Below are 1,150,662 nucleotides of genomic sequence, written 5' to 3' on the forward strand. Positions count from 1 at the left end.
AATTTTCTTTTGTTTAAAGTGTAGGGAGCAGTGATCATACCAAAAATAAATGGAGCTAGCAACTGTCATGTACTTCTATGCTGAAATGGTTATGGCAACATTCACTGAAACCCTATAATTTCTTATTGTACTGAGAAGGCATAAAATGATAGTGCAGACCTGGCATAATTACAACAATTGTGTTTCTTTAGTCAAGTATTAATTCTGAGGCTTTTCCTAAGTCTTTTCTTTTGTCTTTCTTTTTTTTTTTTTTTTATTATTTTTATTTGAACAGTGAGTAATGTCCCAGACCATACAAATCCTCTGTCTCCATCACCTCTTAAGATCAAGATTTCTGTTAGGACACAGTTTTTATTTAGCAATAATGATGTGTATAGTCCATGAATGAACATGGGCAGACAAAGTTTTCCCCTACAATCATGCTTGCCTGGGCAAAGAAACCTGAATGCAATAGACCTACATAAAAATCTTGTGCTACGTGTTGCTTGAAAGCAGTTTTTCTTTTTCAGCATAGAGAAGATGACATGCGTAGATAGATATTTTCAAACATACTCTCATTAAGACATTAAAAGTTAATTGGAAATGGTTTCCCTTCCCTTACCATCTGTTATCACAGCATTTCCAGAACCTAAACCCCAGCAGACTGAGTACGGCTGGAAAATTCCTCTGTCCTTGAAGGTGTAGATTTTACTCCCTGCCAAACAAAATAAATAAAAACCAAAACAATAAAAGCAGCTTTGGACCTCACCCTGTACATCTGGATTGAGGATATTGGCAGATACTTCATAGGGATGAAGAGCACCAGTAGCCTGCTATTATTTTCACAGCTGGAATTGCAGACCCTAATTTGGAGTAATAGTGTAACACCATAAAGGCAAATGCTCATTTGGGTTTGGTTTTCACAACATGTGACCCCACCCACACAGAGACAGTTTCATCTTACAAAAATGGGGATAAGCCCTATTACCTGCATAATTGTGTCTGTAGACATCTTCATGGCTTACATTTCCAGATTATGTTCTGGCAACAGTCCTTCTAGATGAAGCCCTGTTCCCTTCAAGGCTTAACTGTAACTTCAGCAATTTGCTCATCAGTTCTCTCCTTAGACAGTTCACCTTCTAAGACCAGCTTGTTTCCTTGGTATCACTCCTCTGTGGCCTGAAGTCCTTTAAAATATTTTGCTTCAGTATCCTCCCCAACAGCCTCCAACCCTCCAGTGCTTATTCATTCTACGCTAATGGCCAACAGCACGGTTCTTCAGCATGAGGACCATGTTTAATATGGCGAAGCAAACCCTTCTGATCTCACCATTACTTTCTTAAAAAGGGGCCCTTTAGCAGTTGAAAAACACCCTAACACTAAAAGCAAACAAACAAGCATCTTCCTTGAAATTTTACTAGTTCACTTAGTGGTGGTGACAAATGGCAGCTTGACACCACTGGAGGAGAGTTTTCAGCGATGAATGAGCAGATTCTGGTTAGGCACTAACCCTTCTGCCTCCTGTGCCGCCAGCCCCCTCCCCCCCCCCCCGACCTCCCCTCATGAATACAACATGGTGCTCCATCACCTGGAGAGACCACCCTGAAGGACAGTGTAATCCCCATGACATATTAATGCTTAGGTTCCGAGCTGACACTGCCAAGAGAGGTGCCAGTCCTGATGGTCTTTCTAATGTAGATACCTGCCACCCACTGAGACCCAGACTGAGAGACATCAATTCATAAATTTATTCTATTTATTTTATGACATCACATCAATTAAACTTCCATTCCGAAACCTCAGGTTGTAGCTGAAAATACCTCCAGGCAATACCTTCACATTTAAATTAAAAAAATATCGCACTTCATCTGGCTTCTTCTGTTCCTCCTTTGCCCTTATTGTAGCTCAGAAATGACATATAACAGTTGAAGGAATATGGAAACAAACTTAAAATCACTATTTCAGACATTATCCCAGCAGGTGTGCAAGTTTTATTTGGAATTTATGTGAAGTAGTAAATATTGCCAACTCAGCTCTGACTATCTTGCTCCAAACACCTTCAGGCCAACTTGTATGCAGCATCCTACTGCCACTGGTGGTAGTGGACATGGCAATCAGAACCCACTATGGTAGACCTGAAACAGCTAATACATTCTAGCATTGCCTACCTGTAATACTTTAATGTTGTTATAAAAACTTTTATATTTTATCTGTTTGACTGTATACTAGCAATCAGCAGAACAAATCTTTTGGTAAAGTATTAGTTTGGGTCCCTTTCTGTTCAGATGCAAATCACTTGGCCTAAGTAAGCAGTCTGTCACTGCTGAATTTCATTACTCATTTCCTGTCATAAAATTATATGAGATCAATACATAGAAACTGAAAGACAGTCAGCCAGATTCAGCACTCTGGTGAAACTCATCCCCAGATGAAAGACTGAAGAGAGCCTGGTCATTCACTATATGTACTATGAGCTCTTTTTTGTTTGTTGTGGAACAAGTATGGTAGAATTGCTTTTCTTAATCTCATTTCTTAACCTTATTCCTCCCAGAAAGGCATTCCGTCATATGCATGACAGGAAGTACACCTAGGTATTTAAATACATCCAGGTATTTAAATAAATGAGAAAGAATCCAGTCACACACAAACACACAAAAAAGGCAAATATACGACATTTCAATGAAACATAATAGCCACTCCATCCTAATAAAGCCAGAGAGGAGAAAACATCCACAAAGAGAAGAATCAAGCAGCCTATACAGACTTTGAAGCTATTTTGTCTGCAAGGGTATTCTATTCCACACACCCCACTAGTGCCCATTCTTTGGAGGTGTGGTCCCCCATGTCCCTGTCTCTCTTTCCTCCCCAAGATTAGACAATTTGGTTAAGCAAAGTGACTATGTGAGAAAAGCTGAAATACAAATCAGATGGCAACTAACACCTTGCCCTGAACCCTATCCTATAGTGCCTGGGTATGGTGAGACAGAAGAGATTATTATTGTAGTGGGAGCTGGCACCAGCCCCTGTATGTAAGTTGCCTAATGCTTTCCATTATAAGATTACTGCAAACAATTTTTGAATAATGTTAACACTTCTATTTTTTGTCTTTGAAATCTGGCAGAAGCAGGGATTGCCTTAGGGCCAGTGTCATGCCTTTCGTTGGTACTGTTAATAAATTCAGATTTGGACAAGTAATAGAGGTGTTGAAAATAATTTTTTTACTGCATTTTCCACAACCCAGAGTTATTTTGGCAACTGGCTAAAACCCCCAGGAATTTGATGCAACTGCCTTCATGCTGCACTTACAACATCTCCATGAATGGCTAAGTCTTGGGCTGCTCCAGACAAAACTGCTCTGCCAGTCCACCAAGTGTAATAGGCACAAGATTACAATGGCCAGCGTGGGAGCATGGTATGGTGGCAGCTACACCAGGAAATGAGAAAGGAAGAACAAGTCACTGCAATGAGAGATCCGGAGTGTGGGAGCAGTTGACGAAGAAAAGAGAAATGAAAGGAAGAGGGAGTGTTATGGGAGATGTGATGAACACATCACTTCAAAGGAAAATAACTCAAAGAAATAAGACAGACTACACATCTCCCTCAAATGCTCACCCAGTTCACACAGGGAATTACTTTTTAAAAGAACTGAATAACCTGTTTCTGTTCGATGACACTCAAACGGAAATTGTTCATGGTTTTATGCCTGGAGGTCAAATGTTATCGATGGAGAACAAAAAATGACTGAGTAGACTTTTTTTTTTTTTGTTACATTTAATAATTAAAAGCCCACAAGTAATGTGAAGTTACTTATATTACGGTAGAAAGCTGTTATTTTAGTTGCCATCTGAAGGTTTCCAAAGGTAGAGAAACAACAAATTTACATTTGCCTTCTCTAAACCTATTTGTATTGTAGATTTTATGATAGGAAAGCATTTATATTTTTTTGCAAGAACCCTGTATCATTCTGGAAAACAAGTTAGCTCCTAATCACCCTGATGATGTGGCAACTTGAACTGATACACCAAATTTGAACCTAATTAAAAAACAAAAAGGAAATAGAGATATCTCCTTAGGTCACATATGTGATTATAGCTCCCTTCATAGAGATACATTTAAGTGCTTAAAGGTAGACCCCAAAGTAGCAACAAGGAGTGATGGGGAGGAAGAGAGGAGCTCAAGGTTACTAGAAAGCAGTGAATTGTGACGCAGTTACATTGCTGATGGAAAGTGGAAGTAATGGCAAACACTCAAGGCATCATGAACTAGTGGAAGTAATGGCAAACACTCAAGGCATCATGAACTAAGTACAACTCGACACTTAAGAAAATGAGAAATAGGGTTGAAATCTGGCCTGCTCTGAACTAGGCAGAGCTGCTGCTTTTAGCTCAATTATCCATATAGCTGAGCATTTGAGCACAGCCCTAGGGACTCACATCCACCTTCAGCCTACATGTGACTTTCTAGCTTTTGTCTTCCCAACATCCGAACAAGCACTGCAGTTTGCTTAGGGTGCTCCCAGGCCCAGCACTCTGGCACGCACTGCTTGTCTGCAACTGTCTTCAAAATTCAGGAGCTCCAGGACTTCAACTGTGTGTTTCCCCCTGCAGAGTCACTTATGTAGTTGTTATAACAGAAGTTATAGTAATTGAGTGCTACATCTGGCTTAGCTAAAATTTCTAGATATGATAATAGCCTGCAGTAAGACTTTGCAGTTGTTCAGCATAGATTGAACACAAAGCATTCCTACAAGGCAGAAGTAACAGTGGTCTGCTCTGGCACAGGAGAGTAAAATTATATCCCTATGGTTTCCATGTCATCTCTAGACCCATTTTTATAAAATTCTCAGACTCAGGATGCTGCATAAGCACAGATTCAAAAAAACCTTGTGAGGCCTTCTGAACTTCCTTGGTTTAACAAAAGGGAAGAATTCTGCAAATAAAAGTGTGGAAATTAATAATCCCCATTATGGGTGAAACTATTAGGATTACCTCTGGGATTACTGTTTACTCATTTGCCAACAGTGTTTATATATTAGTTATTTCAAGGCAATGCTCCAAACTTTTTTTTCCAAAAGGCCATGTTAATATAACCTTCCTGAGCTACCCTTTTAGTCAGTATACGCCAAAGGTTGCACAAAAAATTGACAATGTACAGGTAAATTCTTTTCACAGAATAATAGAATGACTTGGGTGGATAATCCCAGCCCCCCTGCCACAGGCAGAGACACTAGACACCTGTCACTAGACCAGATTGCTCAAAGCCCCGTCCAACCTGGCCTTGAACACTTCCAGGGATGAGTCAGCCACAGCTTCTCAGGGCAAACTGTGCCAGTTCCTCACCACCCTCATAGTGAAGAATTTCTCCCCAGTATCTGACCTAAGTCTCCCCACCTTCAATTTAAACCCATTCCCCCTTGTCCTATCACTACATACCCCTGTGTGTTTCCCCTTTTCCAGTAGGAACTTCCCCAGACTCCTATAGCTTCTTAAATATGTTTGGTAGTGTCAGACACTTCATCTACCAGTTGCATCAGGACTGGCAGATGCACCTCACTAGGTCGTATGGACTTGGGGACTTTTAGGTTCCTTAGATGTTCTCAAAGCTGACCTTCTATAGTGGGTGCTTTTTTATTCATGTGTTTGCATAGAGGCCATTTAATTTGGGCCCCCAGTGAAGACAACTTAAGGGCTGGAGAGGCAGGAATTTCTTTGTGTTGCTCTTCAGGTGCTTTCTTGATGACTTGCAATCCCTCTCCAGATTGTATCACTGGTGCCACATGAAACCACATCAGAAAATAATAGTGGACTGTACAAGGCTAGTTAGTCTCTCAGTGACATCCCTAATATGAGCCCCTGGTAAGCAGTACACCTCTGTAGAGAGGGAGTCAGTTCAGAAAATCTGTACCTCTGTGCTATATAAAATTCCACCGTAGAATCATAAAATAGAATCACAGAATAGTTAGGGTTGGAAAGGAACTTAAGATCATCTAGCTCCAACCCCCTGAAATGGGCAGGGACACCTCACACTAAACCATGTCACCCAGGGCTCTGTCCAATCGGGCCTTGAACAACACCAGGGATGGAGCATTCCCAAATTCCCTGGGCAACCCATTCCAGTACATCACCATCCTTACAGTAAAGAATTTCTTCCTTATATCCAATCTAAACTTCCCCTGTTTAAGTCTGAACCAGTTACCCCTTGTCCTGTCACTACAGTCCCTAACGAACAGTCCCTCCCTAGCATCCTTGTAGGCCTCCTTCAGATAATGGAAGGCTGCTATGAGGTCTCCATGCAGACTTTTCTTCAGGCTGAACAGTCCCAACTTTCTCAGCCTGTCTTCATACGGGAGGTGATCCAGCCTCCTGATCATCCTTGTGGCCCTCCTCTGGACTTGTGTCAACAGTTCCATGTCCTTTTTATGTTGAGGACACCAGAACTGTACACAATACTCCAAGTGAGGTCTCATGAGAGCAGAGTAGAGGGGCAGGATCACCTCCTTCGACCTGCTGGTCACACTCCTTTTGATGCAGCCGAGGAGACAGTTGGCTTTCTGGGCTGTGAGCACACACTGCCGACTCATGTTCATTTTCTCACCGGCAAACACCCCCAAGTCCTTCTCCACAGGGTTGCTCTGAATCTCTTCTCTGCCCAACCTGTAGCTGTGTCTGGGATTGCTCCAACCCAGGACCTTGCACTTGGCATGGTTAAACTTCATGAGGTTGGCATCAGCCCACCTCACAAGCGTGTCAAGGTCCCTCTGGATGGCATTCCTTCCCTCCAGCGTATCAACCGAACCACACAGCTTGATGTCATCGGCAAACTTACTGAGGGCGCACTCAATTCCACTGTCCATGTCACTGACAAAGATGTTAAACAAGACCGGTCCCAGCACAGATCCCTGAGGGACACCACTTGTTACTGGTCTCCAGCTGGACATTGAGCCATTGACCACAACTCCTTCTGTGCGGCCATCCACACAGTTCTTTATCCACCGAGTGGTTCACCTATCAAATTGATGTCTATCCAATTTAGAGACAGGGATGTCATGTGGGACAGTGTCAAATGCTTTGCAGAAGTTCAGGTAGTTGACATCAACTGCTCTACTGCTGTCCATCAGTTCTGTAGCCCCATCATAGAAGGCCACCAAATTGGTCAGGCAGGATTTCCCCTTAGTGAAGCCATGCTGGCTGTCACCAAGCACCTTGTTGTTTTTCATGTGCCTTAGCATGCCTTCCAAGAGAACCTGCTCCAAGATTTTGCCAGGCGCAGAGGTGAGACTGACTGGTCTGTAATTCCCCGGGTCATCCATTTTCCCCTTCTTGAAAATGGGGGTTATATTTTCCTTTTTCCAGTTGTTGGGAACTTCACCTGACTGCCATATTTTTCAAATATGATGGCCAGTGGCTGAGCAACTTCATTTGCCAGCTCCGTCAGGATCTGTGGATGAATTTCATCAGGTCCCATGGATTTGTGTATGTTCAGGTTCTTAAGATGATCTCGAACCAGATCTTCTCCTAGAGTGGACCCAAGGTCTTCATTCTCACAGTCCCTTCATCTGCCTCCCAAGACTTGGGTGGTGTGGTCAGAGCCTTCGCCAGTGAAGACTGAGGCAAAGAAGTCATTCAGAACCTCAGACTTCTCCAAATCCAGGGTAGCCAGTTCTCCTGATAGCTTCCAGAGGGGACCCATGTTGTCCCTGTCTTTTATTCACTACATACCTGTAGAATACCTTCCTGTTATCCTTGACATTCTTAGCCAGTGTTTGTAAGTAGACCAGGAGAAGATAATGTTTATGTCCTACTCAAAGTTGTCTTAAGTTATTGCATTTTAATTACACTGGAGCTTTGATGAGTGTTTTCTTCTTTGTGTTTTTCTGTGTATTCTCTTGAAATATTACCAAGCACTATTTTCAACACCATGCCATTCAGTGTTGAAAAATTTTCCTATTACGTCCCATTTTAAGAAAGAGTAAAGTGATACTATCTGGGACAGAGCCTTCAAAGCCAATGGAAGTCATTCCTTGGGCTTTAAATTATACTCACGTCAAGATTTGTGATTTTTATTTTAAGCCTGTACAATATTTTGAAAGGGTGTTCCCAAAGAGGAAAAATCATTGCAGGGTGTAGCTGTTCCTACAGGACAAATTATTATTCAATAATAGAATATATAATGCAATTCTTATAAGAGTGTGTACAACAAAATAAAAGAAACCCCAAACCCACCAAATCCAAAACCATAAGAAACAATTTGTTAAAATACACATTAATCACAGCTTCACAACTTAACAAACCAGGAATTTTTACAATTTTAAATTAATTATTTCCATTTAGTAGTCAAAGCCTAGTGGGAGAACTGAATCACTTATGACATGGAAATAATGTTCATATAAACATATTTAGCTTTAGGGAAAAGGCTTGCTCATCTCCGCGTTAAAGGTAGAATGATTAATACTTTCGCTATTGTTTTAATACCTAAAGGGCAAAGACTACTGTTTTCCCAGTAAATGTTAGTACTGACTCAGCGTGTGGTTATATGAGGTGTTCCCCTTTGGATGTGTCAACTGAAAAGGGATCCTCCTGCAATTGCAATGCAACTCTGAAGTAAGAGTAGATGGAAAGAGGCACGTAGTCAGAACCTGATAATGTCTGAAAAAAATCTTCCTGATTTTTTTTCCTATCAGTCTATCTTCCCATTCAATGTCAGTTTTGTTTTAAGATTTTATTATTTAATCATACATTATAGTCACAACTGTTAATCTTCTCTCTCACCAGTACTATATACTGCTAGGTGTGTGGTATACTGGGAGAAACTAGGAAAATATCACTGTGGATGCTTTCTAGGTGCAGATGTGCAGTTTACAGAAGTACAGTTTAGCATTTTGGACAGTGAAAGCTAAAGTTCATTTAAAGTGGATTTATTGAGAGAAAGGAGGCAAAGGGAAAGGACTTTCAGCTCCCTCCAGTACATGTTGGTTGGTGTGGTAAATGTTTCCCTACCACAAGATGCAGTCCCAGACATGAGGTTTCATAACCCCTTGCCAACCCTTCCTCACTAACCAGATCAGTCCCAAATCCTTCTATACACATTTTTAATCTTGGATTTTCAGTTACTTAAAATTTTCCCAAAGCAATTCAGTTTGGGATGGAACACTCTGTGCCCACTTTCTACCAGAAGGTGATTTCTTCTTTAGCTTGATTGCAGTCTGAGCAAGTCTCATTTATGTGTGTTGCACTCTCAGCTCACATGCTTTCATCATGTTCCAAGTAAGGTCTTGCACTTGTGCAGCTAGAAATCACAACCAAAGCAGTAACTTTTGCATGTGGATATATGTAAATGTTCCCGCACCTCCTATCAACATGAAGAATAGTACCAAATAACACTACAATTACAATAACAGATATGCACTATAACAGTGCTAGGAATAAACGAATACCCCAAAATAGAAGGGAAAAAACTAAAAAGAGATGGGAGAGAGAATGAATGTAGTCCAGGACTGTAAGGCACTCAGCACCAAGCAACAACTCTCTTGAGCAATATGTGAATTTATGTCAGGTTCTCAAAAGTGGAGTGAACATAAAAACTGTACTTCATTTGTTTACCTCAAAGAGGATCTCCCTACCCAGAAGAGGCTCCTGTTACTGTCCAGACTTACTGCTGTTTGCAAATAGATAGCTCTACATATGCATACATATATATATCGATATAGGCATAAGTATACATGCATATGTATACTATATATGTGCAAAATACATATCAAACATATCTTTCTACCACCTATAGAGCACAACCTGTTTAAACATATGTGTATGTACATACGAATAACCACATTTTCTTTTTTTATATGTTGATCCCATAAATTCAGGGAATTAGGACTGAGCAACCTGAAATACAACACTGCAATCCATGCCCAGATCAATCTGTGATAAGTAGGCTCTTTGAAAAAGTTGAGCTTTTCCCCAGGAAGAGACAGCTTAAAATGCTGAACATTGCTTTTTTTTTTTTTTCTCTAGCCAGACCACAAAACCCTTTCTCAAGAAAGAATGACCTCATATCTTACTAACCAGAGCAAAAAGCGAATGAGCGTACACACACACATAGTAGCACACGTATATACAAGCAACCAAACAGCCAAGCAAAACGTAAAAGACAGACTTTTAGGAACAGGACTTCCAAGTACAGGCAACTAAATATGGATTTTGGAATCTTAAGTTCTGTTCTAAAGTTAATGTCTGATGATAGTTCTTCAAGAGGTCTCAAAATTACATAATTTGCAGACTTGTTTTATACTATTTTTTCCCTTCCCTTCTTTGAATCTAAGAGACAAAATCTGTTAAAAAATATGGATCTAAAAATCCATATTTATCATCTCTATATATAGCTTAGAGGGGAAAAGTATTCAATATTTTCTTTGAAAATACTCCAGTAGAACAGAATGCACAGAAGCCATCCAGGACAAGAAGCATTAAAGTTGCATATAAAAGCTGCAGAACAGCAATGAGTAACTGGGCATTACTGTGGAAATGAAATACTATAAGTGCGTGAGGGAAAACCGATCTGAGTTCTGCGTATTCTTACTTGGTGTGCTTGCCCTCTTTTGAGTAATTCCCTAATTCTTATTGTCCTTTGCTGTTAATGATACAGTAGAAGTGGAAAAGATACAGACCATGACTGTTCTAAGGAAAACAAATTAAGTAAAGGCTTGCACAGAAAGAGAAGCAAAATGGACTGCAACTTCCCTGCCAGGAAAAGAGATGACAGAGGAGAAATATAATAGGGTATAAAAAATTATGAATGGCAAAGAAAAGATCAGCAGAAAATAACTATTCCTTATTTCTCATAACATTAAAAATCAGGGAGAATTCAGTTCCCTCCACATTAAAAACAAACAAAAGGAAATACTTTTTCACACAACATAATAATTAAATTGTGGAAGTCTGTCACAGGATGTTGTGGAGGCCAGCACTGTAACCGAGGTCAGAAAAGGTTCTAGTAAAACTCAGGAGCAAGTCTATTGGTGGCTATTCAAAATGATGGCACAAGGCATCTGTCAGTCACTCTCTAAATCAGCAACTACTGAGAGATGAGTTTAGCTGCTGCATCTTCTGGCCCCTGCCACAGGCAATCTAGTGGGCTAGCTGCACATTCATTCTGATCTAATATGGTTATTAGCCTCTCAGAAACATTGAGATATCAAAGAGTGTATAAGTGTAGGTACTATGAAATAATACACGTAAACAGAGAACTGTGACATTTTCTATTCATTTTCATTGCAAAGTGATATCATAAAACTGATGAAGAGATAAAGTTAAGATACGTGTCAACATGAATCAGCAAAAGACTTGCCAACATATGATACAGGGTAATTTTTTGCCTTAATCTCCACGTAGACCCAGCTTCCTACTTTTGATATCTGTGCATGTTTTCATGTGTGAAAACTGATTTTAAAAGGACCACTTGCAGACTTGATGCTACATGTATGCTTAGGCTCGATTATGCCGTTGATTTTATAACTGTAATATCATCAGAGAGCTATCTTTCTTATAAAATTAACAAATCTATGATATAGACTGATGCAAGGCATTGTGTGGCCTTAACGTTTGTTGAAGAAGCTAATACTGTCTAAGGCCAGGCATGCACTAGAAGCTTTTCATGTAGTCCTGCAATGTCTCTTAATCCTGACATAGACTCCAACCCTCTTAGTACTTTAGCCCCTGTCATGCTTGATTTTGAATCAGAAAAGCTCATCAGCCTTTCCTTAACTTAAGCACTTGGATAGTCTCCGTGAAGTCAGTTTGGCTATTTGTACTTCCTATGTGCTTTGTTTTCTCATGGGTCTAGTGCACAAATCTGGCTTTCAGCACACTTTCTGTTCCACTTCTCTGGATTACTTCAAAGTATGGATTTTGTAGCATCTGCATCTTTATTATTCATTAGGTATCAAGATGCAGAAACCAAACTCATGTCAACTTATTCAGGATGTTAGCCCAGGTCTCATAAGATGAAAAGTCAGTCAGGGCATAACTAAAAGGGCACTGTCCTAAATTCATAATTTATTCTTAACAAATCCTACCAAAGTCTCCTTAGGATTGCCATAAATTTTCAAGGGTCAACATTACTTCTGTAGTGCAGACTACCTAAGCAAGGTTCTTATATGAAAACTGGGAGTTAATTTTTAAATTGCTTTCCTTTGAACCTCTGGAAGTACATTATTCTGTTTATGTTCTTCCCATTTGCATTGTTCTGTGAAATGTTTTATGTTCTTTGCCAGCCTGAAATCCATAGTAACTGCTCATATTTAAAACATGTTGCACTCCTGACATGTTGGGAAGTATCACAGCCCAGTACAATATTTGGGTTTCAAATTTTTATTTTGCAACAAGAGGACTAACAGTCTAGATCTGCGAAAGCAACTTTGGTTATTAGAGTTCTTACATGAACTTGGCTTGCTAATGCCAGAGAAATACAGGAGTCTCCTTTCATGCTGTTAATGAAATCATTAATTATGTCAGCAGCTCAAACGATACATCCCCAAACACTTTATATTACTTTGCAAATGCGTAGTCACATAGAAATCTCAGAAAAAAATATTCTTATATTCTAAATTCATAATTTCTAATCTTAACTAGATTTCTGGTTGCAGGGATTTAAACAGTTACATTGTTTCATCCTCTTATTCTGCCATACTTTGACTGAAGATTCTGTTACTGCTTGTGGGAAAAAAGCAAAATGAACAATATATGTGTATGCTGTTGCCTTGTTGTAACCTAAATGAACTTCCTGAGCCTGATTAGCAAGGAAACCATCTCAATAGACTTCTTTCTTTTTAGCTAAGCATATACTGTACTTTACTGTGACCCTTGCTGCATTTTCTATAATTACTAAATAGTTTATTTTGATTAATCAACCTGTTGATAATCTTATAAATAATAATTAAATTCTTTATCTTTCTTCATCTTCCAAAACAGCCTCCATTACTGAAATGAACTTTCATATAGGATAAATAAAAACAGATTTCAACTGTTAACATCGAAAGTAGCTTTGGGGAAAACTGTTTCAAATCACAGAGCTACAAAAATGCTGTCTGTTCTTTACTCTGTAGTACACTTAGGGAGACAGAGAACTTGGGAAATGAAACAAGGACTGATATTCAGATTGTGTCTGTTACTCTTTCACATAAAATGTATGATCAAATTCTTTATTCCAACTCCACTGTTACTGTTTGTTTCAATAAGCAGTCATTCATTGCCTTTCCCACATCACTGAAAGATGGAGCTTATCTGTTCTGTGATGGCATAAGAAGAAGAAAAAACATAGTGGCATGATGAATAAAGCAAATTAAACATGATGCTATAAATAATTCAATATTAATACATTTTGTCTGTCATTATGTTTACGGCCAAACACTGTATTCACATGCCTTGTCACAACACAATGAAACTTATAATGAAACGTCTTCAGAAGAAACTGGAGAAAACCCCCAGTATTTCTTCACAGCTGTATTTTCATGGAACTTTACATTGAATTTTTGGATTTAAAGGTGTGATTGCATAAATTATGAAGTGCATCCAGCAAGACTCTGGAAATAATGACAGAAATGCAGAAAAATGACAGGTATGTCCCTTGGCCAATATACTTAGGGGACCTTCCAGTACAGGGATTAAGAGAATGGTTTCAGGTCAGTGAATTAGCTGTCTTCACTTGGTTAGTAAAGCAACTTGAAAGACCCAGTACCTTGAATGTGAATTACTTAAGGAGGTATTGTAAAATTTCAGATGTTTTTTAAATAGCTATGATAACAGAGGGGTATAATCAAGCTGCACAAAAAAAAATTAAATAAACCAGATTGGAAAAGGTTGGGGATTGGGGATATAAACCAACTATAGGAGGCAAATTTATAATAAATGTGAGATATTCACTAAGGACAACGAAGAACCTGAAGGATTAAAAGAAAAAAATATAAAAGAGAGAAAAGACATGTTTTTCACACTCAGGTAAAAGTTCATGACAGGAACAGGAAGACTGAAGTACACTATGTTGTAACCCAACTGAAGCTGATTGAACTTCATTATAAGAATTACAGTGTGGAAGCAAAATTACATACCTGTGATCTTTGCATTTTGCAAAATAATAATCCTATCCTATAGTAATGGGACAAAGTGAAACAGAGAAAGCTACGGCATTGTTTCAAATATGCTGTAGTTCTTCCTGTCTTTAAACAACCCATTGCTTACAACATTCCCATTTTCTTTCTCCTCTCAAATGAGAATGCATGTCTGTTGCAACACCAAAGAAACCCCCGAATCCTTCTCACTAATATGATTCACAGCTGTCTCCAGTTTGACTTCTAGCTTCTTTTGACTACTACAGCTCTCTGATAAATTTCCAACCTCTTTCACCTGGCTAAGTCCCAAATCTCCTCCTCTACCCACATCCTCATTAATTGTTCGGTTTTCTGCTCAGCAACATTGTGTTCAAATTCCACATTGCACTGAGCATTGTGTTTCATTGCATTTCTTTACCTGGCCATTTAAAACCTTATCCAGATGATCTTTCCTGTTTTCCTTTCTTCCCTTTCTTTGGGCTTTATACTACGCTGCCATTGAACCCTTCCTTTATGATTGTTATGTGTTTGCATTACCATAACAGCCAAGATCTTAACTATGGACCAAGACCCACAGTATGAGGCCTCCCTAAATACAGATGCTTTATTCACTCTCAAACTATCTTTAGCATGATGATACATGAAATTGCCTCCATCCAATTCCACCCTTTATTCCATCTCACTTGTATGGGCTTGAGCTCAAGAGATCTAAACACAGTTAAGACCTCAGCTGACCTCCGATCCCACACTTTTTTTATATTTCTCCCTGTTGATAAAAGTCATATTCCTGCCTTCACTCTGCTAGCACTGCCAAATTTCCCCGCCTGTTCTAAGGCATCTAAGTCATATCCCCTGTACTTTCCCTCTTTGTATCCCTTATGCCATTAAGCCATTTCCTACAAAACTCTGAATTCCATTTGAAGCTTTACTTCTGCACTGATGTCTACAATTTACTGTTTTATACACAGTGGGCTGCTCTGATACAAAGCTAACTGAAACAGATTTGGGCTTATCGTTATCCCATTTATTTTCTCCTATTTGCTTGGTTTGTTTCCCTGTTGCAGCTTATGCTTAAACTGTATTATGAAGCAGAAGCTATTTTTGTACCCCAGGTTGGTGTAGCACCCAACACAGCTGAGCCCTTATGCTCATTTTCAGTGTTTAGATGCTATCTGTTGTGCAAAAGCTTTGCAGAACACACATGGGCTCTTGGAGGCCCCGGTTCTTGGCAAAATTTAACATGACTTAAGACTTAGTTCAGTTTTTGTGTGTTGATGGAAAAAGGCCCTAAAAATTAAAAAAATATGTTGTTCTGTGCATTCTTACAAGCATGTTTTTTTTCTTTCTTTTTTTTTCCAGTAAATGCATTTTGAGACATAACAAGTAAACAGCTTGCACAAGCCTGAGCCTGAAGCTGAGCACCTGCAACTTAAATAAGATCATCATTGTTTGAGCAGGGTTTAAATAATTTAGTACAAATTGGCTTTCCTATAGGTGTTGACAAGCACATCATCACTAGTCACTAATGAGCACAGGATTCCAGAGGGCTGCACAGATATCACACTCTTCCTCACACTGCGCATGTGTCCCTCAAAACTAAGTATTTCATAAACAAGCACCTGGAGACCTTGATTAAAAACCACCTGCTCTGAAGCTGCTGGGAGGACAGATTGCACAGCGTGCAGGTGGCCTTCACAGCATGGTTTGCTGATATGTCTGATATCTGTAGTCAGTGAAACAAAGTTTGTTTCCCTTCTCCCACACACAGACTCAACCCTTCATGCTGGCTCACAAAAGGAGCTTCGAGAGGGCTCGAAGAGGTGGGTGAAAGAGTCTGACATGGTCTGACAGTGACTGCAACCACAGAAATTATAAGCCTAACAATCCCTGCCTTTGTGACAGGACAGGTTATTATTATCACTGATTACCTTTTGGCCTGACATTGCAGAAATAGTGGTATTTGGTGAAAAAAGGATAAAGGCATCCCAGGAGCAAGAAGTGATAAGCAACCATCTGATAAGCCTCACCATCTGTTGCACAATTTTCCTATTCATGCCTGTGACTCCATGGATTGTTAATAAAAAACAATACAGATTTAATCAGGTCTGACATTCCCCCTTGATTCCTGCAAGCTTTTTCTTCATACAGGTGGAATCCCTCAATTTTAATGTAATTTTTTTCTGGTCTACTTGTCCGGCTGCAGGGTTCTGGTAGGAGTTTCAGTGCTGTGCTCTCAAAGATGGAAAACAATAACATGAGGAAGAGCTCTGTCAGGTCTGGGCACATGTGGGGACATTCTGCAATGACCAGGGTCTGAAAGGGTCTCTGAAAAGGACTGGAATAGTCACATGCCCTGGAAGGCTTAACTCCTTGTGGAAGTCCAGGAGCCTTCTCCATCTGTGTGTATGCATAATTTCCAAACTGGTACATCTGAAAGTGAAAAACTTCTCACATTCCCATGCTCAGCTGCTGGCCCCTTCTAGAAAACAACATCAAGCAGGCATCTTTTGGTTGCTTTAAGTATGCTTGCCATACTGCAGGTGGAAGGGCACAGTTAGCTGGACAGCAAGTGCAGTACTCCAACAGGACAAAGATGGAAAATCCACTTAGAGATTTTTTCTTATGTGGTAGTCTACAAAGTAATTAAAGAATTAAAATATTTCCAATCAAATAGAAGCCAACTCCTTGCTGCTATTCTGATCTACAGGTTGAAATGATGACTACAGCCTCCTTTTGTCAAGGCTGTGTATTACAACCTTGGATCTTGATTCTGCCAGCATAGCAACCTACAGATCCTTCCTACAGCTGTCCTCAGCCTGCACTAAGTATAGCTTGCTTTGTTTTTACATGCGTTATGACTACAGAGGCCACCCCTGAGTCATACGGGCTGCTCTCAGAAAACTCTCCCATGTGTCATTCCCTCATTTGCCAGCTCAAGAACCTGTATAAGACAATTCATCTCTAGGGCTTGGGAGACGGAGTGATTTTTAGTAAGGGCAGCAGGACCCAGAAACTCTGTCAATGTCCAATCCTGATCAGAGCCAAAACTCTAACCACTTTTTGATTTTTAGCAGAAAATCAGACCTTGACACCTTAGCCTGCTAAAGCTAAATATTGCTTTACCAACTTTTTTGGCACCTTCACACTTCCATCTCCCATAGCCACTGAAATTGCTTCAAGCATTTGGCAGAAATATAGTCAATACTCCCAAGAAATAAAAACCAGCCTTTAGAGAACACCACTGATAGGTCAGACCAAACTCATAGCGTATTACTGATGCTTTTAAGAGAGATGAAATCTGGAGATGAAGGAGTAATTAATTAATCTTGGTGTAAGACAAGGTGTTAGAATGATATAAGAAACATTAGCCATCTTAGGATAAACAAATAACAGTTACTGTAGCTTTTACAGTTGATCTTTTTGATTCAGGTTAATTGAATTTCACATTTGATAAGCTAGCAAATTGAGAACCCTACCCTGCAAGGTTTAATTGAAGCTCCTCTAAAAATGTCCTTGCTCACATCTCCTGCTGTCCAAGCTGGTTGTGCAGCATGTCATGGGCAACTCTGTGGGCTGCATTTCACTATGCTTGGCCTGCTTAAAGCAAGTCAGGTGCTCATTCTACTTTGCTCATTACAGCTTAGGCTTCACCCTATGGGACATTATGTCTGAAAAGACTGTGAGATCAAAGAACATTCAAAATTTGGAGACGGGATGACCATGTAAAATGCTGACTCCCACTCAAACAAAGCAAATATAGGTAATCAGTATGGTTTCAGTGAGAGCTGAATCAGATCCCATTACTTCTGGAAAAAGTTTAAAGATGCAGTTTGTTCCACCGGGAATTTGGGATATGAAAATGGATAATTAATTCTATATGAAAGGAGACAATGCAGGACCACTGTACTTGTACAGGAGCAGAGGAAGGAGCAAAGTACATCTGAGTCAAAGCAGAGGTTGCACGTAACATTTTCAGTCATTTCTATGTTTTAAAACAAAGAGCAAAAAGCAGAAAAGTTCTTGGAAGATAGACTGGAGATTACCAAAAAGAATTACTAAAGACGAAATGCATTAAAAAAAGACATGTATTTAAGAAATGTTACCAAATAAACGTTATGCTTACGGTGGAGTATGTTATAGTATCTTGCTGTCCAGATTCACAGGCATGATTTCAAACCTCACGCAAGCAAGTTATTTCCTTCAGCTCAGGTACGGAAAGGCAGCCTGCCTTCTGGGCTTGAAAGCCCTGTGAGGCTAGACGTGATCCTAAATGCAACTATCTCTAGTGTTCCATCTGCTAAACAAACAGAAAAAAAAAAATCAAACAAATTATATCTAAGGAAAGCATACCTTAACCATACTATTCGCATGTGCCTATGGGGAAGGACAGAAGCACTAAAGCTAAAGAAAGTATGTCTTAACTACACTAGCCCTGTGTGCCACCAGAGAAGGAGAGACCTTCCTTTTTCCTAGCACATCATTTCTTTTCACAACTTGCAATTCTTTTCCATTGTTGTATGATGGAAGCCTGGAATTCTCTTTTTTTTAACCAAGAAACCCAAGCTGCTCACCATAACAGTTAGATGGGAATTTTTCCTTAACTAAATATTCATTTTTCACCCATTGGAAAATACCAATTCATTACAAATGTAATCAGAAAGGTTTTTCTGTCTGGGATGGAACTGAGAGAAGCCAACTGTTCAGGGATTAGCACTCTGAATCAGAGAAGGAAAGGACTTGAACTCTGGTGTCCCACATCCCAGATGAGTACACTAACCACTAAGCTATTCCAAGGCAGGAGGTGAGTCTGCCTTCTCTCAGAAAAATGTCTAAAAGGCTGGATTTTGTTTCAACATAGTGCAAAAACAAACTGTAAAGCTTTCCCCGCCCTTCCCCCTCCTCTCTCTCTCCTCCCCCCCCCACCCCCCCCCTTTAAATGAATTCTTGTTTTCAAGCCAGCCCAGTTTGGTAATAGTTTTGTTTAAGTTGAATAGACCAGACACATTTGTTCCTGTTTGTATTTAGTAGATATTCAATAAAAAAAATGAAACAAAACAGCCCAACCTATGTTAAGAGAAATTTAAAACTGAAGTGAAGACCAGAACTAGAGAGAGAAAGCTTAACACCTAAAGGTTTCAGAGCACTTAGTGAAAATACATGAATCATGGAAAACATGGTTACTACTAGCACTTGAAATGCCATGATCCTTGGGGAGGTCATGCATTTGGAAGTCTCCCTCCATCAGGGGTCTGAAACAGCTGCCTGTTTCTTGCAGGTTACCTCCCTGCAGGTGAAGATTCAAGTAGGGGCTTTACAAGTAGAAATTACATAGATACCTTAGCGAGAAAGCAGGGACAGCGAGACAGTAACACGGGACGTGTCATCCGGGGCCCCCACTCCTCACCCAGCCGGGGCCGCCTGTCCGCGTGTGGGTCGGTTGGCCGGAGCGGAAGGCCGAGCCCGCACCACCATGGACAGCTCACAGGCCCCGCCTCAGCCCGCTGAACGGGGTCCAGGCTGGCCTGCTGCTCCGCCGCGGGGTGCCAGCCGCCGGCACCGCTGGGCTATAGATAGTAAGGACAGGCTTTATGAATTAATAACTGACTCTCCGCCCTCAAATTCGAAAATTACTCCTTTCGGTGTCTACTGGATTCTAGGAACCAGACAAAAGATTTGGCACAGCTCTCTGCTGCTCTACACAGCCTCTTCGGTATTCCCCCCCCCCCCTTTATGCTTTATCGAGTGCATAAATTAAATTCATATTGTCTAAGTAAACTTCGCAGTGTGTCAATAGCTGGGTGGGAGGGGCAGCTCTGTGCAGCTACTCTATCATTGTTTAATAAAGGAGATTAGTGTGTGCAGATAGAGTGCTTCGAAACGTCTGGGTCTTGCTGATGGGGAGGGGGAAAAAAACGGGTTTCTCTTTCAAACAATCTTTTCACCCAATTGGAAGGTTACACCATGTCAGATGTGGACTGGATAGTTTCTCACCCCTGACAGCCCTGGGAGAGCAGAGGGGAGGAAGGCAACCTTGTGAGAACTGGGTACAGCAAAGTGCAAGGTTGTGGGCAAGAATGAGTACTTGCTGGAAAGCCTGCCTAAATCTGTAAGCAATCGCATTTCTACTAGCTGCATAACAGCCTTGCTCTCAAGACCACCCTGGGAGCTTCGGGAAAAAAAAAAAAAAGGGGGGGAAAAATAATAACCTAAAATTCCCCAAAAAAAAACAGCTGGGACTTCGCACCTCGCCTGCAGAGAGCCGCTGTCACTGGCATTGAACCCCACGGGATCACACGGTTTGTGCGAGTCTCCGGGAATCTGGGGTCCTCGCAGGACAAAACCGGCAATCTCTGTGTTGCCGCTCCCTTCCCTTCCCCGCCAGCCTCACTCCAAAGCAATCAGCACGCCTGTGTGTTTTTTTTTTTTTTTTTTTTTTTGCTGAACACCATTTTTTCCACCCTGGGAAGACTGGGGAGGTTGAACTCCCCGTCTGAACCGGAGCCCTGGACGAGTGCAACTGAGGTTATAGAAATCCGGGAGGGGAAATGACGAAAATGCTTTATTGTGAATAGAACAAGAGGGAGGAGGGAGAGGCGGAACTTCACAGAGGTGAAGGATGGGAAGTTTGGAGAGAGGAGGATTTAGCCTGTCTCTGGGCACCGGGCAGGAGGGTTAGTCATTAATTCCTTCTGAATCTCTGAGGCTGCACTGGCACCTCCTCCCCAGTTAGCTAAACCTGACCCACTTGTCTTCTCTTGTTTCAGGGGAAGGTTTCGCTCCCGGGGGGAGTCTGGTCACACACCCGCCCGCAGCCCCTGGCCCTATTCCTTGCTCAGGAATTACGTGCCAGACCTGGAACAGGGACTTATCTTCCTAGCCAAACTCCCAGGTCAGCTTCCTCGTAGGAAAGCTGATTTATGCCTGTTTATACGTATGGAAAAAAGAAGCAGAAGCCAATTGCGGCATCTTTCCAAAATCTTATTGTCTTTGAGGCGGGAAGACGGGAGAAAAGGAAAGCAGAAAACCTAAAATGATAAGGTTTGCCTTGTCGCGGCAGGCAGGGCTTGACCAGAAAGGCAAACACAGGGGTTTGCCCTTACCTCACGGCTCCCTCCGTGCTTCCCGGCTGGAAAAATAAGCAGCCGCCGCAAGAGCATCGCCTTGGCGAGGAGCCCTGCAGTAACCGAGACCCCGGCAGGTGAAACCAGAACAAAACTACGGCTTTCCCTCGCTCCTAAACACGGGGACAGCCGTGCCTGGGGTGATCCATGCGCAGGGAGATGCTTTGGTGTAGGTGCGATTCCTGTCCCAAAACCTGCGCCAAAGCATCTCTCCTGGGTTCTTCCTCTCGTTCAGCATCATCCTCTCTCCGCTCTCCCCGGGGTCAGGAGACACCCGGAGGTAGCAGGAAAGAGCAGCTGGGGCCGGCGGGGTGATACGCTGCAGGTAGAGGGGGTCAGTCCCCGGTAGCCGCTTCCCTGGGTGCACATCCCCCTCCCCAGCTTCCATCCTGCGAGGGAAACACAGATTTAAACCCCGGCAGAGGGTACTTTTCACCCTGTCCTGCCACGGAGGAGGACTCGGGCTTGCGGTGAAGCTAGGTACCAGGAGGAGTTTGCTCACGGGTTAAGCATTTGTGTAGGTGGCAGGAGAAAAAGCGCTGTGCCGGTTGTTGTAGATGAGAAAGAGCTTTTGGGGGGGGGGGAGGAAGGGGGAAGGAGAAGGGGAGGGGGAGGTGTGCTCACGGTATCATGGTGTGATAGTAAGTGTCCTAAACAAGTTTGGCACTGCTCAGTTTCTGCCATACTAGCAAAGCCATGGTTGGAATGTAGGTTTTTTTTTTTTTCTCTCTCTCTTTTTTTTCCAAGCCCACTGAGGCAGAGATGAGGCAAACTCAGCCATAGGAAGGTGGTTAGTGATGTCACAAGTTTGGTCTTTTCAATAAAAGCAATAAAGAAGGGTCTCCCTCACTATATATATTAGGAGAAGCTTCTGTTCTTCATAATAAAAAGAGCAGCAAGGGAGAAAAGCACCTGCTTTTAGCACCCTTTACTTAGCACTAATCTGTTGCAGGCAGAATAAAAGCTCTGTAGGGCTGGATTCCTTTTGAAAAGTATTTTTCTTTTTTTTTTCTTTCTTTTTTTTTATTTATTTAAACTTCCCCCCCTTTTTTTTTTTTTTTCTTTTTCTTAAGCATAAAACATAGTTTTGGAAGCGATTGCTGAGAAGATCAACCACTGTTGGCCAGGGTGATCTCTGGGAGGCACAGAGGGCTGTAACTCAAGGAAAAGGTGAAGTAATAAATTATGAAGAAACTTCAGTATTCCAAGTTTTAAAAGGCTATTTATTTTTCCTGAGGCTTTAACGGTTGGGGTGGTTGGTTGTTTCTTTTTATTATTTTTTACTATTATTATTATTTATAGGGGAAAGGATATTCTAAAAATATTTGACGGACGTTTTACTTTGATCATGAGCAATAGACTTATGAATGTGTGGGGGCTCTTTTCAGGGGATCTTACAATTATCTTTAATTAGTCGAAAGGGCAGTGTAAATCAAAGAAGCCTATTAGCCATACATTTCAATTTATAGCCTACCAGGTGTTCATGGAATTTATTTACAGCATAAACGATTTAATATCTTCAGCATGATTTCTATTCCAGCTCTCATGTAGTCGTTTTTATTTGAGGGTGCGGTATGAAATTTGGCTAAGGAGCTGGACTTAGAAATCGTGGCAGCAAGTGCCTTTTAACGTGAAATAACCTGCAGGGAGAACAATGGTTTGCTCTGCACCTGAACTTTTGCCAGAAAGCGTTCCTTAGTACGGGGAGAGGATGAGAAAGAGCAACCGGCCGGCAGACCTCAGAGATTTGATGCGGTTTGCGAGGGTGTTGGACAGGCATTTTGCTGTAAATCAGGCTGCCGGTGGCATAAGCCAGCTACCCTCCGTTCCTGGGGGCAGCACCGGTGTCGGCGGACAGGTCTCTCCGGGCAGGTTTCAGTGGGGCGCGGAGCCCCGCGGAGGGTGCACGGCCGGGAATGGCTGAGTGGTGCCTGGATGCTGCCGGGACGGAGTCGGCGGCCCCAGGCGTTCGCTGTTGCCCGCCTGCGCACAGCCTGCGGGGAGACCTCCTGCAGCCGAACAGGTTGGCTTCCAAAGTGGCTCCTTTTGGAACAAAGTGGTTCCCTTTGGACCACCCCTCTAAACCCCCTACCATGTTTTCCCCCTGTACCTTACTTCGTAATAGCCGAGGGCACTTTCTGTCGCAAGCGAGTTGTATAAAGGGGCGGATTGTGTTACCTTTGGTTTTTACATAAGTGTTTTCCCGTGATGAAAGAATTCAGTCCCGCCGCGGGCGGGCGGGGGGGGTGGGGGGGGGGGTGGTGGTCAGGGTCTTCAGGCGGAGCAGTTTGTCCCCGGCGGGTCCCCTGTAGCTGTTCGCCTCACACGGTAGCGCAACCAGACACAGGTACCTGCAACGCCCTGGCCGGATTGGCGAAGGGCAAAGGGGAAGGCGAAAGAGGGAGAGGAGGAGAAAACTTTCCACTAATTTGCTTTTTTGGCCAGAACCGCTTGTGTTCATAGACTACGAGTCCTTCCCCCAGCCCTCCCCCTCAGCCCCCCCTTTACTAGCGTACAATTAACATCATTAGGAATCAGCCCTCCAGCTAATAGGGGAACCGCGACCAACAACGGTAAGTGCGTGAAAGGAGAGGCGGCAACGACCCCAGGCTGGGCATTTGGGCTTGATCTAGAAAGTGTCCCCACTGATGGGATGGCCCTCTGCACTGTGCTGCGGCAGGGGAGGTGGTGACCTAGAGCTAAACACGAAAACAGAGGTGTAGAGGGAGGGGGGAGACACACAGAAAGAGATAGGAGCTCGGTTGCAGAAGATGCGAAGAACTTGGCTGGAGTCCTCAGAGTCTACTGACTGCGTGCGCTGTTGGATGTCCCCCCTTCTTAGCTCCTTTTTGATTCCGGTCCTGGGAAGCGCTGATCTCTCTTCTCCTCTTTGGCTGTGGGTATCCCGGCCGGGCTCTCTCTCTCTCCGCACATGTTCCTAGGGCGCCATCTCTTTGCAAAACCCTCCGTCCTCCCGCAGGTCTCCCAGAGGCTGCTTCGGAGCGTGTGAACATTGCAGGCTCCAGCACAGTCCAACCTGCAGAGCCAAGCATGCTTCCCAGCCCCCGAGCCTGCCCGGGCTGCCGCTCCGCCTAGACCTCTCTGGCTCTCCAGCTAGGCAGCGCTCTTTCCTTGAATTCCCTGTCCCCGCCACACTCGTGGACCAAACTTTCCGGAAGCTGACTGAGGACGTGAACCTGACTTTTTCTTTTTTTTTTTAAGCAAAGGTATACTTAAAGACAGATGTATAGATGCATCCCCCCGCCCCTCTGCCCTCGAATCTGCGTTCGTCTGTGTGTGTGTGTGTCCGTGCGTGTGTTTGCAGAGCAGAGGGGAGCTGAGCTGACTTTGAAGAATCTCTCCTTATCTGCAAAGAGGGCTTCTCCTGTAACATAAATCCCTGAGACAGCGGCTTAGAGGACTAGAACTGATCAGGGCTCAAGGAGATAAATAGACGCGCTCTCTAAACCCGAGTCAAAAAGGAGCTAGATGATTCTTTAACTAATATTGAGAAAGTCTTGCCTCCGGGCAGCGAGACACAGAGAAGGAGGGAGGGAGGGAAGGAGGGAGGGAGAGACAGACAGCAGGGAAGGGAGAGCGACGGAGAGAAGTTTGGAAGAAGTGAGCCGCAGCCGAGAGCTCCGCAAGTTTGTTTTTCCTTCACAGCCTCAGAGCTGGTGGAGCCGAAAGCGGGGAGCGCTTGAGGACGGCGGTGGCGCCCAGATCCCTCGGGACTGACCTCCCTTTCCTTGCAGGTTTTAAGACCCGGAGGATACAATGTTCACTAAACTCTTCCAGCAGTGGAGTTTCGCGGTGTTTCTGCTGAGTTATTCCGTGCCCTCTCACGGGAGATCAGTTGAGGGGATCAGCCGCAGACTGTGAGTTTCTCTTGTGTTTTTTTCCCTTTTTGGGTGGCGGTGCGGGTGGGGAGGGGACGCAGCCCCGCAGGCTTTGCAACACCAGCAGCGCTCTGCAGCGGAGCGGCTGCGGGTTACCTGCCCCAGGTAACCCAGGTGCTGCCTAGTGGCCTCTAGCGGATAGGCAGAGAGCATTTGGGGCAGGGAAAGGGCGCTTTTCAGCTGGCCGGCCTTATAAAGCGTTTGGGAAGAAGACGATAGAGCTTTTGGGAAGGAGGTATGAGAGCTGAGGGTCTCTTCTTCCGAGGGGAGCAGCAAGGCAGCTATGTGTTTGTCCAGCATGTGCTGTTGCCCGTGCATCTTTCTGCACCCCGGGAGGGTCCTGGTAGGGTGAATCCTGTTTCATCAAAGTGCTGCATGTTACACTAAATAACATATACTTCTTTGACACTGGCATGGAGCCAATATCGATAAGGGTAGAAGAGACACACGGTAGTGAGGGCTGTCATGAAAGTGAAGTACTGAGCAACTTCTTTGGATTTCTGCCACTGAATTCAGGGAAGAAAAAAATAAAAATAAAAAAATAATCCAAAGGGAGTCCAGTATCTTGGAGGCAGAAGCATATTTTTTGATAAATGATAATGTAACCTAAGAAAGACTGTTCAGGAAATGACCTCGTTGCTCCTTCCAAAATAATCAGCATGGTTTATACTAATACCCCTACGCAAAGTGCAGAGGAGAAGCCACTGGGCTGATGTAGGAGCAGCTGTCTCACACATCTAACTCACTGGCTTTCACTGGACTTGCATCAGATTTTCTAAGGAAGAAACACCTCAGTCATACTGCGTGGAGGGCTGTACTGTCACTAAGTTCAAAAGGAAGTCAGGATGGGAAAAGAAGGCTGGAAAATCCAATCACAACTTATAGGGAAACATGACACAGCAAACGATTTCAGATTGGTTTCCTTGTAAATGTTTTATTACATACATAAGGACAAGATCTCCAAATAGCACTTCCTCTGCCATTTAAGCAACAAAGAAAATCCCCCAGGTGAAGTGACTACAGACACACCTAAGCTTTGGCACCAGGCAGACAGCTATTACAAATCTCCTACAGCAAATTGTGTAGAACATGTTATTGCTGATAGTGCTACAGTGTATTCTTCCCAGTCCATTAATGCTGAGCTGTTTTGTACTTTTTCAAACTATTGTTCAGCTATTTCTTTCATTTGCAACCATTTTCCTCTCTCTGAATACAGAGAAAACAAATCTCAGTTTCAGAAATAAAAAATCTGCAGTACAGTTATCTGAAAATAACTGAAGTACAGTCAAATGCTGTTATTTTCTTGGCTAGGGAACTCTGAGCTGGATCTGAGCCAAATTTGTATTTTAAAGAAGTTATATTTGCTAAGAAATACTCTCCCCTGTTTAAGCTGGTGTTTTCTTAACACTTGTTTTTAAAGGTCAGGATCAGAGGTCTTTCCAACATCCCCATTCCGTTCTGACAGGGGGAAGAAAAGTGGAAGCTAAGTAGTCAAAATGCATTTCTCAGCTCCCTCTTTGCTATGGCATGTAAAACACACACAAGAAACCAGTTAGCTGTCAGTTAGTGGCATTCACGTAGTTTTGTTTGTGGGTACAGCACAAACACAGACACCACACTCAAACATGTGTCCTGTTTTAATATCACCACAAACCATTCCTAGAGTTAATGGTTAATAACTCACTTAAGCCTAGAGATATTTTTTTCAGTAAAAGGTTTAAACCAGTAATGGATGAAAATACTGAAGCACATCATTAGACCCATGCAAAAATAATCAAAATGACATAGGCCTGGTTCTACGGACTTTACTGAGGCAAATCTCCCATGGAAAACAGCAGCAAATTGTCCCGAGAACAGATTGCCAGACATATTATTTGTAATAGAAATGATTTAGTTGCTAAAAAACTTCTGAGAAACCCAGTAATGCCTCAAAGTGAAATTAGATATTTTTATCAGCATGTCCAGACACTGCAGCATCATGTCCCCAGATCTGTTCAAAATATTTTTCCTAACCCTGAGACAGATTGAGCAGTTTTCACTCCCTCTGGAGCCAGTGGCAAGAGCACTCAGTCTTGCAAAATCCAGAGCTGACTGAATCCTCTCTAGTTATTTTGTTAAACTTATGATGAGCAGCAATGTGAATGCTCAAGGATAACAACAGCTAAATAAGAGCAACTCTCTGAAACATAAAGTTGTTGCTTGAAGAATGTTGCTTCTCAGTGACGCTAGATATCTAGGGTAAAAAATGAAGAAGGAATGTGCCTGAAAAGAACAGCTTATCTGGAAGTACATGAAGTCAGGACAGCCACAAGTCATGGATTTCTACTGTTTTCCACATAATGAGACATCAAGTCTTGTATGTGCATAGTACTTGCATACAGCAACTTGTTTGGATGCTCTGGTCAAATACAAACCAACATCTTTCTCTCAAAAGTGCCTACTGCATGTTAGCTTAGCATTTACTGCATGTGGTTTGGGTACAGACTTTTTCCCTGAATGAGAGGTACCTTTTGCAGCAGGGTGGAAGGGACCTCTAGTGGGTCATCTTAACCCTGACAGCCTAAGACTTTCTTACGTATCATACCCAAGATGTGAATGCAATCTTTCCAGTTTTCATTGCTTTCCTACTCTGAGTGTGTGGGTGAGATACCGTTGATATCTCTACCATGAAGCAATTCTTACATCAGCCTTCTCCTTGATTTGCAAACACAGGATTTGTTTGAATAATTGAGGCAGAAGGAGGCAGAAGGTTAAAGAGGTATATATCTACCACATCTTCTTTGTTTTAAAGAGATTTCTGATCTAGAGCATACAAAGAAAATTGATAGGCAAAATGTAATCCTTAAGTCCAGCTGAGTAATAAAAGTCATGTGAAATGTAACACTATGTAATGTTATACAATCATCTGGAATGGCAGAATGTTATTTGGGGCCAGACTTGATGCTAAATATCATGCAGACATTTAAACAGAAACCCACCCTTTTTGGCACACTAACTCCTCACGTATCAATCCCTGCATTATTTTGGAAAGGCATACTCCATCAAGATGTAGATCTTGTAATGCTCTTTGACTGTCTTGTGTGTACTGGAACCAAATCTTTAGGTTTCAGCTCTGTAAAATGGAATAGCTTTTCAATCAGGAGTACTTTAATAATGGGCTTTAGAGATTCAAGATTTTGTCACAGTGGGTAAATTGACCAAATACACATTACAGGATTAAGGCAGCTTTAGGTTGTCTGTGATAAAAGGAATTATCCTTGGTACTTTACAAGAGGCAGTAGGAAAGCTTTGCTCATCACATAAGACATGCATACTGTTTTAGAGTCAGTAAAGCACTGAGATTTTGTGTGCTTTTTATAAACTAGAAGAGTAAAAGGAGAACTGCATTTCCCACACAAATATCCTGGAAAAACAGATTACTGAAGCTAAGAATGTAACGTGAGCCACAAAGGACAGCCACAGAAGTATGCCACTCAGAGGAGTCCAAGGTGCTAGTTTTATTAGCGCACTTGCAAATCAGACTGACCTTAATGAGAAGACTGTTAGAGATGGCTATTAGAGAGCTTCTGGGAATGCACTGCACAAAAGTTTTTCCTGGGGGAGATTTTTAGCTTGTGTTAATGGTCACAGCTGCACTAAAGAGAAAGAAACAATATGGGTTCAGCTCAGTATTATCACATTGCATTTTTGCTTTGGGACATTGAGTTGAAGGGCACAAAATATTTGCCCTAAAGCCTGAAGTCATCCAAAACTGATTTTGGGATGTTTAAAACAGAGACAATGTTTGCTCACAAGCTCAAGTATATCTAGGCCTGCTTTTGAGCAGATATCCCTGCTGTATGACTTCATGCAAAACTAGCAGCCATCTTTCAGTCTCGTGGAATGGGGGAAAGCTGCTGTTTGAATTTTACTGAGTAAGAGTGATGTAGTGTCACTTGAACCCACCACTTGAACCCAATAGTCAAAAAGTGAAGCTCTGCAAAGACAAAAAGTGGCAGGTGTGCTCGTAAACTAATGCAACTTGAAGTTGCCAGTTTCAGGTAGTTTGTTGATCAAATCACAGTCTAAAGAATTTGGCTGAAGGGACTGAGAAACGTAAGTTGCAGAACACTACCAATTGTTTAGCATGCCCTCTTTGTTCACCACATTTTGCAACCTGGTAACATAGCAAGGTAATTAGGGATGGGACGCAAGGAAGAAATATTCACTCACAGTTATGCATCTTCTCCGATTTCACCCACATGTAGAAACAAATTTTTATCCAGCTAACTGACCAAATCATTATATGACAGGCAAGGCTGTGAATTCATTTTCTTTGGCCAGTAATAATCCAGTCACATGGAGTACCCTGATGCAATATGAGAGGATACATAGCCAATCTCTGCACACTGAACTACGGCAATTGGAAGGAGAAACTGTATTACAGCATTCATGGGAACAGAGCTGAAATCCCAGCCTGTGCTCTTTCTGTAGTTCACAGTGCAGCTGTGTGTCTATTCCACATCAAGGCAACAGCATGTATTTTATCATGGTTATTTATTATCCAGGTGCCACTTGTATCTTATTTCCTCAGATGTTTCATACATTCTTTGCCAGTAGACAAGCGCTGAAATCTCTGAAAGACAGATAGCTAAACCATCACCCAAAGACAAAGGTTAGTGAACCAAAAGGTCACAAACTCCGGAAAAGCACCAGAGACCCACTCAAACAAACTAGGATGCTCTTGAAGAAGATCCAGTGAAGAGAGCTAGAGTAAAATTCAGAGAGCACAGCAGGCAAGAAAACTGGCCCCAAAAGTTGACACTTAAAAGAATACTAGAAAGGCATCAAACCCATAATTAGACAGAAGTGGCCAAGCAGTAAATTCAACAGGAGTGGCTGAGGCTCTTCCCTGCTGATGCTCAGGCTGCCTCTCTGGTTAGCTCATTATGGACTGAAGTGCCTATGTTTCAGGCACCCAAATTCAAACATTTTTCCATTACACTCCTGCAATTGCGCTTATTTAAATTTAGAAATGAATTACACTTTTATGCACTTATTTATGTTTTTGAAGTACATGACTGAACAGAGGAAAATTATTAGAATGATGCTGTATAAACACTGCTTCCGGTTTCAGTACAAGTACTTGTTATACCCCGTCTTGCTTGACTGCAGTGCTCCATTATCTGACCCTTTGGTTTTCCTATCTCTGACAACTGCCTTCCTGCTTTTACTGCCTGAAGTGTGATATATTAAGAGTTGTAATGCTTTCCTAGAACAGAACAGTGACTAATCCAACTCCAGGTCCATTGCTGTATGATCAGTCAGCTGAGAATTATTACCCGATTAGGTCTTTCCCTTCTCTGCAGGGAGTAGCTACTCTGAGAAGCAGGACTTGCTCCAGCAGTCTGACTTAACTTGATGTCTCCAAGCCTGAGAGCTGGTATACAGTCACTCACAGTGTGCCCACCACTGCCAGAAGAGAGAGAAGCTCTGCCAAATACTAGGCAACAACCAAATCCTAAAGTTTTTTTTCCCCCTCCTCTCTTCTCTTTCTTTAGCAAACGAGCTGTATCAGAGCACCAGCTATTGCATGACAAGGGCAAGTCAATCCAAGATTTACGGAGAAGAATATTCCTTCAAAATTTAATTGAAGGTGTCAACACTGCAGAGATCCGTGCAACTTCAGAGGTTTCACCTAACCCTAAGCCTGCTACCAACACGAAGAACTACCCTGTGCGATTTGGTAGTGAAGATGAGGGCAGATACCTAACTCAGGAGACAAACAAATCACAGACCTACAAAGAGCAGCCCATGAAGGTATCAGGGAAGAAAAAGAAAGCAAAACCTGGAAAACGCAAGGAACAAGAGAAGAAAAAGAGGCGAGCCCGCTCGGCTTGGCTAAATTCTGGCATGTATGGAAGCATCGTGACTGAGAGCCCACTCTTGGACACCTCTGTTACTACACATAATCACAATTTAAGGTAATTCTGCTATATCTTTGTGGGGGCATACCATATATTTACTGAAATTGTTATCCTTTGGTGTGAGAGGCCAAGGCCTCACTCGTAACTGGAGTAATAGCACCCTGTTTTGCTCATAAGTGAGCAATGGCTTTTCAAGCAATGCACAGTCTCAAGGTGCTTTCTGAAGGTAACTACCCTTCCCACTTAACATTTGTGACAAAGTCTTCCTTTCCTATGACAAACAATTCAAGTAAAACACTTATTGTCAAAATGAACCTCCTGAAGCTGAGTTAGTAGTAGGTAATTTCTGCAAAACCAAAGCACATCATAGCCATTAAAATTCCCTTTCCTGTTTTAATTTTAGTGTCTCTCACATCAGATCTTGGTCCCACACTTGGGCCTCAGCAGATTGAAAGCTTTGAGTATTATTTAAGGCTCTGCATCTATAAAATGGCGAAGTTTTCTTTCCTCCCTCTCAGCGCCTCCCCTTTTTGGCAAATTTCCTACCCTTACTTTACAGTTTTTCATTTTACTGCTTAACCTTAGGGGAGAACATGGAAAATTTCCCTCTTAGCAATATCTACAAACAACGCAGACCAGCCTTTAGCCATAAAATTTTCCCTGCCATTAGGATTTTTTAATTCAGCACCATCTTTTTGCCAGCTTGTGAAATGATTACATTACTGCTGAAAAATGTTGAGCATTGCTTTTGGAGAGAGATGTGTTTCCCTCATGTATGACAATGAAGGGTTTTTAGGGCAGTGGTGAGCCGAAGACTTCAGTCTAGGTGCCTCAAGTGACTCATCTGCTTGCAGTCATCTCTGCTTGAGTGGAAGTCTGCACACTTGCAGTCAAATCCAAGGAGTCTGTCCCTCAGTTCTCCCCAAATGTTTTCATTTTCCCACTCTTTTCTCTGTTCCTCCCCTTTGGCAGAATAGAGATGTAAGAGGAGTGCCACTCACTCGCAGTTAATCCCTTAGAAAGAGACACCAGCTGTGGAATTTACTAAAAAAACCCTACACTCCTGGGTTAAGCTTTACAGGCCACAGTTAGTAACATGCTCCATCACCTCAACTTCTGCTGGGATATACAGAAGTCACCAGCCTTTGGGGTTAGTCATTCAGTGTCTTGGACCATAAATGTGTTAGCATGGCTGTAGCAGTTAGTGGTGTAGTAAGAAGGGCTGGTTTGTCTCAGTGCCTTAAGAGGCACGCTCCAGGTCTCTGGTCAGGAGACACCTGACTTTTCAATGATGTTAAAAAACTGTGGTTGCCAATAAATAACATCTGTCTTCAGCACATAGAAATCTTGACTGTAGGAAAAAAATGTTATTTTTTTCTGACTACTCTGTCTTTGGTTTGGACACCATAGGTACAACCCTGTTGATTTTCCTTGCTCAGCCTTTCTATTTCAAAAGTATATTTGGATGGTTGAAGGTAGTCAGTTTTACCTTACTGAAATTATTTCTCAAGATGCAATATTTCTCCAGGGCAAGAAACAGCTTCCTAAAGAGGACCTATACTTTAGATACTTAATTGAAGATGATTAAACAAAGAGAAGTCATAAAACAGGAAAACTGAATTTCTCCTTCACAATGACAGAGCATACATAATATCTGGTTCAGCTCTTAAGAAACTGGCGAAAGATATAATTTCTACATTTAAATGAAAACAAGTCTCAACTCCCTGACATGTACTTTAGATAGAGGTAGAGAGGTTGAATGCAGCTGTCTCTGTGGCTGCTGGCAGAAGGTGGGCAAACACGTTTTCATGGAGACATGACCACATCTGAATGAGGTTGGTTCCTCAGCTGTACTGAGCTGAACCAGGAACTTCTACTCTATCTGCTGGTGGGGGGCGAGGAAGGTGTGCCCAGACAGGGTTTCCATTTGCTACACCAGTAGCAACTGCTTTTGAAGCACCTCTAAGTCTAGCTGCCGCTTAGGAGAAGCATCATTACTTTATGGTGAAGAAGTGGATATGCCTAATGCAGCAGGATAAATAAGGAAGTGCTAAGATAAACCTTAAGCACTTAAGCATGCTTTTCACTGTGTCTTTGTACTGCTTTTCTACTCAACACACTGAATTAAAATCCTCATGCCAGTTCCCTACGCACAATATTGATCTCAAAATTTTGGGTTTAGGCCAGAAAAAAGACCAAAAATACTTTCTAGATCTTTTGACTTACTACGGGAAATATCTCATAAAAGAAGCCAATCTTGCAAATCGCAGAAGGCATCTTACACGTAGGGGTTAGTATGGAGCTCATTGTCAAGATGTGGCTTAGCTTAAACTCTAAAACAAAGCCTAAACTCCAAGCCGAATTAAAAATGTCACCTTCTTACAGACAGATCTGTGTAGTGAAGACACACATATACAGTCATGCTGTATGAATTGTGTGCTATTATTATACACATTCTAATATAGACTGAATACACCCTAATATTACCAATTAATTACTAAGGAGCTTCATGATGATAGTATTTCCATTCCAGGCACTTAAAAATTCTTTCTCAGGGACATTCCAGCTATATTCCCGTTCCAATACAATTAAGCTGTTCTTACCCAATTTCCTAAGAAACCTTTCAAACAAGTAGACTCCCTAACATTAAATGTAGTCTCACTTTCAATGCACACATAAAACCCCACAAACTCTCAAGGATTTGCATTTTTTGTGTGTCTCACGCCCACACACGCCTGCCCACAGCTTTGGTGATCTGTCCAGCCACAGGGCAAATCCATTTCCATCCTATACAGCTTTGTATTCTACCCTATAGCTGTTTCCCTGGGAACAAACATGCATTACAGAAATGTGCTGTTCACAGGGAAAGAAGGGAAAAAAGCCCAACCCTTCAGCATCCCCTGTGGCACCACTAAGAAGTAACTTAAAATAATATTGTAGTATAAGTATCACACTAACAGGGTAGGAGCTGGCTCTGCTTTTGTTCCCATGCCTTCACAAGGAAGGGAAGAGTAGAAATCTCATACCAGGCTGCCAGTATCCCTTAGAAAACTCCCAAAGCTTTGGACTGTATACAGCTGACTCTTTCAACTTGGACTGAATGCAATGGCAGTCAGAGCTTAACACTAGGAGATGCTTCTTTTCTTTCAGGTCCAAGCTCTTTGGCTTACAGAGGGAAACTTTGAGGATTCATAATCTTTTCACTCATGCAAGAGTTTAAAGAGATGATGTCAAGGGTCTGGTCACTTTAAGACCTGAGCTGCCTTTATTGCATGAGTACTGCATGCACTCATGTACATGACACCACAGAAATATATACCTCTAAGATGAACAGACCCTTGTCTAATAGGTGTTCTACATGGTAAAGATAGACCAAACAAGCCCCATGACATTGTTTTAATCATAAACTTAACATCACCCAAGCGGTTAACAACAGGGGCATGGTTGCCAAAGTGTTCAGTAGGGACTGTCTCCTTCTTATCTTCCAAACAAATTTCTCATTTCTTTCTTTTGTTTTATTTTGGGTATTTTTCCATTATTTTTCTTTCCATTTAGCACGTGGCATATTTATTATAGGTTGATGCGATTTTTCTACCTGTAGCACTCAGGAATCTTCTTGCATAAGGCTCTAATGAAAACTGAGACCTTTTCCTATTTCTCTGGGTGTACAATATAGTGTAGCAGATGGCCTCATTGTTGTGACAAACTGCAGGTCTCCATACCGCTACCTGAGTTGTATTAAAGCAAATCTACTAGAGGTCTTCAAAAGATGTCTAAAACTGGCCTGGTTATTTCAAATGTGTACCAGCAGGGCTTACCCATGGTAGTCTGTGGCACTCTTGATATTAATTTTTATGTGCATGTATCTGAAGTGAAAATTAAATTTTCTGTTTCTTTGTCCTTTTTTTTTTTTTTTGCAGGAGGCGCTGACATTTTCAGCAAGAGATTTTTGGAAGACATATTGCAGTATTCTGTAATAGTGAACATATGGGAAGTATTAAAATATTTATTACCTGTAAATATTGTAAATGCTCAGAATAAAACCTTTCCCCCCCGTTGCTCTCTGAAACTGCACATTTGGTTATTGTGAATTTTCCCCCCTTTTTTTTTTTTCTTTTTTTTTTCTTTTTTTTTTTTCTTTTTGGCTAAGGCTAAGACAATTATTATTGTCACATTTACCATAATTTATTTTGTTGACCGGTGTATTTATTTTATGAACATATCTTGGTGCTGCTGACTTTCTATATTTTTTGTAACATAATGCACTTTAGATATACATATCGAGTACATTGATAACTGACATAAAATGTTCCTGTTTTGTGGTTGACTTCAATGAATGCCTACATACAATTGTTCAAATTGATTTTCCTTTGTGCATGTATAATAGCAATATTTTAAAATTTGTAAAGAATGTCTAATAAAATATAATCTAATTAAATCGTGACTCAGAGGGAAAAATGTGTCCTTTAGGAATTTCAAGAGCAGGAACACTATTTTTTTCTTTAGTACATTTGAAAATCATTTTAAATTTAACGTGTTTTCATTGGTTCAAACTTCCACATTCTCACATTAGCTTTTACTTAAAAATCACTCAGAGCATATTTTGTTCCAGTGCTCTATTTCAAGTCAGCTAAGCTGCTGAACAACCTGGAGGTACAGTCATATAGCTCAGACACTGTTGCAGGGAAGGTATGATTCCCAACGTTTCCAGCCCCCGCCCTGCAAAGGCTGAAGTATTATGATCTCCAAATGAGAGTATGTGAAAGGCAGCCCCAGGGGATGCATCACTTACTACAGTCTTGGAAGGTGCTCACATGTCACACCCCGTAGTCTTGTTCAAAAATAGACAGATGCTCAGTGTCCTCGGCTCCCATTAACTTTATTCAAATATGTAAATGTCTACCACATGAGTAGAGTTTCAACTCTTTGTACTTTGGGATCACCTGACATTGGGGGGGGGGGGGATAAAAAAGAGTAGTTGATGGGTGAATATATTAAAAAAAGAACAAATGTAAACCACAGTATGTGATACATCAGTAGGTATTGTTGCATTGCTTGAATAACTTTTCCCCTGTCCCACCACAAAGATGCCGCACATAGCTCTGTCTCCGAATAACACTCCATTAATTTTGCTTCTGTCTTATACCCATAGAAAAATTACAGTTAAGGGGGAGAACACCTTCATTACTTTCTGGCTACTGGGTGAAGAAAACAACAAAAAAAAAATGGTGATCAACCGTTTCTTTTAAAGTCAACATACGCGTCCTGCTTCCTATCCCTTTTGCTACCACCCACATGTTGAATCACAGCAGCTGCTGTGGGGGCAACCTGAATAAAGGAGATTGTTTCATGGAGATAACTATACTTTCTAAAATCCTACTGAATTTCCTCTGTCTCATTCTTTTAACACCAGCAATATCAGAAAAATGCATGCGTGGAAAAAGAAATTACAAATCCTGGGAACTTTAAGATGGTTCTTGTAATTGTTCCTCCATTCTGTAGTTGCCAAGCTTTCCTCTTTTTATTCTTCTTCACTTTTTTTAAGTGCCATCTTTTCCCATTGCCAAAGTACAGCCATCATATAATATAAACCAGATGTATTTCTGCTCTCTACCCAATCTTGCAAAAAACTACCTCCAAGAAAGCACTTAAATGCAAGGAAACTTGAGAAAAACTTACCCATTCTCCCCCATACATGTCTACAAAGTGTGACATTCAACATTTTATTATGTCCAGTTAATTACTACGGCCACAAAGCACATCCATATTGTTTCCTTTTCAGACAAAAAATATTACACATGATGAAACGTAGCACAACTTCAGGGATACATTAAAGAAAAAAGGCGCAGTTCCTGCACATTTTCAACTTGGCCTCCTTGCACATCCTGCCTATTTATAGTATCCAGCTAATGTTTGGATTTATACAACTGAAGTTAACTACAATATAATCAGAAGATGATTTGGTGTCTCAGGATTACTAGCATACACCAGCTGGAACTAAAACTTAAAGCTATGGTGGGTAGAGTCAACTTACCTTCTTCAGAAAGTATGATCCTCAGCAGACAGGGGGCCTAAAGAGCAGCCCAGTGGAGAAGGACTTGGGGGTGTTTGTCGGTGAGAAAATGAAGATGAGCTGGCTTCAGAAAGCCAACCGTATCCTGGGCTGCATCAAAAGGAGTGTGACCATCAGGTCAAAGGAGGTGATCCTGCCCCCCTGCTCTTGTGAGACCTCACTTGGAGTATTGTGTGCAGTTCTGGTGTCCTCAACATAGAAAGGACATGGAACTGTTGACACAAGTCCAGAGGAGGGCCACGAGGATGATCACGAGGCTGGATCACATCCCGTATGAAGACAGGCTGAGAAAGTTGGGACTGTTCAGCCTGGAGAAGGGAAGGCTGTGTGGACACCTCATAGCAGCCTTCCAGTATCTGAAGGGGGCTTATAAAGATGCTGGGGAGGGACTCTTCATTAGGGACTGTAGTGACAGGACAAGGGGTTAATGGGTTCAGACTTAAACAGGGGAAGTTTAGATTGGATATAAGGAGGAAATTCTTTCCTGTTAGGGTGGTGAGGGACTGGAATGGGCTGCCTAGGGAGGTTGTGAGTGCTCCATCCCTGGCAGTGTAGAAGTCCAGGTTGGACGAAGCCTTAGGTGACATGGTCTTGTGTGAGGTGTCCCTGCCCATGGCAGGGGGGTTGGAACTAAATGATCTTAATGTCCTTTCCAACCCTAACTATTCTATGATTCTATGATTCTATAAAACAAAGTCATATACATAAATGTAAACCTTCGCTCTGTAAAACTGGACACTTCATAAGAGGAGGCCTGATTCTGAAGTGCCTCCATTCTCCTCTGTATCTTTACACTGCCCATTAAGGACTTGCATTTTTTTGCTAGCTTATATATGTAATGTCTGTGATTATTTTTAAATTTAAGTAAAATCCTGTTAATTTCAAAAATTTTTACACAGTCCTTCCTTATAAAAGCTTTCTACAGATCCTGTGGTTCACAGACTATGGTTTAAAAGTCACTGCTGCAAACTGTCTGATTTACTGCTGCAAACTGTTTGATTTAACTCTGCAAAGCTGAATACAATTTTTTAGGGGACCTCAGCTTTGCAGGAAAATAAATCCTGAAGAACCCTATTTCTAAGAGAAACTACAGCAGCTTTACCTTCCTAACTGTGGGAAGGTAAAATCTTCTAGGGATTTCCATTTCTCAGACAGCTCAACCTAGATAATTGAACTTGCCTTACAGACCCTACAGTAATCAGGATTTACCCTGATATTTTCTGATGTACATGATATCAAATGTAAAAGGAGAAAAAAAATTGGTGCTAGAGATTCAACCTTTGTATTGTATGACCTCTTAGAAGACTTTCATATTCATGTATGTCTGCCTACTTGATATTCTACATGATACACATGCACACCTAAACATGCCTAAAATGGATAGCATTATAGTTAAGACACTCCAAGAGTTTGGAAGTACCAGAAGGCAGGTTTCACCCTTTGCTCCCACGTTAAAGTCAGAGCTAAGATTACGCAATCATATGTCAGAGTTCTTGCTTCTGATGCCTATTTTCTCTTCCCTCTATCTACTTTCACCTCTGTTTCCCCATGCAAGCCTCATTCTTTTTCATCTGCTGAAACCAACATCCAGCTCTTGCTTTCCATCCAACATCAAATGCCCTGTGCTCTCCTTGGCTGTTTCTGCTCTCACTGTTTCTGTCACCATCCATCTATTCACTCCTCCTTCACTTTCCATACCCCAAGTTCTTTCAGTTTTCTTTGTCCTGGTCCCCACAGTCTCCAGCAATACTTCATCTTCCCTCCTCTTTGTCCAGATAATTCCAGACCTCACCTCACCCATGTGAGCTTCCATAGACAGTCTCCTGGTATGGCAAGTCCTTCCTCCATCCACATCCTGGTTCAGTCTCTGCTCTTGTGGCTTTCTCCAGTCTCTTCTTCCCAGCTTTTCTCCTGGCTGGTTATGCTCTCCCTCAGCAGCCACACCATCTTTCTCTGGCTCTCTGCCCACCTCTTGTCAGGAAAACCAACCAGAGCAGAGAAGTGAGGCTTCCTTCTCACTCTGCCTTTATACCACCTTATCCCAGTGTCTTTTCCCAACCTCCAATCTCCTGGCTAAGCAGGTATTGTGGGAAAAGTCTGCCTTTGCCCTCATGGCCTCTGATCATGAGCCTGCTCAGACAGCAGGATATGTGCTCCCAGTGGAACATGGGAGCTGGAGGGTGGTGGGATACCTTTGGTTATTTGGTAAGGGATGCGCACTGAAAGTCCAGACATGCACAGGAGGAATTGGACCATAATCAGGTTTCTGCTAATAAAAGAGACTTCATTACATTAGTGTGATCTTTAGGAGGGTTACAACATGGTCATGTGTTCTTTCAGGTCATAAAAGAGCATTCCCAACGCAGAAAATGCATTTCCAAATTCCAATTTTTTCCCCTTAGCCATAAACATGCTAGGGCTTCTCAGAAGAAATTCCAGAATATTTTTAACAGGGATAATACAGTGGGCTTTCCTTGTTTTGCATTCTAAAATTATATGACTACTTTGGCTGGATTTTTCTAAAAGACAGTTTACAAGGTTCTGGCTGAAGAGGTCAAAGATGAGTCAGAATTACAAAGGAATGAAGACAGGGTGGCATACTAGGAGATGGTGGACTACCTCGGAAGCACACTGAACAGCTGTCCTACCTCTCAGATCCAGCTAACACAGTCAGAAACGTTGTTACTGCCCAAGAGGAGCCTACATTTGACGCCTCACCACTGCCCTAGTTTTAAAGTAGTCACCATGTTTACTACAGAGCTTAAAACCTGTTAAGAGACATCAAATGACGATAGCTCTTCACAGCAGCTATCCTGTGCTGGACCTCAATAACAGACCTTTTGAGGCTCTGTGCACTTGGCAATGGTAGTTTGCTAACAGTAGAGTTCCACTCACAGAGTTTGTTTCGTGGTCCTTTGTAAATACAGACATTCATTTGGCATTCAAGGCACACAAAAAAAAGCCAGTGTAGTTTACGCCTATACTGTGAAATGACTCTGCTCTCAAAGAAGGGATTTCAGGCACAGGAACTATTTGGCTTAGGTTCAGGTGTTCACCATCTTAACATGTGGACAACACTATTCCCAATACAATGCACCTACAGTGTAGTAAGCATGCATGTTCACTTATGAGTACGTGCCCTTGATCTCCTGAGCCACCACAGAGAATCTGGCTCTCCTGCAGTAATTCAGAAAGTAGGCGAATGCTGGCTGTATTTAGTTACAGTTTTTTGAGAGTTTGAAACATTTTGTTATTTGGTCATAATTTACTGCAGAGAAAAGGTGGTGGAATAGTTTCTCTGGAGTCTGAAGATCTTTATTTAATTACAAAATAGATACAAAGTAGAGAAAAAACAAACTACCTTTTAAGCACCCGCACCAGGATACCTCCCATAATAAAACGGAAACCATCAGTATGAGGAGTCAGGCCACACGAGCAACGAATTCATTTGAAAGTATACATTTTGTGCTCTACAGAAACCACCACCAGTTTCTTCTAAGCAGGGAAAGAAGCATGTGCATTTGCCTCTGATTTTAACAACAGGAGCACTGGGACCCCTTGGAGAAGTAATTTTATTTCTTTACCCCAGTTATTATTCAAAATGGGATGAGACTAGCCCATATTATTCAAAATGGGATTAGACTAGCTCATTTTTTCTAAAATGTTCTGAGCTCTACTGAAATCTTCGTGCAGAAAGGCAAAACTTGATTGTATTACCTACCTTCTCTCCTCTCCCCTTTCCTTTTGTTAGTCTGTGGTTGTTTTTTCTTTCTCGTTGGTTGTCCCAGTTCTTTCATTGAGGTTATGAATACAGTCATCAGATAGTAAGTCATAGGTTTCAGTATTCACTCATGTAAACGTGACCACGCTTAAAGACAGTTTCTCATCACCCTTCCACCATGATGCTCCTTTAGACATGGACTTCAGTGGCAGTTATGCACACAGCTTCCCATACAATTCGTTGAATATATATCCCCTAGAGTCCTCTTTTTTGATTTGTTTCCTGGACTCTTCTCACAAATAATTCTTTCCTATAGTTAATGTCAACTGATTTACTGTGGAAAATTTCTATGATCTAACCCTCTCCACGCATCGCCTTCTGAATGAGATAGTGATCCAACAGAATGACTTGCAATGCATATGCCATATGATACCCTTTTCCAGCAGGTAGATCTTGTTCTCTGATAATGCTGCTGAGCATCCTCTGCACCTTACTGGATGCACTGCTACACTAGAGTACATTTTTGGACTTCAGAAAGCATGTTTAAGACTGTTCTATGTATTGTGGACAAACTTCCCTTAAGGAAAACTTCAGAAAAATCGAAGACACTTTTTTCTCCAGTGGAACTACAAAGTAAGTTCTATGCATGCAGTAATGAAAATCCTTAATTATCAACAAGATATTGGAATGGCCTGTCTTGTGATGACTATGCATGCATAAGCATGTTAGAGGCAGGAAGGATTTGTGTGGATTAATGCCATTAGACCTACACTTTATGAGATCTGGATCACTCAAACAGAAAACTAGGGCATAACAAAAGGAAAAAGTATCGCAACTTGTAACTTAAGTTTTCCAGTACTTATACAAATTTTCAATCTCGTCACTGCAGGAGTGAAGAAGACCTACTCTGACACTCTTCACCTGTGCTCAGGAACTTATTCTTGCCCTCTTTCATCCTCATAGCTGAAAGGATATGGGAACACACAAGCACATTAGAGTAAATCACTGAATCCTCTTTCTTGCTCAGCAGCCAGGGAGGAAGGATGGGGAAGTGCCAAGGTGTCTGCACCATCTGGAAGCTCCACAGTCACCACCAAGACCAGAAGTGGCATGACAAGCAGTACAAGAAGGCGCACTTGGGCATGGCGCAGAAGGTCAACCCCTTTGGCGGCACCTCACACGCCAAGGGCATCAACCTGGAGAAACTTGGTGTAGAAGCTAAACAGCCCAACTCTGCCATCAGGAAGTGTGTTAGAGCCCAGCTGATCAAGAACAGCAGAAATATAACTGCTTTTGTTCCGAATGATGGGTGCCTAAACTTCATTGAGGAGAATGATGAAGTTCTGGTTGCTGGATTCAGCCGGAAGAGTCATGCTGTTGGTGACATTCCTGGAGTTCGCTTCAAGGTTGTCACAGTAGCCTATGTTTCTCTCTTGGCCTTGTACAAGGGCAAGAAGGAGAGACCAAGATAGTAAATTTCAATTAATTTGCCAAGAAGGTCAATAACGCTTTTGATTGGGGGAAAAAAAAAAAAAAGAAAAAAGAAGATATTCAGAGCAGCCCTGTGGAGAAGGACTTAGGGGTGTTGGTTGATGAGAAAATGAACATGAGCTGGCTTCATTGTGCGCTCGCTGGATGCATCAAAAGGAGCATGACCAGCAGGTTGAAGGAGGTGATCCTGCCCCTTTATTCTGCTCTCCTGAGACCTCACTTGGAGTATTGCGTGCAGTTCTGGTGTCCTCAACACAAAAAAGTCATGGAAGTGTTGGAACAAGTCAAAAGGAGGGCCACAAGGATGATCAGGGGACTGGAACACCTCCTGTATGAAGACAGGCTGAGAAAGTTGGGGCTGTTGAGCCTGGAGAAGAGAAGGCTGCGTGGAGACCACATAGCAGCCTTCCAGTATCTGAAGGGGGCCTATAGGGATGCTGGGGAGGGACTGTTCATTAGGGACTGTAGTGACAGGACAAGGGGTTAACGAGTTCAAACTTTAACAGGGGAAGTTTAGATTGGATATAAGGAGGAAGTTCTTTACTGTAAGGCTAGTGAGGCACTGGAATAGGTTGCCCAGGGAAGTTGTGAGCGCTCCATCCCTGGAGGTGTTCAAGTCCAGGTTGGATTGAGCCTTGTGTGGCATGGTTTAGTGTGAGGTGTCCCTGTCCATGTTAGGGGGTTTGGAACTAGATGAACTTGAGGTCCTTTCCAACCCTAACTATTCTATGATTCTGTGATGCTATGAATACAGCTAAACTCTGGTCCAAGTAAGACCAATTCTTTTCCCAATAAAAGAAATAATGACTGTATACCAATTTGTCAGTGGTTCAGTTCTACAACCTGATCAACTCTCAGTGTGAAATGCAAACTGCCAGAAGGCTCCTCTCATCCAGTCTGGGGCTCATAGGAGTGGTGACCGATCAACATGAGAACTGGGTAACCAGTTTCTCAGTCAGGCTTTTAGGCATGCCTGATTTTGCAATTCTGAGATAAATCAAGGAAGATGCAGTGCTTTGATGGACCCATTTAAAGTGTCTGCAGTTTTCCATGGGAGCAGGCAAGACAGTGCCTGTAAACTGATTTTTTCCTTTCTACCTTTTGCATCACCCCAGTTCCTGTTCCGGTAATAACCAAAAGAGATTTACCAGGAAAACACACAGATTTAATAATTTTTCTAAAGAGAAAATTGGTTTATCATGGTTTTGTGTGTAAGTCTTCTCATTGTGTAGTGATGATATTCCACTCACACATATGAAATCACAAGAGGTGAAGGAAAAATCTCTTTGTAACTCGCTAACCATAATGAGAAGCAAGCTTAAATATATCTTGGGTTGACAGGCTTCCTGTATAGTCTCAAGCAGTTTGAGTCTAATACAGCAGTTTGAGTCTCATGTGACTGCTTACAAGCAACAAATAAGCAAGGTTTGCATGGTCTTCTTCACCATGGAGGGTTTTTTTTTGCATACATGAGTGCTTGGTATAGCAAGCACTAATCATGGATAGGTCTTATGTGTTTGTTGGATATAGAATCTATTAGTCACACACAGAAACAGTGTGATGGTGCACAGACTCTGCAAAGCAGATATACTCCTGGGAAGAACAGGATAAGAGCCACCACCAGCAGCTGGGAAGATCTTAAAGGTCACCTCTCTGTACAACTGGGCAGCACAGGACAACATCACTGGCAGTCGCTTGGATGACACTCACTTCCAAGTGATATGCTGTGGGGAACTGGTACCAGTGTAAAAACTTAAAAAAACCTTGGTCTTTTTAAGTGTGAAAGATCCAGAGAAGCGGTTTTATAAAAAGCCTTTTCTTAAGTAGCCTAGCTGTTTGTGCAACGGCTGCAGGAAGCTCCTTACAGGACAGAGTACATTTGTTTATATTTGAGACACCAAATCATGAAATAAGATACAGAAAATGCTATCTATGCTAATGAAATGCAGCTGACAGCCACTGATTCTTCTCAGTTTTTTCTTTTCCTTTTTGACATTGCAGTTACTCTCACATGAGGACTCTGCAGGGCTAAGCAGATCCAGAGCTCTCAGCCTTGCTCAGTTTCAGAGGCTCACTATTGGCAGGAGAACGAAACTTTAAATAAATATATCACAATCACTATGACTGTATTCAAGTTATTCAGATAATGATAAGATGACATGGGGTAAATACTTGGAGTTGAGAGCAGCTCTAAAGACAGATGATCCGTCATTTATATTTAATCCATTTAAGAGACATTTTTATCAAAGATCAACCCACTGGGATCATTAATAGTTACATTTATAAAAAAAGCCAGCAGCCAGAGACCCACAGAGACAGACATAACAAGAGTTAGTCTCACAGTCCAAAATCACCAGTAAATTTAGAACACACTTACACGAACATTTTGCTGTGCATGTTATTATTTAAACAGCATTGTAGTAAGAACATATGCTTGTGTAATGAAAAACAACTACAAGGATCTAACTAAAATTCCCTGGAAAAAGGACCTCAGGAAAATGTGCAGCTCATCCTAGGCAGTTTTAGCCCAGTAAGAGGAAAGGGAACTCAATGGCAAGTCTCCTGAAGCTGGAAAAGAACAGTCTGTGATCTTGTCTTACTTGTCAGAGCCTAGGTAGGATTATGTGGAACAATCTACAGTAGTATATACAAAGTATGTTAGATATCGTGAAAGGAATGCTTGTCTGGGCGCACTATAAACACCCTGCAGAGCTTTTGTTGATGTTAGCATCAACATTATAAGCTACCCCTGGGACCCCTGCAAACGCATCAGACGTGCTGGGGCTGCTCTCGCCCGCTCAACCTCTGTCTCATGTGCACAGGCAAACTCAGCTTCTCTGAGGCTGGCTCTTCATCCAGCTGGCAAAAAAGTATCAGTAGCTAGCACATAAACCAGGGGTTGATCTCACACTGGATTCTTGGGAGTCATCCTGCACTGCACCAGTGTTTTCCCCTCTGCCTTTAGATAGGGCCAGCAAGAATGAGGAAGATATCACAGTAGATGGGCCACAGAGTTAGAACAAAAGTGAACACCTCAGGTACTTCCAAATAGCAAAACTGAAATGTAATTTTCTCTGATGCTGTTTTCAACATCAGATTAATTCATTCACGGTAATTTTCTTTAACACCCAGACTTCTGCTTTTTTGTTTTGTTGGGCTTAGGCAGGCAGGGGAAGGGATGCTCTAAGGCTATATTCAACTGCCCTTAATCAGGCAAACTTTCCATTAAGGTCACTTGTAGTTTTGCCTGCATAAAATACATTCTCAAGGGCCTCTTGGGGTTAGACTGTATTTGACTTGTTCTCAACACAATTCCTCTTCCAATCTATAATGACCTGTCTCTTCTTTGTGTACAGAGGTGTCTCAGTCCTACCATCTGATGCTCTTCCCTTTCATTCCCGTTCTCCAAAACTGTCCCAGCAGCTTTCAGATTTATAAGCTGTACATATAAGGTGAGCAGGCTTATGGCTTCAGAGCTTCTGGCATGAGGTACAAAGTAATAGCAACAAAAACACTGACATATGCAGCTGTTTCTTTAAATAAGGGAAGGCCAAGCAAGGTGACCGCTGCCAGGCAAGTCTGAATGTATAAAGAGAACCACTTCCAGAAAGAGGGCTCACAAAGTTCTTGAAAGTGAGACCACCTCAGAGATGAAGTTAGTCCCTTCCCCTCCCCCAGTCTTCCCTGACCTGCTTCAAACTTGAGTAAATCAGTTTTTCCAAGCCCTTCACCCCCTCCCTTCCCTTGAGCAGCCTGATTTTTCTATGTGAGCATTTTGGCAGGTCTCAGAACAGTTTTACTTATTCATTTAATAGACACAAATAATGGTTCTGTTTCACCAGCTAATTATTTCACCAGTCTCACAGATCCATGCCTTTCCTGCACGCTCATCGAAGAGGAATCCAGTGCCCACACAAGCAACAATAATAATCTGATTAAAAATCTGATGCATTTTGACTCCTTCCCTTCAACAGGTTTTGCTCTATGGATTTTTAAAAGAAAATTTAAAAACCCCCAAAGGTAAAAAGTAGCCCAATTTCTGCAGGACTCAGCACGCAGGACATAAATGAAGAGAACCACTGGAGGTCACTGTGACAGAAAAGGAGAATGAGTCAGATGAAAGTAAGACTTCCAATGCACCAGTCACCCATCTGAGGTGGTGGTGGTGGTGGTGGTGTTGGGGGCCTCAAAGGATGAGAGAAGAGACTGCATCTCCAGTCTGACTTTACTGGAATTTGGAGGCACTGGCTGCAGAAGCAAGGCAGGAGACGAGGCTTGTGTCCACATCAAAAGCTTGACTTCTGACCAGGTTTCCCTCCAAAGAATCTCAAACTTTTATCTCCTGTATGTGTTTACTGTCTTCAATCTGACTGTGAAGCGTCCTGCCCTCCTCAGTCTCCCAGCTCTGCCCCACACTGAATAGGAGCTTTTGTAAAACACAAAGTTGCATTCTACCTTACATATATATAATGGCATTTTGCTTTCAGAAATGCTGTTTTTCCCAGCACCAAGGGAACATCAACCAAAAGCTGCAGATGCTTCGCCTCTACCCCAGCTGGCAGTGGGCTTTTGTGCCCCAGCCCTGTACACAGCACATGGGACTCATTCCTGAAAGGAGAATCACACACTGGTTACAGCACCACTGGCTCTCCAACCTATTTCCAAGAACTGCATAGCTTGAAATCCTTATTCGCTTTATTAATGCATGTGTAGGAGGGAGGGAAGGAAGCGTGGTGGGGGCGAGGGCGACAAGGCAAGAAACATCACGCCTTTCAAATGTAGGGGGTCATTTTCTGCTTTTTCCATCCTCCCCTTGCCAGCTGCTAAATCCCACGCTTCTCCAGAGATGCCTGCTGCCTGTGCGACAGAGGTATGTGCAGCAATCGTCACTTGCAGTGGCTGAAATCACTTGGCTGGACCCACAGAAGAAGAGGTTTGTAAGTTCATTTGGAATAGGAATCAAAGAAGCTATACAAATTGGAGGGGTTGCTCTTTAGAGCCCCCCTCTTTAGCCTGCAGTTTTCTTTCCACCCCCTAGTCTCTCTCTCAGACCAATTTCTGCTGTGCCCTTAATCCACCCTATTGCCTTCCACAAGTTTCTGGTAACTTCATACTCAGCACAGAATACCTTATAAAAGCAGAAGAAAAGTTAAATATCTGCTATCAAATAAAAGAATAAAACTGAAGCTGCAAATGCTACGTCTTGCAAATGATATCCCTTCAAGAGCAGCTTTCCTTTCTGCCTTGTTTTTTGTGTATGTCTGCATGTATTTTTGACTAATAACTATGTATACATGCACATGCACGTACGAGTGTGTGTGGGAGTGAGAGCCAGAGAGCATATAAAGGGTATTTGGGGATTCTTTGGTTTTGGACTCTCACACACAGTTAGGGGAGGCAAGTTATAAACATATAGGTAGGTCCAAGAATGAATACTTTAATATTTGCAGATCTTGATGGCTGCCAAATGCTAGCATTTCAGGGATGCATATTCACATGCAGCTGGCGACACACGTTGGAATATACCCAACATTTTGCCAGTTAGGTTCCAGACTTGAAATATCTCAGCAGACCCATATGTGGATCTTAACACTGAGTAGGGAATGTTTCCCCTTATTCTCCATACTCATTAACTAATAAGCAAGCAAAATGGTTTGCTGGGAATAGCAGAGTGGAAATAAATACATTACTGGAAATTCTGGCCTTTCAGAAAGAGCGAGTTATCCTTCCCAGGGCCTCCAAGTCAACCTGTCAGCTCTCTAACCTGGAGAAAGACACCAAAGCTTATTAGGCTCAATAAAAATCAACCCACAGCCATCCCCCTTTGGGACGCCTCACCTTCGTGATACTTTCTAGGCATTTGTGCTAACCGGTTCATTGCAGCTGGACTTTTTATTTAATTCCTTTTGTAAAGGCTATCACACAGCCCCAGCATTCCCCAGCCTGTTTACTGCTAGTCTCACCAGTGAGCCGGGTGCCAGTTTTAATTAATTTGTTTTTCCAGTGGCAGCAACAATCTGTGTGGAAAGCAAAAGCAGAGGGAAAGAATCTGGAATCAGCAAATGGTGTGCACAGCTGCACACCATAACTTCTGCTAGTGAAAGTTTTAATTCAGTTGATCAGAAGAAGAGAGAAGAGTTGGAGGCAAAGAAGAGGTGGAGTAGTGGAAGAAATATTGCAAGAGGAAATAGTAAAATCCAAGGCAGCTGGAGAATCTTGGAGTCATTATAATTAAGGCCCAACAGGTTACAATTTCGCCAAAAAAGAAGTCAAGACTAGAAACCAGCCAGCAGGTCTTCAGGAGGGATTGCTCAAAGATGTGTTTCTGAAATATATTGTAATGGAAACACGAAGATTGCATTCTGCCTTCATTTCTCTTGCAGATAAGAGCATTTCAACAGGACACAAAATGAGGGGGAAAAAGTCATAAAGGGGAAGAAGACAACAGCAATCCAAAAAAAGAAAAAAAAGAAAGTAAATAAGTTTTAAATCCAGAAGTTAAGAAACATTACTATTGGAGGTGTAATACCCAAAATGACATTTCAAAGACCTCTTCAATTAGAACATGACAGGTAAATGATAAATTGGAAACCATGGCAAAAAAGTAAGTGTAAATATAGAGGTGACAAGTAAACATACACATCACCTGTTCCTCAGGTGCTACACACTAGCCATTATTGGTTTTAGAAACAAGTTTGGTAGTGAACAGACTGAATTGCTAAATATCTATAATTTGAAGTAATTAGGAAAGGTAATGGAAAAAATATAAAATCAATAGCGTGATTTAAACAGAGGAAGGGAGGAAGAACATTGCAAATTAACAGCAGGAAAGAGTTTCAGCCTGTAATTAGAACAAACCTTCAAATGCTCAGAAAAACATCCTCAACATTTAGAGGTTGGTAGGTGAGTCACGAGTAAGAAGTATGGCTCCAGGAGGTTTGTTTCTGGCTAAGCATCTTCTGATGTTAAGTCTTTCCCTCTAAAGGGAAAGAACTTTTTGTACTTTCTAGACCATCACATTTTAACCAACGCATTCATCCAGACGGATTCTGTCACTTGCCTTGCTGAAAGCTTGTTGTAGACCATGTTCATACCTCCACGGTCATAACTGCCTTTTATGCCTCTACTCATGAGATACCATTAACTGGCCCATGTTCAGAGGCAGGGGATGATAATGACTGTTGCTATTATTGTTAAGACTGAGCTCAACAGGGTAATTTAATCCTCAGTGAGCTTGGATGATTCCTTCCCCCTACAGCAAATCTATTTCACAGGAGCATGTAGGCTTTCATTTGACTGTCCATCTTGTAATTATTTTAATGTATGTGTTTGTGTGAGCTTAGGGAGTCTTCTACAATACTTTGGGCTGTATCTGAGTGCCCAGTACATCTAGCTATTGTTTCTGGGTCAGATCTAGACCTACCATCACTTCCAGATAACAGGTTCAAAGCAAAGCTGGTAGACCAAGCTGGAGATGACACAGGTGGAAAGTTTCAGAGTTACCACCAGAGGCCATGTTTCATCCTTCCTTTACAAGAGGGATGAGCAGACAGTGGCAGCAGTCCTGCTCTTCTGGTGGGTCCTGAATTAGCGCTGGTATCTGGATGAGCCTCCTATCCCTTGCAGTCTTTGCTTTCCTGTTGCTGAAAAACCTGCCAAGAGGCTGCCATTCCTTTCTCTTTCCTAGTGAGCATTTATTAACAGCAGAAGTAAGGGAGAAGAGCAGAGAAGAGGAGAGCAGAGCAAAGAGAAAGAGAAAAAAGAGGAAGAGGAGAGGAGAGGAGAGGAGAGGAGAGGAGAGGAGAGGAGAGGAGAGGAGAGGAGAGGAGAGGAGAGGAGAGGAGAGGGGAGAGGAGAGGAGAGAGGAGAGGAGAGAGGAGAGGAGAGGAGAGGAGAGTGCCCCCCCATACCCCCCATAACCTCCCAGTACAGCATGTATTGGGAGGCCTTCACTTTCTACCCTCATCCTCTTTCCAAATAACTGCTGCAGCTAGCCTTGTCAGGGTCAGATTATTGCCCAAATAATTCTCCTTATAAGCCATTTAAGTGTTTAACTGACTATAGATACCAGCAATTTGTTTGTTTTGGTGATGTCATTAGCACAGAAGCACAACATTCTTGTGCTGTATGTACTCCACCGCTATCTGTTGTCAGTGGGGGCAACTGGAGACTTCAGCTTAACCTTGCCTTAGGGCAAGTACTATGAGGATGGTTCCCATTCATATTTTAAAGTCTGCCTCCTCCCATGTATAAGCTTCCTCAGCTTGTTCACTGCTAGACTTTATGTAGCCATGTGGCAGAAAGATCAGACTGAAGAATAGTGGTAAGTGCCAGCAAAGAAGAGAAAAAAGCATAGCCAAGGGTGCAATGGTGGGGAGGATGACAGGGATATCCCTTTTGGATGAATAGGTTTATACCAAATTAAAGTGACCAGTCACTGGGTGAGATCTCGAAATCTGTGAGATTCAACCTCAGTGTTGAATTTGTTCAGGAACTGACATATTCTCAAGCTTTTCACATATGCTGTCAATCCATGAAATTTTCTTTTAATTGACCATCACAGAATTGACTGAAGACTTCTCCCTTTTAGCAGTGGCTGACATTCCTGTTGATGCATTTAAGAGTGTAAAATATATATGTATAAATGCCTGAGTATCAGACATGTAAAAAGTAATCTTAAAAATACAAATAAATAGAATAAAAATAAAAATAAAGTATTTTTATGCAGGCAATATATTATTATTATTATGTAGTTTAAAAGAACTACAAATGAAGCAAACTCAGTGAAAATTATCACAATTTAGCAAATATTTCAAGGTATTGCTATTGAACTTTACCCATTTATTTGAAAATTGACTTGATTTTCTATACTGTCAGACTGGAAATTGGCTGAAAGGCCATAAACAAAAAAGCAATATGAAAGATTGCATTCTTGTTACAGCTGTCATGTGAGTCACGGATTTTCATATGCTTTCAATGTATCCATGACTTTTGATATTTAGGGATTTTGCATGCGGGCTGGTAAACGTGATGGTTAAAGAGCTGAAACAATTTCTCTGAAAACCTTGAGTTCTGCCAAGTTAAAGCCTAGACTGCATGGGAGGCTAATAGAGAGCAGGAGCTCAGCAACAACACTGTGGTTACACAAAGGATCAGACCAGTGAATTCTCACTGAGAGCTTTAATTCCTCCAGGGATAGAGAGATTTCTGTTTCCCCACAACATTTGCAGTTAGGTTGAATTTGCAAAGGCCAGCTCTGGCAAAACAATGACTGAAGCTAAATGGTTCTCATAGCAAAACATAGTATATTAATAACCCGAGAGAGAAAAAAAAAAAAAAAAGTAAGAGAAAAGAAAGTTTAAGAAAAGGTTGTGTTACCTATAACAGAAAAAGAAAAAAAAGCATTTCTTCACCTGCATCCGTCACGTTTCTCTCATGTCACTTCTGTAAAATTTTAAGAGTACTGAGTCAGACCAAAGATCTGTCTGGCTCAGGACCTCGTCTCCAACTCTGGCCAAAAGCAGATGCCCAGGGAAAATTACAAGCAAAAGATACACTGATACTTCCTTGGAACACTCTTCCAACTTCCAGCAATTTGCAGTTTAGGGACTTTCTGGTTTTCTATTTAATAGCCTTAGTAGATTTTTCTGCCATGAATTTGCCCACACACTTTCTGAAGCGGTGTAATTTTTTCTTGAAGTTACTGTCACTGAAGAAGAATCAGAGAATTCAGTTCTAAATAATACTAAATAAATATTTAAAAAGCTTAAGCAAACTTGCCAAAGGAGTTGCCCTTGGTCCTATGGTGAATATTCCTTAAAGAAAAGAAAAAGGAATGGGGAGAAGTAAATCTTTCTGTTGCTCCACCAATTGCCTGGTCACATAACTAGCACAAAAAAGTGGTTGATATCTCAGGGTACACTAGAGCTAATTATACACAGGATCTTCTATATATATAAAATATATGAACAACAAATAAAGATGGGAAAATAGTGTTTACAGTAAGAGATGCTGTTAATAGCTATTACAGCATGGAGAGAGATTTCAGACAGATGATGGTTTCCTTAAAAAGCAATGATCAGTCTATTCATCCTTTTCCAACTGCACTTGTTCAAGTAGAAGATGACTTTTGCAAAGGGACACTGAGTTTTCTTCCCTGTATTTTTTCATTTTTCATTATTCAGCCAGGGCAACAAAGTCTTAATTGATCTAGGAAAAGTCTTAGCACCTGTTGTTCCTCCTTCACCTTCTGTGTTATAAACAAAATAGCAGGAACTGGAGTATGCTTGGTCAACAGCACACTTTTGGAAACTCCAACTCAAAAAGGCCTTGCCATAATAATTCATTAGGGTATCATAAGACTGATAAAAAAGTTCCTGCGTCTTCCTCATAAAGATCTCCCATTTTGTCAGAAGTAGAATCACCTGCATATGCACCTGTACATAAAAGTGTCATGTTTTCTGACCTGACATGCCAAATTCCTTGCAGCAGAGATTATGTTCTGTACTAGCAAACATATCAGCCACCATGTTAAGCTAGTTAGAAACAAAATAAAATTACTTCTCTTTAAGAAGATGTTTTATTTTCATAAACACAGGTAAGGACAACATCATGGCATCGAAAACTCAAGCTGCAGAAAAGATTCTTATGGACGTCATAGGAAATCTATTGTACAAGACTTTAAAACCTGATAGATTACACTGAGCAAATTAAAATTCTGCATTGAAACTTAATTTTTTGAAAATGGCAAAGCACCTACATGTCCTTTATTTAAATGCACAAATATAGAATTAATGCTACAGTGGAATACTTGTAATGGGTATTATTGCAATGACATACCAAAATAAGGAACTCAGTAGCGCACTGGATATGATGAAGAAGGGAGCCCCACAGAGCTTCCTTATTCCCTTCATCTGCTAGTCACTGTGGATACAGTGAAACTCAGAAATAATCATGTACATTGAGCCAGACCTGTGGTGTGGAGGATGTCAACTGAAATTATTACAATTCAATAAATCCAAAGTCTCCTAAAAAACAGAGCCTTACACCAAGAGGCAGTGCTGTCAGCTCTGTCATAGCTATCTAAATTGTACTTTTCATACTAGGCTTTGGAAAGTCCTACTGTCTTTCAGACAATGTCTCCCTGGGCTCAGAATCCCATAGGCTCAAGACTGCAACACTCTGGTCCAGTTGGAAACCCATCATAGAATAATTTTGCTCAGCTTTGCCTGTCTCTGCCATTCAAAACCCATTAGTCAGAATGCAGAAAGGATCTGCTTTCTGGATTTATTATTTATCTTTTGATCTGAATTACATTTTTTTATGTTGCATGTAAAGATTTTTCAATTATTCATGCTTCAGTCTCATAAACCATAGTGGCCCATGGGAATTCCACAGTGCCATCTACTGCAAGATACTAGAATAACTGATAATGCAGCACATACTTTTCTAGTTGATCTTAACTTCCTGACTCCTTCCAAAGTCTCTTTTCCTTCCACACAAATCCCAACACATTTCGTTACCATACCAGTTTCTCTGGCTCTCTTTTGTGCTGGACTTGTGGTCATAGTATTGCACTACTTATTTCCATCCCTAATTTTACCATTCATATTATTATTTTTTTTTGTGGGTAGGTGTGGTATAGCCATGATGGTTCCTGAGGCATGACTATCCCCCCTTGCCAGATCGCTGGCATCATCTTTCCTTCAAGAAGACCTCGAGAAAATTCCCTTCAGAGTCTGCCCATGATGACTGTTCATTGGCTAGAGGGTGAGGTGAGAGATTCAAACCAAACAAAGCATTAACATCCTTCCGGAGGGAGTCAAATGTGCTGTCTCTGCAGCTTCTGCTGGCCTTGGAAGCAAAAGAGCAGGAGAGAGAAATATACCACTGCTCAGCGAGAGAGCAATAGAGCAAAGCCTGTCTTAACTGACAGTTTGAGCATGGCCTGACAAATTGAGCATGGTCTGGCACAGCTAATTGCTTAGCAAAGATCAAAGCAATTAAGGTTCAGAAGAGTGATTCTTTCTCCTCTGCCACTGTGAGTTGTTTCATTGAAGTAAAATTTGGAAGCCCAGTGCTTAAGTGGGATATAAGTGGCCTGTAGAGGCCTTGGCTTAACACTCTGTGATGGTCTGATTTTTCATGCTTTGTTTTTATTTTTAGTGAAACTTTCATAGAATCACAGAATCAACTTGGTTTAAAAAAATCTTTAAGACCATCAAATCTAACTGTTATCCCAGGACTGGCAAGTCCACCATGTTATTAAGGGCCTTATCTACAAAGTTTGTGAACACTTCCAAGGATGGTGATTCCACCACTTCCCTGGACAGCTTGTTCCAATGCATTAAGGCACAGTGAGACACAATAAGAAATGTTTGTCAGTTGAGATGAGCACCAGTTGACAATGTAAACCTCTATTTGGAATAAAAGTTTATTCAGTATCACAACAGTTTATTAGCTTTAATATGAGTTAAAATAAAACCAATATTTTAAAAATGAATATTTGATACCATCCAAATCCTCTACACTCAGGCAATTATTCTATTCTGCATAGTCCTGCTGATGGGTAGATTGAGGGAACCTCATCTTTGACCATGGAGTATGCAGCCAAAGAGGCACTTACCTAGCACTTCCCTAGAATCTGGCTAGACTGTATTAGAGCTGAATGCTCTTCACTGCAGCTGCCAGTAAGTATAGTCTGAAAATCCCAGTAGAATAACAGAAAGGAAAAGGATTGAAACAGAATGGGGAAAATATTAGGCTGCAAATCACAGCATCCCCCAAGACCAAGTAACGCATGTTTATTCCCCAGACCAGTTCTCACCTCAGATTTGATTGATTACTGTCACATTCTGACTGGATTTGAGAGACCATGATGAATTATTATTATGTGTATTATGTGAACAGAGAAAAGAAAATGAAGTATGGTAATCTGTTTCTACGTTCCTTTAAATTATAGGCTTTTGTGTACACTGATCATATACAAATGTTTGAACATTAGCATATGTTCAACAATTCCAGGCAGGAAGACTTCCTTCATTACTATAAAAAGATCTGTAGCCTGTTAAGCACTAGTACAGTCATTAACAAGTTATGTTTATTCTCTGATCAGAAATTAGATCTACCTAGCCATGCCAAAAAGACATCGATATTTCTAAAATTAGGCAGGGGAGGTCAGTAATCTTTAAATAGCACTGTTAAAAATTGACATCCTAATTAAGTTATGAATTACAAAAGGCTTTTCAAGCTGGAGCTACTTGCTCAAGGACGAAATAGATATATAAGGAGAAGTTCCTCATCGGGTCTCAATTCCTTTCTATATAAGTAATGCCCAGGAATCTTGAGTAAGGATTGATCCCAGATATGTAAGTCTGTTGAGAGCTGCTTAGCTGGTTAATAGGTGATCTAAGGAGAGGGTAATTGTGGCTTTATTTTATTTCTGTGTGTCTGTTTTGTTAATCTTGGAGTAAGAAGAAATTCATTTTTTACTTTTGCTTGGGGTTTTTTTGTTTGTTCCATGGAAAGGGCAGCTGGCAAACCACTAAGGAATTTCAGCTGAATTAGAGTATTCCTCAACAGTGGGGACAGGACCACAGCTGTAATGACCAACATTTCCAGGAATATTCGAGTTATTGAGGAGGTAGCGAGGCCATTCCTTGCTAAGCAGTATGGAGGCAAGTCTGGAAGTGCTGCTACTAGGAATTGTGGAAGTGGGGGCCTTACCAGGCTGTCAACAGAGAGGGTCAGTGGCTTCAGCACCTGTGTCTTGATGGTCATGCCAAGGTTTCTAGCCCACATAGAGGAAACTGGACAGCGTGATCGTGTTTTCCACAGTCTTAAAATGTTTTTTAATGCATTTTTTTTTAAATATTAAATTACAGGTTCCTAACCTAAAACAAAGGATCCCCTTGGGGTGCTGATGGCCCACCCCTGCAATTCACTCTGCATGACCAGAAAGGTCACTCAGACTCCTCCCTCTGTAGAGGAGTGCAGCTTTTCATTGGGTTGGTGGCTATTTTCCCATGCAGAAATGACCCCCTGGGCATTATAACATATTCTTGGTTCATATTTACCTGATCTATTAGAAGCAAAAGCAGTTCTGACAAGAACTGTAATTACAAGAATGTAATGTTCATTTCTACAGAAGGCACGGTGTCTGCATGCCTGGGAAGGGCCCAAGATGCTTACAGCATTTCTATTTTCCATGCTGTGGTGAATTTGGAACCTTTACACAGCTTAAGACAGAATAAATTTCACTCCAGCACAAATCTCTTGATCATTTCTCCTTCAAATGTGGGAAAATAACACTGAGAATGTGGAAAGTGTAGAGCACATCATAAATCCATGGACACAGGAACTCAGAAAGCTGCATAAGGCACATAAGGTCTGCTATAAAGGAAGCACTGTGCTTTCATATTATTTTCTGTTTAAAATCTACATGTGTGGTTTGGGACAAAGGTCTTTTAGTGTGGAAGAAAGAAGGTTCAGTGTTTTTCTTCTTTTTTTTAATTTTTTTTTATTTTGTTTTTTCTTCCCTAAAGAGAGGTATGTCTCTGGAGAGACAGCAGAGGGATCTGCTCCAGTCTCTTGCACACACAGCTGCAGGAAAGGTGAAAGCTTTGAAACCACAGAAATAATATTGAGGAGAACTCAGCACCCAGGATATAGTTCATGTCTGGGAAACCAACAGGTGCTTAAGCAAATATAAAGGCTTGCATGCTGGCTGTCACTTGGTCCGGTTTCTTTATGAATTTCTGATCTGAAAATTGGGGTGACTTGAGGAACTCTTCCTCTACTACCTGATCCTGTCAGAAAGCATACATGTTCTTTCCCTCTCTTGAGAAGGCAGAGTGATCCCAACAGATACACTCTGTAGCTGCTGCTAACTCAGTTTATATATGTGTTACCTAGTTTCATAGGGCATCTGACTGTTTCATAGAGCCTGGGAAACCTTCAGGTCTCCTTTTTGCATCTTCATATGCTCAACATGCCTGCCATTTTCCCTGTCACAGATGAAATGCAGAATTAAAATCCCCAAGGGACTTTAAGTACACATAATCTAGACAATCTAAAAACAAATAGTAGGTTACTAGTCTACTAGTTGGAAGAAGTCAAATCATTAACATCAGCTATCAGAATAAATGCTATCAACTTTAATTTTGCTAGCATATGCTCTATAATAGGGAGAGAATTAGTAGTAGAATTTTGCAATTTGCATTCACTGTGCCTATCAATGCAGAGTTTAGGTGGGGCCCATCTCCCCTCACTTTCAGTCTTTGCATAGTAGATTTTATTCTATTGGCAAATAAGTCACTCCATACTCCCTTCAGTAACAGTGAAGAGAAAGTCATGCTTCTAGAGATCCATTTTATTTGTCTAGCTTCAGATGGGAGAAGTTATGCTTTAGAAGTCATTAATTAAACTGATTTGATCCCGACTGAATAGAGCCCAGTGTGACCAGTTCAGATATGGTCTTCAATACTACTGCCAGTTACATCTGGATGAGCTTGCTCTTTTGAATTTGATTCAAGAAAGATGTAGTTCTCAAAGCACTGATGGCTGCAGACTCACACAACTTATACTTTGGTGTAAACTTAAATGAGAGGTAACTGGAGTTTCACACATCATGAAGCCCAAGTTTTGCCCTCATTCACACTGATCAAATCTCAGAGATCATTCCCAACACAACATGGAACAACTACCAGTGGAAAAAAGTGGTCATATAGTAGAAACGCAGTAGGGCAATGTTATGTTAATAGCTTTCTAGCCCCTTTCCTGAAAAGATATGTCAAGATATAGTCTTACCTACCCTATGAAATGGTCAAAGTAGGACAGTTAGAACCATAGCGTGGGGTGGCTGAGCTGGGACATCTGAGACCCTACAGACCTCCAGAAGGACCAAAAGGACAAAACACCCTGAAGCTCAGGTTGTTTTAAGAGCAATCTACCCACACTTTGAAAGGAATCATGAGCTTCATATTATCTGTGGCATCTTAAAACTTGTTTTCTCTATTCATCTTAACTTTCATTGTATTACATTTTCCTTCTGTCTTTATGTAAATCTACTTTTTTCTAATTCAAGTATTTTAAAAACTACACTCACAACAAGCAAGATTTCTAACCCAAATAAACCTGTATAGTATACATGCCTTTTTGCAAATTGTTGTTAAACTGTGTCTTGGAAAGGAAAAGTTAAGATATTTTCCTCAAGGGAAGCTTGTTTAGGTGCAATGGATTTCAAAAGTTATTATTACTGTTTTAGGGAAAAAATTATGTTTGCTTGCAGCATAAGAAATGCCAGAGTGCAACTAGAACTAAAACTACGTGAAAGATTAATCAAATTCATCACAAAGACTGTTTCACTGTTCTTTATGCAGATATCGTACAGCACTGCAAATTGCAGAGCAGTGAGGTAGCTTGTGAGCGGCTACTGCTGTTCCTGTGGGCTCCCGTGGGAGAACAATTGTGCTTCTCTGCTCCATAAACGTGGGCTTTGATAAATTGGGGTATTGTAGAAAATCCAGGTTTTTCTGTGCTCTTTTGTACCTGACTATTTATGATTCAGAGTTACAGACACTCCAGCAGCAACTCCCATTGCAAGAAGTGAAGTCCTCAGTAGGCTCCATAGAGGATCAATGATAAGCTATCACATACATGGGATTTTGATACCAGTAGCTCCTATTGTGCTATCTGATTCCAGGCACCCAGCTCCCCTGGGGTCTTTCTACAGGTGCTGCTGGAGGTAATTATGTTTCCTGAGCCATCAGCCTCAGGGGAATCCTGTCAGGGACACAGTTAACTTAGCCAGCTTGGCTTAGTTCCTAAAACTGGACTCTCCTAAACAATTCCATTTGATTTCTCAGCAAGGAAAGGAACAAAAGCTGTTACACAGCTGTGAGGCAGAAAATTTCTGTTGATCTACAAGGATTTTACTGCTCACCATAGTGCCATTTCATCTCTGGCTCAAGGGATTTGTAGCAGAGAGATCCAGGAAGACCAGATCCCACCCAAAAATTCCACGTCCCTGGATTCTCAAAAAAGACACAGTGGTGGTGAAGATAGCAGGATTAATGTGTTTGTTTATTCATCCTTGCTGATATTGAATTGGAAAGCACTTGTAGAAACCTTAAGATTCACTGTGAAGATTATGATGGTGTTCAATTACAGACCAAAAGCTATAGTCACAGAGCAGGTAATGAAAGTAGTAAGAGTCCTTGGGCTATCAACCTGTTTATAATAGCTGTGCCTACACACAGACATTCGCCTACACATGTCCAGTACCTTCTGTACATGTACAGAGTATCTTTAATTCTGCAGTAAGTCAGCACAGGAATTTTTGTCAAACAAATGTCATGGTCTCTCAGACATGAAAAAATTTCTCAATGCTAGTGCAAGCTTTTACTGCATTGTGTATAAAGGTGGAAACAAACTGATAGTGTATTTAAAATTCTGCCTTGAAATCCAGGCAGATTCCAGCAGGCACCACAGACCTGTGTTAGCACTGCAAGCTGCAGGAGACAGGGGGTTGTATTGAAAAATTTTGTTCTACCATGCCATGTAATAAACAGCTCTTTAAAAAAACCCTCTTCTGGTTACTGGCAGTGTAGGTAGGAGAGCTAACCTCCCACCTACTGGAACTGTCTCAAATCCATGGAAAGAATATCAGTGATTTTACTTTGGAACAGGCTTTAAAAGTGTGCATATCTTGCGTAAAATCAAAGATGTCGTCTTTCTGTGAAAGAAGAGTATATATATTGTCAAGCTTTTTTGAACAGAGCTGGTTTGTCACTGAAATCATGCCCATCAAATATCTGAAGATATTTGTTCCTGCAATGAACTTCATTATCCCTTGAGTCCACAGTTAACCCCTACTGCAAATTGCTATATTTCCTATAAATTCTTAGAGTAAATATATTTTTTCCTAAAACTGCTACCAGGTTATCATAGTTGACTGTCCCCTGTGGTTTTCCAAGGAGTCTTTGGGATTCTGTATGGAAAAGTACGGTGTGTTACATATGGAAACATGTTTGCAGTACGTACTGGGCTTGGAAACTTCCATGGCTTGGAAACTCTGCGACACTGAAGGATTTATTCTATCATCAATAGAAACATTACATCCTTCTGAGAATCTTTCAAGGATGTAGGCTCCTTGGATCTATAAAGAGAGTGAATTTTCAGCTCAAACAAGTGCCCAGCATTAAAATCTCCATCTTGAAAGGACAGGGTAAGTTTTAATAGGTATTTCAGTGCCAAGACATGTCAGTCAAATTATTATTGGCTCTAGCTGCACTCTCACAAGCTGTTACATTCTTTACCTGCTGCAGAGTGGCACTCAAAAAGGTGCAAAATTCTTCTTTGCTTTTGAAAACATCAATGAAAGTTTGAAAGAAATAAAACAAAACACACAACAACAACAACAAAAAAACACCAAAACCAACAACCCAAACCCTCCAATCTAATTCACACAACTGAAAACCTCTGGTCTTCATACAAGAAGGGTAGACCCACCAGCTTCAGTAGGAATGGTCCTTTAAGAGATAGAAGTAAGTCCATGAAGTCAAAATATTTAATAATTAACGTGAACCCCATAAAAAGATCTGATTCCTGACATAAACTGAAATGAGCATGAATTCTAGCCTTATTACTCCTGTTACCACACATGCATGTGAACATACATACAGTATTAAAGGGAGTTGCACAAGTCATAATAGTCTCAATGTTTGCTCTTATTCCATTTCACAATTTTTAAAATCATAACTGCATCTTGAAAATAAAATCAATATCACTGAAGTGCTACGTATTTCATATATTCCCAGCACGGGGATTTTTCTTTAGAGAAATGAATTACATTGAGAAGAAGGGGAAGGGGGAGATAAAGAGAAGGATGGAGAAATCAGAGTTGTTATTTTTAGATCACAATGTTTTGAAATGTGATCTGCCTTTTAGTCCAAGATTTCCCAGCTGCCTTGTTTTTCTTTTTTTCTTTTTTTTTTTTTTTTTCCACACATTTTCTTTTTTGTGAGGGAAGGTTTGATACAGAAGGGAAAATCATATGTAGACAAAACAGCTTTGTTAGAAAGTCTAACAGTTGCTTGGCCCTGCAGAAAAGAAGTGCTATATGAATTTGGGGAGAGGAGGCTAGGGGATGTTTTGTGGGGAATCACACTGCCATGTAATTATAGATCTTGTATACATATAAACAAGCTCCACCTTAAGATCAGCAGACTTGCTTACTTGTCTGATGGCCAAGAAAAATTTAACTAGAGCAAGCTATAAATAGAATGAAGAAAACTGAGAAAAAAAAAAAAGCAAAAAAGCTCTGATGGCAGAGAGAAAATATTCTGCTTTGCAACAGGGTTAAAGCTCTGCTTGCAAACTTTGCTAGACCTGGTATAAGCCTCTTTTTCTTTGGACTTCATAAAAGCTATCATGACACAGATCCTTCCTGTAGAGCTTTTAGACCATCCTTTGGGCGTGCCTCCAAATGAGTGTCAAAATGTTTGATTTCAAGACAAGGCTCAAAGTACATTTCAGATAACATGAGACAAAAACAGCAAGAAATTCTGCAAACAATAACCTGCAACCATTCCTTGCATGTGTCCTTTTGCCAGGTCAGGAAAGCACAGCCTGTTATTTTTCCCAGCCTCCCACAGCTCCGGCCTCAGCACACCGTGCTGATCCACACTCACTGTGACAGTCTCTAAGGGGTGATCTGCCACCTGAGAACTTCCAGACGCAACTACATCATCTGCTCACAGCTCTCTCGCCTCCCGATGTGGAGCTGGAGCTGGAGCCAGGCAGCAGGAAGCACCTGTAAGTATTTTACATCCACCAGGGACAACACCTCCCAGCTTGCAGACTTCTCATCTGGCCGAATACAGCCAGGGACCTACCCCCTCCTCCTCAGGTAGGTAGAACATTGGCCAGGGCCACAGCTCATGGGATGAAGGCATTTCCTCTCTGCCATAAAATGCATCATTTACTATCACAGCCTTTTTCTCCATTGGGAACGGCTGGCAACGGATATTTGCTCCTCTCACCCTTCCTCCTCCTCTCCCTCCCTTTTTCCCCCACCCCCGCACATGCTAGGCCCCAGGAGGTTTCACAGGAAGGAAGAAGGAGATATTGTACATTGTCTGAGAAGGGTTTATAAGCTGCCCTTCTGGCACACAACTAGGATCAGGACGTTTAGTTACATGTCTCAACTGGAAGAATAGTCACAATGCAGCTGGATGCCATAGGGTAGCTCACAGTGAGTAAATTAGTCTACAGTACGTTAACCAGCACATCACCACAGTTGCAATTCTCTCTCTCTTCCTCTCTGACTTTGACTATGCCAGGTAATATAGTCTCAGCTACAGCACAATGCCAAGTGTACTTTGGATTATTCCATGTTTACTGCATAACACAACAGTCTCTGGAGGCTGAGCTGGAAACAAGGCTACTACATGGTATGAGGTCCATCCAGCAAGTCAAGCCATCTAGTCCTGGTAGAGGACAGAACCAGAGACAAAACTCCCAACACTCTAGCTCAAACCAAAGACAGGATCAGAAACAGAGCTAGAAGACAGGCCTGGTGTCCACCCTGGAAATCCCGTCAACAACTCAGGACAGCAAAAGACAGGCAATGCCTGCAACATCTCTCATCTTGGGGGCCCAAGACTTAGCTTAATGGAGTTCATGGACTAATTGGCATGGGCTGCATGGATGAAGGCCTTGGGTAAGGCTGATCAAGGAAACCAAAGGCTTTTGTTGTGCTCAAGGCCTTGACTGCTGTAACACAATAGAGCTTGTAACACAAGACAGTTACTGTCCTTTAGTAATCTAGTAGTGCTCTGTTCCACAGAGTCTTAAAGGGATGGTCCATCAAGGGATTGGTAAGGACAGTAGATCCATATATTTAATTTCCAGGTAGTAGTTGTGTCCTGGGTTCAGCTGCTGACTGCTACTGCTGAACCCAGGACAAGTTGTCATGCAGATAGTGCTTGTCCATCTACCTCCACCCAAGAAACCAGTAGTGCACATGACAGAACCTAGCATCCCTGCATAGACATCCAGATCAGTAGGGAGATACAGCTTATCTCATGGCATCTGCAACACCTTGCCCTCTTTAAGAATAAAGCTGTGAATGTAGTACAGAAATATTCAGTAGTCTGGACACAAAAGAAGCATCTAAATTGGGTTCCTCAACCCTTTATCCTGGTCTTCAAGAACAGCATATCTAACACGTTGGGTGGCTCCTGGAAGTCAACTGGAGGAAAAGCATTGCTCGCTTTTGTTAGGGTTCAGTTAGACCTCATAGTATCACTCGTGATTACATTAATCATTCAAATCAGTCAGAATGTTCTCCTTCTTCTGTGTGATAAGAAAGACCATCATATGCTCGTGCAAGCCTATCTGAAGACACATATTTCTGCCTGAAGAGAGCCACTCTTAACCCTGTTTTCTAACGTAACGTCTCTACCAACAGTAGTCTCTGCTCTCCTGCAGCCTAAACATCATTTTGCAGTCTAAACCCAAAATTCCATTTCGGTACAACCAGACATTCAAAGTTTTAATCTTAATCTTCAAGTCTGAGAACAAAACCCCTCATCTATCTCATGACATTCCAGTCAGAACCTCCCTTGCTGTGAATTTTCCATTTTATAAACCCCAGTCCTTGAGGGCAAACAGCTAATTGTTTAAATGATGTTGTGCAAATATTCTAGAGGTGAACAATCCCCCAAACACCTGCTGCTGTAGATAATGCCTGTGCATTTACTTCTAGCCATAACATGCATATGTATAATCTCTGTCTGTGAAGAGACATTACGGAAAGTTTTAAAAAGGGAGGAATGTTCAAGCCACCTACTTCTAGCTTTCCTTTATGAAAAAGACAGGAGAAGAATGTGCCTGATAAGTGTGATCCCAGACCAAATGGTGGGGGTATTTAATTCCTTTTAATATATTCATGTGTCAGAAGATACACATGCATAATGGAGAGCTTCTGTTTTGTATGGAAAAGTGGCCATGCAGTGACTGGATGATAAATCACTTCCCAGACTTAAAAATTCTTTGTGAACAAGATTTAATATAAGGCAGTCCACTGGCTGCACTGCTTGCCTCCCACATGGGCTGTGGAATCCCTCAGAAGCTGGGGGATCAAAACCAGAGCAGCAGCCCCTGCTCCACACTAGGGCTATTGACTGTTCCAGTTTGTTGTCCTCCTCTCCGGCACCAACATACTCCGGTGCCCCACACCCTGTGAAAGCATCCCACAAACAGCTCGGAGCAACAAGTGAGAGCAAAAATGAGTTCTTTCACAAGCTGATGTGGCAGTTTATGCCCAGAAGCAAAGGAACTGATAAACCTCATAATACTTTAACCTCAGAAGTTAACTGCAGGTATTATTTCTATTCAAATGCTTAATCCTACCTTAGCTCTCAAATTGTTTGCCTCCATGTCCCACAGCAACAAATTCCACTGGCTGATTAGATGACACTTTAAAGTTTACTGCCTTTCAAGTGCTTTAAACACATACTCTTCATTTTACCATGTTGATCCAGCATGAGGACATAAATGGAAGTGTCCAGTTAACTACACCCTACATCCTAGTGGAATGAGAGCTGGCCAGGTAACCAAGAGCTCCTAATGTTAAGGATGTTCTTAAACTAAGGAGATAGGGTTGAGGCTCCAACAATCTTAGATTGATGTGAGAAATTAAATGGAATGCGAGGCCAGGTTTTTTGAAGTAGCCTACCTGTGTTCCCAGAGAAATTTTATAATTATTTTGGTGGGAGCACAGTGGTGTATTGGAAGAATCCTCACTTTAACACCTGAAATCCATTTTTTCCCTTTATCAAAAACAAGTAAGGATGTTATCATAAATGTATTTTTATTTCAGAGGCAAATCAGCTCTCACAATAATTGTTATAGCTGGATCTATTTGGCTAAGAATGAGCATTGCAATTCAAAACTTAGAATCCATACCTCAAGTTCTTCAACACAACAACGCCTGCTCCTTCTTTGCTCAGATCAAGATGTTTACCTTGCATGAGTTTGCAGAAAAACACAAACAAGCATTAGTATGTTTTTTACCCTACATTTTACTGTAAAACATACCAGTTCCATAAAAACAGAATTCTTAATGGGAACATGTTAATTCAGAATAACCTTGTGTCATGAAAGCACTTCAAAATTTTGAATGGAATGTTCTGCAGTTTAATTTCAGTAATTTGACACTCTCCTGGAATATAGGTTAAAACCTTGTTTCATTGGCAAAATACTTATTTATTTGAATAAATGGGATTGCTCGGAGATGACAGAAGGACTAAGCTACAGATCTTCCAATTGCCTCACAGCTAGCAATCATCCAAAATAAACTATAAGTATTTAAGTCTCAATAAAGCAGATCATTAGGCCTAGCCAGCCAGTGTATAGTCAGGACCTGGGGAGATCCTGAAAGAGGTTAATATTACTTCATTTTAAAGCTTAGTGGAACTTGGAAATTTTCTTGCTGTGTGTCAGGGATTAGATTGCCTAGGAAGGAGAAAAACTAAGGACCACATTGACTTGAGACAGGAGACACATAAGAGGCTGACCAAGTAACTCCAGTGTAGATGATAGTTTACCGATTGGGGCTGTCAGCTGGGGTATAAAAAAATGGATTTAAACCTCTACCAAGTCATTCTCTGCCAACCCACACAAGCGCCCTAAGTAGACAGCTCTTAGCTGTCCCAAGGTGTCTTTGCACATGTGTGTGAAAGTATTTTACAAGGTCTTTTAGTTTTCTTTGGCCTCACTACTACACAAGTAAGGAACCTTTCTTGAACCTCAAATGCTTTCACGAGATGAAGCACTCATCTTTCTGCTGTTGAAAGCTGTGGACTTTTCAAGCTCAGCCTTCGAAAATTTTGACACAAGGAACTGGCTGTGTTAGATCTGTAGAGGATTCTGCTATGCAGATGGGCACTGAAATAATAAAATCATCAAAGTAATGCTAGAATTCTACAACGAGCTGCCATTCGTTGCCAAAGAAACACTGCGTTGAATGAAATGTATTTAGAAAAACATTACTACAAAAGGAAAATATGAGTAATCAACCTAAAGCAATGAGCCATGGAAGCTTGTTTTATGAAATGTTTTCCGGACTGTCTCAAAACATTAGACATGATGACAGAGATATCAGAAAGGTTTTTGGTTATTTTTTATAGAGATGGTTTCAATTTTAGATTCATCATCCCAAAACTATATCATCTTAGTCTACCTGTCATGTTAAGTTTTTGAATGGAGGAGACTGAAAGTCTGAATGTTATGAGAGAACCTGAAAGAACTTAATTCCAACCAATGTGTCCTTCTCTAGTTCTTCTGTCCCTTCCTTGAAGACGGAAAATCAAATCATAGTCCTTGCACCATATACACTCAAAGAAAACCTCATATGAGAAGGAAAATTACATTTCAGGAACTTAAGCTGAGCTCTCCAGAATGATCTCCAACGCTGAAGTCTCACATTTTATTAAATCCATAGACTTGAAATGTGACATACCCCAACTGACTTACAATGAAGCAAAAATTCAGCTTGCACATAAGCAACTTTCTTTACACATATTCTGCACGGAGGCTTTCCAATGCAATTTGCTGATAGTGTGGACTAGTACAAAAGCAATACTTTATCCATCAGGAGCAAGAAGACAGCACAAAGGAACTGTGTCTCTTTAAAGTGTGCATTTCTTTCCCTCAGGTGCTTCTGGAGTTACACAACTTTGGTTTTGCTTAGGTTGAGAAAATATACTGGGAATCACATAGAAACACACTGTAGGCCTCAATATCCTGCTGGGTGATTTTAATAACCTGCAAATATTTGATTAGGAAAAAAAAGCATCTCCTTACAAATGAAATTAATGAGATATACAAGCGAGTTGGGTCACATAGGTCTTCCATATATCAGGATAGAGATGTGATTTTGGTAATCTGCGTGGAATAAACAAGTGTATTGGCACATTCCGTATCCTGTACAGGTAAGTAACCCCTACAATATCAACACCAAGATGCCAAGAGACATGGAAGTTTGAATCCATTACAGTTGCCTTTTTTTGTTTCAAGTGTATAGGATCAGTTGTGAGTTTAACAAAGCACATTTTCAAGTAAAACATAGAGGCAAAGAGAAATCACAAGTGAGTATGAACTCCCACCTGGGTCTGGTGCTTTCATGATTAGCCAGACAGAAGACCAGGAAGGTAGAACACACCAACCAAAACCTAATCCTCTTATCCTTTGTATCTATATTGGCTGTGAAAACACAGACTGCAAAACACTCATCAAATAATAAAAACACTGACTTATAGAAAATTTTTTTCTTTCCTTTTCATTTTAACTTTTCCCCCCTCTTGTTTCAAGGCTTCTTAGCTAATTTAGGTGTCAACCTAACTTGTAGAAATGCTGTCAACTTTATTTCATTGTTTCCATTAGAGTGTGAACTTTTCCATTTTGGCAACTGTTCTTAATAAGAAATGCCATCAGAATTAAAACACTTGAGGGTAGGATTATGTTTAAGTATATCCATTACTTTTGCTTGAAGAAAATAAACTGCTGTTGTCACTTGATAGGTACTTAATCTGTTACAAAAGGATTTTTTTTCTCTTTTTTTTGTATTTCTGATTTTACTGACTGTTGCATGTTCTTCTATGACACTTCCCTGGATAATTTTTCCTCTGCCCATATGTCCTGGTCATCAGCAAAGAAAATAACATTCAAGGCATGCACCTGATTCTAACACATTGCAGCAAAACATCTGTGCCTTTACCAATGCATTGTGTCTTTTCTGTAGGACCATCATACCTCAAGGACCTGTTCTACCCCCTCCAAATTAATTTATTTGCTAATCCAGATAGCTCTGAGGGTGAATAAGTAGCCTAAATAAAAAGACACATTCATCTGACCAAATCTTATTGCTTAAATACCCTTGTTAACATGCAAAAAGTCAAGCAACTCTAGATGTGAACTTTACACTTGGGGTGCATCTGAATAAAATGTTTTAGCATTACCTTGGTGTTACTACCCACCTAGTTGAATGCCACAGACCAGGCAAAGGTTATTGAGAATACAGACACATTTGACAATGCCCAGAAAGGGATGATAGAATCACTGACCAAAGGACAGCAGATGGGCTAGATGAAGAGCCACTATTCAGATCTTTCATTGCTTTTACCTCACTCTCTAAACCCCTTCGCAAGACTCACTTCATGCTTATCAGTGACGGTGCAAGTTTGCTGGTATCCTGACAGACCACTGAAAGGACTCCATCTCTTGCTCCTGTACTGAGTGGAGCCCAGCCCAAAATTCAGGTATGCCAGATTAAGTATTGCCTCCCAAGCATCTCTGAATGGATTTAGGCAATTGAGGGAGAGGGATTATTCCAATATTCTCTATTTAGTTCTGCATGGTCAGCCTCAGGCATCCAAGAGCTATGAGTAAGCACTCTGCTGCCCCACAGAATGGCGAGATTTAGTTTCTTTGAACACAGAAACAAGAACAGTGGGTTTTGTCCATGTTCAGTTTTTAACTCCCACTAGCTTGCTTGTGACATTTAGTTTTGCCAACTCCTGCAAATCTATATAAAGTGATCTTTCACCCCAGGATCCCCATATGAATTAGTTATGCACTCCTTCAGACCTGTGACAATTCTTCAGTGCCCAAAGAAATCCACCCTTTGTGTCCACTACCCATCTGCTGCTTCTGCATCCGTAACAGATCTTCACCTTCTGACCAAACCCGGGAATGGTAGTTTCCAGAAGATTTCTCTATATCTCAGTCAATGCCAAGACAGAAGTAATTACTTGAGAGGTATTTTGTCCCATTTATTTCCTGGAATGGAAATTAAAGGAGGATGGTGAGGAGGGAAGAGAGAACCAGAGTGTAAACTGAATCATTTTTTTTTTTTTTTTTTGTATAGTGATGGAGCCAGCTCAGCTGTCCTAATACAGCTAGTAGTTTCTGTTCCACTCCCATCCCAGGAAAATAACATCAGATACTGTCTCTCCTTCAGATTCTCTTGAATTTAGCTTGAGCAAAATGAATAGAGGAAGGGATGGCTTAGCCTCCTGCAGAAACCCTCACTGATTGCTTTTCCCCACAAGGCAGCCAGTCAGAAGTGTCTAAGAGCAGTAGACTGCAGCTTGGCACAGCTACCTGACTGCTAGCAGCAGGGGTCAAAGATGTATGATTAAGGTGAGAGGTTCACCAGCTGGCACTTCTGCCAGAATGAGCTCAGAGACCAGGGTGGCTCCAGATGGAAGCAGTTGCTGATGCTATTAATAATCCTGTGCTTTCTGTCCAACCTTCCAGCTCCGTTATACGCCCCAAATACCCATCTAGACTAAAAAGAAGATTTCAGCTTCTTTACAAAACTCCAGCACTAGAAAGAGAGTGAAGCCAACCCTGCAGAGTGTTCTTGGAACTCTCCTGAACGACCAAGGGAGGGCCTCATGACCCAGGGCTCTCCCAGCCTTGGCATAACAGGCATGGCTGAAGAAGGGGCAAAGGCCTTGGGCTAAGGCAAATTAATTTAGACTTGTGGCTGCTTCAGTTCACCATGAGCCAAGTGGGGATCTCGCCTTGCTGGGAAGGTCAGTGTGTGGCTTAAAGCCAGCTGTGCCATCCCCTTCCATAGGGCTCTAGAGTTGGAATTCAGATTTTATTTGGCTGGGTTGCTGTGCTCCACCATCGCCAGGCTGGGCATCTTTTTTAGATATTACATTTTACATGTATGTTTTAAATAAATAGCCTGTACTTTAGGAGCACTTAGCCATAAGTATATAAACTGATCTGAGGTTTACCCCATTGGAATTAGAATGAACCTAATTCATAATTCAGACATCAGGCTAGAAACAGCTCAGCTTCACTCCATGGACCTATAGCTTGATGTCTGAACTGCCCACGAGACGCCCTCTAATCCCAATAGCTGTAACCTAACCTCAGAGTGGTTTCTAAACTTACTAAATAAATATACTTTTTAAAGAGGAATGCACCATATTTATTAGGGGGTTTGCTCCGTTCAGGCAGACTATCATTTTAGAGTTGTTCCGATGAGAGAGGCTGTGCAGAAACACAACTATATTCAAGAAAAAGTTCAGAGCATGTTATTTTATTTTTTTTTAATTTTTAAAAAGGAAATATCCAACCTACTCTATTTAACTCAATACAGAAAGTACATGAAGATACAAGCTCTTAAGCTATAGAGGGCTAACTACCATGAGCATTCACCCACACAAAAGCAGCTCCTGCATGAGTAGCCATGCTGAATTCACTGTGACTGCTCACTTTGAAAGTTACCAAAGAATGGGTCCAAGTTGTCTACTCTTGTGTTCATTCTTCAATAAACATTTTTTTTTGTATGCTCACATGCAGTAGTCTGACAAATGAAAAATTATCTTCCTGGTCAAGCTGGAGGGATGGCATTCAGTTTTTCATTAAAGTGCACGTTCAACATTCACTCCCACTTTGTATCAAAATCTTTTTCATTACCAAGACTTATTTTCTAGGTGTCAATGTAAGAAGACAGAAAAGCTGAATTTTCAAAACAGTGTTTTTGCAAGAAGAAGGAATACATTAATAGCATGAAAGTCTGTCTGATCAGATCATGGCTTTCAGATTTGTTCTTCATTGATAATTTTTCAACTTCACTCAACACATAGTATACTGAAAAGGGCTGTGCGGCAGGGACTTTTCTGAATGCCTTAATACCACAAACTGTATCTGGTCAGCCTGTCTGCTCTCCATGTGTGCCTGGCTTCACAGCAAATAAATGCCAGAAATAGCATTCCTACAGGATTTCCAGTTCAAAAGCCACAAGAATGCTCTTTCTCATGGTATGGCATCGTGCAATAAAATGGTGTCATCTGGAAAATTACAGTCTTGGAAACAAATGTTTTTCCCTCTTCACTGATTTAAATCATCTAAAAATAGATGGGTTGTCACATAATTTTTACATTTGTCAGGGGAGCCCCTCATTTCATCTTGTGACAGTACAAGAAATATATCCCATAACATGATAGACAGATCTTCCCAGGGAATCCCCTAGGAATATCTTTTTTCTTTAATTGTGCAAAGTCCTAGAAATAAAACCCAAAAGCAATTCATCAAAGGTTGAGAACCCATTCAAGGTCACGCCAAGCAATGATTTCAAGGAGTATTTATATAGTACAAATTTAGGGGAAGAAGGAAGGAAATGTCACGGACTAAACTTCTCTTCAGTTCTTTCTATTTTCTTAAGTAAGACTTCTTAAAATTGACTCCATGTAAAAACAGACTGTCACATTTGCTGGCTGAGAGAAACATCATCTTAATCTGTCTTCCCGATCAGCACATCTGAGCCACTCTTCAATGATGTTTATCTCTTGACTTCAAAAAACAGGTGAGAAGTCATGGAAGAATTTAACATAAGAAAACAAGGCTTGTCAATGATCAAGGAAGAATCCTTATGGTTCAACCATAATCAACCAGTCATGGATCAGCAATAGTTCCAATTTCTGTGTGCTTGCTGACTTTTGCAGAAGCACGATCCCCATTTTGAGTGTGTCTTATTCCCATCTATTTTTTAACCATTTTTGCATGATCAGCAAACCAGGTCTGATCTATAAACTATCTCATTACAAGTCTAGCTCTTTTTTTTCCATCTGACAGGATTCATGCTTTCACTATTAAGAGTTCAAGGGTTCAGCCCACACTGATGATCTGAAGCTGCACAGAAACTCTGGCAGTCTCTTGAATACTACATTTGCAATTCTATATATAATCTGTATCATATCAAGGATCAGAGATTCCTTATAAGCAAAGTAATCAATAAATTGCAGTGTTTGAATGTGTCTTTGCAGTTTTCAGTGACTCACTTCTGAGAAATGTTGATGACAGAAAAGAACAAGTTTACACATAGAGTGAGTGTAGAATATCAATTATCCTGACTGGCATGCTAAATTTCAGGTAATGAAAGTGCATTGCCACAATTAAAAACTGTACGTCTATTAAAGACTGAATTGTTTTTTCTTCTGGTGGAAGTCCTGTTATTACGTCTTTTTACCTTACCAAACTGTTACATGCAATGAAAACACCAATACAGCTTCCAAAACACTTAGCCTCTCTTTCTGTTTGAAAAGGATGCTGTTTTCTTCATTGGCACCTAGCTTTCTGATAGCAGCTGTGCACTAGTTAGTAATAATATACCCTACAAACTGCCCTATAAAATCTAGAACCAAAAGACATGCTAAAATGTTTTTTTTTCTAAGCGAAAAAACTGCTATTCCTCAGAGTAAAAGTCCTTTGCTGAAAGTGCTTCCTTGCCCAGCCCAAATAATTAGCATCTCCTGGACTGAAAACACCTCTATTTGGCATACATAACTGAGAGATGTGCATGCAAGCTTTCTTCCACATACTTTTGTTCAACAGCTGTATACAAGATCGGCCAGGACAGGCACATGACATGCTTTCACATGAAATACACATGTGAGCCATAAGCCTGCTAGAAATTCCCAGAACCACAACATTTCACTTGTCATATTACTTGGCTTTATTCTTATACCGATGGAGTATCAGCTTCAGAGCCTCACAAGAAAAAACAGGCATCTTACATTATGGTTTCAGGCATTTGGTAACCCCATTAACAGCAATGTTGTAGCCATGTTTTAGCCATATATTGTTATTTTTCTTCATCTTTACTTCTGCTTTCTGAAAAGTTATCTGGCAGTTTAGAGCAGCGGATGTATCTTTCTCTTGCAGGTGACAGCAAAACAATGGCTAGTAACAGTTCCAACACAGGAAAATATGGCCCAAAATCTGTATGGAAAGAAAGCTCTGACAGCTATATTTTAAATAGGATTTAAGTACCTGAATAAGCAGGGAGACATCTACCAGGATTTTTACATTACTAGATTTTTAATAACTAAAGGGCTTTTAAAAATCTAGCCCCCTTTAAGAAATCAAAGATATTATTAAATAAACTGAAGAGCTTGGCTACATTTTGTGAATATTCTTTCTGTTTGACTGTGTTCCTTCTCTGCAGACCATGTGTAATTGTGCCTTGGGGCGTGTCTAGTCATCTGGGAAAGTTTGAGGGCAAAGAATGAATGAGCAAGAACTGTGCTGCTGAAAGCTTGTGAAGGTCAAAGCACTTTCACCACAGCTTCCTAGCCTCCCAAGCCACAACTCGACAGTATTCATGTGGCAGGGCAACACTATTTGCAAAAGGCAGCCGACTCAAATTCTTGGCCCTTCAGAGTAGAACAGCTTTGGAGTAGAGGGATGAGAATAACCGGGAGAAAAAGAAGAGACCCTAAGCAGTTCCCTGCTCCTTGACCTACAAACTGGAAACTATCCATAGAATTTCGTTGCCAAAGCATTGCCACCTCATTCTTGAGTAAGGTCAACTCTTTCCTTTCTGTGTTTAAGTCATTGTAACACAAGGGCTGATCATCCACACAAGCTGGACTCGTAAATAACTGACGGGAGGATGAAGCTCAAGCTGACCACATCAGCATCTCCTAGAGGGCAAAAAGGAATAAACTGTGAGAAAGAAAATAAGCTCTCTGCCACTCTGAGCTATTTTCATCACCAAAAGGAGATATCCACAGCATACTAAATATATTGGGTTGCATATATCAGCACCCAAGAAGTTGTGAGTCCAGGTGGACCTCAAAGTGGACAGAGTATCTTTGTGAAGGGTCTTTCCATGAAGATCAAGAGTTGGATTCAGTTGGGATTTTTCTGGTCAGAACATGGAAATATCTCACATGTAGATGTTGCATAGTGCCAGCCACAAAATGATATTGTGCTAGCTGGAGTTTGTGAGAGTTTCTGAGAGTAGCCACACACAGAGTATTTCTCCCAGTTGCAAACAGCTCTCTGCTAACAAAGCCTGAAGGTTATCTGCAGGGAAAAATCAAGAAACATAAGGTTTGTATTGGCATCAAGAAGGGAGCTGCTGCTGTCCATGTAAGTGTCTAAGCATTAAATGGTCAGACCGAGCTTGTATCTTTCTTTTTATTCCAGGTCCACCATAATCATCACAAGCCTTGAAGAACTGAATTGCCACTTCATTTCCTAATACAGGTTACTTTAACCATCTTGACATGCTGTGACAGCACTAAGCATGCTCAAGCAGTTACTCTGACTTGGAAAAAAAAAATTACATCACAAATGTATTTTAATTGTGGGCTTTTTGCATTGGATTCACAAGAAAGGACGTAATCTGAGTTGGAGATTCTGTGCAAGTTAAGTGCTTGTATCACAAGTATTGCTACTTCAGAAAATGCTGGATCATATCTATTGGAAAGAAGGCCCTACTCTATGCAAGAAAGTCAGTAACTACCTTATCATAAGTCTCTACTGGTCTGAAATAATTTTGTTTTCATGCAAGCATTGTTGTTCAATAATTACTGCTTGCTACTGAATTTAAGATTAAATATATATTCAGCTCTTGTCCACACACATCCTGCCAATGTGAAAAAAGTGTACTCTAGAAAAACGCAGGAGGAAAGAGCATTAAGCAGCAGGAAGAGTCCTGTACCAAAATAAATGTTTTGCTCATTAGATTGTATTTTTGTCCATGTTACTGAAAAATGGAAACAGCAAAATGCAGCCTGCTACTTACAAGTTTTCTGCGTAATTAGATCTCCTTGAAGAGGTGGATGCAGTGAAGAAACGGCTGAAGTTTGTAAAACATTGTCAGAAATCTAGAAATACGTTTAATCAGTGGTAGAGGTGTCTTGCTAAAGCATCACATTTATCAGAAATGTCAATCAATAGCTTATGGTTTTGTAAATTTTAACTAATAATAACTTGCTATGGACAGACAAGAGTCCACTTAATTTTCAGTGATGACAGTGAAGTATTTGATATTGTTTAGTGAGGACATAACTAGGCCATGAAGACCACATTCAGATGGTCTATAACCCACTGAAGTCCCTATGCTTAGTCAGTGGAGAAACCCAAGCAGCCCTGAAGGCCTCTGAAGTGTGGTTCAGTGGACTGAGGTAAGCAAAAAATGTAGACGTTCAAAACCATCTAATAGGAAAAACTAGGCATAGGCACTCATGGGATTTAGGCTGCCTGATTATGCCCTTATTGTGTAGGCACCTTGCCATTTAGTTTGCATGCATATTTGTGCAGGCTGTTTGTGCTTGATAGAAATCTTTTAATAATCTTTAAGTGTCCGGGACCTCTCTTTTGGAGCTGCAGTACCAGAGTTATAGCCCTGCTTTTCAAGGTGCCTCAGTTGTCAGTTGCTTCTTTACAGTTATAGAAAATGCAATCATTTCCATAACTTACAAATAAGAGAAGTGTGCACTCCCACACTCAGTGCAATATCAGACCACTTGAATTTTGCTTTTTAAATTAAGAGTTCTTATAATTGCTTTTAATACATACTTGCATCCCTTATTCTGTATATATCTAATAAAGATCTTTTGGACTAAAAAACTGTGAACAAAGACAGACCAGGGAGGTTGTTAAAAGTAGAAGGCATAAAATGTAAACAAAATTTACATCACTGGAAAAAGAGAAAATTCTCCTAAGAACTGCAATGGAGACATTTGTTGTTAGTCTCAGAACTGAATTGGCTACCCTTCAAGAAGCAAAAGAGACTCCAAATCTGGTAAAGTGACTCCTCATCCTGCATTCCCCCAACAAAATGCCCCCCTGAATTCAGAGGAATTTTCCAAAGGAAGGAGCAAAGGAAGCGAGAGTTTGCCAGAGGTTACATAGGGAATTTGCAGCAGAGCCAGGAACAGTTAGCTGCCTGCTAAGGAGCTAGATGCAGGTCCTATCCATTAGACCACAGCAATCTCCATATTTAGTTAGACCAAGAGTAAAATCAGTCAAATAACAGCCATCTCCACACTTTCCTAAAGGCGCTGAGATTTCCAGATGAAAAGTATGACGTGCTCAAAACATCACTTGCCATCGTTTTCAGAGATGAAGCTGTGCAGGTTTCTGCCCCAGCTAAGGATTAAAAACACAGTATGCCATTGTTTTGGCTGCCTTGTATTTCACTATTATGCATACCTTTTCACTATGTTAGGTAGGCCTCCTGTCTTCTTACACTGCCACAGAACTGTAATGGAAACCAGAAGCCATAATCCGACAATCTAAGGTCCGCCTTAGCCTAATGATCCCCATTGGCTTGTGCCACTAAATATTTAGAGCCAGCCAATAGTAAATACTAGGGAGAGAGATTTATGTGGAATTTAAGGCTGTGTGAACACGGTCTCAAGTGATGATCTGAAAGAAAAAGTTAAAAAGTATGTCTCCTGCTGTGGTGAAGATAGCTATTGAGCCCTGAACCCATGCCATCACTTTGAAACAAAACTAAGTCAGTGACAGCAAAAAAAAAAAGGGGGGGTTAAAAAGAGCTAAGCTCTTCCAAACCTGCATGTAACTTTAAACCAAATATTAACAGAAAAAAAACCCCTGGCATTTAAGTTGGCACTTAACTCTAGTTAATGAGGAGTTCAGATTTCCATTCTAACCCTCTTTTTCTGTCGCTTGTAATTTTCTCAAATAAACTCCATTTTGGGCTGAAATTTTCCATGCTTGAGATTTTTTTTGGAAAGTTTATACAAAATCAGTTAAACAGTTTATTTATGTTAGCATTGAAAACAAAAAAAGCCACACAAAATAATTTTCCATGCAAGTTCTGATCAGATATTTTCTGCTCAATGAACTCAAAATCAGCCACAGTAAGGAATTTCCAAACTTTTCTTGTATGCTTCATGGATTTCAGTAAATTTAGGAAAAAAAAGCAACAATAAAACAAACACAAAAACCTCAAGCCAAATCTGGACATTAACAAATTTAGTGTTATATGTCTTTCAAATCTCATTTTGAGGTTGTAACTTGAGTACCTTCTCTCTTACAAGTAGCGGGAAAACTTAGAGTGACCTCATCACCATTAGCCTAACAATGCCAATTAGATACGTTTACACAGCTCTGAAGTGAAGCTTTTAAAGTGTCTGTTAGTATAATATGCCTTACATCTTGCCCCTATGGGTATATCATGGACTGCAATTTTTTTCATTCAGTTGAGTTAAACTTAATCTGAGAGTGTGCCAACCAGCCTTGTGTCTCTAGGCAACCTGAATTCCACTTGTGGGGGCTGTTTTGGCTGTACCAGCTTGCAAGCTGTCCTGTAAGTCCATAAATCTAGTTTTCATTATCCCAAAGCCATTGATTTCAATAGGAAAAGATAGGGTCCAGTGGCGTAAGTTCTCTGAAATCCTACTCTTGGAAGCAGCAAGTCTTCCCATGTGCCAATAAGTCATCCTTGAAGACTGTATACAAAATCAGTGTATATACACTTCAGTGTGGTCCTTTTTGGAGAAGCAAGTGAGGTTTTTTTGACTAGTTCATCAAAATATTTAAACAGATGCATAACTATATATATATTTTTATATCTATGCATATGCATATATAAAAGTATATACATTAATTGGCTAAACATACTTCACTGAAAGTAGTTGTTTCCTTGCTGACATGAACTCAAGAAACAGATGCCAAATTATAGTTAGCAGAGATTTTGTTATGGCAAAACACAAGACACTAGCTATGCAAAACACTTTGAATATGTGTGACATTTTCTTAACGCAGACAACCAACCAAAGCAAGATAAATCAATTTCCATGCTGGCAATGCGTAACATCCTTTGTTTTATTCACCACTAAAAATTTTGTTATTAATGGCTGGGTATGTTCAGCATGCTTGTGAAGAATGTATTTCAATCCCTCTGATGAACGATCTATACATGGACTAAATAGCTTATTTCCACTGAGAAATCTTGCTAGTTGGTAACAACTAAAAAAAGGCAGGGGGTGGTAAGAGTATTACTTGCAACCTCCAGCAACCAGGAAGAGCTCACTTCCTTTGTATTTTAAAAATACTCTTTTACTGCAGGCATTTCATTGCTGGGGAAAAAAAAAAAATCACAAACATTATTCTCATGAATGAAAATTCTGTACTTCATTGTAGACTAGTCTGTATAAAGCTTTTCCTTTCCTCTCATATGCACAGTGATTAAAGCCTCATTTTACCAGTGGGAATACTGAACAGAAATATCATGCTGGACACAATTCACAAATGAAGTTACTGGGTCACAGCTACACAGAGCACATCAGTGGCAGTATTTCTGCTGTATAAACTCACAGCCTTGGCACAAGTTCAGCTAAATACTTAAGCACACATGCAGCATAAGCACAGGCATTTTTGCTCAACTTTCCTGCTCATGCTGATATTCTGTTGTTTTTAACTAGGAGTCTTATTACAGTATGCCTCTGAGTAGTCTGGAAGAAGAGAAAACAACAAGGAATGGTGCTGCCTTTGGGTAACCTGCTTTCACAGCACTAGTAAGTAAATGATGTTTGGCAAGATCTGATGTTAGGGAAATGTGTTAACTCAAAACACAAAAAGCTCCTGTAAAAAAATCCATATCAACATATTTTGCTGCCTTCAGAGAAAAAAAGAAAAAAAAAACACAGGCAGACTGTCTGAACCACAGACTCCCCTCAGTCTCTGAAGCCCACAGACACACACTTTGTACAAATATATGATCTTATATACAGACACACAGATATTCCCCCCCTTCCCCTACTACATTGCTGCCATACTTACTCACAAAGGCAGTACGTAGGCTGTACATAGTAAATACAGACACTAAAACGTATCTTGGCACACACAATATTGAGTGTTGGCACAGACACGCATGAGGATGTGCACATTATTTCTGAAGCCAAGAAGTGAATAACATTAAAAGGAAGCAAAACCTCACCATATTCTCTTTACATTAATACTATTTGACACTTCCAATGGGACCTCGAATGAAAGAAACTAAAGCTTTCTCCAAACACAACGAACACTTCAAGTTGCTCATGTTTTCTTGATAAGCACCACTAGCTCCATTGCACAAACAGGAAAGCTAAGGAGCATGGGAGTCAGACTAGCTGGTTTCCCAGTGCAAGCTAGTCAATAACAGGGCTGGTAATAGAAGATTAGACTCCTAGTTCATCATTCAACCTCATCCCTACAAGACAGTCTCATATGACTAGCTGAATGCAGATCTGAAGCAGTGTAATGCACAATGGCTACCTTCTGTGACACAGGCCATACCCAAACAGGTGGTAAACACTGCAGCCAGTGGCAGAGGAGTGAGTAGGAGGGTGTAGGAATCTTGCCAATGAATTGCCCAGTCCTGGATCCACAAGGCTTCCTTTATGCTGCAATTCCTCCCATGCCATATCAGCTTCTATCATGGGCTGAACTGGAAGAGGAAACACCTCCTAAAGAGCTGGGAGAAACTCAAAGGATCAGGGAGGGAATGAACCCTACATGCAGGGACCACCTTGCTCAACTCTGCATAGCTTCCTGACAGCTCACAACAACTGTACCCTGCTCTCCCCTTGCACAGCAGTGGAAGCATCAGCTTCTGTTCAGCCACTTTCCTCCTTACATGTATTTACATAACTCTTACGTGGTAGAAGATGTGGCACTTTTGGTACAGAGGTGAAATACATATGACTATGGAAAAAATGGAAAAAAATCAGGTATTAGCTACAGCACCAAGACTTTCGATACATAGCATTTTCCACCAAAAAATATGAATGATTTTCTTCCTCTCTTGATCAGTTTTATTCTGTATTTTGAGGCTGTAAAATACAATAATAAATCTAAAGGAGTGTTTGCAATTTTTTTATTGGCCCGCTCCAGTTGGTGTCAGCAACTCCTTTACTTCATCTCCTTTCCAAATATTCTCCACATTGCAGCCTGAATTGGGGGTGGGAGAGGTAAAACTGCTAGCTCAGCATATATTGCAATGGCAGAAACAGTATGCTGGTAGCAAAGATGATACAGAATTCAGATGGAAGAGGGTTAGTATTTTTCATGATGGACAAGAGCCTTGTGTTTCTCTGCATGATACTGAAAAATATTGCCATGTTAAAAAGTAATTGATTCTAGTAGATAGTACTTATTTAGAAGTCATTCTGCTTACAGAAGAGGAAAGCTTTTTTCCCCTCTCACCCAGTGAGATGACTGTACATCTAGTGGTGGCAGTGCTGGGGGATTACCAAAATGTGGTGCTTTTACACCTAGTCATATATAAATTACTTTATTCTGGGGATGAGGACCCTAACTCTGACCATGTAAGTGGTCCCCCATGGAGCAGGTGCTACCGCTGAGCCTCCACGCTATAACACAACTCCCTTTGTACTGTGGTGATTCCACAGAGATTAAGATTGGTCCCCACTCCTGGTATAACATTTAGTCTACTTGAAATGATTACATGCCTGAGTGTGAGATAAACCATAAATTGGGTACTGAGGTACCAGTTCTGTAAAGCAAGAAGAAATTTGCTGCTGAAGTCACTTTATGTTGGTGGGTTTCTACAGTACTGAGTAAGTCAGCTGTCATTTGAAGCTCCAAACATGATAAAAAAAAAAAGTACACAGTTGCCAAACTTTATGAGTGGTTAGTTTACTAAAATTAACATGCTTGTTCACAAGCTGTAAAGTTAAGCACATGCCTAGGTCTCTGCAGGACCAGGACTACACTGCTGTATTGTGATTAAAGTTGAGGGGTCGGCATGGGCCACAGCAGAGTTACTGGGATCCAAGAACAATAAAGAATCTCCTACTTGGGGATCCTCGCTGAAGTCACTGCTCTGATGCCATCAAATGCAGATTTAGCCCAGAAGAACCCTGACACTGGGATGAGACTCACACACAAGAATGTCCATTAAGTTGATGTTTTTAATTTGATGGAAAGCTATAGTGCCACAGAGAACCCTGATGTCCCTTGGTGGAACAGGCGGTTAATTCCACATTACAAGAGATCTGCTTGGAGAATTGAGGTCAAAAGGGCTCCTAAAAGGATTTTGAAATTTTCTCGTAAATGCTGAATGTTTAAGTTATGATTAAGTTATGTTTACCCATTAATTGTGCAGTAAATAAAGCTGTGGCTTTAACCTTCCAGTCACAGCATGGCAGCGTGTTAATTAGGACTGTGAGACTGAAAGCCTGCCAAAATTATGCTGTATGGGAGGTTGAGAGGTACAATTTGGTTATCAGTTATGTTGACATGTGCTGAGCGTTATGTGGTCGTACTGCATACCCAACAGATCTAGCACTAGCTCTCCCGGTTATGAAAGGGCTGCTGTTTGAAATAGCTGGCTCTCAGTCAAAGTCTCCAAGTCTGAAGATCAAGAGTTAGTTGGGGCTTTTTTTCTCTCTCATTTCTATTAGTTTTTATAGATCCACTTTCCCACTTAGAAGGTGGTTGTACAGGGAGAAACAGACTGACTCATATAACAGCGCATGAGGCAAGGGTGTGGAGAGAGGGAAAAGAAGGGGTGTAAAGATTTTACTTGCAGCCCTGCATCTATTTACTCTTTTCCCACTATTTCTAACCTCAGCCATATAACAATACTTGGAGTGAAGTCCTAAAATGGGACTTGAAACTTTCCCATGGGTTGAACCTCCTTGGATTCAGAAATCTGCACATGAGCCATTGCTAAATATTTTCCAAAGCTGTCTACTTTCAAGCTCCAAAGATGTTCCTTAGGAATTAAAAGGAGATGCAGGACAAAGAGGTGGAAGGGACGGATAATGAGGAAATGTGAGGAGGAGGAGATATGTGTGAAAAAAAATCTAAAGATTATCATGTGAACTCTGTCATTTGCATCTGCATCTCAAATTTGTACTACTCATGCAAATACCTTTTCTTTGTACCTCTATTCTTCCCCACAGCAGATTTCTTAGGAACTTGGCAGGATACTAATATAAAAAAATCCTATGCTCTGTTACAATAGTAAGTCAGTTCTTTCATCCCGATTCACCAACCCAACTCAAACTGCACAATCAAAATCCAAGGAAATTCTGAAAGAAAAAGGAATTAATATTAACGGCTTGAGAAATTATTACCTGGTAGGGAGAAGCAGATGGATCTAGAAACAAATGAATACTTTGTGCTTTGGGGGGGGGGGGGGGTGTTAAATAAATAAATGATAGAACTATCAGGAAGTGCAGCAAGAGGGCCAGGAGACCTCCTTGGATGGATAAGGAGCTGCTGAGGAAAATCCGAAGGAAAAAAGAGGCTTACAAAAGGCGGAAGCAAGGACAGGTGGCCTGGGAAGAATACAGGGATGTTGTCTGGGAAGCTAGGGACCAGGTTAGGAAAGCTAAGGCCCAGTTAGAATTAAACTTGGCTAGGGATGTTAAGGATAACAGGAAGGGATTCTATAGGCACGTAGCGAATAAAAGACAGACTAGGGACAACGTAGGCCCCCTCTGGAAGCTATTGGGAGAACTGGCTACCCTGGATTTGGGGAAGGCTGAGGTTCTGAATGACTTCTTTGCCCCAGTCTTCCCTGGAAAGGGCTCTGACCACACCACCCAAGTCTTGGAAGGCAGATGCAGGGACTGTGAGAATGAAGACCTCGGGCCCACTGTAGGAGAGGATATGGTTCAAGACCATCCTAAGAACCTCATTGTATACATGATGAAATCCCTCTGCAGGTCCTGAAGGAGCTGGCAAATGAAGTTGCTCAGCCACTGGCCATCATATTTGAAAAATCAGGGCAGTCAGGTGAAGTTCCCAACGACTGGAAAAAGGAAATATAACCCCCATTTTCAAGAAGGGGAAAATGGATGACCCTGGGAATTACAGACCAGTTAGTCTCACCTCTGTGCCTGGAAAAATCTTGGAGCAGATTCTCCTGGAAGGCATGCTAAGGCACATGAAAAACAACAAGGTGCTTGGTGACAGCCAGCATGGCTTCACTGAGGGGAAATCCTGCCTGACCAATTTGGTGGCCTTCTATGATGGGGCTACAGAACTGATGGACAGCGGTAGAGCAGTTGATGTCATCTACCTGGATTTGTGCAAAGTTCGACACTGTCCCACATGACATCCTTGTCTCTAAATTGGAGACTTCAATCTGAGAGGTGGACCACCCCGTGGATAAAGAACTGGCTGGATGGCTGCATACTGGGAGTTGTGGTCAATGGCTCAATGTCCAGCTGGAGACCAGTAACGAGTGGTGTCCCTCAGGGATCGGTGTTGGGAACGGTCTTGTTTAACATCTTCGTCGCTGACATGGACGGTGGGATTGAGTGCGCCCACAGCAAGTTGGCTGTCGACACCAAGCTGTGTGGTTCGGTTGATACGCTGGAGGGAAGGAATGCCATCCAGAGGGACCTTGACACACTTGTGAGGTGGGCTGATGCCAACCTTATGAAGTTTAACCATGCCAAGTGCCAGGTCCTACACCTGGGTTGGAGCAATCCCAGGTACAGCTACAGGCTGGGCAAAGAGATTCAGAGCAGCCCTGCAGAGAAGGACTTGGGGGTTCTGGTCGATAAGAAAATAAACATGATCCGGCTTCAGTGTGCGCTTGCAGCCCAGAAAGCCAACCGTATCCTGGGCTGCATCAAAAGGAGTGTGACCAGCAGGTCGAAGGAGGTGATCCTGCCCCTCTACTCTGCTGTTGTGAGACCTCACTTGGAGTATTGTGTGCACTTCTGGTGTCCTCAACATAAAAAGGACGTGGAACTGTTGGAACAAGTCCAGAGGAGGGTCACAAGGCTGAGCACCTCCTGTAGGAAGACTGGCTGAGAAAGTTGGAGCTGTTCAGCCTGGAGAAGAGAAGGTTGCGTGGAGACCTCACAGCAGCCTTCCATTATCTGAAGGGGCCTATAGGGATGCTGGGGAGGGACTATTCATTAGGGACTGTAGTGACAGGAGAAGGGGTAATGGGTTCGAACTTAAACAGGAGATGTTTAGATCGGACATAAGGAAGAAATTCTTTACTCCAAGGGTGGTGAGGCACTGGAATGGGTTGCCCAGGGAAGTTGTGAATGCTCCATCCTTTGAGGTGTTCAAGACCAGGTTGGACAGAGACTTGGGTGAGATGGTTTAGTGTGAGGTTTCCCTGCCCATGGCAGGGGGGTTGGAACTAGATGATTTTAAGGTCCTTTCCAATCCTAACTATTCTATGATTCTGTGATTCTGTAGTGCTTGAGCTATTACAGTCCTTCAAACACAGCTCTAGACTAGAACCCAGGAAATCTATTATCTTCTTACTCATTATGTCAATTTCTGCCTGTTGTCACCCTATTTTTGTCTGTCACCCTATTTTTGCTATAGTATCAGTCAATATTTTCTTATAAACTTGTTGAAGCACAGATTATCTCTTGGCATTTTGATGGCAGAAGAAGCACAATGAAAACTTTAAATCCAGTGATAGCAGAGAATGATTTTTCCATAAGCACATAGAAACATGTCAGAAGACACAGGCATCTAATGTTTATTCTCTGCTTTCATGAAAATAATAGATTTGATTTTTCATTTCTCCAACATTAAATTATCATTATATGCCCACTGTCTGCAGAGTAATAAATGGGATTCTATCTGGATGATCCTCAAGCAGCAAAAATATGTGCATGTAAATTGTTGCAGCATAAAAGTCATCATGTCACTTATAAAGACTTTTGACCCAAGCTGATTCTTCAGAAACCTATGAAATTCACGCAAAAAATGCTCACTGTGCCATTCAGATGAGAACATTGACATTAGGTATGTGGTAGTATCAGCAACACCAGAACCACACAGACGTATTTCCAATTCATTCAAAGTGGAAATCAACCAACAGCAGGTTAAGTACCTTGCCTGGTCATCCAGCAGGTTGTTGCCCCAGATTAAATTAGAACAGAAAATTCTCCAATTCTCATATCTGTCCTTAATCTATGCAGTTCTGTTGGCCCAGAAATTGCAAACTGAATGCAAGGCAGTTACTTTTATGTTTCTTGTTTTTTAACCAGTCATAATAGGGACATTTTGGTTTCTTTCATGGAAAAGCTTGAAATCAAGGACAGTCTCTCTTGCAAGACATTGTTTATCTGTCAAGGCTATCTGGAAGACAAATTCCATGAACTATTTTGACAGTGCAAATTACTGTAGGATCCATGCAAAAATGAAAATCAATTTCTCATTCTGTGAGGGTGCCTCCACACGTGGGCTTATTAAATTAAAGGGCTTGAAGCAAAAGGTCCTTTTACTTCATCTTGGTACAACTCGTTTTACTTGAAAGAGATATTTTGAAATACCTCATGCTTACAAGTAGTTATGCATGAGGGTAGTTATGCAGACACAACTTTAATTGGTCCCCAGGACGTTGCTTTGAAGTGATGATTCACAAAGAGCATTTTGTCAAGCCAACTGTGCCATAAAAATATTAAGTGTGGCTTACAACAGTAAAGGTTTTATTATCCTGTTCACTTCCTGTCATGAAGCATTGCATTAAATTGTACTTTTAAGGGATTAATTACCTATTTGTCTCATTCTGTGCTGCATTTGTGGTTACAAAAGCTATTAAAAGCCATGTTATCAACACCACTGTTAATGAAGATATTGGAAAATCAGTCAAGCACAAATACATTCTAATCCATAGTATTAATGCAATTGCCTTTCCCTAGGAGATTTTTTAGTGTTCACAGGGAAGCTTGCAGCATTGTCACCATTTTTGGGCACAGTCAGGAAAGTTAAATGCTTGAGAAAGAGAAAACAGGGAAGCAAAACCTGAAACTAAGTTATATAATTCTAAAGCCCTCTCACTTCCAAAGGACCGTACGAAAGCGTAGAAAATGCCCACATCAACACAGAAAACAAATAACTTGATGTGTCATTACCACAGCTGAAAACAAATTCAAAACTATGAGAAACATTCAGGATTTTTGGTTTTGGTATTTTGAACAGACATGCTACAAGACTGAAAATTAATCCAATTTATTCAGTAAGAGGCAGGTCTGCAAAATAAGCTTTGTAAAACAATGATGAATTCTTCAAGTTTTTGTTTATAAATAGAACCGAGTAGGATGATTTATTTGCTTTTTGGCAAATAGCTTATTCACAGAACTATGTAGTTCTGGGAAACTGAAACCATTCATGAAGTTGTGCTGAATTTCACAAATAGTTTTGTCTAAAAAAGATGAAAATGCAGGGAAGCTGAAATGTTTTGCACTGATGCTAATTGAAACTTCTCACAGTTTTATTTCAAAACAGTCTTCTTCACTTTTTAAAAAGCAGAATTTCATAAAAAGAGGCTAAAACATTTCAGGCACACCTAAAACTGGATGCCATTTCCAGTATCACAACAAACCAAAACCCCCAAGATTTGTACAGCTTAACACATGCCTTTTTTTTTTTTTTTGGCTATCAAACTGTCAACTATAACAAAACAGCAACAGACTTTCACACTGATGCACTGATTGCCATCTTAGTGGATCGCACACCAAGTGCAACCACTCACAGTAATAAGGACACTATGAAATTGGTACAGTACACTTGTAGAGCAACGCAATGATGAGACATTACTGAAAAACACTCAATGCCAGCAGACACTGCACAGCAGAGGAAAGAAGGTTCAGGAAAGAAACCCCAACAAAACAAGTAGAAACACACACAAAAAAAAGACCAAAGTCCTGTCTTGTTTTCTTGTGCAGTGATATAGCTGGACAGGTCACTCTGACACTGACACCCTCCATATGCGGTGACTTTTACCTCTATAACCCTAGCATAAGTACTTTATTGGGAGAGGGGCTGTCACAAATAGGGGTTCCAAGACTCAGCAATTTTCTTAACCCCACACAGCCACTCAGAGAGAGAACCTACACAAGAACCCAGCTCAGCCAGTTCCCAGTCTGGTCCCTCATCAATGGACCTATTATCTACGCAATGCAGTTTTTAACATCTTATATGAAAGACCCATACATATTAAGACACATGACACTCAATTTATTTACCTCAGAAAGGTGAAGAGATTCAAAAAATCTGACTAGTGAGCAATTTGTGCCAAAATAAGGAAATAAATGTGAGCTTTTCTTCCTTCTAGGTTATCTTGCTATTTTTACTGACAGCATGCACAGTTACTGATGGAAGAAAACTTGGATGTGACTCTGCAAAGTACTGAAAAACATTTGAAGACACTGCTCTCATGAGCTGAATTGTAAAAGGGTCTTAACACAAAGTTTATATTTATTAAATCATTGTTCAGGTACTGCAAATTGGTAAGTTCTTTCTTCACCACTTCATTGTAAAGGCATTAGACTTGCAGAGAAACTTAGGTTTTCCTTTGTTCCTAGTGAGAAAGCAAAGTGGGGCCAGTGCCACTGGTCTCTTTCTTGTGAATAAGGCAGGCAGGAGTATGTGAGTACCCATGGGGGGGAACCCTCTCCCCTCTAGGGCAGCAAGAACTGGGAGAAACAGAGGTTTCTCTGTCTCCACTTAGGCTGTGATTGTCCTTGCACACAACCCCGTTATCCCAACAGGGGAAAAAGCTGACCTAGAAGACACAGTGGGCAATCTGTGGGTCTTTGCTCCTCTGCTGTGATTGCTTCTATTTTTCGCTCTTTCCTTTGGGAGGTTTTCATAAGACCTATTATCTTTCAACAAAGAGAAACTCCTCTCTCAAAAGAGAAAAACGTGAACATAGGTACGCCCCCGACAATCCTGTTATTTTAACAGAATGGCCCCATCAGATATAAGATCACCAAATTCATTGCAGTGAACCAGGAAATGTTTGTGAACTCTTGGTTTTATGTAGGTGTTTGATTTTAATCTACAAGTAATGGGCATAGGATGCTTAAGAATGCCTGCATAGTCTCAAATTTTTGTTTAACTAGCACACACCAAAAAAGAGTAAGGAGCATTTTCAAAGCTATTTCCAAGGTTAACATTTCCAAGGTGCTGCAATCTACTATCAGCTGCGGGTGGCTTTAAGTACAGGCCGATACCCTAATGTTATTAGAAGCATAGGTACGTCAACTGAACCAGTTACTTGCTTTTTGTACTTCCCTTTTATTTCTCTGATTTTTCCACTCTTTTAATATCTTTTTTTATTCCGTTCTCTATTTTTCTCTTTCTTTCTTTCCTCTGATTACCTTGGTAATCTAAGACCATTGCTCATCTACTTCTCTCTCTTTTCTGGGCATTTGCTGTGACTTCTTACTGCATATTTCAGAACACAAAAGAAATCTACAGTATACCCAGACCAGGAAGTTTGGGATATTCAGGTTGTTCATCATGCGATTGTATCCTTAGGAATCACTGACTGTCAAAGAAGAGAAGCCTTCAGCAGACAGCACAGTTAACAGCGCATTGAACACACAGACGCCATACCCATTTCCAAAGCTTGGATGTAGACCATTCATCAAATGTTATTGATGCAAATGTTGATACAGGTTGACAGTAATTTGCCAGTACTTCTGGCACTGTATAATTTGAGTCGACTGTACACAACTCTGAAAACTATTGGAAACAGAAATCTATATATACATTACAGGTTTAAAACAGAGCCAACAGTTTGTGAGGGAATGCTCTGCATTAAGAAGCTTTCAGAGATATTAAGGAGAGGCTTTTGTCTCAAGTTTCTAGGGAGAAGCTAGGGATTTTTTTTTTTTATAGAAGTTGTTTTCTATAAATCTTGTATGGCATATCCCAAAAAATCCCAAATGACCATGAACTTCTAAAGCTTTCGATCAAGCCAGAGGTGGAGAGACAGACAAAAAATACGTACCCACAGCCACACACGCACTTTGGGAAATGCATATAGAGCGTAAGCCACAGCACTAAAAATCCATACCAGATCAGCTCATCTAATGTCAATGAATCTAAAGCACGTCAAGCTTTATTATTTGATTAAAAGCACTCAGGAAGCAAATGTTTGTATCTAATATTACATTTCTCAATTACTGTGATATATTTGATATTTATAAAAATGAAATAATTCTACATACAGGGCGAACAGAGGTAAATATAGGCTGATATAATACCAGCTGCCAATTCTGATTGACAGCTGTGAAGTAAGGCTGCATATGGTGGTTGAAGTTTGAAAGGATCTTAAAATTAGAAGTAGCGTTTCTGAGTCTAGCACTGAAAAATCCTGACATTTGCAGTGCTGGGAGCAGGCTGTGAGAGGGATTTCTATCCTGGTTTCCCACCCAGAAGAATATATTTACTGTTCAAACATTTTGAGGCAGGCACCCGTGGAAATCAACGGGAACTCTGCCATTGGTTTTAATGGGAGCAGAATCTGTCCCTATGTGTGAATACGCAGCAATATTTTTTTTCCTCTGACTGTTAAAAACCTCCATCACAACTGGATGGAACCTGGTTTTAAACACTCAGACATGGGGCCTCTTTACCGCAGGAGTCTCCGATGATGTCCATCCTTAACACCACACCAGCTGCCAGCTGAAGGCTCTGAAATGCTGATTTTAATCAAAATCTTTCCTTTCAAATCTAGCTTACAGTTTACTCATAGCGCAAAAGTGCTTCTCAGCACTGGAATTTTCAGGATGCGATGCTGAGCCAAATACTGCAGGCACAGCTTGCTCATAAGACAGCAATCTTGTGGCCCACCTTGGAGGCTGTAATAGGGCTACTGTACTCAGCCTCCCACCCTTCATGAAGCCCACTAATAACATCTGTTTTATAGCATTCACTGCTGCAACCTGCTAGCTCCTTGGCTCTCCTGCTGTCATAGAGAGGATGTGCTTTACTATGCTGCAGGTCTGGTGGAAAGTTGTCAGACTTCAAGCCAAATGTAAAAGCAGCCAGTGCTGAATAAATGACTTGAAGAGCTTTCTCCAGGGACCCCTTCCAGGTCCCAGATAGGCAGATTTGGCCAGTGTTTGTAGACAGTCTTGCTCAGAGGCAAATTAAAAATCAAAATACAGACACCGTTTGAAAAACATCGAAAGCTAGACTCAAACATCCACCATGTATTAAGACATTCTTATATAAAAATAACCACAAGGTTGCAAATTCATACTTTCCTACTTGGTGAGACCAACTGCAACCAGGAATAAACCTGGAAATGTGTGGGGCAGACTGCGGCACTGCCTTCAGAGAAAGCATAAAACTCTAGGCGGAAAGCTGAAGCGAGAAAAACAAGACACTGTGAACCGGGCAATTAAACTGAGCAGTGGGTGGCATACGGCGTAGGACCCTCTCCTGTACCAGTGCTGCCCATAGGACCTGCCCCACTCGAACCGATGGAAACAGAGCAGGATGCTCACCAACTAAACACCTAAGCTTTAACTGGGTATGGTGTACTCAATATCTGACTCACAAACTCAAACTAAGCACATTCTTCACTTACTGCACTGGCCTTGATGTGACTGAAGCCCCTGCTGTGGTTTAGGAACCTGGATACCAGCCCTCAGCACCATGACAGCAGCAAGCCATTCTGTTTCTGCTGTGTGGGGCTGAGAAACGGGAAAGGAAGGTTTGCCAGCACACTGGCAGGATCCTGAGACTCAGGTCAGGAGTAGATGCAGGGGAGGGCTTTTAAGCACAGTCTGAACCGATAGGACAAAGATCTCCAATTGCCATGTGGTTTGACAGAGGAGACCAATGCCTTTTGTTCCAGAAAGAAGCCACTAGCAAATACCAACACTATTACTTTGTTACTGTTTGTTTGGGGTTTTTTTTGTACATCCAGAGCACTGTAAAAGCACGCACTTCAACTGGAAGGCTTGCTTGCATGAACAGCTATGAAGTCACATCAGAGGTGACAGGTCACCACAGATAGGTACCAAAGAGTTGTGAGAAAAGTGGAGAGTTAAAATACCTCAAGCCAGTTTTGCTGCCAGACTTATCTCAGAGACATATCATCAGACAAATCTAGCTGTTCATCTTTCTAATCAACCCCTTTACTTGCCCCTTGGCAATCTCTTTTTAAGATTCTCTGACCAGGTTTATAGCATGGCAATGTACGTGATTTATCAGCACAACCAAGCGGGTAGTGTGTGGTGGTACAGAGGTAGGAACGTGCAGTGAGGGCTGTAAGCCAGGACTGACACCAAAATTTTGATAGTCAGACCACAGGCTGTGGTTGCACACACACAGTTTTGGCACCAACCCTGCCTTCTGCATACCAAACTCTTGAGAACCCAGTCATACCCCAGCATCACACCCTGTCCTGTGCTGGCAGCCCAGCACTTTCTGAATCTGAACTGACTCATGACACTGTGAAAATGGTGGCAGTCAGGAATAACTTCAAAGCAACCATGCAATCCTTACTGCAGAAGCATGTTTATAGGTATCACTTTCCACAACACAGGAAGAGTAAGCTCAGAATGTATACCCATGAACCTCCTTCTGCTCTCCTTCACCAGTCATCCTGTCCTATAGGAGGATCATATACCACACGTTATCTCTCTTCTCACAAACCCTGTTATTATTGCAAATCTTTAGAGATCCCGGAATTGGTAATTCTGCTTGCTCACGTTACTCCTCGTGCTACACAGGACAGCCAGAATTATTGTGAAGCCTTTCAGGGCTCCTGTAAGTGCTACTTCTGACAGTGCCCTGCCTTAATGCTGACTGTGGTTTGGGTATAGCTTGGCCATCCGCTTATCATTGCGAATCCATGCCACAGTCACAATGGATACTGAACATTGTGCCAGTCAGCACTCTATCAGCAACATCATCTTACTCTTCTTGCACAGCTTATTTGCTATTTGATCCCAGTCATGGTGATCACTTTCAGCTACATATGGGTACTTCTCTTCCTGCATAAAAGTCCCATGATTTACTTGCTGAGTTACAGAAAGAGCCTCTCTGATGAAGTTGCTGCTATCTTCTCAATGTGCTGGCTTCCACTGTACTTGCTACAGCTGTGTATCACCTGATAGTCTACTACCATGATGACACTTGGGACACTTCATTTTGTCTGCACTGTTCTTCAACATTTTGATCTGTTCATCAATCTTTTTTTCTTTTTTTTTTTTTTATATATATGCTACTGTCCCAGTGATACAGAAGCAGTAAAATAGACAAGTTTATGTTTCCATTAAAATAAAGCCCGTCCTTACATCTGTATCTTAACAGAGTCTCTCTAAAACAGTTAACACCTCAAGGCAGGAAACTTCAATAGGTTATTGCAGGATGCACTATTTGTACAGTTATCATAAATGCTATTGTATTATCTGGATTTGGGAAGAATTTGAAATGTGTTAAAAATGGTAATGAGCTAAAAACAATAATTGCCTAAGCAGTAAAGAGATGAGAATTTGGGACATATTTCCAAATTGACATCTAACACAATCTTCAGCCAACTCAATTTCCCCTGTGAGATGTTACTTGCCTGCTATAAAATGTTTGCTTATGCACCAGAAGTTGAATTCTGCCAAACAACACCACAGCTTCACTACAAGGTAGTGGTGGCAGGAGATGTTGTTTGCAGCAACTTACTTTAATTATCATCGTCATGAGACAACTGTGAAAACATGAGTTAGAAGACAAAAGGAAGAAATAGCCTGGAATTAGCCACATTCTCCAGCTGTTTAAGCACCATAGAGTTTTCTAGGGTAGGCAAGCAATTTGAGCTCTTTAAAAGCTCAAATTTCTACTTTAAAAAATGACATCAATCTTATATCTTGTTTATATTTATTAGGCATTGACAATGCTCTTCATACTGTATCTGAGTGTTTTGTCAGTGGGTAAGTTAGGAGAAAATTTCTGTAACCATGAAGGAAAAACCTGGAAAGAAATATTCTCTTTCAAAATTGAAACAAGAAAGTGAATATATTTTTCCTGCGCTGCCTCAGTTCACCACACACTGTTACCAGACATCAAATAGTAGTCAAAGTGGTGTCATTTTTCTCTTTCTTGAAAGAAATTTTCTAAATTTGAAAAAAAAAAGCAAAGCTCCTCAGGCCCTTTAATGCAGAAGAGAGACAGAAGATGCAAGGAGAATTTAATGTGCTCAGTCATGAACAAATTGCTTTAAAAGGTTATATATGAAAGTCCCTTCTTCAAGAAACTGAAAGAACCTCATGTCAGTTCTGGGACACTGTTATTATTGAAAAGAGCTGCCAATGTTTATTATTTCACATCCAATTTGTTGTCATAAACAGTTCAAAAGAATATGATTAGTTTCACATTAAAGAGACTCCACCAACAAGCCAGTAAGGGAACAGTGTGCTGGGGATGCCAGAGCCTGAGGCTTTGCTCTTAGCCTCTTGGGAACGTTTTCAAATCATACAGCATCAGAGAGAAGTGCTGGAGGCAAAGGCAGAATAAACTTAAAAGTTAAACACTGTGACCATGCATATGTGTGTTATTATTGTGTCTTACTGGAGTGCTGTTATCACAAGCCTATAATGACATCATGATAAAACGCAGGCAAATGCATCATGTTTTTGTATGTGATCTCTAGTCTATGGAATATTTTGACTAGAGGGGAAAGCTAAGTTGATCTTCCACAATTAGTAAGAACTGACCTTCTCTGAATTTCCTTTGAAGACTATGCAGTCCAGCAATAAACACATTTCATGCAATGTGTGCGTCTTTAGTAGAGGAAAATCAGAGTCCTACATTTAAATCTAAGAGGTGAAATGGAAATGTAGGACAGGGAGAACAGACATACAGTTAAACCCAGGATACAGTCACAACATTGCTAACACAAATGCCAAAAATGACAATAATATATTGCCCTGAGAACATGGGATCTGAGGCCAGGTCATACCCTGTTTAGCAAATCTGCGCCTTCTAACCCTTCTGGTGTGTTTTAGTGCAGTTTGGCTCTCTCCTTAAACAGGAAATTATTACTGTTACAGAAAAGCCTAAGAAAAGAGATTTCCATCATGATTAAGAGCTGCATAAACACACAATTAAGCTTCCTCTCATAGAAGCTTTTTATTTCATAGAAATAATCTTTTAACAGAGTCAAAACTATGTATTTATTCTAGATAACAGATGCACCACTATTGCAAAAGCAGGCTGTGCACTTGGTATAACACTTAGTATCGCAACACCTAGCAACATCTCCCCCCAGCCATGGGGAAATCTACATCTGTGCTGGAATAGGTTAGATAGCTACTTAAATATTTACTAAAGGAAATGTATTATATGATAAATGTTTATAAATGCATGGCATGGTTCTCAAAAGCAGTACACTAAAACTGTGGAATAAGTGCACCGGGTTTATCCTAGGTGTGTAAGTGTTACTTTTTGAAATGTTCCTAAGCAATGCAAAGCATGACATTTTTATAACATTTGACGAATGGGAGTTTGTGTCAAAACCACATCTGGAATTGTAAGTTTGGGTGGGGGATATTATATGCATCTTTAAGAAATCATTAAATTCATCTTACCTAGGGCATAGACCCACATGAAATTTGAGATTTTAGAAGTTTTCATATTTCAATTGATAAGATTACTTTAGCTTCCCTATTTTTATGTTGGAAGTGTTATGTTTGTACTTACGCATTTAAAATCAGCTCTAGTGAGAGGGACTACATAAAAATAAGATTAAACTCATAAAGTTGAAAGAAAAGTTTTGCAAAGATAACAGTGTAAGAAAGATTTTTGGATCAAGGGCCTGGAAAAATGTGTACACAGACTCATTTACAGCCATACACAGAGAACAAATGCAATGAAACCACAGCCTTCCTACAGAATCTCACTAGCTGGACAGATGAAGACACTGCAGCCTTGGCACAAAAGGTGCCCTGGTGACATAGCAAAGCAGAGCTGGTTGAAGGAGATGCAGAAAAGGGAGCATTCATACCTAGCTATACTGGGCTGCTTCCACCAAGGCAGATAGATTCCTATCTGAGACACCTGAGTAACTTTTCTTCATACCAACAAACACAGGACACTATACAGCCCATTTGATCCAGTACAAATTACACTCTTCACTACCTGGAACAAGTCCACTGTGTAACACCTACAGGGTTACAGGAATGGAAATATATCTTTGCTTTCCCCCATCCAGCTACCTCTTACTGCCCTAAAAAACACACTGTGGTGCAAATTGATAAGATTCAGCCAAAGATTTCTGCTATGGAAACTCTGTACTGGCTACTTATTCATATAGATCATCTGCAAACCATGGAGACCTGTGATGGCAAAGCCTTGTAAATGGCTTTTTTGCAGTCACCAAAAAAGTACTCTTCAATATTCTACAACTCTGACAGGTTTTCATAGTAAACTATCATGTTCACATCTGTTGGAAGTTCTGGGATTCTATCAGCATCATTACACCAAAACTGGTATTTGTTCTGCAGATTTGAGTCAGACATTAATAATTATTCCATCCAGCAGAATGGCAGCTTTCAGTGCATAATGCAGTAAGGAAAGTGTAGTAAAGAACTCTGGGTGCTGAATACTCCCTAATTGCTGCTGCTGTCAGAAAATAATGGAAAGACAGAAGTGCAAGGCTGCCCCCTCTTCCTAAAATAATCTATTACATGCAAGGAGTTTCCCTGCCACAGAAAATACAACAGATGGGAGAGAAATTAAAAGGATGGACATCTCTCAGCATCTGATGAAACAAACTCTGGTCTACAGGAATTACAAAAAGGGGTGAATGCGTAGATGGACACCTGCACAAAAGCAGTGTGCATGCAAACCCCAAAGTCCATTTATCACTTGGTTGTACAGATACAGACCCTTTATTTCTTTTGGTCTGTCTCTTCCTTTGAGTACACACTCCCTCTCCTGCTTAATGCTTAACTAAATCAACACTGAGTGGTTTTCCTACGTCATGCTATTCTCATTGACTGATCACTGTTCAATAGCTCTTAATGGACAGTACAAATAGAGTATATTCTGCAATCTCTTATCTAGAATAAATTGCACAAAAACCATGGAGATTTGAACTGGAAGAACTGCATTTCCACACTGGAAGCGAGGCAAATGCCTCACTATTTCTGTCCAGATAACATGGCTTAAGGGAAGTCTACCCAATTTAATTTGTTTCATTGAGCAAACAGTGCTTTCAAAGTTGCAAAGCATTCAAAAGAGAAAGATACAGAAAGCTGTTTAGTAAAATATACAGAAACAGCTCAGGGCAATTTACTATAATCTCCAGATGCCTCATTAGAAGTACTTTCAGAAAGCACTTAGGTGCTGAATTTATGAAATATCAAGAGTCCATTCTCAAGTGCCTGAAATTTAATGCCCCAATGCTTAAGGCACTGTAGGCCATGCTGAAAAAACTCTGCCCTTTTTATTAAGTCTATGTCTGTGACTGCTGAGTTGCCATTGCTTGTACATACCTGTGAATGCTGAAATTACCGGTGTACCCTGTACCTCAACTCACATTTTCATTGCACCAGAGTGTTTTCTTGACCACTGTCTTCATTTGTTTTTAACGCACAAGTGCATTTTAATTCTGATAAAAAGACAGGTAGATTTTAGTATTACTACACATGGACCATGCTTGCTATGGTGGGTAAAACTCAAATTCCAGACTTACTGCCTGTGAAGAAAATCTTGCACTTCTGCTAAGACCTCCCACAGAAATCAGGAAAGAATTAACGGGCTGTTGAGTTTTTAATATGTCCCACCCTATGACACCTGAAGGAAGTAGGTGTTAGACTGGCAGGGAAGAACTTGACAGGTTGAGGATCCAGCTATTAATTGTGACTGAGAGGGAAGCCAAGGGAGACCGTTCTGAATTAAAAGCCTCCCTTTGGTGAAGAAGACCTGGCAGAAAATGAGTGATTTTTTTGGCTGCCAGTGACTTAGCGGTCCCTAATCCCAGGTGGGATGGAAGTATTTGCTTTTTTTATTTATCTGTTACTCCTATTGACCATTGAAGGGATGAGGAGTCCACTGAGTGGTGGGCCCAGAAGGGGTGAAAGAGTTTATGTTTCTGTACGTTTATTTTGGACTTCAGGGGCCACAGAGACTGGAACTTCTTATGCAATGCAGCTGGCAGAAGACCTCTCTGATCTGAACATGCTGGAGGGTAGATGGATCAAACAAAAATACGGAAGGAAACAATGTCAGAGTTACATTATATGCCTTGGAAAGGGGATAGTCTAAGGGGTATAATGGGCACAATGATCAACAACAATCACTCCTCAAAACCACAAACAGTCTTTACAACTAGTCTTGAACAGCTGGTTCAGCCCATTACGACTAACTGCCCTAATGAAACCATGGTGCCAGTAAAGCCCATGCCCCGTGAACAGGTAAAATTATACCAGGATGGACAGAGAGACATTGTTTCATGAGCTGTTTTGCAAATACTCAGAGGACACAGTATTAACAAGATTCATTTGAATACTCTAGTAGCTGAAACAGATTTAGAGAAAAAAACCAAAGGAATTAATACATAGGAAATGCAGGCTGAACACCCTTATTTGGGGTGGTATATGTAGACACCTTGGGGTAAATATTTTATTGGAAAAAAAACCCAGTCTGATTATCCCAAATAAAGCCTAACAATTTTTTTTTCTTTTGGCTTAAGTAATAAAAACTAGTTACACATACAAACTGAAGAGAGAAGAGACTATGTTTACTGGGAAATTTCTCAAGACATAAGAGATTTTGGTTCAAGTCCATTCTCTTCCTCATGGATTTCAACTCACAAGTTGAAACACACCCTTATCTTTCCTATAAAGGTGTAGCCCTGAGGTGGTTTGCTCTTAAACAGTTCCTGGAGCTGCTTCACTTTGCATGGAGTATCAGCCAAAGTTCCAATCCTTGTGCAAATAAATCTTTTTTATTTGTATATCTTGACAATATAAAACAGGAATGAGGCCTGTCTGTTCCACATGACCACATTCTGCGTTTTGTTGGGTATGGCATTATTAAAGCATGTGAGAGAAGAATCCAAATATATGCAAAGTCTTCTGTTTGTTGTTTTTTTTTTTTTGAGGGGATACTGTGGAAACAAAGAAATGAAAATCTCATAGCACCATGATCTAAAAGTAAAATATTTCAACCTCCCGTACCACATTACTTGGTATGAGAAGATGTAGATTAAAACACACAACTGTGCTTTGCTGCTCAGTCATGAAGTATCAGCAATGTTTTCTCAGTGACTCCACAACAGCGTAATTGCAGAGATATTCACCTCCCCAGATATTCTTAGGAAAACATTATTCTCCTGACTAGTTTAGAGCTAGTATATTTGAAAGACTTGTGTTAACAGACAACTTCACATTGAAATGCAACACGAAAAATCACAGATGGGGCGTATCAGAGATCGTACTATAACAATTCTCCGTCTTTAGTCTGTGCCTCTGCTTTCATCAGTCAGTTGTACAGTTAATGTGTCTTCAGATTCTTTCAGAATTATCTAATTCACTGAAATATGTGCCTAATTCAAAGCTGGTTCTTTTTATTAACATCAAAAAGCTTCGGATCAGGCCCTATAAAAAAATCCAAGTCTTTCTACAAGCCTATTGTGTATTTGCTATTAGGTACACAATAGAGCTTCTGTGATTCCTCTCCCTGCCTCACCTATCATTATACATATGTTAGCAGATAACATGTCATTAAAGAGTCATAAATGTCAATCAGAGAGTCATCCAGAAAAGCTGAAGGAAGGTTTCTTGGTCTGCCAAGTAGTAGTTCTGATAAGGGATCACCTGCCCAAGCAGTGCATTCCTCCCTCACCACTAATATCTTCTTCCAAATGCACAGATGTCTTGCCACAAATTATTGTGGTTGAAAGGGTCTGAGTTGCAGGGGGAGAGATGGGAAGAGGGGAAAAGGAGTTGTTATTTTAAAACCATTTCAAACTTCTTCTGCCTGCTTCTGCATTTAAAAATTGCTTATGCCTCGAGGTTAGAAAATGACTGTTCCCAAGCATCTGTTTTCTGACTTTATCCCCACCCCTACCACCCAAAATCATGTTTTTACGGGCTTCAGAGTAGTTATCAATTGATAATTTACAACTGCAAAATACACATTCTCAAATTACACAGCTCTGGTCTTCATAGTAAATCAATGTCCTACCTGTAAAAGAGCAAAATTTCCCTTACAACCAACTAAAAAAGGCAATACAATGTGATGCCAGACAGATACAGATATAAGATCTCTAGCAGAAAAAGAAAATTCAATTAGCAATATCCAAATATGAAAACAGAGCCCTTCTAACATCAATTCCCAAAACCACTGCTCAGTTACATGCTTTATAACATCAGTGAATAGCATAAATCTCAGTTCCAAAGGAGACTAAGTAACGCCACTTCTTATATTTCAAACATAGCATAGCTGAAGTTGCATCCTTGAAGAGTTACAGATAAGATTTCCCTACCCTTACACTGCGTAAATCCCTTGTATTGTGAATACTAAGTACAGGAAAGTACACAAAATTTAACGGAATCATTTTTCAAAGCATGACCAACAAAAGCAAACCAGAAATTTTATAAGTCATTTTGAAGATGCAAGAACTTAAAATCAGGAAGATTCTTGGGAAGAGGATTTTAGGGATTTCTAGCTATAGAAGATGAAATGAGAAAAAAGGTATCTTTCCTTTGAAAACATTCTCTCAGGGAAAAGACAGCATACAAAAGATATGGATGGATCTGTGTATCCTTGGACAAGTTGATGGGGTATCACAAAAATTAAAACCTACATAGCAGTTAATTTTAATTTTAAACTGCAATATTCCAAGGAATTTAGGAATTAGTAGGGGTCCTTCTTTATCACTTGACTTGCACGTGTTTACAGGAATCTTGAGCAAGGAGGGTTGGGTACAACTCCAAAAGAGACATGCAGCTTCCAGCATAGGGGAGGTTGACAATTACATCAGAAATCTGATTTCTGCAGTGATCTGTGGACTCACAGTGTCTCATAAATTAAAGCTGAGGTACTGTACAGTGGAAGCAGTGCGTTAAAGGTTTATCCTGGGAAAGGAATTTGGGACTTGCAGTACAACATAATCTATTAGTTTAGCCTCATCCAAGAGTGGGGTACACATAGAGGATAATATTGTCATGAGGGAAAACACGAGGCAACATTAGAGCAGCGTGTTGGCAGAAAAAATGACAGAGCTGTGGCTGGGTAAAATCTTTACAAGCAAAAGATGAGTCAGAGTAAACTAATTTCTTAAAATTATTTATAAAGGGTGTCTTATCACAAGGCACACCCTTAAACACATCTGGAAAGTATCAGAGAGCGGAAAATCAACAACAGATCAAATAATCATAAATTTCAACTGAAAAATGGAGTGAGGGAAGGAGGATTCAGAAAGTCTGTGTTCACTGCTGAATCTTAAATAATGGTATAAAGAACCAGCAAACAGGAAATAGCTTTGCTCAGGTGCTGAACATCTTTCTCTCCGACTGAAGCATATATGGGTTGAAAATGCGCAGCACATCATATAAATAGATACTATAAAACTGCACATGGTCTAATCTGCCTCCCATTAGAAAAATACAGTAATTGCAGTTATTCCTTTTCCCTAAAAGAGAATTAGTATTTCAGAAACAAACCATGTTTCACTCTTTCAATTACAGTAAAAAAAACCCACCCTGAAACTTACTTTAGAAAAAGACTGGTATTCATAGGACATAATACATTTTTACTGGTAATATCAATACTTTAAGAAAAAAAATCTACATACCATATGTAACTGGGATAGCAATTTTAAAGCTGTGAATGCATAGCCCCTGTCAGTTCACAAAATTCAGGCTCCTTTTCCAAAGTCCACTCTTGTTTTGGGGAAAAAACAAGAAAGATTAGACTAAAATGGGCTCTAAGATGATTAGACAGAAAACATACTGCTAGAATGTTTAGTAATATTGTAGAGGAAGACATTTAAATCTTCTGTACCTTACAGCATTTGCTCTGCTTACTTATTATGGGGATTGGGAGCCACCCTTTGGTCATTACTGTAAGTGCAAAATCAATACGATGTAACACAGACTCTGATGGTTTCTGCCCTCTGAGGAGGGCTCTTGGTAACCACCTATGAATTCATTGTTCACACTGACAGATACTCCAAGATTGTCTCTAGCTTAACATTTACAATATGTATGTTACCTTACAGGCACAATAGGGATAAGCAATCTCTGCTTGTGTGTAATCTCTTGGGTTTTGAGCATTTTACGTCCTAAATGTTGTCATTACACTCTGTACCTTCCTTTATCACATTACTCATGTAGACTAATTTCCACAGAGTGTCTGTAGCATCACTGCGTACTAAAATGACAATTAAAGGAAACAAAACATTTGTAGCTTCATAGAATTCTCTTCCAAGACCCCCATATCAAATAAATTAAAAGGTTCAACCTGAATTACAAAATAACTTTCTCATCATGGTGATTGATGATCACAGATCAGCATGAAAAGCAGACTAACAAACAGAAAATACCAAGAAATTGCTACCATATAATTCCAGAAAAACAGGGTAGACACTGATACAGAAAGGCAGAATCGTCAAAGAATGGAAAACACAGATATTAAACCCAAGGAAGGTCAACCAACAGGGCAGAAAGGGAAACCTATGGAAACCAGCCAGAGAGATTAATGTTAAGCCCCACACAACTCTTATTTCACATTGAAAACCACAAACCATTCCCAGAAAGGAAGAAACTATTATGCTCTTAGCCTTGATGGGAGTAACCTTCTTAAATGCTTCTCTATTTTATGAGAAAGGACTAAGTTCCCAGAGTTTTCCATTTACTTCTCTCTCTGGACTTTGAAGGCTGTTGTTCTTTCTTTTGACTTGGGATCATCCTCTACCATAGCCAGCTTTTGATGGTCAGTATCAAGTGGAATCAGTCCATGAGACAGAAGATGAATAGTGCATATGTAAGCACTGAATAACCCAGACAAAGCAGGAAAGCAGAAGTTTTGAATCTGGATTCAAATGAGTTTGGATACAAACATGAGAACATGAAGACTAAGAAACTTAGATGAAGTAGAAATCCCAGAGAACACAATGAGATACTAGCTGCCTTCTATCCTGCCACTTGTCCTGAAGAAGCTGGAATAACCAAGTAAACTATTATGGGAATACATGTACTTCACACACTCAAGATATCTTGCAAACACTGCACTAAAACACCAGACAAACCACACAAGACAAACATTTCTACTTACGTGTTACGTTTGGGGATGAAGAGGTCAGAAGTGGAGTGATCTCTCCAAGCTTACATGGTTAAGTTAGAAGCAACCCCAGGATAGCACAGGAATTTCCAGCTGATCAGACTACAAGGCCCCTTGGTCTATGCTTATACCATTGCCATTCAAAAGAAGCTCATTTGTCCTTAAGTTAAGGACCTTCCTCCCATCACCAAAGGAAAGAGATCAGACTGAATCACTGAACAACAGTTCCATTAGCAAAAAAACAGCTTTTTAATTGTTCTCTGTTAGTGACTCTCAAAGAGTTTTCCTTTTCCCAAAGGCCAGAAACTGTCCAACAGCACCTTATGTGAAATATTAAAGTCATAGAAAGAAAATAAAAGAGCTCAAGACATTCATTATGGTGTCCGAGTACTTCCCTGAGATATCGGGGCCACCCACATGGCACACTTTTCTGGGATGAATTTTGTTTAAAAACATATGTATTTATTTCCGACTACAGTCCATTTAGGTTATTAAAGTCTAGTGCTACCACTAAGTTCAACACTAGTTTTGATTCATGATTATAGTACCATTAGATGTCAGTATACGAGGAATTTGCACTGTGGATTGACAAAAGGGTCTGACTATATTTATGGTCTGAGCCATCTTTCTCTTACACATTTGAGTAGGTTGTCCACATTTTCAATAACTGGAAGCTGAAACCAACACGTACATAAACCCAGTGAGGAAAGGTTTCGTATGAAAAAGAGTAATCACACCTAAAAGATGATGTCATAGCTTTAGGAATTATGACTGCACTAAGAAATGAATGGATTTGAAAGGACTTGGGTTAGATACATCACACTGCACATCTTGTGATGTGATGGGTTTTCACAGTTAATTTGCTAGGCAAGAGTGCCACAACTCAGATGTAGCTCCCTCCACCACTATCAATCTAAGTTGACTTACAGGTGACTGTAAGGTACTAAATCTGGAACTCAAATGAACTGAAGGAAAACAAGTAACATAATGTGACTGAAATAATTTATCACTTGGCAATGACACACTGCTTCTATTTATTCTAATATACTTTTGAAAGAAATCAAAAAGATTCTTCTTTCAGAAGTGTTCCTATTTCTTCACTGCAGAAGAGCCATCGTTTGATGTGATACTGCTATCAAAATACAGGAGCTGCTCAATGCTTTGTGGTTTTGAAGGAATAAACACTAACACATTGATACTGACTTAACTAATTAAATTCATGCAAACAGTGGAATTGCAGACTAGCTTGGGCTGAACATAACATACTCCACCAGGCTTCAAAAATTCCACACAGAGAGTGAACTCTGGATATCCAAAATACCTTGCTTCATATGTCCACTTGTATCCTGAAAGTGTTCAAACTCAGATGCCCTCGTTCTGGATGAGCTTCCTGGAATTTTCTGTTAGGATTGATATACATAATCGGAAACACTGAATGTGTGAGCAGCAATCTGCAAGGCAATTTAAGTGTGATAGCTTTTTTAGTCAGCACTGACTTAATTCAAACCCATAGAAAAGCAGCGAGTTAAAGGGATCTTGAGGGAACCACTGCTGCCTCCTCCTCCTCTGTGTACAGCAGGCACCTATTTTCAAAAGAAGATTCAGATTCCTGAATTCCAACAAAGAAAGAAAAAAGACATCTCTATATATTAGGAAACTGTTCAGGTGCACTAAATCTCTTGCCTTCTCATGTGGAGAAACGGTGCATAACCAGCTTCCCTGCAATGTGCTCAGCACATGTCTAACCCAGTTATATCCTCCCTAAAGACAGCCGCAGTAAAACCTTCCCATGGTGACCAAGACCATCTCCTTTTCTTGTCATGAGGACACAAATTCTGTACTTGGGCATGCACCTTCAGAAGGTACTTATGAACTTGTCAGCTACAAGAAGAAAAAGGGCTAATCTATGACTATAATTCTCTCAGGCAACAGGCAGGAACTGGGAAAAGCTCACAGAGTTTCTATTTCTGAATCTCCACAAAGGAATATCAAAGTCACCATGTTAGTACCGTTCTTTGTAGAGACTAACAACTTTGTATGGCAAATCTGGGGTAATCTCTATCCAGTTCCTGGTAACACAAGAAAGAGCCAAGTCATGTTCACCTGCTTTGGGTGGTGTTTGCATAAAGCCATTTTACAAGAATCAGCCTTTCCACACCATGTGATAGTTGTCCTGGATGACAATTATCAAACAGGATGTGCCTCGTGCAAAATCACTATTGCATGTGTTCATTCACATTTTCCTAGCATACAGCTTGTTGCAAACTATAATTTGATCTACAACACACGGTACTACAGAGTATGATGTAACTAAAACTTAAAACCTTTCTGGAGATGAGCAAACTTCTCCATTTGAATTTTGCCACTATTGTAATGGCAGCAATAAATGCTGCCAGCTTCCAGTATCCAACCAGCAATTGTAAGCTTCAAGACAATTCCTCATAGTCCCTAGCATTTCATTGCAAATTGTTCAGATGAAGTTCCTTTTCTTGATGACACCCCAATTGCCAGCAACTTTGAGAATCTCACTTGCTAGCAGAGAAAAACGCCACAGAATAAACAATTTTAAACATTTTGTATTTGACAGAGCATAGTTTCAGTAAAAACTGTATTTTTAAAATAAATCATTCCTTTGTGATTTTTATTATACTTATTTATTATTTCCACTTTTATCATGTATATTTCTTGCTCATCTTCTACACTGCTTATTAAGATGGAGAATATACCTAGACTGATCAATTTTGCTTTTGGAATTCCTTCATCAGTTGCCCATACAGAAATTTTATGTTTAAATTGCAAACAATACCTGGTGAAATTTCATTCCAAGACAATAAATGTTTTAAACGAAATCTTAAAACCTTTTCTGGAAGCAGTTCTCTTAATATTGGATTTTGCAACTTTTTTAAACATAACCTATTTTATGTCTATGTTATGCAAGCATACTACATTCTGAAAACTGAATTATCTACAGGGAGCAGTATTTCTTCCAAGAATGATTAATGAGCTGAAAAGAAAAACCCGATGATGTTACACTTCTCGAACATCAGGCAAATACATAGAACAGATCAGCATGTTTTGTCCAAAGGCTGGAAAGCGTCTTAGTGTCTCCCAACTGTCCGTAAATATATTATACTTTAGAAAAACACGGTGCTCCAAGCTTGTAGACAGAGTAATATCCCTACTCAGTATATAGACTCCATCGTTGTGGAGAGTGCAAGTCAAGTTAAGACCTGATTTTGATGTGTTCTCTTTGAGGTAGAGCCATTCTTTGGTAGCAATATTGTAAGACTGCACAGTTAATACATCCTCACTTTGGCTGGATTTTTGGTTTGGTCCAAGTTCATGAATACAACCCCCTACCAGATATATAGTTTCTTCAACAGAGAGCATCTGTTGTTTGCGAACATGGACGTCACAAAGTTCAAAGGTGGTCCAGGAATCAGAAGTGGGACAGTACTGCAAAATGTTCATATTTCTATCTGAAACAGAGGAAAGATATTTACAAATAAATAAATATTACAGAAGGTTCTCAAGGAGGAAGATTCTTCCTCCCTACAAACTGTATGAGCCATTATTACAGACTGATAATATATTACAGTGCAAAAGCACAGCAGACCAGGGAAAAATATTGATTATTGATAACTGCAACTCTTTGCCCTTGACAAAAAAGTTTGAATGTTCTGCTCCTTTGCAAAGGGAAAAATTAAGCTATTTCTGGCACACTACATGATGTGAATCATCTGGGGATGCAGATTTTAGAAGAATAATCCCTACCTTTTAACTTACGCTTTTAATTTTATCTCCAATTCATGTTAGCATTTTTTATGAAAAGAAAAATGGAGCAATAGTCGACTATTCAACAGTGATCACACATGAATCAAATTATCACAAAGACAGTATGCTTCATTAATGGCTGTCAAGTACTCATTTATCATTCAAGCTTAACTTTGATACTTTGCATTTCAATTCATAAATCAAAGTTTCATAGAATAAATTCATAAAGCTAGTTACATTTCAGCAAGTAGCATGGATGAGCTAAGGGCACATGTTCAGTACCTTACAGTGAGAGGAACCACATGTCAAAATAATTTAAGAACCAGGAACTCTGTGCTCCAGCATCAGACAGAGGCACAGAAAAAAGTTGAAGCCGTACTTATACTTCAGTTACGACCTGGTGGATCCATGTGTTTGCAAAGCTGTTACTCTATGAAGCTCTTACAATACCACCCTGATTTATAGTGCAGTGGAGACCCTAGATGGGTCCAAGGCTTCACTAAATTAACACAGAATGTGCAGGACTTGTTAGCTAGTAAATTCGGTTTCAATCTCTGGAGACCAGAGCTTAAATTCAAACTCAAGTGACAAGCGGCAACAGGTTTGCAGACTCCAGCCTGGTCTTTTAATAAAATCTTCCCCGTATCACAAGTCTATCCGGCATGACGATCTCCAGATAAGCTCCCAAGTGGAACAGCAGACAGTGACATACTGGCAAGTTATGTAAGGGCATCAATATAAATAGCCATAAATATAACTGGATTGTCATGAATGAAGTGCATTAGCAGCATGATTAGGGAGGTGCTGATATAGCATTTGCTTGCACTCTGACCATATTCAGTAATTGTTTATTGCTTTACTTTGCCTTCCTGAAAACCTAATTCACTTTACACAGGGGAAAGAAGAGGGAAAAATAATCATGGCAATGCTCTATGAAACTGCTGCTCAAAATCGTACATACAGATGATCTTTGTATACAAACAATGTATCATTCTCTGACTCATTCCAGGGGGTGCAATCCCAATTAACTTTCTGTCGACAGCAGTAACACTCCCAGGTAAAAAGTGCTATCATTTCAAAGGACCCATAGGAAACAGAAGCCTATTATGACACAGCCCTCATCTGCTCAGTCCAGAGCCTCAGTCTTTTATATCCACTGAAACAAACAAACAATACAAAACATGAACATTGTAATGCCTGACATGGAGTTTCTATTAGGATTTAGGTTCACAAATGACAGCTGAAAACTGGAAGAAGTGTCTTTATTCAAGAAGTGCCATTTTAATTTACAGTACAAAATTCCAGATCCTACCATCTTTTTGGAAAGTGCAGTGTCAGAAGAAAACTCTACAATTATAAAAAAAAAAAAAAGCCTACAAAACCTACCAAAACTGAGGTGTATGCAGAAATACTAAAAATAAAATTAAAATTTATGTCTTAAAATTGTTGCATGTGTTTTATGTACCGCATGTAGTGAAACAGCACATGAACCTCAGTGCCTCTCAGATAGTTAGGCCTTAACACTCTGACATCTGCATAACTTGGAAGCTGAATCACCAGTGTAATTGCAGCAATTCTGGTTTCTAAGTCTGATAGCTGTCGTAAGCCATGGTGTCACACAAAAAATGACTCTAGACCCTCCTTCAGGAAAGCATCTTTATTTATAATAAGCACAGGCATTTGTTGTCCTGTCTGGTCTTGGATTTAAACATAAGTCTAAATCTGCTAGTCATCCATGCTCACAACTTTATACTGTTTTATTATCCTATTTGCATTAAAGCAGCTTTTAGGAAAAGACCTAGGAAAATATCTAGGAAAAAGACAGAGGCTTGAGAGTCAGTGGCAATCCCATGAGGTGTGGAAGAAGGAAGAGGTTATTCACTATCGTCCTTCAGTTGAAACCCTATGTACGAAGTACTGAATAAGGAATTTGACACAGGCCAGCAATCCTGACTACAAATGCTGTTAATGAAATTTAATGGAATAGGATCTGCACCAGCAACATGCTGATCTTCCTATCAATGACACCATCAGTAGACTGCCTGAAAAAAAAAACCAGCACAAGCACCAGAAAAGAAACTTGCAAAGTGCAAGCAATGTAGGAGAAAAGCTGGTACTCCCTTTAATCTTGTAGTACTATTAAACAAATCATAGCTTTTACTTCCTACATCTTCTTTCTCTAAATAAAAATGAGACAACCTAACTCCAGTCTCTAAAGACAAGTTTTGCCATTACCCCATTTCAGTCCCTTCTCTTTGTTCTCTATTGTCTCAATTGATGTTTCCCCTGATCTGACTTACCAGCACAGCAAGTGTTGCATGCCAGACATCTTTCAGTCCTAGTGCCAGACATCAGGGAGCACAATGAACCACAACAGGTCCTTTAGTGGGGATAGTGGAGGACTGGGACTGCAGAGCACACCACAACATGGCCTTCCAGATCAACACAGGCATGCCAATATTTTTTGTTTTCCTCAGTGAAGCTATAACATTATGGGTCAGAATGGATCAAACAAAATGCTTTTGAAGGTTATCATTACCACAAGGACCATGACGGGTGGAAGCGTGTCTTCTATAAACCTTTTAACAGAACTAAAATCTGCTCAGGCACTAGAAGGGACAGCTTGTTCTAATGTCAGTTTAGCTTTGCTTGCAGTACTTTGTAAAAGCGGATCTTTCTTCTAATTTTATTCTCCACTTTGAAAAAAAAATAGAACTAGTGTGGTTAAATGAAGTGGGCAAAGGCCTAGAGATAGCAATTTTAAAATTTAGAAAATCCTGTTAAATACTGAACATTTGACATGAAAAAAAAAAAAATCCTCCTAAAATTCTGAGAAAATTGTATTCCTCCTAAAGAAAAAAAACACCCTATGTGCTTAAAGAATCAAATGGAAGCTCTTTTTAAGATGCTTGTTTTTCCACTGGATAAAGTAATTGTCAGGAGAGAATGTAATTTCAAATCCTTTCCTCTGTACAGTATTCTCAGAAAATGGGGTAAAGGAAGGAAGTTAAAAATGTTGGTTCATGCTTAAGCGTTTGATTAATTATTCAGCAAAGTTATTTCAGCACTGCAAATCTTACCTATAGCTTGAATTTGCCTGTTAAACACTGAAATCCTACACTGAAGGGACCATAATATCTATTAATACATGAGAAATACTATTCCAGGCAAATATTTTCTTTATATTTTTCCTTCTGACAGTTTAAAACAAGTATGTAAAAAGCAAACAGAGTGTACCTGTGGAGACCTCTTTTCCTATTATGTGATCAAAATCTAAAAAAAAGGCTAAGCTGGGTGCTAAAGTACCCATCAATCTGTTCCCTCAAAATAACAGAGCCTCAGGTGCATGTAAGCCCTGAAAAAACACACACCATAAAACCTGCTTCCTCTACGACAGAATTGATTTGTTTGTTTGTTTCACCTTGTCAATTATTTTCTACCAGTGATTTATTTAAACATGTTTTAATGAGTATTATACAGCTTTCTACACCAGTTCAAAAGACTTCCTGAGAAAGGGAAGAAAATTATCTGGGCCTGAGAAGCAATAAGGTTGAAAAAAACAAAACAAAGCAAACTTTCTACCTCGTGTAGTGTATCCTCCGATAACATAAATCTTGCCCTTGCATTCGCAGGCTGAGAATTCTGCAAGAGGGTTTGGCATGGATGCTACAAAATTCCACCAGTCGTTTTCTGGGTTATAGCACTCCACATTGGAAAGGGATTGACCACCAATGGCATAGAGTTTTCCATTTACAGCCAAAAGCTTAAAATTGGACCTGAAAGAAAAGATTGCAGCATAGATATAGAGAAGAATGTAAGAAATAAGGTTCTTCCTATTCAGGCTCCAACATACTCATCATTACTTACAACTTGCACCATCATTTTTAGCTGAATATATCTGAACTCTTCTGTGCAAAGCCAAAGTTCTGTAATTACACTATAATAACTCAGGACAGTAACCAGTGACATTCCGGATGTTAATAACATTGATCCTGAGACTGATAAATATTTTATTTTGGATTTCAAACTGTCAACAGTTTGAGATCTAAATGTTTAATTAACTAATATGTTCAGTAGATGTCTCATTTTTACTAGGCTTTTAGTATTTTTAGTATAGAAAAATGTATTATATATACACACAGTCAACACATATTTAGTTAAAACTTGTTTCAAACAACAGCTGATGAATACCTATGCACTCACCTTGGTCTGTAATATAGAATCACTTTAATAACCTTAATAAACAAAAATTTTGAACACATTGAATGTGTAATGAAACAGAAACACATTGAATCGTGTTCTACAAAAGAAGGAAGACAGAATCTTCTGCACCTTATTCAGCATTAAAGTACTCAATACATCCTCCATCCCACTGAAGTAAATTATGTCCCACTTGTAAGTGAGCAAAATACATTGCACTCAACGGGCAGTTCCCTGTTCTTTTATTTCTTTTCTGTTCCATAATGCTATAGTATTTCATGCATGGCAAAGGGCAGCTTTCAAAACACTGAAGAAGTTTTGTATCTTAAACTTTTAAGATATTACAGGCAGAAAAAAATGGTCTATGGATATTACAGAAGCAGGTCTCTACGAAGAAACTGGAGGACTTGAAGATAGAGGGCTTACATGCTCATCTATTCCTTCCAGCTGTGCTCTAATAAAAGATGAGCTATTCCTCTTCTCAGAAACAGTCTCACTGCCTAGAAAGGCTGTTCCTTCCCTGCTCCTAAGCCAAAATAACATTTTACCATGAGGTATCCCAATTAACTAGATGTGTGAAAGCCACTGGAGTGCACCAGCTCAGCATAAAGCCAAATGGGGAACTGTGTTATGTCTGCAAAACTGAAGTGGTGCTTTAGACTTGCACTGGCCTGCTGAGCAGTAAAGTGAGTTTCAGTCTGCATGAGTTCACGATTCAGAACTTACCACTAAGTACTTTTGCAGGGCTTTGTCTGGACAAAACGAACCCTGCCTAGCAGCAGACTGCCCTGCAATTTCTTTTTATTAAATATATTTGGAAAAAGGATTTGTTTCCAGATGGAATCATTTTGTTCTTGTCAGCCTGGTGTAACTTTGGAAACTAAAATGCTCCTTTGAAGGAATTAATTGCTTTTTTATTCTTTTTTTTTCTCTGACATTTAGGTCACTGTGTTCATCTCCTTTCTACAGCAATTATGTTTTCCATCTTAGAGGATCCAGGATAACTTCACAATGAACAGTGGGTATGACACAAGGATAATTACTTGCAAAACATGCAGATTTTCAAAGCAATGTACCCGTTTTAAAAGTTATGGTGGGGAAAAAGGATCCATAAATTAACAAAGAGACAAAGCCACAAAATGTAAAAGCATTCTCCGAGAAATCATTTAAAAATCTTAAGTGTGTTCTGTGCCTACAATGAAGATGGTGCAGAATTTCTGGCTTATCAAATGAGTTTACATGCACACCGATAGCGTTTCCTAGTCTAAGATCTTGTAGCCACTTTTCAAACATGCTTAAAGTTCTACTGCAGAGGACATGAACTAACTAAACACATGTGTAGTATCAGAACATTAGAGAATTCAGACTTCCAACTCACACGGGTTTCTGTAGTTACCCTCTATTTGAAGCCCCTTACTATTTTCTTTTAATAGGGATGACATATCCAGTTTTTGCTTGACGGCCTTAGTATCACTGGATTGTTTCTTGCAGTATACAGAAACTATCTGGTCAAAGATGTACAGCACAACTTTCAATTATCCTAGAAGGAGGCCATGCACATTTGTGTCAGTTATTTAACCACTTGCAACACTGGAAGGATGACATTCAGTGGAAATATCTCAGATTCATGGAGCACGCTAACTATAAGGTTCATTTTACTCAGAAGTAGCTGTAAGTATCCACCAGCACACTTCATGTGAAAGTTTGGACAATGGCTTTATCTATTATGAAAAACTTCCGTCATTCACCTTTCCATGCCAGTAACAGCAGGTGTTTTTATGGAGAGTGAACATTAGGAAATATTTAGTGCATTTTTACGCTCTTTTAATGTGTTGGAGTAGCTGGAAACAAGGAAACCAAACGCTGAGGAGCCAGCCAGCTCTCCACAACCAAAAACTGTTCCATGGACCACAGCTTGGAAACAATGCAGCTGAACAGTCTGTCAGTTTCAACTGTGATATAACTCCACTCTCACCAGTGAGTTATCTAAACTTGAGGGATCTAGTGCATACCCTTCTTGTTGAGACATGACATGTCCTCCGTTTTCTCTGAGCGGAACCCCAGGAACAGAAGCGAGAGTGAGCTGTGATGTTTTACTGTAGTTCAAAATACCCTTTTCAGTCAATAAGGACAAATGCAAAACACTATATGCACAAAGGAAGAAAAATGTAATGCACAACTGCAGAGTATGTCAGATCAGAGTGCATAGCTTTTTAAATACAAGACAACATTCAATAATTTGCAAAAAAGCCTACATTGCTCTAGACTGCATTAATAGCCATAGATGAATCTGCAGGAAGCTACAACAAAAGTGGCTATAAAGAGAAGTGCAAGCATTGTTCTTGTTTACTGACAGATATTATTTATTTAGTATACAACAACAAAAAAGTCAGCATAGATGTTAGAGAGGGCTTCCTGATCACAGGGGTGGCTAAACAAGGAACAAGTTACCTAGGAGGAATAAGGCTGGAATCTACACTGATGTAGAGTTTCAAGAACAAAGTATACATGCATTTGCAAGGTAAGCTTGGTCCTGCTGTAGAACAGAAGGCTTGGACTATGTAACCTGTGACTCCTTCGTGCCAAATGATCAACTTTAAAATTTTTCACTGATCAGATTACTTCTTTATTCTAGAGTTAAAACATTTAGAACAATGAATTATGAAAGCACAGCTACAAAGGTTATTTCCCATACACAGAGAATTGTGAGTGAAAAAAAAAAGTAGATAGAAAATGAGGAAAGAGTTGGTCTTATAAATCGCTACCATCCCCCAGGAATATAGAATCATAGAACAGTTAGGGTTGGAAAGGACCTTAAGATCATCTAGTTCCAAACCCCTTTCCATGGGCAGGGACACCTCACACTATGCTATGTCACCCAGGGCTCTGTCCAACATGGCCTTGAATACCATCAGGGATAGAGCATTCACAACTTCCTTGGGCAACCCATTCCAGTGCCTCACCACCCTCACAGTAAAGAATTTCTTATATCTAACCTGAACTTCCCCTATTTAAGGTTGAACCCATTACCCTTTGTCCTATCACTAAATTCCCTAATGAAGAGTCCCTTCACATCCTTATAGGCATCCTTATAGGCCCCCTTCAGATACTGGAAGGCTGCTATGAGATCTCGAAGCAGCAGGCTGAACAGCCCCAACTTTCTCAGCCTGTCTTCATACGGGAGGTGCTCCAGCCCCCTGATTATCCTTGTGGCCCTCCTCTGGCCTTGTTCCAACAGTTCCATGTCCTTTTTATGTTGAGAAAACCAGAACTGTACACAACACTCCAAGTAGGTCTCCTCTCCTATATTCCTGTAAGAGTCCTCAGAATGGCAGCAGTTCAGGCACAGATTGCTCATAAAAACCATGTTCCACATGCATGTGTATAATCCCAGCCAGGGGTTTACAAGGGTCTTGTAAGCCTAGAAGATTTACCTGCCATGAGTAGGAAGGTTCTGAAGTAAAATAAAAGTGGAATAGACTGCTGTAACCTGCACATGCAGTAGAAATCCTATATTATTTTTTAAATAGCAAATTTCAACTGACAGCATCAATTTAAAGAAAAGCATGGAAAGGTGGGACCATGACAGTTCTTTTTGGCGCCCAACGTGGGGCACAAAGGGGTTGAGATAACGACAGATCTGACAGGATTAATAGTCACTCGTCACAATGCTGATTTATTGGCTCTCAAAGTTGTTCCTCTTGATCTCACCGTTTCAGTATATTGTACCTTACTTCCATCTGGTATTTGCTGTATTAGTGTTTTTCAAGTGTGGGGCTTGGGCTAAAGTTTTTGTCTCATTGTACTTTATGTTAATGACTTGTAATACAATAGAATCATTGATCATGAAACTTGTCTGGCTTATGTTCCCAGTATGGTGACCACCTTTATACTTTGGGAGGTATATAATAGAAGTGCTTAGCAATTGCACATCTTTTTTCTCCTTCTCGGGTGGTCAACCTGTGAAGGAGGCATTCTTTTACCCTCCCAGTCCTCCCCCCAGAGCATTTACAGCATCATTTGAGAGTTCTGAATGGCCTCTTAATGCTGTTGAGACTTGTTTGCTGATTGTGATGGGGATCACCATGTTGGCACGTATACAGAGTGTATTTTGCCCACAACTATTTCGTCTGTTTTCAAAAGTTAATCAGAGTCCGGTTTGGGTCTTGTCTGGGGTTAAATGACAGAGTAGGAGGACCAAGAGATTTTCTCTGAGGCTGGACAGTCATGATTGGCAGGGTGTGTGGGACAGTATGGGCAAGTATCTAGTCCACTGGGCCCCTCCAGTGCTTTGGAAACATTGGAGATGGAAGGCAGCTGTACGGAGTCTGCAGCAACAAGCCGCAGAAACTGCTGAAGGGGACAGTGAATTATTTTGAGCCTGGTGGGCCCATGACCCTTAAGGCCATCAGAGCAGAGATGCAATAGAGATGGACTCATGATCGAGGGGTGGACTTAGCAACGGACACTATTGCCCAGGTTATTCATGTGTGTGAACACTGCACACAGCCTCTCCTGCTCTGAAAGACTGTTACAAGAGATGGAGCCTGACATCATGGACCAGATGGACTCAGCAGCTTTATAGGGACTGGCCCATGCACTACGATAAGAGTGCACTTAGGTAAGAGTGATGGTATATTGAAAATGTGGGATCTGAGCACGACGTGAATGGTATGGAATAAGGGGTGGATAATGTCCTGGGTTTAGCAGCAGCAGTCGTTTTGCTCTTTCTTGGTAGCTGGTGCAGTGCTGTGTTTTGACTTTCGGGCTGGGAACAGCGCTGATAACAATGATGTTTTGGTTTGGCCAAGGACTTTGTGGGCCTCATGCTCTGCCAGGGAGGAGGGAAGCCGGGAGGAAGCAGAGACAGGACACCTGACCCAAACTGACCAAAGAGGTGTTCCATACCACAGCACGTCATGCCCAGGAGGTAACTGGGAGTGACCCGGAGGGGCTAGGAGTGGACTGCAGGGTTGGAGGAGGTATCGGTCAGTGCTTGGTCGAGCTGGGGGGGTGAGTTATCGGTCGGCTGGTGATGAGGTGTTGTATTCTCTTCCCTTGTTATTTCCTTTATCATTACTATTATTGGTGGCAGCAGTAGTGATTTGTGTTATACCTTAGTTACTAAACTGTTCTTATCTCAACCCGTGGGAGTTGCATTCTTTTTGATTCTCCTCTCCATCCCTCCAAAAATAGGGGAGGGCAAGAAGGGGGGGGAGTGAGTGGACAAGCTGTCTGTCTGGGGTTAAACCACGACAAAAGGTATTCAAGGACATTACTTGAACAGTCCCCAATGTGCTTTGCTACCTTCTGTCCCCAAAGATCACAAAAGGTCTTTGGCAGCTCTTAAAGGAAGTTTCTTCCATTAAAAAGTTCAGGCTGTTGTTTTAAGACACTATGCAAAGTACAGCAATACTTCTAGAATGAAAAGATCTACAAACTGTGATCTGTTACAGTCTATCTGTAACCAGCACTAGATTTAGCCCCCAGACGATGATGAATTACAGGCTTAGTCACAAGCTTCTTATATGAGCCTGAGCAAATTATTTTATCTCCCTTGTGCATGCATAAATAGGGAATAACATTTTCTCAAGCTCATGTGGGCAACACAAGAATAATAAACAGGGGTTACCTATTGTGAACAAATTTGAAACTACTACTACTACAGTAAATAAGACCTTTATACCTAGAAAGAAAGCTAACAGCTATCACCTACACAAGAATGACTGCTAAGTACGAGGCATACAGCTGACGGATTTTGTTGTCTACTTAGAAGTTGGGACCATTTAATCTATGCAGCATGTGTAGAGAATCCAATGTCCTGGGATTCTATACTACAATAATGGAAATAATTGAACATCAACATTACACAGAATTTACACAGTTTGCTGAGGGCAGAGAGCTTCTTATAGTAATGGCAAATCAGCACAATTATTTCCATAACTCCTCAGCCTTTCCTCGAGGCCAACATATACATTCATTCATATAGGCCAAATACAGATACAACCCGAAGTCAAACCACCTTCAACAGGAACTAGAACCCTTCCTCAAGTTATGTAAAAAAATCACCCATGAGTGAATTGTATCAACTGACATAAATTCATTTGGTAGACAGTCACATGACTCTAATTCCTAAGCAGCGCACCAGGCAACTGCTCTGCTTATTTTACTGCAGCATAACAAACTAAAAATACAATGCCTAGCAAACTGTGGATCTAATTGCAGCACATCTGTGTGGCAGACACGCATCAGTGCTGTTTCTGCTAAATGCAAAAATCCCTGATCCTAAAAAACTCCCTGCTCTCGGCTCCTACACCATAGGCCATCGCTGCATTCTGGCCGCAAAACATTAAGAGGGTCATCAGAGACCTGAAATGTTATGTCAGATAGAAAAAATAATAATTGTAACTTCACAGTTGAGACTTCATGAAGATGTCAAAAGTCAAGAACATGTTTTGTGAAGGGGTCAGCATAATTTCCATGGAAAGAACTTACCCTGATTATTGTACAGGGAGCAACATACTCATTTGCTGCTACCTTGCAGGCTAGGGACAGATGTAATTGTGGATTCTTGGCCTGCAACAACTACCATGAAATATAAGAATAGAGACTATTCAAAAATACACATTTGCATACTACTTTTCTGCAGTAAATGGCCAATGTGAAAGTCTATGCTAAGGAATACCTTTCTGTCACCTGTGATGGGCTTCAAGATTAAGATGGCATGGCAGTGCAGCTGAAAACAGTAATGTGAGGAGAAAACTGCCATGTGTTTATATCAGATATAAGGATTATATATCCTAGAAAAAAAGGAAAGGGGGGGGGGGAGCAGGCTGATCTACAGTTTGAAGAGTCAGGTTGCAAGGTGAAAAAAGGGCCTCGAGAAAGCACTTTTCTTTAGAAAGCCCTCATTCACCACACTGCAGAATCACTGCACATAACATCTCTCTTGCTATACACACATCCCACAAACCAATGCCAAAACCTCGTAACTTGATCAACGTGGGACTTCTATGTTTAAGTTAATTTCCATAGGAGATGTTGTGTGGGCTGACCCCATAATGCTTTTCTACCGAGGCCAATGTACTCTCAATCATGATCATAGGCAAGATTGCCAAAGGGAGGCCAGCTGAAACATCTCAGTTCCCACAGGCGCCTAGGAGAAGACTGCTTATAGGCTCAGTCTCTAAGAAATGTGCCTGCAGGAAAAGGTGTCTGCAGTGTTTAAAAGCTAAACACTTATTTTACAGATTAAATTTTTTATAACACTATTCCAAGAAGCAAGAAACACTGAAAAACACTGTTTCTGATCCATTCAGATGACTAATTATGGAGGTAATCATTTCAGTGAAATTCTCACAACAATATAGGAAGTGGAAAAAAAAAGGTGAAATAGGAAAGAACTAGTTTTAGGTCAAACCCCTGTTTTGAGGGGATTTAGCTGGCAAGAGCTAAGTAGAGACTAGAATAGAGACTGGAATAGAGACTGCAGTTTTACTACCCAGATACAAAGCATTTATGCCAATGCTTTGGGCCTCTGCATGCTCTTTGAGTTTACTGGATAGAGAATTTTCATTCTACAGTGAATTTTCGGCCTCCTTATTTGCTCCTTTTGCAGACAAAGATTTAAAATTTTTTTCTAAAATTGAAATAATGGGGAAGTTCCAAGTATATAACTGAAAACTTTTTGTTTCAGTGAAGTAAAAGGCTTTGTTTTGACAACTCTTCAGTATGATTAAGGTAGTGCAACCACAACCTTGGTCAGGGAGATGGGCTCTCTTCTTGGGTCCCCCTCACAGATAGCTCTCTATTATTCTTCAAACTGTAAATTATACAAGTGTTTCTGAACACTAACTTTAACATAAATGTCAAACAAACAATTCAAAAGGATAAAAGAAAAAAGCAAAATGGTCAAAATGGCAAATGGTTCTCAGATCTAAATACACTCACAAAGTGAGAAATTTCTCACGATCTTCCTGACATTTTTCTGGCGACTACTTCGCTGAAATGGAGGCCTATGAAACATTCAGGTTTTTACGAGACTACAAACCAATGAAAAACTGCTCCAGCTGTTTTTTTTTTAAAGCCATCTCCAGCTCTGATTGTATATCCCCATTAGAAAACTTGTCACATTACTGAAATTCATATATATCACAAAAAAAGTATAAGAATTTTATCTCCTTTTAAAAATCCTTGTTATTTCAAGAAGAACTTAATACTACCAGCGAGAGAGCTGCTTGAAGAGGCTGGCTCTATGTATACTACAACTTAAAGGAAAACAGGGAGCCCACCACCATTTCAGATCAAGGTAACTGATCACATGGTGAAGGGCCATAGCACAATCCTTCTCTGCCTAGCTCATGTTCTCCCATGGCTGAGGCCTTTACCACCAGCACTGATGCAACCAAGTCCCATCCCCCTCACAGCAGGGTATGAGATTGACTGTTCATGGTAAAGACCAGGTTTGCCAGGCCCATCCAACAGCATGCTGCCAAGGCACTGCCAAGCGTTGTGGTCCTTCCCACCACACGATACCAGAGATTCAAGTGATTCATTGCACACACAGAGGTCTGAATCACTTCTCATAACGCTGAGTCCAGTCAACACCACGTGACTCAACAGGGTCTGTTTTGACAACATACATGGACACACGTGTATTTCAGGGAGAAAGGATTACCTCTTCTGGTTCATGGAAGCCAGCTGGGTCCATTCATTTAGGCAAGGGTTGTAACAATGGGCAGCCGAAATCTCCTGGCTGGTGATCCTGTAGCCCCCGACAATGAACAGGTAGTTGTCCAGCATCGCCGACCCGTAGCCTCGGACATTCACCAGATCAGGGGGCAGGTTGTTAGCCAGAGGCAGCCACCTCTCTGCTTCCTCATCATACCTCAGCATAGACCAGGGGGCTTCCACCTGAGGGTGACGGCACAGAGGCAGGCCCAGGGAGGAGGCGCCCATGAAATCCCCGATGGCCACGAGGGTAGCAGTACCCTTCATCCGCCTCTCCTTCAGGTGCTGCTGGAGAGCATGGGGCAGGAGGAGGTGTGGCTGGGCATCGGGCCTCCGCAGTACCTGATGGTAGTGGGTGGCCATGAAGTCTAGACAGGCATCATGCAAGTCCTGGAGACCGTAGACCTGAGCCAGGCGGTGCAGTTCAAAGCAGTTGCCCAGCCTCACCTGGGAGAGGAGCAGGCGGAGCAAGGGGGTGACCTGCAGGTAGGAAGCGGCCTCCACCAGCTCCTCCAGCAAAGGGGGCTCCTCATCGCCCCCCTCCTCCTGCTCCAGCCTGGCCAAGCAGGAGGTGTTGATGAAGTCCAGGACCAGCTCCAACCCCAAGGCGCTTAGCCCCCCGCGCAGCAGCTGCTCCCCATGGCCCTGCCCAGCCTCCCGCATGCCCGAGCGATAGAGGGCTCGGAAATAGTCACTCTGCTCGATCAGCTTCCTCTTGCACACCGGATAGCACTTATCCCCCAGGCGGATCTGCACTACCTCCTCCCCTTCGTCCCCTTCCCCCTCCTCCTCCTCTCCCTCCTGCCGCCGCCGCCGCCCCGCCAGGGACATCGCTCACCCCCTCCCCGGCCTGCGCTTCACCCCGGCCGCCGCCAGCTCCGGTCAGGCCCCTCCTCCGGCCCAGCCGGGATGGGAGGAGCCGAGGGCGTCGTGCCGAGCTAGGCCGGGTCGGGGCTCGCCGGGGAGGCGGACGACGGAGGGCTGGGGGAAGGCGTTGCTTAGCCGTTCTGCCCTTGCAAGGGAAGGAAAAAAACACAAACCCCCAGAGAGGAAAGGAGAAAAAAGCCTTAAAAAGGCAATGTTGAGCGCTGCCCCTGCGCTGGGCACGGGGGTTCCACGCAGCCAGGCGGGCGGAGTGCTCGGCCCCGGGGGCAGAACAGCGTGTGCCCCCGACCTTTGCCCCTCCCCCGGCTCTGCCTAATTGTGCTCTAACCTCTCGCCATAAATGTACTCGGCGTCCTTCCGAAGGGGCATACGCTCGAGCCGCACACGCAGGAAGGAAAAAATGGTGTGTGTACATGTATATTTGTGCATCGCCAGGGAGGCGGAGGGAGTGCAGCAGTCAGCCTGGTGCCTTGGCCCAGGCCTGGGGCCCTGTAGGCATTCCCTAGCAAAAGCAACAAATGTCACCTGCCTAGTAGGATTAGGTAGTGGGATTTAGGAACCCCAAGTACCACACATAATTCTGCCATGACCTTTCCGATCCCTCCTGCATAAGTCCCTTTGTGTCTCAGCTCCTGGTTTGATGTATAAATATACTACATAACCTGTTCTGCTGCTCTGTCTTTTCTGTTCCTGGAATAGTGTAGTTATGCTATTCATGAACTTGATCTACATACCAGGGCTCCAAGTTTGTTTGACACGAACAAGGAAAGAGCAAACTAGCAACTGAGCATCTTGGGGAGGGATGAAGTGACAGCTTTGCTGTTTGCTTTGTTGCATTCTTGAAGCGTAATGACAGTCCTTTTAAAAACAAAACAACTGCTGAAACAGATGAGGAAGTCTGCCGTGCTGTGTATCTTTTATGTTTATAAAGATATCTCACCTCACCTCATGTATTGCAGACCATAGAAACTCCCTTTAGCAGTAATGTGACTCATCTCCCATTACTGCAGATTGTTTTCAGACAACTCCCTTTTTCCACTACACAGAAGGAATCATTTCCCGCAACTCTTCAGAGTGGTAGTAGACTGTTTCTTTTCTAAGGGAGACAGGGTTTGCTTTTTGACATTTCCTGTGTGAAATGATCCTCTCACTGTTTCATCTTCAGCTTCTAAACTCCGGCCCACAGAGATTACATGAATGTCAATTTCAGAGTTACAGGTTGTCGTGGCTTTTCTTCTGCTGACTTTTATAAAAGCTTTTGTTGAGGTGAGGTGGATTTCTGTGCATTTTTGTTTTCTACCTTACTCCAAAGCATTTTCATGGTCTTGCTTTTGGAAGGCTCACTTCATGTTCTGAAATCCTTGTGTACAGGATTTTAACCAGCTCCAAAAAGCTCTTCTCAGCAACCTCAGTCCCAAGTCACTATCACCTCTTGTTTCCTCTTTCCTACTACTGAATTTCACTCTGCTTGCTTTCTGTTACTCTTTCATTCTCCCTCAATATTTAATTAAGAGTCTTAACACTTCAGTAAGAGTCCAATCCATATTTCTTTCTTGTACTTTAATTCCCACAGGCAGACATTTCAAGCAATTGTCATGATTTGGAGATAAACAAAGAGCACGTGTCATGGCCATTAAGCTCCTCTGCTGGAATACAGTATGATTGCCAACACGCTGGTATGATTGCCATCTTTAGACATCTGTTTTGGAGTCTTGTATGTTTGATGTATTGGTAACTTAGCTCCTAATTGGTGTGAGAGTTTTTCCATGTGGTCAGTTGTGACAAATTCCATTCCTTCAAAGTGTAGACAGCACAGCCCAGAGAGATAGAATATTTCTTCTGTTGTCTTATGTGCCTTCCTGTTTTCTCTATGCCTGCACCTGTCTACTTGCCAAGGATTTCAAGTCCATCTTCCTCACCAAACCCCAAGGCCATGAGTTTTTTTTAATAGACTGGATCAGTTCTGTCATGCACTAATGCATATTTTCTTCCTGCCAACGTTTTGAGAGCACTGTTTTCATCAGAAGCTGTCACATGCACAAGGGATCAGCAGTACTCTGTTGAGTGTTCATTGTTTCCTTAACCAATTATTTTTACTAGGCTGATTGTCAGCTATCTGTGCTTTATGCAGGCTTAGGACTGGGCAATTATGTTAAGTCTAAGCGTGCTGACAGAGTAGTTTCCTTGAGGGTTTTACTATGCTAATCAGTCAGTTTGTATGGTCTGCTTATATAGTACTCATAGTGCAAATGCACAAAGGGAAGGACTACCTTTTTGTTCTATTTTTGTAGAGATAGTTCCATCTGTTTCCCAATCCAAAGATACACTGTTTTATGATAAGATCAATAGTACATATTATTATACTGGAATTGAAGAAAAGGTCTTACTCTTGGTTGATCTTAAGAGAGTAAGAAATGTATTTTCCTGAGTTAAAAATGGAACTCTAGTCCTTCAGCTACGAAGTTGCAATCTCTAGTGAAAAGCCACAAAAGACTTGCATGATCTTTGAAACAAATACGAAAGGCCATCTATCGCTCTTTAAGGACATGCTGAAGCATGAAAACAAGTTTGCATTGGTAGATATTAAATGAGTGTGTGATAAATGAGTAAGACATCTATAGAGAGAGGAAGACAAAGGTAACTGTGCTCAGCTTTTCAATGCCTAGCTTTTAGGGTTTGCCTTCTGGGGCAAAATCTTCAAGCTGTTTTAGATAGCTCATGTCTCTTTTTACAATGCCTGACAGACTAATTTATCTCAAGGAAAGGATTCTCAAGTGCCAGTAAATGGAGTGGGAGGGCACCAGAGGGTGTCAATAAGCCCTCTCTTGCTCTAGAGCAAAGACGGACATTTCTGCTTGGGATTCACAGTCTAGACGTTTTTTCCTGTGCTCAGTGAAAAACTGTTTTCTTGTAGTTAATGCCTGAATTATTTCCAAGCCTGAAGAGAGATCACTCTTTTCTTTTAGAAAGACTTGGAAATGGAAGAAGCTCTTTTATACAGCAGCTACATTGTAAGTGACCATTCAACCATGAGATGGATAACCTAAGCTTCTGACCCTTTTTCTGCCTGGGCATACCATTCTATAGCCCTCTGATTTTCCAGCATAGCAAAAGCAAGGAAACACAGAGAGTCAGGAGGAGCTACTGCTGTAAGTTAGGAAAAGCAAAGCCAGAGATAACTAGAAAGAAGTAGCACTCTTTCTGTTTTGCATGGATCTCAGCTCATGCTTCATGACTGCCAGGGAATATGTATTGGGCTGGTGCAAGTCTGCTCTGTGTGCTAAGACCAAAACATGCTAAAACTTTAGGTTCACTTCAAGTAGAAAACCATGGCCAGTTTTTTTTCCTCCTTGAACGACTCAGTGGCTTTGTGTGGTAAGATGGACTGGTCTCCAGACTCGTTAAGGTCAGAAGACACAGCAAAGCAGGGTAAAAGAAGTATCAGTGGCTGCGAATGAGAATGACAAATGTTTTTCTTGGCAGGAAACCTGGTTTACATATACGTGAAATGTAGCCTGGATTTCTTCGTGGGTCAAACCCAAGATCATGCAAAAAAATTATGCAGCAGAGAACCATACCCTTAAGCACCATTACAGTGCCTAAAGGAAGACTCCAGGGGTTTTGTGTTTGGTTTAGGCAAATCTCTTGATTCAACACAGAGACATTGAATAATACATAAGAACCAGAAAGTAACATCAACCTGAACACTCTAAGGAAAGGACCACATAGAGGGGAAAAAGCCCAAAGGACAAATTGAATTCCCTTTAGACTTGCTAGTCTAAAATGTTAACTGGAACCAAATCAGGATGTTTAAAATATACATGCTATCTAATATAAAATACAAAGTGCCACATTCTTCCCTTTGAGATGCCAGGGATTTGTACTGTACTGCCAGGGAACTTTGCTTTGTGTAATAGTGGAATTACTCAAGAGAGGAATTAGTCTTTTGGAAAGGATTCACCAACTGCTGCCATTGTTTAGTATTTTCCTTGTCACAGGATACAAAGTAAGCATCTGTGGAACATAGGAAATATCCTGCAGTATTTCAGCATTAAAAATATCAGTATTCTAAAGGCTCTTGGCATTTCTGAGAGGAACTGAATGAAGCATAATTTTATTTCAACTGAAATCTCTTATTTGTGAAGGATGAGCTCCTAAATAAAGCTAATATTTTTTTTTTCAGATAAGCAGCCAAACAATGCACTTTTTACCCAATTAGCAGTACTATTAAAAAAAAACCCTCACCCAACCACTCATATTTCTAATCACACTTGTATAGGCTTTATTCCTTATTATTTTGTTTAATTTTTTCCTGCCTTTGAGGTACTATTTAAGATTTATTCCTTGCAACAAACATATGTTGTAACACTACTGAAAAAAGTATTTGGAGTCATATTTTTTTTTAATACTGATTATTTATTATCTACTACTTTCAACTTATCCTTGCTTCAGTCAGATTTTATTTATGAGTGATTAATACTAAAGTGTATGCTATTGAGCTCTCTCTGGACAGCAAAAGGCTGTTCCAGTGGTCTGTGTGTTCGTGGGCATTCTCTGTGGATCATAGAATCATACAATAGTTAGGGTTGGAAAGGACGTTAAGATCATAAAGTTCCAACCCCCCTGCAGTGGGCAGGGACACCTCACACTAAACCATATCACCCAAGGTTCTGTCCAACCTGGCCTTGAACACTGCCAGGGATGGAGGATTCACAACTTCCTTGGGCAGCCCCTTCCAGTGCCTCACCATCCTCAACAGTAAAGAACTTCTTCCTTATATCTAACCTAATGAGAGAGTCTTTTCACCAGATAGGAGAACGGAGGCATAAGTGTGTAAATCACGGCAATCTCCCAAGGGGGGATTGTTACAATGGCGTTCAATCTGTTCTGGTTTTCATGCCAAAGACACAGCAAAGAATTTCTTTGAAACTCTCTCAGCGAAAAAAAATGTTCCTTCACAAAACCTGAACGGGGGTCAGGCTGCTGGACGGCTCTGCCTGCTGCTGAACCTTCTGTTAGGGAAGTTTATTCTGTGCAATTGCATTGTGCATCCCCAGCCAGGATTTTCTTATGTAGTGCTGTCTAGATGAGAGTAAACTGGGTGCTTTTAAAACAGCATGTATGTAAATACTGGTGTAGACAGCAGAGCTGAATTTTAGTACGTAATAACTAGGTAAGATGAATAGTAATCCACATGGAAGAGTTTTCTAAGTATCCAGCCATATAAAATTCATCACAATATTGAAACTCCATCCCCTTTGCCTTGTTTCAAATTCTGTCATAAATCAGAATTCATTCATTAGCGTTTGCTAAACATTGTGCCTTTTGTCGTAAACCTTGGCTCAAGTTTATATATATGCCAGTAGATTTATATTTGTATAAATCTAATCTGGCTCAGACTTCTGTTGCTCTTTGTTTGAACACACAGATTCCATCATTCTTGCAGAGGTTTTACCAGAATTAGTCTGAAGCTAGGCTCCAAGAGGATCTCAGGGCCTGGCAGCCACTTTGAAACAAGGGTTTAAAAAATGGTTTGCACAAAGTCCCAGGAACACAAAGTGTAATATTTCACCTTTTTTTGTTGCTGGTATGGGTCTGAAACCAGGGTCTTGGACCAGATCGTCCCAAGCATGGAAGAAGGTCAGATTCATTAAAAATTTGATAGATAGCTCCAAACCAAAATCTGACCACTAATAGCTGTTTTTGAAAAAACAGTTCTCTCAAAAAATGCTGTTTTATTGGACTTAGGAAGTTTTGCAAGAATGTTTTGATTTCAAGGAAATTTTAAAGAAGAAACAAAGTGAGCACGTTATTCCAATAATTTAAAAACAACTTGCTTTGATTTTTTCCAAAATACTTAAATTTCATTATTTCATGATTCATTCATATCATAATACTTGGTTTAGGTAAAATTTTGACTTCAACACTGCTGTAATAAAGGGAAAATACATGTACATGTCTAAGAGAAACAAGATAATTTCAACACAGGCATGCAATTAAATTTACTCACATGGAGCACAATACAGGCAAAGAGGTCCACTGACTTAGGTTATTAGGGTTGATGTTGCATGGGATTATTTGATTTAATAAGTTTACCAATGTTCAAAGGAGGACATAGGTTCACACCTCATCTGGGAAACTGCTCTTATTTCACAGCTGGTAGTTGTCATCTTTCAACTGCTGTGTCAGAGACAACCTAAACTGCAGATGATTTAAGCTAACATGTTTGATTATAATTGTAGCAGAGAAATGCTTTACACAGCCAGTGCTGGTCTCTTCCTACACCAAGACAGGCTGGGTCTGTGCTAGCAGCAATCATTCACTATGTACTTCTGCATCATCATGGCAGCACAAGGATGTTTGCATTGACACTTCTGGGACTCGGAGTATTTCTCACTTCTCTCCTATAGTCTACTTGGGAAAGGGAACATGCAGACAAAAGGCTGAACTGTCCTCTCTTACCAGTCTGCATTTACATGAGGGATGTGTCCCTCTTTGATCATACTGGCTTAACCACCACTGAAAGAGCAGAACAAAGGAGAAACTATCAAAGACAGGCACTAGTCTGAGACATAGCAACTTACACCACTGTCTCCCACCACTGCTGGACCAGCTTGAGTTTGACCCAGGACATGGAGTTTCCTCCCCCATTAGGGCTGAGAGGACTTCAGTACAGTCAGCAGAGAAGCATGGGACAAAACCAGCATGGACAACAGATAATGTGTGAACAACGTAAGTGCGCAATGTAGTTTCAGATGTGTGGATCTGACAATAGAATCAAAGCTTTGGCATTTTCCATCCTTTTTGAGAATGGTTTCCTGTATGTAGGCTGTCTTTCTGGTCTTTATATATGCTGAATACCAGAACAATATATTTCATATAAGCTAAATATAGTTCCAAATATCAATACATATCTGTTACTTTATAGCGAAAAAATGCCTGCTTTGATTATATTTGGCAAAAAAAGAGTTAATGCACATGATGAGTCCTTTGTGCTGGGAAGATCTTGGATTGTGCTATTATCACTGCCAGCCCAGGCGGAAAACTTCAGGTACTGTTTCTAAAAATCATTAAAAAGATCATTCTCTTCTTTTGTGACAGTACATTTATATCTCTTTTACTGAGAGGTCTGCAAAGACACCCATGTTATCACAGAAAACAGGCAACTGCCTTTTTGTTTTCCAGGAAGAAATTTGAGAAGACAGATGAAAAGAACTACTAAATAACATGAAGTGCTCATCTGATACTGGCCATAGACTCCTCACTAACAGTAACAGTCTCTTGATCCTTCCTTACAGAGCACATGGAACAGTCGGTCACTGGCTTTCAGGTAAGACTTGGGTATTTCCTTCTTGCAAAATGATTGTGATTTAGAACTTCAGTATTAAACAGTATGTATGCATTTCCCATAGGAAAGTTGAAGTGAAAGTGTGTGGAAGCTGGCAGAAGACTGAAATTTGACAGAACTTTTCAATTTTAAAAGGAAATTGTCTAAAGCAAGCATTTATTTAGTTATTTCAATCTATTTCATTATATGAAAAGTTACCCTGCAGCTATTTCTGCTCTTATAATTTATTCAGAAGTGGAGAAGGGAGAAAGAATGACAAGTAATGAAACGGAAAAAGGCTGCTTGGTTGAGGCACACAGCAGAACAGAATAAAAACATGAAGTTACTAAGACTAGCAGCGTGTCTGTTGGCAAACGGTGGCAATCAAAGAGATTTTAAATATACGTTGAAAACAGATAGATCTGTACACAACAGGAGTGTTTACCCAAGCCTAGTTTTGAAAAGACATAATTAAATATAATGTAGAGTGAGTACTCTCACTTACTATGCCTGAGTGTAAGTAACAGGTACTTGAGAATTTGTAACTTTATTCAAAACATGCCAAAGAAAAATTTACTGTATGTTCTGAAAGATGCTTAGATGCTCAGGCATGTTAACATCCAGTGTCACACTTTATCGTAATGTCTGGGAAGAGCCTCACTGAAATCAAAGAAATTGGATGGTATTTCAGGTCCAGGTAACTGAAGTAGGTCACAGGGCTAGTCCTTTATTATTACTTTTTGTCCTGAAAATGAGTAAGTGAACACGTTTGTTATCTACACACTTTGCAAGGCATTAAATACACAAAACCAGAGGAACTGAGACAGCATAATCTTCATGGAACTACAAATACGTATACCATTAAAGATCACGCACCCAATATAAATACTGTTTTGTATCAGTTTAAACTCCTTGTTAACTGCTTCCCCCAGTTATTCACAATCTTCTACAGTTCTCTTCTTGGGGATACGGGAACAGTAGGAGTGACAAAATCATTCAGGAATCAACATTTTTGCATGCAAGTCATGCAGAATAAAATAGATCCAAAATTCCTACTAAATGCTGGTGGAAATGCCAAAATAAAGACCTGTGTTTCAAAATTCTGAGTGTGCCCCATATCAAGTGAAGCCTCAGAATATTTGGAAAACTGAAATAAAAGTTTTAGAAAAATACACTGTCAATAGTGCTTGTGGCAATGGCAGCTAAATGTCTGAAAACATCCCTGCGCGGTCCACTGAATGCAAACTAACAGGAGTATTGACACATATTGAAGGTTTTAAGTTGTGATTTTCACAGAGATGAAAATAAAAACAGAGTACATCAAATTACCAAAACTAAATAAAACAACACAAGTACCAAGGGCTGGTTTTCAAGACAGAGGCTTAAAGAATTGCCCACTTACGCTGTTCCTTATAATTTAATTCATGTATTCCCCACAACAGATGTGCAATCTGCATAAAAAGTTATTTAGAATCTTCCTAATTATAGCCAGTACTTCCACTGAATAGATTGGTCTTGCTGTTGGATCAACAGGATTTAACCTGCTATGAGCTTTATTACCTTCTAAGGAGCATTGTATGGAACAAAAATTGTATAAGTGTAAGCTCATTTCCAAACTGGGGGCCTTGTTTAGCAAAACAGACACCTACAATGACTGAAGAATTAAAATGAGTTTGAGGCTCCCCTCTCCATGTAACTGATCTATACTTCATGTAGAATGAGAAAATTCCTTGATTTTAGTCTTGAAGGAAAATAATGCAATGTAAATATTTTTTTCTATAGCCAACACACAATTTTTATTTCAGACAACCATATTTCTACCTAATTCTCTCGACCTCACTATGTAGCCCATTGAATTTAAATCAACTCCTGCACTGCAAAAACTTTCTGTATAAGAGGTATACAAAAGTGGGAATCAGGGATCAGTCTGGATCCTTTTAAGAAATAAAACACTGTGGAGTTTCAGGTTGCAGACCAGGTGCTTCAAAAATTGCCTCCCTGTATGTCAACTATATTATCGTTCTTTCGCGGGCCTTTTCTAAGCTTAAACATAAGTAGAAACATCCATACAGACTGCTCAATATTCTTATTTTTCAATATTCAAACTTATTAGGGGCAGGACTTCTATTACCCATCTGGTCTAGAGATGAATGTATGTTACAGCCTTCTGCAGTCATCTGTTCACAGATCTTTGTAAATAAAATTGTATTATTCTTGCAGCCAAAACAGAATAAAGAAAGGGAACAGATTTCCCCCTCTAACTGGCAGACAGAATTAGATAGTTCAGTTTGTTGGTAAAGAAGAAAACTGTATTTGCAGCTACCAGGTAATTCAGAAAGTGTTAAGACAATAAACTGATCTGTTTTCTTCTGTGTTGAGTGTAATAGTGTACCTGAATAAAGTGGCAGACCTTCCTGCTCTCAAGTGACTGTACTGCATACTTTCAGAGATGAGGTGAAACAATATGCTGAGCGTACCATTATTTACCCCATGGTAAGGCTGTCTGCCTAGTTTGCTTTTTAGAAGGAAGAGAGACACAAACTGGGGACCAAAGAATCTCTGAATGACTAAAACCAAGTTGTGCCATTTGACTCTCAAAAACTGTCTCCAAATAATGAACACAAAGAACAATAAAAGTTAACTGTTTTAATTGTGTGTAGCTCATGAAATGGCTGCTTCGTTCCAGCTGCTGCCCAAACAGCATCATGGGAATTGTTTGGAAAACACATCCCCTGGCTCATATCCCTGGGAGAATTTGCAGTATCGTCACCACTCAGGAGATTGTCTCTTAAGATGCTTGTCCAAACTTCAGTGCATCCGTGGAGGAGAAAGTACACTGAGTAAGCCCCATTACCTTGAAGAAATGGTTCTGCTGGTGGCAATAGCAGAAGTGCTGTTGGTTCTGGGTTTAGCTGTGGAATCAGCCTCTCTCTGCTCACCCACAACCTTTTATAAGAACTGCTGGATTCGGCGCTTCCCAGGTCTTCTGATTGACCTGCAAGAATCACAGAAGAGGGGAGCCCAGGTGCTGAAGATTTATGAAGAGGTCTCACCCCAGCAGTGCAGCAGAACCTGTTGCCTTCTGAGGAATGGTGAGTGTTCATTATCAGGATCATGGCATACATTAAGGTTTACATCATATCATATGAGGAAAAACATTTTTGGTAATTTTTATATAAACATTATATGAAGAAGAAATAATGGAAGAAAAAAAATTTTTTTTGATGCAGAAAAGCAGAGGCACATTGTAAGTGTTGCCCCATCTTCAGTCCCTTAGAGAGGAATTTGTAATCTGATCTTTTTTTAGAAGACTACATAGAAACACAAGAAAATTTCAGGATCTACTTTGAAATTTTAGATATCTGTTACAAAGCTTATGTTTTAATGCCAACATTAAAACAAGAACTCCTCAGTATCCAACACCACCTACTCCTTAAAGAAAAATCAATGCCAGTGATTCCAACAGGACTCCTCTTCATAGAGTATGGTACTAGACTAGGACATGGCTGGGGGAAAAGAAAACACACAATTTGTCCTTTGAAATACAAGAATATTTATTTTCTTGGAATGAGAAGTTTTTTATCCTGTGTTTACAGCATGTTTCTGGTGCAACCTGGGTATAATGTTAGTATGAACAATAAAGTTGCAGCAATAAATAATAGTAGCTATTCAGCTGGCAATCCCTTTAGCCTAGCCTTGTAAACTCAAGGCTCAGAATAAAAATAAGAAAAATCATTGCATGTCTTAAGTGCAAGACTTGACTTTATCACACTGCATTAGTACATTATAGGAATATGTTTTAGATTGTCTTCTTTGATAACTTTTAGAAATGCTCCACTCACTGCATCTGAGATGTGAAGAACTGGTAGGAGGAATACAAGCTAAAGCTTATTTAATCAGAGACACATTTAGAATTTGCATGGCTATTCTACTCCTTTTCTCCAGGTGTAAAATAACCATATAATTATAAGCAGTTCTGCTTTTCTAACTGGATGCTTAATTACTTTGCATGATAATGAGAGAACCACAGATTTAAAGTAGTATGGAGCTGCCCAGTATTAATGATTTTCTGATGCTAGACAACATAATAACATGCAAAATGTAATGGTAATTATGCTGATAAACTCATTTATTTTTTTGTATGATAGTTTCCTGCAATCTGGCAGTCTTCTACCATGGAGCCCTTCATAAGAATATGAATTGCCTGCACATATCTTGCCCAGCATTGGAAAGTTGCATACTAAAGGCTAAAATCAATGTCATTTTGTACAACATCACAACAGGTAATTAAGCATTTCATTTAAAAAATAGCAGCTATAGGAAATCTTAAAATTACACTAGGTCAGTTGCTGTGCTAGAAGATCTTCTGAAGTAACATCCAATGCTAAAATAGCATAAAACTTTTTTCCTTTTTCATTAACGTTCCTACTTCTGAGAATACTTGCCTCCTTTATTCCACTCCATATATGAGAAAGGACGTTGAAGATACATCCTGCTCTCAAGATTCATGCTCTGAGTACCTAATCCGTACTATGCTTGGCCCAAAGACTGTACCAGATCTGAGAGACTGAGAGGTGAGGTTACCATACTCCATGTCCCCAGATCGAACCAGTAGCAAGGCTGAGAATTTATTCTTAATAGGCTCATACCAAAGGACACACATACCAAAGTAACACAAACACATAAAGCAGACACATGAACACAGGGAGCACCAAGAGCCTCATCCTGCTTTTTCTGGCTGCACAGTGAAAAAATACATACACACATATACATACAATGCAGTTTCCTCCAGCAGCTTGACTCAGGTGCTCAATCTGCCCAGTTTGGACCCCAGTCTCCCAGGTATGAGTCCCCAGGGGTCCAGCCACCCTCCAGTTGCTGGTGCAAACTGTCACACACACATGCACACACATACACAGCTTGCTGAGACTCCCCTACTCCCTGTTAGCTTAGATCTCTTTCCTCACTTTTGGTTCCTTCCCTAAGCATCCCAAAGCAAGTCCTGCGCAATTCCAAAATGCATTTCCCTTGCACCCCATAAGATGTCCCACAGCCTTAGGCTGTGAAAGCCCCAGTTCAGAAGGTGTTGATGGGTATTATGTGCTCCATTTTTGTGTATACATATGAGCTTTTATCACATAAACTAACGTTGTTTATGATTTAATAGGGATTGATCCAGATCTTCTGATTTTTGAGAAACTGACATCGAAAGAGCTAAATACTCACTCTTCACCAAGTAAATATGAAAGGCAAAACAGCACAAAGACCACTGAGTGGGAAAGATGCCAGCATCATAATGCCACATCAAGTTCTCTTCTGCTCCAAGCTCCATCTTCTACCACTAGCCATGGATTCATAGCAAACACTTACACCTTCAGCACAAGCCTGACAGTTCAAAACACTGAAGTTACTACTTATTCCACTGCAGAAACTTTTCCATCAGATGATCATTTTGCTAAGAGGACAAGCACTTCAGTAAGCACTAGGTCAATCACCACCTCTGACAAGCCTGTGCACTCAACTTTGATATCCAGATCTGCTGAGGTATTATCCCACATGCCCACTTCTCGTCTGAACAGCAGTAAGCAGCACTTAAATGAAACCAAAGGCTACAGTGGTAGAAATTATACTTCAGATAATGAGGCACCTGCCTGGGAAGCTGCAGCTTTGGGTGTCTGGTTGATTCCTATTATTCTTTGCTCTTCTCTCATCTTCCTTTGCTGTTGTACTGTTGCTTTCACAGCAGGGCGTTGCAGCAATAGGAGAGGTCAGTATAAGCCCATAAGGAAAAGAACAATGTCAAGACAATTTATAAAATATACTACTGGCAATTTGTAAGCTATTGTCACTATCCTTATTTTGGAACAAATACCTTTTGAAAAATGGATCGTGTATACCAACTTATCTCTTTTAAAGAACCAAAGGTAATTTTCACTGATGGTTTCAGAATCTTTCAGTTGTAATTTATTTCTTAACAGATAAAACGCAATTCCCCTAAGTACACATTCATAGCTCCCACTTCACACTCAGAGGCATTTGAGCACATTCACAATCTGACCCAGACTAATGCCTAACAGTATACACTTTCCCTGACTTAAGAGAGCAGATTCACTGTAGCTGTATGTGTCCTTTCCCCTGACTTTGAATTAACCTGAGAAAACTGTCATAAGTAAAAAAGATCTCATTATTTCTATAAAAACAATGGAATGTCAATTTTTATCCAAGTTCTAGATTTACTTTTTATCCCCATTATCCCTTGTATTGAGACAATTTACCCATCACTCTCTACATCTTCAAAGATAAACACCAAAAAGAACTCCAGTCCCCAAAACTACTAAATTGCATTCACTCATTCACTCATACCCAATCATCTGATCATTCAATCTGTATGCTTTACTTTTACCCCACTTCTTATTTCACTCTTCTGATAACAATCACTTCAAAAGTTTTCCAAGCCCTTTCAGAAAAACCTTCAGACTTCAACTGCTTTTTAAAAATTACTTGCTGTGCAGTGCATTGACAAATCCATTCTAAGGTTAAGGAAAACAAATGCAGCTAACATTCCTTCATGCCTTGCAATTAGCATCAGTCTGTCTTGTTCACCTTGACTTGCCTTTTCTTGCCTACTCATAATTTATATCATTAGCTTTTTAAAGTAGGGACAGTAATTTAATGTATGTTGCACAAGAATACAGAGTGTTTTGGAAGCTTTATAAGTTAGCTCCACCCCCTTTTGTTTCCTCATCCTGTATACTCTATTCATAAAACTGCTCCTCCTGAATATAAATCAAGTGACTAGATCAACAAGTAGCAAGGTAGTTCCTTGCCATACCTTACTCAGAAAGTTTGCTTAGCAAAGCAAACATTTTCACCAGTAACCAGAATTGTTCTTCCTCTTTTAAACTTGTTGATGTCTCAGTTTCTCACTTTTGTCACTTGCTTTTAGAAGTTTTCATTTCTTAGGCAAGTGTAAATGTTATAAAAGGGAAACAATAAAAACTAAAACTGATTGTCACATCTATTTGGCAGAAAATGATTTTAAAACTAGTTCATGCAGTGTTTAAAGACTACACTACAGTGATGAGGTTGTAAGGCCACATGAATTCCTAATTAGTTGAGAAGGTTGGTTTCAGAGGAAAAGACCTCTCTAAAATTACATTTTAGCCCACATTGATTAGCAGTGTAGCTGAGAAAAATGAAGTTTAAAAAATCCCCTTGTTCGTAGTATTTGATTTACCTTGTATGCTAATTTATATGTAACAGAAGAGAAGCTGACACAGGGAGCGGGGTTATTTAATCAACTGAAATAACACAAAAGAAATGCCTTCTGTTTTAGCTAGAAAAATTAGTATTAGGTATGATTTGTTTTTATGGGCAGTTCTGTGCTTATATGTAGTGATGGAAAATCTAGAATTGCACCCACTGCATGATGTACTTGAAATTTGAACAAGCTTTTATCATCAGATTGTACTTTCCTTATCATGTACTTTCATCATGTAGCTGAATCCAGCACAGTTTAACTATGACTAAAAATTTCAACTAAGAATGATGAGACCCCAAGGGCACTTCTTAGTGAGTTAGTTGACAGGTATTCTTTTCCAGGATTTTAACACCAAAAGGAAAGGAACTAGAAGAAAGGAACCAAGATACTCTATATTGCATCAAAGGATTAACATGGTAATACGTAAATAAAGAATGTATGTCTCATGTGATGTGTTCACCATCTTAGAGTAACCTTTATGGATCTGACCCTGAAATGGTTAGTAAAGCAATCCTTTCACTAGATGAAATATGCTCCAACATGACAAAACCAAATCTCTGCAGGAAGGTATTAGTTTTAATAGGAAGAATTCATAGGCAATATACTATTTGCTTTCAAACAAGTGGTTTTTTTCACCTTTTACTCTCAAAAGTAACTTCTATCTGATCATTCATCAGCTGCGTGATCTACAGCAACTCAGAGACATCTCTGGTGTCCATGGTTCCATCTCAATTAGTGACTGCATAGTGTACTTAATAGCACCTTGATGCTCTTTGATACTTGCCCTCAGTATTATGTTGTGAATTATATAATGGAACTAGAGCCTCAATACTCACCAGAAAAAGGAAATTAGACAAGTGAAAATTTGCATGCACAAATGATTCTGGGACGAGATGGAATGACTAAGATCGTGTTGTGGACAGTTCTTGGTTTGTTGATTTATAGAGAAAAAAAATAGGTAGGAAAGGGTTATGTAAAGCACAGTAGCAAGACTATTTTATTACAGACCATGAGAGTCACAAAAAAAACAAATACATACCTTTTGAGTATGAGGGAAAACAAGAAATGGGTAGAAATGGGTTTGTCCAGACAACACATTATTCCTAGGCAACTGTCCTTTATCCCTTGTGTTCGCAGCAATGCTGCAACACCCTGAAAACAGGGCAAAAAGTGTCAACTCCAGTTAGGACAATCATGAGATTATCTGTAGGGTTTTACCAGCTCTTCACACCCAAGTCTGTCACATTCATATCCTAGGGCTTGGTAAAGTTACAAGTAGTTGTAACACCTGCTCTCCTTGCCGAAGACTGAATTATGTTGCTGTACAGGTCTTCTCTAGTCTGAGCAAGAGATTATGCTTAGTGTCCAAAAGCCCTTCTTTAAGGGGCAAAAGTGTGAGAGAACATGGAAAAACAACCTCAAAGAACTATTTAGTGATACTTTTTACATTTCACAACTCCTAGGACAGTTTACTTAAGACATGTCATGACAGTGATTACAATAGCTTCTAGATGCAAAAAATTAGCCAGAATGCTGACAAAACAAGCTCTTTTCCAGTTTGACCAAGCAAAAGATCTCAGGCTTTCCTTGGAATGTTTATAAGAGAAGCAAGCCTGATTGCTTGATCTGTCACCTGTCTACATTTCTACTTAATAGTAATGTGATCACTTTCTCGTGCCAAGCATGTACATACACACAGGAATGTGTAGAGGGATACATACCTTAGAATCATACATTTACATTATAATGTACATTAAATACATCCTTAGAGACCATTACTAAGGATGTACTTCTTACTGTGCTGTACATCTGCTTAAACTGTATTACTCTTTAATTCTTCACAGTTTTTAAACTTCAGTGCACATTTTCAGTAAGATGGTCTGCGAGATTACACAGGAAAATAGATGTGTAGTATAGTTCATAAAAACACATATTATGCATCATTAAGCTTGGGAAGACTCCAACTGGAGTTAAGATCCCGGTGTCCTAGGTATTCTACATAGTTAGAGAGAAATACTGTCACCCTCAAACACAGTTTAAAGGCAGAAACAGAAAAACAGAAAAAGAAAACATCCAATGTAAGAGCTCAAAATACAAAATGCTGTTGATCTTGTCCAGTGCATTACACAAGTTCTGTACCGTAGCAGTAGGATCTTGTGTGGTAGGACCAGTAGAATAGCAAGTAGAATTGCAACCCTGGACTTCAGCAGGGCAAACTTTAGCCTTTTCAAGCAATTGCTAGGGGAAGTCCCATGGGCAAGGCTGCTTGAAGGTAAAGGGGCCCAAGATAGTTGGTTGGCATTCAAGGATTGCTTTTTCCGAGCTCAAGATCAGAGCATCCCGACACGTAGGAAGTCAAGGAAGAGGGCCAGGAGCCCTGCCTGGCTAAATAGGGAATTCCTGGGTATGCTCACGTGGAAGAGGAGAGTTTACAGGTCATGGAAGGAGGGGCTGGCCACCTGGGAAGGATATAAGGCTGCTGCTAGAGGATGTAGGAAGGCAGTTAGGATGACTAAAGCCTCCTTAGAATTAAATCTGGTGAGAGGGGTCAAAGACAGCAGGAAGAGCTTTTTCAAATACATGGCAGATAAAACTAACACCAGAGGCAATGTAAGCCCGCTGATGAATGGGATGGGTGCCCTGGTGACAGAAAATACAGAGATGGCAGAGTTACTTAATGCCTTCTTTGTCTCTGTCTACTCTGCCGGAGGCAGTCCTGAAGAGCCCTGTACCGCTGAGACCTCAGATGAAGTCAGGTCAACGGAGCGGTCTGCCTTAGTCGATGAGGAATGGGTTAGAGACCAGTTGAGCAATCTGGACATCCATAAATCCATGGGTCCAGATGGGATGCACCCGTGGGTGCTGAGGGAACTGGCGGAGGTCATTGCTAGACCACTCTCTATCATCTTTACCGAGTCTTGGGAAACGGGAGAGGTGCCTGAGGACTGGAGGAAAGCAAATGTCACTCCCGTCTTCAAAAGGCAAGGAGGACCCGGGTAACTATAGACCGGTCAGCCTCACCTCCATTCCTGGGAAAGTGATGGAACACCTTATCCTTGGTGCCATCTTAAGGCATATCAAGGATAAGAGGGTTATGAGGGGCAGTCAACATGGCTTCACCAAGGGGAAGTCATGCTTGACCAATCTTGTAGCCTTTTATGAGGAAATAACACGGTGGATGGATGATGGCAGAGCGGTGGATGTGGTCTACCTTGACTTCAGCAAAGCATTTGACAGTCTCCCACAGCATCCTCACAGCTACATTGAGGAAGTGTGGTCTGGATGATCAGGTAGTGAGGTGGACTGTGAACTGGCTGAAGGAGAGAAGCCAGAGAGTTGTAGTCTATGGGGCGGAGTCTAGTTGGAGGCCTGTATCTAGTGGAGTGCCTCAAGGGTCAGTTCTGGGACCAGTATTATTTAATATATTCATCAACGATTTAGATGAGGGAATTGAGTGTACTATCAGCAAGTTTGCTGATGACACTAAGCTGGGAGGAATGGCTGACACGTCAGAAGGCTGTGCTGCCATCCAGCGAGACCTGGACAGGCTGGAGAGTTGGGCAGGGAGTAACTTGATGAAATATAACAAGGGAAAGTGTAGAGTCCTGCATCTGGGCAGGAACAACCCCAGGTTCCAGTATAGGCTGGGGAACGACCTGTTAGAGAGCAGTGTAGGGGAGAGGGACCTGGGGGTCCTAGTGGACGGCAGGATGACCATGAACCGACACTGTGCCCTTGTGGCGAAGAAGGCCAATGGCATCCTGGGGTGTATTAGAAGGGGGGTGGTTAGTAGGTCGAGAGAGGTCCTCCTTCCCCTCTACTCTGCCCTGGTGAGACCGCATCTGGAATATTGTGTCCAGTTCTGGGCCCCTCAGTTCAAGAAGGACAGGGACCTGCTGGAGAGAGTCCAGCGCAGGGCAACTAAGATGATTAAGGGAGTGGAGCATCTCCCTTATGAGGAAAGACTGAGGGAGCTGGGTCTCTATAGTTTGGAGGAGACTGAGGGGGTGACCTTATTAGTGTATATAAATATATAAAGGGAGAGTGTCACGAGGATGGAGCCAGGCTCTTCTCAGTGGAAAACAATGGTAGGACAAGGGGCAATGGGTACAAACTGGAACACAAGAGGTTCCACTTAATCTTGAGAAGAAACTTCATCTCAGTGAGGGTGACAGAACACTGGAACAGGCTGCCCAGGGAGGTTGTGGAGTCTCCTTCTCTGGAGATATTCAGAACCTGCCTGGACACATTCCTGTGTAACCTTATCTAGGTGTTCCTGCTCCGGCAAGGGGATTGGACTAGATGATCTTTTGAGGTCCCTTCCAATCTCTAGCATACTGTGATACTGTGTGATACTGTGATTACTAAAAATCACAAGTGTAACTGTAAATTTTATACTGGTTTTGATTCTAGCAGCTTGATTGGGCACTTGTAGAATTACAAAGGTTTATGATTTTGCTCACGTATTTCTTAACAAGGAGAGGAAGTGAAGATAACATTGAAAACCCAGCTTGGCAGTCACTCTTGCATATTCCTTGGGCAAGTTGGCCAAGTGTTCTACAGCCATAGTGTCATGAATCATAGAATAGTTAGGGTTGGAAAGGACCTTAAGATCACCAGTTCCAACCCCCCTGCCATGGGCAGGGACACCTCACACTAAACCATATCACACAAGGCCTTGTCCAACCTGGTCTTGAACACTGCCAGGGATGAAGCTAGACACTATGGAAAACTGGTATCTTTGACAATTAATTTCTGATGGTAACTGTTGGACATGGTTAGGGAACACAGTGAATTAGTCACAACATTGTTTTTAGCCAGTAGGTGTCATCTGTTGTTGGGGATAGTAGGGATAGTAGAGTGTCCTGGCACTCAGCAGACACCTTTTATCTTGTCTCTATTTCCTGAAACATTCATAGCACATCTATATGGTAGACTTGAACACTTCAGAGGGAACTCTTGCTTGTGCATTTTAGGTTTTCCACAAATTAGCTGTGAAGCTAATGAATTGATAATACAATCAAACGAAAAATTACTTTTCTTTGCTGTGCTATTCATGCTACCAGCCACTATTATTAGTAAAGTCAAATTGTCACTTTAGCTACAACTTTCCTATGGAATTCTCCTTATATCCTCTTAAAATATATGAAAAGCAAAGGAAAACAGAATTGTGCTCTGTTGCAGAGAGGAATTTTATCAGGTGCTTGTATGTGCCGAGTACATTAAAGACAACTCTATGGAGAAAAAGCAAGCTTATGGGGTTTGAGTTACTTAAAACATGACAGTCTGGTACAAGACATGCCACTGCAAAATAGAAGTTACATATGCTTACTAATATGCCAGTCCTTAGGCTAGCACCAACAAAGCTAAGTAAGGAAACAAATTTCTCATGGGTACAATACTAGAACCAAACTGCCTTTGGAATAAAGTCAGGCACAACTCCACTATCCATACCATTCCCTGAGTCACACTGCAGTTACTTCCTCAGTAATTTTGGTTTCATGGCTGTAAAAAAAATGAGGAATTATATATGTACTATTTCAAGCAAGAATTTTAAGTATTACCCTCATAATCCCTTAATAAAGGAACAAGCTGATAACAGCTAAAACTCTCCTCATATTAAGCTTCTGCTTAACTTCACACTAATACAGCTCTAGAAGGAAGGACTACTAAGTAACCCAGTCGGTGATATTGGGGTTACGTGACAATCATTTTCAGTCTTAGCTAGAGCTCATGCAAGTCCTCATAAGGAGTAAAAAGTTGCATTAGCTCAGTCTCCTGCCATATGAAAACAATCTCTACCTACGAATATTTCCAAAAGAGACAATGCTTTGGAAATAGGAATAAATACGCTCTTGCTGCATGTAAACACAAAACACTGAGAAACCCTAGCAGTGAGTTGAGCCACACAGAACACTGCAGAAATCAGTTCCCTTCAGTTTTCAGTATTCTTAACACTTTTTCCTCTCAGTTGCTGGCAAGGCCACACACGCTTTCTTTTATAGGTATGCGGAATCTTCAAGTCTGATGAATAAAACCTCCCTCTGCCCCTTCCAGAAAACGAGGAATTTCTCTCTTAAGCTGAAATCCTAATAAACCAGGAAGGTACAATAAAAGCAAGAGTAGAGTTACTTATGTCTGCTTCACAGCAGTAAGCTGGATGCTACAAATGTGTTTTCTCTTGAAGAGCCTGGAAACACTGAAAAGACAACTCATCAGGCCTCAGGGTACCACGACTCAGTCCATTCCATGTTTAAGATATATATACTTGCCTCACTAATCACCAGCTCTCAGTTCCAGCAACACTCATCAGTCTTCCTTTCCTATGTACTCTGGCATCCTGACTGTAACTGCTAGTTCACCTTCTCACTACCATCCCATTTACTACCTTATTTTTTTCCATCATTTTAGAGACAGGTATTTTTACTTAGGGTATTTCTTGGCCTTTACAATGGCAACTGAGAGAACCTCACACTGTTCAGCATGCTTCAACACCTCTCCAAGAGTTAAGATACTTAGGCAGTATTATCTTCATTTTACAGGCAGGGAAAACAGAAGAATTACTGACATTTGAAAAGCATTTAGAAAATTTAGAGTTCTTAAGTTTCAGACTCTAAATTAATGAACTAGGAACCTAAGTAATTTCACTGTTTTTGACATGTTGCTCTAAGTTATATGCTAAAAGTAGCTGTGTGAGAAGTCAGTAGTATGTGATTAAGCTGAGGTCTGAACCAGGATCTAAGAAAGCACAGAACAGAATGTTCAAGTCACCAATAAGACTCAAAACATACTTTATTCAAAGAACAGAATTCATGGACAAGACAATTATGTTTACAAGAAAGTCCAGTGGTAAAGAAAAACCTGATTACTATTGAAATTAACTTTTCATAAAGTTTCGTATTTTTGGTTAAGGTTCTGGATAAATATATAACCATATCACACTGAAATATTAACCTAGTAGTTTAATATTTCCGTAACAATCAGGTGTACCTGCAGAGTCTACTGTCATGGTAATGCTTGTATATTCAATAGTTTCTTCACAGATTCCTTATACTGAGACATGTTATTTTCTGTTTCACCTTCATTTTTAAGTGCAATTACGGAGTTTCTGTAATTTTTAACCACTTCTGATGCAAGAAGCTCTTCCTTAGTTACATTACTGACATTCTCTGAGGCTTTTATTTGAAGTAGGGTATCCAAGGCATTTTTCTGAGAGCGGCTATTTTCCCAAATATACTCTTCCATGTCTTCCTCAGCCTTCTCACTCTCCCATGTCTCGGTTTTCTGAAAGAAAATATACATTGTCTTAAAAACTACTCAAGACTGAAAGCTACAATTGGAGGAAACTTATCTCTATACCAATTCACTTTAAAAATTACGTTCGTCATGGAAGATATTTCCCCTCCTCTGAAGTATAGGGCTTGTAACTCAAGCCTCAAAATTCAAAAGGTGCCTGTATGCCATACATTTTCTGTGCAGAATGAGTTTTTTTCCTCCCACTTAGCAAGTTCTTTATGTATTTGGCAAATGTAACTAGATGAGTCAGAATAGGAAAAAAAACCTTCTAGACTAGACATGATGAATAACAACAAATCATCTAAAAGTAATAATCTGAAATGACCCTAAATGCTCAAGCTTTGGAAGTAGCCACCTAGCTATTACGTTCCTAGGATATTATTTTGATACATTTACACTGGCTATAAAATGCACCTCAAGATAGCTCATATCGAGTAACTGATGATGAGCGACAGCAATCCTTCATTGTTTGGGAAATGTTTTAATTGTGACTCATATGAAAAATCACCACCAATCAATCTATTTCCTCTTCCTGAAAAACAAATTGCTCCTCAAAAGAATCTCTATCTGCATGGTGCTAATTTTTACCTGATCAGTAATAGTAGAGAGGATACTGGGGTTATTTAATCTGGATAAGAGAAGACTCAAGGGGGGACCTTATTGCTCTCTACAAATACTTGAAAGGCGGATGGAGCAAGTTGGAGATTGGTCTCTTCTCTCAAGTAACAAGTGATAGGACAAGAGGTGACAGCCTCAAACTGCACCAGGGGAGGTTTAGACTGGATATTAGAAACAGTTTCTTCACCAAAAAGATGCTCAGGCATTGGAACACACTGCCCAGGGGAGTGGTGGAATCACCATTTCTGAAAGTGTTCAAAAACCATGTATGTGAAGCCCTCAGTGACATAGTTTAGTGGTGGACTTGGCACTGCTGGAGGAAAGGTTGGACTTGATGATCTTAAAGCTCTTTTCCAACTGAGCTGATTCTATGATTCTTTGAGAAGCTACAGACAGAAAACTTCAACCCAGTGCCTGTAAATACTTGTCTTCTGCAGCTGCTCTTCATAAATTTTGTGTATTTAATTTTTATTGCACTTTAGTAAATAGATATGCTTTGTAGATATATCTGTATTTTTATATAATGTAGATTGTGTATTTATGTGCATATTTATAACTACTGAGTACAGTACTGGTGTAAACAGACTATCCTTATTTCAACTATATAAGAATCACAATCTGAAATACTTTTGGTGCTTATGTTTTTCTTACAGTTGTAGAAATCATATCTAAATAAAAATTATGTGTCCTGGAGTAAGTTCAAGGAAATATAGTAAATCATTTACATCATATGGATAGATGGATTTTATTTTTTAAAATCCCCTGCCAGAAAGGGCTCTGAAGTAAGTTTTCAGCTAGACTATGCAGAGTCGAAAGAGACCTGGCAATCCTGAGAGGGTTGGGGTTTTTTTTGCTTCGGTTTTATGGGAGTGGGTTTGGGGTTGTTTTTCATTTAAAATACTCTGTCCACTAGTAACAAGGATGCTGCAGTCAAACCACAATATTTAATAACCTTTAATTAAGACCCAGGGTTATTTTTTTTCCTACATACCTGTGTGCTTGGGTGTCTCTATGTGAATTTAAAAATACTTTAACAAATGCTGCATGCTGCACTGGGTAAACGGAATCGGTTGTCTTTTAAATCTCCAAGTCCAAATGTTTAGTCAGAAAGAGTGATTAACACTGCTAAAAGGCTCATATGACTGACATTAAAGCCTGGATATAATACAAAACAGAAGTGAAAGAACCTCATTCAATATTTAGAGGGGGAAAAAATAAAGGACAGCCTGTATTGCTGAAACAGTAGTGAAATAAGTGGGTATAGCAGAGTATCCCTTGTACTTTTGAAAAATACTGCAATTCAATGTGGAGATGTAGATAGTTTTTAATTAACTTCATCAATCTGGTTTACATATCCCTTGTTTATCTACATAATGGCTATTATAATTCTTTTCCTAAACTCCAAAAGGATTTTAAAGCAAAAACTTCTCTCACAGGGATAGGGTTTCTCAAAAGTAAGGGAATATGGGTGGTGCTCCTGGTCACTCCCTGGACCAAACTCATGTTTGAAGTTCAAACAAAAGATCACTGTGAGGCTTTTAAACACTAAGTTATAGTAGAGATAAAAACAAATTACAGTTATGACACTACATTTATCTCTTCAGGAAAATCCTTCTCTGCACACATTAACTTACAGGATTTTGGAGAGGCGTGCTGATAAACAGGTTAAGATTTCCTTCTCTCTTTTGAGTGATACAGAGTAAGGTTTTAAAGGAGGTCAAAGAATCTCTTCAGTATTTCTTTCTTGGAATCCTTCCCAGTAGAATGGCGTTTCAAAATTGACCTTAAAAGAAAAGCTGACTTCTGGGGAAAAGGGAGGCAGGAAGGGATTTGACAGTAGGGAGAAATTTCAAAATCCATTCCTCTGCCCTGCTACAAAAAGCTAGTATCCATTGCTGCAATGTTGGTGGCCATGCCTCAAAATGAAAAGTTACCCTACTGTACACAAGTCCAGACATACATCACAAACAGGAAACTGAACAGAAACCAGATATTTGCAAACTGACTGTATTGAGCAAAACTTAAATACCTTTCCAACCAGATTTACTGCAAGAACAAAAGTGAATCTGGAATTATATATTCATTTGAGAAAGCACTGTAGGTAGACAAGCACCTATGAACTGAATAGTGGAAATGTTACAAGTGTTGTAGACTTTATTTAAAGTATTATGAAGAAAAATAATGAGACAATGTAAGAACTTCAAAAATGAGGTCTTCATCACTCAAAGTTTTGTTACTTGTCCCCTGCAAATTTAAAATTCTAGCGAACACTGCACCAAGTGTCTTACAAATGAGAATGTATATGTGAAAAAGGGAATACAAGTGTGCCATTGTGTGACATTTTTTTAGAAACCCCACTTAGTGAATGAGGTTAGAAATCAAGAAAGTATTTTCTTTCAATGAATTCACTTAAAATGATTGTTTCATTCTATCACATGTAAGACACAGTCTCAGAAAGTATTAACCAACCTGGCTGAAGATACACTAAGCTGATAATTTCAACTGTTTCTCGTAGCAAAACTTTCAATAAGAATTGAGGAGGTGGGAAAAAAAAACCCCAAACCAAAAATCACCAGAAAACTTTTCATATATAGTCAAAGGAACTAAACCTATTACTAAAGGGGCACGGAAGATTTTTTTATTTTTTATTTTACACTTCCAAATGCAAATAGAATATTTTTTTAATGTCATAAAGCACATAAGGATTTGTTTCAAATAAAACCTTTTATGCTACAGTTTAAGCCAGTTACTTTTTTAAGGTTTACAAGCCTTTATAGTGTTTAATCTGAAGTGGTGACACAGTATAAATCAGTCCTCTGCAGTTTCTTTGGGGGAAAAGGTATTTTAACTAGAATTTGTAAGTGGCACACAAAAATCTCCAAGGCAATTAAAAACATGACTCGTAAGTCAATTTCCTTGTCAATGGTTTGACCACTTAAAAATGTAATGCTGTTTATGTTTAGCAAGACCAAGTATTTCAGTGATTGTTTTGCTGGGTTGTTTTGTTTTTTTTGTTTTTTTTGTTTTTTTTCAGGAGAAGGAAAGTCCTTTAAGTTGCAAGTCAGATTTCAAACTCTATAGAGCCTGGAATAAATACAGCAACAGCACAGGGTAGACAGATCCTCTAGAGCATCAGGGTGTCACAAGAAATACTGTGAGGAGTAAACATTCCGGTAAGGTACAAATGCAAAACAGGAAGGAGAACAGGCAGAGAAGAAAGAGCTTTGCCTCAGAAAATATTACTGAAGTAAGAGATGCTATCATACTTAATCGTGTTCACAGGCTTAATCCCTGGTTCTGTCACTGACTTAAGTGTCCTCAGATGTCAACAACATCTAGATTGCCTTTTTATAAATTAAGGAAAACACCCCACTTCTCTGGCCAAAGTGGCTGCATGTATTTTCTAGAAAAGCCAGGCTTCTGACAGAGTCATTCGTAAGGTATTTATCTAACTCTGTCTGTAAGATTCTGATCTTACGGAGTGTTTTGTTATGCCCAGTAAGACTTTGTTTCAGTCTGACATTTAGACTGAAAATTAAACACCTGTAAAAACTGTATTTATGCTTCAAAAAGGTATACTGTTTCTCAAGCAACTAGAAATATGGTCTTGAACACAAGTTACTGCACAAAGCGTACTATAGTCTGAAATGCTACACTGACAATTTTGAAATCAACCTTTTCCTTCACTGTTTTATCCTTTGTGGCAAACCATATAAAAATAAAGTTTAACCTTTTTTTCACAATGCAGATTCCCTGTCAGCAAAACTTTTTCACTGATTTTATATGTTTGAATATTTATTAAATGTAACATCTACTGTGCCACTTAGCTTTATCTTTTCTGACTTGCATTAATGATGAAGCCTTGTGTTGTCAGTTTTTGAGCACTGGTGAGTGAAAATGAAATTTAATACATACTTCAAAACAAAGTATATATTACAACATTTCCAGACCACCCTTACTTCAGCCTGTTTGTGTTATTTAAACCATATATAATGACATGCTGAGAAAGAACACTATTGTAAGAAGGGTGTACTTACATCACACACTTCATTATTCTAAGATCTCAAAGTCAGGAGATTTACACTAAGCAGTCTTCAGTTATACTAAAAGGTGCCCAGAGCTCTACATCTTTCTCTCCCAGGTACATGCTCTAATCACTTGGCTACAGCCCTCTTTTTCATTCAATGAACCTTGAATTTTCTGCTGCCTAGGGAGAATTGCTTTGGCAAGACTTCATATTTTCTCCTTCCACCCCCATCCTAACCGATGTGTCACAACATCATGAGTGTTCAGAACATGAAGTTAAAGTATACTTTTGAAACCTAAGTAGCCAGAGACCAGGATCTGTACCCTTTCGCTATTTTAGGCTGAATTAGAAGGTAAACTGCTGCAGTGAAAACTGCAAAATTCTACTGTTACAAAGTTCTACTGGCACAACCTGAAGCGAAAAAAGAAATGTGCTTATTCGTAATGGTTTAAAATGACTGTAGATGAAAAAAAAGACAACACAATTTAAGTGCTGACTGCTCTAGAGAAAAGCTACCTAATGTATTTTAGGATTATCACCAATGGATATACAAAAGTATTCACTGAGGTGCATGCATACACAGACTCCCCACCCCAGCAGTGCCTTGCAGTTGAATGTTCTACTTAGAAAGGAATGCAAAAGAAATGTGGTACAGTTCCCTCAAATTCATTCTAACTACACAGTTTTGTGGTTCACAGATAAATTTTACTCAAGTCTCTAGTGCCACTGTCCATTCTTCAGGTTTTTTTCTTCCCTCCCCTTTCTACTTCAACTTCCCTGTCATTTCATTACAAGTACTATTAACGTCTACAATGCAAACACAATGCAAAGAGATGTACCCAGAACACCCTTTTGCTATTACTGTACACATTCAGCAGCCACTTTCCACATATCCCTACTTCTATATTCCTTCTTTTTTACTGTTTTTTAAGTCTTGATTCTTTTTTACCAGACTCCTATAACCATATTACTAGAAAAAGCAAGAGTTCAGAAGTGTGTACAGCATTATTCCACGGTTATTCTTGGTATGCTAGATTAAACCTTTTACTTTAAGAAACACACTGGAGAACAGCTTGCAACTTTAATCCCTTTCATAAGCAGTGTAAATGATTTTCCTTCCTGGGAAATTAACTTCCTGCTCCACTTGTTTCTCCTTTCTGCTTTCAACTTGTAACAGAACTTTTACTTTTTAGTGATAAGCTATTAATTTGAGGAGTCTGAAGAAATCAGTTTATGATCTTTTTAACCACTTGAGGGCAGCAAACTCTTACTTTTTAAAGACCACTTACTACATAAAAATACATTCAGGTTTAGAAGATATTACAGCATTCAAGAAGCACCATGGTTTAAAGACTGCAGAAATACAAGAGATTGAGTTGCTGTTTAACAATCCACCTAGCATATCTCACCCGTTCATTGATTAAATAAATCCAGGCATAATCCTAAAAGATAATTTGAAAGGAATCACAGAAAAAGTCTAAAGAAGGTAAATTCAATCCTTACCATATTGCACAAGTCAGATATCTACTGAACACATGCTAAACCCAAATAGAACACAAATATTTGATTAATAATCTGAAAACAGGATGAAAAAGGCAAAAGATCCCCTAGTATTTTAAAATAAGAAAATAAATGTACATTCTTTGGTTGGATATTTTAATGATAATTAAACTCATGGGCCTGGTATCTGTCTGCATTTATCAAAACTAAGGTGCCAAATGCATCACTCTGGTACACTTCTCACATCTCATGCATCTCTGTAAGTAATAAAAACTTCAACTAAATTGAGATCTCCATTAGATTTAGGCAGCCTATTAGCCAACCTCTAATTCAAACATGTTGAACCAAGACCACAATATGTAGACCTCTAATTAATACTGCTCCTACTGTTCAGATTCATCTCAAGAAACAGCATGCTGTCTTACAAAGTCGATACTATCACTTGGCCAATATGCTGCCAGTTTTCCATACAGCCTCATTGTTCACTACATACCCAACAAAACCACAATGAACTGTCATTCTTTTAAAAAGGATTCAGATTCCTAAACTACTTGGATGCTCCAATTTGTAACTAATAAAATTATGCATCACTAGCAATTAAAATATAATTACACTTGAAACTACATTTCCTGATTTATATTTGCATACAATTTTTTCTTTCATATATTCACATCTTCACTGGTTCACAAAATTTAGTAACCCATTATTAAGATAGATCATAGAGTTATGCCACATGTAAGAGAAACAGTAGACAAACTTTTCAGGACTGAGGACAAAATTTACATGCAGTCAGATTTTCTTTCACTTAGCAAGAATGGAACACCACCCTCATCTTTTTCTTGAATTCCATCATGCACATTCATTAAAACAATGTGGCATTACTCTGCTGGGAAAGTTATCAAATCTTGCAATCAGTTGAGTAAAAAGGATTGATGTTACTGAGTACATGGAAGGCCACTTCCCATTCATCCCCCTCCAGCATTAAAGTTTGCACAAATTAAAATAAACCATAGATTGCTTGCTTATGGCTTACAACTATCAGACTATCTTTCAGCAAGTTATTAAAAGGCATTACCACTGATCATGGGAAAAACAGACCAAACAAGCAAACAAAAACCACACAACACAAAACATGTCAGACAAAATTAAAAAAAATCATGTCTCAGGAGACCATTAAGTTTTCATTGAAATCAAAGACAACTACAAGAGATTGATGAACTCATCAAATATTAACATGGAAGTTGAAAGGTGACAAAAGGGCAAGAGACTTGTGCATACTCAATACACATTGAACACGCACAAAGCAATATCACACAGCCGTATCTTCCATCACTAAGTAATGCTAGAGCAAAGAACAGTAATGCTAGAGCAAAGAACAGATGTGGTGTTCATCTGGAATTAATAAAGCAAGCAATGTCTAGCTCTCTTGTCATTGCTTAATACTGGAAACTGATCTGGCATTAATTTAAAATTTGTAATGCAACGTAATGCTGTTTGGGAGAAAAATATCCATGTGAACAAAGCACTTGAAATCTGAAGTAAATATAGCTTTTAAGATGTTAGAACAACCTGAATTTGATGCATTCTACAATTACAAAATGTATCCTTCAAGGCAACTTCCAGTGAAACAGAAATATAGCTTATTCTGCTTATGTTTTTTATGTCATCACTGCAAAAATCAAAATCAAGAACACTAAAATTCACAAAAATGTTAAATACAGAGATTTAATTAAAATACTATAGAACAACTGGAAACAGGAAGAATTAATTTTAGTAGCTAGTCATCTAGAACTTAAAAGAATACTTCTATGGAAATACACTGATGATGAAGGCTTTCACTGTCTGTCTCTGTGTGTGACTAATAAAATATTATTTTATTATATAAATATTATACATAAATATCTAAATGTGACTAATAAAGTATTACATTTAAACAAAGTCAGTTTATCCAAAATATAACTATGGGGTTTCAACAGTAATCTCATTTTGGACTGCTATCCTGTCTTCTGTTAAAAATGGCTGTTAAATTGTGGAAGGCAATACTTATAACCACCACAATTAACCACAAAAATACAGGAGACAAATCTGAAGAGCTCACTGTAAGAGAAAGATCTGTGGTCTATAGATATCTTATTATATTTAGAGGACCAAAGAACTGTAGTAAACTGTCAATGAACTGGAGTAATAGCTAACATTTACAATGAATATTTCACATGCATAACCATTTAACAAAAACTACTGGAAAAAATTCCAAACACGTCATATCTGGAATGATTATAGAAAAGTTTACATTACACTTGCCTTGATAGAAATATTTACCTAAAGAGTTACAAGAATTTTATGTATTTTTCGGGACACTAACTTAGATATAATGAAATCCTAAAAATAACAGAAGTGTGGGAGGATGTCCCATTTCTGAGCAAAAGAGAGCTCACAAAAGCAGCCCTTCCTTACTTCTTCCAGCTTGAGGGAAGAGCATTTAAGAAGCAGAATACTTCCAAGTTACAGCCACGATTACTGCAGCTTAGGAAAAGCCCAAGACAGATTCTAATTAACAGATAAGAGTTTGGAATCAGGCAAAATGTAGATACTGTGCTGTTAGCTTTCATAGCTTTAAAGCTGGTAACACACCCCTCTGCTTCTTTGGAATAGACTTGTTTTCATCCTCAAACACTGTCACTGCTGAAAGTGCACATATCACATGATAATCACAGAGTACACCATTTCTCTGGATACACTTAATTTATATTTGAATATTGTGCATAGGCAGCCGAACATGCTGGGTATATTTAGGAATCCTGAGAATTAAGGCATTTGATGTTAGGCTCAGGGTCAGTTTTAGACGCGTTGTGAGAACAAAGCATTGGGAAAGAATCTCATATTAAGGTCAAAAAATAGAGAACTTCTGAAAATAGGCAAACTATGTACACAAACAGGATAGCATTTGTGAAGTTAAAAAATAATGTACCCTAAGCTGACTGGGGAATTGAGATTCAAACATAAGCAACTTAGTTTGGTTAAATCTGAAGAAAAGTGAGGTGGAAGAGGAAAAAAAAAATTAAGATAACTTACTTGAAGCTGCACACAGTCATGGAACTTTTTATAACTGATGAGAGAGCATGCATGCGCATTAGAGAGCAAGAGTTATTCACAACTGCTTACCCAGGATTCATGGTACAAAACTGTGAGGAGGTGTATGCCATAATCATAGTTCTGTCTTCTTAGTGGACACCTGAAAGTTCAAAAACAAAGCTAGTCTTTCTGAAATAAAGACACTGTAGCATACTTTTGAATGAAATGTTAACATTAAAATTTCGAAGTTTTAATGTAGGAAGCTTAGGAAGTTTGTGTTTGATTCACATGCATTTCTGAATTATACATAAACAAGAATAACATCATGAAGGCATGAGTATTAACAAGAAAGAAGAACAGGCATCTGCAACTCAGCAGGAAAGTGTACAAAATGCAAGAGTTTACAATCTTCAGGGAACATTAAAAACTTGTTTGCCCTCTGTGCCAAAGTGGAATCCAACATAAGGGAATCTGAACTCCCTTAAAAAAAGATTTAATTTTTTCCCCAAGATCTGAATGAAGGAGCATGACTGGTGAAAACAGCTATGAAATACAGTTCAGAACAGACCCAGCCAATGTTTTAAGAAGAAAAGATTCCGTCAATGTAGCTGTAAGTCAAAACGTGATCACCAGTAAATTTTGTTGGGATAAGACAGTCCTGTAAAACCAGTGTTTTTCTTAAAATTTGTCATCAAAACCTTCTGCTGAGAAAACACTCAGCCCCTTCTATACTGTGACTACAGGCATGTTCTTTCCTTCTTGTAATCATACCTGTCTGTTGTAATTGTGAGGATATCTGTGTCTTTACAGTACCGCTCTCCTACAAGTTTAACAAGCTTCTTCTTTGCATGGTCATCCAAATTCAAGTTCGAAAGTTTAACCTTCAAGTACAAGAGAAAACACCTTTAATTACTGAATAAATCCAATCTCTGCACCTGGAAAATATTTTGAGATAGTTAGATACATCTTTGATCAAGAGCTATTAAATACACATTTGCAGAATTTCTTTTGATTGCATCACATCAGAAGTATTAGCACAAGACAAGTATAATATGAATATTCAAACAACAAATTTCTTTTCATCCAAATATCAGAGTGGCTGGGGGAGAATATTTCTACTCAAACTTTATTTTCAGAGCAAAAAAAAAGAGCTGTCAGCTTAGTCTGTAGCTGTATTGCATACTTACATGTACTTCATATGGAAAAAATAAATCCTTAATTGTTTTTTTTCTCCCAAATACAGATCAGTAAAGTTAATACTAAGATATACCAAAGATCTTTATTGCAACCATGCAAAAGAGAAAGAAAGACACCAATTCAATAGACACCAAATCAGAATCCTCAAAACAATTATTGGGAGTTAATTAGAAGTATGCAAAGATGCACACAGATGACAATATAATGTTGATCAAACAATAATGTGAATGGCTTGTCTTCAGTTCCAATAGCAGGAAACCCACAAACACAAGATACAGAACAAAGAACTGTTATTATTTAAAAAACATCCTCCCCCCTTCAAAAAAAAACCCAAAAAAACCCCCACAAAAACACAACAGACCCACTAAGTTAGTCTGACCCTGGTTTCTGTGTGCAATAATGACTGACAAGTAAAACAAGCTGGTTTTAACTGTTTACATAATAGTAAATAAGAAGGATGAGAACTTTAACAGTCTAAATATACATGGTATTGGAAATGTGAGTTTCTATTAACTGAGAGTTGCTAAGGAATATTAAAAACATGAAGACCTAATAGAAGTCTCTTACTAATTTGCACACAAATTTGTGAAACCTTGCTCTTGGACCATGTATCTGAATTAGGAGACAAACCCAGAAAGGCTAATCTCTGGTATGCAATGACTACAAGGGGATGGTGAAGTTATTCCTAACAGTGGCATGAAATGTCTATTTAAGTCAATGACAGACTATACTAAATGTCAGCCCCAAAGGTTTCACAACATAAAGGGAAAGAAGAGACTCCTACAGACAAAATGAACTACTACAGCTCAAAGTCACCATGATTAGATGTATTATGAGTGTTATGAGCATTATGGTATCATGCAGTATTTGAACTTATATACTGACAGAGCAAGAACACAACTATCACTGACCACACTGCTGCTGCTCTTAAGATAGGCTCAAATCTCATCTTGAAAACATGTTTAACTATGCAGCACAATCCTATCTTTACTATCATGAGGGCAGGCAAGCACTGGAACAGGTTGTCCAGAGAGGCTGTGCCACCTCCAACCTTGGAGGTTTTCAAGATGCAACTGGATAAAGTCCCAAGTAACCTGGTTTGATCTCACACCTACCTTTGAGCAGAAGGTCAGACTGGAAAACTCCTGAGTTCCCTTCCAGCCTCAAGTATCCCATGATCCTATGATTGGAAGGCTGCCTCTCCTACTGTATACACGCCGATGCCCGGAGGCTTGCCAACTCAATACATACTAATAGAACCACATTCACATGACCCATCTTTCAATACCTGTGCACTTCTGAGGTCTATACATTAGGAATGAGAGAGTCTAAGCAAGACACTGAGTACAAAGGCACTAACACACCCTTCTATAAATAGATTCTTCAGAAGCTACAATATTTTATCAGAGCTTAGTCTTCACTTATAAACACACATCCATAATCTTACAACCTCAGTTCTAAAATTCTTAAGGAAATCCACTGCTTTTTATTCAGACATTCAGTAAACCGTTTCCCTCATTTCCTTACAACATATCATACTTGTACTAAGGTTTGGGGGAAAAAAAAAGGCTGCTAGGCTGTTTATCAAAATACTACTTACTCTTAAAGTCACCACTCTTGCTTTGGGATTACGAATAGATGTCCCTGAAGAAACATAATCTGTTGTTTCAATTTCAATAGGAAAATGCTGTTCACATTTCTCATCAGTGTCCAAAGCACTTGGCCATTCAGTGCAGAAATCTACATAATAAAGAGTAAACACTCTAGTATCTGTTGGTTTGTTTGAGGATTTTTCAAATTTATTGCAATGCATCTTATAAAAAGTTCGATTTATATAAACTGTATTCATTTAGATAATGGCAGTCTCTGCTAAACTTGCTCCAGTGTTTCAATGTCTTTGTACTGGATTCCCCAAAATAGGACAAAATACTCCAGATGCAGTCTCACAATTGCCAAATAGAATCACAGAATGGTTCAGGCTGGAAGGGACCTTCAAGATCACCAAGACCAACCCCTGCCATAGCCAAGGACATCTTTCACTGTATCAGCCTGCTCAAGGCCATCCAATATGGCCTTGAATAGGTCCAATGATGAGGCACCCACAGCTTCTCTAGGTAAGCTCTTCCAATGTCAACACCATCATTGTAAAAAATGCCTTCCTTATGTCCAATCTAAGTATCTACTCTCTCCCAGCTTAAAATCATTGCCCTTTGACGTGTCACCACAGGCCTGGGCAAAAAGTCTCTCCTCATCTTTCTTATAAACCCCCTTTATATACTTAAAGGCACTATTAAGGTTCCCCCAGAGCCTTCTCTTCTCCATGCTGAACAATCCCAACTTTCTCAGCCTTTCTTCACAGGAGAGGTGTTCCATCCCTCTGGTCATCTGTGTGGCCCTCCTCTAGCAGGTCCACATCCTTCTTGTACTGGTGATCTCAGAACTGGATGCAATGCTCAACAGAGGGAAAAGAACTACTTTTCTGAATATGGTGACTACACTCTTGTTAATAAAATCCAGTATGTAGTTAGCTTCCCTTGCCACAAGGGTACACAACTGACTCATGTTCAATATTCAAATGCCCAGAAGGCTCTTCCACAATGCTTCTTTCTAGCCGTTTGCCCCCATCCCATGCTTGTACTGTTATTCCATTCCAGATGTAGGACTCTATACAGCAACAAGCAAGCATACAAAACGACCCAAAACCTGACAAATAACCAGCTTCAGAGGTGGACCATGTCTCACCTTCTATTTCATTGCACATAGTTACCTTTTGCATTGTCTTAAAATTCTGAGAGATGGTTTTAAAAAACAGTAAAAACAAAAACAAACAAACAAAACCAAACCCAAGAGCAAACCAAAACCTCACCTTTAAGAGCTGCACAGTGTTTCTTAATTGCAGGAGGAGTAAGATGCAAAAAATTGGGAATCTGAAACAGACATGTTAAGAGTTACCAAAATAATAGCTCTTTGTCTGTTTATAAATAAAGGGGCGTTACTGAAATCTGATTATACTTTCAACTTAAGGCAGTAGGATACCCTTAATAAAATATTCAGGTAAGAAGACTATTCTCCAGCCCAATTTAACAAAGGACTTAAGTTAGCCCCATTACAAAGGTACAGGCATGATAGTCGTAAATAAGTCTTCTGATGTGGTTCATTAATTACACTTGTATTTGTTACAGTATAGCAGCCTTCCAGTATCTGAAGGGGGCCTACAGGGATGCTGGGGAGGGACTCTTCATTAGGGACTGTAGTGATAGGACAAGGGGTAATGGGTTAAAACTTAAACAGGGGAAGTTTAGATTGGATATAAGGAGGAAATTCTTTCCTGTTAGGGTGATGAGGCACTGGAATAGGTTGCCCAGGGAGGTTGTGAATGCTCCATCCCTGGCAGTGTTCAAGGCCAGGTTGGACGAGTCCTTGGGTGATAGGGTTTAGTGCAAGGTTTCCCTGCCCATGGCAGGGGGGTTGGAACTTGATGATCTTAAGGTCCTTTCCAACCCTAAGTATTCTATGATTCTATTTAATAATAGAAAACAGTATCCAATACAAATATTCCAATCCAGGCAGCACAGTCTTAGTGAATAATAATAAATTTTGAAGTTAGCACATACCAGTGACATATGTCTTACCTTCAAAAGTTCTAAGTTGCCTTCTTTTGGTGGAGGTACTCCTCTCTTCACCGGGTAACCCATTCGAATTGGGAGAGGCACAGAGGCAGGTTTAAACACAGCTGCTGTTGGATAAACACTGGTCCAGTCCTGATCAACAGCCATCTTCTCAGTTCTGGGAGGTATATGCTAATAAATTCAAAATTATAGAAGTCTGATGGGAGACACTTTTTTTTTTGTTTTGAGTCAAAGCAGAAGCAACACATGCCCCAGTTATTTCAGAATAAATTTCCACAGCTAGAAATTTCAGGACACCTTTACATCAAAAGGTAGTGTCCATCTGTAAAGGAATTTTTAAGACAGCCTAGGCAGAAGGTCTTTCCAATCTTCAATTGCATTTTATTTCAGAAATGCTTAGAAAGAAGTACATACATTTAGTACGTCCCAGGCCCACTTTCACTATTTGCCTTTAAAAATCATACCTAATACACGACTTTTGAAATTTATATGTGGAATAAATAAGAAAGTTCACAGTGATTAAATATTCAGGTATGAATTTTAATTCTACTTTAAAAAAACAATTTCACTTATGCACAAAACTAAATGTTTTAGTTATGCCAGAAAGCAAGCACTACAAATCCTGTAAACTCAAACTAAAAACTACATTAAAATGTCTGATTTTAAATGCAACTGTAACTTACTTTTAAGACTTTCAGTAAAAGTGTCAATACAGACTGTTAGTGTGTTACTGTTAATGGTTTTGCCTTTATAAGGCCATGGACTGAAAACAGCTGGGACATTCAAGAATCTAAGTGCTGGCTCTGGGATAATCACAGTGGATTGTTTCACCAGGCTTTGAAGGCAGAAAGGGTTCCTATACAAACTGTTAAAAGACATACAGCTTAGAAAACTTTTTCAAACACTTCAATTAACTGCAAACAGTTTCGGTGCTTACTGATCTTATGAACTGTTGTGTCCTGCCTCTTCTCCTTGCTAAAGCTGAAAAAAAGAAAAACATTTTCAATACCAACTATTATACCCTAATTTAAACACTTTCAGACCTCCCCCTTCCAAAAAAAAAAAAATAAATCCAACAAACAAAACCACCAAAACAATGTGGCCTTTATAATACTCAGACTAACAAAGGTGGATCTGATTATAATTATTTTCAAGTATCCTGTCTGAACTTGGGATTTGTTTGGTTTTTAATTATTGCTACATTACAATACAGTACGTATTCACCAAAAAACACTTAACGGGATTTAGCAGTGAATGTTTGGTTTCTTTCTGCCCCATTAATTTGATTTCCACCCCTACCCCACCTAAGCCTTGGAAAGACTTTGAATTTCAGTTATTTTGTTTTCCTTGTCTAAGTATTTTATAGATACAGTTCTGTTTCTCCTCTTTTTCCTATATACAAATCTAAACTGAAGAATATATATGGGGCTCTGCAACAATACACAGCATTCTTTTACCCCTTTATCTGTTGTTTTTTTGCAGTGCTTTCAGAAACAGACACCCTTCATTCATATCAATCTCATTATTTCTGTTACAAACACCTACAATTTCAGGGCAGGAGACATTTTACTTCTGCGGTGCCACATCCTCCAACATCAAACATCACTTACAGATCGCTTACAGATCCTTTCTGCCCACCCACCCTTGGGAAGAATGTTGCTACAACCCTGGCAAACAAGTTTCCATTTGAGCTCAGAACCTCCTGAAGCTCCAGTTCGAGGCCAGGCATGACATCAAATGTTTAACATGAGTGCACATCCCATAACAATTCGAGGCCAGGCATGACATCAAATGTTTAACATGAGTGCACATCCCATAACAATTCGAGGCCAGGCATGACATCAAATGTTTAACATGAGTGCACAACCCATAACAAACTGTGAAATTCTTATTTGCAATACCTAAAACTGGGCAATGTGCTGCAGGTCCACTGTAATCCTGAGTGTCCACCTCTGAAGCCCCCAACATAAGACCTGTTGGAGTTAGTCCAGAGAAGGCCACAAAGATGCTCCAAGGGCTGCAGCACTTCCCCTATGGAGACAGGCTGAAAGAGCTGGGGTTTTCCAGCCTGGAAAACAGAAGGCTCTGGGGAAATATCATAGCAGCTTCCACTGCCTAAAGGCAGGTTGCAAAAAATTTGGAGAGGCACTTTTTTACAAGAGTGTGTGAGCCAGGACAAGGGCAAACAGCTTTAACCTGAGAGAGGGGAGATTTAGATTAGATATTAGGAAAAAGTCTTTATTATGAGGGTGGTGAGGCCCTGGCAGAGGTTTCCCAGAGAAGCTGTGGCTGCCCCATCCCTGGCAGTGTTCAAGGCCAGGCTGGACGGGGCTTTGAGCAACCTGGTCTAGTGGAAGGTGTCCCTGCCTGTGGCAGGGGTTTGGAACTGGATGATCTTCGAAGTCCATTCCAGCCCAAAACAGTCTGTGATTCTATGAGCCTCTGAATCTAGCAGTGTCGAGCAAACACCAAGTTGCTTACTTCTGTCTTCAGTCTATTCACAACATTTGCACTGCCAAAATTTATAACCTTTATCACAAAAGACTTCAAAGACAAAATAAACCCCCGCCTGCAAATATTTGCAAACAAAACGCCTTAATCAGAGCGGCCTACACCCAGGAAGGAAGGAGAGACACGGGCCTGAGCTCGCCGCCCGCTCCCAGAACCCCCCAGCCCGGAGCCCGGAGCCCCCAGCCCCATACGGGGGCACCCCTGCCGCCACCGCAACGTATGTCTGCTGGTCTCACCTTCCCCCTGCTGTCCTTCCGTGCCGCTCACCGTAGGCGCGGAGGAATAAGCCGCGGCCGCGAAGCGAGATGCGACCACAACCGTCCCGCGGCAACGGGACAGCACAACCCAGCAACCAACCAAACCCGCCCCACTGACGAGCGCCATCTTGGGACTTGCCGCACACAGGCTACCCCCACAGCCAACCTCTCGTGAGGATGGTAGCCGGCTCGGGCCACACCAGCTGGAAAAGCGAACGGAAGCAGTTCCCCGCCCTCAAGGAGGATGGGAGCGGAGCTTGCTGCGGTCGGGGAGGGAAGGGGAGGTCCGGACACCAGAGAGGCTCCAGGAGCGGGACGAAACCATGGGAGTGAGTTTACGAGCCTATAGAGCGGGCTGGGGAGCGAAGGAGAGTGCTCCAGAGTCGTGCTTCGCCCTTGTGTGGTGCCTCCGCCATCTTAGTGCGTGTAGTTCCCGCCCGGGCTGAAGGTGCCCGGCGGATTGCAGGCTGTGGTCGGAGGGGAGTGATCGGGGTTTAGTGGGAGTGGCTCTTTTTACGAAGTCATTTTTTTTCTCTTGCAAATAAAAATTCAAGTTCTCAGTCCCTGAATGCACTTTATATCATTAAAACAGGGACTAGCTTCTTCAGCTTACTCCTGAAGCAACTCTCCGTGCATTTCTTTAGGAAAACGCAGACAGGTTCAGCCCTGTGTGAACCTGGTCTAGACTGCTGGTTTTCTTCAATGACAGCATTTTTCTACTTTTTAGAGCCTGTTGCATGCAAGAGTTAGTGTTCTTTATAGCACTACACTTGTATCGCTGGACATTCTCAAGGAGTTCTTGTCTTTTCATCTATTTGCTTCAGGTTACAACATAGCTGTAATGTATTTTACCCTTGCATTATTAATATAGCATAGAATTGTAGCATGGTTTGGGTTGGAAAAGACCTCAAGACCATCTAGTCCCAGCGCCCCTTGCCATGGGCAGGTACACTTCACACTAGACTGTTGCCCAAGGCTCTTTCTAGACACAGTGCTGTTTGTGTTAACTTTTACTAAAGAAAGTGAACATCAAATTGTCTACTTCAGAAGGGTGTTTTTTTTTAAAGAAACATGTATAGGATATTCAAGTTGATAGAATAAAGAGCTCTTGGGAATCACAACTTCTTCCAGAACTCTTATTGTCAAACCAGCCTCTTTTCTACACCTGCTTTTAAGCAGACCGAGTTGCGTCTCATCACAGATTTCTTTGACTTAGCCAAGCTAAACACAGCCCCACATTTCTAAAAGGTGGACAAAACTGAAGTGCCCCAGATCCAGAGTGTCTTTCTTGAACTCATCGTATTCAGCTGATTCATTTCCATGTGTTACCACTTGTAAATTGCTGATGCTACAGAAATACAGACTTAGATGAATAGGCTAGGGAATGCAAATGCACTAGGATGAGAAAGATCTCCACAGCCACTAAGTTTTGATCAAAATCTTCCATTGGACTCTTCCCATTCCATCTTGTCTGGCTTCTCTGACAGATGTGTACCTAAAATAATCCAGTCCACACACAGCAAGCTGATTTCTTAGAAAAGCGGGGAAAAACCTGCCACACATTATTTTTGCAGATGTTACTCTTCAATTAATTAATTAATGTTTGTGGCCATTTTTTTTAATTTAATGTTTTGTCACCCTAGCAAGCTTTACCAGAAGTGTCAAAAAAATAATAACCAGCATAGTCTGTATCTTTATAGTTAAATGCTTCATCTGAATGTTTGTGGTTTTTTTTTTTCATGAGCAATAGCCTAATTTTATCACAGAGAAACTAGTTAAGGTTAAACAGGTATTCGTAACTACTGCTATAGTGATTCACTTACAAGCTCATTAACTAGAGACTATCATTAAGTAGAGACTAGAGCTCGTTAACTAGAGACTCATTAACTAGAGCTATAGAGCTGTCTGGGAAGCATTATTTCCTCAGATGCCACGATCGACAAAGAGATAGACAACAGAATAGCAAAGGCACATAGAGCCTTCGGAAAACTCCATAAAAGAGTCTGGTTCAATAAACACCTGAAGAATAATGTAAAGATCAGTGTCTATAGGGCCACTGTATTGTCTACTCTTTTATATGGGTCTGGATCCTGGGTCATCTACTGTCATCACCTGCGACTCCTCGAACGCTTTCATCAGCGCTGCCTCCGTGCAATTCTAAACATCCATTGGACTGACTGTGTCAAAAGTCACTGTCCTTGAACAGGCAGGGGTCACCAGTATCGAGACCATATTGCTGAAATTGCAGCTGCGCTGGGCAGGGCACATCTCTAGAATGAAGGATCACCACCTCCCTAAGATCGTGTTTTACGGTGAACTTGCCACCGGTAGCCACAAGAGAAGTGTCCCAAAGAAGAGATAAAAGGACTCCCTGAAACAGTATCTCAGCCTTGGATATATTGACTGCCATCACTGGTCCACCTTGGCCTCCAATTGGGAGATTTGGAGACACACCATACACAATGCCGTTGTCTCCTTTGAGAGCTCACGGAGAACTAGTCTTGAGGAGAAAAGACAACGTAGAAAGAATCGCGCCCCGCCTATACCACCTAAGGAGACCTTTCGCTGTGCTTTTTGCAGCAGATTTGCCTGTCTTACATTGGCCTTTTTAGTCATCAGCGTGCTTGTAGTAAGCGTGGGTAAAGCCCTTCCCAAATCTTCGTTCGCAAAGTCAGGCCATGATTAATTAGAGACCAACAGACCTATAGACTGGCCTTATGACTTTACTTCAGGGTACATTCTTTGCATACTTTGTTAGCATATAAGTGTTCCTTCTTTTGAGATGCACATACATTTTGAAAAGCCCTTCCAGTTACAGTACAACCGAAGCCACTTAATTTTTATTTGAAACTATGATTTTGCAAAAATGATATTTGGGGAAGAAGAACAGATATGTTTAGAAACTTAGATAAGCAGAAACATATTGGAGATGTTAGATAAGTGTGTGTTTATGTAGCTAAATCATAGATTACGTTACTACTATTTTTCAAATTTTGTGATTTCTTTCCCATCTTCTTAGTGAAAAAGCCAGCATTTACAAGGGCTCTGTCATCTCTTTCAGTAAGAGATTATGATTCATCTTTAATTTTCCAGTCAGATTTAATTTCACATGACCATTCAATAAGTAAAAATTTACTGGTGAAAGAGGGAATTTCCTACTATGATTGAATCCCACCCCTGGTTAACATTCTGAGTTCACAGAGCAATAGCATTGTAATTACCAGGTAGCTATATACCCTTCTGCCTGTACTAAGCTAAGTCAGCCTGGGTTAATTTGATCGCCTGGAACACAGTGGGAAGACACTTGGTCAGCCTCTCTGTGCTTGAGGTCTTAAAGTCTATGCAGAATAGGTTATGAATACTGAAGCCTGACTTTCTGATCATGTTGCACGTACTGTAGAATAAGTAAAGAATTTAGAGCTACCAGAGAAAGTAAGAGGTAGTTGTCTTAAATTACAGGACATAGATGAAATAGGAGATTTCTTGCTAAGGATATTCTCCATTTGGGAATGAGGTGTATAATTTCAGAAGAATTACTGCCTTGGGCTGCAGATCAGTACAGGAGGAGAAGGTAATGCAGACCTCTGACATTAAGAATTTCAAGTTTAGTTTACTTTTCTTTAGTTTCAGCTTGGTAGTCAATTAAAGGTAGTATAAAAAAGCCTACAGGAAGAAATTTTGTGGGAATCTTATTAACAGAATATCTGACTTTTTAAACTCATACATGTAAATGTAGAATGTGCAGCTGCACTTATCCTGCACTTATGATCTTTGTCAACTCTCCCTACTTCCTCTTCAGTTATAACACACAACTCCTATGTAAAAAGTCTCTCTTGAAGAAATAATTACATTTTTATCAATCTTTTCAAATATACCCATTACAAGGATCCACTTTTAATCATGCTCTGTTGCAACCTCAGTACCAATAAAAACATCTTTCTCCTCCAGTGCATTGCTAATGATTTAAACAAACCCAATAGAACAATGCTAGGACACTTAATATAATTGAACATAGGAATCAAGTAACAGCTGAGGTTCACTGAACAAGAATTTGTATCGTCTCTTATTGTTTGAAGGCTCTCCATGACTGCTATCTGATACCTCTTCATTAGTTAGAATAGGTACAATATTTCAATCAGTAATTTTGTCTTTGATGCAATATAAGCATTTCAAGAGATACTTTGCTGTATGTGGTAGCACTTTTAGTTTGTACAATTTTTTTAGTGTTATTATTTTTATGGAGGTATTAAAAATACTATGGCTTTTTATGAAGATGTATTATAATTACCTTAAAAATTCTGCTCACCTAAGTAAACAGCACTAAACTTAAAAGACCAAACACACCTTAAACTTTAGATCAAGCTGTTCTCTACTGTCTAGGTAGAATAACATGAGATCAGCAGAATTTTGCTTCACACTGTAAAAAATAACTCCCATGGAATGCATTATAATTGTTGCTTAATTTACCAGGGTGCCTAAAATGGCAAACATGTTCAGGAGCTTATGATGCTGGTTTCAATAAACAAAATATTCTTAATTGGTATATAATGCCGTGTTAGAAAATGCACCCACATGATATAAACTTCTCCTTATTTTCAATATTTCGATGTAATAATTCTCATCTTTCCAAAAGCCTACTGAAATGACAGTGAAATTAGCAAGGTTTTGTCCTTTATCACAATTATTTCATCACAGTGTGTTATTATTGTCTAAAAAGTGAGATTAAGAGCAATGGTGCCTGAATCCATGACATCCCAGAGTTATTTCCTTTCTGCTATGGATCACTCAAACTCTTTAATATCAGATCTAATTTTGTTGGGCCCAACATTTTCTTTACCGTAAAACTATTAACCAAACAGATCACTGCCCTGTGCAAATGAGAGCAACATACACTTCCACAGCACACACAGCACACAGTGTCATTGGCAAACCGTGGGTCTAATAGAAATTTGTGCATTTTAAACTTAGATGAATCATATTTCACAAGTCATGGAATTGAATACTTTTCACAGTTCCCAAGTAGCCTAATCTGAAGAACCATTTTGAAAACAGGAATTCTTTTCTCTTGCCAGGACTAACTGGGGAAAAACTTATACATGCACCTTGCTCACTTACGGAGGGGGTGATCTGAGAGCTTTTCTGCCCATCAGACGCTTTGCATATTTCTGCAGGAGTTGAGGAGTGTGAAGGTTCCCTCTCAGGTGACTGCTGGTGGTCATATGCCATGTCCGGAGCGAAGAGGGCTGGGAGGGGATGGGGGGCTTGCCTTGCAGGATCTTTGGACACTCTCCAGGGTGCTGAATCCCTTGAACAGGCTCTGGAAGGAAATTAAAGTGCACTTTCAATATACACGCGCTTGTGCTTTCCCCCTCTTGTCATTCGTATATGCAGAGGACAGCCACAAGGCCTGTGTCTATGGGCAATACCACCGGGTGTATACACTGCTCTTACTGTTTCCAGACTGAAAACCGCACTCTTCAAAGAAAGGAGATCTTTTTGTCAATGGATATTTAACATTGGTAGCCTTCTCACTCTTCTGCTTGGGCTGCATTTTCACCGTGTTGCCCAGTGCTTTAATATGGGACATGTAATAGCATTATTGTACCTGTCACTGCAACCAGCGCTTCTCCCATTTCCATTGCATAAAATGGCAGAGTTTGCCTGGATAGAGTGAATGGCTGGGTAACACAAAAAGATTAATGAAACCAAATAGGCAATTGGAGGAATAACATGTAGTTGGCTTTACTTGGGGATTGCTATGTCAGTTGTCAGTGGGTTTTACTTTAACAGAGTTAACTGTTTTTCTCTGTTTTTATAGTCAACGTTTGTTGAGTAGCTTTTTAACCAACTAGTCAAAATCAGAATTAGAGACTTCCAAAAGAAACTTTCAGCCCATATACTTGCACTGTTGATGAAATTTCAGAAAATGAAATGGACGAGTATGGTAGGAACAGACAGGCAGACTGATCTGGAAGTTGCTACTAGTTCCCCCTATACTGATCATATGAATGAATTAATTAATATTTCCACCAGGCATAGATTTTGTTTAATTGCAGTCAGTGTAACAGCCATATTTCATAGTATAAGATCTACTAGATCTTAGTATAAGATCTATAAATATATGATATATATCATACTGAGACTGACATTCACATCACAGTTGTTGCTGATTACCTGAAGAACTTGCGTATTCTTTGGTTTCCTAATAAAACATTTTCAGTTTGAACAGAGAGAAAAAAAAAAGCATAACTGAAAGAGTCATCTTCATTTCTTATAGCAATTCCATGCTGGAAATTAGATATTTATATAATGGCTAGATACTACTCTGGGTCAAGCAGTCAGCCTTGAAGACTCTCTGTATTAATACTAAAATTATGAAGCAGTGCCAACATGTATAAAAGGCAGTTTAGCATTTCAGATCTTTCCCCATTTAGTAAAATGCTACAATAAATTTTACTTGACAAGCCTTAGGTAGTGAATGGAAGCCCAGTGTCACAATCAGCTGATTTTTTATGTACCATCCTTCCAAAATGATATGCATGTCATGATAATTTATCTTCAGCATGTCCTTGCAAAGAAGAATATTTGAATTCATAGTGCACATTGCATGGACTGCAAAGTTCTCTACAGACAACTGCACTATCTAACATATTTGCAAGACAGGTAGCACCCCATTTTCAAATTGCAGTTAAAAAATGAGCAGTACATGAAGTACTGTTATATAAATTTGGAGCTCAAGTCTATACCCCTTTCAGGATCCCTAATTCCCCACAGTAACCTTTGATGTACAGTCATTCATGAGACCGTTGGCTCACGAAGCTGGGAAGCACAACCATAAAGCAAGGGTTGGCATTTTGCCCCTTAACTAGCAGCTGGGGCCCAACCCGTTCAAGTCACACAACATGTTGAATTTGTGCCCTAACATGATCATTGCTAAGAAAAGATTCTGTAGCTAAGCCAGAATGGTACATGGCTCTCAAGAGTGTCTAAAATTCAGGTACCCAGTTCTGGCAGTAGAATTCACTTCCCAAACCCAAAAAATGTATGTTCAAGAACACTGCATGCAGAAAGCTGAGGTCCTGAGAATGGAATTTGAAATGAACAGAGGAGTGTGGGAATGTTTCAGAAGCCTTGTCTGTTATTTACCTTTCAAAGTATTTCCTAGTGTTTGGGTTCCATATTATTTTTTTTATATTTCTTGTATGACTGATTAATGCTTTTCTTCTAAAATATTGCCCCCTGAGGACACAGTGATGGTGATATCAATAGAAAATGGAGTTGGTCCTGTATTTAGGGTAGTTTCCTGAGAAGTATCTCCTTGTCAAGAAGTGACTCAAATCTGCATCTCAAAACCAGGCATTTCCTTATGCCTTCCCATGCTGGCCTTTTAGTTACGAGTTATCACACTTTCTGTGCCGAGTGCTAAATACAGTGCTGTCAGTGTGGGGTAGATATGCTCTGTAAGCATGTGGACTGCATCAGGCACATCAACGTTAAATATGAGATGACAGGGGAGCCCAGCCATAAAAGCCACACTTTTGTTTGGCCGCATTTTTTTCAGGCCATTATATGCATGTATATAATCTTATTAGTGAAAGTTAAGCAGCTAATATTCCTGAAATCATGCACTTGCATTTCACAGAAGTCATAAATTAGTCAACTAACTACTTGAATTTGAAAGTTTGACCCAAAGATGCACTACATTTGGGGGGGGGGGTAATGAAAGAATGAGTTCATGTCTTCCACAGTTCAGCCTATAAAATCTTAATCATCTTTCTTTGGATCAAGAAACAGGAGTCAGATGATTTGGGTTCTATTTCTGCAGTGATTTGAGATTTATTAGGTTGAGTCTCTGTATGTGCAGTAAAGCTAGGTACTACTTTTCCCTCAAAGGAAACCTTAAAATATCCAAAATAATTATTTTTGTTTGTTTTTTTTTTTTTCCTTGACATATTTCGGATAGTTATTTACAGCTTGAACGATTATATTAAGGGGAAGTCAGAGATGAGAACAGACAGAAATTTTTGCATTTAGGAAATTACTTTTTGAGAAGGTTAATACAGCAGAGAGTGTAAAAGTATTACTTAATTAAGAAAACATTTCAAGGAAGAAGCTTGAGCAAAACCCCAGAGAAGGGTTTCTGAGTCTCCAGTCTTAGTGCTTCGCCATGGACCACCTACTGGAATACTGTATTCAGTTCTGTACACAGTGTAAACTGGGTCACACAGCTTCCAAGGACAGTGTTCTGGAGGGGTTGATTTTTAAAGAAGAATAAACATAAGACTAATCAAACTACCTTTATCAGAAAAATAAAGGAACTAGCAACAAATTTATTTTTTTTTCAGTATTACGGAAACATGACTTGGGAAACCAAGAAAATAACTTTCTGGGATAATCTTTCCAAGGAATGAGAGGTCTTAGCCCCATGAGCAATTATGATAAAAGTTGAAGACCATGTACATTCCCTCACTGCCAGAACAAAAGATGAAATGGTTGCCTCTGTTTCACTCTTGACCACATGACTGTGGAAAACCAAGTCATATTCAGAATACTGGTGTTCTGAACAGCAGTCTGGTATCGATTACAGAAGGGAGAAAAAGGGAGAAATAGCAGTATTCGCTTTCTTCTTCCTGATTACAAAGTTCAGCAATAAAATGAGTTTGATGCTGGAATGCTTGTGTTTGGGATTCTTTTCCTTCCAAATTAATTAATTAAAAAAAAAAAAAAAAGAAAAAAAGGAAGACCTGTGGTTTAGAAAGGCAACAGCAGTAGAGAACTCCATTACTTAATCTATCATAATGAAGTGCTGCTTTTAGCTTTGCCAAAACTTTGATGGAAAAAAACAAACTGAAGCTGCCTGTTTAGACTTCCTCAGTATGAAAGCCTGCTGCAGAGCATCCAGCTAGCTACAAGTAGCACCTAATTCAGTTTCTTTAAAGATGTGCAGTAAGGAAATGCCACTTCCAACCCATTGCAGTTAAGTGTATGCAGATAAGAAAAGGGCTGGGAGGAAAAGGAGAATGATCCAGCGAAATTAAGCTGTTGCTTGTGATTGCTGGTTTGACGACAGGAAGAAGCAGAAGCAATTCCTCTCTGAAGCTGTCAAAACTGTTCCTAGTTCTTTTTCTGCCTTTGCAAGGGCAGCCATATAAGGCAGATAGAAGGGAGGGTTCCTGCCTTGCTCAGGGTGGGACTTGATAAGCTGAGGCAGAGTCAGGCAGCAGCTTCTCTCCCTGCACCTATCCAGGGAGTATACTACGTGGAGCTGAGGGAACATTAAGGAGAAGGAATAGAAGGACATGCAACAAGAGCAAGTAGGTTCAGGGTTTTCTGTGTTTTGTATCTGACTGTGTGGGATGCCCTGTTTTGATCAAGCAGGCTAGCAAATGTGTTTCAAGTGGCTTTGCAACTGCTGGATAGCTGGCCTTTGCTTCAAGCACTCGGCTAGATAGCCTCAGCACCCTAAAATGAATCATATGGAAGGATTGTACTTCTCGTAGGTATTTCTTATGTTCTTGTTATAGTCAGACTTTGATGAAGGCCTGTGTGTTTTAGCTTTAATATTTGGTCCCTCCAGCTTTTCATTGCTCAGAGAAAGGATGAGGGAAAACAAGTATTTCTCTATTTGCCATGGCACTAATGTAGAAATGCATCAGTTTACCTTACCATGGCCAGTGTTCAGAAATGAGCATGATGTAACTGACATTCTCTCTCTAAATTACTTGATTCTGCTGAGAATAAAGTAACTGAAAATGTGGGTGTGAGTCTCTCCTCCTCTTCAGAAGAGCAGTAAGCTGCAACTCCTAAGCACATGGGATTTATATTGCAGGTAACTACATTACAATATGACATTGCAGACATAATTTTAACATTGACATCAGCAGTGCTTTGAAGTTCAAGTACATCTCATGGTGCTTTTAATATTCTTACATTTTCACAATTTTCATATTTTTGTTTTAGCTAAGCATGTTAGGTAAGGAACCTTTTCATGGTGGTGTGAAAGAAATGAGGCAGTAGAAAACAATTACACTTCAGGAAGACAGCTGCTCTCAGTCTCACAAAATTATTAATATTGCTGCTAAGTATTTGTATTCACAGCAGTTTAAATCTGCCCCATGAAATACATATTGATCTATAAGACCCTTATTTTCTATTTTGTGTTCTCTAGGTACTTGCTTGAGAGTAGCAGAGTTAGCAGCAAACACTAAATTGCTTGAAGAAAATCAAGAATTAGGCCAGGAATCTTTCATCTTTTGCCTTTTAACAATATTAACCTCTCAGTGACAGTTATTATTAATGGCATTGTAATTTCTGCACTTGATTAGAGTTGTTCCTGAGTACCATGGACTGCAAGATCAGATCTCATAAGGTGACTGAAAGAATTTATTTAAAACCTTTTTGTAACATTGATGCTCTAGGTAAGACCTCTTGAGGTGTAGGTGTTAAGTTCAAAACTCCGATCAGGTGTATTTCAGTTAACAGCAAGTTTATAAATTCTAGGAAATTTTCACAGGTCCACTTCTAATCAGGACACTTCAAGAACTGCTCAGCTTAAAATAATGTCAATTGGGTCAAGTCCCAAGGCAATGCTGCTACTGTACTTGTGTTGCACTGTTTAAATAGTTGTAAGCTTCTTCCCTCAGAAACGTTAACTGTGAATCTTAGTTTTCTTTCTTCCTCTAGAACTCAGCCCCTTTCCTTTTCCAGGCTCATGTTGCTTCTGGAGTCTAGCATGCGCCATTGTCTAATACATTTCTCTGATTTAATTTCAGAGGCTGTGAGTGACAGCAGGTGACAGGCTGACAGCTCACACTTGTGTCACAGAGAAGCTCCATGATAACAGCAGAAAGTCATCCTATCAGCTGCTGGAGAACACCCTCAGCAGTGAGGACATACAATACCTTCTTTGTGATTTTAAATATTGATCAGCGTTAGTAATACCTGTGTGTTGTTACAGCATGTCCTGTGATAGTGGAGAAACTGTTGGGCACCCCATGTATAACCGCTGTGGACAGGTTCAAGGCTCCACTTCCCAGCTGAGTAGTCTAAATGGAAATAGGGAATCTGCAGCATTGCTTGGAGTCAGAGGGAGCTTAATCAATATGCAGTATTCTTCTGTGGCACTGGATCCAGAAACCCCAGGGAGTAATGGATCCGGGATTCCCCACAACCCTGAGGAAGGCACAAGAGCTGCAACCTTGGCAGAAGGTGAAGCCCGCAGGGCCTGTACAACAAAGTGTTTCTATAGCCTTTACTTAACTAAAACTAGTACGCAGGGAGATGTCTACAACTTCCTGGAGAGGCCCAGTGGATGGAAGTGTTTTATCTATCATTTCACTGTGTAAGTATCTACATTTTCACATCATATGTGGTGTAAGGAAGATCAAACCATGCCCTTAATCAGGCAGAAATCATACTTGAGTACCATTGTCAGTACTTGATCTCCTGAGCTGAACACCTGTTACATGGGTAATCCTACTGAAAGCAATAGAAAAGCCAGTTTCTTGAAGGATCAGATGCTATATCCATTAACATTTCCAGAGGAGGGCTTTTTATTTGTCACATGATATTTGTCAGGTTTACACAGCGTATTTGGTATTTCTGAGGGGAAGTCATATATGCTTGTGGCAATTTGTATTGTTGCCTTAGCTGCTTTACATTGTTCTACCTTCAGACACTGCAGTTTTTATCATGAGATGTGGAAGGTTCAGCTGTGATGACAGTCAGTAAGTATAAGTCAGTTTTGCTCATGCTGAAGTGCCAGGACAGGTGATCTGTTGGATATTCATAACATTACTAATTTGAATTAATTTACAGCCATGAACACATAATGAGTACAAATTTAGCAAAAATTTTGCATTATACCTTATATTTAGTACACACAATGATGAAATTAAGGCTTCCATTTACCCTTGCAAAACAGTGGTTAATGTATTAGTACAGCTGTTACTGTTTTATTTGAGCTGCTTATAGTACCTGTCAAGCTTTGCAAGACCTCAGTTACTGTTTTGAATGCTGATTAGCAGAATGATAATTTGTCATTTTAGCTGTAGAAAGGGTCCAGTTGTGCTCTTGCTGAGGCAAGAGGAAGTTTTACTGGCTATAGTGTATGTAAACTGAGCCAAGAGTCCTTGCTTTTATTATAAAATTAGCATATATCTTAAAGAAATGCAGAGTGTTGAAATGACTCTGTTTGTCTTAGATGAACTTTTCTGTGACATGACTGCATTATGGAAAACCATTATCACTTACTGTAGTCAGTAGCTGCCTAGAGAAATATATGGTAATTCTAAGAATGAATCATAATGCTTCTATTTTGTCATGGAATAGATGGTTTTATTAATATTTACTGCCTTTCATCACTTGAAATCATATATGGATTTTTTTAAAGGTTTTTTTGATTCATGAAATTTTGCTAAGTAAAAGGATAGGGCCGCTTTAAAGTATGCTTATAGTATATGACAATCCCTAAGGCTTAAACGAGTGTAATTTTGTGAAGATTTAAATATGTGAATGGTAATGATTTAAGCCTATTTGCGGTTGGGACCTCTTGCTAAAATACAGTTGTTTCATCCTCTGCTTTCATCTCATACCTGTAGTATGGACTTATATTCTGCAATGGCCATTAAATAAATAAATAATTAAATAAATCTGCACGCACACCCCCAAACAAGAAAATTGGAGAAAATAGGAATTTTTTTAACTGTTCAAGGATTCCTGACTTTAACAAAAGAATATATAAACTGACCTCCTTTAAATGCTTTTTCTTTGAGATCACTTGAAACTTTTTACACATAATTTCTGGACAGTATTTTTTCTTAAGAATATTTGTCCTTCTAATGATTGCAATAACTACATGGTGTGTTTATTTACATAACAAGTTTCTGTTTTGGAAAGAACATCCTTTACAACATTAATTATCACTAAATTTAAACGTTGTTAAAGCAATAAAATGCTAATCTAGAATACAATTAATTCTATAATGAGAACAAGCTGTAATTTCTTTTAAATTTTTCCCATGTTGTATCTGCGGGTTTGGGGTAATTTATGCAGAGTTGGTATGATGATGGCTATTTTCATAGCAAATCCATTCTTCCAAGTATGTAGATGATGTTTGTATAGCCTAGAGGAACTGGATGTGCAGTGTCTCTTCATTGTCCTTTTGTCCTTCATGTGCCACAAAGACCTCATAATTTATATATAAACCTGTGGGACTTTTCTATCCAAGAGGGACTGGAGTCTCTTCTGATCTGGAGCCAGTTCAGCTACAAACCCGCTAACTTTCCAGAAACAGGCAAGGCGAGGGAACAGCAAGTGCTCCAGGAGGTGACCTTCCTCTTGTATTCTGAAATTACCAAGATAATATCATCTCCTATAGCATTTGTAGTGTGTCTGATGCTTCAAGTTCCTTTTAAGGGAGTAAACTCGTGCTTCTTAAGGAACTTTATGTATTAGAAAAGAGAATGATTTTGCCTAATTAAATCTGGAATTTGTGTTATTTTAGTGGAGTTATTCTACGCTAAAATTACGGTTTCAAAACAAAACACTTGAAGGAGTGAGTGGATTTGCTTGAGAATTACCCCTCCCAGTCCTGGAAACTTCACTTAGGTAATTTTCAGCTTCACTGTAGGTACTGTGAAAAACTTGACTCCTGAAATCCCCAAGAACAGAGTAGAGGATCTCACTGACAAGTTAGAGGTGTGGGCTTGAGAAACAGCTGTGATGTGCAGTAGTAATATATTGACCCTAACCAACCAATTCTTGTGGCTATGTAAATCTTTAAGACATTAGATACCAATATATGTTCGAGTCCAGCTTTTTGCTATGGTCCTCAGTCCAGAAAATGAAGTGTGTGCCTGGCTTGAATTTGATGTTTAAACTCAGCTATGCACTTGATTTAATCATGTCCAAATGTGAAGATATTAGGGTATAAGCCTCATATTTCATCTTTTAAATGAAAAAATAAGTCTGTCTTGGTGATGAGTTATGAATGGTAATGAAGTTACTTGGCAAATCCCTACATTTAAATCATTTAATTGCAAGTGGAGCCTTATTTATGTGATGTTCCTGAAACATATATATACATTTAATTACAACTGGAATGGCTTGAGTATAGTTTAGAATATTGTGTTCATTTGGCTAAAATATTGTGTTCACATACATTTGAACTGAGTGGTGAGGGGTGAAGTCGGACAATTTTTCTGATAGTAAGATTATTGACCCCTATTTAAAAAACAGGTAGAAATTATCATAAACTAAACTGAGAATTATGTAGATGCTCAGAGTGCTAGTGTGCAGTTGTGGTGGGCAATGTTATACTGCCAAGCCTTTGCAGGCCACCTTGGCCATTGGCAAAGGGTGAAGATGGTCCAGTTTTTCTGCCATGTTTGTAGAGGCAAAGAACCAGAAGTAGGAAGGTATGATTTAAGCGTGTTGAAAGAAGAGGATCACTGTATGTGCACCCACATGCGCACTGGTAATGAACCAGTATGGTTTAACTTGTGCTCAGGGAGAAGAGGTAACTTGACTGCTGTCTTTATTCTGTTCTGTGAGTGATGTAGGCCACCTTGTGTCAGTTTAAGGCTATGTCTACATCACAGTACAGCCCTGTGCTGCACAGCTGCACCAGCCCAGGTTCCAAGAAGAAAGCAACTAAGTTTGCGCAGATTTGCACCAAGGCTAACCAGCCTTATGTCTGAGCAAGCAAGGTACTTTTCCCCTCAGATAAACCCTGTTGTTTTTACTCACAGCAGTCCAATTGCCTTGTTCTATCTTTTCCATTTCTCTCAAACATCTTAATTGTGACTTAATTTTGGTCTTTTCAGCTGCTGTTGGCTGAGTAGCTAAGTTTTTTTTCAGTTACAAGCCAGAAGCTTAGAGGGAACCTGGGTGGGTAGCACTTGGACTAAGAAGTGAGGAAGCAGAACAAATGGCTACACTGAGTGTGGTGAATCAGGGAGAGAGGAGAACCTGGGATTGGTAGACAGAAGGCTAGATTGTGTTGTCATAAAAACCGACTGGTGCCAGTGATGTTGAAACTGGAGGAAAAGCAGTACAAAAGCAGGCTAGCTCAAGAACAAAGGGAATCAGACTTAAGCAGGAAGGACAAATTAAAAAAGGACTAGCAACTTTTGGAGATCAGAAGTGTAGATATAGGCACAAAGAACTGGATCTGTGGGACAGCTGTATATGGTCAAGAAGCTTAGAGAGCCACTGGGAGGAAGAAGGGGTAGGAGATGACATCTGGAAGCTAGGGGAAAGAGGGAGCGTGGAATTCATGACAGGAGAAGGCACCTTTCACCCATAGGCAACTGGTTTGAATCTTGTCCAACATAATAGTGAAGAAGTAATGACTATGGGGAGATACAAAAGGAGCTGTTGGTCTCAGTCCAGTTCTTAGCGAACGGATGTCAGCATCACTGCTGGAGTTAGCACAGCTGGAAGACTTGCTGGCAGTCAGTAGAGAAACCACAGGCTGGTTGAAAAGGGAGGCAAGTCTAAGGCAAGAGGGAGGCCCATGAGAGGGACTCTGAGATTGTGTTCTCAGGCTTGCCATTTTCTTGTCGTCTAACACTGTGAAAGTTTTAAGTGAGAACTTGCAGCTGTTCCAGGTTACTTTGTGCTGGTTTGGCCACTTGTTAAATGAGTGTTAGACCTTGCTCTCATTTAAAAGTGAGACCAGTCTTTATATCCTGTAACTTCCCATGGGATGGGGTGAGATGATCTGACAACCCATTTCTAACAAATTACCTCTCCTTATCCACCTTAGCCATTCAGCTTCCTCCTGCCAGCTCTAGTTGTCCTCGGATATCCTTGGATAACCTGTTCAACTTACAATGTTAGCAGAAACCTAGCCCAGCAGGAAAAAGTGGATGATCTTCTGTCATGTTAATAGTATACATCCAGCATCTTGAAGTACTGTCCACTATTGTTCTCTTAGTGCTCCTAGTGGATCATAGTCACCTGTTAAATTTAATATGAAATTATACAGAATAATTGCAAAATAACACTGCAAATCATCTGGCAATTACTGCAGACCACCTGGTTTGACTGCAAAACATTTCACAAATGCAGAGTTTGCCTAGCAACAAAGTCTGCTCTCCAGGTTCATTCATGATTTATGGGGAAACAACTCCTCCAAATGGTGACTCAGAAAGAATAATGGCTATTGCTCTGAATCATTCCTAGGGGATGCTGCCTGTCTCTCTGTTGACTGCATGGGAAAGATGAGGAGAGATTATGGTTTCACAAGAGCTGGCATAATAGTTTACTGATACAAAGAGTATAATGTTTCTTCTCTCACCTTCCCTTCTTCCGTCCTGGCCCCATATTTCTGTGTAACATATGCTGCTTCTGGGAGTCAGTGTAGCACACTTAACCTAAGTCAACAAGTAATGGCAGAAATCTAGCACAGCAAGGTGAATAGCTTCTTGTTACCTTAAGGAGTTACAGGATGTCAGCAAATGGCCTGATGGTGCTGGAACCTGTACTAACCAGTTGGCCAGGACTGGGATGGGATGAGGGAGAGCCCTCTTTTTTGCCACTAGAACTGCAGTGTTAGCTCAGTTTCATATGAAAACCTTCTCTAAGTTTACTTTGTTACCTCTCTCATCCTTCATACTGCTTCCCACAGCTTCTTCATAGAGAGACACACATGTACACACATGTACATGTTCCTGGTAGCTTGTTGAAAAGAACTCATCTAAGGAATTACTGTTGAGGAATTTAAAAGTGTGTGATTCTTACAAAAATATGAAAAATATCAATAATGTCACTAACTTAAAACTTTGGGAGGAAAGTGCAGATGATCTTGAACATGCTTGTAAAATGGGGGCTGGAGAGCTAAGGGTTTTTCTCTTTAGAAAAGATTCTGTGTACTGACATTTTTGTCACCATGAGTAATACAAAAAAAGCCCCACCAGAGTTCAGAGTATTGGGACAAATTTAAAATGGAAATTTTCTGTAATGATTTTTTCTTTTCAAACTTTGCCTTCTTGTTTTTTTTCAGTTCTTCCACCGTCATGTAAGAAATGCTGTAGTTGTATTCTGTTAATGTAATTGAAGAGCTACCATTCTGGCTACTCTTTTTTTTTTTTTTTTTTTTAATACAGCTGCCAATTATGTAAAGAACATTAAAAGGCAAAAATATAAGGATCTGGTGATTCCTTTTAATGACTGTGGGGTGTTTGCCTGAATGTCATGTGGTTGGTTTGGGTGTAGCAGCTCTCAGCTAGTAAAGCTTAATATATACATAGCAAGTAAGTTAGCATAGTGTTCTCCTGCTTCAGTTTTTATCTGTAAATGGAGCCTATACTCACATTATTTGTAACCGTTTATCTCAAAGGGTCTTTCAGATTCCAATTTTTGTTCTTTCCACAATTATCTCTAGAATGCAAGCAGATATTTTGCCTTTTCCAAGGCAAAAAATATTTCCAAGGCAAAATATTACAATCACATCCATGATGTGACTGTAATATGATCAACGTGAGCAGCAACTAAAGTTCAGAGTAATTATAGCATGTGACTGCTATTGAGATTCTGGTTTTGACCTCGATCTCACACCTTAGGTCTGGACATGGTGTGCTTTCATAAGGGTAAATTAGGGATTATTATTATTATCATCATCATGAGGCTTAGGGTGTTTCTTGACAGCATAACAGTTACTTATTTAGATATTTTATACAGAATTGAACTGGAATTTTCCAATTTGGAACTACAGTATCCACTTTTCATCTACAGTCTAGCTACAGAGAGGAAGTAACCTGATGTCTATGATGATGAGCTTCAGGTAACAAAAGATGAGCAATATTAAAGGGAAGAAGCTCAAGAACTAGGGATGCATGTTCATTTGGATGATATGGTGGAGTAGCTTAAGTTGCTAATGGAGGTGAAGTAATATTAAACAGAATTGTCTTTAGGATTCTGGAAGTTCTAAGATTCAGCTGTTCTAAAAATACATGGGGACAGCTACTAATTTTTAGCCTCTTTTCCTAAGGAAATGAGGTTTATTCAACCACACTGTCTGAGTGCATCTGTCTGAAAGTGCCTTACCAAAAACTTTTGAGCCAGTTGGCAGGTTTCAACCAATATTGACAGAGGATGAGACATGTCAGAGATACTAAGTTACTTCATGTTTTGTTAAAATCAGCATTTGGATAGAGGAGAAATAAATTAATAACCCTAAAGATGAAAATATTTCATTTTGAGCTCAATTAGATTGGCACCAGAGAGTCGTTTCACAAGAGAGATGTTACAAAAGTTCCTAAGGAAGAACTTTGATCTGAGCATACTTCACTTTAGGCACAGAATAACGTAACCACAGGGCACAAAACCACAGAGTACGTAAGTTTTATTTTCATTTTTTTAAATTATTGATGACTTTTTCCATCTTTTATTTAAGAAATTCAATCCATCTTATTCTAGAAGCTAAATTTTATAGTAGACTGGAATGAATATGCACTAATGCCTCCACAGGATAATGTTGTTGCTATAGTGAAACCATTTGTTTCTATAATGGAAATAAATACTGTAGTGTGGTATTGATATGGTAATAGTAATGGAATTTGTTTATGCTTTTGTGGAAAAAATCCTTTGCTCTTTCATAAACCAGCAAAATAAAAAGATACTCCTTGATGTTAACATTACAATTGCTCATTAACTTGTGGACTTCACATGGTATAAAATTCAAGAAGAAAAGTGTTTATGATACCTTCATGATAATAAAGCTGGCATTAACTTGGGGTTAGGAATGTATTTGCACAGCATCATGATATGCATTTATTCTTTCCCTTTTTTTTTATACTGAACCTAAGAAGCACCAATTAATGTGAGTACTACAAAGAGGCTGGTGTTACTTTGTAAATGGTGGTGCTAATTTCCTGTCCCTGTGGATATGTGTCATAGATCGTATGCCAAAACCTACTGATTTTTTGGTCTCACAGTCAAGGTCAGTGATACATGTATCACAATCATGGACACTGATCATGAAGTCAATGCTGAACTTTTTCTATCAATGTTTAAAGAGCTGATAGGTCTCTTCCAGAAAGTCTTAGTCATATAGCAACAAAGTGGAAGCTTGACTCCTGTGCCCAGGGAAGGAGAGGACATCCAGAAACTCAAGACATGGAGGTAAGAACAAAAAAAAAAGGAGAGGACATCCAGAAACTCAAGACATGGAGGTAAGAACAAAAAAGAAATAAAACCAAACATAGCAGCACAGACGTTAGTGGAAGATACAGACACTCAATTAAATCAGGAAGCTTAAATCCTAGGAATGTCAGGGCACTGAAAAAAAAGGTTTCTGTAAGATCAGTGGATTCATGAATGTGATTTGTCAGTTCTAGACTACTGGATAAAGGAAGAGAAAAGGCAAAACCCAAATCTTACTGCTCTGTAAAAAGCAGCAAATAGGTTGCTCAGTGCTTTGAAAAGGTGAAATACTTTACTAATAGGAGCTGTGGATGTTTTAAAAATATATCTTTGGGCAGTTGATTCAGAAAGTTGCTTTGAAGTGGGAGATCTTTTTGTACGATGTGTGGCTCATGCTGCAGTTTGAACATTGGTATTATCTTTTGATTCAGACTAGTTTGTGGCAATTTATACATCTGCAGGTGAAAATACAGAATAGTAGTGTGTATTTGTAAATTACCTTTTAGATTTTATAGGTGTTGTAGAAATATTACCTAGTTACTTCTGACTGGAGCCAACTGAACAACCTCATTTTACATGCAGTGAGGCTATCTGGCATTTCTGGGTGCACCCTAGAATGATCTGAAGGAAAAACTGAAAGCAGATGTCGTCAATATACCCATGTTATAGATGGAATTTTCCTTTGGTTGAGGGCTTCAAATACCTGAAAATATTATATTCTGAGACAAAACAGAAAGTCAGATATGCCCAAACTGCCTCCAGGCAGTCTGCCTGTTAGTGAGTCCAAAGCTAGGCAAGAGTCCATTAAAAGCTGTCTGGTCTCCTTCTCCAGTTCTGCTGAAACCAGCACATTCCCAGACTACTTTCTAATTTTAACATATTGGTATTTTCAGCAGAAAAATTGTTCCTTTACCAAAATTTCCAACCAACTCTAATTTGTGTATGATCATATATGTATAAGCACAAGACCTTTCAACAAAACATCAAGCCTCAGGAGCCTGGAAATAGATCTGTGAGAGAACTGAGGAACATCAAAACTTGCCTGCAAAGGCACATGGACGACCTTCTCTTTATGACTTAGCCAGAAACTCCTTTGGATAACAAAAATATGTAAGCACTAGGAATAAGGTTTTATTCAGAGTGGAAGGAATGTTTTCTAGAAGCACATGGCTAGTCAATATAAGAGTATAATCCCATTTAGAAGAAAGTGAAGTACTTCATGTGCTCAGGAATGGGAATATCTTGCACTTTTATAACATAAAAGAAAATAAATTCTCTCCTTAATTTTCCTGCCACAAAATTATCACTTAAAATAAAAAGCAGTCTATGCTTCTGGAGCTCCTCAAAGAACTTTCTGTTGGGTACACTCATTTATTCTCCACAACAGGCTGTCTTAAAACTGTTGGTCTCTGATGGACAACTCTGTAGTCTATCCTGAAGAAAAAAGCTGAAGCTGCAATGAGAGTAGTTGAACAGAGGTTTACTTGGGCATACTAACATCAATCCAATCTCTTTTTCTTGTAATTTAGCTGAAGCAACAGGGTTTCTTCTGTCCAAGTGTGTTAGTAGAACAGAACATTTTGCCTTCACCTCTTGCTGCAGCAAATGGTAGATAGGATAATAAAATTATCAAAGAAATAATAATAAGGAGGAAATTCTTTCCTGTTAGGGTGGTGAGGCACTGGAATGGGTTGCCCAGGGAAGTTGTGAATGCTCCATCCCTGGCAGTGTTCAAGGCCAGGTTGGATGAAGCCTTGGGTGAGATAGTTTAGTGTGAGGTGTCCCTGCCCATGGCAGGGGGGTTGGAACTTGATGATCTTAAGGTCCTTTCCAACCCTAACTATTCTATGATTCTATAAAAAAGTAAGTTTTGGACCTAATTTAAACTGGAGACACATATAAGCCATTTGTGATTATTTAGCTGAAGGGCTTTCATATAGTGAAGTAAGTCACAGTTTTGAGGAAGGAGCACAGCAGGGGAATGGCATGTCTGGTTGTGTTTAAAACATCAGTGGTCCATGATCAAGGCATCTAAATACTACACAGCATAGGTTTCAGTAGCTTTCCTATAATATTTTTTGTTGATTTTCTTTCTCTACAGAGCTCACATTTTTCTAAAAATGTTTTCTTCTCTGAACACATCCTTGCAGAGTCAGTTGAGTTTGGCAAGCCCAAAAGGCTACAAAGCTACTATTTTGTATTTGGTTGCCAAGGAGTGTATCTCTGTTTATTAGTTCGTAAGTTTGTCCTTTCCTCACTCGTCCCTTTTTTGTTGTTCAAGAGATAACATTCCCACAAGCATCTCGTATATCAACGCTTCAAGTGCACTTATCTGCAGTAGATAAACACAGGCAAAGAAATGGCATTATTTGATGCAAGACTTAAAAGGAGGAATGATTAATATTTCTCCTTTAAGAGCTTTCATTAGGTTTGTCTTCCTTGGAAAATGAGATTGCTATAACACGACCTTGAAAGAGTTCACCCTTGATAAAGTACTTGACATCATTTTGCTCTCAGTGTTGTAGTTAACTTACTAGCTCCAAGTGTTCGTAGGCCTCAGTAGAGCATACTTGTGGCCAATTAATCTACTAAATAGAATTTGTTCCTGACTACAAAACCAAGAGAAACATGTTTACAGTTGCACTAGGTACTTTCCAAAATGAAACAATGTTTAGGAAGATCAGGGCACAAAGAGGCACCCATTTGTAACCTTTAACCCTGGTTGATTAGCTGTCCAATGTATTACTGCCTATTTAAATTTGTTAAATGCATGAAACAAAGTTAAGGATGATGGCTTCAACACATTGCTGAAAAAAGCAGTAGGGTTTTTTTGTTTTGTTTTTTTTTTTTTTTAGTTTAGGTTTTTTTTTTGTTTGTTTGTTTGTTTCATGCGTGAGGCTTAAGGAATTTGGGAGAAATCAAGAAATACTAAGTTTTCCTGTACATTAGTACTACCTCTTTTGGGAAAGCATGGCACTTCCGTCTTGTGTTGGTGTGAACTTCTTTAAGTGAGAATCCAAAACCATATGAGAAACTGTCAGGTAATTCTGTTCCATCTGACAAGTAAAACTTTTTTTTTTTTTTTTTTGAGACAGCAAGGAACAGTCTGCAAATAAGTTATTTGAGGTAAATTTCTGTCTTCATGAAAGTAAAAAAAGAAAAGGAAGGAAAAGAAAGCCAGGTGTTTTGAGAGGAAATACTTCTCTATTTTTAACAGCTATATCGTGGAAAAGGAAAACAGTATCTGCTGAAGTGATAGCTCAAACTATGACTTGGCATCCTCAGGAGTCACAGAAAGATTCAGAGATACACAAAATACCAGAAAGCAGCACCTCAGTTCTCAGTTCAGGGTATGAAAGAGTGGACCCACTCTACTAGTTGCTAATTATTTATATCTCCTCCTTATCAGCTCTTTTTCTTTAGGAACTGAACAGCTGCCAACAAACGAGACTGTTCTCTGCTGATGTAAATAACTGCTTGAAGCAAGTAAACAGTCACAAATTGCTTTCACCCCCTTCCATCATAGAGAACTGCCCTTTGCAGGAGAAAGTATGGACAGCAGGGAACGTGAGAAGGCCAAATTGGCAGCTGGTGGGGAAAGGGAAATTGCCACATGACAGGCTTTAAATACTTTCACCTCAAGCCAACAATATCAAACACACCCATCCATTTATCCTACCTGTAAGTATCCCAGAAATCTAATCAGAAATATTTAGGTAGACCCAGGATCTGGTTGTTACTTGTTGACAAGTTAACACTGGTAGACTTTGCCACTGCAGTTAGAGGAAAAGCTTTTTTTTCCAACAAAAACATGAAATGAGGCCTAAAGGCAAACCAGTGGTATTTAGTGGTGAGTCTTGCTAAAGGTTTGTATGTGTTACCATATATTGAACTATTGTTCTGTTCTTTATAAGGAATTTGGCTCTTGCCCAAGGTTCTTTTCCTCCACTATGTTTAAAAAGGTCATTGGTTAGAGCTATGTTTAGCATCCCAGAAGCTGTTAGGAGCAATCCACAAGGAGGTTTCCTGATTGCCTAAGAGGCAACAGAGCTGCAGCTTGTTTGATTCTGCAGATCAGTTGGCAATTAGTTAAGCCATTTATCTTTAAGATTAGACTTGGCAAAACTAGTCTGCACTCTATTGCATGGCTCAATGATAGAGATAGTAACCTTAAAAAAAATGAAGGCAGTATGTGCTGACTTGTGGTTTAAAGATATTGGAGGGAGAAGGAAATGCTGTTCCACTGTATTAGAGAAAATGGTGCAGAAGGATTGTTTGTTTCTATGGGAGTGGATTTACTTAGGGTGCAAGGGAGACTTGACCTTTATTGCGGCTACTTGTCTCTAGCACTTTTGTCATAACACGTTCACAGCTTACTCTCTCAGCTCAGCCCCCTGGCTTCTTTCTAACAGCCTTCGGTGTGCCCTGAGAATATAAAGAGCTCAACTGCTATGGCAGGGACATTGACAGCCATGGCTAAAACCTGTCTCTGGTGCTGCCATATAAACCATGGGTCCTGAGTGGTATCACAAGGGGCTCAGCTCCAGGACATGCATCCAGTGGGAGGAGAGGGTGGTCTCAGCTTCTTCACACTCAGCTTGTGTCCACCCATGAACTGGTACCTGTGTTAAGTGAAAGGGATCATATATATACCATATATCACTGCCTGGAACAGTACCACTTCAGGTTTTGTATGCTTTTATATCTTTCTTAAAATGCTTCTGTTACTTTTGCCATCTTCAGTCTGTGTAACTCTGGTTGACAATACCAGAAATTATCCCTTATATGTTTCAAGTTTGGTTTCTAAACACTTCAAGTGAAGAATGGGAAGGTCTCTTTTTAATATTGGTTGTGAGGAGTAGTAATTAGGTACCTGCCATTCCCACTCACTTCATCATGGAGTCCTCATGGAGATATCAGACTGCAGTTGCCCACAGACTTGCCTACAGCAAGATTATTAGAGCATCTCAGATCTAACTCCTCTGGGATTAATTGGGAAAAGGAAGAATGGATGTGTTAGAATTTTAAAGCATCACTAGTGGGGGAGGTTTAGAGCATTTTGGGGAGTTGTGATCACAGAGAAGCTCTTGGTATTGGGAAAGCCTTGATTTAAGGCATCTCTTACACTCAGAAGAACTTGTCTTCTGGGACTCTGCTAGGGAAAATTCGAGGGGAAAAAAGAGGCTTATAAAAGGCGGAAGCAAGGACGGGCGGCCGGGGAAGAATACAGGGATGTTGTCCATGAAGCTAGGGACCAGGTTAGGAAAGCTAAGGCCCAGTTAGAATTAAACTTGGCTAGGGATGTGAAAGATAACAGGAAGGGATTCTACAGGTACATAGCAAATAAAAAACAGATTAGGGAGAACGTAGGCCCTCTCTGGAAGCTCTCAGGAGAACTGTCTATCCTGGATTTGGGGAAGGCTGAGGTTCTTAATGACTTCTTTGCCTTGTTCTTCACTGGCAAATGCTCTGACCACACCACCCAAGTCTTGGAAGGCAAATGCAGGGACTGTGAGAATGAAGACCTCGGGTCCACTGTAGGAGAGGATATGGTTCGAGACCATCCTAAGAACCTCAATGTGCACAAGTCCATGGGACCTAACGAAATCCATCCATAGGTCCTGAAGGAGCTAGCAAATGAAGTTGCTCAGCCACTGTCCACCATATTTGAAAAATCATGGCACTCAGGTGAAGTTCCCGATGACTGGAAAAAGGGAAATATAACCCCCATTTTCAAGAAGGGGAAAATGGATGACCCAGGGAATTACAAACCAGTCAGTCTCACCTGTGTGCCTCGCAAAATCTTGGAGCACATTCTCCTGGAAGGCATGCTAAGGCACATGAAAAAAACCAAGGTGCTTGCTGACAGCCAGCATGGCTTCACTAAAGGGAATTCCTGCTTGACCAATTTGGTGGCCTTCTATGATGGGGCTACAGAACTGATGGACAGGGGTAGAGCAGTTGATGTCATCTACCTGGACCTGTGCAAAGCATTTGACACTGTCCCGCACAACATCCTTGTCTCTAAATTGGAGAGGCATCAATTTGATGAATGGACCACTCGGTGGATAAAGAACTGGCAGGATGGCCACACACAGAGTTGTGGTCAATGGCTCAATGTCCAGCTGGAGACCAGTAACGAGTGGTGTCCCTCAGGGATCGGTGTTGGGACCGGTCTTGTTCAACATCTTTGTCGCTGACATGGACAGTGGAATTGAGTGCGCCCTCAGTAAGTTTGCTGATGACACCAAGCTGTGTGGTTTGGTTGAGGGTTCGGAGGGAAGGAATGCCATCTAGAGGGACCTTGACACGCTTGTGAGGTGGGCTGATGCCAACTTCATGAAGTTTAACCATGCCAATTGCAAGGTCCTAAACCTGGGTTGGAGCAATCCCAGGCACAGCTACAGGTTGGGCAGAGAAGAGATTCAGAGCAGCCCTGTGGAGAAGGACTTGGGGGTGTTGGTTGATGAGAAAATGAGCATGAGCCGGCTTCAGTGTGCGCTTGCAGCCCAGAAAGCCAAACTTATGCTGGGCTGCATCAAAAGGAATGTGACCAGCAGGTCAAAGGAGGTGATCCTGCCCCTCTACTCTGCTCTCATGAGACCTCACTTGGAGTATTGTGTACAGTTCTGGTGTCCTCAACATAAAAATGGCATGGAACTGTTGGCACAAGTCCAGAGGAGCGCCACGAGGATGATCAGGGAACTGGATCACCTCCTGTATGAAGATAGGCTGAGAAAGTTGGGGTTAGTGTTGGGGTTGGGGTTAGGGTTAGGAGAGAAGGCTGCTTCGAGATCTTATGGCAGCCTTCCAGTATCTGAAGGGGGCCTAAGAGGATGCTGGGGAGGGGCTCTTCATTAAGGGCTGTAGTGACAGGACAAGGAGTAATGGGTTAAAACCTAAACAGGGGAAGTTTAGATTGGACATAGGGAAGAAGTTCCTTACTGTGGGGGTGGTGAGGCACTGGAATGAGTTGCCCAAGGAAGCTGTGAATGCCCCATCCCTGGTGGTGATCAAGGCCAGGTTGGACAGAGCCTTGGGTGAGATGGTTTAGTGTGAGATTTCCTTGCCCATGGCAGGGGGTTGTAACTTGATGATCTTAAGGTCCTTTCCAAGCCTAACTATTCTATGATTCAAAACTAGATGTTATAAGGCTGTCACAGAGGAGGATGCCAACATAAAGTTGTCACGGGTGCATGCCTGAGCAGTAGAACTAAGAGTCTTGGTTTGTTTAGATTTTCAGGTGATAGTACTGGAAAGACAGAGCTTTTTACTGAGATTATACACACTAGAAAAAAAAATATAAATGCTGTGTTCTATGTAGTAACTAGTGCTGTCTACACCTGCTGAACAGGGTGTATTTTTTTCTTTGTATTATTTATAGAAAGATGAAATTTAGGTAATCCTGTACAATATTTCCCAGTGATACCTGTAATGTACAGTAAAACATCGTTTTTGTCAACGCAGAGTGTTTTGTTCCATATATGAAGGACTGTGGAACACAGCTGTGAAAATGACATTGTTGCTGAAGTTTCATTCTCACGCAGTTAGGGATTATTTTTCAGGCTTTCATCCCACATTTTTTCCTTTTCTAAAGCTAGTATCGCTGAGCTCATCTAAGTCATCTTCTTCTTGTCTGAGTGCTGGCTCAGAATCTCACTTTTCTCTGCACAGAACAAGGAGGAAGCTTGTACTCCATATCAATGCATAGTTTTGTGGCCTCCCTTAGCCTTCACTTGCTCTGTTCTGCCAGCTTTCTCTTCAGCCTGCTGTTCAGCTCTGGCTCCTCCATATGGTTCTGTGGGACAGCACAGGGAACATAGAGTGCAAGAAATGTGCTGGTCAGTAGGTGGTTGTAGGGAAGGTACAGAGCAGGCTGAAGCTGCAGGCAGGTAGCAGATGGAGATGTGGAGGGGGGTGCTAGATATAAAGAGAAACTTGAGAGTAGAAATGTTACTTTGTTTAACGTCTGACAAGACTTGCTGTTTTTAATCTAAAACCTCAGAAATAAGATAGATAAACCTCCAAGTGTTGTAAATGTTTATTTTTTTTGTCTCAATAAAAATATTGGGATATCAAGATGTTATTATTGGCAATATTAAATTTAATGATTATCATATAATCTTCATTTTTAGGAATGATGACTGTTTATCATAGTATCACAGTATGCTAGAGATTGGAAGGGACCTCAAAAGATCACTTAGTCCAATCCCCCTGCCGGAGTAGGAACACCTAGATAAGTTTACACAGGAATGTGTCCAGGCAGGTTTTGAATGTCTCCAGAGAAGGAGACTCCACAACCTCCCTGGGCAGCCTGTTCCAGTGTTCTGTCACCCTCACTGAGAAGAAGTTTCTTCTCAAGATTAAGTGGAACCTCTTGTGTTCCAGTCTGTACCCATTACCCCTTGTCCTATCATTGTTTGCACTGAGTAGAGCCTGGCTCCATCCTTGTGACACTCCCCCTTTATATATTTATATACACTAATAAGGTCACCCCTCAGTCTCCTCTTCTCCAAACTATAGAGACCCAGCTCCCTCAGTCTTTCCTCATAAGGGAGGTGCTCCACTCCCTTAATCATCTTAGTTGCCCTGCGCTGGACTCTCTCCAGCAGGTCCCTGTCCTTCTTGAACTGAGGGGCCCAGAACTGGACACAATATTCCAGATGCGGTCCCACCAGGGCATAGTAGAGGGGAAGGAGGACCTCTCTCGACCTACTAACTACCCCCCTTCTAATACAACCCAGGATGCCATTGGCCTTCTTGGCCACAAGGGCACAGTGTTGGTTCATGGTCATCTTGTCGTCCACTAGGACCCCCAGGTCCCTCTCCCCTACACTGCTCTCTAACAGGTCATTCCCCAACCTATACTGGAACCTGGGGTTGTTCCTGCCCAGATGCAGGACTCTACATTTTCCCTTGTTATATTTCATCAAGTTACTCCCTGCCGAACTCTCCAGCCTGTCCAGGTCTCACTGGATGGCAGCACAGCCTTCTGGCGTGTCAGCCACCCCTCCCAGCTTAGTGTCATCAGCAAACTTGCTGATAGTACACTCAATTCCCTCATCTAAATCATTGATGAATATATTAAATAATACTGGTCCCAGAACTGACCCTTGAGGCACTCCACTAGATACAGGCCTCCAACTAGACTCCGCCCCATAGACTACAACTCTCTGGCTTCTCTCCTTCAGCCAGTTCACAGTCCACCTCACTACCCGATCATCCAGACCACACTTCCTCAATGTAGCTGTGAGGATGCTGTGGGAGACTGTGTCAAATGCTTTGCTGAAGTCAAGGTAGACCACATCCACCGCTCTGCCATCATCCATCCACCGTGTTATTTCCTCATAAAAGGCTATGAGATTGGTCAAGCATGACTTCCCCTTGGTGAAGCCATGTTGACTGCCCCTCATAACCCTCTTATCCTTGATATGCCTTAAGATGGCACCAAGGATAAGGTGTTCCATCACTTTCCCAGGAATGGAGGTGAGGCTGACCGGTCTATAGTTACCCGGGTCCTCCTTCTTGCCCTTTCTGAAGACAGGAGTGACATTTGCTTTCCTCCAGTCCTCAGGCACCTCTCCCGTTTCCCAAGACCTGGTAAAGATGATGCAGAGCGGTCTAGCAATGACCTCCGCCAGTTCCCTCAGCACCCACGGGTGCATCCCATCTGGACCCATGGATTTATGGATGTCCAGATTGCTCAACTGGTCTCTAACCCATTCCTCATCGACTAAGGCAGACCGCTCCGTTGACCTATCTTCATCTGAGGTCTCAGCGGTACAGGGCTCTTCAGGACTGCCTCCGGCAGAGTAGACAGAGACAAAGAAGGCATTAAGTAACTCTGCCATCTCTGTATCTTCTGTCACCAGGGCACCCGTCCCGTTCATCAGCGGGCCTACATTGCCTCTGGTGTTAGTTTTATCTGCCATGTATTTGAAAAAGCTCTTTCTGCTGTCCTTGACCCCTCTCACCAGCTTTAATTCCAAGGAGGCCTTAGTCATCCTAGCTGCCTTCCTACATCCTCTAGCAGCAGCCTTATATTCCTCCCAAGTGGCCAGCCCCTCCTTCCATGACCTGTAAACTCTCCTCTTCCACTTGAGCATACCCAGCAATTCCCTATTTAGCCACGCAGGTCTCCTGGCCCTCTTCCTTGACTTCCTACGTGTCGGGATGCTCTGATCTTGAGCTCGGACAAAGCAATCCTTGAATGCCAACCAACTATCTTGGGCCCCTTTACCTTCAAGCAGCCTTGCCCATGGGATTTCCCCTAGCAATTGCTTGAAGAGGCCAAAGTTTGCCCTGCTGAAGTCCAGGGTTGCAATTCTACTTGCTATTCTACTGGTCCTACCACACAAGATCCTGAATTCCACCATCTCGTGGTCGCTGCAACCAAGGCAGCCCTCAACCTTCACTGCTTCGACCAGACCCTCCTTGTTAGTGAGGATGAGATCCAGCAGCGCACCTCTCCTGGTTGGCTCATCCACCATTTGCATGAGGAAGTTATCATCCATACACTGGAGGAACCTCCTGGACTGCAGCTGGGTTGCCGAGTAGTCCTTCCAGCAAACATCAGGGAAGTTAAAATCCCCCACGACGACCACGGCCTGTGACTGTGAGGCCGCTCTCAGCTGCCTGTAGAAGGCCTCGTCAACTTCCTCACCCTGATCCAGTGGCCTGTAACAGACCCCCACAACAGTATCGCCCCTGCCAGCCTGCCCCTTAATTCTCACCCACAGACTCTCAACTCGCTCATCATCTGTCCCCGGACAGAACTCAACGCATTGTAGCTGCTCTCGCACATAAAGAGCAACCCCACCACCCTGCCTGGCTGGCCTGTCTTTCCTGAAAAGGACATAGCCCTCCATGACTATATTCCAGTCATGTGAGCTGTCCCACCACGTCTCTGTAATTGCCACCAGGTCATAATCTCCTGACTTAACACAGGTTTCTAGCTCCTGCTGCTTATTTCCCATACTGCGCGCATTGGTGTACAGACATTTCAGGGAGCGAGCTGAGCACACCGATTTCACCCTAGGATTATAGGAGGCCTCCCAGTCTTCATCAATTCTGGAGTGCTGCCCCACTGGGGCAAGCCCAGCTACAACCCCACCCCCTTCAAATCTAGTTTAAAGCTCTCCAAATGAGCCCTTCTAATTCATGCCCCAGCATCCTTTTGCCTCTGTGAGATAAACCTTTCCCACATGCCATTGTCCAGACTGGTGCCCTATAAAACCAGCCGTTATCAAAGAATCCAAAGCCCTGCATGCAGCACCAGTCTCGAAGCGAGTCGTTTATGGACTGAATTTTACCATTCCGTCCCACATCATCAATGGAAGATGGAAGTTTATGGTTATAACAGAAATTAAAGAGAGCTGCAGCTGTTACCTGCAGAGCAGGTTCGTGTAGTCTCCTGCTTGGCATATAAAATGGTGTCCAGAATTCACTGTCTCTGTAGAGAATACCTATTTTACCTACAAAAACTCTGTAAGGGAAAGAGATGAAAAAACACACCATCAATAGAAAAGAATCTATAATCAAAACAAGACAACAGAAGCACACAAAATTATCAAGTGAGCAAAACCACAATTGCCAGCTTGAGTCAGAGATTTTATTTTGCCATGGCCATTTTACATTTTAGCTTCCTTCATAATCCTCCATCATAGCCTTTGCCCTCCCTCTATATAGAGGAAAAATAGGACTTCAGTCCTTTAACCAATTGTATATTACGTACTTAGAAAGCTGTAAAAAGTATAAAATAATAGTTCTGACTGGAAGTTCATCATGGTGGGAACGCTTTTCTTGTATATGACCAGACCATCTTAAATACATTATAAAAAATAGAACTGGCATGTCTCTTCTCTTTCTTTTTGTCCTTTTTCATGATGTATTAAACTCACTGATATCTGAACAGTCCACAGGTGTTTCCTTCAATCTGAGTCCCACTTTTAATTTCTGGAATCTTCTTAGGTCAGGCTTGATTTATGATATATTTGTCTTTCTCATACTCCTCAAAATATTCTGATTTTGAATGAATAATCACATTGGAAGTCATGCAGTATTAACAGAACTGGGTCAGGTCATGGGATTTGTACCTTCACTTACTAGGAAGCAAAATGATCTTTAGCAGTCTGGGTGATCTGCTGGTAATATATTCCCTAATTCAGTTCAAGAGGTAGATGTGCTGCAGTCATTCATTTAGGTTTTGCATGTGGAAGAAAATGTAACCCACATTCTTGCTGTGGGTTACAACCTATTTTAGGAATGCCTTAATCCAGCTGTAGCTAAAGAAGCAGTCTTTTCACAAAGGCTTCCATAACATTTTATGTTAACTTTTTCTCTCCTGTGTGTGCATGGTGGTTTCAATTTTTATTTATTAGGAAAGGTTGCATATAATGTTCAGGTTTTTTTTTTGTTTTGTTTTGTTTTTTTTTTAAACTTTGCTCTGAATGTCTGTCTCAAATGTATCTTCACCAAAACCTTTAACTTTCATGTGCTTTGTAGGTATTGTTCTGTTGTGTCACGCAGTTGACAGAAGTGACAAACATGGTCACCAGATGTGGACACTTCAGTACTTGGAATTGTTAATAGTGTAGTCTACAAAGAGAAGAAACGTTTCTGCTTGACATTAGCAGGAGGGTTTTATATTATTATTTGGATTTGGGAAAGGAGATTATTAAAACTGGGATATATCCAGGTGCTCTGAAGCTAACCCTTCTTGCAAAAAGCAAAACATGCTCTTTTATGACTGAAGGTGATCAGCAATGATTCTGCATTTCAAATAAATGCATTTTATATGAGAACATGATACTTTATTCATAGAAAGACCAGCCTTGTGTGCTTGCAAAGTGTTGCCTTTGTTATTCACTGGGAAGAAGTGACACTCACTGGCCAGAATATATAGTGCCATAAATTAAGTGAATTTAAAGGGTCATTTGAATGGTTTTAATGTGTGTTTTGGAAATGGGAAAAAAAAGAGAGAGTCTTAACACATAAATACAGGAGGAAAGCAGAAATTAGCTGGAAGTTACGAAACTTGTAGGCTATAGTAGTAGCCTTTGGACAGTTCTACGTCCCCTAGTAAATAAATGGCACCAATTGTCTTCCTTTATACATCCTTATGCACGTACATCTTGGCACTTTGCATCACCTCTTCTTGAATTTTTCTTTTACAAATTTGGTTACTTTCACTAAAGCCTAATAGGGAATGTGGTTGAACATGTAACGATAATACCTGCAGAGTATGTAGAAATCCTTCTTTGATTTACTGAAATTGGAAAAGGCGAAAAGGTGTAAAGTGCACTGTCATTGTCAGTATCTTAGAAAATATTTAGTATATGAATTACCCCTGGCTTTTTATTTGTTACTGGTGAGAACTGTAAAAGAAAGTGTGAAAGGAGGCAGCTGAAATGGCAGGGATCTGGAAGAAGTTAAGGGGCTGTACTCACGAGGAAGCCTTCTATACCTTTATACATGTATTTTGCATAGAGATGAGAACTGTGACAGTGGTAGGAATGGAATATCAGTCTCATAAAAAAAAAATGAAACCAAGAGACTGATGAGTTGCAATAAGTTCTTGATACATTTATGCTTTAGTTGTTTGATGTGGTTATTTCAGGGACCAGCAAAGTTCCTGCTTTCCAGTGAGTATTGACTGGAGGATGGTCTGAGCTTCAAGAGATCCAAGTTCTGCATGCTTTTTACACTGTCCTGGTGTATGAAAAAGTCTGTACACCTCTTTGTGTCTCTGTATTTACCCATCACTGGGATTGCTAATTGGAAGTAAAAGTTGTCTGGGTAAAGAAACTGCCCGATGAGGCACAGCATCCAACTGAGTGGGGTACTCAGTGCCTGCGAGGGCTTCTGAGAACTCACGTTCTCCACTCATACTAGATATATGAAGAAAAGGCAAATCTTACAGCTGGTTACCTCACTATTACATCTGCAATTTCTTTACAGGGAAAGCAGTGCTATTGTGTTAAAGAAAGGCTAAAGATTTGCATATTCCTATGGCTAGACTTTTCTAATGTTGGACCCTAGCAATACACTTATGCTGTAAACTCCTTATCAACTTGTTATTCTCCATTTGGAAACGACTCTCTTGTGTTCAGTGTGTCTTCTCGCCACTTTGCTCTGGTTTTCTTTTTTCTTGGAGTATTACTCTTAAGGAATATTGCCTATTGCAAGAAAGTGGGACTTCTGCCCCCTCTGCTGGCTGGCTCATCCTTTGTCAATGTAGCGGCTCAGTTAAGCAGCATACCAGTTTTATTATGGCTTGGACAGATCTCTGTACCCCTGTAATGTACCACCATTTCCAAAGAGGTAGACCTGTGGGGCTGGAAGTATAGCTGCTGGATAATGTACCTGGAAACCTGTGTATTGTTGAAGTGAAAGAAGTAGAAGGACTGGGTAACGGACTGTAACTAGTAAGTCATGAGAAGGTGGCTATGATCTGTCTCATGCTAAAAACGATGCTAGCCTTGACTAAGATGTGTTATCTGGATCTCTTTTCTCTTGCAGCCTTATTTTTCCTAAAGACATTTCAGCTCAGAGTATTTGCCATTAATGAAGAGCTAGAAATCATTAAGATGCCCACCACAAAAACATTTCTTGTTGTTAATGGTATCAAAAGTGGTGAAACAGCTTCCTGAATTAGAGAGACTGAGAGAAACCAGATTTTAATTTTCAGTAACCATGATAGACTCTGCATAACAATCTTCCTGCTGTTCTTTCCTATGGGTTTGTCAGGGAGTAGCAAGGCTGGGGCTACTCTAGAAAAGTAAGTGAACCGGGAGAAGAGTCTGACCCTAACATAAGGAGGGACACTGTCCTTACCAACAGGGTGCTGGTTGTAATGCACAGCACCCAAGTAGAGTGGGCAGAGCAGGGTGCTGATAACAGGGTCGATTGGCAACTCCAGATTAGCTGGACAGGGAGTTGATCACATATTTACTGTGATTTGTATCAGCAGCAGAGCACTAAAAAAAAAAAGCTACCTGCAAGAAGAGCTCACAAACACACTTTATGAGACTGGTTTTCTTAATCATTCTGTCATTAAATGGCATGGTAGCATGGACTTTAATCAATTAGTTCCTTTTCTATTATATCCCTGTTATTATTATTTTTTTTCTTTAAGAAGGAAGGCTATATTCTGTTTTGTGTTAAATAGAAGTAATATTTTAAATCCTAAATTTTGCTTTGTACTGAAATAAATCAGCAAGGTAAAGCTACGAAAACAAAATGTTTATTAAGGTGATGAAAACAAAAATGTACCACTCTCTCACCAAGGTAGCTACTGTTTCAGTGTATTAGAGATGTACCATTTCCTACCCATCACTTAAGGTTTGAAGGAAGACTAAGAGTTCAAATAAATAACTTTCACTCCTGTAGCTGACAGAAGTAATTACAAAAACCCCTAAGAATAGAACCTAATCACACAAATTACTGAGATGAGTATTACACAGAATTTTGTGCAATCTTGTTTTCTGCTTTATAGAAAACTGTAACTATAAACTATGTGTACTTTGACTAACTCTTCAGTAACTACACAATCATTATAACTTGATGAAATATAACAAGGGAAAGTGTAGAGTCCTGCATCTGGGCAGGAACAACCCCAAGTTCCAGTATAGGTTGGGGAACGACCTGTTAGAGAGCAGTGTAGGGGAGAGGGACCTGGGGGTCCTGGTGGACAACAGGGTGTCCATAAGCCGACACTGTGCCCTTGTGGCCAAGAAGGCCAATGGCATCCTGGGTTGTATTAGAAGGGGGGTAGTTAGTAGGTCGAGAGAGGTCCTCCTTCCCCTCTACTATGCCCTGGTGGGACCGCATCTGGAATATTGTGTCCAGTTCTGGGCCCCTCAGTTCAAGAAGGACAGGGACCTGCTGGAGAGAGTCCAGCGCAGGGCAACTAAGATGATTAAGGGAGTGGAGCATCTCCCTTATGAGGAAAGACTGAGGGAGCTGGGTCTCTATAGTTTGGAGAAGAGGAGACTGAGGGGTGACCTTATTAGTGTATATAAATATATAAAGGGGGAGTGTCACGAGGATGGAGCCAGGCTCTTCTCAGTGGCAAACAATGATAGGACAAGGGGAAATGGGTACAAACTGGAACACAAGAGGTTCCACTTAAACTTGAGAAGAAACTTCTTCTCAGTGAGGGTGACAGAACACTGGAACAGGCTGCCCAGGGAGGTTGTGGAGTCTCCTTCTCTGGAGACATTCAAAACCCGCCTGGACACGTTCCTGTGTAACCTTATCTAGGTGTTCCTGCTCCGGCAGGGGGATTGGACTAGATGATCTTTTGAGGTCCCTTCCAATCTCTAACATACTGTGATACTGTGATAATGTTACAGTAAATAATTGGTAGAGAACTTCTGAAAGTACAAATAGGTGTCAGAAGCCTATGCAGGGGGAGGATGCTAAAGAAATTGTCAGGAAGTGAATGAGAGAAATGAGTGAGATGATTATGGTTTTTAGTGAATGTCCAAGACCTGTGTGAGGTGCATTTTCCTTCCTGAATAACCCTTAAAGAGATGCAAGAAGGTTAGGAGCAATGTCACCTGTCATCCAGTGACACCCCTGTCCCAATTCTGGCAGTGGCCAAGAGCCATCAGAGGACCTTTGCCACTGCTGCACTGTATGCTCAGCCTTGCATGTTGTTATTGACTGAGCTATGGTGTGCAAATCTGAATCCTGGTGTGCTAGGGGATGGCCTTGCCTATGCTGTTCTGATCCTTGGTGCCTGGCTAATGGAATGGCTCACTCTTGCTCTTCCCTGATATCTGTGTATAGATACACATATAGGATCATAGAATGATAGAATCAACTTGGGTGGAAAAGACCTTGAAGATCATCAAGTCTGACCTTTATCCAAGGTGTACTGCCAAGTCCACCACTAAACCACACCAATGAGGGCCTCATCTACATGTGTTTTGAACATTTCCAGGGATGGTGATTCCACCACTTCCCTGGGCAGCCTGTTCCTATGCCTGAGCACCATCTCTGTGAAGAAAATTTTCATAGTATCAAGTCTAAACCTCCCCTGGTGCAGCTTTGAGTGTTACCACTTGTCACTTGTTACTTGAGAGATCAAGTATATACTGTAGAGTGTATATATATCAATACCTATACTCTATAGTGTGTATATATTGCTGTATGAAGTGCATCTGTAAGTAAATAACATGCCTATTCATATACTCATATCTGTATACATGTATATAGATATCTATACACAGTTATTTGTATTTATTTTCTATTTTCTTGTATTGGGTGGGGGTGTGAAAGTGCTGGCAGTGGAAGGGGTGCAGGGGCCACCTGTGTGAGGAGCACCCAGGGCTGCCCGGTGCTGGACACAGCCAGTTCCAGCTAGCTCTGACTGACCCACCACATGGCATGGCTGAGCCCTGCAGCCGTGGGTAGGGGGGCTCAGGGAGAAAACCTTTAGGAAAGGACAAACCCACACCATAGGCTGTGAGGGGAGAGGGGCAATACCACTGTGAGAAACTGCACTGCAAGCACCAAAGGGAGAGGAGCAGGATGAAGGCATGGGGGAGCTCCAGGCTCACAAGCAGGTTCCCCTGCAGCCCCTGGAGAGACTGTGCTGGAGCAAGTTTATTCTGAAGGACTGCAGGCAGTAGAAAGACCAATGATGGAGCAGGGGAACAGTATGAGGAGGGGCAGAGATATAGTGTAAGGACAGACTGCAACCCCATGACCCTATGTTGCTTGGGGGGTGTGTGAGAGGGGAGGTAGAGGAGAAGTTTTCATTTTCTTTGCTTCTATCTGAATCTATTCCAACTGGCAATGATTTAACTTAATTTTTCTCAAGTTGAATCTCTTGAGGGCAGAAAGAGGTGAAGGGAACAGGCGAGGTGACTGGAAGATGTACTGGACTTTGGGACAAGTGAGACACATGGTGTGCAGTAGGGGCAGGGCAGAGCTTCCCCCACCATTAGGGTGATGGCACATATCCCTGCTCATGCTGGGTCAAGGTTGTCTTCATTCTGCCTTTGTCCTCTGCCGAGCTCCCTCCAGTGCCCTTCACATGCTGTCAGGGTTACAGGGGATGCAGCCAAAATCTTCATCCGATGTGGCTTTCGGCCTGCCCTGTGCTATGTGCAAGACCTGACATTTGAGTTCATGCTGAGTATTCTGAGATTCTTGTAGGCTTGTTCCTGAGCCTGCCCAGGCACCTCTAACCAGTGGCTCTGCCCTCAGGTTTACTGACTGAACTCTTGGTTTGGGGTCATGTGTAGACGTGATGAGGTGAATTCCATCTCTTCTGGTACACTGATTAAAACGTTGACAAGGGGCAAGTCTCTGGATGGACTCCTGAGGAATTTGTGTTGTCACTGGACTTCATGTTGAACATCAATTTCCTATATTTTTCATGTAAAAGCTATGAAAATCACACTAAGTGTAGATAGTGTGTTTATTTCTGTTGAAATCTCACAACATTAATAAAATAGCTATCAAGGCTCTGTCTTTTGCTTTGAAGTTCTTCAACAAACCCTGTCAATAGTGTTTATCTTCTTCAGAAGGGTTTCACACTGGAAATAGTCTCATCACATGCAGGACTATTAAGGTTTTAATTGCTGGTTTGGGAGTTTGGGAGTTTAGGAGTTTAGATACAGCCTTTTGGCATGGAATCAGAGGAAATGACAGCTGGAAGAGCTGGTACATGAGAAGGAATGTTTCTGGCTGTTAATAGGAGTAATTTCTGTTTCCTTACTTTTCTCTTGCTTTCTGCATGACCTTAAAAGATGGTGAAAGCTGTGGTGCGAATACATCAGAAGTCTGTCTTTTCTGTCTGTTCGTCATAGTTCTTAATTCAGCAGTTGTTTAAATGATTAGCATGTTACCAAAGGTGGAAAGATGGCCAAGACACTATATACAACAAAGTAATGGGTATTCTACCAGCATTAAAGAATTGAATCAAATAGGATTCAATGACACATTTTGTTTTCCAATTCTCATGACTTTCAATTTTTTTTTGTTTGTTTTTTGTTTTTTAACTGTTCTGGGGGCAGGAGTATATATTTTGAGACTTCTCTTTATTTTTTCTTTATCTGAATGTGAGCTTTGCCTATTGATTCAGCTGTGTTCAGCCTTCCTGACATTTTTATTCCATGTTTCTTAAAAATTATCAATTGCAAAATGATTATATTCACTTAACTAGGAAGAACTAACTTCTTAAACACAAAGTACTTGCGATGAAAAAAGTTATGTGAATGAGAGCTAAAACTAGGTCTACATCCAGATTTAGTTCAAGTTGATGAGTCACTAAACACTGTTTTCTTTTTACAGATTTCTCTCTGTGCTGATTTGTTTAATATTCAGCGTCCTATCTACTATAGAGCATTATTCTGAATTTGCCACTGGAACCCTTTTTTGGATGGTAAGTGAACTTTGGGGGGAAGACTTTAATGTTTTACTAAATTGCTTCAGGTGAACAAGGGAGATAATCTCATGCAAAACATGCTACCAGGACATTTAAAATAGTACCTACTTTCCTTAAAGGAAGCTCATAGTATAATGGAGATGACTATGTTTTAGGTCTGTAAACTGTGAGAGTATTTGACAGCTTTTATAATACTTGTTTTTCTTAAGGTATGAAACTGTACCCTGTAGCTCTTATACTGGACAACTGGTGTTCATCAGTCTTATGCAGTGTGGAACAGGATATTCTATAGTACAGGAATGTATATTTTTAAACATATCTCTTCTAAGTCTATGGTAAAAAAATTATGAAGAATCATGCTCTTCAGAAGTGTCAGGATCTTGGGGGTAAGTGATGTCTGTCAGTGTAATTTGCCAGTATATAGAACAGGGAAGAAGAGCTTCCATCACAATTCTATGCATCAGTGATTTGGCCTTGAAGCTAGCTAGCCTTCTTAACTGTTGCGGCTGTTAGTTTTTTGCCTGTAATTGACTAAGCCATCATTAGGATCACAGAGTTATTTTGGGATTTTGATTAATGTTAATCCTAACAAATGTTGCTTCCCTTTAAGCCATATTCAGTGTCAAACAAAGTACAGTATTCTGCCAATAATGTGTAATTTTCTCAGATACATTGAAAGATGTAGAGTGATTACAGGTCAGTATAACTACCACACACCCAATACAGTAATACTGGCAATGACTTGGTGCTTAGCTGTTTGCTTTTGTGTAGATGGTATATGCATGTATATTTTGTCCACATATTGTTGGACAAAAATAACTAGATGAAGACAGATATGTGGTTCACATAGTGCCCACGTAGCATTTTTAAGTGATTAACAAATGAATCATGCATAGTCAGTGACGGAGCTGGAACAATTTCTTGGTCACCTGTGTTACAACCTTACCTTAAAGATACCTCTCTTGAGTTTATTTTCCTCTCTTCTCTTTCCTTAGTTTCATTCATAGAAATGGCCAGCAGAGAGGTTAGATGTTGTGCTGGCTGCTGTAGATTCCCTTGCCTAGAAAGCATTTGTCTTATGACTGAGTTTTAGAGTTTGCTCTGAAAGAAGTTCAATTGCAATGCTTCAAAGATTGCTCTTATGGCTAATTAAATTATTTCTATTTCATAAAGTTGTGAAGTTTCTTGTTTCTAGTAGCTGAATGGTTAGACTCCTGCTTGTAGCACTTCTCCCTACCTTTACCTGAAGGAATTTCAAAGTGCATCTCCCATTTTACTCATGAGAGTGCCAAGACCACAAAAGCTTAGAGATCATTGTTCCCTCTACTCTTTGTAGTAGGTCACTACTCTGATCTACTTCATACGATAGTTGACCATGTAATCAAGAGAGTTTCATCAAAGGCATGAAGACACCTAGAGAGAAAAAGTATTCTTTCCATGCCACTGTGATCTCTTGAAAGTGTTTGAGAACAGTGGGGACTGCCAGTGTGATGAGAAACAAAATTGGACTAAAACATCTATTAGATCAAGTTCAAAATGAAATTTATTTGTTTGTCTCCCGGTTGAAAGAACCTGCAGTTCTTTGTATAGCCCTGTTAGTGTGTCAGTAGCAGATAAATACTAGTATATGTGGTATTTTCCCACCTGTGAAAAAAATGCTTTTCATTACATTAAAGTAGATTAACAGTTGGGAAAAATCAACTTCAAAATCATAATGTTGAAAGTTGGCAAGGCCTGACAAGAAGGATATCATTTATTACTTGTAGACACTTAAATGTTTTTGCATTTTCTTATAAATGGTGAGATGATGTGCCAAATACAATTTTAGATAATACATGTCACTGGAGCAGATATGGCACATTAGTAACAAATGTAACTGCAGATGTGTCCTAAGCCACTAAAGTCCTGTATTTTAAAGACTTAGTTTTTTTTATGTTCTTAGTACATCTGTGTGGTGTAAGATAATTTCTTTTCAGGTGTGAAGCCTGTCATCATTCAGATAAGCTATGTGAATATACCAAGGAGAAAATTTCATATCAGTGTGTCCTTCCAAAGCAGTGTTTGTAGTCAGAATGGAAAAAGGGGGCCAAAAAAGCCCCAAGCCCTTACTCTCCTCCTTCCCTCTCTCCCCAAGCATATGTTTTCAAGTCTCTGAAAATTCAAATGAATTCTGAAGGAAAACAGTATGGCTCTCAGGCCCTGCATTTTAATGTTAAGGCCAGTCTGTCATCTTCGAGACTATTGAAGATGTCTTGTAGCCATGGCTTCTGATACATGCTGATGCTGTGCCTCCACAAATGCTGAAAATTGCTCTATTTGATAACCTTGCTTGAGCTTGAAGAAAACTTCTGTTCTTTACATTCGTGAAGAAAACATAACATGTAAATCTCCATTGGATCATCATTGTGGTAAAATCAGTGTACTTTCATGGTAATAGGACTCGTGAAATCGCATGTCTTGGACTTGCTGTCATTTGAAGGAGGTTTTTGTACTTGCACTACCCATTTTTTTGTGTATTCACTGCTGCTATTGGGAGGGTTTTTGTCAGCTCTGTCTGAGATACTCTGATTTAATTTTTCCATATACATACATGGTATGATCTTTGTTAGTTCCTGGTTGGTTTTGTTTTCTCCTCTGAGTATTTAACAAGACAGCAAATGAGGGAAAAGACAGGGACGTTTGTGCAGTGAATCATGCTGATGAACACCAACAGAATAGATAGTGAAAAACATAGTTTCTCTTGATTATTTTATACTTGCAGAAAGAAGCTTAGAGTTTAGATTAGTGTTTAAAATGGATCACAAGACTTCTAGGTAGAACAACAATGTGCATTTCATTTCACAATCCACAAGTCTTAAATGCATTTGCAGTAGTTTTTTATTCATATTGCTACATAGTTTCCCCTGCTTGCCTTGGTCCTCCTCCATCTGTGCGGTTGGGACATTTTTTCACTTCTGCATTCATCATTATTTAGGATCTGCTGTATGAGAAAGTTCTTGTACAATGTCTGGGGAAACAAGCACAATGGAACAGGCCACAGTGGTAGATAATACATTTGCAACACTTAAGGCAGTATTCCCTTATCATCTTCCTTCTAAACTTGCACTGCCTGCTCCTCTCTTCAGCTCATGCAGATGTTGAACTTTCTGAAGCAGGAAGGGCAAATAGGGCTTTCCAAAATAATAGTGGCCACTTTAGTTAAAGATTGCATCTCCACTTGTCGTAGTATGCAAATACTGGCTCTCACAGAACTCTGCAACCATTTGCCTTAGTGTTTTTTTCTTTTCATATACGCAGAGAATAATACAGGTTGGAAGTGACCTAAGGAGGTTTATAATCCAACCTCCTGATCAAAGCAGGTCAGTGCTGAGGTCAGACCAGGTTGCTCAGGGCATTATCCCATCAGGTCTTGAAAACCTCCCAGGATGGAAACTGTGCAGCCTTTCAGGACAGCCTGTTCCAATGCCTGACCATCCCCCATGGTGAAGAAGGTTTTCCTTATATCCAGTATGAATCTCCCTTTTTCGAGTTTTGTTTTGTTTTCTTTCATCCTTTTCCCATGGTCTATATTCTTTCAACTTCTTGCCATGCACTGCTGTTAAGAACCTGGCTCCACCCTCTCAATAACCTCCTTGTATGTATTGGGAAACAGCTGAGAAGTCCCCCATGCATCTATTTCTCCAGACTAAACAAGTCAAATCCTCTCAGCCTTTCCTTGTAGGAGAGGAGCTTGTGGTCCAACACCCTGAGCACCTTGATGGCCTTATGTGGAATGCCCTCCACTTTAACAAAGTGTTTCTTGTAGTGGTTTAAAAAACAGGAGCAGTATTCTAGGTGCAGTCTAATGAGTGCTTAGTAAAGGGGATAATCACTTCTCTTGTTTACCTGTTGTTAGCTTTCATCACTTTGTTGCGTTTGGAGTAGATTGTCTTTAAAAACCTGCTAGCTATCCTGAACTTGCTGACCTTTCAAAGCTGTCTCCCATAGGATTCCAGCTATTAGTTCCCTGAAACATTGGAATTTTGCTCTCCTGAAGCATAGGATCTTGAATTACATTATTTTTTGGGTGCTACATCCAAAGTATTGCCATTGATTATCAAACCCCAACTATTTTTTCCATGTATAGCTGAACAGCAGATCCAGCTGTTTTCATTCCCAGTTGCCCACTCCATACCTATATCTAAAAGTTACTCTTGAAACACTCCAGAAATCTCCCACATTGCTTGCATTTCTCTGTATTACTTTTTGAATAAATATTACCTGAACTAAAGCCCTCCATAAGAACCAGGGAATGATCTAGAAATTTCTAGCTGTTTAAAGAAGTATTTGTGTGCCTTCTTACCCTGATCACACAGTCTGTGACAAACTTCCACCATGATGGCACCTTTAGTGGCCTGTTACCAGATCACAATTTGGTGCACTATATGCTTAATACTTGGCTTCTGGAAGAAGTCTGTCATGCCTGTCTTTAAGTCCTCTGTCTGATGTCCCTGTGCATTTCTTCCAGTATCTCATGCCCTAAACAGGGATTAAGATCCTCCATTTTGATCACCAGAACAACTTAGCAAAGCTGAGCAGTGTACTGAGCCAAAAGGTCAGTGTGAGGGATGATGATGGGCAATTCTGTAACTGGGACTGCTGAAAAGAGAGAACTTACACTATTGCATACTAAAAACAAGTAACTCTGCCCAGGATGGTGTTTATGTGCTTGAAATACAGCCTCACAAATCATCATGCCATGCCTAAGTACCAGAAAGTAGATAATCAGGATGTATGATGCGTTCTAAGAGTAACAGTTTGAGGGTAGAGGAAGGAATGTGGCTTACTTGCTTTTTTTGTAGACCGCATGGTAAATCCTGTCACCAACAGCTGTGTGAGCATCAGAATTTTGGAAGTGGTTTAAAATTCCTTTTAAAAATAGATTAATACTTTTGTTAAAAACAGGGAAGGAAAAAACCTGTTTAAGAGTTGTCTTTTTTTTTTTTTTTTTCTTTCCTACTTAATTACTCTCTGGACACTTTTGGCACTCATGGAAATATTTTTAAGCGTTCATTTGCCTTTTTAATAGCTTCTTCCAAATACAAGTCAAGTACAGTGATTATGTGATTTCCTACAATCAGTACTTAATCTTGAGTCAACACAGTTCATTTTCTGTCTTTGGCAGAATTGACTCCTAATTATTACTTGTTTTTATCTGCTACCTTCTGAATGGTTTTCATAAGTGCTCCTTAAACACTGTGTGACTAAGTGCAGAATGAGTTTCTGATTCCTGCCTGATCTCACAGTTGCATCTGCACGAACTTTTCTGACAGAAACCTGGCTCTTGAAGAGCATTCATCCTGAAGAAGGCAAAACCTAACAGCTATCTTTTTGTTCCATCATCCTTACCTGAAAAATTTCTTCCTAATATCTAATCCAAATCTCCCCTCTATCAGTTTAAAACCATTTCCCCTTGTTCTGTCACTACATGCCTTTATAAAATGTCCCTCTCCAGGTTTCTTGTAGGCCCCCTGTAAGTACTAGAAGGCTGCCATAAGGTCTTACCAGAGCCTTCTCTTCCCAGGCTGAACAAGCCCAACTATCTCAGCCTGTTTCCCTAGGAGAAGTGCTCCAGCCCTCTGAGCTCTGAGAATCTTTGTGGCCTCCTCTGGAGTCCCTCCAACAGGTCCACATCCCTCTTGCGTCGGGGTCCCAAGAGCAGGATGCAGGACTGCAGGGGGGGTCTCAAGAGAGCAGAGGGGGACAATCCCCTGCCGCACAGTAGCTAAGGAACTGAAATTAAAAATTAAAACAAAAAAAGTTTAGAAGTATTTTACTTGAAGTTACAATGGAAATTTTTATTTTTATTTTAAAAAATTATGCCAGAAAAGGAAAATATACCATGTTTTCAGGAAACTATGCATATATTTAGGTCCATCTATTTTTTTCAGGCTTCCTTCATTGTGTTACTTTTAGGTAACATTTTACTGTTCCACTTTGTTCCAAATTTTAATTCCTTAATATATACAGTTATCTTTTAATCTTACTCTAAGATGATACTATTGAAAAATTACTTCTAAAAAATTGCCAAAGCCTCTTGTATAGAATTTAGCCTATACAGCAGGAGGCTGTAATATTTTCTTAAAGACCTGTGTGTCAGTTTTGATTGGTAAGTGGCATCTAGATCTTTAAGGATATGGCATCAAAAATAAGCTATAAAGTGGGCCAGGTGTAATTCCTCCTTGGAGTGTTGATCTGATTGCATGTTTTCATGGTTAGAGGTCATATATTTTTCTACCAGGAGAGGTCACCATAGTAGTTTACAAAAGACTGGGTTTTATTTTTATTGCAAGACCTTGCAAAAAAAGTTTCTTAACTGGGAGTTATTTCACTAATTGTGCTGTTCTAAAAACAAGAATATATATATATATTTTTAATCATACTCATGATGCTTTTACATACTAAAAGTAACAGCATAATAAACCATGACTTTGTATAATGACAGTGTTGTAGGTGAAAAGGAAACTTTTTACTTTATTTTGATCCTAGAATCACAGACTGGTTTGGGTTGGAAGGGACCTTAAAGCTCATCCAGTTCCAACCCCCTGCCACAGCAGGGACACCTCCCACTAGACCAGGTTGTTCAAGGCCTTGTCCAACCTGGCCTTGAACACTGCCAGGGATGGGGAAGCCACAGCTTCTCTGAGTGACCTGTGCCAGTGGCTCACCACCCTCACAGGGAAGAACTTACTCCTAATGTCTAATCTAAATCTACCCTCTCAGTTTAAAGCCATTGTCCCTTGTCCTGTCACTACTTGCCCTTGTAAAAAGTCCCTTTTCAGATTTTTTGTAGGCCCTCTTTAGGTATTGGAAGGCTGCTGTAAGGTCTCCCCTGAGCCTTCTCTTCTCCAGGTGAAACAAGAATACCGAGAGTGTTCTTGATTTTGAGGAAATAAACTGGTTTTACTATAGATCATACTGTTAATTAAATTTCTACTTCTATGCCATGATGTATTTAATGTTGTGATTATTGTACTTGGAATGAAGGAGGAATAGGAAGTACTGTTTATCTTAATGTTTGTCTGTGTGCAGAGGAGTTCTCACAATGCATTTTGTGATATTTGTGTAGTGTATATTGCCTGTGTAACAGTAGGTGTTAATGAGGTGTCCAGGGCACTGACAGGTAAACTGCCTTAGTAGAAAAATACCATTTATACTATGGAAGATTTAGACTATGTTAGTGTAGAATACATCTGAATGAAAATAACCACATGACTCAAAAGCTTTCATGATGTTATTTTATTCATTGTAATCTAAGAGAGAAGAGGGAGAATCCCTGTTGCTTTCTGATGTTCATGTTGGTCTGTGGGAAGATGAATAAATAGATCAGGAAAATTATGTTAATACAATGTAAAGCCTTGTTAAAACAGATATGGAGTATTGCAGATTAAAAATATTAGGAAAAAAATTGAGTCCACGAGTCTCTCAACACATTCCATAAGCTCAAATTGTCTGCTAAGTGATCTTGCTAAGTTGCCACAGTGTTTCTGGAATCAAATATAACAGTCAAGCTTCTCAATGTGAATTATAATACAGTGATTCTTGTAGATTATATTAACTTTTTGCATTTCTGCAATGCAGTACAAAACGTGTTGGATGATAGTTGTGTGCTTTTCAACTAAAAATAGAAATTGTTGTGCACTAAGTATGACAGAGACAAATTAACAACTCGTAATGCTGTTAGTCAAATTTTACTCACTTCTTACTCTAGCTCTATAGAGTTTTCTGTGCAAAGTGGTTTCAGAATGTGGCCCAAGACACCAGAGAAACATATCTTTCTTGGGAAGGAGAGGAAGGTGGAGAGATATATGCAGGATTTTTCCAATTCCTGTCCTCGAAATTTTGGGACCTTCCCAAATCAAAAGGTTAAAAACCATGGATATGATTATTTACAGTTCTGAAGTGGATATTCACATTGGATAGATTCCAGTCCAGGAGCAAAGCTAAACCCTTCTCCTTCTACCAGAGGTGGTCTTTTCATGTCAGGCTTCAAGATGTGCTTTTGGGGAGCTAGAAGGCTCCTGTGGAATACTGGTGGATATATAGAGAAATTAAGAACTGAGAAATAAACCACTAAGTTCTTGAATCTTCTTGATTCACTGTTTGATTGTGTTTGCCTTAGCGAGATCTTTCTGAATTAGTCAATTCTAGAAAAAAATGTCCTGCTCAAAAATCATTGAGACTGTAATTAATTTCCTTTGTAGAAAAATTGGCTCCTGCCTAAACAGAATTAAAACTCCAACTCGCCCAACTCACTCGGATGGTAGTTGTCATAGGTAATGTGACTAAAGCACCATGTGCTTTCATCATTAGTGTACAACTTCATTCTTTACAGGAAAGACTAATGTCAATAAAGATACTCCTCATATGAAGTCAGCAAATTCAGCGTATTTTTCACATGTGCATGGATTTTATTTATTTTTTTTAAAATGTTAAATAAATTACAGACTTCCAAACATTAAGTGCATTGGCTTCATTCAGACATGTAAGTCTGAATAAGCAAATGATACTATAGGACAGTTAGTGTCTGACATCTGTTCTTCCATATACTGGATGTTATATTTTCACATATGATGTCTATCATCTTTATGAGAGCAAGCACAATGCTAGGAAGTACTTTCAGTATCAGTAGGTTTTCATAGCATTTGAGTAAACTATTAAATTAAACAGGTGACTAAATTGATATTTTCAAGTCTAAGGACTGGAAAACCTTGAAGACAGGTTATCAGATTAAATTCTGGACGTAAGTACACGTGTGCAAACATTTGGACTATTAAAGCATTATGCCTACTTCTGAGGCTTCATTGTTTAGAGCTGCCATTCCTTGATTGAATCTTCATGAGCACACACTATTCATTTAGCTATCCCACTTCCTCCTTTTACCGGAGCACCTAAATATTCCAATAAAAAAAGTGAAGAGAGCCTTGTGTGTGCTCTCTACCTAAAACACAGCTGCAGCTGAGAAAATACTTGTCTTTTTCATGTGTGCACTTTAATCACTTCAACCAAACCCTTTCCCTTCTCCTGCTTCCCCGGTTCAGTTATCCGTAACCATACTGGAACATATTGTAAATTCCAGATTATATATTTCACTTACACTCCTGTGTAAAATGTTGATTTTCTGTGTTAATGTGAGCATTTTTTTTCATTTGGTCATTGACGACATTCTTGGTAAAAAGTTGATGGCTTTTCAACAAGAGTTTCTTTTTTGACTGACTGAATTAGATATGCATGGAGCTTATTTTCATGCATATTTCCCTTTAAGCTTATTTATTTTATATTTTAATAAAATTAATAAAATGGAGTTAGACTGAGAATAGCATTAATGTGATTATGTAGTATTTTATGATTATGGGGTGGGGAAGACTTCTGCAGTGGCTAGATTTAAGAAAAAAGAAAAAAAAGAATTCAAAGCTAAAATGAATTTAAGGGCTTCCACCTGACTGGTCAAAATTATAGGTGTGTGTTTTGGGTTTTTTTGCCCAGACAGCAGGGACAAGCACAGAAAAACGGAATGCTGCTACTGACTTTAGCAAAGTTATTAGACAGTACGAGCCCAGTTTAAAATCATAGAATCATAGAATGGTTAGGGTTGGAAAGGACCTTAAGATCATCAGGTTCCAACCCCCCTGCCATGGGCAGGGACACTTCGCTCTAAATCATATCACCCAAGGCCTCGTCTGTAATTATATGTCAGTTCTTTATGTGGCTAGGCAGTTACTGCGTATAAAATACTTTACTGAATATTACCGTGGCAATGTAAATTGCCAAAAGTATCCTTTACCACTAACAAAACAGGGAGAGACTAACATGTAAGTATGAAGAATCTGGTCAGTTCTGTTGTTCCCTTACTCTATGCTCCACTTCCTGGCAGATAATTCGAGTTGCAGTGCTGCCTAAAAACCTTCTCTGCTGGTACATTTCTCAATACAGTGTGCCTTTAGCTGTGCTTCTGGAACATGTTCAGTGCCCCAGACAAAAGACGATGCTCTGTGCTTTTCCCCACCTGTTTCATGTTCCTCCAGTGGGTCATGGCAAATGTCCTGACAGTTTATGGCAGCTGTTGTGTTCAAAGGATACGCAGCATTGCTTTCCTTTTCTTCCCTCATAGGAGTTTAGAGAAGTGTTGCTGAGAAAAATGGAAAGCTCAAAAGCTTATTGCTAGATAGAATAGCCAAGGGTATTTATTGACTCTGTTTTCATCAAGCCTAATATGGCTTCTTTCCTTTTTTTTTTTTTTTTTTTTTCTTAATGTAATGGCTTGTTCTTACTTGTTGCTTTGTGGTTTGATTTCATGAAAGGAGTTCATCCCTGGCTTTCTGTTGATGCCAAATGGCTTTCCAGGTTTATGAAATCTGCTGAGAATCCTCCATCACGTATTTCTGCCTTAACCACTTGCAGGAGAAAGGGGAAAATGCTTCTGGGACCTCAAATAAAACAGTTTTGCAGGATACTTATTATTAAAATCCTATTTTGAAATCAAGTGTTCTGTAAAATTTCAGAAAACTGGAGAACAATCTCAAAATGACATAAAGATGGATATAAATTGTTGGGAGCATATTTGCCATACTATTTAATTTTCAGATTTGTTTGAAGACCTTTTCTGGTTCATGTTTTATCCACAACAACTCCTCACCAGCTTTTGTTTCCATTTCAATGAAAACAAGTATTTTTTTCTGACTTTCCAGAAAATTGCTGGGTTTTTTTCCCTTTACCAGAAGGTAAATGTGGAGCAATAAATTTAAGGTTGTGAAAAGTGTTTATGTGTGTAGGAGGAAAAGGAGGCAGGTTAGGGCTTTTTTAAAGGCAAGTTTAGTGAGGTGCAGCTTGATCAGCCTTGACAGCCCTGGAAATAGATGTCTTCTATCTTTCATTAGCAGTGCACATAACACAGTAAGTTTCATAATCTTCCCCCTCCCCCACTTTTTTTATTGGAGGGGCCACCTATAAAGCTGTGATGTTTGTCCAGTTTTCGTGCTTCTTTGACTTCGGCCTGCCTGAGGCTGCCAGCAAAAGTGTTAATTGCTGTGGTTTTGGTAACGTGGACACCTATCCAGGACAAAATGAACTGAGATCAGTGATTAATTTCAAATGTATTGAAGATGTAGGCTCATCCTTCTGTCAAAAATTTTCCCTTTCATAGACTATGCAACCTTATTGACTTCAGCAGGGTTTCCCGGATGTAACCAAGATGGGTTCTTGTCAGTAGCTGAAATAAAATTGTAGATTCTGGAATTTGCATTGAGAATAAAATACCCTCAGGACAGATATAATTTTAATTTCAGCTTCTAAAAGTAACCTCAGAGGATCATCAAGGAATAATCAAAGTCTCAAAAAGTTTTGCTTCTTCAGTAGTTATCTATGTGCTTGTCTGCTTTCTACACAATTTTTTACCTGCCCCAGTGATTCTAATAGACTGTTGCTGTAGAAATGATCTTCCACTGCCATCAGTGTTGTCTGTTAGAACCAACATTGAATGAATTGCCACTGAGTGATAGAACCATGCTTTTGATTCAATTGGATGGCACATATGTTTTCATTTAAATTGTTATGGATATCTTCCCTTGTCAAAGGGCAGGTTACCAATATTGTCAACAAAATCACATAAGCTATGCTTTCTGGGTGTGTTTCTTCCTCTAAGACTGTGAACACATGTATTTCTAAGATGGACCTTAGCCATTTTAGTCTGCAGAAAAGGATGTGAAACTGTTTGCTTCGAAATGCTCTGTCAGTTCAAGCTTTGGTACTAGCTTTCTTCCTAATTACAGAAAGAAGTGTTCATGACTTCACAGCCTACTCCAAAGCTCCAGTGCTGTTTCTCCAGCATGTCTATTAGGTCTATCTAGTTCTGCTTCCTTTGGTGGAAATTAGAGATTCTTAATGAGAAATCAAAATGAGAAATGAGAAATTGAAAACAAATGCCACTGAGTGATGTTACCAGGAATCTGCTAAAAATGTAGACAATTTAATAAGTGAGAGAGCATTTTGCAAGATTCATGAAATGCAAGAATTGTTTTCCTTTGAAGATTGCTTTTGAATTGTGCTTTGACTATTAGGCTTGAACAGTTTAGATTTCAGAGCACAGACTTGAAAGTGTTACTTGTGGAGGCTGTAGGTAATACATTTATTTGAAAAGTCGAACTTGTGGAGCTGATTTGTGGTGTATTTTCTTGTGCTTCTGCTTTGTGCTGTAAACTTTCTAGCTTTCTACTAATTCTTTGGTTATGGTCAGGCTGAAACTGCTGTGAAAGCAGAGGAAGACTGTGCGTATTATCTTGGTTCTCAGGCAAAACAAGGAGGTAGAAGTGAATACAGAAATGTTAACCTCACTTTGTTAAAAGTAAAAATTGATATGAAGTTTTACATATTAGTGTAGAGTTTTTCTTATCTGTTTTTAGCTTTGCAATATTTTGGTCTCTTTTTCAACCATTCAGAATATCAGTTTTAAAGGCATGTTGGTATTGCTATTGAGGGAAAATTGTGATTTAAATGTGTTCACTCCTTGGGTGCTTTAGAATTCCCCCAGGTGGAGATTGCAAGCATTTTAAGTTAAAATACAAATATTTTCCAAAGCTGTAATTTATGTACTAGGTGTTTGGTGACTGAGTTACTGGATACAGTTTAGGTTGGAACAAAGCCTAGAAGCTGTGTTTTGGGTGTGCTATCATGCTGCAATGGTAGAGGTAAACAAGGAAGGAAGGAATAAAGATCTCAACAAATCTGTCCATGTTGTGATCTTAATTGATCTGCTTTCTTTAGAAGTATCTCAAAGTATACTGATCCTTGGTTATGCACAAGTGCTGTACAATATAGTGCTATAGAGGGAAGCATTATTAAAATAGAGGTGATTTATTTTATATGCTGTATATATACTGCTCCCCTTAGTTGGCATGATCCGCAGTGGAGCAGTCTAGCGCAATGAATAGTAGGGGGCCTGAACTGGAGAAACCTGAGGAGGAGCCCAGAGAGCCACCTGCTGCTTGTACAGTAGTGGCTGGTGGGACTTGGTGTGGATGAGAGCCCCCCTCAAGAAACCCCCAGGGAGCCCTAGCTCCCAAAGCAGGAAAACGGCATATTTGTGTGCAGGAAGGTTGCTGTAGCCCTGCCAGATTGACAGGGGAGCAATGGTATCCACCTGGTAGAAGGCTGTGGCCTCTCTAAACTCTACACAGACCATGACCGATGTAGCTTCCGAAAAAGAGCTCTAGTGGGAACATACTGTTGCCCAGGTGTCAGGCTGCAGGGTGTGCCCAATATGCAGACCAGACCCACTTAGGGAAGTCTGCTGCCTCCCTTGGGGCCTGGGCTCATGGCGTGAAGAGAAAGCTTTCTACCCTGGTACATCCTTACGATTATTATCTGTTAATTGGTTTTCCATGTAGGCACTAGTGAAGCAATAAGAAGTCCAACTGCAATCAGAGAGACTTCAGGGCTTTGGGATGATTGATTAAGGGATCAGGAGCACAAGCAATATTCTCCTCTATCCCTCCATTTGCAGGAAATGGTGAGGCAAGAAGTGGGAAGACCCAGCAGGTCAATATAGAGAGGGACTTCTGGATGAAGTGGAGATTGGTGCCTGTCTTGGTCACAGTGACCACAAAGTAGTTCAATTTGAAAAGTTGGTGATAGGAGGAAAACTGCCATCAAAACTTCAGTCCTGGATATGGAGAAAGCAGAATTTGGGCATCTGAAGGAGATAGTAAAGTCCCTATGGGATCTGTTTTTGAAGGTATTGGGGTCTGTGAATGCTGGTCACTTCTTAAGAGCCATGTCTTAAGAGCATGAGAGCAGGCAATTCCAAAGTATTGCGAGTCAAGCAAATGGGACAGTCAAACAAATTGGCTGAACAGGCATCTTCTTCTAGAACTTAGGCAGAAAAGGAAAGTGGTATGGATGTTGGAACCAAGGACAAGTGACATAGGAGGACTACAGAGATGCTGTTTGCTGCGGTAGGGTAAAAATTCATGCAGCCAAAGCTTGATCAGAGTTCAGGCAGGCCAGTGCTGTGAAGGACAGCAAAGAGGGCTTTTAAAAACATGTTAATAGCAAAAGCAGAATCAGAGAGCATTGAGCTATTACTTGACGAGATTGGTCACCTCACAAATAGGGACATAGACAAAGCAGAGATATTTATGACTTCTTCACCACTGTCTTCAACACCAGTGCTGGGCCCTGGGAACCCCAGAGTCCTATGCTAAAAGATCATGACTGGGGGGATGATAAACTTCCAGGCAACCCTGAATGTGTTTGACACTTGCTGCTTCAGCTGGATGAACATAAATCGATAGGCTCTGTTGGGATTCCCTCCAGGGTACTGAAAGTGCTGGTCAATGTCATTGTGGGACCTCTCTCCATTATTTTTCAATGGTCTTGGGAGTCTGGAGAGGTCCTAGTTGTTAAAAATCACAAACGTTATCCCAGTTTTCAAGGTTATAAAGGAACACCCTCGAAATTACAGACCTGCCAGTTATAGGAGTAAACTAGATGTGCAAACTGAAGTCTGTCTTTTAATGAAAAAAAAAAATAAATTGATGTTTTGTTCTTTTAATTCTCATAGGAAATAGTTCTGGTTGTGTTTTTTGGTGCTGAATATGTGGTCCGATTGTGGTCTGCAGGCTGCAGGAGTAAGTATGTTGGCTTCCAGGGAAGAATACGCTTTGCCAGAAAGCCAATATCAATTATCGGTAAGATTTAAACTTTTTTTTTAACTTTTTTGTTGCAATAAATTTTAAAGATGTCAACTACTGCAGAAACAACATAGCAGTTCTGAGCCATGTCTCAGAGATTGATCTGCTTTGTGAATCTATGCAATTATTTCTTCTTTTGGGTTGCTAGAACTAGCATTTAAAATACGGCTATGACATAAGCAGCCATCAGCTTAAGAAAGGCAAAATTCTCAGGGAAGAAATATTTACTAAATCTACTGTTGTGATTGGAGAAAATTGACCAGACTTTGAATGCAATATCCTTCCTTCAGTCTCCTGAAGAAACCAAACACAAAGGTGAGTATAAATTGGGAAAAAAGATGGAAATGTGCAAAGTATGACTCGGGAGAAATTCCTCTGGGTAGTACTAAAGTTATTTTAAGTGGTTTAAGGGACTATTGTGGGTAGCATCACTGGAGTTCAGGGGGAGGGGTGACTAATAGAGCCTGTGGAACAGTGAGGGATTAATAAAATGCGATGTTCCAACAAAATTGTAGCAGTCCATAAAATCATTGTTTCTGTTTTAAGTCTGTGATTTTATATAGACTCCAGTAGAGCCGTGAATTTTACGTTACTCAAACGTCAACGCATTGAGTTTTAAATAGAGCAAAATGGGAGAGGTGAAAAGGGGAGAGAAAGAACTGATGTTTTCTTAATCATCAGTGACTTTATGCAGTTTGGTGCAAAAACTCATGAAACATGTTCTGTTATACATCTAGATGGGGGCAGTGAATAATGTGATGAGATACTGTACTGAGTTTTGGGTTATTGAGGAAGAAGTGTTTCATCACAAACAAATTCTTCAGCTTCTTCTTGATCTGATTACATGATTAGTTTCATGATCTAACCATGAGGCCTATAACTAACTTTTATTTTCTTCTGAACATCTTCTTGACTTCTCTTTCAGTAAGAAATGCCTCTTAGGAAGGTATATTAGAGTATACAAGTGCAGGAGGAAATGTGGCAGTCTCATTAAAGTGTGTTTTCAACTTGATACTGATTCTGTATACTGGCATTGTGCATCTACTACAGTAAACATTAATGTTTGTATAGCCCTTGGAGAAGACTCTTTTTTCTTGAGAAAAACTAAGAATGGCTACAGCTGGTTGTTCATTCAAAAGTATCAGCTCTGTTTTAAAATTTAAAATTCCCCTAATAATACAATGAATTTAAAGTCAAGATTTGTTTTGACATATCAAGTGCAGCTGGAGCTGTGTCTACACTCATCCAAATAACTAAACTTGGCAAATACATTTGTTGTGAATGACAGAATCATACTGACTAATCCTATCATTTTCAAATAAACAAGAATAAAATACAAACATCAGAAAAAGAAGTTAAAGGACCAGAACAGAATTTAAAAAATAAGGTATTCATTTTACTTTGCAAAAATCTCCATTATAAAATCAGAAAACATCACTGAAATGTCTTTGATACCAGAAAGACTTTTTAATTGTGTTTTGTCCACACTAAAATTTCTATTAATTCTTAGAAAGTTCAACTTGGGTAGCAGTTTTGAACTTCTTTAATTTCTCTCCGGCTTTCCATTTTCCTCCTCTCTAATAGTAAATAAAAATATTTTGGTTCTTATTACCAGAAAGAGATTTAGTTGTCAAGCCTAGTTATTACTTCCTTTTATGTACTTGTTTAATATTATTGCATTACATGCTGCATAAAATAGTATGTTAACTTTTAAAATTTATTCTATAAATGGGGAAGAAAATGGTTAAGATAGGATACAGTATTTCTTGAATGTTCTTTAAAAAAATTACCTAAAATGGAACACGATGCAACTTCTCTACCTTGTGAATAAAATTTTTTTATTTCTTAGGTAGATTTTCTAAAGTTAGCCTAATTTCTCTCCTCTTTGCAGACAAGTTACAGGTAATTACCTGTGAGAAAAGACAATTCTATAATAAAAGAACATGTCAGGAGACATAGATTGAATTCATTCCCAGCATACCAAGAAACCTTAGAAAAATCGCTTTGTCTCTCCATGCTTCTTCATTCCCTAGTTCACAGGATGAACATGTTTAAAGAGTGTGTGGTAGTCATGTACTATGGCATCAGCAGTAATAGTGATACTTTTCCTGATTATTGATTTGATACTTCCATTACTTACTATTTCAGTAGGGTTAGATTAGGAGCTAAATGCTTCTGAAAATCCTAGTCTAAGTAGAATTTCATGAATGGCAGGTACCAAGCACAGGTAAAATTAAGAGAATATATTTTCACAACCTCTTTTATCCTTTTGCTGTTGTTGCAGAAAATGTCACAAAGTAAAAACCAATTTATGAATTAACTTCTGTTTCTCCTGGTTTTGACAGCATGCAGTTTGAAAGACATAAGGGGGATCTCAACGGTGGTAGTTGTGACATACCCAGAGACCTTCAAGGCCAGGCTGATGTGGTTCCGGCCAACCTGATCTAGTTGAAGATGCCCCTGCTTGTGGCAGTGGCTTGGACTAGATGACCTTTGAAGGTCCCTTCCAACCCAGACCATTTTATGATTCTATGATTTGAAGTTATGAAGTGCCAGTAGGACAAAAAAAATCAGCAAAAAAGAATGTGCTATAAATCAAATTTAAATATGTCCATGTGATATATTTAAGTCTTTGCGGACATCATAGTATCTCCAGACTACTACGAGCGTACCTGCAAGCTGAAGACTACTTAGATTCCATAAAATACTATGGCAACTAAAAATTAAAATACAAATGCAAATGTTTTCACTGGTTTAAATTTAAAAAAGGCTTAATTGCTTTTAATCCAAAATCTGAGAATTGCATATTAGAAAGTGAACTTGAGAGAACACTGCAAACAAGTCAGCAATTTGCAGAAATAAGGCAGTACTCAAGTAGGCTGTACAATAGGTGTTGCCATGTGCTGTGCAGAAGTCTATGTGTAACTAAGTAAGTTTTCACTGCCAAGCTGACTTTAAAGAAAAAAATGGCAGCTGTTTGGAATATCCCAAGGTTTCATAATTTAAGAGTAAGCCATGGGGACAGTGGACAAGCAGTGAACAAGGTTTTTAAATCTGTTTACCGCACATACTAAGTTGCAGGAAATGTGATTTTCCTGTGAATGTGAATTCTGGAGGTATGTCATCTACATATGTAATTCACCTATTATATAGAAGACACTACGTAATTTTTTTCTCTCTACATCTAAAGTGTGTGTGCAGACATGTTTGCAAACATGTAAGTAGGTAGAATGTTTGAGAAGGATATCCACATATTGCTGTTTATAAATTACTGGAATTGGATTTTTAAAATTACCAAAGCCTCCTGACACTTTCTTTTTTGAAAACTAACATAAATACTAATGTAATGCTAATCTAAATACTAATGCTTGTTAAAATTGAAAAGTTGTTTAAACAAATGTTGGCTCTTTATCTTGATATTTTCCATGCCAAGTGTCTCCTTCAGTTTGAGTCTAGTGGAGACATTCCATGCAAAAAATTTAAGCTGTTCCTGAAAAAGGCAATTCTGACGATTTCTTATGGAGAAGCGCTAGCAATTCCACACTTTGAAGAAGATACTTGAAACTTAGAAAACACCTTTTTGATTGTCACTGAAAATCAATTCTAAGCTGACTGACTAACAAGCCTCTGAAAAATTGGTAGCTTGTTTGTGCTTAAAATGCCCTGCTAAAGATTGCTCTTATATTCTTTTATCTGCAGTGAGCCTGCACACTTCAAATTTCAGGTTTATCTGAGCAGCAGTGCTTGGGTTGGAAGTGGAAAATCTGTTGGGTTTGGTTTTATAGTGCTCTCCCTGAAACTGCCCAAGGCACATGGAAAGAGAAAATAGCAGGCTCAACTGCTGAGGTGAACTGGTGGGGTAGGAGGAAATGACTAGGACAGTGAAATGACATGAGGTAAGGGTCTGGAAGAAGGACATATAAAAAGACTGACAGGCAAGCAGGAGGCTGAAGGAAAAAAGTAGAGGCTGAAAATGCCTAGGATTGAAAGGTGGCAGTGTAAAGGCAGAAAGATATGCTGAAGACCTGGCTCGTAAAATAGTACTGTTTGAACCAGTAAACTGGGATTAGTATGAGAAGCCTAAAGATTGGAAACTGGCATGAAAACTAGGTACAGAGAAGGAGCAAATAGAAGAACAGGTTGTGGAGGGGGGAAGTGAAATATCTCTGCCATGTAGAACACACTTTCAGAAAAGCAGAAAGTACAAATGAAAATTCTATGTTACTGTCACTACCTGATTTACACTATTTTCCTAAGTGTCAGTCTTTGCCTCCTCCACTGCTGGACATCAGGTGGATATGTATATGTCTGATAAGTTAGTAAGGATATCAGCTGCATCTTTTGCTTAAGGGCAAAGATCTGTATTATGATGTGCTGGGAAGAAAACCCTCCCTAGATTCTGAGTGTTTACAAATGTATGTTCACGTACATACATGATAAAGAAAGAGCATGAAATTTGGAAAGTCACGTACTAAAAAGTTAAGAGTATCCCAGAATGGAAGCTCTTTCTGTAGCCTTAACTTTTTCCTCTCTCTACTTATTTACATTTTCATATAGCTACAGTTATTGGAGTACAGTCTTTACAATGATTGAGTGCCATCCCAGGGGGAGGAATACTGCTTTTACAGGAAAAATCAGACTGATATTGGAAATTAATCCAAGTTAGAGAGTGAAGGATACTGTTGTTGTAGAACTGCTGTAATATTTCTTGCAACAACAACATGGTTTGAATAGGACAGGAGAATGTTTAAAGGAGAGGAAAAAGTTAACCCTTGTTGGAGGCAACTGTTGCCTCTGAAGTTGAATTCTACTCTGCATCTTGACTAGGCATCACAGGCAATCTCTGTGGCAGTAATTTAAATCAGTTTCCACAAGTGTGCCTCATTTTCTGGATGTCCAAATGCAGACTTTGAAGTCAGGTTACAGAAGTTCTGAGCTCTCACAGCTGCAAAAGTGAAGTCAACAGGCACTGTTTTTTTTGAAGTGCAATATAATGTTAAGTGCTGGGAAGAATAAAGTACTGCCTGTTTAAAACTGGCAAGGAAAATTTACCAAAACTTGCCCTCATTCTGTCTACGTTCACTACTTGTTTATAATACTATATTTTCTGGTTAGATTTTGAAAGTGAAGCATTCAGATGCCCTAAAGAGGATTACCACAGAAATGCTCATGAGGAAATTAGAAAAACGTCTTCTCAGAATAATGTGAAGAGTAGGGTTCAGTAATTAACAGCAATAGACCTGTTTGCTGAAATAGGATAAGAGAAAATATGGCATGCTGGCATTGTGAGCACAATACATCCTTTGCATTGTATAATGCTGGAACTCTGCAAACTGTGGAGTTGTGGAAAAAAGAAAATTGAACTCTGGAAACAATTATTTCTTCATACAATTAAACTGTATCACAAAGTAAACCAAAACCTGATTCTTTTAAGCAGCCTTTGTTCTGACAGTTCCCTAAACTTTGAAAGCTTGTCTTTACAGCTTTGATACAATTTTTAAACTCTGTGTATGTGTATATGCCTATGATACTTGTCTTTATGCATGTCATTATTGATTGAAGCAAACCCTTACTTTCCCTCTCAAAAAGCCTTGAGCCAAAATGTGGATTCATTTCTAGGGTGTACATATGCCTTTGCCTTTATTGTTTTTATGGCAAGCTGCCTGATCTGTCAGGATCTTTAAATTTTCCATTATTAGATTCATCATGGAAGAAACTGTATTTGTTTTTTTTTTTTTTTTTTGATGTGAAGCTAGTACATTCACTTACTGGCCACCAAATTTCAGCTAACAATTTAGGTTTTTTAAAGTGCTTTACTCTGTATGTTTTGTGTGTTCTGGTGCTGAGAGCTGAATTTAATACATTCTTCCTTTTTTCTTTTTTTTTTTTTTTAACAGATCTCATTGTGGTAGTAGCCTCAATTATTGTTCTGAGCATTGGATCTAATGGACAGGTGTTTGCCACATCTGCAATACGGTATGGTCTTGTAGCGACTGTAGTTCTTTACAACTACAGATGTTGTTAGATGTATATCTAATTTCCCAACTTCTGAATTGGATGTATAAATAATTTTCCCAATGTAGGAAAAGTTACTATATTGAAACATTAGACAGTGAAAGACTGTGTGTTACTGGGCTTGGACACTCGTTGGGAAAGAGCGGGGCAGAAACAAGGCATATTAAGAATAGTGGAAATACTGAAGCCAAGAGGAAAAACCTAAACTTTATGTCCTATATAAAACATCAAACATCTCTTTTTCTGAGACAAAAGAGTATTACAGAACATTGGTTTATTTAAGAGGCAATCCAGACAGCACTTAACTCTGTACTTTTTGAGTATGAGTAATGGGTTTGTTTAAAGAGTAATTATGCTTCAGTGGATTTGTTTGGCACAAGTAACTCATACCATACATGAACCAGAAACATTTTATGTCTATAGTGTTTGTTCAGCTTGCATCAAGTACTGCAGGCTTGTTTTGGGAAGTAAAGTGGATAAATAGAAATAAGGAATGATAAGCATAGTAGGTGTACTTCCCACTTCTAACTTGCTAGAGGTGCTACATGTTCTATTACAAGCCTCTGATTCCCAATGCAGTCTGGGAAGTGAGAATACAGTACTGTCTAAACTGTTTAGCTGTGTAGACAAACACGGGACAGAACTAAATGTATAAAGTAATTTTAAGGTAACTGTTACCATAGAACATTAATCCTTACATAATGATAAAGACACATAGGCAGCATGAATGTGATTTGTCTGCTCATATAAGAGTAAAGGAGGGTAAATGGGAAAATTCGAAAGACTAACTAAAATTACAGGAATGACTTTAATGAAAAGAGGCACTGTGGTTTATATGCAGGGGACCTACCTACAGATCTCCCACCTCCTGGCATAAGCAACCAGTAAGCTATTGCATCACCTAACTGTATTGTGCTCACTTATACTGGTTAAATTACATTACAAGACACCCTGTATTTGGCTGTCTTGTAATTCTTCTTGGACTCTTCTTTTAATTAGTAGGTTTTAAGTGGATATTTTAAAGTTTGCAGCTAGATAAAACTATTATTCCAATGGCATATCAAAGAAATAACAAAACATGGTGTTGCTATACACAGTCACTGATACATGATTTGATAGCCAGAATTATTGTGTGCTTTCCAAAAAAATGACAAGCATTTGATTATTTGACTGTCAGCTGTGAAAGCTCAGAAAACCTGCTTTCTCAATAAAGGAAAAGTTGGGTCTTCCAGAAGACAGTATGCATTCCAGTCTGAGTAAGACCAGTGACTGAAGGATGGCTGGCACGATGCTGGGTTTCTGGTGTGACCCAGAAAAATGCAGCCACAGTGGAACTGAAACTCTTAGATTGAATTAAAAAACAATGCTACCAACAATAACAACAAAATTTCAAGGACAGCTAAAAAGAGCTAAAAATACTTCTAGTGAAAAATTTTCAGTTAGATGAATTTAACATTCATCCTTTCCTGCTCTTTATTGTTTCGTGTCAGTGATAATAAGTGTAAGCAAACAAAGTTCATTATTGAACAGATGACTAGAATGAAATATTTCCATTGAATAAAATTCTGCTGAAGAACAATATATATAATTCATTTTCTTTAGTTGAAAATATTTGGAGTTTATGATTCAATTATTGTCCTAAAAGTCACAATTTACTATTTTCAACTAGATGTTTTCTATAAATTGCATAAAAAGGACTTCAATAATACCATGTTTGATTCACATTTTTTTGGCAAATAGAGAAAAAAGTTTGCTTATATTTATGTTAGCAAAGCTTGAAGCACCACTTTTGTTAAGAAAAGGAGGCAAATGAGAATCACCTCTCCTATGCAAAAAGTCTAAGAAAGTTCATGTTGTTCAGCCTGGAGAACAGAAAGTTCAGGGGAGACCTTACAGCAGCCTTCCAATACCTAAAGGGGGCCTACAAAAAGTCTGGAGAGGGACTTTTTAAAAGGGCATGTAGGGATAAGACATAAAACTTTAAAATGAAAGAAGGGAGATTTAGATTATATAAGGAAAAAATGCTTCACTATGAGGTGAGGCCCTGGCGCAGGCTGCCTAGAGAAGCTGTGGCTGCCGCACCCCTGGCAGGTTGGATGATGGTTTGGGCAACCTGGTCTTGTGGAAAGTGTCTGTGCCTGTGTTAGGGGTTTGGAACTACGATGCTATCCTAATTAAGTAAAATATGCAATTTTCCTTTGAGTTAGAAAGCACATAGTTTATACTTTTTTTTTTTTAACTTGCTGTTGTTCCAGTAAATATATCTATGAAATGTAATTAAATGAATTAATAATTCATTCATTAATAATAATGAAATGTAATTAAACATGCTATATACTGAGATAGATACTTCAAGATGCAACCGTAGCCAGGGACAGTGCTATCACATTTCTGTAATATGACAGTATGTTAGTGTACATAGTCATATATGTATTATTCTTAATCAGTATTATTCTTAATCACTGTTTTCATTTCATGTCTTATTTTTCTCACAGAGGGATCCGGTTTCTTCAGATACTTCGAATGCTTCATGTAGATCGACAGGGTGGCACGTGGCGATTATTAGGATCAGTTGTTTTCATACATCGTCAGGTACTACATCTTTAAAGAGCCCTAGGATTTTGTTTATTTTAGTATATTCTTTTCATGGACTTCAAATCATAGTCTGTTTGGTTGACACGCTTGAGGGAAGGAATGGCATCCAGAGGGACCTCAACACGCTTGTGAGGTGGGCTGATGAAGTTTAACCATGGCAAGTGCAAGGTCCTACACCTGGGTTGGAGCAATCCCAGGCACAGCTACAAGTTGGGCAGAGAAGAGATTCAGAGCAGCCCTGTGGAGAAGGACTTGGGGGTGTTGGTCGATGAGAAAATGAACATGAGGTGGCTTCAGTGTGTGCTCACAGCCTAGAAAGCCAACCGTATCCTGGGCTGCATCAAAAGGAGCGTGACCAGCAAGTTGAAGGAGATGATTCTGCCCCACTACTCTGCTCTCATGAGACCTCACATGGAGTATCGTGTGCAGTTCTGGTGTCCTCAACATAAAAATGGCATGGAACTGTTGGAACAAGTCCAGAGGAGCGCCACAAGGATGGCCAGGGGACTGGAGCACCTCCCGTATGAAGACAGGCTGAGAAAGTTGGGGCTGTTCAGCCTGGAGACGAGAAGGCTGCATTGAGACCTCATAGCAGCCTTCCAGTATCTGAAGGAGGCCTATAGGGATGCTGGGGATGGACTCTTCTTTAGGAACTGTAGTGACAGGACAAGGAGTAATGGGTTAAAACTTAAACAGGGGAAGTTCAGACTGAATATAAGGAAGAAATTCTTTCCTGTTAGGGTGTTGAGGCATTGGATTGGGTTGCCCAGGGAGGCTGTGAGTGCTCCATCCCTGGCAGTGTTCAAGGCCAGGTTGGACGAGGCCTTGGGTGATATGGTTTAGAGTGAGGTGTCCCTGCCCATGGCAGGGAGGTTGGAACTTGGTGATCTTAAGGTCCTTTCCAACCCTAACTATTCTATGATTCTAAAGGAACAGGTACTGTTGCAAGAGAAAAAGTACTTCATAGGTCCATCATGTGTTCCTACTGTTAAAATGGGAACACTATACTTCAGGTCTGTAGCTAACAGAGTACCGGTATCAGGTATTATTTTTCTTTTTTTAAATTAACTTTTTTGTTGTTATCCTTCAATATAATTTCTTAAATGCAGTTATGTGGACTGCCTTTCATACTGCAAATACTGTTCACTGCCTTCACAGATTTGTTCCTAGCTTGGTTGTTCTGTGGAAAAACAAATACTAGTGAAAAAGTCTTGATAGAACAACTCAATTATTTAAATAGTTCTATTTTCACTGCCTGAATAAAGAGATTTCCAATTCATTCTATAAATAAAAATACTAACTATGCTACGATAAATGCTAGAAAAGTTGCTTATTCAAGGGTGCATTCACAGAGTTAAACTTGGCTGTAAATTGTTATATATCCATTGAAGCTTTGAAACAGTTATTCTGCATAAAAGTTCATTAAGCAGGAGAAGCTAAAATGTTTTAGTGTAGACTTCTAAAAATTTCTAGTTGAAGGCTTCTTTTGGGGACTTAATGGAATCTCTCAATATAAAGCTGCCTTAGCTTTATTAATATAATAATGAACTTTTATCATTAGCCTCTAAATATCATACTATACTATGGAGGGCTAATACTGCGCTATGAATCTTTACATCAGACTTGTAACGGGGTTTTTTAACCTGCGCTTTATGAGTGTGGTTATGAGTGAGAATGGGAGGTACTTAATCCAAAAGATAAATTTTATGTTAAAATTTGCTTTTCTTCCCTTTATTTCTCTCCTCCCCCTTACTGTAGAAAATTTTACATCATGATGGCTGTGAAGCATTGATGCACACCAAAGTGCTCTAGTAAAAAAGCCTGCTTTTATCCTGTACAACAGAATGACTTCTAACACCCCAAGTTTTTGTGGTCTTCATTTATTAAGGTTGCATTGCCTGTATATCTAGCTAGGGCAGAGCTGATATCCAAACACACTTTCGCAACATTTGCTAACCTTAATGACAGAGGTGTATGAGAGAATTTTTTACTGCGGGTTTCAAATTTTTAGTCAAGAATCTGGAAATGCTATCTCCAAAATATAATGCTCAAGTCTTAAATGTCACAAACTGAAATAGTTTCAGTGATTTAAAAGGAAAAGAAATACCCATGGAGAAGTGAATTTATGAATAAACGCACCTGAAGTTCTGCTAATCCAAAGAAGTGATTATGATAATATATAAAAGTCTACAGATCTGTAGTACTTGTCAGAGCAGATCACCCACTAACACATTAATAAAAAAAAAGTCAAAAACACAGTTCTGTATTGACATTGGACAAGTGTAGCTGAAACCGTAGCATGGTATCAAAGGGAAAAGAAAATAGAACCTTTATTCCTGTCCAGTTTCTTAAAGAAATTTTTGTTTAAAAAGAAAAACAAAACAGGAACACCTCAGCTGCTTTTTCTTTACAGGCAGAGTACAAGGTCCTCATTTATTTGTTGAGTTTGGTACTCGTTCAGAAAAAAATGAGACTCTAGACCCTTAAACAATGTGAGAAAATACATTCACATCTTGTGACCTGTGAAAATAACAAGCACTTGGACCTCTGTGGGCCCAGAAAAGCTTACTAAAGTTGTCACCAACGATTTCTATGTGTTTTGAAATTTCACATATAGCTGTATTAGCTCACTCAGGCCTGATTTGGCTAGGAAGTTCTTTTATTTTCAGCAGGTTGAGCTTATACAAGCATTTCTTGCCAAAAGCAACAAAACATGAGTCAATATCACATGTGGGAATAGAAAGACATGGAAAAATAATGGAGCTTACTGAAAAACTGAGTTAGCCAATCCAGCTCCAGCTTGTAATCATCTCAGTTTTAATTATTCCTCACCTTGCTTTGTGAGGTCTTCTACTGCTTTGAGGAGGGTGTTACTGATGAGTTGTGGAGTTAGGCTTTTCTGGTATTTTTCCTCAGTGTTGAATTTTATATTGTGTGGTCCTTATGGCAACTGAAAATATAATAAGTCTAAGTTAAAAAATGTCTCAAGTCAAGTCAAATTTACCTTTATGCATATTTCTTTTTTATTCTTGCCTTTTCCTTTGCATTTATGTAACTGAAAGTCCTTGCTGAAAACAGTATTAGGCAGCACTCTCTTAAGCTCTTATCTATTAAAAAAAAATCATATAAATGTGAAGTTTTAAGGCCTGATTTCTGCAAACTGCATTTTACTTTGAGATCATGCATCAGCTCATACTATTTGACATTGGTAGAAACCAATCTATCTATATCTCTTGAAGTATGTATTATTTCAAAATCTTCTGCACTCTCTCTTAGACATTATTTATTAGATTACTAACACTGTTCTTAAATATAGGCATGTAGTATTTTCTGTATATATGCATATGCAATATTGAGTGACATTTAGAATAAGTCTAAGAAAATTACATTTTTATGTGGGCTTTATTTTAAAAGAGTTCAGTATTTATATGAATATAGGAGTGGAGCTGAGAGGTGCCAACGGTGAAATAAGCCAATTAGTTCTGTTGATATTCCAACCACTTTGAAAAGATCTCATAAGACTATGCACAGCACTGCTGAAAAGCATATTTTTCTGCCCACTTCTGACAAAGTCAGCACTTAAACCAGAAGTATTCCAATTGTCACCCACTCTCTAATTCTGTCCTCTGAGACCGAATCAAAAGAAAGCAGTGATGGCCATCCCTCAATAACATGTAAAATCTGTTAATATCTGAGATGTAAGCAACATGCCAAGTGTAACTAAAATATTTCTGTTGATGTGGAAAAAAGTCACAAATCTACTAGAGAAAAGCAGAATGTTTTCTTTGCCAGCAGGCAACAAGACTTAGTCTCCATTTCTGTTGTAGTTTTCTATGGATCACTAAACTTACAGTTTCAGGTGTTAAACACCTGAAAACTTGTGTTTGAAAAAAACTTGTGTAGGCAAACCAAAAGGTTGTGAAAAATTAGAGACATGCAAATTATAAGTGTAAACATAAGGAACTTTTTAGAACAAGGAAGTCATATCTACAAGTACACAGTAGTACACATGTAACATCATTAGAGAAAAAGATGAGAAAAGGGTGACCGGCATAGAAATCTGAACTACTGGGAACTTATTTTATTTCCTCTTTAATCTGCCTTGTTTAGCAAACAGGTCTGAAAAAATTAAGGCTCAGTTAGAAAGACTTGCCCATGGACAAAACTAAATATTATAAAAATTCTTTATTTACAATTACAATGTTTTACAATGACAGAACATATATGATGATGCAAAACTTAGGCGCTTGTTTGCTTCCTTTTTTTAATAGGAACTCATAACCACATTGTACATTGGATTTTTGGGATTGATTTTTTCATCCTATTTTGTTTATCTTGCTGAGAAGGATGCAGTTGATGAGGATGGGAAGACAGGTTTCTCCAGCTATGCTGACGCCCTCTGGTGGGGTGTGGTAAGTCTGTACCAACAAAACGTCTGCACAAACTTAGAACACAAGATTTCCTGTTCAAGTCGTGAATTTTTAAAAAATCTGTCATTTCTTTCTTTGCAAAATGTATTTCTGTAGGGAAGCTCAACAACCTTTTAAAAAGGATACAAGAAAAAGATAAATACAATTAAATCATTTTGGGATTAAACTATATTGTGAAAGCTTGATAGCAAGTCCTTAGCAAGGACATTGAATGTTTACAGATACAAAAAGCCCACATTGAAATCCACATTTCAAAAGAGTATAAATACTCTCGAAAACCTATACCACTTATTTTAAACTCCACTTAATTTTCTGCAAAAGGTGCATACCTTGGAAAGTATATTCTATTTGTGGAAGATGGATTAATAATGCTATTTTGTTGGGTCTTCTTGTGTAAAGCTCACCTTGCACGTTACAGGTTCTGTGGGTTTTTTTTTAATAATTCCATGATTCACTGTAAAGGTAAATAACTCAAGTATTTTGGATATCGAGTATCAGTTAGGGTCAGTTCAAATCTGTGGTGAAATAAAGAAATATATCATTAAGGGGTGAGTAGGATTTTGAGAGCATTGTGGTAATTATTGTCTGCATGCCCAGAATCAGTTGAAAAAGGAATAGATAGCTATGAACAGAATAAGAGACCAGATTGTTTCTACACTCCCTTCATATGGCTCTTCTCATCATGTTTCTGACTGTGACTCATGCTTTCCTTCCTTATTAGCTGTTGCACGAACCATCTCTTCTCTTGTGGTTACTTTTGCCCACTGGAGAACCCCATATATTTTATGAATTGGCTGTCTCATTATAACAAACCCAAGGAGATCCATCATGTCAGTGTTAGTAACAGAGAAAAATGAGAGCACTGGAACAGATACAGAGACACCAACTTCCAAAGAGAAAAGGTTATATTTCAAGAGTGATTTGAAATAGAATAAACTGGATTTGTTCCTAGATGATAGACTTGAAAAATGCCAACATAATTATTGGGCCATAAACCAATTGTTTATCTCCAATCAAATAAACTGTTGAATAAGTCTGGGAAGGCAGACAAAAAGTTCCTAATAGATATGTTTCTCATTCTTAACTTAGATGCTGCGTAAAACTCAACTTCAGTGAAGTATACAGAAATACAGATTATACTACATGTAGCCTAAGTTACCACTTTTTAAGTGATTCAGTTTAAAAAAAATTTAACTATTAAATTCATATAATTAAGTTGTCAGGCAATCATTTAATTTACAAAGTATCACCTATGGCCATGCAAAACAATACAAACTAAGGAGAATCTAGTAAAAAAGAAAAATCCACTAAATGGCCAGATGGACCTGATTATCTAATATGTTGGGAAGAAATAAACCCATGAACTAGCCTACACAACAATCACTTGTGAAAGTCCTCAGTAAAATGTGATAAAGTTTTCAAAATATAAAACCTCATAGTTAGACATGAGATAAGCTCTAGCTAGCAGAGAAAAGGATAAATGTCCCAAAAGCATAGATTGTGCTGTATTTAAAAAAGAAAAGTAAAAGAATTAGGGTGTAATTGACATCATGAAAGATACCCCGTGTCTACTTTAAGAAAACAAACCAGTACACAGGCTTACTTATTCTGCTATTACTTGAGTTCTTCAGCTCAAATATCAGCGTTCAAATGACTGAACACAGTGGAATGCAGCTACTGTTTCTGCTTTTATTAACGGTCTAGCTGAATAATCTGTGAAGTACATCTAATTAAAAGTGGGGCTGCTTGTGACAAGTTCAGTAACATTAGGGGCTCCCATAGAAGTCTGTGCTAGTTCAGCTAAATCTATGAGAAATCTCTCATAATTTTTTCGAATATAATGAAGTTCCAAAGAGGGTTGTAGTACCATGTGATTTAGAAAGACACAAGTGAAAGAAATTAAAAGCATGTACTTTTATTAGTAAGGATGTCTTAATTTAATATGTAAACATTAAAGGATAGTCATTCATGTTTGCTCTGCACAATGTCTTTGGTGTTTCATTAAGTAATTCCTAGGCCTGTAACTGCAAAAGGCCAGAAATACCCAGTTTCAGACCTGAATGGGAAGGTCCCCTTATCAAACAGATGGGAGCAAGGTAGAGTGGAAAACAAAAAAAGATTTCCAGCAATCAGTTTGGGAACTAGCTATGGTTTTTAGCATCCAATTCTGCCCATGTATGTTCCTGCAGGGGGTATTCATGCATGTAATAAAACTTTCATGCGAAGTCAGTATGCTTTTTCTACCCTTCCCTTTTACTTTTTCTAGCTCTAGTAATCCACAACTTGCTTTATGAGTTGCATTGAATGTTCAGATATGGATTACAACGAATTTTTAAATGCTGGAAGACACAGCCTTGATTTGACTAAAGAGTAAAATATTAAGGTAAAAAAAAATTAGAGTGTGTTTATACAAGCATATTTTGTTAATAATTTGGGCATAAGGAATTTAAAAGGAGTGCAGTTATGACGACCAACATATAAGTTTAAAACATGTATTACTTTACCCTGCTGAGATAGGTAACACAATCTGTAATTCACAGCATATGTATATGCCTTGCAAAATGTTCAATAGGGTTTTTTTTGTTTTTCAGAACTTGACGTGTTTTGTATAATAGCAAGATAAAATCAGCTTTCTCTTTCTCTAGCTGTGTGAGGCACATGAAGAACACTGTTTAAATTGTTGTTTGAGCTTTTCAGATATCTAGGCCTCCTCAGCATTAGTGAGTCACGGTGCAGGTGCAGTTCACAGCTGGGAACAGTGACAAAGGACAAAGTGAATCAGTTTCTTTTTCTTTTCAAATCTTCTGTAACATAGAAACACAGATGTGGAGTTACTAGGGATTGAAATTTGATTTCACTTTTGCCTTTCAAAACTGAACCATAGGAAAATAATCTTGGTAGCAAGTATTTGAAAGTCTTATGTGTCTGACAAAAACCACAGTGTGTATTATGGGTAACATTTTGCTTTGAGTAGAAAGTGCAAGCTTGCTGAACTTGATACAAATGACTTGAAAGGCTTAAATATGAAAAAAGGGAAAATAAAGAATGAATGAGACTTGGAATTAAGTGCTAACTACATTCACCCTCTTCAGTTAAATGCAAGGTTGTTCCACCTAGATTTGACAGGTACACAGATTAAACTGCAAAGAGATATCAAAGGCTTGTGGTATTTTACATGAAGCCACTTTCAGAAGTTATGGCATGTTAGAACACATGCAAAAGCACTTCCAACAGCACTGTCAGTCTCCCAGTATTGCAACCCATGTCACAGCAGTTTTTGTCCTTCCTGGGTATTTCTTTAGGAAAGAAGGGCATGCAGGAGGGCTTCTCTTCTGTTGGCCCTTCCATGCTCCTGTCTTGTTGATAGTAATGCTTGTTGGTTTTGCTGCAAACAGGACTATTCTGTACCACTGAACTTGAGTTAAATAGTTGCTCTAGTAGGTGTTAACTGACAGAGATACTTGGGATCAATTGCTCATAATTTCCGGTAATATATTTCAATTTCAGAGGCAGCAGTTTGAACCCCTTTATATTTACTATGTTTTTTGAGGTATGCAATTCTCTCTCTTCAAACTTCAGGACATCTGCCTATCTTAAAGCATGTGAGAAGCTCTGTTGACTTCTACCAAATTAGAGTTCTTCCTTTTTTGAAGTGTACATGTATGATTTCAGAGCCTGTGTTAGAACATGTGCATACCAGCTGGAATGTGTCATATTAAATCTGTGTTGCAAAGGAGGTGTCATTTTTCAAAGTTTAGTTATTAAACATTCTCTGAGCAGATAACTAATAACTTTTGGATATACAAGGAGAAAGACATTCTGGTTGTGATTAAGAAAGCCAGAGAATTATATTATTTATAATCCTTTCCACATACTTCAATCCATTAATTAAGTTACCAAGAAGTCACCCTCTTAAGGTAGCCAGGGATAAACTTTCTGAGACATTTTCAGGCACCTGCAGGAATCTGCCAGCCAAATGCCTGCTGTAGAGATGGAAAAATCATCTTTTCTGTGGTTACAGCTTTCATGCTGTCTTCCATAGTAACACTAAGGCAGCTCAACATTACTGCAGTTTGTTTTTAAGTCCTGAGTGCTGGAGAACTAAAAAAAAACAACCACCCCACCAAAAACCAACAAAACCCCCCAAAATAACAAGAAGCCTTTCATAAGAAAAAAGAGAGGAAAAGGAAGGAAAAATCCCAGACTTTAAGGGGTCATCTGGGTGCACTGAGGAGTTGAAGTGTCGTTTAAGAAACACTGCTTTAACTTCCTTCACTCCCCACTAACACATACTGCATTTCAAAGCTGAATTTTGGGGGCTGGCAAACTCATCTGTTTGTACTGCTGGTAGTACACAGCACCTGAGTCATTTCATGGGCAAGCCATATTAAATCTGGACAAACACCTGGCAAGACAGAGCTCCTGCTGAGAGCAGTTTGCAGTTCAAAGTAGTAATATTCATTACAGGATGTAGGTACCACAAAGTTGACTTCATCAAGGGAGAGATTCATGAGGAATAAACACTAGCCTATTTTTTCTTTTTTTCCTTTTTTTTTTTTTTTTAACTTTTAAAAGCTTACTTTGATAGTAGTTGGTCAACCTGTGGGCTGGCTTTCATATTTAACCTCTATCTTACCTCATTACCTTGGAATAACCATACCCAGTTCTGGTTCCTCAGTACAAGAAACACAAGGAGCTCCCGGAGAGGGTCCAGCAGAGGCCACAAGGATGATCAGGGCTTTGGAGAATCTTTTGTACGAGGAGGGACTGCAGGAGCTGGCCTGTTTAGTCTAGAGAAAAACAGACCAAGCAATCTCATATCAGCATCTCAAAGGTGAGTGCCAGGAGGATGATGACAGACTGTTATCAGTGGACCCCAGCAACAGAATATGAAGCAGTGACCATAAAATAAAACACTGTAAGTTTCATCTCAACATGGGGAAGAACTTTATGCTGAGGGTGGCAGAGCACTGGAACAGGCTAGTCAGGGAAGCTGTGGGGTCTCCCTCTCTGGAGCCATTCCAAATCTGCCTGGATGTGTTCCTGTGTAACCTGCTTTAGGTGACCCTCATTTGGCATGGGGTTGCGCTAGATAATCTCTGGAGGTGCCTTCCAACCCTGACAATTCCATGATTCTGTGATATAAACTCTTTGTTGGACATGGCCACTGACTGTGAGTCTATACCACTGTGGGGCTGGGCCCAGGGGGTGAGACCCCTGATTCACCAGCTGTGGGATTCCCTTAGCTTATCTTGGGCTCCTTCCTTGGGATCACCTTCTGTTGGGGACCAGGTGGTCCTTGTTATACTACAAACCCTTCTTATGCGCCAGCCTTCACCTGGACTCTGACTGCATCACAGAACCAATCGTTCACTGACCACTGGGCTTCTAATGATTTCTTTTCCAGCCTGCTGGGGGTCTTCAGAAACAGCCCCAAACCTCTGTCCCACGCACCTTGTCCTTGCTGCTGTGGCTTTTCAGGGTGGCCTGACACCTCCACAGTGATTTAGTCCCTGAGCTAATAGTTTGAATTTGCCTCATTGTGTGGATCCATATGCTGATTACTGGACCTGATTCTAGCTATCACCTGTGGCTTGATATTGGACCTGTTTCACAGCTGTCTGTGATACTGCTTTATAATCTGGATTCCTGATTGAACCTAGCTGTTCTTTCTGCATCTCTTTTGCGTGAGTGTTGTGGGACTGGATCCTGACTGTGGGGATACTATCCTGCTTGTTATGTTACCTGCCTTGACTCTGGCCTCTCTGTCTTTTAGGTAGTACCTGGATCTTGCTACACCATGATAAGTAGGTCTTGTAGTTTAGACACTATTTTGAGCAGCAAAGAGCTATATTGTGTGAGGAGTGAAAAAAAGCTGAACATGGTGCGCAGCTGTACTTAGCTCCTCATCTCCTGGGACATTTATGTTGGGAGATAACATGTCTTGGAATGGTTGTGTGTTTCTTTTGCTCTGAAGATTCAGATTGGACGGTGTTAGTTCTGTACCATTTCCTTTCTGCCAACCCAGGGCATAGGTTTTACCCTGCTGCAACTAATGTCAGTGCTTTCAGGGCTTTCTTCTCAACTCTGTGGCACTACATTTTAAAAGCAAAAGTGGAATTACTGTAAGCCTATGGTATCAAGCCTACAGGGCAAATCCTTGCAGTTTTGGAAGGGTGAAAGCAGACAGCTACAAACTGTGAGAACAGCCATTCTGAGTCCAGACTACTGTTGCATCCAAACCAGTTGTGAATCCCTGTTGAAGAATGTAAAAACAGGGTAAAGTTCCAGTGATGTTCACCATACTCCTGTGGTTTCCTTATGCATAAACATTGTTGATCCATGTATGTCTTATGATATTTCTCTACTTTTTTTCTTTCTTTTTTTCCCCCCTTCGTTTTTTGGGAGGGAGAAAAAAGGTACTGCATTGTAATGAATCAGATGTTTGTTTCTGACGTAGGTAACAGTCACAACGATCGGTTATGGAGACAAAGTTCCCCAGACATGGATTGGGAAGACAATAGCTTCCTGTTTTTCAGTATTTGCTATATCTTTCTTTGCTCTGCCAGCTGTAAGTAGAACTTGGATCTCTTTACTAAAATATGCCTGACTTGGGCTCACAATTAGGTAGTTTTAAATTGGTGCCTTTGATAGGAAATTATGGAGGTGGGTGTTGCTTCAGAATGTGGACACACACATGCTCAGGTGTATGTTTATGGCTGTGCACATACACGTGCAAATAAAACTGCTGTATCTTTACTGCAGTTACTTTGGAGATGTGGCTTAGAAAGGAGGTAAGACTAATTTTCACTATTTTGAGAACTGAAGCTATTCTTGGAGGAAAAGCAAGAGAAAGGTTTTTTTTATCAGCATGTTGGTGCCAGAGGGGAAACTTCATTTCTGCTCTTTTGTGATTATGTAAGAACAGCCTGGAGTCTTGCAAGGAGAGGAACAGTTCCACAGATCAGAGGTCGAGGAAACTGCATCTGGTTTCTTGCAGGCTCCTGTAAAGCATCTTTGGGCTTTTGGGGTCTTCAGATAAACAAATGGGGAGGGAAATAAAGACAGCAACATCAAAATAATTAGAAAAGACAAAGTGTATCTTAAGTGGCTATCAATTTTAACAGATATGATGAAATCATAAAGCATATCTTTGTCTTCTGTGCTCAGTTTGCCTGGAAAACCACACTGGGCTCTGGCTTCAGTTGTGGTTTGGATGTTGTTGTTGGTTTTGTTTGTTTGTTTTCTCTTAAGGAATTAAAAATAAGTGCAAAGAATAGCTGTAGATCTGTCATGTGACCTTGACATTTGCTTCTGACACCATTGGGTATAGCTGCTTTGGAACATGACAATCTTTGACTAAAGTTACCTGTAGATCACAGCAATAAACTTATGCTGTTCATTGAAGTTACATGATGCCAACATCAACATGTTCAATTTCAGATTTATCTGTTGAAATAAATAAATTTTGTCACTGTGGACATTTGAAAATTCAGAAATTTTCTATTTCTAGGAAAGTCTTCTTTGAAAATATATTTTTTTCCTAGCTAAGTGTTTGTTTTAGGCATGTAAAGCTTGACTAGTAATTTTTGGTTACATTTAGGGTATTCTGGGGTCTGGTTTTGCCCTGAAAGTGCAGCAGAAGCAACGCCAGAAGCATTTCAACAGACAAATCCCAGCTGCAGCTTCTCTAATTCAGGTAAGGCTCCTAACAGTAAAATGTTTAGGTGAGTATTGGAGAGGGAGTGCAACCTAGTAAAGTACTGAGAATCACAGTTACTAGACTTTACTATAAATCTATGACTTGTATTTAATCACTTTGTCTTTTTGACCCACTTCAGTCACCAGATAGAATTAGATAATTGCTTCTCCAGCCTGTTTGAGTGAGCATAGAAGGCTTTACAAACCTGCTATTCACAGGCATAACGACACAAACTGTATGCAACAGGTCTATTTGGCAAAATAGTAAAGAAAAAATATTTTATAAGAATTAATTCATAACTACCTTTTAATATTCCCTTAGGTCTTGTGCAACTGCCAGATCCTGAGGTGCTGAGTGTGTGTATATGTTTATATACAGCTTAATTTAGAAAAGTGTTCCAACATAACTGTCTGTATGATAACACAAAGAATGCAATAGCATGGTGCACAAATACTCAGATGTGACCCATTGCAGGAAAAAGAAAACAACCGTATTCTATGATGCTTGTGGGGATTTTATGAGGGGGTTTTGGGTTAGTTTGTTTGTTTTACTGTGGGCATGTTAGACTCTAGTTCCTAGCGAGAATGCTATAAAGAGCGTACTTAAGACCAGTGTGTGCTGAGTGTGTTTCCTGGTGCAAATTATATTTACCACAATTGTATACAGAAAGGTGTGTATATTATTAGGCATGGTGTGATGTGGTACATCACAGTCATTGCAGTCAGAACCCTTTTGCAGCATGTTTACGTTAATTGAAGACTTTGCTGTCAGTTTGATTTGCAGCAACGTTTGACTTACGTGTCCTGCAGGACAGCAGTGACTGCTTTTTCACTGAGATTATTGGGTTTGGATTTTGTTATAGACTCTGTGGCGGTGCTATGCAGCAGAGAAATCCTGCAGTTCTACAGCAACATGGAAGATCTATGTTACATCACCGGCGCAAAATCCCAAAAAGCCACCAGCGCCATCTAGCCCCAGCCTGAGAAAACAGGTAGTGAAGCGTTGGCAGAGATCTCTTCTGTTCTTGCTTTTAATTTGATTAGGATAACCTCCCAAAATCCTTATGAAATGTACAAAGAATTTGAAGAGCTGAAAGGCGTTTGTAATGGGACATTTGATTGCTTTCCCCATGTCACAGTGCGAGTAGTTTAGTTTTCCTTAAAATATTCCTGAGGGACAAGTGTCTTCTCATTTTAAATTTGCCCTGATGCTCAGCAGGTGCCAATTCCCTGTTGGTTTATCCCCTTTGAAGTCTCCACTAACTTCCAAAAGGTAGTGTAAGTCAATGATGACACTTCCCCATTTTGCATACAGGAAGAAAGGAGAAAGCTAGCATACAAATTTGCATTAATGTTCAACACATGGCTGACCATATCTTTGCAAGCACTTCTTGCTGTGGTACTTTTATTTGGGGCGGTGTGTAGAAACTTGGGCAAATTCATGAGCTGCAGTAAAGTGGAACAGTGTTTGTCTATGCAGGTGGGATTGCCTAAATGTAGTTATGTAGTTTTATTGGCAAGTTTGCTTAACCTTCAGCACCACCTGTAGAAAAGCCCAGGTTAGCTGCAGGTCTTGCTCACTCAGGGTTTCTAAAGTGATGTTATAGGCCTGGATTCAGGCAGTGAAATCCCACTGATCCCTATTGCCCAGAGGAGAATTGCAGTGCAATTTCCCCACAGCACATGTAGAAATCTGCACTGACATGATCTGTACACATATATATATATAGTTTAGTGTCGCTGTATTGCAGCCAGTGTTGACCAGAGTGTAACTTTGCCATGAGAGTAACACTTTCATGACTAGAGGCAGAATGGCCATGAGGAAAGAGGTAAAGCTGAAGTAAGGTTGCTTAGTATATGTTACTGAACTGCACATACTAAGCAGGATTAGAGAATGGTAAAAATAGACAGTTTTTAGTACCCTTAGTATTTTCCTTCTGTTTTCTCTAAAGAGAGGGATTTCCCTAATATATTACTAAACCTGAACTTCCCTGTGAACTGCTAACCCTAATTCATTAACGTAGTAATGTTTTTTTCATCTCTTACAATGGATTATCTTTGCTTGTGAAAGGAGGCTAATGCTTTCTTTCTCTACCTAGCCTCTTACTCTAAAGACTTGAATGTATATTGATCATGTTGTGCATTTTATTCTCCATAGAATTCCTAGTTTCTTTTCCTCCTATGACAGCCTATAATCTTTGCATTTAGAAGCATTTCCATGCATGATAGTGCATCCACTGACTATAATTAATGCTCATTTAATGCCATTTTTGTCCTCTATTTGATTAATTTTGAACATGTTTAGTTTAATTGCTGAAGAGCTGAACAGAAAAATGAATTAAAAAAGATTGGATGCAGATAGTAATAAAATAGGAATTGGTTGTGTTAACCAGGTGGCATTGCCCCATTTGTGAATGTATTGAGCCTCAAGCTATTTGTGTTGATATGTGCAAATACATGCTCTTGATGATGATGTTCATCTCTAACCACTTAGTGGTCAAATCAGAGGCTGTAACATTTTGTAGAATGGAATGCAGTAGCCTTTGACCTCAGCTCCTTGTCAGAAGATTACTGGAGCACCAGGTGAATTGAAATATGGCTCTTACCTCTATTTTAAGGTGTGTGGGATAGTAGATCCAGGTGGGATTAGACCAAAGAGTAGGTAATCATTAAGACTGGAAATAAATATTGTGAGAAGTAATATTAATATAACTAGGTGGTGGCAGCAACCAGGAGGCAGACAGCACCTGCCATGTAGTCAGTATCTGATTGGCTGGTATGTTGATCACTAGCAGTCACAAAGACAGAAAGACAAATGGAGACCAGCCTTGCTTAGAACCAATCAACAGCAAACTTCTCTTCCTTCCCCCCCCCCCCACTTCTTTCTTGCCAATTGTAGAGTGTTTATTAGGTTGCCTCTCAGGCTTCTGAAATCAGAACTTCAACTTTTAAGGCAGAAGAAAGGTTTTATTTTCTCCTGATATTCCTAATTCAGCCTTTTTAGTAAAAGGTGAAATTTGCTTTAGTTGAAAAGACTTCACAGGGCCTAGCTCCTAATTCAAAGTCTATGGGTATGTTTAATTAGAGCTTTAGAAAGATGCTACAGCCAAGCTGGTGTACTCAAGTGGTTAGTATTTTGAGTGCCTTGACTTTTATACCCAGTTTGTGAAATTTTACGAGAGACCTGATTTTCAGAATGTGCTAGGCAACTTCTGTGAATCAAATTCTTACCAGATTTAAGTTGATAATTTAGAATCAGCCACTTTGAGAACATCAACCAAGGTTGTAACATTTTTGTTGAATTACAATTGCATTCTTTACAAAACAAACCCAAACAACCAACTTTAAATGAATTTACTGTGTAGTGAAGTTCATATGTTTACTTTACTTTTATTCTGGTAGTATCTTCTGATTTCATCTCATTTCTACTACCACAGGCTAGAAGATACAAAAGAAAAGGGAAACTAGGCTGTGGTAATGGTTCTGCGCCTGTAATAAACCCAGGAGAAAGTGCCTTATCTGTTCCACAGATCACTTATGGTCACATTGATGGACAAGAAGACAAAAAAGATGTGTCTTTCTACATTGAGGAACCCAGAGGTAATTTAATTTTACTTATATTCGGTTAGCATTTTTTAAGAGACAATGTTGAAGGGAATTAAGCTGGTGAAGGGAAAATTTCGGGGGGGGGGGGGGGGGGGATTAATAAATAAAGGAAGGTGCCTCAAACCAAAGACAGTTATATGCCAAAACCAGGGGGAATACAAATTAAAGGAAACCTTCAGATTCATGGGGTGTGAATATCAAAAGAACTTTCTTGGTATACCAAAGTCAAGATGGTGGATATACTGTTAATTCCGCTTTTTTCAATTATCTCAGAGGTGGATGGAAAGCTTCTTCCTACCTAACCCATCTTTAAATTTTACCTCACATAAAGCCTGAAGGAGGGAAAAATAAAACATGAAATATTTCTTTACTTTTTTATAACACTCTCTTAAACACTGTGCAAGTAAATTATAATAGGAAAAGCTGAATATTTTTATGCTTATGCCAACAATGATATTTTGATAAGTAGGGCTTTTTCTTGCTTCATTTAAAATATCGTGTGTTGGTATAGGAGGCTGTTGCATTTCAACCCGGAAACTGGTTAAATTTCACAGCTGAGCACAGGTATTGCTTTGTTTGTAGGATTCATTTTAATTATGTTTGCAGTGGAAATGTGGGTATGAAACAGTGTTTACTATAAAGTCAGGGTGTTTCTTGAAAGCTAACTTTTCCACCTTTGTGTTTATTTCCTTTGTCTGATGGGATTGGGGGAAACTATGCTAGTTCTGGATCTGCTAAGACTTTAGCTCAATGGGAGATTGTTTCCTCATAGTCCTATAGGAGGACTTATATTCCATATCCACAGGCATGCAAAGTCTTGCCAAGTTAACTGACATATTCAAAGATGCTAGCTGTAGTCTAAGCTATGTTATCAGGTAGTGCTTTGTCTTGAGGTTTATCAAAGACAGAGGAAAATCTAACATCAACTCTGTATAAAATTTCTGCTCTTATGTGATATTGAAGCTGACACAGAATTTCAGCCTGGAGAGAATATGGCTGAAGTCTTGATATGATGGCTTCTTTAACAAAAACTACTTTATATATTTTTGCCTCAGAAGGAATATATAGTGTCTTCTATATTGAGCATAGGCAAAGGTAGGAGTTTTATTGGGTTGCTCTGACTTTATATGGTTCCTAGATTGTATTGTCTATGCAACTGTCACATATGACACGATAGTCAGATGTGGAATAGCAGGGATCTGAGAGCTGGGGCATGCTGAAGCATATCTATAGGGATTATGAACATCTGACCCCCACAGGGATTTAGAGGGACCTTCAAGCCTGTGCTTCATGCAACTGATAGACATGGACCGCCATTGTGGAAGAGTTTCTTTCTTCCACTGACTGAGGTTTTCATTACTCCTCATGTACTTTTTTGTTTTATAAACTCATATAAATCTTGTATCTGTCACTTTGAGGTCAGAACGCTTTTCAGCAGTGGTGGTATTTTAGTTGCTGTTTGGTATTTCCAGTGCTTTTTATAGGGTTCTGGGAAAGGGGGTGGATGTGTGATTTATAAATTTGCTGCTTTAATTGCATGTCTTTTAACAGAATACTGCGTTCATTCTCAGCATGTTTATTAGATACATGCAGCTTTCCTTGCTGATCATGTAATAGCACACTTTGCTTAGTGTATTTTGATATTCTGGTGTCACTTGGTAATGGAGAGAAGCAGCAACGTGTTGTGTAACTTGCAACAGTAGAGTTAAGATGTTGAAGGCTATGTTGTCTGTAGTCATGACTCTGAAAATGCACATTTATCCACTTAATCTATGTTCTGTAAGCATTCATAGTTAGTCTGAGCAAAGAGATTGAAATCCAAGCCTGTATCTCTTCCTGTCTGACAGCTAGGTTACTGAAGAAAATGAAAGATATTTTTTTTTCCACTTTTTTTGAAAATGTTTTCTTGTTCTTTATTAGAGCTGGTCTAATTTATTCTTGTTCTGAGAAACAGTCATGCATATTATTCCCTTACCAGTTAAGTTTTATCTATTTTTCATTTTCTTTCACATTTTGCCTTAGGCAGTGTCAGACTAAGTCACACTTCATTTGATTTTCTGATTTATTCCTTCTGTTGCAAAGCTTCCAAGAATGTAGCTGGCTAACTTGATTGCTCAATTGACTGAACATTCTTGACACCTTTCAAAAGTTTAAACCTGATTTCTCTCGGTAAAGTTCTTGCCAGAATTAATAGGTTTCTATTCTTGGGAAGTGGAAGTACTAGGCTTCAAGCCCGTAAATGGGAGTATTTTTTCCCTCTCAAAAAGCTGAGAGTAGAAAAGACAGAGAAAATAATAGTAAAGACAATTGAAAAGGGCCATGCCAGCTTCTATTTCAGTGTTGCTGTAGGGGAATATTTTATTCATTGATTGAGGGGACTGGATGTTTTACAGATGATGGCAGACTTTGGGGTTGAGTTAGACCTCTTTTATAGACTTGACCTAGGAAGAGCAGAGCTGTTGCTTTAAAATAGCTCTTCTAGTCTGTTGTGCTAGTCAGATCTAAGAGAGACTGTAAGGAGACCTGAAACAAATGCCTGGCAAGTGCAGACAACAGAATAAACAGTCCCATTAAGGCAATTTTACATTCTGAGCAGAAATAGACTGAAATTAAGTTAAAATTTCCTTGATAAAAGGGAGCTTTGCCTTAATCCAGGAACCACATTGTATGAATGTGCCTTTTCATGAAGTTAAGGTTTTTCTTAGGATATCCTGTTCATATATCCATGTCCAAGCAGCATCCTCTTGGCTTGCTCAAAACTTGCTTAGGAAGCATGTTTTTCAAAGCTAAGCAAAAATGCTTACTTCTTCTATATGAAGGTTTGAGAAAAGGGAAGCTTTATAAAGCCTGTAGATATGATCAACATTAAGGTTTCTGAGATACTTGAGTATGTAATAAACATAGTGAATAGTGCATGATGTAGAAACTAAATCTTTACATACCATAGATGATGGAATCTTGAAACAAACACAATAACCTAAAAGGAAGACAGTTCCTGACTTAGTTCCGCACCATGCATGGAGTTTTGGGTGTAACTAACGGTGCTCTAACATTGAGAACTTGACTGTCTTCGCACGAATGAAAAGGCCAAAGAGTATTCTGCAGTAATAGTTTCCTTGCTTGAAGTCAAACCTCTCAAAGTGATTAAGATATTTAGAAAGAAATTAAAAAGGAACAACTAAAGCAAACATAGATTTAAGAAGAACAATTCTGGAAAGTAACTGATGTTGAAGATACTCTAGTGCGGTATATTCTTTTCATGAATATCTATTGTTTCTACTGACGAACTCCTTTATACCGGGGTGTAAAGTTTAATTTTTTCCATGTTGTGATTCAAAACCCACAATGAATTAATCCTCACCTGAGATTATAATTGTTCTCTATAGTCTTGAAATTGATCTTTACTTGTACTTTTGCCAACTATTTTGTACATGCTTCCTTGCAACAGGGTCTGTTATCAGTATGACAAGATATGTATGAACTTTTCTATCTTTAATGTTCCTGTAAGACTAAAAGAAGGCACTTAAGTATCAAGATGGTAGCTACTTATGATAGCAAGAGTGAATGGCAAATCATAAAGACTGATCCAAGTAGAAGAAAAACAACATTTGAGTGTAACTCAAATCTTTTGCATACACTTGAACTTTGTCTTGGAATAACAGCTAGTCACTGCAATGTATGCTTCTCAAAATGAACTGAATAGCTGTTTCATAATGTTTTTATTAGGGAGGAAAGAAATTATAAAAACGTGAAAGTTTTTGGACCTTGAAGGGCAGCCTCCTGGGACATCTCCAGCAGATGGAATATATTATTTTCTGTCAGTTATTGTAGGTTGTATACACAACTCATTACTGTAAAATTTGTCAAAGTCAAAAGACTCTTGCAGTGATAAATCTCTGCTAGGATAAAAACAGAATTCCCTATTTATCACTGTGCTTTTCTCGTTACTTTTTGGAATTTCTTGCATGTGACATATTCTCCTCCTCCTTGATTTTAAAGCAAAACTGCACAAGAGTAACTTTTCACCAGGAGCTGGGGGGGGAACTAATTTTCAGTGACGCCCCAGAATACCTTTATAAGCACTTTTGTATAAAAGTGTGTAATAGTGTTAATGTTGATTTATTCTGTCTATAATGCTGGTTTTGATGCTGACACTCAAGAATTCACCTGTCTAGGAATGGATTGGTTGTTCCTAGAGACTGGTTGCATTTCCACTGGGAAAAAGGGCTGCTTTCTCTCAGTGGTGTAGATGGATTACAATTTGCAGTACATATAAGGAAGCAAACATGTTAAATGAAGTGGATTCATAGGTTCCAGTGCTGACAAGCTGAGTGAAAGGTGAGAAAAAACATGTAGCTAAAATTAACAGAATAAAACAAACAGCAAAGCTTTTGAGGGGCTGCATAACTGTCAGTAAGTCAGAAAAGCGTAAATATAAAGATACGCTCCAAAGTAGCAAGAGAAAGTATCCAGATACCATGCTTCGGAACAACGTCATGCTCTTAAGGAGGTAAGTTGAGCAGATGCTGGTGGTTTTGCAGTAAAAATCTGTATTCAGCATAGGGCTGTTTAATTTGTCAGTCAGTTCAGGGCTTGTAGGAGCTAATGGTACTTGTCTGTGCATAAGAATTATGGAAACATACCTATATACCTCTACCAGAAAGTTTTTGGTCTTTGCTGTTTCAGCCCTGGCTGTCCTGAGTGAGAACTTTCAGTGAATGCTGTAATTTATCTTGCATGACCAAAGTGGATGGTAGAACTGTGAGGGATAGGGGAGTTGAAGGGGAGTTGGAGGCTGAGAGGATGAGAACAGCTGCCTCTGCCAAACTTACTTTTGATTAAATCTGGCAGCTTTTGAGGTTTAAAAATTTATTTTTACTCTATATATATTCAATTTCCTGTTCTGCCTGATTTAGGATCAGGGTTTAGATCACTGGTCACACCAGACTTGAGCAGGCATTTCGTACCAGATGCTCCCAGAGACCATGAGAGTGCAAAGTGAGAGAAGGTATTTGCAGCTCTCAAACTTTTTCTGATTAGTAATATCAGCAAAGCCAAATTTAGACCTTTTAAATTAAATTAATTTTAATTAATTGTAATTAATCCAGAAAACATTTTTGCTTCATCAAAGACAGTACATTTGATGAAACTTTATTTAGTTGAAAATGTTCCAACTAACTTCAGTTATGATGTAAAATTGAATATAACTGTTCACTAGAAGCAAAAATAAATTTCCCTGTATGGTAGGGAGACTTTGATGACACTGGGTTAGTATAAGCACATGGTGAATGGCAAGTTTGTGTTACAGAGTTGGAAACTCAAATGAGCAACAGAAGTCCTGTCCACCATGGATTGGTTGTAGTGGTGTTTCTGGTAAAGCTGACTATTAAAATTGGGAGAAAAAAGACAGTATCAGCATGGCAGTGAGGAAAAAATAATAAGCTGCAAAGGAGGGCATATCCTAGAATCAGCTGTTTTGTTTTCAAAAATTAATATTTCAAGAAACTGTTACACATTGATGTAGAAAATATGTGATGTGAATAAATTATATTTGAGCAAACTTTGCCTAGTGACAAAGGCAGCTTTTAAAAGTGAGATTAAATTGACCTAATAAATTGTGTAGTTTTTGCTAAGGTGTTTCATGGTACTGATTCAGATTAGATATAAGGAAGTTCTTTACTGTGAGGGTGGTGAGGCACTGGATCAGGTTGCCTAAAGAAGTGGTAAATGCTCCATCCCTGGCAGTGTTCAAGGCCAGGTTGGACAGCATGTTGGGCAACATCGTCTAGTGTGAGGCATACCTGTCTATGGCAGGGGGTTAGAACTGGATGATCTTAAGGTCCTTTCCAACCCAAACCATTCTGTGAATCTATGTGGCCCTGAAAATTTTTGCTTTTGGATCCAGAACATACGTCATGGTAGTCTTTCTGTGTAGGTCTCAGCAAGAGAAGGAAGAAAGAAGACACAAGACCCTGTCATAAGGATGTCAAGGGAGAAGTCAACTGTTGACCTTAAAGACAGGAAATAATTTTTTCCTTTTGTTATGTTTGAGCAACCAACAGGCTCTTTTCACAATACAGGACTTTGTGGGCTTTTCCTGATACCTGTGTCTGAAAGAATGCATTGAGAAAACCTACTATTCAGCTAGGTCTTCAGCAGCCTCGGTACAGAAAGTGGAGAGTGGAAGGAGATTTTTGCCTTTGAGTTGTACCTCTAAAGGTTTGATTAAAAATATGAAAGGTGTGTTGGAGTGTAACTGTAAAATGATAGACTTAGCCAACCTTGGCAAGGAGAGAGAAGTGAAACAGAATTATTGGAATTCAAGACTGAAAGTTAAAGTTAATAAATAGAAGCAGGACTACAAAGTGTGAGGTTCAAAGTCTTATTTTTTATAAATGAAAGGAAGCATGTTATAAAAGTAGAATTAAAATTTAATGTTAGTATAACTGAAATTTTGTGATTTAATTGCTATTAGTCTGATCTAATTCTTACAAAAGAATTAAATGCAATGTTTTTTGCGTATTTTAAAAGTTGCAATAATAGTAAAAAAATACAATCAAAACTGTAACACATACTTAATTTCTACCTATTTTCCTGTCATTTATGCTCCCCTGGGTCTTAAGGTTTCATTTGCTGCAGTGGGAGAAGAGGAAGTGGTACAATGAGTTGTTGAAATCTGTTGTCCTTCACAGGGAGGAATATGATGTTTGTCATGACAGTTTCTTCTTCCTCTCCTGAGATTCATATGGGGTCACATAAACATTTCCTAACACACATTTACGTATTTGTTCATTGGTGTGCAGCTCTAGGTTTCATCCAAATTTACGTGTATGTTCCCTTTTATGTATGTGAGATAGGATTTCTTTGTTCTCTGTTATTCTTAAAACCTGTTTTGTCCTGCTCCAGGAGTTCATTTTTTATTTTAACTGACCATTAGTGAACTGTTTAGCTGTGGGGTCTCCAATGCTAAGATTGTGCCCCATCTCCTATCTTATGCCTCTGTTCCTGTACACTGCATCCTGTGTTTCCACTTCTCAGGGACTCTGGTATTCTACCCAGTCTGTATTTCTATAAAATATGTCATTATTTAGTTGTAAATATCTCATGCTAGTAGTATAACTACTGTTACTACCATAGATATGAAACTATGGTTGTACAGCACAAAGATAAACAAAAGTAAACCACGTTAGATATAGACACCTGGTCAATTAGAGAAATTGCTGTTATAGCTAAATAACTCAAAGTGAAACCAGGAAGAGTTTGGACAGAGCATCATTCCTTAGGTCTTGCAAATTCAGTGCAAAACTTAGGCCCTGTTGCTAGCAGTGCTAATGCGGGATAATGCAGAAGAATTCAGGAGACACAGGACTCCACAGTGGACATCCCAAGCTGTCATTTTTAAAAAATGTAGGAAAGATAAGAAAAAATGGGGTAAATTTTTTCTTTTTGTGACCTGAACTTGAGATGAAAATCTATGCAGAGTGGAAGCTTGGCCCAATTATTAAACATAAAGTGTAAGGACAGCAATGATGTGAGGAAATAATGCTTTTTTTTTCTTTTCACTGAAAATAAACACTATAAATTGTGTCACTTGCTATTATTTGGCTAATGATTCAGTGAAAAGCAAATTGAGTCAACAGAATGGAAAGGATTACTCTCCCTGGAAACACTGAAGTCAGGTTGCTTTTAGTTATCTGGGCTTGCAGAGTAAGTAGCTAAGGAGTAAGAAAGTGGTCAGAAACAACCTAAGAGCCTAACAGGACTGATAGGAGGCTGGTGAGATGCATGTGTGGCCTATAAAAGGGCACGCAATGCATGCTTTGAAAGGAAGGGAAGGAGGAATTTCCATTTCTAGGAAAGTCAGTTTCCTAGAATAATCCTGAGTGGGCAAACTATTTGTAAAAAACCCAGATAGTGGGAAGGACGTAAGTAACCATGAATGTGAATTGGCCGAGAGCAATCATATCTGGGGTATACATAGGGGTATTTTGCAGTGTGGCAATATGCATTGGTAGATGGGACAGAGGCAGAAGGCAGTTTACATATAGAGTTTAGTCAGTCTTTCCTGTTTCATCCTCATATGCGCATAAACACAGAATCTGGATTATGGCCCGGTAAATTATCTTAGGCCACTGCAAGAGGGATGAAAACTTGTTGGATGATACTTAACAAAATATTTACCAGTGGTTTGCTGTTTAACTGAGAAATGTGTTCAGAGAGGTTTCTGGGCCTGGTGTTGCCGAATAAGTCCATCAGTGGGTCAGATCATGGACTAGAGTGCAAGTTTTCTTCAATATGCAGTTGATATCAACTTGGAAGTGGCTGAGAGTGCTTTGGAAGATAACCTGTGAGCCTCCTACAGAGGAAGCAATGCTCATGCAGTTGACTCCTGGTTCATATTTCCCTACTAATCCTGTATTTCAGTAATTTACTGCAGTGATCTGTTTCTACACTTTTTTGATACCAAGTGTGGAGGCACCTGCTTGACCTGATCTCTAATCTATTAACAAGCTGTTGATGGTACACAATACCAGTGTGGAACAGATAACCCCTTTGCTGCTTAGCACTGGGGGATGTGTTGCAGTCAATGAGCCCATGTAGGCAGAGTCTGTTCTAGTACAGCATAGCTCTGTAACACCTACCCATTTTTGAGGTCATATGATCCAAATTATTTTGGGGGGAGGGGAGAACTAATTCGGGATTTAAGGCTTTCCTTTTTATAGAGGGCTTGACCTGTGGTAAAGACTGATTTTCTGATTCTGTTCTAAGTAGTCAATTAATATTAAAAATTATAATGCAGATTGTGCATCAGAGAATAAGAAACTAATATGTAAATGGAGCTTGCCTGAAGAAACAGTCTATGAAACTTACCTTTAAACGCACAGATGTGCTATGCAATTTGGATTTGTCTCATTACTGCTACGTTAAAATCTCGTCTGTGTTATATGCTTCAGTGAGGTAGCCTCACTCCAGTGCAACCCAGAATACAGAATATGTGATGTAATATGCCCCAGACCAAACTTCTAACAACAGTAATCTAATTTCAAAATGCAAGGTACATCTCTGTGTGATGCAGTGGATTAGGAAAGGGAAAGGGGTGGGGGAACCACCCAACTAGCACTTAGGCCAGAGGCGTCATAGAGAGCAATTGTAGTACTGTAGGCTGTGAAGTTTTCCATTACAGTTCTGTAGTGACTGTATGGAAGTCAGTGCATCTTCTGAAGGTAATAAGAAGGTACTTAGTCTTATTAATGGTAATAAGGGCAAGGTTTGGCACTTTCTCCCTTTTTTTTCCTCTGTGTGTGTACACTTTTTTCATAAAAAGCCAAGAATTGTCAGCTTTACCTCAAACTCTTTTCCACAAAAAAAATCAACAGAGGTAGCTAGAGACTATTAAAATTAAAACAGAAAATAACAATAAAGCTCCGGCATGTAGTACTGGGCTCTTAGACAGCAACAGAAACCCTGTTTTGGTATTGAGGCTGTATGTAGAAGGCTCACCTTCTGTTGAGGAGGGAGCGCTGCATGACTCAGTGTTCCTGGATTCTGTCCCTAGCTCTGTTACTGATTTGCTATGTGACCTTGGGCAGACAATTAACTCACTGTGCTTCAGTTGCGTCATCTGTTAAATGAATACAAGTTTTGTCTCTGTCAGAGAGAGATTGCAAGTCTTAATTGTTTATGAAGTGTTTTTAGACTGACACAGCATTACAGAAGTGAAGGATGCTATTAGTCAATGCAGTATTAAACATAGGCCTACACGTTTGTTTATTGTTAGCATAAACAAGGAGGAGTGGTAATCAAGAATGTCAGCTTTTGCAAGAAGAGAAGCTGTGTTTTTTTGCAGAAAATGCAGTGAATGCTCTGTGGGGAAAACAAGATGTGATTTAATCCAGAATTGTAAAGCTACTTTTTTAGCCACAAAAATGTGTTCTTTATGATGGGAATGACAAAACATTATTGTGGGAGATCAGGCCATCGTGTTAAAAAAACTATGATGCTTTTAGCTGGTTCTGCTTAAGTGGTGTAGTAGCAAATATACTTTTACTACTCTTTTAAATATGGTTTGCATCTTGAATGTGAGTTAATGTGCCTTGTGAAGCATGTATTTTATGTATTTTACCTTGTATTTGTGCTGGGAAGCCTGTAAAGATTCCAGAATTAGAAATAAAATAAACTGGTTCTTTGAGGGGTTGGGTGTGGGTGTGTGTATATACATACACACATATGTGTGTTCTCCTTTTTTTAGTTTTGCTCCCTGTTTAGATGCCCAGCTGTTAGCCACTCTTTAAACAGTTTTAGTTTGCTTGATATGTCTATGTCTCTTTACATAGCATGCTGTTTGCAGTCTCATAAATGATGCTTGGAAAATAGTTGTGATATACAGGTATGTGTGGTGCTCTTTCCAGATGTTTCCAGCTACAAATCCATGGGAATCTTTGCTTTTGTGCTTTGGAAATTTTTCCATGCACCACCTGGAATAAGTGCTGTGTTGGAAAATATGGCCTGACAATTTGCCTAAAGATAAATGCGCAAAGGACTCTAACACCTTTTTATCAGTTTAATCCTATTAGGTGCTAAACCCCCCCCTGTATGTTCAAGTATAAATAGGAGAAGTCTAAGAAATAAACCTTTGCTTCAACCTCTGTGCCTGGTAAAAATGGACACATTCCAGTTGATGATCTTTGGGTTTTGCAAGTAAAGGTTCAAGAAAACTTCAGAGGGGTAACTAGTCAGAGGTAGATAATTCCCACATTTAAAGGTGTCTTTGCTGTTACATTGTTAATCATCATACTTGAATAATTTCCTATTTATGCCTGCTGCATTTATTGCTGGCTAAGATTTTCCTTTCTACTGTTCACATGAGTACTATGTCTAAGAACATGAAATCAATGCACTTTTCTGTCCTGTCTGAAGTGGAGCAATGAGGCAGTACACTGATGCCAGTATTACATTGAGCCATTATCTGGTCTAGTGACACTAACATTTTTGGTTTTTTATTTCTACTTATTCCAGTAGAAAGTAGCATATATAATGAGAATGGCTGTGTTTTAGGGATGTATGTAATGTTTTGTTGTCGTCATTGAACTTCTTCCATTAATTGTGATATGCATGAGATCTGACAGACTGAAAAGAATTAGTTTCTCTGAAGAGTGTCAGCAGTCTCTGTTAATCATGAAAACTTAGTAAAATAGGTGCTGCATTATGTGTCTGCCAGTTAGAGGAAAGCAGAACTCTAAGAGTATTTTTCATGACTTTTGGAAAAAAAAGAAAAGCAGCTGCTTGTCATTTACTTAACCTTGCTTGGGCTGAATTTAATCAGTAGAAAACATCTGGAACTGATTCCCCTTCAATTTGGAGTGTCCAGTAATCTGCTGTGTACATACAACTGGTGCACCTTTAGCTTTAGAATACTTGGCTAAACACTCTTTTGCAATGTTATTATCTTTTTGGAAAGAAAATAGGAAGCAACAGTGATTTCCTAATGAGCAGACATTTGCAATGTTCTGTATAGGTTGCATTCTTCATTGATTTTGTGCAGCTGTTGTATGACTTATTGATCAGAGTTAATAAATTTCTAAGTGAGTAAGAATGCTTATTTGTATTGATTAAAATTGGGCCAAATTCTGAACTCTTTAGCATTGAACTACAACTGATGAAACAATTTGACCTTGTTACTTTTTTGGTAGGATGTGATGTTGAATTCTGAGCAAACTTTGAGGATGTAAAAAAAAAACTTCTGCCTCTAATATATGAGTTGTTGTGCTTAAAATTCTTAGTCTTTCTTGCAAAATTAGGGTGTTGAATTTTTATAGCATGCTAATGATACTTGCTTTTCAGCTGATGGTTCTGTTAAAACTAAAGCGATCACTGAACTGAATAGTAATACTGGATAAACTGCTAAACAGTGTTAGAAACCCACTCGGTGGGGGATATATGGAAAAAAAAAAACCCTGATGCATTTAAGCAGGGTTTTGTGTGGACAATGAGTTCCTTCCTTATGAGAGAAGCTGGAAAAACTGGAACATATACTCTTTTTCAATATTAATCCTGTTCGCTTGCAGGAGAACATTTATATTTAAATGAACCTCTTTGGAAACCATAAGTGAATAATATATCCCTGGGAAAAGCTCTACCTTCTTAGTTCTCTTCTGCAGAGAAATTTGCAGTGATTATACCAGCTGATGTGGCAATGATTTCTATGTGAATTCCTCTGGGATAGGGCCCAGAGAGTTATAGGGAAGGGTGATGAATCACTTTGGACAACCCTTCCTCTCTGCTTTGCCTCCTCTGTTAAGGCATTCTCTTGGTTTGCGTTCTATGCTAATGAGGGTAACACTTGTATATAGCATCCTCCTGTAATCTGTTATGACAAGTTTGGTCGGTGTTACCCAACTCAGCAATGTGCCCAGCTTAGAAATATAAAGTGATGCTGATGTCTTAAAATTGTATATTAATCATATATTATTTCTGCATTAAGCATCTTTCATCATTGTCAATCAAGGAAAAAAACTCCTTATGGTCTGTCGCATGTGGTCTCACCAACACAAGAATTGTGTGTAAACGGCATGGACTTAAACTCCTCTGTAAAAGGAGAATAATGTGGATTTTTTTTTTTTTTTTTCATCTTTGAATAAGGTGAATTATAAGCAGAGCATCTGTAAAACAGTTCTGATAACTAATTCCAGGAATTCTGGCTTTCACACAACCTGGTACTGAGTGTGCCTCATAGGTATGTAAACTGTGACCATGTTCTGACCCTTTGGATCCATGTATGTTCTTTTAAGTATTATATTATGCTTAGTTCTCAGAACTTGATTCCAGTTGTTGGGAAAAAAAAAAAAAAGAGCACAGCTTAGTGCCAGTATTTGTTACTAGTTTGCTAGTGGCTTTTTTCATTTTGTTTTTAATGGGGTGAATCAGACCATGGCAATGGGATACTCTAGACCTGGTTGTACTAACACAATTAAGATCCATTTCAGGTCAGGTTGACCTGAATCTATCCTAGATTAGTTTGTGCTGAGTGAGCCATCATTAAGCAAGTGTGTGCTGGCAACCCGAGATAGAAGTTTACAAGTTCCTCTTGCTCTTTGTTTGAAGGGCCCAGATTGGCTGCTGTTTCAGTAAAAGAGAGAGAGCATGCACCTACTTTTTGGTGTATGTGGGGGCCCAGAAAACTTAAGGTTCACACAGATTAATTCAGACAGCCTGATGAGCAGAAAATATATGCAATAGTGCATGAAAACTTGTATTAGCATAATAGAATATTAGTGTTATGTAGGATTTTTCCTTTTATTGCTGCAGAAATGGTGTCTCCAATTTCTGTGTTGCACTGTTTTTAATAAGGCAAAATCACAGTTATAAAACAGTAGGCCTATTCATATGTCATACAAATGACATCAATTTTAGCTGATAGAGATCTAGTTGGATAAGATAGTGATAGCTTTTACAGGGAATTACTATGCTTGGTAAAGATCCTGCATTTACATTACTTGCTATCTTCTGCTGAAGTCTTCTTAAAGGGGTAAAGATGTTTGCTAGATAAAGAAATGCGTTAGTATATGCCAAACTCAGACTAGCTGGAGTGGAAACAGCCTGGGGAGGAATACTTCTTGAATTTCTCTTACAAATGGAGAGCAAGTTGAGGTCTATGAAGTCTGTGTCAGTAGTAATTTTAAAAAAGAAAATGTTAATCTGAACAAGTTTGCTGTTTATTATTTTAAAACTTTTAATTCAGTATAAGGCTTATTAAGGAGAGCTCTGTTGCTCTCTTCCTCTACCTCCTTCATTTCCGTATCTCCCTTCTCCAGCACTGAATGGATCTTAATGAGTTCCCAATTCTCCCTCCCTCCTTTTGCTTAGATTCTGCTGTGACTGGGTCATGCATTTCTTCTCTGTTTGGGATGGAATTATCCAAGAGACTTTTCCAGTGTTTATCTTGTTATCTTCTCTGCCAAACATTTGAAGAAACCATGCTGCAGTGAGATAGGGCATCCTGAATTTGTGCACCTTCCCTTGTGTAGTGTGAATTTGTCTCAACTCAGATGCTGAAATAAGGTGGATTTTTCCATGAAACTCTCTCCAAAGGAATCAGTCTTAGCCATGAAAAAAAGACTGTTTTGTTGTATAAAGGCTCTCTTCAATTTCAGTGATGTATCTAGTTGCTTTCGCAACTGACTGACTACTCCAGGATAAATGCTGCTGAATTTTGTCTCCATGGTGCCAGCTTTCATTTAACCTGTTGAACTGCAAGAAACTGAATTTGTGCTGACTGCCACTCTATAAGGATCTCAGAGCACAACAGGAGAACATTAATGTTTGAATTTTGAATTGCAGTTTTAGATGAGTGATGGTTAGACCTGGCCATAAAAGAAGCAGGTACTTGTCAAGGAGGTGTTTCTGTGCCATGCTAACAAAGATCATCATTATAATGACCTTTGCAAAGCCAGAAGTGGTCAGTACTTTGAACCAAGCAGAATGATCTTCCCTTAATTTGTGACTTCAATATAATTTAAATCTGTTCTTCAGATGGAAAAAGGACCATGTTCAAATCTGGATGAGAGAATCCTATTGCAACTGTAGCTTGAAAGCCAAGTCATAAGAAAAACATAGTCAATGCTCAGAACAAGGAAGTAACTGCACAAAAGCATCAATGAAAAAGGGGGCTGCAGGAAGAGGAGATTGGGAACAAGATATTAATTTTTCTCTCCTGGTCTGAAAGCCCTGTGTACAACAACCAGTAGCCTTTAGGATGCCAAGAGTCCAAATGGCAGTAAAAATCATGGGTCTAATGCTTAAGGATTGTAAAAAGGGTTATCACATTATCCTCTCAAAAAGAAGTAATTTGCCTCTTGGGTTATGCCTCTGTTATTTCCAGGGTCTGTAATACCTTCCTCTAAAGGTTTATTGGAATAAAATTTATTTTACTTATATCCTAATTTTCTAGGGTTGTGACACTCACTAGTGTTGCATATTTTCCCGACAGTAAAATTAAGAGTGTTTTGAGACCACCACATGAACTTTCCATTCACTGGGGAAGTGCACATTCAGATCTGTGCTAAAATCAGTGTAAACAAATTTTGATGTATTCTCAACTCTGTGTGAGCAAATTTACTGAATGAGACCCATCAAGAGTTCTTGGATACCACCTCAGACTTGGAAAGTCCCACAGCTGCAAACCCCAGGAAGTTTTCTGTGAAGCTAGCGCTGTATATTTGTCCTGTCCTTGTGCATCTGTTCTTCACCTCTGTTGGAGACAAGGCAGTGCATAATACAGTTCTTTGTCCTGACCTGTTATCTGATATTAGGAAAATCCAGCTGTTTCTTCCGTTTCAGCAGTTATTCAGAAGTGCACACCATTCCAGGATGGTACATATATGATTGCATTTGAATGACTGTGGAATCTTGCTTCCCTTCCAGTTAATTACCATAAATATATGTAGCGAGTCATCCATTTTGTCCAGATTTGGTGGATGAAAAAAAATGGCTATCACTTGAAACCATTGCTGAATGAACCCTTGAAGTCTTAGACATTTTTTATGTAACCTGTGTATCTGTTTTTTGCCAAAGGCAAAGGGAAAGGCAGGGTTACCTGTTCTCTTCTAACCTAGTTTTTGAATGCAGTAGGAATTGTTTTGGAACAAAGTGCCTTTGCTTGTTTTCAAAACCCAACCTCCTTATGGCAGGGAGCTAGCAGTCAGGTTGAGAGTACAAACTCAAGTCAGGGAGTATTCTGCAAGGATAGTCTGTGGTTTGTGTGTCAACAGCAGAACTTCTTTAGCTTGCCAGTGACAGGAAGGAGATTGTCCTGATCATATTTGTAGTTTGTGTCCTTTTGACACTATGTCTGAAACAATAATACATGATCAATTTACATTTCTCATTAGAAAACAAATTATGCTTGCATTTTTAGTTTAAAATAATTCACTGATTGGAAATCAAGATGATATCATGGAAGTTGTTTTTCCTCTGCTGTCTCTGCTAGGGTTCAATATCTGTAGTTATGTGTATATATAAAAATGTCAACTCTGATAAATCATGAGATTAATGTCATTAAGATTGAGAATTAAGACATGTCACTTTCACAAATAGCAGAGATTACCTCAATAATGTGGCTTAAAGAACCACAGATGGAACCAAAGCCTTGTAATGGGATTGATAGGGTAAGAAAATACATACCTGTTATGGTTTGTATATCTACAAGTACCTTCTCTAAAGATGCTGATCCCAGCCAAGTCACTCCTCAAACTGAACATTCATCCACATTTCTCTTTGGAATTGGCAGCATCTACAGTACTAACTGTTGTATTCAGCAGTCTCGGGACTAGCAGTATCACTCAGTTCTCTGCTTTTCAGGGCTTCTTTGCACATCTCTTCAAGAGGAATGCTATTTTCTCCATGTAGATGCATTTTATGGGGAGAGGGGGCCAGTGAAACTGAGAAGTGCAAGGTGTGCTTTAAGAATAAGCTTTTTTTCACTCTCTTGCATGAAGGTCCTTTGGTGGAAGGAAAGGCAAGACATGCAGCAGACCTGTGTGTCTCATTACACCTGTCAGCATAGTTCTTGCTGTTGCTGTGATTTTTCAACCAAAATCATGGCCTGTTGCCAGAGGAGAATCAAGGTCACCCTAAAAGCTGCAGAACAGTTTCACATGTGTTTCCACAATGTCATCAGTAAGGAAAGACTTTAGGACTCGGTGCGTATGTCAGCTTAGAATGTATCTCAGTTATAAACATCATTGTCCCCTTGTCATGTAAGCTTTTTGGTTGCTATTGGGAGTGTTGAATACTAGTTATGCTGGGTCTTCTAAAGCTAATAACTTCAGAGCACAGCCATAAGAGTATATTCCTGAAATACATAGAATTTAATTTTAAATAAAACATGTTCAGTTAGTTTGCAGCATTTTTAGGAAGATAACTTATGAGGAGGGTTGAGTTTATAAGATGTTACAGTTCAAATTCTACAATCTGAAAATCTGTCAGTCAGAATTTTTCATAGTATTGAGTATGCATAACAATGGCTATTTTGAATCCCTTTTTAAATAGTTGTAACTTAGACATTTACTCAAATTACTGCCCTGTCTAAAATATTTTATCATTCAACATTTAGCAAATAAGTATTCAGAGCAAATTTATTTGAAATAGGAAGGAACACTCCCATAAAATATAATATCTTTTCACCTGGAATATACAAGATAACAAAGGGAGCTTTAGGTGGAAATAGTTTTGACTTAGTGCAGTCAGAAGCTACAAATTATTTCGCTGAACTTCCTTTGAGTTTTAGGACAAATACGGCAATTATTTCCTCTAGTGTTAAGATTTACTGTAGTTTACAGCATTTCATTCTGGTCACTGTGGAATAAGCAGATTGGTAACAATGTTGTATATCTTGAATTTGTGATTAGCTGCTAGTCAATGGGGAATTGTTCTACAAGGATTCATTTGTGTGATGCAAAGAACTGCATTAGATGAGCAAATAATTGTGTCATATTTCACTGTAATTACAATAATTGGGTTTTGTGTTCTTGTAAGTCAAAACATTGACAACAATTTGGAAGATGTTTCTAATTTTATTGTCACTGCAGTTTGCATGCTTTGAGCATTAAGAGGCATGAAAAATAAAAATGTTTTCAGACTGGTTTATTTTCTTTAATAGCCACACTAAAACTGTACTTCCTTTTTAAAATAAACATTTTTACTATAATGGCAGTTCTGAATCCCATAATGGAAAGTAACTTTATATATTTATATTACATGATACATTCCCTATGTGTAATTCTAAGAGTTTGTATGTGTTGACCTCTCCTTGCAGAGCTAACACACTGCCAAATTACATTTCACTGACTACTAATTTTTTAATTTTAAAGTTAAGTTCTTGTTCTGTGAAAAAAAGGGGGGTGGGAGAAAATCAGTGAAGAAAGATCACTTTTGAAGCTATTTTTATCTTCTTTTTCTTCATGTGTGTCTGCTGTGCAACTCTGTGGGCTTCTGTGAATGCTGCTTTTCCACAGCAAACCAGGAAAATCTGTTTACCAACCTCTTTCCCAGACTTTACCATCCATATCAACCGCATACATCTGACTGAGTTTGGAAGCCTGCTTTTTTTGTGTGTGTGATTAGTAGAAAGCTTAGTGCTTTCATACCAAAACGGGCATTACTTTTTTTCAGGAGCAGAGCCCAAGAGAGAAGAAAAGTTAAACCAAAGATGTCAATGTTCACTTTTCTATTCACATAGAAACCTCAGGAAGGTTTCTACCTGACATGCACACGGATAAACCCTGTATCTTAAGAGATGGGAGATTTTTATGGACGATTATGCTTGAGAATAAGAAACCTCTCTAGGGTTCAGTTACAGGCTGCCTGTTTCTCTGGCTTTCTTATTTTTTGTGTCTTCTAGTCTGTTTGGCTCAGTAAGATGCAGGACAAAAGTCCATAGAGGTAAATTTTGTTGTAACAAGTAGAGGCTCTAAGGGCATGTTAGGCATGCACATGGAAAAAAGGCTAGCAGAGTTGTATGTACTCCTGAAATCCTGTATCGTTTCTCCTGGGAAAGGCAGGTCAGAAGGAAGCATCCAGACAGGACACTACATACCTAACTTTGTAGCATAAATATTCAACTTACTGTCCAGTGCGCAGTGTGACTAACTCATGATGGCAGAATGACCAAAGCTCGCTCACAGCTAGCTGTGTTTAGCACTGTTTAAAAAAAAGAAAACAACAAACCCCATATTTACTTTGGAACAAATTTTAATTTGTTATTTTGACAAGGAACTGGAAAGACTTTCCTCTAGCTTTCTCTTCTGGGCATTCCCATGAGGAAAGCTGAAAACCAGTCATGAGCATGATAATATAATAATTGCTATCTGAACAGATAGTGAGTGGCACCAGTACTGCATGCTTCTCTACTATACTCTATTAATCTCCAATTCTCTTCTGACACGTCATATCTGTGTATGAGGAGGTACTTACAACTCCTTGTGCAGCTGGTCCCTGACCACTTTTCTTAACACAAACCTGCTTGTCAGTTAATGCCAAGCATTATACAGGTTCAGTGGTATGCACATTTCCTTACTCTATGAGTTTCTTCCCACAAAATATTCAGCTAAATATTCTAAGCCAATATGTTTCATTTAAAGAAGTTGATTTTGTGCTGAATGTACTTTTTTTCAGTAGACCAATACTCATGATGCTGGAGAATTTCGTTTTTTGTTTTTTGGTGGCTTTTTTTTTGTGTGAATCTGTTGCATCTATTTCTGCTAGGGCTTACAAAGCTATTCAGGCAGTTGGATAGGTAGCAGCATCTTCACATGCATTCAGAAGTATGTTTCATTGTTCTCTTTCTGCATGTTTTGCAGTACTTATGTGCCTTTGTGATTTTGAATTATGTGTTGGTATTCATTTACATCTCCATGCTGTCCCATTAGACATGTTATGAGTGATTGTGGTTCCATGGGGTGTAAGCCAGTATGTAATTTGGCCTGCAGGCTTATCTAAACAAAAGAATGTACAACAAATAGTGTCAGCATTAGTGCATTTTGAGTGCTGATTGTTTCAAATCAGATACACAGGAAACCAGATGTTGAAGTTTATCTAAAACACTTGCAGCCAAACATGTAACTACATACAGCAGCAGTACTGCATGTCACTTTTTGCATATACTTAGCAGTATGTTTGCAGCAAATTCAATCTTGTTCTAATTTCTCAATTCACTTTTTTAGATGCTCTTTTATTTCTGTTCTGCCAGCAAACTACTCTTTAATTAATTTTGGTGTGATTCTGCAGGTCCTCTGGGAACAAAATCAAATTCAGGGGGAATGTACAAGAAATTAAGTATCAGCCATGTTTCTCATGACAATAAATTTAGATGCCTAAAATTAGGTACATAAAGTGGCTTGTCTTTTTAAACTGTACTGGGCACTTATAACTCCTAGAGTCGTGTGTATTTGGCATTTGCAGATGACCTGCAGATGACCTACATTTGAGTACCTAGTCAGGATTTAAGATCCCAACTTCAGATGCTCAAGTTTTTAACACAGAAACCTAAAATAAAAATAGCTCTTTCTTGTTTAGTCCTGTGTGCACTCCTGAATCTTCAGTTCTAGAACTATAATGAAGAAAAGCTCTTATAATATAATTTTCATAAAGAAGTTATTCAGTCTGTGGTAATGACACATTTTGCCATATTCTTCCAGCATTACTGCTCAGATAGGGTTGAATACCATTTGTCTGCTGACATGAATAATAATAACAAGATAAAGACATTTTTAAAGGCAGGCTGGTGATCAGGTGTCAGACATTTATAGGTGCTTTGAATTTTGTAAGCCATTTTCTTTTTCTGAGGAAATGAAGGATTTGGAAATGTCTCAGTCTAGGCCCCAAACCACTTGCCTCTCTATACAGCTTTAAAAATACTGCAGTTTGAGCAGTGAGGTGATATGAGTTCCTGCCACAAGAGAGAAGACAAGAAATAAGTAATGCTCTGATATGACAAGTAGTTCCTCCCTGTGGTAAAGGAAGCATAGTCATCCCATGGCTTTTCTGTCAAGGTATAGCCTTATGTATAATGTTAAATCTTATGTTTACTTAATAGATGTTTGTTACATTGAGTTATGAGTGTTATGAGAGAGTGTGTTTTAACGTCTTCTGATCTGAAGGTGATAAAAAGACAGTGGCACTGAAGGAATTTAATTTTGGTCCCTTAACTTTTTTTTTTTTTTTTTAATAAAGTTCTGTTTTAAACAAATGACTTTCATCTTTTCACTGTGTTGAACACTGGTATAGCTTCTCTTTTGTGTCCCATCTGGCCTTTATCCAGCCCTGTATTTTTACATGAGTTCTATATTTTTTCTGGTCATCTTTATCCATCTTCCCTTATGAGCTCTCCCCTGCCACCAGCTATTTGGCACTGTCTTACACAATCCATTACTTAGCAATCTGAGGAATAAATAGTGTGCATAACATAAAAAGGACATGGAACTGTTGGAACAAGTCCAGAGGAGGGCCACGAGGATGATCAGGGGACTGGAGCACCTCCCGTATGAAGACAGGCTGAGAAAGTTCAGCCTGGAGAAGAGAAGGCTCCATGGAGACCTCATAGCAGCCTTCTAGTATCTGAAGGGGGCCTAGAGGGATGCTGGGCAGTGACTCTACATTAGGGACTGTAGTGACAGGACAAGGGGTAATGGGTTAAAACTTAAACAGGGGAAGTTTAGATTGTATATAAGGAGGAAGTTCTTTACTGTAAGGGTGATGAGGCACTGGAATGGGTTTCCCAGGTAGGTTGTGAATGCTCCATCCCTGGCAGTGTTCAAGGCCAGGTTGGACAGAGCCTTGGGTGGCATGGCTTAGTGTGAGGTGTCCCTGCACATGGCAGGGGGTTTGGAACTAGATGATCTTAAGGTCTTTTCCAACCCTAACTATTCTATGATTCATGTGACAGAAACTGTTTTATATTAAACTGCCTCAAATATACTATCCATTTCTATCCATGTACCAGTTTAATTTGCCAAATATCTTCTTGCCTTCCAGTTCGTCGGTGTTTGTATTCCTAAGAGTAGCAACTTCAGGTACCTTTTATATAACATAAGCAGACACTGAAATTCTCTGCACACTTGTAAAGTAGGCTGTGTATGATTGGTATGAATAATCTTTAAATTTGTGTTTGGAGTATTTTGGTGCATATTAACAAACCTCCTAATAAAAACCATAAGTTTGAATTATTTGCAATAGGAGAGGCCTGCTTTTTCTTTTTACCTCTTTTATCTGAGAGTAGTGCAAAAGTTTCCTGGTTATTTTGTCCTGTTATTGGACATTGCCTGTTTGAGGATGACCATAGTAACGGGAACCATGTGCAATCGTATTTTCTGCTGCAATTGTAATTGGGTGTTCATTTTTTCCCCATACTACAAAGACAGAAGTTACTGTGATACAAATAAGGAATCTACGGTTAGATAAAGTGAAACAGCATTAAAAATATCTTTGTGTTGCATTTTGATGTAACATTTGATACTACATTTTGATGTAATCCAGATGTGTTTATTACATGTTCTCACCATTTTAGAAACTGGCACTGAAGGAAAAAATAGAGATACATGAAATTCAGCTTACCTTTGGATGTTTCTTCTAATGATTTGGCCCGTTTCATGGCATTCACTGGTATTTGTTGTACTGTGGTAGATACTGGTCTGTATTTTTAACTTGCTGCTTCCAACTGTTCTTGTTTATAAAACATTTTATATTTATAACCAAATAGGCACAGCTTCTAAATATTGTGAGTAGCAGCACATGTAAAGGAAGGACAGCTTCTCTTTCACCTTCATATTTCTTTGCCTTCCCTCCTTGCTAATCCACAACAACAAAAATTAAGCATTTCTTCCCATAAATTCAGTTTGGAAGAGGAAAACTTATTAAAATAAATATAGAGAGGGAAGATATAGTTGTTTTGGCTTAAACTGCAGCTGTTACACTCTTACCATATGTAGTAGCTGGACCTTACAACTTTGAGTTTTATTTCTGGAAAGTATCACTGCCATGTGTATTTCAAATGTATTTTAATGCTTCACGTTTCCTTAAAATGAAAGCATTATAATGAGTGATTATAGCGAATTACTTTATTTCTCAGAAGCTCTTGGCTTCTTGACATTCAAAAAAATCTTATTTTTCTGTGGTTTTTAGGATATTTGATTTATGACTGAACATTGCTGTCTAAATGAATTTTGGAAGTTCACTCAGGGAAAGTGACAGTTACTTACAGAAAGTGAGTTGGTTTCAGAAAGAATGTTTCAAATAAGATAACTGCTTGCCACTCTAACAGTCACCTTAAGGACAGAAAAGGTTTAGAACATTGGACGTTTTACCTGCATTTGCCATTCACATTAATGTTTGGATGTGTGAACCAGAAAACATTAATAATGCGTTAATATTTTAAAGCAGTACCACACAGAATTAATGGGTGGTAAAAGCATAAAGTCATTTAGTATTAAGTAGCTTCTTTATTGCAAGGATAAAACAGGTATTCCCTTGTGATGGCTTAATACTTCACAGGAGTCTGAACTAACTCTGAATTGAAGGAAGCGGCTCTGAGAGTAGTAGGGAATCTTACCACCCAAATATGAGCCTCAGAGCTAGGAGAAGCTGTTCTTTCTTTTAATGTAAATAGTGTAAGCTAGAGACAGGTTTTTGAGATAAACCTAGTCTGTAACCAAACTGGCAAAAACTGTTTTGTCCACAGATAGTACCATGGAAAGTGTAGGAGGGGAGAGGAGAAGTATGGGGGCAGTCTTTGAGACATGACCCATAAACTTGGTTTTATGGAGTTGAAGAGTGCACATCTTCAACTAATAAAATTAACTATGGAGTGTATGTTACAGAACTCCTGTTTGTATGAAGTGCATAACTACATCATGGCCTTTTTCATAACGTTTGTAGTAATTAAATGTGTGTTTACTACTTGTGGGATGAGACTGCCACAGCTAATCATGTGACTGTCACAGCTAATCATAGCAGTCTTCATGAAACAGAAGATTTATATGCTTTTACCCTACTTAAAGAGGGAAGAGAAGCTTTCCCTGCTGGTGTAGGTAACCAAGCACAGCTTGAGGTTATTAAGCCCAGGATTATATTCTACATATGTCTGCAGCAGGTCCATGCTCAGAGAAGCAGGGGTTCGAGGTGCATCCTGCTGGAACAGCAGAGCTGCTCTTCAATGCTCAGCACAGCACACACAAACAGCAATAATGAGAAAGTGAAGGTTTCTGAACCAGCATGCTGCTGCTGTTCCTGTTTTCTCATAACTGTCATGTTATGGAGCAAAGACTCATTGTAGTAGTGAACACTTCTCAGAAAAGGAATTAGCAAGACAAATGCAAATTATGTTTTCATTTTTTTTAAGAGACTGTGGATGCAGATTACAAACAGCAGTGTGATGAGAGAGATAAGCTTGATAAGGCAATATGGACCAAACTTTTAAAATGACAGAAAATACAATCCTACTTCCTATCATGACAAACGCATTACAGCAATTTTAATATCTATCCTGTGCTATAAAGGATGCAGCTCCCCATGAATTAGCTAGATCTTTCTCTTAGCATTTTGCATTGTGTATTTGTTCATTGTGTATTGGGAATTTACAGCAATGCTATGTTTTCCTTTTCATTTGATTATGCCTTACATGGGCACAGTGATTTAATTCTGACTTTGGCCAACCCAGAGTTTCTATGAGGAAAACCTTACTGAAGTTGAAACAAAAATTCTCCCAATTTAATATTTTAGTTGCAATCGTGTGCAATGTTACTTCTTTAGACACTGAAGGAGCCTATTCCTGAATCTGTGAATGCTTCCCAAAGCAGGGCTTCAAATATTGTATCTATGTACCTCAAAACTTTGTCCAGAAATAAGGTTACATACTTCTCTTACAGAAAAGAAATGCCTTTTCAGAACAAGTGCAGAACTGGCAGGTCTCACAAAATAAAGCTCCTATAGAGCAACCATAGTATTTCAGTAGAGCTGGAAATGCACTTGAAACAAAAGTATGATTTATATGTCGTTTATATGTTTGTAGCATTAATTGGGGAAAGTTAGATTTTTTCTGTCATCATACCAATATTGTAATTATGGGTATGATGATGAATTTCTCCTTACAGGAAGACAATCCAGAAGAAGAAAAGCCTTTCTCGTAAGAGGTCCCTGTATATTTTAATTATGTACCTGCACGTATGTATTTTTGTATGTCATATAAACATCAACTTCACTGATTCTGACAAAAAAATAAAGCTGTGTCTCATATTAGCACCATTTCTTCAATCTACCTTAAGTAAGTGAAAGAGCTTGTATATGTTGTTTGCCTAATTTGTTATGATTTATTTGAATTATTTGTGCAGCAAAAAGACGTTTAGAAGGGAATACCCAAGAAATGTCACGGGCCAACAGTTTCACGGATGACATTGACCTTGTATCAGAAGAGTCTCCATTGCCAGCTGTATCTGACGTGGCACAGTAAGTGGAACAACAGTTTTTTAATTCATAATATAAATGCTTATTAAAAATGAGACAAACTTGTCACTGATTAAAAATGGAAATGATTATGAGTTTGCTTTTATTTAATTCTATGTGAATATTTTGACAAAATACAAGTTTAGCTTTAAGTTTATTTGGAAGTAGTAAGATACTTGGAAAGAGAATTGCTGTGCAACAGGTGGCTTGCAGTCTTGGTGACTTAGTTCTACTTTTTAAGCAGCTGACACATTTCCTGAAATTGAGTTTTACAGGTAGGCTTATACTTTGTAGAATTCTGAATCAGTTTTGAGCTCTAAAGCACCCCTAACAGGAATATTGTATGTGTTGATTGGAAACATAAATGAAGTTGTCATTTTAGGTACAGCCTGAAAATAGAAAGGCTACACTATGTGTAATATTTTGATAAAGTAGGCACACTTGCAAGGAAATGATGTTACAGAAATATGAAAGTAGAATTATTAAGGAGACGATGAAGGTGTCTGGATTGACCAGGACAGAAAAAACCCAGCATCAGTACCCTGCAACTGTCTGCATTATTTCTAATGTTGCTTGTATTTGCTTTAGCAAATGTTTTTTTCTTGAAATAAGCATAGTAGTATCTTTGTGTAGGAGATCTCCATATTATATTTTGACGGGATCTTGAGTAACCTTCATGCTTTTGCCGTGTAATGTACAATTCCAGTTAGGGACAGTTATTCTAGAGTAAATTTCAAACATGAAGCAGAGAATAAAGCAAGGCCTGGATGGACCAAAGCATCCTGGTATTGTACTAATGCTTTGTCTTACATGCAGAAACTGATACAAATATTGCTGGTGAGTAGAATTCGAGTTAGCAGTGATATAAGGCATAGAAGTGGCACAGCTGGCACAAGCTCATGAAGGTCTAACTAGTCATTTGGATGATAATGTTGGTGAAAATCTCACGCTTGAAGACAAAATGTGAAATCATCATTGGAAAAACTCTGGTAAATGCCTGAAATTGAAAAGAAGAAGAGAAATTATTGCTTGCCTTCGGATAGGAAAAATATAGACAACGGTGTTCAGGATGAATTTAAAAGTGATATGATTCAAGTCTGTAGTTTGATTGTTTTTTAAGATGTGGGGTTTACTTTGTGTCCAACAGAGGAACTCATACAGATGATGTGCCTACTAAATCTATAAATTCTAATATTCTTTTATGCAAGATATGCTTGTGCTTGCGTTTTCCCAACATGCTATATTTTGGACTTTCAAATCAGAGAATTGTAAATAGTTTCATTTAAATTGGTCCTTTTTTTTCTAGCTCATATTAAAGTGCATTTCTTTCTTGTTTGGAAAGTAAGAAAAAGGAATAGTGGAAAGCTAACCAAATATACAAGTGAAGAAAAATAAAAAATATGGAGAATATTTGAAGTAATATGCTTTTTATATATACAGTTTAAAGTAATATACCATCCAAGCCATTAATTTATCTTGATGTTGATGTCAGGTACATATAAACAGAATGATCTTGTAGCTAAATATTGCCAAATTAATGATTATTACATTCTAAGACCCACTGCATATCATGTATGCATGAAGTTTAGCTTCTGAATATCTGTAATTAACTTCAAAAGTACATAAAACATGAGGTCAAAAGTTATATAAGGTACTATGTAAAAACAAAGACAAAACACTCTTTAATGTAATTTCATGCTTCTGAAGTCAGGCATGCCAGTTTTCACCTTTGTCACTGATAATCTCATTGTGTAATTCTACTTAGTAGGATGCATTCATTTTAGAATTGTCTTTATTTTTGTGTGGAAATGTTGTATTTCATTATGCAAGTTGTGAATTTCTTTGGACAAGCAGGGAATAGGATGTATTTCTGGTTCTTGACTTTAAACTGCTTTATGAACAATAAGATATTAACACTGTATTTTCCTGATTTGCATGTGTTTTTTACATGAATATTAGACATACTTAGCATGATTATTTGTCTTGTCTTTTAGCAGAAGTTTAAGCAGGTAAGTCTTAATGTGTGCTATGCTTGCTTCGGTGCGTCAACTTTCCAAAACAGCACGGCTTTTGCTCTGCACTTAATAACATATTCCCTACACTTGTATGTCTTGGAATTTGTGATAGGAAAATATATATATATTTCCCCTTCTCCCCCCACCTTACAAGTTCAACTTTTATTTTGCTTGCTTACCTGGTTAGAATAAGCAGCTACTGTGTTAATTCACACAGATGTTGCTTCATGCTCTGGAGTTATGTGTCCATTAGGTTACCCATCTCCTCACCCCTCCTTTGGAGTGAACTACATAATGGAAAGTGGTTAACTCATTTGGGAATAACACGCATTTGATAACTGGTGCAACGAATCTTCATCCTTGAGTCACTAGGTCAATAAATAAGACAAAAAAATATTTCAAAGAAAGAGTAGTATTCAGTCAAAGGTGTGTGTATATATGCAATGAACTTTCTCAGTTTGCAAAGTGAGAGAAGACATGGCTTTCACATAACAGTTAATGATAGTATACTATGATGACGACAGTTTCACATGGAACACTTGTTTGTGAACTCAAGCATGGCTTTGTCAAGCTGCCAAAAGGCAAAGTTTTCCTTGCCTTCAACAAGCATTATGAGTGTTACAAAATCAATCATACAGTATACCTTTACTCCAAAGTCAGTAACTGGCAATTTTTTAAACTTTGTAAGGTGCTATGTTGATAATTCCACATGACAGGTCAGGTCTACAGCGAATGTTCTGAGGGTTTTTTTTCTGTGATGTGAACAGTAGATTCTTCTGAAATCCTCTCTGCCGTACAGATGATAGGAGGGTTGTGCTCTGATGCAGTAACCTTTACTTTTGGGCAGACTGTCTTGAAAACTCCCTTTGGTGTGTAGTAGGCAGATATTGTCTGAAGAGAGCAGAGTTCTTACCCTTTACCCTTACTACTTCTTACATCAATGTGCACATTAGTCTTGTAGTGACTAAAGTGGTTGCTTGGCAAAAGCTATCAGGCTGTTGGAAACTGGTGATACTACCATTTAAGAAATGTATTAAAATGTATTGTCTTAAGTGAAAACAAACCTGTTCAGTTGGATGCAACACTACCCAGATTTCAGTGCTAAATCCATCCAGTACTGGATTTCTGATGGTAGTGATTCATGCAAGCTTAGAGAAGGTATGCTGTTCTGGTAGAAGGTGGTGGAAGGTGTCAATAAAACCAAAACCAATATCCAGCTTTCAAATTGAGCTTAAGATACCTTTCTGTAGAAATACAGCTGTCAAGGATTCTTTAAATATCTGTAATGATCTTTGTTTCCAGTGACCTGAGCAAAATATGTGAACAAATGCAGCCTCCTGAAGTAGAGAACAAAATCATCACATTCAGTATATAATTATGTGGTTGTCTGAAGCTCTTGCTGACTGTATCTGGCTCAGGTTCTTGGGTGTAAAAGTCTCGCATGGCTGCTGAACTGAGTGGAGCTATGTTGTTTCATACTGACTGCTCCTGAGATGTCCAAATTTGAATAAGAATGATGTTGCTAGAGACTAATTAAATCTGACAGATGAAATAAATATGTTAATATCAGTCACTTGATGAGTAGTTGTTTTGAACAATAAATGCTTAAACTGCCTTATTGCCTAATGTATTTACCCACCCAATTTTTTGACTTCTCTGCTAAGCAGTTAGAAGGCGACTCCATCAGTGCATGAAGAAACTGTGCTTTTTCTCCCATCCATTGTTGGCAGGACAGTTTTATCTGTGTGATGCAACCTAATGTGTCTCACAAGGTCTTAGAGGAAAAAAACTGATGCTATTTGGGGTCTGTAAGCTGCAAGCTTAATAATTCTTTAACTGTGTCTGTAAGCAACAAAAGTGCAAATAAAACCTCTCAAAGTGCATAGAAATTTGGTTAAAGCAACAAAAGTGCAAATAAAACCTCTTGAAGTGCATAGAAATTTGGTTAAGTAGCAAAAGGAAAAAAGGAGGATAAATATGCACCAGAATTAGAACAGGGACAAAGCACAGTGGATTTTTAATCTTTCTTCTTAGTCTAAACATTTAAGGCCAGCCACTCCCAACAGCTAATTTAAACCAAACATTATAACTGTGCTTTACCTGTGTTAAGTGATACAGACTTTGAGGATGGGTGTGTGGCTTGGTTGACAAGCAAGGATGTGAAGGTCCTTGATTGTGTCCAGAAGGAGGCAACAAAACTGGTGAAAGGGTTGGAGAGCTTGTCCTGTGAGGAGCAGCTAAGGACTTTGGGCTCATCTGGTTTGGAGATAGGGAGGTTGAGGGGCAACCTGAGGAGGGGAAGTGGAGAGGGAGGTGCTGGTCTTTTCTCCCTGGGATCCAGTAACAGGACTCATGGGAACAGTTCAAAGCTGTGCCAGGGGAGGTTTAGATGTGACATTAGCAATAATTTCTTTATGAAGAAGGTGGTCAAACACTGAACAGGCTTCTTAGAGACGTGATCAATGCCCCAAGCCTGTCAAGAGTTCAAGAGGCATTTGGACAATGCCCTTAATACCATGCTTTGATATGGTCAGCCCTGAAGTGGTCAGGCAGTTGGACCAGATGGTCACTGTAAATCCCTTCAGCTGGAGCTGTTCTCTTCAACTACAAGTCCTGTTGGCCACCACTAACATACTCTTGCAGTATCAAAACCCACTCTTGAGGAAAAATTAAAAAGAATAGCATTGTTCCTATGCTAAATTGTGCAGATGGTGTTTGTCTTTTTCTGGATTATTTCTGCCTTTGCTGGATCTTTGCAAGAGTAAAGGTGATCATAACTTTAAGCCTTAATTTATTTTATCTCCAGCTGGTCCTATTGTTATGCAGATTGTGATGACAACAACCCTTGGCCGAGAAAATATTTTTTGTCACGCACACAGGTTTAACCTTCCAGCAGGAAAGAGGGTCTGGCCAGTAGACTGTATTGAAAGATTACACCAACCTGGTCCCAGACAGCACAGTCTCAGGAAAAATATACACAGCACCAGCTTTAGAGGCAGACATCCTGTTTTTGTTTTTCAGAGTTCTGTGGTTTAAAGCTGCGGTGTTCAAACCTCTGTAGACTGTAAGGAAAAGCAAAAGTTAGAAATTCAGTATGTCAGCATGCTTAAGCAACTGCGGTTGAGTATTCATTTTGTAGCTCACTAAGGTCACATAAAGGTAAATGTCAGTTGGTCTCTTAGCAGAAACCAGTGTAATTCTGCAGTTCAGCAGTCATCACATCAGCTCTCTTGGGAGGAAACCTTTAGAAGGTGAGATCCACATACAATGACCATCGTTAGTGGTAATTGCCGTCAGCTGAACAGCTGTAGTAATAACTCTTCAGCTGGAACAGGCTGCCAGGGAAGTGATAGCTACACCTGCTCCCCACGGGAAAGTGGGCTCTGAATTACTTTCATGGATTGAGAACCAGACCAACAGTTGCTCCTCTATCTGAGGCCCTGTCCACAGCTCATGTTAATGAACTGTGGGTATAATACAATTCTATGCAAAAGTTTAGAAAACATTTAACATGCTTCTGCTACATTCCTATGTATTAATCTATGTGAAAATGGCTCACTATATCAGTTTGAGGTCTTAAAACAGTGTAATAGAAGTATAGAGATCTCAATGTGGAAGCAACCAGATATCCACCATTCCCACCTCCAATTTTTTCTTTCAAGTTCAGAGTAGAAGAAAGAGCTTTTAGATTGTATAAGGGAGATCTTACCTGCAAAATGATCATCAAAACAACCCAGCATTACTATGTGGTTATTGCACAATCAAAGGAAGTGGGAATATCTGCTTGAAAAAAAGGGGGGGGGGGGGGGGAAATGACTGTTGCCATAAGCTATATAAGAACCCGGGGGGGGGGGGGTGTGTGAAAAGGTAGATCTGAGATAAGGCAATGTCTGCAAAACCTCAAGGCCTGCAATGTAGCACTTTGTTCTAACAGGGAAACTGGGACTCTGAGGGCAAGGATGACTGAATGCCATCCTGATACAAAAGGAGTATCAAAATTTAATCTTCAGTGAAACCAGAACCTCCTGTGAGCATTAAGGTTTATTCTTAAAGAATAAAGAAGTTATTCTTATCTGTTGAAGTTTGTGCTCACCCCAGGCTGCCTGGAAGAACAGAGCACCAAAGCTGCTCTCCGCTCCACCAGAACTGTGGTGTACAGAGATTGGGGTGGGACACTTAAAAATGCTGTTCACTAAAGTGGAAAATCCCACTTGCTAAATTGTTGGCAATCCAAGCAACTATAGTCAAAGGAAGATGATATGTCAGTATAAGTCTTGGGCTCTAGCTTTTTTCCTCAAAAACAAGTTCAGAAACAATGTTGGGGTTTCTTTCAGCACTTGAAAAAGGGATGTTAAATGCATGTTTCAGCATTATTTAAGCCTTACAGTTGTTCTCTCCATCTGTAGGTGTCAGTGAACGTTTTATCAGGGATTTAGAAATATTTTTGTGTCCTCCTTTGCATTGCTTGAAAGTCTGATAGCGCACAGCTTTTAACACAGACCATAATTTCTGTCTTTCTATGCTTTTGGTCTATCTGTGCAAACTATTTGGATTTTTATCATAACTTCTTTCTATAGCTTGTTGCTTTTAGTTTTCTTAATAAACAATTTACCTTATTGCCAGCAAATCTATCACATTGAGTATCATTAGATCTAATAAATAGACAGTGATCTTGTGTAGGGTAATTGAATCTACTGAAAGCTCATTAAAAACACTTTTATTCATAAGACAGTGTCACTAGGGTCCTTAACCAGCAGTTAGATCTCTTTTACCACCTCTTGTGCTTTCACATGTATTCATGGATTATTTTCAAATACTGTTTTTCTTAATTTTTGAAACTATGATCAGGCACTTGATGTGTCATTAAATATTGTCACAGAGCTAATATAGGTATTGGAGAAAGTTGTAAAGCAATACTGGCCACCAAGCAGTTAGTGCAGGGAAAGGTATTATAAGAGGTAACATCACTCATGAGGAGCACGTTGGCCAAATGACAGCAGTTTCAGTTTGCCTACCACTGGCACATTTACATTGCTTCCATATTTTTTAAACAAATATAAAAGGGAGAAGGAGGTATCAAAAAGTAATAAATAGGCAAACCACAGTGACATGAAGGGAGAGAATTTGTTTATGTCTTGTTTCTAGGTCTCTCATTGTGTTGTTGGCTCTTGACACTTCTTAATCCTTACTTTCAGGTACCACTAATAGTAATGATGCAACTAGTTCTGTCCACTGCACTCAAAAACATTATTAATTGCTTCAAAGAGAAATTTATACGAGGTTCTGTCATATCTGAACTGCAAAAAGGTGAAATAGTGAAAATTCAACAGACAGTAGTAATTGCTAATCTGGTTGTATACTTATTACCATTATAAGGCCTTGTGTCAGTAACACATTTAAGTACCACCTGTTTTTGTACTGTCATCTCCAATTTTTAATTTTTGTAAAGGCTCCTTCAGGATTTATTTCAGCACCCAATGTATTTTTATTACCATGGAATATGAAAGCAAGGCTAGCATTGGTATAAATTGATGCCATTATGTAGTAACTGTTTCTGAGAATTTGACACTGCTGCTGAGTTTTTTTGGAGGCTTTTTTGTTTGCTTGTTTGGTTTCAGTCTGAAAAGTAATTTTTCAGAGAATTTGTGCTCTTTTAAGTGAGGAGATTTGGCCAGTGGAGGGCACTGCGCTATAACGCAATGAGAGACAGAAACTCCCGTTTCAGTTTTCAAAATCCGATTTGTCATTTCAACAAACTTACTTATATACTTAATTTATAAGCATCCGAATTTCCCCCATGTTAAATTGGCAAGCTGCCACACTAAGGAAAATGGTACATGTACTCGAAAATCAGTTTAATGAGAAACTTAACCAACCCGTAAAGGCTCAACTTGGTATTGTGATTCTACTTTCTTTTCTGGAAAACACACTATTGTAACAGCCCACTGAAGGTTGTCAGAATACAAGTAAGTACATATATCGTGTAGGCCTGTATGCATGAAATCGTTCAAACTTGATGGAAAAGTCTGAAATAAAAGGTTGTTTTGGAAACAGAAGCTTCTACAAAATTATTTTTTTTTTTCTTAATGAGTTTTCTAGTCCTTTCACAGAATTTTAGAGTGGGGATAGACATTTCCATGAAGGGGGTGGGATGACTCTGGGATCTAAGGCTGCAAATACCTGCCTTGTATGAGAAATAGTTTACAAAGAATATCTGTGTTTTCAGATCAATGTAAAAGACTCCTATTTGTGGCTGGTTTGCTCAGAAATTATTATTTATTTCAATAGCAAGTTAGAGAATGGACATAAGGCAACTTTTTTATTTGTTATTGAAAAGGGTGCAAAGAGCTAGACTTTATTCCTAGTCTTCAGCATTAGCACTTTCTGTCTGTATGTGTGAGGGTGAAACTAGTAAAGGGAGGAACCATTTTATAAGGGCTTAGTTTGGACTTCCATTAAAAAATCATATTACAATGCACATAATTGTTTCCACCGAGCACCATGACACTTGACAATATTGATAACGGCATTTATATGCATCTGTGATGAAACTTTGAAAGACATAACATTAAAGTATGTTCTTCACTGAAGATGACAGTACAACTCTTCTTATCAGACTACTTCAATCTCTCATTGTTACACAAAATAGAGTGCCAAGCATGGTCCTTGTTTTTCAGTGGTGGGGAGAAGAGGTGGAAAAACATGCTGATTGCACAAAGTATGAACAGAGAAGTGTGACTTTGTCTATTACTATGGCATAGCTAAAAATAAATGAGCATATATTTTCTTCTAACCTTGATCTCTTGGTTTGGCAATACTTTAACACTTTTTTTTAATGTGAGACTAAATTTGAGGTATATGTATCATACATATTTCAATTTTAGTAACCGGCATTACATGGCATCCATTTATGTAAAGTATTTTAAGGGAAAGGAAAAGCACAGTGATAGGATTTCATGGTGTCTGCAGCTAAAATTCATAGGTGATTCCTGGTTTGCTCTAGTTCCATCCACAAGCCACATCACAGCATGTTTTGTATTGGCAGCATTCAACAGAAAAAATACTTTAGAAGTTGCATACACCAGCTTGATTTCCTCTTTCCTTCTGTAGTTGCTTCCCTGGGCTGCTCCTGTGACAGAAACTAAGGCAGCCCACCTATCAAATCAGACCAAAAGCCCACTGATGCTTCTAGGGAGTATAAGCATTAGCTGTGAGAAAGAGTGGAGGCAAGCTTGAAGGCATGAAGACACTATTTGTTTTCCTAGGAGTTCAAGTTGTGGCAGTGGTGGGGAGGGCTGGGATAGAAAACTAACATTCTCTCCAAGGAGGGGAGTATAAATTCTACCTTAATAGTGTTTTATTGCTATCCTTCTGAGCATTGTGTTGACACCACATCCTTGGAAACCAAAAGTCTGCCTTCTAGTTGAAAGACTGTTCATCTCCATAGCCTACTTTCTTAAGCATTGTTAAGACATTATCTCTGTGTTGTTAATTGATAGGTTGTGGTGAATGGATTACAGGAAGAAAAGAAAATTTGTTTACAGATGTGGAGAACAGTTGTGTAGTTAGGGAATGCTAGTTGTGGGTGATTTTTTTTGTTATTTCATAATTAACAATATTATGAAAAGTAAAGCTTTCAAAATAACCTGTAAAATAGTATATATATATATATAAAATCAATAAAAATGTCATAATTTCGTTGACAAATTATGTGAAATTTGAACCAAAAAAAAACCTAAAAAAAAAAGTTTAAAATTTATTTCTACCCAGAAATCAAGCAGGGTTTTTCCTCTGTTTTTCAGTCTTAATTTGATATTTATCAAGAGGTGTTACAGTCTTGCCTTATTTGCTAATTTCTGTGCAATTTTATTCTGGAATTACTTGTAGAGTGGTTTTTCTTATTGAAATATAAATAATTATTCCTTGCATTTAGGTAGCTTCGACAGACTTTTATAAACTACAGCATAGTCCCCAGTGGAGCAAGACATGCCTTCTTTCAATGCGTTAAATTACACTGGAGTTCAGGTTACGTGACTGAGTTATTGAACCTGCTTCTATTATATGGGATGGAGTTAAGACCATGGATCATTTATAACAGTCAAAACTACTTGTAAATGTTTGAATTATGTGCTTTTCAAGATTTTGTATTGATTTTTTAAATATATTTCAAAGAAAAATATCACAAGAAAAAAATAAGTTATTTGGTAAAAATTTGCTGTATGCATCTTCATTTTATGCATTTAAAGCCAACACCAGTTTCATTCCTTTGGTGGACACTATGAGACAGCTGGTCATTCAGTTGCAGCAAAAGTACAGAGCATATTTATCTCCTCCACATTGCAATTTTTTCCACTAAAATAAAATTTAGGTATTTTTCAATAAGCAAACATCTCCATCTAATAAAACTATCTTTTTGTGTATATGGGTGTTCACAACAAAAATTAGTACTAATTTAAGAGATTATTTTATATGCTTTTATGGCTATTTTCTTGGGTAACCCTGCCCAATTGAAGGACTGTATTCTAGGCCTGATATTTCAGTCATTTCTAATTGTATATAATGCTTTGTGTTTATGTAGATAACATTTTGTGTGATTTTTTTAAAGCAATAACAAAATGCTTGTTGATAAATTAACAAGAAATTTAGGTTAAATACTAGTTATCTCTATTTCTTTGCTTGGGAGGTAACAGACGTTGTTGCATCCAATGTTTTGTGCTGCAACTGATGTAGTTCTGTGTTTGGCCCTCTGAAGAGTGCTGATATGTAAAAGCTGATAGGTAAAATTGTTGCTTTGTTCATTTGACTACTGTGTTAACCTTGGTGCTTGGAAACTTTATTTTAATATGTTACTTTAAGTAAATTTTAAGTTACAGAAATTCTTTAAGACTTGGTGGTTCCTCATGGATTTCTCATCTCTGACACTTTCACAGCTGTACATGTAAAATATTTTTATAGGCAAAACTTGATTAACTCCAAATGGGACAATGTAAGTTACTTTTCAGGTTGGATACACTGAAATAGATGCCAGACAAATACCAGTGCCAGTTGCTTGTCTGCTTTTTTTTAGTGCACTGTAATTTGGCAAAGCAATTATATTCTCTCTTTTACTTCAGATTAACCCCCCTATCTCCAGGGCTGTTTTTCGCCATCACCCAACAATGCTTTTAGATGTTATCACTATGTCCTCCAAAAACTTTGCCCTAATTGCTTAGCTGTTTGTTTGTATTGCTAAGACAATTTATCTCTGGTCTCTGGGTCAAAATGAATGTATCAGACCATTACAGTACAGAAAGCTTAGTATGTGGGCACTGAAGCTTACAGTCATTGCACGCTATATTGAGTTCTGTTCCTCTCATTTCACATGACTGTTTTGCTTCAAGCATGCTGTAATGGCATTTTTCATAAGTTACTGATACTTATCTCCTCTGGTTTACGTTAGTTAGACTGCCTACACCCAAGGACTAGCAAGAATAGATAATCTTGATGGCCTTTTTTATTTAGTCAGCTGTCTACATTATATGTGGTACTCATTACTATTAAAATATGTTTGAAAACAAAGCTCAAAGAACTAATAAAGCTGTTCTTATGCTGATTCTCTTACTTAAGCAGTTGCTACTGAAGAATGTCCTCCAATAGGTTCTGTGACTTGCAAATCCAATAATACAGTGTAATTGGTATTTGTTTTCTTGGACACTACTTTGCTAGAGGTTTCCACATGTTCTTGTGTTTGCTTAGCTATTTTGTTGCTAAAAAAAAACCCCAACACTCTTAAACTGAAATGTATTGAATTTGCAGCATTCACCAGATATTTCAGATAAACAAAGCATGTACTCTTCCTGTAGTCAGTCCTTTTCTTACTCTTTTTAGTCGGTGGCTGCAGTAAATTTTTTACACCATCTCAGAATGTCATTAGTTCTGAAAGTTCATGTGCATTCTCATCTTGTGAAAGAATTATTTATTTTTTTCTTTTAATGTAGGAAAAGTTTCAGTTTGATTTGTATGCATAATATTTTATGTCTAGCTTTGAGGGAAGGGTTTGTATTAATCTCATGTTATCAGTGTGCCAAGATCTGCCTAACTTTTAATGCAGAAAATGAGCCTGTTAGTGTGTAAGTTAAACAGGCACCTGGCAAGGGGAACTTGCCAGCCAAGGAACTGCTGTGGTATCTTGAGGGTTTTAACTGCAAGCCCTTTCTTTGGCCCCTCTTGCAGGGAAACCTTAGCGTCAGCCCTAAATGAAATAAGGTACAATTTATTAAGCTAGTATCTCTGCTGCTTCTGTACAGCACTGCTGATGTCAGTGAGGGAGAATTGCTTTGTGACATGAACTCTGATGTTTCAGCAGCTGGAATGGGCTGAGCCTGTGCCCTTTTCCCCCAGTAATACTGAAGGCACAGAAATAATAGCTATTCCTGAGGATGGGGGATTGATTAGGTGCAGTGTTAGCTGGTGAGTGCAGGTTCTGTCAATTGTGGTACAGGAGATGGGAAGCTTGTGCCTGAAAAGAGAAGAGAATAGATGCAGGGAAAACAGCAGCAGTCTGGATGGAGTTTAAAGGGACCCTCACTCTTACTCAGAGCTTTCTCCCACATCTTGCTGACCACTTCAGAGGTTGCTCTGGCTCCTTTCAGCTCCCTTCATCATCCATAACCACCTCAACATCTCATTAATCCCTCTGGTTTGTCCTCCTCCTCTTCTTTGTAGGGTGGGAGTAGTGTGTGTGTGTGTGTGTGTGTGTGCCTATCTGGGGAAAGCCCTGGACAACAAAATTTGATTTTGCTTGCTCTGCTGAGAAGTCGTTGAGCTCTGACTTCTGTTTAATTGGTCAAGTGTCTGGGTTTTGTCTCTGTAGCTGGTTGAGAATCTGAGTTTATGCATCCTCAGAGGGCCTTAAACTTTTCCAGGAAGAATGCCTTGCATCTGGAAAACTAGGAGAAAAGTCTTTATCTTTTCATATCAACACATCTCTTCAGCAACATTGCAGCAGGTCTCTGCTGTGCAGATGTAATCAATAAGCTGGGTTGCAGGGTGTACCCCCGTTCCCTTCAAATTTACTGAAAACTGCTATAATAAGCAGTCAGCCCTATATGAGGTAGATTAAACATAGGTGTAGATGCATAATTGTGTAGGTAGTAGCTATTAGACATCTGTGAAACAGAGCCTATGACTCTGTCTTACAGAGTCCTATCTTTTGTATGTTGTTACACCTTTTTTAGATTTCTTTTTTTGTTTGTTTGCCCAGTTGTGAAATCTCTTAACCAACCTGTGTGCTTGAACCCCTGCATATTTACTTGGAGTCTGAATTTTATTTTATCACTCATGAATAGTATTAAACCCTGAAAATTAAGTTAGAATTATCCTCCTGCTTACTTTACAGCAAGTCTGTGTGTGTGATGAGTAAACACACTGTGGGTGGCCTAGGGTAAAATAAAATTTAAGTGCTTTTCACAAGGGCAGCTTTCTTCACCTTCAATCGATAAACACCTAGCCATGGTTTAGCAGATTTTACTAGTTGGTTTATTTGATATGAGAAACAAATATCTAACATAAGAATTTAAAACTTTTTTTTTCTAATTATTTTGGTATTTTCATAGCCATTTTGTAGTTTTCTGGGTCCTCCAGTGCTCAAAACATAACCTTATTTTTGATGTTTGGATTAAAGGCTTTACCCCAGCCTATGTCTCAGACCTCTGTATCCAACTTAACTGGAAATAATGAAGTCAAAATATATGGCCTTACCTGTTCAGTCTTTGTTTCAGATAAGTATTACACAATAAAATTATAGCAATTGAGAAAAAAAGAAAAATCCTCATAGTATCATAAACTTGTCATCTTTTTGAATTGTCTCATTTGAGCATCAGTAATGAACATTTCTAATATCTCTGATTTCTGCAGAGGAATTTTGATTCTTTAATGCATGAGCTAATGAAGAACTGGATCTGTGACCAAGGTTATTTAATCTTATCTTTGCCTGTTCCTTGTTCAGCAAGTGCTTATCTCTTTCACAAATACAAGAGGCATGAGCTCATTATAGAATTTGCTTTTCAAGTCATCACCATTCCCTTCACTACTTTTTGTCTGAGATGGCTTTTCTTTTTCTAGTGCTGTCTGAGCAAGGTTAATGTAAGTTAAACACTTCTCCCTGGATAAAGGTTTTCTGCTTGTTGATTGCTTTCAATATCCTTGTTTTGTAACAAAGAAATAACATAGAATTGTTTGACAATTCAGGTAGGTGACTTCACCTTTATTTCAGAAATATCTTTCACTGTAGTGGCCACAGCCTCCTTATCTACCTGTTTTAAAATGACTCAGTTTATTGGGAGGTAAGAAAATGAAGGAAGCAATTTAAGTTCAAGGTCTTTTGGTTTGCACTGTTAGTTCTCACTTGAGTTCTTTAATTTAAACACAGATGGCCTCTCTTGGACTAGCAACCAGCTGTGCTCTGGCAGGTGAAACCTAAAGTAATGCTGCAGAAGCCAGCACTGAAAATCTATGGAGTCAGGGAGGAATCTGAGGAACATCTTGACATGGGATGTTAGATTGGCTCATTCTTAAGAGTGCAGTGGAGTAACTTCTTGCAGGCTCTGGACCCAAAATATTAAATAGGTTGTAAACCGTGGTGTTTACACATGAGCTTGTGCTGAGTGGTTGTGATCTGCAGATGAACTATCTGGTTGCAGTTACCATGTAGGCAGTCTCTGAGGGTCATGTGTTTGCCTATATCTGCCACAAAGGTAGAACATCAGAAAGGATGCATTGTGCAGAGGGGCTGGGACTAGTGCATAGCAACCTGTGGAAAGACACCTTTTGTGCAAATACAATCCACAAAGTTCAAATCACAAATGGGAAGCAGGTTTTGGGTTGTGTAGTTTCTCCTTTGATGCTATTAGAGTATATAAATTTTGCAATAATCGGTGATACAAAGTATGAGATCTGCAAACATACATCATTCGATCAATAAGATATTCTTAGAGTCAAGTTTAATTGTTCCTGTCTTAAAATCCATCTGTCAGTTTAGAATAACAAGCTAACAGACCTTATCTTCATTTCCTTTAAGTGATTATGGGCATATAAACACAGTGTTTGATCACTACTTAACCGCATAATGCTTCTGTTGTAATGTTGTCAATTTGCATTTTCTGCAGATTCCATCTTTTTTCCTCTTTTGCATGTGCCATTTTGCATAATATATGTGGAGCTAGGTGAAAGAGAATTTGTTTTAACAGCAAAAAAAAAAAATTGTTCTAGCATTAATCATAGCTATAGAATCATTAGCCTTTTATTTTTTAACTTTAATCATCTGACTTTTCTTGTGTTCTTTATCATCTACAAAAATGTTTGACATAAAAGCAAGGTTAAATTATGGCTAAAGGAATTATTAGTCTAAGACAACAAGAAAAGAAGAAATCTGGCATGAGAAAGCGTTATAAAAATAATTTTTCTACTTTTCTGTTTGTAAGTCAAAGTCAAGAGAACTTTAAAGCACTGATGTATCAAATAGATTTTTGGGTGCTGGGAGTTAAAAGGCTAGATGACTGGTTTTACCCAGACTTTTACCTATGTACAGCAAAATCTTTTGTAATATAGCCAAGAAATTAACATTATCTTAAGGAAGGTTCTTGCTTAGGCCTGTCTGTCCTTAGTCAGTAGCACATTTAAAACAGTATCTCACTGGCATGAAAAACCTTTTATTTTCTACTGGCTACAGAGAATGATGTTTTCCAAAAGCACAATTGTCACAAGTATGCATGTGATGTTCTGTAAGTATTTTTCGGGGGAATAGCAAAAGATGTGGGTGGTGTGTTTTCTTTTGGGGAAAAAAATGCTTTAACACATTGGCAAAAAGTCAAGTGAATGACAGTAGAAGAGCAGAGGCTCGTTGCTGATTTGCCAAAAAAAAAAAAAAGATGTGAACTTTGTGAACTGAAGGAACACATGGCCACCTGTCTGAAAATTTGAGTCTGGTTTTGTTTGTGCTTTTCTCCTTTTCCTATACAAAGAAATGCCCTATAGGCATTCTGTATTTTTGCTTAGTTCTTTAAGTTGTTCAAGGGGAAAAAAAAGAGAAAAAAGAGTTAATTAGTGAGATTCTCAGCTACATTAAGTACTTAGCTTGGCTACACTAACAGAAGAATGTCAGTTCTTGCAGTCTGTCACAGTACTTAATGTTTCTACTCATGTTCAAACTTACTATGCTCATTTACACAAGCCCTATCATAGGATCATGTCAAATACTTGTCAGGTACAACGATTGTTGTAGGGCTTGTAAAGGAGTAGTTTATTTTCTGATCTTCATTTCATGTACTACTGAGCTTGATTGTTAATTGGTTGGGAAGTTCAGTCTCTGTTTCATTTTACCCATTCAAAAAAGTATAGAGTACCTGTCTCAGAATTGCAGTGACATTGCTGCAGCATGCCCTGAGGTTTTCAGGTGAAAAATGACACCTTAAAAAATTTACTAGGTAATGCTCCTGAGACAGTGCAAACAAGTACTTTTATACCAACCATATACAAACAGCCATTTATCCAGGCGAAGATTAATTCTTTCCACTGCAGAGGAAGATTGATAATGCAAACTGCTATATCCTTTGCAGCAGAAGCTTATTCTTCCTCTGGAACTTTTAATTAACACCAATAACTGTTGAAATAAATCACAGGCCAGCGTAACTTCCAAATACTTTTTAACTTCCTGCCTGTTTTTCACTTGCATGGTTCTGGCTTCACAATCATTTTAGAGTAATCCAAGACTGTGCTGCCTCCAGAAAGGTTTGTCTGGCTGTTCCCTCTGCACTCTCTGCTTCCACTTTTTTTCTTTTTCTCAGCACTAGATATTATCAGGTCATTTATCTGGTTAAACACCTGCAAAAGAACCAGTAGAAGAGGCTGAGTATAAAAGGAGAAAGAAATCCTTCATTAGCTTGGAGCAATTCCTTACTTTGAGAGTATAATGAAGACAGATCCTTTTCGAAGTGGGCTTTCAAGTTTTATGCAGTTAGTCTTCTTAACTAACTTTTCAAACTCTTGGCCCACTTTCAATTTACATATAGGCTCATTAATGGTATGGTTAGCCTTCTATTTGCCTATCTCTGTAGCTGAACCAGGTCACAATACACTGATTAATGGATGCTATTGATCTGTGAACTTCAGGCTGATACATTTTCCTGTTCTTTATTTACAAAGTTGTGTTTAAGGACAGTAACATGAAAATAAGCAGCTGCATTTGAAGTGTGTATCCCAAATCATCTTGATGTATTTTCACTTAAACATCAGCAGATGTTTAAGTACAGTGCATGATTTAAGGGAAATAGCTTTATATCCACTGAGGGAGTGGGAGACAGAGAAGCAACAAAATAATACATTCAGCTACAGTATCCTGAATCAGATTTATCTGTATTAAAAAATGATAAGACCATTCTATAAATTCACCAACTAAGGTATTTTAAAGAGAAAAAAATCCACAAAAAAATGTTCCATTTCAGAGTGTTAAATCAGATATTTGGCCAAAATGGAAGCACTGCTCAAAATTGAGAGTGAACAAATTCAGATGTGGCAGGATTGATTGGACAAGAAGCCTAGGCTAATGAAAAGTATGTGTGCAGAAGGAGGGCCAGGGGTTAGGAAGATGACCCATTCAACAATGCACTGAATGACAAGGAGTAATCTGCATATTTATTAGACTTAAAATATCCCTCTTTCCCCACACCCTTCTAAACACAGTGGGAGAGAAGCTGTTTTCCAAGGCAATTTCAGGGTACTTCAGTTCTGCCTCAGAGAGTATGAACTTTCTTCTCGAATTCCTGTTTATTTTCTACACAGGTTTAAGATGGAGTTTTGTTCTGCCATGGTTTTTTTGGCTCTTAAAAGGTCTGGGCAGTTCCACACATCTTCACGGCCCACTTGGACTTGCTACCTGGCCCTGTTAATTCTTTCTTTGTGCCAGTTGCTTCCCGCTACGATAGAGGCTGAAGTGTATTAAGTGTTCTTTTTTTAGGATGCTGGTGATTTCAGGACTGGAAGAAGGATCCATTACTCTTGGAGTAAACAGGTTTTTCTAAAGGTCTGGTTGAATTAAAAACACTTATTTTCCTCCTGTACCAGCAGTAGCAAATTCTCTAATCCCACCTATTGGTCATGAACAATGCAACTGAGGGTATTCCTGTTTCCTCTGGCAACAGAGGAAAATCATGCATATTTACCGACTGTATTATGCATTTGCGTATCTGCAGATAGTTGTTGACACGGAGGCATGTTACTGAGTAGTGTCAGGCTTTAGTTTTGCTTCTAATTTTTTGCTTCTGCTTATATGTATGTGCATAGACTCACTGTTAATTTTGAAAACTGAATACAATGCTGGTGTTTGAGAGTTGTGTTTCCTGTGTTATGACTTGTGGTAGAATTTGCTGCATTTGTTCCAGATCCTACACTGTGGATGGATACCTCCACAAAGCTTCTATAAAAGTTCTCCAGCTAAAGTATAGGTGCCTTCTGAAAAAGGACACAAAAATAGTGTCACATTAATTTCAAAGAGCTTGCAGATCAGGTGTGACTGTTTTGAAAGAAAACTTCTGAGTATCAGCCTGTAACTTAACTATGCTTTTGGAAGTAAAAATGAGCAATTCTTGGTTTCAGTAGGTGTTACAAATTTTGAAGACTAGGTTTGTAGATCATTCTTGTAAATGATTCTTAAGGGAGAAGTCAATAAATCATATTTTACCTTATTATATTCAGTGATGCAACAGCAAATTCTTTCTTTACCTAAAGTAGGTATGTCTGAAAAAATGGAATGGGAAATTCTGTATAATGTTTTGGTGTTGTTAAACAAGTACACTTTAAATGTACTTGTCTTGTAAATGCAATTAACTTGGATATGGCAATAAAATTACATATTTAATCAATATTTTGCTACTGCTGTCTCTACAAGGTAACACTTTGCCCTTCCTTTTCTTCTGCTATCCATTTTGATCTTGAAATAAAAGATGGGTTGCAGCTGAACAGCCCCAGTAGCCACAACTCAGTGAAGCTGTAGTCAATGCATCCCCACTAAATTCATGTTCAATGAAACATCTGAAAAAGCTGCTACTTCATATATTGTGATATGTAATACAGAACAGAGCAATTGTGTTACTGGGAGATGGCAGGAAGAACAAGCTATTCCTTCTCAAGAAGAAGCTCATATTCATTTCAAGGTTAGGTGTGGAACATTCTGAAAAGCACATTGTGGCCCCAGTTAGAATAACTGCACTAGGAGTGGCTATAAGAGGCTGGAGTTCATGAACTTAAATGCTTCCAGCTCAGTCAGTGTAAGAAGCCTGGAATGTGGTGATATCATGGGCAGTTTTGCCAAGTGACTTGCAGAAGTAACTTTCTGCTGCTTGATGAATACTGTTTTCAGAAATCCTTTCATACTTTGTGACATTGCCTTTAGATGTATCCAGCACAGAGAGCTCTCAAGATTTCCTTTTTACACATGTGCAAATGCTGCCACCCTGGTACTTAAGGATTAAGCTGGTATGCTTGATTTGTTGTTGTCCATTGCCTCTGACTTTCAGCCTGATTTTTTTTTTTTCCAAAGATCTGGAAACAGAGGAAAAACAAATCTGACAAAAAATCATAATTGAAGTATAATCTTCAAAACAACCTTCTTTTTTTAAATACCACCTTTTAATATCCTAAAGTCATACCTCTTGCGTATTAACCTTTTTGGTGCTCAGCAGTCTGTTTCTTGCTGGATTTCTTAGAGATCATCTACTTTCTTTTGGCAAGTGACTGTGTATGTCACAGTCACTGGTCTTGTTAAGCTTTGGAAAAGAACATTAGACTGTCATTTTAAATGTAGTACCATTTTTTCCCCCTGGTGCATCATTCTACTGCATTCCCCAAATATGTGTAAAAATCACCAGGTTGGTTTTTTTTAATATATATATATATATATATATTCAGTCATACTGATGCTTCATTTCTCTTCTACAGCAAGCTAGCCAACAACCGTGATTTGGATCACATTGTGAAGTAACTTGAAACCAGAAGTCTGTGTACTGCCAGCAGTGCTTCAGTAGTGTCATAAAGGTCAATGCAGCTACCTGCCCAAGTATCTTCATCTTCCTGAGCTGAGTTTGCTGGCCCTAAAAAGGTTTATTCTGTATGTGCCCCTACCTCCACTCTAAGCAAATGCAAAGGGTGCTTGGGATGAGCAGTCAATATGGAACAGACAAAACCTGGATAGAAGGTCAGATGCCTGACACACTGGGGTTAAGCTGTTGGTACTGTTACTTGTATTGTCTCTCTATACATCTCAGTCACTCTTCAATGACTTATACTAGCATACATAAACCATCTGAAGATACTGTAACAGTTCTTTGTACTTTAGCCACCACATCTTCTATAAGATGCAGTAGAAGACCACAACCTTTCCTAGTGCATGCTATGTGTATTTCATTTTTGAACGTATGCTTTTCAGGCTAAGAACTGAGCTTGTTTTTTTCAAGAACGTAACCTTTCAGGGCCCTTGCATTCAGGGAAAACAGCCTGAAGTGCTCATCTCTCATCATGCTATGTGTTGTGAGATTTCTGAAACTCAGTTATAACTAGTGTGAGCTCTTCTGAAAATCTGTCTTGAACCCACTTGCTTTATAAGCAGGAAACCCAGCAATTAGTGTTTTATTTATATGGTTAGAATTATATGAATGAAATTAATGAAATGCATTACTGACCTGAACTTTCCCCCTGCACACGTACTAGACTTAGCCCAAAAGATTTGTACTGTCCAATAGATACACCCACTTCAATTCATGGAATAATCCACAGACATCAAAATGCTTCCCATAGGACTGTGCTCACAGTGAACTAGTCAGGTATGTGTCACACAAATGGGAGAAAGAAACGCTGGATGTCATAGGAATAAATGTTCCTGTAACTTTTCCAGCCTAGGCCAGACAAAATGTCTTCCACTGTTAGAGACTGATTATTGGTTGCAATGATATTTTAAACAGTGACTATTTTTACAAAGTTAGAATCTTTCAAAATAGGGAAAAAAAAAAAGCCTTTTAAGCACAAATATTCCAGCCTGATAGAACCTGTGTATTTTATTATTGCTCATTACAAGAGCTGGGAAAGTGCTTTTAGGAAAAAAAGCTCTCACTTGCAAAGAAAATACTCTGGTTCTAACTTAGATGTCAAGAACGTTTTCTTTTTCATTTGCCACAGATGTTGTTAAATTTCAGCCAACTTGGAATTTTATGGACAGCAAAAAGCTTTCCTTTTTTTTTTTTTTTTTTTTCATTTTTCTAACATGGTACTAGTTAAATCAGTCCTGACAAAGATAAAGCAAAACATTGACACACGAGCTTGGAATGAACATATTCAGTCCCTTCTCATGCAAAACCCAGCAGAAACCCCCAAAAAGTTATTTTTAGCTTTTGTTTTCTCCTAGGATAGATAAATGGAATCAGCTGTGACAGAGACACGATTCACCAGCATGAAAAGAGAGAGATATAATCCAGAACAAACAAACAAAAGCAGAAAGGAGTTTCAGGGAAAAAGGAGAAAGGGGTTTATTTTTACTTTGAGTCCATAGGCTTTGCAGTGGGAGGATTCTTCTTTCCCCCACATCTGCCCTAAAAGTTGAACAAATTTTAGACTAATAAGCAATAGGCAGGAGCAAACTCTCTTTATTCTCATAGGAGTCTGAAATGTACCAGAACCCTTATTATTTCTTTCTCTTAGTCCCTGCAAATACAAATTAAAGCACAGCAGTTTTTCAAAGGTATCTGTCAATGTGTTAGTATTTTCTAATATGACTGCAGAAAATGTCTTCCTTTGCATCAGCAATCAAAATGTTACAGTTTGGCTATCCTTACAGTAGTGGAAACTTGTGTTTCTCATAAGGCAGAAAGGCCATTGGGCTGGTGACCAGTATTTACATAATTCATTATTTTCTGTATCTTAAAGATATGCAGCTCTGATACATTTCAAGTTTAGTACAGATGGTTGGTATCAAAAAGAGAGATATTGCATAAGTCTCGACAGAAGCTATTGGAAAAATAGTGTACAGTGTTAACTTCTCTTTAAAGTACAAATCCCTCCAGCTCCCATGTTTCACCAGACATTCAGCTACCATCACTACTGGTTTCTTTTTACTGTAGTTCAGTGTGCTTGTGTGTAAGCCCAAATTGTTGCTTTGTTTTGAAATTTAAGTGTGTGTATATTCCTTACTTATTTGGGGCTTTTTTTTTTTTTTGCACAGGTAGGATTTTTCCGTGTTAGGGTACGATGAATTTCATGTAAACTCAAGACATGAAGGTGTTTGCATGCAACTTTGCGGAATATATTGGTATCTGAAGATTTTTAAAGCTTTCATGGCAAAACTCCGTTTAAGTTGGTTCTGAGTCTGCTGCCTGTGTATGAAAGCAGAGTGTTCCCAGCCAAATATCCCATATTAGCTTTTGCAGAAGTCTGTTTTGCAGGTTTGTGTGGCTGTGAGACAAATACCTTTTCCTTTTTCCTTTCTGTTTCACCCCCTCTCTATTTTCATCCGTTTTCCTCTCTTTTTCTTACTTGAAAGTAACAATGTGGAATTGGTGCTGGTGAATGGTTTGATAAAGCCTGGTCCCCTGTGGGTAGGAGTCTCACAGGAAAGCCATTTTGAGTACCTCTTTGAGGGAGAGGCTACAATGCTTTATGAGCTGGGGGAACAGGAGAGATTTCTGCAGACAATGCAGAGGTACTGAGCTTGTGTGCAGAGAAGTCAATTTGACTCTGTATACCCACAATGGTAACAAATGATTCTAGGCATGACTTCCTTGCATTTTCTCCAGAAAGAGTAGAGTGAACTTCCCAGCAAAAATAGTAACTGGCTACCGGTCTATTAAAAAAGCAGGGAGCCAGACAATAAATGAATTATACTCTGTATTTAGTGCCGATGGGCATTTGAAGGCTTTAGAATAAGGAGTGTTCATATCAAAGGAGAATATTGCTCCCTAAAGGCTATATTGTTAGAATTTGGACATATTTTCCTGACAGTATTTGTATAGTGACTGTGGGCCTTGTTATGTACTGTAAAACTGTCAGCACTGTTGTGCTTCCTAAACATTAGGCACTGCTTTAATGAGAGCTTACCTGTATGCATGTTTCAGGAGTCTGTGGGTGGTAAGTGCAGCATCTGCAGATTTATGTTGATTGATCCTTGTAATAAATGAACAGTTTGTTTTCCCTCGAGTAGGTGACACACAAGTTAACTGTAACCTGATGAAAAAAAAGGTAACAAACTGTGGAGTTTCTTGTGGGAATCGCAATACTACAGGAATACTACATGCGTAGAATCTCTACTTGTGGTTTCTTGCTATGCAAATAAGCATATGGAAATTTCTTTTAAGAATTAATTTTGCCTCTTCGAATTATCTGGTTGTGAAACTTTTCTCTTCAAGCTCATGTGAATTTTGGAAAAAGAAAAAAAATACACCGGTTCAGAAACTTGAGAATTTTCACAGTGCAGATCTGTCTCAGAGGGGAGAGAGATGTGACCAGGGTCTGTCTTAGCCAGGGTGCAAGCATACTCTTGCTTATGTCATAAAACTGTGTGTACTAAATACAACTAACCTGATGAACTTTTATTCTCTCTGTGTAGGGTTTACATACCATAGAGTAGGAAAAGGTGGAATAAGTAGGTTGTAGATACAGATCAATAAAAGGTCAGAACTCTGTTACTGCAGCAAATTGACTGTCATTATGATTTCAAATGTATTAATTATGTGAATCTTGATTACTTATAAACTGTCTTTTCCGTATTAGTGGCTTCATGTCTTAACTGTGATTTGACAGGTCTGTCTTTGGATATATGGAGATGTAGTGTTAATATCTGATACTTAAGAGACCTGAGTTCATACTTACTGCTATAGCTGAAGGATGTTGTCTTCTTAGGCGTACTCTTATAGGAATATAATTTTATACTGAGGCCATTCGAGAGATCTCTTCTCTTCGTCCATGCGAGAGATCTGTAAGGATCCCTTGAAATTACTTTCTCAAGCATGACATTGGTAATCTGGTCTATAAAGGCTTTGAAAAATGAGTCATGTGTACCACCATTGGGATTATGTGAATAGATTATTCAGAGCATTTCTTTTTATTTACATAGCATTTTTTAGTAAGCACATACTGACATATTTAAGTACTCTATTAAAAATAGACTGTGAAAAGAGTTCTGTGATACTCTGATGCCACTCTGTACAGTCAGCCTATGTAATAACCTTCATATGAAGTTTGTTAGGTAAAGAAAATTTCTATTGAAGCCTTGTAACAAATACTCTCTAGCCCTTGCTGAGGACAGGGAGAAGTATATTATAGTATAATGTGTGCTTCATAAGAAGGCTGTGTCAGAAGATTTTGAGATCCTCTGTAATACATATGTGACTGAATCTTTGATCTCTATCAGATATCTTTTACACTGATATGTACTCATTTCTGACATAGTGTGACAGCGTCTTTCCTTACATGAAATTCTGACACTTTCAATTTTGGTTTTGTGAGTTGAATTCTAGAAAGTTTTCCTCCTCCCTTTTATTCTTCTTGCTTCTGAAAAGAAATTGTTTTTCAGAATTTCATGCTTATAGGATTAATCATTATATTTCATCACAAAATCATGCGTTTAGGAAACTCATGCAACTTGACAGGGTTTTTTAGGATATGTACATTCCCCTACTTTTCCTCCTAATTTCTTGTAACTTGATTCTTTCAGTTTATTTAAAATATGTCCCCAAAATGTCTTTTTATGAGTAGATGGCTGTACCCTCTGGCCAAGAGCCCACTGAAAGAATAGCTGTTTCATTTATAAATATGCATATTCTGACTTAAAGTCAAAACAGTAAAAAAGCACACTGAAATCTGCTTTTAGTCTAGTCCATTTGGCTTCTATGCTGTCCATTAAAACCCTTTTCAATAAGATGAGCACGTAAAAATTCTACTCTCACTGCTATTGTAATTTAAAAACATAAAAAGTCGTACCATAGATCGTCACAGCTCTTGCAAGATAACAAATACCATATGAGTTTCCATTCTGCTCAGCAAAATAAAATGGATCTAGTTGAAGGCAGAACTTTAAGGCATAAAGTAGTTCATAAGTTGTTATATAACAGTCCGAGTAATTAAGATTTGAGATTATTCTGTTTTAAAACCACGATGACAATAATTTGAAAGGCCCATGATAATATTTGTTTAAAATTCTGCAACGGCAATAATACTCAAAAGGTTTTATTTCTCCAGTGATCATACCAACTAAAGTCCCTGGTTGGTAAAAATCTTTCTATCGTGGAGATCACAGCTGCTGCCACAAATCAGAGAGACTTTTCAGAAATAAGAAGACAAAATAAACACAGGAAATTGCTGTTTTTTCAAGAAAGCTTTAGAAAGAAGCTGTGTTATGTCATTTCAGAAACCGTGAGTAAAATTAGCAGGCTGAATATGTTTGTTTTGGTGACTTTTTATTTCCTTCAATAATTAGAACAGTTATAATATTACTCAATAAGTCGACTCATTTTGTGGGATACAATTCAGTACAAATGGATAAAAAGCCTCTAGCAGAAAAAAATAGTGGGTGAAGGAAGGGAAGACCTTTATCCTAGAATTTACATTTTCTGTATTTTTCTTGATCGCTGTACTGAAGTGAGAGTGGCAGAGAAGTATGCAAGAGAAAAAAGAGCCCAGTTTTTCTCTCTCTTGTTTCTGAATAGCATATAAATCAGAATGCATGCCTTTGGAGTGAATGATACAGTAAGTCTTCTGTACCTGATGGGTTCACCTGGAAGCACATATAAAATCTATATACTCATCTATACCATAGATCACTCAATCTATACAGACCACAGCATTTCATCCTTAGGGAATGTCCTCAGTAGAAGGTTAACTTGTGTTTTTACCTTAGGTTTATTATTATTGTGCCCCAGTCTATATAGGTAGTAGGTAATAATTCTCTGCACTCATCTAAATTTCTATTTAGGTGTTTTTCTGCTTTCTTCTCCATTGTACTCTTGTGGGTACAGATATTGCATTTGAAAGTCAACAAACAATAAAAGCAATATAGGCCATGGTGTTGAGTATTATCTTTTTATAGACCTGTTGCAGCTAGCAAATACTGCCATAAAACTGAGTTGGAGCAGTAAAAAGTTCCCATGGCTAAACACAAGCCTGTTTTACTGCTTTGATTACTGAAGGGGAGTAGGGGAAAAGTCATGCTAATTTTCAGTTTGAGAAATATTTCCTCTTCTGGTTAGAGCACATAAAAATGCTGCTCAGTTCCTGGGTTCTGTTCCTGACCTGGGCACCAATTTGTTGCTTAGGCTGGGCTTTTTATTTATGCGAAGATGAAGACAGAATTAAAAGAGCCTGTAATGGAAATAGCATCTACTGTCCCTTCTTACAGTGTTTTGAGATCTGTCGGTGGAAAAATCAGTAAAGTTATGCAAAAACTAGTTGTTATTTTAGTTCACCTTAACCAGGTAGAATAATATTGTAATCAACTATAAAGAGAATTCAGTATGATGCTGCCACAAAGAGTTCTGATCATTGGGATTAACTGGAAAAAGGTTTGTCCTGTCTTCAACTTTTTGAAAGTCCTGTGTACTCCTGTTCCAAAAGTGCAAGGTCTATGGTACTTGATGATATTGTAGTGAATTGTGAAAAATTTCATATCCCTCAACATAGCTTCTTCAGAAATTTACAATCAGAATTCAGGATAGGTAGCATTATCCGCTCAAACCATCAGTGTTGATGAATGTGTAACACTGCCAGCTTTCCAACACACAGTGCTGTGTACATATGGTGGAAGAACAGACACCGATAGCATCAGGAATATGTCCTGTTGCAGTCACGCAACAGGAGAGAAGTCTTTGTACAGCCTGCAGATTTTCTCTTAAGAAGGGATCTATCAGATGGAGGTCTGAGAGAGATGCATGCTGGTTGCAGTGCACATTTAAACAATGACACAGGTAGCTTGGTGCAGGTATTTGTGCTGTGGGTGTGCATTATATTGATTTTGTGGAATTGGAGCCATGAGGAGTTTTATTTATAATATGTGAGATGCACTCAGGCTGAACACAGGCCAGAGTGTTTATTATTGCAGAGGAGTCACTTGCTGTTGTGTATTTGGTGGTCCAAAACTCTGTCACAAATTCTCAACTGGTATAAATTAATACATCCCTATAATTTTGGGGAGTGCTGTATTAATTTACACCAGCTGGTCCAATGTGTGAATGGGTGACAGCTTACACCCACAGCACTCTGTTAGCAGTAGCAGTAGTTGCTCCTGCCTTATACCTCAGCCTTTGCAATCAAGTTGCTTCTGCATCTTTTATTCCTTGCTTTGCTCAAGGGAACAGTATTTTAGACATGTATGCCCTAAATGCAATTAATATGAAGATGGTAAACATAGAAAAAAACATTACAGTAAAAAAGCTAATTGAATTTGATCAGAGAATAGCTGAGTTTCTTCTAATTTCGAGAGGCATAGTCTCTGGTGTAAAATTTGGAAGGGAGATTAACCTTCTTCTATGTTTTCCATTTCCTTCTAGGTTTGAGCATATAATTGCCGGTACAGCTATAATGTCTGAATTATTTGTAAGTTTTCAGAATAATGTTTGACACGAGTACAAATAATTTTGGAAACACTGTAATTTTACATTTTTACAGAAATGGAAAATATTCCCAGTATATATTTACATTTGACTACCAGAATAATTTATGCGAGGTTGTATAATTTTTGTAAGGGTGAATACTGAGACAGGCAGGTGAAGATCATAATGTTTATATAATAAGTCAACTAAAGAAAAAAACGAAACACAAAAGAAGGAGGCATTTAAGCAAAGACCACCATGCTGAACAACAAATATCCACACTGGCTGTTCTTTGAAGTCAGACACTTAATGCCTTTTATGTCAACAGAAATCAAAGGGAAAACTGAAGAACCAAACTAGAAAGGTTAAGTTGCACATTGGTCATGGCATAGTCCAGTATATGCGGCAAATGTACAAAAAATGTAGAAAGTTTTCAAGCTTTTTCGGTTGTTTTGTTTGTTTTTTTAATGACAGACTTTTTCTGAGTGACTGTGTGAGCAGATATTCTTAGTAAGAGCAGGCTACAACTTCATGCTTCCTTTTTAATTTCCGATTTAATGTCAGAGAAACTGATCCCCAGTGCTAAAGGGTCAGGAACTATTCACAGGCTAATGTATAACTCTCTGAGTAAGGGAGGCACACATTTTCTTAAATCTGTTAAATGAAAAGCAGTGGAAGACATGGAGGTAGAGTCATCTACTGAAATGAAACCATTTTCATTCTCCTACGCTTTAGAGTCATCAGTACTGTTTGCATTCAAAATACATGCCGATGCAGCCAGTATTCACCGGTATTCTTTGCTTACAATTAAAGCTTTGTTTTCTTGACAAGAGTAACACAGGATGTTAGTGATCTTACCAGATGCCATATAACAAATGACAGAACTCTAAATAAGAAAAGAAAACCAGAACATTGGATAGTTGAGGTTTTAAATTTGCTATCTGGTAGCCTGTCTGCATGTCTTCTAGATAGAATTTTGAAAGCATATATATTTTAGAGAGGGAAGGGGAAAGTACCTTAGTTAGTTCTGCTGTAAATTAAACTGAGTTGATGAAATTATGAAACAGGTTAAAAAAGCAGTTTTTTAAATGATTTAAAATGGATATAAAAAGACATAGCATTTCACATTCTTAAAGTTTGAATTTTTTTAATAATTACTCAGAGTAATAACTCTGTAAACTCAGAGACATTGTGTTTTCATACACTTCATTCTTGCATAAACCTGAGTTGGAAATAAAAATTCATTTCTTTCAGGAATGTATTTATATAGTTAATTTGACTGCCTATTTTTTTCCAGTTAAATTTTGTGCTTCAGCATTCTGTTGTTAAAAAAGAGACATAGCATGCAGCCAGCATAAGGTGTGTAGTTAAAGCTTGCTTTAGGTTTTCTCAAGCTATTATGAAAGTAATCGATGAGGAGAAATAGAGTATACCTGATAACTGAGCAAGGTTTGGTAAATGCATGTACTTATTGATGAGCACATGTGTGAATGCGAGCATTTAGAATTTGATAGTGCTTAAAAACCTTCACCAGGTTGTCTCTGGCTTTTGAAAAGAAGGTAAACAATACATTTATGCCAGAATTAAGATATCAGTTTCAACATTTGTGTTGAATCATATCCATTTGTTAAATGTCAGCTCAGCAGTCATTGATAAGAGAATCATCACAGGATCTGCTTTCCTGGACACAAAGCATCAGCCTGAAAGTATTAAATAACATCTGGGAGTGACCTGCCCTTTGTAAATCATATTTTTGAAATCAGCTTAGCATATTTTGTCTAAACAAACCTGGAAATTAAGAATGCAGAGGAAAAAAAAACATTCCAGCTGCAGATAAAAATAATTGCTGAAGGACTATCAGGAGACACAAGTAATTTCAGAAGTGTGATTGAGTGGAGGCAGCAAGCATTTTGTATCTTAAGTGTATAACAGGACATCAGAAAAGAAAACAGAAGGTCTTTAATATGGTCCTATCATTAAAAAAAGGTTCAGTTAAGCAATTATATTGCACACAGAGAAGTGCTATGTTTGTTAGAATGTGTATGGAAGGAACTGAGTATAATTAGACTTATAATAGGAGTTTTTGGCTCTGGTTCTGCTGTGTTTCAAAGCTTCAACTGTTCTTGAATCCTTAATAAGCTAAGGAATGAGTACAGCAGAGGAGAGAGCAGGCAGAATCTGTTGTAGCAGCTTGCCCACATCAGTTTGCCAAAATCTAAATAGCCCTTTAAAAAAGGCTTATTTTTTGCTGATGACATCATTCCTGCCACTGTCAAAGTGTGACAAGTCTTGGCTTGCCCAAAGTGGAAGAAAAAACCTTTCTAAAGTTGACACTGCACAGATTTAAAACATATACAAGGGCTACTATAAATGTAAGATATTTATACCCTCTTTCCATGCTATGCGTTTTCATTCAAGGATAGTTTTTTCTAAAGCATTTTGACTTTGTAAATCTTTGAATAATGCATTTTAAACATCCAGTTGGTTCTTTGTGGTTTTGTTATGGCTGCCTTAGCTCAGACATTGGACTGTTTTGATGCCAGTGGCCACAACCTGCCTTTTTTTCTATTGTAGATTATTTTGAGATAACTGAAAGTGTCTGTACAAAGAAAGTAAAGCCACAGGTGTTTCTGGAGGTGATCTTAATGCATGCTTTCCATAGTACCATACCAGTCTTATCCCTTTTCTCTTCCAACTTTTTATTCCTTCTGATCTGAAGCTTTATGGAGAAGATGCTTTATGAGTGTATTTTTGAGCATGCATATTATTTGCCATTTTAAGCATCATCTCCAGCTGTGAATTGTACAATGAATAATTAATGTTGAATGGAGACCTTGAACCTCATAAAGCTGATTAGTAAGACAATGCATCTGGGAGAACAACTTTAAGACTGTGCTTGTAAAAGAATATCAAAACAGCTTAACACAGTAGGGAAAAGCCCCCTGGAGCCCTTTTAAAACCAATTGCCTACAAACACTTCTAAAAAGAACAACTCTATAGTGGAAAAAAAAGGCATGTATAAAAATCCTATGAAGTTCAGAAAATAAAACAGCCTTTATACTTAATTGTAACAGAGATATTTGCAGTTAAACACTGCATAACATTATATAGAGGGCATGGTCACCCAGAATAGAGCATATTTGTCTTCTTTCTAGTTCAGATTGTTACGGCACAGTTGTTTTCTAGTTCACTGGATTCTAAACTCATTCATAAACAGGGACAGTGCACAACTTCACTGGTACTTCAAAACAGAAAATATTTGCCCTGGTTCCCTGTTGCAGAGGCTGTTGACAAACTGCTTGTAAACCCGGGCAAATCTCTGTGTTATTCTTGTACACTGGCAAAACTGAGTATGATGGAAATGTCAGAAATAAATATTTTTTGGGGGGGAAATATTAATGTGCAATTTTGAGAAATATATATTTTATTATTTTTGTGCATTCACTAAATGGCATTCTCTTCCCTTAGTTCTAGTACTGTGGCTGGGAGAGAGGAGTGAGTCCTTTCCTCAAAGTTCAGATTATCTGAAAGGACTAGGTAGTTATAAAAGGAAAAATGAAGCACTATCTCTTTCAAAAACCAAAAAGATATAGTTCAAAGAATGAGATGCAAAGATACTAAGGAGCTTGTCTGAGATTATGAAGGAGCTGTGTGAAAACAAGTGTGAATTTACCCAGATCTGAAGGCTTTAAGCTTCTGAATTAGACCAGTTGGCATGGAATGAACCCCTGTGTTACATGACAGAGGAGGGATTGGGTGCAACTCCTTTGGTTGACCAGGAATACATCTGTCTGTGTGTGGCAAAACTATAACATTCTCAGGCAAAATGTTTTTAATCACAAGACCAGTACTTCATCTGATTATCTGTACCAAGTGAGTGAAAGGAGAGAGAACATTGGTTTTATGGTTGAATTTCATCTGTAATGGTATTTATGAAAACATGGCATGGTGCATTTGTGACTTACAGCAGCTTAAAAACAAGCATTTTGCTTTTCTAAGCCATGTTATAAGCCCTATAATATAGGCTATATAATTCATACATGAGCTTTGTTTTTCTTCACAGATTTTTAAATCCCTTAATATTTGATAGAATTAAGGAGTATCCTTTTATTAAATGGTTTGACTTAGTTCAACAACTAAATTCCAGGTTTTATTTAATGATTTTTGATTTAAACATTTAAAAACAATATAAACAAATTTAAATTAAAAAACCATTCAACATATAAACAAATACTTTGGGTTTTTCTGAGTTCTGGCTCATGACACTTTGGGAGATTTTATTCCAGTTTTGGATGATTTCAAAATCAGAATCTTTAAAGTTTTCACAGTTTGGAAAAAGCTCTGCTGCTCAACCTATTTTCTTAGAAAACTGATTAAAAAAAAAAAAAGCCCTTACAGCTTCAGTGCAATCAAAAGCATACCCAAATTTGGTCTGGATTTGGCAAGTAGTTTGTCAGCGGTAAGGATTCATTGCATGACATCATTTAAAATTTGTAATATCCATTTCTTCATTTAAAAAAATCTCTACAAAAGTAGTTAATCTGAAATTCATAGACAATGAACATTAGGATCAATCAAATTAAAATTATTTTTATACTATAGCATTTAACATAGTATTGCATTGAATTACATTCAGGTAGACTTCCTTATTTTTACTGAATTGGCCTCCTTATGGAGGTAAAAACAGGTCATGTTCACAAAAACTGTGAGTTCTCTGCTGCAAATAGATCTAATGAGTTTTAAAAAACTTTGTATCACTTTAAAACATGCAGGGTAATTTTGCCAGTATAGAGAAACTTTCAGTGGTTCAATTTAATATGTTCACTAATCATATACAGCTATACTATCTAAAATAACAATTTGCTGAAGTTATTATGGATTATCCACAAATGGATTGAATGTTTTTTTTTTGTGTGAGCTTATTTTCTATAAATAGGTTATGATAAAATACTTTTAATCCTAATTTAAATACAAAGCAGAAATAATTATGAAGCTGTCATCAAATCTAAATTGAATTTTTAAAGGTATTTAACTTTTGGATTATTCTAGCTTTATAATCCCTAGGCAAAGCCATTGAAATTGTTTTTAACTTATCTCTGAAACACATGAAGATTCAGCTTACCAAATACTTGAATATAAAGTAAATTAAATAACATTAAAGCTATTCATTTTTATTATGAACAGAAGAATCTATAGAAGGATCCACAAGGAATTCTGGCCTCTTGAATGATTTTTCTGTCCTTTTAGTGTGGAACTAGAAATGACTTTCTTATTTGTGCAAGTTGTACTTTTGTGCCTCACATCTCTGGACAAAATCTGAGCAGTTTTCTAGGACTTAAATCCTGTTGACTTTCTGTGACACAACACAGAGAGTACAGAATGTTGAAGACTTGCACTTGTATGTTTGGCATATGCCAAGCCCCCCAAATCTTAATATATTGTATCCTGAATATGAGAGAAATAAATTGGTAATAGGATAAAATCCATATGTGCTGCTCCAGTTTGGTTTTGTGAAGGCTTGAGTGAGGCTTAGAGGAAATTGATGGCACTGTTACTCCACATGGGTAAGTTTCATCCTGCTTGAATGTTAGCTAGCTTAACTGCACACCTCTTTTTATTGTGCTGTTTCTTGGTTTGTGTTGTGTTTGTGTTATCCGTCCCCCCCCAAAAACCTGTACTATCAGCCAAAAATAACTTGAGGCTGAATTCAGGACTGCTTTTTAATGCTTTCAAAACATTACAGGAATGTAACTGATGCTTTTTTACACTAGATTCAATTATTTTGTTTAAAGGCACTTAGTAAAACCAACAACTCCCTGAAAGCAGCAGCATGATTATGCTGAAGCTGCACAGAACAAAGGTTCTGAACCTAGAATCAGAATGCTGGGCTACAGGAGAGGCTGCCTGGCAACTTAAGGCCTGTTACCATCCAGAAAGTTCATTGTGTTAATGCAAGCAAGTTTTGTTCCACTTGTGTTGCCAAAAATCTTATAAATACCAGAGCATTTTGGCTTTTCCAGCCCTGAGCTTTCTGTGTGTTTATCAGAGCTCTTAATTCCATTTTCTTATTATTTGACTCCTTTTTTGACACATGGACTTTGTTATGAATAACTAAATCTTCTTTGCATGTGTAAGAATGGGTAACAGTTTTCTCTTGTAATTTAACGGGTAAAAAGGTACTTATTTCTACAATTTTACTATTGCTTTTTCTTATGCATTAAGCAATATTTTATGTGTAGGTTTCAGATGAATTGAGAGAGAAAAGGGATAGCCACAAGACTAATATCTCAGTTTCATCCTGGTTCTTAGGCTTACACTGTTCCCACAGAAGGACACAGCCTAGTCTGAAAGAGAAGATTCCTGTTTGGGCACTAATTGGGTTACAGTGACGTGAAAGGATATTAATGGCCTTATAGATCTTATGACACAAAGGACTCCCCACATGAACTTTATGAAACTCAGTACCTCTCCTTAGTAAATTTAGCATGGAATATAGGGAAACTTTTACAAGGAAACTTTCAGTCTACAGACAAATAGATTTTTTCATGATTTCAAACCCTTTTCCTACATGGTGCAATTTGATCATTTTGCTTTGCCACCAACCATTTGTCTAGCTGGTATAAGATATTGCCCTGAAGGCTTTCAGCATCTTGGGTACCTGGATGCAGCTGAAGTGTAGAAGAAATGTGTTACACTTTGCAGCCTGTTCTGAGCCCTCTGCATTGCCTCATCTCGTACTACTAGTTCCTTTTCCTTGTGGGGTCTTATACTGAACCAGAAGTCATTCTGCTAATGTAAGGCTAGTGAAAACAGATAGCTGTGCTCTGGGGAAAGGTTGTAGGAAATCTGACAGTAAAATTGTTGAGCAGGGAACTAATCTAGGTATGTCAGACTTCATGAAATTTTAGAACCTGTATTGTTTGACAGCATGATACAAGCATGGCCCCTTATAACGGTGTTTTATTGTGAATCATCTAGTGAGAACTGACACATGATCATGCTGCTTGTTTTACACAGATCATTAAGCAACTATGAGATCAACAGTAGCCTTATTACAGCTGTATGTTTACTCTGAATTATTCAGATTCTAAAAAATGTACATGTCAGCTCTACCACTTACCACCTTAGTGAAAGTAAGGAATTCTGTGGGTTTAGGCTTTGTTTTGTGACTTGTGTTTTACTTTTTATATTAGTTGCTTGCCATCACAACTCATATGAGTGATTTATAATAGCTGCCTGTGTGATGTAACTAGCAGTTTTTCTTTGTTGTCTTGAAAAAGTCATCAGAGTTTGGTTTGGGATGAGTCACATGTCAAAGTCAACAGTATCTATTTATATTCTTGCATTATTTCCAAAGAGAAACAAATGGAAATCAAGATTTAAAAGCTATTAGACAATAGATGTACTATTTAATATTAGAATGACTGCAATCTTTCATTCTAAATTGTTTAATTTACTAAGATAAAAATTACTTTAATTTCATAGAGGAATTTCTTAAAAAGACTATGTATCACACACTTCAGTAGTTAAATTACTGAATTTATGTAACTCTCATAGCTGAAAGGTTATAAACTAATCTTGTAAAGTGATATGCTACAAACTTGGGAAGAACTATGGAGTATAAAATGAGTAGGAAAATTGTTTAAATGTAACATGAACCCATTGCAAGACTTGTGTAACTTAAAAACTGAAAAGATGGCATGCTGGGCTTTTTTTTTTCTCTCCCCAGAATATAACTTTCCTTATAAATTATGACTCCAACAGTACTGGGGAAAAAAGCCCCACATTTGTATTCATTCTTTCTGTATGAAGATTTCTTGCCTTTTTTATTCTCTTACCTTTTGTGTGTTTAGTTTTCATCTCCAGTTAACTGAGCTACCCTTTTAAATATAAGGGAATTACATAATTTAAATTTATTTTATGGACAAGCATTCACTTGGTTATAGTTTTATCAAATAATTGCAGAGCATTTTCTCAGAAGACTATCATGGAGTTACAGGGAGGAGTTAGGACAAAGCAGTGATGATTTGCAGAGTAGATATGTTATATACTGTTGAATGCAGAGATAAAAACATTCATCTTTGCTAAGAGGTAATGAAATGGACTTTCAGATGAATATTATTCTGACAAGGCAAATATTGATTGTATTTCTCTTCTGCAAATCCCAGTCTTTCTCCTGAGCAATGCAAAGTGCAGAGGTGACAGAGAAGTATCCAGGCAATGGGAGGTACTGAAACTACAGAACAGCTTTTGTACTCCAAATAAAAATAAAAGTGGGATTTTTTCACAGTCCAGTCTGCTGTATATGCTGGCAAAATAAATCAAGTGCTAGCCAGCTACAGATAGCTGGAATACTTTCCAGAGAGCTCCGTTTACCAGGAGTTCTGTAACTATCAATACTACCAGAGGGGTCTCCTTATGAAACTGTGTGTGACATGAGAAGCGAATTAACATATGGTTTTATTAACAAAGATTATCTGATACTATATATTATCATGTTATTGTTAGTCTAAAAATTACTACCCACTAAGGGAAAAATGTCAGAACAGATTGGCAAGGAATGTCTTGTGAGTATGAATGAACTTAGCATATGCCAGCCGTGGGTGGGTGGAATGTGCCACTTAACAAATTATTCTATTTTTAGTACCCTAACCTTCTTCATATGCTTTCAATCAGGAGACGAGCCTTATATCCATGAGGCAGCCAAAACAAGCTGCCAGTTGTGGCCTTTCCATTAGCTTTCCATGGTTTTAGTTTGCAGACCGAGCGCTGACAAATCCTGCAGCAGCTGGCTGCGGAGTGCTGGCTGGTTTGCCGTAGCCATGGTGTGGAATTTCTCTGTGTTGAGTATATTTAGACAGCAGCACACTTACAAATGTGTTGTAAAATTGGACGCCTGCCGGGGGAGGCTTGGGCCTCCTTGGTTTACTTACTAAGCCTATGTTTCAATGGAGAAGCAAATTTGATTTTTCTCCCCCCTCCCTCTCTTTTTCTTTCTCTTTTCCCTCCTCCCCCACCCCTCCTTTGCTAAAGAGGCATCAGTGACTGGTGAGAAGAACTGACCAACTTGACCTCCTCTCCCACTGGTGGTCATGAGAATAATACGGAAGGAGGTCAAAGGTTAGCTTTTGAATACTCTTAGGAGCTAATTTATTACAAGGAGGGAGTTTCACATTGGCTGAATTATTTTCTTGAAGAGAAGACCACACTTGAGTTTGTTTATGCCTTGTGTTCATTGGGAGTTCTCTTTAGGAGCATTCTATGCACCTGTGCAGAGCACAATAACAGTCCTTTTCTGCAGGGTGGAATAGCCGACAGCCGGAGAAAAAAATGGGCTAGCCTGGAGCAGAACCTGGAGGTTATTTGATTACAGAATGTAGTCCAGAGGGTTTTTTTCATTGTAACTCCTTTTTTTTCCTCCCCCTTCTTTTGCCCTTATCCTCCTGCTGGATATTTTTTGGCTGATGGAACATGAGGAAGCCTTGATGGGGGAGGAGGGAAGGAGGGAGAGCACATTTGCACACTCATCTTGCTGTGAGAAATAAAGGCATGGATCCTTCAGGAAATAAGGATCTGGCTTACTTGGAAGTCAGTGATAGCAGAAACTGCCATTCTCTCAGTTATTGCTTCCATTTGCTTTTGGGATGCAAGAAAATGATGTGTTCTGCCTGCATTTCTAGTTGCCTTAGCTACCTACCCACTGATACCTTATGAGTTTGGAAATTATTTGCCTAGATTTAAGTGTCCTGGCTACACTTAGTCTTTCTGCTGCTCAGCTACAGCCCAGCAACCTATTCTCTCAGCCATTCCTCCTGGTTTTGTACAGTGTCTAGTGATATCTCAAACATCACTTACAGGCAGAAAGGGCAGCTGTGGCTGCTTATTCTACTGAGACTCCCATTACCCAGAAAATCTTGACCTATTGCAGTGATTTCTCTTTTTACAAAACAACCTCTTGCTTTTGCAGTTTAAAGATCTGTTGGGCATTAACGGGTGCTGTAAGTTAGGCTCTCTGTGCACTGAAATCTGTAACTTTGCCTCAATGTTCTACTGATTTGAATTTCTTCAGATTGTTGGTGAAAAACTCTGAAAGCCAAATTTATGTAAACAAATCAACTTTCTTTTGAATGCAGTGGGGTTAGGAGGCTCAGCCTGCTCAGCACTGGCACCTGGGTTTGTTGGGGGAGGTTTACATATTCCACATTTCCAAGCGCCAGGACTAAGTAGGGCTCAAGCTTTAAATGTGCTCATTAGCTTTGTCTGTGCAGGCAAGGGGGCTGAAGCCACTCTGGGGGACTTGAGAAGGAATTATGTAGTTCTTGAAGCTGTAGTCATGTTTAAGGAAAGCAGACTTTCTGCCTACAAAATTTCTTCCTCCCTCTGAAGTTTACATTTTATCTTAAATGTTAAGATGTTTGCCTGTTACAGTTTTGGAGAGAGATTTACAGCCATTCAGATATTGCTGGTAAGCATTTATACCTGTTAGGTTGTGCTCATATCCACACAAACACAACAGCAGGCAGGGGCATCCCTGTAACCCAGACAGAGGAAGAAGCCCTACCCAGGGCCTTTGCAGGGCTGTTAAAGGGTGGCATCACCCCAAAGGTCCAGTGTGACCCATCAAGATGAGAACATCTCTCCAGGTAACAGAGGGTCTCACTCCCTGGAGGTATGGGATTTATTTCCGATGAGCATCTTGGGATTGTACAAAATTTACTTTTTGGAGGAAACAAAGGTGGAGAAAGGGGGAGACATTATGATGGTTTGAGGAGAAAGTGTGGGAAGTAGAGAAAGTGTGAAGAAGAGAAAAAACGGGTTGGTCACATATGTACACAGTTGCTTCTCAATACATCTGTCTGCCCATGCCTTCTGCCTGACCAGCACAGCCTGTCATGTCTTCTTATTAAACTCCACTCTTTCTTGAGAGACTCTTGATTCCTTGTGCAAGTGTGCATGCAGGGGTAAGCAACTGGAGTCAGACCACAAGTAACAGGGGCTGAACATCTGTGGAGGATCACATAACTGGAGTACGAGTAAGGGTTTGCAGGTCAGTGTGTGACTGTTAGCCAGTATGAAGCCAGACTAACCAGTGAGTAGGCTCAGGAAGCCAGGTAGAGCCCATAGGGTCTGTGAATTGGCAACTGTAAGGATCAAGCCATTTGTACAGAGACTACAGGGCTTGAGGGTCAACTGAGCGTATACATATGTGCCTCTGTGAGTGAAACAACTGGAGGCGAGAAAGTCCAAGGACTGATTCCTGAGTAGACTGAGTGTCTCACTAGTTACTGGAGGAACCTACAGTGTATTTGTTTGTGCATCTGGTGCCGTGTGCAAGGGTGACCCCTACCAGCAGCTCAACTGGGCTGTGGGCCTCAAGAGCTTGTATGTCCAGGGCAGCTACTGGAGAGATTCATATTGTATACATATGCACATGTTTTCCTGTAATGGACATCCATCCTGCTCAGCTAGTAAGAGGAGCAAGATTAAGGCCATTGGTGCTTTTTGCATGAGTGCTGAGTGTTTCTGTCTGTCGATCTGTGTGGCTGGCCATGTGTCTGTGTGTATATTTGTTGTATATATGTGTGTGCCTGCCTACTGGGAGTATACCCCTGCTATTTGAACCCACTGGTGTGGAGCTGCAGCAGCCTTGCCTGTCTCAGCGTTCTGGATTCAGCATTTGAGGAGTTTAATATCACCTGAAGGGGGAGTGAATTGCACTGCTGGGTGCCTGGTACTGACAACAGTAAAAGGTTTTATTTTAGACAGAACATTATCACAGTCTGAAGTGCGATGATAAAACCACAGATCGTAGTGATGAAACTGAAAGGAAATAAGTACATTTTTCTGTAGATATGGAGGGAAGAAAAAGGGAAAATACATTTCTCCATGTTCTTTGAACATGCGAAGTCAGTGATGAGTCCCACATACTTCAGATGACAAGCGTCATCCTGGTAAAGGGGTGGACCCAGTAGTGGGTTAGGAACGGGAGATGTTAGCTATTCTCATTTCCACTAGTGCATCTGACCAGCATCCTAACCCAACTGCTGTTCATTCCAGCTACATTGCCACGTGAAATAGGAAGATATTTGAGAAACGATGCTATCTGTGCTCATGAAAGGTTGCAACTGAGCATGTGCTAGCCATTGACCCGGCGGTGCTCATTCCACATTGTAACACTTAGGTCTGCCCTTGGTTTCCCCTCTTTTGTCCTTCAAGTTATAAGATCTGCAGGCCAGAAACTGTTGTCTCTTCCGCTTGGATTCTGTCCACATTTCTCATAGCAGTATGAATGATAGTATCTATCTGCCAGATGAGGTTACCATTCTCTGAGACCAGGGCAATAACTGAGTGTAAAAGAAAGAACTAGAATCATCACTGTCATGGGAGGTGATAGAAGCATCACTGTCATGGGAGGCAGCCTGTTACTGACACCCAAGTCTCTTAAAAGTGTGGCTCTGCTTTGTTTTATATTTTCTCTGCTGTTTCACATGCTGTTGGTGTTGCTATGCAAAGTGCTGCCTTTCATCACTGGTTTGCTGGGGTTCAGAAACACATTGATAAACATAACCATTTGTAAACAGAGCTGAGCAAATGGAAGTGTTAAGCAACCAGGTTCTATGTATCACCCACACCACTGCTGTTAGGGACCTGGGGCTTGTCCTAGCTTAAGTTTTTTCCTTCAGGATAATTTCTCTCTGTTGGATTGGGTGAAGTTTACTACATGCCAAACTTGCTTCCGTTTCTTCACAGGGGAAGGAGCTTTTACACCAATCCAATTAAACAGCCAAAAAAATGCCATGTTAATAGAGTATGTTGATATATAAATTTAAAGACTGAAGCAGCACTTTCATTACTGCTTACACTAAGTGGAGCCTGGCCTGTTTCAAAGAGATCATGTGTTGGAGGTAAAATGATATCTGAAGTTTCAGCTGCTTCCTTAGAGAGTTGTCAAAAGAGGATCCTATGGTATTCTCCAATATTTCCTTTCTGATCAGCAAGGACATATGTACGGATGTCCTTGTAGTTGATTTCCTTAGAAATACAGCACAGACTCAGTAAATGCAAAAGTTTAAAATTAAATTTGTTACAATTTATATGTGTTTAATATATAAATATAGAAAAGCTTTAGTTGCATACAGAATTAAGTACATTTTCTAATTTAATTAACTATCCAGCAAATAATTACATACATTGTCTCATGAGCATACTTAACATTTTCTTGTTCATGTGAAACTGCAGTCTGCTTGATTCACTCCTGGGAAAAATTTTTTCCTTCTCTTTCAAAATGCAGACCCTTCAATTTAGCTGAATTAAGTGCTAATGAATATCAAGTAAAGATGATAATCTGTGGGTTTTTTCCTCTTATATGTTAGTGACATTGAAAGTCTGTATAGACTGCACACATCACTTTTCTCCTTCTATTTCCTTTGTGTTCCACTTGAGGAAATCTTGATTTCTGGGAATGAATTTTCAGCTTATGATTTTTTTTTAGTGCTTCACTGTTACGATGCTTTACTGAAACGCTGTGAAGTCTGGTAGACACTAAGATTCGTTGTGTCTGTTCCACTTTGAAAAGTCACATTCTTCATTTTGATTTATAATCTCTTACGTATTTTTAAAATAAGCTATCTGCCAGACTGAAAATTGTGAGCAATGAAGGTCAAGATAGATTTAGTGATGGCTAAAAACTGTGTAAAAAGAGTGAACTCAGTCAATTTATAGTCAGTGATCTACCCTATATAATCAAAAAGCTTAAACTTGTGTAGTTATAATTGTAATCCAGAAGATGATAATTAAGTTATTCTTCCTGGAATTTTATTCCTTCACAAATAAGCGATATCACACTACCTCATTCTCAGCCTGAGTGTTCATAACATTTGCTCACCTATGGAAAAGTAACTATTGCTACGTTTATTTATGTTTTGGGTTTTTTTCTTAATTCTTGTAAAGACAAAATCCTAAAGGCCTTTTTTAAAATTTGTAAAGAAAAAGAGGCAGATTTTTGACCAGGATTTTAGTTATTTTTCTCCTACTTCTAAAGCTTTCAGAAGAGAGGGCTCTACATAAGTACTATGTAAACACATACATTCAACAACCCTGTAAAAAATTTTCTTTTCCCCTCTTCTGAGGTGAAAAAAGTGCAATAAAGAATCAGTAAAGTGGAAGAGATTCAAAATTGTATCTGCTCTACAGAGCTACTAGTTGCTTAGGTGATGTGTTCCTAGATTGTATGCTGAAAATATCACAGTTGTAGCAGCCCCCTTTGGTCTGGCAGGGATAGCTGAAATTAAGGCTTTGAGTGGGTGAAGGCTATTTGCAAGGTCTCCTGCTGAGCCTGCTAAAACATATATTGTGGGGTAATTTCTGGAGTTTTGCCAATTGCAAACAGGGGGCCCCCAACAAGCCTATTAAGGTAGGAATGAGGTTGGAATGCCACACTTTGCTGCGCTCTGTTTTCCACTGTCCCTGCTCTGCTGACCACCAGAGTAAAAATAAATTAGGGATTTTTTTTTTTTCCCCACTCTAATGTCTGCCATCCCTTATTACATGTTGTAATTTATAAATAGTTCATCTGATTAACTGTGATTTTTTGTTGTTTTGTTTTTAATTCTTTAGAATAAGAAATATTTTCCCATTGACCTCCCTCCTAGTCTCTGCAAGTAGCAGGACAAGGTGACATACATCTACTTTATTTTGCTATGAAGCCGTAAATCTTTATTGGCCTTTTGTTGATTTAGTTTAGGAGGATAAGAAGTAAAATACAGCTTTTACATACCATTTTAATGTTTTTAAGAATGTTGTCATTGGAAAATCCTGTCAGTCTAACTCATTTGTGGCTCAGAGAACTGTTGTGTCTTGGCTCCCAGGCTTCAGCTACGCATTGTGAGACTGATTTTCATCTGCTACTGTATGGTGAAAAGTATGGCTTATGACATAAACAGAGTTGTTTCTTAAAACTGGGAAAGGCTATTGACTTGCCCTAATATTTAGTGACAGTATGGGATTTTGGAAGTTGGATGTGGGTGTCCAGTAAGGAGGTTTTCTGAAGAGAAATGTTCTTGCATTTATTAAAATAATAACTTTATAGGTCTGCAGCAGGATCCTTGCAGTGTGGTATAAAGCACACAGGAGTTTGGAAAGGGGTATTTTCTCTTTCTTTTTTACCTTTTTTCTTTTAAAGGTTGTTCATCTTGGAATTGTTTAGCATTAAAGTACTCTACTGTATGTAGCACACAGATGTGGTTTAACACACAAACCGAATAGCCTTTGCTCTTTTCTTCAAGGTTTCAGAACTGCATTTTATAGTTTTTGGCAGTCTGTACCTAGGAGTTTCAAAATTGTTCTATAAGCAATATCTTGTGGTCATAAATTATCACAACCATTTTAGGTTTGTAAAAACCCTACATAAATCTCCATGTAAGCACAACAATAAAAAGTGCAAATGTGTTTAGTAATGTTTCTTGGGTCACCATTGCTCTGAGTTGTGTGTAACAGTACCCTAAAAACTACAACTGGAAACCTATCTTATTACCTATTTGTTAACTCCCACCATAACCTACTGCAGTAGTAAAATCACTAGGCTTTGCTGTTTATTGCCCTTTTGATATATGGCAACATAAGTGGACCACAGGCACTCCAAGATAAAACAGGAGGAGAGTTTTTTCAATATTAATAGAGCAGATGTCAGATCTTTGCCTCCTCAGAGCCAACAAACCAAATTTGATTGTTGTGGGCTTTCTGGGAAGTTGACTTCATGCAACCTCTGGATTCCTTATTTACTGGTAGAGAGAGCATTGCTCAACACATGGCTGGCATCACAGTCATTTTGGAAGAATATTATCTAAATGACTGAACTGTTATTGGAAACATCCCTGCAAGTTCAGCTGTACTATGTGCTTTATGAACTCATAGGAAAACATGGCTCTTGCTTCAAAGACCTTCTAATGAGGTTCAAAATGAGGCCCACCACATCAAAGAGAGATATACTATAGGAGGAAAGGAAGACAGAAGGAACTGAGGTGCTTTGTCCAGTAGAACATAGCAAAATCATGCTTTTAACTGGTTTAAGTAGCTCAGTTTCAATGGTGGTTGTTCCAGCTGGTCCCCCTTTCCATGTGTGTGCCCCAGTTCGCAACAGAATTTGATCTGAATCCAAAACCTGCTCAGTTTTACTTAGGAGAGCCGTGACCCAGATACATTAGCAGCTGAACAGCTGCAGAGCACCAGACTCTGCTGATGAAGGAGGGCTCGAAAGCAACCAATCTGGAAGTGCAAACAGCTGGGAAGGATTTCTGTTGTGCTCCTGATCTACTACTGCAATTACATTTCATATTGTAGCTGCAAATAAGTGAAGTTACCCAATAAATATCTCCCTTCATGTCACACAGTTCTCTAGTCACGTTTCAACTTTACATAAATCTTATATTGTGAGGAGTAGGGCAAGGTATACCCAAAGGATTCTCATTTTCGAAGTAGTGAAACAAAATGGAACCTTGTGTTCTTCAGTTGATGATGGTGCTAGGATCTCCTTTCAATAGGTGGATTATGGTCTGCAGAGTAGGTAGGCCAGATGATTGACAGCATATGCTGCAGGAAAGAGTGAATCTTTAGGATATCTTGGCTTATAAGATCGATAAGAAATGCAGAAATCAGATTGATTCAAAGGGAAAGAGAGCTTTGGGTGACTGCAAAAGGGGCAGTGGGACTGTTGGTTAGAAAAATGCCAATATGTCATTCTTTTTTTCTGAGCAAACACTATTCTATACAACTCTGAGTAACTGAGTTTCCCTCCCATACTCAGCAGGGCACGCAGCTGGACCTGGGTCTTCCACTACAGACTCAGCAAATGATGTAGCAGGTAAGGTATTGGAATGGACACATTCTCATTTTTTATCAGGGATTTCCTCCTGAAGCTGAGAAGCTCCCCATATATCAGCTGCTGTGACATATCTTTTAGAGATTTTCAGATTCATCTTATGATGGTTTCTCACAAAACCACTACAGAACATATTTTTTGAAGCTCTGTGTCCAGAGATGATGTTTGTGGAGGATAGGTCAGTATATATATCTACTATGGATAGACATCAGAATAGAAAGAATTGGTTCATCACCCTAAGCAGCTCAGTAACCATTTCCTTTCCTCAGTCTCTAGAACTGGAGACTGCGCATCCTGGAATAAATGATGTAGTTATAAATTGGTGTAAAGTAAAATTGCCTGAGGCATAGATCAATATCATCTCAGCTGTCCATTTTGTTGTACTGTTGACAGTAAGCAACCCTGTTTATCTGTGATCACACACCCTCATATTTCTTCTTCCTTGAACTTTGGTGAAATCCTGCATGCTCAAAGCCTCACACTATCAGTGGCTCTTTAAGGCTAGCTAAAACCAGGTTAAGAACAACCAAACCTGTTCCTGTTGGATTTAGCGTGTCCTTTCATTCCTGGCTGTGTGTCAGGGCTTCTAAAACTGCAGTTGCTGCAGTATTGTTTAGTAAAAGTAGGCCTGAGTAGAGCTATTCAAATAGCACAAAACCCCCCAACTCTGGTGTTAACAGTTTGCTGACTGCTGAAATATTTTGCCATCAATGCATATTGCATGTACTTTTCTGCTTCTCTAGCCATTTATAATATAGAGAGTTATCCAATGTAGATAATTTTCTTACAAAAAATAAAATTGCCAAGCTGTTCAGATCACACTAGCTAGCAGTGTTTTGCACAATTTGATTTGAAACAGGACCCAGCAGATAAAAACAGCCAACAACTTGACTGAAGATACCTTCTGCTCGTGTGTTCAGGTGAAAGCTCAGGCTCTCCTGTACCTCTGTCCTGCTCAGTTCTAGGCTTGGCTGTTCAATGTGAGAGTTTGTGCGTTAAGTTCAGCCACTGTCATATAATAGCATCACAAACCCCCACCAGGTCATTTACAGACATCGCTCTTATGGAAGGGCTAAGGAGAGAAGAAAAACTCACCCTTCCATTCACTTGCCCTATGCAGTGACTTCTCTCATTCCCAGGTAAAGCAAGCAGATGCATTCTCTGCTTTCCATTACTCCTCAGAAGTCAGAAAGAAGAATTGTGTCTGGGAGTGGCTGGCAAGAAGTAAAAAAGCAGTTTGGAGTATGTTTAAAGCAGAAATTTAAACCAATATGCACCTCAGAAGATGCAGAGGGCGCTCAGACACCAAAAGATCGTATGCTGCATTGAACTCGAATTTGTGTCCATAGCATTCTCTAAACTGTCCTGTGTTTTGCAATTAAAATTGCTAAACAAGTGATTACACCTTCAAGTGAAGGTGTATATCTGATCAAGTGAAAAGCATTTTTTCTTCTGTTGCATAAACTCCAGACAGGCTGCAAATGGTATTTCTGGGGTTTGTTTCCATCTGGGGGGTGGGTTGGGGGGTGGGGGTTTGCTGTTTTTTCAAGAATGAAAGCTACTTGAAGAAATATCTAAGGTAATGTGCTTTCTTGAACTCTAGAAATGGCCATAATAGTTGAATGGTTAAGGATGAAAGCCAACACACATTAAATATAAAATATTCCACTTTTTCTTAGGTATACAGTGTCTAAAATTACGACAGTGTTATATTTGGAGATGTACATTGTCCCTTTGATAAAATAGTTAAAAGTAGATAAGTTTGTGCATTTGGGTACATAAAGCCAAAACACAGCTCTAGTATTAATACATGGCATGAGATTTCCTAGTAACTGCAGTACTTCAACATCCCTCTGTAATAATCAAGATTGTCTTTTTCCTTTCTTCTTTTAAATTTGGGCTTCAAAACTTGGCTTGATCAAAACAGAAGTATCTTGGCCGCCTTCTTTCTCTCAAATATTTATTTAAGCCAGATTCTCAGATATGATCAGCATCCAGCACTCAGAAATATGTTTTCTGTTCACTAGGCATTGAAGCGTAAATTTGTCTGTTTCCAACTCCAGTTATCTGTGCTGAGTTTCTTCTTGTCTATTGGCTTTTTTGAAAATCTGCCTTTGAATATGTGTGCTTAGTTAGAGATGGTGTGTGGAGCAATACTTAGAGTGAAGGGGGATTCAATTCTCATTCTCATTTCTATAAACGTTTATAGCTTCAAAAAATGTTTTAATTTAGGGAGAAGCTATCCACTTCTATTACTATGTGAAAGAAGCATTTTCCCCAAACTTAGGCCTGCTTAAATTTGGTTTACTGACTGAGAGAAGTACTTTGCCATATTATGCATACATAGAAATACAAATTCATAATATATTTTAAGTTGCTAGCATTTGGGGATTATTTTTCTTGTTGTTGTTGATTTTGGTTTTGGAGGGGGTTTTATGGTTGTGGTTTATTTGGGGTTCTTTTAATTTATTTGGAATCTCTTTGACCCTGCAGGATATTACTGCTTTGGAAGGGTCATAATCCCAAATCATACATCTTAAGAAAATCTGTTTTGATATGACTACATTATAGGGGTTTGATGAAAATAGTTTGTGCGTGCACACCAGCCTTTCTTATACTCTTCTCCTCTTTGATCTTCGTCTTTGCAAAGATCACTCACCATTCCACTGATCCTGTACATATAAGTAAGCTGAGTTGATTTTCATTCAGTTGTGGAGCTGACAGATACGGTCTGCAAGGTGAGAGTGGACTACTTTCGTGCTCTGCGACCCATGTGTATACGTTCTAGTTACTAATGTTTATTTCATAGTTTTTCCAGAAGCTATAACAAGGGTTTAGTTTAAATGAATATTCCATATTTGTGGCATATGAAGGAATGAGAAAAAGGCATTACCCTAATCCAGCTCTTACGTATCAGGGTTGGACTGTACTGATCATACTTTCACGGTTTCCCAAAGAGACGAAGTTTATGAGATCATCCTGTCTGTATCACTATTTTTGTCAGTCTCCTCTTTCTCCCCCAGTCCTCACCAACAACTTTTGAACCCGCATGCCAAGTTTAGTCACATTTGCCAGAGGAAAAGTTTGAAACATATTAAATTCCTAGAGGTATCGTGAGCACTGGCAGTTGGGTAGTTGAGAGAAACTCAGAAAAGTTGCCCTCCAAGGGGGAAAAGGCTTACAGTGTAAACGTAATCCTTGTCAGAGTGCAGATATTCCATACAGGCGCAGCTCTAAACAAAGGCATTGTTTCAGGAGTTCTACTGTTTACAGATATGCTTGGGTTTAGAGTACTAAATGTTGTACTTAGCATCAGGGTTAATCACAGAACTGCTGTTGTATGGGAAATTTATAGGAACATTTTGCAGTCAGACTTTAATGTACTTTCTTTACTCATTTGCACACTTCCTGTGTATGTGGCACCCAGCAAACTGGTGGATGCACACACACACACACACACACACACACACACACACACACACGCACACACTGTTCATCAGCCATTCAGGCTGAGCTTTGAGAATTCAGCTCTTAACTGTCTTTGCTTCCTTCTGTTTCTACTTATAAACAAACACTAAGGTGTATTAATATGAAAAATAGATACATTTTACAAAGCTGTATAGTAGAATGTGTTCAAAAGCTGAAACAGTTTCACTATCAATGCCTCTTACTCCTTGGAATAGAACTGGGGTACTGAATGCTCCTGCAATCCAACCCATCTTCTGCAGATACATGTTACTAGCATGCTAAATATTCCTCTTTCTCTCAGGAGGAATTTGCCTCTTCTTCTGTGTAAATCATTGATAATACTCCATGTGATGGCTAGCACAGCCCCTGGCTGAGGGTGAACTGTTTTCCCACTCACTAATGTCATCAGCTCTAGGAATCGGTGGATACATTCAAGTTGGCTCCACAGACACCACTGAAGCGTGGTCTTTCAGGCTTTAAGCAGTAGATGTTTGCCCAGAGTTTTTGAATATCCTGCAATGTAGGCAGCTACACATCCAGAACTAGTAAGGATGGTGATAGCATGTAAAGCAATGCAGGAGAAATGATAGACTTGAAATAGGAAATGAATGCATTTATATGGTTTTCAAAGGCCCGTATTTAGAGTTATCTTCCCAGACAGGATTAAACAATATGTATATATGCATGTATATATGCATATATATTACATTTTTTATTTTCATGAACAAGTTACATATAGAGTACTGGTATTGTCATTTTCCACTGTTTAAGTTTTGTCTGTTATCATGTTGTCTGTACATTACCAAACTGTAATAAAAAGGTCTGACTATGTGGTCATGACTCACTAGCAGCTGATTTCAGCAACTATGCAGTCTGTTTTTTATCTCAGAGTTAAAGGAGGATTTTTATGCACAGAGCTGTACTTTTTGATATTTAATATTTCAGGTCTCATTCCCACTGACAGTCTGGAGCAGACAGGGGTCATGACTTAACTTGTCCATGAAGTAAATAGAACATTATCGATGCTATAAAGATAAGTAATATTCATTACAAAGACCACATTAGAGTCACATACTTGAAGAAGCATTTGGAAATCAGGGCATGCCAGATTTTTAATTGTCTTTGTGCTATTAATTCTGTCACTATGCACGTAACCAGCTCCAAGCATTACGCTTGATTCTTCAATATCAGATGTTTTGTTTCTGCTTCAGAACGTATCAAATATTTTAGAATTCATTAATTACATACTTAATGAAATATAAAATATCTTAGCAAAAATAAAAAAAAGACCACATCTGTTTTCTTGTCAAAGTGATACCTTGGCAAGATGGAAACAACACTATTTGTTTCAGTAAGCTGCTTGTTTCAGATTGGTAGCAACTAGGAATGCATTCTTTAATTGTCTGGTTACAGTTACATTAATGTGTATGGAGTAGATGCACAAGAAAACTGTTTATATGTTGAACCTCTGTAGTTCTCTTATTCAGGGTGGGATTCGGTTACCTAAATGTAAGCATCTGTTGTCATTTGAGACACTAAGGTATCCCACCTGGCTCCTGGCTGCTGTTTCTGAAGGGTGCAAGTCCCTATTCAATCTTTCCTCCTGTCTGTAAGCCCTGTGCAAACATTTCAGGTGCCTTATAGTGTCTCAAATGGCACTACAGCTTACACGTAAACAGATAACACCACACTTAACTGATTTTGCAAGCTGGAAAATATTTTTCAAGTGGAGTTGTTGTATGTATAAAAATGCTAATATGCAGGTTTTCCCACATTAAGGTTAATTCAAATAAGAATAGGTCACTTGCATATCAGATGTCGACGTCTTTAAGTAGTCTAGCACTGCAAAATTTTGTTAAATTGAACAAGACGTGCAGCAGGAAGAGGAAAACACAGTACATGAATGTATGTAACTCGGCCCTGTGCTCTCAGGGAGCTCATACCTACAGAAATAATGTAGGGCAGCACGCTTATGAACAGAACAGTGGTAATACTGATATAAACCAAAGGCCTATCCAGCTTCTGTCTCCCTCTGTGGTCAGCAGCAGATGCTTAAAGAAGATTGTAATCAAAACAGGATAAGCGTACAGTGCTTTGTACTTAAAAGCCCTCACTAGGATTCTGAATCCTTCAGGAATATGTCTAGTTACTTTGAATTCATGCAGTCACCTTTTAAATCACTATCCCATTTCCTTACCCAAGACACTATCTACTTTGCAATCAAATATACAGGCATTCCTGATTTACTAATGAACTTCTTGGGAGAGCAATGGAATATTGTTCCCATTTCTGGCTTCAGCTTTTGGTTTTGGGCATACAAAGAATTCATAATCATTTGCCCAAAACCTTTTGGCACCATATCTCTCAAATTACTGTCAAACATAGAGCTAATTTAGTTTTTAACACTTAAAACCAGTATCTTTTTGGCAAAATAAGTATTTTTAAAAAGCTGTGAAATGGTTTCAAAGCTTTTTTTGTCAGTGTGTCTTTTTTTTTTTTAATGTCCAAGTAAAGGCAGAAAATGCTGTCTTAAAATGTCTTAGGTATGTCAAAATGCATTCCTTGGAGCGTTACTACATGAGATATATTTGTTGCAGAGCGGTATCCAAACACAGATTTTCTTGAAATCTATGAATCATAATTAGGAACCTGTTGGATAAAAAATTAGTTGAGTTTGCACGTCTGTATTCTTCTCCAAGCTACCCTCTTAATTTGAAGGCAAGGTGGCAATAGCATCTCTTAACTTGCTTATCTGGTATTTGGAAGATGGAAGTTTTACACCAGTTCAATGCCTTTATCCTTCTGGGCAAGGTTTCTGCGAGTTGACAGGAATCAGCAGATAGTAGAAGGTGAGTATAGCCAGCCACAGACCTCTGGGAGGTCTTCAGCTCACAAGCATTATGTTGTATTTGCTTTCAAATCTCAAGGCCTTTTTCAAGTCATTAATGCAGGTTCATTACTGTCTGCAGACGTCTGTCTTCCCTGCAGGGAGAAGTTGCTCAGAGCTAGTTACATGACATTATTTTTGGCCTTCTGGTACAGATGTCTGTGTGTGCTGGTCTGAAGCTGAGCTGCTAAACTGGTTAGTTCAGCTAATTAGTTGCCAATACTTGAAATAGGTTCAATAGCAGAGGGAATGTACAGAAGGGGTGAGAGCTCATTAGATATGAGAGCCTGTTATTATTCAATAAATTTGTTATTTTGCAACCATACCTGCCTCAGGTCACTGAGTGAAAGATAGAATTAATTTGCAAAAGTAAGTGGCTTTAAAGAGGGACACAGATAGTTCTAGGAAGTATTTAATGATTTTTTTTATATGGACTCAGAGAGGGAAGAAAACCAACACAAAACCAGGGAACACAAACTATGTACACGTTTATGAAAGGATGTAAGATGGGGATTCTGTGCTGGTAACTCAGCTGCTGTTATGTTTCCTTTCAGTAAATGGAATTTTGACTACTTCAGATGTTCTCACTTTAAAACCTTCCACCTAACGTATCTCTTTTCCCCATCCTTGCTGACGTAAGGGGAAGAGGAAGGGTAGGGGAGCTCTTCACCCGTATTAAACTAAGATCTCTCCCTAATGCAGCATACTTATTTCTGTAGCCATAATTGCGGACAGGGAAAGAGATCCTTTATATGGAGTACACACACTACTGTAGTTGTCACTAACTACTCGAGGTGAGCTTTATAAGGTAAGGGTAGTTTCTTTGCTTAGGCTAACTCATACAATTAAAACATATGGCGAAATTCCCCAGAACTCTCTAGTACAGCAGCAGCATCTGTCTCCAGTATTTCTGCTGTTCAAATCAAAAGGTGAAATCTGTAAATCCTTGTCTTGTTTGTTATAAGGAAGCAAATTGTGCATATTATTTTCATCCAATAGCTTGCACTACTTAATAGGTGAACAATAACAAAAAAAAATGTTTCTTTTTTTTCTATTCAGCTGTCTCTTGTCTTCTTTCAAGTTTTGAATTTATTTGACCAGAAACAACTCAGGAGCATGCAATTTTTAGAAAGTAGAGCACAGTTTCTCTGTATTGAGCAGTTAATCAAAACTTGTCTGAATACATTGACTTTTTTGAGGCATTTTGCTCTTATTACTGGGAGGTGCATATCATTGTATTTAACCTCATTTAACAGTAAGATGAAACAAAAAGACTGAATTGAATGCAGTTATTGGGCATTATTAAATAATTTTATAGTCTCAAAGTTTAATGAGTTAAACCCACTATATAAGATGTGGGGGTTTTAATCTTATTTGTAGATTTATCTCTTCAGACTTCCCTCCAGACTCTCCTCCACTCTCTCATACAGTCTTTGCCCAACCACAGCTTGACCAATTTTTGGCAAATGACTCAAACCCAAACTCATATCTAAACTCTGAAAACCCTCTCAATATTGGTTGTTTGAATCTTAAATGTTTCCATTTGAAAATTTTCAACTATGTTCAGCTGGTTCACAAAATGTCCAGAGGAGACTCTCAAAATGTAAAATTCTTTTAGAAACACAAAAAATACAGTAACATACCTTCTACAAAATTAAGTCCCAGTACAGCATTGCTGTTACCTTCATATTGGTGCCCACTAGACTCTTCAATGTGTTTATTAGTAATGTTTTTAAAGGAAAAGCATTACTAATTGCAAAAGAGTAATGAAGTTGCAAGAATTAAACAAATTGTGTAGTTTGCCTTCTGAAGGTGCAAAAGTAACTTATAAATTGCAAGAACAGAGGAGCAACACTGGTATGTGTTTGCACAAGCTCTATAGAGGATCACAGCATGTGTTAAGATGAGGAAGGGATAGGGTAGTGGTTGGATCTGTCACTGCACTTCTCAGCTCTGCTACACACTTCCTAATATCAAGTCAGTTGGAACTGTGCTGACACTACACATTTTCTTACTTGAAGACCATGGCCCACAGGTGCTGTAGGTTTGAATCTTTTATATGGTCTTAAAAGAGTAATTGAGGCCTTAGACCACTCCTTTTCATCAGACATGTAAGTGCTTTTGAGTCTGGATAGTATGCTGGGTGGATTATTGCTTTTCTCTGTTTAAGCACACTGGAAGAGTCTATAAATATTGGAATTAATATGTATAGCATATTTGAATTCATGTTATGATTTCATTGTTCAGTGTGAACAGAGTTGCTGTAGGGCTTATTTTTGTCCTTTTAAGCCATGCATATGTAGCAGAATTGGACAAAGCGTGCTTTCATCTAGCTTGCATGCACATCAAACCACAGGTTTGGACCAGAGGGCTTTTGTTTGTTTGTTTGATGAGGGAGGCTTATTCTTTCAGATTTTTGTGTACATTTTTTTAAACACTGGGATCTTTATTTTTCCCTTAATGCAGCAAAAAGGGCTACATTAAATCCCAGCCTATGTATAAATTGGCATGGGTGTAAACCATCAAGACACTGGGCTTAGACCTGTGTGGAGAATTATTTTGTAAACAATCTTGCAAAATACAAAGATCAAATTCCACTTAGAAAGTGAAAAATAAAATAGAATAATGTTATTTTGCTTCAGTTTTCCTGAAAAAGACTATGAGTCTGTGTGGTATCACTTTCTAAGCCTAGTTTAAAGTGTAATGCCATAGAGAATGTTCATAGACATTGTTCTGAAGTGATTTATCCTTTAAATCACGGCTGTCTTACTGCCCGCCTTCATCTGATCCTAAAAGTATAAATGAACTCCAAGCCTTTGATCTGGAAGGTTCAACACTCAAAGGAGATTTTCCAGGGCTTTGAAGTTGAGCTCTAGAAGGGACAATGCACTGTGCGCTTATTCACTGGGGGAGTGCTGTCATCGTACAACCAAGCCTTTGCCAGGGTAAATTCATCACTGTTTGATGTAGCATTATTACATTAGTATTCATTTTGGTTTAGAGTTAGAATACTGAAAAAAAGTGTTTCTTTTGCTGTTTAACTCCATTTGTTAATTGAGATAAGTATACATCAATTCTTCTCTGACAGAATTCTTCAATCTCCTAGTATCACCCTTTTCACCATTAAATAAAGTTCTGAGAAACTGTGCAGAGAGATTCTTACTTTTATCAGCAGTTCTCTCTAAATGACAGCAGGCAAGAAAAAATGATGTAGACTTTAAAAAAAGTGAAGGCCTCTTCCAAATTCAGAAAATGCTCTTTGCTCTTCACTTGTGATCACATGGGCAAAATCCTGTGCCTATAAAAGTTGTGATTAAACTTACAGAATCGGTATGATTACATGGTCTTTCAGGGTGGCATTTGCAAAGTCCAATGAACAATTGATGGCTAAGATAGAAATGAGAATTCTGTGACTTTTTTCTGATTTGAACTTCCGAAGTAGAAATATGGGTTACATGTCGTAGAGATACAAAGTGTGGCTGAGCACACCTTCACTGTTAAATCGGCAGGCACTGAAGGTATCTCTGGATCTGAAACTACTATCAGAAGCACAGAGTAGGATAGAAAACCACTGTATGAGTTTCCCCAGATAACTTAATAAACACGTTTTGGCTGTTCTGTCAAAAAAATTGATGTTTTAGTTTTTGGTCTGTGCCTTTTAGGTTGAGCTGTATGGTACCTCATTGCTAAGAACTTTTGATTGAAACCACTATGCTTGTATCTTTCCTGACCTGCACCAGATTAAAATAAAAGCTTTTGCAGATAAAAGGCTTGTAGGTTTATCTTTTCTACTACCTACCCCAAAAGAGCTGAAAACCTCTTTCTGTAATTTCATGGTCCTTTTGTTGGAAATGAGTATCATGAGACTGGGGATAATGGCATGCTGTGGCTGGCTGTTACAATAAAGACAGGATTATGATGATAAGGCTCCCCCCTCCATCCTTGTCAATTGGTATGATAAATAAACAAAAGTCAGCTGGCATGTTCACCTTGCTATTTCCAGCTGACACTGCCTTTTTCTCACTCCTTGTTCATAAGTAAGCTGCTCTCCAGCATTTTTGGGCTAGGAAGTTCTCATTTTATTAAAACCATAGATTTTGTTCTGGGTTCATAAAATAATTAAAAACTGTGCCATAGACTTAGTCAATAATCATTATTCCTTATTCAGGAACAAGTTTCTGGTCTTTGCATGCAATTGTTTCCTCAGTGTTTGCAGTGTTTTTTTTTCTTCAGAATTTCTGCTTTTCCTATGAGCCCCTCTTTCCTCCAGGGCTTTATCCCAATATTTATCTGCTCCATGAAGCAGATCTCTGAAGAGGCCAGTCTAATCTCCTGAAGTCCAGAGTTGTGAGCTTGCTGCACACCTTCATCCTGCTCTAAGATTCTCAATCTCCGCCATTTCATGGTCGCTTCAGCCAAGGTTGCCCTTGAGCTTCACGTCCCCCTCCAGCTCCTTCTTGTTGGTGAGAAGAAAGAACAGCAAAGCATGTCCCTTTGTTGGCTCCTCTATCATTTGCAGAGCATTTCCATATTGGAAAGAAAGACATGGAGGAAGAAAAGCCATAAATGTACTGAAGATTGTTGTGGTTTTTTTTTTTTCTTTAAATCTATTGCCATCTCTGTTATACTCCTACATTTTCCCTTTACATATGTTTATTTTTTTATTCTAAATTTTTCTATATCATTTCATCCTTTAATTAATATTAATATTTTTGTTACTCTGACCTGAATACATTCTTCATAAAGATTTTGTTATCTGTATTCTATAAGTGTGTTGGCCAAGAAATAGGGGTGCTCATAATGTTAGATTTTACTCTCCCCAGGGTGTAGTGGCTGTAAGTACAAGGAGTTAGAGTTGTCTTTAAACCATAAATAGATCACTACAGGATATCACTGCAGTTTGCAGTAGATATACTGTAATCCTACACCAGATTATTGTTTTGTCCTTCATGAGGAAAAGAAAGACAATTTGATAAAAAAGCAGTTTTATATTGTGTATAAGGAAGCTGACTGGTGATTTGGGAATTAATGTAGTGAAGGAAATTAGTTAAAAGGTTAACTGTGCAGTTGTCCAATCCATATGAATATAGATAGAAAGTGGTCGTGGGCATGGGTTGGTGTGCAGTGTTTGCCTAAAATGTGTGTCTGTTGTACTATTGGTGTGTATCAGGCTGTCATATTTGTGATTATGCAAGCCTAAAAGGTGTATTAGAACATACAGTGAAACCTCGCAGCATGTTTCCTAAAGGTGATTGAAGTTTGTGTGGTTGCTCTGTTCAGAGACTGGTGTGTGTGTAACCTGTATAGAAAAAGAAGATAAGGGTTTATAGAAATCAGTGTTCTTGTTAAAGTGGGATTTTTCTTTCAAACTGAAAATGTTCTGTGTTTGAGTATTAGCTTGCCAAAGGCTGAGTTCTAAAGGCTGGAAAGACTGCTATAACATTTAGTTTAGTGCTAAAGATAACATTTAAAGCCACTGCTCGTATTCTCTGAAGTAAATTGCATAGAATTTTCTGCATAGTAGTGATTAATGTAGTTTAATTTGCAATAACGCTCAGCTGTCTCAGCCAAAGACTGGGTGCAGTTGCATTGGAATATTTCTCCTGCCTCCCAAACTCCACAGAGATCTCTCCTGGATAGTGCCTGCATGTGGAGTTCATTATACTGATATTAAGTAATGATAGTATTGACATTCTCCTTGAAATACAGAGAATTATTTCTAAACTTTCCCATTTTTTTCATACTTTGAGACACAAATTATATCCACACAGTTGTACTCATGATTTCCATGAATTTTCAATATCTGCTAATCACTGCCTCAGGATAGAGTTTAATTTTCAATATCTTCCAAAAGAAATTTCAGTCAGATTCATAACTCTTTAGGTTTCATATAATAGCAAGACAATCTGCGTCAGTAACCAGATGCTTTGGAGACACCTTTTACGGAATTATTCGTAGTAAACTATTCCTGAACAAGCTCTTTTTGCAGGCACTCTAATTTTCAGTTTACTACTACTTTTCTTCAGGGAGGAAAGTCAGGAAATCTTGACCATTTTACTGTAAAATTAGAAATAAATTGAAGTGCAAACCCGATTCCTCTATGCTAAACTTAGCATTCCTTAATAAATGTATGTAATGATTTGATATTTTACTCCTCACTCAGGCCATACACTATGGTTCCTGAATGTGAAAGACTAGTTTAACTTTCTAACATGAAGTGTGGAAGTGTTTCCATATGTAACACCAGCTTTTAGAGATTAGTGATACATTTTTCACTAACTTACATGAAAAAATCCATAAAAAAGCAAATAAAATGTTGGTATAATAAAGGATTTATTTTTCTAATCCATTTCAGTAATAGTTGTACAACAATGTGTCATATGAGATTGTTGAAGTTAATTCCTTAGGCAAAAGCGAATAAACTAAAGTCATAGAATCATAGAATCATAGAATAGTTAGGGTTGGAAAGGACCTTAAGATCATCAAGTTCCAAACCCCCTGCCATGGGCAGGGACACCTCGCTCTAAACCATATCACCCAAGGCCTCATCCAACCTGGCCTTGAACACTGCCAGGGATGGAGCATTCACAACCTCCCTGGACAACCTATTCCAGTGCCTCACCACCCTAACAGGAAAGAATTTCTTCCTTATATCCAATCTAAACTTCCCCTGTTTAAGTTTTAACCCACTACCCCTTGTCCTATCACTACAGTTCCTAAAGAAGAGTCCATCCCCAGCATCCCTCTAGGCCTCCTTCAGATACTGGAAGGCTGCTATGAGGTCTCCACGCAGCCTTCTCTTCTTCAGGCTGAACAGCCCCAACTTTCTCAGCCAATCTTCATATGGGAGGTGCTCCAGTCCCCTGATCATTCTTGTGGCCCTCCTCTGGACTTGTTCCAACAGTTCCATGTCCTTTTTATGTTGAGGACACCAGCACTGCACACAATACTCCAAGTGAGGTGTCATGAGAGCAGAATAAAGGGGCAGGATCACCTCCTTCAACCTGCTGGTCGCACTCCTTTTGATGCAGCCCAGGATACAGTTGGCTTTCTGGGCTGTAAGCGCACACTGCTGGCTCATGTTCATTTTCTCATCGACCAACACCCCCAAGTCCTTCTCTGCAGGGCTGCTCTGAATATCTTCTCTGACCAACCTGTAGCTGTGCCTGGGATTGCTCCGACCCAGGTGTAGGACCTTGCACTTGACATGGTTAAACTTCATGAGGTTGGCATCAGCCCACCTCACAAGCGTGTCAAGGTCCCTCTGGATGGCATTCCTTCTCTCCAGCGTATCAACTGAACCACACAGCTTGGTGTCATTGGCAAACTTGCTGAGGGCGCACTCAATCCCACTGTCAACAGAAACAGATAAGTTTGGTGTAGTTCACTAAAGAAGTGCTTATGCAAAACCTCTTTTTTAAAAAAATAGAATCTGCTCTCCATTAAAACAGTAACTCATTCTTATTTGAGTTTTGAAATGTTACTCAAAACTCATTTTGAGAGTATGATTTAGGTCTCTATACTGATTAGACCTTCTTCTGAAGTGGTAACATGGACTAGATGATCTTTTGAGGTCCCTTCCAATCTCTAACATACTGTGATACTGTGAAATGGGATTTATGCAGTTAAATGTTAGCCTTTGAGTTACAGTAAGAAAAGCTGTTTTCCTGAGTTGAGCTTTCTCAAATAGTCAAATTATTTTCACAAATGGCCCAGTAATGTGTATATGATTTAACATTTCTTCTCACTAAAGGTTACACACTTCGGCTCTTGCATATTAGAAACTTCTTTACAGCTACTTGAGAAGGAAGTTGGAAAGCACAAGGAAACTCTGGAAGTTTTCCTTCTGAGATGATCTGTTTCCTCCCTCGGGGGGGGTCTGCTTCAGAGTAATAGATTTTCTGGAGTAACAACAGATGCGTTGTTACAGAAAATATTTTAGAAACCAAGTCAAGCTTGAAATGCCTTATTGAGAGTTTACAACAGTACTTGTAAGTGGCTAATAGAAATGTCCTGTAGTAACTAATTTTCTTACATTGTTTCTGATGCACTGTGTGTGGTTGAAAGGTTGAACTTATGCTATTTCATGATAAACAAATCGACTAAAATTTAGAGTAAGTAAAACAAAACTGTTGTCTAAGCCAAGACAGACACAAATGTTTAAATGTTTTGGTTGCTTTAATTATAGGATTTTTAAGTTGAAGTGCGTATTAGGAGTCTTGTTTCCAGAAAGCTGTGGATGTCCATGCTTTGGAAACTGTAAGCTTTTTTTAAAATTAGTTGCCAAAAATTGCACACAAGTCCAGAATGGCCATGCTATTGTGGGTGTTGTCATTAGGATGCTGAAATGTATAAAGGTTTGACAGAATCTCTTGCAAACCATTCAACACATTACCTGTGTTTATAAAGCACCTCATGCTTCCTATTTAAACTGAGATTAAAGTGGGCTCTTTTTTAGGTAGGGATTGTTAGTGGCTGGCAGGGAGCTAGAGATTGGATCATTTTTGTCTATGCCAAACTAGGTCTGCTTTAGAATTTTTTGTTTTCTTGGAAATTTTCAGATTTCTACTTAGACATATTAGAATCTGACTGTTTTTCTGCTAGGCTAATTGAGTTTGTTCATTTTCAGATCTCTTGGCTAAAGTGAAATTATTTGACGCAGTAGTTTTGTTTTTACACAAGCTGCAATTTTCAAGTACACTTGAGTAAGTGTGAACACATACAAATGCAAAAGGCTTGAGTTGTAAAACACTATTGGAGAATGTTCCAGCTATGCTTCCAGGACTTTTACTATACTGCTTTGTCAAATCACAGCTTTGGTGCTTTTGTGTGCTGAGATTTCTCAGTCTTGCTAAGTTATGTTAGCGATTATGCCCACAGCTTTTATAGCAAATTTCCTAGAGTTAGGCATTCCATGTGTTACACATTTCAAAAGGCAGCCCTACAGCCCAGTTTCTTTGGTTCTTTGGGATTAACGTAAAATCTTAAGATAATGCACAACTTTTCAGAGAAGTTTCTGCATGGGATAATAGCCTTCCAGCTTGCCATTTGTTTAGCCAGAAAACAGGTGCTGGAAAGCAGCAGACTGCATACTTTCTCCCACAAATGTGTACTTTCCCTAGCTTCAGGCTCAACATTGTTCTTGAGTCAACGGAAACGTCTAAATCTAGACCAAGGGTAGCAAATCTCATATGTTCTTCCCTTTACTGCTTTTGTCACCATTGTAGAGCTTTTTTTAGGTCGATTCAGGTTTTTGAGGTTTTCCAGCATCATTGTTCTGAAGGCTATAGCTTGTCTTCATTGTTGAATCTTCCCAGCTTAACTTCTGGCAGAGTGGCTCTGCAGTCACAGCAGTAACTGATACACCAAAACGTGTTTGTTTCTTACCCTTTCCTCTGCCTTTCATCCTTCACCCTCTGTGAAAAAGCTTGGCCTTCAATTGACAGCTATATCTAATTCCAGGTCCCTGTTGCAACAGGCCAAAATGTGCTATGCTGTTAATGAGAGAAGTGATCTTGTCCTGGCCCTATCTCTTACTTCCTATTATTTTCCTTAAGTTGACCACAATATTCATATGCCCCTCTGGTGAACCCAGACCACAGAATTGATGCTACTTAAATCTCACCAAACAAAAAATAAGCTGATCAGTATTCAGTCTTATTTAAATAATAACTTTTAATATTAACCAATATGTATAAATATTACAGAGGCAGATTCCAGAGCTTATCAGAAATGGACACAAAATGGACACTTTTATAGTAAAAATAGGATTCATATTTCTCCCATTTCAACAGGAATTGAAGGTACTAAGGGGACCCAAACACTATTTTCCTTTCTGGTTTGCAGTTAGATAAACACTTTGATGTATTTGTATTTTAGTTATTTGGCTAATAGGGAAATTTCATTGAATCGTATAATAGTTTGGGTTTAAGGGACCTTCAAGGTCATCTATTCCAAACCCCCTACAATGAGCAGGGACATCTTCAACTAGATCAAGAAGCCCAGAACCACGTCCAGCTTGCCTTGAATGTCTCCAGGGATGGCACATCCACCACCTCCCTGGGCAGCCTGTGCCAGTGTTTTACCAGCCTTAATGTAAGAATTTTTTCCTCACATTCAGCCTGAATCTCTCTTATTTTAGTTTAAAGCCAACACCTCTCATCCTATCACGACAAGCCCTCACTGTTAAGGCTAATAGGAATACATAAGAAACTTAAATTTCATTTTGTTTTCATGTTATTTTACTCTCACATGAATGATGCATGCATGGTGCATTCATTGTTAGCATTTGTATTGAGCTAACAGAGCTATTGCTATACACACTATTGAAGAGACATGGAAAATGACATATCAGTGACTTGATCGAAAGGTGGGTTATTTTTATGACTGACTTATGCTAGCAAAATGGAGAGCAAAATATGTATCTCAGACTTCTTTGGTATTCAGCTCTTCCTTAATTTCTTCTTTTCTGTTCACTATTTGTGTAACCCAGACTTCTTAAATTCACAGCGGGTTTGTAGTTTTGCCTTTTCATATAAGTACAGTCATTTAAATAACAATGCAATAATTGTAAACAGCATCATTTCAATTCTTTGAAAGTGAAGTACACATTAAGTATGTGCCATCTTTAAATACTACATATTTCACTATGATAATAGATATGTCTTTTAAAATAGAAATATTAGGGTTGTGAATTTTCTTGTGAAAGAATACATTTCCATGGAAGACCTGCTTACAATTGTTGTTTGATAGGATACCTGTCACAGTGCATAATAGAGCAACAAATTCTCTATTCCTGTCACTACCAAATTTGCCAAAATTTCATCTAACAATCTGCAAAATTAAAAATGCATTAGCATCAACTTAAAATACCTTGGTTTTCTCTCACTTTTAGTTTTATGACAGTATTTAAAAAACTTTATTTCAGGTTTCGGTTTCTCTCAGTAAAGTAGTTCAGTACTTCTTATGTAACCAAAGTTTAGCATCTATAAATTAGTTGTTAAATAACTATTATAATATTTTATATTATAGTAATAGGAAAATGCTGCCTGATACAAAGATATATTATTACTTGAGAAGACATTATCTATGGCAGCCTTAATAAAAAGTTAAAACATTGACTGATAAGTTGTCAAACAACTCAAGCATTGTCCTCTTTGGAGTACTTTTAGTCCATTGCATTTCATGTATAGTTAATTTATCCCATTCAGCCTGTATTAAAATGTCAGTTTTACACTGAATTTTTAGGTCACGGTTATGTGTGACCTTCTCAGAAAACAACAATGGAAGTGATTCAGGATAAACAAGTGTGGAAAATGCTGTTCAGTGGATTTTCAGTTCTCTGTATTTTCAGTAGATTTTATGACTTTATGAATATTTAGTGCTGGCTTTCTAAGAGAACTTTTATTAAGTCTGTGAGACCACAGACTTGATGCAGTATTCCTGCCATTACATTGTTTGGCAGTTCCTTGACATTTCTGGTGAGTTTTTCAAAGGATTAAGTTGTAAAGTGTTTTTGAAAAGTGTGTAAAGTTCCTCACACATTGTCATTCCATTTGGATATGAATCACAAGCCATGCCATGCTATTCTTCTCCCACTTGGAAGCTGAATGCAGAACGTGTAAGAAATAAAAATTATACACGTTTTGGTAAATACCTTCTCCTGTAACTCAAAAAGAGGGCATTAAATTCTGTTATCAGATGTGTTGTAGAGGAAAAACAGCTCCTACAGTATTTGAAAACTAGGCTACATCAAGTGATGTGGTGTGCAGGGGAGGGAAGGAGAGTGTGGGGCAAGAAGCTAAAACCAAAAGCCATTAATCATACACTGGACTTCAGAGAAATTTTTTTGCCAGTAAAGCTAGCTTTACAGTAAACCAGCTGTAGAAATGAGTTTAAAGTCCATGAAGACTGAGACCTACAAATCTGCCTCTGTCCCATAGGGTCAAAGGGCACTTCTCCTGCAGGCAGAGCTGCAGACAGTCCTATAAATGAAGGACTGTTGCCATGACACAGAAAGATTGTCATACAGAGCAGGATGGCAAATGAGGGAAACTTTCATCAAGCCTACACAAGGGAGTTAGGAAGAAAAGCTTGAAGTGGATAAGTGTTCTCTCTGAGAGCATATGGATCTAAGACACTTCTCACAGCAATTTTTCAGAGCAATATCTCAGAATGTTTTATATGGCCACTAAATGACGTGACTTGAAGAATTTAACAAATTGGATTGGGATTCTGCTCATGGCCTGTTGGGACAGGCACAGAAGTTTGGTTACATGAATCCAATTTTCCTTTTAAAAACAGAGAACAAATTAGTTGTCAATAGGACTAGCAGGTAAATAATTGATAATACTTTAATTTCTAGTTTTCATCATTGAATTTTCATTAGTAATTGTACTAAACTATATTCTACTGGTCCTATCTAAATGAGTAGTGATACTGTCTGTAGGGAAGGATTTGAATGTACCTGATTATCTTTCAAGCAGAATGTAATAAACACTTGTTTCATATTATGATTTTTGGTGGTAATAATAGATTGTAGAGTTGATTCTCAATTTTTTTTGAGTCATCACTTAGTAACTCATAAATTAAATGTAGATGTATAGGCTCTTTTCCCCACTGCTCCCAGTATCAGGCATATTTCAGATAAGATGGAGAACAACTAAAGATATTTAGGCAACAAGTAAAGTAGGTATGCTCACAGTGGGAACCATCAACACATGAAACTTAGGGAAGAATGGTTTATGGACAGTCATATGAGTCTTGCCTGATTCTGTGATTTTTGGTGTTATGTAGAGATAGATAAATAGCCCATTAGAGGGTGAAACCTTCCAAATATGTTTAATGAAATATGAACGTGTTTTAGTGGGTTGTTATTTGATTGAATATAATTCCAAAGAAACACCTGCATGGAAAGCAAAGATCAGACAGTGTTTGAGCTAAATGCTCTTTCTGCTACTGGCACATGTGAATGAGTGTTATTCAGAAAGGCCAGACAGCGAAGGCTCAGCTACCTAGCATGTTGCGTCATTGCATTCCTGTGTCATCCTCAGCATGTTGTTCTTCCTATCAAGAGTACCCACTTGATTTGCCAATAGATAACAGAGGAAGTGGAAAGGATATTCCTCCTCTTTGAATTCCAGAATAGCCCCACAAAATAGCTGTGGGCTCAAACTTACTAAAAGCCTTATTATTTAAGGGCCTAAGAATGACTGTAATGGATCAAACTAAAGGCCCCACTAAACCAGTAAGCTGTCTCAGATAATACCAGGAACTAGCCTCTAGGAAGAATATGAAATTAAGGAAGGTATAAAGTTGTCCTCAGAAATTCTTTCATTAAAAAAGTATAGTGCTGTTGCCTTCATCATTTATGCTTTGTAGCAGATGGAATTCAAATCAGATTTCTGTGAATGAAATGAAGAAGTGTCAGGCGGATTCAGGAAAAGGAGAATATTCAGCTTTGTTTGTATTGTGTATGATACACACTCCTCAGTATATCAGTGTTAGGAGATTTAAAGAGTAATTCATGATCTTAGAATGAGCAAGGGTTTAAGGTTAACAGAAGGTTATATTTTTCTGGAAACTGAGCAGAAGATTGCTTCATATTTGATTTTTTTTTATTTATTCACTTGGAAAAAAATCTAAGAGGGTGAGAGCCCTTCTAAACTCTATGAGTTTTAAGGGATAGATGATTAACAGAGATGAGTGTTCTCAGTATTGAGCAGTGATTAATTTGCAGTATTGTGGTCAAAATTTCACAGTAACACTTTCTGGTTTCTAACACTTGTGAGTTTCTGATATAGAGATTCTGTCAGATTTCTGCTAGGTCGCTTCAAGCAATTAGTGAAATACTACTTTCTCACTTCACAGTAGAGAGAAAACAATCCTAACAATCCCACTTTGGGAAAGCCGACTGTACTGGATCAATAGTCTTTAAAATTAACATCTGCTAAATTCTTTGACTCTAGAGGGGTAAGTAAGTTGCACACAGCTTTGTTTCTTAGCTTACTGTAAATGGTGTTTAGGACTAAAAGGCTGGTATAAACATGACAAATGCATTAGATGAAAGAGGAGTATTCTCAGACAAATTAATTTGCTTTCCCTTCAAGAATTACCGACCGATAATTCCTTCTGTGTTTTAGGAGGCTTTCTGTGCGCAACAGTTCTCAAGTACCAAATATATTTTAAATCACTATCCCTGAATACAAGCAAATGGAAAAAAAACACAGTAAAGAAGAAACCTCAAGAAAAAAAATGTTTTTTGATTAATTTAGTGGCAGTTCAGTGTACGTTCTAGTGGGAAAGCAGAAAACAAACAAATCTTTTATTTAGTCTGAGCAGGTTTCGGAATAAAATGGAGGCATTTATTGGAAACAAACCCATGATATAGTGGAATGTAATGTTTTAGCTGTGTTTTCCAAAGTCTAGCTTTCCTTAACCACATGGTTGTCATGTATGTATTTCTGAAAAATAGGAAGGAAAAAACATGTAACATGTTCAGTTTTGAAGTGCTTAAGCGTTAAGATTTAATTCCCATGTCACTTGATGATCTCCGTTAATTGAAAATGTTACTGCATGAGAGTTATACCAGCTGTTGCGAATAGTTAAAGGAGAAGCCTCTGGGCTCTGTCATTGTAGCAGGGCTCACAAAGCTGGACTTCTTTTGAGGGGGAGGGTTGTTCTGGTTTTGGTGGAAATTCTCATCTTTCTTACCAGTCTTTTTGAATAAATGCACCTTGAGATTATAGGGGCTTTTATCCCTTTCCTTTTGTGTTTTTAAAGAAGCTGGGGCATGTGGTTCTTTGTCCTGCTTAACACTTGTGTTTGAGAGCCAAATAGACTAGGTCAGGAGGGGACGAATGCAGAGGACTACTGCAGGTTGAAGAACTTAAAAATGGCTCAAAATGCTATAACTTTGGGTGGTCTTCTCTGGATGACACATGGGAATAAGCATTTGAAATGTGACTCATTTTCAAATCAATAAAAGGGGAGAGAAGGTGGCTCTACTTTATAAGTATTCTCAAGGTTTTGATTTTCCAAAGCAGCAGACGAGATTTTAATTTGCAGCAGACTCTTCTTCATAAGAGCACCAGTCCAACAGAGTGTTCTGAGCTAGGGTTAAGCAGCTTGAAATAGTTAATTTTACAAACAGTGCAGTTATAATGCTTTTTCCCTATCGTTTTCCAGGTTCTTTTTCCTTCTCTTTCATCTACTAAATAATGAAAGAAGGATCTCAGAGATTTTCACATATATGGAATAGAATTTTTTCTATCAATTTATATGCTTTTTTTTTTTTGAGAGAGAGATGAGTCTTTTTAAACTGCATTTATATGCAGGAAAGTCAAATATAAATTTTATCTAAATTATTTTATTTTATTGTTAATTATTAGAGCATTAAAAATATGGTGGTAATGAACTTACGCAGAAAAATCAGTTTCCAGTGAACTAAGTAGATGTTGCATAAGTAACACTGGAGAACAGAATGTATTACAAATAGAGTGTTTCCCCTGAAGGACAGTGTCATTGCATTACTGATTTCCTTATAGAGAAAACTCGCACTTTGAAAAGTAGTGTTTAGTTTCGAAAGATACAAAGGAGATATTTCAAGCTGTGGCTAAATAAATGACTTTTGTTGAACTCTCCTTTGAAATGGCTGGGGAGGAAAAGAGTGGCAGTATTGAGGATAGTAACTTCTGCCACAGAAGCTCTAGGGCTGATGACCAGCTCTAACACCATAGGAGAGCTATGTATTAGGTGCCGGGTTCCCTTCCTAAAGCATAGGAGAAGTTTAGTGGCTTAAGATTCATAACATCCAGCCACTTTGAGTGAAGATCTGATTGAGCAAGGCAGCACATAAACTTGCATCCTAAGGCTCTTTGGGCATTTTGACATAGAAGAATACACTTATTTTCAACCAGACACAATCTGGAATCATCTTTTACAAGCAAAGGCTAAAAGACGAGGTTTTAGAAGTACAGACTGCTCACTCATTTTTCTGCTGCACGACAAAAAAACCCAGTACCCACTTTTTACATGACAGATTAATGGTTAAAACATTCATGAAGTAGGACCTAACTTCAGTTATTTTATCAAACAGAAGAGGTTGAAAGCCAAACTTACATCTTATATGAGAACATGCTAAAAAAAATTAATAAATACTTAAATCTGTCATGAGAAAACAGAACAGAGAATTGGGATGGGAGTGTTGTATTCTTTTTGAAAATATTCTGAAGCTGTTTATGCAGCACACAAACTATTTAAAGGCTTTGAACACAAGTGATACACGTATTTTTAAAACAAATGGGCAGTAAAGCTAACAGAAATATTCGGAAGTGAATCATTATACTAGAAATTTCATGAATGCTGAAGCATGTCAGGTCACTCAGAGAGCACTAATCAGGGCTGTGAGCATATTACAAAACAGTAGGAGTGAAATTAAATTGCATTCAGTTCATACTGGTCATACCAAAAATAACTCTTGACACTTTCTGCAATTACTCATTTGTGTCACTTCTTACAAATGCTTGTGATCTGATGCAAATAATGTGTATTTGTGTGTACAGTGAGGATTTTCCCAAAGGAGACCTTTCATGATGTTATTGCAGTAATTTTCTAGAGTATGCGTACCTTGAGTACATAACTTTAAATTCAATGCAAAGGTGATGGAAGCTGTTTTCCAGCAGAGCATTCTGGTTTGACTTTCTTTCCAGCTGGTAATCATATGGTACAGGTCATCCCCCTCCTCCCCCATTCTTTCTTCATTTTATTACAAAAAAGATTGCACATTCTTACAATAGTTACAGAGTTGCTATTCTCTTGGCTTCCTCTACAAGCATTTTTTTATCGTTTAGCCTTACCATATCCCCATATCCAGCTCATATAAAGAAGAAACATTTGTCTGAACTGCAGGAGTAAATGATGGCCCTGGAGGCAGAAAAATAGATTATTTGTGCACAAGTATGTCTTCTTGAATTGTTGAATGGGATGTTTACTGTGCTTAATCCTTAGAAAATTATTTTGCTTTGTTCATTGTTAGGTGTAGGAAGTCATGGTGGGGAGCAGCAGCTAGGAGGCAGTGAACAAAGCAAATTCAGGATTGAAAATTCAGAACATCAAGAGAAGACCTGAAGGACAAGAGTTTTCCAGAACTGCCTTTTCCAATTGTATGTGCACTGGTGTCTCATGAGGATTTATCTTGAACAGAGCAGGGCTAGGCCAATTGCACATGCAATTGGCTGAAGTCAGAAATTTCGGGGATTTCTCAGGTGTCGTCTCCCATTCAAGAGCTCTACAGTAGGGAAAAAACACCTCTCGGTGCTAAGTCCTTCCCCTTCTCCACCTCAGCCTTACTATAACCCATTAGTGAGAGGAAAGAGAGCTGAATGGAGTTAAGAATGCTCTTTAGATGCTCTTTCCAAATCCTTAATAAAACTTTTGCTTCTTCTGCTGTAACCTTTTCCATTATCTGCTACCCTAGTAGATCACTGAAGTTCCACACACACACTCACCCCCAGCTATAGCTGTTAAATTTTTATTTTTAATGATTATTTTTTCTGAAAAAGAGAAATTTAATTTTCATTTTAAACTGATTCAAATAGGCATCTAAGCTTTTACCAACTTGCACATTAAGTTGATGCACTTTAAAAACATAACTGGATTTGAGCTTGCAAACAATAACTTAAGTGGTTTGATTTTTACTTTTCATTTTAAATATGTTAAAGGGTTTTTAAATGTCATTTAATTTACTTTTCTTAAAACAATGCACTATGCAATACAAAGTTTCCTGATTGTGATCATGATTTGAAGTTTAAACCAATTTTCAATAACAATGCCTTCAGTTTTGAGCTCCATTTTTTACCTTGCATTTATGACACACAAAATACTTACTACTACAAATGATTTTAGGGGAAAATGTTTGGAATAATTAAACCCTTTTTTTCCTTAGATTGGTTAGTTTTTTTCCATTACTTCTGTCTTTTGTCTAGCTCCCGGGCAAGCATTATCAATGCTTAATGTTAAATTTGGCTGTGGTACACTATGGTTTGCTGCCTTGCAAAAGTATTAGATCTCACAAAACAAAAGTGTGCCTTTGTACATATTGGTTCAAAAATATGTTGTGATTTCATTATCGCTTTCACCAAAATGAAAGGTTTTGTGGCCAGTTGTACGCAAGTGACAGCTTTGTCTTTAAAATTGAATAACCCTGGAGGGAGCAAAGGGGAAGATGTTTGAAAACTGAAGCTTTATGGTCAAATACTATTTAAGAATGCTCTGTCTAGGGATTTTTTCATGCTACATATGGAGATGAAGATTTCTGTCTTTAGAAATGAAGCTGTCTGATCAAATTCAGTTTTTATCATCAAAGGTGACTGTGTTTACTGCAGCTTTCATCCTACAGTATAGTTCTTATCCCAAGCACAATTACATGGCACTAATGCATGGTGGGTTTACCTTTCATACCCATACTTCTTTATTTAATAAGAGAAATGATAATGTTTCCTGGTTAGTATCTAAGTATGGAATATAGAAACATATTTGCATAGTTGAAGTTACTTTACAATAGCACATTTGTCTTCTATTAAAAAATTACTGACTTTCATAAACTTTTAATTCTAAAAGATTTTGACTCTGTTGAAAATGGGGAAAGGAATGCTGAATGCTTATGCTATGTCAGAATGTGACTACTCAAATGTTTATCATTCTTCTTCAAAGTTCTTGGTTTTATTGAGAATACTGTAAAAAAGGCTTCCACCACATATGTATACATTCATTTGTGTGACCATATATATGAAGAGTGACCTCTTTAAAATCTTAGCATTAGCAGTGGAATAATAAATTATCCATTTATTTTACCTCCTGAAAAATAAATCCATTTTTTTTCTTACGTATGCCTGAAGACTCTGCTGAGTAAAAGCAATGAGATGTGAATCCCATCCACTTTTCTACCAGTAATTATGTACTCTTCTGTTACATTCCCATCAGGTCTGAAATAAGCCTATCAGGTCTTTACATTGTTTCTTTGAAATTCAGGCCACTTTCATTTAGCGTGTGTGACATCAGGAGTTTAATTGAGGCAATGAAGTTAGAAATGTGCCAGTGCTAACAAAAACATTGTTCATCGCTGTCAGTACTAATTAGTTTTAGTGGTGAAAAACTACAGTCCAAAGCTGAATTTCAGTTTTTCAAAAGCAACAGTGACAAATAGCGTCCAGCAAAGTGAGTTAGGATTTGTCAAAATGGCAATTCTCCTGGTGCTCAATGCAAATGTGCAAAGGAGAGAAGTGGTGCATGGCTTTTCCATCAACAAGGGCAAAAAGCTGTCTGAGATTCAGTCTACTTGAGTTATCAGAAGGAGAACACACCTTTTCAGAAACAGACCTGGTGGTCTGCTTTTGGCAGAAAAAAAAAATGTCACCTTCTCCTGATCTTAGGCACACTTTCACATGACGTTGTCTGTTGTGACACAGATAAGGAAATGTGATCCACAGGAGGGTACTGTTGCGTAGATCTGCAAAACTGCTTGTGCAATCATGCTCTGAGATGATTGTACATTGCTACGGGTAGGGCTGAGTATGAGTTAAGATTGAATTATCTTGTAAAGTGGGGAAAATTATTAAGGAAAAAAATGTATTAGGGACAAGTCTACAGCAGTACACTTAGACTCAAATTCAAGAATGATAAATCATGCAAGTAAAGGATGGGGAACAGGAACAGCTTTACAGAAAAGGGTACAGATGTTATTTCAGCACATAAGCAGAGCATCAGTCAGCAATGTCATGTTGCTGCAAGAAAGCAAATACCATCTTGGGATGTACAAACAAAACGTAACTTTCAAGACACATAAAGTAATCCCATAAAGCCGCAGTGGGAGTATTGTGTCCAGTTTTAGGCAGCATGTTTCAAAAGAAAAAAACAGGCTGAGGAAGCAATGAAAATGATCATAAAGCTAGACAATATGACCTGTGACAAACCTATTCTTCTGCCTAGAGAAGGGAAACTTGACAATGACTATGAGGTTTTTAGGATATGCACTAAACTTGTATAAGGAGAACACGACTGAGATAATGCTGTTTTCTTGGCAGACAGGATTTAAAATATGGCATTTACTATAGCAAGATAGATTCTGCAGAAATCTCATGAGAAACTCACTGATGACAGGAGGTGCACTAAATCAGCCCGTATTGATGGTCTTTGAGAGGAGGCTGAGAGAGGCTATATATAGGAAATGCCATTTGTATAAAGTCTTATGCCTAATGAAAAGGAATTGGTTAGAGATGCCCTAACCACATCCAGGGTGGGATGACATTAATGCAAAAATATCATTAATTGGGATTGTGGCTGGCTTTTGCATAGAGTTTTGCAATGTGAAGGTGTTTATTTTCTCAGATACCCTATGTTCTGTTTAGAAATTATCAATCATCTAACCATGAATGTTTTGAAATTTAATTCTATGCATTTATTCATATTATATGATAAAGTTTGTTAAACATGGTATTTGAACTGCCCTTGCCAACTGTGCTTAAGTCCTCCTTACTTTTACTGCTCTGAGCACAAGAGTGAAGGGTAACTTGAGGATTTTAAAGAGTTAATTTTCCTCGTATGATTACTGAAACTTACTCTTTCCTGGGGAAACAGACGTAAAAGTAGCTGTAGAAGTTCAAGGCTTTATTGAAGATATAGTTGTCACATCTAGTGAGGAAGTGATTCACAAATGCATTATTTCCAGTGCTAGACTAGATTGTGTTATATCCCAGCAACTGGGAGCCCTGTGGTGAGGCACCCACCCATAGGAGCACATCAGTGTTACCCTAACACAGCAGAGGCATTTCAGGGCAAGGCCACTATTAGGCTGATTCCTTCCTTTCAGTGCTCATTTTTAAAATACTTCCAAGTAGCATGTTGGAAAAATCTCATCATGATGACCCAGAAAAGGTAATTTGTCCAGTTTGAAACCAGATGGGAGTTTGTCAATCAAAATGGTGGAAATAAATCAGTATGAACTGGGGGTGGTTGCCCTGTTTTAAAGGGAAGAAGTTAACCGTGTGTTTTCTTCAGTTTCCTGTTCTGGACTCTAATCCATTCCTGAACAACAACTCCTTTTTATGTTAACTGTCAACTAACATTTTAGCCCTGAGCTTTTTTCATTGCATCCTAGGATACCTGGTAAATTCTTGCTGGTCAAAGACTTAGCAATGCTAGTGTCAGGTTTCCAGAAACCTGTAGCATTACACTCTAGAGACCTGGTCCAAAAAGTAATATAAATATAATGCCTACAATGTATTGTATAGTTTCAGGACTGCCTTTTATTCCCTTCCACTGTGTGCGCTGTATTTTCTGCAGTGGCAGTGATGGCTATATTGGTTTCAGACCATTGCAATGCAAAGCATTTGCCACTTGCTATTTTTCTACTACATTCATTCTTCTAAGTGCTTCTTCATTTGAAGAAATCCCATTTCTAGCTTTTGTCTTCTGTGTGACGTATTACTTTATTCCAGTGGTAGCCAATCTTCATGGGACTATAAACGCATATTCTTTGTATAGCTGAGAATCATGAGATGCAGTTTGTGTACCTTGGTAGCACTGAAGAGCATTTAAATCATGGAATTGTCAGGGTTGGAGGGGACCTTTGGAGATCATCTAGCCCAACCCCCTGCCAAGGCAGGGTCATCTAAAGCAGGTTACACAGGAACATATCCAGGCAGATTTGGAATGGCTCAAGAGAAGAAGACCCCACAGCTTCCCTGAGTAGCCTCATCCAGTGCTCTGCATTTAATGGATGAAAATTATATTTTCCACCTCAGGATTTCACTGCTCCACTGTAAGCCTTGGCTGGCTGTGTGTGCACCTAGGAGGTCACTCTTAGCTTAAAGAGGTGGCTCATCTCTGAACTCACAACCTAGAAGGCAGCACAGCTCCAGTACAGAAAGTACGGTTCAACTGCTCAACACCCCATGAGGCTCAAGGGTCAGAGGCTGGTGCTACTGCAGTGCATCAAGTTGCCAGACTGTAGGTTTAGACAAGGAGTTAACAGGCTAAATCAAAGGAAAACATAACCATTCTCTGCTGAGGAGGTGTCTACTGCCCGTTTGGACAACAGGTTATTAGGGACAGAGATCTGGTGTATTTGATATTTATATAGATGAAGTAGTTGAGATTTTGGAGGTTTCATAGCAATTAAAGCCACACAAAAAGAAACCAATTTAAGTAATATTAAAACAAGCTCACACTGCAGCTGAAAAAACTTTGGTAGAAGCCAACAGCAGCTTGTTTTTTTCACCAACATGTGTGTACTGATTTAAATCTCTAGCTAACTGCTAGTCTTTTATGTTGGCTGTGTCATCAGGCTTTATTACACCACTTAATGTAATACATACTGCATGAAAAATTGTTGGCTATCTGTAGAATAGATGGAAAACTTTCAACAAGTTTTCTACTATGATGAATCTGTTTTTTCAGTATTGTTTCTTCCTGAAATATGCACAAAAATATCCACAAAGAAAATACTAATGCCAGAAGATTTCCTGCCTCTTATGGCTAAGCATGGGCAAACTAGAGCAGTTCAAGGTCACACAAATAAGTACCTTGAAGTACGTGGGAATACACAGTTAATTACCTATATTGTTTCCATACCTATATATACATATATGTGTATTATTTTCCTTTGTTTTAGGAAGTCATTTTTTTCTTCCTCTCTTGGACACCAAAACATATATTCTATCCGGTCTCATTTTCTTGTGGGTGAGGATGTTGTTTTCAGCTCTTTTAGCCTTCCTTTTCTCCACTTACTTCAGTAGATGGGTGTCAGATGTTTCACTGGTGCCCACCCTCCCCACTGTGCTGTAAGTTAAGAACATGCGTCCTGGTAGAGAAATCATTAGATTCCCTAGTTTTTAATGTGGAAGTCCATGCCATATGTTAATAATAAGGTTTGGTTTTTGGTGTTGTTTTTTTTTTTTTTTAAAGGGAACAGAATTAATAGCAAAACTAATGGTTTAGAGCGAGGTGTCCCTGCCCATGCCAGAGGGGTTGGAACTTGATGATCTTAAAGTCTTTTCCAACCCTAACTATTTTATGATTCTATGATTCTATGACTTTTTTAAAAGAAATTGATGGCTTTACTTGACCAATAGTCTTTACGTTATTGATGCTCTGTGGGTCATTGTTGGTTCATTTCAGCTTGGAAGGGGAAATTAGCCAAGTCAGCTTCATATTTCTTCGATGTATTTTACTTCTGAAAATCATGACTTAGCAAGGAAGTACTGTTTCAGCTGCCAGGACATGAAGTAGAATTCAGAAATAAAATTTCTCAATCTAGAATTTTGGGGGCTTTTTTCGATTTCCACTGGAACACTTCTGTCTGTATTTCAGTTTACAATCCTTTTTTGTTTTACAGAACTAGGTACCGTTTGAGTGTTTTATATGTAATAGTTTACTTCACTTAATCAGTAACCAGCATAGTCTTTTGTGTCTTTTGCAACAACTAAGTTTTTATGTCACTGCAGTTATTTGAATTTCTGTGCAGACTCAGTAACCTTAGCTTTGCCTCCTTTGGGGAGACAGATGATAAATCCCTTTTGTCTTCTGAAGAGATAGTTAACTTGCTGCAAATCTCCCTTTTCTAGCAATCAGTCAATCATTCTCCAGAGCTCCAGATAATGAGTTACTCCAAATAACAGCATCCAGTCACAGTTCTCCAGGATGAAAGGTAAACTATTTTTTCTCATATGAGAAAAACACAGAATAAGCAGGACCACATCCTTCCCTTACTCTGTGTTGCTGCATACCAATATGTAGGTAACTGGGGAGTCCTTTCATCAGCCATCAACTGTGATGCCACATGTAGTCCTGGAACACAGGAGAGATGACACGTCCATGATTGAGATATTGAGTTCTTCTCCAGCTCAAAGAAGTTGCAGTTTTCTGCTGAAAGTTTAAAGCTGGAACAAACTGACTTGCATGTAGCTTTCAATATGAAAAATATATCTTTCACACCTTGGAATTTGTCCTGTAATTCTTAGGGTTGCCAGCACATAGTATAACCACATGGCCAGCCAGATCCACATATTTGTGTGTAATGTCTCATGACATGTCTGTTATTCTGCTCATTAATATTAATTCAAGTGGTTATTATTAATAATTTGGAAAAGTAAAGAATAGGTGCTTAAAGATCCAAAAGCAAGAGAGTAGAAACTTAAGTTTGAAACCTTATTTTCAGTCCATTGCAAAGTGCTCAAGATTGTAACACATACAGTCATATGTTGTACTGGGAGAGTATTCTTCTCTCTGTACATATATACATAACTGTACTATTGTACGTTCTCTTTCCTGACAGAAAATTAATGTATTACCTTCTCTCAATCAGAACCTGTATCCAAATTCTTAAGGTTGGAAAAAAAACCACACCAAATAACCCTTGCTGAAACCCAGCCTTCTTTCTTTGATAGCATGCTTTGCCATCTTCCATCTCATCCTTCCCCAATGTGTCTCTGCTCTGACATGTAGAAAGTGTAGTCCAGCATTTCATAAAAGAACCTTTTAATGAGACATCTTTAAACTATGAATGTGTGGACATATCATAGAATCATAGAATCAGAATAGTTAGGGTTGGAAAGGACCAAGAAGGCTCACAGGTTAATACAGTTGTGGTTTTGGTTTTTTTTTGAAACAGCCTCACAATTTTCTACTGCCATAATATCAGCCTATGGGTTGATACTTTATCTTTGGAAATAAAAAGTTCCAAGGTAAATCCAATGAAGGTCTGCAAATGTATGATATATAGTTACTGAATAAAATGAAATCTGGTTTTACGCAGTGTAAGGAAAGCTTACTTAATGAAAGTTAATATATTTGTTAATATTTCTACATTAATTTCCTTGCATTGAGATGAAATGAAGGCTTCAATTATTTATGCTAAGAGCTAACTACCAATCTTGTAGCAAATGAGCTTATCATCCAGTCACGGATAGTTTTTTACTTGCCACTTTATGATTTACATTACAATGTGATGATTTTTTTCTCTAAAACATTTTATTGAGGTTGCTCCCTAAGCCTTATCTTTCATTTCAGACTTTTTAATGTTGGGACTAGTTCTCTTTTAATCCTGAGTTGCTTCTAGCACATTGGACTGACAACCTGGAAGACTTCAAAGTTATCACTGAATCCAAGTTTGTCTTGCAATGACTAGGTCTCTCTTTGCTTTCTAGGCAGCATCCTTCCACTCCAAACAGCAAGACTCTAGATTTATCTATTAATTTTATGTATTTTCATTTTCCTCAATACCTCCACATCTCAGCTGATACCTACAGTGATATCTGAGTGTTACTTTCTTGCCACTTCCACCTCCTAAGGCCACCAAATAATATGCTAAGATGTCCTGGGGTAAGCAAGATACTGTTCTTCTTTTACAGCTGTGTGTTTCTCCCCCCCATACACTTGATTAAAGAGTGGGTATTTTAAAGCATTGATTTAACTGTGAACAATGTGCAACATAATCCTAAACTACAACTCATTGTGAAATGACCTGAATTCCATTTAGTCAGTCAAAAAGGCCTCACCTTCAGTATAAATACTGGATAGAGATATATTGTGAAGATCCACCTCTGATCTCAACCTTCAGAAGTATAGACACCTTATTTAAGTTTGGCTGGTTTGGGGTTCTAACTAGAGAACAGGAAGGCATATTTGGCATGATGATTGTGGATATCTCATTCCCACAGAGTAGCAGAAAGTTTAGTTTTGTTTTAAAGTCCATTAAGATAATACCATGAGAAAACATCAAGCTGAAAAAGTGGAGTTGTTTAGTAGAAGGTAGCTGGAACTCTTGGACTTCTTGTGATAAAAGTGTATCATTAGGAACGTAATCAGAAATCTATTTTCCCTCATATCTCAGGTCTCAGGGTGGAATGTCTAACTTGATGATGTTATGTTGAATCTGATGGCCCTCGTATATGAACCTGTGCAGACTTATGACATCTCAGTTTGGACTTTCATATAGCCAACTGATAGCTTTGGTCAAGGTTACCATTGCCTTGAAACTGCTGTATCTAATAGAGAGATGAATAAACAGCAAGGAAGGGTAGAAGGAAAACATTTGCAGTTTCTGGATTATGAACTGTAAAAACAAAAAAATTAAGCAAAGTTTTAGAGATTTTCTTTTTTTCAGACTGGGCTGGTCAGATTGCGCAGTTGGCAGAATAAGGCAGGAAAAAGAATCACCTCCCACTTTTTATTTTGGAATTAAACCTAAGAAACAGAGGTTTGTGGAATAGCTGTCCCTGAAGTGACTTTAAAACACAGTCTCACCAAGCTTCAGAAATCTTTCATTCTAGTTAGAAATAATGGAGCCTAGATCACTTTAGAAGAACCATGTTTGTTAAAAAATGAGGAGGGTTATGTATTTTGTGATGAGTATGCAATATCAAGCTGTCTGTATTTCTGTGTCTTGTAGAATAAACAGAGTCCTGCCAAGCATCTGGTAAAGAAATCTCTGCTTATCTTTCAAAAAAATGTAATGTAGATCTATTAACTTGCATGCCTTGCACTATACGTTAGAGAAGCACCTGTATCTTGAAATTCAATACCACCTTTAGGAAGTAGCTTAGACCTAATCAAAGGGTGTTAAAATCAGCACTTTGTAAAACTTAACTGAACATTCCCAGTTGATTTAGTGCACAGTGTTACATGTAAGTCCATCTGGAGGGAAGAGGAGTTGTATAGGGGTTGTTTAGCTTGGGGTTGTTTTTTCTGTAAAGCAGAAAAAGAGGATGGCAAAGCCTGCAGCAAATCACAGTAATTTTCCTTACATGAGTGCAAGAACTCCTTTCTCCAGAGCTCTGCTTTTAACTAGCCACTAGAGTTTGCTGCAGCAGTGGGACAAACCTTGCAAAACTGTTATGAATAGGGAATGCTGTATGTTGTCTCTGCCTTTGAATGAGAAACAGAGTTTAGGGCAAATGTGGATCAGTCAAATGGCATCACTTCATGCCAAGTTTCAGTCCAGTGTGAATGTTTATGGCCTCTGAAAATTCTGTTGTAACATAAAGACTGCCAGATTCTGAAGTTCAGCAGTGTCACTGAGCTCCTAGTATAATACAAATGTTTTATTTCTTCATATGATTTATGGACCTGTCTCTATATCTTTTATTTTTCTGGGATCTAGGGTAGTGAGGCAGTGTCTTAAGCATGCCAAAGCTGTAACTGACAGCTATCTCACTGGTACTGGAAGAATGGAGATTTGTTGGTCAGAGTACCCAGCTGACCAAAGAAAATAACTTGCAGTTGGTGTTGTCAAAGAGAAGTGCAGTAAAAATGTCACAAGTCCAAATATGCAAACCACAGTCAGTTGAAGCCAAACCTATGACATGCAAATGGTGCAACAGTTTGGACCTGCACTTTTCCCATGCAGATAAAGGGATTTATATACGGTGGAGTGGTTAATTTAATTTTCGTGCTCTATAAAAATAAACAGGTCTTGGAAAACTAAGATTTTAATTTTTTTTAAGTGAAGTCATTGACAAAATGAAGGGCTTCTTACTAAAGAAATGTGTGCCAGGATTCCTTGAGCAGTGCCATAAGTAAGCCAGGGATGATTATGCTACTGATACAACCAAGACATAAGTATATTGAAGACATTAGGTACGTTAGGAACTGGTAATACTAGAACTTAATGTGTATGCCAGGATACTGGAACAAGTCTGCTGTTTGTGTTCATTACTTATAAACTGCTAAATGCAATTTTGCCCTAGCACCTGCAATCCTGAGGAAGAGCTATTTTTTTTAAAAACACATGCTATATATCAAAGACACTTTTAATTGCTTGTTAATACAGAGTAGTTTCACACTCTGGTCAATGGATACGTTAGGTGTTTGTCCGACTGATCATTTTCAGCTTTTATTCTTGAAGAAAGGACTGTTAGACAATGTACAACTTATCTCTCATATTTTAATGCCAGTTTAAACCTAGCTTGACCTGGCACTGTGTCAGGACACGCATTTTTATTCTCTGAGTTCTCACTGCTGGAGCTGTTCAGGACTGAGGTTGCCAATTTGGTGTTTGTTCACTAATCACTTTGAGACAAGTCTAACCCAGATGGTAGTTCTCTTTGCTTTCAGAAATAAAACTAAATTTGTTGAGGAATAAGAGCTGTGTCAGGTTTATAATGATTTATGATGTTGTCATCAGGGTCTTTGGAAGCTTGTAAAAAGGTATTGACTGTTCATAGATCTTCTGAACACAGAACAGTTTGCAAAACCATGTGTCATGCTTTTACGTGTCACAATACGAAAAGTATGGACCCACTGTGCTTTGAGTATCAGGTGTGAACAGAGCGGATTATAGTTGGCATGTTAAACAACACAAGGCAGAAGTGCAGCTTACATTCTTCACCAAGTATGGAACAGAACAGAAAATACCTATTTTCATGCCAAATATTGTAATATTTGGATAAAATGAATCATTTGGGAAAGTTATTTTACATTTAAAACTTGAATTTCAGGGAAATGCAGTATTACCATCCAAAATTACAAGTTTTTTCTAAATTTGATTATGTGCCTCTTAGCTTCTGGTATATTTAGGTATATTTAAGACATTATAACAGCATCTTTAATTTAATTTCAGAGCTTGAATGCTATTTAAAAAGGAGTAGATTGGAACAACCTACTGACAAAAAAACTTAGTTTGAGACTTTTAGTTGTGAATATTTCACAGATGGTCTTGATTACCTACTTGGGTGAGTGGAAGGCAGCAATTTGCAGCACACCTGAGTGGAATGGAGAAATATGACTGTGTAACGATACATTATTCTTGAGCAGTTTGCCAGGCCTTTCCTGTTGTTCTGAGAGGACTTCTCCAGGGAAGAATGAGTGCTTTCTAGTGTTTTTTGAGCCTGTGTTTCCACTGCATCTTGTCCATGTTTCCACTGTTTGTGCAGAGGTTGTTGTGGGAAAGAAAAGCGATTTCAAGTCCAAAATTCTGTGAGAAAACAGTGCAAGCCAAACTGAGTGCAGGTGCATGGGTCTAGTTTTCAGAAGATCATCTCTGAGATCAGTCAGCAAAATTCTTGTCCCTCTAAACCACTGATTCCCAAACCAAGTTCTTAGAGATGGACTTCTACAGCCAAAGTCAGTGACTGCTAGTGGATTTTTCTGATGTCTTGTGAGAAATTTCCTTTCAAAGTGTCAGTGTTCAAGGCCAGGTTGGATGGGGCTTTGAGCAACCTGGTCTAGTGGAAAGTGTCCCTGCCTGTGGCAGGGGGATTGGAACCAGATGAGCTTTAAGGTTCCTTCCAGTCCGAACCATTCTATGTTTCCGTGTTGTTGCCATAGCTATTGAGAAAACCCAAGTTCCCTGTCAGTGCTGAAACTGACACCAGTGCCAGCAGCTTTCTCAACTTTTAAGGTCTTGGCCACTACTAAGAGTTCAGACTGAACTTGTGGCTGGTTCAGTATACCTCACCAACTTTAAATGTAGTTTCTTTGAGGTGTGTTTGCTGATCATTACTTGTGTTTTGTCCAATGTGCATTAAGTGGTATTTCCTTTTTACATGGACAGATAAATAGGGAATGCTGCTTTTTTTCTTGACTGAGCTCCTTCCCCTGTCTGAAAACAACAGTCAAATCAGAATGCTAATAGTCCTCTATGGAGGAAAATATTCATTAAACAACAGATCGTTTTAAATTAATCTCATTTAAAACATGAGGAAACAATACAGCATCCTGCATACCACTAGCAATTACTGTACATCTAAATCACTTCTAAATCACTATTTGATTCATATCTGTACTGTCAAATATTTTACTTATATAATGTAAAAACAAGTTTAAATGTGTATGTATTTTGATTTAAATACGTATTGTTATGTTTAAATGTATGTTTGTGTGCATTTTTTAATTTAAATGTGTATTTTAATGTAAATTTTCATCTAAATTATGGGATAAATCACCATTTGTTTTGAAACTTTATACTGTGGTTTACTATCATGCTTATCAGGCTGTTCTGTTTTTAAGGTAGAGTAGACCTATACCACTGCAACATTAATATGAATTTTACATATCATAGTTTTATGAAATTCTGTTGCTAAGGGTTAGCGTAAACAAATAGTTGGAATTTAGATTCCCATCCCTCTGTCTTTAACCATGAAATCCATATACTTTCAAAAATGGAAGAATAGTGAGAGAGAGGCTGAAAACTAGGATGTGCTGATGGATTTCCTGTGACTTTGGTTCAAAGTTAGGTGTTTATTTTTGTAAATTCCATTTAAGCAATAAGTACAGAGATAAAATAATTGAGATCTGATTTATAGAACTTTCAAAAGAGCCTGTGAATTCACAAATGCTGTTTTCTCCTACTTCTTTCACAAAATTAAATTGCCTCTTTTGAGCTTGGCAACTTTGCATTTAATTTGTATTGCTAAGAAGTTTTGCAAAAACTGGTTCGCATTCCTCTCTGTTCAGTATTTCCTAGGCATGTGGAGGAGTAGGTCTGCAGCAGAAGTACTGTGGAAGAAGGCTAGTTGTGGAAGTTTTGAATATTTAGGAGAAGGATAAGCAGCTGGGAAGGTGTGGGAGATCGAAGCCTGGATAGCAGTCATTTTATTTAGTGTGGTGTGGAAAAGTGTGAAAAGGAAGAAAAGAAAAACCAAGACTACATATTCTGCAATGCACTTTGTAGAAATTTTCAAAATAAAGCCAAGGTTTTCCACTCTGAACCCCATAACATAGATATGGACAAACTTCTGAGAGAGGAAATGTCTGGGACCAAAGAGTAGTACAGCTGCTACTCCCACTATAGTGAGAAATGTCTGAGTCTTTGTCACTGTAGTGCAACTTCTGTTAGCCTTCCCAAGTCTGGCAAAGAGGAAACTAGGGATGTCCTCAAAGTCTGGGTGAGAGAATCATGGATCCATTATAATTTCAATGGCAAATTTCTAAGGTGCAGTGTGCCAGGGTAAGTCTTACTTTCTTCTGCATGACTGGATTTTACCACATTTCTGGAAGTGGAAAAAAAGAGATTGGAAAGAAGATCGCTCATTTTCAGATTATACAGGATGGAGGAAAAGGAAGGAAATGTTAAACTGTGTGGAGTTCCTCTTTTCCTAAGAAATGCCTAAAGAATGGGAAGACTATCTCATGCTGTGCACTACCTCAAACCATTATAGTGTGATTTTGATGCATCAGCAACATGCATATGAATGCCACAAACAGCAATACTATTACTGTGCATGTATATTAAGCCATATTTGTGCTTTCCAGCGAATTCTTTGAGGCAGTGCCTCTTGTGTTTTCTTTTGTCCATAATATCTACATTAAAGCTAGACAAAATGAAAACTAAAATTCTTTCTTGCTGAAAGCAAGATAGAAAGTTGCCTTTGAGTTTAGTCATGCAACAAGCCTGCTACATTAAGGAATGTGGAGGAGATTTTCTGAACATACCATGGTAGCATGGAAAAAGCCCACAAGAAATGCAACAACCTGTTCATTTGTTTCTACTGTGTATGAAACTATCTTTTTTGCCAAGTCATTTTCCACTTAATTGTATTAACAAAGCACAGAATATTGAAGGAACCAGAATACATGTCCTTGGTGCAGTCTGCACCATCCCTGACATTTTTCATCGTTTTATTCTGTGTATGAGCTTTGCCATAAAGGGCAGCACTGGCAAATTGAGCAGTCGAGTTTTGTGATGCCAGCAGAGGATGAGGAAAGCAACTGATATCTGTGAATGCTCATATAGCACTTTTTACTGCCCCTTTTACTCATGTGAAAAGAGGAATCAATACAGTGTCTGTGGTGCATCATTCATCCTACATGGATCATGTAGCTATTACCCTGAATATACAATATACTCAGTTCCTGTTTGCTTGGAATAGCAAAACCAGCAGGCAGCTTCCCAGGGACAATTCTGCTGCCGGTGCTCCAGCTAAAACAGCAGTGGTTCAGCAATTTTTTTCCCCTCATCAGCAGCCTCTCTGTTTCTCATGCATGCGCACTCTTCATTTCTAGTGTGAGACTTCATCTGCATCTACATGGCAGAATTTAAGTGGCAAAAACTCCCATTGTCGCTTCTGCTGCTTCAGCAAAAGGCATCATTTCTTAGGTAGTTTCCAGCATTTCTGCTGGGTTTTGTTGTATTAATTTGACCACTTCAAATGTCAGCACTTCTCAATCCTTTTATTCTGGGCAGAGAGAGATCACAACTGCAAGTCAGCTTCATTGTCTTCCTCTGGATGCTGTGTATTTTATTCTCTCATCTATGCCCCTAAGTGGTTACGTTGTACAGACAGTAGGAATAATTCTTTGGTTTTGCTTCCTGATTGTGTTTTCCTTTATAAGATGCAAAGCAATAGTCAAACAAGCTGCTTGTGCTTACTTCTTTATGTGCTCTCTTGCCTCATGGAATTCAGTGGCAATTGACTGAATTTAGTAGGCAGCCTTTCTGTTGGATCTGGTAACTCCTTGTGGCATTTATTTTTCTAGCAAGAAGTTTCCAACTTAAAATATTATATCTGTAAGAAAAAAAAAAAGGTCTTACTTGCTACTGGTTGTTTTTAATACAGTGTAAAAATATGGAAGTCTGCATATTAGGCAAGAGCTCATTGTATTAAACCTGAACATGTATGAAAAATTATCTTTTGCTCTGAATCTAAACCCCACAAAAATGATATATTAATGACACATATGTTGAATACTCATTTAATTTTTCACAAGAAGGTTGAACATACCAGAATAACTTTCCACTAATACATACTAATTGGTTTTGCTAATTGTTATGTTTAGTGACTGATAATGCATATTGCACAAAGAAGTTCGACTATCTCAGCCCCAAAATGATTATCCATGCAAACAAGACAGAGACCAGAGAATGGGTTCTGACATATAAGCAAGGTAACTGGTGTGATGGTTCTAAAAGACTTACATTTATACTTTGGTTAACTAAAATTTCCTGGTAATCTAGACACTGGTTCCCACTATCTTTTAATATATATTCAGATTAACATCTTGCAGTGGCCAGAAGTATGCTAGTGGCAGAGCAGTCCAAATAAATAGCACAAAGTTGCTGCTATAAAATTATCATTATCGAAGCCCTGATCTTGCAGGCACCCAACCACATACATAGATTTGCTCCTGTGAATGGCTTCACTGATTTCATTGGAGCCTCTTGCTAGGTAAAATTATACACTACTCAAATGTTTGAAAGTTCAGGGCCTAAGACTGAACATGGTAGAACTTAGCAGGTAGAGGGAAAAAAATAAACTGGGAACAGCAATGATAAGGCTGTTGATATATCACGTTGTTAATTTTATTACTAGAATAAGATATGGAATTGAGATACTGGGATACTTGAATAACACATTATGGTTTAAGCTTTTTCTCATAACTTAGAAAATGCTTTAGTCTGATAGGTTTTCTTTCGTCTTCTAAAAGTTTTTTGTTAAAACTATTTGTAAGCTCACTATCAGAGGATTTTACTTGTGTACTTATTAAGATTAAACATTTTCTGTAACTTTCTTTATGAAAGCTAATAGGAAAAAGTAGAGACGAAAGAATGTACACACCTGGGTAACATATTATGGGCCACTATTAATATATTTCTCTTTTAGCCTGCCTTCTTAAGGCAGTAATATCTCTTAGGGCAAGAGATTAGTCTTCTGTCTTTTAGTATTTTCTCCTCAAAACTTTGAAATGGCAAATTTCAGTCAAAACTGACAGACATACAACTATGGTCCTGCATGTTTTGTGCAGATCTACCAGTGGTGGAAAAGGGATGTAGAAGTTAAGGCCTCTACTAAATGAAAAGCAAAATGTGGCAATTAAACAGTCTGTTTGATGGGAGCCAGCCAGTCAAGTCAATACAGGCATATGGTCCCCAAGAAACATATGCAGATCCAGACCACAATGGTAGTGTCTCTTGGCTGACAGAAAGCCGCTAAGAGTAAGAAGTTTTCACAATGGAAAGGAGAGCATGGGGGACAGAAGATGGGAACTGAGCCTTTATTAGAGACACTGTCCATGAAACAGGTGGCTTTCATGTAGTTGTATGTAAGCTCCAATTTAAGGGGAGTAAGTTACGAGCTTTTCAGACAGATCATATACATAGAGGTCATTTGTTTGTTCCTCTGTTCACTTCCAGTGATCTCAGGCCAGATGCAGCACCTTATTGTGCCTCTTCAGTGAAATCAGATGCTCTGCATGCACAAAAGGAAATGGAGAAATGCAGTGGTGATTGAATTCTAATTATCCACTCTGACCTAGCAATCTTTAATCGAGTAAAATTTTGTAGCTGCCTTATGGTAGTGGCAGGTGAGAGAAGGGCAAAGTCCATCAGATTAATCCATTAAATACTAACCCGTGTATTTTGTTCCTTTCTCAGCTCACACTCTACAAACTAAATGCAAGCAGAATGATGTAACAGAGTTTGTTAAATCCGGGTGATACAGGCAGCTGGAGAACATGGTAGCTGCAGTGTAAGATAGACGGGTGAATCAACTTTACTCCTAGTACAAGTGAATGGGGGAAGAGGAAGGAAAGTAATTTAACACTACTGCAGCAGAATAAGTCATTCAGGTTCAACAGATTACTTTTATCAGGGACACATTCATAGGGATGCCATATGGTGAGTTGCTGTAAAGAATGGCCCACCCAGCTCTGCATATGTTACCCACCATTTATAATAGATGTTGCTAAATGTTTATTAAGCATTATTAAAAATCTAACATTACAGCATCCCTTCAGAGACACCAATAGCCAGGGTAAGATTACAAGCAATATCAAGCTTTCATCCGACTAATTTTTTTTTAGGCATTTATATAGTGTTATTTCTATAATAAAAAGATTGAACTTGTGTCATTATATATAAATGAAGATTTTTGCTCTGACTTAGAAATTCTGGCAGCAGTACAGATATTAACAGGTGACACTTGTCATTTTGAATGCCCTTATCAAAAAAGTACTTTTTTTTTCTTTCTTTGTTCTTGCCTTTGTGAATGAAGATTTTCTGATTTCAGCATGTGCATGCTGAGATAATAATTAGCTTACAATGTGAAGAGGGGGACGTGAGTGATAGTCTTTTGTTATTTTAAATAAGAACATGGCTCACTGAAACTTTTGAGCCATATTTTCGTTTGTTTGGTTTTGGGGTATTTTTTATTATTATTATTTTATTTTTATTTTTTTTTTCAAGTGTGCAGTGGAAGTCAGCCTTGAAAAGAAATGAGAACTGGCTGTTTTGATTACAAATGCTGAGTACCACAAAGTGTTCATCGTCAGGTTGGCATCCTGATATCAGATTGCAGTGTTTACATTAAGGTGTTGTCTTGAGTAGATACCATATGCTGACACTGCTATTTAAAACACATCATGATGAGTCTGAATGACTGGCTCTCCAAGAGAAGGAGTATCAGCCTAGGCTCTGAGCTACATCTGAATTTTGGTCTCTAAACTTCAAGTTTGCTTCATCTTGCTTTCTCATTGTTTCACCCTTTCTTCATTTCTCGCTCCTAAGAACAGGAGGAGGAATTCTGTGCTTGAAAAGAGAAAGCAAGTTTTTTTATCTCTTCTCATGCCTTGTTCCTTATGCTCCTTCCATGCCTTTCCAGGAAAATAAATGCCGTTCTGAAACTGTTCTCACTTTTCAAGTGCTGGTTACAACCAGATTTCCAGCAAATTATGACATGAACAGTGGTTTTTCAACATTTAATTTACAGATCCTAAACATTTTTCAGTGTATTCAAACCTCTTTAGAAATCTCACAAATACATGCAGCATAAATGAATTTGTTTTCCTTTATGACATTTTCTAGCCTCTTATAAATATTCTATAGATTCCAGGTTTCTGCAGGCAAGAGCTGGAAAACCAAGGAGCTGCTATAACACCTCCATGTTTCAACTTGGGCAAAAATGGCTATGAATTTGAGTGCTCTGCTTGATTGAATTAAATCTCGTTTATCTGAAAACAGTGGCTTAGAAATGGTTGTTTGAATTGTATTATAACTGGAAATCATTAGTTAAATTCTGGCTGTATGTAAATAATTGCAAATTTTTATTGGTATCTGAAAGCACACTTTTGTCATCATGTTAAAGACAGAGGATGAAACCAGATGGTGTTAGGGTACAACAGTGGAAGTAACTGTCAAGAAAATAAGGCATTTTAAGATAATCAGGATACTGCTTAGTCACTGCAATAGCATTATTTGTGTATCTTGAAGTGAAAAAAAGACCAGTTTTATAACTTGGTAGAGAAAAGTACCTGTGTTCTTGAAGGATACAGTTGGTGCTGGAATGAACATTTTGGAATGAGATGTAGTTTTGAATGGTAAGGTATAAGCAAATATAAGTAATCTCTTAGACTTTTAATTAAGATAAAAAACCAAATAGCTCACTCATTGCCTACCCTTTGAAGTGCTTTATCATGTTAACTGTATTTTTATGACCTTTTTGGCATAAATGAAATAGTGTTTATATAAACATTTAAACAAATGATCTTTTGTTATTTTCTACTAATTAATGCAGGTGGTTTGTTTTACTTAGATGAGTATGGTTTGTTATTTTAGGGAGAGTACCGTGTTTCTTGTGTATGGGAAAGGCTGTCTCATTTCATGAGCAAGCCCACATTCATGCATTTTCAACAGCAAAAAAGAGGAAAAACCGAATACCCAGAAGACTGCTCTGTAATGTGCTTCTATAGGATATTTGTGCCTATAGCCCTGTGTGAAACCTGAGACTTAGTAAACCTCTGAAACAAACCTGCTCTGAAATAATCCAACAAATATTAGAACCCGTTTCAAGTCTTATCTGCCTAGTTAAAATGTTGCTGCATAAAGATTTCCTTTAATTTTTTATAGTTCTGACTACAACACATCTGCTGACATAGGTCTTCTTGACATGGTCTTACCTTACTATGTTATTGAATGTTCTGGTTTTCTGTGCTGTGGGACTCTGAAGGACTAGAAATGAAAGAGATTATTTTTTTTTATATTATAATCTGAAGTAAAATTCAATTGCAGGTTTCAAATTTTGCTTCCCAAAAGGTTGTTTGGAAACCAAGCTTTACTAATTGTCTATAGCTACAGTTAAAATAAATCATTACCAGTTCTACTTCAAGGCTGTCATTTTGTGGCAGCAGCCTAGGGGGTAGATTTTGACACTTCTTGCATTTTAACCAGTGTTTTCACTTGCTCAGTTTACAGAACAAATGCTTCTTATAATACCCACAGAAATAAAAATGCATTCTCTCATTATTCACTTTACTCGTGACATCCTGAGACAGATGAGTTCTAAACTCTACTAAAGGAGTTGTGCTGTATTTAAATAGGAGATAACTGTTAAAGTCTTGCTCTGCTGTATTTTTCCAGAGTTCCTGTTGTGAAAGTGACAGAAATACTTGATGGTCTGACTTGGGATTTGAATATTTCAGCCCATGACATTAGAAGCAAAGGTGAAGGTATTAGTGAACACAGCTAGTGTTTTAGGGCAAGGGGCAACCTATCAAGACATTACCTAACAAATAAAAATGGAATCTTTCACCTTATTTTTAAAAGAAAATGGTGAAGATTTACTTTTCAGAATGATTGTAACACACATGTAGTGCTGTTTTATGTCTCCAGCAAAGTATAACAGATGGACTGTGGGTTTATTAGGAAAAAAAATGTGCTGAAAGATTTTTATTATGTGAGAAAGAGAGAACAAAACCCAAGGAAACATCTGGACAATTAATCTCTCAAATCTATATATAACATGAAGAAAATTACTCAAATATTTCAGAAGTCTTGCTCAGAAACAAGTTAACTATTGTTAGCAAAGCACAATAATTTACCATCCTACATGGAGAAACATCTTTGCAATTAATAATTAATTGTTGCCACTTTGTTCTTCACTCATGGAAAAATAATGAACAGGGAGAGAGGATCATGTTCCTCATGAGGTTTCTACTTTGTCATTATAAAGTGATGAATCACTTTCACCAAAGCTGAACTGATCCATCATCTTTCAGGGAAGCATATGTCATTACGGGGAAAACAGCTCTTCACCTATTATTCAGATTTGCGTGGTGTCTGATTACTAAGATGGAACTAAACATCTGGTAATCATGCCACCTCTTCCTGACATGTGTACACGATATGCAGTTCTGCTTTGTGGGTTTTCATGTGTGGAGGGTTTTGTTTTTATTTTAAAGCTACACAATGACAGGTGAGTAAAGAAATAGGTGCTTTTTTTTGTCTGGGCTGGTGAAACACTATCTTTTTTTAGAGAATACATTACAGTTCAAACTAGTGTTTCTCAAAGTTGTTGTGCCATTAAGCTGTTCTAAATGAAAAAGTTGAGGCCTACCATCGCCTGCTGGCTGCTTCTCCACATGTTCTCATGTGGTGCCTTTCCTGTGACAGCAGCAGTGGCACACTGCAAAACCAGTCATAGATTAAACAATTTATATGCTCAATTTTGTGCTCTTAGTACGTTGATTTCCTCTTGCACAGCTTTACATGTTTTAGGAAATGGAAAAGAGTTCCTTTCATTGGTTTACCTACCTATACCCTTTGAATTTTTGTTTTAATTTCCACTCCTAGCAAACCTACTGTGTCTTTTCTAGTAGATTTTAACTCAAGTGCTATTAAAAATGTATACTTTGGCCTTTCTCCTCTTCTTCCAGCCAATAAAGAATACAGACATTTGCCAAACAAGTTCAAAACAGTAGTCTCTCTGGCCTAGTGTCCCATTTCTGTCAGTCACCATGCGACTTCCAAAGCAGTCTGAGCGTTAATCAAACCCCAAATCACTCAACATTGTGCAGTCTGACTCATGGGCAAGGCTGGAAAATCAATATCCTTTTTGAAACTCAAGCTCATTTTTTGTGTCTAACCCATGTTACTGTATGAGTGGACGTATGGATGTTATAGCTGTATATATTGTTTGTCTTTAAATATCCTTTGAAACTCTTTAAACTGAATTTGCTCTTATCACATTTTTCGTGATGAATGAAAACTGTCTACTTATGGATTGAAGGAAGAATGTGCGATTTTTTTATTACTTTTTTTTTTTTCCTATTTAGTCAGTTTAGCAGATAAGAAAACCTCTAAATACACAGGCTTTTAAAATAACATGGATCAATCCAGGCTCTTAAAAAATATAAGTATTTCTGGTACTGAGAGTTTAAGTGCCCAGTATTTACATGGATCTTCCCCATCTCTGTTCCACTTTCAAAAGATATTGAAACTTGAGTGCCTTGTTGGCAAAGTATTTTTAGTCAGACAATTTAAAATCTAGTTTTGGTATAACACCTATTTCAGGCCAACTCCAGTACCACTAGGCATGGCAGTGTTGACTGGGGCTTCTTGAAATAAAATGACAGTTGAATATTACTGTAACATCCAGAGTCTGGTGCCAGCAAAAAGGTTAAAAATTAAAGGGTAACAGTTTTCAAAACATCTTGGAAAAAGTTCTGTTATCATATTTAACAATATATTTTGCTTGGTTTTGTCTTATATGAAGACACAAAACAGATCTCGATTTAAGAAGTGTCAGACCTCAGAGACAGGATTATTTTTTTTTCCCCTTGAATGATACTTGATTTGCTAGCTGAATCATGGTTGTGCTTGTTTGAATTTACCGGAACTGTGGCAAATAGAATTTTGATGCCCTGGAAGCACCAGAACAAAAGACCTTGTTTTGGAAGAAGATAAGTTACTACATTCTGGGGTTTGTGTGTTTGTTTGGGTTTAAATTATTAGGGAGTGGTAATGATGTCAGTACTTAAAAGAAGCAACTCATTCAGAGAACAACCAGCCTTCTCTCAAAATGTAATAAGAAATGTAATAGAAGTCCAGTTCAGTCCAGTTATTATATGTGAACCTACTATGTTTGTATGCCATACTCATGGCCAACCATAATCAACTTGGAAAACTACAGGACCAAATTTCTTCACATAGATCATCCTTAACCCAAATAAAATGACATGTATTTGATGCAAAATAGAGTTCACAAGTTAAGCAGTAAATTCATTTTTAGCTTATATCTACCTAATCCACATATGCTCAGTGAAAACAAGGATATAAATACAAGCAAAACCAAAATGACATGGCAAGTTGAGGGTCTCCTGGAATCAGGCATGGCAATTGCTTTCAGCAGTGCTGTCTCAAAACCCATTTTCTCCTTTAAAGTGTAAGGATGTTGGAGTCTCATTTGTAGTGGCTGGTCATGTAGCTCAGCAGTATAGTTACTGCAAAGGGATGTTCATGGCAGCTCCAGCCTTTCAGACTGTTTCTTGAGCAGCTAGTACTCACAGTGCTGGGTCACTTCAGGGTGGCCAGATACCAAAACCCTTTCAGTGCCTCAGTTTGTCCTGTGGCGGTCCCTTTAGTCACTCTCCTAGGCAGGCCCAGTAGTGAAGACTTGCAGAAGCTCTCACACTTCCCTGTGTCAGCCACATCACAAAGGGGTTTGGACAATTCACACTCCTGCCCCTAACATGAATCATCCTGTCCCAAGTAGATGCCCTCAACACAATCTTTCCAAAGGCATTGGAAAGGTTGAATTGTCATAGGAGAGTTTTTCTTTCATTTGAATGTTCGGTTTTGGCTAAATATGAGAATAAAAGAAAATGATGGGCTCATTTAATGTTTGTGTTTTGTAATAACTTGGACTTTTACATTTGGATGTACACATCCCTCCTGTATGACTGTTCTGTTACAAGGTGAAGCTGATAGAGGCAAAGGCCTTGGAAAGATCACGTCAAGTCACTAATAGAGACTGTTGTCACTGAGGAACAGTGGCTTCCTCCCTCCCTTCCCCTTCTCCCCAGAAATTTAGATGATGCCTTCGTTCTGAATTGAATTCCCTTTTATGCAACATATTTTTTTCTTGACTTCTTAGGGACATATATGAAACCTGGTGATACATTTTCTGCACCATGAGCACTTAATCAGGCACTTTATTACTCACTGGTAGTAAATTCAGTCTCTTAACCTGACAGTACTTCTAAGTTAAAATTGCTTATTTCACTGCCACATGCTCTAGTCTTCAAATTCATGTTGTGTAGTCTAGGCTACAAGCATCTAGATGTAACAACTAGTTCTTTTGAAAACAAGGTAGACTTTTCCTTGTTACACACATTTTGTATAATTAGGAGAGGGTGTCCAGTTCCCTGTGTTAAGTAATGGCAGGACTAAAGCTGCAATCATTGAACAAAAGTGTCTTTTGATGCTTGGCAAAACAATAGAGTCCTGTCACAAGGGCCTGACATCTGCAGCCTGCGTCACTCATTTTGTCCAGGACTCTGAGAATTGCACTTGCAGACTTGGAGCAAAAACAAAGAATTTCAAAAGAATTTCTATATATTCCACTTTAGTACTTCTAAGTGATTCTTCCAGTATGCTATCTACTCATTTTCTCAGTTTCACCAAGTATTTTTGATGTTGTCCTTATTATGATTTCTTTTTCATGCAAGTTACTTGTATGAGAAGTATTTCCTGAATCCATTTTTAGTTCTCTTTTCAGATAAGCTTTCACACTGTAGAAGCTCTGCAGAGACTCAAATGAGATAAATCAATTGCCTGTACTTGGTTCTTTTCTGTAGTGACAATGTGTCTTCTCAGGATTCTCAGCCTCTTCTCACAATTGCCATGGGATCTGATAGCATTTTTTATGTTGTGCTGTGCATTTCTCTTCAGCATATTGCTCAGAAATGCTATACTTGAAGTGAAAACATATCTCAAGTACATGGTGTAATTCAAAATGTATTCCAGTCAAATAGGATTTATTGTTTCTGTTATGTTGTTTCTGTAATTCCTATCTGCTCCAGCACTGGTGCACTGTGCTCCAGTATCCATTGCAGTCAAAACTGTACAAATATATAAAAATGCTACCTTTCTTAAAGAGCCTTTTTCTGTACACCTCCTTTTGCAGAAACCCATTGAATAAATTCTTTTAGTCTGAAATTCTTCCAGTTATCTTTTTACTCTTTTAACATTTTGCTGGTGTGGTAAACCTGGGCAGCTGCATCTAACTAATGGTATTTACGTGCACTCTACAAATGTTTTCATACACCTGTAGATTCAAAATGCATAATTATATCAAAGCCAGCACTAAAAGGACATGAGTGGTTCAAATGTAGTAATTCGGAAGTTGTATTCACATTATGTCCAACCTCATGTATAAAACCCAGTCTCTAACTGAAGAATCACCTAATATTTTTCAATAGAATCTCTGCCTCAGGTTGCATTAAAACACATATTCTTAAAGGATGTTTACTCATTGTTGAAGGGCTTGGCTTTGACACCACAGTATTCCTTTGACAGAGGTTCTTTTATGTATGTGTGTGTTTTAAAATACAGTTCCTAGTAACTATGATGTCCCTGTCATTCTTTGAAGCTCATGATCAAATGCTTGTTTATTTCAATGCTACAGCTTCAGTTTCCTAACATGTGTTGGTAACTGGACAGTTTAAAAAAAACACAAAGCAAACCAGCACAACCCCCTGCAAAAAGAAATCCATTGGAGAAGTTGTCTACTCATAACATATTCAACCTGAATGCCTTGGGATACTGAGTATAAAGTGCCTGCCTGTCTGTTTGTCGGTGTTGCCCAGAGAGCACACAGGGAGGTCACCAGCCTCACAAAGCAGGTGCATGTGTGGAAACACTCTTGAAACAGGATATATTCATAACTCCAGCCAGTTCAGTCCTGGCATCTTTGCATTTAACTTGACCTCAAAAACTGATTTATATGCATGATTGAGTATTTCAACTGTTGTTGAAGCTCTTCTTGCATTAAATGAGAAGTAGAAGGATAAGAGAAAGAGAATAGGTGGTAAAGAACTTCCCTCCATGTTGTAAGGTACTGTAGCTGAATAGGAACATGTGGTTTGAATTACCAGAGGGGAGGTGTCTTCCTGTTTTACACAGCTGAGGTCCAGAGTCTTTTGAGTCCTCTCTTGTGTTGCAGAAAGATACAGACTGACTGGTAGGTTCAAACTGTAGTTTATTTCTCTAGTGGCAAATAGCAACTGTTTGTTTTTTGTTGTTTCTTCAAGCTAATGAGTATTAGCTCTGTATTGGAGTCTTAGAACTCATGGGATGTGACAGGGGGGAGTGTGGCAACACAGACTGGTGTCTGCTTGGAGGCCAATTGTGATGAGGATCAAGGAGCAGACACTCGCTGTAGTAATCAGAGGGAACTAGGTAAGGTTTTCTGCCACTCAGTCACCTATTTCAAGCCTGGGAACAGAGCAAGAATACAGCAGACGTTCTCTCTCCATCTGGCTTAGCTATTTTGTGTTCCTGTTTCATAGGTATCCGGGTATTTTTCCAATGGATGTCATTTTTATTTTTATTTTATTTATTTTTATTTTAAAGTCCGTCAGTCTTCTAAGGGGAAGTCACTATGAGGGGATAGTTTTGGCGCAACAATCTCAACGCTCTGCAACACTCTGCTGTCTATCCTTTGTGTGTGGCAAAGTTTTGTTGTTGGTGTTGGTTTGTGCTTTTTTTAGCATAGCTACCCTGTGGCCAAAAAAGAGCAAACTACAGAGAACTTTTTCTTTATGGCACGTTACAGTGTATTAATTACTAGGCAGGGCTGTGCTTTACGGGAAGTAACTTTGGAAGCATACACCAGCGTTGTAATGTGCCCTTGCTGTGAAGCTCCACAACCTTTAATATGCAGATTTCAGATGCTATGCCACGTTTTGGGAGTACCCAAAATACCCCAGATTGTTGACGTTTTTAGAACCTTTGAGCATAATTTTCTCTATTGCTCTGTCCATAGGCACTAATATGCTATAACTGCTTGTTTTAATGTACTGCGGCCTCAGTGGAACAGTGTGAGATGTACTCCACTCGAGGATTATCTGAAAGCCTTTGAAATAACCAAAGCTGTTTACTTTGTGCTGTAGTGTCTTGAGGCAGAAAATAATATTTCATTATCCCTTTTTAATGTGAAACACCTTACTTGTATAGAAATTATTCTGTAAATGGCTTGCTTGCAAGCTCTACTGGTATAATGTGCCATTTCTACTTGTATGTCCAGCGCTTCCTCAGATAACTAAATATGTTTTATAATTCCAGGCATAAGGTTTCTTTGGCACAATAAAACTTTATTTCTTATTAAAATTTCCAAAAATCACAACTGGTACTGCCAATTTATATCATTAGGAAACTGGGCAACTCAACCAAAATATTTTCATATAGATGCATTGTCTTAGGACATTTCTCCTTTGGGTTAGGCAAGCTGGATGTGAAGTCTAGTAAGGGTACTGAAGAAAAGAAGTGCAAAAGGATGTTTAAAGTTAATTTGAAATTAATCTTGAACCTCAATTCAGAAGTGGTAAAAACTACTTGATGAATTTTATGTTTCATTTCTGCCTGAAACATTGACGTAATAATTAAAGCTTAGATAGCTTTTGTTGTGCTGTCTTTACCACCAAGCTGAAACTTTGGCTTCCAACCTCTTCTGAGTTATTGTGTTGGAAAGAGTCAACTGCCATGTAATGGACAGATGGGTAAAGTTCAAGGATTTTACTGGTAAGGAAACACCAGTTGGTCCTTGAACAGTCTACATGACAGGTGATGCTCTTTTGATATCGTTACTTTTAAATTTTAACTATTGATGGGTTTTTTTGTTAATTTGAATGAGGAGGAATCAAAATTTCTTTTTCGTTGCTGTTCTGGAGCAAAATTTGCTTTAAAACTTTGTGTGGGAGTGGAAAAAGTGGAGGCATGGGGAAAGATAAGTATGATTTTATTTTTTCTTTACCTTGGGTTCTGTGTGCCAGATTACTCCTGTCCTTTCAGAGTTATTTGTGGACAGTGAAACAGTTAATTTCACTGCCTCAAATCGTGGATTAGAGCCAGTGTGGGTATTTACCTACACACATTTCATGTAGTCAGTGGATGCAAGAACTAAACCATGCAATGACATTTGCATTTGCTTCATAATTTGAAGGCTGCCTTACTGATTGGGAAGCTGAGCTTCCATGCCATATTACACTGCAAATTAAAAGAATTGACAGACTAGTGGTATGTAGCCTTGTGCATACTGTCATATTCATGTTTTCTGTGGGGTCCAGTAAGCTGGACTCAGTTTAGTTACCATTTTATGAGCTGGTCAAGGGCAGACACTCTGACCTCCCATCAAGCTAAATTTAATAGTAAACTGACCCTTGTTAGCTCATCAGTCGTGTTTCTTCATGACTAGCAATATCTTCAGGCTAACCTGTAATATAGGGCTGTCCTTTGCGAGATGTTCAGAAAAAGGAAAACGTTTCTAGAAGAGTAGAATCTATATGGGTGCCTATCGACTTTCCTTTTAGCCACAGCCTGGTGTCATGAATGATTGTTTAGGACCAGTCATTGTCTGTGTCTACTAGGTACCTGAAAGAAGAAATTATGGGAGACCTTGAAAATACAAATAAGAAATCAAGGGAACCATCTGATATCTTATGTAATTTACATGCCTCTTACCATTTGTCAGTATTGTTTTTTTTTGAGGGAGAAGGAGCTATGTGGGAGAGAGAAGTGTATCGTATACACTGAAATACCAAATACATTTTAGTTACTGACAGGACCTATTGGAGAATCATTGTCTGGTGGAAAATCCAGTGTCTACAAAACCTATTTTTTCCATGTGAATGTCTGATATACTGCCAAAATATAGCAGGAAACCAAAATTGCAGTATATTGTTTCAGGTCAATTTAGTGCACATCAGAATTTAGTTGAATGGATTGCAAACATTTAATTTTAAAACTTACTATACCTGCATTTTCCAACCAACGCATTTCCCTCTGAGCCCCGAAATTCAAGCTCCCTGTGTCTCCTCAAGTCTGAGCTGACCAGAGGACTATTTCAACCATAAAGTAAGAGTTTGTCCTTCAATGAACAACCTACCTCTTATAGCCTACTAGTGCACTCCTCCGGTCCTGTACTGTACACATGCTTAGAAGTTATGTTACTGCCACCAAAACAGCAGTGCTTAGATGACAATGCCTGGGAGAATACATGTAGTGAATCCAGATAATGAAGTAACCTGAATTAGCTCATTAAGTCACATCAGATAAAAATAAGTTACATGTGGTCAAGTCAAAAGCAACAACTTTTGTGAAGAAAAACATAGCTGGGTAAGATGGAAGTGAAATATTAATTCATAAGCACTTCTGCACTACATTTATTTCCACACGGATCATTTTATATCGACACAGAAATCTGGAGACCTTCCTGAAATAAAGGGCAAAACAGTATATCTCTCTAATCATGTTGTGAAATTTAGCACTTGTCTTGTTCTTCTCATCTTTCATCTTTTAGCATGATTCCCTCAGTTCACTCATTTTATATTAAAGTTCAATTGCTTTAGTAATATAATATTGGTGTCCAGCTGCCAAAGCAAATGTAGGGTACAGATTTTCATTAGCTAGAGCTCTGGAAATTTTTATTCAATTAATTATTCTAAGGCAACAGAAGAGTTGTGTGAAAAAAGGCTTTGCATGCTCCTTTTACTGCATGTGCTTACCAGAGGAACTTGGGGGGTGGAGGGGATTTATACATTGTGGTAAAAAATTACATTAGCACTTGCTGCCCCAGCAGACTTCTGGGCTTTTGCTAGAATTCTCCTCTGATTATCTGTTGGCCTTGTGCAGTAAAATATAATGAAGGGCTTTGGGAACATTTCAACACATCAATTATCAGTTTTATACAAAGAGCTATCAGTGGGCAGGGTGCTTACCCATTACATTGAAAAGACTGTGGCTTTTGTTCACACGGTAATGATAGGCAATTCATGAATAGCCAACAATACAAAATCATAACATTAGCCTGGAGTTGGGCAGATATATTACCACTGCCAGAAAGAATAATTTTGATGAACTGTTAAAGTCATTATTCAGTTCCATTACTCTGTCATAACATCCATTCAGCCCTTGTCTAGGTTATGTTTGGTTTGTTGTTATAACTTCTGTAGTGGAAGTCAGCTGCAGTGTAACCTTTGTCAATAAAAGACCAACACAAACAGTTGGGTTTTGTATGTTATTAGCTGTTGTGTCATGGACTTTCTGTTTTCTTCTCTGGTGGCTGCTGGTCAGTCTCAGGACAAACAGAAAAGTGCTATGATGGTGTAGAGATTACCTCATTAAGCGACTATGTGCTGTGTTAATAGTGGCTTTGCCAATGTTTCTTTAGGTAAACCCTTGCTTTTTCTGTCATAGTCATAACACTGAAACACTTCCTGTTAATTACGAGCTTCCATCAGTGGTGCCTGTAGAGCAGCAGACAAAGTGGACGTGCTACTAAGCCTATTTCCTGGCTTCTAGTTTGGTGTAAATTATAAATTGGTATTATGATGATAGTGGAATGGCACAGATCCACGAAAGAGAGAGGTGGGGTCTGGAAATGCAGAGGAAGGGAAATAGAAGTGACTTGGCTGTTTTTTCTCTTCCTGACTCTTCACACTTTTTGAAAGGGTTATGCTGAGAAGCAGTGAGCTAACTTAAGAAACATGGTGTTATCCTTGACCATGCCCTTCCCGTGCAAAAATGTACATCAGTGCTGCCGAAATCCCTCTTTCAGCTGTGCAGTTTGCACAGACTTCACTCAAGTGTATCCTGAGATGACCTCTCAAAGGCGGTACATGTGCCCTGTTGACCACAAGGCTCCCTTATTGTAATTCTTTCTTAGTTGGGCTTGCAGCTTGGCTTGGAGAAAGCCGAGAATGCACTCCTACCTCAGTGGGTTGAATAGCTGTGATCAAATTACGGCCCTGCCTTCTTACATTGGCTCCATTAAAATAAGCTAGTGATTTGATTTTAAAATCGACTTTTAAGAAAAGAGTCTTTAGCACAAAGAGATATTTTAAGATATCCAAGACCTGTTTTTTTTAGAGTTTTGAGATGGCATTCATTTTAAAAGGTTTTGAGTATCACAGCTTTGATTGGCAGTGTAAAACCTTTGCTTTAGTGATTCTCGAGATGTAGAATTTATTCCTTTTGGACAGCTGCCTCGGCAGATCCTTTAAGAAAATAATTTTGAAAATAATTTCTCTTTTTTTTTTTTTTTTTTTAACAGAGTTATTTTCATCTGGCTCTAGTGTAATTTTCTGCCCTTATAGTAAAAGTTGTCTATGTGGCCTTTAATATATTGTTACACTTTTATAGGCTGTTAAACTGCATTGCATTTTAATTGGGCCAGTCTCCTTACTGGGGCTGGAAAGATTGGTAGAGAAAGGATTTCCAGACACAAAATGATCTAGCTTTGTATAATTCCTGTTGTCACGTTATGACTTTTGAAAGGTTCATTTGCCAAAAACTTAAATATACACCCTGCTGTAGTTCCTTTGCCTTACCTGGAGATACTCCAGAGAATAATTTTGACTACAGCTTTAACCAAAGAACAAGAGAAAAAAAAAATAAAAGAAGCTGCAAGAACAAAGGTTTGTCTAGTAACTTAACTTTTTGCCAGTCTGTTTAAAAATGATACTGTCATAATATTGTTAATTTAATGGCTTTTGATAATTGCTCTTCTGTTTGAGAACAATATTTATTGAACTCTTTTCCTTCTAATCTTTGACCTGGATGATTTGTTCTTGTGTTGGTCATACAAGTTGCAAGGTGCAAGCATTTTAAAATGATTTCCTTCTGTAATAGTAAGTCTTCATTCTGTAAAATTCTGAAGCATTACATGTGTTAAGAAGTGCAACAAAAGGCACAATTTTAAATGTTCATTTTGCAGGTACCTCACAGCAAAAACCTCCCCCAAATTCTTATTTCTGCTGTCAAGCATTACCTAAACATTAAAATTCACTATTTTTTTTAAAGTGAACACAGAATCATTCCTTTCACTCCAAAGTCCATCGTTATTTGACTTTTAAGAAAATCTCTTCTTGTCATTGAAGCAACATGAACCATGCTGTCTAAAGGCATGAGCCAGTGAAGGGCAGTCCCTCGTTTGAAAGAGGGGTGTTGGTAAGAGCCTCACAACACAGTGGGCAGACACTGGATCTGACAGATGTGGATAGCTATATCCCATGTGGAGTCAATCTACATTCATGGAACATTAATGTCTCTGGGTTTGTGCCCATGCTCTGGTTGTATTCGCGTTGTCCCCAAGTTTTTCAGGATAGAAGAAAAGAAAAAGGAAAATTAAATTTGTTACTAACTAAAAATGACTGTGACCCTCTTATTTCTGTTTTTACCCATCTGTATGGTGGTTCTAAGACCCAAAAACTGAAATCAAGTCCATATGTTATTTCAAACTCCAAAGCCTATCTTTCTTACAGTGAGCTCTTCCCAATAACTACTGCGATGAAAAAAAAGGACATTTGGATAAATTGCCCTCACCAAGGACAGTCTGGAAGGTGTTTTTTTTCAGTTGTATTGACTTCATTTTTTGAACTAAACGTTGCTTGCATTGCAATTACTCATTTGATCAAATTAAACTAAGATAGGCCATGGAAGACTTGAATTATAGAAATCCTGTTAAGAATCTAGGGATAATCTCTTTTTAAAAGAAAACTCTATAAACCCTTGACAAAGGAGTTAAGCTTTTATTTTAGATCCAGGATGCATTTTGTGAGGAGGTTATAAATTCCATGTAGCAGATTCAGTTTGAAAATAAAATGATGTATTTGCTTTTCTAATTTTCTTATTTTCCTTTAATCATCTAGTTTCAGCGCACTAACATTTACATTCTTTCTTTTGTTTTAAAGGATTTTTTGTAAGGTATAAATGTCTCAAATGGGAACAAGGATAGTGGCACCAGTATGATTCAGTTTAGCTGCTGTGGTTTGGAAGGCATTGTTGAAAAGAAATCGCTGGTTTCAGTCAAAACACTGAAACCAATATTTGCTTTCTTTTGCAACCTGACCCATGTGTCATTTAAAATATAATTTTACTGACTAGGTAACATAGAGGCCACATGATAGATCCTTCAAATAATAATACTCTTCTGGTGTATTCACTGTGACCTTTGACTTTTAGCGTAGGTAATAGATTTTCTTCCAAAAACCTTTCTAGCTGGGCATAGCATGGTTAACTGAAAATATGCCAAATAAAATGAGTCTTTTATCAGCTGGAAACCAAAATGGGAAGCCCCACAGTTTGATAAATCAATTCTTTCATATGCCTTGAGGGTGAAAAAAAGGACCAGAGGCTTCTGACACATGCATCTGCAACCTATAGGTTTTTTTGGGGATGTGTGAGAAATAATTTCATGTGCATCCTTTTCTACTTTCATAAAGGAGAGCATTACAGGGTCTGGAAAGTTGGTACTTTCCATATATTTCAGCTTTTGCTGGAGAGAAGTGTTCCAGAAGTACAAATTTTAGGCCTGGTGTGGCTTTGAGCCCACTAGGTATCTCTTAAAATTTCTAACCAGTGTTTTTGGCCATGGAAGCAAAGGCAGTAGTCCTAGTTAAACAAGATGCCGGTATCTAAGCAGTTTAAATACTGCTATTTTCTTATAATATGCCAATTCAAAAGCTACCTTTTCATTCAGAAGGGGGGCCTCTGGCTGCCCACCAGTCCATATGCACAAATCTTCAGCTTCTGTTTTCTGGCCAACTACCCTGGTGACTGTCAGGAATTAAATGCCTCCCCAGATGCAGAAATTATGCGAGCGGCTACTGTGAGGCTGCTGCATGCCCCTATAGAGATGTTGTGGCTGTTGAGGATGAAAATTGTGACCAGAGAAGCTTCATCCTACCCTATCTAGTAATAGTGCCTCTTCTGGTGTTCTGGACTGGCTTCTGAAATAGCAAGGTCAGCTGAGACAGGAGGAGGAAAAAGGAGGGGGAGGAAAGAAACTGGGTGGTAATGAGGGAAATACAAAGGCTCCTCAGGCTGGGAGAGGTCAAACAGAGTCAAGAAGTGCAAGGCTTGGGTAGACCAGGGCCTTGAGGCACTGGGAAGGGCTGTGGGATAGAGGGATTCAGGGCTTGAAGGATGTGAACTAGTGGAGGTTAGTGTACCTGCCATTAGCGGCCATAAAGTAGTGGTGGACAAAGCTGGATAGGAAGGATCTTGGGGTTCAAATATTCTGGCATAGAGGTCAACCAAGAGGGAAATCTGAGAAGACTTGAGTAGGAAAAAGTTTTTACTGTTGTTTTGGATTTTTTGTTGTTGTTTATTTGATAGAGGGCTTCTGTAGCTGAAGAAGTGAAGTTACTGTAGAAATAACAGTGAATGTTGTCATACAGACATCTGAGAGTCAGGTGTTTGGTAAAAAAAATTAGTATTGTCATATTAGCAGAACTCCAAAACTTCCTCTCTTTCACAGAGCACCTTTTAGCTGGGAATCATAAAGCACTGTATAAGCATAAACATGTATGGATAAAGGAAGCCTGACCCATGGGAATGTTTGATTGAAGCCTGGTGAAAAAATCAGGAAGAGTGCCAAAGCTTCCTAATTTGTAATGCTTTGTTCTTGCAAACAGACAGTATCTCCTGCAGGCTGTGTGCGTGCTGATTGTATTTATTGACATTTGCATGTACACATGAGTGGAAATAAAATATAATTAAATCTGTTATAAATCTCAATTTACTAACATATTTTCTGTGAGCAGTGAAACTAATGAAGCCTGGTTTCCTATGGGCTTGAAATACATGGTTGGACTCTCTGATGTCCTGTAAAATCTAAGTTCCAATTGAAGCTTTTCCCACAGCTGGGACATTCACAGAGCCTCTTGTGTGCCTGGATTCTCTAGTGTCTCATAAAAAGGGAGCTTATATTGCAGTTTTTCCTGTTCACGGGGCACCATGAATGGGGGCTTTTTTTTTTTCTTCTTTTTAATCTTCTTTGTCTCTTACTTTTATTAAATTTATTAAAATTGTGATTACTCCTCTGTCAAACTGTTTTTAAAAGTCCATCTCAGACATACTAAGATGGAAAGCCAACAAAGATGTGAAATTATGCAGGGTGTATGATCACTACAATTTCCTTAGGACCCATTGATAAAAATTGGGTTAGCTTTTCAAGCATTGTTTTCTTTCTATGTAAAACATGAATAAACACTGGTATTTACATGACTGTGTACAAAATAAAGATAATACTATAATATAGGTTACTGTAAAAGCCATGAAAAATGATTAGGCTGACTAACGATAATGGATGCAAGTGCCTCAGGACTTCTAAGAAGAACAAATCCAGTACCAGCAGGGTCTGTGAAGACAGACAGAAATACTGGAAATGAGAGAGTTGATATTGTCCAGAAGTAAAAGCGATTGAACAGTCAATTACTTCTAAAAGTTGTTTGTTTAAACATTTAACCACTGCTCACATTTAGAGTAAGTGCTCTAGCTATCCATCTGTGAACAAATAACAATGCTGCTGTAAGTCCCTCAGCCATTAACTACAAACCCTTAGGACCAATTCCATTTCTACTTTCCTGAATTCATGTATTTTTTACAAAATAACAGTAATAATGTGGGTTGTAAATTGCACTTGGTTAAAAAAAAAAAAAAAAAAGAACTGCAATTTAGCACAGCCAATGAAAACATTTGTTTCACAAGTTTAAACTTTCCCATGGGAATGCTGGAGCAGCCCTTCTGATCTCTGTGTGTGTGTATTCAAAGGAAACATCTTTACAATACAGATGCTTGGGAAAACATACTGGAACATCGACACTGCTCAGGATAAGCACAAAAACACAACAAACTTGCTGGTATTTGTTTGTAGTTAAAGGTTTAAAAAAAATAGAACAGCAGATTTTTTTTTTTGTCTGTGGTTTTCATGCTAAGAGTCTCATTTATTTTTGTAAACATGAGTAGGCATAAACAAATCTTTGTACATCAGAAGTAAAATAAAGAGGTGAGCTTGATGTTTGCAATGACTGTGGATGTGGCTGCTGCTAAGTCACTGCTGGATCTGGGCCAGTTCGATCAGTATTCCATCCCACAGGTCTTACATGAGGAGCTCCAAAGAGACAATGGAGGTAACTTCCATCCACTTGGTGCTTACATAATACGTCAGTGCTTAAGACATGGTGAATCCATGAGAATTCAGCATCTGTGCTGGACCTGGTTTTGTGTCTTTCTGTGATAAAACCTTTGCTTCTAAGATGAACGGATAATACTTGACAAAAAACAGGTCTTTCCCTTCAGGGCTTGGTCACTAGTGGATCATATCTCTAATGAATGAGCTACAGTGGCTCCACTGAGTAGACTGCAGTCCATTTCACATACATCTAAGCACTAATCTGTCCTGCATATTGGGGGGAACTGGCAGGGAGAGAACGATTTCATGAGTGGTAGAACTAGCTGGTCAAGTAGCAATAATGATCACCTTCAGAACTTGCTCAAACTCTGGCATCAGCTCTCCTACAAGAATAAAGTGGCTTTATGTCATTTTAACAACTTGTGAGAATTGAGCAGATGTTTGAAGGTGTTTGTCATTCTAAAACACATAGTAATCAGTTCAAGAATATCCCATTCAGTATAGAGTGAGCTGCTAGACTGAGTCGCTGTGGCAAATGACTGCTTACTCTGTCAAAGGTGATGAAATGTCTCCAGACTCTTTTGAACATATCTTTGAAATATCTTGCTGGCGCTGAGCGCCTAAATCCTGGTTGCCATGCTACTTAATCTCCTACACAAGTTTATATGAAGGTAGTCTAGCATTTACTTTTTGTGATTCAGTCTTGAACTATGATTTCTGTATCACTGTATTTTAGCTGGTCTTCTAACTTGTTATGGTGTTGAGAGGCCTCAAGGGCCATTAGTTCAGACCTGTCTTTTATAAGGGCTCTCAGGATTGTTCTGTGTTCTAAACACTTCCAGTAAACTACATTTTGCATTGCTGAATAAAGCAAGTGGACTTTGATGCTGTTTCCTTCTGCTCTGACCTCACTGTGGATTCTCAGTGAGTTCAGAGTCATGACCTCCTTGGGAAAGGTCATGTTGAAATTACAGTGTGTGTCCATCCTAATTGCAGTCTCAGAGCATAACCTGATTAAACTGCTAGCCTTTTCCTACATATCGTCTATGTTGTTTTGATATTTGATCTGTGACTGTGATAGGACAAAAATTTTTACTGTTTTGAGTCCTTAAGTGGATCATAAAATAGTTTTCTACGTAACAATGGGATATTTCTCAAAATGACAAAGCAAATTTCAGCTACGGTGCAAAGCAGTAGTTTAGTGTAGTGCCTTGACCACTTGTTATCTTGACATCTGAGTAGAATGACTTTAGAAAGATGCTTACTTGAGTCTTGAATTATGATAGCCATATAATTGTATTTTAGCTGGTCTTCTGAGTTGTTATGGTGCCGAGAGTCCTCAGCTAACTTTAGAAATGTGTTCAGTCATGAATAATGAGGTTGACTAGCCTGATTTCCACTGCCAAATTCATCCTAGGGAGAGTCACATAATCACATCTTTGAAGAAGAATCCACTTGCATTAATGGATTTCTTTTTGAGAGTATCTAGTCAAAATGGTTCTTCAACACAGCTTTTGACAGGATTTAGGAGTAAGACTTATAAATGTGAGAATGATAATGGAAATGTGCAAAATGGCTTTTGGACCTTTATACAGTAACAAGAATGTATATTCATGATCCCTGTTAGCACTGCAGATCAGGAGACTACAGTCTTGCCTGCTTGCTGTGCTCTTAGATTAGGATATGCTGTGGCTGCAGTGTTTCAAAGAAGGCAATTACATATAAATGGTGTATTTATTTTTGTTACTCTTGATTGGGTGCCTGATTTATAATTCTCTGGAAAACAGCTGGTGTCCAAAATTACATATTAATCTGAAATAAAAAAAAAAATTGCATCTGCTGCAGGAGGCAGCAAGATAGCTTGATTCCCCAGAAACCTTATTTGGATAGAATCAGAAAGAATACAATGTTCTTTTTTGCTTCTAGGGTAACTAAGCATTCCTGAAGATGAACTGTATTTTAACCGTTTATCTTACCCAACTTTTGCTTAATCAAATTAACTGTCACAGTTTATTATCATTTTGACTTTTTTAACATTGACAGAAAACACTGTTTATTAAAACAAAAAAAAAAAAAGCAAGCAAATCTGGTATAGACTAACTAAAGAGACTGAAATGTCGGACTCTAACAGCTGTTCACAGTCATGTGTCTTTTCCAAATACTGTATTAGCTGCTTCCACTAATCTTGCCAGCACACCTACACTGCAACAGCGTAATCATGGCTTGTAAGAGTAGCTATTCATGTGAATTGATAAAAACATTACTATATGACTCTCTTCCAGTAATAGTTCAGCTGAAAAGTTCCAGCTGTTGGAGACAAAAATATTCTGATTAGGACAGTGTGGTGTTTTTCTAGTTCCCCTCACTTAGCAGTTAAGGGTATGTTGCCTTTAGCAATATTTGCCTTTGTTCAAGGCCTCCTGACCTGAGGGTTCTGTTTTATAGTGCACTCATGACCCCTCATTACTACATATACAAAACAAGACATGGATGGAACGATAGAAATATATCTTAAGTGAAAAAGCTGAAGGACATCTTACTGAAGACTTGTATATCCTAAAGAAAAACTAGAAACATTAATGGAAGGGACTGAAGATCAGCTAGAATGAAGCTGACAGTGGGTCTGGCATCCCTTACTCTGAATAAGGTTTTAGTTTTTATATTCAGACTGGTACTCTGGCAGTTTCTTTTCAGAGGCATGCAAAAGCCACATTGCTCTCTCTGTCTACACAGTTGATGTTTATAATAAAGTGTTATGTCATTCTTCAATTAGTATGGAAACTCCTATACCTTACTCTTCACAGCCCTTGAGCAAACATACGTTTAGAAAGAGAGATCTCTAAGTGACCTCCACATACTCCTGTGTCAAAGGAAGTTATATTTAAGCAGGGTTAGTTTTTTACTGAGCTAATTTCACAGAATTGTTTTATTTAAAAAAGCCTTTTGAGAAACTTGATTTAAAGGGAGTGAACTTTCAGTCCACTGGTCACTACTAATGTCTGTACCCAGTGATAGTAGAGTAACGTCATGGGTTGCAGCATCTATGTTTCATGACTATAGTGAAAATAGCACTGAATTTCACGTTTTATAGCATACATGTGTTGACTGTCTTGGTAGCAACTTAAACAGAATTAGATACAAAATGGCCATTTTTACTGCTGACCAGCAGTTGCTCTAGACACTAAGGGAAATCACCGTGTATGTACAACTAACCACTTCTTGGAGGTGCACAACAGTTAAACCAAGACAGCAGATGCAACATGCAGTCAAGAGAATTTCCAAATATTCATAAAAGCTCTTCACAGTGAAGGTCATTAAGCACTGGGGCAGATATCCAAAGATGGGTAATTTCCATCCCTAGAGATATTCATATCTCAAGTAAGCAAGACCCTGAGCAACTTGATGTAATTTGAATGAGAGGCAGGACTGGGAAACCACCAGAGATTTCCTCTCGGAATTAAGGGTGATTCTGAGTATTGCAGATCTGTGGGGCTGCTTGCCCACGTGTTTTGGCTGCATGGCAGGTGTATGTTGCTTGATCTAGAGGATTTGCTCTCCTACAGTGCTGGAACCACAGCTTTGACAGAGGGGGTTGGAACTAGATGATCGATAAGGCCCCTTTAACCCAAAACCATTCAGTGATTCTATGATTAACAGAAGGCACGTCCTTGTATATAATAGTGGAACAGACTCCTAGGACTAACACACTGTTTATATCATACTTTCTTTCTGAAAATTTGCTGCTTTCCAGCAGGGAAACTGGAGATTCTTATCATTCTTGCAGGGGCAAGAAACCCCCAAATACTTCACATTCCACTCCCTAGGAAATCTATGAAAACTAGATGCATTAGGAGTTGTATGGCTGGACATTCTCTGATAAAAAGAAACAAAAATACAAAAAAGGTACTGATTTGGGACCCCCATCAGGAAGAAAATGAATTTGCAGTTCAACAGGCTTAAACGACTTCTCATTTATAGCATGGTATCACTAAATGCATTATGACTGCATGAAATAATTGGGAAAATACTGAATTGTGAAAGACTGAGCTATTGAGCATTTAAGATCCTTAAATGCATAAGATTTCTCTATCACTCTGAAGTAACAGTAATATGAGGTAGCTCCTATGGCCTCAATAAATTCATTTGAACTGTATGGCCACAACTATTTGTATAAAGGTAACTGTTGGAAGAATTTTGTGCCCATGTTGTGTACCTAGAAAAGAAAAAATCTGTTTGAATTTCTATGGGAAGCAATACAGACTTTTTTGACATGAACGTTTAAAAGCTGCAATTCTGAATCATTGGTAATGAATAAATAAATGGCTCTGATGTTTTCATTAAATTATGTATTTAAGTGAGAATTCTAAAATCAAATATTGATGCCATTGAGTCTATTGTAGTATTGGCCTGATTGTCACATATGTCGTGCTGCAGCTGACAAATTACACCAGGTTGGAGGTGCTCTTAAAAGGTTCAGCATGCTATTAAAATGCATAAATACTGACTGAGCTCTTTTTGTAAAATCTGAGACTAATTAAGCAACTGTGAGCATTTTGTTAGAATCTTAAGATTAATTACCTAGGAGGAAAAGAAGAATATAATAATGATCATTTTAGATATCTAAAAGGCTCCAGGCTTTATTGAAGTACAGAAACATTTGGAAATGATCCAAGCCTCTCTGAGTGTCCTAGTCTTAATTATTCATGTCCTGGGGATATGCTGGTAACATCAAAACAAGTGACCAAACTGCTAATAAGCACCATTCTGTCTCCGTTCCACATAGTAAAATCTGGTTTAAATTTCAGAACTGTATTCGTGTTTCAGAATAAAATATAGTTAATTTCTCCAGTGGGGATTTTTGTTGGTTTTTGGTGTTTGGGGAGGAGTTTATTTGAGAGCTCAAAGTGTGGAACTCCTAAGATCTTCAGCAACACAGCTGCTAAATATGAATAATTTAAGGGAAGTTTCTTGTTTATGAGATTTTATAGGAAAGTTCAAATACATATTTCTATCTACAAAACAAATTAGATAATTATTAATGGTACTGTAATAGATGCGTTGTTGTGTTTGTATTGAGTGCACTACATGGGCCATTAGTAGATAGCTCATATTAGGGTTATTTTCTGCGATATGTTGCAGGGAAAAGTTGCATATTTAGAAAACTTTGATGTGCTTGAGCTGTGTGATTGTGTCTGTGGCTAAGATGCGTTAGTGAAAGTTAGGTTTATGAGAGAAAGAGTACAAGCAATAGCAAATAACTGGGGCTTTATAGACTCTCAGCATATTTCTATAATGATTTTTGTATCACTGTGTGTGTTGCTGTATCTATATACATCCTTGTTCTGTATCGAATAAACCCAAAACAGCATTGTGTACCATAAAAGATAAGTTTTGGGGGGGTTAGGATATTCTTCTTAAGTTACTTATGCATTCTCCATTTGCAACTAATGCTTTTTTTCTGATCCCACGCTGGATGAAGATTCTTTTGCATGACCTGTATGCCTCAGTTGCCTGCTCAAATACAGCAAGTGGGTGTTGTTTGTGAGCTCGTTGTTCTAGGTATTAAGGTTTATAATTTGTACTGCATAACACTGAATAATGGTGCCTTTTGAAAGGCGTTTTTAAGATCCAGATATGACACTAAGACAGTCACAGAAGCACTTGCATTACTTAAGTAATTTTGTAAAATGTAAAAGCATTTGGGTATGGAATATCAATTAACACGTATTTCTGTCTTATACTGGAACATGTTCAAGTAATTGTGTTACTGCATCTGTGTTCTTCCAGGTTAGCTATTGTATAGTTAGCTGTGAGTAAAGGCTGGATCTTCTAACAGCATCTTCACATCATTCTGTGCTCTTTTTGCTGATTCCCAATATTGTAGCCCTTGCAATTAACTGTAAGAAGCAGTTACAAAGAAACTTCCATTTCCATCTGCAGTGTTCATCCTGAGCATGTCCTATGTCTGTATGGGCATCATGTAAAGGCTTTTTAGAAATAATGTTTGCTTGGTAAAAACAGAATCAGAACTTTAAGAAATCTCTGCTGAGCAACTGTAAACTTGGGCTTTTCAGAGACTTAATGTTGGGTCTGATTTGGGTGATTCCTTGGGAACAGCAAATAGCACATTGCTGACAGAAGTGTGAAGCTTCTGTTAAGCATTAGCTTTTTGCTTTAAAGCAGAGTACTATTAGATCATTTGACTGACACTGTTACTGAGGGGATGGGGATTTTAGTACTTTTGTTTGTTATGTAGACATAAATGCTTATTTTCTCCTGAAATTCTCAGAAACTATTGTATAATTTTTGCAAAGTTGCCAGGAAACAAAATAACTATATTATAATGGTAAATACCAGGCAGTCTCATAATGAATATTCTAGCTGTATGCCAATTTTTATTACAATCATTTTGTGTTCATGATGAGGTGAATTATAGGTAATTCTCTTTTTAATTAAAATATATTTCAGCAAGAAGTAATCTGCTTGCTTATAATTGCAAAGAGGTTTCCTAAATTTGAACAAGTGTTTATATATTACAGTTAAACCAAATATATGCTTTGAAAGGAGAGATTAAAATAACAATCATCATATCATAACTCAAAAAATTAGAACAGTCGTAAGGAAATATCATAATCACAGGATTAGCTTGAAGATTTTTTGTTGATTGTCCTCAACATAAAAAGGACATGAAACTGTTGGAACAAGTCCAGAGGAGGGCCACGAGGATGATCAGGGGACTGGAGCACCTCCCATAGGAAGACAGGCTGAGAAAGTTGGGGCTGTTCAGCCTGGAGAAGAGAAGGCTGCGTGGAGACCTCATAGCAGCCTTCCAGTATCTGAAGGGGGCCTACAAGGGATGCTGTGGAGGGACTGTTCGTTAGGGACTGTAGTGACAGGACAAAGTGTAACATGTTCAAACTTAAACAGGGGAAATTTAGATTGGATATAAGGAAGAAACTCTTTACTGTGAGGGTAGTGAGGCACTGGAATGGGTTGCCCAAGGAAGTTGTGAATGCTCCATCCCTGGTAGTATTCAAGGCCAGGTTGGACAGAGCCTTGGTTGACATGGTTTACCTGCCCATGGCAGGAGGGTTGGAACTGGATGATCTTAAGGTCCTTTCCAACCCTAACTGTTCTATGATTCTATGATTTAAGTGAGATCAGAGATTTGACTCACCAGGTGTAGTCTGACTATTTCTGAATTAAATGAGAGAACTGTGTACAGTAGCACAGATGCAAATAAGCTCTGTAAATTCATACGTTATGTTTACTCCATTCTCGTTTTCATGTGTGCTACTTTTTGGCATTTCTGGTTTACCATAAGAGTAGTTACTATCTGTTACTATTAGTGCTACTCTGTGTTTATTACAAATCTGGTTGTTGTCGGTACAGAACAGTGTGCTAGAGGTTAAGTTTCCGTTCTCACTCAGCTTAAAATTTTTTGTTGCTTTTCCTTGCTCTTTTCTTAGGGAGCCATTGATAGATTGAAGGAAAGTAAGTCATTGCACCAAAAAGTCCATATGAAGAAAGGAAAAGAATTTCCTTATCTAACATCACTACTGTGACATTGACTGTGGCTTACCAGATATCATAAGCCAAGTAAAGCTAAGCCTGGCCATTACTTGACTACAAAGTCATGAGGGAAATGTTAATTGCTTCAGGAAGCAGAACAGATTTTTTGGGGTTGAAACATCCTTCTTTTGAGTTTGGCTTTTTTCATTCCTGCAGTTGAGTGTTAGAAGTGCATACTGGCACTGGAAGTATTCAGATGTGTTTTGAAATACAGATCCAGTAAAAAGTATCAACTTGTTATATACTTGTGGTAAGCATGGTTGTCATGGGCCCACCAGGCTCAAAATAATTCACTGTCCCCTTCAGCAGTTTCTGCAGCTTTTCTCTGGGGTCTTCATACAGCTGCCTTCCATCTCCGATGCTTCCAAAGCACTGGAGGGGCCCAGTGGACTAGATACTTGCCCATACTGTCCCACATGCCCTGCCACTCATGACTGTCCAGCCTTGGGGAAAATCTCCTGGTCCTCCCATATTGTCGTCTAACCCCAGACAAGACCCAAACCCAACTCTGCTTAACTTTTGAGATCAGACAAAGTGGTGGTGGATAAAACACAGTCTGTATGTGTGCCAACATGCTGATCTGCATCACAATCCACAGGCAGGTCCCAAGGGTACCCAAAGGCCATTCAAAACCTTCAGAACTCTCAAGCAATGCTGCTGTACTTGTCACTGGGGCTGGTGTAGCTGCTGTGCTTGCCGGCTCTCCCACCACCAGCTTCTCTTTTCCTGAGTCCAGCTCTTCCTCCTCTGCCTTGCTGGGAAATGCTGCGGGGTCTCCTGCGTCCTCCTGGGGCTCGCCGGGTGGCTTCCGGGGAACGCTCTTGGCCATCGCGGGGCTCGGCTCCTCCGCCGCCTTCTCCCGCTGCTCAGCAGCCGCCTCCTTCCGCTCCTCGACCACCTCCGGCCCTGCTCCCGCTCCCATTTGGTGCCTGGGGCCGCTCCCCCGCGGCTCCCCGTGGCCTCACACAGACGGAGGCAAGGGCCAGGGCCAGGATGGTGAGTAGCAGCCGTGCAGCCAGGTACAAGTCCACAGCCACGTCCATCCCGCCCTGCTGCTGGAGCCCGCTTGTATTACAAGTCATTGCCATAAAGTACAGTGAGACAGGAACCTTAGCCCAAGCCCCACACTTGATAAACACTAACACAGGAAATACTGTGTCTAAGTAAGGTACTACATTCTGAAACCATGAGATCAAGAGGAACAACTCTGAGAGCCCATAAAGCAGCATTGTGGCGAGTGACTATTAATCTACACAGATCTGTCGTTATCTCAACCCCTCATGCTCCACATTGGGCACCAAAAAGAGCTGTCGTGGTTTAAGCCCAGCCAGACAGCTTTTTCACTCACTCCTCCCCCCTTCTTTCCCTCCCCCTACTCCCAGAGGGATGGAGAGGAGAATCGAAAAGAATGCAACTCCCACGGGTTGAGGTAAGAACAGTTTGGAACTAAGGTATAACACAAATCACTACTGCTACCACCAGTAATAGTAATGATAAAGGAAATAACAAGGGAAGAGAATAAAACACCTCAGCACCAGCCAACCGATAACTCACCTCCCCCCAGCCCGACCAAGCACCAACTGATACCTCCTCCAACCCTCCGTCCCAGCCCTTCCAGGTCACTCCCAGTTACATCCTGGGCATGACGTTCTGTGGTATGGTCAGTTTGGGTCAGGTGTCCTGTCTCTGCTTCCTCCCAGCTTCCCTCCTCCCTGGCAGAGCATGAGGCCCACAGAGTCCTTGGCCAAACCAAAACATCATTGCTATCAGCACTGCTCCCAGGCCGAAAGTCAAAACACAGCACTGCACCAGCTACCAAGCAGAAAAATGACTGCTACTGCTAAACCCAGGACAATGGTAAAAATCAGGTGCTGGTTCCTGGCACTGAAAAATCCAGACATCTTTGCAAATGTATTAAGTGCCTTTGTAGTCCAGCTCACGCCTCTTTCATCCAAAAAAAAAAAAAAGAAGTGTCACAGTCCAATATGCAACAGAATGCACCCACAATTTGGCATTGATTTTTCTGAATCAGAGGTTGCAGCAGATATTTCTGTTATTCATTCTTACCGTATCTTTCACAAAAAAACATGATGGGTCTTAAATTGACTGTTTTAAATGTTATCAATAATGAGAAATACAAGGTTTATAAAATGATTTGACAAACCTTGGTATAATTTCTTAGTGACAGATTAAATCAACATTTAATATGAGTCTCAGATGAGGACTTTATGTAGGCCTAGATATTTCCTGAAATGAATTTTTCCTCATTATAAAAATAGCTAGCCACAGGAAAATGAAAACTTAAGCTTATAGGTTACAAAAAATACTCTTTCACAGTATCACAGTATGTTGGAGATTGGAAGGGACCTCAAAAGATCATCTAGTCCAATCTCCCTGCCGGAGCAGGAACACCTAGATAAGGTTACACAGGAACGTGTCCAGGCGGGTTTTGAATGTCTCCAGAGAAGGAGACTCCACAACCTCCCTGGGCAGCCTGTTCCAGTGTTCCGTCACCCTCACTGAGAAGAAGTTTCTTCTCAAGTTTAAGTGGAACCTCTTGTGTTCCAGTTTGTACCCATTTCCCCTTGTCCTATCATTGTTTGCCACTGAGAAGAGCCTGGCTCCATCCTCGTGACACTCCCCCAATTCATGTTTAGAATTCATGTTTAGAATGGTGTCTTTAGTAAGCATCCTCATTTAGCTTAATGACCTTAATATGAATAGTTGATTTCAAGTGTCTAGCGGTATTGGAACCAAAAGTATTTTGTCTCATATTCAGCACACATGTTTCTTATGGACGCACATATTCTTACAGTCTCACTGCTCTGAAACTTCTGATCCACAAAACCAGCCTCTTCAGTTATTTCTACTCACCTGCTATTTAAAGATGTATTTTATCCCATTCATAACTCAAAGAGAAATTATGGCCTTTGCTAAAAGGGAAAGAGAGGAGCACCCCTTTTCCCTTTGGAAAAGAAAACTGTAAAGAACAGTTAGCAGGAATCTACGAAGGAAAATTTTATATTCTGTTCCTCTGTGCTTTCTAACCAAACCAGTTCTTCCAGTTGGCGTTAACTAAAGTCCTTGTGGACAGATGCAAAACAGGCCAAAAAGATCAAATGAGTCACACTGATTACACTGAAGTTTTCCCTGTAGTGGTGGACATGCAGGCGAGGTTCATGACAGGAGGGTACTTATCCTCAAGGTAAACAGCCCAAAGCTCAGCATGGCACAGAGGCCTGTGTCATCGAGTTTTTTCTTGTTTAGGCAAGAGTAAGAATTTGGTCCTAGTATTTCATGGGTGTTCAGAGGTCACCTAAGCCTTGTCAGTTCAGAATTCTGCATTATCCTTATTCTACCAAAATCACAATATGGTCTTGAGCACTCGTCTCTGTAAATAGTGATAGCATGAAATACACTCGGTTACAAGAACAGAGTTGAGCCCAGCTTGTGAGCCCTACCACACTGCCAGGATTGTGCAGTCCTGTTCAGGATTACACTGGTCAAAGAGTGTTTGGATCAGAGCTGACTCGCACCCTAATAGCTGAGCGGCTACACAGAATTAACTAGTATCTGTGGGCATCCGCTCTGTGTGACGTGCACTTCGCTAGCTCATATATTATTTATCTTCAGCCTTTTCCAGTATTTCATGAAATCAGTTATGTGGTATCAAGGCCTGGAATTTTAAGAAGAGACCAGACATGCAATAAAGTAGCGAGATCTGGAAACTGAAATAATACTGTATATAAAAAACAGAATTTAATACAATTCAGGATTTTTACTTCTGTACCATTGAAGATATTTTCTGCACACCTTATGCTGGACAACAGTATAGCGTTGTTGTCCAAACTCACAAATCAGGTAAACCAACCCAGAAATTTTGTTACTCTTTTTGTTTTGCTTCCTCCCTTGATAACTACCCATCACTTCTCTGTTTAAAGTTCATGGACAAAAGTTCTCATCCATGTAGGCTTCATTAAGTGCAGTTTCTACCAAAGGAAGTAACTATACAGTCACACGTGGTTTGCACATCACTGTGTCTCAGAAAACCTCTTGGTGCTCTCAGGCAAGCCTGAGGCCCAAGCTTCAGTTCCTGTGGTTGGATTTGTATGCAACAAGGGTGGTGTGCCTCCAAATCAGTACCTGCATATTATCAACCTTCGCATGAAATCTGTGAGTGCTTCTTGAATCTAGAAACTCTCAGTGTCTAAGTGTGCATATACTTCAGAATGTGCAGAGTATCAAACATTTGGAGCCAGGAAGGTTGAATATTTTTTTCCTCTTTTAGAACAGGCGCTTAAATACATTATTTTTCATGAAGGCTTGTCAGGGGCAGTGTGTATATAGTGTAGGCCTCTGGTGAAATCAAAGTCAGCTGATCAAACTACATCTTTGAAAATGCAGTAAAGTAACATTTTGGAAAGGCAAGATTTTAAAATTCAATTTAACATATGTATAGCAACTTAAGCTAGGGAGCCCAAGGGCAAATAATTTGTTCATTCATAGATATCTTGTGTTTATAACAACATAGAAAACTGGCATTCAGTCCTTCACCTGCAGAGCTTTCCTAGCACAGCTGGATTTCTCTTTAACAGCAACCTCCTTCCTCTGGCAGGGCAGCAGGAGCTCAGCCAGGTAGCATACTGACTGCTTACATGAGTGAGAAGAGTTCCTTTTGGCCTTCAAGCAGCCTTTTTTCTCTGTATGAGGAAGACCCTCTCTGTCTTCAGAACAAGGTGATATCCTGGAAAAGTCCTGTGTTCCAGGAAAAACCAGTTATGTTTTCAGCTGACTATTTGTAACTTTGTGCCATGGTAATGGAGTACTTTTAATGGAAAAGGTGAAGTAAATTTAGCAGACACTATGAAAAGGGAAAGACTTGATTTTTGCATATAATTAGGATGTGAGGATGATGAAGGCAGTATTACTTCATTTTGGGAAGGAGGGATGAGTGGATTTGGACTTTCTTCCCCCTCTTTCCCCATTTTCTTGGATTCGCTACAAGTTCTTTGTGGCAGACTAATAACCTTTCTGACCTGAGATTGTGCCTCTGATTTAGGCTTATTACAGATAACTATCAAGCCTTTTTTCCACATCTATAAATCCATAATTAACTCTGGTTGCAGCACAGACTGTTAAAGGACTTCTGCTTTACAGGCCTGTCAAAGAATTTGAAATCCCGTAGAAGACATTGTCCATTTAGTCCTTAACTTCTTATCAGTGGCATTTCCTGTTAGACTAAATACATCCCCAATTAAATCACATGCTTCTGCTTTGAGGCTGTTTTACTTAGGTAGTTTCTACTTCTCAGTGAGCTTTCTTTCTCCCTCTTTTTTTTTTTTCTCCCATTCTTTTTAAAGATGGATTTTCATACCCAAGGAAGCTTTCAGACATGCCAGACATAAATCCTGGCTGCTGTGGGGTGATGCAGATCTGAGTGTAATTGCCTTGATTCCACAGAGAAGGGGTTGGAGCAATCCAGAGGAGGGACTCTGTCTTTTTCGTTCTGTCTTTTGAGCCCGTTACAAAAATACTTGGCCACCTAAAAGAATAGTGGGTGAAGGGTGTCTCAGGTGCAAAGGGTAGGAGGTCTGTGAAGTGGGTGTTCCTGTGGAAATAAACTTATACAAAAGTGAAGGAGTGTAGTGATTACTTCTAGGCAGTGACTCCCCAGTTCTTGACTAGAAAGAAAATAATCTCTCTTCCCCCTTGCACTTGATTAGTTTGTTGTGTAAGAAGAAAGCGGCAGCAAGCCGCTTTCTGTTAACAAGGCAGCAGCATTATTCTTCAGAGAGAAATTATTTTGTTTGTTGTTCAAGATTTAGCTTTCTGTTCATCTAATTATTGAAAGCATCAATGGAAAGTTGGTTTTCTCTTGCTTTTTGTGCTTGTGCTTTCCCACCTGATCCACTTATGGCACCTGAATTGGATCAATACCATTAGTACAGTTTTTTATGGGTAACACATTCCAGTGTTTCAAGTCTGGAACTGTTCTTCAGTGGCAGGATCAGGCAGAAAGAAGAGTTTGTAAATTGTAGAACTCAGCTGTCAACTTAAGAAAAAGAAGTAAGTTAAAGCATGATTCCCTTTTATATGAATTTTTTTCTTTTCTCTCTCTCTTTTTTTTTTTTTTTTTTTTTTTTTAATTTGCTCAGCTTCCAAAATATTTAAAAAGACCTGGGAAATGTCATGGCAGACCATGTGCTATGCATATATTTAGCTATATTTCCTATTTACATATAGCATTAGCATTCAAAATATTTTAGATGAAATTATATGCCTGGAACATCACTTAAATTTAATGGGTGATGATAATATTTTGTTTAGAATGGCATAGTTCTGAAAGTATATTTCACTTAGTATGAGAAAAAAATACTAACATTTCAAAAGGTACGCTTAAAAAGACACAATTTTGTCTCAGAGAATGCTTGAGTTGTCTGTGGCAGTGGATAGACATCTCAACCACCGCCCTCTGCATGTACTATTGCTTCTAGGACGTTTGTCTTCTCTCTTGTCTTCTCTCTGTAAGTACAGGAAGAATACTTGTATTTACAAGAAACCTCTTAACTGCCTACTCATGACACCAGAACACAGGGGTATGTGTGACGTGATGTCTATTTTTCAGATCTACAGTGCCCACTTCGACATTGTCCTTTTAAATTTTTTTGAAACCTTACAGACAGAAATCAAATGAACATTTTGTCAGGTTTTGTTAGGACAGGATTGTCCATCTGGCTCTTTCTGTATGACCACTATTAAAACCCTGGGGTCAAGATACCCTGTTGTTCTTATCTTTCTTCTCTTGTGTTTTAGTGAATGATCTCTTTTATACCAGGATTGTTTGTGCTGGTCTATAATTCTCAGGAGCTTTTTTATCTTGCTTTTCCTGAATTAAGCACACTCCGTATGTTTTATAGTCAAGAACAGAAACCATTCACACAACCATATCCTCCCATGAAAGGAAAGCTAATTTTCCAGCCATACAGCAGTTATATACAATTTATTACAGATCTGTTTGCAAAGATCTTTTCTTGTTCAGTGTTTTATTATTACTTTTATCATGGAACTGTAGCAAATTAGAATTCTGGGATGCTGGTCCACACCACTGGGAGTATGGCTGACCTTATAATATCTTGGCCTGTGATCTATTGTTTGTATGTTTTTCCCAATACAATTGGAATACAGCGATGATAACAAGACTTACTACAATTAATGAAACATACCTCTGCAGCTCATATCATTATAAAGCAATGTTTTTTAATTTCAGATGCATCATTGGAATTTCTGTTACAGTTATAATTTTCTTACTCATCTCTTATTCTTACTCTTGGAACTATTTCGTTATTGTAAACTTATTAGTTTATAAATCTGAAACTAGAAGGTCTTTGCATTTGATCCTAGAATATACTGTTTGAGCTAAAGTTTCCCACAGTCACTGATTTTCTTCAGTGCCTTTCTCTGCATCATGTACACAAATATGGAGGAAGAAACAGGGTTGTTTCCTGGGTTTTATTTTAAGATACCTGGCAGGTCTACTTCTTCTTGTCTTAAACCACTATATTTACTATCCTAGCATTTCATCCTCAAGGGATGTTTTTATTTGGGGGAGAACCCAATGTTACCCTCAGCAAGGATACATTAAGCTGAGAGCAGTTTCTTATGCTGTTTTTCTTACTGGATTTCAAATTGTAACATTGTTGGCTTTTTTCACTGGGGAGAGGGAATGCTGGAGATTTAGTTAGAGAGTTATGTTTGGTTTTTGCCCCTTAGGAAAATTCTGGTTTGAAACAGTCATTACTTTCATATAGCAAGCCTAATAGGTGTTGCTTAAAAAAAAAAAAATCCTCTTATGTCAGTGTGTCTAAGATGAATGGGTAAATTTTCATAAGAACCTCCATTACCACAATATATTTCCTAGTTGACTAATGTAGTATGTGTAGATGGACAACTCAACACTTACAGGAGGCAGACGCTTTAATGTTGAAAGCATTACCATTCACAGTTTGGAAAAAAACAGAATAAGCCTCAATTTTTGCAAGCTTTGGTTTTCAATAGCAAACATATACTCTTCATAAACACTCTATTTGCACTGCAGGGTGGCTGAGACGGCAGTAGTTGCAGGGATCAGAGCCTCACACAGCTTAGACTAGTGGCATGTAATTTATGCAGACTGCTCTGCTGGGTCACTTTGCTTTCTTTATCTCTCATCTTTATTCTGCCTACAAAGATGTACAGTAGGTGGAATCTGTCAGGCATGAAGCCAGCAGGCAATGTGAAAGTGGAGACTGCTGGCGTCAGATTGATTAAGCCTGTGCACGTGTCTGTGGAAAGGAGACATCAGGTTTAATCACTCTGCCTGAGTTTCTGTTCCTTTCTCTTGTAGATAAATGTCTTGTGAAATGTCTTGTGCAGATCACAGTGGGAGCACTCCACTAAAGCAGAAAAGTAATAAAGGATAAAAACTTATTATCTTACTCCTATTGTTTTCTTATCAACAGAGGTGTATGAAGTCTGTATTTCTTAAAATAAGAATTTCTAACATGTTTGCAGAACTTTTCCTTATACAGAATTCATCGGGAATAATAAGTGTTACATACAACCTTAAGAACTATTCAATAGTAAGTTTTTTGAAACATGTGTCTCAGCATTTCTCAGTTTGTAACTTTGATCTTTGTTTTGTTTACTGGAGAGTATAAAACAGGAAAGTATTTTGGTTATAAGCTTTTCTGAGAGCAACTGGATCCTTTTAAAAATACATGTATATTTATTTTTATTGGTTTACAAATGCAGAGTGATTCCCAAGTCCGCTAAGCCTTGAGGTCGCAGTAGAAAACAGTGTATATTAACCCTGCAAACTGACAAGGAACTGCCAGATACTGCATTTGCTACACATTTTATTGTTTAAAACATTTGGCCTACTTGTTTGAATAGAAATGTGAGGGAAAAAGAAGATGAAGGAAAGAAAAAGCCTGAAAGAAAAAAAGGGAATGTAAAAAAAAAAGTGAAGGAAAAGAATCAGAGTTGATTTGTGACTGAAATTATTACCACTAGTGTTTTTCAGAGTTCTCCTCAGCAGTTAACAGTGCATACAAGTTGGTGGGGTTTTTAAGTGCTGGCTTCTCCTAGGTAGCAGAAATTGTTTCCTTTCTGTGTAGTAAAAATAACATCCAAACACAGCAGTTGTTCATTATTTCTAATCCCTTGGTTGAACAGGTATCAGAATCCCCTGTATTTGTTATCAGAAGTAAGGGAATGAAGTATCTTAAACCCTCCAAAATTCTAAATTGTGCCTTCAGCCCTATGTTTTAAGGTGTTTTTTACTGTATTCAGTCAAGCAGTATATAATGTCATCCCCAAGGCTCTATCTCTATGTCTGCTGAGCATTTTCTCCTTTTTGCTTCTAAGGTCCTGAAACAAAATTTTTTGGAGACTTAAAGGAATATACAGCTATTCCCAAATAGTTATACTACAGCATGTTTGGGTCTTCGTTAAGTAGAGGTTGCCACAACTTAAAGGAGACCAGAGACAAAATACAGGCTCTGGATACAGCAATAATAATGGAGTGTTTTACCCAAAGAGGAAGTGTGGGATAAGAACTGAAACAGACAGGCATGCAGGATTTTAATTTTAACTTGCAGATCCTATTAAGTCACAACTATTTGGCTCAATGCCAAAAGTTGCAAATTAAAAGGATTGAACTGAACTGAAACTCCTTTGATAACATCTAGGATTAACTATTGCAGCTCTTGTTTATTGGTCTTCTAGAAGACAGTATAGGTAAACTTGATTTATTCAAAACTGCTGTTGACTCACAAAGTAGGATGTTTGCCCAAGAGATGAAAACAAAGCACTGAATACTTGTGGTTCTTAAAGTTGCCATGATGTATTTGCAGAAGCTGAAGGTGTTAATCCTGGTGGCCTGGCCAAACTGCTGCTTGAATGATTGCATTGTGGATTTTCCTTCACCTCTGGTGCAATTGCATTTGGCTCTGAAATTCATTCCTAGCATTAATAACTGTGTAATGTTGCTGAGCTTTGTAAAATACTGTGTTGCATTGCTCATTGTTCTCCATGTATTCAAGGCTCAGATACTCCAGCTTAGGCCTGTAGAAGTGGCACAGTAACCATTCTTCTGTACTTTCCTGTAGCAGTGGAACTAAAGTGTGACTTTCTATGGGTTTGCCTTCCACTCTTTGAGCTGATCTTCATGTGCAAAGTCTAAATCACTCACTCCAGCACTGCAAATATTAGAAAAAGCTATTATCAGTCATAATTTCAGTTATGTGTGGATAGACCCTCCACCCACAGAGGATTTCTTCTCTCCCCAGATAGTTCCTTACTGTGTAGGACTTGATGCTGCAGAAGTGTTTTCCTCCCATAGGCTGCGAATTCCAGCTTAGCTAGGAAAATCAGCATCCTTTGCTTAAAATGTAGTCACTGAACTTGATTACATTTTTTCAACTCTGTTTCTAAGAAACATAGCAGCGAGCTACATCAGTACATAACTGGAACAACAGGGAACAAATAGTTTTGGCCATATGAAAGCTGCAGTTGTGATGTATTTTATTCATCGGAACATCTTTTGCAACTAGATGTGTTACCTTGTTACTACAGGTACAAGGTCAGATACTTTTATGAAATGATTTGTGAAAGTAGCTTTTCTCCTCTGCCTACCTCTGCCTAAAAAACATACTTTCTTTGTGAAATGTTTCCATGCATTAGCAAATATTTTGGAAAAACATAAAGCTCTTTAATGCTTTAATGATTGCTGCTCGTGGTAAAACTCTTCCTTTCCCTGTTTTTGAAAGAGACCAATTCCACTTACATTTCATTTGATTGATTTTTTTGACCTGAACTGCTTGCATTTGACATCTTACCATGCTGGAATTTAAATAACGTGTGCTGTCCTATGAAATTAAATAAAGACTTGCACTGGCAGGCACTCTCACTGAAGTAAACCTTTTACCCCGATTGTCTTCTGTTGCATTGCTGCATAGCCTAGGAGACAGCCTGAAATAATGAGAGCTAATCATCAGTTACAGGAAGAATCTGACCAATTGTTTGCTCTCCCTTGTGCTAATTAAGCTCTAATTTTAAGGCAAGACATTATTCTGTTTCAGCTTGGTATTTATAAGCCTCCATTTATTTTGTGGTATCATGCAATGGAAGATGCTGTAGGTTAATCATGACTGGTTTCATTAGGTAAAATAATCTGGGGTTTTGGGGGTTTTTTGTTGTTTTTTTTAGCGCTGACCTAATGAAATACATTTATTTGCAGTTTTCTTTCTTTATTTATTTTATTTTTTTATGCTTTAGTGTTTTAACTACAAAGAGTAAGATTTGATTAATTAAGACACCACACAATTTTTATTAGAGAGTTGGGCCGCTATGGTTAATGGTGGTAGTTTACAGATATAACTGAAGGTTCGAGTAGCAGCAGCCAAATGACCATCCACCACAGGAATAATTTCAAGTTGGAATGATTCATAGAGGACTATATCATTGAAACCAACTGGAAACTGTTTACACTGCAATGTTAAGCACTTTGGGAATTATACCCATGTGTGTACGGTTACTCAGGAATATAAAACAAGTACTTTCTTTCTATGTAATTGTTAGAACCATTTGCACTCCATGCCAACTGTGTTTTGTTTGCCTGTTAGGCACAGTTCAGCGAGAGAAAGTTAAGAATTTCTTCCTATTATCTAATCTAAATCTCCCCTCTTTCAGTTTAAAGCCATTCATCCTTGTCCTGTCAAGTCCCTTTCCAGATGTCTTGTAGGTCCCCTTTAGGTACTGGAAGCTGCTCTAAGGTCTCCCTGCAGGCTTTTCTTCTCCAGGCTGAGCAAGCCCAGCTGTCTTAGCCTGTCTTCATAGGAGAGATGCTCCAGCCCTTGGAGCATCTCCGTGGCCTCCTCTGGACTTGCTCCAACAGGTCAATGACTTTCTTATGTTGGGAGCCCCCGAGGGGCCATGCATTATTTACTAGGTAACTATCTAATTATATTAACAAGGTTAGGTCCTGGAAACACAGGCTTTGGAGAAAAGAGTGATGCTGTGGGGGCCCCAGATTCCTATTGCCCCAGAAGGAGTCAGGACAAAGGAGGAGTTTGCTTTGGTAGATGAGGATTGGGTTAGGGATCAGCTATCCAATCTGGACATCTATAAATCGATGGGTCCGGATGGAATGTACCCACGGGTGCTGAGGGAGCTGGCAGAGGTCATTGCTAGGCCACTCTCCATCATCTTTGGTAAGTCATGGGAAACGGGAGAGGTGCCTGAGGATTGGAGGATGGCAAATGTCACACCAGTCTATAAGAAGGGCAAGAAGGAGGACCTGGGTAATTATAGACCGGTCAGCCTTACCTCCATCCCTGGAAAGGTGATGGAACAACTTATTCTTGACTCCATTTCTAGGCATATCAAGGATGAGGGGGTTATTAAGAACAGCCAACATGGTTTTATGAGGGGGAGGTCATGTTTGACCAACCTTATAGCCTTCTATGAGGAAGTGACTAGGTGGAGGGATGATGGTAGAGCAGTAGATGTGGTTTTTCTTGATTTCAGTAAGGCATTTGATACTGTCTCCCACATCATTCTCATAGATAAGCTAAGGAAGTGTGGGCTTGACGATCAGGTAGTGAGGTGGATCAAGAACTGGTTGGAAGGAAGAAGGCAGAAAGTTGTGGTCAATGGGGTAGAATCTGGCTGGAGGTCTGTGACTAGTGGAGTCCCTCAGGGGTCGGTGCTGGGACCAGTGCTGTTTAATATTTTCATCAACGACCTGGATGAGGGAACCGAGTGTACTCTCAGCAAGTTCGCTGATGACACTAAACTGGGAGGAGTGGCTGACACACCAGAAGGCTGTGCTGCCATTCAGCGAGACCTGGACAGGCTGGAGAGTTGGGCGGGGAGAAATTTGATGAAATTCAACAAGGGCAAGTGTAGAGTCTTGCATCTGGGGAAGAACAATCCCATGTACCAGTACAGGTTGGGGACTAACCTGCTGGAAAAGTAGCGAAGGGGAAAGGGACCTGGGTGTCCTGGTGGATAGGAGGATGAACATGAGCCAGCAATGTGCCCTTGTGGCCAAGAAGGCAAATGGCATCCTGGGGTGCATTAGAAAGGGTGTGGTTAGTAGGTCAAGAGAGGTTTTCCTCCCCCTCTATTCTGCCTTGGTGAGGCCGCATCTGGAATATTGCGTCCAGTTCTGGGCCCCTTAGTTCAAGAAGGACAGGGAACTGCTTGAAAGAATCCAGCGCAGAGCCATGAAGATGATTAAGGGAGTGGAACACCTCCCTTATGAGGAGAGACTGAAGGAGCTGGGTCTCTTCAGCTTGGAGGAGACTGAGGGGTGACCTCATCAATGTTTACAAATATGTAACGGGTGGGTGTCAGGATGATGGAGCTAGGCTTTTTTCAGTGATATCCAGTGATAGGAGAAGGGGCAATGGGTGTAAACTGGAGCATAGGAGGTTCCATGTTAACATCAGGAAGAACTTCTTTACTGTGAGAGTGACAGAGCACTGGAACAGGTTGCCCAGGGGGGTTGTGGAGTCTCCCACATTGGAGATATTCAAGGCCCGCCTGGACAAGTTCCTGTGTGATGTACTCTAGGTTACCCTGCTCTTGCAGGGGGGTTGGACTAGATGATCTCTTGAGGTCCCTTCCAACCCTTGGGATTCTGTGATTCTGTGATTCTGTGGAAACTGGGAGTTGAATGAGGTAGAATGCTTCCTTTTGAAAAAAAGGGTAATCTCTCTATCTCACATTTGTAGCAATATCTCTTCCAGCATAGTTCATCAGACTCTTATGAAACTGTATTTTTTTTATAATTCTTCCAGCTTTTTTCATGTGCTTTCTATGCAAGAGCTTATGTGTGGCATATGTCCTTCTAATCATATATGTTCCTTAGACCTTCTAAGTATAATACATACAGTTTCTCTTCCTGCTTGCTGGTTTTGGTTTTTACAATTAGCTCCATCGCTTTATTAAATGAAAAAAAAAAAAACCAACAAAAAAACCCCACAACTAAATATTTAAAATATATATTTTTTTTCAGCAGTTTGTCTAATGTGTTGTTTGAGGAAAATTAAAATATTTCTCATTTGGATAGAATCTCAGAAAATAGTTCCTGTAAAATATAATTAGTTTCAGTATTTTAACCACTTCACATATTCCAGCTTGTCACAGGGCAGCTCTATAAGTAGAGATACTAATGGCACCATCAGTCATCTTTGCCTTCGTAGGCATTCCTTGGTGGGAAAGTTTAAAAAGAAAACACTTCTCATAGATCAGGGAGTCGTGGCTCCTCCTGTGATGAGTTTTTTCAGATGTGAGTTTGCTGTTGTACTTAATACTGTTCTGAGTTTTATATATCTTCAGAAAATAGCATTGTGTGGTCAAGAGGTTATATCACATGTAGAGAGCTTAATTCTACATTTGACCTTATTCTATCCATGTTATGGGAAAAAAGTTGCAACTTCTTTTTATTGAGATAATAACACCAATTTTGTAAAGTTCCATCATATCTGCAGATAAACCTGATTATCATTAGCTAGAACTAGAACTGAAAGCTGAGTACTTTTTAAAGGAAACTGGATGATAGTGGGTTCATTTTGGCAGATTAAAGTAAAACTGTAACTGAAAGGATAAATAAAAAGAAAATTATCTTGAAGGATGTTGGCTACAATATGAAGTATGAAGTGCAGTAACTCTACTTGTGATTTTTGCATATTCGTGAACAGTGCTATATGTAATCACTATGAGCTGTGTAACACCTTACAGATAATGTGACTGATAACACCCAGGCCATACTGGGTTATGATGATGGAGGTGCTTCCTGCTTATCCCAGTCCACCCTACAGTAACTCCAGACTTGTTTTCAGCCATACAAGCTTACCTTCTGCTCTCTGTTGTTGAACTTTAATGAGATTCTCACTGCATTTTATACACAGGCACTCAGCTTTAGCAAATAGCCAGACCATAGGTGAAACAAATTACTGACAACACAAAAACTGACTGAAATTCCACAACTAAAGGATGATGTGGGAAACTGAAATACAAATTACGTTTGCTTTATTGCTTGTATTACCATCACACTCCAGCCTCATTTTAGCAAGTTTGTTAGATGGCCTGCTAGAAATTATAATATGAAGAAACACAAAGAATGCAAAATAAGATCATAAAATCATGAGCAGCATTGAACTAGCTATTCAGTATTTCTAGAAACTTTGTATTGCAGACAAATGCACTACTCTTAATCACTGTATCACAAACTGAAACTGAGGAATGATACTCTGATGTTGTAGTCTGGTAAGAGAGCATGCACTAGCTAATGGGACCCCTGACTCAGCAATGTATGGGACCCCTAGGCCAGCCAAATGGTCATTTTCTAGAGGAAGAGGAGTTTTCATTTTGGACCTGTACTGCTTCAGCTCCCAGTACGAGCGATATGTGCTTTTTATTTGTCTCTTCTGGAATTGTTCCTCCCTTTGTCCAAAGGTAAAAGACTGCCACTGAAGGCATACAGATAGGCACAATTTGATACAGCAGTGGTATTTCTGAGATTAAAACAAGAGAAAGCATTTGGCTGGCTAGTGGTAGTGGGTTATTATGTTTTCACTGATATCATCCTGATCTAAGTCTATCTCATGTTACCAATTTACAATATACCTCCAGTTTGCTTGAATAGATTATTATGATTCCAGTCCCAGTCTTCATTTTTGGATCTTATTCTCAGGCCATGCTACTATGACAGTCAGCTGGGAGCACACTTAAGGGGAGATCAAGAACCGAAGTCGACCACATGGAGAAAAAACTATCCTATCACCACCTGCCTTAGGTGCAGTTTCTTCCAGTCTAAGCAGAAATTTTATGGGGAGAACTCCAGTCTCCAAAGCTATCAACACAGCATATTTTAATATCAGGAAAACCCCACTCTTTCTGACACATGCAGTTTTATCCATGTCTGTATCACCACACATTCCTGAATCTTCTGTATGTTCGCTTAGGATCATGCGGAGTGGGTTGTGATGGCATTTGCTAAGGCTTATTTGAATCCTGTGAAACCCATGCCCTTTAGTCAGGGATTTAATTAGGTCAGAGGTGGGGTTTGGTTTTTAACAATTATGCCACATTCAAGACATGAAACAATTGCTATAAGTTTTATCATGCTCATTAGGAGGCCTCGTGTTTCAAAGATGTTATCAGGTTGTACGACATCTGTAATTACCCCCTAATATCAGCCTCTGCAGCCCTGATGAAGTATTCTGCTTTCTTTTTTTCTCTCTTGCTCAGTCAGCTTCCTGGCTGTGCCACACTGTGTCACAAACAGCCTGTTGTTGTAAACACTGCAGAAGCAGCGCTGCACACAGACAGCCTATTGACAACTGAGAGGCGACCCAGGAGATAATTACTAACACTGCTTGGAAAAAAAAAAAAAAGGGCAGCCAGACAAGGCAGGATATGTTTTTATGAAAGCAGACAGTCTTAATTCCAAAATTAATTGTGTCTCCAGCCACTGATAATTAAAGGGGGAGGGAAGGCTGAAACAGTGCATTTCCCTTTGTTCCGTAATTTACCTTATCAGAAAAATGTGCTCACGCATAACAAGACAGGTTTGAAGGATGGATCATCTGGCTTTGCTTATGAGATGGAAGCTACAGTGAAGGAATGGTTTAGAACTAAGGGAGATTTGTATCTGCCAAGCTTTAAATGATCCTGGGTGACAAGGAAGTATCTTTATTCATTCCGAGTAACACTAAATGTGGTTATATCTCCAGAATAGCACAAAACCAGCTCCCTGCTGAATCAGCGTACTGGACAAACCATAACTTGTTAAGCCTGTCAGCACCTAACCTCCAGACTGTGAAACAGATTACGGACACAAAGAGAGACCTTGCTCTTTAAAGTTCAAAGCAAACTGTTAAAAGGTTTCTTGTTTTGCTGAACTAAATCAAAAGAAGATGGTACTCAGGTGTAGAGCTGATAGCCCAAGAGTACATGGTTTTGAGTTTGCTCTTTGGCACATTGGGAAAATACATTCTTTCAGATAAGGAACAGAACTGGAAGTATTGTGTAGTCAGTTTTGGAGCATAGTTATACACCCACTGTATCCCATGCTTCACTACTGCATCCATCCTTATCTCACACCAAAATGGGATGGTATATGTTGCTGTGGAACAACATTTAGTGCTACGGGAGGAGTTTATGCTATTCCTGCACATTTCTAAAGCCATATGTCTAAAAAGCTCTTGCTATTCCTCAGCTTAGAGACACAGCATGATTTCCTGCTGCATTTTGAACCACGCACACACATAAAATAGAGCTGGCAAAAGAGTAAATCTGCACATATGTAATTGCTGTATTTAAAAATAGAAAATCACTGCCAAAAAAAAAAAATCTCAAACTTTTTGCTGCATTTAAAATAGTAGTTCACTGATACTGTATGAGGACAGCATTAAAAGAGTGCAACATGCTAATCATCATGACTGATAAATATAGCTCTAAAAATTATTATTGGACAGTTAGCTAAGGTTTAGAAGTGTTGGGGGGGGGATGGAGGGAAGGAAGAGGGAAAAAAAAAAAGCCTATCATTCCATATCTTTCTGTTCCTTATAACTGTTTCCTCAGCTGGGCTTTCCTGTAGCTGCATAATCCAAAATTCAGTTTTCCATTCTGTACAGGTTCCTATAGCACATTCACTGCCATATCTACACTGTGCAATAACTAACTCCTGTCACATTGTTTGGTCACTTGGCCCATGAGCCCTGGCAATATTCATGTCCATAGCTCTGTAAATTTAATTTAGCGCAATAGCAGTAGCGCTTAAAGTCTGAAATGAAAAGCAGGCTAGTATAGGAATGCTGTATGAAGACAGACTGAGAAAGTTGGGGCTGTTCAGCCTGGAGAAGAGAAGGCTGCGTGGAGACCTCATAGCAGCCTTCCAGTATCTGAAGGGGGCTTATAAGGATGCTGGGGAGGGACTGTTCATCAGGGACTGTAGTGACAGGACAAGGGGTAAAGGGTTCAAACTTCAACAGGGGAAGTTTAGATTGGATATAAGGAAGTAAGTTCTCTGCTGTAAGGGTGGTGAGGCACTGGAATGGGTTGCCCAAGGAAGCTGTGAATGCTCCATCCCTGGCGGTGTTCAAGGTCAGATTGGACAGAGCCTTGGGTGACATGGTTTAGTGTGAGGTGTCCCTGCCCATGGCAGAGGGTTTGGAACTAAATGATCTTAAGGTCCTTTCTCACCCTAACTATTCTGTGATTCTATGATTCTGGGAAGGTGTATTCAGTGCAGTATCACACATGCAAAAATAATCTGGAGGGATGGAGGGGTAATGCTCAGAACAGTCACTAAGAAGTGACATATGAATTAATTCTCTCACTCCTATGACTGTTGAGTTTGATACCATGAAATTGGAGGAAACAATGACTCCAATTCATAGGGTCGAGCAGCTTAACTTGGCTGATATAGTAATTTAGTATAAGCAATCCTCGCATAGATTTAGAGAGATGAGCATGTTCATAGACATATAAGGGAATTACCACTTTAACTGCACAAGGAACCTTTACACTGGTACAGTTATGGTTGTGTAAAGGCTTATATGCATATAAGTATTTCAGTAAAAATATTAGATCCTTAGCCAGATTAGTTACATTGTGAAAAATAGTAAGAATCCCTCTGATACTCATCTTTCAACAGAACTAAAAGTCAGAATTAAACAAGTGTTTCTTGCATTTCAGAAAAAATAGAATACAATCAGAGTCAGGAATAAATCAGAAGCAATAAAATTAAAATGATATTTTATAGCTGTACCCTTTCTTTTCCTATTTTCAATGCATTTATTTTTTTATGAATTTCTGTATTGAATTATTTTAAATGGTAGCTTACACCTGCCATAATGCAATAGTACAGGATTTTTCCTTGAAGTAGTACTTGAACAGCCTCCTTTCCAAAAAAACCCAAACCCAAACCCAACTAACAAAACATTGCAAAGTTGCAATGGTTTTAAACATCAAAAAGAGAAAGTAGCACCAGTGGTTACAGCATTTGAGTCAGGTTTGTTAATTATTTCATTGGAAGGAGCGCAATCCTCATGATGTATGAATGCTATCCTTGGCAAAGCAAAAAATCTTGTCTCATCATGAAATCTGCTTTTCTGTTGTTGTAAGTAATGCTGTCATGCAATCCAGTTTGTAATGTTACTTCTATAAACTCTGTGAAGTAGGAAGTGTGTGTTTTCAGCATGCATGGCATTCTTTCTTTTCTAAAAGAATCATATCAACTTTGCAATCATATCAAAGTTGCAACAGTTTTCCTCAAAACTTTTTCTTTAAATGCTGTACGACAGAAATGTCTCTCGGTTGGCTATTAAGAAATTATGATTCCGGTGAAAGAAGGTCAAAGCATTCCATTTTACTAAATGGATAAGCATTTGTTACATTTAGAAAGGTCAATCCAGTATTCAATGTCATTACTTCAGAAACAGGGAATTGGATTTCTTTCTGGGTGACTCATCTGCACCCAGTGGAAAGGACTAACATTTTTTAAATGACTAATGATGTTGGGTACCTAAGCTGACATCTAAAAGAAACTTGACATCTGGAAGCTGTGGGTTATCTGTCCTTAGAGAAAAAATCCTACTTCAGGTTTTCAAGGGATGGAAAGAAGAAACACATGACACTGGGTTTTGGGAGAACTGCTGTTTCAGCTGTGCATAGGTACTCACATGTTCACGTCTAAACAAACTCTACTGTGTGACCAGGAGAAAATAATAATATAATCAATACATGCCCTTCAGTAAGGATCATATTAGATTGTTTAATATTTGGGTCACTGGACACCAAGGTGTCATTGTGCTAGGCAGAATGGAAAACCAAAAAGTGTACATCTGATAAATGACATAGGAGAGTAAATATTAGCTCTGTTTCACAGCAAAGGAATTGGCTCATGAGTATATTGTTGCAACCCCAGAGCTGCCCACTCTTATGACGTCAAATTCCTATCAAACTTATGCTGACCCAGACCAGACTTTGATTAAGATGTTCATGGCATTGCAGAACTGAGCTTTTTCCTACTGAAACCTTGTTGACATTGCAGTATTTGAGCAAGATAAACTAATGCTGTCTCTGGTGCAGAACTCTCAGCTCTGCTGTAGAGCATGCAGGACACACATTATCATGTTGTCATGGCAAATTGCACACGTGTGGTTATGCTCTTTTACTGTGGCTGTGTCATTATTTTCATTCCTTTTCCTCAGGAGTGGGATAGAGAATTTACACATCCTTTGGATCATTGTCAAGCTCTAAATCCCTTGTAACAGCAGTGGAAAGTTAATATTTTACATCTTTTGAAAGAAGACAGCAGCTGCTTAGTAACAAATACCCCCCTAATACCCACTTTTAAAGTATACTCTGCTTTTGTTCTGTGTTCAATGTTCTTTTCAAAAGCCTGTCCTGGTTTACTTCCTAAAACTAAAGACACTTTTCCGAATCAGCATTTTAATCTCATGTCACCTTGCAGTAGATTTTAGTTTGTAATGAATTTGCTTTGACTGCATAGACAGGTGGTTTGAGTTTGCAGAACTGAAACGCAAGTTTTTTATCAAATATTTTGAACAAGTACTGCAACTAATCCTTGGAGACTGGTGGTTCAGAGGAGTATGAATGTTACATTTTCTAAGCAGAACTAATTGAAACATTTGCAATCATTCTTGAATTGTTTGCACCCTGTTTTATTATGGTTTCATCATTTAAAAAAAGAAGTATTTGATACTGAGCTTCACTGAGCTCAATGGTTGTATATGGATTACTTATCCCAAGATAATACTGAAAAATCTTGCAACACGCTCCTTAAGAACAGCAGAATCTTTTCTTACAGAGAACTGGCCAAATCCTGCAAATATTCCTTACATGCTCTGTGCTAGTAAAATAATGTGATCTGCTTCCATGACTGAGGTTGACTTAGGGTGACTGAAGATACTACTCTTCTAGAATAAGAAATCTACTTAGAAGACCTCCAATTATTTTGTTTCAAAGATATTTGTCTTAATGAATTAGATTTACAGTCTCCAGGGGAAGGTGAAGAGTGCAAAGCCATGCATTAGTTTTCATTTCAGATCCAAATCTAATCTGGCACAGTAGTTTTCATTCCCTGTGGTTTTGCAGACACTAGAGAGTATGGAGTTTTATTGCTTGAGAGTTTGTTCTAGTGGAGAGGCAGAGCACTGGAGAGTGAATTTAACGATAATATGTTTTTTTTCCTTTGCAGATTCTTTAGAAGTAGTTCAGGGACAGTGAAACATTTGAGTATCACAGGCTGGATATTACTGATTTACAAGACTCCACAGGTTAGGCTGTGTTGTGCTGTGATGCATGATTGTTTTGTAATTTTATTATGAACTGGGCAATATTTGATATTATTCTAAGGGAATATGGGGGTAGAGATTGGGAATATAAGGATAAATAGGTTAGATTGTAGTTTCAGCTTTTCTGGTCTTTTCAAATATACTTCAGGTAAAATGACAGTAGGGAAAAAAGTCCTGAAAAATGTGACATCAGCACAAAAAAAGATCTAAAATAAGGCACAAAAATGAGTTCTAAATAAGTTAATTTAAAAACCTCCAACAATGTCTATCTTCTGATCTTATGAAGGTGTTTGTAAGACTTTGGATTGCTGCAGATGTGTGTGTCTCAGTAGGAGGAACAAAGTTTTATGGACTGCTATCCCAAGCTATCTTTTAAATAAAATAGCTACCAAAGTATTATAATGTAATGAAAGACAAAGAATCAGTGCACTAAAACATAGTTCCAGGTATAATAATATAAAAGGCAATGAGTGGGAAGACTGTGACCAAAGAGATTTTCAGTGCAGTTGGCTAGCATACATACAGTTCATTCTTGATGAAGTTCTCTATGTAATATTACCTTACTCCTCAAAACGCATTTCACAGCATTCTTACATTATTTTGTAGGTGATGTAATATGTCTGTGTCATTGATGATTGCTACTCCTAACAACTGCATTGAAATACATTTCAGATGTGACCTCTCAGTCTGCTATTAAGCACAAACCACTGACAGCACATATGGGGCTAAAGTGAATAATTTTTAGGGCTATTTTTAAACAGAATTTTGATGTATTTGATTTTCTGCTCATTAATTGGTTTCAGTCACTGGTCAAAATGGGTCAATATAAAACAGTATGACATTTGAGCATTTCTCAGAACATTAAACACAGCCTAATAATAATTTTCCACCTGTTGAAATAGATTAAAAACCTGAAGACTAAAAATCTAATCTCATAGTATGACTTTTAAATTCACATTTTAGCTATACTCTTTAAAGAAATATGACATGATGGAGCTGTTTTTCAGCTTGGATGCTGAATATAATTTGTAGTTGATGTACAAAACCAGTAGATAAGTAAATAATTGCAGCTCTTCTGTCTCATAATTTACTTGTAGACCCCTTATTGTATCTAATGAGTAACACAGCCAAAAGTTTAGCCAGTATTGCCATTCCAAGACATTCCAAAACTGCAAGCCAGGAACCTCAAAAATCACCAAATGGTACGTTATTACGATTAATTTTAAATTCTTCCACACTTCATTCCAAGTTTTGAATCTCAGACATTGTACCCACAAGCTTTTCTAGAGCCCTGGGAACTGGATGTTTCCCTAATGAAAACATTAATTCTTACATGTTCCTTTGCTGCCAGTGGCATGGGCTCCTGAGATGAAAGTCATAACTTTCATAAGATTCTTAATGAAGTCACAGAGTAAATGGTCATTATTCACTTTAGAGTTCTAATCTCATGCCTGTAAACAAGAATTAGTGCCTGAATTTTCTTTTCATCTGCAATATTTAATATACTTCCCTATATCATGGGTAGCGTACAAACTACTTCAAAATTTGGCACATTCACCTACAAGGAGTTCTCTGAGGCATAATTGCCATTTGAAAAAGGGTTTCACTTCTCAGTGAAATATTTTCTGAGCAGACAGTATGATTCTGACACTCAGTGCTGTGATCCAAAGTAATTTGCCCCGTCTTTTGAATTAGTCTTTGTTGCCAGATAGCATGAATATATTTTTTATGACCTTATTTTTATTGTTCGTTGCTGGGTAACCTATTGTTATGGAGCCTCGGAAGAATCCAGTGAAATCCAAGTCTTAAACTGCTGCTAATGACCATTTTGTTAGACTATTGACCCCCCTCTGTTTCGTCTCTGCCTGTACTAATGACCAATTTTCGAGAGATTGTTTTCTAATTAATTCTGCCACATGATGATTTGCATTGTCAAATATTTAACATCTGGTTTCAAATTGTGAGAAGAGCTAAACTTACAGATTTTTCTTGTTGCTGCCATAAGTCCAGTGAGTTCCTGACTTGCCAGTAATTCAGTTCTTTCTGTGGAGACCATGAGAATATAATCCCTTTCTGCAGGTGCTGCTTAACGATAGGTACATGCACGAAATTTACTCTGTTCTTCAGAGCGCCGTTTAACATGTTTTCCCATTCCTTGAAGTAGAAAGGGAAATTATTTAGGCATCTACTGCAGTTGGTGCTCTGTTCTGGAAGCAGAAGTAGTTAAACATTGAGAACCCCTCAGTCTGATAAATGAGCTTGTCACAAAGATTTTAGATTCCTATTTTCCATTAGCCATTTTGGTTCTTTTTGTTGTTTGGTGGTTTTTTGGGGGTTGGTTATTTTTTTTTTTCTGCTACAAGTAGTGTTCATCTGCAAGGAAGAGCAAAAAGCAGATTTTAATTTTCTGCATATTTATAGTTCAGTGTTCAACAGAAAGTCGTCACAATTTAGGATCCTAGTTTTCCATTTTTTTCAGTAATAACGGGATTGCCAGAATTAAAATGATCATTCTGTTGCTCACAACAGAGCTTCAGGGTTTTGAGAGCAAGGTGATCATGCCACTGGGGCTTATTTTCTGAGTTAAAATTACCTAGAGCTGTGCATTATGCAACCTCTGCTGATTTCCAGAGGAATTCTTTAAATTAATTGGCAGTATAGTTTGGCTCTCTGAGTTTCTGGAAAGAAAGGATTTAATTTTTTAAACCGCCTTGGATATTTTAAATTCAGAAAGAAAATGGCCACAATTAACAACTGTTGTGGAAAAGACTGTAATGCTGGTTTAATTAAGCTGCATTTCAGATTCCTGGGGAATAATCTGGCTTTCAGCTTCTCTTCCCTGACCTGACCACTTTCCTGACATGAGCTGCCATTTCATGCATGAGCTTTAGAATGAACACTGCTGGGAAAAGCCCCACTTTCTCTGCACATGCCTTTTGCTCTGAAACCTTAGCTTGGATGTGCTGATAGACTTGTTTCCACTTTTGCTGACAGAAGTAAACAACTGCATGAAAACCATCAAATATTAGGAAAGCAAAACGTAAGAAAGCTGTACAGGAAGGAACAAAATAATAATGTCTGTTACAGGAAATCCCATCCTAAGTGTTAGTGAAAAACAGCTTCTTCCTCCCCCCAACCACTTTGCAACAGAATTTTCAGTCCCTTGCCATGTCAATGGCAGACATCATTGGAGAAAGCACAGTCAGCACATCAGCATAAAACCCCTGAAACAGACCATTAAGTCACAGAGCATGCTGTCCCAAAGACTTGGAGGGCTCAGGTCACCGAGGGCATGGGCCTAATAAGGGAGTGTTTTAATTGGTTTCTACTTTTTCTCCCTTGACATCCCCCCTTTCCCTCCCTCCTCCCCTCCACCAGCCTTCACACCTTTGATCCCTCAACTGCTGTGATTCTGAAACTGTAAGGAGAAAACTGCGGTTATACAAATATCACCATTACTGTGACACATTAGAGATAGGGGGAGCACAGGGCCTCTACTACTAAGTAATCCTGTAAATTGCTTAAAATAACAACGAAGAGTACTATACACTTTTCTCATCCATTGTCAGACTGAAATAAATAGGTCTTTCTTTAACATGCCTAATCCTGCTAAACAGTACAAAATCCTATTACTCAATGAATTATAAATCCTGCTTCAGCACCTCATTTGTCCTGGAGTGTTTCATTGTGAAACCCAGAAATTCAATACCTTATTTTAGTCACACAATCCCTAGCACGACTGATTTTCCCTTTCCCTTCCCCCATCCTCTCCTCCCGTGTTGATTGAGCTCAATAAGGTTTATGTCACGGCCACTACAAACCTTGGTGTGGAAAGGAGAGACGGCATTAGCCTGTTTAAAAGCCAGCCTGAACATTTCTGTACTTATATTTTCACTGTGCACTTCTGAAAGGTAATGCAAGACAGATTTAAGACTTCACTAAGTTAATGTTGTGATGAATATCTGTCAAGTTACATTTCTTCTTTGGGTGCACCTATAATAATAGAGTATCTTGTTTTCCCCTTACTTGTATTGTGAAAAATAGGTCTCAATAGATGCTTGCAATTTTCATCACTGAAGCCAAATATTCACCAAATTTCTAGGACCTTTAAAATGCAACAATTTTACATAAAGCAGATTAAGTTACTTAGGGTCTTGTCTTCGGTGATGTGGTACAACCTGCAGAAACTGCAGATCCCAGTGATCAATGCCCCTCTCCAATCCCCACTGCGATCCATGAATGTGTTACTATTCCCACAGCAGAAATGAGGTAGAACTGTTTCAGATGGTGGTGTGCAAAATCAACAGCCAGTTTGAAGCTCATGAGACCACCATGAGAAGATTGTTATAGTGCTGAAGGAGAATTGGGGCACAGAGCAAGCAAATAAAACCCTCATGAAAACCAGCTGAGTAAGAGCAGAGTTAAATTTTATTTGCTTTCTCTGGTTTGCAAACTGCGGCCAGGCAGTACCTGAGGATACAGAAGAAGGGAAGGAAGGAACACGAGAAACCATACTGCTTTGCCTTAAACTGCAAGGCTTTGATATAACCCAGGGTCCAGCTCCCTGAAACTGTCTCAGAAAGTTGATTAAATGTGCATGGAGTTGCAGGGTGTGTTGTGGCAAGGGACAGCATACAAAACATCAGAAGCTAGGTCACTGGGGCTATTAATCATCCATTCTTCCATATGTTAGCTGTCTTTGACAGAATTCATTCTGGGCTCTCCTGCTGTAGCTTAGATCCTTGTTACCCTGTCCTGGTTGGGCCTCTGGTTGGAAAATGAAAATCTAAACCTGAGAATTTGAGGTCTTGTGTTTCAGAATATAAGCCATAAATATCTCCTATCTAGTCTGAGATCTGTTTTGTTTTCTTGCCATTTTGCCATTTCTAAATGCTATTTAAGATGTGGTAAGTACACTTAATTTAACTAGGCCTTTTTAATGGAATTCATTTGTAACGCATGACCACATTTGTGTCATGCCTATCTCTGCATTTATTTTTTTTAAGGCTTTATGCAGTAAAGAATTCGATTTCTTTTAACAAGTGTGTTTTCCCCTACCTGCAATACATTTAAAAATAACCTTTCTCTGTCAGTTCTGTTTTCCTTATAAAAGCCAATATGAGCCACTCAGGGATATATTTTGCTTAAAAAAACAACAAACCAACCTCTTTGTCATATATGGTAGTCAAAAATGAAACATGGATGTTAGAATTGATCAAACAACAGTCAGAAAGTCTCAGAAACTTTGCAGGCAGAAAATGCTGTTTTCCTATCATGTTTTATTTTTATGGTGTTGCTGTTCCCCACTGATGTCCAGGGCTCAAAACAGTTGCAGCACTATGAAGTTATTAAGTTCCCTCTTCTGAATATAGCTGATCATACACCTTTATAAGAGCTGCCTGTCGGGATTGGCTGTCCTATAGACATCTTTCTTCTAATTCTTCCTTGCTACAGGCTGGAGGCTTCTCAGGTGCCACTGGATCATCATGGGTCTGATCACACTAGGGAAGATAATTTGAGATGTGGAGCAGATGGGGAAAATGAATGCCTGCTTTCCCTAAGCAACTGCTTCAGAGCAGGATTTGAGGGTGGAATAAATTAGTGTTAAGTAATGACTGGCAGGGGCCATTTTTTTTGGTAGTGATTTATGTGGGACCTTGAGGTTTTGGTGTGGATAACCTGTGAACTCAAAGTGAACCTAAGCCAAAGCTAGAATTATGGTCTAAGGACTGAGAAGATCACCTGTAGCTATGTTTGATTAAATATTTCAGATAGCATGTCTTTGTGTCTTTTTGGTTGGACTTCAATTATTCTTGAAATCAGGTTCAACTTAAATTTTGATCAGTTTCCTATTTAGAAATATATCTAAATTTTATTTTAAAAAGTAAGTTCACTGAGACTTGAAACTTCTTTTTTTTTTGCTTAGCCCAGCAATATTCATACATGGCTAAAATGACTTTCCACCCAATGCATCATGTTGTAGACTCTAGAGTAAAAATCCTTGAAATTCCTGAATAAATATTTTTGTCTCTTATGATTTGTAACTGTTATCTAAACTGAGATGATGCTTCCAGTGAGTCATCAAATAGAACAGTCAGCAAATGTATCGTAGTAATCTCAACCTACAGTCTTGACATAAATCTGGGAAGTAGAAACATTTAATGAATTCTGAAATAATAAATGAGTATGAATTCTGAAATAATGAATTCTGAAAAACAAGTTATAACTTTAATCTCTCTTCCTAAATGCAACATTTTTAAAACAATAACAAAACTGACAAACCCCAACAACAGCAGCTATCAGTAAACAAATTTTCCTGCCAAAAGCATTGCATATGTTGAAGAGAGTGGGTAAGCAAAACCTATGTTGTTTCAGAAAAAGAAAAGATGCTACAGCTATAAGAAATTAACACAAAATAAGTATTCTACATGTTGATACTGATCAGAGAGGGAAAAATCCAGATTGAGAGCATTAGGATTTTAAGATTGTAAGTAAAGTATTTATAAAAGACTTGAGGGGGGGGGAAGCCACATGTGAAGTAACAAGAGTTATCTCACTGCCAAAAATATATTTACGCATTTAAAGTTCAACATCTTGTACATTAATACGATTCAAGACAGTCTTATTGTTGATGTGTCTTTTTGCATAAGGCTCTACAGGGAAAACTTAAAAACCTCTATCTCAAATACTTCTTGGTTTGAGTTGAAATTTGCAAACTCATGAGGTAATGTTAGGTATGTGAACCAATCCCCTTGAACTCTGACTAATCCTCTCCTATGTGTTCTTTCCTTCTATTTCAGTCCACACTGTTCCCACAAGTAGAAAGCGTTATTTCATGTGCTCTTGCTGCAGTGAACCAGAGCAAAGCCTTTGTTTTCATAACATGTTAAACTGTATTCTTTAAATTCTTCATTGATTCTATTAAGCTTTAAAAACAGCCCTCTCCCTCCCTCTCTCCTCCTGACCCCCCCCACCAGAAATAGGAAGAAAAGTCCCCCCCAGTCCCCTTAGGCAGTGGTCTTGAATGATTGGCAGGCTCTACTCAGAAGAGAACCCTGGATTCTAATAGCAAGGGTTGCTGCAGGTCAGGATGGAGGCTTATTTACAGAGTTACAAAGGGGCCCAGGACGGCAAAGATAGCAGGAGGTACTGCAGAGCACCGGGGCGGCCTTCACACAAAGCTGCACAACAGCTTGGGGAGAGAAGTAACAGGGAGCCCAGTGCAGGTCAGAAAGGAGGTCCTGGCAGAACCTTTTGGGAGTCCCCAGATTGGAATAGCAGAGGGCGTCACAGGTCAGGACTGAGGTGTTTTGGCAGAGCTACTCAGAGGCCCAGGACTGCAATAACAGGAGGTGAAACAGGTCATTGGCACTGGCAGGGATGCGTGGGAGAAAGTTGTGCAGAAGAGCCTGCCTTGCTTTAGCTGAGATGGGTTACTCCTGCTCTCTAACAATACTCCTGCTCTATTTACCCCTAAATACAGGAAATAATTATTTCTACAGCCTGCTCCTCTACAGTCTTAAAATGGCATTTTATGTATGGAACAGGGGTGATATGAACTACAACAGTACCCAGATTTGGTGTTGTTACATAATTACTGATTTAAAAACAGAGCAAAACTGAGTTTTCTAAGGATCTTGGGAGGTTTGGATTTTCCAGACTCCCCAGGCCAAAGAGACTCCACAAAGTCTGGAGATGACAGGAGAAGAAGTTGCTGTATAGGTTCCCTCAGGGCTCAGAGCAATAGCTAATAAACAGACTGAGGTCTTGCGTATCAGGCTGTAATCTACTAATTCTTACAATAATGCATTTGCACTATTTATGAGGTTACCCACGTGTACTTAAATGAGATAATTGTACTTTCCAGTAGTATATGTTAAAGAGAGCCTAAAGTTTGCCTCTTGTTGGAAGATTTTCTTTCAGCCTTACCAGGAGTTTTGAATATTTGTCTGAGCTGCTCATCAAAATCAAATAAGAAATTTGCTTTAGGGAAGAACGTAATTAAAAAGAAAAATAAAGTTAAGAAAAATAAGTTCAAGTTAAAAATGAAGTCGGGCTATGTCAGGAGCTGGTTAAATTGTTTCCACCTCTTGTCTTTCCTCCTTTCCCCTCCTTCCCCTGAGATAAAGAGTTTGGGAAATATTCAGCTTTTATATTAAACTCTCCTAGACTGTATTGATTATAGTGCTTGTTCAGTATTTACATCCAGGGACATTTAATTTTATGTGAATAATAAGGAACAAAAAGAAAAAAGACCTGCAACTTCACAGTCAATATATAAATCTACTGAAAACCGTATTTTACTACAGTTATTTACTTATTCATTAAGGGGTTAAAGCATGCTGTTGTATGCCATCATACTTAAAATACTGAAATCCAAGTTTCATGAGCAATAGGCACATTAAATATTTATCTTTTTTTTGTGAACAGTCTGCTATAAGAATAATGGCGGAAATGTAAAATAGCAACGGCCTCTGAACAGTGAGAGTGCATATCTGAGATTACTACCTTGTTGGAATAGAAATACTCTGCCTATCTGTGTGCAAATGTAAATACAGTATTTTATCTAAAGTTTCTAAGTTGATGTCCCAAGCACAAGGAACAAATTATTTTCCCAAATTTAGATTAAAAGAAAAAAGGTTACAGAGTAATGATTATCTGATCTTCTGTCCTGTTTTGGGATATATCTGAGTTTTCATTCCATAAATTTTCTGGTTTGCATTGTGTACGTGGTGGAATTGTTTCCCTCCCTCAGTCTCTCCCTCTTCCTGTCATCAACAACAAACCCTTGCACTGCAAGTATTACTGTGTGTGTGTAAATGCATTGCTAGGGACCACATATTTCTCCAGTCTACTGTCTGAAATGTGTTGCTGGACCCTAGAACAGAACAGGGGCCTCTGTTTTGTGCCTGAGGGCTCCAGGTCCTATAACAGTATTCAGTATAACAATATACAGGGTCTCACCAAAATGATTTATTGGCAACTGAAGTAATGTGGTAATCTGGTAGATACTCCTTGATGCACTCCAAACTGTCATTTCCATCTAGAAATGTGAGTGGTGTTTAGGAGTAGGCTCTTTTTAGGCCTAGCTTTTTAGAATGTCAAAAGTAGACATTCTACTTGTTCTAGAAGTACTCCTGTTGCAGTTCTCTAACATGGTGACATATTCTTTGTAATACACTTTGCTTATCAAAATGCTTATAGCCCCCACATCTCTCATGGCTTGAGCCATGTGATAAATCCTTGAAGTTCTTCTGCTTTCCTGCCCACTTCAGTACAAATTCCTTCACCTTCGAGAGAAAAACACCTAAATAACATCTTTTCTGTCTTTTCTTGCCTTTCAGATCCTTGTTTATTTCCCTTTATGAAAACAACTCCTTTTTGCATTATCTGCTTCTTTCCAGGGTGGATACCTCCTCTCTGTACCATCATGCTCCCATCCTCCCTTTACTTACACGTATTCAGATCCCTTTGCTTCTCAGAATCCCTCTGGTGATGACTCACAGCAATAAAAACGTCACATCCCTTTTGGTCATTGCCGAATCTACTGCTAAGAGGCATGAGCTATATAGTTTTATCCTGGGGGGTATTTGGTACTTCAGCCCTGTCTTTACATGGGGCTCTTTATCTTTTGATTATGCACAGTCCTGACTGGCAGTAGGAATACTTAGGCCTAGCTTGACTGATCTCTCTTAAATAGGCACGGCTTTAAGAGACTGTGCAGCACATGAGATTGGATCCCAATAACTGCTACAGAATCTCTCACAGAGTGCAAAGGTTGGTGAACTGTGGTATTAGAGACTTCTCCCACACCTGGGAGCCTGAGCGCTTGCATTGACACATAGGATGTCAAAACCTATGATGTGACAGAAGTAACAGTGAAAATGGAAAGTCGCTTGACTGCTCACATTTCTTTCAAAGACAGACCTGTGTTCATATGACAGCAAGAGCAAAAAGACGGGCAATCTTTGATGGAAATAAATTTTAACAATGCTGAAAGAGAAACATTGGCATAGCTCTAAAGCAGTCACATTTTTTTTATAGGCTATGCAATTAAATACAAGGATTCTGGTTTTGAATATGCGTTGTTAATGAGGGACTGGTTTAAATAAGCTAAATGTGCATTTCTTATCACCAGGTTCACTGCAAATGCTGTTAAATGCCAGTTTATAAACACAGCTGAAACATTAAGTGTGTCTCTGCATTCGAACACACAAAATGGTACGCTGCACAGTTTATTGTGCTCACCACTCAGAAGAAAATAGGGCTGAGAAAACTACTCTCTTTTCCTTGTAATTTTTCACCAATAGTTTTAACTATAGCTAAAGCTATAGGGTCTTCCTTTAATTCCCTGGTCGCTTAAGCAAAGAATGCAATTAAATAGAGTTTTAGCACCAAGTAATAATCATTCCATTTGTTTTCAGCATAATGCTCAACTGCATACTTTAAATAAATTGCTTTGCTAGTAACAAAGAGGTTGTTGTCCTTAAGTGCTTTGCTGAACTACAGACTATATCCCTGAGCTCTAGGTAGTCCCTGTACACAGATACCAACAGATTCTGCACATTTTTAGGAAATCTGAGGTGAAACAGTAGAATACAAGCATACATACAACAGGAAAGAATACAGAGTGTAGATAACTCATGCAAAATAAAACAGACATGGCAGCTGTGTGTTACTGCATGGTAAATTATAAACATTTTTTATGTGGTTTCACTGTTAAACAAAATACAGTGTTACTGAACAGTTATCAGATTGCTATAGAACCACAAGTCTGACAAATTTTGATCTTAAATGATAATAGAAAACAAGAGTAGATATGCAGTAAAGTAAGGCCACATATTGTACATGGCTTGTTACATGTAACAAGCATGTTTTGTAACAGAACTCATTATGCTCATTGAAATGGCGCTTCTCACTACAGTATTAACCATCAGAGCCATTCCACAGTTGATATTCATAGCAAAGAAAAGATGTCTTAACAAAGAGGAAAATATTTATGAACATACAAAATCCTTTTGATTTTACTTGATTATGTATTTTAGTTCAGAAGACTTTTGTTCATATGAGTAGGGAATTATGAGCTATGAGACGTAGGCCTCTATCAATCAAACATCCGTCTAGGTTTGCAAAAAGTGCCACTGAAAGCAATAATGTTACTCATATGCATAAGACTGGGAGTGAGCAGGTCTGGGCCTGAATAAGTGACTCCACATGATAGATTTGTCTCTAGGAGCTGTCTCTTTCCTTTCTTCCTTTGTAGGTACATTTTACGTTGTGTTTGAACACTGAAGTAGTTCAAACATGGGATGGGAAAGAAAATTCTCTGCAAACATAAATCAAAATTTAATTGCTACTAAGAAGTATGCAAGTGATTAAAATTGGCAAAATATTAAGCATCTGTGCTATATTTCAGTAGCCAGAACTTGTCATGACTTGCATGGACTAGCTCTGAAAAGCATAAACTTAAGGCCAGCTTCACTGCGGGTTAAATGGCTCTTCTTTCTTTTGTCCAGCAATACTGTATATGAAATTGGTCATGTACTGTGGAAGATATCCACCTGTGCAGGCTGCACCGATATCATGCTTAATTTGAACTGTGACATGTATGCTGCCAGCAGGTTCTGTTAGAAATGGACTCCTGGGCAACCTGAATTAATAAATGCCTCTGCTACCTTCAGCTTTAAGATTTCATAATAATGAAGTCCTAAGTTGGTGCTTAAATTTGACTGCAAGAAGTTTGATGTATTTAAAAAATCTCAAGTACCAGTATTCTTTTTTGTTAGTATTCAAGAATTGACAACCCAAATTATCCAGTTCTCTTTTCCTTTATCCTCTCTAAATTTTCATTTCTATTCTCAATTGTAATATATATGACATCCTTCTAACTAATACCATTTCTTGTCTCGCATGTTTGACCCTGCTTCAGTAAAGCGTGGTGATAAGGACTGACAATCACTAGGAACCAAAACGTCTTAACTTCTACTGGAAAAATACCCCTCTTCTCTCTCTTCACTAATAGCAGATGGAAACTATTCAACCATTACCACGTATTCACTTACTGCTTCTCTGATATGATATAAACCCTGAGAAAGACAATGTCTGTTTCATTCCAAAGGTCAGAAATCTGGTGTGAACAAAAAGGTAGTTAATATTGACCAATACAACTGTGATAGCAGGTAGGCCTACTCAGAATACTAGCAGTCTTTTATCAGTTGATCTGATGATGCAAAAATTATGTCCTAAGTATCACCTTAATTCTAAAATTCCATATGGAATATTTGACAGTTCTTACTTGAGGAGATAGAGAATTTCAGAAATCTCTGAATTGTGCTCTATTCTTCTTTTTTTCTCCCCCTTTCTACCCCAGTCCAAGTATATTGTCTCAAGAGATCCTCTAGCATCTACTCCTTTTCCTGCATCTTCTCCAATGCCACAGACATCCTGATTATCATTATACCTCAAAGTGTACTATTTCTTATTTTTACACAGCTTGCATAAATGGTATATGACTATCCTTTGTAGAATACTCTATTCTATATCAGATGGAAATGAATTTCATCATCTCCCTGGGTTGGGAATGTCTTAAAATCTAATTTATGCTTTTTTGAATTTTTGGTGTAGGTCTGCGAAGAACAACATTTGGGCAGGCTATTCTTGTAATTAATTGTTTGCTTTCTCTGGCTGCTCTGAGAATCTGTTCTTTGTCCTGCATATCTGATAATGTCATGACTCTAAGGTCCTTTATAGCCATAGTAGCTAATGTACCTTAATGCATTTATATTTCAGAGACTTCAGATGGGTTCCAAGCTGTGGTCTTATTAACAGAAACCAGAGCAGGGTGGAAGCAGCCTTCCTGATAACCACACATTTGAGGCTTCTCATTCTGACTCTTCTCCCCTGCTTTTTCCATGACCTCTCCCACTGCACTCACAACCCAGTCACATTCTAACCGTCCTTATTACACTAACAAACATCTTGCATTCTCTAATCTGTTGTTTCTAATCTCACAATTTGTGCTTGTCTAGAATGTCACATTTATAAACACAGAGTCCAACGCCTTCTGTTCCCAAAGCACAGGCATTCACCATGCAAGTGAATGAGGAATCCCCTTATGCTCTAGGAGATTTCAGTCTACATGTGTCACTTTAGATACCTGGTCATCAACAATTACCAGAGTGGTACCACAAACTGGGGCTGTCTTGAGCCATGGCAATGTGTGTACCTGAGATCAAAGAGATCAAACAACTATGACCACACTTATCTTGCCCCATTTTTTATAACCTAACCAAAAGTAATAAGATATAATATGAATAATTTCAAGGATTGTGCTCGCTGAAAAGTCCTCATTGTTGGCTTCTTCCAGTTTATAGATGAGAAGGACAGCGATAAAGGGAAAGATACATTGTAAACATGCCAAAGGGACAAGGTGAGGGTGTAGGAACAGTGATTTTAATTGAAAAGTCACAGTTCAATTAATGAGAAATAGTGAAATAAAACTAGCAGGCTATAAACTGTAGTCTGGAAAAACGTAAGACAAATAAGAGAATTATGCAGGACAGGCAAAAGTGCACAGATGATGAGTTGGAAGAGGAGGGTGTTTAAGCAAGGGATCTTTTGTCAGTAAAAACAGAGAACATAAAAATAGAGAGTATCATGGGATCATCAGAATGGCAGCTGGGTGTCCTTATCACTCATAACAGTTCTTAAAAGGGTGAAAAAATCCTAACTGAATAACCATTCCTCTTTTCAATAAAGCATCTGACTTTCACATTTAGAGGTTTCATAATAACCTCTGGCAAGTAAGTGCTAATTGGTTCAGTTTTCATGTCTGCACTTCAGAGTGATAAAAGGGTCAGAAATGGGTTGCATTTTTCATCTTCTCGTTTAAAAGAAGTGATATTTTGATTTGTAAGGAGCCAAGTGCAGTTCACGTGCTTAGTTTCCTCTGTGCTCCACATAAAAACAGGAAAAGCCAGTCTTTTGGCTGTGCTTCTTTTTATTGTTGGTTGTTTGACATGTTTTTCTATTACAATTCACAGCAGGGAGCGTTTATCTCCTTTATGAAAACCAGTTGGCCCATTGTTAGGAAAGAAAGCTGCACTTCCCCAATAGGAAGTCAAGTGTCTCTACAGTGTCGTAGAAAGTCATTCTGCAGTTGAAGTCAACATATGTTGATGCTAGGAGACCATGTGCACGCAGCACTAGTGCTCCTGTCTTTGATTAGAACAAGCGAATTTCCCCTTGCACACATCAGGGAAACGGTGGCGTGCACAGCAGGCAACGGCAAATCCAGTAGTACTCCCACTTCCCGCCCATTAGAGATGGGGGGAGGTTTTGGTAACGGGGCTTCTTGTGCAACATTAGCTAGCAAAAGCTGTGAGGTTTCTTTCTTTCTTTCTTTTCCTGCTTCTGGTTATTTTGAAGGAGATGCTCAGCCACTCTCTAAAAAATGTTGCTCTATTCACTTAGAAAATGCAGATATTTCATCTTAAGTTTTTTCTGCTTCCTCTTCCATAACAGTAAGAAGTATAATGTTGTTTTCTGGTTTATTCAAGTTCCTTTTTTTTATTTTTTTACAGTCCTAACATTGAGAGGGTTTTTTGACATATTTTTACCTCAAACACAAAATCCTTAAACATTCTTGTCTGATAGTACCCAATTATTTGAGTGGGCATTTCTTAGAATTTACCTTCCAGTTCAGCAAACATGGTGAATAAGTTGTGTGACAATTAAAAATTAAGGAATGGGTTGATTTGCTTCTACCAATCAGTCTTCTGGCCAGTGCCATTACAAGTTTGAGAAGAGCTACTAGTTATATTCAGTCCAGGTTGAATAACTGTGACTTACCTGTCTAGTTTGAATAATAAAATGTATTTTAAGTGTCATCCAAATCATTCACTGGGAATAGAAGCCTTGGTCTGTGTGATATTTCAAAATGGACTTCAGCCAGAACTCAGTATCTACTTTTTTCAGATCTGAAGACAAACTTCGTATGTGCATAATGCTATTGTCAAAATTCAAATCAAGAACAAGGGAAGTCATACCTTCATTTTGATGTGTATTGTATGACTTGGTCATATATCTAGTAATGTTTAAAATACATAATTTAATTACTTGCTTTTTCAGTCATTATACACAGTGTATTAGATAGTTATAGCTTGTTTGTTTATTGGATTAATCAGATTATTGTGTAATTCTCTATTTATTATTATTAATTTTTCTCTTGGATGAGTATTTGTTATTATACATGGGTTATAAGCTAATAACAATAGCTTTAAGACTAGAAAGCAAACCAAAGATAAACTATAACTAAATTCTCACCTTTTAAACTGCTAGTACAATGCTTTGTTTTGTACACTTGCCTTTTGAGGTCAGTTTGACCTTGGTAAACTATACAAAAGTATGAGACTGGACTAAAGAATTTGTATTGTAGCATCTGCCTTGTGGGCTGTAATTCTTTTATGCAGTCTGATTTTCATTGTCTCTTCAATGGATATAAAGCAATTATTTTAGTGCAAGGTATTTGATGTGCTTTCAACTGCCTTTGAAGTTTGCATTGTACCTTATTCCTTTTGTTCTTTTATTAAGTGCTTAAAAATTCAGTGTAGTAGATTAAATCTGTGGGAAAATATTTATACCAAGAGATTTTACAGAGATAAAACTCACTGAATATAGCTCTTAAGTTCTGGCTTACGTAAAGACAGGCAAAACAGCAGTACAAGACAAATAATGGATTCTAATGAAAAAATACAAAGCAAACAAATTGAAAATGGTGGGATATTTTTGAGTTTGTTTCCCTAACATTTTAAAATTCCATATATCAAGGCATATAAACTTCCTCATTAAACTGTATTAAATGTCCAAAATATATTAGACTTGAATTCCTCAGTGTTCTGGTTGGTTTTATCTGAAATTATGCACGACTTTGTCCATGGGTAAATCCTGTAATAGTATTATAAGCTACAGATATTCAGCATTTCAAATATCCACTCACATACAGTCCATTGAACAAAAATGAAAAAATAAATAGATAAAATTGGTAACTTTTGACACGATGTACAATATCTTTTTGAAATTTTATGCCCTCTTAAACTGCAGTTTCTTGTTCATAAAACTTACAGTGAGATAGAAGTGACTAATCTTAGGGACTGAAGTACTCCTGTCTAACTTCCTGAATTAAAATAGACAAGTATCTAGAAATCTGTGGAATATTTAGATGGTGAAGGCATATTTGCAGACTATGTCAATACAAATCATATTGTAAGTCTAAAATGTTAAGATTTAGCTTTGTTGATCAAGGGGTATAATCAATACAAGGGTTCAGCACTTTCCAGGAGAAGAAACTCATTCCCTGGCAATGGATAAATTCTGAAAATGTTTTGAGAGGGAGATCAAAGTGATTTTGTTGCTTTGCTAAGTTTGCATCCATTAGCAGAGGTTACTTCTAAAGAAATACTTGCCTTTGAAATGGAGTAGACTGTCGCAGGTATATGGTGTCTCCAAAAACATTCCCCATAGAGAAATAACGAAATATATAATTTTTTGCCTATCATTTCAAGTTATATCAGTTTGTATACTACATCATATAATCATAAAATGTAGTTTTGGAAGAAAGTATAAATATTTCCAGTAAGGGCACTTAATCTGTTTGCTTACTATCTGCTACCTCCTTCTGAGACTGCTTTTTTCTTTGACATGAAAAAATAAATGAATGGTTCTCCAGGCATCAGTAGATTCCTCCTTCCTCCTAGAAGCATCCCTTGGAAGAAGTGAAAAATTCAGCTAGAATCAATGATAAAATTATCATGGACTTCAGCAGATGACTAGTTCATACACAGTTGAAATGAGAACCCCTTTTGAAAATAAATCCAGGATAATGGTGAAAAGTCATTGCATATATTCATCTAGAGCTTAAGAAAGAAAGAGGACCCTCTTGAAGGTAAGGGTTAATAAAAACGAAGTTATTGGTGTCATTATGAGGGACAACTGAATGAAATTTCACTAACAGACACAGTTACTGATAGCTGTTTTCTGCCTCTCAAATCTGTTAAACGTCTTTCCACTTTGAAAATAATGTAAAACTCTGCTATATCACATATAACGAAACCCAGCTATAACAGGGTGACTCTAAGTCTTTTTAACAGACCCAGAGTTGATCTTTAGCCTTCAGTTTGTGTAATTATTCATCTACATATATTTTCATTGCTGGTTTTGCCTGTTGTATTAACCGTGCATTAAAATTGACTGTCATAATAGACTTTTTAATAAAAGATCCAGTAAAGCTTCTCACGAGTACATCTAATCCCTCTCATATTTGTCTAATTTGGTTACATCTTCCTTGTTACTATTGTTAGTTTTTGTAATGCAATAGCATCTATAGATCTCATGCAAGATCAGGGGCTTGCTGTGCTAGACACTGTGTAAATAGAAAGTGAGAGACAGTCCCTACCCCTAAAGCACTCCTAGTCTAAATAGACCCAGTAGGAAAGGAAACAGAAGCATGGAGCACTTAAGTGATTTCTCCTGAGGTTACACAACAGTTCATTAGTAGTTCTGGGGAGAGAAGCTGGTCCTTCTACTGCCCTTCCAAAATCTCTTACATACACTTCTCATATGGTGATTGAAATTTTCTTAAACATTTACAGTTGTAAAACTGACCTTACTTGGGTTTGTGTGTAGTGTGTTAGTGATTTATTTGCCACAAAGCTGATCCCTGCTTTTGTACATTAATGTTAACAAACTGTAAAAGTGACATTTGTTTTGTCATAAAAATCCACCTTCATCAAAAGGGAAGTCATTCTTTTGTATTTTGCTGGTTTTTAGGGGTAATAATATTTTGCCACTGCTGGTGCCTGTTGCACAATTTCCAGATAGTGCTGCTGACTTAGCTCTTCCTCCTTCTATCCTTGCTGTAAGCAATTTCTATACAGCTGTGGCCAGTGGTACTATTTTAGTCAAGCAGAAGAACTGTTTTAAGATGTCCCAAACTGTGATAGACCGGAATATATCTAACTTGCAATACTAATTGAAGTCACTTATATAATATGATTTTGAATAATTTTCAGTATCCCTTATCATCCCCTGTAGGATTATGTTGTTCATAGGTACAATTTCATTTGCTATTTTGTTGGTTCTCTGAAAGACTTCTAGTCAGGAGTTAAGGAGAGTTGTTTTTCAGTTTTTTGTTTTTGTTATTTTTTTACTGGGATCATGTAGTGTATTGTTATGATACTGCACAGACCATAGGTAATTTTGCATGTATCTATTTAATGATGAATTTCAGCTCTTTTATGTGATATTGGAATACAGCTTGCCTGTGATAAGTGGAGAATTTATACCAAAGATTTTCAAAACTTGAGCAATCTGACCTAACATTAGCCCTGTGCTAGCATGGGATTGAACTGTACTTCCAACAGTTTATTGGAAGCACAGTTCTGTGTGCAGTTATGTATAATTCTGGTTTTAGTAGAGACTAGGCCACTTCATTCTCACACTTTTTTAATAGCTTTGGCTGAAAATCATCTAACTCTGAGGGAGTTTAATGTTACCGATTCTTTCAATACAGCATTTACAAGCAGCTTAGCCCATCTTTTTTGCTTTGATCTTTCTTCTTTAAAGAATGTCTGAGAGCTGCAAACTCAAGGCAAGTCTTTCAGATTTACTTGGTGGGTAGACCCACAACTTTTCTTCTTCAGCAATTGAAGAGAAAGCACTGAGACTGCTCTCATTTCTGGGTTCTAGTAGGCTTGCCCATGTTTCTCACCATGTCTTTAGTGACTTGAAAACATGGTGCAGAAGAGGTGCCATACCTGTGTGGCAGATTTGTAAGCCTGATATAGAAGGAGAAGGGTATGCTACCTATAAATTGCAGTCTTCCCCATTTGCTCACTTAAGAGATGTTGCTGGCATTGCAGCTTCCCAAGCAAGGATTTTTCTGATTAAAAACTTCAGAAGAATATTAGAACATTTTCTTTAGAAATGCTTCTGTCCTTGTCATGTATTCTGTTCTCTTTTTTCCCCTCTATCATGCTTTACTATCAAGAAAGTTTAAATGAAAAAGAGACTTTTTTTATCTGAAGAGTATTTTATTCTGGTGACTGTTCCCCACCTGAAGCCCTCGATTGCATCCACAATACCCATTTGTGAAATCTCACACAGAGGATTATGGTTTCAGGTGAGCAGCAAACAGTGGGAGCATTTGGAATCCCAGAAAACAAAGGTACCATTCTCATGCAAATCTGTCTCCAAAAAGAAGGGAAAGAAAATATATTCAACACAAACAGTCCTTTAGTGAAACCTTATGATCCAGAAGTCAAAGACACAGAAGTCAGAAGTTTCAGCAATAGGGTTTCCTCAGTAACTCTAAACTTGGCTGTCTTCTTGCATTTTTCATTACACTTTCAGCTTTTGTGCCTATCCTATCTTGATTTGCTACTGTGGATGACCTGTAACATTTGAGGAAAGTGAAAAGTTTATATTCTCAGTTTCTGACACAAACCCATCCTCTGTTCAGCAGCATGGCTTAACTTTGCAAACTATGAGCACATGTATATAAAAAAAAACAACCCTAAAGTTAAGTTTCTCTGGGAACTCTGATTTGAACTATCTGACTTCTGCAGATCTAAAAAATGTCTACAGTTATGTTGCATGGGTAGAAAGCTTTTGTATTAAGTTTCTTCTTCAATGCCTTTGGGGTTTTATATACTGGGAAAGTATATACTCTGTTCATTGCAACTTCATTTAGTTTGCATTCAGTGTCTTGGACAAAAGTAAGGCCTCTGAGGGCAGTGGAACCCTAAAGCGGCCAAGGTCACTGGAAAAGTTGCACAAACGTTTATCTAAATTGCTAGCCTAAACGTCAATTTAGCACAAAGGCTACTCTTACATGGAATTTCCATGTGCACACTAGTTCAGAATTTTAAACCCCAAATTTTTTAGTTTTCTTGGAGCTGACTTTGCAGTGTATTTCCATGTGTGAAGAAAGGCACACCCTTGGTTACTTCAAGTTTTCCTTCAGAGCTGAAGCTAGTTAGTACTTGAACTGTGGGTCTAGTCCACCTTTAAGTGTTTCGATCTCCCCTTTGTTAGTTCAGCCCAGGCAGTTTGTTTTCCCACCACTTCAGCCATAAGAGTGGTCAGTCTGTTTGGTTTAGGATTATTTTAATGCCTGTGCAGTGACCCAGATTTTAAATTAATAAAATAACTACAGCTTCCCTACTGTGACATTATTTTACTTCACTGCTTTTTCCTTACATAAAAAAAATCTTACAACATTAAAATTGCAGCCACGTGAAATGAATTTCAAAAGGCAAGCTAAATCAGGTAAGAAAGTCTGTATAATGAATACATTGTAATGTGTGAATTTCTCCATTCTCTGCCGAATATAGAGCAGTAGGTAATACCTGAATATATTTTCACTCATTCTGAAAACTCAAGCAATCCTATTATAATGCATATGCATAGATGCTTAAATTGAGTTTGTGAACATGTCTAATATATGTCATTTCCTAATCTTTCTTGACTGATGCTGCCACACTAATATTATTTTTTAAAAAACTTTATCAATACTTTTTATTTCTGGAATGTGTTTTCTGTTGTTCAATAAACAAACAAAAAATACCCTAAAAGTAATGACACAGTGGTATCTTATCCCAGATTTAAGACTTTACTTATAAAGGTGTTACGTGGCCCAACACCAGAAGAGGTGCAGACACATACTATCTAACAATCTTTTCTACCAGCTATTTTCACTCTCCTTCCCCAGTTTGTGGCCCTGGATTTTCTCCAAATGTTTTCTGAGTCTTCCCCATTGCTGGTTCCTCATCCCAGCCTATCCTCTCTACCTCAGACTTGGTCTAGTTTACTTTGTCAGAGGCTTTAGCTCCCCCTTCCTATCCCTGCATCTCTCTGTCTGCCTCCACAGTCTCCTGCCAGAGACATGTTCCCCACTCTATATTTCCCAGCGGCATAAATACAAAAACCCCAGTAAACAAACAAAATGCCCTAATATCTATTAGGGGGGTGTGTGCAGGAAATAGGAGGCTTACTGTAACCCAAATGAGAAGTGGATAAACATTTATTGCTGAATTCATCATGGTCTTTCTTGGCTTACCACGTTCCATTGTATTTGAAACCAGGCAACATTTAGTAGAGATCTGTTATTTAGGCATCTGCCTAAAAACCAGGCAATATAAGTGGATTGCTGGTGTTCCTGATACTTTTGTTTTGAGGAATTGTTGAGATGGCCCTTAGATTGTTGTGTTGAGAGTTGATATATGAATTGTAAGAAAATAGTGTCAAATCTGAAAACAACAACAAAAATATGCATCCTCCCCAAAAAGAAACCCAAAACTATGCATCCTCCCCTCCAAAAAGAAAAAAAGTTGTAAAATTGACATAAGCCCAATGTGCATGGAGTTCTTTCTTCCTGCTGACATGTGAATGAGAGGAAGAAAAACTAATTTCCATCTGCTGGGCAGTATGCTAAAACTGTGAGGGAAAAAAATATTTGAGCACATCTAAATGATTCATGGGGATTTGTAAATTGCTGGTGTAAATTCCTAAACTTGAGTCTATGCCCACAGATCATGAATTTGTCTGTACTGTTTCCCTGGCACCCTTTATCTGAAACATCCACCCACTACTGGGCAGCTACTTAGCGTCTGCACCACTGACACCTTTGAAAAGCGATTTAGCAACCAGATGTGAGGGATTTCTGCAGGGCAGAGCTGCAGAAAAAACTAGGGAACAAGCTTTGGCAACTGGTGTTTAGGGGTGGTCGAGGCCAGCCAACATGAACAGGATAGGGAGCAGGGACTGCAGATGTACGGTGAGAAGCCTACTCTTGTGGGAGCTGGGATCTGGCGAAGTGGAACAAAATGCTGCGAGTGAGGTGTGAGGTTTGCTAAAGAGGTGTCTGCAGGTATGCTGAGCATGTGGTAAAAGTAATTCTGAGCTGGTAGCGATTCAAACTCACCTGACCATAGGTCTTTTGGTGGGGATTTAAAGAAGGAAGAGGGAGAGGAAACAGAAGACGTACAGGCCCTCCCCCTGGGCACTGCCTAGAAAAACTGTTAATAATGTGCATGTGAATTGGGGGCTGTTTGGAATCTTCCTGAGGCAAATTTACTGACATTAAAGGGACTTTTGTGCGGGCAGAAATGGTGGTGCAGAACAGGGCTCTTACTCAGCTACCCAGGAGGCTTCCACTGTGGGTGGTAAGCCATTGGGAGCCGCCAGATGGCTGCCGAACTTGTGATTAAGGTGTTGGGACACCCGAAGGAGTATGTTCGGAAATACATCTTGGACCACACATCATTCTGAGTCCGGCATTACTTTTCTGTTTTGTGGGGAGTCAGATTTATTAACAATTTGTGTGCTTGAGGCTTTGTGTGCTGGGCAACACACTCTGTTCTCGTTACTGTTAATGGCAATAGGAAATATGCTCATAACCCCTTGTGTACTGCCTAGGCAATTTGCCTCTAACAGTATGAGTTTCTAGAAAACAAACTGTATATGTAAGAAAAAAAAAGCTTACATCTTGACTTTATTTCACCTTAAACCTCAGTGTTTAAAAAAAAGGTTAAACTACTTGGTATTAATCAAATCAAGCTGGTTAAATTTGCCTTTTAGATATCTGAAATAGAACTCTGTTTTATAGCTTGAAATATTGTTTTGTAGGAAGATAAAGTTTTGAGAACCTTTGACTGATCTGTACTAAAATATTTTACTGCAATTTCATTTGCCTGAACAAATATTTGTAGAGCATTAACAGAAATGTATGGCATAAATTTCAAAGTCTATCATATAATTTCATGTACAAATATTTATATACATGGTCCCAGGGATGTTAAAAATGTAATGTTTTTATAGAAAATATACAATACAGCATATACTCTCTATACAATACATAGTATCTAAAATGGTAGAAGAGAGACGTTTCAGTATGTCTATAGGAAAATAGAATCATAGAATAATTTGGCCTGGAAGGGACATTAAAGATCATGTAATTCCAACCCCCTGCCACAGGCAGGGACACCTTCCACTACACCTGGTTGCTCCAAACCCGATCCAACCTGACCTTGAACACCGCCAGGAATGCAGCAGCCACAGCTTCTCTGGGCAACCTGTGCCCGTGCCTAGCCACCCTCATTCTAAATAATGTCTTGCTAATGTCTAATCTAAATCTCCCTTCTTTCAGTTTAAAGACATTCCCCTTGTCCTGTCATGCCCTTGTAAAAAGTCTCTTTCTAGATTTCTTGTCGGCCCCCTTTAGGCACTGGAAGGCTGCTCTGAGGTCTCCCTGGAGGCTTCTCTTCTCCAGGCTGAACAAGCCCAGCTCTCCCAGCCTGTATTCATAGGAAAGGTACTCCAGCCCAATGCTAATCTTCTCTGTTATTATTCCAAGTTTTGTATATGTGCTGCTGAAGTGAGCTTAGCTTTCATTTAAAATGCTATTAATACATATTAGCAAACAGAATTTTTATTTTGTAGTACTGATAAACCTAGAAAGCCAGATATAGGACTAAGGAGATAATTTTGATGGAGATTAGGTAACATCACAGTGACTGCAACTGTAGGAACTGTGAGTTACAGGAGGCAACCTTTGTCTTTAGTCATTAAATCTTCTGTCCCACACATCATCCATTCAAATATATTGCTTTTCACAGTAAACAGTCATAGGCTGCTATTCACTGGGTCTTTGAGGGGAGGTTTGCAATGCAAGTTAAACCCAGCTCTGACTTCATGATTCAGGCCTTCACCCATCTCCAGCCAATGTTGTTATAACCTAAACCTGAGTTTAAGTCCATCTGACCCTCAGGTAGAAACTTGCCAGCAGCCCTAAGTTCACTGCGAGGAGATGAGTCCTGCCTTACATTTATAAGTACTATAAATAACATTTAAGTAAGTGAGCTTACAGACAGCCAGTTCAAGTACCCTCATTCTCAAATCAGTGCAGGCTGTTTTTACTGCTAATTTTCCCTCCTTCCTTGCCAGATGCAGTTGCAAGACAACACTTGGTTCTAAAACCTGCCAAGCTTCCCCTGCTTTTTCACAAGCTGTCAAGTGCCTGTTGTGGCGTGCAGAGTCACTGAGTTGAAATAGTAAGTCTGTCTGAGGCTGACAGCCCCTGCTACTGACAGGGGCAGGTCCTGCTTCAGCTGCACACCCCTTTCCTCCCACCGCAAGACCAAAGGCAAATGCACCTACAGCATAGCTTTGGCAGGAGCTGGGCTGAAATAGGGCTTCAGGAGACCATGGTCTGGGGTGAGGAGAGGCCTTGGTGAGGCTGGTCAGGGCCACAAAATGTTTCTTAATGTCCTCAAGGCCCTGAAACAGTGGTGGCCTTCCTAAAGTGATGCTGATTAGGACTAACCAGTCAGTTAAGAGGTTTTCTTTATGTGGTAACATTCTTTTTATTTAATTACCCAGTCTGGAAATAGATATTTGGGCACAAAAAAATCTTTGTCACCAAACTTGGTAGGTGGACCCTGAGCACTAGGACAGTGGGTACACGTCCTGACAACTTGAACCAGTCTAAACTTGAACTACTGCAGATCACCTCTTCCTCCTTCCTCTTGTTGTCCCTCACCAATCACTGCTGCCACCTGCCCTTCAAAGGTGATTTTGCTCAAGGAACTTACCCAATAGAAAAGGCTTTTTCCCTCCCCTTCAGGGTTATTTTTTTGACAAAGACAGTCTACTTTTATGTATTCTGTGACATTCAGTGGTCTTTGGGTGTGCCCCTGCATTGTGGTGTTTTCCAAACAGCTATGATTCTTTTTTGCAAATTGGCTCCTACTGTGTGACCAGGTCAAATGCTGTCATCTATTGTGGTAAGAGCTGTTGCAATTTTTAACCTTGATGTGTGTTTATTGATCATTAATCTAACCAACTGTTGGGTTTTTATAAAGGAATTGCTGTATATGTAGAAGCATACAAGGAAGTTAGAGCTCTTGCTAGAAATTTGAAAGCAATTGAAGGAGATAGCCAAGGACTCTCCAGAACAAACATGTCCCAGTACTCCATAGATATTTAGAATATACTTGGGAGATATTCATTTTCACATGAAATCTACAGCCTTGGAGGAGTGGGGAACTTCTAACTTGCTCAAGGGTAACACTAGGTTATTCCTAATGATTTCAAGATTTCGGATTGTGATTACTGTTGAGTTTCTTTTAAATCAGAACTAAATAGCCTAATCTGAATATACCTCTTACTAATGAGTTCAGGACTGTGACGTCGGGCAAAAGAAATAACCCTAAACACTTTGAGGACCATTAACTTTAACGTTTGCCTGGTGACAAAAGAATAGTCCAAGCTGTGTGTCTGGGATTTACAGTGTAAATTTTTTTTTCATAGTGTGATGACTTTCATTTGGAAACATTAAAAGCTTCAAAATTAGTAAGTGCTGCTATAATGCACGCTTAAATATTCCATGCAAAATGTCTCAGTTTACTTCCCATTTCAGTTTTTTCAGTGGCAAATGTTAGGGGACAGAGCAAAGCCTACATTAAATGAGCAGTCACTCATTGTTTTTTTTAATGTATTTATGCTTCTGACAGTCTATCATAGTAATTGCTGGTTTCTTTACTTTTCTCCCATGTAAGATATCAAGATAATGGGTTTTGTTTCACAAACACAGGATTCTTTCAAATAGTGTTCAAGATGCAGTCTGATTCTGTTCCTGAAGTCTGATTCCTACCCCTTTTTCATTCGTGCTATTTTTTAACACTCTGTAGAAACTTGGCTTCTCACAGATATATCTGATTTTTCTGTCCCTCATTTAAAAATCCTGCATTTGAGCATACTGTTATTGGAAAGGGTTAATTTCACCTCTGCTAACATTATATGACTCCATTAGTTATTAATGCAGTCAACTCATAAATGCAGTTTAGGGGGTACTGGCCTTGGAAGAACTTTCCAGGAGACCAATACATCAAATCAATTCTGAAGTCCTTTGACCTCAGGATAGAATTACAGGTTTATAATTTACTCAACACTTACGTGACCCAGAGAACAAAGGATTACCAAGTCAGTCAAAACTAAATTACTCTTGACCTTAAATTAGTCATTTTCATGCTATTAAAACTATAGCTAACTCGCTGTTGATATTTGAGATTATAAATCAGGTTTGTATTTTTCCATATTTATGCTCACAACCTAGAGCTATACATATACTTTAATGTATATTTAATTATTTTCTAAAAGTTAGCAAACAGCTTTTTCTAAAAACATTAGCAAACATGGAAGGGTATTAAGTGTTTTTATTTATACACATGTATTTGTGTCTCTAAAATGCCCAATACTATTGTGAATAAACTGAATATAGGTAATATAGATCAGCATGTTATAGCTGATAAGGTCGAGCAGTAAGAATCCTGTAGGATGTTGCCAGCTGCCTATTACTGCTTGATTCTTCAGTCCTTACTCAGGACAGGATCAGCTCTATCTATGTTTGGCAGCTGAGGTATGACGGAGTAGTTTGTGCTGAGACAACATACATTGTTGACAATATTCAACCCTTTTGTCAAGCATGCAAAAACAGTGAGGATGAAGAATTGAAGTACAATCCCCAACACCACTTTTAATTACATAATTAGAGTGCCATTTTGCAAACCTTAATTTTGAACACGCCTTGGTACCTCTCTATTTCATGATGCATTGAAAATATGTATTTAAATTCTAATCAGTGTCCTGACTGGACTGTTGTTCATTTGGTGATGATTGGTTTTGGAGTAAGGATGCACAGGAGCTGATAACAGATGTAGCATAGACATATCCTAATGTACAAATATGTACGGATGCTGGTTTTTAAAAGCAATTTTCATATTTTATTTTCAATTGCTCTCTGAGGATACTAAAAATTCTTTCTTTATTCTGTCCTTAGCTCTCTGCATAATCTGTACAAGTTGAGAGGCCTGAGGAGTGTTTGGTGCTAACGCGTACATGGCCAGTTTTGGCAGCCAGGAACAGAGTGGACTGTACTATGTGCTATGCATCAAACAAAACATTTCGTGCAATGTGCTGGGGAGACACGCACTCTCTCTGTAACAGAGAAAGAGGTGATTTAAAGACTCTGTGCTTGAAACTGTTTATCTCTGACCTAAGATTTCCACATTAAAAAAAAAAAAAAGACCAAAAGAACCCCCCCGGTATTTATGAAAAATTTGCTTGTATCTCTTCCCTTGAAGAAAGGTATTTTGCTTCAGATAAGTGATAGTATCAGGTTGATTATCACTTGTGAAACTATAATTCGTGGAAATTACCAGCTATCACTTAGACTCAACTGATTCACCAGGTTGTTAGATGCATGTGGTTACTGTACTGAGAACGAATCTAAAGATGGTTTTGTGTAGTATAAAATGGCTTTATTTCCCCTGTAGTTCTTACAGCATGATGCTTGAAATTTGAGAAAAATTGAAATAATTATAATATGAATTTTAAGATACGGAATGGTGTTTAAAACTTGAGATTAGTGAGACTCCATGGTTGAGAAAGTCGGTAATAGGAGAGATGAACTCGTTTTTGTTAAATGCAAATGAAGTAGATTGTGCTCAGAATTGTTCCTGTCTGATTCCTAGTTTGTTAGCCTCTGCTTCATGTCATGGAAGTTAAGCATCTTTGATTCATGGAGTTTTGTGCAAACGTTTGCTGATTTCTATCTGTTCTGGTTTGCGCTTCTGCCCTGAGGTTTGCTTTGAGTTTCAGGTTTGGGCGAACTGAAATTGTCAAAGTAAATTCACTTTAAATGGCAGTGTTTCAAGTGGTTTTGCTTTGAATCCACGCCAAACCTCAGATTTTGCATAATTTCTTTTTGCATAATTTCCAAGCAAAAAGATAAATTGTGTCAGGTTCTTTTGGAATGGGATTGAAGTTTATAGGTTTATGAACTTTTAGAAAACTAAGCCTGGAATTCATTATTAGATCTGTTCAGTACTGTGAGGACTTGTTGGTGAATAGGGGGATACTGGGAAAATTGTACAAAACTGCAAAAGAAGTATATTGGCATAGAAAAAATCATGCCAATATTTCAGCTTCAAATGGAGACATGGTCATGGCCTATTTCATGTTTTTGAGCACTGAAATTTTGGGCTTGAGTACCTGAATACTTGAGCTGCTGTCTCATCCTTGCAGAAAGTTCCTTCAGATCCAAAATAAAACACAATTCTGAAGTACAAGATAAAGCTAATTTCAGGCAACATTTATATGTCTGTGTAAAAGCCACTTCAGTGGGACTCTTGATAGCATCGTTCCCATTTTTTATTTCATTCTTATACAGAACTTCCAAGAGAAGCCTTCAGATTGTTGTCAAAGAACAACCATTGGAAATGTGTCAAATGAAGTAACTATCACTTAGGGCTCTGTTTTTGGCTTGAACATATTTCTGTACCTAGATCTTAAAACCAGCCTTCAGCATTGCTGACATAATTAATTGCTTGTATTAAGTGTTCTAATTACACTAATTCAGGTGGTTGGGCACCTAAATGAGTGCATAATTATTTAGAAACATTTTTGATTGAAGTTCTGGCATTCTCAAGGCCCAATTAAAGAAACCCAAATAAAACACACAAAAATCTTCTGAGACTTTGAATCCCTAACAGCTATTATCCCTCTAATTAGATCACTTCATATGTGCTCAATACTATATGGATAGATACCACTTTTCTTCTATCAGACCTTTATCTGCTAGTAATTTTCAGTGAACACAGAGCTGATGATCTTTCAACTGGAAGAAATTTCTTCAAAATAGAGTTTTTCTGTGAGAAAACTTTGAAGGGGAGAGGAAGTTTTATTAATTTCATTTTATAACAGAAGGAGTTAAGATAAAATTCATTTGATGCAGGCGCAGTTCAGAACAGTGTGATTTGTGGAAAATTGTCAAAGTCTATACCAATATTTGAACTCGATCTGCCCAGGGTGGTCTGTTGTTTCATAGGATTCATATCATGGTTGTGCCATTCTTTAACAGTATCCTGTAAGCCAATTTACATCTTTTCTAAAGCATGTGGTCTTCATTTTGCACAGATGATGCAGTGTAGAGTACATGTATTCAGGATAGAGTTCCAATTACTGGGAGGAAAAATTGCATAAACCACATAAAATGCATTAATTTTATAAGAAGATAAAATATTTCCTTTTTGGCCACAAATACGTATTAAAATGGGACAAAATGATACATATTATCATTTCAGGCTCAAATGTGTTCAGAATCTTTTGTTTCATAATGACTTTTAAAATATTTTTCCTGTGAGTTAGGATGAAACAAAGGCAGGAAAATCAGAATTCCCCAGAGCATGAAGACACAGATTTCCTCACTTTGGAAAAGAAATGTTCCTGTTCTTTAATAGTAAACCACAAGCGACTAGTATATGAACACTTTCCTTCTGTTCATCCACTGGCTGAGCTAAAGTTCAGGAAAAAAAATACCAAGAGATAGCATCTTCTCCTGCACAATCTTTGAACAAAAAATAGTTTCTCAATGAGCAAGTGAAAACTCTTGAAATAAGTAGCTCAGCAAAACTTCTGGTTTCAGCAACAATTTTGCACAAGTGATGCTTGCATCTTTAGAAAGATATTTATTTCTGTAGTAAACTATTGATAAGCACTGCATATTTTCAGTATTGGCAAGTGAGGCCTGTAAGATTTTAATGTGTGTTCTTACACGGAATAGAGTGGTAAAATATTAAGTGTTTGTGACCACAAAAAGCTCCCTGTTGGGTTCTGTGGGTAAAATCACTATTGTATGCAATATAGCTTATGGACACCAAAATTTGTCAAAAAGATCATTATTTTTGTCTGATTTTGAAATGCCAGTTCCTCTAATGGCAATGAGATATTTTCTCTCAGAAGCTTTCATAGCTTCTCAGAAAGCTCTTATAGCTTTGGGCTTGCAGAAACTGGTATTGGAGCTCAAAAGTGGACTGTGACTCAGTGATCAGAGTTTGAAAGTATTGTGAGAATATACATGTGTTTTTGACAAGACCTTTGAAAGGCAAATTTGAAGGTGATCCCATAGTAAGTCAATTTTCGATACAAGAAATTTAGGGGAGGGGAAGGTGATTTTATTATAAAATAGCTAGATTCAGTGATTCTCACTATCACAATCGTGTATATCACAATCACAAAGATGTGTGTACCTGAGCAATCCATCCACCATGTCTGTATCCCAGCTGCACGTATCCATGCGGGCTGCTAACAATTTCTTGCAGTTGCATGGAGGCCCAAGTAATGATCTGTGGAGTCTTCACTGTGTCTTCTGGGATCCCTTCAGGATGACAACCAGGTGCCACTGAACCATTTTTGCCTTTGGGAGCTGAGAGTTACCAGTATCTTTTACCTCTCCGTGCTCTCCCACCTCTGGGAGTTGTCAGGATTTATTGTCTGTACTCTTGTCTCCTTACTAGGGTGTCTTAAGACTCCAGCCCTGTTCTATATTTTCTCAACATCATCTCTTTATGGCTGGAGTCCTTTTCCAGTCTAGGCAGAGGCAACTCCTGACCGTACCTGTTCCCTTGTGTTCCTGAATTGGATATCTTCAAAAGCTGCTCATAGATGTGCTGTTACATTGATGGTCTAGGTCCCACAATCCCCTGCCATCCTCTCAGGGATTTTTGTGCTGCTTTTCCCTTTCTAAAACTTCCACACACAGGCCTACCTATTCATTCTCCATTCCCGTAATCTAGGCATTTCCACCATTAATCTCTATAATTGCTGATAGCATGACTTAAACCACAAGCAGAAAAATAATGATAAAAATTTTAGGGTTTCAGTGTCTCCTTACAGTTATCCAGAGAGCAGTACTATCTTTTCCCTGCACCAGAGCCTGGTCTCCCTGCTAGGCCAGAGTCAATGCCTCTGGCACTGCTGAAGGTCCCTGGGAGAAAGACAAGGGTTGGAAAAGGCTAAAATTGCTGATACTCCAGTTGGAGAGAGGAGCCTAGAAGCTGAATAATGACAAATTTTAATAAAAAATAAAGCACTTTTAAACAGTATATAAAGGTCTTTATATCAAGGCCAGATGCCTTTCTGGAAAGTTACTTTAGTCCTACACAAGGTTTTTGGCTCAGGGCAAGGGCAGCTGTGTGAAATGCAATCCTTGTACTGTTGAGCAGGTCACGTTCATGATCTAATGGTCCTGCTTGCCTTCAGATGCTGTGGATGTCTTGCATTGCTGAGTATCTGGTGAACAGGAATCTAATTCCTAACCAGATTGCTCAGGTACTCAGGAGAGGAAGAGCACAGATTGTAAAGGTGGAGAGGGGAGAATGCTTTGGAGAATAGCTTAGAGGGCAATGAGATGGCAGTTGCCCCAGGTCTGCAGACTAGTCTCCCTTGTTCCTGATCATTACTGAGGGGAAAGCATATTGTCAGTATTCTTTTTTTTTCCTGCTGAGACATCTTAGAAATAACATGTGCGTTCATTTGAGACCTCTAGTTGCCTTAAAATCCTCAGTGAAAGAAGTCTCATGATAGCTCCATGACTAAGGTTTTACACTTACTTTATAGACATGAACGAGAGCATAGCCAGGTAAAAGGACTTGCACAAGATCACCCAGAGAGACAGAGTCCAGTTAAATCAATCAACTCAAAGACCCGGGAGTTGTGTTTCCATAGCCCCTGCTGTAACTACTAAATCACAAGAGCTACTAAGAAAAGATCCTGCCAAAAGCTACTGGGTTTTTGGTTTTTAAAACCACAAGAAGCATTTTGCTCAGTTCCACAGGGTCCCTCCCAAGCACTTGGTGCAGATTAATTAATTACTTATTTTTTAAAAGAAATGTAAAACCTCGGGCAGCGCAAAAGCCATTGAAATTTTAATTCTCAGAACTATACTCTGATTTGACTGTTACCCAGTTCCTATTCAGGCAAGATAGGAATTAAGATTAATGACCCCAAACAAACTGGTATTTCAGAGAATCAGTCTTTGCCAGGCATTATATTCTCATGACAGAAAATCATTGAGGCATAAATACAGCGCTCAGTCATTGGTGTATATTAACAACACCACGTTGTTCCCATAAATGCTGAATACAGTGAAAAGGAAAATGAAATCTTAAAGTTCATTAATTTGGGTTGTGGTTTTTTTTAAAGTGAACAAACCAGAGCCCGTCAAATAAGTCTGTACCATTCTAGTTCCCACTGCACTGCTGTGAAGGCTATTCAGATTCCAGAAAGGCACCTCTTCTGCTGGGACGTTGTTTGGGCTTGGGGATGACTGTCTCTGCGGTGCCTTTTACTAACTAGACATTCACTTCTGTTAGCATTTTTTAAAAGGCGAATTGATGAAGACAGAGTCTTAAAGAAAGAGAGTGAAAAAGTTATCTGCTTTATCTGCTTGGATCAGTGACTGTTGTAATATGTGGGGTAAAAACGTGTTACTTGTCAGTGTTTGCCCACCTCCCAGGAAGGTGGCTGTGGCTAGAGCCTGTTTTCTAAGCAAATAAGAATTGGCGTGAAGACAAGAGCATTTCACCTATTCTGGCACCAGAACTAGTAATGGTACAGCGCTAATACAGGAAGTTATTGTGGCAATTTCTAGAAGCTGTTTGCTCAGGAAAGAAAGAAAAAATCTTTCTGTGTTTGTATTTCCACACTGAAAAGGCTTCCCTATGACATCATCTTGTTTGTTCGGACACTGCAGGAAGAATGGAAGAAATAAAATGGCAGAAAAGAGACCAGGCACTTTTATTTTGCTGCCAACAAACCATAGAGGAAAGATGTAACCAAAATATCCAATGGTTACTTTAGTTCTCAGAGACAGTTCAGCAGATGAATTGTTGTTCAAGGGCAGTTGGGCTCCCACACACAAGAGCATTCTGTAGTAAGCTTAATTACTCATTTTAATTATGCATTTTAATTAGCAAGGGACTAACACAGAGCTTTTCTCCCAGTTTCTCAATAAACCCACTTTGTGATACTGCAGAACAAACTTGTAACTGAAAACTCCAACTGTCTACAGTTGAGGAAAACAACTCAAAGTTCAGTAGGTTTTCTTTCTCATTAAATCACATTCAGGTTACAACTACCTCTGATTATTTTCAGAAGCTTTCTACTTTTTTTATGCTGTCCATGGACAACATCAAGAGCACACCCTGCACTACTACTTCTCCCACTTGTGTTTCCTCTGCCAATATACTGTCTTGCCAGTTGCTCCCTATAAATGATGTCCTAGTTCTTCCTTTTCTAGCAATTTCTCTTCAGAGCTGTTCTTCCGTCCCTGCACTATCTGTCTTCCCTGCCCCAATCCCTAAGAGCATTGCTGTAGGAAATCTGCTTTCTTTCTCATTCACTTTGGGGAAAGCCAGGTTAGAGAGGCAAGTAGAAGCAGAAGCAATTGCATTCTGGGATTAGTTCAGAAAGCCAGCAGTGTATATGGTGATGGATGGATGGAGATAGCCACAAGATCTTCAGCAAAATAACCAGATGCCAGAATGCAGCCCCCCATGAACGTGTTACTTTTGTATTCTTTCCTGCTTTGCCTGGGACTGTACCTGCTAAGGAGGGATTTGCAGAATCTGCAGCACTCCTTTATAAATTGAGGCTGTCAGCAAAGCTTGGTGAAGCCAAATAGGCCTCCAGGCTGCTCTGAGAGAAGCCAACACTAATTTATTTATAGTTTTGAGCCAAACAAAAAGAAAAGGTTCAGATAAGGATATAGGTAGAATAGAGATGAGGAAGATTTAAGGTGGGATTGTGTTTAGGAATAAAGGGAAAAATAAACTTAAGCCAACATTTTCTGAAATGTTCTCTCAGGTTTCAGTGCAAATTGCATCTTATAAAATTTCCATCATGTAAGTGGTGGAAATTCTCCAGAAGAATTTGTTCTTCACAAGGCTTTGATGAAATGTAACAAGACTGAAACCTCCTGTTATATTTATGTTGTACTTTGCTGCTCCTGGCTTGGGTTGAGCTCTGGAATCAGAATCATCGCCTGACACTTCCAGGTGTTTGCATGTCAGATTCAAGATACAACCTTCTCTTAACTCAAGTGGTTTAAAAGGCTCCAGACATTTTGTCTGGCTTTGCTTAGCTGCAGGCAGTACTAATTTTAAGTTTCTTTTCTTTATGGTTCTTGTGATGAGAACCATCTCTCTCCACCACTTCTGTTGTCTCTGTCAGTAGAAGGTCCACATAGTGTGTGTGACTGCATATGGACTAACTGCTATGCCTGTGTGTAATAAACTCTCTCATCTCCTGTATGATTTCTGTTGTCCCCCTCTTTTTCTCCCCCAACAACTTACCAGTGTATGCAACCCATATGACGGGATAACTGCAAAGTTTAGCTAGAATTGAATATAGGTGCCACTATATTCAAATAGTGGCTAAATATTGCCCTTCAGTGACAGTGGGAATCTGCATGAAAAATCTCACCTCTGAAAGTGGGCAGCCTGTGCTACATGCACCTGGAGACAAAAAGTACCCTGTGATGCCACCATTTCATGTTTTGTATTAATTCTGTTAATGCTTTCAGTGCAGATAAGGCTTGCTTTATACTCTACCTCATAAAATATCTGTCCCTTTGAGATAATTGTACATGGGAAAAAATAAATTTGTGGCTGAGAATCAAAGTTCTTTCCCAGAAACAGAGCCCAAAAGTGAATACTTTAAATCAAATGTGATGGGAAAACAAAAAGGCAGATGTGGGGCTGAGCTCTTAAATAACTTTTTTACATTTCAGTTGCCATCACTGACCTAGTCACTGTTTGTGCTGGCTTAGAAACTAATGTCAAGTGAACAACTCGAGAATAGATGATGCTCCATGTTACTCTGGGCAGGACTTACATTATCCGATGATCAGTATTAAAACAGAGTTAGTGTGACTTTATATGTGTTTTCCTGCTAAGCAATCAAAATGTAACAAACGAATGAAGCTTAGCAGTAATTCAAGTACTGTTAAGCATGTATCTTCGAACCAGTTTTGCAAATTGGGAGAGAGCTATAATTGACCTTGCTGAAGTGGACTTTATTTTCCACAGTTCGTGATCAAAGTAGTTAAGTTACACTGAATAACTCTTCTAATTCACGACACCTGAATAAACGGCAGGAAAACCAGCCTGGAACGCACATTCCACTGTCTACAGCCATCCTGCAGCACAGCCTCAATAAAGTCCTTCCCCTTGTGGTTACACAGAAACGAACTGTAATGATTAAAAAATGCCTCTGGACTGAAAGGTGCATCACACTGATAACAGGCTTGTTTGGAGATTTGAGCTGTGCCTCAGCATGGCCTGGAATAGTTGTAACTTTGCCTTTCTTTAGGATCTATTTGTCTATCTGTTTTTCACTTAAAATATTCCCTGGCTGTTCCAAAGCATATTAAGATTAAAGTTATCGGACTCCATACAGAAGAAGATTAAAAAATAGGTCTGAACTGGCCAACACGAGCTTTTAACAAACAGAGCAGTATATAGAAATAAAAGTGAAAAAATAAAAAAACAACCCCAAACTAAAATAAACAAACCCCCTGTTGATAGTTCCCAGAGTTGCTTTGGATTTGATCACCTCTCTTTTCCTCCTCTGGTTCAACTATTTTCAATGAAAATGTTTGCCTTCTTTGGCTTAGGCTATTGCTTTTTGCAGTTTACAAAAGTAAAAACAAATTCTTCAGTGCATCCAAGTGTTTTAAGCTAAAAGCAGTGACTTTTCACAGCACTGAGCCATGAGCTGAGGAACAAACCTGGGGCTGCAGTGCCTCTTGGCACACATCTGTCCCACTAGGGTCTGCAGCCACATAGGCACACTCAAAACCTGCAGAGGGGAAGGAAGGTCGAGTGAGCCAGCAAAGAGGGGCCCCATTCCCCCTCGCCCTCTAGAATAGCTGCCAGAGAGTTGCTCAACATTGGATCAGGATGGAGACTGCTGTTAACATATATGTTCCAGGCCCTCCACCCGCTTCTCTTTTTCCCACCCGCTCCTCTTTTTCCCTGCCCTGCCACAGTGATATGAGAGCCCAGCAGTTCATAAGCCAAGCTAGGGAAGACTCATTGTAATTAAGGATAGGTTTGACCGCTTTTAAAATGGAGCATCCTGCTAAGCAGTCAGTTAACAGAGAGGGAAGGAAACAGGTCCAAAACTTGGGTCCTCCTTGAAGACATAATTATAAGTGATGTCAATATTATTTATGTATCCATGACTATGTTCTTTCAATAGACATTTCACGGTATCCATTATGGATACATATGTTGCAAGCTTCCATTATTAATTTTTTATGTGCTCATAACTTTCCAAAACCCTGATCCCTTGTGTTCAAATGTAATTTTGTTCTCCTTTACAGTTGTTTTGGGGGGAATGTTTTAATAAAACCTTCTTACCTGTTGTTTAGGTTAAAAGGTAGGAAAGTACGCCTTTGTCTGTCAAAGAAACTGGTTAAATTCTTCTGAGCAAAACATGCACAGAAAACAACCCATCCAATAGTAGCACCCCACCTCAGCATGGACCCCATCCTTACGAGGTCTAGTGTTTATGCTTGGTTTTGTGGGTAAAGCTTTTAAACAGTTTAAATAATTTTGTAATTTACTGGAAAGCATCTTCTAGTGTGTGTGTACCACTGCCCTCTGCTGCACAGAGGTGACGCAGAGGCAGGAGAGTTTGGCTGCTTTCATAAGGGTGCATGTGTGGTCACTCACCAGCTCATATTCCTACTTCGAGCAAGTGTTCAGGTCCTACTGACTTCGTATAGGAGCTAGAGCTGTGAAAGGAGTTAAATCTTCACCTCCATGGGAGTTAGGCACTGTACTACCTGTGAAGATCTGTCCTTTCGTGTCTTCTGTCAGTAGAAAATCCAGTGTGTAAAGAGTATGCAAGTACGGTGTCCACCACACCCCCCTGAGTTGTTGCTTCATGAGCTGCAGATCTCAAAATGTCTAAGAGATTCACTACAAGCAGGGTTGTGTTTCTATTGAGCATTGATGTACAGCATTTCTGGCCTTATATTCTTTTCTGTTGTATATTTCTGGCAGGTAACAGGCTGACACCCTGAAGGCTGAAAGCATTTTGCCTAATCCAAAGTTTTGGGCTAAAATATAAGGTTTAGCAGGATAAATGTACTGGGCTGAATACAGAAATGAAGGTAACCTTTCCAGTAATAGCTGTAATTATCCATTCTGGACGTCAGTGCTAGGAAACCAAGAAAATCAGGCAAAATCTCAAAAAAATATTTAGGATCATAGTCAGTCACACTGTCAGGAGGATAGCTCTGCTCACTATACAGAGCGCAGAGTTAACTCATCCAGAGCTGCTGTCTGTCATCTAGAGCTGCTACACTCCTTATAGATTTATTGAGGCAATTAAGATAAGACATCCACATATCTCACTCTATGGATTTGCGCCTTTTCAAGCTGTCTTTTTTCCATTAAAGATTTCATGTACTTCTGTCTCTCAGTTTAATACTGTTGACCATCAGATTTGATCAATTTACTCCTTTTTCAAAATTTGCTTCCAGTGAGATTGGTGTGGTTTTTGCCAGTTGGAACAGCCCAATATCCAGTGCTTTTGAATTATAATTGGGTGTTTGTCTTTGCTGCATTTCACAAATAAATAACTTTTCTCCCTAAAAATGAGGCCTGTTCAACTGCACATCAGATTCCAAGAGTCAGCATCATAATTTTGGATACTTAAAATTGATAACATATTTGAAACAGCTCTGTAGCCCAGATTTCTGCTGAAGGAGGGGAATTAGGAGGGAATTACTGCTTTGGTTTGTTTCCATCTCAGAGTTCTCTAAGCTTATCTGTTTGAGGTTGTTTAAGCATCCCATATGGATTACACAAAAAAAACCCAAACCTTTCAAGCATATATGAAGTCTCACGTCATTTAGAGGCAGGGGGGTAATTTCAAGTTTTATCTATCTTAACTCGTACACAGAGGAGGTAGATTAAACCCCAAACTTTAAATTGTGATTTTTTTTTCTGGTTATATATATATATATATATATATATTATTTGTATGGGCTGATAGACAAAGATTTCTTTATCAAGTATATGCCATTTGCAAGCAGAATGTTGTCTCCATTCTAGTCACCAGCCACAGGAGCTCAGCTGGGGCCCTGAGTGTCAAGCTGAGAGCTTTTATTTTACCATAATAGAGGTCCTGTAGGCTAAACTACTGGTAGTCCTTCAGTGACACTTCTGAAATCCTTTTGATAGGCTTACTCAAATGCAAAGATTCGTGCTTAGCAATGCTGTTGATAGTATGCAACAATGATGGTTCTTGAATCATGCTCACCCTGCATTGTCTTCCGTGTGTTTGTATGTGTGAGTATACGTATACATGGATATGTGCATGAATATACGTAGATATGTGAAGTGTGAGGGTATAGGCAGTATATACATCTGAGTTTCACACATATCTGTGCATGTATTTATTATTAATCTGAGACTTGAAATAATACTGAAAACTTATTTTTAAACCCCTGCTCCTGTGGCATCTCACTCAATCATAAGTGCTAATTTTATCAAAGAGAAATTATAGAAACAAACTGATGCTAGTTCTCAAATACAGTCACTGTTTGTTTAGCTTTTATTTACTTCACTTTGAAATAATACACTAATATTTCCACTTTTTAAAGACTTCATCTCTAGACTGTAGCATCAAGTAGATGGCCTAGCCAACGCTTCACTTTCCCCAGTTAGATATACTGGGGAGAGGTGGCAGATTGTGTTTTCAGGAAATGAGAAACTTGCTGGCAAGCTTTCCTAGGTTTATCATCAAATGTCAAAGAGATGTGGTATAGAACATTGATTTCCTAACAATGCAGCTTCCTTGGAAGGAAAACTTTGTTTTCTTTAGTTCACTCGTTTTGAATGAATGGAGAAGTCCATGGGGACGGAGTCAGTCCTTAAATAAAATACTTGTTCTTATAATTACTGTATTCCTGCTTCCTCTCTACCCCTCCAAAAGTCACCATAAGTAAGAAGGTCTGGTAATTAATTGCAAGCCAAGTGGCACAATTAATGTTGTGCAAATACAGTATCCTCTGGGTAAAGTGATACTACTAAGGTATAGTGTGGCCAGTTCTGTGTTTAATATGAATGCAGACATCCACATGAACACACTCACATGTGTGCCGAGAGGGTGTGCTCTGTTAAATAATTTTTTTTTTTAGATGTGATACTTCAAGTTTTCTTTCCTTTCTAGAGAATTCAAAGTACTTTTAAAAGGTCTTAATTTCTGTGCAATAGAGCTCATGGTCAAACACTCAATAAATGAAAAATAAGGGATGCAGTCATGGTTCTGAAAGCATTTCACATTCTTCAAACTGATGCCAGTTGTATGCATTGACAGTAATCCTGTCTAATCCCCTCCACATGTATTATCTTTGTACACCTGCTTTCATTGTCTCACTTATCAGTTTTTTATACTTAGAACCACAATATACAAGAGGGTAAAGCAACAGAACAAAATATACATGCACACACAGTGTTTTATGCTACAATTCTGCATTGTAGATAGAAAACATGTTTTTAGATTTTGGGGTTTGGAGTCAACATTTCTATTAAGATGGTTTTCCTACCTTTTCTTTCCCCCCCACTAGTGTATGTCTGTGTTTGTCTTTCTTGGCAGATTAACTGAAGCACATCGAACAGCTGTAAAAGTCATCAGGAGAATGCAGTATTTTGTAGCCAGAAGAAAATTTCAGGTAAAGCAGCACCGTTAACCATAAGTAGTGTATGACATTGAAAGTGCTCTGAGAGTGACCTTGTCTTTGTGCAGCGATTGTAAGTCAAAGGTGCTTTTTAGGCTCTCAGCCTCATACTTACCTTTTGAGAATTTTTTAATACTGTGGGCAAAACTATCAACTACCCATGGGTAAAGTATGATATGAAAGCCTTCTGAAGTTGTAGAGTCAGCATAGTTATTTTTCACTTCTCTTTTTTTGCTGCATTTCATTTGTTGTCTTTCTGTTTGTTTTTTTTTTTTTTTTTTTACTGTCCTGACTAATATATAAACTATGCAGTCATCTACTAGAAGAAATGAAGAAGACTGTTGGAGAGTCTGCTAAAATACTTTTTGTACTGGTAATCTAATGATTGGTTAGAGAGTGTTCAACTAATTGGATGCTATGTATGGCTGACAGTTCAATAGACCTTACTGATAAGTCCTATGCTGTGTAAAGTTGCTTTCACATTTGTGGCCCACATTTCCACATTTGTTTCTCTGAATGGGTCATCATAGAGAGGCCGTATTTTATAAAATTGTGGGGCATCTGTCCTCTGGAAATCTGCTGTCTTTATGAAGTCTGAAGTTAACTTTCTCAATCAGGTTTCAAAGTGCTTAAACCAACTGTGTCACATTGGAATAATTGCCTTATTTTGCCTGTTTACTAAGACACATTATGATAAAACTTGTTTGAAATATGATTCTGGTATCATCATTCTCATCACCCATGTGCTGGTGATGCCTTGGAAATGAATAATTAACTTCTGTCCTGATTTCCAAAGCCCCTGTTATTTCCATCTGAATGTTTGTGCTTTTTTATGCAAGAGGGTCCACTGCAAGTTAATCAACTTTCATAATCCTTTTAAAAAGGTTTTAAAAAGATAAAGCAAGAACCTAAGTTTCAAGCATATTTGATTAGAGCTAAGCACTTAATTGCAAGGGATAAAAGTCTGAGATAAGGTCACAACACTCAGAAGACTCTGAATTAGGGTTGATGCATTTCCCAAGCTCAGGCAGAAATGTATCTTCAGGTGACTTTACCTTGTGAAAGAAAATTAGAAGTCATGTTGCATAATTCAGCAAACAGCAGGAAAGCAGGATTATATTGTAAATACACCAGAGAGATAAACACTAGCAGAAAATAAAATTAAAGTTAAATTAAATTAAATTAAAAAAATAAAATAGAAAGAAAAAAAAAAGAAAAGAAAGGGAGGGAAAATAAAAAAAAAAAAAGGAGAAAAAGGAAAAGAAGCAAAATCTTCCCTGGAAAATAAAATCAGTATATAAATGAGTTAAGATACAAAGATATTTTAAACCACCATAGACCTGATGTTCTGGAGTTGTCAGCCAGTAGCAGTCATGCCAAACCTTAAAAACTGGACTTGATCAGTCTATGGATAGGATTTTGGGTCTTTTCTAAATTTCTTGGGGCTGTGAAATATAGCTTATAGGACTCCCTATGCTAATTAGATTGTTCAAAGCCAAGTAATTCTATTTTGAGTTTTGCATTAGGAGCTCTAAGCATGCTGGTTGTAGAAAACTGAGTCCAAGTGGCCAGGATTTGCGATTATGGACAAAATGGACAGAATGAAAGTTAACAAAGTTCTTCAAATTCTGCATTTAGCAAACTTCCCTGGAAGCCCTTTCTCTCCCATCTTAAGTTGTATTGTATTAGCATTTCCTTATAAAAACATGACAAGAGATTGTGGTAAAGTTTGGCAGGGCATAAGATGCTCAGATCTAAAGCTTTATGAGAAAAGAGGATAGAAAAGTTGGAAGGATATTTTTACTTTGCAGAGGGCTCAGGGAGACGGCAGTGCAGAGTAGTTTGCGAGTGCAGGGTTCAGAGCTGATAGTTTGATAAAAGGGATAACAGATAGAGGACTTCTTTTGAGGGAGAAAATAAATTTCATTGAGAATGAGTAGAATTAATTATGCACATAGTAGCCCATGGGGGAGCGGGGAAGGAGGTGGGGGAAAATTCCCAGCACATCTAGGCTCTGCGCCATGCATCGTGTTAAATAGAGTGTCCAAAGGAAAGGACAGAGGATTTAGCCAAAATACTCTCAAAGCACCCCCGCTAGTCAATCTAAAGAGTGATACTGGCACTGTTTCTCCGGGTGAAGACAATAGGCTGCTTTTCTGGCCAGAAATAGTGATGTGTCAGCGTCTGCAAAATGGGAAGCTGGGGAAGGCAAAAAAAAAAAAAAAAAAAAAAGGACAAAAGAAAAAAAAGTGATAAACTGAAAGCTGAAACCTCCCTCCCCCCAAAGTATCTCTTCTCACAAATGCACATGAATGTACGTGCACACTATCAAAGCCGTGAACCCTTCTGAAAGTAATAACGCAGGTAAGTGCTGACGGCTGAGCACAAGGAAGGCATTTTATCACGAAAAGCTTTTGCTTCTTCATTCATTTCACAGGATTTATTTCCATCCCAGTTCCATGCTTTCATTTGAAATTTCTAGGATCCTGTGGCTGCCTTCCAAGCATGACTCCAGCACATACTGTAGGTGTTCAATGCGTGTGTGCAGTGGTGCATGTTAATGGCTCTGGCTGAAGCTGTGACAGAGTGGAAACAGACAACAAAATGACTAATGAGCTGTTTTCAGTAATTTCCAATTACTAGATTTGCAGTTTACCTTTCTTTTTTTTCTTCTTTTCTTGAGTCAGAGCCAAAAAGGAGACATCTTGCCCCACATTTCCCATAGAAGTTGTTATGGCTCTCAAAATGCTGGTATTTTAGTTAGGACATCATTTGCATTTATTCCACCACACCCACAACATTCATTTTACTTGGTAAAATTTTACCATGCTGTATTTTTTATAATCACATCACTTTATGCAAGTTCTCTAGGTTTGTTTCAGAATTCTGCTGTAGTAGTTATAGCAAGAAAGTAAAGCTTGGCTGGAGCATCTGTATTCTCATTAGAATGGGAATAAAGCTGGGCAGATGGCAGTTTTTTTAGCTCTCTTGCATTTCTTATCTGTCCTTTTAAATTTATTTGAATTGTACCTTTTTTTCTGACCTCATAGGTATCATTAAAAACAAAGAAGCACAAAGACTACATGCAGACTTATGCAAAGCATCTGTCCTCCCAGCAATAACATTTCTGTCACCAGACATCTTTAGTCTTCAAGGCATTTGATTCTGGGTCCAAGTTTTATGAAGTGGGCCTATCTCCATGGTTCAGTCTTCTGACATTATGATTAACATATGGGTTTGGAATGAGCCAAGAGATATCACACATGATAGTTTTAGATCCATTATATATCTTGGGTCTGTGCTTTTTAAATACACTATGAAGGTCTAATATTTTGCTCAGTATGAAGTAACATGAAGACATGACTCTAACTGACACTAATGGGAATCATTTGGCTCCATCTCCACAGTAAATATGCACTCCTACAATGCCTACATATTTTTTGTTCATTGCAACAACCATTGCAAAATGGCAAGCACGTAACCTCTGGAAGATAAAAGATAGAATGAAGGCCCGCCTAAAATAAAAATCAAGTTTAAACTATACTTACCCTTCAGTCTCATGTATGACTTCTTTCACAGCAAGCTCGGAAACCGTATGACGTACGTGATGTGATTGAACAATATTCACAAGGACACCTCAATATGATGGTTCGGATAAAAGAACTTCAAAGAAGGTAGGCCCTGTCTACGTTATGAAGTATTTGATTTCTCTAGTGCCAGCTGGCTTTAGGAGAGATGTGTACTTAATGAACAGTAATTGTCCAAAATTGCAAGCACAACAGGGAGCACAGTATCTAGAGGATTTAACTTGGAGTCATTTTTAACTCTTTTTATAACCAAGTTTAGAGTTATCCTTTATCTCCCTCTCTTTCTCCAAGTGAAATTTAAAGAAATCTAGGTGCGTCCTGTGGAGTTTATAGTAAGAAGAGAGCTTTTCTGCCTTCTTATTAGAAAAGGAAAACTTCAAATAGGATTTACCCTTCTGTCTCCTGTTTGTGATTCTCCACAGTTGACAGAAACCTGGTTTGTTTCTGCTCCCCTCTCTATCTGGAATGATTCCCTCCCACGTTCCTCCACATACATGCTTTCTCCTGAGTTTGGGGATCAGGAGATATTTTGCCACAAAACTATTCTCTTCTTGTTTCAGCACAAAGTGCTTTTCTCTTTACAGATTAACACTGTGGACTGGGATGCTAGGCTGAACTCCTCTGGCCCTTAAATGAAACTATAAAAGGAAAAAAAAAAGAAATCCTATTGAATGGAATTTACTGTGTCAACATATATAGATATTAAATCTGCCTGCATGAGATTCAAGGAATAGTTGTAAATGTTATTAAGAAGCCATACTGTTTGTATAGTCTTTCTTATTAGATTACATATGACACAGGAGAACTATGTTTTAGTTACACATGAAAGTCTAAGAAATATTAGTACTCATGAAATAACAATAATAATATGGTTTGATGTTGGGGAAAAATCTCTCAAGAACTAAACTACTGACTGCATGTGCGGAAAATCATGGTAATCTTTTTTTTTACTTGCTTTATTTTAGGTTTAAAGCTACTGTAAATTCTCATGTAAATTATGCTGCTATGCCTTCAGTAGCAACAAATTTTATGTTGCTTGGTAATTGCACTACTGTTTGCTTTTCAGATTGGACCATTCCTTGGGAAAGCCAGGCCTTTTCTTCTCAGGTATGGTGACTACATTTTATGAATACTTACTAGTTTCATGGCTTTGTGAAAACACCCATAGCTACAGCAATATGGATTTATAATCCAGCCAATTATGCATGAATATATAATTCTGTTAATAAGCCCTGGAACGACTGTGGAAAGATAAATACTTTGCATTCAGTTGGTAGTAGTGGAGTAAATGGAAGTTAAGAATAAATGTTAAAAATGTGTATCTGTGCATGATGAGTTGAAAGCATATTGCTGGAAATTTTTCAACAAAATTTTTTTTTTTTTGTGCTGGGGTTGCATTTTCTTTTGTGAGCAACCTATGGATTTCAGCTTTGGAAAGCTCAAATGAAGAGCAAGGGTATCATTCAGGAAGACCTGGGGTAGCTTTGAAAGCTAGATTGTTAGAAGTGTTATGAAATTAAATAATAAAAAATGGAAGGTCAGGCACAAATAAACTAATAACAAAAATCCCCTACATGCTAATAGTGGTAAACAGTCTGGCATGTTTGGTGAACAGTCTGTCAGAAAGGCCTGTTCTGCTAATTAATCATAAGCAAGTGCCAGCTGTATGTAAGAAAATGCTATGATATATCCATGAAAAATTACTCTGATCCTAGAATCAGGAGGGAGATTTTCAAAACACATCCTATCTTGTACACGCCTATGCCCATGACTCAGGTAAAGCCTTATGTGGCATGTTGTGCAAAAAAATTCGATCCTGTATCTTCAGGAAAGACTAGCTACAACAAAAATAGGGAAAAGATACTAGGATAGCTAGGGGAAAGGAGAATCTGTTCTATTAGTGAGAAACAGAAATACAGCCTCAGATGGTTAAGTGAAAAGAAAGAAGTTCAAGTCAAAATCTGCCACATGAGTGTTGTCATTAATTATCATTTTATTATCAGAAAAATATTGCTTTGATTTAATTACCACTGGCTTCCAGAGGTAAGGTAAGTTGGTTTATCTTCATAATTCATGGTGGATAATCTTACTGTGGAGAGCATCATAGGACTTCAGAGGTATTTGGGGAAGCCTATACTCTGGACGACATTATGGCATCCATGTTCGTGCAACTATCTTCTCTTGCTGGTCTTTTCTTGCAAAATTACTGCAGAATAGCAGCTTCGAGGCAGCTGTCTTAGATGAAAAAGCATGGTCACCCAACTAAGAATGGCGTCTGCCTTCAGAGCATGCCAACTCTACAAAGTTGTACCTCTTGAAAAGACATATGGCTCTGCCCTCAGATGGACTGAATAAATACTGACTCTGAAAGGTAAAATGGTTTTAGGGATGAAAATCCTGGTAAGCCCAGTTATGGGTTTGCAAGACCAAAACCAAAAGTTACTTGATCCAGTAGGTATTTTATCTAAACCCTCCACAAACCCCAAAATAAGTGATTCCAGATAAGTGGTCTGCAGAAATAAAGCAAGGGCTACTTTATGATTAGTCCCAGTATAATCCAATGCACCAATAATCGAGTGATGAACAGCAATGAATGGTTATAGTATTGGTCTGGTTTGGGTGAAAACAGACTCTTGCATTGTTCTCTGGAAAGAGCTCTTCCTGAGTTTTCCTCAGAATGGATGGCTTAATCTACATTGAAAATGTATCTTTAATATAGTATTTTTTCAGTTCAAAGGCACTGCTAAAAACCTCATTTGTAAACAATCTGGGTGTCTCCTCCATATTGTGTTATTTTTGTGTTGATGGCAAGCAAAAGAGCAATGACAGTGCAATAAATATTAAACTGCCAAGGAGAAAAACATGAAAAGAATTTTCTTTTCCAGCTCCTTCTTTTTCCTGTTTTATTATACTCCCATTCAAAGCATCTTAAGGTCTGATTCCAAGCCCATTGAAATGAATGGGAGTCTTTCCAGTGACCTCAGTGGGTTTTGGATCAGGCTGTTACTGAAACCCTGTTGTCAACTTTGATAATTTTATATGAAGTAATTGCAGTGTGTCTGTAGTATTATTACCTTCAAAAGTGAATGATGTCATAAAAGATCCCAAATCTGAACTCACTGGAAGCAATTACTGTTATTTTTCAAGTTAGTTTCTCAAAGATAAAAAGCAGTAAAAGCTGTGTTAAAACAAGATAAGGATGCAAGAACAGAATAAAAGCCATGCTGGGTCAGACCAGTCCTGACTCCGACGGAGCCAAGAGCAAGGTGCTTTGGGAAATGTATAAAAAAACCGGCATGCATAAGCCTCTAACCTTCCTGTAAGCTTTCAGCCATTTGCAGATCAGAGACTTCCTGACATGATTTCTGTGTATTTAGTAGTCCTAATGGCTTGTCCTCAACAAACTTGCCTAGTTTCCCCTGTAAACTTTTCACATCTGCAATATTTTGTGACAGGCATTTGAGTGTTTTAAGTTCCATGTACACATGTTGTGAGGATTCCTCCCTTTTTTGCTTGTTTTAGTCTTCACATCTACTAGCTTTCTTTGAAACTCCTAGTGTCAGGAGTGTGCAAAAACGTGAAGGTAATGAATAAATTTTCCAAACATTTAAATCCCATTTTTATGAGTATACGCAGAAGACTGTGTCTTAGTTTCATGAAAAACCTGTCTCTGTGTTCCAAGTAACACAATTCTGTAAGATGAAACAACCATTCCTTTAATAGTAAACAAACCCCTTAATAATTGAAAGTGTTTATATAGACTCAAAGCACATGTTAATAAAATTTATTGAACTAACAAAGCAGATACTTAGGTAATGATACAAATATGAAGAGTGTAATATTTGACCTTCACTACACATGATAGAGTTAATTTCTTTTGAATGCAATTTTTGCGACTTACTATAGCTTTTCAAGGGCAAAGGTGAAGAATAATGCCAAGGTAAAACAAAAGATCCAGTGTTTGGGTTCAGAAAAGTATGCAAAGGCTGATGTTTATCTGCAGTTCATCTGAACCTCTTGGGTCTGCATAACACGGGTGAGAATCCTTGGAGAAAAAGGCTTTCTTGAAAAATTTTGACAGTTCTATTGTTTGCTTTTTTATCCATTAAATGCCACCTAAGCTTTCTGATCCTATTTCCTTCCCAGCTGTTAAGAAGAAATTGGGCCACAATAGCTCTTAAAGCATAATAAATGTCTTTAGTCTAATTTTTAATCTTTTAAAGTCAGTTTGAAGTGAGAGATACCCAGATTTCTGCAGGAACAGATATATTCCACCCCTCCTGGAGACAAAATCCATGGGGACTTGGTAAAAAATAAACCCACTTAGGGTACTTTTTGTAGCTGTCAGGTGTTCACAATCTTGTCTCTGAAAGTTCTTTGCATTACTGTGGTTGATCTACCTCAGGGCAAAGAGACAGCAGGAATACCACATATATCCTACTTCAAGGGCTTGGAAACTGCAGCTAATTTACTCTTCATCTAGGTCCTCTGAACAGATTGAATTACATTCTTAATAAAAAGCTAATAAAGAAGCTTGTATTTCATTTTGTATTTGGTATATTAATTGTTTTATACATAGTATAAGGATAGTGTATCTAAATCCTGCCATCAGCACCTTCTGGGGAAAGGCAGAAGTGGATAGTGTATGTAAATCCTGCCATCAGCACCTTCTGGGGAAAGGCAGAAGTGGGATGTAGTTCATACCAGATTCAGTGTATATGAATATACACTGAATATATATATATTCTGTATATATATATATATTGTTCCTCATGAGCCACATGAGCAAATCATGTCACGTCAGAGGCTAGATAAGTGAAGGAGATAGGCAGTTGGACCTTTTATTTAGGGCTGGTTTATTTGTTACGTGTCTTTAACCTGCCAAGTCAGTCACTGCAGGTAGATTTTTGCAACTTGAAAGAGCTAGAACTTTTTACTTTCAGCATATACTGTTTAACCATCATGGAACAGCTGGCTTTATCACAGAGCTTTCTGTATTGCAGTATAGCCTTATAAACTAAAAGACTTTGACAGTTTGCTTTTTAAATTTTCTTCAGGCTGTCCAAGGGAAATCACAAGGGCCTGACCTATGCCCTACCTCTTTTTAATTTCTTCTACCTATCAGTTGTAAATGGCTCTGGCTGATAAGAAAAGAGACTCAAGTCAAAAGTCATGATGCCTAAGGCAAATTTGTTATTTGCTCGTTTATGGATCCAAGGTTTAAAAAGGCAATCCTGACTTGTGTTTCCAGAAGTACACCCGGTTTATAAACCTACAAATCTCGATCTTGCCATAAGCTCATCACAATTTTCCCTACAGAGAACATTCATAGAACTGGAACAAGTACAAATCTAGAAGACTGTGGTTGCACTGAGTTAGATAAATGAAGGTAATGGTATCTCTTGCACTGTCCTGCTTTCTGTATTCACAGGACTGGATTTGCTATCATTTTCCGAGGTTTCAGTATTTAGCAGTCTGGAATATGCTAGGTGTCACAATGCTCAAATTAATTTTCTTCTTTGAAAAAAAAAATGTAATGGCTTTCAGATAAATCTTACATTTTTTGAGTTAGCTCCCCTCTAGCTGTATACACCAGAAAAATAAAAATCAAGGAAGGCCTCTTACTTTGGAAAGGCAGAATAGATTATTTCCAGCTTTTATCATTTTCAGACCACCTGTCTGTAATTCATTCACTGTCCTAATACTCCACGTAAGTATGTTTTCTAACCAAATAAATCTATTTTTTTGAAAAGTTTGCTATATTCTGATGAGATGGAGCACATTAACTGCGTGAAAAAAATCAAGATTATGGCCTAGTCACTCATTTGACTTGCTCTCTTATTCATTTCGTATAGCAATGGTTGTTTTTTGTAAAAGAAAACAAACCTGAATAATGAGTAATGTGTCATTTATATCATGAGCTTTCATTTGGGGAAAAAGTTAGGCATGGCTTTTCTTGTTTTCTCAACTGGTGTGGGGAATACTTAGAAATTTTTATTTTTTTTTTATTATTTTTTTTTTTTCAAGAGGCATCTCTTGTTCACTAGAGGTTGGCCATCTTTGTGGAAATATTAGGAAATAAATGCAGGATCATGTTGTTTTGAAAGTAGTGTGGTATGTATACTCAGGAAGGCAAAGACTTTCAGGGAAGATATTTGTGCATTGATAAGAAAGAGAAATGGACTAGATGACCCAAGAACTGTTCTGTCTCCTGAAGTGTAATTCCTATTGCGTGTATACTGGTGTTTTGTCTGATTCAAGTCCAAATATATAAAATTTTAGTTTTGTATTATACCAGCCATTTGATACAAGCTTCTTTCAGGATGTTTTTTTCTTCTGCACTAAAATTTCTCTTTATGTATCTTCATCCAGTTATAAATAATTGTGCCTCCTTTCAGGATGATCATGTGTGTTTCCTTTGTATCTGTATCTTTCACATAGATGTACGTATTTACTGGATTGCGTACCTGGTCTATCTGTTTTATTGCAGACCAAACAACAGACAAAACTCAATACTGAAAGAAAATTATTTTGGATTACAAAGCAAAAAATGTCAGACATATCAGATTTATACTTAACTGTGTAATCTTTTCAAATATGTAAAAGCAAATAATCTAGTGTAGGAAGTCTACAATCATATCTCTTGAAAAGACTCAACAGAGAAAGAATAAACATGAGATAGAAATCAAATGTACTAGAGCAATGTTATTTGAACTTCTGCCCACGCTTCTTACCACAATGCTCTGCACCTTGTATACACACCTCATTTACTTTTAAAGGTGGTCTTTATTAGAGGAAAAATGCTTGTAAATTAGAGCTGAATGATGATTTAAATGGAGGCTAATAAGAAATGGGAAAGACCACAGCCTTTTGTGACTTATATACAGCCTGCACACCAGTAAAGGAGTGGATATGACACAGCTACATGCATATATATCATTCTTTTCACTTCATCTGATAGGAGTGTGACGTGCCACAAAACAGCTTCTTGCTGCTTATCTGCTTCCTATTTTCTTATTTTCTGTTCCACACCACATTCAAGAATAAGTAAAATAGGAAAACTAATTTAGAAATCCTTAAAGGCATGTTTCTTCTGGTGTATACATTGAAGATGATAAGTGTCTACAGATTTACTAACTAGAAAGTAGACTCTAAAGTCAATTATTTCATTTTAGGCAGAGATGAATACATAGATAAACTTGAGCCTCAGCCACTTATACTTTAAGAGGTTTCTGTGGTTGGGAACTACTGAATGATGAACAGCACACATGTCTGAGCCAAACAGTGTCTTTTTTTTTTTCTGTCCCTACACAGTGTCCTTGAACAATCTTTGAATTTTCTCTCCTTATAGTGTTTACTCCTGCAGGTTCTCTGATGAAACACTTCTACTTTCTAATACCTGTGCAGGGCTGCCACGGGTCTCTGGCCTGTTTAATGTTGTAGGTGGTCTATAGAGAAGGAAAGCAAAAAGAGTACTCTTGCCAGCGTTGGTTTTCACTGAAGTCTTCCTCTAAGGTTCTGGTGCATATGGTGCAAGTTACCTTGAGATGAACTTGGGTGTAAATATATATATATTGTCCCAGTATCATATATAATGTCCCATTAGCAAACATATACACTGCTAATGGTTATGGTAAAGCAAGTACCATTCACTGAGAAACGCAAGAACATGAGTTTCCTGCAGAATGAGCATGCATACAGGCAGTTATGATGGATCCAGCTGCACTATAAATTCACATCTCAGCCTGCCTTCCAGTAAGCTCTTCACATTGTGCTCATGCGCTAAGCAAAATGGACATAAATTTTTAGTAAGCAAAGCTGAACCACTCATAAGGGTGAAATGATTTATGGAACAATCAAGGAGTAATGACTCCAGTCCTCTATTGGAAATGCAGTTCAGTATAGAAGAATGTGTCCAACTTCCATTGACACAGGCTTCTAAGTTACTTCAGTGCTGGGCAGTTGACTTATCTTTGTGAATATTTTCTCCCTGCTCAGAATGTATGTGGTTTTGTGCTTCATTCTCTGTGAAGTAAGTCCCCTAAACTATGGCATTCCTTTGTGATGGGGCACGTAAACATAAACAACAGATTCCACTTTAGACAGGAGGTTTTTTTTTAGTCTTGGCTCCCAGTCTCACCATTTGCAGTGTGTGAGTGAAACAAATTGTATAACTGGCCTGTAATAACCAAGTCTTATGAATGTTAAGAAGGAAAATGAGGATGGAGATGTGAGGTCTTTTCCCAGTGTCACTCATTTACAGTGAGGAGATAGATCTCTTCCACTCTAACCCCTGGATAGTCCTGACTCCTACATCTGCAACCTGTTGAAAACTGTTATTTTTTTCTGTATGGAAAGTATATAAATGTGGGGTATGCCTAGGGACCATGCCTATTTTATCTAACTACATTCAGTTAATTGAGATTGTTAAACAGATAATCGAGTTACACCAAACACTATCTATAGTCCTTCATGTCTACAGGCTACCTCTACCAAGGTCCAGGCTGGCCTTTAGACTAACTTAATCTTGTCAGTTAGGCAAACTAATTCCCTTCTCTCCAACTACCCTCTTTAATTTCCATACACCATGAAGAAATTCTTTCTTGTTATACTCATTTATACTACCCTACTCTTACCGGCTTCCTTTTTGCTTTAAATACCATAGATATAATTCTTCGTTTGAATTTATTCTCCATCTAATGAATGTCCCGTTTTTATTCTTCTTTATTTAGAAAAAGGGGTAGACAAAGGATACTATACTGTAGGAGCCAGACTGATCCGGCTAGAGGATAAGGTAAGTGCATGAAAGCTTTTTTTTTCTTCTGAGTAATGATATCTGATCTACAGAAATGCAAGATAGTATCTTAGCATGATTTACTTTAGAATTACAGGGCACCATAATAAAGAATAATATCCTAATTTTTGTAAGGGAGTTGATGAAGTATCATGTGAATGTTGTTCAGTGTTAACCATTTACCTGCCATACAGATTTTGTTCTTGATTTTAAAAGGGACTGCTTTCAAGTTGAAGCCAATCACACATCTTGTATAAGTACTTTGAACTGACAAGGTGTTTGTCACACAAGAATTAGCAAGTTAAACAGAAAGACATATCAGTAGTCTTTGTAAATAGCAACAGGTGATATTTCAGTTAATAATCTTGAGCTTCTTTAACATTTAACATACTGCTTTTTTTCCCCTGTACAGTTATCTTCGCATCAGTTCTGCCCCTCTCTCACTGTCTTCTCTTGAAAAATATGTGCATCTTTGTTATTCGTAAGAGTTACTTAGAAGTATGCCCAAAGGCCAAAGCTCAGTGAGGCTCTATTGTTTTAGACCTATTCCAAACATCCTCAAGAGCTTTTCCCACTTAAGCAATAACAAAAATACAGGTTTGCTTAAAACTAGGAATCTATTTCTCTAATAGATTTTTAGTCAGCATTCTTACCTACCCCAAAATACTGGTGTCCCGAGAACAGCGTGGTTTTGGTGGACAGTAGCAGTGCAGTAGTTTTGATATGTAGTATGTATGATGTAACAGCTGGGACATAAGTTCATCTGTATTTAACATATTCATTGCCCATTTTTGTCTTTGTCTTACACAAATTTGTCATGCAAATTTTCTTTTCACTTTTTTCTGGGGAAGTGAGGCAAGAAAGAAAGAGGAAGGAAACTTCATTATTCCTTAGAACTGTGAATCTTGGCAAAAAAACAGAAATTGAAATTAAACAAATAGAATTCCTCCCTCTCTTGCCTAATATTCAGTGATCATTGCTTGGACAACTTTGGAAGTATGTAACACTGCGATATCAAAGGGCAGATTTTCTTTGACTTTTCACTATCTTGGACAGGGTCAGAGAATCTGCTTCACAGATAAAGACAAGTTACCAGAGTTAACTTCTAAAGTGCATTGGTCCCTTGTGCAGACACCCTCATTCAAAGTGCAAATGGCTTTCATTCAGATTACCTTAATTCACTTCAAAAGAGATATATTTCTGTCTAGCTTCTGTATGTTCTGTAAATTCACACCACTAGTTCATTCTGTTTTCTTGAATATACATATGTAGAGAAACTCACAATCCAGATTTGAAAATTTAGGAATGAAAGTACCTGTGATAACAGTTAGATTACTTTGTGTAAGAAATACTGCTATATTGTAAATACTTCTGGAGGCAGTTCATGGTCCCCTGATTGCTCCATATTTATGAAGAAGAGAGGTCAGAAAGTTATTAATGTCTCTGGCATTGGTCCAGCTTCAGCAATGTGCTGTGAAGTTGATAACTTTATTTCAAAGCCTTAATTAGAATACTGCAGACATATCTTCGTGTAAAAGGAACATTACAGGAGACGCCGATGTGTGCAGTAAATGCTGCAGTGAATGAACTCTGTTGCAAATATCTGCTTATGCTCCGCTTCTCCATCTTAAACCTGCTAGGAAACTGAGGTTAATAATTTTCATCAATACTGCCTCAATGTAGATGCTTAGAGATGATGAAGCCACATAGTTTCACCTTCTCATGTTAAATATGTGTTATAAGTATATGGAAACCAGTCTGTACCAGGTATTCGCAACAATGTTCTTGGAACAAGAATCATACGAGTTTAAAAAAAAACACAATGGTACAGTCATCTTAACTTCATTTAAATGTGATCTAAATATAGTTTGGCTCATGCTCGAACTGCTCGTGCTGTCAAGACCTAGCTGCCATTTTGTTTGAAGAATTAAACGCAGTGCTTTAACTGACCACATGTTGTATGGGAACTGGTGATTTCTATCTCTTTATTTACTGTTCTGGAGGAAACAAATAGGAGGGAATAAAATGTCAAGATATTTTCATAAGACGACTTTATGCAAGACATTCAATCATTGCAGCTTCCTTTTTGTTCTCATACCAAGCTACAAATATAACATAAAATGCTGAAGCCTGATGAAACCCAGGGCATTTGTTCTTTCAGCACAAATTAACCTTCTTTTTTGTGTACAGGGGTTCATTCTTATATTACTGCTAAGAAAGCTGACACTGCCCAAAAAGGGCAAACATTTGTTGTTGGTTTTTCCAGGGTTTTGATGGTGTGGGTTTGGGACTTTTTTTTTTTTTTTTTTTTTTTTTTTGTATTTGCATCTTTTTGGCACATTAGGCTAAAACACATATGTTTACATAGTGAAAACAAAGTTAAGCTTCCCAGATATCTCTATTTTAATAGGACAATAGAAACGACCACATCCTGCTGTCAGACAGCTTCCCCTAAACTATTTTCCCATGTCTCATGGGCTGTCCTGCTTTAATAGTTCACTGTGTAGTAGCTGCTATGTGCCCAAATGTGAAACAATATTGGAGTCAGGAAGGACAAGCTGGGTTTCAACCTCTGAGAAGAATAAATGAAGCAAGGGCATGTCTGACATCAGGCTCCAGCTGGTGGTGAAAAATGATCTCCCCCTTGGAACTAGAAAACCTTTGGGATCAGCCTCTTCCCCCTGGAGAAATTATTTTAACATTCAGTTACCCAGTATAGTCATGGCAGCCTCCCAGCCAAGTGACACATCTGATAAAATGACATGTTTTTGGACAAAAGCCAGTTGGTGTAGACTGATGGAAATGCAGTGCGGATCTGAATGTTTCATCTGCTTAAAAATCTATCAATAAGCTATTAGTACACCTCTATCCCAGACTGATATTTCCCACCAGCATTTTCCAGTTCATTTGTTTTAGTTGTTTCTCCAAAAGGGAATAAAAATGTAATTCACCCATTCAGAGCTGTGCATTGCTCAGCATAAAGCCATAATTACTCTTTTTATAAACTGAGAGAGAGAGAAGAGTATATTTCTGATGGTTAAGATGAATCTGATTCCCTTGAGAGGTTTGTTACTATCTGAGTTAAAATGTGGGTTTTGCTGTGTAGAAGGGCATAGATGCAGATCTCTGAAGTGGTTGCTTAGTGATAGATAAAAGCTTTGAGGCAAAAATGTTTTAAAGATTCAAAGATAACAGCCATTCATCTGGCATGACCACGTTTGCTTGCAGCCTCTCTTTTGTGACCATCCAGGACCTGTATGTAAGTTTAAGGTAATAGGAAGAGGTAAGAACAAGTTTGTGTAGGATAAAGCATCATGTGAGTCCAGCATAAAGCAGAGTTGTAATACACTTTTATCTCTTTGTTTTTAAGCATTGCAAAGCTGAATAAAAAGGGATAAAATATATGGTGGCAGTTTCCAGACTATATGTAAAGCCCTTTCTGGAAACATCAGTGCTGTGTAAAGCTTTATTCCTTTCATTAACATAGCGTGCTGCATAGTGTAAGTTTATCCATAACAATTTTCAACCTGTTTTTCCCTGATTAGGGCATAAAAATCTTGTTTTGTTGTGGTCAGCGTAAAAACCTAGTGTGGTTCTTTTCATAAAAACACTGAGATGTGTAGAGAAAGAATGGGGCTTCTTTCCCAACACGTGATGTGTGCCATTTGGCCGACCCTTTCTGTAGTTCAATGGCAGGGTTTAATTTTAAATTGCGGTATGTAGCCATTGACAGATTCTTTTGAAATGCATTAAGAGAGAGCTTGGTTCCAAGATGATGTTCTAGAGCTGGCGTTAGTTTCTTTTCAAAATTATAAGCTAATGCTTCTTTATGATGAAATGAGTATTCTTTCTTCTTCTTTTCAAAATTAGAAACAAAAATCATGGTGTGCGATGTCAAACTGCACGGCAACCAATAAATAAAAACAGGAGAGAAAAGAATCTACAAATGAAAGGTTAGAAGGGACAGCTGTGTTGTCTTTGAAAAAGAAATCTATTAGGTATTTTTATAATTATATGGCAGTCTTCTTTATGTGGTATTTACAGTTATGATTTACGTCCATATTACCATAACTATTTCCATACTTATAGACAACATGTGATAATGCTGAGAGCCAAAAGCAGCCATTTGGTAGCATTTAAAAAATGCAGAAACACTAAGAGAAAACAGGGCAGTAAAGCAGAACCCTTCTGAGCTTTATCCATCTGAGTAATACGAACCAGAACAAAAGTGTTGTCCAACATAAACAAAAGTAGAGGTTAGACTGTGGTGGTAAACTCCCTCTTTATCAACTGAAACACCCATTTTAAAGTTGGGAGCTAAGAAGATGGGCTCAGAGAAGAGCAGTATTGCCCTGCCATCTTACTCCTCCTGAGAAACAATGGAGAGATGGATGTTAGTGAATTTGACTTGTGCAATGATTACATCAGGAGGAATTAAATAGTAAACTATTTATCATGACACTGCCTCTGCAAGCAGCATCATAGTGAAGGCCCTGTCAGAATTTCCATCATAAGCCCCTAATTTGTGGGTGGGGTGATGGTCATAACTGAACTGCATTAAAAAAAAGAAGGGAAAAGCTGAAAATTGCTGCACAATGAGTCAGTTGCAAGATGAGCATGCTACATTTTTGAGGTTTCAAGAATATGTCTGAAATTAACCCATTTTGTTAACAAAATACATTTTGGCACTAAGGTGTCTGTGGGTTCTTTGCTCCCAGTTCCTTACATATTGAGTCATTCCATAATACAAAGCTTTTCAGAAGGCTTTCAAAAATGGGCATTATGTGGATTTTCTTAGCTACTAATACAGGCTGATAGTTCTTAAAAGTAGATATCTGAGTTGCACGGCCATTCTTTCTTGTAAAGATAAAGTGCATTTCATCCTGGCCCTACATGTTTTGCAAACATGCATGAACACTGATGATTTTTGGACTACCTCTTGTCAATACAAATGTGTGTAAGTTAATAATTAATACAGCTAATGTGACTTGAAGTTATCTCTTATGAAAAAGGTGTGTTTCTTGTTGTACGTGTTCTTGGAGCGGACAATGTTCGGTTCAAGGAGACGGGCAGGAGGTTCATCAGGAAAGATGCTAAGAATGTGTATTTGGAATGGGATGCCATTGAGTGCAGTAGAAGACTGATCTCATTTACTTCAGAGTAGTCCAGCACAAATCCATACCCATGACGTCATTAGAATTTTATTTTTAATCAGTTGCTTAATTAAAAAATAAAGTACCTGATGCTTCAAGGCAAATTGTGTTTCCATTTATGCCAGTGGAGTTACTCAAGATTTACCCGGGTCTAAATTACAGCAAATTTCTTACATGGCTTTATACAAGATTTCAGCTCTTGTCTTCACATTCTGCTCATAGAGGAGGTGAAAGCAAAAATTGGAACTCAGAAAATTCAGAATTAGTCTGAGTAAAATCATGGTTTTCATCTATTATGTCTAAGTGAATCTTTGTGGTATGCTGGGAATTCAAGGTGCTATAAAACTGAAGTTGTGCATGCATTCTTGTACTGAAACATCAAGACTTTTTTTTTAATCTGAAAACCAATTAATACTGATTTAACAGCTTGGGTTTTAGCTACATGACTTTTCTACGTTGCTAGCTGACCTGTCAGTGAAGAGAGGAACTTTCATAGCGTGGACTTCTTTTGACTGCCTGGGATGTTTTTTTTTGCTTCTCAGATAAACCTTGTTTAATACAGTTGAGAGGGAAACTGTAAGAGCTAACTCTAATAGCCTTTCAAGCAAAAGGAAAGAAGAGGTAGATCACATATTCTAAAGCATATCTGAAAGAATCCTGCCTGAATTCTGCTATTATGGTTCTTGTCATGGAGCCTTATCATATATGGTACTTGGTAGCACCCTCCTATTATTAAGGTTGTACACCACCTTCCATTATGGAGCTCTATTTTCAGTTGCTTACATCTGTGTCAAACTTTGGCCACCTGGGCTAAAATTCTCCAAGGCAGATGTCTGCCTCAGGCTGAGATTTTTTGGAAAATTTATATGTCAGTGTGGGTCATCCTTTCTATATCACAGTAACCTGACCCACTGTGAAGTTTCTCCCAAAAGTAAGCATAAATATGTTGATGGAAAACACTTGAGCTTCTTCTAAATTAGAGCAAGAAAATTGGACAGAAATGGAATATTATCTGCCAGTCTTGAGACCTAGAGGCCTAATGCAAAACATAGTGAACTCAGCAGGAGGCTTTAACATGGATCAGGCCCTGATTTTTAATGGGTGAGGGAGCAAAGAGTTTTGCATAGTGAATGTTTGCCAGGATGCAATTCACCACCATAAATCAAACGTTAAATAATTCCAAAGCCCAATAAATGAGTGTGCAGACGGCAGTGTCTGCTCCCCAGTGATGCACTGACTGTTGATTAAGATCCAGCTTGAATAGTTTGAACTCATTTATAGCAGTCTCAAGGATTGCTCTGATGAGGCAATTGGTGCAGTCTGGTTGCTTTTCTGCTCTCTTGGCTGAAACCCTTCTGGTGGAACCAAAGCAACCCAGAAAATGCTGCCCATGACACCTTAGAGCATGGTGGAGCAGCAGGAGGCAGGCGCTTATGGCCATATGCTGCACAGAAGCCCGAAATCAGTTTCCAGATTACATTTAATAAGAAACAAGGAGAGTTTCTTGCAGAATATGTACTTCTCTACACTAACTGTCCTTGAAGAGAGCACATAGATGAACTGTGAACACCAAGGAGAATAGAAAAATCAAAATGATTTAGGGCTGCTGGTAAATAACAGAGCCTTTGGGGAAGGGAAACACAGGCTGTTATGACATTGGATATCTAGACCATATTGATGCACCTTGGCTGTTTAATGTGCAGGGAAAAGGTCCTGGAAATAGCAGTGTTTACCACAAAGTCTGTGGTTGGGGGAGCCTGTCTCTTCCTGTTCTAAACCTTCCCAGCATCACAACTGGTTTTAACAAATTAAGAAAGGGGTCATGAGTTTAGACATGATCTCCTGTCAATTCTAGAGCAAATATGTGCTGGGTAGAGGATGGACACTCTGCTAATTCCCCTCTTCCCAGAAGAAAAGTCTGCAGTGTGACTGTGGAGTGTGGCTCTTCTCAGGTGCCAGTCCAGCCACAAATGTATAGGGAACAAAGCTCTGTTAGTTCTGTTGCTTATGAAGCAAAGAGGCAATTTATTTACTATTGCTGGGTGAAGAAATCTAAAAAAAAAACCCAAAAAACAAAAAACATTTTTTAAAGAGTATTTTGGCTATCTTGAATTATTTTTTTTTGATAAAAATTCAAATCTTCCCAAAAGAGCTTTGACCTGAACTTCCAAAGAATAACAGAAATCAGATCAGCTATAACTATTTTGATTTTACTTTTTGTGATTTTTAATATGTGATTCTAAATTAACATACAGTTCTAAATGATTGGTCATCCTGGTTCCCAAAACAAAATGCCTTAATTTAGAGATGTGAAAATAGAGTATTTTGACAATTCTTATGCCTTGTTCAAATAATAATAAAAAAAGATAAAATTATAAATTCATTAAACATATATTTTCTTATGAACAGCTTTTTTAAAAAAAATTCTAATGCAAATAAATTTTATTTGAACAGTTTTTACGACCTCCAATTTTTGCCAATGTTAAGCAGTTTAACTTGGGAAGCTATTTTCAAAAATAGATTTTATAGGTGTTCTTAGCTGATTATAGCTGGATGCTGCAAGTGCTGCCCTCCTTACAAACAAGTTGAAGATTTTCCTTTGGAATGTTTCTCCCTCTGAAAATGGCAGTTTGTTTCCAATGGAACATTTTTTGAACAGGTGTCACATTCTATGGAACTGTGTTTTAAATCATATACCGGAAGTGTTTCTAGTTTTCCATTTCAGAGTGACTTTCTGAAAACCAGAATTAGGGTGAAATACTGTAATTTTTCCAAGCATTTCAGTTGAACCAATTTATTTCTAATGAATTTGTTTAAAATTGTTACTCTTTCATTTTGATTCTGATTGAAAGACATTCCAGCATCATGAATAGCCATGGTTATTTCACCTCCTATATTTTTCTGATCAGTAATTTAAAAGGAGGTTTTAATATTATTTGAATGCTGTATAATATTGACCTCTTCATTCAAATAAGTACTGTACTAGCAGTTGGATTTACCTTGTTTCATGCAAGAACTGAGTTAGAGCAAACATCTGTTTAGTCATGGAGCTGTTCTATTGCTGCTGGTGGCCAGTATCAGATGCTAAGGGGTGGACTAGAAGAAAAAATTGAGTCTAAATTGATATAACTAGTCTCTGGCTGTTTGCAATGGATTATATATAATAAGCAGTACGAAGTATACTGCTGTACAAGGCACATTAAAGGTTGATACACTCTCTAAAAGAAAAAGCAAAAAAAAACAAAACCCCTACCAGGATACACTGGAGTACTGTGGTGACCTGACCTGAAATGTTGGCTGTATACAGGGAAGAAAATTTTCACTCAACAGTAAATTCAAATAAAGGGCTTCATATAAAGCCTTATGAGGTAAGGGAGCGAGAGATGAAATGTAAATAAACAGAGAAACTCTTTTCTCCCTGTATTTACCACCAGGTGGTCCTTTGCAACATGTAGCCTTAAATTTTATGCAGCACAAAAACAGTGAGCAGATCAGAAGTACATACTTCTACAACGTAATTAGTTTTTCTGCTAAAGTTGATAAATCGTATTTTCCTTTCTTAGAAGTTTAGATTTGATTTCAGTGCTTTGTTCTGAGGTGTTTTACTAAAACACATTAGTCAATGTGTCTGTTACACATTGCAGTCTGAGACCAGGAGGAGGCAAGGTGATGTGGAATACCCCAGATCTTTTCTGGTCATGTAGGTACAGTGCTTAGTTTATTACAAGGTTGATCTTCAAATGCATTTTTATGCAATGTCAGAATAAAATTAAATACTAAAGCACTAAGCAGTTTATATAGGGAATTATTCATGGCCTTGTAATTGAAGAACTAGGGGGTTTTCCATTATCAGCAAGTATTTTTCTGCAGGTTAAAATGGCTTTGTGTGGAATGGTTATGACTGGGAATAGACTGAAAGAAAGGAAGCACATGGAAGTGTTGGCTCAAGCACTGAGCACTGGCTTCAGAAACCCAGAGTGCTCTGCCAGAGAACCTCAGCTCAGATGCAAACAAAACAGTCTCTCCCTCTATAAAACAATACTTTGCTACTTCAGTTACTATAAGGTACTGAGATATCATCATACAGGGAGGTGTGTAAATACCTTATCTAGATGTATGTCACAAAGCATCTAGAGGTATTCCTCAAAACCTCAAATGCTGCTTTCTCTAGAGTCCAGTGCCTTTCTGTGGACTGAGCAATCCTAAACATCTCTCCTTTAATCTTTCTTTAGACTTAAAATGCCTGTCTCTGCCCATGAAGCAGACTGTCTGTTATCACATTAGGCCATAGCCAGCATTTTTCATTCTGTGGTGATTGTACCATAAAAATGTCCTAGGATCATAGAGTAATTCAACTTGGAGGGACCTCAGGATGTTGTAGCACCCCACTGTCTCTACTGTGGGTCTAGCACACTTCCCTAGTAACATTGTGTAGGATGTAGATGAAGAAATAACAACTAAAAGCAGGTTAATAATAAATAAAAGCAGGCTTTTCTGCTGTTAGAGGGGCATCATTAATTGATGTTTGGCAGGTCTTTGTTTCTGCAACCTGCACTGCCGTTAAAGTGTGCATATGTGACATGGCAGTGTCTTGGGCCTCAGTGTTTTCAAAATCCGACAACTAGAAGTACGGAAAATTGTGTTTTATTTTCTCTTCTGAAAAATGCTAATAAAAATAGGAGTATGGAACAGACATAAAAAGGACTTTTCCGTTTCAAGAGGTGAAGCATACAGCAATGGCATGTAAAGCAGATTCAACAGAATCAACACTTACAGAACATGGCCAAAATAGTGTCATTTAAAATGTGCACTTAGTATAGGGCCATGCTATAGCTGCCAGGCCAGGTTAAATGTGTGATCAGACATCCATCTGGATTTGGGATCTGGTTCACACAGCTTCCCTGCTTCTCTGGAGTAGAGATTGCAGGCTATCAGCTCTGCAACAATATCACAAGTCTCCTACTACTCTGCATGTTTCTTAAGGCTTTGGTATCTGGGGATATGCAATTATGTGAGAATTCTTAAAATTGCTTGTTTCTAGCCCTCACTGTGGAGATACACTTGAAAAGCAGGAACCCTGAAGCCTCAAAACTCCAAAAAGAAATAGGATTAACATAAAATGTAGTCTGTATTTAAAATGTTAAGCTTTCAAATACAGTCTAGTTGTACTGATCAAAAATAGCCCTAGCAGATTTATGTTGCTGCACACTTTCCAGGGGAAGCAGAAAAGCCAAGTAAATGCTCAAAACTAGAGCACCCTGGCCTCTCTGCTATGTAAGTACATTGCCAGCTGCACCGCAGCTAAAAGTTTAACGTGAGTTCAGGTATCTCCCAAGCAGTAGGCACTGCCACGAGGACATACCCTAGGAGGCAGCAGAAGCTCATGTTCATTCATAGCAACTCAAACCCCGTCAACTGTCTAAATTTCCTGCCTTGCCATGAGCTGCCTGCTAATGTTTTGTTGCTGACTTTCAAGGTGCTTAGCAGCTTCAGCCTTTCCATGCTTTGCACAACTTGTCGCCATATGTATCTGGAGAGTTTCTAAAGCCACAAGCAGTGAGTCATCTTGCCTGTGAAAGGCTAAACCTGTAACATGACTGAGGGTGCCATGCAAAAAGCATTAACATCTTTGTGCAGTGTTCAGTCAGCATCAGTTATTTGCAGTCAAACAGAATAAATAGCTGTTTTCTGCGCTCTTATCTCAGAAATCTGTAGTACTGTGGAAGGAGGATGGTTCTTGATGAGTACCCAGAAACTGAAGCACAGCAGTCTGTTCCCAGCACAGCCACACATACATGACATTAATCTAGGCAAGCCAGTTAGACACCATTTTTTTTGAAGGGCAGAAGAGCATGCTCACCAGAAAGCCAAATTTATGATTACTGTATAAGTGGGATATCCATCATCAGAAAGGAACGGCTAGGAAGGTAAGACCCCAGTAATGCCCTGAAGATTTGTGTTTCTGGCCCCACCTTGACTCTGACCTGTCCATTCACCCTCATCACTAAATTAGTGGGCAACTGCCCTAGGGTAGCAGTGTGTGAAGTGTGGGAGGAAGGCAATGGAAAGCTGGGGGTGATGGCTGGAAGATGGGGTCTGGGCAGGAACATGAGGTTGGGGAAATGGTAGCTTGACAGAGAAGGATGCAGGTGAAACACAGAGTCACTCTTGCTGGATGCAGAAACTGCAAGCAAATTAGAGTTTCTTAGAGAATTTTGGAGCCTGACCTCCAAACCATGCTTCAGGCCAAATTTAGCTTGAGCCTGGTCCTGCAGCTTTGCATGACTCTGCCTTAGTCATCATTTTTTTTGTGTGTTGTATATGTTAAATGGGTGTGCAGTTGTCTGGATGTGTATATATATATATATAGCTCTGATTTATATTTTGTATTTTTGCAACTACTTTTTTTTTTTTTTTTGCCTAGCTTTTACATTTTATGCATTTCACCCTCTATTTTTTAAAGTCTGAAAAGCACTTTCAGCACTCTGTGAATACTGGATATTATTATTTCTGACTGGAGCTTTTGGTAGGTACTCTCAGCTCTCCTTTTATAGCACATTCCAAACTCGCTATCCAGAGAAAACAAAACAAAACAGTGTTTCTGATGTAGGTAGCAACATTTATTTTCAGCCCCAGCTACAGGGATCACCACAAGTGGGTCAGATCCTAGGGTCCCAGTGAAGTTTTACCCTGAGTTGCGATTGCAAAAATAGGCTTCTGACCCTGTGGTAAAACATATCTGCTTGGGGGGTAAGATGGTGACAGGAACTATTATAAAGCTAATGCAACTTTAATACGTAGGGAATAGAGTACTCCATATGCGACTGTGTAATTTCCTCTTTGGCTTGGAAGGCAAAAATGAACAGCTTGTATTTGGAAGGTTATTTTCAAACTCTGAAATATCTTTTCTGCATTTACTTAGTTTTGCTAGATGGCCAGGCATGCTTACCATAGCTGGGACTGGCAGGAGTACCAGTTATGTCATTCAGCAGAAAACTCCCTTGTGTGAGCAGAATTTTGTTTCATTTTTCTCTTCATCTCCAAGGCTATACATACAGAGGGAGGTCACAAAATAAAAGTAAGCCTTAGCCAGCAAAGTTCAGATTTTGAAATAAAAAAACCCTATGTATACTTATTAGAATTTCTTGTTAATGAGGTCATTTATGTCAGGGCAGGAAATGTACAGAATAGCACAGGATAGAAAAATCTAGACACTGTAAAACACGCCAACAAATTTGGCACACGCTCTACTCCCTTAATATGCCCCCAATGTAATCTATAGATCCCACGAGTGACCACATTCTGTTTATGTATGTTAAAACTCCTATATATGTAACACTCATAAGAGTAGCGATTTTACTAGTGGGAAAAGATTATTGTGGTCTTTTTATACAGCATATAGGTTTACTTAGAATGAGTCCTTGTAGAAGAATGCAGAACCATGAAAACTGCTTAAAATGTCATGATTATATTAATTTCATATTTAAAGGAATACTTCACTTTAAGTTATGGCTCCAAAATTACACTGCTCATTCATGATTTTTTTAATGTATAATTGGCTGCCTCCAAAAATGTCACAGTAGGAGGAAAAAAAAGTTCATTTTCCTTGGCGTGTGTACTGTTGCTATTCCTGTGTTCATTTGGCTTGGCTTGGGTAATGAAATGCTGCAGTCTGAAATAACTTTTTATATGTTGACATGTGCATTTAACTGGAATAAGCAGGCAGCGTGGACCAAGCTGGATTCAGCAAGGAACAAAATATATCTTGTATTGCACCTTTTAATACATCAGCCTACATTTATGATTCTTGTTTCATTTCTTCTTTGTAACCTTCATGCACCTCCTAGCTGCACACAGCCCCAGCATGAAGGTGCGATGGATATTAGGGAGCAAGTTAAGATTAATTGGGGGGAGGAGGGGAGAATAAGAAGAAAGGAAGGAAACTGAGGGGCACAATTTTATCTCTTGATGATGAAGTTTGAAGGGGATTACTACTGATCTGTTGGAATTTATTTAGCTCCTTTGTTGACTGTCCCTTGGTCTAGACAAGGAGGGACCTCTCAAGTTTTCCATAAGGTGAGCTGGATTCTTGATACCTCACCTCATGTTCCTTTCTAGACTGGCCTGGGTGGTGTTTGTTTCTGTGACTGTGCTGAGGCTTTCACTGAGCTGCCGGTACCAGATTAGAATTGCCAGTCTGATCTCTAGATCACTGACCACTTACTCCTGCATTTGACATCAAGCAGCAGGAGAAGGGCCATATTCCTGCACTGCAGGTGCAGGTACACTGCTGCAGGGAGTCATATTGGGCAGCACTTTCCGCCCCTGTCATATCTGCTCCCCATTTTGTCCCCAGCACATAGTTTGGCATGCAGGTCTTGCCTGCCAGAAGGCACCTGCAGATAGCCAGAATTCACCAGAGGCAGTTCTGAAATATGGATGATGCTGATGTTCACAAACATGAGGCTGATGTCTTTCCATAGCCAGTGTCCAGGAGTCCTGGGTGTGCTGTGCTGCAAAGCCTTTCACTCTGGGGCTGCAGGTACATGGTGCAAAATAGTTTACTGGTTCACTGCACGTGTCGTCCACGGCTGAGGCTTTCTTCCAAGCCCAGCTCAGAGGATTATCTCATAGTCTGATTTGTGGTTATGTGCCAGAATCTAGACCTTACACAGAGAAGATCCTGAATGCCTCACAGGGGTTTAGCACAAGTACTTAAAGGCAGGGGGAGAAATAGGAAGAATCCCAATGAAATTTTGCAGGCAGCCCCATGTTTCTGAATGTCTATGGTGTCATATTTTGCTTTGCTTTCTGCATTTTCACTGGTCATTACTTCTGCAGAGAAAAACGATTCTTCTGTACCCACCTCCTCACACTCATGTGGGACTGACAAATAACTGCAGAGGAGCAGATAGATGTGCAGTGCAAAAAAATGTGTCTGAGAAGCACACATTAAAGCAGTGGGTAGTTCCATGCTTGTTTTGCAAACTAGGCAAATGACACCTTATTCGGTTATAAACAGGAAACCTGGGCCAAGTTTGTAGATGTTCATGGCCAGGGCCACTCCCAAGAGGAGCTAAGGCTTGATGTACTTGTCAAGATGAAAGTCGTGACACACCCCATGACTTGCATGTTGTTGGGACCTGCTCCTATTTACATCTCAGCATGGGCTTTCTATAGTTCAGGTATAGATTCTATAGTTCAATAGAACTATAAGGGTCAGGTTTGTGGTTTTTTGTTTTTGTTTTTTTTTAAAGGTCAAAAATTAAACTTAAAGGAAACTTAAAAACATATTGTTTAAAGCCTGCAGCAACGAAGACCTCTGCATCGGTCTAACAGCCTCCTAGGAGTAATGAAGAGTCTGGGTTTTGTGGGCTTTTTGTATCATTTGTTCAGTCTTATGCCTCTGCAGTATTTTCACAATGGGGTTGGAATAAAGCAAATATGGTATGAGAGGGAATGAACAGAATCCAGCATCCACTCTACAGGTAGTTTCTCATCCAACTTTCTTTAGACATAATCTTTGAGATAGATATGAGCAAGGACTGCACACATACTAAATGTGGCATTTTAAAAATAAGGTTTTTACACCTCATGCAAGTGCCATTGAAATTATTTTTTTTTCCTTATTCAGCCATTTTGCTCTCATAAATAATGCTAAGTAGAATTTTACTGAATGTGTCTTTGAAAGTTACTGTTCATCTGAAAACTAAGAATCTCAGTCTGCGTGGCTTACATGTGTGAGATACCTACACCGGCAGCTTGGAGTGAACGCATAAGCATTCACAATAATGGCTAGGCTAGTACTGTGCAATAGCACACATTTATACAAAGTAATGCAGATTTTATGAGGAGATACTGTAACGCAGAATAGTGCAGTACAGGAAGTGAACTTACAAACTAAATCAAATAAAGAGTATATGAGTAGTTTCAGTGAGTTGATGTTTGGATATACATGTTCCACATGACACATGTTGATTTTACAAATGATAGTTTCTGTGTTTAAATCCCAAGGAGATATTTTGTTTTGTGCCACAGTTAGTTCTTTTAACTTATTTTTCAGTGGGAATGAAGATGAAGATACAAGCTGCTTTCTGATATTTGCATATTCTTTCGATTTGTCCCTGAGATGCCCCTGATACCGTGTGTGTGAGTGGGGAAATGATCTTTTGTTGTGCGTATGTTGACTCAGTTATAAAAAAAAGAAAGTAATAAAATTAAGTTAGACTTCAATGCAAAAAATACTCAAGGAACCTAATTCTGAAATTTTTCATTCTTATTTCCCTCCATGCTCAAAGCTGCCAAGAGGACCTGAGGAAGCCATGTCCAGTTTTAGAATCAATCAGATTTTTTGTTTCTCTTTTTTTTTGTTTGTGCTGAGTTTTATTTGACTTGTGGTGAAGGACAAGTATCACCAACATAAGCTATTTTTTAAAAGAGCTTTATATAGTTTACAGCAAACTAGATTCTGACTTCTGTGTCAATTGGGAGAAGTGGTCAAGGTAATATTTATTAGCATTTAAATAGTCCGAATTTTACACCTTTGTCTGCACACACATTTTACTTTTAAGCCCTGCCCATCCTCCACCCCCAAACCATTAATGAAGTTTGTTGTTCTTAAAATAGCAGTTCTGTTTGGAATACCTAATTGCTGGGTTTCCGTTGTCATTCCTGCCTCGGTACACTGGTCAAAAAAAGTAATGTAAAGAGCAGCCCATGTGTCCCTGTGTTCAATAGGTACCTGTGTTCCCCCTCTGGTAGTCTCACAGCCTTCACAGTCCTGTGGCTGAGCAACTCAGCTCCCTCTTTTATCGACACTGTATTTAGACCTCTCTGTCACGAGCAGCAGACTCAATTGATGTGGACTGTAAAATGGCTGCATTTCTTTTTAAGCTGCATGATTTATTTATTTATTGCTTCTAAACTTACTTCTTGCCAGCGTCAAAGAAAAGACTGTACTTACGGCCTTTTCATCTTCTCCCAAGTGTTGCCTGCACACTTTGCTGGCCCTGTACAGAAATATTTCCCCCTTCTAAGTGCACTTGCTGATTGGAACTAAACCCTCACAGGCAAACTGCAATGCTACTGGTACAATGTCATAATATTTCATAGGTCGTTTTTAAATATTATTGCCAGGGCAAATAAATTTCTCCAGAGTACTTAGTCTACCGCTAATAAATAGTTTATTTAAGCTTGTAAGAATGGTGACATTTCACTTTGAATATCTTTGACCTCTTAAAAATTGTTAGTGCAGAGAGGAAAAAAGGGAAAAATAAACTGGAAAAATAAGCAGCAGATCTTTGATGCCCCCTCCCCCCCCCGTTGGCTTGCTTAAATGGGTTCTCTTGTCAGACTACATGTCTCTGTGTGAAGCTGGTTAAAGTGTTTGCTTAATGTATATTAACATCTAATTTAGTATGTCATTCCCTCTTATTTTCTCTTTCATTGCTGCATACAGCTGAAATATGAAATAGTATTTGAGGAGGTTGCCTCTCATATCAGTAGAGGTAATTAAATCTCTTTTGTTACTTTTGTGGGGTAAGAACTATGGATATGATGGTGTTGGGATTTTTTTTGTTTGTTCTTTTTGGTGCATTGGGGTTGGCTTAGATTTATCATTATTATTTGTCTTGTTCTTCAGTTAAAAAGGTTGGGGTTCAGATGGGTAGTTTAATAGTGATATGGAGACAGAGACCAAAAAGGGTACAGGGGCTTTTAACATCCTTGTAACCACATTAAACTTTTGTGACAAATGCTAAAGAAAAGAGGTACTGTACATACCTCTGGGAAAAAAATGCAACCCGCTAGCAGTGACTGGCATGGGCACGTGGCTGCCAGCTCTGCATTTTGGACAATAGACAAAGATTTCTTGGTTGAGTTTTTGCACTGGGGGTTGTAGATTTTTTTGACAGCCCAGGAAAGGTGCTAACTCTCAGCTCTCTTCAAACAACAAGAATTCATGTCAAGAATAAATGCCAAAATATTCTTTAATGTGCTTCCCATAAAATTAGGAGGAGATATAAAGCAGATCATTTTATTTGGGCATGTGTGGGAGCAGTGTATTTCTGCTGCCATCATCCAGCATAAAAAAAAAATTTTTTTAAAAAAAGCTCCATCTTAAATCTCCAGTGATTTTTGAAAACAATCCTGTTTAAAAATGGCAGCCCCTGCACCTCTAAAGATGGTTAATACCTCTTCTGGCAGATGACTCCATACCAGGCTCTGCCAGATGAGAAGCCATGACTGGGCACTCTCCAGAAACTCTGGGAACAGGCAGGGGAAAACCTCAGCAAACTCCAAACAGATACAGGAGGGGAAGCATTTTAAACGAAGGGAGTCGTCTGGATCTTGGTCAAAGACTTCTGGTGTAAAGAGCCTGGAAAATTTTGTACATACCTCAACCAAAGTAAGACTAGAGGGAAGGGAAACAAGCCTCCCATGTGCTCTTTAGATGACAAATGACAAGTTTTCCAAGAGCAAAGCAGGAAATTCTCTGCACTTACAATTTTATGACAGCACCGGTGTACTCTCCTGCAGAATTTGACTTGCACATGATATTGACATTTATAGAGACTGGGAGGAGAGGGTAGCTCTTCTTACTTGAATTTGTTGGTTATGATGCTTGTGCTAAATGGACTTCCCCTACTTTCATGCTTTTTTACCTCAGAATAGCATAGCTTCTCTTTTTTAGTTTCCTGTGTATGAGGTTTTTGGGTTTTGTTTTTGGTTGGTTTCTTTTTCTTATTTTTTTTTTTCTTTGTCTGTTGGAAAGTATCAATTGATTTTCTGAGTGGTGGTTTCATTCGTGTCCTTCGCAGAGGCATTTGTTCTGAGAGCATTGGCTGGTTTAGGTCGTGGCATCTGCCAGGTCCCTCTAAAATATTCATGTTGATCCCTAATGAACAACATGGATGACATTGAAAGGCAGAATAGGAAGTTTCACTGGTCTATTAGAGTAAGTGTCTGAATTAAAAGACAGTAAAAAGACGATTCATTTTCAGCCATATTTGTACGTATGGCTTAAGAAAATGATGGTCTTCAGGTTCAGTAGTAAGTAGGGTTGTGGCAGTATAATCTGTCTGAATCACTTTCTGAGAACTTGCAAACTTCCTGGATGGATGGCTATAATTTTTGGTCCTTCACCTCTAGGAAAGTGTACAGGAAAGGGAGAAATGTCTCTACAGCATCAACATTGAACTTCAATGATAAAGCTTTAGGATGGTTTTGCTGTGAAAATACATGGACTAGTCTTCATCCCTGGGCTCCAAGTGCAGATCTCAGGATAAGTGAGTATCCAACCTGAGAAGCCTCTGTGCTGATTCTTGGACACCCTGCTAACATTTTCCTCTGAAAATTTAAAACTTTGGTCCTCATTCTTAAATGACCACACAGATTCTAGAGGGGCCATGGTTCAGTCAGCACTTCTGATGCATCTGTGTTCTTTATTCTCCAAGTAGGGTGAAGACAGGGAGAATAACTACTGTGAACATCAGAATTACTTTCTAACAGTATTTTCTGTATTTCATACCACATCACCTTAGTCCCTTTCCTGACCATACTGATGTAGGATGGAGAGCCTTGCAGGAAGGCAGGATGCCTTCCAGTTGTTGGTTTTTATCTTCTCTATGGTCTTCAGGGCATGTAGCAAGCAGTATAAGGTTTTATGTGTGTTTAATATCAATGGAGTATTTTAGTTTGGACTCTTTCCTTTATGGGCTGCATAAAGGCACATTTCTGAGATTCCAGTTTCACTCATAAAACCCATCACTAGTTGCAAGCTGTATTCTACTCAGTAAAGCCATCAAAATTGCCAGTTTCAGCTTTGATCATAGTAACAAATCTGTTTGACCCCAAATTTTCAGAAGTGTATCTTACACATAGGGGAAAAATCATTGCCCTTTCCAAAAGCAGACCAAAGCTTAGGGAAAATTACGGTGTTGCATGAGAACATTTTGACTATTACTGAACTTTGGCCAAAAAGAAGTAGCTTGAAATTTAAGTGACTAATGAATATGACAGCCCCTGGAAAATAGCTTTTGTGTTTGCTAAGGCAAAATGACTGTTTAGCCTTTTTGTATGCATAGAGCTAACTCTTTGGATGTCAGCGGTGTAGCTGATAAAAGCTAGATTTTGGGATAAGTAGGCGTTATCTTGTATTTATGATAGATGTTATCAGTCTGAAAAATTACAGATCTTTAAAACTGCTGAATACCACTTCCAGATATTTAAATATGCTTCAGAGAAATAAATGATATAGAGCAGCTTACATTTGTGTGAGCCCTTATGGCTCTCACCTGGGTTTGATCAGAGCTAAGAAGGCTGGCTGGTCTGTGAAGGCTCCTGTCCACAGCTGACAGACCTGCGAGTGGCTGTCAAAGGTTGCACTGCAAACTGTCAGAAGACTCAGTTAATTCAGCTGATAGGACAAGAGAGTTTCCTTGGAAATACTGTTCAGCCTATCCAGAAATGGTAAAGGTGGCTTTCCCTTTAAGCTACCTCCATTAACTATGGAAAAAAATCCCAGACAACATTCAGCTTTCACATACCGGCATCCTAGCCACCTTGTCTGTAACTGAGCTCCAAACAGAATTTGATACCTTATATCTTCTTGTGTTCTAGCATGATGTTGTTTTCTGGCAGAGGCGAGTCCTGGGGAAAGTATGGTTGCATGTTCCACCCCAGTGCACGTCTGGTATCATGCATGTTGTGCAGTGTTGTGTAACACAATTCTTCACCTTCTTGGGTTTCAGATTCCAGTACTGCTACAGCCAGTGGAGCTGCACCAGTGCTGAAAAGTATTAGGAGTTTTTCCTACTGAGGAAAAGAAATAGAACTGAGGCAGGACAGGGTCATGGACAGGAACTGCAAAGAACTTACATTTGTCTCTCCTTAAGAGTCTGCAGGAAAAAACAAAACCGGGATGTTAAGATTTGATGAGAATGGGGTGGAGGTGAAGTTCCCAAACTCTTATTTTTTATACTTTTTTTTTTTTTCCTAATTGTCTGTACATGTAGCCAGTAAAACTGAAAAATACTCTGGTTCACCCAGAGAAGAGTAACATTTTTCATAATAGTAAGCCAACACTGTATAAATACCTGCAATCCCAAGATCTTAACCTCAGGGACAGCATGGCAAAAGCAGTTTAGAAATCTTATGCTCAGTACTTCATCAGAACAGTGCTTTCTTTCTTTCTCTCTGAGTTTTTAATAAACATCTCAAGTTGGGATGACTGTCAGCACTTTCTCCTGGTAGGACACAATTTTGCTAAATATATATTCTTTGCATGTAGCTATAAATATATACAGACACAGAGGATACACTTTCTGTAGTAAGTCAAGTTCCATTTCTATTACATTTTCTGATTTATTCAGTGTGCATGTTGCTGTAAATGTTGCTTGATTTTTTTATTTGCATATGCCCAGTTGTGAGAAATTTTGTGACACGTTTTTACACATGAGCACTTTTTCAGTTCCTCTGCCTCTATAACTGAATAGTTCATTTCTGTAACTTGGGTCTCTAGTTTGGTTAGGGCACAGTAGCAAGACTGAATTCTGTGTTTTTAAGAAACTGGCTCTTGTGCCTGGAAACATAATTAAATTATTTTAAAAACAAAATGAAAAAGTCAAACAAATGATAGCCCATTTAGATAATTAATTGTATACTTTTATAGATGTAAGGGTTATGCAATAAAATTAAAGGAGAAATAAAGTTAAAAGCAGTTCAAGGGTATTCTTCATTTCCTCAAGTAAACATATCTAAGGAAGTCAGTGCCACATACATTATCAAGTAGAAGAGTTTTGCAGGATTAGATACTTCATGGGTAGCTAGAAGACATTATTTAGCATTTCCTCAAACCAGACATACGCCTTTTCATGCCTCAGACCCTCAGCCTAACAAATCTAGAGTGGATTTAGAAAGAAATTTCTGATATGGGCAGGTCATCTTTTATAAATGCCCACTAAAAATGTCATCACCTCTCGGAGACATCTTTTTTGTCTGACCCAGATGCTAGACCTTGTTTTCCTTTGAAATGAGGCTAAAACTTGTACTGAAAGTGTCCTGGCTTTACACTCTGTAGCTGAAAGCTCTCTCTGAACAACAGAGCAATGAGTGTAAAAACATGGCGAAGAGTGAAGGAGCTCCAGCTGAGTTAGCATGTAGCTCAGCAGCTAAAGAAACTCCCTAAAGTAGAACCAGACCAGCATAATCAAAACAGCCCTGTGTGATTTTTGTATTCCAGAAGCCTCTCTGAAGTAAAAAAAAAAAAAAAAAAAGCAAAATAAAAGATATTGCTGTCTTGGCCTTTTTGTATTAGAGGACAATACCCTAATCAAAGAGACAACTCACTTTAAGCCATTTTAACAAAGTCATTAACCAGGTTTTAGATATGTGTTTAACCAATGATTTTCATTCTTCTCTTACGTTGATCTGGGGGATATAATAGCTGTAAGTATCCTGCACAGAAAATACGCAGCTATTCTAAGTCCACAGTGAGTATCTGGGATTTCTATGTATAAAACTGAGGTCTACACAGTACTGAGATCCTCTCTACCCATGGATTTCTCCTTTTCCAGAAAAAGGAAAGGAAGAACAGGTGGACAGCTACAGAGACCTGCAGCTGCAATCACTGACCCTGAACTCTTCTGTATATTAACTTTATCATACAGGTCAATCTTTAGGGGTCTGCAGAGTCCTTCAGCCTGAGCTTCCCTCAGAAATGTGGTTTCCCCTCTGCAACTCCTATAAGCAAATCCAGTGACCAAAAAAACCTTTGTTAACACAAGAGTTAAAATTGTCCAGTGGTTTCTCATGTCTTTCCTGAATGCCTTGATCAGCAGAACTCAAACCTCTGAAAAAACAGAAAATGAGGAGTCCTGGCATATACCAGCAGAACCTTAACTGTGACCCCCTGGAAGTCACTGCCTGGGATTTACTGGCATGCTCACCAAATAAGTTCACTGCAGTAGGTTTTGCTGAGCCTGACGTTCCAGAGCTGCATGTGCTATCAGCAGGCGAGCTTCAATCTGCATTTGTTTTTATTTTGCTTTGGTTTTTTGACAGTAAATTTCCTGTATTTTAAACAGGGTCATAGGAGTATTTTGATAGAATTTAGAAAAAAAAAAAATGCTTTAGCTTTCCCTTTACTTCCATTGCAGTCATCTCTCTGCTCGATGCAATTGCAATGTATGACTTACCCTGGCATCTTACCCCGTTCAGACAGTTTCCCCTTTCCCTGTAATCTCTCTTAGATCTTATCAGACTTTAAAGGGAAGAATACAACTCCTTGCATCTGCTGACTTTGCCAGCCACTTCATCTTCCTCCAGTTTCTCTCTGACTGCCTCTTTATGCACTCCTGCTTTCCAATACCAACAGTCCCTTCTCAGGGCTGCACTCCTCTGTGTTTTTACACCATTCTGTGCCCTCCCTCCTTTCAATTTCCCCACCCCAACAGTTTTCCAGTGAGCATTCACCTATCATAGAATCACAGAATAGTTTGGGTCGGAAAGGAGCTTAAGATCATCCATTTCCAGTGCCACTGCCATGGGCAGAGACATCTCACACTAGACCATGTTGCCCAAACTCTAGGCCATTTTGTCCAATGTACTTTACTTTCCTCTTGCAAATGTATTATATCTCCCCAGCAAACTCCTAGCTTTCTGAGCAGGAGCTAGTTGTAGCTCTCTGCCCGTGGTTCATCACTTCTGTCTTTTGTTGAACTTTCTTGGGACTGGCTACAGCTCACATTCCAAGGCCGTAGTATCTTCATTTGAACCACACAGGATTTGTCACAAAAAGTTTACCACAGTGTTGTGTTTATACATATCTCAATTTGATTCAGACCAAGAGTATTCACACATGAAGTGCCTCCCATAACAGATTTATCATCACTTCTCCAACAGCTGGAATCAATGAAGTTAGGTAAGGAACCATGATTTGAACCCCAGGAACACTCAGAATAACCCCAACACAAATCAGACCTACTACTTGCAGGACAGGACAAAGAGGAATTGATTTGGAGTGAAGGCAGGATTTTGGGAGCACCCTGCTCAGATTGTTTCAAACTTGTCCATGATGTCAGCAAATTGCAGTTTAAGCTAAGTAAGTCTGGAGGGGTTTTAGACACTTGAAAATCAGCCCAATTTCAGCCAAAGTTTTAGGGCTTTCCCACTTTAATTGTAGGAAAACCAGAGCTCTGCTGCAATCAGCATTTCTCCTGTAGTCTGTGTTAAAACATGAAGGAAGAAAGTGATATTTTTCTTGTTATCTTTTCTGCAAAATAGTTAGTTGTTCATATACTATGGTGAAGGAGGGCTTTAAAGCAACCTCAGTAGAAACCTCAGTGGGAACAGAGGTGTGAAATACTTCACAAAATCAGGCCTTGTGTTTAAGAATACTCAATTTCTCACAAACCCAGAACAATTTAATGGATAAAAAAGTACAAAGCTTTAGGAAAACTCTATTTAATCTCAACTTCCTATATGTAGAGTTATACAAGGAGCAGTATTCTTAGGCATGTTTCTTAAAGTAAGCGTACAGTATCAGCTCTTCAGTTCCAAGATGGAGCATTGCCAGAGCCTTCAGTTTTAATGCTGATGTTGGTAAATAATGTACAGTTTTTGGCTAACCATACAGGTACAAATTTGTGGGTTAGACAAAAAAAGCAAAGCCAGCACACTGACAGAAACTGATTCAAAGGTAGATTCTCTAATAGTTGTGCTCTTGTTCCACTCTGTCAGTCTGAAATGAAAGCTCAGTGCCCTTTTGATTTGAAGCAGAGATTTATGGTTAATTATAGCATTTCCCGTGATTACATGTTTGTGCTTCAGCAACTGCTAGATGAGGAGAAAAGTTGAAACAACTTTAGGACTAGCTCTACCAGAAGATATACATTCAGATATCTCAGCATGGGCCTTTCCTTATTTCCTTATAAAGGAGAATACATGACAAAAGTTACACACCACTAGTCATTCAGAAAGCTGGCAGCAGGAGACTGTGATTTACTCCAGTGCTTCTGTCCTTCACCTTCTGTCAGAAAGTTGTTCAACATCCCCATCTGAAAAATTACAACAATGTTCAAGGGTTAGCAGTGCAACTTATCCAGACTATGAGTTCTGCAGAGATAACACAAAATATTTCACCATTAAGAGCACATAGATTTGATTATGGAAATGTTAAATGCCAAAAATTCTGCTACTGTATATTGTTGACAGCAGTGCTGCCTTAGCTAGGTTGAACATCTAGGCATCTCTCTAGTGCCTAAAATCACTTGGAATTCATGGAGGAAAAGGCTTCCCCATTCTCCGTGCCAGCAGAGTCCTTGGAGAATACCTCCCACACAGCAACAACTCTGAGCTCAACACAAAACAAAAGCTAGGGCCCTCTTCTCTCAAGGCAGAACTGGGGGAGTCAGTGCCCATGTTTTGCAGATAACTTCAGGGCTTAGCATACTCAGGGAGAATGTGGGAGACCCTGGACCCTGGCCTAGGGAGAGGAAACCTGAATCTGATTGATACCCTAATAAGTGAGCCACTGTGGAGGGTTGCAGGAGTACTGGACTCGAAAGAGAGGCTCTTCTGCTCACTGGTTATGATACTCAGATAGAAAGATGAGAGATCTGAGCTGAATGCCCAGCTCTCTGTGCTATTTCTCCTATTCAGACTAATGAAAGTGCATTTAATAATCAAATTGCCAACAGATATACTATTGGAGAGATTTTGTTTATCAATGCAATTCTAATTAGTAAAATACTGGAGAGCTTCCAGCTGAGTATATCTAAAATCCACTGAAATTATTTTAGTGTTTTATTCCCTTCAGTTCTTATCTGTCAGTGCTACATTTAGTATCTTGGATAGCAAAAGTTTGTATCTGTTCATACCAAATATAAAGGAGATTTGAATGAAGTTCAGGAAGGTAAATGTGTCACACAGAACTGAGTAGTCTTTGCTAAAAAAAAAAAAAAAAAAAAAAGAAAAAGAGTAATGGTTTGTTTCTGAACAGATTTCTTCAGATTTTCTGTTTGGGGGTGAAAATCCATATAAAATGGCTGCTTGAGGTTTTATATTTTACATCCACAGCATGTAGTAGTTGAAACCAGTCTTATTTTCAAAGTATTTCCTGCATTTGGGAAAAGTCTGACTGACAGACCATGACACCAGACATCCCATAAAAGTGCTTTTACAGTAATTCTGCTGTTTATTCAAAATGTATGATTGCACATTGCACAGTAAGTATAACATTAGTGAGTTCCCATCCTTGTTTCATAATCTGCATTATAGTTGTCTGAGGAGCTATATCTAAAAGAAGCTTTGTTTACTTTCTTAGCTGAAGGCTCCTATAAACTGTATAAAAAGGCTCCTATAGGAGCTGAAGGCTCCTATATTTTTCTTTTAAATTTGTATAGAAGGAGAATATGAAAAACCAAACTACTGTGCCAAATGTTCAAAGGCTTTTTCTCCCCCCAGCTACTACTTTTATTATCATGGAAACACTGCTTTTGTTTCAGTAGGAAAGCTAAAGTGAACCTTGAACTGAAAACTAAAGAACACATCAGATTTTAGATAGTGGGTAGCTAAGTATAGCTACAGCTGTACTGGAGATACAGCAATGAAATGCAAGTATACTTTGGAGATACTCAGTAACTAAATTAGGAGATTAGGATCACAGAATTCCTTGTTGTGGGGGAATGCCTGATAAATCAAAATGAAAAGAAAACTCATCAAAATTACAGAATTTATTTAAAAAGAGGAAAAATGAAAAAAAAAAAGCAACAACTTCAAAGTGAAAAGGAAACAAGAACAACTTATGCCAAACCTTTGAAATAGATAGGATGTTTTATTAAATGTACATACTAATTTATGTTCCAAAGTCCAGAATTTTTCAAAAGCATACATTAACCTACACCTAGATAGTAATTCTCCTAATCTTGAAGATGGCTGAAAATTGCTCAGCCTGATGAGGAAAAAAGGCCATTCATTCTTCTGGGATCCTCTGGTGATTGTCATTTGGAACTGAAAGCAGGGGGTAGCAGGGTACAAAGAAAGGAGTACTTTAAAGAGCATACAAGTATACATACACCCACCCATTGAAGCACTGACACCAGAAGGAAGATGCAGACACCAAGTTATCTGTTGTAACTAACCAGAAGCTAGATTTCAGGGGCTATTGCAGGTGTGTGCTCAGCTGCCTCAGGAGACAGTTTTTCCTCACAAACGAATCTGAAGGAGCAAGGTGAGGTGTGTTTCAGGTCTGCAGCCAAAGGAGCTAATGCAGTGGCAGGGCTAGGCTTCTACAATGAATACTGGAGAGGTGTTGATTACGTACATGCTCTGACCACCTGGTAAGCATAGGTCATCAAATAAATTATTGTAGTTTGGAAGGTGGCATCCTCTATTGGAGCAAGGCAGGGAATTAGCCAACCTAGGATGCAAATTTACATCTGAGCTAGCTCCCTGTATTGTCAGTGTAGGAAAAATAAAAGCAACCCTGAAACACATTTGATGTATAATTCATCCTAAAGCATGTGTCTGACACAGGGTGAGAGCAAGTCTTTCTCCTGAACTATTTGTTTCTCTCCAGTGACTTCTAAGGGAATCTAGATGTCTAGTTCAAGTGTAAAGGAGATGAGATCAGTCCCATTCTTCATGCCTGGTGTAGAAAGAGGTATATTTTCTCTTTCTTAGTAGTAGAGGGTGATGTTTTCCCTGTGATAGCTGAGATGTGGAGGGAAAGGGTGGCTGTCTTTAAGCTGATGGAAATGATTCAGAATATGGCCACAGCCTGTCCTGGACAATTTATCACTGAGATGAATTAAATCCTTATCCATTCTGTCTTGGTTGTTCAGGACATTAAAGGCAGTATTTTTCTGTTCCCAGATACATTTGATGCATCAAGATCTCACTATGAGATTTAGGCATTTCTCACAGGCAGGAATTTTGCTTTAGGAATGTGGTCCTCACTTGATAGTCCTATGATCTTCTCTGTTTTCATTAGGCTCCGCAACAGGCTGGAGAGTAAGACCTTAGTTATTTTGGTAAAAGATTGCTAGGCACCTTCATATGAAGCTATAAAACAGGATACAAAAAAGCAAATAGAATAATTTTAAGCTGACTTTAAAAAGAACCAAGAACTATTTTTAGTGTGTTTACTACTTGTCAAAGGGATTATCTGTTGTCTCAAACCCAGACCACTGAGGTTTACCACTGCTTGTATAACATTTTTCAGTAATGCCATTCCTTTTTAAATAATTGGTATGGCTTCATATGGCTTCAGAAGGCCTCCTCTGTGCAGCCTGGAAGGGAGGATTTGGTCCATGGTCGGGGTAAAAGAGGGTGCAGTTTCTGGGTCTGGCTTTGAGCTCAGCGTGGCGAGTGGAGCTCCTATTGACTTCATCTGTCTTGCTGATGACAAAGTTAGGCCCAGGACTGTTCTGGTTTCACCGAAGCCTACTTAGTTTCCTGGTAAGGATACATTTCTAAATATAGCTCCTTACATTGGATGCAGGAATGTTTACCCATGCAAAGTCAGGCAAGGTAAACACTTTTTTTAGTCACTATCTTTTTAATGGAAATAAGTCTTGAAGTATATTTGGCATCACCTTGACATGCTGGAGCGAAATACAGGGACTGTCTTCCTTTTTTGGTATCTGTTATTTCTAATTTCCTTTTCACTTGGAAAGAGGTGATTTAGTGATCCTTCGTTATAGGTGTGTCAGAGTGGACATTGCAAGATCTGTGAATTTTGCATTCACCTTTTGGATAACACAGGCCTGAACGAATCTGTTGACAGAAGCTGAGTAATTTAAAAATATATTTGAAAGTATGCAATAGGATTATGACAGAGGGCTGTGCCAGAAAATATACAAGCTTTTACTATGCTGTTGCAATTGCTTAAGCACAAATTAAATGCATAGTTTGCACTCTCTGTTGACCTCTCTTTCTATTTCAAAGAAGAATCTGTTGTGAAGTATATACATTCAGGACTGTGCCAACACGTTGTTTCAACTTTGATTCTGTTAATGGATTCTTTTTTAATTCTTTCTGTTTATTTGTGATGTGCTATGACTTGAGATGTGGTGTAAACTTGTCATTTTGTTAACATACACGTGACTTAAAAGCTATTTATGAGAGTCATTTGTTTGAAATCTTTAAACAGGAGGATAAATTTCTGATCAGGCTGTTACTTTTGTGCAGATTGCAATCACCTCACCAGTTGGGACTACTATACCTTTGAAGAGCAGTAAAGACCATTTTTTGCCATACTGAAAAGGTTGTTACGCATTACAGCCTTTGTGGTATTTTCTACTTATTTTTGTGGAACTAAACAATCTATTTTTGGTACAAAGATGGAGGGAAAAAAAACTTTAAAATAAATTGTTGGTTTTTAAAAACAGCATCCCTTCAGGAAGCTCCCTATACAGGACACACAAGTAAAACAAAAACATTTGAACATTACCCAGAGGAATAATGCATCATCTTGGGGACACTGTGCCTCACATCTTCTGCCTGTGCTGAGACATGGGCTTCAGCTGAGTCTCCAAGAAATGTGAATTGACAATACTTTTTCTTTGCTCATGACAATCTAATGACTGCTTTTCTGCTGTAGAATCAGGGAGATTCAGTAAATTTCAGCCCAGAGGACCTCTGGCCCAAAAACTTTAAAAGTCTTTTTTTCCAGGGCTTGAGTTTCTCCACTGTTGCAGAGTTATTGAGTCTTGCCCTAAATTATGAGATTCAAGAGCAAGACTAGTGAGAAAGGGAGGACCAAAGCACCGCTCGCTAAAGCAACACGTTATGCTTTGCGAAGAGCAAGGTAAAAGTATTGCAGAGAAGATGGAGCTCTCCCTACCTGGAAGAGCAGCAAGTGTCTCACTGTGAGCTGGAGTTGCTGGTGGGGTTTCACTAGCAAGACCATGAGCACTGTGAGCACCAGAGCAGAAGCTACTGGCACCTTGAATGGAGTAGGAAGGCAACTCCCTGCCTGCAGCTGATTCAAACCAGTTTTGCTGCTCCTCCCCAGCAGGAAACACACAGCCTTGGGCTTCCTCTCAGAGTCTCACCTCGCAGGTGTCCTGCCCCATCACAAAGGGCCTCAGTCCCAGGGATGGGTGTGCCAGAAAACACCATCAGTTACCCAGGTCTGTGGTGTGAGCACATACCCACCCTTTATTTTAGCTCTAAGCACCTTCATGAGAGATGGGGAGGTACCAAATTACCATGATACCCATTTTGTAGCAACCCCAAGTGACTGGTCCATAGGCAAATAGTGGGTCAGCATTGGAGCAGAGATTTTGACCTGCACTATCCTAGTCCTTGACAGCAGTGCCCCATCCTATGGGGTGGCTTCTTTCTCATCCTCTGAACAATGCATAATCATTCCTTTGAATTAGTATAATCAGAAAAAAATTGTGTATTTTGGTAAAAGACTAGAGAGATCTAGGCATAAAGAAGGATATAGTAAGAAGCTCTTTTTATTTCTCCATAGCCCGATGCCAAATCTATGAAATGAGGGCCCCTTCCTTTAACTGCTGCAGGCATGGCACAGGTGAAGTTCTCAGTGCTTGTGAAGCACATGTGCTTTGCAGTGATCATAACCCTGTACTACAAACTCCATGTAATTTGGAGTGACAGTTGTGTTTGCTCTTTTCTCTAGTTTTGTTCTTTTCATAATAAATGTTTCCATTCATAACTGGTTTCCAGTTGCTGAAACAGTGAACATAACTGGTATTCAGCTCCTGAGAAAACAACTGAAAGGTAACAAGGGAGTTAAAAAATCAAGTGAGACACGATTTTGTAGTTCAAGTTTTCCAAATAGAGTAAGAGATTAAAAATACTTGTACATATGATCCGTATATATCCCTGGCTAATAATGTATATCTCCAGGTGAGTTATATGGAAGCAGGATGCTCCTTCAGGAGCAGACTTTAGCCTTAAATTATATAGTAGCATTTGTGGTCTGATGCTATGCACAAAATTTGACTGTTGCAGCAGGTCTTGATCTGCTTTTTTGTCTGTAATGCTAATATCTCCCTTATATAGAGGTCAGAAGTAACTTAGTATTTACTTTAGTGTATTCCTTCATTGTACTGCAGTAGTACATCAGATCTGCAGTTATGCAGCAAGACACTCTAATACATAGCAGAATGCAAAAAGCAGTAGGGTCATCTTGTGCCATCCTCACTTGTGCTGAAGATCCATATCCTCTCTGAAGAGTCCCACAAGGGGACCCTCTGTTCCCATAAAGAGTTGAGGAGCTGAGTATCACCAACAGCAGCTGGGTGGACAATGTGTATCCAAAACTTCGGTGCTCTCAAAAGTCTTGCTAATGGGAGATCCTGGAAAGAAATTTGGCATTTGAGTCACTCTGCTCATGCACAGTGAGTCATGGGGCTGGGAAGTCGCAGTTGGATGAATCTTGCCAAGTGTGGGCAGAGTTGGGGGAGCTCTGGAAGAACTGGACTCCCTGGGAAGCACAGGCCAGCTCTAGTTTGCATGTATGGTAGGCTCCCTCCTTCCCTAAGCCACAAATTCTCCTGGGCTCATTTCTGTCACATTCCAGATGGTTAGCTGCACAGACATGGCTCCTGTTTGGTGGATATCTGGTCTCACAAATAAATGCTGTACACCAGCAGATCTGATGGTGAGAAGGGAGAGGGCTAACACTGCTTGAATTCCTGTTACTGTCTCCAGTAATCCTGCTTTCCTGCCCGGTGAGGGTGTTCTCAGGGAACTCGGCAAGAGTTGGTGGCAAAATGCACGGCATCGTCCTGCAAGCACTCTGGAAGGAAGTGTAATATTGGAAATAAAAATAGAACAATTGATTTGTGAGCTGAGCTCTGAGTTGACACAAAAAGGGTCATTGAGAGGACTTTGCATAAAGTAAAGGAGGATATTTGAGAAAGTTCCCAAGTTGCAGAAATCCTTAACAATGGGGTTTTTACTGTAAAATGCTTAAGTGAGCCTCTTGAGCCATACATAGCACTGTGACAATGCATGTCATCTGTTCACATACAGGGAAAAATTGAAACACATTCAGACTGGAGCTATTTTAGGCTATTTGTTATAGGCCCTCTGCTTGGCTCAGGCTATGTGTTTGAATCACTGTAGACTGCCTTCTTCCCCAGTCAAGTAGCCGTGGGTTTGGCAATGACCTCCCTCCCACAGGGAGATAAGGCAGTTTGTACCATGTCAATGACCAGAGGCAGCCACAAAACATTAGGCAGGCTCCTGACTGTCGAGAAGTTGAAACTGCTTGAAAACAGCAGGGTCAGTCTGCTCTCAAACACACTGATATTATCTCATTAGTGGTGGCATTTACTGCACAGCACAAGGAGCAGAAAAGGGAGTTGTTAAAAAAAAAAAGGCAAACAAATAGTTACAGTATATGGAATCGTTAGGCAGAGGGAATGCTACTCACATGTGAGCTTCTCCTTTGTTAAAGAAAGTAGTTGTTGCAGTGGATCCTACACAAGCAGCAGATTATCACTTCCTTATCTTACCTTAGAATAACATTCTCCTTCCAGCTGGAAAGGAACGAAGGCATTTCACCTGAAGTTTAGTCCTTGTCTATAAAACTTCCTTTCTTGTTTTTTTTCTGTTTTATTTTTCTGACAAGCCAAGAAATACAGTGGTGCTTATAAGGTTCAGGTTTTTGAACGAGAGGCAAGCCCTACTGTGGTGCTCTTGTCCCCTCTGTATTCACTTTTTGCCGTCAGACAGTTTTTTTGTCCCATCAAACAGTTTTGCTGTCAGATCCTCCTCTGCTGATTGTAATGTCATAAATTTAGCTTTGACATTACTGTGCCATTACAGTATAAAGACTTAAGAGGAGACCCGCCAGAAGATAAGAATACTAGACAATAAACTCTTGAGATTAGAAATAGCCTTTCTGTTCTTTATATGTACAGCACCTAGCCCAGTGGGTGCAGGACTAGTGTCCCCCCACCCCAGCCACAAGCACAGCACATGAGTAATAATCGGGCAATCCCCAGGAGCCAGCAAGAGTGGCAAAAGATGTGGGGAGTGCACAGGAAGCTGCTTTCTTCAGCAGCACTCTGACATGTCCGGCAGATATATTTCCACCAGCCTGTAAACACGGTCACAAACATACAAATATTTGAGATGTTTTCACGACAGGACCTCGAAATAGAGCTGCTTAACACCATCCCAGCTAAGTACTTCAGGATGGACTTTGGCTTGCAGCAACCCCAAGCCGGGTGCATCCAAATGCGTGCCCAGCCCTGTGAGCTGTTGGCACATGTGTTTCTCACAGACTTTGGGGAGCACTTGTCACATGAAGGCTTTGCAGAGTCAGAAAAGTGTGTATTGGGATGTCTTCCTCAGAAATTGAACTTTCTTTTAGTCAGTGACATATACTCTCTGCTGTCACGGCACCATTCTCAGTTGTGAAAAGCAAATCGATGAGACACACAAATAACCTAGGAAGGTTATCAAAGGTATTCTCCTGTAATACATAAGTCCATGTGATATCAGAGACAGAGGAAGAGGAACTTTCAAGAGAGAACAGACCGGCTTATAGGAAATCAGAGACCAGGAGGGTATAGTGGAAGTTGGGGAAGGGGCTCTAAATGTCCCTGTGTATGCATGCATTGCAGGTGTATCATGGGGGATTTCCTTTTAACAAATAAGTGACACACATGAAGATCTGTTTTTTAAAAACCACAAGAAACTCCTCAGGTTTGCAGAATACAAAACAGTTCTTAACTGGGGTTTCCTAAAATGTGTGTGTTATTTTGCAGATAACATAACATTTTAGCATTCACTCTGAAAGATTTTCTGTCTGAGCTGTGTTGGTGAATTACAATTTTGGGGCAGGCTAAATGATATGATTTAGTTTCTTGCATGTGTACAGGTGCAGTTCTGGTTCACATAAGTTCATTTATACAAGTGCTAAAATTATGGTCTCCAAAAAATGTAAGGGGAAAAAGACCCCTATGCTCTTAATTTCTTGAGTGTTTTGCTGAGGTAGGTTTTAGAAGACAAATCCAGACAGGAGTATGCAGAGGACCAAAAAGAATGTGTTGAAAGTGCAAATGCACACAGATACAGAAATATTCTGGGGTTGTTCACCGGTATGGGAATCTATAAAAAGACACTGAGTTAATGATTTTCACCTGATTTAAAGCAGCTAAATTGCCTTTTTCTTTTTTTTTTTCTCCTCCCAAATTACCAATTTCATATGTTTTTTAGATCAACTTTTCATGAAATGCATAGCAGTGACTTTAGGCTGCATCCAATCCTGTGAGCTACTGGAGGATGTTGTATTTCAGATAGTAGGGCCCCTACTGTGTTTGTTGTCGTATATAGGAACACTGCTTTATAGCACAAGAGGATTTAGTTTCAGATAAACTAAAAGTGCTTCTAATTTAACAGACACAGTACAGGCCAAGTTGCAAGCAAAGATATGTATACTGAGAAAAGAAGAGAACAGGAACTACACTAAAAGACACAGTTGCGATTCAGTGTCAACAGAAAAGGTTTTTGCAGTATTTTTTAACTAGAGTGTACTTGATCATAACCTGGTAGGGAAAAAAGTTATTTTTCCAGGTTTTGTCCTGAAAACCAGGAGATAGATCAATGTATAAATAGATGGAGATAAAATAATTAAAGTTACAATAATACAACTATTAGCCACTTTGCCTCATACTGGTAAAATATAAGCTGTTTATGTTTTGCTTCTGTTTCTTACAATGGGCTGTATTTGAATAGATGTCTATAGTATAGGTAAGGTCTTTTTCTTTTGTACAAGGTCACAAATATAAGTGTATGGAAAGTTGAGTACAAATTTACTGGGAAAACAATTTCTTAAATGCTTTCAGAATAGGAATATAATCATCTGTGTATCAGATCTTGGTAATTAGGAATGTCTGCTGTTAGTCTGCAAGAAGGCTGCATGTTTGTTGCTCTCGGGTATTGTGATGCATATCTGGTGATGTACCACCTGTAAAAAACATTAAGACTTGCATGTGAAGGCATACAAAAGGGTATGAGGAATGTGGGGTTCTTCTATTCTTGGGTAGTCATTTCTTCTTTTTAGAGGTTGGTTTTGTTTGCTATTGTATGCCATATTTATCTTACTGATAAATTCATTCACTCTACCCCAGTTTTCCTGTATGATTTTTTTGTGAACGAAAGTGCAGCCTGGTACAAATAACAGTACATCTCACTACACATTTCTGCTCCAAACAGACCTGTAAAGACAGTTAAAATACCTAGTTTATAGGTGAAACTAGGAGGGATTTGATTGGTCTTTCTTCACAATACTGCAAGGGGATGCTTTGAGTGGTGAAAGTCTCAGCCTGTCTGGCAAATATCCTGCAGTTTTAATTGTACTCAGACAGGAAAAAATACAAAACATTTGCTGCTGCTAAGTGAACAATCCAAAGTGGACAATGTACTTAACACATTAAGTTTAGGAGTCTGGGCTGCGTCATGCCTTAAGAGCTTTACTCAGGACAGCTCCAAGAACAGAGACAAAAGTAGTATTAAGCAACCCTCACCAGTCCTTCCCTCAGCACTTACACAGTCTTTGGCAAAGCCTTTTTCCATGCTGAACGTCGGTGTGGGTGTGCTTTTTACACAAGTAACACAATGGAGGTACAGAGACAGGCATGTGGCATTCAGGCTACCTGAGAACTCCCCCGAAAGCCTATATGGACTGAATCTTGCAGTCTCTACTGCCCTTGTAGCTTTTGCAGTGTGAGCTGCTCTGATCTTCTTTTTCTTGTGCAATATCTTTGAGTAAACAATGATTTCTTTGTATGTATTTCTATATCTCCAGTCTTGTGATTTACCCTACAGCTAGCTTTTAGAAATTTTTACTGTGTGGGTTGATCCCAAATGGCCCCTTTTTAATTGGCATTTATTAGCTAACCCATCTGGCACTGCTTCCATTTCTTAGTTTACAGCAAGAGTAGCAGCACTCACAGAACAAATTCTCAAATGCATTTCAAAGTTAGTTTTCTGTCATTCGTGGTGTTATTGCAACATTGGAAATAGAGAAAACAGAAGCACAAGTGGTTTTTTGTACAAATGTAGTTACATTTATGTTATTCTTTCTCACTGACACAAATCCAGCCGTGGAAGAGGTGTAAGGGAATAGATGAGCCTAAAAGGGAGGCAGTAGTCAGCTGGTCCTTGTGAAGAGCAAGGGGCAGCTTGTGATATGCTGCCTTTGTTTGACTTCCACTGTTACTAATCCACTCCAAGGGCAGAATTAAAAAGAGAAAAAAGATATGTCAATGACCATGTACAGCATTGGTTTTCTTTCCCATTCACCTGCACTTCAAGAAGACAAAGGAGCCATGAAGACTGAAATTACTCAAAAACAACTATTTGATTTTTGCTACTTTATATTTTGACATTTCTATGTTGGAACTCCTTGACAGAAAAAAATATGTTCTAAAAATCAGACGTCAGACAGATAGCACAGAAAGAGAGGCACCAAAAATGCCACTTGCTTTTAAAACTGAACTTTTGAGCATCTCTGAAAGAGCTGCTAGTTCAGAACTAGTGCTTAATGAGATATTGGAATCAGGCTGTTTTCTATGATGTTCCCTGACATGTAGATAATTGTTGATACTCAGTAGGAAAATATAGTTGATAAATAATAACGTGATACAGTTTGATCGTATTTCCCACTATAATAATAATACCCATATTAGTTCTTTTTTTTTTTAATCAGAACAGATTTTTTACTTGAAGCTTATTATTTTATTTTGTTATAAATCACAAGGAATTTGGGAAGATTCTGGTTATCTGAAATGCATATTTATCTGCTTATGCATAATAAGCAATGAAGGGCAAATTAATTGCCATATATTACAAAGGAGGTGAGGGAAGGTAGTGCTCTTCTGCAATATATATTATTTAAACTTTGTTCATAGGGTTTATATGCAGAATATAAATAACAGTAAAATCTTCTCAGACATCAGGCATGAGGAGATGTGTGTGCCATTAATTATACTAATGTTTCAGAGTTAGGAAAGGTACAAAACAGAATGGCCAGAACAGCCAGCAACAGGGAGATGGGAAATGACTTCTCAAGAAAGATTAGCCAAAATTAGGTAGCATTGATAATAGGAGACTTTCGAGAGATATGCCAAAGACAATACTGGAAGAGACAAAGACAATGAATCACATTAATCTTTTTAAGATAGTCACTAATTTGAAGAGTCTGGGATCAAGAATAGCAAGGGGGTGACTCAGAAATGATAAGTATTTCCGGCACATTTATTTAGTGTTGTTGAAATACTGAACAAATAGCTGAAGTCAAGAGCAGCAAGTCAGGGGTTTAAAAGGAGCTGGTTTGTTTTCTTTTTGTGAAGGATTTTTGAGATTACATTAGCTACATATTTGAACTTACAACGATAAGTTCTAGGGTGATTTGTATTTATTGGGGTTATAAGGGCAGGCCTCAGTGGACCATATGGTATTTTTACAGGGCTGTTTCCATAACAAAAATGGCAGAAAACTGTATTAACTTTTCACAGATCGATAGAGAAATAAACTATCTAAATAGACATGTTTGTTTACAGGAGGGTTTAAAAAGGACTTGGGGTGAGGGGAATCCCTGCATGTTTTCTAAACAAACATGTATCCACAGGTTTTAAGTTTTCATTTGCGTTTCTGTTTCTATTCTCATAAGAAGTAGCTGAAAAAAGAGGCAGTGGGAATAAAAGGTACAATTAATAACAAGGAGCAAGAAGGAAGGAGAATAAGAAAAGAATGTGAAATGACCAAGAGAGACCCATGGAGGAGAAGGAGGGGGAGATAGAGAAAGAAACAAATGAGAGAGAAAAAATTCTAACATTCAGATAGTTTCTACAGGGGAAGATGGGAGCAAATTCCCATCTCCCTCTACCTTGACAGACTTGGTCATGTCTTTAACTAAAGTTTCTTTTCCAGAATAACCCTCTTTGTATTGGGAGTTAAAATGATGTTCTGCCTGTATTACAGAAAAGAATTGCTTGATTTTCATGACCTGAGGTTTGTTAACTAATAGGAGCTAAATTCATAATTCAAAGCAAACCCTGCTTTTTCAGTAGCTCATCAAAGTGAGCATGAGGAGATGGAGAGAAACTCCCCTAAGTCAAATGTATTTTACTACTTTTAAACATATCTCTTAATCAATGAATTTGTCCAAGCCAAGGAAGGCATAAAGTAGTAATTAACACAGTGTTAATTGACATTATATTGACATCATTAGTCTTAAAATTTTGGGACTTGTATTCTTAGACATATGTAAGAAAAAAGAAAAAAAAGAAATAAAAATATCTAAGCACACATCTGTGGTTGCACAATACCTTAAAAATGACCCTCTAGATAAAACCTGCTCTGTCTCCAGGGGCCCCAGGTGTCCTAGCCAAGGCCTAGCCATCTCCAGTGGGATGTACACAATGTGGTGGCAAGCATTTCTCACCAAATAAGATTCAGAATGCCCACAGACCTTATCCATCCTTGTGACTCTGTGGTCTCCCTCCATGACCTATGACCCCTCAACGTCCAGTAGCTCATTCCCTTTCTGTTTTCAGTACTGCATCAATCTCAGCCTATGTCTGTGCTCCACCACCAGATCATGTCTACAGGTGAAGCTGGACTCAAACATGGCTGTGGGTCTTGCCTTGATAAAGAATATGGATGTCAGTCTATACAGGCAGTGTAATAGGAGACACTTAAGCTTGAATGAGAGTAGATTAGTTTTCTGGTCCATCTGTCATTAAATATTAAGACAGGTGCCTCTGCATTATCAGGAGGGAGTTCAAACTGCTTGAAACCCGTTCTCTAGTGTGCAAGCTGCTCTTGGTTGTGTTAACTGAGTTTGTTATCTAGAATTTTGGTCACAGTTATTAAAGGCAAAGGCATAGATAAGTGTTTCTATGGAACAGCTCTACTGCAGGCCACGGGCAGGATACTAAAGCAACAGGCTGAAAGTCCTGTGACTAATCATGCCACAGAAATACGGTGCTGAGAGAAGAAAGATATCATAAAAATGCAGGCCATGATCTGAGTTCTTCCCAATTATTAGGAATAGATTGTAGTATCAAGTAGTGACCAATGAGAACGTTCTATTTGTGACTCAGGATCTGAGATCATCATAGTCATGACATAGTCATCGCTGCCCACCAAAGCTCAGCCTTATGCAAGGTTTATGCAGCTGCTGTCTCTACCTTTTTGCTCAGATTTTGCAATGTGTTCAAAGTGCTTTGGAGTCCAGGTTTCTCAAAGGGGTTTTCTTTGGCACCAACTTTGAACAAAATAAATGAGCTCCCATTGATATTCCTACATAGGCATATAAAAAGTATCTTCCTGTTGTAGACCTTCATCCATGTTCTGAAGTGCCTATGAAAACAGGACAGATGAAATTCAGCCCAGTCTGAGGGAGTAGGTTACTTACTGCAGATCAGCTTTATACGTTAGATGTACAGCAAAATGCAGAGCGTTTATCTTCACTAACCCAAGCAGTAAGTAGCCCTTTACCTCCAGGTCAGTCTGACCAGATGCACATTAGTTTCCAGGGGTTCTAACACTTAAACAGCCTTGCCAATCTTAGACTAAATCAGTGTGAGCGTTAGAAGCACTTTGCTTTAAGGAAAAGCAGTCATCCAATTAAGGCACCAAACTGGTGCTGACTAGAAATGAGTTCAGTTTCCAGATGAGAAACACCACTCTAACAAACTGTTTATTCTCTCTGCACATCAAATCAACATTATTAATTTTGGGAATAATACATCATTTCTCCTTTCCATAGTCTCTGATTTTTAAATCGACTGTAAGCTCTTAAATCAGGGTCTAGCCCTTATTAGATTCTTTCATGTAATCTACTGAGACTGAGCCATAGAAATTGTTCCAAAACACCTTCATAGACAGAGACAGAAGCTGAACCCTTATACACACACTCCAGCACATCCATCTCCTGCTGCAGCCCCTGCGTGTTGCTTTGCCTTAGCTCTCAATACAGGGAAGGATGACCTGAGTAAGTACCAGGTGGCATTAACCCATTCACCATCCCTATCCAGTCAGCAGTGTGATTTTTAACACCTGACCCATTCAGTAGTTGTTCCACTTCATATCAAGAAAGGTTTGAACTCTTCCTGTGGGCAAAGCCCACTTCATCTGGGGATCTTTACTCTGAGCCTGAAGGGGAATCAGGGCTGCCCTGAGGCAGTGCAGCCTGTAGCAGGAGGCATGCCGGTTTGGATGGAGCCCATGCATTCGCAAGAGGAGACCTCTCCAAGCTTTCCTTTTCAGCAGAAACCACATCACTGTTACGTCAAGAAGGTGGCTGTTTCTTCCTATGCTTGTGCATCTGTAACCAAGGATCAGGCTGGGTGACCACAAGGCAAAGCAAATTCTTGTGCCCAAGTATAACCAGAAGGCAAACTGCAGAGAGGGAGGGGGGCTGAGGGAAGAGCAGGATTTCTGGGCAGCAGCAACTTATCAGATTTCCCTTCACAGATGTGAAAGAATTGCCCCTGCCCATATTCCATCTCCTAGTAATTCGATGTCTGTGTTTATTGGCAGCTATGAGGCTATTTTTTTAACTTCACAAGAAAAGGAAGGTAGGATTTTAGCAGAATCCTATTGCAAAGAGTGTATTTCTTCTTTTTCTTCCCTTCTCCCTACCACCCCCCACAACAAATCCCTGAGGTCAACATTGTCATAAACAGCAGGAAATGCCCAATTTTCTGCACCTGTGGCCTTGTTTGTCTGTATATTTCTATAGGTGAATGGTCACTGGGGACCCAGAAAGGAAGTGAATTCAATGGATTGGTTTAAAAAACTCAGCATGCTAATCAGCAGGCACTCAGGTGAAATAGCTTTAAAACCCTGTTAAAATAGACCCAGAGCGAAACAGGTTGTGTAGATACAGTGCATGCAGCTTGAGGGTTTTTTGGAATATAAGAACATGGCATTGTTAAAAAACAGCTTCTAGTCAAGTAGCTTGTTATTCAGGATATAGACCCCTGCACCTGAAATCTCTTACATGGAGCAGAAGAATGATTTTGATTTTAATCTCTTTTTTCATCCCATGAAAATTTAGTGCTGACAAAAAGTACTAGACTGGCAGCCACAGAAAATGAGCACTTTTCTATCAGAAATAGGACTGGCTTGGATGCTGTGAGCTTTCCCACCTGCTCTTCCCCCTGGGAAGGCTACATGGGAAGTGTCCAGTGCCTGGCCTCAGTGGTGAGACAGCCAGCAAGGGTACCGTGTTATTACCAGTGGTACTAACAGTGTTAATGTTACCCACAGGGTGGGAAAGTCAATAGAGCTGAACTTCTTCCCACTGCAGGCTGTTATCTTGCAGCATGGGAAACACCCTCTGTCCCTGGCCAGCTGCTTACTGTAGTCCAAAGCCATAATAAGCAGTAGGAGCAGTAGGAGGTACATTTTGGTGCTAACTCCCAAGTCACACCAATCAAACCTGAAGGACAAGAGCTTTCCAAGTAAACTATGTAAAAACCCGTGTAGGCTGTGTAAATATCTACCAGAAGAAGGTGAATATTGTTTGCTAACAACATAGATTGGACCTCAGATAGTGTCAGAATACTATGTGAGAGCTGCAAGCATAGAATTCCCCAAGGGCTGTTTGCTCACTGCCTGGCAGAAAGCAGGTGGGCATTTCCTCTTCACACTACATCTGTCTTTACCACAAAGTCATTGGAGTTTGGGAACCTTGATTAGCCTAGCAGAGCATCTGTCCAGCTAACCCCCACTTGAGCTGAGTCATCTATTTCTCCAAAGGCAGATGAATGTTGCTCCAGGTTCCCTAATTATATAATACACCCTTTTTTTTTTTTTCCTGAACAAGATACTACTTTATGTGTAAAAGCTTCCTATGCCAAGATGTGCACAAATTCTCTCGCGTTCTAACTGATTTATTTTGAGAGTCTTCTTTAAAATGTCTAAGGGGAGTGATTTGTAAAGCTCAAATACTGCAAGAATTGATCTACTGGTATTTCAGTTCCTGGATGGTGGATGTAGTGTGAGAAGACCAGATCTCGGGTTGTTATGGCTCTCCAAATATTTTAAAATGTCCAGTTAAAAGAAGGTAAACACAAATGCAAAGGTGAAACTGTTTGCCTTTTTTGGTTTTACCACTGGGTTATTTCTGGCTCTGTTGTTTATTCAGGTCCCTTCTGAAGAGTTGTAGTATCAGCCCAACTGAATACATGCTCACTTGCACTCTGCACTGCTGCAGAGGAGGAAATTCAGCCCCTGAATCACTTTTGGTCTTTAATTTATTTGCAATATGAAAAATTAAACCTGAAATGGAAAAGGGTCACACTGGTTTCTTTTTTCCATGGTGTTACTGTCCTTAGGTCAAGTAGCTCTCCAGCAAGGATGTATACTGTCTATTTCCTTGTTTTCTCAGGGGCATGCCAATGTGGGGAAGGAACCTTTGTTATTGGACTGCTCCTTTCAAAGGATACTAAGGCCTTAGACAAGACACCATTGGTAGAGGGGAAAGAAAAACACCTTTGGAGAAACCAAAAGCAACTTATTAAAAAATTATCAGGTCAAAGCTCATTGTAAAATATTGACAAGAGTCCCAAGTAAGTGTTTGGATTTAAGGAGATGAGGACAAGTACAAGTTACTTTCATGACTTGTTTGTCTGCTTTTTGACCAAAATGCCATATATTGCACAGTCCAGTGTCTCTTCCTAATCAGCCTCAATAGTTTGGCTGAACATATGTGTTCACAGTCGTATATGTGTACTTAATCTCAAATACAAATACTCAACCACGGATATGTTTGTTCAACCCTTTGTTGACTCTGGTGATCAATTTTGAAGCCTAAATACTGGTTAACAGCACTGTAAATAACTCAGAGGCAGCTGTTTATTTACTCATGATATTTGTCAAGTATTTTTATAACAACAGAGGCATAGGATTAGCTTTGCATTGCTTCCTTGATACCTAAGATACCACTCACACGAGTTTGTGTTTAGCGGGAACTATCCTGTCTGCTCTAACTGGTTATTCAAACATTCTTCTCAGATTGAGAAGCACCTGTGTCCTGACTAAGGCTCTTTCTCAGACTTAACATGTAGCTTTAGAGAAATTGCTTCACCTGAAGATGAAGCAATGGTCAGTTGGTCAACATGTTGGTCTGCCCATCTGTAGATTGAGGGTGACTGTTAGTGATGAGCTAGACACAGCTTCTAGCTTTAAAGTTGCGAAACATATGGTTACATATATACTAATAGTTATGGCATGTGTGATCAGACCAAGTAGGAGTCATTCAACTGATCAGCAAAAGTATGGTAAAAATCAGCTAACAGAGGTCTCTATTTATAGATCATCCTCTCTGTACAGCATGGGGAAGCCTGATAAAATAACCCTCCATTAATTTTTAAGCAGACCAAAGAAACAGCCTATTTGACTTTTTTCTCCATACCATCTGACTGCTTGCTCTTACCAAAGCAGACGTATCCTCATGCCGTGCTTATTCCTGATTTCTCTCTAGCACGGACAGCTCTAACAGCACAGAACACCTGTGTTATCTCCAGTACTTCAGCAAGAGCCAACAATAACAGTAAGCAGCTGGATGTCAGAAAAGCCCAAATCTATCATGGTATGACATGTTGCATTGCCTTTGCAGCAATAAAATTACTGGTGGGTCAGCAGAAACACATCCAGAATTGGTTAGATCTTTGTGGAAGACGCTTGAGATGACTTTCGAATTGCAGCATTTTATTGTTATTTATGACTTTGGTTGTTAATCAATAATTCTACTGGTGAATTCAGTTTACAGCACACGGTATGACTGTTATGTCACTGTGTTCCTAGAGCATTCTTAACAAGCCTCTCACCATGCTTTGCAGGCATTAACTATTTAGGTCTATGCAGTAGTGAAGGGAAACTGTAGGGACCACTTAACTCATTGCTGATAAGTAGCTGCCAGTGAAGTGACTCTACATAGATGTTTGGCAGTGCATGGCAACACTAATCAATATCTGAAGGAGGACATTGGTGTATTTCCTCTACCTGCTGAAAAGAGAAAGTGCTGTTCTTTAGCTTGGTGCTATTATACACATTCACTGATATTGGGGAAAGGGGGTATTTTTTATCACCATGCTTTAGTAAGAGTTCTGTTTACCCTAACCCCAAGTTAGGGTGTTTAAAGTCATCTTATAGAAACTAATTTCAGATTTGTAGTTCAAGGTTATCGGTCCAACACTAACTTAGTTTGGAAAAAAATCACAGAGTGGAATTGCTTCCACTAAAATAACTTTACAATCCTTCATTCACGTAAATACTATCAGAGTAGATCTAGCTTAAAAGTTTCCTCAGGCTTAAAGACACCCTTATGCTAAGGTTTGATTTCTCTCATAGCTTTATAATAATGTAGCTTGATAGTAGTCTATTGCTTGTTTGGGGGGGAGGGGGGCTCTGGAGATTGGGTTTTTGTTTTTATCGCAATGCCATTTTTGGTCACTGAAATAAAAAAAAAGGAGAGAGAGGACCTATTGAATGTGATTAATTCCATATTGATGCTGCAGTAACTTTAGACCTTAGCAGAAAAGAGCCTAGGTCAAGAAATTAGAGTGCTAAAAATAATTACTTCAGTAGGTGGCACTATTCCCTCTGTGTCGCTCCTAAATCAACACCCTCACATGGTGCCCTGGGTCTAGAGATGTAAAACGAAGAACCCTGTCGGTTGTGATTATTGAAGACCGCTCGTTACTCCTCCCAGCAATGGTAGTTGCGGCTCTTACACAAGAAAAAAACGCTGCCCACCTTCCCTCTGTCTTTAAATGATGAGGTGGTTTTGCTTGGTAGGTTGGGTTTGTTTCAGGGTGGAGTCCTGAGATTCTGCCTTCAAAGTATCACATATTTATGTGGTGGTATTTAATAGCTGCTCTGTTCCAGCCCAGAAAGGCTGCAAAATGATAGCCAAGTATCCCGCTCATAAGCCAAGTCATTCTTCATCTCTATCTTGCAAAAGGCATTAACTAGTGCAGAGGTAATTACAATGATTTAAAAGAAAGCTCAGGAAAGACTCATTCTTACCATGAAACAAATAATATTCTGGTAGAAATATACAGTCTGGTAGTCACAAAGCTCTATAAAAGTGCATAAATACCTGCCAGCCATTCCCAGAATATATTCATATGCAATTGCAGTTTAGTCACTTCTTGTAGTTATTAAGCAATATAAATTAATACAGGGTTGTAGTAATTATTTTCATGTGGTTTCGCTTTACACTGTAATGTAACTTTGGATTTGGTTTTTAGGATAGCTGTAGAAGTTTTGTTGTTTTTTTTTTTCTTTTTCTCTTTTTTTTTTTTCCTCAAATAGTGTATTTATTTTGCTTGGCTAAACTTCTCTCTTGCTTTGATGATAGCAAGCCAGCACAACTGTAGGGCAGGATTTGTAGAGGATGCCTGTGTTCACTGAGCATATTTGAAAGGAGAAGCCTACAAGTCATGTCTATATAATATGTCTGCAGTTCTAAAGCATCCTTGTGGCATCCAGTGGTAACTGTGCCAGCCACAAATAGCATTTGGACCAGGTACGTTGTGTTTCCTATGAGGCAATTAAAGAGGAAGGTTATTATTTAGGAAGTGGCTAAAGAGTTTCTCAGTCAGAGAATTCCCAGCCTAAGAGATCCAGACTGGTTTTAAACCTGGCCAGATCCTGGGCTTGAATCTAGTTCCACAGGCTTTAACTCAAACCCCTTTTGCTTCTCATTCCTCATCATTCATCTGGAATGCAAGTTTAATGCTAATTTTGTATGTTGAGGCAGCATCAGAAGGCAGGAGTTAGGAGTCAACAGCATCAAAGCAAATTTTCCGTAAATCCCATCTCCTTTTGCCAAGCAGTGTTAGGACCATCTTCTGTCCTTAATATTCTGCCCATGAAACATTCCTGGGTATTCACCACATAAGGCTAAGAATAGTTCACCCATTTAAGGGCCTAAGCTTGCACACAGAGCTTATAAGAGTGAAGGATTGCTGGGCTGGATCACTGTTAAAACATTCTAGCAGTCCATGTTTATCAATAGTAAGGTAATAAACCAACAATGATTTCAGCTTTCTTACCTTACCAAATTTTAGTTCTTTGTCAAGTTGAAGCTTGGTTCCTATGCACGAGGAAATAGAGGTTTGTGTAATTACCAGCTCTTTGTTAGGCTTGGTGATGCTACTTAACCATAAGTCAAATATTTGTGTACTTTCTTAATCTATTTTATCTGTGTTCAGATGATGAATAAACATACAGTACAATAAAACATAAACAGCAACAAAAAAGATCAATAAAGCAAGAAATTAATTCAGAAAAAAAACCCAAATCTCTAAAGGAAATTTATAAATCTATTTGTAAGTCCAAGCCTCTAGTAACTCATGAATGTATCCTTTAAGATACTAAATCAGTCTTTAGTGTTCTTCTGCCAGATGTCTGGATTCGTGACAGGAAGCACTTGATGTCTGCCTGCACTGTCACCAGTGCTTTGTCTTTTCATTGCCACCGCGTAGCTTCAGTCTCATTTTCCAGTAGATGACAAACCATTTGCAATATGCTGATGGTGATGGTGACACTGAAACTTTTTTCTCCTTTCTGCTTTGCTGCTGTGAAGCCTAACCCACTCCAAAAGCCTGAGATTTAAAAATGAGCACACGTAAAGGAGGCTGGGTGAAGGGAGGGGGCAGAGGAATTACTCTGCTTTCTACAAAGACTTCTGGTATTGAAATGTGCAGAGTTCATGTTGGAATCATTCCTCAGCACTCATAAGATCTTTCTCTTATGTTTATTTTGAGGAAAAGAGATTCTCATACCAACACCATGGTTCTGGAGTAGAGATGTTGAAAATCATGAATATTTTTAACATTGCAGCCTGATTATCTATGTTTTCCTAGATAAGTACCATTTTCATAACTAAGTATAGACGTAAGTGTCTAAATACCACAGAACAGTGGTTTTTAGCTTGTGATCTGTGGCTCCATAGATGACTTGTAAGTTGGCCACAGAAGCTAGTGGTGAATACTAAGTATGTAGTCAGGAGACTTATATTCTTTACCCAGAAGTCCACACCCATACCCCCCAAAAATAATGGTCCATACACTGGCAAAGTTTAAAAACCTCTGTCCAAAGAAAGACATGGAAATAGAAAAGAAGGAAGGCACATTCAAGCAGGTTGTAAGAGACTCAGTGGTGAAGAGACCGTACGTCTCTTGGCGGACTGGAATACAACGCAAGTGGCTTTAAATGAGCAAGACTAAATGCTGGATGCTTTCTAAGGAACAGCCACACAGAGATTTGCGTGGGCTTATTGGTGTTGCTAAAAAAGACGGTGCCTTGGACAGGGTTTTGCCGTGGCTAAACTGCTGTGGTACGAATGGAAAAAAACTTCAGGCTTGCTGTGTAGAGTTCCCTCTACAAAGGGAAGCTGGAATAAACTGCAAATCAGCACAGAGTCCAGATGAGGTAAATGCAAGGAAAGGAAGGGCATACCAGGGTGAAAGGACTTTTCAAGAGTTCCATCACAGGTGAGAAGCAGAGTGGGAGGCAGGGAGTTGGACAAAATAAAACTGTGTATTAAAATGTACCAGTGGACATCTTCTAACTGGTTCACCCCACCCCTAAACTGTACTTTGATCTACATCTCAAGTCTATGTGTTACATCAAATGGGTCAAGAAAAGGGGACAAGATGTTTTCCTCAGCATTACGTACTAGAGCCTACTTCAGAAAAAAGCCTTAAAATAAACTTGTGAACTATTTTAATGATGTGCTATTAGTAAATTATTCCTACTATGTCATGAAAGAATAAAAAATAAGAAAAGTCAAAACCAAGCTGGTAAAAAATTACTTCCTGAAAAAAAAGAAAAATCATACCCTTTCTTTTGAAGTCAGCATATTTTAAAGTTTTCATTTGGGTGAGAACAGAGGTTTTCATATGACAAGTAGTCCAGCTAATTTTTTCCAGCAGACTGTGTTGTTAGTTGTACAGTATTTCCACAGTGAAGAAGCTCCCAGTTCCTTTCCCAGTGCATAGAGGAAAGCAAGCACTCTCTGTGTCTTGTTTTCAACAGAGCTCAGGCTGAGTTAGCGTGGAGCACCTGCTGCAGACAGTCCAGGCTGTAGATGACAGGAGTGACTCTCCTGCTTTTTCTCCTCACTGAAAGCAAAGCAAAGGAAATTCTTTCCTGTTAGGGTGGTGAGGCACTGGAATAGATTGTCCAGGGAGGTTGTGAATGCTTCATCCCTGGCGGTGTTCAAGGCCAGGTTGGACGAGGCCTTGGGTAATATGGTTTAGAGCGAGGTGTCCCTGCCCATGGCAGGGGGGTTGGAACTTGACGATCTTAAGGTCCTTTCCAACCCTAACTATTCTATGATTCTATGATTATATGAAATTAGGCACCTAAGTGCTCCAGGCTATGCAGTATTATTCATGAGTACATGTGGGACCACCATAGTGATATGAAATAGCCCTACAGTACTCCCATGGCCCTACATTTGGACCAGTAAACATGCTATGTATTCCTCTGAAAGGAATGACCTGAAATACTTTTAGAGGACTCTGCTGGCTCCCTACCCTAAGGACAGCCATACCACCAGTATCAAAAGATCAAACACAAGGGGTAACTTCTGCCCCATTTTATTGTCCCTCTATGCATCAAAACTCACTATTTCCATGAAATCTGAGTGGCAGAGTAGAGTGGGACCCAGGAATTTCAGCAGAATTTATGTGCTGTCACAGGCACCCTGGCCAAGTGTTGTGTGTATGTATGTCCTAGTTTTGGCAACATACGTTCGATGGTGTTTGTGTGTGTGTGTATACACAGACTCGTATATATAAAAAAGTGAAGGAAAGACTTTCAAGATGAGCACTAGTGCTCAGTATTGGTTTTCCTGAGAAAAGGCTGTGGTCTTACGGGTTAAAGGAAGAGTTCCCTAAGAGCAGGGAGCTTTTTTCCAGCTTTCTGACCATCCAGATTTTCGATGTAGAGGAAATACTGTATGTTTTGCTCTTTAGCATGATAAGAATAAGACATAAAGAGAGATTTCACAAGGTATCGTGGTAGTCTCTAAAGGAAGCTGGGAGCTCATAATACCTGAAGGCTGAGAGACTTATGCTGCTCAGATGGTCCCTCACTAGGGAGTAGCTGGCCAGGCTCTTGGGTATGAGACCTTCCTGCAAGTGGATTCAGGCTACACATCTGGGAGACCAGGCCGTGGAGGAGTACCAAGAAATGTGTACTGACTGCTTGGTGGCACCAGTATCCTTCCCGTCCTCTGGCATGAGAGACCTTGTGCCTGTCTTCCCATTTCTGTGCTCATCTTAGATTGCCCAGTGCACAGAAGAGTTTCTTCCAGTCTCACCATTAAGCGTCTCGCAGTCCCTCTCCTTCACCTGCCTTTCATCCCATGGCATCCCTGCCTGAGGAAGACATGGATGAGGTGGGTTTGTGGCAGGACAGGGAAGCATTTGCAGGAGATGACAGTCTGTGTGATAGCTGCTGTGAGGGTTGTGCCCTAACAGGGGGGCTGTTTACTATGTGATACCTCAGCAGCTGCTTCAGTCACGGCCATGAGCTGTCAGTGCTTATGGTTTTATGGCACTTTCATCACCATCTGTCACTCCTTTAATGGCATGGTGTGTGCGTCTTGTCACCTTCCTCTGGCCACCCCTGAGCCCCCGCTACAACATGCATGCACTTGCACGTTGAGGAGCTTAGCCATATGGCACTGAGTAAGCCATGCTGCACGTCCTCTTGTGGGTCCATCTGCAGGGACAGCAGCTACATGGGGTGGCCCAGGTAGCCCAGGATTATGGCGCAGGAGTAGAGAGCAAACTATCCTACTAAAATGGGAACTGTGTTCTGTCTCCAATTCCATCTTTATGGATGTGGCTGCCACCCTAATGTGGGCTGTTTGGCAGTGATGGATATTTAGCCTAGTCTTCAACAAGGAAAAGTAGCCAAAAAGTTACTTTACGTTTGTACTTATGCTAAACTGAGAATAAAACACACATACACATTTTAAAATAAAAGTATTTGTTTATGTATACATAGACACACCTCAAGGCATAATATCACACCCTTGCCAAGGAACATATGTTATTTCAGCTTGACACATTTTAATTGCAAAATCCATTCCTTCAAAACAGGAGAAAACTCCAAGTGAGCTGTAGCAATTGCAATCCCCATGGCTGTCTTCCATCACTAATCTGTGTCTGGGCTGCGAGCACACGTGGTTTGAAATCAAAGCCTTCTCGTGCCTTGGAGAAGCACCCCCAGAAAGTAACGAGATCTGGTTTGCCATGCCTTAACTTTCAACTCATAGAGGTTTTAATGCCTGTAAGCTTAATGCTGTGCATTATACTGTTATCTGCATTACCTGGGAGGGGTTGAGGGAGAGTTTGTGGCTGAGAGTAAACTTCACTGTAGCAATCTTTTTTTCCTCTTATGTGTTCCTCTGATTGGTCATTTGATTATTGTGAATCCCCAAAGGCTCATGGATTAAAAACAAAGGCTGGTTTGTAAGTGAACTTGCTGTTGATGGATTAAGGCAGTGTGCCGGCTGTAACCAGATCCACAATACAAGTTCATTCATTTGGAGAGCAGCTCTCGACTCGCATTACACTCTCTCTGACTCGCTCTTTACCATCCAGCCAGTGAAACTTTACACCTCTACGATTTTATCACAGCCTCAGTTCACCAACAATGTCTGTCATGCTGTGAAAAATATAACTATAAATCAAAGTCCTACATATGGTTGAGTGGTAACGTTTCCAAAGACCCTGTTTTGGAGGCCGTCGCTAAACAGATTTGTTTGTGTGTGTGTGTGTGTGTGTGATGCATACACACATATGACAATCAAAAGCTACCACAACAAAGTTCTCTTATTTTCTAAGCTGACATTTCACAGTATGAGCCAAAAAAGCTCATTGTGGAACACAGTGTAATGTTTGTGATATTAATATCAATTAGATTTTCACTCTAAAGCCAAACACATTCAAGGATGAAACATTTTTATACCATTAGTTGGGAGGCAAACCAAAGCATGCCCACATTTCTGTGATATGCAGAAGGGAACTTTCACCCCTGATTTTTTTTTATCTCCCTCACTCTCTTTGGCTCACGTGCCACTCTGAGCATTCCCAATCCTTGGAGAGTGCGATCTTTAAGAGCTGTCATTACACTTCTCAAGTTTGACAGAAGATAAGAAAGAGAACAACTGGTTTTAATCATGACAGATTCCAAGTCCTGGAAATCTTTCCAGAAGTTACTCCCAAGAGCTGACATTTTCTGAAGCCCCTTCTCCTTTCAGTGCATGTGTGCATATTCACACAATCCAGAGATCCTCACCTCCACATCTTTTTGCTTGCCAAACACTGTCCTTAGTAGACAGGAAGACTAAACCACAATGTACTTTTGCAAGTTATGCATGATCAACGATTTCTATTATGGAAGAGAGCCAGGACTAGGGATGCAATAGCCCAGCAATGCGAAGCCCCAAAGAAAAGTGGTTAAGCCAACACTGTGCTGTGCAAATGGTAGTTCTGCCTGAAGAAGAAAGCTCCCTCCAAGGCTCATTGCTACTTAGTCACCCTGATGATTTATGCAAGCTCGTCTGCTTCTCTTGCCTAAAATTAGGCAGGGTCCAAAAATGTACAGAGATTTTTTTCCTGTTTTTACTTCTAGGAGCTAATATGTGATAATATATGTAATATCCTTAGCATATGTCAAAGGGGAAATTAAGGTGCAGGAAGATTAGTTGACTTAATGAATTGGAAATCTGTGGCAGAATGAGCTGTGAAACAAGCTTTATATAAACTTGACTTTTTTCTGCTGCAAGAACTTGACTCTGCCATGAGGCTATAGTACACTGTGATACTTGCTTTTTCCCTGAAGAGGTGATTTACACCAGCTATGGGTTTAACCACGCAAGAAAAAACAGCAAAATTCGGGAAGCTCTTAAGTTTTGTATGACTGTTGCTTCTAGGCTTTCTCCAGTGCTGCCCTGGTTTCCTCTGCTGTAATGCGTTGGTTCTGTCTTGGAAAAAACAAGACAGAGCATGTATCACCTGCACAATTATCACACAGCTTTAGCTGTCACTAATGCTTTTTTTCCTTTAATTCTCTGAACCTTTACAGCATTTTCTTCCTCATTCCTTTTTAAGATTCTAACAGACATGAAAACGAGACACAAGCAAGGTCTGAAGAACAGCTGATGAGATATTTTTAATGAACAATCAGCTCCTGTGTGTTTTATTGCCTTTTTTGTTTTTTACAAGAATAGGTATTTTTGTATTAACTGTTGTTGATATTTCTCAAAATTCTATGTGAAAACCTTCTGGTTTTGTTTTCCACAAGCTTGACAGCTGTCAGGATGACTGCTGGGAAAAGAATTTGCTTTTTTAATTGATTTTTTTTTCCCTTTTTATCATTAGCTTTTCACAGAAAAACAATTTCTTGCTCTGCTGCAAGCTCTACTGAAAATTTTTAAACAGATAAAGTTATGCTGAGACAGCAATATGAACCAGAGTTTCTTCTGCTGCCTCACAGCCAGATTTGGCTGGTATTAAAGGTTCACTTGTGTTTTTTCCATAAGAGAAAAAAGACCTACTGAGTAAAGACATAGGGAGTGAAATATGTTCTCCTTATCTGCCTTGATAGTACAACTATGAAACAGTTTTATGGAGGAGAGGAATTTCCATTCTCTGTGTTCTGAGCTTAGTCTTAAATTACTGAAATTAAGTAACATTTTATTACTTGGCTTAGAATTTTTTATTAGTAACTTCGAGTATTCACAATGGAGCTAGTTGTAATATTACAGCAATCTGCAATATTTGGGCATGTCTCCACTAAGAAATTAATTGTAACCATGGCTATTATAGAAATAAGAAAACAAGGGGAGAAAGAGAAAGCATAGTGTATGTTTGGAGTATTTGAAAATGATGGACAAGCCTTCAAGGATCAATGCCTTTTAGCTGTCAGGTTAAGCCTGTGGAAAATCAGTGGTCTAGAAGCCTATCTGAAATGAATTAAGTAGTCACAGCCTCACTTGAATTCCTGTTGGACCCAGATCTGCAGGATGGTATGAAAACCACCATCACACCTGGTGCTATATCGTTTCCAGCAATAGGGTTCAATAACTGGGTGACCTCAGACCAAAGCAAGAGTCACTGAAATCAGGGGTAGACTTCCCTGAGACTTAGGTGACCACTGGATATTGTCATTTCTTGGGATGGTACAGATTAGACTGCAAACAAATATTACATATATCTCTTCACTCCCTGTTCTGTGGATGAATAGAGAAGCGTCAATCAAATGTCTCTCACCAGGGCCACATGCAGTGCTGAGAGACACCAACTGTTGATGAATACTAACTGACTTGATCAATGCCTTTTAATAACTGTGCTATTGCAACGATGCCTACTAGTATGCTTTATAATACAAGACATAGGATCAGCACTTGCTCAGACCAATCCGAGGACATAGCTGAGAAGACAGAGATAATTTCATGTTTAAAATAGTTGTATTTTTTGTAATGCAAGTCTTGTATTTGAAAAGGATTAGAGTTGTTGATAGATGTGGTGGTGTGAGTAAGTGCACAGCTGCCAGCTGCTTCAGATAAAACATTGCATGAAATTGTGCCATTTATGTAACCCTTCTTTACAGACTTGGAGGATAATCATTGTTTTATATGAAATCACACAGTCAACATATTGAGCATGCCTGTGTTTATGAGAATTCTGCTAGCATGAGAAAACTGAGTGATTCTAAATCACCACACCTGGCATTGAGATCTTTGGAATTAGGTGTCAGGAGTGTTTGTGCAATGTGTAGTTCAGATGCCCTTCAAAACACTTGTGATTCCTAGGAAAATTGATTTGGGTTTGTCACTGTTTTCAACTCTGCCTAGGGAATACACCACAGTTTAGCTCCTCATAGGACTTGAAGATGATCTCATTCCGTTTATCTTTCTCTTATTTGTTGTTTTTTGAATATTAATTAGCTCCAGACATAATTTTTCTCTTCCTTCCATGAGTTCTATCACAGATTTGTAATTAAAGTCATTGTTATTTATGTATTGTCTAGATACAAATAATCACTGGTTGAGTCTAACACCCCTTGTAATGCATTTTAAACGTGTGGCTTTGGCTAGAACAGCTTGAGAGGCCTTTTTTCTGTGTTTATAATTACATTACCTCTGCTCTTCACAGAAATGAGGCTGTCAGACCTTTAAAAAAAAACCCATCTTCCATCGAGTGGGTGTATCTGCTCTTTATTTCTTCCATTCACACCTGCATGAAGTCAGACTTCACAACATACATGAGTTTGGAGACCCTTTCATTGTTCAGACAATTTGAGATTACCTTTGATATCTCTACCTTATAAAAATTTTGCCTTGATTTCGCTGAGGCCAGGATTCCATCAGGATCCCATTTCTTGGCCCAGTTCCTGTAAGTGTATCAAGTAGGTGGGGAACATAGAAAACTACTACTCCATCTGTAAAATTGACCATTCATCTCTTTAGGTCATGTTTAGAATCCCACAGAGGTAGCTGAGCTGCCCTTTCCTTGCAGATGAAGGAAAATAAAGAAGTGCTGAGCCAAGATCTCTCTCCAAATATGATTTTACTTTAAAAAAAATAAGAGAACCTGAAGTAGTTCCATTCAAGACTCCATCTAGAAATCCTGAAATGCTCATGGTTTTTATCCACTCCATAGCTCCTTCAACCACATGGCTCTTACCATGCGGTATATCATGTGAGCTAGGAGTTGTCTTCAGGTTTGTTCTGTATCTCAGAAGGTAATGATCTGCACCTCTGGAGTCCCCTTTTGCTCTGGCTGCAAATTTCTGAAGCCCAGTGGTGTGCAGCTGCATAACGACAAAGATATCATACTTCGTCACAGAGGAGAGAGTGCCATGGTGTAAGCTGAAAGCGTAACTGCTTTTAGTCCCTGCTGTCCCTGTATTTCTGTACTATACTTTTCTCTGTCTTGACTGCCTAGGTATGATATTTCATAGAAACTTTGAGCTTGTGCTTACCCATACTCCCCCTTTTAGAAAAGCTGATTCTGTGGATGAGCTGCCACAATTAAATATATATAATGTATGTATGTATAAATATATATCAAATTGTATAGTTATATACATATATATCTGTTACTAGTACTTTCCAGAACAAACAACTAGCTACAACTCAACATTAAGTCTTTTTCAAACACCTAGCTCTTGATATTGCACATTCTAAACAAACTTTCACATTTAAAAAAATCCAGATCTTGGAAAACAGGCCGTTAAGAGGTGCAGTGAGTTTCTGTATTGCCAGGCAAGCCTGTGTTACTTGCCATCATTTTTCTTCAAGCTGCTGCTGCTGTGTAATGCCCTAATGTTGTTTATAAATGTACACACACACAAGTACTTAGGACAATAAAATAGAGAGCCATAATATTTTTCATTCTGAAATTAAAAAAAAAGAAGAAAAAAAAAGCAAGGAAATGTAGGTGGGATTTGGTTAGCAGAGAAACAAGTTTCTAGTGCCATTTACGATGCCCCCAGACACCTCAGCTGGTCTCTAGCCTCTTTTCCAGAAGTGCACAGGTCTTTAATGCAACCTGTGTAAGAGGACTTATGTACCAAAGGAGTCTGGAGTGTTCTCTAGGCAGAGAACCTTTATCACTGTATTTTTAAGCATCTTTATCACTGTATTTGTCTAGGCAAAGAGAAGTTATTTTGCTTCTAGCAGGTGAAAATTTCACAGGTATTTTGCTGGGACTTAATAATTGCCTTACACAAAGAAACCTTGCAAAATAGCCCAGTAATGTGTAACAGATCTACGAGATGAAGCTTTCATCATCCTATTAACAGTTTTCTAAGAGCTCCGGAATCACAATGTTCCCAGTCTGTAACCATTCCTACTCCACCCCACTCAGCACATGCAGAAATACTTCTTTGCAAGTCACAAGTTTCCCAGCCTTCCCCTGCAGAAACAGAGGTGATAACTGTAAACAGATAAGCTTCCCAAACACATAAGCAAAAAAGTGGGAGAATCTGTTTGTTTGTAACAGGCTTATTCTTACATACAAAGATACTTGGAAGATTCATTTCATCGCTTGGAAGATTCATGGGGGAAATTACTACAAGTTTTCACTTTAAAAAAATATTTTGAAGTAAATAAGGAAACATTTAAAGTAGGAAAGTACATAGAATGCAAGATCGCAAAAAAATAACAAAAGCAGAAAACTGTCAACTATTAAATTGCATAGCCAGTTTATCCAAGGATAGGTAAAGAAATGATGTGAAAGCAATAAATTATCTTTTCCCAGCTAACAAATAAGTCTGTAATGGGTGAGGCTAAGTTCTTATCTATGCAAGAAAACAGGATTGTGCCAGCAGCTGGGTTGATGAACCAGTGCCAAATATCAGCTTACTGAAAGCATCTTGATTTGTAAAATGTAATCAATGCAGGCTTCTTCTGGTGCTGGTTAGTCCCTACTCTGAGGAGTTGTAGTCATGATAAGCTGATCCCCTATGGATGTCTTGCTGTGACTGCAGTTTACTCAAGTTCAGAATCCTGTTGAAGGGGCTTTGTCTTCTTGTAGACAAGGTCTATGCTGCACATATTGCCCTGGGTAGCACACACAAGGAAGGCCGTGCTGCAGCTGCTCACAAGCCCTATTTGGCTTCCTTGCAGTAAGATAGGTATGGCCTGTTGTCCTGCATAACATCACTTCCTATGTTTTAAACTATCTCAGGTTATCAAAATCTGTAGTGCAGGGTGGCCCAGGTAGAGAAGACCTTCACCAATTTCACTATTGTTGCTATTAGTATTAATCACTTTTACTGTTGCTGTTGTTGCATAATGTCTGTAATGACATTGTTTGCTTGACTGCCATCCTGCTCCTGAAGAACAAAAAGCAGCCATTGAATTTGATCTTTATAATCAAGTGTGGGCAAGATCTTACAGGTATTCCCTTTAGGGATGTATTGGCAAATCACTGTGTATGGCTGTATCTGTATTACTTTTGTAAGATCAAAAACAATTCAGTCATTGGATTAATCCACCTCACACCTTTCATGACCCCAAGGTCTGTTGCAATGCTCCTGTAATTGCACAATTCTAATTACATAGGTGCTGGTGATACCCATATGATTGAAAATGTTTTTCAGGACCTGAGCAAGAATAGTCCCACGGTGAGGACATTAACTTAAGGATTCTCTTTTGGCCACAGACCTTTTGCATGACATTGAACAAGTCATGCAGCCAGGTTCTCCTGTGTAAAATGTGGATAATGAAAATCTCCTTTTACTCTACTGGAAGTATAAATTGAGAACCCTTTCAACTTCTTCTGATGAAGGCTAGGTACTATTACTAGGTTGTTCATGATGATGTCTCATGTACCTGTTTGCTACTCCGTCTTCTAAGGTTACTGAAACCTTTCCAGAATTCTGGCTGGACTCAAACTAATGCATGTGGGGGAGGGGAAGTAAAAAAAAAAAGAAAGAATTTTTAGAAGGTGTGTAGATAAAGGCTTCCCCTGCACACGAGCCGCAGAACCATTTTACTTCCCTCAAGTGTGGAATTCACAGTGTTTCAAGTCAAGATTTCAAAAACAATCAGCGTCCTCGGACCATCTGTTTGTGTGCAGCTTCCACCCCCTCCCCTTCCACCCTAACTGGGACAAAACTCAACAGAAATCCTTCAGCTTAAATATTTCTTTAGCTTTTTCTGATGCTTTGTGACCCTACGTGAACCCTGTCTTGACCCCAGCCCATTTGGGGTCATGACCCGCGGTTGGAAAACACTGGTCTAAATCTAAGATGTTGGTCAGCCTGCTTCTCAGAGGTGACTTGACAGCTGACTTCTGTGGGTGTGGTGCACTCTTGGAGAGGATGCTCTGACCTGCCACTCATGAGATGCTGCATTTCATCCACATCAGGGAGTTTGTCCCATGCAGTTTAAGGAGAAACAAAGACCACACAGCACAAAAAATGAAGTTTCTGTTTAAGCTCTTGGCCTGCTATGACTCCTGGGGGCCTCCAGCTGTTTTCTTACTTATTTCGTTTTTATTCTGAAATGGCTCAGATTCTAAGATGAGATACTTTATTTAACATGACAGTCATTTTGCATTGGTTAAATTAACAGTGCAGAAAAAAGAGAACTAGATGTCAGAAAAAGACCCGAATGAAAAGAGAGCATAACATTTACAAGAGGGCTCTGTGTATTTTGGATATTCTCTGAGAAAAATATCTGCAGAGCTGGCAGTAGTAGTGACAGGTTGAGTCAGGAAGAGCAGAATGCAACGGAGGCAACTGGCAACTAGGAAAACAAGGAGTGGATGGTGGTAGAAAAGGAAAGCAGTGTAGAGTACATAGGAAAAGCATCAAATGGAGAAGAAGTGCTGAAAAACATTAATTTGCCTTTGAAGGGGACAACAGACATGGGAAGTAAATCACTGGGAATATGTGGCTCAAGGGAGAGGGGAGGCAGTGGCAGTTGATTTATTTTCTCTAAAGAGCAAATGAGACAAAGATGATGCAGAGCTGACATAGCTTCCTTTCTTGGCTACTCAGTATGCTCTTGGGTCTCAAGCCTCCATATGGTAAAGCTGGCAGTGACTGACCTATCAAGCATGGATGTAGCAGGCTATATTTTTCATTCTCAAATTAGTTTACTGGTGCAGGTAGGAACTCAGCTAGAACCTGGCAGTGGTTGGTATCTTTTAGACAATATATTGTTTGCTACCTATGAAGTAATTTCTTGTCTCTGGAGTAGGCAAGAAATTCTCAGGTCTATTGGCATCAAAATCAAAGAAATGAGAACTACTGCTTCTTCCAAATCCATCTCTTGATGTATTGCTGCTCATAGGTCCTCAACTGCCTTGTCCTTGCTGCTTGCAACTCAGAATCTTTGCTTTGTGGCCCCAGTGCTACCAAGGACAGACCTGTGGCATTACTTCTCCTAAAGCATATTAGGTTGCTAGCACTGGTTCTTTACTTGGCTTTTCAGGCGCATTTCCTTGGTGGAGTGTCCTCTGTGTTACTGCTTTCTGGAAACAGGCACTTACAGCTGAGGACTGTTTTTCTTAGATCCCCAGAGTGATATGGACTCCAAGTACCCCCAGGAGCTTAGACATGGCCTGTTCCAAAACTGCAGGTGTATGGCTGCTCTGGCTAATATCACTTCTTCAGGGACACTCAACTGGCCATAGCTGACAATGAGCTGAGAGGCTGTACCCAGGACTCTGAAATATCATTGTTCTCTCTCTGTAGCATAAAAATAACAAACTATAGAGGATGCTTACTTCATTTTTCCCACTGCTCAACAGCATTATTTGGATAAAGATTGCCCATGATCTTTATTCTGCAGCACTCTCTTGACTTCTGAGCTACAGATATGTTCTGGCTAAGCTTAACTTTGGGAGGTACCTCACATAATCCAAGCCTCTCTGCCCTCCACACAGAAAACCCCAATGCTTCTGGCCCCCTCTCTTCCCTCACCCATAGCTTCCTGTCTGGTTATTTTTTGTCTAGGAATTTTCCATTCGCTAAGCAACTGTCTGATGAAGAGACATTTGGAGGAGTTATCTTAAACTTTAGTCAACTTCCTTAGCAAACCGATTGTTTAGTCAAAGCTCAATTGTTAACTCTTAATACCTTCCATTGTCTTTGGTGTGTATATGTAAGGGTGCTGTCAGCAGAAATGGCTACAGCAAGACATGTTCTCTGATACACCCATTTTCACAGCTTGCTTCTTGTATTAGTCCAAGTGTATGAGTGCCATAAAAAGGCTCCACCAAATAACTGCTTCAAATATTGTCTTTTTTCATTTTGTACAGAAGAACACGTTCTCAGGGATATAGTTGGTCACAGTATCAGGCACAATGTGTCTACTCTGGGAGAAAAATACTGGTTTCAGGCATGTTTTGTCTTGAAAAATAGTGATATGTGGTTGTTATTTTTTTTCCTTTGAAAATAAGTAGCTTTATAAAAGACCAGAATGTCTGGGTAAAGAGGCACTTTTTGCTTGTGGTACATTCTTGCTCCTGATGTTACCTGACAGGGAAACTAATATGTATCTTGTTTAATATAACACAGAGAGAGAGAGAAAAGATGCCTTTAGTTAGCAGACTTTATTGTAAGAAGATAAAGGTCAAGACCTCAGCAAGAGCCATGAACATTCAAGAGTGTGTTAAAATGGTTGCTGCCTGTTCCATAGGATTAAGCATCACCGTTTGATCCCATTGACATCACAGATTGAATTTCACATCTCCGTTGTACAGAGGACGCAAATCCAAAAGTGGTCCTAACAGGTGCAAAGCTCTTGTGTTTCCATGGGATTACAATTCCAAGATTCATACCAGTCTTTACCTGGTAGAAGCAGTAGAAAAAAGGTTTCTGAAGTACCTCTCTGTAGTTGTCTCTAGCTGTTGCCAACTTTACCTTTATTATCATGATGAGGAGTCTGTTTTAACCATTTCTCCAGGGAAATGTAAGACCTGCTAGGATGTTAACAACTTTAATTTTAAAAATATCTTTTTACAGTCTTGGTCTTCTGCCTATTTCCACTATTTTCTTTGAGACAATGTGCCATTTTCACTATTTGCCTGCTCTTGTAAATCCATGCACAAAGATACATATAACGTAAGGAAAACAGGGAAAACTTAGAGAAAACGTAATTTGCAAGAGAAATAAAGCCCAAACAGCTTTCAGGATTACCAGGGTTTGTGTGTACATTAACAGGTTGAAATACTGTATCAGGAGGGAAACGAAAAAATTAAATCCATGTATGTTTGCACATTAAGAGAGTGTCAGATAGAGGGAATTTAGTAAGAAATTCAATACCCTTTGTTAGTGACCGTATTTGGTAAATCACGTTTTACAGTTCAATGTGGATTAGACAAGCCATAACTAATTTGTCAGATTTTGACTGAATGCCAATATTTTTATTACATGTATGACATTTTAATCAACTTCATCTTCAGACTGAAGGCCTATTGGAGAAGGAATTTCCATCTGACCTGTCACTGTTTTTTAACAGTGAGCAGAAGAGGAAGAATGAAATGATCTAGAAGCAAATTGCTAAGTTAGACAAAGTGTGGTGAAACATAATGAGATAATCAAATTGGATGTTGAGAAGGAAATAAAAACATTTCTCATGTAACTGTTTGGGTTCCCTCTGATATACTGTGACTTTCATATGCTGTGGGGTAAGTAAACTGCTTAATCAACTTCCCCTTGTTGCTGCAAAACACATGATATGAATGGTCTGCTCATCATTCATTAAGTCTCCTGAAAAAGTAAGGGTTGATTCAAATGCCTCAGCTCTGCCTTGTTAACTTTGTTACTCAGCGAACGGCAATGAGCTGAGAAAGAGCAGAGCTCATTTTGCAAGTCTCCTGATTGACAGACCCCCCATGCAAGGACACTATCTTCGGAACATTTATTACAGATGTCGGAATCCTAAGTCTTTAATCACCATGTTGTTAATTAATAACCTATTTGTTACTGTCTCTGGTTGAATACTGGATGTGCAAAATTCCACATGTGAGAGTACTTAATATACTTAATGTAAAGTAGTACATTAGTGAGGAGCTGCTCAGTTGTCAGTCTGGTGGATCATCAGGGGTGCCAGGAAAAACACTACAAGCACAAGAGGAAAAAAAAGGGCGGGTTGGGGGGGGGGGGGGGGGGGGGGCAAGGTGGGAAGGAGAAGGGTGAAATTGTGAGTAAGATTTTCTTTAGACCTGGGCAATAAGGGGCTACCTCTCCAGCTAGAAATACCCAGGCTCACTCCTTGAAACTGCATTGCACTGGTTTCTGTTGCTGGCGGGGTGTGATCTGTCTCTGAAGCGACTACTGCACAAGTATACTATGTGCTGTTGTCTGCATGAAGAGCTTCTATAGAATAAATAAGAAACAACTCAAAAGTATGCACAAAGGAGAAATGTCTTTGAAGCAGTTGTCAGATTCCTAGGTTGAGGAACAGTTGCCAGTCTCTACTGTTGTTCTAAAGAGAAGGATATGATGATGTTAAATGTTGGTGTGCAATAATAAGGGTTCTGAATAATTCAGGGGTTTGTGAGTGTCCTCTCAAAGAACCAGTTTCATATTCACAGTTAAGAGGGGTGTTTCCCTGTAAGCATCCCCTGTCTCTCAAAGTGATGCAAGATATCTGTGTGCTTCGTGACCTTTAAGTGTGGCACCACACATCCCACTTCCTCTTGAAAAAGCTGTGCTGTTCAACAGAGAATGAGTACAAGTTAGGAACTGAGATCCCTGCCAGACCCCATGGAGAGAGGTAGATACCCCTTCTTTAAGTCATTTTGACCAGGAACTTAAGCTGAGTGTTCAAACTCATTCCCTGAAGAAAGCCATTTCTCTGGTAACACAATGGTATTCACCACTTCACCACATTACTTATATTTGGAAGGGATGCAATTTTTATATGACTTCTATCATATATTAATGGCAAGCCAGTGAATCTTTTAAAGGCATCCAAGAGGGAGCTGATATGTGCAACAGAAAGTCTTTTTACCTCACTTCAAGAATCAAGTGATCACACTATCTGAGGAATATACTTACCTAGGGCTTGAAAGGCTTATTACTACTGACAAGGTCTTACTACAAAAAAAGTATGTGAAAAGGAAGTTTTCCTCTGTGTATGTGCTTGAATGTCCACACGTAATTCCATATTATCAAGGTAGATAACTCTCTTCTGTATTTAATTGTTAGTGACTGATTAAGAAAAAAAAGGCAATATAAACTGAACTGATAGAGGAATTAAATATTGTTGAAAATATTTAACTGAATTTTCCAAACCCTTAACTGTGATCTTCAGATGGAAGGTAAAAACTGTACATAATAATTTCATATAGGATGTAAACAAGTGCTGTGGTGGTCAGTTTACTAATACCAAAGCTGGATTTTATTCTCTGGTTTGGTAGGGTTTGGGGGCATAAATTTTGCTTTGTTTTCAAAGCTGTAAAATGGCCAAAAAATTAAACTTGCTGTCATGATAGAGTCAACAATTTTCAGACAGTATGAATGTGCACAAAATATACCTGAATAATATGACAATTGCTTTGCATTGTACTAATTAAACATATTTACACTGCTTCTAAAAACTTATGACTGCTTTGGCCTGATCTTACCCATGCAATGCAGTGCCATTTATTTCTTCTGTTTTGTCGCCTTTTCAGTTTTTAAAATATGATCCTAAAAAAAAGTGACAAGGTGTGGTCTAGACACTGATGGGCACACTGCTGTGCATTTAATGAAAATAAGTTAAAAATGATAAAGAAAGTGAGAATGGGGTCAAGTGAAGACCCCCTGGCAAAATATCAGAATGAGACCCCTGGTATGAAGGAAAAGAGGAAAGAACGTGCAGAGGTCTGGGGATGATAGGAGCAAGAAATAAACCAGCTTCCTGAAAGGAGGAGAAGATAGAAACTTCTGCTAAAGGCAGATGGGAGAAATAATGGCTGGATGTCTTTCCATTTTAGTTACCATCACCATCTGTTATTGATAATTTCTCTGTTTTTTGAAGAAGAGCTGGTACAGTAGGTGTGCCAGCCCACCAACATAGCCAGCAGAGGAAAAAGAAGAGAACAGGTTAGAAGAAAAGGAAATGAAAAGGTTTTGGTATCTGATAGTAAACAGTTTCATCCTTCCCTGCTGCTTGAATAATGCATCCTAATTTGACATAACTATACTGGTCACCAAGTTCATGCTAGGGTTATGTAATCACAATCTGATCATTTTTCTTAAGGGCTGCTCAGCACAGAATCCTTTTGTGTGGATAAAGGAAAGCAGCTATTCTTTTTGTTGTGATTTTTGGCTTGGGTTGATGCAAGTGTCGGCCAAAAATGAAAATACCTTTATAATCTTTAGCCTTTTTCCTTACAACACTTGTGAGTTGTACTATTATTTCTTCATTGTCCTTCTGTCAGCTGAAACAGAACTTGGTGTTTATGCCTCTGTTGGTTTAATAGTATATGGCTTTCATTCAAGTTTATAGAAGAGTTCTCCAGAAAATGAGTGTGGTCTTCAGATTGTGCTTGCCTATATTTGAATGACTGCGGTTTTTGTTTGCCTTCTCTCTGTTCAGAGGCACTACGCTGGAACTCAGCCCCATCCCATTGCTCCACCTCTGTGTCATGTGTCTTCTATGACTGACAAGGTCTAGATTTTCTGGGGAAAAAGGAAAATGTCTGCAGACTGTGTACAAAATGCCTAAACTCCAGTGACAACTTTCCTCACAAAATTAGGAACACTGTCTGCCAGTTACCCATCTGCTCTTCCTTTTCCAGTTCCAAAGTTGTCTCTGTGGAAGAAGCTGTAGGAATCCTCAGAGGTGCGTATGTTGAGGGAAGGCGTTATGGCTTTGAGGGATTTTACTCCTGTGTAAAATAATCCTTTCTCAATACTGTATTAGATTTTTTTGGTTTTGTTTTATGTAGCGTGGCCACCTCTGTGGCAAGAAAAGACTCAGCTACTCAGAAAGTCCTTGCCAGGCTTTTTTTTTTTTTTTTGCTATAAATGAAATAGGGTAATAGTACAGCCACCATGCTTCAAATTGCACTTGCAACCTTTTCTCAGGTTCTAAGTGTGCTTGGCTCTGCATTTGCTGGGAGACTTTAAAGGTAAATGATGCTGCAGCGAATAGCCTTGGAGGTGTCACTGTCTTCTTTGGGAGTGTAATTACACTGGTAGAGAGTTGAGCTCTTCTAGATTGTATGCAATTTAGGCACTCACTATTCAGTAGTTTTAAAAAAGGCAAGAAACACTTTTCAGATCCTAATTTTATTGACTATAGTCAAGCTGTAGCAGCTGTGTTTCACAGTGTGGCTGGTTAGCCTGCATTTGTTTGGCTGGTTAGCCATGGTATAGCCTGCACTAAGCTAGGACAGGTGGGTTGAAGAATTCCTGGGAAGCTTCCATATTCACTGATGATGGAGGGAATCTGGAAGGATAAGTTCAGCTAGACATGTATCTTCCAGATGACTGAAGTTACATAAGATGGGTATTGACAAGAGGGAATGGCTTTAAACTGATAAGAGGGTATATTTAGATTAGACATTAGGAACAAATTCTTCCCTGTGAGGGTGGTGAGGCACTGGCACAGGTTGCTCAGAGAACCTGGCCTGGAGAAACCCGCTCTAGTGGAAGGTGTCTCTGCCCCTGGCAGGGGGCTGGAACTGGATGAGCTTTAAGGTCGCTTCCAACCCAAAGCATTCTGTGATTCTGTGATTCATGCGTACTGTTTTCAGCTGTGGTGATTTGAGTGCTACTCATATGAATAGACTAGCCACTGAGACCTTGTCTCTCTTCCTTGAAAGTGTACATACTACCTGTTTGCATATGTCTGTCCAAGGAGCAGGGCTAGGTTTATGTGAATTGTACACACAGGATTAGTAGTTTTCATAAGATATTACCATTACATGACTGTTGCTTTAGCAGAAGAAATAGCTGTATAGTAAGTACTCATATGGCTGTAGAGCTGTTGATATCAAAATAGAGGATCGGCTTTATTTTGCTTGGACTTTACACATATGTTGTGTTTAAATGCTTGTTGTAGAGATAGCTGTTGATTTTCTTTGTGTGCTTGCTTAGTGTGGCTTTTTGGGATTTTAATTTTTGTAACCAGCTGCAATGCAGTGAATAGACTCTCCTTTTCTGACCAGTGTGTCTGTACATCATTTCCTTTCCCATAAAACAGAGAAAATGAGTGGACTGCATGTAGGGCCTTTGTGCTTCTGCCTGGGTTTTGGATACATCTGAAAAGGGCTGGTTTGTATCTGTGCTCTTCGCAGGTGGTTTTTTCACACACTACAAACCCTACAATTGCAGGTTATATTGGACTTTGTGTAGCAGACAGCTTTGTACAATTCAGCTGTACAGTGCATGCACAATGAATCCATCGCTTCCAGAAAGTATTGGCTTTACTTCATACATTGAGAGGGAAAAGGGTAAATCTTGGAAAACCGGGACTTACAATAACACTAGGTCAATACATTATTTTAGAAAAGAAAAAAAACACTCATGAGGAAATGAATAATTTTCTTTTTAGTGCTGGCTTTGGATGATCTGCAGTAAATAAAGGCACTGAGTAATTTGTGTAATAAGGGATTGTAAATAGATTTCCCTGCACTGAGCCCCATTGAACTTTTGCACTAAATGAGGCAGGGTTCCTGTGGAAAAAATGGAATGTATGATCATGTAATTAAAGACTCTCTCATAATTAATACCCACAAGGAAGCTTAATTAAGGCTGTGGTCAACATTAACTCTAGCTCTTACTAACTTCTGAATGTCTAACTTTGTGTCCATAAGCTTTTCAGGGTTTGTTTTTCATTGTAATAGATGTTTAAAATTAATGATGCAGTGATCTTAGCCTGGAAGGATAGCAAAGGTGGCTGGGATTCTGGGTACTGCGTCACTTTTGACAGAGTTAAAATCTATGGCCATTTCAGGAAGATTTACTATGCATTTATAAATGGATATTCTGTAAGATGACCAAAAATTTTTAACCTTCAACGAGTTAAACCAGAGAGCAGCCTAAAGCCTCAAGTAAGAGCCTGGTTAACTCTTTTACAGTATTTTATTTCCTAGCATCTAAAACGCCTGACCCTTTATGATGCCTGTTTTCTTTAATGTGTGGTCTGGGACAAGACTGGAAGAGAAAGTCATGCTGTCTCTGAAGCTGAGAATGGCTACTTAGCATCCAAATATGTAATTAGGGAGCTTTTCATGCCTTTTTAATAAGTTGTAGTCATTAGTAAATTGCCAGTCTCATACCCCTCAAATGATTCAGAGTCTTTAAACTTGACTGGACTGGCCCAATTCCATGCAGAGCAGATGCTTTTTTGTCTCATTTCATTCTTTCCCTTTTGTAAGGGGCTTCAGCTGCAAGGAGAAAAAAAAAAATGCTAGTTGCAAATAAAAGGCAGGACAGTGAAAACATAGCTTCTCTCCTATGCCAAAACCAGACACAGAGATCTCCCTCCTCTGCCTTTCTCCAGTAAGAGTAAGTGCTCTGACACTGCCTCAACCCCCACTCCTGTAGGGAAGACTGAGATAAATCATAGATCCTACTTAAATATCTTTATAACTGTATTTAGGGTTTACCTATATCGACCCTGAGGAAAAATAATGCAAATTAACGAGAAGTATAAATGTGGATTAAAATGCATTAAAGCTAAACTGCATGATCTCATATAGATGCTGTTACTTAAAATTGCAATGACTTTAATTTCATCAGGATTAATTGGCCTCTAGTGTAAATTCAGGCAAACAAAATAAAAACATGTTGGCTATGAGTTATAATGCTTATAAATCAGTAACCACATTTAAATCAATTTCTTAATTAAAACCTCCTATTTGATTAATTACAAAGTTATTGCAAATGGACTTTTAAATTAGGTTCATCATAGAGTATTAGGCTGGCATTTTAAGTTTGAAACTGAATTATTTATATAGCATAATTTATTGAACTAGAAAGTCACCAGATATATGCCCACAGACCTCTACAAATCTGAAAATGACTCGTGTTTTAAAATGGTATGGATAGAACTTTTTGAGTCCATTGAGTTCATTTTGGTTTGACTTTGGCTTATGGTCTACAGTAATGATGAAGAGTCACAGTTTTTCCCTTACTGATTTCTGAACCAGATACGCTCAGAATACAGCAAGCTATGCAACTGCGTCTAAGCTTACCATCCTCCATTAGGTGCATTTTTTGCTTCTCATGGGGTTCTCACAAGCAGATGAAATGTCGCACCAGCACAAAATCCTACGAAATCTTAAGGTATTTACAAGAAATGATCCACTTATGCTTGTGTCTTTCTTTTTTTTTCTGTATTTATATGTATGTTTGCACTAAGTCAGCAGTACTTGAAATTAATGAATTTCCAAGACCTTTTGTCAATCTCTCAGGAAGTTCTAGGTAGATGAACGGAAGTAATAATGTTGCTATATCATTTTTTAATATACTTCTGCAGATTTGTGACCTGTCTCATCCCACAAGTATAGCTGAGCCAGGGACTATTGTGCTTGTGAGATGAAAGAAAATAGTTAGCTATCATGCTGAAGACAGTTGTAACAGCTGTCTTCTGAAAAGCGTACTTGGAAAACACATAGGTCTGTGGATTGACATATGCAAAATGGAAAAGAAACTTTTTACTTCTAATATTTTCCAGGGTTTGAGACAACTATTTTAAAACACTTAAAAAAAAAAAAAAAAAGGATATTCTTGAGATAATGCAGAAACCAGCAAACACTATTGGTGCAGCATCACATGACATTGTGCAGAGAATCTAAGCTGTTGATGCCTTTAAGTGGGTACAACAACCAACCTGTGGAAATCAGATGTTGCCTTTCAGAGATGCTTTCACTGTGTCTGATAGATCCTATAGATTCCATTAAATTTTTTTCAGGCATATATCAAATTCGTGTTCAGCAGACCAAAGGATGCATTTCAAGCACTGGCTGTGCTGCCAGTGTTACGTGCCATACCCCATCACTTGCAGTGTATTTTCAGGGTTTGTTACTTCTACATTAGAAAAGCATTTGCGTTTAGTATGTGCAGCATGAAAGGAGTCTACGTAGAGGCATGAGAGAATGCAGAAGAGCATTCTGGGGTTTGAATGTGCAGGTACTAGAGGAAAGGTAATGCAACTTTCAGCCCACTGAAAACTAGTCACATATAATATACATAGGCCAAAGAAATATGCACAAAATGTCAAAGCCATGAAAAAATAGTTAAATTGGATAGTAATAAGAGGCATTTTTTTAGTGTCAAACAAATAAATTATCAATATATCCTTGCCTAGCAAGCCCAGCTATTATATCCAAGGGATGGAGATGACCTCACAGATTAGCTAGGGCTGCCAAAGATGTGGTTAAACTGAAGGCTGCCACACATGCATAACTGAGAAAAAAGACTTTTCTGATACTTGGAACTTCTGGCCAAAACATAGCTTTCCTTTTAAATCCTGCAGGATCTTCTCTTTTTTTCTTTAACAAAAGCTTTTTTAAAGGGAATTAACCTGATAACCCTGGGTTTTATTCAGAGAAGCTCTAGAGAGTCTGCCTGTAGAGAGTCTGCCTGTCAGAGTGAGTTGTGCGTGTTCAAGCCGTAAGTGTTACTATGGCCCCTTATTCTGAAGGTAATTTTACCCCAAACCTGAGATGGGTATTCCAGTACTGTATACTAGCTGGTCATCTTTCTTGGACTTTCTTGAGTCACAATGTACTTGTTCAGCCACTGCATAATATAGAAATCATTTAAACCCTTCAGATCCTTCCAGCTGTGTTATTTTCTGCAATAACCCACGTAATTTTCCACATGCTGTCTGTGTTTTGGGTCTGCCTGGAACCACTCTCCACAACCACCTCTGGAGCCCCTCCTGTGTTGCTGTGGGGAGCCTTCAGTCCACACACTTCAAATCAGGCAACCTTTTTCGGTCCTGATGCAACTCCAGACCAGACAGCTGACTTTATAAACCCCAGCTGTCTAGTACAGACCCAGATGCCTGGCTTCAGCCATAGGCTTTCCCACTGTGGGAAATTATCCACAGGTGTGGATTACTCATCAGTGTTAATGTTCACCCCTATCTAAACCATTCAGACATGCAGCTTTACAGAAGACAAAAGAAAAGGAGAACAATTACAATTTCCTTTCACATTACTCAGGTCTAAAAATTGTATAGTGCCACTGTTTATACCATTCCCACTTACCAGTGGTCACTTCTTTATCTTGCTATGAACAAGCTGTTTGGGACATCATAAATCCAGAAATTGCCTACAGTAAAGACCAGGGACTTCTCCTTCTTCTACATTCAGTCCAGTTTTTGTCATGTGAAATAAGGGGTTGACAAGTCTATGGTTGCTTGATCCCCACCATATGGTTGACGCCCACGGAGTACCTCAGAGAAGTTTTCTGAAGATACGGTCCCCAGTGCGCTGGCACAGTTGCCATTTGAGTAGCTGGGTCATGCTTTTTCCTAATTTTGTCTTTTTAACTCTCAAAATGTTAATATTAATTTTTCATTTCATTCACCTTAGAAAAAATACTGTGGTCATTGTCGTTTATTTCTGTGTGCTAAGACAGGCCTCACTAGAGAGATGCACAGGCTTCTCCAATGGAGGTGGTGCTTCCATGAAAGGAAATTGATACGAATCTGTGATGATTTTCTTGGTGTGGTGTATTAGTTGTGCATAGTTGGGGTGAGGAGGAGTAGCGATCTAGGGAACAACAAGGAGGTTGAAACAAATGCCCCAGGGTGGCAAATGAGGAGACAGTTGCTTAAGTAACTTCCACATCAGAATGAGGAAGAACTTCTTTATACTGAGGGTAACAGAGCTCTGGAACAGGCTGCCCAGAGAGGTTTTGGAGTCTTCCTCTATGGAGACATTCAAAACCCACCTGGATGTGTTCCTGTGTAACCTGCTGTAGGTGGCCCCGCCTTGGCAGAGGGTTGGACTAGATCACCTCCAGAGGTCCCTTCCAACCCTAATGATTCTCTGATTCTGTGAAGTGTGTAAGTCAAACAGGAGGAAAAAGTTGGGAGAGTGAAAGCTTGGAACCAGCAGTCTAAATGAGAGGCCTCAAGGTATGGATACGGTCACTGAATGAACAAGGCAATGTAGATGAAAATGTCAGTTCATGGAGCATATGATTTGATTGTTCTGAAAAGTGGTTGAAGTCTGATTCTAGCACAGCCATTACTTAACTCGCTGCACTCTTGAAACTAGAAAGGGAAGTAGGAGAAATGACCTGATGTCAGGAAGCAACAGGAGTGGGGATAGCTGCAGGACTGCAGTAAAGCCACAGCACAGCTCAGGCAAAGACGGTGGGTGAGGGCCTGAGGGTAAGTGCAGTTCTTGGGCAAGGGGGGACAGACACTTTCACCCAACAGGCTGATCCAAGGCTGCACAGCTCTCCCATACCATGACCACCTTGTGCACAGATGGCCAGGCCCCTCTCTGGGGCTTGCATTCAGGGCCCCCGCTTTCGAAAGCTAGGAAGCTCAATGAAGTGCCTGCATGCTAAAATCAGTACACTGAGAAAATGCTAATTTTTTTTTCTCCTCTATTTCTAAAGATAAGAGGCAAGTCAGAAAGCCTCATATTCAGAAAGATAACAGTATACATAACTGATATTAAACATTTCCTACTTGAAACAGAGAAAGTAAATTGAGTGCTTATACAAGGGTGACTTTATGTTTTCATGTTCCAGGAAAATGTGGGCACCATATGACAGAACTGCCAGTACAAGCAGAAGACTGTGGAAAGCCAACCTAGAAAGCATAGTTCAAGGATGTTACATAAAGCACTAGTCTATATAAATTCTGTATCCTTGACTGATCTAGTTGTCTCATTTTGCCAGTACTGTGCTATTATTACACATTTAATGATAGCTTCTTGTAAGCTGCTTATGAATCATATCCACGCACACCTGCTCTGTTATTCCTGCCAGGTCCTAAAACATTATTGACCAAAACAGAATTGATCTTTTCCTGCGGACACACGTTTTTCTCTTAGCTCTGAGCTTCTGCAACAAGAGAAAGGGGCTGAAGCAATGCTCCAGCTCAAGCAAAGTGAAATGTATTGAAGCTGGAGGGACAAACTGCTTTTTCCTAAAATCTGTCAGCTTCCAATCAACACAAAAAGTTTTGTCTTCTAGTTACTTTCTATAGGTCTTGGGAAAATCTGGAGTTTTTCAGGAGAAAGGTTTTAATGAGCTCGGAAGCATGCAGTGGAATCAGATCCCAACATACTCTTCAGGCTGTCTTGACTCCTCTGTCTTTGTGTTCCAGTAACATCAGTGGCAAATGGGTTTAGTCCTTAGAGGTCTGTGATTATCAGAAAACCAATGCATCTGTACTAATTACAAAGTTAGTTCAGTGGTGACTCTTAGTTACTGAAAAGGCAATATAAATTTTAAACACTGAGCAGAAGGAACCTGCTTTCTCCCTTAAGAACTTAAGGAGGAAAGTTCTGGCCTTTCAAAACCAGACTTTTGTTGCATTCTTAGAAGCTGTGGGTCTGACTTTCAGCTCATATTCTGTTATCTGCAAGGGTTTTCTCCCTCACGTTTTACTGACCAGTGAAATCTTTTGGCAGATCTTGACAAGGTGCCTTGTACTTTCTCTGAAATAGTAAATGATTAAGACATACAGTTCATCCCTAACTTGCAGAATATTATATCCTGCCCTCTCACACCTCACTGAGACTCCTAAACCTCAGCTGGGAGAAATTGCAAAATCCTCCAACCCATGCCAGAGTCTCAATACTTTTCCTCCAGTCTCCCTTGGATGTCATCTTGGCAACTACAAAATTAATGGAAAGGAGTGCACAGAAATGTGTTTGTTTTTATAACGAACCTAAACCTGCCAAAAGATTGAGCAAAACTATTTTTGTCATGTATTTTTCTGTCATGTATTTGTCTGTCATGTATTTGTCCATGAAATTCATATCCAGGTATATGAAAATAAAGTTGTTACCGTACTTAACAGTTTGTGCAATTTAAAGATGAAATATAGTTTTGTTTCTCTTGAAATTATTTCAAATACAATGGGCAACTCAGAGAGGAAAATCTAGTGATTGCACCCATGGGTTAGATAGCAGAGTTCTGCCACTTTGGCAGTTTACAGTAATTCAGCAGTGTTTATGACGATAAGAAAGCAATTTGGTGAAAGTGAGGTAAAACAGCTAGTACAGAGCAAGATAAAACTGCAGTTAATTCACCATCAGGAAACTGACCACTGAAAAATGATCCTGATATGTCATTTTGAGACAGTCCAGGTTGTGATTTTACTCAATCCGCTCCTTGTTTAAGTTTCAGTGCTAAAAAGACCATTTGTCAGACTGTCACTCAAACAAACTTAATGCAACAGATACAAAGCAACCATAGTACGTTGCTCTGGTGTAGCAAGACACAGAGGCCCTTGCCAGTAAAGTTTTTCTTATACTGTTTGTATTTCATCAACCTTTCCAAAAGATAAAGATGTGATGTTGGTGGGAAACAAAATCCAGTAGCCCAATGGTGTTTATCAACTGCTTAGAACCAGAATTGTATGAGAAGTCAAACTGAAAGTGAGTAAAGACAATAAACAGAATGATAGATGTACTGGCACCTATTTGCATGTTATTTCAAGTCGTTGACAGGCTGGGGTATAGCCTCTGCATACACAAATGTGCTTTTGCACTCATGTTTTTGCCAGGCATTCTCTTTGCAAGCAGCAGTGTAACTCTGGTGCCTACATTCAACAAAAAAACCAGTTCATGAGAATACTGTATACCAGAATGCTGCTTACAAGCCTTATTACTTTTCATTATACATCCTCAGCAAGTAGAGAATATTAATCTCAAAGTTTCTAGTAGATTCAGTTATCAAGCAAATTATTCCATTTTAGATGAAGAATTGAATAGTAGACCTATACACAAACAGTTCTTTAAAAACAGTGTATCTTCAAGACTCAGTTGTGGGGTTTTTCCACTTCACAAACATCCACACTACCACCACTAAAATTATTACATACACATTCACTGCTGTGAATGTTTCGAAACATGAGTCTTAAGTGGCATTTAAAAAAAATGTTCATTTTGGAAAGCAGGAAATTATATGCAAAAGTCCACGGGTAACAAATCAGAATCTCCTCTCCTTTTTCACTAGCCAAAGACTGGAACTGACAGAGAAATAACTCTCTGTTACTGGAACTGGATATCTGATGTTCTAAGAAAGAAAAAACATGTAATGATGCCAGGTAATTTTTCAGAAGAGAGGAGGAGGACAGCTAAAACCTGGGCTGTCAAGTTTTTTGAATTTAAGTCAAGTAACTATGGGGCTAATCCAGGTAATATTGGTATTAGTACAAAGGCTTCCTTAAACAGTCTATAGATTAAGGGCTGAACTTTCCCATTACTTCATAAGCACATTCAGAGTTTCAGCTTTCTGCTGCTTGTTATCCCCCATTCTCTTGTAGGAAAAGCTAGCTCTGATGATAGAAAAGGTTTGCTTTTTTACATTTTTAAGAACATATGCCTTCTTATACATACTCCTACAAAGCTACTCAGCAATGGGCTTTCTATTTAAACTTCCTCGGATTCTCAGAATCTTCTAGACTACATTGAGGGTAGTTTATTATTTTTGTCTTGAAGGCATGGAATGTAGCACAATGGAACAAGCCATGCCAAAGGTACTATGAAATGCATATTACTTGAAATGTGAAATCAACCCAGTGGATTTCTAGTAATGATATTTTTTATTTAGGATGATTTGAATGAGAACTGTTGAAGGAATACAAAACCACAAGCCAATGTTCCTTCTGAAATCCCAGCTCTAACATCAGCTGCTCAGCGGAAAGCATGTGTTACACTGCTATTAATTTTGCTTAAATTTTTATGTCTAAATATCCAAGTGACATTTGTCAGCAGGGTTTCATCTGCAGCATCATAACACAGATGGTAAGCTAAGTAAAAGTAACTGCTCTTTGGAAGTGCTGTGAGACCTATGGAAGTGCCATGAGCTCACTGCTGTGAGAGTGAAGCCCTACTAACATGAGACAGGTGACTTCAACACTTACTTCAGGTTAGAAACACCTCTTGACATGATGAAACCTGCCTCTTGAGGTGTAGCCGTGCTGCTGTTGTGAGTAATAACAGCTGGAGATGGTCTGTAAAATTTAGGACAGTTCCACATTTAAAGCTTTTAATGGTATCTTAATACCCTTTAGTGGCATGAAGTTATTTTTGAACAGCACTTACTCTGGCAAAAGTCCTAATGTAAACAAAGGTTGCCTGGTATAAAAAGTGGGAGGTTGTTGTTTTTTTCTGTTTTACTCATGAAACAAGTGTAGAACGTTTGAGCACCCCTTCCAAGTGTCTCTTCAGTGCAGGAGGTAGTAGCACCTTCATTGCTGTGATGGGAAACCCAGCAACATTAGAATGATTCCTGGAAGAAATGTTGCTCTGGCCTGCAGGGTAGGAAAATGACTATATCTAGCAGTGCTGGGATAGGCTCTCTCTTATACAGGATTTCCTTGGCCTCATACCCTCTTGACACCCTTCAGATCACAGTCTCTTCCTTGCTCCATGAAACTGCAACTAAGATGCATCTGGGCAATGGTTTCTAAACCAGGGCAGGCTGCTATATCTGGTGTGTGGGTTATGAAGGAGACCAACAGTCACTGTTCTGCACACTGGTTGAATGACGAGCAAGAGAGGACTGCTAAGACTCATGACTGCAAGCGCCATGAGTGCAGGGGTTTTGACAGGCCTGCTGCATAAACACATTTCACCTGATGTATCCTAAATGGTATAAAATTGTCATTACCCTTTCGCACAAACACAAAGAAACACACAAAATCATTTTAGTCTACAGCCAAGAGTTTTAAATGTGGAAGTGGGCAAGCTGCACCAGCCTGCCTTCTGTAGAGTGGGACTTCCTTTTGGTTTTAGTATCTCCATCTCCCTTCTGTGCGTGAGAGTACTTTACTTCAAAGAGGCACTGTGGTGACTAGTTTGTTGTTGAATGCTTGCAAGGTTAAATGCAATGTGTGAGAGAGATGTAGTGTGACCTGATACATGTTGCTTGGTTATACAGAATGGGCCTATCTGTGTTCATCTGTAAAGAACAAAAATCCTTCAATATTACAAATCGCTTGCTATGAATTATGATTTTAATTATTTTTATAAAACAGTTCTAGAGTAATATGGAAAGTATAACCTCTCTGTGTTCTCTGGTTCTCCTTAGTCCTGACACATCAAAGCAGCAGCCACAAGGAGACATCTGTCACTAGTTAATGTCATGGTTATGGAGGTAGAACCTCCTCTTCTGTTTGGGCCAATGTGGTCAGCCCTTTGATGGATGTGTTCAGCCTTCATCCAGTTTGATCACCCCGTGCAGCCCCTTGTTCAGATCTGCGTGTGAACAAGAATGTCCTGACCTGAGATCCTTTTTAATACAGCAGGGATCCATGATATAAACCATCAAAGGAAACCTTTGATCTTTTGACTATCTCTTAGTCATCTGCTGCACAATGCAAATAATAATGAAAACAAAGCTAAGGAGCAGAGCAGCTACATTAAAGACTCAGGCTTGTTGCCGGCAACGAAGCTAATCACTGAGGTTTTATCCTATCATCAGACTCAAAAAAGAAGGAGGGGGGAGGGAGGAAAGAAAGAGGAGAAAAAAAGCTGTGCTCAACAGAGAAGCCTCTTTACTAAACTGAAATTTTCCAGGAACACTAATTATTTTACGTCAGAGGAGTTTATGAGAGACACAAATATGCAGCCCTCTTTACAGCAGAATTTAACAAATAATCCTAATTCCAGTGTATTTGCTGTTTCTTGTTTGGTCTAATTTGCACAGAAATATGTATGAACATCACAATTTGAGTATCACTCAGTATCAAATTCACTTAGTAGTACTGGAGTCTTCACTGCCTTTTCTCCACTTTTTTTTTCCCTCCCCTTCCTTCCTCCGTCATAAGAAATCCTTAGGATGGGAAGCATGTTGATTCAGAAAGTAAATATATCATTTTAGGAAAATAATATCTGAAAAGTGTGAATCTCTTCACTGTGTTCTCATTTAATTTTATAGCATTTTCAAAGACCCCTAATACCTCAAACAAATGTGCGTGACAGTTGGAGCCTGAAGAGCTGTGTGCGTTCATGTGCACTTATGTCTGCACGTGCGCATGTTTTTCTGTCTGCAGGGGCTTTTGTGAATAAACTGAAGGATTCTTTCAAGTTCCGATGCCAAACATGTCTGTTTATATACCTTATTTCTCTTATATTCCTCTTGCACGTAATCATTTACCCTAGGTGAAACTTTGGTCTGCTAAAAATCCTTGAAGTTTTAAATAATCTATTTAGTAAGTGAGCAGAAACGGCCTAGAAACTCCCGTAATTTCCCCTTTCTGTGTGTTGTCGGTATCTCTCAGCTCTGCTCAAACTGTCAAACTGTCTCAGGCTGAAAATATTACACAACTTCTACACCCTATTTGTGGTGCCAAAATGGGTCACTCCTCTGCCAAGGTAACCGAGCTGGCACAGTGGCCAAATAAATAAGATATAGCTGTCAGGCCAAATAATCTCCATCACGTTTGTGTTGGTCTACGTGGAAGCTTAGCTGCAATACTTGAACCTCTGTAAGAAGAAAAATTTTGCAGGTAAGGAGGCCAAATTAATTCAGAATATTAACTTCAGTGGACAGGTATTATGACAGTGTTGTTAAGTTCACAATCTTCATTTCAGTTATTTTGAGCACTAAAAGTTTGGGAAGAATCTATACCTTTGCTAAATAAGAGGAGTATGAGGAATTCTGGGGGCAGGGAACTTTGCAATAAAATGGAGGCTGGAAAGTTCCGAGGATAAACTGTGATATGGGACCAAAAACACATTCAGGTTGATGCAAAGAAACTTTCAAACAAGGACAAAAGTAGAGTGGTGCAGGCAGGTTGACATCAGGGGAAAGAAAATATCTTTGTGGGGAGGAAAAAATGCTGCAGGTCATTACAAAAAGTAAAAACTGCTGATTTTTCTTGAATGGAACTTTAACAACCCCCATGAACAGAGGTATCAAATGATCAATAGATTTGGCCAGGAAGAGAGCAACAGTAGGGAGGCACCCTTGACAAGATGTAAAGCCAACAGGTAAAGAAGAGCCTGCCTGCATTTTTCAAGTTTATCTGGAGGCACCATACCCCACAAACTGTTTCCATCTTAAACCAAACGTCTTCCATAAAAGACCTACTTCATATGAAAACATGTTATCAGCACTGATCTAACCTGATGTTGCCTATCTTTAGAGAAATTCTTATGCCTACACAGGTGAGGCAAGAGAGTTTAGTTTGCTCAGCCTGTGTAGCTGCAGTTTCACATCAGGCAGCAGTGGTCCCTCAAACTGGCCTCCAAAAAGGACTGCTAGTCTTCATCCTTTAAACAAAAGGATGGGGGATCCCTGGAGATTGGGAGCTTTGAAGAAGAAGGCAGATGTAGGAGAAAGAAGCTGTTAAAAATATTCAGGACTCTGTCACAACCAGGAAGTAGTATGTTAGAGAGGAAGGCAAACAGTTAGAAAAGCAGCTCTAAACCTTTGATTCAGGAGACCTTTCCTGACACACAAAAGAAGACAACAAGTGAGGGACACTACGTAATATTTTCTGCTCTGTTTTAGACAAGAGATTCAGCACAGCAAAAATAGCAGGCACTGTGGACACAAAGAATAGGTATTTGCTATAGTGTAAGTCACTGTTGCTGCACATTAGTGTCAGAATAAACTAGCATTTTTACCTGCTAATTATTCACAGACAAACCCAGACTAGCCCTGTGTAAGGGTTAGCAACTATCACGAAAAAATAGCCTGGTAGCTGTCATTTCTAAAAGGTGTCCCCTTTAAATTAGTGTTTTCCTTTCTTAGAGGATACAAAGGAGACCGTTAAGTGCACACAGAATAATTCTTGGACTTGCTAGATTTCTCAATGTAGTCATGATAGGAAGGACATGAGCAAGTTTACTTGCACAGAGGGATGAACCTGGGCGGACAGTGAAACTGTAGGTGCTTTAAATTCTTATAGTGGTCCATCTCACAGAAGCCAGAGCAGTAGAGAGGGGTTGATAACACCATCATTTTTCTTAACTGTAGCTGAACTGGGAGGCCTTCAAAAGACTTATGACACTGTTGAACCCTCAGACTGTATCCAGACGATTTTAGGTTGATTTTATCTTCATGTATTCATCCTTTCCTGATTTTGTTTTCCTGTCTTTTATTAGCACTGTAGTTTTTAAGTAGTTATTGGCAAGGGACTGGAAATATTACTTAAATACATCATTGGTGTATTTGAAAGGAAAAAATAAAGATATTTTAAAAGACCTGCCAGTGTAACAAAAGGATTTTCTGTTTTTATTACCATCCATGAGGGTTGTTTGTTTTTTTTTGTCACTTGTTCCTTTCTTTTTGGACTTGGATTAAGAGGTTTTTTGTTGTGTTTACCTTTACGACCTTTTGTGTCACTTTGCTTTCATTTCTCTGTGCATTTTTAACAAATCAGCATCTGTACAATCGATGGAAAATCCCATTTTTACAGAGTTTTTTAAAGTTATTTTTTCAACTGTGTTGCAACACAAAGATAGCTCCTGTCCCAGGGAGCTTCCATTGAGAGACTTAAACAAAATACAGCCACTAACTAAACAGACTGAACCTCTCACAAAAATAAAACATTGGTTGTCAGAAATAACGTATAGAACTCTTTAATATGAAAAATTTCAAATCTTCAACTGACCACATATCCTGCAGGAGTAATTATGTCATTTCAGAAGAAAATAAAACAGCCATGTTTTGTCAAATATAAGACATTTCACACACTATCAATTTTACAGATATAAATACCTAGGGGCATGCACAAAGTCTGTGATCACCAGTGGCAAATTGCCAAGTGAGGACAGATTCATTAAACATTAGAAGTATCAGGCACCCACCCAAACCCATAAACTAAAATTTTAAACCTGGAACATTATGACACTGCCTACAAGTTAAATATGTTTGGAGACATTTTTATGCAGCCTAATTAGAACTGAATGGAAATCCCAGTTAATGGATGATGTAGCTCTTCCTCAGCGTAGTTTTCTTGGCTAAAATCAGTCTTAAAAGAGTCGTATTCCTTTCTGCAGCTTGTTGCAGCTAAAAGAAGCTGGTGGTAAATTGGGTCCAGAAAACATTAGGAAACTGCTACAACTGGATGGTTAAAAAAAAACCCAGTCTGTTTAGGTTAGCGGGACTGCTAGTAAACCTTTGTAATCTGCAGGCAGAATAAGTGAGTTCTCAATGAATATTCTCAATAGCAGTGACTAATCTTCTTTGAAACTACTCCTGTCATCAGATGAAATTGTCAGCAGGCTTCTGCAGCTACTGTCTGAGCAGCCAGTCTCTACAGTTTTTAAAAGCTATGTGCATCTCAGCAACCAGATGCAATCAGAGTTGGAGTTTAAACATCACGGCAAGCCCAAGCCTCTTTTTCTCATCTTGCTTACTAGGTTACACCCACCCACAGCAGCTACCAGGAAAGACCTTTGTGCACTGGACACAGCAAAGCTTGAAACATGAGCTGCTTAATTCTCCATCTAAGGAAATATTGTCCAGTTTCGTCTATAATCTTAGTTGCATTGTGGACTTAAAAGATGAAAAGTGTTAATGGTCTGTTGCCCTCTTGTAGTGGGAGAGATGTTCATTCAGTTCACCTGTGCTCAGACATTACCCATAAGGTACTTGGTATTTCATCCAGCTCCAGATTTCTTACTCATCCTCAGTTACTGCTTTGAGGGGTGCCATTTCATCAGAAGCTTGCAAAGGGTTGCTTTCAGTTGTGGTCTTTTTCTCCTTGTAATGGGGAATTGGTATAACTGACAAAGATTCCCTAGTGTTGTGTCAAATGACTTCTTAGTTTTGCAACTCCAGAAATATACACTTTATTCATTATATTTTTTAATAAAATTCAATCTGAATGTTAGGTTCTGGCCAAAACATCTCACTGCCCCAAACTTTAAGGCTTAAAAAAATATAAATCTGGTCTCTGTAACTTTGAAATATTATACAGAATATTCTTTGTAATATTCTTTTCTGTACCATTGTGTTTATTCACATGCAAACAGTGAGTTTCATAAGATTTCTTCTTGTTTATAGCTAGCAGGTAAGTAGGCACTTATGCAAACCAGAGCATAGGCAGTGATAGGAATAAAGTTAGACCTGTCATGATTCAGTAATAAATAGCAGTTTCTACATGGTCCCTGCTCCCTAAATCACACCAGTTCCCAGAGGAAGGTACCTACTCCTGACCAGTGGTTGTGGAGGAGCTAGATGTGGTGCCAGCATAAGTAGGATGCTGGACAACAGCATGTAGCTTTTGCACCAGCACTGGTGCTCATGCTGGGACTAAACCCCGGTGCCTCTTTTTTTTCTGCTCTTTTCTGCTGATAAGCCTGAACTTTAACTGAGTGCTGCGTAGTTATTAATATTTTAGAAGTTACAACTGGTCTGAGCAATTCAGCACTGAGTGAAGTGTTCTTTTGGTCAAGGGAATCACAAAGGAGAATGACAGCTGTAAAGTAATGAATTTGCAGCAATTAGTTTCTCATCTTGATTCCCTCTTCAGAGATAATGATGAAAGGCAGTGGAGGTAGAGGGCACAGGATGAATAATTGATTGTAAAGCATATTCATGAGTAAGAAACAGCAACAAAAAATCTCCACTGACTGTTGCAAAGATCCTGCAGGGAATGCTGATTGTGGATCATTTCTGTGAAGGACTGGATATTACTGCCTTTCATGGTAAATTAAGGTTGAGTTACTTGGCATTAACTCTGTTTGAAGTTCAAACAAAAGATAAAGGTCCCTTCAAAAATAACACAAGGAATTATTTTTCTTTTCATGTTTTGTTTTGTTTTATCAAATTAATAATGCTCATGTACTCCCCTTTCGCCCTGTGGCTAAGATTCATGTGTGTGTATATGCATAAATGAGAGATACAGGCTCTCAGAATTTACCACAAAAATTAAAACAGGAAGGCAGATGGCAGTCTTTTATTCCATCTGTATTTCACTTAATCAGCTACTCTTATCAGAACTGCTGCTTTGGAAATCGGTGGTTCTTATTTATTCTTTGCAAGCTAGAGACACACAAGCTGCTCTTTTGTGCACGTTCTGCTGGCTGACACATATGCAATACCTATCTATACGTAAGAAAAGTAAAAGAAAACAAAATTACCTAAAAACATTTAGCATATATTAGCTAGGCTTCACTGTAATACTTTGCCTAAAGACAGACACGTCTGGGGCCTTAATTTTCCTCTATTTGTGCTATTGTAAAGGAAAATGTCAGTGGAGTCACCCTCATGTAGGGAGAGAGGAACCAAATCTCTTTTGCATGAATTACTAAAGTCTTAAATTAAATGAAGCTGGGGTGGGGGGAGCAGTACTTATGTATCCCTTCTTACCAGTCTGGTAGCTTGCTACGAAAAGAAAAGAGAGAAAGAAAAAAAAAAAAAAGGAAAAGAAAAAAGAATGGCTGGCAGGCTGGACACCGTCACAGTGGATTTGTGGAGTTAATTTACCTATTTTGCAGGCATGTATTTTAATAAGATTTAATGAGCTGCTGAAAAGAGGAGTGCTGCTTTTTTTCGACTGATGGCAGTAAGTTGAAAACAAGCGGCTTTTTAGAATGACGTTAACTAGCACTTTTAAAGTTAATAGAGCTCCTATGAATCTGTGTTGGCAGCACCTGGAAGAAGCAGGTGGGAATTCCACTGAGATAAATGGCAAGCTGGGAGCACAACAGAATAATAGAGTCTTATTTGCAAGATCTGGATACAGCATCAGTCCTTCTGGCAAAACCTTTTTCAAAATCAGTAGAAGTCTTGTCCGCAGTGAAAGGTAAAGAAGTATTTTGAAGAAAATCTGGGACTAGTAAAAGTGTATATTATTTCCAATGCAGACAGTTCTTTTAGAATAGTATTTTTTAAATTGTGTAACAAAATTTCAAATCACAATTGTGATAGGCAAAGGAACATGTAAATCAACCACAAGAAATATCCTTGTTCCACAATTGGAGCTCCATGGCCCCGGGTGCTGGACACGACAAGGGGTAATGGGTTTAAACTTCAACAGGGGAAGTTTAGGGTAGCTATAAGGAAGAAGTTCTTTACTGGGAGGGTGGTGGGGCACTGGAACAAGTTACCCAAAGAAATCGTGAATGCTCCATCCCTGGAAGTTTTCAAGCCTAGCTTGGACAGAGCCTTAGGCTACATGGTCTAGCGTGAGGTGTCCCTGCACATGTCAGGGGTGTTGCAACTGGATGATCTTAAGGTCCTTTGCAACCCAAACCAGTCTATGAGTCTATGATGAGATTTTCAGGATCCTATGATTTCTCTGCATATGGCAATCAAGAGAAAGCAAGCAGGTGCATAAGCAAGGTGTCCATATTCAGCCCTGAAATAGCTGCATACTTACCCCCCCACCAGTGACAGGGGGAAATGAACACCACTGTCTGCTGAGGGCTGACTTTTGGCCTCTTGCTTGCAATGCAAAACTAACAAAAAGGTGAAAACTGCTTTGATGTCCTGTGTTCCTTCTGAGACTTGTTTTGCAGTGTGCTGAAGCACAAAGGCTCTGCTTTTCTGGTTTGGCTGAGCTCTTTATAGAGCAGCATCCAAAGGGGGTGATGGCAGCAGCGGTGTTTTTCAGTTCCCTGTGTTAAGACATCCAGACTGATGCCAGCTGCTACACCATGGACATTCCAGAGGACAAGTAATCAATAAGCAAGTCTTTTGACTCTCTCCTTCAGGTTATTATCAACATGGCAAAGGAAATGTGGCCTGGAGATGTCTATGAAAGGGTGGCTCCAATGCTTACATTACTGATTTTAGCCATGGAGGAGAGCATGTTTCTTGAATTTGCAGGTAACAAATTGGGACTGCAAATGTGCCCAAGGACAGGATTAGAATATAAATTGATCGTATAGAAATGAGCTGAAAATACAGGATGCATTTCAACAACAAGAAGTTCCAGAAACTACATTTAACAGTAGTCAGCTACAGGCATGAGGAATGGGAATGAATTTGCAAGTCTACAATTCTGCAGAAAATGCTTGCAAGTGGTATACTGGGTCCAGGCTGAACACAATGCCAGCAGTATCATGTTTTTCAACACAGGCAAGTGCCAGCCTGGGCTATATAACCAGGAGTAGAGATTGATTGACATGTGAAATAATTCTTTCATTCTCTTTCTTCTAACGCTCACAAATGTTTAGATCATGGTTTGAGTGGTATTGGAGAAAGCAGAGAAGAGCAGAGGTTATGATCAAAGGTTTTAGAGAAATAGCCTACAAAAAATTATGACTCATCTCTGGTAACTTAGACTGAAAAAGGAAAGACTGAAGGAGGAGCATGATGCCATAAGTACATAGAAGACAGCTAAAAGGAGGAAAAGGCTGCCCTGTTCTCCATTTGCATGTGAGATAAGATAAACTGGAGCAAGTAATATGCAGCTAAAATACTCTTCACTTTCTAATGACAGAGAAAAAGACCTGGACTAGGGTACATGGAAGAATAGGCTTGATAAACATGTATCAGGAAGAACAGGGATGCAGCCAACCTGCCTTTAGGTAAGGGATGACTGACCTCTGTGGCCCTGCCAGTGGGTTATGGTCTGTGATTCACAGCCTGCTGCCAACAGCCTGGAGGGGCTGGTACACAGCACAGCCCTGCTCCAACACTTGCCCAGTCCTACAAGGGCTGATAGAGATTTACTTGGCAGGAGAACCTATGTAATCAGGCAGGTTGTGGCTCCTCTGGGCTGCCAGGAAATGGATGGGAGTCAGCCTAAAATGCCGGTAATGTAACAAAGAGGCTGAAAGCAGAATTCAGATGACTGTAGGGTGAGGTGCCAGATCCATACGTTGGGCAAAGCTTTCCTCTCTCTCTTTCGGTTTGCCTTATCTTCATCTTCTTTCAGTTTGCTTCTCTGCCTTTTTTATCCCTTAGGAGAAATTAATTTTAACTGTTTTTGTGAACAAAGACAGATCAGTGGCTTGTGGCTTTCATAACGCATCATTTTGTGGTATGTCTTTGTCTGCACATCACAAATTCCAGTAGATAAGAAAACTGAATAGATATTTTATGTAAAAAAAAAAAAAAAAGAAGTGCCACAGAAAAGAGCTAATTAGCTGGATTGATGCAAGTTGTTCTGTGACCCATGAAAATATCTTAGTCATAATGCTGTTCTTGATAAAGTCCATACAAACTCATTCAGACATGCTGTCAATCTGGGAAAAGAAAACACGGAAAGCAGAGAAAAGCACTGAAGGTAATACTGAAAGAAAAGTCAGAAGATTTTTGTCTTAAAGCTATCCCACAGAGTGTAACTCAGTTCTCCCGAAAGCTGCTGACGGCACTATAGTTGGTAGTGGGTAGCCTCCCAGAGTTATGAAACTGCAGTGGTGTGATTTGTTCTACAGAGGGTGGAGTAAGAATGAGGGCAAGGCTTGAGGTATGGTTTTTAAATGGTGCACTTAAGGTCATGGACCGACTGGCTCCAGTCAGATTATTGCCCTTATGTCTGCAGACAAGCCTCTTAATAGTATACTCCGCCTTTACAAACTGCATAGAGGAAAAACAGTCCATCTCCAGGATAATGTATAAGATTCAGCTACCCCCTCACCAGAGAGGACTCAGCATTTTGGTCTCTGACTATAAGTCTTTATTGAGGTCACAGAAATGAGGACTTTTCTGTAATTGAAAGGTGAAGAGTGGAAGTACATTTTTAGAAGAAAGAAGAGGCATGTGTAAAGGTTCCCTTAAGAACATCTGTGTGAGTCTGCCTGCAGTTTTGTATATTCCCCTTCATCTAGCAACCAGCAAAGTCAGTCTATGCACAACATTTCCATACTGGAAATCTCCTTTTAAGGCCAGGCAATCTGCCCTCCCGTAGCTCCTTTTTTCCTCCTCCTGTGAAGTCAGGCTCCGAGGCAGGGAGGGAGCAGCGACAAACTGCACTCCCATGGAAAGCTTCTGGTGGGTTGCCTCTCTGTGGCACCCACTGCAGAGTTGAAACCAGATCCTGACAAGAGCCTCTCCTGAAAAATTGAAATGCCTTAAAGAAGCAAGTGTCCCAAATCTGAAAGCAAGCAAAATCTTCTCCCTTTATTATCTCAAGCAAAGAGTGTGTCTTGGCAATGGGAGTGTCCATGCTCCTATCCATCTTCTCAGAGGTGTATCTCTGACTCCAGCAGAGTTGGGCTCAGATTCTCCTCTACAATTTGACAGATCGCATAAGCATGGTAGGCTAATTGCAACCACAAGACTTCGTCAACCTTCTTGACTAATGAATGATATCCCCCCCATCTCATTTCTATGAAAAACATTATTTTACTGTGCGTTTTGAAGTAATTTGAGTAGGTTGGTGATGTCTTGAGATTGTAACAGCTTAGGGGTCCTGCTTCTGTTGTCAGAGCAGCAGATAGAGTAACATCACATGCCAATAATAAGTGTATTTTCTGGGTATCGTTTGCTTTAAAACGTTTGTTTGCACATGCATTTATATAAGTACACATAGAAAAATCTCTTAATCTCTTCAAAACTTTTTAACTGGAGCTCCCCTTGTTTATTTCAGTAAAAAGAAAAAGATTGTTGAGGAAAACCTTTTGAGCATATAGAGAGTGGGAATGAAATCCTCAAACTTTTCTTCCTGTGATATCTATTAGAGTTTTGTCTCCCATAAGGTTTCTCAATCTGCTTTTAGACCTGCTGTCTCTATAAAGCATTTAATATTACAAAGTTGGTCATATCAGCAGGAATAAAACTGATTAAAAGAAAAACCCTTCATAAATACCGGAATCCAGTTTTAAGGTGTTTCTCAGTATGTAGAGGAGTTTCTCTCCTGCCTAGGCAGTGAAGTTCAACAGAAAGTAAGGCCAGACATTTGACATTCTCATGCTTGGCTCCTGCTTCATGCATGTAGGTGCACAAAGCTGTGCCTTGCACCTGCACCACAGCATCTTCCCCTCCCCATGGCCTGATGCAGTGGGTGTCTCCAGTTTCCATTGCTGGCTGGATTTACCTACCTCCCTGGTAGATGCTGTCATCCCCAGGCACACCCGGTGCTACAGTCATCCTTGCCATCTGACTCACCCAGAAGTGCCTCACTCACTCGTAGCGTTGGGGTCCTGCCTTGCAGGGACCTAGGAACTTGCTGGGGCCTGCCCAAGCAGCAGAGGACTGGGGAAGAAAGGCTCTCCCACCTCAGCTGAATTACACAGGATGGGAGGTAATTTGTCACAGAGGGAGAGGGTGCAGTAGGCATGAAGATGAGACCAGTGCTGTGGCTGCCAGTGGCTCCACGGTGCACCTCCATGGGACAGCCTGCTCCCCACAAGTGGGGCTCAGTACACCTCTATATCACAGCCAGAAGCTGCTCTTCTCAGATGCTGCTGAAATCGGCTTGTATTTAGGATTCATAGTTGCTAGAGACACAACAGAGTTGACGTGTGTAACAAATTTTGGAGCAGTTCCTGGCTGAGATTTTTAAATTCATCTTACGGCTCTGGACAGTGGCCTCAGTGTTTTTCAGGAAAGATATGCTTCAGGCTCCATGGCAGTTCCTGGCTGTAAGAGCAAGTTCAGTAACCTGCAGAACACTATAAATGGTGTCTTGGTCATGCCACATGTTTTATTTCCATTTCAGTTTCCTCTATCCCTGTATTCCTATAATTCTACCCTGTCTTTTGAGCGCATGCAGAAAAAACCCAAACAAACCCAAAGCTAAAACACAGTGTTGCTCCAAGAAAAACAATGATTAGACTGTGACTGATTTGAGGGGCAGTAGGTTCCAGAGAGTAGGGTTTTATTTTCAGTTTCATTTGATATTCACATTCACCATCACACAAAGTTTCCTCAAAAACATACTTTCATAGGAAACACTAGTCAGCATTTCCCTAATTCAGGGAAGAGCTTAGCTTAATGTACATAAGTTTTCCACTCACCACTAGTTCTGGATAGTGTCATGTTTGAGAAGGCACCTCATACCTTTTGCTTGTCCTTTAAAGAGTGCTATTCAAATGAAAGTGAAGCCCAAAGAATACTTAATTAATAACAATAATTGACTAATGAATACAAATGAATAACGAATGATGCAATAAATGGATATAATTACAGTCACAGTTAAATACAATGTCAGCACCTTTCTGTGGAACATGGCCAACCCACAAGGGTTTTGAAATCACAAACTCCAGGCCAAGATTTTCACAGTGCTTATTTCAGATGCCTTTTTTGGGGGGACCCACACTTAAGATGAAGTAGATCAGAGTGCTCAGTAGTGCAGAAGTGCCCAGGGTGCTCTGGGCTAAGTCAGACACCAGTGTGGTATCCTGAATTTTGTAATCCAGAATGAATGTCGGTTCACATTTGGGAATCATAGAATCATAGAATAGTTAGTGTTGGAAAGGAATCCCAGGAATACGTTGAAGCAGGGTCCAGCTACTGGACTGTGAGTGTGTATGTTTTTAAAAACAGACATAGACAAGTTGAGAGTCCACTTTAGGTCTGTAAGACACATCCATGTCATTTTAAGCAGCTGCAAAGTCACAAAGAATGAGTGCCTGTGTTTGGTAGGGTAAAAACTGTGCCTGTGGTTAATTCATGCCTCAGAGCTCAAAGCTCTAAAAGTGCTGGGTGGATCATTGTGGTTTCTCAAAATTAAGGTGTTTCATTCCCCACAGTTTCTCCTTCTTTGTGTGTCATCAGTTTCAGAGCCTTTATGGCAAGCTTAAATTTAGAGTCCTTGTGGCTTTGTTGGGGCACCACCTTTACCCTATGTGGTTACAATTTTATGCTTCCTGTCTTGAAAAGATTGTGCCAAGATGGGTGGGGAGCTTCTCAGTGAGGTAACTGAGGATGGGCAAAATAGCATTACATATTGTTTGTTTTCCAATTTCAAGGCAAGTAGACAGGCAAGAAGTATGCTTAAGTAGCTAACTTCTTTCAGAAAGCATTTACCACAGTTAAGTGAAGGCAGATGTATTTCCTGATTCCTGATAATTTCTGTATTGTGGGGAGTAGTCAGGGACATATGGGTGTGTAACTATAGTGAGATAGATGATAGATAGATAGATAGATAGATAGATAGATAGATAGATAGATAGAGAACATACTTAGTATTTCCTTGGAACTTTAATCGCACTGTCTGGCATGGAATCATATTCACAGGCCACCATTTTCCAACCCTGGTATCTAAAGTTAGCTTTCAATTTTATATCAAGGTCTCTAAATGAAGGAGACCTAAGCTTGTGAAAAAATCAGTAGGAACAGCTGCCTGGCCAGCCCTTCAGGAAAGCAAATCGTTTGTACAAGCAGACAGCTATGAGTATTTAACTTAGGGATTCAGCTTTTTCTGCTGTAAAGAATCATATCTGGTTTGCCTGTAGACAGACGATCTGTTAGTACACATAATGTGAGCCCTGAAAATGTATTTCCTTGTAAAGGATTAGGGAGACAACTGTTCTGTAAAGCAGCAAACCGCTTTTCAGTCATAATGATCATAGAGTTTATTTCACAGTGTGGAACAATTTCTACTTAAACTGCAAAATACGCTTTATTCAGTGGTCATGTGTGCCCCCTTAAATGTGGTAGTGCACAGAGTGAGGGTTTGAAAGGTAAGAATATTTGAAGGTCTGAATCCATAAGAAGATATTTTTGATGTGATACTCTTTGGAGTATCATGTCTTCCTATATTACCAACCTTAGAAATGCCAGGGGTACCCAACATGATCAGTATGTGTTTACTCTTGCAGCCTCTCAGACCCCCTGGAAGACCAGGATGAGCACTGAAGAGCCATTTTGCAGATAAGAGGAAATTTAGAGCTCTCCTCCAACTATATCTCTCCTTAAATATCCATTTAGTTTTGGAGTTTACAAGATTTTTAAACAAAGCAAATTTAAAATGTGATTAAAAATAGCGTGTGCTCTAAAACGATCCCTTATGTTGTGTAAAGTCCAGTGGTTTTTCAGTTGTCATGCAGGATGGGAGGGTCACATCTTTGTTGTAAAGGAATAAATATGACATGTTTCTACAGTGCTCTGAGCGTTGTGAAAGCCTGAAACATGATTTGTATTATTGCTGCTTTTGTAGGGCGAAGCTCTGCCTGTGTTAGTCATGCAAAACTATGTAAGGAAGGGGGTTTTTGCACATAAGATTTTGTCCACAGTAGAAATTAATTAAATGAAAAACAGAAGGGAGATACACTGTACTGTCTTTCCAGATACAATTACCTTGTTGACTTGAATTCAATTCAGGAAAATACGTTATTAATAAAAATCTAACATGAATATGAAGCAGATGTACTAATCTGGTACAACTGTAACCTGGAAAGAGAGGTTGCACAGAAGTGATAGAGTGGTAAATGAGGTAAGATATAACAAAATATATAGCAGATAAGAGGCAAGCCCAGTGGCTCAGGCTTTGAAATCTGTACTGCACTCAATATAAAATCCTAGTCTCATGATTAGTAAAATCATATTATTCTCCTCTCTGGATCTCTCTATTGGCTTGCTCTTGTATTCTGTAGCAAGTCCCTTTTTACTGGACTCTTCAGCCATTGCCAAAATCTTTTTCAAACTCAGAGGTGAAAAAAACCCCATGACTATAATCCTTTTTAGCTTTTGGGTTTGGCTTTTAGGTTGAGAGGAAGATAGCTTTCTGGATAAAGGCTATTTCTTTTGAGAGCTCCAAGGATATCAGCCAGTATAATAAAAGTACTATAAACACCTATTATTAAAATGGCAAATGAAGCTCAGAATATGTACAAAGAAATAAAAAAATCCAGTATTTAGCTTTTAAAAGTGATTAAATATTTGGGGCACATTTATTTTTAGTGGCTGTGCTTAGGACTCCCTATATGCACCTAAATTTCAGCACCTTCCAGTCATCCCATCTCCATCCTCTGAAAATAGAATCATAGAATAGTTAGGGTTGGAAAGGACCTTAAGATCATCAGGTTCCAACCCCCCTGCCATGGGCAGGGACACATCACACTAAACCATGTCACCCAAGGCTCTGTCCAACCTGGCCTTGAACACTGACAGGGATGGAGCATTCACAGCTTCCCTGAGCAACCTGTTCCAGTGCCTCACCACCCTCATAGTAAAGAACTTCTTCCTTATGTCTACACTAAACTTCACCTGTTTAAGTTTGAACCCGTTACTGCTTGTCCTATTGCTACAGTCCCTAATGAAGAGTCCCTCCCCAATATCCTTATAGGCCCCCTTCAGATACCAGAAGGCTGCTATGAGGTCTCCACACAGCCTTCTCTTCTCAGGGCTGTGACCAAACACAACACAGACCTTTTTTAAAACCAAATACATGGAAGTCTGAGTTACTTTGGAAGTTGTGGCATAATTTCTAGCATTTTATGAGCTCCAGCATTTGTTTCTGCTCTTTGCTTATCTGCTTAGGCTCCAAGACCTTTGAAGAAATGAAAATGAACATGAGCCGTCAGTGTGCGCTTGCAGCCCAGAAAGCCAACCGTATCCTGGGCTGCATCAAAAGGAGCGTGAACAGCAGGTTGAAGGAGGTGATCCTGCCCCTTTATTCTGCTCTCGGGAGACCTCACTTGGAGTATTGTGTGCAGTTCTGGTGTCCTCAACATAAAAAGGACATGGAACTGTTGGAACAAGTCCAGAGGAGGGCCACGAGAATGATCAGGGGACTGGAGCACCTCCTGTATAAAGATCGGCTGAGAAAGTTGGGACTTGCACCTTGCACAATGTTAGCTAATAAACAAGCATGCAAACGAAAGAATAAATTCCATTTAAAATATGCAGAATATTTGAGGCTCTAAATATGTTTTTAATGGGGTAGTGGTTATGGAATTCTGTTTTACAATGAAAACAGTGGGTCAGCTGCAAAATAATAAAACAAAGGCCATATTTGGATTAATTCTGTGACTCTGATCCATGCTCCTTTCATTAAAGCTCTTTCCCTCCCCAGCCATCCCTTTCATGAGAAGGAGACAGGGCAACCTGGAGCGATACAGAACAACAAAATCTGAAGGGAGTTTGGGAGACAGTGGAAAGAATAAACAGACTTGAATGTCAAGTTCTGCCAAGAAAGCACTTGGAACAAATGTATTTTTCTATTATTGTATGCTAAGTAGGTTCTCCCAGAGAATTGCTTGGAATTTAATAGCAGCATTTCCTGAGGAACAGGTTTGAAATGAGCTTAATCACAGCCAAGTAATGCTTTGCTATTTCTGAAAAGGCAGATAATTACTGGACATTTCCATGTGCATTGGAAGGGGTGGGTTTTGAAGGGTATTGGTTGTTGGTTTGGGAAGGAGGGGCTCAATTTAGAGGCTTGTGAACCAGATGTTTCTTTTCAGATTACAGCAGCCCACTTGGTCTACATGTACAAAATGGGAGTAGGCCTGTTGCAGAACCAGGTGTTATATTTAACATATAGCATTACTGTTACTATTGTTTATACAGTAGTCCTCTAGCTGACTCTCAGGCATGTCCTACACTTACCATGCTGAATATCTATAGAGTAACTATGAAACAAAGTTCTGTCTGTGTAAGAGAAAATTCTGGTTTAAACTCCCTCAGCAGGGAGCTAGGCTTTGGTATTACGATGTAGTCCAGCACCTGAAACTTTTGCCAGCTCAGATGGCAGTTGCTGTGTAGAAGTCTCTATTGAGTGCTGCAATAAATAGTTTAATGTAAAGAAATTGCATGTGTCAGCGAATGTGGGGTAACTCTACTGTGACTCAACATACATCTTTCAGAGCTGTCTGATGTTTAAAAGTTACAGTCTAATAGTATGAGAAACACAAACAAGGGAGAAAAAAATCCAACAGAGCATATATGAGTAAGCCAGACTGGTTTTCTTTATTCCTTACAACCCCATCATTGCACCAGAAAATGTCTCTGAAGAGGACACTCTACATGCTTACATACCTAATCTTCATATATAGAACTACCATCCTAAGTGTTTAAAACCCATACATTATATTTCATTTTATATGATTTTTTAAGCCATGGCCAGACTTTCTAAAGTTACCCAACAGATATCATCTTCTCCTTGTTGTCAGCATTTACAAGACAGCTCAACGTTTACTCCAGTGCTTAGACTGGAGTTACAGTGTCTTGAAAAAATCAGTCATTAATATGAGTGCTTAATAGTCATCTTGAAAGTAGGGCTGGCGCTGCTTCAAAAAGTCTGTGTCCAATGCAGTGACAATAGGTAGCTTTTAAATTCAGAAGCAGAGTTTTCCCAGGCCAAACATTTTTATGGACACTTGTTTTATCTTGTCAGTGCTCGTTCACATAGTATGCTATTTATGAGGTGTAAGATAACATCAACCCTATAAACATGTATTTCATTTGTCAGAGCGGTTTATTTTCCATGAATACACTCCCATATGCAATCTGACTAAAGACAGCAAATTGTACACAACTAATCAGTGTTAAAGCAACAGGTTTATTCCATAGCTTGAGAAGAAAACATCTATTATCAGCTTTGAGGGGTAAAAAGACATCCAACTTTCTTCTACAATATAACTAATATCCATCTTTTTGTTTTTTTCTCCTTGCTCACCCCGCATCCTCAAGTCAGAAGGTATTGTCCAGAATTTTAAATCTCTATGTTTTTCAATTTTGAAAAATATAAGCCATTCTTTTAACTACAGAATATCCTTAAGGGGGAAAGAATCATCCAAACTTGAGTAATACAGACCAGACTTTATTAATACAGATTTTAACTGACCAGTTACTGGGCAGAAGAGACAGTGAAAATAGAAATAAACAGGTTCTTGCTGCCACTGAAGAAAAGACACATGCTTAAATATGGAGTTAGGACCCTACTTGTAAGAACCTCCTTTTAGAGAGGAAGAATCTGCCTAAATTTTGCAGGTGTTGATCTCCTTGAAGAAGTTAGATGCCATCGTAAGTGACTGATTTACTCATACGATTTGTTTACTCAAACAGCAAGTTTCCTATGAACATGTTGATGTTATTGGTTGTCTGAAGTTCATATTCATATATAGAGCCTGATTTTTAATAAGAAGGAAAAGGAATTAATAGCTAAGAGAGTGAGATATTTTTTACTGTTTTCTTTGTGATGAGTTAGCTTACTTATGCTCCAAAGGAACATGATAATGACAGTTCTAGATGAGACCAAAGGTCTAACTCGGCCACTACCTTGTCTTCAACAAGACCCAGTAGCAGAAGCCTGGAAAAGAGAGTCAGTTAATGGCAAATGTATAGCGCTGTTCCCCATATTATTTACCTAGCCTACAGCCACCTGTCTCAGAACTTACCAAGGAAGACGTCCTATCTTTGTATTAAATGCAAAGCTCTTCCTGGACCTCTCTTCTGTTCCTTGGCCAATCAACTTCTGAGTCTCTGATAACTTTTGGCATCAAGAATGACTTGTGGCAATGAGTCCCACAGTCTAACTCTGTGCCACCTAGAATGCTCTTTCTGTGCTGCAAACCGATTATTTTGTTTCATGCACCCTTGTTCTTGCATGGTGGGAAGGCAGTGGACAATCTTTATCAAAGGCATCAAGTTGAAGGGGTACCTGTCACAGGCCTGTCCAGTCCCCTGAACTTGATTTGTGTTTGCAAAGATGGCAATGAGTCCTGCTCAGTTTTAAGGTGCTCTTCATGAGGAGGTGGATCTGGAGTATGAATCCTGCCAGAATGGTCCATGACTTGACAGTTTGGGCAATTTGGGATGGCATCCTGACACCTTGGCCCTCATGGCTTCCATTCAGGTAGGTAATGCCTGGGGGAAGGGACCACGGTCATAAAAGTAGGATTAGTATTCTTCATCAATACACTGAGCTGTAACCTAACATGCTCTGCATATTGCTGTAGGGAGCATCAGCACCCAGCTCCCATGCATACTGCAAATCAAAGGACTTAAGTTCCTGTGTGAATCTGGACTTTAATCTTTCTACAGTTTTTCCTAATGCAAGTATAAATATTCCTAGCAGAATCCTTGCCATTCTTCTGTATGGACAAGATTTTACTGAGCTGTTCTTTTCTGTAAGACTACAATATTCAGTCTTACTGACGCATATGTTTTATTTGTGCACATGTTACTGAATGTCATGTGAAGACAGACATCATGTGAGCCCTGCTTAAGGGGTACTGATGCTTTTCTTAACCCAGACGATCCATTAAAGCACAAGATTTTCATAAGAAATCATCCAAGACTCCCCATGCAGCTGCTGTAGTAATGAACTGCCAGATCCTCTTAAAGGCACTCTGAACACGGCTGTCTGAAGTTGTCTCTACTCAGCTTTTTCCAGTGCTTCGCCTCCATTTGAAAAGGAGACCTGGGAGGTGCAGGCACTTCTGCAAACCCCACTGTTTTCAGTTCCTTAGTGGAAGTTCAGCTCTTTGACAGTTTCCAGTGGTTCTAACTGCTGAGCAGGTTTGGGAAAATTGGCAGTTAAGGTGGGGTTTTTTTCAGTATTTTGAACACTGGAAGTTCTTACTACAGTAATGGGAGATAAATAGCCCTAAAATCCATTTTTATATCTGAATTCTTAAAAAGTAAATTAAATAACATGATTTCCAGTGTTACGTGTTCTACAAGAACTAAATCCTCACATTTTACAAGGGTAATCTCTGCTTCAAAAGTTTTTTCTTTCTCATTGTGGTTCACCACACAGTTGCATGACCACAAGGCTGTGAGACCAAGTGGCACTTAGTTCACCATGATGTGGAAACTGCATGGTTAATGAGTCTGTGTGTTTGTCCCACACTGAATTCCTCTCTTTTAAGAATGAGTGAATAGAACAGCACAAGGTTTATCCGGAAAAAGTTGTCCCTGCCCTTTACAGCAATATGAACACTTTCCTGTTTTGAGTGGAAATACAAAACAGGGTTATCATGGGGTTGCAGCAACCTTTTTCATAACTGCCTCACACCATGGCTGTATTGACCAGAACTTTCAAGCTTCCTTGTGCTTTTTTTTTTTTTTCCAAAACTTTTCCAACTGGAGCATTCCCAGCTTTTTCCAGAAACTGTTATCATTAGTTCATAAGTGCATGACCTCCTACACTTCTTTCAGTCTAATAGTTCAGTTCTTCATATATGACAGTTTGATCCTTTGCTGTACTGGCAATATCCCAAATTCTCATCAAAAAGTTTGACTAATGCGTTCCTGTGCATTCCTATTATTGTGCCAAGACCATTCATGAAAATAGTTGAAGAGAGAGTCCAAAAGCTAATCCTTTCACTAGAGCACGGGAATGTTTTTGCTTCCATCTCCAATGTGGTAATCCCTATTGTGCACTTGTGACAAAGACACATCTCTCTGTTGACCCCGGCCTGACGCAACCTCCTCGCATAACTGTTGGAGTTGGCTGCAGCTTTTAGTACTTATGGGCCTGGGAGACAACTTCTGCTGTGATTGTCACAGCATGCTGTTTTCATGGACCCACTGGAGAGAAACCAAAATTGATGCAGGCCCCTCAGGACAGATCAGCAGTCAGAATGATGTTGCAGCGAGGCTAGATAACTTCCACAGATTTATGTTTCCTGGTTATCTGGTGAAGAAAGTTCTCAGGTGATAAACCATCTTGGCAAGGTCTCTGTCCATCAGAGAGCAGCTGTTCATGGGCCTAAAACCCCCACAGACAAGTGTCAGCCTCTGTGCATGCCTCTTTGTCTAGTTCTTTGCTTCACCTCCGCCCTGCTCTCTCCTTAAGTAACTTGTCTATCAGGTGACTTCTTTTGTCCATGTTCTAGGAATACACTGTTGAAAGTTCATGTCAAATGGATGGTGCTGCCATTGTGAAGAAAAGCGTTTACTGTCAGGTAATGTGCTATGCAGTCCTGATGGTTTGTCCCACTCCAGTTAAAACAACATTCAGATATCCCCAGACTACTTGTCTCTCAGCCCAAGACAGGGTTTTAACTCATTCCTATTTCCAGTACACCACAATGAAAAGCGCAAACACAGCAAATGTGCAAATTTAGAAAATACTTCCATGTTCTTTATGCTGTCTGAATCTGTGCTCCATTTCCCCTCTTGCCTTTGGCACTGTGGCCGATGCTGTTGTACTTACTGAAAAATATAGCAAAGGTTTTGTTCTATTGTGTACTTATTTTATTTTTCATCATTGAAGTTTTATATTTATTTTCTTTTTTTCGTTTTGTCTTTTTTTTCTATTCATAAGGCTGAGAAGCCTTTTTTTCTATTCATAAGGCTGAGAAGCCATTTGCCATTTGTTTTGAGCTTTCCAAAAGAAGTTGACTGGGAAATTTTCACAATAGTCCTACAATTCTCCAGTTGTAAGACACAGCTTTTCTTTGACATAATCTTTTCTGAAAATGGATCATTTTTGCCATATTAGGAGGATCTCTTATTATCTTGGCTGTCCTTTTTGAGATAGGTTTAACTGTGAAATCCTTCTTCAAACATCAGTCTGACACAAGTTCCAAATAGCTTTGTGTACCTTAATGCAAAGGTAGTCTAGTTTCCTCCACATTCAAATCCTGGATATTGTCAGATGTGTCAGTGTTTCCCTAAGTTCATTGAAGTTCTTTCTTCATTATTTATAGTTTTAGTTTGTTTTTCCTTCTCCTAAATTTAAGGTGGATTAAATCCAGAGCATTCAAGCTAAGGTTACTACTTCTCTGAACAGTTTGTGTATTATTTCCTGAAGTACCCACAAAAAACAAATCTAGGATAACATCTCCTTTTGCTGTTTCCCCAGGAGTAGCAATGCAAAAAACCTGTCAAGTATCCCTGCCAGGAACCACTGGTCTCTAACATTATTGGTAGAATTTGTTCTCCAGCATATTTCTGGGAAGTTACAGTATCTCAACATAGTACAATGCTCAGAAATGCTTCTGTCTGAGTGTTACGTAGATCTGTATTCATATCAGAATGTGACTCCAGCCTTTATCCCAAAGTTTTCTCTCATTTGAAATGATAGTGACCAGACAGTGACAATTTTGTTTCTGTTTATCCATGTTATCTCTCTGTTAATGTGCATGATTACCATTACTTTTATCATTACATGCAGTTTTGTAGAAAAGCAAGTAATTCTGTCAACTGCCTTGATCATAACCCCTATTCTAACCATAGTAAGACCACATTTGGGTTATTCCTTCAATTAAATATTTGATGTCCTGCACTAGATATTCTTGATTCTTCATTTCAAGATAAGTCCTGTCCATCACGTACAAAATTCCATTTCTACTTCCCGTTGACTTACCTATCACTATCATCTGCCTTCATGCTGTTCTCATCCTTATGCTCTGTCCATCTCTCTTGTCCTTTCAGCTACTATAATACCTTTTATCCTGTGCTCTTTGGACTAGGACCAGGCATGGAGAACACATCTATCTCCTCTAGCCTTTGCTCATTGAATTATAATATAAATCTTTTCTATTGTCACAGATGGTCAATTCCTCTTTCCTGTCCTTCTTTCCTCTGCGGTCTTAGAAGAGATCTGAAAAAAGGGTATATTTTGTCTCTCATAATTCTAAGAATAGTCCATCCAGATCTGAGCCTGTGAGAAAGGGAAGAAGGTAGGAGTGTAACTGAATGAGCATAAGTTATTATTTAAAACAAACTTCTTTGATATTAATTATATTATTTGTAGATGAGTTTGTTTAGATCATTTTACAAATCCATGGTGGCTGCTGATTCTGTATAAAGTATTATGTAGTTTGGTTTGGGTTTTTTATTGTTTCTAAAAGTCCTTCCCTTACTTAGACTACTCTTGAAAAATTAGAGGTATGGACAGCTAAACAAGCTGCCACATGTGCACAACAGTTACTGTACTGCTGCAAGTTCACACCTGAAGTTGCTATCTTAACTCTTAGTGTAATATTGGACATTTCAATGCACATCTTGGGAGGATATCAAATAGTCTTGGACTCTGGGGAGCTATAGTAATACAGCTAGATAAATATTCATAATACTTTTTAAACGAAATTATGTAGCAATTTGGCTAACTATCATTGGTGTCTCATTGAGATGTGCCCTTAATACTCTAATATAGGGTTTTGACAGATTGTATTATGAGTAAAATAGTAACAAGCTCATTTGGAGACCTGAGAAAATTTTAGAATCAAATCTCTTTGCCCTGTCCTTCCTTGGGTACATAAGGCCTGTGATTCTCACTTGAAAACTGTATGTCTTCTGGCAACTGTTGTGGATGGAGCCCATTACATTTTAACAAAATCCCTGTATGACACATAGAAGACACAGGGGCCTTTGAGAGATTTCAGAGATAACAATCATTGCCCAGAATTCAGAACCAGCTTTTCCTCATTATTTGGACCTAAATTTTCCAGGACTTAATTCTCTGTTACTAACAAAAAAATTCAAACCTGCTTAGCAGCAGCTGGGTCCAAAGGAAACACGAACTATTAGACTGAATACTACTCAAACAGAAATCAGTATTTCTGCAATGGCCAGATTATAAAGTACTTCAGCAGCAAGCCTCAGTTCTGGCCACAAAGATGTCTTGGATTATATTAACAGAGTACATAATGGTAGAACAGCTGACTTGACTAGTCACAAGATATTTATTTTTATGAGTATTCATTATATTTTTCATGAGTAACACTGCATCTCATTCACAAGGAACTTAATTGTCCTGTGTGGCCAGTGCACAAGCTCCATACCTTTTGAGTTATGGGCCTGCCATGATGTTTACTAACCTCTGGTTTGACTCCATCGGTTTTACACAGGAAGGGAGAAGTGAGAAGGACAGTGACATTTCTGAAACCATTCATCTGTTCAGTGGGTAGTTTTTGTCGCTGCTTTACCAAGCCCAGAGAGCTCACTGCAGCCAGAAAGACAGCAAATCCATTCCCCTCAGGGTGGCCTAGAGCCAGCAGAGATGTCCTTTATCATCCATCCACCCATGATTTTCTATCCTAGAAAAAGGTGGGACAGACAGAAGGGAGGGTCAGCCAGGGGCTGCTGCCAGCTACAACCAGCTGGAGCCAAATGTGGCCAAATGTGGCCATGCAGGGCCCAAAGTAAAGCTAAAGCTGTGCTGCAAGGCTGCCCAGCCTCAGGAAGAGCTGTCAGTAAGAAATAATCCAGCTGAGCAGCCACTCGGCCATACAAACACAGGGCTGGAGCAGCTGGAGCTGCATATGCTGAGTGACTCGAGAGTTGACAGCCATCAAAGCTTTCAGTATGTGAAAAACTTGTTTCTCTCTCTGTTTCTGATCCAAAGGTTGCAAATTCATGTGGGTTTTTTTCACTACCAATCTAGCTAGGAGTCTTTACTGAACGGAGGCCAAAGAGACTCTCAAGTATTTGCCACAGTTATATAAACCAGAATATTACAGATAAGTGGCTAGAAGTGAGATCAGTCCATTCCATATAAGGTACCTGTTTCTCTTCTGTTCAGTTAACCAAGTACTTAATTAAAAAAAACAAGCAAACAAACAAACAAACAAAAAAAAAGCCCGACAAACAAAAATACACCTTATGTAGTCCAGCTTGTATGAGTAAAAGTCATCCAGCAGACACTGGATACTGCCAGAACAACCCAAAATTCAATTTTGAACTTGCTGCTTAAAATGCCAAGAAGGCCCCAGAGGAGAAAGAGGGAGATCTTTTTTCAGTCTGTATATACATAGTAAGTGAAGGGCTGATATGGGGCTTTTAAGTTATTTGCTCAGAGTTGGATTCTATCTAAAAATACTAGAAAAAAGAAAACAATGAAGCTATAAAACAGCATATTAAAAACTGATAAAAGGAAACGCTTTTCCACAGGGTGTGTAATTAGACTACAGGATTCATGGTTGCAGGAGGCTGCTGAGGTGAGAATTCATCACTATTCAAAGTAGGGTTTAGCAGATATATGTGTTTAATCATAATTTCTGTAGACAGAATTAAAAAGTGAAAGGAACAGAAAGCCCGTTTGCCTTCTGCAGCATTTCTGGGGCTTTCCTCAGACAACTTTGATGATGAGAGTTAAAGACAGACTAGGAGCTGTAAAATCTCTAAGGACTGAAGAGCCCTGTACCGCTGAGACCTCAGGTGAAGATAGGTCAATGGAGCGGTCTGCCTTAGTCGATGAGGAATGGGTTAGAGACCAGTTGAGCAATCAGGACATCCATAAATCCATGGGTCCAGATGGGATGCACCCACGGGTGCTGAGGGAACTGGCAGAGGTCATTGCTAGACCGCTCTCCATCATCTTTACCAAGTCTTGGGAAACGGGAGAGGTGCCTGAGGACTGGAGGAAAGCAAATGTCACTCCTGTCTTCAAAAAGGGCAAGAAGGAGGACCCGGGTAACTATAGACCGGTTAGCCTCACCTCCATTCCTGGGAAAGTGATGGAACACCTTATCCTTGGTGCCATCTTAAGGCATATCAAGGATAAGAGGGTTATGAGGGGCAGTCAACATGGCTTCACCAAGGGGAAGTCATGCTTGACCAATCTCGTAGCCTTTTATGAGGAAATAACACGGTGGATGGATGATGGCAGAGAGGTGGATATGGTCTACCTTGACTTCAGGAAAGCGTTTGACACGGTCTCCCACAGCATCCTTGCGGCTAAATAGAGGAAGTGTGGTCTGGATGATAGGGTAGTGAGGTGGACTGTGAACTGGCTGAGGGAGAGAATCCAGAGAGTTGTAGTCTATGGGGCGGAGTCTAGTTGGAGGCCTGTATCTAGTGGAGTGCCTCAAGGGTCGGTACTGGGACCAGTATTATTTAATATATTCATCAATGATTTAGATGAGGGAATTGAGTGTACTATCAGCAAGTTTGCTGATGACACTAAGCTGGGAGGAGTGGCCGACACGCCAGAAGGCTGTGCTGCCATCCAGAGAGACCTGGACAGGCTGGAGAGTTGGGCGGGGAATAACTTGATGAAATATAACAAGGGAAAGTGTAGAGTCCTGCATCTGGGCAGGAACAACCCCAGGTTCCAGTATAGGCTGGGGAACGACCTGTTAGAGAGCAGTGTAGGGGAGAGGGACCTGGGGGTCCTGGTGGACGACAGGGTGACCATGAGCCGACACTGTGCCCTTGTGGCCAAGAAGGCCAATGGCATCCTGGGGTGTATTAGAAGGGGGGTGGTTAGTAGGTCGAGAGAGGTTCTCCTTCCCCTCTACTCAGCCCTGGTGAGACCTCATCTGGAATATTGTGTCCAGTTCTGGGCCCCTCAGTTTAAGAAGGACAGGGACCTGCTGGAGAGAGTCCAGCGCAGGGCAACTAAGATGATTAAGGGAGTGGAGCATCTCCCTTATGAGGAAAGACTGAGGGAGCTGGGTCTCTATAGTTTGGAGAAGAGGAGATTGAGGGGTGACCTTATTAGTGTATATAAATATATAAAGGGGGAGTGTCACGAGGGTGGAGCCAGGCTCTTCTCAGTGGCAAACAATAAAAGGACAAGGGGAAATGGGTACAAATTGGAACACAAGAGGTTCCACTTAAACCTGAGAAGAAACTTCTTCTCAGTGAGGGTGACGGAACACTGGAACAGGCTGCCCAGGGAGGTTTTAGAATCTCCTTCTTTGGAAACATTCAAAACCCACCTGGACACGTTCCTGTGTAACCTTATCTAGGTGTTCCTGCTCCGGCAGGGGGATTGGACTAGATGATCTTTTGAGGTCCCTTCCAATCTCTAACATACTGTGATACTGTGATACTGTGACCAATCTGTAAAGTGGACCTTACAGAGAAACCCCAAATACACTGTCTTGTACATGTGGAGAAGGAAGGATCAAGTGCACCCGAGTTGTGATTAATGAAGTACAGCAAAGAATGAAATCACATCTGAGCTAAATTATAAGCTTTATTTAGAATATATTTCCATTTTGATACTCTATGGTGACAAAGGGGTTGTGTTCAGAGGAAAAAGCACAGAGCAGAGGGAGGAGGTGGCTCCATCAGCATGAGCATCTTCCTTAGCAGTGAGTCACACCACCACTGAGCAAAGGCGGTGAGAAACCTGGAAGCAGTGATCCCCTGCTTGACTGTCAGGTAACACAGCACTTCATAGGTTTGGACACACATAGGTTTGGATTCCATCAGCTTTGCCTTCCCATTCTGCCATCTTCCCTGTTCCTATTCCTCACATGTAGCTTTAAAGTGTTTCTGGTAAAATCACTTGCTTTGGACCTGATCTTGCAAACTTTTGCTAGTGGGCATAATGGTCTTCCGAGTTAAACATTTGCTCTAGCAGGCTGCAGAGCTGGGGGTTGAATCCAAGGCTTGACTATGCAAATAAGCTTCAGAGGTGCTCCACAAGGGTGCAGCAGCCTGCCTACATGCTGCTAATAATAGGACAAAGTTCTGACAGCTCTCCATTTACTTGGAGGGGGCTAGAGGGGCTTTGTTCTTCCTTCTTCCCAATTAGCTTCTCCATTCTGCTTCCCATGTGCTTCACGTTTTTCCCCCACAGCACTATGGCTTTCCTCCAGCACCTCCATCCTATATGCCAGATGCAAGGAGCCAGAATGAAGCATCAGAGATGGTGGGAGCCACATGTACCTCTCCTCAGCTGCAACCCCAACCCACGCTACCCCATATCTCCCTCCTGTCTGCCTGCTGCTTAGATAGAGGTTGTGCGCTGCTCTGGGCCTTGTTCTTTCTCCTTTTGTCTGGAAGGGATCATCAGCTGTCCTACAACCAGGAATAATTGGGAGGGAAGAGTTTTCTTACTGTGGATAAGGCTGGATGATACCTGGCCCTGTGCTAGTTCGTGTGAGATAACAGTGAGCTGTACAATATGGGGCAACACTGGACATAAAGTGGTTTAGACAAACTGCTATAAAGTCAGAAGAGTAGCTTCAGTGGAAAAAAGAGTCAATGCAATGGAACATCCCAGGAATAGAGCATGAGATTTTTATGTTTTATAGACATAAGTAGCTCTGTGTCACAGCTACAGGACTTTAGGAAACTACGGCTTCTTCTTTCTTTTATTTCTTTCTTTTTTAACCTTGCTTGAGTATTGCGGCCAATAGATTTCAATTAGCTTCTTTTACTGCTCCCATCAGTTGCTGGCACCTAAACAGAAGGATATTTAATTTTGCTGAAATGTGAATGGCAATTTGGTAGGAATAAAAAGTCAAAGTGAAGGAAAGGCTTTTCAGCCTCTGACACATCAGCAGTACTTTATTGACTCAAGGTGTCTCTGCATTCAGCTGTCAAAATGGTACAATGGCTATTCTGATATTTCTTACACAAGCAAACACTGAGGACAATTTGCAAGCCTTTGGAACATGCAGTGAGTGAGCAGATAGGTTAGCACACACACTAGAGGTATGCAGCCTTCTTAAAAGTCTCACTGGGCACCAGAGGGTTTGTGAGTTCTTTGAAGAAAAGGGATGCCTTGAAATTGTCTTCCGCAGATGGTATTAAAAGACTTGATCATAAGTTCACTGCAGTCAGTACAGAGACTCCTACCAATTTCAGCATGCTCTGAATCAGCCCTGCTCCCAGTATCAGAAGCCCATTTTGAATGATGGCATCCCTCACAATGAAAATGTGATGGATTATATGGGGTGAGCTCAATTCAGCCTACGACTACCTTCAAATATATGGTGTCTCTCACACCATGTCTTGAAACAAAAATCTCTACATGTAGTGGCATGCTTCTTGGGCCTGATCTATCCCTGTGAAATAATAGTTTGAAAACCCTTCATGAGCTTTCATTAACAGAGATTCTCACGTTAAGGGAATGTACACCAGCAACAGCCAAGAAAACGTGGAAGGGGGAAGACAGAGAATGGAGCAGAAGCAGAGAAATAAAAGGATGCTTATAAAAATTGGACAGAAGAAAAGCATTACTCAGTTTCAAATATCTCCCCTTTTAATCTATAAAAAAGTTTTACAACAAAATAGTGCAGTGTTGAAGTTGAAAAGTACCTTACATGACATGAAATTATATTTACAGGAATATATATGTCATTACCTTGAACACTATTTTCCTGTGTTTTTACCAATTTATAAGAAAGGCAAGAGAGTAACTGATACTCTTGCCAGCTGAAACCAGGTGTGGGAGAGCCATGGGTAATGAGAAAATGTTTGGATTCATTTTGGAACTACACTACTAACTAAAAGACTACCCTTTAAAAATCTACAGTTTCTGAAGGAGAAATATCTTTCCATTATGCTGAAGTCCGCTAATAATCTTATCTTTGCCCCAAAGAAGTATGAGTAAACTGTGAATTATAAAGTGAATGACTATCACTGAGAACTCTTTTTCTGCAACGCTGCAAATAATCAATAGCATTTCTGCATATGCACTTTAGAAAGAACCCTTTTTAAGCAACTTAATTTGCACTATATCATTCTTCAGGTTTTCTTTCATGAAGCAGAAAAATTACTTAAAATTATTAGAGTGGCCAAATATTATTTTTTTTATTATTCCCTTGATTTCTGTAGAATTTTACCAAGAATTGGGTTTTTCTTGGAAAACCCCAAAACTTGATTAGGAGAGATTATAATGAAATTAATAATAACAGTATAATGATGCATAAAGAAAACTTCTGATGCTGTTACAACAAAAGCCCCCCCATTCATATCTCTTTGTAAGGAGCCTTTAAAAGTGGGTGTAAATGGAGCTGCAGCATGAACGAGAATCAAAATTACGGTTTATAATACCTCATGTCCCACTTGAGCACTCTGAGTAACTTTGTGAATTGCCTGGAAACACTGGCTCAGCTGTACAAATAACAGGAAGAATCATCAGAATAAGATGAATAACAGGGAGACTATTAAGCTAGACACTTGAGAAGAACTGAAGTTTTATTTTTAGTTTTTTAGCTGTAAAGTTTTATTTCACAAGCCACTTTCTTTAAACTGGCTTGGCACACCTTTTACAAATGATGGCTGTGTGCACAGCCCACCACCTTTTCAGAGCAATGAATGAGGTAGGTATTCAGGGTCTATTTTTAGTAGCCATACACTCAGAGACAAGAACATGTTGGGGTTTTTTTTACCTTTGGTACATTTGAAGCCTCTTCTCTCATCCCAAGATACGGGGTATTTGCATTTATTGTACTGTATTTTGTTCCTGAAAGGTACATATTCTTTAAAGTAATAAAAATGTGAAATAAAGCATTTATAATTTCTTCAGAAATAGTTGCTGGACAGTATAAATAGGCCTGCGATCTGTGTTGCACCTTCCTAAAATCCCAAGGTTTTTTTTCTGTTCTTGAAACAGCTCTTGTTTTCCCCAAGAAACCATTAACATCTCCCCTTGCTTCAAGGAAGTATCTTCAACCTCTTCCCCTCCCATTGCTCCCAGTGCTTCACATCACAGTGGCCACAATCTCAGTGTGGAAGGCTGGGTGTCACAGTCTACTTCAGAAGTGCTAATACCTGTGTTGGATTTCCTCACTCTAGACTGGTGCAGACTTTTTCCTGAGCATAGCAGTTCATCAGTCCTACTGTCTAAATGTACTGACATGGAGGAGTCAGTGAGAAACTGAAATGTAGATGTGGTACATAGTAGTAACAGGCACTCCTGCTTGCCTGGGAGAAACACTGGCTCCTCTCCAAGAGCTGGAGAATTTGTACTTAACCTCCAGGAAAAGACCTGCATGCAACCATTCTCATGTTTCATACGAAGAAGTGGTTCCACATGTTACGAATCAGGCGCAGTGCACTACAGCTCCTAGCATCTTAGTATTATCTTCACATAAACCACTTATCACCTAGATGGGCAAGAAGACCTAGCCTTAACTGTAGCGATGGCAAAAAGTTGCACCACACGCGCTGTTCCTGGTTGGTGCCTACGGTGACAGCTTGCAGTGTAATGTGCAGGTCAATTTGGGCTACCCGTGTACGTGGCCGTCAAGTTTTGCCATTGTTTGCAACAAGTGGAAATCTCAGCTGCTGCAGCGGCGCTACTAATCTTTGTGCCAAGCTTCCAGAACTTGGCCCCTCCTCCACAATTCGGCTGTAAATTAATTTTTCTATCCAAACCACTAGCCAAGCAGGGCATTGTTCAGGTCTTGAACTTGGTCCCTGGAACAGCTCCCTAGGCTGTGAGAAGAAAAAGTGCACATTGCTCCTTTCAAGCTTCCTCTGAACTTCAGAACATTTCCAGATGGATGGAGGGCTGCCACAGTGCAGCATGGAGAGATTGTGTGTGAGAAGAGGACTCTGAAGTCCTCTCCACCACCCCAAAAGACATGGTGTCTTTAGCCCTGACTGTTCCAGCTTTTTGAGAAGGGCAGGCTTACATGAGTCTTACTTATGGGCATTTGTTTTGTTTGATTTGTAATTTGTCCTGTGTCAAATCAAATAGAAGTGTCTTCCAAAGCTGGGCTAGCAGCTCTCTAAAACTTTCTAACGATTTGCATAGCAATTATTAGCAGGAGGCTGTGAGTTACTGCACGTGTTCCTGCCTTCTCTGCCTGCTGTGATAAACTTGAGGACTGTACAATTCAAACATGGAGGTTTAAGAAAAGCTGGGTGACCTGTACATGCAGTGGGCAAATCCTAGTCTGTCTTCAGATATTCCCTGTTGTACTTGGATGCACCTAGAACCCTAGACTTCACATTTGGATCTTCCTGGGCAGCCTCAAGATCCACCCTGAATACATGAACACCAAGCTGTCTAAAATGCAGCTAATTTAAGAGAACACTTACAGAATTGAGGGCTTTAGCAGGATGCTTGCTGAAATTTTCTGGAAGCCAGCTAAATCACATTTAATTCATGAGTTCTAGCTTCTCTATAAAGTAAATTTCCTGTTCTTTATTTCTTTGATGTAACAAAATGGGATAGATCCTCAATTGCTAGTAACTGTTTCCGCTTCACTCACTTTAGTGGAACTTAAATGGCTTACCACAGCTGAAAACCTGGCTTGCTGGTCTCTGACTTGTACGTATTTTGCTGAATTTCCTCTTTCCTTTCCACTTCTACACTTTTTTCCTTCTAGACACATTTTCCATCACTCTGTGTCCTTCTCTTTTTTAATTTTTTAGAACAACCTTCAGCATTTTCTTGTTTTCCCTTCAAGTCTATCCCAACAGCTTTCTTATTTTTTTCACTCTTCCCATTGCTTGTGGAGGGAGCCCGAAGTCTCTCTGGTGCATAGAAAAATATCAAGAGAGAGTCTGATGCAAAAACAGCTTTATGAATCACATTGTGTATGCAGGTGACATCATTACACAAGAAAACTTGGTTTTATACTTATATCCAGAATGTTGTAGAATCTTGGAAATATGGGATAAAAATTTAATTAGTGTGGCATTTAGGGCTAGTGGACAAGCTGATGTGTGGGACATGACTCTCTAGCACACGACTCTGTTCAGATACCCTTATGAACCAGCCACCCAACATTATACTCTCCACTCCTATGAACATACTTACTCAGCACACCCCATATACCCTATATGGGTTTACTTCTTGAAGTCCCCCTTGATTCAGATTCAATAGTATGACATAGATAAATTAAGAAAGCACAAGGCTAATGCAGAAGTGAGATAGACAGACTGTTTCTCAGGCTTTCAAAGCATTAATCTGAATTGGAAAAAATACTTAAGTATGCATGCAATTTCACTTGCTTGAGAAATCCCACTAAAATCAGTAAAATTAGTTGCACAAGTGAAGTCACACCATGCTGTTTGGCAACGACAGACAGCGCTGGTGGAGCACCTGGCCTTTTAATTAGAAAATTGAAGAATGAAATTGGCAGGAAGGTGATGGCTGAGAATTTTGACCTGTTAAAGAACCGTAATACTTCACCCAATGATTCCAGGGAAGACACTGCTTGTATGTTTTCTCCCTAAAACTTTTACACAACTAAAAGAAACAAGAGGCTAAAATCCACGAGATATTGCTTTAATCCCTGTATTTTCTTGCAATGCTTGTCCATTTGTGTTTGCTATTGGACTGGCTTTTGTACAATGATGCTTTTGCCCTGGTGGAATAAACACAAAAAAAAAAAAAAAACTATCATTTTTGACCCCTCTCTGACAGTATATTAATTCCATGTCTGATCCTGGTTAGTTAGTTGTTTCCTAGTCAGGAAAGTCAGGGCTCAAGAGAGCTGCCCTAGCGTCATGGCTTGTTCCGAGCATTGGTTTTCCCCACGCTTTTAGTTCTCATCTTGAAATGACATTACACTCAACACTTCTCAGCATCACATGGCCAAAGTCTCTGTATGCCCTTTTAAACCTTTATAAAAGCAATTGTAACAGTGGCCATACAAGGCATTATTTTGTCTTTTTTTTTTTTTCTCCTTGGCTTTCCTCAGAAGCTGGAAGGGAGAAGGAAAGAGTAGAGCGATCTTGCAATGGCAGAGAGTTTTATTTCTTACATTCCCTTTGCTGTTCCTTTTTGTCATATCCAGGGCTCTGCTGATCACCATATCTGGATTTAAGATATGATTTTTCCCTGGATCAGATTGGTAGAAGCTTCTGGCTGATGTTTTGTTGCTCTTGATTTTCCTGTTTTGCTGTTTTTGATCTGGGGTCACTCCCCTCTTTCTACATGACAGGGATGGGTTTGTCTGTTAATATCGGCTGTACTTTTCTCAACACTTCTTCTTTGAGACTCCAGAGGTCTTGAGCAATGATAACTTTTCATCTTTCCTGTTTTCCATCTGTGGCACACAGTTTAATCCCCTGCGTACTTAAAGTGCTGTGGTCTCACTTTTGTCTTTGAGCTTAATATACTGGTGTCCAGGTGAAAATTAATGGGCTGTGCTACACAGAAGGTCAGAGTAGATGATCTAGTTGTCCCTCCTGGCCTCCAACTTTATGAAGCCTGCCTAACTGATATTATGCCATAAATCAGGAGGAACAAATGAAATAAGAGACCACAGTCTCTCCTCCACACACACACCTGCTGACCATAAAAACTGAGGAGAGCGGGGTTGAGTGATGAAGGGATACAGCAGCTTTTACACAGAGGTTGCCAGTTCATGTCCAGCTGTGGATGACTGAAAGCTTTTATGGACTGGAGGGCTTGTAGCAACCTATGTGGAATGAGTTTTGTGGCCTCCATCAATTTCCCCGTAAGTGTAAAAAACACACCACCCTTTTGATAGCTCCCATAAACTGGCATAAGATCCTCATTTTAGAAGTTTTGTTCATATCAGAATAGGGGTACATTGGCTGAACAGTGATTTTCCTTATGTTGTCGACTGGTTTGAGGGACAAACAAGGGTGTTCTGTTTTAAGTACCAGCTTCCCAGGAACCACAAATCCTTACTGAAGTATGCTGAACCACAATGTCATACAGAGAACACAATAAACAGACACTCCAAAGCACCTTGTCATGTTATCTTCAAGTTCTTAATTCCCTTTGTTTTGAATATATAAAACTTTCACAATGAAAAATAGCCTCATGGACATTTTTTTTCCTGAAAAATGCTGATAAATAATATGTAATAATAAATAATAATAATATATAATAATAATGATAAATAATGGAAACAAGCACACAACAATTATTTTACTTTTCAGGCTGATTTAAAAGATTAGAAGTCCCACAATCAATTTCCCACCAGGAAAAAAGTAGAGCTGTGTTCATGCTTCTGCCCTGGAGCAGTCAGCTAGTCCATGCAACTTATTTAGGAGTCTGAAGTAACTGTATAAAAACAGAGTACCTCACTTTCCAGTTGACATTCATGGGACATATGTAGTCACCAAGATAATTCATCCATCCCATTCCTTGTCTCTAGCTTTTTCATGGGGCCCAAGAGCCCCTAACTTTTTACATACACAGCAAGAAATCACAGGTCCATGGGAATACTGACAGGCCTTCAGCTCATTCCCTGGATATTTCCAAGCACATTTAAAAGTAAAAGCTGACAGAATAAACTGTTCTGTTCTGACCTGTTTTGACTGTTCTCTTTCCTAAGGATTCTTTGGAAGAAATGGAAACGCTGAAGGTATCCCTAGAAGCAGACAGACATAGGTGTGAATACCTTGATACACCTGGCAAGATGAGTGAAGGAGCTTCTGAAGAGGCCTTGACCTACAGTTAAAAGAAGCTCTGAGGCCAAAACACTTAGTCAGTCAGGTTGGTCCACGCATCTAGTGAACAGGTCATTTTTAGGGATACAAATACACTGTAATGAAGTTTTCAGCATGCAACCACAGCTGTCCTCATTTCTTAGCTCAGGAGCTCACCCTCCAATATTCTTCCTGAATTGAAATCCCCAAGGGGAATTTCTGGATGGTGGTTTTTCAGAGCAGCTTCAAATAAATTTCAGTAGAGTAGCCATCCCCTATCTGTGATAATAGGCTATTACCATTTAGTATTTCAGATTTGGAAAAGGCCCCTTCCTAATTTGCTAAAACTCGTGTAACCTTGGACAGGAAGAATATTCTAAACAGACCTGTATGGTTCATGCACAAAAGAAGTTCCACAAAATATCTGTACTTACATTTCTGCATTACGGTCACTGACTGTAGCTAATAATAGGCATATGTTATTTTAACTATTAAAAGTACAGTACAGAGATTAATTCAGAAAGATGCACCTCAGTAATTCCCCAGGTATTTTTTGTATCTGTTCAGTAATAGAATAGGCCATTAGAATGGAATAGAATCATAGAATTGTTAGGGTTGGAAAGGACCTCAAGATCACCTAGTTCCAACCCCCCTGACATTAATTACATTAATTAATTAATTGTTGTTATCAATCACTCTGTGTATCACAGACATAACACAGAAGCTGAATGCAGCAACACTGCAATCTATGGCCAAGTGTGTCCTCAGCAGAAGTTTAATTCTTCAGGCTCATAAATGGTTTCAACTATATATTGCAGAGCTCCAAGACTGCACAGTCTGCCTCAGAAAGACTTCAGGGGGTATGTGGGTAGAAGCAGATAACTGTGTTCTGTCAAACCTCTCTTTCCCCTATCCCCGATGGCTCCGCCTCTGAACCTGCATCATTGCACAGGCACTCACTGGCAGCACGAGCACAGAGTTCACAATAGGTAGTTCAGCCCTGGCACGCTGCAGCTGTGTGTATGTGGCCCACAGGTGCTCAGCTTTATGTCAGCTCACCAGCCAGCTGCAGCCAAATCTGCCTATTGTCTCCCAGCGCGGCTGGCGAGGGTCAGGAGAGAAGCATGTCGCTGGCAGTTGTTGCCCTGGGAAGGGGAAGGGAGTAATTCTGCCATTAATCCTCACCAACCGGCTCACCCCTCAGAGCCACCTAACCCCCTGCCCGTGCAGCAGTGCTGGAACAAGAGAGGCTCTGCAACCCGCAGTGCTTTCGCGCCTGTCTCGGGTGGTAGGTGATGACTTTATGGGCACAGGTGCCATTGTGGTGCCGAGCGTTTCCCCACAGAACACCTGCTGCAGGACCCTGATGGCCCCGTGATATATACGCAAACATGAATCTCATTGACCAAGGGTTGAACTCTAGTAAAAATCCCTTTATGGCCTTCTTTGTGACCATTGCCATGAATCCAAATTTCTTTTGCCTCTTTTTTTTTTTTTTTTTAACGTTTGCTCTGGCAAACAGATCCCAAGCAGCAAAACAAATGCTTTTCTCTCCCATCTTCCAGCTCATGCAGTGTGAAAAGCCACACTGAGGGAAACCATAAAACGTCAGTTTAACAGGCCTGTATTTGAGAAGAGCATATTGTGGCAATAGGCACTGGAGACATGCATTGGAAAGAGCTCATAAAGTCTAAATGTAAACTTGAGACAGGGAAAAACAATTTAAAAACATTTCTAGTACACCTGCATTTCCACTTTCATCCCTAATACTCACCGAAAGCCTCATTTAAAATAGGAAACAAATAGATTTTCTTCTCTCTTTTTCTTTTTTTATTAAAAGAACAAATCATTAGGAAAAAAAAATAATTTGTAAACTAGTTTCTCAAAACAACTTGACTGATTTTCAAGCCCCAGTCACCTATTACTTCATTCCTCTAATTAGAACCAAATGAACTTTGCCAGCCTTTCTTCCTGGAAGAATTAAAGCATTAATGAAATTAGGAGAAATGTTAAATACTGCTACCAGTAAGATGGCTTTGTTGTTATACATATCTTTCCCCATCAAAACATGTTTTATAAAGACACCAAAGTTCCCACAGTTTTTGATGGGTTTTTTGTCTCCACACAATGCTACTTATCTGTGGGTTATATTTCTTACTTGCAGTACAGACTCTGCGACGGAAAGCACACTGTTCTTGCTGTATCCATGAATAAACAGGCAGGCGCACACTTGTAAAGCCACTATGACAAGTTAATGCACAAACAACCCTCAGGCTTGCACCTCCCATTTCCAAAACGAGCAGTACTTGCTTATTTTCATTGTTCACATGCAGATGATTCCATAGTATTTGGAGTCCTTTATATCTATTTTGCCTTTTCTCTCAGTTCTTTTGGGACTTAAAAAATTGCACTTTGTAAGACAGTGTGATGCACTCTTCTGTCAGAGTAGAGATGCTTCATTTGTTATGTTCATTCTGTACAAGTGTCTGACCAAGGAGAGTTTCTTATGGAGGACAATTTCACAGGGACTGTTGACAAAGGCATTTATTTTATGAACTCACTTCCTTTTCAAGCACCCTAGCATTTCTGTGTATGCACAGGATACATACTCCAAGAATTCTCTCTTAAATTCCTTATAGTAAACTCCACTTAAAAATTCATATCTTAAGGGGGTTTACGGCAGCATGGGAGCTTAGTGTTTCATATGGGCAGTGCTGTTACGCTGTTACGGCAGTTGCTGCTGGTAAAGCATGAGGAAGGGAAGTCAGCAAAGGCACAGGTACTGTGGAGGGAATTGCACCTCTGTAAGCCTCTCTGCTGAAATATTCCCCAGTTCTGTGCTGGAGAAAGGATGCAGCCATTGCTCCCATACAGTAACCTGCAGGCTGGGGTTGCAGCTGGAGCAGAGGATTAAATTTGTTGCATACCTACCCCTGCCTCCTCAAATCCAGAGGACTGCAGGGCTGGGCCGTGACGAGATGGGAGCAGTGAAAGAATTTTTCAGCAGAAGCTTCTTTTTCTTGACGAAACACTGACTTATCATAAACATGATATTTTCTTGGAATTTATCACTGGTGGCAGCTTTAATGGGGAAGATTTTGCCAAGTCAAGGGAAGGATTTCTGCTTAAAAGAGCACTATCTGCCCCAGAAGGGGTAGCACAGGCATCTCTGCGTTGCTCCCTGTGCAGCAGGAGCCTTGTGCCAGGGGAGGGTGAAACTGGTGCAGCATTTCACTGAGGTGTGGAAGGCTCACATTCAAGTTCTTGCTCTAAAGAAGATGTGATTTCATTTACAAAGGAGAACTTTTACCATCTGGATTACTATCACTGAACAAAAAAGTTATTAAGAATTCTTAACAATGAATATAATGAGTGTATAACTGATTCAACAAAGGAGTTTTGCATAGAGTTTGCATTTTGACAGCTCTGAAAAATCCAGCCGTTCAGAGCTCAGACATATTAATAATTTCTTCACATCCTTTAATTTGTAGTTCTCAGAAACTGCAAAGGAGGCTCAATACCGATGCAAAAGTCAGGCTGTCATTTTGGACAATGAATTAATATAATCTATATTTAGGATAGTGTATGCGTATAGTAACATGTATGTGTATAATGCTTTAAACAACACAAGGAGTCTGTAAAGTGGATGCAGTTATGTCTAAAATGTAAGCTAGAGATGTTATTGTAGAACGTCAGCTAACTTTAAGCTACATTTGTGACCTCGTCCAAGAACCACTCTTCCTTTAGCATGCTTTTGCAGTTGGTGCTCCCTGAACTTTGTGCTGCTGCTGCTCCACTTGCATCTGTGAGTGGGGCAGCATTAAGGACAGCTTGGATGTCTCTGTACCTGTGGCCGTATCTCTGCAATGGGAGCATGCCATCAGGGCAGTTTTTGGTCTGAGGAGCTCACAGCCTGTTACAAAGGTGTGGAATATTACCAACATCCAAAGGTCAATGTCAGAAAAGAGAAGAAAATATTTTTGGTATTGTGTGACACCCTTTCTCCTCTATTGCTGCTGAGTGTGATCCTGGACAAATGTCTTCTGACAGCTTCCTCGCCTTCTCTATCCGTACGGTGACAGTGAGAGCACCTTCCCCCAAAGCAACCACAATCTTTAATTTGTACAGTGTAAAGAAGACCATCCCAGAACTATCCGAGTATAAGAAATTGCACCAATGGGTTAATTATGTGTGCCACTGGGTGACCCAGGAGTACAGCATCTCAGCAACGGTGAGGAAGGAATGAAGATTGCCAGTGCTCTTCCAAGCAAATCTTAGAGGAGGCTTACCAAAACCTCGCTCTAGTGTTTTAGCCTTTCCTTACGTCTGGATTCATTTCCCTGAAACATCTCTAAATTATGTAGGACCTTCTGCAACTCAGTGTTTTTTCTATGCTATCACTTTAATTAGTACAATGGGTTGCCAGTTTGCTGTGTAGTGACTAATTCTAATAAGTAGATCAGAGGCCGGTTAGAATTGCCTTTCGGTGCCAGATCTCGAGTCCAGCATCAACCCTGGGTTACTTGTTTGCTTCGTTTTGCACCCTGAATATAGCATAACAAGACAGAGTGAAGAAGTGCAAGGGGAGCTCTACCGTCCTATATCACCCCAGGGTCCTCAGTAGCTGTAGTTATCAGGAAATTATGTCAGTGCATGTACTAAATGCCTAGGTTATTTTGGCACCTTTAAAAACTAAATAAATAAAATAAAACAACTGTGAAAATACCTTTAAGAATTTTGCCTTGGGTAAAGGCCAACATGAAGTCAGTTGGCAGAGTCAGAAGGTCCCATGGTGATTGCTCTTGCCATGGGATTGCTCTTCACAAAGTCTGTTGGCACCATATGGCTCCTGTGTTTGACAGATAGTAAATCCAACCACAAACAGAGTTTTGGAGAAATTAAAACTGTTCATGAATCCACTTAAATTTAGAAATCCTTCCCAGCAAAAAGTAATGAGGGAAGGGTTTTGATATTATCAAGAAAAAGCAATTCAACATGTTTAAAAATGGAAATGTGTTGCTTATGGAAAGCTGAAATGTTGTTTCATCAATCCTGAAATGAAACTCTTTTACTCCAAGATGACCTTTGGAAAAAAATCAGCCCATATTTCATTAAAAGTGAGGGAAGAAGGGCTTTAAAGGGATAAACAACCCAAACCAAAATGGCACATTTCAAGTTAACCCAAAAGAAAATTTTAAAGTTCCTCTATATCATTATAAAATTCATAAAATCTCAATATTTTGCAGATTGCACTCCCCACCTCAGGTTGCTCCCTGTGATATACCAGGGTATTTTTCAAGACCCTTCTACCTTCCCTTGCACAGCTTCCTTCACGAATCCAGTTCTTCGCTCACCACCCCCCCAGCAATCCTGTGCTGACATTCAGTTTTTTCAGTTATGTATTTAAAAGAAGAGCAAGCTGTCAGTTTGCTGGAGCTCTTTGAAGACACCCACAGACAGAGGCTGACTGAATCTACTCCCCGGGGATGATGCAAGTCAGCAGACTTCGCTGTTAAGCTGCTGGGAGGTTCAAGTGAGGCTACCCATGGAAAAAGGACAAAAAAAAAAAAGAAAAGAGAAAGGAAGAAAGACAGTTAGATCAGAACTGAGGCCGCGTAAAGTCAGACTGGAAACACTTCAGACAACTCCTGGAAAGTAAACAAAGAAAAAAGAAGAGAAAAAAGAGTCTCACTGTTGGAAGCTATACCTGGGGCACTCGGCCACAGTCCTGATGGATGTGTGCAGATCATACTGTAGGCTGATTACCTAGCATAAAAGTTACTGAACTTTTCAGGTGTTTCCCACTGAGAGACAGACACTGGAGGCCAGCAACACTCAGCTGTTGCATAAAGTGCATTTTCCTGAAGGAAGGGGAGTGTCAGGGTGCAAAGCTTTAGCAGTACCAGGGAGGACTGTGATCTTTGAATGAGCTCTATACAGGCATGGAAAATTACTGCTGTCTGCTCAGTGAGGACATGGAACAGTGGAGAAGCAGCCCAAGAAACCCAGTTAACATGGTGGCTCTGTTCCTGTGCAGCTTTGCTGAGATTTTGTGCAGAGTCTGCACACCCTGGTAAATGGAAGAGCTATAGCTATGTGCAAATGCTACTCATTTGCTATGTGTGCTCATGGCTCTAAAGGGTTCTTGGACCAGGTTATTCCTCATAATGCTGCTATTATAATTTTTAATGTCACCAGCACTGGCTTGGAAGCAAAATGTATCCATTAAGAAACATTCATAAAAATCCATGTATATGGATCATGAAAGTAATATTTCATCTGCAGGCTAAAATTTCCCTGATAAACTACATCTCTAAAAATAACACTTCTTTCCATCATATCTTATTATAAAAATTAAGACTGCAGTTCCACAGGAACTGCTCTTTAGCCCTATTTCTGCCTAGCTGCCTCCATCAGAATATGAGCTCAGTGTTTAAAAACAGCAATATGCAGTAGCAGTCGTTATATTCTTCCAAGGTCATTGCTTGTCTGTGAAAATGTGGCCTATTCAGAGAGAGAGAAATCTGAAAGAAAAAAAAAAAAAAGAAAGAAAGAAAGAAAATAAAACCTACTTATTATGTTTTGGTTTTATTTTCTTTTAGTTCAGGAGCTTCTTTGTGGCAGGACCAACTCCAGCTTTAGCTCCTGTGAAAACTTCATACCTAGCATTAACAGATCTCCTGTTATTGGTGGGAAGTCTGCAAAAAGAGAGGAAGGTAGTCTGCATGTGGGGAAGTCAGTCCCTCATGGCTGTGGCAGCGAAGGTGCTCCAGAAGTCCCAAGGAGAACTGTCAGTGATAGGATGGAGGCTAGGAGGGGAAACAAAGGGAATGAAACATCAGGACGGTGTGTATCCTGGTGCCCCTGTGTTATGAAGCTGATAAATAGGTCTGTCTTGTCATAAACTGATCTTTCAGTGGTGTCTGGCTTTCTTCCCAGATAATACAAGGAGTTTCAGAAAAAAACAAAGCCAAGATTGAAATCAACAGCAAGGTGCTTAGCTAATAGTGAAACTGGTTGTTATCACTGTTATGGGTATTTGATCATGAAGTATATATTTTGATATCACAGAGATAGAATCAAAGAATCACAGAACACTTTGAGTCAGAAGGGACCTTCAAAGATCACCTAGCCCAACCCACCCACCATGGGCAGGGACATCTTCTATTAGATTGGTTTGCTTAAAGCCCAGGACAAACCTGGCCTTGAACCAGGATGCCCTATTATGTGGATGCCCTTAATGGGGCATCCACAACTTCTCTGGGAAACCTGTGCCAGAATTTCATCACCCTCATCATCCTTATGTCCAATTTAAACCTGCCCTCTTTCAGTTTAAAACCATTGTCCCTTTTTCTATTGCTACAGGCTCTGGTAAAATGTCTTTCTCCATCTCTCTTATAAGCCTTTTTTACATATTGAAAAGCCACACTAAGGTCTCCCAGCTCTCTCAACCTGTCTTCATAGGAGAGGTGATCCAGCCTTCTTAGCATCTCTGTAGCCCTCCTCTGGACTCACTCTAACAGTTCTACATCCTTCTTGTGTTGAGGGCCATCCTAATCAGCATCTTCTGTACCAATCTAATGGTTGACCGCTACAACAATTGAGTCACTGGCTGGATCTAGTGCATAATGTGTGTATAGGTGTGTATACATACGTATGTATTAGATGACAGTGGCCCTGTGGTATTACAGCTGGAGTGCCTGACACCTGGTAGGACCCAAGTCTCGGGAGTCCCAGAAGAGACTGTGCTCTCTTCTTCTAACTCCAGCACCTCCTTCCTGGTGGTACACAACCTGACGCCTCCCATGTTACATGGCCCTGTGTAGCAGCCACATCACCTGTCCCATGATATGGCATCTTGCACAGGATTTGAGAGTCTGACCATTCTTTTAGTTGACTTCTGCTTGGGCATTTGGTGTACCCATAGCTGAGGCAGAGGCACAAAACACCGGGGTGGCAGAAACTCTGCCATGATGCACTCCTTGCCAAGCTGTCAAACTACAGCCTTTGCTTGTTGTAGATATTGGCAGTGATCCTATGCTAGGGCTTGCCAGAGGCTTGTGAATGGTTGTCAAAGAATGAGGATGCCCTTCAAGATCAGCAAATTTATGATCTGGGAAGTCAAGTCAGATAAAACTTGTGCATTTCTCTGCCACAGCTGCACTGCCTCCTTTCTCTCCCATCAGTTTTGCAACTGCAGCCCAAACACAGTATCATTCTTCTTTCCCCTCTCCTTTGGCAGACATTTCCACTCTGGAGGGGTGCAGTTAAGTATGGTGCAGCTTTTTCCTTGGGGACTGAGGTTTTTGAGTGCAAAGTGAAGAATGTCCCTGTGGAAATTTGTCTTGGAGCTGTTACTTTGGAGAGTCTGCTCCCAAATATCTTCTCATTCAAAAAGTATAGAGAATGTGCACAAGTTTTGGAAACAGGACTTTAGGGGGTTTTTGTGGTACTATTAACTTCTAACTTTCAGTATCATCAGCTACAGCATGGAAAAGATACTTTCAGTGCTATAAATTAAAACCTAGAAAACCTCATGTTTATTGAAAAAGTAAGGATGCCTGCCAAAAGGGCTTTCTCTCTTGAGAATACTGAAGGTCTTAAAGTACATCTGCATATTATCCTCACTGGGTCTGACAAGCAAAAATAATCATGGGACATAAATACCTTTGTTTTGTCATATCATGTCAAGGTCTGAGAGATCTTTGGATCATTTACATGTTTAAGAATAGAGGCTGGCAAGTTAAAGACCAATATGTCTTCCAGCCTGGAGGCAAGCTAGGTTTTCTACAACTGCAGCATGAACATCCTTCTTGGCTGAAGCATTAATAGCAAGTGCTGTAAAATAGGGCATCCTACTTTAAGACTACTCTAGCAAAGCAGGGTAGACAAAGGTAAGAGTACTCTGCACTTGAAAACCAGTTTGGCATTTTGTCTGAACACCGCTGTTCCAGAAACAAATAAATTCCAGATTGTGCAGGGAATGTTTTCTATGCTTTCTTAGCTGAGGAGGAGGCATTTCTCTGCGTGACAGAGGGAGAGTTACTTCCATACACCAGCATTCCCTGCTGGCTAGAAAGAAAACAGCAAGTGCAATGGCCAGCCAAAGGATTTTCCAAGAAACAAGACAGCTGTAAATCCTGTCTGCAGGGCAGGTATCAAGAATGACTAAATATAAAAAAAATCTTACCACATAGAAGGGAAGTTTAAAAAATTATTCTCTTGGTGTAGTGATTTATTTATTCACCCCAGATTCAAGATGTGCTCAAGGCCCAGAAACAGATTTGGAAACAAAACTTGAATGTCCAAAGCTCCCAAGTGGTTTGAGCTGAGATTTGTACCACTTGCCAAACTCACATCTAGATTTTGGCTTTACTCCTTCCCCATCGGTCTTCCAAATTTTCAAATACAGAATAAGGATTTGAGCACATTCCTTTCTAGAGTTTCTGATTTCCCTCCTGCATCAGGGTTAAAATGGGTGTAGCTTCATCAACTTTTTAGCTAATGTTGTTGGTATCAGAGAATGGACTCCCAGGTTTGGATTCATGTCCTTGCTTTTAAGCAAGATGTGTAAGTACTCCAAAATGTGTATAAGTCAGAATATATGCTCATTTACCCTGATAGACATAGGCTAGTATCTAGCATCTGAATAAGGGAAGTATGTGTACTAAACAGAAACTTTCAAGTATATGTTATGACCTAAAGCATCCCAAGCTGAGAATCTGCCTTTTCCCACCCATTTCATCCCTTAAACATCTTGCCTGAATAGGACTTTCAGGGTGCAGTCTGTCCAGCACACGGTGCCCATATGCTTTAACACTTGGCCTTCAGATTGAAAAGGGGGGAGTGTCCTGTCCTAATTTTGAAATTATACTGTCTAATGTCTTCTGAAAACACACATCACCTCTAACACTTTATCCATTCACTGAGCACTTGGCAGGATTTTTGCACCTTCATTCCTCTCTGACTGGGTGTTCTGTGAAACGCATTAAAGCTCAAAGCCTTCTGAAAAGACTTTCTTCCATTTAATAATATTTTTTTAATATCCAAGTGAAGCAGCATGTAAGCATTTTGATAAATTATTAAAAGAAAAACCAAAAACAACAGGCTTGGAAAGGTATTCTGGGTATTGTATTTGGGCTACCCTCACATCTGTTCAGTATTACTGAACTTTTACATCCCCAAAGAACTCTTGTTAGGCTTGGAGGCAAAGAAGTATTTCTGAGCAGTTTCCTTTTTTTTTATTTCACTGTGCATGGTGTCCTCCAGGTGCACAGGTCTGAAGGTCCCTTTTTTGGAAAAAGTAAGCAGCAAAACCAAGAAATTATGCCAGTCCTTGTGTACGTTTCACAGGTGGTTTCCAAATATTGTCATGGTGGTTGGGAAGCAACAAAAGTTGAGACTGTTTTCAGTTTGTTCAATGTTGTATATTCATTTTTCTAGCTGTTGAGTAAATTTGCTCTGAAGAAATTGATCCTCTACTGCTTAAGCTGTATCATCATTACTTCACATCCAGGTCAATATGCTAACATCAGCTGACAAAAGTTCTCTTTATTTGACAGCTATTACACATGCACACTGAAGTTCAAGTATACACGTATATGCTATTTACTGTTATGCTCAAATCTATATATGTGTGGTTTTGTGTGTGTGTACATTATATATGTTTGGATGTGAGATATAAAATTTTAAAATATGATTCAGGCTGAATAGAATAGAAGTGGATTTCATGATTGATCAAGTTCAGTTTAACTCATGCTTGAGGTGTGTTATCCAGTGTATTTTCATGCAGGCAATTCCTCTAACCCTGGATTCTCTTCTCCCTAAAAAAAAATATTTGGAAGGTATTTTATAGCCCTAATGTTCAGTTCAGACCCCAATTTAAGTACAGGTTTGCTTCAGAAAACTCACCAAGCCATGCCTGTGTTTGGATATCAAAGTTTCACCAGATCTGTTAAGGATTTGATCTAATCATTTTACTTTCTGTGAAGGATATTGATTGTAGACATTTTCCAGAAAGATTTATTTATTTATTTATTTATTTATACTCAGTACAGTGCCGGTAGAATCTGAGAAACTGGTAGCCTGGTCTTGCAAAAAAAAGGATTCAGTGCAATGTAAGTGCAGACTAAGGAGAAAAGGACTCAACAAGAGGAGGGTGATATTTGGGGTTTTAAGGATATCTTTTGTTGAAAGAAAACTTCTGTAAGTTCATACCTGCAGCCTGATTTTTTTCTCTTTAGTAGCGCAGTCAGAGGAGGAACTCCACAAGGTGAAGATGTTGCCAGTCCAAGGAGATTCAGGGTCACTCTTGCAGTTGGTTCTTTGGGCATTTCCCACATGAAACTGAGAGTGAGACTGTCTGACAGCAGTAAAGTAACAGGAGTCCTCCTTCATTCTGCATAGCTGGACCATCATGTGAACTAACAATCGCCAGTCATTTCATTTCAGAAATGTAGCCATGGCATCATGGACCATAAATTACACAAGGTTCACAAATCTGAATGAACCTTCTCTTCCAGCCTTGCTTAAATAGCTGCCTTCAATTATTCTTCCTTCCTATATAGGTAATAGTTGAATTTTCCGGGTGTTAGGGTTTATGCAATAATAAAACAAAAAGCAACTAAGATGGCGGGCAAACATCTCCTTCCAGCTACAACTGTTCCAAACCAAAGAGGTTACTGCCTCTGGCTACTTTTCATTGTTCCCATTACCACAAATCTTGGCCCATTCCTACATGCAGCTATGCTGCTCAGATGAGTACTTTCCAGCTACCTGGAGATTAATAAAGAGATATGCTGTGGTGGGGCAGTCATGAGAATTTAAGAGAATGCAGAACTTAATACCCTGCATCCAGTGGAAGATGGATAAAGGCTGAGCATAGCTGAGCCTTTTGCTTTTTTCCTCCACTGAGTAGCTTTGAGCTTCTTTGGGCTGCTACAGAAGTATTGCATAGTGGATGCCAATGTGTATGTTCATTTTCAGATGTGTGGATGCCAATTTGTGTGCCACTTTTCAGATGTGCGTACTCATTTTCACTAGTCTGCTAGCAAGAATCAAACTTCTAGTATAAATGCTTTCAAGTGATCACCACATTTTTTTTCATAATGTCATCAAACTGATGAACTAAGCAAGCTGGCATAAGCAATCTAAGCTACTGTCATGACTGAGGACAGGGTCAGTGGAAAGGCTTGGAGACTAAAGACTTGGAGACTAAAGGCTTGGAGACTTGGAAAAAGCCTTCATCAAGGCTCTGCCAATGGTCATAAACTGGATTCTGCATGTTGTTTGCATGTGTAAGAAGAGATGGTCTCTCTCCCACACAGTTTACAGCTTGGCAGTCATCTTTAGTAGTTTCTACCAATCAGCCTATTTAACACCATAAAAGAGCAAATCCATTGTGTGGTTGTCAGGGGTCTCCTCCCTCAAGAAACACTTTTTTTCTTTTTTTAAATGTAATTTAATGCACTCCAAACCCAAATATTTGTTCTCTGAATGCATCCTCATGAGCCAGGAATAAACACCTCAGAGTGATTAATGGCAGTCCATGTGGGTGTGGATTTGCTGTGGGCATGCACATGCACACCCACAGGATTGAACGCCCACATTCGCACAAGCATTTGCAAATGGTAATTGTTTGCATATTTAGTTGTAGAATTTTTGGCATTTGGACGTTCTGCTAATTTTTCAGACTGCAGATACATTTGGGTCAGATTAGCGGAAGCAGCCAAGGAGCCATATCACTCTCTGAGCCCAGAGACATCTGTTCTTACATTTGCTAGGAGCAGAAGTGAAACAGGATTACAGACTTCTGTGTAGTGAGCATCCAACATAAAATCATCTTACCAGCAAGCCTATAGTTAACATAGCAGGGACAGCTCAGGTCAAGAGCCAGATGGATTACTGGGTCTGAGAAGTTCAGAGTGATGGGAAGCAAATACAGGGAGTAGTGATTGCTTGTTAGTCCCTCATTTTCTTGGGCATTCAGTTCAGCTGCAAACGCATAAGCATGTTCTATTCACATTGCAGCATGAGTCATTTGCAAAATGACTAAAATTTCCAGTCATTTTTCAAAATGATTGTTTCAGCCAGCCATTCAGTAAAATTACCGCTCCATTGATTTCTCAAGATTTGGCATTATTTTTCTACACATGTATTTCTACAGAACCATACAGTCACTTACTTCCACTCTTGAGACTATTTTGTAAAATTATTTAAATTGTCAGTCATTTCTCAAAATGGACACATATCCCACATTATAACTGTGGAATATATTATGGGACCTTTAAGGCTATTAGGGGGATTATTACATACTTATTATGGACACATCAACAAGGTATTTCAGAGTACTCCAGTTACTGGAAAATAAACCTTCTCTCTGAATTCTTGTCCATAAGCACAAGCAGCTCCTTTTTAGTTTTAGGTGCACAACAGCTTCCTGAACTGGTCTGCCACATACGGCATCCCATCAAAATGCTTTGCAGTGCCATAGAGGTTGGATCCCTGAGGACACTTCCCTGGATATGGAAGTTCAGACCTGCATGAATGGGTCAGATACCCCCTGTGCCCTTACTTATTGTCATAGACCCAAATATTTTCTCCAGAGAAGACTGTTACCCTACTCAGGATGACCTTAATGACTCTCCTTGATGAGTCAGGAGACCTTGACATGGTCTCACAGATGATTTTACTACTCCTAGAAATACTGTGTTGTCATGCCAACTGTTACAAGAAGACTGCAGTAGTAATACTAGCTTTTTCATAAATGCTCCAGTTCTTGAGGATGTAATATGGTTGTGTTAGGACAACTTCAGCTTTGTAACATTTCTTGTAATACTGGGAACAATTCTGGTGCCTCAGATTGCCTATGATGCTAGTCAGTCACAAAGGTCTGAAATTTTTAGTCACTGATTTCATGATATGATTGTACCTTTACTTATGTGTATATACATATAAGTATACACAGGATTTTCACAGACACCCAAATTATGAGTCTGAACAGAAGATTGCCCTGGCCAAGTACTGAACAAGTCTCCTTTACCATCAATTAACAAAATGGGCAAGTGAAGTAATTTAATATATATTTAATTCAGCTGGTAATATTTTCATCTAAACTATGCTGTGGTGTTTTTGCTTCTTTCTAACTCTCCAGGGTGCTAAAGGGAAATGGGGGAGGAGCAATTATTTTATACCTACTGAGCAAGCATAATTATTAGCAGTTTTGCTTTTTCTGTTCAGTATGTTTGCAGCATGATGGTGTGAGTTGCAGAGGCTTTTGCTGTTGTGGCTTTTGTCTGTAAGAAGGGAAGGTTGTCTAGAGTTGTACATATGTGTCAGTCTGAAAAACAGAAAATCATAGACTCATAGTATGGTTTGGGTTGGAAGGGACCTTCGTGTAGTTCCAATCTCACTGCTGTGGTCAGGGACACCTTCCACCCTTCCACTAGACCATGTTGCTCAGATCCTGATCTTTAAAGAGCAACGCAAAAGCAAATGTGTATTACAGATTGCTTTGTAGTGGGAGAGATAGCCAAGTTACCTTTTCAAATGCAAACTTGGGTCAAAGTTGGATGCAGCCAATGACAGCCTCCTCCCTTTCAGCTCTGGAAGTAAGGGCTCCGCAGCAACTCAGTAGTGATAGGTGGTTTGGTCTCCCCTATTTTTCCCCATTTCAGAACTTCCCCTATCAACCTGTTCATAGGCAGATGACCTTTCTGTGTTGCTTCACACACACAGCATTAGTGATTTAGACCAAGTGTGCAATTAGTTATGTAACAGGCTCTAGGTAGCCTTGCCTGAGCACCATCAGACACACATTTGTCCAGTCAAGACAAGCCAATACTCAGTGCTGGATTCAACACCTGAGGGTGGTGAGTTTTTCTTACAGACTTAATTCAATTTCTACAGGTATGTGGACCTTTTCCATCAACTTAAATGGGATTTTAATCAAGCCTTAAATAGGTGGGAAAACGTCATCTTCTGTGAAAACATGTGCCTTAACACCCAGGTCATGCAAATATTTCCATACAAAGATGTGCTTCAGACATGTAAACTCTGTCCATTGCAGTTATTTCAGTAGGCAGTTCCAGATCTTGTCACATAAACATGCAGGACTGGGGCTCTTGCTTGTATACCTGCTATTAATTGATATTTTTCACAGATTTAATGAGCCATTTTCAAATATTGAAATAATAAACAAATTGTGCATTGGATTTTCTTTCAGTTTGGAAATGAAGCAAATTGTGCTTTTTTTGTTTTTTTTCAACACTAACTGGGAATTAAAACTGAACTGTCCCTAAGCATACAAATATTTTAAAAAAATAAAAGAAAAAATAATTCCTGAAGGAAATACATCCTTCTGCAGTTGTCAGCAGATACATTAGGTTTTCTGTGGCAGCAGAAGGATCATCTATCCCCATAAGTTGAAATTCCATTGTCTTATCCTTTTCCTTCTTTTGACAGGATCTTTTCCTATTGAAACAATTGGAAAATTTTCCTTTTACTTTCCTGAGCTCTGTATCTGTCAGCATTGTCCCCCTGTGACTGTGAGGATAGTTTGAAGTCTGTCAAAGTGATATACTGCAGGTTGAATTGAGAAAGATGCCATATGTTATTTGGGTAGAGTAGCTTATTGTCTTACAATAGTTTAAAAGAGTTATGATGGGGTTTTCCCCTGATGTTAGTTAAAGAAGAAACAGTGTTTGTTAGAGACAAGCCTTTGCCAACATACACTTTCTAAACTATATAAAGGTCACATGGTTTTATCTTATTCCCATTGAACATATTTTTTCAAAACCAAGACAAGAGCATCCTGACAGTGGAGTACATAACTCAGAGTAATTGTCCTAGTGCCCTTTGTGTCTTGGTGCACTCCTCAACAAGCATTGACAGATGTTGCAAGCAGTTGTCATGAAGATAAGAAAGGGGGACTGGTTCAACAACTTGAGAGTAAATCTCATGTATTTTCACTACATAAATAATCAGAGGCAAACACCATACACAGCTTCTCTTACATATTTTCAAAGTGAAATCACTGAAGGATTGCCACAGTTACATAGCTAAAGGTTTATCTTCCGACTCAATAGATAATATACATGAAAAGTCCAGCAACTAGGCTTACAAATTACAGAGTATTATTATATTGGTGGTGATAAATCCCTAGTAACTTCAGTTTAGGACAGCCCCCTGGGGACTGTAGAGACATCAGGCTCCTCTGTACATAGATGGCAGATGGAGAAAGAGACCCTTGGGTTTCGTTAATACTTGCTGATATAATTGATTTGCACCATTGGAGCTTTTAGGTTATTTATTTCATTTCACACAAACTTGAGCTGAAATATGCAAATCCCTTCCATAGTACAGACATGATCTTCTGTCAGTGAGTCTGCTTTTCTGTTTATCTGCTCTTTCTCTGCATTACATGAAGGATAGACAAAGTGAATATCCCCTTAATATGATAGGCATATAAAATCAAAGTGTTAATGAGACTTGTTCTCTTTTGTGAGCAGTGGCAAAGAAGGCTAGTAATTTTGGATTATTTAGCATTTCATGGGTGGCAGTCTTCTGTTGCTATGAAATTATTCAAGGTACCCAGAACTATGACTGTGAAGAGCTTCTGCTGACAGGGTAATAAAATAGTAGATTGAGTTCAGAGTCAGTAAATGCAAAATAACATATAATAAGAGGAGAAAAAAAAACTAAAGATTTCTGTACTGGGAAGTGCCTGCATGGAGTTCTTTTCTACACTTTTATATAAAAGCTATCTTAGGCCATCAGTGAAAAAGGCATTTGGGAATTACTGGGAGATAAATTAAAAGCAGAGAGGAGTTATATTGCATTATACTGCAATATAAATCCCAGCTCTAGAAAGACTTTGATAGAACTAGAAAGAAAGTATACCTAGGGAGCAGGGATGGTCAAAAGCATGGGAGGTTTCTGTACAACTTTAGACTGGGTAGACTATGAGGACTTTTCTACGTGGAAAAGGGGCAATGGAGAGGGTACATTAGATCAAACATAATACATGGAAGAAGAAGGAGCAATGTCCATTCCCTCCATCCAATTGTACAAGAAATAAAGGTCGGCAAATGAAAACAGCAGTTTTCCAGTTTGCTAGGGCAACTTTGCCCTTAACAAAAGCAGAGAAATATTTGATACTTTTTTCCCTGACAGGACTGATTTAGCAAAACATCATGGCTTTATTGTCTCAATTATTGCCAAATCTGACTCAGATCTGTGGAGATAAATGCTGTTGGAAAGAAGTGCAAAGATATAATACCTATATAGATTTATAAAGCTGAAAAAAGAAAATGTGAAGCTTACCAAATAACTTAGCAGTTTGAGCATTCCTTTGCTGTAGGCAAGACATGTTGATCATCCTGTGTGGTGTAAGGCTCATAGGCAGCAATTCCCTCTATACCCTGCAGCTGGCAAAGAGAAGGGGAGTTTGTGACAATAGTGACAATGACCATGATACACAAATAAAGATGTTTTAAGGCAGCTGCATCACTCTTTCAGCTCTAGACCTTTCTTTTTTGTTCTTTTTCTGTTTGTTTGTTTTTTTTTTTTTCAAGTTTAGGGAAAGATGGAAGCCCTTCTCCTCCTATTATTAAGATCAGTTGCAGAAGAACTATGTTATTTTTATTATATACATATGCTTTTAGACTTAAAATGATAGATGCTCCTGTATCAAGGCCAAAGCTATCTAGTTTTATTTCTCAAGGACTCTCAGACAGCAGCAAAGCCTTCTGCCTTCCTTGTGCATGCCAGCAGGCAAGTGTCGATGAGCCCAGTACAGTGGGAAACCCATGAGCCAAACCATCTGCAAACAGTGGCATCACAAATATTTGTTTGCAAGGCCTTCTCTGGGGGCCCAACAATCAGTTAGCCTTGCAGTCTCAAGCAACAAGGATAAGTCAAAAAAAACTCATGACCTGCTCATTTATTTAGTAAAAATAGTATTCAAGTTCCTGGTTTTATGATTACACTGAAATTTAGAAATAAACATCTAGGGAAGTGTCACAAAAGGAGAGTCTTGACACCACAGGAGCATATGCCTTGGATTGCGTTATTTTCGTTTGATGTTGCAAAGAGTTCTAGAGAATATGTGGGAACACAATCTGTGCAAGATTTTTGCATTAGTTAAACCTGACTCCAGAGCTACCTAAGTCATTCTAAAACAAAAGGTGTTTTAATCATTTAATTCCTGTTGAGTTGGTGAGTGGTGAGGCAGTGGAATAGGCTGTCCAAGGAAGTTGCGGATGCCCCATCCCTGGCAGTGTTCAAGGCCAGTTTGGATGGGGATTTGAGCAACCTGGTCTACTGGAAGGTGTCCCTGCCCATGGCAGGGGGTTGGAACCAGATGATCTTAAGATCCTTTCCAACTCAAATCAGTCTATGATTTTATGAGTTTCAAGGTCTCCCTAAAATCCTTATACAATGAAGTTGAAAGAGCAGAAGGAAAAATATTTTATTCTTCCAGTAAAGGAACTAGAGGTTTATTAAATTCAGAAAGAAATACATGGTAATTCTGAATATAAATTACATATTTTCAGAACATTTCCTATGTTAGATTAGTCCTTTTTTAAGGCAGAAGGGAGAGTTTGGTTTCCTTGGGTTCCTCCTTTGGAAGGGGTTTCTGCCAAGTCAGATTTGCAAAGGCACACAACAGGGCTATTGCACCTTTTCTTATAAATCATGCTAAGTTCATATCAGGCAAATGTACAAATCTACTGCTTGGCATTGTACCCTGTACTTTGAGTTAGCCACGTGCCATGGGTGTGTTCAAGTGAAAAATACTGTGTTGATTTTGGACACTTTATGCTTATATAGATTCATTTGGCCTGTGTGGGCCGGAAGAGAAAGCAATGACCTGCATAGCCAAGCATGAATCTCAGTTAAAACATTTACACAGCTGAGACCAGGAATCTCTCCTGTGCATAGAAAAAACAGTTGAAGCTGTAAAATCCTTTCCAACATATCGCTGCCTGAAAGAGCAGTGTGAGGGAAGGCTGGTCTGGAGATTACATTTGGATGGAACAGAGAGATGTTTCCATTCCCATCACTGGCTGGTGCAGAGCTCTGGTTTTTCTTCTTCCCTTTCATTGAAGTTGCCATCTATTGAAGCTGGGCAAATATAATAATAAAATATTCTGAGTAAAACACTAAGTTTTAAATTTCATACAGTGATAGAATTGCTTTTGTAATTAACAGCTTATCCCTCCTTTTTTGTCAGAAGAGTTTGTGTACATGTTTGTGATTATGTATACATGCATGTACACACATATATGCACAGATACCCACGTACTATGGTGACAAGTATTAGACTAGGACACTTTAGCCTTTCCCCTAGAAATTAACCCAAAGGAGGAAAAATCCCCTTGACAGACAGTTCCTGTGCATCACACAGCATTCAGGGAGCCTGACACATCTTCAAAAACTGAGGTGGCAACCTAAAAGCTAGCACTGTGACCAGGGCCTCAATACTCCCTGCGGTGCCCTTAGAGAGGCTGCAGGAGATTTTAAGAGAGCTCTTACTCTTGGTGGATTTGGATTTTGTGGAAACAAAGGCAGTTGAAAACTTTAGGTCTTTTATTTTGTGGAAGGGCAGCACCTTTTGTGTGGAAGGTAAATAAAGCCCTGTCACTCATTCTCTCGGCAGCCATCCTTTGAAGGGATGTGACAGCTCATAGAAATAACCCCGCAAAGAAAGGCCTGGGACAGGACGATCAGAGTGTCTTCTCAAAACTAAACCAGTGAGGGATTGCAGGGCACCACTTTAGCAGTCACTTGAGACTGAGAGTGGCCCAGTAGAATAGCCCTACCTTGCTTCCACCCTTGGATCCCCACCATATCCTTTGTTGTGGCATCATTAAATCACACAGCTGCAGAACCTCATTGATCTGTCTGGTCATTTCTGCATTACCTCTGTGTGTTGTAGGGTTCCATTTCATCCAGAGTAAAGAGTATGTAACAGGAAGTAGTGGAGGAGAGCAGGTTCACTCCTGTCACAGGAGGAGCAATGTGAATTTAGATCAAATCAAGCCCTGTGTGAAATCACACTCATGAGCAGAAGGAACCCAAGCAGAAGCTTGGCCAAGAACACGGCAGTAAAACCTCTAGACTTACAGCTAGCGACAATGCATTTTAATGCTAAAACACTCACTCTTATCTCCTGGATCTGACTTTTCTTTTATGCTGAAGTAAAGACTGTGCAAAGTAGCTGAATATACAACTACTCCTCCCTTAAATATTCTATCCCTACCATCATGCTAAACACTGAAACAGCACCAATTCAAAGTGCCAGCTATGAAGTCACTAATGCAACCTTCTGAAATAAATCTTGGTGCTGTCTGGAGATCTCCCATCCAAGTATTAATGAGGCCCAGCCTTCCTTAGCTTGTGAGCTTCTACAGCACGGCTGTTGCAAGCCAACCAAAATGTTATCTTAAACATACTTTGAACTAGGGTAACTTACTGCCCTCCTGTCTGTTCACTGTAGTTCAGTGTGTTGCATTACTTCAGATGTCACCAGTTTCTGCTCCAACTATAAAAAAGTGCTCTTCTTCAGCTCTTCCTTCACTAATATAAATCCGCAGTGCAATGTACACACACACAAGAAAGAGGTAAAGAGGGAAATAGGCAAAAATAGGGGTTGGAGGGAGGGAGGGAGGGAGGGAAGGAAGGGAAGGAAGGGAAGGAAGGGAAGGAAGAAGGGAAGGAAGGGGAGGAAGGGAAGGAAGGAAGGGAAGGAAGGGGAGGAAGGGAAGGAAGGGAAAGAAGAAGGGAGGGAAGGAAGGAAGAAGGGAAGGAAGAAGGGAAGGAAGGGAAGGAAGGGAAGGAAGGGAATGAAGAAGGGAGGGAAGGAAGGGAAGGAAGGCTGCACAAGCTTCTACCTGTGAGAGATGGAGACAAGGAAAAAAGCAGGGAGACAAGGAAAAAAAGCAGGGAGACAAGGAGAAATAGCAGAGACAAGGAAAAGAAGAAAATACCTCTTAGACAATAGTCATGTGGCTTCATAAACTACTGAAAGTCTTGTTGTACACTGTGTTGAGGGGATTGGCCAGGAGAGCCAGTACAGAATATGTTAAAGTACATTGTGTGATTCTCTTACCTCAAATAAAAGTATTTTGCAAATCCTGTTGAAATGCATAAAGCTAAACTTACATAACTGTTCTCAAAATATTGCACATAAGAATTTAGTTACTGCCATGTTTTCAAAATGAAAAGTAATACTGTATTATTTTTCTAGCAAATTCACATTAGATAGTGGCATTGTGGAAAGAGTCAGTGCCATGCATCTTAAACAGCTGTCATGAAGGATCGTGTGTATAGCAGTGAGGAGTGGGGAAATGGAATGTCTGTCATGAGGCATTGCATAATTTTATTTGGATTTTCTAACAGCTAGCATGTGTTACTGACAATACAAATTAAATGTTCACTGATGAAAAGGAAGGCAGTAAGAGAAATACAGATTTAGTAGAACATCAGATTTTGTTATTTTGAATAACAGTTATAACAGGAAAGTCAAAGGGACTTCACAAAGGAAAACTGACCTTCAGTCTTTCCTAGAAACATATACCAGAAAAAACACCTAGATATGACCTCTGTATATCAACTTATATTAGTCAAGATACATTCAATTACAAATTCTATATGTACATCAGGCCTTGCAGTTTATCTAATAAGCCCTGCTATCTACACGATAAGCACAGATAATTGCACCTTGCAAGAAATTTGTCATTAATATAGGGTGACATTGCTATAGTTGCAAAGTATACAAAATATGCTTAGGATAATTAGAGCAAACACATGAATATCTGCAGTATCTCTGATACTGCTCAGATTCTTCCCATCTGCAGTGGACATCGTGTCAATGATAGACTCAGAGTCAGTATGGGCTATACTGTCCCATTTGACACTTTTCTGCCTACCTGGGGAGCTCCTAATAAGGAAGAAATAGGGTGGCCGATGAGTCAGCTATGCTGCTATTGTGGCTGGTAGGATCAAAGGAACAGATCAGCTCCAGGAAGTTCACACACTGCGTATGACACAACACAACGCAAAGGCTCTTCAACTTAATATAATGAACCACTAAAAATATACTAGTGTTTTAACAACTCCAGAAAATAGCTAGCATACACAAATCTAAAAATATGGGTCCTATTCTCTCCCCACAGGATACCAATAACGTCAGTGGGAGCCCACTTTAAGATAGTGGGAAGTCTATGGTAGTTACTCACATCCTGCATGAGTCCATGTCTCCTTGAAATCCGCAGCCATTCCTTTAGGACTGCTACTTGTTGTTATTTACTAGGCTGTGACATTCAAATTGTTTATGCATTCCCATTCTCTCCTAACTCATGCTTTTCCTTAAGAGAAATAATCTGAAGGCGGTTTAAGCTTGTGTTAAAGTAAACTTAAAGTTTGTGACCCCATGGAAATAAAACCCTAGGAGTGATGACCTTTCTAAATTCTCCCCAGTGCCCTTTTATCTCAAGGCAGTGCTATTATTTAACATGCGTCCAAGACTGGTTTTCACTGCGTTTTCTTTGTTTAGGGGTGTTTTCCTTTTTTCCTTGAGGGGACTCATGCGCTTGGTCCTGAAACAGCTGACTTCTAAAGGAATTTGGATTTGAGCTGGCATATTTTGTCTTCTCTCTTTTAACAAATTATCAATGTTAAGTACAGCTGTTTATAGAATAGTGCCTTATTTGCTTCTGTGTGCGTGTACTGCCTCTTATATTTCCCATGTTCAGACACAGTATTTTTTTTTCCACCGTTGTGCTTTCTGCAATCCCAGATGGCAAAACTAGTCGCTATTCTCAATGTTGAAAACGTGCTAGTTTGCTGTCTAGGTAAGAAGCAGTACACCAGAAGCTGGAAAATTAAATCACAAAAGTATAGCCCCCATTTGGCATGACAAAAACTTATAGCAACCATAAGAGAACCGTTATAGCAACATGTAAAAGGTACCATGCCATAGTACCATTGCTCCTGTTCAGAAATAAATACCCTGTCTTTGCTTCACTCTAAGGGAGCACTAATATGCAGAGGTTATTCTGTTGACTTCAGCAAAGTCACTTCTGGCTATCACTAAAATACACCAGGCCGCATTTAGGACTTAACTGAACAGCGAGAAGCTAGTCAGTTAATGGCACTCCATTTCATTAAAGAAAAACTGCCCTTATAAATCATTTGCATGGACTTAGTCTCCTACTGTTTTATGTTTCTTTGGTGCTGTCCATTTCTAGGCAATCTACATTGCCACACAGTTGCATAACCTTAAATTTGGGGGATATTATTCTTTTCCATTAACTTTGGGGCAGTTCTTGCCGTGCAGTATTTTTCATGCAACTGTTGCTGAAGTCAGTAAGGTTACATTGCTCCACAAAATGAGACAGGATCTCATTTATCAAATTGCCAAGATACCAGCAGTAGCCTTAAAACTACAGTGCTTTTATTATACCTCGTCAGTACGTCTGCTGGCTTAATCTGGATATTTTAACTATTATGCCAGCAGAATTTGTCTTGGACAAGTCACATATTGCCAGGACTTTCTGTTTCAGATAAGGTTTAGTAGGTAATAAGCCTTCTCTCAGTGTTTTCTATTGGTCTGAAATGATAAACAGTGAGTAAAAAATTGTATAATGCTGACAAAATTCTGGGTAACCATGAATGAAGCTTTGTTCCCACTGCTCTTCTCTCTTTGTTTTTATGGCAAACTAAAATAAACACCTGAGAGCTAGTCTCCCCATGTGGATGTGTTTCAGGTAGCTGACTTACAATGAAATAAATGCCACAAATACCAGGTCTGCTACTCACCAACTCGCAATATGACTGTGTCCTTCATCAGAGCAGCCTTATGCTCAATTAAAACTTGTAATTAAAACTGGTCACAACAGAGAAAGTATTATATGCCATCATAGCCCCTGAGGACAGGTAAACTCATTGAGACATGGCTTGCAATGAGGTACAAGGGAAAGGACAGTGGGACAGATTAATGTCAGCGTGGCAAGGAAAGGATACCAGCCTCAGAAGGCTATGTCAGGTTTTGCTCATTTGCTGTGTATCCTGTGTTCTTCTGCCACTATCAGATGGATACTGCCAGGTTCCTATGCTTCAGAGCTCTTCCCCAGCTTATCAAACCTTTCGGCAAAATTCAGACTACATCTCTCCTCTGCCCTTCAACCACTGATGTAACACTGGATCACTTTTTTCTTTTGTTTTAATCTTTATTTTTGTGAAGAATTATTTGTTTTCCAGAAACACTCATCTTCTTGATCAGTTTTATCACAAGCACAGCGGAATGTGTATAAATATAGAAGCCTGTTTATTTCAAGATATTTTTTCCACTCTGCGTCCGGTCAATGGTTTAGTTTAGAATTTAGAGAGTTGAATGAAAACAGGGCTGAGGCAATGGATGAGCTATAAACGGTGGGGAAGAACAGTCTTCCCATTATTCGGATTGTCTGCTTTCTTTACGTAAATCAATAGCTATGCTCCAAACAATAAAAAAGTCGTGAGTGTTTAGTATCCAGTGGATTATTTTTTAAATACCTAATTTGAAAGTCATCACCTCCTTATTTTTTAAAGAATTTCATGTCTTATAGGGCTTTCCACGGTCACCCAAAGATTGAATTTGGCATTTTCAAATGTATGTGCTATGATTTTTCTTAAGTGATTGTTGTCTCAAGCTCACATGGACACTTGAAGAAACCAGCAATAACTTTGGGCTCAAAGTGCCTTAACTGTACCTGTTCATCCTTGGGAACAGAATTTGAGTTTAAAGAGAAAGAAAAGAATTTACCATATAAAAGATGATCTATATATAAGGTGTGTGAAGATGATCTATTCCATATCTTTGTGGTGTTCTGAGCAAAATTGCATAGACTTCACAACTTCAGATTAAATGGAAAAAGTCAGTGAAAAGAAAGGAAAAGTCATAAGAGATTTAGATATGCCTTAGCTCTTTCTTTAGCAGCTACTCTTAGGTACAGAATCAAAGGAATGAAGAACAGGAGCGGAGGCCTTTAATACCACCTGAAACATTGTGTGGATATCAGGATCACACATAATGGATTTGAGAATGACTTCAGCTTTCATCCTCAGTCTGCTCTGCATGGCATCTCCATGTAGAGACAAATCCTTGTGTTTTAGGCTTGTTTGGGCAGAGCTCCCTTTTATATTGTTTTAGACCTTGATCAAGGAGCTTTAGGGTCTCCATGCAAATATTTTCTGTCCAAAGAAGTTTTCAATCTGAGAAACTTCCAAGTGCTTCCTCCAGATTTCTAGATTTACTACTCAGGCAACTGTAGACTAAGCCTCCAGGTTCTGCCATCTCAGTCATCAGATTGCTTCTATCATCCCCAGATTCATCAATAGCTAAAAAAGCCTTTCTGAAAGCATGAGTACAATATGCAGGTCTGATGCCCACCCATTTCAGGAGACTGAAGAATTAGAGAAGGCCCAGCAAAGACACCAACAATGAGCAAAGGTCTATCCGGTTCCACCACACAAGCATCATAAATTTAAAAGACGTGACTGAGGGGAGATATGGGAGAAGTCTCAAAATTCAGGAGAGACAGCAGTTAACCATTAGTGACTAAGTTTTACAACACAAGCAATGGGGCACAAAAAATTACTTTAGCAGGTTAGGGTGCAGGGAGAAAGCTCTGTGTTTTATTGGGCATCATATAGTAACTTTATAAAGCTCATTTCCATGGGACAGTGACAAGAGTGATACTGAAATAGGTTCAAAGAATTCATGCCGGAAAGCTCTATCGGTAGGACATGACTGTCAATATTGAACATCCAGCTCAGGAAGTCCCTGAAAAGCAGATTACCCAAAATGGAAGGCCAAATAAGGAAATGAATAATGTTGCACATCCTCAGTTTTATACTCTCCCATAAACATCTGCTTCTGGCCACTGCTGGAAACAGAAGACGTGCTACATAGCCATTTGATCTTCTGGTACTTCATTCCACCTCCTCTTCCTTTTCTTGAGGTATATTCTCCATCTTTAAAAGGATCATCTTTGAAACTTGTAAAAGGCAAAAGGCCTGTGATGCATTTTTCTTTTCTTAAAAGCAACATAAATGCTGTATAGATCTGGTTAAATTAAGACACACTTCTTAGTCACACTCTGCTGCTCTTTCCTCATTTTTGGCTAGTGTTTCTTGTGTATTATACCAGTGTCTTCTCAAGATTTCAGGTCACCTCAGATTTACGTGGTTTCCATTGTCTACCTTTGAATCTTGCAATGAGATTCTTGCATCTTTAGCATGATCTTCCTCTAAAGGTGTATATCCCTTTCCTCTTCCATCCTCCCTAAGACTTCAGTCTCTGCAGAGAGAGACAGCACCTCCTTCTGAGGTTTTAATGCTGACTCAAACACCTGGCTCTTCTTCTCCCTCCTGGGAAGTATCCACTTCCTTGAGCCCTTCTTCTCTGCAAAGACGTTTCAGAAAAATAGGTCTAACCAGGGAGCAATTGCTCCTTTGTTCTTCCTGAGCCTTGTACAACCCACACACAAGCAACCAAGTCTGTTCCTGGGCAGAGGCATTAGCGGCATTCACTCCTCCCTTAACTTACAGAATGTCAGCTTAGAGCTTAGTAAAACATTGTCGTAACACTTAAAGATAAAAGCAGTTCTGAAAAGCAAATGAGAATATGTATTTTCCCCATACAAAATTTATAACACAATCTTCATCACACAAACCTAAACCTTGTCTACATTTGCAGCAGCAATATGTTGCTTTTGAACCAAAGCAGTTGCTGTGGGGCCTGATCCAACACCCACATAAGTCAGTGGGAGCTTTTAAATTCACTTCAGTGGGTGTGAAGCCTCAGTACTTGGTTATCTCGTGGACATTTACATAAAAATGATGCTTTAGGTTTTGATATAAAACTGAGCAATGTCAGAGACAGATTGATTCCTGAACAAGGGCCCTCAGTGCTACTGTATTGAAAATAGTAAGTACAATATATTGCAGATCTGTTTGTTATTCTTAGTGTAAAAATAGATCAGTCCAGCCAATGGGATTAACCTCTCAATTATTTCTTGGCTGGTTTCTTTATTGCTGTTGTTGTTTTTAAATAGTTTTCCTGTTCTGTTGTTACAGATGAATTCTGGTAAATATTTATTCTTACACTTGCTGTAAGCATATTCCTTTCCTGGTGGGGCACTGCACAGCTCCAGATGTGCAGAACTGAACCTTTTCAAAAACAAAGGGGGCCCCGAGTGTAGCCACACAACAGAGAAGGGGCAAAAGTCTTGTTGCATCTTTAAGAAGTTGCTGTGTGTGGCTTTGCTGAATGCAGCAATCTCAGATCTTAAGGATGTTTGACTTGGCCGCAGCTGAAAAGAGTTAGGACGAAGAATTACAGACAGGAAAAGGGTAAAATCTTGCCTCTAGAAAAATCTTGATTAAGTTTGAGTGCGCTTTTCCTACTAAGATCAGACTCTTTGAGCTGAAACTGCCACAATTGAGACCCAGGCCTGTTGTTTGGAGGGGTGGTGGGACTGTGCCATGAGCATTGTCTGTGTGGGAGCTCTCCCAGCCCTTGGTCCCTGACACCAGGACAATCCCCTGCATTGAGCAGAAGGGGCCCAGGGCGCAGGGCAGGAACTGTGAGTATCCTGGGACAGCAACAGCCCTGGGCTGGTGGAGCCCACCCCCTGCATGAAGTGACTTGTGTGGTTAGCCTGGCCATCAGATCTGATGCCTCAGACTGCTTCACCCTTCCACCTCTTCGCATCTATTTATGTTCTTCTGAGGGCTTGCTTTCTTTCCTGCTTATTAGAGCTCTTTAGCAGTCCTGCTTCTGGCACTGAGGTGGGGTTTCACTTCTCCTGCAGAGTTTGCTGGCTGTAGGAAAGGCAACTAAAAGAGCAAGAGCTATGTTACCCAAGCAAGTCATCCTGCACAATATCCAGCCGTAAGCTGTTGACACAGCATGTGAACAAGTGCAGTATCACTGGGGTACCCACAACTTCATTTTCAGCAGCTCACCTGGCCTCCCCTATCTTGACAATGTGCCTGATTTTCTCAAAGGGAAAGGGACCAGTGTCCCATGGGAGAAATGTGTGTTGAGTTGCATGCACTCAACCATGAGAGGATTCAGGCTGAAACTGTGTTTAGCTCACCAAAGAAGATAAATTCTTCCTTTTGGGGTTTTCTTCTTTTGACAAATAGTGGCATATTGACCATTTTGAGGCTAGAACAGGCTTCCAGGGCCTTTTGGGTGCCTTGAACAGGTAGAATTTGCGTAGCAACAAATCAGGGCTCCTAGCAGCTTATGGAGGTCAGGCCTAAGATATAGCCTGACTGAGTAGAACTGGCCTCACTCCATTGGTCTGATCAACATGAAGGTCTTAGTCCTTCCTGAGTGTCCCCTGCAAAACACAGGGACCTAAGGAAGCAACCCAGAGAATGTATGTAAAGAAGCATTTGGTCTTGGATGGGGCTTTGAACAACTTGGTTCTAGTGGAAGGTGTCCCTGCCCATGGCAGGGGTTTTGTAACCAGATGATCCGTAAGGTCCCTTCCAACCCAAACCATTCTGTGATTAAATGATTCTATGGCTGAGCACATTAATGATAAAGAAAAAAACCAAACCAAACAAACAAAACAAAACAAACAAACAAACAAACAACAAACTCTGCCTTCATTATTAATACACGTGACTTGGCTACAGAAACCTAATGGTTTTTTGCCTAAGAAGTGGAGCAAGGTCAGTGCCTTCTCTCAGTGGTATTTCTTCATGTTTACTGGTGCCTTGTAAAACCACAAAAGCCAGGTGGAGTTACCCCAACACTTGGCAAATGTTATACAACTGTTTGTTCCATGAACAAAGTGGCTGACAGATGACCTTCTAAACATACCTAAGTTACTGTTTCCTATTGCACATACACATTGAAGCAGGAAACAGACTTCCAGAACATGAAAGCAAGATTTGTTTGCTTATCTTATTATATTCTAATGTAATTTGAGGTAAACAAAAGACAACTACAGGCTTTTGTTATGTACAGCCATTATAGAGCAGGATTGCACTTCATGATTAGACATAACTCTTATTGGCTTGCAAATTATTAACGTAATTCCAGAAATGGTACTTAATTCAGGAAATACTTTTCCTAACAGCCTGTCCTAAGGACAGCTTTGTTCAGACCTATGTTGCATAATGGGATAAGAAGAGATACACGGATAACACTCACCTGGTATTGGGCTGCTGCCTGTCAGTTCCGCACAAATTTTCTGCATATCTCTTAGCTGGGGGTTTTGGAACTGATCTGACAATATAAATAGTTGTATTTTACGATATGCAGTGAAATTAGGGTTCAGTGCAAAGCATGTGGGAGTCAGTCTACAACACTGGATTTATCCTATGTATCTAACACTTTTTAGTGAACCTAGCAATGAAATACTGTGATACTCACTGAATAACTGTGGGGTTTAGGAGCAGAAGAATTACACCTTGTCAGGCTGGACTGTTTTAAGATATTTTGCTTGCAGATATTGAGAGTTAATCTTTCATGTATTCTTCATGGGTCAACTAGAGCTTAGTTTCTGCTGAGACGGAGAGAAATGAGTGGTAAGTGGAGGGGGAAAAAAAGCTGAATGAATATTTGATTTTTTTAAATGTGAGAAAATTCAGATTAATCAGAGAAGATCTGCAGGGGAAAGATTAAATTCTGCCAGCTCCAGTCTTAGAAATAATCCCCTGTAAATGTACCAAACTAGTCGCATGAGCCAAATTTTACTTTCAGACTCTTTCCTCAGGTGTGTTCACACCCTTCCAGTCTGTTTCTTTCTAAATATTATTTCCACTAAAAAGACTAAAACACTTTTGGCTTTTCTGATTACACATACGTGATGGTGTGGTGCATTTTGATGATGTTTTTTTCAATATTCATGACAGACAGTCCCACCCTTTAGGCTGTAGCTCGCTTTGATTTCAGGTGAGATTTTTGCCTAATGATCAGGCCTTGGGGTGTTTGGCTCATCAGTTGTAATGTAATCAGCCAAGAAAATTTGAATTGATAAACAGCAGGAATCATAGCACAGACTGCTGGCATAGCAAATACATTTCATGGTTTATGTGTAAGAAAAGTCAGCACCTCAGAAATAATAAAAATTAAAAAAAAACCCTAAAAATTAAAAATTAAAAATGAAGATGAAAAAGGCAGTTATGTGTGCTACTGTGTCATCCAGTTACAATTAAAGACTCAAGGAGGGATTCAGACAGTGTTGTCAAATTTCAAACCATCCATCAACTGTTTCAAGTTGCAAAAGTTGTTGAGAGAAAGTAAATTCTCAACATTCTAAGGGCCTGAGTCCTCAAAGACTTTGTGTCCATGCAGGAAGTACTACAGACCTAGCACAGAACTTTGAAATCTGTGCCTGGATATATGCATCCCAAGATCTGAGGCCATGTGAAGGCACCCCACTGATGCCAATCAGATGCCACTTAGACTTAAGAATAGGCCAGTAGGGAGACCACTGTTGCAGTGGTTCACAGGTAACAGACCACTTATGATACTCAAAGTGGTAGACTGGATGATCCAAACCTAACCCACAGAACTATATGAAACAGCTATGTAGTATTTCCAAGTTTTGATGAGGACCATGGTTTGAAATAATTTTGTTTGATACCATTAACTCACCAAAGTAGCTGAAGTCCCCTGCCTCTGAAGGCCAAAGCATCCCCTGACTGAATTTCTAGACTTAACTAGTGTGAGCCAGTGAACTTCATCCCAGTACGTACACTGAATCTCTTAAGTTTGAGGAAGGATTGTCAGTGGACTATTTTTGGATGGCTTCTAAATTTAAGTCAAAGACTTAGAGGAGAAGTCTTCCCAGGGAACAGCAACAAGTAATCTTAATGAAGCCAGTTGGCATAACATATAGTTTTGCTTCTTCTATAGAAATTTTACACAGCATCAGAAAGTGGTTCTCACTTTTGTAATGAAATGTTTTCTGTCCAGATGCTGGACAAAAAGCATCCAGTCTCTGAGGCTTTAGCCACCAAAGCTCCTAGGGTTTCTTTAGAGCATTTTCATTTTCTAAACAGCATAAATGATGTCACTTATCAATTGCCAAACCTATTTCATAATTTCAGTAACCTCTAGGGGACTGATTAAATCTGAAATACTTTGGCCTATTTTAAAGGAAGTCTAATCATGTTTTTAAGTCAGCCTTGGAACACATGATTCTTTATTAACCTAATAAGCCTCCATTATCCCATTCCCAAAGTTCTATTCAAGCCCTGTATTTAGTGTAAAGTACCGTGCACTGGTTAATTAGAGCATATTATCTTGGATGAAAATGCTGAATCTTATTCTGCAGAGTCAGTGCTTGGAGAATTTGTTAATACGCTGCGTGTACCCAGATTGCTTCTTATCTGAGCCTTGGCATGTGTTAGCAGCGCAATTACCTACTTGCAATTGCTGCCTGCTTCTTGGCAAAGGGAAATGTTGAACAGAGGCTTATTTCACTAAAGATAGAAAGTGACTCATTTTGATTACTCAATCATGTCCTCTCCTACTTATGCATGCACAATGGGAAAGTCTGATGGTACCAGAGAAAAGATAAGCAGGATGTGCTCGAGTCACTTCTCTTATTCACCATTGAGTTGTAGCAAAACTAAAAAGCCAATAATTATAATTAATAAGAGCAAGTAATGGCATTTCACCTTTTCACATTTAGAAGGCGAATCCGAATTTAAAGGGAAATAACATGTTAAATATGGCAAGAAGTAAAGGATGTAGATAATTCGATTTCATTTTTGCTTACCACAGTTTCCAGTCAGCTTGGCTTTCTGGTCTTTGTCTTTCTGTTAGTGTTGAAAAAAGGAGAAGTGTTTCTGTCCAAACAGAATCCTGCTTTAAATTAGTGTAAAACACTTTACATTAAAAGTGTGCTTATAAAATACACTCTTCCTAATCTGGTCTAGGGATATTGAATAGACAGTATACATCAGTTAACATTTGTGGAGTTTTCTACTGACTTGATAGCCCTCATCTCATATTTAAATGACCTAGGCTTCTGTCTATTGAGACTCACAAACTTTCAAAACTATCCCTTATAGATATATCCCATTATTTTTAAAGATTTTTCCTGAAACTGCTCACCAACTATGGTCCATTTTCCTACCGAAATAAAAGTATTATTGAATTCAGAATTTGCAGTGGTAAATACTATACCCTAAAAGGTCAGAAGTAAACTCTTTACATCTGCTGTAATCTATTCTGATTGATGGTCTGTTCATTGAAAGAGTTATGCATTATCAATGTTAATTAATGTAGTAATGCTCCGTTAATCTAATGCAACCTTATTTCAAAGATTGGGAAACTATTTCCATTAAGTGTTTCATTTCATCCGCATAAGGTTTAGACTAATGTTGTTATTTGATGCATGCATATTTGTGGTCATACATCTGACAAACTTCTGACAACGTCACATGAACACGGCAGCAACTTTTAAAATGAGCATTGAGACAATGAATATTGTGCCCTCCTGTCACACAGCATACACAGTGGACATTTTAATCTGGAAAAGAGAATAATAAATCTCTATGCCTTTTGTGATTTTAAAATAAAATAGCCTATTTCAGCTCTCATGATACCAGTAGCAGTACATCAAGTAAAACAATAAATAGTAAGTAAAAACTAAGAACTATCTGAAATGAAATTATGTCAACCCTGTGTTACTGGAAAAGCCCCTTAAGATAGTGACTACACTGATGATACATACTTCTTGACCTTTCACCAATGCACTGCGCCTATTCCAAAACGTTCTACGGTGAAGTTCGTGCCTCCCACAGCTGAGACCACTTTCCTTACTGTCTGAGTCCCAGCTTCCAAGTCATGTAATGGCTCTTTTGTCCCTGCCCCTTGCAAAAACTGTATGCTCTCTCTCCTCACCCTTGCCTTGCCTGAAACTTCCCACTCTAGACAGTGTTTGAAATGAGGAATGAGACTGATTGACAGGACATAGAGCAGTTTCCAGACTAGGGAGTGTGAATGAGGCTTGGAGCGAGGACAGAGTTTTGAAGCCAAGTCCACTATGAGCACTTAGTGTGACAGTCAGGCTGTGGTGATGAAGGCTGAGGATCTGTGCCTGTAACATTTAAGCAGTAGACATTTTCTAACGCAGTTTACTTTAGCCACAGTTCATCAGAGCATGTCAAAAAACAGCGCAGCCCACATAGTGAAGGGGACTGTAACTCCCAGTTGAGAGGCAGTGCTGGGGGGCAGGAGGCAGAAATCCTCCTGGAAGATCATCTGCCACCACCACAGCACATGGGCTGAAAAGACTGGTCACAAAGAACAACTTCAGACATTTTCTGGTAAAAAACTAATAATCAGGAAACCTTGATATTTTCTTATTTCAATTGAAAATATTCTTCATTTTGGGAACAAAAATTGTTGACCAGCAATTTGCCCACACTGTTGCATTTTTCATTAAACAAAATCTCTGACCACTGTTTTGATGAGACAGTAAATTTGCACAGCTTTAAATTTCCTTTTGGTATTCTATCTAAAAGCTGGTGCTCAGTGGAAAAGTGTAACGGTTCTCCGCAAATGAGAATATTACAACATCTTCAATAAAAAAGATGAATAAAATTCTGCCCAAATGGATATATTTGAACCTTTCAGAATGAAAACAACTTCAAGAATTCTATTTCTTTTTCCACCAAATGATTTCTCCATTTTTCAGCCGTCTCTAATTATAACAATAACTTGCAGGTGTTTCCTGTTAAGTTGGTAATAACTGTGTCCTGGGATAATAAAACTCTTGGGTTTGGCCCATTTATCATATTTAAATTATAACTTAAAGGTGCATCCTGTTTACAAGGTAATAATTATATATGGGACTAAACAAACTCCTCTGGAGCCTCTCCAGTCTATTGTGTTACGTCAGACTGGAGCATGGGCTTGAAGAAACCTTAGATGGATAATTCCATAGGTAGCAAAACTTGACTTTCCCCTCTGCACAAAAAATGCAGGAAAAAAAAAAGAGTTGCTATTTTGCCTATATTAGGAAATTAGCTTTGAAAAACTAAATAGCCTCCAAAATGAGTGATCAAATAATCTTAAAGCCTTTGCTGATGGCCAGACAACTCAGTCAAAACACACCCATCCAAATTCTTTAGGGTGGACGTCAGCAGATGTAAATGCGCAGGCGCACGTTTGTCTTCTGTGTCCTTCCAGCAGGTCTCATGCCCCTCTTTGACTGTGGTACCCCAGCAGTGTGATAGCCCTGTTCCAAGGACACTGAATCCAACCTCCTACATTCTTCCTTGCTGGGGTTTTAAAATATGCCCTTTTCTGTCAGAAGTAAAAACCCTGACGGTTTACAAAATGACAAACCTGGGGAGGAGGTCAGCTATTGGCCTTTCAAGTCCTTTGCTAGACACTTGCATTGCAGTGAGATTTGTTTTGTTATGCAGAGCTTTCTTTCCACCTTGCCCCAGTCCCCCGCAATGACACAGGTCCAAATTTCCAGCTCCTTCCCCAGCACCAGCTCCCTTTGGCTGTCTGGAGCTTTCCACCTCAGTTGCTTAACAGCCTGCAGAACCTTGTGCAGTGGGACAACAGTCATTTCTTTGTCGAGGTCAGGATTTAGGGGGCTGGGGAAGGAATTTGGCTTGTCCTGTGTACATAGGAAAGTAACAACTTCAGCGTGAAGCACAGAAAGAGATACTAGCATTCAAAAAACCCACCAAGAAAATAAACTCCAGAAGTGACCAGTGCATTTGCTTGCATTGCAGCTTTGCTTCAGTGTTTCACTGTTATTTCTTAAGAGCAAAAGAAGCCCCAAACATTTTTTTTCTCTTTTTTTTTTTTTTTTTTGCTACATACTGCACAGTATGAGTAATTCAAGAAGAGAATAAAGGCCGGCATTGTATAGCACACTTTCTCATGCGCACACAAACCTCCTTCCAGCTTACTGAAGGAATCAAAGGGTGGAGGGAGTGTCTCCAGCTTTTCATGTAAATGACGTCTTTTTTTCTCTGGTTTTAATGCCACCATCAACTCAGTGTGATGAAGCATTGATGAATAATGAGCCCATGACACATCGTACTTTTAGAACAGCTCATATATTTGGCATACGCCAGGCCCCATTTGTGTCAATTTTTCTTCCCCCCCCCCCCCACTCAGGCACAGATTTGTAAACATTTTTACCATAACTAAGAAACGCAGTTTTATTTTCACTCCTTGGGGAAGCCACACTCAACATCCATGCAGCTTACACCAGTTGCCCTCTCTCTTTAGCATGCTGTAAGGCAGCGAGGTTAGCTCTCACCATTTGAGCAGGAGCTTGCAAAAGTGGGGCTGATGCATTCGCTCTTACCTCACCTCAACAAGCATGTAACTATTATCTTCCCTGAAATAGAGTCATGGTGGCACTAAGCAGAGAAATCAAGACATCCTTGTGAAAAAATAAAAAATGCAGCCTCTTATTTATCAAACTACTTGTAGAAAGTTGGGATTGTAACTTGCATTTTATTGAGAAGAATGCCCATTTTCAGTACAGTGTTGCTCTGGATTTCTTGGTAACAACTGAACCTATAATTTCTGGGTTTAAAACTGCCTTGGAAAGATGCAGTATATAAATCATAAGTCATCTGACTGCCAGTGGGACAGGGAACTATATTGTCATAAGGGAAATTAAAAGGCCTGCTTGTGCTTGTCCTGCAGCAAAGGTCTTTCCATCCACAAGTGCCAGTCCTACCCCGGCAGCAAGGTCTGTCATTTAAGGTGATTTCAGCTCTCCTTAACAAAAGGGATGATCAGAGATGATATACTGGAGACCTTGGGCTTAGCTTCTGGTCTGGCTTCCTAAGGATTTGTCTTCAGCTGGTGCTACAGGTTTTACCGGGTCATCCCAAACAGGGAAGCAGAAGAAAACTTAAGAGTGATAGAGGCAGCAGCAAGATATTTTCCCAGGGAAGTGGGAGGCTGGACACAGCAGCAAAAAAGACCATCATGTAGATAAAAAAGCCTGTTTTCTTATTCTTCAGTCTAAGAGCACCAGCAGCATAAAGTTTTGTCCTATAAAAATCATTTGTAGTGTCTGGCCCAGTGTACAAACTTTCATTTCTCATTTGCCTTTATCACTTTGCCTATGATGAGATATGGGCCAATAATTTTTCTTAAAACTTTTTCCACTAAATGCTCATAAGTTTTCAAATGTGAAAAAGGACTTTTTCCTATTCTCCAGAAAGGTCCTTAATTTTTATAATTGAGGCTTTCAAAGCAGCATAAAGGAACGGTGCATAAAGAAACAATTTGAATCTTCGTTGCTTTGAAAAAACATGTAAAAGCAGCAGCTTAAAATCAGAGCTCTTTTTCTCCAGGGTTGCGAAGAACCCTATAATGCTTTCCACAAGGCTATTTAAGCTGAAAGAGGTGACATCAGATATCCAGGCTGTCAAGAAGATCATAAGGAAACCTGGATATTGCTGACAAACCCTGGGCATTCCCTTCATTTCCAAAGTTAGCAACCCCCATTTAGGACCACAGATGACACTAGCACAAACAAATTCCTTTTCTCAACTACATTGCACTTATTTCCCTGGGTGACAATCTTGGTGGGAAAGCTAAGCTTCAGCTACGCAGCACAGGTTTCGCAGCACTCATGATGGGAGGCAATCGGGGGTTCTGGGCCATGTGCAATTCAGAAACCAGGGTGAATCAACCCACTTTATCTCCTAAAAAAAAATATAAATAAATAAAAAAGCCATTACCAGCAATTTCTCATAAGAAAGCTCCAGAATCTTTGAAATGAGCCAGTTTCTGACATTAGAACTGTCTTCTTTCTCCTCTTTTTCTTCAGTCAGGTTACACCAAGGATTTGAAATAAGGAACTAAATGAGTTTCTTGAAATGGACTTTTCCTGCAAAAATCTAGGACTGCTAAAGTACCCACATTGATTGAAATGCATTATTCCGGGAATTCATTTCTTCTGGCAGAAATAACAGTTCCTATAATTTTTATCAGTCTTTTCACATCAATAATTTACATGTAAAATCTTATATAAAGCTAAGGTTGTGTCTGAGGCTAATTATTTGCTTCTAGAAACAGATGATGCTAAAAGCATGCTGATAATCTGCTTCTAATCTCTCTGTACCAACCTCCTTTGGCCCCATACAAATCTTCTGGTCAATGATAAATTTGGCAGCTTTGGTTTCAGTATTGGCTCAAACTCAGCTGATCTGAATGCTCTTTTTAAAACAAAAACAAAAACAGAAACAACTCCTCCTTTACAAAATACATGGTCACTATTCACTCCAGGCTGCAACTGGCTAGGGTGAAAAAGGGTTAAATCCCAGTTTTGTACAACTGCATTGAGCGCTGCCATTTTATTTGCCTCCTTGGTTTTATGTCAGCCACATGTCCATGCTGAAACTACAATACAGTCAGTGTCTGGAACTCTGACAAAGATTAGGCTTTCATCCCTGTTATTTGTGTTTCTTCTCAGAGCTTTTAGTGATTTTTAGCAGAGAAAAGTAACAGTCATTGCTTGGGAATGCTTCAGAATGACACAGCACTTACCATCATGCAGCCTTTTGAGGGTTATTTTGGGATCCAGGTTCTGGCTGTTAATCCACAAGCACCCGTGTCTGTTCAGGCAGGTTTGCAGTGACTGGCACACGAAATGCAATCATTTGTAATAATAATGAGCAAAATTCACCCAGAGACTGTGGCTTAATACATTCAAAGAAGCAGCAATCAAGTAGAAGAAACATTAATTCCATCACATGTGGCAGAGCATACAAGATTTCAGCTGAGCATGGTGACAGGATGGCAACACCATTCCATGTCACCTGCAAAGCTCTGCCAGAGGAGTTACCTTTATTAACTACAGACCTTAAGCTTTGTCTGGATCTGAATCCAGACTGCAGCAGTTACCTCTCCACCTTTTTTCTGAAAACCTTTTTTGCAGTGAGCTCCTTCCAGAGCTCTCTTCAAGTCTTACAGAGCATGCAGAGAGATTTACGTCTCTTTTGCTCCACCCCGCAGCACTTCTTGTCCTAAACAGCTTAAATAAGGGGAACCTTGAACTTCTTTTTCACATGTGATCTGTTAGCACTGGATATTGAAGTAACAGTTTTTCCATCTTTGCCTATCCTTTTCTTTAGTCTTTAGCCATCATCCTTTCCTAGACATGTTTTTTTGGTTTATAAAAGTGTTTATTAAAAATCACTGGTTGCTAGTGGCTACCTAACATTACACACAGCATCACACACAACTTTTCCTCATATTAACAGTTTGACAAGGAAACACATCAAACAGTTGATAAATGGTCATTTTATAGGGTTGACAGAAGTAGCCTCAGAACTTACCGTTAGGTCGTTGATTTACAACGTAAACTTAAAATTTTCCCAGATTAAGGAATTCACACACTTAGTGAACTTGCCATTGTCATTTGCATAAAGATTTGAAGATGAATTAGTAACTGTCTAAATCAAAAAGTCCACTAAAGCCAGTAAAGGCTGTAAAGAATCACAGACAATAAGGATAAAAAAAGAGTCCTGACAGCCAAGATATTATTATCCTCTTTTTTCATAAAACAATTCAATCAACTCTTTCATTTGTGCTCCACAGCATACAAACAAACATACCATGACACATTTTTATGTCTTTGCGAAAACAGTTGAACAGAATAACATTGAATCATCAGTATCAATCAGTCCATTAATTTCAACTGAGTTATGAAAGTAATTAATTTTGTACTCAAACACTTAGTAATCTGAGACTGCAAAACAGTGCCCTGTTACTAAATCACAGCTGCAGAGAGAGGGACTGGGCTTATGATGGGCAAAGTAAGAATTAGCAACTTTCAACAGTCCAACGCATTATGAACTTACTTGGATTTAATGTACTAACGCTGCCTCTACACAAGCCATAAAGTACTCCGACAGCAATTATATATGCAACTCAGACAAGATTATCAGGCAGCCACCAGCACAGGAGAGCAAGTGGTACTTAACCCACAGGAGGTACAGTTAACCCCCTCCTGCTCCCCCCATGCCTGATTCCAGTTTTTCTTTCCAGAAATCTTGCTCAGCTGAACAAAGGCAATCTTGGCCATTTGTGCAGGATAAGACCGTAAGTCTTACAGTCAAATCAGAGCTACTGCTACAGCCCACACAGGGACATCTACAAACTCCAGAAAAGTCTAGCCATGCATTTGCAAATCACTGGTGCAGTACGTGCACAGGGGAAAGTCACTGCATAAGTCACGCATGCTTACATCTCTCTAGGAAATCCCAGAGAGTGATATGGGAGTCCTGCCCTCAACCCTGTTCAAAACAGCTTGATTTTAGCTCTTCTCCAAAGCCTAACAAATAGATGGCCTTTGTCTGATGCCCTGGAGGGCAAATGCAAGCTAATAAAAACTCAAGTCTACACAGATAACATATAATTGTAACTGGTTTTTAGGTAATGGTCTTCCAGGCTATCTCATTATTCTCTTTGAACAGGCTTTGAATTACGCTTTTTCAATTTCAGCTAAAAGTGAACCAGTGGTTTTGCAGCATTAGCAAACTAAGTTAGATTGAATAGTTACAATTAATGGGTGCTTTGATTTCATCATTTCTCTTTAACTTTGAAACCAGCAGTCAGGCAGCAAATATTTTTTTTCCCTCCTCACATTTTATTTCTCCAGTCATCTTTTTCCATTCTGCTCCCTCAGCCGCTTGCTTCTGCTTTGTCCCTTAATGACTAGTTATACCAGGCTTTGACTACGCTGCATTTCCTTGACTTCTAATCCTCATCTGCCCCCACATCACAGTATTTTCAGCATTTAAGTGTGAGTAATTGTAATCAAGTCAAAATGTTTCTCCTGGTGGTGAGTTGACACAACCAAACCGATGTTCTGCCTGTAGTTTTTCTTGATCTTATTCTGAATCCATTTTAATGGCCATTAGTGAAACTACTCTCTTGTGGAGTCTGAACGAATCATAACAAACTCCATTTACCTGCTGAAGGCAGAAACACTCACTTGCCAACCTGCTTTTTCCCCAGTGTCTTACACAAAGCAAAAGCAATCTCTCAGAAACTCTCACACACGTTCTCCCTCTCAAGCAGATACGGCACCACCAGCAAGCCTAAATCAGCCATTCCTAGCCATGATGGACGAATGGGCCTTTGGCAGTTCTGAAATTAGCTTAGCCTCACATAAAACTTACAATCCTTAAAGTTGTTGGTTAATGGCTGTAGATCACACACTCAGCCTCACCAAGCAGTTTGAAACCACTGACCTGCAAGAGCAGGATATCTAAGTTTCCACTGTAAATGCCACAGATCTTCTGGTGGAGAGAGAGGACCATACATCATAGTTCCACCAGACCTACAGATAGGCATGATACAGATAACTTAAATGAGCACACACTCTGATTTTAACATTATTGCAAATAAATTAAGTGCAATAAATGCATAACTGATACGTGCAGCTGGGTGTATACAAGCTCAGTATATAGGCTAGATGTGCCTTTTCATTCATTTATCACATACTTCACACCTGCTAGTGCACCTCTCAGTCCCCTCTCTGTTTTGGACCAAAGAGAACACACAAATGATAACCATGGTCACAAAAGCAGCATCTGGTCCCAGTGCTATTTTTCATAAAGGCCCCACAACCCCTCTGCTTCTTTGTGAATCTCATGCATACTTCAAAAGATGTGGAAGGAATCACAGTTAACCAGGACAACTCATCTCTCTTATCAGGTGAACTGTCACCTAGGAAAGTCTCTTCTGTGACCAAACTCCTTGGCCATGAACATTTTGTTAGACAGCTGTACACCAGTGATAGTCACTGAACTATCTCAGCCTGGTACTAGGATGGTTCTAGGTGGCTCTTCCAGGTTCTAGGTTGCTCCTGGTTCTAGGATGCTCTTCCAAGCCATCCTCATGCAAGACACTGGAAAGCACATGCAGGAATTTGTGGGAATCATGCCTTACCTGTTCCTATGTCTGCAGGGCTGCACAAGCACAGTCTTGAAGCAGGGCTGGCCAGCAAAGACATCACTTATCTGTGTTACTAATTTGATAGCAGGCCCACAAACCTGCCTCCAGTGCACTCCAACTGATGGCCATGCAGAGACTCGGCACCCATAAAAGCACACTCCAGCCTCTGCTTGCTTGCCAGAGGAAGAGTGCCTGTCCTTTTGTGCTTGACCCATTGGCCTTCCTCTAGCCTAGCTGCTTTTACTGAAAAATAGAAAACTGCTGCTGGACAGGCAAATCTAGTGCTCACACAGCCCCAGTCTGTCGCTCAGAAAAGGCAGGTGGGATGTGTAGCTAGCCCTTGTTTAGATGATAAGCAGAAAGAATACAAATGGTAAAATGCATGTCAAAGGGAATTCAAAACCTACCCAAAAGGTGCAGGAAAGGTGAGAACAGCATGGTTTTGCTCTTCCCACCAGCACCATTTTCCCTCTCCACTGTTTATGATTATTTACTAATTTCTATCTGCTGTGGGAGAATTTGGGGCAATATCCCTGAAAGGGCTGGTATCTTGGAGCTGTTTATCAGATTTCAGCTTGGCTTCCTTTGCTCCTCTTTTTATTTTTCCTCACCAATATTTATTTGAAAAAGTGTTTTGGCAGGACTTACAATCCATAAAGCCCCACAGACCTGGAGAGAAAAAAAATATCTCAGGTGCTACTTAAGAAATTCCTCATTTCTAAATCTCAGTGGATTAAAGTTTCTGCCCTAATGATCTGTGTGAGAGCTTTTGTGTAAAACTTCAAATAACTTTATTGATTACATTCTGTATAGTATGAGTCTGGTCCCTTATTTGTATTTTCCTTTTCTAAGAAAGGTTTCTATAAAGACATACAGTACCAGAATGGATTAGTGCATTAGCCCTTGTCTTTGCAGACTTACTTGCAGTCTAGACAGGATTTGGATGAAGAGAGTCTTACCAGGCAGGGTCATGCTTCTCAATGGAAAATATTTCCATACTAAAAAAATAGAAAACATAACATCTAGCACAATTAAGTCTATTTGATAGCTTTGTCTGTGCTGAGGAACAGGGGTGGCTGCAGAAACAGCACCACTGGTCAGCACTGAGGTGCTTCAACAAAGCTGTCTCAGAACTAGGATAGTTTTTATAAAGGGCTTTCTCAGAAGAAGAGGAAAGAAAGAACTTTGGTAAAGCTGAATGAGAGACTCCAGCTGGCATAACAGAACTTACAGGTGAAAAATGAAGTTTACTGGCAGAATGCTTGGGCCTGACTGAAACAGAATCACAGTGCCACATTTTCCTCTTTCCTCTGACAATGTCTCCATAACCATTTTCTTCCTGATGTCTCCATAACCATTTTCTTCCTGGTGTCTCCCAGCACAAGGCTCTTTCACATAGCAAATAGATGAAAATGGGCATACAAGTTTCAGTTTTAAAATAACCTACAGGACCTTCACTCTGTTTTTAGACAGGAAACAGGACCTCTGTCTAAATGCAGACTCTCCACCCTCTCTTTCTACCCTCCCTTGTCCTTTCCACCTGTTTAGATGTTTTCACAGTAGGATAACACATTCATTCCCTCCTGACCAGGGCTCAGCTGTTAGGAATGGAAAATAAAACCGACGTTTGCAGAGTATTTTTAGCCCAGAGAAAATAAAGTAGTTGCAAATACTGTACACCCACCAGCTCCTCCGGCTTGCGGAGATTCATGCCCAGAAAGAAAGGAAACCACAAGACCAGGCTGAGCCCATTGATTTGGTATCAATGCCAAGTATTCTGGAGTGACTCACCCAACAATCCCACCCTTCTTTTTCTGCCTGTTTAAAGGTGCCCTCCCCAGGAGTCACATCATCTAGTCTTTCCCATCTTTGTGGCACTGATGCTTTCACTACCATATATGCACTTAGCTGGCCTCAGCCCATTACTCTCATCCCTTTGTATGAGATAATCTGTTGATGACTGGCTAATCAGCAGGTTGCAGATGGGTCTCCCATTTCCCTCTGATCTCACAAGTCTCAAGGGACTAGCCTTCTGAGAAGACAGAGTGCGTAAGGGGATACAACACTAAACAGATGACACATATTTTAGATCCACCTAATGGCTGCTCCTGGTTTCCAGACTCCCCACATGCCATTTGTTTTTAACAAATGGCCACACAAGCTGTGGAGATGATATTTTAAAAATGTCTTTGAAAGGCTGACTTGCCTCTAATGGCATTTGCAGCATGTGTGCCCCTGACAGTAGTCCTCTGTGCTGTCAAGCTGCTCCCACTGCAGGTAAAAATCAAGTACTTTGAAAAAGAAGTCATAAACTGACAAACAAAATGGGTTTAGATAAAATGCATCTTGAATGGGAGAAGTGGTTCAAGAGACAAAAAGAGGAGGATTTAGGTCTCACTAGCACCTATGGTTGGGTCTATGCACCCTTGGACTGTGAACTCTAAGGAGACCTTGCTTCACTGGTAACAAAACACTGATTTCTTCATTGCTGAAACAACTGCAGTATCTTGTATGCAAGAGCAATACAGGATGAGGGAATATTGTCAACAAAACTGCCAAAAGGCAGTTGTAAATCCTGAAATATCCTTTATGTAAATTATCCTGATTTTTTGTTTCTGTCCCAGCAAAATCTGAAGATTTTGTACCACTGTCTAGAACAGTCGCCACTGCACATCTCTGACAGCCCCTCTGTAGAGCAGCAAAAGTCATCCTGGCTCAGCCTTACAGGCTGTGCACAGGGGTCATATCTTTAATACGAAACAAAACAGGATAGGGCTAGTTCTCCCGCAGTTATGCTGGTGGGCTCAGCACAGCTCTCACCCATCCTTTTTTTACCTTCCAACAGAGAGAAGGATTTCCATATCCACATATTGTCTGGGAGGGCAGAGTTGGCCCAGGGAGAACCAGCACCATGGTAACAGTACGTATGACCAGGTGTCAGGTTTTAGTCCTGTGTTATGGGTACAGGTGGTGGTATTACTGAGCCTGAGGTGCGGTGGATCCATTGAACACACCAGAACATTGGAGCAGTGCATGCATACTAGGTCTCACAAGAATCATTATGAAGGCATCACAAACAGCTCAGACGTATACCTAGGGTGGTGAGGCATTGGAACACATTGCCCGAAGAAGTAGTAAATGCTCCATCCCTGGCAGTGTTCAAGGCCAGGTTGGACAGAGCCTTGGGTGACGTGGTCTAGTTTGAGATGTCCCTGCCCATGGCAGGGGGTTGGAACTTGATGGTCTTGAGGTCCTTTCTAACCCAAACCATTCTATGATTCTATACTTCTGTCCAAGAAATCCTGGAAAGAAATATGGCAACTCCTTTGGGAACCGTTGAACTCTCCTCCTCCATCTCCATTTAGTTAGTCATCATCAGCATGCTGTTATGGGCTCTTTTAGTTGTAGGAGTATTCCCAACGGACTTCCTTAAAAAGCACTTTCTATTTAAAACTGAAAAGCAGCTGCTGATAATGCTGCCTTAAGCTGGCCATTTTGCTTCTGGCTTCTATAGGTTCCACATTTTTCCTATCCATCCAGCACAATAAGCATTTCAGCTTCAATTGTCTGGGATTTCCAAAACTGCTCAGCACTGACCTAATTGATCTCACTGCGACAAACACTAAGTGTGGGGATGGGGGTTTATTCTTTTTATTCTTGAAAAGGTGGAGCATCCACAAATAAAAGATCATCTGCAAAGTTAAGGCCAGCACAGTTATTCCAGTAGCTGAAACACTACTACATGAATGCTGACTATTTACAGCAGATGTAATCCAAGTTTATCTTCTATGAAATCATTAGCACATTATTTCTGGAAGTTCAAGTTATAACTGCAACGATTTGTAAGTAATTCAAGAAAACATTTCTATTAATCCATACAGTTTTGAGGGGTTGAAGGAAAAATATATTTCTGAAGCATTCAGTCCTTGTGCAGGGAAGTGAGTAACATGCTGGGAATTATCTATTAGCAAGTGTTTTAACCCTTGCCACGGCTGGCAATTTTGTTGATAATATATAACATAAATTCATTGGGAATTAGGCTTTTTTTCTTTTAGTGAGCTTCAGGGGAGGCATCCTCACCAAGCTGACCAGATTTAGCCAGCTTGGATCCAAGGGTGTCAGTAAAGCCCCACCCAGATAACTGTTTTAGGACTGCTGGCCTCCTCTTGGAACTTACCAGTGGAAAAAAGAAATCAAAAATGAAATCATTAAAACATGAGCCAGACTTCTGAATGGCAGAATCTCTGTTTATCAAAAGGTATCTTTTAATTTTAAGGAAGGGTATTCTAAAACATTGGCTTTTAGTCTTTTTCCAATTCTGTGAAACCAGGAGGATAGTATCCACTGAAGACTATGCTACAGCAAATTCAAGCACACAAACTTAAAACAAGTACTGGTTTTCTCTTTTTATTCTCCAGGGAGCCCAATAAGAATTCACAGACCTCAAGTGAATCTACCAACCGTAACAGAAAATACCTAATCTAAAGTAACATTAGCAAAAGTCAGCCTACAGGTCTTGAGAGAGGAAAGCACGAGTTTCTTCAAAAGTGACTTTTTTCCCACTGCTCTTTCTAAACAGTCTCAAAAAACCTTTTGGTATAATTTCCTGTAATTTGCAGGATGAAGGGAGGGGGGAACGAGCATTCTAGACAAGACACACATAGGCAAAGCTCTCTATTCATACTCTACTTCCACTGAAATTATTATAAAACCCACAGTGACTATGACAGGACCAGACTTCAGCAGACAAGTGCTTCTGAAGAGTCCAGTATTTATGTCAGGAAAACTGGAAAAGCTGTAAGTTTTGTAACTTATGACAGGATGCTGGCTGGAGTTCAGATGTTAGTATTTCTGTTACACAACATGAGGATGCACTTCATGGAGGAACATGAACAATCTCCATACATCTACTCAGCAAGACGTGCACTTAAATACTTACTTACAGCTGCTAGAAATCTTATTTTCCAAGAGCTCTCAAAAGAAGTTTAAGGGCTACTCAGCCGTGACTTGGATGTCAGAAATGGTATTTGGAGGAATCTCAGTTGTTCTCTGACAGAGAACAGATTTTTATTGACTTACCCCAGATAGACAGTTGAATCAGATGACTGCAATTGGATTTCTGCTTTCTTGGAAGCTGAGCATTTGCCTTGGCTTTCAGTAACAGCTTCTGGGTACCTGATCCCACATGCAAGCAGGTAAATAATTGACAGATGGTTTTCTTTATGCAGCTAAGTAATAACTTTCAACATTGTCAGGAGAGATTAGAAAGCAGGAGGAAAACGCATTGAAGAAAGTTTGGGCTTAAGCTGCTGTGCCGTTGTTACCCAGCATCCCTGCCACGCTAACTGCAGCAGGCGGATTCCATGGGTGCCTAAAGGTGCTCGTTATTGAGGGTGTTTACAGGTGTGCCATTATCAAGTACTGATATAAAATACTACCATGGAAAATCGTGTTTAATAAGCTCCAGCTGCCTGTTAAATTAAAACAAAATTCCTGCAGCAAATAGTCAATTCGAAAAACAAGCAGTAGTAGGTCTAAAACAAAGGAGTTGAGCATGAAAAGAACCTTGACTGAATCAAGCTGCATTTTGGAAAGTATATCAAATGGATGTTCTGCTAGTTTTGCTTTTAGGGAGATACTTGCTCCTGCCAGCACAAGTAGCTGCTGAGATCACAGCCTGTCTTCTTTTAACTTTGTGTTCCTACATATACCCTTAGACTTTGTTTCTATGAGATCGTAGGCTATATCATGAGGCTGGCTTATAAAACTCAGTAGTTTGCAGAGGTGTAATAATGTGTTTTATTTGAAAACAGAACTTGAAACAGAGATACAAACAAACAGCAAGGCCTGGCAGCCTCTTTCCCCTTCCACTCCCAAGAGCTGGTTGTCCTGCTTCCCCTCCCAATTTTCTGTTGTCTCAGTGCCTCCCCAGCTGGCAAAAAAACTGGGGCAATTAACCCTTTCTTCCTAAGCCCAAATGCTAACAAGACCTGAATGGCTTTCCTCCACGGAACAAGAGTGTAGATCACCAGGGCTGTGCACTGCCCCATCACTCTGCAGCAGGAACCCGTGTCTTTCTCCTTCGCTTGCACAGCACCTACCTCAGCAGCCCACACTCCTTCAACATGCTAGTTCTCCTTCAATAGAATAAAACAGCAAAATAAATACACCCTAAGTGACCTAAACAGCTCTTAGCTTTCACCTCACCACATCAATCCAGATTTCCCTTCCAACAAACCTACAAGCTGATTTTCTCATTCATTTAAGGAAGACCCAAAGGGACTGTCAGTTGTAGAAAAGCGCAGAGAGACAGTCGCTGGCTTTAAGTGAACTGGTTTGGGTACCAGAAGCAGCAAAGCTCTCTACTGGATAATTCACTGCTGTTGTTTCCTGCCTAAAAGAAATAGAATCTGCCTTTTCAGGAGGCCTGCCATATCTGATGCCACCATAAGCCCAGACTTCGTTTTATGACAGAATTCTAGCAAGTACTGCCCACAGATAGTGAGCTTTCTCAAAATGCTTTCCCCAGGTAGGATAGGACATTTGGTGATGCACTTTCATTTCCATTGTTTTCCATGGTTGCATAGAAGATTTTATGTACTAGAGGTGTGTTTAGTTTAGGGGCCCAGTACTGTTCAGAAAGGATGCTTGGGCAATTGTTCCACATCTGAGACAAAGGCTTTTCATTATTCCCACAGAATCCATTGCAGTAACAGATTTGCATCTTCCATCAAAGGTGACTAACTTTGTTTCACTACAGCTGTACACCAGCAAATCACAGCAATTAAGAGTGAATGCAATTTCAATCCTATGAACACAGATTTTTTGTTGTTCATAACTCACTCAATCAAATTTTACTGTATCAGAAGTGTCCATTCTGTTATTTTTCGAGTATCAGCAAAATTGGCATACATTACTCATGCTTCAAAAAACAAACAAGCAAATGCATAATTGTGCCTTAGATACCAACACAAACAGTGCATGTTTATTGTAATGGTTGGACACACTGGCAATAGATTTCGAGTTACTAGTGAAATGTAAAAAGCAGATTAAGTATGCAGAAAACTGGTTGAGTAGCTTTGAAGTTGTGACAATAACCGTTTTCATACACAGTAAAAATTTCCATTACGTTTCTTGGCTTGATCTAAGTTCAGGAGGCTGGATGTTGCATACTTGGTAGAACTTGCTAATCAGTTTTTTCTCTTTTATCTGAAGTACTTTTCACTTTGGGGGCAATTGTGAAGCAAAATAGAAACAAACAGCACACTACTGACATTTAAGGCAGCCAGGAACAGTGTACTTTTGGAGGCAAAATTATCCTGCGCCATGAGCAGAGCTGCTTTTTTTGTTTCCATGTTTGTTTTCACCAAGGCTTAATAATACTTTGTAAAAGTTACTTAAGACTTCATAAGTTTGTTAGGTCTGTTACCTCTCAAGGTGACCCTCTCATCATCAAATCCAACCTGACAGGAATTTCAGCTATTTGCTGAATTTGTGTAATGTGCTCCATCTAACCATCTTTCAGAAGATTTCACTAAAAATTTCCTATGCCACTTAGTAGCTTTATATCTTCTCCCCTGTTTTTCACCTGCCAGCAAGAAGGCAACTGGGACTGGCAGCATTGGTGAAGCTCTGCTGCCAGGACTAAAAAGACCCTTTCCAGACTGCATATGGTCAAGGGGGCCATGGACTACATTTGTCAATGTTCTTTTTCTTTTTGTTGTTGTTGTTGCTTACTTTCACAGTTTGCAAGTTGATAGAGCTGAGGGCTTCCAGAAACTTGTCCTAAACTGTGTCAGTCCAAGTTGTTTCTTAGTCCTGACTCCTGCCCTGTATTTTCTTTTAGTAGTTAGTCATTCCCTTCCAGCGAAGATGGTAAAAACAGGTAGACCTTCAAGCACCTTTCCCTTTTTAGGGGTAGGAGAGAAAGAGTGCAAAACCCCATCGGCAGCAGCAGATGACCTCCCAGGTCTTCTTCCACATGATGGGACAGCTGATGAGGTTGACAGAGGCTGAAGCAATACCACCCAAACTCATGGGTCCATGGACCTCATGCTCCTTTGCCAAGTTTGATAGCAGAATAGCTCAAAAGACCCCACATTCCACCTACCCAGACAGTATGGCCAAAGGGCAGGTCAGACTGAGATAGTTCATTCCCTTCTCCTTGATCTTTCTGTTTTCCTTGATCTTCCAGGCTTCACAGGAAGCCTTTGAAGCAGTGCATATAAGGGCAAGAGCTGCTGTGTTAAGTTTATATCCTCACAAATTACATCCATCTTTTACTCAGCTCAAGATGTTCTGTTGAACAATAAATGCAGATCCCAAAGACTCATTAAGGCTCTTTTCTCCAAGCACCAAGTTGGAGTACATCCAGATTTTCAGAGGCTGGACATCATTTAGCCAATCTGTATCCTCTAGAGCATCTCAGAGGCAGACATTTAGCCTGTTATCCTTAATATTCCTTGAAGATTTCAAACATATGGCTCCTGACCATTTTTCAATTGTGTGTCAGATTCAGTCTGCATAAAAAAAAAAAAACCCAAATTATTCGTTTCTTGAGGAAAATGGGATACAATACTAGTTGTCCTCCCAGAGCTGTTTCACATTTCTTTGAACTCTTTGGTTAAAAGTATGAGAAATAGACTGTAAAGGAACAAGACTACATTTGATTTCCATTCATCTGAAAGGGTATATTTCAAAAGTTAGATAGCATTTTCTAACAATTAATAGAACAAAATTATATTGCTTTTTGTGTTCATTTTAAGAATTTATTACAAGTGCCAAGTGATAATTTGAACACGGATTACACCACTAGCATCAGAAAGGAAGTTCAAATGTCTGGGTGGGAGATTTTGAAGGACAATTCTGATTTCTAATATGTAATTTATAAATTGTGGTTTAGAAATCTGTGATTTATAATCTGCAGCTATCCTTTTATTGTGTACTTTGTTTTGCTCCGTTATCTTCATCCTTTTCAGTTTGAATATAATACACGTAATGAAGCCATTCTTTTTATTTGCAAAATTTGCTGGAAATCTCCAAGTGGAAACAGCATTATGCGACTCTTGGAGAATTATGACATTAGATTTTCCAACCTCATGTAATAGATGTACTAAATTAACTTAAAAGAGGACTTGCAAAGATATTTCCCAGTTGCTCATTTTTTATGAGAGCTGCTTATATTAGGGGTCTTACAATATTTATTTTATTATATTCAGTTTTTTGTAACCACTTTCAGCTGGGATTCCATTCAGGACCTTGATCATTCTCGAAGTTTGTATGGCAGAATGAAAAGAAAATATGGTCCCAAGAAAGAAAATTATTCAGTAAAAGAAAACTCCTTTGGATGGAACACAGAAAGACAGATCTTATCATTAAGCTTGTATTTGACAAAATGTTACTACCTGAAAATCGTTGCCACTTGATGAGAGACCTGTGAGAGATAGATTAATGCATCAAGTCCAACTCCTACAAGACAAATAGCCTCGACTTTAAAGCATTTTCACTGTTAATGACCACATTGGTTTAAGCAGATGGAAGATAACTCTTCCATGTTCAATAGTTCAGTTATTTTGAACAGCATCAGTTTGGTCTAAGAGATTGATAGCCAACTTCTGTTTCACAATGGGGACTGCAGGGGAGAGGATAGTCAACACCAGTCTGCACAAAAATTATAGTTGGCAAATATTGCCATAAATGTTGCTCAAAGAACAAGTTGTCAGGTTCAGCTGGGGACATTTACTGTGTTACTGGGTCTACCATCCTGTTCAACAAGACTCCCATCCTGCAAGCATGCTGACCTCAATGGAGATGACGCTATTTAGAGTTCTATGTCATGGTCTACAGCAGGACAGCCTCCTGTTTATTTCACAGTTTAGATCAGCATAAGCTGACTATGAATCCCCACCTTCAGGTGCAGGGAGATTGCTGAGTCTTTACAAGATGCTTCAGATCCCAGTGCTAGCAATCTGGCAGCTCTCACCAGCCCAAAGTTACTTGCAAATCATATGCTTGGGCACTGCATTAAATATTTGGCTTTCAGTTAGCGATAGTATGGACAGAGTTTTCTCTGTGCTGGGTTTCAATTTTGCACTGTTTCCCTGTGACCCTTGAAACTGAACATGCACCAGCCCACCAGCCTAGTGAAGAGACTGAATTTTACTCTGTGCTTGAGCTCCTGACTGCCTGCTCATTTCTCTGTCAACCAAAAGACTGTTCCTGAGGGATAGAAGAGACTCCTTAAAAGATTTAATAGCCTAGAGAGAGGATCATTGTAGCAGAGCTCACCTACCCCTTCATCTGGCCTGCACTAACTGGGGTAAGGTGGAAGAGGGAGGCAGAGGCTGGGACCACAGTGTTTCCCTGTGCTGACTCACAGAAAAGCAGCTCCTTGCAGGCCAGCCCCAGCCTCTGCACCACCTAAGGAACACAGGAGGGAATCCAGCCCCTTCATGCCCATTACGCACATGCTAAATAAAACAGCAACTTGTGACATGAAACTTGTCTCCCTGAATGATTGTGTTTGGATGTATTAACACAGCACTGGCCAGAGTGCAACTGCGCCAAGCCGTCACCATCCCCTTCCACCATTCAGCCTCTGACAAAACTAATGTTAGTGCTGTTGTAAGTAGGATATCTTAATGCAGCACAGACATAGACGGGATCCCTTTAGATTCTGGTTTATGTCTTCAGTGAGAACCCTGGCAGCTGTAAAAATATATTTTGGTCTGGTCACTAAGCTAAAGATTTTTTTTTTCCTCTAATTTCATACACAGTTATTAAAAGAGCCAGGACTTTTGGCAGTGACATTGCACAGTTGTGTCAGCTAATCCCTTCCCCCCCCCCCCGAGTTAAAAAATGATTAATTAAAATCCATCCCAGCTTGTATGATTAATATATTTAAACAGTTTGAGAATAGACATGCTTTTCATTGTTGTATGCTTTACAATGTGATGCTTCATCAAAATGAAAGAAAGCGGAATGTTAACAGGGCTAGGTTGTTAATGACTTACATCTGAGCCCCCCAAACTACAAGCATGAGCATCTGGAAGTGACAAACAGATTTTTACAAGGCATTGCACTGAATGTATCCACTATTAGTGCCTGGATATATCAGTGTGTCTACATCAGCTCTTTATTTTCAGTTAAACACAGTGCTCTTCATTTACTGCCTTGCACTACTGGGCGAATGTTGCTGGGCACTGGTACCATTGCTGGACAGCTGGTACCATTTGATTCTTGGGCAATTTCATCATTAGCTCTGAGAGTCTCATCCCCTGATTACTTCCTCACTAATGGGTACATAAGCCACTTCTTAGGACTGGGTTAGGGAAGTGAAGCAAATGCTTCCAACTCTGCTGGTTTGCAACTTTCAAGGGAGCACAAAAATATAAAATGTTTTCTGGTATCTGAGCACCTATCTGGTTTGCTGCTGCCAATTCTGGTGCTGTTCTTTCTCAGAGTGGTAGTGTGAACAACTGCCTGAAAGGCAGGACCAGAACAGAGGTCTGGGAGATGTTGCGTGCTTTAAGTGTGTGAGAACATAGCTGGAGTGAGCAATGAGATTGCTCACGGTTGGGGAAAAAAAGAAGAGTTTTAGTTTGCAGTGGGGTGTGCAGAAGGAAGGTTACATCGACTAACTGGAAGTTGGGGTATAGAAAATAGGAAGGTGAATTGCTATCCTGGAAATCAAAGAGGGCTGCTGCTGCCATCACTGATGGTTTTGTGGACACAGTGTTTGGGACTCCTGCATTTGTCTAAATGCTCACAGAATCACAAGCTCATTTAGGTTGAAAAAGACCTTTGAGATCATTGAGTCCAGACATAAGCTTAACACTGCCAGGTCCCCCACTAAATCATGTCCCTAAGTGCCACATCTACACATCTTTTAAATACCTCCAGGAATGGTGGTTCAAACGCTTCCCTGGGCAGCTGATTCCAGTGCTTGATGACCCTTTCAGTGAAGAAATGTTTCCTAGTATCGAATGTAAACCTCCCCTGGTGCAGCTTGAGGCCATTTCCTCTTGTCCTGTCATTCTTATTACTTGGGAGAAGAGACCAACCACCTTCTTGCTCCATTTTCCTTTCAGGTAGTTGTAGAGAGCACTTACAGAAGCAGTTTTGATGCAGAGTGTAAGCCAACTTAACCTTGGTGGCATCTCCAAGCTAGATAAACCATTGTCCTGGTCACTGTTCATTTCCACTTGCAGAGCCTCATACCTATTATTCAAGAGCACCTGGGAAGGTGGGGTAGTCAAGGAGCAAACAAGCCTGGCGCACTGGTCAGGAACTTGTCACCATTCTCCCCTGTTTCTTAAGTCACTGCATTGAGCCAGGTGGAGAAAAGATAGGGAATCCTCCATAACATGCATCCTGTTTGCCTCACAGGCCTCTCCAAGGGAAGATAGGGTGATGTTCCAGTAGGCTATGTCTCTCTCAGACTCTTTCCTTGTTACAGAGCTGTCTGGCTGTCCTAGCCACTGGCAGCCTGACCTTGTCAATAACAAGTGTATTTCTGTGGACTTAAATGGGCTTCTTGTAGGTATATCTAGAGCTACAAAAGGCTTTAGGAACCCAAAATGAAACCTTAGCACCTCCCACTCAAAACTTAGACCCAGCACAGGTAGCTTTCTACACAGAGTGTACAAATTTATCTACATGTGTGCTTCAGGGTATGCCCAGCAGTGCCTTAGTCTTGATGGGACTGTGCTTCTCAGTGCCTGCCTCGTAGTTAAGCCCTGTCATGACCACAGATGTGGCGTTTTTCCACACATTTCACACAAATTACTCGATTCATTCAGCAGTCTCTGAGCAAGCCCACTGAATGATGCTCTGCATGAAATGCTGTGGTCAGTGTGGCTTTCTGTCAGAGCCCAGAGGGTGACAGCGGTGGCATGACTCCTGCTTTAACAATTGCTATATTCCTCTGCATACAGGGGATCTGACTTGAGGAGCTGCAGACAAGGTCAGGCAAATATGTCTCCCCTCCAAGTGTCACACTCACTGGGCTGTCCTGAGAGAGTAAGGTCATTCCCAGCCTTTCAGCTAAGCCTCCTCCACATGACTTCCAGCAATGAAAGATGCATTTAGCTGGAGTCAGTGAGGGCACAATTCATATCCCAGCTATGAGAGCAGTCACTACTGGATAGGCAAGTATCCATCCCTTGGGCAAAGAAGAAAACAGGCCCCTTCTTAGTGAGTGCCTTAAGCACTGGGTGCTTACATAGTCAGAAGCTCCTGTGCAGCCATTTCTGATTAAAGAGGTGGCCCTAATGTGGTCCTTCAGAAGAAAAGGGATTGCCACCTGATTTCAGGAGAGTTCCAGGTTCTTAAATAAATAAATAAATACTGATTTTAAAACAAAACATAACAAAAAACACTAAAATACCAAAACAAAAACCAAAAAACCAATGCTTAGCTTTTTTGATCTGATTGATATCAGATGTATGACATCCCATATTAAAATGCGTAACTCTAAGTTTCCCTTTCTTGACTTCCTGTGGTTTGAGCTACAAGATGATAGAGGGATGGCTGGGGTTTTAAGGAAGCTTTCTTTTTTAACTGTATGTATTAAAGAAAGAATTTTAGTATGTTATTGTAGCATTAAGGATATGAGCACTCAGAAGTCATGCATTGTTTCTGTACAATAAAGTATGCTGTGTCATAGCAGAAACCTTTTCTTCCTCCTCTTTCCTCCCTGACTTGACATTAGTTGTCAACTTTACCTTAGTAGCATTCTTAAAACAACTACGATACAGACTAGTATGTGAACATGTACGTACCAGCGGAAGAAGCTAAATACCTGAATATTCTCACTATTTTCACGGGGTACTTCTGAGTAATCTGAAGAATCATCATTGAATTAAGGGATGTTGCTTGATATGCCAGCATGTGAATTCATGGGAATGTTGGGGTGCTTACTATAGAAAGGATGACTATTCTGCTGCTGGGACAGCTAGTCTAGACAGCTGGAGGCTGTAGGTCAACATTTAGTTCTGTTTGTTGTTCTTCATAAAAGACAAATGTCTTCCACTCATATTTTTCCCTTTTAATATCCAGCCACTTGATACCACAAAAAAAGTACTATTCATAACAGTATCTCTGAAAACAAGAGATAAGGCAAACACCAAGCCAAGAAGCTCTAGCGATGCTGACATCTTCCAATCAGAAAGAGGGGACTAGGCCAGAGGCAAGAAAATCTGTCTCGTCTTTCCACCACATGACATTCAGATAAATAAATGAATCTGGACATTTTAATGTCATCAGGATTTTAGGTTTTGAACATTTGATGCAGGATGTGCTCTCAAGGAATGAAGAAAACTGAATAGCCCCACAAAATGAAGCTCTCTCTAGACTCACACAAATAAGTGTTCTAGTAATCAATACATCCTTGTGTTTAGAATGGACTTGAAGAGAAAGCAGCAGTTGCAGTCATTATTGCAGAAAACATGTGGTCATTTAAAAGCCAGAGGTGGGATTCTGATGACATTCGTCTGTTGGCTTACCTGAATTTGATCCCAAGTAAACTGTCTGAAGTACGGACTCTATAAATAATGGTGCAGGATTGCTCATTCTAACAATGATTTTGGCATTCAAATGAGTTCTAAATATTCAGCATCTAGGACCCCCTGGAATTTGTACATAAACATACATTGCCCTCCAAAAATGTTAAAACCTTGCTTACCTTGGTCTAGATACAAAAATCATATCTACAGTGTATCCCACTCATGTGCATACACATGTACTACATAAGTCTTCTCATTTTGTGGCTGTAGGGTGAAGGTCACTTGAATTTTCTTTTAATTGAAGATGAATCTTGAAGTTATGAATATGGTTAAATTTATCAGTCAGTCCTGTTCCAAGTCTGTTCAAGTCTGAGGGCTGCATGCTTCTCTCTTCCCTGGAGCTGGATTGGACTCTCAGATGCTTGTACACTACACCTTGCTTGTGGACCTCCTTATGTGGGTACAAAAGGGCCCTTGCCACCAGGAGCAGAGTTTAATCTTGGTTGGCCACGTTTAATCTTGACACTGTGGGATGGCAGAGTACAAGAATTTAAATCAGTCATATACTAGAACAGATTCTATGCTTTGCTTTGTGGTCTGTCTACAGATATCTGACTTCCTGACATTGCTCAAAGTTTGGCCTGACCTGAGAAGACAGGTAGTTTAGCTAGTGACCTCCTTTGCATAGGCTAGAGGGTGCCACATCCACTTTGATTTTTGTAATTACTTATTTTATTTGCTATTAAAGCAAAATCATAGAGTGCATGCCTATGGAGCATACTTGGAAGCAAACACACAGCATTCATGTGCATGAGACAGTGGGACCACTGTTAAAAATACAAAAAAAAAAACCTGCATTGGAATAAAAACAGAAGGTTCACCTAGAAATCCTCTGAACACCAAGATTCTGCTGCAGAGCAGTCAGGCAGGTAAGATGTAGAGTTCAGGGGATCTGATTAGGAGGCTTCCATCTCTTGCATGCTTTGAGAGAGGGTGCAGGGGGGGGGGTCTATATAGGTGAGTTTTGTAATGAAACTCTGAGACTTTAGATTGGCCTCCACGTGGGATTTATTTTTATAAATGCTGTAAGTAATTCCCATCTATCAGCACAGAGGATGCTAATGACATCAGAGCTGCAGGTTCTGGAGGTGTCACCTGGGACTGTTGGACTCCACAACCAGTTTCCTTACTCAAAATGGCCCTGGGGCTTGTGGTAAGCAATGACAGTGACAATGGCACTTGTTGCTGGCTTTATCAATAGACTTCTCCACTGGCTTAAATCCTTAGGCTGCAGGCATACGCAGCAAGGCAGCACTTTTGTTGTGTACCATCTTTGCTCCACATTCTATGCTCTCCTACAGAAAACATGCTTAATTACATATTTCATCCAAACGAGCAGAAAGCACAATAAAGAAAGCACAGGAATAAAGAAAAGCAGCAGCCATACACCATTGACCTGTAGTGACTGTGACAGAACCCACAGTAGTTCACATCACTTTCTGAAGGGTGGATTCTGTGGCAAAGAGAAAACTAGCCTCTGTGTTATAGATCAATATAAACCTGTAACTATTCCTGTCACCTTTCTGAAGAGGCACAGCCAACTGCTTGCACCATTTGCATCCAGCCCAACATGTTATGCCAATGCCAGTCAATGGTAAAGTCAAGTGATATTGTTGAACAACTACAAGGAGCCCATTGTCCTCTTGGCCACTCCCTCTTCAGCAACTGAGCAGGCTCTTAAATGACTAGGAATCATTAGCAGAGTGAACCCAGGCAGGACAGCTTTGCAGCAGGCGGTGCCACCTGTGATTGCCTAATCCTATCCCAAGAAGACAGCTACCACCCATTTGTAGAGGCAGTTGGGCACTGCATGCTGGTGAGTCAGAGCCATGAACAAGCAAGTTGGAGCCCTCGCTCAAAGCAGAGTTTACATGTTGGAGTGGTGCCTCTCTGACAGTTGTATTAATGCCGGGGTAAAACAGATGCAAAGATCCCATCGTATTAGTTCTCGTTTTGGGAATATAGTTGAGATGCCTGCTGGCAGGCTGGTTAGCTAGTGAGTAGCTGAAGTCTGTTTATACAGATGTGATATGCACAGTTGTGCACCCTCCCTACTGAGTCATCATCAGCAAAGACCCCATTCCAACTTCCATACATAGACTGAGCTTCGAAGGAAGCTTCCTTTGAGAAAGTTCACACTGCAAACTATCTAGAAAACAGTGGCACTGGCCACAAGTACTTTCAAGAGGAAGCACTTTTTAGCAGCCTTACCTTATGTGTGTATCTAATTCAAACCAACTCTTTAATAGCTTCCTGAATTGTGACCTGAACACTAAAAATGCATAGTAAGGCCCAAATGCCAAATGGCTTGGGCAGTACTACAAATTTTGAGTGAATTAAATGATTGGGAATTAATGGAAAAGGTGCTAGCAGTTTCTAAGAACTAGTAGGAGTCTGGACATCAGCAACTCAAATAATGAGGCTTTTAAATGGTGCTACAGATTCTCTTAGTTGTGGTAGGCACATTGATTCATTAAGGCCAAAGTGAGAAAGCATGTAGGTTTAAGTAACTGGCAATAACTTTATCTGTACATTTGAAGAGCACAATGGAAGGGTCCCTCTAGAGGAACTGAACATATGCATCCCCATACTGGATATTAGCATTTGTTCCTCTCATTCAACACTATCCAGCACAGGGAGGTCTGTGTATAACTTCTGAAGGCTCAACAAAAGATAACCGAGAAAAGCAAGCTATTCTCATGACTTCAATTTGCTGGAGTCTCCACTTCCACTGGGAAAATCTTAGATAAGCTTTCGAAAACCACTACTCTCATCCAGGAGAAAACAGGAGACTTCAGATCAGTAAGAAAGAGCTTTTCCATCCTGCCAAGTTTTTTCAAGCTTCCACAAATTTTCCTCATTCACGTTGAGCTGAAACTGAGACCTTTTGAAATGTTGCATGTCAAAAAAGAAAGCCAGACCCCAGAATAATCAACAGGTCTGAAATTAAGGCTGTCAGCTGGGACATGGGCGGCCCAATTCAGCTTTGGGATATTAGGGCATTGGCTCTGCAAATGGAGCTGCAAGGAGATAGTAGCCTTTGCACCCAATTGTCCTTAAGAAATGTGGTTAGAAATGAAGTCAGCTCTTAGACCTGCATCAATCTGTGATTCCTGGAGTAGAAAAGGGTGCACTGTAAAAAAAGAAAAGTCAGCAAAATGTTCTGATCACTCGGAAACCATTTCTGTCTTTAAGACATAGCAGGTTTGAAAGGATTGGTTATTCAGTGGCTTTATTGCTTGCCTTTCACTTCATGGTAGAAAATATTGATGGTGTCCAAGAGAGTACAGGGGAAATAGTAGGGCCTGAATTTATGTGACAGTGAGAAAAGAAAAGAAAAGAAAAAAAAAGCATGCAGCTCATTTGTTTAATGGGATTTCAGTGAGCCAAGTGAACATCTAAATCAGATGTATGCATTTTACTCCGTACTGGGACATGCACCTGCAAAAAGTGTTCTCAGGGATGCAGATGTCATGGATGGGGGTATGGTATATTGTTTCCCAATGGTTTGGCACATCTTCACTTCAAGGCCACCACCTATGCCTTTTAATCATCGTGAGTGAAAGCATATGCATTCACCAGGGCCACGTAGGCTCAGAAGGAGAATAGAGGAAATCCTTTGATATTCAAATTATTCAAGAATAAATAAAATAGATTTTGTTAAATGAATGGTGTCTTATGAATAGAAATGATACAAGTTAGCTTCTCTGAAGGCCTGTGGTGGTGGTAAAACCGGTACCACAAAAGGATAAGAATTAAAAAGTCCCAGCTAGCTCCTCCAAGACATGACGAGGTTGAAAGGGTCCATTAACATGGACTACAAGCACAGACCATGCTGCCAAGCATTGTCATAATGAAACCAGCAAATACCCAGAGAATTTGCTTAACAAATAACCATGCAAAACAAGTTGTTTATTTGGGATTTTGTTCCTTGCTAATTCTCCCCCTACTGCCCTGACTGCCCTCTGACCACCAAAGTGGTGATTCAGTTGGCTTGGGTAGGCTGTGCTACCATCAGCCTTCCCTTGAGTCTTGGAGGCCAGGCCAGGCTGTCCACTAGTGTGATCCATGGTGGTGCTGCAGGATGGGAAACCTCAGACAACTCTGGCATTGCCGCTTTCCATTTTCCTCCCTCTGACCTGATGAGGTATCTAAGCCTCAGCCTCAGCCACTCCAGAGCCTCATCATTTTAAGACATCCTGTGTGGCTTTCAGACACACAGTCCACCTTTCCCAGACTGTGACCAGCATTCCCTGTCATAGACTGGCTAGTCATGGCTCCCTCTCCTCAGTCAGGCAGAAGTCTCAGGGAGCTAGGCACTCATCAGTGAGTTCAAGGGAAGTTCATCCCATTTGAGTTTTCCCCTATTCCATGTCCTGTCAGTGAGTCCAGGCTTCATTTAGCCCTAATCCATCCCAGTCACACACATGGCTAAGAGGGCTTTTAGATTTCAATATCTGGGTTTCAACATTGCCACATGACTTTCCCATTAAGGAGTCGGGGAGAAAGTCCAGCTCGTCTGCTGGGAAGGCTTCGCCTTTTGCTGGCTGCTCCCTGCCAGAGTGGGGCATGCCGTGGCCTGCTTTGCTTGGAAACCCCAGCCCTCCTCAGGCTCAGCGGGGTGAAATAAGGACAGTTTGCTTTATCTTTAAATTTCCTTGTTTTCTTGGGTACCAGCCAGACCCTTTGTTTTTTAAATATAGTTGTTTGTGGTTTAATTTCCTTTGGGTATTTTTTTTTTTTTTTAGTATTATTATACTAGCAAAAACTCAGCTTCTCACTGGAATGGTATAAGAGGGACAAGATGTAGTGGAAAAGCTCCATGAAACTAAATGGGTTTCCCATGGACAGAACAACTGTGAAATTCCTGTGTGACACCACTATAGGATAACCTGCCCTTAATGGTATTGGTGGTCTAACTTGTACAAGCAAGAGACAGAGGAAACAGGCTGCCACAGTGGCTTCATCTCACTTATTCTTCCAGATTCTGTTGAGGGTCCAGAAGGGGAATCATCCTGAGGATGCAGTCCTCAGACGTGCCTAGGTGTGTTAATGCTTGCTTCTGATATTCTGCTAGGTCCTGATGGGGAGATCTTTCCTTGGAAAAGACCTTGCAAACAGACCATCAGAAATAAACCATGGGAACATCCAAAAAAGAACCTCAGGCAGTGTTTTCGTAGGCAGCAGCGGAGGAGGCTTGGCCACCTTGTCCCACCCTTTCACCTTCTTTTGCTCTGTGCCAGTACAGCTGTTCACCACACTGTGTGATGAACCAGGCTGGGGAACTGCTGAAAAAGAACCATTTCTGTTTTCTGAATTCTCTTTCACTTGCATCAGTTTCCTCTGGAGTTTCCTGTGTAGCCACAGAGACAGCTACACAGGCCCAGACTGTGGCAAGCAGAAATAAGTGCCAACAGGTGCAGGAGTGGGGGAGAAGATCTGCTGAAGTTGGTTTATGAAGTTTGCATGCCAAGTGTTAGCTTCAGCCTCAGAGAGGATCTAATTTTCAGATGCACTCAGTGGCACACCAAATTAGCAGGCAAAGTCATTTTCCATTACACAAGAAAATCACCACAAAATAACCATTTGCACATGCAAATGTATCAAAAATGCACATCACTGGCACATCTGTACAAGTGACTTGTGTCCTGTTGAGTGCAGATAGTTTTGAAAAAGATTGAAGTGTGAGAAGCAGAAGTCAACTCTGATTATCTCAAGGGAAACCAAACATAAGGGCAAGAAAAGAAAATCTCTGACAAACAAAACCTCATTATAGCATTCCTCTCGGTCATTCTAGTGTTTTACAAACTGATGGCCCTGCACCACAACCCGAGACAAGGCAAAAACTCCCATGCATCTCAAAGAGAAATGTTATAGAAGTTCAGTTTACAAGAACTATGCCAGAACAATATGAAAATCACTTTTCCCACCACTGAAATGCAGCCACCTCTAGCATGGGATCTACCAGATTTTTAACAGCTCACATCTTGGGCCAGAGAAGACATTTTCATTCCACAGCTGAGATTACTGTGCAAATAAGACATTATTATACAAAGAAGGAACACTATGCCCTCTGTATCGGGGCAGATGTGAAATAGAGAGGGAGCCCAAATCTTCCAGCTATGGGAGGGGAAGTTCCTCCAGTGACACTGAGTTGCCAACCATCACAATTACATTGCCAACAGACTTAATTTCAAGTCTCAAGGTAGCTGGTGGACTGGATTTGGGATTAGGAGTGGGGGCTAGGGCACAAGGTCCTGGGGGAAGCAGTTGTGCAAGAATCTATGCTTTCTTTAGAAATAAGAAGGACCTTCCTTGTCTTTATGATTGCAGAGAAAAGTCTAAAAGCTCTTACAGCTTGAGTGCTCCGAAACCAGAAGGGGCGTTTTTGTTACAATCCTGAAAAGTGAGCAGAAAATAAGACTACAAACCTTCACGGTTTCAGGGACCTTAATGAAAATTTGTTAAACTTTGTGTTGCAAGCTGACTAGCGTGGCTTCAGTGACAGTAAACTCCCAATTGACTCCCAGTACAGGGTTTTCATTGTTTCCCCTGCAGTAGGTCACAGTCTTCATACAATCCCCCTCTTATATAATGGCATATGCCCATCACCCTGGAGTTTGGCCTTGAAAAGGTTTGCAGGTTTGTTGTCCGTGCTGAACCAAGGTGTTGTCACTGTGCAGCCCCTTTCCCATCGGCCTGCTCCTTCTAGGAAAGAAGCCAAGTTACATTTAGAGGTGTTAAGATTTAAATCCTGGGGGGAAACTTGAGAGCAGAGAAGGGGGCCAGCCTTTGTGGATAGAACAGCATCCGGACAAAAAAACTTGCCAGGTACTGCTAAGAAAGAAAAAGCCTCAGTTTGGCAGGCATCTGTCCTCTGGATGTCTGTGCCTCTTGTTAAATAAAGCTGTATTTCTTCACACAGGGCACTAAGTTACCTTTGCTTTTGTTTCCGGTTAGTATCAGATGGGTCCATATCTCTGAGCTCTGAAGGTCCCACGGTCCTCCAGGAGACATGTTCCCAGTGCCACCCCCCTCCTGACAAGGACACAGGCTGCCTACACCTTTATGGGTCCAAGCAGTGATCACAGCTTTGTGATCCCCTCCCTGAAGGTGGGAGCAGAGAATTTCCAGTTCCAGTGAAGTAGCATAAAGTCCCACTCCTAAGATTTCAGCAGCAAGTAGCGCCCATCATTCATTTGCTCCTTTCTTTGCTCTTCTGCTTCTTCTCTCCCCTTTCTCCTCCTCTTTTCTCCTTGTCTATCAGATGCTGCTGCTCTTTATACTGGAATAAAATGCCTGTGAGTTTCAGCAGGCAGCGTACCATAAATTGTGTGTCCCAAGAGATAAATGCTCCACTGGACTCATCCAGTGACCAGGCATTTTCTCAGTCCACCCTGTATTTTCTCAGTGTCTGTATGCAGTGATGTACATTTCCTGATAACTGCCTGCAAACACACAGATGCCCTGTAGGAGCTTAACCCTCAGTGCCGATACCCTATTTAGTTAGTATAGGCACCCAGTGAATCTGCATGTTCCTCACTGGAGCAATTTAAACTGCATGCACACCCATGGGGCACTGAGAGTGCCTTTTGGTGGAAAAACACATGCTTTCAAAGTCTCACAGCCCAGATACCTAGAAAATCCCCTTGCCACTGGAATTGTTGCTCAGACCATTGCAAAGTCATCATCCCTGTGCAGGAAATATGCATTTTTCTTGCTGGAGGAGGGGAAGGGGAACTGTGTGCTGTGGTCAGGATTAACCCTGCCTGTTCTGCCCTGGGCTCTGCAGGATGGAGGGCTTGGCAGGTCCCCTGGGCTGTGCATGCACTGCCTCCCAGAGCTGCTTGGTTTGCCTTCTCCTCCTCGTCCCCACAGCCCTCTCTCCCCACTGCGGGTGGATAGCCTGAGTCTGAGAAACACTCCGCTTTCAGGGAATGGGACTGTGTTCCCAAGCACCGCTGCATCCATGCCTCTCCGTCCCAGACAGCACTGGCAGGCAGGGCAGGGCACAGCTGCTTGCCTGTTGCCTGTGGTTCACTTTTAACCAAACCCTCCAAGTTTAACAGAGACACTGCCCTGGGGTACATGCAATGCCCACACCAGGTCCCTTCCATGCAGTTTGCAAAATGAAAGGTGTATTCAGAAAAGATCTGATACTGCAGAGCTAACGTGGACAGAGACTGCTTCCAGTGACTCAGTTTCTGTTCTTATGGTCTCTAAGTGCAAAGATAACCAGGGGATTGCTCTGGGGCAAAAAAAAAAGCACACACAAGCAGCATAGCACATATGACTTTGCAGAGGCATTAGCACACAGTTGATCAATAATATCAGGCTCACTGATGGGGTAAATAGCTGGAACCAAGTCTCTTCTCCCAGTGTTTGCTTCCCCACACCTCCTAGGTTTCCTTGTTATAAGATTCAGATGAGTCAAGGTTAATATTTGCCCAGTACTTCCACTATATGAAGTGCCCATATAAATCACATAAGGATGATAATTAGAAGGCGGCATGCTCTTGCCTTGTTTGAACACTTTATAACTTTTCACTAGGAAGGTGGGAGAAGAAAGGTGACAGCTGGAGATACTTCTTGATTTCCTAGGGATTTCTCCAGATTCCCTGACTTTTTTAACCTCCTTTTTCACAAGCCACACATCTATCTCGTCCTTTCACGTTTTGTCTTTTTGTCTTCTCCACTCACCCTTAAATTTTCCAGTAAATATTGGGTCAGCTGGAAAGCTGTGGGGAAAGGTGTAAGCTAGATGAGTGACTGGTTAATTGTCTCCAGGGGGGTTGACTGTACCCTGTGGAAAGCCACTGCTTCTTCTTAAAAAGCTGGCAAGCAGAGACCTGATTTCAGGTTTCCAGAGACATTCAATTTCCTTCGGGAGGAAATAGCCAGTAGGAAACCAGGAGAGATGAGTCCTTGCTTGAATTTAATTATCGAGGAAACCATATTCCATCACTGGCATTCGGGAGGCTGTTTGTTTTTTTTCTCATCTCTGCAACACTGACTAAGCCGCGCTTTGTGGGCAGCCTCCCTGCATTGGATTTGTTTTCTTTTGGCAGACCCAATCCTGCTGGCTGACTAGGGAGCCTGGGCCCCTTTATTTGTACTAAAATGGCAGAGGGGGGGAGAGGGAGGGGAGAGAATTTGCATCAATGGTAAATCATGATAAACCCTCCCTGATTCTGCTTGCTGTTCTTGCCTTATGCACATTGTCCTGCAGAAGCTCATAGGGGGTGAGGGGAACTGAACCCCAACAAAGCCCTGAGTAGACCAGGCTTTGCCAAGCCACCATCCCTAGGCCCTGCCTGCTCCTGCAGGTGGCTGCTACCAGTTTTAGCTGAATCTAGGAGGTGGCCGGGCAGCCTGGAGGAGCTGCCAGAGCTGGGAGTGCTAAACACCAACCGACGTGTTTGTTGCAGGACTTGGTTGTTTCAGTCTTAACTCCGAACCCGTTCACCAGAGCTCAGCACGAGCAGAATCAGGCCTATATTTAAAAAAGCAGTGTGTTCTGCCAGCGTTTCATGGGCAGGCTATACAGATTAAAAAGAAAAGGGAAATCCTGCAGTGGGGTGAAACGCAAGGAGAGGCTATTACCATAACATGTTGTAACAGGTTTTGGGGGGGGGGGTTGATTTTTGTTTTGAACATTGAAAAAATAGACCAGGCAAGCTGTTTACCACATGAAACAAAGCCGGACTGGGATATTTTCAGGCCACTAAACTTGGATTTCAGACAACGGACTTGGATTGACATACTGGATGAGCTACAGCCGATTGGCATGGAGAAGTAAGCAAAATATGCATCTGTCCTGGTGCCAACTTAGGCTAGGCTGCCGTTTTGTTTGGTGTCTAGAGAGCTGGTTTTCGTAATTAAACCAGCCTTCAAACCCTTTTTACATAAAGCTGAAGAAAAGAGGAACTGAAAGGGATTCCTCTCGAGCGTATGCACACTGCTCTAGCAACTCTTGCGCTGTTTTCCCTGCAGTCTCTGAAAATGTTTCCTTTTTTTTCATGATACTTCCCTAGTAATACACACACAACCCCCAGCATGCACCGATGTGCAGCACCATGGTGGGTCAGGGGCGGAAAGGAGCCATCCCCATGAGCTGAGCCAGGGAAAGGTGTCCATCCACTCTTCCATGGGGATGATCACAGGAGCTCCCCCATACCGTTTAGCAGCAGCAGCAGCAGGTCACTGTACCTGCACACAAAGCCACTGGGGGTGTTTTGCAGCCAAACTGGCTGAATGGAGTATGAAAAGCTCTGCTCTGTCCTAGGAAAGGTCTAGGGATCAAGACTTGGTTGTTTGGGGGTTTCGGTATCAAAGCCTGTAGTAGCTTTGGTTATATTTGCCCGATGGAGTATGAATTGAATACTAAACATTATTCCTGTGACAGAGAACACAGGTCTGGGCAGGGAAGGATTAAGTCACACTCAAAATTTTGTTGGGCAAATAAAAATGTTTTAAATCATGAACAGAAGTGTGAGAACTGTATTGTTAAACCAGGCAAATGAGAAAACTACGTATATATATATATACACATATATACGTATAGGTGCCATAAGTGTTAAAAGCACGAGCGGAAAGGCAGGGCAAGTAACTTGAGCCTGTGCCCATGGAGGTGGGTGGGAGGTCGGGCAGTCCCCCCTTAAGTAATCCTGAGGTGTCCCCAGACCCCTCTCCTACCTTGTAAGACCTGGAGAATGGCCAAGAGTTTTTGCTGCTTTAAAAAGTGTGCAAATCTAGTGTAATTGCACACTTTGTCATGCCATGATGTTGGTTTAAGTCACAGCTGCTTAGGATTCAAGTTTTTATTTGCTGTTGTTGCTGAACTATTAAAAAGAAATAGCAATTATGAGTGGTGCAACAGAGAGGAGAGGGATCCCTTACTTTTATCGATTTTATACTCACTTTCTTTCTTTCTTATGAAAACTTGAAACTAAGTTTTTAATTCCTTAGAAAAACATTTGGTTAAAATAAACACACTTTCAGTAAAAGGCTTTAAAAAAAAATCAAAGACTGGAAATTTAGGGTGTTAACTGCACTTTGTTTTTAAAAGGAAAGTAGAAAATTCTGAATACCTTTTGCACCACTAAAAACACATCAGTAAGCTGTATAATTCAGTCAAAACCATTTACAGAAAAACTTTTCAGCTCTTCTACTATTTTAGTATTGCAGACTCAGAGCTGGGTAATTCACTATTTCAAATTACTAGAGTCCATGAAGAAAATTGTGCAGCAAAATAAAATCTCATTAAGTGCCTTTCAAAGATGTTATTTGCATAGGAAACTTTTGTGAAAATCACTGCCTGAATTTCTCCATGGTGTTGATTTCCCAGGAATTTGGTCACGAGGAATGCAGGTTGGCTCACTGGGATGAAATAGAGTTAAAATCAGTTTGGAGGGTCAGCATTCACAGCAATCTGCAGAGCTACACGCTCTGCTCTGCAAGCTGGAATTTGCTTCGTGCCATTTACAAAACTCCCTGCCATGCCTAACAGCAGCAACACCGTGAATTGGCTTTCACACCAAGCGAGCTCACTTCCCAGCAAATCATCCGCCTTTACCTTCCTCTCATAAGGGCAGACGTTTGAAAAGGGCTTTGCCCCCTTGCTTTCATAAATTTCGCACCGCCGCTTTCTCAGCACAGGGTAATTTTCCTGCTGGCACGTTTCCACCTCGGGACTTTTTTTCACTCCCTACTCACACAGATCTCCTGCCAAACTTTGGCTCCTATCTCAACAGCTTGAGCTTCCTACTGCTGCAGCAAAATGGCAGCACTCTTTGTGGCAGATGACAGAAGCATTTGCATTTAAGAGGACGACATTGCAGCTAAGGCGGAGGAGCTTTGCAAAAATAATAACTCCTCAAATTTTTGGCAAGGCTTCAAGTGAACGTTGCCTGTTGAAACCTCCTCTCTTCTCAAGCGAGGTGGGCTGCAGCCTCGCTAAGGGCATTGTTTCTATAGGAGCATGACCTTTAAGTGATGGGTTTTGAACATTGGGACTGCCATTATTTAGAGTGGGTTGTGCTGGGTGGTGGCTCAGAAGCCCAGCGTACACAAAGCAGTTGTGGGGTCAGATCCTTCTTGGTGGCTGGTCAGCTGTGCTGGGAGCAGCCTTGCTACAGGCTTCCCCTGGGCAGCTGTGCTGGGGCTTGCTCACACGCAGCTACAGCAGTGCAGAAGCCCAGACAGCCATCTAGCATCAGCACTTCCAGCTCAGAAGGGATGAGAACTGGGGCTAAGGTCAGTGGGGAACAAACAGAAAGGCAATGGGCACCCTGCAGCAGCAATGAGTTTGCTGCAGAGTTAACCCACGTGTTATGGTTATTCCAGCAACTCTGCAGAGTCACGTGCAAGCACCGGTCCCCATATGGTGTTTCGTTAACAGCTGTGTATTGCCAAGACAGCATTTGTTTTGTACTGCTGGGAACTGAGGTGCTCCCCTGAACGACTTGTGGGAGGGTCAGAGGGAAGCGGTGAGGGGACAGGGAGACATAGGGAGAAGTACCTTCAGCCTTTCTGGCTGGGGGATTATCAGCATTCAACTGACCACTTTGGTCATCTCAGAGAAGGAGACACACTGCTAGCCAGTGTGAAGGACAAATATGGACCGTAAGTCATCTCAGCTTGGTTGGCAAAGCTGTGTGTGAAGAGGGAATTTGTCTTACAGCATCGTCTCAATTAAAGCCTAAACTGACATCAAGGAAGATTTGCCAGAATACCTGTGCTTCTTCTCCTAGAGACACTGTGTTTCTCACAGGCAGGAGTACCCTTAGGCGGAGAGCCCTCCTGCTCAGCCCTGGCCCTGGCTGATGGTTTCCCAGCCACAGCTTGACCTCATGACTGTCTAGGAGATCTGAAGCATTTGCAGCTGGCCTTCCAAATGAAGGTCTAATTTAAAGCCAGAAGACACCTTCCTGCTTCTGACTCCTTTCCTTTGAATCCCCACTCAGTCTGAAACCCCAGCTCCCAGCCCAGCAGTCACGATGGCTGCGAGCAAACCCACAGGGCATTTGCCTTTGTCCCTGGCTGCTGGGTTACTCCCCTGCAGCTGTCCCTGGGCTACTGCTGCTCAATCAGCCCTTTGTCCTTGGTCTGGGGACAGCAGAGCAAGCAGGGAGGAAGGTAGAACAGAGAGGACAGAACTAAAAGAGAGAGAACCCACATATCCAGCCATCAGTGCCATGGGACAGCTGGCTTCCTTAGGTCTGCACCTCCCAGAAACGCTGCTGCCATAAGCTTTGGTGAGCTCCACTGATACAGGGATAATTGTGGTTTCACCACTATTTTCCTCACCAACTTGACAGAAGCTGAATCAGCAAAAGCACTGCATTTTTGGTAAATTATGCATTTCTAGTCAGTGTGCTTACTATTATAGCTAGGAATGTAGATTCATCCAGTGATACAGTCAATGTTGTGGAGGCTTCAGTCATACAGTGTATGGTTTGTATGTGCATGTACAGGGCTTTTTTTTCTGCATTTGTATATGGGATAAAAAGACCGTGTCCCATGTCTTGAGCTCCCCTGCTTCACGGTATTACAAATCAGAGATTATAATATTGGTTCTTGGATCCCTTAACAGCTAAACCACAAATTATCTCTGCCACTGCATTTCTCGTTGCTTCAGAGGAAAACGTTTCCCTACCTAAAAATATGTGAAAATAAACCATTGTGATGTGTTCATCGTGAGCACAGTAGAAATTAATGGACTTGTGTAATTTTAAGAATTGTGTATTAGTTAGGGCTTTCTTCCACAGGGAATACACTCATTTTTTGTATGCATGGTGGGATGTGCAAATAGAAGCTTCTGTGTGCATAACAGCTGCCTGCATTGGGCTTCCCACAAAGTATTTTGCTCACAGAAAGACCAGTTTATGCATAAAGTAGCCCAGAGATAACACAGTTCACGTAATAAGGACCATTTATGTTCCCTCATCAGTCCTTTGGCTGATATACTTGAAAACACCAGGCGTCTCAGAATCAATAACACCTCTTGGCACTCAGAAGTCCTGAACCCAACCAAAACTCTTTTCTTTGATGATCAGTTGGACAACTCTAAACTTGTGGGAAATGTTTTGATGTCTCGCCAGGAGCAGATAGTTTTTCTTTGCTGGCTGATCTCTTTGATATTGTATTGGGATATCAAGAACTTTTTTCTCTGGAGGGCTTTGAGAAAAACAGGTCTTGTTCTTGGACTCTCACAATATGTCCTGCAGGGATTAAAATAAAACTTGTTTATAATCTATTGCTTCCTGCATTGAAGAGGCTTGCAGAGTCTGCCAGAAAACACTGTACTTTGTTGCTATTGCCACTGTGTTTTTTTACATAGTAATTTCACCTAAGGCCAGGCAGCAGAGTCAATAGCCATGGTTAATGGCAAATTATTGAGAGAGTTATCTCAAGACTAACTCGTTCCTGTGTACAGGACTAGTTCTCATTAGCAACATTTAAGATGTGCTGGTTGTTGACAGGAAGGGTACTTTGCTGCTCTGATTTTCATCAAGTTACCACTTTTTTTCTGTATGCACAAAGCCCCAAAACTAGAACTACTCAACTTTAGAAATCTGAAGTAAATCAGCTGATGGTAGCAGACAGCAAACTTGTTTACAGGCTCAACGGCCCGTTATCTGAAAGGATAACACTAGTCCAAACCCATTAGATGAATCAGCAATATGAAATCAACTTTGCTAGAACCAGCAACAAAGAAGCAATTCATAGCAGATCAGTGTAGATATGCCCAGAGGCTTTGAACTTAAATAAATAATAGCGGCTGTAAAATATATTTTTTTTAATTAAAAATTCCCAATTTTTTCCAACACACCAGTAGGTCCACCATAATTTTTTCCCTTTCTGTGAAGGAGTAGTCCTGGAATTAATTTTGTGTGATGTGAACCATAAACAATGATGATGTGAACCCTTAAAATCCTTAAGTGACTGTTCACATCTGTATGACTTCACCTCACTTGAAAGGGCTAGAAATGCAAATGAATTAATTTGCAGGATGAGCTTGATGCAGAAAAATGTTGTTTACTTCATTATGTTTTGAACAGTCCATGGTTACCCCCTGCTTTGAAAAAAAAAGGCAAAAGCCATATGACACCAGAAAACAATTTCAGGACCTTTTAGCAGCTACTGAAATTAACCTGATGAACCCAACTCTTGCCACAGGGAAGGTAAACAAATTGACCCTATGACTTACACATAGCTTTGCTTTGCCTGTAAGTGGAGGATCACTGGCGTCAGGGGTTTCAACAAGAAAACTGAAGCTCTGTTTGCTCACACAACAGTTCTCTTCAAAAGTGAAGGACAAAATAAAATGGCATAAGTAGTCAGTACAGTCAGGGCATTTCCATGTTAATGTCAAAGTCTGCCTAAGTCACTTTGACTTTGTCTTTACAGCAGAATTTGTCCAGGCATGGCATTCTCGAGTTTAAGCTTCCGAAGTCTTAAGTGGTGCTTAACTCTAATTGCATGGTTGTGCCAATAACAGGGTTGCATTAGGTGACGGGCTTTTCTGTGAGGGCACATCCCATGGCCTTGAGCATTGTACTGGGGTATATTCTAAGTTATTGTGGGATACTTGCCTTTTCCCTTAATCTGTCTGCAAAAGAGTGATAAAACAGAAAGCTGTGGTGTGATGTGTCCTTACTTCCAGTGAGTACCCAATTGCTCAAGCTGTTCACCTTCATCCATCTCTCCGGACATGAGCACTCTGTATGTGATGATGGAGGTGAAGTGGAGGATACTTCAGCCTTACCTTGTAACCTTGAGAAGGCAATGGTAGGCCTTGCCTAGCAGCTCCAGCAGGCTGAGTAATGGCAGAGCAAAGACACTTGGCATAGGTTTTACCATCTGTGGAAACCCCAGTGATGACTCGTTATGGACCAGAACAGCATGCACAAAACAATAGGACTGTATCAGCCTGGGCCCTTGGGTTGATCAGCTGTGGCTCCAGAAGTATGGGGAGTATGCCTTAACCCTCCAGCCCCAGGAAACCCCAGGGGGATGAAAGGTCAGTTCAAGAGAGGCTGCCATTGCCCATGAGAATTTGGCTATCCTAGAGCGGCTGTGGTTGGTGGCTAAGTTGTCTGGTGTTGGCAAGCTGCCTTTTCTTGTGTAGTCGTGATGACCTTTGAGGCAGCTATTGCAATGGTTTATTGGCAGGGCGTGTTGCTGAATTAACAGCAGGAATAGAAAGAATGATAGTCCTGAAGTGTACTGGAGCAGCTGACAGCACTAGTGTGTCCAACATTTGTCTTCCACCAGCTCTCAAAGTATGTGTGAAACAGAAAGGACAATACTGGTTCATTATTGCATGCCTAACCCTCACCCCAGCAGAGATCCACAAAAATTCATAAGGCAAGGTTCTCTGGTAAACAGCAGGATTTCAGAATATTCTGTCATTTATTCAGTCATGCAAGAGAAGATTTATTTCTCCTCTAAGCTGTAACTGTCTCCATCTGTTGCTCATCTAACTGTCCTGATTCCTGAAGCCGTACCTTGAACTAGAAGTCAGGTTTAACTGCACCCTAAAGGGAGGTGTGACCTGTACCTATGTAACTTAACAAATGTAAACCATATACATTGCAACATGGCTATAGGTAGTACATTCAGCCAGCTGAAAAGGTGTTCCTCCCTACTGCCTTTCCTGGGGTCCATCCTGCCTTTTGTGTGTGAAGTTTATCGCCACATGCTACGTATCACATCCATGGTAGCAAGGGAGGGACAACTTCCTGCAGCAATGATCTGAATATTATACTGTTTTGCAGATATATTGCAGGCATCTGGCAAGTGCACTTTCCTCATCAGGGACCTATTCAAGGGGAGCAGGAAAGCCTAGGGTTATTTGCTCTTTCCTCTGATTTCCTTTTGGAGAAAAATGTGAGGAGCACAGTTCACCTGTGACTACTATTGTGAGGTTATGTGTAAAGCTTTGGTATCATCTTCCCATCCTTCCAAGCACACAATCCCCTGTAAGAAGGTGATTAATTCAGAACAGATACCAGCATGTCCAGCCCAGATCCCACCATGTGGAGAAGAAACTCAGTAGAAACAACCATGGCGTTACTCTGGGTGTCAACAGGGTTGTAACAGTGAAGAAGCAGAAGTGATTGCTCTCCATGCTCTCTCCCATGCCTGCAGGGTCCAGCCAGAGCTGGCTACTGACCCCCACTTATGTCCCCAGCTCCCATCCATAGCTTGGTGAACAATGCATGCCAGACCTCTGTATGTCTTAAGCTATGACCTTGTATAGCTATTTTTCCACACACAGACATTCTCATTTTTCTCCTGCTCGTGTTTTTGTTGTGCTCTTCACATTGGTTTTCCACTGGTAATAGCTAGGTTCCTTCCCTGCAGACGTATTTTCCTCCTCTCCCTAGAGGGTTTGTGGCCACAGTGAGGAGGGGAGCAGAGCAGTGAGAAGTACAGCCTTCATAAATCAGGAGGCTGAACAAGCTTTTCTCAAGGTAAAGGCAATGCCTCTGTTGCTATTTCATGTGAAATAGATATTTTAGACTGTGATACATAGGGGCTTGCTTTATATGCTGGAGCTACCCTCAGGAATGAATCTTCCCATTGTATATAAAGCCCATTTAGCTGCTGAGAAAAGAGGGCTTTTTAAAAAATGCATTTCATCATATAATGTTTACATTTGCTTTACATTATTACAGACTTACTGACTCTTTGGCAGCTGAGACCTTTTAATAGTTCTGGGTTTCTTCTTTCCCTGAAAGCCAAAGGGATCCTGTCAGATTTGGAAGGGTCAGGAACTGCCCCGTTGTCTCTATTTGCCAAGTCCCTGTCCCCCTTGTGCGGGACATGTTCATAAACAAATGGCTCAGTGAAGTTGTTTTAACAGGACAAAGGGAAATAAATAAATAAATGAAAGCGGCCAGAGCCCAGCACCTGGTGATAACAAACACACGCAGCTCAGCAGAGGGGTGAGCAGCCCCTCAGAGAGAAACCTTTGGGCAGCGATGAGTAACCTCGCCATGGCCATGCCTTGGCAGTCAGAAGCTGTGAGTCATTTTCCCCGCCTCCCCCCCCACTCCAAATTATAAGGGGGCGGTTGGCTTAAGAGTCCTTAGGCTTTAAAGATAATCATACATGTGGGGTTTTCCTTTTTGCCCATCTTTCTGATGCTGGACCCTTGACTATACATTCTGCTCATGCTTTCCTGTTTCTTTCACTGCCCTTGTGGTCCAGCGCAAAGTTACATCATTTTTTTTAACTGCAAGCTGAGGTTCTCATCTAATCGCTTCACTCCAGGAGCTGGTGCTTAGCAAACAATAAATATCACAAGCCTGGCAAGGAGCTCTGAGAGCTCGCACTGGTGATTGCTGCAATAACAAACTTGGATGCTTGCGCAGTGTAGAAAATAGACGCAGTGAGAAAATAGGCTTCAGTTTCAAGATATAAATCTTTCCCATTGTGAGAAATAGCTTCAGAGAACTGTTTGTTTTAATTAATAGTTGCAGAATGGTGAATAATTGGGATAAAATAACTGGCTCAAACCTTCACCTAAATCCTAAAAGACAAAAAGGGGGGTGGGGGGGAGCAATCCAGACATTACAAACTTCTTTTAAGATTTAAAATTTCCAGCTTGCTTGTGGCTAAATATTTTCAAGTAGGAACTTATAACTAGACTACTCAATTCAGTTTTAAAGAAGTGTTCTGATTGTAAATCTAGCTGTTCATTTAAGCTCCTATATATAGATTTAGGAAATCTTACTTAAGGTTTCATTTCTAAAAAACATACCTTGGCTTCTTTCATAAATATCATTTCTAATTCATATGAATACCTATATATAGTGAGAGGGATGTATGCAACTCTAAAATCCCTGGCTTCTGGCCTTGACTTGGCAGTGAAAAGAATATGTAAGGAGCTTTATGAAAAATAAATCTTTGCATTCCTCTAGCACCTTTCACCTGAGTATCTCAAAGCAGTTTGCATGGAGGGGGAATTATGCCATGTAGGGAAATACTTTTAGCCCTGCTCAACCCTTCAGGAAACTGCACCATGAAGCAGTCCAGCGACTTGTCCCAGGTTGTTGCGGTGCATACAATAGGTTTTCTGACCTGACCCAAGCTAGCGAGTGCTGTCCATCTCCTTCATCCCATTTCCTGCTCTCTCCATCACCTGCCTCCTGATCCTACCCCCACTGCCAAAATCTGGTGGGGACACCCTGTGGGCTGGGAATCCTGCTGTTGCCCCCACCACCACCAGCAGCACCTTCATTTCTCCACTCATTTCTTGCATCCCATCTAGCTTCACATTTTGGAAAACACAGCCCTGATCCCAAAGGGTTTACATGGTAAATAGACACGATTTGATGTGGATGAGAAAGACGCTAAGTAGAGCAGTTGTCTTGCCAACACCGCCTAATCACTTTGCTTACGTGTTTTATGTCTTTCCCTCATTCTCTATCTTTTTTGTTTATTTAGATTATAAACTCTTCAGGCTGGGGATCCTGCCTCCTTTTTCTGCCTTTACAACACCTACCACAGTGCGGCCCCGAAGCTGGTTGGAGCCCTGCGCTGCTACCACAGTACAAACAATAATAAATAAAACCAGGACTGTGAAGAGATTATAATTAGAGCTGTGCAAAACTCAGCAGTTTTGGTTTGCATCGGTTCCTCCCTGCTGAGTCTACATTGTGTTTTGGATTTGTATGCAAAAAACCCAAAGCAAAACTCCCAAAGTGCCAAGTGTGGCTGGGTCTGGGCTCAAAATCGTGCACAAACCCGGGTGCTTTTAACAGTTCCTCCTTGAAATTATAAATCTGCCAAGGCTCAGTCCAGGTTTACTGAAAGGTTCTTGAACCTTTGCAGACTCTGGGGGCCAGCCAACTTGTTGGTTTCATTACAAAAGTCTCTCTCAGCTCTGCTTAACATACTAATTGCCACACCACGCTGCCCTGTGGCTAACAAGAGGATTTAATCTTCCCCGGCTGCAAGTGCAGACCCAGTTATGAGTGCCACAACTGGCTTTAAAACCATATTTCAGACTGTCGCATTTACTGGTGGTGTCCAACTGCTGTAGGTAAATAGAACCATGTCCGAAGTCCTGTAGCAAGGCATTTCCTCTGCCCTGGCGTAGCACTGAATCGCCTTCAGCTGAGTAATCCCTTGCCTTGCTCCCGGGGAGTCCCTAGGAGAGGCCATCAGGAGGGAAACAATGAGCAGGGGCTGGGGGAAGGCACAGTGTTTTGGCTAGCAGCATGGATGCGCAAGCCTTCACTGTTATCCCCTTGTGCACATGGTTTCTGCTCCCCTGTGCCTCTTTTTTAAGGGCTGGGGCTAGGAGGTGAAGGGTTTCAGCCCCAAAATAATGATGATGCTCATTCAGGGGTGGTAAGTGGAACAACACTATGCACAAGAACTGAAATCAAGGAAAGAGGGAAAGTAACAGCCTCCTCAGACTGGGGGAAGTCCTGCACCTGGAGGATGTACACAGGTTCCATTTTGGGCTAGGAGGGTATAGGAGAGCTTTTTTCATAGCTGCCTGCCAGTAAATGCACAGTACAAAAGTGGCTTGAAAGTGGTTCCACTCCCTGCTTGGGATGACGAGCATCAGGCAGATAATGCAAAGCAAGGCAGCTTCTCTGGCCAGGAGAGAGGAGGTGCAGACATCTCCCCATCACCAGAAGAGGGGAGTACCAAATGAACCTGCCCATTATAGAGCTCAGCACAGTGACAGCTATGGCCTGGTGCCCCTTCCAGAACATCCAGCATCTCAGGGTCATAAAGGTCTCCCAGACTTCTCCATAGGCTGAGCAAGTGGATCCTGTGGCTCCCCCGCTGTCTGGCTGGGCAATACCACATGTGCATTGGCATATGCTAAGTCACAAGTGATTGAACTAGAGCTGGAAGGAGCTTTTGCATCAAAATGTGTCTTTCCTGGCAAAATTTGCAGGATCTACTGCAGTACAGAAAATAGTATTGATTTTGATGAACATTTTAGGAACAATAAAAACAAGTGAAGATTTGAATGGATACATGAAAGTGTTTTCTAAATGAAAAGTTGTGAGGGCATGAATTTTGCAGTGATTTTGCCTTATGCAAATTAGTAGCAAATAATAAAGTGATAAGCTTAGATTACTTTACATTTGCTTTTACGCAGGTTTGGGGGTCTGGGGGTCTGAAAGATTCTATTTTTTTTTCTCAAATCTGTTTGCAGATAGAAAATCCACTTCCTTATTAACAGTAATTAAAGCCTAAGCTCAGATTCCTAGAAATAATCAGGTTTGTGCCTCACATTTCATCTGGTTATACCAGAGGTGAGGGAAAGCAGGGTGAAGAACCCCAGCTTTTATGATGGGGTGCTCAGTGTCTCAGTTGGAGCACAACATATAACCCTCTTCACTTATGACTTTTGCTTTTCCCCTCTGCTCCTGTGTCACCTGCAAGCAGTAAAAGAGTCAATTAAACACAGAGGAAGAGGCATTCATGGCTTGATGATCCAGGCTGGAGACAGCTCTCCTACATGGGTAGTCTCTGCTGTGCTACACGGATCTCCTGGGCTTTCTATTGAATCCAGCCAAAGCTGAACCATGGACCTTTATAGGACAGGGAGAGCAGGAGGGTGCAGCCAGGGAGCATAGGGCCATGCCTTTCAGCAGCAGCAGGGCTTAAGCATACTCTTTAATCGTGGTTTCAGGGCTGGGCATGCAGTGAAGGGAACCAAGCACAGTGGTCAGGCAGGAAAACCAGAGCCTCAATGTCACAGATTCATGGTGGTGGTCAGTTTTGTTTTACACTATGCTGGTGTAGAAAGAGAAGAACCCAGTCACAGCTGGGATTTTTAATATGTGTTTAAACATGACAGTGAAAACTTTCTGAAGTATTAATTAGCTAAAAGATAGATATCTTATTTTCCTTCTCGCTGATAAATAGAATTAAACAAGCTTGCTCTGGGGGGTAGAGGAGCACTGCAGAGCAACAAATAACTCAGGCATTTTTAAATATGGCTTAGATATAGATTATATTAAGTTAATAGATCAAAGTCATAGTTCATGGTGAGTAAAAGTAATAAAAGAGTAGATAATGTGTAAGGTTCCAGGAGTCCCAACAGGTACCTGTTTTTATTAATGAATTTTTACTTATTGACCTGAAAAAGATCTTTTTACCCCTGCGGCAGAAAGTTGTGTTCTACCTCTAAAAACCCAAAAGGTCCAGAAACCCAAAATCTTAATTAAACTGCAGCACCAGTTTAAATTATTTTATTAAATTCTGGGACAGTGAAATTTCACCAGGTCATTCTCATATTCCTACACCTCAATGTTCATGTTAATACATGTCCCTTTTTACTGCTGTGCTTTCTTCTCTGCAACAATACATGAAAAAAAAGAGACATGGAAGAGAAAAAGGATTGTTTCTCCAAGCAAGATCTATAAAGTTCTTCTCCCCAGCAGTATTCCCTGCAGTATAAGGCGAAAGAGCTCTAAGAGCGATAATAAGTATAACTGACTTTGTTTCCCCTTAATTAACAGTGCAGTGCCTTGCAACAGAAAACTGAAGCAGGTTTCTGCTGACTTAGCATATGCCTCATGAGGAAGAAATCTATCTGGCAATTATGGCTTTGCGTCTCCCGCCCTGTCTCTTGTTGTTTGTATAAGACACCGGTACTTCTGCCACAGGCTTCTTCATACAGCTGTCCTGTCAATGCCAGCTTTCATAGGTAATCCATCTAGCTCAGCAGAGCTCACAAAAGACACCTCCCTTTCTTTGCTTTAATTAATGTCTTTTTTGAGTCTCCCCTGGGGATGTAGCCATGCTGATTTTTCAAAACTCTCTGTTACTTTTCAAGCACAAAAGAAATGGAAAACCTCCACCACTGAGATTCTGGATTTGAAAAATCTCCTTTACTTAGTCTCCTATTCTCAGTCAGTGTTCTAAATGCACATGGGCATATCTTCAGCTACAGAACATATTACGCAACTAATTCTCCACCTTGACAAGGAGAAAAAGAAAAAACCAGTCAAATTAATTCTCCCTGCAATCTCTTATGACATTCTGCATCCACTTACTGTAGCTATAGGCAGTTCATGCACTGATTTATACTGTCACACCCCACTTATTGCTCAGACCCTTTCAGGTGCTGAGCAATCTCAGCTCAAGTCATAAACCGTTTCTTGCTGCATAGTTGCTTTTCCTGCACAGTTTATGTCTGTGGCTTTTGGGACCAAATACTGAGGCTTGATATGTCTGTCAGACAGACACCCTCAATGTTGGGTCACTGTGGCTGCAAAGCTGGATCAGACAGTCCAGAGTACACCCATTCACCATGACTTCTTCCAGAATTCATTGTAAATACGTGTGTGGCAGTCACTGCAGTTAATCAGGCCTGATACACACAAGCAAGCTTGTATAATTCATCAAATGACAGATAAACCAGGCAGGACAAAAACAAAGGTTTCAGCAAAGCACGTTTGAATCAGTAAGAATCAAAAATTGCTACACCCTCAATCAGCACTGCCTGATAATATTTTACTTGGTTTGGGTTTCTGTGTTTTAATAAGCTAACAATGGTGTTTTGTAATCCTCATGATTTAAATACATACCACGATGTGCTTATGTAGCTTCTTCTTCAAATTGCGCTGTGTGTATTAAGCAAGGCTTGCGGCATCCTTCAAAGGGTGTGAGAGTTTCAGTGAACTTATTACATCAAGGTGACTCTAGAGACTTGTCCCATGCCAAGAAATAAGGGGAGAAATTTTCATCCACTCTTTTCAACAGTGCATAGTACAAAAGTACAGTCTTCACTTTCCAAGACCCTTATGAGTTAGCTCCTATCAAGCTTACTTCATCACTTTCACTGAAATAGGGCACACCAAAATGAGTGTCCAGGCACTGGTTTGCTGGGAGCAATGAAAGGCATGTTATAGGCTTGATTTCCTGACATCAGCACAAATCAGTGCACAGACTAGCCCTTAGTTTTGCTACAGGGTTTGGCTATAATGGTACAATGATTCTTACTCAGAGTTGAAAACAGAAGCCCAGACAATGCCCTCCCACTGACACCTTCTGGTCCCCAAACAATCATCCTTTTGTTTCCAGGTTAATATTTTTCTCCCAGCAAGAACACCGTGCCACACTTCCAGTTTTGTTCTGTAATGTCCATTTCAATCCCCAAAGAACCAATGGTAGAAAAGACAAAGGAGCACCACCATCTTCTCTCCTCCTGTCCTCTTCCAACAGGGAGTGATTTACCCTTTTCCAGTACAATTTCCTTCCTTCCTACAGCCATAATTTCAGTCCCCATTTTAGATTACTCTTATCTCTTGTAGGTCAGTCTTCAGACATAAAGCTACCTAATTTCATGTGATTTCATGTCAGAAAGGTAAGAAATGGCAGATTAACTGATTCATGTGGTTAACAAACATTACAGAATCATAGAATGGTTTGGCTTGGAATGGACCTTAAAGCTCACCCAGTTCCAACCTCCTGCCACAGTCAGGGACAACTGCCACTACACCAGGTTGCTCAAAGCCCTGTCCAACCTGGCCTTGAACACTGACAGGGATGGGGCAGCCACAGATCCTCTAGGCAACCTGATATAAACCTTATAAATATTGGAAAGGCTCGCCCAAGAAGTGTCTTGCCCTCAGTGCAAGAAGGCTGTGCTGGGCATTAGTTCAGAGTTTGGGTTTATAAAGTCCTGGTCTTGTCCTACAAGAGCTGCCTGGAACTTTTCTAGTACCTACATGTCTTGCTATCTAGATCACCATCACCGTAATGCCTGTGCTCCTCCCAATAATAACACTCCCTCTCTCCCTCTCTCTTTGCTTTTCTTGCCAACCTGTACAAAAAGATGGACGGATAACTTGGAGTAAAGCTTTGTGTATGTGAGTGTCAATGGAGGGCGGTTGTATATCAATATTTGTAATAAAGTTAAACAAGTTAAAGATGAACATGTTACCTTGCCATACACAGACCATTGGCTGTGCTAACTAAATGCTGCCTTAGTTAGATGTCAGGTCAGTAGGCCTGGACTATGGGATTTTAGTGCAAGTAAGTAATCCTTGCAACTATGATGAGCGGAAACAAACCAGCTGCAGCACAGTCCAAAGTATCCTCCCCATTACAACAACTGGTAAAGCCTATCTAGCCATGAGACTGGTGAGGTTAGATTTTGTTCTCATGGAAGAGATTTAATAGAGCTCAAAAAAGCAAAAATAAACACAAAACAATGCAAGCACAGAAGGCTCAGTGCTGCAATTACTTTGTCTTGTTTTTCTCTGTCCAGTATTGTTTAGAGATTTAGAAACTAAATTAATCAGCATCTTGGAGCATGAGTTCCGAGGTTGCTTTATTGTGAAATTAAGGCGTGACTCACAGTAGCTGCCTATCCACCTCTGAGGCTGGACGAGCTTTGTTATTCTTGCGTGGTGTTTCTTTCCATGCTGGTTTTGCAGCAGGACTTGTAGCCACACAATGTAATGAGCTGAGAAATGGCAGTGCGTCATCCAGGGTGTGCCTGAAGAGCGATGTCGCAAAGAGAGATGGCAAGATTACAGGGAGGATCTGAGCAGGATCTGGAGAAGGAGGGTAAAGAATGAAACATCCTGCAACAACAAAAATAACCATTTATGTATGTAAATCGGGAGAAAAAGGGTTCTGCAAAGTCTCGTTTACCTACAGGGGGAAAATCAAGGGGAAAAAAGTTAATGTTCCAAAGCACTGGATGCAAACAGACACACAGGTGCATGTGCAAATAGCCAAAATGATACAAACTCCCACACTAGTTACAACACAGCCCAGTGCTGCTGCATAACGGTAGCTATGGACAGTTACGATTGCAATTAAACACTCAAAGAGTGGCACCACTTGAATTTCTTCAACTAGAAATAAGTACTTCTGGGAGCTGTAGCAATTACGCTGCCTGGCTTCCTGTGGCTCTATATTTTGTGGTTGATTATCTGAGGCTAATAAGGGGCAAGAACTGAATAAAGCTTTTCCTGTGGTCAGGGCATCCTGTGTGGATTCTCCAGGGTCTAATAATACAATTCACCTTCCTCTTCTGCCCTTCCTTCAATGAGGCACTAATCTGGATGTCTGTCTTCTGCATGAGTGCCAGACTCTCAGAAATCTGTAAGGACTTCTTCTCCTTGGCAAATGTGTCTGAAACTCGCCATCTTACTTCAAAGCTGCTGAGGGAAAATATACAGAGATAAATCATCAGCTAAACCTTTAGTTTAGGATTTCATTTTTTTAAATATAAAATAATGTCACACCTGCCCTGAAGCAGTAACACTGATAACCTGTGTGCTGATGACGCCTGCTTTGGAAACCCAGGGCTGAACTCTTAAGGGTTGCTTAGCAGTTAAGCAAATGGCATCTTTCTTACACCAGAAACAGCAATCACAGGCACTGGTCTTACTGCAGAGCTTCATCAGTACAACATAGGAAATATAAAAATATAATGCTCACCAAAAGGGTACCAACAGGAAATACCCCAGGAACAAAGTGCAGAGGGATAGACCTTTGTGTTTTCATTTTAACAGGAAAGGTAGATGGAAAACAAAATAAATGAACCTATACTTAAAATAAATATTACTGTATTCTAGGCCACCAAAGGTTATAACACCTGACCTAAGAATGGGTGGAGATGTTTGGGATAAAGGAAGGGAGGCCTGGAAAATTGTGGGCTTACCTAGATAAGTTTCATGGAATGAAAACAAACAACTGATATCTGCTAAGGGGTGCGCGGAATAAGTCAAACAAGACAGTCTGGTGGTTTATGTATTTTTTGCTGTTCATGGAGAACTGGTTCTGACAGAACAACAAGCTGCCATGGAGGTGGGCTTTGTGTAGCTTCTACTCATGTACCTGTTTACCTGACCTTTGAGGTTATTGGCAAAATCTCACACTGACTGAAGATGGTCTTTCTATGCTGTTTGCACCCTCAGCAGAATGAAGCAAGATGCTGCACAGTTCAGCATTAGGGCAGGGAGTGCTGGCAGTTGGCTATGAGGCATTGACATACCACAATGAGATGTTTCCCTGTGTACGTGCCACCTGGCAAACTTTCTTTGGGATACAGCATCACTTTAGGATTGAGGCCAATTCCAGATCTGTTACAGCTCATCCCCAAAACAGCCAGTTAATGGGAGCCTGTTTGTTCATCAAAGCCCTCTTGTTGTTGTTGTTGTTTTAAGAGGAGATACAAGCTGCTAGTTCTCTGCTAATATAAATGCTAAAGTCATTTCATGCAGGATACTATAGTAGATGCCAATTATCACTCCTTAGAGACTTGAAAAATGGTGGTGTAGATATATCTCTGTGCATATGTGTGTATGAGTACTTTAGAAGACTCCAAAAGCTTATCCTAAAGGTATAGTCTTGCAAACTGTTGACCATTCTGGCTCCAGCCCAGCAGAGCACTTAAATATTTGGCGAACTCAGCAAGACTCTCCACATGCTTCAAGCTAACACATCCATAAGCACTTTATTGGACCAGGTTCACAGAGGCTGCACTAGAGCTGCACCTTGCACAAGAGAAATTTCCCCAAGCTAGTCGTGGTCTCTGTAGTGGTGTGGCCAACAGGCTACATCGACATTAGCATAGTCTGCCCATGCTACAAAGGAAAAAAGAACCAGTTTTAGTGGCTTCAGCATTTTACCTCGGTGAAATTTCTCTAAGAGGAAATAAGCAAGGTGAGAGGGAGGCAGTTTTGCATGCAGTGCTGTGGAGAAAAGATTTCCCTTCCCAGAATCAGCAGTCTCTGGACAGCAATAAAACCACACAGGGATGTGCTAGAAAATAAAACAATTCCGAAAATCAACAGTTCAGACTTCAAACTATACGATAGGCAATTAGTATGTTTGAATAATTGGGTGCAACTGTAGGCAGAGAGAAGCTACAAGACCAGATGTGCATTTAAAGCTAAACATAGGTTTTACAGAATCTAATCAAATCAGTCCAACATCTGGTATGAGAAGAAAAATTGTGTGACAGACCTGGTCAGCATGAGAAAATGGCATGAACTTCTGGATAACGAGCTTAAGCTAAATCAATATGTTACACAAGTCAGACATGGAAGCATCCATAAAATGGATTGCACTGGTTCAACTATATCACATCTGATTTTACTAAATAAATACAATTTTCTCCTGTGAACTAGACCTTAGGTGACCTATCACAAATAACAAGTTGGGGATATTCAGAAAGAAGTATATGAAAGTAGAATAGCTCAGGGCAAAAAAAGGTTCACGGACTTTTCTCCCCATAAAAAATAAATCCTACCCATCAGAAAATGATCTTCCAAGCACCTGGTGTTAGAGCCCTCAAATAAGTCAGAGCTGCACTGAGTGGATCCTTCTTCATTTTAGCTACCTTAGGAGACAGGAGCTGCAGCAAAGGCTGGAATCAGAGGAAATGGTAGAGTCTTGGGAGAGGACAGGTCTACATGATGGAAAGCCTTTGATCAGTTGGGCTATTGCTAGAGAAGGGGTGTCCAGTGGGCTGAAGACTCTAGTGATTTGGAAACCCTGCACTGGGATGTTGTGTTTGCATGATCATGGCAGCTCTAGCCCCAGATGTGATTGACTTTGCAGTGTCAGATGGGAAACCTCACATAACACCTTGCAGAAGGGACTTCTGGTAATGACCTTACTCACCTCCTGTGGGTCACTGTGCTTTGGTGGTTCTTGGTCATCTGTGCTTAGGTTTGCAGTTTTTGTGGGATGAGAGCTTCATGTTGAGGAGAGGAAGCCTGGATATCTTGCGAAGCTTCCAGAACCAAAGTACCCATCATACAGCAGCTCCAATATCTGGGGATGGGTCTCAACAATGCAGCGTCTCTTCCAGTCCTCCACCCCTGCCACCACACCTTGGGCATAACTTCATGGTTTTCCCCACTTGAGTGATGTGAAGAGGAAGCCAAAGTCAATCCAGCTTAACCAAAAGCAGAACTTGCTGCTGCTCCATGACTGGTAACACAAATTGACTGTCTTTTCTCCCTCCTCCATTTGGTGCTGCATCCCAGGTAGCAGCAGCCCAGATACGTTGCAGGCAACTGTATGAAGGCTGTACAGCTCAGCTATTTTGATCAGTTCATGTAGGACTGCTACAGGCAGGCAGAGAGCAGAGGCTTTAGGAGGTGACAGCAACTTGATATGATTTAGGGGGTTTAGCTTTTGATACAAAGCTCCACTCACTTAGCAACATACGAGTATGCTTGTGGGTTTACAGATTTACTTCAGTGCCCAGCAGACCATCTTCCCCTTCTGCTCCTCCTGTGGAAATAGTTCACCTTGGTGTGTTGTGCATATAATTGATACTGGCTTTCCCAGCCTCCAGAAATCATATCAAAAAGATAGGCAAAACCTGCGAGGAAGGATTGTTCTGCCTTAAAGTGAGAGGATTTGGGGGAAACCATGTGGCTACTCCAACTGACTTTTCCACACATGCATTTTGATTATGGTGTGCATGTGCAAACCATGTCAGGGAAAAAGCTGTCAGGGGAGTTAGGAATCTGTACAGCATGTAGCAAATACCCAGCATAGAATTACAAAATCATAAAATCACATAGGTTAGAAAAGACCTTTAAGATCATCAAGTCCAACCGTTAAACCCAGCACTATCAAGTCCACCACTAAACCACACCCCTAAGCACCACACCTATACCGCTTGTCATCTGTCAACGTATTAGTGTCAATCTCCTCAAGGAAAAAAGTATATCCCAATCTAAATGCTTGTCTTAGGTCACCTCAACTAGCGTTAAAGGGAGTCTCTTCAGTTTTAAAAATTGAGGGTAAGGGGAATGGCTTTAATAGATTTAAATTATCTTAAATCATGTTTCCAAAGCAGTTTTTTCTTACTCAAAAATGAAACATTGTGACACTAGCAAAATGGTATTATTCCTCCCCAACTGTAATGAATTCTTAAATGCACAAGGCAAGTATATTTCTGATAATAAAAATCCAGATTGCTAAAATAGCTCTCATCCTCCACACTGCTGCCATTCCTAGGGTCCCCTTCTCCACAAGGTATTTCTGCAGCAGGACCCCACCGAGGTAAAAAGAGGCATTTAGAGACACCAGCTTTCAGAAACAGAGGCTCAAAAGCAGCCTCAACCACTGCATAGGTATTGAAAGCCAACCTGGTGCTCAAGGTGAAGAGCAGAAACACCCTGCATCCCACAGGTTGGGTGACCCAGTTCATGGCTTGCTGTAATTCACTGGAGTTGGCTGCAAGGCATGTTCTTTGTCTAACAGTCCTGCATGTCACCATGGAGTCCAGTCCCCTTTCACAGGGAGATGTTAAAATGAACGCACATTTCAACACTCCTTCAGCTCACCCCATAGCCCCAGTAACAACAGCGTAACATTTTAAACTGCCTTTTCAAGTCCCCTTTCTACAGGGCAGTTGAAAGGATATAAAGGCATTTTAACAATTTTATAGCTCGTCTCCGAAGTGCCTTTGTGATGAGGGAGAACAGACGTTTTGTTGCCGTTTGCCCGTGGACAGCTGCCAAACTCACCTGTCTCCACTGAGGGCCATATCGCATCACTCTGGAAACTCTGTGGCCAGCCCTGGATGGCTTCTCACTTTACTCAGCTGAAAAACACGCTGCACAATTTAACCCTTTGCCTGCGCGCTTGCCTGGGTGTGTTACTCAAAACCGGCAGCTCAAGGAAAGTAATAGCTGCTAGGTGGTTTTGGAGAAACCCAAAACCCTTCACCCATGTGAAAAGTCTTCTAGCCCTGCAAGTTATCCTATGGGCTTCAGTTGAGGCACAGCTCTTTTTTTCTCACTCCTTAATCACAGTTAACCAGCCTCCAAATTTGACCCCTTTTTACTAGGCTCCAATTTGACAAGGTACTTAAGAATTTGTCTTTCTGACTAAAGTTTTGCCAGTCTGGTTATATGTTCAAAGTAAGGCATATTTTAAAGCATCTAAAGTCAGAAAGTGGTAGCTTAAGCCTGTGTATAAAACACAAAGCTAAAGATTAGAAGAGATCTGCCACCGACCACATCTTCTTATGGGTTGCTTAATTTTGTGGGGTCCTGGTTCTAATCCTACAAATTATTATTAAACCCTTCCCATGTATATGGTTGGCACAGGAGAAATGAGTAGCTTCTTTTGTTAAGGTTCAGGAAATACTTGCAGATCCTCACGCGTGACAGAAGTTCAGTGCAATGTACTCTGTTCTCTATTAATTTCTCATTTTCCCTCCCTACAAATGAATATTTACATTCTCCACCCTCCTTTTCTCCTGGAAAGAAAAGTGCATAAAATTATTCCCCATCACATTCTTTCACTGAGTTGGCAAAATCCAGAGAAATGCAGCAAATTTAAATTATATGCAATATGCAGGCATAGCTTATCTAACATCAAGCGTGCAGATCAAAATCAACAAAGCCTCACAAAAGAAAGCCCCAAAAGATCTTTCATCTTCCTGATCCCATTTCCCTGCCTACACCTCTTTTTACCCTACTGTAAATGTATTAGTTCTGCTTTAGTTTCTGCTCTGTTCTACGTTTCTGCTTCAGAAAGATTCTGTTGAGTCATTACCAGCATAGCCAAACAGGCTTTTCAAGAATGAAGGAGAAAATAAAGGCTGTGGTTTTCAAATTAGTTCAATGCTGCTTAACCCTTAAACCACTAGTGACTTCCAGACTCCCAACCAAGTTAATGCTGAGCAGAACATGTAGCTGTGGTGCCTGAGATGAAAGCATGGTCAGTGCTTCTGTCGGTGACCCTACCAGAGAGAAAGACCGGCCACAGCAGCATCAATCACTGTCTCCCAGCAGCTCACTACACATGGGAAAAGGCAGAAGTGCCACTGGCAGCATGGGCTCAGGCTGGCAGGGAAAGGGGCTTTTCTACTAGAAGATAGTAGTCATGAAAACAGAAATGAAAGAGAGACAAACACATCTCTTCCTCCATGAGGCAAGAGAGATACTCCACTCCTCCTTCCCTCAGCAGGTTGCATACAGGAGAAAATAGTGGTTGCCAAAATGATATAACTTTAATAAGCTCCTGGTACCTTGAGGTTTGAGGGGGCCCCAGGGAAGCCGACACTTGGAGTGAGAAAAGGGGAAAGAGGATAAGGTGATTTTCTTTGCCTTGTTTTTTAAAGCAATCTCAGCCTGCTAAGCTTTCAGTCCTTGCTGCCAATGGCTATTTCCAGTTATCTTTGCACAGAAAAAGGCTCGAATCCTTCTCTCTCTCTTTCTCTCTGTTTCCCTTTTTAATGAAAGCTCAGTTTAGATCTGATACTACTCTAAAAGGTTTGCTATCAAAGTTTATTAGACCCACTGGGACAGATCACAGTTTTCAGAGGCTCAGAGTTTCACAGCAGATAACTGTAAATTGAACCATCCAATGTTCTTCAAAATGCTCATTTTTCTTGGGCTCATCTATTACACAAAGCTGCATTGTATTCAAGCATCATTAGAAGCGATCCCAGTTGATTACAAGATGCTGGCCACAGTTCTGCCTTTAGAGCAAACTAGAGCAGTCAACAGTCCTCACCCTGTCCCACTGGCTGTTGCTGAGCTGAGCAGGATGCCATTTGCAGTGAAGGCAAGCCTACAGTGCAATGGGATAATGCCTGCTTGGCACTCTTAGAAAAGGCCAGAATTTCAAAAGAGGGAAGTATGAGGGCAGCATCCCTTTAAAAATACAGATTTGCCTTTCCCTGCTAAATAAATAATAACTAGAAAAGAATTCTGTCTAGAGACTGTGCCTGAGAAATTTCATCTGGATAGTAAAGAATTGAGAGGAGGGATTAGCATGTCTAGCTTCCTATAGAACGGTTGTTCTTGTTTTTTAATGTAGTCATTGGTATTATTATGTGGTTTTTAGTAGACTATCCTCCTAACAATGCATGGGAATAAACACCATATCTGGTAGAATCTCTGACTGTAACATGTATCACTGAGACACTGTTTACTGTGTGAAGGGAGGGGAGCTGCTTCATTTCCCAAGACAGCAGTGGAAAGCATGATGTCCTGTAACTAAGGGTGGTGAAGCACTGGGAGAGGTAGTGGGAGAAAACACTCACGATAAACCAAAGAGTGAAAGAGAGTTTCAGGGCAGATATTTGCAGGATGCATCATCACCAGGAGAAGCTGGCAAACCTGGGAAAAGGCTGAAAGACAAAACAGCAGGCTCGAGTGGTCAAGTCCTCAGGCCACCAATGTCCTGTTCTGCTGCTACTTCACATGGTCTTGTACCCTTCCCTGTGACAGCATAGTGTCTTTCCATCTTTCTAGAGCAGCAGGCTAGAAAACACTCAGAGGAGCTGCTGGTTTTCAGATGCCCATGCTCCCTGCCAGGCTTTATCCATCCAGAGCTTCTGGTCAGTGAATGCCTTTCACCATAAGCATGTGCAGCCATTTGAGAGCTCGTCTGCTTTCTGATTCCTTAACAGGTCTCGCAGATGGACCAGAAGTTGGATGACATCCTGAACACCCTCCAGGCTCAGCTGGGGGATCAGCCACAGGCACAGATGTCAAGGCAAGCCACCCCACCTGTCGGACAGCTACAGCAGACAATCTCGGCTTCCCCCTCAGCCAACCAGAATATCTGAAAGCCAGAGGACAACCACGTGTCACCCTCTCACTCTTCGATGTCCGGTTATTTTCAGGTCTTGGTGTCTCAGGATTTGGCTGTGTCGTGGGTGAAATTAAATACTCTGCTGTAGTAGATTAAATAAAGCAATAAGAAGCAGCAACAAGAAGCCAGTCATGACCCTAGGAGACCACATAAGTTTTGCACCTGCTTTATTAGCCATCTTTAGCTAACCCCTGTCAGCCTACGGTGGTCCCACACAGCTGGCCCCATTTAGGCTGACTGCACACACACAGGGCACACTATTGAGGTAAGCATCCGAGTGAGTGTTAGGATGACCCATTCCTGAGCACAGAAGGGGAAAAGGACTGCGTTTTTGGCATTTAATCACTAAGTTTAATGCTCACAGCATGCCCAAAAGGGGGAAAAGAGCCAGCATCTGAAGATGAAACAAATGGAAATCAGTGAACAGGAAAAATAAGCAGCATGTTTTGACTTCTACCAAGCAGTGAGGGGAGATTTATATGCTAGTGCGAATGACAAAGTAAAGACAACAGGCTACTGATTAAAAATATGGAAGTGTACACAGGCTGGTTGACATATGAAAGACTGAAGCAAAGATTTCAGCTAATTAAAGCAAAGGGTTGCAAATGAGATGAGATGCATGTTGGAACAGACAGGCAAGGGAGATAGTATCTGCGTAGGCTTACTGCACAAGAACACTGTAATAGCTATCAGCTACTCTGATGACTGTTATGCAAAATGTTCTCAAGCTTTTACCTTCATTCAGCAGCAGTTGTTGACTCCAGTTACCTTAATTTTAACAAAAGAAACCTGTATGGAAATTGGCTGTGAAATACTGGTAAAGCTCAGCTCAAGTCACTGAGTAACAGGGTACTGCAGGAGGGCTGCAGCTGGGATGGAGCATGGCAGGGTTTCTTAAAGAAAACAGACATGCACACACTGTTGATGAAAGTTAATCTCTGTTTAAATAAACTGCTGTATATAATCTTAAATGCTAGATGCTCTTTTTTTCCTCGAAATCTGGTTGTAAGTCGAGTGCAGATGCTGGCTGGTATACTGTCACTGTGTATGTGAAATGGCTCTTACCTGCCACTCCAGAAAAGGGACGATACAACACTGTTGCTAAATATGTAAATAATAAACCAAGTTAAAAAGGGTGTAGTGTTATTTACTCAAGTCTTTTTAATATATTTGCATACCAAACCATTTGAATGAAAATAAGTCTGCAGAGCAAAGACCTGCTGCCTGGGAAATCCTAAATATATTCTATTCCCACTCATATCCATGGAAGCAAAGCCTGCACTGCATTTAAAATCAACCTGAAAGACTGGTCCCTTAATAAGCATTTCTTTGGACCAATAAGTGGTCCATTTCAATGTAATCAAGTTAGTTTCTAACTATTACCTGTCCCTTTAAAACCCTTTCCCAGGTTTGTGTGTCTGGGAATTCAAGCTTGGAAAGAGCACAATGAGACTGATTCCAATCTTTAGATTGCAGGCGCGTCTTAGACAGAATAGCAATGATGTGTGAGAGGCAATAAAAAAAAAAACAACACAACAAACCAGCAGTGTGGTTTTAATTAAATCAGCTGACAAGCCACCGTTCCATCTTGTCTGATTACTACAGAGTTACTGAACATGACCAAATACAGAATGTAACATGGGAAAATGGTAAATAATCCCTGACAGAGCATTGAGCTGCTCCTCGCTTTCAGTCAGGGTCGTGAGCTTCTGCAATAGTCCTTCATATAACCTCTCTGACTCCAGCCACTCAGAGCTAAATGGGAAAACGGACAGCAAAGGAAGGTACGGCTTCATCAGCCTCAGGTAAAAGATCTCCCTGGAGATCCCTTTGCTGCAGAGGTTCAGAAGATGAGGAGTACTGCTTTCAGCAGAAGGGCTCAGGGACTTCTGAGACCAACACTAGGTGAAAATTCCTTCTGGTACACTGTAGATAGTTGTGTGAGGGGTATGCACAGTCACTGTTTGGTGGACTGAAGAACGAAACAGTATTTTACTTAATAATCAGTCTCAATGGAAGTGTTAAGGCACTGTGCATACAGTAACACCTACTACTCTGAAGTGCCTGGAAAACACACTAAACACCCTTCCCCGGAAAATTCAGTTAAATAAAACACAAGTGGTCTCAGCTATGAAGAGTGTCAGAAGGGATGAGTGGGTGAGAGGAAAGTATAAACAGGCAGAAGTCCCTTCAGATAAAAGGATATGTGCCAGTGTGTGTGTGCGTGTGAACTTGTCTTTTTTTTTTTTTAAACACAAGCCAAATTTTTCCCAGTAATTCTTCAGTGGGACCACAAGGGTTTGAAACTCCAGCAGGGCTGGCCATCCATCCGCTTTACAGGTGGCCACTGGGAACACTGCAATGTGGTATAGCATGTCCAGACAGCACCATCAACCCATGACCACAACCATTGCTGTTGCCACAATGGAGAGAAAAGGATGTGGCCTAAGCAGATTGCAGTGAGGAAGGAAGAGGACTGCTGGGAGGTACCCATCTTCACTATGGCAGTAATGGTACAAAAAATGAAAGCAACACAGCTTCACATTAGTTAAGCAAATCTCCACAACTACAGCTAAGAGAAGAGTTGTCATCTACTAAAATCTTTCTGATCGCCATGGGGTGAAAGTGTCCAGGAATAGCATTGATGCAACCATCTGGTAATACTGTGTGACCCTTTTTCTGAGCAGCAATAGTTTTGCATAGTGAATAGACTGCATATTAATACATTTGCACATCATGAGTGTTTTGAGTGCCCCCATACCAACACACACTATCAGCAAGCTATGATTTCCCAAGAGTAGAACTTACTTTTACTCAATGTGGTTTTGTCAGGCCTTTCAATCCACTAAGCAGGCAGCAACAGCATCAGATCTATGTAGCAAAACAAAAAATGGAAAGAGCAAGGAAGAAGCATAGGGATGAGCTGTAGGAAACTACAAAACCCTGAAGAGTCCACTTTGGAATCTCGAGTCCTGTGAAGTCATGAGATTATCTAGTCCGTCAAGGAACAGCATCAAAAGACCATTGGGGGCACCATGGCAGGTTTTGCTAACTTTTCTAACTGCAGTATGGATTTGTTGGATGAAATACCACAAAAAGTGTCTTCTGGAAGAGTCATTCTAAAAGAAACTTGTCATAATTCTTGGATGTGATTGGAAAGAAATTAAGTTTTTCATAAAAATTTTATGCTCCCACAGTTTACTTCCTTGATACAACTGCCTGACTTGCTTGAGCTTACTCTGACAGGCTGGAGTCTTCCAGGGAATAAAAATGCAGCATAGCTGCAGAGGGAAGTTTGACTCTTACATGTACCTTTATTTAAGTATTTATGCGAAATCCTGGCTGGAAGATTGTTAGCAGAGATTTCATCCAAAACTCTAATGTCTCTAGGTTCATTAAAAAAGACAAAAGCAGAATCTTACATGGATTTACCTGAAGATTTCTGCCTGTGCATTATCTCCTGAAAATTGTATCATGGAAGCATAGGATGGTTTGAGTTGGAAAGGACCTTAAAGATGGTCTAGTTTCAATCCCCTGCCATGGACAGGGACACCTTCCATTTGACCAGGTGGCTCAAAGCCCTGTCCAACCTGGCCTTGAATGCTTCCAGGGATGAGGCAGACACAACTTCCTTATATGCAACCTAAACCTGTTCTCTTTCAGTTTAAAACCATTGACCCTTGCCCTATCACTACAGGCCCTGGTAAAAAGTCTGTCCCCATCTTTCTTATAAGCCCCTTTATATACTGAAAGACTCTTGAGGGACATCATTTGTCACTCGTTTCCATCTTGACATTGAACTCTTAAACTGAAACTCTTTGGATGCAGCCACCCCGCCAGTTCCTTATCCATCTAATATTCCAACCATATCTCTCTAAGCTAGAGATAAGAATGTTATGAGGGAGCCTATCAAAGGCTTTACAGAAGTCCAGGTAGATGACATCAGTTGCTTTTTCCCAGGTTATGCACTGACTGTTGTAGAAAACCATTAAATTAACCAGGCATGACTTGCCCATGGTGAAGGCATGTTGGCTGCATCTAATCACCTCATCTTCCATATGCTTCAACATAACTTCCAGGAGGATCTGTTCCATGATCTTACTCATCAGTAAGGTGAGGCTGAGTGGTCAGCATAATCCAGTGTCAACCTTATTACCTTTTGTGAAAAAAGGGTGTAATTTCAAGTGTTCCTCTCAGAAGTGGCTCTAATGTGAGGCAAAATCACAGAAAGTATTCCCAGGGAAGTCCATTTGTGTGTTTTCGTCTCCATTTCTACTAACATTCGTGCACCGATGTTCATCCTATCAGTTTCTCCATGATGGGAGTCCAGCACACACATCACACACACAGATGCTGACCAGAGTACATTCAGCAAGCTCATTCCTATAGCAACTCTTTTTGCATCAGTAAAATAGTAGTGAATAGTGAATTAACATGGTCCAATGAAGTTATCTGCACTGTGCAGCCAGGTCTGCAATGGTCCCACATTGTCTTTTGATTCAGAACAGAGGCATAGACCAGGCAGCCAAGGTCTCTCAAGGCCACAGTATCAGCAGGGGTGGCCATCAGGAATGCAGTTTGCCAATGCATCAAAAGAAGAGTACAGAAGATGAAGTAAAGATTAGGTATTTATTTTCAAAAAGATCGCATGTTTTTCTACCTGATCCAGTTTCACAGTGAAGATACATAGGGTCCTCCCTCACTAGAGACATCAACACCAACAAAAACAAGATTTTCCACATTCCTTTCAATAATGCATGGTATTCTGAAGCCTGCTGTCTGCCTATGATGATGCAAGATGCCCAGAAGTCATTACAACAAAGCCTAAGGGGATTATTTTCTCATTTCCATAATTACACAGTCAGTAATATTATCATGAACAAATCTTATCTCAAAATGTGTTCCCAGATCTTTAATGATGATAATTCTGAAGTGATATGTGGGATTAAAGTTCTGCATAAGATAAGGCTGCAGCAGTGAGGGAGATAAAAAGTTCAGCTTTCATCAGCTGGGGGCTTTCATTCCTGAGAAAAGGTAACTGTGCCACCAAAACAGCCGATATGGGTCACAGATCAGAAATCTGCTCCCTCATCTAGATCACTCTATCTCTGGAGAATAAGAAGTGAGAAAAACTCTCCATCCACAGCTGTCCATTTCAGAAGTGGGTCCCTTTAGTGGCCCTGAAAGGCCTTGCCTTGGCATCACCAGAGGAGCCTGTGCTGAATGTCCCTCTCACCTCTGTAGAGCCATAAGTTCCCAGATCACTAGCTATGGAGAATGAGTGGGATTCTTCTAGTGCCTCTTTTCTCAGTACCTCAAGCGCTTTTCTCTTCTTTCTGATGTTTCACACCTAAGCCTTTAAGGGTCTGTACTCAGATATATTTAGGATGTGCTGTATCTCATGGAGCCCTAAATGGCAGGTCTCATTCAGCATTCTTCTGAACAGTTTGAACAACATGTATAAAATGAAAAGCACATTTTAAGGACTAAAATATAATCAGGTGAGGAATCTCTATCATCAAAACTGTATTATTTAGTATCCTGAAGGAGTACGTGCCAAAATCATTGTAATGGCCCAGGAAAAGCATGGTGAGGGGCCATGGTGGAAATCTCTCTCAGGCATTATTCCTAGTTCAAGCAGAGCCAAGCCAGCAAAACTAAACAAGATAGTACTGTTCTGTCTTCATGATAGCAAAAAGTTTGAGTTCCTCTCTGCCTGAAGAGGAACTTCTTTTCTTAGTTAAAGCGACCTTTTTTCTTAGTCAAGGGACAGTCAAAGGTAGCTGGAATTACTAAACTGTCTCACTTTTTTAATGTCCTTTTAATGGTCATTATCCTTTTTCTCACTGCACACCACATGCTTTTCTGACTACCAGAATACTCCAGGCTCTGGAATATAGTCATGTAGTTGGTGCTGGGGATGTGAACATGCTCTCTCCTATTCTCTCCCTATCATACAGTAAACAGTGTCTGTCAGACATGAAAGAGTAAACAGCAGAGAGCATCTTCCCTACAATGAGCTGTTTTGCTGAAATACTTACTATGTTGTGTTTAGCCCTTATTATGGTTTACAGTGGCTCCCAAATGACTCCATAAAAGTACAATGTCTCTGCTCAGATTCCTGGCTGAGCACCCGTTCGTCTCAGGGTTTGGATTTGGTACATGTGGGTCTGTGAACAGAATTTTAACTCATCTTCATGATGTTACTTGATCTCCCCCTGGGGTGGGTGGAGCTGCATGGAAGGGACCAGCTTGACGCGAGCACAGAAGGAAAGGGGGTTTTTGGACTCTGTGATTAGTGTAACTGCTGTAGCTCGGCTGTCTGACCAGACTGACAAAGGTCTGTCTTTGTTCAACCAAAGAACCTGAATTCTCAAGAACAATGCATTTCCCTGAGACTTGCCTCAGCATTAGAGGGGAAACAAAATTCACATTTCAAAAGTACCTGTCCAGTCTTATGGAGAGAAACTCTCACCATTTCTGATGCAGAGATAGATCCATCCCACACCTTGTTAGTAAGGCGCTTCAAGTAGCCTAGTGTATGTGGTGGAGGGGCTGGTGCGGGGGAAAGGGAAATCACCCATGCATTATTCTTGCACTTGAAGAACAGTTGCCTGATGCAGTGTCCTCTTTCATTTTGTTTTCTTTGCTGAGAATTTTCCCCTTTCTGAAATACTAAACAGCTCATTTCTTCCAAGCTAAACAAATGATTCTGCCAACTACTGATTCTTCTTCTCCTTTCTACTTGTAATGGTTGGTATTGTAAGTACAAGTTTCCCTTTGTTTGATAGCAGGTCAGGAGGCCAAGAAGAGCTAGGGATGGCTCCCATGATACATCAGTACTGCGCCAAATCCTTCAGTTTGGCTACACTGTAAGTGTCATCACTCTTGGATTCCACCAGCACCACTGGCCAACTCCCAGAAGGCTACTGCTTTGGTCAGAGACTAGCAGAGTGCAATAAGTGACCAACACAGTCTCCATTCTCAGAGCCACGTATATCCCTTTTACTGAACTGATGCTTTTTCTCCTCTTTGTTATCATGTTTGTTATGCTATTCCCCATGCAACAGTCCAGTTAAGCCAGTCTTCCAGATTAGGAAAGTTATTGTATTAGAAAAGAAAGTAATAAACTTCAGCATCAACCAAGGTCTAGAAAGGTCTGCAGCTGACAACCTAACAGTCATTCCTCTCCGTGGGATTTGCAGGGAAGAGTATTAGGGACAACAATGAAAATTGCTGCAGAGATATAGACTACTGAGAGGTTATGTACTTGATGGGTCTGTGGTCAAAGCAGGCTAAATCCAATGCAGGTGTGAATCTAATGGAGTCAATGGACTAACACAACAGATTAATTTGGCTTTATCTCTCTCATCATGTGTCTGAATAAACGGTTGGTAGGTTATTAGAAGATCTAATTTCACTAACCTTGTTGGAGCTCTGAATTAGTGTCAAAATTTTCCAATGGTTTGCAAAACCCATATATTACAGTGGCAGATAGTAGTTTTTATTCCATGGAAAAAGCATGTGTTTGGAAACAGACACAGACATGATGGAGGTGTCCAATGACTGTGATCAGTTTTGCAAAAGGCATGTCTTTGAGTGGGTTCTCAGATCCCTAAGCTTCCCTTTGAGTTTAATGAACCTAAAGCAAACAAATTGAAATTGTAACAGAACCTGCACATTCTGCCTGACTTGGGATCAAAGTCTGAGGAGGTTCTTGCGTGCTCAGTGCTGAATTAAAATGGTAAGTTATTGAAAATATGACAGTAATTATCCGGTGGAAAAAAGCTCCCAAATTATCTGGGCCTTGCCCACTTTGTAAAAATAACATAATTCTCACTGACAACATTTTGCAAGAACTGAAAATTAAGGTGACAGTGGAACCATAAAACCAGCTTATCCCTTCAAGCATAAACAGCTAAAGGAGTGGTTTGTGGCAAGGAATCACCTATGACAATCATGCTCTTTCATGTCCTGCGACAGAGCTGCTCCATGTACTTCCCCCTCCACCCGACCCACTCTCCAATTTGGATGAGGTCATTTGTTTGGCCATCAATAGGCAGTCCTTATCTACACAACTGGTTTGGAGAAGCACTGCAGCCCTGGAGCCACGGATTGCTGGAAATGAAACAGCAGAAGGAGGTTGCATAGCTTCTTCTGGCTTCTCCTAAAGTAATCTGGAGGAGGGAGTCAGGGGGTATGAGGGCTGGCTGCTCTATGTGAGAAGGGAAGATGCCTAGGGTGATAACAAGGCCAGCAAAGCCCATGATCTCACCAAGGACCCAGCCCCACAGGGCTCAAGCAAGACCAGCAGAGCAGGTTTAACCAAGAGTCCCGATCACCTGCCAAGGCCATAGTGGTGAAGGAGGAGGGAGGTCAAGCTGGGAAGTCAGGGCATGGGGTCAGGCTCCAATGGGACACATGGCATGGGCATGGCTCCAATGCAGTTCCAGCATAGCTCAGGCGGGCATCAATAAGGGAGAGCCCCTCAGCTTAAAAACAGCTCTCAAATGAAGCAGGAGACATTGGGGCATCCTCCATGCCTCTCCTGACTGCAGCTCTTAGCAATCAAACCCCAGGAAGAGGAGGAAATGAGCTGTGTCCTTCCCACCACCACCATCCTGCACACCCGGCCATGTTGTGGCACGGTGATGAGTGCCATGGGCAGAGCAGTGGGGACAGGGGTGCGAGGGCAGGGGATCCCCTGCTCCCTCCCAACCCAAGCAGCATCACCCCCTCCCACAGCAGGTTGAGTGCAGCTCTTGGGGACTCAGCAATGCTGTTGCAGCAGGGTTACAGATTCTCCTGCGGGAAAGAAAAGCTTGATACAAAAGGATTATATTGGAAAAACACACACAAAAGAGTAGGGGGGGGAACTGGATGAATAAAAAGCCCCTCACCCCCAGGTAAACAGTGGGAAGCCTGGACGCAGAGCGCTCGAGCAGCTTTGCTTTCAAAAAGTGCTTTTTTTTGTTGTTGTTTTTAGACTTTTGGTTCTGTTTTTCTTCTTTATCTCTGCCCAGCAGCCACTGACAGATGACCTTTAAAGCCCTGGAGAGCCGCACCAGCAGGTGATTTACTAACAGCTGTGCCAGTCAACAAACCCGAGGGGAGCAGAGGTTGGGGCTGCCCAGTGGATCCAAGGGTGGGATTTAATTAAAGAAAGATGCATTACACTTTTTATTGACCCGCGTGCGTGCGCCCGCCAGCCTTCCCTCTCCTTTTCCTTCTTTGTTTCTTATTTCTTTGTTCCAGCTCCCTGCACCTGGACATTTCATCCTGGATGTGTCAGACCCCCCTTCCTCCCAGCTCACCCCCCCCAGTGCTCCACTCACTGAAATCCCATCTCACACTTGCATTGGGGCCTGGGAACAGGTGGGGAGGAGGCAAGTGGAGGGGAACCCAGCAGCTGACAGCACACAGCATCCCTGCTTGTCCTGTGATACTCATGGGGGCTGAATGGCTATTCTGGGGGATGCTGGGGATCTTCCTCTGCTCCCACTGCAGTAAACCTCTGTGCTTCCATCTTCCAGATGACCCCTTAGGAGAGGGAAAAAAAAGGCATTAAAAGGACAAGTTACAGTCTTTTTAGTTTGTATAGGATTGAGGGGTTGTCCACTAAAGACAAGAGAGCATTTTGAGCAGCAAAATGCAGGGTAAAAGAGCAGTTCGGTTGCTCTGTATTCACAAGTGTAATTCATTATTTTCACTCATGCATCTGATCCCCTATTTTTGCTACCTTAGATTTTTTTATTATTATTATTCTGTGGTTATTTATATCCGGGGGGGTGGGGGGTGGGGGGTGTTAATATTCATATATAAACAAACTTCCATTCAAGCTAGGACTAGAAATCAGTTGAGTCTTTAAATACCTAGTATTTCAAATGTGGAATTTCAAGTAAAAGCAAGTCCAGTAGTGTCAGATTTAAGTTGCAACACTTGTGCTGAATCCCACTGGGAAAGAGCACATGCAAATCACAGGACGTTTTTGTGAGGGCTCAAGAGCAAGAATGAGGGCACCTTTCCCAAAGAGCACAGCACAGGGAATGCTGACCTGTGCTGGGACACAAATAGCACAAGAGCAATGGCCACACATTAAGTGCTTCTGAAAATCGGGCCCCCCAGTGACCTTGAATACATTAGACAATCCTGTTTGAGGCCTCTCCAGATCTCATCCAAAGTTAGGAGAAAGCCTGCATTCTTAATTTAATTATATTTAGGTATGTGTTGTATCCATTACGTTGACTGATTTCATTAGCCTGAAATGTCTGGCTAATAAATTTCCAGGACACTGCAAGAGCTCCAATCCATGGAGACTTTTGTATGATGATGAGAAATATGCAACCTTAAAGAAACACTACAGGAATTTTTAAAGCATTATCTGATAAAGTTCTTTTTCTTTTTTGGCTTTCCCAGCTTGTGAGTTTAAAAAGTGCAATGACCATTTTGCCTCACTCTTATACAGCACTGTCCTTTGCTCCTCACAAAGTAACTCCTGGATCAAACTGCCCAGCTAAAGCCGCAGCTTTGAGAAAAGCTTCAGGTTTGCTTTCAGACCTTTCAGTGGTGAGAATCTGCTGTTCTAGCAGTGAAATTAATCTTTCTCAAAATAAATGTTGTGCACAAATTTGTCCAGGGGCAATTTTCAGTCACAAAAACTTACAGGGAGGGGTCAGACGATCACCATTTCTTTTCAAAAGTCCCTGCCCGTATAGAAGTTCCTACTAAATCACTTCTCAATCTTCCCTTGAGTAAACACATGGAGCTGCTCATGACTCTGAGTGTAAGGCAGATTTCCTAGACTTCAGATCACTTGGTGAGGGTTTTTTTCTGAACCCTTTCCAATTTTCCAGGCTCTTTTCTCTGCTTTGTTGGTCTCTTTCCAAGACATGGTGGTTGTCATTGGCCTGGAAATTTCTGTGACAGGTTAGGTTTCTATGGCCCTGGATGCTCCATGCACAGCTGCCAAATTTCACTTAGAAGCATTCTGTACAGCTAACCAGCTTAGGTATCCAGTTGCAACACAGTCAAGTCATGGTGGGTTTCAAGTGGCTTCCATAAAAGAAAAGAAGGGGCAGCCACACACACCAAAGACAAAGGAATTTGCAAAGTAATCAAGGTTCTGTGGGTTCCCATTTCCCCCTCGCTCTGTGTTCAACCTGTTTGTTTTTATATCCATACATTGACAACAGCAATTGTTCATAGGTCAGAAATCTGTAGCCTTAACTTGAGGCAAACTCTCTCCAAAAATGGATGTTCTTGGCATAGCAGACTGGCCTGGAATGTCTAGATCTAAACTAATTACACATCCATCACAGATTTCCCAACATCCCGCCTAAACTGGGATGCCTGTGTTTGGCTGAGCCTTTCAACACAACCAAGGCATCTGTACGTCCAATTCCCTTTAAAATGCATGGGAAATAAATATCCAATATCACAATGTGACTTTGAAAATACCCCTGCAATCTTTAACCCTCACTTCCCATCCATAAAGCAGGAATAACAGCAATTCCTACCCCATATTTGCTTTATCAGTCTTGTCTATGCAGACCACAAGTTCTATGAGACATGAATTGGCTGCTACTAAATATAGGTACAATGTCTAGCAGAGTTTTTATTAGAGCCCCTCGGCGCTACAGCTCCATAAATATCCATGTTGACTTTTTCCAGATTAAGAACACATCAATGGGAGCTTTGCTTGAGTAAGAACTGCAGGATCTGGCACTAGTGCTTTTAAACCCTAATAGGAATGAGAGTCTGAAGCCTCTTCCAGCCTCATTCATTGGTATCAATGCTTTTAATACCAAGTCAGCTGTTGTGACACAAAGGGTATGTTTCTCTTGGTGCTGTTTCTTGGAACTGAAGAGCCCTCCTGAAGTTTTCATTTTCTTTACTGAAAAGCCCTGCTATGGTAAATCATCAACTCACCAAATTTATAGGAGGCACAGCACTTGGTATGTCACGTCTCTGAGCCCAGCCTAATGATTCACTTACTTATGCTTTTGTTCCTTTGCTTTGTAGTTCTCTTGATTTCAGCAACTGTCCATCATTTTCATGTGGCTTGCTGGCTAGAATGCCCCCTACTATTCCAATAATCATTGCCCTGCTAGAGTGTTTATTACTGACTGAATGACTGCAGAGACTGGTAAAATGACCTGAGCTGTACGAATTCTCCCTTGAGTCTCTGGGGCTTCACAGTTCTTGAAAGAATGAAAAGGAAGGGAAAAAAAGGAAGAAGATAAGTTATAGGGAAAGGTCAAAGTCAAGTTTTTCTGCAGCACTGGCTTCAGTGTCTCTGTTAGTGGGCACTCACCACGCCATTTCCAGTGCTCAGAGAGCAGCTGTGAACTTGCCATGCAATGAGGACTGAGCCAGGTAATGTTTGACAGCCTATTGTGCACCTGCGCATCAAGAGGCTGTTGCTTAAAATGTATGTGCTCATCATCTACAAAACATGCACCCTGGATAGGGTCCCAACATGCTAGTGACTGCCTTGTTGGTTGGGTTGTATTTGAATTGAGGTTTGTGGTAGGTGCACTGTAAAAAACCCAAACAAACCACACATACACATACAAAAACCAGTGACCCATACAAGATAATACACAGATGTGTAAATAACTGTGGGAAGATCTCCAAAACACAGTCCCTGCCTAACTTTTATCAGTGGTTTGTTTTCCCTCTGGCTAAGATTCTCAAAAGTGGGTGCCTAAAGTTAGTCTCTCCTGGATAAAAGCTTCAAAAGCATCTTAATAACACAGGAATCTATGTGCCTAGTAGAACACTTCTTAAAGGCTCTGGAAAATCTCAGCCCCCCATCCACATCTCTAACGATATGATTTCTAAATGCTCTGAGCTCACAGTAGCTGCTGTTGCAGCTGAGGGCAAGGATTCTTCCAAGGACCCCAAGGAAGTGGGGCATCTATCACACTTTGTCTGCTGGCCTGACACTTCCCACAAAATCACACCTAATATGGATTTCTATGTTCAACATGAGTCTAACCTTAAGCCTCTATTTTTTAAAATCCTAGAGTTAGCTCCTCTGCCATGGATGCCACTCCATGGCATTACTATCTACAAATCAGACCACAAGTATTGTCGTTATGGGGAAGATTTCACAGCACTGTTATTCCCATATCCACAGCCCATCATTGCTGTCAGATGTGCTAGCTCTAGGCAATAGGGGGTACAAAGGGCACCAAATAAACAAGCACAAATTCTTCTCTCATGCAAATTTTATTACAGCTTTATGAGGGGACTGTAAAAGGTTTTTGTGTTTAGCTGCTTCTTATGGAAAGAGGATTTTTTCCATAGTACTAAAACAAAAACAAAAACAAATTTCACCCTGGGAAGAAGGGCAGAAGGACTCCTGGCACAGCTATTTCAAAGTAAGCTGTTCCATAGTCCTTATTCTACAAGAGGTCCCCATGGAAAACACAGAGCAAAAGGCATTTTTGCCTCCTAAGAGAATTTTGCTTACTGAACAAGCTAGCCCATGATGAAGAAATCAAGTAGCAAAGGAACAACAGGGCCTGGATATATTCCATGTAACTAGGTATGCAGTGTGGCTAGTGCAGCAGGCTGGATCTCTAGGCTCTGATTGCACCTAGGGGAGAATGTCGGCTCCCAAAAGCAATGCACCCCTTCATGGAATAGATATTTCAGAAACAGAGGAGGAATCAACTTCTGCCATTGCCTCACTGTCTCTCCCATGAGGACAGAGGGAGGCAGCTGAAGTAAACCCAGGCCAAGAGTTAGAAGGGACCAGCACAGCTACAGGAACCCTGGCAGATGCCAAGGGAGACACATCTTCAGAAGCACTCTCCAACCACGCTCCCAAATCACTGCTGGTTATGAGAATGGAAACTTGGCTGCTGACAAGGAAATCAAAGAGCAGTGGTAAAAAAAGTCAAAGGCAAAAATAAAATCAATGCAAAACTTCTTCATTTTGGCTGAAGCAAGCACTTTACTCACTGAATTCAGCCTTGCTCTCATTTCCATATGGGTCACCTAGAGGTTATGCCTTCCTAATCTTATGTATCAATCTCATGTCTGAGCTGTTTTCAGGATGGATCATATGTCTCTGCACTGCTTGTCAGCCATTTGTTATGGTATCGAAATTCATTCAATACCAGTCAGTTTCACTATATACAAGGTCATACAGTGTATTATTTTTGGTCCCCAAATGATTTTTTCTGATGAAAAACCCCCCCCACATTTTTTCACAAGGTGACATCTCTCCATGCAAGTAGTCTCTATTGTTAACATTTTCTGTTGCTGTTAATATTATTGCCAGTAAGCTATTCAATGTGGAGCATGTACAATGAAGAAGAGGCACTTGAAGGTCAGAAGGAATCAATAATAATGAAAAGTAAACATACAAGTCAGGGAGGAATCACAAACCCAGCTTGAAGCTAATTTGTTTTTTTATTCCACTAAATATGCATGGTCGCTTTTGCATTGTGTTCACAAAGTTCTTGTTTGGAAGTGTTGTTAGGAACTTTTGAGCTCGCCTTCGGTTTCTAAGCCACTGTACCATCAGCCAAGCATCTCTTGTTCACCAGGGCCCCGATGCAGTCTTAATTCAAGAAAATGGCAATTTTTCCTTTGCTGTCAATAGGGGAGCTCCTAATATCCAGTTTCCTAAGGATCCTAGAAAAGACACCAACCACGTTACCTGCAGTCTCCACACAGAGCCATAAGCCCTTTCCCAAGCTATTGTTCTGCTTGGATGTAAAGCACATCTTCCCCATACCGATGTGCTCCATGCTAAACATGGAACAGCAATCAACATCTGTGGAGAGTTCACATTTGGCATGTTTACATGAGTATTTATTCCTCCTTTGTCTTCAAGCAGCAACTACTACATAATGTATTTGGTATGATTAATTGTGGGAATGTTGCTCATCCCAGCATAGCATGACATCTCCAATTACATGACATCTTTCTCTCATTTGTAAGGGAAGAACTGATTTTGTATCTTGACATGTTTATCATTGTGAGGTTGGGCTAGTTATCTTATATGGGCCGGCTCCCTAGTTCTCAGGGTTGACAGATTATGGTGTCGCATTAAAATCACATATGCCTTGTTATTGCAGCTGCATCTTGAAAGGAAAGCAAATAGAGGAATCTCCACCACACAAGAGCTTTAAGACGATGTTTTGTTCAATTAAGCCAGTGGTTTGCAAGGTTGGTTTAGGCTATTATAATTTACACAGTTATTTGGCATTTCATTTTTCCAACATTTTTTTCTAATCTCAACAATGGAAAAAATCACATAGCCCTGTTCAAGCTTCAACTGATCAGAATCTTTCCCTGTGGGTGGGATTTGCCTCACCTAATTTGAGCCATCTATTTAAAAGCTGGGAATCTGCTCTAAATTAAGCAATCTTAGTGATAGACAGATGCTTCTTGAGATGACTTATCCCACCTGATTTCAAGTGGGAGTTTCGAACAGAGAGTCTAGCACCCTTGCACATGGATGCAGAACAAAGGAAAAATAGGAGCTGTTGTTTCCAGGCAAGCGCACTATTACAACCTCATCAGGACTGCTCTACTCAGCAATGGCCATTCCAGCTGAAGGGTGTATTACAGATGAGACATCAAAGAAGCGGTAAAAATTCAGATATGAGGAAAGTCTGAGGATTCAATATTTTTGTTCAATTTGTAGTAAAAGAAAAAAAAGCATCTTCGTAGCTCTGCTTCAACATTTTCAACATTTTTATCATTCGGATTTTTCAAATGCATTAATGCAAAGATGTCTTCAAAGAAGTTCTCAAAAGAGCTGTGAGGCCTAGGCTAAAATTCTTGTCCTGGTAGACTCCACAGAACTTTATACAAAAATTCAAAACATGAGAAAACTACTTTGAACCACATCTCTAGACTTTATATTTTTAGTGGCCAACTAAGCTACCGGAGCACATGTGGTGCAGTTTAGCTGGGGCTTGCACATCAGAAGGATGTAGAAGTTCAACTGTACAGTCACGGAAAGAGGCAAATAAGCCTTGGTCACTGGATGAACAGGGCATTCCTTTCACTTCCTCACAACAGGACCCCAGCCAGTATAGTTGTATAAAGCAAGGTGCTGCTTGCCTGTCCTAGAGTTTGCAACTTTACAGATGTCTGAAAAGGTCCGCATGCAGTTCATGCACTAATGAAAATCTGCCCAGCAACTTGCCTGGCAACCTAAAGCTGTATTTTTTTTCTGGAGTACAAAACTAAGTTTTAAGAAAAAATTTAGGAATCTGAGATTTTGGAAAAGACAGAAGGCCAACATGATGGTCTGGGATAATTTTCACTAACATACAAGAGGGCTTCTGGTGTTCTCCTAATGTTTCTGCTTTTTGTAGATGATTTATTGCCTCTAAGCAGAAGGAGTAATGACCCTTTACACATAGTCAGATCTACTATACTTTGAAAAACTATGATTTTCAGGAGGAGCTTACAGTCCAAGACACAAACATATGAAGGTTTCTTCTAGATGCACTTGAACAGAAAAACAGCTCCACATAGAAATCAAGGAGGCTGTGTTCTTATTTGCAAGCACATGGGTGTTTCCCGCACCCTACTCATTCCACAGTTGCTTTTATTGGTGAAGGCAGAGCTGCAGGGGCCAAGATCAATTGAACATTCAGTTCAGTAATTGCTGAATTCCTCAGCTTAGAAACTGTATTTTGTACAGGCATGGCAATTGACTAATGGAACCTCTTTCCATCTCTGCAAAGCATAATCTTCTGGGAACACTACTTTGTGTTTTTCGTCATTGTTATTGGTATGATAATTACTTAGTTATTAATACTTACTGCTTAGCTCTTGCAAATAGTTTCAGCTCCAGTGCTGCTGCTTTATTTCTGCTGCTGTGAGAATGAGAGGAAAAACCTGGTAGTTCTTCCTCGCACAAAAGGAACCTGCATAAATTCTATCCCAGTGTATAACTCTTTGGTAAACTACCCATGGGATAGTTGGAAGACCAAGTCTCTAATTTTTCATTAACCTGCATCCACTGGTGTATAGTTTCCTAAATTGCTGATTTGCATATAGACACAAAAAAGCAACAAACACACACACAGGACTGACGTTCAAGGCAGCAGCAACAATACAGATAAGTTGTCTCTTCCCTAGCTTACAACTAAGAGTTATCATTAATAGACCTGAATGACTTCCTAAAAGGACTAATTAGTGTTTTAATTGGTTCTCTCATCATCACATTTTTGTTTACGCATGCCCATAGGATCTCCAGCTGTGTTAAGCAGTTTTCCAATTAATAACACATTTGAACTTAATAGTCCACTTTTTCTGACTCAGCCATTTTCCCACCTTGTTTATTTAGCTGACTTACAGTGTGTAATTTCCATATATTTCCCAGTAGTTGGAACCCACTGAATGCTGCCACTGTCCTTGGGCAAGGGCTGCTTGGTATCCTCTGTATCCTCTGTGGGAGCCAGGTGGAGAGGGACTGCCTTTGTAAAGGTCCACCACCATGTTTGTGGTTTCAGGCCAGCCCCTTCCAGTCCTCCCTGTTTCTGAAGGCTGGGTTGGGGTTTCTTTTTCAGTAATGACTCAGCTATTTATATTCCTCTTCCTGCTTCTTCTTTCATTCTGTGAGCAAGCCTCTTCCATCCATTGTGCAGTAAGAGGAAGGTGAGGGACTCCTCGGCTTCTCTCATGCAAGCAGGAAGGGGCAGGAATGACTGAGAGCTTTAGGGAAAGGAGAGAAAATGGCCTGTGCAGGCTTCTCTCTTCTAGCCCTCAGAAGAGTCTCTTAGGAGTGTTCATCTCACTGGCCTTGCTGGATTGCCTTCTCTTTCAGTGTGTTACCTGCATCACCTGTTTTCAGCTGGTGAGGGAAGAAGAAAACAAAAACACCGTAAAAGAGGCTACCCTCATGGCCTAAACCAGAAGGTACGTATCCCAAATGGGAGGCTCAGACTGCTCAGATCCACTCCTAACCCAACTACCACCCCTGCTGTCAAACCAGTCCTTCCCCAGTTATCCGGAAGAAGTCACTGGTGATCTTTCACCAACAGTTTCGTATGGTCTTGAGGAGAGGAAGGTTACCCCAGCCTGAAATAAAGAGTGTCATAAAATATGATAATGCACGGGAACATGAACCACAAGAAAGACAAAAATGCTGTGAGTGCAATGGCTCCAGCACACCTGTTTCGACTCCTACTGAAGTAGAACAGCAGAGACAAGTTTTGCAAATCCCTGCACAAAAGCTGCTCTGTCCAGTTCCATCACCTGGATCAAAATAGCATGCGAGAGAGCCTTGCTAGCAAGCACCAGGCGGATGGGCAGGTCTCAGCTTAGGGCCCACAGCCAGCCCCAGGAAAATACCGCTAAGAGACACCCTGTTTTCTTCTCTCCACAGTAGTTCTTGGCATACCTAAGAAAAGAAGATGCTTTGACACAGCCGCAACAGTAGCACTAAAAAGAACACTTGTGTGTTAAACCATCGGGAAAAAAAAACAACGATTATACTTTTTTTCTTTGTGTTCTTTTTGTTTTTCTGCCAAATACTGGAGAGAACAAAATAGCAGGTTTTTTGCTGTGCAAGGCAAACTTGTAAAGTCAGAGGGAAAACAAATCCTGAGCAAATAACTCAAAGCAAATAGCTGGAGGAAGTGAGGGTGGGGAGGTAGGCAGCGGGAAGACCAACTGATACATTTTCAGCATTTGCTGTATTAAACCTTGGAGTAGGATAAAGGAAGAATAGACATCTCTGTAATCAAGAAATGCCCTGCTTGCTTTCATGAGCAACAAAATGCTTAAAATTATATCTCAAGACTAAAAAACTGCCACTAACAATTCACAGTACTGCTCCAGACACTTGTGGTGGGCTCTCACACCAAAACATCTATGAGACTGTACCTGAATGGAGAGGAAAGCTTGTGCTTAGAGCTAGCTCTAGCTAATCTAAAACGTAGTGATGGATCAAGTCAAGATACTGGCTTTACACATATGCTTACAATTCAGGATTATATGTTATAAACCCTCAAGACAGAGAAGCATGTGCATCCATACAGCCAGAAGAATCTACTGGTTTTGGAGGGACTACAGCTAGCCTAAAGCTGCCTCCAGAGACTGGGGATGCTTCTGGAGATCCATGTCCAGCGGATGGTCAAAATAACACATGAAGGGATCTTACCAGATCACTATGGACTGGCAGGAAGGTCTCAGCCTGGCACCCTAGGGTTGGGACCTGATCTGATTCACTGTGACCATGGACACCTCAACAGACTTACAGTCTGCTGGCCAAGCCCAACAGGGAGCCTGCATGGACATTATATTGCTTCCTCACACACACTGCACTGGGAGTATGGCAAGAAAAATACCAAGGACCAGACTAGGACACGTGTGTCTGTTTGGGGTAAAAAGCTCCCATTCTGGGCTGACATCATGAGGATTACCTGATGCCACTGGTTTCTGAGTAGTAAAGTTCAGAGCTGCTCTTCAGGACCGAGGCCATGCTAAAAGTGCCAGAGAGTAAGCGTGGCAGCCTGCCTTTTCAGCATCAGTACTTCATCCCCTCTGGGCCAGGACACTGACTGCGCTGGGTGGTTCTCTGCACCTCGGAGCCATGCTGGGAGTGGAGGCATGCTTTGTTTTCCATCCCTGCATGCATTCCTCTGCCAGAACAACACCTTGAGGCTGAGCCAAGCCAACATCTCTTGTTCTTGGACTCTCCCACCATATTGGGACTCTTTATCAGGGTATTGCTTTCTCTCCCTAGTTACTCTTAATTTGAAAAATGGGCTCCAATCCCCACCTATTGGCACACAAAGGAACCTTCCTCTTTCTCCTTAACCCTGCTGTGACCACAACAGCTGCTACAATGCAGAAGTACCTACGTGCTCATAGCACATATGTCTGTTTTCCCCCTCCTTCCTTTAGAAAGGAAAGGTCTCTTCCCATGCAGCAAGCTGAAAATCCTGCCCACTTAAAATACAAAACAGCAGCAAACTGAAAGAGACCTGGAGAGGCCACTGCCTGCTGTAATAGGATTAAGGGCTATATCTCAGCCAATGCTTGTGGAATCAGCTGTTTCTTATCTGGCCTCCTTTGTAGAAGCTACGATCTCTTTGTACCAGACTCTGTTACTGGGCTACCCAACAAATGCTATTTTTGGCTGATAGTACAAATGCCGTATATAAAACCTGAGTTTCTAGGAGGGAAGCCATTTTGTCACTGAATAGTCAAAATGCAGGTGCTTTAACTGGGGAAATAAATGCAACTCTCCTTCCCCAGCCTTTGCTAAGGAGGCTGTCTCAAAGAGCAGATCACACTTTCTCCCGGCTTCTCCGTACCACACACTGAAGATTACTGGCTTTCACCACAATTAAGTCTCTGAACTATTCTGAAATCCCACACAAAGACAGTCTGGTACAACAGGCATAATACACACATGCTTCTACATGCCTCCTGTTTACTACAAGGCACACCAGTATAACCCATTCTATATAAACTTGTTCCCTGATGGTGTCCCAATACATCTCCTGTTTCACATCATCAGAAAATGACAGCTCTTGTGGAAAACAATCAAATGGTCTAAAAATACTGGCATAAAAGGACTTCTTGGTGCACTCCTCTCCTGCTCTCCCAGAACAGCCATTTCTCCTCCACCTAATAAAACACCCAGACAGCTAATTAGCTCCCTCTCATCCCTTGCAGTCAACACATTTTGCCCTACAGAGAGGCTGCTGGTTTCCAGGAGGAACAGTGGGGAGGAGGGCTACAAGATAGATCCCTCCTTCTCCCACTCTCCAGAGCTGAGTGTGCTGTTTTACACAGCCATCAGTCCCTGGAGTCCAGGCCCAGTGCAGAGCAGAAGAGATCAGGATAAGAAAGTGCCAAGATTTTCAGTCCCCCTTTTCTCTTCCCACACTCTATGCTTAACCTAAGTTTATGAACTGAGCTGGGTGATTTTCGTAGGCAAAAGCTGCCTGCACAATGATTTCTATTCCACTCACCCCCAGCCCTTTTCCTCCACAAGAGCCGATAACCATCTCTTGCAATTCAATAGGCTTCATATCGTCTCCAGGAAATAATTGAACCCTTTGTGGCTTTCAGAGCAACATTTTGGTATTTTCCCTGGCATCAAAATGCTGCTGGATTCTGTTTAAATGGAAGAGATGGCCAGTCCACATTAGCTGGGGGAAGAAAAAGCCAAGAAGACAAATCTCCTGCCTGCAAATAAACAGGGGGAGCAGGACAAAACCAACAGCTCCCAATAGAAAGGACCAGTTCTTTCACCATGTGTTAACTGGCCTCCCTCTTTGCCTTACCTTAAAATGTAGATGCACTTGGAGTCTGAGCAAAAATCCGTTCTTCGGTGCAACCAGTCCCCCACTTCACCCCATATTAAAATAACCTGACATGTTTCTGTTCTGGCACAGGTTTCCCCTTCCCCCCATCTACTCTCCCCTATGCTACTACAGAGCATCATCGCCATTATACTCCTACAAAATAAGTCATTCCAGCTGATACAGAAATACCAGATGGAATGCACTTTGTAAGGAAAACCTAGAAGAAGGAACTACCAGGCTGACCAAAGCCAATGCCCAAAATAAAAGTAGCTATTTACGTATCATTGTGCGATTGTCCAGTGCTCTCCAGTGATAGTCTGTTGAGTACAGGAGATCCCCAGATACTGTGAGCCTGAAACTGGAGTCCCACCAAGCAGATACTACCTCCTTCCTTTAGGTGAAATACCTTCATCTGAACAGTCAACCCACAGTGACTAATGGGGTAGTCCCCACCATAGCTGTGTACCATTACAGCCATTGCAAAGCCTCCAAAACCTTTTCTATGGCGATATTCAAACACATTCCTGCAGGGCTTTCACATGCCACATCCTTCTGCCTGCCTGCCATTGACTTTGTGCCCTGTCTCCTTGCTTTAGTGCCCACAGACTTCTGCTGGAAGCATTAATGAGAGCAATGTTCAAACAAATGTGGAAAATAATCTCTAATGCCTCAGGCTCAGAGACCAGAGGAAACCAGAGGATGTTTTCTGGCAAAACAGCAGCAATAAGAGCTGTTCTCCAAATAAATAACGTCTCAGTGCATAGAAGCTTAGCACTAGCAAAGAGACTCTAGCAAAGAAGGCTCTAACTAGTGTTTCTTACCCACCTCCAGGAAAGGACTGATGCACAAGCCCCTACCATTAAGCCATGCACCCAGGTGGGCACAGTGGCCAAAGTTCACTCAACAGGCAAAACTTCAGGAGTCCTCACCTCTCCTGTTGCCTTTATAAAGATGCTTCATCTGGCTATAAAGTAATGAAATAGTAGCTCACGCAGGAGCAAATGGTACCTGAGAGAGGTTATACCTAAGAACCTCCTCACTGGGCACGCAGAAAAAAAGTACAGCAAAGTTGAGAGCCTGGCATGACACTCAACATGAGCAAACCCTTTATAAGCCTGACCTCCATACCATTCCCTTGGATTACGGATGCCCTCCTGATACCAACTGCCCACATGCCAGCTACCTCTGCCCTTCCAGGAAGGACCAACAGTGGCCACCACTGTCCTGCAACATGGGGTCAGTTCCTGCCCTCTTCCTGAGCACACCATGCCCCATGGACAGCCCAAAGACTACACACACAGGGACATCACAACCCATAGGCTTCTCCCCTTCCTCCAGCCACTCAGCTCTGTGAAGCAGATGATCAAGAGCTCTTTACAAAGCACAGGGCCTGCTCAGTGGCTACCACACCTTGCACAGACATGTTATGACAGTTGTCTAGGAGGCTGCTACCACTGTGTATCACACACACTGGGGCTGGTGAGGTGGAGGAAGCCAAGACCTGCAGCCCATTTGTTGCCTGCCCTGATAGACATCCTATTGATAGCTCCATCTCACACTGGCAAAGCCCTTTGTACCACTCTGGGACAGCTGCTCCGATGCCAAGAATTCCTCGCAGGCTGGCCAGCCCTTGTGGTGCTACCAGGGAAGCTCCAGTTTCAGCAAAGAATTTGATGGTTGTCTGGCAAGTGTATAAATCATAAAAGTAGCTTTGTTCTGCAACACTTCAAACCTTTTGGGCTCTCTCATATGACTGCAGTGTGCTGGCACTTGCTGTTCAATTTATATAAGCTAAGCTGTGCAAACTCATACCTTTCCAGCATGTAGGCAGCCTGTTATACCACACAGAGATGCTGCCCCACTGCTCCAAGCTGCGTTTTGCTGACAGCAGAGCCTTTCTGGAAAAGGCGCAGCCACTGTTTTTTTCAGGATTTCATTTCACAGGAAACCCAGTGGAGTCCAGCCTTTTTAAACCAGTTCAATAACATCAGGAGGCTGTACCCAGAGAAGCCCTGTACCTGGGAAAAGAGACCTGGAGAGGAGAGCTCTCAGTTTTCCCCAAAACCACTGTAGCCCAGCTGGCAGCAGAGCGAGTCACCTTAACCTGGGAGATGAAGGTGATGCAAGGCAGGCCAGAGAATGGGGCTGCTGGAATTTTCCTACCCACAGGTTAAAAAATGGGCCCAAAGAGGACTTTGGATGCTTCATGCTGGATTCCTGCTAATCCATAGGAAAATGCTACTGTCCAAAAAGTCCCTGATGGGTGCAGAAAAAGACCCCATTATGCCTTGTCTGCAGCATGTGGCATTTATTGCCCAGAGAGCCTGTGACAGCAGCCAAATGTGCCTGTTCCTCTGCACCCATGGCACCATCAGCAGCTGCTGCCTGCAAAGGAGAAGGCAGCAAGTGAAGTTCTCTCTGTAGACACGGCCTGGGGCCAAGGCAGCGTTTGGGTGCCTCCAGCAGAGGGAATGTGGGCAGAGGCTGCCATGCTGAGCAATGGTCCCACCCTACCCCTACCCCACAGCCAGCCCGGTGGGAAAGCGGCATTATGTGGGTAGGGAATGGGTGTATCCCAAGAGGGGTGGGCCAGGCTTTTATCTAGTGTGAATCTACACAATGCCTTTGATGTTGGTGGGTCTGGCTGGTAAGCTGGAGTGGGAAGCCCTGTGATAATAAGGTGAAAGCCAGTGGAACCTGTCCAGACGCTCAGCTCATTTGAAAATGAGGATTTTATGGGGCTGCTGAGCAGAGAGCATCTGTGCAGTGGGACATGGCTCGGTGCAGTAGCCAAGCAGAGGCAGCTAATAAATGAGCAAGGAAGAACTGTGAGGAAAAGGAAAAGCTTTGGTTTTCAGCAAAACCCCCAAATTTCTCCCCAGTGCAATGCACTGAGTTCTGTGAGTGGTTAGAAATTTCAGCCATTTAAGCCTTTTACTCAACCTAGGTCAAGTGTTTTTGAACTGTTCTCAAAAATCCCCAGGTAAATACAAGGTATTTCAGGGTGAATAGCACACACTCATCTCTAATATCTGGAAAGGACCCTGAGTGCAGCAGGACACGTGTTGAAGATGGCCATGATTTCACATTCACTTTACAAGTGATGTTTAAAGGCCCTGTGGACCATGAGAGTCCCGGGTAAGGATGACTTCATGAAGTCCTACCCTACATGCTAAAGGCCAAGGGAATCTGTCGGTTGAAGTGAAATGAAAAAAAAAGTATCATTTGGGATCCCAGATTGAAAAAATTGGGTGGGGACGTGACATCAAAGCCCAAGCTATATATTTATAGATGTATATGTATGTATGTGTACACATACGCCTCACTTTTAATCACAGAGATATAAAAACATGCAATGCACACACATACACACACATGCCATTGCCCTTTTGGTAAGTGCAGCCAGTGACATTGCAGCCTGCTGCCCCTGACTGCCCTGGAAGGTCAAGTCTCGGCCTGTTGGGAAAATCAGTGTCCAAGCCAATTAAAAGTAGACTATGAATATGCAGATGAAATGAAAGTAGAGACTGCAAAACACCAAAAAGTTGTTTTTACAGCTAGCTTCCACTCCTGTTGATCCCCGAGCCTCCAGGCTTGGTGCAAAGCTGGGAGACTGCAGTCCCAGAGTGCTGTCACCCCTCTCTGTGTTCATCGTGTCCACCTTGCCCTGCTCACAGTTGGCAGTGGCACCACTGGACACGAGCAATAACCTACTTCGTTCTTCAGCAGGAGATAATAATTTAGAAGTTTTCCCTGGCCAGACTATTTCACCTCCTTCCCTCCATTCAAAATTTCCCATTAAACGCACAACCATGTGCAACGATGCAGTGGTTCTGAATGTTTCTCAATTGCAAATCCCAACATGGACAGCCTGTTTTACATTCACCAAGGAGAACACAGCAAAAGGACTCTTGATTTTCCTCTCGTTTAGCCAAGATGTTAACAAGCACTAACACCACTGAAAGCAGTTAAGTTACATCCCAGAGTAAATGAGATTCAAAGGGGCTCAGGATCTTCAAAGGGCCAGTCAGTAGCACAGAAAAGCTCTAAAGCTAAGGAAAGACCAAACAGGGGAGGCAGGGTAGGGAAGGAAAAATAACAAAGCACCTACCTGCAGGCCACAAGAAATGTTTCCCACAGGAAATTAAAACTCGTAAGTCATGCATGCCCACCTAAGCCCATGCCAGGAAGAAGAAATAAAAGACTGTAGAAGGGGAGGGAGTAGCAGCTGTAGCAGAAACAGTACTCAATAACCAATGATTTGGACTCAGATTTCTAAGCCCTATGACATTAGCTGATGCAGAAGAGGATGGGAAGACAGCATTGTGGCAAGGCTTTGGCAGCTGGAATCATGCAAAAGCTGGGGACCTGTGCAAACCCTCCGGATGGATGATGTCCCAGCTCAGTGCCCCCTCATTTGCTTGGTCACCCTGGGCTGTGTCTTGCACACAGACCAATGGGCAACATGCCAGGAACATGCCACTATGACCCCACACATCCCAGGGCAGAGGAGGAGAAGAAAGGACTACTGGTTTGTAGAAGCTCTTGACTGCTGCTACAGGCCCCTCCTGCAAAGAAAGATGGGAGGCCATGGGAGTAGCAGTCAGCAGAAGGAGAGGTTCAGGTGTAAGTAGGAGAAAGGAGAGTGGCCAACACCATGCAAAAGACTTGCTCTGCATGAGTGAGGGGCCTGCAGGAGGGCTACAAGGAGGATGAACACATTGCACTGCAGGACAGGGGCATTTTCTGAAGTCAGCCAATGGGCTGTAGCAGAGGAAACATGCTCATGTGCCTTAAACTATAAAAAACAAAACAAGTTTCCCCAAGGCAAGCCCCTGCTTATTCCTGCAACCTTTCCCACTAGGATTTTTAGTTTTCTCCATTTTGGTTATGTTTGTGGGGTTTTTAACATATCCTTCCTGAAAGCCTCCCATTTCTAATAAAGGCCACATTACCACCAGCTCGTAGGATGAGTCCTCCAGGGGCAGCTTCTGCCCGACCCTGACTAAAGGCAGAAATGCCTTTGCCCAGTTGCTGCTGCTTCTCCACGCTACTGGGGAAAGCTCACAAGGAGCAGCCCTGTTAGGTTAAGCAGTCACTCTGTGATATGGGTACATCAGGTCTCCACCTCTTTCATCCATCTCCTTGGAAGCAGCCACTGGAGGCAGCCTTGGAGCGGCTGCAGTGGGGGATGGATGTCCTCCCTTCCTCGCTGGGTGGCCCGGCCCAGCCATGCCTGATTGCCCTGTCTGGGGACCATCTTTTCCCTGTTCTCTTTGAAATCTTATAGTCTGCGGTGGCTATTTCTAGGCTTTCTCACTGATGGCTGTCTTTTTGCCTCAAGTGTAATGCCTCATGCTGAAGCTCTCACGGAGGAGGCCACACTACTGTGGGGAAGGAAAGGAGAGATACTGACAGCTGTTGTAAAGAAAGAGGGGAAAATACTCCAATTGTTTTCTTTTTTTTTTTTTCTATTTTTCTAAGTTACTGGTAATTTAATTAATCTCTTGCTCTCTTTGTATTTTTTCCGTGTATATTTCCTCTGTAACTGTTTGGGGATTTTTCCCCTCAGAGACCTCTTCATCCTTACAGCACACCTGCTCCCTTGGGCCTCATCCAGAGGAAGGTGAAATAGATGCAACTTCGCTTTGTCTCTGCCAGTGTTCATACCTACACAGCACCTCTCCAGATTAGGGGTGAAATCTCTGCCTTAACCACAGCGGCTGCTAACACTCAACAGGGGACAAGGGGAGCAGCATTTCTCTGGTCCTAAAGCAGCCAGCTTCATCAGACTTCTCACAGAGAGTCCTGTCCTTTTTTTCCTCTGAAGTTAAAGCAGGGAACACAGGACTCCCTTGGGACTGCTCTGCCGAAGCAGGCTGGAGTCAAACTGTGGCAGACACAAGTGCATGGTCTGATTCTGGTCTGGCACTACTGCTGTCTTCTGCACCAGAAAGAACACAGAATCACAGAATCACAGAGTGATTTGGGTTGGAATGCAGCTTAAAGTTTATCCACTTCCAATTCCCCTGCCACGGGTAAGGACACCCTCCACTAGACCAGATTGCTCAAAGCCCTATCCAAAAAGCCCCATCCCTAAAGACACTGCCTCCACATTCAGCTCAACCCTGGTTTAGGCAGGGCAGCAAAGTTTGGCTTTCAGGCCCAGCCAGAACCCAGACTGTGCTAAACACTGCTATTACTGACTGTAGATTTCACAGTGTAGAAACCTGAATCTACAGAAAACAACTTGTGGAAGAACCAAGCTATTTCAGACTGGCTTGCAAAGCTTGCCATCAGGTGAAAATGACCTCTGCTGTCCAGCTGGACTGCTCTTGCCCCAGCACCTTCCAAGCAAAAGACCCTCCCATCTGGAGACCTCAGATCAGACCAGCTCTCTGCATGATTATCTGTATGGGGGAGATGCCTGGAGGCACTGCTCGGGAAATAGAGTTACTTTTAATGAAAAGGGAATTCTTGCACTTTACAGATACAGGAAAAATCTAGCTAGCAGAAGACTTTTAATTATTTTTCTTTTTTTCTGAATATCCATGAACAGTTTCTTTCTGGCTCACCTGCAAGGGCAGATATGTCTCATTCGCAGTGACACGGACCATCTACATGCAGTACTCATGCTGAGGGCAAGTATCTGGCACAGCACTGGCCTTAAGCTCTTCTATCAGCATGACTCGCACAGGCACACCAAAGAACTAATTAAAAAATGAAAAAGGTTATTTAGTTTGTGCTTTGGAAAATGCTTGAATAAAAAAGAATCATAATTTTGTCAAAAATCAAGAAAAAAAGAGACCACAACACACCACCGCATCCCACGGACTCGTAGACCACGTTCTGCAGGGCCTCAAGAAGAAATAAGGTCTTTGTTCTTGAGCTGGTGAGCTGGACTCAGCAAGGCAGGACAGATTCACGAGGCAGGCCAGCACAGTCCAGCAAACTGCAAAACTCAGCAGAAAGCTTTCTGACTGATGGGATTCACAGCACTGAGTTATGGACTTTACTGGGTCCCCACTGCTTACAGGGGTAGAGAAAGACTGGAGAACGTGAGAGAAGAAACTTAGTACAAAGGCAGTTTTGTATATCAAGCACTCATCCAGAAATGAGACAATTAGCACCCGATTTCCAATCTAAAGACTAGCTAAGGCTAAAACACAAGTGTTTCAATTTCTGGGGCTGAGAAAAAACAGCTTTGAGTGCCCAAAAGCCACACTCACCTGGCAGAAATGGGCCGAAGTCCTCTGAGGCAGAAGTAGGATTCAACACTAGGCCTCAACACCAGCCTCCATGAACACCCTTCCAGCAAGACAATAGGATAAAACTCAAAAGGGCACTTCATGTTGGCGAACAAAACAAGGACTGAGATGTCCTGAAAGCCAAGTCACAGCAGCAAGATGGGAGAAGGCTGATTTAGTAGAAAAGAGTAGGAATACTTACAGCCCTGTGCTGAGAGTATTGCACCTATGTAGCCATAGGACATGTCTGGGATGTTATCAGCACAAACCTACTGTGGGTCTCCAAGTGGAGTAGAAGTGTGAGGTTAAAAGCATGAGTGTTTGGATACTTCTGCATTCACTGTATCCTCTAGCAAACACCCAGCAATAGACAGAAGAACAGTAAATCCAAGGGTGGTATATCATATGCATTTATTTCTATACATAGGAAAAGATGTCAATCTTGTCTTAAAGTAATATTTAAAAAATAGAGACTCTTCTGGCTTCATCATCACTTCTGTACATTTTAGGCAGGAGTTGCCACAGTGGGAAAGATTCAAGCTCCAGCCTGTTCAATATCCAGAGGCTTCATTATGTACACATTATGAATGTTTGTCTAGTCTTGGCTCTGATGTGTTACCTTCACAGCTTTCTGCATGGAGAACACCCTAAAATGTCTGATTTTCCCAGGGTGGAGGTAATTTTCTGCATTCTGTGGGATTTACCTTCAGCATGGCTCAGAGTCTTGAGGTTTTTTACCTTACCATATCTCATCTTAGCCTTAGCCAGAACCTGTCTGAGTACAAGCTGTATTTTATTATGTATTTTTGTTGCTAACTAATTAGGAGCACAGCTGTAAATAAGAGATACAGGGCTCACTCTCTGCCAGCTTAGCAGTAAGCCAAATAGCACTTTGTCAGCAGCCTGAAGGCTGAAAAGAAGATGCAATAAACCTCTGCCCTCTCCTTCAATAGGAGAGTGAGGCCTAAAGAGGTGACAGATCTCTCCATTCAGCTCAGATGTTTTGACCTGAGCAGCCCTCTGCTCCTGGGAAAACAGAAAGTGGCCCCGGGAAACAAAATGTCTGGGGCTTTCAGGGGCTAGTGACCTGCAATGCGCCCAGAAATATGGAGCTAGGGCTAGAGGAGAAACTTCTGCACTCAGGCTGGAGCAGGCTGGGGGAGCAGAGGGACCATTTGCCAAGAGAAGAAAACATGGTCCATCTCTCTGGTGAAAAAGCAGCAGTGGCAGGGAGCAGGGCCCGCAGGCAGTAAATTTGAACAGGCAACTCCGGAGTCAGCTATAATTTTTAATAACAAATTTTATTGAATCAAGCCAACACGCTCATAAATAAATAAGTGAATAAGTAACAGCTGCTCTGAAGTTGTGCGTGAGGTTTTTGTGCTAAGGATGGAAGATGGTGACAGGATCTGTCAGGACCAGCTCAAACTCATGCAACGAACTTCACAAGTCAGGAGGCGATCATCAGAGGAACAAGTAGTCTATAGCCAAGCAAGGAAGCCTACTCCTGCAGAAGTCAATGGACACCTCTTTTCACTTAGTCCTCTTTTCCCTTTGCCCCTTTACCCATAAACCCAGTGACAGACCAAGTATTGAATAAGGCCCTGTTCACATCATGCTTTGAGAAGGGAGTTTGCACTGCACCCAGTACAAGTGCAAGACTAAAATCTTCATGTGAACAAGAGCTGCAGGATCAAGCCCTCAGACCCCAGCCAGCACATCCCATTTCCGAGTTTCAGGAACAGAAGCCTTAAGCTTTGCAGGAGTATCTTGCTGAACGTGTGGTTCCTAACAACCAAAGCAAAATGCTCAGAGACAAGATTTAGCAACAATTAGAAACACTACTGAAGAGAAGGAAGGGAATATTTACTTTTGGGTTTGTTTTTTTTCCCTAGAGTTATTTATTTTATAACAACACAAATCATCAGGACCAGGGACATACTTCAAGGATTACTCCTTCCTCTAAGTGACGCCATGACACACTCCACTGGCTGCATCAGGGTGCTGCATTCTTCTGAAATGGGGCACCATGTCAGAAAATTACAAATGTGCTCTAAACGACTAACTGTTCTTACAGATAGGCACCTGTGACAAAATGAGACATTTAAACCACTTGCATTAAACTAGAGGGGAATAGACCAGGAGACAGCTCTGAAAGAGTTTGAGTGGCTCAGCAGTGCTTACAGCGCCTCTGGCAGGTGCTCTCTCTGGAGGGTGAGTGGGAAGGCTCTTAGTCCCAGAACACTAAAAGCAGGCAAAATATCAGGAAAGGCAACACTGTCTTGCACTGTCATACCTCTTACCAGACACAGGTAAATGCTAGACCAAAACAGCACATTTATCTTGATTTGCCAAGATAAGGTTGTTGCTACAAATGGCCTTTGTTCATTCTTGCTCCACCACTGGCAGGTGAAATGAGACTTTGGGCACCAGGATAAAGTAAACTGTGCACCACAAGAAGCAGAGGACACCTAGCATAAATCCAGACCTGCCCCATGGCTCAGCAAGACCACATCTCATATCTAGGGCAAAAAGCAGGCTATCAGCCATGGCGTTCAAGAAGGCCCTTCAAAAGCTCTGGTGGCCCTGAAATAGGGCAACAGCTTCTCTATATCCCCACAGTGATCTTCCTGCCCAAACTCTATTAGTACAAGCAGCCAACTACAGCAACTCCTACTGCAATTGGCACAAATTATCACATACAAGAACTCAAGCTGGCTTGGAAGTCTTACATGTATATCTGCGCATTGATGGCTCGAGTATCCTGCCAGAATGAGTTTTCTACTACCACTACTCAAGCTGTATTTGCACCAAAAGTACGAGTTCAGAAGTCACTTTTCCTCTGGAAACCTACAGATAAATACCGGCTTGTACTGAAAAGGGGGAGGAAATCCAGAAACAGAAACTCTCACAGAAATCAGCCTTTCTCCTGTCATTTAAACACTCCTGCCCAAGATGAGGTGCCTGCCACTCTACAAAGACTATCCAGCCTGGCATGGCTGGATCCAATAGAAAATGTTGTATCTGTAGCACAGCCAGCAGCTCCTCCCAAGCACTCATTCTGGATTGATCAAATCTTGAACCTGCAAATTAATTTTTATGTACATGGGGCTTTTCAAACACTCTGAACTTTGGGAGAAGAGGGAAAGCAAGAGTGGAGATCTTCCCCCTTGCCTTTGCCCTGCAGCAGGACCTCACTGTAGTGTCAGCACTCTCGTTACAATATCTCATTATCAGGCAACTGGGAGCTTAGAAGACAAATGGCCAGCTGTTGACAGGCCAAACGTGTGCCTCCGGTGAACTCTATTATCCCCACCTTCAGGACAGAACTGGAATCTGAATCTGGCTTCTCCAAACCATAGCTCTGCCTGGGGGAAGGGCAGCACAGAAGTGAGGGAGGAAATTTCAAGCCTGCAGTGATTTCAGAGAACAGCCTCACAGGCTAGTTCATTTACAGGTTTGGTGGCTAACACACAGTGACATGTCTTTGCGATGGTTTTCCACATGTTGCCCTCTTCAGTGCACTTTGCAAGGGGGGCAGCCATGCCTGGAAATCCCTATTGTAGTGTTAGGACTTCAGCTGCAGCAACAGCAGCTGTGTGAATTTTATTAGCAAAGGCTTTCGGTCTTTAATAGTTTCCACTGAGAGAAGGGGGGGGGGGAAGAGGCAAAAGAAAACAACAATGCTGTGAAGTGGTTTGCTGCATTCATGTTCTGCAGACCATATGCACACATGCTGGCAGGCAGCATGGCAGGCGGGACTTCACTCATGACGTGAGTTGTGGTCAGTAGAGGAAGCTAAAAAAGGAACTCGGGGTTTCTATTAATCGAATGGGGGGGTATGAGCTTACAGGAATCTAGGATGTATTGCTACAGATTTACATCCAGCACAGGAGATGTGTGCCTCAGAGATATGCAGCAGATCACCAAGAACAAGCAGTCTTGGAAACTGAAACAGCTTCCAAGAAACAGTGAAGGTCCAAACTGCTATTGCTCAGCGTTTACTAGGCAAACATGGAAGAGCCAGACTTGTTTTCTTGCCCCTCGTGGCAGGTATCAGACACAGTTCTCCCAAAAGGGAACAAAGATAAAAACCAACCAGCTCTGAGCTGACAGCACAGAGCAATGGGGCTGTGTCTCCAAGTGCATCAGGGATTCTGCACCCCAACTCCCTGGCTGAGGAGGGGTTCCCTGATGCCCCCTATTCACCTAAACCTTGGAGGTCTCGAGCCAAAAGAAACAAAAAAGACCAAACTTGGTATAAGGACCTCCCCTAGGCAAAATTAGACTTTGCTTCAGGTGCTAAGAAGATAGGCCATGGGGTTTTCCTGTTTGTAAACATTTCATCATAAGAACTTCCTCTTATCATTCTCACTGGGGTTAATAGTTATCTCATTACTAGCTGGGAGAAAACAACATTATTCCTCTAGAGGATCCCTGTGTTTATAGATTGATTTATCTTTTTGGAACAGGCCCCATTCTTTACAGCCACAATTCTCCTCATTGGAAATCCCCCTAAATATTCCTGGATTTTGAGGGGGGAAAAACCAAAAACAAACCTATCAGTGCTGTTTCCAAGAACTAGTGCCATTTTTTGTAGCCTCCTCATGCCCTCTGAGTAACACAGCACTTCCTCCTCCATAAGAAAAAGTCAGTCCCTCATTCTCACAGCAATTCTGTGGTCCAGTCCAAAAGTCAATTGCATTCTTAGTGGTGGCAGTGCGCCTGTAGAAATTTTTCTTCCCTTTTTTTTCCATTTATTAAGAGATCATTTAATGCTATTGTTCACCTTGAGAAGGAGCCCAGCTCCAAGAATGAATGCCGTCAGGCAAAGCTAATCCTGAAGCTGATCAGAGATGTCAAATTTAGGATCAGTATCAACTACACTCATTTTTCATTTGTAGTGTGATATGAGTCACATCCATATGAGTTAGGTTACAGATCTCACCCTCTCTTAGGCTGGCCACTGAGAAAACACATGAAAATGTTTTTTCTTCCTCTCTGATAAGCTTTGAATCTTTGTATCTGACAAACCTTAAAATAACTCTGCAGGGCCAAAGATGGTCAACAAAGATGGTAAAATCGGAACATCAGTTGGGTTTGGAACTGCTTAAGGGCTAGGGATGGTACAAAACAACTGAGAAAAGAAAGAAGCTGCTGTCATGACTTCAGCCTCAGGTTGGCCAGGGGACCAGCTCGCTTAGCACCTCACCCATGAGAACCTCGGGATCTTGAGACTGCCACCTCAAAACCCAAACTCAGCCCCTTACCCCCTTCTGGGGCAGGGTGGAAGAGAGCCAGTCCTAATAAATAAACACTTATTCTTCCATCCCTACTGTTTCAAGCTGTACAGAGCCAAGATTTCAATTTTGCTTTTTTCTCAAACTATACATGAAACCAAAGCCCAGGAAACCAGAGTTATTTCAGAAGAACTTACCAACAGCTTCCCCATGGACCCTATGAAATTAGAGTAGACCACTACCTCTTTCTCTGAGTGCCTATTAAAGGACATGGTTGGCTCATGCACTTGTCATGTACAAAGGATTAAAACCCCATTCCCCATGGATAGAGAAAGGAGAACTTTATTCATGACACTGCACATACAGCATAGTGACCTACTGCTTTACTGTGATTCTGACTGCTTTACTATGCACACTTTGCTGAAAATGATTATCTCACAGCACATGTCATGAGTACAGGTGTTTTCTCCTAGTGTCCTGGCCAAATTCCAATAATTACATTCCCTCCACCTAAATTCCCCTCACAGATTCAGCCAAGCACAATCATTAGGTCTTCTTTGCCAAAGTGCTCTCCTGTGCAGTGTAAAACAGCTGCCATACTTTGCACCAGAAGCAGCTGCATTTAAGTGCAAGGAAACCAAATTGCCTTACAGGACTGTGAGTCCATAAAGTGGGAATAGATCCTTCAAACAAAGAGATGACTGAGATTTGCACCCCTTCCTCCATGCTTCATCCCCACCCAATGTACCAAAAAGGCTCAATGAGCATTGAACCCAGGCAGGTTGAGCTGCCAGCTGTGTCAGGGCCAGGGACAGGAACCATGAGGAATAGGGCCAGGATGAAGAAATAGTAAAGGCTGGGCCCCTCCACTGATGGGGATGGACATTTTTAGGTCTGAGCTGGCATGGGAAGAGCAGTCATGGACAAAGCCCAGCCTGGGAGCCTGGGTACTAGAGTGACAGCAGAGACCATAGGGATCTGAGCTTGCTGAAGGTGATTTTTTAACAGCCAGCTCAGGAAACCACTATGATTTTAGCAGCCAATTCTATTCTATGGGCCTGAAGTGCCTTCAGCATAGCCCTAGCCCTAAGAGCATCCAAGCTGTCCATGAAGCCTCCCCTGACCCTGCTCTGCATTTAAAATGAATTCCAGGGAGCATTATAATCTGGAAAAAGCGGAACAGAATTAGATTTAGGAGAGAGCAATTAAGGTGACTGCCCAAGGCCCAAAACTGGAAGGGAGCCCCACTAATCCACATTAGACAGCAGGAAAAGTCAGCCCCTCCAAGGGGGGCAGACAAGAAGGGACCAGGCTCTGCCTTTGCCCTGTGCCCCCAGAGTTTAATGCCAGCTGTGCGGGGAGAGAAGTGGGGCTAGGTCAACATAAGTGGGAGAGACAAGGAACAAAGACCCCACACAGGATAACAGTGAGGTGACCTAAACATTTACAGGCTCACTGCAAGCAGGGGGTGAGGAGGAGTCAAGTTTTGAGTAAGACGGCAGTAAATTTCCTGTTCAAGTCTGTATATCATGTTTCCCAGAAGCAAAGACAACTATTTTCAAAGCTGTCCAGACTGGTGTACAGTGCAGAGTATCAATGATTTCACTCTGGTATTATGGGGCTGGTTTCTACATTTGCAGGTGCCACAGACAGTGTGAGCCTAATTTTAGTGTGAGCAAGTCTGATTGACCAAAACCAGGTTTCAAAACCTCATAGCATCATGTGGGAGCACACAGGCAATTCCCACCAACCTTTTCAGGAAAAAAAAAAAAACAGTTAGGAGCAAAAAAACCTCCAGAGAGATGGAGAGGAGCACGACTGCCTTGTGCCTTGCTGAATAAGGTCGGTGATGTACCCCACCAGACGTCCCCTCTCTAGAGACACAGAAGCAGCCCAATCACTAAACAAGCTCTGGGATTGCAGCAAAAGAAGAGAGCATTGAGAGCTGTGAGCAAAAGTGAAGGCATCCTGGTTTCAGTTCTCACCACAAGAACTGGGTGAACCTGAACCTGACCCAAATTACATGAAGATATTTGCATCACAATGAAAACACACTGTCTGCTGCAATGGGGTGGCTGGTAACCTGCCTCACCACACACACACACACACACACACACACACCTCCTTCCCCCATTTTCTGTAAAAAAAGATTTCTGTAGCACAAGGTTTTTGCTCAACCCACTACTTCCTCATTTGTCCCCAGCTACTTCTCTATCCAGGGCCATAGTGGTTCAGCCTGAGTACATGGGTCAAGGATCTCAGCCCCTAGAAGAAATTAAGGACTCCAGCATCCTACTTCCACACTCAGTGTAAGCATGTGGGGAGGGGAAACTAAGGACGAAATGACTTTCCTTCCCAATTAGCCAGCAATATAAACTGGTTAGCCGGAGAGGGAGCATGGGAATCCACAGGGAAAGGGCATCGTCCTTTGCCCATCCAGGCTGTCTTGGAGCCAGAAGCAGGGCTGCACTGGATCACTGGCTAACCCGAAATGGCTTCCTGAGAAGTTCAGCACCTTGTTCAGAACAGCTTGTAAATGCACCAGCAACACCTCAGCTTCCTCCTTTCCTCCAGACAGTCTTCTGGTCCTGCTAATCTGTTACTTCCTATGTGAAAGCCTTTTCTTTCTGCATTCTCCCCCTCCTCCAGAAAAGGCTCCTGGGTTAGGTTTCCCAAACCTGGTCTCCTGGGTTCCTTTGGCATGCAGTTACTTCTGTGTCCTTCAAGGACTTGTCACCAGGACCTTCTGAGAGAAAAAAAGGAACTACATTATTTCTCCTTTCCACAGCATAACACTTCACCTCCTTGCCCCAGCAAAGAGAGAAAAGAAATATTCAGAAATATGCTCAGCTAACTGTGTATTCGGCAGTATATGAAGCAAAACTCTCCCACAAACCTTATCTCAGCAAATGTACATTCATTATGAAACTACAGTTTCAAGAGAAAGATTTCCTTGCTAAGAGGGAAATATAGTGGAAGATGAAACGAAGCATGGTGCCAGCGGTGCTGGTCCTCACACAGCATGTCTCGGTACCCTGGGCAAGCAACAGCTGGAAGGATGTTAAACGTGTGTGTGTGTGGTGCTTCCAGGCTAGACTTTGTGCTGATACGTAAGCTGTATCGGTTACATGGGCCTGGCTGATGTACACCACTGCTCAGGTGGTCATCACTGCTGTGTGCTACCCTAGTGCAGAAAGGACAGCCAACCCAAGCCCCTCAATGGCACTTTTGTGGCAGTCACTGTCTAGCATCAGAAATGCCATGGAAAACAGCAAGTGTTTTTCCCACCAGGTGGGGCACAGGACCTCAAGGTGAAAGGCACCTGCTGAGCCTGGCATGCAGGGAGAATCTTCTGAAGAAAGTCAGGTTCCATGGGCAGAGCAGAAGAAAAGTGAGACATGGTAACAGCTGACTCTCTTTGCTTTCCTGCTTGTAGGTGTGGCAGTGGTGGAGTTACTAAATCACACTACACCAAATCATGTCTCTGAGACTTGTGCTTATATCCCCTTTTCTGTCATACCCCACTGCACGCAGATTATTCCTGCTTGTAAGAAAGAGAACAGGCTACAGGTAAAACACCAGTCTAGGGCAAGCGAGAACTGACCCTCAAAGCATTGTCCAGCAGCACACTGCTTTCATAGCCTCAAAAATAACCTACAGGCAACAAGTCTTTGGCCCTCAGAGCAGGCCCCACATTGCTGTGGCCTTATCGCCATACAGGGCCACAAAACATCACTGAATGGAGCTCACACACCCAACACAATATATGGAGATACCTTAAATACCTACACAGCTCTTGACATGGGTTTCACAGCCACCCATGACATTAGGCCATACATGACACATGCAGGGTATGTACCTCCTGCCCCAGTCTCCCTGACCAGTCTTCCTCTACAATCACACTTCAGCAGCAGCACTGGACCAGGACAAGGAAAGAGGCCATATCATCCTAGGCAAGGCTGATGGGACCAGCCTGAGCAGCTGTGGAGAGGCCACACTGCAGAGCCACACTCTAATAGTGGTGAGGGAAAGGGACTATCTTACTCCCCAGACCAGGAAGTATTGAAGGCAACTAGCTCCCAGCCACCTGCGGCAAATGGTTATGTTTTGTGGTACTCCTGCACTATAAATAAAGACTTCAAAGGACTATCATGAGGACAAGCGCATGAAGCTAATCAATACCTGCTGTGAAATCACAGCAAGTGAATGCCTCAGGCACCAAAAAGGTCTGATTTGTCTGTCACAACTGATGTGCTTGTCTCTCATTATCACAGGATAACACTAAGAGATCCAGTTTTTGCCATGATGAACCTTCTTACATACCCTCTGTGTCAGCATCTGCTCAACCCCATGTAAGGACACCACAGCCCCACTGAGTGCTGGCAGAGAGGCGTGGGAGCCCATCAATGCTGATGCCCACATGGGGAAGTAAGTGGGCATAAATTGGGAAACGAGAGCAACCCTTCCTATGTTGCTGTGTTTGTGCTTGTGCAAAGAGGAGGAAATGTTTGTAAAGCCCATTTCCCAGAATGACTTCGCCCTGACTGCAGGAGGCCCTGCCAAACCTTCTGCAGGGACCTTCTGCCTGTGCACATGCAGCACAAGCGTCACCTGTGGCACCGAGTACCATTTATCTAGAACACTTTTTAACTGTGTGCTAAGACTGATAACGGAAAACAGCAGTTTTGCCCTCTTGACTTGCACAAAAGCAAAACATCCCATCCTCGTGGCACAGCCACCCGTTCCACAGGCTGTGCTGACAAACGCACCCACAGCATTTGCTCCTTCCACCCTTCTTTCAAGGAAACTATAACACAGGGCAGATTTCGTACAGGCCTTGGCACAAGCTGTTGGACATACGGTCTCAGTAAACGCTTTGAAAAATAACTCCCAGTGAGTCACCGCCACATGACTTTGCCCAGTCTCCCACCCCCACCCCGCTGTCAGCCCCCAGCCTTGTGTGCCACAGTGTCAGAGCAAGTCATCTCCCACACCACAAGAAATGTCTACAGAAACTGTAGTGGTGGCGATGGCAGCTATTTCCTAGCTCAGGAAGCACAAACTTACGGACTTTTTTTTCATGGTCAACAGCTGCTTCCTCACTTGTGCTGAAGAAAGTCCTTCCAAAGCTTTTCATTTTAACTTCTGTAGCAAAACAAAATGAAAAACAGAGACAAATGTGTGAGGCTGCCTTTGATTTTCTGCAGTGGCAGCAACCAACCAGGGGAAAAAAAAAAAAAAAAAGAAAGAAAAAAGAAAAAACAGTCTTGGACTATACTGTTTGCCCAGGCAGAGAAGAATGCTGGAGGTGGTATATGCCAGGATGACATCAGGGGAGTGATGCAACTGATCTGCGGCCAGGAATCCTGTGTAGTGGGGAGCTATGCAGCATGCATATAGAGAAGAGGGTATGTTTTTATACATAAAATTTGCTGTTTGGAGTACATACACCCAAGCTAACGAGCGCGGATGGTAAGCAGTATGTGTACTTTGCCTGTCTGTCTCAGCTAGGTGGAGTGAAGGACTCTGCCTATCAGAGGTCATCCAACACTTTTCCATGAGAAGAACGTGTTTCAGTTTGAGTTCAACTTCGCCAGATTTCAGCTGTTTGGGCTGGATTTTTTCCTTGTATGCTGTCTGCCCCAGGCTAAGTGGGTTTTGGGAAGGCTTCAGCAAAATGGTTCAGTCGCTTCACAGCACAAGGCCAGGGGAAAAACACATTTTGCCCTGTTAGAGACTATGCATACGAAAAGAGCAGTGTGGGGGGATCCTGTGATGGGTCCGTATGCTGGAAAAGGAATATGGTACTTGTGCAGTCAAAACTGGACTTCCTGCTGCCCCTGTGTGATTTTGTCCAAATCAGTCATAAGCTGAGACTGTGCAGGCTCAGAGGAGACTTTTAAGGGTTTGAAAACTCCACCAGTGTCCTTCATCCATGAGCTTGGACCATGGCAGAAAGAAAGGAGAAGTCTCATTGGAATCAGGGGTAAGGGGAAAAACAGACAAATGATGAGGGGTCTGTCTTCCCAAGCTCTTTGCTCTCCAAAGTTTCTAGCTCACAAAAGGTTAGTGGCTGCCAACCAACCAACCAACCAGCTAGAGACGCAATGCCTCCAAACCCACTAACCTCATATGCTTAGCCTCACTTTTGTCAAGCACCATACAGCATATCTTCCATTAGCAGTGGCCAACCACTGCTAGAAGAACACAAAAGGAACTTACTATTCCTTAAGAGTATATGTCCCTCTGGAACAGGAACTGGTTCTTCAAGTTTCACCTCTGCTGACAGCAAAACCTACCAGGGTATAGGTTTCCTTCAAGGGATCACTCCAGAGAATCTATTCTTGAGAAATCTCTGCCTGAGGTCACTCTGGCCACCTTAGGAAATACATTCTGGAAACTTGCTGATGAAATATAGTGAGACTCAAGAAGGTCCTTCACGTAACACAAACCCAGAAATGCTTTGCTCTGGGGAGTCTAGTTTCTCTTTCTCTCATTTAAGAACATTAACTGCACATCCAAGAAATCCTAAGCTGAAAGTGAAGGTGACAAAGCCAAGCCTGCAGCAGTTGAGAAATCCAGCACAAAAACGAGCTTGTGCTTTACTCTCTTTCCTATGCACTTTCAAAAACATGTTTTCATGTGATGTGATCAGGTATCAACACCATGGAACACTGCTTATGCTGCTCCGAGTATTCATTGCAAGAAAACAGAAATTAAGCCAAGCTGCACTGATAAGCACCTATTCAAGTATGTATGCCTACTAATTAAATGGGACTATCCTTACAAGTGACCACTGAGTTTCACAATTCAGCCCAAAATACCTATAATTTAGTAAGTAAATAGATAGGAAGAATAATTAGTGTAAAGAGCTGAGCCAGGTGCAAACTCCCATTACCTTGACAAAGAAATACTTAATTTATATGAAAACATCACAGTAAGAGCAGGAAATATCCTATCAACTGATATAAATCACTCACTATCTCATCCCCTGGCCCTAATCCCATTCAAAATTAGAAAGCTCTAATCAGAATCTGCAAGAAGAGCGGAGGAGGTATAGGATAATGAAATGGTTTGTATGAGGAGAAGCACATTGGCACAGAAACATGTTATCACTCTGAGATGAAGTAAAAAAGCAAAAAGCTGGAGTATCTTCTGGTAGTGCATACATTCATTTCTCTAAAGAACTACTAAAATTCTCAGAAGGTCAGAAGCAGAACTGGAAGTACAGCTGATGCTCCTGTGCACTTGCTGAATGCTGCACAAGAAAGAATTGATGTGAGCATCTTAAACACCAGACTTCTACTGATTATTTAAGAAATGTTTTTTTGTTTAATATTCCTTCTGATAGGTTCCTCACCCAACATGATTGGAACAATCTAAAACAAGCTCTCTTACTTTAAAAATCCATTAATTGGTAAAGAAAGGGGGAAAACATGCACTATTGATTATGTAATTTATGTGTTATGATATCCCGGTGGGTTGACATGGTTGGTGGTGACCTTAGCCTTTGAAATGGTGACTATGTAGCATAAATCTGCCTCTAGAAGTAGTGGATATTTTATAGAGAAATTTTTTTCTATTAACATGCCACAGCTTTCGACTGCTGGATGTGTTTTTGGTCCAGCCTCAAAAGAGAAAAAAAATGGGAGGACTTCTGCAATTTTCTATCTAAAACAACAAGCCAAAATCCTTCAGTGGCATTTCTGCAGATGTTCCAGTTACAGAAAATATGACCATTTTATCTTCACTTGCATTAAAGTAAGTGAGCATCTGGATTCCTTTCTGGAAGAAAAGATTTACACATTTGCTGCTATGAAGTGCGCATAAGGTGGAGAGGGCTGTGTGTTTTATATAGCCAAGTGAGACACTGCTTTTCTCCAACAGAAAAATACCTCAGATTTTCCCTTTCCAGTTAACTGTTTCTCTGGCCATGGCACTGCTGTTATCTACTCTTCCCTGCCTTTTGGGAACATCTGGTTAAGCACTGCCAGCATGCTGCATTAATAATATCAGAATAACAAACCTCCCACAAATGGGTCCAATCCTCCACAACATTTCAGGCTAGTATCCTGCAGGAATGAGCTTTATGCAAGCATACAGCACATGGGTGGGTCTGTATGTCTCCAGTTATCTGCTCTTTCCCTTCGCCCTCCCAGGAGCTTTGCAACTGCTTAGGAAATTTCCATCAAATGTGACAGAGGGGCAGTTGTATCCAAGTTAGTTCGAACCCTCGCACTTAGTGCAAGTGGGTGGCAAAGGAAAGAAAAGAAATTTTAATGATGTCCCCAGTGATGAACTTGCTAAAACAGCAAAAATCCACCTCACCCTTAAGTAGACATCAGAGTCTACGTGACAGAGGGCGAGCAGGTTTATTTCACCTATGGCATAACAACTTGCCCAGTGGGGCATTTGTATTTTTATCTTTAACATAAAGGAACCTGCAGTGAATGTTCTGATGGACACAGGGCCAGATCAAGAAAGGAAAAGAATAAATCACCAAAACTGTGTGTGCTCTTTCTGCAGTGCCTGCACAGTTATCTAAGAAGCAACAATCTTTTTACTCTTCATTCCATCCTCGCCTCGACTAATTTTGTTCTTTAATTATGACTTCTGGCAACCTTCAGTACAAATGAGGATTTTCCTCCTTTAGGTAATGCATGTTCTTGGCTCTGAGGAGGAGGCGGCTTGTCTGTCAAAACATTAGCTGCCTCTTTTATATGTTAAGTATTAATTCTATTTATCTTCGAATTATTTTCAAATACTGGAGGCATTCTTCCCTGTATTGGAATGCAACAAGTGCTTAATTTCAGGTTTTCATGTTATTCTTGCTCAGATATGAGGCCAAAAATGAGTAATTAAATTCTCATTTAATGCCCATTTCCTTAAATAAACCTATTCTCTTACCACACACAGCCTCTTTACTAGCCCCATGCTCTTTCACAGGAGGCAGGAGCCTGCAGCCCATGGGGACAGGTTCAGCCCACAACTTCATTTCAGATGGCCTGTAACCACATTATTATTATTCCACCATTTACTGGGTAACACTAAGGCATGTGTTAATGTGCGGCAGACCAAAGGAGCTCAAAAGACTTATTTGTCCCTCAGCAAGGAAAGAATTTCTTGCCCCTGATGTAAAGGAAGGAGTTAATGGCTTACCAACACCTAACACAGAGGACCTTCTCCCTTGCAAGGTATGCCCAGTGACAGCTTATACCCATGCTCATGTTTGGAGCCATCGCAGGTCTATGTTTCTAACAGAAAGAAAAAGAAGGGCTTAACTGGAGTGGTCCGAGGAAAAGTGAGAGACAAAAGCGGGCTTTGTGCTCTGTGCATTTAGGGGCAAAACCAGCACTAATATCCTGGCAGTGTAGGTCCATGCTGACCTGCATGACCTCCAGTGCCTCAGACGGCTATTGGCATTATTCTCTTCTACCAAGAGCCAAAGAAAGGGAGCTGCAATATCTCTCGCTGACAATGTCATCACTCCTCTGTCAACTGAGTGAAACCACCACCTGGTTTCATTCTGCCAAAGGAAGAGGCAGTGGATGGGAACATCATCACAGCCAACCTGATTTAAATTCCCGCTGAGACTGCAGAAGGTAAGACTTCAATGCTTTGGGTACCCATGACCTCAGATCCCAAACATGCATTTAAGGCACTGCAAAATGCAAGCAAAACTTAGGCAAGAGGCACAAAAATAGAGCCCTGTATCCATGACAACACAAGCACAAAGAAGTCGAGAATTCCAGTGTGCCACTTTTTTCAAGGCTCCACCAAAGCTCTCCCCAGAACCAAGGATGGGTGCCTGAAAAGCAAAAGGCACTTCAGAATCACTGTCCTACACTCTTTGGAGAGGAAGGCCCCCACGCTTCCTGCCTTGTGCCACCTTCCTGTTTTCCCAAAGGGCAGCCTACCCTGCTGTGTTCCTGAGCAAGGAGTGCAACACCACAGTGATGAATCCGTGTTTTCCACTGTGAGGAGGAACATGACTCACAGTCCCCATCATGACCCAGTGACTTGTGGTATCCAAAGCAAACAACTGCTAGTGAAGCTTTTCAACAAACAATCAACAATCTCCTGCTAGCTGCAACAGCCCACCCCATGAAACACAGAAGTAAAAGGTTTTTGCCTCGCTCTTGCCTTTGCCTTCCCTCATTCCCTTTGTCCCTTGCCTTTGCCTTCCCTCATTCATCCTCAAAGAGGCCAGTCAAGGCCATGCATAACTTCACATTTCCAACTCAAGCTAAGCCTGCAAGAGTCTGTGGAGGCTTGTACATCCTTCTTGGTTTTCATTGTAAGTCCCAGTGACTGCTGGATAACACCATAGGAATACTCAGAAGGAAACTAAATCCTAGCCTCCTTCAGGACTGATGTTAATAACCACATGTCCCCTTTAGAGGTGGGGAGGGAAACAGTTTTGCGTGGGGACCTTGAGCAATACAGGAGCTCCCTGCTGTGCAAAAGAGGAGGCTTAGAGCCCGAGCTCCAGCATCTGGGCCATGTTCACAGCCACCAGTAGCCAGCCATCCTGTATGAGTGCAGGCACCATTGTCACTTGTCTGGAGTGACTCAGGAGGCTGGAAGGAGGAGAGACAGGAAAAGAGAGCAGGTAGTGACAGTCCTCTGGGATGCAACACCATGGATGGGCAGGATTTCAGCCTCCTCAGGCATCATCAGAGAGGGCACTGACACACCATCTTTATCATCTATGTGTGAGGACTTAAGGCCTTTCCTTCATCCCCACCAGCTCACCCATGTGCCCAACAGTCCACTGCTCATAGAGAACGCATATACACCAGCAAAGGATCTGGGCATGATCTTGCACAATTTGCAAAGAGTTTTTAATCTTTGTCTGTACAATCTTCAAGAGTAGCAACTGGCTTTGCAGTATCTGCTGGTGAGGAGTAAGTATGAGGCTGCTTCGTTCTGACCATCAAATAGCAATCATATGTTAACGACTTTCAGTTTATTCCCTGCGGGACCTGGTTCAGATTTGTGAAAACAGGAAAACTTGCTAATATGTTTTCAGATTAAATGGACCCTTTTTTCTCTTAATGTGTGTGCCTAAAAATAACAGGAGTTGCACAGTCATGTCAAGAGATTAAATTACCCTAAAGCCTGCAGAGGGATTACAGCTGTCTGAAAACAATACGTATATGCTTTATTCAGCAATGGTGTGCTGAGTCAAGACAGATTGAGTGGTCATGAAAACTGCTTTGTTTCTCAGTTAGTCCGGTGCTTGTGAAACGCTGCATGAAAACACAGTAGCGTAAGCCACCTGACATCCATGAACAAGTCTGGTTTTGCAACCACCCTGTACAAAGCAAACCCAAAACTCTGTAAAGCCACCTGGCAAGGTCCCAGGTGTCACTTTCCAAAGGGCTGTCTTGTGCAGCGAAGTGTACCATATACAGACATATACATCCATGTCCAAACCTGCCTGAAAGTGTGTATTTTAGAGCCATGGCTTCAGTAATTTAAGATCCTACCAAACTGAATAATAGAGTGATACTCTCCATTCCCGAGTGTCTGAGTTCTTATTCTTTGCCCCCCTAGTAGTACTTGCAGTGCCTGAACCAGGTACTTAGACTCTCACATCAATTGATAAGGGGAATTACATGCCTACAGTGGCAACTGCAAGGCCCAAATACAGGGAGGATGAAGCTGCCTGAGCCAGGCAAAAGAAATCCTCATGAGAAAGGTATACCTGTCACCCTGCCTGCTTCAGCATTTAGGCCCATAAGAAGACATCCCCTAACCAGGCCTGCATGCTCTCTTTGAGGAGGAGGCCAGCAGGGGCAGCACCCTGTGAGTCTCGAATAGCTCAGTGCAGACAGCATGCCCATCTGGCCCAGCATCTCCCAGGAGTGACACAGAGGGATGATTACGGGAGGGTCTCATGGGAGCGAGTCAGTCACACTCAGTACTTCTAGGCAGCCCTTGACACCCCAGCACCATCACATGTAAAGCAGGTACTGAGGAACTTAAGCACCTTCAGATGTCAGGGTGACACATGACCCAGAGTTTTGAGGACAGACATCTGGGATTTAGGCACCTAACATGACAAGCGAGGCTCTGGCTCCCAGTCTCTAGTGAATTTACCTGTAGTGCTGGTGCCACCTCCCTCCCACCCAGAGGCAGACACTCAGGTGCAGAGGGGATGCAGGCCAGATCCTCAGGAGCAACGGGGAACAGCCCTGAATATCAGCACAACTGGACAGCAAGAATTCAGAGGTCAGTTGCAGGTTGGATGAAAAACATAGAGAAAATGTGGACATATTACAGAGAATAAAAAGACATACTGGATGAAGAAAAGAAAAAAATAAAAGGACTAGGAACAAAAGGTGGCAGAAGGGTAATACACAGATACTTGAGCGTTTGCAGGTCTCAGTGATTCTCTGGAATGACTCAACCCTGCCCAGTAAGTTCTCTGTAACACAGACAAAACCTACGCAACACACCACCCCATCCTACACTGGAGGTAGATTAGTCTGGACTTGAAAATCTGCCTTTACCTGGTCTCCAGTTGAGCTCAGAGGGGTAGCAAAAACACTGAGGGGTAGGTGCCAGCCAGGCCAGCAAGGTCAACCCTTCCCAAGGACATCAGACCAGGAGGAGGTTAACACAAAGTAGCTCTGTTATGCCTCTGCTTCATCCCCGCTTGTGTTTTCTCAGTGAGAAGTGGCTGGTGGAGCAGCTGAACCTCTGTCTTGCAAGCCTTCTGCCAGCAGTCTCCTTTGTGAAGGGAATTTGCTGCTGCCCATCTGCAGACAAAGTCTCACCCTATCCACTGATACTCATTTGCCCAGAAAAGTTGACTTCAAAGGCAACAGCTGCCCTTCAAAGAGGCAACAAATTGCAGTGAAGTGGAGAATCAGCGGCCTCCCCATCCTTGGCCAGAGCTCCAGCAAGTCTTTGGAGGGGCTCTGGCCCAGCTTGCAGAGATAAACAACCCAAATTTGAAGGAAGGGGGGGGGTCAGGAGGGTTGGTTGTTTGTAAATATTTTTAAAGAAGGAAAACCTTTTTGCTTGCTTTGGAAAAACCCATTTATCACTTGTAACCAATTCAGTGTAGATTAACGATGGGCTGTTATCTATCTGAGCATCCCTGTAAAAAAATCACAGGCATCCAGCCTCTGGTGGGGTACTAATGAAAAAGTGAAAATTGCTCTTTCGCCCTTCATCTGACCAAAGAAATGCTGTAAGTCTTTGTGGCTGGGGTAAAAAAGCAGCAATGTTCAGATTCTTCAGCATAATCCAAGCGTCCTCAGTTTCTTTTGGTCTTTTGAGATTGCAACCCTGGGTTACCATCATGTGCTACCGAAAGGTCATATGTGACAATAAATTATCTATTTCCAGACAGAGAGACACTCTGGCAGTCTGGAAAAATTCCATCATCTCATGTGCTGTCTTAAATGACTGAAAAAGGGTTTGTCATATATAAGAAAACTCTACATTTATAAGGCTTCAAAAACAATGCAAGCAAAAAAAAAAATCTATTTACATTTCATATGGGGTTTTTTTGTAACTTCCCTGTCCTGCTTTTGTTCACTGTCCCTCCAGAATGTTTTGCATTTGATCAAAGATTTCAAATTCATAAGATCCCATCATCTCTCTTCCTGTACTCTCCTACCCTTTATTGCAGTGTACCTAGACCAGCAACTGCACTCCTATATGGTTACCTAGGATTTTTGTTCTACAAATTAATGTCCTAATGAAGAACCTCATTGTCACAGAGATCCATAGGCTCAGTTTGAAGTCCTGTGTTCATGCTGTCAGTAGGCCAAGGGGAACAAAATCCATTTTTGGTTTACAGAGCTTTCCCAAAGAGCACCACATCATCTCAGCACTCAGATTGTACCAGGGAAGGGCTAACAGCCAAGAGATTTTCAGAACATCACAGTTCTTCATTTCATCAGACAAAATATTAGTTTGCATACCAGTTCTATCCCCCATAATTTCTCCACAGTTACAAAATACTGGATCATGAAACCATTTTTTTATTCTATTTAAGAATTCAGGGGAATTCGGTGCACTGAACTGTTTAGCTGATGAAGAGACAAAGTGAAGAAGAAGCAAAAAGCACTCTTACTCCAAGTGAATACCCACAACACTCACTCAGGGCTTCATGCAAAACCCCTAGACGCAGAACATCCAGGAGCTAGGAAAAAAGGCCCACTCAGAAGGATCTGGCTGTTCAGTTAAAAATGGACTGTTGCGATAGTAGGACTCAGATTGTACTCTGAGGAACCCAGCAGGTCTCTTTCACATGCCCATTTCCTGCCACAAGCACATCTTGTCCTTCCTAACCCTGAAGTGATGGGGCACTTACTTATGAAGCACCACGATGACGCAGCTTCACCCCAAAAAGCATTTCCCCAAAAGGCAGTTCTCTGCTGCATGTTTATTACCCCTCAGTGCTTTCTCTACCAGATATGTTTCATTTACTAGAAAAATGTTTCTTTTTTCTAGCCCAGATAGGTTTGTAATACCACCCACCTGACCACAGCATCTGAGCAGCTTCCAGAATTGCATTCAGCAACATGCCTAACATCTGTCACATGTGGTTTGCTCGCTCACTCTCATCCTCTTGCCCAGGGCAGGTCTGTGTGTTCAGTGGCTTGTTTTACTTTGACGTTTTATTTTTAAGGTGCTTCTGGATGTCTGCTGGAGAAATCAGCACCAGAATGGAGAGAAAAAAGAATTAAGCCTGGGGTTCTCCTTGGGGAAATTTCTGCCAGCTGGTCTCCGACTGAACCTTGTGGAAACCCCCCTGGACAGACAAGCTTACAAATTCCCCTGGATCTGACAGTTTTTACTGTGAGGGTGGTGAGGCCCCGGCACAGGTTGCCTGGAGAAGCTATGGCTGCCCCATCCCTGGCAATGTTCAAGGCCAGGTTGGACAGGGCTTGAAGCAACCTTATTTAGTTAAATAAGGTTGTCCCTGCTCACTGCAGGGAGGATGGATTAGATGACCTTTAAAGGGCCCTTCCAATCCAAACCATTTCTTGATTCTATAATTCTACTGGCTCGCAGGCTGCAATTTCATGGTAGTGCTGCCAGCTTGCTCATTCCCACCCACTGTGCTGTTCAGGTTCTTAGTGCAGCCGTGTGATGAACTAGACCAGAAACTGATCCAGCTGGGGAAGAAAAACAACATAGAAACCAACAACAAAGAAGGGAAGGTGGGAAATCTCTGCAAGATCCATTCCCCAATGCAGTTCCTCCAGTAAATTTACCAGCAATGCCAGAGGCAGGAACGAGTGGGCTGGGTAAGGAAGGAAGGGGATGCCTAAGCTACAGTTTCAGCAGTACAGACGGTGCTGTGAAACTACTGCCTCCGCTGCTTGCAGCCAGACTGGCAGCTCAGGACTTAAAGGCCTTATCACAGTATCACAGTATGTTAGAGATTGGAAGGGACCTCAAAAGATCTAGTCCAATCCCCCTGCCGGAGCAGGAACACCTTATGTTCCATGAATAACCATGGCTCACCCAGCTCTACCTGTTTGTAAACACCAATCCCTTTTCTGTATTACATGTGCTGAGATAAAGACATCTTTGCTAGAAAAAAAAAAAACACCTATGTATTAGCTTTTCCCCAACCCAGGAAGATGAGCATCCACTGATCCACTAACCCCAGGTATGGCCTGGACAGGAGCCAACATCTATCCAACTGCCTGACAGCAGAGGCAAGATGCTAAAGAGCACCAACCCAAGAGAAATGGTTTCTGAAGCCATCCTCACTGCAGTACTACACAACCAGCTGGGAGGAAGAACAGAAAGAGAGTAAAAGGCAACTGAAATCACTGGAGTGGATTAAAACACCCTGCTGCCTTGTCCTCCAGAACCAATAAGCCTCTAATTCTCTGCCATGCTTGAGTGCCCCAGGTTCATCCACTCCTAAAGGAAATAAGCTACTTTACCTACTACATTGAGCACTGCCCCAAACTCACGTGCTAGTAATCATAACCGAGTGACTCCCTACATGCTGGGTTTCTTAAACAGAAGGGAAAACAGTGAAAGGTTGATTCCTAGCTTGCTTGGCAAATACTTGTCACCCAAGAGGAAACTTCCAAAGTAGATGAAGTGAAGGCAAGTGAGAAACCCCACCGGCAGCAAACCTCGGCAGTGGCCAGATGCACAGCTGAGGTATGGCAGCAGCTCTTCAAGCTGGGCCAGTAGAGGTCTCTGTTCCACTAATCCACTAATAAAAAGGAATAAATATCAATCTATAGTTGTCTGCGTGAGCATGTGCCTTCCTTTCTGATCCCCTGTCCTAAATGTTCCTGGCTGGGAACAATTAATCTCTTTGCTCCAGAAAAGAGAAAACAAAGAAAACCTGTGGTCTACCCAGATCCCAAGCTTATGGCATCAACTCCAGGCTTCGCATCTGGCAGCAAAAATAGATGCTATGGTCAGCCCTAGACCTCCAGCTTCACTCCCCAAGGAAAGTAAAAAGCACAGTTATGACTGTGCTGCCTGGGAAACAGCCGTCTGCTTGCAAAGCTCTTCCAGCCTGCCCAGGTAGAAGGGGAATAGGGAGCCCTTTCTGCACTTGTAGGTCCCTGGTTTCAATCTGGGTAGAGCCAGTCATGACAGAAAGGCTTTATCAGGCAACGGTTGTTTTTTTGGCCTCCATGTAAAGGGCTGCTTGGTTTTTGTGGGAGTAGCATCTGAAGCACACGAAATGGGGCGTCTGCCCACGACTGGAATCCTCGCTTGAAGTCTCAGATGTGAGGCCAAGGATAAAATTGGAATGAAACTTATGTTCCTGCCTGCTGGCTCCTCCAAACAGCTGCAGGCGCAGTAGAACGGCCAGGTATAAAAGCCTGAACTGGCACAGCCTGTCTTTGTGGATAGGGAATGCTAAACCACAAGGTGTGTTGCTCCGTGCTTCCACCCAGGGCCGGCTGGCAGGTGCCAAGATGCTGAGAGGCAGCGGGACACCCCTCTGACAGGACAGCCTGCCCTCTCGGGATAGCCTGGCTTAGCTGGGCCATGGACTGCATAACTGTGATACACTGTGGGTGTCACCAATCACAGCAGCACACCACATCGTGTGCTACCTGCAGCTGCAACACTCCCTTTTCCAAAACCCAGAGCCAGAGAACTCCCTCACAGCACCTCAACAGCAAACACACCACTTGTGCCCTTTGCATGTGGAGAATCATGTATTAGTGAGGTTTATTAAGATGAGAAGGATGCATGCAGCCAGGCCCAGCTGCGGAATGAGGGGCTTCCAGATGGGTAGCTCCAAACCCCGCTCCGGTGACGGCAGAGTGCAGTAATGCACAGGGTGGCCACACTCTGCTGGTGCACAGCTGTACCTCGGGTACGGGGAAAGCCAAGAAATGGGCAAACCAGCTGTGTGCATTTAACTCGAGTGTATCTCAATTGAAGACAGGCATACATGAACACGTGTTAGCTCCTTGCAATAGCAGGCAAGTTCTGTTAGATCACATCTTGACTGTGATGAGGCCTAGAGAAGCTGAAGGTGTCCTGCAAAAAGAAAGCCATTTTCGGAAGCAGGCCAGCTGTGGGACACTTGTATTTTGCCCTGGTCTTCTGCACCCATCCATTACTTCAAGCCTACTACTTCTTTGCAGGGAGCTGCAGGCTTTAAACCCTGAGGCCAGGGCACACATTACCTGCTGCAATGGTAGTCTGGGGATGGAAACCAACCCAATAATGCAGAGTCACACAGGTCCTTGTCCATCATGGCAGACCTGTGTCCAGCATGTCAGCTTCTGACCTCAGAGTCATAGAATCACAGAATGATTTGCGTTGGAAGGGACCTTAAAGCTCATTCAGTTCCAACCCCCTGCCACAGGCAGAGACATGTCCCACTAAACCAGGTTTCTCAAAGCCACGTCCAACCTGGCCTTGAACACTGGCAGGGATGCGGCAGCCACAGCTTCTCTGGGCAACCTGGGCCGGCGCCTCATCAGCCTCACTGGGAAGAATTTGTTCTTAATGTCTAACCTAAAACTCCCTTCTTTCAGTTTAAAACCATTTTTACCTTTGTCCTGTCCCTACATACCCTTGTAAAAACTCCCTCTCCAGGGTTCTTGTAGGCACTGGAAGGCTGCTGTAAGGTCTCCCTGGAGCCTTCTCTTCTACAGGCTGCACAACCCCAACTCTCTCAGCCTGTCTCCATATCAGAAGTGCTTCAGTCCCCTGATCAGCCTCGTGGCCCTCCTCTGGACTTGTTCCAACAGGTCTTCATCCCTCTTGTGTTGGGTCCCCCAAGCTGCACACAATACTCAAAGTGGGGTCTCACAAAAGTGGAGCAGAGGGGGAGAATCTCCTCCTTTGACCTGCTGGTCACACTCCTTTTGATGCAGCCCAGGACATGGCCTTCTGGGCTGCAAGCACACACTGAAGCTGGCTCATGTTCAGTTTCTCATTGACCCACACCCCCAGGTCCTTCTCTGCAGGTCTGCTCTCAATCCATCCTCCACCCAGCCTGTAATTCTGCTTGGACACAATTGTCTGTCCCTCTTGCTTTTGCCTCCCCAGGATATCCAGGCCTCTCGCCACACCTGGGCTGCTGCTGCTGTGCTGCCGCACCCAAAGAGCAGGGAACACGTAGTGGGAAGAGGAGTGGGGGCTTCCGCTCTCCTCTGTCAGGGTTCACCTAGCACCATGAGTAACCTCCGTTCAGGAGCTTTTTGTAGCTGCTGTCAGTTTGGGCTTGTTTTCTTAGGGCAGAAGCAGGTTAAAAGTGGATCGCCTGATACTAATTTGTTTTTAGGCAGTTGCTCCTTCAATGTTATCCTTATATATGAACATACTATATCATCATTATTAATTTCTGTATTATAGAAAGATACATTTGCCCTTTAAATAAAGTGTATTAGGACTCTTCTGTTAAAAAAAGTAAAGACAAAAAACAAACACAGCAGAAAACCACATTCCCCTCTATTTTGTGCCTCATTTTTGAGTCTTGCAATGGCTGATGTGAGGCAAGATGGAAAGCAGGCAGGGAGAGGACAGGCACACAAACTTCCTGGACAGCAGAGGTGGCCAAGCGCAGATGAAACATGGCACAAACCACAAGCACAATGATACCATCCCTCCCAGTGTGAAAAATGCCCTTTTTTCAGCTCAGTAAGTAAATGAAATATAGGAGGTGGGAGAAAGAAAAGAAAATCAATACTGAAAAAGAACAGAAAGTGTTCAAGGTTCTTCCACTAAAATTAAGGTAGGAAAGATCTAACTGGGGAGAGAGCAAAACAGTTCATGCAATACAATCTAATTATTTTGCTGCAACGACACATTTTGCTCAAGCCGTTTACACTGTAGTCATTTTCTCTGTAACCTTAATAAGTTTTTTTTTCTTTGTAAATTTAATAGAAGTTACGAAGAAGACAGTAGGAATCACTTTTAAAATAAAAAAAAAAAAAAAGAAAGAAAGAAAAAAACCATCACCACCACCTTAAAATGGAAAGTTGAAAGCACCAAAATGCCACCAGGAGATGTTGAAACAAAACATGTTGACATTTCTAAAGTGGAATGTTTTCTTCTGCAAAGGAAACTCGGTGTTTCTTCAGGGCTGGCTTTTTTTCCAGCTGAAGCTACTTGGATGTGAGGCAGGGTATGGATGTCGGAAAACTTCGTTTTCCAGTTAATTTCCCTACTTAAGGAAGCCCGGGCCAGCTCCATATCTGACGCGCAGCGGCAGCGGGTGTCAGCGCTGACTCCCGAGGACACACACACAGACACACACACACACCCCGTTAGTGCTTCCCCTTACAGTCAAATGCCTCGAGTGGAACTCGGTCAGATCCACGTCCAAAGCATCCCAGCTAAGGCTTTCCCTGGCGCGGGAACACGCATCGCTGCACCAGGGAAAGCAAATCCCCTCCCTCTGCTGTGGGCACGTACAGCCCGCCCTGCGACCTCCATGTCCCTGTCCCCCCACCCTTCCCCGCGGGCCTGCAGCAGCGGCAGGCCGTGGCCCCCCTCCGTCGAGGAGAAGCAAGCTCCCGCAGCGGAGTGGAGAGAGAAGAAACACACACGGAACTTGAGCCGCGGCAAGGCTCAAGCGTCCAGGCGTGCGCACATCTTGCGCGTACGCGTGACCGGCGGCGGGAAGGGTGCCGAGGGAGGGAGGGAGAAAGGAGAGAGCAGGAGGGAAGCAAGGAGGAGGTTCCCGCGCCTATTGCATCAGTCAGGGCGGCCCCATCATCAGCGCCGGGGCGGGGCGGGACCGGGACAACACCCCACACGAGCCGTTCACTGCGCAGAGTTCGACCGTTTCTCCATTCTCTTCGCCGCCCCCCACCCTCTCGTGTTTTCTTTTCCCGTCCCGGCCAGGCGCGGGGAACGGCGTAGCGCGGAGGGAAGCGGCGGGGCAAGGTTGCCTTCAGGAGCGCCGAAGAGGAAGAGCTACAAGGAGAGAGGAGGAAGGGCGGGGGAGTAGAATTCAAACGCCGCGTCCCGCCGCGCAGGCTTGAGGCCCGGCCCCGCCCCGCGCCATCTTAAATCCTCCTCCCCCCCTCACCCCTAGTGCGGGCCGCTTCCTCTGGGGGACGGGAAGAGGAGCCCCGGCCTCTCCGCACCCCTCAGCCGCCCCGGGGCGGGTCTGAGTGTATTGTTCCCCCCCCCCCCCCGTTAACACACACCCCCACCCGCGAGGGGCGGTGGCGGGGGTGTGCAGGGCGCTTTCCCCCCTTCCCGGCTGCGCGCGTACCCCGGCCACCGCCAGCGGGAGGAGGCGCCGGGTGGGCAGTGCCGCTCCCCCGGGGTGGTGCGATTGTGGCGGGTGCGGCCTCAGGTGAAGGAAGGAGCGAAAACAACAAAATGTCGAATAAAGCCAACAACGCGGTTGTTGCTGCAGCCGCTGGGGGGGTGTCTCGGAGGACAGACCCAAACCCCGCATGGTGGAGCGGCGGCTGGACCCTGGCCGCCGCCCTCACAAACACCTCCCTGCCCCGGCCCAGCGTAGGGGCACCAGCGCCGGCCGTGTCCCGTTCAATCCCCGCGCCCCACCCTCCCGCCGGGGTCGGGAGGGGAGGGAGGTTTCTCTTGCGCCGGCCGCGGGGATAGGCCGGCTCTGGGAGGCGCTGCTGTTTATTTTCCATCATGATTACTTTGTTCGTGTTGGGGGGGGAGAACAAACCCGCACTTTATTAATTTTCAAGAAGGCTCTCCACGTTCACCTGCCCCAGTTCCACAGGCGCACACACACACACACGCCCCGGTATTCCCCCCCCCACCATGGGGAGGCCTGGAGTCAAACCGGGAGCGGAGGGAGGGCGCGCAGGGTGCTCAACGATCCTTCGCAGCCGGAGGAGAAGTCCACCGCAAACGCTACCCGTTCCCACTTCCCGGGTGCCATTTGCCCGAGCCTGAACCGGCGCTGGTGAGCGAGGGGTGGTCGCTGCCCTTCTCCGTCCCTCCCCAGAGCAAGGCCGGCACAACCCAGTGTTTTCGGGGCGTTTCAGAGCGAGAGTGAGCGAACCCGGGCGCGGCCGGGATAAACAACAGGATCGCGTTGCATCAGGAAGGGCGGGGGGAAACGAGACCCGGGCGAGCGCTGGGTGAGACTCGCACAGGGTCGTGTCCACCCCTGTTTCCCCCCGTTTTACTCATTTACGTGTTTATTTATGTATCTCCACACCACGGGGATCACTTGCCCCGGTGCCAACCCTTCTCTCTGGCCGTGACCGCCCCCCCCCCGGCGCTGCTCAATGGGGCGGGGAGGGGGGGGTAAGACGTCGATGGTGCTGGACCCCGGTGGCGGGGCCGGTCGGAGCAGCCGAGCTCGGGGAAGGAGGAGGGGAATAACGGGAGGTAGGGGGGGAGGGTGAGGGGAGGTGGCTGCATTGCCGGTGCCTGCACCAGTATCTGCCGGGACAGGGGTGTGCGAGGCGCCATCTTTGTTAGCAATAAACGGAGGAGAGGCACAGCGTTTGCGTGCGAAACGGCGGCGGAGAGCGGGGTGTGTGTGTGTTATCGGGAGATCCCCCGGGGAAACAGGATCCCCCGGGAAAACAGGAAACGGAGATACGGTGTCTCTCTCTTCCAGATCTGGCAACGGTCCGGCCTGGGAAGGTGCGAATTTGCGGTCGAATTTTAAGCCTTAGCAGTCGGAACAAGCGAATGCAAGGGATACCTCGAGCTACGTGTTTGTCAAAAAGAATTATGACAAGGAAATGCCACCCTTCTGCATATTACTCCCAGTTATCAGAGAAGAATCACAGAACTGTTCAGATAGGAAAAGACCTTTAAGATCATCGAGTCCAGCCATAAACATAGCACTGCCAAGTCCACCACTAAACCATGTTCCTAAGCGCCACATCCACACATCTTTCAAATTCCTCCATGGATGGTGGCTCCACCACTTCCCTGGACAGCCTGTTTCCAGTGCTTGACGATCCTTTCGGTGAAGAAACGATAGCGTGGCACTAAGGTGAAGAGAGCGAGCTGCGTTCCTTACTTCCACCTGCGCTGCAGACACGGGTAGAGATAGATACGCGGAGAAAACTTGCTGTTATTTCTTGAAGGAGCCTTGTTTCTTCCTGTGCCAGGCCGAGGGAGGTTGAAACACACACTAACGAAGACCATATTTCTTATATATGGCAGTTTTCTTTATTGATTGCTTGATGTGAAACAGTATCAATCTGGATTTTTTTCCCACACATTACAAAAAAAAGAAAAAAAAAAAGGAATTAAATTGGCTCAGTCTGCAATCCTTTAAGCACAGCCATATTCTGTATCAGAAAAAGGATTCCCCTCCCAAAAAAATAACCAAAAAAAAAAAAAAACCTAAAAGTCTACCAAATAGAGCATTTACAAATGCACAAAAACATGCCACTTTGGCTTTCTGGGGAAAAATATTGTCTTCTAGATTAAAAAAAAAAAAATCTTTTAACATAAATAAGTTAGTATAATTTCTCAGTGTCTTTACAGAGTTATGTACACAGGTACACTTCAAACTTTTTTTGTTTTATTTTTACATACAGGTACACAGGCAATGTAGAAATACTGTTTAAAGATGTAGTATCCCTTTTCCCTCAAACACAAACACTTTGGGAAGTGGGTCAGATCAGAAAACAACAATATTTAGGATTCAGAGGCAAAGCCCTCCAGATTAGTTTAAAAAAAATAAAAAAATAAAACCAAACTAATAAAAAAAAAGGGGGCACAAAACCCACACACATCGAAACAACCCAAAAACATCCATTCTCCCCCCCCCCCCGAAAAAAAAACACCAAACAACAAAACAACCCAGGAAATCAGGCAATGTAACAACGGGATGATGTTGCACAACTTTTACAGGCATTCAAATTTGCTGCATGGATTTGGGCTGGGGAAAAAACGTTTGCTACTACATAACGGAATCATCACAGCTCTCACCTCTTAAGCTTAATGGAGTAGGAAGGTATTTCACAAGAGGCCTGTAATAACAGGCTCCGAGCAGGGTTACCACGATGGTCCATTAAAAAAAGGGGGGGGGGGGGGGGGGGAGAACGGGACGACAGGGACACGACAAAAATTGGGCAGACCCACTTAAAGGGACAATACATCTTTAAGTAATTAAAAAAAAAAAACACAAAAAAAAAAAAAAACAACCCAAAACCTACACTGCTTCTCTTCATACATTTCTTGGCTTGCTAGATCGTGAAAGCAAGTTCAGATCGGTCACCCTCTTCCACTCCCTCCCCCCTCCCAACAAGGTTTATGTGCTACATAAGGTAACAACTATATACACAGGTAGTACAATGAAGCAAATAAGGAAACACCTAATTGCACAATGCTACATCCAATGCTTTTAGAGGCAGGTCTTTTAAGAGTGCCTAAAATTTTAGTGTTATTGTTTGCTTTTTTTTTTTTGTTGCTGTTGTTGGTTTTGTTTTGCTGCTGTTCTTGGTTGGTTGGTTTTTTGTATTTTTGTTATTTTTTTTTCTTTTCAGTGCTTGTACAGGACCTCCATCCCACTGAGATCGGCGATATGCATTTTCATTTCCAACTACGCCTTTACATCTCCCTCGCTTCATCGTCGTACCCGACGAACGAGGACACGCACATCCTCCGCTCTGCAACGGGACAGAGAAGATGACGGAGAGGGAGAGAAGAAAGCGGTTAGAAAACACCGAAAAGAAACGCCATCCGGGGCGCAACCGGTTCAAACCGACACGGCATCCCCGGGGCGGGCTGGCGCTGGCCCTGCCCCACCGCCCTCCCGCCCACCCTCCTTCCCGAGGCCGCGTTCCCGCCGCCCCTGGATCCTTCGGCAGGATCCCCCTCTCCAGCCCGGGGCTCGTGTCCGTCGTCGTCGTGTCCCGGCTTCCCCCCCCCCTCCCAGCCCCGAACAAGCAGTCGGTAGTAGCGGCATTGGCACGGCCCCGCACAGGGCAGCGCTCCGGGCACGGCTCGCCCCAGCAGGACTAATTGGTTGCAACTTCTGCTTTTATAGCTTAATAATCTCTTTCTGCACAATCGCAACCCGTTGTTTGTAAACCTCGCTCCTAACTTCGGCTCCCAAACCCGCCGGCGCAATTTACCAACTAACTCCCTCCTTCCCCTCCCTCCCCCCGCCCCTGCCCTCGCCTTAAAACAAAACAACAACAAGGGAGGGGAAAAAAAAAAAAAGGGGGGGGGGGGGGGGAGGAAAAAAAAAAAAAACAAAACCAAAAAAACAACAGAAACCAGCTCCCGTTAACCCACTCTCTTCCCTCTGCCAGCGACTAAAAACAACCCAAAACAACGGGGAGGGGGGGAGGGGGGGTAAAAAAGGGGTAAGGAAAAAAACCCAACATCTTGCCTAGCTTGAGTTTTTAACTAAAGTGCCCGGATTCCCTCTCAGACTGTACTCCTTGACCGATTTCTCCCCTTAGACCCAACTTCTTGACCCATTTCTCCAGGGGTGGAAGGTCGCCGCGACGTCCGACGGCAACGCGGACATTGTAGGTGAAAAAGCATCGGGGGGGGGGGCGGGGGGGGGGGTGGTAACGGGACACGGACACGACACACGACACGGGAAGCCCCCCGAAATATCCCTTGTCATCTGACATTATACACCAGCAGAGTTTGAAACTCCGTCCCTCGGGAAAGGGCGGTCCCGGTCCGAGGAGGGAAGGAGAAAGGCAGCGCCGGTCTATCCCAGCCCCAGCCCGGGCTAAATCGAGTAGTCCGGCGCTGCGCTTCGCCCCTCGTTTTTTGTTCTCTTAAAGCCCTGCGCGTTCCACCCCTCCTCCAAACACCCTCGTCCCCGAGCGCTTGGGGAAAGCCATCCTCCCTCTGAGGGACGACCCCGCAGCCAGCCCAAAGGGGCCCGAAGGCCCCCCCCTCCTTTACAGAGGGGAGGACACCCGCTCGGTCACTCTTTCTTCCCCTTATTTGCATCATTTGCATCCTAAGGCAAGCGTCTACAGGGCACCCACCTAAACGGTTTACGTTTGATGTCTTCTCGGGGTTGATTTCTTGGGTGTTTGCTCCACTGAATTGGCACTGGGGGAGGCTTTTGAAACCCCTTCTTCTGTTGTGTTGGCTCTTTTATTTTGAGGAGAGGAATCTATGAGTGGAAAATTAAAAACAAGTGGGGGGGGGCGATATTAAGATATTTTCCTTCCAGATGTTTGCTCGGCACTGGGGAAGGGGGGGATAGGTGGGGCCAAAGGGTAATATCCCCCCACCCCCATGTCAGCTATCGGCTACGTGAACGAGAACAGGGGGAGGGGAGATGGGCTCCTCTAGGTAAGGGACCAAGATTCCTATTTTTGGCTAAAATCCCTGTCCGTCTTTCGCTTCACCCGAGCGCTCCGAACCTCCTCCTGTCTGGGCAGGAGGCCGGGCCCCCCCGAGGGATGGACGGGGAACGAGGGAGTCCCCGTCTAAAGGCTTTTCCTTCCAAATTATGTACCGGCTCCCACTTCACGCGGACACCCCCCGCTCCCCCAACCCCGGGACTGCGAGCAGCACCTGGGCTTTCAGAGGCGAGAGGAGGCGGGGGGCATGGGGGCTCACGAAACCGGTGCCCAGCGGGACACAGCCCACGGCGGTCCAGGCCACGCGTGGCACGGGCGAGGGGGCCGGGAGCCCCGGCGCTGACAGCAGCCGGGCAGGCGGAGAAAAGCGGTGCCGCTCTCGCAGGGAGGGGTACGTTACCATCGGTGGCAGGTCTTTTCCTCTGCCCAGTGCACTGCTCTGCAAAGTCCGTCTGATTTTCAGAAACATCAGTCTTTTGACCTACACAGTGAGTGTCCTCTGAGATTCCCTGAGAACCGACAAAAACCACGGTCTGGCAATTCCCGTTTACATCCAAGCTCTGGCGGCCGGCGGACTTGCAGACAGCTTTCAGTAGCCTGGGGGGTCTGAAGTAGAAGTCGGGCGAGCTCCCCTTCTCCACGGCTTGCCACTCGTACCTGCCTTCCAGCGGCTTGTGATTCTGGAAATCGAAATTCCACTTCCTCTGGCATGCCTCCTCCATCTCCTGGCGGTGCTTCTTCAAGTCCCTGTTTAACTCTTCGTGATTCACCGGCCCGAAGAGGTTCCTGCAAGCTGACGGCTTCGGGTACTCCGACTGCCTGGCTTCCATGCGCTCCAGCGTAGGGCTCCCATTAGAAATACGGACGTTTGACATCTCCCCCCACCCTCTTTCTTCTGGCGGCGGTTGTTTTGCTCGCTGCTCTCCCCCCCTCTCCAGCCGCCGCCTCCTTCTTCTCCTCTCTGCCTTTTATTCCCGGGCGCTGCTCTGCGACTCTCCTCCGCGCCTCCTCTCCTTGCTGCCCCGCTCACCGGCCCCGCCTCGGCCCCGCTCGCCCTCGGCCCGCGGAGAAGGGGCGAGGAGGAGCCCTTGCATAAGCGCCGGCCCGGGGGGGAGCCCCGAGAGCCGCCGCCGGAGCCGCCGGCGGGGAGCCCCGGGCGGGTGGAGAAGCGGAGTGGTGCGCGGCTGTCCGCGGATCCGGCTCTGCGCTGCCCCGCCGGTGGTTGGTGGCGATGTCTCCTCCGCTCGCACAGCCGCCGCCTCGTAGTAAAAGCGAGACGGAAAAAAACAAGAGGAGACGAGCCCTTTTCTCGGTTGCCCAATATGGCGATTGAAGGGAGGCTGACGAAGAAGAAAATGATTGACAGGACGAGTCTATTTAAACAGCCTGGCCGAGCCATTGGTTACAGCGGAGGGCACCGCCCCGTCAGCCCGGCCCTACCTCGCCGCCGCTGCTGGCTCTAAAGGTGGGCTGGGCTGAGGCTCGACTGTGCTGGGCTGCGCTTAGCCGTGATAGGGACGGGGAGCAGGAGCGATAGAAGCGAGACGGCTCACCGCCTCCTTACCTCTGCCCACCCGGGATCGGTGGGACTTGTGGCCCCCAGAAAATCGCACCGTACACCGTGCCTTGCGCGACAGGCTTGTCTAATGGTGGCGGCTGGGTACGTTTTGGCTCGTTCCTGAGACCCGCTCTGATTATCCCAGGTTGAGCTCTTGGGATGCAGCCGCCTTCTCTTCCCCCTTCCGAGATCCGGACTTGGGGGCAAGCTCGGGGCTAACGGGAGCCTGCCCTCCTCTTCCCGGGATATACAGGGGAGAGTATCACCCTGACTCCACAGCACCCTGACTCCACGGGCTGATACTGGCTACCGGGCTGGGAGGAATCACCTTTTGCTGCCTTCTCAGCAGAGAAACGACGAGGTGAAGAAATGGCTCTAAAGAAGCCTCTGTAGGGATTTCAGCTGTCGGCAAGCAGGGAAAAGAAAACAAAAGCATTCGGTTTTGTCCTGTTTGTGTGTTTGGAGGATTAGGTGAGCCAAAAGTCACAGCCAGGGATTTTCTAAGCAACTTCCTCAGATAGCCACAGCAGGTATGGTGGAGATAAGAGCAACACAAGAGTCCTCCTCACTACCCTCCATATCTCCAGCCCCTTCCACAGCCAGGCTCCCCCCTCCAGGCAGGGCAGCCCCCTCAATACCTTGCAGGTCACTGTGGGTCCTCTCAAGTGCTGAAGATTTTGGTTTTTCCAGGGGCCCAGATACAGGACTTGAATCTTTGGAGAGTTGGAGGCTTTCCACACCAATCCATCTGGCCAGGTGTCCTCTGTAAGCAGAGCATCCCGCTCCAAATTTTGCTTCTGGGGCGCTGTACCAGTGATAGGCTAAATATCTAAACACGGCAGGGGTCAACACAACTGGGTTTAAGCGGCTGCGAGAAGAGTCAACTGATTTAGCCTTGAAGATATGGAACTTTTATTTACCCTGGGCTCTACACGCACAGGCTTCACTACGGTTTGGGGTCTACAGCTTTGATGGGCCACTGAAACCTTTGCTCTTGTGAACTGATTAGACTAGACTCTGCACACACTGATGTGGGGACAAAACCATTACACAGTGCTCAAGCCCAGGCCACAGCATTCTGCTTGTCTTTAACAGCCCCAAGGTAGTAGCCCCTGGCCCCTGCTAACACCACAGACCCGAGTAATCTCAGCATTGCCAGACCCAAGCTCAAAACCATGATGTGCACAGGCAGTAAAAAGGAAGAATACAAATGAGATAAGTTTGAAAAGCACAAGGCTGAAATAAAGTATTAGACATGTTATTTTCCTTTGTTTGTCAGGTTTTTCAGCACTCAGGAGTTGTTTTCCAATTCCTCTCAACAACTGCAAGTCCTAGCAACTTGCAGAAAATTAAAGCTGATATTCTCATGTCTGCAGGTGCTGAGACTTTTTTTTTTTTTTTCTGGAGTTTCAGGGCCATGACCAAACTGCATCAGGTGGCAAAGTGGGGCCTGTTCAGCTGCTTGATTTGCAGGATTTCATCTTCGTTTCTCCAGTCTTTGACTTCCATAGGCACCAGCAAGGAAGTGCCATTTCAAGCTTCACTTTCTCTGTCAGGTAGGGGACAATTGGCTTGTTTTATTGTTCTATACAAGAGAGTCGTTGTAGGCTAAGAAAGTGATCCGCAAAATATGCCCGGGGGCTCCCTGAAGATGGGCCTTGCTGATGGGGGCCTGCCTTCTGGGAACCTGATGAAAGTCCCACCGGAATGTCCCTCCTTAGATGAGGAGTTCCCAGTGTCTGATCCCTGGAAGTCACTGCTTGTCTCCTGAGTCCACAGAAGAGAGGCAAACCCCTTGTCGTCTGGATTACAACATTGTATAAGAGTTGGAACACTTACGGGGGGGGAGGGGGGAGAAGGGAATAATAATGGGCTCGAAATGTTGGAAAGACTGCGTGCCCCACAGGTAACAACCGGGAAAACGACTGTAGTGCAAAGCAGCACTGATTTATCTGCAGCTTTTCCGAAAGAAACAAGTTACTGTAGAAAAGAACCTTCTTTCTTTTCTTCTGTTTAACCTCTCCTGGCACAAGGGCCCAGGACAGAGCCCCTGGATGCTGTACAATTATACTGAAAACGACTAATTAAAGCCAAAGGGGCGGGGGGGGGGGCGAATAATTTAAGCCACTGGTGGAATCAAAAGAGAAAATGCGAGAGGAACGCTCTGCGCCTTGGCTTATCCTTCTATTCCTTCTCCACACCTCTCCCCTTGCTCTCCGAGGGGCTGGGGGGAGACAGGCGCTGTACCCCCGCATCCGCGGTAGCTCCTCGCTTTAACGCGGGCTGTGCGCCCTCGAAAACTTTTGGGTCGTTAACGCGGGCAGCCACCCTCGAAACGCGATGGGATAAAATGATCAGGAAAGGGGATAAAATTAATGGGGGGGGGGGGGGAAGAGGGGGAGACGATCGCACACACACACGACGCAGCAGAGCGGACCCCTGTGGGGGTAGGAAGCGGCTGGAGCATCGCGGCCCTTTCGGCTCTCCCCCCTCCCCATCCAAGTGCAGTCTCGTCAATCCACCTTAAATCGCTGCGGCTGCAAAGGAGAAAAAAAGGCTGTGTCTGCAGCGACCTTGCCATGATCTAAAGTGTTTTGTTTACAGTCAGGCCCCCCCGATGGCTGCAGCAAATCGTGAGAGAGGCAGGCGCCCGCCCGTAGTAGCAGCGAAGCGTGAAGAAAAAAAATACAGGAAAAAAACCCCAACCGAAAGCAACCAAACCCTAGAAAGCCCCGGAGTAAAGAACTGGAAAGATCAGAGCGCCATCGTCTTGCAAGAGAGGGGCACAGCAGCGGGGCGGAGGAGGGGAGGCAGGGGGGTGCGTGGCTTTGCGCTGTCGCGCAGCGAGATTTGGGTGAGGAGGGGACAAGCTTGGGGGGCGACCTCAGAACTGCCGCCTCCAAAAGCCAGGTTTTATCTCGCTCTGTTGCCGTTTCTGCTGAAGATGTAGCCAGACGAAGATCGGAAGAAGATACTAGAGAAAGAAAGGAAAACAACTACAGAAAAATACCCCCAAAGCCCAACCAAAACTTGGAGGAGGGAACCAGGAAGGAGGGAGGAGTGTTTATAGGGAGGCCTGTGCGAGGAATGTCCTGGCTCCTCCAGCAGGCTCTGAACACCCTGTCCCCTCTCTTCCCAGTACCCCGTGCCTCTGTCTTGTTTGGGCTTTTCCACTGGCAGAGCTGCTTGCTGTTTTTCTTTCCTCCAGAACCTCTTAGGCAAGCTTCCCGCCCTCATTTTGGCCACCCTCCTTCCCTAGCACTTTATAAGGTTGTCTAGTGAACCAGCAAAGTGCATCTAAACCGCACACATAAAGCATCAGGGTTGTTTGGGATTTTCAATATTCCCTCTAAAACTACCTGAAAGGAGGATGGAGTGAGGAGGTGGCTGGTCTCTTCTCCCAAGTAACAAGTGAAGACAAGAGAAAATGGTGCCAAGTTGTGCCAGGGAAGATACTAGGAATATTAGGAATTAGGAAATGGATATTAGGAACAATTTCTTCACCGAGAGGGTGCTCAGGCATTGGAACAGGCTGCCCAGGGCAGTGGTGGAGTCACCGTCCCTGGCAGTGTTCACAAACTGTGTAGATGAGGCCCTCAGTGACATGGGTTAGTGGTGGCCTTGGCAGTGCTGGGGTGATGGCTGGACATGGTAATGTTAAAGATCTTCTCCCACCCAGTTGATTCTGTGGTTCTTGCAAACAGTGAGGAAACTGTGAATAACGTCTGAGCTCCTTCATGGGCCACGTCTTCCAGCGTTGAGGATGAAGATGGCAGGGGCACTGGGTGACTCTTTTGAAAGCCAGAGGCTTGAGGAATTTTGCTTCTCACCACCCTTGCTATCACTGACCTGATGATGTTTCCCCACACCTCCAGTTTTCTGGGCAAAACGCTAATTTTCTCGAGAGATGTGGGGTGAGGCCGCTGTGAGATTCGAGATGCAGGTCCTGAGAATTCACCTGTGTGCCCTGGGGGTGTTTGTAACGTGATTAACAGGAGCCCTTCCCTTCTGGGCAGGATAAGGGCCCTGTGAGGTTCAGTAGCAGAGACCGCTGGGGAGGAAAGAGCTATTTTAGCTTGTGAAGGCGCTGGGACATCGTCCCAGGACGGGAGCAGTGCCGAGGGGGGGCCCGGAGCTGCCAGGGAGCTGCTGCTCGCAAGCCCCGCGCTGCAGGCAGCTGCAGTCAGCGCGGGCAGAAGCCAGGCGGAGTTTTAAGACCTTTAGCTCATTTGATGTAAACTCTAGAGGGAGCCTAAGGACAGAGATGAGGCCAGCGGCACGACCCGGCCTCTCTCCTGACAGCATCCCCCAGGCAGGGTCCCTGCTCTCACCGCAGGAGGCCTACAGTTTCTGGGGGCTCTGCTCGCTGTTTCCCTTGCTGCAGGTGGAGAGCAGTTTTGGGCCCTGTAACACACCTGCAGAAGCTTTGGATGGGACCCGTTCAGGAGACTTTGAGCACTTGAGAGGGTGCTGGTGTGGGGTACAGCTTAGGGGGGCCTTAATGGGATTTGGTTTAAAAATCAGAAATGCCTTCTCTGCACTAGTGCAAGGGGTTGGCCCATCTCACCGTGCTGTAGGGCAGGTTGTACAAACAGTTATGCCCATGGAAGACACAAGTTAAATTATTAGCACTGGAAGTTATTCATTCTTTTCTCTCTGGAGCTCTCTGGTTGTCACCACCCTTCCCTTGACTTGCTAAAGCAGCAGTCCTTCCAAATGACCCTGATCTTATCTCAGGGAAGAACCTCATGGTACGGCTCAGACCACTTTCCAGTTTTTATTTTGCTTCAAGTGTAAAATGAGAGAGAGAAGCAGGTGAAGCTTCCATTTTCACACCAGGGATGGCAAGGAAGAGGATGTTCATATGCAGCCCCTAAAAATAAACACATGCACTTATATTGAACTATCCCAGCAAATACTACTGTAGAGGTGAGGCTTATATCAGTAAAAATAATTACTGGCCTAATATCCCCAAGCAAAACACACCATATGAACAAAAGTATTTTCAGGTCAGTATACTCCATCTGTGTAAGACTTCCCATTTAAAATATCTCATATCCCTTGCCATTTTGTTAGAGTAGCATTTTTTTTTTTTTGCATAAGAAGCTCAACTAGAAGTTTCTCATGGAAGCTAAACAGACATTTTCCCTCTCCTCTCCTCTCCTCTCCTCTCCTCTCCTCTCCTCTCCTCTCCTCTCCTCTCCTCTCCTCTCCTCTCCTCTCCTCCCCTCCCCTCCCCTCCCCTCCCCTCCTCTCCTCTCCTCCTCCTCTCCTCCTCCTCTCCTCCTCCTCTCTCCTGCCCTCCCCTCCAATCCTTTTCCTTTCCCTTTCCCCCCAGTCCCAATGTAAACCACATAGGATACTCTCAGGTACAGATAAGTTGGGCAAAGTCCTCTAGCTCACTGTGTGGTTGAACTTTATGGCCAAATGAAGGGCCTTTGCCTCTGCAGCAGCTGTACTGCAGGCTGAAGACAAGCCCTGTTCAGGGGGTGCATGAGCTCCAGCTCCAGAAGGGCACCCCTGCACAGACCTCATAAAGCATCCAGCAGCACTTTGTCCCCTCTGCAGGGTATGGGGAGGATTAACTGCTTCTTGCTTGTAAAGTCTGCCCCGCACAGAAAGTGCAATGCAAGAGCTAAATAGCAATAATAATGATGAACTGTTATTGTTACCTCGAGATTAAACAGCTTTCCAGCCACTTGCTCCGTGCCCTACGCCTTTAAGAAAGTTTCTCAACAGATGAATTATATTCAGTGGAAATGAGTTGTCCTGTTTTTGTGTAAAGCCTGAAGTGAACCTTTCTGGGAAGGGGATGATATTTTGTAGCAATGTTTTCTCAAGTACAATTCTTTAGGTTCCCAAGTGATGACACATTGTACAGCAACGCTCTTGGCACAAGGCGTTCAGCTGTGAGAAGGGACACTGGCCCCGTTTCTTAAAGCCATTCATTAAGTAAAAAACACTCTATGTCATATGTTATGTTCATCTGAAATGTTTAAAGTTTTTAGTGCACGCAGTTATATGGTGCCTGGATATTTTTTTCCTTTCTTTTCCAGGATGCAGCACTAAACTCTAACTCAGTTACTGAACACTGTTGGAAGGGCTGGTTAGTTTTCAGTAGTGTTGTGTTTTGTTTTCATTTGGTAGAATCCCAACTTTATGCAATAGGCTTTTTCAGAAATACAGAACTATGTAAATGTGATGCTTACAACTGACCACAAAGAGGCCACTCACCAAAAAAATAACCCAACACAAAAACATCTGCATCTGTAAGAATTTTGGTCATTCTGGGTGCCATTTACGTGAGAATCTAGCCCAGCCTTTATTATTATTTCTTTAATTCCCCAATAAGCTATATTAATTGCCTTAGGATCAATAAGTCTACAGACATCTTCCTTATATAATCAGGGGAACTGGTCTGGCTACTTTCTAAATCTTTTAAGGGGGATTACCCATCTCATGTTGGCAAAATGATGGCATTAAGTAACTGATTCCTAGGAGGGCCTGGGACCTGAGTTCTGATTATGGCTTCCTTGGGTCATGTTACGCACATTGCTGAAGCTCTTAGCACCTACGTTTCTCCTCTCACCCTTTTCCTAATCTGTTTAGGCTTCATGCTGCTGGAAACACTTTGACCAGTACCAGGTACAATGGGGCTTCAATCTCAGTCAAGTTCTCTAGGTGCTAGGGTAATTGCAAGTATAACAGTACCCATCACATTTCAAGCTTACTACATGTTGTTTGTGTTAATCAACCCAGTAAGGGAATTGTACAGCTCCAGGATGCAAAAGCCACGGCATTAACCTACAGCAATGTGATATTATTTCAGAGAAAAATTGGAAGTGAGTTCTGCATGCTTCTGGTAACAAGAAAATCATTATGAGGTAGGTGACGGACACTTCAAGACAAAAGAAACTTTGTCATCCAAGTGACCCCACACTGAAACTAAACACGGTCTTTTGGGGGATATAGCACTTAGGAAAAAAATACCCAAATAACCCAAGAACTGTCTTTAACTTGATCTTCTCATAAGCAGCCTGCATATGAGGTTCATAAGGATCCCTCTCCCCTTTCCTCATCTTTCTAAGAACTGGGAGCCCAGTTGCCAGTAGCCAGATTTACAACTCCTTGCTCCTCACCAGAAGTGCTCTACCACCAGTGGTGGTCCTACCAGGGCAAGAGCCTGCTGAACCCAACTATGGGCTGCCATCAGTGCTCCTAACCCTGTCCAAGGCTGATCTAAACCAGCCACGCCTAAAATAGTAGAGTAAGCTGGCAAGCCAAAGGGCAAAAATTGCGTCACTGAAGCCAGTCTCCTGCAAGATTCACTGGGGCCATGATTTCTGTTGCTCATGAGAATGACAGAAAAAGAGAGTCCTTGTATTTACCAGCATGTGTTCTGGGTTTCCCTCATAAGGAGCTAAACATTTCTCAGAGCGAAGGCTTAATCTGCTCTGGGTTTTGACTCTAACAAGCTGCTTGGTTACTCCCTTTGTTCTGACAGCCAGAAGCTAAACTGGGACAGCTATTCAAAGACAAGCACCTGAAAGCATTACTTTAAAGGATTTGACACTTTGTTATCTGTATCTGAAAGGCTTTTGGAGAACAACTTTCACTCAAAACAGTTTGCAAAGGACAAAGTTAGCATTGCAATTCTTGTAGTTTATACTTAACAGCTTACTTGAATGGCAATGACAAAACGTAGCTGGTACAATGAGAGGCCTAGGCAATTCTTTTCTGCTGTTGCCCCTCCACCCCAAGTCAGCAACAAACAGGTGGGAAATCACAGCAGCAGCAATAACAATAACTGACTCAATAACTGCTCTTCAGATCTCTATAACAAAGTCCTAAAATAAATTCTATTCCTGGTGGTCTCCATTACTCACAAGCCATGTGCAACCTCTCAGAAATGCTTTGCCCTTCTCAAACAATGAAAACTGCCAAAAAATAACCCAACCTCTCATCTGGCCTTGTGAGTGTCTGAACACCTTTTGAGCCTACAGCAACCGTCATTTCAATTAGCCTTAAGAACCTGAGAGCTGACAAAACTTCTTAGGCCAGTGTGGGGCTCTTTCTAAAATGCTCCTTGCTAGTCTTCAGAGGAAACTATTAGACCTTGCTAGACCCTTCCTTCAGGTTGCCTCATTCTGCTGTGTTTGGTTTGCTCAGCCCCAGAGTTAGAAACAAAAACCCCAACTCTCGGCGCTCAGCAATCAAAAGAGGCTAGTCAGCCACCCACCAGGCCAAATTAAGCCTGCTGAGAACTCAGGGCCAACTCCTCAAAGGCATGCAGGTGCCTAAATACCTTTGAAGACCTGTTTCTAATGCTCTAGAAGATGGTTGGCAACAAGCTTTCTCATGGTGCCTAGTGGGAAAGTGGAGGTTGGGCTCTAAAGAGTACATGGCTGTGAGGGTGCGAGGGCGCTTCAGGGTTTTAATAATGCTGAGGTTTCCAAAGAATAAGTGTTGGGGTTCTTTGTAATGTCTTCTGCTTTTCGAGACTTCCATCTTATCCACAGATACCAGGAAGTCATTCTACTGGAAAGGTTCAAAACTCCCTGAAGAAGCAGTAGCATGACTTCAGGAACATGAGCTTTAAGACAAAAACTAATTGACACAGAAAGAGTGAGAAGTGCTCACACTGGCAACTGAGGTCCATTTTGGCTACACAAGTGAAGGGTTGAATCCAACTCCGAACGTATGATCTGGACAACCATTTGGGAAGGAAGACTTTACAAACCAACTAGCTTTGGTTCAAAGTGAATGACTTCAGCACCAGGGCACCCCAACTTCATTGTTGGTCATATTCTCAGTAATAATTACAGCAAGATCATGTAGCTACACCATTTTTCTGCTTGTGAAAACTGTTTTAACTGAATTGATTTTAGGTTGGTACTATCCCTTCTGTGGATGCTCCTAAAAACGTTTTACAAGAGTAATTTATATCTTCTTATAAATTGTTTCTTTTGCAAGGGTGGTTTGGTGGAATCTTTCAGTGAGAACAGCAGCTCTCTTGTCTCCCTGCAAATTATTGGTGGAAAAAGCTGATGATAATGCTAATAAACTGTATTTCTTTTGTACATTCAAATATGAGGCATCTGTAGCTTGGGCCCCAGGGGCTGGTAACTTCTGAACAATTTTACAGAGTTTGTATTTAATTAATAAGTAATTTGATTCTTTTCCTTTCCAGCTTCTAACAAGCGATAACAGCCTATACTTCAGAAAGTCAAGTACGATGCTTTCTTTTCCCCAGTAAGCACTTAGCTCTAGGCCTGGAAAAGTGCCAGAGCACACGGGGACACTGCTCCACAGTAACATTTTGTACCTTATTAAAAAAAAAAATAACAACAGCCATAACAGCTGACTCTCACATGAAACGAAATGTCTGTCTTCTCCTCCTTCCCTTAGCGCACAAATATGCATTTATTCATTATATGTTCTGTGGAGAAGCCTGCACACACACGCATTCTCACTGGGTTTTTCTGCTGAACCAATGATGTGTTAAGATGTCTGGTGTTGTTTTTACAAATTTAGTTTGGTTTTCATCAAGCTACTATGAAAGATTCCCCCAGCTCAGGGTCTCTGGGGAAGGGGGTTTCTGAGTAACGGGTTGTTCGCATTACTTCAGTTTGAGGGTGCTTCTCTTAAAGAAATTTGCAGAAACCCATCGCTTTTAAGGTGTCTCATATTGGGCATCTTAAAGCTGAGAGACTGCTAAGTCACTCTGGAAAATATTGACCTGAAAGTCTTCACCCATCTGTGCAAATACACCACAAGCCAATTAAACCAGCAGACTTCACAATTATTTGCAGATTTCCACAAGCTGACAGCAGCAAGCAGATACAGCCTATGTTGCATAAGTGAGTTGTCACAAGCCAGCATGCCCTGTAGCCTGACAGATCTCCCCAGAAACCTGGAGAAGTGGACACCATGTGGTCTGAAGATGGGCGTACGCTGCTCCTCAGCTTCAGGGGGGCTGCAAAGGGACGGTCTCCAGCCCCAGAGGCCCCATGACACACAGCTGAGCTCCTGGCCCTGGTAGGGCATGGTTAAACATTACAATTTGTTGCGAGATCCCCTTCACAGCTCCTTTTCAATGTCACAAAGCCAGTTTAAGAGGTTTCCACGCTTTGCCACCCTTGACCACTGGTTCCCACCTCAACTTTAAGCAAGGTATTTAAAATGAAACTGAAAAGATAGAAAAGAAAAAAAGAATGAAAAAATTGCGAGGGAGGAATAATCCACACGATTTTGCAGCTCTGCTGCAAACAGTTGCACTGTCTTGACAGAAGAAGAGGGAAATGGAGGCCAAAATGTGTCCTTTCCTAAGGAAGGAAAGAAGATACTAAGCTCAGAAGTAGCCCCAGGACTATTTCCCTAACCTGTCTCAGCACAGAGCTGCACAAATGTGATAGTGAAGGGGAGCAAGGATTTGGAGAAGAGGGAAGGTGAGCAGGATGATTCCTGTGCCACCTCCCCATCAGAGTGTTTTTAGAGGTCTGACTTCTGCTGTGGGACAGTCTGAGGTACTCAAAGGCTCAAAAGTACTTAAAGTACTTAGAGTACTCAAAGATACTTAAAATTCAAAGGAGGAGGACAGTTTTCCCTTAACAGCTGATCTGAAACAAACCACATTAGTTCAAGCTTCAGGGTAACTTCTTAAAACCTAGGCCTAAATTATTTAAAACACCCCACAAGACTCTCAGGGTCTGGTTCAATGTTATGTTCTCTCCTCCATCACCATTTCCATCTGCGCATTCTCCCCCTGATTTCACCTCCCCCTCTCTGGAGTGGATGCTGCTGTTCAGTATCCATGATTTGAGCTCACTGAAGTGCCCCACATTAAATTAGAAAAGGAGGGATAGAGGTTTTTTAGTAATCAGTGTAGCTCCCAGGTCTGGTTCGCAGCACAACCTGTGCTGTGTTGGCAGGACCGACAGGTTAATGGAGGGTAGAACAGGGGAAGACACTGACTCTTTTGGTCAGTGTGACATCCACATGTGGCACTAAGTGCCCAGCCATGCAGGGGACTCTCAGTCCTTGGCTGGCCTCTATGGGTCCCTGACCCACAGACCATGCTGCTTGGTACTGTGGAGGGCAGTGGGATCCCAAAACCTCGCAGCTCACGTTCCACAAAGGAGATGTTTCCACTAGCTGCGAGGCTGCTGGATCCTACTGCCCCCCCAAGATGTGGGTGGATATGTAAGGAGGATGTCCGCTGGAGCCAGCAGTCTGAGCAAGGGTCCAACTAGGAAGTTAATGGGAAAGCCTGAGATGACAAGTTCTGGCCTGAGAGCCGCTGCTCTCAAGGCCTGCCTTAGTCATCACTACCCATGGCTGCTGCAGGCTCTGCTGGAAAGCACAGAACTGCAACGAACACTAAACTCTGCACAAGCCTCGAAACCTGCTGGAGGAGGGGATGAGGGAGATAAAACCTCACTATGTGGTAGTAGCCAGTCCGTTTGGGATACCCAGCTCAACCGGGTGAGGCTGTGCCATTTTGGCTCTGGGCTGCAGGGGAGATAGATGCTCATTTCATGTCACAACCTACAGCCATGAAGGTGCCCTAACTTTTCCTTCCCAGAAACAAGGAGGAATCAATTCTCTCAAATAATGGCTGCATCGTGTCCCATAGTACGGAGCTCATACAGCACCCTCATTTCATACCCCACCTGCACCCCACCCAACAAGCTCTGCTGGATCACCCAGCCTGGGGCTTCCTCATTGTCTTTTGGGGTTGTTTCATCTTCAGGGCCTGAAATTTAGGTATTTTTTAAAGGATATAGATGTTATTAATTCTCTTTGTCTATTTATTTGTTCCCATACTCATTTATGTCAGGCAAAATGGAAATATATCACCAGAGGAGATATAACAGACTCAGTTAAGCAGTTCAGTCGTCTTACCTGAACCACCATTTAAAAATGGATTCAAGGAGAATGGTGGTCTAGCCGTGTGGTGTAAGCGTCTCCACAAAAACAAGGGAGAAAATGGGCAAGAAACTGAATGAAAAAGCAGAAAGGATAAAACAAATAGCTCCAAGAGCATCCTTCTCTACTTGGTTTGCACAACTAAGGCTTTTAGTCTGAGGGCTGGGGTTTGTCTCTATTACTGCTGATACACTACCACCACCACCCTCCCCCCCCCTTTCTTCTTATTCCTGTAGAGGATCTTCTTGCCAGTTCCTGCATCACTCTCTGGGAACGAGCTGAACTCTTCTGGAAAGCAAAAGATCTCACAGTTTGTCAGCTAACAGTCTGCAGAGGCGCAATTAGCATTGGCTCATCATTTCTGGGGCAGTTTCTAGTGGTCTGTGAAGATCACAATGGTCACAAAGGACAGGATTCAAGTAACCTATTTTTAGCTGCCTAATATGGGCTTGCAATTCTAAACTACTTACCTCCCCATAAAACAGCACTGTCAGAGGAGAAGTCACACTTCTTCCCTTGGAGACCAACTCAAGATATGAATCATTCTCTGGACATGCCTGTGTCTATTTGCTGTCCACAGAGAGTACCTATATGTCTAGTTCAGACTGGACACAAACTTCTAGTCAGTCAAAGTTTAGCAAGTTGAGTCCTACCCATAGTACTGGCATCTCCCCATGGTTTCCATTTGCAGCAGTATTGTAACAGATGCTGAGAATACATTAAATGCTTTCCTAATGTCGCATTCCCATGTCTGCAATCACAGTAATTGCCTCAGTGAAGTTTTGCAATTGCAAACGAGCAGGAAGCCATCAGCAAAGGAATCTGTCTATTAAGATGTGGCCCCTACTCCAAAAGTGCTTGAAAAGCCCCAGCACATTTCTTGGGCTAAAGATAAAAAAAGTAAAGGTCAGGCTCCTGAAGCAATATGGAAAGTATCCAGAATGCACTCCAGTGATCCAAGGAATAGACTGACTTTTGATTCAGGACTGTGCTAATTAAATACTGCTAACTACATCTGAATAGAATTAAGTCTAATTTAAGGCACTTTCTGAGCTCGAGGGCAACGTGGGCTTGTCCTAAAAAAGAAATTACCGACTGCTGACAACAGGTGTCAGCAACAGAAGCGGCTGAACCAGGGCTAAATGTGAATTAACTGCAAGTGTGGACAAGGACAAACTAAGTTCAGCACTTGTTTCTGCAGCCATGATGAAGACCTTGCTGGAAGCATAGAGGAATGTGAGGAGCAGAACAGATATGAACTAGAACAGTCCCAAGTACAGCTACTCTTGTCTCCGTGTGTAGATAACCAAAGCAGCTCTAATTTTTGTGGTGTAGATAAGGTTTGTTTTAGCACCACACATGCCAAAAGTACCTTAGGTTGCCATGGGAGCTCTTGGGTGGTAGCCAAGGGGAATATCTTGCAAAGAGTACTCGCTGCCTTCCTCGTACTTCTTCCTCCCACCCTGCAGTCCACAGGGATTTCCTCAACAAGGGACTGAGTGTTTTGCTTCTCTTTTCCATGTCCCCAACCTCATTTACCCCACAGGTCTCTTTCCCTGAGTCCTCAAATGCATACGCCCTGTGCACCATACTGTGCATCCATGTTAAATCGAGCAGGAAAGGTACTACAAAGGTCTTTGACAAAAGGGAGGAGTGGAACGCCATTGGTCCCACTGGCCCTTTTCCTGGCAGCTATTTTGCTATCATTTCCTGCTGGCTCCTATGCTGTCTCTCTCTTCGTGTTTCTTTAGCAACATCCCATGTCTCTTCTTCTCCCCCTTGTTCTTTTCCTTTTAAATATACATTTAAGATGTTTTGTTTCCATGCCCTTTCTTGGTAATTTATCCCATATGTGTGCATGAGTCTTCACATTAAATGCTTTTGCCTAAGTCCATCTTTGCAGCCAGTTTTTTATGTTTTGGTTTTATTTTTAATGTGTTTTTTGCTGTCATGCTCGTTTTCTCCACTGCTTTCAAAACCAGGCCTGTTTAACCCTTCCAACTGCTCTTCCACACCTCCACAAGCGCAAACATCAGTTGATGTGGCCCATCATCTTCAGTTCCCTGTCCTTATACAGTCTTTCTCCACTGGGAGAGCAAGAAAAACAGGTTTGCAGCCTGTATTTGCTAACAGAACAAACCAAGCAGGTTTAAATTCCTCTGGCCTTGTTTCTGTTTTAGTAAAAAGAAAGGGTAAGGGCAGAACTGACAGCTGAGGATGTATACACCAGCTCCCACCCTGAGCTGAGCAGGGCACTTGCTCTTCCACAGGCATGGGGAGGGAGATGGGAGCAAATCCAGACCTGGTGAAAGTTTCACCCATTTCAAAAGAGTCACACCCATTTACACCCACTCCAAATTACCATCCCTATTTTAATACACCTTCGTACCTCCTATGAGAGTAATTTATCCTCCGAGTACCATTATGAAATAAAAGCTTTGCCAAGGGTTAAGGGTGTTGGACCAAGCTCACAGGCTTTCTCCATTTATAAGTATTCAGCACTTTTACATAGGTTAAAACTCCTGTAAAGGAAGGAAAGTAAATTTGTGCCCCTGAAAGGCTATTTAGTGGGCTATGACCCATACTTTTGTCCAGAATAAAAGCCTGCAATTCTGTATCAAGAAAAAACAATGGTTCATATGCTCAGCTTTGCACTGACAGCAAGTAGACTTGTGATACGATGTTTGAAGGATGCATGTGTTGAACACTGCCTTCAGAAAGCTTGAAAGAGTAAAAGAGAAACGGTGGCAATGGGGAAAAATTGGGACAATTGTTGGCATCAGTGTGGAACTGGTGCAGCCATCTTCTTGGACACTGCACATCCGAAAGACTTAACTTGTCTATTAGATCTTTTGCGTCTCCACTTTTAGGAGCTAGGAATATCTAGCTAAAGATCCATCAGAAAGAGTCACAAGGAATATGACTGTTGCTATAGGGTCATTAGATTTCCCTGCTTTCCAATAGGATTTACCAGGGCAGATGAAAAGGGTCATTAGATTTCCCTGCTTTCCAATAGGATTTACCAGGGCAGATGAAAAGCCCTCACTTGGAAAGGATGAGTCTGAACTCATGTGGTTCTGAACTCATTCAAATTGACCAAATGTGTTGATTATAAGTCTAATAGCAGAAAGCTTTTCTAAGGCAAGATGATTCACTTGGACCTGAGAGATCACCTTTCATGCCATATTTTACTCTCTTTATGGTTTTGAGTTTTGTTGGGGTTTTGTTTTGTTTAGCTTGGGTTTTTTTATGTTTGGTTTGTTGGTTTGTGGGTTTTCTTTTTTTGTTTTTTTGGGTTTGTTTTTTTTTTGTCTTTAAGCAAGGTCTTTAAAATGAAATTGAAAAGTAAGGGAAAAAAAAAAAGGAAAAGATTATGAGGGAGGAATAATCCAGATGATTTTGCAGCTCTGCTGTAAACAGTTCACTTTCGCAACCTCAACCTCAGATAAATTAGTGTTTATCAGAGAAAATTCAACTGAGAACATGTAAGTTTGTGTGCTGAGATCATACCACCAAGCATACTATTGTATGCTAAAAGGAGCCAGTTAAAGAAAAAACCTAACAAAACAAACTAAATGTGCGAAGTAATAATTGGCCATTTGTTTCAATGCCCACCTGCCAACTTCTGCCGTCATTCAACTTAGGTTAAACACTAGCATGTGCTGTACCCTTCCAGCATGGGGTGGTGAAGGCTGCAGAGACCATCTTCACCAGTTTCACAGGGCACTCTGGTTTTTAAATCATGGTAAAGTTTTTTGATGATGAATGCTCCTATTCCTAACAAACATTTATACACTAGCATGCTTCTGATGACTATAGTGAGGCTAAGCGTACCAGTCACCTGAGAGGCCCATCTACCCCAATTTCCTGTCTCTGATATTGTCTACAAGCAAATGCCTAGTGAAGAATGTAGCCTATAAATGCTATTTCCCAAGAGTATTCTCCCAAACTCTAATGGTTTGATAGTCAGGAATTTCCTGGTGGTTTTGTGTTTAATAGTCCAGGATGGATTTCCCTTCTGCAAGCTTGTTCAATCACCACTTGAGCCTATGTAAACTCTTAATACCTACATCTGCTGGTGACGAGTCCCAGGGCTTCACTGTGCCTGATGAGAACTGCTCACCCTTTGTTTTTCTGAACTGTCACCTTGACAGCTTCTTTGCTTTGTACTGGGAGAGACAGTGAACAATCACCCCCTCCAAGTCATATATGAGTTGATAGGCTTCTACTATGAAAGTCCTCAGTCAACCCTCTCACAGGCTGAAGAATGAGGGAAGCTTAAAACAGCTGGTTTAATTAGTTGTTCCTTATAAGCAAACAATCCTAAGGGTTAGATCACCTTTGTTATCCTTCTCTCAACGTTTTCCATTTCTGCATTCCTTTTCCCAGGTGAGAAGAGCAGAACTGCTCATGGATGCGGGCACACCGCAGATTTGTACAGGGGCAAAGTCAAGATTTCTGATTTGCTCCCTAAAATGAGATGAGGTCTTTGACCTCTGCTGGTCTCTGGGTGGCTTCCTCTATTACAGCCCATAACTACATTCCCCAGTGACGACGGTGAGCATTTAGCCCATTGTTTTCCATGTGAAGCAAGACTGCTTTATCCCATATGTATCACTCTGTGTTTATCCACAGTGACATTAATAATGTATCTGTGCTTCACATTCAGCCTAAGCTGCTCCTTGCTGCTCTTCAGCTTTGACATACCCTCTTAGCCTGGTGCCTCCACACAGCTCACTTTTTGGCCACAGAGCATGTAATAGAGTTGCAACTTGTAGGGCTGGCTTTCATCTAAGTATTGAGCCAGAGGCCAGGAGGCAATATGCCCAGTCCTGGAGGGATAACGGTGGGGATAACTGTCAAGTACAGGCAGAACATCAGGCTCAGATACCTGCTTACCTGCCCCTTTACACATATCCCTACACTTCACATAGTGAACTTCTGGCCACAGGCTGGACTCCTAATTATAAAGACAATTGACAGCTCATGGACTCTTTCTTCCTCCCTGACACATTCTGAAAGAAACAAACAACAGTGGTTAGAAACCTAATATTTCAACCTTTGTCCCATTACTCTGCCTGTTTGGGTCATACTTTAATGATTCTTATTACACACTCATAATTTTTCTTGCCATTTGCACTCCTTGTTGTTTCCTTGGGTCAAATGGCAAATCCATTAAAAGCAGACTGACCACACAAGAGACCACCCAGCTCCTGGGTGGGCTTCTATAACTCCTGCTCAGCACTGCCCAGCTATTGCTGTACTCTTTAAGCACACATATACAGCCCCAGGCCCAGTGGCTCTGATTGAAAGAAGGAGTTGGTTTCCTTTCCCCTGTTCCCGAGTGTTAGGAGCATGCCTCTGGTCACTAGACAAAAGGACAGATGCACAGGTTCTTCTGACAATCAAGAGGAAGATGCAGGTGGGGCATGGCATGGCATGACTTTAACTAGCCTTCGCCTCCCCAGATCTGGTCCAGAGCAGCTGAGGAGCCAAAGACACCTGAAGCATAATCTGCTCCCCACAACCCAGCTAGATAGCAAGGCTCTATAGAGAAACCAGCACTGTAAGCAGACATACAGTAGATCTAACACGTTTAAAAATACTTTTATGATTAGAGATGCCGAAAAGAGGTACTAAGATAGGACCTGAAGAATTTTTTTGTTTGGGCTTTTTACTTGTATCATAGGCACAGGCTTTATTTATGCTTGGAGTGACTACTCACTTAATTTTACAGTGCACATAAACATGAACTACTTGGTACGAGATCCATTTTTATGTGAATGTAATAATGATTAATGAAAGAAACCCCAGATATTGTAAGGTATTTCATTTGTACCATTTCAAAGAGAATCTGATAAAAGACAAACAGAACACAGATCTGTATTAAATTAAAGGGCCCCCACTACTCCCTCCACCCCTACTCATGAAGTCATTAAAGTGATTTGGGGAAAAAATGTAAGCTTGGAACATCAGCTTATTGCAAAACTGCAGGATAAAAGAAAAAAAGCAGTTGCTCCCATTGACTTCACTAGGAGCAAATACCATTCTTGTTTCTTAAAGATTCATAGGTTAATGCCAAGGAATTTGGGAGAAGAATATAAATCTCTTTATGCCTGCATGTCATGGTCTGTGTTATCTATAATACATACAACAAAAAGAGGAGTAAAATAAGCTAACCTAATTTTTGTCTATTTATATTACTAGAATCCACACTTCACCATGCATTTATTATCAGTCTGAAGGATGGGGATTAAAATTAAGGTGATAAAATTTGGCTGTTCATAAAGATTCTTAGATTGCCTTCCTCATACAAGTTCAGATGTGCTTTAGTATGAGAAATTTCATATGGGATGAGAGGTCAGTAAAAGGTGACAGAATGTGACTTGCAATAATTTAGGCTGGTCAAGTTTTGTGAAAAGCAAGAAGTCATGAGCAGTGGTCTTTTGGTTGATTGCTAGCCCAGTGCTGCTAATATCTGTTGAAGGCACTCATGTAACAGAGTGCTAAATGGGTTCAAATGACAGAAAACTCACATAAGAAACCAAGAAACACTTTGTGGCCCAGAAGCATAACCACATATATGAGAGTGAACTGTTGAGTCAGAAGTCCTTATGAAGAGGTGAAGCCCTCCAGAGGCTCACTGGTCACTCAGCATGGCCACCGAAGACCTTACCCGGGTGACAGCATGAAGCAGAGCAGTGTCCAACACATGGCACTGGTTTTTTACTGGATAATAGGAAAAATGTCTTCACAAAAGGGTTGTCAGTCATTGGAACAGGCTGCCCAGGGAAGTGGCTGAGTCACCATTCCTGGAGGTGTTTAAAAGACATTTAGATGTGCTTAGCGACATGGTTCAGTGATGGACTTGGCAGTGTTAGGTTAATGGTTAGACTTGATGATCTTAAATCACTTTTCCAACCAAAATGTTTCTGTGATTCTATGATTCTAAACTCATAACTGTTCTTCGAAGAGCCCTTTGCACAACCCCTTGATATGAGGATGGCCATTAGAAGAACAAACAAAGCATAGGGCCATAGTGCACAACATTTTTGAGAATTCTGAGATTAAAGTCATGAAGAACAGCAGTGTCTGAACAACCCTCGCTGCCACCCCTGCCCATACAAAAAGGGCTTTTTTCTTTACTTCTTTTACAATGAATTAGCATACACAAAGAACATCTCAAAAGAATGAAAAATAGTCCCTTCCTGAAACATCTGTGCTAATGTTTGGGCTTCACAGATAAAGGTAATTGAACATTAATTTACCCAAGAGAGTCACCAATAGTGTGTTATGAAAGTTATTATGATACCATATGCAAGGCTGAGCTAGAAAGGTACCTTGGTTAAATTATCCTGCAGATTTCAAAATACTTCAGACCACACCAGCAAGAAAGCAGGAGAGCTCAGAATCAAGTTCCCAGGGAGGGCACATAAACAATGACTCAAAAAGGAAGTTTCTGAAATGTGGGGAAATATTCAGTAATTACTTTCTGGCTTTTTGTTTTGCTTTATCCAAAACAACTAAACAAGGGAACATGAAACATGAAACAAAAGCATACAGTAAACAGCAATAATGAACTTAGCCTGGACTAAGCTCCTTGTTTATGAACCTACTACCTCTACAAAACAAACATGACACATTCCATACCAGAAAACATCTCTGGTGAAATGCAGGAAGATGTACCTTGAAAACTATGACCAAAAGAAAGAGGAAAACGTGTTTTATTTAAGCACTAGCCTGACTCACATTAAAATCAGGGAAAGCTCTCCATTATCTTCAAAGGGAGATGGATGTTGAACAGCAGATGAGAATGATCTACAAGCTGAGGTCCTCTTTCAACCTCTCTTGATAAATTCCTCCAGCCCAAGGTTTTTTGCCCTGTCCAGGTGGATCAAAACATGACTCTTTTTATATATAAAGCATGTGTCTGTGTCTTGAGAGAGGAAGGAGCAAACCCCTGCAGGAGTTGTCCCAGGCACTAGGTGTCACTCTGAACTGTGGGGGAATAGGAAGGGGACAGTAAGAAGGAAAATGAAGACCACGAAGGCAACGTTTCCCATCGTAGAGGTGGGATGGAGGTGAGCAGCAACACACTACATCAGGAACTTTACAACTGCGATGAGCAGATGCAATTATAAAACCAGAGATGCTCTTTAGGTGGCAACTCAAGCTGGGAAAAAAGAAAGTGATTTTAGGGAACATTGGAGAGAGGTTACTGGGACTGTGTGTATTCTTAAAGCACCAGGCAGGAATTGGCCTAGCCAGTTTTTCCCTTCCATGAAGCTGAGGGGAAGATCTCAGCTGATGGCAACGTGCAAACCAGTCTCTGAACACAGATGTCAGCAGCAACATTCTAGGGACGATGTGGGCTAAAAGTCAATGTTGCTCCCTTGCTTAAGCCAAGCCAAAGAACTGAATGAAAATACCTTTTTGCAATTTATTTTCCACCTCCCTCCCCATTTCTCAACAAACAGTAGCATGAGGATCTTGCCACCCACATTTGCACTGTCCTTAGGAATGTGTGTGCCTATTTTTGGACAATTTGGAAACCTTTGGGAACATTCCTTATTATAAACTCACTTTCTATTTTTTTTTTTCTGTATTCTCCTGTGAATTTCCTCATCTTCCTTTGCCAGTTATTGTGTAGTGAAGCATTCATGACCCACTAGCAAGGCAGTCCCTGAAACTCCAGGAATCCTAACCTGGTGAAGTACTTAGCATGCAGGGGGGAAATTATTCCCTTGACACAGAGAGCAGTTGTCTTTCCAGTCAGCTCTAGGCCTGCAGTGTTATAGCCAAGCTGTTTTGTCTGGAAGGCAGAAATAGGGGAACCTTAAAAGGTTCTGCTCAGAAAACTCCTCCAGTCTGTCATGTGTACAGGGGACAAGGACAAGGGGAAGGAGGAAGAAGTTCACGTGGGTCTCTTGCTGTTTACTAAGAATACTGCCGACATGATGGTTTTGATAATTTTGTTTGCAGTCCTGCTTCAGAAGGAGGAAGTGCAGATGAGTGAGGAGATATAAAAAGCATTTGTTTTTCTTCTCCTCGTGACATGTTGCGTAGCTGCAGTCCTGGAGAGAGAGCTGCCACTGAGGACAATCATTAGAGTCTGCTCCTCTTTCCCCAGGTGGGTGTCCAGGGAGGTTGCAAAGCTGTTCACCTCACGATCCCTCCTGCCATCCTCTCTGAGTCTAGGATGAAGTTTTAACTTATTTTTACTCCCCAACTAGTCCATGTATTGCCATCCTATATAGTCAGTTATCAATTGGAGACCAGGTTAAGCAAAACAACATTCACCCAGTAGTCTTCTAACAGCTAGCAGGTATCAAAACTATTTTTTGTATTTAAATCAAGATAGCGATTCACTGCAAAAACAGCTCAAGTAATCTGATTTAGTTTTGCTCAGGCATAGAAGTTTAAACTTCCCCCCAAAATATTCAGAAGACTTTATCCTTTCGAAGTATTCTGAACACAACTGGTTGTGGCCCTGAGCAACCTGCTCTAGCGGACTGTGCTCTGAGCAGGATGGTTGAACCAGATGATCTCCAGAGATGCCTTCCAACTTCAAACACCAGAGAGTCTGAAGCTTAAGAATGGCAATTCCTGTATTGAAGGGACACCGCTGAGAGTCAGGAAAACTGAATCCACTCCTGTTTTCCTTGGAAAGTCACAGCCCCGCTGTTAACTTCTCTACACAAGGGGTCAATAACTAACCCTCAGAAATATTTTGAAGGTTAAAGTAAGTGATGCCTGGTAGGTCATTTGGAATTCACTCAAGAAAGGTGCTGTAGGAAAGATAAGTGCTTTGATGCACTCAGGGTTTGTGTGCCAACTGGATTTTAGGCCTTTCTGTGGCATGCTGTGCCACATCTCTGCCATATTTATCTGGACAACACTCCCATGAAGCAGGGCAGTCCTGTTTACCCTTTAGCTCAAGGGGAACAGAAACTCATATGCCCAAGTGACTTGTCGAAGGTCATCCAGTGACTCTCAGGGTCTAATGCTCTTGCAACTAAGCCTTCCTTCTTCTTGCCTACACAAGAGATTTGTACCCCCCCCTCCCCAGGCCACTGCAGCTGCATTATTACAAGTTTCAAATTCAGACAAGCAGAGAGGTTTCTCTTGTATAACCATACAAGCAGAAGGATCTCAATGACTACCAGAGAGAACTCCCAGTGGAGATACTGATTGTTTGTATCAACCAGTTCATACAGGACTGTATGCTGCCCCTGTTACCTCCATGTATCTCACTGAGCTTTTAGGCTTCCATTCTACACCAAACAGGGGCAAAGTACAGTGCTGTGTGCAGGCTGAGGCACTGAGCAGTGTAAAGCCAGCTTTACTGAACAGAGAACTTGTTTGAGAACTTGGGCCTTGCCAAAAGGTTCTTCTGGATTTGCCTTTATTATTATTGTGATTCCTGCTCCTAAGGGATCCCAGTGAACTGTCAGGATCACAAAATAGAAGGTATAAAACAAGGGTCACACAAAGGTCTTTGGCAACAAGAGAGATTTAGTTTCTGCCTGGAGCAGCCACTAGCCACAGACAGCCCAGGAGAAAGGCATTTTACCAGAGCTGTGAGCTCACAGGTAACACATTCAACCATTATTGCTTAATCCATCAGTACTAAGCAGGTCCAACACCCTGACTGCTTCAAGACCCTTTGCTTACAACACCCTAAGCAGTGCTGCTGCACGTTGGCAGCAGAGCTGTGCACAGCTGCACATCGGCTGTGCGAGAGCAGCTTGCTGCAGGCAGGTCTCGGGGACTGTATATGCCGGGGTTACTTACACACAGCTCAGAGACTGGGCTGCATCTTCCCCTTGTGTTCCTAAAACACCCTATAACAAGCATGTAAAAAGGTTGATTGTAATAAGTCAAATGAAAACAAGATGCAGTTAAGCAGTACTGAGCATATTATCAGCTACTGAGGAGGCATTGTGCTCAGTCCTGAATTATTTAACCAGTGAAATTAGTAACACATCTTTCAACACGGAGTGAATATCGCATTACTTGGTAAAGCTGAGCAGTGGAAACCAGTCCATGGTGTTCAAATTCTTCAGGACAGGAACACTCAGAAAGCTTTTTGACCCCAAAGGACAGGAATACTGTTCGAATTTCTGGAGGAAATCAGTGGGGTCTGGGAGGAGTTTGAAAGGCGCAGTGAGTCTTCCCCCCTCTCTCAGTTAAGCCTCTGCTTCCCGCTTAGTCTAGTCTCTGTGAGGCCAGGATCTTCAGTTCATGGTGGAAGATGCACCTTGGTGCATAAGCAGGACTGTTGACTCATTTCTCAGACAAACTGGTACTTCACCAGCCCCACAACACCCCCTACCCCAGCCCTGAGCCCTTAGCACTTTGGTCCAACAGCTCTGCCTGGCTTTGGTACCTCATTACAGGAAGAGCGGGAGAGAAGGATATTGCCAGGCAAGGGGATAGCAAGGGGACTATGACCTGCCTCCAGTCTTAGCCACCTGAGTGCTGACACAGAGAAGAGCTGTGTAGAGCTGGCACCTGCAGAGAAGGGGCAGGCCTGGAGGAAGAGGTGCAGAAGAGCTGGGGAGCATGCTTCCCTGATGTGTACCTTGCAGAGCACAGCCCTATTCTTTATCAGGGATGCTGCAGCGGTATCAGCAACTGTGCTCATATTGCTAGCACTTTCATTTCAAGTCAAGGTCCTCCAACATGCACTGCTGCATCTAGCTAAAGGTCCTCCATCTCTGTGCCCAGAGAGACTGGCACGGCTCAGCAAGAGTTCCTTTCCTCCTAGTGCCTCACACAGCTTCCTTGACTGTGCTCTAACTCCAGCATTGTAGTACACACCAAACAGGAGCAGCAACATAAAGAAGAGAATTAACCTTCCTTCACTGAAGTCATCTATCTCCAAGTTATCTGAAACTAAGGCTCTTTTTCAACAATGAGTCAGTCACCTCCAGCTCAGATACCAAAAACAACATGGCAGATCCTGAAGAGCAGCATAAAATGATTATAAAGACCTGGTGCTGTCCAGATGCAGAGAAAGGGGAAGATGTGCTAAACTGCATCTCCCGGGTCATGGTTTTAGAAGGGTTATGCTTCCACACAGAGTGACAGCCCCTCCCAGGGTCAGCACAGTGTCTTGGCTGCCCTCATGCCCTATGTCCCAGCTTCTACTCACTCTTTCGTAATAGAAGGAAAGATGCAGTTCAGCATCTTTGTAAGGTGGCCCACCCCACTTTGGAAACTCCCAGGCACTACCACTGAAGTGATCCACCCATGGAAGAGGAGTTGAGGAAGGCAAGAAAAACTTAATGGAGGTATTGAATGTGCTGCCATACCCATGGCCTAGATGTCTGTGTGCCTCAGGAAACTCAAGATTTTCTGTATGTCACATGGATGAACAAAATTACTAGCATTTCTGTGATGCTTAGCTTCTTGAGGCCACTGGTGTGTTCATGGAAATGGACAGCTTCACTCTGCTCCTAATGCAGGCTTTTCCCAATACGAGACAGAGAAGGAATGGGTCAGTAAGAAGGAGTTTTTTCACCAACAGAGAAGTTTGTAGTTTGACAGACTTGTAGTAAACACAAATTAACAAGCAGGTCATGGTCCAGACCCTGAAAATTCAGCAGCAGCTACTAAGACTAATGGTGGGGATTTCCCTTGCATGCTGAACTGTAGCTATAATTAGACCATTTAGATATTATCTTCCTAACAGAAAATTGCTCAGCTCCACAATGCCCGCTACTGCTGATCCTGGAAGTTCCCCCATATAAATAGTTACACAAAATCGAGGATCCAAACTCTGTTTTCTTTGCTGAAACAAAATTCTGCCTTCCTTCACAGAATCCCTACCCCATGTATTTCAGGATTAGCCTTTTAGATACTTGGAATAAGAAGATGCTTAGTTATTTACATTGTTCACCTCTTTCCTTCCCCCTTTACTTCCATCCCTCAGGGACTTCTCTCTTTTGGATGATAAGCTGTAAACAGTGCAATATACATTGCAAATTGTGAGTGCAAAGAGGATGGGTAACTGTTCTGAAAATACAGAATACCATGTAATCACTCCCTTCATCGGTACCAAAACCCTTCAGCTCCCAGACAAACTGCCAGTTCCTGAATTTACACGTAACACGGAAAGGCAAGATCTTTCTGCAAGCTCCTTTATGCAAATGGATAGCAGAAGACTAGTCCAAAGACTCATTTCCCATCTTCCCTGGGCACTGGCATTTTTGCTGGGAACATCTTTTCATCATCTTACTGTCCCATTCTCCCTGAAATATGGTTAGCCTGTTTCCCATAGGACTGTACTGAAAAACCTCTTGCAGAACAGCCTCAATTCACTTCCAAGGAAAATTTGGGTTGCCTTATAAAGGAAAAATGTTGAAATTGTTTAAGGTGGCTGTTAATGAACACCTTGCATCTCCACTGATCTCATCGCAATAACATGAAAGGATATATCACCCCACCTCCCTGGACAGAAATGCAAGCTGAAGTGATGCAGATTGCTTCAGGCCACTCTCACCTATTCTACAGCCCTGTTTCACTGCAGACAGCTGAGTCTGTATCTTCTTGGCAAGTTCACTCCTTTCAAAGTTGGGAAAATGAAAGGAAAGAAATACCTTGCCTGGGAGCTGACAACAAGTGAATTTGAATTCTTGTGTCTTGCTGTTGTCAGGAAAAGGAGAGTTTTTAGAGACAGACTCTAAGAGGTCAATCTTGAGCTCGTTGCAGGATGAGGAGCCTAAAGTAAGTGTTTTTTCTTACACCACTGTTACCATTGTTGAGGATATAATTCTTTGCTTTGCATCCTGTGCTAACAGACTGTCAATCTCTTTTCCAGCTGCTGATGGAAGTTTTCCCCAGGAGCTCCTGGTGAGGAAAGAGTCAGCACTGACCAAAACAGAAGAATCCAGCTGAGGCCGGTGCAGACAAATCTGAAGAAGGATAGCACCACTGGCTGGTGGGCGCTGGTTTCTATCACCCAAGCATTCACAGATGCCAGGAGGCAGCTGCTGTCACACACCTCACATTATCTGTTCATTTTAGCTGTGCAACAGCTTCACATAGTGAAGACAAGAGAAGCAGGAGTGTAAGGGATTAGAACAGGACACTTTCATATCTTTCCCACTCTATGGCATTGTTGATTCTGCAGACTTGGGTCTCACATTAGCCTAAGCAGCATTGTGCACCCCCCAAGCTCTGCAAAGGCCTTCACACAGAGATATGAAGCCACTTTGATTAACCATTACCCCAAGGACAGAGCCAACCCATGGTGACAGGACACCTGGGGAAGTCAGGAGGGAAGGGCATGGACAGCCCCAAAAACTGTAAAAGGGATTGGGATATTCCTACCATGGAACAATTCATGTGTGAATCAGGAAAGAGCTGAGCTTTAATGTCTCTTTGACAGTTTCAGCAGAAAGGTTTAAGAGAAAGATTATGCCTGGCTGGGCAGAGAAGGGAGGCTGTGGGCTTCTGATTTGAGTAATAATTGTTATCTTGAGTTTTCCCCTATATTAACAGGCAAAAACCAGAAGTGGGCTCCCTTTTAACTCTCCTTTGGCCTTTTGAGAGCAGCTCATGGCTGTAAAACCAGTGTCTGGCAGAGGTTTGGTTCCCCATGACATCTTGGTGAAGGCTTACAAACTACCATGTTGCAAACCACAGGAGAAGTTTCTCTTCAGTTGACATTTACACTCTCACAAACACCTCCCAAGGAGTCCAACAGTGTGCAGAAATAAGCATGACTTGCACCCTACCTATGGATGTCAGGAGTAATTTCAGACTGCTTTTCTGACAACATTCGTCATCTGAAGAGGCCAACTAGATTTATGGCAAAGTTGCCATTTACTTATTTGGATACTTCAATAACTGCAGCCCTTAGGCTGTGCACGCACATTCTCTTGTAGCTGCAGCCATGCTTGTTAAAGAGATTACGACAGCCTGTCCACAGCTGCTCTTCAGTCCCCTGCCAAAGCTGCCAGCCCCCCAGGTCTGCCTGATTATCTGTTGGCATGAGCAGTTCTAAACGCATTCCATCCTAAAGGAGAGGGACCAGGAAAGTCTCACTCCTTTGATCATTTCAATTAACCTGGTTTATGTCAAATCAACCCAAAGCTTTGTTTAGGACTCTGACCAAACCTGAATTTCTTAGGCATTTGGAAAAAAAAGTTACCACTTTTACAGTTACCTCAGCACTTGGTGTAAAACCTCAGACTTCTGATCAAAACTTTGCTAACGAAGCTGTTTTTAAACCCAGAGAGGTTAGAGCCATGTGCACCGATAAACTGGAAACTTGCTTTATAAACGCTGGAATGCCATAGGAAAGTTTGTATCACTGTGTCTCCAGGCTGGCTGCAATTACCATGTTATTTTCAGCCCTTAGATGAGTGAAGCAAGTCTTCACACTTTTACAGTGGCATAAATCAGTATTTACTACACTTGAAGGATAGGAGGCTGAGCGCACAGGATCCCAGACATGACATTCACACGTTGGCACGCATTCCCTAACAGCCAGGACATGGCTTGTGCATTTAGGCAGTGTAGCAGAAGGGCTTTCCATATTGTTACACCATGTATGAACTGCGGATGACAATGGCACTACACATAGGTGGTACTATAGATAATGCTGGAAAAAGCCATACCAGAAGGTAAGATTCACAGCGACTAACTGCTGACACATCACAGCTTGTACCACACAGCTGGAAGCATCAGACATGTCCTGCCACATGATCTTAAGGTATTTCCTTGCTGCTCTTGAAGACACCTGAGAAGTCCTATTTAGGAAACACAGGAAAATCAAGCCAACTCGATTCTCCACAGCTTAGCATTGTAGGTCTCTTCCACCTTCATATGAAACAGATGTAAAATAGCTGTCCCTTGTTATTAATTCTGGTTTGAATGTGATTCCCCTGGCCAATTTCATTCCTTATGGTAAATGAGTAGGCTCCAAGCTTGCCAACGCTTACATATATTTGTGGTTAATTTATAAGCACGTCATTGGTTCCACTGAAATTCATAAGACACTTGGTTAAAACTCAGAGTTCAAAATCAGGCCTTTCAGGATGATCTGCCAGTAAAGTGGCTGGTGTATCACGACAGCCGAGCTCCATGAAACACCATTTCACACTCAGTGCTGGAAAATATGGGTATTTGCAGGTGAATGTACAAATGTATATGCACACCACCAAACTACTTGATGACCGTGGCTTCAATTTTAATGTACTTTTAGGATATCCAGATATTACCATTTGTTTCCGCCTGCCAAGGTGCTTTTAGCTTCTTCAAAGTTTAAGAATCTACATTTCTTTTCTCCATGATATTTCTGCTTGTTATACTTTTTAATGCAATCCCAGACACTCAAAGCAAATTGATGCAGGCTTGGATGTTCACTCCATTTGGCTGCAGCTTCACACCATCATCAGTCCACCACATTCAGTTCACTTTTCCTCCCTGACTTGTACAACAAGACTTGAGAGGCAAATCAGCTCCGCGTATCTTGGGACAAATTCATTCAGCCCCAGACTCCTAAGAAGACCACAAGTAAATATTTCCAAACAATCTCTCAGTGATTAAGGTGCCTGTGTGCTACTTTCAGAAGTGATTTGTGTCTACATTTTAAAGGGACTTAATTGTGTAAAGTTGCAACTAGGAACAAAAGCTCTGTTTTGAGCTCTTGAGACTTGATGTTTGGGACAGCCAGTCCAAAACATCTGTCAATAAGCTTCACAGCCACAGCTGCCTTTGCTGCTTGTTCAGGAGGACCCAAGAGCAAAGGACCCAGGCTGCTGGTTCAGGATCCTGAGTGGGATACAACTGAACCTTTTAAAAGCTCCAAGACTGGCAAAAATACTACTTTATCCTTCTCAGTGCTCAAAACTGCAGGCCAACCAAAGAGTGGGAAAGCTCAAGTAACACTCCAGCAGCTCTAGCTGGAGCCCATTGGCTAGGCCCCTCCCTGGAAAATGCTCTTTATCTGAACACTACCTGGTCCCTTACCCCACAAACACTGCCAGAGAGGCAACCTAGAGTGTCCCTGTGTCAACCTAACCAAGAGGCAAGAACAGTGAACAGGACATGCTAAACAAGTCATGGGGGCAGCCCCAATGGGAACAGCAAGGGAGATGTCATTGCAGGTGAGGGATGAGGAGGGATAGCAGGGACGGTGTCAGGGTGGGGTGGGGGGGGGGAGTGTGCTGTCAAACCAGGGAGATTAAGAGGGCTGCAAGGCCACACAGAGCTCCATAGAGGTTCAGGACTAAGAGAGTGTGGGCAGGAGAGCAGCACAGGTTGGGGATATGGACCAACCTGTGGGAAGCACCCAGGACTGCGATGGCTGGAAGAAAAGAATAGGAAGGAGAGATGAGAGCAGGCAAAGCCCAGGAAAGGAGGGACAGGGGGGCTACAGGGCAGAGCTGGGCATATTGCAGGGGAGGCTCAGACGTAACAGTTAGGTATGGATGGGGAGGAAGATCTAGGATAAGAGCAGCACCCAAGCTGAATTGCAGGACTGAGGGTGCTTTATAGAAGTCATCCCATGTGCTGGCATGGGATGGCAAGGAGCTGAGGGGCATAAGCCAGGTTCTTGGGAAAAGCCAAGAGACTGTTGTGCATAGTCCAGTCATTATGACTGTTGTCTACACTGCAGCACGTTTGCTCCTTTCACAGTCCTGGTCCTTCAGGTGTTCAGATAGCCTGGACTTGATGGAGGAGGCAGCAACACTCTCTCAGCCCAGTCATCCTTTGCCTGAATAGCAGGATGCAAGAAGAGAGAAGAGAGGCACTCCCAGGTCCTCCCTGGAGATGAAGACAGGCTGCAGCCTAGGGTTTACCTCGTTTAACCAGCAACAGTGGCATAGACAGTTAGAATCACAGAATCACAGAATGGTTTGGGTTGGAAGGGACCTTAAAGCTCATCCAGTTCCACCCCCCTGTCATAGGCAGGGACACCTTCCACTAGACCAGGTTGCTCCAGGCCTGCAGTTAAATTCCTTCCTCCATATGAACTAAAATTCCTTCAAGTGGCAGAAAAGACTGAAGCAACCAAAACTGTCTGAACAGAGCTGCAGCCAGTGCTTTCCTGTTTCTGTCTTAACCGGGTATATTCCTCTGCTAGGGTGACAGTAATGTAACCATGACCGGGGAAGCCAAGTGCTGTATCTGTCAGGGGCTCATTTACTGTAAGCAGTGCTTTAGAAAGGTCTCTGGTGGTGTGTATAACTGCTCTTTCCCAGCACAGCATGAGATATCCCTCATCAATTAAAAATTAATTAGAAAGGAACCAGCTGCACACATCAATCTGCAGTGAGGATTGAGGAAAAACATGTTCCGATTAACACCCAAGGAGAAGTTCTTGCTATTCACATAGTGAAGACATGCAGGCAATTCCTGTTAGAGTTAACAAGATCTATATATGCCTAAAGCCTTTGCTTGCCACCTATCTTGGGAAAAACAATATCAGAAAACAAGGCTCTGAACAATTAGACAGAAAGCAGGGATGTAACAGGACATAGGCATTTCTTGTCCCTCATCAGCATCTGCTACAACACATGCTAATGAAGTACTGACTGACAGACAGAAAAACCCAACTGGACCTGGGAAAGAGCCTTGTGTATTATACCAAACAGCTTTAATAGCTCCCCTGCCTAAAGGAAGCCCAGCCCATACCGTGAGGGAATGCACCGGGGCTGAGCCAGAGCATAAGCATCGCTCCTGCTCCTCCCTTCTCCTGCTCAGATATCAGACTTGGCAGCACAAGGGACAGGACTCCACTCAAGCTCCAACAAAAATCCATCTCTCTATAAAATACTGCTTGGTCTGGAGGTGAGGAGAGAAGTTTGTCTACCTCAGTGGTTGGCAAGTCCTTTCCTCCCCCAGATCTCTTTCTCTACTCCACCCTTCATATATATATATGTAACGGGAATAAGAGGGAAAACACATTAAACAACCAACCAACCAAACAAACCTCTTATTTCCTTCCATTTCCAAATAAAACCAAAGACAGGCAAACGCAAGCTGGGACACCAAACTTCATAAGGCATCTTGCTCCCAAACATGCCTCCTGCCAAGCCTCCCGTGAAATCACAAAGCAGACTTCCCATACATGCACACAACACGTGCATAACCCTGTGTAAAAAATTCCTCTACTCCGAGAGCTCCTTAGAGTGGCAACGGCAGAAACAGTGACATAAGGACAACACTGTCCTCCCCTTCCTAACATTTCTGGTGTGTTCCTCCCACTCTCCCCCCATTCCTTCAAAGACAACTGTGGTGCTGTTGAAAACCGGCAGCTTTGCTGCTCCCCTCCCAGCTCTCCAGACGTGGTTGTGCCTGCTGAGTGCCGCTATCAGCCCTCTGCTTCCAGCTGCAAGCCTTGTGACTCAGATCCTCCAGAAAAAACCTTGGCTCAGCATCATAAGCAGGAGGGATTAAAACTCATGAAAAATGAGCTTGTACCAGCCCTTTTTATAAGTCTCTAATGGAGGGTCATATGAGCTGGTCAGACCCCTGCCCTCCCCTCCTCCCCCCTTCCCCTTCTCTGATCCTCCTGTTATTTTTGGCCATGAACTGCTGGGCGTCCCAAGCGGGGCACTTGGATCAGGAGAGGTATCCCATTCAAAAGCTCTATTCCCAGCGTGGCCTTTTCCTGCTGGAAGCAGTTGTAAAATTTCTTTCTTTTTAATTTTTTCTCTTTTTTTGGTACAGTTTGCCTGACCTACATATCCCAGTGTGCTGTGACTTACGCTCTACCACTGACCTACATTTCCAAACTGAAAAACAAAAACTCTGGGAAGACATGCTTGTATGGGAAGCAGGAACCCACCCCCATGGGGAGATCTCTAAGTAGTTGCCTGAAAGTAAGGCTGATTAGGCAGCTTCTTTTTATTTCCCCCCCCATCCTTTCACCCCATCTGTTTCTACTTAGGAACCAAAACAAAATGCAGATCTCTTGCTAGTTCAATTTCAGACTGGGAGAGATTCTGAACAAATCACTCAGGCTGCTCTAGGTAGTTCCCCTTTACCTGTAGCACATCCAAAAAGGGAGGCCTATCACCCCCCCAGGTGATTTGAGCTCCTGACATCCCCCAGGAATTAGACTCTTGACTGTTTCCGGGACCTGAGCCCCCATGCAATAGCAGAGCCCCTTAAAAAGCATCACTGCCTAGGGCTGTGGGGTTTTGCTGCATTGGTGGTGGAAAGGGCAGCAGGCAGAGGTGGTGGAAACTAAGCCACACACTGTGGAGGGGACACCAGGAGTGACCTCCTGGGCTGGAGGGGATGGACTCAGGGGTAGAGAGATGGGGGCTGGAGGAGGATAGCTGGAGAAGAACAGCCCTGCCCTCAGCTCCGCAATGTCCCACGGGGTCACCCCCCTCACTCTCCCAGCAGAGCTGACAGGCCACAGATGCACAGGTCTCCCCACCCTATCTCCATCTCTCAGTGCCAGCCCCATGACTCTACCTGTCCTTCGTATACTTCTTCTGACAAATCAAATTTAATATAGCTAAGACCAAACACATTTTCCTTCCTCCAAACCCCTCCTGTCTTTACTCACCTCTCTCCCTCCACTCTCCATTGTAGCTGACCGCCTTAACCCTCTCTGTCATGCAAACTCATCATCCAGGAGCTAACTTTCCTCCTCCCTGCTTTTCCCCCATTTATGAAAATTACTTTTCCATAGTACTTACAAAATTCAGCCTTGTCCTTGTGTAGCGGCAGAAATGCCCAAACCATTATCTTCTGTGCCAGTATAAAGAGCATGTTGATCTGACATCTACACATCGCGTCCTCCAGCATCACTAACACGGCTGCTGAACCTGGTCTCTTTTCTTTAGATCTGAGAGAATATATCCCACAGTGTCTTCCTCCATGGGCTTCCCACCAACCTCTGCAGCAACTTTAGACCATCTGTTGCTCCCTGCAAAGCTCACTGTTTATGTAGCTGAGCTGAAAAGACAAACTCAGACTACTCAAGGATAGTGCTCAAAAAGAACTAAATTGTTAAATGATAAGCATAGCTCAGCCCCTAGCACAGAACAGTTACCAGGCACTATGAAACAATCTGATATACTGAATAAGACAGTCTGATTTCTAGAGGAAAATAGATTTTCTCAAAATCAGGAATGAAGAGGACAGTAGCCTGTGTGCATCTTCCCACTGCACTCTCTTTTTCCAGTAAGTGTGAAAAAAAACCCACCATGCAACATAAAAAGTCAGTTCCTGCAACTCTAAAGCTCCTCACTGCTTTCTAAGCTCATGGGCACAATCATGGCCATGCAGATGGTGATGCCAATCCCCCATTAACTTCTGTCAGAGTGATATTTGATACAATCTCGCTTCAGCTGCAACAGCCTCTTGCAGGGCAAAGCCATCAGTACCCCATATGATGACGTGTGGTTGAAGGCAGATGCACGCAACTGTTTTCCCTCTGGTGGGATTTTTAGCAGCAATTGGCATTGGGCAAAAGCTGTTCTCTTCTAAGCCCAAAAAACCAGTCTCTGTACTTCAGGGGAAAAGCTATGCCAATATATCTTTTTTTTCAGATCCCCATAGCAGTAAAATATTACATCCATGTATAACGTGTCTCTAGTGAAAAATACGCACTTACGTTTGCAGGTATATGCAATTACTCACCACTGCTATTATTGTACTTGCTGCTGGCCATTGAAGTGTAGTCCTTAGAATTCAAATGCTGTTATAGCTTCACAACATAACACCTTAAATGTTTAAAGTCTACAAAGCCATGGAGCTGGGGTTACAGACCTCACCGAATTACAGCCTAACTCTCAAAAAACTTGTTGGCAACCACAGCTGCAATACCAGTTTCAGACCATGGGGTCTTGTTCTAGGCACCTTTCCACCACAGGTTTCTAGCAGTAAGTAAAGTATAGCTGAGTATCTGCTTAAGTATTCTAATGTATTGTTTTCATTTAATTCTGTGCTAGTCAATTTAGATGGTCAGAAAGTCAGCAGACGTAAAAGTGTTCAACTCGATGTACTTCCACATAAGAGAGATGATTTCTGCTGGACGAGACAGGCTGAGAGAGCTGGGCTTGTTCAGCCTGGAGAAGAGAAGGCTCAGGGGAGATCTTAGAGCAGCTGCCAGTGACTAAAAGGGGCCTACAAGAAAGCTGGAGAGGAACTTCCTACAGGTCCCTTGACTAGCACAAAGCCATGTCCTGCATTGGAGAACAGGAGATGAGGGGATCCAGCAGCAGTTCAGGGTCACTGGTGAGGAACTGTTTAGGCACAGGAAGGATCTGGAGCTGGCACATGGCAGTGGGCACACAGGCTGGCACATCAGCTAGATGTGTGCTGCCACACTTGTCTGTTCTGCTCGGCATAATGCGGACAGGGTCCAGGCACAGCTCCCTGTCTGCCTGGGCAACTGCTGTGCTTCCAAAGCACTCTATCACCTGCAGCAGCCTGAGACAACCTCTCCTAGGCAAGGAAGTGGAAGGTCAAGCAGACAAGCCTGTCCTTGAGCAGTCACCACAAGCAGAAAGGGCTCTACCCCAGAACAAGGGGAGAATTCCTCAGTGCATGCAGGGCACAGGGAGGGACGCCAGGCACCACAAGCACAGCTAACCAGCAGAGCAGGAGCCAAAACAGGGCAAAGCCACAGGTACAAGCACTTAAAAACCTGAATTTTAAAGACAGTTTTTGGATACCTTGAAAAAAAGCAACAAACCAACAAAACCCCAACCAAATCCTGCCCAAAATAATAATAAAAAAATAGTATTGGAGCATTGTATTATCTCTCCTTCCAGCCCTGCCCTATCTGATCTCTGACTGTAAGCAGAGAAGAGGTAATTGTTTTGCACGGGTGTTCAGGGATGGATTTCAGATCCTAACACAGGAGTCTTGGTTTGGAAATACTGAGTATGCTCAAACATACTGTGATTTCTAAGCAGTCACCTCAAAGAAGGTGAAAGGAATTCACCTACAGCAAGAAAGCTGTGCCATGTGGATGGCTGATTTTCCCTTCTGGGCATATTTCTCAGGAGGAATCAGTGAGGGCTGAGACTCCTCTTTGTGTTCTGTCTTTACATTATACCAACCAGCCAGGTTTCTTGCTGAAACATGCACTTCTCCCATTCATTTCCTGAACCAGCAACTTAAAACCCTGCATGATCTCAAGTGTTTAATGGGGACTTTCCTGGTGAGTATTTTGTGATGCTATGGCTTAGCAGGGTGAGGAGGTAAGTACTCCTGGTTTTCTTTCCTTCTTGTCCCTTACAATATGCCCCATTTTAAGAGAAAATGAGCACCTTAATCCCTGCAACACAGTCCCCACTCAATCATACGGCCAATGTAAGGGTGCTGTGCTGCTAACACGGTGCAGTGGTTAGGCTGAAGGGAAACGCCTTCACAGTGCGGCCACCATCATCCTATGACAAAGAGCATGTGTCACACCAAGAGGGTTGAGCCACTTTATGAAATCTTTCCCTAAATAAAATGGAACAAGGAAAGCCATGGTTATACCAAACCTATGTGATCTGCAAACATTCAGGGAGTGGGCAATGAAAGAACAAAAGGACTCAGACACCCCAGCAGTGATCTGCAGGGATTTCATCAGCTAACACCAGGCCAAGCAAGCTGTCCCAGGGGAACGGTGCAGTGAACATAAGAATGTGAATTTTGAAATCTCAGCAGCTTTGAGTATGGTGTTTGTGAAGAAAAGACCAAGCCAGGATTGATCTCAACAAGACAGGAGGGTTGTAAGAGGGGCTGAAGAATAACATGTAAGGAATGACAGGAAAACAGAGACACAGGATAACTTCAGTGAAAAAGTAGGATCACAACAGGAACAAGATCAAAATTCCCGTTAGCTTTGGCCACAGAGCTGAACTTCAGTGTTATGACACCCAAGTCAGAGTCAACTAAGGAGGCTGCAAGTCTGCTTTCTTTGCTTGACCCCAGATCTATGCTCTTACAAAGAGTGGACCCCTTTGGAAGCCCCTGTGGGAAACCAAGCGACCTCCAAGGGTCTTGCCAGGCAACTGCTTGGACTCAGATGTGAGCCGATCACCTTGTGGGATGGCCACGGCACTAATAATAGCAATAACCAGAATAGCCTAATATTACAGCAAGTGCAAACAGGACCTTATATGGAGAAGGATCTCCAGCTGCCTTGAGCTAAATAGCTGGGACTACCCAAAGGAGCCTAAGTGAGTTGAATACCCACACTCTACTGAACCAGCAGCTATCAAGTGCCTGATTTGTCCTGCCCAACCTCCCCTTATGCACTACACTTAATATTTTGGATGACCAGCCACCTGTAAAGGTCTGGAACCAGCCCACTGGAGAGGTAAACAAGGATCTGGGCAGAGTTTAGGACCTACCCCAGGGCTGCATATCTATCCTTGCACATCAGCTTGTCCAGCAAAATAGCCACTGTGGTCTGGGAGGAAAACTGGTTGTCTTCGACTAACAATGCCATGTCAAGCACTGACTTAAGATACCATTAGGTATTTAGATTGTAAGAGTAAATGCAGAATAAGATGGCATTTAGTCTTCAATGGTTTCATGCAAAAAACCACTTACAGATCCCTTTGAGAGAGATAAGAAGAATTCGGGTTAGATGCCCTGGATTTTCCAAAGAACCTCCAGGTTCTTAACCTATCCTTATGATTTTACTACAAATAGCAGGGATTTTTTGGAGTCAGGGGCCCTGCACAAAAACCAAAGAGACCTTCTTTAAGTTTAGATGCTTAGAAATCAGGAATCTGTATCTGTTTCTTGATCCCCTAACAGTAAGTGACCCAAATTTCCAGAAGTGCTGAGCAGCCATGGCTCACACAGCAGAGCTGGGGCAGGGTGCTACACAGTCTGCCAGCAAAACGAAGTGAGCCACGGACCTGGAAGCCCAAATGACCCATTTCTTTTTCGCAAATCATGGTTTCCTGACCTGGTTGTACATGACTGCAAAAAAATCCAAGTGTGGATCCAAAGCTTGCATCTCAGAAAAATCCAGGCTGGAAAATTCACCATGAGAATGTGAACAGAGGGTTGCGGTTTCCTCCCCCCTCCAGATGACTAATGAAAAGCTTTCAGGACACAGAGAAAGAACTAAGAAAACAACAGCGACATGTGACGCAGCAGTCACATTGCATGTAACCGATGCATAGCAATAACCCGCAATCCTCCTTTAGAGGTTGGGAGGGAGCAGGTGGCAAATGAGCCAATGTTTTGAGGCTGTAAAGGCTCTCAAGTGGAGCAAGTCATCAGGCTCCAAGAATGTCAGCAGACTGTAGCCTCTGTTCATTGCAGCACCAAAAGGTGAGGTCTCTCGCCTGCAGGCTATTGAAGCACAACGCTTTTAAGATCCCCAAGATAAGTAAACCCGACATTGCTTTGTTTTGGCTGGAAAGAAACCTCCAGTATCAGAAGCAGTAGTAGTGAAAGACTATATTTTCTTCTTCCACCCCCTTATCCATCATGTAATCTGTACAAATTTTGTGAGCCACAAATAAATTTTCAGCACTTTGATGTGCTGTAGAACAACACACCAGTACTAGCAGAAACCTGAACTAATGAGGAATGAGAGAAAGCCTCATTTAAAATCAAGTAAGGCAGAAATCACAAACCAATTTCTGGGAGGATCAAAGGAATATTTATGTCACCCTTATGATAATAAAAACATGCACTTAAAAGCCTTTTGGGAAGCCGTTGTTAGTCACTGAAACTGGCCATCTGGCTGGCTTGATTAATGTTCTTTCCAGATATACCCGTTACCAGGACTGGATGCTGTTCTATCAGTTCACACAGATGTAAAACGTGCCTTTCCAGAAACACTGCTGACCACACAAAGGAACAACTGGAAACATCCACTTGCACTGGCTGGTGCTTGACCACCTGCACTGCAGACCTCTGAAGAGTCTTCCTTGGTACCCAGGGCTTCTGAAGTAGTTCAGGTGTCCATATCTACCTATAGGAGAGAGGGGAGGAGAGGGCCAGCAGGTGTAACAGGTCATGCTATGGAGAGAGGCCATGAATCTAAAGTGCAGAAAGGCACCGTTGCAAAGAGGAGAGAGCCCCAGAAACCACAGAAACTCAGACTGGTTGAAGTTGGCAGGGACCTCTGTAAGTCATCTTACCCAATCCTCCTGCTCAAGCAGGGCCAGCTAGAGCTGGTTACACAGGGCTGTGTCCAGACTGCTTTTGAGTATTTCCAAGAAGAGACTCCACAACTCTCTGGACAACCTGTGCCAGCGTTCAGTCGCTCTCACACTGCAAAACTGTTTCCTGATGGTCAGATAGACCCTCCTGTGTTGCAGGTTGTGCCCATTGTCTCTGGTCCTGGATGGAGCCAGGATCCTCTTTGTGCCTTAACTTCAGCTACTACATTAGTAAGATCCCCCCTCAGCCTTCTCCTCTCCAGCCTTTCCTCGTTGGAGAGATACTTCAGTCCCTTCCAACACTGTAGCTGCCCTTTGCTAGACTGTCTCCCACATGTTCATGTTTTGTACTGGGGAGCCCAGAGCTGGACACAGACTCCAGAGTGGTCTCACCAGGACTCAGTAAAGGGAAAGGATCACCTCCTTCAACCTGATGGCAATACTGTCTAATGCAGCCCAGGATACCATTTGCCCTCTTAGCTGCTAAAGGTACATCGTTTGCTCATATTCAACTTGTTGTCCACCAGGACCCCCACGTCCTTTTCTGCAAAGCTCTTTCCAGCTGTGCAGTCCCCAGCATCTGTGAGTACAAGGGGGTGTTTCTGTCATGATACTTTGCACTTCCTATTGTTGAACTGCACAAGGTTCCTTGCCAGCACACCATGGCTGGCAAAGTTAAGAGGTGAATAAGTGCCTGAAGTGGGGAGTAGGGTAGGGTTGGGCAAAACTATATTGGCTTATCAGCAAGACTGATGCCCTTTGTTACCTGAGCTAAGCATCAGGTCATTGAAAAGATGTCCCTGTACTACAGCCAAATGGGACATGATGCCCTGAAGTTTCACAGAGCCTGGTCAGCAGGGGAGGATCAGAAACCCTGGTTACCTTTGGTTTGAGGGGGCTGTGCTCCTTGGACGGATACTTCTTACAAACTGTTGCAGATGAGCCTTTTCCTGCACTGTCCTGTTTTATCTCCTCAGTGTTTCTGGTTGCGTGCTCCAGGCCTCTCTTTCCCAGTTAGCCAAGGCACACCACTCATCTCTGCCAAACCTCCAATCTCTACTCTCACTCTCCTATTCTCCTGCTTTTACTGGTTCTCCTCCAACCTGCTATGTTCCCCAGCTTGGCCACCAGTCAGACCTCCACTGATCCAGCTTCATTTTTAACAACCTGCTCATATTCACCACCATGGCCCCTTCTTACTGCTTGACCTGTGCTCTGACAGTGCAGCACTGATGCACAAAAGCCAGGTCCCCAAGAGAAGCTGTGGGAGTCCCCTTGCCTGTCCCTCAGCATCCATTTCTTGGTAGGGATTGCCACCACACCAAGAAGGAAACATCAGAGCGCATTCCATACAGTGATGAAGCAGCAGCCATGGGATGAATGTGAAGAGCTTGAAGACCACAAAAAAATGTGGGCCTAGAGATGGTGTTTGTGTCTACCTGCTCCCAAAATGGTCAGTGCTGGAGCAGCTTCACTGTGACATATGGTGGCAGAGATGCAGTATTCACACAGCAGAGCCAGTGTATCATGCAACACTAAAAATACCCAACCCACAACAACTGTACATTCAGACATTTCCCCACTCATCTCACAGAGGAGTCAAGTGCATCAAGAGACAATAGCTGTCAGGAGCCCTGCTCCCATCTCCATCTTTTTTTCTGCATCCCTACCTCTATAATAACAACAGCTTAACTTCCCTTCCTCTGCATGAGAAATAGCACATTATTCATCCAGTGAAGGATAAATTAAGACCATCACAAAAATACTCTGCCTGCCTGTAGGGCTAAGCTCTCTGCCAGACCTCAGTGCCACTGGCAAAGCATGACAACATCCCAATAAAGATAATAATTAATTAACAATCTTTCACACTCCGAACCTTTGAATTTGCATAGCTTTCTGACTCCAGGAAGCCAAGGTTTAAGCAATGCCTGCACCATCTGTCTTTTGTCTGCAGAGGAATTTATCCCTGTTTTCAGACGCCAGCAGGGAAACCGGGTCTGTTTAGCGTTCTCACCTAGTTACAGTCAGTACGCCGTGTGCTGCTACTGGAAATAAATGTGTGCCTCTTGCTTAGACTTAAGAGAAGATGATGTGTGCCAATTTATGGGTTTTTTACGTATTCTGTTGAAAAACATGATTACTTCCAATCTGGGGAATGTTTCATGGACACTTCCTTACTTGGTAAATAATTCTACATCTGCCTTGTTTATTTTTTAAAAGAAATGGCAACAGTGGTTTAAATGCTTAACCTAGAGGGAAGTGGGAAGTTTCCAGCATCGCACCTAAGTCCAGTCTCCCTCTGTATCATGTTTTTTCCTCTGTACTGCCTAACATGCTGGAAGCGATCTCACATTACAGACAGGAGTACAGGAACCGCAGGCCAGTGGAAAGGATTTGGGATGGGATACCAGAGAAGTGAGTCAGCCCATTCCTGGACAGAGCGTGCCACTTCAAGTAAACCTCTTCTCTTGGCTGCCTCTCAGCTTCCTCATATGAGCAAAATATGGATAACAGTCTTCCCTGCTCTTTGCCAGGTGCATGGAGCTGTAGGGATGAAAAACTGCATCTCCTGGTTAGTGACCCACTACTGTGTGAACACGGCACACTGCCGTCCTTCTGTGAGTAAGAAACTCACAAGAAATTGAGGGAAAGTTGGAACCAGGATCAGGAGTAGATCCAGCTCAGTCCCTAGGGGCAGGTAGTGGGTGGGAGAGGACAAGAGAGCAAGTGTAGGAAGGAGAATGGAGAGTACAGAGAAGGAGGGAAGCTGGGCAGAAAGAGGGACACGTCATGTTAATTGGCACCTGAGACACTGTGGTTGTTCGTATGGACAAGGGTTGGTGGGCAGGAATTAACTGTGAAGCAGGAACAACAGAGGTCAGAAAAGAAGGGCTGCTCATGCAGGACCAGTTTGGGACTGGTTTTGATTGTTCATTTTCTCATTCTTTGCCCCATTTGGTTTTAAAAAATCCTGTCCTCGTGATTTCCCCTGGGAAACTAGTCAACAATATAACAGCTGACAGAACATCTTTCCTGAAACTGAGACTAAACTTTGCTTTTGTATATCCTATATCCCAGTCTTTGGCTCCTCGTTACTCACAACGTGCCATGTGAAACACTCCCTGCTTTGCCTCTTGAAATGCTAGCAGGCTACTCTAACCTCCCCTTTACTCCCTTCTCCCGCCGATCATCTTTCAACCAAATGATGCTGATGTCATTTCACATCCATCTCTTCTGCTCAGTCAGACAGGGACCTCAGGGACAACACTGAAAGAAGCATCAGTATGGTATTTCCATCGCGTACCTATGCTGATGAACTGATACCACCACTGCTGCCATAATGTTTTCTAGCCTGAGCAGTTAGCTCGATGTCATGCCATTTTTTTCAGTTACAGGGAAAAATTTGCTTATGCTTCTCTCTCTTAGTACAGAGCATGTATACAGGCTGTAACCTCCAGACACACTGCTGGAATGAAACAGCAGCAAAGAGTGTCTTTGCTCACAGTTTCTAACCTGCTTCTACCTAGCACAGAGACAAAAAGCTCCTCTCCCAGCATTTTCTGGGGGTTAGTCTAGCAGTCATACTTCTGTGCCTGTTTTTAATCTTCCTTGACACTTCTGCAGCAGTGCACATGCCCCTGAGACTTAACTTGTCCCAGCTGAGCTGTTTCAGAGCGCCTAATGTGAAAACAGGATGAAAAAATCTGCCATCTCCCTCCACGATGCAGGCTCACTTCAGCCCCTGATGAAAGCATAAGCTGTATAAAGAGATGTCCAGCCAACTGGCTAACTGCTTCAGCTGGGGACTAGCCAGAACTAGGAGTAAACATTTGGGCTGGAGATTAGAAAATCTACCCTGTGAAGGATGTTACAGGCCATTGTCTGGGCTATCGCCCCTGGTGTTCAGAAGAAATGAGGTAAGTAACTGAAACGGGGAAACTGGAGTAAAAATAAAGAAGTCCCAAGAAAGATCCTAATCTGATTAATGTTGTGTTTGGCTCCTGATTCTCTTCTTCTCTGTCAACATGTCAGATGATGGGTTAAGGGGTGGGAAATTGATCCTGAGAGCTCTTTTTGCAGATGAAACCATTAGGGCAGGTTTTTTGGTGAGCATTTTCTGTGCGGGGTGAGCGTTCATTTGTGTTTCCCCCAGGAGGAGAAGGAGGGAAAACAGGGAGGGCTCGTGCTCTGGTCAACCTTTGCCAAGCTCCTCCCTCTGCTCTTGTATGCCCTGCCACCCTCAGGGGGAAGACAGAAAGAGAGCTGGAGAGAGACAGCTCATTTGCAAACACTTGTTTCATTCGAATGGCTTTATTTTTGGTAATGCCACACCAAGGCTGCGAGCAGCTCGAGCAGCGGACAGTGCTAAAACTCTGTCCTGGGCACATTACCAGCTGGAAAGAAATCACAGGACGCTAGCCCACTAGGGAGACAGCAATGTTAGCATTGCAACACTGGGGCAGACCAATGCTTCATCCAACTCAGCGTCCTGTCTCAGACAGTGACCGGCACCAGATGCTCCAGAGGAAGGCATAAAACACCCACTGCACACCTAATTGCATAGCATTACGCAAGGAAGAAAGCTCCACTCTTTCACCTGCTGCCCACCAGGCACTGCGCTGGGGATTCAAGACTTTGTGATTTCCCTCTAGCCAGCATAGCCACAGATGCAGCTTGGGGACCAAAAGCAGGCCAACCCTGGCCCCAGGTGTGAGCAAAGTTGCTTGAAAGGGTTAAAATTGAGCTGATGATTGATTGATCCCCCAGTGATGGTGGTACTGGCCCCAGAAGGAGCCCAGATGCATCTCTTCAAAGACTTAACAGACCAGGAGCTAATTTGAAGGTAACAAAAGATACAGAATCACAGAATGGCTAGAGTTGGAAGAGACCTTAAAGCTCATCTAGTCCCAACCACCCCGCTGTGGGCAGGGACACCTCACACTAGACTGACCAGGTTGCTCAAAGCCCCATCTAACCTGGGCTTGAAGCCTTTGCTCTTCTGTCTCACCAAAACCAAGCATCTTCTCTAGGAAAAAAATTACAAAATCTGAAAATAAAATGGAGCTCTGCACTGTGAGCTCCCTTCATTGCTATGAAACCTCAGGTGGTGCTAAATGACCATCCAGACTGGCTCTCCTGTCTCCCTCCGTGCCTGTCTTGTATGAAACAGCAGGTCATCCCCTCATCATGGACTTCTCCCCCTCCTGTCCCTTTCATGCTGACCCATCCCATCCAAACCAGCTTTCAGGAATTCAGTTTCATTTCCAAGTCACTCAAAGGCCTAATCCAAGTCATGGTGAACAGCAGAGTGCAGTAAGATCTACAGCCTTTCTCAGGTTTAGGCTGTCTCCTATGTTTTGTATGGCACATCTTGCTCCATCTCACATATTGAACAGCCCTTTTAGCAGAAACTCAGCAAGTGAGAGATACCACATCTGCTCTGCTAAAATAGGACTAGTTATTAGCTGCAGACATAATGACAGAGGTGCAAACAGAGCTACCATCACTGACCAACAACTTTGAACGCAGATCCCATGCTGGGGAAGATATCCTATTTTTAATGAATGTTTTCCACAGTGTGGCAAACACTGATGCTTGCCTTTTGGGCATTATGTGTATTAAGTAGGAAAACATGCAACTACTGGATAATAACTACAATAAGAACATTTCCCAGAGTTTTAGGTCAGAAGAGAGGTTGGAGGAGGCCAGGTTCACCACTCCATCAAGTTCATGTCCTCCTCAGGAAGCTGTACCATAGCTAAAAACTCAAGTTGTTCTCTATAGTTTTCAGACAGCCATGAAAGACCTCCTGTGCCAGGCCACCCTGCAAGTCGGGGTCCACCACCTTTGGTCTGCACTGCGCCTTGCTAACATGCATGCAAAGCTCACATCTTACTTAGAGCTCATGCAAGGGCTCTCATGTTTGCCTACCATGGAGCCCTACCTAAGTAAATGCTTTTCCAAAGGCAACTTGCATCCCAGCACACCTTTCTCATGATGAGTCAACTTCTCCCCAAATGGCACTGGCAGCATGCACACCAAGCACCCTTATCACTGAGGGTTTAAAATCTGATTGAGATAATTAGTGCTGGCCTAGATCACTTTATACAGCATCTTAATTATTATTTCACTGAAAAAATATTAGCTGTTGAGGTTGTAAAAAAGAAATAAATCTGATTAACGTTTAGATAGGCCTTTTTTTGTGCTATTACAGGTAACTTTGTTCAAGCAAGCTTTGGCCTTACAAATCCATGATTGCAGTTGAAAAGCCTCACTTTGCTTTGAAAAAAAACTGATGTGCAGCCTATCCTTACTGCTAACAAAACAGAGGTAGAGAGACACAGGCAGCAATTCCAATGGTAAGTGAAACAGGGTCAGAGACCATTCTTTGACTGTGAGGCTAAGCAGCACATGCTGCCTACATCCCTGCAATGTAGCTTTTGGCCCATTGAGCCCATTGTGTCTGCTACTCTTCACGTCTGATTTATTTATTTCTCAGTTCAAAGTAGGAAGTACTGCACATCCTGGAGCATGCCATGAAAGCATGTATATATGTTTGAGGGTACAAAGCCCACTGAAGTAGGGCTAAAAAAACCATATTGCATGGATGGCACCAAAGTTCACGCACTCCCATTCACAGTGCCAATCAGAAATGGTCCTTGGCAGGTGGTCCTCCAAACCACGCAGGGCACCACCTCAGAGCATGCAATCTGGCCCACGCTTCCTTGCCAAGCTAGGAAGCAAGCTAACGCCTACAGACTAAGGGTGACCAGGACCAAGTGATAACAAGAAGTTCATGCATCAGTTTGTGAGAGTAAGCAGCAGAAGATGAAGGATAACCATGACAGTATGTGCCCCCAGTAGTGAGACCTTTGCCACCTTGTGCTCCTCAGATCTCACAGTCCTTCTGGATGAATACTAGAGACACCGAAATGCTCTAACTTACATCCTATTTTTCATGGCTTCATGCCCATATATACATATATACAAGATGAATCAGAAAAAGGAGGCATGGGGAGCAGATAACAGCCATAACATGCTGTATTTGTTCCATTCTTAATCAGCTGCCATTTTTGTCTGCACTCTAAAGAGAATGAGATTTGTCCTCATCCACCTTGCTGTCAAACCGTCCCTGGCAGCTTCGTAATCTGTTTGCTCATTTTGCAGAAGGGAAGAAATATCAAAGAAAATGGTGTTTTCACAAGTCTTGTGGAAACTGGCAGCTGAGTAAAGGAAGTGCACTCAAATTAAAGTGCCAGTGCAGAAGACAAACAGAGCTCAGTCATGTACCCTAATCTGGTGGCATCCAGCTGGTCAGGCAAGGCATGCATAGTTTGAGCCTCACCAGAGGTCACGTGTGTCTCAGCTCACTGGGCAAGAGAGTGGGCAAAAGACTCAAGTCTTTAAGAAGCAGGTTTATCGCTTCTGACACTTACAGAGCATTGGTTACACTGGTGTCCTTCTGAGAAAAAATTACCGAAACCTTTTGGTCTTCCCATGTCCTTCATGCTCCTACCAGCTTTGTGAGATAGGGAAAAAAAGGGAAAAAAAAATACTGTCAAATTTAGAATCACAGAATGGCTAGGGTTGGACGGGGCCTTAAAGCTCATCCAGTTCCACCCCCCTGCCATGGGCAGGGACATCTTCCACTAGAGCAGGTTGCTCAAAGCCCCATTCAACCTGGCCTTGAACACTGCCAGGGATGGGGCAGCCACAGCTTCTCTGGAAAAATTTGGACATCTCCTGAGGAAACAAGGCCTTAGTGGTGAGGCTGTTTGTCTGGCAGTTCTCCCCTAATCACTTTTAAGCACGTGGCTCAGCATCCACCAGCTTTGAGGAACAACAGGTCATGCCAATGTCCAGGCTTCCTTGGATACCATATATATTCTTGATGTGCCTGCTCTTGGGTCTGACAATGGCTAAGATGTTGCATGCTGCTTTACACAGTACACCTAAGAGGTAGTGCCTAGATCTAGATCAGTGTCTGCTGTCCAAACAGAGAAAGAAGAAAAGCAAAGCCTCAGGAGTGCTGTTTCCATCTCCTGCTTACACCTGTGACATCCCTACAGGGGAACACCACTTCTCTTCACAAAGAATGCCCAAAGTAACCACCCTGTTCTTCCTCGCTGCAGGGGGAAAAATGGAAAATGGTTTTGCATTTAGTGTCTCGTCATATGACAGACTGTTTTCCCTTTCCTCCATTCCACATTGGCTTTCCCTGCACTAGCATCTATGTGACATCTGCACAAGTACTTTGAGTATTTATAGCAGGAACCTTCCTCTTTGTTTTAGACATATGCTTTCTTTTCCAGTATTTGTTCTTTATCTCCCTGCTGAGGGGTATGTCAACAGGCAAAAGGCCATGTAATTGTTACATCCCTAATATGGGGTATACTTGCTAAAAAATATGACATAGCTATATTTTGTATATGATAACTAAATTACACAGAACATTTTTCTCACTCTTCAGAAAGTAAAACTAGCTTTGTTTTCAGTAGGTGAGGGGCATTTCAGGTATGAAAACTAAAGGAATACTTGTTTTCTGGGGCAAAGGAGGAAGAAAAAGTTTTCCTATGCCCTCAGAAACTGAGAGAGTCTAGTTTCTCTGACTGAACTTTAAAAGCAGTGAAAGAGGATAAATGGAGTGTGAAAGATTGTCTAGCCTTTCATTTTTCTTGTGTTTATGTCTGGGTTTTATGTTATGGTCAATACCCCTAAGCCTATTTGAAAATGAATCTCCAGTGAACAGGTGAATAGATAATGGAGCAGTGATTCTTCTGCCTTCATTTATCTTTTTACTAATACAGTTAATTGAAAATAGGAACTTAGTAATGCCTCTCAAGGCACACACTATTAGAGAGCACTGTTATCTTGCAGCAATTTGTCTTTTGGTTCACCGGCACTTCATAAAGGCTACAAGTTACAGAAAACACAAGCCCCAGCTTTGCACTGAGTCCGGAACTGATATCACAATAAGGTAGCTGTCACTCTTCACATTTATCCCACCTGCCTAAATTTAACAACCTTTTCTCACCAAACCCACCATTGTCCTTCATTATTCTTCATTATTTTGGTCACACGATGTCCAGGAACACAGGCTATGGAGGATGCAACCAGAACACGGCTGAAAGAGAGACACATTCATATAGCCTTCTTTCTGCTGCAAGCCTTTCCATCATCCTGTTGTCCTCTCCTGCTGTCAGTGAACTGTCAGGCAGTACCTGTGTATCGAGTTGAGAGCAAGAGACATCAAAGCACAAATGATCTCAGACATTCAAAATGGATGGCAAACCTAACTCAGAGGATAATCCCTTGTGGAGCAATCTTCTGTAAAAAGCACACTGCAAAACAAAAAGCAAAACCTTGAGGATGAGGTGATGCTTAAACATTAATTGACTTTGTAATCGTATAAAACCTCAGATCATGACTGGAAATGGCTTAAAAGAGGATTCACAGCATTAGGCACAAATATACCTCTGTGCCTAGATAAGGCACGTGATGACACATAGCTATGACAGAAACTGTATTATTAATTTGAGCTTCCCCCAAAAGAAAAAATAGAATTCTGTTTCCAAAGACTTCAGTTTTCTGTGGAACAAACTGAGCCCTCACATAAATGGCATTGCTAATTCCATAGGAAATTACTTTACCTAGACTGCAATAAAAACAAATGTCACCAGGAAAACACACGGTTTCACAGTTTGTGATTTGACAAAGGAACAATCTCAAGAAAAAAAGAGCCTAAATCACGTGGCTTAAAAGATGAAGGACAATCAAAAAACACTTTGCAATGCTCAGGGGCGGAATATGAAAGTACACTGTGAATCTTATATGTTGTGGTGGAGGAAGATGGGGAAAAGGGCCCCACTGCTTGAATTTAAGAAACAGTCATGTTCTCATAGAATTAGTATTTCATCCTTCTCTCAGCTGAAATCTTCACCTTTCTGATCATTAATCATATTTTTGTGACTGGTTTGTAAATAAACTAAAAAACCCTTGGCCTTTATCCCGTTCTTCCCTCTCTTCAAGCTCTTGAACATCAGTAGAGAAACCCAGAAAAATAAAAACAAGCAGGCCTTTCAGATTCAGAAATGGAAACTCCAGAGATGGAGTTCCCCAACTGTAACAAAAGCCCTGCCTGCTCTGCCTCTATATCATAACCTGAAAAATGAAGACCCCCTTTTCAGCCATAGCTGAGATGTGTCTGAGAATAAGGTGTATAGCTAGCAACTTTCAGTCGCAAAATTATTTAAGAAGCAGACCTTCGCTGAAAGAATGGAAATTAAATATCCACAGCATTAATTCTCTTGCTTGTTGTCATCTCTTTCTTTAACATGTACATAAATATTAAGTTCAGAAATGTGAGGTAACTTTCCTCTGATGCTCTGAATTTCAATGCAAGGAGCAAGCATTGAACTGCCTAGGAAGTCAGCATCTGTTTCCAGCTCATTCAAGCTAGCGCAGAACCAGAGAGAAAACAGAAGTGGCCACTGTTATTGCATAGTTCCATCCCTCAGCATTTGTCCTGCATCTTGGCTCAGTAAGGGTGCACATATGGACAGGTATGGGTTGGATGGAGTGGGGCTCACAGCTTGTGAGCTCTCAGGTGGTATAGAAATTGTGGGTTAAGAAAGGATGGACCTTACCAGTGATGTTTTTGCATTTCAGAAACATTTCCATCTCATTTAACGGGTGTTTTAACACACCCACGCAATTCAGACTGAGCTGTGGGAATAGTGACGGTGCAGCTTTGGAGCCAAGAGCTGGAAAGAGTCCTGACAAAAGCGAGGAGCCACATCCTGGTTCTGCTGTGGTGAACTTGCACTGACTTCTGCAGGGCCAGGATGAGACTGTGAATAATGGAAATGATAACAGGCAGAATGTATACACAATAAAAATTTAGAAGAGTTGGAAGCATTTATGATTCATAACTAAGCACATTAGGAGGAAACTTTGCATAGGGAAAGGTTATTCTATAATTATCCTCTCTGTGGGCTTTTTATCTCCCTTTGAAATACCTGGAGTTAGACAGTCTTAAGGCACTGGATTCACAGGGTGGTCTGGAATAGCCATAATCATTAACAGAGCAAGGCAGAGCATTTGCTACTTCGTTCCTTTGTGATATTAAAATGGGCTATTAGGAAAGTTGTTTGACAAATACCTTCTTGTTTCCTAACCCTGACTCACTGATACCAAACAGTTCCTAATATATATGAGGAAAGTTTCTAACACAGAGGAGTATTCCCGCAAAACACCGTATATTCTGTCCTTAGACATTAGCCTTTTCCTAAGACCCAATTGCCTTTAAATGAACTCGGTTTAAACTGCTAGGAGCTTGGCACCAGATGAAGGAGCTGCGGAAGTGTGATGGTTATTAGCTATGGTGACAGCCAGCACCTCCATGTATCCTGATGGCAAAGGGCAAGGCTGTGCACACCCCTGGAAAAGCACTCTGAGAAGTTTGGGGATCCTGGATGCCACCTAGAGGATTATCCTTGTTGTGCTCTTGACTGCTTTTTGTCAGGAAAAGGGTTTTTCCACCTTCCCTGGGCCCTGCAGGGATTGAGGAGCTTCTGGTGGGCACCTGCCAGCCCTGTGCCCATTGCAGCTGAATGCTGCAGGCTCACACTGAATGAGCTGGATTAACCATACAGCTCAGTGCAGTACCATCAGTGAAACCTGGCTGGGACCCAGGAGACATTGCTGTCCCATTCAGACCTAGTGATCAGCCCCAGATGGTGTTCCAGACGAGCTACCCTGTTTCCTGTCCTGGAGCTCCATGGAAGACGTCAGGCTCCAGAGGAGGAAATCAATCCATGCACCAGAAGGGCAGCCCAAACTTGGCACTCTCTGGTTTAATTTCCTGTGGCCGTGGGCCATGCATTTGCAGGACACTAGTTCAGAGATCTAAGGGCAGGGAATAAGACTGTACATGGATGCAGGAGCCAGTCCATTTCTCTGGACCTCTGCTGCTCAGGTGTGTTATCAGTGTCAGAACTGACATTCAGCTTCCTCCTAGGAGGAGGTAGCCACATCCCTCAGCATGTGAGTTTTCTGTGGCAGACTACATGCAGAACCATCTAAGTGGCAACATTGACCCACTGCTGACAAACTCTCGATACTGAAGTCACCAAGTGACATTCCCAGAGTAGGTACTTGGGATGCTCAGAGTTCAGGTGGATTAGATAGAACCTTGCACAGATAGTGTGTGGAGGGTGTGATTATGCTAGTCTCATCTGGTTTTGTGTCTGCTGTGGCTGAAGCACCCTTTGGGATGTTGGAGAAGCCCAGAGCTTGAGGTGCTGCAGTTCTTCTGCTGTTATGTTTGCATGGTCTGTGGACAAATAACAAGTTAACCTATCTCAGCTCAGTCCCCAAACTCTTTCTGCCATTCCAAATTCAGTAGCACAACAAATCCACAATGTGACTCTTTGCTAATGCCACTCTGAGGTTTCTTTTTAGCCTGTTAACTGCAACACATAACAGCTTGTGAGAGGGGCTGGATTTTGTGAATCAAGAAAGAGAAAGAATTGAATGACCTCTAAGATTTTTAAGCTCTCGCAGAAATTAAAGGCCTCATTCAGGAGTTAGTAGGTGAATGGTATATTTATGCCCTTCTGGCCTATGATATCTGCAAAATGCATGCTATCTCTTCTCTGTCTTGCTATGTCCCCACCTTACTTGCCAGAGGAGGATGCACACCTCATCTCTTCTGTCCCCATACCAGCCTACCAAGTGGGAAATCCACCTACTTGTGTTTGCATGGGATTTGCCATTGTAGGAAAGACAGTGTTTATGTCTGTGACTGGGACCATTTCTCAGGCAATTGCTTCAAGAAAAGTGAATTAAAATGTCAGTCAAGAATCAGGCAATTGCTCTGATCATCTTTAGCTTCCAACTTGGCTGACACTGCAAAACAAATGCTGGTAAGAGTAGTCAGAAGATACCATCTCCACTGTAAAATTAAGCATGTCTTCTGTTTTACCAGTTTCCTACAGCCTTTGCTGCCTTGGAAGTCTTGCTTTTCAGGCCCCTTCCTTGTTTAAGGGTTACTTGTTGTTTTTCCCAGGTACCACTTCTGTGCTTTCTGTCTTTTGCTGCACTGCCCCAAGGGATGTTGCCCACTTCCTCATGTGTCTCTGGTCCCCTAGGGCAAACCCTTACACAATGTACACTGAAATGAGGAAGCACAAAAGAGGTGAGGGCTTTTCACCCTTCTCCAGCCTTCTATAAATAAGACACATAGATGGGAATTCTCATTCTGGACTGAAGATCAGGATGATTTTATTTCAAAATAAGCCAAGATTTCCTGTAGTAGGACCAAAACTATCTAGGACACACACCCTAAGGAGTATGCAGTGCCTACTAAACTGAGCATGCAAAGGGTGGCTGATGGTCTTTCTGTCCTTGGCAGGGAGTCACTGCTCTATACACTCACTGGAGAGTGGCACCAGCGATAAAAGATGGAGCGGAGGCCAGGCAAGATGACTGCTGCTTGCAGGAACCACTTTGGCCCAGGACTTCCAGCATATGTTGCGCAACAGCATTGAGGGCACCTAGCAGAAGTGAAACTTCCGTTTCCTCCAGGACATGCCAGCGGACAGTCCCCTGCATGGAAGAGCTTGAGGGCCACAAGGTGCCCCCCTTCTACCACAGCTGTTTGGTGGGAGATGTTTGGGGATGACTGCAGCACTTGAACTCTTTGGGCAGGGAGGACAAGAGTCACCACTTCACCCAGGTGGCGCTGCCTGAGAAACCCAAAACTTCCAAAGAAACAGTAACAAGAGTCTCTTGGAAGGGAAGAAAAGAAGACAGGCATCTTTGACAGATGTGTGAGACCCTGCTGTGGCTCGGATGATCAAAGCTGGTCCCTGTAGCTGCTTAGAAACTCCAGTGGGTCCATAAACCAGTTTTGTTTTAAGAAAGTGCAGTCCTTCAAAGAAACACCTGTAAGAGGAGGAAGACACACTCTGAATCAATGGGCACGGGGCTTGTGTTTTAAAAAGATGCTATGCCACAACCCCCCTCCTGGCTCTGGGGTCTGTTCAGGACTTGCTACAGAGCAATAAGATACCGACTGCTTCTTGGAGGAGAATAGTTGGGATGTTTAAAAAGGTAGTCTAAGACAAGTAGTGAGGTGATTTCTCAATCAAGAGCCTGACAGGAAAACAGGGTTGTTCATCAGATGGGATTTTGGGGGGTTTTGCTTCCTCATAGGTTTGGCTGTGGGCACCCTTTCCCAAGTGCCTTAAGGAACACCTTTCAGCCAGCTAAGCTGGAGAAAGACCAGAAACCAGAGAAAGCAGCCAGGTCTCCTGCTAACTTCAGCTTGGATATTATACTCAGTGAAGGCATCCAGGAATTTTAAGGGCAAATCAATCTTAAACTTGGCCAGGTGGCAGAAGGAGGTTTTCAAATGCTGCTCACCAGTACTTGCTGCCAGGAGTGGGTTTCGGCACCCATAAAAGAGCTTTAGGTTTTTGAAAGTCCTCAGCATCTTGCATTCTAAGCTCTTCTGAACATCTGGCATCTCATTTTCTCCTCTCAATGGGATTTGAGCTTGTTTGAAATATCTAATCCCATGTATTAGATCTCCCATGTCCATACCGGGGGTTTGGTTTATCCAAGACTGAGATTTTCAAGATGCAGTCCAAGGATTTTCTTTTGGGAATTTGATGTGAGGCACCAGCCTGAAACTGCCTAGAAGATAATTGAAGCTACAGTTTCAGGAAACAATTTCTGCACAGTGATGTTGATCTCAGTTAAATCAGACAATAGACTAATTTGCTATTTGAGGGTATGAAAATTAATTGCTAGTGAGATGTTCAGGAAGAGGTTGGAGATTAATGAACAGTGGAACATTACACACTGGAGTACAGAACAATGTTATTTAATGAGTGCTCTTTTCTTCTCCAAAGCACTTTACAGCCATTAACTAATTAACAGTATAATTTACAGGTAGGAGTACAGAAGTGTAATTCAGAGCACAATGTTGTGATGGTTTGAGGGAACTGCTGTTCAATTGTAAATCTCTCGCTAGGTGTGTGGGAGTAAATTATGCAGATATTTCCAGGGGATATTTTTCTTCCGTTTTGTTTTCCCCAGGCAAGAAGCATTTCATCAGGGGATGTGGAAACCAAAATACCACGCTGCACAGTTTAACACTTTCCGACATGTCTTTCCTAGCAGAAAACACTTTAGCCTAACAACCAGTACCCTTCTCCTCAAGGCATCTGGGTGTGCAGGATGGGCCAGGAAAATAATTTGCAGTCTTCTCTTTTGGTGAGGCTTGGAGATCTGTCCCTCTCTCAGTGCTTCTCTCAGAGGTACATGCACACAAATCCTTCCTGGCCCGGCAAAGGATATATTAGAAGTTTCCCTCTACCTGCAGGAACCTTGTCCCTTCGGGCACAACTGAAGTAACTCAGGCAAAGCTGAGTCAGGTAAGGTCATATCTACTGGTATGGTCTGACCTCACACTTCCACCCCTTCGCTCATCTTTGCCTTCCCTTAATGAAAAGCTAGTTTAGGATTAGGATCTGAGGTTGAATTTGAACCTAGTTATCTTGTTCTGCTTTGGTCAACAAGATCACAATAATGCTTTACATGAAGATCCAACAATGTGTGTTTAATGCAGACTTTCAAAGACAGCTGTGGTCCATTAAATAAATATCAATATATTAAAAACCAGCCATAGGGATTTGTGGACATTGGCACCTCCACAGTGGAAGGAGCAGTGGTTTTCCTGTTGCATTTGACTCCTCAGACATGCAGAGAGCAAACCAGTACAAAAGTAGGTTTTTCCTTTTATATATCGATCCTTTCATGTAGACATACTCCATCTCCATTCTTTCTTTTTCATTGCAGACCCTGGATGGTTCTGCTCTATTTTCTGGGAGAGTCTCATAATCAAAAAGCAGCTCCAACGCAGGCTAAAAGCTTTCAATTTCTTTTTCTTTTTATTGTTTGTTTTATTTTAAATTCACTAATCAAGGTTGGTGAACCATACCAGCTCTTTAAACCTCTTCTCTTCCAAACTTTTCAGCTTGCCTCAGTCTGATACACTTAGACCTTGGCTTTCTGGGGAGACATTCATAAATCCATGCCTCCGTTGCTAAAATGTCAAAGAGAGAAAATTGTTAAAAATCCTGTGTTTTCACTAGCTAGTCTTACTTCTGAAGCAGATAGTTCATGCAAGATGGCTGTGGAGAAAATAGCCAGTAAAGAAAAGTCGGTATTTAGATAGTTATATTTAAGCAACAGAAACCTTTCCCTCCCATGCCCCTGTGCTTTCCTACTGGCAGGCTGTAGGCAGCATCCTTGTCAGTACATTACTTACGCCAGTACAGGTGCTCTTAAGGGTCCCTTAGGCAAACCAGCCAATTTCCATGGACTCTAGCATCTCAGGCGGAGGCTAGACCATATAAATATGACTGTGGGAAATTTGTATTCCTTTGTCTTTTAAAAGCACCTATACCAGTTTTGAAATGAAGCACCATTACATGGGCATCTGAGCAGCTGAGCTCTTGCTAAAATTCTTCACAGGCAGAAATGGAAACACTGACTATTTATGTGTTTTCTGAATTTTGACTACTAAGCATAATTCCTAATGCATTTCTTTTTCCAGAATAAAATGGAGACCTATATAGAAGTCTTTTAAATGGAAGAAATAAGTAGTAAGGATTACCTTTGGTAATGTAGCTTATTTTTCTTACTGCTATTCCTTTCCTGGGCTGCTCCAGTGAAAGAGTAGAGCAGGTTTTAGCAATAGCAAGATTTCCTTTTCTACTGAGTTAGTAATGCATGCTTCTGCCTGGGATACAGTCTCTCTGGGGTCATGTCCTGCTCCAGAGATTTAACTTAGGTCTAGCTCAGGTACCTCTGTACTCCACTGCACTGTGCCATGCAGATGTATCCTTAAGGAAGCTGGCTGCAGGAATCTCATTGTAAAAACTTGGCTGTGAAAACCTACAGAATTCCAGTCATTCTGCCAGTAACATTCTACATTGAAATCAGTATAAGACTTTATTCTGTGAGCCCTTGATAGCTGTTGCCAGTTTGACTGTATAGAAAGCTCAGGTTTAAATACCATGGAGCCCACACCCTCAACTGAAATTGGAGCAAATTTATTGCTATGAATACAAAAAAAATATACCAGGTAAATCCCGTGAACATTAAAGATAAATAATCATCAAGCTTCCATTTCAGCTAATTCTGCCCTATGAACTGAAAAAAAGTATGGATACTTTTGCAAGGATGGGAGACAGGGAAGTAATTCATAGGGAAACTCCTGCATTGTAATCACGGTTCTGTAGTTAAGGTTGACTTACGTTTACACCTGAAACAAAGATTTAACCACACGCATGTATAAAAATGCAATGGATGTTCTCCCCGTGTTCCACAGTGCTTTCTCTCTGAGCAAAGAATTAGCTACAATTCAGTCATAGTACAAGATTTTATGCAGTCCTTGAATCTGCAGTTTAATCTAATAAACAGAAATAACATGTCCCATATATATAGTTCTTCTGATGTTATTTTACAGAGTATTTTTATTACTTTTAAGGAGGGAAAAAAACCCAACTGTTTCTGTTTGGAAGGCAGTGGATCTAAAAGTTGGGGTGAAATGTCACATTGCTTAGCTTGCCTAAGAGGGTCCAAAGTCTTTTGATCTCAACTGGATGAAAGCCAGCACATTTCCTTTGTTTGGATTGGTATTACACAGCTTTATGCGGAACATGCTAAAGGTATTAGTTGTATTCATTCATGAGGCGTAGAGAAGTCTAAATGTCTTCTTTAACGTGAAAACGAGATTTGAGAGGTTTCTTGTAAAGCAGCCATTACTAGTGTTGTAGCTCTAACTCTGTGTATGTGGTGTTCTCCAGAATGCTACTCGGCAAAGAAGCGAGTCAGAATGAATATACAAGCTGCTGCAAAGAAGTCAGCTTCTTGAAAGCAAGGAGAGGATTGCTCTGCACCAGAGAGTTTGGAAACATCTGCCAAGCTCCTTCAACCTTCAGAAACCGTGTGCACAGGCTGTGGACAATAAGGGGCATCACACAGAGATGGATGTCTTTCTGAAAGCAGCAGTGAAAGCAGAAAAGACTTTCACTGGGATGAGGTCAGACCAAATCAACTGGAATCACTTTGATGAGAAATTACTGGCCTTAAAAACTGCTGCTTAGCAGGTCTGGACACTACATCTAAGGCAAGCATTTAATGTGTATTAAAAATGACTGTACATGAGAAAGTGGTAAATAGTTAAAACAACTGTGTATGTGTAATTGTGCGCTTGGACAAGTCACTTTACAGTGCACATTATCATGCCTTCACATACTCTCTGTTTTGGTTTTAGCAGGGACAGCTTACTAGATTTCATCATCTCAGCTTTACAGTTTTGATACACCAGAAAGGATTCCCAGCCTCTTCTCTGGTTTTGTTTTTTTCAGATACAGACTTGTGTGCTAGCAACTATTCAGGGTATAAGTAGCAGCACTTGGGTACCAAACACTAGGGTGTAAATGGAGAAAGCTGGAATTACTCTGGAACATTTCTGTTTATATCAGCAGCCATTTTAGCCCTGTGGGTCTGCCCCACACACAGGAATTAGGTTGTTAAACTTATGGGGAGAATTTTGAAGATACATTCCTGTATCTTTCAAGTCATTCCTGTTTTAGCTGGGCCAGATCCAGCCTTTAATTTGCATTGTGCTGTTCCATCTGTGTCTATGAGTTTGCACAGTGAAAACAAAGATAAAATTTGCTGTGTATTTTTCCATGGCATTTTAAAAAGTCTGCTGCTTGTAAGAAAGCAGTAAGAATAAGCAAGATGGTTGCCATTTTGTGGGTTTTATTCATACTACTAATCTTTCTATAAGCAGAGAAAGGTCATTAATAACACTGAAATGTTACACGGGCAGCAATCTGGGTGTTACATGCCCTGCTTTTCTATGGCATTTGTTAACATATACTTTTCCATCACCTACATTTTATTTCCCTTTTTTATTCCCCTGACTAGTTGGGATAATTGAAATTTTACAGCACATAATAATCAGCGGGTAAACCAGCAAAAGAAACCTATAAAATATACACTGTAAATTATACTGCTGCATATGGCCTTAAGATGCATGCAGTGTTTAGTGAACTCATTTGGAAAGAGCTCTGTAAATGTCAGGAGTTTAGAACAATATAAGATGATGGGCTCCTGGTTCTTGTCTCAAATCTAAACAAATGTTTCTCTTGGGTAGTAAAAGTTAACGTGCTCTTGTGTGTGCATCAGGTGTATGCATAAGTCATGTAAAAAATCATACACCCTGCATTACATGCAACATCAAGAGAGTTTTAGCGTGTTTCTTTTCCCATTAGGAGCTACAAGTGTTTAGACATAAATAGTAGTTGGTTTTCTCCCAAATGGCAGAAGACAGTGATTCCAGTCTGTTTCTGTATGCTGAGATAAAGATATTCAGGGTCAGAGCCCACTTCCAGCTATGTGTAAGAGTCATGAATTGTGATTTTTCCGCTTGAAGTTTTGATTTAGTGAGAAACAAACCTTATTCTAGCTGATGTCAAAGGGAGTTTTACCCTAATGAAGCAAGATGAGGATCAGCTTGGCAACTGCTGCTTACAGGGCTTTCCACATGTTTGTGGGCCAGGCCAGTCTGTTAAGCAGAAAGGTGTGGGACTGGAATTTTGTATATTTGGTTTTATTTTAGACTTTGCTTGTAAATGGAATGGTCTATTTTTCTTTTTAAAATGTGGTGATTTTCTCTAATTAAGAAAAATTGCACAACTGTTTCTCCAAGTGTTTGTGATTTTAAAGCAGACCAATGACACTGCGCAGCTTTTTGGTTTGCAGCAAGGTTATTTGAAGAATTACTTTTGGACCAGGATGGCATGGCCTGTGCATAAAAGCTCTAACATCAGCCCTGCACAAGGTTATCATGAAGTATCTGAGTCTTTTTCTTCTGAGGAAAAGGGATGATTCTCTTTATTAGAAAAATGAGTGTCAATGTGCTGCTGTCCCTAAGAAAAAAGAAAGGATTTTTTTATGCCTCATAATCAGGACACTATAGGGTCATAGGAATTCATAAAACAGCTGTTTAAACTATCAGTAATACAGGTTTGAATACCAACGGACTTAGAGTGGAACTTCACTAAATTCAGACTGAAAGGTGGAGGCCATGGTTGAGCATTTGTCCTGTCCTTGTTTGTAGCATCTCAATTAGCAGTGATTGTGACTGGGAGCTCAGGGCTAGGGTAGGAAAGAGTTTTCTGCTGATTGCCTTTCTGCTTGCCAATTAAACCTTTATCAATTGTTTTTGAAGTGACAGAATACTGGAGATGAGATTACACAGTAAAACTGAAAAATACTGGAGGGAAACTGGTTTCACACCAGTGTTTGCAATTAGAAGATTTTATACTTGCACCAGAGGGCCTAATCCTCCCCTTGTGTACACCATATTACAGCTCCACTGAACTGTGGTGGAACTTCCACCAAACAAGAACTGAGGTTGAGTTTTCGTAGAATTGTAAACCAGTGTGGGTTGGAATGGACCTTCACAGGTCATCTAGTTCAACCCGCTGCAGTAAGCGGGGACATCTTCAACTAGATCATGTTGAAGATGTTTTGCACTAGTCCTTTTAGTTACCCTATGGAATAAATGGACAAGCAGCTAACTCTGCAAAGCCACTGCCTCCTTTCTACATACATGGGTTTTAAAAGAAAATAAAAATGGTTTCTGCTATAGTTTTTTTGTGTGTGACAGCCAAAAATAACAACAAACCTCTGATTAGTGGCTGAGCGTCATCATCAAGATAAAGTATATCTGTGTTTCATTACCATGCTGATGAAGAAACAGTGAAACATGGAATGTTTCATTATTTTCTTCAGTTGTAAATTGCACTTTCTTGTTTAACACAGTATGCACAAGGGGATATGTCAGCATGTAGCTGTAGTCCATGTAGTCCACATGTAGCCCACATGTAGCAAAGCTGTAATAATAATATTTGTTTAATAGTGGGTGGGTTTAAAACATTCTTTAAAACAAGGCAGCAGACCTGATTGAAAAAGCAATACACTGAAGCTTTGGTCTGCTTCGTTCCCTAGGCATAAACAGTGCATTGAACATACCAAGCCTAATCCTGTAACAAAGCTGATGAGGGTTTATTTGCTGACTTGTGGCTTTGATGGGCTGCAGGGGACTACGGCTGTCCATCAAACCCAACTTTTTTGCAATGAGAAGCAAGTGGAGGTGTTCAGGCTTTGGGCATTAGTAGACAGAATAGCAGCACTGGTGTAAAGACTTGTATAGCTATGTGAGGACTGCACAGGAAAAGGGATACTACAGCAGGAGCCGACAGCATACTGTAGCCTTGGCATGCTGATAAGTGAGTATAACTGTGTCTACCTGAGCCTCCTCCTATCCTTCTTTTGACTATAAGCTGCGTGTATGACTCAGGGCCATTTGTTACTCAACAGCCACAGCGTAGCTTCCACTGGTGCCATGGTGTGACCAGCACATACATTAGGGAAATCAGCAGTTGAGATTTTTTCCATCTGAGATAAATGCATCCCATGTGCCACACAACCCGAGATGAAAATGGGACAGAGGAAGTCCAGAACACTTGTTTTATGTTTTGTACAAACATGGAAATAATCTCTCGGGTATGGATTATTTCATTAAATTCCTTTCAGCAGCAACTAGAGAAGGTTGTTTCACTTGGGTGAAAAAGCCAGGAAAAGAGATTCTCCACATGCTTCCAGTTATTTTCAGAGTGATGCAAGTAGAGCTTTCTTCTACTTAAAGCAACACCTCTGCAAAATCTTCTGAAGTACCATTCTGCAGGGTGGTATTGGTTTTCTGGAGAGCTATCAACTTGCTCTGGTAGATGCTTGATTATTTTTACCATTATCTTTTAGATCCCTGTTAATAGGCTTTAGGGGTGGGTCTTAATATCACAGAAATGTTTGGCTGGAAGGGAACATAGAAAATCACCTACTCCATTCCTCCCTCACTAAAGCAGGATCAAGAATGGCTTATTCCAAAGCTTGCAAACTGCTGTGAGAAATTATTTGCTTTGCTCACATGGGAAATCTCAGGGGTAGCCAAGATCAACAGTGTTCCTCCCGAGATTCAGAGGGTCCATGTTATACAAGATGTTTTCTTTCAGGTATTCATTTTGCTTTGCTTGTTTTGTTGCAATGCTTTAGACTCAGTTGAACCCCACATAAGCTGGTGGGTTGAGACATTTGGTTGTCAGATGTGCATATTTGCAATGTCATCAATAAATGCTGGTGCATAAATATGTTATAATAGCAAAAGAAGTTTATTTTTCTTCTTTTTAGGCAAGTTCTTGTTTTGTTTCTGCACTGCTCTGACCTGGCCTCCCTACACTAATCCCCCTGTGCTGTTCCACTGTCTACAATTCATCGCTTTCACACACAAAACATTGGCTCGAGCTGTGAGGTACTATAAGCTAAGCTAACCTACAGCCCAGAAAATACGTTTCTGCAGTAGATATTTCATGGTTTCCCACTGAGGTGTCACAAACCATATAGGAAGAAACTTTTTTCCCCTTTTCTCTATTTTTTGAGATTTTTCTTCTTAGGAAATGCTCTCTCTTGCTTTCAGCAATCTGTTGCCTTGGCAAGAAATATGACTATCAGGTGTTTAAAATTAAAGTTGTTAAAATCAAATTTGCAAAGGCAGGAGGGTTTGCCCCAGTGTCCTGGACGTAGTCCAAGTGTGGTAATTATGTCTCGCCTAACTAAATCCTTCTTGCAGTTTCACGGCGTTTTTCCTGTCCCGCTGCAATCTGCTACAGAGAGCTGCTGTGACATGACACATTAAACATCTGCCATGTTTCTACCCAGAAGTGGTTGTGCTTCAACAGGAGATGAAGTGATTTGTAATATATGGCATGCATATGCACAGAGTTTATTTCAATGACTTATGCTGTGCTGGAGGAGTTACTTGGGAGCAGCACTTCTGAAAAAAAATAATTTCAGGAACTAAAGGTCTGATGCTCTATGTCCCTCTTTCAGATGATCTTTTCCAATCCCATCCCTTTCTCTTATAAGGAGGCACTGCAAAGTGGCTGGTTCATGTGATCAGCTGTGTTTATAGGATAATAACCTTCACCCTGGCCATTAATCCCCTCCATAAAGGCAAGGAGCATTCCAAAGTGCTGAGCAGCCCCAGTGGCCTGGGGTAAAACCAACACGTACGCACCTGCTAAATAAATATTTTCCCCGGCTTGGTACGAACATGATATTCCTTCCTGCACAGTTACATCAGCCAAAGAGGCCAAAGACAGTAGTTTGTCCCACTGCAATGCCAAGGAGCCAAGATAAGCTGGCAATTGGAAAGGAGTTGCCCCAGACAAGCGTTTTGCAGCACTGGCTGGGGACCTCTAGTGTTCCCTGAAACTTCAGGAAAAGATCCATATCTGTTGACGCATTTTCCTACAAATTTAGGTGGTCCTTGGGCTGAAGAAAGAGAAGAAATGCTCTCATGGTTCCCCTAGAAAGGGAAAATCACCGTATTCAGGAAATGCATAGTACTTGCTCCTGGTTTTAAAGAATCAAACATTTTTACACTTCAAAATCATAATGTTATAGTTAGCAGAAAAACTTCATTATGGATATTTTTAAATTCCTGCCTCAGACGCATCCCTGGAGCTGGAGCCCTGCCACTAAGTATACAATGAATGAAATCTCTTTAAAACTCTGTGATAGGAAAACTCCCATTCTAATTGTTTCAGATCATCTGCATCCTGTGTTTGGTTACAGGGGGTAATAGAGACCATCTGTCTCCCTTTTTTCCAATATATGGATTTATATCTGTGTGCAGAGCTGTTTGCACTGACATAGTGATCTGACCCCCCCCAAATGTGTGTTAAGAAAATGCACATCCCCAGGGATGGCCAACTTTTCTGACCTTATAAACTCTTCATGTGGCTTAGAGTCACAAGATGCACATTTTGGTGTGTTGAGGAAAGTGAGGAACTTGAGGAATTAATGGGAAGTGCCAGCAACTCCGCTTTGCACCCACCAGCCTGTCAGGGCACAGGGCTGAGTTGGGTCCAGGAACAGCACAGGGATGCTGTTCTCAGCAGCAGCATCTGGCACTGCCTCCCCTAATGGGAAATGAGTGACAATTTCTGAATCTCTGTCCTTTTATAGGGTTTTATGTAGCCTTCTGTACAACCCACTCATACGTGGCCCTTGTGGCCATACAAATGCCTGCACAGAAAATCTCACCAGCAGCGTCAGGACCTGTGAAACAGTAAGTTGGGCTAAGGGAGGAAGTATAGAGCTGGAGAAGAGGAATGGAGGGGCTCATGTCAGGCACTTCAGCCGTGTAAAAAGAGCATCAGGATGCCACCAGCCCTTGGGGAGCAAAAGCTAATTTCTGTTCAAGAAGAAATTGGGCTGTTCAGTGCATTTCCCTGTGGTTTCAGAACAAAAAGCTGCATTGAAGTTTTCCTTTTCTTACAGCATAGGTTGTTTGAAAAACTACATCAGTGATCATCTGGCTTGCCTGGCTGCAGGATGGTGGGGGCAGAGCCCTTCAATCAAGGGCAGTGCCAAGGGAGCAGTGTACATCCCCCTGCCTCTGTGGCAAGCACCTCTAAAGGTTTCTTGGCCAAAAACGTAGCAAGGGAGTTATTGAGAACTTTAAATCAAGCCCAGTGGGGATAAATAAGCGTTATGGCGCAGCTACATTAAGCTACAGCTCCCCCTTCTCCAAGTACACCTTTTGCTGAGAAGTTGCAATAGTAGACTTTAAAGGCAGCCAAGCAGTACAGCACATTTCTTCCCTCAGATTAAAAGCATTGTTTAAATTCTTGTGGCTAGACAATTTGTCTTGTCCTTAAAAAAAAAAAAAAGGAAGCCATATTAAACAGCAAAGCAGCACAAAGAGGCTGGGATGCAGGACTGAGAGACTGGAGGGAATTTTTAGCTTGCCTGCTGCAAATCAAGATCAGCCTTTTTACCTTTCCACAATCTTTCTCCCATTGCTATTTGTGGTTACCATAAGATCCTATTCTGAGGTTCTCTCAGATTTTAGAATTAGATAATGTCTCTGGAAGATGGAGCCATGGTCTGGATAAGCATAGTCATTAATAATATATTTTGTGTTACGACACCTTTCATCCAGCAAGACTCCAGGGGAAAAATATATAAAAGCACAGATTTATTATTTAGTAAATAATAAAATATTTATATATATTACAATTCATTGTCTATATGTATCCATATATCGCTATACGAATATATAGAGATACAGGTGTATTTGCATCTTAGACACAGGGACTTTTTTGCCCAGTACAAAGCAATCCTATTCCAGGGATGAATAGCAGCAGGAGATGGGTAACTCGCTCATAACACTCCTGTTGCTTTTCATGTAACAAGAAAGTAATACAAAGCTCTTCCTGAGAGATGGTCCTTGCAAAACAGTAAGTCACAATCTTGCCTGGGATTGCCAAAGACCAGGAGGGCATCCATCACAGAACAGGATTTGGGAAACACCTGAGGGAATGTGAGATTTTCTGGTAGCCAGCAGCATTTGTTTGCATCCCATCCAAAACAGGAATCATACCAGGCTCAGCAGAGGTGACTGCAGAGAATACCTGTGACGTTTTAGAGCCATGCTGGGATCTTCTTATCTTACTGTGTGCTACCTGTCAGGAAAAGGACCGTGTTTACTGTCTCCATGTCAGTCTGGAAACATTTTGTTGTAATTTGACATGGAAAGAAATTGTAATGTGGATTGCTGGGGTAGCAGCCTCCTTTCATCTGCAGCCTGTTTTATGCAGATCCATGCTAATGATTCTATAATATACATGTAAACTTTGACATCCTACAGGTCAGAATGAGCAGGTACATCCGTGAAGCCACAGAACTCATTCAATAGCACTGGTTGTATAAAATGCAAGTCTTACTCATGCCATTTTCAGCCCCCACCGGTTCCATCATCGTGCCCATGCTTAGCAGAGCCATCGGATCCCACAGCAACTTTGCAATTCCAGATGCCACAGTTTGCTTCAGCCCACTTCCAGCTTCGGTGTTTTTTTGTTCTTTTTTTTTTTTAAAGAACTGCCCTCTTAGGGAACAGTAATGAGATTGTCTGATAGTTTGGTGAAGGTGTCCGATGGATGTCTGAAAGAGAGGAAATGACAAAGCACCCAAGTTCTTGTTCTTGCAGAGCAAACCTCTGCAGTGAGTATGCTGGTTTGGTTTTCTGAAGAAACCCTCAAACTCAGGGTTTCATGCTAAGTGCAAACAAGCAGGCTGCTCTGACTTGCATATTTGTACATGAATACAGCCTAGTGGAAAAAAAGAAAGAGGGAAAATCTATTGAAGGTATTGAAAAGAAAAAAAAAATAAAATCAGTGCGTGGAAAGGGGTTTAATACATTCACACGTTATTTAGCTCTAACAAAGAGCAGCAACCCCAGATGACCTCCTGGCTCCTGTCTCCACCCAAGTTCCTGGCCTCTGTTCAACGTCCTGGCAAAAGTTGCAGACATCCGCAACACAATGCCAAGTAGCTGTTTTGTCTGTAGATATGTAATAGAGATTAGCTGAGTGGTGGTGGGGAGCTGCTATGCATAATCCAGCACCTCCAAACAGGGAGCTGGCATCTAATACCCATCAAAGAGCCTTTTTCCCAGAGGTGCCAAGCACCTCCTCAGGACTTGGGTGGCTGGGTAAGAGAGAAAGATTTCCACCACCACTTCAGCTCAGGGGGGTTTATGCGTTGTCCTCCCTGTCCCCTCCCACGTCAGTGCCCACGCGACTCTTCCATGTCAATGATTAACTCAGTGGGAAGGGGGCTCTGAGACCCCACATGAAGGATGGATTGAGCACAGGGCCCATTACATCATACCTTTCTGATGTGCTCCGCCATGGATCACTGATTTGCATCCCTGATTGCAAGCTAGCAAAGCTGACACTTGAATGGAAAGGAGAATGTAACCCTGTGCACATGGCTTGTTAACACCTCCCGTGTGTGATCACTTTTAAAGAGAGGCCTGAACTGTGCCCGTAATGGAAACAGCTTTTGTTTTCCCGTAGTAGGCTTTAAAAGAAAAAATTCATTTTGACTTTAAATACTTTCTCTTTTTTCCTCCCTTTTTGCACCGGAGACAGGAAACGGTCCTTTCATGTGTTCAGAAATACAAATTATGATTGGCAGAACATTAGAGTGCAGAAAAAGCGCTTTTGAAAGAGATCCTGGAGGAGCGATAAAGGCAGATTAAAGGTTGGCCTCTGCACCTAGCCAGCCAACCTCCCTGAGTCACACTCCCCAGCTCGAGTTTGTATATCACAGGACTGGCTAGACCTGCAATTTCAGTAAAATGCAAAGTGGGAAGGGAAAAGTCCTGAGCTCTTCTCCTCCTTCTTTCTCCTTCTTCCCCTTCCTTATATATGAGTTATAAAGAAAACATCAGCTACTAAATGTTTTGCTTCAGCATGTGTTCGTTATTATCATTTTATTCTTTTACCAAGACCACTGGGACTGGGGAATGCCTGCAAAGGAAGCTGCTCTGAAACAGTATGTTAATTCTGTGTAACACAGTATGTCCGTCACATTGCATTTTATAGAATATGTGATAATTATGTAATAGGTTAATAAATTCCCATTGTGCTAATATGCTGGGTGGGTTTAATAGCAGGCTGTCATGAGAAATAAAGCAAGAGAGCCTGAGGTCTCAGTTAAGCACACAGATTTGGTAAACACTTTGGGTTTGTTAGAAGAGGCAGCCCAGGCTGCGTGCGGTGAGGCTTTGCTTCCTGCCCTAGCCAAGGTACAAAACTTGTCTCTCAGGACCATCACTGAGGAGCAGAAGAGCTAGAAGAGAGTAGCACTTTGAAGAATTTATATTTTCCCATCTCAGAAAGGGGCTCCACTACTGATGACTGAATTCAATCATGGCATGAGAAGGGGCACTCTCTGGAGTGCATGAAAATGCTTGGCAGAAACCTTGCTGTGATCATTTATTCTTCCTTCCTATGACTAAATAAACAATATCTTATAGGAAGATGACAAAAAATAGATAAAACACATTCAGCACTGGCTACTGATCTGTAAATGGAAGAGTAACTGGTGCCAAACTCACTTGGCCCTTCAACCTAAAAGTGTAAGTAGCTTGAGGTCTGATCTAAGGAAGGGGAAACCAAGAAGATAGAACAAGGGGGTTGTTCAGATAGAGCAGCAGGTGAGCAGAGCTGCTTTCCCTGCCCCCAGGCTCCTTTACCTCAGGAACAGGTTGGGATTCATCTGGCAGCGCAGCTTCGTGTGGGAGGATGCTGTGCTTATACGTTCCCTCTGGGAATAATTAGCCAAGGTCAATGTTGCTGGATCCTTGGATGGGAAACTGTCAAGGAAAATATAAGCACTACAGAAAGTGATGCTGGTAAGTCGGCATGTGGGAAACCATCCCTGAGTCAGAGATGAACCGAGCCCTTTACATAGCACTAAGGACCTTTGTGGCAGTATCGTTCCTGGTTATTAGCTTTAATCTCACACTGAACAACACCTACACCACACAACATCTACACCGCAAGCCCCTGATGGCAGCTCCAGGCCTTGGAAACTCCTCCGAGGTTTTGTGTCTGAAGCCAGCTGCCTCGCCTGCCCCCTTCCCTGCCTCCCTCCTCTGTGAATTTGGGGTTTGTTCAAGCACAGGATGTCCAGCATCACCACACTCAGATGCTCTGTTTCTGACCTCCAGGCACTCCAGCGTCTCCCTATCTGCTCGAGCTGCACATAGATAGGAACATAACAGGCTGGTTGAGCAATTGACCCCACAGCGTGGGCAGATGTAGTGCAGGTTTCTGGGTGTTATCCAAGGTGGACACAGCAGCTCTGATGTGATGATGTGAGGTGAAAGCACATGCAATTCCAGTTTTTTTTTCTGCAGCAAATCAGCGTGTGGCAGTACATATGGGAAAAAGCTGCTTGCTTCACTTTGGCTGCTTGAGGGCAACTTCTATCCCAAGTATTGCACAGCAAGGACAGAAAATGGAGATCCTAACAAGCACATGCCATTGCAGTTATCACAGAAACAGGCTTTTGAGACTGAACCATGCACACTGGCTGCTCAACCCTCCCCTGCTGAGCTGCTATTTGGGGTAGTATTCTCCACATACATTGCACTGTGCACTAGGGCAGCAAGCACGGCCCCTGTACTTTTATGCAAGAGATAGATAGCAGCAGTTTGGTTTTCTTGAGAAGTGATCTGTATCCAGCTCATAAAATGCTTCTGAATTCTTTGAAAAAGAGGATGTTGATAAATGACTTCTATCCCACCACTGTAATTCCTCCCTCCCTCATTTTTTTTCTGTGGTTCCCTGTACAATTGAAAACCCTTCTTCCTCTCCTACTCTGAACAGTGGTTGCCTGATTTCATTATATTTTTTTCCAGTTAATAATGAAAATAACAAATGCATACTGGAGACTTGAAGAGAGCTGTGCTTGAGAGCACAGATATGTTGTGAAGATGAGAGGGTGAGAGAAGAGACCTTTGGCTGTGATGAGACCCAGATGTCCCATTCTGGATGTGTCCAGTAAAGTTACTCTGTCAAGTCTTTGTTTAAATTGGGTCCCGCTACACAAGTGTATTTATTAGTATAACAAATTTGTAATGGCCAAGGAAAGGAAAAAAATGACTTGCTTAATAGAAATGAATTGTGCAGCATAACCTGGTGGTACATAGGACTCCATCATGGTATTTAATGTCTCTCCCCATACTGAAAGAAAGAGTCTTGACACAGGCGCCAGTAGGTCTGTAGAGCCATTGGTAGACAGCCAGGGCAAACCATTTAATGGAAGGACATCATTAAATATGCCTTTATTTTTATTACTTTGTAATATTATTATGTAGCTGAAATAAATCACCAGTTGTTCTTAGTGGGATTCGGTCACAAGCCACAAAAGCAGTGAGCTGGGGGGCTTGCTTCTCAGTCTTCTTTGTAAGCAACCTTCTGTACTCTCTACAAAGAGCAAAACTTTTGCATGAGGGTTAGCCCATGACCTCTTCCACTTTCAATATGTTTAAAATGCATTAATAAATATGTACAACTTCTTGAACTTCCAGGACCAAGTTCTAGGTTCCTGCAGCCCAGGTATGCAGGAAAACATGAGCTGCAGAGCCCCCAGATCCAACTGGATGGTTTGCTACTGATTCTACATCACCCCCTCACTGGCCCAGGGCTAGTACATGCTAGAGGAGTAATGGGAGGAGTCTGGTGGAGGTCAAAGGTGTTTCAGCTATCTAACCTAGCTCCTGCATGGTTCACAGATCCCCTCCAAAATCAGGGAAGTGCAAAGATGCTGCATGCTCACCTAAGTAGTACGCTGCAGTACAGCATCAGCGAACTGAATTTGCCTCAGCCTTCCACAGCCAGTTAGGCAAAACATGAAGTCTTTAAGCCTACAGAAGAGGAGTCAAAAAGGAGATGAAAAAATCTATGTTTGGACTTTAACCAAACTGTCTGATTGTCCTAAGAACTCCTTCCTCTCTTGTGTACCTCAGCGAGGATGCAGCACAGTGGTTTTAAATGGAAGGGACAACCGAAGCTTTTCTACACACTCACTTTCTTATCTTTAATGCAACTAGGAACTTTGTGGTGCAAAGCATCCTGTAGAAAAAACTAAATATGCCAGCAGGAAGTTGTTACCCATCATGTGATAGTTTTAGCTTAACATGTTTTGTGTTCACTCTGCTCCAAGTTGCTTCGGAAAGTGCTACTAGGTGTGCAAGCTCTCCCTTGGACACTTCGCTATTTTCTTCATACATTATTTCAGAGGGAAGAAGAATGGCAGACTGATTTAGAGAGTGCTGAAATAGCAGCATTATTTGTGTAAAACACCCATTAGTTCCTTCTTGTCATCTTTAAGATGCCATTTTATTTCTTCTTTTTTTTTTCAGGTAAATGTTAACAGGAGGTTTATCATTAACCACCTTTGGGTTTTGATAAGAGTTTATATTATTCACATGAACCGTGTGTGTTGCAAGACTCCTTTTTTTCACTATTTAGATAAAAATTATTGAGAGCTTGAGTTTTGGCTAAGCTGAAGGCAAACGAAATCAATAAGCTCTGACTCAAAAAGGAACCTCAAAAAGCCTCAGTTTGAGTTCAGTTACAGTACAATTATCACCTATTTAGATACTGAAAAGAGTGCAAATCAGAGAAAGGCGTTATTGTGCTTCAGGGTCAAGAAGAAACACTGTGATGTTGAATTTGAGGAGATCATTCAATTCATCTATTCCATAAGTTCAAAAACAAATCCTTACAGCCTGCTCTTTTCTGCAGTGAAGTTGTATCTCAGTCAAGCTTATTCTTACCATGGCAAGGAGCAAAAGGTGGGCTCAGAAGTAGATCTTATCATCTGATGAACAAACGTCAGAAAGGAGACAAACGACTGCTCTTCCAAAATTTCAGCCCATACATTGACGCTCCTGTGAAAAGCACTTTTGTTTGTTACCAGAAACAAACTGGAAGAGCTCTGTTATTTTGTAATCAAAGACTGGTTACTATCTAGATTTCTACAGAAATGACATCCCTGATGACTTCCATGTGTTCCACAGCCAGTAACACATAGCCCAGGTTCACCACGTAGGTATGAGCAGCAGCAACTGTCACAGAATAGACAAAATCTGCTCAGATTTTCTTCCTAAATGAGAAGGGGCTGTGGAAGAGACAACTCCGAGCAACGTGTCAAAGAAAGACAGTAAATCCAAATCTGGTTCCTGGTTCTGCTACAGATCTCCCAGATTATGTTATCTCAGTGTGCTTCAGAGTTCATCCCTCAGGTGATAACTACTTCATACAGACACAGCAGGAGGAAGCCATAAAGGGGAAGGAAGAGAGCTGGGGTACAGATGCACTCATCCCATCAGTTCCCAAACATCAACGCCGTGAGAAAGCCTTCAAAAGGACAGGTCCATTAGCAAGAATATTCAGGATCACCTGCCAACACTGGTTTCACAATTAGTCCTTGGCATCCTTCTGGGAGAAGGTTCCTATATGGGAATATATCAGTATAGAAGAAATAGATCCTTTAATACTTCTCATTATCCTACAGCTCCTGTTTCTGAACTGCAGGAATGCCTCCTTACCATGTCTTATTTATATCCATCTGTTATGCACACACATACAGACAAAATCCTTTTTTGTATTTGGGACATGGATTACAGAGGGTTCTGCTCACAAAGCTAGAGGGACCTGTGCTCCCCAGACTGCCTCTTCAGAGCGCTAATTCCCCCCTCCTTCTTTTTCTATGTTTGCCAGTGGAAAAAATTAGCAAACCCTATTTACAAATATTTTTGCCTCTTGGCCCTCTGCCTAATGCTGCGCTATTAAGGCTGTCGTTGTTCCACTAAACAATTGCCAAATGTTTTTGCATGCATGCATTGGCTTGCTTTTGAGTGTAGATATTCTTATTCCACCAGCTGCCCCCCTTTGCTTAATTCAAGGTGAATGATAAACACTTCATTCTTGTCAGAAGATTTCCCCTTTACTACCCCACTAAAATACACTATCCCAGCAGCAGTGATAAAACTCCTCCACTGGGATGTTTTCCTGCAAACAGTTTTTCTGACCCAGACTCTCCTTTCATGATAGAGAATGCTCTGCTCACATTGGAGCAGTATGCCCCAAAGCCTCACACTTACATCAGACGAGGTCAACAAGTCTGTAGCCAGTGAGACCTCGAGGGAATTTGGGTACCCAGTTCCAAAAACTGTGTCCTGGAGAAACATTTCCTCAGCTGAAGCCTGATCCCGGAGACAAGTAATCTCCATTTCTGCATGCCCAAAGATGTCTGAGCAGCTTAGTGTCTAAGCCGAGCCATGATCAAGGAACAAAACATTTCTCCTCCTCTTTTCCCTGAGGCTCTTGACCTAATAACTATCCTCAGAACATATTTTCAGGATTCTCCTCCTTCCAAAAGGCTGTGGTGCCCAGCACATTCTATTAAGGTATGGAATGAAGTAGTAGTCCACATTCATCTTCCTGCCATCTTCCTGTTTCTTTACACCTCTGTAAAGTTAGAGCACTGGCATAGAAAGGTGGGTACTCACTTTCCCTTCTCTCTATCTGCAAGGACTCAGTCTCCTGGGATGCCCTTAAGAGCATCTGCCACCCAGCTGGGGACCAGATGCTCCAGCTAGCCTCATTCCTCACCACTCCTGCTGAACTTAGGCCAGCATTGCTCAAAGGACTGTATCACATATGCCCCATTAGAAGGATCACTGCCACAATGAATGATTTCTTTCTGCCTTTTCTAGTTAGTGGAGAAGTCTCTCAGCTCTACTCCATGCCTGTACAGGCCATTTTGATTAGGGATTGACATTAGTGAGTCACACTATTTGTTCTAGTGAGCAAATAGCAAGGGTAATGGTAAAGTTACATGCTTCGACACATGCCGTCAACATACACAGCCCCTGGAAGACCTCACCATTCTGTTGTACATCAGTTTGGTGCTCACACAAAATACGTATTATATACACAAATTATAGCAAATCCATAAAATAAAAGGAAATTTCACGTATGCTTAGTGTCTTTTATGATTTCTGTGCAAGTATATTCATGCTTCTGTGTATCGTGTTTAGTCCCAAATGTAAGGGTGATGCAGTTTACTAGCATTTCAACAGCAGCTGAAACAGCCAGTGATAAATGAATGTTGAAGAGTAGTCAAAGAAAGCAAGCTTCATAGCTGTAATTGCAAATGGTAGCATGGGAAATGTGACTCTAAAACAACAAAAGAAAGATTTATGTCTCTAACGAAAACAGCTCTAGTGTCAGATACAGCATAGCTTCCCAGACCAGATAAAAACACAAGAATTATCTCCAGAAATTACTCAGTGAAAAATTCTGAATAACAAATGCAGTTGAGAAAATTGCTCAGACAGAATGCAAATAGGAAAAAAGGAGGGCATAACAGATTTATTTATCAGTATGATTTATGCATCTAGCTTTACTAGCAATGCAAAACAATAAATTAAAACACAGCCAAGTTTTCCTCCACACTATTTGGTCAATGAACCTTCATCCTGGCCTGGGGCACTGCTGATTTTAAGCCAGTCCTGCCAAGCTTGACGGTGTTTCTAGGATCACGAAATGCCAACATACAAGATCCAGAGAGTCTTCAAGAAGAGCGTTCACAGTATCACAGTATGTTAGAGATTGGAAGGGACCTCAAAAGATCATCTAGTCCAATCCCCCTGCTGGAGCAGGAACACCTAGATAAGTTTACACAGGAACGTGTCAAGGCGGGTTTTGAATGTCTCCAGAGAAGGAGACTCCACAACCTCCCTGGGCAGCCTGTTCCAGTGTTCTGTCACCCTCACTGAGAAGAAGTTTCTTCTCAAGTTTAAGTGGAACCTCTTGGGTTCCAGTTTGTACCCATTGCCCCTTGTCCTGTCATTGTTTGCCACTGAGAAGAGCCTGGCTCCATCCTCGTGACACTCCCCTTTTATATATTTATATATATATTCCAGCAGTTGATTTTTGTCTCTGCATTTGAAAACTGATGGTACAGGAGATTACAACTGCAGACACATAACAGCTTGTCTCTATAGCCTAACCTAGCTATACAGTTAACCCTAAGAGTGAAGGTGAACCATGCAGCCTTTAGTTCAGACAATGTCACAGAGCGCAATACTTTGAAGGACTGCTGGCTCCCATCCCAAACACACACCAAAGCCAGTGCCCATCCCTTCCCTGCTCTCATTGCTCAGGCTGGCACATGTGGAAATCGCACCTCTTCCTTTGTTGTATAAACAAGTGTTAGATCACCACCACTTTCTTGGCCCTATGGTTTGTCACCACATCCAACTACACCGATTTAACTCTAAATCTGGCCTCAGGGGGAAGGGACAAGTTAAAACACACACCTCCTTTGTTTTGGATGGTCAGTCATAACAAACACTAAGCAACCCATCACACTTAGATAAACACAGCCTTGAATTTTTGGGGGTTATAGAGACTTTTTCTCCTGAATTCCTCACTTTGACTAGTCAGACACTAATGTGATACTCATCTTGACTGGAAGGACAGAAAAGCTTGTTGTTCAGGTGTAAATACATCCAATGGGAAGATTACAACATGAGCAATTAAGCCTGTTTTTTCCCATGTTGGGCACTTTCTAAGTGCCCACTTGATGAACACCCATGCTGGGACAGGCTGTGAAGAGAAAGTCTGGAGGCAGAGCCAGGGCTATTGAGTATGTTGGGTCTGGCCATCCTATCCATCTGTTCAAACTCTGCTCCAGGACTGTGCCTCTAACGAATCAGTGACAATTTAAGACACAAGTCTGTGATTTTTAAGTTTATATTAAGAAAATTCAAGATGTCACAAGAGCCAGTGACAGCGCACTGGAATCATGTGGGGTTTAAACGCTGCTTCTGAGTCACGGGAGAGAAGAGCCACTCAGAGCCTCCTTTTATTATATTTCCAGATCATGACACAAAATGCTGAGTTTATGAGGATGGAGAACATTTTCAGAATACATGCAAAATCTGCTTTGGTCTTGTATATCCCTTGTGAAAGAAACAAAGTCGTTCATGGCAGGGATTAGAGTCAAACCTTTTCCTGTAGCTAACACTCCTAGCCTAGCCTGAGTTGCTCCACTGTGACCAACTGCCCTTAATTAATGAAGAGGAAGCAGGAAGATACGTACTTTGCCAGCTCCATCATTAAGCTCTTTTTATGGGTGCTGCCAGACCACGCACAAGTCTTGGGCCAAGTCTCTGTCGCACCCAAGACGTGGAATTTAACCTTCCTGATGACCTACTTGTGGCATCATCACAAATGAGGTCTTGTAACTTAGTGCCACAGGGCACTAAAGCCCACTAGCCAGCTCTTCCTTTGTGTTTTATTTCTTCATAAAAAGACACTGACACAATTGTCCTTGCTGGAAATTGAGGGGACTAAATAATGCCTTAAGAGATTTACTGGATAAATCTCTGTAATGTCCCCAGCTCCATTCAAGCCATATTCCTAACCCACAGGGGTAAAGAGCACTGTGCTGGAGGTAGTTCAGTCCAGTTCAACAAAACAACTGTCAAAAACATGCTGCTAGTGAGACCCTGCTCCATCCTTGCTGCATGCTTGTGCTTCCAAGATTCAGATTGTGCATCACCTCAAGTCTCCCCTCCTAAATCCGTTAGAGTTACAACCAAGAAAGCTTCGCTCCACCTTCCACAAAACCAATGTCTTTTATGTTTCTTGAGGAACGTGCATTATCTCTGTATTTTAGGGCTAAGAAATGCTGTATCCAAGGGTCCTCTGCAGCCCTTTTCAACAACTTCATGAGAGACATCCCACTACCACTCTTCTTTACAGTGTTCACTTCTAAACATGGCCCCAAAGCTTCTTATTATTTGAAAGACAGAACTTGAGGGCTTTTAAGTAAATTACACTAATTAATTTCCTTTGCAGGAGGGGAAGGGTTGAAGTCTGGGGAATCTGCCCACAGCTTAAGCACTGGTCTTGTGGTCTGAGATGTTCCTACCACCCTTCCATGCTACGTTTTTTTCAGGCCTAAATCAAACTAAGCCCTCTGTTGCCCTCCAAACACATGACATACAGAGCCTGAAATGGCAGGCAGTCATTCCTCCACCAGCCTAGATCACACAGCATCTGTATATCCAAACCTCCACCATCAGCTATAAGCCGGCTACAAAATGGGGTGACCACATGATGTATCTCAGCTAGCTACTGCTCAGCACAGCATTAAAGCACGATTGTAGAGTGCCTGGGACACTTTAGCATACAGAAGTCTTCCCAGCAAACACAGCTCCAAAAAACTAAAGAGAAGTGAGAAGGGTACAAGCAGCCATGAGTGAAGCATTAAATCAGTCAGTTCTGGACTCCTTTTTTCAACATTACTGCAATGTGGCTTCTGAAACAAAAAAGATTGTATTGAATTAGTGCAAGTGGAAAATTGGTTCTGAGACCAAAAAGGAAAAAGCAGGGGGAGGGGGGAACTGTTGTGGGAAAGATTCTTTTAAATAAACTTTTTTTTTTTTTTTTTTTTAATCCTTAATTGGAGAATTTAAAAAATAAGAGGTTGGCAAATTTTTGTCAAAACATTTCAATAGCCAAAGCCTAAATGCTGGCTTCATTTCACTGTACAAATGACAAAACCTTCTGAAAAATGTCAATAACAAGAGAAAAAGTTATTTTTGTTTTAGTTTTCTAAAAAAAAAAAAAAAAAAAAAAAGCCTGGGAGAGCACAACTCTCATTTCAGTCTCTAGCCATCATGAGCTCCACGGGCAGATGTTCTCTCCTTCAAAGGACTTCTGTCCACTAAAACTTTCCTGGGGAAGGGAAAACAAGAGAAAGAAATGGGAGGAAGAGAAGAGCAGTAAAGGAATCACAGTGAGGGATACGAGAGAAGAAAAGAGGATGAAAGTTACCAGCAAAATACCAGGAAGTGTGAAAAAAAAAACAGCAGGAAGTGTGAAAGAAAGCACAGGGGTATGTTTTTCCCCACTTCCCATTACAATAAGCTTAATTTTCTTCAGGTGTTGCAGGAAACCCAACATGTTTCTGATTTAAGTGGTAAAGACAAAGGCTGGGGAGGGGAAACAGAGCAAAGCAAGTTTTACAAGGTCATGGCCTGTTTCATCAGCTGAATCCAGGTCCACACCTTCGTGCACACTACTTCAGATCTAATTGACATTTACTGATCTGCTGTCCATTAGCTTCCTAAGCAGCCCATAGATAACAACATGGCAATGAAAATTTTAAGTGAAACTGATTTAACACTGCAGCATTTGAGAAAATTATAAGATGTCAGAAAATATTGCTTTAAAATGCTACAAAATACATTGCTCTGGAGATTTCTGGCATGTAAGACAAGAGGACAGCCTCAGTTCTGAGAACTTATCTGCCTAGCATTTTCATGACACAGATACAGAAATCTGGCAGCCCACACTGCTGTTTGGTGTGCCAAGAGACAACTAGCATTTTGAAAATGCCTACCCACATCCATAGTTCAGAGAAGAGCTGTTTGGAAGCAGAGGGATCAGGAGCTGGAAAATATTTGCAGAGGAAAAAAAAAATAATCATTTTCTGTAGTACATTTCTTTCAGAATGCAATGGGTAAACAACAAGACCATATTAAAGAAATTGAATAAGAAAACCTTTCAGAAACACAAAATGGATTCATGCACTGTTTTGTTTGCAAAATATTACTTCTTCCCTTGAAAACAAATGTCAAATTGGGATGGAGGTGCTTAGCCTGTATACAGTATTGACTGTTTCTTCCTTAATATGCCTATGCTATTTATCCCTCAAGGTGTGCTTATCACAAAACCATCCAACAATGCCAGGTAACCAAAGGACTATGGATGAAAACAAACACAAGAGCTGTGCCTCACCCATCCCCTTCTCTGCAAAGTCCTGACTGAGCAGATGGGCATCAGTGCGACACTGAGGAACTCCTTTCAGAGCTGCTAGCAGAGCTTGTTGGCTGTCAAAGACCTCTCTTGGATGCTACTGGCAGCGTGGCTGCAACAGGGAAGAGCTTGAAACACTTTAGGCATTGAGCATGTACTTGCTTTTGGTGGGCAAGGAGGTTGGAGAAGCCTGCTACTGCTTGGCTGCCCAGCTGATGCAGGTGCGTCCCTACAAGCTCTGGTGGTTTGTGGGGCACGTGGGTGAGACGTTTGCATTGTTTTTGCCTTGGCCACATAAGCACATGGTGAACGTCCCCGGTACATGGAGTTCCCACTGGAAAGGGTATGTTCGCTTTTCCTGAATGCTTGGCAAGAAGAGGTGGTGAGCTGCAGCCATTTGTGCTGAGCTGAGCTGAGTGACATGCCAGCAGTACTAGTGCCCAAATGTGTGCCTAGGGGAAGAAATGAAGCAGCAGGCTCTGCGCAGGACACCATAACACTGCCAGGCATGGTGATTCTTTATGCCAGGGGTGGTCCAGCTCAGAAATCAAGTAGTGAGCTCTCCTTTTCACCTTTGAGCAGTCCTTCAGCACTCAGAGACCTGAGTATTTCAGTATATACTTTCTGGAGTCTGGAAGTGGCTCAGAGCACACAGACACCTTTTTGAAGCCATAGGGCCAGGGAGCTGTGTCTGGTTCAAGTAGAAGTCTTCTAAGCAAACTTACTTCTGATTGAGTGGTCCCAGGCTGCAAACCATAAAAACCTAAATCATCCATTTAGCCATAGGAAAAAAACATAGGAAATACCTTCTAAGGCTTTACAAAGAACCGTATTCCCCCTCCTCTTCCCCCCCCCCCACCGAATATTGCAGATGAACGTACATTTCTCAGAAAGATTTCAGTAGGTTTTGACAGAAAGTGGATTTACCACTGCTGACTGTGGATACTCTTGGTGAAAATCTCAGGGTTACACTCATGCAACCGTGGAATAGAAATGACATTTTGACTATCTAAATGCTCGTAGGCAAGCTACAAATAAATGATTATTCACAGAAATTATGGACAGTATTATGTCAAACAACAAACACATTCAAGAACATGCAGGCAGGCTCACAGATAGTTTGCAAACAGAAAAAAGACCAAACACTTCCATTCAGTTACTTGCTGTGGATTATTCACACAGCTCTAATAACAGTCCCCTGTCTCCACAAGCCTGCATTAGATGCGGTCCAAAACTGGGGTGGTGGTGAAAGCTCCCGCTCTATCATTATGAAAACCCATAGTTGAAGGTGTTTTTTTTTCTTGCCCATTCATTTCTACAAAACAAAAACAAAGGATGGGATTTTCTTCACAGGGGTTGGTTTGGAGTTGCTTCATTTCAGTGGTATGCAGATATTTTCACTGTGATTTTGCAGGGTGACCAGAAACACCTGTTAACTCTAAAAGAAAAGCACAAAATCCCTGAAAAGCTTTTTCTTCTCTTTTTTTCTTCATCCTATAATGATCTGGTCTTGACATTATGACAGCAAACACAGCTTGCAGCTACCATTGTTTGGAAGCTGTAAAAAAACTCTCAGTAATTGCTGTTGATCAGGGCCTGGTTGCACAGTGTATGATAAATGGCCTACCAATGGCTACACTTAACAGAGCCACCAGGCTCTTGGCCAGATGCCCTCAATGGCTCACAGCTTCCCACCACCACTCTCTAGAGGTAGCATCCACCTCCCAGCTGCTCCCCCTTCCCTTACTGATGCTGTGAAATACTCCTACACCATACTCAGGACTCAGGCAGCTGGGATGCTCACCACAAACATCCTTCAAGCATTATCCCTCTCTCCTGAGGTAGGGAGCTGAAAAGGGTGTCCAGTGGGGCTGCTCTTGCTACAGGCAGCTGAAGGTATTGGCTCCCCTGGTTCAACCCCATCCTCTTCACCCTTGGCAGTCAGCATGGCTCAAGACGCTAATTTGGACTGGTGGTATGGACTGGAACTGTCCTGTCTTTCTCCTAGAAATGCCGGTTGCATCTTCAAGCTGTCTGTGAACCAAAGAGTGATTTGATCTCACTCAGCTCAGGGGTTTTCAACAGCAACTCACCTTTTATGGGTCAGTCTGAGAGCTAGATAACCATACTACTGTAGCCTGGACCCAAACTCCCATCACTTGATGTGCTCTTCACACATAGAAGTAGGACTACGTGGCTCCTGTGCCAACTGTGATTAAAATCTGGTACCCTCAGAAATGCTGAGCAATGTCTGCCACAGGCATTGCCTGTAGGGGCCTCCTTTGCTTGAAGGATTTGCTAGTATGCCTTCATTAAATGCTACACAGGTCTGCAGTTGTTTGCTGCAAGAAATAAACTGTGAAGCATCTGTGCCAAGCTCTTAAACAGATGCCTCTGTGCTGCCAGCCAGCACTCCAACAGTGCCCTGGGCGGCCTGCCCATCAGTGCAGGCATATGAGGGGATGTGCAAGGCAAAGGTGCACATTTGTTCAGGTCAGTCATACAGCACTTCATTTTTTGGACTTACATGGGTGAAATACAAAGGTGTTCCTGTGCTGCACATCAACTGGGTTGGTAGAAGAGCAGAAGAAGGGCTAACAGAGATGTGCCCTGCCACAGCCAGCTTCTCTGCTGAAGGAGCACAGCACGTTAGAAAGATACTGTTCACTCCTGTTTACCTCAACAACCCCTCTGCATGTCTGTTTCTCACACAGCCTGACTCAGTGTACCAACTTTACATGTTAGGTGGAAGAAATCCAGGGGGTAAGTTCTCCTTACTCAGGAAGAACGCCATGAAGTTGTCCCTGTCTAGGGGATGACCCAGCTGCCAGCCCAGATAAGAGTGTAGATGTAGGTTTTAGCCCATGGGCTCAGCCAGTTCAAGTTCAGAGAGCTGCCATGGTCAGTCAAGGAGATGTGATGTGCTTGCAAGGAAAATCAAACTGGATTACTTTAGAGGGAACTAGGCAGGGGCTTCAAGGATCCTCTTTTCTCCCACTGGCATTTTGGAGTACTTACTGTCCTCCCAGGACATCAGTTGCCCAAGATGGTCATGCCTGTAACTTACTCTGATCAAGGATGAAACATCTGCAAGGAGATCTACCCATCAAAGCAGCCACACTTGCATGGATGCCTTAAGGATTGAAGCTCTGCCCTGTTCAATTAGGCCATATCTGTATGCCTATGAGAGAGGGTTCACAAGCTGCTTCTTGGGTTTATTACTCTATGTTTCTGCAAGAGGGAATGGTAACAGAGACTGGGAAGTGTCCCATGTGCTCCAGCAGACTGGGCAGCACCATCAGAGAGCACAACTGCTTGTTTTCCAATGGGTCTTTATAAACCATGGAGCAGGATGTGTTAAAAGCATGTTAACTTCATCTCAAGGCCTCCTGTCAGAGCTAGTCTTTTACCAGCTGGCATGTTTTGAAAAGAATCAAATTACGTGCCAAATTGTGTTTAAAATCATAGGCAGGCCAATACATTTTCTAATAGGCTTGTTTTCTTCGCTCTTACCTGCTGGAACAGGCAAACCAGTTGTAGCTTCAGTTGCAGGGTTACTGCATCAAAACTCCATTTGAGACCCCACAGGGGATACGCTCCTCATTCACTGTGAAGAGAAAGAGGGAAGAAGTGAGGAAAACAGAAAGGGAGCTCATAGAAACATCATGTCTGATGCCTTGGGCTGGGGCTTCACATCCTGCCCAATATTGACACAGCTTCTTATTAACTTCTTCATCTCAGTTAAGTCATGGGCACATAAACAAAAAAGACCCACCTGCAGATCTTTCAGACCTCAGTGTTCTGGGATGAAGAATCAGGAAAAGCTTTGCAATTGTGACTATAAAAGTTCTTTGCTGGTTTTATTTTAAAGCCATTGTTGTTAACTGTTATTCACCTGAACAATAAGCAGCCATAAAGGCACCACTGCTATCCATCTTCCCCTCTACCCCTTGGCCTGGTATATGAACAGCTTTTGTTGAACCAGGGCTGGGCAAACGGGCTTCTCAAACACAAAACTTGCCGGAAAACAGGAAGCTTCCAAAATAAAATCCTAATTGTTGTTGAAAAGAAAACTCTGTTAACTGGAGAAGCCAATGTTTTCACACAATGACTGTCAAGGAAATGAAAACCTTTCAGATGAAAGTTTAGAAATGTTAGGTTTCAAACAAAAAAAATGTAATGAGGAAAAGCAGGCATTTTCTAAAAATAGTCATTTAACTAAAGCCTGAGTTTTCAATCAAAAAATTAACAGTGAAACAGCCAGGCATAAAAACCTCACATTACACTCCAGATAGTCTCCCTGTGTGTCAAGAGCTGGAGATGGAGTAAAATGACCTGTAAGATCAGCAGCAATAGGTTAATATTTAACACAGGGAGGCTGTTGGGGAGCTGCTGTTTAAGAGAAACACCTCCTTCCCCAGCCAGCACACACCAGCTCTTTGGTGGCAAAGCCAGGCAGCAGGATGTTTGGACAGTTTCAAGTACTATAACTACACTGAACAGCAAACAAGTTTGGACAACACAGACAGACTCTATACGGAGCAATCCTCCTTCTGCCAGAGGAATGACAGCTGCCCAGGGACGTGGTGGGAGAGCTGAGTTTTATAGCACAGCGTCACAGAGGCAAGCTCTAAGCGCTTCCTAAACTGCATGGGGAGCACAAAATACTCAAACGCAGGGGAACTGTGTGATGTTGCCTAGCCATTCCTAGCCCAGGCAGCAAGCTCAGGGTCCCAGGGGAGGGAGGAAAAGGAAAGCAACCTTTTCTTTCTGAGCTGCATTAAGTCTGCTCCCTTCCTCAGCTCCAGGACTGAACACAAAGCTCCCTCTGCTGAGCCTGCCAACACAACTGTTGTCTGCTGGACGCAGCATATGAAGGTGCTTTCCAGTCTTGCCATCTCCTACATCTTCATCTCACCTTCTAGGCAGGTGGCAGGCCACAGAGAAGCCAGAGAAGGATCTCTCTCCCTGCTCCACTATTGCAGAAGAAAGAGCTGGAGGCGCAGAACAGGACAGCATTGGCTCCAGGGGAGAATTTTTCTCAGATGAATGTTCATATATACATAGAATCCTAGAATCATAGAAAGGTTTGGGTTGGAAAGGACCTTAAGATCATCAAGTTTCAACGCCCTTGCCATGGGTAGGGATGCCTTGCACCAAGGCTTCATCCAGCCTGGCCTTGAACATCGCCAGGGATGGAGCATTCACAACTTCCTTGGGCAGCCCATTCCAGTGCCTCACCACCCTCCCAGTAAACTTTTTCCCTATATCCAATCTAAACTTCCCTTGTTTAAGTTTTAACCCATTGCCCATTGTTCTGTCACTACAGTCCCTATTGAAGAGTCCCTCCCTAGCATCCTTATAGGCCCCCTTCAGATACTGGAAGGCTGCTATGAGGTCTCCACGCAGCCTTCTCTTCTTGAGGCTGAACAGCCCCAACTTTCACAACCTATCTTCATATGGGAGGTGCTCCAGTCCCCTGATCATCCTCGTGGCTCTCTTCTGTACTTGTTCCAACAGTTCCATGTCCTTTTTATGTTGAGGACACCAGAACCGTACACAATACTAAAAGTGAGGTCTCACAAGAGCAGAGTAGAGGGGCAGGATCACCTCCTTCGACCTGCTGGTCACGCTCCTTTCGATGCAGCCCAGGATACGGTTGGCTTTCTGGGCTGTGAGCACACACTGAAGCTGGCTCATTTTGAGCTTCTCATTAACCAAGGCCCGCATGAACACTTAGACATCTCCAAAGTCTTGTTAAAGATCATTATTGCAGTTTCTCTGAAGGACGCTAGCTCAGCCAGCCTCAGTGTCTGGGCTGAAGAGCTATCAGCAGCTGCTCAATCTGGTTAACTGGAGAGATGCTATTACCAAGATAGGGATAAAACAATCCCTTGGATTCAAACCAGATTTTGGAGGCTTCTGCATCACATGCAGGACAAACCAAGTGTTGTCTCACCTGGAAGCTGAAATACAGTATGAACAGGCAATTTTACTTTGGACCACCTTTGTGATTTTTCCATGTTATCCCAATAAAATGTTAAGTAAAAGGTGAGAATCACCTGTTGTATATGCACAGGTGTTTTTTCTCACTGCTGCATTACTCCTCACTTAACTACACATCTTCATAACTGTACTCTCCTGTTCTCAGAGCCTTACATTTCTACACTCCTCCATTTCCATCCCTTTCATATCGTGGCTTTTCAAAGCACAGGCCTTTTTCCTCATTGAAAAAAAAAAAATTAATTCTGCCTTCCACCTCTCAAAATACATTCTTATCTTCCCACAGCCCATGAAAAATTCTTGCAGCTACACAATCCCTTCCCTGTTTCCTCCTTTAACTATGTCCAGGTCTTCTGATTTCCATTTCTACCAAGTAATCTAACTAATCTCTGTAAGAAAAATCTCATGCCTAGGGTTGCCAGGAAATCCATTTGAGGCATTAAGACCCATATTAGATCCTTTCTTTCCTTAAGTCAAGCATTTGGTGCCCACAAGTTAAGTGGATTAATCACATGCCTTCTATAGGGTATGGTACAGTAAAGCTCCAAAGTGCTGTTGCCCGTAAGAGCATTGCTGCAGGACCTTAGAGTTTCTGTCACCTGTACTCGTCCCTCATGCTCAGAAATGCCAAATACATCTCCAGAAGATACTGTGATTTGTTATTATTTTATGAGGGGTATTTGAGCAGACAAAGGATTCCTGGTATTTTTTGGTAGGCTTCAGTTCCTCAGCTCCAGAACTTCAGAGCTCAGTGGTATAGCAGCAGTCTGTCTGTAAGCTGGTTGAGTTTCCCCCAGAATCCAACAACACGCTCCATAACCAGAGAGGCAGATTAGGAGCAGCCCCTTTCCTCATTCCCTGTCCCACAGCCAGGCTGAGCAAGTCTGTCTCTAACCCTCCCTCACTCTGTTTCCAAAACATACACTCTCTTGTTTATAAAGCCATCTCTGTAAATTGAATAGTAAATAGTAATGTTCTGCCCATATGTTTTGCCACCACAGTAACAAGACAGCAGAAAATACCACATCCCTGAGATATTTATACTGCCAGCATGGCTGCAAAGTATCCCTATCTATATCCTAAGAAAGAGGGAGCTGAGGCACAGAAGGATTAAAAGCTATAGATATGTAGCATCTGTAAGAGACATTTCTCTGATGTCTAATGAAGGAGTGTTTAGACCTCCTGTTCCCAGGGCTGCCAGCCTTTGGCTCCCTGCAACTCATTAAAAGCAAGCAGAGTTGCATTAAGTTCCCTTCTCCGGGTAACTTAGCTCAAATGCTGTGTCACAATACAACACCTCACTCACTGTATAAAAAAGTTGCCTCCTGCCTGCAGAGCAGGAGCTGAGAACTTATCCTTGCTCCTTTTTAGAACAGACCCCAGAGCTTATCTTCTGGTAGCCACAGCTGGGTATGGTTCCCCATAGGTAGACAGCACTGCTAGGGCCAGATAGAAAATCCCATCTATGTCTAACTCAACCTGCCACTGCCACTGGCATTTCATTAACTCACCACCTCAGAAACTGGGTTTTACACAAGAGAATCATGTCAATCACTCTGCTGTGTGCAGCCACCTCCAGCCCAGAGCAGAGCAGCGATGAAAGGCAATTTGATTGTATCTGCACCCATTCAATTACTTGGTCTAGATCTCAAAAGATAGTCACCATGGGCTTCACAGCTCACTTATAAAAAGCAGCATTGTTCCCAAGCTACACTTACCAGCTGTCTTTACAAACCAGCAAAGTTGTCACTTTTGCAGATGAGTCCAAAGATGGCAAGAATGGAGACACTGCACAAACGTCCCCATCCCAGGGCATAGCATCTCTGTTCCTAACACATCGTAATTGCTTGAGTCAGGTGTGAAACAAGTAACGTGTGCTGTAGCCCTGGCACACCAGTGGGTGACTTTTACTAGCTTTATTTTACAGATGGGCAAATCAAGGCCTGTGAGATGAGGCCATCTGCTCAAGGGAACCACACCAGCAAAGCCAGGATGGGGTAAATCTGTCTAAAACATAGTGGGGGACTTGTCTAGATTGCTGAACAACTTAGGAGCGTGTTTTAGCCAGTCACAAAGCTCCCTCCTGCAGCTTTCAGCAATGTGCAGCCGACAGTGGGGAGTTTAACCTAACTCACCGAGGAGAAAATCCCCAAACATCCCTTGTCTCTGTGACATTGCTGTCGTCGCACTCCATCCTCCACTCATTTGTTTGACACATATTTCTTCTGGGTTTCACCAGGGTTGTCTCTGGGCAGGATGCTCGGGAGATGGGCTGGTGGCGCTGGGAGCGTTGGCTGGAGCTCGCTGACACCTACTGACTGAAGCAAGGAGTGCACAGAGGCTGGGAAACAGGGCAGGAGGTAAGGACAGGCTGTCCGGTGGTGTCTGGAGTCTCCATCCCTGCAGATACGGAAAACCTGACTGGACATGGCCCTGGACAGCTTAAGTGTTCCTGCTTGAGCAGGGGGTTGGACCAGCTTCAGCCATTTGTGTGTATGCGAAGAATGGAGAGAAGGAGAGGAAGGACACAGCTTCCGGCTGCCAAGGGACCAAGAAGAGCCAAACACTATCAACGAGGCGCTTCTCACCTCTGAACTAATGAGCACCTCACATGTGAAGCCTCACAGGGTCCAAATTTAGTCACGACAGGCTGATGTGCTGATGTACACCCAGGCCCTCGCTCTTCTGTAACTGCAGAGCCCCCATGCCTGCTCTCCACCTCCAAAGTCCCCCTAGGCACCTCTGTTACAGTGCTGTTCCTTTCACACCATGCCCCACCACTGCTTATTTGCCTTGCAGCAGCCATGCCCTCCTCTCAAGCACTGCAGGCCAAAGATATCTTCCACAAGCCCTTGGCAGTCAGGGCCTACATGACCTGATTCAGCACCCCTGTGAGATAAGTGCTGCTAAACTTTACACATAATGGCTGACACACAGATTGTTTAAGTAGCATCCATTGTTACAAAGACCATGTCTTTCCATTAGCACCCAGGAGCCCTTCTCCCCTTGAATCCCAACGTTCTGATAGCCCAGCCCTTTGCTGTCTCAAGACCAATCTATGTCATGCCAGAAGCACCAAAGACAGACCATTTTCAACCCCTTCCAATAAGATTATTCATCATTCCCATTTACAGATACTCACACCTAGCAGGCCATGTCCAAGTAAACGAATTTCAGGTGCCATATACCATCCAGTTCAAGCAAAAAGGTAGGATTTAACATTAAATGAACAGAATGCTCCCTGAAGTATAAGCACTAGAGCCCAGAGACAACTACGGAAACATAACCCCTGTCATCCCAAGACGCCACTGTGCACCAGTATGGTGTGCTTTTGTTAGCAAGCCAATGCCCCACACATAAGAGAACAGCTTTGCCAGCTCTCACTGCATTAACTTGGGTCTCACAATACCTGGCGGTTTTCCTATCATCCTGTTACTGATATCCTGTGGCTGCTTTCATTTTAGAAGAGAGGAAGAGAGGTTTTAACATTCTCGGGTTGCAGTAAAAGCCTGATCCAGGCATTTAGACTACGCCAGGGGAAAGAAAAAAAAGGTATAAATTGATACTTACTTTTTAATCCTTTCTAAGCCAAATTCATGGTTTAAGGGAGGGCTAAACACTTTAAAAGAGAAAAGTCTGCAGTGCTAAAACTACAGCCTTCTACAGCAAAAAAAAAAAAAAAGAAATATCCTCTAGTCACCTAATCTGCCTCATTTCACGAAAGAGCCCATTAAGGACACTTCCTTCCTCTCCTCTTCCCTGAAGTGCTCACATGCTAAATGATACACTGGAGAAAGTACAGGAAAAAAAGGTCAGACAGTATGAATAACAACAGGGGAGACATCTGTCTCAATTTTCCTTTCCTGAGAATTTCAGAATTCCCATAACTTCATAGCTACGGAGCACCAGCTAGCACAAACCAGCACAGCAGCATCAATTTCAGCCAAATTTGGGCTCATTTGCAATCCAAGGCTGGGGACACTGGTATCAGCAGATGTTTTTGTGAATGATGCTGGTTTGGAAGAAGAGAAGTAGCATTATCATAGTGAAACACATGCTGAATTTCACCAGATTATGCAGGTCCTGGGGGAAGAGGTAGCATGAGACCTGGCTTGCTGAGGTGAGTCAAGTAATTCATTTCATGGCACCAGCAGAAGGTTTCCAGCAGCAAACTGGGACATTACAGATTTGAACACTGCTCTTAAAGCCAGTATGCACATACAGCGCCTGCACATCAACCATGTTGCTAATGTGCCCTTTTATTTCAAAGGTGGCAACCCTAAACCAGTCATAACTACAACCCTAATTATATATAATGCATTTTAATCTGCTACAAGTATGGTCCCTCAGCACCAACATACTCACATGCCCAGCCATTTCTCAGCGTAAGTAATACCTCACCTGGGCTTCATTATTCCTCTTATGAACTTCACATCTGATAAGCATTAAAATCCAGTCAAAAAATAGAAAATCTGCTTCTGCAAGAGCAGTCTTGCCCTCTGGAGCGATTCCTTATGACTCTTGGCTCCCCTTCCCAACTACGTAGCTGGGGGATGGGAACACTCAAGAGATGCCAAATTTTCCCCTCAGATGTGCATACCCTCAGATGCTGATGTTAGCAGGATTTGCATATCAGCAGAGAAGTCATCCCCATGTCTTTATGTTCACGACATTCAAAGGGTCTCTGTTGAAACAGGTATGCCTCTTGTTTCACCCGCTGCTCAGCTACAATAAGCCCAGGTGTGTTGTTTTTTGTCTTGCTTATGGAAGCTCAAGTAGAGCTGAACTACACTGAAACATGCAGGTGTATGATGATGTAAATGAAACCAGAGTCTGGGCTTCTTTTATCCATTAACCCCTCTAAAAACAGAGTGATGTGGTATAAGAAGCTAGCCCCAGAAATGGTATTAGAAAAGAGGAGAAATAGTTGGTCAGAGCTGTTGGATTTCACTCTGTCTTGACCTAACTTTTCCTGAAACTCTTCATCTGCTGCACTTTTTCATGTAATCACACGACCAATTTCTGCTCTCCATACAATGGAGTCAGTCCAGTTACTTTACTTATTTCAGGGTAGTTACTCCAGATTTAAACTTAGCATAGCATTTAGCCCTGTTTAACACATCACCACCTCCCCAGCGTGCCAGCTGTCAGCCAGCATAGCACATTTGTTTAACCTACAACCGCTGTTGTCTTGACACTCCTTCACTAAAAACCCTCCCTCGCTGAAGTCTCATTATAGCAGTGCAGGTATTTCTGGCCCTCAAAGGCCAGCAGACACGGGCCATCAGAAGTGCCCTGGATATTTTTTAGTACAAGGAATGGATGTATTTGTATGAAATAGGGAAGACAGATGAGACAGCATGGCCTCTTGGAGAGCCACCACCTTCTCTGTCCAGTCACTGAGAAGTCCTAAACAGGCAATGCAGATAAAAAAAGCAAGATTCAGGGAAGCCTGGTTGTGGTCAGCACTGTCATTGCCCAGAGGCTGTGCAGGCACCGATGGTTGTTCAGGCTCCTGAGTCTGCGTTGGTGTCCTAGAGTTCACCACCCACTCCAGGGAAAAGGGCAAGTTCCTCCAACAGGCAATGATGAGCAACTCAATTAGCTGTTATCATTCTTTGATTTACCAGGTGGGGATTCAGACTCAGACACCTAATTGAGCTGTCAGAATGGCAGGAAGTGTGAAAAGCCCGAGGGTGGAAATCCCACTGCCTGGTGGCTCTTCCTTCTTCCCCCAGAGCAGAAAAGCCACGCAGAGGTTGATGGACATCTGCAGTTTCTTCCTGGCAAGGAGATCCCGAGGCCGCAGGAGGGCAGCATTGGTTTTCTTTCGAAGAGCCGTGTATGGGCTCTCAGATAAATCCATTCTTGGGGAGGAAAGCAGCTTTTACAAGAGAAATTATGCGAAACTGTTGTGAGTCCTTGTCTCGATGAAAGTGTGAAAAGTTGCAATGGAGCGTCACTAAGAAAGTATAAGTGCAGCCTTGGCAGATCTCTGGTGCGCAAAGGCAGCACCTCTTTTCTGGTTTATAAGCTATTCAAGTAAAATTCACAATGGTAGAGCCTTCTTGGCTGGGACAAGGAACATCACTGTCCTAAAAGCATGCTGACTATAGACAGTAAATGACAATAACCACCTATGGCCACTGCTTTGTGTATCTCTTTGGAGTATATTTCTCTCTTGTACAGTTTTGTGCATATGAGAATTTTCTATGCCATGACTATAAAAATCTGTTGGGGAGGTAGGGAGGAGGTGGAAGCCCCTGTAATGTGCATCCTTCTCTGTCCAAGAAGAAGCCATGCTAAGAGCAAGCTAAGGGCTTCCAGGGCACTGCTAGAGCAGCTTCTAAGAGGTGCACGCTTAGGTAAGCTCTCCCAGCTCCGAGAAGCCTTCAGAAAGTGGCTCAAAGAGTAAAACCTGAGCCTGTCTTAAGAAGGATTAATGACCTGGGTGCTGAGCTGTTGATCCAGAGAGGAATTTACATCCTGACTCTAGCACCTCCCTACCAAATACAGCTCAGGTACCCTGCAAGCAGAAGAGGTCATCCTGGTTACCACCACCTCCCAAACCCTTGCTGCCCCCCCCCTTGGTGCAGCATCAGAGCCGGTGTCCCCATTGTCACCCTATCTTCCTGCATCAGCAGGGTCCCTGGGATTTAATGCTGGGATTTAGTATGCAGCTACTGCTTCCCCCAGGGAAGACAAAGGACCTGGACCCAGCAGCACCACTGTCGACACTTCAAAGGGGTGACTCCTTTTAGGCTCTTCCCAGTGAGACAGGATTCAAGCTAGGGACTGGAGTGCTTCACAGATAACTTCAAAGTTTATTGCACAGTGGGGGAAAGAAATTACCATATCTGTTCAAGTAAGAAAATCTGGTGTCCCTAGTGAGGGACAGTTGGTGGCTGTTTTTATAATAGACACACATAATAGCCTCACACTCATTTTTAAGAGCAAATTCGGAGGTTAGGGGAAACAAGAGCCAATATGTGGCAAAACCTGGTGCCTATTTGCAGGGCTTGTCTATCATTTGTTTTACTTTTGTCTGAAATCATTTCCCTTTTTCTCTTTTACAATGGCAAAGCTAAGCCAGAAAACAAGTTGCCTTTCTAATGACACATGATGCACAAAGCTTTCTATCTCATGTTCTCCCATAAATATATTTCACAACTGTAGTAACATTCAGTTTACCAACCAGGTGTTCTGTAGGAATCAATAGAGATTTGGGTTTCCAAACTTTGTGCACAACTTTCTGACACACAAGTTACTTGCTTTGTCAGTCAAGATTTATAACAATATGGCACTTATAAGTAGTTCATAAAAGACTGATGGATAAGCATGATATGCCTATCAGCAGCATTTATCATGGGTGCTGTGAGAACATCAGTCAGGAGTGTTTTATCAGTTGCTGTAAGCAGCCCTTTGACCTCTGGTCTCTGTAAGAATTGAGTCATCAGTTATTAACCCTGTAATAAGTTATTTATATAAGTAGCTTTAAGACAAAGCCTGACCTTGCTTCCCTTGCGTAATCCAAGCAGACAGTTCAAGGGTTGGAAATTATTTCCATACTGAAGTCAGTATGAGTCTTTTTATTGAGTTTAATGATACTGCCATCAGGCTGAAAGAAACCATGCCTGTAGCACTTCTTGGGTGCATTTTCCTTGCTACAGCAAGGAAATCGCATTGATTGCATCTTTTGGAGGGACCTGATTTTCTAGTTGTCTTCATCAGCCAGGCTTGACCAGAAGGCTATGAACAAGGATAACCAGAACATACAGGACTCCTAAGCCCTATGCCACATTTGCTGAAAGCACTCCGTCTTAGAACAGTCAAGTAGCTAAATGTTTAAAAACGCAGCATGAGAAAGGAAGTATGTAACATAAGAAGGTCATTGAGACCTCATGTGGGCTCAGGCTGTGTAGGAAGGTCCCTGGCCCTCCTTCACTGAAACAGAGACCAAGTATAACAAGGCAAGATTTTATGAAAGGTATCTGAAAATAGCCATTGCACTAAATGCAAACGTAAAAATGCTTATTGGAGTGTTTATATGAGGACTCCTTCCAGTTTAGATTACTTCCTGGGAAAACTCAAGAAGTCTCTATTAGTGATCAAAAAATTAAAATGTCCTATTACTTTATTTCCCTAGGCCAAGTGAGGAGCTTGCTTTCTCTGTTGATAAAGGCTCAATTCACAGTTCTACCAGTATCTAGCATTTTACTTCTTTTTTCTTCTGTTTCTCCAAGCATAAGACAGAGCTTATCAGAATTTGGCCCAGATAGTGGAAATATATTTAAACACTGCTGTAAAGCAAAGTTAACATTGTGGGAAGCCAATCCTGCCTGTTGATAAGCATGTTAAACTTATAATGGGATAGCTCTTCTAAGGAGAGCCGTGGAAGCCTGCAGTAAGCCAGTCTTCTTACCTGCAGGTGAGCAGATCAAAGCAATTGATAGATTTGGGATCATATGGAGGTTGTTTTGATTTGGTTTGGCTTAAGGCAAGCTCACATTGCCAGTTCTGGTCTACACAAGGCCCCCAAACTCAGCTGACTCACTACAGTGGATCATTTTTGTCACCTCTCTCACACTAACCCAAAGAAAAACAAAACAGCTCTTCATCAGGAAAGTAAAAGCTCCTTTTTTGCTCTGTGAAGTAGAAGATACAACCCAAAGAAGATCTCCTATTCAGTCATGTTCAATCAGGAGTGTGCATCAGATTAAAATAATAAATTATGACTCCTTTTTCCTTTGCACTGGCTGCCTCCGTGCCTCCTGTGCTTGCCATAGCACCCTTGACAGTGCTCTTCTCCCTGTTTAGGATTCCTTGATTGGCATTGCCAGAAATCCTTTCTGTCCTGATCCTGGTGACCTGACTTTGACATCATTGCATGACTGGAAACTGTCTCTGAGTAAGAGGCACAGGATCAGTGTCTCCAGGGAAATGAGTTCCTCTTTAAAGCAGGTACAGATCTTACTGCTGCTTCTGAATGAATGTTTCAGTGTCAGTCCTTCCCCCCATTTTCAATATATGCATTAATTTAAGAACATAGATGTGGCAGCCGCAGAATTCTGACTGAACCCAGCTGCACTCTGTGCATGTAGGTCACATGAAATGTCATCTGTTAGAATGCACAATACACTATATTAACTTCAAGGGCCAGTGAATGCTGCTTTGAATGCTATGCAGGGGGAGGAGACAAAGAAAACAAGCTCACATTAAGCTTTGATTAAAGAGAAATTTAGACATTCCCCCACTTTTCTGAGCTCAAATAAGAATGAGTCATATTTCTTCAAGGCAACTTACTATTTCCCACCCCAAGAAGATATGACATGACCCCAGAGCTTGTTATCCCAGAATTTCATTTCCTTTTCAGGGGTCTGTGCTCAGACCTTACAGGGGTCTAAGCACAGCTATGCAAAGCTGTGGCTTTCTCTCAGCGGTGGGACATTTCTCACTACTCTCTGAACTACTGCTGGGATGTAAACAGGTGAAACCAACAAGCAAAACCAAGAAAACCCAGCCCTTAATGGGCTGTCCATTAGGGGCACAATTCATACCAGACTTAAAGTCCCAAGGGATCTTGCCTGAGGTATATAACAAGTTACCTGCCCATCCCTCAAATGAACCCAGGCTGAAATGCAGTGTTCTTAGAGAACATGGAGTCATTCATGAACTGGTCCCAGTTCTCAAAGCCCTGAACGAAGTTCAGCTCAGGGTTTGGGCCCATGAATAAATCACAGCTGCTTTCCCACTCTCTGACCCTGCAATTACAGAGGCACGCATCTTGTGAAGTACCTCAGGCATAATGGTCACAATACACAGAAGGCACAACGTACCATATATTTTTATCTGCACCTATTATACCATATCTCTTAGTAAGATTTGGTTTTCTGCTTCTTCCCTTTCCCCCCCTAAGCAAACTTTCTGTCACTGAATGCCCTTTTGTCTCTGGTCAGGTGTCAGCTGGGGGACCTGATGTCTCTGTCTGGGTTTGTTGCTGTATTCATTGATAGGAATAAAAGCTTCTTTAATACCAGGAAGTTGACAGGTGTCAAAAAAAGAATCTGAGATTTACTTCCAGCTTTAGTCAAACAAATGCACAATTCAAGACAGACCAGGACCGAGTGAAAATATATTTGCCCTGCAAAAACAATTCCTAAATAATCAACAGCAACTGTGACTCTGGCAACAGTTGACATCAGATTTGGGATAACCTGGGTCATTCGGAACAAATTTAAGAGAACACTAAGCTCTTGTCAGAGAAACAAATGTCCAAATAACAGCAGCTATGCTGAATGAGGTGCACATCATCACCTCTCTTCCAGTTTATGAATACTGCAGTAAGGCACTTAGATTTTATAAAGGCTCGATTAATTCACCAGTGACTAGAACAGATAATGTAAGCTAAGCTCATGAGAAACCAATATCACTGTATTTCAAGCCCTGATCCTTACGTCAATGTAGCAAGAAAGAGAAAATGAACCCCCAAAACAACTGTCAAGTTCTTATGCTTTCTCTCAAAACATCGTGCATTTACCACTGCCAAAGGCTGCAATCCTAAACTAGAGGAGCAATCGTGTGTCAGTCCAGAGGTTTCCATGTCCCTGTGCAGCACTCCATCACCACCAGTGTTAGATAACCTTTCCTCACCTTCTTTCACTGTCAGTGAAAACATGTTTGAAAGAATGTGAAAAATAAGATTACCTTTCTTTGATACTGAAAATCACAGGGAAGAAAACAGTCAAAATAGAAAGTTGCTCAGGAAAATCAGCAATTTGAAATATGGAGTGTGAAATATCTGGAAATGAGCTGGTGGATGGTCAAGCTGCCATTCCTATTGCCATTCTCTAGCTGGGAAAGGATATATTGTAGACGTATTTGGAAAGTCACACTCCCACCTCAAACTTTAGAAAATTATTGGCTTGATTATAACAATAACTTTCACCGAACCTCAGTACAATACTTTCTCTAGGGGTTCTCCCAACTTCCAACTGTTCTGAGCTCAGAGTTTAGGTCTCCTGAGCCCTTTTCCAAACACTCATTCAACCTCCCCTCACACTCACATGAAGTTCTTCACCTACAACATTGTTTGGCGAGGAGCCCCATAGAGCTACACCCACACTTCGGGACACACCCCCCCTCCCCCCTTCTGCATGTTCTGAACTGGATTCCTTTATCTGATTTCTCCTTCCAAGTTCTTCAAGTTGGAAGATGAACAGAAAGTCCTATACTCTTCATGTAATTTGCTCTATCAATCAAATCTGTTCACATTTTACCCATTTCTAACTGGGAAACACAGTCCTCATCTAATTGAACCATTCCTTGTATAGAAGCTATCCCATATTTCTGACTTGATTCCCAGGGTACCTGGTCCACTGCAGGTAATGCACTATGAAAATACAAAATACAGGAAATGAAACTATCCTGCAGTAATTAAACAGGGGGGTTGGGGGAGGAACACTGTTTATTTCAATGTTCTTCCTTGAAAGTAACTTTCAAAAAGCAAATGTACTGCTCCTTCAGTGCCCTAAAGACATCTAGCAAAAAACATAAAAATATATTTGGGGTTCTCTGCTGAAAAATGAGGGCAAACAAGGGAAATCACCCAGCCTTTGAGTCAGCCTTTGTTGGTTCAGCTTACCCATGTACCTAATGAGACATCCTGGAACAGCAGAAACCTATCTCCCAAACAAGTTTCTTGGTTAGCTCACAGGCAGAAAGTTTGTCAAGACTATAATGATATATTCCCGCCTTAAACTGATAGTGCAATATAATTCATGGAACTGTTATACTTTTGTGGGACAAACACAGTTTGCTGGTGAGAGACTGCTCAGTTTCATTTGGGGAAGGTTGTTATTATTCCACCTTGCTTAATAAAGCGTATGTGGTAGAGAACATAAAGAAATGGTGTCAGTGTCATGCCCCATAAAATGCAAAAAAGAAGGTGGCCAATGCTGAAAGGGAGAACCAGACAATTTGATTTCTCCTTTTTTCCATAATGAGTTTCAGTGTCTATGTGGGAATTAAAAAAAAAAAGAAAAAAAAACCACCATAAATTCCCAGAGGCATCTAATTAAATATTCTCTTCACCTCCTCCTCCTTATTCATTCGCTCTGTTTCTTTCAATGGGCAGGGTCCCATGGCGACCATAGTGGAAGACAAGCATCCTCTTCAGCAGCCGCACCTTGCCATAGCAACCGTCGCGTCAGCACCGGCAGCCAAACCCGGCAGCGGGCCGAGGGGCAGCCCTGCCGCCGGGGCTGCCCTCCCCTGCCCCCTGGGGCCCTTCGGCTGGGAGAACGGGGACGGTGGAGGGAACGGGGGACTACAGAGAGCCCCGCCGCTACGGGGTGGTGGGGACGGCACACGACACGTCCCGGTGCCCGCCCCGTCGGGGTCCGGGCGGCTCGCCGCTGTCCGTGGTGCTGACGGGCCCAGAGCCGCCGGGCACCGACGGGGGGAGGGTGGGCACCCTGCAAGGAGAGGCGAGAAGAGAGAGGAGGAGGCGGGCTTCTGGGGAGGTCCTGGGGCATCTGGGTGCTGAGGAGGGACTGCCACATGATCCACATCCCACATGATACAGAAAGAAACCGGTGGCAGCAGCCAGCCCTGCAAAACGTCATTTTTTCCTCCGTCAAAGAAGAGGGGTAGAATACCCCATCCCTCCCCCTCAGCCAGATTCACAGCTATTCAGGAAGAGGCAGGCACAGATGTGAATATACTGCGTGGTTTCCAGTATGACTGGCACCTGCCCAGAGGTGCCTCCGCTTGGGATAACAAGCAGAGAAAGGACGAGACCAGCGCCTCTGGGATTATGCTTTGGAGCAGGTATGTGGATGGATAGGTACTGTGATGAAGAGTGCTGTGGCTAAAGGGATAGCTCTCTTTACCGAGGTGATCTCTTCCAGTAATTTATCTTCTTATATTTAATTACTTGCATATAAAATCCTTGGGGTTTAGCAAAGAGGACTCATTCCTCACGAGCAAATGCTCTGCAGGGCTTGAATTTTAAGGTGATTCTGCTGAAAGCAGGGAAGTGTGTAGAATTGCTGCAGAATAAATGTCCATAATTTCTGTACAAATCTACATTGTGTGCATCTATATTCTTTATTTTTAAATTATGCTACTTATTTGTCTTAAATAAGTTCCCTGACATGATCAGTTCACTGAAAGCAGAAAATTACTTTAACTGAGATGGAGCAGACCAATCTGCCCATCTGTTTTTTCCCTGTCTCTAGATACATTCAAACAGCTTCTTCCTTCCCAGTGTTACTGCACTAAAACATCTGCTTTGCTATTTTTCAGTCATTAATTTGAAGTCATCCTTTCCGAAAGCCTTGTCTCCCTTTTTTTCTGTGGGGGTGCCTAGATGCAGCTACTTAGGGCAACACCACAGGCATAGTAATCTTTGCTTATCTGTAGCCCGCAGAGGCAAGAAGGCGATTCTGGTTTTGCTAATTCAGGCACATGCTCTCTAAGAATGCATTGCAATATTTTTTATTCACCCAGCTGGCTTCCAGCATGTCAAACAGTATGTTGGCTCCATGGAGTAATGGAGAAGTAAAACTGCCTTCTGCTCTCAAAAAGCCATTTTTGTGTATGAGGCAGGATTCACAGCCTGTTCTTTCTGGCAAAGGTTTTTAAATGTGGTTCTTGAGGATTTGTTGTTAAAGCCACTGTTAATGGCTTAAACGAGTGGCTTGATTTGCAGGAAAATTGGGTGCCAACCCAGAGGCATCCGTAAAAGCTTATCTTTATTTGGATGTCTTTGGATTTTTAGAAGCTTGATTTGTGGGTTTATTTTAAACATTTTGGTCTTGGATGAGTCAGTAAGGGGAGGAATTTCTATACCTCAGGCACATTTGGGGAGCTCTGCTCCTTAGCTTAAAGTAAGAGCTTGCAGACTCTTACACCCCCACAGTTCTCCTGTGAAGCCTCTATTTGCAAAGCTGTGCAATGCAACTCCCCATCTGGGTCACACCATATGATCTCCATCTGCATTTTCCTTTGCAGCCCTGCCACTCATCCCTCCTCAGCTGCTTACCAATCTATGGAGCAATTTCAACCAGTTAATGCAGAATAGCCCATAACATCCTCAGTCTGCTCCCCCTCCCCACTACAAACACAGTTCACCACCACCAAAACATGAAGAAGTGCATATCTGTTTGGGATTTCTCCATTCCAGCAGCTTCCACTGGCACCCTTCGTAAGAAAACATCTCCAGTTCAGCAGTTATCAGCAGGCCAGCGCCTTGCCTCAGTGGCGTTTCCTACCTTTTTTTTGTCCACCCTGAGCCTAACTCAGCTGAAACATCCATTCCAACAAACAGCTCTGCATTAGGCATTTCCAACCTAACTATGCATGGCCCTCAGCCCCTGTGGCTTCTCCAGGAAAGTTAATATAGGAAAGCTATGGAATGCTCTCACTAATGGCCATATCCTCTGACATAGGAACACTCTTTTACTGCTCATTCAGGTTTCCTCCTCTTATTCCTATCAGAGAAGTCTTCCTGGAAGCATCTTAAGATCTCTGGCAACTCTATCCCTAGCATGATTGTTAGTCACCAGCGCTACCCCACTTTCTGTCACTATGTCTTGCACAGGTGACCTGTGTCATGTGAGCACTAGATCCAAGTTACTGGGAAAGGTCATGAACCATATGACAGGGACTCTTAGATCCCAGCATGGTTGTTTGCACCAGTGCGAAAATTCTGTTACCATATTAACTTCTTGTGTGCTGAAAAAAAAAACAGTTTTCACAAGATTTAATATCAAGAATTAACTGTAACATGACATCTTTATACAGAAAGAACAAAAAAACCCCACACTTAACATTCTCCTAGGATGACAACTTGTGCTCATTGCTAATGAGAGGGTGAGCTAAGCTGCCAGAGTCCTTGCTGAAGCTGCTGGCATGTTTTCCCTGTGGGGGAGAGGACACTCAGCAGGGAGGGGGTGAGAATTGCCAAGAGATGGGCAGAGAAATCAGCCAAGTGTGAGATTCACCACAGCTTAGCTGTCAACACCCACCATGGCAAACCAGCCCTGGTAAGCACTGTGTTCCTCACATCAAGCAGAAGAGCGTGCTATGCTGTGGGCAGGACCTGGTGTTGCCAAAAAATAAGTGTGTGGGAGAGCATCTATTTTTTTACCTGTGAATCAGGAAAGGGTCCAACCCAGCTGTGTCCAAGGACAGTCTCAATCCCTATTAAGAAGGCAAGCAACTTGCAAAGGTGTATTTCAAGCTTCTACACACTCTCCTTGGACACCAGTGGGTGAGAATCTACCTTGACAGCAGAGTCGGAAATTAGGCCAGTCCCTCTTCTCCTTGTTCGCACTTTTTCATGCCCCCATAGATACACTGGGCAGGGATCTGGGTTTTGCTATCATTTTTAGAGCACTCCTAACCTAGAGTTTTACTACTAGTCACTAGTAGTAATACTAATAGTAACTGTCCCCATAGACACACTAGGCAGAGAACTGGGTTTTGCTATCATTTTTAGAGCAGTCCTAATCTAGAGTTTTACTACTAGTCACTAGTAGTAATACTAACTACTAGGATGATAGAATAAAGCCTGAGACATGATAGAAGTCTGACACACTTAAAACTCTGTGGGTCTTTCCTTTGGGGAAGAAAAGCTTCTACAAGAAGCCCATATCCACTGTGCACCTGTTTGCAAACAGTGTGTTGTACTCATGCTCGTGAGGCAGTAGACAAAGCACTGTGCTATGTGTCTCTCTTATGATTAGCCAGACCATGCTGTGGGCAAGAGTAGAGGAGGCAGATTGAAGAAACAGGCAGTCCAAAGGACATTACAAACCCAACAATTTATTTGGCATAGCCCAGGTCTGTGGAAGGAAGGCTGTGTCCTTGCTGGGCCTTGCACATGACCCCACCCTACAGCTACTGGATGATTAACTTCCCACTGCATGTGACCCTGCCTATGTCATCCTTTCTACAGATCTGGAGATTGCAACCTCCACCTGTGCTTCAGCATAGCCCTGGTTGAAGAGAGTCACACCTCTGTCCCTCACTCTGCAGATGCAGATGAGGTGACAGTGTCTGTCTAGGCAGTGTTGAGCACAAATATGGCTCATATTTTATCACTGTCTGTCGCTGAACCAAAGAATGATGTTTGGTATAAGGGAAATCTGCAGTTACCATAAGGTCTCCTTCCCACCACCAACAAAAAATAAACATGCTCTTAGGGTTAGGTGCATGAATAAATTGCTGGGTCTTAGCAACTCACCTCAAGTTAATAGACCTATAGTGGGTGCCTGTGTGTCAGTCTTAATCCACAGTAAATACATGAGAAAAAGTCATTGACTTCAGATGCAAGAAAAAGCTAGTGCTCTCACAACCTTTAATAACACAATGAGCTTCAAAAGATGGCACTGTCTCTTAAGTAGACTCAGCCAATATACAGTAACTTATGACCTACGTATGGTTTTGAACCCTGAATGTTCATCAGAATCATCACCCATGAATTTGCCCCAGGCCAGAGCTTAGTGCTACAGGTATGCAGAGTAGTTAACTCCAGATTTGAGCTTATAGACCCAGATCCAGACCTTATGGACCCTGTTCTTGAACTATTTAGCTACTGCATGGTTCATGACTTATTAAGCTCAGTTAAAAGTATAAAGATGAAAAAGCATTATTCCTTAGGCAACCAGTACAAGAAATATAAATTTGCTCAAATCCCAGCAAGTGTTGTAGTATATTATACCCTTGTTCTCAGCTTTAATACCTTGTTAAAATAGTCAGGAAAGAACACAAAGAGTTGATGAAGGTTGATGGCAAAGAGACTGTCTACTTGCCCTTACTTTCCTCAAGCAGACAGTAGAAAAATCTTGTTTAGATTCATGCTCATGCAGTAGCTGAGTATAGCAGCGTTTTTACATCTTTCGATGTGCTGGAAATTAAGTACATTTCCTTCTTTTATTTGATTACATCCGTATTTCCTGCTCCCATGACCTCACCCTGCAATACAGGCTAGGCTCTCAGATGCTGATAAAAGATGCAATAAGGTGTATTGACTTACATGAGCAGTACAGAAGCTTTTACTGTAAGTTGAGCTGTGACCACACCGGTACTGAAAGCTTCATCCATGAAATAGCCCATCCACACTTCTAGTCATGTCATCTTTAGCTACCTATGCTGCAGAACAGGAATCTCCACCAGTGGGGTAGAGAAGGGAGCAGGCAGAGGTGTGTGCAAAATGCCTATGGATCTCAGAAATTTCATTGTGTCCAAACCGTGTGTCCAAATTCTCCTGATAAAATAGAGGCAGATGTTTTCTATCCCCATATACTGGAATGCAGAGAGTGAGGAAAAACACACTTCAAGAGATTTTCAGGCTTTGCTCTGCAGAGCTGCTCGAAGAATAGAAAAGCCTTCGTAAGGGCAAAATAGCTGAGCATTTTTATGAGCACTAGACCAGACAGAAGAACTGGCAGGGAATCTGCATGCTTACAAAAGCATGTGTATCTACATTCCTCCACTGCAAGCAGAAGTACTGGATGGCCTCAATATGCTCACAGTTATCTCCGCATAACAAGAAACAGAGGTTAGAAGAGTCTGTGTGCTTCTATAAAAGGATTATTACATTGGGACAATGCACACACAGGGTAGTTAACTTGAATGTAGGCAAGGATGAATGTTATCTTCTAGCACCTGACACCCAGACAAAAGCCCCCCCCATTCTGATTCAATTTACTCCCATTTCTAATGTTGATTACACGCAGTTAGATGAAGCATTTCTCTTCCAGTCTGGCAGCTATTGCTAAGATATGCTTCAGAAAGGGAAGTTTATGGAGTAAATGACCAGCTTAATGCTTTTCAAATAATTTGCTGGCCCAAAGCTTGCCTGGTATTTTGAAGGTATGATGCAGAAAGGTGAAATATGTTGACTAAAAAAGCCCCTTCTTCTAGTGAGAGGTTAAATAATGTACAGCGACCTATTTCTTTAGCTACCTTTTTAATCAAGAAAAACTACGGCTGGGAAACAAAAGGTGTATTATTTTGATTAAAAATTTTAAAAGCCATTTAATGCATTCCTTTGCAAATCTTATTAAGTTTTACTCTTCTCAAATCTTATTAAGTTTTACTCTTCCAAATGGCAGTGAACACTTATTTTGTTGACAGGACACTAAACATGCAGACACACAGTAACTATGCCATATGGGCTTTATGCAACAGCAAAGTAGACGTGGCAGTGATTTCATGAAGTTCTGGTGGCTCAAAGACTTAATCTCTAAGAAACAGATCTGTTTTGAAGAGTTAGCAAGAATATATTTAACTTGCTATCAACCCAAGGGATAATCCTGAAAATGGAATGTTTGTGCCTTCAAACTGCAAATTAATGTCCATAAAATAGGAACTGTGGCACCAGGAAATCCCTCTGATAATTATGAGTCATTTCACATGCCCCTTATTTTCCCAAGCAAATGCAAAAACTTTGGGGTTTTAAACAGAAATACAGGAAGTCCTTATACCAGTTTTAAAAGGATTCCCACTCTATAATATTAAAAAAAAAAAAAGTGAGATTTTTGGCACTGCTACATTCATGCAGACTCAGTTACTAGAAAGTAGCCTTTCACTCAACACAGTATTACACAGGTTTAAAGGTAAAATCAAACAAAAGCATTTTTGTTAAGCAAAAATGTAATTAGGTCTCAAGCAGTTTTTACTTTCTGTATTTCTGATACTTCCTTATTGACCTGCAAGCAGAGGGAGACTAAAGAGCTCATTCCTATTTTCTTATGGATCTGGTATTTGCAGGCTGAGCAGTTCACTAACACTTAAACTGTATTTCAGTAATGATGCAGCAGCCAGGGATGTAGGATACCTAATGTAGTAAGATAGAGAATCTGTGGTTATTTGCATCCCAGACCCATGCAGAACAATGCATACACTGAGTTTTTCTTTCTCGTGTTGCCAACAGGAGCATTACTCATTATGTAGAAGTTTATGTCTCCACTTACCCACCAAAGAAGATAAGCTGGGCCATAGACACAAAGGTTCTTACTGCTAAATCAAGGCATGATTCTGATCTTGGTACCACCTATGAAAAATACAGTTGAATAGAGATCCTTTAATATAAAAGAAAATCAGCTTCTGGTCCATTTGACAGAAAAAGTATTTATGACTAGGAATGCAGGAATCTCATTGCTGGTTAATCAGGTAGCATTTACTTTCAGAAAATAAAACAGGTAATTGATGTTCAATCAGAGCAACCGAAGGGTCAGAGTAGTTAAAGTCGCTATATTGCACTTATAAATTCACCTGGACCTTGTGGGCAGTGTGCTAAATGACTTTGGATTTTTCCCAAGGAAGAAAGACTCACAAAATAAAGTATCACTTGCACCTGTGCTTGGTGCCTTTTCTGTTACACTCACAGTGGAGAAACCAGCACCACCACAGACAGACACCAAATACTTTATCTCTCAATGCAAACACATGGTATCTGGTGAAGGGTGGCACAAGGAAGGTTTCTCCCACTGAGGTGTTGCTTCTTCTGTTAGCAAAGCTCCAACACAAGACAGCTGGATACAGCTCTTGCCATTCTCCTTCCTCTGTAGGCACCCACTAGTTATCTCACCTCACACACCTCTGAGGATGGCACATACTGTTCCATGGTGGGGCTGCTGAATTCCCAGCTTCCGAGAGGCATGCTGGCAGATAACCTGAGTTCTCTATTAAAGAGTGTCTGGGCTGACTTTTAGTCAAAATGAAGCAGAAGTACTATCTGAGTGTTACAACCTGCATAACGAAATGTCTCAGGTCTGAACTGACACAGACAGCGAATTTGGCTCGCTAGGAGAATTATCATGAGAACAGTGCTAGAGGGTCTGCATATTTTAACAGCTTAGGAAGGTCGTTTCATTCTCGTGCCTGACTTTCACTGCTCTTCAATATTGGTCAAGAAAATTTCATCTGGTTATTCTTCTATGAAGCATAATCTGTGCAGCTGGTTATTTTTAAATAACACATGCTTCTGCATAGCAAGAAGCGAAATTAAGGAAGCAAAATAGCCCATAATGTTCTTTTCTATCTGGTTAATAGGCTCCACATGTATTATTCTATTACAGATAATTCTAACATATAATTTAGTGGGTTGTACTGTCAGTACATCCTGCCATTCTGCCAGAGACAGCAGCTCAAATACCGTGCTGACAGCTGATGATGGCAGGATGTCTCCAGGGGGGCATATCCACCCAATGGAGGGTGAGGAAAGGCAAGGAGGAGCTGTTTGAGAAACCAGGAATCCTCTGCCAGGAAAAGCTAGTAAGAAAACAATGAGAGAAGGGATGAGGGAAAGCGAAGGCTAGGCTGGGCAGCACCCACAGCCCTCCAGCAGAAGATGGGATGAGGGGCAGTGTATCATCTGCAGATGGTGCCCCTTGTAGGGTTGGCAACTCAGCCACCAGCAACACAATGCGTCTCACTGCTGGTGTCCTGAGTGCTATTTTGACAGGAGGCTAGCATGTGAAACTCCTTGTTTAACACACCCCCTGAAAAAAACCCAGCTGTTACTAGCCCCAAACTGCTTCAGCTATGAGTCCAACTTAACCTGAGTCATGCTATCAGCTCCCAGACACTACCGGCAGGCAAAAGCTGCAGAATAAAGCTAGCTGCATTGGGAGCAGCACTGATGACATGTATTGGCCCATTTTCTGCTGATGCAGAGTAGGCAGCTGGGAATGTGCAGGGCATATAGAGGTACAGGGGGTTCCAGCAGTGCTGTGGCTGCAGCTACACAGACTGGCAGTGCCCGTGCAGCTGTGTCACACTCCAAGCACACTCTGCATTTTCAAGTATGCTAAATTCATGCCTGTGCTGTGCAGCTGATTGTACATCAAGCCTGTTCGTATGAAACATGCATATTGTATGTTCTAATAAGTTCAGCTAATGAATACAGCTAGAGGAAACAAAACCTTTAGCCACATGAAGCAATCAGTACATCATTTTCGCTTCCACATCTGATTATGTTTTGCGGTGCATTATTGAAGATGACATGCAAAACAGCACAAAGATTCCATGTTCATCCAGTGGCTTTGCACCATGGAGCTCCGGTCAGAGTAGGGAGACAAGGAGAAAGTAATTGGTGATAGATGCAGAGCTGGAGTAGGCACAGCAAAAAAACATAAGGAAAACACTGGGGAAAAAATACTCAGAAAGGAAGGTTGGGAATTTGGATTGCTTGGAAAGCTGAGGAGGATGCTGGTGGATTTTTGAACTTGTCCATTTGGTTTCTGGGATGAACACTTGAACTGATCATTAACTGAAGACAGATTTATCTTTTGTGGTATCAAGACTCTGGACTTACGCATTCACACAACATATATACGGAAACAGACTTGCTGTTTCTAATGAATAAGAATTTGCATCTAAACACCATGATTTGAAAGCACACTTTGGGATCATCGGGCCCAGGCTAGGTGTTTGCTTACACACAGCCACTAATACTTAGCACTTTTACATTTTAACCCTGTGATAGGCTAGGACCAACACAACAGACTAAATTCAAGATTGCAAACTCTGTCTAGTAATATATTCATTCCTGTCTCACTTCTTAAAACAGGAAGTCATATATATATGTCATACCATGGTGTGTCCCATATCTGCCACAAAGGACAGGCTACAGTTTAATCCAAGGAGCTATATATCAATGACAGCTTGGAAATACAGAAGTCATTAGAGCATCCTGGCAGCTGAAAAACACCATCTAAAAAGAAGATACAGTAGTGATTGTGTTTGCCTTAGGGTGGTGGTGGTGTAGCAGGTGTATTCCTCTCACTCAGTTTGCAGGTCATCAGCATGGGTGAAAGGGCACCTCAGTCTCTAGCTGTGAAAGGAACATTTATCTTTCAGAGGACAGAGGGGCATGTCCTAAAACAGTCAGGTTGTTAATAAAACTCAACACAAAACTGAATGGCCTCTGCTGTAACAGATAGACTCACCATATATTTCTGACTGTTTCTCTGACACCCACTACATTAAGCAGTATGTAGATTACTTAAAATTATCTTTCATTGCTTAAGGTAGGTTTTTCCCACAGACCTGTTAAATAGAACCTTGCTTCTTCTCCTTTTATGCAGCCTGAGCAAAAGACGTGGCCATGATTGCTCACAGCATGGATAACAACAGCGGTACTGTTGTTCTCCCTACCTTCCTGCTCCTGCTGCAGAGTGAGAGCTACCCGAACAGCCCCATCTCTCCTGCTGGCTATGAGATGACAGCATCACCCACAGGACCCAGCTCAAGCAGGAACCACACTGCCTCGCTGTATGATCTGCAGCAGGGGGAAATTACAGCAGCCAGCATGGTTTTGGGAGCGTTGTGGCTGGTGTCCCTCGTTGGAAACTCCCTTGTTTGCTTAGTGATCCATCGGAGCAGGAGGACACAATCCACCACCAACTATTTTGTTGTCTCCATGGCTTGTGCAGACCTGCTGACTAGTGTCACAAGCGTGCCCTTTGTGCTGCTTCAGTTCACCTATGGCAGGTGGACACTGGGGAACTCAATGTGCAAGCTCGTAAGGTACATCCAGCACATCACCCCTGGAGTCCAGATATATGTGCTCCTCTCTATATGTGTGGATAGATTCTACACTATCGTTTATCCCCTGAGCTTCAAAGTGTCCAGGGAGAAAGCCAAGAAAATGATTCTGGCCTCTTGGCTCTTTGAGGCTGCGTTTGCATCACCGGCTTTCCTTTTCTATAGCTCCAACAGTGACGACCACTGCAACTTTTTTCTCCCCAGATCTTGGGAAGGAGTTACCTATGGTGTCATCCGCCTCTTGGTGGTGTTTTTGATGCCATCTACCCTCATTGTCTTCTTCTACCAGAGGGTCATCAAGTACATTTGGAGAATAGGCACTGATGGCAGGACTGTCAGGAGGACAACAAATACCGTTCCAAGAGCAAAAGTGAAAACCATCAAAATGTTCTTAATGTTAAACTCAGTCTTTCTCCTCTCCTGGCTCCCTTTCTACATGGTACAGCTGTGGCACCCACAGGAAATCAACTACAGAAAGAGCTCCCTGGTTTTCCTGTTCATCACCTGGATCTCCTTCAGTTCTTCAGCCGCTAAGCCAACCATCTACTCCGTGTATAATGCAAACTTCAGAAGAGGGATGAAAGAAACTTTCTGCATGTCTGCCATGAAATGTTACAGAAGCAATGCATACACCATCACCACCAGTTCCAGAATAGCCAAAAAGAATCATGTTGGGATCGCAGATATCCCAGCTCCAGCCAAAACTGTCATGAAAGACTCCATCTATGATGCTTTTAACAGAGAAGAAAAGGAAAAAAAGGTTGCCTGGCCTATTCAGTCCAATCCCCCCAATACATTTGTCTAGTTGGCTGCATTGCTTTGAAGAAACCACTATGTACCCACAGAACAAGGAGCTTTATATCCTTTCTGAATATTGATGTATATTTACATATTTTTAACACAGATTTGGGGAAGAAAACAAGATGTTTTATTTTATTAAATGCCTTGATTTTGATGTGTCCAGTTTATTTAATTCCCATTACCTTCTGCTTTCTGGAAATACTCTCCCTGAGTCACAAACATCCCTTTTCTACAAAACAGGAAAGTTCTTAGACTCTCCCTAGACAGGCAAGAAAGGATAGGAAGAAACACTGCTTTTTTCAGCCCCTGTACACTGGCCACTGTGTATCAATGCATATATCCACCCAAGGGCATCTATACTTCTGTTATGCCCCTGCATAAACCCAGCGCACTGTGGTTTTCCTTCTTGTCCAGACCCCATGGGCAAGAGGTCCACAGGTGGGCAGTCAGGCTTAATCCTGACATCAGTGGTGAAACTCCCACAGCCCCACAGGGTCAGCATCAGTCCAGCATTGAATGCTTTTGAACCTTCATTGTTGCGCCTCTCCAGAGTTCTCATGGTCCAAACCACCTCCTTTCAAGCTGCTTCTACACTCACCCTAGTGCATCCACACAGAAGGTGGGGCTGGGCACAGCCTGAGAGAAGACCTGCTGGTCAAAGCAGTGCCAGGCACACAGGAACTCCTCACAGCCTCAGTTTGGTGTGTCTCCTGGCCTGAGTCCCTTCTGCTAAGGTTTTCTGCACTCACACACCTTCTTGGCAGCATCCTCCTCCCTGGGAGCACCTTTGAATAGGTCCCTCACAGGCATCCCAGAGGAGATGAGCTGGCAGACAGCCGTGGCTGCAGGTGGAGCTGACTCCTGCTGCTCTTTATCTGCCAGCACAGGGAGAAAACAACCCAACAGCACCAGTCAGGGCTTCAGCTTCCCATCAGTGTGGGAAGGGTGATGGCACCTCCTGTGCCATCTGCACTTACTGGAACAGACAGGCTGGGTTTTGGTGGGGTTTTTGTCAGTTATTGACCCCATTAACAAGAAACGGGCTGAATCTGTGAGATGAAAATTGATATATTCTCCTAATTCTCACAGTATTTCCCAGAAGTAAAGTAGTTCGCCCTCAGAAAACACAGATGACACGTCTGATTGGTGAATTTCCTTCCCTCTGCCCAGTCAATGTGTTTCCATGAGCTGGACATGTGGAAGGTCCAGGCCAGGCCACTCTAGCATTCACCTGGGAAGTTTCCTTTTTGCTTTCCTGCAGTGTCTACAGGAGAGTCCCACAGGGTTCAGACCCGACATCCGTCCATGCCAGTATCCTACTGTCTACTGCAGCCATCAGCAGGTGCTTGAAGACAGAGCATAGGTATCAGGGAAGCTACAGAGTGGTCTCCTGACACCTCATTCTAGTCTCTGGCAGTAGCTGCTAAGAACTAACACCTCTCGCATGGTAGCTGCCAAAAAGCAGTGCCATTCAATAAATAAAGAGCAGGTCCAGAATGGGCTTAGTCATAAAATTCCACAGCCTCCCCCCCCACCCCCCCCCTACTTTTCAGGCTCCATCTGAGTGGATTTCAAGAGTTTTGCCTGAAAATCAAGGTTTTGACCTCTCTTCAGCTGAGAATCTCAGGCGCTTTTTTTTCCTATTCTCTATTTCCTTCTCAACTAGCTCTGATAAAGTCAGTACCTGGTGAATAGCTGCTCCCCATCCACGCTCTCTGTGCCACTCTTGCATTTGTAAACATCTATCATGTAATTCTCCCAGTTATTTCTTTTCTGCATTCAAGAATTTCATCCTACTCAGTAATATCTTGCACAGAACTGGCTCCACACCAGGCTCTCCCTGGAGCACCCTAATGTAGCAGCCAGGGCTTGGCCAAGCATCCTCAAATCCAGAGTACCAGCAGGCATTTCATGCTCCAGTCATCCTAACAGCGTTGTGGAAGCTTTGATTGCAGGTGTCGGACTAGAAGGCAGTGTGCAGGTGACAGTTACTGCTCCACACACTCCTGGGTTCAAACTTAAACAGTGGAGAGTCGTGTTAGATCTTAGGAAGAAGTTCTTTACTATGAGGGTGGTGAGGCACTGGCATGGGTTGCCCAGAGAAGCTGTGGCTGCCCCATCCCTAGCAGTGCTCAAGGCCAGGCTGGATGGGGCTTGAAGAACCTGGCCTAGTGGAAGGTGTCCCTGCCCATGGCAGGGGGTTGGAACTGGATGATCTTTAAGGTCCTTTACAACCCCAACCATTCTATGGTTCTATGACTCTACGATTCTATTTCAAAATCTCTAGCTCCCACTGTATGTCTAAAAGACACATCCCTCAACCACAACCTCCTCAGAGAAGGATTATCTTTTTCTTCTGCTTTCAGAGCAAATGTGGCACAGCTGGGTTCCTGCTCCTGCCTGGGGACTGGAAGTGCTCCGTTAATGGAAGTTAATAGACCAAGAGCAGCAAGTACTACAGGGTGTATTAAACACACTTAGGTACCTCCCTTTCTTGTCAGCAGGGAGCAGAAGCACACATGTGGTGGAGCCCCAAGCTGACATCCTCTGAAAAGACTCTGGTGATGGCAATATGGGTGGGGAAACTCCTTTGTTGAGAAACAATTCTGTATGTATGGTAGAAAGCTTCCTTTTTCCTCCTCTACCATACAAAGTACGGTTGTGAGAACCCTCACAGATTGCAGGAACACTTCCAGTATCTATTTCACAAATTCAGAAATCCCCATTAAATGAGGATCTGGTATTTCTCATTGAGGTCATTAGCAAAAACTCCCATGAACAGGGAGGAGAGAGGCTTTTGTAACTGAGACAAGACCAGTATTTTCTGTGTGGTTCATGTTCTGAGCAGGTTGTTTCTCCCTTAAACATCACCATATGCTTAGTTTTTCTTTGCCACCTAATTACCTCTGTCACAGTAAAATCAGACCTAGGGTACGCAGGCCAGGTCAACCTTGCAATGTTATTTTTAATGTTGGGTTGTGAGACTGAAACCCAACAGTTGTTCTTCGGTTAGTGGCTTTGTTAAAGAAATGTGACTGAACAGAATAAGCCCTGAGATTGCAGAAGACCACAGGGTCGTGGTTGCCCACCTCCTGCTAGGTCTGATTCCAGAGGGACCCAGGACACTTGTTCCTTCAAGTCGACATGAATAGGAGTGCATGAGGCAGCCTTTCTATCTGGACATAATGGACAGGACAGGCCATGACTGTCACTGTCCTGTCAAGGTGCAACCAGAGTTACTGTAAGGGGTGAGTCCGTGAACCGTCGGACCCCAAAGATGTTCCAGTGAATGTTGTCTGTGCACTTCCAGCCCACAGATGAGGGGCAGTCCTCAGACCATTGCAGATCCCAAAGGAGAATACTGCTGCAGCCACCACATGCAGGGCTGCTCTCTCAAACCTGCTCCACTGCTGAAAAGGACAGGAGAGAGGCAGTCCACCCCTAAGGTGCCAGAGCCATGCTGCAGACCCACAGCCTGCCAGATGTTGTTTCACACAGAAAGCCCAAAGAACACACTGGCAGGTGTGAAACCACAGGCTTCTGTGCAACCTTCCCTCTTCTGAGCTCAACCATGTTCCTCCACCCCCCAGAAGCTGTAGAACTGCACACGCTGGCCAGGAAAAGTGCCATGACACAACAGGTAGGGACAGTGTGCCCAGGTTGAAGGAGCTGACATTTCTGCCCTGAAATCATGGCTTAACTGGCCCTGCAGCCATCAGTAAAGTCTGGAGGTTGGCTTTCCTAAACCACCTTTCCCTATCAGTAAAGCCCAGTCACAGCTGTATCAGAGTGCGACTCTGCTTATATAGCTTCTTTTAGCCAAACTATACTGGTAAAAGCATCCTCACAAACACAAGCTGCATTTGAACTTGGAGGAGTTGACCAGTGCAGCTGCCCCTTTATGTTGTTATACTGATAAACCTTCCTGATTTCTACTTCCATATGACACAGCTTTTGGTACAGTTAAAAAAGATTACCCAGAGCAATCAAATAAACCCCATTGCTTCAGTTGCTGACAGTTCCTCGGTCTGAAAAGCCAGCCTTCACCACACAGCACAAGCGAAAGGAGCAGGGATGTGCTTGTGTGTCGGGTGCAGATGCGCGTGCTCACTCCCATCTCCTTCCTTTTGCTTTTTTCCAAGTTCTGCCAGGCATCTCTATCCATTATCCCATCGGCCGTGGCTGCGGACCAGGCTCATGCCCTGGTGAACACTGTACTTCCGGAAGAGGTGCCTAAGGAAAGGCTGCCTGAGCCAGCCCCTCAGCTCCAGCCCTCAGGTAACATCCAGCCACTGACAGTTTGGCACTGCCATTGTTAGAGCTGAAGAAAACACCATAGTACAGCAGTGCCAAAGATGGAAAATATCCGGCAGCTTGACTTTTGAAATGGCAGCTACTCCATACTTAGTGCTGACTTTGGAAACCTGTAATGAAATGGATGGACACTGACAAATGCTGACCTGGTGCCAGAACAAACAGCAAACTTTTCCATTCCTTCCATCATTTTAGGACAGGTAATGGATGGGTTTGATAGCACCCACCCAGGTCCTTCTGGGCCTTCTGGTCTGCCAAGGCCCCAGAGATGCCAGAGACTCAGAAGGAAGATCATGCATTATCTAAGCAAGAAATGGAAAACGATGAAGGATTTGCCTGATCAATATAAACAAATCTCTCCACACTCCCTCACAACTCATTGCCAACACACGTTTCAATGATGCATCTAAAGCAACAATAAAGTTAATGAGGTGTGGGGAAAAAAAGGAAGATTGGCAAGGAGGATTATAAATACACTCAAGTGACCTGCACCTGCGCAGAACACATATACCATACTAATTGTTGTTTAGCCTTGTCTGTCAGACAGGTAGAACATCTGTGTTTCAGTAACATAAGCCTGTGATAGAGGCAGCTTGAGATTCCTGCCCTGCGGTAGGAGAAATCAAGGCACTGTGGTAAACTATGCCTGCCCTGAAACACAGGTGAAACCAGCAGGTTCAATGATCCTCTAGCATGGACCAAGCATTGTGATGCCTGCATCCACGCTTGTGTGCCTCTGCTGGGTGCCCCTTTGGGGCTCCCTAATTGGTGAGGTAATGAAAATAAATTTACTCTTTGCATTTCATCCATGGTTTGTGGTTGTTTCTGTGTCCTGCATCCCTTTTGGCTGTTTCTGTGTCCTGCATCCTGCCTGTGCTGGCTTATACAGAGAGGTGTGGAAACTTCAGGACTAAACCAAGCAACACTCCTCAGATAAAGGCATCTTGAAGAATCCACACTTTAATGTGGGAGCAGCCAGTGACTGTCCCTGGAGCTTCACACAGTTCTTGAGACATTGTGTTCCCCTGAAAGACTGGTTAGGTGCCCAGGATGCCAGCCACTGCTCCTGCATGGGTACGTGTGTGTGTTCGTGAGCACACATCTAAGCAAGGAGGAAACCAGCAGACATGGGCTGAAGCTGGCAGAGCTACAAGGGCACATTTGGCACTGAGCAAACAAAACCTCCCAGTTCACAAACACATCTCAGCCCCATCTGCAAACAAGCAGTTCTGGGAGAGAGGACTCCTGGGTCTCTAGCCCATTCACCCCTTAGTCTTAACTGTTTTCTGTGTAAGAACATGACACAGTGCCAACTATTAAACACTTTTTTTCCATTAAGTGGACGTCCATTAAGTGGAAATTCCATCACCGCCGTTTACTTTTCGTATCAAGAGGCTTGTACTTGGGAATTACTATTACAAATTATCAAATTATGTGTGTGTCCCCCCTTTTTTATTTCAGCAGAAAGCTGGATTTTTGGCTAAACATACTTTACAAATTTCCAGTTGAGGGGTGAGGGCTAGTGAGAAGCAGACACACACCACTTGAACCTATTTTTCAGCCAGCCTCCTGGAGGTGATAGCGAGGTGGCTATCACTCATAATTAGACTTAAGAGTTTCCATATGGCCAGTTAAGAATCCCCTGAGTTTTCTAAGTCTCCTCAACTCAACCAGTTTGACTTCAGAATTAATTGACATTGATTTAGGAGTGGGTTTTCCAAGGTGTTGAACGCACGCCATCGATTTTAGCTGAAATTCTGAGTGCTCAGCCTTTCTCAGTATCAGATCCTTCCTGTTTAAAAGAACAAAAAGCAGATTTGAAGTTTATTAAAGCCAGACCCATGCACTCAAAGGAAGGGTTATTAGCCCCCTAAGTGATTTTGTAAGTTAATAGGTCTTTATTAGTTGGCTCTTTTTAACCTAGCAAGTGTTGTGGAATAGGCCATTATGAATTACATGAGCTTTATTTGAACTGGCTTCTAGTAAAACATAGCACACCTACTGGAAGATTGTTATATAAATGTCACCTTCTGGTGAGCAGCCTGGCCTAAACCACGGATGCATTCTACATTACTGCTAACACACACAAAGTCTTCTTAGACAGCAGCAATTCCCTTGTGCTCAGCATCTCAACCATTTTAGGCCAGCTCTTGATTTTGTCCTACATTTGTGAGGAATAGAAAAGATTGCATCACCAAATAATTTCAATTGTCCTCATCTTATACCTGTCCAGACACATTTCATCACACGTACAAGTAAAAGCGAGAGATGCTTTTGTTTCCATGGTTTGGGGAGGAGGCCTTTATTTTTGTTAAGGGCATGTAGAATAAGATAGCAGAGACAACATACAGATAGGTGTAATTACCCATCTTATTTTGAAAGTCAGTACAGCAGTTCTCTTTATCCCTGGAGATTTAGTCTCTACTGCCATACACACTCTGCAGAGCCTCTCTCCATACTGATCCAAATACAGGAAGGAAAATGATTAAGCGATATCCAAAGCCAGAAAGATTTCAGATTATTTACCAGTTAGCTGTAAATGCGGTAGGAGTAGCCCTGATTTTCTTATTAACTCACAGCATTGCTGAGAGCTGATCTGCTGTCAGGCTTTTTGCAGACTCTGAAACACCTCTTGCCACATTATTGGCTTGGTCTTTTATACTGATCCAGAGCATCTTCCTCAGAATGAAGTCTTGAGGGTGTATATTTTTTTCCTTAAGAGGAGGGATGTTAGATGTGACCCTTGGCCTTCATACCAGGAGCTGCACTGCCAGCATCAGCCTATGGTAGAAAGCATCAAGTTTTCAGAGCTAACCCACGCATAATCTTAGAACACCAGCAGAAGGCAGCCACCACTTTAGAACAGGCCAGAAAGAAGTTAGATAGACATATAAAGGGCTATTTCAAAATATTGCAAGGGAGGGTGATGCAGCACAAGGTGGCTCTCCAAAAATGGCTCTTCAAATGTCAACAGCACCCATAACTCCCACCCAAGAGCTCCAGTCCTGAGTGCAATGACAGACACACTGCTTTTCCACTACCACACTACTGTTCCCTGCCCTCAAGCAGTGGCTGCCACCTGCATATCCTGACACTATTAATAGCCAAGTTCTGACAGCCATACAATGGTTTTGATGATAAAGCTACCTAGTTGCATCTTAAAAGACCACTTTCTGCTTGTTGATAGCATTAACTGTCATGAGAAATTCCTATCAAGGTAACAAAGCATTTGAAGTTTTGTCTTCAAGGGAAATAATAATCTCTTTCCTCCACTAAAACTCTATTCATACTAGTAAACATTTTTTAAATGTACATTTCACATTTCAGGTATTTGATGGTATTGTGGATGCTTTGCTTGAGAAAGGACACAGAAGGAACGTCCTTGATTGAAAATGACACTTTTAGCAGTCTATCAAGACTCTCCACAGATTTGGCACAGCTAGAAGAGTGTAAAAGGAAGGACTTATTGCAGCAGCTTTTGTAGCACAAGCAGAGTGTGCACAGGATGTACAACAGCATCCGCCTTGCACAGTTCCAGCTCGCACTGCACATATGCAGAATCAAATTCAGTGCAACCTCATCATTAGCATACAGAAATTTGCTGGGAGGTGGTACCTCTCTTTAGACTTCCCAGCTAACCTCCAGCTTGATGAAGGGAGGAACAATCGTCTGTACAGAAAAAAAAGCCTCTCAGAGCCCAACTACCCACCTGCCACACTGATCTAGAAATGAGTGTTCCTTACGCTTTACAGACCACTCTGTAAGTCATTCCTTACATCCAGGGTTTTTTTCCCTGCTATTGCAAAACCAGTAGCATTCTCACCCTAGTTCTCAGGATTACTTTCTTCTAAATTTCCCTGAAACCACACTTTATTTCTCAAAAGTTTTTTAACTTACACCATAGAATGGTTTGGGTTGGAAAGGACCTTAAGATAATTCAGTTCCACCCCCCCCAACCATGGGTAGAGACATAGTCATGAAGACAGGAAAAAAGAGTTTTCAGTAACAAAGAAAATAATTTTAGTCAATATTAACAGGTAATAAAGTTACAGCTGATGATTGTATTTCTGATAGACCAAGGCAAAGCTGTGTTAGTAACAGGCCAATTTGTTCAGTTTATATGACTGACTTCATGCAAAGAGCGTGATTCAGAAAAAAAAAATGCAAGGTGAATGAAAGCAACCCTGAGAGGCCATTCATCATTGTGCCTACGTTTTCTTATCAATACATCCACAGAACTGCAATTGTGCTCCTTCCACAAGCAGTTCACGGCAGAGGGATTAAAACAGACAGCCTTTGTAATCATTCTCCACCTGTCAGTCAGCCTTTTTTATCTGCTAGCATGTGTAGACAATATCAGTTCCATTAACAATGCCACTCCTTTAGTGTGGTGATGACAATGATGACAACACTAAGCAGCTACTGCAAAAAGACACAAGATTACGTAAATCCAGAAAGCTGTAGTAGTTAATTGGCTGTTTCTCAAACACCTGCAGTAATCCACTTTGGTTCCATTGGTATATTAGTAATTAAAAAGCTAATTACTATTTTATTTCAGAAGGCAAGAAGCCCTAAGAATAAAGTAATGAGAAATGCAGCTTGCTGAAGTGAGAATGGAAACGCTCTTGGTTCTCACCAACGGTCCCCTGCAGTATGAATGAGCTACTGCCCTGTGACGGTTTACACAGATACTGGTCACAAGAGTAATTAGCTGAGCAGAAACCTAGCAGATACCTCTGTCCCCTGTCTATAGCTGAGGTCCATACAAGATTTTAGGTTTAAATGGAAAACTAATGCTACTACTCTGTTTGATGAAACCTTTTGTGGCTGATGGGCATGAGGTAAACACCTTGGGGCCAAAATTTTCCTTCTTGCAAACAAATTCTCCTCTAGCTCCATAGAGTGTTTCAGGTACATAAACCTAAGCCAAATTCACCCTTTTAAGAACCTTGTCACTGGGCAAAATGCTGGGAAACCTGCAATTATACAGAAATGCAAGTAACAGAATAATCTAAATCTCAGTGTTTCAAATGAAAGAAGACATGCAGCTTTGTAAGCAGTACAACTGTTTCAACACATGCCCAACATCTACAGCTGCACAATGTTGTCACTGCTGCCTGCTGCTGCTGTCTGCTAACAGTGTCGCCTTCCTCCTGATCATACAGCTGAACAGAACCGCAGAATGGTTTGGGTTGGAAAGGGCCTTAAAGATCATGTGGCTCCAACCCACTGCCACAAGCATGACACCTTCCACTAGACCAGGTTGCTCTAACCGCCGTCCAACATGGCCTTGAGCGCTGCCAGGGATGGGGCAGCCGCAGCTTCTCTGGGCAACCTGTGCCAGGGCCTCACCACCCTCATAGTGAAAAATTCCTTCCTAATGTTTAATCTGAATCTACTCTCTTCCAGTTTAAAACTATTTCCCCTCATCCTGTCCCTACAGGCTTTTGTAACTCTTGTAGGCTGCCTTTAGATGCTGGAAGCTGCCCTAAGGTGTCCCTGGTGCCTTCTCTTCTCCAGGCTGAACAAGCCCAGCTCTCTCAGCCTGTCTCCATATAAGAGGTACTCCAGCCCCCAGAGCATCTTTTGGCTTCCTCTGGACACACTCAAGCAGGTCCATGTCCCTCTTGTACTGGGGGACCCTGAGCAGTAAGAATGCTTGAACAAGCCCTCGGTGGTGAGCTGGTATCAGCACTACTCCTGCTAGGCTGCAAAACAAGAAGCAAGGTCCAGAGCTACCAAGGATGATAATACTATTAAGAGCTTGTAGTGCAGAAAGAGTATTTATGCTAATGTTACCAAGAGCTTAAAATGCAGAATGGGTAATCAGGGTGAGTTGGTGAGCGTGACAGAGCATGTTGCAGAGGCAGAGAGAAACAGGAGAATAACCCCTGGTTTTATGTAGTCCTCTGGAGAAGAAACCCTTTACGGCTTTTGAGAAATAGCTGCCAGGCCACTTGGGGAAGAAAGGAGATTTACAGAACACTATTTTTCTGTAGGGAAAGAGGAATGCATACTGAGAAGTAGATTTCAAAAGGGAAAGAAAAAGCCCAGAAATGCAAAACAGAAAACACTGACCTAGCAACACAGCAGGATCTATGTTTGATAGGGAATAGGAAAGAATTGCTCTTACATCAGCAGGCATTCAGAGCATGCCACATAAGGAGGTGGTGAAGCTGGAGGACACTGCTGGTATGCTTTACTAGAGGAATACACAGCATTGCTGTCGCCAGCACTGTATGACTTGATCAAAATGTATTCTGAAAGTTGCCATGAGAAAGAAGGTATGGAAAAAAGTCACCGTTCATAGCAAGCTACTTCTATTCACATGGAACACCCTGTCTCATGAAAACACACACTTAATCCACTTGTAGTCTTTTACTCACAAATCCTTCATAATTAGAATACCTATCAGCTGCAGCATAGTTAAAAATGTCACCTTTACCCACCCTAATATATAAAGATCACACAGAATAGCTTGAAGCAGCAATTAGTGTTAGTAGTATTGATCAGGGCAGTTGTGAGTTACAGGCAGACACACAAAAAAGCAAGGCAAATCTTGTACTAGTTATGGAAGCAAAACTTCTACCTCCCAAGTGCTTTTAATGGAGGAAACAAAGAAACTGAAAGTCAGTTGTTTAGGAGTTTGGGTTTGTTTTTTGTTTTAATGAGGTGTTGTTGAAAACCATTAGCTGAACAATTACAGCATTTTTTAGTTAAAATGTGAAGATAAAATACAAATAATGGTATAAATAATATCAAGCAACAGTCTCTGCAGAAATTGCTCAAGGCAATCGCTGTGACTGACACTACAAATTCTACTTGTATATCCACCTATACAAATCTATACATTCCATGGGTACAGCATCAGTTGAATTTTAGCCCATTGATGCGCTATTCAGTATGCAATACCTCAGATTTTACTGAGGATTAGAAGCTTCTGTTTTCCCATACAAATTCACAGGAGCCATACAAGAAATTCAGTTATTGACACAACATACACAGGAATTAATGCTCAGCAGCACTAAGAGCAGGCCACTCACAGGCTGGTGCTTTGCCTTGCTTACCTACAAAAGGTATTTCTACATCAGATGATCATCTGTCACTCATGCTGTATCTTGTAAGCATAAGGAGAAGGACCAGGGCTCTTATTTCAGCTTTTCCTTTGATTTCTCTGCATTTTTAGACTAGTCTCACACATTTGGTCCTTATATTAATAGTAATTTCATAGCTAATTATAGAGATTATAATTTATTGGAAAGTAGGAAATGGAACTATGATGCCAAATCTCCTCCATCTCTTCATGGGATGCCAGGAAGAACTAGACTCATTATTTACATAGATTTATCTTTACCCTAAAATGTAAAAGAAGGAAAAATAAGTCACAGGCATTCTCACAAAGCTCATCAGGTGTCAGCTGTCAAGAAAAGCTTTCTGAAATTTATCTCATCCATTAAAAAAACAAACACTTCTGATACATGTCTTTTGAAGAGCACTTACTAGAATACAGATTCTTTGACAAACATTTATTATTATCAGGTATAAAAGCAGACTGATATTTTTTTTACGTATGAATACAAAATGTTCTCAGGTAAGTGACAAGTCAATTAAATGTATCCACTTTTTAGGAGTCTATGCACAAAGCACATATACAGCATATGAAAAGGCAAGACTTACTGCATGGGTTTTTATGACATTTCTACTATCTGGTAAATCTTTAGATTACATTCTCCAAAAGGATTGTGTAACTGTGCAGTGCTTACTCCATCAGCATGAACAGAGTTCAGTCTTATTACCTTACTGTAGCAGAGTTCCAGTGTTGTTGTGAACACCCAATTCTACAGACAGCATTTTCTGAAGACTGTGGATAGTTTCCAAAAGATACCCACCTTTAGCTGGGCAAATAGTTCTAGATGACCATCAGATTTCCATGGCAAGTGGGAAAATGAAGCATTTCCAGGTTTATTTCCTTTCTTCAATGTTTGTGAGAGAGAACCAGCTGCACACACTCACTGCAGGAGAAATGGGTGGAATGCTGTACCCATCTCACACAAAAAGAGGGTAAGACTAAACCATCCTCCTTTATTTAGGGTACCATATGAGACTCCTAGTCAGTCCTGGTTATACCACTTCTAGGAGACACCTCAGTATGGATGAAGACTCTAAGTATCAAATGAGCATGAACCACAAATATTTGTTAGGTTTCAAGGGGAGCTGCTAAACTTTAAACTCCAAAATAAAGGCCTCCTGAAGATCCATCCAAGGCCAGAACATTTATAACATAGCACAATCTGCCATGTGATGGAAGCCACAGAACTTTATTTAATTAATGATTGTTGCAGGGAATCCTAAATTTGTAATGAACCACAGTATCTAGAGCAGGTTTGAAAATTGCAGTTAGAGCCTCTAACTATGTATCACATGTATTTTGGCTTGCAGGACAAACAAGGAAATGGTTTAAGATGATGTAGGCTGTAACACATCTCCTGTTCCATTTGCATGAAGCACAAAGAACCTGTTAGAACATGGATGCCACTGTTCACGCCACAGAGCTGGGCCCAGGCTTGCCAAACACAATCCTGTAATGCCAACTGCTGGCTAAGCCATGAAGCAGGAGCCACCATGATGGGGAACAGATGAAAACTGTTGCTCATCACAATGAGAAATTCCAACTCTCTGTTTCCTCCATAAAAGAAAACTCCCAAGAAGTTTCTTGTTTGATATCACAGAAAGTGACAGACAGAAAAAGTGGCAGGAAGAGAGCAAGTAGGGCATTTCTGGTGAGATCAGAGCTGCATTTGTGACATTACCTAGTGCTGAGTGGAGCTGTTCTGGCCACGAATACTATAACTCTTCTGCATGTTTTTTACAACCCTCATTCAGAAAGACACTTAAATAGACATGTAATATTTGAAATACATGTTTAATTACAAGACACAGTTCACATTTGAAACTAGACTGTGTAAGTCTAATTCTAACATATTATACTTCTGGCACAACCCTGTTACAAAATCCAACTGCAAAGTTCACAGAGTATACTTCTGGACATCTGGCCTAGGGTTTGGTTTTGTTTAGTTTTTTTCCTCCAGAGAACCCAGAAAAAGGACAGGCAAGCATTCAACATAGACAAAAATCCCAAAACTTATGGGTTGGGTTTCTTGCTATTTTTCAGGACAAACTGCAGTTCAGAGCTTAAAATACAGGGCACAAGGACACAACACAACTCTCATACCCTCCCCGTTTCTGCTTCACTGTTACTTATCCTTTCATGATAGTTTTCTGTGTCTATGCAATATTTTTAGCAATTGATAACTAAGGACATATGTGGAGGGTCTAGAGGATAAACTTAAAACTATGCTTTAAGGATTAATATATGAGTGCTTAGAATGGAATTCTGAAAATAACTGTGCTGTACACTGAAATACAGCACTTTGTTATTTTCAGTGCTGTTGACGAATTCTGAATCGAGATAATGCTAAACAGACCAAATTATTTCAGTAAAAAGACAACAACAATCAGTCTAGCAAAGTCATTCATTATAATGTTTATTCTATGAAACAAAGAAGAAAACATGAGAATAAAAAATGTTCCATGCACTTCATATAATACAGAGAAAGACATTGTCACAAACAAAAGAATAAGAAAGCAAAACCTCCACTGAAAATCCTAAGAGCTACACTCTCCACATTGCATCACATCAATGCAAAAAGCATATAGAGGACAAAGAGAGGTCTAAAGAAAGTGGCAGGTTATCTGTCAATACCTAAGATGAGCAAACCAACCTGCAAGAATTTGCCATCACCTCTCTTACAATAAAACCAAACTGATGCAACTTGTTTTCCTTGCTACCAAATTCTTGGCATTATCTTTGGCTGAGAAACAAGGATAGCATAGCAAAATTCGTATTAAGTTGCAGTTTAGAAAGATACAGAAAGATAGCAGGGCATGACAGGTGGGAAGAGATTGCAGCTGTTACACTGCTAGAAGCAAGGTAGAGGGACATGATTTGACTATCTCACTAAGAGCACAGGGGATGCGAAATACATCCTGTGAAAGAAGTATGGGCAGAGAATATATCTAGTGCCTCTCCTCAATTGCATAAAAGCCATGCTGCATTATAAAAGGATGCTGAGAGCAACATCTTTATGTAGGTTACAAATTACATTATTATAAACCTTACTGCTGAAAGCTTTTGATCCAGTTTCTTTTCCTCAACCTACAATATTGCAGTTGGCTTTAGCAAAGTTGTTACGAGATCCTCCTCTTGCTTTTATTTTACAGAACCTCTCAGACTCCCATAACAGTTACCAACCACATAACTACAACCACAGAGCCAGTTAATTCTCGGCTCTGACACGAAAGCAACCCCCACCTCTTACTGGGAGTGCCCAAAAGCTGCCATAGCTGTATTTGTGGAGGGTGGTGTAGAGAAAGGAAGTACAAAGCTCTGCTTACACAAACACCCAGAAGCCCCATTTCATACAGGCTTAGGAACACCATAATCAAGGAGTTGCATGTGGGAAGGAGCAAAAAGAAGACAGAAGACTGGGATCCTACCCCCTGCATCTGGGGATGCATCCACTTCTCTCACAAGAGCATTCTTCTGCTAGCTATCACGCTATCTCTGCTGCAGTGCTGAAGGTTCTGCATTGGCCTCCTGCGAATGATGCACCATGGGGAAGATTGTTACAGTTACAGATGTGGTTTTCACATTCCTTAAAAACATAAAGGTAGGAATTCCTACTTTAAAAAATGTACAGTAATTTAACCTTTCACATGAAAATATTACAAAATTAGAAGATGTGAGATATAGAACTGCCCATGCTACACTTTAACTGTTCCTCTGCATGTATAGATCAGGAATATGTCTCTATCTCGCATGATCTTTTCACCTTTCAATACCCAGAAGAACCTAATTTCATTCCCTGGACAAGAACAAACGAGGCACAAAGAAGACTCCAAAGGAAACCCCAAGTCCAGCATTTCTCACTTCTGAGTGCTTGCAGCTAGAATAATGTTTTCTTGATGGAGTTTTTAAAATTCAATTATGTTTTATGTGCTCCATTTACTTTTCATTAGGAAAACAGAAAACGCTGTAAAAGATGAAGGTCTCAGGTCTTCACAGGCCTCCACAGGCCTTGGTGAGACACAAAGACTGAGTCTTCTTTTAAAATTAACTGCCCAGCTTCCTAGCTAGTGTAATTTCTATGTTGTTCATGTAAACATTACACAGAGTCTTTGTACCACCCACTAAGCTCTTTGCTTCAATCAACTATTTGTGCCCAAAAGCACATCCTTATGTTTCTTCCTACACCACAGCCACCCTCCTACACCACAAAAGATGTAACAAAACAGGAATTAATCATAGGCTGCATACTTACAGGGATTGTTGCTGTTTGCTTCTGTCTTCCCAGTCTTGGCAAGTTTCGTTGAGTTCTGCTGTGCTTTGCCTTGCTCCTCTCCAGTTAGCAGGGCTTTTATTTCAGAGGGGATTTTCCCTTGGTCCATCGCCATGCACCACTGCTTATACTGAAATATGCAAACACATTAGGCATTAGCAAACTGCCAGGATCACATTAGCAGACAAAACAGAACTGTAATCTTTACCTTCCGGTATATTCATTTAAGGTTTTAATCTACTGGGCTGAAGCCTCTTACAAAACGGCAGAGGACTAATGAGCTAAGCACGTGTCCATGGTTGCGTATCTATCCTCAGTAAATTCAGTTTCAGGCAATAAACTGCTACTTGGTGGCAGTACTAGGCAGAATACTGTAATTATTAAACAACATGGAACACTTTGTGCATTTTCTCGCTGCTGCCATGCCAGAATACCGTTCCAGTTCATGGCCTATTAAAAAAAAAAAAGTATTTCACATGACTCCAGGGCTGAGTGACTATTAAGAGGGCCTTTCTGATTGTGTAAGGCACGGTTACAGCACACGGGCCTTATTCCTAGTTCCCTCACCTTGAATTCTTCATTGATAAACCCTGAAGCACACTGAAAAAAATCTGTGGTCAGACGGCTGACTTTCCACCCAATCCTAACCCTCTTCACTTGTGATTAGCCCTGCATGTTCAAACAAACCTACTGCAAGGTCAAGGCAATAGCCTCAGCTCCAGTGGAATTTCAATGGCATCTCAGTATCACTGAGGAGCAGAGTTTTTGTTTCCAGATGAAACATTCTCTTGGGTTAATGTAGCTTATTTGGCCAAGACACCCATCTTATACGTGCTAGAACACAGGACAGCTGTGCAATCAACTACACAGTGAGTATGCTGCAAGAATCAACTTCCCCAACAGAGACAACCATGTGTGGGAAGCAATGACTCACTGTGGATATATGTTGCCCCCTTGATATATTAACACATCTATTTCCATCCTCTACCTCTTTCTACCTCTATCAGAGGCCTTCCAAAACACACATTTCGAAGACAACAAAGTCATCATATGTGATGGCAGTTTCTTTGCTTGCTTCCAGTTCAAAATCAGCAGATAACTTATGACATGAGTTTTGTATTCAACATGTAAAATAGACAAACAGCTGAATACATCTGTTACTGATGTTCTGATACCTTATGGCTAGCCAAATCCCACTGTCAGTCACAGTGATTTTGAGAACAAGAGTCCATGAGGACACGTCCCAAATAATATTGAGGGTTAGGTTAAACGACAGTTTCTTACCATCTCAAGCTCTTCTCTGAGAGCACAGATGGCTCGTTCTCTGCTTGAAACCAGCTCTTCCAGGTACTGGTACCTCAGCTTCTTCCTGGCTCTGCACTCTCTTGCACTCTGACGACTTCTTTCAAGTTTTGCCTTCAAGTCTATCTTGGCTGGTTTACGACCTCGCTTTCCTGGTTTCTTTACCTTGCCTCCAACCACCTGGAAACGAAGGGTAAAGATCCTGTTCTGCAAAGGTAATACTGTAACCATGTCACTGTGCCTATGAGATGCCTCAAGCAGAAAATCTTCCATATGCTTTCACTGATTCTGGAGCACCAGAGGAAGTAAGGGTGCTGACGTATGAAGTTTTCAGTGGCAACATCAAAAAAAAAGCGAGGGATACAATTTCACAGTGAGGTCAGCGCTTAAGCAGTCCTACTGTAAATGCTATTAATCTGATCTGTAGGAGCTCCACAGAATGGTTGAGGGTGGCAGGGACCGCTGGGCATCATGTGGTTCAAACTCCCCACAGCTCAAGCAGTGCCACCTAGAACTAGCCGCACAGGACAGTGTCCAAATGGCCTTTGAATATCTTCAAAGAGATTCCTTGAAGCCCTCTTGCCTACCTCTGGAAGTGCTCAGTCAGGATCCTGACACCTGGTACCACTCAAGAGAGCATGTCTCAGTCTACTTGCCAGCTCTAGAAATACAGTATTATGGAGTTTAACAGTTTAATTTGGAAGAAAAAAATAAATATTTATTTGTATCAACATAACCCAAAACTTAGCTTTGTTGCAATGAAATTACTACAGTTTCAGCCTATTGTAAAGATGAAACTTGTCAGAATTATTCATTAGCCATCCGAGCTTCCCCATCCCCAATTTCTTTCAAAAGAATATTCTGAGGAATTCCACTCAACAGGGAACTCAGTAACACTGAGTGCTGCCTCTGTTCCAATTGTAACTATCCACTCTGTCCATGTTTACCTTCAAAACATTACTACACAGCCTGGCAAACTGTCTTCTCCTACCTCTTCATGCAACCTAACCCAGTGTTCAACTCCCACCCCAGTGCTTAATTTAGATCTTCCTTTCAGAAATGTAACTTCATAGTTTCTTGCCCTATGGAGTGCAGATTTAGCATCATTTTCTCCAACCTTCTTTGTGACTCATTTTTAGAGGTCTGAAAGCCTCTCTTGCTACAAATAACAAAAAAAGGGAATAGCTTCCTCAATGCTTACTCTATGCTTCCCCACCCAAATATTCTACCCTTAACATGACAGCATGACACAAGAGTTAAAGTCTTAAATATTGCCTGAAACTTAGTACACTGGCCATCAGATAGTATTGCCCTGTAAAAGCATTACGTTAGCTACAGTCCCCACCTACCCTCTGAAGTGAGGATTTATTTGCATTCTGACCACACTGTTTGAATGGAGGGGGTGTGGAGAAACACACCTAACACACACCTGCATACAAGAATTTCACTGCTGGCTTCATGTTTCACCACACTGTATACAAAAAAAGACTTCTTCTAACAGGCAGTGTACAAAAAACCAGAGTTCATCATAAAAAAGGCACTTTTAGCTGTGCTGTACTACAAAACAAGTCGGCTTTGACATTCAAAGAAGTCACTTGTTCTACAAACTTAGCAGGCTGCAATAAAAACAGCAACATAGTGAACTGATGTGTTAGAATGGAGGAAAAAAAAAGATTATACAATTGAGCCTATTCTCTTTGGAAAGTGAGTCAACAATCACATGCCAACACAATTCTCTCTCTGTAGCCTCTCCTAATCTATTCAGGAGTAGTTGCCCACCATAAGCAAACGGAGGAACAGAAAGTATTTAATGGACATCTAGGGATAATGCAACAAACGCAATACATTCAGAAAAGCAAAGAAAAAAAAATCAAGCTCTTTAACATTTGAGCTGCTGAATACAGTTTGAACAATCCATTCACTCTGACAAGGTGTTCTCCTTAAGATAACCTAGTTCAGAGACGACATTCACCAACATAGGACAAAACTAACCAGCCATGGCCAAGGAGGGAAGGAGCTCCAAAGAAAGGAAAGTGTTTGTCCCCTTTTGGGTATGACAAGCACAGCTCTGTCCTCTCATGGAACCACAGTTGCATTTATGCATGGTGTATTTTATAGTCCTAGCTCAGCAGGAGTTAGAAATACGCACAGTCTTCCCAGAAGGGTCTGTAAGCACTCAACATTTGCCATCTATTACTTGCACTTTAAAGATTTCTTGCTATTACTTTATACACTACAGCCAAAGCACTTCAGTCCCCAAACACTTTTAGTACCTGAGGGGTTTTTGTGTCAATGCAAGGTAGTTTCAAGAAAATCTTCGAATTCAAGAGGTAGGTAAGGTCCGGTAGACACACATTTAGCTCTCCTAAAACATTTAGCTCTCCTAAGAAACTTTTGCCACCCTTGAGTTCTGACCCTCTAGAAGAGCAAGCTAGCACTCAAGGTCAGAGCCCCAGCACACCACATACTGCCATATGAACAAAACGCTGCATCAACCCTCAGTCCCACACAAGAGCAGCTCAGCCATGCTCTTTCACCAGAACCTCAGGCAGGGCGATAGCTGCTACCACTCTCTTTCTCACTAACAGCAACTTAACACTAGCAAATAGTACCCAACCTTTCCCCAGACAGCATCTTGGTGTAAACTGCTTTGAACATTGAAAATTCATCCTTGATCCACCATTATCAATTAATTATTTTCCCTTTAGTCCCTCTGGAGAGCTTTCTACATATAGGTAACTAACTGCTCTCTCTCCCCCAAGATCTTTCACCACTGCAGCACTACACAAGATCTCTTAAGGGAGGGAGAAGGCTTGTACCCCTTGGGTCACTGCTTGCCAGTGCTCTAAGCACTAAGACTATGGAAATAATTAAAAGCTTCCTTCCCTTTTAACTCTGACTTTAAGCAGTAAAGCCCTAATAATCTGTCCTCATGCCACCCTGAAAGACCCATGCTGTCTTCATGGCTGCTGAACTGGAGCTCCCCATACACTTATGCATCATCCTGCACAGCTAGTTTGGTAAGCAATTTAATCAAACCCTGCATCCTAAACAGTTTTTACTCACCAATATTTAGAAGCTCATCCTGTAACCTTAAGCAACCCAGTTGGGAAAAAAAAAATAGGCCTGATAAATCCTTTGCCATCATCCCACGTCCCCAGCTTCTAGTCATGTTTGCCTGCCCAGCTGCCATGCCGATGTGACAGAAAAGAAGACAAAGCAGAAGCGCTAGCTTGAATGTGGCAACAGACCAAGAAAAAACAAGCAAGCAAACATTTCTTTATTCCCTTTGTATTCCTCTAGAGTTTACAAAACGATGTGATCTATTAGCATTCGTCAGTCAGGATTTGAGGTTCTTTTCAGGGAGCCACGTGCAACCAAGACCCAGAACAACATTAATCATAAAACATGTCATAGAAATATTGATAATGTCATGCATTTGTCAGAAATCTGACCAACCTCCTATTTCAGTTCACTCAGACTTGAGAAAATAGTAAAACATAACTCCCTCCCTTTTAATACAGTACTTGGATCATAACATCATTTTTGCTTGGCATCAGGGTTCAGGTACAAAATCATTTGACCTGGAATTGGAAATAGCTGCAATTACTTGCCCCAATAAAGAAAAATATCTTAGATTTCTGGATTTTTTTTTATTAGAGGGATTCAGCAGATATCTACAGAAGCACTGCCAGATTGCATAATGAAGAGGTACTCCTTAGGAAGGAGATACATGCATAATATGGCTACTAGTATTCACAAGCACACAGGAACCAAGCCACTCCAAGAGAAGATTGTGATAAAGCTGATCTCACCATGACATGTGCAGGTTTGCAACAATTTGGCAGATTAAAACAATACTATCTGAAGCACAGTTCAGCACTACTGATCAGCAATGCTGATAGCACTGATCAGTTCAGAGCCTTCCAGCAGCTCTTAGTTCATTCTCTGATAAATAAGACATTCTTAAGTGTTCCATCAACTGGTACTTGAGATCCAGCTCAAGGAATCATCTTAAGCAGAGTCTTGGTTGCATTGCTAGCTGAAGGTCTGAAGAATTTAACTTAGCATAAAGCCAATGATTCCCTCACCTATAAAGGCTGAACTCAGAGTGACACTTTTACTTAAAAATAAATAAATTTTAAAAAGACATTTATAAATAAAATATGTCTCTCAAAAAATCACTTATTAAAACTCCATCTGCTCATTCATGTTTTGGCTCAGTTCATATAGCGGAATTAAAACAATTCCAAGGGACTGAGATCTACTCTTAAAAAAATCTGAAGAGTGCACAGCTTTATTGTCATCAGAACCGGGTAACAAAAGGTCTTCCTAAGTCTACTTTTTTACATTCCTTTGTGTATCCAACTGTAAGTAACTGCCTTGATCTCGCAAAGCATTTAAAGAAGCCGTTGGATGTAGGGTACACTCTGGCAATACTTACATGAGTCATTAATTTCTCATGGGTAGAAATGAGTGACAAAATTTCTCCTTTTTCCTGTGCCCAAATACTTCAGAGGTACATAAGTGTTATTTTAACAGAGATTATTTGCCAAGAACACCTACATCACTACCCTCATTCCCTTTCACAACCAATAGCTCAAACCACAGCAATGAGAAGCGAGACCAGTATCTGAACAAGCCCTAGTTTCAGGGTAGCTCTGTGAGAGAAATTAAAGGTTGTATTCTGGGTTTGGTTGGGGTTTTTTCCTGTGAATAATTAAGAACATGCTATAAAACTGAAACATAGAAGTTTTCTAGATCTGACATTCAGATATTCTACCTCTCCCTTTATTTCTTATTATTTCCTTCCCATTTTGAGAACTGTGTTACAACGAACCATTTTTCTAATCCTCTTAAACCAGGTAAGGCTAAATTATACCGCACTAAGAATTCAGGAAAACGTAACAACCTGCAAGCCCAATTCTGAACTCTTTATGAAATTTAGATGAAGCAAAACACTGAACTTGAGTGGATGCAGCTATAGAATGGTTACTTCACTACTAATGTAACCTAGTTATCTCAGTTTCTAGAGGGAAATTCCCTTCACACTCACATTTGTTCAGTTCACAGGTAAGACACTCTGAACAGGCAGACCAACCCTCTCAAGTAAGGAAGAAAACATGACTCAGTGAACTTTTAGAAGATATCAAGGACAAGCTGGCTCAAGCTGTAAGACCGCACTGGCTGTAAGATGAAGTACAAATAGTGCTTGCCTCATCCTGACACAATAACATGCAGTGGGAAGAGGCCTCCCAAGAGAAATGGGATCTCTTGAATGGAGCCACCAAACCCTTAGTGCAACCTGCTGCCTTATGAACTTGTTCTGAAAGGAACCGCAGCCTTTAAAAACAGCTACAGTGGAGCTTTTCAGAGCAGTGAGTACTTGCTGACTAACATCAGCTAGTTTCAATAGAAGATATGAAGATCCAGTATCGCCTGAGGTTATCACTTAATGAAAAACCTGCTGAGGTAAGAAAGCTATTCAAAGCTTTGCTTAGGTACAGTCATACTCAGTGCTTCTGGGCTGGACCCTTTTTAGTGCCACTGTCCTCAAAAGTATCTGGGCAGTAAGTTCTAAGTCAAAGCATCATATTAGGAAACTGTAGCTGAGACTGAAGACAGGAGGAGATACTCCACACTGCTTGCCTTTCCTTTCTTTCCCCCTTCACCTGACATCAATTTTTCTAAGGAAAAAAAAAAAAAAGCACAAGAAGACTTGTCTTACTGAGTGAAAAGATGTAGTTTATTTAGTAAATGTGCCCAAAAACATTTCAGGAAGAAAAAAAAAAAAAAAAAAGCAAGCAGATTATCAGGTCTCCACAAGACACAACAATCAATAAAAAATATTTTATAAATGAAAAATTTGGAAGGTTCCTGTTACCAGTGAGTTAATTCTGATACAGGACAAATGAAAAGCTCTTAACACAAAAAGGAATAAAAACCATCTAATACTCACAAGCTGTATATGCCTCCAGAATTACATCTTCTGGATCTTCTAAACTACTGCTCTTACTACATAACTTTGCTCCAGTTCTTGCATTTGGTTGACTTTAGTGATGCTGATTCCTCCCACCCTCCTTTGCAGCTTTCAGACAAAGGCTCAATAAAAACAAATAGTATACATGTTAAATTGGCAAATTATTATGACTCTTTCAAATACTTACAGTCCATTCTGTGGATTTCCTATACTGTCAGATTACTGACCACATCTAAGTTTCTTAGATTTACTCCCTAAGAAACCACATCAAGTATTTTTTCCTCCTTTGAATTAAGGCAGATCAGCCTTAATTGTAATTTTGTTTTACCAAAATTAAAGTGGAAAGAAAACCAGGTAGATTAAGAACAAATAAGGTACCAGAGGCTCATGGTTACCACATAACCAGTTTTAACTTCAAGCCAAGCTGAGAGTTTATTCCAAGTCAGAAGATGACTTACCTCAAGCATGGTTTCACCTAGCTTAGGTCCCCAGGAGCTAGCTGTCTCTGACACAAGCCCCAGGATACTACCATAACCACTCTAGTGATCTGGAACACTCAAACTCAACAGGGAGCTTCAGCTGGCAGTTGTTGCAGTGAGTGGACACAGCAGTTATTTTCTCAGTCCTCACACATGCCCTATGGGGCCTGCTGGTACAAGCAGGTGAAAGTATTCCTTGTTCATCTTCCGATGTTTCACTCTGCTTAAACGGAAGACCCGTACCTTCAGGGATGCTGCTGTGCTGTTCTCATGCACAGATGCAGGAAGAATCAAAGCACCAGCACACATTACAAGGCTGCAGCCAAAGCTCCTACAGAGGTGCTCCAGAGACATGATCCACCCCACCAGACCACTAGCTTCTGGCCCATTTCTGGAGCTCTGAGGAAAAGCCAGAAGCAGCATCCAAGCGCTGTGCTCCATTGCAGGCAGCAAGCAAGAAGGGGACAACCCCTCCTTTCTACCAACAGCAACCAGAGGCCTTCAAGAGAAGGCTTCGGACAAAGTTTACTTCAGAAGCCTTTATCGGGAGCACTCCCCTCACGCGCAGTTCCCTGTCTATCCACTGTTCCGGGAGCTCGCATCACACACTTGCACACCGCTTGGAGCTTGAGCCCGCCGGAGTCAGGTGCAGGAGGCCCACCCGGGCTCCCTGCACTGCCGAGCCGGCCCCTTACCTTGCTGTCATCCATGTGTGCCGCCAGCCCCGAGCCCGTACCGCCGCAGCCCTGCCCGGGGAGCACCCCGGAGCCGCCGGCCCCGGCACACACTGGCACTCACAGCCCCACAGCAGAACGCACAACCACCGCCATCGCCCGGTTTGTTTACAGCCGCCGCTCCGCCCGGCGCTGGGCGGGCAGGGGCAACAGCGGCAGCGCGGGGCGTGCTGGGAAATGTAGTCTTACCTGGCCCGCCGCTGCTGGGCTGTGCGACGAGAAGAACTACAATTCCCAGCGGACCGAGCGGGGGGAAGTGGGTAGCGGCGCCGCCATCGGTCTCCGCCTCGAGGGGAGGGAGGACTACACTTCCCGAAGGGCCGTGGGAGGCCTACCGCCGGCTGTCCCGGGTCTCTTCCGCAGACCCTGCCGGCGCGGCGGGTGAGTAGCCTAGGCGTGCGCTGTTTGCGGCCGGCCATGAGGGCAGCTGTAGGCTCTGACCCAGTTCACGACCTCCTGCTACCAAGACTACTATTGTATCACTGGTTACAGGTTAACCACGATACCGGACTGCAAAATTATAGCTCTTTCTAATCTACAAAATCACACTATTGATTTATAAACCTCTTAAACATAATCATTCCTACCATTTTATATGATTATTTATCTTAAAAACTTCACTCTTTTCTAACACACGGGCTGTCCCAGGCGCTGAGCCCTAATTGTAGCGCCAGTTAAAGCGGTGCCTCCTCCTCGCGTCCAAGCTCGCTGGTGTACCTGACTGCTATGGTGACTTGCTACAGAGCTACTAGGATTTCAGCTGAGCAGCCGTGTAATGACTTGAGCATTAAAATAACAAAACAAACAAAAAAAAAAAAAAACAACCCAAAAAACTCAACAAATTAAGTTTTTTGCTACTGTTTGCCTTGCTTTGCCCCCTGAGTTCCTGAAGTCTGAACTGAGGCTTCCTGGTCACTTGGACACTGCGTGGTGTACTCAGCCTGTGATCCAGAGCCACCCCAAACCTGAAGCAGCAGTCCTTCTAATCCTTGGAGCAATGTCGGGTTTCCCTTACTTTTCATGTTGATACACAGCAGAAAAGGTTAATGTTGAAGATGCAAAACCAAGCTGTGTCTGCCTTGCCCACCCCCCGCCCCCACCCCCCCCCCCCCCCCCAGTCCCTTGAAATGAGGCTCCTGCTTTCTCAAGAAGATGCATGTACCCCAGTGAACAATTCTGTAAACTCAGCCTGTGTTTCGAGATTGTGGTGAAACCTGAGGCTAGGCATGTTTCATGTTGCTGCATGTTCCTTTTTATTCCTGCAACCCCATCCACAAGAGTTTCCCATGACTTAATCTCTCTTACATGCAATTGTTAGGGCTAAAGGCTTTGTCATGGGATTTTCCCCCTGAATCACAGACCTTCCTCTTGGAGGGGTATGCTTTCTTGATGGCAGAGCCAAAGCACTTTAAGAAGGGTGGTTTTTTCCCTATAAGTTTGTATGCTTTCCAGTTGTTGAAGACCAGGCAGTTTGCACGCTGCTCCCTATTCGCCTGTCCAAAACCGATGAATCAGTTCTTGTAACTCTGCCCCTGAAGTAACAATAATAAAGAAGCAGGGATGATCACTATTTGAAACTGGTGGCATCAGCTAATAAAGTGTAAGAAATAGCTCTCTATGAGCTTGCTTAGGTTGTCTCCTGTAACACCCTCCCCCACCTTTGCCTCCAAATTCTTGAAGAAGGTGGTGAGGTGCCTCATACCGCCTTTGGCACTATCCTGGGGCCATAAAGCTGGCTTTAAAAGCCAGTTGGGGGTTTCCCTGGTGAAGGGAAATATTGAGTGGCAAAGAGCCAACATAGCTCACTTAGGCAACCCTCTGTTGCAACATGAGTGGAGGAAGGAGATTAGACAGAGCCCTGATGCTGATTCAGAAAGGCCAGAATCCTTTTAACCAGCAAATTAAAGTTGTAGCTGCATCTTTTCCTTCCACTAGATTACCCTGCAGTACCCATTCTACTTAATATTACTTAAGAAGCAGAGTTCTCAGCTTGTGACCAGGATAAGCACAAGTTCCCTGCCTAAGCACTTAAGAACATCCTTATTTTAGCACAGAACAACTCAAAATATGCATTTCTGTCTGGTTTTTCCACTATGTCTGTACTGTCCTCCTGGATGAATATGAACATGTGTGTTGAGGGGAAGTCTGTCACAAAGAACAGTTGTGAACAGAACTGAATAATATATATAAACCCATATATATAGCACATAAGCTTATGATGCTTCAAACTGATTTACCAGCTAGAAGAAAAGTACTTCTTTACACAGCAAACAGAGAACTCTTGGAGTTTACTGCCACAGGAAACTGTAAGGCACAGACTGCAGCAAGTTCGAAAAGGGACTACAGAGATTTATGTTTCATAAAGAGCTACTAAAGGGATGTATTCTCCACCATCCCTAATCTAACAGCGTAGGATATGGGGGTGTACAAGAGGAGCAAAGCACGGAAAAAGGCCAAGTTCACGTATCCTCCCTAAGAAACACCTCCTCCTGTCATTCTGAGACAATAATGAACTAAATGGAACCATGGTCTGGCCCACTGGGCTTTCTTTCTTTCATGTTGTCTCATAAGCCACCATTTTGACCCCCAAAGACTCACAACTGAATTAAGATTTTTAAGTAAAACTTCATTGGTTAAAGGCAGATGATCTATGTACTACACCAGCTATCCTAATTGCCATAATTACTTACCAGGCAAAATGCCAGGTTACTGTTTTTCCTAGTATGTGATGATTCCTAAGTGATTCTCCGAGACATCCTGATGGTTTTATTGCTAAACCATAGTGATGCACACAAAAGAAACACTACCTTTTACACTACCCAATGTCACAAAGTGTCTTATGCAATAACATGAGTAAAATGAGTGCAATAAAATGAGTAAAATTTATGCAATAAAATGAGTTCCCTGCTCAAATAAATTACATTTATTAAAAGAAGGGTTGTACTTCTGAGAACCAGAAAGACTCTGGGTATATAAATAAACTGGGTTCAGTAATCAGGCAGTAGTTTATGTCAGTGTGACGAAAAAAGAGATGGAACTCGCGAGGTAATTTTGCACTATATGCTTGTATTTGCAGTGATGTCAACACATCCCCAAGAGGTGTTTATTCTCTCTGGAACTGTAAATGTTATAATTCAGGCAAATGGAAATTTGTTCCTCTGAAAGCCTGCTTGAAATAAGAATAAATCTTGCAACCTGTTGGTATCATGACTCAGAATTTTGATGAAATTGCTCCATTGTCTATTCATGGAGTAACTGCAGACTCAGAGCCTTTGAAATCAGTTCATTCATGGATGAGAAAACAAGGATGCAGCTAAGATATTTTCTTGTGTGTTTTCCAAATGCACTGAGATACCAATTGGTTTAATAGAGATGCTAACTCTATTCTTAGCATCTTTAGGGAAGGGTTGTACAACTACTGCCGCTCTTTCAATCCCTTCATTTTTTTTTTTTTTTAACAATAAAGAAATGGCATTTTCCTATAGCCTTTAACCTGATGCCCAAGAAACATTTCTGGAAATACATGCAGAAACTCTGTCTTTCAGGTTTTAGACTGTTGATACTGGGACAGAGAACACCCTCAACTTACCATTTGTATCCCTCAGCTAAATTATTTATCACAAGGAAATAGCCAAAGATGTTTATTTACATAATATTCTGTATCTTATTGTTGCTTATATAACTATGATAAAAATATACTAGTGGTGCTTTTTTGCATTAGAGAAACAAGCTGTATATGCTAAAGCTCTGAACAGCCTGGTAAATGCATGAATAGCACATACTAACAAGTAGTGATTGATCACCTTGTTGGTATGAGTAAACGAAAATTCTGTTCCACATGAAAACTCCCTGAAAGCTGATTTTTAAAATATAATCAATGTTTAAACAAAGCACAGCACATTGGGAGCCTGATCTGTGACTACTTGCTGTACACTGTATAAGCAAATGTTGATAAGGGGTTTTCTCTCATATTTGCCAAATATTCCACTTTGTGACAGGATGAGCACCTTCTGTAGTCACAAATCCTTGAAGTCTCATCTACAAGGGGAATTCTTTCTGTTTAGCTATTGCAAATTAACTTCTCAAGTAAAATGGATTCAACGTAAGTTAATTTGGAATAATCAGCTCTTGTCTTATGCATACACACACACAGAAAAGTTACAGCTTTATCAAGCCAAACTAACTTTCCCATGTAAGCAAAATCTTGAAAGTGTTCATGAAGCATTTGTGTTGCTGAATGGATGGACTATTTGTCTATTAAAATATTGCACGAAAATGCTCATGCTGCAGTTGGAAAGGAGCTACTTCATGTTTTCCAGTTAGTAGAAAGGAGAGAAAAAACATCAGATGCTCCTGCACTTTATGCATATGATTGATAGTTCCAAATAAGATACGAGAGGAAAAATAGGAATGGTCAAAAAGGCATTTGAATAACATGGATTTCATGCATAATTTAAAGTAAATATAAAAAACTGAGAACCAAAGAGCAAGACAAACAAATCACTGATTAAGAAGATGACAAAGAGTGGGTTAAAGTTCAGTGCGGTGCGCAAGTGAATAAAATTTAATCTTGTTCTGAAACAACAAACAAACAGAGCAGCACAATATGCCACGTTCAGGAATGTGAAAGCCATGTTGTATCTGGCACTTGAACAACAGAGAATTATTGCTGCTGATATGGTAATTGCAGAGGTACAGAAAAAAGTGGGTGGATCATGTGAAATTCATGAAATACTTGAGGTGAACTTACAGCAGGATTAGTCTTTTTTCTTTTAGTGGTGTACATTGATCGCTGTGTGCAACTGGTTTAGTAAAAAAGCATATTGTTCATTCTCAACAGCTTTAAAACTCTACTTCAGCTCAGTGTCATTTCTTGTTCTTAAGATATTTTGCAATGTGCTTCTCCCCTCTGGCCTACGCAAACAAATATGCCTGCATATGCATACCTATTAGAGCCAGCCCAAAACTGCTCCTTGTAGCTGACCATTCTGGTAACAGTGTTTCTGGTTGCTTTTCTCAGCACTTAAAACGATTTTAAACAGTTCTGTCCAGAAGCTGGTACTATAGCATGGGCTGTGCTCACACTCAAAACATGTACTAATCTAAGTCTAATACTGCTTGTTCAAGGGCACAAATATGGTTTCTGTATAGCTTGAGTGCAAAACGAAGGACTCATACAGCAAGCTGGATCTGTGCCGTAACTGGGTCGGGGGACATCCATAATGACATTGACTACTTTCAGAAATATCACTGTGTTTCATGTGAAGGGTCAGGTCACCACATACAGTGCTTCCCCTCATCTGCACTGCTCACTCCATCTTAAGGCAGCATTTTATCAGCTAACTCATGATTTGCAACTGTGTTCAGGCATATTAGATTTCCTAGTACTGCTGTAACTGCTGGTGAGCCTTGTAGTTGCATTTAATGGGATTTGTATTTAATGACACTGCTCCTGTGAACAAAAGTTACTTTCAGGATCAAAGGCTGCACCATGAAAAGTGTTCTATTAACTGGATATAAATCAAGCACACACTCCTGTATAACACAAACTCATTTTCAAGGCAATAGGCAAAACATGCAGAATGTTACTGGGAGCTGGCAGGCTGCCTGCCTTGCTCAACCATACAGAATCACAGAATCCCAAGGGTTGGAAGGGACCTCAAAAGATCATCTGGTCCAACCCCCCTACAAGAGCAGGGTAACCTAGAGTACATCACACAGGAACTTGTCCAGGCAGGCCTTGAATATCTCCAATGTGGGAGACTCCACAACCCCCCTGGGCAACCTGTTCCAGTGCTCTGTCACTCTCACAGTAAAGAAGTTTTTCCTGATGTTCATATGGAGCCTCCTATGCTCCAGTTTACACCCATTGCCCCTTGTCCTATCACTGGACACCACTGAAAAAAAAAACCTAGCTCCATCATCCTGACACTCACCCTTTACATATTTGTAAACATTGATGAGGTCACCCCTCGGTCTCCTCTTCTCCAAGCTAAAGAGACCCAGCTCCCTCAGCCTCTCCTCATCTTTGTGGCTCTGCGCTGGACTCTTTCAAGCAATTCCCTGTCCTTCTTGAACTGAGGGGCCCAGAACTGGACACAGTATTCCAGATGCAGCCTCACCAAGGCAGAATAGAGGGGGAGGAGGACCTCTCTTGACCTACTAACCACACCCTTTCTAACACACCCTAGGATGCCATTGGCCTTCTTGGCCACAACGGCACATTGCTGGTTCATGGTCATCCTCCTATCCACCAGGTCCCTTTCCCCTTAACTACTTTTCCAACCTGTACTGGTACATGGGGTTGTTCTTCCCCAGATGCAAGACTCTACACTTGCCCTTGTTGAATTTCATCAAATTTCTCCCCGCCCAACTCTCCAGCCTGTCCAGGTCTCGCTGAATGGCAGCACAGCCTACTGGTGTGTCAGTCACTCCTCCCAGTTTAGTGTCATCAGCGAACTTGCTGAGAGTACACTCAGTTCCCTCATCCAGGTCGTTGATGAAAATATTAAACAGCACTGGTCCCAGCACCAACCCCTGAGACACTCCACTAGTCACAGACCTCCAGCTAGATTCTACACCACTGACCGCAACTTTCTGCCTTCTTCCCTTCAACCAGCTCTTGATCCACCTCACTACCAGATCATCAAGCCCACACTTCCTTAGCTTATCTATGAGGATGCTGTAGGAGACAGTATCATATGCCCTACTGAAATCAAGAAATAAAAATGTGCTGTTTCAGAAAGATACAGAACAAAGCATAGAGACTCTTAACGTCTGATCAGTTCCCTTTTCTCTGGCTCTCAAAATCTTTCGCATTTGTCCCAGATCTCCCAAACCACCAGTATCTGAAAACTCAAGCTTTCTCTTCCCTTGCAAAGAGACCTACATGAAGATGTTCAGAGGGATGGGGCACCTCTCCTATGAAGACAAGCTTAGAGAGTTGGGGTTGTTCAGCCTGGAGAAGAGAAAGCCCTGGGGAGACCTTAGAGCAGTCTTCTAGTACCTAAAGGGGGCCAAGAAGAATTACAAGGGCATGTAGGGACAGGACAAGGGGGAAATGGCTTTGAACTGAAAGAGGGTATATTTAGATTAGACAGAAGAGAGAAATCCTTCACTATAAGGGTAGTGCAACACTGACACAGGTTTCCCAGAGTAGCTGTGGCTGCCCCAACCCTGGGAGTGTTCAGGGCCAGGTTGGAGCAACCTGGAAAATACTCTCATGCTTCTCTCTTAGTAATTCACAGCAAATTAGAATGGCTTCTCAGGTATTTGGAGTAATTTGTTATAAGTAAAACGACAGATCCAGAAGCTCTGTTAAGCATATATGCTGATAACATGCAGTAACTGGGTGAGATCTAGGTTAAGAGCCAGCTCCTTTCTCTCCTCTCCAGTTTCTATTCAAGGGGAACCTAAGTGCATGCTCCTGATGGAAGCTGTGTCATACTCAGGTGCCCTGCTTTGTGATGCTGGACCAGGATTTGCTCAGGTGACACCAGCTCAGTGTAGATATTGGTATACCCCCAGAGATACAGCATGAAACATTAGAGGATTTAGTGCATGTCAAGCCTTTTGCTACTCTGACTCTGCTCATTTCAGTCGTGATTTCACTGGAAGAAATGGCATTTAAGTTTGTCAGTCAGACTGCTAGTTCTCAAATTATCATATGAAAAATATAACAATGAAGAAAATTGTTGACTAAAATGCATATAAATACCTAGTAATTTTCTCATTCACACATTAAAAAATATGTTATAATTGTAAGCTCCAGACTATGTCTGACTTGAAAGAATAATTGAGTTATGGTGACTGAAGATTTGGGGTATTAACTGCAATTATAAAATCAAAATTAGAAAATACTGCCTAGTTTGCAAAAAGCATTTAAGTACAAGACTGGGGGATGGAGGGGGGGGGGGTGTTCCTGTGTCTGAAAGGACTATATTTTAAATCAAAAAACACACTGTGAATTTTTATTTTTTTCTTTTGAATGTTAGAGTACTGTTAAACAAATTTCAGACAAGACTGATCCAAGGGAAGAAGGATCTGTGAAACACTAGTACACACTGAAATCAAGCTGATTTTTAAGCAAGTGGTCTGATTTTAACATCTACCTCAGGATTTCCCTTAGGAATTTGGGACTGGAAATTATATTGTCCCCCAGAATTAGGGACTGACACTACAATTTCAGAAAACTATATAAATTAGTTTACTCCATTTACATCTCTGCTGTTTTGTGTTACAAACCATTCGCTGTCAGAATGTGCAGTTGTACATGTAGCAGAAGCTCTCTGTGGCACTGTGCCCCTTTCCTGCACACTCTCTGGAAGTTTTGCTGTCAGACCCAGGAACAGCGTACATTAAAGCTGTATTAATTCTTGAATGGGTTCCCTCTATAGTGCTCTACAAGGGACCATTAATGGTTTCTGTCTATTGGGACATATCTCTAGAAAAAAGATAAATGAGGTAATTTAAGAGCAGTAAGCCTATAGCAAGAGGAGCTTTCATCCTCCTCAGCATCCCTGGAGATGCACAGCTATCTGTTTCCAAACAGGACATAGATCAGTTTTCTCAATGCATTTCCATGATTTTAAGACCAAGGTTAAGCTACAGGAGAAAGCTTGACATTTGTATGTGGTGTTGATGCCCATGTTAGGTATTAGTCTGCTTGGTTTCAAAGGCATCTCTAGAAACTGATTTAAAGCATTTACATCAATCTGCTGCTTGAAATCACTGAAACTTAGAGGTAAGTAGCTAATTATAGATACCATGAATAGACCTGTCAGTGGTCATTTCATAGGGCCAAGTGATGTCATGCTACAGAATAGCTTGCCATCAGTTTGATAGGTATTCTGCGTAAAGAAATGAAGGTGGGGATTTGCATGTGTTTGTTCTAGATTTTTTTGTTGCTGTTTTTTACCATCTCTAGTTCTTCACGCAAATGAGCTATTTATTAACCAACTGCTACAATGTCAGGTATAAATATTAACCAAGGAAGCAGTGAATCCGTACACAGATCGACAGCTGTTTGCTAAATGTTCACTTTGATTGCATATATATAGTCCTTAGCTGTCTACTGACTTGTTTTATTGAAAGAAGTGTCAGCTCCAGAGCACTGTAAACTTGCTTCAGTGAAATAATTCCCTTCCCTCTACCTCCATCTCTCTTTTAAGTCCTTTAAATGCCTAGCTATGTCAGGGAGAAAAGACCCTATTGCTTAGTCTGTGTTGAGACTGCTATGGAAAATTTTCCCCTGACAGTGTTAGAAATGTTATTCAGAGTCCCTCAGATAGCTACAGCATTCTTAAATGGAATACAACTCACCCTTTTCCCCCTTTAATGTGTTCAGCAGACAGGTGGCGACCCAACTGGTGGCAAATTCCTAAGTATTTATATCCTTTAACTCTCAAATGATACGAACAAGTAATAGGAAATGTCATGCACTGAGTATATGAGTAATGTTCCCATTAATCAATCATCCAAAATAAACCGGATTATTATGTCTGTTTATACTATACTGTAGCTATTTGCAGATAGATGTACAGAGAGAGCAAGCCTGATTCTTATTGGCTTTGCTCCATGTGGAGATTTAAGGGCAGAATCTCTTACAAGTTCACGCCTCTTCCATACATGCTTTGGCCAGAGATATTCACAAATGCAGAATACCACCAAGCTGCAATTATCAACTTTCTAGTGTCAGCATTTGACTCCCACTTAGACATAATTTTCAACTGAGTATAGAAGCTATGAGGCAGCACAGATACACTCTTGAAGAATGAGATCTTTAGCTGCTCTGAACCAGCAATCAGACCCAGCATGTTTTAGAGAAAACTGGGATTTTGAAAATGAGGTCCAAACAAAACAAATAACTCTTGAACTCCTAGTTTTAGGAAAGAATGGTTGATTCACTGCTTAAGTTGGTGACTGGTGTCCTACACATCAATTCAAAGAATGAAACTGGAATTTGTGAGTTATGCTGGTGGTTTCGCATGGCTCCATTCATTATTTTCTTCCATCAGTTTTGGCAGCAGACTACTACTTTTGATGGATGTGTCACAAGGCATCCAGGAATCTAGAAAAGTGCCGCTGCGTATGTACCTGGCGCAACTGATTTAACATCTGGTATAGAAAAAATTCTCTGCAAAAGAACATACAGTTCCAGACAGGTTGCAGTCACTGACTGTACTACAGATTCCTACTGCATAGAAACTTGCACAGGCAACCACCCAGAGGCAAATTTATTTGCAACACACTTAATTTGGTGGGCATGCAAAGGCAATACATGCATGATCTGTTCAGCACACTGCAGGTCCAAATCCCCTGGTGCCAGACAATTTGCAGTGTGGTTGCATTTGTGCCTGCACCCCTCTCTCAACACAATGTGGAGTCTATGTCTGTGTTCCCACCAAAATACATTGGAATGCTATAGGAAGCACATACCTATTTAAAAGTCTGCTTGAAAGGCTAGAGTCTGAAACCATTTGAGTGTACCCGCATAAACCAATGAAAACGAGGTGATCAGGAGAAGGTTGTACTGACTTGTCCTCAAATGCAGAAAAGACAGGTGCCCCTGAATCCATAGTGCTGAGAGCCTGTATAAATGGAAATACATAAAAAAAATAATTATAAAGCTCCTTGACATTACAATAATTCATAAACAATCTAGATGGCTTTGTTGCTTTGTCTCTGTATGACTTTGGCTTATAAAGGTCATAATCTGGCTGAACAACTGAGAAGAAACAAGAGAACAGTACAATACAGCCCTTTTGCACCACTCCAGAAGTGCAGAGGAACATCTAGCTGGAAGTAAATATACCCTCTACAGCTACATTACCAGTTTATGAACAGCTATGGAGAGAGGGAGGTGTGTAATTCAGAATAAGACTCTGGGATTTTGAAAATTTATATTTTCATATGCATTTGTTACTAGGGATTTTGTTGTTGTTACTGAAGGATTTCATACCTTCATTGCTTCAATTACTTACATACAGCCTTGACTCATTTTATTCCAGGGCCTTTATTCACACCCCTACCAATGTGAAAGGGCCTCTATATGGATGTAAAAGTAATTTGCTACCATAAAAAAGTCCAATTGCTAAGCACAACAACAACTTTTATTGGTCCAATAAAATCCAGAAGCCATGCTGCATTGCAAGCATGCCACAGAGACAAAGTAGGGAGAACCTGAGTATGTTTTTAACATCCACTGAGATTAATCTGGATCGGTTAAAATGATTATGTATTATCATAGGATTATTGTAAAGTCTTTCTTCAACATAAATTTAAGCTTGTTTGTAAACTTTAACTGTGTATGTGTCAGTTTGGTATTTTTTACAGTATACATTCATATTTAATAACCTGGCTTTTGGTTTAGCAATAATGAGATCAGTCCTGCAATATCTATAGTGACTTTAAGTAGTGACTTCTACCATCTAACCAAATGTCCTCCTCAAAGAGCTTTGTTCATAGACATTTGTACCTAGAAATTTATACACTGAAATTTCATAATAGTGACAGGACTACCTTAGTATTTGAGAGAGATTTTCAGCCAGGACTGCTGATGCACCGAGATTTCTCAGTGAGAGTAAGGATACAAGATACAGGAATCATGACTGCCCCTCTATGCTGTATAATAATTTCGGTTGGAAGGGACCACTGGAGGCTAGCTAGTCTAACTCTCTATACACAACAGAGCCTTCAACATTAAATCCAAATCCAAAGTTAGATCAGGTTGTTCAAGGCCTTGTCCATTCAATCATTGGGCATGTCCAAGGATGGAGAATCCACAGCCTCTCTAGGCATCTGTTCCAGTGTTTGACCACCCTCTTTACTAATATCATTGGATGGCAAACGTCAACCTAATGACTGTCAAAAGAGTAGCTCGCTCTACTTCTGCTCGATTAGCAAGCTGAATTGACTTACATCACATTATAACAATGCCAGATCCACAGCAAAGGAAAATGGCAGAAGCTCAGACTTAGGAGAGGGTAGGAAACTGTGAGCTACAGCATTTTCTTTTGTCATCGGCAGCCTGTTAAATGATCTTAACCAAGTCATCTGCCTGCATTTTCTCTCCCGTTGTGAGTCAGGACTGCCACTGCCACATGCTGCTTTACTTTTTCCCTACTGATTGCTGTGCATCCCTGTTCCTAAGCTGTGTGTCCTCTGTAGTGGTTCAAGCCTTTGTTCATTCACATGCTGTAAACCAAATGGAAGACCAAGCTCTTCTTTTAGTGACATCCAGCTTACAGTGTTTGTGCAACTGCATCCTAATCTCCTGCCGACACTAGATGGTAAGAAGGTACTTTAAATGAATCATCAGTTATAATAACCATTTTTCTTAAACTGTAGCTGACATCATTTAATTGTAAGTCCTAGTACAAAATAACAGATGAATAAACATACAATTTCTGCAACTTAGTAATTAGACAAGCCCTTCTAACAAGGACTTCTTTTTCCTTTTATATTCTGGAACTCAAATTGCATCTCCCATTTTCCCATAAATGTCTCCACTGACCGGCTCACAAAATAATCTGTACTCATGTTCCTGTCTAGGAAGTTCTTCTGAGCTTACACTGTTGCCAAGAAATAGTGACTTGGAAAGTCATGTCCTCTACTTGAAATTCCCCCTCTTAAAAATCCTTCTGTCCCATTTGATTTCATATCTCATTTAGATTTTAAATGATCACGAAGATGCACATTCTTCAGCATAAGTTTATCTGGAACTCATCATCATTTGATCAGTGACATGGAACAATTTTTTAATGACCAGAGTCAACAAGCCAAATTTATACCTGAGGTAAGAGGGTGCAGCTTCAAGCAAGTCATGAGAAGTCTGAGGTGAGCCTTAACAGACAAAATAAAGCATTGGATTTGGAGCCCTGTGTTTTATCTTCACTGATCTTCTCCCCTTCTGTCTGCAGGCTGAACATAAACCAGGGTTTTAAACATTTTTAATATGTTAATGAGTCTTCACCCCAGCAACAAGGAGAACAAGTGGCAAACTGCTTTGAAGCAAAAACATTCCTGCAAGAGTTTCAACGCCCCCATCCCCCACCTTAGAGCTAAAAGAGTTGTACCCATACCCAGTATACAGAAACCAGTTTGTTGATGAGCATTGGAAGGGTACGCAAAAAGCGTATATAAAAATAAAAATGCAGTCCTTCACCTCACCTCCACCTTAGAGTTTTGAACTGAGATTGCTGCTAAAATAGACATATTCTAACCTTCCATCCTGACAAAAAAATTACAAATGACACGCTCTGAAATTTTCACATGCTTCTTCTCCCTGTAACCTGATATTTTCACCTGTCCTTCTCAACATACTCTGCTGTCTGTTGTTGACAATTGGGTTAGTACCAGACTGACAATATTCTGCCCAGTGCATTCAACAAAACAAGACACTCTTCAAAGTTAACAGGGCTTTTTTTCCTATGAATGTTTTTACTGTGAGGCCCAAATATTGATGTTTTGAGTGTTATCCACTTAAAGATTTATATGAATGAAAGCTTATAAATGCGGGTCATTGTGGTGCTCATGCCTTTCTTTCCCACAGCAGCAACAAATAAACAGTCATTAACTCAGTTTCTTTTCCCTTTTAGAACTCAGGTTTTTTTTTTTTCATTTCCATTAAAGTTTTTTCTGTCCTTCATATTTTGATATTTTGAGGGTCTTTTCATATATTAAGTGCATTTTAATGATTCCACTGAAAAGAAATCTTTCACAATCTGTTTGAATAACAACACAGTTTCACTTGCATATTACTGCAACACCCAAACAGCACTTTAGAAACAGAAATACAATGAACATTAATTTATCAAATCCACAAGGCTCAGGATATCTGTAGGTATCAGGAGCTGTTCAAGGTAGGCAGAAACAACAAAATGCATTAGGAGAAATGGAGAAGACTCTAAAAGTGTCAGAAGATTTCCTCTCTCGTGTACATCTTGAAAATACTATTTTTTAAATAAATAAATATAAATAAAATACAAACTGGTCTTTAATACCACAGGTTGTCCATTCAGTTTCTGCTTTCATCTTTTTGTCAGATTTCCTGACTCTGAGCTAACATTAACATGCTACCAAGACAGTAATTTTGTACTTAATAGTTTATATTGACCCAGATTACACTTCATGTATCACAACTTTAGAGCATTTTATGGATGCTGCCCTTTTTCATTGTATACTAGGTACTTTTAAGAAAATACTTCATTACCAGGAACAAAAAGTCTAAAATGTATTTAAGGTTGGTAATTACTATACTCTCACATCATCTAAAGTAGTCAAGTAATTTAAAAGAAGGTTATGAATAGTGAAAGACCTCATACATTTTATGTTGGCCTCATAATAAACACAAATACATTTTTGTTCTGATTCATCATGGGCCACAAACAAAACATGAACATACAAAGCTACTGTTCAGATAGTATAAATTGGCATAGCAACTTAAGTGTTAGCTGAGCAATGATGAATTACACCATCTATGCTTACAGTCATTACAAGTTGATTTCGATACAAGTACACCAGCCTACAGACAAATGACTAGCAGTGAGTAAGAACTAAAAGAAAGTAAGGGGGGATGTTTATTGTGACAATTAATTTCTGGAATGTGTTTGTGATTTTGTTTTTTACTGTACTGGGGGGATTGTTGTTAATTAAATATTTTTTCTTTAGATATAGAGAGAAGTGAGAAAAGTTACTAGTTAAGTTTCTCAGCTGCTGTAGATTTGTCTGAACTTGCTGTTTCTTGAGAACAGTATTTCATTATTCTGTTTCCTGATGACAACATGTTATTATGCTCCTTTTCTGTAAATAATACTTATTATGATCTCCAATTTCAAATGCTTTCTCAAAACTGCTTCACACTGAAGTGGTTTGACTATCAAAATAGTCACTTTTTTTTTCTGTTGAAGATGATTCTGATTGATCAAAAGCCCCTAAGCTTCCGATGCGCATCTATGGAACCAGAAATTTTTATTACTTCTTCCTTTGTATTTTATCATTGTCTTCTGTTGTCTATCTCACTTACAGACTTTTGTGTGTATGTGTGTCTATTTAAAAACTAAGCCAACAAACTTTTGTACAAGTGCTTAATTTTATTAAATGTCCCTGCTCAGGTTAACTAAAAAAAAAGTTACAATTTCTTTCAAGAGATGGAGAGAGGGAGAAGGATGACTTAGTGGTTAGATTCAGAATTTAAGGGAACTTGGTTCAGTTCTCCGATCTGCAACTGGCTTGCTATACTAACTTGAATGAGCTACTTTATCTCAGTAACTCAGTCTTACACCAATGAAACATGGTATCCTCTGTCCCATGAAAGACTTCCAAAAGTAATGGGTTCTCAGATAGAAACAGGGATTGTGTAAATTCTTGTTGAGTGATGGATAGAGGATTTATGATTTAAGGAAAGCAGACAGCTGACAATCTCCTTCTCTTTTCACTATACTTTCTGCTACTCCAGTTCCTGTAATTATCTCTTTCTTTTCCACTCCAAATCATCCACTGTTGTCTTACAGAGAGCAGGAATATTGCTCCATCTTGTCTTATATTTCTCCTGGCATAAAAACCTGTATCTGCATTGAACCTAGACTTCTCTGCTTGCATACTAACTCCAGCCTGTTTGAAATGGGATGAATAGGACAGTGCTGGAGAAGCTACAGGGAAGTAGAGGTATGAAAACTACCTGTAGCAACAGACTAGTGAGACTATTCTCGTTTCAGCGTTTTCCAGAGGAGTAGAACTTCCCAAGATCTGATACAAACAAGAAGAGAAGAATGGGGAGATAGTGATTGTTCTCAACTCACTGTTTTCCCTTGAGCATTGCTACTCTGCAGCCTGTGTCTCTGATGCCTGCCATTTCTCACCACTCAAATTCCCCCTCTCCAGACTGAACTCTGTGATCTCCCACTGAACTCTGTGATCTCTATCTGCAAACTTTTCTCTCTTCTGCTCTTTCTCAATGCTCAGTCCTGTATCTTCTATTCCTACCATTTTCAAATCCTCATGTTCCCATCGCTGCTCTCCCACAAACCTGCACTGCTACTCCTGCCGTACCCTGCTATTTATGCCAACATAGCTAGTAGTATCTAAAAATGCTATGAATGTTTCAATGTGGGTGCCTCGGCAACCCTTCTATTTTTAAATACCCTGAAGAGCTGTCAGTAGTAGTTATGTCTGGTACAGCAGTCTGCTCTGAAAGCAGATTAGGCCAAACTACCCACTGCCCCTGAAGTTGTCCATGAAAAAAGGTCATCCCCTCACTTCCCATCTGCTGACTTGGGTTTCCCCTAATCCATTTCAGCTATCCAAAACAAACCAGTTCAGCTGACATCTACTATTTAAACTTCTTAAGCTACTCTGGTTGACTTTGGACAAAACAAATTTGGGAGGGACTGCATGAGCAGCTTGCGGGTAGGTAGGAGAGGTGATAACCTGTGGCAGAAGATAGGTGTGACAGTGACTGAGAGCTGTCTGGGAATGGTAACCTCTTCAACAACCCTGCTCCAGCCCATGGTGGAACTGAGCACCCACAAGGGGATTTTAAATCATGGTAAATTCTGTTCAAGTTCAGTTCTCATTGATTTCGCAAGGGGTTCCTCTGGAAAACCACTCCTTTCCACTGCGCAGAAAACATGATGACGTTACTCAGGCTGCCATTCATCTTTCCCCTGTTTAATCACTGCTAACTGATTAACCAAGTGAAGTGCCACCAAATCCACTAGTTGGAAAAGGAACAGAAAGCTCTGCTAGCTTTTATGAATAAAGACAGAGAAACCTTTGTAAACAAGGTGCCTGACCTCCAGTTCTTGAAAGTAACCACCTATTCCCTCTCCCCAGCCCTTCAGCAACAGGGGCAGTGAGGGGTGACACACAGCTGCTCCCAGCAGAAGCAGTATGTGTACTGGCAGGAAGACATGGGAGCATGTTAAAGTTTGAGCGCTGTTGCATACCCTGCTGGATAGACACCACAATGTCTTCTGCCCTTGTTTTACCCCATATAGACACTTCAGGTCTTATCTCATGAGCTTGATAAGGAGGCACAAGAAAGGGAGGCTAACGTTAACTCTTTCAGTACCGTTTTGGCAAAAAGGGGCAGCGAGCACTGAGGAAAAAAAAAAAAAAACAAAACAAAAACTAATCACTGGGCAGAAATGTAGCAAGATAGATTTCGTAGAATTGACAGAGCTTTGGGAACCTGGGGAAGAAAGGTCAGCAGCCAGGGACACACACAAAGCCAGGCAGCCCCTCTCCCAGATGGTTCAGGAGTTCACCAAGCTAAGGCCTGACTCTTTCCCTGTTTCGTGCATGCAGTTTAGATCATTTCCAGGAGCTTGCTGTGCAAATGGTAGGGAGGAATGAAAGGCTTTCAAGGAAAAAAATTAAGCTGGAGTTAGACTGACATGCAGACGAGTTACTGCCCCTTGATGAGTGACCACCTGCCAGCTGAGGCATGTCAGCTGCCAACACACGCACGCCTTGCCCATTGCGAAGAGGAGGTAAAGGACACAGGCACTAATCTCAGAGAAGTGAGGTCAGATGCTGCTGTGTTTGAGTCCTCCAGGCTCCTTCTGTTTGTGTCTTCAGGTTAGCAACAAAGTTGTACAGTTTCACCCTGCGATGCTCTCCCGTACCAGACTCCCAGCTCAAGCTCAAGCTGAATATCTAAAGCTATTCTTAGTAATAACTTCAGCATGCAGGAGTCAATTGTGATATCACAGGGGTTTAGTCACACCTTTTATTACATTAGGAAAAAGAAATCACCTGACTCTGTTTTGTGGTTTAAGCCCAGACAGCTTACAGGACACTCTATGTTAAAAAGGCTCTAACTTGCTCTCCTAGACTTTTTTGTATACAAATTTATTCAGCTAAAACCAAAAATATTCCAAAATGGTCACAACTATTTTTTATTCCTACAGTTCTACAGTCAGGAAACTTTTTCAGTGTCCCAATTAAAAAAAAATACAAAATAAGAAAATAAAAAATAAGAAAAAAATTAAAATAAGAAAAGTTACATAAGGTGTTACTGAGTTGAGAAGACAAAAGGGAATACTCAAATGGCTTTCCTTCTCATCACACACCCTCTCCACTGCTCCCCACTTCCATTTATGAGGATAACCGTGTTGGAACTGTTTGTTCCTGCACTTCTTTGGTCTGAATAAGCTAGGGCACTGGCTGTCACCTTGAGTTTCTCTGGCACGCTCTCCTCTGATCCCCTTCATCGAAATGGGTCAGTTGTAGTTCCGCTAAGCAGCAGTTGACTGTGCACACTTTCAATACTCTGGGCCCTTTGGAGATCTGCGGAAGGTTTCTTCTGGGCAGCAGGTAGCTGAAACAGAAAGGCAAAACTGCTTTTTACCTTATACAAGGCAGACATATGCAAAATAGTGAATATACCAGCATGAGTTGCATTACCACAGTTTCTTCATTGCTTTTGGTCTTTCTTTCATCATTGCCTTAGGGAGACTGGGCTTCTCTTAGGAATTCTCTCTCCCCTGCACATTCTGCACTCCCTTGCAAAGGAGGTGACTGTTCTGAAGTGCCAACAAGGCTTCCTCATGGGAGACAACTCACAACTCCTTAGCACCAGAACCTTAATCAAGGTGGTTCTTGGTCAATTTTGCCAGAACAGAGCCCAGCACTGTAAAATTTATTCAGAGTTGCCTGCTTTCTGACATACCAATCACACAAACCATTTTACTGTGGGTGATAGCTGTGTGCCTTTCCCAAAGCACTTAGTTTTAAGAGACAGCCACCATGAGTGTAAGGAGCCATGCAATTAATCCTCTTTTGCATGCTGTCTTCCAAGGGTTTGTGTTACGGGGATTCAGAAGCCAGCAGAGCTGACTGGCTGGAGTTTGAATTCAGCCATGTAAGGCATCCTGCATACTCAGCAGCACTGGCAGGCTCCCTGTAGTGAGAGTGATGTCTCTGTGGAAGAAAGAAGACTGCAGAATATTCTGGTGCACCTGGAAGAGGGATGTGTAAGGAAGGCAGGACCCACCAAACCCCTGAAGGATGCACCTCGCTAGTTAACATTGGTACTAGCAAGAAGAGATAGGTGTTAGATAAAAATAATTACGTTCCTGTCTATCTGTTTAGACTGAACTTGCACTTTGCTCAAGTTATTAGTTTCAGATTTATTTTCTTTAACAAGGTTAAAGGCCTTATAGCATAGCAGCCTTCCTGCACCTAAAGGGACCCCGCAAGAAATCTGGAGGGGGACTTTTTACAATGGCATGTGGTAACAGGACAAGGGGGAATGGATTTAAACTGGCAGAGGGGATATTTAGATCAGACATTAGGGTTTCCCAGACAATCTGTGGCTGACCCATCCCTGGCAGTGTTCAAGGCCAGGCTGGACAGGGCTTGGAGCAACCTGGTTTAGTGGAAAGTGTCCCTGCCTGTGGCAGGGGTTTGGTCTAGATGGTCTCTAAGGTTCCTTCTAACCCAACCAGTGTGTGATTCTACGAAAGCATGAAGACCCCCAGTGTGCAATGTAGCCCCCAGGCCTCTGCCCACACCACCACCGCCACAGGAGGACCTGACACCCTAGAACTGCAATGGGTCTGCACCAGGTAACCACAGCACTACTTTGAAAGACAGGACCAGCATTTATGGAGCCACCTGGAGCGCTCGCCTGTAGCACCGAGAACAACCCTGCTGGGCCCGCGCACGAACGCAGGCCGCGTCTCCGCGGGACGGGGCCGCTAAAACGAGGCGGCCCCTGCGGCCAGAGCACGGGAGAGGCGAGGGCCGCGGCCGGGCACTGAGGGCAAGGCAGGCGGAGCCTGCCTCCCGGCCGGGCGAAAACCGGCGAAGGAACGCGAGGGCGGCTCGGTTGAATCGCTCCGCGGCCCCGGCTCCTCCCAGGGGCCGTGCCGACGGCTGCACCGGGGGGTCGGGGGGCTGCGGCCGTGTGTCTCCCGCCGGTGACAGCGTGGTGCGGTGTGCGACCCCCACCCCCCCCAGCCACCGCCTCTCGCTGCCGGGGCTGCGCGACGGCTGCTGCTGCCTCGGTGTCCCCGCAGGGATCCTCGCTCCTCCTCTTTCTCCTTCACCCTCTCCCCCCACCTTCACCCCCCGGCTGAGTTCATTCACTGGGATTGGTTTCAAATGACGCCATCGCTTTATTTTTACACCAATGACCTCATCCCTGCAGCTTGAAGTTTACTGACCAGCAAAACTCTTTTCTCTCGTTCGCTCCCCTCCTTGTGCCTGCCTGCTCTGCCCGTTTGTTTCTAAACGTTTGAGCCCTCCGGGGAAACAGAAGGCTTTAAAAAAGCCCCAAAACCAAACACACAAAACCACCCCAAACCCCACTAATTTCTCCCCCCTCCCGATCTTTTCAGTGTGTGCGTGTGTCCCATCACTGTCCCCTTTTAATTTTCTCAAGCCATCTTGGGGGGGAGGGGGAAAGAAGAAGGAGAGGGGGGAAAAAAGCTCCAAATGTTTCCTTTTTCTTCTGCTCTCCCCTCCCACCTTCAGGCTTCGCTCTTAAAAAAAAGGGACGAATATAGTTTTGATGTTCCTTTTATTATTTTTTTTAATTGCCGTTCTTTCTTATTATTTTAATTGAAGAAGAAGGAAAAAGGAGCTTCCCCAGCGGCTGGAAGGAGACAAAGTTGTTTCAGGCGGCAGCGGCGAGGCTGGTGGCAACAACTTTTATCCCCGCCGAGGGGATGGACAGGCAGACAGGGGGTGAAACAGTAAGTGCCGGGAAGAGCGCAGGGACCCTTCGCCCCGGGCCGCCCCGTGGAAGGCAACCCGGGAAGGGGGCGAGGGGCGCGGGGGGGGGCAGAGCCGGGCCGGGCCGGGCCGGGCGGAGAGGAGGAGGAGGGAGGTGAGGGAGAGGCGGTCGGCAGGAGCCAGCCCTCCCTCCATGTGTCCCTCCCTCCCTCCTCCCGCATGCCCTTCCCCGCCGGCCCCTCACCTCCGGAGGAGAGCGCCCGCACCGGACAGGTCGCAGCCCCGGCCCGGGCGGGCTCCTGCCGCCTCCGCAGGTGGTAAGGCACCGGGGTGACAGGGAGGGGGGTACGGGACGGGGACGGTGCCGGCACCGGCGGGCCGCCCGCTCCACGCTCCCCCTACCTGCTGCGGGGCGGCCGGCACCCTGCTGCTGCCCGCAGAGGCTCCTGCCTCCTCCTCCGTTCCCTTGCCACCTCCCGATAGCCACCTGCCTCTCTTCGTAGAGGCAGGGGAAGGGGTGAGAAAGCTGGGCGCGTTTTGTGGGTGGAAGGGAAGCAGCTCGCCGCGGGAAGGGATGAGCAGGAGCCCACTGCTTTCTCCAGCGCGCTCCGAAACCGGGATGTTTGGGGAGGCTCCTGATAAGCCGTGGGTGCGCTCCTGCCTTTCTAAACTTAGTAAACAGCGCTGGCTCCGAATAGGCTTTCCACTGCTTAAAATGGGCGAAGATGCTTTAAAGCCCCGAAGGGCTCCCCAAGAAATGTTGGAAGTTGTGCCGTTTTAACTTGGAAAACGTTTAAATTGAGGCAGTTGACAAAATGGAGGGCTGCCGGGGAGTCCAGGAGTGAAGCAAATTGCAAATTGTTAACCTGGTGCTGCGCTCACGTAAACTCGGAACTCGGTGGCTGGTGCCAGGACGCGGCCTGACAGATAACCCGCTCCTGACTTCATTCCCCCCCCCCCCCCGAAGCTGCAGAGATGAGAAGTTGAGTGTGCATCAGTGCGTCCTGAACAAGGTGTATGGGATGCGCCTATTGCAAAGCCTGACCAATGGCAGGGTTTTCAGTGGCCAAAACCAATTTGATTAGATGTCAGTTGGGAAGGTGTTCTTTTAGAACACAAAAGCCAGGAGAATTTGCTTTCTGTTATTGTCATTTCAGCTGGTTGAAACAGAAAATCGATATTCTGGTTTTCCTTCAAGTCAAGGGTGTAGTCATAGGGAGCTGTATTGTCTGACCTATGACTAACTTTTTTTTGTTCAAACATTTGGTGTATACCCAGCAGAATAAATAGATCTATGCTAGTTTTGAAAGCTAAAAGCAGATTGGACTGTTTCTCCTTGTAAGGATGTGTGTTGAAGTTCTTAAAAGAAAAAAACCCAAAACCCCCAAATGATTTTGTAATCCTTGCTTTGAGATTTATGCTATTCCTGGCAGCATGTGGTTTGGTAGATACAGCGTTTACAAAGTCACAACTGACCAAACAGGACTTGGTTTAGACTTTTGTGTTTTGAGGGGAGGTGGAAAAATAGTAAGTCTTAATTTCTTTTTATGGTGTTCATCCCACTGCCCGTTGGAGATTGAAGCATTCATCACAGTTGTTTATGTTGGTTGTCTGGGGGTTTCTATCTGAATGTGGATCAAGTATGCAACGGGGGGGTGTACATGTATTTTTAGCTTTAATTTCTAATGAGAAAACGTACAAAGAATACTGATACTCAAAGGTAAATCCTGCATTTACTGAGTATGCTTATTAATTTTTTTAGGAAGGAATCTATAAAAGTGCTTGAGGTATGATAAATTCTGATCTTCATGCTTGTTTAATACAATAGTGCTTCAGTATACCTTAATGCACAATTTCAAAGTTTTTTTTAAATGAACACATAAGGAAAAGCAGCAGAGAAGGTGTCAGTTCCTGTGCTAATTGGAGGTGCTAGCTGTAAAATGCTTGTATGTTTTAATACATGTGCAAAGGTCCAGAAAGCCCAACCAAGCATTAAAAACCTCAGCATGTTGAATAAAGATACATAAATACATTCCTGTTCCAGTAGCTCTGGTCCTGTTAGCTATCTAAGCAGATACAAGGAAACAAAATCACACCAGAAAAACTGCTGTAGAAGAAAGTGAGCTCAATTTATCTTTGTTTCTGTAAAACACATGCTCTTATTTCAGCGAAGGCAACTAGCCTGGCAAGGCCGTTTCCTTTTTAACTAGAATAGCTTCAACTGGCCATAGGAACAGTATCAGCAGAAGCTGTGCAGGAATGTGTTAAATGGATTTCGCTAGGAACTCCGTCTCCCAAGCCAGCCCCAGCTCCTCTGGGGTCGTGCCAGCCCTCAGCCCGTGGGACGAGTTCTGGTTCTATCTGCCATGTGCCTGTGCACCTTCCTTAGCAAAATGACTACCCTGGGAGCCCTGTGCTTCCTTTGCTTTCACAGCCAGCAGCTGGAGACTGGGAGAGTGAAGTCGTATGGAGTTACTGGAGACTGGATGATGGGACAGGTCAGCCACTTTTCTGCCTTTAAGATAAACGATTCGTGTAAAAATCCCCCGAAGGGCAAATTCAGGCTCTCTTCTAGGCCCCTGTAAGAAATGCCAAATAGACAGGTTAGCATTGGTCTTCAAGTGAGGTCTGCTCCAAGGCATTGTGCATTAGATCTGCATGTGGGGTTGAGAGCCTTATTCAGTCACCTGTCTTCTCAAAGTTTGATGCCTTAATCCCAGGCCTGTTCAGGAATATTCACTGTTTTCAAAATGCAGATTTTCTAAGAAGTAAACACAGTTACAGCATTTTCTCACTCAGGAAAAAGTAGGCAGGGTGATAGTTTTCACTTTATAGTACATCTGTTGGATTTTCCTTTCCTGTAAGAGGAGTCAGGAAAGCATCATAGATATTCTTCAAGTGCTGACAATCCTTAACAGCCGTATGGCTTGGAGTAGTTACTGTTGAAGGATGAGGTGTGGAAGGATTGGCACATCCCTTTCTTTTTGTTTCACTCCTAGGAAGAAACATGGGTTTGGCCTGCGAATCCTGTGACTGTGTCCCTACTGATATGTGGATCAAGTGATTAAACATTTCTTGCAGTTTTGTAATATTTTATGCATGGTTGTGTAATGGTACATCCGTGATTATTTAAGAAGAATTGTCAAGAAGCTGTCTTTCTGAGTGATAAGAGACGTAGCTGTGTCCCTGATGCTTTGAATGGTGTGTTTACTTTGCCTACAGTTCCTTAAGGATTGCTTCCAGATTTCTTGTAATGATATGGAAGGTTTCTGTAGAATATTTTAAATCTCAGTAACTATTTATCATATTAGTATTGGTAAGGTTTCTCTGACTTATTTGGTGTCCCCCTTCATAAACAAAGGGTCATTCTTTAGCACTGTTGATCACCTCTGTGGCCTCTACTTTCTGCATGAATCAAAAGCCATAGGTGATGGATAGGCAGGGGATGTGTATCAGGCTGTCTGGACTAAAGTCATTAATTAATTGAAGACCAAGAGTCATTTGCGTGAAGGTGAGCACTGTAACTTCAGGCTACTTCCTTGTCGTTATTTGGGAGACCCTGTCCTCAGTATTTTCTTTATCACTAGTTTAATAGTAGTACCACCTTGATACCAAAGCTAATTGAGATGAAACTGGCTCTGGAGTAGAGCCTGCGGCTAGAAGCTGAGATGCCCTGTACTACTACAGTGTTGCTACATACAGCTATGGCAACGGGGAAGTTCATATTGCCACTTCTCTGCTTCACCAGACCTGATCTTTAGACTGGTATTAGCTTAACAGCTCCAAATAGGAAATCTCCATTATAGTTACTGTGTAACTTCCCATAATGCCTGAAGGAAGCCAGAAATACACATGTAATGGTAAAATACGGCATCTTAACTTCTGTGTTTCCATAGTTTTAATCTGAGCAGTTCTCTGTCTGCTTACGGATAGGGCCTGTTGGCAGCTGTCACAATCTCCAGTGGAGATGATGCTGGCCACCAGCGAATTACTATTTCTCAGCAATCAAAGAAAATCGGTGTCTAGGGTGTGTGTATAGAGGGTGAGAGGGAAGATGGGCATGAGTTCAAGGCCTTGTGTTTCCTTTTGCTGCGCTATGTGGTTTGCTGCTGAGCCAAGACTGACCTAGTCGGAGTTGGCTCTGGGAAGGCTGGCAGCTTTCCATGTTGTGTCCCTACGAGATGCTCTGGCAGCTGAAGAAGACCCCAAAATTAATAATTGGGCAGGGTAGAAGAGAGTATTGCATCAGTGACTGGAGGTTTCCTGTGGGGCTGTGGGGATGCAGAGTGATCTCTTCTGCCACAGACCTTCCCAAGCACCTATGCTGCTGTTTTTCCGTGCTTGCACTGTCTGAAGCTGTAGCATCTGTGCTGTGTGAATATATGAAAGGAACTGCTGAAACAAGGTCCTTCTTTGAGAGGAAGTCAGTTATCTCTGTTTTTTCTTGGTCACAATACGAGCCATATGTCACTGGTAACTTGTACAGCTTCTCTTTAGTGAATTCTTGCTACACATAGCAAAATTAATTCCAAGTTTTTATCCTGTTTCTCATGAACTAGGATCAGCTCCTTGCACAGGCCTCCTCAGGTGCATCTGCAGTCTAGTTTGGTGTCAAACTTCTGTCAGCTGTTTAACAAATAGAGATGCAGAAATGGAGATGTGCAGAGGCTTTTATTAGTTGAGGATAGATGTAATTATTTTCCTCCATAAGACCTTTTTACATGCTATTCAGGGTGATAGTCTGCTAAAATATTTTTTTCTTCATAAAATCATAACTGTGTTCCATTGCATTAGTTTGGCAGAAAACTCTGACACACAGTTTCTAACATCAAGACTGAAACAGCGTTGCCCATTTTCTTTATGCTACACTTGATTTTGCTTTACTATAATAATCTACAGATTCTGCGTGTTTATTGACTAAATGGTAGATCAGTGGCTTGTACAAGTGCGATCTTTTTAGACATCCTTGCCCACTTGTCTAATGTTTTCTACATTAGTGAAGGCATTGTGGGAGGCAAAAAGATGGGTCTGAGTGCATAATGTAGAAGCATTGGAATGAGAACTTTACAGAGAGTATAAAACAAGGAGGACAACAGAGACTAATTGTATGAAATTCCTTTTATGCACACGTTCTTGAGTTTGAATAACTAGTATGTATTCAGCCTGCTGGATTAGAAGGCTTTGGCTCTGCATGTGTAGCATAGATGTTGCTCTCAAAATAGGAAAGCAGCTCTCCCTTCCCCCACACTATTATGGATAAAATTGATTTGGTACTGTTTTGCTCCTACTGCACCCCTAGTAAAGCTTAAAGGCTGCGTAATTCATAATATCAGGGATATAAACACCACACTTCTAATAGCCTGAGTGCTGTTCTTGTTTCTCACTTGCCAGGTGTAAAGAATCATTCACCCCAGACTTCGAAGTCTCAACTCCAGTGTCAGGACTTCGGTTTCTACCTGCAAGATGGCACTTGCAGGGGTGTAACTTTCTTGACAGTACATTTTTCGTTAAGTTTATACAGTCCCTTCAGCATGGAAGCCATCCATCTTCTAAACACCAACTTCCAAATACATGCTCTTTTAAAGGGCTTCTGTCAGCATGCTGTCCTGCTGCTGAAACAAGCCTTAGTTTCAAAGGTGCGTTGTAAGCACCAAGAATGTTTGCCTAAAGAACAGGCATGAGATTACTTTCAACTCATTGTATTAATGCTATCTGGAATAAGTATAGCACATATCATCTATACAGTTCCCACAAGTATTGTGTTACAGGTGGGAACCTGCTTACGTGTTTGGATTGCATACCTTCGCAGTGTTTTCTCTTGCTTTCCAGCTCTGCTGTCCCTCACATGGAGTCTGAACTCTAGAAAACTGTGAGGGAAAAGAACTGGATGGGAGGAAACCTTGTATTACATGTCTGTCTTCTAACTCTGTCATATGCAGGGGTGCCTTTCTAAAATAACACAATTCAGGTAGAGGCCTCTTAATAGGAACACTTGGGCAGCAAACAGAATAAACTTCAACTTGGTTTCAACAAAGATGCATAAAGCTTTGCCAGTTCTTATGCAAGGACAAAGAATATTCCAGCAAAAAAAAAAAGTACAGTAGTCTTAGTGTGTTGGGTTGACATGCTGTTAGGTCCAGGTAAGTCTGAAAGAATAGACTAGATTGAATGCAGATTAGCAGGAGGCAAATTGTGTCACCACTTTAGTAGGGCTCCCTCTGCCTGTCCCAGGACCCTGTGTGCAAGGCGGGCGTGCTCCAAATTGAGGATAGGCTGTGAAAATCTCTCTTCCCATAGTCTGTTTGAAATTCTGCATTGGTGGCAAGTTTCTTCTCATAGCAAAAGGACCCAGTAGCTTTTTCCCTCTTCTCCCAAGGTACTCCCATGTTATTTCAAATTCCTAAAAGCTCTTAAGCTTTACAGTGAGTGCTCTGAGGCCTTACTGAAGAGAGGCAATCCACACTGGCTGGTCTATAGGTTCATATTCCTGATCTAGCTCATTGCAGGGGTGTTGGAGAAAATGACCTTCGGAGGTCCCTTCTAGCCCAGACTTCTATGATTCTATCATCTTGGGAAGACATGGCAGCTGAAGGGAAACAGGCACTGTCCTTATGAGAGCTGGTAATCTTCATGTTCTCCTAGCTAGCTGGAGACTTATTTAGGGCATATCTAGGCAAAATAATAAAGCTGCTTGTATTTGTACTTTCCTTTGCTTCCTTGTTTGTTTCCTGTTATTGTCTCCCTTTCTCATTTTGGTTTGCTTTTTCTTGCATGTAACTTACCATCTGAATATGTATATGATCTGTTTTTCCTGGTCAGTAGAGTGAGGTCTCTTGTCCAGCTGTTGAAAATACCTGCCTTCTCATGGCTGACGGGTTGTGCACATGCTGTCAGCTTCTCAGTCATTCATTCTGATTGCTGGATACCATCCAGCTGACAAAGCCTGTTTGCTCAGTGTGGCTCACTTCACCAGTCTGCTGTGATTTCCAAGTGGACCTATTTGAAGATGCCTGAAAAATCTATTCATCCAGCCCAGGCACGATTGTATGAGTAGCCTGTTTGCCACCTATTTAATCTCAAAATATTACTGAAAGAAAGTTAACTCCTTCAAGCATAAAATGTATGAAAAATAATAGTAATACAAGTCCAGATTTCCAAGATACTAGTCAGAACAGCAAAAGAAAGTATCAGAATACTAGTACTGTCATTGCAGTTTCCCAAGATACTCTTTCCATGAAGAGAGCCACATCTTCCCTGTCCCTGGCAGGAGGTTTATAACTGGATGATCTTTAAGGTGCCTTCCAACCCAAACCATTCTCTGATTCTATGATCTTTCTGCTGTCTTAAATTTACAAGGCTCTAATCTTTTCCTATAACTGAGGCTTGCATGACTTGCCACCTCTCCTGCAGGTGTGACCTGTTCTGGAACGAGGAAATGTGTAGTGTCTTTTCCCTTCTGCCTCATGTGTGGTTAAACCTATAGAAAGCTGTGGAGGAAGCTCAGGCATGCTGTTCCTCCAACAGCCTTCTGCAACTACAAGCTATTAATGACCATTGCCTTTCATGGGCAAAAACAGTACTGGCAATTCGTTTGTGCACTTTATTTAATGGCGTAACAAGCAAGCACATTAGCTATTTTTATTCAAATGCCCAGACATACGCCAGTATGGCAAAGTGGCTATGAAATGTCTGCATAGCTAAGTGAAAATACAGCTGCTGTTTAACACTAGGTCTTTTTCTTTAAGTTACAGGATTTTGAGAGGGTTCAGTCAATGATCATCTAATCTTTCTAATTGAGCTGTGGTGAGGATTTTCAAGATTTTGCATTAAAATAGGCAGAATGTGCTTCTTAGTCATTGACTTTGTCTACTGTTTCAGTCAACAATAAGGAGGTAATGCAATAGGGGAGATGGGTGGGTGGGGAAGGAGGGACTAATTCAGGTTAAAGGTTCAGGTCTTGGCCTTTCAGGAAGCTTTGGGACTATCTCTTCGTACATACTGCTTAGTGGCAGGCACACAAAAAATGCTGAATACAGTGACCCTGTTAGCAAATGCTAGCTGAGAGAGAAGCTGTGTTTGTTTGGGGAATTTTTAAAGGCTGCCAAGTCCTTCAATGGTGGTTTTTCCTCTTTTTTCTTTCCTTTCCCCTTTTCCTTGAAGCTTGAGTCCATCTACATTGGCAGAAGAATGTTTTTCATGGCTTGGTGAATAATTGAAAATGAAAATAAGACAGTGTTGATTATTTAGATCTTCGAACATTTCGAAGCCAAGAATTTATCTTACAGATTGTCTTGGGAGGGGTGTTGAGCATTTAGGGTTTTTGGTATATACATGCTCAGCAAATAGTCCTACCTCGGTATTGATGTGCATGGTCTTCAGTTCAATTTTGGCTTAAAAAAAAAACAAAAGGAAAACTTTAAGCATATGACAGATGTTAAAGGTCCTAAGAAAAAAAAAGAAAATCAGTTAATATTATGCTTTCCCTGACCTGGAACCTGCCTGATATTGGAGTAGATATCCAGTGGTAGCATACTTTTAAATATCTTTGCTTAACTAAATTACAGAGTATGCTGACAGGATTATTCTTATTATACCCACCAAAGTAAGGCATTTCTACTAAGTGCTTAATATTTGTCCCAACTGGTGTTACTGCTTTTCAGTACAGTCAAACATGATTCTTATTTAGCTATAATCACCTGTTTTTTCTGTTTATGTTGGCAAAGTGAATCTACAAGTGTGACTTCCTCCTTGAAAGGTCTCTCCCTTTAACAGTCAATTGTTATACATCAAAACACAGCTGGAGAAGTCTACCTATTAGTAGAAAATAGCATTACTTTGTTGGACAGGTGGAGTGGGATGGGCATCAAGTTGATCAGCTGCTTTGGGACATGATGAAGGTGAAATAATTAAACACAAGTACATAATCATGTCTTTTAGTTTCTCCACTGGCAGTAAAATGGGCTTCCTTAAATTCAGAATTCTGCAGAATATGTTCTGATTTGGGTTTAAATTGTTAACTTGAAATGCAGTGCTGTGTTTGGATGTTCGTGGACAGAGCTGTGATCCTTGTGCTTTTACTCAAAACGTGGTTACATTGTGCTACAATGGAAAAATATTCAGGCTTATCACTTTCTGGACCTGAAGTTTCAAACAGTGTGTCCAGTTTCAAAAGTTGTGTGGTGTTAGGGTCAACTATCATTGTGAAAATACTAGTAAAGGGAGATGTGTGTAAGGAGAAGAACTGGAGAGAAAGAAAGAATGGGGAATAATAGAAAAGGAGACATATTCATAGAATAGAATAGAATAGTTAGGGCTGGAAGGGACCTTGAAATCATCAAATTCCAACCCCCCTGCCATGGGTAGGGACACCTCGCTCTAAACCATATCACCCAAGACCTGGCCTTGAACACTGTCAGGGATGGAGCATTCACAACCTCCCTGGGCAACCCATTCCAGTGCCTCACCACCCTAACAGGAAAGAATTTCCTCCTTATATCCAATCTAAACTTCCCCTGTTTAAGTTTTAACCCATTACCCCTTGTCCTATCACTACAGTCCCTAATGAAGAGTCCATCCCCAGCATCCCTATAGCCCCCCTTCATACCCATATGGGCTAAATAAATAAGAGAATAGAGTCAACAGGAGTGGGAAGTATTTTTTGAAAGAAATAAGTTCTGCATTAGTTGCACATGAAAACGAGCCTTTTAAATCACAGAAAACATATATCTAAAGTGACAACAGGGTAGGATCATTCACTTTTGCTAGTAATACAAACTTTTTAGGTAGTAGATAGCAAAAGAGGTTTTTTCTATGTGTTTGAGGAAAAGCCTTTTGACAGGCTGTCTGAATGAAGTCAAATGACAAGTTACAGGAAGTACAGGGAAAGGTGTAGCTTCTAGTGAGTTCGCTGGAAATACTGCATGTAGAAAATATCTTCTGAAGATTGTTAAACACTGATGAGTTAAGTGTTTTGTCCTTCTGAGTCTGTGTTTTGGTTTATAATTAGTGTAACTGAAGATCTTAAAAACTAGAATCTTAATCTTAAAAACTAGAAATGATGGATTGGAATATGTGGCAGCTGTTGAGAGAATAATATTGCATGGGTTTGTGTATTTGGTCTTTATCGCTAGACAGTTGTAAATATTTAAGAATGGGTTGATTTCAAAACCTTGCACTATAGACCGTGTCTTCATGTTGCACATCTATAAGGGTCAGACAGTTAAGCTTCAAATGGCATGCTTCTGAGTCCACACTGATATATCTTTCAATGCAACTGAGAAGGTGGGAAGGAGTAAGGAAAATGATCTGTCTGAACACTTCTGTTGTGAGTTGCTATTTTTCTTCATGCTGTTACTAATTTATTTTTGGCTTTTTTAAATCTGGCATGTTTGTAGTTATTCTAGATGGAAGAGAACCTTTTATCTTTAAAAAAAAAGAAAGAAAAAACAAAAACAAAACCCCAAAACTTGGCAAATTTTGTGTTTGCTTCTAGAATACGTCAGTTCCAGAGCCTCGTGTTCTCTAGCTATATTTCAGGTACAGATGTGCCAACTTCCCCTGCTGTTTGTCTTCTAACGTTTTTGTGTTACATTATATGGTGCTGTTGGTGTGAGGGCTTTGTAAGTACAACTAATCAGTGCCATAAGAAGCTTTAACCTAAATACACAAAGCAGAAGAACAGTAGTCTAAAGGCTATTGACAAAGTGTTTTTTTCCAGCTGTGCTCATACAAAAGGTTACTGAGTTCAGCTGCTTGACACAGTCCCTCTACCTCTGGCTGCTGCCCTGGGTCTGCTGCTTAGAGTAACTTTTATGACTGTTCTTGACTTGAGGCCAAGACAGAGAATGAACTCCCAAGTAGATTATTCTGCTGTTTGAGCTAACCTGTTCATGCTTTGAAGCAGACCAGAAATCCATCATGCTGTTTGCTCCAAGGGATCAAGGTGGTTCTTCACTTCATTCCAGACCTTAAATTACCTGCTTTTTTGACATATAGACAAACCTTAAGAGTAGAATACTCTGTAGACTATCCTCTCCTTTCTTCTGCCCAACTCGCTATTACACTTATTGTCCAAAAGAAATAGGTTCAGTAGCAGTAAAAGTGAAATGGGAGATCATTAGCATGGATCCACTGAAACTGGTGGATCTGTCTCAGGTTAGTGCAACACAGTGTACATTTCTATGGCAGGTAACACAACATGCTCACAGTTACTGTGATTCTTGTCTTCCCAGCCACTGTCATTGCAAACTCACTCTTTTAATGGCTCTCAGGATCCCACAGTGAGCCAGATCAGGGAACTAGAAATGGGTGAGAATTGTTTGAATGTGGTTTGTTTATGTGTTTCTTTATTCTGCTTTTGTAGTTAGTTTATGACTGGTTTAGCTCTATGAATCAGCTCACTGAATTAACATACGAGATGGCATAAGGGGCATGGTTGCTCTCTGGTAGCCATGAGTTAGCGTGTTTTAAGCTGCCACGGAGTGTAGCCCCTCAGTCTGCCCTATTGGTTTAATGTGTGTATGTGTGTGAGGCTCTGAAACAGCAGTTCTTGGAGCAGCCAGAGGCATGATGGGCTCTGCCCCCTGTTCCTGTGACTGGCTGTTGAGGGGGTAGGAATGGGTTTTGTGGTTTAGTAGCCAGGCGTGCTGCAGCAAAAGAATTTCCTCTTTTTCCAGAGAACTTCCTTTTGCTCTTGTTTGGGGGTTTCCTGTGCTTGCCCAACAAGCCAAGGCTTGTGTTGAAGTTACCCATGTCCTGCAGTGCAGGTAAGCCCATTGCAGTCCATGGCAACCTGAAAGTAATTGAAACTGAAGAATTCTTTTCCAAGCTTGTCTTCTGCAGAGGCAGCAAGAGGTATGTTTGTTACATGGATCTACATGCTAGAAGCTAAAGCTGGAAATGTCAATCCAAGATAAAATACTGATTGCTGTTTGTTTGGCACTCTGCATTTGAGGTGACTTGGCTTGACTTCCAGGAGCTCCAAGAGCTTTGCTTTGTGCTCCATTGGAAACTTTTATTTGTCTGCCACCTGACAAGCTCAGAACTTGAGTTCTGTCAGGATTCTTTTTTTCTTTTTCAGAGTAGGACATACACGTGTGCTTGTTTTCCTATGAATACATCCACACACAAACTGTGTATCTATACCTATGTGAACATGCCCATATGTTGTATACATGCATACTCTGTCCAGAGCAGATTATTATCTTATAAAGCTTTCATTCAAAGTGATTTATTTATGTTTTATATGGTAAGAAAAGCAATTAATTAGCTAGCGAAACAAAACAACCTTGCAGATTAAGCTACATCTAGGTATAATGAATTGGGAAGATCTGGATCCATGGTCTTCACAGAACACTTAGTATGTGGTTTTAGTAGTTATAGCTATCTCAAGTAGGTAGAAAACTTTTGTCCAATCTGTAGCTTATAGTATATCTGGTTTGAATATAGTTGTGATTTATAGTTGCGATCATTAATTGGTCTTTCAAGGAAATTGAAATGAAAACCTCATCCCTTTCTTCTTAAAACTTGGAATAATTTCTTTTCATTTTACCAAATAAGTATGATATAAAAATCTTTTTTCTGCCTTCCCCCTTGTCCTTGTATTAATTTAGATGGTACCAGTGTCTTCAGAGTTGTCGTACAGAACTCTTGCTCACTTTTTAATTGCTTGTCATCTCTGCCCACTTCTTCGGCGGAGGTGTCGATTAAAGCTATAACTCAGTTTAGTACTCTCATTCCTCTTTAGGCAGTGTTTCTGACTTCTTTTTAATTAGAAGACTGTATTTTTTGCATATTTTTGATCTCAAAATCATTTGGGTTTTTTAAATGTTCTTTACATTTACTGTGAGTAATAGTATACTGATGGAAGGATCATATTCTTGGGGTCCTGCCTAGGGTAAAAGAGTTCTGCTGGTTCAGCTGGAGCTCTGCTGAGCTCCTGTCACTGTATGGCTCTCTGCACTGATGAAATGCAGTGGCACCCACACTGGAAGAGATGGTGTTGCAGAAGATCATTTGTAGGGCAGGTGGGAATCCAGAGCATCCTACTGACGGAACTGCTGTCCCCACAGCATGTTAGTGCTAGCCATGTTACTGGTGAGACTTTGTCAGCTGAGGGCTTTTGTCATCCAGAGAAGAGACTTTTTTTTCCATGCAGACCTGAGTTTTGCTGGCTTGCACAGCAACTGAAGTAGCTTGTCTGTCAACACAGCTCTCATTCAGCCAGGTGCAAAGCTAAAGAATTAACCTAAAAAGTGGCTAATTTCCAGTGACTTAATCCAATATTGTTTCTATCGGGCATCAGTTTATCTTTTTTAACTCCTCTACTACTCCTCTGAGGTTTTTTAGTTGTCTTCTCAGTGGTGGGGAATGGATGTGTGCATATACTTGTAAATAGGTTTATTATGAAATTTATGTTCCTTGGAATTTTTTGTTATAGACTACAAAATGACCTTTCTAGTGAGTCTACATTAAACTTCCTTTAAACTATTAATCTGACATGCTCCAAGACACATGGGCATTTACATTTAATGGTGAGTTTGGGTCTGATGGAGAAGAGTGGTTCTGTGTCCTGATTTCTTATCTTATGCTCCATGTTTTGCTTAGCATCAGGTCTGCAAGAAGTTCTGTGTGGCTAATGTTAAGAAAGTTCTTCTGGTACTGAAGTTCACTGATTTTTATTTATTTTTCTTTCTTTGTCTTTTTTCCTGTCACCTATAGCATATTTCACAAACACTTCCCACCTGTGCTGGAGTAGCTTGCTTTAATGAGCATTACATATTTCTGCTTTGTGCTCAGCCCTTACATTCTTCAGTTTCCTCATAAATCTTGAGGACACGATGGCTTACTGTTAGTTACTGAAAGCTTTTTCGTCTCTTCTTTTGCTATGTCAGTCCTGTCAGTAGATCATCTTCGTTCATCTTGAGCTTGTCTTTTGACAGCATCCTGTGTGGGAGAGGCTTTTCCAAAGCACTCTGTTTTTGCTTTCTCAGCTATTATTATCTAGTGGCTGGTATCAAATTTAATTGCACTCTTTCATTTTGTGCACCAGCTCTTAGGATTTTTCTCTTTATTTTGATACGTTCTCCAACCTGGTAACTCTGCTCTTCTGAAGTTCTTGGTTTTTTTAATCCTGATCTGCTGTCAGTTATTCTGCTTTCTGTTTCTTTACCCAGGCTTGGATTCACATTTTTCTGGGATATGCTCATTTGGCCTTTGCAACCCCACGAAAATGTTACCATTTGAACATAATGACTCTTTTCTTCCCTGGCTTCCTGTTCCCTTTCCTTGTGAAGTGGTATGTATACCTTCCACAACTTTCAGACTCAGCTGGGAGCTAAACATGCAGCTTTTCATTTCCTCTCTCTTCTTGAATTGAGGATCTTTTGGACCACCGGTGTCTTAATGACTGTTTCTGAAGTGTAACAGTGTGGTACTAGTTTTGGTAGGATTCCTTCCATGAGTGTGGTGAGCTCTGTTGTATTGTGGCCACCATCAGTTACCAGTGAGCTAATGCAAACAGTAAAACTGGCTTTCTGACATAGTACTAAGATCACTCTAAGTGAAGAGCAGGGGAAAAGCTTAGATTTTTATTGCCAGGTAAATAACAAACATGGAATGAAAAATGTCCCTTGGCATGTCCTGCTGTGGTTCAAAGGCTAAATTGAAATGTAGATTCTCCTTCATCAAATTAAATTCCTCTTGATTTTGACATAGTATTCCCTTCCATCTCTAAACAGAATTGACCTGGCTTTTCCCCCTTTTCCACAGTAACTGTATGATTGTTTGTTTAGTTTGTAAGAATTGCAAGAGCTCTGATGTTTTCCTGTATTAAAGGTGCCAATTTGTAGTGATTTCTTCCTCCTTTCTGTTGTTCCTTTCTTCCTTCCAACAACCCCATGCAGACTCTTTTGGGGCTTGTTTGGTGTGTTTTTATTTTCCCCTGGGAAAAGACTTTCTGTATCAGTCTTCATGGCAACTTACGGTTCCTTATATCCATCGTGCTTCAGTTGACTTCAAAAGTAATGCCAGTGCAATTTTACCAACTAAAAGAGTAAGGAAGGCTGGAGAGTTAGTAGAACGTGTTCTCCACTTTTCCATCAGCTGTCTTCCCTTCATTTGGGAAGCATGATTCTCTAAATCCCTTCCTGATAGGTTTCCATTTTGAAATACAATCTGTCCGGAGTGACGTGGCATCTCTGCAAGCACAAAATTTGTTATGAAACACTAAGCACAGTGAATTTGTTATCAAAATACTTGTTTCTTCAGTATTTTTTTGTTAAGGTCACTGTTGTGAAATGGAATGATCAACAGTTGTTACTCCAGAAGTAGAGAAAAGGTATTGGAGATTGCATCTTTTTTTTTTCTTCTAAAAACAGTGCTGTCTTGAGACCTAGTTACTCAAAACCAAGTTGTAATGAAAATATACTAAAATCCTCAGCTTTAGCTTGGTTATATCAAATACTTGGTAGAACTCCAAAGTGGTAAATAGCTTGGTTATTTTCTTTATGGAGTACTAATCTTGTTTGCTTTGGCATCTAAAACCAAAGTCGCAGCTTATTTTTACTTAATGCACGCTTTTTTTAGAGTATCCCTTCCATGCAGTAATACAGATATTTATTACAGAACCCAGGAGGCCAGTCACAGACCAGGGACTCTGCTGTGCTTGGTGGTCCCAGAGGCAGAGAGGAGCAGTTTTCACCTAGGCAATTCTGGTCAACAGAATAGGCTTGGTACTGGTACAGAAGTCCTTGTAGACATTGTGACAAAGTAGTAGTTTTGAGACAGTGTTCAGAAGGAGTATGAAATAGGTGAGAATCTCATCTCCTATGACTTAAGAAGAAAATAAAGATGCATCTGGTCAAAGGAACAGGTCTGGAAAACTACGTTTACTGCAGCATTCCTTGTAGGTGTGAGTGGCATAGTCAAGGCCGAAAGGAATGCTCCTGTGCTACTAGCAAGAAGAGATTGTGTGCGTAGGAGAGTGGTTTTAATCCATTTATGCTGTTTAAATTGATACAACCCTAGCTTTGATACAGAAGTCTAGGGAAAAATCCATCATGAAATAAAGTAAGGTGATGGGAAAAGGAAATGCAAAAAGGGGGGCATCTTGGTGGTAGCAGGTTTTTGAGTTCCTTCATGAGGGTATTAGAAGTTATTTAAACATGCAGTGACTTGATTTATAGGTGAAGCCATTAGCTAGTGATGTGTTTTTCTAGATTGGCCATCAGTTAATCATAGTTTCTTTCTATAACTGTTTTTATTCCAGTGGGTGGTGGTTAAAATCTAGAAGAAAGTGTAGTGATCTCAGGTTGCTTGTCTTTAAAGTTACTTCCGTTAATGGCAAGGATTTGTTTTTGTTGGTGACTGTCAAAAGTTGTCATGCACAAGATGACATCTTCAAAGTAAGTCTTAAATAAACAAAGACACCTTTCTCCTGTAACTTCTGGTGTTAATTCCTGTCTTTCTACTTGTACTCTTGAGACCATCTTACAAGCAGCGGTAGTTTCCTTAATACATGATTAGGTTTGCTGTGGAGGTTTTAACAGAGCTAAATTTTGAGAGGGCAATGGTAAGGTAAGATGACGTGTCAAAGTGATGGGTTTACACGTGGTGGTTCCTGACAGTTCGCAAAACACAGTCCATGTAAACTTGTCTCTGCTCCAGCAAGACACATCCCTTTGACGTCACACTGTTGTTACTGCGTTCTCTGTGAACTTAGTGAAGTAGTGCATATATGTGTGTTAAATTGAGATTTGTTTTTAGGATGAGTTTGGGTTTTTTTTTTTGAGTATCAAAGCTACAACAAATTGGCAGCTTTTCGGGTGCTAATATGTAATGCTGGATTTTCACTAAACTATTAGTATACGATGTCACTAATTCTTTTATCTTTTAATGTAGCTGTCAACCTCAAACAATTCAGCTCTGTTTATAGTTTTATAATGGATTAAGTAACTCACCTCTGGATTAAAAAATTAAAATCAAAATGGAATTGATCATATTAATAATATAAATGCAGTAACAAAATTACTAGGCCTTTCAGGAGTCTTAATTTCTTGTTCTTTATGGTTTAATTGAAACCTGTGAAGCATAATACATGGCCCAGAGTTGTTGTTCTCCTTCATAACTGTTTAAGGTTTTTGTAATTGTTATGAGACAATCAGATGATTCCTGTCTCTCTAAACTTGATGGCAGTGTTACCTCCAGGCTCTTTGCACATTGGCTGCTCTCTCTGTAAAGTACTGAACGCTTCTGCCATGATGGGTGCAACACACCATACCTGCTTCTGGCATCAAATGGATTTTGCAAGTTTGTGTGTGTCTGAAACTATTGGTAATCTTAATTGCTGGGTTCAGACATGAAACTTGTTCTTCAGAAAAGCTTTCTTGAGAATAAACCTGAATGCATTTAAATGTCTGAAAGAGCAAGGGCTGGGTGGAGCACCATGGGAATTGCCTTTAGCTCTGCTGGATGGTTAGATAGTCTGTGAAAGAACCCAGGAGGATTTGATCATGCCTTAAAAATACTAAATGAAGGTACCCGTATTTAGATTATTAGTCTTGTCCTCTGTCATCATTTACCCCTAAAAAGAAACATGAATTCCAATTCAGTAAATATTTTACTTGATGAATGTTGTTCACCAAAAGAATTTTGGATATGACTGTGGTTTTGTCAAAATAGGCATGTGCTAAAAGATACTTACTTATGACTGAATAGTCATTCAGTGGCCTATCTGGGAACCACTGCTTTAAGTCAGGGGAGTTACAAACAGGAGTAGGTGCACAATGCAGTGAAGGATTGGGCCACTTTATTCCACATCTCTGTATTGAGTGCTGACAACACAAGTATTTTGGCAGATATTCTTGGAGCTGGTGAGCTTTATCTCATTCTTTCAGATGAAACACCTGAAAAGCCTTTAAGAAAGTAATGCAGAAAAGGATTGTGTTTTTCTGTGGTTAAAAGCTTAGGTGCTGGTAGTAAAGGTATTTCCCTTGGGTAGGCAGAAATGGAAGCTGATATTCCTGGGTACATCTGTACCACTTAATTTGCTGCCTTGGGGAAGTCTTTTTTTGTGTTTTTAAGGGACTGAAGCGTACAAGAGAAATTTTTACTTCCTGCTGTTTTCCTCATTTGAGTCTACCTGAAGCAGAGAAGCCAGTGGCTCCAGAATTGTCAATAAGCTTCCTAAGAGTACTTTTATTAATTGTAATTGTCTGTACAGTACAGTTTGACAAAATTAGCAAAGCGTGGAGAGCACTTCCTACTGTTAGGCTTAAGGATTTTCATTTAATGACAGAGTTCTTCGGATTTGGCATGGTCTGTCTGCTGCAGACTTCTGAAGTACAAACAATGATGACCTGGCAAGCAGCTCAGCATGGGTAAGAGGATATTTGGGCCAAGGACTCATAGCCAAGCTCTTACCTTTTTGGGACTGTGAAGGAGACGACATTGTGGTTAAATAATTGCTCCTTGAATGAGCGAGTACTGCCCTGAGGAAGGTGCCTATGTAAGGAGCATCCCTATCCTACTGCATAAGAACAAGGATGCTGTGCTGAGACTGTGTGAGCAGTCATCACGCTGATGCTTTCTCATTCTTGATTCTACAGACTTGTGCTGAAAGAAGTTATTAACTTCAGTTGTACCTTAAACACACCAAAAAACAGTGGCAGTCCAATGTAAAGGGCAGTGGTGCACTTCAAACTGTGCCGCAGGGCTTTGGGTCTTTAGAGACAGGCAGCAGGCACTGTCTGTACCAGGAGAGCAGGAATTTTTTGTGGACAAGTCCCCCTTTCTGATCCAAGCAGTGCATGCAATGTTTAAAGGCAAAGCCATATAAACTGGGAACAATTGTGGGTTTTGGGGATTAATACCTGGTGGCCAGATTCATCTTTTGTGGGGACTAATGTATTTTTTACTCTCCTTCAGTTAATCCAGCATGCTTCTCACTCAGTTTGTATGCAGGCCACCCTTGCTGTCTGCAGCAACTTCTATGTGCTGGTGGTATGATTATTTTCCATTACTTATGCTGTCTGTGTGTCCAAGCAGAAGTGATAATGCAAGCTTAAGAGCTCATTGCATTCTCTGTTGTTTGGTATTGTAATGGCACACAGCAGCCATTGCAGAACAAATCATTCTAGATGTGGCAGTGAAGGGGACAGTGCAGCTTGAGGTGCTCAGCCTAGTCCATCTTGCCCTACACTGTGGAATGCCATGGAGAAAGTATTTAGCCTAGTATGGAAAGCTCTGTAGTGATGCCATGTGCATGAGCTTGCACAAATCATAGAATAGTTTGGGTTGGAAGGGACCTTCAATGCTCATGTCCCTGCTATGAGCAAGGACATCTTCAACTAGGCCAGGTTGCCTAGAACCACATCCAGTCTCGCCTTGAATGTCTCCAGGGATGGTACATGCACCCTCTCTGGGCAACCTGTGCCAGTGTTTTACCACCCTCATTGTAAAGAATTTTCTTCATGTCCAGCCTGAATCACCTCTCGTTTAGTTTAAAACCATCACCCCTCATCCTATTGCAACAGGCCATGCTAGAAAGTATCTCCCCATCTTTCTTACAGGCACCTTTAAATAAACTCTCAGTTCTATCAAGGCTACTTTGGGCACCAAGTTGGTGGTTTGGTTCAGAGCTAGCTTTTGAGTCTTAGATTTAAGCATCTCCTCTGCACACTCTCTGTCCTTGCACTGAAGCACACATGTAATATCAGGAGAATTTCTCTGCCAAACACATTAAAAATAAACAAATAAATAAAATCCCTGCAGCTTCTTGCTTTTTGGCTAAAATTGAGGCATATGGCTGCAGGCATACCTTTGATGCCAGGTGGTCTCCCTGCCAAAAATAAAGCTGGTTCTCAGGAAGATCTTATGTGGTTATGGTTTCATTAGAGTGCCAGAAAGCTGAACCTTGGCAAAACTACATTTTAAACTGATGGTGAGAGCAAGATTAGGAAGAACGTTTGTCCTGGATAGGCATTGTAGCTACAGGTAGACTAGATACATTTTCTTCTAGATCTGAGTCATAGGGGTTTTTTTAATTATTAATTTGCCTGTTCCAAAGCAATCTAAGCTAAATTAAAGTTTAGATATTCTAAAAGTTATTTGGATTTGTGCTTGATTTTACCTGTCTCCCGGGTTATAGATTATTTGATTTCAGAAGCACATGCCCTAGGCGTTTACTGCTCCAGCTTGAACTGGTGGTGAGGCTGCAGAGGAAGAAGCCTGAAGGGGGTGGGAGGAGTGCTTCTCCTTCCCCTCTTTCCTGGTGACCTCCGCTTCTCTGCTTATGTTCAACTCTTTTCCTGCACGTTTTGACCCGTGCTATGTTCCTATCAGAGAGGGCAATTGCAGTCAGGGATGAAGTCTTTTCTGGAAAAGACTTCTTGCCTAAGTCTGCACAGCTGAAATGGTTTTTGCATTCATTCGTAGAGACTGGCTGCTCTCAGGTGTGTGCTTTGCCATGACATACTCTGTTGTTCAAACTGTCAGGGTCAATCTTTTCATACCACTCAGGAGATACCATGGAGAACTGCATACACCACTCTAGGTGGCAAACTAGCTAGCTAACACTTCTTTAAACACTATTACAACACTCCTTTAATATAAAATAAAGCCAAGCCAAAACCCCAACAAAAAAACCCGGGTAACAAACACATCAGCTACATCTGTCACTGTCATAACTTTGTAAAGGCAAATGCATCTAATCTCACTTGCTGTCTTCATCACCAATACCATTAAGTCAAGTTGGAACTGAAGGAAAAGAAAATGGGGTTTACTTTGAAAGAACTACAAGATTGCCTCCTCATCCCATTGCAGAGTGAAACTTCTAGTTCTATTAGTTTTATGATTTTGAGTAATGCAGTACATTTTTATGTTGTAACTTGAAAAATACTTCTGAGGAAACGATTTTTTTTTGTATGCTATTTTTGTGTGTTTTGTTGGTGTTGAGTTTTTTTTCTTGTTTGTGCTTGGGGTTTTTTTCCTCTCAGAAAATACAAACTTTTTTCGTACAGGCTATACGAAAGATTTATAAGGAGAGGGATTGTTGTTTTTTTTCTTTTCTGTTTAAACTGATTAGTGTAGGAAAGACAGGCAAAGTTTCCTGAACACAAATCCCACTTAAAACCTGAAACAAAAGCAGAGAATATAAAGCTAAATCTAGGTCAAGTTTGAGTTAAGAAACGTGAAAATCCAGAGAAGTTTGTTTATGGGGAAAAATATACTACAAATCTAGTAACTCTATGATGACTCCAGATTTTCTTATCCTGATATTAACTCCAAGAATTTGGGGAGGGGAAAGCATTCTTTCTTTAAAGGTAACTTGTAGGTTTCTTTCTCTCTTTTATCATGTATTTTCAGTGGTGTGGCTTCTTCAGCCAGACAGTCTCCATGAGGAATATGATTCATTGGGTAATTTATGACATACTTCGGGATGTGCTTTGGACTACTTCTTTTCCTGTTTGGGAAGAGGGACAGGCTGGATGTGGAGATGTTTTGGAAGCCTTGGCTTTTGTTTCTGTGTCATGGCTTGATTCTGTTTCAGGTCCGTGTGTGAGGAAGGGCTTGTGCATTCTGGAGTTCATGCCCTCCCTCTTCTTATCACTCTATACTAACCGGTCTCATAAAAGATGTCACCTCTCCCTGCAAGACTGGCCTTTCCTCTGTCCTTGGGACACTATATTATTAGAATGGAGCTCTGTTTGATATGCAGTTCTTGTGAACCACATCTGTATGTTTTCTTTTATAAACTAGCTGGAATTTAATGTGGTGCTGGAAGTGACCATGAGATAATGTGTCCTTCCCTGACAAAGTGGGATGCTTTCCTAACCATGTTAAGAATTCATGCAGTAGCATTGTTCATGGATGTGTAGTATAGGTTTAAACATACTGACTTGATAGTTTCAACCAACCAACCAAACAAATAAACAACAAAGATATCTACCAGCTGGGAAACACAGCATCATGAACATGAGAGTGGGAGAGTCTGGACTGCTGTTGTACTTCTCATAGTGCAGCCCCAAGAGAAATGCTTTAGCAGCATATAAATGGTCATCCTTTTTTCCTCTTTTGCTTCTGCTCAAGCTGAGTGTGAGGTGGTTTCTGCGGTGGCTGCTGCACTGGGAAACAAAGATTAACTGCAGTTAAGATGCACATAATGTTAAGTATTTAGTGACAGGTCAAATGGTGAGAATTAGGGTTGCTAAGAACACATTTGTAGATGGTCATTTTCAAGCAGTGACTTTCTTTTTTTTACTTACTGGTGTATTTTTAGATGGCTTTCCTCTACTCCTACCTGAGATTGGTTTTTTGCCCTCAAGTTCATCAGCCTATATGAGATTGGGCCTATATGAGGGGATGTGGGGGGAAAACTGTGGTGGAGAGGTAGGATGGCAACTCAGAGTGGGTCTCCTGCTGACAGGTGAGAACTGGAAGGCTTCTGAAACTGTTTTTAAAATGCCTCCTTTATCTTTTTCAGTTTAATTTTGCCATTCAGCCAAAACAAGCAGCAGTGGTGGTTCATATAGCTGCTTTGCTTGGGTCTAGTTGAAGATGCTTGTATAAGCTTACTGCTGGGTCCAAGGCTCATGTGAAGTTTTTTAGCTAGGCAGACTTATTCTTGTGCTTCACAAACTGTAGTCTTCGTTAACGTCAGTAACTCTGCAGCAAGTTTTGTGTCAGAGATGGTATCTTCCTTAAACATCAAAACTTATGCAGAGAAATCAGCTTCTGTACATGAGTGTGCTTTGTTTTTCTGGGGTGGCTGCATAAGAAGCATTTCTGTCCTAATCAAGTGGGATGATTTACATCCTCAAGGTAGCTGAACTTGGGTAGAATACAGGGATATCTAGGGTTTCTTTAGATCAGGTAAGGATGTGGAAATATGTAATGGTTTGGGTTGGAAGTGACCTTAAGGCTCATCCAGTTCCAACTCCATGCCGTGGGCAGGGACACCTTCCACTAGAGCAGGTTCCTCCAAGCCCTGTCCAACCTGGCCTTAAACACTGCCAGGTATGGGGCAGCCACAGCTTCTCTGGGCAACCTGTGCCAGTGCCTCACCACCCTCATAGTGAAGATTTCTTCCTAATGTCTAATTGAAATCTCCCCTCCATTAGTTGAAAGCCATTCCCCCTTACTCTTGTAAGAAGTCCCTCTCCATCTTTCTTATAAGCCCCCTTTAGGTATTGAAAGGCAGGTTGAATTTCTTAAAACCACCTGTTTCCCACATCTTTTAATGGACAGTTCTCTTCTGGATTTTGTCTAGCGAAGGTGAATCCCAAGATGGTAACCTGAATATGGCTCATGTTTTTAAACTTACAGTCAGTAAAGCTTATTAAAAAAAAAATGGAAAAAAAAAATACCCCAAACTTTGCAGTATTTGACAGGAAGCCAGTGTAACTCCCTTGAATCTGGAGTGGCATGCCTGAGTCAGTGAAGTATGAGCTAAGAATCTGGCAGAAGCCTTTTGCACAAAGGAAGGCTGAGAGAGTCTCTCAGGAAGCCTGTACGCTGCTAAATGTGGCATGTTTGAACATGAGACTGACATCATTGTGAGTTCATAGTAGTGAAAGAACAAAGTATCAGCCACAAATTAGACTGACCTAATTTTTAAGTCACTTCTAAAAACTTAATAGCGCAGTGTGTTGCTTGTGCAAGCTGTTTATTTCCATCGCAGCCTCTGACTACTTCATTTAAACTACAAGTTAACCCTCTAAACTGTCAAAGGAGTTGTTCAGGAAGGTGTGTGTGTGTGTGTGTGAGAGAGAGAGAGGGGTGCTGCAGACTTCCTTCCTTGGCTCTTTTTCCACTCTGACCTCAATTTTCACATAAAGGAAGTGATTAAGGACCACCCATCATATACCTTTATCCTTCAGGATCAGCTTCCTGGAGGTAAAAAACCTCAGGATTGTGTACCAAAACCTAACTTGTTCCTATGGGCTGCTCATATGCAGACTGGAAGCCTGACTGAAAATGATAAGAACGCTTGCCATGGTGTCAACAAGAATTTATGCATAATCAATAAATTATTATAAAATTGAGAATTATTGTTTATTACTATAACTATTGTTTATTACATATCTATCCATGATCATAGACAAATAACTGGTACTTCTTCCATTGCTGAACACTTAAGAAACACAAGGATCTTGCAGTTTGCTGATGATATGCTTCTTTCCAAGTATTTTAGTTGGCTCCATATGCGCTGAAGTTGATTCATTCTGTTGATATATTACTTATTGCAGAAGTACATTGAACTCTCCTAGTTTGGGATTACTTTGACAACCGTCAATGCCTTCTGGTTGCTTTTAAAGGGACTTTGTAAAACAGAGCACATCTATAAATTTTGGAGAAATCTTGTTTGTCCATTTGTGCAGAGCTGTGCATACATGTAAGAAGGCTTCAAACAGGATAATACAGATGTAATTTAAGGGGTTACATTTTGTTTATTTTTGCTACTCAAAATCCTGTTAGAAGCTGCTGCGATTGCTACAAAGTATTTGTTGTGTAGCCTGGACTTCGACTAAGGGGAATCACAACAGTTCACTCCTTTGGTTTGGCATTCAGAATTCAAAAAATCCCAGTCCCTTTAATTCTTGCAAACTAGATGTAACGGTGGTCACATTTTGTCAGCTGTTCTGAAGTGGGATTAGTGTTTTTTGTGTTTATGTCACTCTTCTTCCTCTACTTAAATGGTAATGTTTATAGTGATGTAAGAGGCACAGCTGGGAAATATTAAGTCACCCTTTGCTCTCTCCTTCTATTATAAAGATATATAAGGCTTCTCTTTTCAGCTGTGTAGTTACCATGGTAGAAGTGTGTCTTTAGCACCACTGCAGGTCTTGTATAATATGATTCAAATTCAAAGAAATACTTGGCATCCTTTGGGAAAGATGTAGCATGGCAGGTTACCTGGAGTGTAACTGAGTGAGATACCATGACTTCTGCTTATGTTCCTGAATGGAAGCCCTGTTGATATTCCTGTCACTTAAACTAAAGTTTGAAAGCAGTTGCAATAAGCAGGCCATCGGGATTACCTTTGTGGGTACAAATTAGGTATGAAATTATGTTCTGTTCCCAGTGTGTGAGCTATCAGGAGTCTTGAGACTCATCATCTCATCATGGTGAGAGATTTGGATCCCAGATGTTTGGATCTGTTAATTTATTCCCCTGCAGTTCAGCAGTCACTCCGTGTCATAAACCAAACCCCTTCTGCACAGCCCAGAATGGGAGAACTCTTAACAGGATTACTGCAACTGTCAAATTTCTGAGGACACCTCAGAACAACTTCAGTCGTTGCATCATGTTAATTGGGAGACATTGCTGAACACCATATACCTCTACGTTTCCTTCCCTACTCCCACCTTGAGACAGCTGGGTTGTACCTTGTTTGTGGATTTGCTCTTTTTCTACCATTTATTCTGTTTCCGTGACATATAAATGTCTTTTAAGAAGAAACCCAGTTAAACTGAACTGCTTTACTGAGTAGGACTGGGCTTACAAACATGCAATGTTGATGTTCTGTTGGGCCCACCATCCCTTCTGAAGATGCTTCTGTGTGCTTTTCTCAGTGTGTAGCATACACTGCTCACAATATTAATTTTGTTTGGAGCATGCAGAGGGCTTTTTAAATGAGTTTGGCAACAGATTTAATTATCACTTGTTAGGTATTTTCTCTGTAAGCTTCTAGATGTTTCTGTGTGCAGCTGACAGGACATGCATGCGGTGCAGTGCAGCACTGTATTTTCAGACACAAGCAGGAAGAAACAAAGTATTAATGTTGACAGTTAAAAAAAAAAAAAAAAAAAGAAATTCCTTCCAAACTTTCTCATGCCCTGATGTGAAGGGGTTGAATGTGCCTGTTGCCTTCCGGGAGAACTGGTGTCATTTCCTCAAATGGGTGAAACACCAGAACATTTTAACTCCCAGCGTACCATACTGTGGAAGCAAGTTTACAAGTCTCTGTTCTTAAAGGAGATTGAGTCAGTGTGATCTTTAGTCATTCAATTTAATTTAGGAGGGGAGTCATTAAAAAGTGTGTTGCAAGAAATTCACCCCTGCCTTGCCCAGAAGCTATTCTGATTTATTTCCCTAATAAAATTACCGTCATTATCCTCTGCCTTTAATCTGTCCTGCTTCTTGTATGAAGGCTTCAGATCCACCTTCTGTTTTCATCCTACAGTGACCACAAAGCAGATCAGAGTTAGTTTGGTTTTTTTCTTTTTTTTCTTCTTTATAAATTTTAGCTCCTTATTTGACGGCCCACATTATTTGAATGTCTCCCTCTGAAAGTCTCTCAGTAGGCACAAAGCCTTAAACTTAAAGGCTAGCCATTATCTGAAGTCTCCTAAAGTAGTAGCCCTCACTATTAAAACAGCTGTGCTTGACGTTTATTTAGTGCTACTCTTCAGAGTACTCTTCCTTTTAATTTGTTTCTCAGCAAAAAGATGACCATGTAAAATACAAAAGTCAACTTTCATACTGTTCTGCAGAGCTACAGAACACAGTCAATTGGGGATGTGCTGATTGTGTAGTAGTTGCAAACCTTGGTGTTATGAAAGGGGCTGCCATGAAGCAGTCTTGTTCTACAAAGTGTAAGGATATGCTGGAATTTCATCAGCTTGAGGATTTATGGAGTAGTTCAACTATTTAAGGTTTTCCCTTTTTTTGCACTTTGAGTCTTTGAATTGAAAGCTAAAATACAGTTATGAATGATGAATCTTCATTTAGTATACAGGACCCAAACAGCCCTCGTGTTTTGTAAGGATAGGTAGGTGCCTTACAGTTAAAATTTGGTTTGGTTATTCTTCCATTACGTACTGTGGGTTGGTTCTCTGCAGACTTGGATTATATAAATAAATAAAATAATTTTATTACTTACTATAAATCTTGTAGTTTTTATACCAGCTGATCCATTCAAGAGCAGACTTTATGGAAAGGACAGGATTAAACTTTTAGGAAATGAGAGGTAGGTACTGAGGTCCTTACAAGGATGCTGTCACACTTGCCTGTTCAGTTTCTCACAAGGCTTCTAGCTTGCTTGGTGCACCACAACTCTCTAGCTCCATGTGACCCAACTGGTTAGGTTTGTTTAGCTGCAGTATAGGGAAGGCCCTGAGCAAGAGAGGAGAAAAAAAGGTTTCCATTTCCAATTCTGGAAAAGAGCAAAAGGTATTTAAATAAGGCCTGGAGGACTTCTTATTTGCCAGGAGTATGTAAAAAGGCAAGTTTATATCCTTTTGTAATTCACTGTAATTGAAAGGATGTATATTTCTTTTCCTAAAGTCAGCAGAAAAATCCTGGCCTCATAATGAAAAAAGGCTTTTTAAAAAACTTTCTCCTAAGCACAAAGAGCTGAAGTTTCCACTTTAAACTTGGGTGGCTCATTCATATTTCACTTAATGGTAATATGGTATTCCCTTTCTCCCCCTTCTTACCACCAAGGCTAAAAAGGAGGAGGGGAGATATAAAATGTTTCTGAAAATTACAGGAAATGTCTGTTCCTTTAACAGCATTGCCAGGGAATTTCCAAATGCGCTTAATGCTTATGGCTGAACTTGCAGCAGCTCGGTCTTCAGTCGTGAGTGGATCCTGTTCTAAAAATGTGATACCTCCTTTCAGTAAACTGTGTTGAAATTAAGTGTATGCTTTGGTTTTCATCTGCTCTTCAGCAGAGTTAATTGCACCCAATGGTGAAATGAGGGCTCTTGGGGGCTGCTTTAAAAACCTGTTTTGCTTCTATTTATTGAAGTGGGGAAAATGGCATATAGTTTCCTGAAGGGGTAGCTGGTTTATTTGTAAGGACTCTGGAGAGGCATGGGGTGGCAGCTACCAGTGAATGTGAAGACTACCTCGCAGTGTTCAGAGACTTCAGCAACTGCTTGTGAAGCAGTAAGGAGCAAAGAGGGAGATGCTTTTTGTCCTAGTATTTTGTTTCCTTGGGCTGTCACAAGGTGGTCTCTGATCATAGGGTCTTATCTCTAGCCTAATCAGTGTTGAGCACCAGGTGAGTTTTAATTTCCATGGATGAGATTAGAAAGGGGATATCGACAGATACAGTGAGTAGGATGAGTTTTCTCTTCGTTCTCCTTTGCCTTCTGCCAGGCTTCTGTCACTGGATTAGGGGAAGAAGCAAGGGAGATCTGCAGACACTTTTCTTGGGCTCAAAAGGGCATCTGCTTGCCCAGGCAGGCAGAGGGAGGAAGACATGGCACAGTCTTCCACGGTCCACCAGGTCTTCTCATCCACCTCGCTGCCCTGCTGCTCTCACATACTTATACCTGTATAAGTGAGAGGATCTCCAGCCTGGGACACCCTAGGGACAAACACACAGGTCCCAAACAAGGTCTCCATCGCAGTGGGCAGAGCATGTTCTGGGTAGCACACTCTTTCATTACCTGTCTGAAGGGCTCTAGCCCCATGTTCTGCTGTTGGCGTTGGCAGGGGTTTTAGAGCAGTTGCCTAAAGACAGAGAGGTGATTCTTGTAGCTCCTTTTCTTGTGAGGTGACGTGGGATATGACTGTTGTAATGTGCTCAGCCCTCTGCTACAGTGGCTCTTTGTGGTTGTCATATAGTTTACTACTTGGTTGGGAGCCACTCCTGGGTTTCGTAATACGGCAGTGCTTGGCAATAATTTATTACCATGGTTTATATTACAGTGATTAAGCGGAGCTGTCATCTCTTGATTGTGATGATTTGAATCTTGTTTTTAGCTGCCCAGGAAACAGTTTGGAATTGACACTAATGTGTTTATTTTTACTTCCTCATGTAAAGGTTGTAATTTAATTTGTTCACCTAGAACAGCAGGTACTTTGTATAGAAGTTGCACGGGTATGACTGTACGTAATGATTGCTGACGCCAGCGTTACCAGTTTCCAGTGTTGACTTTTCTAGTGTGTGGGGAGGTGGGATTAATTACCTGAGACGTTCTGTTTTCGTTAGTCTTTGTGAAAAATATAGTTGTGGTCAGACTTACATATGGCAGTCTCCTATATTAACAGACACTGAGTGATAGTGTGTGAACTTCCTTGAGTTCATGCAAATGCTTCGCCCATAGGTCCTAGTTACAGATTAGTTTTCTAGCAAGAAAATGTGTCAGATTGTTTGGAAGGCTGCTATTGCTTGGGTTTTTTTTGCTTGTTGGTTTGTTTTTTATTTAAGCATCTCCAACCTTTTTAAAGATAGTTGAGAGATTTCCTCTAGTTTTTTTTCTTTTCTTTTAGAAAATCAGTATAACATTGCTCTCTATTTCAGACCCTTTCCATGTAAACTAATGCTAGCATTTATAAAACTCTTCTCACTTAGGTTTTCACATGTTTGGGGGAGTTTTACAGCAAATGACTGCACTGAAAGTGTGAAATCTGTTTTCTGGGATGTTTTTTTGTCTTGTAATAAGGATCTTTTTTCTTTCTCTCAACTATGTTTAGGTATTTCATTCTGCTGACCTCTGTATGTGGACCGCCCTCTGTTCTGTTCAGCCCATTTAGATTTTGTCTTATACGTAGGTGAGTAATTGCTTTTGACATTAAATGATAATGAATTCATGTAAAAGTAGTCCAGAATTTTCATTTGCTTTGACTTGGAAGTCATACAGTTAGAATCATCTTCTAAAAATCCATTTACACTTCTCCTGGTTGCCTAGTGTCGCAAGCAATATAAAACTAAGAATGTTATATATTACAGTATTTGTTTGGAGTGGATTAGGTAAGCTTTCATTCTTGGTGTCACAGAGCTATATGCTATGAACTTGCAATGAAAAAGTATTTTGAAATGAAAAGAGCTTCTTTCTTGTATGGGTGGAGAAGGGAGTCCCTAGATAAAGTCTGAGCTGTTGAGCAGAGTGACCTAACAGATCAACAGCATGTTTTAACGCTTCCCATGAGCTCACATTCTGTCAGGTTTCCCTGCTATAATACTTAATAAAAGTCTGTTGTTCCACAGTAGATGTTAAAGAGGTTGGCTTCTTGGTAAATGCAAGTGATGACAGTCTGGTTTATTGCTTAGTTGGTGATGGTACATGGATGATTCTTGCAAGAACACTGAACATATTTGAGGGCTATGTCAGCAAAATGTTTTGGTGGTGTGGGTTGTTTTGGTTTGGTTTTGGTAGTAGAGCACATTATATTATTTCAAATATCACTATTTATATGAAAAGCAGTGTCTTACCGGTATCTGAATGAAAGGTCCATTCATCTTGCTTAGCCCAACTATCTTAGAGGTAGGTGTAGTAGGCGTAGAAACTGAGCGAGCTTGAAACTCTAGACTGGGGTCTTTTATGCAGCTTATGTATGAGAAGTTGATTTCTTTTCTGATTATATCTCTCCATGTATCAGTCTATAGATTGGAGAAGGAAAAAAAAATGGTATTATCCATTCTGACTGCTTACATAGATCTAAAGTACAGATGCGCTGAAAGCAGCAGAGGAAGGAGCAGCCATTATGATCATAGGGATAAGCAAAGGAAAGCAGCAAGAAATTCTTAAAACTGCTTTTCTTTTATGAACATGGTACATAAGAGACTTAAAAATATTAAAAATGTATGTGTTTCTATTTAAGTGACTTCCTCACTGCTCTTCTCTCTTGCACTAAAGTGGAGTGTGCTTGGTAGAGTGGGGGAAAGTCTGTGTTCTTCAACTCCCCTCAATCAGTATGAGAAAATTATGTACTTATGAGATGATGACACTTGCTTGAGTCACCTCAAAAGCCAAAACACCCTCATTCCCCTCAGCTGAGAGAGCGAACCCTTCTTAACAGGGCTCTTTTAAATCACAAGCATTTGTAATCTCATTCCTGTGTGGTCTGCACAATGGCAGGCAAGACATGGGCTTATTGTAACTTCAGCTGCATTTTTTCACCCAGACTTTACACTTTATTACACAGTTGTCAATCTGGAATTTATTGGCTTGCTTGCTAAACTCAGAAGAAGTATAGCCATTTCTCACTTTCACTTAAAAATCTTATTTCCCTTGTGCTCCGTAGACACTTAGAGTTAAGTAGCAACTTGAGGAAGGATTGGCCCTCCCTGGTTGTCACTCAGTCGCTAGTAGCATAGGTTACAAGCATCTCTCCAGAACAACTTCTATTTCTGTCTTTCTGAGACTGGTGAGGGAATGCTGTGATTGTCATAGATGGTGGGGAGAAATCTTGCAGGAGTGGGAATTCACCCTGTGATCCTCAGATCAGGAGTTCCTTTCTGATGCAGGAGTTTGTGCAGGCTTCTTTGTTAAGTATCACCTGTGGCTGTGGTGACAGGGACTGGTATGGTATTGGCACCATATATTGAACCACTGTCAGCTCCCAGCTAAGTAACACTGAAGCCAAATACTCCTTTGAAAACAGCTGATATGCTAGCAGTGGCATGTTTCCCGCAGTTTAGAATCTCCTGACTCTGTGTTTTGATTCAGCTTTTGCGTTTCTTTTTTATGCTGGTGCCCATCCTGAGTAACATGAAAAGAAGCTTGGCTGTAGGGGCAGATAGTGTTTTTCTCATATGTGCATGTGTTTGTTTCTAGAAAGCAGAAAAACAAAAGGTTTTTAAAAGATCAGCTTTCAGGTGTCTCAAGCTGACTATGCAAGAGCTGCCCTTCAAGACCTTCTGATGTCCAGGTGCTGTAAAGTCATTAGGTTGGCATTGAGCCATGCAGCACTGACGTATGCGGGAGCATTGCTGTATGCACCTGACAGCAGGCATTGGTGACGCTGGGAACACAATTGCTGAGTGATTGTAACACCAAAGTCCAACTTCAAGGTTATCTTCTTACATGAGGTAGACAGTCTTTCAGAGATTGTAGCAAGGCTTTTAGAAGCTCTTTCCTTGTTCCTTAACCGAGATAGAATTAGAGTGTTCTCCTGAGGGTTTTGAAAATACATTCTTCTTCATCTGCCTCTTTAAAAAAAGTTGCTATTATATGAGTCAAAGACTGAGATCATTTAAAAAACCATCATGCCATGATGCAAGGGAATTGCTTGGATTCAAAATCATAGAAGTGAAATTAGTAGTGCATACAAACTGTGAGTTATTTTGACTGAAGAATCAAACACTCCACTTTAGTGCTAGGTTTACAGTTAGAATCATAGAATAGTTAGGGTTGGAAAGGACCTTAAGATCATCAAGTTCCAACCCCCCTGCCATGGGCAGGGACACCTCACTCTAAACCATATCACCCAAGGCCTCGTCCAACCTGGCCTTGAACACTGCCAGGGATGGAGCATTCACAACCTCCCTGGGCAACTCATTCCAGTGCCTCACCACTCTAACAGGAAAGAATTTCCTCCTTATATCCAATCTAAACTTCCCCTGTTTAAGTTTTAACCTGTTACCCCTTATCCTGTCACTACAGTCGCTAATGAAGAGTCCATCCCCAGCATCCCTATAGGCCCCCTTCAGATACTGGAAGGCTGCTATGAGGTCTCCATGCAGCCTTCTCTTCTCCAGGCTGAGCAGCCCCAACTTTCTCAGCCTGTCTTCATACGGGAGGTGCTCCAGTCCCCTGATCATCCTCGTGGCCCTCCTCTGGACTTGTTCCAACAGTTCCATGTCCTTTTTATGTTGAGGACACCAGAACTGCACACAATACTCCAAGTGAGGTCTCACGAGAGCAGAATAAAGGGGCAGGATCACCTCCTTCGACCTGCTGGTCACACTCCTTTTGATGCAGCCCAGGATACGGTTGGTTTTCTGGGCTGCGAGCGCACACTGCTGGCTCATGTTCATTTTCTCATTGACCAACACCCCCAAGTCCTTCTCCGCAGGGCTGCTCTGAATCTCTTCTCTGCCCAACCTCTAGCTGTGCCTGGGATTGCTCCGACCCAGGTGTAGGACCTTGCACTTGGCATGGTTAAACTTCATGAGGTTGGCATCAGCCCACCTCACAAGCGTGTCAAGGTCCCTCTGGATGGCATTCCTTCTCTCCAGCGTATCAACCGAACCACACAGCTTGGTGTCATTGGCAAACTTGCTGAGGGCGCACTCAATCCCACTGTCCATGTCAGCGACAAAGATGTTAAACAAGACCGGTCCCAACACCGATCCCTGAGGGACACCACTCGTTACTGGTCTCCAGCTGGACATTGAGCCATTGACCACAACTCTTTGTGTGTGGCCATCCAGCCAGTTCTTTATCCACTGAGTGGTCCATCCATCAAATTGATGTCTCTCCAATTTAGAGACAAGGATGTTGTGTGGGACAGTGTCGAACGCTTTGCACAAGTCCAGGTAGATGACATCAACTGCTCTGCCCCTGTCCATCAGTTCTGTAGCCCCATCATAGAAGGCCACCAAATTGGTCAGGCAGGATTTCCCCTTAGTGAAGTCATGCTGGCTGTCACCAAGCACCTTGTTGTTTTTCATGTGCCTTAGCATGCCTTCCAGGAGAATCTGCTCCAAGATTTTGCCAGGCACAGAGGTGAGACTGACTGGTCTGTAATTCCCTGGGTCATCCATTTTCCCCTTCTTGAAAATGGGGGTTATATTTCCCTTTTTCCAGTCATTGGGAACTTCACCTGACTGCCATGATTTTTCAAATATGATGGCCAGTGGCTTAGCAACTTCATTTGCCAGCTCCTTCAGGACCCGCGGATGGATTTCATCAGGACCCATGGACTTGTGCACGTTCAGATTTTTAAGATGGTCTCAAACCAATTCCTCTCCTACAGTGGGCCCAAGGTCTTCATTCTCACAGTCCCTGCGTCTGCCTTCCAAGACTTGGGTGGTGCGGTCAGAGCCTTTGCCAGAGAAGACTGAGGCAAAGAAGTCATTCAGAACCTCAGCCTTCTCCAAATCCTGTGTAGCTAGTTCACCCGAGAGCTTCCTGAGGGGGCCTACGTTCTCCCTAATCTGTTTTTTATTTGCTATGTACCTGTAGAATCCCTTCCTGTTATCCTTAATATCCCTAGCCAAGTTTAATTCTAACTGGGCCTTAGCTTTCCTAACCTGGTCCCTAGCTTCCCGGACAACATCCCTGTACTCTTCCCAGGCCGCCTGTCCTTGCTTCCACTTTCTATAAAACTCTTTTTTCATTTGAATTTTCCTCAGGAGCTCCTTATCCATCCAAGGAGGTCTCCTGGCCCTCCTGCTGCACTTCCTTCTGGTTGGGATGCAACACTCCTGAGCTTGTAGCAGGTGATCCTTGAAGACCAACCAAGAGTCTTGGACCCCCCTGCCCTCAAGCGCTATATCCCATGGAACCTTACTAAGCAGGCTCCTGAAGAGGCCAAAGTCTGCTCTTTTGAAGTCCAGGGCAGTGAGCTTGCTGCACGCTCTTCTCACTGTCCTGAGGATCTCAAATTCCACCATCTCGTGGTTGCTGCATCCAAGGCTGCCCTGGAGTGCCACATTTCCAATGAGCCCTTCCCTGTTGGTGAGCACAAGGTCAAGCATGGCACCTCTCCCTGTCAGTTCCTCTATTACTTGCAGAAGGAAGTTGTCTTCCACACAATCGAGGAACCTCCTGGATTGCTTGTGCCGGGCCGTACCGTCATTCCCACAGATGTCAGGGTGGTTGAAGTCACCCATGAGAAAGAGGGCCTGTGAGCGTGAGGCTTTTCCTATCTGTGGTTGCTTGCTTCACTTCATCTGAGCCATTTGGGATGGTGGCAAAGAGATATCCTGTAGTTCTGCGGCAGCATTACATACCATATTGGAGATCCACTATTGTTTGTGTGGAAGATTGTAGTGTTTTTGTTATTTTGGTAGGAAAAACTGAAAACACTTGGCAAGTTTGGAACAGATCTTTCTAGTTTTACAGCGAGTTGAAAGTTTAGTTTTCTTGTTTAAAAGATATAACAGTGCCATGTTCCAGTCCATCTACAAGGAGGAAGAAGCCATGCAGTGTTACCAGTATATATGTGACTTCATGCAGTATTCCCATAGCTCAATTCAGGATCACTTTTCCCTAATCCTGATTTCAGTGTAGAACATCCTATGACTAAGATGGTTTCCTAGCTTGAAGATCACCAACATAATGGCCTGTTTAGGGCAACGCATTCATTATACTGCATCATTTTATGAGACACTATGGTGTCAATACATACCACTGTGATCTGAGTCACAAATAGCACTGCAGAAAGAGAACACTCCAGAAATTGAATTTTAGGTTTTTACAAACTATGATTAGGAATGAAACGTATAACACCTTATAGTAGCTAAATGGTAAGAGCAGTCACCAGGAAGGGGAGGAGAGCTCTAGTGTTTAGCCGAAGTAAGAGGCTGCCAGTTTCTCTTGTTTAGATAGTCCCAAGGAAGAGTCCCAAAGTCTGATAGGACCAGAAAGAGAATTAAAGCAAAACAAAACTCCATAATTGAAAAAAATGTTGTTCTTCCCCTGCCCAATGGAGCTGTTCCTGTAAAAATAGGATTTCAATCACAGTAACTTGAGGTGACATTTCTGTTAAGTTTTCTACTTTCAAGCCATGGGCAGAATGCTTTCAGAAACCTAACACATAGCTATATGTAAAGGTAATGGTGCTATCTAAAAGGATTGTTGACTGGTGGCCCACATGTGTTATGTTGTTTACATGCTTTTTCCCCAGTCACCATATATGACTGGTTTGAGTTCTTTTTAAGGGTTTTTTGAAACAAACTTCCATCACATGAGAGTGAAGGCTGAGACAGTGAGCAGTAAGTATTTAGAAGGTTAGAAATATAACCAAACTGAAAGTTGCAGAATAAAGATTACATCTTTTTAACAGCCTCCGGTTTAGAGTTCTGTAGTTTCTCAGCTGCTTTATTTTCCTGTTATTACTTGGACTTTAAGTCAGCAATTTAGCCATCAAAACAAACTGTCTAGTTCATGAACAAACTGTCTAGCTCACAAAGGAGCTTGAGCCAATTCCCACTAGAGCCAGTGGAAAAGTTTTCATTGAGTTCAGTGGGTTTGGTATCTGGCAGTCGTTGATACAAATAAAAGAGAATCAAAATTCCTGACAGGACATGTTAAGAGAAAGAAGAAGAATTAAAAAAAAAAAAAAAAAAAGCAGAATTTTTTTTTTTCTCTCTGGAAAAAAATGGACACAACTATCAAGTTTCACTTCTCCCGCTTGCATAATGCCATCGTCTTGTAATACCTTCCTCAGGCCAGTATATAGTGACTGCTCTTTGAGGGGGGAATATGCCTAAGAATAACGTTGTAAAGATGGGGGGGTGTTAAAAAATAGGTTTAATTAAGGCTTGGGGTAGTAATTTTTTCCAGTAATACTTGTGGTTTAGAGCTGTACGCTTCCATTGATCTGGACAAACTTAAAAGCACCGGCTCTGTAGCACTAGAGTGAGGGCAAAGAGAAAATCACATTTTGTTAATCTAATGGCTGTTTATGTGAAGCCTGGTGGTTTTGAGTCACTACATGAAACTCTTAACCAAACAAGTTTCTTTCAGTTTCCTTTTTGGGTTGTTCAAGTGGAGGTTGCACTTTTCTCTGAATTTATTTAAGATTTTGTCTATGTATCACAGTATCACAGTATCACAGTAGGTTAGAGATTGGAAGGGACCTCAAAAGATCATCTAGTCCAATCCCCCTGCCGGAGCAGGAACACCTAGATAAGGTTACACAGGAACGTGTCCAGGGGGTTTGAATGTCTCCAAAGGGCACAACCCCCTGGGCAGCCGTTCCGTGTCCGTCACCCTCACTGAGTTTCTTCTCAGGTTTATGGAACCTCTTGTGTCCATTTGTACCATTCCCTTGTCCTTTCATTGTTTGCCACTGAGAAGAGCCTGGCTCCATCCTTGTGACACTCCCCCTTTATATATTTATATACACTAATAAGGTCACCCCTCAATCTCCTCTTCTCCAAACTGTAGAGACCCAGTTAGTCTTTCCTATAAGGGAGATGCTCCACTCCCTTAATCATCTTAGTTGCCCTGCGCTGGACTCTCTCCAGCAGGTCCCTGTCCTTTTAAACTGAGGGGCCCAGAACTGGATATTCCAGATGAGGTCTCACCAGGGCAGAGTAGAGGGGAAGGAGGACCTCTCTGACCTACTAACCACCCCCTTCTAATACAACCCAGGATGCCATTGGCCTTCTTGGCCACAAGGGCACAGTGTCGGCTCATGGTCACCCTGTCGTCCACCAGGACCCCCAGGTCCCTCTCCCTACACTGCTCTCTAACAGGCGTCCCCAGCCTATACTGGAACCTGGGGTTGTTCCTGCCCAGATGCAGGACTCTACACTTTCCCTTGTTATATTTCATCAAGTTATTCCCGCCCTCTCCAGCCTGTCCAGGTCCCTCTGGATGGCAGCACGCTTGGCGTGTCGGCCACCTCCAGTTAGTGTCATCAGCAAACTTGCTGTGTACATCATTCTCATCTAAATCGTTAATGAATATATTAAATAATACTGGTCCCAGTAGATCTGTATAATATATTTAATCAGTAGAACATCTGCTGACCTGGGATTTCCCATTGCTAGACAGAACTGACCTATTGCTGTAACAGGACTTTCAACAACTATCTATAGGTTAGTTTGAATTCATTACTTCTGTTGCAAGTAAGATAGATAGCAAACATTTTGAACTGGAGCAGCAAGTCAAGGCAATAAGTAAAATCTAAGTTTTCCATCTGAACCTGTTGAAATATTTATTAATATTTAAAGTCTTCATTTTAATATATACCTGTATATGCAGTAAGAATCCAGGAAGACATAGCCTCATAACTTGCTTCTGTTCACAAATGCTTTACTGCCTCAAGGGTGTTAATTAAATAGATTTTGGTTTTCTTCATCTGGCCAGTTCAGTTTTGTGACAGTTGTGTTATTTTGCTTTGTTCCAGCCAGGAGAAAGCAGAGGTAGAAAGGCTGTTTGGGTCATAGGTTGGGTGGCATGGGCCAGAACTGACTTAAGAGTTGCTTGAAGGCATGCTACCTTGTACAAGAGGTGTTGCATAGTTCTGATGACCTAAAATCACTTCCCCTGACAGGGAGAGGGAGTGTGATGGTATAAGACATGCAGACTGAAATGTGGTTTCTTGCTGAGCTGGCTTTACCCTGCACTGTTCTGAGTGCAGATTAGTCTGCCACACTAACAAGGTAAGGAACTCTGTCAGGCTTGTCCTTTCATGGACAAGCTCTAATCTGTGGGCTCTGCCACTTCAGTTGAAGAAGTCATCACCATCAGCTATCCCCTCTTGCTGGAGCTGGTGACCAAAGCAGCTCAACATATGGCTTATCTTATTATTGCCGCCTTTCAGTTCTTAAAAGGGGCCTATAACAAACATGGGGAGAGACTTTTTACCAGCACCTGTTGTGATAGGATGAGGAGTGATGGTTTTAAACTAAAAGAGGGGAGATTCAGGCTGGACATGAGGAATACTTTTTTTACAGTGAGGAAGGTAAAACACTGGCACAGGCTGCCCTGAGAGGTGGTGGATGCTCCATCCCTGGAGACATTCAGGGCCAGGCTGGATGTGGTTCTGGGCAACCTGATCAAGTTGAAGATGTTCCTGCTCATTGCAGGGGGGTTGGACTAGATAACCTTCGAAGGTCCCTTCCAACCCAATCTGTTCTGTGACTCTATTTGTGACTCTAATGTCCCATCTGCTTCAGAAGTTCCGAAGACAGTACTCACTGCTATATCTTTCAGTAGTGTATTCACGAGGCCTCCATTTCCATGTCCGATGGTTAATTCAGATAAAATGCTTGTGTTTTGTTGTAGCATCTTATTCTGGTTTCTCTTCAACCATATTCTTAAAGAAAAGAGGTGGACGTAAGTTTTGTCCCTTCTTTTACACAGTTTCAGTTCCCCAATTCACAATGCTGGTTTGTGAAATACTTTCCAAGGCATTAAACTTTAAAAATGTATCTTAGTTAATTTTACAACTTCTTACTAAGTGGTGAAGTACTGAAACACATTTAATTAGTTTTGCTATTGAAAGGAATGCATGATTTAGGGCAGTATATCTTAATTATATTCTAACAAAGTCTTGTGAAGAGGCAGAGCTACTAGTGAGAGAAGAGTCCGCAATTAAGACATGGTATGTTGCCTGAAATCAAGATAATTGTCCAGGCGAGATCATTGGAATAGATTCAGAGACTGCAATTGCGACTGCTGTCTCTAGGTGTTTGGCCTATGCAGCAGAGAGGGGAACTTCTCAGGAGCGTATTTATTATATGGTACAGACCACTGTGCAGTTGGCCTCAGAGTTGAATGTTTTGTTCTGCAGACTTGCATGGCCTCATCTGGTTTGTGGTTTATTTATTTTTTTTCATCTTCTCTTTCTTACAGGCTCTTAGTCCGGTGTAAAGCTGATGGGTGGGCGCAAAGGTAAAGAATGATGTAATTCAGCAGCCACCAGAAAGCATCTTTTGTTTGAATTGTAAAATGGCTACTCCATAGTCATCTCCCGATGAATCAGATGTGAGGGGCTGCTTTGTGGAATGCACCCTTTGTAACGGCACATCAACTGGAAGCAGGAGGAGACATTCAGTTGAAGAGCTCTTTCTGAAAATGGGTTTAACTTTTCTTTTGCCAGTCACTACCAGCATGACCTCATACACTTCTAGTACAATGGTGTGGCTAAGCCTTTGAGTACACAGCCATTACATCATCGCAGCAAATTAGAGAGGGAGGTGGTGAAAGAGGCCTTATTGTTGTCATGGCCGATGAGATGATCAGGACTCAACTCATTGTCGCCGAGAAGTTGGTGGCTTTGCTGGAGAGTGGTACAGAAAAATTGCTGTTGATTGATAGCCGCCCCTTTGTGGAATACAATACGTCCCACATCTTGGATGCCATCAACATCAACTGCTCCAAGCTTATGAAGCGGAGGCTGCAGCAGGACAAAGTTTTGATTACTGAGCTCATTCAGCATTCAGCAAAACACAAGGTAGGGGTCATTTTCCTCTTATTCCTTGTATTTGGTTAAAAGAGTGCCTGGAAGGCAACTCGTATTAGTTTTTTCTTTAGGTATTTCATTTTAAGAATCCAAAACTAAGGGACTGAGGTTTGCTGAGCTCTTACCTGATGTGAGAGGCTCTTGGTTACTACTAAGTTTATCTTTGGGGTTCTTTGTAGCCCAGTTTTCCCTAAGTGACAGGGTAATGGAGAGGGATTTAGAAATTACTCAGAAAGAATGCTGTCAGCATTCTTGTATGTCTGTCAAAGCCCAGTCCCTAAAATGTATGTCATTAAGGCAGGAAACATTCTCCTTCTAAACTCTGAAGGATTCTTTAGGGTCTGTGGTGGTGGGGATTGCTTAGAAAGTGGTCATACAGTTTTCAAAGAAACCATAGCTCTGTCAATCCTGGCTTTTACTTTCTGTTAAAAATGCTTTTTGTGTGAGGAGTTTGATGGGTTTTGATTGTTGGGTTTGTTTGGTTTGGTCAGGGGGTTTAGTTCTGTTTTGTTTCTTTTTTCTTTAAATAGTGTTATCAGTGAAAAGAAAACAGCTGAGCTGTTTAAACTTAATGTGTATCTGTGTGTGAGGTTTGGGTTTCTTTGTTTTTTTAATCCACTGGTACTTGTTTCAAATGTTTTGGGTCCAGAAAAAAAGTCTATTACATTCTTGCTTTGACATGTTCAAAACTGAAGACGATGATGTTATCTAAAGCATATTTTATAAAGTTCTGTAGATGGCTAAAATGTGTGTGGCTTTAGGCAGTTTAAGGTCTCTTTATACACAAAAAACCCCAAAGCAGAAACTGAGGTAGAGCCTTCTTTTAAAAAGCTTAGTTTTTAAACTAACCAACGAACCTAGCTGAAAGTGAAGCATTTTACAAGTGACATAAAACTATCTAACAGCAGAAGTTTACAGAGTGTGCTTCAACTTGGAGCAAATAATCGATTTGCAAAGTCTCAAAGGGATTAAATCTGATCAGACATATTAAGTTTTTATTTTAAACTGGTTTGTATACAGCTGTATAAGGAATCTATATCTGGGCTGCTGTATAGCAAATACGTGGGAACCCTGAGGTGGGTGATAATGTTGTGCTTTTAATCATCTTCCTTGACATCTTATGCTGAACTACTTGTCTTTCAGATTGAAATTGATTGCAAGCAGGAAGTGGTGGTGTATGACCAAAGCTCTAAAGATGTGACCTCTCTCTCATCTGACTGCTTTCTTACTGTGCTCCTGGGCAAACTGGAGAAGAATTTCAGCTCTGTGTATCTGCTTTCAGGTATGATGTACCAAGAAAAAAACCTCTTGAGTGAAGAAAGAAAATGCTATCATTAAGTAGACATGTACACTGTTTTGTAACAGTGCTGGTACAAATTTCAGTTGCAGCATAGCTTTTCCTGTAGCTATTTAAGCATATAGTGACACTCGCATATAAACTCTTAGAAATTGTATCTTACAGGGGATATATTACACCATTAGTACTGTGTAAATGGAGACTGCTCAATGCAGGGTTTTTTAGATGCATTTGTCTCTATTTTAGGGGCAAAAATAGCAAACAAAACGTTTTTCCCTGGTCTTTTAAGTAATGTATGTGCTAGGAGGAAAATCTCATCCTCACTGATTTGGTAATTATTACAGTAAGAGCAAGAGAAATGTTCTTCCTGAGTTATGAAGATTATTTTGTGTGACATCTTAAACTTCAGCTCCTTAAGTGGTAGCACTCTATTTAGTGAGGTCATCTCTCTCCCCATCTATTTATTTATTTATTTAAATTCTAGGTCTAAGCATTGATAGACATTAAAGTCCTTATAATACAGGATTTGTTGGTGTGAAAGTGTGCTTGTGGTGTCATTTCTGTCATGGAACAGTAGACCCACTGTTCACAAGAAGGAATAAGGAGGGACATGAAGTAGGTCCAGGGCTGAAAGAAGAGGGAATGGCGAATACAAGTAGGAAATCCATTTGCAGTGAGTCAGTCGGTGATCTAATGAAGTGTATACATAGTCGCTGAGAAATAGTAAAATTGCCGTCAGAAACTGAACAATGATGAGGGAATGGGAGAGAGAACTCCAGAGAGGTACTTCCTCTTAGCAAGAAGCTTTCACTGGGGTTTGCACTGACTTCAGATGAAAGTGATAGGGAGGTGGTTGTGTTACTGAAAGAACCTTTCTCAAACTATTTGGAAAGTGAGTACAGAGAAAATCAGTAATTTTTGCACTTGAGCAGCTGCGTTTGGTGCTCATATGAGCTGTACTTAAACAAAGTAGGGTTTTGCTTTGGCTGTGTTTGGTGCTTCCGTTTTCTTTGCTGTCTTGGTAAAGATTATACCTGTGGGTTGTGAACTACAGTATAAGTAACAGTTCTTCCAATCAAGCTTCCAAGTAAATGGGTGGTGTCTAGGCACAGTAAATGTTTAATATAAGAGCAATGAAATATGTAGTTAATACTCCTGTAAATTTGAAACTTACTTTAAAAAGAAGCTAATATAGAAGCAGTTCATCTCTCTTAAGAAAACCTTTTATTGTTCAAATACCCAACTCTGCTCATCTGTCCTGAGATTTCTTTAATAACCAGAAGTGTATTAGAGCTCCATGCAGCAATACAGACTATTCACAACTTAATTTCCATGACAGAACAAGATACAGCTCTTGAATAACTGAGTTACACTTCATGGCAGGGAGGGCAAGCAGAGGAGAGTGTCCTTCTACTGTCCTGCTATAGACAAGATAGATGAGACAGGGCTTTGATCATGTTTTTCCTCTGCTGGATCCCATGAAGGAGATGGTCAGAGTGTCCCCATCCTCAGACTTTCCCATGGCTCCTGTAAGAATGGACAGTACCAGGAAGGGACCATTGCCCACTTTCCAAGTACATAGTGTGGGAGCATATCAATTCCATGTATCATAATGATGCCATGAGAAACAGATTCTTTTTTATTTCTAGCACACAGTAGTTGTCTGTTCAAGCTGAAACTGTAACTTAAACCGCATGTAAAGATACTAGTGTGCATTAGCTAGGTGAGGTGAACTTAGCCATGTGCAGCTGGTAAGGATTATTTTGGGTGTCAGAGGGAAGGAAAGGTGATCTAATGCAATAAAACACTGTTTATACAAAGGAAGATTTTTATTTTACCATATCAATGCATTTTTCCGAGAAAATATTAGATTTGACAGTTTAATCTTATTTTTGGTTAAATAGCAATGAGGATATTTATGAATGCAAAAACAACTGATGGCTTTAAAACCAGTGGTTAGAGGAGTATAGGAACGAAAGGGGAATATAGGGGGAAGGGTTTACTCCTGATCTATTACAGATTAGTGCTTATTTCAGGAAATATACCCAACTAAGATGGCAGTAATGAATGTCAGTTGTATTACTTTAGCTTTCTACCATTTTCTTATTTTATAATAAGTTTGTTCTGATTTTAATCCTTACATAAGAAAAAGCATTTCACAGTCTTCATGTTTTCTTGCATCTGTTAAAAAACTAGCTACTTACTAAACACACCCCCCCAAGAAACCTTTAGGGATGTGGGGTGAAAGAGACGATGCTAGATTCAGTGTTACGGAAAGCATCTTGGCGATTATTGATATGTGGCTCTAGAAAACTAGATAAAATGTGTTGTCTCAGCAAGCTGATGACGAACTCTCATAAATGTTTATGGCTGATAATGAGAGTAGGGGTCAGTGCACCGTGTAAAAAGAACAACCTTTGGACTTCAGTTTTCTCTGTGCCGTTCAATCAGGTTTATTTAAAATAGTGACCTTAGATAAACATTGGGGGGTAGGAAAATATTTTTTTATTGGGATAGAATAAGGAGCAATTACCAAATATCTGAAATTCCTGCATCTGTTCTTCCTGCCTCCCCCCATTACTGAGCAGTCGATGAGGTGGGGTTTTATTTAGGTTGTGCATAAAGGTATGCTCTACCCTGGAGGTTATTTTTCAGTAACTGATGTAAAGACCTCAAAGGAACCCTTACCAGTTAATTTAAGCTCTTGATCTAACCTCATAGATATATTTATAATCTGCTGGAGAATGTTTTCAGGAATTTGGTTTAGTTCTTAACAGTGCACAAAACACTGAAATGTGGGTACTGAAGGCTTAACCCCAGTCCCATCACTGCATCTACTCTGGTGAGTTAAATAAGATTTAAACATGGAGATGTTCTCTTTGAGAACTTTATTTACTTTCATGGAGTCCTTTTCTTGGTTACAGTGTTTTTATTATATTCCTGCTTACTCTATAGAAACAAGAGAGACTACTGATTCTTGGTTGAATTGCAATTAAAGCTATAAACATCAAGAGTCTTGCTTCTATTCCACTACGCCAGTGAGAATCATTCATGTCGTACTTTCCTACACACTCTTCCCTACTTCCATTAATCTGTTTTACCCCTGCTTGTGCAAGTACAGATGTCTGTGTGATGGTTACCTGTCAAATTTTGCCTGTACAGAAAATGAAGCCCAGCTTTTTGTTTTGTATTGGGTTTTTATGTTATTTTATTTTTTTTTTTTAATGGAAGACTCAACAGTCTTGTTGAGGAAGGATTTCTGAAAGGGAAAAAAACCAACCAGCCAACCAACCAACGACCCCCTAAACCAGAGAAATGCCTACCTTTCTGTATTTCCAACCTGATGTTAAAACTTGTCAGTAGCCCCTGACAGACAGATTGTACTGGTTCTGAACTGAAGCCAAAAACGAGAATTCTTGTACAGGGGTGGTGGATGTGGAGCAGTGTTAAATGTCCAGGAAGGACTAGCTAAACTTCAGAGTACTGTAATGCAGAGTCATAGAAACAGTTTAGCTGAACTCTCTAGGAATTTCTTAGTGCTGCATGGTGACAATGTATTTTGTGAGCAAACAACCAAGGACATATTTTTCTGTCAGTCGCACACAGAATGAGTTCAGTGAGATTGGGCAAAGGTCCTGGAAACAGAGTAGTGATTAGCCAGGGACTGTTGCAAAAGACATGTTTTTGCTGAAACTTCCCAAATCGTTGTTTTCCCCCTGACCTAACAAGTGTGTGGACAGAATGGAAGGCTTGCATGGAGGATACAAGAAGGAAACAAGTCAGGAACTCTTCTACAGTCTTGTTTATGCTGGCTTTTTCTTAAAAATATTAGAAATTGGAAGCCCATTTAAAGGAATCCTGGTATAGAAATGCCAGTATCTCTGGGGTACATTTATCACTGCGTTGTATCTACTTGCCTAAAGCAAAGCTGGACAGAAAAAAAGCCCAGTGCTCTCTCCCTGCTTTGTCACTAGAGAAAACATGCCTTGTGGCAGAGGAGCAGGAAATCATAACAATATTCCCTTATAGGTAGAGCTGGTAATTTGTATCTCCTGAAGTGACCAGTGCTGCAAGACTTGAGCTTTCTTCCCTGCTTCTGCAGCCCCATATGCCAAGCAGGAGGGTACCCAGTGTGGACTGAAAGACGGCATGATGTAGCTGTGATTTGTGCCATCTGATAAACTCCTGTCTGACGTCTTTTTAACACTATTAAAGTGTTGAGTGTTGGAGTTCAGTAACTTCTGGTTGTGGCTGACGGAAGTTCTGAGTGTTCCCAATATGTAAGTCTTTGCAGAGTCCCGAAAGGAGAAGAGCACGCCTTCAAATGGTAGTCATAGATTAAAATAGTCAAGTTATCTGCTAGTTGAAGTAATTAGAGCGAGAATGAGCTCTTAAATACCCTTCCAGTGTTCAGAGAAGGGAGGAAGGTCGCACAATGATGCCAGCTTTCCTGATACTCTGGCTGATGCTATTAGAAGCAAATCTATTGAAAGAGGTAAAAATTTTGCTGAGGGAGTGCAGTATTCCCCAAGTGCTCCTTTAACCCATGGAGTTCAGGCAGTATCGGTGGGGAGGAGACAAGAGTGAGAGAGGAGCTTAGCTGTGAATCACCCTCTTCAAAAGCCTCCCTTTCCATCAATTTTTAATGAGAGTGAGGAGAAACTAGTACCTTTGGCTACAGTCAGTCCTCTGCGAATATCCTCCTACCCTTTGTGCTTAAAATGCAGTTTTGAGTTTTCATTCAGTGCCATGATTGTTTTAAGCACTTGAAGAATGGGAGTAGGGTTTATTACTTTCATATGTGTATCCACTTGCTGTCTTTTGACAGAGAGAACAAAGTTTGACTAGTGTGGAGCTCTCATAACATTTCTCAAACCCAAGAATAACTTGTTAAGTTTGCTTTTGTTTTGGATACCTCTGGATGCTTGTGAAACTTAATTGACTGAAATTATGATGAAGGGTTTGTTGGTTTTTTTTTTTACTTTAAAGGCAGAAAGGGCAAGTGTGAGTGTCCAGTATGCTCTCTTTATTCAACATTAGTCTGACTTCTCTATATTCCACTTGGGTGGGAGGGGGAGGCATGACCCCATTCTCACCCCCCCCAACTTTATTTGTTTAACCTGCCTATTAACCTTCTCTTACCAAAGGCAGAAACCCTCCAGGGCAAAGAACTTCCCTTGCTACTGTGCTTGTAAAACACCTGGCATAACGGGGCCACTTTCTGAACGCTGCCGTAATAAAAACAGCCCTCACTTTCCCAAACCCTGAAACCTGTAATCCTGTGGAAGGGCTCCCCGTGGCTGATGAGAGGGGATGGGAAGGAGAGGGCTGGTGCGGGTATGGCAGTGCTCCTAACGGGGCTCTCCAGCCTGAGCTTATGTAATGGAAAATGGCAAGCATCCCTGCGGAGCTGAGCTGGAATGCGTGAATTGTAATGGCCTGTGGAGGTCTGCAGCTCGTTTAAACAGAGTGGAAACATTGTAGATTCATAAAACTTGTGAGTCAGAAAGTTTACAACTTTCCTTCCTTATGGCAAGGGAAAAATCTATACTGCAGCTTTTAGATAAACAGTTTAACGTTCAATGGGGATGTAACTGTGAAAGTGCTGTTAAGTCACCGCAGTAAGAGCCGCTGATCTGATTTGAGGCAAAGCAATTGTTAAAGTTAGGGGTTTCTGTATTCTGTCTTCCCTGTAGTGCTGTTTGATGTATTATTCTTTAGCATAGCTTTCAGTAACGTTACACTGTGTGCCTGGCACTAATCAGTATTTACAGTGACAAATCCTAAATTGCTATTAGGAGACGCGTTAAAAAAGAAGTGTTAAACATGAATGTAGTCCACTGCATACTGTTGATGAATACAGAAGGGTGGCAAGGCTTACGTAAAATTACAGGGTCTGAATACTGTGTTGTAAAGGTAGTTGAAAATTTTCATGCTTTTTTATTCTTCTTTTCCTTTAAAAAGGGATACCAATATAATATTTATTGGCATATGGTTAAATAAAATTATGAATAATTAGTGCCCTTAATGAAGAAGCAAATTCTGGATTTAACAAAGGTGCTGAAATAGTCTGTCAAATCCACAAGTTTCAAAGTCTCCTTCTTGCAGTGCTGTCCTAGTACATGCATGTAGTCTTTGCTTTTTGACTCATCGCTTGGGTCTTAGATCTTTTCCACTCCCTGCTTTAAAATAATTGTGTTTGGTGCTGAGTTAACAGCGATGAACTGGCAGACAATTAGGTCTTGTGGGAAAAGGAAGGAAGTTGCTTAAAGCCTGTTTTCAAGAACTTACTGAAGAAAACCAATTTGTCCCTTTGGCTTTTTCTGAACAGTCAGAATCCAAAGCAAGGAGGAAAAGGAGCAGTATCTGCTTTGAATGGCGCTTAAGAGAAATGCCAAAGTTTGCTGTGTTACCAGTGTGCATTGTACTTGGGCTTCTCCAGCAGACTTCCTGACCTGTGAAAAACAGACACATTCACTGTCTTCCATCAGGAGCACAAGGCAGGATCTTTCTGTGCATCCATGTGAGGCACACAGGAGGTGCACACCCAGCTGGATCTGCAGAGGTGCTGTATAAAACACCTCACAGGATGTTCTTAGCCTTTCTTAGTTTTAGGGAAGCCACACTCGTAGGAGTTGCCATGGTGTCTGTCTCTCTGCTGTCACCCACAAATGATGTTTAAGCTTGTTGGTCACCTTCAATAAGGTTTGTCAAAAGGAGTAATTACATGAAAAAAATAATGGAGTTTCTTGTAAGCCCCATGGAAATGAGCACTGGTGCAGTGCAGAGCCTGGAATCAGTGTTTCTCCCTGAAAAGCAGTTTTGGGTTGAGCTGAGCTGATTGTGGATTTGCTGGTGGTGCTGTGTGCCCCCAGCAATGCAGGAAGGGCCATTGGGAGCCCAGGCTGCAATAGCTCCCAATGAGATGGGCACCGATGGCAGGTGGGATTCTTTGGTTCTGCAGCCCCTCAAATTGCTTGGGTGAAAAACATGTTTGCTTGGGGCGAAAGTGGAAAGCTGCTCTTCTGGTCTTTAGAATCAGTCTTCATTAGTTGGAGAAGGTGGCAGTGATCTTCACCTCCGTTACCAACCTCTTCTCTAGCTGAGTCTCTTCTTCCTCTGCCTCAGCTTTGCTGACAGGATCTGATGGAAAGGAATTGCTGGGGTTCTTCTTCAAGCTTTAGCTGACAGGCTCATAGGAAACCCATGAAGTGATGTGAACACCTATTTTTTTGCTTCCAAGTCATGTTTTGGGACTGCCTTTACAAAAAATTAGTAAGAAATCCTCACAGAACAAACGCAGTGTAAGCTTGTTGGCTGTTCTTTACAGTTAGAATATGTATGGGCATGGAGCTCTCATGTTTGCTGAAGTTGTCTCCATACTTGGACAGTTACATGGAAAAAGCAAGTTACACTTAACAGGAAGATCTCCTGTTTTCACATTTCCCTTTCATTGCAGAACTGTGGGCATGTCAGCACTTCAGTTTCATATGCAACCTTACTCCACCTTCCCTCTGAAGTATAGTCAGGTCTCTGCTCCTTTCTGTGCTTTGTCAGTATGCACTTGCCTAACTAGCAGGAGCAGCTATCTGTAGATGATTAAGGATGAAACTTCTGGTGCAGATCTCTGCAAACACTTGAGGATGGATGGAAAGGAATTACAGAATTGTCTGCTTCAACAGTCATTTTCAAAGAAATGTTAGATATTAGAATTGCTTTGTGATTGATTTTTTTTGTATGTTAGGAATACATGCAAGTTGAGGCATAGGATGAATGGATGAGGTAACATCTGTGCTGCATTTGGGATGCATGCAAAGGAAAGGCTTATGTGTGGATGTTGCTGAAGCAGGCCTGTTCGGCTAAGGTAACCACTGGTAATTACAACCAGCCAACAGCCTGGTTACTGTCCTATGGCATGTAAGCATTGGTGAGCTGCTCAAGGTGAGCTTTAAAAGCTCTAGAAGGAGAAAATGGAATCTTCCTCTTGTTCCATCACCCTGCAGAAAAGAAACATGCTTGGGGGAGGTGGAGGGCAGCAGAGCAAAGGGGGTACTGGGCTGGTGGATGCGGAAGTGTGCAGAGTAGATGCAAGTATCCATCTGCTCAGTAACAGATGAAGTTTCACTGGACCAGCCATGATATCCTAAAGCCAAAGCTGGGTAACCTCTGTTTGTGTGAGGAAGAGATTCCTGTTGATGTGAGCGAGGAACAATGCTTGCATTTTGAAACTGAATTTTTAGTAGATGGGATTTTCTGCTTAATTTCTTTGCTCTTCCTCATGCCAAATCTGTGTCACAAGTACCTGGCCTACTCTAAGCAAAGAAAAATGCTTTTAGTTTTAAATTCAGAACTAGTATGTGTTCTGTGAATTTCTCTTGTCTAATTTTGGTTACAGCCCTGAGTTGTTTGAACCATTTGGCGAAAAGATAAAGACAGGGAAGAGGAAGAGGTAACGGCTTCAGGCTGCACCAGGGGAGGTTTAGATTGGATATTAGAACCAATTTCTTCACTGAGAGGATGCTCAGGCATTGGAACAGGCTGCCCAGGGCAGTGGGGGAGTCACTGTCCCTGGAAGTGTTCACAAACTGTGTAGGTGCCCTCAGTGGTATGGTATAGTGGTGGACTTGGCAGCCATGGGGTAACGGTTGGACTTGATGATCTTAAAGCTCTTTTCCAACACATCTGATTGTATGATTCTAAGAGAAACCAGCTTAATGTGGAATGAATATAGGAAACATCCACTATTTCCCCCTCCCCCACTTTTTTGTCTTATTATGGTGTCATTTAACTGGAATTGTTTTATTGAGTATTGGGAAAGCCAGTAAAACATTATCTGCACTTTACAACTCTGTATTAAGTGTTCAAATCAAGACTGTAGGGCTTAACTGGCCTCTTACTTGCAAAACTCCATAGTGGTTTACAGGACTACTGTCCCTGCAACTACAGAATAGCAGCTGGGAGCACTGCAGAATGCTCCTGCTCTGTTTCCATAAAACATAACAGGTAAATGCTTGTGGTTCTCAGTAGTTATTCCTGTGTATTAATTTAGGATTTGTCTCTGATGGTAGTTAAACTGAGTAGTCATAAGGATCTGGATGGGTTCCATTCCCTCAATGAAAAGTAGCTCTTCCCAAATCAATAAAATTTGTCTGGCTATCATTTATTGCCAGCTGATCCCATCTTCTCTCTCTTTCCTCTTCCTGCTGCTGGCAAAGTTAGTTGGGAGTTTTATTTAAATGAGGATTTATGCAGTGAATCCTTAAGAAGGAATAACTTTTACTGTGGAATTTTGCTGAAACTTTTTCATCCCTTCTGGGTTTGGCCCTGTTTTGTTTCCTGATTTGGCTGAGACCAGAGCTGAAACTTTTAATGATCATACCTTTACAATTACAATCCTAGTTAGGAAACACTTGTGTCTTGATCAAAGGGAAGTCTGTAGTCACCACTTCGCAGAACCATAGCAACAGGGTAATTGAAGAGTTCACTGGATCTTGCCAAATTTCGGCTAATCTATGTGGAGCTTTCTAAGTAAGAAATGCAGGCTTTGCTGTGAAGACCTAGGAGGTGTTGGGTTGTCTGCCACACGCACAAGGGCTCAGGCTGCAAAACCACCGACAGCTTTTGGCACCTTAACATGGTTTTGTAGAAACTCCTGTGTGAGTCGCAGCCACAAGAAGTGAACAGAACAAGTCAGCGCTGGAACGGGGTATGGTGCTGCTGTTCCTTAGACGTGCTGCAGCCACTCAGACTTAACATAAAACTGAAATGCTTTCACTAGTCTGTTCAGTTTAACAAGTTGCCTAAGCAAGAGCTAAGTTACCTTGGGACAGTTACAGAACTTTGGTGCAGCATCTAAAATTAGAGCAGAATTTAATGAATTGATTTTTGTCTCAGAAACATAAAGGACAGCGAGCTGAACATCACAATTTACCACTGCTACTTGTGATATCTTTTGCTTTCATGTTGGAAAAATATATTGCATGATAAAATCTGAAATCATTTCTGTCCCATATTGCTTTAATTTACTCCCATAATGATGGAAGTTATCAACCACAAAGACATTTTTCTCCAAACCTGGGTAGGGGCTATTACTCATGTAAGACACATGTAGCTACTTCCTACCAGCCAGAGGATAGAGTCATGACAGAAGCAACCATCTATTTAAAGCTGAAGAAGGAAGAGATGCACTGTGTTGCTCATCCTGCTTGACCATCAAGGTTTTCAGGTGTGATGGAACTATTGCATGAGTGGTGGTAAAAGAGTTTTCCATTTAATTCATTGATATCAGAAAAAGTAGAGCGAAAAACTTCAAAAGCCTCCAGGGAGGCAGGAGAGGTCTTTTTAAACACATTTTAAAGCAAAATGTTATATGTATGATACATAAATGTTTCTTTGTTTCCTCCTTCCTCTGTCCATAACATTCAAATAGACAAGAAGTGGTTTTACCCTGTTGAATGTGAAGAGAGTTGTTTCAGCTCAGCTTCCTCAACAAGAATGCAGAAAACCTGAATGGCTCATAGCTATTTAGGAGAGAGTATTTTGGAGTTGTCAGTCATCTATTTCCAGGGCACAATTATGTTTATCAAAGACGTCAGTGAAACTATTAATGCAGTAGCTCTGTTAATGACCTGTAGAATCCCCCCCCCCCCCCCCGTTGGTTTCAGCTTTTCTTGTGATTGATTTATTATTTACAGTAGTAGTGGTGGGATAAAGGGTGTTATTTAGAAACTAGCTCCAGAAGAAAAGCGTATTTTCTCTTACTAAAACAAGCTGCACAGTGCTGTCAGGGGCTGTATTCCAGCTGAGGTAGGTTACGAGAAGAAATTTGTCTTGGTGTAAAGGTCATTCTCAAATTACAGAATTTGAAACTAAACCCATCCCATCTTTCTTTTAAGGCTCGATTTTCTGTTCTGCATTCCCACCTGTAGAATGAAGTTGTTTTCCAAATGTTTAGACTGGAGTCGTTTTCCAAATGTTTAAAGTTTGCTTACTGAAGATGTTCTGTTTCATTCACAACAGCCAGTCTGAATGCTTAAAGCACTTTTCTCGTGAGAGGTTCCTCTAGTAGACTGTGCATAGAATTCAGCTCTGGGGACTCATGGGGGCCTAACTTGTGTTAGAAATAGAGAGATGTGAAATAAATACCTTTGAAAGGACGAATGTCCCAGAGCAAGTGTTGGAGCATCTAATCTTGAATCACTTCAGATCTGCCTTGACAGAGCCCTAGAATAAAAACAAAATTAAGGAATTGCTCCTTACACTGATGATGACAGAGCATGAGGTCTACATCCCAGAATCTCAGGGGGTTTGCATATTAGGTTCTTGCTTAGTTTCTTGTTGCAATGTTCATACCGAAGTGAGACCAATCCATAGGCAGTTGGGAATAATCTTGGTTTTGGTTGGGGTAGAACTTTGCCCGTGTAGTCTTCTGCAAAGAAAGCACAGATGTAAAATCTTCTCCTTGCTTGTGCAACTTCTTTGGAAAGAGGAAGGGTCACTTCTCTCCGTCAGGGAGAGGGGATCCAGAAAGCAATCAACAATCTTCCCAAGAAATAAAGAATAAGCAAATGAAACCAAAGCACAATATTTGATTTCTTCCCCCAGACTCTCTTGGAACTGCTGGACACCCCCTCATACATTACATTTTATCCAAGAGGCATATAGTGCCTATAAATTCAAGGATTTCTTCCTGTAACAAAGGGGGAAACATTATGCCATATGGGAAAAAATGTGAAAGAATTGCTTGGCAAACTCCTCCTGTCATTCGATTGATGTGTTGAAAAAGTGACACCTGTGCTCCTGAACAGTGAGGTTGTAAAGCGAGGAGGAGGAATCCCAGCTACTAGGAATAGAAAACATGAGAGCCAAACCTTTATTGTGCCCCTTGTCTGGGCTCCTCCATTTTGGGGAATGGCTCTGTGATGGGCAGTGCCTAGCTGAGCATCCCCCCACCCGTCCACCCGTCCCATACATGCCAACCTCACTCTCCTAGTCTCATGATGAGCATTGTCACGGTTGGCTGAAATAGCTTACCTAACAAGTTTTGGGTCGGGTTTTGTTTGTTTGGGTTTTGGTTGGATTGTTTTCTTGTTGGGGGGGTTATAATTTTTTTTATTAAGTCAGGAGCCTGAACAGGAATCATTGTTTGTAGTACTTGATCTGAAATCTGCTTCTTGGCTCTTTATCAGGTAGAACGGGCTGTTCCACACACGGCTGTTACCTACCTTGAGGTTTTTCTAAATTCACTAATGATGCAGATTTTAAAATCCAAAGAGTAGGCATAATTCAGGCAATGGTAAAGCAAGCCTTGACAAAACATTACCTTACCTTATTCCTGAATAATTTTAATTCATGTCTTCAAACTGTCGTAATAGTGAACGTAGCATTTGGCAGATTTAACAAGCTAATGCCTCAGTTCCTTGATGAGAAAAAGGTGCCTCGTTCTGAATGAGTTATAATTACCCTTTCTTCAGTTAAAATTCTACTTGTCTCTATGGTTTGATTTGAGGAAATAGCTGAGGACTTTCACTGTGGTTTGTGACTTTCACCTTCACTGGTTGTTAAATGGTGGAAACAGTCAAGAAAAGCCTGTAACATATGGATTTAAGCAGCTGCCTCTGGTTCTTCAGACTTCTTTGCAAGATGAAGTATGAGAATGAGCTGAGCTTGGGGTTTAGCTAAGCTTGGAAAAAGCTGGCTAGCTTTTGTGAGAATGTATTTAATCAAAGTATAAGTTCATTGCTAGAGGTTTCTTCAGGTTTGTTTTCTAACTGTGGGTAAGGCCAGTTAGACCACAGTTGGTAGCACAGATGTATAAGGCAGCCCTTGTGATGGGCAGGAAGCTGGGAACTACCCAAGCAAAAATGAAATGGAGCAGCTTTACCAGAACTGGTATGGGCATCAATGCCTACAACACTGCATGTAAATTATACACACTGTTCCTCTCACAGGTGGATTTGCTGAGTTCTCCAGCTCTTTTCCTGGTCTCTGTGAAGGAAAATCCACGCTCATCCCTACTTGCATTTCTCAACCCTGCCTACCTGTCTCCAGCAATGGCCCAACCAGAATCCTGCCTCATCTCTATCTTGGGTGTCAGCGAGATGTTCTCAACAAGGTGAGTGCTCTTGCTGTCATGTTGTTTAATTAGATGTGTATATAATCTTCATGTGTCTTTGTCTGCGTTGATGTGATGCTGCATCATTACAGCTGTGAAAGATTTAAAATAGCTGTAGGTAATAGCTGTCTGTGCATAAGCCATGGAAAGCTATGTGAGAACTAAGGATAAACAGACCATGTAATTAATCCACGTGTCATGTAACATGAAACTTGGTCTCCTTTCTTCATCTTGGAGAAGATTGTATAGCATCTTCTTCCTCAGTTACCTATCAGCCAATAGCAAACTATCAAATCTGCCATTACAGCGGGTCAGGTACTTCATCTGTATAGCTCTGATGGGTTTGTTTTGGCACGTCTTGTATGTTAACACAATTATATTAATGGTTACAGGAGGAGAAAGGAAGATTGTCTCGTTTTTAGTATTTCCTTCAAGTGCTGGAAAAAATAGCACTTATATATCATGAATTGTATAATGAGGTACTACTGCAAAGAAATCTTTGTGCACCTAATAAAATGTTCCGACCTGGACAATCAGTGGGGTCATTGAAAATGAATTTTTATGGTAGCACTGCACTAAGAAACTTCTACTGTTTCTAACTACTTGTGCATTTAATAATTTCTGTTCCTGAAGAACAGCCCAGGATATTTTGGTATACTTAAAATAGTTGGCAAACTCATTAAATATAGCACTTGTAGGGTGCTGGAATATCAGATGTCTGAAAGATCTTGTCTCAAGTTGCTACAGGTCTATATTCCTATGTATATCCACAGATGTTTGCCTCCATGAGGAGAGCAACTCATGCTACTTACAATCTGCATCTTGATTTCCTTCATAAGGGCATTTTTACTACTTCTGCTGCATGTGTCCTCTTGCTTCCCATATTTTCTGCCAGTCTATTCATTAGTTGAATCTCCAACAGCCTTTATAAGCTGGCATTAAATACATGGAGGGGGGAGAGGGAAGAAGCGCTTCATCCTAGCATATTGCCTTAATTATGGTCAGGCTTGTGTGTATGGTTTTTATCTGTGTATAAAGCTTAAGACAGGAACTATCCTAATAGTCCTGTAATTGGATCAAATTAATATACTTTGACCATTATTGTATTTTTCACTGGTTTCTTCTACTTTCACTCCATCCTAAGTCTGGCCATTAACAGGCTATTTTTAGAGTTTTCACAATTGTTTTAAGGGGATTTTTGACACACAAACAATTATGTAGAAGGTAATTATACTTTAATAGAGTGCACAGAAAAATCTTTTCTATGGAGGATAGTCATCAGTCTTTGTATTTACTTTGTCCCGTAAGGTCGTCTGACTGCCAGGTAGCAAGTCAGCAATTCAAACTTGATTCCTTATGATGGATGTCAAAGCAGCTTATTGCTTTTCCAAACACAGAGGTAATTTGTGGTCCCCAGAAAAAAGACAGCAGGAACTAATTAATCTAAAAAATAAAACAAAATCCTTTCTTTCAATGGTAGAATATTAGAAAGATGCTTTTATGCTGTTTGTTTCAATGTGTGAATGGCAAGTGCTACCCAAGGTCACAGTGGGAGTGAAGGGGGAACTTGTTCTCCTCTAGGGCGATGGGTGTCCTACTTCAATTAGGATGTGATTGGAACTCCACTGCTGTGACTCTTAAGTGGTGAATAATCCCAGAGAGATGAAAGAAGCTGTTCCCTTTCCTTGCACTAAATTGGTGCTGATGAATAGGTGTTGGGCACAGGCACAGTATGCGTGCCTCACCAGGAAAGGAATCCAAGTGGTAACAGCAGTCAGGAGTTCCATTATAGGGCTGGAGGAGGCTGAAACTGCTACTGGTGATCCCTGAGTGTGTCAGTCATCTATGGGAAGAGCTCAGACCTGGTGGTGGCTCTTTTGCCTATTAATCTACAATCTGGATATTATTTCAGCATGTGTCGAGGGATACAGCTTCAGATACTTTAGAATTAATACAAAACCCCCAGGAGTTGGTCCGGTTTGTGCATCCTCACATACCCTTGGCAGTTATGATCCAGGATTACTTTGTTTCCCATTTTGTATGGAAAACCACAAAAACAACAGCATACAATCCACAGTAAGTTCATACTGTCTGGCATCATCCTTGACAGTCAGTCCTTTGGAAGTTCTTCCATTGACAACTAAAATACCTCTTAGATTTCCTACCCAATTTAGGACAAATACAGATCTTCTGATTTCAGGTCTGCTTGGGGTTTGTACCTTTTTTCTTTGAACAAACACAGGCAGTGCTTTAGTCTGAGCAGTCAGTTGTTCACTGCACTGAAGTAGACCTTAGTGTAGCTAGATTCATCTTGCCTCTTGAGTTTCAGTGACTGCCCTTGGAAAATTCAAAATAGCTTCCATCTTCAATAGTGGTAACTTTATTAACCCAAAGAAGCTGTGGGAACAAGTTATGATTTCTACCTCTTGGAATCCACTCGAGTTTTCCCAGCTGTCGGCACCCTTCAGTTTCCTAGGTTTAATCAGTTTCTTGGTTCAACTAAAATTTAGCAGTAGCTAGACATGTTAGAAACACAAACAGCAGATCTCTGCTGCTCTCCCTCCAACACACCTTGCTCCTGGGGATGCCTGGACCCTATGCAGAGGTGTTGGGTAGAGCAGGGAGGATGATTCTTTCTTACTACACCAAGTGCCCAGAAATACCAATACACGGTGAGAAAGCTGGGAAGTGAAGAAAGTTCAAAAGAGGAGAGCAAGAAGCAAGAAGCAGGGTTAAGTAGCCAAGTTCTGTCTCTGTTAGGACAGTCCAGGAGATGATAAGTGGTTTAATGGCCTTGCTCTGGTTTAACGGCCTTGCTGGTTTGTTGGCTATTGGGAACAAGCTTTCTGGTAAGGTTAGAATATGAGGGGGTTTTATTCACGTCCGGATTAAAAAAACCAAACCAACCAAAAGCCCTTGAGAAATGTAGTAAGATTCCCAAAACTATTGAGATGTCATTAAATACATTGACCTTATTTTTGCCTTCAGATGCTGTCTGTGAGTTCCCATGATTCCTTCCATTGACCAGATGTATGATTTCTCTAAAATTAAAATGTCTCACAAATATCCACAGAAAGAACTCATAATCTGCACCACAGTTAAAACTGATGACTTAAAGTGTGAATTTTCAGAATGGTTTATCAGGATGAGTTTATCTTTTCAGAATCTTTGTAAGCTTATCTCTGAGTGCACACATAAAGAAATGCTTTCTTGTTGCAGGACAGTCTTCATTGAGGACCTTATTGCCATTAGTACCTCTGCTAAAGCAGACAGTGCTTTATTTATGAAGGATACACAAATACAAATGCTTGGTTTGTGTCCTTTAGCAAAATCAGTGTTTACTTCAGAAAAGCCTTTGGAGATTTTTATATTTTTGCTTTATTGATTTCTGTCTACTTGATTAATTCTGAAAATATTCCTAATATTGATTTGCAGTGTCAAAATACTAAAAACTTCAAAAAAGGTCTTCATAAGCGTTCCAACAGAGGAGTTTCTTTCAGGTTCTGGGTCTCAATGTGATATATGATGATTGTTTCGGTGTGATGTATTGCTGGTATCTCAAGAGGGTGTTTACTGTTACAGATCGTTGTTGCTCTTTGGGAAAGAGGGGCAAGCTAAATTCTAACCTACATGGGAGTGACAGTGTCCTTGCTAAAAGCGAGTGTAATAGAAAAATTCTACATTGTGGTTATGGGCATGAATGAGCCTCCTACTTACATCTCAGTGTTTTGTATCAGCATTTAAACTGTAAAACTTTCTGCTTTGCTGCTTACATAACTATTTCTTTTCTTCCAGATCTGGATTTTATTTCCTGGAGCAAAATAACATTTTAGGGTGCCATTAATTTTAGGATTAAACTAGTCATGAAATGTAAATAAACTGACAAAAGAGCATTTACCTTCTTTTCACAAAGTTGTTAGTATTAGGATTTCTGGATCTTCCCCTCATCATAATTCACTTCTTCCTCTTGGGTGCCTTACAATGAAGGTACTGTTATGGTTATTATATTGGAGCGTGTTGCACAGGGTATGATTGATACTTTAGAACAGAAGGAAGCATAACTTCTTTCTTTAGCCTTAGTCTCAAAGACAAGCACTAACACATTTTTGGGTGTTTGTTTGGCTCAGAGATTTCAGACTTGGCATCTGCAGCCTTCTTATTCGCATTTGAGTAATCAATTCCACGTCAAAAACCTTGCATAACTGTGGAAGTGTGATGGTTGGCCTGTGCAGCCCACCAGCACTTATGCTTTAAAAGAAATAATGAGATTTTCAATTCTTCTTCTGAATTCATGAGCCTCCCCTTAGTGGTACTTTCATTACCTCACTCCTTTATACATGGTAATGTTCATGACCTGACCCTGTCTGTACTTTCGTACCTGCTGTACCAGTTGTTCCTCACTCACCTTCGAGCAGCAACAGCAGCAGGTGAGCTGGATGGGGGAAGTGTTTCACCTCAGGGATCTAAAGCAGATATTTATTTTACAGAAGTTAAGGCTGAAGAGCTTGGGATCCTAGAAGGGGAAAGCTGTGTAGCCCAGGACAGTGAGGCAGAGATGCTGGGGATCAGGGGTCTCCCTCACACACCTAAGATACTGCAGATCTAGTGGTAGCTAGCCCCTTGTGGCTAGAACCCCCATTCCCAATACCTTCCCTCTATGGATAATTCCAAGTATTCCCCTACTTCCTTACAGTGCTCCTGCTTTTAAACTTGTAGGTCTGTTGGTGTGTGACAGCTAAATGTAGTAGAGGAAGGGGCAACTGGGTTGGCTATGAAAGGCAGTCAGGGCTGAAGGGAGCTTGGTGATTGCACTGGGGAGATGTGAAAGAAGGGGGAAACCTGTCATATATTGTAAGTAACTGTCATCATTGAGAAGCTGAGCTTTACTGGGAGTGTGACCTAGGAAACCAGCAGGGTAAGAAGCAGTGAGGCTGACTGAGCACTTGCTTTGACACACCTAGCCCTTTTATTTTATTTTACCACTGCTGCCAGTTCTATTTCTGATGATTTGCTTTGGGAGTGCCCACACCCTCAGGTACTCCTGAATGTGCTGATGTGAAGGGCTGGAAGTTTGGAGGAGCTGCTAATTTTGCTCCAGGCAACAAAATACAGCTCCATAGCAGGAATTCATGTAAATTCTCTGCTTACCACCATTACTGGCTGGACTTCATGCTCTTTCCTCTGCAAATGACTGATGTAGATTCCCTTCTCCCCTTTGTTCTCATTGAACATTTAATTCATGCATGCATACACGTGTGTGTACATCGCTTCTATGTCATACACCGTAACATACATGTTGTGTACTCAACATCACATACTATTCAGGCTGCTCCGATTTGAACAAGATGGATTTCTGTCTTTTCAGCTAATTAGCCATATTCCTGTTTCTCCTCACCAAAGTATCTTTACGCTTGCAGAAAAATACATATGGGGAAGAAGAGACCATTTCTTGTCTATGTTTTCATACTGGTAGATCTCCATTTGAAATCTGCAGTGTAAGAATTCATTCTTGCTAATGCTGCCATGGATTGATATAACTTTATTTATCTAATTGCTATAAAAGCAAGAGGATTAAAACTAGATTTTTTTTTTCTTTTTTAACGTTTCAGTTTAGTTTCTGTAGAAATCTGGCCAAAAGCTCCACAGTGTTTGCATTCAGTGTAACTGTCCAAGCGTAGTACTGCGTGTCAGTTACTGCCCAAATCATATCTGAACCAGAGAGATAGTTCAATCAGTATTACTCCAACCTGCTTAATTGATTTCCTGTGTCCAGATGCTTACTTGCAGGAGACTGGATGGTTTTGGTAAAGCCATCTCTGGTTTTCTAATACTTGTTTCACTTTGTTTGGCATTAAGGTACCTAACTGCATCAGATACTACTTTGCACAACTCTAAATACAGTGAGCATGGAAAGGTGCAGAAAAGAGTCGTCAGTCTTTTATTTGCAGTCATGAAAATTGACTTACTTAAAAAGCCCAGTTGACTCTGTGTCAGCCCAGTGAGTGTCTGCTTGCTCCTGTGCCAGTCTCTGAGGTGCAAGAGGACTAAAGACCGAAAACTGAAATCTGAGCAACTAAAGTCATAAACCACAAAGTGGTACTCCTGTAAAACTGCAGCGAATGCTGTGTGGAAACGGTCTCATTCAAGGCCTTCAGCTCTTACCCAGCTTTCTCTGAAGGTTTTGAGTGAGTTTTGCACGTTGCCTTAATAACAAGGAAGTCATAGACGCTTTTAAGAGGTCACTGCAGGAGGCATCAGTATGATTTCATATTTCTTAGCCGTATCTGTGATGGGGCAACTTCAGTCTTATTAGATATGGGATCCAGAAAACACGTTATCTATCTGGGTCAGCAAATTACACGTGGGAAGTGTTTGGTGCTCTGTTGTCAGCTTGCACAGTCAGAATTTAAACCGAAGTAGCAAAATAGTCTCTTGAAAGTGACACTTCAGCAGCAGAAAGTATTCTACCATTATGTCTATTAACTTTGTTTTTAAGGGCTTTGCATTCCATATGTTATTTGGACACTGAATGTCCCATTAAAAGGTACTTGAAGAATTAAAAGCCGAGTTGTCTATCTCACAGAAGAATGCTCCTCATGCAGCTAGAGCAATTCCAACATGCATTTCAGTTTGGTTTTTAGCTTTGTAATGTGCCAAAGGTACCATTTGACTTCTCTAGGCTTAATCTTTCTCTCTTTCCTAGGAGCTGATGCAGCAGAATGATATTTGCTACGTACTGAACGCCAGCAATACTTGTCCAAAGCCTGATTTTATTCCAGAATCCCATTTCCTGAGAGTGCCTGTGAACGACAGCTTTTGTGAGAAAATTTTGCCTTGGTTGGATAAATCGGTCGATTTTATAGGTGAGAAGAAAGTTTAAATTCTCTAAAACAGTTTTTGGATTCCTTCATGTCTGCCTTGTTGTTTGGGCTGGAGAAGACCTGAATCCTATCTGGGTGGTATCTAAAGGTCTCCATACATGATTACCATCACTCTACAAGCATAGAAGCAAAGTAACGTAGGGAGATTCTGCCACTGCATGTTCCAGCACTTGCGGATGTGCATGTTCAGCACAAAGGGACTTTTTAAGAGCACAACTCTGCTTTCTGGTAGATGCCTGATACATGTCTGCAGAGAGCAAATTAGAAAATTAGACTTCAGAGATCCTGTATTTACCTTTGAGCAGTGAGCTAGCCAAATCTGAACTGGACAGATTGTTCCATCATGAATGCTTGCTTTTTACTTGCATATAAAATTAGAAACAATCACCTTTCCCAGACATCTAAATAGGGTTGTTTATGTGCACACTGAAATGTGGTATGCTGTAACTGCAGTATGTTTCCTGTGTGTAGTCACATGCTTTTTCCATACTCAGTGGTATACAGTGCTAGAGCAAATAGGTGATTCTTGTTTAAAGCTTCCATGAGATTGCAATTAGCAGTTAATTTGGAAGTTTTGCACAATTTGAAATAACATTGATTTCTTTGCAAACTTTTATCATGGTATAAATGCTGCTGACTTTGACACTTGCCAATTTCTTTGCTATATAGAAAAAGCAAAAGCATCAAATGGTCGTGTGCTAGTGCACTGTTTAGCTGGAATCTCTCGCTCAGCCACAATCGCTATTGCATATATCATGAAGAGAATGGATATGTCCTTAGATGAAGCTTACAGGTAAGGAGAAAATTGCCCTTCATACTAATCCTTGTACCTGTTTGCCTGTTCTTTAGGTGAATGATAAAAGGTTACATATATGTATATGTAGATGATAAAGGTTATATATGTGGAGAGGGACTTTTTACAAGGCCACGTAGTAAAGGCACAAGGGGAAATGGTTTTAAACTGACAGAGGGTAGATTTAGATTAGACATTAGGAAGAAGTTCCTCACTATGAGGGTGGTGAGGCACTGGCACAGGCTGCCCAGAGAAGTTGTGGCTGCCCCATTCCTGGCAGTGTTCAAGGGCAGGTTGGACAGGGCTTGGAGCAACCTGGCCTAGTGGAAGGTGTCCCGGCCTATGGCAGGGGGTGGGAACTGGATGAGCTTTAAGGTCCCATCCAACCCAAACGTTCTGGGTCTGTGATTTTATATGACCAAAAGCAGAAGCAGATGTTACTTTATCTGGTAGTTCACTGGCATCCGCATGCTGTTGTTTTAAGTGTAGGCTTCCTCCATAAAGCAAATGAATGGTGTTGGGCAGACATGATGCAACTAGTATTAATTGCCCATCTGTCAAATGCCAGTCTTGGTCCTTGCTCCAAGTAGGCAAATACATGGAATTTAAACCACTTATTAAATGTGTGTGCATAGATACATACGCACATACAGCTATGGCACACATGTAACGGTATCTAGTAAGTTGGAGAGAGAATGGAACAGATGGGGTTAAAGAAAGAGAACTGAGGATACTTATAATCATGCTTATAATGAATGCTAGGCAGGCTATTGACTGCAGTTTGGTAATGCTCTCAAAGAACTGACTGCAGGTGAAATGTCTAGGAATTAAGAAAGCTTCTTTGTTGCTAGCAGAGCCAGCCAAAAACTCTGGGAGAAGGTATTTTGAAGTATCAGCTCTTTTTTTCTGTGGAGAACCTCTTCCCTCCCTCCTTTTTTAGCCTTTCAAATCCTATTTTTGTCTGTATTTGGATTGTGAACACTTTACAGCACTCCAGGTGGCTTGGATGCAGTTTACCAGGACTTCAGTATTTCATTTAACAAACTGCTTTGTTGTGTTGTACAGAAAACGATGGTTTTCTTTATGATGGGCTCTATAGGCACAGCTGCTGTGTCACTGTGTTGTGCAGATGCAATCTGAACAACTGTGTTTAGGCAGGTGGAGGGGGTACCTTTGAAATCACCGGTGTTTGCAGCTATCGTCTTTAAAACACTGCTGAGGACAGAACATTTAAAACTCCCTTGTGGAGCATGATTTTCATGGGGCATTTCCTTTAAAGCTGATGAATTATGTATGCAGTAAAAACAGTGTATGTAAAGGATAACTGAATTACCCACTCCCATTGCTTTTAGAAGTTTTCCAGTTTCTTTCTGGAGCCTGCTGCCAGTTGGTGTTGTGCAGTCATTTCAACACGTATGGTGAAACAGGTCTGATTAAGAGGCATAGCTGAAAACTGTATACAGGTATAGATGAGGTGGATGAATTAGTGGATGTGGATGGGTACTGTGCAAGATAGGAGCTTGAGTCACTAAAGAAACCTGCCTGTTCTCGGATGCAGTGGTCTGGAGGTTGGAGCTGTAGGATACCAACACTTGTAAAATGCACGGCTTCAGGGAGCTTCTGAAGTGCTGCTTCTAAGCTCTTCCTTGAAATCTCTGTTTGAAATTCCAGTCTGCTTCTTAACCAGAAGTGTGAATCGTGTGCAAGGGATTAATCATCCCAGGCTGCCTTCTCTTTGCACTCTACACACTGAGCAACTACTGGGAAATTTATGTGATATTTCACAGTATTTCCTTTGGTATGGCTTAGTGAGAACCGTCTGCAGCACATTTCACTCATTGGTCAGGGATCCCATGTTGGCAAAGCTTGAAAGAAAACTACTTTTCTCTGAGTTAATGAAAGTCATTAGAGAAACGTTTGTCTGATGCTCTTGCTACAATAAAAAGGTGATGGTGTTACTTGACGTGAGAGAGCTGAGGAAATAAATGTTTTCTTTTGTATAATGGCCTATAGAGGGAAATAAACATCAACATGAAGTGTTAACATATGTTTGCTGATTGGAAAAGAGTGCATTTGGAAATGACAAAGTTTGCAGTACCTGAAAACCTGGGAGGGAGATCCAGCAGCCTTTCTTGTACCCTTCTCATTTTTTAAGAAGGTAGTTTTACGTTTAGGACTGCCCAGTATTTTGGATTGAGATGAGGAGAAAGTGGAAGGAACAGAGATACAGAGAGGCTGTGAGAACACAGGCCAGAAATGGCAGTGTTGGCCAGAAGAATCTTGCTTTAAATAACCCAATAACAAGCGCAACTCACTTTGACTGGGAAGGAAGTGAACAAAGACTGTACGAATTGTTGTGATTTGGTTACATTGGAATAAAAGCCCCCAAATTAAATGTAAAGAGCTCAACCTAGAGAATCTCTCCTGAGGAGACTTACTAGTTTTCTCTGACAGTGTTACACTTCATGGTGGAAGCTTCCACTATCAGTTTGTGCAACTTTGATATTCCAGATCATCATGTCAGCTCGACTCGCCCTGCTAGTGTTTGCTGTGTGGCAACTTGGGAAGCAAACCAACCCAAGTTTTGTCTGATAGTTTCCATGTGCTTGCCTGCAGTTGTGCTAGAGCACGCACGCATACACAAGTACACCTCTGAATTTTTCACACCATTTTTAATGGCTGCACACTCACCTTCTGTACACATCCCCAGAGAGGCTTTGTTTTTAATATATTTGATTTTCCAGTGATGAATTATATGTGTGTAATGCTAGATTTAACTCCTCAAGGTTGCTTCCCCTGTTAATTCCAAGAGGAGGAAGGAGTTTGGCAGCTTTCTGTTTTGCAGCCTGTAAAAAGCAGAGAGTACTTACTTAACTGTACTGCAAATCAGACAGGTAGGAAGTATGCTTTGTATTTAACTTTGAATGTATGACATGACTTCTACTACGTAAGTCTTTCATACACTTAGAGCCCTGGTTCAGGAAAACATTTTAAGTATGCATTGCACCCTCTCCATATTCAACTGAGTATGTAAGTGCATGCTTAGGTATGCGAGTCAGGATGATGAGTACAGGGCTCAAAACTAGGTGAACTTTACCAGTGATTTGGCAGTAATGTTGCCCTTTTCCTGCTGAACACCTACATGTTTTTGTTTTGATGCTGCACTTGCTTCTTTCTGGTTTTCTGTTTTTGATTATCGTATCGGTGGTCAATACCAGTGTGTGGTAGAAACTGCTGGCATTTGCTGTATGAGGTCAGCACGTATCAGAGCTTTGTCAGGCAAGACAAAGAATAGCATGGTAGAAAGCCCTCAGTGCAGTAACAACAGCATGAGAGAGGTGAAAGGAACATGAGATTTCATCCCTGTGAATGGTGGGGATGGTGGTCTACTTCCTGTAGTGCAGGGGAAGCCAAGGGCCCTTGGCTTGAGCTCTGACGCTGTTCACGCAGAACTGGAAGAGCTTTTAACTTTGGGCAGAAACTGAGGGAGCAGAGATCCCACTGGTGAAGCAAAATAAGGAAAATGATTCACTCAAACCTTGCTGTGGCCATCATAAGTAATGTATAGAGACAATTGAGAGCATTCAGCATTATCTTATTTAAAAGCTGCCTTTCTTAAAACTCCATTATCAGGTTACTTCTGCTTGACTGAACCCCAGTCCAGGCAAGAAGAGGTTGTTAACATTCACAGCAATTACTGTAGGACTGTCTCAGGTCTGAACAGCAGCTCCTTAAGGTAATTCTCAGTTTGTTTGTCCCCTCTTTCCAGGTTTGTGAAAGAAAAAAGGCCAACCATTTCTCCCAACTTCAACTTCCTGGGCCAGCTTTTGGACTTTGAGAAGAAGATCAAGAACCAGAGCAGTCAGCCTGGCCATATCAGTAAGAGGAAACTTCTACACCTGGAAAAGAGCAGCGAGCATGTGCTGGTCCCAGAAGGGGGGCAGAGCAGCCTCTCCACCAGCCAGCTCTGTGTTACCACTACCTCTGAGATCGTGGAACAGAAGCCCATGGACTGCAGCAGCCACCTGTCCCCTCTGGAAGACAGCCCTCTGGTCCAGGGCATAAACGGACTGCATGTCTCCCTGGATAAGGTGGAAGATAACAACCGGCTGAAGCGCTCCTTTTCCTTGGATATCAAATCTGTATCCTACTCGGCAAGTAGCAGCTGTGTGACTGCATCGGTTCAGGGCTTTGCCTCCTCTGAAGACACGCTGGAATACTACAAACACACGACTGCGTTAGAGGGCAGCAGCAAGTTGTGTCAGTTCTCCCCTGTCCAGGAGGTCTCGGAGCAGAGCCCAGAAACCAGCCCTGACAAAGAGGAAGCAAACCCTCCCAAGAAACCCCAGGCCCCCTGGCAGCTGGACAGCCAGAGCAAGCGGCAGCACTTGGGGAGAGCCAGCAGCAGTGGCACCACCCAGCGCTCACTCCTGTACCCCCTGCACCGGAGCGGCAGCATGGAAGACAACTACCGAACGAACTTCTTGTTTGGGCTCTCCACCAGCCAGCAGCATTTGGCAAAGTCTGCTGCGGGGCTGGGCCTCAAAGGCTGGCACTCGGACATACTGGCTCCTCAGACATCGGCTACGTCCCTTACCAACAGCTGGTATTTTGCAGCGGAGTCCTCACATTTTTACTCTGCCTCTGCCATCTATGGGAACAGCGCTGCTTACTCTACCTACAGCTGTAGCCAGCTGCCCACGGGCTGTGACCAAGCCTGTGCTGTGCGCAGGAGGGCAAAGCAGGGTGATCGCGGTGACTCCAGGCGGAGCTGGCACGAGGAAAGCTCTTTCGAGAAGCAGTTTAAGCGCAGAAGCTGCCAGATGGAGTTTGGGGAGAGCCTCATGTCAGACAACAGATCCAGAGAAGAACTGGGCAAAGTAGGCAGTCAGTCGAGCTTTTCGGGCAGCATGGAGATCATTGAAGTGTCTTGAGGGCAGCAGGCTCATGTGACTGTGTCGGAGTTGCTTCCCCCTCCAGGCTGCTCCCCCAATGTTTGAGTGGTCCCTGTAAATCTGAAAAGAACAAACTGTGCAGAAAGCAGGTGGCGAGGGAAGAAACGCAAGTGAATGCTCCCACATGAACACAGGGACTAGATGAGTGTGGCAAAGAATTGACAAGTTTGCCGGAGGAGATCAAGCGTACCTCTGGGTTTTCCTCCTCCTCCTTCCTGGAGAAGGGCAGAACATTTCAAAGACCTGTCCCTGACAGAGAAAGCAATGATATGCAATGGATTGCACAGCCTTTCAGTGGCCTTTACAAAGGAAGCTCTCAATATCAAACCCTTTCTCTGGTTCCACTGAAACACGTTCCTCCCCATCACAAAGCTAGTTTTGTTCTCCCCTCCTCACGCCCCATATCCTCAACCAGTGCACCTTAGCCCTGACACTGAGCCAACCTCTGGAGGGAGACCTTTGTTCCTGTAAGAAAGGAGGATGGGAGCAATTCCAAAGGACGTAGGGACTGGTTACAGCACGGCTCGTCTGGACACACGGTTCGGACCATTGTAAATACTGGTGTAACTATTGTTCTAATGGATAGGCTTTAGGTGATTTGCTAGAAAGCTGCTTCAGAGAAAAAAAAACCCAGTACCTCAAACATTCATATAAACTAGGGCTTTATGGCTGCCAGATGCTGGTGGTCAGTTCATAAGCAATGTGAACAAGTACTGACTGGCCACATTTGATTTTCTTTCCTCTTTTGTCTCCAAAAGCTGTCTACGCACAAGTGTTTCAGTTGGTTCAGCACAATTCCTAAAATCAGTGACTGAACCATCGTTGCCTATGACTGTTTCCCCCAGTCTTTTGAAACATAAAATAAAACAGTATTTGCATTTTTGATATTAAGCTGGCTTCTGGGAGAGGGGCAGCTGCTTTGGCTTTTGAGCTGTAATGGAGTGGTTAATGCTTAGGGTTATGCCGGTACAATACCGCAACATCCTTTTCTTGCCCACTGACAATTCCATAGATGGGTCGTAAAGGCTTTTTTCCTGGCTTTTTTTTTTTTGAAAGCTGAAATTGAGTTGGGGTGGGCTTTTGTCCTTAGTTGAGCAGTACCATGCTCTTCATACATGGTCCCAGTTAGGCATGGGTTGGGAGCCACGCAGGTGGTTGGTTTTTCCCATCCTAACATGGATGGGGATTTGGAGATAGAAGCTTCTCTTCAGTTGTGCTGACTTCATCTGAGAAACCTGGCTGCCAGTCCAAGGGAAACAGAGGGGGACTTCCAGCATCCCATCTCTCAGTGTGAAGGAGAGGGGGTTTGGGAAGAGACAGCTTCAGTGGGATGCCTGCTTACCTCCCACACTAGCAGCTGCAAGGAACTCAGTCCTGGCTCTTGTCCTCCATCCCAGTGCAGGGTCTTGGTTTCCCACCGCATTGATGCTGGCTGGTACCATGTCCTTACCTCCCAAGCAACACGTGGTTCATGTGAGATGAGGCACAGCCCTTCTTGTGCTGCTTCTGACAGCAAACCAGCTGCCTCCCTCCTGCTCACCCTTCATGCAGTGCCATGGCTCAAGCTGATGTACAGTCAGCAATGGGTGCTACCAGAAGCACAGCATAAAGCTTCATCTTTCCTGCTCTGATGGGAGCTGCATGAGTTATCTCACCCCTCAGAATATGTGTTTCAGGGGGAACGATATTGTTTTGTCCCATTTCAGTGCAGGCAGCTGAAAATTGTAATTCACATGTAACAAATATTTACCCCTGGCCAACAGCTTTAGAAAGAAATTCTCAGCGCAAACTGAAGCCCTAATTCAAGTCAGCAGCTTGGGTTATGTTTGGTTTTTTACTGTAAGTTTAGCTAGTTTGTGACTCAAATCTCAGGTTTTACTCTATTGAAAAGTGCAGAAGATTTTGTCATTGTTTTGTTTTGTGGCTAGGATGTGACTTTAATTTCCTACAGCGGACTGTTGAAAATAGCACTGAAAGCTACAGCCTTAATTAACTTGATCCTAAAAAGTGCAAAAGCACAGAGAGGCAGCACCAGGAGTAACTGAACCCAGAGGCTGTGTTCCTGCCGGGCGTACAAGGTGCTGGAAGAAGGGGTAGTCCAGACAAGGTATAGGTTGACACCACACTGGGAAGCATGTCAGGTTGTGGTTATTCATTAAACGTATTGCCACTTGTCTCTGTTTATGTATCAAGTGAAAGCAATTACATTACAACCATTTGCAGCATATACACACACTCCAGTGTGTGTATACATACCTATGTAAACAGTTTAGCAGTGCTCCTCTCAGCCAGATTTCAGTGAAAGCCTGTGTCTTTGATTTAAATCGGCTAATGGGGGCTAACACAAATCAATCCCTAGAGGCAGAAACGGAACCTTCCTGTCCTTTGTGCTCCTTCGCACATGTGTGTTCTCCCCCCTTCTCTCTGTACAGATACGTATGGTTGGGTTTTGTTTGGTTAATCACCTCCTGAGGAACCAAAATCTGGTCGTGTGGCTCCTCGTGGTTTCCAATAGGCTACAGTCACCGAATGAATCAAAGCTGTATGCTCAGTATTGTCAGGGGAGGGGTTCCTGTAGGAGGAAGCCTTAATCCCATGTCCTGCCCAGGGTGGTGCCCTGTCTCCTGTCTGAATTCGTGTCCTGTACCTGAACAATGCTGGAAATGGTTTGTAGTTTAGAAGGCGAAGTGGAGGATGTGACGGGGAAATGTGTACATGTTCAGTATGAATATAATGTTCTTCGGTGTATGGCAGGCTGTTTAAATGGTTCGGAACAATGTGAGTTTCTCATCTTCTTGTGTCATGAGCATTACCTGTATGTTATGGTGAAATAAAATCAGAAATGGTACCTGTTTATACAGAATGGCTGAGGAAGGAGCCTGTGTGCCTCTGGCTGTGGAGCGTGTGTTACCTGCCTGCAGTACAACCTGCTCCCTGGCACACAGGTCGAGCAGGGGGCTTGACCTTACTGTACATACCCTCTGTGGCTATAAGCCTGTTAATGAATGACACAGGTTGGGTGGCTTTGGACCACTTGTTGCAAGCAGTGGTGATTTTACAGCACAACAACAGTGTAGGCCTCTTACCTGTTCCTGCTTACTCCACCTCTTCTGCTCACTCAAACAATAGTACTTCTCTGCATTAACACCTTACAGTGCCTCATACTGCTGTGAGTGAACTGTTCCCAGTGCAGCTGGGCTAGAATTTCTGAAGTAAGTATTTCAAACTGATTAAGTTACCTAGAGTGAATCCCATGTTTTTTTCTTGCCTTCCATACTTCTTACTTGAAGAGAAAATTAATTCCTTGTTCAAAGACTTGTTTTGACTGATTTTGACAGTCCTGAAGCATTCAGAGCGACTTCTGGGGGAGGAGTATGCCCCTTACTGCATGTGCAATACTAGACCTTAAGTGACAGCTTGCTAGTCTACAAAACAGGTTGACTTGACAGTCTTCTAAGATTTACCTTCTCAAGCTTCCCTCACACTATTCCAAAGTCACCTTTGATCCTAAGTAGGTCAGACTAGCTGTGTTTGTTCCCTCAAGTTCTGTCTTCTAAGGCGTGCACTTCAGCTTTCACCACTCCTTCTTTTGCCTGCTTTGCATGACTTGCTCTGCTCTTGTTCCCTCCATCCCTCTGCCCTTGCCTCTGCCAGCAGACAGCTCTCTGAAGAGACAGTCTTAACTCCATCTCCAGTCAAAACCTATGGCGACTGGAATGTGTCTCATAGATGTCATCAGTATCTCATTTTCATTCCACTGACTGCCATTACTGGGAAGAGGTCCCTGAGGTCACTGAGCTCTTGATGTAACCATCACAGTTACATTCCTAGAGGGAAATGGACTGAAAACAGGTCAAGCCTCCCCCGGCATGGATCATGGCAGCCCTACTTTTGAGGGGCTGAGAGGTGTGAGAGCAGGACTGCGGTAATTCCATGAACTGCTGCTTGTACTAACTCTGTGTTCATTAGCCAGCTGCTCTGTATGCTTTGGCTGAGAGTGAAGTTATAAATTGATTTCTACCAGAACATCATGGTGGCAAAGGCCAGAGCTGTGGCTGGCGCTTCTGGGGAAGGCAGTGGGCTCCTATAAGGCAGTTACTGCCACTTGTCAAATCTGAAATTACTGAGATGCAGCCAAACTCACCTACATTATAACCCCGACTGAACTCCTAGCTACGCTGCACCTGTTAAAAGTTTCTGACATAAAAGCAGAGCTTTTCTAGCACGTTCAGACATTACAGCATTATAATACAGTATCACTACTATAGTATAGAAAAAAGACCACAGCTGGAAATTCAGGTAGAATAACAGTGCTCATCATCAGAGGTGTTCTCCCTTCCGTGCCACCTTGCTGGGCATCAGGCTGTCCCGTGCAGGCTCACATTATGAAGAAGTTAAAACCTCATAGTAGCTGTTGAAAGCAAGCCGCCTGAGAAGTACCACAGACCAGCTGAAAAGAGGCTGAAAGTGCAAACTGACCCATTCAGTGATGGGTGAGCAATCAGTAAGAGATGAGGAGCTGGCAGGGCAGAGGCCTGCTCAGGGACACCCAGCTCCACATCCTTCTGCAAAAAATGCTGATGTAAAGCATCTGTGAGGACATGGTCTCTTTCTGACAGGAATATAAGGGGGAGGGAGTAAGAAATGAGGAATACTTTCTGCTCACATTTAGCCTTTGTACTGAATGTTAGGAAAGCTGTTGAGTGCAGACAACATCCAAGTGTCTAACAACATAGGCAGGGAGTACCTCACACCACAAGTGCTTTGCACAGGAAAGCTGCAATCTTACCCAAGTGTCTGAATCCATCAGTCCCAGAGCCTCTTCTTTACTTCCACGAGGCTACCAGCACAGAAAAGGTAGGCATTCAGCTGAACTACTGTCCTGCTGCTGGCGAGGTACAAGCATCACTGCACACATCATTTGTTTAAACTGGACATTGGTGCCAAGCAGAATTCAACAGCACCAAAATAAATCCCATTTACTTTCATTGTGGGACACGGGTTTCCTTATAGCCCCAGGGCAGCCAGAACCAGACTTGTGTGCAAAGCACTAAAGCTGTGACCTACCGTGCTGAGCAGTGTGTACTGCCCATAGACATCATAGCAAGAAGTGGGCTGTAAATGAACAAGTGAGGCAATTGGAGAAACAGCACACTTGGAAAAGAGCAATCCCAAACGTTTTAATGCTGGAGCTAGGGAACATGCTGCACATAGGAAGCTGGAAGCAGAGCAAGTCTGCAAACAGGATAGACACCCATCAACCAAGGACTGCTCAGCCACAAGACTGAAGATCAAAATACACCCTTGGCAGCTTGGGAATGGGAGACATACCACCACAGTACCTCAGCAAACCAGTGGCACACAGTCTGAGAGAGGAGGTGGCTCATGCAGTGACTGGGCCTGTGAAAACATGTCTTTCTACTCTTTCTGTGTAAAAGCTTAGAGGAGGGGAAATACACTTTAAATATTTAAATATATTTAAATATATTTTATTTTAAATACATGTATTAAAAAAAAAAAAAACCACAACATTATTTTCTGTCCCCTTCAGCAGATCTTCACAGAAATTGCCCTGCAGGGAGGTTGGCACGTTAGCACCCTATCAATGCATTAAATTACAAAAACAATGGAAACAACACAACAAATCTGCGTCTGTAGCACACTGACCAGTGTACAACACAACAAGCACCAGTGGCAGCACAAAGCAGGAGTCACAACAGCAGAGTCAGGGGAAGAACCAAAGCAGATCAGGCCAGCAGGGAACAAAAGACCCAGAGACTCGCCCTGTTCTCCAGCTTCTCAGAAGACTGCATACGAAGAAGCTTAGCCCGTACCTGTACCACACACCACCTCCAAAAGCAGAACTGGGCAGAGATGTTTGTTTTCAGTGGAGCACACCAGATTATTCTGTTTATAGCACTCATCTCATGAGAGAAATAACAGCTAGTACATTTATGAGAGATACCTGAGGCCTTGTCCAAGAGCATTTGGCTTAGAAAATTCATAAGCAGAAAGGTAATTCCAGTCACAGCCCACATCTCCTGCTAAACAGCAAAAAAGGAAGCAAAGCAACAACTTCACCTTGAGCATCACCTGCCTCTGAGATGAATCTGAAAGCAGCGCGCATAGCAAAGCAAACAAGGAGCAGCCAAGCAACAAACAGCAGCTCAAAAGGACGTGGCAGGAAATGTCTCCCCCTCAGCCAGAGGGCCAAAGACTTATAGTTAATGAAGCCACAGACAGTGTTTTAAATAAAACTGTAAACCATGGTTTGAGAACAATTAGAGGGTGCACACTCTCTTACAGTACCCAATACAAGAGACTATCACCTGTGGAATGAAGGTGATGACCCATGTGCTTTGGAAGAGATTGGCCTTCACATTTCAGCTCCACTTGATTTCTTTCTAGTTAATCTATCATGTTGTTCACAACCTACCCTTTAAAGAAAGCTTTAGCTGGGCAGCTGATAGCATATCCACAAGCTTGCAGGCCAGTGTTCATAGGAACAAGTGCTTTCTCCCATTATCAGCCCACTGCCTAGGTGTTCTATAGAAAATGAGGAAGGAACTGATTTGCAGCCTTCACGCCTACAGTCTTTAGACAGGAATACAATTCACTTGCCCTCATTAGCACCACAATGCTTTGATCTGATACTTAACAGCATGAAGCCAAATGTGTAGAAGCTTTACAGAAGAGAGCATTGCAGCCTAACCCCTGCCTCGAGATCCAATATCAGGATCTTCCCACCAGTATAGGCTTCTAGCACACCAGGGTGCGGGATATCCATGATCCCTTCTGGCAGACGGGTGAATGTCGCACATTCTAAACTTCCAGACAGCATCATCTGGATGAGGAGGACAAAACCGCCTGCAGCTGCTATTTAAAGCTGCTGAATATTCTGGTGTGTCTGATGACAGGAGGCAGAGGCTGCTCCATGACGGACAATGAGGACCTGCACGGGCATGGCCATGATGAGCAGGTTTTCTTCAGTTGTCAAGTCTCATGTGAGCCTTTAACAAACCTACTGTGAAATACTGCAGGACGCCTGAGCAAGGATCCCATGTTCTATCCTGTACAACATACAGCATATGTCCATGTGTACACGCCTGTGTAACAACTCCAGGGTGGAGGCAGCAGACAGGAAGGCCCACCCTGCTACCTTTACTAGAAAATCTCCTAAGTTCCTTACTCTCTCTGACACAGTCACTCTTCCTAGGGCATCATTCCGGGGGATTCATTTCTACAAGACTGTGCTTTCAGACAGTGCGCAGCACGTCCTGAGGTTCAATTACTGCTATGGTTCAGATACGTACCTCAGTTGCCTGCGGGCTGTACCCCAGAAATCCACTCCAGGCTACATGGACTTTGGGAATGCAACCAAAAAACAGCCTGTTACTTCCTGCCACCAGGCAATAATTAATACCATCAAAAACTTACTACGCTCCTACTCCCAAATGCCTAGAGACAATCTTTTGCTGCTAAGTACTCTAAAGTACTAAGAGGTATTGAAGCAAGTCGCCTTTGGCAATCACCTAGTCTTGTGTTGTACTAGAAGATAGACTGTCACTGACTCCCAAATAGGGCTGCCCTCACCACTGGAACTGTGCTCCTGACATACACCCACACCATACATGGGGTTCTTGGGCATGCTTTTGCCTTTCACCAGCGACAGTATGCCGGGACTAACACACACAAACCTATCCCTGACCCAGCAAAGCAAGTGCTCCACCCTTCTGGTTACATGCTCATTCTGCTGCAGACAAGAGCTGCCACGCAATGGTGACGCAGGCTGTTAAACCCCAGTTCTAGAGCTGCAAGTATTTTTACAGCAGTATTTTACAGCAAGTATTTTTACCCTCCAAAGCTCAGGGAGGTGCTGCAAATCACCTGCAGCCAGCACACCAGTGGCAAGCTTGGCAACCATCCTGTCTCCCACAGGCCAGCCCAGCACCCAGGGGGCATGGACATGTTGCCTGCCTTCCTTCAGGGCTCTCATCCTGGGAGAAGGGAAAAACACCGTTGCCTTTGGAGCAGTTTGCTGAGCACAGTCCCAAAGAGCAAGGTGTTTTCAGTCATTAAACACCACGCCCGGGCAAGCTCTCAGTGTAACAGCAGCTAAGCCAAAGCACGGGCCAAAAGGCCGCCTTGTGTCTCCTCCTTCCAACTCCATATACTTGAAGGTAAACAACTGCATTCCTCTCATAGAAAAGACAGCACCAAGACAACTCTAGTGTCCCAACAAAAATAAAGAGAGACACCTCGCGTCTAACTTTGGATGCAAAATGTGCTCATCTGGTCAGTGCCAGTGCCTGTCAGAACCACTGTGCAAGGTGAGGAACACAAAATGCCAGCAGCTGGGGCACAGGGACATTACTAGGGCAAGGGGGAGAGGAAAACTAAGGCTTGCTTAACATTAACACATACATATGTGTAACAGTTATTCCTTTACAGCTTCATAAATTAATGAGCCCAAAAAAACAGGAGCCTTGAAGAGGACATGCCAAACCCCTGCTCTGCACGCCATGTTAATTATGATAATAGGCAGATTTTAATAAGCCAGTCCCTAGCTCCTGTACTTTCACCTGTAACACACACACACATTTCCTAGGCCAGGGGATACCAAAATCCCTGCCAGCCATCTAATGGTCTAAACCCCAGTGGCACAAACCCCATGTCAGAGCGTCTGTCACACCCTGTGTCCCTTTGAATTTTTCTAGTTAAAAACAAAATAATAAATAAATCAGGTGAAAGAAAACTCCTCATCTGTAAACCCCCATCTCGTCACAGCAATGGAACCGGGTGGCAGTAGTGGAGGAGACAGGAGGGTGAGAGGAGGGAGATGAAGGGATGGTAAATCATCTTCTCCAGACGACAGGGCCGGGCGGGCTCCTGCATTCCTGGCTGCGCAGTTCTGGCAGCTGGCGCTGCTCTTCCTCCAATGCTCTGGCAGAGAGTCTGGCAGCAGTGTCATGCACCCCAAACATCTGCCATCCAGCCCGTTGAAGTGTGCCTGTGCTGAACACTGGAGCCTGAAGGTGAGGAGGACAATGGGAGCCTGACGGATCAGCTAAGACTTCAGCTCCCGGTCAGGTTTCATGCTGAAGGGCTCCAGCCTCTCGCTCTCCGGCAGCATGCTATTCAGCCGCTCCATCAGTGGGATCGTCTGGTCGATGCCCATCTGTATACGGCGGAGGATGGCAGACATTTCGTTGACCTTCTGGATCTGCTCTGCATACTTGGCATACTTCTTCTGGCGCTCCTGCATGAAGCCATAAAGGGTTTCCACGGAGCAGTCCATCTGTTTAAAAACAACAAGCAGAGCGAGGCGCATTAGGCGGACTGTTAGCACAGGTCCTTCTGTAAAGTATCTTTCCTAAGAGCATCTGAGAAGCACCTTAAATACCCTACTGGAGATACAAGCTAGGTAAAAAGGAGTTCCTGTGTAGCTACATAACGAGTTTGTCATGAAATGGGATAATTCACAGCTGTGTACTAGGGAGGATAAATGACCACCTGAGTTCTACATCCAAACACTGAGAAAATTCTGTATTCACAGGGCTGAAAGCCAACAGGCACTGCCAGGGATATCCCAAATAAACCATCTGCATATTCTCCAAGTTATCCAAACCCAGGGAGCTCATAGCCTCTGCCTACACCCGTAGTGTATTTTCAGTGGAGACTGTTCATTTGCAAGTGTTAAGCTCTACCATACTTGCCAGACCTAATTTCAGCAGCTTAGCAAGGTTGCTCTGCAACTGAGCCACAGCTGTTATTACCATTATCACCTGGAAAACTCCTGCCTTGAGAGAGAACCACAGTGGATTACTAGCATCCCTAATTTCCCCGAATCCTAAAAATAGAAGTGTTATGACTGACCCCAAGAGAGACATTAAGTAAATCAGCCATGCAATTAAACACAGTAAGCACCCAAACATGGCTGGAGCATGGTGACAATGACAGGAACTGCAGTGCTATTCCTGCCATTGAGTGACGAAGGCAGCCTTTAAAATTCACAGCCCGACTTTCTCTTCAGACAGATCTGCAAACTCCAGGCAGGACAGCACTGTATGCACATGAGCCAGGTCAGACTGTTTCAGCTGTTTTACACACTGTAAGACATGTTATGTCTTACAGAGTGCTCGCTAACAGGACTACTCCAAGCCCTCAAGCGCACAGCCGAAGCTTGGGTGCTCTGGCTCACTGTAGCTGTGCTTGATGAGCACAGTTACTTCAGTATGCTGGCTGTTCAAATTGAACAGTGAGCACGCATCCTGCAAACATACTCTGTCCCCATGGAAAGCAGTACCCTCACCTGGGACTTGGTGCTTGCCCATAGTGGCTGCCGAGATAACGGCAGGAGTGGACATACACTGACCAGTTGCCTCCCTCTTACCACTGTTTTTCTGAACCTCTGCCATCCAATTACCTCCAGAGGAAGAGGTCATGGCTTGTGATGAGGCAGCCTCAGGGAATCTGTGCTGAGAACTCCTGGTCTACCAGGAAGCCCAGGCCAAATAACATCCCTCACTGGCAGAGACAAAGCATTTGGTGGAGAACAGCAACTGTACCTGTCGTCAGAGACAACACCACTTTATCAGTGCAGTGCTAAAATCCAAGCCGTGCTGACCAGATCTGACTGACTCTGTACTTAATCAGCAACTGTAATCCTGACCCAGTGTGCAGTGGTGCTGAGCTGCAGAGGAGAGCCTGCAGCAAGGGGAGGACTGGGTGGAAAGGATGCAAAGCTGGAAGGGGCATCCCTCACTCAGCAGGGAAGCTCCACCAAACATAGCACTGCCATCCCACTGGCAGCAGCACGGTATACCACTGGGGCAAAAGCTGGGGGAGCTGTGTTTGCTCCCTTTCAAGCCCTAGGGAAGAGTTCAAGTCAAAAATAGGCAAGCAAATATTTTATTGAGAAACCTAAGTTACAAACAGCATTGAAAACAAACACACAAGTTTCCGCTCAACTGTCATGGGGATTTAGAAGGCATTTTTTTCCACCTATCACCTCCATCAGAGCTGGATACAGCATCAATTAACCTCTTATTTCGTCTGTACTTTCTAGTGCTCTCAGGCAGATTTCTTCCTCTTTGCCTCTGTGCTTTCCTGTGAATTCCTTCCTCCACGCTTTCATGCACAGGACAAAATAAAAACCAGCAGAGCAGGAAATTCCAAATAGAGTAGAAACAATTTAAGCCTACACAGGGGTTTCTATTAAAACCCCAGCTTAATAATTTAGTAGCTTGGTGCTAGCTCTGTAAATTGGAGTGTGTAAAAGCAGACCACCACCAGGTCTGTTCGGGGTGGAAGTAAATTCAACCCAGTGCCTAAAAACATCCTACCTAATGAGAGACAGTGGTGTGGAGTGGCAGCCAGTAGGAAACCTGCCAAAAGCCAGCACGCCTCATTAAACTGAGCAGCATGGGGACCCAGGCAGAAACCTCCTCTGGTGCTGAAGTTCTCCTCCACAGGCAGGTTCTCCATGTGGCCTCAGCACAACAAGGCAAAGCTCACACCCACCAAGCTCTGCAACAAAAAGATACAAAGGCCCCCTTTTCTCTCTATTCCAATAAATTCCATCTGCTGACTCTTTGGCCCCATATGTAAATACCAGTAACATCCACTTACTGAAGGGGAAGCTGGAGCTGACCTGTAAAAGGAGGAAGAAATGCAGAGTGGCCTTCCAAGTTCTCAGCTACTTCTGGACACATTCACAATGGCTGTAAAAAAAGCTGCCTCACAAAAAAGAGAAAGGGTGGAAGTGAGTGCTTCCTATGGTTTCCCTACACCTAGTGTTCAAGTTTGCCAGCTGTGGGAGGCCACAGCAGCTGCACAGCCAGAGACACAACAAAGAGGACTGAAATTAAGTAACTGTAAGGAAAAGTCAACTTTTACTCAGTCTGAACCTGGTGTTTTTAACTAACAAATCAAGAAAACCCTCTGCATGTTAACGCCTGTATAGAAATGCCAATGCCTCTTTGCAGCTTTCCTTGAAGCTGGCCTAAATACACACTTACATCCTTCCTGCCTCCTCCCCTCCAAGCCATCTCCAGTGCCAGACCTTGTGCTTTTACCTCTCCTGGCAGGCAGATCCATTCCTCTGGCACTCTGACGGGGCCTTCAGTTGCAGGCCTCGGAGGGTCAGTGCTATTTGTCCACCACAGAGACTAAAACTGTCCTTTAGGAATCTGCAGTGAACAGGGAACACACATAAGAATCTGCTTAATTCCCATCTATTTAATTCCATGCAGTAGCAGTAAAAAGCACCCAGAGAAAGGGAGCTTAGGCAGAGTCTGCACCCTTGCCTACAGACAAGGAAGTCCATGCTTTTGAAGGCACCCTTGAGAGTCAGATGAGTGAATTTGCCTTCTCTGAGCAGCTTGTGTCAACTCCTCCCTGACCTTAGGCCCTGCCACATTCTCTTCTGGAAAGCACTCGGGTCTCAGCCTTCTTGCCCACCCCTGCCTGAGAAGCTTTCTGGGAAGCTCAGCAAGACACCTCAGAGCCAGCAGCTCTTTCAGTGCCCTATACCCATCTGCAAGTGTTTATCCAAACCATTGTTTCTGTTCTGCTTGCTTCCAGCTTCCTACTATGCCAGGCCACCACAGCTGCAGACAACTCCCCCATCAGCAGGTCACCAGCCTGCACCCATAAACTGTGACAGATGCGGAGCTGTGCTGTCACCAGGCCCTCAGTGACTTCACCACTGAGGCTTCACCATCAGCCATTTTCTCCTTCAAGCATCACCACTGAGTAAGCTATCATTGTCCCCAACTTATAGAGTTCAGAGAGTTGAAAGACACGACCTGAAATCTGTTTAGAACAGAAGCAGAGGGCAGAGCCCAGGATGCAAAGTCAGGGTCGTAATTCTCATCAAAGCAAGAGATTCTCCCCAGCCTGATCTTGGAGAAAAAAAGACATGCTCTCAGTGATAGGGTGAGACCTCCCACTGCACATTTTATTTCTTTCCAAAACCAGATCCTCCTTTTAAAGCAGCAAACCCAAGGCTGGACATGCCCAGAGCAGATGACAAGCTATTTTTGCCTTCTGACATCAAAAAGGATGGAAGAGTTTTTTCAGTTTTATTTCTAGTATAGTATCATAAAAATAGGCAAGCTGAAACTCACCTTCCAGCCTGACACACTTTTTTTGTACAGCCAGTGACATTCAGTATTTGGGTCTGTTCCTGTTTCAAAGCTCCTCCATAGATCAGTAGCAGCAGGACACTATGCTTCAGCTTCATGTTTTAAACATTAAATGACATCTACTGGTCTTTTCTGTCTTCAAATGAAAACAGATTCACAATTACCTCCTACAATAGTGCAAGACAGCTATTCCCCCACTTGAATGGGCCCCAGCACAGCCTCTCCTGCTACACCATTCCATGGTCAACCAGTAAGGGCTTGCAGACTCTCCCCTGCATTACACAGGCCCATTTGATGAAACACAAAAACAACTGAGGGTACTCTGAGACATCTTGCACACCACAAAATCTTGCATTCATTTTTGAATTCTTCTTGGCCCACACTGCCAAGCAGAATAAAGACATTAATTTAGCCCACAAAAAGACTGAGGTCAGCACCAGACACTGCTCAGTTCCTTTCGAGAGACCACACTGAAAACAAACCTGTCAGGGCCCTGTACATACCTCTTACCTGGCGTGATTTTATAGCACCTCCATCATGGGCATGCTCTCAGCATGCCCAGTGTCCTAAGCTCTCAGAAACAGAGGTAACATCTCATTAGTTCAACAACTGAGACTGAAAACTGCAGCTAGACGTATCTCCCTTGGTTGCAGAACATACAAATGCAATCATAAGTTCATTAAACTTGGAATCAAATTGCTAGAGAGGCACTGCTGACATTCGTAACAAAACAAATACGTAACAAAACATAAGAGGAAGCTCTGTCAATTCCAGCTTCTCTACTCTCTCCTTAAAATGCCAACAGGCAAGATGATGTTTTGTTTCCCCCAAACTCAGCAACAGCCTTCAAGAGCTCAGCTAGACATCCATTTGTGCTGTGTCCCTCTGCTGTCAGCTCCCATCCCCTATGGCTGCCACTCAAAAAAACACAGCAATTAAGGCACAAACCTTACTCCAGAAAGTTCACTTGCTAGAACAGCACCCCGAGCACAAGCAGCCTTTCCCTTCATGTTGTCAGGTGCCTGGCTGGAGTTAAATGGACTCCTTCCTGCAGCTGCACAAAAAAACCAGATCAGAAAGTGACAGGCAGGAACATGGCTGCATGGAATATTAGTCACAATGTGCTGGTGTGAAAATACTTCTCAATCAGTGCACTTAAAACTGAAGACAGCTCCTCTTTCTGTACTGCTTCAGAACAAATGTGCTCAGTGAATGGGGTTTTTTCTTTTTCACTCTTCCGCTTTCTCTTTGATAGTATCACTCAAAGCCAGCACAATAGGTCGTGATGACTTCCTGATGATGGGAATACCCTCTGTTTCTCCAACTCATCCCACACACTGGTAAGTGGTAAACTCACTGGGTAGTATCTTTCCCAGTACAGAAAACAGAGATGCCCAGCCAACGATCCCATGTCTTTCTCTGCAGCATCGGTCACGAGCACAGCTCTCATGAGTACCCTTCCTCTGCTCAACTGTCAGGTAAACAGTTATAATTTAAGTTTTGCTTATCACATCCAAGACTGAACCCTTTTGCTCCCTCTGTAATCTGTCATTGCTGTAAACAAGTGACAAGGGTTATTCTGTCTAAGCACTGCATAGATCACAGTCATGTTAGAGAATGAGGAGTAACCATTTTAACCAGCTCTAACACTGAGTTTTAGTAACATTAATAGGTACATCAGAGCTCCTACTTTAAAGTTCTACAGCTAAATCCATACCTGGTCCCTTAGAGCTATAGTAGATACATGCTAGCACAAGACAGGCTGCTGCACCTGTAACACCAAGATTCAACTATTCTGGGAGGCCCTGGGTTGCACAAAAGGAAAATCAGAATTCAGAAGAATTAGAAGGTTCATTCTTGAAATTAGCTCTTCCGCCTTGATGTAAATCTTTTCCTGCATATTGTGTTATTGGACAGGATATGTTTGTCACTACCCCGCAGTCTGACCTCCACAGCCCACGTTTCCCTCACAGCTCCGACTCAAGCCTTCCCTGCTTGAGAGCTACCAGCATCCCTCTGCCAACTGGCAGTCCCCCAAGCTTAAGTTAGTGATAGCAGTCATAACTGTTGCTAAAAAAAGTCCTAAAGCTATGATTAAAACAATACCTACCTCTCACCCAGCACTAATGAACTAGTAGACTTCCAAGCGTTTGAAAAGGCAGGGCCTCACTTCACAGAGGTGGTTGAAAATGGTCAGCAAAGCCCGACAACCACCAGCAATCTGGCATCTGGTGCCGTAGACACCATAGTCAGCTCTCCAGCTTGGACACATCTCGTATCACCAGTCCTGTTCTACTGGACTTTCTTTACTTAATTTCCCTCAACACCACAGCTACTTACCATTTTTCCCTCCCAAAACAGCTAAACCACAACATAAGCAAGTGAAACTCAGGGTACAGTTTCACATTACACAAAACCCAACCCAAACTCAGGCTGCAAAGCAGCAGTCCCACCCTCCTCCTTCAAATTAGCTTCACAATCACAGACGCAGTTCTGCACCTAAGTTGGCGGGGGACTCCAAAACAAGTTTGGTCTTCTCAGGCTCTCCTTCAGTGGCTTGGACTGCTGCCTCATCAGCTTGCTTTACTGACCTGTCAGCCTAACAATCACTGGAGTAGCAGGACCACCGCATAAAGAGAAGCATCATCTCTCCCACTGCACATGTTCCTAGACCCTAATTTGTGTCCCTCTGCTGTGGCTGCATCAGATTTTAAAATGCACAACAGGATTCTTAGGGGGCAAACAATTACCTGATTTTATCAGTAAGTTTTCTAAGCTGTCACCAAGAAAAGGTTATAGTAATTTCTAGCCTATTGACTTTAACTAGTAAGAACACTTTTTAGAGTTTTCCATTGCTGCTTTCATGGAACAACCTATATATGTCTAAGAAGTCATCCCTAAACCCTAATTGTGACTGAAAAATATAACATTACATCCAAAGCATCAGAAATGCTTCCGTACCCCTCCTAAATGGCAAAGCAAGTTTAAGAAAAACTTTATCAGAAGAAAGCACACAGACAATACATAAGATTAATGAACCTACATGTGCGATGCCCTCACAAAACCTCTCTTTCACGGAGTCAAGCTCCACAGAAATTAGTAAGAAACTCCTACTCTGTATTCAATTAGCTGTTCCTGGAGAAAGAAAAATCTGTATCTGTTAACAGTGATCTGTTACCTAAATGATAACTTGCACAACTCTTATTTCAGACTACCTAATAATTCTACTACATAACATGGCCTCCACTTTCCTCATTCCCTGATCTTAACACTGCTGCTGTATTACTCATCCAGAAGACTCCTATATCCAGCCAGAGCTTGCATATTATGGGACAACAGCACTTGTAAATGTTATTTACCCTTAGGCTTTTATTTATCATAAATTTGAGTTCCATACTTTCAACATGTCAGAATGACTTGTTTTAAGCAAGTTGTTTTTTTCCATAAAAAATAAGCTTTGATTTGAAAAAGACATGACTACTATAAGTAGTGAGGTGTTTCTCAGAAAACACTTCTCATTTCAGAGTGAAAAGGTGCTATCTAGCCAGCATCGTTACACTTGTAAGCTATCTGATACAATGGTACTATTCTTAGCTTTACACTTCGGACCTGATAGCTGTAAGTCTTCTTTTCCAGATGTCCTACAGAAGGTCTTTCCAAATTTCTCAAAGGGAGTTAATGCTACCTTTGCCATATTTGGTCAGGGTTAGACATACTGGAAGAAAGTGTTTTCTAGACGAAAAAACTAATTAAGAAAAACCTCTTAAATCTATCTCAAAGAATGAAAGGAGCCGAGTTTTAACCATCTCCTAGTTTGTTAAAGTGGTAAAAAGATTACCTAGGAATCCCTCTTCTTTGTTGTCTGTCTGGGGAACTGCAGACAAAGATGGGTTCAAGCACCCTGCCACACTTACACAGCTAGTCCAACACATCTGGTTGCACCAGACCTGCTTCCCATGTGCTGTACAGATGTCCTGTATACACGCAAGAAGGCTGAAGCGTGAGATACACAGGGGCACAAGCCCAGCAGTCAGGAATCAAGGACTTCTGGACATCTGACAGCGCAGATGAAGCTTTTGCTCTTTCCTTGACAGCCACAGTTGTCATATGAAAGTCCACATCAACAACTTCTCGCCAGGAAAATTCAAAGGTATGTCAGCTCTAACAATGTTAGCCACTGATAATCTGAAAAATTCCTGAAAGATCTTTTAAAAACTCTACATCAGCTCTTTCATTATCAAACAGAACATGAAATAAGCCAAGTACATCCCAGTGATGATGAAAAGGGGAGGATCTATTCCTTCATTCACAAAAGAGCTGCTTTTAAGACTGACTCCACCTTACTTCCACAGTACTAAAGTCCAAATGTCGCAGCAGTTGTCTGGAGGTCACAACATCTGATTGTAAGTTTCTGGCTTAAGGAAAGCCTCAAGGGAATCTTGAGCACTGTAGATCATTTCCACAGCAAGCTCTTCTGAGGCTGTAGACTATTGTTCAAAATATGATAACAAGAGTTACATACTACCACCAGTGATCAACAATTCAGACGAAAGTTCAATGAGTGAGCACTGGTAGCTCTAATTCGCTCTGATAATTACTTTTATTGTATTGAGCTGCAGTGGTCTCAGGTTTCACAAAGGCCTCAGTCTTCTTATTTATGTCTACAAATGGATCTTTAGAACAAATTGATCAAAAGCAAGAAGGCATTCAAAAATTTACAGTATGACCTGGAAGGAGAACTTACGATTGAAAAGCAAGTAGTTAATCTTCAGTTCCTATGTAGCTTAGTTCAGGCACAAGCAAGAACTAACGCTATGGACTGGATTAAGCAAAAGGAAGGGCTATGACCCAAGAATCCTTTCTAACCTTAAAAATCTCTTATAAACTCCTTGCCATATACTGGATGTTAGTTGACCTGTTTTACAAGAACTACCTAAGCACCTTCTTCAGCTGACATTCATCTATGCTGAGATTTTACCTTTTAGATAATTCAGTTACTCTTCAAATACATCACTTTCTGTTCTGGTAAAAGAAAAAATAAAATAACTCCAGATCTTATTTCTTGTCCACTACGCCACAGTTCAGCACAGTTCATACACCTGATTATAGGGTATTCTACTATACTATAGTTCAGCATTTTAGCCCCGTCTTCCAGAGATAAATGATACATCCAGTCAGGAACAATGCCCACACAAATTAATTACTAGTAAGTCATGTGTTTCATACTTCTAGAGCAAGTGTTGAAATACTGGCTAATAATGTTCTCATATAGAAACATTCATGCCCCAATGGCACAGAAACCTTAAGGAAACCCTACCCTCCACAAAAAGCAAGATGAACAGATTACTTGCACTAAGGCTTTGTAATACTTTCGACATGAAGTCATTTCTGCAGACCACATCTGATTGTTATCAAAATGCTAATTATAGGGCTGCTAACACAAGGTCAACTGTGCTCCCCCAGCCTACCACCTAGTATCTTTAAGCCATAAGCACAACTCCAAATATTTGCAAATAATACTGACTAATCAATCTAAAATGAACATCAAATTGCTGAACAGCTTTTAGCTAACATTCCTGACACTCCCCCAACTCCAGTTCTCACTTAGGGTTGACACATTGAAAACTTAAATTCTACAGTGGAACAGGAGGTAATTGTGAAGAATGAAAGTCTGTAAAGTGACTTTTCCTGTATTGACACAATCCAGACAGGATAAGACAATTTTCAATCTACATTAACCCCAGACTTACTGAGAAAGAAAAATCATACCATTTTCAGTCTTCTTTTGATTAAGCCAAACAAGAAAAGCTTCTCCAGTTTCTTCCCCAAGATTCTCCAGTCCCTTCTGTTGTACTATGAACTCACCTTCCTTGAACATAATGGGAACTGCACACAGCGGGTCAGATGAAAACAACTCTCATCCTTGTGCGATACAATCAATACAGTTCTATTCCTTGTGGCAGTACCTTGTGTGATATGAAGAGAGCAAGTGTCAACTTGGGGTGTATTTCAAATCTTTTTCACGCTCAAATTCAGCATCAAGTCTGCTAACTCTGGAGTGGTCCTCCATACTTCTTACTCCTATTTGAAGGTAGGATGTTGGGATGGGGGGTGGTTATTTGGATGTTGCTTGGTTTTTTTTTCCTGGGATAACAAGGCTAGAATAAGAAACAACTTTCCTAGTTTAAACAAGCTGTGAGAAAAAAAAATGGATTCTATTCCTTCGGGTGCCTGATAATCATAAATCCTGATGAAAACATTAATATAAGCCTTAGCATACCAGACTTCCAATCTTTAGTGCCCATCTCTTGAGCACGGAAGCTCTATAATAATACAAACCTTTCTGCCTGCTAGATGCTTGTTTATGTTTAGTTTTCTACTCTTCCTTAGAAATTTAGTGGTGGAAAGGATTCCAGTTTAGATCTTTTCTCTAAAGGCCATAAGAAACCAAAGCAAGAGAGAAGGGAACATGCTGGAGCTGATTTCACACATTCTAGGAGCGAGGGACTGATCTTTTTTATTGACACTAAATGAAGCAGTACATGTTAACCAATTTCAGGCTGTCAGAAGTGCAAACAATCTTTCTTCTTGATAACTGCTAGATCACTTCATAAAGTTCATCTACAACAGGGCACTTGCCCATCTGCCTCAGGCATACACAGCATGACATTCATTCTATGCATTAAAGTAACAACTGTGAAGCTTTTTCAAAAGCCTTTTCCAATTTTGATGCTGGCTGGTTAAGACATCACCCCATCACTCGAGGATTCAAGCTACTTACACATAAGGCTGGAGAAAAATGACCAAAATGAACTCAAGGCATGAATGTAGTTTCCAGCTTAACAACCATGCACATTTATTTATGCATGATGGTGCCTGTTAAGATTCCAGTCTTTATAAACAGCATTTCATCACAGAAGAAAGGAGAAAAAGAGCCTGATAAATTACCACAGTCCTCATTAATCTCATAATTCCAAGATGCCAAAGACTGGTATTGGTTTCTCTACAGAACACTAAATTCCCTAGCTTCTCTAAAAAGGCATGGCACCATGGCATTAAATCCTGTGAAAACACAAGCTGCATTTTAACCCAGGCTGTTCCCAATTTCAGAAATACTACACTCCAAGGAATTCTCTTTCCTGGCATTTGGGTCATTGCTAATTTAAGCCAGTGTACCAAAAGGCTCATTTTGCTTGCAAGTTAATATGGTGTAATCTAGAAAGCCCTTATATGTGTGTCAAAACTAAACACAACTCCATTTTCGCTTTTGCCAGGCTTTATGTAACAGGCTTACTTTGGATCCTCTGAGCCCTCCACTTTAATAGGCTGAAAGGTAACTTAGCAGTCTGATCCATATGAGCACATGTACCTCGAAGCCCTGAAGTTGAAGAAGCACTCTGGCCACTTGTATTTCGCTAGCCTAACTCAATTTAGTCAGAAGGTGTGCTGTTCTCAGGGCAAGTCTGCTGAAAACAGGTTTCACAAATAGTTTTGGAAACTCGGCTCTGATACTACCTACAGGGAAACCATAATTAGCAGTAATGGCAACAAACATCTCACTCGGCAGAGTACTAAAACAAAACCAAAGACCAGCAAAACACCTCCAAAAGTAAGAGCTTCCTCTTCGAGTCCATTCTCTGAAGAGACACCAGTTAACTGACTGAAGCATGGGATGAACCCCAGACACTCCAAATCTTTCTGCTCAGAGAGCAATGGAGTTAAGAGTGACTGTGGCACATCACCCAGTAGAAAGTAAGTGTGCTTGCAGCAGATTAGTACCCCAAGTCTAATGATTCTATGTTAACTGCAGCCTTGATTACTGGGATCATGCACTGCATCAACGTAGTTCCCCAGTCACGTGATGTTCTTGCAAGGTTTCTGGCCCAGGATTCATTTATTCCTTGTGATGGAACAGCTTCCCACACTTAGACAGCTTTTCCTTTTATCACCCCCTTCAAGGTACTTTGTCCTTTAATTTTCACCAGGGAATGTCAAACCTTTACAAGCTGTGCCTACCACTGCCAGCCCTCTCACCTCTAACAGTAAGGGTTCAAAGCCACAAGACCTGTCGATAGCAAACCCATCCTTCCCTTGAGCTGTAACAAAACCATCTTCATGACCTCTGCAGGCCACATTCCCCAGCACACTTTGCCACTAGGTGACAGGTCTCTTGAATAAAACAAACGCTGCATGTCACAGAAACAACACAGTTGTGATAAAGGGCAAAAAGCCACAAGGCATTCACATAAAATAAATTGAAATTCCTAAATCCCCAAATTGCTGGGCATGTTTTATTTCACACACGTGGTGACATGAATGGCTGAATCACAATTTATGAGTTTAAATGCATGGGATAAGCTACAATGTGATTGTTTATAATGCTGGTGTATAAAAGTGCTTTTCTTGTTAGTCTGTCAAACACACTAGACTTGTTGCTTATGGAAAATAAGGATTTAAACTCCTATTCATAAATTTAAACAGCTGAAACCTATTGGGAGACACGAATGTGCTGTATGTGTGACTTCAAAAGTTATTTACTTGCCAAATATTAAGGGATGTACTTTTGGACATCTTAACTACATACTAGTAGTATGTAGTTACCATACCCATTACAATGACTTTTTGTAGTAAGCTGGTAAAGGAAAAAAAAAAAACAACAAAAACCTAACAAATAAAAAAATAAAGATTTTTATATTTATAAAAAAGAAAAATACACATCCTGGAATTCTTGTTCAAAATAATTAGCTATTCCCATACAGGAATTCACAGGTATGAAACAAGCCATATACTGTAATTTGCTATATGCAAACCAATTACTGATATTAATGCCTACCTGGAAAAGAGTTGTTTAACTATTAAGAATAGTTAAGAATATAAAAGTAATGTTTAATCTATTTGAAAGTGTGTGTGTGTGGGGAGTGTTCCCCATAGGTGTGTGCCAGCTTAGACTGAGATAGTTTTTAAGTTTCATTTTGTATTGTAAAACAGGCTCTGTTTTCAAAATTGTCAGTTTGAGACTCCTAGGGCAACAAAAGCTACAGATACCACTGCATCAGTATTTGTTTTTAGGGCAAAGCGTAAAAGCCCTCCCTGTAATCCACTTTCAAATACATTTTAAGCACAGTTTATCTAGGAGCTATAGTTGCCTTTAAATACTTAAGAGTAGCACATCCCCTTTGCAAATACTGGAAATCTAATAAGAAAAATCTGAGGATCTTTTCACGCAAAGCTTATTTGAAAGGAACTTAGATGGCTTGCAGTTTCCCTTTGGCTTTCTTATAAAGAAGCTTGGCCTAAATTTTCAAGTGTGAGTAGTAATTTTTGGATACTCAGCTTCAGATCAAGATGCAATTTTTGAGAAGCCTAGCACCTTGTGCATGAAAAATTTTCTTTAAAACACTTAAACTAGACAATTTAAGGTACACAAGATCATAGGCTCTTTCTGAAAATTTAGCTCTGTTCCCCAGGCTTTAACTTGTCTGTGTTTCCCATTCCCTGTTATTCATCATCCCCTACCAGATGACTCTCTAAATTCTCTCCTGGCTACCCAAACCAGATATCCTCCACTGATGAGGGCATCATGTAAAGTAGCTGTCTCCCTGCTTTATTTCCTTCTTTCCTCAAAGTCATACCTACTATAGTTAGTGCTGGTCAACGTTTGCCTTGAAACTACTCGACAGAAACCCTACATTTTACACATTGCAAAACTGAGGCAGACACTCCTGCCAAAGACTGCACATGCAGCTCTCATAAACCCAGCAGCAGCTGAAGTTGCTCAGAACTTCCAACTAATTTTGATGCAGACCTACAGCACTGTCATGGCAGAGACGACTGGGATTTCGCAAGTAAAGACCCGTCTACAGCTAGGACCCTAACCTCCCCACAGAAACAAACACTGCAGTTGAGCTGAGCTCATGCTGACAGACACCAAAGATTATTTATTACTATTATTTTTACATACAACACCCAAGAATAAGCAGTCTGAGACTGTTTTATCCCTGCTTAGCAAGTCATGGTTCATGCCTGTGATTTTTAGCCTAAAGTATCACATTCTCCGTAAGGCATGTCATCAACTCCATCCCCATCATGAAACACTCTGTGGTAAAAGCTTCAAGGTACAGGTAAATGTAAAATCAGTTTAGCCTGTTAACCATCTAAAGTTGCCTTTTATACCTTATCATTTTAGAGCACATCTACTGAGTTTTAAAAACGCACCTTTTTCCTAGCATACGCAAGCTCACAGGGGTCCAACATAACATCAGGAGACAGACTAGAACCCATTCCCACACCCATCTGAACAGAATGCGCTCAGAAGTCAATAATGTGGTGATTCATCCAATAAGCTAGAAATCTTCATCCTACAAAATACCAAAGCATAGACAAATTACCCAGAAAATGCTGCACACAGGCTTTTTTCTTGAAAACTGTCAAATTTTGTGAGATGCCATAACCCTGGATTAACACAGACATAAGGACCAAATTGCTGCTCTGTTGTTTTTTAAACTGATAAGGAGAAAAAATTAAAAGGAATCCTAAATATTTCAGTGGTCCTGGAATTAACGCAGTATTGCAACATACGGTGAGTCAGTTGCCAAACATTAGTATGAAACATAATATTTAATATATAGTGACTATTTTTCCTTAAAAAGATGCAAACACATCTCTTTTTTGGCAGTAAAGACAAAGCCTATTGTCATAAAAATCATTCCCTTCCAAAACCAATACTTCAGGTACAAGTGTTCAAGTTCAACTTGGAATTGTTCAAGGCCAGGCTGGATGGGGCTTTAAGCAACCTGGTCTAGTGGAAGTTGTCCCTGCCCGTGGCAGGGGGGTTGAAACTAGATGTGCTTCCAACTCTAACCAGCCTGCAATTCTGTGAAGTAGTTGTAACTGCTGAAGAAATCACACTTTCAGTTCTTTCCCCTTCAAGGAAATGCTTGGGTAAATGTATTTCTTCTTGAGAGAGAGCAATCACAGCAACCTGGAAGCTACACAGGTTCTACCTTTAGGAGCAGACAGGGATGTAGCCAATACACTGCAAAGAAATTCTGGCTGAAGTAGGAAATGGGATGGAGAGCAAAGCTAGCCTGATTTGGTCCCAAAAGTAAAAGAATGCACAGATGGGTCTATTTAGACCTGCAGTAACTGCTGTCATGCAGTGTTTTTGTTTTCCTTAGCTTTTTCTCTTTCCTATTAAGAACCATTTTCATTTAGATTGTGTGCTGATTTACAAACCACCACAGTTAATTATGAGTTATTAAGGACTAGTAAATTTACATACAGCAGTACTTTTGAGTTTTGGCAGAAACCAGGAAACTTCTTCTCTGGCCACACAGACAATGAGCAGAAGATATTTGCTCTGAGACAAAAAAAGACTAAAAAAAAAAAGAATCCTGGCTGCAAGTAGTATGACTGTAGCATACTATACAGTAGGACTATTACTGCACTGAGTACAGTCAGTGATCCTGAAAAGTGAACATACCTTAGACAACTGGGAGGAAATCAGGGAAAGAAGCTCACCAACATGTTGCAGGAAAGTTAAAAGCACAGTCAATTGGTAAGCATTATCAAAAGAAAAAACCTTAACTGTTTAGTGTTAAAGAAAGAAAAAGGGAAATCCTGAGTACTAAAACAAGGGTAGAAGAATTTACTGTCCAGCTCATGCACACATTATACTTTTCACAAAACACTTAATTTTCTCCTTCATTTTTACCCTTTACCAACAGTCAAAACTTCGCCTACAAGGCGAAGCTAAATCACTGCTGACAATTGGTGCAGCCAAATGCAATTTCCTTTGTCTACACTTGTAAGGAGAGACATACCCTGCTCTAGTTCAGCTGCACCCTTTGTTGTCAACAACTGTCAACAGCAGTTCAATTTAGTGCACCAAGGAGAGCCCAACCAATTTGGAAAGAATGATCCCACCCGGCTCCTCCAGAACACACACGCAGAACAGCCAATGCAAGAAAAACACTAAAATATTGTTAGGAAAATGAACAGTAAAAACCCATCAGATCTGGCAGAGGGATTGGAACCATCTGAAATTACTTAAGTATTGTGACCAGAACCCCCCCCCCCCGTCCCAACTGACTTCTCAGTTGCCCATGTTACAGAGTTGCCCATTTCTCCTTCACTTTGTCAGAAAGGAGTCTGTTATAAAGACTATCATGACAATACCAGTATCCTCATTTTATTTATTTTACATTAAAAAAGCCCCCAAAACATAAGTGTTATGATCTCGAAGAAAATATCACTATACCTTATTTGAAGGGAACTCTGCCACTTGCCCTAAGTAAGGCAAATCCAACTAATGCAGACTGCACTGGTGGCATCTACTGTGACTTTAAATCATGTCAATATCCCCTCTCACACTTTAACGGCCAAAAGAATTACAACCTTCTTGGATTAATGCAGTACCTGTCATTAGGCTGGCAATTAAATCCCATTTCTGAGATTGTGTGATCTGAGTCACCAACATCTGCAAATATCTTTATATCTTGTGTAATAGCTGGCCTCAGATCTTGATACACCAAAGTAAAAAGGCCTTTTTAATGGCTCCCACGTTAGTTTGGACTTAAAACTCCATGATGACAGCAGCTTCTCGAAACAGCCCATGAATCAAATTTATTATCCAGTTTGTCATGTGGGATTTTCTTAAGTCTAAGCCAATGGAGCAACAACGAATCAAGGTCATCGCTTATACTGCATGAATAAAAATTAACCTCCTGCTCAACAATTTTTCTTTTGATACTGAAAGGTACTTGTACTTTTGTACAACTGGGAGCATGTGAGAAAACATTCTTGAACAGCATCTCCTCTCATACCAGTCTGTCTTGACTTAAAATAAAAAAAACCCCAACACCGCCACCAACAAAAACAACTAAAAAACACCAAGAAACACCAAAACCCCCACAAAACTGCCAGCCATCTTACTGCTTCCAACATCAGTAGTTACACATGAGAAAGACAATCCAATTGCAGGATGCTCACTCCAGGAATTCATTTCCTTCCCAACAGTATTATTGAATATTTAAGCAGATCAGTGATTTTCAAATGATGGTTCAGTGCTAAAAACCGCAGCACAGGAAGATCTTTTTGCCATACAGATCAGAAATGATACACCATGTTATGGCCTTTGAAAACGAATCTAGCTCTACATATACATTAAAGAACCATATTAGAATTTAAAATAACCATTTATTTTCTTAAATTAAAGCCTAACTATGAAACATAATAAAATGTATGCTATAAAGACCTAGGCAAGAAATGTTACCTTTAAAATTCCAGTCATCTTTTACTTCTTCAACAATTGCTTGGAATACTTGCCATACCAGAGGAATTGCTCCTATTTATGGCCAGGAATCATAGAGCATAACTAACAAACACACCACCTAACAGTAACCACAATGAAAGACAGGAAACTTTGCCTCATGTACACACCCACAAAGTTTCTCTACAGGGTTTACTATGACATGGACTGCTGCAAGTGACCCAGGGCCAATCTATAGCAAGCACCTGCATTCACAGCACAAGATGGCCAAGCTGATGCCCTGAGCCCTTCCCCACCAGAAGCAAGCACACTGCAGGCAGTACCTCTTTGATCCGCTTCACAAGTGCATTCTGATCAAAGGCAACAGCTTCTGCACACTGGTGAAGATGATCCTGGTACCGGAGACACAGCTGAAGCACCTGCTGGGGGTCCAGCTTTTCCAGTTTGGTGTTGGTCGGAGAGGTCTGCCCACTGAGAAGTCCTACAAGGCAAGGGAAGGACCAGAGTTAATCTGACAGTTCATGTAACCAGTTCAGCTGCAGGCAAAGAGGCAGCAGAACAAACCCAGAGGAGAGTTTTTCATTACCCTGTATAAAGTTAATTCAGGATCTTAGGATGCTGAACGGACCTCAGGGATGTAATAGTCCAGTGAAAGCTTAAAGTGGGAAGGGCAGGACTGAAGATTTATGGATGTTTAGGATTTACAGCAGTGCAAATACCACTTTGCCATACAGCTTATCCCTCCTTGAAAGAACTTAAACACAGAATCTAAATGCAGGTCCATAATGCACATCAGCTTGGTTTTCAGCAATACAGTGTGTAAACCGAGTCCTGTTTCTTCTCCTCCACAAACAATCCTAAACTGTGAAAAATGAACCTGCTTCTCATTCATGTATGCCAGAAGGGGAAGGAGTTGAGATCTTCATTCACATATAGGTGAGGGACGCAAACTATTTTCACTAGAATCATACTGTCAAAACCAAATCCCTAAAAATCCACTGATCCCCCCAAACAAACCTGAATGAAAAAATACTCCACTCAAGTTAGATCAGTAGAGGTGAAACGGCCGTGTTTTACCTACACTGCCTTTTTTTAAACTCCAAACACTTCCATCTTCAAAGATTTTTCATTACTATCTCAAAGACTAGCAATATATATATATTTTTTTTAATTAAGATTTTGGAATTAGACTTAAAACTAGGACACGGGTAATATCCAAAGCAGCAAAACTGCCCAGAGAAGTTTCCCCTGCCCATTGTTTGTTGCTTTCATAGAGCAACTTGAGAACCTTTGCTGAGCTCAAGCATACGTGTGCCATACTGACTGCATTCTCCAAGGCTGCTGGAAAAAAATATGCTAAACTCTAAGGCCATCCTTTTTTTTGCTCTTTCGTTTACTTACTTCCTTTCCATTTTCCTTCAGCATTAGCACAACTTTTTTCTTGTTGGGACACCATCTGTGACAAACAGCACATATGCACAATCTGTCTTTCCCAAAACATCCGTCAAGCTATGTAAACTGAATTCAGTGACTGCACGCATGTGCCCTTTGGGACTCTCAGTTTACAGACAGGAAAAGACATTAAACCAGCAAATGTAAGCAAATATCACACTAAGCAATTAAAAAGTAATAAATGCCAGTTATTTGGATTGGAAAAGTTCTTCTAAGAACGTACCTCAGTGGGAAATGGAAACTATTTTGGATGGCCCTCATGCCTATTGGAAGCTACAACTGGTGACAGAGTTCTTGCCAAAACGCAAGAACGTGATAGAAACCGAGATGTAAGTCAGATGCATCTTATGAATTTGCGAAAGTTAAACCTCTTTGAAAACATTTCAGATAGACTTCAAAACAAAACCAGGACACAGCAACTTCATCAGATACAATGAAGTAGGTTTACGTTTCATCAACACTCAACATTTTATTCTTTCAGGATGTTCTCAATTACCCTTTGCACAAAACCTTTTCTTTCCTCATCTTAAGAAGAAAAAAGGTAATTTTGTTTTAAAGACTTGTTGCCCACTACGACAGCACTGCTTGAGTCAAGAGGTCAGGAGAGGAAACAAGACACTTCACTGTTTAGTCTCAAACCCCTGTATATTAGTGAATTGCTTTTTATGTTTTAGAAAGAATCATCTCAAAACAAAAATCTTAAGCCCATCAATTTTAGCCACAGATCTTTCCAGCCTACTTTCAGCTGAAATACAAAACTTTGATGGGGGCAAACCCACTGAGGGAAATTAGACTATTTAAAAATGTCATGTTCCATGCTCTAGTGTTTCCTCTGCTTGTTAGTTCTGAAATTATCTTGTCAGGATAAATGTTCAAATAACGATGTCAACTTTTAACACGTTGAATGTTCACATAGGAATAAAGAGTTCACCATACACCTGAGGCAGTTATCCTCTTTCTGCACTGATCAAATACATGATGCTATCAACCAACTAATTGCCTTTTATTACTAATCTCTCACCAGTTTCAAGAGTAGGAAGAAAATTAGACTCCATTTAAGAGATTTAATTAACATGAAGTGTGTATTTTGGCCAACTTATACTGCTTATAAGAATTTAGAAGTGAAATAAGCCAAGGACTGTAAAATGAGCTATAAAGGAAGACACTGATCAAATTTATATTATGTACTTACAACCTTGCACAGCTTACATAATGCTAAAAGCAAAATTAATAAACTGTAAGGAGCCTCTAATTCACTATCCAGAAAAACACGAGTTCAAATGAAGGGAGACATTAACTGTTCAGCTGGAATTCCTTCATAAGGCTGCAGAAGCAGAAATACAATCCAGTACAAATGTTTGGAGTAGCAATAAAAAACAAACAGCATATGCTGCTTAAAGATAGACTATGGTATTGTTTTGGGTGATGAAGTAGGCAGAAGCCAAAGGAATTAGCTTCTCCAAAGACCTCTGGACTCGTGCTGACAATGCCAGAGAAAAAAGCAGCTTAAGAGTTTCAGCTTGCAAGAAAGGAAAGAGCACAGTAAACAACAGCACGGAAAAGACCATCCAGCTCTCCACCTGGCTGAAATTCCCACTGCCAAAAAGCTGACCCACCATTTTTGCTCATGCTAAGAGAGACAGCCAGCACTGGGAACTGCCAGGTATTACTAAACAATTACTCTCTTTAAAACGACTGCTTCCTTCTTGAAGCCTTGTCCCACACTTTGAACTCTCAACTGAACAGGACCATGTCTCAGTGACTGGTTTACACATGGTTTGTAAGAGGATATGAGATCATATCTGTTGCAACAAAATATATATTAGATCACTCTTACAAGTGCCAAAATGGGGAGAGCCACAGGTCACTGAGTGGTTCAGGCACATTCCAGAAACAGTCAGAACATGGACCCGGTAACCAGCACATGTCAGAGCAGCTAAGTGCTGAGCTACTACCTCTTCTTCACTAAGGAAATAGTATACCTGGTTTCACATGTGTGATTGTCAATCCCCACACCCCAAGAGCATGGTTCTGCTCTTAAAAGCAAGAAAACAATATCTAAAGTTTTAATTTATTAAACTGAATACTCATTTTTCAAGCTGTTGGTTCACTTCCAAAAAAGGAAGGTGGAATCCGATGATGATTCGACCAGGAATCATCTTTACATTGTTTGAAACCTCGAGAAAAGACTGCTTGGCACATGAATGATGCAACATACCCCAGCGTTGTACGAAAAGGCAGCATGGAGAATGTCATGGCTCGGGGTGGGGAAGAAACAACAGGGAAATGAGAGGACTACTGCAGAGCTTTAGTGCATGGACCAAACACACTTTGACAACTGCCAAGCATGCATAGTCTTGGCTATCAAATTACACCATAAACCAAATAAGAGAGACTCTGTTATGTGCCCGCCACTATGAAGAGAAGTCAACATCTCCCACCTCCTGTGGATATATCTGATCTGTAAACAGCATACCCATGCAGGTGATAAACAGCAACTGGGACAAAGATTCACATTTCAGCTCCCAAATGGTGCTTTAGAAAGAAAAAACAAAAAACAACCCACAACCCAATACACCAAGTATGTTGTGCATAGAGAAATATCATATATCACTACAAGGCTAGCTGACCCACAGACTTGACAAATCTGTTATTGTTTCCATATTCCTTGGCAAAGCAGAGGCATGTTAAAACCATTTTCCTCCTACTTAGTCATCTCCTTGTTGGTTCCAGGTCAATATACACTTCCAACAAATCACATCCTACTGAGCAGAAGAAAGCTGTTAGTTTAAAAAGCACTTTCATGACTAGAAGTGAAGTTCCTGAAAAAATGCTTTACATGCTATACCGATTCTACATACATATAGAACATAGCAACCCACCACAGTTCTGTTCTGCTGCTTTAATGAACAATCCTAACCACTTGAGCACTTTCCAATCTGAAAAGTATTCATACTTCTTTTTGACTTCTGTATTTCTACTTGTCAATCCCCTTTTTCAACCAGTAAAAGCAGACATTATAAAAAGAAAACCAACAGGCCCACAGTTGTTAATTTATTATTAAAGACATCAAAGCACATGATACTGTCCTCTTGTTACTAATTTTAAGGCCAGAAAGGGTTGCTGTCATCAGCTAACCAATCTTTCTGTGGAATATAAGGGAGGACTTTAAAAGTAATGCAGTTTTTAATCAGAAGCCTGCCTTGCCCGGAATACTGCTTCCAACATTTGGTAACAGTGGACATTTAGAAAACACCTTTATAAGTTGTTCTTCCACAGCCTTTCTGCCTCTAAAAGTTATCAAAAATTTAAGGCACAAAGTGCTGTGCTCAGTGCAGCTATGGTACTTGAGTTTCACTGAACCTTTGTGAAAGGTATACATTTATCTCCACAATATCCTGTGGTAATAAGCAAGATGGTTATTTATGCACAGCATGAAGAAAACTTTTTTCACTGGCTTTACACTTGGCTACACTGCAGTTGTCCTGTGACACAACAGAAATCCATAAAGCGGTGTGTACTTTCTCCCATCACCTTTTCAAATTCAAGAACCCCACTGATCAGTCTCCTTCCCCACAGAAAAGGAGGGACTTATTAATTCTCTGATTTATTTCTCTGGTTACCTCTGTAACACCTTCAAATCCCTCTAACCTGAGGCCTGACTTTCCTCTTTAAAAGCCAGTCAATTTTTCTACAACGTATAATGGTTACACCTGTAGCAATCCAGTTACTTCTATGATTGCTGTGCCTTTGCTGGACCCACTAATCAGCAATAGTCTTTTTAAGACCATGCATTACAGTGTACTGCCGTCACCACTTCTGCTGAGACCAAGGTTAGATGAAGCAACAGACTACACACCATGATTAGCAATAGCTCATCAACTTTACAGAGGTGTCCCCAGCTCTGGTACCTGTTTATGGAGGTTTATTGCTGTATACATTACCATTTTTTTCCCTAAAAGCCTCTTCTGTGAGCACTTCTCACTGATCCCTATGAAGAATAATGTACTACTTTTGTAGTAAATGCCGATTCAATTCATTTATTTTGCTTTTTTGAAATTCTTCTCTGAAGACAATCCAACAGACTCTTCAGCAGGCTTCTAGAGAATCTATAAAGTATATGCTAGTAGAAAGCTGTTTTCAAAGAATTTCCGCTCTGGCCCCCTGCTGATTTCCTATTTAACCTGCTAGAGTTTGTAAGCTTTTGCTCTCCTAACACAAGTTTCTTTTTGCCTTTTTTTTGTGTGAATATCCTTTTGCCTACAGCTCACTTCACACTAGTTTAACTACACTTTTTCTCTCCCACCCTTAGAAATCACCTGTGCTGCCTGAAATTTACCTTATTCCAGCTGCTCCCAACTTCTCCTCTTACTACCCTTACTTTTAATTAAACTCCTCTTCATAAGTTTAATCCAAGACAGTAAAACCTTTCCAACTCTTCTCACTGAATTTGCTTAGACTATGGTTACTATTAATGTAATAGCACTGAGCCATTTTGTTTAGCCTCACTGAGACAGCATTAGTTTTAGCTTAAAGAACACTAGTGTTTTTCAAGCCTCCAGGAATCTTCCCATGTTCCAAGAGTATGTAAAAATGATCAACCCCACAACTTGCCTCATCGAGCATTTCTAAAGCTCTTCACTAGAAGCTGCCCATCTGCCCAGTTTCTTAAATAAAGTCTGGCCTCGGTGGCCACACATTAACTATTACAGTTGCTTTCTTGTTCCTGTTTGCATGGGGAGATTGTTTTGCCAGTACCTTCAGGCATCCTGAGTATCAAAAAGAGATCCACACAAGAAACAGATGAAATCACATCCCTAAAGACCAAGTCTTCTTTCTTGACTGTTACTGCTTGCACAAGCTTGGAAGCAACTTGCTATTAGCTGAGATAGAGAGCTCATTTCAATGTATTCTTCACACAGGAGGACTTTAATATGACCTATGGAAAATAAGTGATGACACATGTATGTGCAGGAGAACAAAAGGCATTAAAATACTTCCAAACCAATGAGCTAATTGGGTCTACAAGGCTGATATTGACTAAATACTATGAGTTTTGATTGTGTACTTCCTCTCTCATTCTTGAAGTCTATCTAAATACTAGATTTTCAGCAAAGCCTAAAGGGTCAAAATAGCTTTTTTGTTTTGTTTTGGGGTTTTCTGGTGTTTGGTCAGTTGGGGTTTTGTAATCAAAATTTGTACACCCAAATTTGGAAACCCAGGTTGCCCTTAAGAAAAGGGCATACACCACAGAATTAGTAAATGCCAACCATAAAGAAATTGAAAAGAGATAAAAAAAAAAAAATCACTGCTACTCACCCAGAAGGCATAAATTTGGAATGACCACATGATGTTTTTCACAGACCAGTTCATTTTCTAAAAATCTCACTGATAAAACACCTTGTAATAAAATATGTATTCACTCCAAGACAAAAGTTGGCGTTGTTGACTGTGCTATTTTCAATTCCTTTGAACTTTAATGGAGGAACACAATGACTGTAGGCAAACTGAATAGCTATTATGTGAGCAAAGAACATATTTGTATTGTGGCAAGGAATGTTGGCTGTAACAGCAGATTTTCCCTCTACTTTGGAGTCAGTACCATGTGACCATTTACTTCTGCATGGGTGACAGATGGGCTGAAGACTCTCGTCACATCGTTTAACAAGCAACTTTTCTAACCGCAGAACTCAAATGTGCTCTCAGTATGAATACTGTGCCTCAGCCTACTAGCACAGTGTAAGCTATTGCCTGTAAGACTTCACTCTCTAAGATATTCAAAACGCCTCCCCTTCTATTCCCCTACCATTTCTCTTAAGACTCCCAAACATTAAGAGGATTCAGATATTTAGGCTTCTAAAAAAATGTAGTTTGCTACCATTCAAAGACAAAACCCCGACATTCTTAGAGATTTCCACTTATTAAGGTCACATAATTTACATTAGATGAAACTGTGATTCAGATTTGTATTGCTATTATTATTGTTAAATGAGTATTTGCTTATGATATTTCTGCACTTCTATAAAGCCTCATTTTTGCACAGGACTAGACCATGCAAAAATTTCTATATATCATCAAAGCTTTCGCCTGTCACTTAGGGATAGCTATTACTAAGTCACAAACAGTTGCCATAAAACTGGAAGCATGTCTACTGATACCCTTTTTTTGAAGCTTCAGTTATGCAAAAAGGTACACAATATACTCCGAAGAAAAACACACAGCTGCACTTTGTCAACTAAAAGCAACCAAGATCCTACTCAGTCCATGTCCCCACTGATTTTTCACTTCCAGAGCACAGAAGTAATACAGAAAAGTGGTTTTAACTATGCAGTTGCACTACTGTGTGGCCAACTTCCTGCAACAAACCCCAGTAAAAAATAGGCAAATCTGGAAAAATGGATGCAATAATTCCCAGGAGAATGAGAGACAATGGTCCTGTGTCATGCAATAAGCTGTATTTACTCTGCAGCAACATTTTGTTTTTATAAAGACACACTGAGAGACCCAAGACCTACCATGTCCTGATCCTGTAAGCATGTGATATCCCCAGGCTACAACTGACCCTGATATCCTAAGTACTCTGTAAACCCAAAGGCCAGAAGACTAACGTTTCATAAGATCAAGAATGCAGGCACCAAGAGATTAAATGATTTACCTGAGACCACATGGAAACTGCTGTCCCTTGAACTAATGACTTCACCACCAGAACATCCCTTTCCTTCTCCTGCCCTCAAATGCCAAACATCAGCAGGGCAGGTGGCAGCAGAGCCTGCTTTCCTATAGCACTGTCAGCATTGACCATTGAGTATCAACATGGTCTTTCCCACACAGATCCTCAGACATCTAATGAAGGTTCATAAGACAACCAGAGCCAAATCAACAGCTTCTTTCCTCCAACCCCCACGCAGATGCTCCACAAAATGGATGGTCCAACTCCCATCTTCCTCATCACGTGCCTCACCACAGCTCCTGCACAGAGCATTATTCACTTTACTAAAACCACAGAGAACTAATTCAGTGGTTTCCTTTTTCCTCTAGGGTAGCAAAAGGAATCAGAGCACCAGGAGATCAAAAACTAGAGCTAGTCTCAGGAGAGGTGGGTTAGATGGAAGGAAAGGACAGAGGGGAATTCTCCATTTTAGCAACAACAAGCTGAAACTTCGATTTTTTTATACATGCAAAGCATTGAGAATCTCAACTTTACCTGTTCACCCATCTTCCTTGAAATAATAGGACCATAACTACATTATGTATCTCTCTCCCAGTGCAAAATCTGGTTGAAGTTTGCCAGCAGATGCAGTTTTCTAGGCTGCACATGGGAGAGAAAAGGGACAGCAGGAACAAATAAACTCCATTTCTTTTAAATAAAATTTCTAAAAATTTACAAGCTAAAACTCATTTAAATGATCCTATTACTAGTAATAAAGATTAGCCTTCTTATTTTATTTTAGGCCAAAGTGCATGGATATTCATCCACACAACACAGGACTAACTACAGAAAACAAAACCCAGCAACTGGTATTCATTGCTTTAGAGGAAAGGTGATATCTAAAGTCACCTCTGAACACAAGGGCACCCACGTGAAGCTGGGGCACATTTGCTATTCCACAATAACCAGCCTGTGTACACACATTAACAACAAGTAAATTCAGTGGGGGCAGAGTACACTGTGCTGCTCTTATATACAGGCATAAGCACACACAGAGGCAATTACTACAGTGTGTCTGAACTGCTGCAAGCCCCATATCACTACCTAGTCTTCTCTATGGTAATTCACTCATAGGCCTTGTGCCTGAGCCCACATTACAGGAAAGGCAAATTAAGGCAAATGGCCAACCACTTCAGGCTCATGGATTGTATCCATGACATGCTTGTAAATGAAGTATGCTTCTTCAATAACTAACATCTTTTACTAGATTAACCAATATTGCTGCATGTTGGTTTTCTCCAAACTTTTGGGCACTTTCTTCAGTTCAGGTGTCAACTTCAGAGTTTTATGTTTGCAACTTATTGCCACAGCGTGGCACAGAGCAAGACCATTTCCTTACAGATTCAGCAAGTCCAAGACTCCAGTTTGCTCTTCTAGACAAACTGTTCTAAAACTGCCAGAAAAAAACCCCAAAACTTTAAAGAGAGCTTCACTGAAAGAGTTCCTTTTAAATAAGTTGTAGGATCTGTGGATGAAACTTTTCATTAGTGCTTTATAACTGCAGACAAAGCACAGCCTGATTCTGGTATAACCATCATTTATATACATGAAATACACAGTTTATATTAGGCATATAGCATTGTTTCTCATGTATTTCCCATTATTTTTATATCGTCAACAGAGTAGACGACACCTGTGATATCTTCTTTGCCTTTCCTCACAGGGAATTTCTGTATCAGATCAAAATATAGTCAAGTGCTAGACTTAGAAATCATTCACTTCTGTTCCAACAAACACTATATCCTCAATTCCAACTGCAGCCCCAGTGTGCAAAGGCATATTGCCATAGTAAAAATAATGCCATGATCAAAAGTTGTGGCCTCTGTCCATTTTTCCAAGAGCACTACCTAAAATATACATGGAAGAAGTACTGTCCAAAATACACTATTGACATTTTATGGCCACAGGTACTAGGAATGGTAATTTTTCTCCACTACGTCCATTCAGGAAAACATAGCAAAGAACAAGCATAATTTGTAAATGCAGCAGAGCTGACATTTTCTACTTTATCTTCTTTTCTTGCATGCTACCCAATTTACCACTCAGCCATTTTGGTACCAATGTGGGCTGCCATTTCACATCCAAATTAAAATTTGGATGATACTTATTTCTTTATCAGCATTACTTGGAATGGCTGAAATAGAAGTAGCAAAGTCCAAGTGGGCTGATGAAACTTTGTAAACTATACAACTATGTCAGTGACAATAGATAATGATCCCTGGTGATTGTCCCCTTTGGCTCCTCCCTGGAAGGTCCAGCTTTGGCTCCTCCCTGGAAAGTTCTGCTTTAGAACTTCCTGGAAAAGCCCCAACCCTTGGAGACCTTTCTAGATATTGCTGGCCACTTCTTCCGATGTAGGCTGGCCCTCTGCATCAGAATGAGTGGGCATTTTTGTTAGTGTAAAAGTTTGAGCCTCATGCGATGCAGGGAAGCAGAACCTCATAGCACCCAGGTCAATGTTGCCTCTGTGGGGACGCCCGCTATGGCAGAGCCTGTTGCCTCACACTGCAATGAGGATTCCTGGACCTGGTTTCCTGATCGTCCTCACAGGGTCCTGGGGTTGGTAAGATATCCACTCTTCAAAAATATCCTTTACTGTATCTGTTACTATCTTTACATTTTCCTACATTAATAAACAAGGTTTGAGTTCTCTATTTGTGTCTTGTTTTTCTCACCCTGAATCCTCGAACTCTGGAACAACAACTCATACGTACGTAGCCCATACAGCATATACTTCACAGAAATTAAGTAATTCTTGCTTACTTTTTCTTATAACAAGTTTAACTGGACTATTTTGTTTATTAGGTAAGTGGTTATCTACTAGCAAGTCCAACCAAGTAAAGGAGAGAGAGGTCTACTCACTGCATTCCTCCTGTTCAGCATTAAGTGAGGAAGCATCATTTTGGGAAGCTGGATGCCCTCATACAAACTTCTTTCTTTGTCCACCCCACAACCCAATCAGCACCAAATTATTCAGGAAGAGCCATTTTCTATTTAAATGATCCTACCATCTGATATTTCTTCTGTGAACGGCTGCTGCCAAAGTCTGAACCATCCAGTGTTTCATCCCTGTCCTACCTCTCCCCACATGTATCTGTATGTCAGGGTTTGTTCTTACCTTTCTAATTCAAGTTAACCAAACTCAAGTGATGATGCGCTTTTCTTCCTCAGTCAGCTTTGATTCTTTTCCTGTATCCATTAGAACCAATTTTAGAAGTAACTCAATAGATAGATATTAGTATTGGTTGGAAAATGTTAAGTAGCCATTACTGTTCCCAGCACTGTATTGAAACATAAGGGTATTTTCCCTGGCCAGAATGAAACACGAAGCTGGCATGAGATTATAACAACTGAATTTAGGATACTGAAATTAGTCAAAGGTTGAGAAAACGAGGAGGCAATGCACACACTATTTACTTTTGACAGTGTGTTTAAAAACCTAATCACTCAGCTTTGTGGAGCTTATTAGGGCACCTAAAACGTTGAACAGTTACACAGAAGTAAGTGGCCTGCTGTGCTCTGTATTACCTCCATGTTTATCATCTCCTGTCAAATACTGTCAAGTGGCAAAGTGCCTTGAAGAAAGACAAGGCACAATAAGGAATCCCTAGCATGAAGTGTTTTAATATCCCCAGAGGGGAAAGAGGAAAAAAAATCCCAACATCAAGCAAATTGCACCTCCTCTGTAGTAGTTTGCATTCCTTTTCCACTTCAGTAAATGAACTCACTAGCAAAATATTATGAAAGAGCATCATCTTACTATTAAAATAAGCTACTACTTAAGCAAGCTTTGAATACCTAATGACAAAAATTGTCAACCCCATCCTTACAGGTAACCTTTAGGTATGGGTAAATTAGGAGTACTGCTTTTATCAGTTACAACAAGTAACAGCACAGGGTTAGCAAGCCTGGGAGCTTCTTTGAGCCCCAGCTCTCCACACTACAAGATAATGACTTGAGTCCCAGTGTGGCCATCAGCCCAGGAGACACATCTCAGAGCCAACACAGACAGCTTCCACATTCCAGCTCTGCTGCGCACGTGCATCACTCCCTCTGTGGTTAGAGATACCCAGAACTTTACAGTTCATTTCTCCCTCCACACCCCCCCCCCCCAAACAGTGCAGCTGTAAAAACACACACCCCTTTTTTTTAATATATACAGTCTGCTGCTGGTGTGCTCACACAGAGCACGAACCTACTTCCTAAGTCTGTCATGGAAAGTATCAGTCATTTTAGAGCTAAACTTCACTTCCTCACCATAATGGCTCTGAATAAGTGGTAGGTGGAGTTTTGCTCATCCTAAATCATGTCTCCCTCAAGGTACTTTCAAGGTCTGTTACAAGACCTGTAGAGCCTTTACAGCTGGAAAGCAGTTAGGAAAAGTCCCCTGATTTAAGAAGGTACCCTCACAGAACTATATCCTGAGCTGATCTTAGGGTGCTATGCCTCTGAAAAGGGGATGAATCTTGTTGTTCTGCCACCCCTTCTAGGACCCTTTCTGCCAGGCCCTGTCCTTGATTCAGTTCTGGTTCTCACTGAGCTCCTCCACAGATGGATTAGCTCATCAACCTACCCAAAAAACTACCCACTCATCACTATTAGCTCTCCATCAACAAGCGTCAGAGGCAGCACAAAACACGGAGTTGTAGGAATGTCTTTCCTCCTCTCAGCTGTTAGATCAGCTATCCCACTCTGTGGATGATCTGAAGGCAGATATTCTTCCACAGTCTGGGGCAGAGTCTGGCATGCAAAATTATAACAGTCCCTGCAAGCACAGGACTCACTCTTGTCATCCTCTGACTAAGAGAGAAAGAAACATACATCATGGTAGGAACGCATATAGCATCAGAATAACACCAGAGTAATTACAGATGAAGACATCCATCTACTCTTTTTGCTCGCAGCCACTGTGGCTTACATGTTGAGAAGCAAGGCTTGCTCCCCCAGCTCAGGCCTCCTGCCCCAGCAGAGGGGCTGCTCTAACCTCCTCACCCCCAAGCACCTGGCTGCATTGGGACTGCTTGGCCAGCAGCAGCCAGGGCCCCAGGATCCTGCAGTATCCAAGAGGAGTCCCTGAGCCAGAGAGAACCAGCCTCAAGAAAACCACATTATTCTATACCAATATGTGCATTTATACCAATAAAACTCAATTTCTCTTAAGGTCCTTTCCAACCCTAGTCATTCTGTGATTCTGTGAAACAACAACTTGGTTTGTGACACTGACAGCAATTAATTCTTATAATCTGTGAAGAGGTTCTGACTTCAGATAAGAAATAAAATACCAGGAAGGGATGAGCTGTAAAGCCAAAGACAGCCTTTTTCCCAGGAAAATCCTCTTCTTTGTTATAAAACATGGAGAAAAAAAAAAACAACAAAGCACAAACAAAAAGAAAGGAAAAGGCAGAATGTTTCCAAATTAAGTTTTCAATATTTTACATGAAAGCACTTTTAAACATTTGGTGACACATTATCTACATCTGCTATGTTAACATTCTAAAAGGTGAGGAAGAGCTATTTTTCACTACACATTGCATTTTTAAAGCTCTTAATAGCAAATTGTAGAGTCTCAGCATTCCTGTGAGGCTGCATCTAAGACTTTGATTTTCAGATTATTAAAGATTGAAGAAAGGATGAGACTGTAAGGCCTACAAGTGGATACTTCGTGTTGCTATCAGCCAGAGCTCGGCTGGTCATCCATAGCAATTGCAGTTCAACACAGGCTCAGCTCTTGTGCTGGCATTTGCAGGGTAAGGGGTACCCAACCAGCTCCATTAGTGGCCCTTGCTCTGACAGCCAAGTCCTTCCCAAAGGGAGGTATGCCACTCTTACGCCAGGCACCCTTTCCCAGACTCAGCACTCACATGCTGTGGGACATACTGGTTCAAGCTGGCTGATGCAGAAAAAGCCTTCCCCTTTCAGCAGAACGGCTTCTCCATCCCATAAGCCCAGCCAAGCAAAGCACCTGGTGGCTGTGCTCCTTACCTGAAGCAGCTTGCTCCTGTGCACAGTCTGCAGACTTGGTAGCTTCAGTTTGACTTTAAGTAAACCCTTCATCAGGTCCAGTATATAAAACTGAACCCAGGAAAATAAAATAGCAAAGTCCTATGAAATGCATATCCAGGTCAAAGTGACCAACTATTACTTGTACAACTGATGCACTGTAACTGGAATATGATCCTGATATTTGGTTCTCTATGTGCAGGACGCAATCCATGCTTTCTTATGTTTCTTACGAAGGTGACAGACCTTGCATACTTAAACTTTGCTCACATTAGGCTCACCAGTAATGTTAGGATGACTTGAAGACCTGCAGCTGTTAACAGAAAGTAGCTGTTCCACATGCTGTTTTGGTAGACATAAACATATCCACTTTTTGAATTATATTAGCACTGCTTTTTCAAGCTGTACAAAAACAGGCTCAGAGGTGCTTTCATAAAAAGGGTGCAGAAGGAGATGAGCTACAATGAGCCACAATTCTTCTTAACAGTTGTAGGGGAAGAATTTTGATCATCTGGGAATCTATAACCACAGACACAACGACAGAAGAGCCTTACCATGTTTTGTTCTGAAGTCATGAAGCATTTCTTGTTTTCACCATATCAACATCTCCACTCTAACAAAAAAAAGTCTAAAAGCAATAGGAAAATAAACAATGGTAGTGCAGACACATACGCATCTCTTCTTGGGTTGGGCGAGAAAGATAACAGGAAAACTAACTCTACAGAAGACACAAGTGACAGCAACGTACAACAGTATCTAACTCCTCAGATGCCTTAAAATTGAGGTACAAAACATCTAGGCCACATTAAAACTTGAAAGGCTGCAGCCTTAGTTTCTTAAGACTCTCTTAGAAATGCATTCGTATCTTAAATGTTTTCATTCAACACTCTAGTTAACGAATATGTGATTGTTTTCCTCTTCTTCTGACCTAATTTAAGAGAGGACAGCACTTGCAGCAGCAGTTAAATGGCTTGTTTGATTCTGATGGCTTTCAGTGAAAGAGTGGAGCACACAACAAACCTGACTGTTCCTCCTTCCCGACTACACTGCCTGCACTTCCAAACAGCTCCAGCACAAACACAACAGCTTTTCCTTGTCCTGTCTGCCTTCAAGCCCAGTATGCTGCTCTTTCCTCATACCCAGAGCTGAGTCATGGTAAAAGAGGTCTGAAGTGTGAACATGTCTAGTAAGGTAACTCAACAGAGAGCACTCAAATCTGTTCAATCAACACCATGCTAGCTGAATTTTTTGAACGAGATAGCGTGGTCTAGCAGGAAGTCATCAAACTGAAAAGCTTCCGGAGAGCAATGTACCAGCTGAAGGATTTGCATATCAAGAGGGTCAATGTAAAGCTTTGACTCCTTACACTACCAAGGTGGCTCCAAAAGCCTGGTGATGTGAGCCAGTCAAATACAAGTTACATTGTAAAACTGATTTGCAAAGTTTGTGCCCCCAACAATCCAGCTTTTGAATCCTGCTACATTCTGAAAAAGAACAGCCCAATTTTCCACAAGCACTAATATCCTGAAAGGCTGTTACCACAAGCACCTTACAGATATTTGGGTACTTAGAGGTTGCTGGTAGCAACTTGTATACATAGTGGAGATGAGGAAAAGGAAGCATACAGGACACAAAGTACCTCACATCTATACTGCTAGGAGGCTCAGTACTAGCATGCACTTCAGCCTAGGAGAGCTCTTTCCTAGTTTAACTTGTGCCACTTCAGAAACAGTCTCCTCTGAACTAGAATGCATGAACACAAACAGAGCAAACACCACACAACTCCTATTTTTGTTAAAGAAAAAAAAAAAAGTTATTAGATCAAGCCACATGTTAAAAAAAATAATAAAAACTTGTGTCACTTCTATTCTCTCTTAAGAGCATTCATACAGGGGATGAGCAGCAGAAGTTCCTATAGAGAGACCTCACAGATTAGATGCTGTAAATGATTTCCCTGCTTTTTTGGTTTGAGAAGACTCTTCTGGTTTTAAAAGTATTTTTTTTCTAGGATTGTTGTATCATAACATGCACTCCTTGTATCTACACCTTTTCTGAGGTACTTGCCAACACTGCTCACCATCAACATCACTAAACACCAGTAGTTACTTCTTAGCTTCAGTGGTACCCATTGGAAGACTGCCTTCACTGTTCTGTTCCCTGCCTGCCTGCCTGGTGTAAGAGTTCTGTAAATAAAACACTGCATTATTTGAAGTATAAAATACGATGAAGCTTTAAAAGAAGGGTGTGCAGGGATTGAGAGTGAGAGGAGGTCCTCCTATTCACTGGCCAGGCACTGATGCTACCAGAGTTCACAAAAGCTGAACTTCTTTATTCAAGCAAAAATTCCCATCAAAGCCAAATGAGGTTTTGTTGAATAAGGGCCATGGGAATGAGCCCATAGTATGCTCTCGACTGGGAGCAAGTCAAAGCAAATTACGCAACAGCCATCAGGAATCTGTGTACAGCTCTCCAGAGCCACAGTGGAGGAGGAGCCCTGAAGCATCCTTAACCTTTGTCTATTTATGTCCCAGCACTGAAACCCTTTCCAACAAAACAAGCCAGGCTTTTATATATTCTTATTAGCCCAATTTACAGCAAACAGCGTTCTCCTCTTCTTCCTCTTTCCCCTCCTCTCCTTCCCACCCTTCCCTCTCCTTCCCCCTTGCTGTGTTGTGCTGTTTGTGTGGAAAAAACCGAGCTCCCACCCTTGCCAAGAGTGACATCAACTCATTCTTATCCGGTGATGTCCAGCAGAATCTTCCTCTGATAAACATTTGCTCAGAGTCAGAGCCCCAAGGTTACTGGCTGCATTTTGTTTTCATTGTCGCTTGTTTTCTGACACTTTGCTGCTCCTTATATATTGAAATATCCCCCTTCACTCCCCATGTCTTCGACCTGGAGCCAGTCACGCAGTGAGCAGGACATTCCTCCCCACTTACCCAGGTCTTCCCACCCCCCCCTTCCCTCAGGAACAAGAGTCTGTTTGTCTCTCTATGAACTATAAAAAGCTGATACTGTGAATAAAAAAAAAAAAAAAAAAAAAGGAACAAAGTGTATGCAAAAAACAATTCAAGAGTGCAGATTTCTGATCTTTCTCTTTCTTTGTACAGATTTTCTTATATCCTTCCTTAGAATGCTCTAAAGTTGGTGAAGAGGCATAGCGGATTAATGGGCTGATGTACCTTCTTCTTGCACAACACAACTCTCCACCAAGACTCAGCAGTGTGCTCAAATCTGGCACCTATGCTGTCTCATGCTTCTCAGTTCACCCCCATCTGATAAAGTACCTCAGATGTTTTTCTCTTCTCCCCTCCCTCCTTTTGCTGTCCTCTCCTCACAAGCCACCAGCTTTCTGCAGCAAAGGGAAGCAGATGATCCTTTCCCTCGCACATTTTACCTAAGCTGACATTTATCTGAAGTACATCAACCTGTGCCTTCAGGCAACTAATGAATGAAATGCATTACTTCTTGTTTCAGCAACATGGAATCCATGGACAATCTATTAAAGCAAGAAGGAGAGAAGATTCTGACAAAACCGAAACGACTGAGTATCAGTCAAGAGCCTTGAAATATTCAGCACTGAACAAAGAATGAAAACAAGCACCTTCAAGCTTGGGATAATTCCTATCTACAGCTCCTCTGAAGAGGGAGCACTCTACAGAAAATTCAACTTACAGGACAACGGATACATTGCATCTCCAATTGCATCCTTCCTTGGGGAGTAAGAAAAAACCGTTTGTACAGTTTTCCAGAAAGAACGGTCTGGTGTAATTGGAAGACAATGTTCTAGTAGCATCAACCTACAGACTCCTGCTTTTCTAGGAAACCAGTTCTAAAACCTCTTCTGGTGTTCATGAAAAGGTTGCAGCTGTTCTGAACAGCTTATAAAAACAATGTCCTTTTAGCTTCTATGTGACAGAATGAAGATCAATTTCCTTCAGAAAGCAAGTGAAGAATAAAAATTACTTTGAATGTTACTATCAGCACATACCAACAGTACTACAGCACTAGAAGTATGGGAAAAAAACAACATAGAAAATTACTCCCTGCCACCATCACTTAAAGGAGTCTGTCAGAAGAAAGCAAGCTAAGGTGGTGACCTGGCTTGAAACAAAGCATACAAATCCAGTGTTGAGACAGGTCAGTTAAGTGGTCCTTTGATTTTTCAACCTCTCCAGTACTCAGTGGTGCAGTTAATATCACTTGTATCCAGCTGCTCTCGTGGATTCACAGATGTTAGTAATATCTGCTGCCACAGCGCTACCTGCAACAACATCCTCTTGCACAACAGCAAACTCTGTCCTTGTGTAGTTCCTCACTGTCTTCTATTTCAAACAGAAAATGTTAACAAACAGGACAGTTCCTCCACTCACAGCCTCATTTTCTAAAAGCCTAGACTGCTCCTATTAAAGTTCATGATCATGTCAGTGTCCTTTAACAAGTAGACGGAGCACAAGTAACCAGCACAGTCAAGGTCAGGCATGATTGAACAGCCAGTCAGATGCACCAACAGTTTACATAGGAACAACACTGCGAATCTGTAACTGAAGGTGTAATACCATTCGAGGGAAGCATGCATAAAAACCTGAGTGATTTTCCAGAATACACAAAGCACAGTTTTAGCACCAAATTAATTACAAGCATTTGCACTGAAACATATCTTCACTCAATGGTCAGAGCTTGGGTGGAAAAGAGGAGATTTCTGAGGGCACACAAGCACTCACATTTGGTGCTACTGCACTGGTGGTTACTTTACTGCCCTAAAGGTGAAACAACTTCTGGTTGACACAAGGACATAGCTCCACAGGGTGATATTCATACTTGTGCTCATTTCAGGGTTCTCTTCCAGGGTATCATAATTTATATGATATTTGAAGTACTTGAGTATTTCCAGTATCTGGAAATGGGACATTTGGTCACAGAAATACTGACAGGAACACAAATTCCCAAATGACCTTGACTATAATTAACCATCTAATTGTACTGGCATTTGGCCAGCCAACACCTTTCTGGCAGCCCCTGGCTGTTTTGTCTCAGCAGACAGATTGACTGCAGAATTTGCCAGACCTGCCCTCCCAGTAAGATAAACCCCTATGTAGCAAGAGGTGATAGTTGCAATACAGGAATTCATATGCCTATGAAGTAAATAAACATTTTTTTTTTTTCCACGACAGGAAGAAAAACCATATAGCAGTGCTGTCTCAGGGGTTTAATTAGCAAAGCAAGAACACTGATAACAAGACATCTTATCAGAAACTCTGCTTTCGACAAAACAAATTAGTATCATTTAAACAGAACAAGCAGAGATAAACGTGTACATAACTTGCATAACCTTGAGGTTCACAATGCCTAATAATTAAGTACTGGATCATTTCCCATATTCAAGAGGGAAAAGCTTGTATAAATCAACAGTAATCAAAGGAAAATTGTTTTCCTATGGGGATGACAAGGGTTTCAATCCAGTACATTGATTTCAGCTAGCTGTCCTTGGGAAACTGAGCCATGGTAAGACTCAGGGTTTTTGAAGGAGCTTTTTGAGATCTCCAAATTAGATTACGAACTTTTGTCTCCATCATTTTGACTTATTTTCTTAAAAAAATAAAAACAGTCCGCACTTCCAAAGTCTCTCATAGACAAAGGAAAAGCTAAGCCCCAGCTTATTATCAGAACTCCCCTTCCAGCCAAAACTGTACTTACCCACCTCCTTTCCTCTGCTGTTCCTTTGCAGCCTTCCCCGTCTGCTTTTTCCATTGCTATTTATTTTTCATCTCCTGTTTCCAGCAATATTTATCTGGATTTTTGAACTAGCAATGGTTTGATGGGTCCTTATTTATTACATGGATTTTAACCGCATACAATCTCTACATGGGCTGGATGAGCAGAAAGTGAGGTGGACTGAAAACTGGCTGACCTGCTAGGCTCAAAGGGGTGTGATAGGTGACATGAAGGAGGACAGTTACTCCATTGTGGTACTGGGAACAACAGTGTTTAACACGTTCATTTATGACCTAATGATGGGACTGAGCACCCTCAGCAAACTTTCAGACAAAACTGGAACAGCTGATACATAGAAGGCCTGTGCTGTCATCCAGAGGCACCTTTGACAGGCTGAAGAAATGTGCTGATGCGAACCTCGTTAAGTTCAGCAACAAGAAATTCAGGGCCCTGCAACTGGGGAGGAATCACCCCAAGCACCAGCATATGCTGGAGGCCAACTGGTTGGAAAGCAGTTTGCAGAGAGGGATTTGCAGGTCCTTCTTGCAGTAGACAGCAAGATGAACGTGAGCCATCTGTACACCTCCGCAGCAGAGAGAGAAGATTCTGGGGTGCTCTGGGCAGCTTTGCAAGCAGACTGAGCGAGGTGATCCTTCCCTTCTGCTCCGCACTAGAGGAGCATCCTCTGTGGTACTGTGTCCAGTGCTGGGCTTCCCAGTATGACAGACACATGGATATAGAATCATAAAATGGTTTGGTCTGGAAAGGACCTTAAGATCTTACAGTTCCAACCCCCTGCCATGGGCAGGGGCACTTCACACTAGGCCGTGTAGCCCAAGGCTCTGTCCAACCTGGCCTTGAACACTGCCAGGGATGGAGCATTCACGACTTCTTTGGGCCTCACCAGTGCCTCACCACCCTCACAGTTAAGAACTTCCTTATATCCAACCTAAATCTCCTCTGTTTACGTCTGAACCCATTCCCTCTTTCCCTATCTCCTACAGTCCCTCCCCAGCATCCTTGTAGGCCCCTTCAGATACTGGAAGGCTGCTACAAGGTCTCCATGGAGTTTCTCTTCTTCTTGCTGAAAAGCCCCAATTTTCTCAGCCTATCTTTGTATGGGAGGTGCTTGAACCCTGGCACAAGTCCAGTGAAGAGCCACAGAGATGATTAAGGCACTAGAGATGTCACAAAGGGAAAGGCTGAGAGAACTGGGACTGTTCGGCTTTAAAAAGAGAAGGCTCAGTGAGGAATCTGATCTGATGGGAGGCAATAAAGGTTTATGCAGAGAGGCTGCAAAGTTTGCATCCTTGGAGATACTCAAAGCACAACCAGACAGGCCCCTGGCAACCCACTCTTGCTGATCCTGCTTTAAACAACAAAAGTGGACTAGGCTGTCTCCAGAGACACCTGCCACCCTTGGCAATTCTGAGCAACAGGCAAAGACATAAATTAAGCTTCATAAGGGGACAGATGACTTCTAGAAGCACTTATGTAATCCCTACTACTCTTAAAGAACATCATAAAACTACTCTGTATATTACCCCTCTGCAGTAGGCTCGTATCATATCCTTTTGAGTGCTACAAAAGAACTGCTAGCAGAACAAGTCTTTTAACTTACAACCCAGCTCTAACTCAGTGCTTGCAATAAGCCTTTTTCACTCCAATTGGTTAGTGCAAACTAGTTAAGTTCAGCCTGAGTTAGAGAAGAAGCAGCAGCAGCAAAAAGTACTCCATCTGCGTTCTGGTATACGGCAATCACTGCCTGCGAACATAAAATGCACATGTTTCTTATAACATGAAGGAATGCTTCTGGATCACTCAGGCCAACAGAGAGCATTTCAAATTCATTCACTGGGCCAAATTCCTTTCTTAGTTACTGAAAAATGGAGCAACATCACTGTGGTTGGGACATGAATTTTAGGCTATTGTAATTACTGTTGTATGTGTGAATGTACGCACGCACCCACCCCACATGGTTAGACTCGGTGCTACTTCCATAACTGCACTGCAAGTTTCATAGCGTAGTATTTTTTCTTATGGCATTAGCAAGGTTATAGGACTATTCCCTGTACTTCTAGACATGCTGGCTGCAGAGAGCTTGGAAACACATGCTCTTCCCATACTTCATTTGCCTTTTGCTTTTCTTGTCTAAAAAGCAAAATTCCTGAGTGGCAACTTCTGTGGTTAGCATGCAACTCTTCAGTGCCTGAGGCTAATAAATCGAGCTGTCATTCAACCAGAACACTTCAATTCACATCAAGCCTTTCCTTAGAGATAACCAAGGTAAACACAGGTGTTTCAACTTACAATTCCTCTGATGCCCACATAAGTGCTTAAAAATCCTGCATGACTGCAACCCTGAACTGTGGTACACAGGCAGGCTCCCCTGTGGCCATTCAGGAACCAGCCACTAAACCCCTCACTCATGCAACTTCTTTCACCTGCAACCACCAGCTTCAACAATCATACAGAAACTGTTCTTTTAACACAAGCAGCTTTGCCCTCCCCTCTTCTGAGAAAAGGTCCTGAAGCCCCTCTCAGGTCCTCCTTACCAAGAGCATTTCAAGCTCTAGATCAGAAATCCACCCCTTCTGCCTCATTTATCCCAAGCTCTACCCTCCTGGAGCATGCCAAATTTCATAGCTACTTATCTCCAGCTTCCCCACTTTCAGTCTTTAAGAATACACAAGGCTAATACCATAAAACACGTTTTACAGGCTGTGCCAGGTTTGAGACCAGGATACAATCATGTCTCAGTACAGTTTAGAAGGAAGAAAAAATGTCTTTGTACATTTTGCAATAGCTGCCCCACCATTTCTCTACATGCTTTAACCAATCCATCCTGCTTTAACCAGGTGAAATACAGGTTGAGGAGTTGCTCTTGCAGCAGGGTGAATCCTCCAGGTTTCACTGCAAGAGTCCCATTAGGGATAGCAGTGATCTCAGTAGAGAGTCTGGAAGAAAGCAAGCAGTATGCATCCCAGACTTCAATCTCCACCTGACAACTGCTGGATTGTCAGGTTCAAAACACGGAAAACCACAGGGCAGAAAACCCCTGCTCTACATAAACTAAACACTTCTCAGCTATGCCTCACCCCTGTCAGTGTTCAAGGCCAGGCTGGACAGGGCTTTGAGAAACCTCGTCTAGTGGAAGGTGTCCCTTCCTGTGGCAGGGGGGTTGGAACTGGGTGCCCTTTCAACCCAAACCATTCTGTGATTCTACGATGATTCTGTGGCTGCAGCACAAAAATCACAATGTAAAAAACCTCTAAGGTTCTCTGGCATTAACCATGCCTTATTGAAGGTAACCTCTGACATTAACCATGCCTTACTGAAGGTAACGTCCTTGACTCATGTCACCCAAATGATTAAAAATGTGGTGACTTTTCCTACAGACAAATGCCAACTTCTCAACAATCACCAGACTACATGCTGCAAGGTTTCATTCACTTATTCCTGGCTCTGTATACACTGCAATCCTGGCAGTTTCTTTCCATCCTACTGTTATTTCCTAAAGAGAACTTTTTGAACTGGTAGATCTATAGTATAAGAGCCTACCATTTAACTATCAAGAAATTACATTATCGCTAAGGAAAGGGAATGTTAACAAGCATTACTTGACAATATCACTGCCTTTCTTTGTGCCAGGTTGTTCCAGCAAACATAGGAAAGGATTAAAATTCTCTCCTTTTCACTTTTATCCAAAAGCACTAGAATTAACTTACAGGATTTTTTTACCAATTTTCTTAAATCTTAAAACTGGCAGGAGAATAAATAACCTCTTTAAAGATGAGGACAGCTCATAGAAGCCTAAGCTCAAAGACTGAAAGTTTCTTTTTTCGTAAAAAAAGGGGGACAAACCCCTCATTTTTTTTCTGCTTTGCATGTGTTTTAGGATTGCAGGAGGAAATACTGTATATCTCAGCATAAGGGGTAAGCCAACTGAAGTCAGCGTGCTGTCCTACACCCCCATATATAACTGCCCACATTATACTGACTTCTCTTTTTACATTGTCACTGGCACTTCTACAGCTGGGTAGAAAGCTAGCTTAAGGAGCTGAGACTGAGGAAAACTAGCATTATTTTAAAGAGGGTAGGGTTAAGTTTTCAGTTGGCTCAGCTCCCTGTCTGGCTGCATGAGAAGCAGGGATAACACAAGGGAGTAAGGAAAACAAGTCTGCCTTCAACCAGCTTTAAGCTCAAACTGAACTTGGCGAGCCAGCTGGAACATCAGGAGATGAAACCTGCTGTGCTCATGCCACTCCCCAAAGACCACTGCAGTGCTTGAGGTGTGTACAATGCACATGTGAGGCAAACGTGCTTAAAAATAAAAAGCAGTACGAGTCAACGTCAAACAAGCAAGGACAGCTACAAAGCCCAGTGCAGTCTCCTGAAAAAGACAAGTCTTAGGTCTGGAGGGAGTGGATACACTTAATAGCTTTATTAGCCAAGATTCTGCCTCACTGGTTTGGTTTAAGTCTTTGTGATACTGCCTTTCACTGCCTAAAAGTAAGCCCCCCCACATACATTACTCCTCCCCAAAGCTCTTTGGGAGTTTACACAGGAATGGTACTACTGCTGAAGGTGCACGTATGTTCCCTTAAGGCAGCAGTCCACCCCAAAAGTGTTTTAAATCAAGAGGACACCACACTGCAAGCCAAACCTACAGATGGTAGGTTTTGCAGTTCCCAAAAGCCTCAGCCACAGTCTTCTGAACCTAGAACTGCCAAAGTGGATCACTAACTAGAGGTCTGACTAGTCCTGCATCTCACCTGCAATATTAGGAGCCCTAAAACCAGCAGAAGACAGGTAACCTAGCCCAATACACAAAAACCAGCACAGACTCAAAAATATGAGGTTTGAGACTCCCTCCAAAACGTTTGGTAATCATTTATTCTGACAACTCCCTCTATTCCTAGCCCCTAAGCAAACATCCAACTCCTTTTTGAACCTTGTTAAATTCTTGGCCCTGTCAGCATCCTGTGGTCGACTGTTCCAGCATCTAATTGCAATTCCTAACTTCTGTAGCCGCCTGCCGTGGTCTTTCTCACTTGAGCACTGAGCCCACTCCGCCCACATGCAAATGAAGAATGTTCCTGATAATCCTTTTGAACACATCTGCTTCAGAGCTGAGTGCTGCCTCAATGCAAGTCCCTGAAACCCACATATTAGACCATCAGGAATTGTAGAACGGCAGACCAATCCCTGCAGCAGTATTTTTAAGCAGCAATTAATCCACTCTGCCAGGCAAAAAGAAAGAGTATTTTTCTGCAAAGGCAGAAAACAGGAAAGCTAAATCAGAACAACAAAATATTCAACTAATGTCAAGGAGATGCTCTGGTCTTACTAGAGCACACCTGAATTAAAGATGTGCTCTAGTAACATGGGAGTCCCTAAAAACCAAAACAGACAACACAGACCAAATGTGTCAGGCACATATGCACACTAATACTGTATCACCTCCTCCCTTGCATCCTGTACATCAGGGAGCCCAACCATATTGGCCAGTTTCCAGAATGAAGTCATATAGTCTGCTATCAGCACTATGAATTTATATTTCCAGAAAACCCTGATGTCATAGCCTGAGAGTAATTATCAATGACGAATTATTGATTTTAATGTCAAGTTGTGCAACCACTTGAGAGGAGAAGGAATAGAAAAAAAAGGTCAAAAATGAACAGGCTATTCAATGACTTTAAAAACAAAGAAGAATTAGCAAGTGTTTGACACTCAGAACAATTACAGTCATGGCCAAAAGAAAAAGAAATAATTTGATTTTATTCCACTAGAGACATTGTTGTGTCCAAACTGTAGTTTGCTGGAACAGACAAAAATCACACAGTTCAGCTGAAATGGTCCATATGCATGCAACTGACAATATAAATGGCAGAAGTAGGATCTATTAGACTGATTTTACCTAGCAAATGCTGGAATCAGACATGGAAGGTGTGACCTCATCTAAAGGGACCGATGCACCCTGGAGTTCTGAGCAGGTTGTGGGGGCAGACATCATAACACACATGTGCCACACGTCAATATGCCCCTACCAGGCTAATGCCTGGAGTTGAAGTCCTCTGCAAAACCTGGAGAAGCTCACCAAGAGTAAAACAGGGAAAGGAAGCTCTTTTACCACACATGCAGACCATAGTTTCACGGCAGCTTAGATGCTGATGTGTTTCAGCCCATCATCCAAGGGGGTGCTGGAGCCAGCACAAAGGAAAAGTGGGAAGGGACTGGGTCATCAAGCAGCAACACTCACTTAAGTGCCACACAAGCAAAGCCTTGGCACAAAGTTCTATCAGCTCACTCCTAATGGTTCATCATTATCAGAAAGGGGTAGCCCTGCATCTACCTCCTTTCTTGTACCAACCCTGGCACTTGTCTGATAGGGCAGTAAACCAAACCAGCTTATAATGATGAAAAATTAACATGGTACAAAAAGAGTTTTCTACCAGGTTAAGAAAACAAATCTGCTTCACATTGGGTCAGATGAATGTCAGGCTCAATGAGATGAATGGAGAGGGGACAACACACAGAGGAGGAATGCGAGGGGGTGTATTCTCTTTCTTTGGACAGGAGGGAGCCATTACATCAGCTCCAGCTGATTACATACATTGCATAACTTGACCCTGAGGAGCCAGACTGTCTCACTGTGCCTTGGAGAAGACATCAACCTCCCCCCATTAGTCTCTGCATTTTGAATTTTCCAGTTGTGTACAGTATCATTTTAATGTTCTCCCATCAATCTGCACAGGCAAATGAACTACACAAACCCTAGGTACAACCTGAATGGAAGACATGACTGACATTCCCCATAGTACTCATCCTACAGGTAGAGCCCAAGCCAAGCACTCCCCTCACATAGGCTAGAGAAATTTTGCCTTCTGCAAGCTTTCAGAACAAATGCCCTTTAAACCTTCAGTTATTCAGTGACTGCCTCACTCGAACACAAAAAGGATTATACAATTTCAAGGCAACAAATGTCATTTTGATAGGAATCAAATGTTCATTTAAGAAGGGAAAAAAAGCAGCATATTTCCTTATTTTACTTTTCCAAATCCTCCATGAGGTGCTAGCTTGCTAGATGTAGCCAAAAAGCAGAACTAATGCATCAGTCTGATCCCTCTATTAAGAAATGATGCATCTAGAACATTTTTGAACTTTATTACATCATTCCTCTCCACGCAGCCACTGATTAGCAGTTCAGCCATGCACTGGACTGCTGCTCGAATAACAGACAGATCGTATTCAATTTGCAGAAATAGCTTCCTTTCAAAGACATCAGAGAGCCACTATGCAATGACTGCTTATTTGCATTTGAAGCAGGGAACAGTGAAAAGTCAACTTTGTGACCATTCATTTAAAATGGCCCGAATCAAAGTCACTGAATAAAAGGTTGCAGTGGTTTAAGGTGTTCTTAGTTTTTTTTTTTACTTCACTATTCCTAGAAGCAGAGACAGCAAAGCCTATGAGAGAAGTCCCTTTTATGTGTTTCAGTGTACAGACCCCTAGTTATTTTTACCTACCAGTAAAAACCACCAGTTGAGCCAGCCCAAAAGTTCACAGCCAGCAGAAGTAAGTGTCCTCTTTCCTCACACCTCCCCTGTGCGCCTGACAGCCCCATCTCCATTGGTACTCATTAGACCTCTCCATGAAACAATCCAACCCCCTAACCCCAGAGCAAACCCATCTGCTCTCATTGCTTTAGTTCACTGCAGGTCCACCAGGTCAGGAGCAGTGACAGGAAAGAAGGATGGAAGGGACAGGGTAAGACCTACTCTAACAGGAGTGCAAGGCTAGGTTAGCTAGACCTGCCTTGTGCAACAGCCCTATATGGCAGCCCAGTCCTACCAGCCATGCTACTGGTATGAGCAGCAGCCACCAGCACAATAACACCCCTCAAGCTTCATATCTGCTCCTAAAACACACATAAAGCTGCAGCCTGAGGCATTGGAGATGCTTTCACTACTAGGGTACCACAAACAGTTGCAGGTTATGGAAAGGGTCCTTTATTTTAGGACTGTTTTAAGACATTATTAAAACCAAGTATCCCAAACCCAAAGGATCCCATTATGACTGATTATTCTTGAAAATATTAACATTTTCTTTTACAGTAAGCTTGTACACAAAAGTCTTTTTAAAATTTCCTTCTGCAAGGAAGATACATGTCTACCTAGAAAGAGGGTTTGCATAACAAGAACATACCTCAGGGCAAGCATATTTAATATCATGCCAGACTCCCCTGTGATACCTCAGAAGAGCAAAGCTCTTTGGGCCTACAGCAATTAACTGCCCTCTATATTGGAGAAGCAAATAATCAATCTAACCATCCCTTCTGCCTCTTTAGTTTTGTACAGTATACCTTCTGCACAAAAGAGATCACTTCAGTATCTTTACACTGCCACTTCACATGAGAATGGGAATGTAAGGCATCCCCTTGAACTAAACTGTACATTCTACAATTAAGTAATCCCTACTTACATACAGGCAACAAACATCTTAAAACCTTACAATTTTTGATGGAATCATCCTACTGAGGTCCTTCTAATGAAGACACAACAGTGTGCTTCCAAGGACAAGAATACTGTGGAGACTTTCCTACTTCAGTTCTGAATCAAAAGCTGCCACTTTGGGGTAATTTTGAACATTAAGGCCTATTAAGTGAATCTGTTCTTTACTTCATAGGCATCATAGGGCATATAGTTAAAAGAAGAATAAGGGGAAAAAAACAGCTTTGGCATTGTCATTTATCTTACTGCTTTCTAATGCATAGAAATTCTGATGATCCATTTCTACTTAATGCTGATTATTCATAAAAACAAAAAACAGCTACTTAACTTTTATTAAGGAGAATGACACGGGTCAGAAATCCCAGGTCTTGTTTCAAAGGTTCATAGTTGACACCAAAGGCAAAAATTAACCTAATCTGATAAGAAATTATCTGTTTTGACCCAAAATATCAGCAAACCTGTGGCCTTTAGGCAGGTATAAAGCAGTGCTTTTAGAACCACACATCTCCATTCCCTGACCTGTTTTACAATAGCCATACCAGTGGCAGCAGCCCTGGCTGTGAGTGTCCCTGGAACTACAGGAAGCTCCAAGGGAAGCAGCTGCTCTTCCACCACTACACATCCTGATGTGAAGTACTATTTTAAGAGTAAGGCTCTTCAGGTAGGCAAAATCTAAAATGTCACTGAGAAGAAAAAAATAGAAAGGAAAAGAACACATGTGAACACAGGAATCTATCAGCTCTCTGGTCCTTACAGTCAAAGACTGTTTATTCTTTCTGTAACCAAAAAAATGGAGTTGAAGTTTAGTATAAACATGAGATAAGGCACGAGTTTAAGGCCATTTATTACATTTCCTGTGGAAGAATGAAAAATTTTTCTTTTCAGATTAAAATTTTCTTATCCCTGTATTTCATGGTCAACATTTTGGCTGGAACAAGTCTAGTGTGTTAAATGAACAAAATTAGATATAAGTGAGGTACAGCGGAGTCCAAACTTTGATAACGGAGACTCAAGGGAAAAAAAGGCATTTGCACACAGCTTCGTGCACGTGAGCACATCCTGGCTTAACTTCAGGAGAAAATATCCCACAGCTGAGAATGTAAAGTGGGATAGCAATAGCTCTGAGCAAAATACCAACACTTAATGAAATAGCACTTAAGATCTCACCAAGAGAACTCCTGCCCCTCCCTTGAGTTACACTGACACAGAGTTACATGGAGTAGATGGTGTGGCAAGTTTGTGATGGGAGACATCTCGTCATATTACCATTATGCAGAGGGAGTAGAAACGTACCTACAGAGTAGCCAACACCAGTATGTTAAAGCATAGTACAGCTAGGATCTTGGCATGGATTCCTTCCCTTGTGCTCAAACTGCGGATCCAGACCCTTTTTCCACTGTATCCCATTTCATCGTACTTTTGCTTTTTGCTGTGCTTGCTCCACCACAGCATGGCACAAGGCATGCAGCTAACTGTGGATCACAAACAGCAACTTACCTGCTTGTCAACCTATGTGTTCCTGTGAAGCCATCAAGGAGCAAGTCCCAGCACACACGGAGAGCTGTTCCTGTCACAGATGCTCAGCAGAAACTGCCCTATAGATGCAGAGTGTGAAGCAAGTTTGGATAGGAGGGCACTGAAAGTAAATATTATTGCTGAGTGAAAGCAGTCAAAGCACACTGATGAACGTACACTCTAGATCTGTCCACGGAAAATGGCAATTTCTCAAATGCTTTGGAGAAGCTTTTCTATTTCATTAAAAGTTCTGAGAAAAGTAAGTTATGTAAGCATTACATGTTCTCACATAAAGACTATTATGCTGAGGTCCAAAGACTTATTACCATATACTTAAAAGAGGAGCAAGATCATTCTCATTTTTACTATAAGCTATCTACAAGTACCAAGGATGTACCTGGTTTGTAGCCTGACATACTAAGCTGAATACAGAGACTAAATAACACCCTTGTGGGCACTGGTAAATATTAAGCTAAAGCCCGTTCCCCTTCCTCACTCCCATCCTATCGAGGCACTATCTCCACCTATACCTAATATAAAATGAGTAATAGTAAAACATACAACCTGCCTTTAATTCCAAGAAACCACCCAACAACTAGTCTTGTAGAACAAATACATTTAGTGTACTATGACACACTTATTTTAGCACATTACCTGACAGTCTAGCCCCCCTCAACCACCTCATGCTTGAGCAATGCCCCTGCTTCTAAGAATTCAAGTCTCTTTATTTTCTTTAAACCTGAATGCTATCAACCCAAATCCCTTCTATGTCATGCAAGGGTGCATTTGTAGTTCCATTTTGCAAAGGAAATATTTCAAAGGGGAAGTAAACAGTGTGGCGGGCCACAGGAGGAGAAAAGTGCTTAGGAAGAGGGCACATATATTTTGTTCATGCGGGCACACAGACTCCAGTCAAAGAGACAGGAACTCACACAAAGTGCAAGTTTCATTTAAGGCATGTAGTACAGACTACAAGTTGGGGAAATGGAAGAGGAGAGAGACTTCTGTGGTTTTCAACTGTATAGCAAGAGTTATTTCTTTTAATCTGATATTCAGGGCTTGAACACCACAATAATATGCTCTTATCTCAATTTCACTGTACCATATTTTGATAAGTGAGAAAAATAAGCCTAGCAATGTGGATAACAGAGTCATTTCAGCATAGTATAGTCTGTGCTTAAAAGTCTTCTGAAAATCTTCCTCAGGGTCAAACATTAGAAGTCGTACAGATTTTGTTTTCCTGTTAAACCTCCTGAATTGAGAAAGAAGGGGGAAAATCAAAAGCATCAAAACAGTTGGCATCAAAACAGTTTCTAAACAAAGGGTTTGGGAATAGTCTCAGCACTTTTTATCTTTTTCAACCTCAGTTATCTCTGATGGCTGCTTTCCAAAAAAAAGATCAATTCTGCTGCTTTTAGGGAAGAAAAGCCCCAGATCATTAGCTTAGTCTGTTCTGTTCACCCCTGCTTTTGGAAAAATCACTAAACCAAACCAGGAATCAAAGAGCAGAATACAAAATTTGTCCAGAAGGGAACACCAGTCCCACCAAGACAGCTGGACCTCCACTCCTGCCACCCCAATCACTACCCAGAGCTGCTTCACGGCTGCCCTTTCACCCTGCTCCACACTCCCAAGGGGGTAAGCTGGTCAGCAACGCAGAGGCAAATCCAGCTGGGACACCTGATAGAAAACATGAGCGCCTCAATAAATTCTGCTCACATTATCTTCTCCACACAAAATCCCGAACCTAATTTGGCAGCATGTTCAGTTTAAAACCACCAAGGTAAGAGTCTCCTTAGTTCTGAAGTACCTAGTCAGGACAGCTAGTTGAACCAGCACTGTGCCAGGTATTTCCAGATTGAAATTTGTGATGGATTTATGGAGAATGATGCAGCAACCACAGCCTGTACACCCCAGTGTTACTCAACCACATGAGGTTGCAGCTCCACAACTGGTAAAGCTGATCTCAGCTGGCCCCAGTGTGACCTCACTCCACAACCCATGGGATATCTCTCCACGCCAGCCCCAGAGCTTGCTGGATCCCATGATGAGCCAATTCACGTTCCTTGCCTGCCAGAATTGTTTTCCCTTTTTCATTTCCCAGATAATTCCTTCGTTATGCTGATCACCCTATTTTTCTTTCATCTTAAAATTGCATTTACCAGCCAGTAGAGAGGAGTCACCCATGACCACTGGTTAAATATTAATTGACTGGAGGTCAGAATATCTTCAGTTTTTCCCCTTTTTTCAAAAGTATACTTCATCCGTCAATATTTAATAACTTCTCCCTCTTCTTTTGTCCTGTATGCACTACCCTTATCTTTCCCTGTTGCACACTGAACATGATAGTACATATGAACACAGCCCATTTTCGGCCAACTCAACCAGTTTTCTCTGTCCTTTCTGAGAGCTCACATCAGCCCTACTGCTGGAGTAAAGTGAGTTAGATATTGAGGCACTGATGTCATTTCACTGCACAGGAAAACTACTTAATTTTAATTCAGATTTTAAATACTTGATGCAATCAAAACTTTAACCTGCACCTTTGTACATGGCTTTCTTCTGCAAGCTGAGGTGGCACAAAGTTAGGCTCAACACCACAATTTTCCTTGCATGGCTAAGAGATATGACATGAAAAATGAATCTACTCTTCCCCCCTCTGTCCCATTGCCTGGCATTAAAAGCTAGGTTGAGTCTTCATATTCTTCATGCAAGTAGAGATGCAAACACTGGCAACAACAGTAACTGGATTTAGATACTAATAAAGGCATTTGGCATTTAAAGAACAGGAAGTCTAAAACACCACTGCAGCTCAGTCATGTTGATGTGCTAGAGATCATTAGACAAGAGAAATAATTCATGTGCTCAACTGATTAGTCCACAAAACCATGCAATGGTACCCAACTTTTGAATCCACCTCTATTTTCACCTGTTGGATGTTACCACAGGCATGCAAGTTTAAGAGCCCCTCTGAAGAAACATACTTCAGGCAAGTACCTATCTAGAATCCAACAAATTAGTCATTTGGACCCTTGAAATGATTACTACTTGAGACCAATTTAGTACGTGAACCAAAGTCTGCTTTTTGTCTCCTGCTGTCATTATTAGGAAATGAAGGAAGCAAATCCCAAATGCCTGCAGTGGTATTTTCTTACAGGACACTGCACTTGTCACCAGGCTTTTTGTTTTACTGGTGAGGTGCTAAAGACAACGTGGCCAAAACCCCCATGGGTTTGCACTTTCTGTAACTTCTGTGCTGCCAGGTAAGAGGCCAAATCTCCCACAGAATATGAAGCCATAGCCAAATCTCCCTCCTCTCCAGTGTAAGATCCTGCGGCACTTCATGTGCTAGGTTGGCCAAAGAGAATCCATACTAGCACCTCAAGTCTCTGGACCACCCTGTGTTAGCAAAAAAGCAGAGGTGCAGTCAATTCCATTTTAAAGCTCCACTGGGCTTTTGACTCCAAAGACAACAGAGCTGTGTGAAGTTCACATTAATCTCTGATCAAACAGCAATTTCGTTTTTGCCACCCATATATCCAAGCACATGTCAGAGCTTGGGAATGATTTTGGTTAAAAAAAACCCCAAACGAAACACAACTATGCAAACAGAAAAGAAATTAAGCCTCTCATCTCAGTGACTAATGTATGTTCCATACTGCCTTCTCTACCACAGAATGCTATAAATCAGATGGATAACTAAGGAAATGAAGAACAGTGGAGAATTTCAAAATACTGCAATGAAAATAACCCAACCACCACCCAAATTGACTCCAAATTTAAGTTAATACTTAAACTGGTGATAAGACCCCCTGAAAGGGAGGCAGTCAAAAGCAAAAGTATTCTAGTCTAATGCATTCTGTTTGTACAAATGCATAAATGCAAACACGTACTTCCATTCCAATCATCTGCCTTTTTCTACTCTCATATCACAGAAAAACAAGATTTAATCTCACAGGAGGTAAAGCAGCACACGTTACTTCACAACTTCCATCTCCAGTATCTCTTTCACTTCCTATTACAGTTAAAAATTCTGTTTACTCAGAAGTCAAGACCTAACAATGAAAAGGAAAAAAATCAAGCTTTCCCTTTAGTTTCAGGCTTTGTTTAGACAACAGAAATCTTCCAAGACTGCTATTACAAAGAAGGAGAATTGATAAAACCCTGACCAACCTTTTGCCCATCCTGCTCCTCAGACGACTGAACATCCCCAACCCATTCCTTGCAAACAGATATCAGTCAGCACCAAGAGTATCAGCAGTGCCTTTCCAGCAGTTTTATTCATGGTTGGTATCATCTTGAAAGGAATGTTTTAAAACATGAGCAATTTTATTTAAAACTTGTGAAACATATTGCTAGGATAATGTGTACTGCAGCACCCTGCTTCTTGGAGCAGATCACACCATCTTCTTGGTCTCACCATTAAGTAAAACCAAATGATTACTCACTGAAACAAGGCCCAGTGAAAATTATCAAGAAACTTCTTGATCACTGCGACTTACAATGTCCTGATCCATAAGATGATCATACTTTCCAGGGAGCTCTTTGGAAATGTCCTATTTACACTGCCACAACCGTGATTATCTGCCATGCAGTGGACTCCAGGTCACCTTCCAATTGCACACAGTGGGCATAGAGAGGGCGCAATATGCCAAGGTACATTAGAGGCAGGGTAAGTCACAGAAACACCATCCTTAAAGAACTGCCCACACACAGAGGAAAATATCCACCACGATCAGGATATACCAGTGAAAACATAATAAGAAGAGACGATCACTTGTCTGAGATCCAGGTAATATTTGAAAAAGGGATTCTTCAGGAGAAAGGTCTTCCTCGGCACTCTGCTTCTGGTTTAATTTGAAACACGAATTCTCATCCCTTGTAGCTGACACATGAGTTTAGAAAGAGCTTGCAGAAACAATGAATTTTAAACATGGAAACTCAGAATCCATAAATTTTATACCAAGGTCCAAGTGCTGAAGAGATGTGTCTTGCCACCAATCTCATTGTGAACAGTGAGATGAGGAGGAGGAGAACACACACCAAGAAATTTTGCATGGTGTCTCGCTGGAAAAAAGTTTAGGAAAGCATTAAGCTGGCCTGTATTAGCATTTTGATTTTAAAACCCCAGCTATATTCAAACAGGTTATAGCCTGAAGTTCTGCTGAGTGCCAACACCTTCCCAAGCACCGAAAGGTCTGGACAGCATATAGTGAAGGACATGATTCTCCAGCTGATGTCCAGATGTTTAGCTACACACCTCCCACTAACACATTAAAGGAAAGAGAACCACATAAATCCCTCACAAATTCAAAGGACTTTCACTGGCATAATAGACTGGAGACAAGATAACTTAATAACATTTCCAAAGCAACAGAGATGAAGGTTCAAGACATTCCCTTTCCACACTCCCTGTCCTACAAAATAACTTTGGAATTAGAAAAGCATTGGATTTTAAGCTGAATAGACATACAAGATGAATACAGAGATCCTCCCCAAACACATGTGTTAATTTGCATGATCTTAGCTGTACTCCACACACTAGGAAGGTAGCATAAAAGTCTGGATCACTTCATAGATGCATAATTTCTTTACCTTTTTCTCTTTTTCGGTTCACCTCTCTCGCTCACTAGCTAGAGGGTCTCAGGCTATAGAGTGTTGTGCACCCTGGCAGCAACACTGTTTTGTAGGGCTGGTGATGAAATGGAAAAAAGATCTGATTGAGCTGAACATTTCTGGGCTGAGGTTGGTGTGTTGCAATCGTTTTCTAGACACATGAGTTCCTCAGTTCTACTCCCTGTGCTAGATAAGCATTTCTTCCCAGCACAGTGAGCAACTAGAGAAAAACTTACTAAGCGCCAGTAACCTGGGGATGAGAATACTACAGTCTTCAACACACCTATGATCAAGTTGCCAGGAAAATGCTATTAAATTCCATGTTACAGATGGTGTACTGAGGTAAGGATCAACAGCAATGGACAGGAGCCAAACCTCAAGTGCTTCCATCTGCAAGATCTGTACTTCCATTTTCTTACCATACACACTTACAAAACCCCTGAAATTAAGTAGCACACAGAATTTTTATTTTTCAAGATCATAAAGACTTCTGAAAGACTTTCAGCTGAAGATCTCTGCACCACCTTCTCCTCGAGACCCAGGACAGTTTGACCCTGTCGTTACCTCTCATGAGAGGTGACTGTAAACCAGCTTGCCAGCAATGCCGCCAAGACCTTGGTCACTTCGTACAACGAATACAAGTAGAACACAAATGTTCATGAGAAGAGGTTGAAAAGAAAGCAGTTTTCACTGCGCTGTTTCAGCATGGTTTTCTTTCAAGCACATCTACTACTCCTTTTGTATTCCAGTGACACCCTGTGGCAGTTACCTACCCTGCAGTCTTTCCAAGTCTCAATATTCATGTTGACAAAGGATTACAGGGGTAAAGAGCAGCAAACCAGAAAAAAGAGAAAGAACATAGCAGCACTGAGTTGCTGGATTGCTGCTGCACCTCATTACTTCAGAGGCATGAAATGCACAAGTTTCCCTTGCACAGCAGAGCCACTTACCAGCAACCTATCACAAGCCATTCCCTTGACCCCTCAAGCCACAGCTCAGCAGGCAGATTGAGAGGCAGTACTCTACCCCCTGCTACACCTCTCCCCTGGGTACAGTACATCACTGCCAGGCTGATATAACATGTTGGAAAGAATATAGTTTTATTGCCCAAGCCTCTCATGTCTTCTAGTGCAACATCAAGCTGCACTTCAAACTCTGATATTTCTGTCTGTGCAAGTTACCCAACTGACTTCTGAGGCATATCCAAACTGTATCAATTAGAGGACTCTAGCCTGCCGTCATCAATTCCCAGTTTTCACTGCACTAGAACAGACTCACCTACCATTTCAAGAGTACAATTTCTGTATGCACTGCCTACTGAAAGGAAAAGATAGAAACACACCAATCACTACTGAATTCAAACAGCAGTCTAGTATTCTTACTGTTTGCTCTTAACCTCTATAAAATACCTCTTGTAATAGCATATGCATTTACTTTTGCTCTTCATCTCTTTATCACATGAAATACATGTGAAAATTTCATACTCCTTACAGTATAAAAACCATACTCTATACAGAGGCTCAAATCAGCTCAAAGTGGATCTCTAATACAAGACAATCAGGCTGGAGATACTGCACTGGATGACATTCTACATTCAATGAACACTTCAAGGCCAATCAGGGCATATTATGTGTCTTCTCTGAAATCACGTGCCAAAACTACAGTTAATAAACATTTTGGAACATGAGAGCACTTAAACATGTGCAACACGGCTGAAAGTACCCAGGGAGCTCTTCCATTCACACAAGAAGAAAACCTCCAACAAAAAAAAACTCCACACACCTAAGACATCAGCCCACTAAAGGCACTCACACCACTGCAGCACAATCTTCAGAAGTTCTCAAGTGTCTTAAGATGGCTGGAGGACAGTTTCCACCATAATAAAGACAGGTAGATAGATAGACAGACAGACGCTGCCACAGAGTATGCCAAGGATGAGTTTTATGAAGGCTGAGTAGCACCTCAGCAGCTCATGCCAAAGGCTGTCTGGAGCCCCTTAGCATAGTATGCAAAATCAAGGAATAACTAAGAGGGAGGTGGATAAATAAAAGGAGGAGAGCCAGAGTGAAGGCAGTAGTGCACATCTTGGTCTCCAATCCCTTCTTCTGAGCTACAAATCTTTCTAGCTTCTGGTTACGTAATATAGAGTGTATAAACAGACAGGTAAGCACAAAACCTCTGAGGTTGTTCCCTCCCAGCTTCTTGTGCCCTTCCTCACTGGCAGAGCATGAGAGACTGAAAAGTCCTTGACCAGAATAAGTGCTACTGAGCAACAGCTAAAACATCAGTGTTACCAGCATTAAGAAAAAACACAGCACTGTACCAGTTACTAGGAAGAAAATTAACTATATCCCAGCCAAAACCAGGACACAGTTTTACTGATTTCTAATGGCAGATCTGTCCTGGAGGTAACAGCAAAGTGACCTTGGCATGTCTAACTCATTTTCTTCTTACAGAATCACAGAATCATAGATCATGAGGTTGGAAGGGACCTAGAAAGATTCATCAGTGACACTCCAGCGAGCACATTAGCTCCTATACATTATCAGTAGTAACGTGCATCTGATTTCCACTCTCCTCTTGACATAAAGAAATCACACCATCTGTAAACATTTCTAATCATACTATATATTTTTGATGTTACAAATAATTACTTTCATTTCACTTTAACCAATTAATAATGATTTCAAAGTACACTGGCGAGCATACAGGTACTCGTCCTCAAAGTGTGTGAGAAATCTATAAGCCAGGACATGATTAACTCCTTACCACATGGTATTTTCCCTCAGCACATCTTCTAATATATCCAAGGGGTGGTTGCACCACAAGAGCCATACAGGCCAGCTGGAGAGCTCTGTCACAGAAGCTCTGGGAACGTAAAGGAAGGACAATCTGCAGGTGACTTGAGACGACCAGCAAAGTTTATTCACATGCAGCTATATGATGGGGAGGAGTCATACACGCCTGTGGAGTTCCAGACAGGAGCCACAGCTATTTGGAGCTCAAGGGTACCCACTCCAGAAAGAGGAGGCCAGGCTAACTGCCTAAGCAGATATGCTCACGCTCATTCTGTTTATCTGTCAATGCACAAACGATACTACACAGTGTGGAACAACTTGCAAAGGGACAGGGGGGAAATGGTAGACAACTGAGTATCCACAGTCCCCAGAGCTCCTCCAGCCAGTGCTGAGCATAATGCCTGGATAATACCTAACCACAGACTCAAATCCTCTTACACATAAAATTGAGTTAGTCCACGTCTCCAAATAGTCATAAACCACTGAGGAACACATGGAAATAGGACGTCACCATCATCTTCCTCTCCTCCAGCTATCTTTTGAAAGGAAAGTTCCTCTCCTCAGAACTGAAGCATCTTCTAGATTGTGTTTTCAGGAGTTAGTTTCAAGTCATGAAGCCATAACAGAGAGACAGCTCTATAATAAAGAAAACAGCTCCACAAGCCTAAATAAATAAAATACTAATTAAAAAGGAAAAACAAACCAACACCAAAACCAAACCAAACCAACCAACAAATAAACAACCCACCAGCAGATGTGCATGCACATTATCATTCTTGGTATTTCTTTCTGCCCAACTTAGTGTTTGTAACAAGGTATACGAATATGAGCAAGACGTCCATCCAACAAACCTGGATGTTGCAAATTCTCTTGGAGCCCTATGCCCTCAGCAATACTTTCAAGTCTGCAATAAACAGATCCTCCATGTAAGGTATAAGTGCGGAACTAAAAAGGACTGAAGTACTGGAAGGAATAAAGAATTACAGGAACAAAATTCACTACCATACCCTATTAGCTAAATTCCCTAAACAACAGAGAATGGAAGAAGTAGCACACACTGGAGTAAGGGAAAAAAGAGAGGATGTAAATCAGCATAAAATACTGAAGAGTGAGATGTGACCAAACACACTGCTTTAAAGGCAATAAACTCTAAACACCCATCCTTCCTCTACTTGCTATGCCAGAAAGATAAATACACTGATATTTTTCAGACAAATAGTTTTCTTGCCTGAAAAAAGTGACCTCATAAAAAAAATTATAAAGGTATAAATAATCCTTTCAAGCTGCCTAACACAAGCTTATGTTTCCCGTGACTGAAGAACAACAAAATAGCAGCACAGCATCAGTACACCAGCACAAGTTATACCACTGTTCTCTCTCACAGAAAATTTCTCAGCATCTCCTTTTGCTTCTCTGCTGAAGACATGCATCAGCTAGAATAAAAATATCATTGCCAAGTTTTCACTTTAAACCCTATTGAGAGACAAAAAGGACACTCCTTATGCTGGACCTATCTTTCAAGACTCTTTCTGGCATGTAACTTCAGTTTCTTTCTTACATTACTGCTAGGTAAACTGTACCCTAGATTCTTCAGAGTAAAGGCCTCGTTTTTTAATTTGTGAAATACATTTATTGATAAAGAAGCAATGTAAATATGGATAATAGGCAGCATGGTAAGGAAAGATCTCACTGGGTTAGCCATAACCTATTCATTTACTTCTAATTTATGCCTTGACAGGTCTTGGCTTAATGCGTGTTTAACAGTACACCTGTCAAAGTTTTTGTTCCTACTCTCAAGCTTTTGTTTGCCTTAGGTCTTGCTGACCTTAGCTCAGAATAGGAATTGTACCTGTACTTGGATGACTAGTTCTTAAACAGTCTCTTCTATATTAGTAACACACACCAATAGATCCTTCATATGTATTCACCTTTTTCGTTTACCTAACACTTCACTGCTACCAGAAAGACAGACCTCACCTTTCTTTAGGCTTGAGATGCTGATGCCTTCTGGAAGAACACAGTGAGCATTCCATTTTCACAGCACAAACTTAAAACCTAAACACCTCTTCAAAAGCTTTGGGAAGCCCTATAACAATGTTTAATTCCTTACCCCACCCCTCTTACTTGAATTACCAAGAAAAACTGAATGGAAAAAAAAAATTCATCATTCACTTTTCAACCCTATCCACTGCTTCCTCACTTAACTGTGGTCATTAATCATCATTAATTTAACACTCTTGTTTCATGTTGGCCCACCTGTTGGTAAAGATGCTCTGACTGCACTTTGCCAAGTGGATCTCATCTCTTGCCAACAGTCCTCAATCCTCAAAGAGGACCTCCTGATCATAAAAGCCAAATCTCCAGTCAGACATGATACTTCACAGATCCAGTAAGTTCTCAGCAGTCCTACACTGTAATATCTTACAAGCTTTCTGCAGTCACGACCACACAGAAAACTGCATTTTTAGGTTTTTTTCCTAACACCTTCTTAAGATGGGCTGCTTTGCTCATAACCTACAAAAGAAATATGCATGCATGACCTCTCTGTACTCCAAATATATAGCAGCTTCAGGCACTTCACTCCCAGGTATATTCCTTACAAGTAGTTAGAGTATGTTTTCTTCTCCTCTCAGTTCAAGTGCGACTGGGATTTGATGTTGGCAAATGGCAATTTAACAGTCATCCCCAGGGATCTTTCCTAACCCCACTGTTAGGGGAAACTCTCCCCTCTCTGTCCATGTGAATACAGCCCAGAGAAGGCATTCCCTACCATTATAAAAAGGACACGCTCCAGTCCTTGACTCACTGTAGGAGGGGCAACACAGCTACTTCAGGACAGTATACTTGCCCCAACCAGCCATGTCCAACAGGTTCAAACACTGGAATAAGCAGAATCTTAAATGCTGACCTCTCAAACACTGCTTATTACGCACGCTCAGTAACCACAACACAATTTCAAAGAAGGCAAACACTACTCAGAAGGACCCTACACTCATAGCTGTAACTGAGGTGCAATATTTGCTACAGAAGTAGCAAGAGGCTGAAAAAGCCTTACCTTTATGTGCGTATCTTAATCACAGAAGTGATTAAGCATGCAATACTCATACGCAGTCACCAGATGTCACCACATCTCCAGAGACTCAAGGAAATTCAGCAGGCCGACCGATAAACAGAGAAAAGGTATGTATCCTACATATACAGCTTCAGGTCGAAAGTAAGACTAGGAAAAGCATCTCGGTGACCAAGACAACTTCCCACCAAACAATGCATGCGTGTTTAGGAGTTAAAGGACCTGCACTGGCCATCTATGCAGTGCCTTCCAATCTTTTTCTCAGCTACGTGGTTACTATCTCTTATTTCCCACTTCCTACCTCAAGCCCTGTACCCTTGCACCTTAAACACCCACACAGGAACACCGCCTCTGGAAGCAATCACGAACCCCGCTTCACAGTACTTCCACAGCTCTTGTGCAACCCAGATTCACTCACCACATTTAAGGCTGGGGGGAACTGAAACTCTTTGTCATTGCGTTCTTTTGCATGCACAAACAACTCAGTACCGGATATTAATGCACCTTCTAATTTGGTTTTTCAAATTAAAACTTCCTTATTTCTTTTCTGGATTTGGGTTCCATCACTTACATTCTAAACTGCCACTGGCAAGATCCAGGTTCCACCTTTTATACAAGGCAGGACTCCAGCAAAGCATATTCTGCCCACCCGGAATGACCCAGCCTGCAGCTGACAAGAACGCTGTGCCAGCACCAGTGACCTTAATAGTCCATTCTAAAATGGCACTGAAAGTGTCAGGAATAAATCAGATACAGATTTCAATATCACTCTCTGTACAGCTCAAAAAAATCCCAGCAGTATAACTAACACACACATTCTGTCCTTGGTCGAGAGGGACTGCAGTACCAACCCCCAGAACATTCATGTTTGGTTTTCTCCAATTTATTGGCCTGTCTTTCTGCCCCTGGAAACAGTGGTCAGTGCTGCACACATCTAGACCCCTATGAAGCAGTATATAGTAAATATTTGTCCCAATGGGCTGTCATAGCATCCGTGTTCCAAGTTCTAGTCATGTTCCAAGGTCTGCATCCAGTTGACACAAGAAAAAATGACCAAACAAACAAAAAAGAGTTTCTGTCCAAAAAGTGATGTGATGTTACATCACCTCTAGAGATGCCTGCGGGGCAAAGTGGCTGCCCTATCTTCTCAGCCACCATGTGTGAACCAGTGACACTCAGACCAGTAGTGCCTAAACCCTCTGCTGTGGAAAGCCACATCATTCCTCCCAGTAGCAGGGATGGCTAAACATCCCAACTCCTTCCTCTCTATCATCGCAGGCACAAGCAAGTGCTGCAGCCAAGGTATGCATGCACAGCAAGCCTCACATTTTCAAAAAGCATTGCCTCACTGAGTGCCCACTCACACAAGTTTGCTGACCCATGCTGTTTCAAGAGAGAGGAGCTCAGCAGCAGGCTGCTCCAGACAACTTCCTTCCTAAGGGGCTTTCAGATATTAAACACACTGCATGGTCTCCACAAAAAGAGGTAGCTAGAAGCCTGACTGCAAAATGTACAAAGAGTTTTTGGTAAATGTAGGCCTCACAACTCCAATTTAAATCTTCACTTCCCTTTGAACAGAACAGAAGGAACAAAGAATGCAGGAGAAGAAAGAGAAAAAGACTGGGAGAAAAAGAAACAAAGCAAAAAGACATGGAAGGAATTTATAAAGTCCACTGATACAAAGGGATGTTGTCAACACAGGGCTCAAGGACCCACACTATCCTCAGCCCAACCACCCCACTAAACAAGAACAAGATCTGCTGTGTTAGAAATTCCCACAAGATAATCTTGATTTCAAGCAACTGCACCCATACACAGGGAGCTATGCCTACAAGAGAGTAACACACAGATGTTGTTAAAAGCCTAAAGCCAAACTGGAGACTGCAGTCCATTATATATCAGAACGTAACACAGCACCTCTCATCAACCAGTGGTACAGGACAAGCTGGCATGCTTGGAGCTGTAGTATCTTCACAGTAGATGGGCCTACTGCAGTGAGCACTACCAACACATCTCTAAACCAGTTCCCTAGCTATTTAGAAGCCTGGGAATAATTAAAGTAAGGTTTGAAACAACACGAGTAGTGAAAAATATACGTGGAAGCGTGAACATCAGCAGGAGCCTCGGGATACACAAAGCACACACTCCATTAGGTACAAACCGAAAAACTAAGGCCTTTAAAAACAGGGGAAGAACAATAGCTTACCTTTCAAAAGGGGCTGGAAAGTTGGAATTTCCTGCAGTTTTATGACATCGGGATCATTGCTGACATTCCGGGAGGGCTGTGTCCCTGGGGCTACCACCACAATGTCATCCATTTTTGCTCGCTGCTTGGCTGGTGATGGAGATGCTGGAAGGATACGTGAGATAAAGAGAACAGTCAAAACAAGAAGGAGATTCCATCAGAATTCAACCCTAGGCATCTGTCACTATATTTAATACAGCTCAGGTACGTTTTTTATAGCGTAAGCACACGACTGAGACCACAGAAGTTCCACAAACTCCCTTACCCCCTTTAAGAACACAAGATGTTCAGCACAGGTCTGTCAAGACCCTTGAAGGGCAGGTCATGACACACCTGCCCCACTGACACACTCCTCGGTACTCTCCCCCGAGCTCTGCACGCCGCTCCCCGCGTTCCACCCCTGCCACCAGGCACAGGGCCCTCACCCTGCCGCCTCTGCCTCCCCCGACCCAGGCGGTGACGCCCGAAGAAGGCCCGGCGTTCTCCCTCCCGCCCGCCCAGAGAAAGGGACGGGCCGCCGCCAGCTGCAGCCTCACAAGGGAAAGCAAAGCCGTTCCCTTCTCCACAGCAACCGCCTCCCCTTCGCCAGGCCCCTGCAGCGAAGCCGAGCTCCGCACCACCACGCCACCGCATCCCCTCCCTCCGGGCCGCCGGCAGACAGCGGGAACCCCGCTCTCCGCCCCGAGCAACCACCTGAGGTGCTAGACTCGCCCGCGCGGCTCTCGGCCTCCGCGCTGTGCTCCGCTCCCATTGCCGGGCCGCTGCCGCCTCCTCCCCGCCCTCCTGCAGCTCGGGGGGCAGCGGCACTCCCCCGGCCAGCCACCGCCGCCCGCCGACGGGGCTTCCGGCTGCGCCGGCCGGCGTCTGCGCCCGGGTCAAGGGCAGGCTCCGCCCGGCGCGGCGTGCAGGCGGAGCTCCGCTAAGAGGCGGAGGCCGCAGTGAAAGGGAAGCGGGGGAGGATGGCGATCAGAGGTTGGGGGACTCGTGTCACTGCCTCCTTGGGCCTGTGGGGGAACCGGCCCTCGGCTCAGGTCTCCTGCAAGCTGCCCAGCCGGAGCGTGGCGGGGAGCGAACACGACTCGGGGCAAAACATTGCTAATCTGATTTTTAATTCTGGGTATAGCAAAGGTCTGGAACACCTCTCCTATGAGGAAAGACTAAGAGAGTGGGGGTTGTTCAGCCTGCAGAAGAGAAAGCTCCAGGGAGACCTCAGAGCAGCCTTTCAGTTCTTAAAAGGTGCCTGTAAGAAAAAAGGGAGATACTTTCTAGCATGGCCTGTTACAATAGGAGGAGGGGTGATGCTTTTAAAGAGAGGAGATTCAGGCTGGACGCGAGGAACAGATTCTTTACAATGAGGGTGGTAAAACACTGGCACAGGTTGCTCACAGAGGGTGGATGCACCATCCCTGGAGACATTCAAGGATGATGGTTCTGAGCAGCCTGATCTAGTTGAAGATGCTCATTGCAGGGGTTTTGGGCTAGATGAGCTTTGATGGTCCTTTCCAACCCTCTGATTCTGTATTAATTTTCCTGTCCTAAGTCAAACCCTTCAAACCCCAGCATGCTGAGTCTTCAGCTCATACTGCCTGCTAAATGATGTTAAAGGTCTTTTCCAACCTGAACGATTCTGTGACTCTGTAAAGCAACCCCTGGCAGGTGGGCCATGCTTTTCTCCCATGGGTTGCTTGGTGGGCTCACAGACATCACTCCCCCCCAGACTGCAGCCCGTTGCCTGCAGCAGGACCCCAGCAGAGTCACATGCAGGAAACAGCCATCCCAACTGCCTTTGTCCTTGTGCCGGGAAGCAGGTAAAGGAAACATATGCTGAGATTTCAGACTTACTGTTTTCATATCTGACACGTTGGAAAAGAAGCCACACAAATGTCTGTGACAGAAGCATTGCCTATAAATCATTGCACCATCATACAATCACAAACTGGGTTGGGTTGGAAGAGACCTTAAAGATCACCTAGTCCAACCTCCCTGCCAGAGGCAGGGACACCTTCCACTAGACCAGGTTCCTCCAAGCCCTGTCCAATGTGGCCTTGAACACTGCCAGGGATGGAGCATCCGTCAAAATGGAATATGGAATAAAATACAGAACAGTGCTTGTGTGTGCTAGCTGCTGACCGAATCTGTTCCCTGCTCATGCATGATGCCCAGCACCATCAAAAGCTCTGCACTGAACTCAGCATCATTTCTCTTGGCTGCCTTTGCTAACTGCCACCACACTTGTATTAAACACAAAAATAATGCTACTATTTCATGGGAACTGCGCCTCACAACCGTTACCGAGGTCAAGGCTGTGGGAAGGCATCCCAGTCCAACACCACCCTTTCCTAGCTGTAGACACTCTGCTTTTGTAACCTAATAATAATAGACCTTTCTTTCAATTACCTGAACAACTGCTCGATTCCTGCCGAAATAACAAATAGTATGAAAACAATATTTCGGGGGGGGGGGGGAAGAACCAACTATTGTTGGCACAAGTCAGTTTACAAACTCAAGTTCCTAATCTGTAACATGCACACACATAATTAAAGTCACACCCATGAGCAGTCTCAGTGGCTTGTATGGGAGGACTGGTAGTGTTTAAACATAAATGCAGCCTTTACAGCTAAAGTGCATGACATCTGTAGGACTACAGCCTAACCAGTGCCTGCCATAAGGTAATTTGACATTATCTATCTCAGACAAATGTTTAAATTAACTGCTCTGCATCAGCAAATTTACCTTCAATTCACATCCCTTCTGCTCCTGTGTAATGGACAACTCACTCCTCTCTGAAGTGTTTCCATATATTATTTTGAAAGTGTGAATTTGCTGTATATCACCACCCCAAGGAGTTTTAATTTATCTGTCAACCAACGTTTGTTTATCACATGGAATTTTACCACGTGGAAACCATTTTTAAAATAAAGGTATATATTAGTATGTTAGATGTGTAAATGAATTCTTTGTTTCTGATGTGGATATAATGCAAGTCCTCTGTGGCATCCTGTATCAAGTGCCTAACTGAATGTACCTGAAACAGTGCACAGCTATATCTACATTAGAATATACATCTGATGTTTTACCTGTATTACCATAACACAAGTAACATAAGGACTTTGGCAAATATTTTATACCGTTTCTTATCTGTTTAATTTTTCCTTTATGACTTACTCAGTATATTCAATATACCCAGCACTCAAAATACACAATCATGCCATCCCATGCTCTCTCTTTTTCCCTGTAATCATATTATATATCACATCAGCCCTTCTCATATTCCTGTAATCATTTATGCCTGTCTCACACAGTAGTCTCTCCACAGGGCTTCACATTCACTATCATTCTGGTACCCTGACACCCCTAACACTTAACACTATCCCAGCAGTCCCAGTGAAGAACCTTTCAGTTACAACCACTCCAGCCAGACATTTAGCCTTTTTTTCTTTTCAGCATCTTTAAGCTTGGCTTCTTCCACCACCACTATGCAAGCAAAGGGAGGTGGCAGCTGGGACTCTGCCCAATGCATAGCACAGGCAGTATTTGTGCTTGCTGTTGGTATTCAGTCCCATCGGTCATTCACTGTGTGACGCAGTTCATAGGTGACAAAATGTTCACATTCTCCTAGAGCATTTTAACAGTGAAAATAATTGTACCAGCTTATGAAAAAAGGGAAACCTGGCTACCAAAATTATTCCTCTACATTTCCAAAACTGAGAAATACACATTTTCTTAAACAAATGCAGGTGAAAAAATCAGGGAAAAGTATCAGGAATGCAAGAGTCACAATAAAACATGAGTAATTGCCCCAAATTGGCTATTTGATGTGAAATGAGATGATGGACTCAGCCTTTTACAGCACTGATGTCCAAATAAAAGCCAACATAAAGCTGTATTAGCAAAGGAGACAGGAACTAACTGAGCATGAAGAACAAGTCAGCCACTCATCCCTTGGCCTGGGTCCATGGTGTTAGGCATGGTGAAGGGCAGGCAGCATGGAGCAGGATGTGCTCCCACTGCTGCTGCTGGCACTGTGCCCCTTCCAGGGATCTCAGAGAAGGAGGGAGTTTCACCTCAATTTATGTTTCTTTCTCTGCTATACAAAAATCTGTGGACAGGCTGGAGGGGGTCCACAGAAGGGCCACAAAGATGAGCAAAGGACTGGGAAGCCTGCCTAGGAGGAAAGGCTGGGAGAACTGGGCTTGTTCAGCTGGGAGAAAAGAAGGTTCAGGGGAGACCTTACCACCATGTTTCAGTATTTAAAGGCTGGCTACAAAGGTGGAGTCTCTCTTTCTGCAAGGAGCTGCATGGAAACAATGAAGGGTGATCAGCACAAGTTTATCCTGTGGAGATTCCTACTAGACACAAGGAAAACTTTTCACAATGAGAACGACCAGCCCCTGGAATAATATCCCCAAGAAAGCAGTGGATTCCCCAGCATTGGATGCTCTTTAAGATTCATCTGGACAGGGTGCTGGGACATACTTTGCCTAGAAGGGTTGGACCACGTGAGCCTTAAGGTCCCTTCTAACCTGGTAGTCTGTGATTCTGTGAGATTCTTTCAAATAGACAGCAGGTGATTGCCAGACACAACCAGACTCCCTAGTTTCATTATACTACCCAAACCATTACCATGTGTAAAATAACCTGCCCTTTGGTGTCTCTTCAGGTAATGGACCATGGTTAAAAAGAAAATGTATTTTATTTACAGATAACTGTATTATTCTAACTATTCATAGCATGCTCATCCTTTTAAAGATGAGAGACCTGAAAAAAGAGGAATATATCTTAAAATCTTTTTATTCCTTGCACTCCTTATGCTCTGGGCCAGTTTTATTCTGACACATTTTCTCCCTCCCCCAAAGAAAGCCAAACCAAAACAAAACAAAAAACCCAACAAAACAAAAAGGAAATGAAAGACAAAGATTCCCAAGCAAAAACATTACTTAAGCAAGCCACTGAACTAAGGCTGTTGAAGGATAAGCTGCCCGTCCATGCTTCCAGCAGACAGGCTTGTCCATACAACACCCTTTCAGTAAACACCCTGTGCTTGGCTATGATTTGAACAGGATTACTCAGGTAGTAAAGAGACGCTTACGCATTAAAATACACACATGTGCATTTAGAGCAGGATATGCATCTTAATCACTTTCATACAGCCTCCAAACCCGGATCTCGGAGGAGCGGCAGGTCAGGCTGCGAGTAGAAACACATCAGCCCGGCCCCCACCGCCTCCACCTGAAGAGTTTCTGCGGGTGGTTTTTCCATTGCCCTCGACTGCCGGGACGAGCCTCTGGGCCTGCGGACGGCTGAAAGAGCGGGGGCATCACTGCAGGCACGCCGGGACAGGGGGAAGGAGAGCAGGTGAACGGGCAGGAGGCGGGGGCAGGAGGGCAGGCATGCGGCCCAGGCCCGCCTCCCTCCGTCCCTCCTCCCGGACGTACCGGCGGCCCGGGGCAGCCGCGGTTTCCTTGCTGCTGCTTTCCCCCCGGGTTGTGTCGGAGAAGAGGCTGGGCCCGGCAGAGTCCCGGACCCGAGAGACCATGGCCCCCGGCAGTGGGCGCTGGCAGGTGTGCCTGCTGGTGGTCACCGGCGTGATGGCGGGGCCACCTCCGGGCCGGGAGTGCTCCGCGGAGAGGATGGAAAACACCATCATCGATATCAACCTCTCCTTGCTCAAAGGCGTCCGAGGAGCGGAGCCCACGTACGTCCCAGCGCCCGAGGCTTGTGTCCATGCCTGCTGCTCGGGGATAAAGATCTCAGGTAACTTCTTCCTCGCTGGCCCTCTCTGTTGGGAAATGACTTAGGGAGTTGGGCTCGCGTGCTGTTGGAGTGCTGTCCTCTGTATTCAGCGTAGAAACGTTAATTTATCCCTCCATGCGCGCTGCGATTGGTAAGAGCTTGCGGCTGCTAAGCCTGCTTCGCCGAGCGTGAGGAGAGATCTCGGTGCAGGACCCCTCAGTGCTCAGCAAAATAGTTGCAGCAAAGAAACAGCGGTAGTTTTAAATGTTATAAAACATTTCAGATCACCAGGCTCAGATGTGTAAGCTGTGGTTAGCAGATGCACTGAGTAACTGACATTTAGTAAAAGTAACTGACATTTTACACTACGTTTAAAGGGGGGAAAAAGGAGTGCTTACCCTTCTCTGAGAGCACTGGTTGACATCAAGCTCTTGGATTCTTAGAAAGGCAAGTAGAAATGACGTGGTAAAGGTGACCCCACAAGCAGGAATGAGACAAACAGTTCCTGGGATGTGATAAGGAAAAGTGTATAAATAATTTCCTCCCCCATGGGCATATTGAGGTTCTCCGATTTATCAGGATTTGCAAGCAAGAAATTATAAAGTGGTGCCAGTGTGGAAGGAGCAAGGGGAAGGTGAGGGATTAAACTCATTATAAATTCATCTGTACAGGAAGAGGAAGGTGTGACCTTCTGTACATTGGCCCTGAGCCATTCTTTTGCAGTCCTGGGCTGTTTTTCCTGTAGGAATGTTATGTCAGTAGTTTTCCTGTTACTCACATGAAGAAAAATTAACAAACTAGAGCTCATTATCAAGACTCTGTAAAAGTTCTTATTGCTGAAATACGTCTTTATCATGTTTTGCAGGAGACAAGAAGTGCAATCTGATGATTTTTGATCCTCGAAGGACAAGCGCACATCCAAACTGCTACCTGTTTTACTGCCCTAGTACTGAGGCTTGCCCAATGAAACCCGCAACAGGACTTGTGAGCTACAAAATAACTAGAGGTAAGTAACAGTAGGAGCCACCAGTTCCCACGCTAGATAGATGGGTTTTGCACCTGTGAGTTTTCAGTAGTGACCAGAAAATGTTTGGGGGTTGCTGTTCTGGTAAAATGCTCTAAGGCACACACTGTAGCTTGAAAATGTTGCTCTTTTGCTTTATGGATGTTTGATGGGCAGGTGTGTGGTGAGCTCCTGTGTGGACTCTGCCTCATTGGAGTAACATCCTGACCCTTATGAAATTCCTTCACATTAGATTCAGAACTACTCATAATTTTCCATTGCTTAAACCAAAAAGAAGCTGCTTCCATGTTAATGTATTCAAGAAGGAAAATTTTCTGTACATAACGCTGAAGAGTATCACTGAAAGCAATGGACGATGCCCTTGTAGCCTTCTCTGTATTCCAAGGAACCATGCTACACTGATGAAAACCATATGTATGCAGTCAGAAACATTGAGCAAATGCTGGGCAAGCCTCCAAGGATCACTGTGGTGGTGTTGTGATGGCAATGGTTATTTTCTGCTTTCAGTCAGGGCACCTGAAGAATGGATGCAAACTGTCTAAACTCAGCTTTATGGCATGTGGGCTGCATGCTCAGAAATTTCTCGCTATCTGTCATGTGCAGTGGGATTTTTTATAGCAACCTGTACTTGTTGACTGATGTTGCCTTGCACTAAACCTGTCTGAACAGTTGAGATAAGAAACTGATAGACTATCTTCCTGCCAAGAGCTCACAAGGTGCTTTCAGTGTGGCTGCTTGAGAGAGAAGATAGTTCTTATTTTCAGAGACTGATCCTTTGCTGAAGAAGAGAACTTTTCCAAGAGGAACTATGCAACAGCAGGATATGTAGAAAGATTATTCATGTACATTACCAAATACTTTTGTGCAAGCACAATCACACAAGATTTGGGCAAAAGCAACGTGCAACAAATGAACTGCATACCTGTAAAATTATCATTGGAACTATTATTTTCTCCAGCTCTTTTCCCCCTTGTTTCAGACAAACAAGAAATGAAATCGTGCATGTGCTTTCATCTCATCCTGCATGTAGTGTAATGCTTAGTTAATAACTTGGTTGCGTATTCCTTCTCTTTTAATTTTGCATTTTTTTAGCTTCTGTGAACACTGAATGGTGAAAAGATTATGCCAACTTTTTTTTCATGTTCCTAGTAAGTTTTCAAAGGTAGCATCTGAGTGGTGCTGGCACTGACAAACCTGTCAAGCGTCATTCCTTCATATGAGAATCTGAATGTGGTTACACTGAAAACCAAACTAAAAGGAGGAAAGATACTTTACTGATAATAAAGCAACATAAATACTGATGCTATGTTAGCAGTGATTTATTTAATTTTCTTCTTTTTAACTACTCTTGTGGCTGCTAACTAATGGAAACAACCTATGGCTTGGGAAGTAGAATATGGACCCAGCATGGACTCAGCTGCAAAAAGCTATGGCTAAAAAAGAAAGAACATCTCTGGTTTCTGCTGTTCATGTACTTTTGTGGCACTTGCCTTTGCCACCCCACTAAGATACCCAGGCAGGACTGGTGGGTTCTAGCAAAGTATGCTCAGGAGGTGCTGTTTGGTTTTTATCAAACAATCTGAAGTTTGATTTCTAATGCAGCTTACTGGATTTGAGATATCAGGAGGACCACTTTGGGGTTTTCATCTCTTTTTAGAGTTTGACTTGTGTAGTGTCCCGGTTCTTCCTTACTAACAAGGCTATCCTAGTACTCCAGCTGTACCTCTCCCAGGACAGGTTTGGGCCACTGCATTTGGGAGTTCGTAATCTCAAATGGAGACAAAGAATACTGTGAAATCAAGGTTTGATGCTGAAAATGTGGAGTAGAGTTAGTTCATGCAGTCAGTTACATTAATTAATCTGAGTGCTCCAGAGTAGCAGCGATACTTAACTCCTGTATGGGACTCATACATAGCTTCCCTGTATTCCCTCCTCCATCCTTTGAACGCTGCGGGATTGCTCCGTGCTTTTCTAGCTGTTGCCCAGGCAAGGGAACTGAAGATGACATAGCATGCTGCAAGTGCTTTGTAGCTGTCACGCTACATCCGCTGTTTGTTTAAACACACAGGGGGGAGCTCCATGGGAGTGCGTCGGGAACAGGGAAAAACTGAATTGGTGACTGACTCCGTGGTGGTGACAGCCCATTTCCTTGCTGGTGTGGAAATGTGTCCAGAGCTGCAGAAGCAGTCTGGCTGTCTTTGAGCATACAGTTTCTGATTATGCATATACTATATATGCATATATATATATATATATATATAGTGCAATAACTGAACATCTTGTTATTTAAAGCCACTCTCTAAAAACACAGTATGGCTTTTCTCTAAGTCAGTCCATTATCTGTGTTGAAGATGTTACTTTGGTAACACACTGGTGCTTGACTGGAAGTGAGGATAAAAACTGGTGTCTATTATTGCAGATGTATTTGCTGTGCTCCTGTTTAAAGCACGGAGAGGTTTTTGGTTTGCTGTTTTGGGTTGGGGCTTTTTATTCACTTTATTTTTTTGTGGGGTCTTAAGGCTTGTAAATACACATGGAAGCAGCAGCCAAGTAGGCTTCTTTGTATGTATAATAAAACTGAAAATATACCATCCCTTTAGATAAGAGTTCCTACTTAGACAAAGTGGCAATTAAAATAATACCTGTTTAGAATCAGTTAACTGCTATGATTATTGCTTGTGTGGAATTTCTGTCATATAACACTGTTGAGTTGCTGCCAAATTCTATTAAATGGCATTCACCCACATTTTGCAAGGAATACGTATCGACTTCTGGAGAAATTATAAAGCATAATCTGCTTCTTGTGGAGGTCTTCACTGCAAATAGTTCAGAGACTCTTGGTGCAATGTCTTTCTTCTAGCATGGCAGTAGGAGCTCAGGTCTTTCCTACAAATCAGTATGTATATAAAATGGCCTATGAAATGGGGATATTATTGCCACCTTGTATTGTAAGACAATTTTGTGTGTAAATTGAATTGTGTCAAGCAATCACAGGGTGCTTGGGTATTACAAGAAAGGGAGGATATAATTATCTTGGCTAGGTAGAAATGTGTACATCTGACAAATAAAAGTGAGGTTGGTGATACCAACTTCTTAACTGACAAGGGCTGAGAATGGTTTGAAGACAATGAGCCTACTCACTCTGCTTTTCAAATCTAAATAAAGAAATGCTTACATGCATGCAATATGAGTATAAAACAATCAGATTGGGATGATGGCTCTTCACAGATAAATTCTATAGGAAGTTGCAGTCAGGATCAGATGTGTCCAGGCTTGAGGCTGACACGTCTTACGACACAGACAGGATTTAGAAATCTCTGCATATTTTAAAGAAAGGAAGATAGTGAAGCCTCAGTTTCATTAGTGTTTTTGGAGCCCTCTTACATCTCTCTTACTGAGAAATACAGAGTAAGACTGTGGTAATAAAAAATAATGAAATACTACTGTTTCCTTTCTGTTTCCAGATACGCATGCCCCACAGGATACATCCTTCGGGAGGGAGGACTTTTTTTCAAATGAGTATTCTTTGTCTTCAGATGCTGGAGCCTTTATTTCTCACAGCCAGACTAGCCATCAGAATCGTACTGCTGCTTTGCAACAATCTGTCTTTCATCAGGCATCTGAACTCCCAAACCACATGGGCAAGCATTTAGACAACACTGAATTTCATACAGTTTTTCCTGAATATCAAAGGGCAAAACATCCTGAGAGCTTAGACCTTATCCCAAAGCAGAAAGTAACTCACCTGCCACCAAACATGTCTTTTGCTGATCAAAATGGAAAGCCCTCTGTTTTGTTCCCCACCACTCAGTCTAATGTTCCTGAACCCAGCAGTAGTACTCTCACTCCTCTGCCTACAAGTACCACCCGACTGGAATCTCATACAACCTCTCTGCATTCTGGTGGTGCTAAACTTACTCCTGTCACCACCACCAACAGAGCTACCTTTCCACCTACTGCGATTGCCAGAGTGAAGCCTGGTATCGCTGCCATCAGCACTGCTGTTACTCAGGTTCCTCTTTCTAGTTCCACAACTTCTGCTTCTACTTCTACAACCAAGTGGGTGACCACAACTTCCAGATCTGCTGCTACCTCATCAGGGCTAAGAACACCACCTATCCCTCCTGAGCCAACGGTTGTCTCTTCCAACGTTACTAGCCATGTAACCCTCTTCTCTTTTTCAGGTTTCACTCTGTTTGCTAGTGATTCCCCCAGGTCTTCCCAAAACAATGCTCAGGGTTATGACCCATCTGATTTAGAAAGCTATCTGCCGGAGAGCCATCTGAGAGGGAGGGATGTCACTCAGCTGGGAGAAAAAAGCAGACTTGTAGCAGCTTTGCTTTTTGGGGTTATATTCTTATTGCTTGTTATTGCATTGACTGGGAAGAAAATACATGAATCTTTTCAGAAGAGGCATTATACTAGGCTGGATTACTTGATCAATGGAATTTATGCTGATGTATGATAGGGAGAGGGATAAGATTGTGAGGAGCATCTCTCATTTTTGAGAGGACAACTCTGAAATGGAACTGTAGACACTGAAATCTCAGAAGAGGATGGATTCCTTTTTTGGCCGCTAATGGGAAAGTGGCAGATGGCTTTGGTGGAGTAGAGAACTGCTCTTTCTACACTGAACTATAATGTCTATCATTTTTGATTTATGACTGAATCCCAAAAATAAACACTCAAATCCAAGTTAAGCTAAGAAGGTCTTATATTTAAGGAGAAAAAGCATTTCAAGAGCTTAATCTGTACTATGATGAGATTAGTGGCATAGAAGTACACCTAATAAACTGAGTACCTGTGCAGTGCTTGAGCATTTTCAGTGCTTTTCCACCAAATGCTATAGTGTTACATGATTGCCTGGCAATCCTATTTACTCTATTTGCAGCCTTAAAGCAGTACTTAGTAGTAGAGCTTTGCATCCAAATGGTTTTAGGTCAAACAGTAAAACTTGTGGTATACATAACATAGCTTAATTTTCCTTAGCTACATACAGTTTGTGGACATATATGTATCCCTAATGGTTTGGGGTTTTTTTCTGCATACATCACAAGCTATTCTTGAAACCAAATGGGGCAAATCTAAGTTTGAGTTGTCAGAAGTCTTCAATGTTGCCGCTGCCATCACAGCAGCTTATTGCAGGAGAGGTGCTGAGGACAACCCCTGAACTTTCACTGTGTGCTTCTGCTGTAACAACTAATTTGTTGGCGGGAGAGGTGGTTTGTATTAATTGATAGGGCACAATACAGTAGAGATATATTTAAGAGAAGACAGGTAGATATTTCTCAGGGTCATTCAGAGCACCTGATGTGTATTTGGCTAATGCCATTAAAAACATTGTCCTCCAACCCAAACAGCAATGTATATTAAGCACAACGAATGGCAGAAGCAGGGAGGTGCATGAGAACCATGATTAATTTAGTTAGGATGCTGAGTTGCCTTTCACAATCTTTGAGTGAAACAAACAACAAATGTTCTTACATTAAAAATCCCTTTTTTAATACTTGAGAATTAAGCAGGTGCACTGAAACACTTATCTCTTGTTTTGCCATCAATTCATCTGGCTGGATTAAGTACAAACGGGCGAATTGCTAGGTGGCCAGATCTTTCTATAGGGGCGTTTACGAGCTGTGTTTGAACACTAGAGGGCAACAACAGTAAATAGAATTGACAAATTTGGAGGGTGCCAATTTAAAAATGTTTCATTTAGCTTGGCTTTAAACTACCCAATAATGGCTCTTTCACTGCAAAAATGTTTTACAGGAAAGCTGTTTTGTTTATTGAAAGCTTCTGGGTGGAGGACATGTGTAAATGAAGACTGTTGTGAACAAAACTATTTTGTGGAATTGTAGTATAGAAAGCCCAAATTTATAACCACTGCAAAAAATCATAAAGTAGTAAATTACCGATCTCTTTGAGATGGATGAGAAAAGCACACAGTCCCTACCTCAAAGGGCTGCAAACTCAGTATAGTGTGTTCTCATCAAATAGTGCTTCAGATTATTGTAATTCTGGTAGGAACAGGAAATGCTTATACTCAGGATTCTTTCTAGTAAATTACAAACCAACTAACAAAACCAAACAAAACCAAAAAACCAAGAGAATTACATGAGAAGTCAGTTTCAAAACTGAATCTTATTTTCTTTCCTCCTACAAAACCATCTTAGTGGATTTGAATGTGAAGACACCATTAGATACTGCTTTGATCCCCACACTCCATACTGATACAAACACAGAATTTAAAGTGCTATTATTGCAGCCAACAGTTTCCACCTTTTCATTTAGAGCAGCTATATTTAGCTTCCTGCCACACTCCTGAAATTGGCCTAGGCTACTGGGCCCTTCCCATGCATTACTCATTTTCTCATATAGGCAATCCACCTCTCTGCCTCCTCATTCACTGATAGATATGGAATAGCTGCATTCCCCCCATGTACCGAGGAAGGTACATGCTATTCCCAGATGCTTTACCAGCCTCTGGATGGGTAGGTCTTCTGAAGGATTGGGATACATTGAAAAGTTTTTTTCATCTTCAGGAAGCGTACTTAATATTTTTCCTCTAGGTCTCTATACTTCTTGGGGATATCAAAGTGCAAAGCACAAAACTGCTGCTCTTTGTCCTCTGTGTGTTTGTTAGATATTATAAAAAATGAATAAATGTATTTTTAAGTTTCAGTACAACTATGCTCGATCACTGTTTCCCGTACACTGGCTCACTTCATGAGGAAAAAGCAACGGGTTGTGCATTAACTTCTGTTCTGTTATAGCTGGGGTCCATGGCCTTGCACAGCAGTAAGTCACTGTGCTGGCAAGTGACACACTGGTTCTTGTACCTGTTCAGCTGTCAGCTGACACCTGCATTCCAGCTGAGAACATAAAAGTAGGCTTGAAAGGCGAATTCAAAAGATGAGTCTTGGATCTGGCGTAAAGTTTGTAACTTTAACTTTTTAACCCCGATTTTTTTTTCTTTAGTTTTCACCTGACTGAATGTTCATTAAGCCCTAATTAGAAATTATCTTGGTTGCAGGTCTCATAATGGACCTGGTAAAGCAAGGTAGGTCACTCCAGGAAAGACTCTGCATATTTCTCATTTGGCTTTTGACCTAAAATTTAACAAATCTCATTTCAATCTTTAACTCAGCTCAACTTGTATTTATTTTGCCCTATTTACCACCAGCTGTGACAACTCAGTACCTTTCCTCCACCTTCTTTTTCCACAGAGTTGTTTCATTGTCTATCCAATGTTGTTCAAAAGTGGAGGATTTGCACAGGGAAAGAAAATGGGAATTCGCATTTGCTAGGTTGTGTTTTGCTTCAGTTTTCAGATACTCCTCTTTAAAAGTGATCACTACTTTAAACTTGAATTTTGATGTTCTGAACTTTCTTTTGAAATGATATCTATATAGCAAAATATTACTGGGTGATCCGTATGTCAACACAGACTAAGTAATGCATGGATAGAGAGCAGCCCTGCAAAGAAGGATCTGAGAACACTGGTAGATGAAAAATTAAGACATGATACAGCAATCTGCGCTTGCAGCCAGAAAGCCAACTGTATCCTGGGCTGCATCAAAAGGAGCATGACCAGAAGGCCGATGGAAAGGATTCTCCCTCTCTACTCTGCTTTCAAGAGACCCTACCTGCAGTCCTGCATCCAGCTCTGGGGCACAACACAAGAGGGACGTGGAACTGCTCAAGCTTCCAGTACCTAAAGGGGTCTACAAGAAATCTGTAGAGTGACTTTTTATAGGGGTGTGTAGTGACAGGACAAGGGGGAATGGCTTTAAAATGACAGAGGGGAGAATAGATTAGACATTGGGAAGAAATTTTTCACTATGAGGGTGGTGAGGCGCTGGCACAGGTTGCCCAGAGAAGCATTGGCTGCCCCATCCCTGGCAGTGCTGAAGCCCAGGCTGGACGTGGCTTTGAGGAACCTGGTCTAGTGGAGGGTGTCCCTCCCCAGGGGGTTGGACCTGGATGATCTTTAAGGTCCTTTCCAATCCAAACCATTCTGTGAATTCTATGGTTTTAGGCTCTTAACTGAGGGGTAGCACACACAGTGGGAGCAACAACTAAACAACTTGTATATACAACGCTCTGCAATCATTTTTTTTCCCTATATTTAAGTGGTTTGGGTTTATCGCTCCCATTTTTTTATTTTGCTATACTGAATCCATGATTTCCTGCCACAGTGTACCATTGGATGCACATATCCTCAATAACGTTTCCTTCAGTTAAAGTGCCAGGATTCCTAAACCACAACTGAATATAGGACTCTAAATCATAATTTCTTTCAACACTTACAGCTTTACTTATCTTAAAGGAAAAGAAAAAAAAAACAGTTTGGGGAAAATAGCATTTTAGATGTATTGTTCAAAGAAAAGATTTCTTAATATGCCAAGATTAAACGGGGATTTTGTTCTGTGTAAGCTCTTTCAGATCATTCTAAAAGTATTAGATTTTTCACAATTGTAGTAAGGAAAAAAATTAGTAGAAGCTGCATTAACGGCAAAGCTCCAACACTGAAAAAGGCACTGGAAGGAGCTTTATGAGTCAGGGCTATTCAGACACAATTCCCTTTTATTTGAAGATCCATGTGACCAAATACTGTTTTTGTGGCATTGACTGGGGAGGGGGTGGAAGAAGGCAGGATGAGGAATGGATTGGATAGCCTCACTCTAATCACTTTTTTCTTAAGAGGAGAAAATATAATCTAATTATTTCAAAATGGAATATGACGACCCTTCAACAATATCTTTATAGTGGGCACAACTGTTTTAATAAATATATTTGAGGAGTGGGTCTGTCTTTCTCTGTGTTTTGCTTTGTCACTTATCTACATTTAGTTGCCAGCTGTACTGGAAGAGTCTTTATCAAAGTCCATACTGTAAGGAAATTATCCAAGGAACGGATGCAGATGGAAAAGCAGCAAATGAGACTTCAAATATATATAATGGCCTCTTCTATCCCCTCATTGCATGAAGAATGAATCACAGGCCATAAGCCACAGAAACCTTTACATATGGAGTTAGTGCAAGCTTAAGGACCCACATTCATTCCCCCTCTAACAGGGAATGAAATCAAAGGGAGACACTTTAGCTCATGGCTGGGGTGAATATACGCTGAGCCTTTTGCTGTCCTGTGCTTGTATTTGAAAAATCTTTTGTGGAAACACAGGTGGTTACAGCATTCCCTGTGTGTAACTTACATAGTGCTTAGTGCTCTGGCCAGTAGATAGTAAGGTGGGAGGGAGAATCTGGCCCTCAGTTTCCATTCCAGCCATTCCCTCCAAGTCCTGTAGCTTTGGTTTTTAATAAAACAGGAATTTGTTAACTGAATTACTGTCAAGGCCTGTTAAAGCCAGTACAGACTACATAATCAGCCACTGTTGATTATCTTGGGATTTTACTGGTTGAGAAGTGAACAAGGACTAATTCAAACTATTGCCTCTATTGTAATTAGCTGATTTAATGATAAATTGATTTTATGATTCTGAAATAAGCTGGAAATTTATACATGTCCTGCATGCTACCTTTCCAGGCCTTGAAACACACTTGCCACAGTGAAACATAAAACATACCGAATGGAGTGTGAGCAATAGTTCCAAACTGTCAGAGGCAACACTTGTCTCTGAGAAATGATGGGTAACAGCACTTTAATAAAAATGTTAACCATAATTTGCCTCCATCCTTATTTTTAATGACTACCTAAAAAGCAATTAAGAGGGTAAAAAAAAAAAAAGGGGTTTTTCTTAAAATAAAGACCTGTCCCATCATCTTGCATTTGTGTGGCTTTATCCTACAAATCTCTTAAAAACTAGATGTGCGTCACAAAACATTGCAGATATTAAACCTAAAAATTAACCATCAGAGGGCACTCTCTTCTGCTCCGAGGAACTGTTTGCGCTCATTCAGCTTATTTTGAGAATTTATCTAACAGCTAATAAAATCCCCACCCCTGTAGAGGTATCATGATTGATGGTCTATAGCCATATTCTTTGAGGTGCTTAGTGTTTTGGCTGAATTGCAGACTAATATGTATATGAATATAAAGTATAAATAAAATATGGGCATGGACATACAAATCTGAATCTTCTTCCCAGACTTTGAACTGGAGAGGGATGAGTCTCTTGCCATAAACTGCACTTCCATGGTACAGCACTTTAGCCCAGAAGTGGCTATTTCAAGTTGCAAATGAGCTCTTCCCTATGCACAGTTGGTGTGTCACACCGTGTATACTACATAAAGATTGAAAAGTGTTGCAGGAAAGATTCCTAATTAGTGTGACACAGTGACTTACCTTGCTTGACCAGAGGCATAAATTCTAGTCATTAATCCCTGTGACTAAAGAGTGCAAGCAAATGTACAATGCTTTACCAGTAAATAATTTTTAGACTTCAAAGACTGCAGTGCAAAGCAGAACTGTTAAATATTATGGATGCATATTGCAAAACACTGAACTCCATGAAAGAGATTTGAAAACAAAATATTCTTAAATTGTTGTTGCTTAAAAGGCACGCACATTATGGTTAATAGAGCCCAGATGCTGACTGGGGTTGAAAATTTGAGCAAACTAAAACAAAATAAGTGTTTTGGTGTCTGTCAGCCTGAAATGTGAGCTCTTTGAAAAAGGATGTTTCCTCTGTGTCAACCTAGCATTAAAGTACTTTATGAATTTTAGAACTGTAGCTTTCTCAAATGACATTTCTGTAATTTGGCTTTGAAATGTAGCCCCGGCTGAATATTCCTAAGAAAAGTCCTGGACTTGCCCTGTGGTCTGGTGGGCAGTGCCAAATTAAAATCAGAATCCTGCATGGTTCGCACTGAAAACACAACCGCTGAAGTGTATCCTTAGGCAGTGCTGTTTTCAACTCCCTGGGAGATGGAAAAGGAGAAAAGACGTAGTAGGTAGACAGCCTGACCCTGAATGCACCATCAGCAGGAGTCCAAACACTTCTCCAAAGGCGTAAAGAAAATGCCCAAGCCTTCCAGGTCATCTTATCTCATATTTTCCCTTGGGGATATCAATGCATTCCTGTTGGACTAGCTCGCCTGTATGAGCTGCTGAACCCAATCACCTTCTCCTCTGTGAAGATTTTGTTGTAAGGATTCTTTTTTAGCCACAAAGTAATGCAGTTCTCATCCTGGGCACCAGGCAACCTCTTCTGGTAAAGGAGATGGGAAAGAAAGAATGGGTATTATACTAAATAGGGAGGGGGGAATAAGGTAGTACTGAAATGTAAGAAGAAACAACTCTATATATGATTAAAAAAAAAAAAAGGGATTTGATGGGGTGTTTGCCACAACAGTACCACGAGTGCCAGATATTGCTGTGGTTTGACAGACTGGGGGGAACCTGCAGACTAACTGCAAAAACAAGTAAAGCCTCATGGCCTGGAGAAAATTTCTGGGCTAGAGACATCACTATCAGTCCAGGAAAATCTGCTTGGAAGCTGCCTATGTCACAGTGAAAAGGTGCAGTTCATACAGTATGGCAGTAAAAGGGCCAGGGAGACTACATACAGCCTCTCAGTACTGAAAGGGGGCCAACAAGAAAGCTAGAGAGGGACTTTGTACAAGGGCATGTAGTGACAGGACAAGGGGAAGTGTTTTTTAACTGAAAGAGGGGAGATTTAAATCTGATACTAGGAAGAAATTCTTCCATGTGAACGTGGTGAGGCACCGGCACAGGTTGACCAGAGCTGTGGCTGCCCCATCCCTGGCAGTGTTCAAGGTCAGGTTGGATAGGGCTTGGAGCAACTTGGTCTAGTGGTAGGTATCCCTGCCCATGGCAGGGGGCTGGAACTGGATGAGCTTTAAAGTCCCTTCCAAACCAAACCATTCTGTGATTATATGATTCTATGATAATAGGAAGGGGAAAAGTATGTCTGGTTGTTACTGAACTTTAGGAAGGAAGAGATGATCTTGTACTCTACCACTGAAGGAGGAACACCGCGATAAACCCACTGCACTCGGAACAGGATAAACCTCATCAGGTATACCTCTCACATGAGCTGACCTTATGTTGGGGAAGATGAAGCATTTTTGGACAAAGCATTTTTCTTTACAAACTGTATGACCTAGGCAAAGTGCCAAGCTGATGATACTACAAGTCAGGGTGTTCTGTTTTATTTGTGAAGTGGTTATATCAGGCATCATTGGTGAAGTCATTGCTATGTCATGTCCAGTTCCCCAAGCTACTGTGCTGCAGACTTTCCTGCTGGGGGCAAGAGAAGACTTGAGCCTGAGTTTCAGTATGAAAGCTTGTCCCTTTTGAAGTTAGTGAGAATTCTGCCATTGCCTCCAGAGGGACCAGGATTTTACCATGCTGTGCCCATTAGTTCTTAGTGAGACATTCAGCAAAAGAGCTAATTATGATAGTGGCTTCTGTGATGTGGGCAGCTACAAATTCATTTGCTGAGCAGCCATCTTCTCCTAACAACTTTTGCTCATTAGGGACTTCAGTCCCAGTCCTACAAGAAAGCCCATTGACTCCACTGGAACTTGGGGCACAGTTCGAAAACAGAGTGACTTTGGCAGTCACTGCTGGTTTCAGGAGCTCCAGCTGCCATCCCTTGCTGTCCTGTGGGCTGATAAAAGTGCTTATGAGGCTGGGCCACCAACCAAACCAGGGAACTAACCTGAGTATAAACAAAATGTCCTGTGAAAGTTCTTGTATTACTGAGCCACCGTCTAAGTCTGAAGGTAGGGGTAAGGCTGTGCAGGCTTCTTAGCAGTTGGAGCTTTGGACTGGATTTGAGCCAGCAAACCAAGCTTTCTCATTCTAAGGTTAATAGAAATAACTGCAGTCAACAAGGGGAGACAAAAAAGACATTCCCTCTCCATTCCCCATTTATTTTGACTTTAAGCTCAACTAAAGGAACATAATCATCTCAGGATTTTCTGTCTGCAGTAATCTTGCTTCCTATTTTACTTTGTAAAAAACTCAGGCATGGAGTTAATTCTACATATATGAATTAAAAGTAAATTCATATATGAATTAGAAGCAGTTAGGAGATAGACTTGTCTTGAATCTTAAGCATTTATGGGGAAAAGGGTTCAAAAGAGGCTATCTGGGCTGGAATAGCGACAGGAGGATTGTGTCTATGCAGGCCATGGGGGCAAAAGGCCAAGCTGAGGGAGATGAAGCCAGTTATCATAAATGGCTCAGAGAAAAACTAAGCAGGAGAGGATTCAAATTAGAGAAAACCAGTGAACTACACCAGTGTGAGGGGTGACAGCATGTAATGTGAGAAAGCTAAAAATAAAACCAGCCAGCACGGACAGCAGGGAAGATGCCTGTCTGTTAAGGGTATGAGCAACAAGGCAGGGATGAGGCTCCCAAGGCAGACAGACAGTCAAGACACCAGAGTGATTCCAGCAGAAACAGATGAGATGCAAGAGGAAATGGCATATAGAGAAATGTGTTCTGTGATGTAGGGGTTCAGGCTTGAGGTTTTCCTCAGCTGTGCACTGTACGATTAAGATACGAATTCATGACATATCTGCCATACTTTGCAAGAGGTTAATCATGGATTGTGCAACACTGTGAACATAGAATAGAAGGAAACTCCCGAAAAGCTCTTTTTCTCCTCCAATTCAAATTAAACAGTGAAAATAAATATAAAGGTGTGCTCCTTCTGCCTGCTCTTGCAAAACCCAGGAGTGACAACAAGGGTTAGATGTGGATTATCTACCATCTAGGTACACTTTTGCATACGAAGCCCTTTCCCTCCGCTACCCACACGGATCTTGCTTGAGTTTGCTCATCCTCCCAGCTGACAGCACAGTTCTGGAGGAGGCAATTTCATCCAGCAGAGTCAAGGACAGCACTTTGTAACCTAGACCTGGCCTTGGGCAGGTACTGCTTGAAGGTTAGAAATATACTTTGCACAGAACACTCTGGGTGGGTTTTTTTGTTTTTCCCCAGTAGAAACTGGGATTCTGTCATTTAGCACATGACTCCAGAAGCCTGATGTTAGAGTCAGTCTACAACACCTGGGCCTTTAATCTGGCCAAATGTGTGTCCAACAGATATGAGATTAAAAGTTTTACACTTCTGTTAAGTTTCTAACAACCCTGAAAATAGTATGGACTTCTGAATGTAATGATCTCCAATTCTGCTGTAAGATGTCCTGCTAACCTGTCATTATCCTGCCAACCGGCTGCCATACTCTGTGAAGGAGGGAGAACATGATTTAGACTTAAATGTTTCTTGTAGAAAACCTGAAGTAGATTTCTTCATCTAAGGAAATGCAAGAAAGTTGTATTTTGTACTGCTTATTGGGAATGAACAAGGCAGGTACAGAGAGAAGCTTTGCGGGTATACTACAAAATCTTAACTTTTAGTCTGTTCAGAAGTAGAAGTGTGTTTACATGGATGCAATAGCAGAAAAGAGTAAGTTATATTTCAACACAGCACATAGGTCACTGATTTTAAGGGGCCTTTGTACTACTGTGCCAAGCAGCAAAAACCCAGCATACTACATTTAGTCTAGCAAGGGGGGCAAAATCCCAAAACACCCCCAAAAGTGCTGGGAAATAAATTACGCAACACTACACCAACCAAGCAGCAAATCCTACCGAGAAGTAACGCCTGGTACTGCTGCTCTGGGACAGATTAAGATCACCGAGCTGTGATCTCCACACTGGCTGTACTAATTGTAACTTAGTTTTAGCATCTTGCTTATCTGCCCCACCCTCCGCTCCCCGAGCGATACTTCACTATTACAGCCCGTCCCCCCACGTTTGTTTCCAATCCGACCGGTGGGGCACCGCACCGATACATATTTAAAGGCCAGCGTGACCTCGCAGCTGGCCCAAGCGCCAGGCCCTGGAGAAGAGCTCTCCGCGAGCGTGCCCCCTCAGAGAGCGGGCAGGACGGCACCAACCGAGACGAAGAAAGGAACCGACAACCCTGCAGTACCCGCGGTACCCAGCCCTCACCCGGCGGAGGACCAGCTCTGCCTTTGTGCTGCTGTTGCCTCGACCGCCGCCGCTGCTCTGTGGCAGAAAGTAGTGCCGTCGCTCCCGGGCCGGTGTTGCTCCGCGGGCAGCATCGCTACGCGGCGGAGGGGGTGAAGAATAGCAAGTAGTCCCGCTGGAATGCGACAGCGGCGACCGCCCCCCGCCGCCTCCCCTCACTTTGCCCGCGGGCGGGCACCGAGGGGGTTACCGTGATCCTCACCCTCTCCCAGCCCGGCCCGATCCCGCCGTGCGGCAGACCCTGCCGGGCTTTTGTCAGCCGCGGGGCGAGCGGGAACGTGTGTGTATGTGTGTGACCGTCCGTGCAAGAGTCGGTTGCGTGCGTGTGCCCCCGCCCCTCCTGACGGGGGAGAGGTGCTGGAGGGGGCGGGCACTGCTCCAGGAGCCGTCCGGGCGCGGCGCGGGGAGGCGGAGGCCAGGCCGGGGGAGGAGGAGGAGGGCTGTATCCCTGCGCCTGTGCGCGCCCGGCGGAGGCGGAGGCCGGGCGAGCGAGCGGTAGGGGTGGATGGGGGAACGACCGCAGCAGTTGCGGTGAGGCGGCGGCGGCCGGCATGGAGGGCAGCGCCCGCTCCCGCGGCGGCGCGACCGGGCAAGTGGCCTGCTAGGAACCGGCGAGGGAGGAGTCTCCGCGGCCGCCGTTCCTCAGCTTCCCTCCTTTTACCCCCCCACCTCCCGTCTTCCCCGCCACCTCCCCCGCCCGCCTGGAAGCATGAACTGGCAGCGGAGGTGCTGCTCCTCGCCGCCGCCTCCCCGCCGGTGAGAGCGAGGAGGGAAGGAAGATGGGGGCCGTCCTGCGCAGCCTACTTGCCTGCAGTTTTTGTTCGCTGATGAGAGGTGAGCGGGGAGAGGGGGGGAAAAGTTGCCGGGGTGGCGACGAGGGGCCATGTTTGGGCGTGCGGGAGGGGAGAGGCCTGGCTGCCGGCGGGGCGCGGGGCCCGGCGCGGGGGCAGCGCTCTCCCAGGCGCCGTGCCTCTACGCCAACTTCCCCGCCGGCCCGCACCGCGCCGAGCCCCCGAACCAGCGCCGCCCCTCCCGTCGCTCTCCGCACCCGGCCCTGGGAAGCAGCAGCTCGGCCACGCCGGTGTCAGGCTGATACCGCTGTTAGTATCGCCAGGCTCCTCTCCTTTTCTCCCCCGTGAGTGGCGCTTCACGCTGCCGGGTGCAGGGGGAGCGCGGAGATCTCCACGTATCCAGCGTGTATGGGGTGTTGGAAAGTGGCCGGGATCTGGTGTTTCAGTGAGCCCTTCCTTGCAGCGAAGTGAGCGTGCGGAGTTGTCGAGAATGGAATGGATGCTGCATCCTCTCAGCTGTGCTGGCTCTGCGCTGGGACTTGAGAGAAGTTTGTGTTTCACTGGTGAACTGCCACGGGTGTTCATACAGCTTTAAATCGGCAGTCGACTGCCTTACGGGGGGATGTCACTTAAAGTAGCTGAGGATTTGTATTCCGCGTCTCCTCTCCACCAGTGTTTTTTGTCGTGTAAGGCACAGTTGGTATGAAAGCCGAGTTCTGGGGTTGGTTTTTGGTTTGTTAATGCTATTAACATAATTACAGTAACTAGTTTTCTGCGTTCAGTCTTTCTGAGAAGAAATCACCTGTAGTGTTTACATCCATCGCTTTGCCATTTACTAGAATTTTTTTCATACTAGATGGGGGAAGAGGTTAATTGCTAACACTGAAACACACTCTGGCTTAGAAAATTCATCAACACTAGTGTGTTCAGATGAAAGCTAGACTAAAGGTGGCTTATGTTGAAGTAATTGCTCTGTCTCCAGTTACTCAGTACTCTGGAAAACAAAAATTTTCCTCTCCTCCATGCCCTTTTTCCCCCACCCTCCCTCCTGTGCATCTGTTTGCCATATTGTATCCTGTTTGCAAAGATGCAAGTATCCTTATAAATGGGCTGTGTGTTATTTCAAACCCCTATTATGGTGGTTAAACCCCAATTTTCAAAAGTTAAGGTGTCTCAACTTTTAACTGAAGTCTGGAGCATGGAGGGAGACTGTTTCCTGACAAGTTAATTAAGTACCAATTGTACCTGTGCTTCATAAACCATTCGTTTGGCTCTCACTCGCTCTTCAGCCTAGCTCAAATGACAGCACAGAAATTGCTGTCATATGTAATGTCACGTAATATTGTGACTTTAATTTCTTCAAATTAGTCTCGCAATAGTGACATGTGCTTCTGCAAATCTTTGTATATGCTTAATAAGACACTTTGAAAAAACTTTCAGTGTATAAACCATCTGGACTGTCATTTCTCATCTCTTGTTTTTGTCTATTGCCAAGGACATTTGTATCCAAACAGTGTTTTTGTTTCTTCTGTGTTCAAGGTCTCCTGCTGTTTGATCACCTACCTGAATTTGTAATATTCTGTTTGTGACATGATAGTAATTTTCCTACTGGCTAATTGTTACCTTAGGTAGAGATAAACAGCAGGAACAGCTGACTTCTGAAGAAACAAAAAATCAGATTTTAATGCATGCATCCTCCCTAATAAACAACATCTATGCAAGTAGAATTGGTTTGAATAAGATGTGTTGAGTTCAGAAGAGGTGTCAGCAGTTCCTTAATGAGGCAGAGGCAGTGCCAGCATGGGTATGAATAAGTTTATACATGAAAGTAGAGGTGAAGTTATGAAGTTCACTGTTTGGTTTTGTGAATTCAGTGCTGAGAAGGGTGCCAAGCCAACAGTGCTGGAGTCTGAAACTCAGAAAATGTCAGTGTTTGTGAATTGCAGCAGCCTCTCTGCTTACAGAACTAGCCTCCCTGTTCTCATGGACTTGTAAACCTCTGTCCATTTGATTTTTTAATTTTTTTTCAACAGCTGAACTGTGATCATTAGTGTGAGGAAACTGTGGTGGACTCATTTACCGATCTGGAAAGGAATAAAACTGGTAACCTGGAAGCTCAGTGCCCCATAAACTAATAAGGACTTGAAGAAGTACCAGGCCATTACTAGTCAGAAATGGATGCACAGGGCAAGGCATCCATCTTTCAAAGTTGTCCAAGGACTGCCATAAACCAGATCCTACTGACATTTTCAGGGCAGGTGTTTGGATTTCTAAGAGACAGGAGGTTAACTGTCATGAAAGCTTGCTGTGGTTTGGGTTTTTTTTCTTTTTCCATATTGTGGCTGATGGAACAAAGAGTTCACTTTCCTGGAATCTCTTGACCCCTCCTCAGAGTCTGGTCTCTGTTTCCTTAGCCCCTGGTTTGATTTTGGTGATTGGGCTTCCTCTTCTCTGGTCATCTGCAGTACTTCTTGAAGCTGCTCCCAGAGAGGGTACATGTGGAGGAGTGGGTTAGAGCTGCTTCATGGAAGCTTTGCTGTATTCTCCGTGACAGCTGTGAAACCAATGAGGATCTTGTTTGATAATTGTCAGTTTGAAAGAGGCAATAGCAGTGCCATCACATCTGTCAGGGAGCTGCAGATAAGTGTGAAACTGAGATTTCAACTTTTTAATAAGTGATAGAGAGTTCTTCCTCTGCACTTATTCACAGCTTACTTCCAGAAATAACTCTCCAGTCATCATGCAGTTGCTGTTTTGTTTTGGTTTTAAACCATGATCATGCAGACAGTGTACAAAACTCTTGTTTGAGTAGGAATCTTACAAATGATGTTTGTGCAGACATACTGAATATTGCAGACCTCTGCACTTAAGGTCAGTTAGCGAAGAGATAAAAATTCCTCTTTGGTAATGCGCATTTTAAAATTAAAGCTTCCCTCTTATGCATTCAGAGGAGGGTTTGTTTTAATCTGTTGTTTTAATATTGTTACTGTTTTAATTAATTTTAATTTGTTGCTTGCTTTTGATAAACAGATAATCTGCTTTTTTTGTAACTTTTAGATAGATGTTTGCAAGTAGTTTAGGAGAGCTTAGTGTTCAAGACTTGGTAAATTGTGACTGGAGGTGTTTGCACATATTTTTCTGCTAGAAGTCGGAGAGGGGGACAAGGGTTAGGCTTTTTACTTCTGAAGCACTCAGGCTGGTGATGAAGTGTGGCATTTCCAGCTGAAGCTATGCATTTGCCTTCAGGCAAAGGGTCTCTTCACCTAGGACTGTACAATCCTTAGGTTTGATAGTGAGACTTGGAAATATATATATTTGTAATTGTCATGGTCTGTTTCTTCACCCAAACTTGAGTCAACTGTATTCTAGTCATGTTTTTGCATTGTATGATTCCTCAGAAATCACTGTGCCTTTTGTCTGCCGTGATTTCCAATGCATTTTCCTCTTTCATCTCTCCATAGAAGAGTCTGAAATTAGCGTGATCTAAGGTGTTACAAAATCCACCATTACTTTAATAGTTTTTGAAATTATGTCTCTCTGATACAGTTCATTTATCATCAGATTGCTGTAGCTGTTTTTTAAAGCTGAAAAACAAGGACTTAAAAAGTTTGATGGAAGATTTTGCTGTGTCTTGGAGGTAAGGTGAAGTAGCATTTTTGGCAGGGTGCACTGCGTATGTCAGGAAGTTAGGGTATATGGTTGAAACTGTGTATCTGGTCAGAGATGTGCGCAGATGATGGGCTTCTTTTACCCTTCAGTGACATATTCAGGTGAAAAGGTTTCTTCATGTTTCACACCAATGCTGGTTGGAGGGGCATTAACCATACTGATGCTTCTTCCTTTTCCCCTGGTGAATTGATTACATCTGCATTCCCTGAATTCTAGGTAAGGAATTTGGCTAGAAGCTGTAGAATGCATAGAGGAGTGGTTTTTGTTTGTTTGTGGGTTTTGTTTTCTTTTTTTCGGGAAGATAGGTCAGGACCTGGAGCATAGGAAGATTTTAAACTCTGTCTTTGGGAGCTGGAGAAATCTGATTCCTTTGGACATCTGTAATCCACCTTTATGATGATGTCACATCTCAAAAATGCCAGCTTTACAAATAATCTGCTGCAGTGCACGTAATATGGGATTTACTTTTTAGTTCAAGTCAAGTAGAGCAAAGATAATTTAATTTTTTTTCTTCTGAGTGAGTGGGGTAGGGGAGGAAAACAGGGAGAAACAGGTCTCAGTTTCTGATCTGTCACCATTCATCTCTGCAGCCAGTCTGCAGACTTAAACACTATATTGTTTGTCCTCAGCCTATTTAACTTCATTAATTTGCTATGAGAAATGCTAAGTACTTGGGTTGCTTTGCTGGTGGCTTCTTCAGAAGAGTCCACTTCCTTGTACTACAGGGAGGGGTAGATGTTACTGTTGAGTGGCACCAGAAACAGTTACTAAAGTTCTGTTGCATGGTTTTGGCTGAGCTGGTGGCTGGGAGCGTGCTTAGCTCCTCGTCCAGGTCTACTGCTGGGGAGCCCACGCTTCAGCCCCCTTACCTGAGAGAGATTTGGTTAGTAAATTTTAAGTAGCTGGTGACATTTTTTGCTGCCACCCACTTTGATGGCACATGGAGGCTGTTTGTGCTTCCAAGGCAGTTGTGGCAGTGAAGCAGAATTTACATGGGTGAAGGAATTTCCCACAGATGGACTTTTACTGGTAAGTGGTGTAAGTTGCTTGTAAAGACATGGGGGGATGCAGCTTCTTTGCAGACTTCAGGGATGGTCCATTCACCTTCGTATAAAGGAGTTGACATTGTTCACTTAAAAGTTGAGCCCTTGAACCTACACGCTATGGCTCACCAAGGGTGACTGTTGATGTGCAGACATGAGGTTTAGGATGAGCATGCAGTGAGTATTCCACTTCTATGCTGAGTGCTTTGTTGTGCTGGCTCTTCTAGAGGGTAGTTGTTATTTGATGAAAGAAATATTCTCTAATAATAACTTCTATTTTTTCAACTTATACTTCACTTGTGTAGTTTCAGGGTGTATGCCACTTGCAGAGTTACAGAATGAGCAGTGCTCTAAACAAAGAAACTGTGTCATTCTTTTGTGGTAATTGTCCAAAGACTGGAAGGAGAAAGCATTGCATTTCTAATGGACTGTACATAAATACTGGGTATTGACACCCTAAATATTAAGTAACTTCTACAGATATATTTATTTGGCAGGCAAGCTGACATAGCCTTCATTAAGCTCTCTAGATACTCCTGTAGTTCATAAATATTTATGGAAAGAGACTTACAATGTCTCAATGTTTGCTCCACATCAGCAGAACTTGGTCTGTATGCAGTGATGGTGTTTGCAAGTAAATATGAGTTTGTTGTCATTTATTCTTTCCAACATGGTCTCCTATGAAATGGTTACAAAAATAGGGTGGGTTTTTTGTCTCCTTGTGATTATCTTGGTATAAACCTTTCTATTTTGATGTCATTGACACAGTCCTCTACCAATTTTGAAATGGAGTCGAGCCTACCAGTCTACGAATAGAACGGAAATACTGCAATACCTTTTTCCATTTGATTTATAATACGCTTTTAAGAACATACCATTCAAAATGCAGGTAAAAGAAGCAATGGTTTAGTTAGTAATACTTTATTTCCTTTGCAAAATGTTATTAACTATTTGGGGAGAGCAGCATATCAGTTTAAAAGGTGGAATGGATCTTGAGCTCATTATTTATACAGAGAGAACAATAAGGAAATGTTTTTAATATAAACAGACATGGAAAATGGCAACATTTGTAAAGATTTTTTTAGTATCTTGTTACAGGATCAGATTACCTAAATAGAATTACTCTCTTGTGATATAATCAATGTGGCAGAAATGGTATTATAGTCTAATTCTGTTTCTAAGGGCCATGTGTGAGCTCTTGATGTTAGATTTGAAAAGTAATTATATTTGAGACAGAAAATCTTAATCAACTAGCTATATAATTTTGCTTAATCAAAAATCATTTGTTTTCCTTCTCTATGATACTGAAATGTAATTTTCTCCTTTATATTTTTTTCTCTTTCTCCCCCCTCACCATCTGTTCCCAGAGGAAAAACATGGTTTGTAAATTTGTATGTTTTTGGTTTTATTTAACTGTTTATGCCTCCAGAACTTCTCAGTAATAAGCATTCTCCTCTGTCTGTTGTCAGAGTTGAAGCTTCTAGCTGACTGATGTGTTTGCTCGAACGTGGAAGGTAACAGAAATGGAAGGGGTTGTAGAATTTCAGACCTTTTTCCTTTGCTATTCTGTCAAACCAGAAAGTAAACTCTTGCTTGTTACTCACAGTGTTAATTAAAATGTTAACACTGTGGAAATCCAAGAACCCTCTTGAGTACATATAGATTAATAGAGTAGGATTATAAAGAATAATAGAAGAGTAGGCTTTTGTAAACCTTGTAGTGACTCTTGCTATGTCCATTTGGAAAATGCACGGGTGCTCTAGTGAGTCAGAAACTTAACTGAGGCTCAATAGCCTTTACCCTGTAGGTTATGGTAAAATTCATAAATTCAAATTGGGTGGTTTTGTGTTTATGGGTTTATTTGTTTTTCTTTTGGTTTCTCAGAAATGAGTCCTATTCAGTATGAAAAAGCCTGGGTCATTTAACTTTTTTCAGTGGATCCTGCATGTGTGTGTGTTTTGGTTTGGTTTTTGGTGTTTGTTGTTGTGTTTTGTTTTGTTGTGTTTTTTTTCCCCTGTGTCACTGCATCTAGTGTAAGCCTGTTGATTTTACATTAATAATGCTGGGATGTGAGTGGCTTTGAGAGTTAAAAAAAGAAAGTTAAAATAAGTCACATGGTTCCAACTGTTTCAAAGTTATTGCACATTTTATTATATCTTTTTTTTTTTAGTTCTTGAAGTATGTGCACATCTTTCCTTAGCCTTTCAAAACAGTCCTGAACTGTTCATTTGAACTGGGGTTGTTACTTGTTATATTAAGATGTAGTAAACTTTATAGTCCTAGGAATTTATCTGTTCAAAGTGTCATTTTAATAACTTCTTTTCACTTGCAGTGTATTTTCTTTCAATTTTCTTAGAAAACTGTTTTCTAGTTCAGTGTGAATCCTTCATACTTTTGCAAAATTGTTGAAGCTGTCTTGTCTTAAAGTATTTTACCTGCCTGAGAAACAAAATCTATGAACTTTTATCTCCCACTACAACAGTTTTTTCCATACAGCTTGTAAAAAGTCATCTAAGGGAGTGCCTATGAACTTCTTGTTGATGTGGAGAAAGACTTTTGTTACTTTGAAGGTAAACCAGTGTGTTGCTGCTCAGCGTGTGTACTTTTTGGTCCATGTGAAACTGTTAGCGATCTGGGTGAGACCCCTTGGCTGGAACTTTTCCCACATTGTGCCTGCTGATATAGCTAGGGTCTTCTAGCTATGAGAGGCAAATGAGCTGGCAGGACTCCCAGGGCATTCTTGGCTGGATGTGTACCCCCAAACACATGTGCTGTCCAGGCTGGCACATATATATAATGAACTGCAAACATTCCAGAACAGCAACAAACTTTGGGGCATTCCTCTCTCATATTGCCAAGGTGAACAAGGTGTATCTTGTGGCCTTTAAACTTTTTAGGTTTTAGAAAAAGGGCTACCGCTGTCACAGCATCACAGTGTTGTGTCTTGGTGCTCTGTTTCAGTGGAGGGACTCAATGCGGTCTTTCAACAGCTTCATGAGGGGTATGATAGAGGTTTTTGGTTTGTTAGAAATGCTGTAGGAGATGATGATGCTAGAAGGTGTAAAGGGCAATATTTTGTTTCCATGGGATCAGGTAGTCTCATCCATCATAGTACAGCTCCAAGTTTGGATTGCAAAATATCATCCCCATTCAGATGTGGGACTCTTAATTGGTACAGTATAGCCAAAGCAGGCTTCTTTTTCTGGATGAACAAAGGTGTGTGCTAGGGAGAGCTGTCAGAAACATACCTTGCAGACAGGAGCAGCTTTGTGGCAGTCTACATGCCTACTAACTTTCTCATTAAACAGATGGCGTTGATTTAAACATGGGTGTTCCCAGTAAAACTAAGGAAGTATTGCCGGTGTGCATGGAGCTGGTATGATTTAATCTGCAGTGCTGTGTTGTTTTCACAACATTTTGGGCACCTGGGATAGTACTGATGGAAGGCTGTGAGAACACCTGAGGAAACAGAAGTGTTACGTTGAGGTTCTGCAGACATTAGTGTGGCTCATGGTAGTACTTGGTCACACATCCCTAGGAGCCTTCCTGCTTTCCAGTCTGCTTCTGGCCCAGGGAAGTGTCGGTGCTGCAACAATATATTCCTATTTTCTTGCAACTTTGTGGCTCCTTCTTGTAAGCAGCAGGGTAATGGAAGAAGGTAATAGTGCTCTATGCAAAGCAGCTGCAGGAAGGTGTCTGGCCAGGAAGCGTAGCTCTCTCCTTATCCTAGGCTCTTGTCAGTAACACGGATTCAGCACTTAAAGTTATGAAGATGTCTGCTGCTGAAGCAGTACATTTTATCCCCATGAGAGCACAGTGGGGAGCAACTTCAGAGTAGGAGAGTCAATGTTATGGAAAGATGGACAGAGGGTCAATGTGGGTGTGCTACCTAATACTAAGAAGAGACATGCTGTGATAGTTTGGAAGCCGTAAATACTGGCTCTGTGGCTCTCTTGCCGACAGGATGAGTTGGTGGGTGATGCCTGCCATTCAAAAAGTTAGTCGCCTGCTATATGCTGTAGTTCTTGGTGTACTTTGGTTGTGTGTGCTTTTACTCAGTCCTTACTCCGTCAGGACTATTGGCTTTTTATGCCTGGGCCTGGTATTTTTATCATTCCCTGTACTCTTTTTTTTTTTTTAAATATTATTATTCATCCTCTCATTCTTTTGCCTCTGTCCTTCTAGGTCTTTAATAAGAGAATTGTTTTCCAGCTAATGGTGGGAGCTTGGTGCAGAATCCAAGCACTGTTGTTGCTTGGTGTCTTTGTTGTTGCACTAATGTGGTTTACTCATCTCATTCTCTAGTGAGCCTGACTGTTCCTATGACCTTTCGAGTTACCATCTGAACAGCCCTTGGGTAGCTGTAGCATGTGGAGTACACGTTAGGTTAGCTGTAAGGAGGAAAAAAGGTCCTTTCTAACAAGCTTGGGCTGCCTCATGCTTGTTTACTAAAGTCCTGTTTGCCTGCTGTGTCCTGCAAGTATATTTGTGAGAACAAGGAGGTTCAGAGAGAAGAGAGCTCATCCAGTGAAAATGGAATGGAGGCTACTGGTAAGTCAGTTCATTAATTTTTGTAAAATATTGTGTGGAATTGTGATTTGTGTGGAATAAATCAGGAAAGCTGCTGTGGTGGAGAACTTGGTGCAAAATCCTGGCCTGCTGCTTGTTGCTGAAACTCCTGTATTTCCTGGTGAGTTTGTTTGTTTGTTTGTTTGTTTGAAAATCATGATCTTTGTATGAGGTTTCTTGAGGCTGGGTCCCTGCTTTTTGGGGAAGTTGTTTTCATTTGCAACTTGCCTCTCTTCTGATTTGATTCAAGTTTCCCAGGCTTTTATTCCCACTGCTACCTCAACTTTTTCCTTCTTGCTCCACCAAACTGAGCAGCCAAACTCAAACATTCATGGATAACAAGTACACAGAATTCCTTATTAGCATAAGCAATGATGAAGAAACTTGGAACATGGGTAGTGAAGGAAGAGCCCTCACAACTGGCTGTGCCACTATCCTTGTGTCAGCCCAGAGACTTAGGTTCTTGTATGGGTTCTCTGTGGGACATCTTGGGAAGGGGAAGCATTGTATTTCATATAAGGAGTTTTTAGTTTTGAGGAGGTTGCAATTAACACACTTTGCTGGTTATCTGTGCCCACTTAAGTGCTTTTCCTTCCCTGTGGGCTGAATGTGGGTGCATATCATTCTGTCGAGGCATCTGGCAAACTTTGCTCACTGTGCCTCATCCAGGGCAGTGTGTATTTGCTTGGCACATGTCATCAGTGTGGTGTGTCTCCTCTTTTCCAGTCCTCATGTTTGCCATCCTTGTGGCAATGTGCTTGGCAATATCAATTCACCTTTAGATGCTCAGAGTTCTCCAGCAAGATTTTTAAAGGATGGTGAATTTTCTCTTCTCTGCTCAATAACATCTTCGAATGTAACAATCCTTGGGTTTCTTACCAGTGGTCTCCTGCATGGATGTTTCTTTCTACAGTGTGAGTGGTTGCCTGGTATTCCTGGCTGGGTCACACTGGGATTCTGGGGAAGGTTGCCACAATTTACAGTGGCCACCTGTAGTCTGGCAGGTCCTGTTACTAAACTGGAGGTTCACAAGAAACCGGTTCAACTAATTCAATCAAATCTGAATGAAAGCTGATTCAGTCCTCCCTTTGCCATGTGTGCTAGTACTTACGTTTGTGTGACTTTGTTCTGAACTGTTTCCGTATTACGGCTGGCTAAAAACTACTTTTTGGCAGGTGGGGGCGAGAGCATGATAGCCTTTTGCTGGTTTAGTTCCCTGCATTGTCTCTGTGGGACATGTGCAGGTGCCAACGCAAAAGAGATGTTGGGAACCAACAGCTGAAAGTGGAGCTGGGGAGAAAGGATGTGGCTGCATCTTGAGCAGATCCAGGAGGCTGCCAGTGACGGGTGGGGGGGAGAGCTGCTCCCCCTTCCAGCTCCCTGCTGCTTGCCTTATGTTAGTTTTGGAGTTTGCTGGACCACTTCTTACGTTAATTCAACTCGCTAACCCAGTCAGACCTTTCACTGAAGTAATGATTTAAATCAGCTCAGGGAGGGGCCCTTAACTAAGTGAAGGGGTAGAACAACATTGCTGGGGTTTGGGAAAATGAGGCTGTGTTAATTGCTTTAACCAGACTAAATTCCATGTCAGTGAAAGAAAATGAGCATGCTGAAGGTAACACTGACCTCATGGCACCCAGAGGTGTCATGGATCATTGAAAGTGGAACGAGAGCAAGCAGGAACTTGTGGAAAAGGCCTCTGGACTAGTTAAAGGAAAGCATGACAAATTCTGACAGCTTAAAGTTGCCACTTCAACACACAAAAAAATTGGAAAACATTTTAACTGACCTTTTATGTTGGTTCATGGCTTTGTGTTCTGCGGGCTGCAGCGTTCTTAAGCCAGTATCAAAGGCTCACAAATCAAATGAACAAAGCAAGACTTAACTAAACAAGTGTTAGGGAAAACACACGGGTATCTTGGGGATTAGCAACTTACAGTATGCTCGGGAGAGAGACAAAAGTTGCAACCAAGAGCTGTTTGGTACAAGAACTAGAGTTGGGTGGTAAGGAGAAGGATGCTGATGCAGAATTCTAGTTGTAAAGGTAAGGCAACGAAGTCAGTGCCTGGATTTTAATATTGAATGCGGTAAGCTTATGGAGGGTGTTATGTGAATATTGGTGTTAACAAGCTATTAGGCTCAGTAGTGACCCAGTATTGGCAAGAGTTTCTTATGATTAATTTTCTTTTGTTGTTGCAGTTCAAATGTGCTAGACCTCAGCTTTTAACTTTTGTGTGCTTTAAGCAAATGTTTGTTTCTGCTGGTGGATACCAAAAGAGTTTATTTTATAACTAAGCATAGTTTTTATTGGGTAATTAAAAGGATAAACTACATTTAGACCTCTCAGGTGATAGAGGACACAGTGATATTCATTGCTGTTTGAGTTGTTGATTTCAAAGATGAGTGGGTTTTATTTTACTTTCAAAAACATGTGCTTCTCTCAATGTATTACAGTTTGTTTCAGTTAATGGGTTTTTATGATGTCTATAGAAAGGGGAATAGAAACCATAGGTAAAGAGTTCAGCTTAAAACAAAATAGATCTGAGTTGTATCTCTTTGCCCCATTTTAACCTAAGCTGCAAAATAGTTGCCTAGCTTTGAGCTTCTCTTGCAGTTCTTCCCCTTGGTTATTAGTGTAGTTCATAACTGAGTTATTCAAGAAAGCCATCTTTTCAGTGATCTGTGCTTCTTTTAAAGTGAGTTGTATGGGGCAGAATGGGATTTTCTGCCACGGTTTTCTTTTTGGCATTGCTGTTTGAGTAAAAAAAAAAGGCAAAGGTGACGGTAGCTACTAGTGCTGCCAACTTCAGTAATTGCGTTTTATAGGATATTGAAGCCTTCGTGTTTTCTGGGAAGGGTTGGGCTGGGGGTGGGGAGGGGGGAGGGAACAAACCTGGTTCTTATTATTTTGGTGATACATGCTTCATTCCTGAATGTCGCAACAAATTGGAAAGCTTTATATCCTCATCTGCCAGCCCTGCGGGATGTGTTACAAGTTGCGGCTTTGAATCAATCTGCGTGAAGCTACACATCCTAAGTGTAGCTGTGTTTCTTCCTAGCCATCATTCAACTAGCTTGTATCATTCATGAAAAGGAGGTTTCCTCCAGTTCTTCCTCAGCCAGCTCTGAGCTCCAGCAAGGAATGAATAACCTATGCAATGCGGTTGTGTTAGGCTCAGCAGTGCCTTCAGGCCTCGGTGATTACACTTGACATGCCTGGTGTTCCAATTCAGTGCATGCTGTGTGCATGGGTACTCTTGCTCCGTGTTGCACATAATAATGGAGCCTGTACTCATTTGTACATGGATTTACCTTTTTTCAAATGCTGGGCATGCTGTCTTATTAGAGAGAGCTCTGCCAGTTGGCTGCACACTTTCCTAGATGACATTGAGCTGGCTATTAACTAGATTTTTTTTATGTTGCAATTGTATGCAGGCTTTAAAAAGTAGAGGGTTTTATTGTGTATCTATTTTCTACCACTTGCAGTTTATTTAATACTTCTTTTCTGAAAATGGAGTCACCATAAGCAACCTGCACTTCAAGAAACTGCTGTAATTAATTTGAAATCTTTAGGGGATGGGAAATTATGCAAGGAAGGAAAGGAGGTAGAGAGTAAGGTAATAAACCTACTTACTCTGCTTTCTGATTTAAAGGAATCTACCCCTTCTCCATGGAAATATCGTCTTTAAATATTTTGCTGCACAATAAAAAAAATTTGGGAGGGATGAATACAAATTTAGCAATATTAAAACCAAGAAAACTCCCTTCCCCACCTCCTCCATTTTGGTAACTTCCCATTTAAAGACTGCCATAAGTAAATTCATATTCAGTGTTTCTGAAATTAGGATGACAGCCTAAACAATTTACTTCACAAAACACAAACAAAAAAAACCCACTCCCTCAAAAAAAACCAAAACAAACCCAAACCCAGTAAAACAAAAAAGACAGAAAGAGCTTCCAACATATTTAGCAGAACTTGTTTATTTGGAGGTAGAGCTTTTTAGGTCCGTCAGCTTCTCCCAGTGCACATATGGGCAATGTCTTTGATAGTTTTGTGGTAATGAAATCTTGGAAATTAGCTTTTGAATTTTCTGACACCTGTGCTAGTATTTCTGATTTCAGTGTTTCTCATACAATGAACTGAATCCTTCCTCGCAATGTAGCCGTTGACATTGTTATTCAACCATGCGCGTCTTTGGCTCTATAAATTTAAACCCTTTTGTTAGAATATACATGCTGCTTGAAGTTTAAAGTGCTCACCTATGCTGACAAATGAATCTGCAAGATTTTTGTTGAAGCTGTGTGATTACAGGTAGAGGAGCATTTAGTATGCCAATGAGAGTACGTATCTGAATGCTGCTTGTACAGCCGTGATGTAGAGTGGCTAAGGAGACACAGGAAAAGGTAGAAATGCTTTCTCATAGTGGATGCAAAAGGATGTGATTGTCTGCTTTACACAAATGTAGTGTTTTTCCTAATCTTTTGCTGAAGTAGGTATGAGGCTGGAATTTCCATAATGTTATATGTAGCTTGTGGTAAAGGACAATTAAACAGCCATATTACATTTTAGAAACTGTTTTCATGGTTACTTCTTTTCATTAGTTATTTTGGGTGTTGTGCGAGAAGAATATACAGATGGTTGAAGCTGATGGAGTAAACAAATAAAGCATATAGAATAGAGGCTTTGTATTAGAGAAGTAAACAGGAGTGGTAGAGCTGAGTTTGAAAGAATTTATGTTGTCCATTCCTGTAGATTTGTTTTTCTCCCTAACTCCTCATACCAACTGCAGCGCTTTAAAGCAACATCTGTCTCAGGCTATGCAATTCATTTTGTATTTGATTATATGTAACATGTCCGAGATATATAATTTCAGAGAGTATCAACATACAGGTTGCTTTGATAGCTTGACATGAATTAGGCTTTGATGGAACTGGATTGTATATTACTAAATTAGGGGGGGGGACGGGGACAGATGGACAACGGGACGACACGCAATCTCTGCTCAAGTGGGCCAGCACTGACTGCTTAGAAAACTGCATTACCCTTGTCTTTCTTACTTAAGCATCCTGCTCTACAGAACAGTGTCATTTGGGCACTTCCGACCCCCATTTTCTTTGTTCTCTCCCTTATTCTTTAATTTTAGTTTAATAATGCACAGCCCAGAATAATGAGCTGCCTATTATGAGGTGACATCTTCAGTTGAAGCACTGTTGAAAGGCTGAAGGTCTGTGCTATTTAGTCAAACTACAAAATGTCCCCCCACCTTTTAATTATTATTTTTAAATTTCTTAAATTACTTGTGGCCTGAGGCACCATAATAGTGCAAACTGTGCTTAATATGAGTGGTGTTAATGCATCTGTCTATACCCCCACCCCTGATTTCTCTCCATATAGCTGCCCCGCTGTTGCTGTATGCAAACCGACGTGATCTGCGACTGGTGGATGCTGCGAACGGGAAGGAGAATGCCACAGTGATTGTGGGTGGCTTAGAGGACGCAGCAGCAGTGGACTTTGTGTTTGTGAAGGGGTTGATATACTGGAGTGATGTCAGTGAAGAAGCCATTAAACGAACAGAATTCAATAAATCTGGGAGTGTACAAAATGTGGTCATTTCTGGACTTCTGTCACCTGATGGGCTGGCATGTGACTGGCTGGGAGAGAAATTATACTGGACAGATTCTGAAACAAATCGGATTGAAGTGTCTAATTTAGATGGATCACTGAGAAAAGTTCTGTTTTGGCAAGAATTGGATCAACCCAGAGCAATTGCCTTAGATCCTGCCAGAGGGTAAGTCTTTGTTAAAATATAATAATTACAAATATTAAAACTTCTGATAGTTTTTGTTTGTTAAATGAATGTGAATGAAGTGACAGTACCGTTTTGGAAGTTATCCAAGGCCATTTTTTTGAAAGTTATGCAAGGCCGAAGGCATTATTTGCTGTTCTGTATTAGTGTGATTTGAAAACAGTCTGCATGTCTGAAATTCATACTGGTTTGTGAACAACTAGGAATCATCAGATTTAAAGAAAAAGTACTAGAAATTTATTCTGGCAACAGGGCAGAAGCTGAACGGGAACGGAATAGTTTTAATGTAAAACCTGATATAATCTGCTTGAAAGGCCATTAGCTGCCTGTGAACAGGCTTGTACTTCTCTGCAGTGTCAAGTAACAGGATTTTTTTGAGTTTTGTTCGTTGTTGATATTCATGCTTTATTGAAATGGCCAAAGAAATGAAAGAAATCCACATACTGTATTCATAACAATTTGAGACACATTTTAGCACTTAAGGGTTCCTGTCCTGACCCTTGAGGGAACTTTTGTTTTAAGAAGCCCTGTGCTTTGGCTTAGCCCGTTCTAGAACAGGTCAAATTCTTCCCAGCTCTCATTTCAGTCCCTGGATGTGACTTTACATGGTAATCTTTTTATTCTGTTCTTGGGACAAGCTGTCATTGCCAGAAAAACTAAATTCAGTAGTGGTTTTGGTGTTGTTATGTTAATGGCTGGCTTAAGGTTATCACATAGCTAGTCACCTTTGAAATAGTGACTGGCTTTTTTCCCAGAGTGGCTGTCTAATGGAATATTCCTGATGCTGTGTAATCTTTTGGTATTTTTATTAATCTGTAGTACAGATCTTACTTACAATATCTTTTTTCATGAACAAGCAGGAAAATGACTATTGTACTGCCATTTCACATTTTTTTAGTCAACGTTTTCTTGGGGTGAAATCACTGCATTATTTCTTTGGAAAGGAAAGGGCTGTTTTAGCTGCTTGCAGCTCCTTTACATTATAATACATTATAATGTGTTGAAATTGTGTGTTTGGGTCTTTCCCTCCAAAAGAATGAAGTCTTCTTGTAAAACATGGCTTTTTTCCCAAACTTCATAGAAATGTCCTATCTTGAATATTTTCTTTCACAGTTTCAGTAGGCCTTTGGCAATATATAAATAGGAAACTTATTTCTTTTGCATTACTTATATTTCCAGCTCTGGAAGTGGGAAAAGCTTCCTTTTGCTATCTCTTTGCAACTTATAAATTGCATCCAATTATAGCATTAGTTTTATTTTATTGGATTCTAAAACCACTTAAGAATGCAAGAAAAGATGTAACATTCATGCTCCTTCCACCCACCATCTGAAAACCGGGAGAAGTGAGGAAAACCACAGAGTGTTTCTGATTTGGCTTGTAACCAGAGAGACCAAGGTTCTTGTTAGTTAGGAGTAACGTACTCTCGTCTTTTTCTGAAGAGTACTTGTATTTTCCAAGTATGTACAGTAATACCGATCAAAACTAGATGGTTGCATACTCTTGCACTCTTTAATAATACTTTAAACAAAGAGGGAACTACAAGAAGAAAAATGAAATAGATCAAAAGTAAAGTGAATTTGTAAATTTTTCCATACTGATGAGTTGTTAAAGCAGTATAAGTAAACAATTCAATGTGCCTAGATTTAAAGCAAAACAACTTAAACAACACCCCCACCCCCCCAAACACTAACCCCCTGTTCTCCAAAACAAACAAAAAAATCCCAACCAGGGAAAAAAACAACACTTCAACAACTGTAAACGAAAGACGAAGTCTTTTTTTTTTTTTTTTTTTTCTAAATTTTTGTACAGGCCAAGTACTACTGAGCTTCTGTATAAAGGGTATGTTTTAGGAAGATAATACAGTAATAAACCACTTTGTGTCTTCCCACACCCCAGTTGCAAAAATTGCAGTTCTTGTGTACAGTTTTATGACAAAAATACTTTTCAGCTTTTATTGAATCTGATTACATTTCAGAATGGCCTCCGAAACTTGAATCGTAGGTAGAAAGGTGGCATCAGCACAGGGGTGTAAATAAATAAAAACCAAATCCCAAACTGGTTTTGCATGCATGCTTCTTTCACTAATGTTTACATTTTTATAGCTCTGTAAATGTGTTTTGGTTTCACACTGTTCTCTGGCAGACAGTGGTAGGAATAAAACATAAAAGGATCTTAAAACAGTTAATAAAATCTGAAAGTTGGAAAAGCAAAACTCCTCTCATTTTCCTGCAGTCTAATCCATCTCGTATTATGTTCAGTTGATGATTATTCCAGATATAATTTCAGAAACTCTTGCAATTCAGGAAAATAAGTGATTCAGCAGCCAAATTTACACGAGTGTCATCATTACCCACAAGTTCTATTTTTCATTAAAGTGTATTTGTCAAGTGTAGCTGATGTAAAGAATTTCTCAAATGTGATACCGTATCAAGCATCAATTCAGCCTGGGAGGAATACAGAGATATTGTCCAGAAAGTGTGGGATTAGGTCAGGAAAGCTAAGACCCAGCTGGAATTGAGTCTGTACAGGGATGTGAATTACAGTAGGAAGAGCTTCTATAGCCATGTCGCAAACAATACACACTAGGGATAATGTGGGCCCTCTCTGGAAGGAAATGGGAGAACTGGCTAGCCTGGATTTGGAGAAGCCTGAGGTTCTCAATGAATTCTTTGCCTCAGTCTTCATTGTCAAGTGCTCTGGCCACACCACCCAAGTTTTGGAAGACAAATGCAGGGACTGGGAGAAAGAAGACCTTAGGCCCACTATAGGAGAGGATCAGATTCGAGACCATCTTAGGAACCTGGACATGCACAAGTCCATGGGACCTGGTGAAATCCATCCGCAAGTCCTGAAGGAGCTGGCAAATGAAGTTGCTCAGCCACTGTCCATCATATTTGAAAAATCATGGCAGTGAGGTGAAATTCTTGGTAACTGTAAAAAGGGGATTATAACCCCATTTTCAAGAAGGGGAAATATAGACCAGTCAGTCTCACCTTTGTGCCTGGCAGGATCATGGAGCAGATTCTCCTGGAAACTATGCTGAGGCACATGAAAAACAATGAGGTGGGTCGTGACAGCCAACATGGCTTCACTAAGGGGAAATCCTGCCTGACCAACTTGTTGGCCTTCTCTGATGGGGCTACAGAACTGATGGACAGGGGCAGAGCAGCTGACATCATCTACCTGGACTTGTGCAAAGCTTTCGACACTGTCCCACACAACATCCTTGTCTCTAAACTGGAGAGACATCAATTTGATGGATGGACTACTCAGGGGAGAAAGAATCAGCTGGATGGACGCACATGGGGATTTGTGGTCAGTGGCTGAATGTCCGACTGAAGGTGGGTAAACAGAGGTGTCCCTTAGGGATCGGTGTTGGGACCGATCTTGTTCAACGTCTTTGTTGGTGACATGGACAGTGGGATTGAGTGCACCCTCAGCAAGTTTGCCGATGACACCAAGCTGTGTGGTTCGGTTGATATGCTGGAGGGAAGGAATGCCATCCAGAGGGACCTCAACATGCTTGTGAGGTGGGCTGATGCCAACCTCATGAAGTTTAACCATGTCAAGTGCAAGGTCCTACACCTGGGTCAGGGCAATCCCAGAAACAGCTACAGGCTGGGCAGAGAACAGATTCAGAGCAGCACTGCACAAAAGGACTTGGGGTGCTGGTAGATGAGAAAATGAACATGAGCCACCTTCAGTGTGAGCTTGCAGCCCAGAAAGCCAACAGTTTACTTAAAAACCTCATAGACTAATAGAATGATTTGGATTGGAAAGGACCTGAAGATCACCTAGTTCAACTACCCTGCCATGGGCAGTGAAACTTCCACTAGACCAGGTTGCTCAAGGCCCTGTCCAACCTGGACTTGAACGCTGCCAGGGGTGGGGCATCCACGACTCTGGCCAATCTGAACCAGTGCCTCACCACTCTCACAGTGAAGAATTTCTACCCTATTTCAGTTTAAAACCATTATTTTGAAATGAAATGTGAAGAACAGTATAAGCTAGCACCAATATGTAGACACAAATAATGTGTTTTCTTGGCTGTGTCCCACATAGACAAAATTGTTTCACTAACCCTGATGATTTTAGCAACCTATCTGCTCTGAGATACTCAGTGGTTGTTCTCTGAAGGTCACTCGCTACTCAGTGCTCTTGGTTTGGAAGAATATGATTGGACTCTCTCAGACCATGTTACAGCCACAGTAGGGGCAATCAAAGAATGAACTTGTTTGGGTAGCCTTTGTTACTGCTACCAAAACCAACTGTTAATTGTGTGTGAGGATATACGTGTAAACAAAACACTGGAGTAGAAGTTAGACTTCATTCCCATGTCTGTTATCAATAATAACAAATGCAGTACATTTACTAATAGAAACTAAACCATTTGGTAACTGAGGTACAACAGCCAAGTCTCATTTTTACTCTGGTATTTTGTCTAGGAAGCAATCAGGACCTAAAATGTCTAGACTTCTCTTACTGTGAGAAGAATGTACCATCTCCTCTGTACATTTTGAGGTTTGAGCTTCTCATTTCTTACATTCATACACTGTAACTTCACTTTTTTCTATTTTACTTGTTTTGATACTCAATAAAATATTATGTGTGTACCAGGAAAGAGGAGAAGGGACATCAGATAAAGAGGAAGGGAATGGGGTACTTGCTCAGCCTTTTGAAGTGAGTTGGGGGGTTCAGAGCAGTTTCAGGAAGGATCTTCGGTCCTAGTCATCCTTTCTGAAACCTTTTAGTCCTGACCTGTGTTAGATACGAGATCCTCTTAGTGTAATCGGCAACTGGGAATAACACATACTCTGGCACTTTTAATGTTGACTGGCCGGGGAAGACCAGGTGTTAGACCACCGAGTGCAGGAGAGCACCAGGTTTAGGAACTGCTCACATGAAAGCTGAGCAAGTGGAAAAGAGGTTTGTCTGCTTCAACGCTCGAGATGAAAAACGGTGAAAAAAGGCATACCTGTTCAGATTCTTGCACAAGTACTGCTTGAAAATGCAGTACTGTATATTTGTGCTGCTGTTTTCTTGTTATTTTTTTAAATTTGTACAGCCCTTTTGTCCTCAGGGACATTCATTATCATTGTTACAGTTCCTCAGAAATTGCCTTTCAGACAACTTGAACAGCTTTCTTCACAAGAAGCACTATCAAAATGAACTAGCTTTTCTCACTCCTAGATGTATTGTTCACCGCAAAGGGAATTTTAAGTGCTTCCCAGAAGTGCTGACTGATTGCTTACTTTTCAGGACATGTTTTAAATCAAGTGACTCTATAGAGTTACCTTAATTGTTAAGCTCTTGTAAAGCTTTCAGCTTGTAAAGGTTTTCAGTTAATGAATGGAGTTAGAGTACAAAAAGCTACACCACTTTTTATGACAGCTGAGGTTGATTTCTGGATGAAGTACTTTTTGCATGTTGGGGAAGATCTTCAGTTTTAACATGTGCCTCTCCCCCAGCAGACTTTTCTCTTATTTTTTTTCATGTGAAGCCTTTGCAGAGAATACATGTAATACTTAACGCTGGCTTTCTTTATAGAATTACTTCTTTTGTTTCTTTGCAAGTTGGGAACTTGACGTCTGAGCATGTCAAGCACAAAAACAATTGTAGTACAGGGCTTACATCTGCACATCATAACGAAAGATTAATGGGAACTGGTAGTGTTTGTTGTTGAGTGGTACATGTTATACAACAATATAAGGAAAGGAACATGGACAGTTCTAATAACAGTTACAGAATCTTTGATTTTGGGGGAAAAACACTGAAAATAGAAAAAGCAACCTGTTAGGCGAAGGGTGTTTTGTTTGCATGCAAGTTAGTATTATATAAAATGGCACCTTAAATGTAAATTCCAAAAATAATGCAAATAACTGAAGGTTTGCTTTCTAGATTCTCTTGCTTGATGCCACCTCTTCCTTCGGAATATTGCTTCTGGCTGAAAATCTTTCTTCTGCTCCTCTGCTGATACTAACATCTTTCAGAGGCAGCAGATTTAGTGCAGTCAGCTAATTGTTTGCTGTGTAGCCTGGCCTGTGCAGTAAGGAGTTAATTTTGAGGTTTTGTAGATGACTTATATGTATTAAGTATTAAGCTGATATGAAATCTGCAGACTCCTGTGGTGTTGGCACAGAGATTTATAAGGTGTATTTAATCTTTCTTCACCTAAGGAGGTTCTATTAATCAGATGTTGTTGGTTGCAAATAGATAACTAGATTCTGTTAACAGCTAGGATATTAAACCAAAAGGTGTTTTTTTTTGTGACTTAAAGATAATGAAGCTAACACAAAGATAGCAGTAGTCTTGCGCAGGCTTTTCTGATGACAGTGTGTCAGGAGTGGCTTGCTTTGCCTCTCGCCGTCCATGTAACTCTTGGAAGATCTGAAATGCAGCACTGGTGTTGCTAGCAGCTGGATGATCCTAGCACAGGGACTGCTGAGTGACCTGAATCTTTAGGCATGGGAGACTGCAAGTCAGAGAAGATTGCCTAGGCCAGGATTATGCTTCAGGCTTCAAAACCCAACAGCATGCAAAGCAGCGCTTCATCCTGCAAGAGGCTAGCATGACATGTGAGATGTCCTTGCCATCTTCTGCCCCAGAACTTCTGCAGCTCCCTCTGCTTCAGAAGCGTGAGTTTGGGGTTTAGCTCTTGGTCCTGTGAAGATCTTTGTGGCTTCTGGAAACAGGATCAGACACTATTCACTTATTGTAATACCACTGAATATTAATTCTAGGTTTTGGTTTGGGTTTGTTTTTTTTTGTTTGTTTTTTTTTTTTGCATTTTGTTTTAGTCTCACTGACAGTCTGTTCATTTTGACAGGTTCTTTCACAAAACTTCACAAGTTTTGTTTGAGAGTTGTCATGTATGGTTCACGTGATACTGGTTTCCTGTCCTGTGCTAGGTTATTTCCATGGGGCTGGATGCTAAAATTGTAAAGGTGTCCTTTTTCTTGCCAGCTCAAAATGTTAATTTCTTTCTCCTCCTCTCTTTCACCTCACCTGAAGGAGGAGGTGAACGAAGGTAACCAGAAACCCACATATTTAAAACAGAGTGAAGGCTTGCAGCAGTGACCTCTCTTGTAAATCTTGCTGTGCTGGTTTTAGGTGTTACAGCCATTGACTGCCTATCCTCACCCTACTGCCAGAGGTTGCCAGGAACTCAGAGGAGCACATTCACTAATACATTTAACGTTCAGGTGTTGTCCCTTTGTGCAAGGAGGTGGGAGAGAATTTTCTTGTTAGAAATCAAACTAGTGTTCATGGAATTGGCTTGTGCAGGACAAACATATTTTGAGTAGACCTAGATGTCTTAAAAGTTGTAGATGCTTTTTAGCTGTATGCAAGTATGAAAGTAGCCTTTCTTTCCCTGTCGTCTTCGTTTAGTGCTTGGGCTAGAAAACAAGACTGTGGACTGGCTAAGTTGAGGTCTGTGCTTTCCTTTCTGCCAACCTTCCTGTGAATAAGCTAGTAATGTCTTGTCAAAGCACTAAGTTCACTGGCTTTTCTTCACTTTGTGTCTTCCGTTTCAGACTAGTTCCAGTGAGGCTTGTGAGTATAGAATGTTAAATGATTGTCTGTTGATAATTCAAGAGGATGATTTGGCTGTCCCTTAACGTGAATATCAGTGCTGCAGTGATAAGAATTAGTAAGTTTTATGCAACTTGCTGTAAAGTATCAATCTGAACTTCAGATATTTGCATGCAGTATTTGTTTAATAGGTTAGAGCTAAGTATTTAAACTGAGGTAGTAATTTCTGGTCTGCATGAATAACCTCTGGTGATGATGAGTCTTTGGGCATGCCTCCGTTTATCTGCATTTTCAGTCCCTGCAATTATAATTTAGCATCTAAGTCTAGACTATGAAGACCTGTTGTATTAAAAAATAAACAAATAAATAAATAAATTGTGAACAAACAAGTTTTCACTAACAACGTTTTGAATGAAGCTTTGTGCTGGGTGAACACAAGGAAAATGATTTGTAAAATCATGATTTTAGACTCCTGGTAAGTATCACTAGCCAGACATTCATTAAAAAATGTTTGTTCACACACTTTAAAAAAATTAAAATAATCCTGAGACAACTTCTAATAACTGTTAACAGGGAAGTCAAAAGGACCATATATTAATTTACAGCAGAGTCATAATCTGATACACTGTTCATTCTGCGTTCTGGCTGGAGAAATTCAAAGTAGCATTGCTGTTAAGGAAACAGGCTTTAAAGGAATGTTCGAGCTATTTCTGGGCAAGGGGACAGAGTAAAAAAATAAAGTAAATAAAAAATCTTCCTCTCCCCCCAGTGTAACTTGCATAACTTAGCCATGTTTGTCAGGAAATCATTACTTCTGAATCCAGGACATCTACTAAGACTTGTAGGAGAGAGCTTTCAGTTGCTCACTAAAACCATCACAGCTGTCTCAGCTTAATAACTGAAAATTGCTGCAAGAAATTATTTTTTATACTTCATCTGAAGGAAGGGCTTTGTTTGTAATCTCCAGCATTTCAAGGCAGGGTATTTTGGAGGGGACTTTTTTGGAAATGTTGGTGAGTCTTACAGACAACATGTAAAAAGCAGATCTGCAGCAGAAGAAATGTATTGGCAAAATTAGCCTTTAGCGAGTACAGCTCACTTCAGCATGGTTTAAGCTTTTTTTGTCCCTCCTGTGACCATCATCTTCCCTTTCTAAATAAGCTTCACTGTCAAAACCACACTTTCTGCCATAAACTGAGATTATACTGCCAATTCTTGCTGTGATATATCAGCCAGCATATTGTACACTTCACCAGTGCATTTGCAGCAGAAATGTATAATCACTGGTTCACAGTGGATAAAGGGGAGCCATGTTAGTGTCTGGCTTTATCATTAAGGAGTCTGCTTGTTCATGGGCTTGTGAAATGTGCAGATGGATGGAAGAAGGAATACTGGAGAAAAAAAATCCTTATATTTTTTCATTTAAAATCAAGGCAGGATTGGTTGGTTGAGAGTTAGGTTATCTCCCTTTCCCCCTCAGCATTTTGGGTAGTGACTGAAATATGTCCATTTTAGAGCTTAAAGTTCGGTCCAAACTTCAGACCACAGGTTTTGATCTGCATTGTAGAAAATGGAGCAGAAAGTCACCTTTGTTTCTCTGCAAGAAGTTGATCATTGGATTTATGTTGCTGACAAAAGATTGATTTATGGCAGGCTCATTTCTTGAAAAAACCTTATAAATCCACTTGCTGGCATGATTTGAAACAGGCTGATAATATTCTTTAGTTAAACTGTGGATTAAGTTTGTTTAAAAAATGAGTATCATAGCATTCAGCTGTTTGAAAGTTCAGCATGATTAACAAAGAAAAAGTCTATAGAAGAACCGTTTCTATTTGGCTGTGTTCCTGGAAAAAATAAGGCTATCCCTGTGGAGAATGACTGTATTTCAGTACTGTCTTCTCTGTAGAGTGGTCAGGTAAATTGTCACAGGTTAATGCGTTGTAGAGGATTTCAAGCAAATTGTGAGGTAACATAAAAAAAAAAAATTGTGAGGTAACATAATAAAATACCTAAATAAGTGTTTCTAGAGCTTGTGTGGTGACTCCAGGACAGGAGAAGATGGTTCTTATTATGGTCAGTGTGCGAGGGTTGTTTGTTTGGCCTGTATCTGAACCAGTACAATACTAATGTTTCAGGATCTATGTACAAAAGACCTGAAAATGACCTGAGCAAAGCAAAAGTTAGTACTTTGGATTTCTTCTTGACACTTGGAGAAGGACTTACTACTTCTAACTCTTTGTCGTATCAGTGTAGCTCATGTGGTGAGTTTCTGGTGTGTCTGTTTCCTTGGTAGGGGATGCCCCCTTACAGGCTGTTTTTAAAACATTTGGCCCAGTTGTGGGTGTTCCCTCGTAAGAGAAAGCAACAGAAAAACCTGAACCTTGTCTGTGGGAGCAGTCTCTTCAGATGGACCAGTGATGCTGTTCCACAGTAATGCTCTAGATGTTAAATAGCGTGCTTTAAATGCATATGTGAATGCGTATGTGTGGGTGATAATGTATATGTAATATGCGGTGTCTGTGTCTAGTTAATTGTATAGTATACTTGGAACATTCTAATTGTCTTGTACCTTAAAACCTTAAACACAGACAAGCAAACTCTCCTAAACATCTCCTCCCTCTTTTCCCTTTCTCCCCCACTCCCCCCCCCCAAAAAAAAAAACAACCCCTAAACCAATCAACAAACCTTAAAACCCCATAAATGTGAAAACCTTTTGTTGGACTGATGAGCAGAAATATAAAGAATAGTAACACATTTTCTGGACTGTAGTTTTTTAATTAGAATCCTTCAAATACCACTCTCTTAAGGAAAAGAAGTGAGTATCTGTTCTGGGCCTCTCTCTCCCCCCCTCCCACCTTCTTTCTTTCCCCAGGGCTGTTTAACACATACTTCACACTTTCATTTCTCATGGGAGCCTTGTCCTTTCTCACTTTTACATCTTAATTCCATGTTTCAGTATTAGTTGTATTAAGTTTTCTCTGTCACTTCAAGTAAGAAGTGGTAAAGATAGGAGATTATGCAGCTAAAAGCACTGTTAAGTCAGAGAGCTTTTCTTCCAAAGAAATCTGTGTAAGTGTGAAATTTATTTTTCTTATTTGAAGGATAAGTATGATCTCTGCTCTAGCAGGTTGTTAAAAATTACATATAAGCAAAACTGTCTTGCAAATTAAGCTTGTGCGATTCTTTTGCTGTGTATTGTAGTAATGCATAGAGACATCTTCAGTTCTCAGGTAGAAGGCTCTTTTACTGAACATGCATTTATTTGTCATAGAATAAAGCTGGATCTTATCGTCTAACTTTTAGGTTAAGCTCTGGAAGACTTCTGAGTAAGCTGTAATGAAAGATGTAATTTTGATTTTGCTGTTTTATTGTGATAACCTGACACACTATTTTAAACAGCATTTAATATAGTGCTTATTGTGGCCAGAAGTGATGGCTGGGGGTTCGGACTGCGAATTTCTGTTGGCCCCAAGGCATGCATAAAAGTAGATGCTTGACTGACAAGGACTGTTGGATGTGGTGTTCAAGCCAGCACTCATCATGGAGCTGGCAGGCGCAGAACGGCTTGGCAAAGTAGTGAATAGTGAAACCAGAGATTTGTTTTGGTGAAGGTCTGATTGCTGCTCAGAACCACTAAAAGCTTTAGCATTAGATAAATTATACAGTCCTAATCAACATTTTATAGCTACAAACCAAATATGGATTTAAAGAGATGGATGCTATGAAAGCATAGAAGTACAATGTGTTTTTGAGGTTTGACAGAAATTCGTTACTTAACTAGAGAAGAATTGTCTCCTTGCATAAAAATGTCCTTCTAGTTAAATGCAGAAATGAGACTGGGAAAACTCTGAGCTCCTGAACTTGGTTCTTGATCTTAATATATTTGGTTTAGTCTCATTAGAATGGGTGAAACTTCATCAGCTTATACAACCAGAGTATTTTGCCCACTGTTCTGTAGGTAGTCAAAGGGCAGTCTTGTTGATAACTGCAAAACATAGAGAGACTCTTTGCTTACAGTCCCAAGTTGCCTTGCCTTGCCTAGACCAGATTCCCTATGAACTGTAGCCCATCGCCCTGTTGTTGCATATTCTGTTTTCTCTGTATAAAATCCCTTTGTATAAAATGGATGCTGTCAACTGCTTTTACACAGACAATCAGCTAACAAAGGTAAAGAAAAAAGGGAAAATCCAGAATATAGAGGATTTCTATGCATCAGCTTTTGGATGTCTGGCAGGACATACCTGAAATGAAGCCAAGCAACAACTGGGAAAAAGATTCCGTGATTTTTGAGTTTTGATAGGCTTTATGGTCATCTGGGGGCTGTCTGGATGCAGAGAAGTCTTCCCATTTTTTCTAGTGAGAATAGGATTACAGAGCCAAAGGGCCACCCGTGCAACAGGGTGGGAAGATTAAGATTTTTGAGCTCTGGTTCCTATTTAAGTTCTTTGTCACTCTCTCCTTTTGAAGCCTGGCCCTCTGCAAACAACTGCTAGTAATCTAAAATTGGAATCTTCTGAGCTCAATTTCTCATGTGTGGCTGTGATGGATGAGTTACATCAGTATTAGTGAGTTACATTAGTTGTCTTCTGTGCTTCTTCAAAACACGCAGCATGAGACAGACTATGGGTTTGGGTAGTTTGGGACTGACTTCCCCGCACCCACCTGCATGGTTTGTAAAATCTCCCAAAGCATCATACATGTTCCTTTAATCCTCCTTATGACATGTGAAAAGCTCCCTTACAGAATTTGACATGTGGCACCCTAGAAATACATAACCTTAGTCAAAACTTTGAGTAAAGAGATGTGACTTTATAAAGAGAGTGGACTACATTATATTTGCTTGCATGTGCACACATGTGGCTGTTGACATATGCAAGTGTGTATGCATATTTTATCTGTAGAGTTCACTGGTGTAAATTATTAACAGTACGTGCACCAAAGGATCAACAAACAAGAAGTGCCTGAAATCTGTTGCAGAAGTCAACCCATTAAAAATTGAATGGACTTACGGAAAAACTTGGTTTGAGTGTAGGTCTTCCAGAGGCTAAAGCCTTCAAACTTTTATCTGGGGACCCGTATAGGCATACACTACTTGTGATTGCTCTACTGATCTTGACAGGACTGCTTAGTCAAAATTAAAAATGTACTTAAATGTTTTGCAGGATGCAGGCTGAATACTTAGGAGTTTGTGGTCCTGAAGCTAATAGATTGGAGCATCTATCAGTATTTTTGAAAGGATGAAAAGATGGAGGAGAGAGAAACTTCTTAAGTTACTCTAAAAGTAACTTTATGAAAATGAGAAGTAAAGTTTGACAGATTGGGAAAAGCTGCCTGACAGCTCTTTTACAGACTAGCAGAAGTCCTATATTTAAAACTAAATGAAGGGAAAGAAAGTGACCCTGAAAAATTAAATAGGCTTAAAGAGAACACTCCTGAAATCGAGTGGAAGGTCATGGTAACTAATGGTAGTTACGTGATACTTAAACCTTGACTTGATGCTGCCTGTCGTATTACAGATTAAGAAGTCATAGGCTCCTGCTCAGGAATGATTTGGCATAAGACTCTTCCATTGTTGATTTGCAAGACTGAATTTGTTTGGGGATTTAATTCCTGAATTGACAATTGTCTGCTTAAGTAAGAAAAAAATTGTTTTGTGCCAGTGAAAAAATCTGCAGAGCCAGTTAGCTACAAAGTATATTTATGAAATGAATATATTTTAAAAATTAAAAAAAAATCATTTTGTTCTAATGGAAAAGTCAGTAGTAACCTGAAAACAGTTGTACTCAGTGAAGTTTCTGCGTTAGGCTAGTTAGTTTATCAAGATTATCTATCTGTGCCTTTCTTCTCTTTCTCTCCCCCTCTCCACAGTATTTGCCCCCACCACATACACCATCCACTTTTCCAACTTTAAATTTTCAAAGTATGCTTTGCATTCAACTTTGGCGGGAATGTATATAATGTAAACATTAAGCATATCCTCTGGGGCTGTGGCTTTCAAGTGTTTCTGAGGTTCTGTTTTCCAGAGTACCTTAATGAAGGTTCTTAGAGTCTGTCTTGTGAACTGCCTGGTTTTTCAGGCTGGCTTGTTGTGGTTGACTGTGAAGCTTGGACAGATAAAAATCACAGCATTAATAGTTACTTTGTCATGGCAGTGTTGAGTATGCTGCTTAGGTGGAGAATTGTGATTTTGTGCAAAGGGAGTTTGTGGTATTCCAGTGTCCAGACTTAAATGACTGTTTTCTTACTGCAGGACCTAGATGCTGTATAAAATTTCTTTTCAGGAACTGCTGAATATTAACTTCAATTCCCTCTTCCCTCTCCTTCCCCCCTTAAGGTCCTAAAGCTTAATCTAAGTATTTTTTCTCTTAAGTAAGGAAAGACCAAAATCACGCTTAAAATAGTGTAAGGGATGGCTGTTCTCCCTTATGTAAGTGTATGCCAGACCTGGTTTATAAAATGGAGCTTTGTTGAGAATCTGAAAAATGCACAAGCTAGGTAGTGAGAACAAGTGCCAGGTTATTTCCGTGCTTGCCATTTTCATCATGCCTGTTGCTTCCAGATGAGTTTCTCTTGAGTGACCATGGTCAAGAAGTTCACATGAACATAAGACACAGCTTGTCAAACATATGTTCTGTAAGTGTTTTGCTAATGTTTTTCTGATGGAAAAGTTCTGGCTCCTTTTTTTAGAAACAATAAGAAAAATCTATGGGAACAGTTAGCCTTTTTTATGACTGACTTTGAAGACATTACATGACTTGTTTCTTCATTTCAGCCTGTCCCTCTGGAATTACAAAGTGGCAATGCTCTGGCTTTTATTTTCTCAGTACTGTCAAGAGCTGTGTATTAATCTTCACAAAGATAGTTTGGTGTTTTCTTGCATGGCTAACTGTAGAGTTGTTAGTCTTAAATAATCCTAGTGCTCCAAAATCATAGAATAATATGGACGATTGCTGTATCTGGTGAGTTGAGAAAAAGGTTGTAGGCAGACTGTGTACAGAACAAACCCTTTGACCTTAAATAATTTTATTTCACCTAGAATTACCCTGTTTTGCGCAACTGAAGACAACACCGTTTTAAGGTAGCTGTGTTTCAATGCACAAGAAATCATGTAAGTTAATGAAGTGGTGATTTATGGCCTGGTGCAATCACCACCTAGACATTTGTAGGCTGAGTTATGCAATTTGCATGCCCTGTTATGTAGTTAATCTGATTACACCAATTTATCCAGAGTTTGAGCAATAGGAACTGTTGACAAGAATGGCCATGCCCAGTTTTATTTCAGAGCTTAAGTGTCTTACTTATCCAGGACCTTTCTTCCATGGATGGATTGGTTACCCTCTTTAGGAGTCGAGGTGCTTGAAGTTCTCAAAACCATAAATTCTCTGTGGTCAGACAGTGAATTAAGAGACAGTAGTGGGCATGGCAGCATTCTGGTTTGGGACGTAGAGCTGCTCTCCAGGAAGAGCTGCTGCAGTTTAATAGTGGAAGAGGTCTGTGGGTTCTTTAAGAATTCAAGTTTAGTTCAGTCTTGGTCTCCTTTTCACAGGTTTGACTGAATTTTGGGTCTAGCACTATGCTATATGTGGGCAGGTGAAAAAGTGAAGTGGAAAGATAGGAGGTTATAACATACAAAACCATGGTACTGGGGACAGTGTGGTTTGATGAAGTGTCTTCCTCAAAAACACATGAACTCTGGGCTGTTTTTCTGCCTTCTGCCACTTCTCTGCAACCAAATGTTTTGCTACTATCAGAAGCAGAGTTGGTTTCACATATCATAAAAGGAAGCAAACTTTTTTGTTTTGCCAGTCACTTTTTTAAAGAGTTCCTCTGCTTTTTCAGCCTTTAATCTTCATTGTAGGGTTGCGTCTCTGTGTCACTCTTTACGTGTTTCAGTGTTTATTGGATGAATTCGTTTAAAGAAGCACTTTGCCTTTGTGTCTCCAGGAGCGCAAGAGTGGGAAAAATGTGTCAGCAGAAGTAAGTTGAATGATCCCAAAGACAAACTCTTGTTGCTGCCAGAAGAAAAATACTGTTCAGTTGTTTTGGCATTTTAATGGTAACACTGTGTGTACTCAGTTATAAAATTGTCTTCCCAGTCTGTGACAATTTCCAAGGCGACTTTGAGTAGGGTAAATGTACTGAGATATTTGTTCATAGAGACAGAAGTAGGTACTTTTTAAAATACATATAATTAGCTTATTTTTGCATGGAAACATTTAAGTAGAATACTGTGTGATTTGTGGACTGATTTTGTGACTAGCATGTACACCAACACATGGAAAAGGTAGGTATTAGGCTGGAGCCAAAGTCCACTTACAGGCAGCTGTTACCTTGTGCACTTAGTTGGTCAGTTGGTGGGTAGAGGTTGTGTGTGCTTCCATGGCACAGAACTGTTCAACTGACTTTTTCTAGCTGCACATAACTGACTGAACAGCTTCACATATGTGAGATGGACAGATCTAGGTTTGCATAGGCTATAGGGAGCCTGTTCAAAATGCTGATTTCCACATGCTTAGGTTAAAGGCAGGGCTCTTCAAAGATGGTGATTTTAAGAGCTGCATAGTGTCTCCCCCTTCATCTGCACCTTGTGTGTTTTGATTCTTGGAGATGGCAGAAACTACTGCAGCCAAGCAGCTGATGTTTTGGTCTTGTCACTCAAAGTGCTAAGAAAACTCCTGAGGCACTGCAGTTGAGCAAGCAGTGGCAGGTTACACAGGGTCTGTGGTGGTGTGATAGTGGTGCAAGTCATGTGGCTGGGTTGTGTTACATAGCTGTGGATGTATTCCAAGCTAGACCACAGTGAGAGCCATGTGGTGAGACAGTAAATTTATTCTGCAGAAGGTGATTGATGTTATAGAACGTAAAGGTGGTTGTTGTGGAATATGTTTGGCCTTGTTTGCAAGAGAAATATTTTTTCCTCTGTCTTTAAGTGTAGAGGTGATAGTTTAAAAATCACAACATGCACAAAGCCTGAAATAGGCAATTGCTATGGGGAGCACTTAGTTGGTGGCTTGTTATCTGCAAGGGCATGAGCTGCGAGTTTCCAGTGTTGTAAAGGTCTAAATGTAGCCTGGCGAATGGTGGTATTGTGGAATCAGGAAGCCTGGAAACTGGGTATTTCAGCTGAGGGTCAGATGCTATTCAATTTAAGTTTAAAAGCTGTGAAACCATTTGTGCAGATGAACAGGCGATCTCTCAAAGGGAAGGTTTCTGTGTGTAACGCTTGGTATAATGAAGGCTCCACTCCTGTGTTTAGAAGCAGATTGGGCCATGATATGGAGATCCAGACAGCACGGTCATTCTTAAAATGTCAACAGATGCTTTACACAAGGTGAGTGTTTAGAAAATAACAGTATGGTTGGGTTGCATCTTTTGCACAGCTTCCTTCTTCAGGTAAGGACTGCTTATGTACACATTTAGTTGAAGACTTTATGCCATGAAATGGCAATAGTTACAAGCACGTAATTTTACAAAAGCATCACACATTCAGTGGTATACTGTGTCTAGAGAGACAAGATTTTTGGTAGCGGTGTGGTCTGCCAAATCACTGTAAGTTGGGTGGAATGAATTACTAGTGTGTCACTGTCCAGAGACACTGCTTACTGCAGTATTTTTCAAGGGATGAATGAGGATTTTGCTTGTGAATCTTCTTTGTGTGGTGTGTTGTAGTTTTAGGTTTTGTTTGATCTGATGATTTTGTTTTATCTTGGGTCAGTCACTAGTCCTGCCCTAACTTACTTTTTCAAGACACTGATGTTACTTGGCTGGTTTGCGAGCACAGTGTGTTTGTCTATTTTTTCGTTTCCTTCCTCCCACTCCTGCATATGCCTGCTGGAAGAGGTACTGGAATTCTGTCTGCCCAAATGGTGTAGGCCTAGGCCAGTGCTATGCCAGCCTTTTGTGATTGTGTTTTAAACCATATGAAGCAGCAGCTGTGCTGTTGCACATTCATTGTAACAGCACTGCTTGTCAAATAATTTAGATGAATTAGAAATGGAAAAGCAAAAATGTGTTTTAAAGCCTAGAATAAGTATAAACAGTTTTGGGAACACTTGGGGGGTGCTGGGACAGACTCAAGGAGTGTTTGTGATAAAAGCACTCCTTTCTATTGCTGCATCCCCAAATACAAAATATATTGTGCTAATGTGCTGCTGAACTGTTTATAAAGAAACAGAGGTGCTGACCTGCTGCCTTAATTTAAGGAGATGAATGATATAAACTACATTAAATGGTGAAGTAAGAGGTAACGCTTTCATTAAAGGATTTTCAGTTAGCTGAAGTTGGTGTGGAATTATCTGACAGTTTATTTTTGTAGAGAAAGCCGATTCATCAAAATGGAAATGTTCTGTGGAAACATTTGTTTTGACAACTTTTCATCAGGCTGTCATCCTAGTTCGCATGGTTGGAGTCTTGAGCTTCCAGCTCTGTTGCAGTCACCCCACAGTAGCTAGCTGTATAACTGGTAAAATGGTTGAGGATTTTCAGCTGTGGCAGTGTTGTGATCTTTCCACTGTTCTTAGATGTTTCTATCCAAGTAGATCTCTGTTTCAAACATTACTGCCAAGTGTTACTCCATTTTCACAGAATCACAGAATCCCAAGGGTTGGAAGGGACCTCAAGAGATCATCTGGTCCAACCCCCCTGCAAGAGCAGGGTAACCTAGAGTACATCACACAGGAACTTGTCCAGGCAGGCCTTGAATATCTCTAGCGTGGGAGACTCCACAGATTTTAGTGATAACTTGTAAACTTTGATTTTCTTTCATTGGTTACAGCAAGAGTTAGATGAGAGCAAAACACTTCCTTGCTAAAAGAAACAATACTGCCCTTTCCACATCCCCAGTTCTCATTCTTCTGTCAGCTTTTCTTCATCCTGGCATGATTTGTGCTACGCTGGAGATATTGCATACGTGGAAGGTAGGAGTAATGCTTGTCTGGGTTACCAGAATTTTAATACCCATGTTGCAGGCCAAGGCAAGAGGGTGATAAGGATATAGAGAAGGGGGAAAACTGGATTTCTACTTCACCACCCCCTTTCCTCTCCTTCCAGGAGACAGGAACACAGCATCAGAGAAGAGATGGGGTCTCTTCCCCTTGTGAGAAGTTTTTGCTTCCTGTGTTGATTGGCCTATGTAACAACGGGTGTAGATTTTGGTTATCATACAGGCATGCTCATTATCTGTTAACTGTTTCCAGTGGCAAGCAGGGCTTTTTTTTCAGAGTTACTAAGCCATCTTATCAGCTTTCTGATTTTTGCTCACTGGTGTTTGCTCTCTAAGATTATTACAAATTTTAAGACGCTTTTCAGGTTCTGTGTCACCCCTGTGAAAGCTCTGATTTTCATGGTGACGTATTTAAGACCACACTGTGAAATGCAGAAGCGTTCTTTATTACTTGTCGTAAACAGTGTCACTAAATTAAAAACCGACAGCCTTCTAATTCATCCTGAAATTTATCTTTTGTCTGAATATTAAGCAGCTTTCTGAAAGTTGTATTGCCTTTAAATATATGAGCAGATGTGAAAAAGGAAATACACACAGTTGTTTAACAGACCCTTCTTGTCATTTGGTAGATACTCTCGCTCCATCACCGTCCAGCACAGGATGCATTCTTGTTTCTACAGTGGAGATTGGGAGGGTAGAAAAGAAGTAGCAGCATTATACTGCCAAAATAAATAATTCACAGGCCTCATCTACTACTCCAGTCTTGTCAAGACAGCTGTTAACCAAATGTTTGACCTGCTTAATGGTGTGGGGATTGGGTACTATTTTGATAGAGCGGAATAATTAGTGACAGGTTGTGCTGAAAACTAATACATATTTTCTCTGATAATTTTGGCTTAAATACCCACGGCTCTAAAACAGTGCTGGCACACATTAGGGCTTTTCCAGTCCTGGCTTCCAGTGGTGGGTTTAACCAAAATGAGTGGCAAACCATTCCTTTCAGTGGTACTACAAGGGCTAATGTTTCTCTGTACAAGAAGCTTTACCAACAGCTCTGTTAACTATCTAGCTTTTCACATATTTCATGCATGGATACTTGGTGTTTCTTGCTACCTCTGCTAATGTGATTTAAAGCCAAACCGTGTTGCAAGTGTGGGAGAATTGGTGATGGGTGCTGATTTCCACTCCTGACCTTGGGTCACATGTACAAGTGCTAAGGAAAAGGGTTGGTGCAGAATTTTGCTGTACTTTTAATTACCTCCTCTGAGGTTATAGGTTTTATGCATCTGAAGTTTGTGTAGCTGAGAAAAGCAATATTCACAGCTTTTCACACTGAGCATAGGAGATTGGTTTATGTTAAGATAGCAATGAGTCTGCACACAAAATAATAGACCTAGGAGCTGACAATAGCTTAAAAATAGGGACAAGCACCATTTGTAACTAATACATAAGGTGAATGTGAATACTGCAGGTATCTGACCAGAGTCAGAAAGTAAGTCCCAGTTTGATCTGCAATTTGTTGCTCAATTTCAGTCAAGTTGTGCCCAGCTTCACCTCCCAGAGTTCAGGTGTGTTCAGGTGGCACTGTTGAGGTCTGCAACAGGGCACCAACATCAGACAGACCTGCTCCAAATACTGTACCTGCTGGACATGCTTCATTAAGTGCCTCTTTTTTCATTGGCTTCAAGGAATCTAGCAATGGGATGCTTATCTCTGGAGACCAAGTTTCTGTAATTTTGATGTTCACAGAGAAACTTGCATTATTATGTTGGGGTTTTTTTCCATAGCCATTATTCGACATGGGAGTGGTTGTGTCTTGTCCTAGAAGTACGGCTAATGAAGGGGGCCCAGGCAGATGCCAGTTCATTGCAGGGAATGCACAAGAGAAAAGCAGCACATAGATCTCTGGTCCTTTTGTTTTGGTAACAGGTAGTCAGTGTGTGTAAAGTTTGTTTAAATGATCTAGAAAAAGCTTTGTGCTGAGAAAAAACACCCCAGTCTTCGACAGAAGATTCGTATCTCTTTAGGAGAAGCAACCTACAGAGGAGGAGATGACGTCCCTACTTAAATAGCAGGAGCTGGTGTTTTCTCTTAGTCCTGAATATAACTGCTTCATTGGCATCAGTTTGGATTGGTGACTCTTCACCTCTGAAAAGAACAAAACCCCCACATAGTAACCTCTTGTTAGCATTTAAGTGAAAGCTGAGTTCTTGCCAAGATGAGCAAGCATCCTTTCTTTCACTGTTACCTTGGACCCCAAAAAAAAGGGAGTTTGTGCCTTGCTGTTTGAAATTTAGCCATAAATGATCTTTGAGGGGAGATATTCCCAAGCCGTACTTAGGTATCTAACTGCCCAGGTTGATCTAAGCCAGCTCAACTCCCTTCATGGTCACTGAAGAGGGTGGCTTTATCTTCAGGCTGAGTCAGAGAAGTACTGTAGCCTCTGCAGGAGACTACTTCTCTCCATTTCTTGTTTGAGGAGCCTGGCTGGCGAGCTCACCCTTTAGAATTGGGTTCTGAAATTGGACCTTGTGATTAATGCTGTTTCCTCTTGGAGGACTCCTTAGTTATTTAGAAATAATAATTATTTGTTTCAGTGCCAAACCTGGTGAGCACAATTGCTGCTATGGACTGTAAAAAGGAAGGAAGCAAGCAAAAACGTGTGGTTTTGTTTTGAAGAATGAATATACTTCAACAATCAAGTTTAAAACCAAACATGCCTCCTAAAATAAACACAATAAATGTGAGTTTATTGGATTATTTTTTTATGTGGTGTGAAAGACTTGAGCAAAAAGGTCATCTCTCTCCTATTCCAGTTCAAGAAATAAGACCTTCATACCCACCTTGGAGGCTCCTTAGGGCACATCAGCCTTGGTTCAGTGAGATGACTGATTTGCATATGGTTTAGACCTGGTCATTAAAAGCACTGTTCCTGATAAACCTGTGATGAAGGAAGCATCTTTGTATTTCATCTCCATTGAAAATAATTGCTTTATCTATGAAGTAAATTGAAGCCTTATACTAGGTTTTCCCCTTTCTTTTTTTGCCTTTTAATAGAACTCCTCATGGTTGTTAACTGCATTCATTTCCAAAACAAATTCAGGAAGTCTTCTATTACATATTTTAGCCCAACACAGAGGAACACTGAAAGGCTCTGAGTGGGGAAGATCTTTGTGCTGAAAATCTTAAGAATAATCTCACTGATATGTACAACCCTGTAATTTTATGTACTACTTGGACCTTCAGCTTCTTTGCTTTCCTGAGTATAGAGCATGGCCTTGGATACGGCCCAAGTTCCTATCCTAGAAAAAGACTTCTTTACAGAGTGAATTCCTGCTGCCCTTGAAAAGCCCTTTCTCAAGTAGTTGTGTCAACTCATTGGGTTGACCCTGAAGACATCAGACAATTAGACTTGAGGTGGCAAAAAATTCTCAAGGCTTCCACCCCCTTTCTTCAAATTTATGATTTCTGACTTAGGGATCAGCATTGTTCTTGACGCAGGAAGGGAGTTGGCTGGAAGCAGCTTTCAGCAGCTAGGGCTAGGCCTACTGGTGTCAGAAAGTTCATTTTGATTTCCCATGCTATGAAAAAGCTGCAGTGCCTGTTTTCTTGGATTTTTAATTAGTCAGTGTAAATACACGTTTGTTTCCATTCTCAAGTAGCAGAGTACAGCCCTTCTGGGCTATATAGTCCTTTTGTGTGATTGGCCTAGTTCTGTCAAACTCTCAGTGTCAGGTGCCAGTGAATCACAGTCTTCCCTGGTCTGTCTGTGTCCTCTGCCTCCATACTGTTATCAGTGTGCAAAACCACATCTTCAGGCAGCTCACAGTGCAGTCCACAAAAAAACCCACAAGAGAAAGGTTGTGAAGAGGTAAGACTGCCTTGGATAAATTTAGTGTCTATATATTCTTATGCACTTGGAGGAAATTCTTACTGTTGCCACTGCTTTTGTATTTTAGTAGAATAAAACTGTTCTCTTACTTTGATTTCTTAGTGTAGCTCTTTTACAAACCTCAGTGGTATCCCAAATGATTGTTTTATTGGTTCTGGGTTTTTTGGGGGGAGGGGGGTGTTTGTTTGTTTGGGGTTTTTTGGTTGTTTTTATTTTTTGTAATTTCCAGAACTGGAGATCCATGTTATTTCAATTAAATTCAGTTCAGAGAGAAGTAGTTAAACAGTGTTTAATTGTCAGTAAAGCAGATAAAAGCCTTTGGTAAAATTGGATAACAAGCATGAAGGGATTACTGTTTGTGACTTACAACAAAAGAAAGTATTGGTATCTGAAGCAAACCACAGAGTGGACAGGCTAAATTGGACCTGATATGAAAGGAATAAATTAAATTTAGAGCAGAATATGATCTTTTTGGAACTGAGCACAGTTGGAGAGTTTTCAGAAATTGTTGCATTTGATATCAAGAGTACACCGCTGATGCACACAAGCTACTGCTTAGCTGTAGCTTGCTGTTGAAGTACAGTTGTGCTGATGGATTCTGTCATGATATTTCTTGAATTTCCTGGCAAATCTACAGGAATCTGTTGTTCCTGACTTCTTTCATATAAATTATTTAGGCAATTTTGCCAAGGTTGGAGTGTTATTCTGCACTATATGTTCAAGACTCAGTCTTCTCCCTACCTGGATTGCCAGCTGATATTGCTTCTTCAGTATGTTGGTCTTAGATCTCAGAAGAATTATCATCAGCCACCAGCTTTTCTTCATGTGCTTTTCTGCACACAATGTTTTCATGTTCCCATGAGCCCTTCTGTGCTTTTGCTCCCTGGAAGCTCTTGCATCTAGTATACGCTTCTAAAGTGTCAGTAACTGCTGTCATAGTTGTTTGCACTTCTGGGTGAAGCTTACCTAAGGCTGGCATCACCATGATCTAAACATTTTGTGTACCCCTGTCTTGGGGATTGCTTCCTTCCCTTGTTACCTTGGTTTGTTTCTTTGTTGTTTTTTTTCCCTCTGGCCTCATCTTTTGCTTTCGTTCACCTGTTGGCCATGAGCAAGAATTTGGACTACCTCATGTGGGGGACGGGTCCTTTATCCATACCATGTTACCTGTGTGTCCTCTAGTACAGTGAATTTACTTGGTTGAAGCAATTTACATAAAACCTCAGTCTGCTGTCCAGTTTTGTTTTGTAATGTTTAAAATGTGTGTCAGGCTTTCAGTGTCATATTTTTATTTCAGAAGAGAGCATACTCTCTCCACTTACCTTGCTCAGTGTTCAGTATGCTATGTTCTTGCAGATTGAGCTTCCCTGTCCTGCAGTTTGTGGGGGGAGCTCTGAAGGCACCTGCAGAGTGGCACAGAGGGCTATGGCTTTCTCCCTGTTAAAACAAATCTGGTAACAAAGTATTATGAAAGAAACATATACGTAAAGGAACATCACAACACCAAGTTTAAAAGGCAAAAAACTGCTAGCAGCTTCCAGATGTGGTAGAAGTGGAGTTCCTCTCACAAGCATTGCTTGTCCTTTGGTGGTGGTGTGCATCACAGGTTTTAAGCATTCTAGGCCTGAACTTCTCAGTTTTCCATCTGAACTTTCTCACGTTTTAGATTATTTTTTCCAAATATTATTCTTGAGTTAGCTGGAAATGTTAGGTTAAATGACACAGTAAGTTTGGTCCTAGAGCAAAATCAAAACTAAAAATGAATTTACAACAATGATATGTACAAGCAGAAATGTCTTTTCATGTGTTCTGCTGTGACCACTAGCTAGTGGCATTTCCAACAGGTTGTTTTGAAGGGTAAATTACAGTGCATATATATTGTGCTTATAAATGAGCTAGCCATCACTGTGTTGAGAACCCAGAAAATTACTAAAAACATAGATCTACCAGTACTATTTTTTTTTTCAACAATCTGTAACTTGCTGTGTTTTCTTATTTCTTTTTATTTTTTTCTTTAAAAGTCCTAAAGTATAGGGTAGCTGAGTACTGCAGTGAAAGAGGCACTTCTAAAACTTCCCCTTTTCCCTCCTGCAACCTCTGCAAATGCCTCCTTGTGTGCTCCTTGGTTTCCATAACCAGATTTCTCTTACTGGCTCAGAGCAGTGAGCAGTTCTTCCCACTGGTGCATCTTGGCCTTTGCTGTGCTGAAGTTTAATGTTCCACAACTCACTATTTACTCTGTGCCTTTTTTTCTTTTCTTCAGATTTTTAACAGATTAACTGTAGTGACTGAAAACACAGCAACAAATATTATATACGATTAAATCACATTTTTAAAGTGGACATTTTCTATTCCTATATGGAAGATTTGGAAGTATTTTATAGCTGGATAAGAGAGACTCCCAGCTTCCTAATATAGCACAGCTGTATACTAGAAGAGTCTCTCACACCTAACAGTGAGTCTTTAAAGTACTGGACTGTAAATTCACAATATATTTCGATGTAGAAAAGATGTCTGTTTGTTTTTGAGGTTTCTTCTTATGCTTGTTTTACATGTATTAGCATATAATTTACTTTATATGCGGTTAGTGTTTTGTTTAACATGACAGCTGGTTTTGCAAGTAAAATACAAAGAACAATTTCATTGTTTTCTTAAAATGCTTCAAAATAGTTGTTTTTCTGTGAAACTACTCAAATTATTATCTTCTGCAAGAAAAGATTTGAATTGGACAGATTTTGTTATGTTTGCATGGTTTCTCCCCTTTTAATACCCTCTAGCGTTTCATTCTTCTGAATTGTGCCACGTAATGTTGGGTTTGGCTGGGTTTTGTTGAATGAGAAGTAAAATTTGAGTAAAACATCTGATTTTGAAAACAGAAGCTAACAGGATTGGCCTAGGTGCACTCCTTGGGTGCCAACACTATGTTTCTGAGCTTCTCTGCATTTTTACCCTGTTGCCTTGTCACCAGTGCTACTTTTTCACATCCTTAGAGGGTTTCTGAGTTGAATAAGAGCAAGCAGGCCTTCACACTGCCTTCATCCCCTTGGACTAGCACAGCGGAAGAAGATCCTCCAGGCTTCACAGAGCCTGGGCCAGATGATGTCTTCTGGCCTGAGGGGTGCTAATCTTTTCTGTCTGGGCTGACAATAGCTGGCTGGCTTGAGACACTTGAAGATTCTGTGTGTGTGAGATCCAAGGGAAGAAAAAGGGACTTATTCTTCAGAGAGGACTTGAAGTACGTTCAGGAGTGCAGAGGAAGGTAGCCAGCCAGTAGGTGAAAGGAGGGGAGTTGTTGGTCCCTGCTGCATCAGTGACTCAACTCTGCCTTCTGCACTGATGCAGGAGGGAGGTGCGAAAGTGACAGCCCTCAGGTGCTGGGCCTCTGGCAAAAGGATCTGCAAACATAAACATCAGTGTAATCAGTATCCTATTTATTCAGCAAGAAAGCAACAACATTTAAATAACCAAAATACTGCTGGAATCCTATTATCTGCATTTGTAAACTTCAGAATTTTTTACTAAGGATTTTTTTTTTGCTGATTTTGAAAACCCATCATTTTAAATAAGATGTGCAGTTTCTAAAGGCTGCTTCTCTGTAAGCAATTGTTCCCCATATTGTTCCTAAATAAATGTAGCTTTCCCTTTCCCAAAACGTTTATCAGTATATCCTTTTATCATTTCTGTAGTACTAGTTTCCCACTCCACCTCCCAACCACCAGCTGAGTTTCAAAACTTAAGTTTTATCCAGTTAAACTGTTCAAAATGTGTTCCTTTGTTTTCTTTCTCCAGCTGCTGTAGTGAAAACAGGGAATGGCTCTGCTCTGCTTGTTTGTAAACAGCCTGTACTTTTAATTGTGTTTTAAAGGGCATTTAGTATAATTATTTTAAATTGTGAGCTGATGGCAAATGATCAGCTATTTATTTATTTATTTTTCTTCTTAACAATTCATGGTAGAGCTGAAAGTTATAAATTGACACTTCCAAGTGACTGGAAACACTTGTTTTTCATCCTCCTAGCACAGTAGTTTGGTAGGCATTTTCTTTGTACTTTGTTAGAAATTGTCTTTTTAGTGAGGTCTGGCCTTGGGAGAAGATTTGGATTTTTTTCCTTACTTTTGTTGCATCTTTGCAGAAGTGATTTGTATATGCAGTGTGTGTGGTTAATGATGGCTTCTACCAGAACAGCAGGTAAATGACTTGCAAAAGAAGCTTACTTCCCATATGAAGATAGGCTGAAAAAGTTGAGGCTGTTCAGCCTGGAGAAGAGAAGGCTGCGTGGAGACCTCATAGCAGCCTTCCAGTATCTGAAGGGGGGCTATAGGGATGCTGGGGAGGGACTCTTCATTAGGGACTGTAGTGGTAGGACAAAGGGGTAATGGGTTCAAACTTAAACAGGGGAAGTTTAGATTGGATATAAGGAGGAAATTCTTTCCCGTTACGGTGGTGAGGCACTGGAATAGGTTGCCCAAGGAGGTTGTGAATGCTCCATCCCTGGCAGTGTTCATTCAAGACCAGGTTGGATGAGGCCTTGGGTGATATGGTTTAGAGCGAGGTGTCCCTGCCCATGGCAGGGGGGTTGAAACTTGATGATCTTAAGGTCCTTTCCAACCCTAACTATTCTATGATTCTGTGATTCTAAGTTTGTAGGGACAGATGTTAGGGACTTGGACTTAAAGCTGTTTTAATTGTTTTTTAACTTCAGAATTTCAGGTGTATAAATAGTAGAAGTGTAGTTGCTGTAGAATGCACAGCCACTTTTCCCATAAAAATTGAAACTTGATACTGAGCTGTTTAAGCTAGGAATGGAAAAGTAAAAGTGGTGTCACTACCTTTATTGCAAATTCTAACCCAGAAAAAGATAGAGTGAAGTCTCAGATGTTTCAGTTATTTGACAATAATGTTTCAGATGGAAAAATGAAAGGTGTTTGTTAATCAGAGTGTGAAGCCTTTGGCTGGTATTCAGGTCGCATTTAGGGATCCTTTCTGAATGCTCTGTGAAAGTATTCCTCCTCAATAAAAGCCAAGCCTGCCTCAGTTTGTGTGTCCAGAATTAGGGCTCTAACAAAATTTCTAGTGTAATGTGGCCCATCTCCTTACATATTGATTACACATCTCTTTACTTCTACTCTTTTTATCCTCCATAGAGCAATCTCCCTTCTCCTCACCCTTCTCCCCCCCTCCCTTTTTTTATATATATATATTTTTAGTGAACATCATGTAGCTTTTGATGGGCTAAAAATAAGACCTTATTTTTTGGTAATTTTGTGATATGGAAAAACTAATTGGTGCATGCTGCTTTCTTACAGGAGAGTAAGTGATTTAGTGAGTCTGTTGGATGATCAAAGTATAGAAGAAAAAAACTCAGAAGTAGTCAAGGCAAATAAAGCCATTCCAGAAAAGCTGAAATGAATGAATTGCTTGCCTGTGTGTTTCTTGCTGAGGGCATCAGATTGGTTTCTGTATGAACGAATTGATAAACAAATCACAAAGGACAGGAACTGCACTGAATATGTACTGAACTCCTAAATGGCATTATGAATTCATGTAGTAATAATAAAAAGAGGCTAAGGATTGTTGGTTACTTATGAGTAAGCCTGAGCTGTATACCAACCAACAGGATGGAAAACAATAAAAAATTAGCAGAGTGCTGAAAATGTGATACGAAGGGTAGGAGCCAGCTTGATTTGGTAGAGCATTAAAGTTTATTAGGGTTTCTTGGAGGAGCTGTGGTCAGGAACACAAAAATGATCCAGTTGGTAGTAGTATAGTGGGGCAGAGGCTGAACAATAAGGGGATATTTTACTGATGAAAGATTTGGAATGATAAGAAAATATCATGAGGGAAAAATTGCTGAAGGATCTCCTGATTCTGAACATGCTGTTCCCTGATTTCAGTTAATGGGGAGACAGGGCATCTCCCTGATACTTTGTATTTTTGTTTTTTGGGGGGAGGGTTGGCTAATTTCAGCTAATCTTTTCTGATCCTGTCTGCCCATCCTGTTTTCTCATGTTTTAATATGGGTACCCATTTGGTGGTATGGTGAGCTGCTTCAAGGGATTGATTTGGCCCCAACTTAATCCAGTGAAACAGAGAATAGGTCTTGGGTAGAAACTGTTACCGTTGTAAGCTGCATCTGCGTTAGGATAGTTACACCAGCATGTTCTGTTTTATGTGAGTATAGTGGATGTATCTGTGTAGTATCCCGTGTGCAGTTCATAAGTCAAAATCTTGCACAGCTGTGTACAGGTAGGATGCCTGGATTTGTGCTTGTAAGAAACAGCCTAGAATGCCAAATGGCAGATTTCTCTCTCTTTCCCTCAGTCACTAGACAAAGAGATTGGGAAGTGTCACTGTGCTCTCTTGCCATGGAGAAGTAGGTGTGTTCGTACGGTTTCAATTTAAGATACAAGCATAGGGAAAAACCTTTCTTCACTTCCTTTGTTTGGGATGTATAAGGAGTTAGGAGTTCTCCCAGGTTTTTATTGAAAGATAAGAAGCAAGTTTGGTTATGATTTGAATTTAAAAGGTTACTGAATTCTAAATTTCCATTTGCAAGCTAAATATTTACAGTGCAAATGTTTGTATTTTTATTGTAAGCCCCTGTAAAGAAACAGATTATTTTCTATTGTACAAAGAAGTTTTATCTGGGAAAGATGGTGAACAGTGATCCTACTCTTTTCTCACTGCTTTCTTCCACCTGTAGTTTTAATGTAGCTAAATATTCTTTTATACTTGCTTTCAGTGTTTTGTTTGGTTCACAGGTGTATAGATCTGCACCTTTTAGTAGGAACTCAAAGAGCTGTTTGAAATGGGTGGTTCTGTGTACACAGGCTCCTCATGGTAATACTGAGCAAGTACAGCTTAAGGCACTGCCTGGGCAGAGCTCTGTGATGCTCCTCAGCCCTGAAGAGCTACCCACGGGCAGTGCTCAGTCTTGGCTCAGCTTCTTTCCCACCTTCTTGAGAGGCTGTGGCACAGTAGTTGGTTTGGTTTGTGTTTCTTGTTGTGTGTTTATTGAAAATCTGTCAAAACTGCCAGCTGGTTTACTTTCCTCTGCTAATTTCTTGTTATAGTTGAAGAGCCAAGGTAGATTGGAAGGCAGGAATTTTCCTGCTGTTAATTTGTCCATCTGCTGATAGGTTAATTGGTGTTTTAGCTTTCTGTTGGCTTAGCTGCTGCTAAAAGTCTGTCTGAACTTCACAGGGTCTGGTGTATTTCATCTGGAGTGATTCTTGTGCAAAGGGCTGCGTGAGGCCTTCCAAAGCACATCTGTGTCTTGCTTCCATCTTGCAGTCAACTAGGGTCTAGGGATGTGGTAAATAGATAACAGAGGTGAAATTGTTTCTTTCTCTATTTTTTTGGCTTAAACTAGGAAAATTGTTGTTTCAAATACTGATTTTTAAGTGCTGCTAAACTGACAAGCTTTATTTCCTACTTGCTCTAGGAGAAACCAGAAAATGGCTTCTTTTTCGTAACTGTGGAAGGCATGTTGTTAGACCTTTTGTGTCTGGAGATAGGAAAGGTTAATTTCAAAGTTCAAGGAGCAAGAGACCTTTCCACCTGCTCAAACAATTGAAATTCTGCCTTAGTGAGCATTCAGCAAAAATAGCCACTTCTTGTTTTTTTTTAATGAGCTGCTTTGTCTTTTTTCCTTGGGATCTGTGACTGAAAGGACAACCATATGCATGTGACTGCAGTGCATCAGCACATGTTTGACAGTTAGCTCAAACCTTACTTCCCATGGACTCTCAGCAATGTCTGGATGAAAATGAGAAGCAGTCTCTCATCTGCATTTTTCTTGTCAGATAGCCCAGCATATTCTTTAGGCTAGAATACCTGAAAGCAGACAGCATGGTGGCTGAGAAATGCTTTTGCATACTGAGTGGTTTCTTCCTGTTTATGAAATGAGAATATCATGAAGTTTGTGTTTCCATGTTGGTTTCTTATGAATGACTTTCAGTGGTTTTGCTAAGGTATTCTTTTCAGAGCTTGTGAAAACCATCTTCAAAATCTACTTTCATACTGTGTTGTTGGTACTGTGCTAGAAACCAAGCATCAGCTTCTGATCATTTACTCACACAGAGTGGTTTTGTTTTCCAAAACTGGAGTCTTTTCATTTATCCCTTATTTTAGAAATGAATTCCAAGAAAATGGAAGGTCTGGTGGTAATATTCTTTCTCCTGCTAGATAAGGTCTGAACAGGAGAGTAAACCGAAGTGGAATTCCTTGTATTGCCATACTGGTTACAGGTGCATTGCCTGATGTCTTACGGTAAATGTAGTCATTTGCATAGAAGTACCTTCACAAGCATAGCTTCTTCCTCTTGAGGGAACCAGTATAGAGTATACTGGGAAAAATACCTGTGTGCCTTATAAATTATGTGTTCCAGTAGACCTTTTTCTAGTGTATTGTAGGCATACACAGATATGGAATTTTGCACAGTGATTTCTACCTCTTATCAGTCGAGTCCTTTGGCATCCCTGACAGATCAGCTATGGAGGCTGCAGTTGTTCATCATTACAGACCTTTGCTTCTGCACAAGTTTACTGCTTTGTTAGCAGCAGTGGCAGAATGAGATGGCTTTGTCTCTGTATGAGAGTCACTGGACACTCATATCTAGTTTTGATGGTCTTAATAAAAATGGCACTAATAATGTGGGCTGTGAAATGAAATAGCTGAGGATAAAGCATCTGTTTCACCAGGATGCAGGGGATGGGGTTGGGCAGGATGGGATGACCTGGGGGGGGAATTAAGAAGGTACAGCTTGGTCCACTGTTGCTTGTTTGTCAAGCATTATGAAGACATCTGGGTTGTTCAGTCGTTTGCTAGGCACACTGATGCTTTTGAAGAGAGCAAAATAGAAAACGTTTGGTTTTCAGTGGAAGGAGTCTTGTTTTGTTGTTGTCCAGTGTATGTCACAATGGTTCTGAGCCAGCTGTGCCTAGCTGAATTGAGAAACTGCAGCTTTGTTTGCCAGCTGTGGGCTCCTAAAACCAGGAAGTTTAAGCAAGTAGATTCAGTGTGTTAGGATGTTAGTAGCTCACTACTTTGTTCACACCCATTCCCCATATAGCTGCTATTAGTATGTCCAAGAGTGATTTTGTAAAGCTGCATAGGGTAAGCTAATTCTCACTAAAAATGTGCATTGAATGCACTGAATGTTAATGTATGAACTTAGTGTAGAGCAGCTCTGAAAATGACATTCAGCTAATGTCCGTGCTTACTTACTAGCAGAGATAAGCTATTGTAAAAGAGTACTGTTCTCAGCTAGCTAAAAGCATCTTTTTTATCATGTTTATCTTGATTACATCCTAAAAGGATATTTCTTCCTCACTTTTATGAAGAATTATCTCCATATTTAATTTGCTGTGTGCATTTTTGCTTCTCTTGGAGGACTGAAAATATTTCCTGAATGTCGCAATCAGTTGAGAAGCTTTGTACTAAAATCTTTCCATGGTACTTTTAGTCCCCTTATTTGAAAATGAATTTTCTATGTCATTCGAATCTTACATCCTCCTGGGTTGCGGTTTCCATCTCTCTCTGAACTTGCCTCAGGAAGTTTCTGTTAAGGATACGTGAAGGGTCTCTTTATTTCGACGTTTTTTTTTAAACTCCTGAAGAGCCATGAATGTTTCTTCTTCTCAAGAGCTGGTTTCGATCACCAAACACATTTGTTGTGCATAGTTTTCCTGAACTACTCCAGTGCCTATCATTTAGCTTTGTATTTCTTGGTTAGATGAGTGCCAGTGTTGCTAGTGCTGGAGTTGGAGCAGGCTGCATTTCACAAGGACCACTGCAGAGCTGATGAGCTCCACAGGGGTTGCTGCACTTCTGAAACCTTTGCAGGCTCTGAAGTTGGCGGCTGTTTGCGTCCCTGTAGATCTCAGTGGTTCTTAGGAGCTGAAACGAGCATAATTACAAAGTTGGAGCATTCACTGTGAAGGGCCTCACCAAATAATTGGCTGTCCCAATTAAGCAGCTGCTCTTCCCACTGAATAACATTAAGGAAGGTAAACGTTTGCCTGCCCTGTAAGGTGTCCCAATTAACTGCCTTAAAATCAGCTAAGTGTCGCGTGGGGTATCTCTGTTCAGTGAGTGAAGCATCTCGATGGGGGCTGGTGCTTTAATGACGCTGCTAGCAGGAGCCTGGTTTCGTGTGGGATAGCAGGGCTGAAAGAATCTGCATCAGTGCTGGGGACCAGCACAGATCAGAAAGTTGCAAAGCTGATGGGTGCTGGCGATGAATTTCTCTCCCTCTGTGCATAACTGTCGGAAGTCATTGCTAAATTATAGCATTTAATCTTGGCATTTGTACTCGGCAAGCTTTTTTCTAGGTATGTGGGATATTCTGCTGTCAGCATGCCTAGACTTTATGAGCTTTTTAGAAAAGCAGCTCTTATTTATTATATTTGTTCATCGCATAGAATGGAACAAAAAAAAATGCTGTTTCTTTCTTTTATTCTGCTGTGGCAAAACCTTTGATATGGGGCAAATCAAAACTGTGAAGCTACTGCTGTACAGTGCAAAGAAGCCTGTATCATTTCCTGACATGAATCCCTAATGTTAAAATCACAAGCATGGGTAGATAGAAATACACTTTGTTGTTGTTTTTCTGTTAGATTTTTCTAACAGCTCACAACCACTTCCAGAGTCTACTAGTAAAGTCTGACAAGTGTGGCATTTAACAGCATGGAGAAAATACAACAGGTGAAAAAGAATGAAACAGTTCAAAATACTAAGGCTATTTGATTAAAACCCAAGTGCTTTAAAATAAAGTGGTTAATTATTTAAAATAAAAAGAAAAGGAAGACTGGATTAACACAGTAAGTTTTCATCAACTGTGGTATTAATTATGATTAGATTGAAGAGAGATTTGGCTCTATGGGTTGATTTGATACTAAATTAAAGGTCTTCCTGCTAATTCAGGTACACCCGTAGGTATGAAAGTGTGCCATGGGCTTGGCAGTGCCGGTGTAATGATTGGACTTGATGATCTTAAAGGTCTTTTCCAACCTAGTTGATTCTGTGATTCTGTGTGAGTTTAAAAATCCCTAGGCCTACGGGGTTTGCAGTTTTGATGTTTGATTGTGTTGCTGCAGAACGGCTTCTCCATACTAGTTTTAAGGTCCTTGCAAAAATGAGTTTGGATGAAGTAGCTGGTATGTAAAGTACAGCAGCGAGGTCTGGGCTTGTGGTTCCCATCACTGACCCTGGTGGGTGTGACCCTCAGCAGGAGTCAATAACAGGCATCTGGGCAGGTCCAGAGCTCTAGCACCAGCCTGTCCTGACTATGGCTGCCTGGAGTAAGAGCCAGAGTTAAGAAGCTTGAGGAGGCATTCCTGTTTCTGGACCCAGGCAGGGTTGCTGAGGTCAGTTACAGCATCAAATCATAGAATCACAGAATGGTTTGGGTTGGAAAGGACCTGAAATTCATCCAGTTCCAACCCCCCCCCATGGGCAGGGACACCTCACGCTAAACATGTCACCCAAGGCTCTGTCCAGCCTGGCCTTGAACGCTGACAGGGATGGAGCATTTACAGCTTCCTTGGGCAACCCATTCCAGTGCCTCACCACCCTAACAGTAAAGAACTTCTTCCTTATATCTAATCTGAACTTCCCCTGTTTAAGTTTGAACCCGTTACCCCTTGTCCTGTTGCTGCAGTCCCTGGTTAAGAGTCACTCTCTGGCATCTCTGTAGGCCCCCTTCAGGTACTAGAAGGCTGCTCTGAGGTCTCCACACAGCTTCTGTTCTCCAGCATGTCTGTGTATTGTCTGCTGGATTTTACAGATTTGGGATTGCCTAGCATGGAGCTCAGTTCTGTGCTTGTACTGCTGTACAGTAAACATGCTACATGCATCCCCCTCCCTCCACCCTTAAAATTCAACAGGTGGTGTAAAATAATTTTTTTTTTTAATTTATTCTGGGATGGAGTTAAAATCTTAATTCCTGGATTTACATTTTATAGCAAGGTATAACTACATGAGAACAGAGGAAAAATGCAACAGTACTCTTCTGGTGACATCTGAATGCCATAATTTAGCACAAGGCATTCCTTTTTGCTTAATACTTTGCTTTGGTGGTGCCCTTTGTTTATATTTTTCTAACAGAAATAGTTAAATGTGTTTCACGAGAATGGGGAGGAGGCAGAATGACCTTTATCTTGACTGTATGGCTGGCTTGCCACTGCGCAGTATATCTGCATCTTCCTTTCTGTATGGTCTCCGGCTGGATGACTTACCAACCATTATATAATGAAACAAGAATCTGTAAGCCTTCCAGAAAGGAGGAACCAGCAGACATATGTGAGCAGTTTGGTACCTCCTGGAAGAGGGATCTGAGCTCTCTGCAGAAAAATGTGTAGAAAGACCTCTGCAGTAGTGGGAGCAGTGTTTGCCTGGTGCCTCAGCTCCCTCGGATGTTAGCCAGGTCTCCCTCTTAGTAGTTGCAGTCAACTTCCCATCTCCTCCTGCTCCTATACCTTGTACTTGCTCAACTGTTGCAGGAAAAGGCCTAAGTGCACTTAGTTAGAAGGTACCTGTTGTTGGCATGATGCTGGTTGAGGCAGCTGCAGAAGCCTACACTCTGTGTGCAGGTGGCAGTGTTCATGGAGCTGTGTCCTGGAATCCACTTGGGCTGATGGATTTTTAGCTCAGATCTGTTCCTTGAATGCAGTTTCCTCCATAGCCATATAGGCCCTGTACTGGAAGCAAAGATGATTTGCAAGAAGTTTCTTAAAAGCAACTGTTGCCAAAAGAAATGGTCTTTAAGTTATAACCTGCATTACTTTTTGCAGCAGTGAAAAGCCCGTCTTCCTAAGTGAAGCACAGCCCTTGATGCCATTGGCTGAAGCATGGCTGGTTCCAAAGATTTTTAATGGAGACATTAAAACCTGTCTCTATAAAGGCTTTCAAGCAAGGTGAAGGAAAACAAACAGGTGATAGTGGAAAAAAAACCATTGGAGAAGCCGAGCAGAGGTCACTGGAGCTGATTGGAAATGTTACTGAATCTTAAAGCCCGTTCTGTGTGCATGTGTGCTTCTGTGACAAATGAAACGGGGATGTTTTTGTGAAGCCTGGGAAGGCTTTTCTTTGTTACCAAGCTACCCTTACCTGTTTTTGCTTGAGTAATTGCAGTGTACATAAGAGGTGAGAGGGAGACAGGGAAGAAGATGAGGCTGTACAGCAACTAATGAGCTGTTTCAGCCTGAAAAATCAGTCTAGGAGGGTGGCCAGAGCCTTGGAACCTATTAACCTTGATGAAGTATTTGAAAATGTAGGACCTGACAGCTGTGGCAAGAAGGGTCTTCTTAAAAAACCCAAACTATCTTTATCTCTTTTCCCTTACACATGTTTGCTGGTGGAATGCTGCCTGACTTTTTTAGCTTTTCCATTTTCTTACAGCATAGCTTGACCAGGTGACTTGCTGCTGTGCTACTCATCTGCAGATTCCTTGGCTTTTTTATCTTCTTCCTGGTGGAAACCCAGTTTCTCTGCAGCACTTGTTTATGTCTACAGAAATCCCAAATGTTTCCTTCTTTTGCAGGCACATTCTTCTGTGGAGAATGACTCGCTTGGGACTGAATAGGGCAATATTTGTGTTAATCAGCTGCATTTCTGTCCGCAGATAGAGCTGTGCGTTAAAACAAACACGCTGTAGACATGAATTAAGGGGGGGAATATGACATGGAATTTCCTGAGTTTTTAAAATAATAATTAAAAAAAAATTAAATCTTTGCCAAGAATAACTTCATGTGCAAATGTTTCTTAAATCTGTTGCACATTTGTTTTTCTTTAAAGGATGGGTGGCCAGGCCTCTTCACATGTGGGCACCATATAGTGACATATTGTAATTGTGTGGGGATCTGGGTTAGTTTAAAGGCTTCAGATCTTTCCTAATCTGGATTGTTTTGACTGAGCTAGGTTAGGGAGCACAGAGACAAGCAGGTATGCTGGCAGATGTAATAAGGTTATGAGAAGTAATTTAGAACAGTAGTCTTCTTGTCTGTCCCAGCTGCAGCAACAAAACAGAGCAAGCACCATGGACACACTTTGTCTGATCTGTTTATCTGTTACTTCTGTTTAGTTATGCATTCTGTTAACAACCCATAAAAGTAAATCCATTTTCTACCACCTGCAGAAGAAAGACAAATATTCTTGCCCCCTACTAGTCTCCAGCCATAATAAAGTGGTTTCCCTTGCTTTGCCTCAGTCTTAAATGAAACTAGGTAACTTCCTTCCCCCCAGCACTTGCTCGATAGTGTTTAAACATGTGCCGGTATCATAGAATCACAGAATGGTTTGGGTTGGAAAAGACCTTAAGATAATTTAGTTCCAAGTCCCCTGCCATGGGCAGGGACACCTCACACTAGACCATGTTAAGGCAAATGAATATGCTAATATCATTTAAAATTTGCTTCCTCAGTCTTAAAAGACATTGCAGAGTGCTCTGCCTGCTCACTGAGTGCAAACTGTGCTTCTAAACATGTTGATGTAGCTGCCTGTCTCTAAATTTCTCTTGGGGGAAAAAAGGACATGAATTGGTCTTCCATAAAATCCACTTTACTGCCTTGCATGGAACTACTGTATCTGCTGTAAGTCCACACACCTTATTTGTTTCCCCCAGTGGCCTCACCCATGTTAAAGAGGCTGTTGTACTTCTGTGATAGTCTGTAATATCTATTTTCACTGTTTAATGTTGAATTCTGAGATTATTGTCAATATCATTTGGATATCCCCAACATTCTCACTTGACCCAAGGAAACAAAGACACATATAGAAGTGTAACATGACATAGCACTGTGGATTTGCCCTAAGCTGGTTTTCTGCAGCTTTTTTTAAAGTAACTTTCTTCTGTTGTGTTTCACAGGCCACGTATACATGTATACCTTACTCAGTAGAACATAGCTCCACAGACTGCAGAACAGAGAGATCCTTTGCCTTTACTGAAAGCTATAGTCAGTGTTCCAGTTGTAGGCTTATACATGATTGCTGTCTTTTTTTGTCTTTTCTCTTTTTAAAATTATTATAGGTTCATGTATTGGACAGACTGGGGAGAAGTGCCAAAGATAGAACGTGCTGGAATGGATGGTTCAAGTCGCTCCATTATAGTTAACACAGACATATATTGGCCAAATGGACTGACACTGGATTATGAAGAACAGAAACTTTACTGGGCAGATGCAAAACTGAATTTCATCCACAGATCAAATCTGGATGGAAGTCATAGGTAAGCAGTTTTTGTTTGGTGTACGTAAAGCGGTGCTTTTCCTAGAAGGTGAAGTTGTGTTGCAGGCAATTGTCATGTTAGCACTTGCAAAATTTTAAGCGGACTAGTGCTATCAGAAACTTTTACCCTTTGCCATCCTCCCCTTTCAAACACTGTGAAGCTGAATTTGTGCTCCTCTTTGGGGTATCCTGTGACTCACAAAGTCTTTTCTCAGGATTAGTCCCATAAAAAAAATCATTGATTCCTATTCTTAATTGGGTAAGATTATATAGCAAAATTGTCCCTTTTCAATAGGTATTTTGTTGTTGTGGTATTCATAAATGTAGAAAACAATCTGGAAAAAATGGATCGTCATATACTAGTATTTCGATTTCATTAATCCTAAGGTTAGGAAATTAGTGAAAAACAGACTTTACAGAGAACTATGCTAAAATGACTGTTTAACAGTTTTTTAGTGATGATGTAATTATTTTTGATCCATTCATGGCTACTTCTCGATTAAGGGAATAACTGGGACTTTGTATGTATGCATTTATCCCTAATTTGGATGATGACCCTCCTCAGTGAATGAGAGAGCTTGGACAAGTACTGTTTGCACACACAAGTGAATCACAGTTAGCTTGTGCCTAAGTTACATAGAGATACAATTTTTTGAGGTGTCTCTGCAAATTTTTGTGATGTTTCAGCAGGTTTGTCTGGGCATGAAGTACCTTTTCTGACATTCTTCATTCTGTTCTTTTGGGGACTTGTCCCTTCTTTCACCACAAATGTTAATTTGGCATTAAAAATCAATCATTTTTGTAAGATGGGTGTTTTCTGTAGACTCATGATTTGTAACATAGGCAGCATGCATACAACATGTCCACTGTCTTCTCGTGGTATTTATTTCGAATGCCACACTTTCTTGTAACACTGGTTTGAAAGGTTATGTAATCTTCTCTTAAATTCTGCGTGGTAAAAGACCAAAAGTTCATGCAGTATTTTTGTAATCGTGTTTGATCACAGAAAGTAACAGAAGTTGAATGCAGTTTTAAATTTGTGTCTTTGGATATGAATACTAAAAGTAGCTTTGTTAATTTAAAACACAGAGGTATGGATATCTGTTTTGAACTAATCCTTCATTTGCTATTTCTTTCATAAGAAAGAAAACTTAATAGTACCAGAAAAAGAGGAATATTTTAAAGTGATACTTTCTTTAAAAAATGACTGCTGATACCATCACACCTAAAATGTACTACAGTGGCTTTGTCCAACAGGATAATTTGGTAGCTTGTTTTATTCTTGAGTCAACCCTTTTTGTGCTCTACTATTTCTATGAGAGGGAAAAGCCCACCTTAGTATGACAACAAACTACTGGAGTCTGGCTGATGCTCTTCTAGGAAGAGAGTGCGTGTCAGGTGCTGTGTTAAATGGTGCAGTAGCACCTCTGGAAAATGATGCAGGATGTAGAGATGGGTTGGGCTTTTTTTTCTGATGTTAATTGCTTGAAAAATGTCCACTGATTAAAAATTGACACCCCCACCACCCAAATCTATATTTTCCTGCTTTTGCCATGGAGCTCAAACCTGCCTGTCTTATCTAATGTCTCCAGTCTTTCTGGCTCCAGAGCTACTTCAGTGTTTCCTGCTGGCACCACTGCATTTTCAATCTTCTTTTTCTACAGACTTCTTAGTGGTTTTTCCCTTAGTGGTGGTCTCTTGCACAGTAGTGTAAATATGCTTGAGTTTGTGTTTTGTTTTTATTTTAGTGGTGTTTAGCTGCTGGTCTGCCTTTGGTTAACATGCAGATGATTCATTCTAAAGATGAGGCTGTGAAGGTGCTGATATTTCTTGGTGTGAGAGGCTGACCAAACTTTTCTGTCCACATAAAGATGCATCTAACAGCTGTCTTGTGACATGGAAGTCAAGTCACCTGGGTCCTAGCAGGTACCTCATTCCAGAATAAATTCTCTGGAATTGGTGAAACTTGTAATGAAGACTTATGTACACAAGTAATCTATTTTTCTATTTTATTTTTTGGATCTACTAATTCTTTCTTACATTGTCATTAAAAAAAAAGCAGTCTAATACTTTAAAGTTGTTGGGTTTATTTTTTAAACTGATACTAAAATGTATCAGAAATATTTATGTCAGTGTCCTAATATGTGACCATTTGAGGGGAGAAATTGTCTTTAGATGGGAAAGCACATACGACTTCCCTTAAGCACTCAGAAGCACACAACACTTCTAACAGCACCTGTTTTTCCCTAGGCGTGTGAGAAAGTTCTGAAGATTCAGGAAATAGTCAACATCTGTATCCTGGCATTTTTGGTTTGTTTTTTATTCTTTGCAATTACATCACTGGGAGAGGGAAAAAAAAAAAAGAATTGCAGAAGTTAAGCTGTTCTACAGTGGGGTTTTATGTAAACTTTTTCTCTGCTATGACCTCTTAGCCTCTGCCTGTCTTAAGAAAAAAAGATCTGGGGCCATCTTAATGGCATTCTTTTTTTGTTAAATACTGTCTTTCAGTTATTCAGCAAATTCACCTTTCTCAATGTGATATTTTACAGCTGTAATTCTGTATTCTCTTGATCATTTTAATAATCTTTTTCAGTAACTGATTTTCTAATAGTAAAAGGCAATTTCTAATTCTGCAGGGAAAAAAAACCATAAACCCTTCTTGATCTTCCTTTTAAGTGGAAAAAACCCCCAACAAACCCAAGCCTCCATAGCCTTCAGTCTTTTTTCCTAGTTATCCCCACCCCCAAAAAAACTAAAAATCACCATATTTTTCTGTAAATGGTAAAGCTAATAGCATCTGGGGTTAGAAGTCTTTCTGCCTCCTCAGCAGCAGTCCATCTGGCTTCTCTGTATATTCACAAACCCTCACCCTATTTCCCCCCCCCCCTCCTCCTTGGCATACCTCAAATGCACCCACAGCTTCTCATATTCCTTCACCCAGTGTTACCCTGTCTGTGCCCCCTGCACATTCCCTGCTGGGTCTGGCAGCTCAACAGATTGTTCTTGGGCAGCTTATTTCAGCTGCTCCTCTTGTCAGGTGGGTCAAATACACCAGGTTTAGGGTCACTCGTGTTGTCACATCCATCCATTTGTTAAGGAAAACTTCTGAAAAGTAAAAATAAAAATCTTTTTTGTGATCCTTGCTTTCCTGGATGGTTGGCCAAGAGGTGCAACATGCATTGGGTATGGAGTTGGCGATGGGTGCTGAACACACAGACCCAGTATGATCAAATAGCTTTGTTTCCATGTGGAAAGATGACACTGTGTGATTAGGCCAACTTTTTTCCACTGCCACCACGTTTTAAAATCCCTTTTCAAGAGTAATTTTCCCTAAGAGTTAAGAAAGGAGGAGAGACAAGATCATTGTCATTGAGTGCATATTCTAACTTAAAAAGGACTTTTTGGCTTATTTAGAAACTGCTAATTTTAGTGAATTGTTTTTGATATTTAGGCCATTCTTCTAATGCTGTTTTATATTTAGAAAATAAGTAATCTTTTGTTGTTGTTGCTATCTAAATATCTCTTGATTAAAACAGATATTGTTATGACACGTTACTAGTTTTTCTGGTGCTTTACCAACTGTCAACATGCACTGGAAAATATTTATGCTTCTGGAACTGGAGCTATTGAAGAAATTAAAAAGAAATGGAGTTACATAAAGACATATAACTTCATAAATATACTGTGTTCTAGAACTAAATGATTTTGGTACCTTTTAGCAGAGGAAGCAGATAAGTAAAGATTTGATTTGTCAAGTTGTTTAGTGTTGTATAACATGAGGTGGGAAAGAGTCTGTAGCGGATAAATGACTCTAAAAGCTTCATGTAAAGCAGGATGACATGCGTTTTAATTGCTTTGGGGGAAGTGAGAAATACTTAACAGGAACTAACATCTTTATATCAAAAAGAATTTCATGGAGTTCAAAGAAAATATTTTTGTGACTTGGATGGTGAGAGAGAATATGGTGCAAATAGGGAAATATTTTAATTAGTGTCACTGCTGGTATTAAAGTTTTGAGGTTCAGACCTCCGTGGTCTGAAATTTGGAAGGAGTGAAAGGGAAATATTCTTGGCATATTTCTAAATCTGTGAGCAATCCACAACTTTTTTGTCTCTTTATTGCTGGAGCCTCACTATCACATCTCTACACCTGGCACTACACAAGAATTAAAATTTAAAGATTTATATGTCAGAGAAGGACATTGATATGCATGGATGCCTTGCTTCTCGCTTGCAGGGGTCTGGAGAGTGGAAGAGTACAGTAGGCAGGTGGGAGGAATATGCAGGGGGAAAAACAAAGGAAGCCTTGGGTGGTTGTTGTTGTTGTTATTATTATTATTATTATTATTTCTTTGTCACCTCTTTGGACAGGATCTAGATAAGCTCCCTTTGGACTTGATGAGCCTCTGCATCAAAACTAGGAAGCAGCATGACAACACTGGCAGTAGCACTCAGTAAATATGTGCTAGAGTTGTGAATTCATGAGAGAACCTCTACAGCAGATTTTACAGGGATGATGGATCATTCCTTACCTGCTAGCCTTGGGACTTATTAGCCCTAGCTACTCCAGTGATGGGCTCATTAGAAAACAGAGGAAGAGCAAGAAGTTGATGACTAATGCCCTTGGTTTGCCAGCAAGAGAAAGGAACGAACAGTTTTTTCATGTTGGAATGTAATAATTAAAAAACCAAATTGGTGCACAGAAGAGATGGTTTTGGTTTTTTACAGCTCTCGCTCTGCTCTTATCAGAGTGAACAGTTGCTTTTTGTGGGACTAATTAAACAAAACTGAATTGCAGACAGCTCTCCTGTGAGTAGAGTACCCGAGATAGGTTGGCCTGCTAAGGCAGCTCTTGAATTAATTTTCTTTTCCTTTACCCTGCAGCAGCAGTTCTAATTAATAAGTTAACACGTTACTGGCTGAAGGGAAATGCACTTACAAGGTCCCCCAGGAAGTGTTTGTGCTAATGAGATGGGTTTTGAGGCCACTGTAAGAAAACATACTTTCAGCAACTGTCAGAAAGCTGGGAAGCTCTTGCAAGGAGGTGAATGTCTTGAGTTTGCACTTGAGCATTGATTTTTCTAGTTTCTGTTTTCAAGCATCAGCTCATGTCTGTCTGCCAGATGATTAGTTGCAGATTTGCTGAAACACTAAAAGCACTGTATCCCTCCATTCAGAAGAGTTTCTTTTTCATTATTTGTGTGTCATATGTACAATGTATGACATTATGTAGATATTTTATTAGGTATAAAATATTGCATTCTGTGTCTATCTTTGTATGTACTTCTGTGAGACAAACATGCCTAACACCCTGAAGCAGTGAAGAGGAACCAGTCTGTGGTGAAAAGCCTGCTTCAGTACATCACTGACACATTACAGGCTGGTGCAGTAGACAAATAGTGCCCTAATTATAACTGCTAGAGAATCCTGCATAAGCAGAATTAATTAGATTACTTGGACACAGAGCCAGGGTGAATTTTTTGGTTCTTCCCCAAGGTGCTTCTGAAATAAAATGCTGGGAAGATGGAGCTTCAAAACATTTGTAGTTGGCTGCATGGGATACACATACTCAGTGACTATAGCTAGAGTCAGATCTGTGCATATTTCTAGGCTTAAAAGTGCGTAGTATGGGGTGATTAGCCCAGGTGGATCAATGGAGCAGCTCATCCATACTGCTTCTCAGACCTGAGGTGGCAAACACAGAATCAGATCAGGATCACAGCCCTGGTGAAACCAAGGAAGAGCAGCTTGGGTTAGCATGCATGTAGACCAGTCTGCAGTCAGTGGATATACTGGTGCGTGTCTTTCTAAACTTACCTCCTCCTGCTGGCTTCCCAGTCTCCTCCCCTCTTGCCAGAGGCGTATCATCTGCACTGCCAGGCCTGATGGTGTTTGCCTGAAAAATGACCTGCAGAATGACTTCATTTTGCAAACACCATTTTACTTCCAAATGACTTTTTCAGACTTCCATTGAAGGTGGGATTTGAAATGGCATTGTTAGACCTGGTACTTATTCCATATACTTTCTGGAAGCACATGATAATTGTGGCTTCAAGAAGTGGCAAAAGAGATTTTTAGAAGACAGCATGTTCAGCCTGGAGAAGAGAAGGCTGCTTGGAGACCTCATAGCAGCCTTCCAGTATCTGAAGGGGGCATGTAGGGATGCTGGGGAGGGACTCTTCATTAGGGACTGTAGTGATAGGACAAGCGGTAATGGGTTCAAACTTAAACAGGGGAAGTTTAGATTGGATATAAGGAGGAAATTCTTTCCTGTTAGGGTGGTGAGGCACTGGAATAGGTTGCCCAAGGAGGTTGTGAATGCTCCATCCCTGGCAGTGTTCAAGGCCAGGTTGGATGAGGCCTTGGGTGGTATGGTTTAGAGCGAGGTGTCCCTGCCCATGGCAGGGGGGTTGGAACTTGATGATCTTAAGGTCCTTCCCAACCCTAACTATTCTGTGATTCTATATCCCACAAGTCGTGTGTCCTGTTTACTTTCTCAGGGAATTAGAACTAGGCTTGTATTCTGGTAGGAATATTTGAACAAGCATTCATGATGAAAATCCAGCTTAGTTTTCCAAGTTTGTTTGTAAGTATTTTTGTTAGGTTGGCAGGAGAGGGAACTTTGTGAGCTTCTTAGGAAACTGAAGCTCCCTGCCCTCCTTGGGCATCCTTGATGTGGTATTACATGGTTGTCCGTTGGTCTTCCATCCTGCTTCATGTGATGGTGTGTGTAAGTGCTTTGGCTCTTGGTAATATTTTGTATTGTCACAAGTCAAAGCTCAGTAATTGTTGCAACTTCCTGAATGCTCAGGCATTAAGTAATCTATAGATAGATGGAGAGAAACATTTTGTGTAGAGTATTATAATTTGCTTCATGCAAGCCTGTTACATGCTTTCTTTAACATGATGAGCACTAAAAGCGAGGTTTAGAAGAGAGGTGTTCACATTTTTTAATCCCTCATGAAGGAAGATGTGATGATAATCGCCACGTAACAACTTTCTGTTTTGTTTTTCTTACACCAAGAGGAAAAGAAAAAGTAGGTCTGATAAGAATGTACCCCTCAGGTATCTTTAACTGGAAATTGATCTGGTGTAGCATAACAAGAAAAATAAATTAAAATTCAGTAAATGCAGATACGAACATCCCTTAAAGACTTTTCAACAATATATAGATAATCAGAGAGCTAGCTACATTTGGTTGGTATGAATTTTCTAGCTCATTAATACTGTATTGTCATTGGATACCAATATGGTAAATTTTGCTACAGTATTAAGTATGAAGTATTAAGATGAATTACCTTAATTTTTTCCTGTCCAGTCTTCACAGTTGTATTTGAAATGGGATTACAAAGACTGATACAAGAGGAGGCATTTTTTTTTCCCCTTTCTGATAGCGTAGGAGATTGTAACAGATATGGGATCCTCCAGAGAGACACTGGAGAAATGAATTGAAGCATAAATTTACCTGCCTTGGAAACTGAGTGCAGGCAACCTCAGAGGTCACCTGAAAGGAGCTGTGCTACTGTGAAGCTGGAATGTTAATGACTGAGGGAAGTACAGGCCAGGCTGTCTGAGTTACCCCAGGTTTTCTGCAGGTGTTCTCATCAGTGTTTGACATCAGAGAACTAAGGCAGCCAGAATAGAAGACATTTGGTTAATGGGAAGTGTGTGCTTGTTTATTTTTCTGGAGAAATGCTATTATGCTTGTATATAGAACATCATCTAGTGGAAAAAGTATTTTGATGATACTCTATATTATCTTCATTTTTGGTGTCTGTCTTTTGGTGTGAAAAATTTAATTTCGTAACTATCATCTAGCTTTGGATTTCAATGCTAGTATTACTGAAAAAAAAAGAAATAAAGGCAGACTGAGAAAATTCTAGTTGGAGGATATGAATTTAAAGTTAATCTTTTAGTCATTTTACTGTTAATTTTTATTTCAAGTGCGTTTATTCTTTGTCTGAAATGCATATTATCCTGAAGCAGGAACTTTTTTGTCATTGTTAGTATAAAACTGGATAGATTGTCCATGAATTTTCATGTATTCCATTTCAGAGTTCAGTAGCCCCTTTTGTAATGCCTGCTTTAACTTGTTTATTACTTATTACCTTTATCTTCACAAAGTATTTCACAGGCCTCTATAACAGAGTAAGAATAGAACAAAGGTGAGTGTATTTAAATTGGATCTACGTTTTCTTCAGGCAGTAGAAAATGCTTGACTGTAACAAGTTTTTATTGTAATAGCATCTCTGATTACCATGATGATACTATCAATATTTGTATTTAGGAAACTGTGATACACAACACAGGTGGAATTTAGTATCTGTGGAAACTGATTGTTTTCTCTTTTTCTGTTCTCACCTTCTTTCTTTGCTGTCCTCTTCTGCATTTCCTTCCCAGCCAACTAAACAGCATAGAGATGGTGACAGTGAATTGCTATCAAGATTTTTAAGGCAAATTTGGGTGATCATATGCTTGGCGCAGGGAAGTTTATTAGAGTTAGTGTGTGCTTAGTGCCACCTAATATGTAGCCAATTTACATGTTGCTGAAGGCCTGTAGATGTCTCCTCAATGAATAGCATTACTCCTTATCCTCATTTTTGGTGTCATTTTTTAACAAGACTAATGATACAAGTTTGAAGGAACTGAAGAGCTTAGTGAAGGGGTAATACGATGTAGTGCCTTTTGTGGTTGTATCACTTACTCTAATCAAGCCTGGGCTGAAGGTAGTTGACCTGAAGGTAGGGCTGTCAGGTCATGTTAGTTACACCTGCAGTGCTATACCTGGTACCCAGGTTGGTGAAGCCAGAAACATGGAGACCTGGCTGATCCCTGACTCTGCATGGGTGCCTGTGAAGCACCCTGGAGGTGGGAAGTGCCTGCTCCTGTCAACTCTGGGCAGTAGTTGAGTACTACGGATGGTGTTCTGGTCCTCTTCATTCACCTGGGTGTATTTAATAAATTACTGCTCAAGGCAGAAGTCAGGGCCCCTCTTCTTACCAGCCAAAACCAGAGCTCTGCAGTTCCTAATGCGGGTTGTGCTAACGTATAACTGCTTCAGACCAACCAACAGGTGGTTTCTTGCACACTCTCCCCTTCCTTTTCCTGTTTTTTAGCACCTCTGCTTTCCAGCCCTTTTGCCCCATTCATTATTAGGCTGTGGAGGCTTGTTTAGCCCAACTCAGCCCCTGATTCCGTGCTGACACACGTTTAGCTGCTGGCTGCCGTTCAGCAAGGCTGCAAGTGCAGCCTGTGGAGGATGTTTGGAGGGGGAAGAGCCCTGCTGGGTTTTGCTAATTGGAAGTGAGCTATCTTCTTGTTTGGAAACAAGGGATATGAAGTACATGTTACTGGTGATACTCATCTTAATGAGATGCAAAAAATACACACTGCTGTATTTGAGCCCAAAGCCATTTTCATGTGATGGTACCGTATATCTGCTGAGAGAAATGATATGGGTTTAAGAGTAATTGCTTCAGGAGTGTGGCTGATGCTGCAGTCGAGTGCAGTGCTCCTGAATCTCTCCAGATAAGGGCTGGTTTAAATAAGGGTCATAGTTCACTTTATTCATTGTCACATGAATAGATGGTTGTCTTAAAGTTAGGCATGTGTAGCAGCATCTGTTGTACTCAAAGATTTATTCCCACTAGGAATGGTGGGTACTAATCACATTTAAAATTCCTCTGTTTTGCTGGATTGTTTTTTAAAAGTAAATAGCAAGATAAGTCAGAAAGCTTCATAAAAAATGTGACTTTTCTTGTGCATGGGAATGCTGTCTTTGATGCAGGTTTGGTTAGAGTGAGAGCTTTGGACTTACTTTGCCTCTGTCCCATGTGACAAATGTCATAAATTTGTCATAAAGACTTTAGATAGTCTCCAAGCCTGCTCTAAACTAAAATTATTCAAATCTGAAGGCATTTAGGGTTTGGGGGTGGGGCTGGTAGAAAAATGGTTTACAGAATTAGAATGTCTTTATTCTTAGTAAGGGAGTGTGTTGTGTCATTCTGGGTTCTCTTTTTGGCTGGTAGGTTTAAGCTGTAAATTATATTACAATAGTCTTTTGTAAGATGCTTAGTTGGTGCATTTAATTAAAACCAAATATATACCTGACTCCAGACAGAGATAAGAAAAAAAAAGATAGGGTGTCCTACTTTTGAGTGCAAAATACCAAGAAATAAAAAATTGTTTGGTGCAGAACTGGAACACTAGAATGACAAGTAAAGGAATGTATATGTGTGTTTCTTAGGAGGAGAAAAAAATAGAAGCTTTAAAGTTAATGCATCTTTTTCCAGAAGCTAAGGTGAAAGAGCAGTAATGACTGCAGTCTCTTTGTACTTGGAACCATTGGCAGAAGGCACCTTCAAGTTTCTTGCTTTAATATGCACTTCTGATATATTTTAACAGAAAATATTTGGAAAATAAAGAGTATTTTTGTCCTCTACTAAACCACTTTGGTTGCCAACTTCTTTCCAGAAGTGATGCATATGGTGTGGGGGTGTTTTCTCAGTAACTACACAGATAATGACTCTCTTCCCTGCAAAAATACGGGGCTTGTGTTCATGGTGTAACCTATATTGAAGGAGTAGTAGAGCTGTCTGTCAGTCCTTCATGCTTTCAGTCTGGGAGAAGGATGGTGATCTCCACTGTTCCATGGGAGCTTGTGTACATGGGAACGCACGTGCACCCATACAGTTAAGAAGAAAGGATGTGGGAAGAAGTGCTTGTGTAAATGGTACTTGTGTGGCCCTGCTTGTAAAGGGTGTTGGTCCAGAGGACCTCCATGGTCCTCTCCATCTGAAGTTTTTCTGTGACTGTGAATAAAATAACCATAAGTATTGAGCTATGTAATTCTAGTTCTGAGGAACCTGGGTACAGATAATTAGTTTCTACATCACAAGAACCTGGAAAAACTGTCTTCAGTAATGTTTGTGCTGCAGTTTTGTGATGGCTAATGAGCATGTGTTTGTATATATACATAAAATATATGGGTATACTCTTTAATTTTATGAACCTGGAGACAGGCAGTGACCCAGTTTGCTCAGAAATGATACCATTACCATGGCAGAAGATCAGTAGAACTCTGTTTAATGTCACTGCTTATAATAAAAACAATAGCTTAACAATTATCATAATAATGAATCTTGAAAAGTAACTTTAAGCTTTTCTTTATGGTGAAACTATTTTCCATTAGAGTTTTTTTTCTGGTGGTTCGAAAGACTGAAACTGGAAGAGATGGACTGCTAATTGACCAAATGCTGTCCCAGTTTGAAATCTGCTGAGGCTGAATATAATGGACATTGTGTATCAGCGGGCAGCAGTCAGGCTTGCATAAAATCTGCTGGCATTCTCTCTGCTTGCATATGGTTACACAGAGTCCCACAGGTATTGAGTGTTAAAGGGGTGCTAAAAAACAGACACAAACTTCAGTAAGGATTTCAGCTGGTATCTCTTGGCCGCTGCAGCATCAACAGGCAGCCTGGAAATAGGACTCCTGTATTGTTCTCCATGTCATTCCCCTAAGTAGGTACACTGTTTTATTCCCTATAAATACATGGACAGTTTTGATCAACAGTACTTAACACTGTAAAACTTTTCACAAATCTGTGTTCAAGCAAACCTGTAGCATGAACTATGTTTGATCGTTCATTTTCTTCCCTGTACTCTCTTAGGCAAGCAGTGGTTAAAGGCTCCCTTCCACATCCTTTTGCTTTGACGCTGTTTGGGGACACGTTGTACTGGACTGACTGGAACACACATTCGATCTTGGCCTGCAGCAAGTACTCCGGAGAGGACCTGCGTGAAATACATTCCAACATCTTCTCTCCCATGGATATCCATGCTTTCAGCCAAAAGAGGCAGCCAAATGGTAAGCTGTCTTGCTTTCCTTTTTTAACTGCAAGTTGGAACTGACTTGCAAAAATCTGAAATTAGTCTTTCTGTACGGCGGTGGGTGGCTTCACCCGCGTCATGATGCTATTTTTCCAATGCAGAGATTGGGAAAAGACCCAGGGAGAAACCAAATATTCTCTACATTGTTGTTTTTAAGTGCAAAACTCCATCTCTTGCTTTTTTCTGCCTGCTATCCTGTTGTCATATTCCTTTTTCTGTTCCATGTGCCATAACTTTAGGCAACATGGTATTTTTATTTTTAACAAGTAGTAGCTCCCGAATGGAAACTAGTGTTAATTTGGCAGATGATATTAAGCAAGACTAGCTCTGTGTAATAACCACTGTCTTAACCATTGTGTTAATTTACTGTATTTGCATTTTGTTTTTATATACACAGTGCTGTACATTCAGCACAGACATGCTGAATAGTTAGTGAAGATGAGAAGCACAGAGCTGAAGTCAGGCTCATGTTTAGAGCTAAGTGCTCTTTCCCCGAGAAAGGAAACGTTCAACATCCGTGCATTTTGGTACCATAAATACCCCACTACTCAGCACTTGGAATTAATTTTAACTTGTTCTGTGTTTATCATTTCCTTCTTTAATCTCTGTTGCTGCCACTGATTCTACCACTCAAATGCCGTATGTGTCTTAACACATGAGATGAGGTCATTAGTTATCAGAAGCATTAATCTGTGTGATTTATGTTTAACAGCTACAAACCCATGTGGAATTAATAATGGTGGCTGCTCCCACTTGTGTTTGATGTCTCCTACCAAGCCCTCTTATCAGTGTGCATGTCCCACTGGTGTGAAACTTCTTGAGAATGGAAAGACCTGCAAAGATGGTAGGCTTTGTTTTTAAAAATCCTTTTAGATTAAGCACAAAGTAGTTTCTGGAGGGAAAGGGGTTCTTCCAGCTTCACTATATAATGCACATTAGGGGTGGCAACTTGTGAAATCGCGTGCTTTTGTGGTACAGGTAAACGTGATTTAAAAATGCCCTCTCCTTTTAAAAAAAGAGCCTCATAGCCACCTCCAGTTACAAAATGTTGGTTGCAGGTCCGTGTCTGTCATTAATTCCCTGCCAGTTTTTGGGAGGGCTCTGTTGTTCTCTTTTCTTAGAGAAAATGATACATACCTCCTTCTGTTGTCTCTCGTATGAATGTAATATTATTTTTTATGAATTAGTATTTGGTTAATAGGATTGTACAATAAACACAATTGTTTTTGGTGGGTTTTTTTTTGTTTAAGGTCTGTTGTCTGTTTATCATACACATATACACCTGGAATCTCTTCCAGTTCACATGCATAAAGTTAGGCAGCTGCATCTGTATAGAAGACTGAAAAGAATGGCATGTTTTCAGAAGTGTTGAAATTCATTCAGCCTTAAGATGTCAGGGCAGCAAGCAGTCACCCAAAACTGATTTTAGTGTCTCACTGTGGGATAATGTATATGATCTTAAATTGTTATATTTTGTAGGTATTGGTCTAGTGACACTGTGGTTGCTGTAGGACATTGACAGGATCCAAATTAACACTGGGAGATAATCAGCTTGCTCATAAATAACCATCTTTTGTGCAGATTGTCTCTGACAAGGGTAAATGGAGAAAGAAACAGAAGGATTCAGTAGAACCAACTGTAAATAGGCTAAATAAAATTATATAGAAATTTTTGTTAAATTGTGTTGTTTATATTTTAAAATTTCTTCTAGGCTTGTCAGCTACTGTTCAGTGATTTCTTCAATTTCATGCTATTTCATGCTCTCTGCTGATTATTTTTGTGTGGTTATTTGTGTCTCTGTGAACCTTGTTAAAATAAATTGCTGCTTTTATGTGACAAACTCAAAAGCAGCTCCCAATTTAGCCTTGCAGGATCGTTTTTAAGAATTTACCAATACATGCACAAGATGTTTTTCTGCCAGTACAAGGAACAAACTTTAACAATACTGCTGTGGGTTGGTCATATTTAGTCAGAATGTGACACAAATTCACGTGCTTTTTAAAAAACCCTTGGCACTCACAGGTAAAAGTTCTTTGTGGCAATAGATACCTAAAGCAGTTGTTACCCAATACAGGCATATTTCCAAAAGGAGAGCTGCACAAAAAGTCCACGGGGGGGGCAGGGAGTGGTGAAGGTTTGGTCACTTGCCAAGCAGAGGTAGAACAGTGAGGCAGCAGAGGCTGAAGGACTAAGGACAACAGTTGGAACAAGCCCTGGAGAGATCAAGAGCGGGAAATTGCTTCCCTTTGACTTACTGCTGATAGGAAAAGGTCCAAGGACTTTATTTATTTTTTTTTTATCCAAGGACTGTATCCTTTTGCTCCCCATGTACTGTGTTCTGAAGACCAGGTCATTGTATCACAGAAGCGCCTGCTTCACTGCTCAAGTTCAGCCCCATATCAGAAGCCAGCTACCAAGCAGGTTAACAGCCCTGTGCTGAAGTTCCGAATGGCACCTTTCGAAGTATCAATTACCAAGGGCAAGTAGAGGAATGGTATTAAAAAACCCTGAAAAAAACCCAACAAGCAAAAACCTCCCTTACTAAAAGGACTTTAACTTACCATGCAGAGATACTCCAAATCAGTTCACTTTTTCAGCCGTTCCTTATGTCTCAGATTCATAGCTATTGCTCTTTTCTCCCACTCCCTGAACACAAGAAGTCACATTGTATGTTTTCCTGGTCAGCCATAAAGTATATTTGGCTCACAAAATATAGTTGCCATTTTATGAGAAATTTCGTTAACCAGTGCAGATTGGTTACAGCATGTTGTCCATCTGTGTCCAAAAAACTTTATATAACATTTTCTTATGCTTGTCAATATGATGTTGTGATTTTAACCACCATTCTGCTATTGTGTCTTTCCAAAACACTCTGACCTTCCCTTTTGAGAAGACAGATGGGTGGGAAGGGGGGAAGAAAATGGAGTCTGTGTTTGTTTAGCTCAGTGAGTGTTGCATACCACTGCTTCTTGGACTAAGAAGTGAGTTAGCACATAACCTGACTGAAACAACCTGCTCAAACTATGCATCAGATCCATTACTCCTACTTTGATGCTGTGCAGAGCTGACTTTTGGGGGGAGTGTGAGGAAGCTTTATGTTCAGCATGTGGAGCTGAGCTTACGCCAAAATAACGAACTATTTCTGGCTGGTTTTTCATGTCTCTCACTGAAGAGAGGTGCCTGTGCTAGGTTTAGGGCTTTTGCAGGTGACGTACAACCTTCCAGAGCTCTTCAAGATAGAAATTCAGTGGACTTTCTCCTGAAGGCTGCAATTACTGATCTGGGGAAACGAGAGCATGGCAGTCAAACAGAGTCAGACTAGCTACAGACCATATTTTGAGATGTAAATCTCTATGTGTTTGTGTGTTGCCTTCCTTTCTTAGGCTGCTCAGTGACCCTGGGGAAGTAAGTTTTATTTTCTCTTTTTCAGGTGTGCAGGGTGGAGGGGTTTGTTCTGGTTTCTCTAGGCTGTTTTTTTTCCCTTTGTACTTGCCTTTCACTATCTCTGCTGTGAAAGTAGAGCTGAACCCTGAGAACTGAACATTTTCACCTTGGATCTTCTCAGTATATATCTATTATGCCAAAACCCTGAAACTCTGAGCGATTAAATCTCCATTTGCTATTAGAACGTGTACATGACTGTGGGAAAGGAAGGAAGGAGGGAGGGGTGACTTACAGGTGAAGAAAGGTGAAAATGTTCAGTGCACTAAAATCATAGGTGCACTGAAATCAGACTGGTTGCTAAACTGCATTGTTTCATGTGGAAAGGAGTCTCTTTGAGGAGGGAACTTCATTTTGTGCTGTGCTTTTGAGAGCACTGGCCTGGACTGAAAAGATTTTGACGGGTGAATTTTGAATGCATGTTTGCGGTGTTTGCAGCGCTTGGCATTGACAGATGATCCTTGCAGCCAAAGGTGAGGCTGGCTGACCCTCCCTGAGCAGTTTCCATGACAACCTAGCATTTTTGGATTATCTTGGTTTATAGGAAATCTTTTCCTCCCTCCCCTTTCGCCCAGTGTTAGTTTCTCCGTTTCTGTGGGGTTTTTTTCATTGCACCTTAGAGGAGTGTTACCATTTCTTGTGAGAGCTATGAATATAATACCCTCCATTTAGAAGCACTTTTCCATAGTATTTCAGGAAAGGGTAATAACTTGGAGTAAAATTAGCTGTTTTGCTCATAACAGGTAATGCTGGCTGGTTGTTCGTGTCTTAATCTCTATTCCTCTTACAAAACAAAACAGCTAGTAACTGAGACATGGGCTTGTAGCAAGCTCCTAGGCTCCCCCACTGCCTAGGTAAAACTTTGTAAATCCCATTTCCTCAGAAGAGAGAGGCAGAATAAGCAGTTTTCGTGGCCAGCTATTCCTTAGTTAAGAATGTATCAAGAGAAGAGTCCTGTCTGAGCACCCAAGCATTTCAACCAGGCAGCTTTTACCTGCTGTTGTCGTATTATTGGTAATTTATCGTCCTCTCTGCAGGACATACTGGGATTTCTCCTTTTTAGTATTATAGGACTGTTCTAAGTTTGGCAGAGCTACATTTAAATGCCCTGTTTGATAGTTCATTTTACAAGAAAATTTAAGTTTATCTTACAAGTTCATCATTCATCATTCTTACTAATGCTTGAAGATCTCTGTCCATGTGCTCAGCTTCTGTCTTTGCCTGTAGTGAATTTTACCTATTTCCTGCATTTGCTACTACCAGTACAGGTGTGTGGTTTCTACTGAGAAAACTGGTGGTGACTTCAGCTGAGCAAGGAGAGGAGACCTTCCTCATGTAGAAAAAGCACTCCTTAGGACTTTGGTTTCAGCCTTGATTTGGCCATGCCGTTCTCTTCCAGGGAAGCAGTCTATTTCGCCTGTGGATGCTCACATCCTATTTCCCTGCTAGGCCTGGAGGCAGTAATCAGAAATTTGCACTTCCTTTTGCAATTTAGGGATGCCCAATGGGTAATTTGCTTTGTCAGGAATAGCCAGAATCCTGATTTGACTGCACAGATCAAGATGCTAGTTTAATATCCAAATTTTTTCATTTATTTTGAAGGGAAGAAAAACAGATGATTTCAGATGCTTTTTTGTCTTCTAAGGCAAGTTTTAAGGTTGAGCTTGCCTAGATGAAAAAATTTTGTTTCTGTTGTAGTATCAGGGGTTCTCTGACAATCATGACTTTACAACTGAGGAAAGGCATTTAGGAAAGAACTATTTCAGTCAAATGTGTGGGAAATCTATTGAGGATGTATAAATAGTCTTGATCTCTCAGAGAATGCATTATACACATCCTAGGTCTAGCATTTCTTATGTATGAATTTCCGGGTGTGTGTCTGTATGTAGCTGTACTAGCCTGAGCAACTACTGATGGTTTCAAAGTTCAGTATCTTATAAATGACTGAGGCCTGTATATCATTGAGAAGATGTAATTAATGTGAAGGTTAGCAGGGCATTAGACACTGGACTTGAAAGCTATTCTGCTGCATGTATTTGCATGCTTGCTCTGTTTCTCCTTTTCTCCCCCTTCCCTTGACTTCCAGTGGCACATAGATTTAAATTATTTTGATTTTATAATAGTGACTTCTTGAGCAAAGTATTAGTTCCAGCACTAATGTAATGCACCAGCCGTGAGCTTGTAATCCCAGCTTTCAAAGTGCTTAATAAAAGTAGGCTAAAGCTCTCAAGAAGAAGAGTCTGGAGTAAAGCTTTTATGTCCATATTTAGACATCTTAAGTAAAGGACTTGATTTTAGAAAAATTGCTAACTAGCATGAATACCCCATGGCTTGAGGCACTGCTAAAAAGAATCGTGAGCTTGGTTCCCAATTTGAATAGTTTGGGAGGGTTGGCTTTTTAAATAAATTATGGATTGCTAAAATCACTTAGGATTGTTTGGGAGACCAGCACAAAGGGGAGGTGGAAGGACCTGACTTTAAATATGGGACAGCAGCATTCTTACTCTGCCTGCAAGTATTTGCATGGAAACTTTGTACACGATGGTTTGAAGGCTGTGAGCCCACACCCCAGCATACCTAGTGGTCTGTGCCCTCAAACCCAGCACTGTATTTGAGATGTATGTGTAACTACAGGCCTGCTCATGTTGGGTGCAGCAGAGCTCACCAGTAGTGAGAGAGAAAGGTGCAGCATGGGCTGTAAACTCTGCTCCAAATCTCTTGTGTGTTTGTGTAGGCCACTTCATCCTTGTATGTGCAGTTGAGATGTCTAGAGGAAAAACTGCCTGAGGTCTGCATATGCCTGGTGAGGTCAGAGCTTTGGTTGCAGCCTAGATGTACCTTTTGAAATCATTGAAGTGTTTTGTATGTTCATGCCTCATTCCAGTCTCCCAGTAAGTGCTGGTATATTGAAAATAAAAAATAGTTATGCTGGCACACAACTTGCACTGTCTTTTCCTGCCTCTTCATTCCGTTTTTTCAAGTATGATTCCACACCCAAGATGTTCTCCATCATGCTCATCATTAGAAGCAGGGTTTTTCTGGAGAGACAGAGTGAGGAAGCCTGGAGACCTTGCTGTCACATTTTACCTTTTGCATCATAACTGGTCCTTGGAATACAAGTGAAAAAATTGATTGGCTCTGCTACATTGTAAACTTTGTATGGTTGGTGTTTGCCACAAGAACAAATTGTTTCAGTTCTGAGACCACCAGTTTTCCTTGACTGTTACCAAGGCGGTAATGAGATCAATCCATAAATGTGCCCAGTTCTTGCATTTGCTGTTTTTGCTATTGTCAGGACAAGCCTGAAGGCATTCAGAGTAATCTTTCCCTCAACCTACCTTGAGTGAGATGCTTGTCTACTACTCGGTTTCTTTTTCCTGAACAGAATGACTGGTGATCTAACTAAGCAGCTGGGGTGTGGGTTTGCAAATGGGTGGGTAATAACTCTAAAGTAAGCTTTAAACTTTTTACTGCTTGATTGGAGGGGTGTGGGAGGGTGTTCAATTTGGGGCTAGAATGTTAGTCAGGCCCCCAGATAAAAGACCATGAAATTCTTAGCTCAGGGATCCAGAGCACAGCATGAGTTAGCTGAAAGCCAGCTGTTTCCCAAAGCTCAATTAAAGCTTAGACCCAGTGAGTTATTTGACTGAAGAACAGTGTTGCAACCCGAAAGCAGGATACTGAAGCTGTTGAAATGAGTCATCTTTGAGAAGAATTGGAAGGTCAATTGGTCAATTTTAAGGGTGAGTTTCAGCAAAGGCATGGTTATACTCAGCCAGGTCTTTCTGGGGACCTGGCACTGGTTCTTCAAAATGACTGTCAGCTTCAGGTAGAGCACACAAATAATTTTTAAGTTATGCCTTGCACTTTATGTGGTAGACTACATGTAGCTTTCTAACTGTTTAAAATCTGAGGTTAGTGCACTTGTTCAACCTTACTTTTACTAGAGAATGCTAAAAAGGTATTCCTGTTTGGGGTTTTTTATATGATTTTCATAGTTTTGTGTCAAAGGTAAGTTGGATAAAATGGTCATGAAGTTGGTAAGAAAGAAAGTAATAGGGTTTTCTTTCTTACTTGAACCTAAATTGTTGGGATTAGTTATGTGCTAATGCTTTATATGACCATAATGCAGCTGAATGCTTGTATCTTGATGCTGAATTGATATGCTTAGTAGTAACAAATACAGATGTGACAATATAGACTGTGACAAGATTAGTTGCTTGTGTAATTATAAAAACAATCTTACTAACGTGCCTGTTTTCCATTTATTATGTCACATACTTTACATTATTGTGAAGGATGCATAGACATGTAGTTACAGGTTCCCCCTTCCTGATATTAATTAATGCATAAGGGTTATTCACTCGAAGAACAACTGGGTAGTGTGTACATGTATTTCTGAACACAAGGTGTTGTAGGAGAAAGGATCCCAAAGCTGATTTTAATCCCTTGTGGACTACCGATCAGGAACACTTGTAATAATATTCTCAACTTCAGTTGCTGAAAGGTGCTGTTTCTTGCAGCAGTGTGAAAGTGTCTTAGATGTTTTTAATGTGTTAAACTTGCTGTAAATGAAGCAATGGCTGCTTTGGCATTTCTCCAGCGTTTGGCATGCAGTGAGGTTTCATCTAGCACCAACAGCAATTACTGGCTGTTTTAAAAAGAAGTTTGGCATCAGACACCAAAATTCTTTCTTCAGCAGCAGCCTATTTGCTTTAGTTCTTGCTCTTTCAGCCTTCTAGCCCTTACTTCTATCTCTGTAAAATCAAGGCATGGACAGCAGGTGGCTTGGCGATTGTTCTTTTTTCCACTGCAGTGTTGATGTATTTATTTTCCTAAACCTTCCCCACCCTTGCCTTCCCCCACTTTTGTCCTCACACCTACATCAGCCCCTGCCAAACCCTTTGCCCGCACTGTTTGAGGGCAGCCATTGCAGCACACTTTCCCTGCATTTAGGATGCACACATTTTTTACCTTAGCTCAGGCTTCCCTGAGGCTTGAGCTGCTCTTATCTCCCTGAGACTCCAAACTGATAAGCCAGTTTAATTGGAATGGGGTGTGGTGGTTGTTCATCCTTCATTACATAGAAATCCAGTGACATAGAATAGAAATTGAAATGAGAATGAATTAGAATAGACAGTAAGTACGTCTGTTGTTGATCAGATGACCAGCACGTGTACCATTAAACAGCTTGTGTTGCCCTATGTGAAAACATCTTCTGCAGTGCCGGCTGATCTTAGTTATTTATTATGATTCTGACCTTTCATCTAAAAGCCAGCAAGGCTTTTGTATGCTCCAGCTCAGTATGACTTTATAAGACACACTGTCATTTATCTTCATGTCTTCAATAAGCTTGTTCACAACAAACATGGGAGAAGCTGACAGCTGTCCTGCTTTGCATGGTCACTGGGCAGTTTTCAGTTCCCAAATCTGATGCTTCCTTTCTCAAAGGAGATTTACTTCTGGCGTTGTGTGTTACATTTTTCCCTGCTTCTAAGCATGTTGTTGAAACATGAACCTTGTTTGTCATAATTGTCCCCTATATCAACAACAGCAAACAGTCAGTAAATTATTTATATAATTAATTTTTCATGTAAGAGGCTGCAGGCCATCTGTTGATTTGCATAAAATAGGAGCAGAGTTACCGTGTATCCATTTCAGTACCTTTACAGGGAATGACAGGGGTAGAAAACATGTCCAACATAATATATTTTGGTCATGGAAATGACCACGGAATTTTCTCTGTAAACACATCTGACTTGTTCTGCAGAAGAACAGCCTCACATTTGAAGCCTTTTAGTGGAATTATTTTCTAGTGCCCGTCAGTTTGATTGGGTCCTGTGAAATCAAGGCAGCTAGACTAGCTTGTACTACAATCAGGTTCACTATTTGCAGGCTTACTGCGCGGTGTTTGTAAGATGATTGTGTTTTTGCCTTGTTCATGTAGGTGCTACTGAACTGCTGCTTCTAGCGCGCCGGACAGATCTGAGGCGAATTTCCTTAGACACCCCAGATTTTACAGACATTGTTTTGCCACTGGAGGATATCCGCCATGCCATCGCCATTGACTTCGATCCTCTAGAAGGTTACATCTATTGGACTGATGATGAAGTTAGGGCCATCCGCCGCTCATTCATTGATGGGTCAGGTAGTCAGTTTATTGTCACGGCACAGATTGCACATCCTGATGGCATTGCAGTGGACTGGGTTGCCCGAAATCTGTATTGGACTGATACTGGCACAGACCGTATAGAAGTTACAAGGCTTAATGGGACCATGAGAAAAATCTTGATATCAGAAGACTTGGAAGAACCCCGAGCTATTGTGCTGGATCCCATGGTTGGGTGAGGAGCTTTTCGTGAGCACTTTTTATATTATTAGTCGTGTAAAGAAGATACCTCTGTCTATCTGTATGTGCAGATAATGGAATGCAGTGATAAATTTCTGGGCCTTCAAAATGAAAATACTGGTATTCTTCCAAGTTCAGTTTCTGAGGCATGGGGACTGCAGCTCTATTTTGACCACCTGTGTAGTCATCTTTGTGTTTTATTCTCCTGTTTAAAAAAATTCTTGTGGCTTAGATGGATCTGCGTATTCTAGCTAGTAATACTGTTTATGCTGTCTCGCTGGGCAGGCTGATATGGGAGTTTGGTGTAAAGGGACAGTGTGTTTATATGTCAGTGCTTTTTGAATGGTTAGGGCATCCTTACATAGGTAAGAAAATATATTTGGTTTGAAATGTACTTTTCCATGTGCAGTGTGGTTTCAGGAAACAGAAGTTCAGAACAAGCTGTGTGAATAGGATCTGGGGAGACCTTAGAGCAGCCTTCCTGTACTAAAGGGGCCTATAAGAATCCTGGAGAGGGGTTTGTTACAAGGGTGTGTACAGATAGGACAAGGGGGAATAGCTTTAAACTGAAAGAGGGGAGATTTAGATTAGATAGTAGGAAAAAAATGTTCACTATGAGGGTGGTGAGGCCCTGGCACAAGTTGCCCAGAGAAGCTGTGGCTGCCCCATCCCTGGCATTGTTCAAGGCCAGGCTGGATGGGGCCTTGAGCAAGCTGGTCTAGTGGAAGGTGTTCCTCGATGAGCTTTAAGGCCCCTTCCAAACCAAACCATTCTATGATTCTGTGAATACTGAAAGTTTGGATCAATAAGAGCTCTTAGGGTTTTGTTTCCTTTGCAGGTACATGTACTGGACCGACTGGGGAGAAATGCCAAAGATTGAGAGGGCAGCACTGGACGGCTCAGACAGAATTGTGCTGGTGAATACCTCACTTGGCTGGCCAAACGGACTGGCACTGGATTATGCAGAAAGCAAAATATACTGGGGAGATGCCAAAACAGACAAAATAGAGGTTTGTAATTGCATCTACATCTTTAATTCCATAAAGCTATAAAATGTAGTTAATCTGCTTTTCTAGGTGTTCAAATTCAGGTATAACCCCAAAGGGCAGTGGGTTAATGGTTGATTTGTGCTTTGAGAAAGAGTTCATTTTTCTGTGTGTCTTTGGGCAAGTTGCTCACTGTTCTTGCCTTGGTTTTCTGTGTTAAAAACGGAAATGATATCCATGTAGAAGATCTCTCTTTTTAAGAATGTGTGATTAGTATTTGTTAAATAACTCAATTCTTAGATCATCAAGGAAAAAAGATTTTTACTGTGAGCAATGTTTGTAGGTTAAAAAAGAAATCTCATTCTTTGCGCTGCTCAGCTTAGATGTCAATAGAACATATTTTAAAGAAATAAATCTCATTTCACGTGTTTGTACTCCCACAAATCCTCTATAATTTGCATCTCCCTTGTTTTCTTGGGGTTCCAGCGAGGGGAAAGATTTTCCTCTCTTTCTGGTATGTTCTGCTGAAAATTAATTGATAGATTTACCTTTCTTTTGATGAATTATAGCTTTCCTTAGGTAGTCCTTACCATTGCAAATAATTTTCAGCACTTAGCACATTATCTTCTCTAGCCTTATGAAATTGTTCTTTATTTATAACTTCAAATAAGTCAATGCGAAGTCATAGTCTTGCGCTGGAAGGTCACATAACTGCTTGTTCTCCTTCAGCGTCAAAGGAACTCCAGGCCTGCAAGGTGAGTTGCTTTGAAGTACTCCTCAGGAGAGCCTCAGGGAGCACAGTTTTCTTTGTCCTGAAAGCAAGATTTTTAGTCTATAATTCAGCTAACATTATACCAGCCCTGGGAAAAGAGCAGGAGGGTGAGTGTCTTAGCTGTGCTTAGAAATTTATTTATAACGGATTGGGCACTTCAGCCCTGGTACTGTCTTGGACTTAGAATGTATTTTGCAAAAGGAAAGTTAAGCATTCTCCACACTCACGCTTGCCAAAACACTGAGAATTTTTCATGCATCTCAGTCTTACTCAAACCATGGTTCCATATTCATTAATAACAATTCTGTTCAGTGCTGGATGAGGATGTGGTAGAAATTTTCATCTCGATCAAGCATGAGCTCACTGCTGCAGTTCTGTCAAACTGGCTAGAACGCATGATAGAATGTTTATGCCAACATTACAGTGTCTGTGGCAGGACAGAAGATATCTGATCTGGCACAGCGTCTGCTGGGACAGTTTCCATTTCATTGTTTTTAAACCAGTGTGAGCCAGCAGAATGAGTTTGTTCCAGGTTGTCATGTAAGATCTATGCAGGGCATCAGAGAAGAGTTATCATCTTAAGGTTTCAGAATTGCTAGTTACTTTTTTTTTTTTCTATGAGGCTCCAAGTGTTAGAGCTATGAATTTACTGCCGCTTCTTTTTATAAAAAGTTAACATTTGTTAACTCTTAGTAATGCATAGAAAATCTTGAAAAAGCCTGCCTAAACGCAACAGAGAAGAAATTCTCCCACAGTTTTTCTTTGGTGTTTTGGATTTTATTTGCGGATTTGATTTTTACTTTTTTTTTTATTAGTTAATTTAGGGGTATGTGACAGAGATCTGTAAAATCAAGAAAGTTATGTATGAGGTGACCAGGACCTTCTCACACACACTTTTTTTGATAGAAGAAATTGGCCATTCATAAGTAATACTGGCAGGTGATGGATGCAGAGCAAACAAAAGCAGATGATCCTTCAAACAGTGTGTGGTGAGTTGTGGAAGTGGTGGTGGATGTTAAAAGCTTACACTTGTTACTAGGAAGACTAGGTAAGTCTGTGGAAGGGAACTGCACTGCATTTTACTAGAAAATAAAATTGCCTTCTGAACCACAAATCACTGAACTGCAAATTGTTGTGGAATGAACGAGTCTTATTGAAAACTTTCACTGTGTTTGCTTTAGTATGCTGTTCTGTAAGTTTTAATTTTTCTCTGAGAATGGGTACTGTGGTGGGACCTATTGATTGAACCCATACAGCCTCTCTTTTTCTGTGTTGAGGCCATTCTGTTCCTTGATGGTTTGGGGAGTCTTTATTCTGTTAGCTTGTTGCATTAGCTTTAGGGAGAACTTTGTGTTCTTCCTTAGAGGTACTATTGCTGCTTCCTTAACTTGCTAACTGTGCTTCAGAGGGACAGAAATAGGTTGAAAATCTATGACCTCTGATAGCGATAGATTGGAGCGTGAGTTCAGTGCGGCTTCTGTAATTAATAAAGCATGGAATGGCTCTGTAGGATGAAGAGGGAGTGTTCATCCAAGAGAATGGTTCAGTTGAAAGTAGATTTTTTTTTCTTTTCCCTCTCATGTGCTAAGTAATGCAAATGTAGTGGTGAGTTTCTTTACTGATGAATCTTAGTGAATTTTCCCCAGGATCTCATGTGGCCTCTCCATAACCTTTTATGAGAGACTGGCTTTGTTATGGTAGGTACAGAAATCTCCCTACTTTCTAAATCTATGATAGCTAAAATACTACTAACATTTTAAGTCTTCCCTTTTCCTCTCACTGCCTTTCTCTCCTATGGCAACCGTGAATCCTGAGGAGATTTGTTACACTTTCCCTGCTCTTCCCATCCATCTTGTTTATCAGTTTAGTGGAAGATACTTTGACCTTCAGTAAATGTCTTAAACTTACATTTAGAGAAAGGACACTGGGGGAGGTGCAACAAAGAGGATATTTGTGACAGGATTTAAAGATGAAACTTGGATTTGGACATGAAGACATCACACTAAGTGCCCCGTCCCTGCTTTGTTTGTATGTGTCTGTATGTATTTGGGAGGGGAGGGTAAAAGCAGGAGAAACACCTTTGTGTACTTGCATTATGTTGCCTTCTAAGCAGTTTTTCATACATGATTATACATACATACTGCTTTTTTCCCCATCCCTTAGTATATGGAATTCCTCATAACCAATATTTAATTACAGTGCTGCCAAAATGAATGCTTCTTGCAGGGCTATGTTTCTGGTTTATTTGTGCCATGTATGAGTTTTTATTATTTATTTTTACACACTGATTCATGCTATGCTGTTCTGGAGCCCCCAGACGATAATAAAGCATCAGCAGGGGTTAATGGAGATGGGTAGGGGGTACAGCGGGGAGCTTTTGTTCCCATTTTATCTGGCAGCCTGCAGCAGGCAGAAGCAGGCTGTGGCTCAACAGCTTCGTCATTTATCTCGGTCAGGTTTCACTGCTGATAAACTTCTATTGAAATGGATGGCTGCTATTGTGCTTACCAGTAGGGAAGATTTCTCATTGACTTGCTACAGGTTTAAAGCATTTTCCTGCCGTGCTATGAGGTTAAAAATGTATGATCTGCTCTGTTGAATTGGTCTTATGTTTTCCTGCTCAAGTGACTATTTGTCTTCTGAGCACGTACACTACCTGTTTTAAGGCACAGGTTGGATTTAAAATGGTCAGCAAAGCTCATATTGATAAAGCAGTTATAAACGGCTGTGTGCGTGTGTGGCTGTGTGTATTAGGAGGAAATAACGGTGATATGGCTGATTTCTCACCATTTTTCAGCATTTGCTTCGTTTTTCTTTATTCATCTTCTTTCATATTCTCCATTCTCGGAGCCAGAGATGACACCCACTTACACCTACTAGTGGTGAGTTTAAAGAAAGGACTCTCTGTCTCCTATACAGAACCACCATTATCTAGTGATTTTTGAGTGCAGCTCTAACTTGAAGTGTTTCTGCGTTCCCAAATCTATTAGCTGTGCCTGGCATTACTGTCTCTAATCCTCATGATTAATATGGAAAGTCTTATATCCTGCTGTTTTTCAGAATAAGTACACATAAGTCTTCGGAACCCAGCCTTGTCAAACAACAGAAAGCAGATGCTGCTAAGACTTTTTTGAGCACAAAAATCTTGAACAGAGAGGACCTTTTTGTCTTTGACCTAGGAGCTAATAGCTTGGCATCTAGAGAATGCTCTAATTCATATTCTAATCCTGAAATTGCAGGGCTACATTTTCCTCTGATGACAACTCCCTCAATTTTGCTGCCACCCTAATATGGGATTTTTGTTTTCTAAGCATTCACCATTTATTTTCTGACTGAAAAATTCTGTGTCACAGCATTAGTCTTTGTATTGTGAAATGCTGATGACTTACCAAGCCTGATTACTGATCCTACCCCATCCACCCTACTTTGAAGCAGAGGTCTGAAAATTGATAAGCAGAAACCATTGAATTCCTAGCTGTTCAACACTGCTTCTTTTGTGTACTTTGCATTAAGGTTTTGCAGGTATGAGAGGTAAGGTAGTTGAAACAAGGTAGTTGAAGTTGCTTTGCTGTTTAATGTTGGCCACGTTTCTTTGTCCATCTGGTTGGGATAGTTGTGGCATTTGGGAACTTATTCATCAAAGAACCTCAAGTATGTGCTGCGGAAGGTAAGGGCAGATCCCTGTGTTCCATCCCAGTTTCAGAACAGTAAGGCTTACTTTGTCAGGGAATTTGCAGCTGTTTCTTAACACCTGCTAGGCCTACATTAAGAGAAAACATATATATATGTATGTATATATACACTTTAAACTTAGTAGTAGAGTAAGGGCTTCGTTAGAAAACAAACAAAAACCAAAACCAAAAAATGACAAAAAAAACCCTCCTCAAACAACAAAAGCATAGATTAGTTTATGCTTTCTATAATTCCCATTTGGGAGGTTCTTTTGAACTTCTGAATGAACTTAGGAAGAATTAAATTTCACTATACAGACCAAGATAGGAAAGCTATATTACAAAGCAAATGAATGACCACCACAGATCACATACTGGTACAGTCTCCTTACTGTCAAAAAGCCAGATAAGCATTCTAAGTTTGTTCTTATTTAACAAACAAGAAAAAGAAAAAATGGAAAAAAATTGAATTCCTTTCTTGCTTTGGCTTTTGAGCATGGTGCTGCAGAATTTTCACTTAGGCATGTACCTGTTCAAAGCGTTTTAATGTAAAAGTAAAAAAGAAGAAACATACTTAACATCCATGTTGGTTTCAATTTAGGAACATTTAAAAAATCAACTTTTTACTCCTTTTGATAAACAGAATATATAAATAAAACTGAAATGCGAAAAGTTTGATTATTTTGACACCCATTATAAACTATTTGTGCGATGAGTTCTCAGAGAAGTCCTGAGGGATCTGCTGTCATACTTACTGGAATAGGGAGAGATTCCTGGCACCTAACAACAGAAAGAGGATGCTGAGGGAAGGTTTTGGGTAGATACAGCCAGAACTCTTGTCCAAGAGTAACATAACTCTGTATCTGCATACCAAGCATGGTATTTTTCCAAGAAGTGAAATTACTACCCTAAAAAAGATGTGATATTACAGAAGACTTCAGCATTTAGTTTTAAAATGGTTCTTGTGTCATAGATGTATGTTTTGCCCTGAAATCTGTGGGTGGTTTTTATCTAATGAGATGTAGATACCTCCAGCTCAGTAAGTTGCCTTTATAGAAAATGTTAGAAACTTCTGCAGTTTGCCTTGCTTTATCCTAAAATAAATGTTTAGAGTAGATTGGATGAGTCCTACTCTAAAAGCACCTATTCATTTCTCTTAACTCTAAGGAGAGCCTGGAGCAGTCAGAGGCAGATGCTCACTCTCAGGATAAGTTTGAGCAGAAGGTTGTGCTGGCTTCTGTAACCTTTTTGTATGTTATTGTTAATGGTAGAAGTTAAGCTCTCTCAGACTTGGTTGTTGCTTACATCCCTGCAGCTTAGCTGAGGCTTTCCATGTTGGAAATTCAGTGATGTTTCTTAGAAGCTTAGCTAATGGATGAGCAGTCCCATTTTGCTAATGATAGCTCTGTAAATCTCCTGGCTCCCCGTGGCTCAGCATGGAGCTGATTGGAGTATGTTTGGATGTCATAGATGTTTCCTAGATTTTTCCCACTGGAGTTAGAAAATGGTATTTAGTTTATGCTGTTTTCTCATCTGGAAAGTAATGAGCAGTAAATATCAGTTACCCAATGGAAAATACAAAAATCCCTCAAAGTAAACCAACTGGATCATCTGACTTCACTGAGTCCAACATACTGAAAGTAACATTTGATAGCAAGTTGGAGAATGATGGGAAGAGATATTGAGCCATCTTCTGCATTTCTGATTCCACTGAGTACTGTTTGTCAGTCTGTTCTTATCCCTTACTCTCCAATATTATGCCTGGGATTTTTTTGCCTTCTCCAAAGCTTAGTTGCAGTGCAGCACAAAAGCTTGTGCTGATCTTGGAGCTGGGGTTCTTCAGAAGCGTTCATGTGACCTTGTGATCCCTCTCAGTAATTATTCAGCTTTCCTCACAAAGGGTTTTTATTTCACTCTGAGGTTTTTTAGTCCTAACCTAAACTTTTTGTCTGATACTATTCATGATGATATAACTTCACAAAGGTCTGTGGGAAGAGGATTATAATAAACTGAATAACTTTTAGTAGGCAGGTAAATACATATGGTGGAAGACCAATCTTCTGAACATGCAGAGACACTTGGAATTGAAGTGATTTAGCAAAGGGAGCAGTAGAATCTAATAGCTTACTGCCACCAAAAGAACAAGAGGCTTTTGCCCATATGCAAGAGCATTAAAAGTTGTATTGCTGAACTTAAATCTTGTAAAACTGTCCCCCAGACCACTGCAAGGGTTCAGGTTGATCTTAGCTAGTCTCCTTTGCTTCCTGCAAAGCATGTGTGCAGCTGCTCATAGGACTTAGTTGACAAAAGGAAAGTTGCAAGATCAACCTAATTGGCTTCCTCTGTACTCCTACAGCCTATGCCCATGTAACAGAACACACTCTTGACTTCTGCCACTCCACCATTGATGTACCAAAATCAATTTTCATAGCCAAGCATCTTTATTCAGCTGTTTTAGCACTCAATCTTCTCAGAGAAGCCTCTTTTTTTCTTTTTTTTTTCCTTTCCTGTGAAAACCTCTTTTTCTCATTCTCTTCATCATTTCAGCTCTATTTTTTGTCTTAGACCGTTCTTTACATATGCAGGGGGTCTTTGTATTGCATGAGACTGCCTAGGAGATGTCATATTTGATTGTCACAATGGTGTTAAACTCCTTTCCTTGCCTTCTTGTCACTGTACCTGACTTGAGCTGTTTCATTGAAAACCCAAACAATTGTTTCTAAAATTAAATTCCATCGCTGAGAAAACATTTCTGCTGTTGGAATTGATTGATCTGGAGCTGAGAAAGTTGTCCTATTGTGAAAGAAATGAGCTTATAACAGTGTCTGTAGCATGGTAGAAAGGGTATTTATGAAATTACTCTCTAATCTGTTTTTATGTATTTATCGTCACTGCAGTCTTATTAGGAATATTATCCATACTCAGGAAAACTATATTTTGAATTCTTTGGGAAAATGATTAGAGCTGAAAAGGAAATTGAGGGTGCTGGGGAACTGTTGAATTAGAAATTGGTGATGAGTATTAGAAAACAACAGTAAGAAATTGTGGAATTGGCTGGAGGCAGTTGGTTTCTGAAGCAAATATATAATTCCAGGTATCCTTTCTGCTGATTTCTCAGGATTTCACTGCAGTGAAGAGATGGCTTCCTGTTTCATATCTGACATTCCTTGATATTTTGGAATAGAGGGAAATGCTTTTAACACCAAGTTAATTACACTGACAGAATAATTTCTGCAAGCTGAGTTGAAAGTTTGATAGTTATTCAGAGAGAGTATAGTAGATCAGGACTTCTCTTTTAGAGGGGAAGACTGATAAAACTGGAAATTTAGACAAGGTGTTCCTTTTTTCTTCTCTTCAGCACTGCTGTTTTATGGAAGATACATGTGTTAGTTGTTTGATATTACTGTAGCTGTAACAGTAAAGTCATTCTGGTCCATTCCATTCATGTTGCTTAAAGAAGAAAATTGATAATACATAATTATCAAACATTGCCTGAAAAAATGCTGATGTAATCTTTGGAAGGCATTCTAGCTCTCTTTTAGAGTTCTTAAGAGACATGCTGCTCTAGTTTTCTTTTTTCCCTTAACCAAAGAAGTTTAATGAGTGTTTTTCACTTTTCTCATATAGTAAGATTCATGTGCATTTAGGTGGAAGATGAACAGGCATATCCTTGATTAGTAGTCTTGTGAACTGAGTCAGTATGTATTGTATTAAACAAACACCGCATGTAAGTATTTATCACAGGATAATTAGGGCTGAAGTAACTAAGCCTAAACCTTGACTGTCCCTAAACTATTTCAGGTATAATGCAGGCTGCATTCAAGATTGTGTTGAAATATCTGGGATATATGTGTTGAATTCAGTATTTCACAGGTGTCTTACATTAATACTACTTTGAATTGATCTTATGCAGATCGGTGATAATGATCAAACTCATAAGAAAATCATCATTTTATTTTTAATTGTATCTATTCTTAGAGTGTGTTAGTGTGACCATGTTGAAATGTGAAGGTGGTAATGCTTTCTGATACTTTTCTGCTGTCTTTCAAACCACTGCAAGAAACCCAGCTTGTTGTTAAAGTAACTCAAGAGTTTAAGGACTGCTCAGGAATTTACCTTTTCTTTTTCTGTGACATTTCTTTTATTTAAGTCCATGCCAAATGGCTGGGATTTTTTTTCCCAGGCTTTAAGATAAACTATATATATGAGAGTATATTTCAACATATACCAAAGAAACAGGCTATTGTGTTCTGCATCTGTGGGACACATGACATGCAGAGCGCTGCCACCAAGTCAGAACACTCTCTTATTCCTTATCCTTTCAGAAGGAAGGTAACTGCTGCAATTGTGTCCTTACTGTGAGTCCGGGGGAGAGATGATTTCCAGCTGTGGTCCCTGCTAGAAATTTTGTAGAGCTGGTGCATTGATAGCAGTAGTAATTGAGCAGGGCAATTGAGGTTCTGTATATTAAGTGGGATATCCTGACCTCTCTTGAGGATCAGTAAGTGGGTACTGGTAAAGATGCTGAAGTTCAGGAACCAGTAGATGGATGAGTCTCTATTGTTTGTCCAAAAATTGGCTGTCAAATTTAAAAATCAGGGCTTAGGATCAAGTTATCTTGTTGCAAGATGTTTGTAAATGAAAATAGGGCAGTTTATGGATTTTACAGGAGGAAGTTGTTTGTGTTTGGTTTTGAGGGTTTTGTTTTACTGATGTGCCTGTCTGTGAAATTAATAAAGTTCTGGCAACATCTTGTAGTGTAGCTGGGGGCTTTCAGTCCATCACAGAAGTTTATTTAATTCTTCTAAGTGTCAATTCTCTGAAGATACAGAGTTACAAGCCATTGTTTATAAATCTTTATTGTGTATTGACTTTCTCTGTTGCAGTCATCCTGAGAGAGAGCTTAGCATCCATGATACTTAGCCTGCTCCCTCATTATTTATAACTACATCCAAAAGAGGACCCAGGAAACTACAGGCCCATTAGACTTACTTCAGCCCCTGAAAGAGTTCTTTTAGAAACTTGCAAGCTAAATGAAGCAGGTGATTGGGAAAAGCCAGCACAGACTTACCAAGGGCATATAATGCCAGACCAGCCTCCTACAACAAAATGTTTCCTATTGATATGACAGCAGTGGATGTTATTTACCTGGCCTTCAGCAAAGCACTTGGCATTTTCCCACAGCCTTGTCCTAGACAAACTATCAAGATACGGACTCATTGGATACTCTGTGAGATCGGTAGAGAACTGACTTACAGGCTGCGCTCGAAGGGTGGTGACTGGTGCTTTTTACTCAAGCTGGCAGGTGTCACAAATGGAGTCCTTCAGGGATGGATACTGGGTCCCATGCTGTTCAATATAGAATCATAGAATGGTTTGGATTCAGGTGACCTTAAAGATCATCTAGTTCGAACCCTCCTGCCACAGGCAGGGACACCTTCCATTTGACCAGAAATCTACCCTCATTCAGTTTAAAGCCGTTCCCCTTTGTCCTGTCTTCATAAATGATCCAGGTAGTGGGATTGAAAACACTCTCATCAAGTTTCTTCATGACGCTAAACTAAGTGGTGAGGCGAGCATGTCAGAAGGGAAAGCTGCCTTCCAGAGAGACCTGGACAGGCTGGGAGAGTGGGCTAGTGCTCGTGACTTAAGATGGAAGGTTATGGTTTGCACACTGTCACCCTGCTTATGGCACTAGGTTTAATTACAAGTAAGTCATACCAGGTTTGTCTGGCAGCCTCCCAGGTTTACATTGGCAAGTGTGTTCTTTCCAGGGCTGCGTGCTGTCTTCTGCTCTGGGAGTTGTCAGTCCTGAGGCTCTCTGGTACCTTGTAGACCTGGCCTTTATGTTTGATAATGATCTAAGTATGGCCTAATAGGGTCAGAAGGTTTATATTATTAGCATCTCCTCAGTGCTGTGAATACGAGTTAGTAGTGTACATCTGTCTAGCCTGCGCTGGCTTTAGTCCACCAGACCTGAGCTGACTACTAGTCTGCATAGCTTTGCCAGGGTTCTAGCACAAGCTCTCACCAGAGAGGGAGAGAGAGAGTTTTTCCACAAGTGGGATGGGTATAATAATTGGGCTCTAGACTTAAACCAGTCAAATGACAAGTGTAAACTACTGTGCATTCAAATCCCAGATTATCAAAAATTAATTGAAATTCACTGTGTTAGCCTATTTATCACAGTTATTACTGGTATTCAAGAGTGAATTGAATCCAGGGTATCTGACAGCAAGGAAGACCCTTAGAATATTTCACTGTGCAATCCAGTGTGTAACTTTTAAAATAGAAGTAATGCTTCAAAGTTGTTATTTTATTGTTCCTGCTGACCATTAAGTGCAGCATCTTAAACTGCAACCACATTTTCAGGATTAATTCATTTATTTTGAGTAAGCTGTATTTTCACGAGACCATAGGTTTGCATTCATTATTGTTCTAGGATAAGCAAAGCCCTTCTCCTACAGGCAGGGTATCTCGTATTTTTTCTGAGGCCATTTAATTTTTGTACTACTTTTTTTTTTCCATAGAACTACTCACTATTTCACTAAAGATAGTGTTTGTGGTTGCACCACATCTGTTTCCTGTTGTAGTCTATATTCTCACTGTGGTTTGCAGTATTCAGAATGGCCTCAAAATGTGAAACCCACACCACATTGTGGTTAAAAGCAGCATAAAGGGAGACCCTGCTTCATAGCAGCAGAAGGTAGAGGTTTTTTTAGGGGGGATTCTGTGAGGCAGGCTTCCCTGTGATGACCCTAACCCTTGCCACTTCTGCCTTACATCAGAGTGTTTGGTTCTGTAGTATTGATGAAATACTGTCCAAATCTTCTAAAATATGGCCAAAATGAGTGTAGACAATGTGGTGCCATGGAACTATCCATATTGTAGTACCTGGCTGCTAGTGAGCAGATGTTTGTACTAAGTAATATTGCACACACGTGCCCAGGTAAGACTGTAGTGGGAGTAGGATGTCAGGTATGTGTAAGTACTTACAGATAGGCACCTGTTTTGTCTAGGTGACATTAAACTGTCTTTCAAAATAACCTGTATGTGGCAAAGCAAAAATTAATTAAAAGCAGATATTTAATCCTTAAGTCCTACCTTCTCTTTTCCTGACTTTCTTCCAGTATAAGAGGAATTTATTTGAACAGCTCCCCAAAAGTTTGCCAAAGAAAGTTCATCCTGCATCATACACTTTCCAACTAAATCTCTTTGCCGGTAGTTAAAGCACTGCCTTAAATGTAGAATTTTCTTCCTTTTGTAAGTACAAGGCAAAAAGCATAGTATCTAAAGATATACTGCTTTGTGGTAGTGATGTTTTACTGTTTATTACTGTGTGGGGTTTTTTTGCCACATCCATCCATTCTGTGTATCTTTTTGGTCTGCTTAGCAGGCACTAATTGCCATGTATTAATTAGCTGCAAGCAAATGGCTTATCTCTGTAGCTTAAGGGGGAGGGGAAACAAATCATCACAGAAATGTAAAATTACTGTGTAACGGTTAGAAAAGGGGGTGGTAGACAAAAGGGGATGTCCGGTTTTGCCTGGTGACAGTTCCTTGAAGGAATGGTGGGCTTAAGGACTGTAACTCACAGTTTATTTTATAGATGTTAAATTTGTGTCCCTGGTGCTAAAGTTAGACATTAGTCTGTTGTTTAGCAGCATCATTTATCAAAACAGAGTGTAGGAATCATGCTGCTAGTAATTGAGAGAGCCAGCAGATGCTGGATTTTCTGAAGTAGAATAAATGCAATAGCAGGGCTGTTTTCAAAAGGAAGTCCAGGAATTAGGCAATTATGCTGGGCTCTGAGCCCAGCTAAACAGTCTGTGATAGGAAAAGCTATGTTTAGATTTAGTTATCAGTGTAAAGGACGTAAGTTACAGCTTTAGGATGGTAAATGCACCATAATACAAAGTGAAGCTGCAAGTACCATGCTTGACTTTCTAAAGCACCTCGGTGAGAATGCAGGGAAAAAAACAAAAATGTTTCAGCAAGTAATGCTCATCTTACTTTTGTGATGCGTGTGCATTAGTGCATTTGTGGAAATGTGCGGTGTATGCTACTAGACTGAAGATTTTTTTGGTAAGCCAATTCCACAGAGTAATCATGAGATTTCGTAAAAAAAGTAAATGTAAAGGTTATTGCTGCAAACCAGCAAGTATGCAGACCCCCTTTCATGTGCACATAAGGATTTGTTTCCCTTTCTAACATCCTGAGAGTAAATGCAATAATGTCAGGAAGTTTATGACAGGGAATAGTTTTAAGGCGATCTTGAATTATTGTGAAGATTATAGCATTTTCTTCCACTTTTTCAGTGAACTTAATACATTTTGCTAATGTGCACATTATACTGTTTGCTGAGAAAGCTACGGGTTTCAGTTCTGTTTCTCTGTACCTTTCCTTCCTCCCTCCCCATCTGTGCTTGGGTAGACAAAAGGTAGGAGTTGCTCCAAACTACCCTTCTCGTTTCTCATGAGGTAGGAAATTCTTCTGACCGCAAGACATCATCCCTCTAGCCAGAGTTGATCCTCAAGGTTGTCGTTGCACAAGTCTTTGGGTTTCAGCCATGAGAATAATGGGAAATGATACAGACTTGTCTATGCTATCTTAATTCCACAAGGCAAATGAGTGAGATTTGAAAATAGTGATTTAATAAGTCACTTTTTTTTTCCAGTCTTTAACTTGGAACATTCTTGGGTAGTGGGAAGGATGATGTAATGTTTCAGGGATTGGTGTGCTGCCTTGAATTTTGTGAATCCCACTGCTTTGGGAAGTTTTTATATTAAGATTGTGGTTTATTAAAATTGGGGTTTATTTTTTACATGCTGTAAACTTGAAACAAGCAGAAATACCTTACAAGGAACTTTTCTATAAAATTGCGGTACTGAATCATTTTTATGCTTAAAACATAGGACTCTCTTCACTCCTGTCAGTATGGTACTTTTAATAATAATACTTGACATTCATAAGGTACTTGATCACTTGAACATGCATACATATGCTTAATTAATCCTTTCACTGCCTTTTTGAGGAACTTGGGTATTACTTCTTTTTAGCAGTAGAGAAAAATGGCACAGTAAATTCCAGTGTCTTGATCAAAGGCATGCAATTATTTACAGACTATTACTGTTCCTTCTAGCACAGAAAATACTGAACTTAATTTAGAAGAATGTAGAACTGGTTCTTTGTTCAGATTTGGGAATACAAACAAAATCTGTAGGTCCTCTTGACTGTTTGCCCCAGAATTTATGTAGTGCCTCCTCTTACTGCTGTCTGTAATTTGGGCAAAGCTCACTTGGGAGGGGCTGTGGACTACAAGATGCTAAGCCAGGACTCCTTGACGTTGTAAGCCTGTCTTTATTTGTGTAAAACAGTGTCTCCCATTTAAAACCAAACCAAGAGACAAGTCAGAAACGAGAGAGACAACATCTTAACAGGCACATATAACATTAGTTCCTACAGCAAATATAAGGAATGTTGTGTCATAATTTCACATTATGCTCTGCTTACGAAACTAACCTTATACATGAGGAATCCTCCGTGGCTTTTAGAATAAGTACCTGTTGAAATAGTTTTGGTTTTTTACTAGGCCCCTGTGCAACATTGATAGCATTTTAATGACCAGGAGGTTATTTTTTAATTTGAAGTCTTAAGTGTGGAGAGGCTAGTTAATCAATCTCTGCTAAACAGATTTATTCTGTATGTGTAATAAGTTTGTGTATATCTATAGGTCATGAATGCTGATGGAACTGGGAGACGAATTCTGGTGGAGGACAAGCTGCCTCATATCTTTGGATTCACATTGTTGGGAGACTATGTTTATTGGACAGACTGGCAAAGGCGCAGTATTGAACGTGTGCATAAGCGCACAGCGGAGAGAGAGATCATCATCGATCAGCTGCCTGATCTGATGGGCCTGAAAGCTACAAACGTCTACCAGATAATAGGTGAGTAAGGCTGCTAATCAGGCAAGTAAAATGAACTAGAAAATTTCAGCAGTGCTCTTCTGCAGGTACTGCTTTCTACCAAGTTATGTTTTCAGGAATGGGCAGAATTCAGATCTATTGCAGGATAACTGCAGGCTGCAGTTTGATGGGATAGGGGTAGGCCTTTTGTGAGGTGCTTCAGTTCTCTAACTTGGAAGAACATCAAGCTGGAAAACAACCAGGCACCCCCCAGAATGGGTAATTTTCTGCTGCTTAGGGAATTGGTGCAGCTCATAGGTCTGAACAACCCTGGGTCCAGTATGGGGAGAAGGATCATGGAAAATGAGAACTTCTCTTTGTAACAGCCAGCTATTCGATTAGCCCAGCTGTTTATGAAACTGCAACTGTAGCAGCTTTTCATTTTGCAATCTGGACACATGCTCCTAGTATGAGAAAGCTAAGAATGAGCCAGTTTTGCTCTGTTCAGTACTTTTCGCATTAATACTGCAAAATCATCTTTAAAAATAAGTTGAAGTACTTTCTGCCCTGGAGTGTCTGTAGTGCGATAAAGGAGGATCTAGCTTTAAATTGGCTGTTGTTGGCTACCCAAACACCGGTAGTGGTGTAACTGCAGCATCACAGGACTCATCATATTCCTTGAATATCTGGGTACATGAATAAGGCTTGCAGCTTCTTGTTGCCATGCCTGGATTGTACCTCAGGAAAACAGTCAAACATAATTGAGGTGTATCCTTGCTGCCGTGTTAACAAGGTGCCCTAAGGTACATGAGCTTTAAAAGCAGATCTCTTTCCAGCTGTGTGGGTAATCGAATTTGGTAGTGCTAGGCCTCTCTTAGTAGGTGGATTTCCAGCATGGGCAGGTACACAAGTTAGTATGGCAAATAGCTGCTTTTCTAGCATCCTGGGGAGAAGAGACTGTTGAACGGATGTGAAAATAGATCTGCAAATTTTTCATCTCTAGGAACACAATTGGGGTACGTAACTGGATCAGTGTACTGCAAAAGGCAGTGAAACATATACTCGTTTACTTAGATATTTAATGTCCATTCAGTGCCTGTGCTGTGAATCAGGAACACCAGTAGCTGTTGGAGTCCAGATCCCTTTCCCTCATGCTGGGTTTATTTCATGGGGTCAGGAAAACAAGCACTGTCTTTCCAGCCAAGTAGAGTAACAGCTGTCCAAAGGATTACAGGAAATGAATAAAAATTACTTCATTCAGAGAATAAAAGGTAAAAAACAATACATCCTTTCCAACCCTAACTATTCTATGATTCTGTGTATTTCCTTAAGGACTCATAGTGTTGTTGATGCATATGAAGACTGGCTTCATCTTCCAACTGAAGTCAGTTTCTAATGATTGGTTTTGCTTTCGTTGCTTGCTTAGGTACAAACCCTTGTGCAGAGGACAACGGCGGCTGCAGCCATCTGTGTCTGTACAGACCACAAGGCCTTCGCTGCGCTTGCCCCATAGGCTTAGAGCTCATCAATGATATGAAGACCTGCATCGTCCCAGAAGCTTTCCTGCTGTTTTCTCGGAGAGCAGATATCAGACGAATCTCCTTAGAAACAAACAACAACAACGTTGCTATTCCACTCACTGGGGTCAAGGAAGCTTCTGCTCTGGATTTTGACGTGACAGACAATCGAATTTACTGGACTGACATTTCACTGAAGGTAGAGACTATTCTGTATTGGCTGTTAAGTTGCAAGGTTCTTGAGATACTTAAGAATGGATTGACAGGGTGATTTACAAGATTCAAGGATAAGTAAAAGAGCGTGTTCTAAGAATGGCATGCATTGTAATACTAACAGCATTCTCTCCTATATATCATTTGTATTGGGTTTGTACGGCAAGGTTTTGGTAGCAGGGAGCTACAGGAGTGGCTTTGTGAGACCTTTTAGAAGCTTTCCCTGTGTCTGATAAAGCCAATACCAGCAGCTCTGAGACACACTGGCTGCTGGTCAAGGCTGAGCCCATCAGTGATGGTGGTAGTGCCTCTGGGATAACATTTAAGAAGGGGAAAGGGAACTGCAGCACAATAAATGGCAGCCAGAGGAGAGGGGAATCAGAATGTGAGCAAAACAGCCCTGCAGACACCAGGGTCAGTGAAGAAGGAGGGGAGGAGGTACTCCAGGTGGTGGAGCAGAGATTCTCTTGCAGCCTGTGGCACAGAACATGGTGAGGCAGCTGTGCCCTTGCAGCCCACGCAAGTCCACAGTGGAACACATTCCACCTGCAGAACCCCGTGCATGAGCAAGGGGATGCTGTGACCCCCAGGGAAGCCTGGATTGGAGCAGGCTTCTGTCAGGACCTTTGGCCCCATGGGAAGAGGAGTCCACACTGGAGCAGGTTTGCTGGCAGAACTTGTGACTCCATTGGGGATCCATGCTGGAACAGTGTTTTCCTGAAGGAAGGGACTCACACTGGAGCAGTTAGTGAAGAACTGCAGCCTGTGGGAAGGACTCAGAGAAGTTTGTGGAGGACTGTCTCCAACGGGAGGGACCCCATGCTGGAGCAGAGGAAGAGCATGAATAGTCCTTCCTGTGAGGAGGACAGAGCAGCAGAGATAATGTGTATGAACTGACCACAGCCCCATTTCACACCCCCCTGCAACTGTGGGGGAAGAGGTAGAGAAAGTAGGAAGTGAAGTCTAGGAAGAAAGGAGGGGTAGGGGGAAAGTGTTTTAAGATTCTGTTTTATTTCTCATTATGCTGTTCTGATCTGATTGGTAATAAATCAGTTTTCTCCAAGGCCAGTCTGTTTTGCCAGTGACGGTAATTGCTGAGTGATGATCTCTCCGTGTCCTTATCTCAACCCAAGAGTCTTTCATTATATTTTCTCTCCCCTGTCCAGCTGAGGAGGGGGAGTGTGATTGAGCAGCTTTGGCAGGCACTTGGCATCCAGCCAGGTTCAACCCACCGCATCATTTAAATGTAATCTATACATTTTCACATAAAGGATTAGTTTGCAAAAATTACGTTTTTATGGCAGAAAGCTGAGAAGAATGCCATATGGCAGGAGGAATCACAGATGTTTTGCCAGATATGGTTAGTAGAGGAAGCCTTGTCTTGGGTCAGGAAGTGAAAATGGGACTTGCTTATCCATTAACTTGTGTAGTTACTGCACATGAGATGTATTATGAATCACAGCCTTTGTAAAACATGTCTGGGGTCTCAACTAACAAATCAGAAAAGGTTAAAGTAGGTGTTTAAATGTGGTGGTTAATGCAGTGACAGAAATATGTCCATTGTCTATTATCTCTGTTATCAGTGAGTAGTTATTCCCTTTGTTTTTCCTGGATTGTAGATGGATTCCGAATTGTCAGCAACAAAAATCAGTTTTTAATGAAAGTTTTCTGCATTTGGATTGAGATCTGTGCCAATAACTCATGGGCTTTTGTAACTGAAGAATCATAAAAGTTTAAACCACAGAGTTTTAGTAAGCTTGAGAGAGGTGACTTGGCTGAACTCTTTAGGTATGGTATTAATTTGAGCTATGTTTGAAATACAAGGAAGAAATGATCTGATCAATTTTTAAGGGTGATACAGATGAAGACTGAGATACAAACTTCCCTGCTGTGTACTGTCACAAACCGACATAAATTTGCAGGTAGCATCCAAGCTGGTCTTTGTGTTAACTTCTGATGGATTATGGGTATGAGAAGCCTGTGTGGAGGGTAATATTAAGGGCACAGAAAGGAAGCCCATGTTTGCCAAAAAGACTTTTATACCATTCTAATGTTTTTGCTTTCAGGCTTATAAGTGGTCATAGTAAACCAGGGAATGTCTAAATTCTGATGTATTATTAAAATGTAATTCTGTCTGTATTTGTTGCCACAGGCTGATCCATGATGGCTAGAATTAAAAGAAGTCTTTTGAATAAAAAGACCAAGAAGAAATTATACTTAGTGAAATTAAATTAAACCATCAGTACTGAAGGACTTGTGCTAGTGAGCTAATCAGTTGTTAGATTGTTTTATTTGCTGTTCTGACCTGAAGTTTTTCATTAGGCTGCTTTAAATAACACTCAGTGCTATAACATCGATGCTTTTGTATAGTCCTGGGAGAGCCAGAATATTTCCCCCTCGAAGCTGGCACTGAGTTATTAAGGTCACTTTGGCATGTAGACTGCTTAATTGAACCAGACTAGTTATCCATTTATTTCCCAGTGAAACGCTATTGTAATTGACACAGAATACATTCATAGAGTACAGTAAATTGTTACCTCTGAATAGCAGCATTGTTGGCCTTGCAAATAAGTAGCATATTGTAAGATCGTCTTTCCTATGAGATGCCTAAAATCTGAAAGTGTTTAAAATGCAACAAAGAAAGCAACCAGCCCAATGACAGGCTGGTAAAATTTCTAATTTGCCTGTATCTTTGTATCCCTTCAGACCATCAGCAGAGCATTTATGAATGGCAGCGCACTGGAACATGTTGTGGAGTTTGGCTTGGATTACCCAGAAGGGATGGCTGTAGATTGGCTGGGGAAGAACTTGTATTGGGCTGATACTGGTACAAATCGTATAGAAGTGTCAAAGCTGGATGGACAGCATCGCCAAGTGCTGGTGTGGAAAGATCTCGACAGTCCTCGGGCATTAGCATTGGACCCTGCTGAGGGGTAACTTGCTGATTTAATTTTATGTTTATGAATGGTGAAAAACAGCATCGTAATACTTCCTCTAGGGCATGTTAGTTAGGCACTGCATGTAAATCCTGAGAGAACTGAGCTGGGGAATACAACCTGGTAATTTAAAGTATGAAGGCTGGAGGAATACGCTCCTAATGTCCTGAATAATCATTAAGAAGGCTAAAAAAAAAAATCAGAGGAGCTCATTAAAAAGGGATTTATATTTAGTTATTTAATTAACCACAGAATCAAAGTAGCTTTAGGTTTATGGAATTCATTAATTAGAAAAGGACTATAGCATTGAAAAGAAAATATTTATCCTTTTAAAAATGAGGATCCTTTTTATCACAAGTTAGGGTCCAATAAAGGTATTAAATGATTTAATCTGAGCGTGGGGGAGTGAAGCTTATTGTCTGAGAATAAGGAAGGTGTTTGTTTCTTCAGATAAGGGGGCCTTTTTAGTCAGTATGGACAAGGGAAGCAAGGACAAAGAACAAGTGGAAACAATTATACCCACCTATCCCCAAAATGAAGGATTTCCTGAGAAGAAACTTCTCAGTTGGATTCAAATGTAATAGCAAAGTAGGGCACTGAGCAGGGGGAGGGAGGAAGGAGCGAGGCTTGACAAGGCAAAACTATTTATTTAGCTTCTGAAATAGCTCTGCTTCCATGAAATGCTCATTTGACATTAATTACTGCAAAACCTTTTTGAGGTTTTACCAACATTGTACTATTATTATTTTACAAATGAGAGAACTTCATTTTTGAGTGTTACGAAATTATCACAGTTTCCAGTGACAGGGCAGGAGTTACAGCAGTGCAGAGAACTGTGAACACATTCCTCCTGCTTCATCTCAACAAGGTGTTGGCAACTGTTGCAGTGATTAGTGTAAATGAGTTCTGCCCCACTGGGACACAGATGCGGGCTTCAGCCCTGACATGCCAAGGGTTGTCTGGACAAGTATGTCAGAAGGTATCTGAGACCACCAGATTGTTAGATCCAGTTACTCTAGTTTTCACTTGGAATAATGTTATTTTCTTTTATCAGGGGTTAGGGTTATATTCTTCATCAGGGACTGTAGTGATAGGAGCAAGGGGTAATGGGCTAAAACTTAAACAGGGGAAGTTCAGGTTAGATACAAGGAACAAATCCTTTAGTGTGAGCTCTGAGAGTAGTAAGGCACTGGAAGAGGTTGCCCAAGGAAGTTGTGAATGCCCTATCCCTGGCAGTGTTCAAGGCCAAGTTGGACGGGGCTTCGAGCAGCTTAGTCTAGTGGAAGGTGTCCCTGCCCATAGCAGAGGAGTTGGAACTGTCTGAGCTTTAGGGTCCTTTCCATCCCAAACCATTCTATGATGTTTCCAAGGAGTATTATAATTCAGTGCTTTGTCTCTTCACCACAGACTAGGAAAAAAGAGACTTCAGTTTTGAGTCCAAACGCCTATTTCTGTTGTACAGCTGAGCTATGTTGTTGTACTTTATACGGACCTTCTCATGGCATTACTACCATGGGGGCAGTTTGAACAGGTCCATTCTGTGTGTGCAATTTTCAGAATTTATGCGCAAAATTCTTGCAAAATTTTGGAGAAAAATGTACGGATATTTCTGGTGTCTAAAGGATAGCTCCCTCTTGATTGACAGTTTCTGAAGCATCCTTCCCCATGTGTGGTTGGTTGAAATTAAAAGCATTTTATAGGTGTTTGTTAGTAGAGGTATTAATGCAGAAAGGTGTGACCTTTGGCTAGGTATGTCTTGCTTGTTTTTAAAATGGTGTTGGCTTTACATTTTGGAAGAAGGGTACTGACTAGCCACCAAATGTCAAATATACAGCCTGCTCTGCAGTGCCTGAAGAAAACGTAAACATGTACAAGTCCGTGCTTCTGCCAAATGAGGCATAAGGTGGCCTGTGAGTATGTGATAGGTTGTACTTTTGCTCCAGTGGAAATGCAATACAGGTTTGTGTTCTTCTGGCCTTGGCTGTAACATAACACACTGTTACATGGCTGATGGACTTAGTTGTATGGAGATGAGCAGTGGCACCTATTAACAAAAGGCCCTTGCATACCTACCTTTCTGTGTTCCTTCATTTGATGCACAACTGAATAGGAACGGAAGCCAAGCATCATAAAAAATATTTTGCTGAATAACTAGGTATAAATGAATGTGTCCAACTGTCAGCCTTTTACCTCTTAACTGATGTGCATGGATTAGTTAAGATTGAAGTGCTTTCATACAGAGCTTGCTGGTGAAAATCCAGCCCCAAGTGGAAAAACTAATGTTGGAAGCATTTTGAGGAAACTTGATTCATTTCCTTGCTAGCGTTTGGAAAAAATAATTTAGTGTAATGGGCTTAATAAATGCTTGAATTTACAGCTCTTGGTTTTCTCCTTGTCTTTCTAAGGATTTTTGTTGTGTTTCTCACCTTGAGTTCTCCTTTGGAATAAATTTGGGTGTTTTTTTTTTTTTTTCCCTTTTTCCCTTTTAATCAGGTTCATGTACTGGACTGAATGGGGTGGTAAGCCAAAGATTGATCGAGCAGCTATGGATGGCAGTGAGCGGACTACTTTGGTGCCCAATGTGGGACGTGCTAATGGCCTAACTATTGATTATGCTAAACGACGACTGTACTGGACTGACCTTGATACCAACCTGATAGAATCCTCCAACATGCTAGGTAAGACCCAGAGCTCTGGGCTGCATAATGGGGATGCTGCTGCCTTTTTGCAGTTCCCTGTGTCAAATTATTGCTTAAATAATGCAGAGGTACAAGTCTTAAGACAAAAATAGGTTTTTCCAGACTCACATGCCTTTAACATTTGCTTCTATAATTGATGTTTATGCAACAGAGCATTTAGCGAGACCTCGATTTTCTTGTAGGTGATACAGTTCCTCACAAAATTAAAATTCTACAAGCTGTACGTGTTTTCAGTTATATGTAGGACAAAGCTGTCAACTTTAAGTGTTTTGGAGAGCCTTATTTTGCTGCTCTGAAGAGCACTGGCAAATACATAACAAACACTTCATCATCTGTAGAAAGGTAGAGAGAAAGCCAAGATAACAACAGTTTATTGGATATATTTCACAATGTAATTTAATACAGTTTGGATTTTAGTCTTTATTGGTATCTTCAGGTTTCAGGCATGTCGTCCGTCCCCCCCACCCCAAGAATCCTGCACACTAAGGAACTTTTTCTGGCTTCTGCTAGTCACTGGAGAGGAGGGAGGTTCACTCATGCTGGGGTCTATGTGATGGTTTTATAAACTGGGCATTACAGCTAAATGGATATGGAATATTTTATTCTTTCATTGTCCTAGGGTAGTGTACTGAGGACCCAAGCCCTCTCAGGCTTGCACAGTATCTGTTTTTAACTTCTTGGCACCTGCAAGAGTAGAGTGCCTTGTTGTGTGCCAATTTATTTAGATAAGTGTCATCACTAGCCAATATTTAAGGCTAAAGGAGTTAGTTTACTTAAAAGCAGTACATTTGCAAGACTGGAACAAAGCTAGAAAAACCTAAAACCAGGGAAATGCATTATAAGAATTATATGTAATAAAACAGCTTTTCTTCAGCTTATCCTGTATTTTGGTGTGCTGTTGAGGCTGGCCCAGCATTCCCTTGTGCACCATAGAACTGGACATGGCATTAGAATTTCATTTTCCCTTTGCCTGTGGCCTGTGACAGCAGAGTGTGGGGCTGTGCACCCTTGTCTTCTCAGTGCAAAGAGGGAATGGCTTCTTGCTTTGTAATCTCCCGCTTAATTTCTGTGACTAGACAGCAGGACATTCTGTGGTAATGAAGCGGTTTGAAATAACACGGTTGAAATAATTCCCCCTCACCCCCTGCCATGTCCTGCTCCTTAAGGTCTGTTAGCATTTCCATGCCATGCACAATTGACGGTTTCCTACCTTGAGTTTCTGACTGCTCCTTCCTGTTAACTGCATTCTAGAGACTGGTTAGTTTAATGTTGTGCATTTAATTTTTCTCATAATACAATGTAGAATTTTATTAAGCTCGTAAAAATTCTCTCTGTAAACAGCAGGCAGGGACCCAAACGTGGTGTGAGAGATGCTGAACTGGGACTGTAGTGTCAGGATCCTGCATCTCCTTCAGAGGCATTCTGTTTGCTTCAGGGAAGAGGAGAAAGACAGAGTCTTTAAGAACCCTGATCATTTTCTAAACAGACATTTTTTTCTCCAGAAAAATACATTCTCTTCTGTGAATCACAAGCAGGATTAGCACGTTCCTGTGATAGGCTCTGACACTTCAGAATGCTCTTTTGAATATTGTACATTACTTTATAATTTACTTTTGTAATAATGAAATAGTAACTAAACTGTGTATGTGTTAACCTTTCTGTACAGGGAACATGTCCAGCAACATTAAATAGCATGGTGTTTGTCCCCATTTAATTCTGCTTTTTCTCTCCATTCCTTTTGGAAACAGGACTTGACCGTGAGATTATAGCTGATGACTTGCCTCACCCATTTGGCTTGACTCAGTATCAGGATTACATTTACTGGACAGACTGGAGCCGGCGTAGCATTGAACGAGCCAACAAGACCAGTGGCCAGAACCGGACTATCATCCAAGGGCATTTGGATTACGTTATGGATATCTTGGTCTTCCATTCCTCCAGGCAGGCAGGCTGGAATGAATGTGCCTCTAGCAACGGTCACTGCTCTCACTTGTGCTTGGCAGTCCCTGTCAGTGGTTTTGTCTGTGGCTGCCCAGCTCACTATTCCTTGAACTCCGACAACAGGACTTGCAGTGGTAAGCCATAATGAATGAAAATAAAACAGAAAAGCAGATATGTTTGATAGCAGATGCAAGCGTTGTACTTGGAGGAAAGAAGAGTCTCGTTTTTTTGTGAGATAGTGAAGCTTGTTTGCTAATAGGCCAAGTTAAAGCTAGTTTTGATATGTAACGTTAAGCATGTACAGGTACTTGAAATATTTTTGATTCCTTACTTTCTCTTCCTCCATAGGAAGCAGGATATATGGCTAGATAAAGATCTCGATAAAAACATGCCTTTTAAAATGTGATTTTGCAACACTAAAATCCTACTGACTTTTAAGAGAACATAGGGCATTGAAAGCACCAAAACAAAATTAGTCTTGCAACCTACCAGTATCACCGTAAAATAGGAGTTGCTGTAAGTGAACCTTTACAGTGACTCAGCTAAATCTGTGTAAATGGGAAAGCTCAAAGTGCTTTTGGTTTTGTGTATGTCAAACCCTCCTCAAGTGCTTGCTTGCTTGTTTATCTGCTTATTTATTTCTAATTTTGCCTGACATAAAGGATATGTGATGCTTTAGTCTATACTCTGAACTTTGTGTAGTCTTTGAGTGGTGAAGATTTAATTCTATATGTTTGCTGGCTGATGAGATTCTGAGGTGGGCCACTCTCATACCCCTAGAAGTGTTTCTTCCTTAGTGAGCAGAGAATGGCTTCATGGCCTCCCCAGCACTTCAGATTTCAGATTTCTGATCTTAGTGCAGCCTAGCCCTATTTTTCTTTATTGTGCAGAAAATGAACCACAAGGCCCCTGAGGCTGTGCGTAATTAGTTTCTAACCAAATAATTTATCCATCTCTCAATAACTGGCTGCCAGTGAAGCTCATAATTTTGGCAGACATGTTGGATGGCTGATTTCCACTGGTGTCATTCAGATTAGTCAGTGGGTGAAGAGATTCATGGTGCAGAGAGACAGATTATATCTCATCCACATTATGCATGAGTAGAGACATCCAACTGTTGTTTTAAAGCCAAAAGCAGGGCAGCTTGTTCCATGAATGCCACCTCATGGCATTTTCTTTTTAAATCTTGGTCTTCAGAAAACTCTGCTTTTCCACTCCCCAGTGTTTCCTGTACTCCTCCTTTCCTTTTGTTATTAGAAGGGGCGCTTGCATGACAACTGGATTATTGTACTCTGACATGTTCACACCTTCCTGCAAGTTACAAGACATGCTGGCACCTCTCTGGTGATGACTGTGATTTTGTAGGTGGAGAAATTTGACTTCCAGCAGAGAATAAGTAGCAAAATGATCAAAGGTCATGTTTCCTTGTAAAAATGCCCTTGGAAACAAAGGAAGGAGAAAAATACAGCAAATGCGTTGTAAGCAAATAGAACCAATTCCTCACGGTACAGTTCAGGGCCATTCATGAGGTATTAGGAGTTTTCCTTCTGCCATGGTCAAACCTGGGAACTTTCCAACTTCTCATTTGTAGGTAATTGGAGACTTGGGCTTCTCTGCATATAATTTAATTTTTTTTCTTGGCCACTGTAATTGGAGCATGGATCATTTTAACTTTCGCTTGCCTGTTTTACTTGCCTATGTACTCCTGAACATGTTAATAGCCTAAGCCCTGTCTGGAGGCCAGTTCCTCCCATCTAGATCGCTGTGCTCATGTGGGCATAGATTCTTTTAATTACGGGAAGGACACACTGCTCAGAAGTGTGGGAAGGGTAACAGATTTCATCAGACCTACCACGTGTCACAAAGTTTGAAGGCAGCGTTACAGGGGAGATGTGCTCGTTGGACATTTGCCTGCCAAAAATATAGTTTAAATATGTGAACACTGGGAGGGAGCATGATGAAAACTGAGAAGGGATTTCTGAAATTGATACTGTTTCAGAGATGTGGGGACTCAAGGGAGGAAATTCTGCTGTTGCTTTTTATAATGAGCCATCAATTCAAAGTTGGAAGCCAGGCAATCTCAGACAGTGAGAGGGTGCCTCTGGGGAAAAGTGGAAAGAATTTTAGATGCTTAAGATGATATGTTTACCTGCACTGTTTTATCTTAAGCTTTTTTCCCCCCTCCAGTACTCACTTAACTGCTTGGTAAGAATGCTGATGTTTTCCAAATCCAATATTTTGCTGTACACGTTCATATAAACCTTGCTTTGCCATTTTTGTGCTTTCTTCTGCAGTTTAGAGCAAAGTAGAAGGAGGCTTAAATTATTGGAGAAATGCTTGGAGGGGAAACTCAGGTTTTCCAGAAAGCAAATTAGGCCTGATTGTTATAGGATGTTAGGACTGAGTGTTAGTTACCAAGGAGACTCCCCCCCCCCCCGCTCCCTTTACTTTACTTTTTTTCAGCAGCCTGAATAAATGTTCAAAGCGTATGCATAAAATAACAAAGCAAGGTGATGATATTCTTTGGAAGATTTTAGCCTACTCCCCTTTCCCAGGTGCTGCCTTACCTGTTTTACAGGCTGGATTGAATGAGCGCAGTGGCCCACTGCTAATCTCTCCAGACTTATGCTATAGAGAATTGATTGTACAAACTTCAGGGAGGCTGCATACTGCATTTCTGGCTGCTGGCTCTTGTGCCGTCTTGCACAGCAGTGGCTCCAGGCAGACCATTATTGAAAAGAATGCTGTGAAAAGGGAAAATGCTTTAACAACCTACTCTGATTCCTGACCCAGTAATGTAATACAGGGATAATTTCTAACGATGTATTAAACGCCTTGTGCACTGACTGTGTAAGATATGGCCGGTAAACTACAGCCATATGGGGTAGAGAAGTCTTATTTTCTGATGTTTGATGATATTTCTAAGAAAAAAACCCCAATCATTTGTACAGGAAGTTTTTGCTGGGTGCCTGGACAGCTGCAGTGGAGCATCAGGGTTGGGTTTTTTTCCAGCTGCAGGTTAGCATTTCCAGATGAGCACCTGGAAATAAGCTAAATTTGAGAAGAGTGAATAGATTTTTCTTCCAAAATGGAGGCTTGAATGGACCTAACAGATTTTTGTGTGAATTAGTTGTTCCATTCCAGTGCAGGCAGGAAAAGGGTTTGTGGGAACAGAATTGAACTACTCTAATGGCAGTCTGTCTTCCCTGGGACCTCAAAATAAGGAACCAGTGCCGGCTTTCGCTCAGCTTCCTCTGCAAGTAGAAGTATACCTAGAAAAAGGTTCAACTTCTGATAGTGGAACTGCATTTCACTAGACCCCCATTAGAAAGAAAATGACAATTCTTTGAAAGACGTGGTTGACCATTCTTCTTTGAGGTGATTTTGACAGAAGTCTTCACATTTGTTAGTCCTGTAACTCACAAAATTATCTTTGCCTGTCACATACATGTTCAGACGTTTATAGTAAAAAGAGGTCATTTGGAAGGCTTTCCAAACTGATCAGAGGTTAGGATTTTAATGTTTTGTCTTGATTTTTTTTTTTCTTTATTGGCAAAGAAGAAGGGGAATGAAATAGTAGGTACTGTCTGGTTATACATAGTTGTCTTTTTTGAACCTGCAAATACCCAACATTACTGCTATGTAACCCTTCCATGCTCCTCTTTTTTTCAATCCCATCAAGCTCCTACAACCTTCCTGCTGTTCAGCCAGAAGAATGCAATTAATCGCATGGTGATAGATGAGCAGCAGAGTCCAGATATCATACTCCCTATCCATAGTCTCAGGAATGTTCGAGCCATTGATTACGACCCCCTGGATAAGCATCTGTACTGGATTGATTCGCGGCAGAACATCATCCGGAAGGCACAGGAAGATGGCAGCCAGGTATCCTGCGGGTGATGGAATTACTAAAAGATGAGGAAAGCATGCCCTATACACAACAATTGTACATGAATAATTTAGATACACGGACTTCCTGCAGGTTACTGGCTGTCACTTGGCAAAACAAGTGACATCTGGACTTTTTGGAGTCCTCAGCCAGTAGTTTGAGAGGTACAGCAAGAAATAAAAAATGGAAAAATAAGGGCAACTTAAAGATATTTTTGCATTATTTGTTCAGTTTTGTGTTTTGGCTGGGGGCTTGGAAGCCCCTATCTAAGAGAAATAGAACATGGAAGGGAAGGTTCTTGGGAGAAATGGAGTGTGTGTGAGAGAGAAGGAAGAGTTGCAAATGAGCAGGGTGCAGAGGCATTGACTAAAAAGAAGAGGGTGGGACTGGCACATGGCTGTGTCTGAAGCCTCCCAGGTTCTGGTGGAGGTAGGAGGAGAGTTGTTAACCTGAGCAAGGAGATGGAGACTAGTGACCTATAAGAGAGATAGTAGCAGGCTTGGGAAAACGCATTCAATGGGGAATACAGAAAAGGTGGAGTAGGGCAAAAGGTGGTGCAGGTTTAGTGAGGTTAATTGTGAGCCATGACTGATTATGCGTTTTCACATTTTAAAATAGATTTTTTTCTCCCTGAGTTTTTGAATGGGGAGGAGCAGAAGATAAAGGTGAACAACACATAGGTGCTATATTCAGTTTAATTTGCAAGAGAATATGCTTTCTGGTGGTAGGTGTGGTGGCAGTTGGATCCTGCTGAAGGCCCTTCAACATTGACTCTTAATTTAGCATCCATTTTAATTTTGGAATATTTACATAATTTAACACCCAAAGCTAGTCAAAGGCACAAGGCTTTTGCCAGCTTCAGCAGAATAAACAAATGTAAGACATGTAGGCAAACCCTTTCAAAGAAGTGACAAGCTAAATAAAGTTAGGCAAATTTTCTGGTGAAGTTTAATTTGGGGTTGAGAGGGTGGAGGCTGCTCACCTCAAAAGCACGAAGTTCTCCAAAAGGATGATGTGAGGCTGTGTTCTGTGAGTTATCCCTCCTCTTCAGGTTTTTTGAAGAGCCCACAGAAGATGTCAGTTCAGTTCAGCTTTCCCTACAGGAGACAAGCAAGTTCTTTCTTTAAAAATAATAAATTTAAAAAAAAGGAAAGAAAGGCACATGAGCTCCAGAAGCCTGTGCCAGTAGAAGGCAAGAACTTTGAAGCAGAAAGGTGTCAGCTGGAAATGCTCTACAGTCACTGTGGTGGCTTGATGTCCTTTCTCTCTGTTGGCAGAGTTACCTTCCCATTTATTATTCATCCTTATGTCCCCTTAGTATGATGACAGTGATGGTGGAGAAGAGCAAGGCAAGCATTTCAAGTGCTGTCTGGCCTCACTTTGCCTGTGTTTTCATTTGTTCAGCTGCAGCATTGGGAAATAGCGGTTATGTATTTCAGTTCAGAGCTAAATGTGTGCTGGGTTTGGGTCTATCCAAGCCAAACTTAAAAGAGTTGTCAGGAAGGCAAGAAGAAATGCAGTTTGGACTTACTGGTTAAAATTGCGAAGTCTTATGACCCGCAACCAATTTACATGCTTGCAATTACAACAGACCGTCAGGACTAAGTGTCTATATCTGATCAGACGTGTTGGTGGGGCAACTGGAGCTGGGTGTCTCCTTACTTTATGATAGTATTTTGGCCACCTCCTTTTTCTGAGAAGCAGTTTGATGTGGTGCATCCATAGCAAAATAAAATTGCTCACGTTAGATCAGATTAAATGCTCTTCTGTGGGTTGTTTTTCTTTCCTTTGTAGAGCCTCACTGTTGTGACAAGTCCAGTTCCCAATCAGAACCTAGATATGCAGCCTTATGACCTGAGCATTGACATCTACAGTCGCTATATCTACTGGACCTGTGAAGCTACTAATGTGATCAATGTGACACGCCTGGATGGGAGACCCATGGGGGTAGTGCTCAAAGGAGATCAAGATAGGCCCAGGGCTATTGTGGTGAACCCAGAGAAAGGGTATGTAGATGAAATACAAAGTGCAACAATTCAGGCTGAAGGTCTTGAGAATCAGATTGTTTTCTTGCTGCACGTTGATTTCTCTTTGTTGGAATAAAAATGTTATTTGTTAATGTGTCTTGGTCATATAGTATAACTGTAGAAAGATCCAATAAACTTTTTTTCCTCTAATCGTTTCTATTCCAGGTACATGTATTTCACCAACCTACAAGAAAGGTCTCCTAAAATAGAGCGGGCAGCATTGGATGGAACAGAACGAGAGGTCCTTTTCTTCAGTGGTTTGAGCAAGCCCATAGCCTTAGCTATTGACAGCCAGCTAGGCAAGTTGTTCTGGGCTGATTCAGACCTGCGGAGAATTGAAAGCAGTGACCTTTCAGGTAGAGTAGCACTTTTAATTCAGTGATTCATTTGTGTGGTGTGGGTGTGGGGGAATGCAGGGAAAGGTGTCTTCTTTTCCTTCCTACTATAAACAGTCTGTACTGTGATTCTAATCACTCCCTAAATTCCCAGCCAGGGAATGTGCATGATTCATGCAGCGTGCCTTTACAGTCTCATGCCTCTATCTATGATTTGCATTATTAATTACTACACATGCTATTTACTTCAGTTTCTCGCTGCAAGACCTTCGTGTGGTTTCCCAAAGTCAGTTCACAAATAAATTGCAGCAGTTTTGGAAAGGGGAGGGAGAGGGTTGTTTTTAAAGGCACCAGTTTTGGTGTGGTAATCTGTCAATCAGAGGAAAGTTTCCTGTTAGTGGAAAATCTCTCCTGCAGAGTTAAAGCAGCAAGTGTGCAGGTCACTTCTGTACCTGTCATTTAGGGTGAAATGATGTGTGAAGGATAGAGCAGATCGAACAGCTCTCTGTTCTCAAAAGGCAAAAAACTCCCTCTTGCAGCTATGTAATTCTCTTTGCCTGTTCCCTAAGGTTGGTTATGCTGCTCATCTGACCTCCTTTGTGAGTTGATCCAGCTCACTTAACCCTTAACCACATAAGCAAAACAATAACTTAACAATAATATACAGAAAACAAGAGAAATAGAGAACAGTATTCTGTTCTTTTGGAAAGCTGAGTTGGTTTGGGGAAGAGTCCAGAAAGCAACCAGAACTGGAGCAAGAGAAGAGAGAAGACCATGCAATCAAGTTGGGTGAAACTGAGATGTCACAGCTTAGCTGGTTCATGTGGCTTCAGAATTAATTTGTTGTGATACGAATTGGGCTGGATGTTGCTGCTGGGAGTGACAGGATGTTCTGAGCACACACTTACCCTTTTCTGTTAGGTGGTGGGGTATATGCCCCCCTCCCACTGCTGCTTGTGGAGGGCAGTGCAGAATTTCTTCCTCTGCAGCAAGTCCATCCCCAGTTTGAATAGTGCATGTCCTTGTACTTCAACTGAGTGTTTTCTACTATCAGAAGCATAAATACCTGTATAAGGAAATAACTCACTTCGCAGTCTGTGCATGAGTTTGAAAACTGAACAAGAGTATGGTAGTTTGTACGAATATCTTACACTGATGACACGATACCTTCATTCAGAGTAGCAGCATGTAATCCGGTTGACACCTCTGTGATTTTCAGCCTTTTATTTAATTGCTACAATGAGCTTTTATTTAGGAAAACATTTCTGTTTCTCTAGATGGTTGGAATTGAGGCTGAGAAAGGTAGTATTTTTTTCTCAGTGATTCATGTGGTGTGTCACTGAAAGGTTAAGGGTCACTGCTGAACTGTGGTATCCTGATTGTTCACTAGTTTAAAACACAGGACATAACCTTAGTGAATTATTCTGAAAAAGATGCTGTAGGGTGTATCTTGGTATGTTCTATGCTATCCCAGATCCAGGGTGTGTATGAGTAATGGGCAGCAGAACCTCACACATGCTTAGTTTCTCGGTTTGTGTTATCTGCCAAAATTAGGACATCAGAGGAGGAGATGAGACAAAAATTCTAATTCTGTCTGGTTTTAATGAGTCTGCTTTGGGTTTTGTTTGTGGTGGTTTTGTTGCTTTGATTTTGATTTGAGGTTTGTTTTGTGTGTTTTGTGGGTTGTTTGTTTTTTTTTTCCTGAAGATGTGGCTCTTGGATCACCAATGTTGTGTGGTAAAAGCTCACCATATTTTCGAAGAACTTGAAAAAACATTCCAAAACCTCTCTTGCTTTTTAGCATTTGCACCACAAATAGATTGCTATAATCACCACCATAAGTTGCTAACTGCTGAGATGCATTCCTGTGCTTAGGAATGCTGATTAATAGGCTTTTTTTGACCGGCAGAGTGAATTTTCTGCATGTTAACTTCTTAAAAACATGCACAATCTCTTTCTCTGTCAGCTCTGTAGATGCCAGTACCCAGAAAGAGGAGGAGACCTAGAATGCCTTTTACGTGATGCAGTACTTCTCTTCCTCCCTGTCCTTCAGGCATGCAGTTCGGACTTGGTTATGCTGCCCAAATGGGAGATCCTATTGAAGCTAACCAGATTCTTCACATGATTAAGGGGTTGTTTATGAAAAGATGACTGGAATTAGCTCCCTACCATGGAAACTATTTGGAAATTAGTTCCTCTATTCCAGAATAATCAGTGTGATTTGGAAATGTCTAATGATTCTGGAATTAAGTAATTTTTATGTGGAAATAGAATGAGCTGTGGATGTGCCCTGTTTTTTTGTATTTATTTGGTTGGTTTTTAAGTCTTGAAAGGTATTGCTGGAAAGAGAATGGTGATGCCAGGAGACAAAGCTCCTCTTAATCACATCTCTCTTTCATCTGACATTACCAATAAAGGGGACTAGCACCCTGATGGGCCAGCTTTGGATTTTATTGTTGTTTTATGGAAGGAGGGATTTCAGTGTCTCGGTTTAGTGAGAAATAGTCAGTTACACTTGGTCACAAATGTTAAAAAGAAAGATTAAGACATTAAGGGAGTGACTATTTTAAGCTTCAGAGCTTTAGGAGCATACTGCAAAATGCCATTCTGATTGACATAAGCATGACAAGAGCAGGGCATGTACAGACTCCATTTGGGTAGGTCAAGGTCTTAGTCTCAATTATATTCTTTCCTGTCATCTTTGCATTTTTGCCTATTCCCAGCTTACTTTTTCTTCTGCTCAAGATGCAGGCTGCTGTTTCTTACCTTTTCCCTATGCCGTGAGTCATGTTCTTGGGTGTTAATAGATGGTTGTAGTTATTTAGTTTAACTTACATCACTCAGTCTGTTAATTTCTCCATCAGTCTGGGTATAGCCTCCTTCAGAATCCGTCAACATCTTTTCTTAATCAGATCATTGCTGGTGTTGTTCCAAAGTGGTGGGTGAGAGCCCAGTCTGTCTTAGGATTAATATTTGAATTTCCCTGTTCTGCTTTAGATGTTACCACTTGCTAAATATTTGGAAGATTACTTAACTTCTGAGCTCTGTATGCTTTTAGGGAGATGGAGATAAAAGCACTTTTCACAGCTGAAGTTGTAGGACATCATCACTGACACATTGTTGATGAAATTCTCAACAAGCCAGAAAAACATTCTTGCTACTAAATAAAGCAGAGGGATATAGAACTTGCTCTAATTATAAAATTATTAAATATGTGTCTTTTGTCCCATAACATTAGTTGTGTGGATATGGTCGAGACGGGATAGAATTTTATGGTGTTCGGTTGTTCTAGCATATTTTTACAGGACAAAATATAAGAACTTACTAGAAATTTTGTGGATGAACATATGTGAAGCTATTGTCTCCTGTAGTAAAAGTGAAAATTAAGCATAGCTGTGGGCCCCAATATCTGGACCACTAGGATTTCTATGTTAATTTTCAAGCTGTGGCCTAAGTTTATACTATGTGACACTACACATCTCAAAACTGAAGCAAATCCATATGTCTGTGAGCAATTTTCTGCTCAGAATCTGATAAACCTCACAGAATATTTTAGTGTTAATGACCTTGTCATATCATGTAAAATAAAGGAAGCATGGATTAAACCTCACTCCTGAGCTCTCAGGTTTTGAATAACATCCTTTCCTTTTGTGTATGAGCTACTAAGTCTTCACTGGTTTTGGACAGTCTTTAATGATACCTTTGAAATAGCTGTGGACTGAGTCTTAACCATGAAACATGACAGTTCCTCTTGATTAGTTCTAATACAGAGTAATCTAGTGTAAAAGTCAGCAAATACTCTTCAGAGGTATAAGACCTGCTACTGGTGATTGCTAAAGGAACTGAGGAAAGTAACTCTTCACTAGGAACAAATTAGCATTCCCAGTTTAGCCTGAAAACCTTACAAAGATGATGTAGTTGAAAAGAAAGAATATGAGGAAGTCAAAAGTCAAGTGTTTACCTTCATCTCATCATTCATGTGAGAAGTACTAACTACTTTGTCTTCGCTTGGATTTTATCTTGTATTAGTCAACTCAAGCTAATAATTCATCTTCTTATTGCCTGTTGTGCGCCAAGAGAAAGCAGTTAATCCCTCAAGAAAAAGGTAGAATGAAAAGTATTATCGATTCCCATCATATCAGTCAAAAGACTGGGTAGGCTCGTGGAGCTGAGCACCAAACTCCAGACAGTAGTTGTATTTGAAGTGCAGACACTGCCTGCAAAATGTATCAGTCTTGCATAAGGGGAACCAGGATTGCTTTTGTAGTTGGCTTACCTGGTAGTGTAAAAGTAGTAGAAAACAGTGGTGTGAGTAGTGTAGAAAGTATCTGTGATTGTATTCTTGTTCATTCCAGTTGAGCTAAGCCACTCTTTCCCTTCCGCAGGTGCTAACCGGATTGTTTTGGAAGACTCTAATATCTTGCAGCCTGTGGGACTAACTGTATTTGAAAACTGGCTGTATTGGATTGACAGGCAACAGCAGATGATTGAAAAGATTGATATGACTGGTCGAGAAGGACGTACAAAGGTCCAAGCTCGTATTGCACAACTCAGTGACATCCATGCTGTAAAAGAGCTCAACATTCAGGAATACAGTAAGTGCAGTCTCTGTTTGCAAGTGCAAACAGTGTGTGACGCTACACATCTCAAAAGCACGTTGCAAGTGCAAACAGTGCCTGCGGGGCTTGAGGCAAGGAGTGGCTGCAGAAAGATGAGCCTGTTTGGCCTTGTCATTGGGCGACATCAGTACAGATCGAAGGGGCCAGAAGCTGGTATCGTTCTGTGTCTGTACATTGCCAGGGTGCAATTAAGTTTATTTCCTTCAGGCAGTTGGCAATGGACTGGAAATCTATCACAAATCCAGCATCATCTTTTGTTGCTGATGACAACTTTATTGGTAGTCCCATGCCGGCACCTGGCATATGAGTGTCTGTAGGCACACTGGAAACATCTTGTTATCCCTAGTAGAGGATTTTCTGGCATCATGCTAGTGAGTTGATATCAGGTGTTTATTTCCATTTAGACAAGCACAACTCTCAGCACATTTTAGTAGCAGTAGATGTTTCAGTGAACTGCCTGTTTGAAGGAAAAGTGAACAATTTTTATTCGTGACAATTCGCATTGAAAGTAAATGCCAGAAGGTCAATGTTGTGTTGCAGAAAGGAAGCATGTCTTAAGTAACAATTTGTGTTAAACATGGCTGCACTTTAAAAACTTTTCTTTTTACCAGGGTATAGCATTTCCCCCCACACATGCTTGAAACGATGGGAGCTGGATGGTTAAAGCAGTGGAGCTGCTGTCATCCTGGAGGAAATAGGCCTGGTTAATAGACTGTGGTGCATGCCTTGGAGAAATATGTAGAAAAATGTCTGGGGATGTTTAATTAAAGCTTCACTGCAGAATACTACTAGTTGTGTGTGCTATTAATCTCAGTAAATTTGTCAGAAGTTCCAAGAGAAGTGTGTTGTCCTTATTAAACATTAAAATGAAGAGACATATTTATCTAGAGCATGTTAATTTGAGTTTCAGAGACAGCATGGAAGTGACAGAATTCATAAATTAGAAAAGTTTACTTTTTTAATGGTCTTTGATAGAGAAAAGTAAGTATGGAACCCAAGGCACGTTTTTCTATTACTAATGCTACTATTTTTGCTGCAGAGAACTAATTCTACCTCACACAAGAAACAAGAAGTTTAGTGTCGTTTCAGTAGACCCCATGGCATGATTTTTAGTGTTTCAGATGTGCGTTGTAATTACTGGTGTGTCTAAAGGGAAGAAACACAACAAAATACATTTTTCAGAGCTGTTTCTAGTAGTGCTCTCCCCAGGGGTAAGGAAGTAATGCAGGGAGTCCTGTGAACCCAAAGAAATTACTGAGAAGTCATAAAAGAGGTGGGGATTTCTTGTCAGTACCTGTATTTATTTTTCAAACCACAGGACAACATCCTTGTTCTCAAGATAATGGTGGCTGCTCGCACATTTGCATTGTGAAGGGCGATGGCACCACGCGCTGCTCTTGTCCAGTCCACCTTGTTCTGCTGCAGGATGAGCTGTCCTGCGGAGGTAGGTCCTTCCCATGCTCTGTCACTAAGCTCTCAGCTTCTGGGTGTGTGGGGGGTTCCATCTTTAGGGGTGGCTTCTGAGCAGAAAAAAGATGACAGTGCACCAGGTGCTGTTACACATTTTGACATGCTTACCAGTTCATTGTTGAATAAGGGTTTCTGTTCACCCTTCCTATTTAAGACCACTGAATTATTTCAACTGGATTTTTCAGTTGTATGATTTTTACTAGTTCTCTGTTACTTCTTCTTTTCCAAATAGTGGTAGGTTCTCACATTTTGCATATTGCACCATGTCTGTGCCATTTTATTCTTCTCTGCTCTCCTCCTCACTTGCCCTTTGCGTGTCTTTCTGAACTGCAGTCCCAGAAGGGCAGGTTTCCTCTTCCATGGCAATACAGCCACAGTAGCCTATGCCCTGGTGTCTCCAGAGGTGGGGTTGAAATGGGGGACAGGAGAGGCACTTTGGGGTATTCTGTGCCACCATACTGAATGGACTTATTATGCAGTCTTCTCGCCATCAAGGTGATATGTGGTCTCACAATGGAACAAGGGCTAACATAATACAGATATTTTCTCGGAGCAAGTTTAAGACCAGGCCAAAAAGGGAAGGGGAGGGGAAGAGGGGGAAAAAGGAGGATCAAAAAAATGGGGAAAAAAACCGCACTTACTTACTGTATGAGATTAACAGTTACTGTAGTAAATGTTAAATAACAGATAACAACTGTGTTGAGATAGTGGGACTTGACTAGGTGGAGCAGATTTTTATCGTTTTAAAAGAATTTTGACCGAGCAGAGCTGTCAAGGGCCCATAACTAGACACTGAGTCACAGTGCATCCATCTGCAGTGCATTACATCCTTTTAATGTTTTCTATACAATGACAAGAAAGTGAGCCATCAGTTGTGTATACAGTGGTGTTGCAGGAAAGATGGAGTAGAAAAGCGTGTTAACTTTAAATGAAGACTTTTGAGTTGCTAAGAGTGTAAGAGGCTGAAGTGGGAAGGGAAGACAGTTGTTTCGAGTGTACATATTTCTCTGATTCTCTTGTTCTTTGCCTAATGAACCTCCACTGAGGTGAGCCACATGGAGTTCAGGATGTGCACAAATTGGGGGGGTGGGGTGGGGTGGAAGTTACCTTATGACGTGGCACGTTTATCAGCTGCTTGATAAGTGAAAGCGTCTGAGCTCTTCTTGTTCTTACCTGTCCTGATCTACCATTTGTTCACCTGGATTTTTAATTCTTCTTTGTTTGCTTGATTTTTAAAGAACCGCCAACATGCTCCCCTCAGCAGTTCACCTGTTTCACAGGTGAGATTGACTGCATCCCGGTGGCCTGGCGCTGTGATGGTTTCACTGAATGCGAAGACCACAGTGATGAAAAGAACTGCCCAGTGTGTTCAGACACCCAGTTCCAGTGTCAAAGTGGACAGTGCATAGACAGTGCCCTTCGGTGCAATGGAGAAGCAAATTGCCAGGACAACTCGGATGAGAAGAACTGCGAAGGTACAAAGGATCTTTCAAAGTGTGGTGACAATAGAGCTGTCCTGTGGACACTATGATAAATACCAAAGTTATTGCTGGGTAGAATTGGGAAGGACATGAGGTTCTGCTAGTTTTCAAACTGGTCTGTTAATTGGGCCATTATTTCACAGCTCCATACTTCTGTTTCTCCACCTGTGAAACTGAAATAACAGCGACCTCCTGCACAGTGATTTAAACTCTATGAAAAGTGATATTAAAAGTGGTATGGGTTTGAGTTCCAAAAACCCAGTAACTGAATTACAGAGTGAAGCAAATCCTTGTCATAGTTTTTTTGTGTCCCTTGTAAAGGTCTTGGGATTGTTTATTTTATAATATGTGAAGAAAATTAAGTTAAGCTTTTCTGAGTAAATGGGAGTGAGAGACAGGTGAGATTTCTGGAGATCTCTTCTTCCTATAGAGCACAGCAAATGAGAGTATTTACACCATAATTACTGAGGGAATTTCCAGCACAATGAGAATTAAGTTCTCTTAGTTTTGGGAAGGACAGGAATCTGGTGGAATCTGAACTACCCCACCACTCCACAGTGTGAAATATGAGTAAACTCGCCCTCTCCTTACTGCAAAATAGTGAAGAGTTATAGGGACAAGTTGCAAGCTGGAAAAGATGACTCTTCTCTATATATCTTCAGTACATTTTGCTTCTTTAAAGAAACTGTCTAAGAGCCTTTGAATCAAGGCTGATTTTCTTCCCAAAACATGGGCTCCAGCTCAAACAAAAGCATATGGACTGATGCACTTCCTGTGTGATGAAAAGTGATTGTTAGACAGATGAGATGCTGACATTTCAAAATACATTGTGCAGTTAGATTCCCAGTTGCCATCCAGTGATTGGAGTTACCAGACGAGAGGCTTTTTATCACCTTCAGAGTGGCCCTGTTATTCAGAGTATTCAAGTTGATTACAGAAAAGCCTTTACTTTAACTGCTTAATTCAGCTGGAATCAGAAGTAATTTCTGCATTTTATGAGAAACAGGAGGCAAAAATATGTGTAAACAACAGCAGCCACTACCTTGCCTGCAGCACCCTTTTTCCCAGAGTGGTGGTTTATTTTTGAGCATACTGGCAAAGCTCCAGTTTTATCTCCTGTCTTTCATTGCATTTTCAAAACATAATGTCAAGTGAAATATATTGTCTCCTGATCAAGGAGTTTTCTGGTTTACAGGAAGAATACAAGGACATTAATAAACCACATTTATATTTCTTAAACAATTTATCATCATGGTTTGACAGATTGGTTTTTAGTAACTTAATTCTTCTCCCTTATATTACAGTAAATGCTTAGAGTTGGAGATTGTTACAGTAGTTTTGCAACAGCCGTGTCCTGGCATAAGCACGTGTGTTCTCAGTAGCCTTCTGCTTCTGAGTTACTTAGTTAAGGTAGCTTTATTTTGTAGTGACCTTACTACAGTAGTAGTAGGACCCAGGTACCCACTGTGCAATATCCCCAACAGAACACTGAATCACTTTTTGTGCATGGTTGGCATGAGGAGCTTTTTGTGCCACTGGCTACTTTAAGAGTTGAAGCTAGCAGCAGGCTAAGCTCACCTGAGATACTGATTGCATGCTTTGGTATCTTGTTTTCTTAATCTTTTTAAGGAGTAGAAATCTTTGATACTGACTTGTGAGGTTCTCTTTCCAGTGCTTTGTTTAACTGATCAGTTCCGCTGTGCCAGTGGGCAGTGCATCGGGAAAAGCAAGAAATGTGATCACAACCTGGACTGCAGTGACAGCTCAGATGAGCAAGGATGCTGTAAGTGTAAAGCCTGAGACTAGAGACTTGATTGCAGCATCCAAAATTTGTTTCTTACCTACTCTCCGAGTTAGGTTTTATTCTGCCAACCAGACTGAATTAGTTACTCCATAATGAATGCTCCTGTTTATAACTGCTGTCATGCAATTAATGCATAACATGCTGGAATAGGAATAACAAAAAGAACTAGTATTCTGAGGCAGGGCAGGCTGGTAATTTTCCCACTTACCTTTTTACACTTTTAAAAGAAATAAAAGGTTTGTTTTCCTATAAGCTGTTAGTATGCTGAATTGGAGTAGTGTTAATGAAAAATCTAGCAGCATGAGGCTTTCATACATAACTGCTCTGCTCCATGTTTTGCTCATCCAGAGAGTTAATAGCAGGTGGTTTTAGAATCAGAGGAACACTCTGTTTATAGAGTAAGCCTTCTAAAATTTCCTTTATATCTTGAAAAGATGTAATTCTGATCTTGATTTATGGTTTGTAACATGTCATGTCCCCTACCTTGAAATCTCCAGGGCTTTGCAAGAAAACCACTGCCTTTAGAACTGCAACTTGAAAATTCATTTTCACGGTTGGTGCTTTAAAAGAAGTTGTAAATAGGGGCATCTCTTCTTGTGCTAGAGATCTGTGTATCATGATTGACACACACGTAACTTGAAAATGCAAAGCCAGACTTGGGCCCTTAAACTTAAGAAGGAGTAATAGGAGATGTTCTGTTATGCTATCAAGTCATTAGTGACATTATCACAGACATATATAGTTATCTTTATTGCAGTTCATATATCTGCTGGTTTTGTAGCAGATGATGAAAAACTAGCCCACCTAGAGTAAGACTGCAGTTGTCACTGTCCCCCTTCCAGTATGATTAGAAGTGTGTTTACTTATCTCTTTAGACTGTGACAAGCTGGTTAAAATGTGGGTTTGGTGTTCAGGGAGAAGAAAATGTGTTGAGGAAAAGGCTTTCAGTAATGGATAAGATGTAAAACACTGACTGGAACAGGAAAATACTTTAAAGTCTGCTTTTCTTGTCAAATTCGTGAAGCACAGGCAGGGGGTTGTCATTTATTCCCAGAAATATCACTGCTTAGAATTGGTATTGTTGGGAAAGCCACTCATTTTGACTATTGAATAATCATTTCAGACACAGATTCCTCACAAGGATGGGGTGTGTAATGCTGATGCTCAGCTATGTCTGTAACCATCAGTGTGGGTCAGATGTGGAGTATGTTAGGTAGTAAATAGCAGCAAATACAAAATTGATCATTGATGCATCACCTCTGCTGTTCAGCATAAGTGAGTGTTACACAGTTGAGAAAAGGGAGTGCCACTCTGTTACGCTGAGTGATAAACTAGGTGCTTATGTGATGAGGTGCAACATGAAAAATAGTTGTCATTGTCTTTAATGACAAGAGAAAGCATAACTGGAGTCCCCAGCACAGTGCCACCTGGAGTCATGGTTACAGGTCTTGTTCATCAAGTTCAAAGGATAGCCCTGCCTGTCACCAGGAAGCAAGGTAGCGACCTGGTTTATTACCCCCTGCATATGCATGTATTGTATATTTCCTATCATTTGTGATTCAAAAACCTCTCTGCATGTGTGGAGGTCACCATGAGCATAGGTGGATCTTATGGACACTCAGAGTCTTTAAACAGACCTGCCCCAGTGCCTATTTGTTCCTCCCATATATTAATTTGAAAGCTGTTGTCTGCCTGCAGAAGAGAAGGCTTTTATTTTTCCTGTGTTGAAAGATGTCAGTAAAACTGATGTTGGTACATGAAGCTGTTGTATTAACTCACGTGGCCTGTTTTTTGTTTTTGCTTTTAGACACAACGGAGGAGCCCGCACCACAGCCCAATAACACTATAGGCTCCATCATTGGTGTGATCCTTACAGTTTTTGTGGTTGGAGCAATGTACTTCATCTGCCAGAGGGTGCTGTGCCCACGCATGAAGGGAGATGGGGAAACGATGACCAATGATTATGTGGTGCATGGACCAGCTTCTGTACCTCTTGGTTATGTGCCTCACCCAAGCTCTCTGTCAGGGTCTCTTCCTGGTGAGTAAATGGAAACATTTCAGATGTATAACTCCTGGAAGCTGTTGGAAGCCAAGACTGTCGAGGCATGTCACCATCCTTCCTTACAAAAATGAGCTGCTATTCTACCTATGCTAATCACGAGCCTTCAGATACTTAGCAGAGCTACAAGACTGTTTAACAATGTAGTCTTATATCCAAATATGCAGAACTTAGCAATGCTGAGGCCTGTAAGGCTGCAAACGCTGCCCCAGGAGCAGGCTGTCCAGGAATGTGGTGGAATCACCATCCCTGGAAGTGTTCAAAAATCGTGTAGATGAGGCCCTCAGTAATATAGTTTAGTGCTGGTCTTGGCAGTCCTGGGATAACAGTTGCACTTGGTGATCTTAAAGATCTTTTCCAACCTAGGTGATTCTGTGATCAGATAGGTACACATACTGTGGGAGTTCTCTTCTTTGCCACTAAAGCAGCCTATTTTTGGACTATTACATCATCAGCAAAGTGTAATGACAGTGCACGGTGAAGCTACACAGAGTTGTATTTATAGGACTTCAAGCATTATATAATTATTCTCATTAGATTTTTAGACTGGGTTTGTATGCTTGTGAAAATTCTCATAAAGTCTGTAATGATCAGCGCTAACTGTGGTCTCAGCTTATTTCTTTTGATGATGATGTTTCCAACACCAGTCCAAGCACATGAGGATACTAATGTTTGAAAAGTAAGACTGAACTGCAATGTTGCATGTCATTTATATGCATTGCTTCTGTATATGTTGATTCAATATGTATTTGTGGCTTTGGATCCAGCAGGTTCCAGTCAGAACACAGAGGTTCTGTGAGGCTGTTACAGGGTTAAAGTAATACACCAAATTACTTTCTGTGATAACCTGCTTTCATAAAGTATCCTTGGGCAGAATCCTCACCATTACTTCGAGCACAGTGGCATTCCTCTCCATTTCCCGCTTGGACACTCTGCCAGCATGCTTCAGTCCAGTAGCAAAAGCTCACTTAATGGTGTCAGAATGAAAGAACACAAACCCTTTCTTCTAACACATATTCCAGTTGCTCAGTTGAGGTGGTCAGAGTCAGTTTCATGTTTTATTCTGAGGCACAGAAATAGTGCCTGAATGCCCATTCTCTGAAGTCTTTTCCAGCCATTCAAGTAAAAGAAATCTGTTTCTCTAGGTTAGCCCAGTGCCACGCCCTGCAGTTGAGTAGCTGAAACACAAACCCAACACGTAGGGGGTTTGGAACTAGATAATCTTAAGGTCCTTTCCAACACTAACTATTCTATGTTTCTGTTCTTACTCCCTGACAGTCTTCACTCCAGTTGTCCATCAAGGAGCACAGAATTTGCTGTTAATACTGAGATAATTTATTTTGGTTTCAGGAGTTGTGCTTATACTGCTATTATCCTCTAGATCGTTTTTAAGCTTTCTTTTCTGTTTGCTTCAAAGAATTGAATATTGACATCCATATTGACATCTGCCTTTGTTCTTCAGGGATGTCTCGAGGTAAATCTGTGATCAGCTCCCTCAGCATTATGGGAGGGAGCAGTGGGCCACCCTACGACAGGGCCCATGTCACTGGAGCCTCTTCCAGTAGTTCTTCAAGTACCAAAGGCACTTACTTTCCTCCAGTAAGTCATTCTATTATTCATAGACCTTTCATAACTTTCAAGGAAGTGACAGAGTGTTTCTGAGAATAATTAATTGACAGGTGAATGTTTTGTTTAAAATTTCTATCTTAACGAACTCTTTGGAATATGGAGTGAGTGATTTTCAAAGAAAAGGGAGAGGGGAATTGTCTTTTTCCAAAACAGGATAGGAATTTTCTTTTAATTTTAAAAAGTTGAGAGATCAGTGCCTGAATAAGATACTAGACTGAATGTCAAGGGAGATTAAAAATCCTTATAAAAGTTGAGCATCTCTGGCAGAGTGATCTCCTTTCATTATACTCTGCCATGTGCCTCTGGAGGTAAAACTGGCTGATTCTGTATAGACCTTTCAAGGAATTAAAATGAAGTTTTGTGTCACATGTCTTGCAAGTGACAGCTAAATGAACAAGTGTCTTGCAACTCCATAGCATTCCTTCAGTCGCAAATGGGTAGTGTGCTGCACTAGATGCTATATAGAAATTGGTACCAGCCCTAGAGGGCTCCTTGTCTCTTTACTTCTAGAATCTGTGGTTGTTGTTTTAGATAGTTTTATATGAAGTTCCCAAGCAACTGTCGAGTGTTAGGGTTACGTGCTTGGTCAGTGCAAGCTGAAAACTGTGTTTCAGTTCCGAAAATCAACCCATCATGTTACATCTTTATATTAATCACAGTACCGTTTGGGCAGTAAGAGCATGTCTGCATAGGGAAAAAATACTTGTCTCAGACAGCACACTGCAGGTACTGTAAACAGCATAATACTTGGGGACTACAGCTAGCCAGAGCAGACATCTGCCGGTTTGCCTAGGGCAGTGGTATCCCTAGTGACAATATAGCATTGAACAGCTAGATTCAAGTTTACTTTTTAGCACTAGGTATGTCAAAATAGCAACAGTACTCAGCTTTTTTTGAGAAGAGCTTAATAATAGCTTCTGTGGGAATGGTAACAAGCAGCATCTCCAGTGTCTGTTAAAGAACTGGGAATTAAACAGAAGAAAAAAACCTGTTTGTTGGGAGGGCCTGTGCATGCAGTTCTTAACTTCAGGTTCCTACTAAACAGCACTAAAAAGAAAATTTATAAACTGATATTTTCTTGTCTCCTTCATATTTATTTTTTTAACTGTGGCTTTTTTTTCTTTTCTTCCCCCTTAGATTTTGAATCCACCACCATCACCAGCTACTGAACGTTCACATTATACCATGGAATTCGGGTATTCTTCAAACAGCCCATCCACTCACAGATCCTACAGGTAATTACTAGTACAATAGCATCCTTCAGGATAAAAGCAGTTAGTAGAGAAAATGCAGAAGAAAGGCAGCCTCTGCTCCAGAAGAATTGCAATCAAAAGCCCTAATTCTGCAGGCACTAAAACAGGTGCTCAAATGGGTTCACACGTATTGCCTTCACTGAAGCATGGAAGTGCAGAGGTAAATCTTGCAGGAGGTGGGTTAGTGGTACACCTCTTGGGTGTATTGCTTTAGGGGGAATGACAATGCTCATAACAAAATTAGCTAAATGCCAAAAGAAACCTGGTACCGTGGTAACTTTGAGCCAGAAATACTCACCTTGGAGTTAGCCCCACCATTTTTTATAACCTTCTGTTATAAATGATTTCTCACAGAATTATCAGAAATGATAGACAAACACCACGTGGAGGAAAGGTAGCAATAGGTAGGCTAGTTAGTCAGAAGTAACAGTATTATGGCCTAGGTAAAGCACAGAAGTTCTACTTTGACACTTAAGGGTTACTGTCTGAAAAAGGTTGCTAACCTTTTGCTTATTTTATGTGACATGTATGTATGGGCATGCAAGCTTTATCTCTGTTGACTTGAATGTATCTTTCTTACCATCCCTGTGAGATGCTAGAGTGCATTATCATTTTGTAACTAATTACTAGAAATAAAGAAAGAGACACCTACTACCCAAGGGTGTAAAGGTTCTCCTCCCAAACCACTAGAAGATCTAGTCAATAAGAGAGCACTCCATTTGTCTATTGAAAGAAATGCCTCCCTAACATAGAGCCTTTGGGGGCTTTTGGATAATGAGGTCTCTGGGGCTGATAAGACATCTCTTCTCCATTAGCAGAAAGTATAGCCTCTGTTGTGCAGAAGGTCAGACCAGATGTTTATAATGATCCCTTGCAGCCATATGAAAAATCTTTTAAAATGATGAGTAATTTTCTAATGAAAGAAACCCAAATTTTGGCACCAGCATGAAATCATACTCATTGCTGGTTAGCTAATAGGACTTCTTGTATTATAAATGGAATTTGGGATGTAGAATAGGGTTGAATGTTTTCTGAATGCTTCCCTACCCAAAAATAAACTCTGGCCTTTCTGCTTCTGCTCTTCCCATCTTTCCTGACATTCTGACTTGAATATAAAGGAGCTGCATGCCCACCCACCCCTGACAACTGACTGTAATATTGGTAGTTGTAGCTGCCAAGCACTCCTTTTTCTAGTTTGTTTTATTTAAACTATCTTGGGCTTAATTTAAAGAATATTTTGTGGTAGCAGCCTTTGGGAATTCCATCCCAGGCAAGTGTTCTCCTGACTGCTGTGAATGTGCCAGGCAATTTTAAGTGTCCCTGTCTGGGTTTGGAAGTATCATAAATTGCATAATGGAAACAGGCTATCTTGTCCATATAATTGGAACACAGTTATTTCACATACACACCTCTATGCCCTTCCTGCCCCACTGTCTTAGGAGCAACTTCTTCTACTTAAAGTGAGTCCTTAGGGAGCCTGTTGTCCACAGATAATTGGTAATTATCATCCCTTTCACTGGTTCCTGTAGTTCGACTGACGCTGTAGTGCAAAGGTGGGCCTTCTGCAGGGGAGTTAAGTGTAAGAGGGAGAGAAGAACGTGATGCTGTGTATCTGCTGCAGAGGTTGACCCACTCTGTTTCCACCTTGGCTTATCCACGCTTGCTTGCTCAGGAGTGCATTGCTGGAAATGCCCTGTCTTTCTGTATGCTGACTCTTCTCCCATGCATCTCCCCACTGCAGCTACAGGCCTTACAGCTACCGTCACTTTGCACCTCCCACCACGCCCTGCAGCACGGATGTCTGTGACAGTGACTATGCCCCCAGCCGAAGGGTCACAGCAGCGACGGCCAAGGGCTATACCAGTGACTTGAACTATGACTCGGAGCCTGTCCCCCCGCCACCCACCCCACGCAGCCAGTACCTGTCGGCGGAGGAGAACTACGAGAGCTGCCCACCTTCCCCGTACACGGAGCGGAGCTACTCCCACCACCTCTACCCGCCACCGCCGTCCCCATGCACGGACTCCTCATGAGGGGGAGCCCCCCCACCCCATCATCTGCCTCCGCTGTGAAAGTGTAAATACAAAGTGTTCTACTGGGGAGGGGGGAGGGAGCTCTCGGCGAAGGATGAGGTAGGACAGTGTACAGTTAAATGTTATTAAATGGGGTGGAGGAATACTGAAGATATTTGTACAGAAGAATAAGAAAAAAAAAGGATATTTATATATTTTCTTAAACAGCAACTGCTGCTTGTGCCATAAGAAGAAAAATTTTTGTATAAAAGAACCCAGACATTTGTACAAAAAGGTTTTATTTTTGCAAGTGGAACATAAAAACATGCCTTAATCCAGTGAAGTGACTGAGCACATAAGGAAATGGAAGGACCGGGATGTGTTTCTTGTCCAGCGAGGTGATATGTGGGGTTTGTCAATACCAAAAATGTTTAAATTAATTAAGAATAAAAATGTCCGTCTCAGAGCAGCATACCATAGATACTTGGAAGTAGCCAAATAACCTCTATGTTAACTGCAGAGGGCCAGCAACTAAAGTTAAACTTGAAAACGCAGTCAGGACAGATATTAACCTTACACAAAGGGCTTTGTTTTCTACAGGAATACAGCAGTCGTAGCAGTGAATCCACAAAAAGAGTCACGTGCTTTTTTAAATGAATACACCTCTGTTTTTCTGTAATGCATTTACCAAACTAGAGCATTTAGAGCTCTCTCCTTGCTTCTGGAATTTCGATGAGTTTTTTGTTGGGTATATTTTAAAGTTCGCTTTTTTTCCCTCCTGTTGAGCTTTTCCCATCTTTTCTGCATCCTTTCCTCCTGCCTATGTCACTTTAAATCATGATATCCTTATTTCAAGTACTGCTAGAACTGGGCTGCTGTAAGTTCTGGTTTTTATCCTGATTAGCCTTGTCATGCAGAGAGTATCATGCTATACATGATCTTCTTCACTTTGCCAACACGGTGGGATTCTGCTTTGTACCAGGTCAGTACGATTTTCACGTAATTGACAAGGGTAATATGCATATACCTGAATGATTTTTAGTCCTTTAAAAAAAGAAAACCTTATTTTGACCTAGTGCCCACAAAATGTCAAATATTTTTATACCACATATAATATAGACAGCATATTTATAAACTATAAATTTAACCATGGATTGTTAGTGTTACTGTAAATGAATAATATATCCTTGCAGTACTTTCAGTGTATATTGATATCACAGTATACAAATCATATATATAAATATATATATATATTATTTTTTCCTAGTAAGGAAGCATTTAACTTTCAGTGGAGCAACTGTCCATAAAAAAAATAGATGTTTTGATCATTGGAAGGGGTTCCCGTGCTGTATTAACTGCTCATGATTTCTTTGTGTTAGGTAAAGCCAGTTTTTCTCAGTATGATTTTGACATACCTCCTGTTTGCATGGTGTGAGTTTAATACTTTAGTATTAACCGCTGTGAATGTCAAATTTTAAGATACTCTTAACCAAACCATTTTATATTCGCATCTCTATTTTTGTATATTATCATATTTAGCCCCTTCTCCCGTCAGCCTCACCATGGTAATTTTGACAGGGAGAGTATATAATCAAGTGAAAACATTATTTGTGTAGGTTGAGGGGGCAACCTAGGATATTATTAACTCCTCTTTGACTCCAGCGCAGTGTTTTCAATTTGCTTTGACTGTAGCGGAGCTCACAGTATACCTGATCTTAGATGGCATTTTGCATTTGCACCTTCTGTTGACATCAAATCTACTGAAGGTGCTCGGTGCCTTCAAAGACTAGCCCTCTTGAATCTTCTCTTTCAAGACAAAGGTACTGAGGAGCTTCTGCCTCCCAGCCTTTGGGCTGCAAGGGTTTAACAACTCCTCAGAGGTGCCATTTGGGCTTTATTGTTCTCTGTTGCTTGTTTCCCAGCCAGGTTCAACTAAAAGAGAAATAATCTGAATTGTGACATAGGCTTTAATTCACGCTGTGGACAGAATTAGTGACAAGTGATTCTTGCTGCCGCTCATGTGGACTACTGGAGTCTCACTTGGTTTCAGCTCCAAGGAAAACCATGGTATTGGGATTCCAGCGGTAGTAAAGGGGTCTTCCTAGTAGTCCAAGATACCTGAGGAAACTTTAAAAAGCCTTGGTGGTCTCCAGGCTATTACAGTTGATCTCTGGATCTGGCATACTAAGTGTTTTTTTTTGCCCAGCTTCATTCTAGGTATCTAGGAAACATGGTAGCTGTTCATCTGGCTTTTCCTTGCTGGTGAAGAAGCTTGTTTGTGTTCTCCAGCAGGGTGGATGTTGAGGAGGGTATTGTGAACCATAAGGGAACTCGAAACCATTTATATGAAGGGGGGAGGAGGGCGGGAGTGTCGGGGCGGGGGGTGTCGAGGCTGGCACGCTGATGAGAATTAGAAACTTCTCTGTTGTTTACATTTTTTCATGTGCAGCATTCCGTGTGGGGTTCACATGTGGAAACTTGCACTAATGAACTCAGAAGAATATTGCATTGTTGTATCTCAGTCCAAGTGCTTGTACTGCGATGGCAATGGTCTCTTCTTGCAAAATACTTATTTTCAGTGTGCCAATTTCTGTTTGAAAAACTCTAAGGTGGTTGAGCTTAAGGAGTGGTATCCTCTTCCTGGTAAGGGTGAGATGCCTCACTGAGGCTTTGTCTTGGAGGGGACTTCTTGCAGGTAGATTTGTGTTATTTGCAGTGAGGGTTCTTTAGAAGATAAAAGTTCTCAGCATATGGATCATGCTGCCTGCCTTCTGTGCTGCTAGTTTACAGCCATACATAGCTGAAGTCAAATGGGGTGGACATATAATTCAATGTAGGATTTGATCTAGTCTTTTTGATACATATGTTTTGGTTTATGCATCAGGTATCTTGAGTGATTTGCCTCTGGGAGGTTCACGTGAAGAGAGGGAAGGTGGGCAGGCTGTGTTTTTCCACTGAAGATGACCAGCATAGAGAGCAGGCTGTTTCTCATCTGGACTAACCAAAGAATTTATTTAGTGGGAAGCAGCGATCTGCCTTTGCAAGTACATGTGTTTTCCCAGTAAATCAAGGGTAAAATGTTTTTAAAGTTGATGATCTGTGAAGTTCCTCTTGGGTGGATCTCCAAATTACAAAAGCGTTGATGCAACTAGTGTGCATACCTGACATGCTCCCGGTGGATAAACTACAGGCTGATTGAACATGGGACTAAGCAATTCCTCTCTGTTCTGCTCCACCACTGAGCCAGTTGTGATTCATACTTTCTCCTTCCCTCAGTGGGGATCATGCTTCCCAAACTGACCAAGGTCTTAGGAGTTTGGATAATGCACATACTCAGTTCAGGGAGATGGCTAAAGTGGCTTTGTAGCATTAGCATGGAAGTGGTCTCACTGGTGTCAGTGAAACTGTTCATTGTCTTTTAAGCTAAGCACAAATGTCTTTATCTCACAGCATCAGGTACGTACACAGTAAGGCATTAGCACAAGTACTCGTTATGCACTTTTTCCTCTATGTAGACATCTGAGGAGTGTTCCTAGCTGTCTGTCTAGTAATGGAAATAACTGGCATGTTCAATCAGGAATGGAACACTCCTTTATATTTTTCTCAAGAAAGGAAGCAGAAGGGACGTTACAGCATAGTTTTTTGAGAACTGATCTTTTCAGGTTCAACAGAAGCCTAGCCTTTTAAATGGCAACATTAATGAGACTTAGTCTTCTGTTTTAAAATCATACCTGCCATGTTATACTGCATACGTTTCATACCTTCCTCATTTCTCTGCTGCTTTTGGATACCAAGATATTTATTGGAGAAGAACGTCAATATGATAAATGGAATGTGCACGTAGAACTTGCATTTGAGTAACTGTTACCGTGAATATAAATTCATGCAACCTGTGCATGTACGTTAAATGAAATATTTACAGTAATGCAAATGAGCCAGTTGATATCAAAGGATTCATTTTGCTGTGAGTTGTAACTTTCAGTATTGTAAATTCCAGATTACTGCCATGACATTTTTCCCCACCATGTGCATGTAGAAGTGCATGTATGCATGTATTCTTATCTTTGATAATGTGAATTTACCCAAAGCTAATATTTTTCTCTCTCATGCATACACATTCACACCCCACCACTGTCAGGTTGAGCTCTCTGCACCCAAGCAGCTTGACATGACAGGTTCTGCAATCCACTGCAAGTGAGCGGTGCATGCAGAAAATCCCTGTTTATTGCACTAATGGACTTTGGTGGTGTTCAGCTGCGCATTCTGTATTACTGCCCCTTCTCTAAAGATGGCTTGATGGGTGAGTCTTAAACACAAATTCATTTGTTTTGCTTTAAAGCAATTATGTCTGTGCTGAGATGAAGAAAAGGCCACTCTCTTGAATATCGAGTATTTCCATTCCTTATTGCTTGGCAAATCTCCTTCAGTTAATTGATTAGCACCATTCTGGGGGAAGCTGCTTGAACTACAGAACTCTCTGATCACTTATGCTGTTGACTCCCACTGACTTCTTCAAGTTATCTCTTCAGAAGTAACCAATCGCTTCTGTTCCTGCCATTTTTGTCGTGAGCATGTTTGTTGCACAGTATTGTTATGGACAGTTTGAACATATACTGTGCGTGTAACAGGTAACTTATTATTTCTACAACAAAAAAATAGCTGGCTCACTGGGTGCAAAAACAATTTGAACAGTGTTATTCAGAAATCGCTTTCTTAGCAGTTAGGGTTATTGCTTGGAAATTAACTTTTAAAATATGGTGACAGAAGCATCTTGAGAAAAGTTAGGAATGATCGAATAGCTCGAAAATGGCCGCAAGACACTCCATTTCTTTCTAAACGAGGTCAAATAAAATGCAGTAGTGATCCAAAATGGGCAGTGGCTTTCCATCTTTAAAAAGGGCAGCTCGGTGGATGATACCAGTGTGGCACATAGAGGGACGGGGTGATCCATTGAAGAACTGTGCACGGTGGGTAAGTGAACTGTCCATAGTCCATTCAGGCCAGAGATTGTCTTAGTAGCAGGCAGCATGATTGTTACCATAAAGCTGTTAGAGAGCAGTTTTGTTCCCCTCTGTTAAATGAACAAGGAGCAGCTTTGAAGTCCTGATTAAAATGGCTGTAGCCTTAAGCCAGGCAGTTAACAGTCAGCCAGGGGAAATGAAAGTGTCTTTTTGTGAGGAGGATACCACCAGGCTTAAGCTGAACTAGCCTTGTTTGCAAGTGAAGGATCTGGTGCTGCTTTCAGATTTTTAATCTTGTGTTTTGTTTTGTTTGTTCTTTTTTGTAAGCTTTAATCACTGTTTGTCGTTGTCTTAAAGCCAGCTGGTGTCTCTTGTTCATCAACTTTGGTACGATGGTGCTTTGCAAGGATGTATTTATATTATAATGGCCAACATTTGGTCAGCCCTGTTCACTCATTCACTAACTTTTTTTTTTTGTAAAATAAAGTGCTTTACTTGTGAGGTGTATATAAACCTTGTACAAAAATCCTTTCCAATTATTGCTATAAACTGAGTTGTAACAAATGAAATGTTGATTTTTATAATAAAACTAAGAGCGAAAAAGGAGAGGTACTCTTCATTTTGTTTCAGCATCTGGAGGGCAGGTAATTAAAGGTAAAAGTCCGTATGTGTCTTAGCACATTCTGGCTTTTATGGAGAGCACAGTTTTCTGATGCTGTAGGCAGGCTCTGCAAACACTGATGCATTTGCCTGAAACACATTATTGACATCCAGCAGTTCTGTTGATTTCTGTTCTGCAATGCAACTGGATACACTTTAAAGCTGAAAGTCTCCATGATTGTGCAGTTAGATCAGTTTACAGGGTAAAACAAACCAGACAATTTTGCCAAATAGAACCTGATCAGAGTGGGATGCCTGGTGGTTGTTTTGGAGGCTGCTGATCTTCCAATCTGTATAAAAATGTTTGGAAAGAGAGACGTTTTTAACTTTAAAAGTTAAATTCCCCCACCTCCCACCTGCCCCCATTCTGTTGCTGTAACAAGAAATTGGATAGGAAGCAGTTCTGAGATAAGCTCAGCCCAGGAATTCCCACTCCACCTGCATCCAATGGCTGTGGGGAAAAAGCCTTTTAGAGTGTCTGTGCAGTTATATAAGGTAAGTTTGTATGTAAGTTGGTATAAGAAGTTCCTGTAAGTTGTATAAGAAGTTTGTGTATAGCATTCATGTGGTTTTGGATTCCCTGAATCTTGGTCTTTTCCAGATAGAGCTGTTAAGCATCAGGGTGCATCTCAAAATGCAGTTCTTCAAAGTCCGAACCAACGAGGCCATTTGGACCAACACCACAAAGAGCAACATCACCCTATCAATGAGCCACGTGAGTTAAATCGTGGAAAAAAACAATACTCTTCAGAGGGAGAGTGTACCTCAGGAAAACCGACGGATCAGCTGCAGCTCCACCATGTGGATCATTTCTGATCTCTTCTCCCAAGTAACCAGTGGAAGGGCAAGAGGAAATGGTCTCAAGCTGCACAAATTGGGGTTTAGAATAGGAAACATTTCTTCACCGAGAGGGTGCTCAGGCATTGGAACAGGCTGCCCAGGGCAATGGTGGAGTCACCGTCCCTGGCAGTGTTCACAAACTGTGTAGATGAGGCCCTCAGTGACATGGGTTAGTGGTGGCCTTGGCAGTGCTGGGGTGACGGCTGGAGTTGATCTTAAAGGTCCTTTCCAACCCAGCTGATTGCATGGTGCTGTGTGTCATATCTGTGCCAGTTACCATAGATGATGACACCGTCTCCAAAGATGGTAGAGCTGCTGAAATTGTAGTAAGGAACACTGGAGTATTTTCCATTGTTTAAACACTCCCTGCCTGTCTGAGCAAAGACCACTTGGAAGTCTGAAAAGTATTGATTTCCTCTGCACGATTCTGTGTTTTCCTTGCACCCATGCACACGAGCAGAGGTCACTGCCGCTCCTGCCACAGTTTTATACTAGAGGTGGGGTAACACACTGCAGCTTTGTTTTGATAATGGGAAGAACCCTTCATTAAGAGCATAAACCTGAGATTTCTGTGGGGTTTTTTTAATCCATCAGTATTGGCAGCACTTCCCTTAGAATGTGAGAATGTGAAAGCACAGGCTTGTTCCTGGAGGGGAACTGCTGAACGTGTTTAACCTGTTTTCATGGCAAAGATCTTGTAACTGAGAAACCTCTGCATGGGAATTGAGGCATGTTTGGCAAAACTGCCTACTGAAAAGCAGGCACCTGACGATGGAGTTTTCCCTTGCATCAAACCTGCTGTGTGTAGCACCTATTCCTGCATCCCTTTTTCCAGTGTATTGGGTTGGGAACACAAGATGCATGTTGCTGGGCTTAGTGACTTTTTAAACAGTAAAACAATAACAGCAACAGTCATTTGTCCTGTAGAAACTGCACGTCTGGGTAAATAAGCTTTACCTTGCTCTTGGTCATGACGACCTATGGTTGCAGCTAAATGCAACGCCATGTTTATAAGGAAGATGGAGAGCTGATGGTCCTCCCCTGTTTTCACCATCTGTTGCATAAAGGAGCTGCTTAGTAGGACAGGTCTGATGCATGCATTACCTGGCTTGGTGTGGCACAGCAGTGATCTTACCGCAGCCCTGCATTCACAGCAGGATACCTTTTCCATGACTTTAGGAGGAATGCTCTGCAGAAACAGTAAGTTTGCTTCTCTGAGGACACATAAAGGGTATTGTCTGGGTCTGAGGAGATGGAAGATTTCATGTGGCAAGCACTTTCTATTTGTTGGCCCTTTCTGCTTGCCGAGAAACCAATAGACACCTTAACCTGCAGAGCACTTGGCTAGATAGGAATGGCTGAGTGACCCACCACCGAGCTCCCTTGCATCACCATGAGCAACATGTTTCAAACTACTGGAGATCCCTGCCAGTGGTCTGCTGAAGAGAGGCCTGCAGGCAGGTCTGATGGCTGTTGGGGTGCCAGGAGCCTCTGGTGAAGCATCCAGCTCTCCCAGGAGGACAGCCCAGAAGCCTCCACATGCAGCTTGGGTGCTGTGAGAGCTGCTCCCTGTTCCCCAGGCCAGTTGCCTGTGCAGAGAAAGAGTAGTAGGAAAATGCTGTGCATCAGAGATGGGCTGAGAGCACTGATAGGGCTGCAAGAATTGTGTGGGAAGACGAGGTGTGGTGAGAGTGTAGTGTTTGTGCTTTGGGCTCCTCATTCCTCTTCAAAGTTGTTTATGGAGGGGAATTAGGAAAGTAGAGCATAAAAAAAAGATGCATAACGGATGCAGGCATGTGGTAGGAAGGGTCCTGGAAATGTGTGGCAAGAAGAAAGGATGTTACAGGTGTCTCTCTGAAGTTGCTCAGGAACACAGCAATTGCTCTTCAGCATTGCCCTAAGAACGACGTGTGTGACTGGCTGGCAGGGGACCCCAGGAGGAATAACCTGGCAAGGGTAGAGAAGAGGAATAGGTTGGGCAATTCAGGACAGAGAGACGAAGGAGTTGGAAAAGAGGGGATTCCTGTGTTCCTGCACCATGTCTGTGTTAGGAATGAAATAATCATTAAGGGGCCTGACTCTTGTAGGGGCAGACAAGATCAGTTCAGGAGGAAGCAGAGGACACAAGCGTAAGAGAGCCCTTTCCTGCCATCCCACCTACACCCCCATTACTCTGACAGGGAGGAGAGAATGAATTTGGGAGAACAGGCTACGTAAACACTCCCCCATGCCCCATCCCAAAGTATGGGATGAGTGGGGATGAAGGAGCATGCTGAAGTAGCTGAGAGCATTCCCTTGCATTCATACCCATAGGAAAAAAAGGTGGGAATCAAGAAGTGAAGGGGGAGTCAGCGGCTGCATGGCAGAGGGTGGCAGATGAAGATGCCAGGGCTGACCAGGTCTGGCACTGGACAAGGCCTTGCGGAAGCTGTGGCTGTTTGCTGATGTGATCTTGGAGACGAGCTCAGTCTCTCCCTGCCTCCATTGGATCTGTCAAATGGGAAAAGACACCACCCCTGGAACAACAGGGTTGTTCTGAAATGAAGCTGGAGAAACCCCCGTGCTGCTGGTTCCCTTGTCTTGCCTGGCAAAGGGACTGGCAGGCAGGGGAGCAGGGACAGGCAGTGCCTCACAGCTGAGAGCTGGTGACAGTGGCGTGGTGAGACGGGCTGCGTTCTGCTCAGGCCTCCCTTGATGCGGCTCACAAGAAAGCAGACACACCTCTTCTGGCCCCAGGAGTGGAGCGGTGGTGCCGAAACCAGCACTGTGGCTTGATGGGGCAGAAAACATGGCTGCACGAGGCACCCGGTGAGACCAGAAGTGGTTCCTGGTGGGGTGACCCCCCTCTCCTGCACTGCCCTCACTGAGGTTTTCAGCAGTGAGGCACTATCGCGCCACCAAGAGTTACCAGTGTCCAGGTTTGGGGCCAGCTGGAGGAGGCAGTGATGGGGACAACACATCAGGAATCAGCTGAGACCCCCAGTATGCCCTGAGCCCTTCATCCTCCTCTAAACTCACTGGTGCTTGTGGAAAACGTACTAACAACCTCCTGTGAGCTGTGCCTGTGAACAGCCTCTTTCCTGTCTTGCACCTCCCCTGGCTCTTGTTCCATGGAGTGCCTAATGGAAACCAGACCTTGGCCTCCGAGGGCATTCCATGTGCTTTTGTATGGAGTCTGCCACTCTCCTCCCTGTGCAATCACATCTGCCAGCTGTGGAGATGAGTGTGGTGTTGCTCTCAGGCTGGTTCAGCTTCAGGTGGGGAGTGAGCAGCAGGTGAATCCTGCAGATGAAGATCCTGGTTGTAGGCAATCATGCCCTGTGCTGGAAAGCCAAGGAAGAGAAGATCAGCAAGTGACCCCTAATGTGGACAGGAGGAGAGTTTGTAACTGTTTTTTTAATGGAAATGGCTCATGAGGCAAGAGGTGCTTTAAAAGCCCAGTCCATTGAATCCATTGGTGTATTTTCCCTAACGTTATGTTTTTCAGGCATGCTCTGTGTGTGATTCCTCCCTCGACACCACTTTCTTCTCTCCATCCTGCAAGTGTTTTGAGAAACTGTGGCTGCAGCATTGCTGTGCAGATGGTTTAATGTGGGCTGTTGTTCTGAAGCACAGCTGCTACAGATTAATTACTTGATGGAGGAAAACTGCTTTCAGATGCTCCTTATAAAAAGTTGCTCCACCAGCAGCACTAATAATGAAGGCAGATCATTTTGGAGAACACAATTCTGTTGCCCATCCTTCCTTTGTGATACCCATAGGTTTTCTCCATGCTGCATCCCTCTCTCCAAAACCCACAGACCCATGCCTGATCCCCATGGGGTTTGGCTGTGCAGAAGGCAACACATCCAGCACTGGGTTGTGCAGGGTGGCTGGTGCTGGCTGCTCAGCCTCACACGGAGGGTGTGGACCAATGTCCCCATGTTCCCATTGCTGTGGGTGGGCTCTGGTGTTTGCACATGCAAGGAGTGGGGTGGGAAGGAGGTGGTACCCCCGACCGCCAAGATGGGATGCAGGTCGATACACTGGTGACAGGGAAGGGCAGCAGATGCTCCCCCCGGCAGTGAGAAGCATGGGAAGCGGAGCACACATGCAAGGGGATGCTCAGTGGTTTCCCAGCTGAGCGGGAAGCCCAGCACCACTTCTCTGCTGGCGCTCCCACATCCCACAAACCCAGGCTTCCTGGACAGCTGGGGAGGATTGTTGCCATCAGTTCAGCTGGAGCCATTGAGTGGGAAAGGCATGTTCCTTCAGACTTTGAGAAATGAGGGGAAGGAATGTCGGTTGGCTCCTCCACTGGTATCCCTCTGTCTCCCAGAAAGAGACAAAAGGTGCTTAGAAGTCAGTCGTTAGGCAGAAGTATGGGCTTGTCATAAAGCCAGAATCAAAGGGGAAGTTACTTGGTGAGTGGCACCAGGTAAGGAAGAGTCGCTCTTGTTTTTTCCAGGTCTTTCTGGAAAGCAGAGGTCTGTCAGTGCAGGGGCAATGGGAATGACTGGGAAAGGGAGAGCTGAGGTTTCTGCTGCTTTAGGATACTTGGCTCCTTTTAGCACATGAGTATTTTTCTCTTCTCATTTACCGTTTGAGCCATCCTTCAGGTTTACATGGTTTGAAAATGAGAGGACCAAAAAGACAAACAGGAGACAATCCTTGTGTCCCAATTGTTCATTTCCTCAAGTTAATTTTATGTTGGTAATAAAACCTATGTCTTACCGTAACTGTAAAATACAACAGGCAAAGCACCTGTAGAGCTAAAGGGGGCTGGCAATTCAGTTCCATCATTACTGCAGGATTTCTCCAACATTTGATTCCAATTTACCCAGCATTTGTCTTGCCCTTGTGCACAATGAGCTGCTGTTGCTGTAAGCAGGTACTTGGTGGATTTGGTCTCCTGAGTCTAGTACACTGCTGGGAGCCAACTGTAAGTCATGGAAAAGATTGTTTCTAAGAGAAGGATGATTTGGGTTGGATATTTTGTTCTGGTTTTGGCAAGGTGTTCTTTATTGCATTGCTGCATAAGACCACTTGGTATTTGAAGTGATCCTTGGCCAGCTCTATTCCTGTGCTGTTTTGTGACATGGAAGAGATAGCGGATCAAAAAGCACTGCAAGCAAAGATCATATTAAATATGAAGATCCCCCTCTTCTGTACAAAGGTGCTTGGCTACTTGTAAGTCTAAATGCCCTTAGAAGGAATTGAATTTCACATACAGCGTTGAGAGTAAGAATCTGCTCCCCTCTCTCTATCTGGTGCTGCTGCACTGCAACTCTGATGTTAGCTTTATATTTAATGATTTCTACATCAGTTCCTTTCAGATAGAATAGGTTCAGTGATCTAATGTGTCTTTCACATCTCTGGGGGCTTTTAACATATTTTATATAATATATACCTTTTTTATGTAATTACTGATATACACGTGTATATATAACTATTCTATTACATCTGCCTCTGCTGTTTTCATTACATTTTTTTCAGGAAACCCCACAAGTGCTGGATTTTTGGCTTTTTGTGTGTTTTTATTTCGGGATGCGCTGACAGCCCATCCTTCCTGGGATCAGCTACAGCAAAATACTCAGCTCTCACAGCTGGGAGACCGCCAGTCTTCACCCGTCCTTGGGCTGCTGGCAAGAGGGACCCTGAGGCCAGAAGGTAATTAGCTGACTGACTTCAGAGATGAGATGCTTGATAATGGCCATGCTGAATCCTCGTGAATGAACTGCAGATCCACACGCATAGTATTAATAGCAAATCTGTTCCCATAGTGGTTTCCAGCTTGCTTTGCTCGAGTCACTATCTGTAGATATAAAATATGATACTTTCCAACCCTTTCTTTTGAAATACATCTGTAGTGGCAGGGCAAGCAGGTCGTGTAATGCTGGTGATGACAGTGGTAAGCACGTTTCCTCTTCCCTGTGTGAGATACCGTGGTGTCCATGTTCATGCAGGTGTATCTGCATATTTTCCTGTGCTTTGTCCTGTGGAGCCTAAGCAGGAGAAGACATGGCAATCCCAACCCCTAGGCCCCTGCTTGCTTTTCACACTGCTGGGGTTACAAAACAGTGCCCAGGTTGGGATGCTGAGCATCACCCTTCCAGGGCTCAGCACTGGATGCAGAGGATAAGCAGTCTGCTCAGTAGCATTTGAGGCAGTGGGGAGAAGAAAGTTATCCCAGGCCCCACCACTTGGAGCAAAATACAGTTTATGAATCCTAAAACCTCTTTCAAAAGCGTAAAGTAAAAAGAAAACTTTGCCTTTAAAGTGATTGTGAGTCACCCCCTTCAAAGCATTTCCATGGATTTCTTGAAGTTTCTTTCCAGTGCGTATTCCAAGCGTTTTTGTGGGGATGATAAATTCTTTCTGTCTCACATTTAATTTTGGTCCATCAAACTGGCTCTCAGTTTGGTTTTTCGTCTGGCACTAGAGGCTAATTTGCCTCCTTTAATTGAATGCAGACACTGCATCTAACATGACAGGCACTACCCACTCAATAATGGGATATTGTCTTTCCTGACTCCTACTCACTGTAATTAAAAGCAGAGGGCTGACCTCAGCACTGAACTCTGCCCTATTCCTTGCTAATACTTTTACACATCACTTCACGCTAAGGCTCCACAGACGCGTGTGAGCTCCTGGCTTGCCAGACTCCCCTGTTTGTTTGTTATTGTTGTAAGGTCGAGTTCTGGGATCGGCGGGAGGTTCCTCCATGCTTTGTAGGGCTGGGTTTGCTGTCCTGCAGGCCTCTTCACCTGCAGGGATGGGGCGAGGGAAGAGGGGCAGGTGCCTGGGGTGGTGCCACTGGGCACAGCCACTGAAAACAGGAGCAGATTTGGGCCCATGGAAACATTCACCCAGCCCATACATTTCATAGCCACACCACCTCCTGCATGGGCTCCTCGGGCTT

At 41.0% G+C, this 1,150,662-nt stretch overlaps 13 protein-coding genes and 6 long non-coding RNA genes across 38 annotated transcripts; 9 read left to right on the plus strand and 10 right to left on the minus strand.

Moving 5' to 3' along the window:
• Positions 1-23,705: 23,705 nt before the first annotated feature.
• Positions 23,706-35,095, plus strand: PTHLH (parathyroid hormone like hormone). Its single transcript, XM_061356643.1, has 4 exons — positions 23,706-23,778; positions 24,957-25,079; positions 30,641-31,063; positions 34,927-35,095. Exons 2-4 carry the CDS (start codon positions 24,979-24,981, stop codon positions 34,934-34,936), a joined length of 534 nt encoding a protein of 177 aa, XP_061212627.1. The 5' UTR covers positions 23,706-23,778; positions 24,957-24,978; the 3' UTR covers positions 34,937-35,095.
• Positions 35,096-41,828: 6,733 nt separating this feature from the next.
• On the plus strand, positions 41,829-42,319 carry LOC133213997 (small ribosomal subunit protein uS12-like). Its single transcript, XM_061356653.1, has one exon. It carries the CDS (start codon positions 41,844-41,846, stop codon positions 42,270-42,272), a length of 429 nt encoding a protein of 142 aa, XP_061212637.1. The 5' UTR covers positions 41,829-41,843; the 3' UTR covers positions 42,273-42,319.
• Positions 42,320-104,793: 62,474 nt separating this feature from the next.
• KLHL42 (kelch like family member 42) lies at positions 104,794-120,010 on the minus strand. Its single transcript, XM_061358209.1, has 3 exons — positions 118,814-120,010; positions 109,519-109,712; positions 104,794-105,641 (listed from the first exon to the last, which is right to left on the minus strand). Exons 1-3 carry the CDS (start codon positions 119,695-119,697, stop codon positions 105,190-105,192), a joined length of 1,530 nt encoding a protein of 509 aa, XP_061214193.1. The 5' UTR covers positions 119,698-120,010; the 3' UTR covers positions 104,794-105,189.
• An 8,952-nt stretch (positions 120,011-128,962) lies between these two features.
• Positions 128,963-133,068, plus strand: MANSC4 (MANSC domain containing 4). The gene is made up of 3 exons (XM_061356662.1): positions 128,963-130,170; positions 131,227-131,361; positions 132,246-133,068. Exons 1-3 carry the CDS (start codon positions 129,747-129,749, stop codon positions 132,914-132,916), a joined length of 1,230 nt encoding a protein of 409 aa, XP_061212646.1. The 5' UTR covers positions 128,963-129,746; the 3' UTR covers positions 132,917-133,068.
• Positions 133,069-141,113: 8,045 nt separating this feature from the next.
• MRPS35 (mitochondrial ribosomal protein S35) lies at positions 141,114-158,573 on the minus strand. The gene is made up of 8 exons (XM_061358224.1): positions 158,426-158,573; positions 156,616-156,659; positions 155,682-155,849; positions 154,916-154,976; positions 153,650-153,789; positions 151,624-151,733; positions 150,943-151,012; positions 141,114-141,623 (listed from the first exon to the last, which is right to left on the minus strand). Exons 1-8 carry the CDS (start codon positions 158,571-158,573, stop codon positions 141,345-141,347), a joined length of 1,020 nt encoding a protein of 339 aa, XP_061214208.1. The 3' UTR covers positions 141,114-141,344.
• Positions 158,574-167,634: 9,061 nt separating this feature from the next.
• Positions 167,635-653,647, plus strand: LOC133214875 (potassium voltage-gated channel subfamily KQT member 1-like). 2 transcript variants are annotated; one of them, XM_061358248.1, is made up of 17 exons: positions 167,635-167,760; positions 169,219-169,787; positions 196,904-196,994; positions 211,594-211,720; positions 217,621-217,699; positions 220,234-220,330; positions 224,605-224,745; positions 231,224-231,334; positions 232,367-232,462; positions 233,328-233,456; positions 235,902-236,064; positions 260,949-261,063; positions 433,316-433,391; positions 436,977-437,071; positions 438,051-438,091; positions 445,717-445,778; positions 653,530-653,647. In XM_061358248.1, exons 2-17 carry the CDS (start codon positions 169,405-169,407, stop codon positions 653,548-653,550), a joined length of 1,827 nt encoding a protein of 608 aa, XP_061214232.1. In that variant the 5' UTR covers positions 167,635-167,760; positions 169,219-169,404; the 3' UTR covers positions 653,551-653,647. The 2 variants fall into 2 exon arrangements, with proteins under 2 accessions (XP_061214232.1, XP_061214221.1); XM_061358237.1 differs by lacking the exon at positions 653,530-653,647 and adding an exon at positions 644,319-645,951.
• Positions 573,891-602,114, minus strand: LOC133214017 (uncharacterized). The gene is made up of 3 exons (XR_009725960.1): positions 601,434-602,114; positions 575,298-575,376; positions 573,891-574,498 (listed from the first exon to the last, which is right to left on the minus strand). It is a non-coding gene; the product is annotated as an uncharacterized LOC133214017 (long non-coding RNA).
• Positions 653,648-672,383: 18,736 nt separating the features above from the next.
• On the minus strand, positions 672,384-694,555 carry LOC133214023 (uncharacterized). The gene is made up of 3 exons (XR_009725961.1): positions 694,121-694,555; positions 680,808-681,038; positions 672,384-672,515 (listed from the first exon to the last, which is right to left on the minus strand). It is a non-coding gene; the product is annotated as an uncharacterized LOC133214023 (long non-coding RNA).
• Positions 694,556-702,113: 7,558 nt separating this feature from the next.
• Positions 702,114-705,343, minus strand: CDKN1B (cyclin dependent kinase inhibitor 1B). Of its 2 annotated transcripts, none has more exons than XM_061358264.1 (3): positions 704,225-705,343; positions 703,687-703,817; positions 702,114-702,339 (listed from the first exon to the last, which is right to left on the minus strand). In XM_061358264.1, exons 1-2 carry the CDS (start codon positions 704,883-704,885, stop codon positions 703,696-703,698), a joined length of 783 nt encoding a protein of 260 aa, XP_061214248.1. In that variant the 5' UTR covers positions 704,886-705,343; the 3' UTR covers positions 702,114-702,339; positions 703,687-703,695. The 2 variants fall into 2 exon arrangements, with proteins under 2 accessions (XP_061214248.1, XP_061214259.1); XM_061358275.1 differs by having other exon boundaries at positions 704,411-705,336.
• Positions 705,344-710,331: 4,988 nt separating this feature from the next.
• Positions 710,332-713,155, minus strand: LOC133214030 (uncharacterized). Its single transcript, XR_009725963.1, has 2 exons — positions 712,708-713,155; positions 710,332-710,441 (listed from the first exon to the last, which is right to left on the minus strand). It is a non-coding gene; the product is annotated as an uncharacterized LOC133214030 (long non-coding RNA).
• An 87,328-nt stretch (positions 713,156-800,483) lies between these two features.
• Positions 800,484-811,536, plus strand: GPR19 (G protein-coupled receptor 19). The gene is made up of 3 exons (XM_061358286.1): positions 800,484-800,668; positions 800,758-800,849; positions 810,122-811,536. The coding sequence occupies exon 3, from the start codon at positions 810,142-810,144 to the stop codon at positions 811,384-811,386; it is 1,245 nt and encodes a 414-aa protein (XP_061214270.1). The 5' UTR covers positions 800,484-800,668; positions 800,758-800,849; positions 810,122-810,141; the 3' UTR covers positions 811,387-811,536.
• Positions 811,537-822,343: 10,807 nt separating this feature from the next.
• On the minus strand, positions 822,344-835,741 carry CREBL2 (cAMP responsive element binding protein like 2). 7 transcript variants are annotated; one of them, XR_009726259.1, is made up of 5 exons: positions 835,552-835,741; positions 828,380-828,577; positions 827,078-827,225; positions 823,586-823,741; positions 822,344-823,051 (listed from the first exon to the last, which is right to left on the minus strand). XR_009726259.1 is itself a non-coding variant. In XM_061358322.1 (4 exons), the coding sequence occupies exons 1-4, from the start codon at positions 835,564-835,566 to the stop codon at positions 823,047-823,049; spliced, it is 366 nt and encodes a 121-aa protein (XP_061214306.1). In that variant the 5' UTR covers positions 835,567-835,738; the 3' UTR covers positions 822,344-823,046. The 7 variants fall into 7 exon arrangements, 5 of the variants coding, with proteins under 5 accessions (XP_061214306.1, XP_061214286.1, XP_061214293.1 ...); XR_009726261.1 differs by having other exon boundaries at positions 823,586-823,731; positions 835,552-835,739; XM_061358322.1 differs by lacking the exon at positions 823,586-823,741 and having other exon boundaries at positions 835,552-835,738.
• A 661-nt stretch (positions 835,742-836,402) lies between these two features.
• On the plus strand, positions 836,403-850,419 carry LOC133214038 (uncharacterized). The gene is made up of 3 exons (XR_009725966.1): positions 836,403-836,632; positions 847,742-847,880; positions 848,511-850,419. It is a non-coding gene; the product is annotated as an uncharacterized LOC133214038 (long non-coding RNA).
• Positions 836,820-838,411, minus strand: LOC133214032 (uncharacterized). The gene is made up of 2 exons (XR_009725965.1): positions 838,281-838,411; positions 836,820-837,122 (listed from the first exon to the last, which is right to left on the minus strand). It is a non-coding gene; the product is annotated as an uncharacterized LOC133214032 (long non-coding RNA).
• A 5,722-nt stretch (positions 850,420-856,141) lies between the features above and the next one.
• On the plus strand, positions 856,142-925,997 carry DUSP16 (dual specificity phosphatase 16). 11 transcript variants are annotated; one of them, XM_061358543.1, is made up of 10 exons: positions 856,145-856,292; positions 870,447-870,568; positions 871,555-871,609; positions 885,700-885,777; positions 895,485-896,085; positions 897,238-897,376; positions 910,342-910,505; positions 917,209-917,368; positions 918,056-918,179; positions 921,949-925,997. In XM_061358543.1, the coding sequence occupies exons 5-10, from the start codon at positions 895,855-895,857 to the stop codon at positions 923,111-923,113; spliced, it is 1,983 nt and encodes a 660-aa protein (XP_061214527.1). In that variant the 5' UTR covers positions 856,145-856,292; positions 870,447-870,568; positions 871,555-871,609; positions 885,700-885,777; positions 895,485-895,854; the 3' UTR covers positions 923,114-925,997. The 11 variants fall into 11 exon arrangements, with proteins under 11 accessions (XP_061214575.1, XP_061214589.1, XP_061214527.1 ...); XM_061358521.1 differs by lacking the exon at positions 856,145-856,292 and adding an exon at positions 856,474-856,589; XM_061358580.1 differs by lacking the exon at positions 870,447-870,568.
• A 4,982-nt stretch (positions 925,998-930,979) lies between these two features.
• BORCS5 (BLOC-1 related complex subunit 5) lies at positions 930,980-993,993 on the minus strand. The gene is made up of 4 exons (XM_061358769.1): positions 993,879-993,993; positions 993,147-993,290; positions 949,876-950,033; positions 930,980-932,432 (listed from the first exon to the last, which is right to left on the minus strand). Exons 1-4 carry the CDS (start codon positions 993,934-993,936, stop codon positions 932,202-932,204), a joined length of 591 nt encoding a protein of 196 aa, XP_061214753.1. The 5' UTR covers positions 993,937-993,993; the 3' UTR covers positions 930,980-932,201.
• A 4,676-nt stretch (positions 993,994-998,669) lies between these two features.
• Positions 998,670-1,004,753, plus strand: MANSC1 (MANSC domain containing 1). The gene is made up of 3 exons (XM_061358355.1): positions 998,670-998,939; positions 999,784-999,924; positions 1,003,407-1,004,753. The coding sequence occupies exons 1-3, from the start codon at positions 998,720-998,722 to the stop codon at positions 1,004,405-1,004,407; spliced, it is 1,362 nt and encodes a 453-aa protein (XP_061214339.1). The 5' UTR covers positions 998,670-998,719; the 3' UTR covers positions 1,004,408-1,004,753.
• A 5,818-nt stretch (positions 1,004,754-1,010,571) lies between these two features.
• LOC133214042 (uncharacterized) lies at positions 1,010,572-1,015,110 on the minus strand. The gene is made up of 2 exons (XR_009725969.1): positions 1,014,891-1,015,110; positions 1,010,572-1,010,819 (listed from the first exon to the last, which is right to left on the minus strand). It is a non-coding gene; the product is annotated as an uncharacterized LOC133214042 (long non-coding RNA).
• A 153-nt stretch (positions 1,015,111-1,015,263) lies between these two features.
• Positions 1,015,264-1,142,865, plus strand: LRP6 (LDL receptor related protein 6). 2 transcript variants are annotated; one of them, XM_061358490.1, is made up of 23 exons: positions 1,015,264-1,015,763; positions 1,030,397-1,030,790; positions 1,068,205-1,068,402; positions 1,080,070-1,080,266; positions 1,081,002-1,081,133; positions 1,089,678-1,090,074; positions 1,090,918-1,091,089; positions 1,105,242-1,105,458; positions 1,106,843-1,107,132; positions 1,109,853-1,110,079; positions 1,112,576-1,112,760; positions 1,114,530-1,114,856; positions 1,118,405-1,118,607; positions 1,120,406-1,120,617; positions 1,120,804-1,120,994; positions 1,125,359-1,125,568; positions 1,126,911-1,127,036; positions 1,128,301-1,128,537; positions 1,130,216-1,130,326; positions 1,132,155-1,132,385; positions 1,133,869-1,134,005; positions 1,135,173-1,135,270; positions 1,137,030-1,142,865. In XM_061358490.1, the coding sequence occupies exons 1-23, from the start codon at positions 1,015,709-1,015,711 to the stop codon at positions 1,137,319-1,137,321; spliced, it is 4,839 nt and encodes a 1,612-aa protein (XP_061214474.1). In that variant the 5' UTR covers positions 1,015,264-1,015,708; the 3' UTR covers positions 1,137,322-1,142,865. The 2 variants fall into 2 exon arrangements, with proteins under 2 accessions (XP_061214474.1, XP_061214483.1); XM_061358499.1 differs by lacking the exon at positions 1,130,216-1,130,326.
• The last annotated feature ends 7,797 nt before the right edge of the window (positions 1,142,866-1,150,662 follow it).

Source organism: Neopsephotus bourkii, unplaced genomic scaffold (genome assembly GCF_033783945.1).
Source record: "Neopsephotus bourkii isolate Nb327-2 ecotype Australia unplaced genomic scaffold, CSIRO-AGI_Nbou_v1 NB_107, whole genome shotgun sequence".
NCBI classification, from domain to species: Eukaryota; Metazoa; Chordata; class Aves; order Psittaciformes; family Psittacidae; genus Neopsephotus; species Neopsephotus bourkii.

Bases quoted from the DNA above. Each gene is read 5' to 3' on its own strand.
- PTHLH (XM_061356643.1), top strand. From the start codon at position 24,979: ATGTTCACTAAACTCTTCCAGCAGTGGAGTTTCGCGGTGTTTCTGCTG. The intron at 25,080-30,640 runs GTGAGTTTCTCT...CTCTTTCTTTAG, and splicing joins GAGGGGATCAGCCGCAGACT to CAAACGAGCTGTATCAGAGC.
- LOC133213997 (XM_061356653.1), top strand. From the start codon at position 41,844: ATGGGGAAGTGCCAAGGTGTCTGCACCATCTGGAAGCTCCACAGTCAC.
- KLHL42 (XM_061358209.1), bottom strand. From the start codon at position 119,697: ATGTCCCTGGCGGGGCGGCGGCGGCGGCAGGAGGGAGAGGAGGAGGAG. The intron at 109,713-118,813 runs GTAATCCTTTCT...CTTTTCTTTCAG, and splicing joins GCTTCCATGAACCAGAAGAG to GTCCAATTTTAAGCTTTTGG. The intron at 105,642-109,518 runs GTAGAAAGTTTG...CCTCTGTTTCAG, and splicing joins CGGAGGATACACTACACGAG to ATAGAAATATGAACATTTTG.
- MANSC4 (XM_061356662.1), top strand. From the start codon at position 129,747: ATGGCTGCTTCGTTCCAGCTGCTGCCCAAACAGCATCATGGGAATTGT. The intron at 130,171-131,226 runs GTGAGTGTTCAT...TTTGTATGATAG, and splicing joins CTGTTGCCTTCTGAGGAATG to TTTCCTGCAATCTGGCAGTC. The intron at 131,362-132,245 runs GTAATTAAGCAT...ATGATTTAATAG, and splicing joins TTTGTACAACATCACAACAG to GGATTGATCCAGATCTTCTG.
- MRPS35 (XM_061358224.1), bottom strand. From the start codon at position 158,573: ATGGCGCTCGTCAGTGGGGCGGGTTTGGTTGGTTGCTGGGTTGTGCTG. The intron at 155,850-156,615 runs GTAAGCACCGAA...TGAATTTATTAG, and splicing joins CACAACAGTTCATAAGATCA to CATATACCTCCCAGAACTGA. The intron at 153,790-154,915 runs GTGAGGTTTTGG...TTTATTATGTAG, and splicing joins ACACTGTGCAGCTCTTAAAG to ATTTCTGCACTGAATGGCCA.
- LOC133214875 (XM_061358237.1), top strand. From the start codon at position 169,405: ATGTCCTGTGATAGTGGAGAAACTGTTGGGCACCCCATGTATAACCGC. The intron at 433,392-436,976 runs GTAAAGCAGCAC...CTTCTTTCACAG, and splicing joins TAGCCAGAAGAAAATTTCAG to CAAGCTCGGAAACCGTATGA. The intron at 437,072-438,050 runs GTAGGCCCTGTC...TTTGCTTTTCAG, and splicing joins ATAAAAGAACTTCAAAGAAG to ATTGGACCATTCCTTGGGAA.
- CDKN1B (XM_061358264.1), bottom strand. From the start codon at position 704,885: ATGTCAAACGTCCGTATTTCTAATGGGAGCCCTACGCTGGAGCGCATG. The intron at 703,818-704,224 runs GTGCTGCTCGCA...TTCCACTCATAG, and splicing joins TCTCGCCTCTGAAAGCCCAG to ATTCCTCTCCTCAAAATAAA.
- GPR19 (XM_061358286.1), top strand. From the start codon at position 810,142: ATGATTGCTCACAGCATGGATAACAACAGCGGTACTGTTGTTCTCCCT.
- CREBL2 (XM_061358302.1), bottom strand. The intron at 827,226-828,379 runs GTAAGAAACTGT...TGCATATTTCAG, and splicing joins TCAGAGAAGAGCTTGAGATG to TATAAGCAGTGGTGCATGGC. The intron at 823,742-827,077 runs GTAAGTATGCAG...TTTTTGTGTGAG, and splicing joins AGCAAACAGCAACAATCCCT to ATGGGTACAGCATTCCACCC.
- DUSP16 (XM_061358591.1), top strand. From the start codon at position 895,855: ATGGCCGATGAGATGATCAGGACTCAACTCATTGTCGCCGAGAAGTTG. The intron at 910,506-917,208 runs GTGAGTGCTCTT...TCTCTTTCCTAG, and splicing joins AGCGAGATGTTCTCAACAAG to GAGCTGATGCAGCAGAATGA. The intron at 918,180-921,948 runs GTAAGGAGAAAA...CCCTCTTTCCAG, and splicing joins TCCTTAGATGAAGCTTACAG to GTTTGTGAAAGAAAAAAGGC.
- BORCS5 (XM_061358769.1), bottom strand. From the start codon at position 993,936: ATGGGAGCGGAGCACAGCGCGGAGGCCGAGAGCCGCGCGGGCGAGTCT. The intron at 950,034-993,146 runs GTAAGCTATTGT...CTTGCCTTGTAG, and splicing joins TTTCCAGCCCCTTTTGAAAG to GACTTCTCAGTGGGCAGACC. The intron at 932,433-949,875 runs GTACTGCCTGCA...GTTTTTAAACAG, and splicing joins TTGTGAAGCGGATCAAAGAG to ATGGACTGCTCCGTGGAAAC.
- MANSC1 (XM_061358355.1), top strand. From the start codon at position 998,720: ATGGCCCCCGGCAGTGGGCGCTGGCAGGTGTGCCTGCTGGTGGTCACC. The intron at 998,940-999,783 runs GTAACTTCTTCC...CATGTTTTGCAG, and splicing joins CTCGGGGATAAAGATCTCAG to GAGACAAGAAGTGCAATCTG. The intron at 999,925-1,003,406 runs GTAAGTAACAGT...TTCTGTTTCCAG, and splicing joins GAGCTACAAAATAACTAGAG to ATACGCATGCCCCACAGGAT.
- LRP6 (XM_061358490.1), top strand. From the start codon at position 1,015,709: ATGGGGGCCGTCCTGCGCAGCCTACTTGCCTGCAGTTTTTGTTCGCTG. The intron at 1,107,133-1,109,852 runs GTAGAGACTATT...GTATCCCTTCAG, and splicing joins GGACTGACATTTCACTGAAG to ACCATCAGCAGAGCATTTAT. The intron at 1,135,271-1,137,029 runs GTAATTACTAGT...TCCCCACTGCAG, and splicing joins TCCACTCACAGATCCTACAG to CTACAGGCCTTACAGCTACC.